General features: G+C 36.9%; 198 protein-coding genes, 12 long non-coding RNA genes and 1 other non-coding gene across 363 annotated transcripts; 120 read left to right on the top strand and 91 right to left on the bottom strand.

The window, feature by feature from the left end:
- Window positions 1-434: 434 nt before the first annotated feature.
- LOC6579874 (probable isocitrate dehydrogenase [NAD] subunit alpha, mitochondrial) lies at window positions 435-1,981 on the bottom strand. The gene has a single exon (XM_002005711.4). The coding sequence runs from the start codon at window positions 1,754-1,756 to the stop codon at window positions 557-559; it is 1,200 nt and encodes a 399-aa protein (XP_002005747.1). The 5' UTR covers window positions 1,757-1,981; the 3' UTR covers window positions 435-556.
- Window positions 1,982-15,599: 13,618 nt separating this feature from the next.
- Window positions 15,600-17,610, bottom strand: LOC6579875 (4-coumarate--CoA ligase 1). The gene is made up of 4 exons (XM_002005712.3): window positions 17,433-17,610; window positions 16,975-17,372; window positions 16,790-16,906; window positions 15,600-16,698 (listed from the first exon to the last, which is right to left on the bottom strand). The coding sequence occupies exons 1-4, from the start codon at window positions 17,580-17,582 to the stop codon at window positions 15,759-15,761; spliced, it is 1,605 nt and encodes a 534-aa protein (XP_002005748.1). The 5' UTR covers window positions 17,583-17,610; the 3' UTR covers window positions 15,600-15,758.
- A 3,984-nt stretch (window positions 17,611-21,594) lies between these two features.
- LOC6579882 (5-hydroxytryptamine receptor 1A) lies at window positions 21,595-102,107 on the top strand. Its single transcript, XM_032729842.2, has 10 exons — window positions 21,595-22,326; window positions 65,159-65,174; window positions 89,340-89,568; window positions 89,644-89,769; window positions 90,690-90,806; window positions 95,400-95,472; window positions 95,592-96,046; window positions 96,880-97,011; window positions 97,675-97,800; window positions 100,269-102,107. Exons 3-10 carry the CDS (start codon window positions 89,347-89,349, stop codon window positions 101,061-101,063), a joined length of 2,046 nt encoding a protein of 681 aa, XP_032585733.1. The 5' UTR covers window positions 21,595-22,326; window positions 65,159-65,174; window positions 89,340-89,346; the 3' UTR covers window positions 101,064-102,107.
- Window positions 47,917-50,409, top strand: LOC6579876 (trichohyalin). The gene is made up of 2 exons (XM_002005713.4): window positions 47,917-48,912; window positions 48,975-50,409. Exons 1-2 carry the CDS (start codon window positions 48,084-48,086, stop codon window positions 50,186-50,188), a joined length of 2,043 nt encoding a protein of 680 aa, XP_002005749.1. The 5' UTR covers window positions 47,917-48,083; the 3' UTR covers window positions 50,189-50,409.
- On the top strand, window positions 50,910-53,464 carry LOC6579877 (trichohyalin). Its single transcript, XM_002005714.4, has 2 exons — window positions 50,910-51,958; window positions 52,052-53,464. The coding sequence occupies exons 1-2, from the start codon at window positions 51,151-51,153 to the stop codon at window positions 53,224-53,226; spliced, it is 1,983 nt and encodes a 660-aa protein (XP_002005750.1). The 5' UTR covers window positions 50,910-51,150; the 3' UTR covers window positions 53,227-53,464.
- On the bottom strand, window positions 56,497-57,241 carry LOC6579878 (40S ribosomal protein S14a). Its single transcript, XM_002005715.4, has 2 exons — window positions 57,133-57,241; window positions 56,497-57,066 (listed from the first exon to the last, which is right to left on the bottom strand). Exon 2 carries the CDS (start codon window positions 57,046-57,048, stop codon window positions 56,593-56,595), a length of 456 nt encoding a protein of 151 aa, XP_002005751.1. The 5' UTR covers window positions 57,049-57,066; window positions 57,133-57,241; the 3' UTR covers window positions 56,497-56,592.
- Window positions 70,083-71,621, top strand: LOC6579879. The gene has a single exon (XM_002005716.4). It carries the CDS (start codon window positions 70,231-70,233, stop codon window positions 71,434-71,436), a length of 1,206 nt encoding a protein of 401 aa, XP_002005752.2. The 5' UTR covers window positions 70,083-70,230; the 3' UTR covers window positions 71,437-71,621.
- Window positions 72,112-73,011, top strand: LOC6579880 (leucine-rich repeat-containing protein 40). Its single transcript, XM_002005717.4, has one exon. The coding sequence runs from the start codon at window positions 72,230-72,232 to the stop codon at window positions 72,941-72,943; it is 714 nt and encodes a 237-aa protein (XP_002005753.1). The 5' UTR covers window positions 72,112-72,229; the 3' UTR covers window positions 72,944-73,011.
- Window positions 73,696-74,523, top strand: LOC6579881 (dynein light chain roadblock-type 2). The gene is made up of 2 exons (XM_002005718.4): window positions 73,696-73,851; window positions 73,922-74,523. Exons 1-2 carry the CDS (start codon window positions 73,805-73,807, stop codon window positions 74,223-74,225), a joined length of 351 nt encoding a protein of 116 aa, XP_002005754.1. The 5' UTR covers window positions 73,696-73,804; the 3' UTR covers window positions 74,226-74,523.
- Window positions 102,108-105,227: 3,120 nt separating the features above from the next.
- On the top strand, window positions 105,228-107,680 carry LOC6579883 (trichohyalin). Its single transcript, XM_002005720.4, has 2 exons — window positions 105,228-106,211; window positions 106,270-107,680. Exons 1-2 carry the CDS (start codon window positions 105,404-105,406, stop codon window positions 107,610-107,612), a joined length of 2,151 nt encoding a protein of 716 aa, XP_002005756.1. The 5' UTR covers window positions 105,228-105,403; the 3' UTR covers window positions 107,613-107,680.
- Window positions 107,681-113,201: 5,521 nt separating this feature from the next.
- Window positions 113,202-115,042, top strand: LOC6579884 (T-complex protein 1 subunit zeta). The gene has a single exon (XM_002005721.4). The coding sequence runs from the start codon at window positions 113,362-113,364 to the stop codon at window positions 114,958-114,960; it is 1,599 nt and encodes a 532-aa protein (XP_002005757.1). The 5' UTR covers window positions 113,202-113,361; the 3' UTR covers window positions 114,961-115,042.
- A 1,603-nt stretch (window positions 115,043-116,645) lies between these two features.
- LOC6579885 (proteasome subunit alpha type-7-1B) lies at window positions 116,646-117,874 on the bottom strand. Its single transcript, XM_002005722.4, has 3 exons — window positions 117,603-117,874; window positions 117,296-117,525; window positions 116,646-117,210 (listed from the first exon to the last, which is right to left on the bottom strand). Exons 1-3 carry the CDS (start codon window positions 117,699-117,701, stop codon window positions 116,778-116,780), a joined length of 762 nt encoding a protein of 253 aa, XP_002005758.1. The 5' UTR covers window positions 117,702-117,874; the 3' UTR covers window positions 116,646-116,777.
- Window positions 117,875-127,644: 9,770 nt separating this feature from the next.
- LOC6579886 (dihydropyrimidinase) lies at window positions 127,645-132,886 on the top strand. Of its 2 annotated transcripts, XM_032730205.2 has the most exons (11): window positions 127,646-127,743; window positions 129,588-129,729; window positions 129,792-129,932; window positions 129,993-130,042; window positions 130,105-130,379; window positions 130,456-130,602; window positions 131,099-131,337; window positions 131,639-131,874; window positions 132,112-132,212; window positions 132,273-132,642; window positions 132,709-132,886. In XM_032730205.2, exons 2-11 carry the CDS (start codon window positions 129,596-129,598, stop codon window positions 132,786-132,788), a joined length of 1,773 nt encoding a protein of 590 aa, XP_032586096.1. In that variant the 5' UTR covers window positions 127,646-127,743; window positions 129,588-129,595; the 3' UTR covers window positions 132,789-132,886. The 2 variants fall into 2 exon arrangements, with proteins under 2 accessions (XP_043866714.1, XP_032586096.1); XM_044010779.1 differs by lacking the exons at window positions 131,639-131,874; window positions 132,112-132,212; window positions 132,273-132,642; window positions 132,709-132,886 and adding an exon at window positions 131,452-131,470 and having other exon boundaries at window positions 127,645-127,743.
- Window positions 132,887-133,507: 621 nt separating this feature from the next.
- On the top strand, window positions 133,508-134,619 carry LOC6579887. The gene has a single exon (XM_002005724.4). It carries the CDS (start codon window positions 133,610-133,612, stop codon window positions 134,285-134,287), a length of 678 nt encoding a protein of 225 aa, XP_002005760.2. The 5' UTR covers window positions 133,508-133,609; the 3' UTR covers window positions 134,288-134,619.
- A 3,927-nt stretch (window positions 134,620-138,546) lies between these two features.
- LOC6579888 (mitochondrial proton/calcium exchanger protein) lies at window positions 138,547-144,835 on the bottom strand. Of its 2 annotated transcripts, XM_002005725.4 has the most exons (6): window positions 144,657-144,835; window positions 144,014-144,285; window positions 141,130-142,361; window positions 140,006-141,064; window positions 139,663-139,950; window positions 138,547-139,592 (listed from the first exon to the last, which is right to left on the bottom strand). In XM_002005725.4, the coding sequence occupies exons 2-6, from the start codon at window positions 144,087-144,089 to the stop codon at window positions 139,230-139,232; spliced, it is 3,018 nt and encodes a 1,005-aa protein (XP_002005761.2). In that variant the 5' UTR covers window positions 144,090-144,285; window positions 144,657-144,835; the 3' UTR covers window positions 138,547-139,229. The 2 variants fall into 2 exon arrangements, with proteins under 2 accessions (XP_002005761.2, XP_043867054.1); XM_044011119.1 differs by lacking the exon at window positions 144,657-144,835 and having other exon boundaries at window positions 144,014-144,367.
- Window positions 144,836-145,255: 420 nt separating this feature from the next.
- Window positions 145,256-147,254, top strand: LOC6579889. The gene has a single exon (XM_002005726.3). It carries the CDS (start codon window positions 145,343-145,345, stop codon window positions 147,101-147,103), a length of 1,761 nt encoding a protein of 586 aa, XP_002005762.2. The 5' UTR covers window positions 145,256-145,342; the 3' UTR covers window positions 147,104-147,254.
- Window positions 147,255-147,937: 683 nt separating this feature from the next.
- LOC6579890 (larval serum protein 2) lies at window positions 147,938-150,224 on the top strand. Its single transcript, XM_002005727.3, has one exon. It carries the CDS (start codon window positions 147,944-147,946, stop codon window positions 150,056-150,058), a length of 2,115 nt encoding a protein of 704 aa, XP_002005763.2. The 5' UTR covers window positions 147,938-147,943; the 3' UTR covers window positions 150,059-150,224.
- LOC6579892 lies at window positions 150,120-152,344 on the bottom strand. The gene has a single exon (XM_002005729.3). It carries the CDS (start codon window positions 152,075-152,077, stop codon window positions 150,236-150,238), a length of 1,842 nt encoding a protein of 613 aa, XP_002005765.2. The 5' UTR covers window positions 152,078-152,344; the 3' UTR covers window positions 150,120-150,235.
- Window positions 152,345-152,444: 100 nt separating this feature from the next.
- Window positions 152,445-156,652, bottom strand: LOC6579893 (syndetin). Its single transcript, XM_002005730.4, has 10 exons — window positions 156,507-156,652; window positions 156,226-156,453; window positions 155,852-156,169; window positions 154,927-155,793; window positions 154,528-154,865; window positions 154,299-154,464; window positions 154,133-154,243; window positions 153,750-154,073; window positions 153,574-153,686; window positions 152,445-153,516 (listed from the first exon to the last, which is right to left on the bottom strand). The coding sequence occupies exons 1-10, from the start codon at window positions 156,570-156,572 to the stop codon at window positions 153,144-153,146; spliced, it is 2,904 nt and encodes a 967-aa protein (XP_002005766.1). The 5' UTR covers window positions 156,573-156,652; the 3' UTR covers window positions 152,445-153,143.
- Window positions 156,653-156,777: 125 nt separating this feature from the next.
- Window positions 156,778-159,691, bottom strand: LOC6579894 (general transcription factor 3C polypeptide 3). Its single transcript, XM_002005731.4, has 2 exons — window positions 157,812-159,691; window positions 156,778-157,753 (listed from the first exon to the last, which is right to left on the bottom strand). Exons 1-2 carry the CDS (start codon window positions 159,648-159,650, stop codon window positions 156,875-156,877), a joined length of 2,718 nt encoding a protein of 905 aa, XP_002005767.2. The 5' UTR covers window positions 159,651-159,691; the 3' UTR covers window positions 156,778-156,874.
- Window positions 159,692-159,806: 115 nt separating this feature from the next.
- On the bottom strand, window positions 159,807-161,743 carry LOC6579895 (DET1 homolog). The gene is made up of 3 exons (XM_002005732.4): window positions 161,446-161,743; window positions 160,684-161,393; window positions 159,807-160,622 (listed from the first exon to the last, which is right to left on the bottom strand). The coding sequence occupies exons 1-3, from the start codon at window positions 161,699-161,701 to the stop codon at window positions 159,924-159,926; spliced, it is 1,665 nt and encodes a 554-aa protein (XP_002005768.2). The 5' UTR covers window positions 161,702-161,743; the 3' UTR covers window positions 159,807-159,923.
- A 315-nt stretch (window positions 161,744-162,058) lies between these two features.
- LOC6579896 (helicase MOV-10) lies at window positions 162,059-165,811 on the top strand. The gene is made up of 5 exons (XM_002005733.4): window positions 162,059-162,252; window positions 162,313-162,461; window positions 162,549-163,348; window positions 163,416-164,885; window positions 164,940-165,811. The coding sequence occupies exons 1-5, from the start codon at window positions 162,097-162,099 to the stop codon at window positions 165,191-165,193; spliced, it is 2,829 nt and encodes a 942-aa protein (XP_002005769.2). The 5' UTR covers window positions 162,059-162,096; the 3' UTR covers window positions 165,194-165,811.
- Window positions 165,812-166,269: 458 nt separating this feature from the next.
- LOC6579897 (putative uncharacterized protein DDB_G0277255) lies at window positions 166,270-195,945 on the bottom strand. Of its 5 annotated transcripts, XM_032730625.2 has the most exons (8): window positions 177,137-177,609; window positions 172,813-173,186; window positions 172,313-172,716; window positions 172,056-172,184; window positions 171,433-171,818; window positions 170,061-170,826; window positions 167,441-168,217; window positions 166,270-167,156 (listed from the first exon to the last, which is right to left on the bottom strand). In XM_032730625.2, the coding sequence occupies exons 1-8, from the start codon at window positions 177,600-177,602 to the stop codon at window positions 166,538-166,540; spliced, it is 3,921 nt and encodes a 1,306-aa protein (XP_032586516.1). In that variant the 5' UTR covers window positions 177,603-177,609; the 3' UTR covers window positions 166,270-166,537. The 5 variants fall into 5 exon arrangements, with proteins under 5 accessions (XP_032586516.1, XP_032586514.1, XP_032586515.1 ...); XM_032730623.2 differs by lacking the exons at window positions 170,061-170,826; window positions 171,433-171,818; window positions 177,137-177,609 and adding exons at window positions 185,351-186,131; window positions 195,406-195,945 and having other exon boundaries at window positions 167,441-169,924; XM_032730624.2 differs by lacking the exons at window positions 170,061-170,826; window positions 171,433-171,818; window positions 177,137-177,609 and adding exons at window positions 185,351-186,131; window positions 186,853-186,956 and having other exon boundaries at window positions 167,441-169,924.
- LOC122757741 lies at window positions 173,187-174,037 on the top strand. The gene is made up of 2 exons (XR_006357874.1): window positions 173,187-173,511; window positions 173,609-174,037. It is a non-coding gene; the product is annotated as an uncharacterized LOC122757741 (long non-coding RNA).
- Window positions 195,946-198,454: 2,509 nt separating the features above from the next.
- LOC6579900 (peroxisomal (S)-2-hydroxy-acid oxidase GLO5) lies at window positions 198,455-199,996 on the bottom strand. The gene is made up of 3 exons (XM_002005737.4): window positions 199,749-199,996; window positions 199,228-199,500; window positions 198,455-199,167 (listed from the first exon to the last, which is right to left on the bottom strand). Exons 1-3 carry the CDS (start codon window positions 199,877-199,879, stop codon window positions 198,474-198,476), a joined length of 1,098 nt encoding a protein of 365 aa, XP_002005773.1. The 5' UTR covers window positions 199,880-199,996; the 3' UTR covers window positions 198,455-198,473.
- A 1,005-nt stretch (window positions 199,997-201,001) lies between these two features.
- Window positions 201,002-207,514, bottom strand: LOC6579901. The gene is made up of 4 exons (XM_015163968.3): window positions 207,404-207,514; window positions 206,866-207,347; window positions 203,783-206,805; window positions 201,002-203,715 (listed from the first exon to the last, which is right to left on the bottom strand). The coding sequence occupies exons 2-4, from the start codon at window positions 207,332-207,334 to the stop codon at window positions 201,181-201,183; spliced, it is 6,027 nt and encodes a 2,008-aa protein (XP_015019454.1). The 5' UTR covers window positions 207,335-207,347; window positions 207,404-207,514; the 3' UTR covers window positions 201,002-201,180.
- A 385-nt stretch (window positions 207,515-207,899) lies between these two features.
- Window positions 207,900-212,403, bottom strand: LOC6579902 (acidic mammalian chitinase). Its single transcript, XM_002005739.4, has 9 exons — window positions 212,312-212,403; window positions 211,801-212,242; window positions 211,532-211,740; window positions 211,084-211,475; window positions 209,593-209,689; window positions 209,357-209,533; window positions 209,028-209,298; window positions 208,761-208,969; window positions 207,900-208,710 (listed from the first exon to the last, which is right to left on the bottom strand). Exons 1-9 carry the CDS (start codon window positions 212,370-212,372, stop codon window positions 207,944-207,946), a joined length of 2,625 nt encoding a protein of 874 aa, XP_002005775.3. The 5' UTR covers window positions 212,373-212,403; the 3' UTR covers window positions 207,900-207,943.
- Window positions 212,404-213,288: 885 nt separating this feature from the next.
- LOC6579904 (C3 and PZP-like alpha-2-macroglobulin domain-containing protein 8) lies at window positions 213,289-217,556 on the bottom strand. The gene is made up of 3 exons (XM_002005741.4): window positions 217,453-217,556; window positions 214,124-214,525; window positions 213,289-214,048 (listed from the first exon to the last, which is right to left on the bottom strand). The coding sequence occupies exons 1-3, from the start codon at window positions 217,460-217,462 to the stop codon at window positions 213,570-213,572; spliced, it is 891 nt and encodes a 296-aa protein (XP_002005777.1). The 5' UTR covers window positions 217,463-217,556; the 3' UTR covers window positions 213,289-213,569.
- LOC122757691 lies at window positions 214,819-216,104 on the top strand. Of its 3 annotated transcripts, XR_006357806.1 has the most exons (3): window positions 214,888-215,224; window positions 215,311-215,391; window positions 215,473-216,104. It is a non-coding gene; the product is annotated as an uncharacterized LOC122757691 (long non-coding RNA). The 3 variants fall into 3 exon arrangements; XR_006357804.1 differs by having other exon boundaries at window positions 214,819-215,224; window positions 215,311-216,104; XR_006357805.1 differs by lacking the exon at window positions 215,311-215,391 and having other exon boundaries at window positions 214,819-215,224.
- Window positions 217,557-223,710: 6,154 nt separating the features above from the next.
- Window positions 223,711-239,376, top strand: LOC6579905 (trehalase). 4 transcript variants are annotated; one of them, XM_044010742.1, is made up of 7 exons: window positions 223,711-224,035; window positions 235,157-235,340; window positions 235,409-236,287; window positions 236,357-236,755; window positions 236,817-236,958; window positions 237,837-237,920; window positions 238,011-239,376. In XM_044010742.1, exons 1-6 carry the CDS (start codon window positions 224,022-224,024, stop codon window positions 237,917-237,919), a joined length of 1,701 nt encoding a protein of 566 aa, XP_043866677.1. In that variant the 5' UTR covers window positions 223,711-224,021; the 3' UTR covers window position 237,920; window positions 238,011-239,376. The 4 variants fall into 4 exon arrangements, 2 of the variants coding, with proteins under 2 accessions (XP_043866677.1, XP_015019456.1); XR_001449263.3 differs by lacking the exon at window positions 223,711-224,035 and adding an exon at window positions 233,597-234,141 and having other exon boundaries at window positions 237,847-237,920; XM_015163970.3 differs by lacking the exon at window positions 223,711-224,035 and adding an exon at window positions 233,597-234,141.
- LOC6579906 (rab GTPase-binding effector protein 1) lies at window positions 238,625-241,498 on the bottom strand. The gene is made up of 6 exons (XM_002005743.4): window positions 241,246-241,498; window positions 240,657-241,186; window positions 239,767-240,596; window positions 239,566-239,701; window positions 239,393-239,509; window positions 238,625-239,299 (listed from the first exon to the last, which is right to left on the bottom strand). The coding sequence occupies exons 1-6, from the start codon at window positions 241,292-241,294 to the stop codon at window positions 239,024-239,026; spliced, it is 1,938 nt and encodes a 645-aa protein (XP_002005779.1). The 5' UTR covers window positions 241,295-241,498; the 3' UTR covers window positions 238,625-239,023.
- A 267-nt stretch (window positions 241,499-241,765) lies between these two features.
- Window positions 241,766-243,560, top strand: LOC6579907 (protein LTV1 homolog). The gene is made up of 2 exons (XM_002005744.4): window positions 241,766-241,877; window positions 241,934-243,560. Exons 1-2 carry the CDS (start codon window positions 241,875-241,877, stop codon window positions 243,398-243,400), a joined length of 1,470 nt encoding a protein of 489 aa, XP_002005780.1. The 5' UTR covers window positions 241,766-241,874; the 3' UTR covers window positions 243,401-243,560.
- Window positions 243,561-246,447: 2,887 nt separating this feature from the next.
- LOC6579908 (glycine receptor subunit alpha-2) lies at window positions 246,448-256,439 on the top strand. Of its 8 annotated transcripts, none has more exons than XM_015163977.3 (10): window positions 246,448-247,016; window positions 248,849-248,931; window positions 250,813-250,912; window positions 250,989-251,143; window positions 251,435-251,524; window positions 253,986-254,141; window positions 254,220-254,580; window positions 254,667-254,765; window positions 254,873-254,977; window positions 255,106-255,289. In XM_015163977.3, the coding sequence occupies exons 1-10, from the start codon at window positions 246,955-246,957 to the stop codon at window positions 255,203-255,205; spliced, it is 1,311 nt and encodes a 436-aa protein (XP_015019463.1). In that variant the 5' UTR covers window positions 246,448-246,954; the 3' UTR covers window positions 255,206-255,289. The 8 variants fall into 8 exon arrangements, with proteins under 8 accessions (XP_015019463.1, XP_015019465.1, XP_015019460.1 ...); XM_015163976.3 differs by having other exon boundaries at window positions 246,532-247,016; window positions 254,220-254,590; window positions 255,106-256,439; XM_015163971.3 differs by having other exon boundaries at window positions 246,534-247,016; window positions 254,220-254,590; window positions 254,667-254,783; window positions 255,106-256,439.
- LOC122757690 lies at window positions 246,788-247,314 on the bottom strand. Its single transcript, XR_006357803.1, has 2 exons — window positions 247,251-247,314; window positions 246,788-247,176 (listed from the first exon to the last, which is right to left on the bottom strand). It is a non-coding gene; the product is annotated as an uncharacterized LOC122757690 (long non-coding RNA).
- A 198-nt stretch (window positions 256,440-256,637) lies between the features above and the next one.
- Window positions 256,638-260,715, bottom strand: LOC6579909 (periodic tryptophan protein 2 homolog). The gene is made up of 10 exons (XM_002005746.4): window positions 260,593-260,715; window positions 260,426-260,538; window positions 259,071-260,357; window positions 258,664-259,003; window positions 258,455-258,600; window positions 258,250-258,397; window positions 257,954-258,188; window positions 257,728-257,889; window positions 256,972-257,188; window positions 256,638-256,913 (listed from the first exon to the last, which is right to left on the bottom strand). Exons 1-10 carry the CDS (start codon window positions 260,608-260,610, stop codon window positions 256,700-256,702), a joined length of 2,880 nt encoding a protein of 959 aa, XP_002005782.1. The 5' UTR covers window positions 260,611-260,715; the 3' UTR covers window positions 256,638-256,699.
- Window positions 260,716-260,796: 81 nt separating this feature from the next.
- On the top strand, window positions 260,797-261,680 carry LOC6579910 (pre-mRNA-splicing factor Syf2). Its single transcript, XM_002005747.4, has one exon. It carries the CDS (start codon window positions 260,893-260,895, stop codon window positions 261,571-261,573), a length of 681 nt encoding a protein of 226 aa, XP_002005783.1. The 5' UTR covers window positions 260,797-260,892; the 3' UTR covers window positions 261,574-261,680.
- A 105-nt stretch (window positions 261,681-261,785) lies between these two features.
- LOC6579911 lies at window positions 261,786-262,767 on the top strand. 2 transcript variants are annotated; one of them, XM_015163980.3, is made up of 2 exons: window positions 261,786-261,902; window positions 262,247-262,767. In XM_015163980.3, exon 2 carries the CDS (start codon window positions 262,281-262,283, stop codon window positions 262,701-262,703), a length of 423 nt encoding a protein of 140 aa, XP_015019466.1. In that variant the 5' UTR covers window positions 261,786-261,902; window positions 262,247-262,280; the 3' UTR covers window positions 262,704-262,767. The 2 variants fall into 2 exon arrangements, with proteins under 2 accessions (XP_015019466.1, XP_002005784.1); XM_002005748.4 differs by having other exon boundaries at window positions 261,896-261,910.
- A 13-nt stretch (window positions 262,768-262,780) lies between these two features.
- On the bottom strand, window positions 262,781-263,793 carry LOC6579912 (proteasome subunit beta type-5). The gene is made up of 2 exons (XM_002005749.4): window positions 263,565-263,793; window positions 262,781-263,510 (listed from the first exon to the last, which is right to left on the bottom strand). Exons 1-2 carry the CDS (start codon window positions 263,709-263,711, stop codon window positions 262,818-262,820), a joined length of 840 nt encoding a protein of 279 aa, XP_002005785.1. The 5' UTR covers window positions 263,712-263,793; the 3' UTR covers window positions 262,781-262,817.
- Window positions 263,794-264,120: 327 nt separating this feature from the next.
- Window positions 264,121-268,446, top strand: LOC6579913. Of its 3 annotated transcripts, none has more exons than XM_032729784.2 (4): window positions 264,121-264,504; window positions 264,733-264,790; window positions 264,861-265,247; window positions 265,313-268,446. In XM_032729784.2, exons 2-4 carry the CDS (start codon window positions 264,743-264,745, stop codon window positions 267,839-267,841), a joined length of 2,964 nt encoding a protein of 987 aa, XP_032585675.1. In that variant the 5' UTR covers window positions 264,121-264,504; window positions 264,733-264,742; the 3' UTR covers window positions 267,842-268,446. The 3 variants fall into 3 exon arrangements, with proteins under 3 accessions (XP_032585675.1, XP_015019467.1, XP_002005786.1); XM_015163981.3 differs by having other exon boundaries at window positions 264,121-264,331; XM_002005750.4 differs by having other exon boundaries at window positions 264,121-264,790.
- On the bottom strand, window positions 268,278-270,310 carry LOC6579914 (deubiquitinase DESI2). Of its 2 annotated transcripts, none has more exons than XM_002005751.4 (5): window positions 270,117-270,310; window positions 269,612-269,776; window positions 269,239-269,547; window positions 269,081-269,169; window positions 268,278-269,008 (listed from the first exon to the last, which is right to left on the bottom strand). In XM_002005751.4, the coding sequence occupies exons 2-5, from the start codon at window positions 269,741-269,743 to the stop codon at window positions 268,927-268,929; spliced, it is 612 nt and encodes a 203-aa protein (XP_002005787.1). In that variant the 5' UTR covers window positions 269,744-269,776; window positions 270,117-270,310; the 3' UTR covers window positions 268,278-268,926. The 2 variants fall into 2 exon arrangements, with proteins under 2 accessions (XP_002005787.1, XP_015019468.1); XM_015163982.3 differs by having other exon boundaries at window positions 269,612-269,797.
- Window positions 270,311-271,299: 989 nt separating this feature from the next.
- LOC6579915 (guanine nucleotide exchange factor DBS) lies at window positions 271,300-319,827 on the top strand. Of its 8 annotated transcripts, none has more exons than XR_006357858.1 (18): window positions 271,300-271,654; window positions 279,168-279,711; window positions 279,773-279,863; window positions 279,928-280,161; window positions 280,231-280,380; window positions 280,441-280,553; window positions 282,361-282,583; window positions 282,656-282,964; window positions 283,035-283,244; window positions 289,668-289,838; window positions 312,530-312,646; window positions 313,676-313,771; window positions 315,492-315,677; window positions 315,754-316,071; window positions 316,141-316,338; window positions 316,401-316,874; window positions 317,489-317,672; window positions 318,774-318,851. XR_006357858.1 is itself a non-coding variant. In XM_044010955.1 (18 exons), exons 1-18 carry the CDS (start codon window positions 271,435-271,437, stop codon window positions 319,126-319,128), a joined length of 3,885 nt encoding a protein of 1,294 aa, XP_043866890.1. In that variant the 5' UTR covers window positions 271,301-271,434; the 3' UTR covers window positions 319,129-319,827. The 8 variants fall into 8 exon arrangements, 7 of the variants coding, with proteins under 7 accessions (XP_043866890.1, XP_015019469.1, XP_043866891.1 ...); XM_044010955.1 differs by lacking the exon at window positions 317,489-317,672 and adding an exon at window positions 319,025-319,827 and having other exon boundaries at window positions 271,301-271,654; window positions 318,774-318,900; XM_015163983.3 differs by lacking the exon at window positions 317,489-317,672 and adding an exon at window positions 319,025-319,827 and having other exon boundaries at window positions 271,301-271,654; window positions 282,463-282,583; window positions 318,774-318,900.
- Window positions 295,274-295,971, bottom strand: LOC6579916 (kunitz-type serine protease inhibitor homolog delta-dendrotoxin). Its single transcript, XM_002005753.4, has 2 exons — window positions 295,833-295,971; window positions 295,274-295,763 (listed from the first exon to the last, which is right to left on the bottom strand). Exons 1-2 carry the CDS (start codon window positions 295,897-295,899, stop codon window positions 295,573-295,575), a joined length of 258 nt encoding a protein of 85 aa, XP_002005789.1. The 5' UTR covers window positions 295,900-295,971; the 3' UTR covers window positions 295,274-295,572.
- LOC6579917 lies at window positions 296,114-305,220 on the bottom strand. The gene is made up of 8 exons (XM_032730677.2): window positions 305,190-305,220; window positions 299,676-299,956; window positions 299,431-299,590; window positions 299,063-299,310; window positions 298,874-299,009; window positions 298,196-298,815; window positions 298,023-298,131; window positions 296,114-297,963 (listed from the first exon to the last, which is right to left on the bottom strand). The coding sequence occupies exons 1-8, from the start codon at window positions 305,218-305,220 to the stop codon at window positions 297,575-297,577; spliced, it is 1,974 nt and encodes a 657-aa protein (XP_032586568.1). The 3' UTR covers window positions 296,114-297,574.
- Window positions 319,828-320,284: 457 nt separating the features above from the next.
- Window positions 320,285-321,649, bottom strand: LOC6579919 (ribonuclease kappa). Its single transcript, XM_002005756.4, has 3 exons — window positions 321,444-321,649; window positions 321,224-321,343; window positions 320,285-320,976 (listed from the first exon to the last, which is right to left on the bottom strand). Exons 1-3 carry the CDS (start codon window positions 321,510-321,512, stop codon window positions 320,878-320,880), a joined length of 288 nt encoding a protein of 95 aa, XP_002005792.1. The 5' UTR covers window positions 321,513-321,649; the 3' UTR covers window positions 320,285-320,877.
- A 217-nt stretch (window positions 321,650-321,866) lies between these two features.
- Window positions 321,867-322,791, top strand: LOC6579920 (josephin-like protein). Of its 2 annotated transcripts, XM_015163988.3 has the most exons (3): window positions 321,867-321,947; window positions 322,002-322,258; window positions 322,325-322,791. In XM_015163988.3, exons 2-3 carry the CDS (start codon window positions 322,014-322,016, stop codon window positions 322,647-322,649), a joined length of 570 nt encoding a protein of 189 aa, XP_015019474.1. In that variant the 5' UTR covers window positions 321,867-321,947; window positions 322,002-322,013; the 3' UTR covers window positions 322,650-322,791. The 2 variants fall into 2 exon arrangements, with proteins under 2 accessions (XP_015019474.1, XP_002005793.1); XM_002005757.4 differs by having other exon boundaries at window positions 321,869-322,258.
- Window positions 322,792-323,173: 382 nt separating this feature from the next.
- Window positions 323,174-324,411, bottom strand: LOC6579921. The gene has a single exon (XM_002005758.4). It carries the CDS (start codon window positions 324,262-324,264, stop codon window positions 323,461-323,463), a length of 804 nt encoding a protein of 267 aa, XP_002005794.1. The 5' UTR covers window positions 324,265-324,411; the 3' UTR covers window positions 323,174-323,460.
- A 73-nt stretch (window positions 324,412-324,484) lies between these two features.
- On the top strand, window positions 324,485-327,498 carry LOC6579922 (zinc finger protein DPF3). The gene is made up of 3 exons (XM_002005759.4): window positions 324,485-325,129; window positions 325,946-326,212; window positions 326,277-327,498. The coding sequence occupies exons 1-3, from the start codon at window positions 324,709-324,711 to the stop codon at window positions 327,065-327,067; spliced, it is 1,479 nt and encodes a 492-aa protein (XP_002005795.1). The 5' UTR covers window positions 324,485-324,708; the 3' UTR covers window positions 327,068-327,498.
- Window positions 327,499-328,068: 570 nt separating this feature from the next.
- Window positions 328,069-329,257, top strand: LOC6579923. The gene is made up of 4 exons (XM_002005760.3): window positions 328,069-328,488; window positions 328,550-328,794; window positions 328,861-328,971; window positions 329,040-329,257. The coding sequence occupies exons 1-4, from the start codon at window positions 328,366-328,368 to the stop codon at window positions 329,185-329,187; spliced, it is 627 nt and encodes a 208-aa protein (XP_002005796.1). The 5' UTR covers window positions 328,069-328,365; the 3' UTR covers window positions 329,188-329,257.
- Window positions 329,243-329,657, bottom strand: LOC116804128. The gene is made up of 2 exons (XR_004364175.2): window positions 329,566-329,657; window positions 329,243-329,505 (listed from the first exon to the last, which is right to left on the bottom strand). It is a non-coding gene; the product is annotated as an uncharacterized LOC116804128 (long non-coding RNA).
- A 325-nt stretch (window positions 329,658-329,982) lies between these two features.
- Window positions 329,983-333,201, top strand: LOC6579924 (presequence protease, mitochondrial). Its single transcript, XM_002005761.4, has 2 exons — window positions 329,983-330,550; window positions 330,615-333,201. Exons 1-2 carry the CDS (start codon window positions 329,985-329,987, stop codon window positions 333,124-333,126), a joined length of 3,078 nt encoding a protein of 1,025 aa, XP_002005797.1. The 5' UTR covers window positions 329,983-329,984; the 3' UTR covers window positions 333,127-333,201.
- A 132-nt stretch (window positions 333,202-333,333) lies between these two features.
- Window positions 333,334-337,136, top strand: LOC6579925 (presequence protease, mitochondrial). Of its 2 annotated transcripts, XM_015163990.3 has the most exons (3): window positions 333,334-333,425; window positions 333,756-334,371; window positions 334,432-337,136. In XM_015163990.3, the coding sequence occupies exons 2-3, from the start codon at window positions 333,794-333,796 to the stop codon at window positions 336,956-336,958; spliced, it is 3,105 nt and encodes a 1,034-aa protein (XP_015019476.1). In that variant the 5' UTR covers window positions 333,334-333,425; window positions 333,756-333,793; the 3' UTR covers window positions 336,959-337,136. The 2 variants fall into 2 exon arrangements, with proteins under 2 accessions (XP_015019476.1, XP_002005798.1); XM_002005762.4 differs by lacking the exon at window positions 333,334-333,425 and having other exon boundaries at window positions 333,495-334,371.
- A 2,605-nt stretch (window positions 337,137-339,741) lies between these two features.
- On the bottom strand, window positions 339,742-351,642 carry LOC6579927. 2 transcript variants are annotated; one of them, XM_015163991.3, is made up of 4 exons: window positions 351,503-351,642; window positions 340,815-340,986; window positions 340,411-340,747; window positions 339,742-340,354 (listed from the first exon to the last, which is right to left on the bottom strand). In XM_015163991.3, exons 2-4 carry the CDS (start codon window positions 340,963-340,965, stop codon window positions 340,273-340,275), a joined length of 570 nt encoding a protein of 189 aa, XP_015019477.1. In that variant the 5' UTR covers window positions 340,966-340,986; window positions 351,503-351,642; the 3' UTR covers window positions 339,742-340,272. The 2 variants fall into 2 exon arrangements, with proteins under 2 accessions (XP_015019477.1, XP_002005800.1); XM_002005764.4 differs by having other exon boundaries at window positions 351,442-351,642.
- LOC122757660 lies at window positions 343,409-344,286 on the top strand. Its single transcript, XM_044010528.1, has one exon. It carries the CDS (start codon window positions 343,429-343,431, stop codon window positions 344,245-344,247), a length of 819 nt encoding a protein of 272 aa, XP_043866463.1. The 5' UTR covers window positions 343,409-343,428; the 3' UTR covers window positions 344,248-344,286.
- A 2,506-nt stretch (window positions 351,643-354,148) lies between the features above and the next one.
- Window positions 354,149-357,432, top strand: LOC6579929 (probable protein phosphatase CG10417). Its single transcript, XM_015163992.3, has 5 exons — window positions 354,149-354,255; window positions 354,509-354,822; window positions 354,888-356,024; window positions 356,119-356,649; window positions 356,738-357,432. Exons 2-5 carry the CDS (start codon window positions 354,712-354,714, stop codon window positions 357,200-357,202), a joined length of 2,244 nt encoding a protein of 747 aa, XP_015019478.1. The 5' UTR covers window positions 354,149-354,255; window positions 354,509-354,711; the 3' UTR covers window positions 357,203-357,432.
- Window positions 357,433-358,107: 675 nt separating this feature from the next.
- LOC6579930 (BTB/POZ domain-containing adapter for CUL3-mediated RhoA degradation protein 3) lies at window positions 358,108-359,839 on the top strand. The gene is made up of 2 exons (XM_002005767.4): window positions 358,108-358,679; window positions 358,741-359,839. Exons 1-2 carry the CDS (start codon window positions 358,511-358,513, stop codon window positions 359,463-359,465), a joined length of 894 nt encoding a protein of 297 aa, XP_002005803.1. The 5' UTR covers window positions 358,108-358,510; the 3' UTR covers window positions 359,466-359,839.
- Window positions 359,840-359,928: 89 nt separating this feature from the next.
- On the top strand, window positions 359,929-360,386 carry LOC6579931 (intraflagellar transport protein 20 homolog). Its single transcript, XM_002005768.4, has one exon. The coding sequence runs from the start codon at window positions 359,968-359,970 to the stop codon at window positions 360,358-360,360; it is 393 nt and encodes a 130-aa protein (XP_002005804.1). The 5' UTR covers window positions 359,929-359,967; the 3' UTR covers window positions 360,361-360,386.
- LOC6579932 (INO80 complex subunit B) lies at window positions 360,350-361,470 on the bottom strand. Its single transcript, XM_002005769.4, has 2 exons — window positions 361,344-361,470; window positions 360,350-361,288 (listed from the first exon to the last, which is right to left on the bottom strand). Exons 1-2 carry the CDS (start codon window positions 361,357-361,359, stop codon window positions 360,387-360,389), a joined length of 918 nt encoding a protein of 305 aa, XP_002005805.2. The 5' UTR covers window positions 361,360-361,470; the 3' UTR covers window positions 360,350-360,386.
- Window positions 361,471-364,365: 2,895 nt separating this feature from the next.
- LOC6579935 (laccase-2) lies at window positions 364,366-396,815 on the bottom strand. 2 transcript variants are annotated; one of them, XR_004364129.2, is made up of 9 exons: window positions 396,243-396,815; window positions 370,316-370,793; window positions 367,956-368,716; window positions 367,707-367,891; window positions 366,355-366,550; window positions 366,077-366,289; window positions 365,778-366,008; window positions 365,380-365,704; window positions 364,366-365,257 (listed from the first exon to the last, which is right to left on the bottom strand). XR_004364129.2 is itself a non-coding variant. In XM_002005772.4 (8 exons), exons 1-8 carry the CDS (start codon window positions 396,352-396,354, stop codon window positions 365,556-365,558), a joined length of 2,325 nt encoding a protein of 774 aa, XP_002005808.1. In that variant the 5' UTR covers window positions 396,355-396,815; the 3' UTR covers window positions 364,366-365,555. The 2 variants fall into 2 exon arrangements, 1 of the variants encoding a protein (XP_002005808.1); XM_002005772.4 differs by having other exon boundaries at window positions 364,366-365,704.
- A 1,163-nt stretch (window positions 396,816-397,978) lies between these two features.
- LOC26527237 (von Willebrand factor) lies at window positions 397,979-398,836 on the bottom strand. Its single transcript, XM_015163993.3, has 2 exons — window positions 398,649-398,836; window positions 397,979-398,578 (listed from the first exon to the last, which is right to left on the bottom strand). Exons 1-2 carry the CDS (start codon window positions 398,764-398,766, stop codon window positions 398,385-398,387), a joined length of 312 nt encoding a protein of 103 aa, XP_015019479.2. The 5' UTR covers window positions 398,767-398,836; the 3' UTR covers window positions 397,979-398,384.
- A 2,449-nt stretch (window positions 398,837-401,285) lies between these two features.
- On the bottom strand, window positions 401,286-404,394 carry LOC6579936 (troponin C). Its single transcript, XM_002005773.4, has 6 exons — window positions 404,272-404,394; window positions 404,168-404,208; window positions 403,761-403,794; window positions 403,279-403,677; window positions 403,182-403,202; window positions 401,286-401,462 (listed from the first exon to the last, which is right to left on the bottom strand). The coding sequence occupies exons 2-6, from the start codon at window positions 404,168-404,170 to the stop codon at window positions 401,458-401,460; spliced, it is 462 nt and encodes a 153-aa protein (XP_002005809.2). The 5' UTR covers window positions 404,171-404,208; window positions 404,272-404,394; the 3' UTR covers window positions 401,286-401,457.
- A 2,553-nt stretch (window positions 404,395-406,947) lies between these two features.
- LOC6579937 (troponin C) lies at window positions 406,948-410,967 on the bottom strand. 2 transcript variants are annotated; one of them, XM_015163995.3, is made up of 4 exons: window positions 410,829-410,967; window positions 407,671-407,698; window positions 407,203-407,598; window positions 406,948-407,138 (listed from the first exon to the last, which is right to left on the bottom strand). In XM_015163995.3, exons 1-4 carry the CDS (start codon window positions 410,844-410,846, stop codon window positions 407,104-407,106), a joined length of 477 nt encoding a protein of 158 aa, XP_015019481.1. In that variant the 5' UTR covers window positions 410,847-410,967; the 3' UTR covers window positions 406,948-407,103. The 2 variants fall into 2 exon arrangements, with proteins under 2 accessions (XP_015019481.1, XP_015019480.1); XM_015163994.3 differs by lacking the exon at window positions 410,829-410,967 and adding an exon at window positions 408,633-408,937.
- Window positions 410,968-413,833: 2,866 nt separating this feature from the next.
- LOC26527560 lies at window positions 413,834-415,362 on the bottom strand. Its single transcript, XM_015163996.3, has 2 exons — window positions 415,172-415,362; window positions 413,834-414,872 (listed from the first exon to the last, which is right to left on the bottom strand). The coding sequence occupies exon 2, from the start codon at window positions 414,863-414,865 to the stop codon at window positions 414,014-414,016; it is 852 nt and encodes a 283-aa protein (XP_015019482.1). The 5' UTR covers window positions 414,866-414,872; window positions 415,172-415,362; the 3' UTR covers window positions 413,834-414,013.
- Window positions 415,363-415,783: 421 nt separating this feature from the next.
- Window positions 415,784-418,249, top strand: LOC6579938. The gene is made up of 2 exons (XM_032729485.2): window positions 415,784-417,962; window positions 418,036-418,249. The coding sequence occupies exons 1-2, from the start codon at window positions 415,999-416,001 to the stop codon at window positions 418,247-418,249; spliced, it is 2,178 nt and encodes a 725-aa protein (XP_032585376.1). The 5' UTR covers window positions 415,784-415,998.
- A 433-nt stretch (window positions 418,250-418,682) lies between these two features.
- On the top strand, window positions 418,683-421,570 carry LOC116804163. Of its 2 annotated transcripts, none has more exons than XM_032730565.2 (4): window positions 418,683-418,912; window positions 419,150-419,377; window positions 419,437-421,170; window positions 421,234-421,570. In XM_032730565.2, exons 1-4 carry the CDS (start codon window positions 418,857-418,859, stop codon window positions 421,511-421,513), a joined length of 2,298 nt encoding a protein of 765 aa, XP_032586456.2. In that variant the 5' UTR covers window positions 418,683-418,856; the 3' UTR covers window positions 421,514-421,570. The 2 variants fall into 2 exon arrangements, with proteins under 2 accessions (XP_032586456.2, XP_032586457.2); XM_032730566.2 differs by having other exon boundaries at window positions 421,237-421,570.
- Window positions 421,571-422,183: 613 nt separating this feature from the next.
- LOC6579939 lies at window positions 422,184-426,702 on the top strand. The gene is made up of 6 exons (XM_032729877.2): window positions 422,184-422,673; window positions 423,450-423,588; window positions 423,648-424,182; window positions 424,380-425,272; window positions 425,524-425,741; window positions 425,853-426,702. The coding sequence occupies exons 1-6, from the start codon at window positions 422,492-422,494 to the stop codon at window positions 426,127-426,129; spliced, it is 2,244 nt and encodes a 747-aa protein (XP_032585768.1). The 5' UTR covers window positions 422,184-422,491; the 3' UTR covers window positions 426,130-426,702.
- Window positions 426,703-426,751: 49 nt separating this feature from the next.
- On the bottom strand, window positions 426,752-440,013 carry LOC6579940 (protein Wnt-5). 5 transcript variants are annotated; one of them, XM_015164002.3, is made up of 10 exons: window positions 439,899-440,013; window positions 436,666-437,102; window positions 429,374-430,955; window positions 429,227-429,311; window positions 428,981-429,161; window positions 428,189-428,654; window positions 427,942-428,121; window positions 427,551-427,653; window positions 427,164-427,331; window positions 426,752-427,082 (listed from the first exon to the last, which is right to left on the bottom strand). In XM_015164002.3, exons 2-10 carry the CDS (start codon window positions 436,779-436,781, stop codon window positions 426,895-426,897), a joined length of 3,069 nt encoding a protein of 1,022 aa, XP_015019488.1. In that variant the 5' UTR covers window positions 436,782-437,102; window positions 439,899-440,013; the 3' UTR covers window positions 426,752-426,894. The 5 variants fall into 5 exon arrangements, with proteins under 5 accessions (XP_015019488.1, XP_032585767.1, XP_032585766.1 ...); XM_032729876.2 differs by having other exon boundaries at window positions 439,890-440,013; XM_032729875.2 differs by having other exon boundaries at window positions 439,718-440,013.
- On the top strand, window positions 431,343-432,547 carry LOC6579941. The gene has a single exon (XM_002005778.4). It carries the CDS (start codon window positions 431,826-431,828, stop codon window positions 432,390-432,392), a length of 567 nt encoding a protein of 188 aa, XP_002005814.4. The 5' UTR covers window positions 431,343-431,825; the 3' UTR covers window positions 432,393-432,547.
- On the bottom strand, window positions 432,602-435,211 carry LOC6579942 (probable salivary secreted peptide). Its single transcript, XM_002005779.4, has 2 exons — window positions 434,739-435,211; window positions 432,602-432,811 (listed from the first exon to the last, which is right to left on the bottom strand). Exons 1-2 carry the CDS (start codon window positions 434,919-434,921, stop codon window positions 432,635-432,637), a joined length of 360 nt encoding a protein of 119 aa, XP_002005815.1. The 5' UTR covers window positions 434,922-435,211; the 3' UTR covers window positions 432,602-432,634.
- Window positions 440,014-441,168: 1,155 nt separating the features above from the next.
- LOC6579943 (rho GTPase-activating protein conundrum) lies at window positions 441,169-447,159 on the top strand. Of its 2 annotated transcripts, none has more exons than XM_002005780.4 (9): window positions 441,169-441,765; window positions 444,053-444,314; window positions 444,388-444,455; window positions 444,732-444,902; window positions 444,968-445,056; window positions 445,117-445,389; window positions 445,451-446,042; window positions 446,112-446,630; window positions 446,696-447,159. In XM_002005780.4, exons 2-9 carry the CDS (start codon window positions 444,182-444,184, stop codon window positions 446,849-446,851), a joined length of 2,001 nt encoding a protein of 666 aa, XP_002005816.2. In that variant the 5' UTR covers window positions 441,169-441,765; window positions 444,053-444,181; the 3' UTR covers window positions 446,852-447,159. The 2 variants fall into 2 exon arrangements, with proteins under 2 accessions (XP_002005816.2, XP_043866400.1); XM_044010465.1 differs by having other exon boundaries at window positions 441,169-441,356.
- A 47-nt stretch (window positions 447,160-447,206) lies between these two features.
- Window positions 447,207-447,646, bottom strand: LOC122757650. Its single transcript, XR_006357749.1, has 2 exons — window positions 447,448-447,646; window positions 447,207-447,357 (listed from the first exon to the last, which is right to left on the bottom strand). It is a non-coding gene; the product is annotated as an uncharacterized LOC122757650 (long non-coding RNA).
- Window positions 447,647-447,711: 65 nt separating this feature from the next.
- Window positions 447,712-451,510, top strand: LOC6579944. The gene is made up of 3 exons (XM_002005781.4): window positions 447,712-447,859; window positions 448,695-449,938; window positions 450,001-451,510. Exons 1-3 carry the CDS (start codon window positions 447,835-447,837, stop codon window positions 451,381-451,383), a joined length of 2,652 nt encoding a protein of 883 aa, XP_002005817.1. The 5' UTR covers window positions 447,712-447,834; the 3' UTR covers window positions 451,384-451,510.
- A 503-nt stretch (window positions 451,511-452,013) lies between these two features.
- LOC6579945 (E3 ubiquitin-protein ligase RBBP6) lies at window positions 452,014-461,712 on the top strand. The gene is made up of 11 exons (XM_002005782.4): window positions 452,014-452,157; window positions 452,979-453,154; window positions 453,212-453,446; window positions 453,622-453,798; window positions 453,945-454,090; window positions 454,222-454,374; window positions 454,482-454,759; window positions 454,894-455,249; window positions 456,240-456,386; window positions 456,568-456,858; window positions 459,705-461,712. Exons 2-11 carry the CDS (start codon window positions 452,989-452,991, stop codon window positions 461,629-461,631), a joined length of 3,876 nt encoding a protein of 1,291 aa, XP_002005818.1. The 5' UTR covers window positions 452,014-452,157; window positions 452,979-452,988; the 3' UTR covers window positions 461,632-461,712.
- A 2,174-nt stretch (window positions 461,713-463,886) lies between these two features.
- On the top strand, window positions 463,887-475,082 carry LOC6579946 (angiopoietin-related protein 3). The gene is made up of 8 exons (XM_002005783.4): window positions 463,887-464,040; window positions 464,683-465,023; window positions 470,376-471,386; window positions 471,444-471,774; window positions 473,868-473,999; window positions 474,065-474,252; window positions 474,315-474,501; window positions 474,568-475,082. The coding sequence occupies exons 2-8, from the start codon at window positions 464,740-464,742 to the stop codon at window positions 474,766-474,768; spliced, it is 2,334 nt and encodes a 777-aa protein (XP_002005819.3). The 5' UTR covers window positions 463,887-464,040; window positions 464,683-464,739; the 3' UTR covers window positions 474,769-475,082.
- On the bottom strand, window positions 471,895-473,690 carry LOC6579947 (protein O-glucosyltransferase 2). Its single transcript, XM_002005784.4, has 3 exons — window positions 473,469-473,690; window positions 472,474-473,389; window positions 471,895-472,408 (listed from the first exon to the last, which is right to left on the bottom strand). The coding sequence occupies exons 1-3, from the start codon at window positions 473,645-473,647 to the stop codon at window positions 471,998-472,000; spliced, it is 1,506 nt and encodes a 501-aa protein (XP_002005820.2). The 5' UTR covers window positions 473,648-473,690; the 3' UTR covers window positions 471,895-471,997.
- A 608-nt stretch (window positions 475,083-475,690) lies between the features above and the next one.
- On the top strand, window positions 475,691-479,436 carry LOC6579948 (MOXD1 homolog 1). 2 transcript variants are annotated; one of them, XM_002005785.4, is made up of 8 exons: window positions 475,691-476,238; window positions 477,201-477,356; window positions 477,418-477,707; window positions 477,767-478,062; window positions 478,118-478,281; window positions 478,338-478,857; window positions 478,919-479,085; window positions 479,143-479,436. In XM_002005785.4, exons 1-8 carry the CDS (start codon window positions 475,924-475,926, stop codon window positions 479,338-479,340), a joined length of 2,106 nt encoding a protein of 701 aa, XP_002005821.2. In that variant the 5' UTR covers window positions 475,691-475,923; the 3' UTR covers window positions 479,341-479,436. The 2 variants fall into 2 exon arrangements, with proteins under 2 accessions (XP_002005821.2, XP_043866942.1); XM_044011007.1 differs by lacking the exon at window positions 475,691-476,238 and adding an exon at window positions 477,089-477,133.
- A 102-nt stretch (window positions 479,437-479,538) lies between these two features.
- Window positions 479,539-486,582, bottom strand: LOC6579949 (serine/threonine-protein kinase Genghis Khan). Of its 2 annotated transcripts, none has more exons than XM_002005786.4 (11): window positions 486,461-486,582; window positions 485,078-485,302; window positions 484,642-484,913; window positions 481,678-484,578; window positions 481,340-481,616; window positions 480,847-481,275; window positions 480,573-480,779; window positions 480,324-480,509; window positions 480,133-480,226; window positions 479,824-480,020; window positions 479,539-479,694 (listed from the first exon to the last, which is right to left on the bottom strand). In XM_002005786.4, exons 1-11 carry the CDS (start codon window positions 486,492-486,494, stop codon window positions 479,594-479,596), a joined length of 4,923 nt encoding a protein of 1,640 aa, XP_002005822.1. In that variant the 5' UTR covers window positions 486,495-486,582; the 3' UTR covers window positions 479,539-479,593. The 2 variants fall into 2 exon arrangements, with proteins under 2 accessions (XP_002005822.1, XP_032586417.1); XM_032730526.2 differs by lacking the exon at window positions 486,461-486,582 and adding an exon at window positions 485,573-485,594.
- A 665-nt stretch (window positions 486,583-487,247) lies between these two features.
- Window positions 487,248-492,567, bottom strand: LOC6579950 (catenin delta-2). 3 transcript variants are annotated; one of them, XM_015164003.3, is made up of 4 exons: window positions 492,412-492,567; window positions 489,925-490,770; window positions 489,285-489,841; window positions 487,248-489,188 (listed from the first exon to the last, which is right to left on the bottom strand). In XM_015164003.3, the coding sequence occupies exons 2-4, from the start codon at window positions 490,749-490,751 to the stop codon at window positions 488,248-488,250; spliced, it is 2,325 nt and encodes a 774-aa protein (XP_015019489.1). In that variant the 5' UTR covers window positions 490,752-490,770; window positions 492,412-492,567; the 3' UTR covers window positions 487,248-488,247. The 3 variants fall into 3 exon arrangements, with proteins under 3 accessions (XP_015019489.1, XP_032586418.1, XP_002005823.1); XM_032730527.2 differs by lacking the exon at window positions 492,412-492,567 and adding an exon at window positions 491,862-492,077; XM_002005787.4 differs by lacking the exon at window positions 492,412-492,567 and adding an exon at window positions 491,828-492,076.
- An 858-nt stretch (window positions 492,568-493,425) lies between these two features.
- Window positions 493,426-496,570, top strand: LOC6579951 (cofilin/actin-depolymerizing factor homolog). The gene is made up of 4 exons (XM_002005788.4): window positions 493,426-493,579; window positions 495,542-495,732; window positions 496,100-496,205; window positions 496,263-496,570. The coding sequence occupies exons 1-4, from the start codon at window positions 493,577-493,579 to the stop codon at window positions 496,407-496,409; spliced, it is 447 nt and encodes a 148-aa protein (XP_002005824.2). The 5' UTR covers window positions 493,426-493,576; the 3' UTR covers window positions 496,410-496,570.
- Window positions 496,571-497,280: 710 nt separating this feature from the next.
- LOC6579952 (60S ribosomal protein L38) lies at window positions 497,281-497,772 on the top strand. The gene is made up of 2 exons (XM_002005789.4): window positions 497,281-497,388; window positions 497,449-497,772. The coding sequence occupies exon 2, from the start codon at window positions 497,449-497,451 to the stop codon at window positions 497,659-497,661; it is 213 nt and encodes a 70-aa protein (XP_002005825.1). The 5' UTR covers window positions 497,281-497,388; the 3' UTR covers window positions 497,662-497,772.
- A 969-nt stretch (window positions 497,773-498,741) lies between these two features.
- On the top strand, window positions 498,742-505,500 carry LOC6579954 (helicase ARIP4; the record flags this gene model as incomplete). The annotated part of the gene is made up of 8 exons (XM_032729488.2): window positions 498,742-499,310; window positions 500,489-503,094; window positions 503,155-503,753; window positions 503,820-504,018; window positions 504,082-504,640; window positions 504,725-504,845; window positions 504,913-505,149; window positions 505,208-505,500. Coding segments are annotated over exons 2-8 (4,593 nt in total), but the record flags the coding sequence as incomplete, so codon positions are not given.
- A 2,948-nt stretch (window positions 505,501-508,448) lies between these two features.
- Window positions 508,449-509,539, top strand: LOC6579955 (muscle LIM protein 1). 2 transcript variants are annotated; one of them, XM_015164004.2, is made up of 4 exons: window positions 508,450-508,558; window positions 508,680-508,807; window positions 508,873-509,032; window positions 509,324-509,539. In XM_015164004.2, exons 2-4 carry the CDS (start codon window positions 508,693-508,695, stop codon window positions 509,325-509,327), a joined length of 279 nt encoding a protein of 92 aa, XP_015019490.1. In that variant the 5' UTR covers window positions 508,450-508,558; window positions 508,680-508,692; the 3' UTR covers window positions 509,328-509,539. The 2 variants fall into 2 exon arrangements, with proteins under 2 accessions (XP_002005828.1, XP_015019490.1); XM_002005792.4 differs by lacking the exon at window positions 509,324-509,539 and having other exon boundaries at window positions 508,449-508,558; window positions 508,873-509,036.
- Window positions 509,540-510,081: 542 nt separating this feature from the next.
- Window positions 510,082-517,409, top strand: LOC26528347 (mucin-5AC). Of its 11 annotated transcripts, none has more exons than XM_044010473.1 (8): window positions 510,082-510,334; window positions 510,397-510,774; window positions 510,836-510,933; window positions 511,111-511,237; window positions 511,358-512,015; window positions 515,353-515,414; window positions 515,478-515,680; window positions 515,790-517,409. In XM_044010473.1, exons 7-8 carry the CDS (start codon window positions 515,487-515,489, stop codon window positions 517,369-517,371), a joined length of 1,776 nt encoding a protein of 591 aa, XP_043866408.1. In that variant the 5' UTR covers window positions 510,082-510,334; window positions 510,397-510,774; window positions 510,836-510,933; window positions 511,111-511,237; window positions 511,358-512,015; window positions 515,353-515,414; window positions 515,478-515,486; the 3' UTR covers window positions 517,372-517,409. The 11 variants fall into 11 exon arrangements, 10 of the variants coding, with proteins under 10 accessions (XP_043866408.1, XP_043866404.1, XP_043866403.1 ...); XM_044010469.1 differs by having other exon boundaries at window positions 510,083-510,334; window positions 511,011-511,237; XM_044010468.1 differs by having other exon boundaries at window positions 510,083-510,334; window positions 511,014-511,237.
- A 298-nt stretch (window positions 517,410-517,707) lies between these two features.
- Window positions 517,708-518,640, top strand: LOC6579956 (allergen Tha p 1). Its single transcript, XM_002005793.4, has 2 exons — window positions 517,708-517,980; window positions 518,413-518,640. The coding sequence occupies exons 1-2, from the start codon at window positions 517,788-517,790 to the stop codon at window positions 518,553-518,555; spliced, it is 336 nt and encodes a 111-aa protein (XP_002005829.1). The 5' UTR covers window positions 517,708-517,787; the 3' UTR covers window positions 518,556-518,640.
- Window positions 518,641-519,013: 373 nt separating this feature from the next.
- LOC6579957 (radial spoke head protein 4 homolog A) lies at window positions 519,014-522,274 on the bottom strand. The gene is made up of 4 exons (XM_002005794.4): window positions 521,874-522,274; window positions 521,612-521,804; window positions 520,638-521,556; window positions 519,014-519,820 (listed from the first exon to the last, which is right to left on the bottom strand). The coding sequence occupies exons 1-4, from the start codon at window positions 522,194-522,196 to the stop codon at window positions 519,111-519,113; spliced, it is 2,145 nt and encodes a 714-aa protein (XP_002005830.1). The 5' UTR covers window positions 522,197-522,274; the 3' UTR covers window positions 519,014-519,110.
- Window positions 522,275-522,552: 278 nt separating this feature from the next.
- Window positions 522,553-531,749, bottom strand: LOC6579958 (histone acetyltransferase KAT6A). 3 transcript variants are annotated; one of them, XM_002005795.4, is made up of 7 exons: window positions 531,649-531,749; window positions 529,595-530,475; window positions 529,435-529,518; window positions 528,341-529,329; window positions 527,683-527,902; window positions 523,927-527,488; window positions 522,553-523,864 (listed from the first exon to the last, which is right to left on the bottom strand). In XM_002005795.4, exons 2-7 carry the CDS (start codon window positions 530,452-530,454, stop codon window positions 522,653-522,655), a joined length of 6,927 nt encoding a protein of 2,308 aa, XP_002005831.2. In that variant the 5' UTR covers window positions 530,455-530,475; window positions 531,649-531,749; the 3' UTR covers window positions 522,553-522,652. The 3 variants fall into 3 exon arrangements, with proteins under 3 accessions (XP_002005831.2, XP_032585421.1, XP_032585420.1); XM_032729530.2 differs by lacking the exon at window positions 531,649-531,749 and adding an exon at window positions 531,411-531,431 and having other exon boundaries at window positions 522,553-523,861; XM_032729529.2 differs by lacking the exon at window positions 531,649-531,749 and adding an exon at window positions 531,411-531,431.
- Window positions 531,750-532,239: 490 nt separating this feature from the next.
- Window positions 532,240-545,277, top strand: LOC6579959 (transcription-associated protein 1). The gene is made up of 21 exons (XM_002005796.4): window positions 532,240-532,552; window positions 532,822-533,007; window positions 533,064-533,261; window positions 533,324-533,490; window positions 533,546-533,636; window positions 533,701-533,839; window positions 533,902-534,274; window positions 534,340-534,424; window positions 534,511-534,651; window positions 534,712-534,915; window positions 534,989-535,606; window positions 535,664-537,053; window positions 537,118-537,413; window positions 537,486-539,072; window positions 539,135-539,420; window positions 539,482-539,632; window positions 539,690-542,480; window positions 542,546-543,082; window positions 543,139-543,267; window positions 543,330-544,541; window positions 544,634-545,277. Exons 1-21 carry the CDS (start codon window positions 532,316-532,318, stop codon window positions 545,204-545,206), a joined length of 11,391 nt encoding a protein of 3,796 aa, XP_002005832.3. The 5' UTR covers window positions 532,240-532,315; the 3' UTR covers window positions 545,207-545,277.
- Window positions 545,278-545,282: 5 nt separating this feature from the next.
- LOC6579960 (carboxylesterase 5A) lies at window positions 545,283-548,067 on the top strand. Its single transcript, XM_032729814.2, has 2 exons — window positions 545,283-546,338; window positions 546,550-548,067. Exons 1-2 carry the CDS (start codon window positions 545,936-545,938, stop codon window positions 547,980-547,982), a joined length of 1,836 nt encoding a protein of 611 aa, XP_032585705.1. The 5' UTR covers window positions 545,283-545,935; the 3' UTR covers window positions 547,983-548,067.
- LOC6579961 (glycerol-3-phosphate acyltransferase 3-like) lies at window positions 548,063-555,205 on the bottom strand. 5 transcript variants are annotated; one of them, XM_032729815.2, is made up of 7 exons: window positions 554,968-555,205; window positions 552,884-553,093; window positions 552,487-552,729; window positions 551,457-551,693; window positions 549,835-550,071; window positions 548,637-548,893; window positions 548,063-548,574 (listed from the first exon to the last, which is right to left on the bottom strand). In XM_032729815.2, the coding sequence occupies exons 1-7, from the start codon at window positions 555,100-555,102 to the stop codon at window positions 548,277-548,279; spliced, it is 1,617 nt and encodes a 538-aa protein (XP_032585706.1). In that variant the 5' UTR covers window positions 555,103-555,205; the 3' UTR covers window positions 548,063-548,276. The 5 variants fall into 5 exon arrangements, with proteins under 5 accessions (XP_032585706.1, XP_015019495.1, XP_002005834.2 ...); XM_015164009.3 differs by lacking the exon at window positions 549,835-550,071; XM_002005798.4 differs by lacking the exon at window positions 551,457-551,693 and having other exon boundaries at window positions 554,968-555,203.
- A 370-nt stretch (window positions 555,206-555,575) lies between these two features.
- LOC6579962 (beta-1,4-glucuronyltransferase 1) lies at window positions 555,576-557,983 on the bottom strand. Its single transcript, XM_002005799.4, has 4 exons — window positions 557,876-557,983; window positions 556,148-557,157; window positions 555,901-556,054; window positions 555,576-555,794 (listed from the first exon to the last, which is right to left on the bottom strand). The coding sequence occupies exons 1-4, from the start codon at window positions 557,876-557,878 to the stop codon at window positions 555,597-555,599; spliced, it is 1,365 nt and encodes a 454-aa protein (XP_002005835.2). The 5' UTR covers window positions 557,879-557,983; the 3' UTR covers window positions 555,576-555,596.
- A 631-nt stretch (window positions 557,984-558,614) lies between these two features.
- On the top strand, window positions 558,615-560,435 carry LOC6579963 (probable protein BRICK1-B). The gene is made up of 2 exons (XM_002005800.4): window positions 558,615-558,805; window positions 560,253-560,435. The coding sequence occupies exons 1-2, from the start codon at window positions 558,685-558,687 to the stop codon at window positions 560,360-560,362; spliced, it is 231 nt and encodes a 76-aa protein (XP_002005836.1). The 5' UTR covers window positions 558,615-558,684; the 3' UTR covers window positions 560,363-560,435.
- A 590-nt stretch (window positions 560,436-561,025) lies between these two features.
- On the bottom strand, window positions 561,026-562,731 carry LOC6579964 (zinc finger protein 135). Its single transcript, XM_002005801.4, has 2 exons — window positions 562,487-562,731; window positions 561,026-562,406 (listed from the first exon to the last, which is right to left on the bottom strand). The coding sequence occupies exon 2, from the start codon at window positions 562,354-562,356 to the stop codon at window positions 561,181-561,183; it is 1,176 nt and encodes a 391-aa protein (XP_002005837.1). The 5' UTR covers window positions 562,357-562,406; window positions 562,487-562,731; the 3' UTR covers window positions 561,026-561,180.
- Window positions 562,732-563,178: 447 nt separating this feature from the next.
- LOC6579965 lies at window positions 563,179-564,382 on the top strand. The gene is made up of 2 exons (XM_002005802.4): window positions 563,179-563,704; window positions 563,767-564,382. The coding sequence occupies exons 1-2, from the start codon at window positions 563,306-563,308 to the stop codon at window positions 564,163-564,165; spliced, it is 798 nt and encodes a 265-aa protein (XP_002005838.1). The 5' UTR covers window positions 563,179-563,305; the 3' UTR covers window positions 564,166-564,382.
- Window positions 564,383-564,696: 314 nt separating this feature from the next.
- Window positions 564,697-565,514, bottom strand: LOC122757716. The gene is made up of 2 exons (XR_006357829.1): window positions 565,144-565,514; window positions 564,697-564,783 (listed from the first exon to the last, which is right to left on the bottom strand). It is a non-coding gene; the product is annotated as an uncharacterized LOC122757716 (long non-coding RNA).
- A 1,000-nt stretch (window positions 565,515-566,514) lies between these two features.
- On the top strand, window positions 566,515-572,703 carry LOC6579966 (putative transcription factor SOX-14). 2 transcript variants are annotated; one of them, XM_015164011.3, is made up of 3 exons: window positions 566,515-566,858; window positions 568,195-568,396; window positions 571,284-572,703. In XM_015164011.3, the coding sequence occupies exons 2-3, from the start codon at window positions 568,292-568,294 to the stop codon at window positions 572,610-572,612; spliced, it is 1,434 nt and encodes a 477-aa protein (XP_015019497.1). In that variant the 5' UTR covers window positions 566,515-566,858; window positions 568,195-568,291; the 3' UTR covers window positions 572,613-572,703. The 2 variants fall into 2 exon arrangements, with proteins under 2 accessions (XP_015019497.1, XP_032585760.1); XM_032729869.2 differs by having other exon boundaries at window positions 566,515-566,683.
- Window positions 572,704-573,776: 1,073 nt separating this feature from the next.
- On the top strand, window positions 573,777-576,434 carry LOC6579967. Its single transcript, XM_002005804.4, has 6 exons — window positions 573,777-574,072; window positions 574,219-574,384; window positions 574,592-574,908; window positions 574,969-575,157; window positions 575,218-575,349; window positions 575,435-576,434. Exons 1-6 carry the CDS (start codon window positions 573,890-573,892, stop codon window positions 575,465-575,467), a joined length of 1,020 nt encoding a protein of 339 aa, XP_002005840.1. The 5' UTR covers window positions 573,777-573,889; the 3' UTR covers window positions 575,468-576,434.
- A 531-nt stretch (window positions 576,435-576,965) lies between these two features.
- LOC6579968 (inner nuclear membrane protein Man1) lies at window positions 576,966-579,709 on the bottom strand. Of its 2 annotated transcripts, none has more exons than XM_015164013.3 (2): window positions 579,614-579,709; window positions 576,966-578,974 (listed from the first exon to the last, which is right to left on the bottom strand). In XM_015164013.3, the coding sequence occupies exon 2, from the start codon at window positions 578,966-578,968 to the stop codon at window positions 577,049-577,051; it is 1,920 nt and encodes a 639-aa protein (XP_015019499.1). In that variant the 5' UTR covers window positions 578,969-578,974; window positions 579,614-579,709; the 3' UTR covers window positions 576,966-577,048. The 2 variants fall into 2 exon arrangements, with proteins under 2 accessions (XP_015019499.1, XP_015019498.1); XM_015164012.3 differs by lacking the exon at window positions 579,614-579,709 and adding an exon at window positions 579,450-579,498.
- A 437-nt stretch (window positions 579,710-580,146) lies between these two features.
- On the top strand, window positions 580,147-583,097 carry LOC6579969 (peptidylglycine alpha-hydroxylating monooxygenase). Its single transcript, XM_002005806.4, has 8 exons — window positions 580,147-580,490; window positions 581,439-581,496; window positions 581,569-581,656; window positions 581,712-581,784; window positions 581,927-582,059; window positions 582,125-582,173; window positions 582,240-582,578; window positions 582,708-583,097. The coding sequence occupies exons 1-8, from the start codon at window positions 580,314-580,316 to the stop codon at window positions 582,874-582,876; spliced, it is 1,086 nt and encodes a 361-aa protein (XP_002005842.1). The 5' UTR covers window positions 580,147-580,313; the 3' UTR covers window positions 582,877-583,097.
- A 306-nt stretch (window positions 583,098-583,403) lies between these two features.
- On the top strand, window positions 583,404-587,494 carry LOC6579970 (oxysterol-binding protein-related protein 2). Of its 4 annotated transcripts, XM_015164014.3 has the most exons (10): window positions 583,408-583,576; window positions 584,350-584,502; window positions 584,576-584,656; window positions 584,729-584,949; window positions 585,079-585,337; window positions 586,039-586,236; window positions 586,314-586,521; window positions 586,586-586,711; window positions 587,021-587,238; window positions 587,309-587,494. In XM_015164014.3, the coding sequence occupies exons 3-10, from the start codon at window positions 584,622-584,624 to the stop codon at window positions 587,409-587,411; spliced, it is 1,368 nt and encodes a 455-aa protein (XP_015019500.1). In that variant the 5' UTR covers window positions 583,408-583,576; window positions 584,350-584,502; window positions 584,576-584,621; the 3' UTR covers window positions 587,412-587,494. The 4 variants fall into 4 exon arrangements, with proteins under 4 accessions (XP_043866686.1, XP_015019500.1, XP_002005843.1 ...); XM_002005807.4 differs by lacking the exon at window positions 584,350-584,502; XM_044010751.1 differs by lacking the exons at window positions 584,350-584,502; window positions 587,309-587,494 and having other exon boundaries at window positions 583,404-583,576; window positions 587,085-587,232.
- A 688-nt stretch (window positions 587,495-588,182) lies between these two features.
- On the top strand, window positions 588,183-614,220 carry LOC6579971 (obscurin). 5 transcript variants are annotated; one of them, XM_015164019.3, is made up of 38 exons: window positions 588,183-588,285; window positions 588,426-588,559; window positions 589,926-590,044; window positions 590,123-590,266; window positions 590,330-590,497; window positions 590,566-590,731; window positions 596,366-596,458; window positions 596,590-598,759; window positions 600,155-600,475; window positions 600,536-600,692; window positions 600,783-600,868; window positions 600,944-601,079; window positions 601,697-601,881; window positions 601,981-602,541; window positions 602,613-603,473; window positions 603,535-603,640; window positions 603,710-603,891; window positions 604,793-604,867; window positions 605,544-605,710; window positions 605,767-605,881; window positions 605,949-606,188; window positions 606,304-606,672; window positions 606,737-606,993; window positions 607,052-607,263; window positions 607,333-607,472; window positions 607,547-607,739; window positions 607,798-608,790; window positions 608,862-609,163; window positions 609,229-609,410; window positions 609,484-609,653; window positions 609,715-609,855; window positions 609,911-610,096; window positions 610,177-610,996; window positions 611,058-611,752; window positions 611,813-611,945; window positions 612,014-613,665; window positions 613,727-613,832; window positions 613,896-614,220. In XM_015164019.3, the coding sequence occupies exons 2-38, from the start codon at window positions 588,551-588,553 to the stop codon at window positions 614,034-614,036; spliced, it is 12,753 nt and encodes a 4,250-aa protein (XP_015019505.1). In that variant the 5' UTR covers window positions 588,183-588,285; window positions 588,426-588,550; the 3' UTR covers window positions 614,037-614,220. The 5 variants fall into 5 exon arrangements, with proteins under 5 accessions (XP_015019505.1, XP_015019502.1, XP_015019504.1 ...); XM_015164018.3 differs by having other exon boundaries at window positions 588,184-588,285; window positions 596,590-597,892; XM_015164016.3 differs by lacking the exon at window positions 604,793-604,867.
- A 148-nt stretch (window positions 614,221-614,368) lies between these two features.
- On the top strand, window positions 614,369-616,469 carry LOC6579972 (xyloside xylosyltransferase 1). The gene is made up of 2 exons (XM_002005809.4): window positions 614,369-614,695; window positions 614,775-616,469. The coding sequence occupies exon 2, from the start codon at window positions 614,795-614,797 to the stop codon at window positions 616,184-616,186; it is 1,392 nt and encodes a 463-aa protein (XP_002005845.1). The 5' UTR covers window positions 614,369-614,695; window positions 614,775-614,794; the 3' UTR covers window positions 616,187-616,469.
- An 885-nt stretch (window positions 616,470-617,354) lies between these two features.
- On the bottom strand, window positions 617,355-618,826 carry LOC6579973 (ejaculatory bulb-specific protein 3). The gene is made up of 2 exons (XM_002005810.3): window positions 618,720-618,826; window positions 617,355-617,942 (listed from the first exon to the last, which is right to left on the bottom strand). The coding sequence occupies exon 2, from the start codon at window positions 617,939-617,941 to the stop codon at window positions 617,561-617,563; it is 381 nt and encodes a 126-aa protein (XP_002005846.1). The 5' UTR covers window position 617,942; window positions 618,720-618,826; the 3' UTR covers window positions 617,355-617,560.
- Window positions 618,827-620,613: 1,787 nt separating this feature from the next.
- Window positions 620,614-622,551, top strand: LOC6579974 (CCR4-NOT transcription complex subunit 11). The gene is made up of 5 exons (XM_002005811.4): window positions 620,614-620,735; window positions 621,481-621,877; window positions 621,942-622,081; window positions 622,143-622,308; window positions 622,376-622,551. Exons 2-5 carry the CDS (start codon window positions 621,632-621,634, stop codon window positions 622,508-622,510), a joined length of 687 nt encoding a protein of 228 aa, XP_002005847.1. The 5' UTR covers window positions 620,614-620,735; window positions 621,481-621,631; the 3' UTR covers window positions 622,511-622,551.
- A 99-nt stretch (window positions 622,552-622,650) lies between these two features.
- On the bottom strand, window positions 622,651-630,138 carry LOC6579975 (UDP-N-acetylglucosamine--peptide N-acetylglucosaminyltransferase 110 kDa subunit). Of its 2 annotated transcripts, XM_002005812.4 has the most exons (10): window positions 630,008-630,138; window positions 629,690-629,933; window positions 628,401-628,611; window positions 628,148-628,331; window positions 628,021-628,089; window positions 627,760-627,956; window positions 625,326-625,521; window positions 623,535-625,266; window positions 623,284-623,464; window positions 622,651-623,159 (listed from the first exon to the last, which is right to left on the bottom strand). In XM_002005812.4, exons 2-10 carry the CDS (start codon window positions 629,817-629,819, stop codon window positions 622,901-622,903), a joined length of 3,159 nt encoding a protein of 1,052 aa, XP_002005848.1. In that variant the 5' UTR covers window positions 629,820-629,933; window positions 630,008-630,138; the 3' UTR covers window positions 622,651-622,900. The 2 variants fall into 2 exon arrangements, with proteins under 2 accessions (XP_002005848.1, XP_043866542.1); XM_044010607.1 differs by having other exon boundaries at window positions 629,690-630,138.
- Window positions 630,139-630,339: 201 nt separating this feature from the next.
- Window positions 630,340-631,146, top strand: LOC26528412. Its single transcript, XR_001449266.3, has 2 exons — window positions 630,340-630,697; window positions 630,761-631,146. It is a non-coding gene; the product is annotated as an uncharacterized LOC26528412 (long non-coding RNA).
- On the bottom strand, window positions 631,021-632,407 carry LOC6579976 (60S ribosomal protein L12). Its single transcript, XM_002005813.4, has 5 exons — window positions 632,316-632,407; window positions 632,193-632,251; window positions 632,041-632,114; window positions 631,810-631,990; window positions 631,021-631,311 (listed from the first exon to the last, which is right to left on the bottom strand). Exons 2-5 carry the CDS (start codon window positions 632,227-632,229, stop codon window positions 631,106-631,108), a joined length of 498 nt encoding a protein of 165 aa, XP_002005849.1. The 5' UTR covers window positions 632,230-632,251; window positions 632,316-632,407; the 3' UTR covers window positions 631,021-631,105.
- Window positions 632,408-632,803: 396 nt separating this feature from the next.
- Window positions 632,804-633,753, top strand: LOC116804098 (60S ribosomal protein L39). The gene is made up of 3 exons (XM_032730044.2): window positions 632,804-632,911; window positions 633,006-633,109; window positions 633,632-633,753. The coding sequence occupies exons 1-3, from the start codon at window positions 632,909-632,911 to the stop codon at window positions 633,678-633,680; spliced, it is 156 nt and encodes a 51-aa protein (XP_032585935.1). The 5' UTR covers window positions 632,804-632,908; the 3' UTR covers window positions 633,681-633,753.
- A 1,023-nt stretch (window positions 633,754-634,776) lies between these two features.
- Window positions 634,777-637,972, top strand: LOC6579978 (ras-related protein Rap-2c). The gene is made up of 4 exons (XM_002005815.4): window positions 634,777-635,194; window positions 637,107-637,244; window positions 637,352-637,469; window positions 637,651-637,972. The coding sequence occupies exons 1-4, from the start codon at window positions 635,060-635,062 to the stop codon at window positions 637,806-637,808; spliced, it is 549 nt and encodes a 182-aa protein (XP_002005851.1). The 5' UTR covers window positions 634,777-635,059; the 3' UTR covers window positions 637,809-637,972.
- A 726-nt stretch (window positions 637,973-638,698) lies between these two features.
- On the top strand, window positions 638,699-640,034 carry LOC6579979 (uncharacterized protein DDB_G0288739). The gene has a single exon (XM_002005816.4). The coding sequence runs from the start codon at window positions 638,837-638,839 to the stop codon at window positions 639,917-639,919; it is 1,083 nt and encodes a 360-aa protein (XP_002005852.1). The 5' UTR covers window positions 638,699-638,836; the 3' UTR covers window positions 639,920-640,034.
- Window positions 640,035-640,779: 745 nt separating this feature from the next.
- LOC6579980 (transcriptional coactivator yorkie) lies at window positions 640,780-644,014 on the bottom strand. 2 transcript variants are annotated; one of them, XM_015164021.3, is made up of 5 exons: window positions 643,033-644,013; window positions 642,154-642,245; window positions 641,379-641,534; window positions 640,965-641,017; window positions 640,780-640,905 (listed from the first exon to the last, which is right to left on the bottom strand). In XM_015164021.3, exons 1-5 carry the CDS (start codon window positions 643,752-643,754, stop codon window positions 640,801-640,803), a joined length of 1,128 nt encoding a protein of 375 aa, XP_015019507.1. In that variant the 5' UTR covers window positions 643,755-644,013; the 3' UTR covers window positions 640,780-640,800. The 2 variants fall into 2 exon arrangements, with proteins under 2 accessions (XP_015019507.1, XP_002005853.1); XM_002005817.4 differs by lacking the exon at window positions 641,379-641,534 and having other exon boundaries at window positions 643,033-644,014.
- Window positions 644,015-644,074: 60 nt separating this feature from the next.
- Window positions 644,075-644,783, top strand: LOC122757737. 2 transcript variants are annotated; one of them, XR_006357867.1, is made up of 3 exons: window positions 644,075-644,346; window positions 644,416-644,571; window positions 644,635-644,783. It is a non-coding gene; the product is annotated as an uncharacterized LOC122757737 (long non-coding RNA). The 2 variants fall into 2 exon arrangements; XR_006357866.1 differs by having other exon boundaries at window positions 644,075-644,571.
- An 861-nt stretch (window positions 644,784-645,644) lies between these two features.
- Window positions 645,645-647,897, bottom strand: LOC6579981 (LIM domain-binding protein 2). Its single transcript, XM_002005818.4, has 2 exons — window positions 647,790-647,897; window positions 645,645-647,543 (listed from the first exon to the last, which is right to left on the bottom strand). The coding sequence occupies exon 2, from the start codon at window positions 647,505-647,507 to the stop codon at window positions 645,768-645,770; it is 1,740 nt and encodes a 579-aa protein (XP_002005854.2). The 5' UTR covers window positions 647,508-647,543; window positions 647,790-647,897; the 3' UTR covers window positions 645,645-645,767.
- Window positions 647,898-648,518: 621 nt separating this feature from the next.
- LOC6579982 lies at window positions 648,519-650,083 on the top strand. Its single transcript, XM_002005819.4, has 2 exons — window positions 648,519-649,617; window positions 649,676-650,083. The coding sequence occupies exons 1-2, from the start codon at window positions 649,003-649,005 to the stop codon at window positions 649,883-649,885; spliced, it is 825 nt and encodes a 274-aa protein (XP_002005855.2). The 5' UTR covers window positions 648,519-649,002; the 3' UTR covers window positions 649,886-650,083.
- A 696-nt stretch (window positions 650,084-650,779) lies between these two features.
- On the top strand, window positions 650,780-653,004 carry LOC6579983 (adenylate kinase). The gene is made up of 4 exons (XM_002005820.4): window positions 650,780-651,038; window positions 652,182-652,418; window positions 652,481-652,648; window positions 652,719-653,004. The coding sequence occupies exons 1-4, from the start codon at window positions 650,937-650,939 to the stop codon at window positions 652,932-652,934; spliced, it is 723 nt and encodes a 240-aa protein (XP_002005856.1). The 5' UTR covers window positions 650,780-650,936; the 3' UTR covers window positions 652,935-653,004.
- A 649-nt stretch (window positions 653,005-653,653) lies between these two features.
- Window positions 653,654-656,567, top strand: LOC6579984 (anaphase-promoting complex subunit 2). Its single transcript, XM_002005821.4, has 8 exons — window positions 653,654-653,766; window positions 653,824-654,313; window positions 654,376-654,614; window positions 654,702-654,882; window positions 654,958-655,659; window positions 655,726-655,989; window positions 656,045-656,286; window positions 656,346-656,567. The coding sequence occupies exons 1-8, from the start codon at window positions 653,704-653,706 to the stop codon at window positions 656,544-656,546; spliced, it is 2,382 nt and encodes a 793-aa protein (XP_002005857.1). The 5' UTR covers window positions 653,654-653,703; the 3' UTR covers window positions 656,547-656,567.
- A 357-nt stretch (window positions 656,568-656,924) lies between these two features.
- On the bottom strand, window positions 656,925-663,838 carry LOC6579985 (G protein-coupled receptor kinase 1). 2 transcript variants are annotated; one of them, XM_002005822.4, is made up of 15 exons: window positions 663,470-663,838; window positions 660,394-660,470; window positions 660,250-660,323; window positions 660,084-660,185; window positions 659,951-660,025; window positions 659,629-659,690; window positions 659,216-659,267; window positions 658,958-659,149; window positions 658,725-658,880; window positions 658,340-658,666; window positions 658,184-658,284; window positions 657,901-658,119; window positions 657,607-657,813; window positions 657,374-657,536; window positions 656,925-657,307 (listed from the first exon to the last, which is right to left on the bottom strand). In XM_002005822.4, exons 1-15 carry the CDS (start codon window positions 663,580-663,582, stop codon window positions 657,125-657,127), a joined length of 2,103 nt encoding a protein of 700 aa, XP_002005858.2. In that variant the 5' UTR covers window positions 663,583-663,838; the 3' UTR covers window positions 656,925-657,124. The 2 variants fall into 2 exon arrangements, with proteins under 2 accessions (XP_002005858.2, XP_043866934.1); XM_044010999.1 differs by lacking the exon at window positions 663,470-663,838 and adding an exon at window positions 661,175-661,194.
- A 505-nt stretch (window positions 663,839-664,343) lies between these two features.
- On the top strand, window positions 664,344-671,046 carry LOC6579986 (integrator complex subunit 1). Its single transcript, XM_002005823.4, has 3 exons — window positions 664,344-665,765; window positions 665,944-666,923; window positions 666,987-671,046. Exons 1-3 carry the CDS (start codon window positions 664,424-664,426, stop codon window positions 670,869-670,871), a joined length of 6,207 nt encoding a protein of 2,068 aa, XP_002005859.1. The 5' UTR covers window positions 664,344-664,423; the 3' UTR covers window positions 670,872-671,046.
- Window positions 671,047-671,821: 775 nt separating this feature from the next.
- On the top strand, window positions 671,822-678,080 carry LOC6579987. Of its 4 annotated transcripts, none has more exons than XM_044011090.1 (6): window positions 671,822-671,951; window positions 674,186-674,275; window positions 674,342-674,455; window positions 674,595-675,225; window positions 675,342-675,828; window positions 676,024-678,080. In XM_044011090.1, the coding sequence occupies exons 2-6, from the start codon at window positions 674,236-674,238 to the stop codon at window positions 677,095-677,097; spliced, it is 2,346 nt and encodes a 781-aa protein (XP_043867025.1). In that variant the 5' UTR covers window positions 671,822-671,951; window positions 674,186-674,235; the 3' UTR covers window positions 677,098-678,080. The 4 variants fall into 4 exon arrangements, with proteins under 4 accessions (XP_043867025.1, XP_002005860.2, XP_015019509.1 ...); XM_002005824.4 differs by lacking the exon at window positions 671,822-671,951 and adding an exon at window positions 672,120-672,211; XM_015164023.3 differs by lacking the exon at window positions 671,822-671,951 and adding an exon at window positions 672,237-672,341.
- Window positions 678,081-678,479: 399 nt separating this feature from the next.
- Window positions 678,480-681,443, top strand: LOC6579988 (5-aminolevulinate synthase, erythroid-specific, mitochondrial). Its single transcript, XM_002005825.4, has 2 exons — window positions 678,480-679,824; window positions 680,902-681,443. The coding sequence occupies exons 1-2, from the start codon at window positions 678,585-678,587 to the stop codon at window positions 681,276-681,278; spliced, it is 1,617 nt and encodes a 538-aa protein (XP_002005861.1). The 5' UTR covers window positions 678,480-678,584; the 3' UTR covers window positions 681,279-681,443.
- Window positions 681,444-681,987: 544 nt separating this feature from the next.
- Window positions 681,988-683,598, top strand: LOC6579989 (AP-3 complex subunit sigma-2). The gene is made up of 4 exons (XM_002005826.4): window positions 681,988-682,144; window positions 682,374-682,465; window positions 683,007-683,427; window positions 683,490-683,598. The coding sequence occupies exons 1-3, from the start codon at window positions 682,076-682,078 to the stop codon at window positions 683,419-683,421; spliced, it is 576 nt and encodes a 191-aa protein (XP_002005862.1). The 5' UTR covers window positions 681,988-682,075; the 3' UTR covers window positions 683,422-683,427; window positions 683,490-683,598.
- Window positions 683,599-684,330: 732 nt separating this feature from the next.
- On the top strand, window positions 684,331-686,203 carry LOC6579990 (senecionine N-oxygenase). Its single transcript, XM_002005827.4, has 5 exons — window positions 684,331-684,788; window positions 684,869-685,055; window positions 685,143-685,314; window positions 685,379-685,914; window positions 685,978-686,203. The coding sequence occupies exons 1-5, from the start codon at window positions 684,604-684,606 to the stop codon at window positions 686,143-686,145; spliced, it is 1,248 nt and encodes a 415-aa protein (XP_002005863.1). The 5' UTR covers window positions 684,331-684,603; the 3' UTR covers window positions 686,146-686,203.
- Window positions 686,204-686,433: 230 nt separating this feature from the next.
- On the top strand, window positions 686,434-687,778 carry LOC6579991. The gene is made up of 4 exons (XM_002005828.4): window positions 686,434-686,568; window positions 686,905-687,098; window positions 687,154-687,233; window positions 687,295-687,778. Exons 1-4 carry the CDS (start codon window positions 686,527-686,529, stop codon window positions 687,594-687,596), a joined length of 618 nt encoding a protein of 205 aa, XP_002005864.2. The 5' UTR covers window positions 686,434-686,526; the 3' UTR covers window positions 687,597-687,778.
- Window positions 687,779-687,991: 213 nt separating this feature from the next.
- Window positions 687,992-689,705, bottom strand: LOC6579992 (stomatin-like protein 2, mitochondrial). Of its 2 annotated transcripts, none has more exons than XM_044010459.1 (7): window positions 689,572-689,705; window positions 689,418-689,516; window positions 689,144-689,341; window positions 688,876-689,075; window positions 688,672-688,816; window positions 688,479-688,594; window positions 687,992-688,284 (listed from the first exon to the last, which is right to left on the bottom strand). In XM_044010459.1, the coding sequence occupies exons 3-7, from the start codon at window positions 689,331-689,333 to the stop codon at window positions 688,012-688,014; spliced, it is 924 nt and encodes a 307-aa protein (XP_043866394.1). In that variant the 5' UTR covers window positions 689,334-689,341; window positions 689,418-689,516; window positions 689,572-689,705; the 3' UTR covers window positions 687,992-688,011. The 2 variants fall into 2 exon arrangements, with proteins under 2 accessions (XP_043866394.1, XP_002005865.2); XM_002005829.4 differs by having other exon boundaries at window positions 689,144-689,351; window positions 689,572-689,701.
- A 264-nt stretch (window positions 689,706-689,969) lies between these two features.
- On the top strand, window positions 689,970-691,333 carry LOC6579993 (uncharacterized protein C6orf136 homolog). The gene is made up of 2 exons (XM_002005830.4): window positions 689,970-690,249; window positions 690,330-691,333. Exon 2 carries the CDS (start codon window positions 690,435-690,437, stop codon window positions 691,257-691,259), a length of 825 nt encoding a protein of 274 aa, XP_002005866.2. The 5' UTR covers window positions 689,970-690,249; window positions 690,330-690,434; the 3' UTR covers window positions 691,260-691,333.
- A 6-nt stretch (window positions 691,334-691,339) lies between these two features.
- Window positions 691,340-693,725, bottom strand: LOC6579994 (THO complex subunit 5). Its single transcript, XM_002005831.4, has 6 exons — window positions 693,536-693,725; window positions 692,687-693,472; window positions 692,504-692,619; window positions 692,359-692,446; window positions 691,670-692,206; window positions 691,340-691,609 (listed from the first exon to the last, which is right to left on the bottom strand). The coding sequence occupies exons 1-6, from the start codon at window positions 693,614-693,616 to the stop codon at window positions 691,367-691,369; spliced, it is 1,851 nt and encodes a 616-aa protein (XP_002005867.2). The 5' UTR covers window positions 693,617-693,725; the 3' UTR covers window positions 691,340-691,366.
- A 265-nt stretch (window positions 693,726-693,990) lies between these two features.
- Window positions 693,991-695,947, top strand: LOC6579995 (cytochrome c oxidase assembly protein COX15 homolog). The gene is made up of 4 exons (XM_002005832.4): window positions 693,991-694,179; window positions 694,651-694,765; window positions 694,821-694,953; window positions 695,024-695,947. The coding sequence occupies exons 1-4, from the start codon at window positions 694,087-694,089 to the stop codon at window positions 695,874-695,876; spliced, it is 1,194 nt and encodes a 397-aa protein (XP_002005868.1). The 5' UTR covers window positions 693,991-694,086; the 3' UTR covers window positions 695,877-695,947.
- A 271-nt stretch (window positions 695,948-696,218) lies between these two features.
- LOC6579996 (alpha-catulin) lies at window positions 696,219-701,155 on the top strand. 2 transcript variants are annotated; one of them, XR_006357743.1, is made up of 7 exons: window positions 696,219-696,553; window positions 697,165-697,345; window positions 697,478-698,961; window positions 699,030-699,335; window positions 699,910-700,116; window positions 700,396-700,489; window positions 700,587-700,661. XR_006357743.1 is itself a non-coding variant. In XM_002005833.4 (6 exons), exons 1-6 carry the CDS (start codon window positions 696,518-696,520, stop codon window positions 700,710-700,712), a joined length of 2,340 nt encoding a protein of 779 aa, XP_002005869.3. In that variant the 5' UTR covers window positions 696,220-696,517; the 3' UTR covers window positions 700,713-701,155. The 2 variants fall into 2 exon arrangements, 1 of the variants encoding a protein (XP_002005869.3); XM_002005833.4 differs by lacking the exon at window positions 700,396-700,489 and having other exon boundaries at window positions 696,220-696,553; window positions 700,587-701,155.
- A 3,323-nt stretch (window positions 701,156-704,478) lies between these two features.
- LOC116804085 lies at window positions 704,479-705,245 on the top strand. Its single transcript, XR_004364107.2, has 2 exons — window positions 704,479-704,601; window positions 704,832-705,245. It is a non-coding gene; the product is annotated as an uncharacterized LOC116804085 (long non-coding RNA).
- A 181-nt stretch (window positions 705,246-705,426) lies between these two features.
- On the bottom strand, window positions 705,427-711,976 carry LOC6579998 (guanine nucleotide-binding protein G(s) subunit alpha). Of its 3 annotated transcripts, none has more exons than XM_015164025.2 (9): window positions 711,900-711,976; window positions 709,317-709,816; window positions 707,594-707,690; window positions 707,316-707,436; window positions 706,493-706,621; window positions 706,241-706,420; window positions 706,057-706,181; window positions 705,691-705,764; window positions 705,427-705,625 (listed from the first exon to the last, which is right to left on the bottom strand). In XM_015164025.2, the coding sequence occupies exons 2-9, from the start codon at window positions 709,590-709,592 to the stop codon at window positions 705,479-705,481; spliced, it is 1,149 nt and encodes a 382-aa protein (XP_015019511.1). In that variant the 5' UTR covers window positions 709,593-709,816; window positions 711,900-711,976; the 3' UTR covers window positions 705,427-705,478. The 3 variants fall into 3 exon arrangements, with proteins under 3 accessions (XP_015019511.1, XP_002005871.1, XP_043866614.1); XM_002005835.3 differs by having other exon boundaries at window positions 711,758-711,920; XM_044010679.1 differs by lacking the exons at window positions 709,317-709,816; window positions 711,900-711,976 and adding an exon at window positions 708,659-708,844.
- Window positions 711,977-714,287: 2,311 nt separating this feature from the next.
- On the top strand, window positions 714,288-726,262 carry LOC6579999 (calcium-transporting ATPase sarcoplasmic/endoplasmic reticulum type). Of its 4 annotated transcripts, none has more exons than XM_002005836.4 (10): window positions 714,288-714,404; window positions 719,955-720,102; window positions 720,183-720,200; window positions 720,293-720,375; window positions 720,837-723,008; window positions 723,076-723,191; window positions 723,340-723,576; window positions 723,640-723,757; window positions 723,837-723,954; window positions 726,068-726,262. In XM_002005836.4, the coding sequence occupies exons 2-10, from the start codon at window positions 719,985-719,987 to the stop codon at window positions 726,094-726,096; spliced, it is 3,009 nt and encodes a 1,002-aa protein (XP_002005872.1). In that variant the 5' UTR covers window positions 714,288-714,404; window positions 719,955-719,984; the 3' UTR covers window positions 726,097-726,262. The 4 variants fall into 4 exon arrangements, with proteins under 4 accessions (XP_002005872.1, XP_015019512.1, XP_015019513.1 ...); XM_015164026.3 differs by lacking the exon at window positions 726,068-726,262 and adding an exon at window positions 725,551-725,689; XM_015164027.3 differs by lacking the exon at window positions 726,068-726,262 and having other exon boundaries at window positions 723,837-724,145.
- Window positions 726,263-726,850: 588 nt separating this feature from the next.
- LOC6580000 (U3 small nucleolar RNA-associated protein 25 homolog) lies at window positions 726,851-729,428 on the bottom strand. Its single transcript, XM_002005837.4, has 3 exons — window positions 729,065-729,428; window positions 728,308-729,003; window positions 726,851-728,227 (listed from the first exon to the last, which is right to left on the bottom strand). Exons 1-3 carry the CDS (start codon window positions 729,318-729,320, stop codon window positions 727,092-727,094), a joined length of 2,088 nt encoding a protein of 695 aa, XP_002005873.2. The 5' UTR covers window positions 729,321-729,428; the 3' UTR covers window positions 726,851-727,091.
- Window positions 729,429-729,570: 142 nt separating this feature from the next.
- Window positions 729,571-731,641, bottom strand: LOC6580001 (probable transaldolase). Its single transcript, XM_002005838.4, has 3 exons — window positions 731,507-731,641; window positions 730,549-730,672; window positions 729,571-730,478 (listed from the first exon to the last, which is right to left on the bottom strand). The coding sequence occupies exons 1-3, from the start codon at window positions 731,601-731,603 to the stop codon at window positions 729,704-729,706; spliced, it is 996 nt and encodes a 331-aa protein (XP_002005874.2). The 5' UTR covers window positions 731,604-731,641; the 3' UTR covers window positions 729,571-729,703.
- Window positions 731,642-732,185: 544 nt separating this feature from the next.
- LOC6580002 (WD repeat-containing protein 47) lies at window positions 732,186-734,685 on the top strand. Its single transcript, XM_002005839.4, has 5 exons — window positions 732,186-732,384; window positions 733,137-733,294; window positions 733,357-733,753; window positions 733,823-734,046; window positions 734,182-734,685. Exons 1-5 carry the CDS (start codon window positions 732,349-732,351, stop codon window positions 734,405-734,407), a joined length of 1,041 nt encoding a protein of 346 aa, XP_002005875.2. The 5' UTR covers window positions 732,186-732,348; the 3' UTR covers window positions 734,408-734,685.
- Window positions 734,686-736,244: 1,559 nt separating this feature from the next.
- LOC6580003 (solute carrier family 12 member 6) lies at window positions 736,245-749,854 on the top strand. 9 transcript variants are annotated; one of them, XM_015164030.3, is made up of 22 exons: window positions 736,245-736,285; window positions 737,988-738,117; window positions 741,696-741,887; window positions 743,055-743,188; window positions 743,268-743,350; window positions 743,630-743,732; window positions 743,803-743,908; window positions 743,970-744,099; window positions 744,170-744,288; window positions 744,352-744,570; window positions 744,633-744,789; window positions 744,857-745,116; window positions 745,176-745,428; window positions 745,492-745,854; window positions 745,917-746,103; window positions 746,162-746,377; window positions 746,461-746,568; window positions 746,817-746,870; window positions 748,592-748,684; window positions 749,019-749,152; window positions 749,210-749,349; window positions 749,415-749,854. In XM_015164030.3, the coding sequence occupies exons 2-22, from the start codon at window positions 738,006-738,008 to the stop codon at window positions 749,504-749,506; spliced, it is 3,255 nt and encodes a 1,084-aa protein (XP_015019516.1). In that variant the 5' UTR covers window positions 736,245-736,285; window positions 737,988-738,005; the 3' UTR covers window positions 749,507-749,854. The 9 variants fall into 9 exon arrangements, with proteins under 9 accessions (XP_015019516.1, XP_043866376.1, XP_015019520.1 ...); XM_015164035.3 differs by lacking the exons at window positions 736,245-736,285; window positions 737,988-738,117 and adding exons at window positions 739,451-739,632; window positions 739,954-740,151; XM_015164032.3 differs by lacking the exons at window positions 736,245-736,285; window positions 737,988-738,117 and adding exons at window positions 739,451-739,619; window positions 739,954-740,151.
- Window positions 736,634-739,337, bottom strand: LOC116804068. Its single transcript, XR_004364090.2, has 2 exons — window positions 738,873-739,337; window positions 736,634-736,944 (listed from the first exon to the last, which is right to left on the bottom strand). It is a non-coding gene; the product is annotated as an uncharacterized LOC116804068 (long non-coding RNA).
- Window positions 749,418-751,610, bottom strand: LOC6580004. The gene is made up of 7 exons (XM_032729746.2): window positions 751,440-751,610; window positions 751,321-751,381; window positions 750,825-750,973; window positions 750,694-750,766; window positions 750,456-750,631; window positions 750,067-750,400; window positions 749,418-749,993 (listed from the first exon to the last, which is right to left on the bottom strand). The coding sequence occupies exons 1-7, from the start codon at window positions 751,570-751,572 to the stop codon at window positions 749,900-749,902; spliced, it is 1,020 nt and encodes a 339-aa protein (XP_032585637.1). The 5' UTR covers window positions 751,573-751,610; the 3' UTR covers window positions 749,418-749,899.
- A 688-nt stretch (window positions 751,611-752,298) lies between these two features.
- LOC6580005 (nucleosome assembly protein 1-like 1) lies at window positions 752,299-754,251 on the bottom strand. Its single transcript, XM_002005842.4, has 5 exons — window positions 754,144-754,251; window positions 753,621-753,725; window positions 753,078-753,546; window positions 752,661-752,990; window positions 752,299-752,594 (listed from the first exon to the last, which is right to left on the bottom strand). Exons 2-5 carry the CDS (start codon window positions 753,704-753,706, stop codon window positions 752,382-752,384), a joined length of 1,098 nt encoding a protein of 365 aa, XP_002005878.1. The 5' UTR covers window positions 753,707-753,725; window positions 754,144-754,251; the 3' UTR covers window positions 752,299-752,381.
- Window positions 754,252-755,014: 763 nt separating this feature from the next.
- On the bottom strand, window positions 755,015-760,340 carry LOC6580006 (histone-lysine N-methyltransferase 2C). 2 transcript variants are annotated; one of them, XM_032729913.2, is made up of 10 exons: window positions 759,665-760,340; window positions 759,480-759,602; window positions 759,214-759,383; window positions 758,895-759,085; window positions 756,906-758,824; window positions 756,777-756,844; window positions 756,640-756,725; window positions 756,325-756,578; window positions 755,999-756,265; window positions 755,015-755,819 (listed from the first exon to the last, which is right to left on the bottom strand). In XM_032729913.2, the coding sequence occupies exons 1-10, from the start codon at window positions 760,275-760,277 to the stop codon at window positions 755,161-755,163; spliced, it is 4,350 nt and encodes a 1,449-aa protein (XP_032585804.1). In that variant the 5' UTR covers window positions 760,278-760,340; the 3' UTR covers window positions 755,015-755,160. The 2 variants fall into 2 exon arrangements, with proteins under 2 accessions (XP_032585804.1, XP_002005879.2); XM_002005843.4 differs by having other exon boundaries at window positions 755,966-756,265; window positions 759,665-760,339.
- Window positions 760,341-760,637: 297 nt separating this feature from the next.
- Window positions 760,638-761,912, top strand: LOC6580007 (protein-L-histidine N-pros-methyltransferase). The gene is made up of 3 exons (XM_002005844.4): window positions 760,638-760,891; window positions 760,953-761,240; window positions 761,298-761,912. Exons 1-3 carry the CDS (start codon window positions 760,799-760,801, stop codon window positions 761,850-761,852), a joined length of 936 nt encoding a protein of 311 aa, XP_002005880.1. The 5' UTR covers window positions 760,638-760,798; the 3' UTR covers window positions 761,853-761,912.
- Window positions 761,913-762,104: 192 nt separating this feature from the next.
- On the bottom strand, window positions 762,105-763,358 carry LOC6580008 (mRNA-decapping enzyme 1A). The gene has a single exon (XM_002005845.4). It carries the CDS (start codon window positions 763,272-763,274, stop codon window positions 762,156-762,158), a length of 1,119 nt encoding a protein of 372 aa, XP_002005881.1. The 5' UTR covers window positions 763,275-763,358; the 3' UTR covers window positions 762,105-762,155.
- A 445-nt stretch (window positions 763,359-763,803) lies between these two features.
- Window positions 763,804-766,557, top strand: LOC6580009 (DNA ligase 1). Its single transcript, XM_002005846.4, has 6 exons — window positions 763,804-763,925; window positions 763,993-764,049; window positions 764,111-764,374; window positions 764,470-765,102; window positions 765,216-766,087; window positions 766,151-766,557. Exons 1-6 carry the CDS (start codon window positions 763,909-763,911, stop codon window positions 766,516-766,518), a joined length of 2,211 nt encoding a protein of 736 aa, XP_002005882.1. The 5' UTR covers window positions 763,804-763,908; the 3' UTR covers window positions 766,519-766,557.
- LOC6580010 (regulator of nonsense transcripts 3B) lies at window positions 766,493-768,176 on the bottom strand. Its single transcript, XM_002005847.4, has 3 exons — window positions 768,035-768,176; window positions 766,886-767,974; window positions 766,493-766,827 (listed from the first exon to the last, which is right to left on the bottom strand). The coding sequence occupies exons 1-3, from the start codon at window positions 768,095-768,097 to the stop codon at window positions 766,570-766,572; spliced, it is 1,410 nt and encodes a 469-aa protein (XP_002005883.1). The 5' UTR covers window positions 768,098-768,176; the 3' UTR covers window positions 766,493-766,569.
- A 167-nt stretch (window positions 768,177-768,343) lies between these two features.
- LOC6580011 (paired mesoderm homeobox protein 2B) lies at window positions 768,344-771,751 on the top strand. 2 transcript variants are annotated; one of them, XM_002005848.4, is made up of 4 exons: window positions 768,344-768,550; window positions 769,696-770,103; window positions 771,099-771,289; window positions 771,546-771,751. In XM_002005848.4, exons 2-4 carry the CDS (start codon window positions 769,830-769,832, stop codon window positions 771,729-771,731), a joined length of 651 nt encoding a protein of 216 aa, XP_002005884.1. In that variant the 5' UTR covers window positions 768,344-768,550; window positions 769,696-769,829; the 3' UTR covers window positions 771,732-771,751. The 2 variants fall into 2 exon arrangements, with proteins under 2 accessions (XP_002005884.1, XP_043867048.1); XM_044011113.1 differs by lacking the exon at window positions 768,344-768,550 and having other exon boundaries at window positions 769,622-770,103.
- Window positions 771,752-771,926: 175 nt separating this feature from the next.
- On the bottom strand, window positions 771,927-775,204 carry LOC6580012. Of its 2 annotated transcripts, none has more exons than XM_002005849.4 (4): window positions 775,013-775,204; window positions 772,646-772,836; window positions 772,294-772,571; window positions 771,927-772,226 (listed from the first exon to the last, which is right to left on the bottom strand). In XM_002005849.4, the coding sequence occupies exons 1-4, from the start codon at window positions 775,059-775,061 to the stop codon at window positions 771,959-771,961; spliced, it is 786 nt and encodes a 261-aa protein (XP_002005885.2). In that variant the 5' UTR covers window positions 775,062-775,204; the 3' UTR covers window positions 771,927-771,958. The 2 variants fall into 2 exon arrangements, with proteins under 2 accessions (XP_002005885.2, XP_043867047.1); XM_044011112.1 differs by lacking the exon at window positions 775,013-775,204 and adding an exon at window positions 773,151-773,220.
- A 1,441-nt stretch (window positions 775,205-776,645) lies between these two features.
- LOC6580013 lies at window positions 776,646-778,347 on the top strand. Its single transcript, XM_002005850.4, has 4 exons — window positions 776,646-776,754; window positions 776,873-777,114; window positions 777,181-777,511; window positions 777,573-778,347. Exons 1-4 carry the CDS (start codon window positions 776,719-776,721, stop codon window positions 778,245-778,247), a joined length of 1,284 nt encoding a protein of 427 aa, XP_002005886.2. The 5' UTR covers window positions 776,646-776,718; the 3' UTR covers window positions 778,248-778,347.
- Window positions 778,348-778,354: 7 nt separating this feature from the next.
- Window positions 778,355-781,638, bottom strand: LOC6580014 (leukocyte surface antigen CD53). Of its 5 annotated transcripts, none has more exons than XM_032729880.2 (6): window positions 781,552-781,638; window positions 780,936-781,135; window positions 779,443-779,631; window positions 779,168-779,353; window positions 778,818-779,018; window positions 778,355-778,757 (listed from the first exon to the last, which is right to left on the bottom strand). In XM_032729880.2, exons 2-6 carry the CDS (start codon window positions 780,999-781,001, stop codon window positions 778,539-778,541), a joined length of 861 nt encoding a protein of 286 aa, XP_032585771.1. In that variant the 5' UTR covers window positions 781,002-781,135; window positions 781,552-781,638; the 3' UTR covers window positions 778,355-778,538. The 5 variants fall into 5 exon arrangements, with proteins under 5 accessions (XP_032585771.1, XP_043866575.1, XP_032585770.1 ...); XM_044010640.1 differs by having other exon boundaries at window positions 781,615-781,633; XM_032729879.1 differs by having other exon boundaries at window positions 781,521-781,608.
- A 2,148-nt stretch (window positions 781,639-783,786) lies between these two features.
- LOC6580015 (transcription factor Ken) lies at window positions 783,787-790,336 on the bottom strand. The gene is made up of 3 exons (XM_002005852.4): window positions 790,190-790,336; window positions 785,973-786,142; window positions 783,787-785,913 (listed from the first exon to the last, which is right to left on the bottom strand). The coding sequence occupies exons 1-3, from the start codon at window positions 790,196-790,198 to the stop codon at window positions 784,284-784,286; spliced, it is 1,809 nt and encodes a 602-aa protein (XP_002005888.2). The 5' UTR covers window positions 790,199-790,336; the 3' UTR covers window positions 783,787-784,283.
- Window positions 790,337-793,221: 2,885 nt separating this feature from the next.
- On the top strand, window positions 793,222-795,448 carry LOC6580016 (trifunctional enzyme subunit beta, mitochondrial). Its single transcript, XM_002005853.4, has 7 exons — window positions 793,222-793,391; window positions 793,696-793,855; window positions 793,924-794,098; window positions 794,162-794,362; window positions 794,434-794,608; window positions 794,669-794,799; window positions 794,860-795,448. Exons 1-7 carry the CDS (start codon window positions 793,328-793,330, stop codon window positions 795,361-795,363), a joined length of 1,410 nt encoding a protein of 469 aa, XP_002005889.1. The 5' UTR covers window positions 793,222-793,327; the 3' UTR covers window positions 795,364-795,448.
- Window positions 795,449-796,346: 898 nt separating this feature from the next.
- LOC6580017 (NADH dehydrogenase [ubiquinone] 1 alpha subcomplex assembly factor 3) lies at window positions 796,347-797,176 on the bottom strand. Its single transcript, XM_002005854.4, has 3 exons — window positions 796,840-797,176; window positions 796,568-796,766; window positions 796,347-796,503 (listed from the first exon to the last, which is right to left on the bottom strand). The coding sequence occupies exons 1-3, from the start codon at window positions 797,094-797,096 to the stop codon at window positions 796,363-796,365; spliced, it is 597 nt and encodes a 198-aa protein (XP_002005890.1). The 5' UTR covers window positions 797,097-797,176; the 3' UTR covers window positions 796,347-796,362.
- Window positions 797,177-797,423: 247 nt separating this feature from the next.
- On the top strand, window positions 797,424-800,503 carry LOC6580018 (ceramide phosphoethanolamine synthase). Of its 3 annotated transcripts, none has more exons than XM_002005855.4 (2): window positions 797,424-797,670; window positions 799,106-800,503. In XM_002005855.4, exon 2 carries the CDS (start codon window positions 799,165-799,167, stop codon window positions 800,296-800,298), a length of 1,134 nt encoding a protein of 377 aa, XP_002005891.1. In that variant the 5' UTR covers window positions 797,424-797,670; window positions 799,106-799,164; the 3' UTR covers window positions 800,299-800,503. The 3 variants fall into 3 exon arrangements, with proteins under 3 accessions (XP_002005891.1, XP_032586472.1, XP_032586471.1); XM_032730581.2 differs by having other exon boundaries at window positions 797,433-797,536; XM_032730580.2 differs by lacking the exon at window positions 797,424-797,670 and adding an exon at window positions 797,693-797,786.
- Window positions 800,504-800,992: 489 nt separating this feature from the next.
- Window positions 800,993-805,492, top strand: LOC6580019 (TAR DNA-binding protein 43). Of its 8 annotated transcripts, none has more exons than XM_015164039.3 (7): window positions 800,994-801,262; window positions 803,464-803,724; window positions 803,794-804,104; window positions 804,171-804,375; window positions 804,436-805,067; window positions 805,127-805,279; window positions 805,344-805,492. In XM_015164039.3, the coding sequence occupies exons 2-7, from the start codon at window positions 803,484-803,486 to the stop codon at window positions 805,410-805,412; spliced, it is 1,611 nt and encodes a 536-aa protein (XP_015019525.1). In that variant the 5' UTR covers window positions 800,994-801,262; window positions 803,464-803,483; the 3' UTR covers window positions 805,413-805,492. The 8 variants fall into 8 exon arrangements, with proteins under 8 accessions (XP_015019529.1, XP_015019525.1, XP_015019523.1 ...); XM_002005856.4 differs by having other exon boundaries at window positions 800,997-801,346; XM_015164043.3 differs by having other exon boundaries at window positions 800,993-801,084; window positions 803,464-804,104.
- Window positions 805,493-806,036: 544 nt separating this feature from the next.
- On the top strand, window positions 806,037-811,888 carry LOC6580020 (benign gonial cell neoplasm protein). The gene is made up of 5 exons (XM_032729946.2): window positions 806,037-807,667; window positions 809,031-809,393; window positions 809,454-810,407; window positions 810,462-811,116; window positions 811,292-811,888. The coding sequence occupies exons 1-5, from the start codon at window positions 806,188-806,190 to the stop codon at window positions 811,431-811,433; spliced, it is 3,594 nt and encodes a 1,197-aa protein (XP_032585837.1). The 5' UTR covers window positions 806,037-806,187; the 3' UTR covers window positions 811,434-811,888.
- Window positions 808,067-808,973, top strand: LOC26527281 (partner of Y14 and mago). The gene has a single exon (XM_015164045.3). The coding sequence runs from the start codon at window positions 808,166-808,168 to the stop codon at window positions 808,766-808,768; it is 603 nt and encodes a 200-aa protein (XP_015019531.1). The 5' UTR covers window positions 808,067-808,165; the 3' UTR covers window positions 808,769-808,973.
- On the bottom strand, window positions 811,369-813,409 carry LOC6580021 (protein 60A). Its single transcript, XM_002005858.4, has 2 exons — window positions 813,306-813,409; window positions 811,369-813,249 (listed from the first exon to the last, which is right to left on the bottom strand). The coding sequence occupies exon 2, from the start codon at window positions 813,182-813,184 to the stop codon at window positions 811,871-811,873; it is 1,314 nt and encodes a 437-aa protein (XP_002005894.2). The 5' UTR covers window positions 813,185-813,249; window positions 813,306-813,409; the 3' UTR covers window positions 811,369-811,870.
- A 425-nt stretch (window positions 813,410-813,834) lies between these two features.
- Window positions 813,835-820,824, top strand: LOC6580022 (calpain-A). Its single transcript, XM_002005859.4, has 13 exons — window positions 813,835-813,936; window positions 815,719-815,906; window positions 816,825-817,001; window positions 817,064-817,265; window positions 817,380-817,500; window positions 817,554-817,794; window positions 817,864-818,493; window positions 818,550-818,668; window positions 819,516-819,558; window positions 819,621-819,762; window positions 819,825-820,028; window positions 820,162-820,491; window positions 820,556-820,824. The coding sequence occupies exons 2-13, from the start codon at window positions 815,733-815,735 to the stop codon at window positions 820,639-820,641; spliced, it is 2,469 nt and encodes an 822-aa protein (XP_002005895.1). The 5' UTR covers window positions 813,835-813,936; window positions 815,719-815,732; the 3' UTR covers window positions 820,642-820,824.
- Window positions 820,825-821,072: 248 nt separating this feature from the next.
- LOC6580023 (focal adhesion kinase 1) lies at window positions 821,073-827,777 on the bottom strand. 2 transcript variants are annotated; one of them, XM_002005860.4, is made up of 20 exons: window positions 827,692-827,777; window positions 827,094-827,196; window positions 826,838-827,025; window positions 826,521-826,775; window positions 826,177-826,451; window positions 825,999-826,108; window positions 825,715-825,932; window positions 825,418-825,652; window positions 825,115-825,354; window positions 824,884-825,016; window positions 824,693-824,825; window positions 824,569-824,632; window positions 824,425-824,505; window positions 824,159-824,363; window positions 823,959-824,098; window positions 823,748-823,896; window positions 822,577-822,666; window positions 822,080-822,522; window positions 821,906-822,016; window positions 821,073-821,843 (listed from the first exon to the last, which is right to left on the bottom strand). In XM_002005860.4, the coding sequence occupies exons 2-20, from the start codon at window positions 827,146-827,148 to the stop codon at window positions 821,393-821,395; spliced, it is 3,576 nt and encodes a 1,191-aa protein (XP_002005896.1). In that variant the 5' UTR covers window positions 827,149-827,196; window positions 827,692-827,777; the 3' UTR covers window positions 821,073-821,392. The 2 variants fall into 2 exon arrangements, with proteins under 2 accessions (XP_002005896.1, XP_015019532.1); XM_015164046.3 differs by having other exon boundaries at window positions 822,827-823,896.
- Window positions 827,739-828,056, top strand: LOC122757708. Its single transcript, XR_006357821.1, has 2 exons — window positions 827,739-827,800; window positions 827,932-828,056. It is a non-coding gene; the product is annotated as an uncharacterized LOC122757708 (long non-coding RNA).
- Window positions 828,057-828,193: 137 nt separating this feature from the next.
- On the top strand, window positions 828,194-832,441 carry LOC6580024 (transcription elongation factor SPT5). The gene is made up of 12 exons (XM_002005861.4): window positions 828,194-828,326; window positions 828,408-828,812; window positions 828,882-829,006; window positions 829,063-829,200; window positions 829,267-829,717; window positions 829,777-830,014; window positions 830,084-830,256; window positions 830,320-830,573; window positions 830,631-830,826; window positions 830,895-831,210; window positions 831,283-831,690; window positions 831,747-832,441. Exons 2-12 carry the CDS (start codon window positions 828,417-828,419, stop codon window positions 832,313-832,315), a joined length of 3,264 nt encoding a protein of 1,087 aa, XP_002005897.1. The 5' UTR covers window positions 828,194-828,326; window positions 828,408-828,416; the 3' UTR covers window positions 832,316-832,441.
- A 1,237-nt stretch (window positions 832,442-833,678) lies between these two features.
- On the top strand, window positions 833,679-837,597 carry LOC6580025 (tubulin beta-1 chain). The gene is made up of 2 exons (XM_002005862.4): window positions 833,679-833,846; window positions 836,193-837,597. Exons 1-2 carry the CDS (start codon window positions 833,790-833,792, stop codon window positions 837,477-837,479), a joined length of 1,344 nt encoding a protein of 447 aa, XP_002005898.1. The 5' UTR covers window positions 833,679-833,789; the 3' UTR covers window positions 837,480-837,597.
- Window positions 837,598-838,295: 698 nt separating this feature from the next.
- LOC6580026 (elongin-C) lies at window positions 838,296-839,923 on the top strand. Of its 2 annotated transcripts, none has more exons than XM_002005863.4 (3): window positions 838,296-838,403; window positions 838,470-838,681; window positions 839,704-839,923. In XM_002005863.4, the coding sequence occupies exons 2-3, from the start codon at window positions 838,470-838,472 to the stop codon at window positions 839,843-839,845; spliced, it is 354 nt and encodes a 117-aa protein (XP_002005899.1). In that variant the 5' UTR covers window positions 838,296-838,403; the 3' UTR covers window positions 839,846-839,923. The 2 variants fall into 2 exon arrangements, with proteins under 2 accessions (XP_002005899.1, XP_015019533.1); XM_015164047.3 differs by having other exon boundaries at window positions 838,304-838,403; window positions 838,454-838,681.
- Window positions 839,924-840,245: 322 nt separating this feature from the next.
- On the top strand, window positions 840,246-841,843 carry LOC6580027 (ADP-ribosylation factor-like protein 6). Its single transcript, XM_002005864.4, has 4 exons — window positions 840,246-841,012; window positions 841,065-841,193; window positions 841,253-841,381; window positions 841,449-841,843. The coding sequence occupies exons 1-4, from the start codon at window positions 840,835-840,837 to the stop codon at window positions 841,619-841,621; spliced, it is 609 nt and encodes a 202-aa protein (XP_002005900.1). The 5' UTR covers window positions 840,246-840,834; the 3' UTR covers window positions 841,622-841,843.
- Window positions 841,844-842,446: 603 nt separating this feature from the next.
- LOC6580028 (60S ribosomal protein L11) lies at window positions 842,447-843,642 on the bottom strand. Its single transcript, XM_002005865.4, has 4 exons — window positions 843,546-843,642; window positions 843,242-843,373; window positions 842,871-843,168; window positions 842,447-842,646 (listed from the first exon to the last, which is right to left on the bottom strand). The coding sequence occupies exons 1-4, from the start codon at window positions 843,549-843,551 to the stop codon at window positions 842,519-842,521; spliced, it is 564 nt and encodes a 187-aa protein (XP_002005901.1). The 5' UTR covers window positions 843,552-843,642; the 3' UTR covers window positions 842,447-842,518.
- A 594-nt stretch (window positions 843,643-844,236) lies between these two features.
- LOC6580033 (serine/threonine-protein kinase MARK2) lies at window positions 844,237-877,888 on the top strand. Of its 20 annotated transcripts, none has more exons than XM_032730234.2 (16): window positions 844,237-844,891; window positions 848,791-849,823; window positions 862,195-862,410; window positions 862,480-862,700; window positions 863,086-863,367; window positions 863,440-863,633; window positions 864,767-864,879; window positions 864,991-865,174; window positions 865,252-865,366; window positions 865,851-865,978; window positions 866,054-866,216; window positions 866,900-867,013; window positions 871,872-871,985; window positions 876,753-876,902; window positions 876,974-877,092; window positions 877,167-877,888. In XM_032730234.2, exons 2-16 carry the CDS (start codon window positions 849,038-849,040, stop codon window positions 877,223-877,225), a joined length of 2,958 nt encoding a protein of 985 aa, XP_032586125.1. In that variant the 5' UTR covers window positions 844,237-844,891; window positions 848,791-849,037; the 3' UTR covers window positions 877,226-877,888. The 20 variants fall into 20 exon arrangements, with proteins under 20 accessions (XP_032586125.1, XP_032586127.1, XP_032586126.1 ...); XM_032730236.2 differs by lacking the exon at window positions 866,900-867,013 and adding an exon at window positions 870,395-870,465 and having other exon boundaries at window positions 863,440-863,624; window positions 871,862-871,985; XM_032730235.2 differs by lacking the exon at window positions 866,900-867,013 and adding an exon at window positions 870,377-870,465 and having other exon boundaries at window positions 863,440-863,624; window positions 864,991-865,159; window positions 871,862-871,985.
- On the top strand, window positions 845,884-847,608 carry LOC6580030 (meiotic recombination protein W68). Its single transcript, XM_002005866.4, has 2 exons — window positions 845,884-846,655; window positions 846,740-847,608. Exons 1-2 carry the CDS (start codon window positions 846,253-846,255, stop codon window positions 847,366-847,368), a joined length of 1,032 nt encoding a protein of 343 aa, XP_002005902.2. The 5' UTR covers window positions 845,884-846,252; the 3' UTR covers window positions 847,369-847,608.
- Window positions 877,889-879,223: 1,335 nt separating the features above from the next.
- LOC6580035 (tubulin-folding cofactor B) lies at window positions 879,224-880,490 on the bottom strand. Its single transcript, XM_002005871.4, has 4 exons — window positions 880,186-880,490; window positions 879,751-880,122; window positions 879,555-879,676; window positions 879,224-879,498 (listed from the first exon to the last, which is right to left on the bottom strand). The coding sequence occupies exons 1-4, from the start codon at window positions 880,312-880,314 to the stop codon at window positions 879,381-879,383; spliced, it is 741 nt and encodes a 246-aa protein (XP_002005907.1). The 5' UTR covers window positions 880,315-880,490; the 3' UTR covers window positions 879,224-879,380.
- A 181-nt stretch (window positions 880,491-880,671) lies between these two features.
- LOC6580036 (exostosin-2) lies at window positions 880,672-883,510 on the top strand. Its single transcript, XM_002005872.4, has 3 exons — window positions 880,672-882,339; window positions 882,413-882,572; window positions 882,628-883,510. The coding sequence occupies exons 1-3, from the start codon at window positions 880,839-880,841 to the stop codon at window positions 883,127-883,129; spliced, it is 2,163 nt and encodes a 720-aa protein (XP_002005908.1). The 5' UTR covers window positions 880,672-880,838; the 3' UTR covers window positions 883,130-883,510.
- Window positions 883,511-883,605: 95 nt separating this feature from the next.
- Window positions 883,606-886,346, bottom strand: LOC6580037 (cysteine--tRNA ligase, cytoplasmic). The gene is made up of 6 exons (XM_002005873.4): window positions 886,102-886,346; window positions 885,544-886,033; window positions 884,799-885,485; window positions 884,598-884,742; window positions 883,946-884,541; window positions 883,606-883,876 (listed from the first exon to the last, which is right to left on the bottom strand). Exons 1-6 carry the CDS (start codon window positions 886,278-886,280, stop codon window positions 883,751-883,753), a joined length of 2,223 nt encoding a protein of 740 aa, XP_002005909.1. The 5' UTR covers window positions 886,281-886,346; the 3' UTR covers window positions 883,606-883,750.
- A 252-nt stretch (window positions 886,347-886,598) lies between these two features.
- Window positions 886,599-887,692, bottom strand: LOC6580038 (alpha N-terminal protein methyltransferase 1). Its single transcript, XM_002005874.4, has 2 exons — window positions 887,587-887,692; window positions 886,599-887,527 (listed from the first exon to the last, which is right to left on the bottom strand). The coding sequence occupies exon 2, from the start codon at window positions 887,507-887,509 to the stop codon at window positions 886,700-886,702; it is 810 nt and encodes a 269-aa protein (XP_002005910.1). The 5' UTR covers window positions 887,510-887,527; window positions 887,587-887,692; the 3' UTR covers window positions 886,599-886,699.
- Window positions 887,693-887,879: 187 nt separating this feature from the next.
- On the top strand, window positions 887,880-888,953 carry LOC6580039 (protein crossbronx). 2 transcript variants are annotated; one of them, XM_002005875.4, is made up of 4 exons: window positions 887,880-888,061; window positions 888,115-888,179; window positions 888,247-888,350; window positions 888,417-888,953. In XM_002005875.4, exons 1-4 carry the CDS (start codon window positions 887,976-887,978, stop codon window positions 888,897-888,899), a joined length of 738 nt encoding a protein of 245 aa, XP_002005911.1. In that variant the 5' UTR covers window positions 887,880-887,975; the 3' UTR covers window positions 888,900-888,953. The 2 variants fall into 2 exon arrangements, with proteins under 2 accessions (XP_002005911.1, XP_032585588.1); XM_032729697.2 differs by having other exon boundaries at window positions 887,979-888,061; window positions 888,103-888,179.
- LOC6580040 (UPF0598 protein CG30010) lies at window positions 888,876-890,515 on the bottom strand. Its single transcript, XM_002005876.4, has 3 exons — window positions 890,438-890,515; window positions 889,568-889,716; window positions 888,876-889,481 (listed from the first exon to the last, which is right to left on the bottom strand). Exons 1-3 carry the CDS (start codon window positions 890,442-890,444, stop codon window positions 888,975-888,977), a joined length of 663 nt encoding a protein of 220 aa, XP_002005912.2. The 5' UTR covers window positions 890,445-890,515; the 3' UTR covers window positions 888,876-888,974.
- Window positions 889,832-890,528, bottom strand: LOC6580041 (DNA-binding protein SMUBP-2). Its single transcript, XM_002005877.4, has 2 exons — window positions 890,438-890,528; window positions 889,832-890,381 (listed from the first exon to the last, which is right to left on the bottom strand). The coding sequence occupies exons 1-2, from the start codon at window positions 890,442-890,444 to the stop codon at window positions 889,888-889,890; spliced, it is 501 nt and encodes a 166-aa protein (XP_002005913.2). The 5' UTR covers window positions 890,445-890,528; the 3' UTR covers window positions 889,832-889,887.
- Window positions 890,529-890,863: 335 nt separating this feature from the next.
- Window positions 890,864-893,796, bottom strand: LOC6580042 (aspartate aminotransferase, cytoplasmic). Its single transcript, XM_002005878.4, has 4 exons — window positions 893,615-893,796; window positions 892,312-892,419; window positions 892,172-892,245; window positions 890,864-891,967 (listed from the first exon to the last, which is right to left on the bottom strand). Exons 1-4 carry the CDS (start codon window positions 893,727-893,729, stop codon window positions 891,032-891,034), a joined length of 1,233 nt encoding a protein of 410 aa, XP_002005914.1. The 5' UTR covers window positions 893,730-893,796; the 3' UTR covers window positions 890,864-891,031.
- Window positions 893,797-893,887: 91 nt separating this feature from the next.
- Window positions 893,888-896,737, top strand: LOC6580043 (dynein axonemal light chain 1). Its single transcript, XM_044010513.1, has 3 exons — window positions 893,888-896,141; window positions 896,198-896,309; window positions 896,388-896,737. The coding sequence occupies exons 1-3, from the start codon at window positions 895,990-895,992 to the stop codon at window positions 896,688-896,690; spliced, it is 567 nt and encodes a 188-aa protein (XP_043866448.1). The 5' UTR covers window positions 893,888-895,989; the 3' UTR covers window positions 896,691-896,737.
- Window positions 896,738-899,913: 3,176 nt separating this feature from the next.
- LOC6580044 (pyruvate carboxylase, mitochondrial) lies at window positions 899,914-909,965 on the top strand. Of its 3 annotated transcripts, XM_015164066.3 has the most exons (9): window positions 899,914-900,056; window positions 900,337-900,446; window positions 904,043-904,169; window positions 904,225-905,734; window positions 906,611-906,658; window positions 907,475-907,872; window positions 907,934-908,193; window positions 908,255-909,284; window positions 909,350-909,965. In XM_015164066.3, exons 3-9 carry the CDS (start codon window positions 904,071-904,073, stop codon window positions 909,596-909,598), a joined length of 3,594 nt encoding a protein of 1,197 aa, XP_015019552.1. In that variant the 5' UTR covers window positions 899,914-900,056; window positions 900,337-900,446; window positions 904,043-904,070; the 3' UTR covers window positions 909,599-909,965. The 3 variants fall into 3 exon arrangements, with proteins under 3 accessions (XP_015019552.1, XP_015019553.1, XP_002005916.1); XM_015164067.3 differs by lacking the exon at window positions 906,611-906,658; XM_002005880.4 differs by lacking the exon at window positions 900,337-900,446.
- Window positions 909,966-910,495: 530 nt separating this feature from the next.
- Window positions 910,496-914,606, top strand: LOC6580045 (pyruvate carboxylase, mitochondrial). The gene is made up of 6 exons (XM_002005881.4): window positions 910,496-910,698; window positions 910,755-912,267; window positions 912,337-912,734; window positions 912,796-913,055; window positions 913,117-914,146; window positions 914,211-914,606. Exons 1-6 carry the CDS (start codon window positions 910,597-910,599, stop codon window positions 914,457-914,459), a joined length of 3,552 nt encoding a protein of 1,183 aa, XP_002005917.2. The 5' UTR covers window positions 910,496-910,596; the 3' UTR covers window positions 914,460-914,606.
- On the bottom strand, window positions 914,536-917,153 carry LOC6580046 (transducin beta-like protein 3). Its single transcript, XM_002005882.4, has 2 exons — window positions 917,044-917,153; window positions 914,536-916,988 (listed from the first exon to the last, which is right to left on the bottom strand). Exons 1-2 carry the CDS (start codon window positions 917,067-917,069, stop codon window positions 914,621-914,623), a joined length of 2,394 nt encoding a protein of 797 aa, XP_002005918.3. The 5' UTR covers window positions 917,070-917,153; the 3' UTR covers window positions 914,536-914,620.
- Window positions 917,154-917,507: 354 nt separating this feature from the next.
- LOC6580047 (proteasome subunit alpha type-3) lies at window positions 917,508-918,685 on the top strand. The gene is made up of 3 exons (XM_002005883.4): window positions 917,508-917,669; window positions 917,729-918,297; window positions 918,358-918,685. Exons 1-3 carry the CDS (start codon window positions 917,649-917,651, stop codon window positions 918,527-918,529), a joined length of 762 nt encoding a protein of 253 aa, XP_002005919.1. The 5' UTR covers window positions 917,508-917,648; the 3' UTR covers window positions 918,530-918,685.
- Window positions 918,686-918,891: 206 nt separating this feature from the next.
- On the top strand, window positions 918,892-920,048 carry LOC6580048 (origin recognition complex subunit 6). Its single transcript, XM_002005884.4, has 2 exons — window positions 918,892-919,052; window positions 919,114-920,048. The coding sequence occupies exons 1-2, from the start codon at window positions 918,988-918,990 to the stop codon at window positions 919,778-919,780; spliced, it is 732 nt and encodes a 243-aa protein (XP_002005920.1). The 5' UTR covers window positions 918,892-918,987; the 3' UTR covers window positions 919,781-920,048.
- On the bottom strand, window positions 919,777-921,130 carry LOC6580049 (stimulator of interferon genes protein). Its single transcript, XM_002005885.4, has 4 exons — window positions 921,018-921,130; window positions 920,386-920,939; window positions 920,042-920,324; window positions 919,777-919,981 (listed from the first exon to the last, which is right to left on the bottom strand). The coding sequence occupies exons 1-4, from the start codon at window positions 921,088-921,090 to the stop codon at window positions 919,893-919,895; spliced, it is 999 nt and encodes a 332-aa protein (XP_002005921.2). The 5' UTR covers window positions 921,091-921,130; the 3' UTR covers window positions 919,777-919,892.
- A 292-nt stretch (window positions 921,131-921,422) lies between these two features.
- Window positions 921,423-922,884, top strand: LOC6580050 (vesicle-associated membrane protein 7). Its single transcript, XM_002005886.4, has 5 exons — window positions 921,423-921,682; window positions 921,779-922,126; window positions 922,186-922,414; window positions 922,473-922,540; window positions 922,605-922,884. The coding sequence occupies exons 2-5, from the start codon at window positions 921,923-921,925 to the stop codon at window positions 922,761-922,763; spliced, it is 660 nt and encodes a 219-aa protein (XP_002005922.1). The 5' UTR covers window positions 921,423-921,682; window positions 921,779-921,922; the 3' UTR covers window positions 922,764-922,884.
- LOC6580051 (mitochondrial amidoxime reducing component 2) lies at window positions 922,784-924,396 on the bottom strand. The gene is made up of 4 exons (XM_002005887.4): window positions 924,225-924,396; window positions 923,551-924,155; window positions 923,082-923,368; window positions 922,784-923,016 (listed from the first exon to the last, which is right to left on the bottom strand). Exons 1-4 carry the CDS (start codon window positions 924,241-924,243, stop codon window positions 922,911-922,913), a joined length of 1,017 nt encoding a protein of 338 aa, XP_002005923.2. The 5' UTR covers window positions 924,244-924,396; the 3' UTR covers window positions 922,784-922,910.
- Window positions 924,397-924,750: 354 nt separating this feature from the next.
- LOC6580052 (mitochondrial amidoxime-reducing component 1) lies at window positions 924,751-926,653 on the bottom strand. Its single transcript, XM_002005888.4, has 5 exons — window positions 926,421-926,653; window positions 926,251-926,362; window positions 925,576-926,180; window positions 925,015-925,301; window positions 924,751-924,940 (listed from the first exon to the last, which is right to left on the bottom strand). Exons 2-5 carry the CDS (start codon window positions 926,267-926,269, stop codon window positions 924,835-924,837), a joined length of 1,017 nt encoding a protein of 338 aa, XP_002005924.2. The 5' UTR covers window positions 926,270-926,362; window positions 926,421-926,653; the 3' UTR covers window positions 924,751-924,834.
- Window positions 926,654-927,260: 607 nt separating this feature from the next.
- On the top strand, window positions 927,261-928,256 carry LOC6580053. The gene has a single exon (XM_002005889.4). The coding sequence runs from the start codon at window positions 927,302-927,304 to the stop codon at window positions 928,064-928,066; it is 765 nt and encodes a 254-aa protein (XP_002005925.1). The 5' UTR covers window positions 927,261-927,301; the 3' UTR covers window positions 928,067-928,256.
- On the bottom strand, window positions 928,029-929,250 carry LOC6580054 (protein HEG). Its single transcript, XM_002005890.4, has 3 exons — window positions 928,900-929,250; window positions 928,267-928,838; window positions 928,029-928,209 (listed from the first exon to the last, which is right to left on the bottom strand). The coding sequence occupies exons 1-3, from the start codon at window positions 929,149-929,151 to the stop codon at window positions 928,116-928,118; spliced, it is 918 nt and encodes a 305-aa protein (XP_002005926.1). The 5' UTR covers window positions 929,152-929,250; the 3' UTR covers window positions 928,029-928,115.
- Window positions 929,251-929,342: 92 nt separating this feature from the next.
- On the top strand, window positions 929,343-947,314 carry LOC6580055 (tRNA pseudouridine(38/39) synthase). Of its 4 annotated transcripts, XR_006357887.1 has the most exons (7): window positions 929,343-929,695; window positions 929,749-929,840; window positions 929,898-930,392; window positions 930,450-930,971; window positions 931,034-931,188; window positions 940,258-940,577; window positions 946,208-947,314. XR_006357887.1 is itself a non-coding variant. In XM_002005891.4 (5 exons), the coding sequence occupies exons 1-5, from the start codon at window positions 929,406-929,408 to the stop codon at window positions 931,135-931,137; spliced, it is 1,503 nt and encodes a 500-aa protein (XP_002005927.1). In that variant the 5' UTR covers window positions 929,343-929,405; the 3' UTR covers window positions 931,138-931,243. The 4 variants fall into 4 exon arrangements, 1 of the variants encoding a protein (XP_002005927.1); XR_001449267.3 differs by lacking the exon at window positions 946,208-947,314 and having other exon boundaries at window positions 940,258-941,273; XR_001449268.3 differs by lacking the exon at window positions 946,208-947,314 and having other exon boundaries at window positions 929,586-929,676; window positions 940,258-941,273.
- On the bottom strand, window positions 931,224-987,961 carry LOC6580056. Of its 3 annotated transcripts, none has more exons than XM_032729531.2 (10): window positions 987,814-987,961; window positions 986,459-986,765; window positions 963,210-963,266; window positions 942,884-943,776; window positions 941,560-941,715; window positions 933,655-935,179; window positions 932,189-933,420; window positions 931,934-932,104; window positions 931,756-931,873; window positions 931,224-931,681 (listed from the first exon to the last, which is right to left on the bottom strand). In XM_032729531.2, the coding sequence occupies exons 4-10, from the start codon at window positions 943,689-943,691 to the stop codon at window positions 931,651-931,653; spliced, it is 4,041 nt and encodes a 1,346-aa protein (XP_032585422.1). In that variant the 5' UTR covers window positions 943,692-943,776; window positions 963,210-963,266; window positions 986,459-986,765; window positions 987,814-987,961; the 3' UTR covers window positions 931,224-931,650. The 3 variants fall into 3 exon arrangements, with proteins under 3 accessions (XP_032585422.1, XP_043867043.1, XP_043867042.1); XM_044011108.1 differs by having other exon boundaries at window positions 987,640-987,961; XM_044011107.1 differs by having other exon boundaries at window positions 987,388-987,961.
- On the top strand, window positions 935,816-936,986 carry LOC6580057 (gamma-soluble NSF attachment protein). The gene has a single exon (XM_002005893.4). It carries the CDS (start codon window positions 935,874-935,876, stop codon window positions 936,789-936,791), a length of 918 nt encoding a protein of 305 aa, XP_002005929.1. The 5' UTR covers window positions 935,816-935,873; the 3' UTR covers window positions 936,792-936,986.
- On the top strand, window positions 941,743-942,859 carry LOC6580058. The gene has a single exon (XM_002005894.4). It carries the CDS (start codon window positions 941,938-941,940, stop codon window positions 942,778-942,780), a length of 843 nt encoding a protein of 280 aa, XP_002005930.1. The 5' UTR covers window positions 941,743-941,937; the 3' UTR covers window positions 942,781-942,859.
- LOC6580059 (histone-lysine N-methyltransferase, H3 lysine-79 specific) lies at window positions 982,344-983,841 on the bottom strand. The gene is made up of 2 exons (XM_044011109.1): window positions 983,422-983,841; window positions 982,344-983,346 (listed from the first exon to the last, which is right to left on the bottom strand). The coding sequence occupies exons 1-2, from the start codon at window positions 983,465-983,467 to the stop codon at window positions 982,655-982,657; spliced, it is 738 nt and encodes a 245-aa protein (XP_043867044.1). The 5' UTR covers window positions 983,468-983,841; the 3' UTR covers window positions 982,344-982,654.
- LOC6580060 (ribonuclease kappa) lies at window positions 984,879-985,860 on the bottom strand. Its single transcript, XM_002005896.4, has one exon. It carries the CDS (start codon window positions 985,299-985,301, stop codon window positions 984,963-984,965), a length of 339 nt encoding a protein of 112 aa, XP_002005932.1. The 5' UTR covers window positions 985,302-985,860; the 3' UTR covers window positions 984,879-984,962.
- Window positions 987,962-995,471: 7,510 nt separating the features above from the next.
- Window positions 995,472-996,345, bottom strand: LOC26527964. Of its 2 annotated transcripts, none has more exons than XR_001449269.3 (3): window positions 996,177-996,341; window positions 995,948-996,107; window positions 995,472-995,886 (listed from the first exon to the last, which is right to left on the bottom strand). XR_001449269.3 is itself a non-coding variant. In XM_015164068.3 (3 exons), exons 1-3 carry the CDS (start codon window positions 996,238-996,240, stop codon window positions 995,660-995,662), a joined length of 474 nt encoding a protein of 157 aa, XP_015019554.1. In that variant the 5' UTR covers window positions 996,241-996,345; the 3' UTR covers window positions 995,472-995,659. The 2 variants fall into 2 exon arrangements, 1 of the variants encoding a protein (XP_015019554.1); XM_015164068.3 differs by having other exon boundaries at window positions 995,948-996,130; window positions 996,177-996,345.
- Window positions 996,346-997,125: 780 nt separating this feature from the next.
- On the top strand, window positions 997,126-998,761 carry LOC6580062 (cuticle protein 16.5). The gene is made up of 3 exons (XM_032730240.2): window positions 997,126-997,807; window positions 997,877-998,242; window positions 998,373-998,761. Exons 1-3 carry the CDS (start codon window positions 997,796-997,798, stop codon window positions 998,580-998,582), a joined length of 588 nt encoding a protein of 195 aa, XP_032586131.1. The 5' UTR covers window positions 997,126-997,795; the 3' UTR covers window positions 998,583-998,761.
- Window positions 998,762-998,797: 36 nt separating this feature from the next.
- LOC6580063 (neuronal acetylcholine receptor subunit alpha-2) lies at window positions 998,798-1,001,519 on the bottom strand. The gene is made up of 8 exons (XM_002005898.4): window positions 1,001,162-1,001,519; window positions 1,000,971-1,001,102; window positions 1,000,762-1,000,914; window positions 1,000,408-1,000,702; window positions 999,636-1,000,054; window positions 999,443-999,583; window positions 999,211-999,377; window positions 998,798-999,158 (listed from the first exon to the last, which is right to left on the bottom strand). The coding sequence occupies exons 1-8, from the start codon at window positions 1,001,466-1,001,468 to the stop codon at window positions 999,030-999,032; spliced, it is 1,743 nt and encodes a 580-aa protein (XP_002005934.2). The 5' UTR covers window positions 1,001,469-1,001,519; the 3' UTR covers window positions 998,798-999,029.
- A 366-nt stretch (window positions 1,001,520-1,001,885) lies between these two features.
- LOC6580064 (golgin subfamily A member 2) lies at window positions 1,001,886-1,004,967 on the top strand. The gene is made up of 4 exons (XM_002005899.4): window positions 1,001,886-1,002,074; window positions 1,002,150-1,003,166; window positions 1,003,227-1,003,739; window positions 1,003,799-1,004,967. Exons 1-4 carry the CDS (start codon window positions 1,002,018-1,002,020, stop codon window positions 1,004,588-1,004,590), a joined length of 2,379 nt encoding a protein of 792 aa, XP_002005935.1. The 5' UTR covers window positions 1,001,886-1,002,017; the 3' UTR covers window positions 1,004,591-1,004,967.
- A 61-nt stretch (window positions 1,004,968-1,005,028) lies between these two features.
- Window positions 1,005,029-1,006,775, bottom strand: LOC6580065 (shugoshin). The gene is made up of 2 exons (XM_002005900.4): window positions 1,006,255-1,006,775; window positions 1,005,029-1,006,199 (listed from the first exon to the last, which is right to left on the bottom strand). The coding sequence occupies exons 1-2, from the start codon at window positions 1,006,690-1,006,692 to the stop codon at window positions 1,005,345-1,005,347; spliced, it is 1,293 nt and encodes a 430-aa protein (XP_002005936.2). The 5' UTR covers window positions 1,006,693-1,006,775; the 3' UTR covers window positions 1,005,029-1,005,344.
- An 81-nt stretch (window positions 1,006,776-1,006,856) lies between these two features.
- On the top strand, window positions 1,006,857-1,008,461 carry LOC6580066 (shugoshin). The gene is made up of 2 exons (XM_015164069.3): window positions 1,006,857-1,007,381; window positions 1,007,435-1,008,461. Exons 1-2 carry the CDS (start codon window positions 1,006,944-1,006,946, stop codon window positions 1,008,170-1,008,172), a joined length of 1,176 nt encoding a protein of 391 aa, XP_015019555.1. The 5' UTR covers window positions 1,006,857-1,006,943; the 3' UTR covers window positions 1,008,173-1,008,461.
- Window positions 1,008,462-1,008,652: 191 nt separating this feature from the next.
- On the top strand, window positions 1,008,653-1,027,569 carry LOC6580069 (WAS/WASL-interacting protein family member 2). Of its 4 annotated transcripts, none has more exons than XM_015164072.3 (10): window positions 1,008,653-1,009,104; window positions 1,009,176-1,009,328; window positions 1,020,570-1,020,948; window positions 1,021,034-1,021,305; window positions 1,022,483-1,022,682; window positions 1,022,956-1,023,390; window positions 1,023,600-1,023,772; window positions 1,023,934-1,024,331; window positions 1,025,366-1,025,705; window positions 1,027,005-1,027,569. In XM_015164072.3, exons 3-10 carry the CDS (start codon window positions 1,020,570-1,020,572, stop codon window positions 1,027,328-1,027,330), a joined length of 2,523 nt encoding a protein of 840 aa, XP_015019558.2. In that variant the 5' UTR covers window positions 1,008,653-1,009,104; window positions 1,009,176-1,009,328; the 3' UTR covers window positions 1,027,331-1,027,569. The 4 variants fall into 4 exon arrangements, with proteins under 4 accessions (XP_015019558.2, XP_002005940.3, XP_032585404.2 ...); XM_002005904.4 differs by having other exon boundaries at window positions 1,008,653-1,008,809; XM_032729513.2 differs by lacking the exons at window positions 1,008,653-1,009,104; window positions 1,009,176-1,009,328 and adding an exon at window positions 1,015,839-1,015,853.
- LOC6580067 (microfibril-associated glycoprotein 4) lies at window positions 1,015,957-1,017,189 on the bottom strand. Its single transcript, XM_002005902.4, has 4 exons — window positions 1,017,024-1,017,189; window positions 1,016,898-1,016,959; window positions 1,016,331-1,016,835; window positions 1,015,957-1,016,226 (listed from the first exon to the last, which is right to left on the bottom strand). Exons 1-4 carry the CDS (start codon window positions 1,017,131-1,017,133, stop codon window positions 1,016,070-1,016,072), a joined length of 834 nt encoding a protein of 277 aa, XP_002005938.2. The 5' UTR covers window positions 1,017,134-1,017,189; the 3' UTR covers window positions 1,015,957-1,016,069.
- LOC6580068 (microfibril-associated glycoprotein 4) lies at window positions 1,017,782-1,019,128 on the bottom strand. Of its 2 annotated transcripts, none has more exons than XM_032729516.2 (5): window positions 1,019,019-1,019,128; window positions 1,018,910-1,018,959; window positions 1,018,787-1,018,854; window positions 1,018,195-1,018,621; window positions 1,017,782-1,018,139 (listed from the first exon to the last, which is right to left on the bottom strand). In XM_032729516.2, the coding sequence occupies exons 1-5, from the start codon at window positions 1,019,103-1,019,105 to the stop codon at window positions 1,017,941-1,017,943; spliced, it is 831 nt and encodes a 276-aa protein (XP_032585407.1). In that variant the 5' UTR covers window positions 1,019,106-1,019,128; the 3' UTR covers window positions 1,017,782-1,017,940. The 2 variants fall into 2 exon arrangements, with proteins under 2 accessions (XP_032585407.1, XP_032585406.1); XM_032729515.2 differs by having other exon boundaries at window positions 1,018,195-1,018,726; window positions 1,019,019-1,019,127.
- Window positions 1,027,570-1,028,700: 1,131 nt separating the features above from the next.
- On the bottom strand, window positions 1,028,701-1,031,578 carry LOC6580070 (pleckstrin homology domain-containing family M member 1). The gene is made up of 6 exons (XM_002005905.4): window positions 1,031,360-1,031,578; window positions 1,030,794-1,031,293; window positions 1,030,039-1,030,731; window positions 1,029,822-1,029,985; window positions 1,029,232-1,029,754; window positions 1,028,701-1,029,175 (listed from the first exon to the last, which is right to left on the bottom strand). The coding sequence occupies exons 1-6, from the start codon at window positions 1,031,487-1,031,489 to the stop codon at window positions 1,029,053-1,029,055; spliced, it is 2,133 nt and encodes a 710-aa protein (XP_002005941.1). The 5' UTR covers window positions 1,031,490-1,031,578; the 3' UTR covers window positions 1,028,701-1,029,052.
- Window positions 1,031,579-1,035,265: 3,687 nt separating this feature from the next.
- Window positions 1,035,266-1,047,802, top strand: LOC6580071 (integumentary mucin C.1). 5 transcript variants are annotated; one of them, XM_015164077.3, is made up of 4 exons: window positions 1,035,266-1,035,965; window positions 1,044,467-1,046,653; window positions 1,047,005-1,047,184; window positions 1,047,241-1,047,802. In XM_015164077.3, exons 1-4 carry the CDS (start codon window positions 1,035,851-1,035,853, stop codon window positions 1,047,663-1,047,665), a joined length of 2,907 nt encoding a protein of 968 aa, XP_015019563.1. In that variant the 5' UTR covers window positions 1,035,266-1,035,850; the 3' UTR covers window positions 1,047,666-1,047,802. The 5 variants fall into 5 exon arrangements, with proteins under 5 accessions (XP_015019563.1, XP_002005942.1, XP_015019560.1 ...); XM_002005906.4 differs by having other exon boundaries at window positions 1,044,467-1,044,721; window positions 1,045,250-1,047,184; XM_015164075.3 differs by having other exon boundaries at window positions 1,035,267-1,035,965; window positions 1,044,467-1,044,721; window positions 1,046,513-1,047,184.
- Window positions 1,047,803-1,049,176: 1,374 nt separating this feature from the next.
- On the top strand, window positions 1,049,177-1,050,707 carry LOC6580072 (glyceraldehyde-3-phosphate dehydrogenase 2). Its single transcript, XM_002005907.4, has 2 exons — window positions 1,049,177-1,049,368; window positions 1,049,449-1,050,707. Exons 1-2 carry the CDS (start codon window positions 1,049,282-1,049,284, stop codon window positions 1,050,358-1,050,360), a joined length of 999 nt encoding a protein of 332 aa, XP_002005943.1. The 5' UTR covers window positions 1,049,177-1,049,281; the 3' UTR covers window positions 1,050,361-1,050,707.
- Window positions 1,050,708-1,050,953: 246 nt separating this feature from the next.
- LOC116804158 lies at window positions 1,050,954-1,054,177 on the top strand. Its single transcript, XR_006357888.1, has 3 exons — window positions 1,050,954-1,051,660; window positions 1,052,067-1,052,579; window positions 1,052,718-1,054,177. It is a non-coding gene; the product is annotated as an uncharacterized LOC116804158 (long non-coding RNA).
- Window positions 1,054,178-1,054,429: 252 nt separating this feature from the next.
- On the top strand, window positions 1,054,430-1,057,423 carry LOC6580073 (outer dynein arm-docking complex subunit 4). 2 transcript variants are annotated; one of them, XM_015164078.3, is made up of 2 exons: window positions 1,054,430-1,054,604; window positions 1,056,366-1,057,423. In XM_015164078.3, exons 1-2 carry the CDS (start codon window positions 1,054,476-1,054,478, stop codon window positions 1,057,026-1,057,028), a joined length of 792 nt encoding a protein of 263 aa, XP_015019564.1. In that variant the 5' UTR covers window positions 1,054,430-1,054,475; the 3' UTR covers window positions 1,057,029-1,057,423. The 2 variants fall into 2 exon arrangements, with proteins under 2 accessions (XP_015019564.1, XP_002005944.1); XM_002005908.4 differs by lacking the exon at window positions 1,054,430-1,054,604 and adding an exon at window positions 1,055,498-1,056,269.
- A 922-nt stretch (window positions 1,057,424-1,058,345) lies between these two features.
- Window positions 1,058,346-1,064,391, bottom strand: LOC26528015 (synaptojanin-1). Of its 3 annotated transcripts, none has more exons than XM_015164079.3 (5): window positions 1,064,287-1,064,391; window positions 1,063,574-1,063,830; window positions 1,061,428-1,062,735; window positions 1,059,078-1,061,365; window positions 1,058,346-1,058,489 (listed from the first exon to the last, which is right to left on the bottom strand). In XM_015164079.3, the coding sequence occupies exons 2-4, from the start codon at window positions 1,063,736-1,063,738 to the stop codon at window positions 1,059,095-1,059,097; spliced, it is 3,744 nt and encodes a 1,247-aa protein (XP_015019565.1). In that variant the 5' UTR covers window positions 1,063,739-1,063,830; window positions 1,064,287-1,064,391; the 3' UTR covers window positions 1,058,346-1,058,489; window positions 1,059,078-1,059,094. The 3 variants fall into 3 exon arrangements, with proteins under 3 accessions (XP_015019565.1, XP_015019568.1, XP_015019567.1); XM_015164082.3 differs by lacking the exon at window positions 1,064,287-1,064,391 and adding an exon at window positions 1,064,106-1,064,122; XM_015164081.3 differs by lacking the exon at window positions 1,064,287-1,064,391 and having other exon boundaries at window positions 1,063,574-1,063,877.
- On the top strand, window positions 1,058,677-1,058,748 carry Trnae-uuc. The gene has a single exon. It is a non-coding gene; the product is annotated as a tRNA-Glu (tRNA).
- A 2,779-nt stretch (window positions 1,064,392-1,067,170) lies between the features above and the next one.
- Window positions 1,067,171-1,071,417, bottom strand: LOC6580075 (ceramide glucosyltransferase). Its single transcript, XM_002005909.4, has 2 exons — window positions 1,070,084-1,071,417; window positions 1,067,171-1,068,614 (listed from the first exon to the last, which is right to left on the bottom strand). Exons 1-2 carry the CDS (start codon window positions 1,070,894-1,070,896, stop codon window positions 1,067,994-1,067,996), a joined length of 1,434 nt encoding a protein of 477 aa, XP_002005945.1. The 5' UTR covers window positions 1,070,897-1,071,417; the 3' UTR covers window positions 1,067,171-1,067,993.
- Window positions 1,071,418-1,071,720: 303 nt separating this feature from the next.
- On the top strand, window positions 1,071,721-1,073,588 carry LOC6580076 (damage-control phosphatase ARMT1). 2 transcript variants are annotated; one of them, XM_032730544.2, is made up of 5 exons: window positions 1,071,721-1,071,817; window positions 1,071,893-1,072,175; window positions 1,072,226-1,072,342; window positions 1,072,424-1,073,150; window positions 1,073,207-1,073,588. In XM_032730544.2, the coding sequence occupies exons 2-5, from the start codon at window positions 1,071,908-1,071,910 to the stop codon at window positions 1,073,514-1,073,516; spliced, it is 1,422 nt and encodes a 473-aa protein (XP_032586435.1). In that variant the 5' UTR covers window positions 1,071,721-1,071,817; window positions 1,071,893-1,071,907; the 3' UTR covers window positions 1,073,517-1,073,588. The 2 variants fall into 2 exon arrangements, with proteins under 2 accessions (XP_032586435.1, XP_015019569.1); XM_015164083.3 differs by lacking the exon at window positions 1,071,721-1,071,817 and having other exon boundaries at window positions 1,071,824-1,072,180; window positions 1,072,246-1,072,342.
- A 102-nt stretch (window positions 1,073,589-1,073,690) lies between these two features.
- Window positions 1,073,691-1,076,453, top strand: LOC6580077 (damage-control phosphatase ARMT1). The gene is made up of 5 exons (XM_002005911.4): window positions 1,073,691-1,074,094; window positions 1,074,281-1,074,383; window positions 1,074,442-1,074,538; window positions 1,075,074-1,075,937; window positions 1,075,996-1,076,453. Exons 1-5 carry the CDS (start codon window positions 1,073,997-1,073,999, stop codon window positions 1,076,145-1,076,147), a joined length of 1,314 nt encoding a protein of 437 aa, XP_002005947.1. The 5' UTR covers window positions 1,073,691-1,073,996; the 3' UTR covers window positions 1,076,148-1,076,453.
- Window positions 1,076,454-1,076,976: 523 nt separating this feature from the next.
- On the top strand, window positions 1,076,977-1,078,383 carry LOC6580078 (damage-control phosphatase ARMT1). Its single transcript, XM_002005912.1, has one exon. It carries the CDS (start codon window positions 1,076,977-1,076,979, stop codon window positions 1,078,381-1,078,383), a length of 1,407 nt encoding a protein of 468 aa, XP_002005948.1.
- Window positions 1,078,384-1,078,669: 286 nt separating this feature from the next.
- LOC6580079 (ERI1 exoribonuclease 2) lies at window positions 1,078,670-1,091,675 on the bottom strand. Of its 3 annotated transcripts, none has more exons than XM_015164085.3 (3): window positions 1,091,135-1,091,675; window positions 1,079,874-1,080,160; window positions 1,078,670-1,079,810 (listed from the first exon to the last, which is right to left on the bottom strand). In XM_015164085.3, exons 1-3 carry the CDS (start codon window positions 1,091,155-1,091,157, stop codon window positions 1,079,233-1,079,235), a joined length of 888 nt encoding a protein of 295 aa, XP_015019571.1. In that variant the 5' UTR covers window positions 1,091,158-1,091,675; the 3' UTR covers window positions 1,078,670-1,079,232. The 3 variants fall into 3 exon arrangements, with proteins under 3 accessions (XP_015019571.1, XP_002005949.2, XP_043867023.1); XM_002005913.4 differs by lacking the exon at window positions 1,091,135-1,091,675 and adding an exon at window positions 1,081,737-1,082,137; XM_044011088.1 differs by lacking the exon at window positions 1,091,135-1,091,675 and adding an exon at window positions 1,081,737-1,082,150 and having other exon boundaries at window positions 1,079,770-1,079,821.
- A 2,892-nt stretch (window positions 1,091,676-1,094,567) lies between these two features.
- Window positions 1,094,568-1,096,410, top strand: LOC6580081. The gene is made up of 5 exons (XM_002005915.4): window positions 1,094,568-1,094,755; window positions 1,094,813-1,095,059; window positions 1,095,311-1,095,393; window positions 1,095,463-1,095,612; window positions 1,095,667-1,096,410. Exons 1-5 carry the CDS (start codon window positions 1,094,659-1,094,661, stop codon window positions 1,096,326-1,096,328), a joined length of 1,239 nt encoding a protein of 412 aa, XP_002005951.1. The 5' UTR covers window positions 1,094,568-1,094,658; the 3' UTR covers window positions 1,096,329-1,096,410.
- The last annotated feature ends 3,016 nt before the right edge of the window (window positions 1,096,411-1,099,426 follow it).

Consider the following 1,099,426-nt stretch of genomic DNA (forward strand, 5'->3'; position numbering starts at 1 on the left):
CCTTGAGACTCAGCTTCAGCCTCGACCCTCAGCTTCAGCCTCGACCCTCAGCTTTAGCCTCGAGCCTCAGCCTGAGTCCTAACCTCAGCCTCCCCATCAGACCCAGCCTCAGCCTCAGTCCCAGTCCCAGCTTCAGCTTCAGTCTCAGCCTCAACACTCATCTCAGCCTCAGTCTCAGCCTCGAGCCTCCGCTTCACCCTCGACCCTCAGCCTCAGTCCCAGCCTCAGCCTCGAGCCTCAACTTCAACCTCAGCCTCAGCCTCAGCCTCAGTTCCAGCTTCACTGGAGTCTCAGCCCTCAGCCTCAAACCCTTAGTATGATTCTCTCCACTTCAGTCATTCACTCTTTCTGTCCCTCTCTCTCTCTCTCGTTAATTACTTTTCACTCTAAAATATCAGCCAATCTATTAGAAAGCAGCTCATATTAAACAAAAATTTTGCTTTGCTATGAAATTTTGACTGTTGACCTTTAATTAATTTCAAAAATACACAACTTTCATCTAATGGCCTATTACCATTATGCGATATACAAGTTACCGAACAGTTAGAAAAGAACTCTACTTTTTCCCCTCCGAAATAAACTTGCAGACCGCATCAGTGACCTCCGAGCACTTGGAGCTGCCGCCCAGCTCCGTGGTGCGTATGTCTGTCTCCTTGTAGACTCGCTCGACCGCACAGCGAATGGTGTCCGCATATGAGTCCAGTTTGAGGTGCCTTAGCATCAGCGTGGCGGAGAGCAGCATGCCCGTGGGATTGATCAGATTCATGCCAGCGATGTCGCGGGTGGGCTTCAGCAGAGTGTCGTAGAGCAGGCCATTCTTGCTCACATAGAAGCTGGGGCAGAGCGCCTTGCCGCCCATAATGCTGGAGGCCATCACGACAAGGACATCGCCGTACATGCTGGACGAGACGAGCACATCGTTCTGGTCGGGCTGCATGACCAGGTTGAGGCAGGTGGTGTCCATATAGCGCTCCTCGAACTTTACCTTCTCCAGGTGCTTGTGGGCCTCGGTGCGCATCGAGCTGAGAAAGTTGCCATCCGTCAGCTTCATAATGTTCGCCTTGTGTGCCACCGTGATCTTCTTGCGTTTGTGCTTCAGAGCATACTGAAATACGTAACGGGCGATGCGATCGGAGCCGGCGGATGTGCTCACCTTGATGGACTGCAAGATTCCTGGAACAACGCTGTGCTCGATGCCCGAGTACTCTCCCTCCATCACATCGCGTATGACGACACAGTCCAGCGCACCGTAGCGCGACTTGTGGCCCTCCAGGTTCCGGCAGAGGGTCACATAGGCATACAGACCGAACGCCTTCCACAGATGCTTTAGGTCTCTGGTGTCGATGGGCCCCTTGATGCCCACCTTGTTGCGTCTCAGGGACTCCAACAGCTGCGGATTCAGTTTGGCATTCTCCATATAACAGTCAACGATATCCCAGTCCACTGGCACGTCCGTAACCTTGAAGACCTGCTTCAGAGCCGAGATCAGCTCACAGCCCACGCCGTCGCCTTCCAGCAGCGTCACCTTCTTTCGCTCCTTGCCGCCGCCCTTGCCATCGTCCTTGCATCCCTCCTTCTCCTTCTTTTCTAAGTCATCTTTTTTGCACTTCTCGTCTTTCTTGATGGAGTCCTTGCACGTCCCAGCTGCCTTCAGCTCAGCACACTTCTTGGACTCCTTGCAGCCCTTATTACTGCAGAACCGCAGCAATTGCTTAGAAGTTCGGCTAACCTGACGAAAGCATCGTATAGAACACATTTTAAAATTTTGTTTAATTTCTCAAATGACAGCCAATAAATATCTGAAAATCGTATTACAATGCTTTTCAGGGCTGTAACCTCACAACATTTTCATGATGATCATGATCTGTATCCAAAAGTGATGTGCATGACTCCTTCCATAAAAATATCAGCTGCATTATATGGATATGCATATATATTTATTTTTACACATATATCCTCATTTCAATTATTGTAAATATTTATCAAATAAATCATTTCGATTCTAGGTATTTTTGTAAGCAATATAGATGGCTGAAACTCTTGTCAAAAATATACAAATAAATGTATATAAAGTTTGCTTTAAAATATGAATAAAGCTTCTTCAACAGAAATAATAAATAAATATCAATAAGTATTTGTATATAAATATTATTTATTTATTAAATAATTAAAAAAAAAAAAAAAAAAGAAATAAATTGTATACTACCACTAATACGTCTTTTACTACTACTAAGTACTGTGACTACTACTAATACTGCTTTTACTACTACGAATATTACTTTTACTACTACTAATACTACTTTTACTACTACTTACTATTGTTACTACTACTAATACTGCTTTTACTACTACCAATTACTGTTACTACTACTAACTACTGTTACTACTACCAATAACTGTTACTACTACTAACTACTGTTACTACTACTAATACTACTTTTTCTACTACTAGCTACTGTTACTACAACTAACTACTGTTATTACTACTAATACTACTTTTACTACTACTAATACTACTTTTCCTACTACTAATACTACTTTTACTACTACTAATACTACTTTTACTACTACTAATACTACTTTTACTACTACTAATACTGCTTTTACTACTACTAAAACTACTTTGACTCCTACAACCACTGTTACTACTTCTAGCTCGTGTTACTACTACTACTACTACTATTATCTGCCTCTTATTGCTTTTCGATGTCTTTATGAGATTCGAAATGGTGTACTCATATTTAAGTTTATTAATATCAATTTTTTAAGAGTAATCAACATATTAATAACATTTCACACATAATTAACCAAAGCAGTATCACTCTTGCTTGGTCAAGCTGATCGTATAAGCACATTCTGATATAAGCTATGATTTATAAGCTTTGCCTACAATACCATGTGCTATATTATCTTAAATTTTTGCTTTAAATTCACTTCAATTACATATTAATTCCGAACATCTCTAATGTTGTCTTCTATTTTTCTTTTTAAGTGCAAATTCCGACAATTCAATATGTCATGGCTTGGCACAGCCCACGTAAAATGCAAATGAAGCCGGCGTCGAGTTGAGTCGCAAATGCTTCTGGCGAGGCGTGTGAATATGACAAATGACATGTCAACAGTTTTATGCCCTCGACTGTACAAGACAAATAGCTGTGGGCGTGGCCGGCATGCTTAACCTTCCAGTGATTTTTCAAACAACAGCACAAAGTAAGTGACCAAGTCATTAGCACTGATGACCATTATGAGCAGCCACAGGGCCCATAAATAAGTTAGTGGTCCTCGCTCGGTGCTCTATGGCACCTCAGTATTGGGCCAGTGTCATAAATACGTGTGCAGTACCTGGGCGCACAGGTGTAAACCAGCTGGGTGTGGCACTTAAGTTTATGTTTATTTGATGTGCTCTCATATTAAGTGCTCATAATCACGTGAATGGCGTGGCGAACAGTGTTATGAAACGCGTCATTATTTTAATATTTTACTTTAAATGAGATTGTATTTAATTTACAATCAGTTCAATATGCACTTCCAAACTTTTTGGAATAGGGCATGATTACTATTCAATTTAATGATAAAATAATATTGAGTATTTGCATAACTAAGAAGTTTTAATAAGTTTAATAGATAGTTTCCTTCCATCATATAACTCTTGCAGTATCATTCTCTAATTACAATTCTAGTGCATTTATTTTCCCAGCTGTTTCTCCTCTTCCAAGTATCCTTAACTATCCTTAAATTGCACTTAGCCCGCTGAGAGTCGCTTGTCAACAATTTGTGTCCAGCTCTCTCTACGCACACTTATCAATAGATGTCCCCCCGAAAAAACATTCAGATTGACTTGCTGCAAGTAGTTTTGTGAATGTCTCTGACCCTTCGCTTCATGGTTTACTGCCCGTATTCTTTTTTATGATCTGCTTCGCCTCTATCGCAGTAAGTTTTCAGCGTTGGCTGCTGCTGCACGGACTCGTTAACCTAACAAAGTACATTTAACCGACAAAGTCGCCAAGTAAAAGTGTGCCAAAATTTCAAAGAAAACGGGAGTTGAACTTTAGAACAAATGTCGCAAACAATGTTGACGATGCGTGGTTATGTAACGGTGTCGTACCATAAATCAATTTGTTTTCCCTTTTGTCCAGCAGAGATAAATAAATAGTTGTCTTCCTTGCTGTAATCAATAATAATAATAATACGTTTATCAGCAAGAGGAAGAGTGTTCGAAAAAAGCTGCTACGTAACGCGTATCTTAATTGCCCTGCTATGCGATTCTCATAATTTGATGTGAGCTGAATATATTACGTAAGCACTTATATAAAAGTGAAACTAGAGACAGTTGGGTGAATAAAGGAAATAGAAGACATGGGAATAGAAGAGATGGAGAGAACAAGGTAGATGAGTATATAATAATTGTCTCTATTCCACCTCTGGCTTTCTCTGCGCATTTTCCACCACTTTCAATCTCTGCGTGTCAAACTTCGTTTTGTTTCCTCATTCTCTTTTCCTAATTTTCTCTCGTTTCACTTTTAATTAGTCGCGTAGATATTCTAACCCTCTCCTAACTACTTTTATTATTTATTTAAATTTACGGGTAAAGGAAAAAAAACGGTCAAGCCAGGCAAAGGCTCGGATCCTCTCTTGGGCACAATTAGGTTTTTATATCTTTGTGTTTTTAATAGCATGAATTTTTAATTACATTCACGTAGTTGTGCAACTCACTACTGCTATTTACTACTATTTTTTACTACTACTATTTACAACTATTATTTAGTACTACTATTTACGTTTTTAAAGGAGTGCATTAAGTTTTTAAAGATGTCCTTAAACACGTTAATACTTGCCTATAGACCACATATCGTTCTACTTAGCAGCATGGAAAATAAGCTTAGGCTTTTCATAAATTGTGAACCCACGTGAAAACTGTTTCTACCATAGAGCGCTCAGAACATTTCCACATAGCAAGTGCATCGCTATGAGCCTGCTGAACTAAATGGCATTCATTAGGAGCAAGAGCAAGAGGAATAGCAGCATTCAAGCATAAATCTGAATATAGAAGACAATGAGTCTGCATTTGAAATTAGCTCAAGGTCTATGCATTAATTGCTAACAATTAACAACTTTATTCAGATTATTACAGCTTTTCTATGTGACTTCACAATAAGAAAGTATAAGAAAGTACTTTAAGGAGAATTTCATTAGGTCTGGAATACCCGGTTATTATATTATTGATATATTATTGACTAAATATATGATGCTATCAAAGTATGTAGATTCTATGTACGATAACTAATAATATATAGAAAAAAACAAAAACAAAAAAAAAAAAATAAAATAATAATAATATCAAAGTAGATTCTATATACAATAAACTAATATTATGTAGAAAAAAAAAAAACAAAAAACAAAAACGAAAAAAATAAAATAATAAAAAAATAAAAAAATATTTAGCTTAACTACAAATATAAAGCATTAACCAATATAATTTAATTTACATTTCTTCCCATTTGATGAAATTCATTAACTTTTCAAAGGGCATCGAAAAGTTTTCAAAGTAAACTTTAAGCAGCTGGCAGCTGATTTGTTGGTATAGAGTCGAGTCTGGGGAGTACAGCGAACCCTTTGTCAATCTCTGGGGCAGTAATATAATGTCGGAATATATATATATATATTCACATACATATATTTATATATAGCTGGCCTTCGTTGATGCTCTCCATCAGTTGATACAAAAAATTACTGTTGCATATTTGATTGTCTCGTTCAATATTTGCATATTTTTCCATTTCCTTTTCCTGTTATTCCAGTTTCTTCTTCTTTTTTATTTGACCCTCGTTGCTTTCTTTACCTTTTGCTGGTTTACGCTTGGCTGGCGCTGCTATGGCTGCTGGTGCAGGTCGAGAGACTTCGATTGGAGCCTGGCCTGTCGAGTTATCGACTTCACTAAGAAAGAAGAAGATCCGTTTGGCCCTCCACATAAATGCAAACAGGACGCGCCCCCTTCCGACAGCCCCTGAATTTGCATTTCTAAGGCAGCAGCTGCAGCTGCAGCTGATGGAATGTTGTTCGAGTTGTTGCCTTTGCCGTTTATTTTTCCCTTCCGCATTGAGCATTCACGTCATTTCCATGTCGGAGCGTGTGAAACGCTGCAGTTGGTCTGCCTAGGCGCAGCCGTGGCGAATACTTGTCTAAAAACCACGCTTCACCCTCAGCTAGCACTCAAATGGCGCTTGTGACATGAAAATAACAATCAGAAAGTGTGACAATCCCCGCTGCTCCATAGGTAAATACCCTGTAATTGTAATATAAATTAATATAAGTTTACACATTTATATAATACTTAAATTCTGTTTTTGTATTGAATTTTTATAGTATATTATATTATTTAAACTATAATATATATTTATTTACTATTTATTTTTCTATTATTCTTTATCAGTTTTTTTTTTTTTTTATATTTCTCGAAACTCTTTCTAATAACTTTCGGCTATGTATATTTGCTTTACATATTTTCTTTTTTATATTTACAAATCTTATTTATCCCGTACATATCTATACAGAAAAATCAGAAATATTTTAGATTTTAGATTTCTCCTCCACGCATTGATTTACAAACACTTTCCATTCGCTCTTTGTTTACAGAGTATAAAAGCAAAGTCCAACACGACTCTCTCTCTCTCTCTCTCTCTCTCGCACTCGTTCTCTCGCTCCCTGCTGACCAATATTTTGTTATTTATAGCAATTTGTACAGCCCTAAGCCGGGAACTAAAAATAAAAACAATAATAGACAACAAAGGATGCAAATGGTCGCACTCAGTTTGGTTTGTGATATCATTTTTATTTTCTGTTAAGGACCGCAACTGAATGATTAATTATATGCGATTTGCACTGAATGGCAAAATGTTTACCGATATTTGTTTACGTTTGCTTTCGTCTATTTATTTTTCATTCCGAAATATATAAGTTTACATATACATATATAAATTTGTATTGGATAGAAATGAAAGCACATCTACTATATACGGGCTAGGCGCACATAATAGCTGTATATATGTGGGTGTATACATTTATTTATATTTACATATTTATACACATTTGGGATTAATTGAGTCAGTGCATTATTTTTCATTTGAATTGATATTCAAGGTATAAAAGGCTTACATGAATATTTGTTTGCATAAGCCGCATTTCGTTATTCTTTTCTATTTACTTCCCAGTCAATGTAAACTTGTCTAATTCAAACAATACAAATATAATTTAATTTGATTTTGAGGCTTGCCGCAATCCACATATTCTTCTAATTCGATAGCTAATTGAATATTGCTTCCGTTGTAGTTTAGCTCAAGTTAAATATTTGAATATCTGGATATTTGCTTATATTGATTCCAGGAATTTCTGTGGATTTAGTTTCAATTCAATTTGCTAATTATTATTATTTAATTTTGTACAGTAATTATACTTACATTAGATTACAGTTAAGTATATATTTTAATTTTGTATATTTGTATTTTTTGATATATATTTATTGCCATTTATCAAACCCACATATTTTCAAAATTTAATTTATTTCCCATTTAACTGTGAATTACATTTCATTGAGGTCAAAGTAATTTTAATTTCATTTGATTCAACAAAGAACTGTTTTAGGTTTCATTCTAAATTTGGTATATATATTTAATTATATTACCAATATATATGGCCGAAATAGCTGTACGCAGCTGTGGAGAGAGCCAGAGTACTCGTTAAACAACAAAAAATATGACTCTAAATGGTTAATTTAAATGCTGTCGCGGTTGCCGGGCTCGACCTCACGATTCGCTCGCTCGCCCGGCGTTGTCCGCCCATACGGGCGAGGCATGACCGTAATTGTATTCCAGTCACAATATTGAGAGTATTTTGCAAAAGTCGGCATGCGGTTTGTTTATGTGTGTGTCGAAGCGCAAAAGGTCGACACAATGCGACAGTTAAATATGGTCGCATATTTTTTACGAGTCTGGCAACGTGCGCTCGTGGCCAACGCGTTGCATTGGACCAACGAGGAACAACAACAACAACAAATACAAAAAGTTAATTAAGTTCTTTAAGGACGTGTTGTGGGAATCGCAGCAAAATGCTGAGTGTTAAATGTCCTCTCTGTCGGCCCACAGCATGCATATTGGGGCATTACACACACACACACATACGAAATTGGGTTGAAGCCTCTACCTCTTTCACTCACACTCAAACAAATGAGTGTGCCTGGAGCCGTTGTGAGTGCCGTAGTTCACGCAAATTGATTTCGCACCAACTATATTTCATTTTCGTTTCGTTTGCATTTTTACTCCAATTGCACTGTCCTCCTCTCAAATGGACGAGTGACTTCACTCCACTTTGCCTTGCTCACTCTGTCTGTAAATAAAAAATATGCTATGAGAGCTTACAATTAGGGGATCCCTCTCATAATTTATAAAGATTATTTGTGCACTGAAAAAAAAAAACCCTTATAATTACATATATTTTATTTATTATTATGTGATACAGTCAAATGTCTGCTTTTAGAGTTAATCTGCTGTCATTGGTGCTTACATTTGGCAAATTCTAGTCATCTTTGTCCTGATTGGCTCCTCGTGTTGCATAAGTATTAGTGAGAAGCTGAGTGCCTATTGTGAGTTGTAAGCTGAGTGAGTTTGCGTTGTAGCTACACGCTTCACGCTGGCTTGGCTCCGCTTAAGCTCAGCTAGAAAGAGAGAGACAAAGATAGTTGTGGCTGAACTTAGTAGTGAGTGCTGCTGAGTAAGAGCGAGATCACTAGCTGGGCCATTCGCACAGTGGTATTATGATGTGGGTGATGGAGAAGAGCGGCATTAGAAATGAGCAGACTGAAAATGCAAAATGGCGAAAGAATTAACAAATTATTGAATCAGAAGGGCAGGCTATCAATGTGACTCAACCCGACTTATAATATATAAACAAAATTTTATAGGTAAGTTGTTTTCGACAGATAATATGAGATAGAGAAGAATGCGAAATCAAAGTCTGATAAGAGGATATTTATAAATAAACGCTGACGATTTGTCATATCTCCTATACCGAGGTTATATTTATATCATCCGATAAGAAAATATGTTTTGCGATGTATGCAGATAAGGAATTAGCGGAGCAAAGCTCTGATTAACGATTGGTCGATGAAAACAATAATAAATAAATTATATTAATAAATGTAGCATATTTAATGAATTGTTTCCATAGGCGTTGAAACGATTTGGTATTTGAATTTATGCCCAACGCTTATTGACTCATTTAGTAGTCAGGCCGTACAATTGACTTTAAACCGCTTTCATATTAATAAAACTGACAGCAGCATTCAGAGTGGATGCCTGGCGGCTGTCTGTAGCCAGAGAGCCACGGTGCTGTCCTTTGACTAAATCAAATGAATAATTCATTGCCCGTCACTCGTTGCCGCTGCCTACGCGCCAGTGATTAAATCAAATTACCTTCAACGCTCGACGACTCGTAGCATCAATTGCCGTTTTAATTTCCAGCGTCTAAGCGCCCGAGTCAAGGTCAAATCTGTTGCGATTCAACGACAGAGTAATGGGTTAATGAGCGTGAATGTAGCGTAAATTCATTACAGTAATACCGTTATTAAAGGTGTTCACGTTCAGCTTAAAGCGACGCCCCACGATGGCCATAAGAAACTCAATTTACGCTTCATATTCGCAGTTCGTTGCGTTTGCATTGACAGGAAACAAACAAACTTTCAGCTAACAGAGGTAAATGCTCATTTCAAACAGAAAAAAGTGAAGAACCAATAAAGGGTCAAAAGGTCGCCTGCCAAAACAAACAAAAAATACGGCACATCAAAAAGTGTATTCATTGAACTAAATGATGAAAAGGAAGCCTGGCCCTTATTACATGGGGCAACCCCCATCAATTGATACACTGCTACGTGCCGTTTGAATAAGACAATCGAAAGAAATCTATGTGAAAGGTTAGTGAGCATTGAAATGTTGAGGATATTTAAAACTGGAAAATTCTATACTTAAATTGATAAAACTGAAGATTTTTATAACGATGATAAATTAAAAATATATATATTTAAAAAAAAGAAAAATAGTTTTAATAATATATATATTATAAATAAAATTTTACTACTTATTAACATTTCAACACATTTTTATATTTAAAGATTTTTCCACACTTAATTTAGAAATATGTTTCAATAGAGAATCTGCTCGAAACATTTATTTATTAAGCCTAAACATTCAATAACTGTAATTTTTTGTATTGATCCCAGGCCAGACTAGTCCAGTGATTTCATAGTTCAATTAATGGTAAATAGCATCAAGAAATTTGCAGCTGAAGCCTTTGCGTAGGCGGACTTCGTTTCTAGCCAAATGTAATAAATTTCCAGTACACTCGACTGCTGTGTGCTATGGCTGGCAGCTCTAAGCAAATATTTCTCTTTTTTTCTATCGCTTGTTATGCTAGACTACGTTACATTCGTTGTGCTTGGACCAACGGAGCTTTGCTGTATCTGGCAATGGGGTTAACTAGTTTTTAATAAAAATCCATTACAAGTCAAAGGGCAAAATGTGAATCACGCAACAAAATTGAAGACACATGTGCGTCAGGGTAATAAAAAACTACAATCGAAAGGAAACAATGCGAGGCATGCAAGCGGAAGCGGAAGTAAGCGCCAACACACACACATACACATGCACAGATAGCAGCAATGCGAAAGGGTGCCAAAAGATGGAAAGAGTCGTAAATGGCAAGACAATGCCCAGCAGAAGCACAGCAGCAGTAGCAGCAACAGCAACAACAACAACAACTACAGCAAACAACAGTAGCAACAACAACAACAGCAAACAACTGTTGACCTGCTGTGCCTTGAAATTTCGTTGCTGTCATGAGTCAGGCTCTCATTTTCTGTGCAATTCTCTCTTTTACGATTTTTTAAATAAGCAAACACACTTTTATGACATTCCAATTTGGAGCTAACAAAAGAGCATCAACTGCTCGAGTCTCGAGGCAAGGACTAATAGGCACGCCCGCGCCAACAGCAGTAGCAGCAGCAGCAACAGCAGCAACAGGATGTGTTGACAGGAAGACAGCAGCGAAATGGCAAAGGCCATAAACGAAAATGTGCAAATGGCTTAAATGGCACTAAAAATTGGATGGGTAACAGCAACAGCCCCAGTCACGCCCCCTACCCTGCCCCGCACAATACTTGCAAATAGGTAACACTGTCCACACATGTGTTTTTATTGCTCCTGCCATTGCCATAGCCAAAGCCAGCCACGTGCAGCCCAAATGGAGCTCTTAATTAAGAGCCCCGCCCCCACATTCCGCCGTCCCTCCATCACAATGCCAAGTGCAACCAGAAGGAAACGGAAATGGCTGCACTTGCAGCTGCTGCTGCTGCTGCTGCTGCTGCCCCTGACGCTTAATGCCACTGCCATAAATCTGTCCGATTTCGCCAGCGCATGCGGCTATATAAATATACGACTGCGATGCGATAGTCGTGTGAATTGCAGCTTTTATGGCCAACTCAATTTAATGCCGGCTAATTACTAACGTATTAGAACGGCCTTTAGTTCTAGGCCAAGCACTTTAATGTCTGCTAAATTATGTAATTGTTGTTGCCAAATATTTGTTAATCTGCTTTGATGTTGGACTATATGGCCTATATATGTACAATATTTCCCATAAATAATATTTTTAAGTATCGAAAGAGTGTGAAGAGAGCGAGAAGAGGGAATACATTTCAGCTTAAATACTTTATTAGACAGGTTTATGAACTGAAATGATTTGTATAACTCTTTTGAATCCCAGCTCAATATTGAAACGGACTTTTGGTGTGAAATAAGAATACAGTAGAGCCCGGCTATAGCGACGCTGAAGGGACTGTCGTTAATACCATAAGACGCTATAAGTTTGTCTGGGGACCAGAATTTTCATCGCAATAACCGTACAGACGCTATAAGCGGAGTCGTTATAGCCGGATTCTACTGTAAACTTGATATGCCTAGGCACATATTGAATTAAAATCTATCAAACTTGCCTTGCCAGCATAGAACTTCCCGAAAATGTTCCCATAGCAAAGTATAACACATGAGACATATGCCATTAAGATATTTATAATTATTTGTAATTATTAAGAAAAAAATTTGACATAATTAACCCCACATATGTTGCAAATTGATATTTAATATTTTTTGAAATTTTCTTTTACCATTCGCAAGTTTTCATTAAATAATTTGCAGTTTTCTGCTCGTCCGACCTGGCAAACTTTTTAATTCGAATGGTCAGCTGGCTGTTTATGAAAATTGTAATTAGAGAATGTTTGCTGGCACACACGCACACACACATAGAAGTATTCAATTAGCAAGCACTTAGTAGTTGCTTTAGTGGCGTAGTTTCGTATCTGTAGTTCGCCTTAACTCATTCGGGTTCTGTTTAATGTCTGGCCCCGAGCACACGGCAGTCGCTGACTGTAAACACGTGGAGCATAAGCAGCCGGCAGCATTTTTAGCTCTCTAGCTTCCTGTGGAAATTGCTTGCCGATGATAAATTGCAGGCACTGTAATTAAGAATGCGACCGACAGACTCACTGCTCTCTCTCTCTCTCTGTCTGCCTCTGGTCTGCTCTGCTCTCTCTCTCTCTCAGCTTCTCTTCTTTGAGCCCTGGGCGAGTAATAAACAATTCCAAATGCTATTCGAGTTGACAGCGCGACACTAAAACGGTAATTGCATGTAAACATTTCTTTATGTGCGTCGCTAAATGGTTTTTTCTTCTTGTATTTCGGGAAGAGCCGCGGGGATAATTAGATATGTGGAAGATATGTGATGGAGGACCACGAAGCAAGTTGATGGATGATTAAATGTTGTCTGGCATAAGTGAAATGGCTTTGTTTTTGTATCTGCTGATTGCTTGTAATAGAAAAGTAGTTAACTAACTGTTGACGATTCACTCTTCAGTTATGAATCACAGCTAGAAGTTTCTTCTAGTGGATATTCGATATTGGCATATATAAAATATTAATATCAATTATTTATTAATCAATAGATGTTCAGTGAATGCCAACAGTCGTCATAAGCATTAACAATATCAATAGCAAAAGAGTTCAATTCAAATTCCGCATTCACTTCATTGAGTAACTGCGCTACCGATCAATAGATGGCGCTGTTTACGATTGAGTGTGAGGCGGCAGGCGTTGCAGCTGTTTTAATTGTAAACAACAACAATTGAGGACAACGTGGCACGGGGCGCAGCACTTTACAGTTATGAAAAGCGCTGCCAACACAATTGCAATAATTTAACTTCCGTTTCATGGCGGCATTTTGTGTTTCCGTTTATGTTTCGTTGCCATTTGCCATTTCCGCCGCTTGTTGTTGTTGTCCACAATCTGTTCGCAGCAGTTGTAACTCTCTGTCTCTGTCGTCGTCGTTGTTGTTGTTGTTGTTGTTGTAGCTGCTGCTTGTTGTTGTTGTTGTTGTTGTTTTTACGCTTCATTCAAGCGCGCGCGCGCCTTTCTCTGGCCATCGACCACACCCCCGCTCTAAGCCAGCCCTGCACGCCCACGCAACTACAATGGCCGGCACCAATTGCTGTGGCTTCGAAAAACAGATTCAATGTTCCATGTCCTGTGCCATGTTCTCATGGCTTCAGCTGCTGTAACTGTAGCTGTAGCTGTAGCTATACCAACGCAACGATGTCCCCTTCGCTGTTTTTCTTCTACACACACACACACACACACACACACATACACACTCTTATGCATTGTCTGCTGTGGACTGCATTTTTCGCAGCCAACGGCATCGTAAATTATTCAAATTTCAAGCCGTAAATAAACGCGCATAAACATAAGCACATCCCGGCTGGCTGGATGGCTGGCTGACTTTGCCACTTACCACGCCCACGCCCACACGCCGAACATCCTTCAGCCTTTCGCCTTCCGTTATCCTCCATTTTCCTCCCTCCCAGTTTGGAATTGTTGAAGTGCCTTGGGTTGGCGTTGCAATTTGCTGCATAGTTTTAGGCGCCTGCAATTGATGCTCCACACACACAAACACACACACACACGCAAATACACAGAGAGAGAGGGCACACGAATTATCAGCTTTAACAATGCTCCTGTCAAGCCATCAACTTCAAAGGTAACCAGGCCCTCTGACTTTGATTGGCATTTTGAATGTGCACGTGCCATTTGAGTCGCCTTTCGGCTTGTCTCCCCCACTACACACCCACCCTCGCCTAGCCCCTGCCACGATTTGACATTTTGCAATCAGCGCTCAGGTGACTTCCATTCAAGTATCTGGCCAGCGGCTGAGCCAGAGCTAGAACCAGATCTGAGCTGTCTGCTCAACGTGCTCAAGATTTTTGAATCGCTCCATTTGGCATTTGATTGATTGATGGCCGTCTTTCGCTTACTTTTCTCGTGTTTATTTTATTTATTTTCACACGCTTTTCGGCTATAAATTCTACTTCTTCGACAGATCGAATATGGGAAACGTCTTTCGATTAGGTTGCCACCCGATTGTCTTTTACTTAAGTAAGAAAGATTTTCTGGTTTATACTTGGATTAATTATAATTTTTATTCTATTGGAAAGTTTTGAAGTTGTTATTTAAATATAGAAAATATATTTAAGAAACCCTTTATTGCTCATATTAAAATTTATAATGTAATATTTCATTTTATAATATTTAAATTTCAAAATTGATTGTTTATATTTATATTTTATCTGCTTTAAAGTTCTCCTTATTAATTTATTTTGCACATATTTATAAATTTATTATTTTTAATTTAATTGATATAATTTCTGTGACAGCTTTTGATAATTTCTGTATTTTCTTTTAATATTTGTATCAGTTTTATCAAAGCTTCTGACTTTATTTAATTAAATTAAAATATATATTTTTCAATTTTTTCATTGCATATAAATAATTTCATTTAAATATACTCATCGCATTAATCAAGCAATAAATTTACACCTTTTTTTTTTTGCTATAGATTACAAATTACGAGTCATTATCATAATTCAGGAGCTAAAAAATTACAATCAATTATATAAAATTTTTGTTTATCTTATCATTTGATTTTAATTATTAAGAATTTTATTATAAATTCCGGCAAAGTGTGGGAACTCTTCAAGTTAACTAAGAATATATAATCTATAATTTTGATGGCCATAGGGCTAGTCGAACCGTTTATATTTTGTTTGTGTCCATGGCGTTCACGCGGATATATATATAATATGTATATATATTAAGTTTATCTTCAAGTTTATTTCAAGTTCTAAATATATAATATAATCATGGCAATATCAACGCGTGCGACCTTTGATCGCTGTTTCTTGATATCATTGTTATGAACCGAGTGGACAGGTGCATCCGCTCACCAGGTGAACGCGATATCATAATTGAATTATTATGTAAGCTGTCATTGATAATATAATAACATTTTATTACTAGGTCACAGCGTCTACCGTGAACTAGCAATATCGAACGCAACTAATGAAATCAGCTTAATTCAATTTGATTATTCGTTGAAGTTAACTATGATTGACTAAATACAGATTCTTATAATACTTATATGTGAATTCGTATTGAAAACATTAAGAATTAATTAGTTTATATTAAAAATATTTATTAATAAACTCTATTCATTTCTTTGTCAATTAACTATAAAAACATTTTGATTTTTGTTTAATAATACATATATAAACATATACGATTCTTATCTTATCTATTATTTTATATTAAGCGAATCCATAAAGTCCGTTACTTCATGAGCGCCTCGAACTGTTCCCGGGCCAGGCTGCGCAGCACCTTTCCATTGTTATTATTTGGTAAACTGTCCACGAACTGTACGCCGGAATTGAGCTGCTTGTAGTCAACGACAACGCGCTTCGCCACATGCTCAATGATCTGCTGCTGGGTGAGCGGAGAGCCGGGCTTTTTGATGACCAGTGCGCCGGCGGAGTCGCCGTTTTTGGGATCACGGACTCCGACCACGCACACATGCTGCACGTCGGGCAGCTCGGCGATGATCTGTTCCAGTTCTGTGGGCCAATAGTGCTTCGACTTGTACTTGAGCAGATCCTTCTTGCGATCGACAATGTAGAGATTGTTGTCATTGTCGAAGTAGCCCATGTCGCCGAGATGGAACCAGCCATCCCTCAGGGTGGTGGCCGTCTCCTCGGGATTGCACAGATAGCCGCCCCACTTGGAGCCAATGTCGATCAGTATTTCGCCGACCTGGTTGTGGCCCAGACTGTTGCCCTCCTCGTCGACAATCTTGATGCGCAGGCCCGGACAGACGCGACCCACTGAATTGTCGAGTGTGTGATCAATATTCACCGTTATGGCGCCTGTCTCCGTGGTGCCGTAGGAGAACATAACGCAGCCCCTTGTGAGCCTCTGCGCCCGCTGCAGCACGGGCAGCGCCACCCAGCCGCCAGTGATGAAGGACATCTTGATGGTGGCCAAGGACTCCTCTGTGGCCAGCGGGTGGGTGAATAGCTCATAGGCCTGCCAGGGCGCCATGGCCAGCGTGGTGACCTTATACTTCTGGATGAGCTGCACGAACCGCTCAGCATTGTAGGCCCCCTCGAATAGTACACGGGATGAGCCATAAAGCAGGCTAATGGCAATGGCAATGAAGCCCGTTGCCCAGTCGACAGTCGCGTGGGTCAATATGGTGTCTGAGCTATTGCAGAAGCTGTTGCGTGAGAGCGAGAAAGAGAGAGAGAGAGGGAAGATTCATATAATTAGAACTGATTGATAGAGCACTCGGGTCTGGTTTAGCTTACGGTGATATCTGGAGTATGTGATAATGGGAAATGGCCACAGCCTTGGGCAAGCCAGCGGTGCCCGACGAGCACAAAATGATGGCCGTCTGATTGCCATCCCTCTTCAAGGTAGCGGGTCTAGAGAATAGAGAATGGAGAATCCGATGAAGGATTACTTTAATGGGCAAGAGGATGGCCAGACTCACTGGTAGGTTGCCTCCCCGGGCACGGGCTGCAGCAGCAGATCCTCAATGTGGGGCACACCGGGCACTCGACCCGTAAGTGTGATAATTTTGGGCGCAAACGCCTTGGTGACTTGGTTGATGCGCTCGTAGTCGGCGGCATCGCAGAACATGATCTTTGGCTTGGTCACGGCAAAGAGATGGGTCACTGTCTCGGTATCGCGTGTCGCATTCACGGCGTGGAACGGTGTCGCTTGCAGTAAGCAGGCCAAGATAAGTGGATCGATGTATTTGCTGGAGTGGGCAATGATGCCGACGACATCCTCCTGCGTCAGCTGCTCTCGCTGCAGGTACAGCGCCAGCCGAATGCCCCATTGGCGTATTTGTCCACTGGTCACCGTGGAGCCGTCCACATCGTTGATCTATAAAGATCAGCGAGCTTCAGCTGAGCTCCTATCGAATAGACGAAGTCTGCCATTTACCTGAATCACTAGGTTAGGATAATTCCTGAGGGCACAGAAGAACACTTCACCCGCTGAGCAGTCGGGATCGTAGTGCGGACGCTTTTTGAGGCCACTCCAGATCTTGGTCTCCGCATCGTAGAACGTTGGGAATATTGCTTTGGTTGCCATCGCGTCTGCCTTAAAGCGAATTGGTTATTGGAATTCTCCTACGGCTACTGCCTTTATATATGCTCGATCCGCCTCATATCATATCAACGCATATTATATAACTCATTGTGACTTTTATTTTTTAGCTACCAAGCTGATCAGCTCAAGCATATTAAAGAGATTAGCCAATGCAATTTTTGTTTCCTTGGAATTTAAATATTTTGTTTTTGTTTTTAATATCAGCTGATTTTGTTTGTTTCCATTCGCTTTTTATCTATTTTTTTTTTTATTCTAATTTAGCTAATCTACTAGGCCGATATATAGTGCGTCCGCTAACGCTATTTGGGCTCACATTGATTAGCTAGGGACTGACTATCGTTTAACAATGAAATTCTAATTCTTAAAAAAAATAATAATAATAAAATAAATAATAAATAAATAAATAAAACCAGCTAGTTTATGTTGTTTTTATATTTTTTAATCTTAATTACATTATTAGTATTATTATAGTTGATATAAAAAAATGCATATATAGTGTATTTAATTTTTAATTAAATATGATTTTAAATTTATATTAAAATATTTTTTTTAAATATATTTCTTTTATATTTTTATACCCTGAACCCATTGAAAATGGGAAATCAGGGTATAATGGTTTTGTTGAAATGTATGTAACAGGCAGAAGGAGGCGTGGCAGACCCCACAAAGTATATATATTCTTGATCAGGGCGACGAGCTGAGTCGATTTGGCCCTGTCCGTCTGTCTGTCTGTCCGTCTGTCCGTCTGTCCGTCCGTCCGTCTGTCCGTCTGTCCGTCTGTCCGTATGTTTGAACGCGTCGATTTCCGAAGATATAAGAGCTAGAGACTTGATTTTTTTTTAAATGACCGTATATACAGCGCGGACGTCGAGTTTGCTTTTATAATTCGATAAATCATCCCGTTATGTTTTTATCGAGTAAAAACATTCAAGTTCAAATCAGGTGCCACTATAGTTGCATCGATCGGGATTCGAACCACGACTTCTCGATCGAGCGTCATGCAGCTAACACACTAGGCCACCTCACTCCTGCTAGTGGCGCTGGCAAAACTCAAATACATTCACTGCTGCTGCGCCATCTACCAAAACTAAACGAAACTAACAGCTGATGTGATTCAACGAATGTTTCTAGAAGAAGTTTGAATGTATGTGTGCACACTCATACGATGCTTTTTATTGGTTTAAAATATTTTTATAATTTATTAAATGAGTTTGGTATTTTATTTAGATTTTTAAATACATCGAAATTGAAATTTCAGCCATACTAAATGGGCATTTTTATTTGTTGGGTTCAGGGTAGTATCTAGTCGAGCACTCTCGACTAGAGTTTTCTTACTTGTTTCACATGGTTTTAAAAAATATTTAAAAAATTATGTAAAATGTTTTAGTTTCTCTGCCCAAGACTCTAAGCCAATATTATTTATCAGCATGATATTATTTGCTGACCTTGATAATTTTATTTACCTAATCATAACACTAACACTGCGAGAATTTATTGTCGAATTTTTGTTGGCCAGTGTACATTGTGTATGTTCATTTGAATCTAATATAATATATATTGATAATATTTAAATGACTCCATGAAACATTTATCTAATCAATAATTAAATATGTGAAGCCAAAACTCTGCTTAAATGCAAATTTCTATATACCAATTATAGAGTAAATATTAACTCTACTCCAAACAAATCCGTGTTCAGAGCTTAAAGTTATATTTTGGCAACAGCTTTTTAATGAACAGAGCTAAACAAAAGTAGCTCAGTTTGTTGGCAGCTTTGCGTTTTATTGTTATAACTGTACTGAGCTGTGTTCGCCCCACTAATTTATGCACGCCTCCCCACGAGCCAGACGCAATTGGAGGAGGGCAGCAGCACTGCATGCATACATTAACATCAAATTACGCCCAGCAACAACAAAGGCAATTTTAGCAACATAAAAAATAGACAAGAAGAAGCAGCAAAAAATGGAAAATACTTTTGCTGAAATGAAGCCACAGAGAGAGAGAAAGAGAGAGAGAGAGAGAGAGAGTATGACAAGGCGAATTCTGTAATTGGCCAAGAAATGGGAGAATGCAAATTAGGAGTAGATTTTAAAGGACACGACTTTAAGGACCCCATGCTATGCAGGCTGCAGTTGATTCTAATGGAATTAATGGACTCTCGGTGGTTTCTGGTATTGGTTTCGGTCTTGGTTTCAGTTTCGCTTGGCAGCTGCTGGCTATTCGATAATTTGCTTTGTCGTGCGCAGCAAAAGTCGTACCATATTGACAGTTGATAAAGCGCATTATAATTATAAACACCAACACGCAAACACACACACACACACACCCGCACACTTCACACAAGCCCCAACCAGAAATGTCTGCTCATGTCTCACGCAGCAAATTGATGCTGTGATGGGTTGGCAGTGCGTGATTTTGAGCTGTTTGCTTTTGCAATTTAACGCTGCTGCTGCTGCTGCTGCTGATGCCTCTGCTGCTGTTGTTGTTGTTGTTGTTGTTACTGTTGTCTCTAGAATACAACTGTTTTGTGGTCGAACTGATTAACCCTCATCAGCTCACAGTTGGCGTCGCTCTAATAACCACACATACATTTCGGAAGATTAATGAAATAATTAAAGCTCTATTTTAATTATTTATAACGTACTATCCCTCAATCTCATTGAGCAAACAAGCTGGCAAAATAATAGCTCTGACTGAGAATTATTGAGAAAGAAAAAAATTGGAAAAGTCCGAGGAGTGGGTAATGCATGGGTGACAAAATAAAACAATGGCAAGGGAAATTGAACTGAGACATTGATTGGTTTGAGATATGGTTTGGCCTTTGTGTTTAAATAGTAGCTGCAGCATTCACATTTTATTTATTAATTTAATTTAAAGTACATTTTGACTGCAACTTCTTAAATAAAAACTGTTTTGGAATAGCTTTTTTTTATATATATAAATATTATTTTTTTATATTTATAAATATTTTCATTTTCAGAGTTTCTGTGTGCGCTATTATATCGTATATCTAAATTATAGCACACACATTTGCTCATTTTAAAATAAATAAAATTTTTAAATAAATATATTTCCATTATTGAACTACTCTACCTGTTATAAGAATTATATAATTAAAAAAAAAAAAAAAAAAAATTAAATAATCATAGTTTATTAATTATTGGATTACTCTACATATTATAAGAATTATATATATTAAAAAAATAAAAAATAAAATAATCATAGTTTATTAATTACAATTAGTTTAACTATCAACGCCATTGAGCTGATTATAAACTATATACATATCACATTTATACTACAATAGATTAATAATCTACTAATCTATCTATAAACTATATACATGTCACATTTCTACAATAGATTAATAGATAATAAACTATATACATATCACATTTCTTCAAAAGATTACTAGAATTTAAACTATTTGCATATCACATTTTTACTACAATAGATTAATAGATTATAAACTATTTGCATATCACATTTCTACTACAATAGATTAATAGATTATAAACTATTTACATATCACATTTCTACTACAATATATTGAGCATCAGCATCAGCAGGAATACTCCGCCTTGGCTCACATCTACAGTGCCATTTAGCAAATATCGCACACCACAATGCGCACTGACTAAATGCTGGCGTCGGCGTCCCTGACCTTAGACAAGAAGCCAAATTTGCGTGCGGGCGTTATCAGCGCGTGTTTTCACGCTTATCACACTTGTTGGTGGCGCCACGTGCTCCGCTGCTCCGCTGCTCCGCTGCTCGCTGCTCGTTGCGCTTCGTGCGGCCTCCGGAACTGTCATAAATCTTGCATACGGCTACGGCGCATGCGTCAAACCTGTTCCGATTCCACTCTGTGCCCAGCGTTGGCAAGAAACATCGCGCCATTCATAAAGTCGTGCGATGTTTTTGCTTCTTTGGCGGCACGAGATGCGGCATCCGGGCAGAAGAACTGGTCCTGATCCCGGGACTTGGGCACGGCCAAACAGTTTGCGGTGATTCCTAAGACGGAGCGGTTGCAACAACGGCAGCAGATAAATTCCGGACCAGCGTAGCAGAGTCACTTTGAGACTTACAGCAGCCACGACGTGTCATAGCATTTGAATTATGCATTAGCCATCAGCTTTACTTTGGCATGCTGCAAAATACGAAAATACGAAATACGAAATACAAAATACGAAATACACAATAAGAAATACTATCGCCCTTTCAAGTTGTGACCTGCTGAGTAAATAATAAGAATTGCAGCGATCGAAAAGTTTGCACTCGCAGTGTTGTTTAAGTGTGCCATAAAGTTAGCCGTGAAAGTTAAGTGCGCTCGCAACTCGGCCGGAATCTGCGGCAGTTGCCGTAACACGTTGCCGCAACTGCAAACTCCAAACTTTTGGTTGTGGCACGGCAGCCAGCACGGCCCGGCCCGGCTCGGTCCGCACTCAGACAGCTAAGCAGTTGGACTCTTAGTTGCAACTGCTGTCAGAATATTCGCAACATTTTCCACATTTTGACAACAGAATTTAGTTAACGCAACGTAACGGTCTCGTGCGCGTCGCGGAAGCAGAAGTGAACTTGCCGCAACATAACTGAACTGCTGTGAATTGTTCTTTTTTTCCGCCTCTCCTTCTGCCTCTCTCTCTCTCACTCTCTGTCTCGAACGGATTGCAGTCGCGGACACACACACACGCGGACAGAGAGGACGGCTGAGTGTGTGATGTGAATGGTAAGTGCAAGTGCTTTATGCCATGGGTAACACAACAATTTTCCAAGCGATTCTCCGCATTTGTTTTACGCTCTTTATGAATTATATATTTGCTGCTCCTCCTCTTCTTTATGCTCCTGCTACTCCTGCTGCTACTGCTACTACTGTTGCTCCTACGCGCTGCAATTTCAACTTTGTTCATACTGCGGTTAACAACTTTTGTCAGCGTGTTTGTACAGGTTGCTATTACAATTACCCTTTCTATTTTATTTTATTTTATTTTATATTTTTTTTTTTATCATTTTGTCCGCTTTGTCTTTGTCTAAGCTTTGATTGCTGTTTTTGTGCGGTTCGTGCACACGGCTCAACCGCAAAATTCTGAGTTATTGCAGCAAACATAAATTGAAGAAATGCTGTGGTCATGTTTGGAATGCAGCTGGGTTTCTGTTTTCTGTTTTCTTTTGCCATTTTTCATAAAGTCCCAAATGGAGTACAATTAGCCTGAATTTCCATTTGTTTTTTTCCTTTGTTATTCGAAACTAAAATTTCGAATCATTTCACCCTGGGCCTAAACATGCCAATAGATTTTTGTGGCTGCTGTATAATAAAAACATTGGTTTTATTTTAGAATTTTGTTCGGTTCTAACTTCTTAAAAATGAAGTTTCCAATTAGTGTTTTAGTCAATGTTTTTATTTTATTTTATTTTTTAGTTTTCTATTGCATATATTGAAATTTAAGAATAAGTGTCAATGTATTTTTAAATAGATAAACTGCATTTACTCAAACAGTAATATGCAGCATAGAAATTAAACAGTAATAATAGGCCAATAAATATAATTTAAATGCAGAACAAAAACTATAATGAAAAAATTCAATTCCATTTAATTCAATATATAGTTGTATAATATAATATTTATAGTTAATATTTGTTTGATGGCCAATTTATCTACATACATATATGATATTTATATAATAATATATTTTCTTGCCAATATCTACCAATATAATATTCATAGTTAATTTAGCTATGCATATTTATTTACTTTACATTATTTAAAAATTTGATTAATTTATGTCTATTAAATAAGATTATTATTATATAATTTAATTGTTTTCAAGGTATTTTATATATATTTATTTTTTAAGTTTTATGTGTACATAAAAAACTATAAAATTTTTTTTTTTTAAATATATTTCTATTTCTCTTAACGAATATTGTGATTTGTTTTAATACTATATATTATATATAATTTATTTATTTTGTCAAGTCGTTTTACATATTATTGTTTATGTAAATAATATTATTTTCATTAGTATAGTTTTAAATTTTTTTAAATTTATATTATTTTAATATCATTATTATTTTTTTTTGAAGTGAAGTGAAGAAAATCCGCAAATATTTAAATAAATAAATCTATATAAAATATGAATATTTTATAAACTCTACCTAATGTCTGAAATGCCATCAACAAAGCCCGTTTTATTTTCTTCTCCAAAGGAAATTTTCTAAAATATTTTTACATTAAAAAACAAGTAAGAAGGCTCTAGTCGAGACTGCTCGACTAGGAGATACCCTGAACCCTCTAAGCTGATATTCTAATCATTTTGCATTTTTATGCACACATACATACACATGCATCCACACGCACGCATAAGCCTGCGCTCTGCTAACTGCGCAGTAAGCAGCGACTGCGCTTGGGCTGCGCTGCAGTGTGGGCAATATTATGAGAATTTATTTGTTGAATAATTTCTTTTGTAAACATAAGATTTTAATGAAACTTTCAGAGTGCAATCATATGATGAATATGTGTGTATATTCCAAAGCACAAGTCTCTAGTACTTGAAATGCGTTTTTTACAAATTGGGGGCGAAGGGGGCGTGGTATCCAAAATCTGTAAATTACAAAATCTTTGTATCAATTAACTTTATATACAACGCAAATTTGAAGACTCCAGGTCTAAAAATGTTCAAATTAGGCTGAAAAAACAATTCCGATTTTTCGATTGTTCTCGATAAAAAAGTTATCGGATGAATTATCGAAAAAATAAAGCAAACTCGTACTGCGTATGGTACACACGAGTATGCATGCCAAATTTCAGCTCTCTAGCTCTTAAAACTTCTGAGATCGACGCACTCATACGGACGGACGGACGGACGGACGGACGGACGGACGGACGGACGGACGGACGGACAGACGGACAGGGCTATATCAACTCAGCTCGTCGCGCTGATCAAGAATATATATACTTTATGGGGTCTGCCACGCCTCCTTCTGCCCGTTACATACTTTTTCACAAAACCATTATACCCTGATTTCCCATTTTCAATGGGTTCAGGGTATAAAAATATCAATTTCGTGTTTAATGCTCAACAAAAGAGCAAAATACGCATTTGTTAAATAATAATAAAAATAAACTAAGACAATTTATTGACATCAATCGTGTATTTTTAATACTGTTGAAAATGAAATACAAATAAAATGTTTGCTCCTAACAACATGAAAGGGATTCAAATTGCAGGAGCGAAACATGCGTTTAGCATATCAAAAGGTGAAAAAGGTGAACAAATTGTGAGCTCTTTGTACCGCATCAAATTAAAAAGTCTTTCACATGCGCTCAAACGCGCATGGAAGCACTTCAAGAGCATTGATTAATTAAAAATCATTTGAGTAAAAAGCTTGAGGCGAGCAATGCCTGAAATTTGCTGGAAAACTTAAAGATGTTTGGCAAGTTCTTAGACATTTGCATGTGCTCTGTGCCTCCTGTGCCTCGGGTGTCTCCTCTGCCTCCTGTCTGTGCTCTGTGCGTGTGTCGCGTGTTTTGCTTGTTATATTCGGTCTAATTGTTAGTTTATTGCTGCCTTGTGTGCAAAGTAATGGCCCCCAATGAACCTGGGCCCAGGCCTCCTTGTCCAGGCATCAGCTCCAGCTCCAGCTCTAGTTTCAGCTCCAGCTCCAACTGCAGATCTAGGGCCACGCATAAACATGCTGCCTGATGGGGCACCAGTGGGCGAATACTTGACGCACTCAGGCACGCCTTTTCAGCAATTGAAATGGTCCAGTGAATGGGGTGAATGGCTTGCGTGTCGCATCTATAATTAAGTGAATATACTGTGTGTGTGTGTGTGTGTGGGGCGCATGGACGGACATAAGCAGATATTTTATGCTGGCTGCCTGGCTGCCTGGCTGGCTGGCACTCGGCTGAAATATGCCGACAACAAATATTTTGGAAGCGCCAGCCTGCCCAGCCCTGCCCAAGCCTCCCCAGCCCTGGGTGTGGTCGCACTACCAAAGGACATTTTGCCATTGGAAATTTAATGTCCAGCACTGAAACTGATATGCACTACATCCGAAAGCCAACACGTACTATATATAGTATATAATTACTAAATGGGCCTTTAGCCGATAACTGTCAAGTGCTGAGGCTGAGGCAACTCAAGAGGCTTTTATAGTCTTATCTTGCTCATTATGAAGTCTTTAAGATGTGAGTGAGTAAAAGTTTATGCGTTTCAAAGAGTTGAAAGTGCGCCGCCATAAAACGTTTACGAACTACACCACAGAGGGAATGATAGTGAAACTTTAAGTCCGCTACATATGCATCGAGTCATTAAATATTTAAGTATGCGAAACAAAGGTAGTGCAATTACACAGCAACCGCAAAGCTCAGAGTACAGAGTTGTCGCCTGATGAGAGAGAGCGAGAGAGAGAGAGAGAAAGTTCTACTAGTACTACTACTGTGGTTAATTACACAGTCAAATACACGCTCAATGGCAGTGTTTATATGGGTTCGATTGCATTGACTAATTGGCATTTCTAATTCGGCACACAATTTCCGCCATGTGCGGCACTTCAAAGAACATAACAAATGCCTTTTGGAGCCGCCTTCACACATTCACACAATTCTATGGGTAGGTGTACAAGAAAAGGCCAATTAAATTAAATTGCCTGCCCTGCAGAGAGACAGAGAGAGAGAGAGAGAGAGAGAGAGAGAGAGAGAGACCTATATTATTGTCATAATTTATGGATTCATTTAATTACCAATGAAGCATCTAATTTATGTAGTCCATATGCACGAATCAATTCATTTCCAGTGTGAACTTGTTCGTTCATAAGCGTCTCTTGACTCTTGACTTCTTTCTATATGATATAACAAAAGCGCTCTGGGAGTGCACTTCCCGAAGTAAATTGCCTGGGGCATTCCTTTAGTGTTTCTGCTGACTTCCCGACTCATTAAGAGCTGAGTTTAAGCATGCTCTCTATGCTGCAGAAGGATCTATTAGTGCTCAACCGACTGACTAAAACAGCTGCATAAGCTCAAACATAAACACACACAACACACACACACCCACACCTACTGCTATGTTCATAAAGCTGTCTGCTATCTCTCTCTCTCCCTCTCACACACAACAACAATAAATTAGACTAAAACATCCGCAGTGTATGTTTTTAGCAGCGATTTGTTGTCGTGAGCAAAACTCAGACACTTGCCAGCTCACTCACTCCTATACGAGTATAGTCAGCTCCCTCTCGCTCACTCTCTCTCTCTCTCGTGCTGTATGAAGCTCGTATCCTGAGGCGAAACGAAATAATTAATAAACTTGCCGTTAACACAATTTCAACTTTAATACATTTTGCAGTTACTTGCGGGCCATAAGAATATAATTTATCAGCCCGCACTCCGCCCGGCTTAGCCCGGTCTCAGGTCTGTGCGATGGCAATTTATGGAACTGTTAAAGCAGCTGCATTGCTTCATAAATATGGCAAAAATCATGGCATCTTGGTGAGGTCAATGATACAATAATGTGTCGCCAGCCCGCCGACACTTGATAAATGCGGGCTTAAGTGATAATTATGAGCAGGGGACAGCTAAGGCCGAGCTCATGATTTAGCCATTAAAATGCTTAATAGCCATGTTCCTAAGTAGTGGACAGCTCAAGGGTATCTCTGGGGGAATATATAAATATAAATGTACATAATTTATAAATATATATTAATTGAATTTTTTGGAATTATTAATTGGAACAGAACAGAAGAGTATGTAACTTCAAGATCTTTTTTTTTTTTTTTCAAATAAATAAAAATAAATATAAAATATGTCATATATAAATAAATATATTTTAATGTAATTATTTTTTCTATGTTTATCTAGAGAGAGAGAATAAAAGCAATATTTCAATGTGAAATTAATATTAAATATACAGATATTTTTTTAGTTTTAATCTGAATTTATATACAAGTTTTTATATAAAAATACCCAATTTTGAAATATAATATAAAAAAAATATATAAAAAAAAATTAAAAAAAAAAAAATAACAAGAAATTGTTAAATATCTTGGATAAATTTACAGTTTAGAAAATACAACTAAATTAAATGATTCATTTACACAATTATTCCCATGTCACATGTGAAGAATAAATTCCATAATATGAATATTCAAGCAAAATTCATAATAATAATTGTAATGGAAAACATCATCATAAATCATTGTTATAATTTGGTATTTAGATTTTTATGAATTCGGCTGCTCAACGTATTTGTGGCAATTCACGTTCTCTAATGCCAGCGAGCTTAACATGGGCTGACTGTGCGTATGCGCAATACTAAATCTTAGTCAAGAGGCAGCAGCGGCGCTGTGATAAATACCTCAACTAAAAACCAAAACGAAAACGAAAACCAAAACGAAAACGAAAATGCAAACCAAAACGAAATGGTATAAAACGCTTACAGAGAGAAATAAAGCTGCGATAAATTCACAACAATAGCCGAGAGGCTTTTAGCGAGACAACATATAAAAAAAAAAAAAAAAAAAAAAAAAAAAAACAAAGAAAAATGACCAAAAAATCAAGAAGAAATACAAATGAAGGCATGAAAGTTATGGGTAGCAATAATTTTCTGGTCTGGTTAGCGGCGGGGATTGCTGCTGCTGCTGCCTAGACGATGACACCAGCACCACCACCCGCACCACCCGCACCACCAGCACCACCAACAGCAACCAGTCACCAGCTTAAATAAATAAAATAAATCAAAAATGTAAATCAACACTCGTCTCACACGCACACAGAGACGAGCATAACTCCATATGTGTGAGCCAGGACAATAATTTGCACACACACACGCACGCAACTCACATGCATACACATGATACGGCTATATATATATGTTTCGTTCTCACTCCTTCAGGGCCTCTCATTAAATTCGTCTGTGTTCGTTGACTTTGTTATTGCCAGTGGTTAGTTATTTGGTTTTGTGTGTAATATAAAATCACGACAAAGCATTCATTCAAGTGTTTTGGATTTCTGCCATCCATATTAAATTAAGCCCCGCCAGCACACAACACACACACACACACTACACACCCACAACACACAAAAGGTTCTAACGAAGCATTTATTTTATTTTGGTCATCCTCACATTCGATTCGATTCGCATCGCTTCTTTTGCTCTTTTTGCGCTCTGCGGCTCTACATATATCTCCAATGTGTTTTATTGGCCTCTCCCCAGGGACACTAAACAATAATTCATCAATATTAAATGCATGACTCTTGAAAAACCAAAATTAATTGTATCACACAATTTTGCTCAGGCGAAAGTTCGATGCGAGAAACAATAAAACAAATAATGACCACGAAAATTTGGCACGGAGGGAGGAGAAGCCCTGAAGTTGTATTTAAAACTAAAAAAAAAAAAAAAAAAAATTAAAAGATTTGTATTGTATGAGAATCAGATCATTCGTATTATGCGAGGTTTTTTATAAAATATCTTTTTTTTTTAACTATAACTATAAAGTACTATATAAAACTAAACTTTACAGTTTATTTTAATAATTATTATGTAACATAAGTCTAAAATATCACTATGAATAAATGGCAATTCTGTTTAAATATTTTATTCTCTATATTCTATTTATAGCTTGAGTACCTGCATAAATAGTTTAATTCAAAATAGTACTGCTCTTACTTGGCTAGCTTTTATTAAACATTGACTGAGCTGTTACGTACTTTATGAATTTATTTATAATTGCAATTTGATTTAATTTTCTGTATTATTGTTATATATTTTTTTCGTATTTATTTTAAGTTGAATTAAAGGCTTTATTAAATTTTTAATAACTTTATTTGATAGTTAAATAATTAAATTGGATAAAAAATAAAAATTCAATATCAAATTTCAACTTATTTTTATTTATTTAGGTTAGCTATTTAAATTTAGCTTCAAGTATTTTCTATATTCCTAAAATATGTAATAAGTCAATAAATACAATTTCAGAGAGGGAATATTAGTCCCATTGCCTTTTCACTCAGACCCAAAAACTCAAACGAAGCTGCATATAAAATAAGTAAACAAATTAAAACTCTAAGCTGAAGCAAATTGTAAGCAAAGCCCTTCCATATTCAGACTAGCAATTATATTTAATTGAAACTTAATTGGTATTTATATGTATATTTGGTTTTTCTAGTATCACCTCACACCTCTCGCCTCTTGTTCCCAGTTACCCCAGCTCCTTAGCTGCTGACTAGAAAAGGACAATATTTATTGGTTTTAAAGTGGTTCGTTTTGCTGTGATTTCCCATTTTTTTTTTTTGTGGTTAGCCTGAAGCATTATTTGTGGTTTTCATTTTGCTCTGCTGCATTCTAGAAGTTGACATTGCTTGTTCTCCCACGCTCTGCAATTAAAGCTGTATGCAGTAGGGCAAGCTCTATACATACATATATATACTCCATTATACATATATATGTATATATATTCATCAAAGAATGGTTTGCTTACAGGCGCCGCACACAGCGAAGGCCCTGCAGGCATTTTAATTAGGACGAGCAACTTCATTTCCTTTGGCTGCACGGCTTTGCGCTGTCTGGACGAGGACAACTCGAATCAGTAGGGCCTTTGACTGAATGGTTGAGGATGCTCTTGTTCTTTTTTTTTTCTTTTTTTTCGCAACTCCAACACTTGATGTAATTTTGTTCATTTGAATTTTCGGCCCCGGTTGTGTACGTCAGACACCTCTTCATTCATTTGGCCCAAAAACTGAGTGGGACGACAGCGCGCTGTTACCTTTGTCCAGGTACCGCCCCCACCTGTACGCTAGTCCACCTGTCCACCCTTGTTCCGGCAAGTGGACATTTGCCTGCGTTGGCATTTATATTCTTCTTCTTCTTCTACTTCGTCGTCGTTGTCGTCGTCTTTTTCTCATCTCATCTCCGTGATACCTTTTCTTACAGCTGTTTATAATTCCGGCTGAAATCTACTTCATTTCATCAGCGTCTTCACGGCATCTTGCATTTTTGAAATGAATTCAGCTTCAGCGAATTTTTTCTCTCATTTTTGCTCAGTTTCAGTTCGCTTTCTGTATTTTTTTTTTTTTTTTCATCTGTAATTTCATTTCGTATTCGTATTGCCCAAACTCTTTGCCCGCCTGCGACCTCTGTCAGCTGCTGGTCATTCAATTTGACGCCACATTTATTCACCTTTTCTCGTTTTTCACCGCTTGCTGCTGGGTTGATCTTTAATTTTATTTAATTTTATTTTTAAAAATATTTTTTTTTCCACATTTACTCGCATTTTAATTAGTTTGTACGCATACGCGCATACGCGCATACGCGCATACGCGTCGTATACGCTATGCGAATTGCGTATACGCAGCGTATTGCCGAACTTTTGGCAATGCTAATGTCGTCTCGTCTCTTGGGCGCTCGCATCAGCATTATATCCACCAATAAGTTAGGTCGCAAGCTCTCTGCAACTGGCCGTTTGATATCTCTGGGGCAATTAACGCTCGCACTTGGGCGGATGTGCTTTGCAGCCCATTGGACCAGAAAAACAGAAGAGCAGAAGAACAAGTGGAGCCACGCAAATCGCTGGCCATAGCCGAACAAAGTTCGACCCAATGCCAACTATTTGGCCGCACTTAAAATTTTTGCGTAACGCAAGCTCCCCCAGGGCTTCACACAATTATCCATCATTCAAAATAGCTCGACCCTCGTTTATTCCCTGAACGAAATGTCACGCTTTCCGCCTTTTGAATGCCGCTTTTCTCCTACCCCTCTCTCGCTCTCTCTCTTTCTACCCATCCCTGTCCCTGCTTGCCCAGTGTCTTTTGTCCCCTTTTGTGTGTAGCTTCCGCTGGGTGGCCATTCCATTGTTTTGACTTCCGCCCGGCGGTCGACTGCCTGATGATGCGCTGTTGATGATGCCCATCCGTGTTGCTCTCTGCCCCGCGCGATGGCTCCACGCCCAGCTACAAACAATAATAAACGCCTGGCTCGGTTGCATCTTGTTTGCTTGCCTGCCATTCATAGATCTCTCTCTCCCCCTCTCCCACTTCTCTCCCTCTCCCTCTCTCTATCACTATCACTATCTGGATCTGTGTCAGCATATAGATTTAGTGCTCCATTACAGTGGACATTTGGGAGACCGCTAGCCCAGCCGAGCGTCAAACTCTTCGGCTGACACTTTATTTGCTTAGCGCACTAGTTAAATTGGGCTGACAAATGTTTAAGTACTCCCTGGCCCCGCCCACTTAGCCAGAGCAAGCACAAGCACAAGCAGTTCCTGTGTTGACCAGAGTTAGTTCCACTTTTATGCATAGTTTATCCTCCTGTCGCTCCTCGTCCTGCTCTCTGCTCCCTCTCCCTCTCCCCACCCCTCCTTCTTTTCCTTTTTTTTTTTTAGTTTCTGTCGCTTTTGCGCTTCGGCTAACTTTCCGTCCATTGGCTGCAGTTAAAGTTGTAATTTTTTTCGGGTTTCCGGTCCGTTGGGGCTTTTCGGCTGACATGTGTTGATCCGGCCACCCCAAGGACTCTGCAAATGGAGGTCACCCACTGGCAGCGCTTGTTTGCTCAGTAAACATTTAGTTAAGTTGCAAAAAGTGTAGGGAAAAAATGCCTGGTCAAAGGCAAATGTTAAGTTTCGTTTCAATGAAATATTCATAGAAAATATAAGCTTTTGAAAATATATCATATAGTTGAGCTGCTTGAGGTAAAAACCTTATTAGGTTACATCAAATTATACATATTAAATATCTATATGTATATGGATTTTTGCAATTTTCAATATGGAAAATATTTTTATAATTAATATTAAAATTAATTTATTTTATAAATATATACATATATATTTTATTAATATTATTAAAATATAAAATATTACTTATTTTTTAAATTTGCTTACAGCCTTTAAAACATGCTGAAGACATACATTTAATATTTAATATATTTTTTCTCTATTAATAATTATAAAAAAAAAAAAAAAAAAAATTAAGTAATTGTTACTCCACTTTTTATAATACAAATAATTTCTGTAAGTTGCCATTTTTAATTTTTTCAATTTATTTGCAATTTTGTTTATTTAATTTTTAAATATTTATAAAAAGAAATTTATTAAAAACCTTACAGATTATTCAAAAAATATTTTTTAATATTAAACAGTTGTAGTATATAAGCCCTACAAGTTTTACTTTAACAGGGTATTTCATAGTCGTTGATACCCTACATATTTATTGCATTCGCAATAGAATTGTTTATTGCGTACATATTCAGGCAAATGTTAAATATTTAAGCACATGCATAAGAAAATATTTTGGCATTGCCTTTTCCTGTCCCTGTGTGTGTGTGTGCGTGTGTGTGGGCAGACAAAACTAATTTTTTGGAATCATAAGTCATGTTGGCAGGCGCTGAATGTGCCTCAGACACATTTCAAGGCGATTTTCCGGCTTGGCTGTTTGTTATTTGCAGTTTGCAAATCTTTTTGGCCTGCAGCAAATGCCGCCATTTGCATTTCTATCATTTGCACTCGACCATACAGAGCGAGAGGGACTGAGAGAGAGATAGCGAGAGAGGGTGAGAGGGAGAGAGGGAGAGTGTGTGTATAAGCTGTGATTTCCCCTACAACTATGAGCAACTATTTGGCACACTGCTTACATTATTTGCGCTGCTCTTTTATTTGTGCATTTTCCATTCGAATGCAACAAAAAATTGGCAAACGAAGTTGTCGACAGGCATCTAAGTGAATTTGTTGGTTGTCCGAGTTGGAAAGAAATGGCAATACTATATACTCAATATATGTATGTATGTAGAAAGGAGCAGACAGCCAGACACGCTGACCATGCACTTGGCACAGAACCAAGACCAGCAGGAGTAGCAGCAGCAGCAATAACAGGAGGAGCAGGAGCAGCAGCAGCAATAGCAGGAGTATCACCAGCAAAGGACCTTTCTATGGACTTTCATTTGCGCTCTTCCAGCTGGGATTTGGGACTCGCATTGATTGCTACATGGCCTATTATACTTAAGTGCTTATCATAATTTGTGTAGCGCTCTCCTTCCGGCTGCTTGGAGCACTGACGGGACCCTCGAATAATTTATTTCCTAGCGACTTGAACGCATAAGTCGCCTTAGCGACTATTCCCCAGAGCTGGACGGGCCAAATGGATTTTCTAGTGCCAGCATTGACGGAACAGCCGGAATGTTCAAGTCTCAATGGCAAGTAGTGCCAAGAAAAGCAAAGAAAAGAAATGAAAAGGAAAATGGGAAATATATTCCATATGCATGCCTGATGCTTGTTGCCATCATTATTTGTCTTAACTTTTGCTTACAAATACTTTAAGTTTTATTTGTTGACATGCGACAGGGAGTTTTCCCCTTGTCAAGGCGAAAGTCTTCCGTGCGATGCGCCAATTTGAGCCTTGTTGCCTTTAGCCTTTTGTCAATTCAGTGCTTTTCTCTTTGTACTTGTTATGATTACTCGACAAAAGTACGAGAGTTTTATGGCAAACTGAATAATAAAACTGATGAAAATTTTGAATTTTATATGAACGTTCATATATGAGAACTTTCGGAGTGAAGAGTTTTATGCTGTGAGTCCATGGATGGCAATGGCAGAGAATAAAACGCAGAGCGAGGGTGTGGTCTGGGCCCTTTAAAGTAGACTGGTATCAAGGTATCTACGTAGTCGAGCACTCCCGCTTTGAGCATTCGGATTGGCCTAATACTCTATGAAATTAAAGTGATTTCCAAATCAATATTTATTTCTAATACAGGGGTATTAGGCAGTCTTGCTTTTTTCGTAAATTTACTTTTTACTCATATTACACAGCTGTTGATTGGAAATGAAAGATTTAATTACCGCAAGAGGAAATGATTTATTGATTGAAGCTGTGCGTTCATACGAGAAAAAATGGGCAATAAAATGCACTGAAAAAAATGTATACAAATGTGTGTATTTAATATGCAACACTTTGATATATAATATATGAAAAAAAATATTTCTTTAATTAAAAAAAAAAAATAAAATAAAATAAATAATTATATACGAATAAGTTAACATTCTGGTAAAACCGATAAAATATTTAATGGAATGAAATGAAATATTACTTAAAGGAAAAGCTGAATTTAAAGCGAATAAAACCAATATTTATGGCTGTGTGCGTGTGTGTGATTTTTTTTTTTATATATATGAATATTTAAAATTTTCAATTTTCAATTCATAAAACGCGCATTGAACTCTCTGCTGCCTCTTCGGCTCTCTGTCAAACAGAATCAATTCGGACTTTTATTGCAGCACTCAAAAAATATGCAAAGGCAGCAAAAGGCACAGCAACAAACAACACAACATGAGGTTTGGGGTCAGAAGGTTGTCTTTCTTATATTTTGTTTACTGTTTTGTGCCATAAGTGCTTTTCAAGCTAACTAAATAATCGATGATACTTCGCCATCGTCTGACAGTGGTCCAAGTTTTTGGGACATTTTTGTTGATTGTGAATTTTTGGCGTTGCCAAGAAGCAAGGCACAAGTCACAAACATCTCTTGGAGATAACGGCGCCCAGAAAGCCAGCCGAAATTTCCATCGCCTTTTGATGGGGGCAGCAGGAGCACATTGGCAATGCATAGGGCAAGCAGCTAACAGCTGTATTGATACGATAAACAAAATTGATATTTCTTTTCAGTGGGGCAATAACACTGTAATTTACATTGATAAGGAATTGTATGTCAGATTTGTAAAGGTTGCCAAGAGCATAGGAGTTTTTTTTCTTTTATAATAAGAACATAAAGTTACGTAATTAATTTGGATTAAATATATTTAAAACAAAAATAGATAAAATAAGTAAATAAATAAAAAAATTGAATTTCAAGTAAATCACTTCAGTTTACATGAGAATTTTATATCAAATAACATATTTATAATAAATTAAAATGAAGTAAATATTTGACGTACATGTGTTTAAAGGCAATGCTTAAAATATGTGCATTATAGAGCTCAATTGTTGTGCTAATGTCAGATTTAATTAACCAGCTAATCGCTCCTTGCTCATATTGCCTGATTATGTTATTAACAGCATTATCCGCTGTTAATAGCATAACTTCTATTCCAAATGTGAGCAAGTTGCTACTTCTTTTCTACATTCTTGTTTCTTAGTCACACTAAGACAATGCACAGCCCATGCTTCCTTAATAAAGAAAATACTCTTGCTCTTAATAGAATTTGTAATCTACAGCAATTACAATACTGCTGCTGCTCTTAAGATGAAGCGTTGTTCACGGAACTGACTGCAGGGCCCAAGAATAAGCTTAATCTTCTAAATCTCTCCCTCCTCTCTCTCTCTCTCTCTCTCTCTCTCTTTCTCTCTCTCTCTCTCTCTCTCTCTCTCTCCCTCTCTCACTCTCTCACTCTCTCTCTCCCTCTCTCACTCTCTCACTCTATCACCTCTCTCTCTGACTCTCTCTCCCTCCCCATCTCTCTCTCTCTCTCTCCCTCTCTCTCTCTCCCTCTCCCTATCTCTCTCCCTCTCCCTCTCTCTCTCTCTCTCTAATAATCATTATTATAATATAATAATTAATGACCATAAACTATAAATAATGATCATAATCTTCAACAACAAAATTATTACTAAAGCATTTCCTTTAAATTAAGTACTATACTAATACTTGCTTAATATTATAAACAGAATTAACTTAATAATAATATAAATTGCTTAATTACTTACCACACACAAGACGAGGATCACCCCCACTACACGTCCATCCATCCAGAGCTCAGACAGCCGACTGAAGACATGTTGCATCAGGCTTGCCTTTATATAGCTCGTGTCACCCACTCTCAGTCGAACTCGAACTCATACCGAACTCTTGAGCTCTTGAGTGATGCTCATCGTTTACTTCTTGTGCTCGATCAGTGCGGGACAAGTCTGAACTGCTTCCTCTCTTAGAGCATTCGAGCTGATTTTATCACAGGCAGGTCATATAGAGATGCACTTTAGCTACTCTTCTCAGCTACTCTCTCAGCTCGGATTACTGCTTTAATTTAATTTAATTTAATTAATTTATTTGCTTATCTTCTGAGAATCTACGAACAATTTATGCTTCATATTTTTATCAATTGACTGAAATCTATATGTGTGTCAACATATATCTACATATATCAGAGTTTCTATAGGCTAATAATCTCTTTTTAATTTCCCAATATCGGATTCAGCCACTCACGAGGACTCCGCGACAAGCTCTCGTTGTGAACGGTTGTGTTGCGCATGAAATTTACCAAAATCTAAACCCTTTGTTTTGATTCTGCAATTTACCGTTGTTTTTCTGCTCTTCGAGCTGTGCTTATCAGCAGATATCTATATTTAGACATCGTCGCGCGCGGTGTCAGTGCAAACTGTGTAAAAAGAAACAATAACAGCTCCGAACTTCAAGAACAAATTCGTGCGCTTGCCCTGTGGGCAAGTGCCTTCTCTGTGAAACACAGATCATAGACATTCAGACAATTTGTGACATGGAGAAAATAAATGAAATTAAGAATCTGAGAGGTGCCACACCTGCTGAACTCAGATCACAAATCATGCACGAAATTGCAGCAATTGAAAACAATGCCGAGCAATCGAATGATTCTATTAGCATCAACACCAGCCACAGCTCTAGCGGCCAGGCGAGAAGCTCTGAAATTAAAACTTCCAGCTTTGCGGTGGGTAGTTTCTCACTTGTGAAATCTCAACGCAAGCCGCTTCCCTGCAAACGCAAAAGCATTGCGTCCTCTCCTCACGATAGCCCGACAAGCAGCAATCCCAAGAGAAGTTCCCAATCTACTTCTCAGAAGCCCACTTTGGACAATACGTACCGGAACAGATTCGAGGCGCTGACCAGCGATTCTGATGACGAAGAGGAAGAAGCAATGTCGACCGAGCATACCAACCCTCCAGTCTCATTGACAAAAGTTCTTGAGCAGTGTACTGCTAATCATCGTAAACAGCAGGACAAGCTCAAAAACACATCAGCACAGCCCCGAGTTAACAAACAGTCTCAACTGACTCCAAAGTCAAATATCCCTCCTATCACCATCCCAAGGCTGACAGATCTTCCGATGTTGCAGGAACTATTGAAGAACAACAAACTTTATGGCTCCAATAAGGTACAAATACGCACCTCTGCCGGGGGTCTCACGCGTCTTTACGCCCAAGACATAGAAACATTTAGAGCTATTCAAAACCTCTTTGAGACTGTCAATCTCGAGTTTTACACTTATCAACTAAAGCAGGATAGGCCATATAAGTTCGTCATCAAAGGTCTGCATCACTCCACCTTACATTCCGCCATTAAAAACGAACTTGGTAGCCTGGGATTCAACGTCACTAATATTCACTGTCCAGACAACACAAAGAGACCGGAAAATCCCATTGACATGTTTTTCATTAGTATTGCGCCAGGCTGCAACAAAGCAGACCTTAAGAATATCATTCACTTGGATGGACAACGGATTACGATTGAAGAAGCTCGCAAGAAGCAACAGTGGACACAATGCTCAAGATGCCAAAATTTCGGGCATACGGCAAGATACTGCAGGCAGACTTTTGTGTGCGTCAAGTGCGCAGAGCACCACAAAAGCTCTGAATGTCTACTCCCAGATTCTGCACCCGCCACTTGCGCTAACTGCGGACAGGGCCATACCGCAAATTACAGGGGATGCCAAGCGTACGTGTCGTATGCAGCCCGAAACCAGCGCAAGCCCCGCAGCCAGTACCCTCTCTCGGCTGCAACTCAGCCAGCTCTTAGCCAGGTCCCCTGGCCACCAATGACTTCCGCTAGCAGACCTCCACTTGCTTCTTACCACAACTCGCGACCCACCTATGCCCAGATGATCAGGAGTAACCCCCATGACGGAAGCAATTGGCCCCCAGTAGGACACTTCACTGATCCCGGTCATACCCCCAGACAACAAACCCGTTCCACCTACCAGCCCACACCACCCACTGTACAAACAAGCCCCGAGTTTCCGGCACTCATAGCCTCTCTTAATACCCTGAACGAGACAGTAGTCAGACTAGTCAAGATGCAGGAAGAAATGTTGAGCATGCAGTCCAAAATACTGGACCTTCTCGTCGCGCGTGCCAACAATGTCTAATGTAACAAACATTATGTGTTGGAACGCCAGAGGGGTTTCCAACAAAATGCGTGAACTGGAACTCTTTGTTCAACTTCACGATATTCACATTCTGCTAATCAGTGAAACGCAAATAGTGGACGGCTTCGTGCCCAAACTCTTCCGCTTTGCCTGTCACACAGCAAACTACCCATCAACCAGCAATAGGAGAGGTGGCTCCGCCATTTTCGTGAGAGAGGATATTGAACACTTTTTCACCATCCCAGTTCGGTCTGCTTCCATTCAACTGGCCAGGGCCAGAGTAGCTACGGGATTGGGACATGTAGAGTTTGGCGCAATCTACTGCCCACCAAACAATCAACTGTCCATGGCAGATATGCTTGATATATGGCAATCCTTGGACCGGAAATTCCTGATCTGTGGCGATTGGAACGCTCATCACCAATCTTGGGGATCAGCGAGAAGCACCGCTAGGGGTAGAGACCTCTTCAACCTCACGCTGGCTACATCCACACAGATCATAGCCACGGGCAGCCCCACTCGATTCCCAGACCATAATAGGCAACGGCCTTCCTGTCTGGACTTTGGTCTATATAAGGGCATACCTCAGTGGAAGCTGAAAATTGCCTCTTATAACGATCTCGGCTCAGATCATATGCCTCTGGTAATCTCGCTGGATGCCTCTATAAAATGCTACCCTCAGGCCGAAAGACTGATTAATAGAAATGTCGACGTAAACCTATTTAAGTTGATCCTCAACAATATGATGCATCCCGAATTGGAGATAAATTCGGAACAGGATGTTGATGACGCTCTGCACCTGTTCAATGCAAATATTCGCCGCGCTGCCAAGGATGCGCAAAAGACACAGCCTAGTCATACCCCCCGCCAAGCCGGTTCCTTGATACTCACTTCAGAGCTCCGTCATCTACTGCAGCAAAAGCGTCGCTTAAGGAAAATCTACCAGCGTACTCTACATCCGGTAGACAAGTCCAACTGGAACAGAGCAGCAAACTCACTAAGATCGGAGTTGGCCCGACAGCGCTCACAGATGTTTGACGACATGCTTGAAAATATGTCGACTGCAAAAGACGCTAAATTCAACCTGTGGAAAGCCACCAGAAGTAGCAGACGTCAAACCATACGGCAAGCCCCCATCAAAAATGGCCCGGATAGCTGGTGTCGATCAGATGAAGAGCAAGCGGAGGCTCTTGCCACCCACTTAGAGGCCCGCTTCCTGCCGTTTGCTATAGCTTCACAAGAAGATACGCAATCCACCGAGCAAGCCCTGTTGTCCCCACTACAGCTCGATCCACCGGAGGAGCCGTACAATTTTGATGAGGTGGCAACCGTAATCAAACACTTAAACCCAAATAAGGCCCCGGGACACGACAATATCTGTAACCGCACACTCAGAGCACTGCCGGAGAATGCTATCCTCGTTATGGTATTAATCTTTAATGCCATAACGAGGCTTCAGTATTTTCCAGCAGTGTGGAAGGTTGCGCTTGTCGTGATGATCCACAAGACTGGCAAGCCTGAGGAAGACCCTGCTTCATACCGACCTATCAGTCTCCTTCCTTCTTTATCGAAGGTTTGGGAAAGACTGGTCATCCGTCGGCTGGTAGCAGTAGCGGAGGCTAGAAAACTCATTCCGGCTCAGCAGTTTGGTTTCCGCGCTGGACACGGTACTACCGAGCAGCTGCACAGAGTGACGGATCACATCCTCAGGGCTTTCGACAACAAAAAGCACTGTAATGCCATTTTTCTGGACATCGAACAGGCCTTCGATAGGGTATGGCACCCAGGACTGCTGCAGAAGGTCAAGGAACAGCTGCCCTCGCACTACTTCGCTCTGATCCGATCCTACTTGGAGGGTCGTTCTTTCAGAGTGAAAGTTAAATCGAGTCAGTCCTCCACATACTCGATTGCCGCTGGCGTACCACAGGGCAGTATCCTCGCTCCTCTTCTTTTCTGCATCTTCATAGGTGATGCTCCTCTTCCTGATGCTTCAGGCTTTGGAGTCTCCCAAAGTTCAACTTTGGTGGCAACCTATGCGGACGATATCTGCGTAATGGTGTCAACAAAATCCAGCTCCGCAGCGGCGGAAATTCTCCAAGATTTTATTGATTCCTTTGTACAATGGGCGAACAGGTGGAATATTAAAATTAGCGCCACTAAAAGCAAGAGCTTATGCTTTTCTTTAAGAAAGGAGGCGCCCACCACCGTATTCATCAATGGTACCCCCTTGGAAAAAGCCCGGACGGTAAAATACTTGGGCATCCACTTGGACAGTCGGCTCACTTTCAAGCCCCACATTCTGGCGACTGTTGGCACCTGTCGCGCCCGCCTCAAGCAGATGTCCTGGCTGCTACACAACAAAAGCAAGCTGTCCCTTGCAAACAAGCGTATGTTAATAACGCACATAATCACGCCAATATGGAGGTACGGTGTACAAGTTTGGGGAGTCGCCGCAAAGAGTAACCGACAAAAGATCCAGATAATGCAGAACAAGGCCTTGCGCCAAATCACTGGATGCCCCTGGTTCGTAAGAAACTCCTCCTTGCATAGAGATCTCAAAATGGATTCAGTGGAAGAGCAGATCTCATTTCATTCAAGCCGGTATAATGATCGCCTCAAGTCCCACGCCAACCGGCTGGCAAGAAAGCTGCCAAATTCGAAACCCATTCGTCGATTAAAAAGACGACAGTTCGAAAACCTCATCGCTAATAGTAATTAATTTACTTAAATATATATGTTTAAATTTTAGAAGTAAATGTTAAACCTGTGATGTAAATTTTGTTTCAAGGAAGATTATAGGGCAAAATGATGCTCTGGCGCTTCCTACTAATAAAAAAAAAAAAAAAAAAAAAAAAAAAAAAGCCACTCACGAATATAATCAAGTTATACGTCTAAATATTCATTCATATTAAATTGCCTCAATTCCTAGACGAATTTAAGCCATTCATACATTGGCTTCTGTCTCTTGTTGTTGTTGTTGTTGTTTTTGTTGCTGTTGGGTGGCTTTGACGAAAGAAAAAAATCGCCTGTAATGCGGGCGGTCAGCCGATCGGGCACATAAAACGCATAAAATTAAATAAAAATCGTATAAAAAATCCTTTTAAGCACGCAACGTTTCTCGCCAACTTTCCCACCCTCGCACACACTGCCTGTGTTCCCTCTCACACTCTCTCACTCTCCCCCTCCCTCTCTGTCTATCTTTCTTGCTGTCGCCCGTAAAGGCTTTTGGGACTTTCGTCGATGCAGCAGCTCAATAAAAAGCAAAGAAAAAAGAGGAGAGAAGAAAAACCGCAAATTTGCTCAAGATTTTCCAGACCTCACGTTGTGGCCAATGCCTCAGTTTTCGCCCGTTGCCTTCTCCGTCTTGGCCAATGTCTTGGATTTTTGTTTGTTTCGGCTGTTGCTGTTGTTGTTGTTGTTGTTGTTTCTCTATGTTGTTTTCGAGCAATGTCTGCTTTAGTTTAACTTTGGAATATTATCGTTCGTAACCTTTTTCTGTGAGCTTGACAGACGTAAAGCGGATTATACTTAAGAGATTTCTCTTTACATTTTTGCCCTTATTTTCTTTATGCTTTCTTCATTCATTCGGGTTCGTTTTTTTCTCGCTTTGCAGCCACATCAATTTATGAAATTGCTTATAAACATACAGATAGCTATTAAACCTATTAAAATTAGAGCTATTTTTGTTAAATCTGCTCGCTGATCCGCTGAAATATTTTAAATAAAATTTAAACGAATATTAAAATTCATAAATAAATGAAATTTATATCGTTTTATCGCTGATTTGCTGCAATATTCAATGCAATTTACGCTGTCTCAACGGGTTCTATTGGATTTCTTTTCCTCCTCTTTCTATACGTAAATTCCATTAGTCTGAAAATTCTTGATAAACTCGATGGCAGTGCTGACGGCTTCCAGCGTGATGCAACTTTGCATCCGCTGCCTTTCTTCTCGCATCGGCAAAAAACGCGCCCAAGAATCGAAAGTTTGCTGCGTCAAGTCGGCTTCCGGCCTTGTTCGCCTGCCGTTGAAATTTGATTTATTTTCGCTCGAATTGTTTATTTTTGCCTTCAAGTTAGAGCCCAGCTCTTGACTCGATTGAGCTGTGAGCATTTGCATAGCGAGCGGCTTATGAAAATGTCCTTAAAGGACTCGCATTTGTCGATATGTGTGTTCAATAGCCGGCAGTGAACGCGCTTCTGCTTTTAACTACACTCGAGGCCTGCTGGCACCAAAGCAGTTGATTTCGGGCTAACGGGGCGGTTGCGCAATTTTTGCACATTTATCTTCATTTTTCGCATTGTTTTCTTTCGCATTTGTTCGTCGAGCTTTTACGCTGCCCTTTTTACGCGCTTTCCGTTAATGTGTCCTGCGGTTGTTTACGATTTCATGCCACCTTCTGCTAGCACCCGCCACCGCCCACCGCCACGCCCCTGCTGATGTCCCTGTCATCCACATGCTATACGGTCTCTGATCTGATTTCCGTTTCCGTTCACACACACACGCACACACACACAGTTTTGGCAAGTGCTTAATGCCTCCCGCTGTCTTTTGCCGAGTGTCGCTTGCCGAACACAGAATATTGTAGTTTTTGTTCCGGAGTGGAGAGGAGAGTGTAAACAAGACTGAGAAATACCCTAGAAAAATAAGAAATAATTTATAGAATTTTAATTATTTTATTAAATTTAATTTTTATTATTTTATTAAATGAATAGTATTTTTAAAATTATTTATATTCTATTGCAATATATTATCAATTATTTGACTCTGCTCCCGCTCTATTGACCTCATATACCCACTCTGATTTCAGTCACACTTGGCCTTATTTTTTTTAGGTTTTTAAGCTACACGTGTGTGGCCCCCATTTAAATATGAGCATAAAGCATGAAGCGTGCAGCAGGAGGCTTTGCGGCACTTATTTTCAATTTAAGAAATGCAAATATACCCATAAGCCGATTATGCTGATGAGCGCCAGCTTAGTTATGCCAAATTCATGCTCTTATGTGCGAGCGGTGTAAACAATTTAATTTCCTGTTCCCATTCAATTGCCATTTTTTTTCGCTCACATTGAAGATTGCTCGAGCCGAAATTACAAATAACTGCAGAATAACGATCAAACAGAAATTCTACATCAGTAATTTGGTAATATTTGAAATTGACTTTTACCTCTGGGGGCTTGCTTGGTAATCTACAATACAATCGCCTCTCTCGCTACGCTCCACTATGGGGAATTTTGCCGTTTTTCGGGTATTTAGTCATTTTTGCGAAGTATGAAAATTTATAATTTTTTTATGTTAACATCTTAATAAAACTCCAAACTTTAAGGTACTGTACCCAAAATGTTGAATAACAGTCCACTGTTAAGCCTAACAGCTGTTAAAGTCAGCTGTTATCTTCGAAAAGCATTTGCCTTCAGCTTACAATTTGTGTTAGCCGATTTTCAAATCATCGTTATTCAATGACCAGACATTATTTTTGAGAAATTTAAAAAGGATATGAATTTTTAGGGCTTCTACTATGCGTTGGCTTAAAAACCAATTGATGTTTGAACTTATTTTAATCATTTATTGTATAATTAGCAAATGTTGTCAAATTTCATTTCTTGTAAATAAAATTAAACTTTGCAAAGACATATAAAACAGCCACCAGGGCGCACCAGTGTAATTCCAATTGCATGTTATAGAGTAATCAATTGGGATCTTAGTGCCTTTGTCTCAATGTGCACTTTTGCGCACAACCGGCGCAAATCAATTTTTAGCAGGTGACTATGAGCTGACCTGTGTGATATTTGGCTCAATGAAAAAGGCAACTCTAACCAAGAAATAGTAATTGTGATTTTGAAACTAAATAAGACTAATATTGATTCAACTTATAAATGATATTAAAAAAGCAAAAGCCGCTTTTTTTGCCAAAATATAAATTACAAATGGAAGAAATGCAGCAGGAACAAAAACTAGCTGACAACTATGAATGACTGCCTATGACAGCAAATGTTTATAAAAATAATTGTTCATTTGAGGCAGATTATGGAAAGTACTGTTCATCCTGTAGGCTTTTTTGGTAAGGAAGCGTCTGATTTGCCCAACCAGGTCTATAAATCAGACTAATTTCATCATGCATGAGAGCATGAGAGCAGAATCCATAATTTCGCTGATGGTTTTTAACAATGGATACATCTGATCAGATTATTTCTTCGGCAAATCTTTAGAAAAGAGTTTGAAAGCATAAAGGTCGCTGTCTAATGAAGTTGTACGTATTGTATTATGTAAAGTTGAAGGCACAATTAAATCAGTTGAAGAACCCGAATTTTTTTAGCGGATCAATATTTCTGGCTGATTTGGAACTCGAAACTGAAGAAAACTAATTTCGATTTTATGAAAGTTCGATTGTTTTCAATTAAAATTATTATTTTAAAGTATGAACAAGCAAAATTCTTAAAAAAAAAAAAAAAAATTTTTAATACAAAATTTTAATAAATTTTTTTTGGGTGGGCGGTGACACGCCCATTTTTCTAAAATATATTTCTGATGGTATACATATTAATAATACAAAAACCGGATCAAAAAATCTGGCTTAGTTTTTAAGTTATTAATTAATACCCGATAATTTGGATTTTTCCCCATAGTGCGCTCCAAGCAAATTCCATTGCCTACTTATGTGGGCTCAGCAGAGGGCAAAAGTTTAAACAGCTGTCAAAGTCAATGGCAAACTTGGCCGTCTGCATTTGCTGTTTGTTATTGTCAACTTTTTTCAGCTGCTGTTTTTTTTGTTCATATTGATAAATAATTCATAAATTGGGCGTGTGAAGGAGACAGATAGAGAGAGGGAGCGAGAGTGGATGAGACAGCCTCAATGGCAGCACACATACAGTTACATGTGTTCGCAATGCTATGCCATATTGAACCAAATATAAACGCATTAAAATAAATCCGCAAAATTCTGCCACACACACGTACACACCCATACACACGCACAGCTTGTCAACGCCATACAAGCCACAGGAACAGAGAACCAGGCGACATGCGACCGCATTTCAAATTAGCACACACCAAAAGGATTTCTTTTTTTTATAGATATATGTATATATATATATATGTATTTTTTTTTTTTTTCTTGCCTCAAACACACATTATATATACATGTATTCCGTATTTAAAGCCCCAACGAATATATAAAAAAAAAGCCGCCACAAGGCGCATAAATACAAATATGTATAATGCAATATAATAAACGTCAGAAGCAGTCTACAAAAAAAAAAAAAAAAAAAAAAAAAAAAAAGAGGGAAAAGAGCAGAGAAGAAAACAAGAAAACACCCATCCAACTGTGCATTGAAGGGTGAAATCTTAACCAGGCCAACATGCACACACCCACACACACACAGACACACACATACACACACACACACACAGACACAGCTGATGGCTGGATGCTGCGTTATCGTGGTGATAACCCTTTTTAACTTTTTGGCTTACACTTCGTGGCGAGCGTTGCCAAAACTGAAGTGTGCATAAAGACACGCACACACACACAACCAGAAACACGCACACTCACACACGCCCACACACACATGTTTGTATACCAGCAGATTGTGTACTTGGTGCGAGTTGAAGAAGCTAAGCAACTTTAATCCCATTTTGCCAACAAAACACTGTCTGTCAAAGTGACAGACAGATATACACAGACACACACACATATGCATATTTACTATTATATTTAGCTAAACTGCCAAAAGAGCGCATCGAATTTTGCAAGTTTTAGATTCTTAGCACAATAAGAAAAAATCAGAAAATTTGCTCTAGATAAATGCGATAATCATAATTAATTTATACTATAATAAATATAAAAATTAAATATATGGATGCTTTTTCTGATTTTTTGAAGATTTTAATGTTCAAGGATGTCCTTGTTTTTTAAATATTTTTTATACAACCAATTAAATCTTACTTAATTAATATATTCATATTATTAAAATAATAATTAATAATAACGTGTAGACTTTATAATTTATTTTATTGCTATCATTCTGACACAATTAAAGCCAAATGCTCATAGTAAAATATATAATAAATATACCATATTTTTAATATCTATATATATTACAGACAATAAATAATTTTTTATAATAAAATATTTTAATAAACTATCGTACATTTTTGATAATCCCCATAAAAGAAAAAAAGAGAAAATTCTCAATAAATCGTATAAAAAAATCATTTCAAATTAAATTAATTTAATTTAATTAAATCAAATACTTCTCAATAAAAATGTTATATACAGTATTTTTTCGAAAAATAAATTTATGTACATTTATGAATTTAATATATTCAGCTTTCGCATATATTAACATCTATAATGATCCCTGTAATTAACCAACTACAGGGCATTGTTATGACAACCATTTTGGGGCTTAGCTATTATGTTTTGGGCTCACAAATGATAGCCTAATTAGAGTGGCACAAAACTTTCCAAACGTGCTAAGAGGATATTGCAAATTGTTAAAGCTTCAACTAATTTTCAGTTTTAGTGAAAAAGCAAGAATGGGTTGAAAAACATATTAAATAACAAAAGCAACCTGAAGCCCGAAACAGACAATTTAAGCTGTTGAACAGCAAAGCGATTTAGGGGTTGGTCTCACCCTCTGCGGGCAACGGCGCCATAAATGAACTCGAAAACAAAAGCCGATGTTCATTAGTTCGATGCTGAATGGAGCGGCAGTTGAGGCCATAAGGAATACGAGCGAATTTATGCATATAGATAGAATCCTAATGAAGCTAATCATAACTAATTTCCTTGAGAATGGCCTTTAACTACTCCTTTAGTTTCTCCTGGAGCAAGCAGAAACTCTTTCAAATGCTGCAGTTACCCACAAGAAAGAATATTTTAATTAACAGAATTTTAAGGTATTCTCAAATACCACAACAATCTGAACATAATTAAAAGTATATATACTGAAAAAGTTTTATTTTTTAATTAATAAACGATAACTCTCTTTTGTTATGATACCATATGTATTACAAATATTTAATAATTTATTTATAAAATATTTAATAATTTAATAATTTATACATATGTAACAATACTGTTGTTTATTCATTAATTTATTTACTAATTTTATTTAATTTTTTAAATTAATGAAAAATAAGTACATCAATATAGACTCCAGTTCCTTCTCATATATATATTTTTGTGTGATATGTAGTACCCTATAAACTGTCTTAGCAGGTAGGCTACTACTCCACTATCATTCTCTCAAAAAATGCTCCAGACAGCATCTCGATCGTGTCAGATACTCGATAAAAATACATACAATACACAATACTAATAATCCGAAGGAAATTCACACTCGCCACTTGCACGCTTGTTCGTGGTATTCAATCCAAAAAATAGTTCACAATGCCCATTCCCACGATGGACAAGGCCTGTTTGGCGCCGCCGGGCCATGTTAGGTTCTTAGACAATCGCCGGGCAGTGCCGGGGAAACGCAAGATATATCCCGTAGTGGTTACGGCGAAACGCTTTGAGGCCATTATGGGCAGGTCCCGCATGGATAAGAAGCATGCAGCCGCGGCACAGAAGGAGGAGGATGAGCGCTATATGAAGTACCTGCAGGAGGGCAGCGATTGGCTCTGTAAGCATTTTACAAACGTTGGGGCCCAGTCGCTGGATGAGGAAAAGCAAGCGAAACTGGACCAGGAGCTGAGGGAGGGCGAGATCAGGGCGAAGCAAGTGAAAATGGAGGACGATCTGAACCGCAAGAAGCGCATAATAAGAGCCAACCGGATTTTGGAAGACCTGAAGTCGGGCCAACGGGCATTGCACCACGCCGTGGTCGAGAGTCAGGTGGTCCATGAGCGACAGTACAATGAGGCGCTCAACCGGGAGATCGCCGAGGATGCCAGGCGAGAAATAGCCAGACAGGATGCGATCTGCCCGGAGACCTTAATTCCCTTCAGCACCATAACGGAGGAGGAGGTGAAAGCTGAGGAGGTCGCTCGGGCGACTCGAGTGCGGGAGGAATTCCTCAAGGATCTGGAGGAGAGACGTGAAAGGAAATTGGCGCAGGAGGAGCAGGAGCTATGCGACACGCTGATCGAGCGTGCGCAGTACCAATGCCTGCACGAGAAGGAGAAGAAGGAACAGGCTGAGCGGAAGGCGAAGAAGCGCGAGTTCTGCCGTCGTGCCTATCGAGAAGCGCTGAAAGAGAAAGCCAAGATTCGAGAATGTAAGCAAATAGCTCTCAGCTGGCTCCAGGTTAGCTTCTTTAATTACCGCCCTCTCCCCCAGACGAGCGTATTCGGGAACAGATCAACGATCGGGTCATTTGCGTTGATGTGACCAGGCGCCGCAATCTGGACAAGCGCTACAACGTGGAGTATAAGAAAGCGATAGCGGCGAAGATAAAGGAGCGGGCAAGAGTTGCCCAAGAGCTCGGCGAAATGATAAGGGAGAACGAGCGCAGGGAGGCGGAATACCAGACGGAATTGGAGGATCGCTACCAGGCCGAGGTCGAGATGGATGAGGGACGGCGCCAGTGCGAGAAAGACGAGCTCGCCCGGCAGCGTCGCGCCTACGAGCGGGACGAACGCCTACAGGCCGAGGCACGACGGCAGCGCGAGGCGCAGATCCATCGCTTCGAGGTGGCTGAGCGCTTCAAGAACATGGAGACGAACAGACGATTCTACGCCAGCGAGAAACGGAAGCGGGATCAGGCAACGGCCAACCTGCGGAAGGTGCTCTTTGGCCAGCGCGACGAGTTCCTGGCGCGTCGCTTGGCGGAGAGAATGCGTGTTTCGTCGTGCCAGGCGGACCCGTACATCAAGGACGACGTGATGTTCTTCGACGATGCGGCCAAGGCCGTTGTGGAGGCTTACGAGGAGGGAAAGATCATGTATCCGATGGCCAAGGTGGCTGAAACCTATCGCCGTCAAAACCAGATCGATCACGTGCCCGAGGGCCGCATGGTGGGCCGGAGCAAGTTACGTGACTACTGCTGGCCCGGATACTTCTCGAAGGCGGAACTCGCCTACAAAAACTACGAGGCACGCGAGCAATGTCGCCAGGAGCTGGACCAGGAGCGCCAAAAGATCCTCGACAATTGCATTACAATTACGAAGCTGGCGTCCAAGGAGCGTCCGTACCAGAAATGCGAAATGGAGTGCCCCCAGAAGTGCTTCCAGTATCGCGGAATGCCGGCAATCCAAAGTATGGACTCCTTCGACTCCCCCAGCAATTTCATGTGCGAGGAGGAGCCCGTGACCCAGGGTGGCCCCTGTCCACCCAATATTGAGGTAATGACGACGTGCGACGAGAAGGAGGCTCAAACCAGACCCAAAAACTTCAACAATCCTCCGCTCGTCTGTGTGCAGAGAGTGCCCTCAGTGCAATCGGCTGATCAAAAGACTTTATCGCGCCACGCCTCCGAGCATAAGCCACCGTCCGAGCCGGACTGCAAAGACGCCAAGCGGAAGGCTCCACTGCGCAAGAGAGTTTGGCGTTAACTCACGGACAATAATACGATTTCCACGATTGACACACATACGAGGTTTAACTGTAGTCAACCGATCATGATTATGATCATGATCATGATTATGCTTGTATAGCTTGACCTATACATACATATATATATATCACAATCCCCAATTGATAAACTCAATTCCCAATAGCTTTGTATATTTATATATTTATATGTATGTGTATGTATGTATATGTATATGTGTATATATATGTATATGGATACGTAGATATGTATGAGTATGTATATATATAAATGTATATATACATATGTGCATATGCATATCTATGTATATGTATGTATATGTATGCATCAATGCATTTAAGTGAATTAAATAAACGTAGATAGGAGATAAATTCAAGGAGCTTTTATTTAAGAGCAGCAAAATATGCGAGGTATTAAATGTGGGTTGATTGAACTTGGGCAAAAGGGAAGCAGTATGAATGACAGAAAATCTAATAAGCCATTTCTCATGCCTCAATTTCGATCATGGCTAGATTGAAAAAAAAATTGGATGCAGAAATGCAAAATTTTCTACTAAAAATAAAAGGGAAAAAATTAATTATAAAATTTTTATTTAAATTTAAAAAAATCAACAATTTACAGCTTTGTGGGTGGTCTAAAAATATTACTCATACTCAATATTCCTTAAATAAATATAATAAAAAAAATAAAACATTTTCCCTTTCATATTTAACCAAGTGTGCCTGGCTTCAAACATGAGCTACTACACTAGCCTACGGGGCTGTCTACACATTAAACACACACAATCTAACAAAAAACAGACACTAACAGACACACGCAACACAATACGAACACTCGTACACTCCGGGGCAACTACTTGGGCTACACAACAACGACAACACTTCGCGGTAGATTCGGCAGTTAAACTTGATAGGAATAGATTAGAAGAGATAGAGGTACGATAGATTAGGGCAGTCTGCAACGATGTCGAGAAGGAGGTTCAATAAGGCGTGCTTAGCGTCGCCCGGGCACACGAGGTACCTGGACAACCGGAAGGTGATACCAACTGTGCTGACGGCCAAGCGGCTGAGCGAGATCATTGCCAGGGCAACCATGGAGAAGAAGCGGGATTTTGTGGCGGCTGAAGAGGAGGAGCAGCGGTACATGAAATATCTCAAGGAAGGCAATGAAGCTCTATGCAGGCGATTCCAGAATATGGGTCACATGTCCTTGGACGAGGAGAAGCAGGCCAAGCTGGACCAGGAGGAAAAGGATGCCGCCATTCTCGATCAACAGGTGAAGCTGGAGGACGAACAGATGCGCAAGCAGCGTATCTATAGGGCCAATCGCATACTGGAGAACATGAAGCCGGGCCAAATGGCACTGAACAGTGCTCGCCTCCAGAGCGAAGTGATCTTTCAGCGTGACTTCAACGAGGCCCTCAATCGTCGAATTGCCGAAGAGGCGAAGCAGCAGCAGGAGCACGATAAGAAGCTGTGCCCGGAGATCTGCATTCCCTACAGCGTGCTCGGTGTAGAGGAGGAGAAGTTGAAGAGGAAGGCAAAGGCGCTCGAGTACGGCAAAGAGATAGCAAAGGAGGCTGAGGAGAGGCGACTGCGCAAGCTGGACGAGAAGGAGCAAGAGACCTTCGATGCCATTGTGGAGCGGGCGCAGTACCAGTGCCTGCACGAGCAGGAGAAGAAGGCGGCCAAGGAACGCGCCCAGAAAGCTCGCGAGTTCCGTGTGCGTGCCTATCGAGATGGCATAAAGGAAAAGGCGGAGGCTGAAAAATGTAAGTTGAGAGTGAGAGAGATAGAGAGAGAAAGAGATAGAGATAGCGATTAATATTACATCCAAATTAAATGTGAAACCTCATCAACCACAGACAGGAACATCAGCGAGGAAATCGACGATCGAACAGTTTGTGTGGACACCGTGAAGAAGCGTCATCTGAACACGGACTCAGCCAAGGGCATCAAGCAGCAGATGGCCGAGCGGATCCAGAGGAAGGAGCAGCTCGCGATTCAGCTGTGCCGCCAACAGCAGGCGCAGAGGCGCCAGGCCGAGGAGCTGGAGCAGCAGGTGGTGGAGCGCTTTGAGGAGGATATGCTGGTGGAGCAAGCACGTCGGGAGTGCAGACTGCAGGAGCTGGTCAAGGAGCGCCGCGCCTACGAGCTGGAGCAGCAGCAGCAGCAGGAGCTGCGCCGCAAGCAGGCGGCGGAGATTCGTCGCTTCCAGGTGGCCGAGCGACTCAAGAATAGCCAGGTAAATCAGCGCTTCCAGTGGTGCCAGAATGCCAAGAAACGCGAGGATAGCGTCAAGCTGCGACGCATGCTGTCCGGCCAGCAGGACGAGTTCCTGGCACGGCGTCAGCAGGAGCAAGTGCGTTTCTCCTCCTGCCAGGCCGATTCCTATCTGCCCGATGACGTGCAGTTCTTCAGCGATGCGCTCGACTCGATGAAGGCGGCAAAGAAGTCGGGTCGACCCCTGCTGCCCATAGCCCGGGCAGTGGAGACCTATCGACGCGAGAATCAAATCGAATTGCCCGATACCCGGATGATGGCCCGCAAGAAAATACGCGACTATTGCTGGCCCGGCTACTACTCAAAGGCCGAGCTGGCGTTCAAGAACTACGAGCACCGCAACAAGTGCCTCGACGAGCAGCAGCACGAGCGCCGAGAGATGCTCGAGAAGTCCGCCCAAATCATGAAGATGGCCGCTGAAGAGAAACCGTACAAGAAGTGCGACAAGGAAAGGCCCATGAAGCTGATCCAGCATCGCGGCCTGCCCGTCCTCGAGAGCGTTGACTCCTTCGATCATGGCAGTAATCTCTGCCTGGCTGATGATACTCTGCCAGCTCACCTCAATTCCGCACTCACTATAATGCAATTGGAGTCCAACAGCAACGCTCCGATCAATATGTCCAGATCGAAGGATCAGTTAGGAACTGTGAAATCGCCAAAGAAGGAGGACGAAACCATTTGCAGTCCAACGACTAGTTCATGCTCAAACTCTGTAGATACTAGGATAATCCACAAAACATTGTACTCTTGGCGCTAGGAAATCGATGTCGATTTACTTTCATGAAACTAACTTTTATGTTTCCACATAGAGCCAGGAACGAGCCCGTTCTCGTTCCGTCAACTGGGCTGACACCCTTAACCATGTCAGCAGCGGGAAAATTTCTGTCCATTCACAAGTTATGCACGAGCTTCGGGAGTGCGTGGCACTCTGAAGCACTTCGTGAAACATTCTCACATGAATAATATATTAATAAAGCTTCTACTCTGTTAGAATATTAAGAGTTTCTCAATAGTCATATAAGGGACAGATCTACTTAAGATCTAGATGTGGTTAAAACTGTGAAGACATAAATTTTTGATAATGGGCAATTGACGAAACTCTTAAGCAAAATACCTCTAAGACTTATATCTCTCTATATGTGACTTGCTTAGCCTTATCTCAAATTGAGCTTTGATCGCCTGGACTTTTAATTGATCAAGGCGATAGTCATATACAGGCAAGATCTACATGAATAGGTAGCTCAATATATAGTTCGAACTAGAAAACGACCCATTTTCCTATAATAGACAATTCATGAAACTCTTGAACTAAGTATCTCTAAGAACTTGAGCTAAGGAAGTCAAATTGGATTTATATACTTCCATAAAGTATCTCTAGGACTCTATGGAAGTATATAAATTCTATCTGTCTTGCTTAGCTCAAATTTAAATAGAGCTATGTTCTTCGGGACTTTTCACATGCTAAAGACAAGATTTATATACACGATCTCTAGATATATCTAAAATACCTATTATACAATCTTAGTCAAATCTGGAAACACTTTAACAAAGTATTTCCAAGACTATATCTCGCCTTAAGTTTATCTCAAATTCAGCTCTGTTCGCCTGCACTTTTATATGTATGTATTTTGTTTTATTTCATTTCACTTGGCAACGTTTCGTAATTTTGATGCAGGCCCCAGCTCATACAAATGTGCGCCTTCTGTGTCAACAGAGAGCTGGCTCCAATCGCGTGTACTCCAGCGACGTGAAAGAAACAAAGCCGTAAGTGAAATACGGCAGGAAGGAAAGATTCAAGTGTTTGCTGCCGTTTTGACTGCTGACGTTGACGGCAATTGCGATGGCGACTGGCCTGGCTGGATGTTCGTGTCATTTTGTGGGAATTGCAAATTAGCGTGGATTGCGCACTTTGCGGAGCCGACAAACGAGGGGGAGGCTGGAGCTGGGACTGGGGCATGTCAAGAAATCGGCCAGACAAATACAAACAGCAGCAGCAGATAGTGAGAGAGGGAGGGAGGGAGGTAGAGCACTTGGCTGACATCGTGCTATACAGGTGCACGAATGCGTCAGGTGTGGCATTAGCAGCTGTTGACACACATCTCATGGCGGCGTACAACATGTCGTATAAGTATTTTAATTAAGCATCAAGGGGACGCTCAAAAACATTGCCTCAAGTTGTTTTGCGTCGAGTCGCGTTTTAATTAAGATCCACTAAACTAAGACAGCCTCACAAGGGTGGGCGGGGCGTTGGTGCGAAGCAAAAGTCGACTAGCAGAGGGATGCTGGCACTGGGCGGGGCAGAGGGCAGACAGAACTTGAGATGCGCTGGCAGAACGGAAAGTTTTCATTTAAGCTAAACTCACAGCACCAAATTTAATTTACTTTGTGCAAAAACTTGCGGCAGCAGCTGCGCCAACACCAGCGCAAAAAAACAACCCATACAGCCAGACACTCTCTCTGTATGTGTGTGTGTGTGTGTGTGTGTTACACATACGCCCAGTGTGACGGCATGGCAATAACGCTGGCTGTCCTGAAATATCAGTTGCCACGCCCACGGCGACAGGTGGCGGCCGCGGCGAGAACAGCGCCAGCGACATGCAAAAAGTACAGGACCATCAGGTCCGACAGTTTCCGTTACTGAAAAACCCTCGCCGCGTCGAATGGCAAGCATTAAAATGCCTTACAAAAATATAAATACACACACACCCACACACACTTGCACACACACGCATATCGAGTGGATTGTTATATTTCACGACTGCCTTAGCCCGCAGTCGCTACACAATTTTATTTATCTGCAAGTACTAAAGAATATGCTCGGCCTGGGAGTGCGCAGGGAGCAGCCGCAGAGCGCTCCGAAAAAAATATGTGCGAATTTATTTTCGTACGCGTTTGCTGAAACAGGCCATAAAAAGTAATGCGAATGCTTTGTAAACTGCATGCAAGAGTTGAGCGCGCCCCGCAAATAAATTTTAAGGCATTTTTGCCGGACGAATGGGTGGATCTATGTGTAGAAATTATTACATTCCCTAATTCCTCATTAGTTATTTATGGCATTTCATAAATATTTAACTGCTGGAATGATCGCAGACTTGATTTTGTAAGCTAAAATCTATTTAGGTCATTTTATTTATAATAAATTTTAAATTTAAATTAAAAAAAAAAAAAATAGCTGAAGCATTAGTCATTAAGAGATTGTAAAGTTTCTTGTAGTTAAAGTTTTATAAAATAGAAGAAAAATATAAATGAATAGATGGTTAAATAAATAAATACATAAATAAATAAATAAATAAAAATAATATTAAAAAATTAAATAAATATATAAATAAATAAATATATATATAATAAATAAATAAAAAATAAAGAAATAAATAAATAAATGAATAAATAAATAAAAAGGAATAATAAAAAACTAAATAAATAAATATATAGGGAAATTAATAATAAAACAATCGTAACCATAAATAAATGATTGAATAAATAAATAAAAATAAAAAAATAATAAAAAACTAAATAAATATATATAAATAGGAAAATAAATAAAGAAATCAATAAATAAATGAATAAATAAAAAAAAAGAATAATAAAAAATTAAATAAATAAATAAATAAGGAAATAAATAAATGATTTAATAAATAAATAAAAAATAAATAATAATAAAAAAAGTAAATATATAAGAAAATAAATAAATAAATGAATAAATAAATAAAAAATTAAATAAATAAATAAGTTAGAAAATAATTAAAATTGATAGAAATTGTGTGAGATGACCAGTTGAAATGCTCTAATGTTGTCTTAATCAAGCATTCTAACTTCATTAAACAGCACCAACACAATAGAATAAATAATTTCCGATTAATTTCAAGTAGGCTTGCTCAATAATCTCGTGGTTAATTTTGAATTCCAATTAAACTCAAATAAAATTAAAGAATAAACCAGGCTCATCAGAACCACAAAGCCGCAAGGCAACCCACTCCATTCCCTGCCCCTTTCTCCATCCCTTGCATAACTCAACCACAGCAGGCCGTGGGATATTGAAAATGGCATTTAATATGCAGTCATTAATTCAGTTTTCAACAAAAAAGAGGCAAACGGAATGCACAGGCATTCATATGGAGACACATTAGAGACGGCGACCACGACGGCCGCCCTTGCGGCGAGTGGAGTCCGATGGAATGGGCGTCACATCCTCGATGCGGCCGATTTTCATTGACGAGCGGGCCAGGGCGCGCAGCGCAGACTGGGCGCCGGGTCCGGGTGTCTTGGTTTTGTTGCCGCCTGTGGCACGCAGCTTGATGTGCAGCGCCGTGATGCCCAAAGCCTTGCAGCGCTCGGCCACATCCTGGGCGGCCAGCATGGCCGCATATGGCGATGATTCGTCACGATCCGCCTTGACCTTCATGCCGCCGGTGACACGTGCGATAGTTTCGCGGCCGGACAGGTCCGTTACGTGCACGAAGGTGTCATTGAAGCTGGCATAGATGTGAGCAATGCCAAAAACATTCTCGCCATCGCGCACCTGCGGTCCGAGCGACACCTGCACCTCCTCCTTCGGTTGCTTAGCCTTGCGTGGCGCCATGCTGCAAGCGAGGTTAATCTAAGGGAAATTTAAACTTGATTTCAACTCAATTTACATTTATTGCAAATATAATTTGTGCCTCACTCAAATCAGCTCTTCACTTATCAATAGTCAAGCATCGACTGAGAAATCCGAAAGCGGACGGGGAAAATGAAATCTATGAGGCAAATATTGCAATGCCAACTACGATGGCTGCTTTACTCTTTAATAGCTCTATGCTGTAAGATGTCATATTAACAGTGTAGTTGTTGTTCGTATTTATCTGTAGATGCTTACGCTCCTTCCATTTGCCATTTGCCATTTGCCATTTGCCATTTGCCCTTTACCATTGCAAGTCAATCAAGGCACAAGGACGACGAATCGTTGACTCCAAGTAAGCTGAGCTGGCATTCAATTGAATTGTGGGCGTTGTTCGATTTCTCACAAAACTTTGCCGGCGCCTCGCAGATGCCACTGCTCCTACTTCTACTGCTCCACTCTCCTCCACTCTGCTCCACTCTTCTGTGCTGTGCTGTTATTACATTTGGCTGCCACACGGCAGACAATTTCATTTAATCGTCTTGCAGTTTGTGCGGCATTTATGGATCAATTGACAAGCCAACCCAACCAGAAACATTAGCAACTGCAATTTATTGTGCTGCTGCCTGCCTGACAAAATGTAAACAAGCGCATAAATTTGCATATGCAAGCAATGCGCACCAACTATAACAAGGGAAGCACATTAGCCGTGTGCTCTAATCGAAATTGATGCGTTTTGAGAGTAAAGAAGACGCTAGCTCAAAAGTCAACACTTGACTACAAAGTTTTGTTTTCGAAGAAGAGGTTGGCTAGCAAACATTCTTTTATAAAGGAAAATATTAGACTACGAGTTTTATATTCATAAAGAAATCCATAATCGTTATTTGCAGCTTTAAAAAATTCAAATTAATTAAGTTACATAAATTATGAGCAATATTTTTTATTTATTTATTTTTTTTATTATTATTATTATTTTTTTTTTTTAATAATATTTTATTTACTTAGTCTTTACTATCTATATATTATTATTATTTTTATTATTATTATATTCTAAATTAACAACAACATTCATTGAATTTAAACAAAAAATAAATAAGTAAATAAAAAAATAAATAAATATTAACGAAAATTGATAGTTGATCGAAATTAATAAAAATATTTTTTAAAAATTTTATCAACATATAAAAATATGCAAACTATTCTTTACGCAAAAAGTTTTTTTTTATTTAATACCATTTTTGCAACAAAAAATGTATATTTGCAATTTTAAATTTGTGAAATACCAAAATATTTCATGTATTCATTCAAAATATTTTTAATTTTTTTAAAATAATTTTTTATTTTAATAAATATGTTGCAATTGAGCATATAAAATCAAAAAGCAGATTTATTTCTGTTTGTTATTGCCGCTGACTTTACTACGTATACGTAATATTTTATTTAAATTGCTTTACTGCTCGATAAATATGAAAAGTTCTATTGAGAATTTATGCATATTCTTCAAAAAACTATTAAAATATTTTAAAAATGTGCGAAGTGAGCTTAACACATTTTCATTTATTTATTTCTTTGATTTTGAGTTATTTATAATGTTCAATTGAGGCAGTGAGAAAAGGAATTGTGGCTTTATAATTTATTTACAATATATCATTTATTTACAATACATTAATTGTGAGCTGTTCATAATTTCTGTTTAAAAAAATTTATTAAAATAAATATTTAATTCATTAAATTATATAAATAGTTCATTATATTTTGGTTATATAGACTGTGCAATCTAAATAAAATTCCTTCCGATTCCAATTCTATTTATATTTAGAGCCCTCCCTCATTAGGCCTTGGAAAATATATTACTATGATGCTCGAAAATAAATAAGCAAACATATTTTGAGCCCACACTCTCGTCATAGCGTCTTTCTCTCTCCCTGGCCAAGGTCAAGGTTGCGGGTGCGGGTGGTGGTACGCCCATCGATTGTTCAGGCATTTATTATTCAAAAGTCAACTGAAAGCGCACTTTATTATAAGCGTGAAAGTATTTCTACGTGCCCCATTTCGATGCAACGTGCTGCTCAAGGGGGCATAAAACCGCGCGTAGAATGGCATTAATGGGTTTGTTTATGCGCTGTTGGTGTTAGACGTGTATCCAGGGGCGCATACGTACTACATGCGAATTATAGCATAATAAGCAAACAAATTCAGCTGCAGTCGTGCCACATGCTGTGCTCAGCTCTCGCCCCTCCCCTAAGAACTTCATATTCATCGTGCCAGAAGCAGTGCGGCGCCCCCTCGCATCCACTTTACACGTACTCTTACGTATACTTTCCGGCTGCTGGCTAAAGCTATTCCGGGCCACACACGCAACTATCCAAGATTATGTGAAATGGCAGCACACAAAAACCCCTCAAATATGTTTGCTATGCATATGAGTATACAACAACAACAACAACAGCAGCAACAACAGCAGCAGCAACAGCAGAAGCTGCTGTTGTTGAAGCATTTAAATACAACAAAAATTGTTGCTCTTCCATGGCATGTCAGAGTCAGTTGGAAGTTTAGCTGAGTTGACATAGCAAGCAGCTTTTGAGTGCCAGCTCAAAGGGCAATCCGGTTCAAGTGAAGAGCAATCAAATGTGAACAGCACCAGCAGGAGGAGCAGGAGCTGGAGCAGGAATTGTTGTCCGCTGGTCAACTGAGAGCTTCGAGTCTTTGCCAGCTTAACCACCATCAAATCAAATATTTTTATACATTTTATTTAAGCATTCGCCCCGAAATCGTTACACAGTTTGCCACTTAGAGCGTGCAGTAAGCTGCCCAGCTTCGTGGCAATTTGTTTATGTAAAAATGGTTGCTCCTGTGGGGCAGGGATGCCAACATGCGGCAGCCAACATGCGGCACACATTCTGCAAGTTTGTCCAACTTGTTGCCATTGTAATCTGCATAAATCCCCGTTAAAGCTGTTGCAACACGCGACAAGCAGCTGCCAGCAGACATTGTCCCACTCCGGGCTGGTGTTACGCTGCCATCAAGCGGCTGTCTGTCACGGTAAATATATCAGCAAACTGACAAACCCACCAAAAGAAAAAAAAAACGAGAAGAAAAAGAAATAGCTGAAAATAGTAGAAGATATTGTTGCTTTTACAGCCAAACTATTGAGGAAAGACTCTGCCCCTCCTCCACCAGCCACCTTCGCTCACCTGAGCGTTGCCTCTCGACTCTCCACTCTCGACTCTCGTCTCCGACTGAGTGCTTGGCTGAGTGCATGTGAATTGACAGCTGTAAGTACTCGACTACTCGAGCGAGTTGTCGGCTTCACAATGAGAGTTTGTATTTATTTGTGCTAACATTGAATATTTGATCTTTGATGTGCACAGATTGAAAGCAAAATCGTCTATAAATATTTATGCACTGAATGTGTGCTTGGGCATCAAGTTTGAGCAAAGTACACGGAAAAGCCAGAAACTTAAAGGCCACAGCTTAAGCAGCGAGCGATGATTCGAGCTGGTTTAGTAAAGAAAATTATAGTAAATTTAGAATGCTATAGACAGATAAATAAATTGCAAATGTATTAAATATTTAAGAGAGACAGGAGTGAACTTTGCATAAAAAAAAATATCTTAATATTTATAGTATTACTATAACTGCTTATAGCTAAGCATAGACAGTTCTGCCTTCATGTGATGTAACAACAAAATGTTTGCAAATTAACTGTTATGCAAATACATAGTTAATCGCTGCCAACTTTGGGTAGAATATTATCTTTATCTTTATCAGTTATTCATTTTGTTTTTCCATTGGAATTTTAAACCTCTTACGCCAGTCAAACATTATTTATTTACTATTATTTATTAATATTTATATCAAGTGCTCAACTCAAACATTCGAATTGACACAGTTGAACAACCAAAGTCTATTTATCCAGTTTCAATGAGCTTAGGGCTTAAAAACATTTTCTGTTTCTATGAGAATTTTTGCATTGCTTTTGCTCTTTCGAAATTTGCCATTGATTTTAATTTTCTGCTTGGGCAATTGAAACGATTTGCTGGCCCTTGGTGAAATTTGCTTAAAATGCCTGATAAATTCGTTTTAAAATAAATATTTGGCTAAACTGCTAAATGGCTTTGGATTTAATAAACACCTGCAAATGCTGAATAGGCAACGCTCTTTATAACAATTTAATTAACTAGTTTCTAATTGTCTACGGAATGGAAATTGTCTGCAAATTGTGAAATTGTGCGTTCGCTACCTGGCGGAGTGAGCTCACAAGTGCAAAAGTTGAAGCAAGGCAATAGGAAGTATATAAACATGCAAATACACTCACACACAGACACACTCACACACACACGCGCACAGCGACTCTAAGGGCAGCTGCTTGGCCTCTGGAAAACGGCAACAAAATATTTACCATGACTTGCGAGTCTTTGCCCCGGGGCCGAAAAGCAGAGTGCAAAGTGTGTATAAATAAATCAAAGTTTATTTTGTGACAGATACTTTGTGAAGCCACTGTATACGTGTGCGTGTGTGTGTGTGTTGTCAATGGCATAGAGAGCGGCTTTGATTTGCACTATGCAGTGCAAATTTCCGCAAGCCAAATGAGAAAAATGAGCTTTGTATTCGAGCTGCATGCGCAAAGCAAAGAGAAGGAGGGGGGGAAGGGGGCTAGGAAATATTATGAATGCGCAATCATATGGCTGACAGAGCCACAGGATAACAGCCTGCCAGCAACAACAACAACAACAACAACGACAGTTCAGGTGACAAACATACACACACACACACACACACACATTGAACTACAGACAAGGCCGTCTCACAATGCAAGTTGCCAGCGGATATGAAAAACTATTTTACAGCTGCTTTTGTGGCCACCTCCATTTGTCTATGGCTGCGTGCGTGTGTGTGTATGTTTGACTTTTCACATGAGTACACGAGTACCTCGCATTCTCTCCCTCTCTCTCTCTCTCTCGCTCTGTGTGCATATTGTATATATGCCCAATGGAACCTTTTAATGCTCCCTGACTTTGCCTTTTAGAGGCGCCATTCAGCAAAAGTTTTCGCAGTTTTACTGCCCATCCCCATCGCCTTTTGATTTTAATTTATGATTCCAGCTGCCTTTGCCTTCGCTATATGAAATATTCTTTGCCACATGCTCCACAGCTCAACTGAAAATTCACTTCTGCATGCCGTGGGCCAATTAAAAAAAAACCCCAACTGGTCGAGACTTTAACTTTGTGCTGAACAAAGTTGTTGATAGTTGATAATCTATTTTAATTTATTTATTTATTTATTTGTTGTTTTTTTTTTAGTTTTCAAAATAATGTAAAGCTTTTCATTTTATGCAAACCAGAAATTGAAGGAATTAATTATAATTTGATGGAGAAAATCTTTTGAAAAGTTTGGTTATTAAACCTTTATTTTTATTTAATTAATAAATTGAAAATATCAAATTATATGAATAAAGCTGATAATTATTTTAAAAAATTTTCTTTAAGAAATTTAAATATAAAAAATAAAAATTGTATTCAATACTTTATTCATATATAATTTAAAGTGTTCTATTTACTATATTTTTTTAAATTAATATAAGAAATTAACGACTTAAGATTTAATATTAAATTTAATATATCAGTTGAAAAATTTTGTTTAGATATTTATTTGTATTTGTTAATTTAAAAAATTAAAATTTTGTTTTAATTATAAAATAATATTTTAAAAATCTAATATATTACAATGTTGTTTTTATTAGAAATTAATATAAAACTAGATTAATTAATTGAAGAATTGTATGTACTAATTCGGCGCTAATTTTAATTTCTTTTGATTAATGTTTTTTGTGATTTATAATGTATTTTAATAGCTTGAGAATTTCTTTAAATGAAATTTATCTATTCCAATCATTCTACGTCTAACAAGTGCTAAATTCAAATTGCTGCAATTGATGTTTCAATTTAGTTAGCAGTCTCAATGTCTTTCCGCTCTGTCTCTCTCTCTCTCTCTCTCTTCCTTCGACTCTCTCTCTCTCTCTGACTCCCTTTGTCTAAAAACAATGGTAATAAAATTATTGAATCAAATATATTTCAACAGCTGCAGCTGCAAGGGACAACCTCCTCCACTTACATATGCATATATGTATGTATATATATATATATTGTATATACGACTCCTAGTGAAAGCTTCTGCTATCCCCGGAACATGCCGAACACACGGTTCGTCCTTGTCGAACGGGGTCTGAGGCTTACTGCTATGCATTTATGTTGTTAACACGTGTTCAGATCGCAGGAGCATAAAGTTAGAGTAGTTTTGAATATTCTCTATGGCTTGGCATATTCCAGCTCTATTGTTATGCAATGTTTTGATAAATTGCTTCCAAACTCGGCACAGCGGGTGCTCCTCGCAAAACGCGAGTGCTTAGCCATATATATACATGTGTGTGTTTGTGTGTGTATGTATGTTTTTTAGGTGTATGCATCTGCACTGGCTTTTGCCTAGAATAACATGCCTGCACGTGCCGCTCTCCTGGCTTGAACCAGCAATTTAGCTCCTTCTTGTTTACATTTTGCGAGTTCTGCATTCTGGCTTAGGCTGTGCAGCCAAACTTTGTTTCACTCACTTTGCAAATTGTTTTTAGCTCAGCCTTGCTGCAGAGCAATTTTTGAAGAATTCGCTATATACAGCTTTATGAATGAAGATGTGTGTACATGGCTGAGATTTCTGATTAGGCAGATTTCAAATGAGTGGAAGTAAGTAAAGTAAAGTGAAGAAGATCTTCGGCAAACTGGATAAATTTTTAATCAAATGAATGTTTTCAAATGGGATCTCAGTTGCTGGTATGTAGTAGGATTTTGATCTGTTAAAAATATATTTTCTGTTAATATAATGTGATATGATATATGATATGATAAGAGAGCGTCTACGGACGTTTTACTCAAGTAAGCAGCGCACTTCGTAGTGCGCTCTACTTGACAATTCACGAGAGAGAGAGAGAGAGAGAGAGAGAGAGAGAGAGAGAGAGAGAGAGAGAGAGAGAAAGATAGAAAAATAGAGAGACAAATATAGTAGCTCTTGCTGAACGTGGTCTAGGCTGTTGCTGTTGAGGACTTTTCTTCAAAAATCAAAAATCAGTTAATCATATTAGAGAGAAAATAAAGTTGGTTGTCTAAAATTGTACAAATATGAACAGCAAAGATATATTTCATAATTGATTGTATATAAAAAAAATATAATTTTTTATATCTCACAAAATCTGCTCAGATATAAGATTAGTTGAGAACTCAGTTAATGTAAGCCTACCTTAAATGGCTCAAGAGTCCAGTCGATCTAGTTAACTCTCTCTCTCTCTCTGCCTCTGTCTGTCTGTATATCCGGCTGAGATGTCTGTTCATATGTAAACCAATCCCAGAACTTATAAGAGCATTGGACTTGCCACTCAATTCATATATATATATAAAGGAAAAGTGAACTGAGCGACATAAACTTATCCGTTAAGCCACTCCCATTTTAGCCCTTACAAGATTTTCGAACTTTAAGCTTTGCGCATTGATTATTATAAATAAAAAGACAAAGTAAGCCAAAGTGGTATCACCCAGTCTTAGCTATTCAACATTAACAAACAACTGGGAAAAAGTCTCTCGGATTCATTTCAATGTGACAAAAGCTGTCCGTTGTGCTGTGGCACGGGGACCGCAAAGCCAATGTCCTACGGCTGTGTTTTTCACTTTGCTGGAAAAGCGGGAGAGCATATTTATAAACGATTTTTGTTACGCCCAAATGTGTTTCTATTAAAATACAATCTGCTCGAAGGGCACGACAGACAGCTAACCAGACGAGCTGTGGAGCCTCTATGAGTAAACACTTGAAGCCGCCTTCGTCGTAGGCGGCGCGTTTTCGGCTCCGCTGTGCCGACAAGAGCATTAGCCTAATTGGCTTCCGTTTTGTCGTCTAAGCCATCTAAGGCGCGCTCGGCTAATAAAATTGTTTCGGGATTACATGCATACTTAAGATTTTATCTCTCTATCTCTCCCTCTGTCTCTCTCTCACTCATCTTTGGCCTGCTATATTTAACCTTTTGGTTTTTCTCTTTTTGTTCTCGTTTCAGTGCTCCGGCATAAAAGGTAAGCGGCCCACCTGCATTTCAAGCCTTTGAAATGGCGTTTAGTGTGCGTGTGCGTGTGTGTGTGTGTGTGTGTGGCAGTTAGTGAGTGCCACAGCTCTTCCGATTGTCCTTGCTGTGTGCCACCCTGCGAAATTGGATTAAATATATTTTTGGTGGGCTTAAAAGCCAAGCCAAGCCGTTAACACCTTGACTTGGCTGTTAATTAAGCAGGCCGTTAAATGATATTATGCGCCGAGGGCCAAGTCCTTTTTGGGAGCTTGATTTGTCAATTTGGTTAATTAGCAGCCGCTCGAGAGAGCCGCTGTCAGGACATTAACGCCATTAATTAACCGATCTCTTTATGGCCCAGCAATTCGTTCATCAATCGAGAGCAGAGCCCAAGCTCCAGCTCGTTAGTTGATTAACTAATTGATTAATCAGACACACTTGGAGTTGCTTTAAAGAACCAGCCGAGAGCCTTAGGGCAACTCTCAGTCGTCCTTAGTGCTAAATCCTCACCTGAAATACCAAATTATGCCATTTGCATGATGCTCTCAGCTCGAAATCCACGCATGAAATATGACCATAAAGAGCCCTTGCTGCAGTAATACATGGACATAAAAAGGCGCATTTATAGAAGTACACATACATACATACATATATATGTATTTGTGTATGAGCAGGTGGCGCGGGGGATGTGAGCGCGTCAAGGCGCACAGCATAAAATCACATTTATACAGTCAAAGCATTTATGCTCCATTATGCTCTTAACTTTCGCCTGTTGGCTTTTGTTTCCATTTTGGTAGTCGCCATAAAAAACACTCTCAAAAATATGAAAACATCATGAAACCATCAAACCGTCTGCCTCTGTGTGGCCTTTGGCCACATATACACATATACGAGTCAGCAGCAAGGTCAAACGCATTCGATTTGGCTCGCCCAGCAGCATATGGCTTTATGGCCACACATATATGTACATACATTCATGCCAAATACCAAATTATGCCAAATAAAACGAATGCTCAGACAGCAGAAGAAAAATTGAAGTCAGTGAAAGCTTTAAGTGCGATAAACCAAAAAAAAAAAAAAAAAAAAAAAGAAAAGAAAATGCAAAAACAAAATCAAACAAATAAAAATATTTGTGGCACATTGGAGTCATGCTTGTGGGAGTCTAACAGCAAAAATCGCTGAAATGTTTCTTATAATATGTCATAAAATATCGTAATGGCAGTGCAATAAACTTTTTAAAAGTGCTGCCAAATGTCATCAGGCGGCCATTTGGTAACTGCCAAACATAAAAATATCAAAATCAGCAGATATTTGCCAGTTCTGTAAATCAGAATGCGAAGTAAATGCTTATAATATGTTTATCAAATGTGAACTATTAATATATTAATTTGTATATTATATTTACACAATAATATATATTATTATATATTTTTAGCAAATATTAACTATAAAACATTTTTAAAAAAATAATTTTATTATTTTTGTCATATTTATGAATATTATTAATTTTTGATTATTTATTTTATTAGTTATATTATATTTTATTATTTTTTTTATTATTTTATTATTATTTTTAAATAAAATTTTAGTTCATTTGTATATTATAGAATATAGCACAGATTAGATTCCATTACATATTTATGATTATAAGAATAACAAATATTTTTAACATTTTCTACATGCACTCCATAAAAATGAATATATTTTTAATTTTTTAGAATTTATACCTGAGCAAAAATCTTTAACAGCTTATAAATAATATCTAAAAGCGCCTTTTAATAATAATATTAATATTATATTTTATTATTTAATTATTATTATTTATATTTATATATTTTTTATTTATTTTTATCATGTGATTTGCTTATTTTATACTATGAGAATCACATAGAGAGACATAAATGTGAGTTGAACTTAAAGAAAACACAAAATTGAGCTAAAGTCTCGTATGCATCACAGCAAAGCATCACACAATGAAAGTATGCAAAATATACCATCATTTAATGGTTAATGTGTCATTTTATACAATGAGAATCACATAGGGAGGCGCAAGTGCGAACTTGATTTTAAGAGAAGTCCAAGTCATGCATTGAACTCGTCTATATTACAACTTGTTAGATCTGTTTCAGCTAATGCAATTCACAATGAAGTTACGCCGAATATTTTGTAAGTCAAATTCGAACTCAGCAAATTTCACTTTGGAATTTGCGGATGAAATAAATGGAATTGTGCGAAAACTAGACAGGGCAGACATATACTCGTCTCGATGTCTATGTATATTTGATTAAATTGTCAACAGTTGAACTCGGGTCAGAGTCAGTCGCTCAACGGCTAGCATCTGGCTGCTGCTGCTTGACACATTTGCAACATGAGCTTGTGGCATGCAAATAGAGCGCACGAGGATGACAAGCATAAGAAAAAATACAATACTTAAGCAGTTCCACAAGCCATGCTCGACATGCAGGCGAAATCAAGTGAGTGCTGAGTGCTAAGTGCCGAGTGCCGAGTGCCGAGTGTTGTGGGTGTTGCAGCTAAGTGTATTTATGTGTGTGTGTGTGTGTGTGTGTGTCACTTGAGAACAATGGCACTTGAGTGGCTCGCTGTCTAGAGCCGCACATATTTGCGATAGCCGCGCTATTATTGACCTTGTCAGTGTCATCATTGATAGCGTGTGTGATTACTGTGCCCTAATATCACACTTCAGCCACTTCAATCGCTGTCCTTGATCTTATTCGTATTCGTAATGCTGCAGCATCGCCAATTTCTAGCCCATCCTTGTTACGATTGACCTCCAGCTCATTATTATTCAATTGCTGCCACAGACACACGCTCAGTCAATATGAAAATATAAGTAAAATACAAAATATGCAAATAAAAAATGAAACATCAGGCCATTAATCATTTGATTGTTACCGCAAAATCGTAACCGTATTAACATTCAATTAATGCAAATCGATTGAGATTTTATTGCTCTAGCGTACGCCAGATGCTTTTGATATCATTTAATGCTATTAATTATGCCAGAAATGGGCATTAATCAACAAGTACAAATAAAAAATTAAATAAATAAAAAATATTGAATAATACAAACACCTTCTGCTAAACTTTTTATGCAAGCAGACAGCTATTAAAAAGAAATTAAATAAATAATAAAATTGCTGCAATAATATTTGTATTTGCTCTTAAGTAATATGGTATTACAATTTGCATAGTTAGACTAATTAATACGGAGTAATATCATTAGAGTAATGGGATAAAATTTAAATGTTTACTTGAAATATTTATTGAAAAAAAAAAAAAAAAAAAACCAAATAAATAAATAAATAAATATAAAAAATATTGATAGATAATAGAACGTATTTATTAAAAAAAATAATAATAATAATAATAATAAATAAATAAATAAAAATAATATTGATAATATCTTACTCAATTTTAATTTTTTTTTTTTTTTTTTTTTTTTTAGTGTTTGCAACAAAATTAATATCCTTCAAGAAAAAATTGTTATCGAATTTATTATATAATATTGTTATGAAAAATCAAAGATTGCACCGTTCCTTTTCATTTTCCTTCAATACATATTACACATAAATTACAATTAAATTAATCAAATAATCAATACACCCTATTCGGCCATTCCCTATTTAGTCTAGGGTATGCAATAGAACATAAGCTTCAATTCAAAATTTGCATTCCAGCGCACACACACACACACACACTCGTGTTTAATGAAATGCAAATTTTAATTAAATCTGTAATTATGCGCAAACATTATTTGGTGAACCGCAAATGTTAATTTAGCAACATTTTCAAGTAATTAATTAAAGCGTCAACATATTTTTGGGCTTATTAATAAATGAACACAATTTATGTTATTTGAGTTAATTGGCAAATATGTATAGAGCTAAGCTAATCATTATTTTAAAGCCATTTGGGATGGAAATCAGATTCAAAGATATTCAATTATTACAGCATATTTGACAAATAATTAAATAGCATATCTTGTTAGGTATTCTAGCAGCTGAGTATTAGTACTAACTTGGCTAATTGCTAATATATAGTTATTGAAAATGGTATTACTCTTGTTTGGTCAGGCAACAAATTGATAGGATTTATTTGATTGCCTGGCTGCCTGGCTTTGCCCACAGGCAACAGCCAGTTCATATATTATTCCTTTGCGGTCATTGTTTTAAAGCTACATAAATGTATTCCCCTCAATTGATTCAACTTGATTTTCCAATCAAATATGCCACGCGTCCAACCGCATTGGCTATGATTAACCTACAGCTACGGATTCGCCTGGCAGCTATGCCAGATTACAGTTGCAGTTGTAGTTGTCCATTTGGGGGTGTGATTACATATTCTGCTTTGCATACCCTGTAAACAATGAGTTGGCGATGAGATGTAGATCATCTACTTATTGATTTCTTTATTTTTAATTAGCTAATGCAGATGTTAAGTTCTCAAAATAAAATAAATAAATAAATGTTTAATTTGTCTATAAATTTGCTCAACTTTCTAGCGCATCTCTTAGTCAATCATTTATTTATATTTCTTTCAACTTTGTTACTTTTTTGGTTTTGTTGGGTATTTACTGCTCTTTTATTATCAGCGCTGAATCAATTCATTGACATGGCAATGGGTTCATTTGTGCTCAGGTTGTGTCTGACACGCTTCATCGCTCCGCCGGGTTACAATGAAAAGGATTCTATATACATAAATACATACATATATGTATATATATTTTGTTTTTCTCTCTGTTTTGCTTCATTTTATCGGACAGCCAAGTTTAGCCGCATGATTGCGTTCAATTTGCAGTTTGGCAGCAGTCATTCATGTATCCGTTATTCGATTTAAAATATAGGTAATTGATTCGAGGTCCTGTCAAAGTTTGTATTGATCTCAGCAGTCCGGGAGATGTTTAGATATGTTTGGCATTTGCTCATTATTTTAGTCTTTTCCATAGTCTAGTCTATTCGAATTCCACATACGAGTTACCCGGAGAAAAATTTCAGTATATATATATATTTGCGTTTTGGATAGAGATACGTTAATACGTGCCAAATATGTTTATCAAAGATGTGACCAATGAACTGCGAACCAAGCAGCAGCCTTTGGCCCCCGCCCAGAAGGTGGCACCCTATGTGGCGGCAGTAAAACGCGGCCCATATACCCTCACGAACCCCGTCTACAGCAGCCCCCAGGTGGAGGACACTACCTCCAAGATGCACAGCCACACGTTTAATGTCAAAATCACACCGAAGCCGAACCACAAATACCATCAGCGTTTGCTACCATCGCCGATGCCCAAGTCCAAGGCGAATCGTATCAAGTCTCGCTCCCATCTGCTCATGAACGAGCAGCGGGAGATGTATCGACAGCATCGCGATCGCCTGGCGAACATCAAGGGCAAGGTGAACAGTTGTCTGCCGCCGCCAAAGATCAAGCTGAGGGAGGGCAACTGCATGGAGCTGTCCTACATGGAGATGCTCACCGCTCTCTATCGGAAGAGCAACAATACGCTGCGCACCTTTACCAAGTCACCGGATCGGCTGGCCACCGGCCGTTGGCGCAACACGAGCCTGGCCCGGGAGAAGGAGCGCAACCAGGTGGAGAAGAATCAGGTGCTACACCAAGGCGGCAAGCTCTTCGATCCGCACCTGGGCAAGTCGCGCCGCTCCAAGCCGAAGGTAGCGCAAGCGTTTAGCTACGAGGTGCCGATGCATGTGCTCCATCGGTACGAGGATCTGATGAACATCTGTGATGTGGGCGTGCTCTGCAAGCTGCTGCGTCCACAGATCTACATGGACTTGGAGGTGATTGGCACCCGGATCATGGGCCGCCTGGCCATACAGCTCTTCACGGAGGCCTGTCCCCAGGTCGTGCTCGAATTCATGCGTGTCTGCACGCATCAGAGCTCACGCAGCATCTGCTTCACACGCACCTTCGCGCCCATCTGGCTAGAGGGTCACATTGCTCTCGATCCCGAGCGCAGCATCGACATGAGCAACATCGAGCACGACTTCGAGGTGCTCAACCATGGCGTCGATGCGGGCATTCTCTCCTTTCCCAGCCGCTATGTGCGCGGCAATGCGCGCACCGAGCTCAACTTCACCATCAGCTTCAAGCCGCTCTCCATACTCAATGGCAAGCGGGTCGCCTTCGGCAAGGTTCGCAAGGGTTTGCAGCTGCTGGAACGTATTCACGATGCCACCGCGCATCTGGCCAAGAAGCATGAGCTGGTTGTCATCAAAGATTGCGGCGTTCTCTGAACTACGAATCGCCATGCACAGCAAACAAACAAACAAACAAACAAAAATATAATAGGAATAGTAGTAAATTCTATAATAGAGCTACGGCCTGGGCCTCAGATCCCAAACCCCGACTCTATTGTGTTATCTTATTAATATGACTTTATTTTTATGCCAAATATAAAATTATATGTATAGAGATTATATATAGATTTTTGTTGTCCTTATTTCTATTCAGTTTGAACTACTTTTTAGACTCCTTTACAGTGCAAACTTAAATATATTAATTATATATATTCGTTTTTAATTTCTTATTATTTTTTTTATTATTATTTTTATTAATGTTATTTTTATTATTTTACTATTAATTTTGTTGTATCATTAATATTGTATTATTAATATATTATTATTATTTTTTTTATTATATCTTCAACTTCAATCGCATCCATAAATTTGTTGTCTATTTGTTAAAAAATATATATATATATATATATATATATATATATATATATTTTTAGCCTTTAACCAACTAAATTCTAGTGTGTAACAATTATTAATATATAATGCCTATTAAAAACATATTGAATCCCATACAAAAATTAAAGGAACTCTTCATAGCTCTAGAATTTTTTTAATAATCACGTTAGCATCGACTAAATTTTCGCATTTCCAACATATCTCTCGCTAGAAATTGAAATTTGTTTAGTCTTTCATTTAAAGTCGTTTGCCTAGCTTCGATACATTTTAATTTTTGTAAAAATTGATTTTCTATTTTTTGTATTGTCTGCAATTGAACCTTAACTCTAATTAAAATATGGTGGGCGATGGCTTGAACAGTCCCCGACAGCAGGGCGGTAAAAAGCCGATTTCTGCTGAGGACAAACATCTTCCGGACAAGTACATGATGCGCAATACGCGTGTCCTCAACATGTGCAAGGCGCAGCTGAAGGAGCTGCCGGAGGAGATCGTGCAGACGGCCTGCGAGGAGCTGGTGAACGTGGTGAACCTGGAGGACAATCTGCTGAGCGATGTGCCAGCCGAGCTGAAGCAAATGAGCGATCTGCTCACCGATCTGGGCCTGGCCAAGAATCAGCTGTGCTACATACCCACATTCATATCGGAATTCTCGCGCCTGCTCGCCATAAATCTCTCGTGCAATATGCTGCGAGAGTTGCCCATGGAGTTCGCTGGGCTGCAGTCGCTGCGCGAGTTGAACATTTCGCACAATCGCCTGGATCACTTGCCGCCCTGCATTTACGAGCTGGACGCGCTCGAGACGCTCACCGCCAATGACAATCAGATCAAGGAGTTGGACGCCTCAGAGAATGGCCTGGGCGCTCTGCGCTATCTCAGCTCGTTGAATCTGAGCAATAATGATATACAGATGGTGCCGCCGGTGCTGGGCAATCTGACCAATATAACTGACCTCAAGCTCTCCGGCAATCCCTTCCGCCAGCCGCGCCATCAAATCCTAGCTCAGGGCACCGCTGCCGTCATGGATTATCTGCGTGGACGCATTCCACTCTAGAAATAGAAATGTTATTTAGTATCTAAGTGATTTTTCATGTATGCAAATAAATTCATATCGTAATTCTAGGTGTGGAAGGGATTCGCTTTAGGGCCGAAGCAATGTTCTGCTTAATTAAGAGGCTTGGGCTGTCTTCGTTTTTGCTTGCCCTGACTTGAGCTATTCGTGTGGCGCTCATTTCACGAACATCGTTCAATGAGCGACACGACTGACGTTCTCACATTGAAGCTCACTAAGTTGGCAAACAACTCAAAGAGGCACACATGCACACATTCAGTTCACGTACGTTGTTGACGAAGCCTGGTATATATATCAATACGTGCACAATAAGCTTTTTTCCACTCAATCGAACGTTCGGTCAACAAAGAGAGCGAAACAACAAAAACGATTGTGAGCCGATCGCTAAGGAGCTCGTTAAAGAAACGAAGCAATGACACGATTGAGTGAGCGTGTCTTTTAACAGTGCTGCAATCGGTTGCTCTCTGAGTTTTGTCTCAAAGTGTGAGTGAAAGACACTCTTTTACAGACATGCAGAAATGGTTAACAGTTTTTAGCTATGTTAAAGCACTTAAGGAGTTGAGTTTGTTTGGTTTACATTTTTATGATTTGGTTGAATATTTAATTATAACTTTATTAACATTTCCTAATTTATTATTAAAATTAAATAGTAAAAATAAATAAATTAAAAATAATAAATATATTTAACAAAAAAATTCAAGGAGGCTTTGCCAGTGATGAAAACCTTCTCCCACAATAATCAAAGTTCATACACAACAATTCTATTGAGAGTTTCGCTCAGTTCAAACTCAACAAAAGTTACGAAACGAAAATCTATTATAGGAAAACCAAAAAATACAAATAATGGCAGACAAGCGACGTCAGAGTGTAAAGCAACGTGGCTCAATATTGTAAGTTCTTATATCGCATCGCATTTGGCTTATCAATGTGCAATTTGCAATTTGTTGTGGGCATTTTCAGTACTGCGGTCTACGAGGGCGACTCATTTGTGCAGCATTTTGAGAAGCGGGGCGCACGTGAAATAATCATAATGGATGCAGCGGGCAAGCCGTTGCGGTCCACGGTCAGCCAGAGGCGCACCTTTGTCTATGCGGCCCAGCTGCATCCGTTGGCCAAAATGGCACGCAACGTGGTCAGAGATTTGGATCCGGCTAACGATGTTACCTTTTTGCGTATACGTTCCGAAACGCACGAGGTTCATATGTCGCTCAATCCCGAGTTCATGGTTGTGGTCATACAGAAACTGAAAGCACGTAAACGCTGAAACAAATTTAAAGAAGATGAACACTCTGAGTATATATGTATGTGTGTATATATATATGTGTGTGTGTGTGTGTGTGTTAACTTTAACAGAACAAAATTACACATTGCCATTGTCAAAAACAGATAAACGCTATACAGAGACATCCGCATTTTATTAAATCCAAATCAGCGCTGCAATAACAAAAATCTCATTTTAATAAAAGCTTATTACGTATATGTCGACTAAATACGTCTATCATGCATCATACGTCGATTGTAACATGATAAACGATTTACAAGACTTGCGATTACTCTCTGAACACTCTGTGTGTATATGTGTGTGTGTGTGTGTGAGTAAACTTTATCAGAAATTTGCTTTGCTTTCGTAACAGATTGTCATGAACACTATATAGAGACATCCGCATTTTATTAAATCCAAATCGGCCCAGTGTTAACAAAAATCTGTTCGCATCGATAGGCGCATATTACGTATACGTCGATCACGCATACGCCGATTGTAACATGATAAACGATTTACCAGCCCAATAGAACGTGCCTTGGCAATGCATCAAACCGTCAATTATGCACAGCCATAATGGTCACACCCACACACACACACACACACACACACACACACACACACACACACACACACATATGTCACCCACGCACTCGTGTGTGGTTGAGTTTGACTGAGCCACACGAATCACAACTCAATCAACAGATTCACGACAGATTCACGACAGATTCATTAATCGTTGCAGCTGGTTTAGTCAGTTGGTTTTGTATGGAGCGTGGGGCTTCATTAAAAACCAATCTGTAGTCTTTGCGCTTCGTAACACTTGCAACAGATAGAAGATATCGAAAGTTGAATCAGAGTATGGCATCTAAATTTCTTGATTTCGTTGTGGATTATTCGCAATTAAAGACACATGTTTATTGCTTGATTATTGTTCCACATTTTCCTGTTCTGCTGGTTATTCAAATACCTGTGAAATGTTTTCTAAGGGGGCATGTTGAGAGTTGTAAGTGATTATAGATCTCAGAGTCAACTGTTGATTTATGGATATATTGAAATTCTTTGTCTTTAGACTGCAAAAAAAAGGCGCTAAATGAATATTAATTGATTTAAATAACGAGCTTTATATATTTCGTTAAATATCAGAAAATATTATCAATTATATTATTAAATATTTATCAGACATGTTAATAGTAATTAAGTCAAATTGATTCACGAAATATTTATAAATCTCAAGTCATTAATAATCATTAGCTACACTTATCTTAACTAAATATTTGCCTCATTCACAGGGTATTCATTAGTCGCACAACCCTAATGAAAAACCCCTTTGTTTATTTGTTATTTTCTTTGTAGCTTTCAGTTTATGTTCCATTGGCATTATTCATTTATTGCAGGAAGCTGTTCATGCCACAAAATGGCGCGTGCCGCCTACGTCAAGTGGGCTAATTCACACATACGAACACTCACACACACTCACGCACACCCCGAGTGTTTGTGTAGCCATATTGGCTTTTGTTTTGCATTAATTTATGCATATTTATTTAACATGTTGCTTTTGTTTGCCGTCATTTATCTGCCGCCTTTCAAATTGCATTTGGCTGTTGTTTTTTTTATTATTATTATTGTTGTTGTTGTTGTTGCTGCTGCTGCTGCTGCTGCTGTTGTTTATCTGTATTGTTCACATATGTTTTGTAGCCTTGTTTGACCATTGCATTAGTGGACGGCAGGTAGCCAGAGCGAGCAAATAACATTTAAAATATTTTTATACCCAATTTAATCCCCTGACATTATGTGCCGCCACATAAACATATATATATATATATACATATTTGAATGTGAATAAATAAATGTAAGCCAAGAGTCAATATAATGATGGTCCATAGTCAAATTACCCAAAAATATTTGCACATACCCTGTACGAAAAATGAAACAGAGTTTATTGGCTGCTATAGCAAATCATTTTAGAGGTGATTTATCTAGAGCTATTATGAACTATCAAAATTGTATAAAATACACAGAAATTCTGCGTACATATATTCAAGTTGTGATTTTATAACTCATTTCTGATAAGGTTTCTTAATTGATAACAATCAATCCGAAAAAGTTATCGATTTTTTGAAACTAGCTCGATCTGCGCATGCTATACAAGGACCTACAACAAATATTTTGAGCCTATGGATCTTATAGTGTCTGAGATTGAACCCGTTCATTGACAGATGGACGGTCATAGCTACATCGAGTCAGCTTGTAGGAATATATATATATATATTAAGGGCTCTGCCACGCCTTAGTCTGCTTATCATATACATTTTAACAAAACTATTATAGATCTCCACCTTTCCCACATCTCTCCATATCAACGGGCTCAGGGCATATACAAAATGAATAGGTATTGCTCAGTCGATCACACCCAATGCAGGCGATTTGCATTATTTTTTTTTTTTTTCCTTTAAACAAAATTATTTTTGCTTTATTTTCACCGGGCACAAAACGACTGTGTAAAATGCTGTAATTAAAAAAAAAAAAAAACGTTGCCTGCATGCTTAATTAATATTGCGCATATGGATTAAAAGTCGGCAGGAATTCGGCAGCAAAGGGCGAGTGAGCTGCTGCTCTCTGAACTCTCATCCCCCCCACTGCAGAGAGCACTCATTTATCATTGGCCTGGCAGACGGATAAAAATAATGTTCGGCTACGACTGACTTTTGAAGCGGTAACAACGTGATTAAGTGCGCAAATGCACTGTCACATATGTTGACATTTAATTTATACGATTCCAATATAAAGGTATATATACATATATATTTATATATGTATGCATATACATATGTATATAAAAAACATTGCCTGATGTTGACTTTTCATGAATATTCAAGAGCCATCAATCATATTAAATCTGACGACTGCAATATGAAATGTGTCCTTAAAGCGCTCACTTTGCTCGCCTGCGAATAGCTTTTGCCCCACTGTGCCGACGACGCCTTGAATGACCACGACGGCGTCGATTGGAAATCATCAAACTTGACATCGGATTCCGACGTTGCTGACGTTCACCGTTGACTGTTGACTGTTGACTGCGGGCCACAGCAGCGCCTGCGGCTCAATTGGAATCCGTGAATTTGCCGTCTGACGTTGATGGAACGTGAAATTGTGTGAATGCCTCAATGGAGATTTACACGGTTTTCGGCTATTTTCGCAGACGTTGACAATTCAATTGAGCCGGGCAGCCTAAATGCTGCAGACATCAAGCATAATTCCATATGAATCAAACATATTTGCCTGCATAATTCACACAGTCTTTAGATTTTCAATATATTTTATTCATACTCATTCACGAAAATGAAATGAGTATATTGGTTTTGTGCAATGTCTGTCTTGCAGTCCGTCCGCCTATCCAAATGAAGCTAGAGACTTGAAATGAGAGTCATATGATAAGTTAAAGTGGATATTTGTAATTTTTCATTTTGATTCATGATTGAGTATTCTGCAGTTGCAACGTTCTTTGTTGCTTTAATATATTTTCTTTATTAAACATTGCAAGTAATTTATATAGTATAACTATATTACTATACCAAATTGTTTTCTCCTCTATTTAGACAACTCAAAAAAAAAAAAAAAGGAAAGAAAAAAAAATCGCTTGCCTTTTAATTATTTATCAAAGGATGCTCTCATGACTAATTGAATTTGTCATCCTGTTTATTTATACAACTGAAGTCAACTGCAAAATGGCAACACGATGGCCATCCAGCAGCATCCGCTGCCCACCAGCTGACCGCCTCCCATGTCCTGTGCCATTGTGCTGCCGAGTTGTCCCTTTCACCCATTCCCCCATTCACCCAGTCAGCTCACTCATGTGACTAATGGTCTTCCCTTTGCCACATTTGCGGGGCATTCATCATGCGAGCTGTGGGCCGTTCAGCATGTGTTGCCCTAATTAGTTGCTCCGACCAAAGTACGCGCTGATTAAGTTGACGTCGGGCATAACAAATGGCCAAGCATTTATGAAACATTTTTATTTGCAAATTGCGAAAAGTTCAATTTGCTATTGATTGCCACAAATTTGAGAAAAAACAAAAGAAAATGCCAAATAGATGAAGATCTTATTTTGATTAGTTTATGAAATATGAATGTGCTATGCATCTACTCTCAGATCTTAAGCTAGCTCCCATATACATAAAGGTAACTCTAGCTAAAATATAATATCAATATTAATCTACTCTCAGATCTTAAGCTAGCTCCCATATACATTTAAAAACCTCTGGCTAAAATATAATATCAAAAGAAACTTAGTATATATATTAACTTAATTTAAACTCAGCTCAATCTAAATCCATTTTTACAGATGCCACATAAATTCCTTTCTCAGAGTGCGTACTTCATTATTAATTATTACTGAATTTATTCGTATTGAACTTCTTTCATCGACAATATTCATGTGTAATGCACTGCCTGAAGGACTTTTCCATTTCGCTTTCGCATAAGCTTAATTCAACAAAAGAAAAAGCACGACATTAATTAAACGATTTAAACTCACATTCACACACACACACAAACGCACACTCTCTCACACACACATTGTTGTGCATTGCACAGCGAATGGCAGCGATCATTGTTTTAACTATTGACGTCAGGATTGCGGCATTGAGGAACAACAGCTGCAGCAATTTACACTTTATGTTAAGGCATTATTAATTTTAATTACATTCCAATTAAATCTCAATTACACTAGCCGCCTTCAGCATCGACGCCTTCGAGTGTTGCGGCACTCGTTTGATTTGACTTGAATGCAATTACCATTTAATAAACGACTTGATGCTCGATGCGACTAGAGTAGCTCACACACACACACACACACACACACACATACATAGCCACACATCATTAAGAGTGAGAGTCAACTGTGTCGAGTCAATATTGCCTGAGAATGCATTTTAATTGCATTTGATTAATTGAATTTCGCAAATCGCAAATAAAATTAATTCACTTCGTCGATTTTCTTGGCAGTTTGCTAAATTTCCATTCAATCTGAGTTATGCAAAGTTAATCAGTTAATTAATATTTCTCTTTGGGGCTAACATGTGTATTTTCTTCCCTGCCATAATCCGCACGGCAGTTGTTCTGCCTTGTCTGGCATTCGACAAAGACCGAAAAGAACAGTTCTTAATAATGCCAAAAGTGCCGAAGGCCCTGGCCATAATTACATGCAGTGGCTAAACGAAAACATCAACTACGCATGGTCCAAATGAGCTGTGCAGGCCACACACACACACACACAGAGACACGGAGGTACTACGGCAACTACCTGCCCGCAACTCAGTCTATCCCAGAAAGGTAAACACACACACAGACTCACACAGACACACACACACACATACACATGCATGCCTACCTCTGCTTGTTTTGTATCCCAAAACTAACAGAAGTTGGCCCCAAGCCAAAACGACAGACGAATTTTACAATGCGACGTCAATGTACTAGCGGTGGGCGGTGTCACGCCCTGTCGCACACACACAGTCACACTGACTGTGGAACTCATTCGTAAAGACATTGATATACTAAGACTGAAGAGTATCATACAAAATAATAAGCAACATATATTTAAAGTAATTGAAAAAAAAAATTATATATATATAAAACATAAAATTAATGCTATAAATTTTTAAATATTATTTATTATATATTGGTGTAAAATATTAATTCAATTTTTATTTTTATTTTTATTTTTATTTTTATTTTTTTTAATATTTAAATTAATATTTTATACTCTTTAGTTAGTATAGCTAACCACTCAAAATAAAGTTGGAATTGCTGAAGGTCTTGAAATCGTAAAATCAGAATCCGAGAACCTAACATGTTAGGCGCCTGAAAATAAAATCCTTCCAGCGACTTTTAAACAAGCTTTATGCAAAAAAAAATTTGAAAAAAAATTAAAATTTTGTGTATTTACGAATAATAAATTTGCATTCATAATAGAAAAATAAAAGAAAAAGCTAATTTTTTTATTATCAATTGTTTCTGAAACTTAATTTAAAAACAATAAATTTTTCTATAGAAATAATAATAATAAAATATTAATATATAAATTAAAAATATAATAATAAAAATATATAATCAATAAAAATAAATGGCTAACCTAAGAAATAATCTTTTGAGATTAAAATAGCTTAATTTAGTTATTATATAAATACACAATATTTAAGCCTATCCAAAGTTTTTTCAGTATTTATATATGTAAGTTTTAAATCAAGTTCTCAGCTAACATTTTGCATGCAAGCAGCATTTCATGCCATTGTCGATTTCCACGAGCACTCACACACACATAGACTCACACACACTGCCATACATATAGATTTAGTATATAACTAGGAGTTAAATTTAGCTTAAGCTCGAACATGTTGCAGCTAATTTCTTCAGACTTTCTGCAAACGCTGCAATTTATAAAATGACTTTCTGACTTTTTCCGCATGTATCTGTATGTGTGTGTGTGTGTGCGCGTATGTGTTGTGCTGGCTGCTTCTTTCTTCTTGTGGCTTCAGCAAATACTTCATAACAACTTTGATGCAACTTTTAAAACATTTACGCCCTTCATTCTCCATCTCTTTCGCTCTTTTGCGTGTACGTGACAACGCATGCCAAAAACAAAATACAACAAAATGGAGTCTCGACTCGGCCTCAAGCCTCTGGCTCAAATATGTGCGGCGCTTTTGCCTCTTTAATTGCCGGCGAGCGGGTGATTATTTTGTAGAAAGTTTGAACGTTTTCAGTTCTTTTTTTATCTTTTTTTTTTTTTTTACTTTATTTGCGGCATGCTAAAAGCATTGGCAGCACATCAGAATTAGGAATGCATTGCACGTATTTATTATATTCCGTTTGCGCCGTTTTTGTTTAAAACTTTATCCGGCTCTGCGGGCAATTCTGGTGGGTGATTCGGTTGCGCTTTTAAATGCCCTGTAAAAATGAGTGGGGTTTTCAAAAGGCGCATATGGGCTTAAGAGTCAACATTACATGCAGAGGATAAATAACGAGAATTAAATAGGCAAATTAAGTATACGCCATGGTGAGCAGAGAGAGAGAGAGAGAGAGAGAGAGAGAGAGAGGGAGAGAGACAGCAGCAATAAAAGTGAAATATTTTATATATAACACTAATTATAAGTAATAATGATAATAAAAATAATAATAATAATACCAATAAAAATAAAAAGAAAAACAAAGAGAAAACTAATATTAAAATTCAAATTAAATTTAAAATAAAATAAAATATAAAATTAAAATAATATTATAATATATTATAATATAATATAATAAAATAGAATAGAATATAAAATAATATAATTTAAAATAATATAATATATAATAATAATAAGAGTGAGCTATCCTGATAGAGCACAGTATATATTATACAATACAGGGTATTTCTTGGGCAAGTTCTCTTTGCTGCCAGCTTCGATTGTGAATTCGCTTTGCATAGCATACGAATTCGAGGCCGACAGAGCCATCATGAAGTCATCAACTGTGGCGGCGGCGTCGACGGATGCCAGTCCAAATAATGTTATGTGCTTTATTTGAATTCAATAATAATATAAAATCAATCATTTATATGAGAACTGATTTATGCACGCTTCCGCTTTGAATGACGCTGTTCGTGAATTGACGCACGTAATTCCCTTATTTCGACTTAATGGCGCATAATTTGATTTTATTCAATGCCCCGCGACCCAGAGCCAAATTGCTTATTAAAAAAGTTAAATGCGCTTGCTTGTCCCTCTCTCTCTCCCTCCCTGTCTCATTCCATCTATCTCACTCTGCCTGGGTGTGCACATGTGCATGCAAATCAGCGCAAAACTTTGGCCAACCCGTCGTATGCGTAATGTTTGTACAAATGCCTCATTAGATTGCATAACGGCTGCTGCACTCACTCACTCACTCACTCGCTCACTCACTCACCCACTCACTCACTCACTCACTCACTACGGCAACAGTTGGCCGAGCTGAAACTTTATATGCTGACTGAAATTTGCACTGCAAGCATCTTCGTTTGAATTAATTAGCGTTAATCACAAAACATTTTCATATTGCCTCGCATTGTGCGCAAACATTTGAGCTTAATAACTTTGCCCATTTTCACATTACACAAAATAATTTCAATTACTTTTCATGCAGCTGCAAGGCATTTCCATGGAAATGCTGTTGCTCTGTTGTCCTTAAAGCCCAATTTATTAGCTAAGCCAACTTTATTGCCCCAGAGCTGAAAAACTTGATAAATTGCAAGTCAAGTCTCAGATCTGAATAGGTTTAGCTTTGTGTTTGGATATAATATATATAATTAATGGTAAATTTGGAGCTGCTGACCAAGTGATGCTATTTGTATTAATTATAATTCGGCAGTTGCTTAAGATATGTCAAGCTGAGTTTTTTAAAATCTTAAACAAAACTTGTCATTTAAGAAGAAATTTAGCTAAAAATATTTACTACAAATTTGCGAATGTTTTTATAATCGGAATCAGTTTTTAATCAGAAAAAGCAAAGGAGTATATTGGTTTATGCAAGCTCTGTCTTGCTGTTTGTTTGGCGACTCGTATACATACTCGTATATATACTTGTTTTATAAAGTGTCAAGATTTACCGCAAATGCATTTCCATTTTCAGCTATTTTTTATATATCCTCAATCCATTCGTCAAGCCGCAAAAACTTCCACATTAATTCATACTACTCAAGCTCTTGTCAAAACCAATCAGCATATATAGCATGCCAAATATATACACCAAACAGACAACAGCTGTTGATACACTTAATGGCATTCAAAAGCAAATAAAGTTGAGCCAGCAGCAGCGGCAGCAGAGAAGGAAGTTGGCAGGAGTTGCGACTGTTTGCATGGCAGAAATATGATGTAATAATCAAATGTTGACACTCGAAAGACATCTGGAAGATGTTGCTAGAGATGTGTGTACGTGTATGTGTTTGCTCGACAAATTCATTTCATAATTTATTTCACAAATTAACACGTATACGCCACGTTGTAGCAAATGAACTTTAACTTTTCAGCTGAGTCGGCGAATGTACATAAATTAGCGCATCTGCAGCTGACAGAGACTGCTTGAGCCTTGACTCGCCCACCTCAGTGACTAATGAAATTCCAGCGAACAGGTGACTTGGCTCAGTTGGCCAACTGAAAAACCATTTGACAAGCCTTCAACTGATTAATGTGAGCGTCTGTCTCACTCTCTCTCTCTCTATCTCTCTCTCTCTCTCTCCCTCTATCTTTTTACTCGCCCAGCTGAATGGAAAACAAGTTGTAAGTCGATCAAACACGGCTCCATTGACATTGGCATACAGTGTCAACGCAACAAAAAAGACAGCCACAATGTGGCCTAAATCACTTGGCTCGCTCGAGCTGCAATGGGCTGGCAACGAACGTGCAATCAGTCAACGGTTGCAGCTGAGGTATTTTGTCAAGCGGAATAAGCTCTGACCCCTGTGGAAAGTGTGATGCTTCAAAGCAAATCTTATAAATAAGCCGGAGCTGGCAAATGCTGCCAAAATTGTGCACCAACACTAAAAGCAACAAACAGGGCTAACTGCTGGGCCTAGCTCTAGGGTATGATCGACTGAAAGATGTGCCGCTAAGCGATAAGAGAATATGTGAAAAGTGGAATATCCAATTGGAAGACTACTCATTTCTGTTGCCCGTCCAATTGGAGTATTCTGTCTGTTCTCTGCAGTCTGTTACAAGCAGTCCATTATACCCTCTTTCTGCATTCTCACAGGGTATCAAAACATAGCAGCTGAAATCCGTGCGCAGCAAATTTGCATTTGAAATGCGCACACACCATGCACACACACAAAGGCACGCACGCACACACACAAAGGCACGCACGCACACACACACACACACACACACATATTCACATGGACTGTCAACACAGGCTTAAGAACAAAGCCACAGAGCGCCACCAGTTTTAACTTTTCATGTATGTGTGAGTGTCAGTAAGTGAGTGCCTTTGTATGTATGTGTGTGTGTAAGTGCGCATGAAATGCATCGAGCAGCCTGTGCCCGAATATAGCTTGAATAAATGGTCGGACTTTACAGTTTCGTGCATTAACACGCACGCATAGAGCTACCCTACACACTCACACCCCCTCAGCTTCACCCTCTCACACACTCACACACACACACACATGCACGCACAGAGAGAAATATTCATAGAAGCGGATTCGCATTCGTTGCGTAGACAAAACGCACAGTGAATACGGAATTGATAACCCTTTGCCTTTCACTTCTCTCTAGTCTCGATTCCGAAATTCTCATCTTGTTCTATTCTATTGTATTAGGCAGCTTGACGCCCAAAGCTCACATGTATGTACATATATCCTCTACAATATCAAATCAACTTCTCTGCCTACGAATTATATACGGCCAGCATTTGCAATAGACTTAATGGGCTGTAAGCCTTTGTATGCATATAATACATTGGCCAACATATATTTTTGGGTCTCAGTTAGATTTATACACTGCTTTTTAGCTGGGCAGGAAATTTATAAGGAAATGAAATGTAATTTGCTTTTGTAGATGAAATTGTTAAAATTTGAATGATTAAGGGATTTACATTTAAAAATAAAATAAGTTTTTCAGATAATTCTGCTGAGTTTAAATAAATTTTTAATAATTATAATTAATGAACTAAGCAGATTGAGACGGATTTTATTTTATTTTTTTATTTAACATTTTATTAAATTTAAAATGTAGAATAATATAAACCCCTACTGCGCTCCGAAAAAATCACTCGTTCTCTGACTCTCGCTGTGAGCAAGAGACACTGATTCTTTTCGTTTCTTTTTGTTCTGTTGAGCGCCTTGAGTTGAACTATTCGTGTGAGCTCTTTTAAGGAACATTGTTTATTGAGCGACATGACTGACGTTCTCACATTGAGAGTCACTAAGTTGGCAAACAACTCAAACAGGCAATGCACATTACACATTACACACACATGGACACACTCGATTAACGTAAGCTATTGTACTAATACATGCACAAAGGCTTTTTGCTTCATTTCACTCAAGTAAACGTTCGGAATTAAAACAACAACAAAACCGATTGCGAGCCGATCGCGAAAGAGCTCGTTAAAGAAACGACTGAGCGAGAGAGTTGTTTAACATTGCTGCAATCGGCGTGCTCTCCACGATTGAGTGATAGTATGTGTCTTTTAACAGTGGCTGCTCTCTCAGTTTTTTTTCCACAAACGTGTGAGTGAGAGACACACATTTACAGACTGAAAACTTTGTTTGCTTCAACTCTGTTTATACTTAATTAGTTATTACTTTTCTATTTATTTACACTTTACATTTACATTGACATTTAAAGAGCATAATCATAGTCGCCTACACATTCAATTTTGGCAGTTTAATCAAGTTGCATGGCTTTTCTTCCTCCTCGCTGTTATTTTTTTTTTTGCCATTTTGTGGACACAATAACACAGACACGGACCGTGTCGTGGTCGTGGCCCGTTCCACATTCTGTTTCGTTTGTTTCACTGTCAGGCTGGGCCAAATCCTTTGCCAAGTTGGTGTTATAAGTTTGGGGCGTGGATTATGCAAGCGACGTGCGCTGCTTGACAACTGCAGGCAGCGACGCCAGCAGAGGCAGTGGCAAGGGCAGCGGCAGAGGCAGCGCCTAATGATATGCAATAGTTTTGTACGTTCACCAAATGCCACTAATGGAAGTAACTTGAGTGTAAATTCAAAAGCGGATTGTGGCTCTCTAAGCCGGCAACTAAATTATTTATTCGTCGCTTGTCTTTGGCAATGTTCGGGTATGTTCGGCTCGTTATTTTCTTGTCCCCGATATACTAGAATATTGATGATGACTGCACAGCCAGACTGTCAGACTGTCAGACGTGTCAGATTGTCAGACTGTATCAAGCTCGTATATTTCGTTTCGTTGTTCGTTCATTTAAATTGCAAAGTGCGCTTTGCGCTGCTTTTAGCCAAACGACTTTATTGCCATTTTCGCTTATTCGCATTTTAAAACAATTACGCGGTTTCGCATTTGACACTGGAATCTGTGGCACTTGCCATTGCTGCACTGACTCCATTTGCAGTTGCTGCTGCTGTTGTTGCTGCTGTTGTTGCTGCTGTTGTTGTTGTTGCTGCTGCTGGATCTGTAACGGGTTCTGTTTCGGTTACGCTTACACAGTGCCTGGTTGGCCGTTACTGCTCCGATTGCGACCAACTTAACAATACGTGGAATTAAGCGAATTTCCTTTTTTCATTACTTGGAAATTGAATTGGGTTTTTGGCAAGCACATTGTGTGGCCAATCCACCCATTGTCTCTATCTATCCATCTATCCCTTTTTCATTCGCATTTTCATTTTCATTCTCTCACTCTCTCTCTCTCTCTCTCTCTCTTTCACTCTCCTCCTTCTCGGTTTATTAGTGCTGCAGTCAATGGCTATCAGCTTCAATTGCTGCCAGCTACCAACTGCTATTACTCTGAATTGAATCATGCAAATGCATATTTGTGACCCACCGAAATGTCTTTGTAAAGGCAAAATATCACATTTTCGAAATTTAAAAAGACAAAGAATTTGATTAAAGTGAAATTGTTAATTATAATTTATGAGGAAATCTAATAAAAAAAAAAAAAAAACCTTGTTATTAAAATTATACATATATATTTTTAATAATCAATAAAATAAATATATATTTATTTATAAAATCATAAAGTTATATTAAAATTATAAATTAATATTCAGCTTAGAAATTAATGTCAAAACTCAAAAATAATTTTAAAAAATAAAAAAAAATAAAAAAAAAAATAAATAAATAATTACAAATAGTAAACTAAATTAAGAATAGATAAATTTTTTTTTTTAAATTAGACAATATTATTAATAATTTTATTTGAAAAAAAGAATATAAGAAAATATTAAAAAATTGGATAATAATATTAAAAAGCCGTAATTAAAATGAATATTATAGAATACAGGAGATAATATTCAAATAAACTAATAACATTGAAATTGGAAAAAGTATTAATATTAAAAAATATGATTACTGTCAACTAAAATCTACATATAATCTTTATTATATAGATATATGTATATGTATTTACACATCAATTTATTAGACATATTAATTTGGGTGGTATTCTACTCTACATTAAACAAAACTAAAATTAAGTATAGATTTCTTCTGGTTTACATATCATTTCTATAAGCTTAGCCTTCGTACTTAAGCCTGTCTCATTTGAATATCATTCAATCTGGCCGGAACGAACTAATAACGTGCCTAACGGCCACCATGCAAAATTGCTGTAGTAAATCTAATACACTAGAGACTATTGGACTTAATGCTTTTGCAGTTTTCGGTTATATTTCATGGGGTGATTTGTGGACTTAGCATAAATACAGTATCGCCGAGACGAGCACGATAAATCACGGAGCGCAGAGCTCGGGTATATGACATTGTAAGCATGGCCGAATCTAATAAAAGTCCGTGTGTACGTGTGAGACGTAGAGAATATCGTTATTCGCCTGCCGCTGGGAGAGAGAAAGTCTATAATGCAAATAAGTGTTCATGTTCGGTTATGCAGCTTCATTCTCAAGCATTTCTCAATGTCAGTCGCCGCGAGACGAGCGGAGCTGACAAAGGCATCAACGTGCTTTTGATTTATCACGAGCGAAGAGAACGCACTGAAAAACCAGACGAACCACACCGAGACTGATGAAAACTGAAAAACAAACGACAAAAAAAAGTCACGCGGAATCATCCAATTATCCTGTAAAGTTTCATTATGTCAGCGCGTTGTTTTTGGGCTGAGGCGAAAATGTCGCCATATTGGCAACTGCTCGTTCCCTCTCTCTTTCTCTCAGTTTCTCTCTCTCACTCTCTGTCTTTCTGTTTGCATTTCGTATCATTTTGATGCGAGTCGCTGTGGTCCAGCATCTCAGCTCAGCTGATAAATTGTCAGCGCGGCGTCGCTTTCGCATGTTTTGACTTGATTATGGCGTAACAAATTGTCGCCATTTTGCATATTTGCACATGGGGAAACGGAAGCACCGGAAACGACACAGCAGAGCGCAGCAACCGCAAATGCAGTGCTAACGACCAAAACGCCCAACGCCAACAAAAGCCAAATGGACAATCAGAGCTAGCTCAGCAAACTGAGCTCTCTCTATCTCTCTCTCTCTTGGTCAGCTAAAAAAAAAAAAATAATAAATAATATGGGAAAAAACCGTAAGGGATTACGTTTTGGTACTCTTAAAATATTTTTGAGAATTTTAAAGAATTTATTTTTGAAATGAATGTTGAACTTTTCCATTATTTATTTATTTATTTTTTTAATTTATTTATTTATTCATTTATTTAGTTTTATTTTATTTTTGAGTGAATATAATGATATTTGTTAATTTTAAGAATTTCTATTAGAAATTCATAAAATGTCTATAAAAATTATTTATATTCAGTTCTTGGCCTATTGATATATCAGAGTTTTTAGCTTAGCTCAAAAGGTTTTTATTATTCTCGCTGCCAATTTGAATCAATATGATCAAAGCAAATGCCTAAGGCTGATTCCCATGCTGAAAGTCAAATTTACATTTCCTTGATTTTGTTTCTTCTTGGCAATACTTCAGTATTGATTACTCATTAGATCATTCATTATATAAATTGTTATTTATGTTGAATAAAAAATTGTTGCTTATAAATCAATATGCAACAATCAGTAAATAAACAATAATAAAAATGGGTTCAAAAATAAAAATAAAAAATATGTAATAAATAAACAAATATGATTAAAACAATATTATAATACATTAAACAAATTATTAAAATAAAATAAAAAGTGAGTAAAATTGAAAAAAAAATAGTAAAATTTTTTATATTATTTATTTTTTGTTATTAGTATAATTAAAAATAAATTTATCAACATATTTATATATGTATATCATTTTAAAAATTTCATAATATATTTAATATATTTTATAAATAAATTTAATAATAAATTTAATGTGTATAACAGAAATATAAACATAAAATGCAAATTTTCCATTTCATAAATAAATTTAAGAATATAATTCATAAGTAAATTGGACAAAACAATTTTTTCTACCTTCAGCTTTGCAATGGACCTGAAGACTGGCTCATTGCTCGTGGCGCCGGCTGTGAAGAACTCGAGCTGCTCGCATCCGCGTTACTCCGGCCACAATTTCATCGTGCACATTGGCATCGCGGAGACGATTGAGGCTGTGCTGATACTGGTGCTGACTCTGGGCGTGATCGGGGCCAATTGCCTGGTCATCTTTGTCATTAACAATCGGCGCTATGCTGCCTACATACATCAACAGGTGAGTGGGTTGGCGTCTAAGCGAGCGTTGCGTTGCAATAGCGGTTAACGGTCTCTGTGTCTGTGTTGCTTTTAGCCACGTTATCTGCTCACATCGCTGGCCCTGAATGACCTGACAATTGGGCTGCTAATTACGCCGTTTGGTCTGATGCCCGCTTTGTTTCATTGTTGGCCCTATGGCGAGATCTTCTGCCAGATACAGGTGAGTTGAGGTGGAAGTGGCGGCAATTAACTTATGTTATCATGGCCCAATTATAAACATGTAATACGATTGGGTTCCATTGTTGTGGCCGGGGCAGCTGATGTGCAACTAATGCATTATTGTGTTTATAAGCCGGACAATGAGCCGGGCTTTGCATTTAAGCCACATACATTACCGTTTATTATTCGCCTGGCTTAATTGCCATGAGCAGCTAACGGTGTCAATGGTTTCGGGGGCTTATGTTTAAAAACAAATGAATTGCATGGCGACTAAGTACCTGGTTAACTTGGTTTAATTGATATTGATAAATTGGCAAATAATACAATTGGCCAATGCTTTATTATCTTATCGGAGTCAACGTGAAATCCTTAGCTAATACCTTAAGAATTAAATTAAATTTGATATTCCAATCAGAATAAGTCACATATTGATTCGAGCTGCCTCAAACTAGTTCCAGCTGAACTGAAGCAACTATTTGATATATTATAATATATTAAATGCGCTATAAAAATCAAATTGAAAATAATATCTTTAACCTATTTTGACTTAAATCAATTTATTTTTATATCGTTTTTTTTGGGTCGCAACATAATTTCCTTCATCTTGAATAGACTACAAGCTTTAAAGCTGAAGTTAACGGTTTATTACTCAAGCTATCAAAAGACAGTTGCCTAGAGTCTTACAGAATCTGCTTGTGAAATGCGTCAATCAAAATCCACTCTTAGCCAAACAAAAAATCAATATAAAATTTAAATATATTTCGTTTACTGAAAAGTCTTAAAACATATTGTTCGGCAAGCAAGACGAAATATTAATATTTCTTTAAAATAAAATATTAAATATGCATACCATATATGTATGTACCTCTCCCACTCTAACTCTCTCATTCTGTCTCTCTCGTTTCCTTTCACGCTCGCCAGGCACTGCTGCGTGGCGCCTTATCGCAGCAAAGCGCCGTTATACTCGTCTGCATGGCCGTGGACAGATACATGTGTGCGCTGCATCCGCGCCGTTATTATCAGCACTCCAGCAAGAAGGTAAGTGGAAGGGTGGGGCAGTGGGGCAGTGGGCGAGGAGGTGGTTGGGGGCAAATGGGGAGAACTGAACGATGGCAAAGCGATTCTGTTGCATAATTTCGACGCTGGGCGTAGAGGAAAGTGTAAGGCGCGCTAATGCGCGGCAAGGCAGATAAGGCACGTTGTCAGCTGCGATAAGCTGGGTGGCAAAAGTTAAGATAAGAATTTATCACAAAGGACAACGTCAATAAACAAAGCGTATGGGGAAGGACCGACAGCATCACGCACCAATAATGTGGACCAGGCAGACAACAACTACAACAACAGCAACAACAGCCACAGCAACAGCAGCAACAACAACAACAATAGCAGCACCAGCAATAACGACAGCAACAACAAATTCATCTATGAGCCAATTACGCAGAGATAAATAGGGATAATGAGCTTTAAGCTCTTTGGCAGTCATTAAAACAAAGCGCCAACAGATGAAGAATGAAAAAGCAAAGCAAGCAGAAATAAAACACAGCATAAACAGTCGAAAAGTGTATAAAATAAGCATAAAAAACGCCAGCTTTTTTTTCGTATTTTTGCCTCCTCTTTTCGGGTTGTCTTTTCTTTTTTTTCCTCTTTCTGTTTTTGTTTGACTTTGACTAAATACGCAGACCACAGCAGAGACCTGAGCCCTTGGGAGAGCGGGCGGGTGGCCAATGGCCAAGGCACGAGGGCAGGCAAATGAAGCGGTGCCAGCTAAGGCAACCGCAGGAGGAAGGGAGAAAGGGATAGCAAACGAGCAACGGCTGTCCGTTAGACTCGCGCTCGGCCTCTCACGCGCTCTCTCAGCCCAGGCCCAGTCCTCTCTCGTGCTGGCACACACACTCACACACACACACACATTCGCACATCATAATTTATGAGCCAACAGCAAACATTTACGCAAGAGCATAAGAAAAAGAGAAGAACAAAAAAATAAAATAAAAAGGGAGCGAAATGTATCTGCGGAAGCGAAAAGAAATAATTTTTGGGCTTGGACAGCGAAACGTCGCGTCGCGTATCATTTACAAAACGGACGAAAAGTCCGTCCGGTTGACCCGGGCAACGGTGCTTTTATGATTTGTGTTTAAGTATGCAAATGTGTATTAACATAACGACCATGAAGCGTTTGAAATTTAAGCTCTACAAATATTTAACAATCCCTAGATAAGCCTAAATGAGAGGCTAACAGGTGAAACAAGTGATTACGAGATGAGCTTCAAGATAAAAACCGTATTTAATTTATACATACATACATACCTACATATATAATAACAAATTACGTTGACCATCTTCTGCTACAGTTCTGTTGATAGACATTTTTATTAGGTTGAGCCACAGGCTCTTGGCAGCTTGGCAATAACTGTTCCACAAGTCCCTATTATATATTTCTGATACAGCTGACCATAACTCTGCCAAAAGTCTTGTACTTTTCTTATACAACTTATGTCCAACTGTCAATCGTAATCCGCTTTGCGCTTACGTGAGCTTTCGCTGCAGCAGCCGTTGCATTTTGCTGCAAGGTGGCAACGCTAGTCAAAAACTTTTTCTTATTCGATTTATCAAGTTGGGCTTCCTATTGGAAATGTGCGCTTTGACAGCAACAAGCGAAAACTTTGCCTTAAGTAAGGCTCTCTCTCTCTCTCTCTCTCCCTCCCACTTTGTTGATATTTATACAAAGTCTTTTTATTTAAAATTATTTTGAAAATATTAACTTAATTATTGAGCGGCCAAGTTATTATTTGTATTAAATTCAAGTTCCGCTTAAAGTGTGGAAATTCTTGTGGAAATGCCAGGAAAAGCGAGAGAACGCACACTGCCAAATTGTTATGCACATGCGAATTTTGAAATGTAAAAGTTAATGGTAAAAAACAAGGCAAAAACAAAAAAATATTAGTTGAAAATATTTGCATAAAATTGCGTTTCAGCCTTTCGCCTTCTGCCTTTTGCCTTTTGTATTTTGCCTTTGCTTTCCTTTATTTTAATTTTTTTTTTTTTGTACTTTCGAGGCTTCTGTGCTCGATGCAATACTTGGCTGCATGTTGGCTGAAATTGGCGCACAGCCACGCCCACTTTTTGTAATAAAGTGTGCAATGTCGAAAATTAATAAATGGAAGCTGACGCTGCCAGCCCAAGCCCAAGCTGAAGCCCAAGCTGAAGCCGAAGCGACTGACACTCCTGCTACGCAATTTGTTGGCTCCACAACTCACTCATGCTGCTTCTCATTCTATATATCTATCTGTCTCTCTCCCTCTCTCTCTCTCTCTCTCTGGTTAGCTGCAAGTTTTGGAGCTTTAGTCTCGGTTTTTATTGGCACTGCCCATAAATTGCAGCGCGAAATTTATGTTCCTTAATTTATGATAACTGAAAAGTTTTCTCTTCAACAAAATATTATTAAATCATTTTTTTCTGCTTCTTCAGATTCTCTTTTATTATTTTAAAAGCGACTGACCCAATTCATATTATATTGAAATAATTGACTGTGCATAGTTGAAAATGGAAGAATTAGGAATGGATATCTTTATATGTATAATTTATATTATAAATGTGCTATAAGCTGTTGATAGTTTTCCATAAACTGCCCAGATAAAATTTATTAGATTTATATGATACATATATACCATTGACATACCTTAACTTTCCCCTCTATACTTTACTTTGTATATTCTCCTATCTCTATTCACTTCATTTAAAATTATTTCATAATAAGTGCGCGGGTTATTAACCTTGAAAGTAGTGCCCAAAATGGATCTGCGTGAACTAAAACTATCTGCTATACAAACAGAGCCATGTTTGCTAATGACCTCAAAAAGTATTTTCGCCTTGAAACACTGCCTTTAGCAAACAACATCAAACGAACATAACTACAGAATAAGAGAGTGAGAGAGAGAGAGAGAGGGAGAGTGAGTGAGAAAAAGATGGGCATACTTACAACAAAAAATATATTTCTCGAAAATAAAATATGAAAGGGCAATTGCAAATGGAATTAAAAACTTTTGATTACGTTGAAAACATTGGGCAGAGCCCAACCACAAAACGAGAAACATTTGCCGACTCTATCATAACTGACTAACTGGCTGACAAACTGACAGACTGACAAACTGACAGCTGAACTGGCAACTGAAATGGGCACATTTCACAGCACTTGAAGTCACTTGCAACAATCAGACAGTCGGACGGACAGTCAAACAATTGTTCAACTTTGCCCTTGCTTTATTTGCAACTTCTTTTATTGTTTATTTAATTTACACTATTATTTTTACATGCAACTTTCAATTGTTAGCAATCGGCCAATGCAGCAACTGCAATCATTCGTTAAAAAAATATGCAAATTTATTCCAAAGAAAAATAAATAAATATGCAGCTCAGAGCGAAATTTATTATTTCCATATTAACCAAATGATGAATGCGAAACTAATTTGACGTATAAAATATATTGCAAAAAAAAATTAATACACCTTTAAATAATAAAATATATTTGCAGAAAATAAGTAAAGTATAAAAAACTATTGATAATAAAATATATTGAACAAAAAAATTGTATGTAATATACTGAAATTAAATAAATATATTTATAAATATTTAAATATTCTGACAATAAATCAATAAAATAAATAAGACTATTAATAATAAATAAAAAATATTGAGCAAACAATATAAAATAAAGGCATAAGTAATATACTGAAATTAAATAAATAAACATATAAATCTATTAATAATAAATGAAAAATATTGAGCAAATAATGTAAAATAAAATTATACGTAATATACTGAAATTAAATAAATAAACTTGTAAATAATGAAATATATTTACAGAAAATAAATAAAATATATAAAAATATTTATAATAAAATAAAATAAAATTATAAGTAATATACTGAAGTTAAATAAATAAACCTATAAATAAAAAAATATATTGACAATAAATCTATTAATAATAAATCAAAAATATTGAGCAAATAAATACAATAAAATTATAAATAATATACTGAAATAAAATGAAAATAATTTTAAAGAAAACTTATAGGTATATATACGATGTGCAAAGGAAAATTCAATTTCTTTAACTTAATACTACATATAATATCCAATAATAAAGAATTGCCTCTCACTAATGAGAGCCAAAAAAAAAACTAAAATTTTTCTATAAAGTTCACGTTTCACTCCATCAAATGCCCAAATGGATTTGAGCTGCCCGGCTTAGAGCATATAGAAGATTGACTTTTGATGGGTAATTAGGATTAGGGCAGAACGTGCAGCTGCAATGTAGCGCAGTGGGATGACTTCAAATCAGAGCACATAGTGCCACGCTAGCCATAAATCACACAAACAGCTGGAAGCAGAGAGCGAAGGAGACAGAGAGAGAGAGAAAGAGAGAGCGGGAGTGCGAGTGCGAGTGCGAGTGAGGGAGATAGTCGACTCTGAGTATGTGGCAAAGTCTAATGCCAACATAGTGGTTGGGTCACGGTGGGATGCCATTGTGAATAGCAAATTAAACCTAGCTCTAGCCACAACAACTAAACAACTGTTAAATATATATATATATATTAATATCTCATGCATGCGTGTGTGTGTATTTCGCAGGGCTGTGTGGCCATACTGAGCTTAACGTGGATTATCAGCCTGACGGTGTTTGGGTTTCTGGTGCTGCCCAAAGGTGAGTGCTCCATCCATTTCCAGCTGGCCATCGAATGCAGCTGCTCATTTGACGTTTCTCTCCCTCTCTCTCTCTCTCTCTCTCTCTCTTTATATATTTACATATATTTATGCATATAGGCTACTATTTCAACAACACGGGTCTGATGGCCTGCGAGCCGTTCTACAGCAAGCCCTCGTACCGCATTCTGTCCACATGCGCCCTGTACTTCCCCACCACGATGGTGTTGATGTACTGCTACGGCTCCAGCTTCCATATGAGTCGCTTTCGGCTAAACGACCCCACAATGCCGCTCACTGCAGCCGCACATCATCCGCATCCGCACCATCCGCCCCAGCAGCAACTGCATCAGCATCAGCACCAGCACCAGCACCAGCATCAGCATCAACATCAGCAACACCAACAGCATCAACAGCATCAGCATCAGCAGTCCGCCCACTTATTTGGGCATGGCAGCCATGGACACTCGCATCATCCACATCATCATCGAGCGCCGGTTATGAACCATTTAAGCATGGCCATGAGCATGGGCCTGGTCGGAATGCCAAGCATGACAAACAAGATTACCAAAAAGGTGAGTCCATTCCATTTGACCAGTTGACCTCCAGTTAAATACAATGGTATTTCAATTTACTCTTAGCCACACACACACACTTTATAAATATATACCTTTCAATCACATAATTATTCGAGTTATAAAAATTGACAATAAAAATTCTATTCCAAGCTTTTTATTTTATGGTTTGCTTTTCTGTTTTTTACAAATCTTTTATTTTGTATGTTACACTTAAATATTCGTAATTTTTTAATTTTTGGAATTTTTGGAAATATAAAAATTTTTAATTTATATTTTTATTTCGTACTTTAAATTACTCTTTATTTTTAATTTTTTAAATATTTAAAACCAATCAAAATTTTTTAATAAAATAATAGATAAGTATTTCATATTTTTATTTTTTATTTGTATTTTTTTTAATTATATTAAATTATTTTTTTAAATTTAAATATTTTACAAAAATAATTGTTAAGCAGAAAAAAAGCAAATAATAATTATTTGATTGAATATGTATAAACTAATGCAAAAAATATTATTTGCTTATTACATAAAAAACATAATATATATTTTTTAAATTTATTTTTATTTTTTCTTTTTTCACATAATATCTATAATTTGATCTGTTTGCATATTAAATTATGTTAATGATTAACACTTAAAACTCAACTAAATTGAATTATTTTATATAACTCACTTTCGACCAATTTAATAATTACACGAAATATAAATTTCCACCGGCTGCATATGCCACAAGCCCCCTAAAAACCCACAATGTGGTCTACCTCAGCGACTAGTTTACATGATGTGCAGCGCCTGTAATTAGATTGCTAAACGATGGCCATTTGTTGCAGATTGTGCCGATACAGGAGAAGAACTCGAGCGGCAACACGTCCCGTTCGATGGCAGCCATTTCGCTGGGCTTCATTGTTATGGTCACGCCGTGGACCATACAGGAGATTGTCACCGCCTGCACCGGCTCCAAGGCAAGTACATGCACACATGCATACCTACATGCGCATGCAAACGCAGCCCACGGGTCGCATACGTAATGTACTTAAGTGCTTACGCTACGACACAATCAGCCACACCGCCAACACAATACATATTAATATTGAAAATGGGAATTCAGGGCTTAAGGGTATTGTGAAAATATGTGTAAGAGACAGAGGGAGGCGTGGCAGCCTCATGATCAGGCCGAGAAGTTCAGTCGTTATAGCCATTTCAGTCTATTCGTCCGTATGAAGGCAGAGATCTCGTGAACTATAAATGGTAGAGACTTTAAAATTAACACATATGCTCCTGTATATCATACGTAATAAGAGTTTATAATAGTTTTTCGATAACTCATCCCATTTCTATTATATCGAAAATAATCGATAGTTTTACTTCGTTTTTAAGCGTAATTTAAATTTTGTTAGAGCTGAAGATTTCATATTTAATGTGAAGATTTATGTAATGATTAAAAACATTTTATAGCTTAGAGATTATCGATAACGTGCGTATGTATGCCAGGAGTTGCAGGTTCCAGGTCATCTCCCAATCGAGCAGTCTCGACTCGAGTACTCTTGCTTGTTATTATTTGCTCTGTATTTATCTTCTGGCCGTGCGACTCCTGCTGACTCCTTCCTCATTGTGCTTTCTTGCAGCTGCCACCGTTTCTGGACTTTGTCGTCACCTGGACATCGCTGAGCAACAGCCTGTGGAATCCCTTCATGTACTGGCTGCTGAATTCCGATTTTCGTCGCCTCAGCCGACAATTGATGCCAAACAAAGTAAGTTTTTTTTCCCATTCCCTTACGGACTATAGTATTACGTGCATTGTTAAGCTTCTCGGACTCACACACACACACACACACAGACACGGACAGAGTTCACGGTGCCTTTGCGAGGTTTCGACTTTTGAGCATTGTTTCCAGCTTTTTTTTTTTTTTTTTTTTTTGCCTTGGCTTGCAGCATAAAAAACAGAAAGAGGAAAAAATAAAAAATTTAATACCATTGATTAAACTTGAAGCAGCTTAGGGATTTGTATTTAAGTGAAGTCTTAAATTTTCAGCAATAAAAAAAATCTCTTTTAAAAACTAATAAATAATTATTACAGTTATGTGTATATGCTCATTAAAGGAAGTGAAATGAGTATATTAGTTATGGCAAGAAATTGTATATGTATAAATGCCGATTGGAGGCGTGGCAGCGTTTATGCCATGAATGAGCATTCTGCAGTCAGTAAAGCTCGACTGCATCTGACTTGCTTTATTTTACATTTTGCTAAAATCCTTGCTCTTACTTCTGATCTACTGCACTCAGCTTACTAATATTTAGTGCAGCTTTAGTTGCCCTGTTTAAGTGATTACTGACCCCCAGCATTAAGCAGAAGCTTCTGCCATAGGTTTTTCCACTACGAAGCAAAATATTAAATGCAGCTAGTTGAGCTGCTTTGAAGTTGTTAAGTCAAACACAAAAGCTGCGCATATATTGAGGGATTTGATGTAGCTGTGTTGTCAGCATGCCAAAACCAAAGCCGAATTACGCAAGGACCTAGGACCAAGGGTCATAAATCCAAAAGGTGCTAGCTAACATACAAACATGCATACATACATATATTCTCGCTCTGGCGTCCAAGTAAACAAACAAACAAGCAGACAAACATACAAACAAGCAGACAAGCAACAACTGTAATCGCAAACAGTGAAAAGTGATTTTGAATTATGAAAGAGCAAACCGTAAGCAGCGTTTACATGCCCCATGCCCCATGCCACGCCCTCTTCTACCTCACTCGCTTTTATTGATAGAATGCGAACGGCACAAAATAAGGGCAGGCAAATTCGTTTTTGGTAAAGCGCAGTCAAGTTGCATGATTTACTTCCGAAAAACTCAAACACTGACTGAGGTCACTCCCAACGCAATTTATGAGCACTATTTATGGCCAGAGATGGGTGCGTGCTGAATATATGTTTAATGTGAATCGCAGAGAATGGGAAATGTGAAGATAGTTAAACTTATGTGAGCAATTTTTGAGAGTTCTTATATAATGGTACTGTTAATTACTGCTCAAAAAAAACTTAGGAATATGCAAACGCTGTCAGTGCAGCACATTTCAGAGTGGCGTAACTATTTACCGGTTCAAGTCATGAAACTGTTCTAAATATCTTAAATGTATTTCTTGAGGTTATATTTTAATGCATACATATATTATCATATATTATTTTATATTATTATATATTATGTTTTCTTCGTTCTGCTTTGTATATGGAAGGTGAAGTTGAAATCTAGGAAACGAAGATTCTCTAGATTGTCCATTGGGGAATAATAAAGGGAATATAAATGAAGCTACTTATATATGATATAAAGAAGCACTAATTTATGCGGCCAATTAATACTTTCTATGTTCATTCGCAAACATCCTGACGTCCGTCTGTCCTTCTGTCCTTATTAAATGCTATTCATGCCAACCGGCAACGTTTGAGCTGTGAATGAGCATTCTACAGTCAGTAGCACCCGACTGCAACATTCTGACTTACTCATGAAATATTTTATATGCTCGTATATGACCAAAGTTATAGCCTTTGTAAGTTATGGCTCCCTTCAATTGGAAAAACTTTTAGGTACTTAAGTCAGGCAGCAGAGTAATAATACATATATATTTTTTTATATATGTCGTCCTAAGTAAGGACATCCACCTACCGTATCCGTAGAGCTATATACATACGTATATATACACTCTATAAAGAGTTCTCTGTATTGTTGCTATACTTTAACAAATCAATTGCTCTCTACGTCCATCGACTTGCAATGTTTAGCAGCTTCTTCTGTATCACTCTAAAGCATCATGCCATCTCATTCTCTCACTCTCTCCCTCTGCAACACCGGGTACCACATTCAACAGCAGCTATATTTGTCTCACACTAAGTAGTTTACTGCGAAATTAAGAAATACCTCCAACACTAATCCTGACAACAAGAAGCTCCTCTGTCCTGTCATATACTCGTGATTAGACAAAAAGGAAAACATAATATTTTGAAAAGCTTTTTTTACAAACAATACAAACTAAAAATAAATCATTTTCAATAAATCCATTAATAAATAAAATAATAGATTAACGGACATAGAAGACAAAGTGGCATGAGATACTAAACAACTCATGTTATTCGAAGCCTTGACATTTTAAAAATGAAATATTTATTATTTATGATGCTTTCACACACACACACTAACACATACTCTCTCTCTCTCACTCTTTCAGTGCTTCCCCAAAGAGGATACGCCCGAACACAAATCAGCCTGTTGTCACATCAATGCCAACGACTTTGAAATCACAACGCTGCCAATGCCGCCCGAGCCGCCCGCCTCACGGCCACCGGCCAACAATGGTGGTGCAGGTGGTGGTGGCAGTGGTGCGGGTGGTGGGGGCAGTGGTGGCGCGGCTGGCTCTGGCGCCGGCGGTGGCATTGGCAGCGCCATTGGCGGCTCTGTTCTGGGCATTTGCGCACGCTCCAGGGCCAACAGCTTGAGTCGCAGCGCCTCGCAGTACATTCGCGGCACTTTGGGCGGCGGCGGCCACGCCCATCAGCTGACCGGCGATGGCTATGCCACAGTGCGGCCGGACATTGAGGGTCTGTCGGAGAAGTACTGGGGCGAGATCCTGGAACGGACCGTCAGCTCGGGCAATTTGCATGCCATGCAGAAGAGTTTCCCGCACTTCCCCTACCATCAGCACGGCGGCGTGGGCGTGGGCGTGGGCGTGCACGGGCATGTGCATCAGGTGCATCAGCCGCAACAGCATCAGACCACCTCGTTCAGCAAGCACAGCGATCTGCATTTGAATATGTCCGGCAGCACGGCCGCCCAGGAAGCCACCGCCGCCGAGCTGAGCAAGTTCTCCACATCCGAGCCGAAGCTCTGCGAGCATCTATTCCACGATGCCAACTGCGCCAAGAGCAAACTGGCGCTCGGCACTGCCCCAGACGAGGCCGGCTCCGCATCCGTCTCCAGCGTGGCCGCCAAGCTGGCAGCAGGGCGCAGCATTCCGGACATTTAGTACGCAGAGGACGTCATCCTCGCCAACAGCCAGCTGGCGCGGCAGACCAAGTGCGCACACCATCCACTGCATCAGCAGGGGCAATCCCGAGCCCTGCTCCACACGCCGCACGGCGCCCATCACACGGGCAGCCTGCGTCTGAGTCGCGTCCGCGTCGCCTGTCACAGCCCACCGCCCTCGATGGCTCTGGGCGGCGAGTCAATGGCCGAGTTTCGCAAATAGAGCTCTAGGATTAGGATTATGATTCGTCTGCTGGGTCTAACCGTGAAGTAGTTATATATCTATATAAATGTCGGTGTGTATGTGTGTGTGCGTCTGTGTGTCTAAATATTGTGCATGTCTTCTAGCTTTAAGTCAAACTGGAAAAGTTGTAGCTCTCTCTCTCTATCTCTTTCTCTCCCTAGTATTTGTTGTATATTTTTGTATGTTTCTCTTATTTTCGGTAAGATTTATTTCTTGATTTGTGGTATATGTGGTATAATCTTCCATGTTTCTTGTATTATTGGTAAATTTTAATTTTTGGCATACTTCCGCATATTTTTGAAATTTTTTGGTATTTTTTAGTATTTTTAGTATTTTTGGTATATTCTTGAATGTTTCTCTTGTTTTCGGTAATTGATTTTTGTGACAGACTTCAATATATTTTTTGTATACATGTAGTATATTCTTGCATGTTTCTTGCATTATTGGTAAATTTTTATTTTTTGGCATATTTCCGCATATTTTTAGTATTTTTGGTATTTTTAGTATATTCTTGTATGTTTCTCTTGTTTTCGGTGGTTGATTTTTGTGACAAATTTCAATATATTTTTGGTATACATGTAGTATATTCTTGCATGTTTCTTGCATTATTGGTAAATTTTAATTTTTGGTATACTTCCGCATATTTTTAGTATTTTTGGTATTTTTAGTATTTTTTTTGGTATTTTTTATATATTCTTGTACGTTTCTCTTATTTTCGAATAGATTTTTTAAGACTTCAATATATTTTTGTTATATATGTAGTATATTCTTAAAATTTTCTCGAATTATAGGTAAATTTAGTTTTGGCATACTTCAGTAAATGTTTGGTATTTTTTGGTATTTTTGCTGTATTGTTGTATATTTTCTTCGTTTTTCGAATATTTGGTCAATTTTATTGGCATACTTTTTATTCATTATTATTTATTATGTTTTTCATGTTTTCTGATCATTTTGACATACTTCGCTTCTTATTTTCATATACCAAAATATAAATTCAAAAAATGTTCTTTGCAATTAGACTTGTTTCCAAAAAGTTTAGCTATAGTTAATTGCGAAAATATAGATAAAAAAATAAATTAAGCCAATCGGAAAATATATTACAAACTATTTAAGTTCTTTAAGATCCAACTCGATATATAAATAAAAAGCAAAAGCAATTAATGCGACAAGTTTCAGCATAATAAGTGTTCATTTGATGTATGTTTGTGATACATTTTGGCTAAGATAAAACGGAAAGTAAATTATATAAATGTGTCATATATATGTATATGTGTGCGTATTGTCTAAATAAAAAATTCAATAAAAAAGTAAGAAATATATATATATAAATATATATCTATAGCATTGGTAGATATATTTGCAATGCAAACCCACTTAACACCTCCAATTGGTTTGTTTGTCAACTCAAAATCTAGCTATGTAAGCAACTGTATTTAATACTGTCCAGATGAAGCGACTCTATTGTATAAATATGCAAGTAAGTTGTATAAAGAAATTTAAGAAAATAATTGTAAACTTTTCTTACTAGAGATGGTAGACTTTCCTTTAAAATAACACCAGTATAAACCTATTCCGATTCAAATTTCACCTCCTTCAAAATCATTTTCATTAAAGGACTCCAAAGTATAGATCTCTTCTTCTCTTCAGACAACAATCAATGAAAACCCAAATCAAATCCTAACTTTGTGATTGTCATGAATTTAAGTGAGTTGATGATGCCGTATGAACTCATCAGTTGTGTAGCTAAAAACAACAATAGTTAAATGCAAATCTAAGACAATTTTAGTTTAGCCAACAAAATATTTGAAAAATACATAAGCAAAATGCATGTAATAACGAGATAAATCTATTAACAAAAAAATAAAAATGAAAAACACAAAACAAAAACTATTTGCCATAATGTGAATTGTGAAATGGATTTAAATGGAATGCAATAAAGTTTAAATAAATAAAACTAAAAGAATCTATATTTATTATTGGGCAATCAAAATACAATTTCTTCGGTTACATATTTAAAACGAATTTACATTTTGCAAATATATATATATCAATTTTTTTTTCACTTTTTAAGGTTGTTGGCGGTCAAAATGTGCATGGATATTATCACATCAAAAATGCCAAAATAAAAAAGTTTTTCCCGCTGCCAAACATTCCGCGCTGCCCCAAATCATTTAAAAGCAATTACAACGAAATCGTTTAAGGGCCAACAGGCAAAATGAGCAAAAGAAAATCCCAATGGAAAACACAAACTCACACGCAAAAAAAAAAAAAAGTAAATGAAAAGAAAAACGTGCAAATCGGGTGTTATCGACTGCATAATAATCATTCAAGAACCCAACGCTGTATGCAGGGTATCGACGAGTCTATGCTCTCTAGCTTCAACAGCGTCGATATGCTTTGCATTCCTGCGGACAGCCAGACAGACGGACGGACAGCAAGATGGACATTGCATAAAACCAATATACTCATTTAACTTTCCTGAATGAGTGCAAAAGGAACCGAAAAAGTAAAGCTAAATAAATTAAAAATTATTTAAATTTGATTTTTATTGGCCCGACGCGACCGACAAATAAAAAAAAAATAAAAAAAAAACAAGAGGAAATAAAATGATAACGTTGACGCACGCCCAAATGCAAATTAATTTCGCATGCTGCGCTAAGATTTTCATTTTCCATACGGAAAAAATATAGAAGAAAAACCCCAACTCAAACCCAAACGCGAAAAGTTTCAAAACTAATTTTCACAAAACAATTTCCACAAGGCAACAGACGAGGACGACCGCCGCCTGCCACGCCTCTCCCGCCCCTTTCGCCATATAACTCCCCGTTGGCCATTGCAAAGTTCGCGGCTTCTTTTGGGCTATTTGAATCTCAATCCCAATCCAAATCTGAATCTGAATGCGAATGCGAATGCGAACGCGGATGCCAGAGCGAGTTTGAATTTCCATTTTTTAAGTCCCACTGCGTGCTCCGGCGTGCCCAAAAAAAATTACACGGCCCGCTGCATTTTGTAACAATAATCGCCGGTGTTTGGCATAGGATCACGCCCACAACTGAAACACCATGCCCTCCATGGCACGCCCCGGCAGCCACTCCCCCTCACGCGGAGCGCAGAAATTCACGCCCAGCGATTCTAACAAAAAACTTTTCGCATGAAAGTCAACTTTACTTTACTCTGGCCGTCTGTGTTTTTCTTTCGCATTCATTTGAATTTTCTTTTTTGTATAATTTTCCGCCAGCTGGGAATTGGATTTCACAGCATTTGGACTCGAACTGGACGCTCTGCGTCTCGGCATCGTTGCCAAGGCTTTGCCTAATTTGATTAAGCAGGCAAAAACACTAATTGAGGTTTATCCAATTCGAGAGGGGCCCGACCTAACCAGAGCAAAGATATCCCAAGCAAAAAACCAAACGTAAAACTTGATTTTCTTCCCCAATCCCAACTTTTTCAGTTGCAATTAAATAGATTTTCAAATTATCATTAACTTTATTCAGCTTCATTAACTTTATGATCATGATCTTTGTGTGATGTAGAAGGTTTACGATAGGTACTTTAGGGACGCGTAAACTTGGAACAGAATTCCTATCTGTAACCGTTTCAGAACTATAAATATTTAAGATCATTGTGACCTTTAAGATCTATAGAATCTATAAGTTCTTTAAGATCTGTAAGATCTGTAGGGTTTTTTTTAGATATCTGAGATCAATAAGGTCTTATATACATATCCATAGGATATATAAGATCTATAATATTTGATTTCCTTATGTAAGATCTAAAATATTTCTACAAGCAATAAGATCTCTAAGATCTACCAAATCTATATCTTTATGATCTAGACCTCTAGATTCATTGGATACTTAAGATAGTTTTCTTTTAGAGGAGCATAAAAGAATGATAATGAAAAATATATAACCCTATCCCAAGTTAACATTCATAAACATGACAAAAAAAACAAAAAAAAAGCAAAATAAGAAAAAACTAACAAAAAAACAAAAACATCTAACACATACACAGTTACACGATTACACAATTGTTTTAATTTGTTGTTTCGCAAAAATTGCAAATTAGTTGCGGTTCCAGAAGAGACGCGGACCACTATGAGACTGAATAGGGCTTGCGCGGCAGAGCCGGTGAGCAAGAAGCTCAAGAGGACTTACACCGGCTTTCGGCCCGTGGTTTTGTCGGCCGAGCGCTACGATGGCATCGTCGGCAGATCCGTTCAGAGGGACAACAAGGAGCAGCTGGAGGCCCTCGCGGAGGAGCAGCGGTACGCCCAGTACCTCCAGCAAGGCCACGCCGTGCTGCTGCGGCGTTTTAGTAACATGCCCGATTTAACCGGCAAGAACGACGAGGAGTTGCTGGCGGCCAGGGATAAGATCCTGGCCGAGGCGACGAAGAACAGACAGACGCAAGAGCTGCTGGAAAAGAGGCGCAAGCAGCGCATTATGCGAGCCAATGAGCTGCTGACCATGCTGAAGCCAGGTCCGCGTGGTCTGCAAACGGCTCTCATCGAATCCGAAACCATATATCAGCGCAAATACCACGACGAGCTGAATGCTGAGATCGCCGAGAAGGCGCGACGCCAGGAGCTGTTGGACGAGCAGCAATGCCCGCAGACCCTGATACCCTTTGGCTGCGCCAGCCAGGAGGAGGAGGACAAGGCACAGCAGCTGGCCAAGGCGAAGGAGGCGCGCTGCCGCTACCTGGAGGCCATAGAGGCGAAGCGCCAGCTCAAGGAGGCTGAAAGGGAGCAGAATATGTTCGATTCGATTGTGGAGCGCGAGCAATACAAGTGCATACAGGAGAAGGAGCGGCAGAGGCGGAAGGAGCTGGCCGAGAAGAAGCGCGAGTTCTGCCGCAATGCCTATCAGGAGTCGCTCCAGGAGAAAGCAGCGAAGGCCAGATGTAAGTAGAGATCAACACCAAAGTTTCCTTTAATTCCTTCGAGCGCTGCCCTCCACAGTTGAGGCCATGGCTGATTCTGTTGACGATCGAATCATTTGCGTGGACAAGACGGCTCATCGCTACCTGGACTCGCGCTACAACAATCAGATGCAGGAAAATCGAGAGCAGCGCATGCGCCACCTGGCGGCAGCCGCCCAGCAGCACTGCCTGGTGCAGCGGGCCAAGCAGCAGCAGCAGGAGCAGCAGCGCGAGGAGGCAGAGCAATCGCACAAGCAGGCAGAGGAGACGGACGAGCTGAAGCGCAAACTTCATATCGAAACTCTGGCCAAGGAGCGACGGCAATACGAGCAGGAATATCTCCTGCATCGTGGGGACAAGGCGCAGCGCCTGGCGGAGATTAGACGCTTTGAGCTGGCGTCACGGCTTAAGAACGAGAACGCCAATGCGAAGTTTGCGGCTTCCGTGAAGAGGAAGCAGGATGAGGAGGCGGCAGAGCTGCGCAAGATACTCCTTGGCCAGCGCGACGAGTTCCTGGCGCAGCGCGAGGAGGAGCTAATGCGCATCTCGGCTTGCGATGAGGATCCCCATTTGGAAGATGACTTCAACTACTTTGCGGCCGCTGCCAAAGCCATGGAGGAGTCGAAGGCACAGGGCCGACCCCTATACCCGATAGCCAAGGCAGCGGAGCGCTACAGACGCGACAACCAGCTGGACATGGTGCCCCAGGGTCAAGTGGTGCACCGTAAAAAGATTCGCGACTATTGTTGGCCGGGCTACGTGTCCAAGGCGCAGCTCGCCTACCGCAAGTACGAGCATCGCGAGAGGTGCAAGATCGAGCAGGAGAAGATGCGTCGCGACATGTTCGACAACTGCCTGAAGATCACCAAAATGGCTGCAGAGGAGCGACCCTTCGAGCAGTGCGTCCAGGAGTGTCCAATGAAGCTGATGCAGCACCGGGGCATGCCCGCCATCGCCAGCCAAGAGTCCATAGAGCTGCCCGCCTCCAGCTTCGAGGAGTCGCCTCTGCCAGCTGGCCGCTGCCCCAGCATCCAGAATCCTTCTCAGGATTTGAAGTGCGCTCCCTCAAGTGGCAAACCCGTGCCGCAGCCAGGCGAGGATCAGCAGTCGACCAGCTTCAAGACTGCATTATCTAAGTCCGATACAGCAATCCAGCCGGCATCCCAGCATTCCCAGAGGGCCGCGGCTGGCCGGGATCGCAGCCTCTTCACCATGAGACGTAGCAGCCCCAAGGGACCAGATCTAACGCGCTGCTGGACCTCGCCGCCTCAGACCAAAACCAAAGCGACAAATATTCCCGTCATCAGCTCAATTAACCAGAAAGACGCTGCTCAACAAAGCCTGAAACCGTTTTGGCCAGCGAAACTTGAGCAATTCGATTGAAGCGTCGCAGCTCTGTCGCGGCCATCTCAATGTGAGCGTAAAGTAAAGACGGAATCCACCTACCTAAAGGCTTCGGCACATCCTTTTTCTTGCAGTCAGTGAGCACCCAATAGAGAGGGGTATATGGGTTCTAGATTGCTAGAGCATTGAGAATAAGTTAGAGAGAAATTCAATAGAGGCAGCTATGGATGCTGGCTCTAGCAAAAGTCATGTGCCAGCTCATCCCAGTGTATCTGCCAGTCAGCCATGGCCGTTCAGGTCGCCGCAGCACAGACAGCACAGGAAATGACGTTAATGGTTTTTTAAAAGCACTTAAACTTGGCGCAAACTTTTCCTCTCTCTCTCTCTCTCTCTCAATTTATTCCTCCTCTGTTTTTTTGCTTTTCCAACACTTTACTTTGCCATTTGGTCGCCGGCTGGGTCGAAAGGGACTCGAGGTGGCTGGGTCCAGTGCCAGGCGATGACCATAACCCTTGTATTGGTGCTTTATGCCCTGTGCTTAACACGGGCCGGGCCGAGTGACTGAGTGAGTGATTTGCTGGGGCACGGGCCAATGGCCTCTTTGAAGCGCTGCTTGCTGCAAATGTCTCATAAATTCCAATTATTGTGCGGGTTAAAAGTTATTAGGTTACTTTGTCGTCAATTTGCGAGCGCCTTGACTTGACTCGGCGGCTGGCATTTTTGTTTTCATTTAGCTTATTAGGGGAGGACATGTCAAGTGCTTCGTTCCACTGCACGCATAACTTAATTTAACCCAGCGCAAGCGGTTGATGAACCCACCGCAGCAGCATCTCCACGGTCAGGGCGCGGGTCACCTTGCCACCTCCACTGGCCAAGCGAATCTCATCAAGATAATTACACAGCGCACTTCTTCTTCGGCCGGCTCTCCCGACGGTTTAATCAGCCGCCGTTCAACTTTGTATTCTGTGGCGCTGCGGCGCTTAGCAGATCCCGCAGCTCCAATTAACGCAACGGTCCGCATCGTCTTAGCGAAAAAGTTATGAAAAGTTTGCCAGCCGCCAAACTGAACTTAACTCATTTGCAGCGGTTGCCACCAATCGCTGATTGGTCAGCCCAGCTGTGTCTGTTTGACCGGTTCTATTCCAGGCACGGCACTTGCCAATAAATTGCCCAAAAGATGAGCCAACCGTCGTCGTCCGTCGTCCTGGCCAACGAAGCCCTCGGGCTGTCGCAGGAAGTGCGGGCTAATTATGCACCAAAAGTCGGGCATTCTCCTGTTGAGCTTTCTAATAAGTATTACTCAGTCTATTTCTATTTTATGTAAAGAGACAAAATTTATCAAGTGATAAGAGTGCGAAAAGGGTTTGTTGAGATAAGGCAAACTGATGCTGCTTAGCGGTACTTTGACCCGCAGAAAAGGGCCAGCTCAGACTTAGAATTAGTCTAGAAGTTTAATCGAATAAATGATCAAGTGTTAAAAATGGGTTTTATTATGTATACAGATGCCAAAAAAGGTTTGAGTTGAAATAATTTTACTGTTTGCGCATTTCATATCAACTGAGCCCGAATCTTGGGTCAAGATTTACTTTAAACACAAAGAACTTAGATAAATACAAAGCTTGCGGCAAGTTTATTTCGATTTTCCTACGTTACGTTACGCTATATTACTTAACGTCTCACTATATTATTTCACGTTACGTTATATTATTACGTAACATTTTATTATTACGTAATATTATATTATTACGTAACATTTTATTATTACGTAATATTATATTATTACGTTAATTTATATGATTTTGTAATATTATTAAATCACTCAACGTTATAATATTTCGTAATAGCATATTAATACGTAATAATATGATATTACCTAAAAATACAATGTTACGTAATACTACATTATTGACGTAATATTATTATGTTACGTCATATCAATACGTAACTCTATATTACGTAATAGTTTTACGTAACTCTATATTACGTAATAGTTTTACGTAACTTTATATTACGTAATAGTTTTACGTAACTTTATATTACGTAATAGTTTTACGTAACTTTATATTACGTAATAGTTTTACGTAACTTTATATTACGTAATAGTTTTACGTAACTTTATATTACGTAATAGTTTTACGTAACTTTATATTACGTAATAGTTTTACGTAACTTTATATTACGTAATAGTTTTACGTAACTTTATATTACGTAATAGTTTTACGTAACTTTATATTACGTAATAGTAATAGTAATAGTTACGAAACTCTTTATTACGTTATAGTTTTACGTAACTTTATATTACGTAATATTTTTACATTACGTTATATTGTTACATTACTGTTTGGGCGTTACGTTAAATTCCGATGCATTACATATTATATTAATACGTTACTTAATTTTAAGTATAAGTATTTATATACATTACGTTATATTGTGCTCTTTTATGTCAAGTCAAGATCGCGTTACATTGCTTTTCTTGTTACGTTACGATAATTTATATTACGTTATGTTATCTTACGTTTCATTGCGTTATATTTACTTTACGTTGCGTTAACACATTACGAATTAGCAATTGAACCGTAACTGATTTGGCATTCGTAGAACTATTGATCACGTGAGAATTTTAATGACAAATAATAATTTCACTTTCTGAATGATATCATCCCTATATTAATCAACATAGCTTGGCCTATGGCCATGTAATCTACTTCATACGAAACTTCTTTACTAACTCATAAGCCTGACAGCAGTAAGGCGTAGATAAAATAAAATATATTTGTATAGTAAATTGTTAAATAAATAATAAATAAAGTGTAAGCTTCTTAGCCATCTATAGATGGCCCATGGCCACAAATTCAATTAGTAATCTCAAATTTTGGAATGCCAACATCACGTCCAGATGCCGCCAGTTGTTCCATCACATTTTTTGTTTTTCTTCGTTTGTGCTCCCGTTCAAATTGCAGGAAACAATAGCCCCAAGCGCCGGCTGGCGTGCTGGATGCACGCAACGGATTGGCTCGTATTTGGCTCAAAATTCAATTCTAAAATACGTTCTTCTTCATAAACAACAAAACAACAAGAACAAAAGATCAAAATGGAACAGCAATGCAATGCGCAGAAAACATTTTCATTTTTTCCCGAACCTTTCGGATGCCATTTCAATTGGTAAATAACACATAATATTCGAGAATAGTCGACTAGCAGATGCCCTATAACTATACAATTCAATAAGTTTCAAGCGATAACTATATTTTGTTACCTGAAACAAATTATCGATAACAAACACATTTTTGTATATATATTATTATATTATTATATTATATACAAGTATAAATTAATATTTCATCATGATTATTTAAATTTATACATTAAAAATCACTTAGATTATCGAAATCTTTATAAATATAAAATAAAAATATAATAATTATATAATTTTAAAAAATTTCGTAGTAATCAACATATTTTTAAAATCATATGAGACATCAACTATGCCAATTCACAGCCAATCACAGGGTATGAAAATCACATTGAACCACGCTGTTTACGCAACAGGATTTGTTAAAAAAAAAAAAATAAACCTTTACGAAATTTTATCACAACACATCAATTTTTTTAGTGGAACACAAAACAAAAGAGCTGCGATCTAGAGTTTGGTGTTTCATGAACTATGTCAGCCATTGAATAGAATTCCAGCAAAAAGCCGAAGGGAAATAATTGCATAAATATTTCAAATTAAATGAAAATACAAACAGACCACAAAATGCATTAGCAAAAACCAAATAAATAAATGAATACCTAAAGCGATATATAATTAAGTTCTTTGTTCAATTTAATTCAATTCGAGTTAGCAGAAAAGTTGAAAAGGAAAGTGATTTAAAATTGAAAGCAAGCGAGCGCAATGACAACGAGACGGCAATTAAAAGAAAGAACAACAAGGCAAACAAACCAAAGACAATGGGGCGATGCAACAAGTGGCCGTAAACAAAAGGCGTAAAATGAGTAAATGCTAACGGAAGAGCTGCTGCAAGGACAAAAGCGAGCAGTCGAGTCGGAGGCAGAGGCAGAGGCAGAGGCAGAGTCAGAGGCAGGCAATGCCAAAGAAAGAACACATGGCGTATACGTCATAAAAGCCAAGCACAGCTCAATTGTAATATTCAACAAAATGCTTGCCTTCCTCCCTTCCTCGCCCACTCTCTCTCTCTCTCTCTCTTTTCTCCCTCTCTGTTATTTCTTCCTTTCCTCTTTTCGCTTCTCACTTGCCCAGCATTATGCGCTCTGCCAGTTTAAAAACTCAATAAAAGTTGCCCTATGAAAAATTACTTAATGAAATTAAGTGTGATAAGTGTGAGTGCTGGGCTGGGCACTGAGCACAGCGGGCAAAATCAAGAAAAGCTCCAGAAGAAGCATAAAAAGTAGCGGCACACACACACACACACAGCACTCGACACACACTCACTCGAGCCCGTTGAGTGCGAAGGAAGGCTGTAAATAATAATAAAGACATGACTTATTGGTTCGACTGGAGCAGCAGCACAGCACAGAGAACCACAGACAGAGCGAACAGCCGCAGCCGCAGTCGCTGTCGAAGCCGCAGTCGCAGCCACAGCGAAAAGTAATTCCTATTAACAGCTTAGCCGCTTTGCAGCAAGTGGATTTTGATTGGACAATCCGTCCTACACGACAGCTGAACACATACATACATTCACACACACACACACATACATACATTGAAACCCAAACGAAGAGAGAGAGAGTGGAAATAAATGGCAAATTTATAAAATGAGAATTTTTCTTATTGCCTTCACTAAGATTATATGTTGTATATTGTATGTATGTGTTTTCCTTTTAATTTTTATTTTAATTATAGTTTTATTGATTAAATTCTTTCAGAGTTACAGCATTGTCAGAGCAAAATATGAAATTGTTCTTGGTGCAATTGACAATTCGCCGCCTCAAGCAATGATTTATTTTATATATTTGTTAGACTATTAAATATTTTAGATTTTGAAAACCCATAAATACGATTGACGTTTGCAAATTGAGACTTAAAAGTAAGCAAAATAACTCAAACAGTCAATACAAGCGATATTCAGATTCACCTACACATGCACACACTCAATTCACCGACGCTTTTGATGTGTTTAGCGAACACCACTGTTAAAAATCACTCAATCGTCAGTGAACACATCTCTCGCATACATACCAACACATGCACAAAGACTTTTTACTTCGTTTCACTCAAACAAAGAATGGGAAGGAGAACAATCAGAGCGAGTCAAAGCAGTCGATCGCGAACGAGCTCATTAAAGAGACGAAGCAATCGTTTGCTCTTTGAGTCTTTTTATCAGAGTGTGAGTAAAAGAGACTCCTTTGCAGACATCGGGAAACGATAAAGAGTAACATATCTGCGAGCTTTTAGCATCGATTTATTAAACTGAAATTATTAACATTTTGCTAGCATTTGCTACATTAATATTTTAACAGAGTTTCAGTTGAAATATTTATCTTAACAATTTTGACTAGAGCTGACAAATAATATTTATTCATTTATTCAATCAAAGTTGCTAAATAATCAGTTTACAATAATCGATAAGCAAACATCGATAATAGTGAAAGCAAGGCATTCTTTGTAGTCCCTGCTCGGGGCTGCCTAGCCCCGTCAAACGGAATTTTCAACGTATTCTGACAGTTCGTTTGGACACACAAATTCAGTCTCATTTCTCATTGAGAAACTTAACGTACAAAATATTTTAACAATCAAATTTTGCTGAATAAATAATCTTTAACGATGGCGAGCATAACTCTATTGAATCCAAAGGCGCAATTCGCTCGCGCCGCCCAAGCTTTGGGCATTAACATCACGGCTGCCACGGGCCTGCAGCGGCTGATGGCCAGCAACCTGGGGCCGAAGGGCACCACCAAGATGCTCGTCTCGCCGGCTGGCGACATCAAGATCACCAAGGATGGCAATGTGCTGCTGCACGAGATGCACTTTTGCCATCCGACGGCATCGATGATAGCTCGTGCGAGCACCGCGCAGGATGCGGCCACTGGGGATGGCACCACGTCGACTGTGCTGCTGATTGGTGAGCTGCTGAAGCAGGCGGAGATGCTGATTGCGGACGGACTGCATCCGCGTCTGCTCACCGCTGGCATCATGCTGGCCAAGGAGCGGGCGCAACTCCTGCTGCAGTCCCTCTGCATACCCATCGAGGTCGAGCGCGACCCGCTGCTGGCCCTGGCCCAGACCAGCCTGAGGACCAAAGTGGACAGGAATCTGGCCGACCTGCTGGCCGACATCTGCGTGAAGGCCGTGCTAAGCATTCGCGGCGATGGCCAGACTCTGCTGGATCTCAATATGATCGAGCTAATGGACATCAAGCAGTACACGACGATGGACACCCAGCTGGTGGACGGCCTGGTGCTGGACCACGGCGGCCGTCACGTCAATATGCCCACTCGCCTGGAGCAGGCCTACATACTGACGTGCAACGTGTCGCTGGAGCTGGAGAAGACCTCAGTGGATTCGTCCTTCTGCTACAAGTCGGCCGAAGAGCGGGAGAAGTGCGTCAACGAGGAGCATCGCTTCATCGACCAGCGCGTGGCCAAGATTATCGCACTGAAGACGAAGCTCTGCAGCGACAATAAGAACGGCTTCGTGGTCATCAATCAGAAGGGCATCGACATACCCTCACTGGAGGCATTCGCCGAGGCCGGCATTCTGGCCCTGCGTCGCGCCAAGCGCCGCAACATGGAGCGCCTGATGCGTGCCTGTGGCGGCGAAGCTCTCCACTCCCTTGAAGAGCTCAGCGAGGAGCATCTCGGCTACGCGGGCCTCGTATACGAAAAGCAGCTGGGCGACACCAAATATACGTTTGTGAAGCAGTGCCGCAATCCCACTTCGGTCACCATACTGATACGAGCGCCGTCGCGCCACCAGAGCGAGACCATCAAGGATGCCATACGAGACGGCCTGCATGCCATACAGAATGCCATTGTGGACGCCTGTGTGCTGCCCGGCGGCGGCGCATTCGAGCTGCTCGCCTACAATGCGCTGACCAAATCGAAGGCCGAGGTCAAGGGCAAGGCTCAGCTGGGCGTCCGGCTGTTTGCCGACGCTCTGCTGGTCATACCCAAGACGCTGGCCATCAACAGCGGCTTCGATGTGCAGGACACCATTGTGAAGCTGACGACGGCGGCCAGGGACTCGGAGCAGCCGATCGGACTCGATCTGGAGACGGGCGAGCCCATGGTGCCGCAGGAGCGGCAGATCTACGACAACTACTGCGTGAAGAAGCAGATACTCAACTCCTGCTCCATTATCGCCTGCAACCTCCTGCTCACCGATGAGATCATGCAGGCGGGCATGACCAGCTTCAAGGGTTAGCGAGGGCTGCCACTACATTTTACATATATGTATATACATATGATGGGAGTAATAAAGGCTGAGAGGTGTTAATTGAAATTAATTTCTTGCTAGTATTTCATTTAATTATTTATTTTTTAAGAGCATTTTATTATTTAGGGCCATTAAGAACTGTGGCAAAAAAAAAAAACAAAAAAATAAAATAAAAAAAAATTGTGTATAATAAATATTGAGAAGCTTAAACCAGAAAGTTTTCTTATATTTTTTTACATAAATTTAAAATATATTTTTAGATTTTTTAATGTATGTTTTCAGGCAAAGTGAGCATATAAAAGTAGTGGGAAAAAATTTAAAATAAAATTAAAGCTGCTTAAGAAATGAGGTGAATCTGAATATTATTTTTAAGACGAATTTATGCCATTTATTTATTTATTCATTTTTTATTTATTTATTTCTTATTTTAATTTTTTTATGCTTTATTTCCGTTAATTTGAAGCGAATTTTAATATTATTTTAAGACAAATTTATGCCATTTATTTATTTATTCATTTTTTATTTATTTATTTTTTATTTTATTTTTTTTATGCTTTATTTCCGTTAATTTGAAGTAATTTATTCCTTTTAAGAATAATATAAAGTATTTGATATAAATTAAATTTTTGACAGAGTTTAGTCATAGCTGTTCAGCTGAGATAGTAAATTCTTAATACATTTATATTAAATTCTTGATTTGTATTGAAAGGTAAGAATGGGAAGAAAACCTTATTTTATTACGAATTTCTAAATATTTAACTAAATATTTTACTTTGCTACCAGTATTTTTTATTTAATTTTTTTTATTATTATATTTAGCGAAAGATTATATATAAATTTTAACTCCAAGAGTCACAACATTGGCCTATTTAATCAAACAAGAATCCATTTCATAAACATGCGCCATTGAATCCTAAAGCTCAAGTAAAAAGTGTGTGAAAATTTAAGATGAAGCTGCTTGGTCTAAAGACATATAGATAATATGCCGGACATAACTCAAGCTGTAAGACTTTCCTACAAACAATTTCAAAACAAAATCACAGTTCACAGATTCGCCTTTACTTCTTCTTTATTTTTTTTACAATTCCAGATTCCCACACGTCTCAATGTTTGTCTATGAGAGTATTTTATACGGCAGACTAGATGCTGGGAGCTGAGGTCGAGGCATTACCCAAGGCGCACATTTGATTGAAAACACTTGCCCCATAACTTGGAAAACACGCAAACACCTGCCAAATGGCAGCTGTATGAAATCTCTCTCTCTCTCTCTTTCTCTCTCTCTCTCTCTCTCTATTTACGAGCCGACTCACAAAAAATATCTCCAAAGGCAACAAAATCGATGTGTGTGTGTGTGTGTGTATGGGTGAGTTCTGTTGTGCAAGTATGCAATTTTTGGCGCAAATTCAATTTCCATTTTCACTTAAAAGTTCTTAACTCGCTTTTTTCTTTTTTTTTTTAGCACTTGCTGCTCGCACACACGCACACACACACACACACTCATACAGGCATCCTGTCCAGCCTTTGTGTGCGTAGTCCTGTGGACGCTGAAGTGCTTAAAGATGCCCTTGAGGCAAATTAAGTGATTTGCTCAGTTTACACATTTTTCGTGCTGATTACTTTTGCCCCACCCACAAATCAAAAATAAAAACAAAAAACAAAAAACAAAACAAAAATTAAATTTCAAAAAAAGGAAAAATTCATCAAGTTTTGATTGGGCCGAAAGGTTAACAAATGCCTGCAGCGGGCTAACGTGAATTTAACAAGATTCCAAAGAAATATATATGTATATCTAGTATATAGAAAGTTTACTTTTTGGTGTTCAAAGTCTTCTTCAGTCTGGCCTCCTCGTCGGCCGCCTCCTGCTTGATGACCTGCACCAAATGAGCCACCACTGTGGGGCTGACCATGTGCAGGGGCTGCTGATGCTTGAGCACCGCCACCTCATAGAAGCTGGCATTCAGCGCCGTGGCGGTGTGCAGGGCGCGCACCACATGCTTGATGGCGGCGGCATCGTCGGGCGAGCTGCTCATCGCCGGCGCATTCACCTCCAAATAGTCGCGCATCGTCTTGCCCAGCCGGCCGGTGGTATTGGCCGACCACTCGTAGTAGATGCCAGAGGGTTCGGTCTGGAACAAACGCGGCTTGCCGTCCGCATCAAAGCCGCCTATCAAACAGGAGACGCCAAACGGACGCCTGCCATTGCTTTGTGTATAGTTCTGCTTCAATTTGGCGATATATAAAAAAAAAAAAAAAAAAAACCAGACAGCCAGTCGAACTGTAACTAACTCTCTATCCATCTCTCTCCATCTCCCTCGTCACTCACCGTGTTATGTACTCCACCGTGGCGGGTCGCTCAAAGTTGAGGCGATGGCTCTGCGCCTCGCTCTGGGCGCGGTTCAGCAGGATGCGCGCATCGGCTGTCAGGCCGGCGAATGTCACTACCAGATGATCGTCCAGTTTGCGAATTTTACGCGCCGTTCGCTCCACTTGCAGCACATCCACCGCCTTCCTCTCCACGCCCAGCACAATCGAGTCCTTGGTGCGCAAGCCCACCTGCACAGTGGAGCCAAGGCACTCAAATGAGCTATGTCAAATATTTATAAATATATTTCAATTCATTTGCGACTTGCCACTGTGGAGCCCTTGCGCACCGCCTCTTGAGCGTACTCCACTTGCAGCAGATGCCCATCGGGCGAGTATATTGTCACAGCTCCATCATAGCCAGGCATAGTAGTAAGTATATGTGTATATCTGTGTATATGTATTTGTGTTGTTGCTAAAATTTCATTGGGAACTAATTGTATTATCTAATGTGTGAAGCGAAATGTTTTTCATTTTTATTTGTTGTGTAAATCAAATAAGTTCTGTTTACTCAGTTCTTTTTATTAATTTAATTTCGCTAAAGTAATGAAAACTAGGAATACGTGTCTGTTGAGGAATATACCACTACTAATACTACTACTGCTACTACTACTATTGATATTACTACTACTGCTACTACTATTATTGTTATTGCTGCTACTGCTACTACTACTATTATTGTTATTACTACTACTGATACTACTAGTAATACTACTATTATTGTTATTGCTGCTACTGCTACTACTATTACCACTAATGCTACTACTACTACTATTATTATTGTTATTACTACTACTGCTACTACTATTATTCTTATTACTGCTACTGCTTCTACTATTATTCTTATTACTGCTACTGCTACTACTACTATTATTGTTATTATTACTAATGCTACTACTACTACTAGTACTATTACTGTTATTACTGCTACTGCTACTACTGCTACTACTACAATTATTGTTATTACTACTACTACCACTACTATTACTACTACTACTATTATTACTACTACTACTACTATTGCTACTACTATTACTACTACTACTACTACTATTACTACTACTCTTATTATTACTACTACTAATATTATTACTACTATTTCCACTATTACTATTATTATTATTATTATTACTACTATTACTTTCATTATTACTACTACTACTATTATTACTACTACCTACTACAACTATTTTTACCTTTACCACTTCTACGACTACTACTCCTACTACTACTTTTATTAATACTATTTTAATAAGCCCATTTTTGCGAAAAAAAAAAAAAAAAAAAAAAAAACCAGCAAAGTTTCTAAACTTCAATTTGTGCATTCACAACAATTCAATTTAAAATTGGCTTGTTGAGCACCTGTGTGTGTGTGTGCAAAAATCTAGTTGGGTATAGTGCCATTAAAGCACCTGCAATGTAATCAGGTTAACAAGAATTATAAGCACCCATTTATAAGCCCCATTCGAATGGGGCCAAAAGCAGCTGCTGCCCGGATTTTGTCAGCTCAGCGCATGGCGAAACATTTGATGGCAGCAAATGTGGGACAGAAACAAAATAATAACAATGGAGCGAATCTCTAGCATTGTTGTAATGTCTATCGAAACAGCTTCATTTTGCTAATGCGTTTAGGTGCGGCTCTCCACCCCTCGCCTCACGCCTCCCGCCTCTCGCCCAGCTCTCTCCCGACTCCTGCCCGATGCGAACGCTTAGTATGCCAGAGGCGCATTGTCTGCCATAAATTTGTATTTAACATTTTATGACAACTGGCGGCGTCCGTCCTCTCTGACCTGGGCTGGCTACAGTGTGCACCATTTTTGACGGCATACTTAGTAGGATTAAACACGTGCCGATGCCACTCCACGCAGCCACAGCCAGAGAGAGCCACAGCCTGAGCCACAGACAATCCCCAAACACGTTGACAAATCCGAAATGCCATATAAATAAATTGCCAAATTAATAGAATTACAACAACATCGATATATCTGTATAGAATTATTTTAAACTATTTTCACGTAGTTTAAATACACCTGCGGGCGTGTCGATAGCGCACGTTTCGCTAAACGAATTATAATAAATGGCAAAAAAGAAGAGAGAAATTCAATTTAACAATAATTGTCAATGAATCGTTTTCGATGGCTCCTCTCGAATAATTGTCCTTTAATAAAATAATCAAATCATCATAAAATCAAATTTTTCAAATTTTAATTGAATTGCGATTATCGTTTTCATTAGCCAGCCGCAGGTGCTAAAAAAAAATATTTCAAAAAAGCCGAAGATATTGATACGATAAGCAGATGACAGTTATTATCAAATTCAGGTTTTATACGAGGTTCGCATTGACCTGAGCTCTACTACATTTATATAGAATTTAAATTTGAAGAATATATGTATATATTAGGCACATTTCAAAAGACTTGCTTGAAGGAGGAGCTTAACAAGGCAGATGGAGAGAGCAAAAGCGAAATATCTCATTGGATAGATGAGAGAAAACTCGGTAGGAAATCAAGATGTGGTGACATTTGAAGAGAAGTCTGAATAGTCTTTATTTCAAAGGGTTTTTCATACACTCAAATAACGAGCTTTGTCAGGCTGTTACTTTAAGTCAAATGAGCTCACACTCACTTCAGATTACTCACTTTTAATTACAAAATTGGACACAGCACGTTAGGAAATTAAAAAATTACAGTCTCTCTGTTGGGTTACAAAGCTCGGTCATTGTAATAAAAGTATGTATGAAACATAGTGTAAGCTTAACTAGCTTAATTTTTTAGCCAGCTTAGTCTTAGGCAAAAAAAAAGAGGTAGTGAGCTTGCTAATGGATCCTAAGTCCGACACAGGCTACAAATTTATATTCAATAAAAAAAAAATGTTGAAAAAAAAGACAAAAACATATACAGATTTTTTACATAAATATCAAACAATTTTTAAACATTTTTATGTTAAAATTAAACTCTTGAGAAGTTTTGCACTTCACGTTTAGATCTTATAAATCATTTATATTATATAATATTAAATATTTATATAAATAATATTAAATAATTTGTAGAGTTTCGTTATATTATATTATAGACCTAATGGCGAAAGTTTAGGTTTTTTAAAAAACAAAAGAATAAAAAAACTACGGAACGGTATATTATATAAACAGATGACAAAAGTTTATAACTTAATTTAAGGCAAAGCCGAATGATATTCTATTGCTCTCAGATGAAAAAAAGGCTTAAAAGTTTATATAAAAGTCAGAGTTTGTTTCGCCTGCTCAAGGCCAGTCGAAATTTGTCAAATCAGCAATTCAGATTTGAGTATTTCAGCAACTAATTTACATTGTAATTTTTACGACACTTGAGAACTCTCTCAGGAAATACTAAAGAAGCCAATCGACTCTATCATACACAATGATATTATTGCAAACTATTCAGTAAATTAATTCGCAATTTTTTCACTTCAAGCAGCACCCAGAAAAGTGCCATTAGAATTATATATATAATTTTTTTTTTATTACTATAGCCAATCAAAAAAAACATTAATAGCCCTTCACATGCTGGCCCGTTAGCCAATAATAAATTAAGCTAACTGCCGCACTCGAGCTCACACTTCCAATTCACTTAAATGAAATGTTAATCACTTAATGGAGCCCACACTAAACAATTTAAATAAACATTTTTCAGTCATTGCTTAATTAGCTGCAGCTCTCAGCTTCCAACGGGAATTCACGAATTCACGCTCTGGGCCAGTGAAACAAAACTGAAATTAAGTATACGCAGCGTATCCAAGCCAACGGCATTTGATTAAGCACCATGCGCTATAAATACACGTAGTACACATCGAATGCTGTCGAAAATATTTTCTTAGAAACACGAATTCGCCACAGGGCAAGCAAGCAGGCAGCCAAGCCAGCCACCCAACCACCGAATGGGTGGGGCAGCAGACAAGACACTCCCACATAAAGCAACACGAACGAACAGTACTAAAATGCGAAAGTCTTAGAGAGAATTCAGCGCGATTTGTTTGCTCGAAGCTTAATTTGTAGCGGCAAATGGTGTTGATTGTTGTTTTTCTTACATTTTACCACATCTCGCATCGCACATCTCACCCAACCACCCACCCACCCAACAGCCAGGAACAGCCCCTGGGTGGTGCTTGCGCTTGGCGCATCTAAAGGCCAATAAAAGTTAAAGGCGCTACAGTGGATAAACACGATTTGGAGTATTGTTTCGATGCTCTCGCTCTCGCTCTCGTCGTCTCCAAATTAATGATCAGCAATGGCAGAGCTGTAAATGGTAAGTGCTAGTTAAGCATTTGCCATTTGTTTTGCCACACAGTTACCCAGTTACCCAGTTGCCCGCTTTCCGATTCCTGCTTCCCTGCTCCCAGTTCCTGGTTCCCCCTGCAGGGCATGTCGCGTGTTTTATCACATCACATGTCGAACATTATTTGATTATTAATTAAGAGCCTTCACTAATTCCGAGCTTAACAATGCCAACTTTTTCGCAGCGGAAAACTAAGCAGCTGTTGCTATACTTGGAAATCTTCTTCAATTTTGACTTGGCTGCTAATGCATGTTGAGACTTAATTCATAGACAAGTTTTGAATGCGAGTCAAAGCAGGCTGCTTTCAGATTTATGTTTACTGTTAATTAATGTAAATCAATGTAGGCTTAAAGCATTAAACTATTTATTTAGAATTTTCTGCCCTGCCAATTAAACATTTATTAAAAATTGTATTTTGTAATTATTTTTAATTATTTTTTTTATTTATTTTATTTTATTTAATTTTTTTTTATTATTTATTACTAATCATTCTATTGAATTTTAATTTAATAAAATTGTTATTAACTGGTGTGCAGCTGGTCATAGCAGTAGAGCGCTTCATTCTTTACGCTCTGTTCGTGAAATCAAGTGAAGAAATCATGCTCACTCGCTCTCACCTTGAATAGAAGCCTTCGGTTTCTTTTCGTTTTTACTTTCTGTGGAAATATTCGTCGTGTGACGCTCATTTCACGAATATCGTTCGTTCGTCTGTATATCTCTCTCTGTCTCTCCCTCTCTATCTCTCAGCCTGCGCCACCAATCGTCTCTCTGTCTGTCTGCCTAACGACACCAAGGGACGATGAAGAACTACCGAAGATCACTCGAGCTGTCTATGTATGCAGCAGTCTTCACTTCGTATTTATATTTGAGTAAAACGAACTAGAATGCTTGCAGCAGCAGAGAGAGTTCCCATTGGTCATTTAACCTCGACTTCAACGACCTGACGTCACGCTCAACATTCGAGCGCGTCTTAGTGTGTGAGTGAAAGTTGATCTATATAAAGAGCAGCAGCTGCAGCATTTCTTCAGTCGCCCAGGCCTGGTGGGGTTCAGTTGGGCAGTGCTGTAAACTGGAGTGAAGTGTGTGATCGATCAGCTAGAAGAAATTCTTAATGGAGATAATTAGACGAAATTTTTAGAGGAAATACTTAAAAGAAATTCTTTGACGAAAACACATAGAAGAAATTCTAACAGGAAATACTTAGAAAAATTCTTAAAGGAAATACTCAGAGCAAAAACTTAGAGGAGCTTATAACTCTTAAGTAGGCCCAAATTAAACTTTTTTCGCCCATTATATAATCATTTAGGTGACTGCAAATACGTCAAATCCAAAGACAATCTTATCAACATTTGCACTAAAGCATAGACAACTATCAATATCTGGATTCATACTTCAAAGAGCACAGCTTTTCTGTGTGTGTGTGTGTGTGTGTGTGTGTGTGTGTTCTTTCTTCCTTCCACTCGTTTTCCACGCGTTGAAGTGAATGCTTAGCATTTCATGTTAATTAGGATGACTGACTGCAAACAATTCTTAACTGATGTTGCGAATGTCTCGCAAAGTAGCTGATGAGGTCAAAATGCAAACGACCTTTAAACGCCAAAACCTTAGCACATAGCCATAGGGAAGGAACCCGAACATGGACATGGACATGAACATGGACATGGACGTGGACATGGGCATGGATAGGAGCGAGGAGTGGGAAAGTGCTCAAGCAGCAGCAGCAGACACAAGCTTGGCAATCTTTAAATGCACATGTGTGTGTGTGTGTGTGTGTGTGTGTATGCAGCTGTGTGGATGCGTGTGCTTCGCTTAAGTAAACAGAGCCAGGTGGAAGGCGGTCACTGGTTGGCAGCGCGCACTGTGATTTCAGCCTCACCTGCCTGCCGTTGCAAATGGCGCTCAGACGTTCACCTGAGCCCTTTTAATAAACGTAGCAACGCGCAGCATTGTTGACTTTGGTCTGTATTCAGATGCTCGTATCCGTCCCGTCGGCCTGGCGTCCCTAAAGTGGCATTTAGTGTCAACGAACTGGCATCCACTGGCCACGCCTCCACGCCCCCAACTCCTACACTCCCATTCCCCTTCTTTTCAGTTATTAAGTCGTTTGTCTGTGTGTAAGTGTGTGTGTGTTTATAAAAGAGCCGACTTGACGACCGCGAACGTGAGTGGCCGGCCCACATCAACAGCAGTCGGAGCAGGAGCAGCAGGAGCAGATGTAGCAGCAGCTGTGCAGACACGCAGCTTATTACGTGCCCCAGGAACAGCAACAACTGTTCGGGGGTCAATCATGTTATCCATCTGCCCACCCGTTGACACAGCACCTTCAGCTATACGCCTCTGCGTGTGTGTGCGTGCGTGCGTGTGTGTGCGGCCAAGTTTGACAGAAACTATCAAAGTTAGCTGCAATGTGTCCGTTTCCTAATCAATACGTGTGCTCAAATTCGATTTAACTAATACTAATACTCAATCCAATTAGACCAACTATTGCGGGTTACTTCTGCTTGCCAAAGTCTTGGCCAGACACTAATTACATTTCGCTCCATATCTATCTATCTAGACGGAGTATCCGCTTGCTGCTGCCATAGCCATGAATTGAACGCGGCAGCTTTAGCGACTATTTACTGTACTTGAAAGTTATGAATGGGTAAATATTTTAAGGGGTTATTTGGGTGTTTGTGTATGGAATTGATAGAGTTTTTTTGAAGGAGTTAAGTGAATGTATGTTATGTTACGACAATGTTAAAGGTCTGTTAACATTTTCATAATATTTATATATATATAAATGTTAAGGTTTAAGGTTTTACATAAGCCAACTGTTAAATATTAAGTAATGTTATATAACTGCTAATTCGCTGTGTTAAGGACATGTTAACAGTTTCAAAACATTATATATACTTATAATGAAGTTCTCTATTAAAACAGAGTTAAGTAAATGTTAGCAGCTCTGTTGAAGGCATGTTAAGTAACTGCTCACTAAATTGTTTACTTAAAGACCTGATTATAAGGTACATTTAAACAGGAATCTTAGCTTAAATCTCACTTATTAGCCACCTTTTCGCAGTTGCACTTCGCAATTCAGATGCATTGTGGCGCCGGTCGGCACTTAATAGCAAGTTTTAGAATAAAACTCGCAGCTTTTCAACTTGGCTGGCGCAAAGTGCCACCAATTGCCGTAAAGTGCAGACTGCAATCAGTCAGGCAGTTGAGTTCAGTTGGAGTTGGAGTTGCAGTTGTCCTTAGCCCGGTTGAGATAGCAACTAAAAGCTAAAATGGCGAACAAATGTCGCACAAATTAATGGCAATAGCTGCGCGCCGCTTCAAAACTATTGATAGATAAAAATGTTACCAGATAATGGATAAAGGAAAGAAAATGAAAATGGAAATGGAATTGAAACAGAGAATCGAAGTGAAGCCAACTCAATCAAGAGCAAAGAAAGAAAAGAACTCTCGCACTAATGGTCAAGACACGTCAAGTAAATTGTGCGAGCAGCTGTCGCCCGAGTTGCTGCTGCTGTCAAATTGAATCTGGGCAGAAAACAAAGGGCAATAAACCGAGAAGATTTCGTTAGAAATATATACATATACATATATAGAGTATGAGTTAGTGAACTATTGTTAGAGATGCCGTAAGCATAGTAAATATTTCATTGAAATCAAAAATAATAATTAATATGGGAATGTGTGGCTTAACATTCATTTTATTATAATATATTTTTATCCATATAATTTATATAATATTTTTACTCTTGCACCAAGTGGGTTCATATAGAGCCTGTTGCGTCTCTTAAGAAATATTGAGAAATTTGTTAATATTTTCTTTGGCTATCAAACAATCTTTTTATATCGTTATATATCATATTATTATATATCATATTAACTGAAGAAAATATTTTAAAAATTTTATTATACATATCATTTGCTAATTGCATCTACTTATTTCATTGTAGTCATTATTTCATAAGTTTCAACTTATTCTCTTGTTTGTTTTGAGCAAATCAATTTCCAATATGTAATTCAATTTATTTTTAGTTGTTTGTGCTAAGGCATTCAGATATAATCTGTCAATACCAATTGCGCACAATCGACGATGAAATGATTGCGTTTGACAAGCAAGAATTATTGTATTTTAATTACTTCTGACCATATTTAATATTTAATGCAGCCTTGCTAATCGAACTCAGAAATTGTAATACAAAATTTATATATTTATATTTAATCGAGTATTCTTACACTCACCTGCAAGTTATTTGAACTCTAGACAGAAGTAACTTGGGCAAATCTCTGGGAGTTCAACTATTGTGCCTTCATTATGTATGCTCTTAAATCAGAATGAGAGAGAGGGTAAGAGATAGAGAGAGCGGTACAGAGCTAATATTTGCAGACAATCGTGAGAAGTGAACACTTTATCATGGCTGTCATTGGAATGCTTAACTAAAGTTCGATTCAAGCATAAATTCCGAACGAATACGCAAAAGCAATGAAAAAGAACAGAATCAACTTATCGTTTAATTTATGCAGCTAAACCCAAACGCCCCGTCCCGCTCCACTTACAGCAGGTGGTAGCAATGGCAACAAAAGCGTCCAAAAAGCAAAACGTCCAAATTGCGTTTAACTAAACGGCTAAATAAGCTAAAAGGATTTCTGGCCATGACGAGCACAGCATAGCAATAGGAAGCAGCCACTTGAGGAGTTGCCAGCAGAGATAGATAGATAGATAGAGAGAGAGAGAGAGAGAGATGTAGTATGAGAGAGTGAGAGAGCTTGTCTCAGGCATTAAGTGGTAGCACTCTTAAAGGTATTAGCCAACAAGTCAATGCCGCAATGCCACAAGAAAAGTGGCACAGATCGGCTTTTGGATTTCGCTAGCTGCCAATATCGAGCATTACATATATATGTATGTAGTCGCCGTTTTTTCATTCAGTTCGGTTCGATTGCAACTGTAGAAGGACACGCGACCCACATGCATATAAACATTTCACGGCTAGCGACATATCTCTGCACAATTTTTATGGCCAGCTGCGGTGCCTGGCTCGATGCTCTGCACTTCCTGCACCCAAACAGAGGAACACAAAAAAAAAACTGGAAAAAGGAAAAATACGAAAAAAGGAAGAATTTGTATGCAGTATGTACATGACTGTGGCCTGCCTGTTATCTCTGTATAATCCACTTTATATTTTCTCACCAGCCACCAAAAATTGAATAAAAACATAAATCCCCCTTTGGCTATAGGGCTTAATTTAGTGCACGAAATAACCAAGTTGACTGAAAGTGAAAGAGAGAGAGGGAAAGAGTTTATGCCAAAAACAATAAATTAACTGATGATACATACTTGTAACAGAACTTACAGCAGTAATCCTTGAGCCCCTGAGAAAGATTAAATAATAAATTTCTATTGACAAGACTTAAGACTAAACCATTTACATATCTCTAAAGACTTAGTCCTGATGATAGGGACTTAGAGCTGATATTTTCTAAAGAAATTTTCTTTTAGCTACAAACTGAGCTTTAACACGTAACTAGAGCTGCGGAAGACATACAAGTTGTAGAGAATTAAGGTCAGAGCTTATATGAAATGCATTCAATGGAAATGCTTACATAAATGTTTGCTTAGCGACAGGAATAATGAAAGCCGCCTTTAGACTGGCGCACAGCACTTCAGAAACTCGGATCGCTGCCAAGAAAATGTAACTAAACCCAAACTCTAAAGCTTAAATTTATAAAATGTTAATTGAATGAATTTATAAAAATTAAATGGAATAAAGTTATTTACTATATTACTTAAAATTTCTTTATTTTTGTTTTATTTCATACGATTAATTTTTATTTAGTTTTAAACAGTTACATAAACATTTTTTTTCGCTGACATAAATTTCAAATATTTGCGCCCATTCACACAGCAATTGATCTCGATAGGCTATCGATACTTTTGCCACTGTTAACATAACAGTTTGGTTAACAGTTCACTTGAGTTTAACAGCACCTGTTGCTAGCACCAATTTTCTTCAGTCTTATCAGAGTTTTTTGGCGAAAGCGGTTGCGTTGTGCGTTGACTGCCAGATTTGTCGGCAATTAAACTTCCAAAATTATTCAAAGCTTAACGGTAAATTATACGAACTTACTACTGGAACGTAACGAAAAACAAATAAGTATTTATTTGTTTTATATACGGGCGTGTCATATGGAGAAACAAATCTATATACTAAAATTATAATATATAGAAAAAGCCATTAAAAATTGCAATTTATTGCTGAGCTATAGCACAGGTTAATTTTTTTGAAAAATTCTGAAATAGTGTATGGTTTGAAGACAATTATAAATACAAATCAAGTGTGCTCGAAATAAACTAATCTCTGCTAATGCGATTACATCGCACATCAACTATTTGGTAGTAGGTCAGAGAATAATGTTTTTCGCACTTGCTTTTTTTTTTTTCGAAGCCAGAGGCGAATACATATTTGGATCTGTGAATATGTATTGAATATGTATTGTCGTTTATATGCGTGAGTGTGTCTGTGTTTGTGTTTAATATTATTCACATGTGGCCGCTACGTAGATAATTGCTGAATCGGCTATTTTGGTACCTATAAGAAAACTAGATTGTTGTTATTGCATGCCCATTGAAAACATATGAAACTGTTAGCATAACAAATATGCCATATATGAAAACATTTATGCATATACAGTTCCATATATAAGAACTATATATACATAAAGAAATTAGGCTTGAGTTAATTTTGTTTAAAATTCTCTTGTTTTTAATACATATTTATAATTTTTATAAATATACATATATATTTTTTTATTTATTATTATTATTTTTTTTTTTTTTTTTTTTTTTTTTTTTACGTATTTCCTAAAATATTTCGCCAAGTGTGTTCTATATTTAAAGCACAACATTTCCTTGCGTCACTTCACATCTGGGGCAGTGAGGCATAAAAAAAAAAAAACAAAAATGCATTGCATGTCGGCATTATGTCTGCTGTATCTCGGAAAAGGTCGCTCTTTAAATAGATACGACTATCTCAATTGATAAGACTTCAAATTGATGCATTTAAAGTATATATTTAACTAAACATGCTTACCATTGACAAGAGCAAACCTCTGCTATCAGCCATTTATCAAAGATGGTAAACCCTTGAATATACACATACATATACATATGCCGAGATATGTAGCTTATCAACAAACAAACAACAGTTCGATTTTGAAAAGTTAAATGAACGCATGTTAGCCAGTGCAATAAACAGAAACATAATATTATTTATACTTATCAATTTCGTAATCATTTGATAAGATTTTTCATTTCTTTTTTCTTGATGTCAAGGAAAAGCTTGATTAAGCAATAAGAAGAAAAACAAAAATAAATGAAATATATAGGGACTTGTTTACTTTATGTATTTGTTTCCTTTATTTACGGTTCTGTTTGATATTTATATGCATAAGTATTGACAGCAGAAGCTACTCTTAGGGCCAACTTCGTATAAATACATACATATATAGATTTACCCAAAGAGAGTGAGACTGTCTTGGTTAGTTTATGTTTATGTATTGTTTTAAGTAATTATTCATAAATAAATGTTGACATAGTCAAGATAGCCTGTCAATTGATTAGAAATTATCTGACAGTTGTTAGGTATATGTAAATAAATTTTATAGAGCTATCAAAAACTAAGGTATATAAATTCGAAAAAAAAGTAGTTTCAAAATAAAACTAAATAGAATATAATATCTTATGCAGTTCTTGCTAAAGTGAAATTTATTTTTCTATTGTTCTTATGTGGTCAAAGAGTTAAGAGAAAACTAACCTATTATCAATAATTTGCTCTGGAAATAAATTAGTCATAGACAAATACAATTTATCCATATTTAATATTCACTTAAAAATAAATAAAAAGATGCAAAAATATTTAATCTTATTAAAATAATTTTTATATATTTTTTCAAGTATTGACATGTCGACGCCAGTTAAAAAAGTGCCCATACACCTGCAAAGCGCACAGAATCGTGTCTATATCAAAAATGGCCAAATTGTGAATCACGACAAGACATTCAAAGCTGATGTTTATATAGAGGATGGCATTATCAAGTAAATATGCTAAGTACATATGATAACTCTATGTACACATGCTAACATTCAAATCTTGTCAGATTCGTAGGACCCGCTGCCGATATAACGGTGCCAGGTGGCGTGCGCACAATCGATGCCAGCGGCAAGCTAATTATACCAGGTGGCATAGATCCGCATACGCACATGCAGCTGCCTTTTGGCAATGCGGTGGCAGTGGATGAGTAAGTGATTGGAGTGCTATAAATAGTGATCAAACGATTTATCACGATTATTCATTTTAGCTTTTATCACGGAACCAAAGCAGCTGTGGCTGGTGGCACAACCATGATAAGTAGGTATTCATTATATACATCAATCTAAGTATTTGTGATTTTAACAAATCCCATTCCCTAGTTGATTTCGTGTTGCCAAACAAAAACGAGTCCATGATCGAGGCCTATGACAAATGGCGCAGCTGGGCAGATCCCAAGGTCTGCTGTGATTATGCACTCCATGTGGGCATTACTTGGTGGTCGAAATCGGTGTCTGATGAGATTGGCATACTCTGCAAGGAGCTGGGCATCAATTCATTCAAGACCTTTATGGCCTATAAGGGCCTCTATCAGCTGAATGACTCGGAACTATTGGATGTCTTTGAGCGCATACGAGGCTTGAATGCTGTAGCTATGGTGGGTTTACATTAAAGTCTTTATATTTGAGAGTGATTTTTTTTTTTTTCTAAATTTTATACGTTTGCTGTTCCAGGTTCATGCTGAGAATGGAGATATTATTGCCAAGAATGCCAAGCGACTGCTAGCCGAGGGCATTACTGGACCCGAGGGTCACGAGTTGTCGCGACAGGAGGAGGTGGAGGCTGAGGCCGTGCATCGTGCTTGCATTTTGGCTCATCAGGTGGGTTAAGCTTAAATATGCATGCATATATACTATATTCACAAATGTAACTAACATATATAATATATAAACTACAATTAGCTAACTGTCATTAATAACAGCTTAGGCTATAATTTATACTAGTTATTTATCTATCTTTCTGTCAGTTTTCTAACTCTCGTGAAAGCTTGGATTCTTATTGGAATCACCTTAAGCAAACAAGCAAAAACCATAAGCTTTAATAGTGTTAAATTAACATCGTGTTTTGTGATGAGTAATGTTAATTAACATACATTTCAGCATGCTGTTAGAAGTGAGTTATGTTATCCTTTCAAGATTAGCGTTAACTTATGTAAATATTTACATGACTTTTAAAATTTAATATCTGTATTTATTTTATTTATTTTTTAATAGCATTTCAAAATTATTCATAGGATATACTGTTTTGATTATTTTATATTTTCATCTATACTATTTGATATTTAATTCAATTTTATTTATAAAAATTCTTCTGCAGGTCGATTGTCCACTGTACGTGGTGCACGTCATGAGCAAATCGGCGGGCATTGAGGTAGCACGCGCTCGTCAGCGTTATCGTGGGAAGTACATCTACGGCGAGACCCTGGCGGCGGCTCTCGGCACAGATGGCACCCACTATCGCTGCCAGCACTTTGGTCATGCGGCTGCCCATGTGCTGAGTCCGCCCCTGCGACCCGACAAGACCACGCCCGAGTTTCTGATGAAGCTGCTAGCCAGGTGAGTTGTCAGAGCCAATACGTTTCTTAGCCAATAAATCATGCATTTAAAGTGACATTTAATCAAACATATTGACATATGTATATCACATCCACATATCATGCAACAACTCAGATGATGACGCCAACAGAGTCAGCAAATCCTTTGTCATTGTCAAAGATGATTTGCCGTAGTGAGTATATATTTTCATATTTTATTCATAATATTGATAATATATATCGCTGTCATTTCATTGCAAGTATAAAATTGATTTTAAAAAATAAATTAAAATGCATATGTATATTTGGGTTTCCTTTTCCAGCAATGATCTGCAGACGACGGGCAGCGACAATTGCACGTTTAACAAGAAGCAAAAGGAGCTGGGCCTGGGCGACTTTACCAAAATACCGAATGGCGTCAATGGCGTTGAGGATCGCATGTCTCTAGTCTGGGAGCGTGGCGTGCATTCCGGCCTAATGGATCCGTGCAAATTCGTTGCCATAACCAGCACAAATGCAGCCAAAATATTTAATATATATCCAAAAAAGGGACGAATCGGTGAGTATGTAGATTTAAATATTTAATATAATATAAAATAATAATGTAAAAAAAAAAATAATAATAATAATAATAATAATTAAAAAATTTTATTGTTTACTTAATATAATAAACATATTAATTTACCTAAGTTAAACGTTATAATTGTTTAACTATTACATATTAATATTAATTAAATGTAATATAATAATATTAAATATATATATTAATATTTATTACTATTCATTTGATTTCTAGCCAATGGCTCAGATGCTGATATTGTTATTTGGGATCCGCAAGCAACCCGCACCATCTCCAAGGATACTCATCATCATGCGTGCGATTTCAATATCTTTGAGGTAGTCATATATACATATATAGTCTATATATACTATATTAAAATTCTCCCTCTCCCATAGGGCATGACTGTGCATGGCGTGCCTGAGTATGTGTTGGTGCGCGGACGCATTTGCGCGGAGAATGGAGAGGTTCGGGTTGCTGAGGGCTTTGGACGTTTCATACCCACGCCGTTGCGACCGCCTTTTGTTTACGACAGTATTGAGGGCAAGCAGGAGCAGGAGGGGGAAGGGCAGGAGGTGGCAAGGGATGAGCAGGTGCCACTAAATGGCAGCGTAACTAAAAAGCTGGCCGAACTGGACGTTCACGTGGCTGAAATCGAACCTCCTTCGGCCATGTTCTCTGGCAATCCCACACCCAGCGTCGCTTCGAGTGGAGTTGGACGCGTGGATGGCAAGCGGGATATGCAGGAAACATCCTTTTCGCTAAGCGGTATATTCTAAATTAAATTTTAAGAATATTTCAAATTTATTCTCCCCCTTTTTTTATGCATTGCAGAGGAACTGGACAAATCCGGCGTGCGCTCGTCCATTAAAGTGCACAATCCACCCGGCGGAAAATCATCCGGCTTTTGGTAATTGTCATTGAAGCTGTTCAGTAAAATAGGTATAGATATAAAAAAAATTTAATACATGTTAAGTTTTTGTCTTTGAAATGTATTTAATATAAACAAAAAAACACTAAAAAAAATATTTACTGGTAAATGTTGTTCGAAAAAAAAAAAATAAATAAAAAAAAAATGCTGGTTTTTAAATTAACATAATTTATTTATAATATTCATGTGGAAACAATAAGCAATAATGTAAACATTTATTGAAATAAACATAATATAAATAATATATACATATATATTTTATAAATATATATGAACTTAAAGATGGCTTTTGATATTATGCAGCTGGACTGCAATTTTAATCAACTAGACTTTAATTGGATTGGCATTGGAATGCAGCAAAAATACTTTATTTTATATTGAAATGCATACATATATATTATTCATTACAGATATAATACTTTAATTTAGTCCAGTGATCAGAGGTTAGTTCTTCAAGCTACTCCAGTATTTTAATAGTATTTGAGTATTCTCTACTCTCTTACTCTTACTTTTATTCTAGTGCTAGTAGTAGCTGTAGTTGTTTTACTATATACCATATACATACATATACATATATCAGACAAGATATATATCTTTATTTTGAAAGATAATCCTACAGCCAATCAATTTATTTCGACCTATATTGAACTGTAATTCAAAGTAAAATTGTCCCATCAAATCATTTCCTATTCTAAATTGAATTCTCAAGCCTGCAACTAAGCAGCCCATGCCTCAGTAGAGATTATTATAGGGTGCTGCTATTAGCTGCTATTAGCATTCCACTTATAAATCCACGTAAATACAATGTTTCGCTGTCAAAATAAACAAGTTACCACAAAATTTCAAAGTGCAAAACAAAATGTTAGCAGCGGCGTAAATCAGTCCACGAACATGAAGCCAAGAACCACAACAACAAGAGCAACTGCAGCAAAAGTGGCCAATGGAGAGAAGAAGCTGGCAACAGCAACCACCAGAACAACAACAACCACAACAACAACAACGAACAGCGCACACAAGCTTAGCCCAGCCTCCGTGCAGACTGCTCCAAGAATTCAGGTTAAGCCTTGCCTGAACTCGACCAGCTCCAAGCTGGCAGGCAAATCGGATGGCAGCAATGCAACAGCCGTGGGCAGTCGCAAGGCGAAGATCTTCAGGCATCAGGATAACATATCGTCCAGAATGCGGATTATTGCTGGCGCATTGCCCCGAGCGGCGCAGTGGCACAATAATCGCATTTATCGGCCGTCGTCCTCGAAGATCTTCGACTATGATCTGTCCAAGCAGGAGGCGCGTTTCTTTGGCCAGTTCCGTACGCCCATGAAATCTGTGCCCGCTGACGAACTGCAGCTGCTCAGGTCTGGCAATCGCTCGTCCTACTTGGAGACGCGCTACGGCCATACGCCGGATGTCAAGTACAACTATCCGGAGGCAACCAGCTGGCGATATGGCTGGTTCCATCAAGTCAATGTCACAGCCAAATAGAAGAAGAGACTGATTCCGCCCACTCTTGCTAAGCAAAATAGAATAGGGACTAGCGATCACCCCCAGCTGGCATTTCGTTTCCATGGCACAGCCAGTCGAACTTAGATGTACTTTTGATTTTATTTCCTCTCTTTTTATTTTTTATTCTCTTTTCGTGCATTTTCTACTCTCCTTATACATACCATACATCATAACAGCCCAAATTGATGCAAGTGTAGCGAAATGATTTGCCTAGCTCTTCGCATGTGTTGGAATGAGATGAGATGAAATCTTTGGTAAATGTCAGTGCATCCCATTAAATTTACTAACACGAGTGTTTAACCTATTGAAAATATTGAGTTTGATTTTGGTAAAAGAATGTGAAATAGGGAAAATATCCATGCGTAACTCGCAGGCCTAGTAGATCGACACCTATTCATCTATGAGCCTGAGTTTTATGCCGATCCTATAGCATTAGGGGATTATCCTGATGAATTCACCTTCATTGACAAAAAATTATATTGATGAATATATAGATAAATATATATTGTATTACCAATCATATATGTTCTCAGAGTCTTATACGACCAAAAAGATAAATTAAATTGTAGCTTGGCTTGAATCTAGAAAATGAGCTTGAATAGAATAATAAGAAAATCTATATAAATATTTTTTTTTAATTTATTTAAAAACTATATATAAAAATATATATAATTATATATAAAACAAATTATAAATTATATATAAAAAAAAATAAATAAAAATTATCTATAAATTTGTTTCACAGCATATTCAACTTTCTAGAATAATAGGAGAATCTATATAAATATTTTAACAAAAATTAATATAAAAATTGTCTTCCATTACACAGTTTCTAGAAAACATTCAACGCTTTGGCTTAGCTTTAACAACTTTAGTTTTCGCTTTAGCTTCAATCACTTTGAATTTGCAATGACAATTTTTCTTGATTTGAGCGCCACTATAAAATGCATTACACTACTACCACTACCAGCACCGCTCTCGCACTGTCTGCGTGTTTCTTTATGTGCGTGCGGCGGCGGTGTCTCGTGGGGCATTTAAAGTGTTGCAAGTGCAAAGTTGTTCAACTTGAGCTACTTATTCTGTTGCACGCTGATTGACTCATGGAAGGGCACAAGTTTTTAATTGTTTCATGACATTTCCTACAGCGATTCGGTTTTATTTAATTGAGTAAGTAGCAGAGTGAGAAAGATAGAGAGAGAGAGAGAGAGAGTTAAAGTTAGAGTTGGAATGGCATATGGAGTGGCTTCAGTCAGTCCACTTTATTAACTTTATTTGATGAGGAACCACTTTGAATTCGCCTTGCCCGGATTCTCGCCAATTGAAGGCAGCTTTTCGAACGCCATTGTTGCATTTCAAGCACTTTTAGCTGGACAAACTTTGGCCCAACACCAGCACCAGCTCCGTTGCGCATTCCTCTGCTGCACAGACAGACACAGACAGTTGCTCGAACTACTGCTGAAGCGCCTCAACTCGCCTCAACTCGCCTCGTCCCGCCCCCTCCCGATGGCTGTTATTGTTGAGCACTGCTTGATTGCAAACAACAATTCTCACTTGGCCCGCCACAGCTCCCAATGGAGCTGAAGTTTATTATTATTTGGCTTGTTTCACATTTTTCAAGCTTCTATTTACCTTTAAACACATTTCGCTTTGGTCTTGTTTGTTGCATCGTTTGAGTTTTATTTGTATTCGATATCATCGACGACCAAACTTGGCCATCCAATGTTTACTCAGTTGGCAAAACTCTTCGCGCTGTCTGTCCACGGCGGCTCTCGGTCTGGGATTTGTAAATGATTGAAACTTTAGTGAAATGTCTTCACATCTCCGGGGACCATTCGGGCATACACATAAGCGGATAAGCTGACAGCAAAATAAATTATTGTATGGCAACTGAGTGTGAGGGTTGAGCAGTCAGTATAACAGTCAAATATGACAAGTAAATTGGAATTAATGAAAGAAATTATTAAATTGTGTATAACAGTCAATAAATAGTTAATGCGGCAACTGTTATAATGGGACAGTTTAAATAATGGTTAATGGGACAGCTATAATTGTCGAGTACAAAAAGGGTATATAACAGTAAGTATAATGGTTGACAGGACAGTTAGAACAGTCAAGTAAAAAATTGTATATAACAAGTAGAACAAGTAGAACATTTTATATAACAGGGAATATAATAGTTAATGCGGAACCTCTTAAAATAGTCAAGTAGAACATTTTATATAACAGTGAGTATAATGGTTGATAGGACAGTTATAACAATCAAGTAAAAAATTGTATATAACAAGTAGAACATTTTATATAACAGTGAATATTAATGAGACAGCTGCTAAAATAGTCAAGTAAAACATTTTATATAACAGTTAGTTTAATGGTTAATGGGACAGTCACTCTGATAGTCAAGCAGATCATTTTATATAACAGTGAGTATAATAGTTAATGTGGCACCTCTTCAAAAACTCAAGTAGAACATTTTATATGACAGTGAGTATAATGGTTGATAGAACAGTTACTAAAATAGCCAATTAATTAATGGGACAGTTACTCTGATAGCTAAATGGAACACTTTATATAACAGTGAGTATAATGGTTTACGGAACACAATGGTCACAACGATAGTCAAGTAGAGCAATCGCTATAACCTGTTATATATATGAATGCCAGGTATAACAACAGCTCTTACTTTATTATCCCAAACACACCTGAATCCAATTACTCCCTTTGTTCGATAATCAAACAGAAAAACGTTGCAAATCAACAAATATTGTGCAGTTCATTAAATATGGGTTCCCCTGGAAATTGCCAAAGGGTCAAAGTGTAATCGCAGTGAAATTGAAAGAGTAAATCATAATTTTTGCATTGATGCTGCCCCATTTCTAGCCCCAAGTATCCAACTAAATTCCATGCCAATGGCAGAGTGCATTTGCTCGAGTAAAATTATAAGAGAATTTATGGGTCAGTGGTTTAGCTGGAAAGTTATGGACTCCTTGCACATTTTGCGGCAATATTTATTAGTTTTATTGCCCAGCATATGGATGTTGTTATTGTTTTGTTTTCTTCATATTTTTCATTCTTTCTATTTGGATTTTTTCCCATTCTTATTTTTTTTTGGCAATTGCTCAAAACTTATTCGGTTGCATCGCCCCATCATCGCCCCCATCCATGGCGAAATTTGGTTTTGCGGTTGGCACTAGGGAATTATAGCCAGCTCGAGTGAAGCATTGAGATTGCTCAAATAAAGAGAACTTTGCGCACATACTGCAAATGTATTTAGAGCTAATAAAGAATTCGGATGTAGGAATTCGAAGCATTTACAATAGTTTGTAATTATGAGTTCAAGTCAGAAATAAAAGTGGCTCATAAAAGTATAACATTCCTCCTAATGCAGCTGAATAGCAAGTAAATTTGAAGAGCATTTTTTTACTAGCAGCTCAAGCGTTACTCATACGAATATATGTAAAAAAGCACATATACATACATATAAAACATGGTTGGCAGCTGTTCTTTTTTTTTTCAATAACAAATTCATTAAATTAAATTTATTTCTATTTATCTTTATAACTTCGTTGAATGTATGATTTATATATGAACTGTACACAAATAGACAGAGATATTAGACCTAGACATTAGCTCTTATTGTTTATGTGTTGAGGCGGTCTGAGGTATTCACTCAAATGCTCTAACCCCACAAACTACATACTCTGTCTATATACCTTATTAGCATCAATAGCAGAGCCTATATACTCACTCTTTTCATCACTTAAAAGAAACCTCTAATCAGATTATGTAGCATTATATATATTCTATATATTAATCGAAGTGAAATTCTGCCAAAGGAACATTTGATTAGATTGTACAAAGAATATTTCTGCTTACTTAACATTTAACAAATTTCTTATTAATATGTGTAAGCATATCTGCTGCATACAAAATTTGTTCGAAATCCATTCCATATAATTTTAATATAAATAATTTTAACAAATTTACCAGATATATTCAGCAAAAAACTTCTTCAAAAGCCTCATTGAGTCATTGTCTTATAAATAATCAAGCAAAAATAAACGAAAAGGCTTTAAAATACTCCTAGATCGGCTATCAGACTGTAAAATCATTCCTTTATTTTTATCATTATCAAATAAAGTAGTTTTACATAAACCTCATCTAGAGCCTTCGATTTTCCCATCATATTCTATAATTCACACACTTAAGAGAACTGTTTCCCTAAATTAAATCTCCATTACGTGTGTGTAACTTGTTTCTTTATTTCTTATTGCAAATTAACACTTTTACACATTGTTTATCTAATTCAGTTAAGCATATAGTATTTATTATTGTTACAGAAAAGTATCACGTGCTTTTCGCTTCGCTTTTGCATTTAATTGATTTTTGTGATAACACTTTATATTTGATGTTGAAATTCCACTGAATTCAAATCGTTTGACATTGTTGTTGTTGTTGCTACGTTAGGTTTTATATTAGAAATAATATGTAAATTAATATTTCACTTAATGATCACAATCGCTAACATTATTATAGAGTCAAGTATTTGATGGACCAGCACATGAAAGTAGTATATAACTAAGGCGGTAGAAAATGAAAGTAAATAGTTTTAAGGTAGTTCTGCCATTGTATTCGTTTAACATACCCAAATTCTGTATATATGTATATTTTAAGCAATAGTTTATAATTTGGGCAACTTTTACACATACTTAATACAGCCTTGCAAAGGAGCTCTTGCCTGGGATCTAACTAAATACAGATTTTCTATTGAATTACTATTCTATGCATTTCCTGTTTTAATATTATTAATATTGAATGCAACTCGAATCAATTTGGACAAAGGGTTGACTTTCTGATCTCATTTTGCCCTAGGTGAATGCTCTGGGTATTCTTCATGTATTGCTTTCGCCTTCGGCTCAGCCGGTCAGATCAATTTCTTGGGAGTGCCGGAAGTGCCATTCGCCGCCGCTTTCGGTGAGGTAGCCACCTTGGACTGGGTCGGTGTTTGTGTGGGTATCGTTGGTGGCAGATCGATATCCTTTTGGGGCAATAGCTTTTCGATTTGAATTTCGGCCGCCTCGCGCATCGCTATCTTGGGTATCGACATTTCGCTATCGGAGGCCATCTTGCAATTGTTTCTATTGCTGCCGGAGCTGTTGCCTTTGCTCGGTGTTGGTGGGGTGTCCTTTCCCCCTTTTTTGTTGTTGTTCTTTGGGGACTTGACTAGCAAATCACCCAGCTCCTTCGCATTATCTTTCAATACTTTAGCGGGGTCTTTCATGTCGGGCTGTGAATAAAAGAAACAACTCAAGCATTAGGACGATCTTCGCTTAAATTTTAAGCTACACCTCATTTACTTCTGGCTTTGGGGGAGTGGGCCTCTCCTGCTCCATTGCTCCCAGTTCGGTGGCTATGTCGCGTATCTCCTTCGCCGAATCGTGTATACCGTCGACCAGTTTGGCCATATCCTTGTCCGTCTTCTCCACCTCCAATTTAAGTTTTTCCGCTTCCTTCATGCTCTTCGCGATTGCCTTCTCGATCTTTTGCTCTGCCTCCAGTATCTGCTCCTTGTCCAGCAGAGCAATGAGCTCCTCAATAGCTTTATCGCTAAGTTTGATATTATCGCGACCAATGGACTCCAACACCTGCAAGTGCATTCAACGTTAATTTGGACTAACTGAACCAAGACACGTTACATACCTTTCGTATATCGTTGACAGTAACGACACCATCTTTGTCGGCGTCAAACTTATCTAGGACACTCTCGATGTGCTTGATGCGGGCCTCATCGCTGGTCTCCTTTAGCTTCTTGATATTCATCATGAGATCGTCAATGTGGACAATTTCCTCGTTGCGTCGCTTCTGTGCTTGCTTTGTGAGTAGCTCAGTGAATTCCTCCAGCTGTTGTTTGTCAATTTTGGTCGCTGCACTGTCGATGCTTTGCACCACCTTGGTGATCTCATTAACCGAGACAGCACCATCCTTGTCAGCATCCAGTTTGATTAGCAAATCCTCAACGACTTTGAATCGCTCCTCGTCAGAGGCCTCCTTCATGCGTCGGATTGTAGCCACCAGTTCGTCAATGTGCACCGATTGGCTGGGACTGGCACCAGATGTGGGCGCGCTGTCAGGGGTATCGACTTGCTTAATCTGTTGCTGGCGATGCTCCAAGTCTTGAAGCACAGTGTCCAGCTGCGAGATCATCTTGTTGACACGATTATAGAGTAGCTTGGCAGCTCGACTCTCGCGCACCGGTTCCTTAACCACCTGGCGCACCTCTCGCAATTCCTCCACATCCTCCTGATAGTCGCGCAACTCCTCCTTAAGCTCCTTGATCGTCTCCTTCTCCACAACAAGCTGTTTATCAGAGGAAAGCGTCTTCAGTGCATCTGATAGCAATTGCACATCCGTCGGCGAAATGGTCTTCTCATCTGATGCCTCGGATTTCTTATCCAAATGCAACTTCTGAGTAGTATCCTCAGTGAATATAAACGGCGCTGGAGTTTCATCCGTGCCGGCGGTGCGCAGCGTCTCTTCGTGCTCCTCCTCGCGCTCTTCACGAATCTTACGCTCCTCCTCCTTGATGATCTCAATCTTGGTCTTGTTATCGACCTTGCCCTCACGCTCGCCAATCGCATGGCGTGTGTGAGCGGCTACAGCATCCGGCAGTACACGCATTGTCTCCTTCAGCTTATCAGTCGTGATGCTGTCATCAGAGATGAGCATTGCACGTGACAATAGCAAAAGTATAGGTGGTACCTAGAAGCAACTCACGCATGGTTAATATAATAAGAAATACATGATGGCTATACTGATGCCCTTACCTGTTCATTTAGTGATAAGTCAATCCATTCCTTGAGTTGAAATCGCAGGCGCTCCGCTGTTAGGCCGTAGGCGCGCATGCCACGTGACTTGCACGCCTGCTGCAATTCGAAGAGATCGAGCGAGTCGACGCCTTCGCGCGCTATTACCCGATCATCGGTGGCCAGAGAGCGAAGCTTGAGACGCAGCTGAAAGCGCAGCAAGGTCGTTGTGCCAATCGTGTTCAGCTCCAGTACACGGCAGAGCGCTGATAGCTGCTCTCGACTGAGCGAATCCAATGTGATTTCGTCATCGAAACGCTTGGCAAACTTGATTATCTCATCGTTGCTCACTTGCTCTGTGGGATTCCGGATCTTTCGGAAGAATGTCTCGAACTGTTTGGCTTCCTCGCTGCTGTGCTCCTTGTGCTGGACAGGCATTTGACCGAGAGTTTTTTGCAAGAATTTAGCTACCTCCAGACGGACGGTCAGTGACTGCCTTAGTCGCTCCTGGCGATCCTTGGCCGTTTGAAATGTGGACGGCAGCATGCCCGGAAAGAATTTTATAAATACCGGCAAGAGCAGCTCCATAAACGGCACCACAATAAACACCGAGAATGGAATCAATCGGAACAGATCCGATGTTGTGCGCTGCAGCTGCTTGTTTTCGCGTCGCGTCAGCGTCTTGCCATTGAGTACCTTCCACACCAGCTTCGAGCTAATGGCGGTATCAATGAATAATAACCGAAAGCCATGATAATAGTGTACCAGTTCATCCCAAATACGCTGTGTGAGCGGCTTCTTTGGCTTGGCCACTGCCTTGGATGGGGCCTCTGTTAGTTCGCTAGCCGTCTTTGTGCCAGAGGCGCTAGCCTTAGCTGTTGCGCTCGGGTCTACAGCGGTGCCGTCGAGTATCGTGGAGGTCACCGGGGTAGCCGAACCAGTTCCCTTAATCGCCTGTCCATTGGCCACCTCCTTCATGATCTCCTCGACCTTCTCCTTCTGCTGATTCTTCAGCTTCTTCACAGTGGCATCGATCTTTGAACTCGACTCAAACAGCGGCCTACCGATATGAATATGCCGCAGGCCATAGCTACAGAACTGATCTGATTGGTAATAACGCGGGCCGGTTTTCAGTGAGTAGCCAGCAAACGTTCTCCTTTGCCGGACGTTCCATGACTGTGAAGAAACTGAGTCTTCCGCTTTGTGCTGGACTTTTCTCGTTGTACAATAGGCATTGTGGCTCGTTCTGAGATCTATAAGTATTGAGAGAAGTTGGCCAAGTTTTAGTACAGCAAATTCTTGCCTATAAATACATTATATAAATAAGAGAATTTTAGTAAAGCAACCGATAGTCGTATTTATACACACATCATTTGCTCAGTCAAGGTAATAGCGAGAGAAATAATTTCAAATAGATGCTCAATTGAATAGGCAACAAATAAAAACAGATTGGGTTAAACCTTTTTATGGCTTCGGCCATTAAAACTTGTCAAGCGTTAATCGAAAAGTTAGTTCCACTTGATTATAAGCCCAGATAAGCTCACAAGTCAAACAGAACAAAAGAGAGACACAGAGAGCAAGGGAGAGCGAAAATAAAATCAACTAAATTAACACCTGTTGCGGTCGAATATACGCAAAAAAAAAAAAAACAAAAACAAAAGACGACTTATATAAGGTGAAAACTAAACTTAACGAAAGTACCATAAGATTTCTTAGAAAAAAAACAATCTGATGCACTTTCAATTTTGTATTTCTGATTTTCCTTACAATTTATACTTTTGGCAAGTTCTCAGAACAATACATCAGATGCGAATTCAAGGAAAAATAAACATGCTGCGTGTGTGTAGAAGAAAGAGAAGAAAGACGATAGAGCACAAAAGCGAAATGCATTCAACCTTCGGCCAATGGCCGAGCAAATTGTGTGGGTGCATCTGACCCATGTACATGTGTATGTGTGTGTGTGTGAGTTAACTGTACTCTCTTTCAACTACATACAGGGTGTCGCATTTGTGCGTCAGCAGCAATCGCTGGCGTCATTTTGTCTGTCTGTACACCTGAGCGCTTGGCACTTGTCCCTTTTGCTTGTTAAACACACACACGCACACACACATACTTGTGTATATTGTGAATGTTGTGTATAAATTGAGAGATGAGCAAATAGCGTACGTGAAATTCTTTTGCAAACAATGAAAAATGATCGTTTATTTAGTATAGGTAAATCTTGCATAAATATTCCACTCACTAAAAACAAAAGTACTTTGCCTTAATTCTTCTTTAAACCTTATCTGCCTATACTTATATTAGCCAGCCGGTTTAGATGTTTACTTTTTTGGTCAATCTCGCTTTTTCAGCAGACGATAAGCGCGTCAAGTGACGCGTCTCAGTGGAAAAAGAATAATAATAAATGCTGAATTATATAAAACACGATAACGATACGTATAAAAAACAGCCGATGACCCATACACCGGCAACTATATCAAAATATATTATATATGCACTGCAGATACATACATATATATTGCACACCCTTGTCATTAACTAACTTGTTGACAAAGGCAATTAACTGCCTGTAAGTGCGAAAGTGTTTCAAATCTTACATATATAGGTTATCCAGAAAATTGCCCTACAGCTTGTATACAAAAATACCAAAACAAGCGCAACAGGGAAATTTTATTGTGCACGCAAACATGGAATCAGCTGTGCACGAATATGCAGTCATAACAAAAACAACGACAAAAGGCGAGCGCACAAAAAACACGCACACATACACAGGCTGCGATACCTAAACTCAAGCACACACACACACACATACAAGCTCACACTCGTACCGCAAATATATGGGGTAAAATCAATGGAAAGTTTTATACGATTTTCATTCCATCGCGTGGTTAGCAGACAAACTTACAGCGCTTATAGAAGTTATGCATCGCATAATGCGACTTTAGTTGCGTGGATCCTTTGGGCAGCAGTAGCACATTCATGTTGTTGGCCTAATGTTGTTATTGCTGGGTGGGGAGCGCTGTTTGGGGCTATCGGCTGCCAGTCCAATTCCAAAGTTTCTTCAATGTATGTATGTAATTTTGAATTTCCGAATCACTGTCTACTCTGTGTGTATCTTTGTATTTGTTAATGTTGTTTAGTTGCGCATGAGAAATACGTTGGTTTCTCACTTTACGCCTAAAAGTATAAGGAAAAGAGTACAATAAGATTTATAAATAATCATGCCGAAAATTAAATGCACGCTATATTAATGTCAAACATAAAATAAATAAATGTAACTGTCAACGCTCACTCGCTCTTTATTTTTTTATTCGAACAGCGCAATTCAAATTTCTCTCACACATACGCGATATACGCACACACACCCATTCTCACACATATTCACGCAGATTTGCGATATCAGGCGATGTTTCATAGTGTTTGTTGCTGTCTTCTGCCATTCGCACGATTCTAAATATTACACAACTACAGCAACAAAGTATAAGTTATTATTCTGTGCCAATTTCACATTGCCGACACCCTGTTTGATCACAATGTTCGGCAATTACCATTTAACTCCAATTCACGCTTTTTGTCGAGACTTTCCACTTGCCCTATATTTTAGTTTTTTTTTTTTTATATTTTGTTTTTGTAATGTCGTCGCTCGTATTCTTATGAATATGTTTATAATTCGCAGGCGGTTCGGTTAGTCTTACTTCCACGCTTTTTTATTTTACTTTGCTTTGGTTGCACAAGTGTGACCACATTTACGCAGTGCAGCAATACCAACGTTGCTGTATTTTTTTTATTGGTTGCGCAAATCTCATTCTTGCGATAGCATCATTGTTGATTTATCGAAAAGTAATCGTATGATAGGGCGGACTTTTTAAATAATGGAAACAGACAGTAGAAGAACAGGTGCTATTTACTAATTGTAAATAGATATCATATTCTTCTTCTTTTACTTCTGCATATTGACAATTTTTTTTTACTTTCTGTTACTGATTGATTCCTTACTTAAAATTTGAATGACTGTTATAGAAACATTCCCCGACCGTTAGGAGTGTTTGTTTACCTATTGCAAATTTGAAGTAAAAACTCACCGCATTCATTAATTGCTGTGATAAAAATCTGCAATTAGATTTAATTAGGCTGCCCGCTGTAGTAATTTCTGTACGGATTTCTAATAAAAGGACTGATTGGGGGCGATTTTAACCAGTTGAACTCTACGTTAACGTGCGCAAAGGTTATTAAAATGGGGAATAAAGTTTTAATTTATTTGGCTATTTTCGCCTGCTTAGCCAGGGCTCAAATGCAACTGCCCAGCAAAGTATTCGACCAATTAATAGCCGAGGTTGCCTTCGAGACTGTTCTTTTATTGAGTGAAAATTCCACGGATTGTTCGATTGACGTGAAATATAATGCTGTTACGCCGGTTATTTATCTTAATGCCAATCAAAAATATCAACTTCAAACTCATTTTAATAGACAATTTCTATCGTTGGTTTGCTTAAAAACTGAAAGCGATTTAATCTTGAATGCGCTCTATCAAAATCTGGAATCCATGCGATATACTCGGACCATATTTATGATTACAAATGAAGTGGATATGGAATCTTTGTTTAGGAAGTGCTTCGAGAACAAGATGCTTAATGTACTGGCGATAGGCAATTGGAGCCTGGAAGAAATATATAGTTACAGAGCATTTCCTGAATTTAAACTAGTTATGCGAAAGGTTGATCAGATCGAACGATACTTCGAGCCTCAACTGAAGGATATGGGTGGCTATCCCATTAGCACTGTATCGGACAACATATTCCCACGCAGCGTTATATACAAGGATGGAAATGGATCCTATCAACTAACCGGCTATCTGGCGCCGTTTGTTGAAAGCTTTGTCAAGACTTTGAATGCAACTCTTCATGTTTATTGGGATCATGCGCCTGAAGAGAATGAAATAGTAAACATAAATTTGCTGAACGACCTGATTCGCGCTGGAAAAGTGGACATACCGATGTTCATAACGAATCTTGGCTTTACGCCAAGCCATCGAAATCACTCCCATATAGTAGAACTGTCAAAGTGGCAGATAATGCTGCCCGTCGAGTCCCAGATAAGTCGCGCCCTGCTCGTCGTTGGCGGCGGGACAAAGCTCCTCAATTTGTGCATCTTCATTCTGATGTCCATTTACGCCCTGATCATTCACAATATTCGCCGTTTCGAGCTGGGCATGGCGCCCAGCCTTATGTGCTTGTGGGTCATCTTTGATCCCGTGCTGAGGGCCATGCTCTCCCAAACGTTTTCGATGCCGCGATCCTCCAGCCTGCGTCTCAGGTGGACACTGGCCGTGCTACTGCTGGGCAGCTTTGTATTCTACAACATTTACATAACAAATCTGGAGACGCTCCTGGTGCATCCACCCTTCGATCCGCCGATACTCAGCTATCAGGATATGCGTCGAGCGGGACTCAAGCTCATGATATCAGAGCCTGACAAGGGAGCACTTACCTTTGTTCTCGGCCAACGTGGATATAACGCCAACTCGGATCTATACGAGATGGTAAGCACATCGGTGTATCAGACGAGCCGCAGCCAGCCGAACACTTCCTATGCCTATCCCATTACCCAAACGCTCTGGCCCCACATCAAAATGAAGTTCATCCGGCAGGAGCAGGCCGCCTTTCGCCTCTCCAAGGAACTGGTTTTAATTCCGCTTGTGCACTTTGCTTTGCGCTTGCCCTCCAACTCCATCTATAAAGGGGCCATCAATCGATATATTCTAAACACCCAAAACAGCGGCCTGTACACCTACTGGCGCACCCAGTCCTTCTACGATCTGCTTGCGATTGGCAAGACCAAGCAACTGCCCTACAAGGATACCTCGAGCAGCATGCATTTGCGCTGGGAGGACCTCTACTATTATTGGCTGATCTATATTGTCAGTGTCAATATTTGTGTGCTGGCATTTGTGGGCGAGGTTCTAGTATACTCTATAGGACGTTGGAGAGCGGGTTGAGTTGGGATGGCCTAGAGGAAAAATTACCACAGAGAAGGCATAGTGAAGGAGTGAATAAAAATTATGAGAAACTAAGATCTTTGCTAGAAGAAAAGCTAATGTCAATGTATTTACTACAATTATATATCCAAACAATAAAGATGCAAGATGATTATCTAAGAGATTAACAAGTTCTGTAACTATAACACATGATTACTAGATTTGCATTCATATCACAATCAATTTCATATCTCGAATCTGCTCGACGCATAAACCATATTTCGGAGCTAGATTTAATGGGTGTATAGCCCCTAATGCTAAGACGCGCATCCGCTGCTCTTGCAGTTCCATAATTCTTTGTTGTCTACTGATATGATTATTGTTTTGCAGTTTCATCAATGTGCGCCGCGTAGGTGCATATTTTTAGACTTAGCTAGTCCCGATGGCAACGGCAACGGCAACGGCGCATTGATAAGCAACAAAGCATCAGCCTGGCCCGACCGCTGGCTGACCCTCAGGTGATGTCGTAAAAGAAAAGCAAATGAAAAGAAAAGCGAGTCAGCCCGGCGATGTAATCGGGCAGGTGGGTTACCAGGCGCTGTAATTAGCTGGCATTACTTACACAACTGATCAGTCGAGCCTCCCAGACTGAGCTCGCCCGAGATCGCTGTCGAGCAGTCAATCAGTGCAGTACCAGGTGCAATTGGGGCTTATCTCAATGCACGGTGCAGCATATAGCAATGAGGTTGAACGGATCTCTGATAATGTCAAGGCAATATCAGCACTCGGACGTTGGCCCCCCCATCCGACTGAGAGCCGCCGCTCAGGTATAAATGGAGGCTGCAGTGGCAGTGCATTGGTATGATTACGATGAAGTCGATCACGGCGGTTATTGTTTTGACGCTAACGCTCTTGGCTCTCGGCGGCCAGGGCAAGCATGTGGAGTCCAAGGTGGCCGACAAGGATTTCCTGATGAAGCAGAAGTTCGTCTTTGAGATGCTGGAGCATATCTATCAGGACGATGTCTTCGTCAGGCGGTACGATAGCAGCTTCTACGAATACAAGCCCTGGGAGCATGTCAGCGACTATCACCATCCCGAGAAGATGCAGCATTTCTTCGAGCTCTGGCAGCACCATCCGTTCGGCGACGACCAGATGTGGACCGTTATGTACGATCTGCATGAGGAGTATGCCGTTGGTCTGGTGCGTCTCTTCTACTACGCCAAGAACTGGGAGACCTTCCAGCACGTCGTCTTCTGGGCCCGCCAGCATGTGAACAAGCAGCTCTTCGTCTATGCCTTCACCATCGCCAGCCTGTTCCGCGACGATATGCAAGGCATTGTCTTCCCGGCCCATTACGAGATCCACCCCTGGAGCTTCTTTGACAGCGAGACCCTGGAAATGGCCGAGCACTACAAGATGCACGGCTTCCATCACGTCAAGCAGCTGAACAACGTCTACAACGTGGTGCTCAAGTCCAACTACACGAACGTCTATGGCAACATGAACGATGAGCACAGTCTGGCCTACTTCCTGGAGGACATTGGCTTCAACAGCTTCTACTACTACTTCAACTTGGACTACCCCTACTGGACGAAGGGCGACGATGTGCATGTCCTCAACAAGGACCGTCGGGGCGAACTCTACCTCTATGTGCACTGGCAGCTGTTGGCCCGCTACTACCTGGAGCGTCTGTCCAACGACATGGGCGAGGTGCCCACCTTCAACATGTACGAGCCCGTCCACTCCGGCTTCTACAGCGGCCTGCGTGACTATAACGGCGTTCCATATCCCAGCCGTCCCAACGACTACAACTTCTACACGCCCGACAATCTGGAGTATGTGAAGAATGTGGAGCTGTACACTCAGCGCATCATGGACTGGATTCACAAGAACGACAAATACGACGTCGAGATTGTCAACATGCTCGGCAACATTCTGCAGGGCAACGCTGACAGCATCGACAAGCAGTTCTACGGCAGCCTGGACAAGTGGTTCCGCTACATCGTGAACGAGGGACATCCGTACAACCAGTACCACGAGACCTACCCCGGCACCTTCATGCACTACGACACATCCATGCGCGACCCTCTCTTCTACGAGGTGTACAAGAACCTGCTCAGCCACTACTGGCATCTGATGGATACCTTCCCCGAGTACACCAAGGTCGACTATGGCTTCGAGGGTGTCAAGATCGATGATGTGCACATGCCCGAGAGCCTGACCACCTACTTCGAGTACTTCGATGCCGACATTAGCAATGCCGTGAACGTTGAGCACTCCGCCATACCCATGGGCGATGCCCACCACAACGTTTTCCGCAGCTCCTACTACAATGGCAGCAGCTTTGTGATCAAGGCCCGCCAGCACCGTCTCAACCACAAGCCCTTCGAGTTCACCCTGGATGTCAGCTCGGACAAGGCCCAGGCTGCCGTTGTCAAGGTATTTATTGGACCCAAGTACGACGAGTACGGCAATGTCATCCCATTGGAGCACAACTATCAGAACTTCTTCGAGCTGGAGCACTTCAAGGTGCAACTGGATGCGGGCGTCAACCACATCAAGCGTGCCAGCGGCGACTTCAGTTTCTGGGTGAACGATCGCACCACCTACTTCGAGCTCTACCAGAAGCTGATGGGTGCCACCAACAGTGACTACAAATTCAAGCTGGATCAAGCCGAGTCCCACTGCGGCGTACCCAATCGCATGATGTTGCCCAAGGGCAAGAAGGGCGGCCAGGTCTATCAGTTCTTCTACATGGTCTATCCCTACCATGAGCCCGCTGTGGCCCAATACACCGGCTACGACCCCATTGTCAGCTGCGGCATTGGCCATGGCTCTCGCTATGTGGACGCTCTGCCCTTCGGCTTCCCCTTCAACCGGCCCATCAAGCACGACTACTACTTCATGGTGGACAACTTCAAGTTCTTCGACGTGAAGATCTTCCATCGTGACGAGCACACCAATGTGGCCTAAGGCACAACGAACTCAGACTCTGATTTAACACTAAACTCCAATTGAAACTCCCAGCTCTTGCTTCACTCACACTAGCCACCATAGATCATGTTCAATCCGACTTAATAATTATCTTATCTTACTTACCGACAATCAATAAGCAATAAACGAACTTAAGCGAATACAACGTGATGGGTTTTAATGGGAATTAAAGGTTCCCCCATGGGAGCTACCAAACCACAGCATTTGCTGCACTTTCTTTACGAGAATCTCCAGAGCCAACACGACTGTCGCGAGCAGCAAGAGTGCTCCGTAGGCCACCCAAATCCATTGCAGATCCTCCAAGCGCAACGCCTCCTTGAGACGCGGCGGCTCCCGCTGAATGGGATCACTGAAGGAGAGCAAACCCGCGGCGGCCATATCATAGAAGTGCATATCGACCCAGTGCTGGAAGATGCCAAAGTCGCGCACATCCATAATCAGCCGGGTCAGCGGCTCCAGAAACCAGGTGTTTGGGGGCAACTGGAAGACCATGTAGGTGAGTGTCCTGACGCAGGCGTTCAGGGAGTAGAGGAAAACCTCGCGGGGAAAATACTTTTGCTGCTCGCTCAGCAGCGTCCACTTGAGCCGCGAGGCAAAGTAGACGTGGCTCATGTTCATCTTGTCCCTGTGGCTGTTGTAGTCGCTGCTATTCATGGCCAGCACACGCAGCTTCGTGGCGCCCAGGCCGTAGTCCCCCTCCGCGCTGCCCGCATCGATGACCAGCGGCAGCTGAGCGCGTTGGATATCAGCAAAGCTGCGGGGCTGAAAGTATTTGGGTGGATGAGTGAGCACCGTGCCGAGCGCTGCCTCGTGTATCGAGCTCAGGTTGAGTCCCAGCACAGCCAGCATCAGGTAGATCCAGCTGGCATAGGGACTGCTGCGCGGGGAACGGCCAAAGGACTGGCCGAGCAGGCCACGCAGCGCCACATCGTTCAGCAGGAAGTCGACCAAGCTGGCAGCTTGGCCAGTCAGCCACCAGTGCAGGCTGAGCAGAAGCCCAAAGCTGTAGACAATGGCCAGTCCGATGAGTAGGTGCTGGCCATTGGCCAGGATGAGGTAGATGTCCTTGATGGGCAGCTGCTGTGCCCGCGGAATCATCAAGCAGATGTGGCTCAGCTCGAAGGGGAAGCTGCTGAGGGGCAGCTGCTCGGGCCGTATGAGCTGCACCACCGTTGCCGCCACATCCACTTGGAACTGCTCGATCAGCGACTCCAGCTCATTGAAATGCATAACCACGCCCGGCTTGATCTCTATGGGGAACTGAATGGTGGCATTCAGCTTCCAGGCCAAGGTGCGCACAAAGCGACCCACTGACCCGGCCAGCACCTGCTGGCCCGTGCGCCAGTCCGTGTAGACGATGGTGCGCGGATGCTTCTGGTCGGGCACCACGATCAGCGGCTGGCCATGCATGTTCCTCAGGGGACTGGCAAAGAAGGGGCGCTGCTCCAGCGAGCGCTGCTCCAGCTCAAAGCGCGGATACGGACGATAGCGATAGTAGACTCGATCTGCACTCTCGGCCAGCAGGGCAACCACATTCAGTATTTTCTGCCTATAGCATTCCCTGAGCAGCGACTTGAGCACCCGCTTGGCAGAGCTGTTGCCTGTTGGAGCAGAGGCAGCTATATAAAAGATGCTCTTTGGTCCACGTAGATTTCCTAGTAATGCCGGCAGTGGCTCATAATCCTCGCTGGGCAAACAGATTAGCTGCATCGGCCTCGAGAATTCTTTGCTAGGAGGCGTGGCATCGTGCATCGATTGCAGCACGATAGGCACCTGAGGCGCCACAAGCAGCTCCTGCAGCCAGCTCTCTGGGCAGTAGTCGTAGCGTATGAGCAGCAATGAAGACCTCGACTCCAAGAGTAGCTGCCGGATGAGCTCTTCAGCTGCGCAGCCCGATGTTATGCATACGAGTAATGCTATATACGAGTGTATCCTGGACATGTCTGAGACTGATATGTTAGCTAGCCGATGACTTATTGGCATATTTATAGTCTCCATGAAGTCTCATTTGCTGAGTCATTGGCCAAGGCGAGTTACCTGCCGAAATAGTTACGCCTTCGGAATTCACGTAGAGCTAGACTGGAGGAGCATTCGTTGTTCATATTGTATCGGTCGTAAATGGTAGGCTTGCATTTTCTTATAAATAATGACTAGAGGAAATCTTATTGCTGATATAATAATTAAACCGAATAGGCCTAGACTTAATATAAATACTTAAATTTAATCATACTTTATATTAATCTAATCTACATTATTTGTATTCAATTTTCTGTAATATAAAAACCCAAAATATATTTTTATTTTAATATTCTTTCTTTCATTTTCTATGCCATTTAATTTTCTATGTTTATTCAAACTACATTCATTTAATATTCATATCTCAAAATATGTACTCTTTATTAGTTGTTTTTAGTTACAAATCCATTTGAATGTTTCGCTTTTGTGTTAGTAAACCACAAATCGGTCGAATTGTGATTGTTTCACTTATTTTTAATTTTTTTTTTTTTTAAGTATAGGTATAATCGCATTCAATTACAATTATTTGTCCGTTTCGCAAATAATTATTACTATTGGGTATTAAAATAAATATGTGTATAAATTGATTTTGCGTATGCCTTAATTCTAGTTCGCGATATCTGTGTATGAATGTGTATATGTATATACTTTCTCTAGGTACTTAAGTCATGTGAGAATGGTAAACCAAATTGCAAAATAATAGCATTCATAAATTTGTGCATTGCCTAAATATATAAAGAGAGAGCGTATTGCACTTGAATAGAGATTGAACAAGGAGATTTCAAGTTATGCACAGATTCGAAATACAAAACGAAGTACATCATGGAGATCGCTTAAGTGACTAAAATACAATCAGCTTACAGATAAGTGTTAATCAATTTGCACTAACGGAATGTAATATTTAAATATATATAAATATATAGAGTTCGTGAAAATTCAACTACTAACAAAGGTTCGACCACATAGTTAGCGACTGATTACAATTATAAATAACAGCAAATAAATACAATAAACAATATAAATGAAAGAGATATAAATAGATATTAGTTTAAATAACATTGCTCAGATTTGAGCCGGCATTATAGTTATTCTTGTGCGGCGTCGTGGTGGGCGTAACAGTAGTTGCCACGCCCTCCAGCAGCTGCAGCAGCCTCTGTCGTGTGCGCTTATCGCTGACACAAACGCATTGTATCAGATTTGTCAATTGCTTAGCTGAATACTCATCGCCCAGTCGCTGCTGTTCGATCCACTGCTCGAACTGCTCTGGCGAGAAATAATAAGACTTGATGAAGACATCCACATAAGCGCGATGCTCCGGATATTTCTGATTCGAGATTAGTTCAAGGAACGACATAAAATTGGCGAAATCCAATTGCATAAGTGCTCGGCCGCCAGCTGAGCATTTCTTAACATTTGAGAACCTACGAAGGACCTTGGATTAGTAGAATGAAAATGGGAAAATATTGTAGTCAACTTACCCCTCCACTAGCAAATGGGTGGCCACGTGGGCCATTGCATTCCAAACATGTTTGCTGGGTATGCTCACCTCCTTGGAGATCTCCTCCAGGCACATGGCAAAGCTCTGTATATTCTATGATAGAGAATGCAAGATTTACTTCCACTGAGATTGCTGTTGCTATGCCTTAGCACTTACGCGATTCAAGACGTCACTGTAGCTGCTGTGCTGATGCGTCACATGATTCACATCCCACTTGACCTTGGCCATTTGCGCGAGAATGGCCGACAGATCGATGACGCGCGATGCGACGCAAGTGTAAACTGGTTTGGCCAGATCAGCAATAAATTCCGAATATTCGAGATAGTTGATCAGTGCTGGTCGATCGCCGGCTGGCAATAAATGATTCAAGTAATGCTGCAGTACATGAAACTGTTGAAACATGCTGCGCCCAGCCTCGATAGCCACGATGCGCTGTGGCAGACCGTACAGCGTGTCCGGATTAGCCAGTTCGTTGTTGATCTGCAATTGAATTCAATTATTATTATAGTTAACTATTGTGAGTAGTATTCATTTCTCACCAGGGAGGAGAAATTCAGGGGCCAAACTTTAATCTGTGTAAGCACATTGGTTTCCACGGCACGCAGACGCTGCTCCAGACGCGGCGTATAGAGATTATCTGTGGCCACCAGCTGAGATTTTGAAATCGATTAAAAATGTGATCTATGCTGGCAAATCTCTACTTACAGCATCCTTGCCAAAGATCTCATGCACTGCATAGGCATAAAAGTCGAGCAGCTCCAGCATGCTCGCCACTATCTTGGGCGAGATGCAGTGCAGCAGCTTGCACATCTGCAAGTAGCGTCCAATGCAGCGCAGCACATTCAACGCGGTGTTATTCACAAGCAGCTGACTGGCAAGGGCAAAGAATTTAATTTAAATTACCCTAAATGGAAACCATTCTCTGGTTGCTTACTTGTTGGCATCCTCGGCAAACTCTTTGCTCTGCAGACTCTTTTGTTCGTCGTCACTTTCCTCGCTAAAGTAGCAAGACGCCTCGTCCACAATGCCTGACAGTATGTCCTCCTCCAGCATGGCAGCGTCCAGACCGCCATCGAAGGGCGAGCTCTTCTCCGAGAAGCGCAAAAAGTAGCCATAGGAACCATAGATTGAGCTGCCGCCACCGTCCTGAGAGTGCACAGAAACCAGCTCGTCACAGTTGTTGTTGCTTATGGGCGAGTTGTTGCTCGAGGCCAGCAGCGCAGTTGTTGGCGATTTATGACGACGCAGCGCATGCCGCACAGAGCGGAATTCCTGTACAATATAAAACAATATTAATAGTTGACCAATTTTAGCATTAAGATTTTTAAGTTACCGGCAGTTGCAGTATGTGCGAAAATGAATCCAAGGGCGTCCAGGACTCGTTGTCCAGAAACAAGCAGATCTCCTCAACGCAACAGATGTGATAGCGCCTGAAGAACTCCTCGCTCTGCTGCTGCATCGTTGCAATCAGCTTCTCGGACTGCTCGCTGCAAAATTCGACGCCCACCTTCTTCAGGCGCTGCACGATGGACAACACCTGTATGAATTGGTCATATTTGACCGTCGTCAGCTTAGCGCTCTGCAGGAACAGGCAAACTTTATTAAGTATATCGTTCCAGATACGCGACTGGCCCTTCTTCAATTTCTGTTGGATATAAAGATCAGGTGATTCGCCATCGCTCTCCTCCTGCTGTGTGTATAGCTTGTAGTTGTTGTGCCACATGACCACCTGGTAGTAGGAGGCCAGAATGGTCCAAAAGGTCTTGCACAAGCTAATCAAACAGGGTATAAGCTTGTCCGCACTAAGCTGTTCGCACAGCTGCTCATACAGCAACTTCGGCTGCTCTTCCGCATTCGGCTCGCTGTAGCCACGCACCACAGCGTTTACCGTGCTGTGCACCGCCGAGATGTAGTTGATGTGCAGCTGGTCCATGGCAATCAGCGACTTGTTGGCCAGCTTGTATGCCTCCTGCAACTTGGCATATTTGCGTATGTCGAAATTCAGCACCATTTCGTTGAGCACAGTGTCCAGCTGATACTCCATCAAGAGCATAGTCTCCTGCAGCTTCTTGTGCAGCGACTGCACGCAATTGTATTGCATGAAGCCAGCCGCAGAGCTTTGACACTGCAGCAACAGTTCAATGGCGGCGGAATAGTTGTGGTCTGCCAACAGCTTTTGAAGCTCCTCATCCGTCGTACGCTGCCAGGTTATATATTGTTAAATGAGTCAATCAAGCAACCGTTATAAATCCACTTACCAACTTCTTAATGGCCATCAGCGTGTCCAGCACTTCTTTGAGCACCTCGCGCTTACGATAGCTGGCCAAGATCTCCAAGCTGGTCGTTGTTAGATTTGTGCGTGCGTAGTTTAAGTAGGAGCGCGCCTTCTGGCATGTCCACAGCGACTCCTCCAGCTTCTTTTGCGTCTCGTTGATGGCCTGAAACTCGCTGCTGCACGCATTGCGCTGTTCCAATATGTTTTGCAACACCTGTTTGGTCAGCACCTTTTGCTGAGTGCGCAGCTGTGCAATGGTCGACTCAATAAGCTGGTTGTCAATGCCAGCGGCAAGCACTTTCTACAAAATGACTCACAATTAGAACTTAATGAATTCATAATTATGCTAATGCTTACCTTAAGTTCGTAAAGCTCTGGATTGCTGTCGGCGCTGTAGTAGCACTCTTCGATGCTTTCTAGAATTTCTTGATCCGATTTTTGTACTCCATCTGTAACTTCTTCTTCTGAGTTTTCTGATGCTGCTGCGCCTGTTGTTTTTGTTGTGGTGGACAAAGCATCCGTTGTGACAGTCTGTATGAAATAATCGGAAAAGCCCATAGCTGGAATTTTCATTTGTCGATTCGTCTGCGAATAAGAGGTTTGTTATGGCCGTTAGATGGACAGCTTGTTGCGCCTACCTGTTTGTGCAGCAGGTCCATGAACCTGGTCTTAAATTCGTCCATTTTGGCCTTGGAGTTCTGCATTTTGCAGCCATGAAAACTAGAAAAAATTACGCGAAACAAACTTCGCCTCTCTCCCACTCCCAAACAATGGATGCATCGATTGCTCCATTATCGATGACTCTAATATCGATACTTTCACGAATGATGTTGGCTGTAAGGCAAGTACGCTGTTAAACAGCAATATGTTAACATAGCTAATATTAACAGAATGACATATTTGAATATCTTAAGTTAGGGTATCATTTTTATTACGAAATTAAAAAAATTAAAAGTTATAACTAAAACTTAAAGAGTATCATTTTTATTAACTAAAACTTAATTAATTAAACAACACAATAACGCATTAGACACTGCCGCGCCTTCCACTTGTTGCCGCTGTTGCGATAGATGAGATGCAAATTGAACGCCGCCTCATGCTGCAGTCCCAACACCGACTCGTGCTGCTTTATCAGCGGATGCTGCGCGGCCAAGGCCCGCTCATAATAATCAATCGCCAAATGCAGAATGTTTGCCTGATGATAGATGCGTCCAATATTGTAGTAGATCTCCTGCTGGGCAGCACACGTATCTGGAACATCGCTGCCCTTGACACTGCAGCCCGCTCGCAATTCCGCATAGCGCAGGGCAAAGGCCACCGCCTGGGCGACAGCTGCCGACTTGCGCAGAACCTTCTTCTGTAGCGCTAGCTGATTGAAGACAGCAGCTATAGAGAGAGCGACCAGCGGATGAGGCTGCTCCCGTAATATGGGCACATAGGCATTCAGCGCATACTTGTACGAGCTGCAATTGAGATGATAGTGGCCCAGGAAGAGCCGCATGGGCTGGGTGACCTTGGGATGGCGCTCCAGCAGCCGTCGAGCGTACCGAAAGTAGCGCACCTCGTCGCCTTGCTGCACCATCAGCGACAGCATGTTCCACAAGTTGATCATTTCCGGGTGCTTGGCAATCAGCTCGCGCAGATAGGAGAAGGCAATGGCGCAATCATGATTGAAGTAACAGCCCAATATCATGATGCGCTCAATCTCATAGTGGTAGTAGGTGAAGCGTCTGGTCGTCACCATGGCGAAGCAGATGCGCTCCACGATGCTGTGCATGCCATGCGCATGCGCCGTGCGCACCAGCTCCAGGAACAACTCGTATTCGTTCTTGATAGTCAGATCGGAGCCCTCTGCATTGGCCGGTGCGGATTTCTTCTGTGATTCCTGAAGATCATTATATAGTCAAATAAGTTTCATAGATATATACTCAAAATATACATACATGCTGTTCGGAATCGGCACCTCCCGAGACATCAGCCAGGCTGCGCATTTGTAAGATGGCCTTGAGGCCCTCGGTGTTGTAGGCGCCGCCGCCATTCGAGGCGGCCATCATCTCCTCGCGGTTCTTGAGCTTTATCGAGTGCCGGCTGAGCAGCACATAGCCCACGTCGAGGAACTCATCGATGCGATTGATCTGCTGCAGCATGATGCAGCGCTCGTACAGTAGACGCGCATGCAGTGGCTGCCCCTCTTGCTCGCCTGACTGCTCCAGAGCCTTGACTGCCTCCTCGGGTCGGCCTTGCTGCTTGAGCAACGCCGACAGCGTAAATTTGGCCTCATAGCAGTATGGAGCCAGCTGGACAACCCGCTCGTAGCTCTGGATGGCCTCCTGGGTGCGATTCAGCTGACGCAAGCACTCGGCATGGCGCAGCCAAACAAAGGCGGGACAATCGAAGGAATCGGAGTCTGTGATGGGTCGCATCAGGGCGATGGCTTCCGCATACTTATGCTCCTGCATCAAAGCCTCGGTGATGTCCATGTACAACTCCACGCGATCCACCGTGGGCGTTATATACTCCTGTACATTCTGCACAATGTAGCCGAGCAGATGGTGCGCGTGCATGTGGATCAGGCTGACGCAGAGCTTGGCGCGCAGCTCGGGCACATAGTCGTCGGGTATTTGGCAAAAGTAGATAAGCTCCAGGCTCTCCTGTTCCGTCTCCAACTCCAGCTTGGTGCGTTCTCGCAGACAGCGCAACACCTTGATATACTGCTTATTGAGTATGAGCAGCTCGAGGTAGATGTTGAGATCCTCGTTTGTGAAGCGGTCGCCGCACACACCATACGTGCCCTCCATGGCCTCCAGAGCGAGGCTGTGTTTCTTTAGCTCGTGGAAATAGCGTGCCACATTCTTGCCGGTGGAGAGGCATAAGCTCCACTCGCTGGACGGCATCAGCGGCAGCATCTTCAGATACGTAAACATGGCTGCGTTTGTCTCCCCCATGCGCTCCAGCAGCTGCGCTTTGCGTTGTCGCAGCAGATACTCCTTGGGCAATACCCTGATGGCCTTCGTGTAGCAGATGCGGGCACGTGTCAAGTGGCCCTGTTGCACCAGCAAATCCGAGATACGTATCCACATATCGCGATCTTGCGGATTCAGATGCGCTGCTATTGTGGAGAAGTGCAAGAACTTGACCTCATCGCGATTCTCGTAAATCTCGGCTAGCGTGTAGAAGGGCTCGCTGGCCAGCGGATTCTGACGTATGATTTCCATACAAATTCGTTCGGCTACATCGAAACGACCGTATGCAAACGAGAGATTCGCCTCGCCCATTAGGCCCATCAAGGCGGCGCTCAATTGGCTGCGGCGTCCCAAGCTGCCACCAGCTGCGGCGCGACCAAACGAACCCTTGGACTGCGTCTTCGGCGGTGCTGATTGCTTGGAAGCGGTTGCCGCAGCGGCAGCACTTGTACTGGGCTCCTCTTGTACTTGCTCATAACTCTCATGCTTCTGTTTGGACGCCAAGTGTGCTGCCTCGCTGTCATCCTCTTCATCGCCAGGCTCAAGCTTGGTACAGAAGTCAGGAAATTCAAGGCACTGCACGCCCTGCACATAGCGTCTAATTAAGGCGCCTTCTTCATCAGCCGCTTTTAGGGCTTCATTGGACGGCGGCATAGAGTCCTCGTCATCCAAGTCAATTATTTCAACGACGCGCAATGGTTCCGTCACCTCAAACTGCGCCAGCTCGTTTTCTGGTACATCATTACTATCAATTTCCTCTATTAAGACCTCATTTGCATTAATTTTTCTCTCCTTATCGGCTTTCTGATTCTCGCTCATTTTTCTGCGTTTTGCTAGTAAACAGAAAACATATGTTCTTGCTAGAAATGCTTAAAGCATCGATAAATTTCAACGGAAAATCTATCGATATTGACAACTCCTCAGTTAAAATGTTATTAACAGCAGTAAAATTATTTCAAACAATTCAAAAATTCATGTTTTAAAAACAAATCTTTAATAGTACAAATTATTTAACGTTTATATACAAAACCGAGCATTAAACTATATAACATCACTTTATATGTTACCTTGAATTTTAGTTCAGTTTTACATTTAATTGTAAAATTGTTGAACAATTGTTTCGTGGTTGTAAATATGTAATTTATAGGAATAAACATGCATGCATTTCTGTATACTAATAACCAACGGCTCGAATGGATGACAGATGAAAGCGCATAGCTCGCGCGGAGTGAATTGACTGGGTGGCCTTTGCGCCTTCGTGTTGAAACGAAACTTGATCAAATTGGTAGCACGATCCCGGAACACGATTGGCTCTGTGGAACAGGCTTTGGGACGTTCAAGAGGAGAGATGAGTAGATTATCATAGTTAAACACATTGTGATTGAGATATGGAGACGTTGAGAAACTCTGTGTGCTGACGGGCACAGTCGGATTATAACGAAGCGCCGCCTGACGCATGAAAGACAGTGACTTGCTGTTATTTTTCCAATTCTGTTGCATGAAGAAGTGCGAGGATGGGGACGACGGTGCATCGCCCGTTTGTAGAGATCGCACATTACATAGCTTATCATGGAATTGCACAACTATTTGCAGCAAGTCTATAGAATCATCTTGGTATACTCCTAACACATCCTCGCTGGTCATGCTATAAAAGACATAGAGACGTCGCGGTGGCTGTGGCTCGCCCGTCAATAGCATAGAGACTTCGCTGTCTTTCGGCCGTTCCTCGTAGCGCAGCAACAGCAGATCGTTGTCCACCAGCTGCATTTTTTCAATAATCATATTTTCTATCTGAAATTATAAAAAAAGAGTTAAGAACAAATGTAGCTAAAAGTGTTTCTTTCTTTCTCACGAATTCAAAATTTTTGTAAAACTCCTGATACTCTTGATTCGCTTGAGGACTATTTGGCTCGATCTGACGGTAGAGAAAGCTCAGTACTCGCTGCTTAATGTGTGTAATTGGCAGCAAGGTGTTCACATCCAGCATCACCATGAACATCGACGACGCATCCTGAAAACAGCAGTGGAGCGGTCTTGGACCTATTTCGTGCTCTTGTTTAATCAGTCGACCGTTAACCAATTCATAAATATAAATACATTGTCGCAGACGCGATAAGATTGCTATAGTATGTCCATGCACCGAGATGCCGTGATTGTGGGATAAACAAATTGACTCTTGATGCAGAAGCACTTCGTCGGTAACAACGCCCTTCTGCAGGTCCACAACATAGAATATATAGGAGAAGGGATCGACCTTGTCAAAGACGTCCGGATAGCGCTCGTATTCAGAGACTGCCAAATTGTAGCCCTGGAGCACGTACATTCCGGCCAGCAGGACATAGCGACTGTCATCGAGGAAAACACTAAACTCTCGATGCAGATAGAAACGTGCCGATTCGCCTTGACAAAGGCGTAGTACGTATTTCGTTTTGAACAGCTTCTCAAATACTGTGTTTCTCAAATGCTGGCTGTGTGGTCCGGTAAACGTTTCGCTACTGCCCACGCCAGCTTCACTGAACAACTGATTTACGCCGGCCGCGCCGATGCCCTTGTATGCGTATACTGCAAAGAATATTCCTTGTAATTCGCAAATAATTAAATATCTTTAGCATACCAATAAATGAACGCTGATCATGGGAGAAACCCAGCAATTTGCTACCATCCGGAGTAAACTTGCGCAGGTAAACAGGAGGTATGACGATTCCAACTGTCAGGCAGGGCGTAATTGCTTTGTAAAACTGGCGCTCGTACGATAGCTGGGGCGCTTGACTTAATTTGTTGCGTGTGTAGCCCGATTCTCTATTTTGTAGCATATGTACAAGATTTTGCGTTTGCATACGCTGGTCAATAGCCAGTTTTTCCAAAATCATAATAATGTTGCAAACAAAAACGAAAATAATAATAATTTTATCGATATCGATATATTAACATGGTCGCATAGAAACACGATTGGTGGTGTTAGTTAACGTGCCAATAAATTTGCTGCCAACTTCACTCACATATATCGGAGCGCGCCCTCAACTTTGGTTCGCCTTTTCAAATGTAAGTCTATTAAGTGACAATAAACTTTTCTTTTGTTTTTTTTTTTTTTTTTTACTTTTATTATGAAAAGGCTTTTTTTATAAAGTGCGTCGAGGTTGAGTTGCTGTAACCGTTCATTAGTGCTGTAACTTTATTAGCTTTAAAGCACAGTGTTGCAAAGAAATTAAAATTTCTGCATTTCTATGCAATGATCGAAGCTGAGCAGTGTCAGATCTAGTTCCATATGGCGCCGGTAACGGTACTTGTGGCGTCTTCGGTTGAAATTGACTTTTTGTATATTTCGTGTGAAATTTGTTCTTTTTGTATTGTCTTTGTGTTTCTATATATAATATTCAGTTGCAAAATGAGCGTGAGCAACTTGAAAGAAGAATTGGACACGGTAATTAAAGTCTTTAACGAAGCCATCTACAATATTTTTTATTTCTGGATTATTTTGCAGATGAATTTCAAATTAACACAAATAGCCAACCTGGTAAAAAATTGGCAAATGGAGCAGATTCAGAGAAACGGACGCATGCGGAAGAAGTTTAGCGACGATGAGGACGACATTATGAGCTCAGACGATGAGGAACAAAAACAAGCCCAAAAGTGCGTTTCTATTTTCATATATAGTATATATATGTACATATGTATGTAGATGATTTCAAATTGAAAATATGCCCTTTTGATTTGTAGATTTATTGGCATAATGCGCAAGCTGCCATATTATGAACCTAGTCAGAACATGCTGAAGGCCATTAGCGCTGACTTCAACGACGAAAGCCTCGCAGTAGACAACAAAACTTTTAGCTCTTATTTGAAGACGCAGCAGCTAGACTCGGAGAATGTTTGCTCAGTGCTGAGCACACTGCTTAACATAGAGGATATCTCTAACATGCAGCTTTATGCTCAGCTCATGCAGCCCAAAGTCTACTTGAGAAAAATCAGTAAACTATGCTATAGCTTTGTGGTTTGTAGTAAAGCAGATATCAATATAGAGGACGTGGTTGTTCCAAATGTGGACGAGGCAGTGCTAATACCCAAGGCTAGCTTGGAGGAAGCTCCTCCGTCCAAAAATGCCATACTTTCACTGTTACCGCATAAGCACGAATCGTTGCCATCAAAGAATCCAAAGCGCCGTTTCGTGGCCAATGTTGAGCAAGTGACGCGCACTTCGATTCAACTGAAATTCAAAAGAGGCACTCTTAACGGGGACTTATCTCTCACGGAACCTTACTTTGTAATTCTGCGCTCTCGCCGCACAGCATTTCGTTTTATGTATCGTGCGATGCAGTTGTTGCAGGAGAGTCCTTGCCTACGTCGTTATTTATTTCCGACTAAGCCGTTGCCGATCGTGATGCCCCGAGTGAATCTATCATCTAATTTAATTCTCTTCAACGATACCATTGCCTCCAACATGGAGCAGCTGCAGGCAGTACATCAGATCGTTAATGGCCCCAGCAAAGAAGGGCCCTACATTGTATTTGGACCTCCAGGTATATGAGAGACAGCCTCTCCGTCTATCTCTGCCTCTATCTCAATCTCTGCATTTTGCTTTTACAGGCACCGGCAAAACAACAACCATTGTCGAGGCCATTCTACAGTTGCGACTTCGACAGCCGCGAAGCCGTATTCTTGTTACCGCTGGTTCGAACTCAGCCTGTGACACAATTGCCGTGAGAATATGCAAGTATTTCGCTAGCAATGAACGTTTGCAGGCGCACTTGATGAAGCGGGCTAAAGAGTCGCGTTTGGTCACCGAGGACGTCGAGCTGAAACATCAGCTAATACGTCTGTTCTCGCGCTCTGTCTACGCCAAGGGACTAAATTCGGTGGAGCCGCTGCTCCTAAGCCATTCCAATTGTGCCAAGCATGAGTACGAGCACTTGCGTGTGGACAAGCTGCGCAAATATGGCATAATTGTCGCCACATTGTGCACTGTGGGCCGTCTGGTAACAGATAATGTTGGTAAATTTAATTTCTTTACTCACGTGTTCATCGATGAGGCTGGCGCTTCAACGGAGCCCGAGGCTCTCGTTGGTATTGTGGGCATTAAGCAGCAGGAGGAATGCCATGTGATTCTTTCGGGCGATCACAAGCAGCTGGGCGCCGTTATTAAGAATAATCGTGCTGCAAATCTGGGCCTACGCCACTCGCTGATGGAGCGTCTGCTCCGTTGCGAAATGTACGCAGTGGACGCCAATGGGAATTACGATCACACATTGCAGACACGATTGCGTCAAAACTATAGATCCCATCCGGCCATTGTCGGATTGTTTAATAAGCTCTACTACAATAATGAGCTCATAGCACAGGCGCCGCCGTCACAGGTCAATTTAGCGGCCAATTGGCGAATGCTGTCCAATTCCAATTTCCCGATTTTATTCCAAGCTACACATGGTGTGACCAGACGCGAGGATCACTCCACTAGTTCGCTTAATATGCTGGAGGCACAGGTGGTCTGCTGGTATGTCAAGCGTTTGCTTAGCTTCGGCCTAGGCGGCGGTAATTGTATACAGCAGACGGATATTGGCATCGTGGCACCTTATGCGGCACAGTGTAAGCTCCTCAACGAGCTACTACGCGACCAGGGCTACTACGATGTGGAGGTGGGCAGCGTCGAGAACTATCAGGGACGCGAGAAGCCCATTATAATTGCCACGCTTGTGCGTTCGTTTGCCAACATCGGCTTCATGCGTAATCCACGTCGCGTGAATGTGCTCCTCTCGCGCGCCAAGTCCCTGATGATACTTATTGGCAATCCGGTGACGCTGCGCCATCATCGCGACATCAATTACGTCATCCACCAGTGCAAGTTGCATGGCAACTACATCTTCAAGAAGAGGAATGGAGAGCAGCGTCCACGGTTCCTCAAAGATCTAGTCGAAGACGACGATGTTGTTGATGATCAATGTGAATCGGATGAGGAAGATAATTTTTGGTATGCAAAAATGCCACAAGATATTCCCGTATCTTTTCCCAAGAGCCCGCATGGCGCAAAAGCAAATGAAAATGGAAATGGAAATGGAACGAGTAAGCTAATAAACTACAACGATTACAAATATATTAAAATTGACTCTTCCACAGATGACAGAAGCAAGAGCAAGAGCAGGAACAGGAGCGATTCGTTTGCCACTGAATCGCTTACTGAAAGCAGCAGCTCGAGTACATCGATTCAGTCAAGTAATAGTCCCAACTCAATATCTGTAGGAAATTTAAACAGCGCCATGGCTAATCTAACGCTACTTAGCCCCGAGAAGATTACGGTTCATTCCAACTTCTTAATAGCCTGCGCTGCAGCCTCAGAATTCACTAAACAAAAGCTGCTGCAGTTGCAGTAAGTTCAGAATGAGTTACTAATTTACAGCTCTCTTTGACTATTTTTCAAGTAGAGAATTCATTCGACGTCTCTTTAAGAAGTATTAATCCTAACGTGAATTTCCAACCCATTTTCTAAAATCAAATTGGCAAGCCTTCATTTTGTTGAACTGGAACAATTCAATATTTGTTGTTGTTGCGTTGCCATTTTATATTTGTATTTTTTTGTTCAGTATATATTTACTTATGTCAAGATTAAAGTTGCTGGATCAGCTCAACGTAGATTCTTAATTTTTTTTAATGCGTGCATAAATCATAGAAATTTAAGTGTTGATTAAGATAATCTACAATATAAATATATAAATGTGCTGTCATGTAAATGGATCCTTGGAGCACAATTTACAATTCGGACGCCTGTCGAGAGTTCTCTCACGTCTGTGAAGAAAGAAAATGTACTTATAAAAAACATGAATTTTATAACAACTTTAATAATCCCATTGGGATGACATCCATGAATTGAATATTTAGTTTTAGTGAATGCCAAGAATGAATTTTCTGTAATTTGAAAATACCTTTATAATTTTACCAAACATTCTCAAAAACAATTATAAACCAATTTGAAATACATGTGTGAAGCAAAATCATTTATTTTTCACTTTTCTTTTTTAAGTCGAGTTAAATAATATAGTGTTTATATAAGTATATACGATTATATTTAAGCAGTGACTATAAAATTAGTAAACTGTTTACAAAATACAAATACAATGTTGTGTGTTTGCGTTAGATTTCGAAGATGTTTATTTTTTTTGTTTTTAATAATATATATATATATTCTAGTAATTGATTTCGTTTCGCTTTCGACTTTTTATTTCGTGTGCTTTCGACGCTTTTACTTTTGTTTAAATTCGTTCAGTCTTTGTTAATCAACAACTTGGTTAAAAGTGTTTTTGTTATATTTCTTTAATAAATGACAAGAAAATAACATTTCCAATTATTATAAAATTAAGAAATATTGGAAAACAAATGCCATGTTGCCTGTTAATAATTTTATAATTAATATTGCATGTTTGATCGTTTTTTAAGTTTTGCTTTTTTTAAATTGTTTTTATTTTTATTATTATTAAAATATATATTTAAGTAAGCATATATATATGTATATCGATGATCTCTCAAAAATTTCTTTCATGTAATAACTACATTTGGTATAAGAACCTCCACTACGTTTCCCACTAACCGCTTCAACTTGACTAACCCAGGTTAGCCCTCCCACCTCAGCAGCGCTTTGTATAAATTTGTGTCTCTGTGTGTGTACATGTGTGTGTGTGTGTATTTGTTTGTCTGTATGTATAATTATTTTTTTGTTGAGCTTAGAGCACGACGCGTCGAACGCCGCAATCCATGCAGAACTTGGCGTGTTCTAGCACAAATTTGGCGCCACATTCGTGGCAGAACTTGGACATTTTCACAGAAACATTCGAATTGTTGCTTTGCAGCGAGTGCTGAGATGTTGTAGGTGTTAAACCAACACCTACACTATTACAATTGTTGTTCTTTAAGTTCAATGCGTTTAGCTCATAGTTACTGCTGTTATTGTTGGCTACCTGAGGCTGAGATTGCTGCTGCTGCTGCTGTGGCTGCTGTATGTAGTTGTAATTTGTGTTTTGCTTGTGATGCTGTTGGTGTTGCTCCTGTTGCTGTTGCATCAGCTGCTCTGAGCTGCTGCTGGAATATTCCATGTTGCCATTGCCAGAATCGTTACAAATGCCGAGACCATTCGGTGCAAACATGCGCTGGCGCGCCTTCAATGTGCCATAGTTGCTTTGTGCCTGTGTTGAGGCATCCATCATGTTGCTGGGCTGCTTGGTGGACATTGCGATGGCTCCACTGGCCGTGTGTGGACGCAATTGACTCGGTGTGCGCGGTGTGCTCATGTTCGACTGCAGCTCAGTGGAGCGTTGACGGGACAGACAGTATGGAGAATTGCTGCTGTAGGATTGCAAATAAAAAGTAATACAAAAATCGGTTAAGTAACGAGTTAAAGAAATATCGTTTATCAAAGTAACTTTAAATTTGCATGCGAGTCATTTATCGATATAAGTCGTTCCCATCGTAAGTAAACTATATTATCTGTACAGCACTGTTAACTTTACAAATTTGCTGTTAAAATTAACGTCCCCATATATAGTTAATCGGACGGACAAGGTTTAATAAAATTAAAAATGTTTAGCTTATATTAATGTGATAATCCCACTTAAAATATTTTAACTAACCTGCCATAAGCGGAGTCGGTGCTAAGCTTGGAGCTACCGCCACGACGTGACGATTGCGATGAGGACATTGGATATCCATCGAGGCTACTTAACTCATCTGAATCTCCTGATGGCGATGGCGTCATTCCCTTTACTTCCTGCTGTGTTGGCATCTGCTGCTTTTGCTGCGCTTGCTCCTGACGCTGCAAGATATCGCGGCGCACCGAGGCGCTTGCCTCCTCGCCGAGCTGCTTGAAATCGTTACGCATTTTCTCTATCACATTCTTGGCATTGTTTGCCTCGACATTGGGCAATGGCGAGGTCACAGCTGGGCTCAGCCGATTCGGATAATGAGCGCGACTAGTCTCATCATCGATCTGATCCTCGTTGTCGCTGATCTTACTGAACTTGGCATGCTCCGGCTCGTTGCCGTTCTCAATATGCAACACATCAATGGGCGTCTGTGCATTGCCAACCATGTGACGCAGAGAGTCCGGTGATATGGGCGAACGCCCCTGGGCATTGGCCTCTGTTTCAATGCTAATAAAGATTTCACGTTTCTTCGATTCGTCCACAGACTTCTGCGTCTTCTCCACGTAGCAGTTGCTGCTGCTACTGGTGGCGGAGACATTCGACAGCTGGCGGTCGAGCTTCTCATCGCTGCTGGACAACGGCGACTTGAAGGCGCTAGTCGGCGATGTCTTGTAGGAACCGCTGCCATTTGGTGTCTTGTAGGAGCCAGTGCTGGCCTGTGGAGACTTGAATGATTCGTTGCCAATTGATGTATTCGAATTGGACCTGTGGGCATGAGGCTCTTTAGTGCTGGAAGTATAGTAGTGGGTCTTAGGTGGCGTTATAAACTGAGACCCAATGCCAGAGGTCGTCGCTGGTCTTTGTGTGGCTGTCGGCGTCGGTGGTTGTGTCTGTGTACGGGATTGTGGCTGTGGTTGTGGTTGTGGCTGTGGCTGTGGCTGTGGTGTTGAAGTCGCTTTCTGGAACGAGCGGTGTCGGCTCGTCGTGCGATTCAGCAGGAATTCGCGACAGTCGCGGAACAGCGGAAATTGCTCGTCATCATTCTCGTTCTCGAATGATGACAGAAATTCCTCAAAGTCGAAGTCATCAAACGTGGGCAGCACAGGCATATTGGGCAGCGTCAGTGGCATTGCCTTGAGTGGATTGGAGAGCAGCTGCTTCTGCTGCTGCTGCCAGCATTGCTCGTCAAACTCCAGCGATGAGCGATTGGCCTCATCATCAGCGCAGCTGCCGGACGAGATGTACGCCTCCTCTGGCGAAGCATCGTACAAAAACTGATTGCGTCCGAGGCGCATCTTACGCTTTAGCAGATTACGCGCCTCGCCGGAATGACGGCGCTGCTCCTGTCCCATCGTTATGGTTGACTGCGAGCTGCTGCGACTCTGCGATAGCTGCTGTGGCGTGGAGCTGGCGTCGGAGGAGCCAGTGGATGACTGCTGCACCAAGAGATTATCGCAAGGATTGATCAGCTTGGGATCTATGTAATCGGCCATTCGATTGTTGCCAAAGATGCTCTCCAGCTTGATGGGCGACGGTGCCGCATTGCCACCACCATTGTTGTTATTGTTGTTGTTGTTGCTGTTGTTGATCAGATTCTGTGGCGGCTTGACGATGGGGTCCAGGCGCAGCGGCGTGGCAAAGTTATGCGCCACATTCTCGTTGTTCTCCTTGGCCACTGGCGGACAAATGGGCGTCGTTAGCGGCGGCAGCTGCCCGCTGCTTGAGTTGGCATTTAGACTCTTGGCCGAGTTCTGCTTGCTCAGATTGTTGCTCTTGTCTTTGAGCTCCTTGCTGCTCAGCTCTTTGCTATTGGCAGCCACCTCCGCAGCCTTCGCATTCAGCTGCTCCAGCTCGTGCTCGTACTTGAGGAACACGGCTAAGGAGTCCGTCTTGGCCACGTTACGTGCCGGCGTCGCTTGCTGCTGCTGCTGCTGCTTGGACGTGGAAGTGCTGTCCGGTTCAGTGTCGCCACCAAGAGGCAGTTTCATTTGCTGCTTGCGATTCGAGTTGCTCGTATCGCGGCGCACAACGCGCGGACTATGGAAATCATTGCCGCACGCAGCACGCACGGGCATCTCGTCGTACTCCTCCGGCTTGAGGAAGTTGCTCGAGATGGGACCCTCGTCGGAGAGGCCGCGCTGAATGGTGGGCCGATAGTTGGTGGCAAAGAGCGGACGACTGGGCAGCAATGGTGTGCGACGAGGTCCGCGCAGGGACGAAGTGCGTCGAAAGTTGGATGTGGGCGTGCCTTTTGGCGCCGTCGTGGATGTCGTCGTCGCTTTGCCCAGCGAGCTAGTCAGCGAGGTGGACATGATCGCTGTGGGTGTGGCTGTCGGTGTGGGTGCTGGTGTGGCTGTTGTGTGGACCAGTGGTTCGTTGTCGGGTGGTGTGCTGGGCGAGCAGAGCTCCTCCAGCTGGCGCTTGGCGGACAGAAACGGATCGTACTTGTCGCTAGTCGACGGATTGAGGCCGCTGTTTAGAAGAAAAAGAATTATAGAATAGAGCAATCGGAACAATTAAGCGGTTATGATCCTAGAGATCTGATTAACCCGCCCAGTCTGTGCGTCGCCTGGCTGTCGTCTGTGGGGAGGGGCATTAAGGAACAAACCTCTTGATGGGCGCTTTGGCCGATTTCTTGCTATTGGTTGGAGAGCGCGGTGCCTTGATGTACATGGTGCCTTCCTCGTCCTGCTCCAGCACTACCAGACGGCGGCTAACATTGCTTGGTGTCGCGCGCTTCTTGACGCTGGCTGGCGCCGCGGGCGGCTCCACCTCGCCGTAGACAGAGTCATCGATATCGTCATCGTATTGGCCTTCGAGTAGCTTGGCCTTGCTAAGCAGCTTGCCAACTTCTATGTCCTCCTCATCGTAATCCTGTTCAGCTTCCTCATCAGACTTCATCTCCGCCTGCACCTCGCCCTTCATATCGATCGCCGGCAGAAAATTGTCGGCCTTGGCCTCTAGCTTCTGCTTGGCCGGTGGCAGAGGCAGAGGCAGAGCGCGCATTGGCTCCGAGCTATTTATGATGACCGGCAGCTGAATGCGCTTCCGCGGTCGACTCAGGCTTTGGATGGTGCTCGTCTCCATCTTAATCTGTATTTCAGCATGCGGCAAAGCATCCTCGCTCTCGGACCCCGAGTAGCGATCATTGGAAATGCGACGGAACGAGGCTGGGGAGTGCGACGAGCGCTGACGTTGATGATGATGTTGATCCATGAATTCGGTCGGTGGCTCCAGCTGGCGCAGAGGAATATTGGGGTTCTCCTGGGTGCGTATGCGGCGACGCGCCTGACGCACCAGCGATGTGGATGTGCGCACCTTGGGCGCCACCTGCTCCTCAATATCCATTTGAATGTTGCAAATGTTTGTGGCACCTGCGTGTGGTGGTGGTGGTGCAGCGTGCGTATTAAAAGTTTGGGATTCATAAGACAGATATCTAAGTGAATGTATGTATCGGACTTTCTGGTAAATCTCCCTAAGTCTCCCAACCAAATGAATTTTCTCTTTTCCTATTCTTCAATACCTAAACTTAATTTGTTTTTACTTTGCAAAAGCCCAGTTAGATCTCTCCCACATCTGAGTATTATCCATTTCTGCTACAGTTATACTAATGCTAGTCATCAATTATATTCTAGCTATTCTCCACTCTGTGAACTATTTCCAACTCTCTGGGTTCCTATGGAGTGCAACTAATGCTGCTCTATGGTTGGCTGATCGTCTAAGTGCTTAAATACGCTGCGCATTAATTACGAACCATCAAATTGTTCCGCAGCTTAGGAAACTAATTATGAAATCATTTGAAGTTAATTAAGTTTAGGCACGCCATGGGGCCTGCAGAACCCTATGAACCTTATGGCTCTGGGACGGACGGAGTGGTAAGTGGAGCATTACACAAAAAAAAAAAAAAAAGAAAAATAGATAACTTGATGCCGATTCCACTGGCTCAGTTAGGCTGGGTCTGCAATTGTTACCGAGCCTACCTTTGCATTTGATCAACCCGTTGAGCTCCTCGAAAGTCATCGTGACTTGGGGTTGCCCGGCCATGCACTCGGTAGAGTCGAACTTCGAACGATGGGGCGAGGGTCGACGATGGGATCGGGCTGGCTGCAGGTGCGCCGCCTCTACGCAATCCAATTGGGCCAGATGCTCGTAGGATGGATGACGCAGGCGCTCCACGGCCTCATCGATCTCCTGGCAAGCATCGTACTGCAGTTTGCGTCTTCCATGCTCGTGGTAGACAACGCTCGACGATTCCTCGGTGAGCATGCGTGCTCCTGCTTTGCTCTGGCCCATCGATGCTTTCCCCTTGGGTGCATCGAATCCTTGTGGCGTTCCTGGACGTTGCTGCGGTGCATTTCTTTGTGAGCTAAGTTGATGTTGGGTGTGGAGTGGGGTCAATGGATGAATGGATGATATCGAAGAAGATCATGTCCTACGAATACTTTGTGAGCAAATACTACGCGACGGTGTCTACTGGGCACAACATTACTGCAGAATTAGTCAATCAATCAACGACAACCATAGCAACGCCAGATGGGCCAATCAGATTGGTTTAGCTAGTCTACGAATCAAATGATTTACACTAAGAATAAATAATACTCACTTATCACTTTGTACGGACGACGTCATCGTGGAGAGTGTCATTAAATTCTGCTTCGTGGCAACTGGCTCTGGCTCGAAGTGCTCCTCCTGGGCACCCGAGTACTTGTCCCGATTGATAGAGCGCTTGGTTCTGGGGAGAGCAAAGGGAAAAATTTGAAAGATTTGAAACAATACAATTGATAAATATGTAATAGGAATAACATGAAAGATAAAGCAAAGCCACTGAGTTGCAAAGGTGAGGTAGAAAAGTTCACTTACTTGAGATTGGGGGGACGATACTTCTTGCGTGCCTCCATGCGCTCCTTGGCCTTGTTTGTCTCCGCGGTATTGTTGGATTTGATGTTCGCCTGAATGGCCTTCTCCTTGCACCACTCCACATGACGATCGAAAGCCTTGATATTAAAGTTGCGCTCACAGTGCGGACAGTGCTCCGTGGCGGTGTCCTTGATGCGCCTGGTAATGGAACGGTCTGAGGCACGTGTACGATCACGGCTCAATGTTGGCGGAGCGGTTGCAGATGCCGCTGATGTTGCCTGAGGCTCGGCATTAGCAGGACCGGCAGCAGCAACACCAACGGTAGCTGCAGTGGCGCCGGCTCCTTTGCGCAGGGAAGCGCGCGTCATATCCGTCTTGCTCTTACGGCGTATCGATAGTGGCGAGGCCTGCAAATATAGAATATGGAATGTAGAATATAGAGTATAGAATAAATAGTGGAATATGGAATATGGAATATGGAGCACCGTCTTTCGGTTGCTTACCTCATTCGGCACTCCGCTGCTCGATACGGTGGACGCCTCGCGGCTGGCTGAGGGCGGTGTGTGTACGCCCGGCGCCTTCTCTGCATTGGGCAGCCCGAAATTCTTGGGCAGCACATAGGTGGACAGGGATGTGCCCTCACGGCGCTGACGCGACGAGTCGAAGACCTTGCGCTTCTTCAGCATCTTCTCGCAGACGACGACGTGTTTGCGCAGTGCATTCGTATTGAAGGTGCGACTGCAGTTGGGACAGGCTAGTAGCTGGCTGCTAGAGACTACCTCCTGCTCCTGTATGATCTCGGAGAAGCCTGTGGTGAGTGGACCCGGCTTGGGACCCACTGGCTCATCATCCAAATTGCCATCGGAATCCATTGTGGCTGTTGTTGTTGTTGTTCGTAGTTGATTACAATGGATTGGAAATTAAGAAATGGATTTGAATTATTATTGGATTGTGAGGCTTCGATTGATGTTGTTGTTGGGAAACTTTTGCAATGTCTGTAGAGACTGTAGTAGATTCTGTATGGCTTGAAACCTAAAAACTAAATTTTACAATTCTCGGCAAAAGTAACAAATCTAAAACTTAACTGAGCTCGCCTTCTTCGTTCAAAAGAGATTTCCACTCAAGTCAAATTGATTTTAAAGGCAATGCATGTTGTGTGGAGAGCTGAGTGGAATACATTTAACTCAAGAGTGTTTTTTTGGGTAAGTAGAACGATATTTATCAGAACTGTAGTAAGTTCTATTTATAGATAGGCATATATGTTAGATTAGATATAATACTCCTTATTCTAAATTCCAGCTCTAAATCATTGCCAATTTCATTGGGGAACTTGCAGCAAATGTTAAAGTCAACTTGAAGGCGCGAAAAGAAAGTGAAGTGAAAATCAAAAGGCAGAGCCAAGTAAAATGCCAAGTCCGTCTGCAGACTGTTGGCCTTTGGCCAAGTGGCACGGCTTAGACTTGGGCCAGAAACCCTAAAACTTTGCAGTTGCACTTTGCTGCATGGCAAATATTTTCATATCGCATGCCAGTCGCATTTCCATGGAATGGCGTTGCTTTGCTTTTCGTAAACAAATTGCTTTTCCGGCATCATTTGTCACAGTAGCAGCAGCAACAAAATTTAGTTAACTTGTGAATTCTCAGACTGGCAAGACAATAGACAAAAACTAAAAAGACCAAATAACTATATATAACAAAATAAAAAAAATAGATAAAAACATTTCAGTAATAATTTATTCTTATTATTTGGATTGTGACTACATTTGGCTGCCTCTGACTGTGCGATTGGCCCATAAATTCTTATTTATCTGCCGCATGAAATGTTGTAATGTCCAACTTTGGCAGCTCGTTTGAGCCAAACTGTTGAGTTCGTTGCGATTTTGGTGGGCGACATTATTATATCTGTATCTTGAAGATACAAACTGCGCTCACAGGTGCTCTGGCGAGCGTTTCAGCCCACGGCACGGCATAGCGATTCACTTGACTTCTTGATTTACTGAATTTGAACCCAAAATAACAATGAGAGAATCTCTGGTTTTGTTTGTTCATAGAGCTGAATTTTGGGGGATGCGCTTTAATTTGAATTATGTCTTTTTTAACAAAACTTTGTGGAAGCTTAATTATGTTTATATTCATATTGGGATATATAATATTGGGCTGCAAGCTAAGAAATAATATTAGTTTATATTAGGATGGAATACTTATACTAATAATAATCATACTCTTTTCCAATGAGGGCTACTAAAGCCTAGCACGAAACATCGAAGATTCTCCGGATGAATGGATATGATTATAAATACTCATATGAATACTTCTACCAATATTTCTATTCGGGAAACAAGAGCAATGAGGACAGTGCTCTATGGGAGCACATAAAAAGGACTCCAGTCCCAGAAGATGGACAGCCCAGAAAAGACATTGCTGCAGTTGGTAAGCAGCAAATGCAGTTCCAAGCATTCAGAGCTCAGATCTTGTGGATGCATATCATAGCTATCTGACCCATAAATACTAAGACTCAGTCCTATAAATACTAAATGAGTGGTAAAATAATACAAATAGGACTTAGGCTTAAACTCGTCTTTAATAGGTTATTTATAAAAAAAAAAACGAACATGTATTATTACTAGACTCCCATATAGACAATTATAAAGTCGTGGCACCTGTGCCAGTCGGCGCCAGGTAAACATTGCGTGAGCCGTTGAGAATTTCGATGTAATAGGAACTCGCTCTTTTGTCTTTCACTGGAAATAATGACATAGGAGCCACACTGGGTGCCAATATAACAATAATAATTCCGAGAGAATCCAATTATAATGCGCACAGGCCCAACGATAACATATATCAGCGACACGCATTAATTTCTGCAACATGTTCAGAGCTGAGGGAACTCGAAGCTCGACTCGTTCGCATTCATTCCAATTCAAATCAATGCGTAATCCGATGAGAAGTGGGTGAGTGACTGCCTCAATGGATGGACTGCTGCCGCTCCACACTGAGTGTGAGTGTGAGTGTGGATGTGGGTGTGGGCGTGGGGCATTCGTTGCACATGACAGCACCACTCGAGCAGCACCACAATACAAACATATGTTAATGATGCTTAGCAAACTCGCCTTTGCCAAATGCAGACAGCATGTACTGGCTGCAGGGCTACTCTGGCCATTATAAGATTATATACTCTATGCATATCTTTCAACTAGTTCCACTTGAGTTTTATAAATAAAATGCAACGCCAAAAAGAGGCACAACTGACTGAGCAGCAGCAGGGCGCCCAAGTCTCAAGTCTCTGGAGTCTAAGCAGATTTTTGATTCGTAAAGATAGCAAAAGCAAACGAAGAAGAAGAAACATCTGTAGAAATGCTCAAAGTTCAAGAGTTCGTAAGTTTAGTAGATCAAATCTAATTTAACAATAAAAGGTATGGATAATTGGAAATATATTGTGCGTGCCTTAGTAGAAGTTAAGAGGAAAAAAAGATATGGTAGAATACTGGGAAAGATCAGTAGCTCTGAGCAGTTCTAGTAGGTATGATTAAATAACAATAATTGATTATATATTAGCAGCTTATGATATAGACTACCATAATATAAGATTTTATATTTCCATTATATTTCCCAAGACCTAGTATTTCCCAACAATTATAATCTATGCCAGCTAAATCTGCCTGAGATCGGAGATCTGAGAGCTTGCAGCAATTGTTATTGCTTAGCATTGGGCAAGCTTATAAGACATTTAATTCGGACGCGCCTCCATTAATTTAGAGTGAGGCAACATTTTCATGCATAGCCCATGTTTATATAGCTGGGACCTTGGCCAACGAGTTGGTTCTGCGACACATATTCTTGGTGCTTATATGGGCTGAACTTTCAACTTGCGACAGTTTGAAAGTAGCATAAGAACTGGAAAGTACAGTTAGAAAGTAGATACATATGAGTATATATATTAGACATATGCGTATATTTACATTTATTTATGTATATGCATATATTTCTATATATATATTGCCTAGAAGCTTTACTGAAAGTATTCCTGCAAGTAAAGGCTCCCTCTTCAATTTGCTTGTCAATTTACGAAAAGTAAATATAGATGACATCATTTATTGTATTCTTGCTGATAAGACTGTTGGAAAAAGTCATCGAAAGGTCCACAACAAAATGTGACACAGAACCGTCAATGAGATTAAACCACAAATCTGAACAATTATGGTAAAATTGAAGCAATATTAAGAGTTACTTAAGATAAATGAAAAATGAATTGAAATATTGTTAGATATAAATGAGAGTTACTTAAGTTAAGTGCAAAGTAAACAGACAGATTGTTAACTAAGTTTGTTAGTTTATGTTAAGAGTTTAAGACTGAAAAATAATTGAAATTTTGATAACTGGTAATGCACATAGACTATTTATACTTCCTATATAATATGTCTCTTAAAAAATTTAGAATGGATGAAAGTATATATCACATAGGCTCGATGCAACATTCCTAGTTCCATCAGCCTTTCTCAACTTTGATGTCTCTACGATATTCTCCACTCTGTGCCACTTTCCCATTAACAAATTGACAATCGCTCAGTGAGTGAATCATTTATATCATTTAAACAATTAACAGCTACAAACAATAGTTGATCAATTGCTAGAAATTTACTTGATGTTGTTGTTGTTTGGTTGGCATGCAAATTAGTAGCGGTATTAGTTGTTGTTGTTGTAGTTGTTGGTGCTGTTGGGGCAACTGTTGCTGCTGCAGCGACATCGATCTGATTGACTATAATCAAAACATGCTGCAGCTGGCCAGCGCCCGCAGCTGTGGGCGTAAGCGTGGGCGTGGCCGACTCACTTGACTTGGCATTGGGCGTTTGCTTCTTGTTGCTGCTGCTGCTGTTGTTGTTGTTGCTGCTGTTGCGTCGCAGTGAGAAGGTGTTGCGTACGCGCGAAAATGTTGACAGCGGCTGCGACTGTTGTTGCTGTTGCTGCTGCTGCTGCGACTGTTGCTGCTGCTGTTGCGCCTCACTAAGCGCCAGCGAGTTGAAAGAACTTTGCAGCGGCTGCTGCTCAAATACATTGATGTTGCCGCTGCCGCTGCCGTTGCCGTTGGCTTTGCCATTTTCGTTATCGTTTTCATTTTCATTTTCACTGGAAAAGCGCCCGGCCTGCGATTTTTCACCATTGAGCAGCTCGTTTAATTGCTGATACTCCTCGTAGATGCCGCGACTGTGACGCTTATTGATTTTACTCAATTGCTGCTGTTGCTGCTGCTTCTGCGACTTTGATTTGAATATTTTGTGCCACATTTTCTTGCTCATTTTGTATTTTGGTTGTTGCTTCTTTCTATTTTATTTTCTCTTATTTTTATTTCGTTATATTTTTATTTTTAAATGCCACATCATGCAAGGGAATCGCGCGCGCGCCCTTCGCTCAACTTGACGCGCCGGCGTTTTGTGTCCAACTGAGCGCGGGCAACATTTGAGGCAATGCGTCGACATCGGCAACATTTAAGCTCGCAGCATGTTGCTAGCGAACAGCAGCAGCAGCAGCTTTGGCTGGCAACATGCTGCGGGCGCATATTTTGCATTTAATTAAAAATAGCTGCACTCCAGCTGCCAGCGTTTGCTCTTGCATGTGGGTGTTGCAGCAACAACAACAGCAACAACAACAACTCGACAGCCAACAAAGGCGGCTATTCTTTGTAAATCCCTAATCCCCACCTCAGCCAGTCTTTGCAACTGATTTATTTAAAGGCGCCGCACAAATGTTGCTGAACTTTGCCTGCTTGCGGATATCTTTCACTTAGCTCCATATATTTGTTAGTATTTGTTGTCTTTACGCTTGCCAATTGGCAAATTGATATCTCTGCACTCTGCAAACTTCCTTTTGTCATCAGTCACTCAGTCGCGCTTCCTGTCTTGGCGCTTTCCATTGATCAACAATCGCAACAGATTTCGGGCGTCGGCTCCACACATATGTATATTTATATATATGTATATATAATTATGCCCTATTATGGCCAATGTACAGTTGCATAAGTGCGCCCAAAAAGGTAGCCGCAGTAGTTGCAGTTGCAATTGTCGCATCGCACACAATTCACAGCATTTGCCGATCTCAGCAACATTTCGTGTTGCAGGCGACACACATAAATAAACAGCTGGCAATGGAGTTGGAGACACATTGAATTGCTCCTGGGTTTATTTTTAAAGTGGGGCATATCTGCACTCTGAAGAGCTTTCCTAGTTTTGTAATTCAATTTAATTTGTCATAAAATTTTTATATGAATTTGTAAATCATATACAAATTTTATGACAAATTAAATTGAATTACAAAACTAGAAAATCTCTTCAGATTTGATGTAAAATAACTTTAAAATATTTTTAAAATGTTTTCAGCTTTTATTTGTAGCTGGAAAATGTTCACAAAAAGTAAAAATTCTCTAAAAATTGTTGATTTAATTTTAGATTAAGACATGATTTATTTTATATAATTTGTATTATTTTCATTTATATTGTTTATATATTGACAATAAGAAAACATAACATGGGATTAAGATTGATTAAAGATGTAAAAGGGTTTTGTTTTATAATTTTTTTTAAGTACATAGCAATAAAATATTTTATTTTATTCGGCACATTTTTTGGTTGCTGCAGTCATTTGCTTTCGATTCGACTTTTATTTAAATAATAATAATTTATATAATAATAGATAGTTGATAAATCTTAAGCCAACATATATGTATCATGCAGAATCAACTCTGCTCATTTTAGCTCCCATGCCTAAGCACAATTGTTATATAGGGTATCTCGGCTTCGTTTAATTCCAAAGCTCAGCTATCATTCTTCTTTTATAGTTTCCTTTCGATTTTTCTTATTTCTTTTTTGGGTTGCTTCTGTTTTTAATTGAAATGCGAATGCACTTTTGAGTGCCTCAGCTCGGTTGCTGTGTGTCTGTATAGATATACATATATATATATGTATATATAGCTTGAACTGCGTATGTGTCTCTGTATCTCTGTAGTTGTATCTCTGTCTCTGTCTGAGTCTCTACTATATATCAGATGGCGCGATCCCATTTGCTCGACGCTGAAGTCAACTTGATGCTAACCGTAATAAATCACAATATGCCGCAGCATCCGCCGTAGCTTCCAGCTCCCGTTGACAGTTGACAGTTGGCCCGATGACGTCAGCGGAGGCAGCGACTGTTATGCAACATGTTATCTTCGATTATTGCACGTGCCAAAGGAAATGTAGCCGCCTAATGAACTTGAGGCACGCCATTGTTCCTTTCTATATATACTATACTATCTGGTATGTATGTATGTTTGTTTGTCGAGAACTATTGAACCAACAACGACATTTCTATCCTATGGCAGTTGTTGTCTGCGGGTCGTCGGCGCCATTTGCGGCCGCCCACGCGCCCTAGACTTGGCCATAAAACTCCATAATCTTTTCTAATTGTCACGCCTTGGGCATGACAAAAATAAATGCTAAATCTTCGTCTTCTACTCGGCGGCTCTCAGAGATGTTCAGGCAGGAAAGGGCGCATGCCTATAAATAGTGCACTTGGTTTGCTTGGCTGGCATTTTGGGGGCAGGCCGGACAGAATGAACTCAATTCGTATGGGCCAACAAACATTGGCATGTTTCATATGCACCAAATACACTTGCCTAAAATATAGAGTTTTCACAGAACAATAAAAGGGATTTCTTTGATAACAACTTTCAAAGCAGATCAAATTCGATTGACTAGCTAGGAATGCAATATGTAAGCATCAATCTTAATAATATTATTATTATTATTTATTATTATTATCTATTTTTCCCTTTCTATATGTCTGCCTCTTTTTCTCTCCCTTCGTTTCGATCTTTTCTCTGTCTCTCTCCCTCTCCAATACATATATCATAAATTTATCAACTTTTTCTTTTTCCATCTCTATTTGCCTTTGTCTGTTCCCATCGCTCTGACTCATTTCTATTCTTTTCATGTTCTCTCTTTCTGCTTCTATATAGTTTTTCCACTCTGGAGCTTCTTTTACATTTCTTTCAAAGTCTCTTTTGCATTTTGTAAAAGTCGGAGCTGTCTTTTTTCAACACTCTATTATAGCTGTCTCTCTCTCTTTCTTGATATCTAGCTCACTCACTTTCTTTTTCTGTCGTTCTTTCTCTCTCTCGCACTCTCTCTCTCTCTCTGTCTTTCTCTCTTTATACCCTTTATAATTTTTTTCTTGTATTCTTCCTCTCTCTTTCTATTAGTTTCCCTTTCAAGCACTCTCCATCCCTATTATTCTCTCTCTCTTTCCCACACCTATACTTGAACTTTTGGGCGCATTTTCTACTAATTAAGTTCTATTTCTTCCCGTCATCGAACGCAACTTTTCCATCTGCACTGCACCCACTCTGCACCGACCCCCGTCTCCAATGCCTCTACGCTCCGTGCTCCACGCTCTTCTCCCTCCTCTCACCTTCCCGCTGCATCGCTCCACATTTGTAATGAAATCATTTCAGTTCATTGGCGCTCCCCTTGTAACAAAGTTTTTTGTTGTTGTTGCTATTGCTTGTGCGTTGTTTTTTTTTTCTTGACTTTTGTTTTTTTCGCTTTTCTGAACGCATTTTTTTTTTTTTTTTTTGCAGATTGCACAATTTTCTGTTCTGTTTTCAGTTCAGTAATTTAGAGTTTGTTGTTGCCTCTTGCTGCTGTTGTTGTAGTTGTTATTGTTTGTTGTTAATACAAATTGATGTTGATCTATTTGTTGTTGTCTTTGTTGTTCCTATGTTTATCATTGTTGCCGACCGCTGATTGCTTTTTAGAAAGTGTGAAAGACTTTTGTATCATATGCACTCCTGAATATATATAGACATAGATATATATAGGTATCTATGTATATATGTATATATGGACAGCTCAGTTCAGTTTTGCATTGGAATTGTGTGCAGTCTGTGCGTAGCTTTAATTGAGGTAGGTAATTATTGATTGGTTTCGTTTTATTCTGGGAAAGGGCGAAAGCGATTAGCAACTGCTGTGTGAGGTGAATGTGAGTCAAGCCGAGCTTAAGAGCTAGGTAAAATCGAAAAAGAAACGGTCTCAGCTTAGTTACAGCTTTCAATAATATATACAAATAAAATATACATAATAGTTAAAATTATAATAATTGCATTTTTTTATAGTAAAGTAGTATTACAAGAATAGTAAAATAACATATTAGTCATTTTGTAGGCTCAGTTACAGAGATAAAGAAGGCAAGTAACAGTGAGTCTTTATTCCGTAATGATCGACCGCAAGGTATCCATAATCCACTAACACTAATAAGCAATGTACTTAATATTGCTTAAGAAAATAATACTATTAGCTATCCGTATATTTACTAGTGCTGCGCACTGCCCAAGTGACCAACAGGAGGTGAGGCTCCGAACTGAAGAGGCTCTGCAGAAGGCTTGCTTTTATATACGAGTGATCCCTCTCAAACAGAGCCATTAAACATTGAGTGATAAATCATTCAGGGTTACGTTATTGTAAATGTAGAGAATACTTCTTCTCACACACTTTAACAACGGCTCATTAGTTCTGCAGCCTCCTCTTTAATAGAACCTACTTTAGAGGCTCGCTCAATAAAACATATTCTTTCAATAAGAAATATTGAGGCAGACAGAGAGACAGACAGATGGAAGATTCTACATACTATTACGGCGTCAAATATAAAACGAACTGATCCTTTAAAAAATATATACATATGTATATGTCTTTTCGACTCAACACATGCTTACAGCAAATTTGGTTCACTAATCAAAGCCCAGTAAAGCCCAGATTTTTGTTGTCTAACAAATCAATTATTAATTTCCCAAATAAATTTTCTCCTATTCATTTCAAAGAAATTTTACATATTTTTTGTGTATTTTTAAGCTTAAGAAATAATAGAAAAGAATTCATTAAATTAAAATTTCAAAACTCTGTCTTTCATTTAACAGCTGCAATCTGTAGCAAAAAGTAGTAGCTGTATGCAGCACGGCAACACTGCGCAGCGCTTAACAGAAAGCTCTCGGCAAGCTTACAGCTCGCTAACTGTTAGAAATATCAAACTATGTTAAACATGCAACGAAGAAAACTTACATATTTAATTAAAAACTTTTAAATTTAATAAATTAAGTTAAAGCTTTGTTAATGTAGACAACTGTAGTATATCTACGGATTAAAGCCTAACGAGAAATGTTGTCAATAAACTGGTTTTTCGCAGAGGTGCAAAATAACAATTTGCCAATAACAAAATCGAATTTGATTGTTAGCTTTTTGTTTTCTTTTTGTTATTATGAAATGGCAATAAATGTTGTTGTTGTTGTTTGCATTGTGCTTGGCTGTCAAATAAATTACGTTGCAAAAAGAAACATATGGAAACTGGTTGTATTTGACTTTGGAATTCATTCTATATGTGCGAAATGAAACTGGAATTTGTCGTGTGGGCTCCGAATGCTGCTAAATGTAGTTCAATGTCAGGGAAATTGCCGCAGAGCGAGCTCGAGTGGGCCAAAGTGGGTTAAAGTGGGGCAAACTGGGCTGCTAAGTGGGTCACGCCCAGCGACTGTGACAAGTTAAGGGCTCCAAATGCAGCGCACATTTAAGCCAAATATGAAGAAAGGCCATTACAAGCCGCCTACAAATCAAATTTGTGACACTGAGCGAGCTCGCATTCGAGTCGAGCTCAGTTCAGTTCGATATTGACGCATTTGTCGAACATTAGTTAAAACGAGCACGAAATTCACAGACGTGACTCGACTTGAAAATCTAATCAACGCTCGAATTCTGTCAGGCGCTACCCGAGCACTAGATACATATAGACATACAAATTCAATATTTGAAGAGCTAGTTAAGTTATTGATACATATGTACTTATTTATTATATTTAGCTGTTTCAATTTGAAATAATATTTGCCATTTGATACAAATCGACTAAACATGTAAGACTAATTTTTACTGTCTTATCAAATTTCGCATCATCTGTGTCAAAGCAACTTGATTTTATATTTATTATATACATTTAAAATAAATCTCTTGTCTTAATAAATAGACTTTCAAGTTATAAATAGGTAAAACGTAATAAATCAAGAACTAATTAAAATAAATAATAAATATTTGTAATATTTATTATATATTCCTATACTATCTAATTGGATTAAAAATATTGCAGGAAAAAATATATTTTTATTTATAAATATAATTTATTTTGCATTTACTCCCTTTATCTACTCAGAGCTCTCTCGTCTCTCACTTTTCTTTCTTTCTTGATTAATTAATTTTTTCGTATTGTCTTAAATTAAAGCAATTTAAAACTCTTCAAGCACCTACGTAAAGAAGAGCTTAAATTCAGTAGATTCTCAAATGAAACTCTGTTAAATTGCCTTGGTATTTAGCTGCCTTTTTTTGGCAGACTTTTATATTTAATTTAATTAAAATGAATTTATGTCAATTTTGGCGGCTTTAAATGGAAATTGACATAGTTAGAAATGTCATCGTTCTTGTTCAATTGTTGTTGACGTTTGCTTGGCTTCTTCTTCTTATTTTTTTTTTCTGCGATTTTTTATTGCGCTTTGTTTTTTGTTTTTTTTTTAAATGCCTCCCACGTTTGGTGTTGCGTTTGCATTTCCATTTTTTCTTCTTCCTCTTCTTCTTCTTCGACTAAACAAACAAAATAATTCGCATTCGCCTCTGATGTCATGCGATGTGCAAAACTCATAGAAAGTTGAGCGGCGCAACAAATGTTATTAAGTTTGTTCAAAACTTTAACAATTGATTGTGCGCATTGGGCCAGGAATGCGTAAAACGTTGTAAAATGATTGTAAAGAGAAACGAGCTAAGTCTGGATTCACATATAGTAGGAGACTTAGCCACATGTCAGTCTAGTTGAAAGCGAAAGAAGAGAGGAGATATCTAAGGAGAGACTTGATTTAAATGCTTACAGTGCTGCTTGATTTAATCAAAAAGTGGTTGAGGTAATTTGTGAAACTATTTTCTGTTTTAATTGCTATCAGATATTTGTAAAATAAGTAAAAAATAAATAAGTCAATAGTTTTTAAACTAAAACATTAGACTAGCAACTGTCATTTAAATTTTGCTATTTTCATTGTTTAGATTTGATAGATTATTTAAAAACAACATTATACAAATATTAACTAATATATTTTATTAAAGTATTCATTATTTATGAAATTTTATTTTTTTTTTTATTTTATTTTATTTTTTTTTTTTTCAATTAAAACTGCTAAGATAAAATTCCTTAAATGAAAAAAAAAAGAAAAAAAAAACACACCTTTATAGTGTAGAAAATTATTTTTAAAAACTAACTAAATATTTTGTGAATATTCAATGCAAGAAATTCAGAAAAATTCCTTAAAAAGCTCTTCAAAATTAAAAGAATATATATTTCTTGAACTCAGAAAACGGTTTTCAACATTTTCATTATAATATAAATTTTCCGTTAGCTTCTATTCTCTGCACGTATATCATTTCATGTTTTGTCATTTAAATTGAGATATTGATTTTCATTTTCCATTTCCCATTTCCATTTCCTTTAGTGTTTAAGAATGTCGACTTTAATTGATTTTTAAGTGCCTCAGAATTCATTTGGAATTTTAAACAATTTTCTTTTTTATAGATTTTTGTCAGAGTTCGTGCGGCTTCCTTTGTTTGTCATTTTAATGAAGGCAAGGCAAAAAAATAATAATAAAAAAAAATGCCGAGCCCACTTAAAAACACACCAAATTATATATAATTTTTATATATTTTTTCAAGTAGTTATATAGTATATATTATTTATTTATACTTTTCTATATATTTATTTTTAATTTTTTTTCTAAGCACTTCCTTCTGCGCTGCATGCACGCGCCTGCGCGGAAGTTTTGTTAAAGCAATTTGTATTTTTAGTTATTTATGCATAAATTCATGAGTGGCAATGCACTTGAGTGGCCACTCAATAAGAGTAACAGCACTTCAGATACCCTCACTACCTATGGGCCTATGCTAACTGCTTGGATATGTCTCTTGAACAGTTCCCAGTTAATATTGACGGGTTTTCTTACCAAAATCAAAGTGATACATGCTGGGCAGCTCGCGCGGCGTTGTCGTGCGCGTCAGCGAGGAGGGCAGCGGTGTGCAGGGGGGCGTGGCAATAAATATTGCCTCCAGCGGGCGCGACGGCTCCGCTACTGCCATTTCCAATTCCATTTTGCCAAATTTTTGCTATTTTTCTTTTTTTTTTTTACAATGTGAATTTTTGGCCAAAACTTAATTTATGCACTGAACTTGCTGCTTAAAGGAAAATTTATGCAATTTTCGCAATTTTATCTGGTTTCTATAGCTCGGCAAGGCAAGGTAAGCTCACTTCCGCGAAAGTACAGATGGAAAACGCGCGCGTTTTGTGTCGCGTCGCGAGCGTTTAAAAACGCGCGGCGAATATCTTTCGCTCACATGCAACGGCTTTTGCAGCAATATTCATCAAGTGAATGATTTTTGCCTTATTTGCTAATTAATCATATTTCGTTTTCACTGCACTTTCAAAAACAAAAACAAAATAACTTTAGCAATAATTTTTGCCTAATGTTGAAAATAATTTTTGTTGTTTTTTCTTTGGTTTTCACAATTCTTTTTTTGTGGCACGCGAAACTTGTGAGCCGAAATAATTTGGAGTTTGGTTCACATTTGAAATTTGTGTTGTTATTGTTGTTGTTCACATTATAGCCAAATTCATATGGAAATTGTTAGCTGCAGCGTGGCATATAATTTGAGTCTGAGCTGCGATGGCTGTGGGTGTCGAGACGCGAGCGTCGGTGTCGCTCCTTCGCTTTATTCGTTGTCGTCTATCTGCAAAAGGTCAGAGCGTGAGATCTTTATTTATAAACACATTCCGTAGAGAAATTTTTGTATTTAGATTGCAATGTTCAAGTATTTAAGGTGTGTGCGAAAGAGAGAGCGAAAGGGAGAGAGAGTGAACTAAAGATACAATCTATTAACTAACAGATACTTTTGTATCTTCAAGTGTTAGTTAGTGTTACTTAGATATAAGGGTAGATTAAAAGTTTGTTTAACATAATGAAACTTGCAATTTGTGTATTTAAGATGGGTGTGAGAGAGAGAGATATATATATACTTTTGTTTTTACAAGCGAGTAACTAGCAGATACTTTTGTATCTTCAAGTATCACTTAGATATGGAGGTAGACTACGTCTCTTATAGACAGCAAACTAAATGCCGATGACGTAGATTCCAGTCACCAATGAGGCTAAGCGCATATTAGCTAATTTGCAAAAAAGTGTGTGTGAGAGAGAGAGAGAGAGAGAAAAATAGCAGCTAGCACAGCGCAGTAACAATAACTGAAACAACAACAACTACAACACCTATCTAATGAATACGCAAAACAAACATAAAAACAGCATATGATGAAATCGCCTAAAGTTAGATGGCGATTTGATGGAGGGGTTTCTGTTTGGTTTCGCTTGTTTTTGGGCTTGGCTCACGCAATGCTCGAGAGAAGTCAGAGAGAGAGAGAGAGAGAGAGCGCACTAGAGAATTACCAATTAATTACCGTTAATGTTCGCTTGATTTGCGTCGCAATATATTAATATATATGTACGTATATATATCTGTAACTAGATCAGTTGTATCTTATGGCCGACACGCTTGAAATTCGAACAGCGACTGAGCTCGAAGCTGAGAATTCGCATTCGCGCTCGCTCTTTAATTGCAAATGAAAGTGAACATTAAGTTCCATCAGTGAGCGCACTGTCTGGGCAATTGAAAATGTATCTGCCACACCATTATCATCATCATCAGCAGCATCATCATCAGTACTATTATGATTATTATTTTGCTTTTGTTGGCTCTTTGTTGATCTTAACGTTCGACAAGCTTTCAACATTGTCAGCGACTGTAAAATACAAAAATCATCTTTGGTTTGTTTGCCAATTTGTTGTTGTTGTTGCTGTTGTTGTTGTTGTTGTTGGTTATGGTCATCTTGCGTGCGCAAATATCAATTAACGCTTCTCTTCTAATTATGCCATATTTGTCCATTTTAATGATCGTGCTTTTTGGCCAATTTGCCTTAATGTTCATTCTTGACTCCAACATAATGGAGTTCAGGGCAAACAAGTTGCGTTAATCGCAGCGGGCTAATTATGCCGAGCTTATCTCCCAAGACACCTATTAACTGTGTGTGTGCAACCCACATTGTCAGATCCCATAATTATAAATATATCGAACAATATGCTTGTCAATATCTATGCGAAGCAACAACTGAATCTACAGCTTCGTATTGCTCTCCACTCGTATATTAGAAATTAAATGGATTGATGCATGGCAAACAGTGCAATTGTAGGCGTACACTTAGAGAAACGAAAGTATGTTTGTATATCACAGAAATATTTTATATATTTAAATAACTCAAATGCAATAGTTGTGTGTCAAATAGTTCATAAAAATGTTGTCTACCAATGCTAAAAATTAATTTTATTATTAATACTTAGTCAAATTAAAAATAAAATAGTCATAAATAAATATTAATTAAATAATAATCAAATTATTATTAATACTGTAACACTTTAATATAAATATACATATATTTTTAAGAATATGACAATTTAATTTATTTTATTTATTTAATTAATACTAAAAATTAAAATATTAATATTATTAAATAATATATTTCATATTGTTATATGTATATTAATTTTTATACCATTTTTTCCTCAACTCTCAAAATTGCCTTAAGCGCTTTCATTTCTAATCAATTTTGTTTTGAATTTATTAAAAATCTGTTTCAAGTTTATTGTTTCATTTTATTATCATGTTTATTTTATATATATTTCAATTTGCTGTCATGCCTTAAAGCATCTCTCAGCCTCGCTCAACTTAAACGTTTACTTCTATAATTCTATGATAATTTTCTGAGAATCTATATTCGATTTTGTTTGACTGTCATATTTTGTTGTCGAACTCGTTCAGCCGGGGAACAGCTGCTACATCTGTATCTTAATTTATGCCAATAACACTTGGCTAGGTAAAACCAAATATTTATATGCCTAATACCTAATACTCAATATGCATAATTTGAGTTGAAAGGTTTTTTCTTCTCTGTTAATTTTTTTTTTTTTTTTTGCGCCGCAATCATAAAAAAATATCTCGTTTCATTTAGCGGCAATATGCGCAAGTGTCTTGATTTTATTATGCATATGAATGGAGCACTCACTCATACGTATATGTATACCGTATTTGATATGCCATATCGGGCATAGGGGGCAGCTCTGTATGGGAGATGTACGTGCCTAGAATACCAATCGAATGCGCTAAATGACTAAGTGAGAGAGCTGAGCTGAGAGTCAAGACTGGCTTCGGCTCTGGGCATGTATAAGAGTTAGAAAACCACTTGAAAGGCGCAGAGTTCAAATGATATTACTATATAAATAAAAGTTCTATGCATATATGCATAGCTGAGTAGTTTGCTTAGATAATGTCGCTGAGCTGCTGGGAAATATTTGTAAAACATTTTAATGGCTGACTCAATGGAAGAATCAATATATACATTTAATAGAAGATTAGTAATAGAAAATAATAATTTATGTAGTTTTCTTGTTGTTCTTTTCTAATAAATTATGCTATTTTTTACTGCAGAGATTTATATATTAGAGCAGCTATTTACTGCTTGAAAAATTACTTTAAACAATTTTACAGAAATAATTTGATTCTTTCCAAAATTCTTATATAATATTCTGTTATAAAAAATAAAAAAAAATATTTTTGTCAAAACATAAAGATTTTTCAATATAAATTTGCATTGAGAAACTGGAAATAAAACCGAAATTTTAATTAAATATTTTTGAGTATTTCACTTAATAACAAATTCAATTTTTTGGCTCAAAATGTATACATAAAATAAAATTTACACACAAAGATGTCAGCCGTTGATTCATTGAGCACTTTCCATATTTAGCTAATGTCTTTAATGGCATTTTTAATGCCGCCCACTCAGCAAATGCCAAGACGTTGACGTGCATGAAATTTAATAGGAATCTGAGACTCTTTTCATATAATTCAGTATTAAATAATTGTTAATTTTTATTTTTTTAAAACATCAGGCTTAAAGCTGAGCTGCGACTCTTTGAGCACGCGCCTTGCTCGATATTTTTGAATGAACGCCGATAAGTCTGGCCAAGAAATGAGCCTTAGTTTGTGGCTTATAGCTCAATTCATGGCAAGCAATTAGTAGAGAGGCCTGCAAAGATCTTTCAATGTCACATGAAGTAACTGGAGCTCTGTGGAGAGATCATTGACCAAGCGCTGAGCCAAGCAAAAAGAAGTCAAGCTCTAAACATGGCAAACGTCTGTCTCAGCTCGGACGGCTCTCTGCTTGTCTCCAAAGTGCAGCAGGTGCGTTCCAACTGGCCAAGTTTCACCTTCGAGCGAACTTCGGGCATCACTTTCAGCTTGGCACAGTTAACCTAAAAGAGAGAACCAGAACCAGAACCAGAACGAGAACGAGAACGAGAACGAGAACCAGAACGAGCACGATAATGAGAACTGAAAAAAAAGAAACAACAACAACAACTCAACAAACATACATTGTGCTCACACTCGACATGGACACATGCTTGAAGGTCACGTGGGCTTGTCGTCTCTGGTGTCAGTTTACCAGTGACTGATGGTTGGAGTAGGGAGGGAGCACTCTGCTTATAAGGCTTGCCACATGTTGCACTCATATCATGTGTAGCTCAAGTCGGAATTGCGATAAGCAGCTATCTTCAAAGTGAGCTACGTTTTTAGTAGTTTTATCAGACTTTATGGAGTAGATAAGCAATTGCGTAACTTAATCGAATTGTTGACATCTTAGAGTGTTCACAAAAGAAAAGAAATCGAATTTTATTGAAACTTTACGAGGTAAACATTTGGCGTAGTCGCTCATAAAAAATGACTAAGAATATTAAAAATAGATTTAAATTACCAAAGATAAAAAATTAGTGTATATAAATTGACGAATAAAAAGAATACATATATTATATTTTTTGTAAAATTATATCTGTATATATGGTAGTCTCTGAAAATCATCAAAATCTAAACGAATGAAAAACACCGCGTGTATCTATAATTTTTTTTTACCGTTTAACGTTCAGTCGCACTATTATTTTTACACAAATAAATTTTTATTTATTTTTTTTATTTCAAAAGATTTTTTTTTTTAATTTCACATTTTAAAAAATATTAAAAATTCAATGAACTTTACAACACAAAAAACTGTGTATGGAATTAATCATTAAATCTCTAACCAGCTATAAATAAATACAAACGGTAAATTAATTGTTAGATTAAAATCTTAACGTAATTATAAAAATGTTAAATCATACAGCTAACTTCTCATAATAAAAAAAATGTAATCAAAACATAATTTAATTTTGTAAAAAGGAAATTAAGCTAAAAATAATGATAGTTCATATATTTATTTTTATTAAAAAAAAACCTTTTTATATATTATATACTGTTTGGTTATTATTCATTTGTTTGGTATTATTCATTTTATTATTTATTTCTTAATCATTAATGAATAATGCCAATATTTTGTGAGCAATAAATTTTTAAATTAAAAATAATTGAAATTTGTATTGTATATAGACTTATCTAAAACTAAGAAAAACAATTACTTAATCAGTTTTTTATCCTTCTCACATTGTACTCAAGTTGAGCGGGCTACTATCCAAATAAATAAATGTATTTATTTCTATATATATATTCATTCGAGTTTCATTGGGATCAGTTAAGGAGCAATTAAAATTGTTTTCTGGCCAATCAACGGGAACAACAATCAAACAATCTGTCATTTGTCAGCTGGGTTGAGGAAAAGCTTCGCTTAATTGCCCGCCTAATTGCAGGTATACTATAATCTAATACTAGATTATAGTATATTATCGGCTTTGGCAGGTAACTTGAGGCATTTCCACTCGGCCGCACGTTTAGTCACCGATCAATTAGCTGCACATGCGCCGACTCGCATTACGACTAACCGCAAAGCATCTGAGGCGAAGTCACAGCTGGCGATGTGGCTTTTGTTTATAAATTATAATTAATATAAATTATGAATGAACAGTAAGAAACAAAAAACAATAAGAAGAAGTGGAAGCAGATGATGAGGCCACCTTGAGCGATTTTTTGTTTTACTTTTTTTCTGTTTTGTTTTTTTGCGGCTTTCACTGACATAGAAATCTTGGGCACCTGTCGACTGTGCGATATGCAAACTATAAGATACTTTTTTTCTCTCTGTATTCTGTATTCCACAAGATATTGAAGCGTGCTTTTGTTCTCGCCACCAAACGCTGATGTCATTTAGCAGGCACTCGAGCTGGCTTCGGCTGTACAAACTGTGACTGAGAATGAGACTGAGTCGCTGAGTCTGAGTCTCTGCCTGAAAGTCGTCACGCTCGTGAAGGTTAAACACAAATTTAGCGGGAGTGAAAAAAATGAAAAGCATTTTCTGAGGCGTTTTCAGAGTCGCGTGTTATGAGTTGTTACACTAACCATTACATAGATATCGGAGTCTGACTCCGGCTACGACTACGACTACGACTACGACTACGACTACGACTACGACTACGACTACGACTACGACTACGACTACGACTACGACTACGACTACGACTACGACTACGACTACGACTACGACTACGACTACGACTACGACTACGACTACGACTACGACTACGACTACGACTACGACTACGACTACGACTACGACTACGACTACGACTACGACTACGACTACGACTACGACTACGACTACGACTACGACTACGACTACGACTACGACTACGACTACGACTACGACTACGACTACGACTACGACTACGACTACGACTACGACTACGACTACGACTACGACTACGACTACGACTACGACTACGACTACGACTACGACTACGACTACGACTACGACTACGACTACGACTACGACTACGACTACGACTACGACTACGACTACGACTACGACTACGACTACGACTACGACTACGACTACGACTACGACTACGACTACGACTACGACTACGACTACGACTACGACTACGACTACGACTACGACTACGACTACGACTACGACTACGACTACGACTACGACTACGACTACGACTACGACTACGACTACGACTACGACTACGACTACGACTACGACTACGACTACGACTACGACTACGACTACGACTACGACTACGACTACGACTACGACTACGACTACGACTACGACTACGACTACGACTACGACTACGACTACGACTACGACTACGACTACGACTACGACTACGACTACGACTACGACTACGACTACGACTACGACTACGACTACGACTACGACTACGACTACGACTACGACTACGACTACGACTACGACTACGACTACGACTACGACTACGACTACGACTACGACTACGACTACGACTACGACTACGACTACGACTACGACTACGACTACGACTACGACTACGACTACGACTACGACTACGACTACGACTACGACTACGACTACGACTACGATTTAAAGACTTTGAAGACTTTGAAGACTTGTCAATAGAGTAGACACAACAAAAAACTCAACTTTAGATGTTAAACAGCAAAGATGCTTGAGATTTGATGTTAATTGCACTTGAATGTGCCTAGCCCGTTTCGTACCTAGTTGTAAATGCTTCAAATATACTCAGCTATATACATATATACATGTGTACGTATGTGTGTATGCAAATATGCTGATGGCAACATATGTGCATGGTGTTGTGGGCATGCAAAGCATTTCGCTGCCTTCTGCTGTGATTGCCGTTTATTGGATTTTTTGGAGCGTTGCAAATATGCATGGAATACTACTACATCGGACTGACGGACTACAGCAATATTTGCGTTACCAAATGGAATATGATTTGGAATATTTTCTTGTTGTTGTGGCTCGTTTTTGAAAGGCACTTTCTGCAATCATCAAGCTTGAGAAATGTATTAAGACTCTTGTCTAACAACTAGAAATCAAAGATGAGGCAAAATTAATCTAGCTTTAAATAGATTAGTACGAGTAACAATGTATACCCTGTAATTTGAATAAGAATTAATGAAGTGTTGCGTAGCATTATAAATCTGTATGCATATTTAAATATGTTTATTTATTAAACAAAGCTTACACAAATTTTTCCCATGTCCATCTCGAACTGCACTTAAGCACACAATTCACGTAAACCTAAATACATGTGATTTATTATATATTGTATACATATATATTTAGTAATATACATATATACACGTTAGGCACTTTTACAAGACCTTGTTACATTTGTTTTCAATTGCGTCGCAGCTAGACGTCGAGCTAATTAACATAAACTCAAACACAGAGTCGAGCAAAAAGCAGCCACAAATCACAGGCCACCCGCATCTACTCAGCCTCTCTCTCTCTCTCATTCTCTCTCTCTCTCTCTCTGTCTCTCTCTCAGTCAAATAAGTTGCTTACTTATCCGTGATCTGCAATTAGCCAGCTGGAAAAGCCCAATGAAACAAGCAGAAAACACACATTTTCCAGGCTATCGATTAAACACGAAGGAGGCAGCGAAAGTTCTAGGAACAAGTCCCGAGCAGTTGGCTAAATTGGTAACATGACGCCAGGCATTGAGGGCCGCGCCCTGGCAACCGTCGCACACCACCCAGCTGGACGTCCTTTGGGGAGTTGCCCATCGCAGCCGGCTGTTGTTGTTGTAGCTGTTGTTGTTCATGTGTTGCCGTTGTTGTTGTCATTTGGCAAACAACATTTGGCTGGACTTGTTATGCCCGGCGAGGTTGTCATGGAAAGAAAATGAAAGACCAAGCCGTGGCAACATACATGTGCATGTGTGTAGCCTTATAGAGTACTCCATCTGACCAAACCACATGCATATAATATGGCTAGGAGCGAGCCGAGTCGAGCCAAGCCGAGAGCTATGTCCACATTGATTGCGCTTTTGCATGTGAATGAACAAATCAAACTAACTGGGAAACAACAATTTTATCGGCTCTACCAAAAGTGGAGCAACAAAGCAGATAGATATACATACATATATGTATATAAATATATATGCCTATGTATGTATTTATGTATGTATAGCCATATCTTATCTAATTTGCGCAGTTTGTGATAAAATGGGAAAATCAAAGTGCTGCAGATACTTTTTTTTCTGCATGCTTATCTATATGCTAGAGGCGAAACTCTGCGCTGTAAGCAGACGCGAGCTGAGACCTGAGTATTTTAAAAGTCTTGCACAGATATCTGCGGTATCGAATCTACGATAAACTGGCATATTTTGTAAATATTTGTATTGATAAATGTTATTATTATTTTTAATTTGCGCTTGAGCTAAAGAAGCTGCTCTTGCTTATATACATAAATAGATAGAGAAACCCAAAGATATGATATGCATAAAGAATGACATGTGTAAATGTTAATTTTAATATACAAATAATATATTATATAATATATTACATTTTAATATAATATATTATGTATAAATTAGAGAGTGATATGTGTAAATGTTGATTTTAATATACAAATAATATATTATATAATATATTACATTTTAATATAATATATATAATATAAATTAATTTAATATAATTTCGTATTAAATTTATACATATTTTATTATAATTTATCATGTATTTTTGCTCAGCTCCCATTCATTGTTTTCTCAAGCGCACCTTTAGTTCACATATTCTAGTATATATCTATATATATCTACACATTTATATATGTACACTATGACTAACTATGTTTGTCTAATAGTTAATATGGAACATATATACATATATATATCTATTTTGGCAGTTGAATTTGTTTGCTAATGAGCTCAAGTTTTAAGCCAGTTTGTCAATAGGTGCTTAGCACAATTTGAATTGTTTATTTATGTATTTTCAATGTATTCCTCCGCTTCTTCCTTATTTTTGGCTAATATTTACCTAAATTGTTGCCTTATCGGCGCTGCTATTGGCAATTTCTGCATAAAATTGAGATCGCTTTATAATTGCGCGCTTATCGCAGCAGTTTAAAATTTTATTGGGCTTTGATTAACTGATCAGGCTATAAATTACATTAGCGGCTTACCTTGAAGTCTAATGAAATATTCCTTTATCTGATGGATTCATATATACATATACATATATATATACATATGTTGTGTATATAGATTTGTAATTACTACTCAGGTGTTTGAGTGCATTACTTTAGCTATTCCCAAGCGTTGTAATCAGCTGAATTGATGGAGTAGCGCACTTAATAACACAACACTAAACACACACTTGTACGCACACGCACACGCACACACACGCACACCCGCACACACCTATGGCAACCACTTTCCTTGTTTTGCAGCAGAACGACACTGTAGATGAGCGCCACTTGGCGTTGACGTCTTGTAAAAATTGCTGCAGCAGCAAAAGTTAATGAATTTTTAATTTAATTTTTTCTTTAACATTTTTTTTAACTTTTTTTTTTGCTGATTCGAGCATTCAATATGCTGCCCTTAATTAATTTGCATTAAATTATATTTCATAAATTTGGTGTTTTCTTTGATTGTTTTGAAATCAGGTTTCCGTTTTGCTGGGCCGCTGCTCAACACTCGCGACGACTGCGACTGGCGCTCGCAACAGACGCGTATCGAATGGAGAGGCAGCCAGAGACGAAGCCCCGCAATGAGCGAGCGAGCGAACGAGCGCATGAGCCGCTCCAACCTGTGCGTCGGCGTTGACGTCGGCATCGGCGTCGGAGTCAATCTTGACGTTGACTGCGCGACGCGTTTGCGCTGCCGACGCAACCAGTTATGAAATTTAGACTGTGACCCTTAGTAACTGGGCAGCCATTAAACTGTTGTTGTTGTTTTTTGGTAATATATATAACTAAAAGATATAATATTAATATATGCATATAAATATGTACATATATACATATAGGGAAGATAACATAAGTGCGACTTACTGCATCTTGCCGAAGATTAAATGCCCTAGGAACTAAGGAGCTATCAGAGCGATGGATTGTTTCTAAGAAAGTTAATTTAGGCATTTGTATACAAATTCATATATTAAATGGGCGTATAGTAGGTATATAAATTCGTATATATGTATGTATGCATTTACTATCCCAAAACCTAGCTGCTTAAGTTTATTTCTTCAGTGTTTTGATTATATATAATTTATTATTTATAATTAAAATTATTATTAATTTATAATAATTTATTTTTATTTTCTTATAAGAAGAAATCGAAACTTAGGATTGGGACACGAGCCTAGTGTATAGCTCGTAGCAAGTAAGCAGCTGGATAGATCTAGAGTAATATTCAATTATATTTGTGTATGTATAAGATATATATTTATATACCTAAGACTTATTTCCATTTCTTGAGCTTACATATAAGTAATCATAAATCTATATTACTCTCAAGAAGAGTATATACAATATATGACCAGATCACATACGTTTCAGACCACTGTGCCATTGCTGGCGCTGCGCTTTTCGCGCGTTTTTTTCCAAAAAAAAAAAAAAAAGTTTATACAGAAACGTTTTTTATGGTTTTTGGCAACACCAGCTTTTATTATTATTATTTTTTCCCCATTTTAGCTGCTTGACTCAGTTAACTTTTTTTGCTTCTTCGCTTTAGTTCACAAAATTGGGAATCTCTAAAGATTTTGGAGAATCGCGGGCGTCTGTATATGTATGTGTGTGTGTGAGTGTGGGTGTAAATGATGTTGAGTGATGCATGTAAATGTTTGACAGGTTTCATTTGTTGCACAGCTGTGTGAAAACTTAACGCCATTCGCATGGCAGTTGTTCTTGTTGTTGTTGTTATTGCTTTGTTTCTTATTTTGACTTTGTTTGGGGGCCTTTGGCCACTTGTTGTTGCCACAATTAACGTCGCGTCGCTCTGACACCTGACGCGTGTGTCCAAATATCTGTGATGCTTCGCATTTGTCGCAGCCATCAAAAAGCAGAAATGTTTCCGTTACTGAAATTGATGTAGAACCACTAAGAAACTTACATAAATTACAATAGAACCGGAAATGGGCGTGGCTTAAGTGCAACAACAGCAGCAGCAGCAGCAGCAAGCTTAATTAAACGCCGACACGTGGCAAATATTGAAATAGAAAATCTAGACAAAGATCAGACTGAATCGGCACACCCACACGGCGAGCGGACATTAATTATAATTAATTGTTGCTGCAATGCAAACAAAACATTTGTTAAAAATTTAGAAAAATATAGCATGCAATTTGAATCCAATAAAAATTAGAGAACATATAAAATGCTGAATGTATTAATAATTCATTAATATTAATATAAAATATTAATAATATTAAATATTCATAATTCATTCAGACATAAAAAACATAAATGATACCTATAATGCCTTTCAGAGTGTAAAAGCGAATTTACTGTAAATACTCTATAGTAAATTATTATTCTTGTTTATAAAATTTTGATTTGTTCAGAATATATTATATAGAATTACATATTTATTTATTTATTTTTTTATAACTCAGCAACTCTGAAAAAAGAATGAACCCATGTGATGTATGGTAGACACTATAGAGTCATGCATGGACTTAAAGAGACTTATATCTGACATCTGTATAGGTGTATAGCTGATAATATATATCATATTATTCGATTGATGCTTAAGCAGCTCCAATTGGTCAACTGAAATGCCATAGAGGTCCAATTTACCTATGAGCGCCTCCTAGGCAGCTGTTCCTCTTCTAACACAGTCTGAAATGCCTTTGCTCAGGTTTGAGCGCTACGATTCAAAAACTTCTACAGAACATTTTGAGGTATGCCTACTTTTCTTGCCGCCACTGTTCAGTTCTCTGGGAGTAAAATGTTTGCATTTATTATTGATTATTAATAAAGCAATATTATATTTAATACACTTATTTTTGTGTTAACATTTTCAATTTGAATTAAATTATAATTAATAATATAATACAATATTTAAAAAATATAAATATATATTTTAAAAAAATTGTTTAATTTTTTACTTTCGTTTGCTTATATTAGAGTTTAATTAAATGATAATTAAAACTATAAAAATATAAGAAAAACAGTATAACTTGTATCAAATATACATATGCATATATATTATATATATTTTATGGACCACATATAAAGTGTTAATGGAATATTTATTTAATTGGACAGTAAGTAGACTCTGGCACCACCATTGAGGACTGTATATCGGCTAGAGTGGGGCAGCCTGTTAGGGCCATTGTGATGTCAAAGTCATTCCTGAGCAGAGTCAAGAGATGCTCCACGCCACGTTGGCCATCGCAGGCCAGGGCCCAGATGGCGGGGCGACCTATGAACACCATTTGGGCGCCCAGAGCCAGAGCCTTGAATATGTCGTTGCCCTCCCTAATGCCGCCATCCAACATGACGATTAGATTAGTGCCGACGGCTCGGACAACCTCGGGCAGTGCCTCGATTGTGGCTGGGGTCGAGTCCAGTTGGCGTCCGCCATGATTGGAGACAATGATGCCCGCACAGCCGAACTCACGCGCCAGCTCGGCATCCTCGGCAGTTAGGATGCCCTTGAGGACAATCGGCAGTTGCGTGAGCTGCTTCAGCCACTTGATGTCCTGCCAGGTCACCGTGGAGTCAAACTGACTGGCCACATACTCGCTCAGGCCCGAGTCGCCTGTGGATGAGGCCACATTGGACTGCGCTCCCTGAAAGTTGCCCAGACTCAGGTGGGCTGGCAGACAGAACTTGTTGCGCACATCTGCTCGACGCTGGGCAAAGATCGGAGCATCCACAGTCAGGACGAGAGCCTTGAAGTCAGCTCTCTCCGCACGACGCACCAGGCTCTCGGTGAGCGCCCTAAATATAGCCCAGAATATCCACATTTATCTCTTTTAGACAGTGTCCACCCTAACTCACCGATCTTTGTAGATGTAGAGCTGAAACCATTTGCAGGTCTCGGGCGCCGCGGCAGCCACCTCCTCCAACGGGGTGTTTGAGAGTGTGCTCAGAATGAACGGGCATCCAGCGCGGCCTGCAGCTCGCGCTGTGCCCTTCTCGCCGTCCGGATGCGCCATCCTTTGCATGGCAACGGGCGCAATGCCCAGTGGCCACTTGAAGTGCTCTCCCCAAATGGAGCAACTTGTCTCCAATTGTGCAACATTGCGTAGACAACGGGGACGCAGACGCAACCTATTTGTAGTATTGATTAAAGAGACAATATCAAGGAAGTCAAATATCTTAAAGAGTCTGAGTCTTTTTATTTGGAAATAAATAAAAAGAATTATGAGAGCTCTCAATTAGAATTTCTTCTTGGCAGCTGAGCAACAATTGCAGAATTTAATAACACAAATTTATAAAAATATATTCATTAATTTAATAAATTCAATAAATAATGATTTCATTCAAAAATTAAATTTAAAAGATAATTAAATACGAACCGTTTAAAGGCCTCGCGATTATAGCCAAGCGTTAACTCTTCCCATGCCCCACTTCTGTAATAGTCGAGAGCATTTTGTTCGAGCTCCACCATGGCCTGTTTCTCAAAGTCGGATACGGAAACAAATGACATTTGATTTTAGATGGGAGCTTCTTTTATTATGAACTGAACTTTTAGTATTATTATTATTATTTTTATTGTAAATTTATTAAGTCACATTCTATTAGAGCTTGAATTATGATGGCAGTATGTGCGCTACCCTTGCCTTTATATAGACGAGCTAGGAGCTGGGCACAGCTTGCAGTGGATATACTTGGAAATGCTCAGTAAACAAGCTGGCTGGGCTTAACTGGTAGACAACCAATACATCCATTTATATAGGTTTGCTATTACAAGCGATTCCATAAATTAAAATTATTATAGAGAACAATAGTTGAGGGTAGGGGCATATGTAAGTTAAAAAAGTATAAATATGTATGTTTGTCTGCATATTACTAAGTATACCAGATGGGACTCGATGTGACTCGTCATTAAACCGAATTCTCTCTCTATTTACTCTCTGCAGTTGCTCGGGATCAGATTCTAGTCGAGGGTATAAAAGCGATGGTCGCTTCCATATGCTCGTTCAGTAGGCGGAAGCAGCTCCTGCATACAACTTTTACGTATCCAGATTATCAATAAAAAGCGCCCAACTTTTGATTTAGATTAGATTTCCCTTGGGATGCTAGAAGAGGACCAGAAGAAGGATTTCGAGATAGGCCCAGTTCATCAGTCCGGATCATCAGCTGAGCTGTTTCTATTCTATCCTATGAGAAATATATGAAAATTGGATTTATGTGATTTTTCTTGTACAGTGAAATCCCAAATTGAAACTATTCAAAGAAAAGTTTTCATTCAACAAAGTTAAGTGTTTCTTTATTTGGAATGTAAATTTTAACGGCCTTTGCGAATATGTAACCAGTTGAACTTAGTCTACAAATTAAAGTTTTTTACCTACTAGATATTGACGCATTCAAATTCATTTAAAGACTTACTAATATCTAACACTAAACAAAAAATAAAAGAGCAAAACTCTTCGCCTGCATACAAATAATTAATGATTTATAAAAATAAGACATTAAACTGAAATAAACAAAAACAATAATAATAATGTATCAAAATAAATTTTATCATCACATAATTCATAGCAAATATATATAAAGAGTATATAACTAGATTAGTACTGTAACATATAGAAATTAGACTTTGCATTGGTTAGTATTGAACGAGTATTGTAATTCATATATTTATTTGCATATTCAGTTCGGTTGGCAATTAAGCAATAATATAAATGGAAATTGGTCAAGTGAAAGTTGAAAGTTGCTAAAAACTAAGTGCAAATTCATAACATGCAAATGCAAATGTTTGGTTTAAGTAGAGTTATGTTTGGTTAGTTATGCCTGCAGCGAATCAAAGAGCTTGCCCAGCAGATCCTTCAGTTCGACAGCGAAGGGCACCGCCTCGAATTGCTCCGGACGGTCCGCTTGGAGAGAGGCCAGATGATCCGAGAGTATGGTCAATTGCTTGAATAGTTTGGTGCCGCGCAGCATGGCGCGACACTTGGCGCTGAAGCCGAACAGCTTCCACAGGCAGAGGACCACCAGGTGGTGCTCCACGTAGGAGTTGATGCTGGTGTCGCCGCCACCGCCGCCGTCCTGCACCGGCTGCGAGACAATGTCGCGCAGAAAGTCCGTGAAGCCCGTCATGTTGACCAGCAGCATGCGATTGTGGTTGCTGAAGCACATGTTGCGCACGATGCGGAGGCAGCGCAGGCGCAGGATGCTCAGCGGGGGCGAGCGACGCACCAGATGGAGCAGGCCCTGGAGGTGGCAGACCTTGTAGCCGAGCTCGTACCGGGAGAACACCTCCCAAAACGCTATCCAGTTGACTAGGGCTTCCGGCTTGACCTTGATCGGATTGCTGCCAGTAGCCGGCATGATCGTATCGAACATGTCCAGCACACGCATCTTGCCCAGACTCAGACGCCCCTCGGCGCACGAGCAGCAGTTGATCATGACGCGCAGTGAGGCCTCGATGATTGAGTCTGAGCCGCATTTGGCCAACTCCGGCTTGGCACTGGCGCTGGGCCCCTCCTTCTTGGTCGACTCATGGTCCGCCACGCGCACCATCAGCTGGAGCAGCGAGTGCGATTGGCCCGACAGCACCTGCGACGTCTGTTTGCACATCTCGAACGAGTGCTCGGTGAGCAGCGTGGTCAGGCGCACTGTCATGTGCTTCAGCACGGCCGAATGCGACAGCCAGGGCCACAAGCGAACGATCATGCGGACGATGCGGGCGGCCGTCACGGGATCCGTAATGATGGTATGCGGCGAGTTTTGCCAGTGCATCAGCAGGTTGAGAAGCACCAGTAGATTGTTGATGATGTCGCGCGACTTGTGGGCACCGACGCGCCGCACATAGACGGTGGCATTGCCAATATTGCTGTCATCGAGGAACGCCTCCAGCAGATGCAGTACGCGCTCCAGCAGCTTGAACTGGCGCGCAGCGTCCACGGCCCAAACGGATTGCTTTAGCAAATTGCCAAGCACTTCGCACACCTGAACATGCAGCGGCTTGGGAGCTACCAGAAAGCTGTATGTCTTCGACGGAAAGAGGTGCTCGAACAGCTGGTCCAGGCCGTGATAGAGCAAAACGGCGGCATTTGTCGCCTCCTTCGCCTTGGCCGCCGATTTGCTACCTTTGCCTCCGAGGCTCTTCTTCTTGGACGTGTGCTTCAAGCTCATCGCCTTCAGTTGCTTGTTCAAATCATTTGTACTGTTCTCCTTGTCATCGCTGTCGTTGGGCTTCTCCTTCCTCTTGTCGTCGCCATCGGTGCGCGTGTCCTCCACATACGCCTCGAACACGAGCAGCAAGTTGAGCTCCTCGGGCGCGTCTTGTGCCTTTATCAGCAGCAGCGAGATCGCCGACAACGTGTACTTCTGGATATCGGTGTCCAGATAGATCGCATTCAGGCCATACAGCAGCAGGTCGAACAGCAGCTCGGGATGTTCCCTGAACTTTTCGCAGAGAAAGCCATAGGCATTCGCATCCTTGCAGAACACCATCAGGAGCTTCAGAATTTCTTCGATGTGCTTCTCATTCACCATCTGCGGATCGAGCACGGTGTTAATCAGCGAGATGAAGCTCTTCAGTAACACCGGATCGCGGCAGATGCCGCGCTGCAGACAATCAAAGTTCCGCTGGTAGCACATCGCGTACAGCTTGCAGATGTGGCCAGCGCACAGCTCCATGTAGGCGCTGAGCAGGGGCTGGGCGGGCGTGGGCATCTTCAGGACGTCGCTCAGTGCATTGAAGAAGGCATGGTTGCAGAGCACGGCAGACCAGCCGGGCTCCAGCTGGATCAATCTAGCACAGATGCTGACGTAGCAGCTAATCAGATCGAACGACGAGTTCAGTCCGGATTCTTGCTGCTTCTCTGGCGGCAGCTGCATCCACATAATCGCTGCGTGGGCGTGCTTCAGGTACGAGTGATAGTTGAACAGCTCGTTGCATGCTGCTGCTCCAATATTGCGTATCAGCATTTCGAACACGCGTCCCGCCAGCTCGCGCACCAGCAACGCCTCGTGATCATCGAGCATCGTGCTGAGGCAGCACGCAGCCATTCCACCTGGCAGAAAGTCATGGAAATCGAGCAAAACTTTGGTCATGTTGCTGCCGGCATTTTGGATCCAGTTGGCCATTGCCACCCAGGCGAGCGAGCGCACCTCCGTGTCCGAGTGGCCGCACAGGCCCAGCAGATAGCGCAGCACCTTGTTTTCGCCCTGCACCTTGGAGCACGGCGAGCCCAGTTGCTTGCCCATGACGTGCATCCGGCAGACGATGAACAGACAGTCGCGCTGCCACTGGGCGCCGGTTTGCGTGGAGGTGCGCAGGTTGCTCGACAGCTGCACATAGTGCTGATAGTAGGCCTGCAATGAGAGATGCATTTGGAATAGAATACATATATAGCCAACTCATGGGGAAATCTCTGCTCACCTCTATCTTGGAGCTGTCCAACTGCAGCGGCTGTTCGCTGAGCTCTCGCAGCACGGCCAACACGCAGCGCACATGCTGCAGCTTGCGCTGCTCGAAGAGGGAGCGCGCCCGAGTGCTCAGCTCATCGAAGAGTTGGCTGGGCCAGGTGACGGTGGGCTGGATGTGCTGGTACCTCAATAGCTGCACCAGGCACTCGGTGACCAGACTCAGCAGATTCAATGAGACATTGTCATCGCGCAGGATCTCCCGGAAACTATGATGCGGATCGGTTTCGAGGGCATTCTTGAGGCCGTTCACCACCTCGGGCAGTCGGTGACGCAAACAGTTCTGGCATAGCTCCAAGAGCGCAATGTACAGCAGCAGATCGGCATTGTTGCCGGGAGTGAGCCGCACATAACGGTGCATCAGCTTCCACAGGGCAGTGCACTGGGCCGGCTCCACCTCGTCGCGCAGCAGCACTAGAAACAGCTGCACGCTGGCAACCAGCTGCTGCAGAGTCTCGTGGCTGCTGCAGTTCTTGGCAGCGATCAGTTGCTTCTCCAGTTGGACGTGCACGAGCGTAGCTTGCACGAGAGCCACGTCGGCTGGCTTCAGCTTCAGCGCATCCCTGATGTCCATTGCACCGACGACAGACAGCGACAGGCTCTTCGGCGAGCCGCAGACCCTGTTCGCCACATAGAGGCGCCAGTGCTGAGACTCGATGGCCGCATTGCTCTCAAAGTGCTTCTCGTAGAGGGACTTCTGCAGCTCCAGTCCCTCGGTGGCGTCTGTCAGCGGTGCGATGTGGTCCACTTCGTAGGTAACCGGCACCACCATGGCCGAGAGATCCACGTCCAGCTTGAGGCAATTCTCTTTTGGCCTCACGTGCTCATGGAAGAGCAGCGTGAAGATGCATATGCTCACGTCGGCCCGAAGCTGCATCTCGTGCGGCATCAAAAAGAGGCAGCGCAGCAGACAGACGATCATCTCGGCGTTGTGCTTGAACTCCTGCCGGAATCGCTCGCTGCGAAATATCACTCGCAGTATGATGCTAACCGCCGGCAGCAGTGTCTCAACCTCGTCATTGCCCCCGGCGGCCTCGCGCACAAGCGGATCGTGGAGCGCCCTCAGGCAGAGCACAAAGGCGCTGTCGCAGGTGGTGAAATAGTGTACAGCCTCCCAGCTGTGCATCAGCACGTTCAACTGAATCAGTGTGGACTTGCGAATGCTCGGCTTCAGATCTTGTGTCTCCAGCAGACGCAACAATGTCCCCATGCTGCGCTGAAAGGGCAATTGCGAGCGTTCGCTGAAGATGTTGTAGTAGTTGACCGGCGGCTTAATGAGACAGATGTCGTGGCCAATCAGCTCGAGGCACAGCTTGTCCATGGCCGGGCGGTACTTGTGCTGATGATCCTGCCAGACCAGCACATAGCCAATCCGACCGATGGCGTCCTTGCGATACTTTGCATCCGGATGATACAGGTAACAGACATTGCCGCGCAATGACTGCGGCGGCTCCAAAAATTCGTTATCCGGATCGAATAGCTCCCAGAGCATGTGCTGCAGCTGCGGCTGGTCGATGGCGCGACACACGATAAGCGGAATGACGGGCATCACAATCTTAAATATTTTAATAAAGTCCTTGGAGGGCACCAGCTTGGCCAGCCCCACCATCATTATCATGTAGTCGACGACCCATTGCTGCACCTGGACCGACGGCTCGGGCCGCCAGCCCAGCACGAACAGCCTGCGCAACAGCTGCGAGCTCATGGGCAGGCCGAGAATGTGGTTTCGGGCCAGCTCAAGGTTGTTGCAGCCGGCCATGTAGTTGGTGCCGTTCATGAAGGCGTGAAAGTGATCGACAACGGGCTGCTTCAGCTGGCGCAAGGCCGAGTTGCGCAACTCTTCGTTGGGCAGATCGAACAGGGTATACAGCAGCGACTCTGCCTCCTTCCGCAGCTCGGGCTTGGCTATGTAGAAGCTGGTACATTTGACAATCGCCTTGATTAGTGCCGTCATCAGGGAGTCGCTGCCCAGAATCAGCAGCACCAGGCATATTTGGCTCTGATTCTGCAGCAACTCTATGGCCGTCAGTTTTTTCTCATCGACCAACTGGGCCAGGCCCATGCCGAGGGCCTGTTTGATGCGCACCATATTCTGCTCTTCGGCCGCCGTCTCGGGGGCAACTATGCCGCAGATGTCGCATAACGCCTTCATGCGCTCGGGCAGGCAGGACAGGTATGAAATGTCCAGAATTAGTGGCTGCAGCAACGACCGGGCGGTCGTCTTGGCAATGCCCTCACTGGTCTTCAAGCTCAATGCAAGAACATCCAAGAGCAGTCCATTGAAGATCACCGACTCCAGCCGGGGGATCATCAGCTTTTTCACCAAGCTCGGTATCTCGCTGGCGTGGCTCACATCGAAGCTGATGCAGTAGCGTATCAGCTTGGGCACAATCAGTCCCAGTCGTTGCACAATACTTTCCGGTATCGTTGCACCCAGCTGATCATAGGTTCTGATCGTCTCAAAACTCAGCTCGATCAGATGCCAATTGTGAGCGCAATGCTCCAGCAACGGTGGTCCAAGCAGTTCCAAGCAGCCATTCAGCAGCAAGCTCAATACGCTCGAAACGCGCAATTGCTGAGGCAACGTGGCGTGGGTCATGGCACTAAAGCCAGTGTCATTCGATTCCTTGCGCACGCGCAGACGATGCTGCAGCAGCTTGATGAAGGTCAACAGCGCCCGGTTGGCGTGCAACAGCGTTACGTCCGCCTGCAACTGCTGGACGTGCAGCAATTGAAGGAATATATACGGATCCTGAAATAGTTGTTCGGCTGGATAGTCGCATAATTTGATTTGAATGGTCGTCAAATTCTCCTGCAGCTGTACGTCGTTGCCAATTGTCAAAGTGTCATTAAGGGTCTTCATCGTGGCCACATCGTCTGGGCTAGCGCACGACCAGGCCGTTTCAAAGTCTTCTGGGCCAATATTAAAGTTGTCCAAGGCAAACAACTCCATGTCGCCGACGCTCTCACGGGATTCGCCTGTTGAAACGAACCGCATGTCATATACCTAACATCATTATCTATTAGAACACAACATACCGGAACTATTGTTGCTATTCCCATTAGGGTTACTGTTAATGGGAGAGATATTAAACTCCTTGTAGAGGTATGGCACCAGGCTCTGTATATTGTCCAGCAGTTCCATAACACGTTTTGACTCCACATTTTTGAGTATCTTTCGTATCTTATTCAGCTCGGCTTCCAGGCGCTGGCAAGGAATCTTGTTGACCACAGTCTCGCAGTAATCCGATCGCAACAACTCGAGCATTAGAGCTAGCACGCGATCCGGAGCAGCTAGCGGTGTGTGGCCAAACCAGCGTATTAGTTGCTTGAGCAGCAGCACGGGCTTAAAGTTAATTGCCTCGTCGTGCTGCAGACAACGTATGAAACGCGTTTCAATTTGCTCCAATGCACGCATTCGTATTTCTGCCGACTCATTAGTCAATTTAGCCAGCTGCTGCTCGCCCAGCGAGAGGGTCAATTTGGAGGATATCGATGATGTTGACATTCTGATGTTGCATCTGTAATTTGAGCAAATCTCGTTGTTCACATGCCTATAATTGCTGTCATCACTTACTTGTCCTTATGTCCTGGTATTTATTTTACAAAATTTGACAATAGTTCACTTTTACAAATAGATTTTCAAAAGAGACGTCAGCTTACGCGCGTTCAAAGAAGCCGACAATAATTTTTGACGCCGCTGCCTTTTTGAGTATAACAGTCATGTTACTTTACAGTGCTGTTAAAAATCCCAAATTAGTATTAATGTTAAGCTATTATTCTGTTGAGGACGTTACATTTTCAGTTAGTTCTCTGTTATGTTATTTAAATGTTGCCGCGTATTAAATTATAGACCACTGCTTCAAAATCATATAAATTTCGGATTAATGACTAATTCTAACAGTTTAGTAATTATTATATATATATATTATACGCATCTGTTGAAATTGCTGTTAGGCTTTGAATCAATTTTAAATTGTTAACATGTCCTGTAAATAACATTTCCTAAAGCAGTGTATAGTAGGATAATAGAATCAAATAAATCAATGGTGTGAGATTTACACACATGTAAACAAATTTTAAAATTTTTTATTTATATTTGTTTTTTCTTTTCCAATTAATATAGACATTTGACTAATGAAGGCCAATTACAGGTATTCGTCTTAATATCGAAGTATAAACCTGACGGGCAAGTAAAGTTATAGCGAACTCCATTCACACACCTGAAGAATCGATTGCAGTCACCTTCTTGCATAAAGAAACCATCTCTTGCACAGTTCTGAGTCGCTGTCGGAGGCGGAGTTGTAGTTGGACTCCAAGTCGGAGTTGTAGTTGGAGTTAGAATTGGTGTTGGAGTTGGAGGCGCAGTAGCGGTCGGGGTTGGAGTTCCAGTCGGAGCTAGAGTTGAAGTCGGAGTCGGAGTCGTAGTCGGCTTAGGTGTAGGTGCAGCAGTTACACCACCGCCACCACTACCTCCTCCATTGCCCACATCCACTCCCAGTCCCCTGTTCATTGCCTTCAACAGCGGATAAGTCTCCCCACATAGCCCACGGAAGTCGTCGGTCTCGATGGACCAGGTCATGGCGCCGCCCAAATTTCGTGACTGCACCAATTGCATCTTGAGTTCGATGCTCTGCACGTTGTCGTAGCCAATCCACTGATCCCCACTGAATGCATAAGGCGACTTTTTCTCTCCGTCAAACACGGTTTGCCAGTTCTTTTGGCATATTTCATGATAGCCCATGAAACCTCGTTCGCGAGTGTATGGTCCGGCTTCTCCGGGTCCCCTGCAAGGTGCTCCCGGTTGATTTTGCGAGCTGTCCGCCATCTGGTAGCTGTGGCCATAGAAACCAATTCCAAGGATTAACTTCTCGGCCGGCGCACCTAAACAGATCGGCATAAGTAAATGAGATTATTTGGACTGCATTACTGACCTTGGCTCAGCCAGTAATCGATGGACTTCTCCACCTCTGGATATGGAGCATTGAATCCCAAATAGCCATCCATTGCCATGTGGAAGTCGTAGGTCATAACATTAATGAATGTTAGATGCTCAGAAATTGCCGGAATATCGTAGGAAATGGCGGCAGACGCCTCAGAGGCTCCCACAGCGATGCCAAGCTCGAGGCCGTGAGGAGCGAATCTACACCGGGATATATAACATGTATGTATATGTATTGTTGATTCACATTTCCACTTACGCTTCTTTAATTTCCCGTAGAAGAGTTACGAAGTTCGCCCGATCTGCTGAACTTCCTCCGCGCTGTCCAGGATATTCCCAGTCCAAGTCGAGTCCATCAAAGCCATGTTGCCGGATGAATGCCAATGTGGAGGATATAAAGGTCGCTCGCTTGGCTGGATCAGCAGCCATGGCCGAGTACTTGGTGGATCCTTCGTTCCATCCACCCACAACTGCCAATACTTTGAGTTTGGGATTCCGTTGCTTCAGTGCGATTGTCTTGCTTATAAAGCCTGCAGATGATAATGTGGCTTGTGGATAAATTTATTATGATACCGGACAGGTACTTACCTAGGCCATCGTCCATATCGAGCCAAGTGTCCAGGGACTTGAATTCGCCGGAGTCGCTGATGCCAAAGAACGTGTAGCTAATGTGGGTGCACAGGAATGGATCGATATTCGAGGGCTCGAACTTGCCATCTCCAGGGCGATAGTTGGCCCAGGTGCCCCAGTAACAGTTGAGGATCTCTGCAACATACAGGCAGATGATATGTATAAACTGACAACGAAAAGGAATTCGCACTTACTGTCACTGGAGGCCATCCGGCCGAGGCAAAGAACAAATAATACTAAGCACGCAAGCGTATTCATGTTTTCTCTGTAAGTCGGCTTATTCCGTGGTATCTTTTATAGTCGTTTTACTTATCAGTTCCTTTATCAATTTTACTATGCATTGACTAATCACGCATGCCTTGCGTAGATAAAAGTTCTCTTCATGAAAAACAATGTCCTAATATATTGCATTAATTTTATAATCTCGATTACAAATGCGCATAAATTAAATTTTTACTCATGCCATGCATAGTACTACTTGAGATTAAGCAGAGAGTAAATCGGCTAAGTACTTCATTCGCTTTATTAAAACAAAAATATATTCGTGATGCAGCGATTTTTGGACCCCCTGGAAATTATTTATTGCCGGCAGAAATATTTAAAAACTCTGATTAAAACATCTAATAGCTTGTATGATTATTTATATACCCATGAATGAACGCTTTCTAGAGGGTATTTCAATGTTGTCATGAAATAGGTATTCGTCTTCGAAGAATGATATGATGTGGGTCAGTCTTATAACGATATCTTTCCTATGAAAGCTGAGACACAACACTACTCATCACTATATAAATAAAGAATTTATCACTCGATTGACAATAAGCCCATTCACAGATATAAAATATCACCAACTATGTATATCTACATTATCGTTCGGTTTAGTTTCAGTTAAGAGGAATATACCTTTGATACGTACTATTACTGCCTATATAAACTAAAGTTTATTAATAAGCAATAACGCCTGTCTCATATCTATTGATATTCTATCAAGTTAAAGTTTTATCAAGGAAAAAAAAGATATACGTTTACTATTCAAGTGCATCAAATGAAATGAAATTGCATTGGTTAAAAACAGAATCAAAATTTAGCAAATATGCACAGAAGGATTATAGAAAATATATTATAAATATTAGATGGAGATTTTAAGATAACTCATAAATCTTTTTCTTATTATACAGCAATTGAGTAAGAGAGAAAGGGAGAAACAGAAGAACTAAAGAGAAGTGGAGAGAGAAACAGAAATATAAAAAAGGGAGAGAGAGGGAAAGCTCAAAATATATTAGATTATAACAAAGTGAGAGAGACAACAATAGAGTGAGAAGTAGGGAGAATGTGATTGATTGAGTGAAAGAGAGAGAGGGAGAGTAAGAGAGAAAGAGATAGAGAGAGAGACAGAGGATGTGAGAGACGTAATCGACATCAACTTGCCAGAAAAATGAATTTATTCATATACAAAATGAAACTAAGCTTTATATTAAAATATGAATATATATTTTTTAAATATTTTAAATATATTTTAATATTTAATTATAGTATTTCCTGGTTTAAAATTGGATTCTCAATGCTCGAGCTTGTTTTAGTTATACTTTTAGTAAGATCATTAAATTGGTAAACAAAAAATTATGATTTTATTTTTCATCATTTATTTCATGCATATTTTACAATTTTCCATTCTTATTGCATTACCAACGCAACTTTCGGTTGATGGTCTTCAGCAGAGGGAATGACTCGCCGCAGAGGCCACGGAAGTCGTCGGTCTCCAGGGACCAGACCATGGCGCCGGCTAGATTCTTGGAGAGAGCAAAGTCCATCTTCCACTGAACACTGAGCACATTGTCGAAACTGACCCACTGATCGCCGGAGAAGGCATAGGGCGCTGCATTATTGTAGTCGAAGACCGTCTGCCAATTGTTCACGCAGATTTCGTTGTAGCCCAGGTAGCCGCCCTCGCCGGTAAAGGGGCCGGCACCGCCCACGCCCCGACATGGTGCTCCGGGCCAGTTCTGAGAGGCGTCAGTTAGCTGGAAGCTGCGTCCATATGTGCCAATGCCAAGCACGAGCTTATCAGCGGGCGCCCCTAAAATATATCCATTAAGTTAGACGGAAGAAATAATCGCTCAGTAAGTGCTTTACCGTTGTTGAGCCAATAGTTAATCGAGTTCTCGATGGCCCACTGGGGCGCATTGAAGCCAGTCTGGCCATCGGAAGCCATGGCAAAGTCGTACGTCATAACATTGATGAAGTTCACCTGCTGGGCGATATTGGCTATTTCATAGGAGCTGCTGGCTATCGACTCGCCGGCGCCTACGGCAATGCTCAGCTCATAGCCATAAGGTGCAAATCTGGGAGGGCACAATGGAAAGATCAGATCGGAGCTGAAGTATGAGCTTATGAATACCTACGCCTCCCTCAGCTCGCGCAGTAGAGTCACAAAATTGGCGCGATCCTCCCACTGGCCGCCACGCTGATTGGGGTACTCCCAGTCCAGATCCAAGCCATCGAAGCCGTTGTTGCGCAGTAAGTTCAGCGCCGAGTTGATGAAGTTTTGCCGTCTGTTCCAGTCGCCGGCCATGGCGGAGTACTTGACAGATCCCTCGTTCCAGCCACCCACCACGGCCAATACCTTGAGATTATGATTTTGGCTCTTCAGGCCAACGGCCTGGCTGATGAAGCCCAAGTCATAGTCCAGCCAGGTATCCAGCGACTGAATCTCGCCATTGTCATTGATGCCGAAGAACGAATAGCTCAGGTGGGTGCACAGGTTGGCATCGATGTTCGATACATCGAACTTGCCATTGCCACTCCGATAGTTCGCCCAGGTGCCCCAGTAGCAGTTGACAATGCCTTCAATAGAAACGGAGATGGGATCATGACAGATTAGCTCGGCCTACGCCACGCCCACTTTTCACTTACGTTCGCCCGAAACGAGAGCACTCAGGCCAAGAACGACCAGCAGAGCTATTAACTTGTTCATTTGGACTGCCTCAGACTTGGACTAACTTCTGATAGCTGCTGCGACTCTCACTTTTATACGCTCCCCTTATCACCAGCTCCGAGGCAAGGTGGCATATTTATGCGTCCACTTGAGCTCAAGTTGCCGCATTAAGTGCAATTTACTTGATATTCCTTAAGCTCTAGTCGATCGATCCACTTCAAACAAAACATTACATTAATCTTCGGTTGCCATGGCACTATATACGATTATTAGTTTTAATCTCAGAGATTTCATAAATTCATATTAAAAGTCATCTAAAAAAGGTTTTTAAAATCCTGCAGGGTATTTAGTGGTCAGTCATTTAAAAAATACATATGACACTTCACTTGGTTTATTAAGAATTCATTACTCTCCCACTTACATGAGTGTAGCTTATCTAACCTAGGATAATAAATAGGTAATTACCAAGAACTGGAGAGCGATATCAGTGCTTTAAGTACAAAACAAATTCCCCGATGGGGAGGAAGCGTAGCACACATATTGCTAGGCTTCTTCTAGTATTTATATTCTTGATCAAAGAGATGACCTTAGTCGTATTTCGGCCTGTTCGTCTGTCTGTATATATAAATGAACGCCCCAGTCTCAAGACCTATAGCAGCTAGAGCTATAATTTTTAGGGGCATATCGAATTGGTTTTAGCTGCTATGAATTTTATGAATTATGAATTTTTCTTCACTTCATTTAATTTTTCCGTTTTATAGTAAAGGCTATATATATATTATACAATATACAATAAAAAAAAATAAATAAATAAATAAAAAAATAAAATTATTTATATATTATCTTATATTGGTTCTGTAAAAGTTCAACCTCTGATTGGGTTGATTATGACCCAAAGTCCACTCTGACTATCTAAGGATTTGGCTAGACAGCTAAAAAATAAATCAAGTCTCACTTTCTCTTAAACTTAACGTTTATTAACAATTCAGGTTAATTTTGCAAAAGTTACAATAGAAAACAATAGATAAAAGCAACCGCTATTCGATTTTGAGATTCATTAACAATACAGAAATTCATTTGACAAGAAATAAATATAGAACCAAGTATATTCAGCTGCCAGGCGTTGGAATAGCGATTGTTGTTGTTGCATTAGCGGATTTCAGTGCGTGCGTCTCAAGGCATCTACCAGGATGTGCGACTATTCGAGATATGGTGGCCTTTGTGCCAAATGCCGATCTAGTTGGAGACGTAGATCTCGAACTCCTTGTAGGCCAGCTCCTCGCCGCCATAGGGTATGTAGCAGCAGCCGTGCGATGGCTGCACCTTGCCCACGGTGACGGTGCCGTCGTGGGTGGCGCGTCCGATGAAGAGGGGCTCGCCCTCGGCCGTCTCGCCGGCGGGGAAGGCATTGGGTGGAATGTTACCGGCCTCGACGGGCAGCCAATTGCCGCCGGCGGCGCAGAGCACCTCGTACTCGTTGTGGCCGTGCTCGCCGCCGCCCCAGGCGACGTAGGTGACGCCGTGGGATGGATGCAGCTTGCCGGGAATGAGATCGCCCTCGTGGCGGGCGCGTGCAATATACAGCTGCTCGTTGCTATCGAAGCCACCTTGCAGCGCATTCGGTGGCACCTCGCCATTGGCGGCGGCCACCCAGCAGCCAGGACCGCTACCAGTGGGTTCCGTGAAGCCCAGGACGGGTGCCGAGGGTGCGACCTCTGTGAAATTGCAAATGAATCGAAATTGAGTTGGATTCCACTAACTGCTGAGTGCTGAGTGCTGAGTGCACTTACCGTCTATCAGCCAGGTGCCGCTGGCACCCCAGCCGGTGCAAATGCCAACATAGTTGACGGGGAACAGGGAGCCGGCATCATAAGACAAGAATGCCGCCGCATCGCCCTCGTGTCCGACGGTGATCACGTTGTCATACCAACGCACCCAGAAGCCACGGAATTCGCCAGCATCCAGGATGCCGGGTGTGGGCACCTCGGCCACCTCGGGCTTTTGGCCATCTTTGCGTATAACGGACTTGCTGTTCTCCCAGCCGCCCAGGAAGATCTCGTAAATGGGCGGTGTAACCTGGGGACCAGAGGTGAGCGCCAGATGGGCATCCTTGGGCGAACGCACCTTGAACGTAAAGATGCCGCCGCTGGCCGGAAAGAATTGGTATTCCAATTTATCGGGTGTGTTCACTTCTGCAAAAGAAAACAAGAAATATATTTAGAAATCACTAAAAATAAATACAATCATATATGTATGCATATGTACAATATATTAAATGGAAAAATTCCAAAATCAGACATGATTTTTAATTGGGAACATAAAGAGGACAGCTGGTAAATGAAATAATTTTACAGGGTATGCGAAAAAATTGGGGGAAAATAAATATCAACAAAAAATGTAAACATTATTAGGGCCTTCTATTAATTAAAAAAAAAAGTAAAAATGTATTTGGTTATATTTATATATATTATATTATTCGCTAGGGTATTTGCAAATATCTATCTCATTTGTTTTTTTTTTTTTTTACGACAATAAATTTAAAAAAAAAAATAAATAAATAAAACATGCAAATTATTTTAGACTATTATTAAATTTATGCAATGCACTATGGGAAAAAAGTACGATATTTTGGCATTAATACAATTTTTTTGTTGTCTCAAACCGCTAAAGAAATATTTTTTTCCAATTCTAAATTCATTAGATAGAATCAAAATATTTTTGTTAAATTTTTGGGGACTACCCCTATTATTTGATAATTTTACAAAGTCAGCTGATTCAGCGCTGCATTGCAATGTGAAAAAGCGCGCCAAATAGATCGCAACTTTTTAGCTGTATAAAATTTATTTGTTAATCGCATAAATTAAAACTTAATATGCAAAAAGTTAATAAAGGTATATATAATAAGTGTCCGTAGTGATTTTGTATACTTCTGTGTTTTTGTGTAACTGTGCAATGTGTTGTTCATGTGTATTTTTAGCTTAATCCTAACAAATATGTTTGTGTTCTGTGGAGTATAACTTTAACAGTCCTCGCTAGGCCTCGGCAGTTTTAGCTGAGGGTAATTAACTAAACCATATAATAACCCATTAATAACTTTTGCCCGTTTTTGCCCCTTTTCCCGAAAATTGACATGTTGTAGTTGCGCTTGAGTTTAGACGCTCAGTGCTGCTGGAAATTTGGAGATGCAACAACCGCCAAAACGACGTTGTAATATCTTTTATTGCCAAATCTTTTAACAACAATGTGAACGAAGATCTTAAAAAAATTATCCAAAAAGAAGTCGAGGAATTTATTCACTATATAAAAAAATGTTTGTTGAAATGCAATAGAATGTTAGATCGATTTAAAGTTAAACATTCTACTTGGCTTGATGGCAATGTTGTGATTGCGTTTGGTGAGCACGAGACGTCTCCAAATAAAGCTGGACGTAAATATTTAAATTATGAAAATGCAGAATGTCGTTTAAAAAGAAAGTTATCATCAGAGCTTGCGTCAAAGGAAAATTACGAAACTCCACTCTTAATGAAGCCAGAAATAAAATATACAAGAATGACAGAAGATCTCATGCAAGAAAATGCAGCAGATTGAATAACATAACTGATGTTTTCAACAGAGCATTAGACTCGTCGGATCCTCTATTATCAAGCCTCTGCCTAAATGAACGCCAAAAATTAAATAAAAAAAGGAATATTCCGAATGAAGTCGTTGCACTATTTGAATCTCCCGATCATATTTTGAAAAATCATGAAGGTGATTCAAGTGACGAATGGACAGAAGACGAGGATATTGCATTTGATATTAAATTAGAAGAAGAATGTGACTAATTTTAGTTCAACAATATGAAAATATGAAAAGAACTGTCAAATTCATACTAACGGCAAAAAAATATCAAGGAAAAAAATTATAGGGGTCAAATCAGGGTCAAATTGAAAAAACCAAAAAAATCCGAAATTAAATTAAAGTCTGACGAGCATCCACAAAAAATTTCATATCTCTAGCTCATTATTTGGAATTAATGCCAAAAAAATGGGATTTTTTCCCATAGTGCAATGAAAAACTTTTAATCTTTTTTTTTTTGTTAGGGTATTTGCTAGTCGTCTACTCGCGCTGTCTTTTGATTCTGTTGTTATTTGGATGAGCAAGAAACAACGCATTTGATTCGCATGATGTCATTTTGAGTGTTGCCGGTTTCTCGCAGCATTCTCTAGACCTCAGCTATGAATCACTGAGAGAGCTCAGCTCTGCTACAGTGAAGCTCGCCCGCCCGCTCAGAGTGGTTCTGAGGCAGAGCTTACTGCTCGCAGACACCAATTAGATGATTGTTTGAGGAACGTTCTCTCCATCCAACTATTTAACTCCGGCTGTGTTTACATATATACAACGTTTAAAAAGCTATTGGCATTCAAAAATAACTATATGTAAAAATAAAAACATATGTATGTATTTATATATAATTGTGTTTGTGCATCTGATTTATATATGTTTGTGGCATGTAGAATGTTTGTTTGTGCGAAATTTCACATCACAGCGAATGACATCATTTGCCTGCACCGCGAGGTCAAGCTATAGACAATTTTTGTTGTTCAATATTGATTATTGCCAGGGTTCAAGGAGGCGATAAGAAGGTAATTTATTTAATTTGCCAACTCAGTCTAAATAATTTGCAAAGCTACTCAAATTCTGTTATCTCAACTGGAATTGGGCTACGAATTCACAAGTTCTTTAACCCCTTTCGAGAGTATATTATTATCTATTCTTCTTACAAATGATCCTGCAAATGCAGTCTTATCGAGCTTTTACCACTTTTCTTAACTTTGATTTAGGGCAATGCCCCTATAAAACAAAAAACAAAACTACAGAAAACGCTGATGAATATTAAGAATTTTGAACAGCACAACACTTTTCGACATTTCTCTTCTTGGTTTTATTGGACATAGGCCAAAATAGCAACAAATGCGGATGACACACAGAAAGAGAGAGCGAAGAAAGAGATAGAGCGAGAGCTGTCACAGCCGGCATAATAAACAGTAAATCCACTGTATTTATTTTGAGGTCAATATATTATGTTTATTCAATTATCCATTGACTTCAGTCCAATTAGAACTAACTCACGACTCACCAATTGGCATGGTTGCTTCTTATTTGATTCGACGTTGTGCGCTGGTTGAGATTCTAATTCAAACTGACTTGGCGAACGATTTCACATGCGAGGTAAACACCTGCTTAACAAGACGCACGAAGAGATAGGCAGAGAGAGTGAGAGCCAGAGAGGCATGGCAAAAAGCTCAGAGAGCTGTCACGTAAAGTTTTCTGTTTGGCAAAAGTACAGTAACAGTGCCAGTCAATGTGTTGTTGGATCGGGCTGCGCGAGGATGGGGGATCGTTGTCTATTGAATGCTGGTCAGACTGTACCCCGTTACATACATACATTTCAAACCTCTCCCAATTCGCATGCATAAGCTTGCGGTTCCGTTCGCTATGCCAAAGGCAGTAAATCAAATACTTTAACCATTTTCGGGGCAACGCACAAGAATAATCAATTTTGTCATAGGGTGACCAAATCAAGGGTCATTTGCTTGAAATACTTTTTCTAGTATTTAACTAGTATTTTTAAGAATACAGCCCAAGTTTCGTCTAAGATATGAACAGTTCTAAATAGCAGTTAATTTTAATATTTTTTGTTACTTTACTAGTATCTGAAAATCAGCAGAAATCGTAAATCACAAATACAATGTAGTTAGGCAATAATAGTTATTTCAAGAACATTTTATAGCTGTGCTAAAATAATTAGTAAATCACTTTCAGATTTTTACAAATTTATGCACATTAATATATTTATAGCTTGGTCAATTAGCAGCGCTTGAAACCCAAAATTGTGGCTTAGAAACAGATCTATAGACAAATGAGTATACCTTCAGCTAGAGTATTAACAATATTTTCAGTCACAAGGTGTAAATAATATAGGTATATTTGTAATGAAAATTCTAGATACTTCCATACGTTTTTTTTTTCACAATATTCAAATATTTATATTGAAGCAAACATGTTTATAAGTCAAAGTTCTTGAAAAGCTTCTGCTAATTCGAAGCTTTTGCTACTCAAGCTATGCAAATTAAATTAATATGTCGTCACATGTCGCTTTTATTGTATTTGTCATGACAAACACTGGGCTGAGGGAGATACGTCACCGATGTGGCACGCAATCGAGCTAAACATATAATATTTATGTGAAAAACTGTCTCAATAATTTATTCATTTTCAATTAAATATATATCATTAATTTATTAATATTGTTATTCATTGACAATATATATTTTTAGATCATGGGAAAAATATTCTGACAGAACTTCACATAAAATACATATTTAAAATATTTACAAAAATTAATATTAAAAAAAGTTAAAATTAAAATCATTATCTAATTTGCCAAAATCATGCATTTATTTATTTTATTTTATATATTTATTTATTTTTTTTTTTTTTTTTATTATTTTTTTTTTTTTTTTTTGCAGCCTTTTGGGTAAACATTTGAAAAGTATAATCTTTATCCAATTTTATTTATCAGTGTAGTAAACTCAAAATATTCTATACTCTAATTTCAAGCACGTAATATCTACAGGTTTTTTGGGTATGCTAACATTATGATGCCCAAATATCATCATGGAATACTACTGCTACGTGGCCCAGTCAAAGGCGGTTTATGTCTCGACTCAGCTGACTCACATATTCGCATAGTTCTGTTATGGTGATCTGTGTCTGGATATATGTATACATATGTATACATAGCGATGCAGACATATATGCATTCGTAATACTTGGGCAGTTAGTTTTTATATTTTTTGTATTGTGTCATAGCCCAAAGAGATTTCACCCACAAAATGAGCTCATACTATAGTGTTCAGTATCCAATTATACAGGGTGTGCCAGCTGAGATCGGTTGCCATTTGAAGAATTGGCTGAATATACATACTGCTATAGGAACTCACATCAGAACAGATGATATAAAGTTTCATCTCTTTAAACTAACTCTAAGTTTATTTGAGTTATTATAGCAGTTTTTCCACTTATACAAACAATATCAAGTGTATGCTAATCGGAAATATCTGACTAGAAAATGCCCTAACTTTATGTTATTCTGCTTTAAATTATCATTCGATTGGAGTAGATAATTGGGAAGCGATCTTCGAGGAAATTAACTATTAAGTCTGTAATTTTGAAATGGCTATACTGATCTCATATACTCTGTGGCATTTGAAATCTTTATATCATTTTCTATCGTCTTCACATAATCTCTCACAGACATATCATACCTCGCTTGCATTTTGTGTTGGGTATTCAGACTTATTTCACTCCCTTTGTTATATACTTACAAATAGAATGTATAAACAGTCGTAAGTAATATCGTCTCTCAAGTTTTATTTCTATATAATATAAAACAGTTAATCTACAGTGAACCCTAAATTCAAGAAACTTGAGCCAATTGCACTGAATTTGATATCGTTAAGGCTGGACTTTAAAACTGATTCTTTTTATAGGCCCGTCAGAGCATTAAACATATTTTTAGTTGTAATGGAATTAATACTTACAAAGTATCGTATAATTTATATGAAATTTGAACTTGATCTGGAATTGAGAAAAAACTTTGTATGTAATTCACTTTTTCATAGAATACTTTATTTGTTTACTTTTTTACTCTTCAACGTAAAGAACAAAGCATAATTTTAGGCCGAACTTGGTTCCTAAGAATAAGTTCATAATATTTCGAATGAAGTATAATTTTGTTTATCAAGTTGTATGGAAGAATGCAAGCGTGCATGTACGAGTATGTTTGTATGTACAATATATATTGCTTTGTTCTACAATTCTTGTGAATTAAATAGAAATATTATAAATAAACTCGCTATATTTATTTTATAAATCGCGACATTTCGCATTACTTGGTAATCAGTTGTTTTCCAAACATATTATTCGTTTTATCGAATACATACCGTATTTTCTAGCTTAGCATTCAAATGCACCGTTATAGCTAAAACATTATGCTTTATATTCTGTTTCTGTTGTTAGTTCTGATTCGTTTCGCTGACTATTGTGAAAAATTAAATGATCGAAATATTATAAAATTGGCCATATTAGTGAAATTAGTGAAAGTGAATGGATCATTTTGGTATCAGTGCTACGATATAATCAAATGTCTATTTTGAATAAGGTCTAGATTAAATAAATCATTAACTGAGTACACTGAAGTAAAGAAGCTTGATATTGGCCACTGAAGCACATGTATATGATATAATATAATATCATATACTTTAACAGAGCCTCTATATACGCTGCAATCATTCAAAAGTGGACTTTAATAGAAGGAAGATTGACTCGCAGTGTGTGTGTGTGTGTGTGTGTGTGTGTGTGTGTGTGTGTGTGTGTGTGTGTGTATGCCTGTGTTTATTGATATGTACATATGTACAAGGAAATAATTATAGAACTATTGGAATAATAAAGTGCATGGTATCTGCTAGTCGTGCACTTCCGTCTAGGGCATCCTCACTTCCTCTAGTATGGCTATATGAATGTAATATTAAATTGCTCGAATGCACTAGGAGACGCCTGATGAATGGCTCTATCTTAATAATGGCTATTAGGGAATGTACATAAGAGCCCCATATAGTATGCAAATATGCATATTTATGTGTGCTGCAATCAAGAGGCTCCTCTAATGTCAACTGCATTTATACGTATAAACTCGAGTAAACATACTTGTTTAGCCAATTAAATTGCTGACCCATTTGTAAACAAGTTTATTGCATTTTATTGCACTTTCCATTGTTTTTGTTTTCATGGTGTTTACTTTACTAAATAGTTAGCAACTTCTGTTCAATTTGTTGTTTACTTATGTCTTGATGAAATACAAAACTTTATGCGATCTCCTAGCATCTTACGTGGAATTCAGTTAAGTTTTGCAATGCCATAATTAGAAAACTAAATTTAAATTTCACTACGAATAATGCGAGGAAGATAAATATAAGTGAATAGCATAATTAAAAACTTTTGATACTTTTCTTTTGAATTTTACTACTTCATATTATTATTATTCTTATTTTAACTTCTTACATCGAGCACTACTATGTATTTCTATGATTGAATTATTATTAATTTTCTCACTTTTCCTCTTTAAAGCTGATTCTAAACAAAAAATTGTTATTTTTGCAATTTTTGTACTTTTTACTTGGTTTAAATTTTGTGTTGTGCTATATTATTATTTTCATGAACTCCGTCGTATATCGTGCTCACTTACTGACCAATTGAACTTAGTGCGAGCGTCTTTTGTTCTAACTAAATTAATTTAGACTACTCATTTCCGGCATGGATTCGCATAGTTCCCTTAATCTGAAATCTGAAATCCGAAATGAAATATGTGAAATATGAAATGAACCAGCGACAAGTGGATGACCGCATTCAATTTAAGTTAATTCAGTTCTTTGGACTGACGCAACAATAACCCCAATTCGAAACAACCCCAACTAATTTTAACTATACTCACTATATGCATATATGTATACTCTATCTGGGCTGAGAGAAAACTCACTGAACAATAAAGAGTTTGCAGTTCATTTGAGCAGATTTTCTCAACTTTCTGCACTTGTTGAGAATTACTCGATTAAAATTTATTACTTCTATATTGCCATCTCTATGAACTTATTAAAACTTCTTGGTAGGGGAAACACAACACGATGATTGAAAAATAATTTATGTACTCTGTTTGCTAAATATTTAAGAGCATATTGGCTGGAAGCTATATATACTATATGACAAATTTACTCGAGTATATATAAAATTATAGGTATTGGATATCAGCTATTATAATCGAATTAGAAAAATAATAATAATTATATAGACTATTCTTAGTACTAGCTGTCATATCATAGATAAACAACAATTTAATCATTGTAAAATATCGACATATTGCTCTGAATTTATTGAGTGTTAATGTCTAAAATTATTAGCATTTGGCAAGCATTAAAAATTTGTAATGAGATATTTATTATAATCTATTTTAATAATTCAAGTTTGAAGTAAACGTTTTAAAGTGATCAGGGGATCTCATAGTCGAGCAGTCTCGACTCGAGCTCTTTTACTTCTTTTAATTTGTTTATTTCTAGCCATATCATAATGATATACATATAAGCAGACCTTCACACATATACATTTACGTACATATATGTCTCTGAAAAGACGAGCCCCCACAAATAGCAATCTGATATACCTCGCATGATGTGAGTTGCCAAGAGCAGAAAAGTTTCAACTCAATAAGAATGTAGAGCTTTTTGCTTAACTTCTTAGCTACTAAACAGCCTGATTGATTAGCATTTATATTACGGTAATAACTATTCAAAGACTTGTTTCCAAAGGTCAAGTTCGAAGGTCAATATTTTCTTCACAAATCCAAACTGAATGGACTCAAAAACGTGCTTGTTTATTATACAGTTCGCAATTTCACTCATTGCTTCGGAACCGGTTCGCTATGGGGACCGTGTATACAGATCCAACCAAGGCAAGGGCACCTTGAAATTGAGCCAAACCGAATATCTACCAACAGTACACATATGTACATATATACACACGTGTGTGTATGTATATATACACATGTCTGTCATTGTGTAAACTACGCATTCTGTGAGAGGGTGTGAAAACAGAATTGTCATAAAGCTAAACATTCTGTTTGGATAAATAGGGTCCGCTTTTGTCGTCAACATACCAAATTTCAAATACTGCTGCGAATTGCATCAGCGTCAGCAGCGTCCTCTCTGTGGGGGAGGGATAGCTTGGGCAGAGGGCGTATCAAGAGTCGCCGCTACCGGCTGACTACGTGCAAAGCGACAGGCCAAGAGCTTCTCTGCTCTCAGTTTTGTTAACACATACAATGGACTGTGGACTTGTTTTTCGCACGGGGTATACTCGACTTGTATTATAGGTAACAGAAGTGATTTATTTTATGGGCATACGCAAATATCCCTTTCTTTTGCAGAATAGCTGAGCACAAATTAGAACGATTTAGATGCTCGCACTTTAATTCTAGCTTCACTTATGTATGCAAAAGCAAGTGTGGTACAAAAGTAACGGTATGGCCAAGTCGAGAGCAACGTTTATGGCTTTATCTGAGGCACTCATTTTATCATAGCAGCCATTGGCTCTCGTCGTTCTCAACTTCCTCTCTCTTGCTCTCGGGTCTCTTTCGGTAGCAGCTGGCTCTACCCCAAACGCGCTAAAACTTACATATGTATGTATTTTCTGGCGTGTATGTGGGTAAGTTTGTATGTATTTCCGTACATGTGTGCAGCTCTCGTGCAAAACTATTTATTTACATGGCGATCGGCAGTACACTCAGTTTTGCAGCCTTTCGAGAGCCGGTCGCACGCGCTCTGTTCGCAAAGCTAAAAATTGTGTGAAACAAAATTTGTTCAATGATAAAACAAACAACAAGTGTTGTGTGATAAAAAAATACGAAATATACAAACGAAAATCGCAGCATAGAAGCTTTGGCGACAGCTAGCGCGATAAACAAGAAGCAAAAAATCAATATTCATACAAAAGATTCTGGTCTAGAGTACGTCGCGTGGCACTACTCTCTCCACAAAGTGCCAACAAAATTTCAGAGTTTCATTTCACGAGGACCTCAGCCAGCTGGAGCGCAAAATGAATGCCAACGGGTAAGTTGCGAATTCGTGCGTATTTCCACTTCAATTTGCCTCTATGTGCATATATTTGCAAGTTGCATAATTAGTTGTTTCGAACGAATAGAAAACACTTGGCGCTTATTTGCAAACTATAGTTAGTTAGAATGTGCTCTCACTTTCCGCCATTGCCACTTAAACTATGCGCGGTATCACATTGGTAATATGTATAAGCATACGAAGATATGAATTTGCCAGTGTGTGTGCGTGTGCGTCTGTGTGTGTTAAGTGTGCTTGAGATATAAATACACCGTTTTTTTTTCTTTTGTGCTTGCCATTCTGTTTTGTTGCCAAATATACATCTGTCTCTGTCGCACTCTGTTCGCGCCAGAGCAAGCTATTCGTTTGTTTTTGTTGCTATCTCTGTTTAGCTCATTCCTTATTGTTGTTCCTAGTAGATCCACAAGCGTCACGCGATCGATGCAGTTAGCCAGACCCAGCGGAGTCTCATTTAGATCTATTTACTATTTCAAGAGTAACCAAAACGTGTTTCTTCTACGTGATTTTCCTTGTTATTATGAGAAAAAATTTGCTAACGGTTAAACAACTGCTTAATGTGAACTGCATGTGCGCAAAGCGAAAATTTGAATTGTGTTCGAAAACAAGTAAAAATGCATTTAAGAAACGTCGCGACGTTAATATTTGAAACGCATCAATTTCTCAGACGTGACCAAATTCAATTTTAATAGCAACCAAAAATTTAGTTGCAATGCAATCGTAACTTATTGAGAAGTTAAGCACGTGTTGCCGAGCCGAATGCATATGTGTATGTGTGCATAGGTATGTACATATGTATGTATGTATTAACGTAAGGTTCTTAATGGTGACCTTGTAATTGCTTTTTGCTTTGTCACCTTTGGAACAATAATTTACAATCGCCCCATATAATTGTAGAAAATGACAATTGATAACAAGAAACAAATTGTCGTTTTTATCTTTAACAGAGAAGGAAAGAGAGAGAAAGAGAGAGAGAGAGAGCGATGTTAAGATAGATACGGACTAAATGCATTGAACTGTGGATATTAAAAGTCAAGCAGATTAAACTCAGCAGAAATGAAACGAAAAAATAGTTCAAGTTGAAATAGAATGAAAACATGCCAATGAACCTTTTATTTAGCCAACTATGCGATGAGCCAATTCGTATCTTTTTTAAGCACTTCTATAATCAGTTCACTGTTTGGCAACGCACTTGCAGCGGAACCAGTTGGACAGGTGTGCTTTATAGCAAGGTTGGGCCACAGCTGGCCAGACTCTCGATTGGCTGTAATTAAGCTAATTATTTTGGTCGATGTGAATCTGAATCAATGAGAATTCGTTAAGCGCACAAGGTGGCATTTTCTCAGAATTCCTGCATGAAATAAGAATTTATCACATTTGATTTCGATGTTATTCAGACAGCGAGGATATTCATAATAGGCACATTATATTAAATTCAGTTAAGGGATTACTTGACTTGATCGCATATTCCTTTAACTTGCCATTTCAATTTTTCTACTACTACAACTACTATTATACTACCTCTGCACTATTCATATTACTATTATTACTAGTTCTACTACAATTTCTACTACCATTATTACTAGTCATACTACTATTTCTACTACCATTTGTACTAGTTCTACTACTATTGCTACTACCATTTTAACTAGTTATACTACTCTTTTACTACCATTTTTACTAGTTCTACTACTATTGCTACTATTTTTGTCAATATTAATACAACTACTTCTACTATTAGTACTAATCGATGCGTGCGGTACCCAATAAGAAAAGTCTAATGGCAGTGCTGTTGATAACGGCTATCGATAATGGCTATCGCTACTGTTAACATATATGCTTTTATCAATTTGATTAGTTTAAATTATGTACTCTATGAAATGGTGATCTCGCAACTCAAGAATAATGGAACTTTTTTTTAAGAATTATTAAGTTGATTTTCCATAGTTCTTTCGAGCTGTAGTCGCAGCTTTAAGCACGGCTCAGCAGATCAAAAGCTGTTGCATACACTCGGGCGGTGCATGCAATTCGACGTGTGATAAACAAGCAAAAGCCGGTTGCTATGAAACTTATCCGTGCTGTTTAATTCTTATATGACCGGCTAGTTGCTATGACGCGTGTCAGGTGCGTTTCGGTATGAAATTAACAGAGATGTTCTTTAACATATCCAGCGAATCGAAAACTACTGCATACTCTTGGGCTGGACGTTTAATCTGTTTAAAAACATGGAAGCGAACAATAGCTTGCTGCTATGCATGATGTAAACTTTAATCAAATTAATAACGTATTTAAATAATTGACTTCCCATATTTAAGTATATTGTAGATTTTTTGAAATATTACAAAATAGTATAGCAGTATTTGAAATATTTATGATTCCAGTCCGCAGCAAATTAACAAAATAATACTATAACAATTTCCGTATAAATAAATTCAATTTACGCTCATTTAAATATGAGTTCAATTGAATTTACATTTATGTTGATCGGCATGTAAGCCAACACTTAATTAAACACTTATGCAAATGTATGAATACGTGGAAATAGATAAATCTAAGTACACTCAAAAGACGATTAATGCGCCCAGCAGGTGTTCAATCAAACGGTAAACACGATTTGATCTAAAAAAAAAAAAAAAAAAAAAAAATAAGTAAAAGAAAAGAAACAATACCCAACAACTCCCAATGGGGACTCTGAGTCGCGCTGCGCAGCGATTGGCCGATGTTGAAGCGGAGCTGCCATGCGACGTGCGCACGAGTTGCTTGCGCAAATTCGACTGTTTGCGCAAATAATTTGTACAATATTTTGCAGCTTTGGGATCTTTTATATTTTAATTGCTGTAAACTGAATTTGTGCTAATTTGCTGGAATTGTAAATTGTGAGTAAATTGTGTGGAAAATATTAATCGCCAGCTAAATTTATTCTATAATATTAGTTAATACATATTGCGATTTTTTCAACAATAAATTAATGCAGAACAACAATAAATTTTATAATCATTGACAGACGCCTGATGACAGCCAAATAGAAATGTTTAATGCCGACAATGTATGCAAAGTATATTAGGTATCATTTATTTCCACTCGTAGCACTCGAACTGCGCCTTATCAGCCATCAGACAACGCTGAATGCTGTTATCAGGCGCAAACAGCTGAGATTGAATACAGATGCTCAGTCTCGGTCGCTCGGCACAAGCAAAAATGCTTTTGGCTAAGACATTGCGTCAATGGGCGCATTTGAGATACAATTTCTGCTTGGCGAGGGCAGCTCGAAGGCTTAGCAATAAATACAGGTTAGTGTTAGCTATAAAGAAATCATAATTATCTTATCAACTGATGTATCAGATACAAGCACTCGATTTCAAAGTGATAAAACTCGTGTACTGAGCATCCGGGGCGAAACTGCCTATGTAAATCACAAGACCTTGAAGTCAACTTTGTTATCAGCACAACTCTATATACATATGTGTCTCTATATGTATATTTATATTCGCACTTGATTCAGCTAACTAATCTTTATACCCAATCGCATTCTGCTACATACATTTTGGTCTAATTTATAATCAGCGATATTTTTGCCTATAAGCTAAGCCATAAATAATTGGCTATTGAAATATGTTATTATTTTGATTGTTGCCAATTGCCGCTAAAAATCAGTGAAAGGGCTATTAATATGTATATAAATATATTTAATATTTACATATAATATAATATAGGTAAAATGATAAGATCTGTGATCTAAATTTCAACTGAGCGAATCTTGGCAGCTCTCTAAACTCTTTGAAAGATCTCTGCCAATATCGCCTAATTTAACCTCTTCCCTCTCTCTCTATCTCTCTCTGTCTCTCTTATCAGCAACTAAAAAAATCTGAATATAATCTTTAAAAAAAAAATAGTTCTCTTCTAACGTCGAAACACATTTGTGCAAATTGTTTAAACAATAGCAATTGTGCAAACAAAAAAACGAAAATAAAACCTCACCAATCTATAATCGCGTTGAATTAATGGAAATATAAAAAATTTAATAACTGCAATTAATGTAAAGAACGAATAAACTCCACAGAAAATAATCAACACAATTAAATTCTAATTCTCCAAGCATTGTTTTTGATTATGTTTTTTTTTTTTTATTATACTGTTTACTGTTATTTGTGGCAACAACTATATGACTATATACAGGGTGTCAAAGTTTTACTTAAAGTATTTAATTCGATTTAAATTTAAGCACTTTACAAATATTTTTCTAATGGAATATTCATATGATATTCAAATTTAAATATTTGATATAATCTTTTTTCATATTGAAGCTTGGCTAATTAGTTCACAAATACATATATTTTATTCATATAATAATTTTTAATTTTTTCATACCCAAATTTAAGTATTTTATATAATTTTTATTTTCATATTTAAGCTTGGCTATTTAGTTCACACTTACATATATTTTATTCATATATAATGAATTTAATCTTTTTTATTTTTTCATATTTAATTAAGTATTTTTCTTTAGTAATTTTTTGTTTTATTTTTTTTTATTATTTTATTGGCTTTTAATTTATGTTAAGTATTATATTCGTCATTTAATTGTCTTGCTGAACAGTGTATTCAAGTCGATTGTGATTGACGTCGCTCTGCTTGCTCAACATCTTATCAGGGATGGACTGAGGTAAAAGGGATTAAGTCGAGTTGCTTCCAATGCCACAACCTCTTGAGATTCCACACTGCCTGTACTCCGATTGAATTCAGTGTCAAGTGCAGAATTTTGGATAAATGGGCATATCGCTCTTATCTCTTACGATTTAAGATTCTCGCCGATATGAGAAGAAGTAGTTTATATTTAATCTCAAGGCAATTAAGAAGATCGCTTGAAATTTGAATTTGACTTTATAAAAGACAAATTCAAAAACAAAACAAAAATACTTTTAGCCTTAACCCGAGTTCAGATCGCGATTCAAGTTTGAAAACCAGTTAATTCACCTACCCCAGGTTATACGGACCCATATAGGAAGAGAGCTGAATAATATTTTCGATGCAAACAGCTCAAGAAGAAATACTTGAAAGTGCAAGCAACATGTGTGGATAGTTTGCAATCACTATAAATACTCTATATACACTCTATATAGATACTCTATATAAGCCATATCTAATCTCACATTAGAATCTTGAGTGTTTCTTGTTTTGCTGGAATGTCCTTGGATTGGCAGCAAAAGGTGAATTGTTGCTTCTTAGCTTTTCACTTCACACATTCCGCAATTACCGAAATCTATTGCAGATCTTGTCTATCTCGTCTATATCTAATTTCAATTGGCTTCACTATTCAAATGTTGTCCTTGAACCGAAGACTTTTAAGCCACAAGCATTTCGCATGTCGCATGTTTCGCAATTAATTAAAACGTGCTGCTTGGACCATTTTTTTCAAACGGGTTTCTTACTGCTTCTTCTTTTTTTTTTAACTCGATCTTCTGTCAGATTTTTGTTTTTATTATTTTCGTTTTCAGTTTAAGCCAGTTGAACTATTGGTCAAGCGTATAAAGACGTCATAGCTGCTAAGCCATTCAGAAATTCATTTAGCACTGTCAATTGCTGGAACGAAATGCCAAGCAAAAAAGAAAATTAAAATCACAATAATAATAAATAAATAACAGATACTCTAATAATTATACAGCTCGCATTAACACAAAACATTTTTGTTAAGCATTTCGTTATTTTCTTTTTTTTTTTTTTTCATTTATTTATTTGAAATAGCTAATTAGTCTGTATCCGATTCAAATTGGAATGCATATTCTGTATACTCGTTCAAATGAGGAAAAGGGTATATTGGTTTTGTCTGTCCCTCCTTAGATAAGGATATCCAGTCTTATTAAGTTTTGTATACATATTTATATATACATATATATATATATATATATATATATATATATATATATATATAGACCTAAAAGATTTATGGGCTATATAAGCCTGACATGTCAAAAAGTATTTGATTGTGTAATAAATTTAGAGAGATATTAAAGTATTATGCAGTCTATAACAGCTGATTGAAATGTTTTAAGTGGGATTTCCATTATAATATATGGTTAATAAACAGTTTCTATAGAAACTTCAGTTCTAAACTCAAACATGTTTAGATCTCGATTGCTATGGGCAGATTGAGTGCTTTAACTATATTTTATTCAATGAGTGAATCAATAATCAATCTGAATTAACCAGAATTCGAACCGGAATAGCTAGATCGTGTATATATTGACTGATTTCAGCGGTATCGGAAGTATTATTCATGTATCTATCTGTATGATATTTATGATAACTATTTGGTAATGCCAAACACGTTCCAACTGGCGTCTATTTGTCATCCATGTTTATTGAAAAGTCCATTACACTCGTTTAAATATTTGTTCAGTCGAAACAATGGAACGACCTTAGTATTTTTTTTGTGTTTTTGGGTGTATTATATAGTAGTCATATATATAATATATAAATATTCTGTAAGTACTCTTCCTGTTGTCTGAACTCCATAGCATAATTGTGATATTTATAACTAGATATCTGAGTCATAATGAGGTATATATGCATATAGTAAAAGTCAAAGCGTGAACTAGATATCGAATCAGAGTTCACGATTTGTTCGATTGTGAATGCATTGAATGCATTAAACTTTAATTAAAACTATTGCTGCCATTTGTTACAGACAATGATATAGCAGTCTATCTCGCTCCCTCTCTGTATATTTGTCTCCCTTTCTGTATCTCTCCAATAGCTGCAAATAATTGCACAACTGTTTTGATATGCCAATTTGTAATGTGAAATAAAGTATCTTTTGTTTCCGAATGCCACAATAGATACACCGAGAGTGAGACAGAGATAGTGTGAGAGAGAAAGAGAGCAAGAGCGAGAGCTTACTTCTCATACAATAATTGCTTGAGACTGAAAGAAAAAAGTACGACGTACTTAGATTTAAGCGAATAATACATCATTTGCAAATTATATACACACAGCTCTAACCATATATACAATATACTATAAACTCTGGTCAAGTGAATATTAACTAAATGTGATAAATCACTGAAAGTGTGACATGCGACATGCGACATGCGACAATTCACAGAGAATTTCCCGGTCAATGATCAGATCCCGAAATTTGTACACATACAGCATGCAAATGTAGATTCTCTCTCGCTGTCGTTCTTTTTGTTATGATGTCGGACGGACAGGCAAATAGCCGGAGAGACAGGCAGACGTACAGACGGACAGACAGACAGATTAGTACGTGTGCAGCAAATCAGTTCAATTAAGACTTGTTATAGCCGTGCCCGTCTACTCAATGATATGTATGTACATCCGTAACTCTTTGCGGCGTAATTTTTGGATGTATTTTTCGTTTCATTTACTGGGCTATTTAATCTAAGGTTTATTTATAAACGAAATAGCTCTATACGTAATTCCCCCATTTAATAGTTTGAACTATAAATAAATAGACCTGATGTAAGCCACATTTTCACATTTCCAAATATACATATGTAAATAGTAATGGGAAAAACAGTAAGAGTGCTTGAGTCTATTAGTGCTCGACTAACAGATACCCGGAACATGATAATCTTGAATATCCAGTATTTGGTCAGTAAACTTTGAGATTATACCAATATATATATTTTTATATATACCGATTGATGAGCTCAATCTATACCAGAAAATTGATTTATCTCGTATGGTAGATCAACTTCTCTGTTGCCACTCATCAAATATATATATCTTAGGCTTTGAAAATGTCCAATATGCCCTGTATGTATATTGGGGATTTTCCAGCTGTCTTGAATCCGTCTATCAGTAAATGGAATAGGGTTAATTATTTGGATTTGTGCTCTACTGATTTGATTTTCATTTACATATTAAGTCTCGATCCCCAAATTGTTGTTCTCTTTTTGTAGTGCTTATCATGCATGTGCCCATATCGTAAAGCCCTGCATATGGATGTGTTGGCTTATATATACTGTGCGGTTTACAGTTACATTCAAAATAGATAATAAAAACCTCAACGTAGTTACAAAAATATGTAAATACATAAAAGTCAATTTCGTTTTAACTCAAATGTGGAATAGAAAAGCTCAGGGTTTTACATTTTTGAAATCTGAGTTTTATGGGGGTATTAGAATGCATGCGTCAAGAGGCATTATAAATTATTACATTTTACTTGGGATTATGAGCTGAAATACTTATCTCTAAATTGCTAAAATTCTATAACTAGAATTATTATATTTTTGCATTTTCATATTATAGGCACAAGCAGTTTATATAGCTTATTTTTATTTTTATAGATAATCGTTTTATCTAATATCATAATAGAGTTTTTGTAAGACTGAGTGCTCAGGCACTAAATATTTATTTTGATGGACAGTGCCTCATAAAGTATTTTCTTTCCATACTATATAGGAAAACAATAACATTACAGATAAACAAAAACAATAACATTAAAATTAATAAATTATGAGCATTTTTAAGCTTTAACTGGTTAGAACTAGATTATAACCTGGATATATATAAATAAAGTTTTTTAGGTTATTTCAAATTTGCTTTACAGAGCATACGAATTACTCAAGAATAATACTATATTTGACTTTTAATAGAGCCAAATTCCGGTTCTTCGTTTACTTTAAGCTGTTCATAATCTGAGCTTGTCTTCAATTGTCCAACCGGTTAACGGTTTTTCCAAGTCAAAACTGCAAAATAAAATGGCGTCCACTGATTAACTTGAATAGGGTTACAAATGGAAGCCACTGAGCTAGTTCAATGTGAGCTTTGCGTTCATTATTGTTTTGATGGGAAAATCGAAATAAACAAATATCGAACCATTTGTATTATTCCATTATAGAGTCATAACAATATCATAAATATGTATTGTTAATCGTTTTGAAGGGTGTGTAAATAGAGTAAGTACATATATGCATATGCGCATATACTAGATGCGTTTATCAATTGATAATACGCCCATATTTTGTGGAACGTTAATGGAAATGTGACAGCAGACAAGTTCATTGGCTTATTTTTCACAGCAGTTGAAGGCTGATCAACATTGTTTAGAATATATCATTATGCATCGTATAAGTCCCAATATGAAAATACTTACAATGCGGGTGCTCAATAATAAGGCACACACACATTCGCATACATACACGATTCGGTCTGTTTGGTTGTGTGAGTATCACGATTAAATGAACGAAATACAAAAGAAAGAAGTTAAATGCGCTAGCTACGACAGCAATGCGCTACAACAACGATGGCAGCTAACGGTTAAATTGAAATACCGTACAAAAGGCTGCTCAGCTTCGGCTGAGCTATAATCGCAACTCAGTTGATTTATAAATAGAACGGCCGCCCAACGCCCACCCTCATCGCATCGATATGCTCGTGCTCCAGCTCGTGCTCAAGCTCGTGTTGTTTGTCGTGTGCCCCGATCTCGCTGACGTTTCGACGTCGACAGCGACGCCGTCGTCATTCGGTAATTTATTTTATAAAACGAAAACGGCCCGAAACAGTTAGAAGTATTCTTGCACTGGCAGGGCGCAGGTTGTGTCTGGGTCGTTGAAAAGTGCGAAAAGTGCGAAAAGCTCAGCGGAGCGCGCGACTGTTCGATCGGGATATCGCGTTGAGTTGAGACTTACAACAATTGGATTAGGGAATTACGCTTCAAATAAATACAAAAATAATCTTAATTAGACTTATTACAATCCTACATTGTGGCCACGTACTAAAAGTAGTTTTTATAGCGCAGTCAATGTGATAAATTCAGTATATATATATTTATATAAGTATTTCTCAGAGTTGCGAATGTGTTAGTGAAACGCTTAATCAAAGACAAAGGGAAATTTATAATAAAAATATCAAAGTTCCTTAAAAGAATTCAAAATAATAAAAAATAATATAAATTATATTATAAATAAAATGATCAAAGTAAACCTGATCTATCCAATAATCCTTTGCTGTTGCCTGGCGGCTGTGCCGCAGGTGCGAGCAAAGCATCTGCTCGAATTTATCGCCGAAAGTGCGAATAATGAAATTGAAAAACAAGTCGAAACTTATGATTTTTCCTCCTGGTAAGTTACGAGAGTTCGTAAAACTTTCGCTCACTTTACATACTGTAAGATACGAAAACAAAAAACAACTTTCATTATCTAAATTATTAGTTTTATTATTCTTTTATGTGCATTTTTTTTTTATCTGTATAAGTGTGTCTATATATTTGCTTAGTATATGACCTGTTTCATACACCCATATCAACTGGATTATACTCTCTGTCACAACTAACCGGTCCACAATTATCAAACTGAAACCACTTAAAATCTCGCATTCGACTTTTATAATATACGTACATTTGAAAAAATAAAGAAAATGGAATATAATCGCGATCAATAAACGTGACGGACTATTTCAGAATCGTGCCAGCGTATTGAATTCCATATCAGATCCTATCGCACAGGTGTTGCACTGAACTTGTTCATGCTGAAAGTCTAATTGCCTCATTAAGAGGGCGAAAGAAAAAGTTATTTACACTAATTTATGACGCTAGGCCGTAGGTCTACTAAAGTCGTTAGCTTAATGTGTGTTTTTTTTCTCTTTCTTTAAGTTTTACGGTTTAGCTTTTGATCAATTTTGCTTAAATGGAAGTACAAGAGTACGAGAGCAGTTTATTCTAATTTAGTAAATATTTAGTTTTCTATTTTCACGAGGAATTTCTGAATTTGCATATAAAAATAATCTGGTTAGCTTTTTAAGGATTTTATTTGAATGTAAGTTTCTTCATTATATATGCAGATGTATAAATTAAATACGTGACCAGATAATTTTATATAAGATATACTTCCCTAAAAGATGTTAATCAGATTATTTCGATTTATGATTTCATACTTTTTTTTTTTAGTTGTAAATAAAAACAAAGAATTTATTTTCAATCAATCAACAACAAAAATTAAATTGAAAAAAATAAATCCCAAAATGAATGAATAATTAGTATTACTGAAGTCAAAGCATATTAGTAAAAAAAATTAATAAATTAATTAAAAGAATACAATAATACGACAGATATAAATTGTTCCCATATTTTGATTTCAGCCAAATATATTGCTATGGACCTCTGTTGCATACGGTACAGATGGCGAAACTGTTTCCCGACTCGAAGACCTTTGTAGACATGAAACTGAAGGCTTCGCCTGAGAAGACAATGGAGTTATTTGAGGCATTTATGGCTTCCACGAATAATACACCCACTAACGATCAGATACGGAAATTTGTTGATGTACGAAAGAGACGTCAATTCAATAGTAGCGTAAATTTTCATTGATCGAATCTTTTCGGAACTTGTAGGATAATTTTGGAGCAAAGGGCACCGAGCTGGAGGTGTGGACACCTACAGATTGGGTCGAACATCCAGCGTTTTTGGATCTTGTGAACGATCCGGATCTGAAGCAATGGGGCGTCGATCTAAACAACATCTGGAAGGAGCTCGGACGTAAGATGAAGGACGATGTGCACAAGAATCCGGAATATTACTCCATTATACCCGTGCCCAATCCGGTCATTATTCCCGGCGGCCGCTTTATCGAGTTCTACTACTGGGACTCTTACTGGATCATTCGAGGCCTGTTGTACAGCGAGATGAGGGATACGGCCCGTGGCATGATCGAGAACTTCATGTCGATTGTACAGCGCATTGGATTCATACCGAACGGTGGTCGCGTCTACTACTGGGGTCGCTCCCAGCCGCCGCTACTGGCGGGCATGGTCAAGTCCTATGTGGACTTCACCAAGGACGATCGCTTTGCCATCAATGCACTGGATGTGCTGGAGCATGAATTCGAATACTTCATCAACAATCACAGCGTACAGGCCAAAGGCTATAATCTAGCTGTGTACAGGGACTCGTCGAAGGGACCCCGTCCCGAATCCTACAGTGAGGACATAGAGACAGCTGCTACCTTCAACACCGACGAGGATAAGGAAAACCACTATAGTGAGTTGAAGTCGGCTGCTGAATCGGGCATGGACTTCAGCTCCCGCTGGTACATCAACGAGGAGGGCACAAATGTTGGAAATCTCTCAGTTACGAAGACCCGTTCCATTGTTCCAGTCGACCTGAATTCGATTCTCTACTGGAACGCCAAAATTATTGCAGAATTCCATGCCAAGGCGGGCAACGTGGACAAGATGACAGAGTATGAGACCAAGGCGCAGAAAATCAAGGAGGTAAGTAGATCAAAATCTATGCAAAATATAAATCTTTATCTATACCTTACTCTCTCATGTATTCGGCAGGCTATTCAGGCTGTCCTGTGGAACGAGGAGGCCGGCTGCTGGCTGGACTATGATTTGATCAACGAGAAGCCACGCGACTACTTCGTGACCTCCAATCTAGCCCCGTTGTGGGTCAAGGCTTACAATATTTCCGACACCGACAAGATATCCGCATCGGTGCTGAACTATATTGAAAAGAACAAACTGGACACATTCCCAGGCGGCATACCAAACACGCTCTATCAGACTGGAGAGCAGTGGGACTTCCCCAATGTGTGGGCGCCTCTGCAGTATATTATCATCGAGGGTCTGGACAATTTGGGCACTCCCGATGCCAAGCAGCTGTCGAAGAGGTGGGGTCATCGCTGGGTGAAATCCAATTTTGCAGCATATCGCGATTCGCGTGCCATGTTCGAAAAGGTAGCGTTCGAGTAGTCTATGTAATCTATAGTTCTCTGATAATACCGAAATACTTTTTCAGTACGATGCGGAAAAGTTTGGCGGACATGGCGGCGGTGGTGAATACGGCGTACAGAAGGGCTTTGGCTGGACCAATGGCGTCATCATCGAGTGGCTAGCGAAATACGGACACGAGATTTCGCTGAGCAACACGGGCGCTGCAGGTGAAAACGCGAACTAGAGCAACAACTCTGACCACGCCCCGAGCGATTGCTAAGGGCAATTGCTAAACGTTAAACATTATTTGAAACCATGAACCAAGCATCGACATTGTCCTCGTCTCAGTTGTTACAACTGTTGCAGGCATACTTTTAGTTTTAGATTGAAGCTCTCAGAGATGCTCAAATAGTTGATAATTCACATATATAATTAATATCTGTTATTCAGAGAGACTCGAGTATCATCGACCATTGTCCATCAATAGGCTAAGCTCTATTTCTCTCTCTCTCTCTCTCGCTCACTCACTGTCACTCTCTTTCTGTGTGTCTAAACCTAATGTCTGTATCGGAACAATCAACGTCTGCAACGAGCACAAAGCACAATCTCCACCCAGAGAGAATTAGGAATTGATGATCAGATCCAGCCAGAACAACATGAGAGATTACACACATCTGCTCCACACACACACACATACACACACACACTCTATCTCTATCTCTCTCCCACTATTTCTACCTAAATATATATTATATATCGCTTTTCATTTGTCTTCAACTTTGCCTTCGCCCTCGTCTCGTCTCGCCTCGACTCGCATCTATATATCTGTCGTTCTGTCGTTTAACGCCAAAACTTTTTACGTAAGTGTCTCAAAAATCATTTGTCTCTTATTCTTAACTATATATGTATGTTCTAATACCTGCACAATTTGCTTAAAGTAAGCGCACCACTAACATAGTTCCCATAAAAGATCTTCACATTTACGTAGCCATAGCACAGCATGATAAAAGTATATGGCTTTGCGATTTAGCTACCGTTAGATTTATTTGTTGTTATTATAATTTATTATTTATTAATTATACTATTCTCGTCACACTTTCCACAGGTCCCAGCAGTCGATTCCTCAGCTTATTAGGCGTAACAGCTGTGGCGTTAATAGGTGCCTTTGCCGGTCATCTCATCTGGTGAGGTGAGTCTTAATAACAGAGAGAGCTCTATTTAATATTGTAGAGTGAGAAGGCAATTGCTAATTACATTTACATTTTGCTTCTCATTGCAGATTCAGAGACAACTTTGTTTGCCCTATGAAAATGTGATTCCCTCCTTCCCAGCATTTTAGTGTGCATGTGTGTGAGTGTGTGTGTGTGTGAGCGTATGTATGTGTTTCCAATTAGACAAAAAGCGTTTTCAGCTTGTGTGCGCAGATTGCAGTATTAGATATAAACAATATACAATTGACATATTTGTTAGAGATGTGATGTGAGTTGTACATACAGAATTCTATAATAACGGGCATGCCCCACTTGTTGAGTTACCTTTAATATTAAACTTAAGCAACCAATTGAAGACAATAATGGACACAAATCAATGTTAATGCATGGCATTCGTTGACTACATATATATATATATATATATATATAGAAATATCCTCGCAACCCTCGTGAAGAAAAGACACAATTTGATATATTTTTGATGTTGTTAGTTGTTAACAAAAATTGCCAAATTGTTTCCTCTGATTTATAGTTACATAAAAAAAAAATAAAAAAATAATAATAATACAAATATTTGTTGCATGAACACAACTGTTTTTCTGTCCATAAACAAATGTTAATAATATTTTCCCACTTCTACAGGCGAACTTGGTTCAAGTAACTCAGAGCGTCAGCACAATTGTCAAGTGTACATAGGTTTTTTATTTTATTTTTATATTGTTGCTTTGCTTGCATTCAAAATTCAATAATTGGAAACTTATCTATAAAATAGCTAACACGACATAATAAGACGACATTAAACTAGAGGACTGAGTTACATGCACACGTATATATACATACATATATACATACATACATACATACATACATACATGTATATATATAGAGCATATGTAATTTGAAATCTTAGCGCACTTTTGCGTTTGGATATGACTCGGTTTGATTTGACAAGGACACAAACTATCCACAGATAACAGATACAGATATAACAAAAAAGAAAGAGTGGAATTATCGTACACAGTACATACATAGAGAAAATAACAATAAATATTTGCCAGCGCTTTAGAATAGTGTAAATTAACTAATTCGTCTGCTGCGGCTCGTGACTAAAGTAGGGAGCGGTGTTTGGCGTGAGCAAAGTGTGACAAATATCACAGACGCGGGCAATACGTTTCCGTGGTCCCGATGGCACCGTTTTCGTTAGACATTTATCGCAGTAGATGTGTCCACAGTGGCGGCAATGGATTTTGCGCACCATCACCGTGAAGCAGGCGTTGCATGTGGGACAATTGTTGACATCGTCGTCGTCCTGCCAGCGCACCTCGGTGTCAGCATGCCGCAGCTCCTCCAAGGTCATCTACAAAAAACAACAAATAGGTTTAAGTTTACAAGTATAATTGAAAATAAAAAATAAATATTTATATTTTTACTTAATTGGATTTCAACTTACCTGCAGTTTTTGTGACAGTTTGACAAAATCTTTTTGCACCGTTTCCATTGTGGACAACTCCTCCTGAAGCGTCTTTATCTTCGCCTTATAGTCTACATTAGTTTTTGCCAGTTTCTCCTGAAAATGAATCATACGTGAAATTGACTGATTGATTTAATGCATCAACTACTTACGTTTGCTTCCTGTAGTTCTATAATCTCAACGCGGCACTCGGACAGCTGCTTGTTCAGCTCAGCCTCTTTACGTTCCAAAAGTGCCTTTGATGACTCGTGCGACTGCTCCGCGATCAGCTTTTCCGTGATGCGATCTCTACGGATATAATAGTATATAAGTAATTAATAGATGATTGGCATAATTATATATCTTCGACTTACTGTAGTGTCTTAATGCTTGATTGCACTTTACGCTTATAGGCACGCATTTCATTGTTGCTCTCTTCGAGCTGGGCGCGCAATAAATGAATCTCATCCAACGAGCTGACGCACTTCTGTTTCTCATATTCGCTGCTAACTCGGGCCTGTATCAGTTCGTTCTGCTGTCGTAGAATTAACTCCTGTAGCTCGACCACAGTGTTTGGGAGATTAATGTATTGGTTCTCAATTTCCTCGGATGTCGCCAGAAATCGACCGGACAGGAAGTCATTGTCAGCCTGCAGTGTCTCTAGATGCTGGTTAACCCTTTCACGATCATCAGTCACTCGCTGCAGATTCCGCATCACCTCCTCCTTGGTCTCGAGAAACTTTTGTTGCATATCCAACAATTGTTGCTCGTTGTTCTTCACTTGCTCGCGAAGGTTTTGTACTTCGGTCTTGTGTGCCTCCCGCTTCGTCTGCCACTGATTCTCCAAGTCAGTGCGTAGCGCCGCTTCCTTGCTCAACTGTTCCCGCGCTTCAGTAATCTGCTTTTGTAGTATATCCATTTGCTTTTGCTGTTGCTTCACCTGCTCTGCCAAATCATTGGCACGCTGTTCTGTCGTATTACAGCTACTACAAACTGTACTGTCTTCTACCAAATCTGTTGATGTGGACTTGTGCATGGCAGCTGCTCCATCTAGAACGGATTCTGTTGTTTCCTCTGTCCGCTGTGAGGTGCTTGCTTTAGCCTGTAGCTTTTCGTCTGCTTCACGCAACTTTTCCTTTAGCGCTTTCATTTCTGCTTGCAGTTGCTCAATTATGGAGTGCATCATTTCGGCATCTTCGGGGGCCTGTTTAAACATACATATATAGATACTAGTGGAGCTACAAATAGGTCTAGAGGTACTCACATATTGGTTGGCATTTGACTTGCTTGTTCCACGCGCGTTGCTGTCAGCACTCTCCTGCTGAAAGCTGTTGTTCAAGGACTCGCTGCCTAGTTTTCGCACAGATCCGAGTGTTTTCTTCACCTGGTTAAGAACATGAGGTGCTAGTCCGCCGGATGGCTCAGCTGTAGCTATTTGCTGCATCTGCTGAAGTTGCTGTTGTTGTAGCCGCAGCTGTTCGACTTTGATGCGCTCCAATTCTGCTTTGTATATGGCCGATTCTTCGATGGTGTCCTGTACCAGCTGTTGCAGTGACGATATCTCCTCTTGCGCCTTTATATCCTTCAACTGCATTTCGTTCTCGCATTTTAAATCTGCTACCATGACGTGCGTCTTCAACTCATTCAATTCGTCTTGCAGCTGCTTCCGCTCGGCCTCCTTTTGCATGTACAACTCCTTCATTTTTGCACGCTGAGTATTAAACTCGTTTTGCATTTTACGCATCTCCGCCTGGAGCAGTTCCAACTTATGCTGGTATGTCGCGTCATCATCTCCTGAAATGACGAAGTTAACTTTAACTGAATTTAGCATTGATTATGGGTCATTCACTTACCGTTTGCAACGTTATTCTGGGCCTCCACCGTACTCTCATTCTCCTCCATTTTACAGAAAATGAGCTAAGACAATAATATCAACAATTATGTTTAGTTTACCACAGGGATGCAAGCCATCAGAATTAGAGATGCGCCGCACAAATAGAACTCGCCCATGAAACACTCGCGACTGCCGATTAGTGTACAAGACACGATGAGCTGCAGCAGAGGCTGGCAGTGATTATGCTGGCATATAATCTCCGATTATTTATACTTCATAATAAAAATACATCCTTATTAATAATATATGAAAAATATCATAATTAGGACCTACTTAACAATTCTAAGTGGCGGATTATGTCTTAACGATAGTTGATTATACATTTACCCATTTAAAGGTTATTTTGTAGATTTACTTAAAATTTATTAATAAGATTCAATAATAATATTTATTTTGCTTTAAATGTAACGACATAGCAAACTCTCAGCGCAAATACTCTATGGAAATATCGATGAGGATATCGATATGAGCTATTATCGATTGGCCCGTCGTACTGTCTCACCTCTAATGCACATGTGTTTTGGAACGCAGTAACTCCGAAAGTTCTCAATTTTATTTTGAAGAAACACCAACTCTTGCAGCCTAAAAATGGTAAGTTTTGAACTCTATAACCATATCAACATCCCTAAAGTCCATTTGATTTATAGGTGAAAGGGAAAAAGCCATATATTGACCGTAAAAAGGCTGTCACATTTCACTTGGTGCATCGCAGTCAGCACGATCCCTTGGTGACCGATGAAACTGCTCCACAGCGTGTGCTTTTGGAGGCGAGTGCAAGGCAGTCGCAATCAAAGCCACAGGATGAAGCAACCGTGGATCCAGAGAAACGGCGAGAGGAGCTGAAAAAGTTTGGTATTCACTTTGATGACGACTATGATTACCTGCAGCATCTGAAGAAGCGAGAAAATGATGTGGTTTGGGAGTATATGGAGAATCCCAATCAAGCAAAGAAGACGAACGCTGAGGATTCCAAAGCGCAGACCAAGCTTCTGCTGCCCAGTTCCGTATTTGCTAGTGAATTTGAGGAGTCTGAAGGCATGTTAAACAAAGCAGCTCCTCAGCCCGGTCCACGTCCAGACTGGGATCCAGATGTTGTTGCAGCACTCGACAGCGATTTCGAAGACACTGAAGAGTTGGAAGACGACTTCGTAATGAAAGCCATGGGCAGCGGTGATGAAGACGAAGAGGGAGACGACGAAGATTGGGAAGACGAGGACGAGGAGAATGATATGGACTTTGATTCAGATAATTTAAATGAAGATGAGAACGCAGACGAGATGATGGACCGCCTTGGTCCACTGATGCGCAAAAGTCGTTTTGACGATGAGGAAACCAAGTCGCGCTTCACAGAATACTCAATGTCGTCGAGTGTAATTCGTAGAAACGAACAACTCTCACTGCTCGACGATCGTTTCGAGCAGTTCTATGCAAGCTACGACGATCCTGAGCTCGGAGATCTCGCTTTAGAAGACATTGAGGGTCAATGGCATCAAAAGCATCCCGTTGTAATGCAATGTTTCCAGGAATTCAAGAAGAAAAACGAAGACTTGAAATATGACAAAGAATGGGATCGCGAGCGCATTAAAAAATACGAAAATGTTGTTGACGGCGAACACGATCCAACCGACGAACTGGTCGACTACGAAGTCGAAGACGGCAAAGAGAAGAAATGGGACTGTGAATCCATACTCTCCACATATTCTAATATTTATAACCATCCAAAACTAATCGATGAGCCTCGCGCCAATCGACGTGCGGCGCCCATTAAGATCGATCCCAAAACAGGCCTTCCAGCAAACGTGCTGCGTGGCGGCACCGATGCCCAGCTCACAGCTAAGGCGTTGGCCAACTTGGCCGATGATTCAGCAGATAATGCTGGTCCAAAATCTCTGTGTGCCAAATCGGTGCTATCCACACTCAGTGTCCTCTCCATACGCCCCAAGGACGAGACTCCCGAGGAGAAGCGCGAACGCAAGCGTTTGCTTAAGGATTACCGCAGCGAACGCCGCATCGAGAAGAAGGCCAACGCCGAGGCCTTCAAGGAGGAGAAGAAACGGCAGACACATGTGAAAATCAACCAGCGAACGAACCAGCAGGGCTCGACAATTGTTTAGGCTGCCTTCATTAAATAGTTTTTAGTAAGAATATTTGTTAATACTGGAAATGCTAGTTGTAATTTACATTCATGATTTAGAAATATCCCATTATGTATGAATGTACATAAAAATATTTAATACACATTTGGAAATCAAAAAAGACAAATTTGAATAACTGGCTAAGCATTATATCAAAACTAATATGCTCTATTATAAAATACCCTACATATATGTTCGTGTGGAAATACTAGCGTAGCCATAAAAAGACAACCACGAGCCACGCAACAATTACCTCAAACCCCAACAGTGACGCCTATGGGCTTATGTATTTATATATGTGCATGTGTATCTACATACATATACATGCATATGCAGGTTATAGGCCGATTTGCTCAATTTCCTATATATTAACTTATATATATTATATTGAAATTGACGTTTCATTGTTAATTCACACTTCTTCAGGTAGTGCAAACAAAAAGTCAGGACATACCAGGGGACACTTTCAATTGTATGTAATATATATAGAATATACATACGTCTACAGTAGTTCTGTACACTCATTACAACGCATTTAAGGTCTAAAAACACAGTTTAGAATTCCCCCTGAGATATGAGTGAAAGTAGGCGCGATTTCCAGCTAATAAAAGTTAGCCCTACTTTTCGAAGTGGGTGTTGCTGTTGGAAAGGCCCAACAATATCGGACTACATATGAATGGGTGTATGTATGTATGTCTATATATACATATGTTTGTCTAAATAGATACCCTATGCATGTGCACGTCTGTTTGTATTCCTTTTCCCCGTCCCACCTGTTTAGTGTTTGGTTATTTTGTGGAAATTTCAAGTCAAATTGCCTAGGTTTTATTGGAAAGCCCCGACGTCAGTTGTTTATTGCGATTATAGTTAGTTGCTTGATGGAAGGGTGTAGACATGTTTAGTTTAGGTAAATCATATTTATGCCTTCGTACATATGGCCTATAGTATGTGTGTTTTTCCAGCCGGAACTGAAATGTGAGACGCTTTCAGTTTCGACATAATAATGACCTTCAAATGGGGTGTCAAGTATACATTTATATCTTTTAGAAAAATATTAGCATACATTCATAATTCATTTAGAGTTTCGTATTAATACATCATCATTAGTATTTGCCAAAAGCACAATGTACATACAGACATACAAATATGGTTATGTTTGTATGTACTTATGCGCTGAGCCAAGCAAATCGTAGCCTAATTACCGACCCTGTGTTCTACTAAATACCAAAACAAACCACGTACTATTGCAAATGATTAAAAATCCACATGGCCACATTTCCATGGCGCCTAACGGAACCTAACACCAATTTGGAACCAAGCTCGAGCTCGCACGCTTACCCAGCACGATACTCACAGCTCCTTGTAAATGGAAACCGTCACAGTTGTCGTGCCGCTGCCGCTGCCGCAGCCGCAGCCGCAGCCCCTTCTCCTGCTTCAGCCACTACCAATGTCCCTAGCTGGCGGCTAGCGTCGGCGTCAGCGCCAGCGTTGGCGTCGCGTTTGCTGCCATTTTGTTGGGAGCGCGGTATATTAAAGTGGCAAGAAAGCAGCAAAGAAATTCGCGCATTTTTAGTTCCGTTCAGTTCCTGAGCGAAGCCGAAAGGATTCGAACGCGCGTCGGCCAGCAACGCGGTAATGCCCATATTATTTCATTCAATTGTCAAGCAGACAAAAAGTGTTCGTGTCATTGCCTCAAAATGGGCTAAGTGCATTTTCGATTCGGTTACTTTTCGAATCGCATAATGAATGTTCTAATGAGTCAAATCGATAACAACTTAAACTATCGGTGTTAGTTATGAAAGAAATATAAAGTTATTAATAATACATGCCTACAAATGCATACATATACAATCCAACACGAACCAGTTCCGCGCAAATTGTAAACATGTGAAAAACCGTTACAAATTAGCGATGAGAGTTTTAATTAGGCAAACATATGGCCAAAGCTTGTCTTTAGTGTGAGCAGCCGAAAGAACAATTAAATTTGTTAAAATCCCTTACAACTTGCATTCGTTTAAAATAAATTTATATTAATTTAAGAGAATAAACGTAGCCGCTTTTAACATGCATAATTAAAATAAATGGATTTTCAGACTCAATTAGTCGCCTACTAACGCACGTACATACGTAAATATTTTATGATATGCTTTTATAGCTTTGTGCGATAATGCAAAATATTCCATACTCAAATAATTAAAAACTGTAAAATACAAAAAGATATTGCAATATACATATATCATACATAACTATATACGAATAAATACATAAATATGTACATATGTGTTTGCTTCAGATCTAAATCTTTAAGTGTGTAACAAACGCCTGGCTCTGTGTGTATGTGGGGCTAGCCGGATATACTTCATCTTGCGGAATTTTTAATTTCAATGGCGAGAACTATCATTTCCATTGTCACTCGCAATGGCAATGTCAATGTCGCTACCGGTTCCTCTTGTATTATATATGTATGTATATAAATTGAAATTATCAGGAAAATCATAATCAGGCCAAAAAAAACAACTAGATATTCAATATGCATAGGGAACATGATTTAAGATTGGATGAGACATTGCAATATTTGCCCTTGCGCAATCACAGATAAAGTATGCCGATCGAGCTTTTTCTATCTTATATTGAATGATCTATGGCTCCATTATATAAGTCACAGATATGTGCATATACTTAAGTAGCTTACTTTGCGTATGCTGACCAAATTGTAACGATAATATTTAAAGCGCGCGCGCTTAAGTGGAATCGGCACGCGATTCAATTGTCTCACATGGACTTAAGGCGCGAAGCGTGCCGCACTTGTCGTTATATATAAGCATGTGTGTGTGTGTGTGTATGTACACATTTGTCTCTCTGTGTCTATGTGTGTGTGCTTGTGTGCATGTATTTCCCTTGACCGGCTGCCTGGCAAGCTTAGGCATCGCGCTCCGTGGCTATCATTTTACTAGAACCACATGCGCCTGCCTCCCACACAGATGGCCCGATAATCGCGCACAATCTATGAACATATGTGCATATCCGACAGCAGAAATCATGAGATAAGTGACACACACACACACACATGCACACTCGCATCTAGCCATAGATTTACATATGACATATGCCGTAGAGCACGCCACTATAGCGTCGGCCGAGTCGGACAACGGTTTATTTATTCGATATTTGAGCGCTAGTTGAGTTGGTATTGCAGTCGCTGTCGAAGTCGATCCATGAGTCCAACTGTGCGGCAACATAATTAGCCAATAACGCGATAAAATCGTGATAATATATATCCCAATTGTATATTTAGTACTCAATCAAGCTAGTGCTCGCTCGTATCCTTTGAAGTCAACTCGGAGTTTAACGACATATCATTTTTAGCTTTTAATTTGAATGCATTGAAAATTAAATTCGAATTCAACTTCAATTTCGATTTCGATTACGCTATCGTGTTGCAGATTTCATAAAGCGAATTATGAAATTCCCACGTCGATGTAAAGTGAGATGATTTGAGGTTTGGTTTAATTTTCTGTTTCGTCGTCAACATCATGCTGGGCAAATACAACACAAAGGCATTCATATCGCTTGGATTGACTTTCATACTGATGTGGTGAGTTCCAATTTCAATACAGGAATTTATTATATTATCCTGATTATTGTATATTGCATACGCATAGTAAACCGTTTTTTCTTAGACATAATTCATTGATTCATTCTTGAATTTTAAAATCAATGAAATTTGTAAAAGCTTCCATATGATAGAAATTTTCCTGTAGATTATAATATCAGCAATTTATTTAAAGGACTATCAGACTTGTAAATGAAAAACTAAGCTTTAACTTACTTATACTTATATGTTGATATATGTGTTATATGAGCCAGCATTTGGATTGAAGCATAACAAATATGTTCTACAATATTTGCATTGCTATACATTATTCAAGTAGGCTTTTAACGATTAGACAAAATATTTTAGTGGTATATCATATGTAAATATGTCTAATCTTAAATATATTTTATGGACTTAATTGAAAAATTGCACTCGGCAAACTTACCACATATATATATAGTAGAAGAAAGATAATTATAATAATTATATAGGTGTGCATTTCCACCATGCATATGATTCCGCCAAATTTGAAATGCAATTGTTGTCAATTTGTTATTATTTTTTACTTAAAACAGCTTGGGTAGACTGCTAAGCAAGCAAATTGCACAATAATAACTATTTAAAATATACACTATATAATATATATATGTTATTGATATAAATTAATCTTAAGTATAAGTAAGTATTCAATATATAATAAGCAGCATAAATAATAAGTAGTATAAATAAATAAAGCAAACTGTGCAGAAGTCCTAGTACATAAGATAAAATAAAAGAGACTATGCCATCTATAATTATAAATATTAATGTAAATAAGTTATTAAGCATATTGAGCAGCGTAATGAGGTAACCCGATTGAACAATTTGTGTTTGATTGCCTATATATCAGTTCGTATGCATTTCTGTATAGTTGTCTCTCTGTCTGATTCCCTGACTGTCTCTCTGGCTGCCTAACAAGAGCAAGGGACGAAGAAAAACTACCCAAGATCGTTCGAGTTGTCTATGTGTATGCAGCAGTCGTCACTTCGTATTTATATTTGAGTAAAACGAAGCTAGCTTAGAGAGAGTTCCCATTGGCTCGACTGCAACGATCTCTACCTGGCGTCGGGCTCTACCTTTGAGCGCGTCTGAGTGTGTGAGTGAAAGGTGCCCTATATAAAGGGCAGCAGCTGCAGCATTTCTTCAGTCGCCCAGGCCTAGTGGGGGTCAGTCGTGCAGAAATACTTAGCAGAAATTCGTAGAGGAACTACTTAGAAGAAATTCATTTGTTTTTTAATTGCAATCAAATGTTGATCATGCGCAAAGCATTGCAAAGCATTAACTGAAATATTTTAGGCATGTGTCAACTTTGAGGAGGAAATTGCATATAATATATGCTATTTTTTTATTGAATATAACCTTTGCACGGTATTTCCGAGTATTGGCAAGCCATTTGACAAAATGAAAAATAATGAAAAAGAAAGGGAAACACAACACACACTCACAGACACACACCAAGGTCAATTGAATCACTACAAATGGGGCTGCAGCACGAATAATAGTCAACTTAAAGTTTAGCTAGGGGTTGTCAGGTGAAATCGCAGTAAACTGAACAGCACCTGTATTTACAGCCAGACAGGCCCAGACACGAATGTATGCAAGTTAATTTCCAGTTTGGACTTAAATTGACAAAGTTTATAATAGTAGTACCCAATGCGCTCCATGAGGGCCAAAACCCTAGCATATGTGTATATATAGTTGTGTATATAGTTGCATATATTGTTGCATATGCATTTATATTCTTTGAGTTGTTGCCATTTCATATCCGATTTGTATTTTTGGCCACTTTTCAGGATTAGTGAGGCCACGGACGCCCACGTGAACTACAACTATACAACGAAGCCGCGAGTGGTTCTTCCGCCTAATTATGTCAAGGGTAAGTTGGCAATATATTTTTTATACCCTGTAAATTAAGTCATTTAAAGCCATTTTAAACGGTTTTGCATGGTTGTGTTATTTTATTGTTACCATTATTATTATTTTTTTTTTTTTTTTTTTTTTTTTTTTTTTTTTTTTTTTTTTTTGTGACTGCGGTTTATTCGGTTTATTTCAATTGCCAGATTTGTAAATGATCTATTTTCAAGTACTCTAATTGATTCACATACTTATAATAATACAAAGCTATATAAAATGTATTATTTTAAAAACAATAATAATGATTATAATATATTAAAATAAGTTTAAAAAAATATTAAATCTCATACATACATTAAATGCATAAATAAAAATATCGAAATGTAAAACATATTGCTCAAATAATATATTTATTTTATATCTTCACAAAATAAATATATAATTTATATAAAAATATAAATTTTATAGTAATTATATTTGTTAGCATATTAAATCTTCGGCTCGCAATGCTCGGTACAAATATTTTGTGATTCATTTCTCTTTCTCTTCGCCTTTTGCCAGTGCTAAAAGCGTTGCGTGTGGCATTTATCGTGACACAGCCAATTTCAGGGCCTTTTCGTATAGCCCGTATAGCCCCGTTTTTGTCTTCAGCCGGGTGCATATTCGCTTAACTTCTGTAATTACTACTTATGTACATATATGTAATGTATGTATGTATGTATGTATGTATGTATGTGTAGCAATGTATGTCGCGTCCTGACGTCAACAGTAAACAGAAAAAAAAACGGAAATTATAGCGATCGATTAAACGAGAGAGAAGCGAGGCAGAAAATGAAGAAAAGGAGATGAGTTTAAATTTTGCATGCCTTTATATATTTGTACCGGTATACAGTTAAATACTATATATATTTAAATATGCATATATTGTAGGAGTAAAAAATATAGGTATACAAAGCTTATATATCGAAAGATTAATTAATTAATAATTTATTTTAATGCCTTAATACCTTTTCGGCGGCATCTCAGACTCCTATTCGATAAACTCCTTCACTATTACCCCTACTTTGACATTTATGAGGTCGGTTCTTACTTTAATCTTTAATTTGAAAAGAGAAGTTGCTCTCTACAATGTAATTTCCGCAGGAAAAGCAGCTAGAGCAATGGGTCTATATTTTATATTTTGAAAGGTAACCATGACCAGAGAGAATTTGTACAAAAAGACGTCACACGGTGCTCTAGATCAAAGATAATTTTTGCAATTTTACCTTACTTTAACACTTTAAAAAAGTCTGATCTTGCATTAAAAATATTTGTTTTTAATAATCAAAATATTTTTATTTTTTTGCATAAATAAATTATAGCAATAAGTATAAAACTTAATAAAAATAATTTTAAAAAATTAAAAAATAAAGTATTTGTAATAGTGAATGTTCCATAATCTCGTTATACTTAACATAAAGAAAATATAAAATATTCTATAGTCTCACTAAACACCGTTATTTTATACTTAGCATGATATGTTACTCCCTTAAGTGAGATATTTAAATATATTCATATAAGATATCTAGCATGCATAAATTAAAACTTTACTGCGATTAAACTTAAAGCGTTCTAGCTCATTTGAAAGGACAAAATACCCATTAAATTAAGTTAAACCTTAACGTCTAGCGTCTAACTTCTCACGCCTGAGCCTCTATCGATTTTCACAGTTGTGTAATAAACCTTCAACCCACACGCTGTCCCTGAACTTGAAGTGGGGCCGATTGCCCGAAATTCTTACGTGTTCATATACGATAAATAACAGACTATATAAAGACTATGAGAGTGATGATTGGGCCAGGGCTGCATATGATTATATTGTGTTATTATTTTCTGATTAACTGCGTGATCTTTTTAATTGCAGAAATGCGTCCGCCCTCGAAGAAGGGTTCCCCAGTGATAGTAGACTTTAGCATATTTGTTGTAGATATTAACTCAATTAACGTAGAGGATATGGACTTTAGGTAAGTGATGTTCTCCATTGCCTCCATCGAAATGATGATCATGTAATGCAGCCAGACATTATATATCCATTTTCAGAGTTGACATGTTCATTCATCAGCGATGGATGGAATCGCGACTAGAAATCTCCGATGACATATTCGAGGAGGGCGACGATTATGTGACCTTGCTTCCAGAATTTTTCGACAACCTCTGGCAGCCAGATCCGTATTTTCTCAATTCAAAAATTGCCGGTAAGTCAAGATGATATATAAATGCATGTTCCTCCCTAAGTAAAGTGTTTTTGATGTGAGAATTGTTGACACCCGAATTCACAATTTACAATTCACAAAGTTCTCTAGCACTGATAAGTCTCTCTTGATCGCACTGAAGCCTAGAGTTAGTCTATATGTATTTACCCAATTTGTGTATAATAATATTGTGTTTTTTATACTTTTAATTTCTATTGTTTTTAACATTACCAAAAAAAAAAAAAAAAATAAAAAAAAAACTTTTCAACTAATAACAACAACGCATACGACTAGGATTTGGAAGTCCACATATTTCGTCGACTTCTCTACTACGCCATAAGGATGAAAAAGAATCTAAAAACTTTCATCTAGACAAAGCTTTAAGTATACTAACAATCAACTCTAGAATGTGTTTTCTGTTTTCGTGTTGGCCATTGTGATCAAGTCGTAGTCAAAAAACACAAAACCTTCATTCAATCAACTCATGCATAACTCGAAATTCAACGAGAAATCTAACGAATTTCGGCATGCCGAATATTTAAAACTCTTGCAGTTTTTAAGAGGTCCTAAATCTTGATTTCGCTTAGGTTTAACTAGTTAAGTTTTTAAATGCCTTTTTCCGATTGATGAGAGAAAATTATATGATATCATGACATAATTTTTTACTCATATCAACTGACTATATTTACTTTGGGACAGCCCTTTATAATAAATAACTTATTACCCCAAATGCCAAACCCAAAGTCAATTCATAATAATTAGTAACATCCCTCATTTGACTGTCTATAGTCTAATAATACTAAATCAATTTCAATTATATAAATATTTGTGGGCAAAACAGAGTCAGGGCTCAAGAAGATGAGTTAAAAATACATAAAAAAAATTAATTAGGCTATTTTCAATGTGAACAAATGACAATTTAACAGCTGCTTTGCAAACCAAGACAAATACTATTAAATATTAATATAATAATAATTTCTATGGGAGTAAATTTTAAAGTATTAGCTCTACTGCAAGTTTGTACTGACATTTTCATATCTCTTTAGTAAAAATAAATATAATATATATTTTATTATACACATATCAATATAACATTCATATTCATTCGTCTCATACTCACATCAAACTTATTTTACTTTAATTTGATTTTTCCCATAAAGATAAATGAAAATGAATTTATACAATCCAGTTTCTTTGCGGCAGGTCGATAAAATGATTTATTTCTTTAATTTAATGCAGCCAACTAAGAACTAACAACAAAATGCATGCTTAACAATAGAGAGTCAGCTTTTAGTCCACTTATCTGGCATTGCGTGCAACTGAAAAATCAAGCAGAAACCCCGTAAAAAAAAAGCATTTCGGAAATAGCTAACGGACTCACCAAAGCGTTCTCAATGCCATGGCCAATTAGTTGCTAGTGTTTGGTTCAAAAAAGAATGTAGACCCCCATATTAAAATACAGAAATTTTGCAGTTGTAGAAGAGTGTGATAAGATCTAAACAACGCTTCACGGCGAAATTGTAAACAGAAATCCTATTGACCTTCGATCACCTTAGCAAACTGGATATGTGGCTTAAAGGATAATGTTTTAGACTATATAACAGAGTCCATATAAGAGTTCTCGATAGGTAGCCCTTGCCTGAGCAGCCCTTCTCATTTAGAAGCCTTCGAATCCCAGTCTCTATGAACTCTGTGAACTTTGTCTAATTGCCTTATACAAATACCTTTATAGATATCGAATTTCGTCACAAAGTCTAAAAAATTGAAGTCGTCTAATTTTATTAGCTATAAAAGTCAAGCATTGTTAATGTCCCAATCTATTTTCATGAAAAGTAGAAATATCGATTTACAGCTTTGGTTTTGTTTAGCAAGGATGGGACACACTTTTGTTGTGTACACTGTACAGTAAACATGGAAAACTAAAAATAAGCCATGGCAAACATTATCAATAAAAGCAAAAAAGTGAATCGAAAAAGACTTTGACATGAACCTATTAGAATTATGGGAATATATTAGCGTATGTAAAATTAATGATACAATATAAAAATATATAAATATTAATAATATATATTATATGTATAAACAATAATAGTATATAATATATATTAATGGTAGTAATATATGTATTATATTTTGTCTAATTGGTGTATGACAAAGGCTTGAAATTTTATATATGTACTTTTTCCTATTGCTTTATACTTTTTAAAATATTTTATGTTATGTCGTATTAAACTCTTTATGAGGTTTATTGTGATTCAAGAAGCTCTATTGAATTTTCTTAGGTGAAAAAAAAAAAACAATTGAATAAAAGAGAATATCATTAATTGGGGATCTTCTCAAGTTCTATAAGTTCTTTGCAAGAATTTACGCTAGAAGTCGAGAGTATTGGGATTAACTAATTCTATCTAGAAAATTTACTTGGCATTTAATTTACTTTTCAGTTCATTCAATATGTTATAGTTGGCTGCACTTATTAAGCCTCATTGCAAGAACCGCCCCATATAAAACTAGCAGGAGTACCAGGACTCTCTCTCTCTCTCTCTCTCTCTCTCTCTCTCTCTCCTTCTGTACAACATATTTAATCGTGTTCACATGCAGCAGCGCCAATTCGAGCTATCGAAATACGCATTCGAGTCATTCGCTTACGTAGTTAACATAGATCCTACTTCAAGATGCACTCGCCCACCCAGCATATTGCGTGTAAACCCATCTCTGTAGCCACAATACTACATACATGTACATGTATATCAGCCAAACGAGTGCCTTTGCCAATTCTATCTAGTTCTAATCGAAACCACTTTGTTCCGCAACTCTGCAACGTCTTTTCGATGTCTTCTCATTGTAGAAATAGCTACCCTGACGCACAAGTTCACATCGGTGACGCTCTACAAGAACAAGACGGTGCGCTATGCGGCCCGGATGCACGCCATCATTGCCTGCCAGATGGAGTTCCAGCTGTATCCCATGGACATACAAGTGTGTCCCATTTACATTGAAAGTTGTAAGTGAACAGAGCAATGGAATCCATCAATCGGAGTGAATGATTCATCTCGTTCGTTTGCTATTCATTCATTTCAAGTTTCGTCCAATAACCAAAAGGTAAAGTTACGCTGGTCGGATTCGGGCGTAACGCTCAATCCGGAACTGAAGCTGCTGCAGTACAATCTGGGCCAGCCCCTGGAGCTGGAGGAGAGCGATGGCTACATGCCCGAGAAGGTGGGCAACTTCTCTCGGCTCACCGTCTACTTTCGCTTCGAGCGTCAGATTGGCCATCATCTGATCCAGACATTTGCACCCTCCTCGCTGGTCGTGATGTTGTCCTGGTTCAGCTTCTGGCTGGGTCTGGATGCCATTCCGGGTCGCGTCACACTGCTGGTCACCTGCATGCTGACGCTGGTGACAATGTTTACGGGGCTGCGAGCCGATATACCACCCGTTGCGTATGTAAAGGCAATTAACTAGCTCCTGCGTCCTCCAGCACAAGACGCCAACTAATATGGCTTCCACTTTCCTTTGCATGCGACAGGCGCTGGATCTGTGGATGGCCGGGTGCATGGTCTCTGTGTTCGCCGCCCTGGCTGAGTTCGTGGTCGTCAAAGTGCTGGATGTGCAGTATCAGTACCAGGTGAATCGCATACCAAAGGTATTGCCCATGGTAAGCGCCGCCCTGGGCTCTGCCTTAATAAGTACAAAACATTTCTTTTATCGTTCCATGTCTTTGTGTCGGCACAGCGCATTAGCAATATGGAAAAGGGTCAATGCGCAACGGTGGCGAGCTGGGAGGGTGGTGCCGTACGGTCACGAAAGGCCACACAAACGCCGACGACGCCGGGCCAGGTGAGTTGGGGCCTTGGCACACATGCCACGCTCCTTTGGCCACATTAATATCGATAATCAAATCGAAGTCCATTATATAATTATATGCGAATGTGAATTGTAGTAATCCGTAACAATTATCTATATAGACCTCACTGCAGGGCAATGGCGGTCCACCGAAGCCGGCGCGTCGCCAAAGCCTTTTGTCTGTCGCCTGGACGGACACGGATACGGGCGTCGAGAAGATAATGTGGCGCGAGATTGATAAGGTCTCGCGCGCCGTATTCCCCATACTGTTCTTCGTCTTTGTCCTGCTGTATTGGCCCATCTTACTGATGAAGTCCTCCTAGGATTTGGGGAGTTCCAGAATACACTTTTCTGGACTCCGTTAAAAAATCGAAACTCAACTCAACTAAACTGAAGCAGAACGCGGACATACACTACGATATCCATGTGCTAGTTAGATATTTATCTAGAGATAAACACACATGGCATATTTAACTATTGGAATATATCAATGACTTGAGCATATCACCTCAGACATGATATGGTATATACGAAGCTACCTTTCCATACTCGAATACTCGATTGACAGTTGCTCATCAGCATATACACTCTCTCTCTCTCTCTCTTTCTCTCTATCTATATATACATACATACATATGTATATATATATATTTTTTTTTTTATTTAAACTTCTGTTAGAATATTTAACCAATAACTACTTTGCTTTGTAGTTATATTGCGCTAGCTAACTGGCAAATCAACTTATCAAATATCCTATTGAGAACTATTTTGTAATTCTTAAAAAATAATAACAAACTAAGCAAGCAACAGTTGAAACAAATTATAATAACAAATCCGTATCGGCTTACATATAGCTCGCTTTATGCCTAGAACATAACTTTTTATAAACCGAAACTCTATATATACATATATATATTTTATTTGATTGATATTAATTAGCCTGGGATTGACTTTCGTTTACTAACTATAGATAATAATTAGAGATATATATTTTGTATGCTTAAGGAAATCAGCCAGAAAATTAATTGGTGCTTTGACGAGATAATAAAATTGATTGAGATAAACCTTTAAGGATCACGAAACATATATTTCATACACACACAACTCGTAATGTAAATAAAGTAGTAAAAATGCTATTTAGGAATTTTTACACACTTATAAGATGAGTAAATAATTTAGCGCAAACTTTTGAGCTGTGGCTTTATACAAATATATATATTCATTTAAATATATATATATATATATATCTAACTGTAGCTAAAATAGCGCACACTCAATAAAAGCTAGGAATACGTATATCTATGTTAAATATATTTCATAAGGTTAACGAATTAAAAGGAAATCATATATTTTGTATATCAAAAAATTGCTGTAAATATAAAAAATAATATTAATGATTCATCTTCACAGAGATACTTATTTATCGTAGATCCAAATATGATATTTGTGTACATAAATTTCCATTGGTTAAGTTTTTTTTTCGCAGAGGTTTGTTCTTTTTTATACATATATATACAGAGAATCGAAACTGTTTATTATGCTCTATTAAATCTAACCTCAATGCTTGAAACATATCTAAAATAAAGAGTATTCAAATATGCATGTAAAGCAAGTAAATAAATAAAGCCAATTTGAACACAAAATAAAGACAAGATTTCATTAAAATTACAATTTAATATGCGTATTCGTACGATCTATATAACAAGATTAACTATTCTACACTCCGTCAGACTCCTCACTGTCTTCCTCTGCTTCTTCTTCTTCTTCTTCATCGCTAAAGTCGCATTCCTCGGCTCTGTCCGCTTTACTCTTGATCAACATCAATTCATCATCACTATCCTCATCCATTGTCGCGTCTGCTCCTTTCTCTGCTTCCAATTGCTCCGCTCTGTCCAGGAGCACTCGTATCGTGTACTTGTTGTAGTCACATCTGCAATTGCATTCATAAGTTAGTCAACAAGCTAAAACCCCTTAGACTAACGACTTACATTTTGTTGAGCATTTCATATTTACGCGAAATGCTTTCGTGTAGGCCGAGCAGAGCCGTGTGCTGGAAGACGTCGTCACGATTGCCGTGGGTATTCAGCAGGCAACAGCTCCACTGTAAATAGAACTCGATGTGGGGCGAGGACTGCAGGAGGCGCGCCAGATGTTGCAGCAAACGTTGGGCGATGTCGGGCGATAGATCCGCGCAAAGTAGCTCAACTGTAAGGAATGAAGACATCGTTTCGTTTCAATATATGCAGCCACGTGCTGTAGGCCAATGGCAATCAATTTACATATTTCATTGTTGTTGGTTTTTCTTTTTCATTCTGTAAGCATGTTTCAATTTGTGGGACCTATGTCAGTGGCCGAGGGGTTTATTAACAATCTGGCTATACAAATAGTTCCGCCTGTCAAACGCTAACCGGTCATATTAAAGCAGAAAGAACCTTGAAACTGTTTATTAACAGCAAAAAAGAACAAGAAATTTGCACATTCGATCCGAATGGAGTTAGGTAAGCTCCTTGAATATAAGGGGTAAATCCAACTTGCATTTATTTTTAGACATGCGAAAAATGCTAAAATGGCTATCGATTATAGAAATTTAAAAAAGAAGAATAAAAGGTAAAAAAAAAAAAAAAAAAAAAACTAAAGAAACAACAAATGTTGCAGGGACTAACTCCCTTGGCAAGGCCGAACTATGTACAGGGGTAACTTTTGTGCATTTTTGCATAGTATTCAGGTAATTTACGAGCACTTACTATCCCTGTATGGCACGCGCTCCAGCACTAAGGTCACTAAATTGGGCTCGTTCAGTTTCAAGGACATGACGAGCGCCTTGGTGAACTCCTCGCTTTTAAGCGCCTCGTGTACTGCCTTTGGTGTCACTTCCAGCGTCAAATCAAACGGATCGAATACCACGCCTATGAAATAGAACAAATTATTTAAACAAATTACAATAATAACTATAGTTAGCCGTCTGCTCACCCTTGTCTAGGGCATATATGCAAAGTCCTTCGGTGCCTGCAGCGGCAAATGCTTGTCCCGTGGGTGAGAAGCGAACGCAGAAGACACGCACCTCAGGCATAAAACGCCTGGAGGACATGTCGCCCTTACGTACGCCCGGCAAACGAATCGCCACATTGCCGCCTTCGCCCTCCTCACGTTGCTCTACCAAAGCCATATTGCCAAACTCACTCAGATGCTTGCGGCTAATGAACTCCTGTGAAATTCAATATGGGAATTCATATGAAATTCTATTTATATGATTTATCCTTACTCACATTTAAGCCATCCAAACTGTGATTTTGTGTTATTTCAAATTTCTTCAGTAACATCGCCCCACGCACATGATATATGCAGATATTGGCGGATTTGCCAGCAGCCAGAATGCATTCTCCATCCGCTGAATACTCTATCGTTGAGAAATAGCTGGAAAAGAAAATTCGATAAAATCAATTGATATACCATCAAGATATCTTTACCCACTTCGACTTGGCATTTTTCTTAGCAGTTACTATATCCGTCTGCAATCGACCGCCACCCAAATCATTGCGTCCCTCAATTGTGTTCACTTGTGTCGCTGATTTCACGTCAAAGATTAGTATGTTGCCAACGAGCGTTGCGACGGCGATCTGGATAAGCACATAAAACATTAAAACTTTGACCGAAATAGATTTTATATCAAACCCATTCACCTCTTCTCCGCTGGGAGAGAATGCTACGCATGTGACATCAGAAATAGCATCAATTGTTTCGTGCTCGCTATTGCTCTCCAGGCAATTCCAAACCTTCACAGTTTTATCCCAAGATCCAGAGATGAGTGTCGAAGAAGTGGCCACAGGCGAGAAGGCCACAGATGTCACTGGGCCCTCGTGACCGCTAATGACTTCCAACAATTTGCCCGTTTTGATGGACCACAAGAATATCTCGAAGACATCCTGACCACCAGCAACAACCAACTCTCCCGAGAAGTCAATTGCAACGCAGGCGAACTGAGCAGGAGTTGGCGATGTGAATGTCCTGAAGTTACGGTATCTATATAAATGGGAAATAATATTACATTAGTTAAAGTTGATGAGAATTCCATAAAATCCGAGCAGACCTTATTATATCGAAAGCACGCACTGTGCCGTCCAGTGAGCTGCTAACCAGGAACTTCTTATTACGGCTAAACTGTACCCCGGTCACGCCACTCGTGTGCTCGCTGAAGGTCACGAAGCAGAAACTGCTTTGGGTGTTCCACAGCTTTACCTTGGAGTCCTCGCCGCCTGTAGCAATGTATTGGCCATCTGGCGAGTAGGCTATGCAGGTCATTTCACTGCTGTGGCCCTGCTGCTTCATGATGTACTGCTCACTCTGCCACTCCCACACCAGCAGTTGGCCGATTTCGCGTGAGGCCAGCGCAACCCAATCGCCAGTGTTATTGAAGAGGGCCGTCGATATGGGGTAGTCGGAGATGCTCAGCGAGTGAATCATATTGACGTCGGGTAGCTCGTACAAGTAGAAGGCGCCAGTGCTAAAGGCGACCACCAACACCTTTGTATGCCGATTGTAGTTGGCCGCCGTTAGCATCGCATCGCGTTTCTCCTTGCGCGGCTCGTTGGCTAAATAGTGCCGACCGAGCTTTTTATAATAGAACGGATGGGTCTTTTGCACGCCTTCGTCTTTCACTTCGTTCTGGTCCAGGTCATCGATTTCTTCATTCAATGCCTTCCTTGATACTTTCTTTTCCATATTGTCTTCAATATCATCTTCGGATTCACTGTCTGATCCCTTAAAAGCATTTGGAGTTTTTCGCTTTGCAGATGGCGGCGCAGGTTCCGCCTTAGCTTTATCGACTTCAGTTAAGTCCGATGGCTCCAGGCTACATTCCCACAGACAGAGTTGTCCATTCCGGCTGACAGTGTTCAAGTGCAGGCTGTTCAATTCGAAAAAGCACGATACAATGGCATCCGTATGTCCGCTTAGATTATACGTTCGAAAGTTAAGCATGTGATTTATGCCGCATATTTTAGTGGAGCTATCGCGACAGCCAATTGCCAGAAGCTTGGAGTCTGACGACCAATCTAGCCACGTGATATCGTCGTAGCCACCAATGAAACTACGCTTCAGTACAAACGGATTGTACTCGCCAGTTATTTCACCCGGAGAGCAAAAGATTAACACAAGATTCTCTCGTGCGACTGCGAAGTATTTGCCATCGGGACTGAAGTTGATGCACTGCACGCCCGTTTGGAATTTATGCCGATGTATGACCGTGCAGGAGAGCATGCTTATCAGCTGCGCATTGCCCTGCTCATTGACAGCGATCAACAGGCTGCCATCTGGAGATAGGGCAATGTTTGTGTAGTTGTAATAGGACTCCAAAGACAAAGTGCGCGACTTGTTGCTGAATTAATAATAAAGTAAGACATATATTATTGTGTACCTATAATACGCGTGCGTTAAGGAACATACTTCTTGAGATCGTATACCGTTATCCGGTTGCCCACAGGACTGATAACTGAATTGCCATCAGGCGTGAAGACCAAGTTTCCATTGCGATAAATTGTGCCCAACAAATTCGAGAACTGCAAATATATAAACCTGAGCAACATATATTTTTTAAATGGTGAATTACTCACTTTGTAAGAAAACTTCATATCGCACAGTTAATTTATAAATCAAAGAACTGAAATTATGCCTTTAAGCGGTAACTATAAACAAAACGCACTGCACGTGTTAAGCGGTGGACGCTAAAATACCAAAGAATCGATATACAAACACTATCGATATCTGTAGTATTTATTGGGTATTTGAGTATATCAGCTGATAAATACAGAGCTGCCATCCCTTGTCCGTTTATTCTGTGAATTTCATCCAAAACAAAGAAGATATAGTTGTGTGAATTTGGCAAATAAATATAAATTTGTTGTCAATAAACAATGGAAAAAATAAAAAGTGCGTCGGATAAGTTAGCCGAACGCAAGGCACGCTTACTCGAACTGCACAAACAGCGCCAAGAGGCGCGCACACAAAACCACCAAGAAGTCGTCGCAGAAGACGCACGCAAAAAACTGCCAAGCAACTGGGAAGCACGCAAACGACAAGCAGAATGGCTGCTCGCTGATGAGAAAGCACGCGCCGATGCAAAGGCTGCTGGCAAGGATTACGAGCGTCTGCAGCTGCTGCAAGTGTCCGCCATCGATGCGGAGCGCATAGAGAAAAAGAAGATACGTAAAGATAATCCCGACCTGGGTTTCTCCACATACGAGGCGCAAACTGCGCGGCAGTACAATCGTTTGGTCAAGAATATGCCACCTCGCGATATGGCCAAATATGAGAAACAGAAGGCTGAGCTGGGCGATGCATTTTATGGTGGCCCTCACACGACGATCCATTTGCAAACCAAGGACACTCCAAGTGCTATCAATAATATGGTTAAAGACCTGGAGCAACAGATCGATCGCAGAAAGAAATATTCCAGACGCCGCATTTATAACGATGACGCCGATGTGGACTTCATTAACGAACGCAATTCAAAATTCAACAAGAAGTTGGATCGCTTCTACGGCGAACATACGGCAGAAATCAAACAAAATCTGGAACGCGGCACGGCTATCTAAACCTCATTTTTCTATTGCAAATAAAACAATTTAAATGTAAAACATAGTCTCTAAGTTTGTTTGTACCTAATACAATATATGTAGATATGTACTTGTCTATGCAACAATCGTTGAACCTTATTAATGTTAGCTTTTTTGGAAACACTCTTTGTACTCTGAGAGAGAAAAGCTGTGAATGCTCAACGGTTGAGCTATTGTGCCCTATATAAAGGCGAGGTGCTGAAGCATTTCTTCAGTCGTTCCTGACCTACTCGTGGTTGACCGTGTGCTGCTGTGCTCCTCTTCTGTGTGTGTCCCTCTCACTGTGCTCGCTCTCCTTGGAGTTGCTTGTAATCTTGTAATTTATTTGGATTAGGAAGAGAATATTTCGTGGCATAAGTGTATTTTGTATTAATTAAACTTGATGCTCTATAGAATTCACATAACGTGATAATCTTAATCAGCGTCAGATGCAATTTATCAAATAATCTAAACAGATCACGATCCTTTTGTAATATAATGTCATGTTCAAAATAAATACTGCGGTACTGCCAACGAATACCAACAATTATACTTAAATACTAGATCCTCAGTATTTATTAATACCATTTCGCTTAAGCTTTGTTTACATTTTGTACTAGTCCCAATAGTCGTCATTATTGGTACATTAACATTTCTCTCCATTTTCTCACAGTGTAATATGGTGTTTTATCCAGGCTACAGACACCATGAACAATTTTAGCGGACGTGAAAAATATTTGATATCAAATACATTGAATTGCTTGCCTATAATACTGCAAGGACGTGCTGTACTTATAGATCTACGAAATGAGACATCCGTGGCGGGGATCATCAGCATTGCCGACGGCCACATGACATGCGAGTTAACCGATGCAGTTTTCATTGATCGCAATGGTAAATGCCATGCATTCGATAATTTTTTGATACGCAATCGAATGATTCGGCTGCTGCATGTGCCCGCGGATCTGGACATCAAGCATGAGCTCTCCCAGCTGCAGCGCAGGCCGGCTAACAGAAACAAAACGAAGACCAAGCGCACCTTCAAGCAGAAGCGAGCAGAGGAGCGACACAAGGAAACTCTACAGATTATTAAGACCCAAAAAGTTGCTGATAAGCCGCAAGAAACATAAAATTAATTTACATTGTAAATAAAATAGATTTAATAAATATTTTAGTTTATTATTTTTATTTTTATTCCCTTCTCACATTTATTTAATAGCTGTGCAAATAGTAGATATAAAATATTACTTGGACTCCTTCTCTTCCTTGTACTTGTAATGCAACTCCATGCAATCTGTTTCTGAAATTTTAATCCAGCCATTTTTGGTCATGTGGTATACACGGATGATACCGCCCGAATACGCATCACGGAACGTTGCATGGTAGATGGCACGGCGGCCCAGCTCCTGTGCGGCAGCATCTTCCAAATCCCAATGATAGCCAGAATCGAGAACACCAAATGCATAAATGGAGCCGCTGCCAACTGAAAAGACATTGCCGGGAGTGCGTGATCCTTCGGAGTCCACATAGTAGAGGCCAGGTCCGCGCTTATCATAGCCAGCCAACATCATGCCCATGCTGAGGCCCATGCCCTTGTACTCGTGAGCAATGTTGGCCATGATCTTACTGGCGGCAGCCACTGAAATGCGTTCCTTGTTGCGCAGCTCGTGCAGGCGGCATTCCTTGGATAGCACGCGGTCCCAGTACACGCAGTCGGCAGCACCGCCGGCCAATGTGCCGAGCAAAAATTGGTTTATTTCAACAATCTTTTTCATCGACTGTGATCCAATATATTGGCCACCAGTAGCACGGGAATCAACGGCCAAGATGACGCCGCCTTGGTACTTGAATCCCAGAGTTGTGGTGCCGTGATCAAAGTTGATCTTAATGCCGGTTTTATCACCATTTGCTTGGATTTTATTCAAATTCTCAAGGGGCTGAATGATGAATACTCGTTAATAACAATAGTTTACTATATTTTTTCGTCTTACATTCTCGAATGGAGGAGCCGCCAATGTGTATGGATTTGCAATGTTGCTGGTGTATGCATTCAGCTCGTCCTCCACTTCACTCGAAGACCAGGCAGTTGGCTTCATATATGAAGCATTCGAAATTTTGCAAATTTCTGCTAGTGCCATTTTATTTTTAACAATATCCTCGCTTTAGTTTGCCGACGCAGAAATTAAAACTTATTTTGTGATGAGATGACACAAAATTGACAAAAATTACCCAGCACTGGAACAAGCATGTTTATGGGCACCCTGAAACCTTTAACATTAGCCAAAATGTTATTAACAGCGCGCGCTCCAAAGTTCTTTATTAAAATTTGTCGTTACTTAATTTGTTTTCAAATATAAGTTTAGTGGCATAGTATTTTGTGAAACTCAACACACAGCCTTTAAACCCCACAATAGCTTGGGAATTAAGTAATAAAATAATGCTTACAAATATTTGTAATGTCTCATTATAACTGATTTCGATAACATAAAATACTGATGATCTCTCGATTATTTTAACTGGTAGGTGGCAACCATATACAAAACCTGTTGCCAATTTTGCAATTCGCCTCAATTTTCTCTTCTATTTTCCTTTAGGCCTGGCTTAAAGCCAAATTAACTCTGGGCGTGCACAAAATGTTTCATTTTGCCATTTGTTAATTAAAGTTTGTCATTTTCAATTAAATAAAAGAATATAAGCTCCGGAAGTAACGTGTAACTTTTAACGGATCAAAATCAAACATCGAATAAAGCTGTAAATTGTAAGAATGTGTGTTAATTCGCTCCAAAGCGGTCAATCTCAATTAGCAAAATATTGTTGTACGTTCATATGTGCATATGTGACAATAATTAAAAGGAAATGTAATTAAATCATATATACATACCAAATAAAAGTGATCTTATTAGAGAAATTGTTGAGAAAAGCTTAAAATATGTATGTAAATTTGTGCGTACGATGGCATGCTGTGTGTGTGTGTGAGTGGGTACGTGCGTGCATGAGCGTTTGTATGTAATTCAGTACACGGACAGCGTAATGAGTTTCTACTACGCACCACATACATACATATGTATGTATGTTCAGACATACGCGAACTTGTAATAAAACTTGGTTAATTGACTTTTGACAATTGAAACGTCTTTTTATATTTGGGTTTGTCTTCAGACAATGCAGCATGGATCACAATTTGAAGCAGGAAGCATTGCCGAATGCCATTTCCGGGGTAAGTTCGAAAAGAAATCGTATCGGTGCTTGATATAAATGTGTATTGTTGTGTAAATTACATATTTTAGCATGACTCCAGAAACTGGACGGCATTGCACGAAGCCGTTGCGGCGGGCGATGACAGACGAGTGCAAATCCTGCTGTCGAGCAATGCGGATCGCCTGGCCAGGGAATCGAGTCAGGGCAACACGCCATTGCACGAGGCGGCCAGTCGAGGACTCAGCCGTTGCGTTAAATTGCTCTGTGCCCCGCCAACCACCAAGACGCAGCACAAGGAGCAGAAGAGCCGACTGAAGACGCGGGTAGCAAACACGATCGAAGCTCTGCACAACAGCACGCTGAGCATGATTAACAATGAGGGCTTGACGGCGCTTCACTTGGCTGCTCAAAAGGGTCACAATCAGAGCTCTAGAGAACTGCTGATGGCTGGAGCAGATCCCGATGTGCAGAACAAGGTGCGTCCTATTATCCTTATTAAATTGATTATTATTCATTAAATGGCTTTCAACCTTTTCTATAGTACGGCGATACTGCTCTGCATACAGCCTGTCGCTATGGCCATGCAGGCGTCACTCGGATTCTCCTTTCGGCCTTGTGTGATCCCAATAAGACAAACCTGAACGGGGACACTGCACTGCACATCACCTGCGCCATGGGTCGGCGAAAGCTAACGCGGATTCTGCTGGAGGCAGACGCTCGTTTGAATGTGAAAAATGCTCAGGGCGATACGCCTCAAAGTATTGCGATCAGAAAGAATTATCGGGAAATCAATGAGATTCTAAGCACTCCAAAGCGTATACGTAATCGTCGAGAGAAGCCAAAAGATCATGACAAATCAGCGCCTGCTCAGGACAAGGACAAAGATAGTGTGGATAAGGCAATCAATTGGTCGCCCTATGGCTGTCACTATTTTCCTGATCCGCGCTCATTTCCATCGCCCAAACTGGAAACCTTACCCAAAGAGCCGCTGAAGCAAGGCGAACAGTATTTCCTTGACCTCGCCGGGAACATACACAAGGGTCCAGTCAGCGTGGGCAACACATGCTATTGTGGTCCCTTCTTCCGGCATATAGAGAATAAACTGAACTGTAATCGGAAGAGCCTGAAGAAGTATGTGCACAAAACAAAGGAGCGGCTGGGCCACAAGGTTCAAGCGTTGGCAATCAAGACGAACGATCAAATCGAGCAGCTGACTCGAACAATGATCGAGGATCGCATTCGCTGTGAGAGCAAACGACTTTATCTCAATGAATACCTGCGCCGCGGAGAGCCATTTCGCTCCACCTACGACAATCAAACCAAAACTCAAAGGGTCGAACGCACATTGTCTCGATGTCGCAGCTTGGACTTACTTGAGAGTAATTTCGAGAGCGGCAAAATGTCCAACTCGAAGAGCGTTGACATTCTGGAGAACGAAAATCAAACGGTTGTCGACATCGTATACCATTCGCAGTCGCAGGAGGCGCAGGCTGAGAGCGACTCAAATGAGGATACCCAATCGAATTCGAGTATGGGAGTAACAGAGAACCGAAATGATTTGATGAGTGCAGCTGCTCTATCGACAGCTGAGGAGGAGCTGAAGCAAACGAAATTGAATGAACTGAAGCAGGACTTTCTTAAGGTATCGGAGCGACTTGGAGATTTGCTAGAGAAGACCACTCTCATCATGGAGCGAGACAACGAGCAGGAGAATAAACGCCAGCTCTGCTCCCTGTCGCCAGAGCAAAGTAATCCATCCATGTACACTCCAGAGAATCCCTGCCACCTGCTGGACAATAAGGAGAACGCTAATAGTCCCAGCTACGATGAGTATACAAATGTACAAAGACGCTATCCCAACTCAAGCGAAACGTCAAACCCGTCTCAGAACTCAAACAGTTGGGAGTTCGAAACGACTCCGCCGGACGCCCAAAGGTATTACCATTGCATTGGTCGCGGTGAAAATATGCTGAACACGGTGATCAAAGCACTTCGGAAAGATGCCACCTTTGCGGATCACAACAAGGACGACGTAACCTTCAATCAGAATGATAGAGATAGAGTCTGCGGCGATAAGTTGTTGTACAAGGAGCAGGTTCAAAGCACACCATCTCCATCGCCATCGGCGTCGTGCAGCACAGATGCCGTGTTTCATGCGCAACCGTCCCACCCAAGATCCATGCAAAAATCCATATCGAATCTCATGAAGAGGCAACCGCTTTGCTTGGAGGACAACTACTCAGTCAATGCAAATCTCTATAACTCCAATGGCTTGAGTATTGCCCAAGCAAACATTCCCCATCACGTAGCTGGCGGCGTGCATATGAGGCAAAACTCCAATGAAGCTGCTGGGAAGGTTGAGATTAGAAACAGCGAAATAAAATACCTAAAGAAATCGAATACGGGCCAAGTGAAGGACATGGTGGCCCAGCTGCAGGGCAGGATTGATTCGAACATGCAGTACGACAATGATGTTGGCTTGAGCTACGACTTGCCGCACTCACAAATGGTGGCGCCTCAGTTGAGCAATAATCTCCATAGCATATCTAATCCTGAAAACGCTGGTCAACTGCCGTTGCCAAATGCTTCGTCTCTGTATGCGGTGCACGCGAGAACACCCCAATATGCGCCATACGGTGCAGCTGAGAGGCACATACCCAAAGATGCTTACTTTCATGATCTTCCCAATCGATCAAGAAATCTGCAAAGAGCACAAAACGTTTACTCTGGCGATTTGGGCAGCGTCAGGCTGTCAGTTGGCTATGCGGGACCGCAAGAGTTCCGCTCACCCAGTGCCCAATGCCAATCCCAGTCCCAATCCCTCCATCTGCAGCCACATGATCATGAACCCCTGCACGGGGATTACGTTAGCCGAGCACCCGCTCTGGCTGACACCAATCAGCTGCAATATCCCCACGGGAATCTGGCACAAGGCGTCAACTCAATACGATCCCCGGCTATGATCTTTCGAAGTCAACTCCCGCACAATGTCCTAAGCAGCGATGTCGATATCGATGTGGATGAAATCGCATCTGTGGGTTTATACAATAACGTTTCCAGCTTGGTTTGAAACACATGGAGCAAGTTAATAATTAATGTAAATAATATAATTGTGCAGATTTTGTAGCTACCATTTTGTAAATAGTTGTCACAATGTATTTATCATAATTATTATTTAGATGTATGTATTTATATATTTATGTTATCCTGTTAGTTTGTTGCACTCAGCCAGATGTTTGGCAGAGCAAATTCTGGACGCGGCAACGTTTAACAGTAATAATATTTTTGTTTAGAATTCGCAGCATTTGTTTTTGGCACTATTTGTTGTCTGAAAATATATGTGTATATGTGCATGTATGTGTGTATGCATGTACTTATTTCGTAGGTTTTCTTTTCGTATCTTCACTTAGGCGTAACAACTATGAATAACTACGTATTAGAGTTATTATTGAATTAAAATATATTTTCTTTAAAAAATTTTTAATATAATAGTATTAATGTATGTGTAAATATCAGAATGTCAAGTACATATTTATTGATAACAGATCGTTTTGGTGTTTTGATAGACATGCGGCTTTCGACATTGTAATCATTAAAATCAATTTTCAAATAATAAAATATGTATACAAATTAACTAATGATGACAACTTTGATATCATTTAACTACATATAATTTGCTGGCTTTGCTTGTTAATTATGTTTTTTTGTTTTGTTTGTTTAGCAATTTCTTAAAAATGGTTTCTCGATGTTTGATCATTAATTCAAAATTCTATAAATGATGTTGCAGCTGTGGGCTGTGTGTATGGGCACGGCTGCTGCTGTCTTCTGATGACGTACACTTATCGGCCACTTAATAATATCTTAATTCTGAATAGTCGAATTACATGTTACAAGTTAGCCAATAATTTATTCGCTTTCCATGTAGCCTAATATAAAACTATTAACATTATTTATGATTTTGCATTCTATTTGAAAATGTTTTTGCTTTCTTTCTTTCTTTCTTTCTTTGCTGGCTTTAATGAAATGAGTGTCGATAACCCGGCTCTTCTCAATTTAACTTAACAATATTGTTGGTCTTCCGACAGCAGGGATGAGTTGTTATGCTCGCTTGGGACTTTGCAAGTTTCATGAATATATTTTAGATCAGGTAATGTCTCAAAGGGGACTATTGTCCGAGTCTTCGCGCTCTTGGATTGTTGTTATGCTTTGCTGCAAGGCATTCGGCGTAAGCCACTCTCTGAAATAGACGAAAAGCCCAAATTACATTTATTTAAGTCTAATCTAATCGAATCTTAAGGCAGATACTCACTTTGGTAGGCATCTTTGTAAAAATGGCACACAGGAGCTGAAATGTGCTAGACGGTTCACCCAGCTGGGTATCTCTTGGCCGCAAAGTATCTGAGGAAAAAAGGGAGAATTATTACAATGGGTATTCGATTCGATTAAAGTCACGACTGTGTGCCAAACCTGAGTCAAGTTGCCCGAAAAGTGATTACAATTATTGTTCATAAGATGATAACGATCTCCGCGAAATTGATTGCCCAATTCCTCAACAAGTCGACGCACTTCCTCGTATGTAAAGTCGGTACAGCCAATTTGAATGCTCTGTCGGAACTGGAATTGTTCGCCCAGTTCGTCGTGGTCACGCGGAGTGATTTCGAAGACACCAGTAAAAGGAAACGGATGGCCTCCGTATGCAAACTCAGTGCCAAATGCTTCTACGCCGGAATGAAATACGCCAAGACCAATTGATGTGGTATATTCATTAATCCAGTACTGCGAACACAAACAAAATTAATCAAATTAATTAACCATATTTAGCAATCATAAATCCACTTACCATGTCATATACGTTAAGAATAACAGGTTCTCTTGTGCCCATATTGGATGGCAAGAGCTCCTCATTACCATCTTTTGGTACACTTAGGCAGCTCGGAAACGACAGGTTGCACGGCAGCCCGTTGGAGAACATTGATTAAATGCGTTGTTGGTTTTGCTTTCTACACTACAATCAAGAAATAAAGATCTACGAAATGAGTCAATAAATTGTGACAAAGTATCTGAGTGAATCAATTTGGCTTAGTATTGCAATTTCGACTGGAACTCAAATGCATTTGCACTGTTGTACGCATTTGTATTTAATTACGATTGTTTATATTTACATATATATGCACAAAAGTACACTTTTCTATGCACATATGTTCAATTGCATACATACATATGTATATATGATATATATACTGAATATATACTAGTTCCATTCTCATGCATACACATACTCACACCCACACACATACACACATTCATCTTTTTGTGTTACAAATGTGTCATACCAAACAACTTACACGAAGTACAGGACGCTAATATCCCATAATCCAGTGGAAGTTACAAATTTGTAATTGACCAATGTTAAGAACTTTGCATTTATTGTTTTTATTTACTTCTGTGCCTGGCTTAAGTTTATACACAAAATTTTTTGTTGTTTATGGATTGATTGTGTAGAGTTGTGTCGGCCCAGTTTAGTACCGTTCACTGAACTACTTTTATCGAACCACTGGACTCGGATAATCGATTGCACAATTTGAACAAATATCGAGCTTATTTTCATGCCAAAATCGGTTATTTTTAGCTTTTTCATAAATGTTAAAATTTATGATTTGATATGTTAAAGTTTAATTGTTAATTATTATTATAAAATGAGTTATAATATTAAAAATGTTCTATTTTGAATAAGTCATTGACATCGTTATTTTGTCAAACAGTATAAATTAGTCTTGAATATTAAGCATGTAAATTTTGTTTAATTTATTATTAATTTATTATGATAAAATTTACCAAGTAATCAAATACAATATAAATTTAATTCTTCATTTACAAATTAAAATCAAGTAGAATTTTGAATATTTGTATATATATATAATAAAATTAAAGTTCTGTTGGCTAAGGACGATCCTTCAGTGGATAAAAACCGAGGAACTACACTCCTTTGGAATCTAAAATAAACAAACATTATTATAAGGAAGACGAACAGCTGTTGTCAGTCAGGAGACATATAGACAACTATGTATGTATATATATTTAGATAGTGATACGCATTAACCTGTAAGTGTTTCGCATTTCTGCGCATGTCAAAGATTTGATTTGATTCAAACAAACAACACGTGCTTACTGCAGAAGCTTTTGGCGTCAATGAGAGGATAGAAAAAGTAACAAATATTGCCGGCTCTCCCAGTCGTCGTTGGGTCTCTCATTCACTATCTATGGACTGAGTGTTTGAGCACATACACACACACATCCTTGCTCAATATCTGGCGGTGGCCTATTCCGTGACTCTCAGTCTTGGTTGAGCGATGCGGAAGAACGGTTAAGGTTGAGTCATCCAAGAGGACCTTCAAAAAAAAAAAAAAGTGCAGCAAATATTAGTGTAGAGATAAAAAAAAAGAAAAGAAAAATAGAAAAAAATAGATAAAGGCGTGAAATAAAAAAACATAGTCAACAACATTAATGTATAAAATATAGTATATAAAAATTATAATTAATAAATTACTATAAATACATATATGTGTATAAAGATATTGAAATAATTTTTGTTAAAGTGCATCAATTAAGCACTTTAAAGATAAATTGTGAACCTTTCGTTCGGGCAACAATGTAAGAGTGAAAATGGAAAATTCGCCGTCCAGTTCCATAGAGAAGCAAATCGATCATTTTCTGGAGCATTTCAAACGCAGTGCATCCAAGGCCATCGACACGGAGTGGGGAAGCGGCTCGGATATCAACAATGGACCGTCTAGCAGCAGTCCGCAGAGACAGCCCCCACTGCAGCGCCTGCTGCAGCGCACCAAGAGTAGATCCAGCTGCCTAGACGTCTCAGAGCTGTCGGGTAGGTATTCCGAAAGGTTTTCCCTAGACTAAGCTGAGCGAAATTTAGTTCTAGTTCGAATCATTATTATTTATTCGTGCCAACTCAAGGCTGCGTCTACTGCCCTTACTCCGCCCATCGACCCCATACATATTTATTGATTTTCCGTATTAATCGCCGCAGTAGCATTTCGTGCGCCTTTAATGTCACGGCCCAAACAGCGATTCCGGATAAACTTGATTTGTTTGTGTGAATTCTTTGAGTTGAATTGATAACGACTTTTTATGACCAAGTACGAGATTTTCGTCACCTTGAAGGCGAAATTTTTAATATCAATTGGAGATATATTGTAAATTGAGAAGATGTTTGGAATGTATTTGTAAATATTTTGAATCTACTACTTCGCAATAGATAATGAAGGACATCACAACGTCTATCTGAAAACATAATTCTGGAGGATGTATTAAGAAAATATTACAGTTGTAAAAATATCTTGGGCACGCCCATACTCCACATACATGTATGTTCATTATATCTTAGCTGTGCCAAGAAATTGAATACCTTTTTGTGTGCATAGACTGATTGGTTCTACGTCGCGTCGTCGGCATATTGCATATTCTTCTCATTTAGCTGCACTTAAATGGCCGCTCTTATGAAATGCACACGTACATACCTACATACGTGTTAAGTGTTTGTATGTATGTACATTGTACAGCTACCTAACTATGTGCTTAAATGCTTCCAAGTGTTACCCTCGTTTGCATTTGGTGCACCCGTTGCAAGTGGGTTTCAATTTTAATTTAGGGTAGACGACGCTTATTGCTAATCTCTAGTTCTGACGATTCTCATTTGCTTTTCTTGTTCTTTTCTACTGTTTTTGCCTGTTGCTTTATTTAAAGCCCACGCATTAATGTGACCTTGATTCTTAGTTGTGTTTTGTAAGAAAAGACTTTTAAAAAATGAATAGGTTAATTACTTACAGAAATTACTTTGATTATATACACATTGATCTGGTGTACAATTTATAGTAAGTACTATATTAAATGTATTCTAAATGTTAGGTTTGTATTTACTTTTGTTTGCTAGTATTTTTCCTTTTTCGGATATATCAATACTGAAGAATGCTAAAAAATAAATGGTAATTTTTACCAAAAGGTATAATCGTCAAAGTAGGATTTCGTTGATTTATTTTAAATTATGAAATTTGTTTAGCATATACAAATTAATGTTATTTTGAATCGTTATTTTTGAATTATGAATTTTGAGCTCTGCATTCAACAGCTGTTTTCTGTTCTGCTACTGATCTTGTTATCGATAACAATGTACATATAAATTTACAGTGGAACTAGTTAATTGCTGTTAAAATTTGAACACAACTCGATGTTTTTACTAAAAACATCCTTTAAATGAAAGAGCTTTTTATATAAAAAGTAATGATTTCAAGTATTCGATTACATTAAAAAATAATAATGGTCTTTGATTTCTATTCCTTAAGTTAGCGGATCAAACATTTACTGCTCGCTGTTAAATAACAGCTCAGCTGATGTTAATGCAAATTTTTCTGTTATGTTATTTATATTAGTTCAGCTCTTCTTCTTTCGTGTAAAATATACCCGGTGCATAGTTGAAATATACAAATAATGTTTTTTATCTGCCGAGATACGTGTGTAAGCGTCAGTTTTCAGATGATTTGTGTTGCGCGTGTGTTACCTAATCTTGCAAATGCATAATATATAATTAGATATACATATCAGCATCATATGTGAATTTATGTATAAATATTTACGTACATACATACATACATACATTTATCTTATGTGTATATGTATCCAGCAGACAGTTTTGTGAATCGGTGATTGGTTCTGCGTACAATGGATATTATGCGTAAATATTCCACCAATTTAGTTTATAGCTATTCATGAGTTTATATAGACCACTTAAATTTGATCAAAGTGCACAAACGACCTTTCAATACAAATCATGCATAATATTATGTGCACATATGTAAGTACTCTTGCTATATAAAATACCAAGTATATAGGGGCATTGTAACTTCCTAACCGCCCCCATTGCCAAACAGATATGCTAATTATCAAGAGACAGACGAAAAGACAGATAACAAAAGTTGAATATTTGATAAGTTTACAGCAAAATGGTTTCTTTTCATTGTTATTTACATCGACCCCAAAAGGTTTACTCATCATTTATAATGGTTTTTGTCTTGAGCACGTAGTATTCGCTTTACCTATCACCTATTGGGGATCAATGCCCAATGCAGACACTGTCATAATGGATCGGGCAATTGCTAATTACTCATATATATAATTACTTATATATATGTATAGATATTGCAAAATATTTGATGACGTTTATACCCATATATTTGTCACGAATATTTTTATTGTCATTTGATCAATACTCAATGAACAATTTCTCAATATACAGCTTTATAATTAGCTTTTTGTATACATCATGTATATTATAGTATATAGTATATGGGTAGCGAGTGTTTTAAATCTGTATTTAAACTGTTATTATACAAGCACTAGTCATATAGTATTTTTTTAGATAGGTCAAGTCGCTGATCTTTAAATGTGAATGCCTATCAAAATACGTGTGTACATACTATATGATAGACAACATCAAGTCTAAAGATTAAGCTATAACTTATAGAGTTTAATGTAGTGAGGGTATACCCTAGTATTAAAACCCTTTACTTATAGATAATTTGTTCGACGAACTCTAGTAAACATCTATCGTATATATACATATTTATTACATACATATACATTTATGACTAAGATGTTCTATATTATTCATTTCAGTGAGTTCCTATATTATTTACTATCAAAGACTTCAGAATTCTTAGCCTTTTAGACTTTAGTAAATACATTTTGATTGATATTTATAGGTATTACGAGTAGTATTTGTGTAGTATAAAGAATTATATATACTAGAAGCAGGCTAAACATATTTTCCATTAAACCGTATGCTAATAGTTTGTTGTATGAAAGCTGATAGCTCTTAAAGTATTTTGGCATTCTTTTATAAAGAAAAAAAGTTATTGTTGCCAAAGCTGAATTTTTGTGTTTCATAATCTCAATATCATAATAATCATATTTTATCCAGCAGAATTGACCTAGTTAATCATGCCAAAAAAGCTTTCATACAAAGTATTTGATGCCTCAAAAATAAGTAAACCAAATGGGTAATACAATATCATGTTTGTCATCTAAATTTATTTTATTATTATAAATTCTAAATAATAATAGTAATACAAATTTCATAGAACAGTTTCTTCTCATATAGAATAATGTACAAGGCTCCTGCGTTTTCTTTTATTTTCGTTTATAAATAAATATATACAACTTTAAATCTAATTGCGTCTTCGTCTTCACGTAAACGTATATACATGCATAAATATATATGTATATAGCAATGTTTTTTTTTCTTCAAATGCCAAAAATAAAATCAGCGAAAATTGCACGGAAAAATCGTCAAAGACAAAAAGTTTTGCTAATTCGAGTTGAATATATTGATGAATCAAGTCGCGGTAAAAGTAAAAGTTCAGCTAAGTGAAACGACCCGAAAATATTAACTTGAAATCATTGCTTAAACATGCATGCGAAAGGTTTTCACCAAAGCATCTGCGGTATGTCTATGGGTGTTATAAGGAAAGAGTACTTTTATTAAAGAAAATAGAAGAGAAAATGGCAAGCAAATCTAAATGAAATTGATATAATAGTGTATACCCTATGTCTATAATAATATTATAATAAATTATCATTTTTATATATCATAATCGCGAAGTACACCCAGCACTCCAATATCGTTGTCGAACTTAGTACTTTGTGTTTTATCAGAAACTAGAAATGAATATGGCAAGCAGCTGCAGCTGAAACTCTTATGATGATATAATAGCTTCTACCAACTGTTTATAATAATATCAGAATATATTGTTATTATTATTATTATTATTGATATATATTATAATTGGGAAGTACACCCAGCATTTCAATAGCGCGGCGGAACTAAGTACTCTGTGTATTACATTACGGCCTTATCAGCTATGGCATTGAAGGCAGATGTTATACGCTTTAGAGACGAGCGAAACACGCATAGAACTTTTCATATAGCTTTATCTGTTTGCGCATGTGTGTGTGTATGTGTATGTGTGATGTTGCTGAGTGTTACAATGAACTGGCTCGTTTTCGCGCTGCTCCACTTAGATGTTTGACGATGCCAAACGATGTGTTGCAGCCAGCACTCGAAGTGCAGCTGAGTTCGGATCGGATGGAGTGCAAAAGAAAGCATATGAGAGAAAAGACCGGCAAGCAGCGCATCGATGCTCTTTAGAAATTTATAAATTCTGGCTATCGGAGCAATCACCTGCGGCTTTTCTCTGCACTCATCTTGCGTGAGTGTGTTTACATTTCTCTTACGCAAGCTCTCTCTCTCCTCTCCAGCTCTCGCTCTCTGTCGCTCCGCTTGGGCAGCAGCTGACGATGATGACGAGGCCAACAGAGTGTGGCTGCTTCCTCTACCACAGAGTCTCATTGAATAGCGCAGTGGCAATACCATATCATATAGCATACGCTACGTTTCAGTTACTATAATTCTATTTTCTTTTCATTGTGGAATCGCGATACGATTGTGTGAGTCTCGCAGTGCCCCTTGCCGTGCTAAACATACATACATATGTGCTTGGGGCTTAAAGCCGACATTTATTCGTCATTTCTATATACTCAGCTGTGTTGTGCAATTGCCAATTGGCAAAAAAATCAGAAAGAACATGTGGAGTGCCCCAATCAGTGTGCGCACGTATGCGTAATTATCTACGGTCCACAACTACCACTACTACCACAATGGGCAACCTGCAAACCTTAGCAGATTATGGTGTGTATATGAAGCGGATGCGTAACTATTGTGAATCACATCTCGGCTCGTTCTTTATTAGCTTAAATGGTTTTTAATTAAAGTAAAAATGAACTATCAAATTCGAGTGAGATTATAAACCAGACTTTATATGCTCCAACTCACATGCGTCTTTATACTCCTTCATGTGGTGGTGAAAGGAGTATATTGGTTGGACTGGGACTTGAACTTGAGCATACTAAAGAGACATGTGTGCATCTGCTGCAAACTGTGATATTCAAGCTTATGTTGCAACGCTCCAGAAGGCGCGCAAACATGCTGAAGTACTACGAGGGTAGTCAGAAAAGTTAACAAACTTAACGTAAAGGTTGAGAGAGATTGAAACTTGCAAGCAAAAGTGAATATTATCATTATAAAGTAAAATACTAATATTTACTTGAAATTTATTAATTATTAATTGGATAACAAAATAAAAACTTCAACTAAATGAAAAGAATTTGAGATGGCTAGTATTCTAATATCTAATCAAATTTAATATAAAAATTTTTTAGCACCTATTATAAAAATTATATTCATATTTTAATTAAAAGAAAATAATATATATATATTTTTTTAAATATAAAAATATAATTTTATAATATGTTTTAAGAACTTGTCAGGTCACTCTCGTATATCTTCCTTGTAAACAAACTGTAGCTCTCGTAGTTGAAACGGTAAAATCAGTAAATTCAACCAGGGCTTTGAACTTTCTTAAGGGCCAAACGTTGGGGGCGTAGATCAGGCACTACCGCATCAAAGTGAGCTTGAAGCTGGAATTACTTAATTGAGAGTCTAGGCCTGATCAAAACTGGAATTTGGCCAGACTTAAAATAATTTTATTGTCAAATAAACTTCTTTATTAACATTCACACATTTTAAGTAATCGAGCTTTGCTAAGTGCGCAATTTTTATTTTGCTCCCCCATTGATTAAAAGGTGTTATAAGAATACCTTAGTAGAGTAGGAGCTACTACACTGGGCCCAACTCTCCATATACATGTAATATGCATATGTATGTATATGTATGTACGTCATAATATATACACACACGCACAGTCAAGCTGCGATACGATGCATGTTCACATGCAAGGTCGTCGTAAAATGCATTCTTGAATAAATTATATGTTTTTTGTCCCATTGGTATACAGTTTTCATGGCATTTAATAGCGCTTTGTCCCAGAGCAGCAACGTTTTTACTGTAAAATGCATTTTTAATTGCGATTTAGTTGAAGTGCAGAAAAGTGAAATTTGCTCACTGAATAATATGAATTACTTAGGTCTAAATCGGTTGGCCTTCAACTATAAGAAATAATCCTAACATATGCTCTCTAGAATTTGCTGGAATAGATAGTAATACATGTCTAGCCACGCTACGCCTTCTAATTACTTTCGATAAAAACAAAATAGAATTTTAATAAAAATAAATAGAAATTTAATAATTAATTTTCACCTGGTTATAAGCTCATTATCAGGAATACCAAGCGATAAACGCACGATATTTATCAAAGCACGCGCTCAAAAAAACCAAAAATAATAATAATTATAAGTGAGGAAAAGCAAACATTAAAATATGCGGAAGAAAGAGCTAAAAATGTGAGATTCGAGCAGAGGCAAGTGTTTCGATCAGCTGAAAATGGGTCAAAACTAAAAAAGAAATGCTACATCCACAAACTCTCTCTCTATATATATAGACATACATATAGATATGATAAACACATACACATTCACACACACATATGCCAACACTTACTATTATAATATAGTATTGCATATGCAATGCACAATGTGTAAACAATTGTTGTTGTAATTTTGAATGAATGAATGAAAATTGTTGTTTGTTTAGAACTTATTGATTGGGAAAGATTACAGACAAGAGAATCTGCTTTGCGGCTAAGCAGGATTAGTTTATATACCTATTGAAAATTGGGATATAATCTTGTGGTTAATTTGTGTATAAAGGGCGAAAGAAGGCGTGGTTCTTACCATAAAATATATATGTATATTGCTGATCAACTGCAACAGCTGAGATGATAGCAAATCGTCTTCCCACTGCCCTAAATTCCAATAAAACTTATTTTCCGAGTTTCTTCTAGTTAGCGCCAATCTCTTGAAACTCTTGCCAGACTTATTTTAGGCTACCTCTACTTTGTTTTTAAATTAAAAAATATTCCAAAAAATATTTAAAATTCCTGTTGGAATATTCAGACTTATAAATTATAAATACAAATCTCGATTATTGAGCCAAATACCGAAAAATTTCTATTTGCGTAGCTCTTATAAAATATTTATTAATGCTGAGAATATATCGAAGAGTTTGATCGATATTGAGTGACCAAAAGGAAAACCTGGAGATGTTAATAAACTCTGCGAATCGTTCAGTCTTGCTTGTGCAGATTTTGTTGGCCAGTGTAATATTCGTTAGCATAGGAGAATGATGATCATTAATTTAGATGCTGTCAATCTGCCGAGTCAGTCTAACTGATGTCGATTTATCTCTGGTATCTGTCGCATTGAAAGCGATTTCATAATTTATAATGATATATAATAGAGCATATAATCATGCAATGTGATTCCTAATACATCCAATAATATAAATTCTTTGATATTCCTATACTTAATAGATAATGATGTGGAGAGTGCACTGGCCGAGTCCCAGGCAATTGTGATGAGCGCATCGCAAACGCAGCAGCGGCAACAGCAGCTGATCAGCCAGCACATGATCGAGTCCCAGATATCGGTGAGCAGTGGGGCATCCATACAGACGGCGATATTCCAGTCGCTCAGCAACTCGCCGGCGCACACGAATCGCAGCTCAGGACTGCTGCAGCACACCACGTCGACGATCAGCAGCAACTCGACGAGCTCGGTCAATTCGCAGGGCGTGGCCTATGCCGCTGAGGCGATCGGTGCGCATAAGCCCGCCGAGCAGATCAACTCGCTGCTGGAGCACATCAGTCCGGCCCAAGCGGCGGCGGCCATGAGTGGCGAGGGTGTGCTCAACATAGCCGATGTGGCGGATCTGCTGCATCCGCAGCACGCAGTGATCACTGGCGGTCGCTCCCAGGAGGGCTGTCCGCTGATCATCTTTCCGGACAACAACAATTTCAATTCGATCGAGGAAGCCGACTATCAGAAGCTCATTTTGTACCTCAGCTCAGTGCCATCGTAAGTAGATCAGAACTCTAAAAGAACTCAAGATATTTACGTTTTACTTTTACTTTTTCAGCCTGCAGGATGCTGATCTGGGCTTCCATTTGATTATCGATCGACGCAAGGATCGCTGGACCTCAGTCAAGACAGCCTTGCAGCGCATATCGGTAAGAGAACTATAGCTTTATTATATATTATAGCTTAATTATTAATAAATGCATAAATTTTCAGATCTATTTTCCCGGTATTATACATGTGGTCTATGTGCTGCGACCGTCGGGACTCTTTCAGAAGGCCATCTCGGAGGTGAGCTCCAAATTTTCATCCAAAGACGAATATCGCTTTCGGCTAATTGTGTGCTCGACCCTGAGCGATCTGCATGAATTTGTGGACCCAAGTCAATTGACACCCGATATGGGGGGCACTTTAATATATTCACATCACGAGTGGATACAGCAGAGGATTGTGAGTATTCAGGAAGTGAACGAAGCCTTATTATATGATTTATTAAACATTTTCTCTTTTGTATTCCAGTCACTGGAGAAGTTCTCAAGCCTGACGCATCAAGTCTCAGCCGAATTGGATGTCTTTATACAAGCCATACATGACACAGAGTTTCCCAACTCCGTGGAGGCAACCAAGAAGCTATTGGAGGATCAGGGCATCGACTATGCGCGTCTAAAGGTTGCCTTACCACCAATTTCCTTCAGTACTCAGCATAACTAATATGAAATTCTCTTTCAGGATGAAATCCTGGCTGCTGCCAAGCATGGCGAAACGCTACTAGATAAAATCAAATCGAACGAGGAGCTCAAGGAGTTCTCGGAGCGCACTGGCAATGTCAGCGCCATTGAGAGGTATTTATAGAGTTTGTAGAGTTGGTGTTCTTGAATTGCGCTGCTATATAGAGTAAACTCTGGAGTAATATTGCTCGAACTTCTTTTTTAACTCTGTCCCTAATTCTCAATTTCGCGTTTCTCTATATATTTAACTTTAACTTTGACTTAACTAAAGTTGTAACGCCTTCAAGTTTTTACTAACTTTGATATCTATTCTATTTGGTTTTTATAGCTCTGCACTGGTTTTTGTATTAACATTTATTTTAAGAACAATATTTTTGAAGACAGTTTATACATTGATTTCATTTCTCTCTTGTGGACATATATATAAATATGTATGTATATATATATATTAATATCTATATATATTTATATATTTATGTATCATATTCATTCTGTCATTCATAATACTCCACAAATGTTGCTTATCAGATCACATTTATTTAATGCCAAAATCAGTTTTTTATTTAAAAGGGTTGTAGTTTATTAATTAGTTAAAATATATTTAAAAATAATTAAATAAATTATTTAATATTTTTTAAATATTATAGAGATAGTTTTTTAGTTGGAACTCTTGTGCTTACAAGATATATAATAATAAAAATAATATATCCAGAGTATAGATTAGAACTTTTATTGATGGTATATATAGTAAACTTTCAGATCGTGATTATAACATTGAAATGCATGCATCTGCCATAGCACAAGTGTCTAGTATTTGAAATACACCTTTTACAAAATTACGAATGAGGGGGTGGATTTAGGCGTGGAGTTGAATTATAATAAAAAGGGTATAAAAAGGTTGTACTTCACTAAGTTTTAAGTCGGATTCTGTTGCGCCAAACACATTTTACCGAATTATCGGGAAAAATGGTTGGAATAGCCTAATCTCTACAACAATTTCGACATATCAGATCTCTTTTAAATCAAAGTTCTATTTGTTGTTGACTTTATCCCAAAAATAATAGTCATATATTTATATAAATATAGTACGGTAGTATAATTGTTATTATTACTTTAGAAGCTAGTCGATACTATTATTAAATAATATTAAAGTATTTATATAAATATTAAAATATTATTTATATTATTACTACATTTATAATTAAACAAATGAACCGTAGATAGTTCTCTTGATATATTTCTCTCCTTATCTTGCAATTCGAATAATTGATTTTGGTGTTAGAGCAGATATTTATTTAACCATAAGACACAATAATAGGGTATACTTGAAATTAAAACTGCTAAGAGCTGTTGTTATAAATTTCTCATTTCAAATATAGTTTTGCATGTAAAATAAAAATAAATGTCAGCCCAAAGTTTCGCTTAATGTTAGCAAGAATTTTGTGCCAAAAAATCAATATTTATGCATGTCTAAATGTTTCTCGTTTAAACGTCGATGTGCGTTTGTTTCATAAAGGGGAACCTTTGAGCCAACAATGTTAATGACTGTCACAGATAAGATAACACACACACACACACACATACACACACTTTTAAACGAATTCACTCAATTTGATCTCACATTGGTCCACTCGAACTTCACAATTCACAATTTCTTCACTATGCACACAAAAAAAAAAAAAAAAGATAAATTTAACAGAAAAAAAACTTTAATAATAAACATAAAACACGTTGCAATCTCTATCATTGGAATCTCGCTCATCACACTCATTAAGTTGTTGCCGTCTTTTGTCTTTTGTCTTCTCCCCTGTTGCGCGCTCAATTTTCCATTTCAAATACTTTTGACTCAAATGAAAATAAAAATGTGCATAAAAAAATGAATTAAAAAACAAAATCAAAAAACAAAAATATCGATGTGCAGATCCAGTGCAGGGCAGCCAATACATCGTCAGCAAATTATTTATCACCAACAATATAAGTTTAAACAACCCCAACATTATGATGATTGTCGCGATTATCGTAGACTGCTGATCCAACTGGAGGAAACTGAGCGTCGCTTCGACGAGTTCTGGCGCACCCATCGTAACCGGCTGGAGCAATGCCTGCTGCTGCGAATGTTCGAGCAGGACTTCCGAGAGCTGCAGGTGAGTTGGGCTAAGGGCAAAGAAAGCCTCTCTATTGAATTCTCTTAACTAATTCCCGATTCCCCATTGCAGAGCATCTTTGATGGCCACCTCAAGACTGTGGCGGACATGACGGAGATTGGCGAGAGCGTGGAGCGCGTTGCAACGCTCGTGCAGGAGACGGAAGACTTCTGCAAACTAATCAAGGCCGATGTCGAGCGGGCCGAGGAGGCGATTCAAGCGGGACAACAGCTGATTGGCTCACGCGGCGTCTACCCCTGGGAGATTGTCCAGCCCAAGTGCGATGAGCTGCAGCGCGTCTGCGACATCATCAACGTGCGGCTGACCAAACGGCTTGAGATTCTGGCCAAGAACAGCGAACTAATGGAGAGAGTTGAAAAGGTGAGCAGACTGAGTTTATTACACTATGTGCATATTTAATAATCTCTCTCTCTCTCGCTCTCTCTTACAGGCTAATCAATGGTGTGCCAATGGCGTGGAGCTCCTGGCCTCGCAGCGCATCGAGAAGTGCTCCGTGTCGGCCGATTTAGCCGAGCAGAGCCTGCACGAAATACAGGCCTTCATAGCATCCGCTTCAGATTTCAAATTATCTAGTCCAAGTGAATTCAAGAAAATCTTTCTGGATAGCACGACACCGGAGACCAAAGCACTCGTATCTCAGGTGAGAATTATAATTGCTTTTAAATTATGTGACAAAATATAGATAAAAAGAGGTATATTGAACATAAATATTAGTCTGATGAAATATTTAAAAGTGTACTATTATTTAATTTTTTTTTTTTTTTGTGAATTGTTTTACATAAATTATGTATTTTAAATAATAATATGTATATACTATTATTTATTTTAAAATTTTTTCGATATACAAGAAAACTATCAAATAGTTAAAATTGTTTTATAAATTTCCATAATTTTAATATTTTATTATTAATATATGTATACAAAATTATTGCCAAAAATCGTAAAAGGATTAAATTCACAATTTTAATATTTTATTAAAATAATTTATATTTAAATATTTTCTATTATTATATTTTTTTCTTACAATTGAATTGAACTTTTATATATTAAAAAAGCATTGAGATTAATTTACATTTTTTTTTTATCTAAATGGCTATAATCAAAATTGTTTAGCAAGTCTACTAAATCACTTAATAAACAAAAGCAAAATTCCCGCATTAACCAACTTTTATGTGTTTGCCTATACATTTATATATTTATATATTCATTAATACCTTGTTAACACCCATCAAATGTGTCACAATATTTAAAGTTTTTTTTTATATAAATTTGTTTTCTTTCTAATGTTAACCGATCATGCTGTAATAGATTTGCCATATAAATCACATCTCTTACGTTGACTTAATAATTTTATATATATTAGCAGAGCAACGTGTAACGCCCATATACAGCGCTCTCCCTCTCCCTCTTGCTGTCTCTCTCTATCTCTGTTCACATTTGTGATTGTGATTGTGATTTAATTCCAGAGACAGAGACTGGTTCTGCTATGTTCAGCTGTTAGCAGTTGCTTCTACAGTTGGTGTCTGTGTGAGCGAGTACAGTTAGATAACAGCGCTTGCAATTGGAATGGGGCATTCTTCGATGTTGCAACAAACATAATGTGCATTTAATGCCACAAATGGTATCAATCAACCGGTTTTCTGTCCCCAGCCAAGGCGAGTCGTAGCCGAGGGCAATTGTGGACGCAGACAAAGTAAAGCATAAACATTTTCCAAGTAGGCGTTGCGGCATCTCTAAGAGAACTTTGACTGATTTCATAAATTTAAAGTATTTCAGAACTTAAGACTTTGCAATCTGTTTCTTATGAAGGAAGTAGTTTAGTAATAAGAGCTTTAATTTACTTGATTTCAATTTTGCTTCAAGCAAAACATATATTTAATTTAATATTTGTTTTCCGGTTGCTCTATCTTGTAAAATAGTAGTAGTCGTAAGGTTGGACAAAAAAAAACATTAGTGATAAACTTAATGTCAATACTTTTTGGTACTACTTTTTACTACTACTTTTTGCTATGATACATAAATATATATAGTATGTTCTAAAAGGAAGATTTGAACTTAAACCTTATTAGTTAGGAGATTTATAACAGCTGGAAAGTTAACTCTTTCAGTTACTCTCAATTAGCCTCAAGATATATTAACTTTAATCATTTAATACATTTTGTGCTCTAACTTAATCTTTCAAACATGTTCCACCATACAAGCTTGCGATGCAACATAAACTTTAGCATCAAACATGTTCGATCGCCAGAATCATAACATAACAGAATATGTTAATCAAGTATACATGCATGAGTCCGAGTCTATTAACAGCAGTATGCATGCACATGCACATGTAAAGTCAATCTTATACTGTAACAGATTTGAGCTTATACACATCTTATACGCTAGCTGCGCCAACGAAATATCAAATCAGAATTATAATTGATGCCTTGGCATGCGCTCCGGAGTCCCGACCCACAGTGACCCATTTCGCTGGAGTCCAGTTTTTATTTTTGGTTAGGCATTTATTCATTTATAGCAATCTGCGAAAAGATGTCGCGGCACAAGCTCACGAAATGGGTCAAGCAAGACCCGTTTTGGCCAATGCTGCGGGAATATTCTTAAAGCATTTACGTTTTGCGCATTTGTGGCTGTGTCTGTGTTTAATGACTTTGGCACAGTTCAGAGTTCTGCGCTGGACCGCTTTCATTCCAGTCTCGCTGGAGTCACGTTTGACCAGTTGGCCAACTGGATATCCTTGTGGATTGCATGCTAGCTGGCCATCATACCGACAAAAAAGCTATCTTAACTATCCATAAACGTTAACTATTAAATCATGAGCGATGTGCTAACTGAAGAATTTCAGTTGCATCACAGCAATTGCGAATCTCTTTTATAGATTGATATGTCGAACGAGTAGCATTTCATGTTAGTATAAGTGTGGGCAAATTATCAGCATGATCTGTTGTTGGACAAACATCACTGCAGTGCACTGTTAAAAGACTCGAATTATCACTCCATCGTAAACAGACATTAATGGCCTCGGCTGCAAATTTAATTACATAATTTTACATTTACAGAGCACTGCTAAGTACTTCAATTGAAGGAAATGTTAAAGAATTTTAATACTTTGTTAACTCAGCCTCAAATCTTTTGAAGTCAACGGTAATTTAAGTTATATGCGATTTTTATTTTTTTTTATTTTTACATTTTTATTAAATACATTTAATTAAAATCTAAGCTTAAGAATTTAAAAGTTGTTTGCCCTGGCCAAAATAATTGTCAGTAAGTACTGGGTGGAGTTTATATATGTATGTATACACCTCCACAGTCAGTCGAATTCAAGATTTCAACTGTTTAATTCGCTTACAATCTTAGATTTTATATATGTATATGTATGTGTGCTTAATACAGCTGTTGAAACCATCACTGGGCATTAACATCGAGTGGGGTCACAATGTATGATTTCTAATGCTTACATACATACATACATATTGATGCTTAAATAGTGTTTTGAATTCTTTAACAGTGTAATGCCACTGCACGCATGTTAGCATATGCGCCCCTGTTTAACATTTTAAGCCGAACCCTAAACTCATTTAACATTATTATCAGCTGCAACCTTTTGCTCGCTGCAGCTTAGCTATAGATATGTTTAAGAGATAAGCACAGCTATTAGTTATAGTCATACTCATACTTGAGAATTTCCAATAAGAATGTTCTCGACTTTTCTGTTAATGTTGTCGTCTCTTACACTCTCCCTAACGGCAGCATTGATCAGATGTTCAGGCTTGAACTGGAAGTCATTTCCTAGCAATGGAAAGTTTTCGTTTTTAGTCAAACTTGAGTTATGCGAATTGTTCCGCCTCACGCATTACATTGTTCTATAGTATAAAAGATTTTTAACACAATAACTTTACTTCACTTTATATAAAATGTTTACCCTTATTGTTCTCTAACCTTTGGCTAAGACAATTCGATGGGCGGTGAGTCAAGTGCTTGAACTTGAGGCCTAAGGCACGTATAGAGCGTGAAGGCAGCTCAAAGAGTCAACTACCGCTTACTATGTCTCTCATATTATTCACTTAATATAGCTAATTGTATATTCGAATGTATATTTTGATTATGTGATGCGCTACGGCAATCAAGCGAGCCCATGCAGCTTCAAAAACTAATCGCAAATGCTTAATTAAGTTGACAGCGGCTGTGGGCTATCATTGAAATTTCAAATTTGACTTCGCCTCAGCTCACATATTCGTGCATCAAGGCGCTAATGGAGTTCGTTCACTGACGCCAAGAGCGTGGGCGCCGACTCCTGCAAAGGTCAATGGTAGCCAATGGAAGAACTGGTCGTATGAGCAGGCAACAAAAATAGAAAAGCATTTGAATTTTTATAGAGTTGCCAAAGAGCAATAAGTAGGACTAAATCAAAATATTACTAAAATTATTTTAAGCAAAAAAAAAAAAAATAAATAAAAAAAAAAACAAATATTAAATAAATATAAATATTTTATTTTTATTATTTTTATATATTAAATTTATATAAAATTTGAGTAATATGTTTAGCTAATATTTTTTTATTGTACTCAAATTTTTGCAAAATCTTTAAATTTAAATTCTTTTATTAGTAAGGTGATTTGAGTTATATACATTTTTAATATATTTACATTATAATATATTAGTATTTAATATTTTAATATTTTTAAATAAATTAACTATATTTTAAAAAAATTTATTTTTTGTTTAGACTTATATTTTTTTAAGATTTATCACATACATACGTAAATTTTAATATATATCTAATATTTTATATTATTTAAAAGCAAATGGCTTAATGAACAAAAGATTTTGACGCGACAACCCTGAAAATCTTCATGCCTGAAAATCTTCATGTCCAGCCACAATTTATGCAAGCACAGGCCACATAAATAACATTTTAGTACATTACAAAATATTTTTGGTGTTGTTAGCGCATAGACAGCAGCAGCAGCAGCATCAGCAATAGTTGCAGCAACAGTTGCCGCAGCATCTACAGCAGCAGCAGCTGCATTGTATCATTTGATCAAGTGTGCGGCTTGTATGGACTTTCGCAGAAGGCAACATAACTGGAAAAATGGAAACCCAAGCTGCATGTTGAAGATGCGCCAATGCAGTGGTTGACAATAACACCACAACAACTACAACAGCAGCTCCAACAACAACAACAATGTGGACTCCCAACTCCAGCTCCAACTGAGATGCGTCGGAAGCAAAAGTGAAAGCGGCAATTGAACCGTTGTCGTCGACCATTATGTAAAATGTCAAAAGGTCGTGACATCGCCAAATGCCCGTTGTCCTCCAGGTGCAATTCAATTATGCAACAGCCAATTGCCAATCGATTGATAAGCGTGTGCCTATGCATGTGCCTGTTGCAGTTATTCGCTTATATAAGCTGATGTCAGCTGATTCGCTTAACTTTAGACTTAATTATATGAAATTTCTATGCTGAACTCTGACTCTGACTTTGTTTATCTATAAATATTTTTAGACTTTTTCATGAAATCTAAGGATTTCAGTGATTCCCGATTTCTATTGTATAGCTGATCCTTAACAAATCTTTAAATTTTCTTTAAGAAATAGTGTTAATAGTTCCCATAATCTTTATCAGGCAACTCAGAAATTCAAGTCGTACTTCAATTTTTATTTCAATGAAATATTAACTGAATAAAGTTCTTCTACCTATTAGGAAACTTTATAAAAACAGAATTCAGTTTATGTATATTATATTATATATTATATTGTATTATATTATATTATATTTAATTTATGTTTATTTTTCGTACTTTATACAAAAATCAAAATGTACCCTATATACTCGCTTTCACTATGTGAGCGAGCATTAGACTTGAAGTGTGAGGAATTGTTGCACTTTTGGCGTGGCACAAATTCAATTGTTCGATGCCCGAGCCGAGCTGAAACACCTGTTGCAATGTCTCCCTCAGCTGAGCTGAGCGAACTTCGCTTTACTTTCGTGCTCTTTCATTTCATTTTGCCAGGGAGAAATCACGTGAGAATACCACTAAAAATTCTCCAACATTATAAAACACATTGTTGTTGGGCTATATTTATTATGCCATAAGCGTTGGGCAAATGCATTTTGTGGATGGAACAGAGAGCAAGAAGTGTGCGATAAGTGTGTGTGCTTAGATGATAATCAAATGAAATGTAAATGGAAATGGGAATATCTCTCTACCAAGTAGTGGGAGTATAAATTTATATATAAACTAACTATATAGCTATGTATATTACTGCTGTATTACTAGACTATGTATATAATTTACTTTAAGCTGTATAGATTATATTATAATGATGATGAGTAATACTCGATCCTTTAGAATACTTTGAAGATATTCAATTACCGGTTTTCTCTGCCCCTTTTAATGTTCCTTCTCATTCTATCCAAAACTGAGCCAATTCCGACAAGCATTTGATCTTCTCGTATCTTAAGTTAAATATGCAAATATGTATTTAAAACCAATATCATTTAACTGAAAAAAAGTAATTCGAAACTTATCTATAAACAACTGTAACTACTATAAATTTCCTGCACCATCTAGCTTGCTCTGCTTTTGCCTTTTCTATTATCTAACCGCCTTTTGAATTGAGATCGCACGCCCATTTTCTTGGCTACTTAACACTTTCTCTTTGCTGATGTCGTTCTAAGAACTAGACTCTTTATAATGCAGACGAACAATACCAAGACGATGTCAAAAATTGAGAGTAAAGTCTTTTTTCATTGCAAGAATAGCAGATGAAGAAGCCTAGAAAACTCTGCGGCTCGTTATGAATGGAACAGTTTGTGATTATGGTCAAGGAGTGAATGACAATAGTCGACTTAAAATTCCATATTTTAGTTCAGTTCAATACAATTGTCAGCGCTGACTTCGATTGGACTTCTATGTAGATCGCGCGACTTTCCAAATGGGACTACATTTTGTAAGAACTCGGAGAGAAATCTAGACTTTAGAATTCCGTTTAGTTTTAACAGTTTTGGAAATGAATCACGAGATTAATATTAATTCATTTGCACTCTATATATTTGCAGGTTCTGCAGCGCATCGATGACGTGTCCTTGATGTGCGACAAGCGCATTGCGAGCCTCAAGAAGCTGGCGCTGAAGCCGCCGCGTCCTGTGCAACAGGTGACGCCGGAGCCGGCCGTGCCGCTGCAGCCGCCAGGTGGCGCGCCTCACCTGTTGCGACGTAAACAAAATAAGGTAAGTTTGTATGAACAGCTATTGCTTAAGGTATTTTTAGTAATTTTTATTATTTGTGTATAAAACTGATAGAAATGGCAAAGTATAAAAATTTTCTATTCTATTTGATAGACCTCAAAATTGTGTTTAAAATTGATTATATTTTGAAGTGATATTTTGCAATAAAATTATTATTTGAAAGAAGTATTTTTTAAAGAATTAAATAGGCACATTTAGGAAAATTAAAGCATTCCATTCATCTTAGTAGTAAAAATTAGTAGAAAATAATATAAAGTAATATACATATATGAAATGAATAATATATAAAAATACCAATTAAAATTGAATACTACTTATTCATCTTTGTTTTTTTTTTTTTAATTCAAACTAAACTAAATAAATAAATATTCTAAAAATTTTTAAATTAAAGAAAAAAAAAACATAAGAATAATAAAATAAAAATACTTTCACAAATATTAATTTTTCCACTTCAAAAATGTCTTCTTTAAAAGGATCGCAAGACGATTTTCTTTTCTTTCCCATTTAAGCTATACATTAAAGCAGCTTTCTTCTCTAATAGTTTAAGTATCAATCAATGCGTCAGTCAATCAATCACGCACTGCATGACAAACAAAAACTGCACCTAGACTCGATTAATTGATTTCCATGAACAATGCCGAGAGTCAATGACTCAACTCGATTCCGAATGCATGCAGCCGACCTAATCCTAATCAGTTAAGATCTGGCAGTGGCAAATGAGAAATGTGAAAATAATTGAAAATGACGAGCCAAAGCAGCGGTTTATTAACCACTGAACCACTAAATATGCGTTGCGTATTTTTGTATTCTTAATTAAACAAAGGCGAGCGCATTTTCTTTGCTTGGGGAATACCTATTAAAAGATAAAAGTAAAGGGTATGCTGGAATGAAATAGAGATAAGTAAAGACATAGACTTGGACTTGAATTTGCATAGATCTAGTTGTAAAATTCTTATAAATTATATTCTATAAGCAAGTTCGACTCAATCTTAATCAAAGGGCATCCTCAAGTCTGGCATGCCCCACTTGCATACACTCTTACTTGCTGGCTTTAGATTTGTAGTACAAATTTCAAGTTCATTGTGCGAAATTCACACGATGCTCTTGTTTTTCATGATTATCTCTAGCTGTACAAAGAGATTCAGGCCCGCGACTCGGCTTCAATTGTTGCAGCGACCCAACAAAGGCCTCAGGCGAAACAAAGCCAGCGGCAGAGTCAGAGTGGTGGTGTCTGAGAGGGGGCACGGAGTTGGAGCTGGAGTTGGAGTCATAGACGCTTTGATAAGACAAATGCCAACCGCAAGTTTCACTTTTGCTGGCCGCGCAAATCGTAGATTACCACGCCGACCCACAGCTGGAGGCGAGCTAACTATATACTATATACATAGGTATATATGGCATGAATGGGCCATACGACTCGACGACTCTGGGCCAGCTGCGTATGAGCCACAAATTGTTGACCGTCGGCCTTCCGAAATTTCATAATTACCTTCCGAGACAAATTAGTGCAGTCGAGGCATAATTGAGTCGGGCGCTCAGTGTCGTTTACCATTTACTGTCTAACTGCCTTAACGACCTGTGGGGGTACCAGAAACATTTACATTAATCCATTAGCCGAGAGTTTCCCCTTTGAGTACGGGCCAAAGAGTGCGACAACAATGTTGGATGAAGTTTTCTTTCGAATAAGTAGTAGAATTAGCATATGAATAATGGGTCTTTCGTATAAATCTCTAATCATATAGTAGACCTAATATGAACAATTTGTAGCTTTTCCTGTGCCACATTGAAATTAGGGGCGTGCCATGGGGTCTTTATTGATAACAGCAAACTTTGGATATGTGTAATTTGCATATGTAGTAGATCATGTAAAGGAGGATCAATAGGAAGAGATCACAAACATTTGAATAAGTAGAATTAGTATATATCATATCGGCTTATAAATGAAATATTTTAGCCTATCAAAGCGTATATTTAATAATTATTTATTATAGTATAATCTGTAAAATAGTTCATTTACATATATCTGCCTATCATATTTAACTCGTTATATACTTCCAATATCAATACAGTTTCAATTTTGATCGATCTTCTAAGTGCTGCAATCCCATCTCAAATTGACTGCAACGATTGCATTCAATGTGGTCAGCCAGCGCTAACAAGCCAGGGCTCTAGAGCTATAGATAGATAATATCTTGAGCAAGTCAGAAGCTAAGAATTGCATATTAAACATTTCCGCTGGGCAGCAAAAAAAAAAATAGATAATAATAATGCAGAAAAGAAATTTGCAATTCCGCAATTGAATAAAAGCAAAGATAAAGCAATTTCCATAAGTGCAAAGCGCTTTTCTCGCTCAAATTACAGCTAACTGTGCAAATTCCCGTTGCATCTAATTTCCTCAGAGCACTTTTCACTTGGCATTCTGAAGAAGGCGAGCCAACGAGTGAATGGACATTGATTATGTTGCCCTGCAGTCTCTATGCGATCTTAGGCTTATAAAGAAATTAGAAGTAAAAAAATAAATAAAAATATAAGAATACATATAATCTATATAAAGACTAATAAACTACATATAAAACACTATACAGATAAAAGGAATGTAAATATACATAAATATGTTATGTACAACATGATGCATTCATTGCACAGACTGTTAAAACTAACACTGTTAAAGCTCAGACTGTTAATATGCATGTAGGCTTTTAGTGCTGTTATATACTGTTATATGCATATACATTTATACTGTTCCTAGCTTGTACTGCATCTCACGAATGCATTTTGAATAAACTCCAGTTTAAATTGTGAAAAATTAGAAAATTATTCAATATGCGAATAGTTTTCAAATAAATGTGAAATATATAATTCATAGAAATATTAAAACTATTATTGATTGCTAAAGAAACTGTTGAGTAGAATGCACTATTGCTAGCCAAAAAATACTTTTATTACATAAACATACATATATTATATTTATGACAATTTTTGCGCATAAATTATTTTTATTTTATAATTATTTTGACATTGTGGCAGCCCAGCCCAATTGTTGGCAACATATTTATTCATCTATTCAGCTTTGATCTACAATATAGCATCATGTGAACTTAGTTCATCTTTAAACAATTCTAAGTTAAATTTAAGTTGGTTCAAGTTTATTTATAGGTCAAGCGACCCGCCTTGCCTCGGCATTGACCAACTATCGCTTGTTGGTTAATTAAAAAATACGTGCGTACAATACGCACCTTTAAAAACAAAGTTGGGGTTTTCATTATGTAATTTATGAAAATTTCCATATGCGGGCGTCTAAAGAGAAGAAGAAGAAGCAGCAGCGTTTCTTAGGTGCGTGGCTCGAATTGGTGTCAATTTGAATGTGAAGCACTCAAAGTTTTTGCTGCCTGCAAAAATGCAATTTTATGTTTGTTTTGTTTTTTGCGTTTTTCGACAGCCGACAGTCGGACGGACAGACAGACAGACAGACAGCAGCCTGTGGCAACCGCGATCTTTACTCGCTGTCCACATGATTGATGTCCGTTGGCTGTCGCAGTGTTGTCTCTGGGTCTATTGTCTCTCGGTTTTTATTCATTTGAATTTCGTTTGATCTGCTGCAGGTTTTTTGCACAAATAGAAAATATGCATTGCCCCAGCGACCCGTTCTTATTGTACTATGAATGGGAGTGGAGAGGCAAGATCCAAATGCACTGCAACTAAACATGTGGGCTAAGCTAATGGGTATATATCAGACTGAGTAGTATATACATATATACTATGTGTTAGTTAGAGCTTGGCAAGTCTTTTAGTTTTTGCATCTTTGATTTAGCTGCTGCGATTTCTCCTGCACAGGTGTCCATTAAGCAACAACACAATCGAAAGTGTGCAGACAATTTCTAATTGTTTCTCTCTCTCTCTCTCTCTCACACACACACACATTTTTTGATCAGCTTAAATCGAATGCAATAATGCGTCATGTCGAACAATGACTGTCTGCCACTGCGCTGCCCAAAATGGGAGAATGATGGGGCCGAGCGGCTAGCTGAGCACTGTCTATGCCCCCTCTCTTTCGCTCCAACAGCTTTGTGTATGCCTTGTCCAGGTGCTGCGCTTGTTGCAATCGAAGCTTTTTCCATAATTAAATAATTAATCGTCATTTTATTAGGCCCGTGCATAAGCTATACGCTCTTTCACTTTCACATTTGTTTATGCGTCTAAACACAGACAGACATACATATAAATATGTATGTGTATGTACATATACACGTATTTATATCTTTATATTTCATGCAAGCATGTGAGATATTAAAAAATTATGAGACAACGCGCTGCCAATTGAATGTGTCGCCGCATCGTGTCGCGTCGCGTTGTGCAAAGTGAAATATATTTTCTGTTTTGTTTGTTGTTTTGCTGTTGTTTTCATTATGGCTGTGGCATTGTCAAAGCAACGCACGTAAGGTTAAGTAAGTGCCGCAAGCAGCCCGTGGCAGGCTGTTGGCAGGAGGCAGAGGGCACGAGGCAGGGGGCAGGAGGCAGCCAACGGCAAGCAGCTGCACTCTGTGGCACGCATCTGCGGGCTGCCAAATATGTTTGCAATCCGAGGGTCTTTTCACCAGCTGTCCCACACCATGGCTGTTGCACTTTTCGCCTGCCTATGGCCACAACTATGTTATAAACTAATTATTGTGGGAGACTAAGCAGCAGAAGAGGGAGAGAGACAGAGAGAGAGAGGGAGAGCGAAAGACATTTGCATACAGCGCACTGAACTTGTAACCAAGCCGCGGGCCCACAGTAGCCCAGTCAACGCGCTTGCCACATTTTCTCAGCATTTTATTTACTTTTGATACCCTGTACAAATAGTTAATGACTATAAAAGGAGTATGTTGCATTTGAGATTATATGTATATGGAAAAGGCAGGTGCATCATCTAATCAACTAATGTTTCAATCAAACTAAGAATTTTTCTTCAAAATTTACTTGTTATTTCATTTAACAAAAAAAAAAAAAAAAAATAATAATAATAAAAAACAAATAAAATAAAAAATTAATTATAAATGAGTAGTAAATATGAATTAAATATTTAAAAAAAAAATACAAAAAAATAATAACAACAAATATTAAATAATAAATAAAAAAATTTTAAAAATAAATAATTTATAGTAAATATAAAATAATAGTAAATAATTATTTTAAAAATATAAATATAAATATAAATATTAGTAAAAAAAATATAAATATAAATATATTAATACATAATAAAAATATAATTACATAATAAATATATAATTAAATTATCATAGAAAAAAAAAAGATATTTAAAATATTAAAAAAAAAATATACATATAAATAAAGAAATGCTATAAATAATTGAATACAGAATACAGAAAATGGTGAATAAAATAATAGTAGTAAAAATTCTTAATAAAGTCAAGCAAATAAATAGTTACTATAAATGTTCAATAATAGTGAAAAATAAACCAAAAAATCATTAATTAATTAATAATTGAGTAAATCTCTAGCTCAGTACAGAGTATGTTATAGTCGCGTAAGACAAACTTGAAGCTTAATGAACTCTGTCAATACGTGTAGATAAATACGTGTATACACATATTAATAATATGCATGTATATTTAATACACACATCTGAATATGCATTAACCCAAAAACTTAGTTTTAGTCGCCTGGAAATCGCTTGGGCCTCGGGCATTGGCTCTGCTTCGTCGTTTAAATTCGATCAGCTATTAAATTTAGGTGCGCGCTGCGGTGCACAGTGGTCGAAGCACTCGGTCTTGGTGAAGAAGCGATTCGAGTTGCCGCCGCAGGACGAATAGTCGAAGGGTTTGCAGCTCCTGGTCTTGGGATTGTAGTACCACATGCGGACGTGGGAGTGGCAGCTGCCGTACTCTGGCGGCTGTTTGCAGTCATCTGCAAGGGGAGCGAGTGTGGGGAATGTTCTAGGATCTTGGATCTTGGAGCAATCTTGGACTGACTCACCCCATCCACCGTCGGGCCAGTCGGCGGCAACAAGTGCAGTCAACAGCAGCAGCAAGAAATAGGACATTCCGCAAGTGTTTGAATTCGCTCTGCTCTTGGCCAAATAACCGAATTCGCTAGACTGATTGAAGTGGGCTAGAACCAAAGGCGTTTTATAGCCATGCGAACAGTCAGCGGCAATGCGTCATTTGGGAAAGTGCCTAATGGGTCCAAATCTAGTGCAATTCTCGTTCTATCAGTAATTGCTTAAAGATCTCTCAATTATGGCTGAGTCAAGATCAAATCTTGGGCAAAACAGATGTGTAGAGTGCTTTACTGCGGCCATTTGCTCAATTCACTTTCACTACGAGCCGAGTTCAGATACAAACGCAAATCCATATATTTTAACAAACATTTTCGATAGCAATTTCTAAAAGAAAACCCCAGAAACTAAAACGCATGCAACACGTTTTGCATGTCAATCAAAGATCACGTCAGCCCAGACTGCCGAAAGCCGAACGCGCAGTCAATTAACTTTTCGGCCTCGCCCCCTGGCGGCCGAGAATTCACATGAAATGTACTCACACTCATTGTGTTGATCATGTTTGACCATGTCCAAGGCCTCGGCCACAGGCACTCACAAAATTTCACACTCAAGGAGCGGCCAATCTAGCTCTGGATCTGTCTCTGTCTCTGGCTCTGGCTTTGGCTAACAGAGTAACAGTTCATTGCACTGGTGCGAAGTAACTATTCGTATCTGTGAGATACGCAGCTAATAATTTGTATCTAGTCTGTTTTTTTGTGGATACCCTATACTTGGGGTATAATGATATAGGTATGATATAGTTATATATATAGTAATATGTAATGCATCTAACTCTAAAAGGGTTTTTAATGTTCAACTCATTAGTTAGAGCTCATTATAATGAATATATCTCTAAACCATATCATGTTCATGTTTACCTGCTTTCCTGATGTTCCTTTGGCTGGAAGCCAGATTAAATATAAGACAACAGAACAATCTGACTCGATCTAACTATATCTTTATATCTGTCTGTCTATCCTTCCATTCGTATGAACAATGCGATTTTGTAATCTATGTAGAATGAGCCTTTATATTATTAATTGTATACCATAAATAATATATTTTTCCATAATTTTATTATCGATAAATAGATTGCTTTTTAAGACAGCTTGATAGATGTAGATTTATGTGTTATACAATTTTTCTCAATATATTTATACTGAGCTCTAGAACTGAAGTTACTTTATATTACATTTCTTATAAAGAGATAATCTACAAAGAGATTATCTACAATTTCTGTATACAGTGAGCCATTGTCCAGCTGTTTGAGTATTTCCCTAGTCACATACTCCCGACTAGAGCACTTTTATTAGTTTTTTATTTATTTGATATCACGTACATGGGCTATGCCATTAAATCTCGCTGAGGTAAAAAGGTAATATATATATTTGAGTTTTGTTTTTCCTAAGAGCATAATTCGCAGCGAGTCTGAGAACTTTCACGCCACTTCCGCCTGTCGTTTGCTCGGCGACATCTCGCCGGAGATCGTTGCGCGTTGGCCCTTGGCTCAGTGAAACTAAAGTGAAGAAAACATTAAAGAGATCAGCCCGATGATATATGATGTTAGTATCTTTCGCATCTGTGCTGCGCTACATAAAGTGAAATCTTTCGATTGCAAAATGTTGCGCAAACAGATTTGGCAATAGCTGACCACGCAATACCATTCTCTAGATCGGGTTTACGTCTTGTACTTGAGTGTGAGCATTTCGACGGAGAATGCCATCAAGGCCAGGCAGATGCCCAGTACCCAGACGAGCAAGATGCCCGCGAAATTGGACATGCCCAGCATGACGGGCTCAATGTCGATGTCGTCTTGGCCACTGGAGAGCACGGTGCTCTCGACCTGTTGCTGAATCTTCACATTTAGGTTATCGGCCACGACGCGATCCTCCCAGTACTTGTCGAAGCCGGACGAGTGCCAGCGATAGACCAGGGCATTGAAGCGCTCCAGCAGCGGCCAGAGCCGTGGCACAAAGGCCACCGTATACTGATAGTAGAGATCCTCCTGCATGATCACCATGTGCTCAATGGACTGCTCCGTCAGATAGTCGCCGATGGCAAAGTGGCCTAGGAATAGGGGAAAATACAGGAGAGGGGGCGTATGGCGGAAATTCTCGTTTAGCTACCAAAGGGCAAGCGCTCTAAGGTGAATCCCATGCGCTGGCTCTGTGCCAGCTCCATCAATTGATCATCGCTGTAGACGCGAAAGTTGCCCAGCAGTTCGTTGATCAGGGGCTAGAATTGGGTTTGTGAGGAAGAACAGCTGAGATCAGATAGGATTAGAAAGCCGTCTACTCACATCATCCGAGCCGCGAAGCGAGGAGACCCACGCCTCTGAGTTGCCCGCCCACTGCAGCCGCTGGGCGAGCATGCGCTGCATCGTGTCCGCCGCCTCGTCCAGACTGGGTATGGTCAGGATGCTGGCCAGGCCGCCGCCATAGATGCTCGTGATGATGATGTCGTTCAGGAAGCAGGCGAAGAGCAGCACTCGCACCGTTACGGAGCGGGCGTGGCTGTTGCCCGACTGCGAGAGAAACAGCTTGAAGGTCGTCACGAGGCCAAACTTCGTGCTCAGCCACCAGCCGTGACTGGGCGTGGCGCCAGCATACAGCTCCAGCTCACTTCTGTGGGCCAGCACCAGGCCGAACGTCTCGATGCTCAGGCAGAGCAGCACCGCCGCCCAGAGGGTGGCCTGGAACGGCTCCAGGGGCAGGTACCAGCTGGCCAGGCGCTTGGGCGCCGGCACCAGGCACGTAATGCCCGAACGCACCAGGTACATGGAGAGGTCCAGATAGGTGTAGTCATCGTACCACGTGTACATGGCGCTAATGCAAATGTCCGCCTTGTGCCCGAGAATCATGCCCAAGGCGCCGTCGCCCGACATGTTGGGATAGATGTTGCCCCAGTCGTTGGCATCGGCTATGCAAGGGGAGCATTATCCCCGATAGATCTATTTATAGATTCCCCATCTACTTACATGTATCAATCTGCACCGTACAATTGAATTGGGCACAAAAGCTGAGCACGACTTGGGTCTCAGTGCCATCGATGTAGACTTGGGATAAATTCGAGTTCATTGCCACGCCCACATCACGCGCATTGCTCGGACTGGTCTAAATAATACCCAATTCAGTTAGATTTACATTCTCCAAAATCGCCAACTCACATATTTGATGACTGTGTAGGGTCTGTAGTCAAAGCAGGCGATGATCACCTCACGGCCCTGCAAATCTCTGAGTTTATCCGGAAATAGAGGAACATTGTGCTGAAACAGCTGCAGTCGTGCATCATAGCGATCTATCAAGATGAGCTGCTGCGGCTGCTCTGCTCTGGGTCCCACATATTTATTCGTCTTCAGCTCAAAGTCTGTTGCATTCGCATAGCTGCGCAGTACGAAAAGTATGTTGGGCTGATCTGAAAAATATATAGGATATATATTATAGGCTGAGTTTTTGCAAATTTAATGTATTAAAGAAAATATATAATAATAATGATATATATTATAATTAGCAGAGTAGTAATTTAGTTAATTACCCTGAAAAAAGTAGCTGCTGCAGCAAGCCTCCTCATCCAACTCCTGTGCCACATGAGCAAATACGAATTTGTTGCGCATCGAGCGCCAAATGGAGTACATGGAGGCCTGTGCGAAGGCGGCCACAAAGCGGCTCATAAATTCGCCAAAGATCAGAAAAGTCTGTGAAATGTAGAAAAATAAAAAATACGTATAATATATATAAAAAAATATATCTATAATATGAAATGAATGGCTCAGCTCTCACCTCGCAGTGTGAGCTCTCTATGGACAACGTTAGCTTCAGCACTAGATCGTCGTAGTGCAGCCCGAGCTGCTTGAGCTGTTGTCTCCTCACCTCTGCATCGATCACATTCTGCTCAAAACTTTTCTCCAATGTATCAATATTAATGCCTATGATACTGGAGTAATCTCCAGCTAGTTGAAATTCGTAATTCTTATGCCAGAACACACAAATCGTGCTGTTCTGCAAATAATCCCTAACTAAATACAAATAATGGTTAATATGAGAACTATATACAGATTTATCTACATATATCAAGATTTTATTTATTATTTATATTTTAAATATTTTATGCATTTCAATATTATATATTTTTCTTTAAATATTCTATATATATTAACTAAATCGAAATAATTGTTAATATGAGAACTATATATATGTAGATACAACTGTAAAAAAATGGTATACATTAATTATATTTTAAATATTTTATATATTATTAATTTTATATATTTTCTTTAAATATTTTATATATACTATCTATATTAGATATATTTCATATGTATATATATTTACTGATAAGGTTTAAAATCAACGACCAGGCACTGTCCATGGCTCTGACTTAACTGGCTAGAATTGCATTGTTTTGGCCAACGAATTGCCAATTGTCAATTGGATAATTATTGACATACAAAATTTGTATTCAATTCTGTTTATTTTTCCTGCACAAATTAAGCAATTTGCCATTTGAACCCTAAACTGTTTACTAAGACAGGAAACAATTTTAGGATAATTTATAGGAAAAATATTGCAAAATAGCAAGAGTATTTCAGAATACCAGATAAAATATTAGAGTTTTAATATATATATATATATATATATATATATATATATATATTTTAAAAAAATTTTTTTCTTATTATTTATTTATTTATTTTTTATTTGTCACGCTCTTCTCGTGAACAAGTGAAAAACAATGCTTCTAACTGCATCAATTTAATTTTTAAATACCTAAGAAAAGCTTAGACAAAGAATTTATTCACAGCCTTTAAAACATGGAAACTTTGCTAAAAGTTACTATAAAAAAAAAAAAAAATTGTATTCGTAGCTCAAAGTCAAATAATTATATTTGCTGAGCTATTAAAGTGTATTTACAAAAATACTTAAAGCAATTACCCTTTAGAATCAATAAAAGTATTCCAACAATTTGTATTTTTTGTTTGGAACTCAAGATAAATACGAAATACGTACATAATTACAGACAGATCTTGATAATTTCGGAAGATTTCAGAGTTTTTGTTTGCAGCGAAATTGTAGCGTTTTGTGCAGACAATGCGGAAATTAATAAAAAATAAACAAAAACAAAAATACACAAAAACAAAATGCGTACAGTAAGAGCCACAGTCACAGTCCGAGTTACAGACACGAAGACAAAGAGTCGAAAGTTGTTGAAAAGAAAGAAATTTTAATTGATTTTAAACGAGAAATTAAATGCGGTAATACCGAGGTATAAATATATACGAACACGTCTAAACAGCCATGTCAGCCAGAAAGTGTCTATTATCGAAGGGAAAACACAGTGCACTGCCAGGGTCAATTCGTTCACTCTCTTCCACTTTCTAAGGCTAACTCCCCTACCAGCACCGGCCGCCCTACCGTGAATTCCCAACTCGTACTGGAGCGTCACGCATACAATCAAATGCGATTTCAATCTTGAATTGAATTCTTTGATATAATCAATTACATTAAGTAATTGAATAGAATCGAAGCTGATTCAGCTTCTTTATTCAGCTGTTATAGAGGTACTTGCAAGCATAACCTTGATAAGAGCCTCTTTATAAGGAACAAAAATTTAACTACGGATAATTTTCGGTGCCCATCTCCCGTAGCTCTCATTTGCCTATTTTGCTTTCTAGGAGGTCTGCTGTCATGGCCTTTAGTATTTCCCCTTTTATGATTTCCGTAAGAAAGGTCTCAAATGGGGTTTTCCGTATACCTCTTGCATTTGCCTGCTCTTTTTGTTGCATTGTGAAGCGTGTGTTTTCTTCTGAAAACCTTCTGGAGTAAGGGAATTTCCTGCCTCTTTGACTGAGTTTTCCTTAATTAGGAAAAAACTACATAGTGAGGCGTTCTGAAATATTTGGCAATCTATAAAGCTTTTGTTTTAGTGGTGTAAAATATATGATTACGATTTCAGCTGTGTTTTCCCTAACCTTTAAAACTTATACACAATCTCGGAAATGAGTTCACATTTCTGCAGTATTTTCCAGTCCATAAAACTTTTGTATCAGTAGAGTAAAATATGTGCCATCTTCTTTTTCGTTATCTTTAATTTGTAGCATTTGTCGAATTTTTTGATATCAATAAAAAATGAAGGAAAAAAAAAAGCAGAAAACAAAAGAGGCGTTCGCATAAAAAATACGTCAACTCATAAAAGTGTTTGTTGCTCTTGTTTGTGAGTTTCGCAAATGTCTATTGTGCGGGAATTGCTTTTCTATTGTCGCGCAGCAGGTTTGGGTTTGGGTTGGGGTTTGGCTGACGTATTTCGGGTTTCATTAGCTTTTGCCTAGTGACAACAATAAAGCGATTTTGGTCAAACAGAAGCTGACACAATTTTGGACACTCAGCCATCATAATGTAGGTTTAAGTTGATGTGGGCTCTTTCTCCATTCAAGTCTGCATTGAGGGCAATCAAGAGGCACAGCCAAGTTGAGCTGAAAATGTATAAATTAAACTCAGAACAGACACAAATACCTACATAGTTATGTGATGACTGACTAACTGGGAATGAAGTTATTCATATAGTAATCATAATATTTTATTCATATAGTAATCATAATATTTGACTACAGCTGCCTCGCTTTCCATATATGGCCAAGAGTGTTTTGCTCATTGAAGCAGCAGCAGATGCAGCCACAATTATCGTTATCGAAACAATCTTATTAACAATAATAAACAAAAGAACATTCGTCACCATGGCTCAGCGCCCAATTAGGTAATACCAATGTCAACTCCAGTAATCGAACGCAGCTCGTTTCGCTGGCCGATCAAGGCAGTAGTCGAGGCAAAGTGATTTTAGCCAACCTTGCGAAAGGTTTAATCAAGCCAACTATCAACAATAATAATAATAATATTTTAGTGAATTGTCAAGAATTTGTTAGGGTATTACTATATATTTTCTGACTATAAATAATTGCTAATTTGGGAATATTTATATACGGGCGAAATAATAGAAATGTAGTTGGTATTTATTTAAAATCTAGAGAAGAAATATTTTCCTCAGCTATTTAATCAAAAATAAAATATGTATTCTTATATAAATATACTTCTCTATATAATCGATTATGAACTTCCATTTCCAACGCATCCAGTCTGGCTTAATCATTGTGAAAAATGAAATTAATGAAAAAGTAAACATATATAATTTAAATTCATTAAATAGAAAATGAGTTTTTCCTTACTATCTAATTTCGAGTTTCTAAACTAATCTTGAGTTTATTATAAATTGGATAGCAAAGAAAAAGTCATTTATTGTAGCTTTTTAATTAAGATTTATTATTACATTGTGTTCTTCAATTCAATTAATCTAATTCAAGTTTTCCTTCGTGATACATATCAAATTATAAATTGTTTTAGGCCTACGTTTTCAAAGTAGATCTGTGAGCGTACTCTTAGCAGGCATAAATGCGATCGTCATGGCACATTTGTAGATTAAGTACCTGGTTAGAGCAGGGCACGGCGCATTAGGTTTTTCACTTTCGACCCGGCGTCGGTTTTCTTAGGCTTTCCTTTCGTTGGGCTTAAATGTCAACGGCACTGCGACGAGATGGCCGAAACGCGGCTGCTTTTGGGCCATGATTGCCCGCAGCGCCGGCGATGAAATCATAAATTAATCTTACGATGCGAGCTGTGAGCTGTGAGCTCTGAGCCAAGAGCCAAGAGCTGTGAGCCGAGAGCTGCACAGATTCAGTTTAATGGAATTACATTTGCTTCGTATACAATACTTATTTGTTATGAGATCATTTCGCTGACTGTTTTTCGGTTTTCTGCCTTTTCTCCGTTTTTCTTTTCTTTCCTTTTTCGTTTTGTTAAATTTAATGAATGAAAAGTCAAATGAAAGATTTCTTGCTGCACCGATTCCACCAGCCGCGTTTCACTTTTCATTGAACCCTCCGCCCAGTTTGGACATGGTTGACTGTTTGGGCCATAATAGTAGCTGTAATATTTTGGATCGCTCCGCTCCGACTCATGCGTAATCCTTTTGTGGGCGCTTGTCTTCCGTTTCACGTAATTGCACAAGCGGCGATCGCTGCCAATGCCGGTGACGCCCCAAAATAGCAAAAGCGACAACAACAACTCGAAGCCAAACCATTGCATGCTCTGGGCCATAAACGGATAAGCACGAACATACGAATTAAGCTGTTCATTGGTTGAGCCAGTTAGCCATCATATCACTAGCTATCGCTTAAAGCCATGTACTACAAATGTATGAATATATTGAAATGTTTATTCCGACAAAATACATTAGTAAGCGCCGTTATGCAATGCCAAATAATCAATCGGTTTATTAGATCCTTTCCTCAGTGCGCTTCGTTAGCAAATGGAAATACGCTGCTCACGCATGCACAAACAATAATACAGGCACACATACAGGCACACATACAGGCACACATACATGCATGCATACATCCATGCTCACATGCATAGAGCCAAATGCATGCAAGCCTGCTAGCAAAGGTCAATTTTTGTGTTTTTCTTTTCCTTTTTGTTGCCGTTATTCGAAGTCAGTTTGGCAATTCGCAATACATTCATACAAACATGCAGATGTACATAATTTTACAGCTACAAATGCGACAAGCATACGTAGGCTGCCGATACAAATGTATAAATAGATTTCTTGTTCTAACATCCAATTGTGGTCATTGCCCGAGTTGTGTGCGCGTGTGTTTGTGCGGCTGTGTGTGTTTGTAAATGCAACCAGATCATACAGTCTGTGGGAGATATTTCTTGTTGACAGAGGCTGAGCACATCAAGCCAATTGCATACGCAGCTGGAGGAACATTGCTTGCTTACAACTTCACGCAACATGCTGTATTCGAAGCAGAAACTTTTTTATTGCTAGTTTACAACTTCCCGCAACATGTTATATTCATAGCAGAAGCTTGCATACGCAGCGAAGCTTCAGCTTTTTGTTGCTAGCTTACAGCTTCATACAACATGTATACAAAGCTGAGCTTGCCCTTGGTCTCACTTCGTTTACAGTCGCACACAACATGTTGCATCGAGCCGAGCTGACGCCAAGCTGCCTTGCCCGACGCCGATCGAGCCGAGCACGCATCAGTTTGAGCCGATCTTTCGTGAGAGTAACAACGTCGCGCATCGCAGTCGAATCGAGTCGGGCTTTTGTTTTAGCAGCAAAGAGATTCAGTGAATTTGCATAACTATGAAGAGCTGCGTTGAGTGCCGAAAGGCAAGCGCCATATGATTGGCCGCGTTTCTTTATTGCCAATGATCAATAAAGCTGCAACAAAGACTGACCTGCGCAATTGGAGCCCATCAGCATTTGCATTGGAATAGCTCAAAAGCTGGGCGGCTCTGTGACTGTGACTGTGTTTGTGTTTGTGAAATGACTTGTGAAATGTGAATTATGAATCTGTTGCAATTCTGTTTATTTGTTTAAAAAGATACACGTGTTGCATCTTGACCAGATCGAGATAAACAAAAAAAAGTGAAACTTTTGTAAGCGTGCCTGGAAAATGCCCATTGGCAAAGTGCCGCAGGCTTCGCACCGCAAGCCGTCGAGCAGTGGTGAATCCACCTGCTTGGACAGCACCATCGACTCGCGGATGTCGAGCAGCGAACTGCTACCCATGGAGCTGCTCAAGGTGAACTATGTGCACCAGTGCAAGCAGGCCATGATGCACAAGTCGAATGAGCCGCCGCCCCCGCCCGCACACCTGAACAATCCGGCGCGCTTTGTCGGCTATCGTCGGCAGCCGCCGCAGATGCACAGCGTCTCGCAGGTGAACGCAGCAAGGAAATCCATGCCTGTGCAGGCACTGCCGCCGCCCACGGTCGAGTCCTGGCTGCTGCTGGCCAAGCAGCCCGAACAGCAGAGGCGCTCGGATGATCTGGATGACTGCTGCTGCTCCCGCTCCGGCTGCTCGTGCTCCGACTCCAGTTCGGACGTCACCGAGACCAGCACCGTGACGCCGGACTGCGAGAAGTCGCAGAGCTGGAATTATCGTGACATACGGCGGGACTTGGCACGTGCCGGCGCCGCTGCCGGCATCAGATCCCGGGCAGATCGCATAGCGCGCATCGAGCGCAGGGAGTGCCAGGATGAGGAAGCCGACTGCACAGCCTGCCTGCGCCAGCCGGAGCCCGTGCGCCGCCTGGCCCCATCAGCCATGCCCACAGCAGCCGGAAGCGGCAATCGTGGCCAATTGAGATCGCGCATTCCAAAGCCGCTGCTGCAGCGATCCGCAGAACCATCGCCCAACAGTGAGGCGAATGCGCAGCTGCAGCGTCGCGTGAAGCAGCTCTTCCAGCAGGATATGGCCTACAATCACAGCGCTGCACCCCGTTGGATGTTCCAGAAGGCCGGAGATAGCCGCAGTCCAGCAACGCCCACAGCCAGCACCTCCGCCCAGCAGCAGCCAAGAGTCAAGCTGGAGCGGGTGCACATACGCAAGAAACGCCAGCCGCTGCACATCGTCAATCAGCTGGCCAGCGATGGCACCAGAGGAGGAGGAGGAGGAGAAGCCGGTGCTGCTGCTGCCGAGTGCAGCACGAGCTACAAGCTGCAGCAGCAGAGTCCGAAGATGAAGCAGGTGGAGCGCGCTAAACGCTTCTCGCTGGAGAGCTGCTCGGACTCGGGCGTCTCCTCCTCCAACGACGCCAAGGAGCAGCACGCGAAGCAAACGAATCTGCAGCGCAGCGAGAAGTGCGTCAGCTGTGTCCAGGTGCCTGAGATGCAGCTGCCCGAGAAGCACAAGCAATACGAGCGCACCTCTGGCACGGCTCAGCCCAAAGCCCATGTGGATCCCAACGATGTGCAGAACTTTGCCAAGAAGAACCTGACCAAGGCGACCACGAATGAGCTGCTCACGGCGGCTGCGGTGCAGGTGAAGCAGTGCAACATCGAGAAGGAGCGCAAGCTGAACAGCCTGAAGCATCGGGAAGCCGAGCAGCCAAAGACTTCGACCACCACCATTAGCATCGATGACAGCTGGGTGCAGGAGTCCATCATAGATCCCTGCGACGACTACATGGAGACGGATTCGCTGATGCTGCCGCCTCCTGCTGCCGCTCGACCCATTTCCAAGCACAACAACAACAACAGCGTCAAGATCTTTGTGTGCAGCAACGGCAACGGGGAAGGCGATAGGGATGACCACCAGGTCGACAGAGTTCCACGGATGGGTTCTTCAGCAGCCTGTCTGGCTCTGCCCCCATCTTCGTGCGCCTCCACCTCATCCTCCGGCTGCGGCGGCTCCAGTCGCGACACCAGCTCCTTGTGTGAGTCCGAGCAGGATTGCTGCTCCTGCTCCGGCCAGCAGCCGAGCTGTTTGGCCAGCGACTGCTGCAATGCCATCGGCGGCGTCTTCTGGAACAATGCGTGCTACGATATTGAAGCCGAGGTCAGCGCCAACGCTGGCGCCGGCTGCTGCTGCAGCATATCCAGCTGCGACGACGACGATTGCTCCTATTACGCCGGCGACTTCAGCGCGTCCAAATTGGACCACATTCCGGGCCGACGCGGCGAGCTGCTGCCACGTAACAATAAGCTGCTGCGAAAGGTAGGAATTCCCGCGCCATTCCAGACCCAATAATTATACGCCTCTAATTAGCCGGAAGCCACGAAATACTTGTACCTCAACTCGCTGCTTCCGCTCCTCCGCCTCTGCATATCCACGGATTGCATTGACTACCATTTCCTAGGCTAAACATGCGAACATGTTTATTAGCTCACCTGCCGTGCGATTATCCATTGCACGACTTGACAGCTGCAGCTGCAGCTGCAGTCCGTCTATCTGTCCCCACAGTTGGGTCAACATTTGCCAACTCCCACTGGGCTGCTAACTGAGCGTTTAGCAGCTGCTTGCGAAATGCTCCCACTGGATGAGCTGACCCTTTGCACTATTGAGCCAAAGAGTTAGCATTTAATTAGGCAAATTAATCACAGGCATGTTGACCTATTTTCCAGTTTAAAATATAGTTAAAAAACTTATATATAAATAAATTAAAATAAAAGTTGAATCAGCATATAAAATAATAATAATAATATAAATCAAATAATAAGAATAATAATGAAAATGATAAGAAAAACAAGTAAACGAAAAAGAATAAGAGTAATAATTATTCTGAAGATATAAACATTATAATAAAATGAAATATATGAAAAAATAAATAGCATTAAAAAATAAAATATAATAGTATACAAAAATTAAAAAATAAAATAATTGTAAAATAATTTTTTAAAAATTAATAAATAAAATACATAAAAAAAATTAAAATCATTAAAAAATTAATAAATAAAATACATATAGAAAATTGTAATATATTTAAAAAATTAAATGAATAAATAAATAAATAAAATAAAATAAAATAAAAGAAGTAAAAAATAGAAAATATATAAAAATTTAATAAATAAATTGAATAAGTGAAAAATAGAAAATTATAGAAAAAATTAAATAAAAACTTAGAATCCTCTATAACCCATACATAAATAAAAAAACAAAAAAAACAAACAAAAAAAAACATTATTAGCGTTAACAAAATATTATATTGAATTTTATTAATTTGAGATTAACCATGTTTTCCCATTTGTCTGTATTAAACCTATTGAAATCGGATTGATCAGCCAAGAAATAGTAATTAGTTGCTGGCACGGCCATATTTAGGGTAACTCCTAGTCGATCAGTTCTGCTAGAGCAGCATCTCTTCCTTGGGTTATCAGCGGAAATGTCACAAAATTTGTATATCCGAATCCGAAATAAAAATAAATATAATCCTCATTAAAATGCGTAGTTAATACGATTTTAATGCAAACCTGATTTGTGGCTTTTCAAACTCGCCTAGCCGCAAAGCAGATAAAGTATTTAAAATCCCTCAAATCGATTCGCTACATGAAAAAGCTGATACAATTGGGGAAATGTTGTAATAATAAAATCAAATTTATTTGATTTACATGATATTAGTATTGATTGCTTTTGATATGATAAAAGAAAAATATAATATAAAATATAAGATATAGTTAAAGATTGACTACAGCTTTTACTTTACTACTACTATTTCTATAGTTTTATATTAATTTTTAAATATTCCATTTAACCACCGAGTCACAAATATTGTTTGAATTTTTGCTTAATTTTTTATTGCAATTTTTAATGGCTTTTTAGTCTGGGGATTTATTTATAGGTTTTCTTTTTTCCTATCTGCTGCCATTTGTTAACAGTTAAAAGTATTTTTATCTGATATCATATTCGCTTCGTTTTGCATTCAAAAAACTTGGCAATATTTAAATATCAAATATATGAAATGATATATTAAATTATGCCCCATTCAAGTTTTTATATCAAACTCATATATACATATATATTTTGTTATATAAAACAAAAGTCTGATTGAGAGGAGAAAGTATATCAATGGAGTTCGAATGAGCTGCTGCTTCAAATTGAAACTGTGAATAGCTCAAACTGTAGTAAATCTCTTGAGAATATATACATATTCTACGCTAGCTATACCGTAATACTTTTATATATGTTATAGAGAAACCCTCTATTAAAGATGCACATCCCATCAATGTGCCAGTCGTACCAAAGATGCGGAAATGGGGAACCATGGGAGACCCCCCTTGGCGTGGCATGCTCCAATGACACGAAACGACAAGAGCAAATAACTAGATATATGTGAATATATGGGTGTATATTTATATAGATGTATGGGCTACCTGCACAAGAATAGGTGTGAATATGTATGGTATGTGAATATTACCTAACTGAAAGTCTCATAAAGCGAGGGAGAGAGAGAGAGACAGAGAGACCCATCAAAGGTGAAGGTGGCGTGTAATATTTGTGGCGTGTGGCAGGAAGCAACGATTCATTAATAAACAAAAAAGCAAAAATAAAAAAAATATATTTAGCGAACAACAACAACTACAACAACATCAGCAAACACTTCAGCATTTGATTTGGTTCGTTGTGGTTTTCATTTCGCGGTTTCATAACAAATTACGAAGACACTAGACGTTTTTACATATATCTATAAGCATATCAACATATACATACATATATATACAAGTCAACTTGGGTCTTCATTAACATTAGTCTATTGGCATATTATATATATACATGTGTGTGTTTGTGTGTCAGTCGCATAACTGTTTAACTAGTTAAACTTAAATAATTGCCAAGCACTGTCTGTCCGTCTGTCCGTCTGCCCGTCCATTCGTCCATTCGTTCACTCCAACTTTAAGCGACAATTTGCGCCAGCTCTTAACCTCCCCTCCACCCCATGGAGCTTAGCTGCTCTTATGGCCAAATACGTAAGCCTTCTACCACATATCGCACTCTCTTATTGACTCTCACTCTCGCGTCAGTGCGTGCCCGCGTGCATTTACCGTTAATACCTTTCACTTTCCCTATTGTATCGAACCATCTTGGACACATAGAAACTTATATGGATTTGCTGTGCGTTTTGGCTAAGAGAATTCAAGAATCTTTAAATGGCTTTTACGGCGTGCTACTTAGCTATTAGCCATGGCTAAGTAGTCATCACAGCATTTGTTGTAAGAGAATATCAAATTTGACTTGTTCATCAATCCAACGAATTCCATTCCAATCTTTATGATCTAACGGTGCACGGTTTAAGCCCAAGCTGAAGCTGACGATGAATTTCTCTGCTTCTGCGCTTTTTGGCCTCGTTTTGGACCGCGCTCCAATTGGTGTCAGCTGGAACCGAGAGCTGAGCTGAACTAGTTGAACTCCCGGCTAAACTCAATGCCCCAACTTTTTGCGACCTTCACTTGTTTCCCAAAAAAAAGGTGATACATATGGAGTTTTGTCACTTCAGTTTTTGCATTGTCCATGGCTCGAACCCCACAGCGTCTCTCAAGTGGCTCGCCACGCGTCACGCATGCGCGTTGACTTGTCAAAGAGAGTCGCAATTTTCTCGCTTCTTCTTTTTCTTGTTTTGAATTTTCTATGAACACATCGTTAATTAATTATGCTTGCTCTCACTTTTTATGATCCTACGCACTATTTATTAGAGCTCATCATCATTATTGTCAAATTAACTTTGGCTTATATTGTATATTAGCTATGATTTTTATAGCCGTTGTAAATGGAAATGTTTCAATGAGAATTAGCTAGTTAGAAATATATAGATTCTTTGGAATATACAAGGTCTCTACTATTTACAGTTAGAAGAAGGCATGGCATTAGCCAGTATAAATGTTTCGGATCAGCATAAAAAGTTGGGTTGATCTGAAATTCTATGATTTTTTGAGTTCACAGATCTGGTAAACTATTTGGGTTACTGACTTGATATTTGAAATATATATATTCTTGCATACATTATGCAGTAGAAACATTTCAGTTTTCTCTCAAACTCTTCTGATATCTATTTTTATATTAAATATATCATTCTTCCCTTAAACTGATTTCCTATTTTTAAGCTATAGACATTATATTGAAAATGTATATTCTAAAATACGTTTAACTGTGAAAACATATCACTTTTCTCTCAAATTCACTTCATAACTTTATTAGCAATACAAATAGAGATTTAACCCTATTTTCACGCCTAACCTAAATTGAATACAAACAATTTCGTTCATTACTCACACACACTTCTCTGCTAATCTTTCAATTTTCCTGCAGTGCTTAGAAAGTAAATCAAATTGAAATGAAAATGAAAGAAAATAAATACAAGAAGAAGAAGAAGCAGAAGAAAATAGTTAGCCAACTGAAAAGTGAAGATCATTAGACCTTGTTATGAACAATGAAAGAACCGAGTTAATTCTGACAGTCGAGTCGAGCAGTTTGCGCACTCTGCAATTAAAAGCAGAAACAGACTGTGCGCCATGGCTAACTTGGCCAATTGGGCAAAGTTAGAAAGCGCCAAGGCTAGGCAAGGCAGCAATTATCTAATAGACGCCGGGTGAAGCGCTACTCTGGGGTTAAAGCAGCCAAAGTAATTAAAAACCTCCCACAGCTTAGAACCAGCCACGTCGTCCACCTTTAACTGGGTAATTAGACTAGAGTTGTGCACGTTAAGTTGGCTAAGTTGAGCTCTTGTTATTGTTTTTGTTTTTGCTTTTGTTTTCGGCATATGAAACCAAAAAAGCGTGCAGAGCGCCCATGGAAAGTCAAGCGAGTTGACCCAACGTCGAGTGGTCAGAGCCTGAGCCCAACGCAGCGCAGCGCAGCGAAAGTGGTAACAGAAAGCCAGCCAAGTTCGCCACAACAGAAACAGAAAAAGAACCGTTTTTCACATTTAAATAAACGTCGTCTAGTTAGAAAAGTCTCAGCTCTAGGCAACCTGTCGAAACCTGAAGAAGATTTGTCCAAATCGCTGCCGGCCAACAGATCTATGCCAACCGTTGTGTCTCCTATTAGCCGGTCTCTGTTTTAATTTTCGTGCTTTTGGTGTCTTATTTTATTTGTTTGTGTTGTTTGTTGTCTTCGCGCTTTGTTCCCTTTAGTAGCGTGTTGAGGGCTAAGTTCAGAAGCTGACCATAAATCGTGTCAGATTTGCGCATTCACCTCAATCAGCATTACCTGAACTGAACTGAACTGAACTTGAGCTCATAGATAAGATAGAGATTATTATAAATACTATTTAAATCCCTTATCTGCCTCTGTTTCTTGCAGACTGGTATACATGAGTTACGACCCAGATCCATGGACGGTGTCATTGACTCGGGCGTTTCGTTAAATGGCGACACCGGCTCGAGTCCCGACAATGGCGAACACCTGCAAAATCAACAGGTGAGTCAACTACTCAATTATATAAAATATATGAAATATAATTAATTTATTAAGTAATATGTTAATTATTACTGCAATTTCATTTATATAATATATATCATATATTATAGTTAATTAAATAATATATTATTAATTATTACTTTAATTTTATTATTTACATTAATTTATTTACGTACAATAAATAAGAAATAAAATAAAAAATACAATTTTATTATCTATTGATTGCTTTAATTTTTTTTTTTAATTACATAAAGAAATATATAAAGATAATTGAAATAATCTTTTTAATGTAATTATTTTAAATTAAAAAAAAATAGATATTAACTATTAAATTATTGCATCATTTAATAATAATATTTTTAATTGTTATAAATTATTTGCTATACATATATTTTACCGTCTTATTTCTCATGTTTACAAATTTTTAAATTGTTTATGTATTTTATTTACAATTTTATACATATTAACTTTTTATATGAGACAAAAAGAGAATAATAAAAATAAAAAATAAAAATTGTTCCATAAATTATTATAGATCAAACAGCCTTCGATAAAATATGTGTCAAAAATGTCATCCAAGTATGTTTATGTTCTTCAAGCAAAACACAAAATTTTAAACAGGATCACAAACTAAAACATTAAAATTAAAAACCAAAAAAAAAAAAATACTTAATATAATTACAGCCATTTTGAAACTCTTCAAAAACTTTAGATACTCATAGATAATTTGGCGAAAACAATTCAACTATTCGAAAGACTTCGTAACACACAAGTTTTTACCTCAAATTGAACGCTATAAGCGTCATAGTTGTTCAAAGTTTTATTTATAGTAATTTTAAATGGACTCAGAAACTAAACACTAAAATATTATACTATATTATATACTTTTTTAAATCAAATCACGATTCCAAAAGACAGTTTAATTATGTTGATTAATACTAATGATGAGGTAGAGAAACCATAGATTATAATTAAGGTAGAAATGCATTTAACTAAGATCTTGCATATTTCTCTCATCTCATTTTACAGGATGCTGAGGCGAGGAAACTGAAACGAGGTCACGTGCTCACTGAGCTGCTGGAGACGGAGCGCATCTATGTGAATGAAATGAGCTCGATTCTAAAGGTAAATATGAAATGCACTATATAGATATAAATATAGATATAGACATAGATCGAGATCGAGAGAGATTGGCCAACGGTATAGGCCTGCTCTAAACTCATGCAGCATGAAATCCGAGTCTTGGAAACTGCCCAGTGGTCAGCGAACTGAGACAAATTCGAGTATCTGCTGAGCTGAATTGGTTCTTGGCTTGGGTGCTCAGAGCTCAGAGCCGATGCGCCTGAATGCCCCTGCTTGTAATTAGTGCATTAAAACCATTAGGCTCTCTCTCTATGTGTGTGTGTGTGTGTGTGTGATGCCATCGAACTAAGAAGTTTCCATAAATAATTTGTTACCGATTCTCGGCCAGCCAAGCTACTAAAAATCATTTAGCGATTGACTCTTGTGCGCGACGGTACAGCAAACCAACGAGTCCACGGTATCCACGACATCCAGTCCGTAGAAACAGCCAGAGATATGCGCTACGGGGGCTACGATCTGAGAAAAGCCTCAAAACCAAAGACGCCGGCCGGCCAGAGCTCATTCCGGCTGCGACGGGTGCAGAATACGGCATGCAATATAGTCGGACGCTTCAATCTGAAGTTTGGCGATTCTCTGATCAAGCGCTTCCACTTGCCCTTGGCTGGGTCCGATGAGCCACGCGAGTCGCCGCTGTCGTTTCAAGGCTCGCTCTTCGACTCGCAGGCGTCCTGCGGCGGACTGAGCTATCGTCCTGCCGACTTTCGGCCACGTTTCGAGTCCTTCAGCCCGGATCTAGGCGGCAATTACATATTCGGCACGAATCTCTGCAACTTTGCCACGCACAATATACTGAATGGCAAGTCAACGATCAAGATCATCAACACGCTGAAGGAGTGCGAGGAGCGCGAATGCTGCGTGAGTGAGCGAGAGCTGGAGCTTGGCGACAGATACCTGCAGGAGTCGGCGACCTGCCCGATCACCGCCTATAATAGTCTGCAGCGCCTGAAGGATCAGCGTCGCACCATATTCAAGGAGCTGATCGAGCTGTCCAGCTGTGACGAGTCGCTGGAGTATCGACTGGTCAAGGACTATCTGGAGTCGAACAGCTACTCGGAAATAGAGAACGACACCGAGTTCAAGGACTACTTGCAGCGCAAGAACTACATGGATATACTGGCCTATCTTGAGGACAGCGAGCCCAAGAGCCTAATGTCCGTCTCGTCCTCGCTGGCGCGGGCTCAGAGCTCCCTCGGCTCGCTGAACAACACCAAGGTGCTCTCCACGCCCAAGTCCCTGAAGGGTCCCAAGCAGGTGCCCGCCGTGGATGTCCAATTGTGCAGCTCTTGCCGTTCCAGCTGGCAGAGTAAATTCAAATCCAATGATGATGGGCCAAGCTCCAGTCCAAGACGCACAGAAACCGCATTGACCAAGTCAACGACTGATTGGAACAGTTCATACCATGAAATACTCAACTTTTGTCGGCAGTTCTTCGAGGAAAGCGTCAGCGATGCCAAGGAGCTGCCCGAGCTGCGGAGCACCAAGTTCAAGGCGTCCAAGTATAAGCAGCTCCTGAAGGATTTCGTTGTGGCACAGGGCTACGCCAGTGTGGAGCAATATGTGGAGCAGAAATTTGGCCAATTCATAAGCAGCAAAATTAATGCATTTTGTGATAATGTAAAGCCAAGTTGAGATAACAATTGCTATAATCCATTTATAATGCCATATCTAACTCAATTTGTTGTTGTTGTTGTTCTCCTTGCAGGGCTACTTTGACCAAATGCAATCGGACGAGCTAATGCATCTGGTTCCGGCCAGTCTGCAGGGCAAAGAGGAAATACTTTTTGGCAATCTGCATGAGCTCTACACATTTCACAACGAGATCTTTCTGAAGGACCTGGAGAACTGCATTTCGACCACAGAGCTAGTGGCGCTATGTTTTGTGCAAAGGGTAAGGGATTAAAGAGATTATAGCTATGATTCCCTGACTCATATGTATGTCTATCTATATCTTACTGTCCTTCCAGCGTGACACCTTCTATCGGCTGTACTCGTTCTATTGCCAGAACATTCCGCGCTCGGACCGTCTGCGTGAGACGCTCGTTGATACCCACCTATTCCTGCAGGAGTGCCAGAAGAGATTGGGCCACAAGCTGCCGTTGGCCGCGTACCTGCTGAAGCCCGTGCAGCGCATCACCAAGTACCAGCTGCTGCTGAAGGATCTGCTGCGCTTCAGCGACAGCGGCAGCTGCACCAAGGAGCTGCAGAAGGCGCTCGACTGCATGCTGATTGTGCTGAAGTGCGTCAACGATTCCATGCACCAAGTGGCTATCACTGGATTCCCAGTAAGCAAATCCTGCCCCATTCAATATCATTGACAATCCAAGCTAATCTCCATATATTCCGATCCGCAGACCGATCTGGCGCAGCAGGGCGAGCTGCTGCTGCAGGACTCGTTTCAGGTGTGGACCGAGTCGAAGAAGGACATCCGGCTGCGCATCAAGCCACAGCAGCGGCACATCTTTCTGTACCAGAAGTCGCTGCTCTTCTGCAAACAAACCTCCAAAGCGGGTCACAACAAGAGTACCTACCAGTTCAAGCATCACGTCAAGGTGGGTGCAATCAATACCCTGTATGTGTATATATACCCATTCACTAATCATCTCTGCTGCAGATGTCACAAATTGGTCTGACGGAGTCCGTGCGGGGCGATGCGAAGCGCTTCGAGGTCTGGCTGCAGGGTCGTCAGGAGGTGCACACGCTGCAGGCGCCTTCGCTGGAGGTCAAGAACAAGTGGGTGGCGGAGATTAAGCGGGTGCTGCTCAACCAGCTCGAGGAACTGAAGGGGGAGAAGATCAAACAGTATGGCCTAAATCATCGCGGACTCAAGCAAACCACGTCGTGGGACACGCCCAATATTATACTGGGCACACCGGGTCGAACGATCAGCTGCGATGCATCCTCCGAGTCCTCCAATCGCAACTCCAACTGCAGCAGCGAGGAGAACGGCCCGGCGGCCGCTGCCTGCGGCAACTCGAGCGGCGGCGGCGGCATGGCCGACAGGGATCATCCCGAGGGCTGTGGCTGGAGCTCGGACTATTCGAACAGCGAGGACGAGATCTCGGTGAACGAGGACAACAGCACACCGGTAATTAGAACTTTAGCGCTATAGAAATCAGGTGTCCAGCCGACTCTTCCTATCGGTTAATAAGTTCAAGAATTACAAATCCCAAAAGTTTCAAGCTAATAGGACTTCAATGCAGTATCCTTCTTTCCTTTGCTGTACTTTCAAATCTGTTTCGAATTCAACTCTGTCTGTCTGTACTTTTGACATGTATTAACTAACCAAAACTATTCATTAAAACTCGACAAATATAACAAATAACAAATTGATTAATTAATAGTAAATAAATTTTAGAAAATATGCAAAGATTAAAGAGAAATCTCTCAAAGGCATTTAAATATTATTATAAATTCTACTATTATTCGGTTGAAATATTTATAATTATAAGCTGTAAATTTCGGTGCACCGATTAAAATTCTTATAAATTATCTTATTAATTTTATAATTTTAATTTAATTTTGCATATTCATGATATGTCTAATAATAATTTTATAGTCTTATTGGATAATTTTGGGTTTATCTTTTTACTTACATGACAAACACAAAAAAAAAAAAAAATGTAAATTTACCAAAATATAAAATATGTTTCATGTACATATATACATTCATATATAAATCAATCGGCCAACATACGACAGGGCTTTCTGGATCTGCTGACGCATTGGGCGTCCTATAATACCGATGGAGCTGCGTCCTCCACGTCCTTTGCGCGGAACACCAAATCCAACTCCAAATTTTATGTTTCCGTTGACCACTGAGGTGTGCTCCATGGTCCATCCGCAACCGCCCACCAAGTATACGTATTGTAGCCGTAGCTGCTAGGTATGCGCCGTTCCCCCCCTTAAGTAGTATGATGCACGCCCCTGCCTAATGCTCGAATGATGCTTGTAATCGTCAGTTATCTATAAGAGCAGCTGTGTTCCGTGACTAATTCATTATCCACATGCTGTAACAGTATCAGGTCGATTTATTGTTGCCCATCATAAAAGTCATAATCGCATGCCAAGCTCTCATTTCTTCCAAAGATTTTGTTGACTGCTGCAAATGAAATCATTAAATGTGTAGGCTTAGTCGTTGATTCTAGATGGTTACATAAGTTCAGTGTATTTAGTTTCATTATTATATTCGTATATATTGTATACTGGGTAGTAAAATGTAGTTCACAGCAGGACTCCCAAGCAATTGCAGAGCTGAAAGTCTGTAGTTAATATTTTCAACAATAATCAACAAATATATAGAGATAAGAAAACTCTTTTGAATATATGAAAATATTGGTATATCCTGAGGAAAATGTGGATATGAAAACTCTTTTGAATATATGGAAATATTGATTGAAGTTCAGAGGTTTTGTTAATTCAGACTGACTTGCCTCATTCATTAAATTTATATGAATAGGAGCTGTACCGCTAAGAGACTCACCTGCCCATAAGACTCACCTTTACATTTCATAGACCACGCTCGTTGGAGTAGGCTTTATAGAGATTAGCTGTGTTTTGTTGTACAATTATTATTTAAAATACAAAATATATACATACATGTATATGTATATATTTTTTATATATTTTTAAAAATATTTATTTTTATTAATTAAACTATATATTTTTTTATTAATTATATTAATTAATTATATAAATATATATAAAAATTTAAAAAAAGAAAATTAATTTAATTTAAATATATACATTTATTTAACAATTAAAAAAATTAAATTCGTTCTTTGAAGGTTAATTGCAAATAGTTAAATAATAAATTAACAAACGCTTAAAGCTTAAGTACTATATTAACACACACAGCTATAAGATTCACTCCAAATGCCTGCCTTAACTGTTTACATACTGTTTCTATACTATACTGAATGCAATTGCTAACCGGACAACAACACACAACAAATAATATATGTATATTGTATCAATTTCGATACAGGGCAGTAAATTCATTGCCCTGGCTGACTATACGGCTATGGGTCACTCGGAAGTTTCGATGCGAGAAGGCGAAGCTATCGAGCTATTAAAAGTGGGCTGTGCCGGCTGGTGGTACGTGCGCGTCTTAGGTAATTGATCCTTAAATGGCGCATGTTTTACAAACTGCATGTTTTCACTAAACATACACATATACATAGCTATATATGTCGATATTGATATTTTATTGATAATTAAAATTTAATTTCTAAACAGATACCAATGCAGAAGGCTGGACCCCGGGCGCATATCTGGAATCGATCAATCGAAAATCGTCAAGATCATCGAGCTGTAATCAGGAGCGAATAATTCAAAAATAAATTACTCAACACTGGAACTTACTTATCTCCATCTGAAAATCAAATGAAGTCGAGCTGCTTGACGTCGAGTTTTCAAAACTAAATCTATCGCCTTTTAAAATAGATATCAGTATTTGAGCTTCTTCTTCTCAAAGTCACACTTTATACACTCTTTTGATATGCTTACACTCTCGGAATCTAATCGAAAAATCCAAAGGGAAAACCTCCAAAAATCTCCATTCTGAATCTAAATAACCTTCCATTTCGTATCTAAATACCCTCGCTTTGGCAAAAGTGTAAATTGTGGATAAACAACAAAATAAATTAAATATATTAAATATATATTAGTTTATAGGATATTTCTTGTTGTTAATTTAAATTTAAATGGAAAAAAACATGCAAATATTTATATATATAGTTATATTAAGACTCTATGGCTTATGTATGTATGTAACTAGCTAGTTTCTAGTCCATTTTCGTCGCTTTGATGTATCGATGTACGTGCGTGCGCTCTATAGTATTTTGAGGACTGTTACAATGATTGTTAAGGACAACTTGTCGAATATTTCTTGAAACTTTATCAATATTTTAAAATATGGCATTCAAATAAAAAATAATATATTTATATAAATATACGTTTATGAAAATACGCCTAAGTATGTTTAATACATATACATAAATAAATATTATTAAATAACCGAAAAACGGCAAAAACATCTATATCTTGTTCCTTTTGTTATTGATATGATCAAATCTTACCTCTTCAAAATGGGAATGTCGAAAATTTAAATGTTATAAACCGTCGAGAAGCCTACATTCTAAAGAATAATCTAACCAGAGTTCTTTTGGACCAAGTTGATTGGTAAAGGGAAGAAGATTGAGAAGACAAGCAAACAATAATAATAAAAGATATAATTTATGTAAAAGAAAGTTTTAAAAGGAAATTTGGCCTACATTTTCTAGCTTTAGTCGTATGAATACATTGTATTTGTATTGTATTTATTTATTTATTTTTTTTTTTTTATATCTAATTTTTTTAACTATTCTGGTAAACTCTCAAAATTTAAATTTAAAATAATATTAAAAGAAAAAAAAAGTAGTTAAATTCAATCCAATTTTTTTTTCCGGTTTTTGTTTAAAATTTAGCCACACTCATAAAACACAAATACGCAATATATTAAATTTGTTCAATATATATATTTATTTCGTAGATATTAAACAATTTGAACGAATATAGTGGATGATACCTCAATAATACCACAAAGCTACCGATGATAACTTTGTTTAATACAGGCATCAGGTTGGGAATACATTTTTTTACAATTGATTTAGCTGAAGTACAGTATGGATACAGATTGACTCTGAGATTGTTTTAACTAACGGCGGAGCTAGATGATACAAAATTGTTGCACTTGCTTTACACGTTTGGACCGATACAGAGAGAGTAGAACTAAGAAAGGAATGTGTGATTATTATGAACAAAACAATTGTATTACGTACATATTTATACATACATTTTACTTAAATATTATCATATTCAATTCAATTTAAACTTTAGCAACAAAAACTTTGGGGATATTATACAGTAAATAAACAAATTTCTTCAACATGAAAACATTTCAATACTAATTGTGATTAGATGCGATCAGCAGCGACGCCGATTGCACACAAGTTACATTTTGTTGTTGTTCTTGATGTTTCTTTTCTTTAATGGATTGTTGCATCGCACTCAAGCCAAGCAACATTGATTTTGAAGTTGAAGCACAGATTTTAGTTGGCAGTTACTCTGCTGTTCATGTAAAATTGTTGCGCAGAGAGCAGCAGAGTCAAGACGTAAATGCACGCCGCAATCCAGCAGTTGTAGGCATTCTATAAAAAAGAGAAAATTTATTTAGTCACAATACCATAGAGTACGTACATATGTATGTACGTATATATTTGCAGGTCTATACACAAAGCGCATATACGCATATCGTGCATGATAAAAGGAGCAATAGTTTTTTCTTGTCCGCATTCTGAAGTCCTCACAACTCTCAAGGGGTTGTAAGAACATGTATGTACCTAATATTTACACACAAACATACATACATGTATGACTCGACATTGAAACACCAACCTGATTGTATGCAGCATTCGCTGCCGTATAGAATTCATCTAAAGTTTTGTACTCCTCAGCTAGTGGCAAATCCTCAATTAGTGCCACACTGTGTATGTAGAAGAACAGACCCATGAGCACCTAAAAAAATAAAACCGATTATTATGTGAATATTTTGGTCTTGTGACTCTTCCGTATGACCCCCACAAAACAAACCAAATTCACCAGCACACCCACTTACCAACTGCACAATGCCCCAAACGGAGATAATCAATCCGCATAGGGAGCATTTCGGACCACAAATTTTCATTTTGCTAGCTTCGTTAAACGCTGCTCGACGGGGTGATGTAAATAAGTTCCTTTTAAATTGGAATTCGCGTCGATAGACTTTTTTCGCAGAAGCTAGCAAATGTCAGGTGAAAATCATGTGACAGTTTGTGGTGAGTTTAGTGTGACCAACTGGAAACGTTTGTAATACATTTTACGGCATTTTGATATACTAAAAATACTGTATGTAAACTAAATAAATACTGGTATGCACCTATTATTATAAATTTATAAATAATGTTGAATATATAACTAATTGACAGATATCTATTTAGTAAAACGGAGTTTATCCAAGTTAAGCATTTCTCGATTTTTTTCTATTATTATAATTTGTTTCTTAGGTCGTAACGTGTACAACATACAAAACAATACACACACACACACTCACACATAAACAAGTAAACAGATTGTCAACAAAGTAAAATATTGTCCAGAAACATAAACTGTAAATAATTAAAACTCAAAATTACAGTAAAAATTACCTATGCCATCAGTTTATCACGAAAAGCAAATGAGGCAGTTATGTGCCTTACATGCACTAAACAATCTCTTTCAAGGCGATCAATCCTATACTAAAGGGGAACTGGATGATATCTGCAATAATTTGAGTCCAAACGTATGGATTAATCCACATCGCTCTGTGCTTGGCCTTGGAAACTATGATATTAATGTTATCATGACTGCGTTGCAAAAACGGAACTGTGAAGCCATTTGGTTTGATAAACGAAAGTAAATATTAATGTCTAGTGAAGCTGCGTTAACTCTAGTAACTACTATATTTGTAATTCCACTTAGGGACCCTTCCATTATAGACCTTGATTCAATTATTGGCTTTATCTTGAACATTCCATCTGATTATAAGTTCGGAGTAATTACTTTGCCATTGCGTAGACGACATTGGATAGCTGTACGTCGCATCGGGGATTCCTACTACAATTTGGACTCGAAACTCCGACAGCCGGAACTGCTGGGTAATGAGGCGGATATGTTACAGTTCTTGAGGGAACAGCTTTCCGACGAACTACATCAGCGGGAACTGTTTCTGGTACTCGAACAGCAAAGTGGCGAGAATACCGATCAGCGTTGGATCAAACCGTCCTATAGAAAGGCCGTTGTTTGACCAGAACAACGATCTGTGTCCTCTAGTCAATATATGGCCTATGCTGAAGGGATTATCAAAGCTCAATCAAAAATTTACAGTGTTAAAAGTAAAGGTATGAATAAGTTCTTTCACAATTTAATTATAAATAATGAGAAAGGTACAACTTGCATTTGATAAATATTGATTTATCAGAGGAATGAATATACTTTAAAGTGATCCACTTCTTTTTTATCAAATGGAAGATAAATCATTGAAGTTGGAATATTGTTGATTAAGATAGAGTTTTCGAGGAATATAATTAGAATGGTTTGATTGATCTTAGCTTAAGCTCAATGATTTTATATACAAATACATTTATATTAGTTATTGATTACTATTAATATTTGTATATATTCAATTGATAAACAATGTAAACTATTAAGGGGTTCGTTGAGTTACTTCTTGACTAGGGCACAGTTAAACGAATAATATTCAATATGCACAAAATGAATGCATGAATAATTTATTTAACAATGAATTTTCTTTTGTTTTTGAGTGTAAAAGCATTTTATTATTAAAATATATAAATACAATCGCTGCATTATAGGAAAATAATAATAAACATTTATAAAAAGTTTTGTGTAAACTATGGAATGATTCAAAATTTTATATATATATAGATTATACTATATATTCGAGGCAAATTAGACTTAGACTAAAGACAATGAAGGCGCAAATGGTGCTTAGAGATTTGCTTTTACGATTGGACGGATATGTTATATACTATTCGTTCGGAGATTCGAAGTAGACCTCATTTATGGACGTATTTGTGGTTACAATTCTTGTGCACTTAGATGTCCGTTTGGATGCTGCCTTGGGCTGGTGCTGTGGGCAGACGTGCTCCTGGCTGTGGGCGACGCGGACGGCTGGGCTCTGGAGCAAAATATGAAGGCTGCGCGGGCGCCGAAGGTGGGGCGGCCGAGATTGCTGCTGCTGCCTGACTCTGATAGTAGTCATCGCCGTATTCGCTTATTTCCCGGTTGCTGATCTCGTTGAGGCGCTTGTAGCGCTCGCGGCGTGCTTCCACTAGATAGAGTATGCCTGCGGGCAACAGCATGACGCCTCCAACTACGGCCAGGGCAAAGGACCAGCCCATATCGTTGTGTTGCCAGCCAGGCATCCAATCACGCGAATCGCCCTTGGCTCCAAATATGACCACAGCAATGAAACCGAATATGGATGCCAATACCTGGCAGGTGCCGATCGTCAGCAGCAACACCACGTAGCGATCGTCGTCGCGAGATGTGCGTAGGAACGACAACGTCAAGGGCAGGGCCAGCAGGCACATCACAAAGCAGAGCGTGGCGAAGAGCTGAACAGCGATATAGAATCCAGGCAGTAGGAAATCGTGTATTATGTAGTATTCCTCCTCGAAGACCCACATGCAGCCAGTAAAGTCGGTGTCGTAGAATCGATGTATGTCCTGGAAGTGGTTGAAGCACACCTCCCACAGGCCCAGGTTCGTGAAGCGTGGATTCTCCAGACGGCCATCGGTCACCAGCCAATAGGGCGTAGCAAAGGCAATTACAAAAAGTAGAAACGAGACTGTGGATATGCCTAGGGCGACTCGAGTGCTGCGGTTGGAGGCACCCATTGCCTGGCTATTGTTTGATTTACTTTAATGTAAAATTGCAGCAAACAAAAACAAACAAACGCAACTAGGCAATAAATAACAGAGAGCAAACTAATACAAAAAAATTATTGAGTCAGTAACACACAAAACACGCCCCGACCAGTGTGACCAGGTTTTCCGTTCAAATTTACTCAATTGGCAGCGTTGCCACATCGCTGGCACAGACTGCATACGTACGCGGCAACCCTGCAGAGTCTCTTGTTTTGTGGCATAAAAACTTGTTTGCGAAAGCAAACGAGGAAAAAATGTGTCTTTCTGGTGTTTAAATCAGCGTGGATTGCCGAAAATCATAACCCCTCACTGTTTGAGCGCGCTCTTCGCTTGTTTAATCCGCCGTAACTAAATACAATATTGTTTATAACGGGTGCGTCGCGTTGCATTTACACGAACGCCGACGGTAACAATATGGCTTCCGAAATCGCGGTAGTAAACATTGGAAACTTTGAAAAGATTCAAAACTTTTTAAATGATACCGCATACAAGGAGATACTCGAGAACAGCGAGAACTTCAACACGCGGCTGTGCATCGAGCGGCGGCTGCGAATGCCGTTCCTCGATCCCCAGACTGGCGTCGCACAGACGCATTGCGCTCTTTTTATGAAGCGAAAGCAGCGGATGCCCGGCTTTCGACATGGCCAAATCTACACGTATCCCTCGGCACGATGGCGCAAACCTAAGCGCCAATATTTACTTAATCCACACCATAGCTACCGCGCCTACCAGTACCGCGAGCACCATCTGACCCACCAGCATCAGCACCATCACGTGCCGCCGTCTGGTCCTGGAACGGTCAATGCACGTGATCATCATCAGACGGAGAGTGCAGGTAGGATATGCAAGAGATACACTTAAAGATATCATACACACCCATGCTTGCACACACACTCACGCACATGCACCCAACAAAACTCGTAGTAAAATCAATAAATCTCTTACAATTGTTTTTGCCTTTGTGTTCAGTCACATCCTTACCCACCACCCGCACTACCACCTCTGCATGGTGGTGTTATAGTCCTAAAACTGCCAAATAATAACAAATTTAAGAAATGCATAAAAAGTGATGTTTCGATTATTTGCTATATAATTAAGAATTAAAATGAATTGGCAATTAAATAAATATTTTTAAAATTTTCGAAAAAATATAAATTGATTATTTTTGATTATTATAATATTGATAAATATTATTGTAGTATGGTTTTACACTTATTTATTAACTACATCAATTAATTTATTAAAATTGATAACCACGACATACCAATTATTTCAATGTCAATTAATATTTTTCAACTGCATTTCATTCAAATTGGCCCACGGTTCAATTAGAACTGCTAAACATGTGTGAGACTTTATGAAGCTGCACATTCTATACATGCATACACACATACATATATACATATAAATGTATTCATGTCAGTGTGTGTGTGTATTGTTGTATGTGTGTACACAGCGCGTAGCCACCCCATAAGAAAAAGTTGCAAGCATATTTACAATGCGTATTGGGGGCTGATTTATATATGTTGCCATTGTATATATGTATGTATGTATGATTAGCAAACACAAACATACATACATACATACATACATAGAACATGCATGCATATATATGTCTACACATATTTATTTGTATTCTACTTTGTTGCAGCTATTGCGGCCACAGATGGCAATTCTATGGGCGCTTCAGGGGACAATGATAGCAAGGACTCTCATGCAAATGCGGAGAAAGATTGGTTCCATGAGGACATGGACTCATCGCATTACCATCACGCCGATGACTATGAAGACGACTTTGACTCTGACAATGACTTTGATGAGTCGTACAGCAGTAGAGGAAAGCGCAAGCGTGGCTCACGACCCCGCCGTACGAATGCAAATGTGGATGGCACACCGAAGCGGGGACGCAAAGGTGGCGGTAAGACACACTTGTGGCCCAATTGTGTTGCCAAGTGCTAATTAAAGCCTTCGCTCTCTTGCAGGTAATCGTCGTCGGAATGCAGCTGAAGGCGATACACCGGATCGAAGGAGGCGCGGCGGTGCTGGCAATAATGCAAATACTTCGGCTGCAGCTGCAGCGGCTGCCGCGGCCGTGGCACACGCAGCCAGCACAGCGGCTGCAGCAGCTGCCACTGGACTATACACAAACCACTCTAACTCAGCATCACCAATTCCCATTATCGATGAGACCTCACAGTCGGCTCTGGTGATGACGCCCACGCTACCCACATCGTACGAAAAGTCTTCTCTCAATGATGGTGGCGCCTCAAACGACTCAATCCCTTTGGCCACCATGGCTAGTATGGCTAGCATGTCGACAACGACTACTGCTACTCCAGCTATATACGCAACGGTAAACGCGCCACCAGCTAATCCATTGGCTAGTCCCAAAAAGCCCAAGCTACGAACGGAGCGTGAGGTGGCACAGCCTTCGCCCTACTGTGACTTCTGTTTGGGCGATCAGCGAGAAAACAAGAAAACCAATATGCCCGAAGAGCTAGTGTCTTGCTCCGACTGCGGTCGTTCTGGTCATCCATCGTGTCTGCAGTTCACGCCCAACATGATAATATCGGTGAAGCGTTACCGCTGGCAGTGCATTGAATGTAAATATTGCTCGATCTGTGGCACCTCCGACAATGATGATCAGCTGCTTTTCTGCGACGACTGTGATCGCGGCTACCATATGTATTGTCTGTCGCCGCCTTTGGTAACTCCACCCGAGGGCTCTTGGAGCTGCAAGCTCTGTATGGAGGAGTTCCACAAGCACAAGTAAAATACAATAAACAATTGAAGAGAGAACAAAGGCGTCGGCCGGTCGCTCGTTCAGTGGATTTGTGTGTCGATCGGTATCATTGTAAATGTATTTTTTATATTTTCACTTACATGCAGCTTTCGAAATTACGTATGCCTAATTTAAATTGTCATTTAAGTATTCCTTAGTAAGTCTCTAATCTTATGTACCTATATAATTTAATGATTTTGTATTCGTAACTACGCTTAAACGGAACGCCCCAAGTATTCTAAGTATTCCCAGACTTCCGCGCTAAATGAATTTACAATGTTCATTATATAAGGTCATTATTAAGCGAATCCAATCCTTGTCGTATCATTTATTTACAAAGTTTTTATGTAAATCTTATGAGAGTAATCTATGAAATTATAATTAACATAATACCAATAAATACTGCATGCCTTTTTGCATAATTCACTGGGTCTCGTTTCTCAATGCCGATAATATGATAAACAGACTATTGATACCCTGTATAATCTTGATTGCATATATATGTTATTGTATAATATAATATGATTTGTTAATAGGACTTTTGTCTATGGTCAAAAGTTAAAATAATCGCGAGATTTTTTCGAAATTATTATAGCCTTTATTTTAAAGCTTAGCATTTGATTTGATAATTCCAAAAAAAAAAATTTGTTTATCGGTTAAGATACAAATTCTTATTTTGATATTATTACTATTTAAAATTAAATCACACCATGCTCGGTTTAGTTATTATCAAATTGTTTTAAGATTCTCATAGTATTTTTATTTTATTATTGACAAAAGGTATTTGAATAGGTTTGCTTTTATTTAAGTTTACAGAATTATATCTCATCAACAAACACTCCAATTCGAACGAAATTAATTTTGTTTTATAAAAAATTTGTAAAATGTAATTAAATATAATTTGTAATTAATTTTAATAAATAGTTTTTTAGTTTTTATACAAGATAAATAGAGCTAACAAATTTTAATTAAATTTTGTATTTATTGTTTTCTTTCTGTTCTATATTTATTTAACTTCAAATCAAATTTCTGTTAGCCTTAAATTATTTTGCCCAAAGAAAACAACTGAAATATCGCACAATGGCCGATGCCTCGGGTTTGTTGATGTGAAAGCCTTTCACAACACCCAAGTGTCAATTAAAGACTAATTTCAATGTAGCTCAACAATTTGGTGAATGCTCTAACTAATAGTTCTAATTAGAGTTCTAGCAGAGGACTACTAATTGCCAAGGTGCAACTCAGGTGGTTGCAGTTGCCAAATTGCCGCTAGGTGCACTTAGTCCGTCGCAATGCGTTGCATCGTGTGGTACATCTCGCTGCTGGCTCTGCCAAGCTTGGTATTAGCTGCTCGGTTGGGTGGGCGCACCAAACGGTTTCTCATCTTTCCACGTCAATCGCCCACAAGACATCTGGTAGAATTCAAATTATAGTTTAGTTAAACCAAATTTGATTGAGCTTCTTCGTGTTTTTTAGTTTATTGCGGGCATAGGCATTCCCGCAGATTTGTCCTATGAATCCTTGGTCATTGGTCATGTACTTAAAACCGAGTTTTTTCTGCCCTACAATGCCACCGTATACAGGCAAAATCCCTATTTGCCGGAATACAAACACCAGAGTGTTCCCATAAATAGTAATTTGAATCAATTGCGACTGCTGCAAAAGCAGCCAAGCCAATTGCGTTGGCAGATTTATGCATACATTGAGCACATGTTGGATAAGTGAGTAATTTATAAGTATACATGTATATGTATATATGTATGTGTATATTTTCATATCAATTCCAGTTATGGCTATAATGGCCACGAGTGTATGCTGCAAGCTATTTGTGAGGCGAACACAATTCAGTTCTCAAAGGACTTTAGCGTGGTGCAGGAGCTGTTGCACGTGCTCTTCGCGTAAGTTTTAATAAATGAATGCCTTATAAATATTTTATAAAATAACTATAATTTATATATAACAACAGGCCCTCCACATCCCTGAATGCAGCTGCTCCCGAGGCATATGACTTCACTTTGGCCGAGAAGGCAAGCACAAAGTCGAACAGTTGTGAGATCTATGATTGTAATCTGAAGCTACTTGATTGGTTTTCTCAAGTAATGCACATAATTTGAAACACTTTAAATCTTGAATAAATTAAATATGTATTTTTATAAAGAAATTAAAAAATTATTATAAATAAATATATCTTTTATTCATAAATATGACAGCGAAAATTCTTATATTATTACATTACAATATTGGAAATATTGTGGAGCTTTCAATGAGAAGAGATTTTTTGGTGTAAAATTCAAATCTTCCTACCCAAAGTCTGTAACAAAATTATTTGTTTATTACATCTTCTGAGTGCGCCTAATATCTGTGCCATCAGTGTAATCAAACTCTTTTCACTATCAAACACACAATTATAGCTAAGCAAAGCCCAACCAAAACTGAAAATAAAAAAAAAAATAAATAAAAACAAAGGAAGCATGAAAACTCAAAGAACTTACTTGGTCTTTTCAGATTATCATAGATGCAATCGCCGCATTTCTTGAACTTTCTGACAATGCACTCGGCCATCACTGCATATTCCTCAATTGCAATACGAAATTACGTTTTAAGATCGGAGAAAACGATCCAATTTTAGAATTTTTATTCCGATTTCTGACATATATTTATCAGAGCTGGTGAGAACTAAGAGACTAGAAAATCAAATAAAAAGAAACTACAGTTTCTAGAGTTATAGATTTAGAAATTCATTTTGTTCTCAGCTTGTAGCCTATAAAATTTTGGAATCAGAATTTATAGAACCCTTTCGAACAGATTAGTACAAATTTCCCATTAATTGTTAATTTCCGGTTAAAGTAAATATATAAATATATACATATAGTGTATAAGAATTCAGTAAGTAGATATTTTCTTGAGAGCAATGCGTAGATCAGTTAAATACTTGAATGGAGTACCCCGATCACTGCGTCGAGCTCTGCATGAGACGGCTGTGGCCAGAAATTTGTCCTTTCTAGTTGAGGATGTTGTGCGGGGATACTGTGCCGAGGCTGCATCCCATAGAGAAAGTCCCCAAGTTGTCGCTGAGCGTGACTATAAGTACAAGGAGGGCCAGTTCTATCATGGATTCCAGTGTGAGCGAGTCGAGTATATCCCAGACTTCGAGCTGACGTCCTACACGCTGCGGCACAAGGAGTCGGGCCTGGAGCTGTGGTACATCGATCGCAACGATACAAATAATGTATTCTCGATCAATTTTCGGACTCCACCCGAGGACTCGACGGGCGCAGCGCATGTCCTGGAGCACCTGGCCTTGAATGGCTCCGCAAAGTATTCAGTTCGCGATCCATTCTTCAAAATGCTGAATCGATCTGTCGCCACCAATATGAATGCGCTGACTGCGCCAGACCAAACCGTGTACATCTTCTCCTCCAGAAATGAGACGGACTTCAGAAACATTCAGCGTATTTATTTGGACTCTGTGTTCAGGTGAGTCCTATGCAACTTTGTTGATATAACGAGTCCATTAAGCTTCTCTCTCCTCTCCCTCCAGGCCAAATCTGCTTTACTTGGACTTCCTCCAGGAGGGCTGGCGACTCGAGCACAGTCATGTGCATGATCGACAATCGGAGATTATTATCAAAGGCATCGTCTACAATGAAATGATTGGCATATTTTCAGAGAATAGCCGATTGTTCAGAAAAGGTCTCATGAGCAACTTGTTGCCAGAGCTCGCCTACAAGTACACGGCCGGCGGAGATCCACTGGAAATACCCAATTTAACGCACTCCAAATTGGTTCAATACCATCAGAAATATTATCATCCGAGCAATGGGCGTATTTTTTGTTACGGCTCCTTCGACCTATTGGAAACTCTGGAGGTTCTCAATGAGGAATATCTATGCGACTATGATCCCATCGACACGTCCTATAGTTATATACCGCTCCATCCGCGTTGGTCCTTCCCCCGTAACGTCCACTTGCCATGTCGTCTGGTTAACATGGGCGTTTCCAGGGAGAAGCAAAATCAAATAGGCTGCGCGCTGTTGATGTGCGATAGAACCGCCGTGCAGGAGGTCTTCGAGCTGAATGTGCTGACGGAGCTACTGATTCGTGGCCCAAACTCAGCCTTCTACAAGGGCCTGGTTGATCCGAACTTCTCTAGTGGCTTCAATAGGCATACGGGCTACTACTTCACCAGCCGAGATACGTACTTTGCTGTGGGCCTGCAGGATATACGCATTGCAGACTTTGACAGATTCCACGAGCTGTTCCAGCAGACCATCCATAAAACAATTATCGAAGGATTCGATTCCAAGCATGTGGAGAGTGTTCTGCATAATTTAGAATTAAATGTCAGGCATCGGAGGGCAGACGACGGTAATAATATCCTATTCAACTCGATGGCATTGTGGAATCATGGCGGTGATGTGTTTGCCAATCTGAGAATATCGGAAATGATGGGCCGACTGCGTGCCAGACTAAGGGATAACAAAAACTATTTACAGCAAAAAGTTGAACAATATTTCCTCGCCAATTCGCACAAGCTCACGTTGACCATGTCGCCGGATGAATCATATAGTGAGAACTTCCGGAAAGCCGAAAAGAAGTTGATACAACAAAAAATCAATGAACTCAGCCCAGAGAAATTGAGCAAAATATATCAGAATGGCCTTGAATTGGAAGCGGCTCAAAAGGCTAAGGAAAATACGAACGTATTGCCCTGCCTTTCGCTGGACGACGTTGAGGAACCAATGGGACATCCCCAGCTGACGGAGCAACTCATTGAGAGCGTGCCCACCCAATTGTGCAAGGTGCCCACCAATGATATCACCTACCTGAACTGCCTTTTCAATATTACGGCCCTGAGTCACGACGATGCCATGCTCGTGCCGCTCTTCTGCAGTGTGTTCAAGAATATGGGCACCAGGAAGCACGACTTTCGGGAATTCGACAAAATGATTCTATCGAAAACGGCTAACTTTGACTTCAAGCTGAAAGTTGTGGAAGATGTTAAGGATGGCAAGTCCTATAAAATTGGTTTGCTGATGACGACCTACGCCCTGGACAAGAATGTGAAGGACATGTTTGCTCTATGCGAGGAGCTGCTTCTTGACTTTGAGCTAGACGATACGGATCGCCTGAAGATGCTCATTGAAAACTACATATCCAAGCTATCCATAGGCATTGCAGTTTCTGGGCACACATATGCCATGCTGTGCTCCGCTGCACTGGTCAGTGATGCGGGCAAGCTGAAGTCCCATTTACTGGGCATTGATCACATCGACTTTATGAAGAGGTATACTCAACAGAATAGTACGGAGGAGATCTGTGAGAGATTAAAGGCCATTGGAGCAAAAGTGTTCAGCAAGAGCAATATGCGTGTGGCCCTCAATACCTCGGAGGCTTTTCAACCAACCGCTCTGGAGCATTATCGAACTTTTCTGAAAAAACTGCCAAAGCTCAAGAATATGAATAAGAGGAGTCAACTGAAATTGTTCAAGCCGAGCTTTCACCATTATGCTATGAATTTTCCTGTTAACTATTGCGCCAAATCATTCTTCGCAGTGCCATACTTGCATGAAGATCATCCGGTGCTGCGTGTGCTGGCCAAACTCATCTCGGCAAAGTATCTGCTGCCTGTGGTGCGGGAGCAGAATGGAGCTTATGGTACGGGCGCGAGAATTGGCTATGATGGACTCTTCCACTTCTACAGCTATCGTGATCCGCACTCTACGAGGACTTTGGATGTATTTGACAAAACGTATGAGTGGCTGGCAGCCATGAGCGATAAGCTGGATCACCAGATGTTATTCGAGGCCAAGCTGGGAGTGCTGCAGTTGCTCGATTGGTCAACAGCGCCTGGTGAAGTTGGTATGGATTACTTTATTTTAAGAGTCTCGCATGAGGAGTATTGCAAGTATCGTTCTCGCGTTCTAAGTGTAACTGCAGATGAGGTGCGCTCGGTAGTTGATAAGTACTTTAAAAAAGAGCCGCGTCATGTTGGTAAATGTATTTTAGGCCCAAAAAGCGAAAGATTAGCTTTGAAATTGCAGAACGCATGAAGTAAGCATTGTGTAATCCTGAACATGTGTATTTAATGTAGATGTAAATAAAGTATTCTTTGGTTAACCGTTAAATGCAATTTACCCTAAATTTAAATAGTTCAAAATTCGATAGTTTACTCTAATAATCGTTTAAATGAACTTTTTTAGTATTTTAGTCTCAATTAAAATACCTGAAAATACTAAGATCAATTTGCCTTTTGCAAATATATCGATAGACCTCAAGAATATTGACTGCTGAAATCTCATATGTAGTGTGCAGATGACTGAAGTTTAAAAGATTGTATTTCCTAAAATTGGTAAGTTGCATTATCTTTCTGAGTGCAAGCTGAAAGTATAAAATATAAAATAGAATTAGTGTTTGGAATTTTAATCAGATTGTAAGTCAAAATAAGTAAATTTATCGTATGCAGAAAGGCACACAATATAAATTAAGCGAATACAGCCACACACATACATATATACAGGCACACATATTTATATGCATACACGCAAAACGCAATGAATGCCGGCTGATGTAACTGAAACTCGTGTCGTGTTTTATGTTGGTTTTTATTTAACTAATGTCGCTTGTGTTGTGTTGATCTGGATAACATCTGCAACTTGTATTGTGTACTTATCATTTATAGACTCGCACAAACGAACGAACAAACAAACGAAATAAAATATGCTCACACGTCTGCAATGGTTGAAGGCGTTGCCGCGCCCACTCCGAGTGCTGCCTGGGCAAACGGTTCGACGATGCTTCAAGTCAACTCAAGTCACACTCAACGAGGGCAAGAGAGGCCCCAGTGCGGAATCAAAACTGGCGCTTGACGGCGATCTGCCCCATATTATGGGGGATCGCAAATACAAATATAGCGAAGGCCAGGTGTACCATGGCTTCCAGTGCGAACGCATCGAATATATACCCGACTTTGAGCTGGTATCGTGTACGCTGCGGCATTTGGGCACGGGGACGGAGCTTTGGTATATCGATCGGAATGATACGAATAACGTATTTTCCATTAATTTCCGTACCACTCCATTCGATTCGACGGGGCTGCCGCATATATTGGAGCATCTCGCGCTATGTGGATCCAAGAATTTTCCAGTTCGTGATCCATTCTTCAAAATGTTAAATCGTTCGGTTGCCACGTTCATGAATGCCATGACTGGACCGGACTATACGTTATATCCATTCTCAACCATGAACGAGGTGGACTTTAGGAATCTACAAAAGATTTACTTGGATGCGGTATTTAGGTGAGTTGTACCTAAAATAAATTTGCTAATTTTAATTAACCATTTTTTACGATATTATAGGCCAAATTTAGCTTACTTGGACTTTTTGCAAGAAGGCTGGCGTCTGGAGCACAAGGAATTGAACAATCGCGACTCTGAACTGGTTATCAAAGGCGTTGTCTATAATGAAATGAAGGGAGCCTTTTCGGAGAATTCGCAGGTGTTCATACAAAATCTGCTTAACAATATGCTGCCAGATCACACGTATGGCTATGTGTCTGGCGGCAATCCACTGGAGATTCCCAAATTGACGCACACGGATTTGGTTAAATTCCATCAGAAATACTATCATCCAAGCAATGCGCGCATGTTCTGCTATGGATCATTTGACTTGTTGAAAACGCTGGCATTTGTCGATAGTGAATATCTGTCCGAGCATTCGCGCATAGATAATTCCTATAGCCGAATACCAAATCAAAGGCCGTGGTCACAGCCACGCAACGTACACATTCCCAGTCGACTGGACAGCTTGGGCGCCACCTTCGATAGGCAGAACCAGATAGCTATTGCGCTGCTGATGTGCGATTCGACTGATATACAGGAGAGCTTTGAATTGAATGTCTTATCCGACTTATTGATTCGTGGCCCCAACTCGGCTTTCTATAAGAGCTTAATAGAGCCAAATTTCTCCGGAGGCTACAATCAGAGTACCGGCTTTTCCTCGGATTGTAGGGATACATACTTCGTTGTGGGTCTGCAAGACCTAAGGGTCGAAGACTTTAAACGATTCAACGAACTTTTTGATCAAACTGTGCACAAAACCATCGAAGAAGGCTTTGAAGCTCAGCACATTGAGAGCATTCTGCACAACTTGGAATTGTCCCTGAAGCATCAGAGCCCCCATTTTGGAAATGCCCTGTTGTTTAACTCGACATCTCTGTGGAATCATGATGGTGATATTGTGAGCAGCCTACGGGTGTCGGAGATGATAGCCCAGTTACGCTGCTGCCTTAAAGAGAATAAAAAGTATCTCCAGCAGAAAATGGAGAAGTACTTCGCAAATAATACTCATAAGCTTACGCTAACAATGTCACCGGACGAAATGTATGAGGAGAACTTCAAGCAGGCTGAGGCCGAGATGCTGAAACAGAAAGTGAGTGCACTCGACTCCAAAAAGCGCAAAGAAATATATACGAATGGCCTCAAACTGGAGGCCTCTCAAAAGGCCAAGGAGTGCACCGATGTCTTGCCGTGCCTAACTCTGAACGATGTTAAGGAACCGCCCAAGTTACCAACGATAGAGACGAAAACAATTGTCGACGTTCCCACGCAACTGTGCAAAGTGCCCACCAACGAGATTTCCTATCTTAAGTGCCTGTTCAATATCACGGGCCTGAGTCGAGATGAACTTGTGCTTATCCCACTATTCAGTAACGTCATTGATGATATGGGCACCAGCAGCCACAATTTCCGTGACTTCGACAAGCTCGTTCTTTCGAAAACCGCTGGCTTTGACTTTAAGCTGAACTTCGTTGAGAATGTAAAGGATGCCAAGTCGTATCAGATGGGCCTGATGATGACGACGCATGCGCTGGATAAGAATGTGAAGGATATGTTTGCGCTGTGCGAAGAGCTGCTCCTCAACTACAAGCTAGACGACACGGAGCGCCTGAAGATGCTGATTGAAAACTACATTTCTAATATATCAGTTGGAATCGCCAGCTCCGGTCACCTGTATGCCATGTTAAGTGCCGCTGCGCTGGTCAGCGATGCTGCCAAACTGAAATCCCTGTTGTCCGGCGTTGATCACATCGACTTCATGAAGAAGTATGTGGAGCAACACAGCACAGAGGAGATCCGTGACAGATTAAAGGCTATTGGAGCGAAGGTGTTCAGCAAGAGCAACATGCGAGTGGCCATCAATACCTCGGAGGCCTTTCAAGCAACCGCCCTGGAACACTACCAGAACTTCCTGCAGAAGCTGCCCACGCTCAAGGATATGAATAAGAACAATGAACTGAAACTGTTGGATCCGAGTTTTCAGCACTATGTCATGAATATTCCTGTCAACTACTGCGCCAAGTCATTCTTCGCAGTGCCATACTTGCATGAAGATCATCCGGTGCTGCGCGTCCTGGCCAAGCTCGTTTCGGCCAAGTATCTGCTGCCCGTGGTGCGGGAGCAGAATGGAGCTTACGGCGCTGGTGCGAAAATAGGCTCAGATGGCATATTTGCATTCTTCAGTTATCGGGATCCGCACTCCACGAAGACACTGGACGCCTTCGATAAGACCTACGATTGGCTGCTGGCGGAGAGCAATAAGCTCGATCAGCAAACGCTTTTCGAGGCAAAGCTGGGTGTACTGCAGCAGTTGGACTCACCCACAGCGCCTGGAAACATCGGCATCGACTTCTTCCTCTACGGAGTGTCGCAGGAGATGTTTGTGAAGTATCGATCCCGCGTGCTGTCCGTAACACTTGACGAACTCCGAGCCGTTATCGACAAGTACTTCAAGGAGGAGCCCAAACACGTTGGCAAATGTATTTTAGGACCAGCAAACGAAAACTTAGAAGAGGAAACTAAACTGAAATGGAAGATCATATCCTAAATGAGACGCATTGCAAATCCAAAAATCTGACTGTATATACATATAGATAACCATAAGCTACAGTTGTTCTATTTCTATTTTATATACTTTGTTTATCTTGTGTAAGTTTTTGTTTTCGCCAGCGAAAGCAGTTGATTCTGTATGTTAACGATAATTAAAGCAAGTTGTCTTTGTTAAATGGCTTTCTGTTTATTGAGACCTGATTTATAAATATATAAATTGTTAATAAATAATACGGTTTAGCATTTAATAAGGTTGAGGAATTTTAAGATTTAGAATTCAATAGAATCAGCAGGCATTTAAATTCAAGTCGAAGTCCTATCCAATTAGAATCTAAGGCAACTGATTCTGATTCACTACCCATTACAATCCAATTGGATTTGCTTCTCTTCCTCAGCCATGTCTTTGCCGAGGGGGTTTGCCACTGATGCCGCATATTTTGGAGCTGCTGTGGACTTTTTGCATCGTTATGCGTGGATATATCGCGAGGCGAATACATCCTGCCTCAAGTCACTCGATGAGATGCCTGGCTATATGAAGGACTATTTCCTGGAATTATCAAATGAGCAGCTAAACAGATTTCCATTTGTGCATGAGGCGTTGGAGGACTGCCCCGAGGAGGTGCTACGCTTTCGCCAAGAGATTGCAAATTTGACGCCCACTCAAGCAGCTGCCTCAGCTGCAGGCGAATCGCCCAGAAAGTCCAAGAGAAATAATTGCAAAATGTCAATCAAGAAATTGCATGAAATTGATAAGTTGGCCTCACACATACATGGGCATTGTCCAGACACAAGGGGCATCATCGACCTGGGGTCTGGGCTGGGCTACCTGAGCGAGGCGCTGCTCCAGTTGAGTGACAATTATCTGATACTCGGCCTGGAAGCCGAGGAGCAAAGAGTACAAACAGCGCGAGAGAGAACTACGAATTCCAATTCGATTAGCTACGAGCAGCTCCTCATCACAGCCGACGCCAGCTGCCGTGCTCGCATTCAGGAGCATGCAGCTGCGCTGGGGCTGGAGCGGGCGCCCACTGCAATCGTTGGCCTCCATGCCTGCGCCGACTTGAGCATCAGTGCAATGCTCCTGTTCCTGCGAATGCCTCAGGTGCGCTGCCTTCACATTATGCCCTGCTGCTACCACAAGCTCGCGCTGACTGAAGATGGCGACTCCTTCGTCAACTTTCCGCTGAGCAGAGCTCTGAGGGAAGCCATGTCAGCTGTCGCCGCTCCAGCTCGCTGCTTCCATCGACCCTTCCTGCGCTTGGCCTGCCAGCAGACCAAGTCCCGCTGGCAAAGTGACGCCCGGACTCATATGGCGCATGGGAGTCAAATGTTTCAGCGCTCTGTCGCTGCAGCGCTGTGCGATGAGGACGAATCGACCAGAGTCAGGAGGCAAGAGAGGCCACAGACTGACTACCAAGATCTGCAGACATTCGCCAGCATTCAGCAGAAATATCAGCTGCACTCATGCCAAACGGGGCTGGGCCTGGACTGGCGACCTGAGCACGAGCGCCGCTTTGAGGCAATTAGCCAGGTCTATGGCAATGGGCGTGGCGCCCGTCTGGCGGAGGCTTTGACCTGCTTGCAGGCCAGCATCCAGGTACTTTGCTCATTACTTGTCTACCCATCAACCAGGCCATCAATTGACTCAATGTATCTCTCTTTCTCTCTTTCACTCAGCTGCTCTGCGAGAATGTCCTACTGTACGACCGTCTGTGCTACCTGCAGGAGCTGGCTGCAGTGCAGCAATTGGGGCTGACGGTGCGCTATGAGAAGTTGTTTGATGAGAAGCTATCGCCACGCTGTCACGTTCTGATTGCCCAAAAGTTGTGATGCGGGCGGCAGACAGAGAGGGAGATAGAGGCGGATAGCTAAGGAAGCTACCAGATGGCAGTGTTGCCAATGCCACTTAATACAATTAGCAAGCACTTTGCCGCTAGCTTAAAATATATATCTCCATCTCTCTCCCACTCTGCCGCTCTGTCGCTCATGTGGAGATGGAGTACTCCGGCGTTTACCGCTATCCGTTGCCAACAATTAAAATCAATGCCAGCTAAGACAAACTTTTGCTTAATTTCTAGCATTTCTGCATTCGTCGCTCGCCCAAGAAGGCATTTCAGGTGTAAGTGCTCCGCCTTTTCGCGCTCATTACTTGTATCGGTGCGGGCCTGGCTATGATAATTAAATTTCTTGTACTACTTACGCCGACAAACGTGCCGCATACAAACATATACATCACCTGTGCCTGTGCCCCTGTGCCCCTGCCAGGTGTATATATGTATGTAAGACAAATATGTCAGCCCGCAGAAATGCATTAGCAGCTATGGAAATTGCTTTGCTATGGCCGAGATTTTTCTGATGAAACAAAAACATTTAAGAATTTAAATGAATTGAGAACCTTGAATGGCCCAAGCAAAGAATGTGTAAGAATTAATAAAGTTACTGTTTATATTGACCTACATCTATATGGCGTTTAAAGCGTTAAGGTTTTTGGATGAAATATAATCAAATAATTGAAACTTAGATGCAGCAACTTTTTTGAAATATTATAAAAAATATTTATCAAAATAAAAATAAATAGATATAGAACAGATTCTAACAAACATAATCTCTAATAATTGTAAGACTCCAGCTAATATAGTCTGATATATACATATAGAAATGACTTCAGCTTATAGAGTATCTAAAAGCTGAGCAGAGTCAAGCTGATTATATTTAACGACGAGTTCCAAAGATATTGCGCTGATAAATTGCAAATGAACTTAAAATAGAGTTAAACATCTATTTATGTATATATCTGTTTGCCTTTATTGAACGTTTACATTATTAGTTAGGAGCGAAAGAGAGTAATACATGCATAATGGAAGTTGTTCATATGCATCACATCATCACATCATATGTAAGTATGTATAGGTTATTCATATGCGAAGCTAAAGGATCCTTTATACCCAATGAATGGAACTGTATTAAGCATTAAAGTACAATTTGTTAATATATATAATTATGTATACATATATAGATATATGTATATATGTATATATTCAGTAAACCTATTATGTTATTTGATACAGATGTATTTATGCATTTTCATATTTTATTGTATGCTTACTTATTTACACAGTTATTGTTGGGTATTAAAACTTTTCCAGCCCCGTTAAAAATTTTAATACCATTTAACAAGATACAAGAATGTGTTTGTGTGTGTGTGTATGGGTGTATGGGTGTGTGGGTGTAGCTAAGAAGCTAATGGATAACAAGGATATTTAACTAGCCAGAGAATCGTCTGCCAATGAATGCGTCATGCCATGCCATGTCTTACTTCACATTGTTGCTGGCATCCTCCGAGCCTACACTATTGTTGTCCAGTCCCATATTCAGTCCCAGGTTGAGCTCCTCACTGCCAAGGATAAGCCATATGTAGCAAATGCAGATATTCGATTCTTGAGAACTTACGAATTGGCATTGCTGCAGCGATAGAAGTTGCTGATGCCCGTGTAGACGCAGGACATGGTTCGAGCTCTGCTGCTGGGCTTCTCATTGCTGGCTTCGTTGGGCTCCCGCTCGGCCTTGGCCAGGCCCAGACCCAGGCTGTTCTGTTCGTAGGGCGAGAGGTATTCATCGCTGCGTTTGCCATAGCGCGAGCCCAGAAAGAATCGATCGTTGCGCGGCACGATGATTAGGCGTCGCGTCTTCGAGGTGCCCATGCCATTGCTGACGGCTCCATTACCACTAGAGCGGCCATAGCGACTGCCCACAAAGAACGACGGACGTTTGGCCAGACTGGGGAACTCTGCGAAAAAATGCGAAAGACAAATTGCAACTCCGATTTGACAAAGCCAATCCGGCTGATTGCTAACCGTTGTCCTTGTGCAGCTCATTGTCCACATACGCCGCATCCGGGTCGGCTGCCCAAACACCTTGCGCCAGGAAGGCCACAAAGGTGAGCAATAAAATGCCTATAAAAGATTTTCGTGACTTGCTCTGGAATGCCATCGACGGGGAGGACATGCTGGCCAGCAGATTTGCGCTCTGAAATAAAATAAATTCAAATCAGCGTCTTGGGGGCGAATGATTGGGCGTGTGTGTGTGGGTGTGGCCATTAAATGCATAATAACCAAGGTGATATGTTTCTTCGGGTTATCCCAACAATATATCGGAGTAACAAAAACCATATTTATTGAGGATGAGATGAGCTGAGCGGAGCTATGGACACAGTATATGAATAATTGGTGTGAGAAAGATTTTTCTATGTTGATCTTTTATTAGCTAAAAATCTTAGTGAAGGTGTCTACTTTTTTTTTAAATTAAAATATATTTTTTTAAACTTAATTATTATATTAATAATTTAATCATATTTCAATCATAATTGAGTTCTTTTCATTTATATATTTTAAATAAATTTAGAAAGAAAAGTTTGGTGAAAGTTATGTAAATAATATTGTTTTAATATGAATATATTTTATATATTATAAAATATTTTCTATGAATTTTATTATTTTGATATTTACATTAATATTATCTTATGTATATAGTTTGCTCAATTTTAAGTGAGCTTTAATTTTATATTAAGCCCAATAAATTAATAAATAATTAAATATACGTATATCAATTACATTAAACTATATATATTGCCTTTTACCCCTCAGTCTACCCTACTGCCCTTCCTCCAATAGTCCATCCATTGCTTTTGCACTTAAAATTAGTTAACATAAAGCAACTTAATATAGTTATATGCCCCGTCTCTGTCGCACCACTGCAACACCTGTAAGCCGGCATCTGCGGCATCAGCTTGTCTTATTCAATTTGTATTCATTAATACGAGTAAAAGTAAAATTCGAGTTTGTCCAGGAGAGAGCCTGACGACGTGCATTAATGGTAATTACAATCGCTGCCGTTGGCCAGTGAGAAATGTTTGGCAGCTGAGCTGAGGGCTGAGGGCTGAGAGCTGAGAGCTGAGAGCTGAACTGAGCTGAGCTGAGATGAGCTGCATCATTTGTATCGAGTGACGCCTCTGTCTGCTCTGTGTTTTTCAGGTGTAATACCTTTGGACACGTATATTGTGCTGCGTGGCTCTTGCGTTATAATTAAATTTTATTTTTTCATAACATTAATAAAGGCCCAAAAGACTGCGGCATCCACGAATCTACTTATATAGATTTATGCCTGTCCATGTGAACACAGCGAAGAGCACTGGACATATATAATGCCTTCAGTCAAGTGCAATAATTGAAAGTGAATGAGAATGCAGTGGGCGAGTAGTGCAGACTACAAAATACCCTGTAGTTGAATTAGAGCTGCTGTTGAATTCACTCTGCGAGTAAAATCAGATGCTGAAGATGGAGCTGAATTAATGCTGTTTTTATCCATTCTGCGAGTGCAACAATTGAGATTAATATGAAAGAGTGAAGAGAGATAAATTAGGGAAATACTCTGAAGTATGTATGAGCAGAGATGCTATTTTACAAATTCTGCAAACACGATAAATAAAAATAAAATTGGATAAGATTGTTTGAGTACTGAAATATAGCTGCTTTTTCGTTCATTCTGCAAATGTAGTTAATAAAAAAATATATATATAATAAAATAAATAAATATAGACCTAAATAAATAAATATCATATATATATAAGTTGAGAATGAGAGGAAGGCTTTTAGAAGAGCTCCTGTCTCACTCATTCTGCAAAGGCAATAATTGAAAATAGAGTAAGACTATATTAGTTGAGAATGAACTACTGGCAATACACATAAGCTGGAGTAGAGCTGATTTCATTCATTCGTTTCACTTAATCTGAGTTTCCTATTGAAGATGACGTAAGAGTAGAGAATGCCCAGAAGAGCTGCAGTAAAACTCAATTCTAAGCGGACTCTTAATCTACATACGCCTTTACAGAATAAACTTCAGTTCTAACTTTAAATGCCTTTTAATGAAATTATATAAATGTTTATGTATGCTAAAGCCCAAGTATTTTCTATTTGTCATATGAGTAAAGGGAGATATTCAATATAGATAAGTAATAATAATGTATTAAATATATATATTTCCGATATGCAGTTGAGTCTGATTCAGTTTGTCTAGAGACCTGTACTTATATCTGCTTCTTATATAGGCACAACAACAATATCAGCCCCAAATCCCGTTTAAATAATACAGAAATTGGGTTACGATAGCCAATGAAGTCGATGATGAAAGGCGCAATGATCCATCGCGTTAGCTAAGCTTTTGATAATTGAGAGCAGCCTTTCATTTCCTTCTGGTCTTCATGAAATTGAGGCAGTTATAAAATCAGTTACCACAGCGATAGAGCCCAAATTGGCGATGCCAACGCCTACGTGAGTGATTAGCCCAGCAGCAGCAACGGCAGAAGCAGCAGCAACAATAGCAACAGCAGCAACTGTTGCTGCTATAAATAGTAAACCCCTCAGCAGAGGAATTCAGTAGGCGACAGGGAGCAGCATTCGAATCTATAGCAAAATGCAATTCACAATCAATCAAAACTCACAAGGAGCAAGAATGTTGCCTCTTCTCCTGCTGGCTCTGGTAGTTGCAGTCGGATGCAGTGCGTCCGAGGAGAAGACGCTGCCGAAGCGTAGCATTGGCGATGTATCCATTCCCTGGGCAGCGACGAGTGGCGGACAGTTCGGCAGCGCCTGGAACACTGGCGGCTGGGCTGGCCATCTGGCGGGCAGCAGTGCCGCCTGGAGTGCTGGCCATGCTCCGCTGAAGACTGCCCCATCGCCCAGTGAAGTGGCCAATGCCATTGCGGCTGCCAAGCAGGCGTCGGCCAATGTGCTGATTGCCCAGCAGCAGATGCAGGCGGCCAAGGAGAACGTGCTGAACCAGCAGCGCATTGCCATGGAGAAGGAGACCCATGCCGCACTCCTGACCCAGAAGTCGGAGGCAGCTGCGGCCATTCAGCGCTCGGAGGCGGCCTCTGCTGCCTCGGCTGTGGTGCTGGCCCAGCAGCGTCTGGCCGCCTCCAAGGCAGCCGTTGCCTATCAGCAGCGCATCGCCGCCGCTCGCGAGGCTGAGGCTGCTTCGGCGCTGCAGCGCTCCGCTCATGCTGCCGCCGCCGAGATCCAGAAGACCGAATACGAAGCAGCCAAGTTCGGACAGTTCACACGTAACGGCAATGCCGGCGCAGCCCATCACCTGACGATCATCAAGGATGCCGCACTCTCGCCCATCACTGCCGGCACGAATCATGTGCCCAATCTGGAGACCATTGGCCTGACACCCTGGCTGCATGGCAATGCCCACCACAAGCCAACTCCCGGCTCTGCCTGGTTGTAATACGAACAGACCTGATTATCTAAAAGACCTGATTATCTAAATATATTGTAAGCGCATTGAAAACTGTTGTTGTTTTACTTAATTCTTGAAAGGATTTGTGAGGCAGAGTAGTCGTTGCTCTTCCACATACAAAAGCTGGAAAGCCGCAACACATATGATTTATTATTATATTATAGCATATCATATCATAAAGTTGTTTATTCTTTCAAGGCAGAAAATGTGGCCAATTTGACGTCATATTCCGCAATGGATTTTATTTGGGTCATGTGAGCTTAGGCTTAGTTTTTGGCTTAACAAATTTACAGTTGTCCGCTTAGAGCTTGGCCTATTGCACGTGTACTTATCATTTTTCTTCCTGTGGGTTGGCTCAAACAAACAAATTAATTACAGGCAATTGCGAGTGTCCAGTTTAGATCAAAATGCCAACCCGTTCTCCCTCCCCCTCTCTCTCTCTCTCTCTCTCTCTCTCTCTCTCTCTGTCTGTCTCTCTCACTATCTGTCTCTCCTTTTAGTCTGGCACGCTTTGGGGGAATATATATACTATATCGCTTCACGCCAACATGTTTTGCGAGTTGGTCTCGTCGGGGCGTGCCCTGACCTCAGCCAAAAGCTTTGGTGACAAAGGAGTAGCCGCTGCGTCCTCTGCTTCCCTGAAATTTGCGCACTTTTGGGACAAGTTTCTAGGGCCCCACCCTAGCTGCTTGACGTCCCATTTTTAGTATGTTACTAGTCTCGCTGCTCGCCCTCTAATTTGCAGCCAGTCCAAACCAAAGTTCAGTGTATGCGGTTACAAAGGCAGCGCAAAGTCGGAGCTGAAGCTGAAGTTGAAGCTCAACAGTTGTTCACAGTCTTTTCTCAATTATATATACGGTATATCTATATCTACATATGCATTAAATGGAGAACTGCATTGCCACCGCTAATGAGCCATAATTACGCTCATATCCTTGGGTATCTTGGGGAATTCCTTTCAAAGTAGATTTTAACGTCAGTTTTCGCTGTTTGTCAGCAAATTCTGGTTCAGTGCTTTGTCCTGGGAGTTCATAATTACAGATACTATCAGTTGACCCATATTTAGAAAATTTTATATTAAATTAAAAACTAAAAATTAATATTTATTTTTATTCTTATTTTAGAAAAGGATACTTATTAAAATTCTAAATATTTGCTATTTATATATACCAACAGATATATATTATTATATATACATTCTATATCGTCTGCCCTTTGCCATTTATAAGTGGCAGGCAGTAGCTAAGTGTAGCTCGCCTTTTAGAAAAAAATATTAAAGGTTAACTCTTTACGTAAATTTAGTTAATGATTGCTAGATAATAATAATTGTGTCCTAAATAGAGTTATAAAGCTTATAGCAAATGCCTATATAACAATCTCATAATTATCTTCCATGTCTAGGGACTTTTCAATAGCAAATAAAGTTCATTATTATTATTATTATTTTGGGAGCGATTAAATCACAATAAAATCAGCTGAGTGTTAACTATGAATATGGGCTATATGAAACAGGCAGCAGGAGACGTGGCAGTCGCTTTTCTCTTCTACAGAAACAATAGCTGAGGCAATTAGACTCATTGATAATTATTAGTAATTATGGGTTTGTCTCTTCTGAAAGTCAAAAACCTACACAACTCAAGTGGTCAATATCTCCACTAATCAATCCCTTCTCTTCTCTCATTTTAATATATATGCATATATTCTTGAGCATTAACAGAAGGCGAGTCGATTGAAGTCAAGAGACCTAAAAAATTAGATAACTCCAGATTGGCCAAGGCCTGGTTTAACTCCTCAAGTTTTGTCAAAGTTATAAGTATATATATATATATATAACAGCAGTTCAATGACCATTACTCCAATCCATAATCATTAAATAAAACTCCCACTCGCTAGCCATACGAAATTTCAATTGACGAAATAAATTTCAACATTCTCTGAAACAATGTCTCCAAAATGAAACGAAGAGGCGAATGAGAAGGAAATGGAGGGGAAGGGAGGGCGTAGCGCGCCAAATTGTGTGGATTGGGATACCGTTAAACAATGGCGACATAGACAATGAAGCAGTGACACTGCGTGTGTGTGTGTGTGTGTGTGTGTATGTGCGTGTGAGTGACTGTGCGTGTGTGTGTGCGTGTGCACGCATACATGTGCTTCATTGAGTTTGAAGCAAGACAAACAAATAAATTTTAATAGACGTCGCCAGGTGACAAACACCGTATTAACTCGCCCTAAATTGCAATTAGTGAAAATTTGGTAATATCGTAATTTTGGTAATTGAAGCTGAGGTGAACAGAGAACATAGCCGACAAATCTCTCCGACTCGGACTGGACGTCACAGCCTCGAGCTGTCCGCGATTCCCAAGCCCAAAATGACAATTGGAGGCGTGTTAACTGGTTGCCCCACTTAGCTGTAAATGCGTAAATGCCGCTATCGTTACGCAGCTGCCGATAAGAGGTACCTGCCATTGATAACGCCACAGAGGCGAGGCAGACAGAATAGTCTGTGAATTTCCCAATTCCATAAATGCTACGCACATAGTAATTGAGTGAGATCTGTTTGTGGCTTCCTGATTTTCATAAATTAATGTAAATGTATATCTCTTTCTTTATCAATTTTCTAGGGTGCCTCGCGTCGGTCATTAGTCACGTCAGGATAGTTTGACGCGTTTGTCTGGCACGGCTACGGTATGGCCAACACGTACAGGTGCGATGGCATTTAATTGCCCACAATCAAACATATACATATATATCTCTATATATATCTGATCAGGCTATTGCGAATGTTTTTTAAATCAGCATTTATGGTTTCGTGTATCGTAAATACTGTTATTACAGACACGCCCATGCATCGTCGGGGGCGTCATGTGGCGAAAGGTAGCCAAAGGTAAACAGCATTTGATTTGATAGCCTGGCCAATCGTTTAACAACGAAAAATCAAGGCAAAAACGAAGCAACCCCAAAAAACGGACACGTACGAAATTTGATTTGAATTTTTTATTTTTCTTTTTGGCTTTTTTGTGCTTTTTTCTGCCTGATTTGTGCGTCAGCAAGAAAGCAGATGGCCAAGCGGCCCCTGCAGGAGCCAAGCAGTCCTTGGCTGACTGAAAATTGGTTGCTCTTTTGGCAGCAATTGTGGCATTAAGTTAATTAACCATCGCTGACTGAACTTGGCGGGTTTTTCTTTAAAAGACTTAGACAAAAGATGAACAATATTTTGATAGAATTTTAAAATAACCACCGCCAGCTAGTCGAGTGGCTGATTCAGCGAGCCACCCACACGAAATGAAGCTCGATTACAGATAATGATGGAGAGTGCTACAACTTTCAGAGAGGGGGAAGTCCCCTTCCACTCAATTAGCTTCTCTTACTTTTTGGTGTTTTAGCAGAGGGCATGATACTTGTTTCATAATTATTGTATGTTATCTTTGATAGCATGAAATATATTTTAAAGCTATGCTTGTGGTATTTGTATATAAAGTATTTAGATAGCTATAACTTTGCTCAAGACTTTCATAAAAAATATCAAGTTTTTAGCTTGTATAAGTGAGCTATGATATTATTGTATGTGTAATCTTTGAGAATGTTTTAAAATATCAAATGCATTTACAATGTATTAAAATATCAAGTTTTTATTTCAGTGCAGCCAAATATTTAAATCTTGTACACTTCTAGAACTAGACGTATACTTGATATTATTGGGGATTAGGAAAAACATACTGAATACTGCATATTTTCTCAGACTAATAGCACCATGAAGATATATAATTGAGGCGTTGCTGAATTTTTATTTCTAATCTTTATTCTTCATTAATCTTATATTTTTATAGATTAAATACTTAGAAGTATAGAAGAGTGAAGCTATATTTTCAGAGAATATCTGTTGCGAGTATTTAAACTATTCTTTTAGAGTTTCTTCTTATAAATACTCCTAAGATGTATTATTTTTGTTGTCCATTAACATACAATATATGTATGTATATGAAACCAAAATTACTATATTTATATAGTTAAAACGTTCTCTAAAGCAGCCATATTATATATAAGTCTTAGTACATGCTCTAATCTAGTTTCAAATATACATTTGAGCGTAAGAGCATTTAATCTTTGGCACTTCTTTCACATTCGTAATTCATAACTGAGAGTTCAATTAAGATTTGAAGCACACAGCCTCAGCGCTGGTCGCTGACGTTGACGTGCCACACATTTAACATTTAAGTTAACAACATTTTTTGACAGCTGCTTTCAGCCAGGCTAAAATGTGGGCGGCCACACGGCAGCTAGATTTAGGGCGCGGCATCATTAAATGTATTTAACCAGGCATGTTTGTGGACAGCAGACAGATAGCTGATGCAATTTCTAATGTGAATATGTAAACAGATATGTGAACAGGCAGAGGTACAGCTAGAGATGGTGGTAGAGACAAAGGAGGAGGAGAGAGAGGTGAGAGGCCTTAGGTAAGCAGAGCCAAGTAGATAGCGATTGGAAATTCTAGTAAAACAAATATCAAACCCTTTCCCCAGTTATTTTTTGTATAAAAATAAATATGTCCTTAAGTAAATAGAAGAGGCAGTAGCTACCCCCACCCCCTCTCTCTCTCACTCCCTCTTGCTTTACCTCTGTGTGTTTAGCTTGATGGGATTTTGGGCTTGCCGCGACATTTTTTAAATGGATTTGCCTTTGGCAATGGATGTGCTACGCACTATCATAATGCCAGTCAGTCACTATTATTATTTCATTGTTAAATGCAAAATAGCAAACAATTTGCATTTGCGTAGGTGTGTGTGTGTGCGTGTGTGTGTGCGTGTGTGTGTTCGAGCTGGATTTATCCGATAAGCAATTGCATTTCAATTCAATTCAATTTCGAGTAAATGGAACTAACGAATTTTCATTGTGCGCCTATCTCTCACAATTTATGCACAAATATGAAACCATAAATAATAAATATGCACAGGATATCGTAACACAGGATTTAATCAAACGGTGATTTAGTTGCGCGTGGGCAACAATTTAATACCCTGTTTAGATTTACACAGACTGAGCATTGTCATAGGTGATAATATATATAAAACATATATAATATTAAGCGAGAGTTTCTTCGATTTCTTCTAAATTATTCATAGAAGTGATTTATAATTTATATTCAATTAGTAATTTCTAATTAAATGACAACTGAAATCAAACACAAAGCAATTTAAATTACACAATGATAATATATATTGGAATAGATATGCTCTCAATGGCAAGTGCAGCAAAAAGGTCGATTGTCATTCGACTCTAGGCCGCAGGGTATAGAAAGTGTTATGCAGAAAATTTGCATTTGGTAAGCTAACACCTCGAGATGGTCCTCGGCTGTAGCCCTTGCTTACTTCATTTCAGTTCAGGAAAATTGCAAGAAAAGAGACCATTATCGGCAGGAGCTGTCGCGTGCTGCCTGCAGCTGGGCGATGGGCGAGATGGTGGGCGGGGCACGAGTTGTGCAAAAGTTGGCACTGTGCACTGTGAAAACTAGCTCTATAAACAACCTGCCCGCAGCTACTGGCTAACAATTTATGAATATTGATTGACAGATTGTTGGATTGTTAGATTGAAAGATGCTGCGACCTCAGGCTACGTCCGGGGCAACGGTAAACTTTTCTGCTTAGCCTCACTGAAAGGCAAATAAAATGCAGCCAAAAACATTTGTGCATATTTAATATTTATTATGTATGAAGCTGACTCATTGACTCTTTGACTCTTCTTCGACTCATCCCCGACTCATTTAGGCAACAGGCATTTGAGCCACTTTTTGTTGTGCTTAATATATATTCATTAGGCCTTCGGGGCAGAACTCATTGTTACCTGGGTCTCAAGGAAAACTTTTCTGAAGAGCCCAGCTAGAATATTCAATACAATAAGTAATTTCATTACTTCAACTAAATTTCTGTGTGTTTGTATGTACGCCTTTCTCTTCTCACGAAACGGACAAAAAAATGCATATTTAGCAGTTTATTAATAATACAATTTGGTAATTTGCATTGAATAATATTTGTCTGTTCATTAAGCGAGAATTAGAAAATTTGCGTCTTGCTCATTTCAGTAAATTTTCAATTGTAAATATATATAAATACATATTTATCAAGGAGTGCACAGGGTATAAAAGGAACAAAAATGCAAATTTTAATTGAAATTGTATGCTTAACAATTAAGGATATATTACAAAATGAATAATATGACAGAAATTGCCAATTTCATATGTTTGCGATCTGTAATTATAATTTATAAATTAAATATTAAAATTATAGCAAATCAGAAGCTAAGTAAATATGACAAAACTTTGATCGCAAGTTTATATTATTACTAAATTTTTGTTTCACTCTTAATCAAATTAATTATTTATTTTTAAATATTAATAAGAAAAGATAAAACTGGTTAACTTTTTAACTGTCCGCGTAACAATTCTATCAATTTCTTAAAATATGCAGAGCTCTCATCTGAAGCAATAAATTGGTGAAGAATTATTAAAATTCCTGTATCCGGTAAGTCTATAATATAAATGAATAATAAATATAAGGCACCTAAAAGTATCAAGAGTATGCATCTATAGAGAATTTCATTTATAGACGTTTTGTTCGGATGGCACTAGAAAAGCTGAATTTAGCTTCAATTTCCTCGCAAGTAAGTTATATATTTATTGTGCTTACACATCTCGCGGATTTTTAGAAAAATCTATATTCTATTTAACTGAATATGCGAAATGTGGTAAAATAGTGGTATAGCAAATGGTTACGATGATCATAAAATAGTATTATAAATACTATGTCTTAATCAAAATTCATTTGAAGTAAATCCGCTTGATATCACTTTTCAGATATTGGATGTGCACTTTTCCTTTTAAAGTCTATAAGGATTACATCTACAGTTTGCCAACTGACTCTAGAACTAAGTGATTTTTAGTTCGACATTAACCAAGTTTTTAATACGATAAAAATTTATAAGTATATGTATAATTTGGCTAATACACAAGCTCACATTCTTTCATTTAAAAGGCTTATATATATATATGTTTAAATATGTGTATAATATGTTCACGCAAGATTTTTTTGTAAATGAAATTCTGTATATTTCTTCTATAATTTAGCGATCTAACCACACAGTACAAATAAAGTCATTGTTAAGAATTTAAAATGGATCACGATTGCTTACATGAACTGACGAGCGATAAGGCTTAGCGAAGAACCGAGATTGAATTCGAAATGAAACTCACTTTTGCTAAAAATTGTAAATTCAAACTGCACCGCACTGCGCTTACGCTTCCTGCTGCCGCTGCCACAGGTAGCTCTGAATCGCCGAGCTTTGCTTGGCAAGTGATACGAACGTTTCAACACAACTCAACCGATGTGAATGAGCGCAGGTCCTTTGGTCGCCTTGGCTTTTATACCTAACGGAATGGGTGACGCGTCGCAGCGAAGCGTGCCAACAATACAGTGGGTAGTGCTCGCTGTTGGTATTGGTATGCAGATAACGGTAAACATAAAAGTGTCTTCCTGCGTGCATGAGTGTGTGTGTGTGCGTGTGTGTGTGCATGTGTAAATGAACTGCGCAACACCCTCGCTTGCCGATAGTGCTCGACGAGCAAGTGACTTTTGCTGTGTTTTTGTTGCGTTCGCAAATTCTGCCTTGGGCCTTGGGTCTTGGGCCAGTGGCTTATATAATACACACAGCAACATGTTGCTCGCTCGTCGACTTAGCCGAAAGCCGCTCATGTTTAATGCACTGCTCCGAAGTGTCGTTAAGCTGCAGATCGCCAGAGTTGCCAGCTGAGTGGAATAAAGTCCGTTTTTGTTGTTTTCAATGGAATTACGAAATGATTACTGACATTTGCTAAACCATTAACTGTAGCAATTATCTAATCAACTATTAAATCTGTTTACTCTCTAAAAGTTCCGAAAAATTGGGTAACAATGTCACATTCATAGTTTGCAGCTGACACTATCAAGTGCCAATTAGATAAAAACAACAAAAATCCATTGTCGACTCGTTAATGTATATTCCATATACATACATATCGAAATCGTTTGCTGTGACTAATCGCATCACATATGGAGAATTAATTTAGCGTAAAGCAAACATTTCTTTCTCAAACATCAACGTGGGGTCACTTGAGAGATTTCCTGCGGACAGACAATGCCAATTCATTGGCAAACAAAATTATCGAAACAATTAAAAAGTTATAAAAAGCGAGCGTTTCTCGGCTATTCATATTTCCAGCATCCGGCAAAGGAGAACCTTTTAAAACTTGACGTCGAACTTGCACACATGTGCGCGTGTATGCCTGTGTGTATGTGTGTGTGCTTGTATGAGTGCATATTTACAGCGAGTTTTCATTAGCTCATTTTGTGGCATTTTCAATTAGTCGAGTTATTTATATCAGTGCATAATTTTTTTAATCTATCCTGATTGAAATTTCATTATAAATTCATGTTAAATAATTTGAATTTTAAATTATTAAAGGGTATAGATGCCAAAGTAAATTTTACACACATTTCAGTTCAATATTAAACACTTTATTATTATAGATATTATTATTATGATTGTTTTTATATAAAATATAATTCACATATTTTACTATAAATTAATAACAACTCTCTTGAAATTCAATAAAATAATTACTATTTATACCTGTCCAAAACTAACTTGAGATATATGATATATGTATTAATTACAAATAACATGCAGCTAAAATGTGATTTGGCCTCTGCTTCACCCAGGCCACCCTATAGTTGACTTAATAATGTGACTTAATAGCTTATATATCAAGGCTGTATAATAGCAAACATTATTAATTATTACCAGCGCTGACTCAACAATTTAAACCGAGAATATAACATACTTTACGGGGCTCCCAAGAGATGAGGAACAGGTAAAGGTAAAATATTAAATAACAGATAATAAGCTTAATCAATTCAACAATGTAACCTGTATATGGGACATAAAATATAGGTTAAACTTTTAGTATCATAAACGTTTACTATTATAAATAATTAATGTAAATTCGAAACATATCCAAAAGAGAGAGAGAGAGAGAGAGAGAGCGAGCATTGAACTAATAATATTTGTAATAATCACTAAAATATTCGGAGCTCATACAATAATATTAATTCCTGCCCTTCAGATTTTCAGATTGATTACCCCATTAGATTCCAATTCACTCCCACTCGGTGGTACTTATCTAATTTTCTGGGAGCGAAGGTATAGATAAGTAGATTAGATCCAATGATTTGGCATAATATTTACAATAATATTTAATTACTAACTAAGTTTGCCATAACTGAATTTCCAATTTATATATAATTAAATTATTATATTGTATGTTTATTATTATTATTATTATTATTTTTTATTTTTATTTTTTATTTATTTTTTTTTTTTTTTTTTGTTTGTTTTCCAATAGATTTCCTATTTTATTTTTTTTTTTTTTTACAATCGGATTAAATATTTTATTTATTTGAATTTTCAGTCAAATATATTCTTGTCAACTCAAAAATACCACATATTCTACACATCTTTTGATAATAATTTTTCATATTTTTTTAAATATATATTTCTTAAATATAATAAAATAAAGAAAAATAAAGTATTAATTTATTACAATATACAGTTCAATATCGCCACCTTGGAATAAAGTGGTGGTAATTTCTTTTTTTAAGTCTAAAATTTTGAAGCTGTTTAAAATTTATGTGGAAATTGTACATATTTTTAACAATATCAGTAAGTATTGGGCTGTGGCAAATGGAGAATCAAATTAAACGATGGAAACACTGCAGTTTGAGTTTTTAGCGTTGCCAGATTCACAAAATGCTTGACAACGATGTAGGCCGATAGTAAATAAATATCCCATCTTTAACTTGATGGCATCTTTTCATCACACGGTGGACTGTGTAGATTTTTTTTTTTTTGCGGATAGACGAAAATATTGCGAAAAGAATAATTTTTGTAAACTACTAATAGCAAATAATAGTAAGTTGGTAAATCACGCCATTTTCTAACTATTCTTGAGCATAACAAATGAGTTTCTTTGATATTTTGGCAAATTATTAAACGAACAATGCGGCATTGGATACACACGATAAAATTTGCAGAGACGCCAAAGAGAACGTGTAGAACTTAAAATTTCATGAAACATTCGCGGACAACTCGATTGTGCGAGCAGAAAAAATAAACAATAACGACAATATCTAACTATCTTTTAAACAATTTGTTATTCTCACAGAATAAACAATTTCAAGCAACCTTTGACTCCGGCTTTATTTTTGCCGGTGGCGCGAAAAAAAGTACACACTGCGCGCGTGCGTTGGCCAAGCATCGATTTTTCCGCAACTCGTCAACGGAAACTGTAGGCAGGCACTCGGCTGGCGCTACGTGCAGCTCCATTGGATATTCTTTAAGCACTGGACTTATTGTGTGAAGTGAAAAATGGGTGCTTACCTATCGCATCCAAAGACGGATAAGGCGTCCACAGACGAATTCAATGAGATGCTCGTCGTGGGTGCCAGCTCGATGCAAGGCTGGCGCAACAGCCAAGAGGTGAGTGAATGAACCGTCTCTGCCTTGTGTGCTATCCACACTCCAATTTATATTTCCAATCCTAGGATGCACATAACTCAATATTGAATTTTGATACGGACACATCGTTCTTTGCCGTCTACGATGGTCATGGCGGTGCCGAGGTGGCCCAATATTGTGCCGATCAACTTCCAAAGTTCCTTCAGAGCCTAGCCAGCTATAAGAGCGGCCAGTTGGAACAAGCGCTAAAGGATGCATTTCTGGGCTTTGATAAGACATTGCTTGAACCAACAGTGGTAAATACATTGAAAATCTTAGCTGGCGAGCACAATGTTGTGGATGAGGACGGTGAGGGTTTTGATGAGGAGGACGACGTTGAAGACTTGGCTGAGCTGCATGAGGAGAGCAATTTGCCATTAACTGAGGTTCTTGGAAAATACAAGGGCCTACCGCAAACACATGACCTTTCGTTGCTGAAGGAGGAGAATGCAACCGTCACATTGTCATCGAGCCTGCGTGGCCGTCGTGCTGCAGCTGTTGCCGCCGAAGCGGTTAATAAGGCTGTTATGGATCCTACAGCAAAGCCCCCAGGTTCCTCAACTTCAGCAGCAGCTGTAGCTGCATTCAACGAAGTCGACGGAGCTGGTCCAAGTAGCTCAAGAGTGGGCAAAATTGACCCGGAAGATGAGTCGACAGTGAGCAGCAGCAGTTCAAGTGCTAGCAAAACCACCAATTCCTCGAGCACAACTATTACTCCCAAGGACGAAGCCGTTGCTAGCAAAATTCCGCCGACCAGCAGCCCGGTCGTTGCACCTATCGAGCAAAATGGCAGTGTCACATCTTCAGAGGCCAAAGCTGCGGTTGTAGATGACAATAAAGAAGCAGGAGCATCGGAGGATGCTATTGTGTCCGCTTCCAGTGACATCGCAGAGGCAAAGTCTAACGGCAGCGTAGAGAAACCAGCAGTAGATGCCAAGCCAGAGCGCGCTGACATCTCGTCTACCAGCAAGGAATCGGAGAAAGTGCTGAAGAAAGCCAATGCTTCTCAAGAAGAAGAGTCCACCGATGATGATGCCGACTATGACGAGAATGCTGTGACTAAGGCTCAAGAAGTTGCTGCTGCGGCCGAAAGTTCATCGGATGACGATATGGAGGATGATAACGACGTCAACGATGATGATGATGATGATGATGACGACGAAGACGACGACGACGATGACGAGGTAAAATGTGAAGCCAACTATTTACCTTTAATGATAATATTTAAAGAGGTTATCAAAGTTTTTATTTACTAAACATTTCCTTTTGCATTTACAGGATGAAAACGTAAGCGATGATGAGGAAGATGAAGATCAAATGGCGAACAATGATTTCTGTGCCAACATGATTGAGGAACCAGGTAAAGATAGCGGTTGCACTGCTGTTGTTGGCTTGTTGCATGGTCGCGATCTGTATGTGGCCAATGCTGGCGATTCGCGTTGTGTTATCTGTCGCAATGGCAAGGCCATTGATATGAGTCTGGATCATAAGCCCGAGGATGACGAGGAGTCTGCTCGTATTATCAAGGCCGGCGGTCGTGTTACTCTCGATGGCCGCGTCAATGGGGGGCTAAATCTATCCCGAGCTCTGGGTGATCATGCTTACAAGACGAACCTGGAACTGCCTGCTGAAGCACAGATGATATCCGCATTGCCGGATGTGAAGAAACTAATCATTACTCCAGAAGATGAATTCATGGTTCTGGCCTGCGATGGCATCTGGAATTATATGTCCAGCGAGGAAGTGGTTGATTTTGTGCGTATGCGTCTGAAAGACAGCTCCAAGAAATTATCGCAAATTTGTGAAGAGGTGAGCATCAAATTGATGAAGCTTCTCTAAGCCATATAATAATAATAATAATAATAATAAAACTATTTACTTTTAATCTTTCGATTAGCTTTTTGACAACTGCTTGGCACCAAACACGATGGGCGATGGCACTGGCTGCGACAATATGACCGCTGTCATTGTAAAATTCAAGCAGAAGCTACAAGAACTGAAGACCTCACTCAATCCAGCTGAAACAGAAAGCGCCATCCTTGAGGCAGCTCAGCTAAAAAAGCAGGACGTCGATGGCGCTGCGGAACAGAGTGCCCTAAAGCGCAGCGCTTCGCCAGATGCCAGCGTCGATGATGACGCTAATGAGTGTGAGAACAGCAGCAAATCGAAACGCTTGAAGATTGAGGATGACCTAAAGTCAACGGATGAGACTGCAAAGATTTCCACCGATGCCATTAGCAGCTGCCCAGAGCCATCCGCATCCGCTAAAGAACAGAAGGAGGCAGCCGAACTGAACTCGAACACAAACGTAAACATAAACTCAGACACAGAGACTGCTGCTGTTGTCGTATCATCCACATAAATTTTATAATTGAGGCCACAATAGAGGTGGCTGCTGGTGCATCTGCGTTTTGGTCATTATTTCAAAGAGAGCTCTTAGAGCTGAGTAAAAATTTCCAAATTATTTACTGCAAGTGTATACACAATATTAATTTGTACACATAATTTTAACTATTCCTATATATATTCTTTTTATTTTGTTCTTTTCTAATATTGTCAGTAATTTACCATAAACTTTCAACCACAACTGAATCATCAAGCTCACTCTCATTATATATTCATATGCATACATACGTACGTACAAATACAAAACTTTTAATTATTATTTTTCGATGCACGCAACCAAAAAAAAGAAAAATATAATAATAATGTATAATGTGACGAGTTAATAAAAAAAATAAAAGCCAGTAAGAATGATAACTCCTGCCTATAAACGTAAACAGTCCTTACAAATGAAGCATTAAGAATATTTCTATTAGTGTATCTTGGCTCTAGAAATTTGAGGGGTGTATCTGATCTCTTATTACAGTAAACTAATCAAGTATTTAAGAAATTAATCACAAGAACCTAAATCAATTTAGCCTTTAGTATTTTAAGCGTGGATAACAGCTGCTGATTGTTAATTTAGTGCCAAATAAAATACCGCATTCAACCAACAGTCCACAGCTTCATGTACTGCGTGTTGTAAGTTTTATACCCGAAAACGACTGTTAAAACTAGAATTGAAGTACTCTCATAAGAGTAGTGGTTAATATATTATATATTAAATATAATCAACCAAACTGTATACTTTTCTAGCCGTGAAGAAGTTTAATAAACAGGTAAGACACTATAATTTTAGTATTTTTACAAGTAAACGCGCTATGTTCTAAATTAGTACATTTTTGTATATTTACATCAGTTCATTCAGATTTGGTATATACATATGTATATATTCATATGTATATGTGTATTGAGTGTGTCAAGAGTTCTGTTAGTAATCATTTAATATTCCCATTAAGAGAGTGAAATATTCGCCAAAATTGATCCATTGGCGCTCACGGCGAGCGTAAGCAACGCAAAAGAAAGCGTTTGCAGAGGCTCCAAACAAAAGGGCGTGGACGCAGTAAACGGAAGCATCGGGGCAGTGACTGGGGCTGCTGCAACAAACACCAACAGCAGCAACAACAACAGCAGCAGCAACAACAGTGGCAGTGGCAGCGGCAGCACAAGCACCAGCGGGAACAGCAGCATTGAAATTGATGATCTGGGCCGTGCATTTAATGACAAAGTGCACTTGAATCAGGCAGCCAGCAACCAGCTTGTACTTCATGCCAAGGAGCCCGAAGCCATGTCCGGTGATCAGAAAGTCTTGCTAAAGGGACACGCATCTCAATACGTTAAGCTCAATGTGGGTGGACGTTTGTACTATACGACAATTGGTACGCTAACAAAACACAATGATACCATGCTAAGCGCCATGTTTAGTGGGCGCATGGAGGTGCTAACAGATTCGGAAGGTTTGTCCATATGGTGACTCCCTAGCAGTGAATTTTCCTAAATCCTCAAATACAATTTCAGGTTGGATTCTAATTGATCGGTGTGGCAATCATTTTGGTATAATATTAAACTTTTTGCGAGATGGCAGTGTACCGCTGCCAGAGACGAACAAAGAGATTGCCGAGCTGCTCGCCGAAGCAAAATACTACTGCATCACAGAGCTGGCGATGTCATGCGAGCGTGCACTGTATACGCACCAGGAGCCGAAGCCCATCTGTCGCATACCCCTGATAACGTCGCAAAAGGAGGAACAGCTATTGATCAGTTCGTCGTCGAAGCCGGCGGTCATTCTAGTGGTGCAGCGGCAGAACAACAAATACTCGTACACAAGCACATCGGATGATAATTTGCTCAAGAATATTGAACTGTTCGACAAGCTATCGTTGCGCTTCAACGAACGAATACTTTTTATTAAGGACGTCATCGGTCCAAGTGAGATCTGTTGCTGGTCCTTCTATGGTCATGGCAAGAAAGTAGCGGAGGTCTGCTGTACCTCCATAGTCTATACAACAGATCGAAAGCATACGAAAGTCGAGTTTCCGGAGGCGCGCATCTACGAGGAGACACTGCAGGTGCTGCTCTATGAGAATCGCAATGCGCCGGATCAGGAATTGCTGCAGGCGACATCTTCGGTGCGTGCGGGAGGCGTCAGTGGCACCAGCATGCATCAGTATACTAGCGACGAGGAGGAGGAGCGTACAGGCTTGGCCCGCTTGCGCTCCAACAAGCGCAACAATCCCACTTGACTTAGGTATAAGTTGGAGTTCCCACAGATTTGATGGCAAAATTGCGGTGCTTGCAGCCATTGTTGGTTCGCCTCTTCCTGACCTCTCAGCGCAGGCATCGCTGCTGCGATATATAAACTTACCGAACGAAACAACTGCAACCAATGTAATTCATAATTTCTTATATATACTAAACAAAACAAACACTGTGAACATCGTGAGATTAATCGCAATTATATTCTACATATTTCCCATCCGCTCATCTCTCTCTCGCCGATAACTGTTTAATCCAAACCCGAACCCAAGCCAAGAGCGCAAAGTATTAGCTCCTATAGTTGATGTTTGTAATCGTAGAATCAAATATATATACAAATATATTTAATCCGTACTGAAAACTAGTTTGCTTCTGCTTATGCCATGAACTATGAATGAACCTTTGGCTTCTCTCGAAGAGGGTTGCAGTCGTAGCCATGGCAACCTCGTTTTGAATAGCAAAACACAGTAAGGTAGTTGAATTGTCAATATGGAGGAACTGAACAAGGCTGGACTTTATATAGACGAAATCTATAGACTGCGAGTGCAAGATCCGGCAATTGCCAATGAGACGATCGAGCTGCGGCAGGAGTGCTTGGAGTACTCAAAAAACTTACAGGATTTCAAAAAACTCTGCGAGGAATTCTATAAAATTGCGTACAACTTCTCAAAAGTTGTGGAGAGCGAGAAACTGCGCGCCATTGGCACACAAAATCAATTGAAGACAATGGCCAAGCAGCGGCAGACCGAGCAGCAGGTGTACCAAAGCCAGATCCTGGAGCAAACTGTCGAGCTGGAGCGTCTGAAGAGCGAGTATCAGTACTTGCAGCGCATAGAGTCGGAGCAGCAGGAAATTATAAACAACTTCTTGATGAATCAATAAAATATACCTTCTTAATAATACTATAATTAGACAACAGCTAAATTCTTCTTATAACAGGCTAAACTACACAGCGGAGTATTCGTCTTGGAGCAATTGTAGACTTTGCGTTTGCCACAGCCTGAGACGCCGCAGAGTTTAGCTGGCGGTGGCTTAATTGCGGTCTGGGCTTGAATTGGAAACTCCTGGCCTGGTGGCACTATGATGTAGGCTCCATCTAGGGTATTCATGTAGGTAAGCAATGGCGTTGTCTGCTTTTGGTTTTGCAGTTTGCGTGCTGCTGAGCGCTGTTTGCCATTTTCCTGTTTCTTCAGCAGACGCTCCATCGTCTTCTGCTTGTCCTTCTCACGACGCTCGTCAGCCTGTTGCTTGCGTTTCTGTGACTTCAGCGCTGCCTTTTGTATCTCTTCGGCCGTCTGTGGCTTCTCCTTCTCCCTATATCCACTTGGCAAGGCAATGAGCTCTTCAACAAAGCCCGCTAGTGCCGGCTCGGTGTCCTGCGTCCGTTCATACATGGCACGCTGACGCGCTGTCATCAGCTTGGGATCCTTTATCTTTTTCAACTCGTCATCGACGTCTTCCAGTTTGCCAGTTTCGATGGCATTCAGCCAACGTTCTTCATCACTAGACGTATCACTGTTGCGACGTTTCCTCGGCTTCTTTGTGGAACTGGTTGGAGGCGTAGCGTTGCCGGGCAAGGATTTCGTGCTGGTAGCAGGTCGCGAACGTTGGCTGCCCACTTCATTAGTCTTGCTATTGTTTGCCGATGCAGTTGACACTGTAGGCTTGGCAGTTGTTGGTGCGACTGTCTGAGGTGTTACCGCCTCAGCTGGCTCGGAAACGGAGTTAGCCGGAGTCGGCGATGATGGGGACTCGGAAGGCGACGCAAACCTAGCTGGTTTTTGTCGTTTGCTACGCTTCGAGCGACGATCTTAAATAATGAAAATTGTTAATATATTTAGTAGTTTTATACTTGAATTACACACCTTCTAATTTTCCCATAGTTACACTTTTTATTTATTATAAAACGATTTTATTTACAAGCTAATTTTATATTGCGTATTTTTGTTTATAGTGACAACGCGGTCACACTTTGATAGTGCTGCCACCCTGTTAATATAAATTGCTGCTTTTCTATCTTAAAAAAAATTTTTAATATCTTTTCTTTTTCAGTTTATTTAGTATTTTAAAATTTATTTAATATAATTATAATAATAAGAAGATAAAATACAAATATTTTGCATGTTGAACAGTCTCTCATTTTACTAAATTTCTGAAGCGTATCGATGAATACTGCTTTCGATAGTACTTCGGGATATCGATATTGCAAATACCGCGTCGTTCAAATGCATATAACAGTTACAAGCTTTTCTGGTTTATATCTGTGCCATCCTCCCAGTAATTCTTTCGCATAAATCATTCTTATGTTGCCATATTATTTGTAAATAAATTTAAATTTAAATTTAATTACAATTTTATTATTTAATGTTAACGGATTGAAGCGCATTTAAGCACAAAGGTAGAATTTTGTTAATATCTATAATGATAAATAACAATACTTAAAGGTCTAATGCACTTAGTTGCTACTTATGAGAGTATATAAAGTCTGGCTACCATGAAGTGCTGGGAGTTATGGGTGGTATATGGTTACCGCAACGAGGAAAGTTCGGAGGCACTGGCGGTAAGTCCTTTGGAGTCCCAATTTGAAAGACCAAATTCATGCCAATTACGATGTGATATTGAAAGTGACAGTGGAACAGCCAGAACCCGGGATTGTCAGCTCGAAATCGCAGAACCGTATAACCGTTATTGGGAACAGCCACTGTATCCTTGAGAGCCGGCTTTATGTACTGTCGCTCCAGCATGCCGCGCTGATCCAGATCTAGGGCGTGCTTCAGATTCATTCGTTTGATTTGCGAATCCGGCGATCGGCCCATGCCAAGTACGTAAAACGAAGTGCCATGCAAATGGAACGGATGACTGATGTTGATCTGTTGCACCTCATCCACCAGCACCACCTCGACAATCGCATTCAGTGGTATATCAATCTTATGAGTGCACTGACAATTCTCCCCACAATTGGCGGGTCTATTGTCTCCATTGCAGTAGTAGTCCTCGGGAATGTCCTGGTACTGCGACAGCATGGGCGAAGGTGGCGATACGTACGACACCTCGTCGATCAGCGATATCAAATGATCCGCATCCGATGCGACTATATTGTAGAACGAGAAGGGTTAGTGCATTTGACTATGAGGCTCAGCTGCTAGCTAGCTAAACGATGCGAGCTGTGGTCTACAAACAGTTTGTCACATCGAGCATTACACAACATTTACTCTCTTAGGCTATAACATATAGATATAAACATATAATAAACTCAAACATAGATCTAGTATGGTTATCACCCCACATTAATAATCGTTTTATAACGTATTTAGTCTACAAGTTAAGTTAAAGCGAGTGGTTAATAAATAAATTCAAAAGTATCCGCTGTGGTTGCAGTTGGCGAACCACTAACTGTTGGCTGTCGGCTGGGTTAGCTAGTACCAGGTAACGGGTGGTACGTGATCACCGCAACGGGGAAATCGCGGCGGCACTGGCGGCAGGTCTGCTTGTGTGCCGATGTGAAAGACCAAATTCATGCCGATGACGATGTGGAATAGGAAGTGACAATGGAATAGCCAATAGCCAGGATTGTCGGCCCGAAATCGCATCACCACGTAGCCGTTGTTGGGCACAGCGATGGTGTCCTTGAGCGGCGGCTTGGAGAAGTCGCGCTCCAGCATGCCCATGCGATCCAGCTCCAGGGCATGCTTCAAGTTGATCTTCTTGATCGACTTATCCGGCGAGCGACCCAGGCCAACCACATAGAATGCCGTGCCATGCAAATGGAATGGATGACTTATGTTCGCTTGCTGCACCTCATCCACCAGGACGACCTCCACAATGGCGCCCAGCGGTATGTCCACCATGTGCGTGCACTCGCAGTTGGGTCCACAGTTGGGCGGCCGATTGTCGCCGTTGCAGAAGTACTCGGGCGGTATATCTTCGATTTGGGACAGAGGCGGCGACGGTGGTGATATGTAGGAGATTTCGTCGACCAGAGAGGTTAGATGGTCACCGCTAGGCACAACTGTGTGTGTGTTGATAGCGATCAGGTTGTTCGACCCATTTGGAAGCATTTGTTAAGGTTTAAGTACACGAGCGTAAACAGATATGAGAAGGTAGTATATGTAAGTCAATGTTAGGCGAAAAGCAAAGCTGTGTGGGTTCAGGTTAATGGAGACACGCTGAGGAGCCCATCGGGCCAGTGAGTACGTACCCAGAAATCGATTGTACGTATTTGGTATGAATAACGTTTTCGGATCGTACACATAAAATCTGAAAGGTAAAAAGATTTTCACATCGGGTCGCTCAACCAAAACGCTCTTATCGACTTTTTTCGCATTCTTCAAGTTCGAAACGCAAATCGCATCGACGCGCTTACGATCACAGATCGCATCCAGCGGGTTTAAGATCTGGGAATAAATTCAATTTATAGAAGAAGTCGGATTAGATCAACGTTTTTCTAATAATTTCCTCATGCTGTGCATATTGCAGTAGCTGTGCTTCGTTGTAGCTGAAAGAAATTTCAATATGAATGATATAATATAAATATAAATTGATCATTTTTATATATTATACAATTCAAAATTTTATATGTATATATTAAAAGTGCTCTAGTCGCAACGCAACGACTAGCAAATACCCTGTACCCAGTTGGAAACGTTACAAATTTTGTGTATATACAATAAAATTGGTTATATATCAAGTGTTATGGTATATATATATATATGGTAGACAGTTATACAGTAACATACAGATATTTCAGTGGACAGACAAGTGGAACCACACTTTCAATTGTTCCTAACTATATATTTCATTTATCAATTTCAACTGGGTACAAGATCTCTATTTATATATATAGAGTACAAGATTATAATACTTGTATTGTCAAATGAAATTGTGTAATTATTTAAAATTTTTCATATTTTATTAAAATTGATTTAAACAATAAATATAAATTTAACGGCAGTTAATTGGGCGTTTTGTTCCCCGTGTATCGTACAAAAATTAAAAAAAAACATCTCTCTAGATTTGCCAGTTTATACAAATACATAAAATGGGGAAATTTACAAGATTTACTTTAACAGTTATCAATTACAAATGCAGATTGATTGAACAGAATTTGCAGCTATTAAATATGACTGTGACAAGCCAATCAGAGTATATTTTCATTAAATAGACCCTAGGCATTACATAAGTAGATAGTTTAAGCATAATATATATATATATAGATTCGATTTTTTTTTTCGTTTTCTTCTTTACAAACATTTTATGTACATTAAAAGTTATTATTTATAGTTGTTTTTGTTGTTGTCGTTTTTACATGTATTTTGCAATTTACACAAAGTCAAAATTCAACTGAAATCGTAGTTCAAATTTTGGAGCTTTGCGCAAAATGCTTTGTAGGCACCAGCGTGTGATTTATTGGTCCTATATACATAAGTTTAAATATACATACATGAATTGAGTACATACATACATACGCATATATATAAAGAGCACATACATATACATACACACACTACAGTTGCGGATCTAATCCGGAATTAGGCTTAAAATTTTGCTGAAATTGCTTTGCTGTGAATATTTTTATGGCTGCTCCAAACTTCAATTGATTTTTTACATTCAATCTCAGTGCACCGTCTTGCTGCAGTACATCTGTGTGTACTACATAAGTGTGTGTGTGTGTGTGCGTGTGTGTGTGATTTGGGCATGGGGCAAGGTCAGGGGGCAATCTGTTGCTTGATGCAATTTTTCTCGTTGGTTCTTTTAGGGGCTGGGTGCACCCGGCGGCAAGCTGTTGCGGAAGTCAGGTAATATCATACAGGTGGTACAGGTGATACATTGTATATGTACATACATAACATATATCATTGTTATCCAGGTGTCGGGGCTATATATATTACAACAAATACATACATACATAATCGTTGTGCTGTCTCTTTTCAAAAAAGAAAGAACTTTGTACAAACTGTTTCGTTCAGTGTAGTTGGGTCTTCTTCGCTTTCAGTTTCTTGTTGTTTTAGTTTTTTGTTTGTTTGTTTGTTTTTTGTGCGGATTTCTCTAGTTAGCGCCAACAGAACTAAGGCCTAGGCTTAATTAATGGGTATGGGTGGAGTGTGGTCGCCACACGTGGGGAAGCCAGGTGGCACAGGTGGCAGATCGGCATTGGTGCCAACCTGCAGTATCAGATTCATGCCGATAACAATATGGAACAGGAAGTGACAATGGAAGAGCCAGAAACCTAAACGGAAACCAAATTAAAGATCAAAGTTAATCTCTGTTATAGACATATAGGAATTATATGCTGGTAATACCAGGATTATCGGCTCTGAAACGCAGCACTACGTAGCCATTGTTGGGCACTGCAATGGTATCCTTGGTGGGTGGCAAATTGTACTGCCTGTGCAGCAGTCCACGTCTGTCCAGATCCAGTGCGTGCTTTAAGTTGATCTTCTTGACCGTGGAGTCGGGCGAACGGCCAATGCCAATGACACTGAAGCCATAACCATGCAAATGGAATGGATGGGACAGATTGGGTTGTTGTACTGCAATTGGATAAGAATAATGAACAACAATTTATATATTGATTCTCTGGGTAATCCCAAAAGCTAACCCTCATCCACAAGCACCACCTCGACAATGGCATTCAGTGGTATATCGATCTTGTGGGTGCACATGCAGTTGGGTCCGCAGTCGGCGGGACGGTTGTCGCCATTGCAGAACTGTTCCGGATTAATTTCATCATACTGCGAGGTCAGTGGAGCGGGCGCTGAGAGATAGGAGATCTCGTCGATCAGCGAAATAACATGATCACCCGTGGGAGCCACTGAAAAGAGAGAGGGAGACAGCGTTAGTAAAAGATATAAAAGATGAAATTATTCCTTGACTCACCCAAGAATCTGTTGTAGGTGTTCGGCTGGAAGAGATCTTCGGCGCGATAGACAAAGAAACGGAATGGCAGGAAAATCTTCACGTCCGGTTTCTCAGCCAAGATTCCGCGGTCGATTTCGAGTGCGTTTTTCAATTGACTCACGCAGATGGCGTCGTTGCGTTGACGATTACATTGCGCGTCCAGGGGGTTCATGACCTTTTGTTTTGATTGTCATTGTTTTTGTTTTTGTTTTTTTTTTATAGTTAAATGTCAGTCGTCGGATTTGCAAAGGGTTTATTGATTGGTGTTCAGTTTAATAAATATATATATACAGGTGCAGGAGAACCACATTCGAGTTTGCATGAGTGGTGGTATTTTACATAGTGTGGGGGAGTTGTTGCACAAAGGATTTTGAAAGAGATATAGAGAAATTGATTAAACTATGCAAATCATGTGTCTCAGCTGCATTTTGGGCACATTTCAGATATTTACAATTATTTACTGTTTACTATTTACAATTGGTATAAAATTGTTAGCATTATAGTTCATATAATACAATGTACTTACATTGATAGATCGTATGCTATATATATGTGATTTAGCTCAGACAAGTGGGCTCTACTCACATTTACGATTTATGGCACATTCAGAAGAAGAAAAACTCTATTTGTATTTTGTAATGTTTAAACTGCTCTATAATACTACTAATTTTAATGGCTAATTTAAAAGTTAAGCAAATTCATTTCTAATTAAGATATTTAGGATTATTTCATATAAAAAGAATGCAAATGAGACTCCTGTCATATTTTTATAGAAATTCTTAAGAAACACAACTAATTTCTTCTTCTATTTAGTTTCAATGAAACAAAAAATTAGAGCTATCATAATTTGTTCCTATATAAATGAAATCTTTATATTGAATAGTAACTAGCTTTTAGGATTTCATATCTATGCTAAAATACCTAGGTAAAATATTGTATAATAATATATTGATAATTTTTTTATGATATAATATGAGGTTTATAGAAGAAAATTTTAAGGTTATGCTTTATATAGTAGACAATGTATTATTTGAAGATTTTCCATCTCTTTGTTCTGTAGTTGATGAGATCAATTTGAAATGGCATATGAACTAACGGAACTTGACTAGATGGACTAAAGTTTTTATTGATTCCTAACCAGTCTGCTACACTTCCTTATGTCTACATTTAAATATACTCATTTTAAACTTCCATTTTAACAACTAAAACCCTAAAACTCAAACTCAAGGCATGAAACCTGCAAAGACGTTGCGAGTTACGTAGCTCTGCTCTTTTGTTGTTTCTGTGCAAAATCGAAAAATGCATTGACTTGGGAGGCTTTTGGAACTTACCACACCCTGTGGAATGCCCACATCGTAGGTGGGTGGCGGCGAGGCAGGCTGGTAGGGGCCTCGGGCATAGCGCAGGATGCCCAATTGCTGGGCTCGTCGTATGCCACACTCACCAAGACCGCGCAGCTGTATCCAATAGGCGCCCACAGGCTGATCGGCAGTGATGATGAAATCATAACGTTCGCCTATATGGAATGATATACATGTATGTAGTTCATCAAAGTAAACACCCGCTTGAGCAGAACTCACCTGAGAAGGAGATGATCGTGTTGACATTGACCGGATGCACTGGCTCGCCGTCTGTGGCAATCACCTGCATATTGTGGCCCTCGATGGTCACCTGGGCCGGGCACACCGAGGCGAAGGCGTTGATCATGCGGAACCGATAGCGGCGACCGGGCGTAATCGTGAATATCTCAAGAGGCGTATTAGTCATGAAGCCCGTATTCGGATCACGGAACTGTCCCTTGCCGTTGATCAACATGGACTCGGGATCCTGGCCGGTGTTGACAGCCAGACGTCCCGGATAACGCTCAGCGGCATCTTCGTGCAGCCAATCGCTGATGAGCATGATGTGTGTGGTCAAGTCGAAGTCGTACAGATGCGAGTTGGGATCACGCGACGGCGGCTGTCGCACTATGACGCTGCCGTAGAGGCCATCCAGTTTCTGCAGGCCGGTGTGGGCGTGCCAGAAGTGGGTGCCCGCATTACCTGTCCACTGATAGCGGAACGTGTTGCCCTGCTGAATGGGGCACTGGGTGACGAAGGGCACGCCGTCGTAGTACTGCGAGCCACGCTGCCAGATTCCATGCCAGTGAATGGTCACCTCCATGCCCTCCATGTGGTTCTCCACGTCGATGACGACCTTATCGTTCTCACACACCTGTATACTGGGACCGGGTATCATTCGATTCGCCGTCAAGATGCCGCGCTCAACGCCATCGGCCAAAACGCACTGACAGTGACTCCAAACGGTATTCGTTGCATTCGGCGTGCACACCTGGCAGGCACTGTAAGTAATACATGATTAGCGTTTATATAATATTTATAAATTCATATGTATTTAATTGAAAATTTCTTTTAAGTCTTTCCTCTAAGTATTTCTTCTAAGTATTTCTTCGAAGTATTTCCTGAAACTATTTCTTCTAAGTATTTCCTCTATGAATTTCTTCTAAGTATTTCCTCTGAGTATTTCTTCTAAGTATTTCCTCCAAGTATTTCCTCCAAGTCTTTAATACTTAGCTGTATGATCACACACTTCACTTTTCTGTACTGTACAATTGACCCCCACCAGGCCTGGGCGACTAAAGAAATGCTGCAGCTGCTGCCCTTTATATAGGACTGTTTTCACCCACACACTAAGACGCCCTCAAATGTAGAGCCCGACGTCAGCTTTAACTGACCAATGGGCTATAAGCATTCTAACTTCGTTTTACTCTAATATAAATACGACAACTCGAATGATCTTCGGTAGTTTTTGTTCGTCCCTTGCTCTTGTTAGGTAGACAGAGAGACAGACAGAGACAGGCAGAAAGGGGGGGAGAGAGAGAGAGAGAGAGTGAGTGAGAGAGAGAGTGAGAAAGAGAGCGTGAGAGAGAGTGAGAGGGGGAGAGATATGCAGACAGCCATATGAACAGATATATAAGTATAGACAACAGTTTCTTATGTTCTATAACTCTCTTAAGGACTTGGACCTTCTCGTAGTCATGCATATCATACTCCAGCTATACATATATATTTTCTTCATGTATACCTATGCCAAAAATGAAAATTAACTCCGTTTCAGGGCATTTTCTAGTCATGCATATCCTACTCAGCTCTTGCTTAGTTTTTGCGAAATGCAAAGAGAGGCTGGCGGGGTTGTCGAACTGCTGACAACTGTGTTTGCTCTAGGCTGGCACTACGGCTTGTGGTTTTCAAGCCGAGGCACTAGGGCAACTGTCTGAGATCCGTAACCGGAGCTACTGCCGCAGTTGTCTCTGCTGCTGCTGCTGCTGCTGTTTGTTTACACTTTGCACTCCCTGCATATCGTTCAGCGTGTCAGCGCCGCTGTGTTCGGCTCTTTGTCTACAATATTATGGCAATGCAGCCAACAGCTTATGGCGTGGGAATTAAGTATTATGTATGTCTATTTCTATGTCTATGTCTATGCACCTATCACGCGCTCCGATGCTGTGACAGCTTAGAGGTTTTTTTCCTCAGATTTGTTTGCCTTATATTATGAAGTCGCTTTTTCCTGGTGCTTTAATTCAAGCTGAATTTGTATAGAAATATGCATTTTAATTGTGTGTTGTGTGTGAGTGTGTGTGTGTTGCCTTAACCTGAACTTCCATGAATTGTTATTCGCTGGCTTTGCAGAGGTCTAACTTAATTTTTTATTGGGATCGCATATATGTATAGGTAGAGAGACACCTACTCCTACGGACATTGGCTGTTATGGCTTTTCTCTCTCTTTTTTTTTTTTTTTTTGTGTGAAGCCTTGATTGGATTTCTGGTTTATGGTCCGTCAGGTGATCGTCAGACTTTCAAATTTAGTTATATGTATGTATCTCAGACAGATCTCACATTACGGGTTTAGCGTTCAATACTTTGCTTATGTAAGGACTTACGCTCCCAGCACCGTGTAGTACTCCAGCGTAAAGTGGTAGTAGCAAATCCTTGGTGGTTCGCCTTCGCGACACGCACGCGCACACTCATCGGGCGCGGACAGGGCGGGATTGCGACGCAGCTCGGCTGTGGCGCTGGTAGAGAAATCCAGATGACGGAATGGCGACTTGGGATTGGGCTCAACGACAGTGCCCGAAATCTTGGGCGGATAACGCGCCGAGGTGGGCAAACTGCCGCGCGAGTTGAGATAACCGCTGCCAGCCGTCAGAGCCGGATTGCTGGCGGGTACGCCGCTGCCCAACGTATTGCTGCTGAGGGGCACCGGACGGGAGGCGGGTATGCCGCCGGCCAGCGAGGGGTGCGTCTGCACAAGGCCATGCGTTGCCGAGAAGAAGGGCGAGTCGAAGGGCGTCGAGCTGCTGGGCGTGACCACGTGCTGTTGCCAGTAGGAGCCCGCCGATGTTTGATCCGGTTGTTTGTCTGCAAACAAAGAAACGAAATAAATGAAGTGAAAACCAGCTAACAATAACAACAATAGCAGCAAGTAAATTTGTTAATAAATATTTTTTTGTTCAATTGTGAACTTGGAGTTTTTCAATTAATTAAAACAAAAACAACAAAACCAACAAAAAACAACAAAAAATTGACGTGGCCGCTGTACTTCATAAAAAATCGTGCCCAGCTAAGTTTTAAATTAAGTGCAAATTGGCTACAGTTGCTGTATCTCTAACTGTATCTGTATCAGCTATATGTATGTATGTATGTATCTGTGTATGTTTGTGTGTGTGTCTGTCGGTTTATGCAATCGCCAGAGTTCAATCAGCTCCAACGATGACGCAATGCGCCGTTTGCAGTAACTAATTAAGTGCAAAACTCTAGTATTTGCTTTTTGGCTAGAAACAAAAAAAAAAAAAAAGCTAAAGCTAAAATCGCTTAAGATATTAATTTTTATTGGCATTTGCTTTACGACTAATATATCATATCGCATAGCTACGATATACGATCTTACGCATGCGCAACTTCAAACGCAACCAATCTATATATATGAACCGCTAATTTGTGAAGATATATATATATATATATAAGTATGGTATATCTATGTCTATATCAACGTATTTCACACACGTTTGCCATTGCGTGTGCAATTAGCCAAGTTTATTGCTAAGTTTCTTGCCAAAGAGGAGAAATTCGTATGCAACTTTACTTTGTATGCCTGAAAACTTCCAATTCCATAGGCTTTTGTTGCAGTTCTCAAAAACAAAATAGAGCTGCACACACCCATAAATATCAACACTCTCGTAGAGACACATTCAATATCGTATAAATGCAATTTACACTTCAAGTGAAACAAATGATTGAGGTCACGAACTTTATTCAGAATGCAAATACGAATGCGAATGCGAATAACTTTGTACGTGAACTGCATTTTCAGTCGTAAATCAATTGCTTGAGAGTAATTACTCAGAGAATTCCCATATGCTTCCCAGACAATTTCATACTTTCCCAAGAAATCAATAGGAAGTTCAATGCAGTGGGGTGCAACTGACTGCGCGATGCTCGTTGATGGCTGAAGAACAGCTAAATTTATTGAAAATAACTGTCTAGAAATTCTATAAAAGCCAATATACTCTTTTCACATCACGAACGAACATGGAAACGAACTATGAGCACAGTCTGTATACATAATCATAACGATTGATAGCAATAATATGGTATACAAGGTCAATAAGCATTATAATATCCTAAGTTAGGATCTGAAATCTCAGCATGTGCCTTACTCACTCACAGCGAGCATTAGAAATAAATGTATTATAAGCATGTGTGTGTGTGTATGTATTTAGTCATTTAGTTAAACAAAAGCTACAATTTAGAGGCATTGATCCATTTAAAGAGATAAATTGCTTTCAATTTGTCCCACGATTTTTGTTGAAGTTGACCATTTGCTGGCCATTTGCAGTTGTCAACTCGCTGATTTCTGATTGTCTCTGGCCATTTGGAGACATGAGTTTATTGTTCTTTTCGTGATTGTATAAATAGACTCTACGTATAATATTTATGAAGTCATATGCAGTTAGAAGTGTGCTTGGCTAGAAATGGTCTTTCTGCATTATGGAATTTTCAATCTACATTCAATTTTCTCATACAAAATATCTTCGACTTTTATGGCCAGGCGACATTTGTTTCGGTCTTATAAAAGAAACCGCAATAATTGGACTGAGATTTTTAAATTCCCAATTGGATATCTACAGAGAATGGAAGCAAAATTATTGCTAAATTTGTATTGAAAAAAAAAGAAAAACAATAACAAAATTCGCCAGAGCTGTGAATTAGCATTAGCATAGAACTTTGGTGCCGAAATGGTGTGAAATTTTTATAAATGCAAGGTCACCTCGCCTTCCAAACTTTATGCTCTTAATGACTTTTCCGGCCCCGAAAACCACTTGTGGCAAGAACTCGAAGCCCCAGTCGCTTGGCATTGGCCAAATGTAGCAAAATGTCTATATGTAACCAGCCAACGTGGGTGTGTGTAAACAATTATTGTATGGCCTACATAAAGTCGGCAAATATATACGATATATACACACATCTAAAAACTGTGCAGCTATACTTTTTTTTTTGCATCTATTAATAGTAGTTATTTTTATTGCTATTATTAAAACTATTTTTAACTATTGTTGATCTTTTTTGTTAACAATATTATTAATGGAAATTATTACTAACAACCTATTGTTATTTATTATTATAAATTTTTATTCATTGGGTTACTATTATTATTATCAATAATAATGATCATGATTAAAATGAAAATAATACCAATATAAATAAATCCTCTTTGAAATAATACAATATATTAAAAATAAAAATATTATTAATATAAGATATATACATAAATATTTGTAAAAAAAAATATTATTATTTATCTTAATTTTTATTAATTTTTTTTCATGATCATTGTCATTGTCATTATCATTGCAATCTATTATTAATTTTATATACTGAGCAATCAACCTTTTATATTGGATACCTCTTAAAGCCCTCGGCTAAACTCTATAGTATACAACATTCATTCATACTTTGCCCCGTAACGCGAACCCGGATTATGATTATTCATTAGCCTTTACACACATATGTACATATATACAGCTATTGCTCGAATAATTAATTCATGTCGAGTTGCTGATCTCTTATTTGTAATTTACTTTTAACTGAACTGAGCAAAAAACTTTACCTTATGCTGCTACTCGATTATATGTGGCTAAATTGGCTGCAGGTGTAAGTATTACAGTTTTTCTTTGATATACCGAAGGCTGTGTGGTTTTTTTCCTGTTATGGGTCAATCGAATTGAATTCTTTTGTATTGTGTGGAATTCGGATTTGGTTTTGAATCTGTTGCAGCGTCGCTAGGCAACCTTGAATAGAGCTACGATTGTTGTTGGCAACACCCAGGTAATCGTTCATTTTATGATTATGTAAATTACCACCATGAAAATTACCTTTAACAGCTGCTCTATCACGCTAGTTAAAGACACACAGATATACCGATATATATGTATACGTATAGAACGGTTATAAGTTCATATTACAGTAGCTTTGGTTCTTGTATATTTCTTAATCTCAGCTGGGCATAAAAAAAGGGAAAGCAATCTGAACGTGGGCGATTGGTAAGGTGATACCTTGTAGGTAGCATTGTAGGTTTTATAGACTACAGTTAAATCTTCTAGTTATACCAACATAATCATCATCTCAAAATTAGACTACATAAATACATACAAATTGCATCAATGGGGCTGCTTGAAAATCGAACTGTTATACAAGAGTTCACAGCTCTATGGTTAAATGTAATTAATAAGTAAAACGTTTCACACTTTGCTGATAACTTTTCCTTTTCTTTTTTTTTTTAAGTATTTAATTACACGTCATTAATACACTTCACCTGTCTTCTCGTAGGCTCTGGCCCGTGGCAAAAACACTGAGCTGTATAACAGTTATATGCATTTTCCAGCCAGCTAACTGTATTTCATTTTTCGACTAGCTCTCCACGAGACCACAACTTGAAATTTACGAGTATTTGCTGAGGTTAGTAAGTCCATAAATATGTTAATATGTTTGCTTCTGTAACATTTCACTTTGCAGCTGGGAGAGTGGTGCAAAAGCATTTGCAAAAAAGCGAAATGAAAAACAAACAAAAAATCAACTACAAACAAACATGCAAGCATATGTTTATAAGCATACATGTATGTATGCATGTGTGGGTATGTGTGTAAGGGCATAATGATCAAAAGCACAGCCAAGTGACCGCTCGTCGCCATATTGTTGTTGGTGGCATTAACAAACTCTATTTATGCATTTGTATTATACTGGCAAACTGCCTGAAATTGATTAACGTTTTGCTGTTGCAGCTGGCTGCTTTAGAGCTGCTAGTTGTCATCAGGTGGGCAACAAAATAGCGCAGCGCCGTGCAGAAACGGCTATAGAAACAAGCTGACAGCATTTGCACATACATACATAAATATGTTTTTGCATGGGCCTGTGTGTGTGTGTGTGTGTCTGTTTACACATGTATGCATACATACATACATACATACATGAGTATGCTTGCGCGAGTGCACGCGTTGGCAATCAGATTTAGTCACTCGCGCCATTGCGGCTGGAACTGATTTTGCTTCACTTTCACAATGAGACCGAAAACTCAACTGTTGGATAATTAGCGACACTAAAACAGCGTGTGCGCTCAGGCAATGGAGCAATAAATTAATTAGCTCAACACCGGCTTCGCGCAATTACACAAAATGACAGCAAAATCTATGCTAGGCAACAACTATGGAAGTGCTTTGAAACTGGAAGGCAACTTATGGGAAATCGCAAGAGAGTAGCCAGATTCCAGATTGACTCTTTTTCTTAGACTCAAAATTAGCCTTAGAATATACATACATACTTATACGAATGTATTAGTGCGTGTATGCACAAGACTGCTTAACCATGTGTGTGTGTAAATTTGTATATGCAAGAGAAACTTGCAATTTCGTTGACAGAGACAGAGACAAAGAGAGAGCGTGTACGAATCTAACGGGATCTGCTTAAAAGAGACATGCAAGCAAATTGACTGTAGTTGTGAGTGACACAAAAATTGCATTTAGTGTGTCAAGTGTGGACAGAGCAATTATAAAAAAATAAACAAAAATACGAATTAAAATAATTGAAGATTTAAAGCAAATATAGACGTTTTAAAATATAAATACTGCAATTTTTAATAAGCTTTTTGAGCTCTAATGTGATTAGATAAAAACAATAATTTATTTTGTTAAGCGTTGTCTCATTGCCATTTGACTTTTAAATTGAGTTAAAACTCACTCATACTCATTTCATTTTCATTTTCATATGCAGCAATGGAGAATGTTGGCAGAGCATATCTCAACGCGCTGGCCCGCCCCTGGCTGAGCTGCTCCAATGGCTCAGTGCCTTACTTTTAAATACTTTTCATTTTTGTGATTTTTTGTGAACGGAACTGCGGCAGGCAGGCGTACAATACAAAAGGCGTTATTCGAGCCGGACCTCAATATACCTACATACATACATATACACACACATACAAGCTTTTGGTACGCCCATAAATCTTAATAGATTTGTAAACTGCCAAAGTGAAAGTTAATCTGATAGTCAATCCCACTTTGTTTCTGTTTTGTTACTCTTGTTTTCTTCACTATTTGAAATTATCTCGTCCAGGGGTTAAGTATTCATTAGGCTTAGTTTGTTTGATAGATCAGGAGCGCGCAGATGGCAAATCTCGTTATTAAAATGTAATGCGAATCGGATTTGACTTTCGCAAATTGCGCCAAAAATATGCTCCAAGTTGTTGAGGTTATGGTCACTTGGCGCGACTTGACTTGGTTGCCATGTGAAATGCGCTCGCGTTCCAGCCAATTGGCGGCTGGGCAGGCTGCGGTTGTAATTTAATTGTGTGTGCTCGTAATGCTAGGGTATTGCGCAATGGCCCCTAGTCGATGTTGCTGCTTATTAACTGGTTTTTCGCTTCGTTTTGTTGTTGTTGTTTCAACTGGAGCTATTACAATTACTATTATTATTATTATTATCATTACTTTTACTGTTAGTATTATTGTCTCTTTGACAGCAAGGTCACGCGATGTTTTGGCGCCCTGTCGCCCCTTTTTTTACAGCCTAGGCGAACTTTCACTTCGCCTCCGTCGACAAACCTTGTAGCAGTCCAAAATTGTATGGCTGCATGATTCATTTGTAACGCCCTTAAAAACCAAACACGCCCACCTCATACCATTTGCCAAATGCTCGAGTTTCTACAAATGTTGTTCGGTCACGTTGCCAATAAGCGTGCGCCAAGGCTTACGATAAAGCCCGACTAAATGTTCCTTAATTCTATTGCAAATTCCAATTGGACCCATTCACTTTTACTGGCCGCCTAATTCTAATGTGCATTTGGCTGCACGCCAGCCAGTCTGTGGGGGTCTAGTGGGCCCAGATAATGTCAATTTAATGTAGTCCAAAAAATGTTTGTAGAATTTCGCGGCTTGACCATTGTTAGGCCTGAACAACGCTCGTGATCGTGGGAGAGAGAGAGAGAGAGAGACTCTGGCTGTACTTGAAGTCGATCGTCGGTTCAGGTTGGTGGACTGAACTTACAAAACCTTTACGACTCTCCAGCTACTACTAGTCGGGGTTATGAAACATGTGCGATTTTATTTCTTTATACATTTCTTTGATGTGGTTTGACTATGTCGCCGTTGTCGCTGATGTTGCTGATGTTGCTGATGTTGCTGATGTTGCCTTTGTTATGGTAAGTGTTGTGTCATTGTTCAATTTGGAATTACGGCTACTTAACTTTCCACTGTTGTCAGAGACCAATTATGAAATTTTGTTACAATTTTTACTTTTGTTTTATTTTTGACTTTATTATAATTATAATAATTATCATAGTTACTTTAACTATAAACCTACATTTTTGACATAGCTGTGGTATTGCGCCTACTCCTATGTAGGCTGAGATCTGCTAATTCTATTTGTGTCATAAATTGTTCTATATATATTTGAGGAATGTATTTGTGTCATATTTAGGCAGTATCAAATTGAAGTATGTGCTGGAACAGACCCTATATCCCTATATCCTATATAGATTAACCAAACTATATTAGCTCTAATCTATATAAAGAGAGAGAGAGAGAGAGAGAGAGAGAGAGAGAGAGAGAGAGAGAGAGATAGAGAGAAGAGAAATAGAGATAGATTGACTAATGAAGCTAGATCAACTCCAATTTAGTCAGAGCAGAACAGGCAAAACTAGATCAACTCCAATCTCTATAGATATACTACATTATGGACTCCCCGCAAGCGCCATTTCCTCTGCTAGTTACATTTCCACAAAACCCATAGATCCAGCTAACCCACCATAATTTGAATGGATTCGGGCGCTTTAACCAGTTTGTGGAACAGTTATTACAAAATAGAGTCGTAATCAGGAAACTGCCTCTCATTCGGCTCCAACTCATGCAAATAAACTGAATTGAAAACTGCGCGCTTGCCATTGCGATTAGAAGGGCAGGCAACGCCGCATTGCGTCGCCTCTCATTGTGGCTGATGTCTGATGTCTGATTTGTGCGCTTTTTGCTTTTATAAATGAATAAGTAGGGTAATTGAAAGCCACGACCTTCCGTCCGTTTCGTTTGACAGACAAGCAAGCAGAGCAGATTTTTGTGCTTTTCATCATAAACTGGAGGATTTTGTTTGCCCAAAATATTTGAAGTAGATTCGAAATGAATTGACCTCGTTGCCACGCACACTCACTCACATGGCTCAAGTCAAAGTCAAATCAAAATGGGTGTGGTTAGACAAAGTTTTTTTTTTAGGAATGTGTAGGTTTATGACACTGAATGCCTGAATGTAGATTCAAACATCGCCAGGGTGACATGCAGAGCGAGGAAAAATGTGCATTTCAAGCTGCAATTCTTTCATTTCATTCAAACACACTCACACAGGTGAGCTGTATAAATGATATTATGCAATTAAAAATCGTGATATTTCAATAGGTAAAGTCATTTTCTTTCTTTGTTGTCATTGAACCGATTGAATGAACAAAAAATAAGCTCGAGCTGCCATTCAGAACTTTAAGTGACTTGAAAAGCATTTTTTATTACATTATCTTGATGTAGATTATCTAGAGGCTTTTAGCATTGGCTATAAAGGAAATCCTATGCAGCCAAAGGTCTACTAGCTATATATTTATATCTAATATTTTAGTAAGCTTAACATAAAACTGGTTTTCCGCCAGGGACCATAAATTTTATAATTTAAGTAGACAAACTTGCCTTCAATATTCTATTACTATTTAAACTGCCATTAAATCAAAATATACATATATATGACTATAACATTTTTTAATCATTTAAGAAAAATATTGAATGTTATGTTTTTAAACTTATTTGTTTTCCACTTTCTCATTTTCCGCCTTATTCCAATTCAATAATCAGATTCTCAAAACAAACAGTTTAATTTAAATATTCGAATTCCGATTGCAAGATTACCTTAATATTTTGTCATCTATTACAAATACTTTAAATTTACTAAAAATTCACAAATGCCTTTTATAGCTGAGTTTACGAAACGATTTTACAACAATCAATGTTAAATTTCGACAGGTGAAACACTTTGTTAAAGGAAAAGGTTGAGCAAATAAATGTAAAAGTCTCGACATGAGAATAATAGACTTACAGACGTAACTGTTCGAAATAGACTTTCGTATGGACATAGAAATGAAAGACTTAAGCAACAAACTTTTTGTATAAACCTGCAGCATTTAGCTTTAACATAAGCTTACGAATCATAATGTAAATGCGGATGAGTAATATAGTGTTAAATATGTATATATGTATATGTATGTCTGTGAATGTGTATATGGGACACAGTGTGTGCTCTGTTAGAAGCGGCGGGCCCCATAAATTAGTTGCTTATTAACTATGATGACGTACGATCAATTTGAATACATATATACATACATACACACATATGCACATACATACAAACATATGTAAATATGCCTACGTCGACGAGACACAGATTTCATTCATTGATTCATTTGCTTGTTTCGCTATGAATGGGATTTTCTCGCAACCAGATTACAGTTATGCGTCTAACAGTGTTTCGAGTGGTCACGGCTGTCGCTTGACTTAACGATGAGCGGGAATTACTTCGGCCCATTAATTGGCGCGAATTGTTGAGCTCAGCTTACCAGCTCTCTCTCTCTCTCTCTCTCCCCCTCACTCTCATTCGCTCTCGCTCTGTCCCTCTAGCACTCTGTTGCTAGCGCGTCGCGTGCATCGAACTTGTCAAATCATATACGAGTGTATAATGAATGCTGTGTATGTAAATATCTTGGCTTTGTTGATGGCCGCGTAGGCCTGTTTAGTTTGTTAATCATCTGCGCGCTGCCGTTCGTTAACAATGTGTTGATGCGTTCAAGTTCAGGGCCGTAACCACATATCATTAATGAAGATGTCTTTTGGCGTTAACCACCAGGTAGACAATCAATTTGCCACAGTTTGCCAAAACTAACAAGCTGTAAGTTTGTGTGAGTATAGGTGTTTATATAAATACATATATACCTTTCACTTGGTGACCAAATACCTTCTGGAATATGGCCATTTGTCTTCCGCATAGTGAAGGCACACATAAACACACACACGCACACACATGCATGCACACAAATTGCAACTCATTGTTTTAAGTTACTGTTGTGGCTGTTGCCTTGCTGTATCATATGGGATTGGCAATTGCAGTGTACCGTGCCGGTGGCCGGTGTTCCATTCACGTGCACAAAATTGCGCCAAAAAAATATTAAAAAGAAAAATACTAAAAAAGAAAATGTAATAAATTAAACACAATGGCGATACCAACGCATGGCAATTAGTCCCGAAGAGAGCGAATGAGAAAGAGAGATAGAGTGAGAGCGGGATGCGGGGTAAACTGAAAATGCTGCCATACAACATTCAACGGCCATGCAACAGTCAATGTTCGTAGCATGCAACAAGCTAGCAAACTAGATGTTGCAGTTAATTACAGCTACGTGAAAATGTCAAAAACAACAAAAAACCACACTTTAATCATCCATAGCCAAAATAGCTTGCATTGACATTACAAGTAAACGTGTTTGAATTTACGACATTCACGGTTCTTCCACTTGCATCTTTCTCTTTAATTTGTTAACTTTTTTTATTGGGGTTGGGGTTAAATTCAAATTAAACGCTTCAATTGAATAGTTACACTTTGCTTAGTGTATTTTGTGCCGCACGAGCGCACACAGCTCTGGTCACACTCAACTTCTCAAGCTTACATTCTCGTCTTCTGTTTGACTTCCTGTGCTCGCCACTCAGAATCGAAGGCGCGAAGACAGCGAAGAAGACAGAGATAGAAGCAGAAGAGCGGCAACAGCAGCCGCAGCCGCAGCCGCAGCAGCAACAACAACAGCCATATCAGCAGCACAGCAACAGCTTGCGGTGGCGGCAACGGCGGCAGCGACTGAAGCAACGGTAGGTTGGATGAAGGGGAAAATTGTTACGGTCTCATTGCGTTTGGCTTTTTTTATGAGCATTTAATTTCATTTTCATGTTGATTTTGTTGCTTGGATTGTTTGCTGTGGCCGCTGCTGTTACAGTTGCTACTCTTGCCTTGCCATCGCATCGCATCGCATCGCGCTGAGCCTGCCAAACAGATTTCACAATTCTTCGATGCTTTTTCCACTCTTGGCCGAATTAGGCTTTTATTTCTGCATTTAATTGGCCTGGCGTGTGTTAACTGCCTGTACATGTTCCTATTTATATGACTGTGCTGCGTACACAGAAACATCAAACATCAACCTTACCAGACTCCATATGCCGACTTCAAATTCAAATTGTAGGGTACAAACACTTACCAACGTAAAAAAAATAATAATAATAAATATGAATGTATAACATGAAAGGGAACATGAAGTGAAAGGGAAATGAACGATCTTTTGTGTCTTTTGGTCTTCAAAATTATAAGATTTGGTCAAGAAAGTGTGTGATTTCTTTTTACATTTTTGCTAAATGATCCCCCAGCTCCTCAAAAACACAATCCTAAACTCGACTTAGATGTAGGTACATTTACCTTTCACTCCACTCTGTCGCTCTCTTACTCTATCTCTATCTCACTCACACTCTATCTGGTTGATTTTTCTAGTCACATTAACCTGGCATTTATGGCACTTTATTGTTTTTATTACAAATCACAGAAATACCAAAAAACTAATGTAAATACTACACGTAGTTACATTAACCTAGCTTTTATGTTATTTTTTAATTACAAATCGAAAATACCTCAAAATTTAAATTTAAATAATAATGTAAATATTGCGCTTTTATTATTAACATTTTAATTATAGCTCATTTCTGAATAAATTAATACAATTAAATTTTGATTTAAGCCTCAAATTATCTTGGCCCTGGAAAACTCTACAAAATTTCCATGAATTGCAACGAGCGTGATGTTTCCCAATTTACAAAGTCTTACGGAAACTATTGAACTTTGTTTTGTTATTTTTTTTTTTTTTTTTTCTTTTTCTATTGTATAATTATTTTCTTCGTTTTTTTTTTATTTATTTATTTTTTTTGCCCACAGCACAGATGAAAAGCCAGACAATTTTTTGTTATTTTTAATTTTGCTTCGCCTGCTTTGCTGTAATTATTTGATGGGAAAATTGCATACACAAGCGCCGAATGCGTGGAAACTCTTGTAATTTGCAGTAATTTAAAAATATATATTATTAGTGCAGCATTGCAAGTAGTTTTACCGAAAGTGAAATTTCGCTAAAGGATAAAGGGGGGTCGTCAAAAGCAATTCAATTCACTACAAATCCAATTCCAAACCCAATCAGAGCCGCATATTTGGCAAGTGTTTTCGTCATTTGCATTACGTGTCGCCAATCAATGAAAATGCTTAGCCATATTGGTTGATTTGGATCGTTTATTGCACCCCGAAAGCCGTTACAATTAAAAGTCGTCCAACAACTGGCCTCGCTGCCTGCCTGCCTGCCTGCCTGCCTGCCTGCCTGCCTGCCTGCCTGCCTGCCTGCCTGCCTGCCTGCCTGCCTGGCTAATAACTATCTTAGTGCCATGTTCAATTAAGGGGTACTCAATTTATGTTCAGGTTTGTAGGAATGCAATCTCTCAGAATGATATGGCATTGAGCTGCTAACGATTGACGGTTTATTCTAAACCAGAATCAAAACAAATCTAATTTTCATACTTATTACATTGTTAATTATGAGTACGACTAATTAATACCTTAGAATTCATATACTTATCTGACAAGTCATTTAATGAGCAATCATTGAAATGCTATAAGAAAATGTAAGTGGTTCTATTTTATACTTTAATTTTTAGCTAAAGTAAAAAAAATATATACATATATTTCTATCAAAGCTAAGATCTGTATTACTCTTTTTGTATAGGAACCATATTTATATATAAAGAAGAAACTTCGTAAATTTCGCAAATTTTGTTATCTATGTGAAACTATCTTAATGGTGCTATTATATTTTTCTGTTTTCTGACGAAATGAAATATTTATTTGTACATCGGTGCGTATACTTGATATTATAATTTATAGCATGAAACTTGAGTTCAAGCAATGCTAATCATAATTCATAATTCATATTGCCGACATAATGAATGGATGCATTGTGCGCCTTGGCCCCGTCGCTGCGGAAAATGGCAAATTTGTCGCGATTTAACACACGGCAATCGTCGTTAAGCGCGCTTGCGAAATCCATTGAAATAGTTTTGCGCAAACGAGTTGAAAACCAAGACCAATATTTTGACCCAAATGCCATGGCGTACTCGCACGTACTTACCGTTCTGACCACAAGCTCAGAGGAAAACGGCTCAAATGTGTGGACGTGCGGCTCTACGATCGTCTACTAGATATATCTTTTAATTGACACTTGATTTGCGAGAGAAAAACTTAAAACACAAAGCTCATACTTGTCGGAGCTGATGTTTTGCAATGGGAAAAAAAAAATAAAATAAAAATAAATATACATGAATACATCAAAAGCTAATTCGGCGATCGAGAGCGCCAACAGGAAGTACCTGTATTTATTGCGGCTCGCGAATTGGTGAATTGATCCAGTTTAGTGAATGCTCCAATTGGCCTGGTTATAAGTGTGTCTGGCTGCCTTACCTAGTAGTTCCAGCATTCACACACAAATCAATTTAGGTTAACACACATGTGGGGTTGTGTGTGTGTGTGTGTGTGTGTGTGAGTCTCGCTAATAACGGCAATAGCAATAGCATCGCTAACTGGCTGGCAACCTCTAGTCTAGCTGACAAACTGACGATCTGGCAACGCGACTTATTGGCTAGCTGGTAACTTGGTAACTTGGCTAGCTAGCTGGCAGCTGCTACTGGCCCAGTTGCCACCAGCAGCGCCAGAAGCACTTTCGTTCGCTGCGGTTTCTGTTGCCATTTTAATTGCAGCCTGCGATTCGCAACAGGTTCGCACGCGCAGCCTGATTGCCCAAGCTCGAATCTTTCTTAAACACAAACAAACCCACACACACACACACACATTGTATGTGTGGTGAGTGTGAACTCGTTGCATTTAGCTGAAGCTAGTAGATGTCTAGACGCATTATTTCCCATTCACTAGGCCTATAGAGCGCGCTCTTGGACCGGTTTCAGAGAAATGTCTATGATGCCTTACAATGGAAGTGTATCTTTCGAGATTCTGGAATTCAGTTGCGCTTGACAGAAATTAATTAGAAGTAAATACCAATTTAGATTAATTAACTGTGTCGTTTAATAGCCTCGTTCAAGGCAACAAAATCCGATGCCATTAAAGTATAATATATGGATCTGTCGATTATTGATCAGGAGTAAAAGAGATGTTGATTTTATCGTGTTTGACAATATAATTATTTAGAGGAAACCTGAGAGGGGTTGAGATTATATCTTGCAAGCAATTATCTCTCTCCCTCCATCTCTCTCTCACCCTCCCTCTCTGTGCTTCCCTCTTTATCCCTCTCTGTATCCATCTTTACTCTCGCTTTCTCTCATTCTTTTTTCCCCTCTCTTACTCTTTCTCTCCCTCATTCACAAAGTTTTATTAAATCTGTTGTGAAATGTCGACATTGCTTGATTCATGCTCTAAAAAAAAAAATAAATAAATAAAAAAGAATACAACGTAATAAAAAATAAAGAACTCGACTTGCAACGACAATATCATTTGCTCCAGATCTTCAAGCGGCCTGACAATCTCAATCAAATTCAGATCAGACCCTGAGAGCATATTCCACACAATCCAGCAGTTGAACAACAGAAGATTTAGATCTTTTGTTTTGAATTTGTTGCTAAGCGCTTCAAGAAGAAGAAAAATGTCATTATGGCTGCATTTTTTTTTTTAACTCTCAACAAGTGAAGAAATATTACGAAAAAGTATTCGAAAAACCCACAAACAAGACCTGAGATGCGTGCCCACCTGTCTCAATATGTACAAAATCTCGATATCTCTATACATGCATGTGCGTGAATGCAAACGAATTAAAAATAAGTAGTCGAAAACCCGATCGGTGACCAAATTTGCATTTAACAGTTACTTAGTAAAATAATTCACTGCAAATATCCTGTAAACAAAAGCTGATAAACAAGGGGGATATGCTATAGTGAACAGAGAGACAGTTTAAGAAAGAGAATATAGCATGTGTACGATATAAGAAATTCAATATACGAAATATGATAATATATACGATATACGACACATAATATCCGATATTTGATATACAAATTCTACTAATTACTGATACTAGATTAATGCTATCACTTATATGCTATATAAAATTGGATCATGATATACGATAGGTGTTTAACGATGTTTGCCATTCCATATTCTTCACACTAAACTAATACACAAATATCGCCAACTAATAGAGGAGTTAAATAAGTAAAGAATCGATCCATCGCTACAGGGTATTATATGATCGATCCCTCTTGCCAGCATTGGATGTCCGATTTGCATTCCAATGGAATGTTGATCAGCTCGATCGTTACACTTATTAGAGACCAATTTTTGACAGTAAATAACAAGACTGTGTGCGTGTGTGTGTGAGTGTGTTTATGCAGACTGTAAATCAAGTATGTATTTAAGATCTTGCAAATATTTCAAATTAATTATTGCATGTTATGCTTGATTATACATATGTGTGCGTGTGTGTGTGTGTGTGCATGTGTGGGCATGTGAGCCAACATATGTGCAATATTAATATTAATATCTAAATTAGATTGCTTTTCAAGGTTATCGCTGTGGATATTTCTCTTGTCTTCTTGTCTCTTTTCAATATTTTCAATGCGCTTTCGCGTTACTTGATTATGCACGCTGCTTTAATTATAAATTCATAAATATATATATACAAACATCTACATCAATATGTGTGTGTGTGTGCACATGATGTATGAAATGTCGGGCACTCCCGTAAATTTTATGTTCAGCAATTTGCCGAAATAAAAAAAAAAAAAAAAAATAAACAACAAAAAATTATGCATAAGCTGACCTTTCAAAATTTGTTGAGTTTTCGCAAGAGGAAGAGAAGAAAAAAATAAAAGTTAGCGATCTTAGAACAGCGCATAAATTAGCTTCAACAATTAGCAATATAATAAATAAATTTTAAATTAAATCTTATACGTAGCACCTTCATTAGGAACTCTGTTTCAGCTTTCGGCTTAGCCTTTTTTTTTTAGCCATTGTGAATCACAAAAATCTGGTTAGACCACAGGCAAGATTTAAAGCTAATTTCAACAAATTTTAATACAATTTCTAATAGACAATCTAAAAATTCTAAAAATTATTTATATTATATATAAGTGTATTGAATCAACAAAATAAATAATAAATTACAAATTGGAATATTTGTTAAAATTTAACTAGATTAAATACTACTGTTTGAAATATATAATAATGATATATTTGTATAATTGATAAATTATACTCCAATAATATGACTATTTCTAATCTGAACATCAGCTACACCCATAATTGAACTCATATAGACAAGTTTTTAAGCAATCTTAACTTAGGACAATTTCTGTATTTATCATCCAATAAAAACTTGCAGCCAAATTTATTTTAATTCTTTATTCATTCATAATTTAGACTTCCCCTTTTTGACTGCATAATAAGTGTCAATCGGAGAGCGGAAATACATAGTCTCTGCTTCTTTTTTGTTTTGTCTCCCACAATTTGCCGTTGATGTGTTAACATTCTTTTTTTTTTTTTTTTAATTGGTTGAACTGCGCAATTGTCACAGACCCAGACATGAATTCATTTTCAAATTTGAATTTTTCGTGACCCTGTTTTTATTTGTTGTAAGTCATGTGACTTTATAAAGAAAAATGTATATATATGTATGTTTATATATAAATTGTGAGAAACATTTGTAATGCCATTGTCTGTAATGTGAATGCAGCTAAGTGCTGTGTGTATATACATACATATATATATATATATATATATGCAAATACTCTAAAGAACTTCTTGAAAGGTAAACAAATTGAGTTTAGCTCAGGGAATGAACAATATTAATAATAAAGAATATTAAGTAATTTCTTATAAAGATGATATAATTAATTTTCCATGTTTTCTATGCATAATGCTGTAGGATGTAAATTCGTATCTATTACATAGATGATATCTAGATGATAACTGATTTAACAGGAAACTCTTGCTTAATTACCTGCCCTTTGACCAAAGACAATATCCTTTTATATCTCAGTAAACTATTCAGCGCAGAAAAGAAACCAAAGTATTATACCGAATGTTCATGTTCATGTTGAACAGGCCGACAGAGTTAACGTGGCCAAGAGTTTGCTTTCAAAATCGACAACCCGACGATCAACTATCTCTTGGTCTTATTGTAAGTTAGCCATTGTAAGGGTATTTTTGGCTGTCATAGGTTTTTATTTGTATCTACTCAGCACAATAGCCAAATTCCACATTCGCCAACTGGCAGCAACTTCCTGGTCACGCTGTTGTTGTTGTTGTTGCTTTCGTTGTTGTTGTTGTCGCTATGCAGTGGGTCGTAGGCGTCAACCTCGACTAGCTATTGTGGGCCATACATTAGTGCTGCAGAAAACTGATAATCTTTTTAAATATTTGCTTTTAAATGAATTTATTGAAGACTAATCGAAGAAAAATCAACAGCTAAGTAAATGAAATACGTAAATTCTTTATTCATTCAAGTTTTTTGCTTAAACAAGTCTTTTGTTTATTTGCATTAAAATAGTATCTGGATATTTATTTATTTATTATTTATGCTAAATATGCCATTGAAAGAATTTTTAATTAAAATTATACCACAATTTGGGTTATATAATTTAGTTTGTGATAAATCAAACAAAATAACTCTTAAAACTTTCCATATAAAATAGTATATATACACTTTTATATTTATTAATATATATATATTTTTTTAAGCTGAGCTTAATTTTTGTAATCCTTTTTGTTTATTTTTTCACAACATCTTCATACAATACCCCTTTTGGTTTCCCTTATTTTGCCTAATCCAACAATGTCTCTTGTTCATCATAAAATTGAATTTTGTTTAAGTGAAAGTCTTTTAGCTGAATGAGCCGATTTGATTGCAAAAGTCTTAGTCTGATAGAAGAGACTTTTTATTCAGCATTCAGGCCAGACTAACAAGGGAATTTCCAACACATACTATCTACACACGTTTGAAGTAACGTAATGTGAGCTCATTTAACTTGCAGCGATTGTGAAAAAGTAAAACCAAAAAGAAAATCAAATCAAATGCGTGTTGTGGTTCTTTTGTGTGGCCTCCTTAAGTGCTTAGATAATGGAGCTGCTTTAAGCCACGCTCAAAGCGAGTTGCATTGTTCCAAGAGAGACAGATAGAGGACAGAGAGCTAGAGAGAGAGAGAGAGAGAGCGAGAGAAGGAGAGAGGGAAAAAGCAAGCAAAGGCACTGGGAAAGTTTCCTATGTATAATATATATACATATTTAGATTTTTGTTTCTATACACATTAATAATATACATATATACCCGATATATTTAATTAACTAACATATTATAATTAAATTAAATATTTGCACTTTATTCTTATTATAATTATTATTATTATTATTTTTTTTTTTTTTTTTTGCAATATCCAAATGTATATTTATTACTATACATTACTATAGTATACAAAACTCAAAGCTTGATAAAATGAATGAATGGGTGCATATCTGACAATATTTTTCAATGTTTCATGTTCAATAAATTTAGGTTTTATTTTACATTTTTATTTTATTTATTTATTTTTTTTTTATTTTTATATTTATAAATTCCTAATAATATTTTTAATAAATATTACAATATATTAATATATTTTAAATTCTAATTTTTATCATTTTTCAATTAAAATACATATACTTTCGCTACTTGGTTTAGCATATTTATATGTTTTGCAAATTCTAACAAATGAAATTTCATTATTATTCGCTGGCTGATTTAATTTGTTTATATTTTTATGAATTTTAACAAATGTAATTTATTTATTAGAAACGGGTTTTTTATAATTTCTGTGCCAGATAATCATGAGTTTTTGAACCACTAAATGTTGACATATATATTTTTCATATAATTATTTTGTTTTTATAATAAATATTTAAAAATTATGCAGAGCATAGCCATACAAATTTATTTTTCGTGTTTTTTTGTTTTTTTATTTCAATTATTAATTTGCATAAATTATATATATTTCAGCTTGGCTAACGAGAATTTGCCACACTGTAGCCGCAATTGTTGAATTTGCTCAAATCTGAATCGAAAACTTCAAACTAAAGCTGAAGCTGAAGTTGAAGCTGTTGCTGTTGCTGTTGCTCTAGCTGTTGCTCTAGCTGTGGCTTAGCGGCTTGCGGTTGACTTTATTTGCAACAAAGTTTTGGTTAACACAAACATTATTTGGTTGTTGTTGTTGCTGCTGTTGTTGTTGCAGCTCTTTGCTCCAACAAGTTTACTGTTCCATTTTGCTTACATACTTACGAGACTAGTGTCTAGGTGTGTGTGTGTGTGTGTGAGTTGGAGTGTGGACAACTCTACTCGCAACAACAACAACAACAATCAGCAACATTTATGTACAGGTTTATATACATATAGACAACTTTGGCTACACGTTAACTAGTTTCGTGTCGTGTTTTGCGGGCTATTTTGATTTGCTCGCTGCCCGCTGCTGCATTATATTTGACCCAAATTATTTATGTAGTCAAGAATTAAGTGCAGCTTGACACATGCAGCTGTCACTTAAATGAACATATACTTTTTATGCCCACTTAGGTACAGGTACAGGGTATAGGCACAGGTACAGATTATATTGGCCAAATTTGGTCTGAGGCATCGCGCTGTTTTGTACACACAAGGTGCACAAGGCTGCATGTACGAAAATTAAGCAAGGTAAATCAACACGCTGACACGGTACATGTTATAACTAATTTGAATTTAAACTCATTTCTGCAAATATTTCTTTACAAATATTTGCACGAATGTTGAATATTGTCTGTGGCATAGAATTGGAAAAACTTTACAATTCAAGTTAATATTTAGGTTAACATTTACATAAATTGGCTGATTTAGCCCTAGCCTCAAACAATTAGTTGAAAAGGACTAAATCTCTAAATGGTATTTAAATCAATTTGAAATAAATTTAGTAAGTTACTGATAAACGAACTAAAATACTATTTGTTAGCTTACCAATACTAATAAATACTAAAGTAAAAAAATACTGTTGAAAAAGAACAGATTGCTGCATTGGAAATTACTGATCAATTTCCTTTCGACTCATTTATGCATGCAACTTGTTGCAATGGAAAGTGGTTATTGATAGCCAAATTTCCTTTTCAGCAGCAATTTCAACAGCACGAGATGCTAGGGACATTTGTCTCACACGGCAACCCGCTAATATAAAATGTCCCTATAAAGTACTAAAGTACCGATCATTTCCTGCAGGCTCTGCTAGGGAAATGTTGTAAAGGAGACAGCATACAGAAAACATGTTCACTGCAACATGTTGCTAAGGAAAGTACCAATTAGATCAATAAGAAGTAAACTCAATACCAAACAAGGTAAATTGTTGAGAGCACAGTGCAGTGAGCACACGCTCGCTGCAACTTGTTGCAACTGGAGCAAATGGCTGGCGCCCTTCCAGTGTCGCGCTGCTGGCGTCATCAAATAGCCCAAATGAATAAATGTAATGAATTGTCATAAACGGTGGCAGTTTATCATTGCTTGGACAGCTCTCAAGGTTGTTGCGGTTTTTTCTGCTGCTGCTGCTGCTGCTGCTGCTGTTGCTGTTTGGCGCTTTTATGGGCAGCTGTTTCGCAACGAGCGCTGGGTTAGCTCAACGCAATTTATTAGCCAGACTTGAGGCACAAGGGTATTGCTCCATGGCAGGGGAGCGCGCGCAGAGATTGCGATTGATTTTTGTGAAAAAGCGCAAAATTCGCAAATGGTTAGCAATGCTAATTAAATTGCCATACAAAACTTCAAATATACGGTACTCCACATAGATAGATATGTATATATGTAGATCAGATGACCATATGTATGCGTGGAGACATTTCGCATTATAATTGTTGATAGGCGTGCAGCAAAGGAGTTGGCAAATTCGCGTGTTTTTGACCCAGTTATGTCAACGCGGCCAAAAACGTTTGCAGATTTTGTTAATTTAATTTCGTGTTTGCTGTTTACTTAGTATATGCATATCATATAATATTTATATATTCTGCATGTGTGTACAAAATCTGAGTTAAGGAATTTTGTCAGCTGGATTATCAAGTGAAACCCGTTTGCCATCATCCTGCGCCTTCAGTGTGACACCTGCTTTAATTTCAAATAAAATGAAATCAAAGAGTTTTTAATCAATTATTCTTGGCAATGACAGCATCCAGTCAACAGAGTTATTTAAGTATGGATGTACTCACATATACAAATACATAAACACTCACACACTCTCACATACGTATAGAGATATGCATTGTGTCGCAATCGCTGCCAAAAACCCAACAATAACAACAACAACAACAGCAACAAAATCCGAACGTGACATTTGCTAGCTAGCTCCGCGCTTAAAGTAAATACAACAACAGCAACAACAACAACAAATGTATCTCAGTCTCAGCGCCCAGATACAGATTCAGTTTGCAACGGGTTCAACGGGTTTGCTATTGGAATTTGAATTTGTTTTTACTTTTTTTCGCCCCTCTCTGTTGTTTTTCGGCATGTGTACCTACGTATGTGCATATCATATGTTGGTACTATATGCGCATAAGCAAATGAGCATAACAATGGCGCAAAATCCATTGCGCTAAACTGAAGCTAATCTGTATTGGCCAAGCAGCAGCAGCAGCAGCGAAAGGCTTAAAGGGCTCTCCCACATATTGCGCATACGCAGCGTGGCACCAAGCGCACTGAGAGGGGAGATTTGTCTGTAGATATGGGAATATTTCCGTTATGAATATTATTTTCTTTATTTATTACTTTTTTTTCCCTTTTCCAATTTGCCTCAAGTGTCGAGTGCTAAACACGTCTGAAGCCTTTTAACAATTCGCTGCAATTTGAGTTTGAGCCTTTCAGTCAAATTCGTTTCCTTTGACTTATTTTGATAGGTGAAAAGCCTTTCAAAGGAAAATTTTGTGCAGTCATGTTAAAAATTTTCTTTTTCGACACCATTTTGCACAGAAGCAGGAGAAATTTTCTCGATTGCCTCTTTATAATGTTGCTTCAGACAAATTGCTAAGTACAGTCGTCAATCAATCAATCAATCATTCACTTAGTCACTTAGCAGCTCTCTGAATTTATGAATTATTTATATATTTGATATATTTATATATGTTATGTATAGTATGAAACTAATACACTATAGTAACTCCATATCAACATCTAAACTAATAAGAATATATGTTAATCTTAATATTGTTATATTATATTCGTTTGTTCATGCCTCAAGCGTCAACTGAATAAATCATATTGAGTTTTTTTTATACATAGTACAATGCATTTAGCCTTTCTCACATACAAGTACGCCTTTTGTGTTTTTCAAAGAGGAAAATATCTTTTGAAGTAATTTTCCCACATTTTTCAATTTCTCGAAAAAGTGAAATGATTTTTTAACTAATTTTCCCACATTTTTTAATTTTAACAATTTAATTAAAATTTACTTTTTCCAGGAGACAATTTACAGATAGGATAAATTGCAAAAAGAAAATATATAATAATAATATTATATTATTCTACAATAATACTAATAAGAGACATCATTTTTAAATTTTTATAAAATACATTTGCTAATTATTTTTTCAAAAATGACTCTTTGTAACAATGTGAGCTGGAATTTTATCTGCTGCCCTTTTTGGTATGCACTTAAATTGTGAAAGGAATTTTTCAATCACTCAGTCTTGCACTTTCAAAAATATAATCTCTATATCTTTTCTTCCTCTCTCTCTCTTTCTCTGCCATTACATATCTTTACGTTCCCAAGTAATTACAAAATATTTGTGTCACACGGACTTTTTTCTACTCATATTTTTTTTTTTTTTTGTGGGCCTTCTTTAGCTCTCACACTCACACACTTCCTACTTTGCATTGTTGTCCCAAAGACATTAGCGGATGCATAACTCTAAAACTATATATGTGTGTCTGTGTGTGTTTATCTAGCTATAAAATATTTTGTACATATATGTGCCCCTGTGTTTATGTGTGTGTGTGTGTGTGTGTGTATTGCCATACAGGAAATTAGAGTAAATTGCCGGAGCGGCGAGATTTTAGTTACATTTTGATTTTACAATAATTACACCCATATTGCGCGTTCGATATCTAGTTGGGTTTTTGCTTGGGTTTATGTTTTTCGTTGTGTTTGTGTTTGTATTTGTGCTCGCGCGGGCATCAAAGCCAATTTTGACAAACGTGCTCCACTGAGTTGTCGGCTTTCGACTTGAGTTGGATATTTGAGGGGTGTGGCAGGCAACTGAATGCAGGCAACTGCAGCCATGGCTGTAGTCCCAGCCACAGTTACCTACAGCACCGTTATGCCTGCATACACATACTACATAATCGATGTAAGAGATGTACACACACACACACACACACACACACACACAAGCATGTCTACCTACACTTTTTATGCATGAATTCCATTCGAATTTGTCAATTTTTGATTTTCGATTATATTCCAATCAGCAAATTCCTCTCAATACAGATATATCAGAGATACACATATACATATACCAATATCTGGCTTATTTGTATGCTACGTGCCCCATCTGACATCTCTCTATAGTTATTGAAATTTATGTGAAAGTAATCCGCTCATAACTATTTGAAGTACATTTGCCAATCTTGCTTGGCTTTTACACATTTATGTAATTTCAAATTTCAAATTTTTCAAACCAAAATGCAAAAACAATGTTATGAAAACTCATAATACACCTGATCCGTGAATGGTAATTTATTTGCATACCACTCAGCGGATGTGGAATTGCCTCATAACTGGGTCCATTCAGAATTGACTGTACTCCGATATATATGGGCATATAAAATGTGTGTATGTGTGTGTGTGCGTGTGTGTGATCGACATAGCTGTACTTGGATAACCAAATTGAAGTCTGCTAATTGCAGCTATTAAAATATGAGTAGTTGTGGTATTATTTTGATCTAAAAAGTATGTTTGAAGAAATATGAATATTAGTATTGGATACATGCTATAAGAGAATATCAGATATATAGGATTACAGGTTAATACTGATATATATATGTATAAATGTATATAATGCATATTATTAATGTTTATTAAAGATCCATACAAATGTTTTAAAGGTAATTTTTGCAGAATTATGTATAATAAATATATTATATTAATGAAATGAATATAAAAATGTTATTTTGGCATACTTTATATATTTTTGAAATATACAAGCCGCATAATTCAAACTAAATCTCTTATTTTCGTATATAATTAAAAACTTATATAATACTTACATATTTTTTTTTTAAATATTGTATAATTCGCACAAGGCGGAACTAATTGGTTAGTCAATAACTACGAAAATGTCGCTGTCTTGACGAGATTTTCATTTTCAGAGGATTCGTGTCACTTACAATTATGCATTTGTGCAGAGATTTGTTTACTTTAAAACACACACACACACACTAATATCACTACCAGCATGACAATCACATATATTTATATATTATATACAAGGTATGTGTGTATATATGTGTAAATTTATAAGTAGTTTGAACCCACAGTTGACTTGCAAGCGTACGGACACTGACAGTTGCATTTATCTGCTGGCACAATGCAGCCAGTTCACTCTCTCTCTCTCTCTCTCACACTCACTCACTCTCTCTCTCTATCTCTCTATCTCTCTATCTCAGCCTCTTTCCTCCTCTCCCTCTTGGCGACACACGAATGTCAAGTTTAAATATCGAGAGATACAAATCCATAGTACATATAAACCGTTTAAAATGAAATGAATACGGATGTGCATTGCATTAATAGAGTAGTTCGATACTCTGAAGCTGTGAGACAACTTAATTTTAGATTAAGCTGAGATCAGACTGCCTTGATTTAAGTTGTATTAGTTTATTAAAAGTATTAAGATCTGCTTAAAAAATTAAATTCAAGCTTAGATATTGAAGAAGAAACTTATTAACATTAATATACATATTTAATTGATATAGGAAGTTAATACAAATTAAACAAAATACATATAAATACTTTCGTAGATAACAAATATTAATTTTAAACAATTAGCTTCTAAAATTATAAAAAATATTAAAATTAAAAAAAAAAAATACACGTAAATTTTCATTGTTAACTATATTTAGATATTTCATTGAATTAAATAATTTCAATAGAATTATAAGTCACACACACACAGATAAATAGTATTTAGTGTAAAACAAATTTAATCATTGAGACTTTCTTTTAACTATATTTTTTTACTTTTCGCTTTGTAATTAATGTTTTTCCCACTTCTTTGCAGGCATCTCTTTCTTGTTGCTACGTTTTGATTTCGCTCACTTTTCTTTCATGTTTCCCCCGTTTTCTGAACTGAACTTTGCCATTGGAAAGATATTTGAATTTCGAGCGATTTCGATGCCATTCAAATGATAAATGGAAAGTGACGGCTTAATATAACAATACGTGCAATACTATATAAATCGTGTTATTGACACTTTGAGTGCTCAAGAGATGTTTTCAGAGAGTTTCGGTGACTTCGAGAGACTCTGAGAGACTTGAAGAGACTTTGAGAGTTTCACAGAGTGCGTGTATTAGTTTTAATAACTTGTTATGCTCGTTGGATAAGTGCATATGCATACATGTTGTATATAGATGGTAGATAAGTACATAACCATGCTGTACATACAGCTGTGGTCAAAAAAGTAGTGCGACTCTGCATTAAGTGTTAGACAATGATAATAACTGCATAAATCTAAGATATATTTCAAATAATATTAATATTTTTTTATTTAAGATATTGATATTCAGTTTGTCAACAAGTTTTATTCGCACTACTATTTTTATGACCGCAGCTGTAGGTGCATGCTATGCACACATCCGTTTGCATATTAAGTATACGCCACGTTTGTTTTCCTTAAAGAAAAAAAATGAAAGTGCTCCTCACATCATGCACAAGGCCATGTTTATTAATGTTAATTAAAAATCAGTCTATCTTTCTCACTCACACCTTGCTTTGCACACAGCATAATTAGATAAATTTATAGAAATTTCAAGAAAATATTGAGTATACAAGAGTCATTAATATAGCTTTTTATTATTTTAATCTAGTTGAATTCCTCAAGTTTATTAATTGAGTTTCATATTTTTTTGATTAGGGACTTACCCTTAATGCGTTGCTTGGGCTGTGGAGCGCCGATGCGCACAGCTCGAGACACTGGTAAATCCGAAATAATTGCTATAACAGCTACAAGTCCAAGCAAGTGTTTTAATCCCATTTTGCAACTTTTTTTTTTCAATATATCAATTAATTACTTTTCTTTTCTTTTCTTTTACTTTTTACTTTTTACTTTTTTTTTTTCTTTTTCAATATTTCACAGTGCACTGGGGAAACATCAAAGTCGCCTTTTGCATAAAATTTCGACTAGTTTTCTGTTGTTGTTGTTGTTGTTAGCCAAAAATAACAACAGGATATTGCCACAAAGGGCTCGACGAATTTTCTTTTGGTTTGGCAAGCGGTCTAGATCTAGCTCTAGCTGTGGCCACTTAACGCAATTTCACAAATCGAGACGAAATTCCAATTGCTGTACAGCGTTTCGAGGCACGCGCACCGCGTCTAAGCACCAAACTGAAGCACTAGGCGGACCCGTGTGACTATATAAAATCTTTCGAGCGCAGAGACAAGCCGCTGCAAGCTGCTGTTGCGGTCGAGCTTGCGAACAGTCGGAGAATGGCTAAAAGTGAATCACGCGATGGCTTCAAGAGCGCAAGAAGTCGCTGCAGCTACAGTTACTCGACAACAACAACAACAACAACAATAGCCAAAGCCCCCGGGCGGGCAGCTTAAGCTCAACTTGAAGCTCACGAAGCTCGAAAAGCTCTCGAAGCTCTTTTCCTCAGCCAAGAGAGCTGAGAGCTAAGAGAAATGCAAAGCATAAACAATACGTACTACTTATATGTACATATTTTAACAGGAATATGTTAAGTCGCGTTAAATATTCATCGCTCCATGGGATTATTTTATTGCATTCAATCAATTTTTAATTGTTGCTACTTTTTTTTCTTTCTAATTTTCGATTCGGAACTCGTGAACTTTTGTTTGTTGCTGAATGTGATGCGTGCGAAAAAAATGAAATAAATAAATGCAACGCACGTAAGATTTTCAAATGGATTAGCTGCTCGAATATCGTAAACGATATGCGCAGAGATTAGCTGTGACAATGATCGTAAAAGTAAGTTTCCGTTTCCGTTTGTTTTCCAATATTTACATGAAAAATATATGTATGCATGTATGGGTAGGTATTTATGTATGCATGTATATGTATGTATGTAAATGTAAATGTATGTATATATGTATGATATTATTTAATACCTTGCATGTGTTTAATTGAAAGTTATAATTTTTACATATTCTATTTACACATATACCGCTGCATATGTATATATGCACTTATATTTGTATGTATGTAAATATGTAATGATTTATGTCTAGTCTGTTGCACTTATGTATGTATGTGTGTGAGTAGGAACGTATGTATGCTCCTTTGTACACAAGGATTTGATTGTTGGACGACAAAGTTAAATGACAATGACTTTTTGGTGATGCCCTCCTCCTCGATTCTCAAAAATTCAAGTAACCCTTCGAGGCTGTCGTGCCTTTTGGCAAGTTTGTGGGTATTTTTTCAAGTGCTTCACGTGTTGGTGAGTTTCCTCTGTATACGTGTGTGTGTGTGTGTGCGTGTGTGTGCTGATGTAAGTATGTACGTAGAAATGTATTTATATGTTATATATTTATATATTTTTATGTAATTATATTTATTTTATATAGAAAAAAATACATACATACATGTATAATAAAATATATATATGATATATAATTGTTTAAAAATTCAACTGAATATGTAATACATATTAGTTTTCCGACAAATTGGTAAAGATAATAATCAAATAACGATATTTGATGAAGGCCTTACATAATAATATATGTACGTACATACATAGAGCTAGACAGAGAGTATATATTGTCTGTTCACACTTGAAGATTTGCAGCTTCATCCCAGCCACTTAATCGGTAGTTCACCCCAGCCAATCTGTTGTCAGTCAAATGTGAAATGTGGTCTTTGCAGTGCATTCGGCCGGGGGAACAGGTAACGTCTAGGTGTTGTTTGCGATGCTCGCTTGAAACGGTAGAGTGGCCAGGGTTGGACAAGGTCAATGCCGGAACGACTTAAGGCTGCCTGGTGAAACTTATTCAGCTCATTTTCAGTTACTACAATATATTGTTTAGCTGCTAGATGGCAGGGCTTCTTCATAAGACCCAGCGCCTGCAGGCACTGCGCTTAATGCAGACGCCCTCAATTGAGCCCTTGCGCACCGAGCCCGGCGGACACACACAGCCACGCCTACATTCTAATGCGATGCACCTTCGTATAATGAGAATACTTGTACATATCAACTGGCAGCCCGGCACACAGTCCACCGGCACAGTGGTGCTTGAGCAAACTGCTCAAGACACAAAAAGAAAAAGAAAAATATTAGCTTAGCTCGGATTAGTCTTTATCAATTGACTTACCGCCCAGAAGACCCTCCATATGAGCTGCTGCAACTCCACAGAGCGTCAACAGCAAAGCCACTTTCCAGAGCACGCAGCTGTTCCCTGCTGCGAGTCTCATTCTCGAATAATGCTGCATTTGCCAGAAGCGTTCTCTATTTATCTGGACTCTGGCTATATGCACCTACTCACAGCTGGCTTAAATATAAACAAATATACAAAGGGGTTCATTCATAGGCATGCAATAGCTAGCATAAATATATACAATAATAAGTATATATTATTTTAAAAGTCATATAAAATAAATAAACATTTTTCTATTATATCAACTGTAAATTATATTTTTTTTTAATTTAGAATAGAAAAAAATATGAAATGAAATTTTCATAGTTTTAGTTTTTCCATTCATAATAAAATTGCATGCCAATCAATAATATAAAAGCAAAACCACCTTAGATAAGTATCTACATGGCAACAGCAGAAAAACCTTTACACAGTCAGACAGTAAAAGGGACAAAGCCAAACCCATTTGTATTGTTGATAGACAAAGTTGTATTAATTAAGAATGTATAATATAAGGCATTCATATTGAATTTTTTGGCTTCGTTTATTTTGCATACCTTCACTTGGCTGTTAAATGTGTTTTATTGCTTCCCTCATAAATAATTATAAAAACCTTTTGCATTTCATTCAATATGCGTTAGGTACTAATAGGAGTGTTATATAGTCTCTCTATCTCTCCTTATATATGTATATGCACAGAGCTACGAACATAGTGAAAAACCTGCCCACAATTAAAATACCTTCACTTTCGGTTTCATTATGCTTGCCAAATACAAGATTTGTATCTGCGTAAAGTAGAAACTGGAATAAATAAGAGAATTTGTTGCTGTTTTGTTTCTTTTTTGTTTATGCGGCCAAACACCTCCGCCCAAATGTGGCCTGAGAAAAACAAAAGACTTTTGGGGCTTTATTGGCTTTGTTCATTTCATAGGTTGCGAAAAAGTAAAAAAAAAAACTAAAATAAAAATCGAACTAAAACTGTGAATCACGATTTTGGTGCAGAGCTCAATGCTATTTAAATTTGCTTTACTGCAGGCACAATTGCTTAAACCACAAAAAAACAGCATTGACTAAATTAGCAACATTAACGAAGTCTTCTAAGTCTGATTCGCATGCAAATTATGAATTTGTGCTCTTAACCTAATATCGAAGTAGCTATAAGAATAGGCTAACGGGAATTACTTTCAGCTAGAATTTAGTTGAAAATTACTTAATATAACTTGAATTTGATTGCAGATAGTGAATAATGTAGCAAAACAGATCAATTAACTCCGCTGAAGAGTATATATTTACATTTCTTTAACTAAGCTGTTGACTGCGTAAATTGTTCATTCATTCAATTCATTGGATAAGCATGCGTAACACTAGCTCATTGTCTATTAGCGCTATAATTAACTAGTTAAGCTCAGCTAGTCAAGGACGCCAAAAGAGAAAAACAACTTAATAACTAAAGCCAGAGTTGGCAACCTAAACGAACAACAGATCTCGCCAAATCGACCAAACCCCAATACAAAACAGATCTAAATCGATTTTAAATTGCTTTGCCTTTGCTTGGCTTGATTTGGATTGTTGTCAATTGGAATTGGAATTGGAATTGCAAAATGTGGAAGTGCTTTTTGTTGTCGCGAGAGTCGCGTTAATTGTCGCCAGAAAAGAACTGCTACCTTCCGGTTAATCCGGATATACATATAATACATATATATATGAGTAAATACTTTTGATTTCTTCATCAGAAATCAACAGTAGCCAGCAAAGATCAAATGGAGACTGAGAGGGATCGAAGAAAAAAGAGAGACAGAACTATACACATTAGAAATAGAAATAGAGGTAGATAAATCAAAACTCTTAATGGTAAGGTTTTTTGATATAACTTATCAATTTCTGTGATTCATACTAAGTTATTTAAGGCAGGCCATAGGCGACTGCTTAATACTCAGTCACTCGACACTAACAAATGCCACGCCTCCAGTAACTGTACAAAAAAATATGTTCGCGCAATTATCAAATTTCATGGCTTGCAGTTATGTCTAATTAAACAAAAGGTTAATGATTCAAGCAATCAGCTTTAACTTTAACTTCATTTGTAATTTCAATAATTAATAAATTTTCATTTACTGTGGAAAATCCAAGCAAAATCTTTAAGCATGCGGGAAATCTTTCCATAATTATTTTGTTTATCAATCAAGAGACTTTACACTTAATTTCGCAGCATATAATTTTAAATTATTTAATAGCTTTTTTTTAGTAATTTGAGAAAGTCCTCTTAACGCTTCACTATTTCATTATCAGCTCAATTATAAAAACTTGTTTTATTTGGTGTTCAGGGTAAACACAGGGAAGTCATATTAGATAGTAGAACCAGAAAATTTTAATGGGAATGACAAGTAATATTTACAAAATAAAAAAAAATCATTGAAATAAAAGTAAAACTATAAAATCAAAATTGTTGTGTAGATAATGCCAAGAAATTATGGAAACCCATTAAGATGTCTTCAATGTGGGCTCAATTATATACCAACTTCGATTAACTCCCAGCCAGACATGCTGGAATGTTTATACATAATATATTTTAGCCATATCAATAATACACATATATCTTTTTTCATTTATATTTCTTTTTGTTAAACAAAGCATTAATTTTTTTATATTGAACTCTGGATCAAAAGATTCAATTAGAAATTACATTGTCAGGCAAAGTCCAATTCATCCGTTTCATGTTGTAAGCCAAGGATTAAAGTTAGTCTTAAGTTTTTGATAATCCAACATTTTAACCTAAAAATAAAGAAAGTAATTTATTAATGGAAGGAAGCTGTTTATAAGCTGTATGTTAGTTATTTTGATGGAGATACATTTGTGAGAAACATCTAAGACACTACTTTAAGATATATTTCTGAGATATATCTTTAAGATACATATATGAGATACATCCTTGAGATACATTTCTGAGATACATTTTTGAGATACATCTTAAAGATGCATCTATGAGATACATCTTTGAGATCATTTCTGAGATACATTTTTGAGATACATCTGTGAGATACATCTTTGAGATACATCTTTGAGATACATTTCTAAGATACATCTCTAAAATACATCTATGAGATACATTTCTGAGATACATATTTGAGATACATCTGTGAGATATATCTCTGAGATTTCTGAGTTACATTTCTGAGATATATTATTGAGATACATCTGTGAGATACATTATTGAGATACATCTGTGAGATACATCTCTAAAATACATCTGAAATACAACATCTATGGGATACATTTCTGAGATACATTTTTGAGATACGTCTGTGAGATATATCTTTGAGATACATTTCTGAGATACATCTTAAAGATGCATCTATGAGATACATTTGTGACATATATCTTTGAGATACATCTTTGAGATACATTTCTAAGATACATGTTTGAGATACATCTTTGAGATACATTTCTGAGATACATCTCTAAAATACATCTATGAGATACATTTTTGAGATACATCTGTGAAATATATCTTTGAGATATATCTTTGAGATACATCTTAAAGATGCATCTATGAGATACATCTGTGAGATATATCTTTGAGATACATTTCTGAGATACATCTTAAAGATGCATCTATGAGATACATTTGTGACATATATCTTTGAGATACATCTTTGAGATACATTTCTAAGATACATGTTTGAGATACATCTTTGACATACATTTCTGAGATACATCTCTAAAATACATCTATGAGATACATTTCTGAGATACATTTTTGAGATACATTTCTGAGAGATATCTTTTAGATACATCTGTGAGATACATTTCTGAGATACATCTTTGAGATACATCTGTGAGATATATTTCTGAGATACATCTATGACATACATCTTTAAGATACATTTCTGAGATACATCTTTAAGATACATCTGTGAGATACATCTCTGAGATACATCCTTAAGATACATTTCTGAGATACTTGTTTAAGATACATGTCTGAGATATGTACATCTTTGAGATACGTTTTTCTGAATTTTAAGATACTTATTGATTAAATTCGAGATATTGATTGATGCTCATAAATTTCCTTTTAGAATTTTCTGTCTGTATGAAAATACATTTTTATTTTTCCCTGAAACTAAACCTTTAATGCCTCTCATTTTCGTATTCATCGATTGATTCTTTCAATACATACATACATGTTGAGATTAATATCGTATATCTAGTTTAATGTATTGTTATGAATGCTTCACAAAATTAAAAATTAGAAATTTGATTATTCAAAACTAGCCCCAAACACATATTCACATGCAGATGGACTCTGTCTAATGCCCTAAATATGTGCAGGTCTACACATACATATATATCTCAAATTTATAGCCACAAATACGCTTAAACATAAATTATTCGCTACCTTAGGTAAGCGTATCAAATAAAAAGGTATTTTCATTAGTTCAGGTAAACAACATGCAAAAACACTTTAAATTAATAAATATAATATTAATTTACCTGTCATCACCTGCATGAACTCTGTATTGAGTAATTAAATAAAATGGATTTAAAAGTTTTAATTGTATTTAATTTCATGTCATTCCAGTTTGCTCACCATCAAAATCAACAGTTCCCGATCCATCAGCGTCAATCTCCTCGATGATCGAGTCCAAGTCCTGGCTGGAGATTTTGTCGTCGAGCTCGTGGAGAATGCCACGCAAGGTGGCGACCGTCAGATAGCCTTTGCCCTCTTTGTCGTAAACACGGAATGCCTCTTTCAACTCGGCTTGCAGGGCGCCGACGTCCTCCTCGACCTCGATGAAGCGAGCCGCTAGCTTGCAAAACTGGCTGAAATTCAGTTTGCCTGTGGTGCCCTTGTCCACCTCCTTGATCAGAGCTTTCACAGCTGGTGGTTCGAGTTTTTGGCCGAGAATTTCAAGAATAGCTGAGACATCGCTATGATCGATAAATCCGGTGCCTTCGAGATCGAAAGCTTTGAAGGCATTACGCAGAACTACCAAGAGAGATACCAAAAAAATATTATAGAATTTCCATTCTCTGTCCTCTCTGTCTCACTCTTTCCGTCTTTCTACCTACTTCTCAATTGATCTTTGTCGTACTCCCCCTCGGCCTGTGAATGCAAATTAATTAGAAGATAAATCTAAATGCTCACATGCTTAATTAGGCACACAAATGTCAATTCGCATGTTCTTTAAATAGGATTTGCTGTAGCTCTAATTAATGTTAATAAATCGTAAAATGCAATCGCACTTTAGTTAGGTAGGAATGTCTCTGGCTAGTACTGCATGCAGAAATGAAAGTGCAAAAAGGTGTGGACAGAAATCGACACAGGTGCAGGCACACGGGTGCCCTACAAATGTCCTCTGCCTGTGCTCAACAATTTTCAATCACAATCAAGGCCAAACACTTCATTTAATTGATTTATTTGCGGAACACTTGATGCGCCTTCATTTCTCGATTCGTATTTCAATTGCATAACTCACCATTATTTATTGATTTTTTATAACAAAAAAAATATATAAATCTATAAGATAAAAATTGTTTAAATTCGAAATATTCACGACTGAAATTGAGTTTGTAAGTTTACCAATTTACTCTCGATCGGATCGAGTTAGCGCCAGCGTCTAAACAGATCTATGTCTGTGCGCCGTATATAAACGGGCAACGACAAATGTCAACACGGGGCGGGATATCAGCGACGAATCGTGCTGCAACTTGTGAAACAAATGCCAAATTGTCGTCGTCAGCACCAATCGATGCCGAGCAGAGGTATTGCATGCGACCCACAGAATACGACATGCAGAACCTGCAGCACGCATGCCTCACGCACACAATGCACCTGCAGCCGTGTGACGGACCCGACGGATCGACGCTCGGCGGCGCTCAGCGATTGCCATAGTTATCAATATGAGATATTCTATTGAGAGCGAGATTTAGAGAGCTTACGAATACATTGGAAAAGGATTTCTTGAACTGTGAGTGAAATTTTTCTAAAGAGAAGCATAAGGAACAAGAGCATGCAGAGAGATAAAAAGAGCTGGAAAAAAAAGAGAGAAAGGATATGAGAGAGAAGCCGAAATAGAAGGATATTGATGGAAACAGACAGGGAAAAGAAGGCATTCAGGACCAGAAGGAAACAACTAGAGTGAGAACGAGACACACAGCCAGAGTAGAAGATAGAACAGAAAGAGAGACAGTCAATTAGACAGAGAAAGCGAAAGAGAGACAGGGAGAAGCAAATAAAAAGACTGAATGAGTGCAAAAAATATTGAGTGAGATTGAGCGCAGAAAAAGAGAGAACAAACAGAGGATCCTTTTGGATTCAGAAAAATCAAGCTCTCAATAGCAAGCGCCTGGCGTGATATCGTAGTTCTGCTTGCAGATTTGTATTCAGTAGATTACAAATATTCTGATAAACTAAACTCTGATTTTATGTATTTAATAAAAGTGGCCTCAGTTATTCTTGATTGGGATCTTTTCAATTAGCGAAATTTTTCTCCATTTATTAGAAGTATATTTTACAGCTTAAGAGTTGACACCTTACCATAATCACTTGTCACAATAATTGCTGAAAATCATTTTTATTGTTACCTTTATCTTTCTCTTTCCTTTTCTTTATATTATGCAAAATCTAAATTGGTTGTTTGAATTATGTGTTTGATTTAAATAATAATAAATGATACTTTCATTGCTTACCCGGCATCTACTGGGCGCGAGATGCACATGAATATAAGATAAATTTAAGATTTATACCGTGCCCTATACCTGATCATCCTTAATAAACTCTTCAGTAACATATCGATTTTTTCTATCAAATACTGATTTTTTTTCTTATTTTGTTGATTATGTCCTATGATATATTTAATTTAATTCAACTCAAATTGGCTTTCCTTAACTAAATGCTTTCTACATACTAAATGCTTTCTAATATTTTCTGAAAGAAAAAAATTTAATCCTTGCATGGCAATTATAATTTAGCTACAAAAAAATTTATTTATACTTACAGGATACTGCTTCATAAGTCTAAGACTACAATTAATATTATTTTAGCACATTCTTCGTCATTTTATTCTTACCCATATATACTTACCCATAAAGATCCATTCACATATAAATATGTACCAATATACACATATACATACACATGCAAACACTCATACTTTTTCTAAGGTATAATTAATTGTAAGAGTGTAACACATAATTATTCCTGACATGTAGGAAATCCGCCTAGAGTGGTGTCATCATAAGAAATATATTCTATATGGATTATTCTTATCACATTTTGATTCAGAGCTTAATCAATATATGCCATTGAACTATCTGTTGTATTCACATGATTGACAGCCATTGATATTGCCATCAAATTATTTCTTTATAATCAAAGTTGATCACGCAGTCACATGTGATGGATCGTTTTTTCTTTCACTTGGGCATATAAATACACTTCCTATAAATAGATACATATTGAAATAAACTACAAGGTAGACAATACGATTTAGAAGGCAAACGTTCTATATACCCTGTACCAAATATAATATGAAGCTGTGGCAATGCCCATGATATGGCCAATTAATATTAGTTGAAGACATATTTGAGAAATTGATAATGAGTTTAAAATAATTATTAGGTAAAAATGCTAGCTAACCAACGTAACTAAAAAATATCTAATATTATATTCAACAACTCGATCATTCCTGCTGCTTTTTCACTTTATAGGGTATGCTGATATCCAATTCCTCTCTGCTCAATTTTACATTTACACAAACTCAGATTGAGTTCTTTGCTGTAATTAGCAACTTTAGATGTGAATAGATATCTATCTGTGGAAATAGATAAACAATAGATTACAGCTTTAATGGTGAAGAGATCAAGACTTGGCCAATGAACGGCATGAGATAACAAGATTGAATTGACTCGACTGATTTTGAATGTCGAACTTTTAATTAGTTTTCTGATGATTTGAGTGTTTTTATCTATCAGCTATTGTTGGCTTGACTGAAACGCATATTATGTTATATAGAGTATTACAAATTTACATTTTTATTGCTAAGAGTATAAAATGAGACGAAGAATGAAATTTGACCAAAAGTGAAACTAATTCGACGTTGTTATACAAATAATACTAAATTGTGTAGGCCTATGTTGACTTAGACTATAATATTTCTAGGTTTTTAATTCCGCTTTTTTCACTACTATTTCTTTTTTCTTTTTTATTATTATAATTATTTTTTATTTTACTTTTTTTTATTTATTAAATATTAAATATGTTGCAACTTGATTTAATTTTTATTTTTTACATGAATTTTAAATATCAATTTATATTTTATTAGAATTTTGACGGATTTCAAATTATAGCCGATACAACTAATTGTAAATATATAAAATTATTTAATTCCGTGAGCAGTTCATCATCTTCACCCTAATCATCGCCGCCTGTCATAACTTCCATGAATTCTACAAAGACAAAATGCAATATTAATATACATATAATTTCAAGTTCTAACCCTCAGTCGCTCACCATCGAAGTCAACAGTGCCGGAGCCATCAGAATCAATTTCCTCAATCATCATGTCCAAATCATCGTTTGTCAGTTTGTCATCCAATTCGCGCAGAATTTCACGCAGAACTCCGGTGGTGATGTAGCCGTTGCCCTCCTTGTCGTACAACCGGAAGGCCTCCTTCAGCTCGGCCATCATTGCCTCGGCATCTTCCTCAACGAGGAAACGGGCTGCCAAGGTCGTGAATTCCTCGAACTCAATCTGACCCGAGCCATCCTCGTCCACCTCGGCAATGATCTCGGCTAACGTGGCATCGTCCAGCTGGTGGCCCAACATGCTCAGGATGGTGCCCACCATCGCCGTGTTGATGTATCCATTCTTCTCGGGATCAAATGCATTGAAGGCATTGCGCAGCACTGAAAAGTGAAAGGCAAATAAGAAAATTGTATTAATTCATTCACAATGAGATTCACAATGAATCGACTTACGTGCAATTTGCTCCTTTGTTAGTTCGTCCTGCAATGAAATATAAGAAAAATACAGTCAAGACAATTTGATCATATTTTCTTATTCTAATTTTGTTTAATCGGATTTGCTCTTGTTTTATGCATAAATCTAATTATAGATCAATTGAATACAATCTGGCGTTTCATTTATCACAACTGTTATATAATTAGTTTATTGTATAAAGAGCAGATTGCAAATCAAGTAAATAAATATGCAATTTAGCTGTAGCCAAGATGTAAGTGTCCGACTAGGAGATACCTTACAAATGGCTTGAACATTTTTAAAAGATCTTAACTTTTAAGTTTTATTTTTTTACAAAGTTTTTATCTCTAGCAAAATGATTAATCAAATTAATTTTTTCACTCTAGGAGTGCAGCTTAATAATTTAGTATCTTTAAGTCAAAAAATTTAAGAGAATTAACCATTTTTAAGGATGTGATCAAATTTTTTTGTTTTTTTCCATTCCTATTTAGGTAGCCCATTTTATATTATATGATACATTTCGTTTTATATCTTTAAAACAAAAATTGCACCAACAAAAAATATTAGAAAACATCGCAGCTAAGCTATAAAAATGTAAAATTCTTATGAGGATCAAATTAATAGAACAACCAATATTTACTCGATATGATATTTGATTTGGTTTTTAAAGACTTTTTCCGTCTATAGCACTTTTTAATTAGGTATGACTGAAGACATAAAAAGATTGCATATCAAAATTGTTTTGGAAACACTTCTGACGTCTTGAAATTTTTTGGTGAATGTCTATATATTGAATTTGGTAATAGTTATACCAACATTGTTGCGACTGGAACTTTGTATATTCGTAAATCAATCAGAAACGAATTTATAAACAGCCTCAGTCTTTTTTCCTCATCTTCATTTTAAGGGACTCCAGTTTTTATATTCGAAGACACACACGATTATTAATTTATCAACTTACACACATGATGTCTGATTTATAGTTATTCGATGTAAGCGATCTCCAGTGATAATAGCTTTTCTGGTCAAATTAAATTACAGACGCGCGCACACACACACACAGAGAGAAGACCAACTGAAGGATCAACAATGTAAGAATAATTAGAGAAGGCTCTGCTAGATGCTCCTGTATCACAGCCACTGCCAGCGAGACAAGAGACAATCAAAATGTAGATTGAGGAAAGCCAACACGTGCCTTGAAGTCGCTGCAGCTAAACTGTCACTGCCTCAGACAACAAAACCTCCTGCTGTTTCTGCTTGGATGTAAGTGAAGGAATAATTTTGGCCAAAGCGCAAACGCGAAAAGTCATTCTCGCAAAGGTGGCAGCAGATCAAGAGATGGGCAGGTGAGAGGATGGAGCGGCTGAGGGGGCAACAGGCACAAGTTCTAGTCGATTTACCTGAATGAATAGAAACACGAACACAACAACATGCTATATGAGTTGAATCAAAAACTTTGCATATTTGTCTGTCGGGCTGTTCTGCTGCTGCTGCTGCTTGTCGCATTTCAGGAATTTCGCATTGAAGGTGCTTGTCTCGATGCCCTCTCTCTCCCTCAGTCTCTACCCATCTCTCTTGCTCTGTCGCTGGCTCTGTCTCTGTCCTACCATTTATTTATAACTAAAAGAAAAATGTATTTTGATGCATTTTGTGGCTGCATATGTGTAGGTTTATCATAAATAAGTACTTAATATGCTGACGGGTATGCCCAGGCGCCACAGCTCGAGGAAAGACAAAATGCGATTCATTCAATTGCAGTGTAAATCAGAGTAAATCTATATATTTTATTGTTATGGCTATCGTCTTTACATTTGTTTACATTATTTCTGCCTTGACAAAGAAAAGGCTTAAATAATTGAAAACTAATATGCTCGTTTTCATTATGTGATTTAGTATAAATATCATTTTATTGTTAGTTGCGCCGCTTACAAAAAAAATATATATAAATATCATATAAAAGAAACTACAATACTATTAGGCCATAAATAATAAAAAAAAAAAGAGTACTGTACTCAACTGTGCTTAACTTGCACATACCCTGTATATATACAAGTGATAAGTGCTGAAGGAAATGCATGAATTTAGGTCAAAATGCAGAAATTGCATAAACTCAGCAACTGAGCATACATATATGATCACATACTTATCATATAACTGCCTAATGTCAGTATCAGTATCACTAAATATCGAAGTGAGGTCAAAGCTGTTGGGTTGTTGCAATTTCCGCATTTTAATATTGAGATAGATTCATGCATTCCTTTCGAAATATATCTTATATCTATATTTCTTTTAATGTATAGATAAAGCTATATATATATAGAGATATCTATAATGTATAATGTATATATTGTATATCTGTTATAATCATTTTTTATTCGTTTATTATTATGATTAATATGTACGATAACGATTTTGTATTGTTTTCTGTTGATCTCTTAAGGGATATGAATTCCTTTTTAGTATCATTCGTCAATTAGACATGACCTTAATCAGCTCGTCACAGCGAATGCTTCACTTCCAATTCATTTTTCATCAAATTCATTCCACCATTTGATCAATTGTTACCATTAATCCGTTGATATTAACTATGACCTAATGACCCTAAAGTCCCAGACTTATTTATACAACAGACTCCACATTCGGTACACCTTTTCCATGAAGTTGATTGAGTTTACGATATACGATACGCCATGTTTGATTACTATTTTTATAAGTTAAAAAAAAAGAAACTAAATCTTCGACTTGAACTTGAAAAATACTAAACTAAATATACTGCACGTATATTCCACGAAAACATTCTATTATGAAACAATTATTTATTAGAAATACTTTAATAAACTATTATAGAACTGATCCATTACTAATAGAAACTGCATTATATGCGAACTCAGAAAACCATGAGACCTTCATGAGATGCATTTTTTTATTACCGATTACAATACGAGAACTGAAACATCTTTGGAGAGAACTAAACCGGTATATATTGATTTATTTCAGTGTAATGAATAAAGTATGGACAACTTGAATATATTTGTGGAGTAATATACTTTATTAATATGTAGTTTTTGTCCATTCAAGAACCAATACTTTTTTTCAAAAATCACATTTAATTTGTATTATATTCTCATTAGAAAAAATTGCTTTAATATTTACTAACCATCGTTGTGTTACCCATTTTTAAGTGGATTTATTTTTATGCTCGGTCCGAAAATGGTAGAATTGATGTTATCTTGGCGAAAAATATTAATTCGGAACGCGGAAACTTTTGGTGTTTGATCTAAATGACAGAACTGAACTAACTGGACCAAGTCAAACCGATGATGGAGGCACACGAACGGAAACATTCATAAATCGGACTCACACGTAGCGACACATGCACGTCAACATTCACATTCGCGTATCTCTGACATCTGTATATGTGTATGGATATTTATGGATATGTACATGTGTACATGCACACACACACACACACGCACACTCCCACATACGTATGCACACGTATTCATAAGTAAGTAGAACCGAATTGATTTCGCTGCGCGCAAAATGGCGTGAAAGCGTTTTTCTGTGACGTCGACGATGAAAAACCACTATAAATCGTCACGGCAAAGAAATGATCGTAAGCGACTGCAACGCAAAGCAAGTAAGTGCGAGGTATAGTCGAGTGTCTCTGACGAACAGATACCCTGCATAGGCTGAAAGCGGTTAAAAGTCCTTGAGATTTATATAAACTGTATGAGGAGTTTGAAAGCTGTGAAAATCCAAAGTAAGATTGCTTGAATTACAAGTTCCTAAACTTCAAATACCACATTTTAGGGCTGACAAAACTAATTTTTTTGTAAATATAAATATATATATATATATATATTATTTTAATTTAAAGTAAACTTTAGAATATATTTGAGCTTGAGTACCATTAAATGTTTCAAGTCAATAATTCATAATGCCAGCACCTCAATAAATATATAAAAAAATATTTAAGCAGGTAGATACGTTAGGCTATTATAATATCCAGTGATCCAGTTATCCAGTCATTTTTGCATAAGACAGATTTTCATTTACAGGAAATACAAATTTTTACTTTCATCTGATCCCAAAGTTGACGGCATCCCTTTAGCATCATTTAGTTTGTTCTTCCCTCCCTCCACTGAAGTATTTACATATTTACATAAATATTATTGCATTATTATCTATTTGACTAAGTTAATCACAGACTGATCCTCTACGTAGTGTACAAACTTCAACGTGTAAACCTAAAATAATTCGAAATCAATTGATCAATGGGCAACAAGAATCAGCCCGTTCATTCTTTTATTTTCATTAGATATATACATACATACTTAAGATGCACATATACATACATACATCAATACAAAAAGTTACAAATCTCAACCATTTGTCAACAGACAGCCTATGCTGTACAACATAAAACTAATCTACCCACATAAATCAGCCTGTTAAAAGGGCGCGAAAATGTTCTACAATTTATTTAAAAAAAGAAAAAAAAATAACAGCAAAAAAACTAAAATTAACAAATGCGTAAATGTGTGAAAATATAAATTAAAAATTAAATGCTCTTTAAATATGCTAAATGCTTGGGGAATGATTGATCTGAGTAAAGCTGATGCTACACTTGCTGTCATACATACTATATATACAAATGTAGATATATGTATGTATATGAATATATATATATGAACTCATTGAAGATAAACAACTATAAATCCATTTAATTAGTGGATGTACACACAGATACACCTCTCAGTACTTTGTGGTCAAGAGCAAGCCACTAGACTAATTCTATTTAAATTGTAGTTTTTCTCTCTGGCAAAAGTGACCCAGCTCTGTCCATTTTATGAATATGCGAATCGTTTGGATTTCAGCCACAAGCGACTATAAGGCAACAATTCGAATCTGGTAGTACCGCTATTGTACTAGAACTAAATAGACCTATAGCTATATAAAAATATAAAAATTTTATATTTTTAATATATTAATAATATGAAATAATTGATAAATTAAAAGTAAATATTTTCATAAATTTAGTCTTTTAATTTTAATTAGTATATTAATTATATATTAATAGGATAAAGTAAAATAATATATAAATATAAATATTTAAAAACAAAAAACAAAATAGAAAATAGAAAAAAATCTTATGAATAATAATAAAAAAAATATTATAAATTTCTATTATAAAATAGCACAAAAATAAATAAAAGTATAGTTTTATTAATATGTTATAATAGCCTATTACATATGTGTGTACATTCGCTTTGACAAACATCATAAAACAATTATAATCTCGCATATAAGGGGTTGGAATAGTTCGGCGCTATAGCATTTGGCGGCGTTTGCTATGTATTTTTAGTTGTAGTTTAAAAATAAATACAATTGCAATCATTCTGTTTCGGTAGAACACGTTTCCACTCACGTGCTGTGGGGCAATAATCTAGCGGTTTTCGTAGCAATGTGGGCCTCATAGCGAAACATTGCCAAATTCTATAATTGTACGCTCTCATCTAGCTAATTCAATTAGCAATGAATATTTTGTCTATTTGTCTATTTATTCAATGATCTGAAACAGACGGCAACAAAAACTAATTAGATTTTGTATTCAATAATAAAAACATTGTCAAGCACAGATGGACATTTTCATCTTAAATTTTGAATATATTTTTCATTGATGTGGGTTCAAAAGCTATAATTTGATTTTAAATTTCGCGGGCAACAAACAAAATTTATAGCATCCTTTATTATTTAAATGATTTAATTAAAAACTTTATTTAGCATGATGGCATCGTATAATATATTTAGGGTAATTTACTTGGTCTAGTGTCTTTATGTTAACGCTTCCTGTAAAATTTATTTCTTAATATTTAGTTAAATCAAATTAAAACGATTTTTTGGTTTTGATTGTCAGTGTGGCTGTATTGTTTTAAACTCAAAATATTGTGTGAGCTTATTGAAGTTACAAAGCTTTCAGCTTTACAGCGGGAGCGAAATACAATACTTTAAACAAAAAATACTGTACATCATGCATATATTTAATATATTAAACTGCTTTCATTTAGGTACAAAATTCGTATTTAAAGATCTGCTAGAAGAGTTTATGAAAAAATGTGTATTCTTAAGTTGATGTTATATATTTATTATATATAAATATATTTTTATAAAGCAGTGTGTGTTTATTTATTAATAAGATTATGCCAAACATGGCTTCTTTTATAAAAACGGTGTGTGATAATATCTAATGATAAATTCAGACTGAATTGTTTTTTTTTTTTTTGTAAAGGTAAGGATATATGTATAGTTACGGTTAATGCATACAAAAATTCGATTAGGCTACCAGTTACTTAGGAAATCAAATCCTTTAGGCATTTGCACTTTTTCTGGCAATAGTTTACTGTTTTCGGAGTGCTGATCTTTGGTGTCATTTTCGGAATCGTTTGAATCAGTTGACACGCTTAACAAAGTGTTCTTAGATCCGAAATTCGATAGTAGATTTAACTTCTCAACGGCAATCAAATTGATCGGCTCCGTACACTTATTTATATTACTATTCCTAGACTCCTCCTCCTCCCTCCCTGATGGCGATTTTATTTGGTTCTGATAAACGCTTTCTCGTTCTGCTTCTGGTTCTGGTTCCGGCTCTGTTTTAAGCTCTGGCTGAGCTTTAGGTTCTTGAATAGGTTTTACTTGAAGCGGTGGGATCCTTTTCGGTGTACTTGCTATTGAAACAATTTTGCATATTCCAAGTTCGTTTAGATTCATTTGGGATTTGGTTTTGTAACTAAATGGAAATGAATGCTCATCCCGATAGTCGCCAATGTTTTCGTCATGGAGAATCTTTAGGCCGACGTTTTGTTGAATAAATGTACATAGATTCAATCTATCGAATCCATATATTAAATTCTTCTGGCCTTTTGTCGCCTTTTTCTTGTTTGATCGAGGATCCGAGTCTTTGCGAGATTGGGTACTCGATTGTGTACTCGAGCTTAACGAGTTGTTATAATATCTTATAGTTATTTCCGGTTTTATAATGGTATCATTCAAGATATTTTCTTGCTCAGCTGGAGTTAGGGTTAGCCAAACGTGATCATAGGCAGAAATCACTTCGCTCATATCAAACGCTATCTTCTCGGCCAGCGGATTTAGTTTTGAGAAATAGCCGTGTAGCCATTGATTTGTAGGCATTTTTACTCTGAAATATATGGATAAGAAAAATTGATAGATAATTTAATTTTATCTTAGAAATGTAAGGTTTCAATAATTGATAATTGGTGCTGTGAGGAGCCGGCTCAGTCGTCCGCCTTTATAGACATATAGTTCATAGGAAAATGTAATTTACTTTAAATGACAACATTTTTTGAACTTTGAAATTAATGATATCTTTTTTAAGCTCACCCCCTATTTGTATATTTTATTGTGTATCTTAAATAGTCTGCAATTTCGACATATGTATACATATGAACATATATACAATTGCAATTAAATACATACCTTCGAGTCTATGTGTGTTAGCCGAACATATGACGGTTGGGCCTAGATTCTTCAGAACGTAGTTTTCAGCGTACTTTCAATTAAAATAAATTGCTTTGTTATTCGATATGTTCGGCTTCTCAAATTGTTTGTTTTTATGACTATTTCTAGCAATAATGTAGACGAAAGTAGAGATGAGAGAACAAAGAAAACAATGGAGATGGTTTCTTGTTGCAAATACCAATGCTTTGTAATCGATATATACTAAATAATCGCCATAGAAAAATGAAATGTTACAGTTTTGCAAGCTCTGCCTTTAAAAAAAAACAATAGAATTATATGAACTAGCGCTTCTCACTGGGCATAAAATTATCGTAAAAATGTGGAATCACTTAAATGTTAGTATTAAACTATCGATTATTCTTTGTACAATATTATATTGAATTATCGAATAAGTCTACGATCGACTTCAATGTCCGTTTGTTTAAATTTGACTACTTATTCAAATCTAAAATTTTCATATGAATATATATAATGCGATTATTATGTATTGAATTAATAAGGACTAATTAAAGCTAATTGTATTGATTACCATTAATTATGCTGTGCTTGACTTCATATCAATATACTGTATTACAATACATATCTATACAAATGCTCTCCGGCAATTCTGTTATCTAATCAATCTGATTTGAATAATAATAATTATAATGCGTAATAAGCCTCATCACTGATAATAGGCTTGACTAATTTGATAAATTAACCATTCAATTGGGAATCTTGTTTAGTGTCATGTGGACAAGTTGAAAGGTTGACGGCAATCGGCATCGCATTTAATATTCAGTACAATGTTTAAGTCCAAATCATTTGATTTGAAAAACGATGAAGCTGGAAAGCAACGCGAACATCTCTATCAACCACGGAAAGCCCAGTGGCTGAAGTACATAATGCAGCCAGCTGCAATTGCCTTTGTTATTCTTTTAATAATCTGCAATATAGATTTCTCATATGATCCTGATGAGGACAGTGCAAGGACCTTGTCAAGGGCAACGTCTCATGGAAACTTTGTGCCAATCTACAATCAAAATTTAGTTCAACTAATTTTCAGCCATGCCATGAATAAAACAGATTGCCGGGATCATATAACTTTACGCCTTGAGAACTTTAATTTCCCAAATGGCGTTATCACGAGAAATAGAGTTCACGGCGAATATACATTGCAGAGCCTAATCTTAAACAATTGTCGACTGAGGCACATAGTTGACGGCGCCTTTGATCAAAAAAGTTTGCACAAGCTACAAAATCTGGAATTAATTAATACCAAACTGAAGAAACTCACGAATGAAACACTTCGAGGCCTCTTACATCTCTCCAACTTTACACTGATCAATAAGAGAAAATCTTTGAGATGTAAAGGACTTTTGTTGCCCGTGGCGCACAGTCTACGATCCGTAAAGATAAATCTGCCCTATACGAGAAAAATCTATGAGCCTACATATTTCTTTGGCCAAGTAGTTTATAAACATTTAAAGGTCTTAGATCTTAGCGGAAATAATATCGGAGAAATCGTGGAAAACCAGGCTTTTGAGCATATGCCAGCTCTAGAGCATCTTAACTTGGCGAATTGTCGATTGAGAAGTATTCACTTTGATCTGAGTAACGAACTTCGATATCTGGACTTGAGTGGCAACAAACTAACAGAGTTGAGTGTTCAGTTTATATTAGCTGCAAGAGATGGTAGTATAAAGCTTAATCTTGCGGCTAATAATTGGGATTGTAGCTATGCCAATGTGGATCTGTTTGAGCTCTTAAACATAAAGCCTTGCGTCGAGTCTGTAAGAAAAACACGGGAATTGATTAGTGATGCTAATACTCTAGGTGATTCATATGACACCACTGAAGATATACAATCGACATACGAAACTATAATAGTATCAACAACAACGTCAAGAACCACACAATCTTCAACTAACCAACAAGCTCCGGCCAGGACAACAACGCCAACAACTACGCAATCTCCAGCTAAGCAGCAAGTTCCGGTCAGAACAACTAGTTCAACAACTGAAGCAACCACAACTACAACCGAAGCAACCACAATAGCACCAACCACAATAGCACCAACCACAATAGAACCACCGACAACTGAACCAAGCACATGGATCACTGAGACGACTCAGAACACAGCATCTGACTCGAACACTCCATGGGATATACCAGTGACAACTGAATCAGAGAACGATGAAAATTCTCTGCTCTATGACGATATCGTTTGTGTGAATGCCCAGAAGGAGAGTCTCGGCAGCCATGCCATTGCCTACAATGCAAAGATGACAATTGTGGATGATTCCGAGAGTACGGTCAATGTGATTTTGTCTCAATTTAAGGCGCATGTCTGGAGCATCGTATACTTTTCTAATACCATGGATAAACGTCAGATTGATAATGGCAATTCAGTTGATGAATTGAATAGGAAAATGCTACAGATTAATGACTTAAATTGCGGAACTTCATACGTATTTTGTCTGATTATAGACATAAATACGACTTCTCCATTTAATTGCCGTTCGCATCGCACAAGGCCTTGTCTCTGGCAGCGATTGTGGTTCGAGAGAAACAGTGTTTCGATAATAATTTCAGCAATCTTTGGAATACTACTGAGTGTAGCTCTCGGTGTACTCGCTGTGTACGCCATTCTCAGGATGCGCCCGAGCTGGCTTTGGGGCAGCAAACGGCTGCTGCGCCCGACATCACAGTCAAATACAATGCTTCTGCTGCCAAGAGAATACGAAAAGGAGGCTTACGATGCCATACGGTAAGTTGGGCTAAATATGCCCCACAAAGTATGCTACAATATTTAATATATCATTTCTCTTTAATTTGAATAGCTATGCCAATCCGAATGGCAGCATCCACGAATATGCATCTTACTACCGACACTTAGAAGAAGCCCAACTCTATCGAGGAGGATCGAATAAGTACAATGTACCACCCATAGAACGTGCACCATCCATACCTCCATCCGTGCATAAAAACAAAATATCCACAGTTCCTAATACATATACCTATGAATCCTTTGAGGTGTATGAAGAACTTTACTAAGATCTAATCGTATTTCTATAATTTTAATTTATTATTATTATTATTATTATTATTAAATGAAATGTATTTATTTATTTGTAATTTGTAATGTTATGAATAAAATAAAATAAAAAGTACTTTCGAGATGTATTCATATATTTTTCTACTAAACTGCCAAGTACTAGCTGCGCATATTCGTGTAATCTTTAGTATTATTATATTAAAAGTCCACTTGAACTCTGACTTTTCAAGTTTCCAGAACTAATCGCTGTGCTAAAAAAACCCACATTAAAATCATCTTTACACCTACTATATATAGAATAATTAGTTAATCAGTCACAAATTATTTATGCTGATATAGAATAGACATACTTATATATAATATTTGTTGTTATCAAAACAATAATATTATTGATTGGTCATATGAATAAGTATTTTCATTATCAACCCATACATATGCATATATACTAATATATCTAGTTTATGTGAACGATAAGCCGAAAGGCAAATGCAAATGCTGTGTTGTCAATATTGTATTAATCAGTTTGGGTTTGGCTTGACAGCCGCGTTAAAGTTCTTTAGCTGCTTTGCCAAAAAAAAAAAATAAATTAAATTAAATAAAACGCAGATGGAACCAAATTCTATGGAGAATAAAAATAGCATCACAGATTGCGATGCATTGCGGTAAATCTTTAACAATTAGTTATAAATATATCTTGATCTACCTAATTTAATTTTGAAGAATGTAATTAATTCTTGTAAATTAATATGTATAGGAGTTGAATGAATAAAACTTACTTATGACAGTTAATAGAATTAATTACAGATTTAGTAAGAACCCATATATTATAAATCATCCAGATATACAGTTGTATACATTCTCATTTTCATGATTTCCTCAAATTACAATTTTACTTTCAGCTCCAAAAAATCAAAACGCAAAAATGTGGAACATCTAAGCACGAAAATATTATCGCGACTTTTATTGACTCTATGCATGGGGCTATTAATAATAGCGTTAATTATATATATTGTATTTCGGCTAAAAAGCGAGTGTAGTCCGGCTGAAGATGTCCACAACATGGAAGCTGCCTTGGGTCGTTTTATAGAAGAGAGCAATGAGCTAGATTCATCAGCTGAACTCCTTGGGTGAAATGATATATTAATTATATAAATTAAAAATAGTATTAAACAATTACTACTTACAGACTCATTACAGGTGGGCCAGAAGGCGGAGGCTGCTATGAGGACACCTGTCGCATCGAGTGCTCGCAAAATGTAGATCTTTATGCCGATGCAGCTGCCGTCATGAGTGGAAGCGAATGTGAAGTGATTACCTCGCTGATCGTAACGAATCAAAGTCAGAACTATATAGCCGACAATTGGATTGATTCGAATGCGACAGTGCTGCGTATAGCGCTGATCAAAAGTGAATTGACAAAGATCAAGAGCGGAGCATTCGATGCGCCAATGTTTTCGAAGGTGCTGCACATGATTTGGCTGGACCTGAAGCTGAATGAAGTGAGCAATGGAGCCCTGTTGGGCCTCTACTCGTTGAAGAAGTTTGAGATCGACTTCAAAGTGCCCAACATTCAGTTGGCTCTGCTGCAGCCCGTTCAGCTGACGTTGACCCACTTGAGAATGAATTGCGGCATCAATTTCAAGAGTGGCTCGAATATTTTCGAGAATATCTATTTGGGCAAATTGCTGCACCTGGACTTGAGCTACAACAACTTTAGTGGCCCACTGACCAAGAACATCTTCATCGCCACTCCGAATGTTACCTATCTATATCTGAAATACTGTCAGATAACGGCAATCGAAGATTCGGCCTTTGAGCACATTGCACAAAAGCTGATTTTAGTCGACCTGAAGCATAATTTGTTGACGCATTTCAATGCGGATTCGCTGGGTCTGGGTAAAAATCTACGACTATTCGATGTCGAGCCGAATAACTGGAACTGCACTTGTCAGCTACGGTCTATGATCGAGTTCTATAACAAAAGGAAAAGTTATTTTATAAGTGCTCCCTACTGTCGCATGCCATTGAAACTGTATGGCAAAAACTTTGATGAGCTCACTACCAAAGAACTGGGCTGTGATACATCAGACGATGACACTGACAAGGTTACCGACCCAATAGATCAGACCCCAACAGATTATGATGGCAAAGCATCAAACGATAATAATAATAATAATGAGGCAAAACCAACAATTCCTTATGGTGCGATACTTCAGTTCAGCTGCTCGAAGCCTATCGCTATAACAGAGAGCGAGGATTCGATTGAAGATCGCCAGAAGCGATATGTAACTAATGATAGTCCAAAAAACTCCGAATTTTCGGCATTTGAACACTTTGTTTTTGAACCACCCACCTATGATCTAGATTTGGAAATATTGGAAAATTACACTGTGCGCGCCTCGATAGATGGATATGATGTATCCTCTAGACTTAACATTATCTGGTTTACCGAACACGAAAATACCGAAACATATTTCGATCCCACACCATCGTCAAGGGACTATAATTGTATGCTCTACGAAGATCCCTATTTGGTTACCGATCCGCTGAGGCAGAATCACACCTACACCTTTTGCATGATGGCGGAGAACCAGGTGGTTGTATCTCCGCTCTTCTGCCAGCCCCTGCATATCCCGCTGCCCCTTGTTCACAATGAAATGGATGACGTCATTGAGGTTGAGACCGATAAACAGTTTACGATTGGAATGCTTTGCCTAATATTTTTCATGTCGATTGTATTCGGAGCTGTATTTGCTTATCTGGGCATCAAGTCCTTTCCCAATCTACTAGAGGGCTCCAAGAATGTTGTCGTCATCAAGGAATCGGATAAAACTTGTTTCGTCTCAACTATAACCGAATCGAAATATATGAAAACCTCGTTCAAAAAGGACAAGTGCTCATTTCGAACTGGCGCTGAAAAGTAAGTTTGCTACATTCATGCCTAAGAAATATGTTGATAATATTATATATTACTTCACTCAAGCAGGACATCTGATGTATTCACCGAGCCAAGTGACATTAAGGTACCCAACTCGGCCAGCGTGAGTTCGTCCTCCACATGTTTTGATGAATGCTTCACTAGCATTAGTAATGCACAGGCCATGGAATATGAGATGCCGATGAAATTCAATGAAAGCCGTAAACTTAGTGAGGGTGTCGACAGACCCAACACGCCACCACCATTGCCCAAGCGCAATTCCAAAAATTCCCTAACCATGGATCTGCAACCCTTATCGTGTGAAAAGTTTGCAAAACAAATTTGAATGCGGTACAGTTAGCAGGGATTTCAAAAATATATATATGCATATACATACCTATTATGAAAGTATGTTTATATATACAGAAAATATACATATTTAAATATATATAAATGAATATATCAAAATAAATGTATAAATAATATTTAAAAATCAAAATATTTTTTAAATATAAATAAAAATAAATTTCAAATATGAAAATATACATATGTATAACATATATATTTTATATTCTATATAGCTATCTATATATTTTTTGAGCCAAGAACTATCTGGAATTTTGTCAACTTTTTGTTAACTAGGTTTCTAGGCTTGACGCCTTCAAATGTATTTGCTGTGCCAACGTTTTCCAATCCTCGAAGTTATTGAAACTGTTTTCTTAAAGATTTAAATCGAAATTATGTAAATTAAATATGATTTTGTTATATTTATATAAAATGTATATAATAATAATTAATTCTATATTAATTATAATATTAATTTTATATATGTATCAACAACTTCAGTTAGTTAATAAAAAATGAAACAGCTCTCACTATGCCTATGTATTGAATCACCCAAACACCTGAACAATACCTACAACAAATTCGGTAGCTTCGTGGAGTACATTATGTATCTATGTTAGTTTAGATTTTTCTGTTTTGTTTTCTCAGTAAAACCCAGACGGGTGATTTTGCTATCAATTCGGCTGTCATATTAATGGATCAGAAAATCAATACACCTGTAGCTGATATCGCCTCGTGGAGTACACGAACTACTTAAATATGTGATAGGAATATTGTTATGGCATTAGCGCTGGCATTATCGAGTATTTAGTATTCAGTTAACCATTGGCGCTCGCGACTAAAACTAGTTCGAATAGCTTGCTCATGAAACACTATACAAATAAAACGTATACCTTTCTATTCGAGTCGCCATATAGCCCCAATATTTGGCTAAATACTACAGGAAACAATCTCAGCTCGATCCATCAAGTTCTCTGTTATGCTTATGCTGGGGCTCTGTCAATCGAAAACCTTGATCATATTCTACCTATTCCATGTCTGGGCTAACTTCTCGACACTTGCCCAGGAAATTCACTATATTCAGCAGCCGCAATCGAAAAATGGTAATTTATATATACATCACACAATCAACAAGTACAAGGAAGTTTTACAAAATATCAGGTACCGTATAAAAATATAATAATAATCTATATAACCAGAATTATTGATTGATTTTATGCACTGCAGCAATTGGATAGGGTATATAGCGGATATAATTGGTTCAATTGGCCTATGTAATGCTAATATGTGAGCATTAATCATAAATAACATTTGATTGAAAACTTTCTATTTATTTAGTTGTGTCTTAATCCGATTCCTCAGCATTGCAGAAATTACCATAGATAGATCTATTTGAATGAGAATTATAAATACGTATATATATGAATACTTTTCGGATTTGCATGAATAGAGCAGCATTACACTTTAGAAGAGCAAAAAAGATATAATCAAAGTCTAAAACGGAAATCTAGAAACGATTTACAATATTGTTTTATAATAATGTATTCCTATAACAGGGTATTTGTTAGTCTAGGACTCTCTTATGTGCCCTAATCTTCAAATGTGATAAAATGATAAATGATTTTATGATGTGGCACGCATCGTGCACATATAACTAGATTTATTTTGATAACATTTTATTGTATTTTGTTTATGCTGTTCGAAAAATGCGCAAAATTGGAAGCACTTTTTATATGGATTTTTGCAACGTTTATCATGAGAAGTGAAACCCGTTGAAACGGCGTAATTAACTATTGATGGATTTGTTATAGAGCAAGGCATAATCGGAATACAATATGATAACTGTATTTTTTTTTAAATATATTTTTTGATACTTTTATTATGTGTATTATAATCCGTTCAATATAACATCTAATATATCTATATATTTCTTTCAGTTTTTTTCTGGATCATTCGGAGATCATAGATTATTTGCCGCCAAGATGCATCCAAGTTCAGTGCAGACTTATTTGCTCCAGCGGGCGGCAGGAAGATATTGCGGATGATATATCGGAAGCTTTATCGAATTCAAATAATGTAAGTGGAGCTCATTAATCACCTTTCCATAATATCAGCCGAATCAAATTGTTTTCTAGAACCTTTCGTGTGATATCATTGACGAGTTGTATCTGTACAACTATGAATTTGTTAATGATTTATTGCCAGTCGGATTCTTGTCCACATACACTAACAAGATCAAAATGATATATTTGGGCATCTCAAATATAAAATACATTCAGAGCGGAGCCTTCGGTGGTGGCATATTCTATCATATCATGCTCGAGGAACTTCAACTGGAGCAATTAAATAAGGAAGTTTTGACCAACATCTCATCAGATCTGAAGGAAATTACAATCATTCAACATAATGGGAATTTGGATAGTATATATCCCGATTTCTTGGACAATGTGGTATTCCAAATTGAGTACCTTACGCTGGAGGTTGGCATCGATTGTATACACAATGTAACAGGCATTGGACACAATCTAGGTGCCCTCGTCCATGCAGACTTCAGCCACAACAACTTTGCCGATAAACTACTTGAAGACACGTTCAAGAAACTAACCATGGTCGAGCGACTCATTCTGTCCCACTCGAATATCCTGTATTTGCCCAGCTATATATTTCAAGGTAAAAACCAAACTTTGTTTTCTATATGCCTTGAGATATTTTTAATGGTATTACGAATTTTCTATTCGAGGATTAATAAAATACGTTTTTAACTGATTCATAACTGATTCCTTTTGCATCAACCAAAAAAAAAAATTCGCAATACCTTTTTAACAAACCTTTATTCCATTAATAAACTCATTTTCTTCCCTATGCAGGCATGAAATACTTGCAATTATTGGACATATCACACAATAAACTTATTACAATATCAAAAACAATATTCGGTATACAAAAGATTTCGACTAATTTAAAAATTTACGCTAACAACAATAACTGGCACTGCGATTGCCAACTGAAGCAGGAAATGGACGAGATCTTTGTTCATCAAAACTACAAATATGATATAATTTGTGCCTCGCCAGATAAGTTTGTAAACTATACGGTATTCGATGAACGTATATGTGAAGATGATTCTGGTAATACCGCACCTCCGCCAATGATTACAACAACGACGACCACGAGACCAACAACAACAACAACTTTATTGTGGACAACTACTTCTACTAAAACTACCAGGACGACGACTACGACAAGTACTAAGACAATGACAGAGGCGAATTCCAAGTCGACAACTTTGAGGACTACTCCTACTCCAACCACAACAACCGAGTACAACTTCCTGCCATCAATCTCAACAGCCTCAACTATTAATCCCAGCGAGCTCGTGCCCATGAAGTGTTCGGCTAGCACGAATAATGTCAAATGGCCGCAAATAGACTTCATTCCCACATACTTTGGCGGAGTCACTGTGAAAATTACCGTGGAGCAGAGCGACAGTCAGAGCTCTGTTGGTGCCTTTTGGTTCTCGAAGACAACGAAGGAATACTACATGATGGAGATGCTGCCAGATGAGTTCGGTCTGGGCTGCTATTTCACCATTCCTATGCAAACGATTGTCACAAACCTCGCACCAAATGCAGCGTACACCTTCTGCCTGGTCGTGGATGGCCACAACACCGTCTCGCCTTTCAGCTGCAAGTCCGTGAAGGTTGGAAGCAATCTGAATACATACTATAATTCCTGGTCGCCAAAAAGGATGCTGGCCAAGGTGAGTGAATCAGAAATGATATTTTATATTTACCTATATCCCTTATTAATATTTTTAAATACCAGGATGATTAAAAAATGGAGGAAAATATTCAGTATAGTATTATCTTTGGCTTTTTAATGAATTAAGCAAAACTTAAATATTTATATATATTATTGATCGATCGATTGATTTTATATATCATATATCTGCTAGAGCTTAAATCTCTACTACTTTTTCATTTACCTAATAATATTTTCCATTTATTACAGGGTATTTCTTTAATGGTGCTCGGCGTCGTTGTTTTCATGTTAATTGGCATTATGTCCATGTATTTGGTGTTGAAGAAGAAACCAGGTTGGCTAAAGGGCAGCAAACGCATCGTCAAGCCCAAACATAACTCGGACGAAATAATCGTCTTACCCCGCTCAAAAGCAGCTCAGAAATTCCATTATAAGGAAAAGTCTATGACACAATGCAGCCAACATAGGTAAGAAATGTGTTACTCTTTCAGTACAGGGTATCCTAAAGTCGTTGCTTGCTTGCCAATTATTTCATGACAATTCCTTTGCTTCCATATCTATTATATCTACTTACACAGGCTCTGCTCATTTTTACCGCGGCGCAACTCAATGGAGAGCGTGGCCAGCAGCGACAGCTATATAAATCAAAATGTTTACGAAGTTATTCCGACATATATAACATTTGATAAAATACCGCAAGTCGATGCACCCGCCCAGCCCTCACCACAAGTATTCAACAATTACGAGAGTTGCTCAGCCCTGCCTCATAGAGAGAGTGTGAGATATGCGCAGATTTCGCCGCGAACAAAGCGCATTTCCAGTGATCCATTGCCCTCGCTTCCCATTGAATTATGATGGGCCCGAAAGCTCTTGTGACAATATCTATATGCTAGACAAGTATACCTTGCAAATAATAAAATCTACCTTACCGGGATATACATATAATATATGAAAACAATTTGTCTTTGTCTACAAATTATCTAAAAGACGCTCTGCTTGACATTTGCCTGATCTAAAGGAGATGTTATCTAGTTAATACGAAAGATTCTAGCCTTTCACATGCTCAACTCCGCTCGCTCAGCACAGTTCTATATACATACCATTGCGACAATTCTATATTGATAGAAATACACTGGCTAAAAATGCTTCGAAATTATATGTATGTATATAATAAAAATATAATCTCAAATGTTAAGCTACATACATATGTACATATACAGAGATCCAAAAATAAGCCACAAATAAGGATACAGCATCATTTCAAAATAAAATCAGTTCCTGAAATTTTTCCAATTTAATGTTTTTTTTTTTTTTTTTTTTTTTTTTTTTTTTTTCATAATCATAAAAATTTCGAATTGTTTACCTTGCTAATTTGTTTAATCTATAGTTTTTTCGTGTATACAGTACAACATATATACGCTAATCGAACCTTATGGTATAACCTTCTTGATTATAAATTGAGTGGCTAAGAAAAAAATCCATTAGGCAACAGACATGTTACTTATATAATTTAATAAATAATATTCTAAATCGATATATATATATATATAAATATGTTTAAATTTATGTTTATGTGAATCGTGATCATATGGACATTTTCTGTGCTGCCTATAGTAAAACCTATTTACAAGTGTGCTCCTCGAGTACTTTTGTACATACATCGCATTTAACCTGGCAGCACCAGTGGAATTTGCAGTTGCAGCGCTCACGAACAATAATATTTTTGGTGTTGTACCCTCGGCCACAGCAGAGTATACCGCAACCATCCAGACCCGATGACGACTTATTGCAGACGCGACCGTGCGTGCCTAAACAAAAAGGGAAAATAAAATAATCCATTAGATTTGAATATACTATAATATAATTGTAAATGATAATCGATTGCTTACCTGACCATTGCAAGAGACGATTTGTTCGGCACCAGTCGGGGCTCTCATCTAAATAAATTAAATCATGTGCAGTGGGAACCTTAAATTCGCTGTTTTTAACCTGAAGACGTCCGCGTTTATTCAGCTTCACTTCTGTAGCCTCTTCATATTTCTCACGCAAATAATCACCTAAAATAAGTTTGTAAAATAAAATAAATTAGTAAAAGTATTTAACCAAACTTAGTAAAATAACTAAAGCGAGGCCAAATACTGGCATTGCTGAATGGATTCAACTCTTGGTTTTTAATAAATAAGTAGGGCTGAATATATTTTTTGCCTTCGCCTTCCCTTACTCATTTTTAATCATAAAAACCCTTTATTATATTATTACGTTTATATTGAACTTACCAATTTCTCTTATGGAAGATAACTGCTGCCAACACGTAATCAAACTGCAAGACCCGGAGACTCCGTGGCATTTGCAAGTAATGCGTGTTTTTTTAATCACCGCCTAATTCAATGAAAGAGAGAAGAAAATATATATTAGTATTGTATAATATTAAGCACGATTTATAAATGGGAAACGTATTATATACTCAAATAAATTCTTTATTGACCAATCTCGATTGCTTGATGCCCACATCTGATCTCATCTGATCTGATCTGCATTCAAATACAGAACAGTAACTATATAACTTTTTCCAAACCCGTTTCATGACTTTTCAAGACATTCTACTCTAACCCTGAGGCCAGACCCATTCATAGTAAAATATTCCCCCTAACTACATGCTACACTTACCCTGCGGCCAGCTTCATTATTATGTAAATTCATTAGACTTCGAGCCTTATTGTTAATGTTGGGCAGCATGGGCGCATCTGCACTAACAGCACGCTGGTTTTTGCGCTTGCGTTTACGCCTCTTGCTGTTCGCCTCTCCGAGGAAAAGTTTCGAGTTTAGAATTTCCCGATTAATTTTTTCCTGTTTTAAATTAAGTATATTCATTATTAATAGCAATAATAATTTGTGTAGCAAGCCCATTTCTTACCTGTAATTCAAGCATTTCTGTTTCCTTTAATTTGGAATTCAGAATTTCTTTTGTAATTCGTTCCTGAAGCTCCAATAAATCATCAGGGTTAATGCGCGACTCTGCCCCACCTCCCTCAGCGTCTGCGGCTTCGTATTCTTGTTTGGGCGGTGCAAGCGATGACGACGACAAAGGTGGACGTGTTGTTGGTGTTTTATCCACCGGCTGATCTTTCATTTTGTTGTTGGCTTTGGGCTGCACCTCATATAGAACGGATGTCGTTGAGTTACTCTCTGCCGCAGTTTTGTTGGTCGTCTTTGGATCTGTCACATTAAAATCGGACTTTCCAGCATCCTTTGTACCATTCGTTTCAATTTGCTTGCGCTTTTGTTGCGACTGGTGCGTGCCACGACGCTCGGGGTTGCCAGCACCGCGAGTGCCGCGACGCGTTTCCTTCTCACGTACATCAATAAAATCTGTTGCAAATCTAACGATATAAGAAGAGGAAATATTTCATGATTACTTTATGTTTTCTGTATTTATTCTTATCGATTTTTATGCATATTATAGTTTTTGAGACTGCCTTAAGAACAGACGGACATGGCTAGCTTGACTCTGATAACTATCCAAATCAGGAATATATACATATATATCTCATGATGTCCGAATATCTACTTCTGCCTCTTGCGTACATTGGCACAAAAACTAACTAGGTTATAATAGCCATTCACATTAACCATACTAACTTTTATGCCTATAATCCTATCGACATGATTATAATCATATAGGCTATGCAATGAAATTCATACTCACTTGTATGCATACTCGAGATTGTCGCCGCAGCCACCCCAGGTCCAGTCGTCGTGCAGCTGTTTGGGCCGCGAGCCCCGCGAACAACCGCACGAAGTCAACTGGCCATCGCGACAGGCGCGAGCTATAAAACTGGTCACAGTCGCTGCAGCCAGCGCATGGATGAAGGCCATTTCTGGTGATCCTGAAATGCAAATATAATATTCTATTTATATATCTATATACCTATTTATATACACTGTATTTTACCTAAGCCAGTCATGGGTCCAAACACAGAAACATCTTCTGTGGTGCTGCAATTCCAACGTCGATTTTTAAATTGAAATTGGCATTCCTGGGAATATGAAGAAATATTTAAATATTGTATTTCGAAACGTAGCTCTCTAATTGACTTACCTGTATAGCTGCACGCGCTCCCCGACTGATCGCCGGCATAACGCTCGTGTGCAAGGCGCAGAGCTTCTTCTGGCCATATGTAAGGCCTTCAACTGTGTAACAGTTGTCAGGATTTAAGTCTATAGTTTCTGAATAAGCCGGGGGGGCTGGTGTGGTATCATTGTCTTGCTCCTTCGGCACCATCATGCCGAACTGATGCATATTGGCGAGCATAAACTCGCGATCGTTGGTGACTCCCGCAGAAGTCATTATGATGTCATGGGCAAAGAAATTGCCAGCCGGTGAGGGCTTCTCAATTGAGATTGGAGCCTGATCTGCTTGAGTGCCACTGGCGTAGCGCCGTTTGTGCTGTGAGCGTGCGACACGCGACAGAATCTGCAGCTCCGACGCATCGTCTGTTTGAGGCGAGCCGGGATGGATTTTAAATGAATCGGGTATTTCAATGGACACAGCGAAGCGCTTGGTATTATTTAACGTTTGTACGACCGGCTCATAGTGGGGCCGCATAAATTCGGCTTGGCCGCGAAACCATTCGTCGCGCTCACGCTGTCGCTGCTGCTCCTCGCGCTGGCGCTGACGCACACACTTGGGAGAGTCGGGATTACGCAAGCACACGGGACGCTTGGTAGTTCGCTTCGATGTTGTATCCACCGGAGAGGGCGTGGTTGTTATGGGTATGCTTTTCGCTGTAGTCGTCTGCTCCTCACTGAGCAGATGCACCTGGGGCACAGTATCGAAACTGCCACGCTCCTTGCTGCGATCCATGGTGCCACCATCACCGCCAATCGTATGGAAGAAACTGTTTGCCTCATCCTCGTTGTGATAGTAGCCACCGAACGGCTTCTGCCCCGGTGTGTGTGCTCCCTGAGGTACTTTGCGTGTGGGCGGAGCTATGGGAGCGGCATACTGGAGTATCGGTCGCTGGGGCCGCTTGGCACTCGCGGACGATCCCGTTGACTGCTTTGCCTTCTCCTTCTGTAGGCTTGGGAACTTCACAAACTTGGACTCAAAGTTGGTGTCACTCTTCGTCATGTTGTGCAGGAAGAGTATGTGTTTCTTCAGATCATCAATATTTGATGTCGGATCGGGTGTCGTTGTTGTGCTCGTTTGAGCTGTCGTGCTGCGACGTCGCGTGGCCATAGCCAAAGCAGAACGCGTCGGCATTGTGCTGGCAGCCACGGACGCTCGGTTCGGGGCAGTCCAACGCTCTGGCGAGCCATTTTTCAGTGCCATGGGCACAATGAACTTGCGGTCCTCGTCCGTTAGACTGGCCGGTAGACCGTTCTCATCGGTATCCTCGTCGAGCAGAATGATCTGCTTTTGGTCCATCTCCTCCTGAATCGGATGCACGCGCCGAGCCTGAGCGCTGGGCGTGTCCAGTCTTTTGGTCAGATCGGCCTTCACATAGCCAGTCACCGAATCGCGCAGATCCACCGGCTTTATGAACGTACCCAGCTTGCGCAAGCCCTCCTGGTGCATGTAGGCCTGTTCATCTTTGGTGATATTTAGTGGGATGCTCGTATTTGCCAGCACCTCTTCATGCGGGCCGAATTCAATGAATGGCGACCGTAATCCCAGACAGCTGCAACGTGGAAAAAGAAGTTCTTAAATGTTGCTGTTTATAATTGATGAGAAACTACTAATACGATATCATACCTCCTGTACCGCATTTTAGGATATTTCTCTTGATAAAAGGATTCTATTGTATATTTAGACTATGAAGACTTAACAGGCTTAAATTAGAAGTTTGTTCTTCAAGAGGTAGAGGTCCTTTGCAGCTAATATTTCACTTATCACACTCTTTGCAAAGAGGTTAAACCAAAGGATATAAGAGTTCCTTAGGTTTCATTACCAATTCATGTTATATAGTATATTTACAACTGATTCTCTTCATATTTTCTATTCATATTTTATTTAAATCAAAAATGTGCATAAGAATTAAATTTTGTATTCAAAAGTAGACTTGTTGAAATTCTTGTAGACTTTTATACAGGCATTTTACAAATTTCTAATAAGTCTTAAATATTTTGATAATCATAATCACAAGACATTCATATATATTGTATAATAGCATCGACATTGATTATCTAATTTTTATTGAGAAAAACTCTTTTGTTTTCGGAAACTATTTTCAGTTAACGGTTTATCAAACTCACTAATTTTAAAAGTCAAATTTGGACAAGGCAAATTCGTACATTCAAAGAGATATCTATAGATCAATATCAATGAATATCATATATGTATGATTTTGTTTTTTTGACTTTGTAATCTAGCATTGCTGGTGTTTGCTTAATATGGAACGAAAACAAATTAATTTTCCCTTCAGAAACATAGTTTTCGTTTTTAATAAACGGGTTTTTCAAGTTATTTTATGTATGGTTGAGACATCAGGCCGAAGAACAGTTACAGCTGTTTCAACATCTTGGGGAATCATGTAATCTATGCGGTCTGTATGTCTGTCTGTTATCTATGGATAGGCATGCCAATGCAGCCGATGATGCCATTACCTTCGAAGGTGCTGTCAAAGTTTAATTATCAAACTAGGCCACGTGTTTGCAGCGATTTCTCGTTCGAAAGTCGTTGTATAAAAGTGAGGGAAAACACCAGACGGAGCATCAGTTCAATTCGTACTTTAAAGCCAAATACAATGAAGATCAGTCTTGCATTCATACTTGTCGCAGCCGCCTGCGTCTGCACGACCCATGCACTGGGCGGCACCAGCAGCGAAGGATTCGACTATGTCTGGGGTGCTAAGGTAGCAGCCAGCCAGCTGATCGCCCGCGAGGTCGTCTACAGAAGCAAGACTCTGCTCGGGACCACAACAAAGACATACACGCTCACACAGGACCCGACTGCGCCAAAAACCATCCAGTACATAGCCATTACAAATCTGAAACGGATGCGAGGCGCCACAGCTGAAATCACGTCCGGCGGTGTGGGCTCCCAATCAGTCACAATCAAATTCACTTCGGCCCGTGGCGGCGCCATCAAGTCTCAGGTGGAAATTTGGGGTGCATAAGAATCGCTTAAAATAATGTCACCTAATGTATCTAGTATTTATTTGTGTCAATTAATCAATCAATTCAATGTATAACTTGTCAATGCATTGCGCTCGATTAGTGAATTTATATGAAATATATCAAGTTTTTTAACACCTATTGAAAACTATGTGAGTATTACTATAAAATCCAATAATATTTTTACAAATAATTCTTAATACACTTCATATATTTTATTATAAAAATGTTGTTGATTTGTTATTTATTTGCCATAAATTTCAACACGAAATATTAAGCCATAATTATACTGCGATTGTAGTTTGATGTTCACAAAGTTAAAACCAGGGCCTCCAGAATAAATCGTAGCATGGCCTCCCGTGTTGTTTGTCACCTGGTCGAACGCTCGTATTCCCGTTATGATGCGCCCATTACCAATTCCCTAAATTGTGTGGGAAACCGAAATATTTATTGTTTTCCTTTTTGATTTGTCATTCATTTCATTTAAGCGTACTTTCTTTTTACAAGCGATTTATTTACAGGATTTACGTGCGTGCATACGATTAGTTTCTGAATATGTACAAAGGATGGATGTATAGCCATTTGAAATGTAAGGATATTGCAAATAGTTAGCTTGTGGCTTATTTTTTGTTGTACATTAATTTGTACATTTTATATTTACAGTAAAAAGTTTTTAATTTCTTTTACAATGAAATTGAATATTAAAGAATATTTTTTCATGTATTATATACATTTTAAATTTCTCATTTATTTTCTATTTATTAGATATTTATTTGCCATTTAACTTCTCACATTTTCATGGCTTTGAACTATTTCCTTGAATAGTTTGCGATTTTTTTTTTTTTTTTGGCAATGATTTCATATTTTATTAATTTTTTTTTTTTTACGATTCATAAATTTTATGAATATTTGTTTATGTTAAATACAATTAGATTGATATAAGCTGAATGAATAAATGATTTGAGTTAGATGTATGAATGGTAGGAATTAATCAAATAGATAACTTTACAGTTCCATTAACACTCTCGATATATGTAATAACAACGGCAAATTGAAGTGCGTGGGCGAGATTTGAAGAAATTTCCCTTGATTTTGTGTCATCATTAATGCAATTAACACATTTAATTGGCAGCTTCAGATTTATTGCTTATATGTGGGACGCAAGCTAATGAATACCTATTCGATTATCCAACTGTGGAGGATAGCGTTTTAAAGTGTCACGAAACAAACCCATTGGGGACACACCTTTTAGAAAATGCTGAGCATGTTATCTCTTGCAACATTTGCATATTTAAGATTTTAGTTTCAAGTGAATATAAAACGCACTTTTTTAAGTTTTGTACTTAGAGAAGATACCTATATATATTAATTATAACTATTATATATGAATCCGCATACAAAATCTATATCCAATTTAAACTTTGAAGTATATACATGCATATATCCCTATCACTATAGTACTCTGCTCTGATAGTCCACCCATTCGATGCTTCTTCGCACACATACTTGCACACTCACACGCACACATAAGCACGTGCTTCGTTTACTGCGCACTTTACAAGCGCAGCCGCTGCGTAAAAACTGCGTTTATAAGATTTACTATGGCAGATTTCTTTATTAACGACTTTTATGATGCACGCTCTTCAATATTTTAAATAAGAGAAGTTTCCAAAATCCAAAGTCTTTGAAAAATCATCAGGAAATTTTAGGAATTTTATATTATATATACAAGACTTTGTATACGCATAGATAATTTTGGTTTAATCTATTCTATCTATTCATGGTAGGATATATCCGTTAGGCCCGCAGTAGACCTAGCTATTTACTTTTATCAATTTATTAACTTTTATCATATATTTTTAAATATTTTAGATTTTACATCAATCGCATTAAAATATAAGTTTATTTATTTACAAGAACTTTCGGACTAAACTCAAGCACTATTGAAATTTAATTATTGTACGCAGCTCTCTCCGATTTACAGTTCTCTTTCTATATATAAAAAACTAAACTAAACAGGAAATGCGAATATATATAAATTGCTATATACAGTTAGTCTATACATTTTCACATTTATTTCAAACTTATTTCCAATTAAATGGTTCAATTTGCCAGAACACATAGCAAACTTGTCAAACTGTTGGCCGAATTGCAAATTGAAATCGGGGTTATCAACATATGTTCGAATTCACAAAAAGAATATAGCAAACAGAGACAAGTGGCATGTGTTTATACACTGAGAGAAATCCATGTCTGATTGGGCGGGAAAATGAATGAATGAGTGAACGGCATGCGACTCGAGTTTAATTAACACTAGTGAATTCTTGAGATAATTTATCACTGCTCACATTTGTCGGATATTTGATTTCGTGCTCGACATATTTTTCTGGCGACGAGGTGTAGACGACGTTTTCGGCATGCAACAATTGCGCCGAATTGGAAATATTGCCCCATGTGCTGGATACGGAGAGCACAGGTGCCACGCAATATAACACCAAGAGGAAACACGGAACAACAACACTGACAAACATTTCCAGTTCAAGGTTCTCTAGGTTCTATATATATATATATATAATTTGATAAGTGATCTCTGGGATCGAATTGAAAGTGATGCTCGTTGCTCGCTGTTAACTAAATTTAATTAGTTAAGCTTCCAGTTGATTCGAATGTTATCAGCTTTACTAGTTGTTGTTGTTGTAGTAGGTGCATATATATTATAGAAATAGAGCTTTCGATTTTTGTTATATGCTCAGTCAGTTGGTACAACCGCTCTCGATAAGTATATATTCTCAACTAATTCATGGCTCTGAAACGAGAGTTTTTTTCCCCAAATGATGGCACTCGAAAATAGCTACAGCCTCATAGATTATATACATATATATGTATATATTAAATATACTCAACATGGTGAGTCAAAGATTGAGGCAGTTATACTTAAAATGCTTATCAATACGACGAGTGCGTCAGCGATCCGGAATATAATAGAAAAAAAAAAAATACAATAAAATATGCTAGTAAATCGGTCTATGGCATGCCGGAAGTGGAGTGCCCTTGAGAGCTCAGAAAGTCCATTGCAATTTCTATGCTTGAATGGAATGCTTAACTATCCTCAAAGTACACTTGAAGAAAGTGCGTATTTAATCTACAGATTACTGACCCTCTATAATGTATATAGATTGGTAGCATATGTAGCTACAGCCAAAACAATATAGACATGCCTCCCATCCTCCCTCCCTCCCTCTCTCTCACCCTCTCTCTGTATCTCTCTCCCTTTTGTAGGCTCTCAATTCATACAGCTCTGGTTTAATCTAAATCGAAATTTGTCGTTGCAAACAGCGAACAACTCGAATATGGGGGATTTTTTTAGTCTGTGACCAATTTTAAAAATATTACAAAAATATATTGAATTTATGAAAGAATTAAACAAATGATATCAGGTAAAGAGTTTGGAATTCCAGTTAAATATTAATATATAGTTATATTTATTTTGAGCACACCTCGTATAAATAAATCATCTACATACATGTATGTAAATATTTCTAAGATTCCACAACATTTGAATAGGAATTCCTATAAATTGCGTTGCCGTCTCAAGGGAAGAGCTAATTCATTTTTTAAGTCAAGTGCTAGACTTAGAGATAATAAAATGCGAATTCGCACAACAAACTTTGGTCAGACTTTGCACAAAAAAATACTACGAAAGCCACTATTCATTATTTGGTTAATAAACAGCAAATTGTGCGAATTTATAGAACAACAAATCGTCAGAGAGATAACGCGACACTATAAAATATAAATATAAACATCTCTTGAATAAAATATTCAAACTATTTTTAACGAGAATTATTTGCTCGATGTACGATGCCAATAGGATTACGAGAATAGTGTGCAGTCTAATTTGATATGGCTTGTGACATACGGAAATTATATTAGTAAATTCTTATTAGAATTACATAGAAGAATGCGTGTTTAAGCAAAGGTGCTCTACGATATGGATATTGGATATTGGAATATGCTTGTTATATATGATATAATATTTAATTTGATCGTATAAATATTTATAGTTAAGTACTATAAGACACAACACACAACATTCTATTCGCTGCAGCCTTATTAATTAATTATCCTAACTCCTAATGAAAATTTGAATAGACAATACACCGTTTGATGACTGCAATATTCAGCTGCATATACACATATGTATGTATGTATGTATGTGTGATGTATGTACATATTTTATATATTTCCTATACAGATATATTGTTGAATACTTACATCCATGTTGGAGCGCCTTGCAAGCCAGAGACGGCATCCAGACCTGTCACAGACAGCAGCACAAAAGTCATGATAATTGCCCACAGAAGAAACTGTTTCCTCTCTATGACTGACATCTTTTTGTGTTGCAATCAAATTTACTGATAATTGAATTACAACAAATATTGACAGTTCTTCTTCTTCTTCTTCTTCTTGGTTGTCCACTGATCCCGTTATTCAATGTTATTGAAATTATATGGCGAATTCTTGTATTATAGATGTCAGTAATGGATCATTAATTTGATTGGTTTTAAACATTTTCAGATTTCTTTTATTATTGCTTTAAAACGTTTAGATTTAGCATTGCTTCGTTCCTAATGATTGGACAATAATCGCATCTCTCCTTTTCCATTAATGCTTGCTCTCTTTCAGTTCGCGCCACTTACAATCGAAGGCATCTGAAAAGAGAAAAACATTATTAGTTTTTAGCTTTTAATTTCTTTTTTTTTATATATATTATATTATATTAATTTTAGTTTTTTTTTTTTATATATTAATATTAAATGAATATCATTTGTAATATTGTTTTTATTTGATTTTCAAAAAAGATATATTATTAAATTAAAACTTTCGTTCTAGTCCTCTCTAGTTCTTTCTACTGCGCAAGCTTTTGTCGCCATTCGCCTTCCTCACTGCATCCTTATTGGAGAAAGAGTTGAATCTCGATTGCGCAACAAGCTGAGCTCACTGTAGCAATAGTTATTCATTTCCATCGATTAATTTTCCGCAGCAATATCGATAAGCAACAAGAGGAAAATCATATCTATCGCTTTCCTTATTTATGCATCGTATTACTAAATAGCCGTGAACCTCAATGGCTAATGCAGGTTAAGAGAAAGCGACGGCTACAAATCTCTGTTATCAGACCAACTTAATGTATAGTAAGAATGTGCTTTCTAATCTATTCTGTCTGCTCCCAGATTCTCTGAGTAAAAACTAAATGTATATGAAATGTACAAGTCTTAGTCTGTCTATTTACATGAATTAGTCTGTCTATTTACATGAATTGTAGGTCAGATATGAATTAGTCTCGTCACATTGTCGTTTAGGTATGCAAAGATATAAACTGATGTATTTAACTCCGATTCTACGTTTAAAATTGCAGCTATCTTAGAGTTGAACGACTTAACTTATGTCGTAGGCTTTGTTGATTGAAAACTCTAAATATACTGTTACTGACTGTCGAGCGTTTAAATTGGTAGTGGGCTTAAATTGTAGAGCGCATTTTATAAGAAAGAATGTGGATTGACTGAGGCAGATGTAATTCAATTTCATTTTAATTTAGACAAATCAGAAGTTTAACATTAAAAATGTAATAGAAAATTCAAATATTTATAAAAAGTATTTAGACTAATATATTAACAATAAAAAAAAAATTCAAATTTATTATTGAAATTAATATTATTATTAAATGAAATTAATATTAAAAAATTAAAATTAAAATAATAATATAAAAAAATGATAAATTATAAATATTACATGTATATTTAAAAAAATAATTGCCAAATAAAATAAACCGAATTTTAATTTAAAAACAAATCGATTATTATTTCGAAAGGAAATCGACTAGCGATAAATTCAAATAAGCTAATGCATGGCGCAGCAATGACTTAAATGCTATAATTCTTTCAGCTTCATTGTGGCTTAGATTAATGTATATTGGCATATGTATAGGTACACACAGACAGGTAGAAAGATACTATATGCCCAAAGACCGCACAGATGCTTCCGTCTACCTGTGACGCACATTCGCACAAAATCAAAAAGATTCCTTTTGTAACACTAATTTTCAATTAGTACCGGTAAATACATACATACATAGAGTAAATTGCCTGCTCCTTTCTACTTTTGCCGCCACAGAGGTGGATAGGAGCCCAATTATATATTATATATGTATGTACAGTATACGTATATATGCATGTATTACATCCCGGTGGCTATTACACACAGACACACACACACAAAGAGACTTTAACAATACAGAGACATGCGTATATGTGCATGCATCTAATCAATTTTCCACAAATACATATGTATAAATTTTTTTGGTATATATTACCATAAATCTGGTCAAACTGCCCTGAATGTATGTAGGTATGAACTTAGCTATTTGTATGTAAATTTTTACGATAAAATCCTTTCATTTTCAGATCGATGTGGTCACGGTTATTTTCATAATTAAATGCAATGGAAACACACACCCTTCTTTAAAAAACAGACGAACACACACACACACATACATACATACATACACATACACACATGCATATAAACACGCATGCATACATTCATTGTGGTAACAAATTGTACGCATGTACATATATCTAGCTGTATGTCTGCCCGTCTGTCTGTCTGTATGTATACGTTTTGTTACCATAATTTGTAATTGGTCGCTGCAAGCATCAACTGCTGCTGCTGCTACTTTTGCTGCTGCTGCTGTATGATTTGCTTGACACACATGCCTGACATACAACTGTATATACTACTCTTATATTTTAAGTATGTTTGAGTGCTAAACACTCTCCGATGGCGCTGCTCCAGATATCTGAAGAAATTACACACACTCAAATACACTTGTGTACGTGCCTGTATCTGTGTGTGTGTGTATATTAACTAACAGTGCGACTTGTTTACGGTAGGAAAAGATGCGTGCTTGCTCATGTATACACGCATACGCATGAGTAAATGTAAATGTATATGTGTGTATGCATTCATGTATATAAAACCGTTCTTGAGCTGTCTGAGAAAGTGGTAAACATACAAATGTATGTTTCAGTATACATATACATACATACATACCACACATACGCATGTACCTTTCGTAGCATAAAATTGGCTTTGTTTATACATGCATATGTATGTATGCATGTGTGTATCCGAATACTCAAAAAAATTGAGCTCACTTAGCATTTTACACTCATTCAATTTGTTTGTATGCCCACTTTGTTTATATGTACCAACATACATATATTTTGTTTATGTGACATCTCTATGTATGCATGTATTTATGTACCTTACGATTTGTTTATATGTATAGTTGCATACGACACTGGTGGCACAATAGTATCAATTAATTACGCACAAACTTATATGTATGCACACGCATCTATAAATGCATGAATGTATTTAATTTAAGTGACACAAATTCATCATTTATGTTGCGCTAATATGTATGTAAAACTCACGAAACGTACAGAAACGCGTCCAAAAGAAATAAAGAAGCGCGCTGAGTTTTACTATGAACGGAAAATTGTAAATAACTGCAGAACTTGTTTGCCATTGAAGTCTTTCGTGGTGAGTTGTAAATAACTGAATAATAACATGCGTATCGATTGCCCGATATGTTTGAGCGATAACTATAGTATGCGACTAAGTGGCAGCACCAAATGTTGCCCTGGTTAAAAGTTGAGATACATTTTGTATACGATACTTTTACTTATATATGAGTTGCGCATCATGTTGCTATGGTGCAAATAATTATAAGTCTAAATACATCCTCATAATACCCTAGTCGAATTAATATTGAGATATTTTTAATATTTAGTTACATTTAAATTAGTGGTTATAAGTATTCCAACATCGGTCAGCATAACAGATCTAAAATTGAATATTTTTCATATTTTCGCTGATCGCATAATCATCAACATTCGATTCTTCATTCCATTCTCCTAGTTCGATAACAAAATGTAAGAAACAGACTTTTTACGCATAACTCGAAAAATTTAAGACGATAGTTTGTCGTGCGATAAATCGTAATAAGGACTTTGAGAATATACATACACAAAAATTGCATTCTTGTCCCTCATATAACTGTAATTTTAATTACCAATTTTTAATCGGCTTATGTCTCACTGATTACGACTTGTTTATTATTTTTATTTTTTATTTTACTCTTAAGGACACGCATTCAAGGAGTAAATTATTCTTTCAGAGCCTTTCTTTATAAATAAAAGTATTAATAATATATATAAAATATTTTATTTTCATATAAAAGATAAATAATATAATACGGTGTATATAGTACGTTGTACATAGCTATAAACATATAAATATTATATATAAATAATAAAGAGGTTTTTTTTTTTAAATATATATACACTTGCATCACTCAGGTAACCATATAATACATGTGTTAGACTTCCGATAACTTCTCAGTGAAGTCATAAAAAATTAATTTATATATTAAAAACAAATTGAAATGAACTTATTTATTTTTGCTATTGAATAACAAAATTAATTTGATAAGATATATATTTAACTTAATAAATGTAAATGTTTATTTTATTAAAGATTTCTATTGACAAAAACCGATAACTCGATGCGCCATCGCAACTTCGTGTACTAAAGTGATTTGGACAATTTTGTCGGTATCAAATCGTGCTTACATGCATGCAAGCCTGTTGCTCACGCTTCAACTCAAACCTGATCTTGTCAACACAAATACACATGCACATATACACTTGCATACGTTCGTATGCATACACTCACTTACTATTCATATACAATCATTAATTTTTATATATAGAGAGCAAGAGACGTGTATGTGTGAAGTTGAAGTTGTTCGTTCTTAAGTATATCAGTTCATTTTCAATTTTCGGTTTGATATGTTGTATGAATACGGATTCTAATAACATACTTGTTTACATTCATATGTACGTAACAATTATAATATTCATTACACACATACAGCTATTTACAGTGCATGTACACACACCCATACACATATATATGCTCAAACACAAAAATATTTACCTACCTAAAAATTACTTCAATTTGTACACTCAAAATATCTAATTAAAAATACATTTGAATTTGTGCATATGAAATTGTTATTGCTAGAAGAGAAAAAAAAAACAAGTGCAACAAGTTACGTACATAGGAAGTGAAAGAAAACTAATACATATAATTAAACGAATGTGATGATTTCCCTTTTTTGCATAAACATACATATATAAATGTATGTATGTATGTAAATGTGTACATGTATGCAACTCCATAGCTGAACCTGCTATTTTTAAAATTTGTTCAGTGCTGTTTTATAAACATTTGGGCGTTTTGTCTGTAAGTATATAGATACATATATATTTAAAGTTATGCATTTAATTACTCATACTTAAATATGTAGGTAAATATATACAAACATTTCACTCTCTCCACTGCGTAAATATGTATATGTGTGTGCAGTGTATGTGAATAGACATACACATACACATGCACTATGTGAATATGGCCGTTTTTATGTATGTATATACATATATAAATAAATAAAACATTACATACGTTTGTATCTTTATACCTATGTCCGCATTTCAATACCTGTATGTATATATATTAATAATACATAATACCAAGCTTAAAAAAACATGAATATGTATGTATGTATCTATATATACATATATATACATTTTTTAACCCATTGAGCAAACAAATTTATCGCTTAACACACTTAAATGAATGCGTATTGTTATGCATATATACATACGTATGTGTGCTAATACATGTAGAGATAACTTTTTAAAGCAACTCCTTAGTCGTACGTATGTATATATGTATGTATGGGTGCCTAAGTACATGAACATAATTTATGGTACATTTGTTGCTATGTATGTCTAGATAAATATGTTAAAAGTCAAATCGAACAAATATGAACACGATAAAATTGGTTATGCATATGTACATATGTATTTGTGTACATGTGTACGTATGCTTGCATGAATGTGTGTCACTCTTTGTTAAATCTTTTTAGCTTTCAGGTCTTCCGTAATCTTTGTTTTTCGGTGACATCAGGATAAATTTGATTTGCAACAAAGATCAAGATGTTCGGTGACTCTTATATTTTCCGCTGAACTCTGCGTGAATTTCTTAATAAGAAAAGAAGCCAATAAGAAATGCATGTTCCAGTAAGATGTTTCCAAATAAACTCATTCAAATGCCAATTGAATAAATCGCCGATTTGACAAAGAACGTCAATCAAAAAAGCTTTCCGTCATCAAGAAATGCGTCTTAGCCAGCTTAGAATGGATGAAGCTTATTTATGCCTCGCTGTATTCTAGTGGTGCCAACAACAATTGCTTCCCACATATAGACTTTGGTATTTGCATAAATGATCGAAAACCAAATCCGCACTATAAATGCGTAGCACATACCCTACCTACCTACGACTTAACAATTACACTCGATAATTGTCTCGATCAGCTACAAGTTGGCGGAGAATTATAAATTCGATTAGTCTTGCTTTGGAATAAGCCACGGTTATTATAACGTCTGACTGTGTTTGGAAAATAACTTGCGCTACATTACTAGATATCTCAATAAGAATTTTTTCGTTTAAAATCGGAGACATATTCGCAGTTCTCTTGGTAGCATTCTTTCACCTGCACTGCCAAGCATACAATATACTGCCACAGGTAAGACTGCTCACAGTCGGGAGTGTCTGCAAGGTAGGGTACCCTACCCAGTGTTTATAGCATTCTCGTAGTTCTCTTCAATGCATTCTACTGCGCACTTTATACAGCTGCTGTGCTTGTGTTTTCTATAGACGCCATATATTCACATTTATTGAGTTACTACGATTCTGAGTGTACGACTTTTTAAACATACATATATACATGTATAGTGTCTATTTGCTTAGTTGAATATGGTCCCTCATATCGATCACCATATCATATGGTCGCTAGCTAGATGGTCCTTACAAAATACATAAACAAATCTAAATGGCAACGCCTCGAGAGCAAAATAAACAGTTCTACAAGTTACACTTCAAAAGATATAGTTTAAAACCAACTTATATACATACATATATATGTACATATAATAAGAATAAGATAAGAGAGTAAAGCAGACCTCAACAACATTGTAAAATGTGTATTACGCAGTTAAGGCTGTTCTTCTCAATGTTTATCTAGAAAGTATCTATATAGGCAAAATCCTATCCGGTTCAGTAATAAAAAATAAAATAAAAACATTATTATTATCTCCTTAAGAGCAATAAATTATACATTTTATGACTCTCTGAACTAATACTCCACATATTTATCTTAAGACATGCTTTCAAACTAAATATTATAAATTTTATATAGGAATATATAGTTAAGTATAATTTGTAAATTTGTATGTGCTCATTTTCAAAATGATTAATTTATTTCTTATAAGAGATGATGAATCATGAATTAAGAATAAGATTTCTTGATTTATTAACAAACAAGCAAATATATTTTACTCTTCAGATATACAAAAAACATTTATCAATAACGGATATATATAATGTAAACGCAAGAAAGGGAATTCTTTTACTCTTTTCTTATCTGACTGGTTTTATATATCTCATATATTTTCTATATATTTGCAGTGATATAGCAAGCTAAATTATATATATATTTATGTATATATATAGTTTGTAATGCGGAGATCCGTCCTTTCCTTGCTTTGTGATTAATTAAACAGTATGCCATATTTTCAAAATATATAAACCATCAAGATGAACAACAATCATAACAATCATAACAATAACTCTATGGACAACACATGCGATCAAGATTATACGGAATTTCTCAATGAATATCTGTTGCACACAAATTTAGCATGCAACGAACCGGAAATACATTACGAAGGTAAGCAAACATCCAATTTTGTAATTCTACCTATATTAATATAAATATTACCGATATACTATATCTTATTTAGATGGAGAAATGGAAGCAGAGTGGTTAATTTCAGCTGGATATCCAGAATTGACACGACCCTTTGAACAGGTAAGCAAAATTACTAAACAAAAATTAAAAATAAAACAAACACAGCCTTGTTTAATGTAGATATTAGAGAATAAAGTCAGGTATATATACATATTTGCTCGACAATTTGTATATTTATAAAATTATTATTGTTAGCGAAAAGCCAAGAGTAGTTTATTTGTAAATATATTATTACAAGAGTATCTTCTTTTGTTTTAAATGCAAAAGTTTATTTTAAATTTTTTTTACTGCCAGCAATCGTATTATGTTACTTATAAAATTCCTATTTATTCCCAGGGCATTGAGCTGCGTTCCACAGATCTTGAGCCCGTGTTAGCCACACTATCAAGACCTCATGCCGAGGCGATCAAGCAGCGCGTGCGAGCGCTCAATCATACTGTCAGAGGACGTAGTAAAAACCGATCAAAACGTAAACCTGACATACGTGACGTCTTTCGCGATTTTGACGTAAATATTGAACTAATTAATTAAACAAAAATGGAGTTAATTATAAATATCGATTGTCTTCACAGGAGTCCAGTACGGGAACTAGATCCCGAAGTGCCACACCAGATTCATTAGATTCCGTACACGGTGACGAAGTTTGGGGCAATGCCTCAATGTAAGTTCTGATACCACTTCAAGTGAATTTCAGTTTATTTCATTGTCTCACATTTTGTAGTCCAAGTTTTGTAAGCATTTCGGACCACAGTACAGCAAATTATAATGCCAACGCATTTCCTTCGGTCAACAAGCATTTAAAGCAGAAAATACGCCGAACTCCAAGTGCTCCGCTAAAAAGTGCCACGTCCACGGATTTGTTTCGCGGCTCGCAAGTGCGCTGCGATATACCCATGTATACATCAGAAGGTATAGAGTTGCTTGGATTTTCGCGTATTGGCACGCTGCACATACCACGTAATCGTTCTGGTTCTGATCCATCTTGTTCTATTGGGTATGTATTAATTGAGTTGCCGAAGCTCTTATATATAATTGAATTATTTTACACAATTTAGACGAGTTTGTGGACAAAATATACCGGATTCGCAGAGTGAAAACAATACTTCATCTGGTGATTCCAGCGACGAGTTTCTTCCAAGCACAGCGCCAATGTCATCGGCATTGTCCTCACCTGAGAAGATACTAAACAAAATAAACCTGGATTCTACTCAGCAAAAGTTACACAGCAGCTCTCCGTCAGCAAGAGAGGGCATCAGCTTTGAAAATATGTGCCGAGAAAATTCTAGTCAGGATGGCATTGACACCGTAGACAGCAATAATGTCAGCTTACAAGAATACACCTCCGACATCAGTACAATAAGTGAAACGGAGCTGAAACGTTTACAGCCAATATTTTGGCTAGAGCTAGCCACAGTCTTTGATCGCAATCAGGTTTCGCTAGACAAGCGAAAACCATTCAAAAGACGTCGCAAGGAGGAGGGCAGCCTGTTTGGAGTTTCATTAAATGCACTTATACGGCGTGACCAGCAAATATCTGGCATGGACTCAACATTAGTACCTCGATTTCTCGAGGGTCTACTGGAAGAGCTAATTAAACGAGGGGCACGAGAGGAGGGCATTTTGCGTGTGGCTGGACAAAAACATAAGGTGATTGACAAAAAGTAATTCTAATATCGGTTTTATTTAATACTAATTAATGTTTTTGTATATTTGCAGACTGAATTAATTTACAACGAATTAGAATCAAGTTTTTATCAAAAGCCAGAAAAATTCGCACAGTTGCTTAGCAATGCAAGCGTACATGAACTAAGTGCATTGCTTAAGCGTTGGTTACGCGAACTGCCCCAGCCATTGCTGACAAGCGAACTTATACAACTTTTCTATCAATGTCACACATTACCCCCAGCGGACCAAATACGTGCATTATCTATTTTATGCCAGATGCTTCCACACGAAAACCGCAACACTCTGCGTTCCATTTTACGCTTTCTCAACATAATTATCGATTTGAAAGATTTCAATAAGATGAATTTACATAATGTATCCACGATAATTGCTCCATCATTTTTTCCGCCACGCTATATACATCCGATCGATAAGAATTGCATTGCAGAACAAGTGAAAATGGCTGCATTGTGCTGTCGCTTAACGAACGTTCTGATTACACGGGGCGAGAGCTTGTTTCAGGTTTCTGATAATCTCATTGCGGAGTCACGTAACCAAAAAGTTCGTCAGGTAAGCGAGTTATATAAGCTACAATTTTCGGCTATCATTTAATAATCAAAATTCTTTTATCGTAGGGTAAACGTGGTCATCGACGGGCAATTAAAACTCCTTTAGTCCATGCGAGAGCGACGCCTGGTCCTACCACTGAAATTGATATTTCTAGGAATAGTAATAGCGAGGGTCACCGTCCATCCTTTAATCCAAGTCATGTGCATCGTTTCGTGGTCTAAGCTGAAGCGGAAAGGTCAACGCGTGCTACGTCTATTTCAAGTTTCTTTTTTTTTATAATTAATATTGAATATACTACTGTAAGTCCGTATTGCATTGCTTACATTAGTTCTTTTACACAAATTTCTTCAGAAAGGTCAAGTTTATTTTGAATACCATGCAAATGTTCAGTATCTATGAATTGAATACTAAAATTATTATTTTTTTAAGTTTGACTCAGAATTAATTAATCTTCTATCCTTAATATAACGTGTCACGAAAATAATTCATTAATTATGTTCAAATAATTATGGTTATGTTGTTATGAGAATTGTATTATTTTTTCTAAAACTGTTAAAAGGGTTGGGAAGCAATAAAAAACATTTAATTTGATTTTATTAAAATCAATAAAAAATATGTATATATTTGACAAATATTGTGTTGAATTATGTACGTATCCATCATTTTCTGAGGAAGGGGAACTCCGAATCCTTTTTTTCTGCGCCTGGCATCCTTTTTATTGAATCATCTGAAAATAATAATAGATTAGAATTTTGAAAGCCAAGTGAGTAGAATTTTTTAGTGATATATCAAAGAAAATTAATAAAGTCAGTGCTACCAGAATTGGACTTTTATTAGCTGTCCATGAAATAAATAAATAATAGCGCATTTCATAATAAATAGGCTTATTTTCATATGTTTTAGCCATCTGAAATCGATTAATATATGAAAATGTCTGAATATCGTTAAAAAGAACTCATAAAACGACGCATCAAATGGAAATGAACGCAACTCCTGATGAATTGGTATCGGTAAACGCAGCCATCGATAGCATCGATTATTTCTATATGATATTTTTACAGCTATAGTGTCATCAACAATCCCATTTTGCTTTCGTCAACAAATTGCTTGAATATTCCATAAGGAATACGGTTTTCGGTTTAATATGAGAATGTATAAAAACAAAAAGTTTTATTAATAACAATTCTAAACAATTGTAAATGAAATGGACGTGGACGACAGTTTTTATGGTAAGTTTTCGTCAGTGTTTGATAAAACTGCGTTCAATGAAATGCTACACACTGACACCATTCACCTGTAATAAATACAAAATCGTATTTAATCAGGTTAGCGTGGGACAGTGAATCAATGCATTTAATATATGAACCTAATGTGCATTCAATAATGGTGTTGTTTTACATTAATGTGTCGCTTGCATTAAAAGTTGTGTTTTTTTTTTTTTTTTGTGAGTTCATTGAGTTTACTTTTATTGATAACTTAGAATTAAAGATAACATTAAAATGTGATAACATTCTAAAACCTTGGTCAAATCCGATCGCAACGTGTGTGAACGTGATGACAAATACTACTACGTATCATGAAAAACACGCCTACAAATGCACATGCATGCATATACATGAATATACATTAATTACAGTTACCTACATATTTATACACATGTATATGTGCATGAACATGCATTTTGATTGATAAACAAAAATATCGGCATACATCTAATTTGCGTTCTGTGGCAAACTGAATAGCAATTTTAAATATTTTTATAAATCCAATTAGAGCATGAAATGAACCGGCAAAATTATTGGTGCAAAAATATCGATTTTCTTAATTTGCCATGAGCCAGTGGGCGTAGTTAAATAAGACTTCATTACTGTTTTGTGGGCATACATATGTAAGAATGTGAAACCTAAGTAGACATTAGGTTCACGTAGAAATGCATACATATAAGTATGTGTTAAGACTTGGCTCTATATAATTTTCATTAAAAATTAAAAATAAAACATTTATAAAATTGTTATGTATTTATGGATTTTTTTTAATTCATTTAATATAATTATTTTATTTTAGACGAACTGTCGTCCTTTATGTCATCTCCAAGTGACTATGACATAAATCATGATTTTGACGAGATAATAAGCTCAACTGTCTCGCACCTGGATTCTTCTTTGGACCTTAATACCTTCCTGCCGCAAGATCGTGGTACTTCAATGAACAACGATAATCTGTTCTCCGATTTGTTTCAGTCGACAACAGATAGCCATAATGATTTGGAGCTTAACTTCGACAACCTATCGACGACAACAACACAGAGTTGGAATGTCGACCGAACATCGTTGGCATCCTCAATGGATGCTTCCAGCAATTTGATCAATATCTGTGAAGATAATGCAGAAATTGAGAAATTAACGAGCGGTAATCTGTTGGAGCACATTCAAGATCGCGATACTCCTTCGCCAACGGACAGCTGTGGCAGCTTTAGTGGCAGTTCAACAAGTGGCGTCCACAGCGACACCTCCGATGCGTGGCAGAACAGGCAACAAGAACAAAGTCATATGGCGCCTGCCTCATTTAATGTGACGCAGTTTCCAGTACCATTTGCGCAAAGCTTTACCAATCGAAATGAAGACAGTATTCAAAAGAGTTTGCAAAAGCCACAATTTGCCGCATCAGTTCTCAATAATCAGGAGATTATTGGCAAGTCCGTCAACAACTCGGCTGTGGTTTTGCAAACCACTTTGGAGGTGAAAAGTGCACCAATCGTCACAGGGCTCATTCCTGTCAATGTGAATGCGAGCCTCCCTGCCAAGGCCCAGAAGCCGACTCGAGAAAGGATTATAGCTGAGGCAGCAACGGAGAACGTCGGCAAAACCAAAACCATATTCCTCTCCACAAATGACTACAAGGCGCTCATGGATAAGATTAACTTGAATGGCTCTAAGGGCGCAAAGATCAATGGCAGTGTCAAAACACATATTCCAAAGATCGTAATGAAGACAGGGAATCCTAAAATAAAAGGCCATCAAAATGTTGACGCCTCCACATGTCCAACTCTCACACAAAGCCCGTCCAACATTGTCAAGAATCAGAGTCAACTTCCACACTCCAATTTAAAGCGGGAAACCTCCATGGAGTCGGAATCATCGAATTTCCATTTCAGAAACACAATAGACGAGAAGATGTTCAAGAAACAGCAGCGAATGATTAAAAATCGGCAATCGGCGTCAATGTCGCGCAAGAAGAAGAAGGAGTATGTCGTCTCATTGGAAACGCGTTTGCATAATCTGGAGAAGGAAAATCATACACTTAAGGGGGTAAGCTATTCCTCTCTCTCTGTATATTTCATTCAGAACTTAACCAATATCTTTTCTTACAGGAAAACTTGTCGTTACGCAACCAGCTTGTTGCTTTAGCCAAAACATGCAAGTGCCGCAAGGGTAGTGTATGTGAGTTTGTTTTGCATTCGTTGAACTCCAATGCGCGAACTGATCAACACGTTAAGATCGCTCCGAGGCCATCTACCAAAAGCTTTAAACAGCATATGAATGCTGCGACGGTTAAGAAAAATATCGCCGTGCTGTTTGCGATGGCTTTCATGGTCACATTGAATGCCGGAAACTTTCAATCATACCTAAGCAAACAGAATCTGGAGGCAGAAAATACAGCCGCCGTCACGAGCGACTCGAATGTGAACGAACCCGTTCCGATAGGCCGTCGTCTGCTTTGGGTCGATACGGAAGAGGAGTACAACGAAAAGCTGAACCAAAGCAATCGTCCAGCTGAGGCAATAGCTCCTCCACCATTACACTTTCTACGGCCGATTAGTCGTGGCCCCAATGTTACGAAAAACGACCATTGGAATGCCACACAGCCGTCTCGGTTTAATAGAGCAAATGATCCGCCACCCTTGACCTACCCTTCCTCAGCTAAATGTAATGGTTCTTGTGCTAACTCTAGTGTCAACCAGTCGGAGTACTCGCGGTTGGCATTAAATTTGGAAAAACTGATTAATACGAGTGGATATCACAAATTGGGCATGAATTCAAAATATAACATTGACCGGGATAACGCACATGGCTTTAAGTTTTCGACAGACTATTTGGAATTACCCGATATGGCAAGAGAAACTGCGACACTTGGCAAACGTAAAAGCTTTTTGGGCTTTAAGGAAACGATACCGGATATTGAACAGAAGCAACGGAAAATTGATTTAAATAGCAAAAACACTCTTAACACAAGCGAACCGATTCATCTATTCAAGGGAATCAAACGACAAGAGGATACATTTTATGTTCTCTCATTGAATACAGATCACATACTTCTATCGCCCTCCACATACAACAAGAGTTCTCGCCCCAAAATGTCGTTGTTGTTACCAACTGGTGAACCGTCGCCGAATGGCGACATTATGATGATGCAAGTCGACTGTGAGATATTTAATACAAAGGAGGTGGAGCTTAAGTCTCACATGATACCGGCCAGTCTTCGGCCGAATATAACGAAGTGGCAGATTAAAGCAAAGCCCACCTCCATGAATGCCAACAGCAACAACAGGACGCTGGGCAGCAGCAAGTTTCTCGACAGGTCGATAAAACACGAGAAGCCGCGGGTTCGAACATACTTCATGGTTGGACCCAAAAACCAAGCAGCTGCAGCTGCCTCACAGGAAAAGCCACGATTAGTGGAGCTCAACAAAAGCATGGTTAATAATAATAGTAAGGTACTCACAGTTGACTTTGACTCACGTTTGAATGACTAATTCATTTAAATACATATATCCGGGATTGAGTCTTGGTTTATATTTCATATTTCAAATGTTTAATGTAATTTTATATGTGTGCAAGTTAAATAAATATATCTGAAAAAGTCTAGCGACTACTAGTAAATCATTTTACTTACTTAAATAAGGCGGTCGGATATCTAATGAAATTTTTTTAAACATGTAAGTATAAATATATCGTTTTTCCATAGCCAACGTTTTTCCATGTCAAATTTATCGATAAATTGTATGTAGATCATTTTAATTTTCGCAAGTATTCTCTTCGCACGAATAGAAATACAAAGAAAGTTATCGATATCCGAAAATATGTCCCCAACATATGCAATAATTTTTTGTCAATTTACAATTAGTTTTTTATTCTTCATTGCTAAGGATTTTTTTCAATTAAAACAATAATCGAATACTTAAGAAATAGTCACAATGGTCAACAAAATTATATGATAAACTAGAAAAATTATTTCAAAAAAATATATAATATATAAATATACATAAATATATATAGATTTCCATTTTGATAAGCAATTTATATATGTCAAATAAATTTTGTTGCCTATCGATAAGTCAAACACTAAACGCAGTTAGTGGAAACATAAGACGAATCAACACTGTGAAAACAAACTCGTTCCATTTCAACTAACTAGTTCGGTTTGTTGTGACAAAATCAAAATGATAATTTAATTTTATCTTATCACTTAATTTAAAAGAAACTAAAAAGCTTATTGTTGCATGCTATTGACTTGTGAGTGAATAAATGTAAGTGTGAAAATAATTTAATAATACCGCATGTGTGCAATTTCTGCACACCTAACATCCATGCTGGGACATATACACACATGTACTTACGTACATATGAATGTGTTTGTGTGTGCGTGTATTACTTAAAAGTGTACCAAAATAATTATTGAATGCACGCCGCCGTCAATACGTCTGTTTTTTGGCGGATTTCATTATTGCAAACATATAAATAAATGCTAAGCTGTGCTCATAAAATATTTAATGTGCGATTTACGTAGAAGTTGGCATTTCTATATATTGTTATTTCAACATCAATTATATCGAATCTAAATTGCTCACGGCATAGGTAAGATTATGGAGGATATTTCTTCAAAGGATACTCAATGCCGTGTTTATATGGTTTGCATAACTGTGTCATTTTGTTTTACCATTCGGCGCGCACATCGGTACAATGATAGAGTATAGATTTCTTGTGTATGTCTATGGATCCAATATTTTAGTGGTCATAATTGTGTACTAGTCATCAGTATATTTGCCTGTTCTTATAAATATGACACGATCCAAAGATATGTTTTTTATTTATGGTAATACGCCACCTGAAGTTGAAGTTTATTAAAGAAAATATGATAATACTGCTCCCAAAGTAAATGATTATTAGATTATAGAATACATATTTAAAATTTTCATAGGGATTGGATAGATAGATAGAGACATATAGGTAAATCGATTCGATTGAAATAAGAACCGGCAGTAATGACTTGTAATATATCAATTTTGGGAAACTTTTAGTTGAAATGCTTAAACAATATCATAAAATTTTCATATATATTTTCTTTTAGAATTAAAAAAATGTCGGTACATTATAAATTTAAAAGTACTCTTAACTTTGATACAATAACATTTGATGGACTTCACATTTCGGTTGCTGATTTGAAACGGGAAATTATACTGCAGAAACGACTTGGTAAAATCATAGATTTTGATTTGCAAATTACCAATGCCCAAACTAAAGAAGGTAAATCTAAATTTACACTGGATTGTATATTCGGATATTAATATTTTGTTTTTATAGAATATAAGGATGACAATTTTTTAATACCAAAAAATACTACGCTAATTGTTGCGCGAATACCGATAGCGCATCCCGTTAAAAAAGGCTGGGATCCACCACCTGACAATGCTGTCCCCAATGTGTCCTCAAGCAAGCCAGAAAGCCTTAACATGGATCTATTTAAAATGCAAGGAAGTGAAGAAGAGAAAATACAAGCTATGATGATGCAGAGCACAGCAGATTATGATCCGAAAACGTAAGTATTTTAGGGAAAGAATAAATATCAAAGTATTATTTTATTAATTATTACTTTAGCAATTAAGCATTGAGTGTAGTGCTCTCCTTTTCGAAATTTCATTTCGGCTCAGCATTTAAAGTCTATGTGAGACACTGTATATTAATTCCATTTTTATTTTTATTTATTTATATAGGTATCACAGGATTAAGGGACAGTCTCAAATTGGCGAAGTTCCTGCCTCCTATAGATGCAATAAATGTAAAAGGGGTGGACACTGGATTAAAAACTGTTCCTTTGCATCTGGAAAAGAGCAATTTGAAGTCAAGAGAAATACAGGAATTCCCCGATCATTTAGAGGCAAGCCAGAGATGTAAGTAATATTCAAAGTTAATATTCAAAGTTATTCATTTTAAATTATAAAATGATACTGTTTACATCATCCATTAGCAAACTCGATTTTATATTTATTTTTTAATTAAACGTCTATTAAAACTTTGTTCTTCTTTTTATTTACAGCACAACAGAACCAGAAACATCTAATTTTGTAGCATCTAATGAAAAAGAACAAGAGATTCCAGAAGATTTAATTTGTGGCATTTGCCGGAATATTTTTGTTGATGCCGTAATGATACCATGTTGTGGCAGTTCCTTTTGCGATGATTGTAAGTATAAAATAATGATAATAGCCTAAGACATTATATTGTTTATAAATTACATTTTGAAATTCTATATATCCTTTTAGTTAGAAAACAAACCTAAATAAATATTCTTTTAATTTGTTGTATAATTTCAGGCGTTCGAAACTCACTGCTAGAATCGGAGGATAGTGAATGCCCAGACTGTAAGGAAAAGAACTGTTCTCCAGGATCATTGATTCCAAACCGTTTCTTGAGGAATTCTGTCAATGTTTATAAAAACGAAACTGGAAACAAAGCATTTAAACCTGGTAAGATATGGAATGATTATAAAATATATTAAATTTTAAATTTCTTAAATCATTAATGTATACTTACTATATCATTAATACTAATAATAAACCCTTTTCATTTTCAGTTACTAAACCGAGTAGTACGACTACTGAGAAAAAAGAAAGTGTTACTCGGGAACCAGAGGACTCGAATAATCACGCGGAGCAAGTGGAACAAAGCAATGTGCCTCCAGCTAATAATACAGAAGAAGCCAGTGCTGACACAACTGCTGTCTCAAATACGGAAGCAACTAAGAAAGAGAAAGATAAATCAGACTCGGACTATGAGGATAATATAACAATAAAAATGCCACACAAGGAAATTGATACTAATTTCGTCAGTGCTGATAACAATAAAGAGCAGGTGAGCAAATTATATCTATATGGTCTTATAGACAGTCAATTAGAAATCTAACTATGTTTAATACCATATGTAAACCTTGTATATATAAAGTGTTAAAAATGTTTACTTACTTCTTATGTTCTTTATCTCTTTAGGTGCAACCTTCGTACCAGCAAATACCAGCTAGCAACAATGCAATTCAGCGGAGGGACGGCAACTATGAATATAAATCGGATATTGAAATGAAACAAGTTCAATATGCTAAAAATGATAACATCAAGCCTCAAAATGAACGAAGTCTGTTGCCAACTCCGATTGGGACTCATCATAAATATGCGAACATGAACATCAATGATCAAAGGGATAAGCCTGTAGTCAATGCCGATCAAGGTCATCGCATGGGCCATTATAAGCCACCGTACATTCAACAAATGCCCCGATGCCCCACAATCATACACATGCCTCCATACAACAATGGCTATAATAATATGCAACATAGGCCACCAATGAGGTAAGTTAACTAATCATTTCTTGCCTTTCACTATAATACTAAAGATTTAGCTGTATGATGGATGGCATTAACTATCATATATATGCCACTATTCATATATCATAGAGGCTGACCTCAAAAATTATCTATAAATTATAAATTACATTAAGGGTCGACCGTCCAACTGTCTGTCTGCTTCTGTATTAACTCTTTAAAGATTTACTTTTTCCTTCAGGTGATTAATATCGCAAAGCTGTTGTAAGCATTATCGATATAACTTCATAACTTGTTTGATTCATAGCGAGCTCTAGTATCCACGACATGCAATTTGCAACATGCAAACTGCAGTTGTTAAGGTGACAATGACGAATGATTCTCATATTAAAGGGAAGACTTGCAAGCAGCAAGCGCATTTCATTGTGTATCTTTTTTATATTTAACAAAGTGAAAAAATATGTCTATAATAAAAATAACTAAATAAGCTAAGCTAAGCTATAACTAAAATAAGCAGAAAACTTAACAACAAACATTAAATCATAGAGAAGATTTTATAAAAATGCTGTCTTATTGCATTAGATTCTGGATATACGTTTAAGATAATTGATGAATTATGTAAATATCGGATAATTCAAAACTTAAATAGTACAAATTAATTAATAGTATAGTTTCATATGAGTCGTTTAGTTTAATTAATAAACCATGTGTCATTAAGATTTGTCCTTAACCTAAAATCTAAAACATTCATAAACCTTTCATATCATAACATTTAAAGGCGATTAGAATGATCATTTATCATAATTTTTAAACTATAAACTCATTAAATATGATAAAAATACAACATTGTGATGTATATTATTAAATTGAATTATAAATATTATTAATTTATTAATATATAATAGAAAAAAAAACTTTGTACAATATTCATAATTTATGAAAATTTATTTTTAAAAGTTTCTTTTAATAAGGAAAAAAATATTTTTAAATAATATTACGAATTCCTTTTTTTTACAGCTTTCCACATTATCAAAGCCAGCCTGTGCATCCTATGAATCCATCATATATTCCACCTGGCAACATCAATATCAATCCGTCGCAAACATTTCAATCATCTAATTTGGCCTCAATTTATCAAGGAGTCGCGGCTAAAGTTGGCACTGGGTAAGTTAAATGTTTCCTAACATTTTAAATTATCATAAGCTATTCACTTTCCTGTAATGGGAGACTTGCACCCATATTTCCTCCTCTCCTCATATATCATTCTTTCATATTCCATATAGTGATAAAGTATAATTTACCCACCAATTGTCTTATAAATAATATGTACATATATATTTTGCAGACTTATTGATGATCCACTGGAAGCTTTTAACCGAATAATGAAGGAAAAAGAAAAGCTGAAAGTAGATCGTCGCCGCAGTCCAGGCCATCACCGATCTCGATCGCCAGGCAGACTGCGACATCGCTTCAAATCACCGGTGTATGATCGAGGCTCGTCGCGGGAGATGATCAGCAATGAGAAGCGAGCACGTTCGCGGGAGAGAAAGCGCGAATACAGCTATGAGAGACGACAGAGTCGTGTGGGACGTCATTCGAGCAACGGATCGAATTCGCCAAGCGACAAGAAGAAGAGGTTATTTATTAAATTAAGGGTTCTTCTATAATTTATACATATTTAAATTATTTATAAAATACTGATACTGCCATTTCGAAATGAGAATATGGTTTTAAAAATCATATTAACTGATTGATATTAGCCAATTAGCGGATTCGATTCGTGCTCATCTTAAGCCAGATGAAAAATACGCTTATTAATATACGGTTCGTTATTTTCTAAAATAAAACAATAACTGTTACTTAACTACTTCGTAATCTAATTACTGATATGTTGACAACGACCTTTTTTATCTGTTAAATGGTAAAATTTGTATAATGTTTATTATTCAATTGAATTTAACTTGGTTGATTTTTCAATTCGAGTTTATCCAGTAATATAGACAAATTTATTAACAAATAAAATAGTTATTTTTAACTCGTTTAAATAAGAACTGTCCGACTGTCTGAATGTCTGTCTGTTTACTTATATTAACTGAACTGAAACGAATGAAATCTAAAAGCATTTCAAGGCCACAAAAATCTCTAATCAATACGCTGTTGCTGTAGCTTCTTTTTTTTTTTCTTTCTTTTCTTTTTTAGAAATAATTTTGCGTCATTTATTGCGCAAGAAATTTTTAATGTTTGCTTGTGCAGAGTATTTGTTTCATTATTATTTATTAAGGTTGCATAATGCGCTGTTGCTGTAGCTTCTTTTTTTTCTTTTCTTTTTTAGAAATAATTTTGCGTCATTTATTGCGCAAGAAATTTTTAATGTATGCTTGTGCAAACTCTTTGTTTCATTATTTATTCAGGTTGCATAATACGCTGTTGCTGTAGCTTCTTTTTTTTCTGTTCTTTTCTTTTTAGAAATAATTTTGCGTCATTTATTGCGCAAGAAATTTTTAATGTTTGCTTGTGCAGAGTATTTGTTTCATTATTATTTATTCAGCTTCCACAATGCGCTGTTGCTGTAGCTTCTTTTTTTTTCTTTTCTTTTTAGAAATAATTTCATTGTTATTTCAATTTGTGTTAGCGATGCCCAGGACAAGAACACATATACTTTTCTTAAATATAGCGACATTATTAATGATCTTGATGATGATGAATACTAAACTATACCACCAATTATGCCTGATCGTTTTCAAGCAGGCAGTGGCTCGATATAATAGCTTTTAGCTCATGTAGCTGGGATTATTATTGGGGATTGCCAGAAAGACGCTCTCTATACTTGATCCAGCTCCTGCATATGTTTTGTCCCTAATTGTGTCGATCGGAGCATTTGCTAGAGCTAAACATGCAGCACTAATAAATTCTGAGATTGACATGAAGTATCTTTATTATAAATAATATAATATCTAATTAATTAATTGGCAATTCTTCATTTCAATTTCAATTATTATTCTTATTATTATTATTTATTTTATTTTATTTAAAGACAAAACTAATTTTTTTTAATTGTTTTATATTCTAAATTTTTATTTTGCAAAAATTTTTTTATTTCATATTTTAATAGAGTCAAATAGTTCTTTTACTGTACAAATGTGGAACAGCCAGCAAACCCTACGGTTATAATAATATATGGTATTATTATTCACAATATATGTCATTATTAAATTGATTATGATTTCGATATTATTAGCCTGTCTGCCCCAGTGTGAATCAGACTTTATTGCTGAATTCAATAGCCACTTAGAACTTGTTTGACTAAATACTCTACTGAATTCTGGTTCCACATTTAATTTAATTACTTATTTTTGCTGGTATATTCCAAAGCTCATAATATGAATTTTTATAAGTTTGTTGATCTTGACATTTTTTTTTTTTATTATTTTTGAAGTAAGTACTGACGATTTCCTTTATCTGCTCCAGCTGTTTAGACACCTATTATATTAACATTGAATATAACCCTCTTATTTCGTTACTTTACAAGTATACTCTCTTAAATTATTAAAATTGAGTTGAGAAACAGTATATATATCACAGAAGATATTAAATAATTAAATTTTATACAAATACAAAAATCGAATATACATACAGGTATTAGTGGATACTACACGTTTCTCTTGAATAAGACATTCCATTTTAATAATATAAAAAGCTTCAAACTATCGTCAAGTATTGATGATATCTGTAGAACGTTTTCAACGGTCGAATTCAACTTCTACTTATGTTTATTGGGTCTCGTATGTACCTTTTTATTTGTTTCCAATTGATTAGCATATTAATTATGATTATTTGTGTAAACACATAATTTTTATTTGTATATAAAAATGTTATTTTTTCTCCATTTCTGCTATACTAACAAAATTTTTCGCTTTTATGTTAAAAATTCAAGTCATTCAGATTTAAATACTTATACTCTTTTAGTAAATTTGTAATATTGCATATGATTATGGTGTTACCAAAAATCTCTCCTACCCTTCTCCATCTGTGTTTAGTTTTTATATCATAACTTTATAAAAATCTTTATAAATTAAAGCGACACCAGCCAGATGTTCTAATTAATTAAACTCTTATATTATTATCAGCATATGCTAGGAACTAACAGACCAATCCAACTACTCCGTAAACTGCATAATGGTTTGTAATTTTCAGGTTCAGTTTATCTACTTGTTGATTTTCCATACCTTAATTAATAGTTGCCTATTATGGTTAAAAACACTCTAAGTTTTATTTTTACAGCATTTTCGTATTAAAAATTAACGGCATACAAGGTAAACCTAGTATTTCTTATAGCAAAGGAGGCAAATTTATTCAATTTTCCATTTTTCTCAGTATTTGTATAAAAAAAACAAATAAAATGGAATACTCTAAATATATTTGTAATTATATTTTGTTAATTATTTTAAAATTTTATTTAAATTGATTTTATTTATTTTTTAGGTATGTGCATCGACGTTCGCCTTCGCCCAAGTCCAGTTATAGGCCCCGGACCCGGGAAAAGTCATTGCCTAAGCAGTATCCAATAAAACCGGATACAGTTGAGCCGCCGCCTCCTGGTTTTGAATCCTTACAAATAGAGAGTTTAAATGATAATGAAATAAACATTAATAATAAGAAAGAAGAACAAGATGTCGATAGAAATCTTAATGAGCATAATACTTCCTTGAAGAGGCAGAGGCAGAGGCATTATAGTAGGAGTGTAGATATTAAAGCAGTTGAGAACTGTTCCAGAAGTCTAACGCCACCGACCAAGTCAAAGGCTCCGAAGATAGCTAGAACTGAGGGTGCCGAGACGTACGAAGGGTCGCCGAAAACTCCCGATCGCAGAGAGCAAAGCATAAAGAGATCTGAGAAACGCTCAAGTAGCCGAATGCTGAGTCCAGAGAACGGTAAGGATACTGTCAAGTTGCTGGAGCATTTGGAGTCGAAGAGCGATATGGGAAAAGAGAACAGTCTTAAACTTAATCTTCAGCTGAAAGATCGAAAAAAGAAGAAGAAAGATAAGTCAGAGCGGAAGAAAAACAAGAAGGAGAAGCGCGACAAGAAGGATAAGAGCAAGAAGAGTCGCTCAGGGAGCATAGAACCGATACCAGAGAAAGCCTCTGAGATAAATCCAAGCGCAATGGATGTGTGCGACGAGAGCATTGAAAACTATTCAAATAATCATACTCAAAAGCTATCCGATTGTAATGATCCGCATGAGATAAATAAAAAGGAAACTGATTTGAGCATGGAGGTTACGGATCCTGATTTAAATAGAGAAAGTTTATCGAATAAAGTGAGTGAACCGAATGATATCCAAATATCAAAATGGGAAATGGACGATAATAATTTGGGCAGCAACCCAGTAGATTCCTCTAAAAAGAATGGCTCCAGCAAGATGCAAGAACATTCAGAAATAACATCCGATGTCATTCGCAAGGCAGAGAATGCAATTTTCGCCAAGGCTATTAACGCTATTAGGCCAGTCGAGTTTAAAGTTCTTATAGACTCTAAGCATAGCAGTAAGGAACCCTCGGTATCCGTTAAAAGTAATCAGAGAGATCGCTCGCATTCCCCCAAGTCGGCTAATAAATCAGTTAAGGAACGTTTAGGAAACAAAGTTGTCAGTGAACGACATTATTCGTCGGAACGATCGAGAACCAGTCGACGAGAGAGTCCGGTGAAGAATTCGAATGATGATCGACATAAATATAGTTCGTCAAGCTATAGCTCTAGGAAAAGAGAAAAGGATTCCAGAGAGCGAACTACATCAGAGCGAAGATTTGAGGAGCATAGAAATCGGGATCGGTCGAATGATCGTGAATCACATGTAAATACTACACACAAGGATTCCCATTACAAGGACTCTCACAAGCATAGATCCCAATTGAAGGACAAGCCGTCGGAAAAAGATAATCGAAGTGATCGAAATGATCGAAGTGATCGAAATGATCGAAGTGATCGCAGTGAACGAAATGATCGAAGTGAACGAAATGATCGAAGTGAGCGGAATGATCGGCAAAGGAAATACGATTCGGATCGCAGCTCTCGTAAAAGTCCTAAATTGGGAGAAACACGATTAGTTTCCGCAGTTACGACCCTGATTTCTAGACCCTGTAGACCGGACAACCCCTTTCGAAAATTCGATGAAAACATTTCGAGTAGTAATAAGGCTCCTAAATACGAAAGCCTAATCAAAGGAGATGTTACTCCACCCAAAGCGGATCATGCTGAATACAAGAAGAGAAAGGATAAGAAAGTCAAGAAACTGAAAAGCCTAAAGAAATGCTCATCATCCGAATCGGTAAGAAGTGAAAAACAGAAAGATGTAAAAAGCAAAAAAAAGAGTAAAATCTTAAAGAAGAAGAAAAAATCCAGAAAGTAAGTTTTTGAAGATGGAACCCCCAATAAGTCAAAGCAAACAAAATACGAGGGAAAAAATTATATATAATATATATATTTAAAATTATACAATATTTTATAATAAAATAAAAATAAAAACTATCTTATGTACATAAATATTATTGCAATGGAATTATGATTTTTTTTTTTTGGGATTCAGGTTTCTTTTAGTTGTATTTCAGAAATAATCCTGAGGCATTATCGATTTTGGAAATTTAAAGATCAAATCCAGATGTGAATCGTGGAAATTAAGGGAAGAAATAAAATAACAACTCTCAAGTGATAAATATTCTCCAAATTAAATAACTGTTATTTGGAGTTCTTCGTTGCTATGAAGCTTATTAAATAGATGAAACACCTTAATCTCTACGAAATGGAATTATTTACTAATAACAATATTAATCTGTTTAATTTAAGCAAAGCAGTTATTGAATGCAGCAAAAAAAAAAAAAAAAAAAAAAGGTGGCCGTCAGTTAAGTTGTTTCACGCGAGCATAAAAACCCAAGAAGTTGTTAGATAAACTGTATGAATAATAAACCAGTAAGAGCGCTCTAGTATTAAGTGTGCGACTTGGAGACACCCTGAACTTTACGCACAGCTTCTAGTCTAACCTTTGGACGACAGACAGATGACTTATTGGACACCTTATGTCTGCTCCCATCTATTAGTAATGAAAAATTTTAGAACTACCAAATGAACGTGAGACAATTAATCCTACGATCAATTGGCTGTTATAACTTCTTCTTTCTTAAACCCATATACCCTATTCCAATGAGTCCAGAGTCCTATTCCAGTCCAATCATATTAGCTTAAAATTCCATGTCATTTTTATAATGTTAATCAATGCTTATTGTCTTCTTCAAACATGTTTAGCTAATTTTAATTTAAGTAATTAATTAGTTAATATAAATTGTAGTTTTGCGCTGACTTTATGACTATTATCAGTTAATTAAATTTTTGTTTACTTATTATTTCAAAAGTTCTTTGATCTATAAGTTCGCTAAATTTTTGTTGTTTTTGCTTATAATTAAAATAAAAACTTTTGTTTTTGCGATTTCACTTTTGGTATAATAAAAAAAAAGTATTGATTATTAACTAATAATGTGTAATATTGCCAATATGGAATTTGACAAATTAGAGCGTTGTTAATTGTTTTTGTGCTCCATATTAATAAATGAACGTCACTGCTTGGGCCAGACATTTGCCAAATTTTTAGATCATGCCTTACAAAAGTGCTTTTCTTTGTCAACAAATTAATGATTAATTAAGTTGAAATTTAAAATTTTTATAAAAATCTCTCTAGGTATATATTTTGTATATAAGCTTTTTTTTTATTGCAAGCAATGTACATAATCTCTATGTTATGTAAACGCTTAGTTGTTTGTGGATTATGAGCTGAAAATTCAGCCCCATTGCATACTTTACGGATTGCAGTCAGAGTAGATTAGTGGGAGCTGCATATTGAAGATTTCAAAAATAAGTATGCAGCGAAACAGAAATGTGCAAAATAGCTAATGCGACTTGTGTACTATATATGTAAATAAATATTTCAAATTATTATAAGCCCGAAAATTTGAAAAGTACCTAATGTAAAATTACAAAATATGCATTCATAATACATTTATATGCATTCAAAAGCCAGAGTCTGAGTCTGAGAGAGAGAAAGAGAGAGAAACGTTTTATTTTGTAGCTTTAAGCCGTAAGCAAGATTCGTAAACAAATTGCAAAACTAGTTTTGCCTGAATTAAAAATAATACAATTGAAATCAAAACAGAGACAACACCGACACACACACACAAGCAAACATACATGAGTGTGTGTGTGCGAGTGTGATTAGCCTTACAAATGCGAAAACCAACTTGAATAAGCAAATGCAGAAGCGGCTATAAGTATATATATATTTGATCATAATTAATAGTTGATATATTTATAGCCTAGGATGGGCATTTAAAATAAGCATATATAAAATGCATAAGACATACATATATAGCATATACTGAATATGTACGTATGTAAAAACCACTCTCACTTTCGTTGGGGCACAGTAAACGAGTTCCACTTTTGCTCTCTGTGCCGTGGTGAGTTACACATTAGCGCTCTGTGTTGTGTGTGGTGTGGTGTATGCTGCATGGTGAGTTAGCCGTTGTGTTGTAAAGCTGCCCGCTGCTTCTGCTGCTGCTGCTGCGGCTGCGTATTGCTGTTCCGTTAATTAGGGCCGAACTTTCGGTGAGCTGCATTTCAGCTCAGACAAATCGAGATCTAAGCACGTCTCGGCGGGTACAGAAAAGTTTCACCTACGGATATGTGCGGTTGTGAAATATTAAATACCAGAGTTATACCATTCACAATTTTGCTACTCAACAATTACTGTTGACCGTCATTTGAATACTATGTATATCAAGATCAAATCTCGCAGCTCGCTGCAAAAATTATAATAATAAAAAATAAAAAAATACGCAACAGAAACAAGATTTGTAATAACAAGCGTGAGAAGGAGAAGGAGACAGAGAGAGAGACGGAGTTAGAGGGAGAATGTGCATGTGAAGTCATATGTACATCCATGGTACAATCAAATATATTGTTTTGTGTGTCTATTGAATATCATAGATAAAGGCAATAAATAACAGTTATTCAAATATCTATATAGCTATATGTGTTTGCGTGCGTGAGTGTTAATACAAGTAAACCTATATGTCTTACATAGCAACTGGTGCAGATCAAATTTTATGAAAGTAAATTGTTTTAATTTTTTTCCCCCCCTTTGATTAATAATCAAAATCCCAAGTTGTTCGTGCTGTATTTGCGAAAAGCTCGCTTTTTGTCTACACCAAAAAACAAAAATTTGCAGAGAAAAAAATAAAACATAATATTTATTGGCAAAGGTCTACTTGTACAAGCAGTTTGCTTTGAACCAAATATCCGTAACTTTTGCTTCGCTTATTCTCATAGTTGAGTTATTAAATAAACAAAACAAAAACAAAAAAACCAACAAAAAATAATACATATATATTATATATTTATATTGAAATTTAAGCCCATTGCAAGTAATATAAAAGTGGTTTGAGTGGTTCGTGGTTCGTGGTTCGCCGTAATGTTACCCTTGCATAGACAATTCAGGGGCGGGCTGTCTTTTACTGTTATTCTGCTGATCGCGAATATCGTATTGACCAGCCAGAGGCTCCCATGGGGCGCATTGGCAGCGAGCAACATCGCCAGCGGGACGACGCGCACTGCTCCGGGCAATGGGAATCTGAATTTGCGTCTGGCGCTGCCCCGCACCAGCGCCAGCCAAATAAACAGCGCGTCTAACGCTGCAAGCTTTAAGCTTGCTGCAAAAACATTAAACTCAACGCGTAATGGAAACTTGCGAACGAGGTAAGGTATCTTTTTTCTTATATTATTTTTTATAATTTTGTATAATATATATTATACTCAGTCTCACACACAAACACCCAGACGTTGATGTAAATGTATTTATTGTAAATATTTTTTTACAAAACTTGAAAGCATTTGATGTGAGTGTGAATAAACTTATGTACTTATGTATCGCGCGCTTTAGTGTGTGAAATCAAATGGTCAAAACAAAAGATTGCAGCAACAAACTGGTTTTTTGCACACACAGCCATAGACACGGGCACGAGCACGAGCGGACTGTAGCCATCATAGACACACACCACTGTACTATGAATGGAAAAAGAAAATAAAATACAATGATATGCTGAATACATGTGATACACAGACATATACTTACATATAGCTCGCATAGACTTATGTATATATGGGTATTACATGGCAACCAAAAGAAATATATCGAACCAAATATTCAATAAAAAGAAAAAACTGAAAAACTGAAAGCAATTGTAGCTAGGAGAGTTAACAATTATTTGTTTAAATCAAATTCAGTTGAGCTACTAAACAACTTATTCAATAGACACAATAATGGGTCGACTTAATTGTCGATTGTGTAATTGTCTTATGTTAGACCGAAACTCCGACCACTTCAAGTAGAGCTGCGCTCCGCCGTGGGCTAAAAGCTAAAACAAAGGTCAAAATGTTTATGTGAAAAAAAAAAACAAAAACAAAAAAATGATATGATGCTGGTCATTCAATTAGCCAATATCAATTTTGACTTTGGATTGAAATATTTGAATTTTTTAATAATTTATACATATGTATATTTAAAAAAAAAAAAAACAAATAATGAAAATTTATGTTTTATTTGATTTATATATTATTAAAATATTTGTAATATAATATACGCAATTACAGTAAATTTTAAATGTATACATATTATTATAATTAATTGTCAAAATAATAACTCAATTTTTTTAATGTCATTTAAAAAAATTATAATTAAAAGTTAACTGAAAAGTTATTAAAGTTTTTGAACTTTTTATTTAATTGCCATTTAAAAAAGTATAATTTAGAAATAACTAAAAATAATTTTATTTTCATTTTAATCCCAATTATAAAAAAAATTATGATTCAGTTTATTTACATATTTAATGATTTTGAAATAGTTGATATATCTATAGTTTCATATTTTTTATAATTGTATTTTAAATTTAAATTGAAGTTGATTTTATTTAGTTTATGCCCTTTTTAACATATTTATGATTAAGCAAAAAATATTTATAAACAAATGATATATAAACTTAAGTGTTTAAAACTACTGTTGACTATTTAAATATTTTCCAAGTTATTTATTTGTCATTCGCATAATTAAATCTAAGTTAACTGCGGGTAGGTCAATAAAGCGACTTAGATAGACAAATTGATGATAAATTCGGATGCTAATTCGATTTGATTATATAAAACAATATGTTAATTAAATCTATTATTTTCAACTATATGTAAAATATATATTTATATACAAGTTTTATTTTATGGTTGAGAAACAGAATTCATCATGCAAGTCAACTCTTAACTACATTTACATATACATATAGGCAACTATATGGTATAAACAAGTAAGAACGTTGCAGTCGGGCGTTACCAACTGAAGCATACTCATTCACGGACCAAAAATTGCCAGATACATTTTCAGAACTACTTTAGTTGTTAAATTTTAAGTTTCTAGCTCTAAGATTGTAAAAGATACGCCCCAATGGGCGCGCATATATACGTCATATCCTGTTGGCTGGTTTTATATGGGTAGACAAACGGACATTGCAGAAAACCCAATATACTCACTTCCCATTCTTGAACGAGTATAAAAACCAAATGTAGAGCTGCTGCTGCTGCTGGTGCTGGTAGTGCTGTCACATGCGTTTAACGCTCATTCCTTCAATTCATGTGTCCACAAAAGCATTTAGGCCATTTAGCCATTTAGCCATTTAGCCAATTGCGAATTGTGTGTAGAGCAGCTGTGAGAGCAGCTTTTTCTTCTCGCATTTTCTTAGTATAGAAAAAAATGCGTTGCTGTTCAATCTCTTTCGAAATAACTTTGTGATCTTTATGGAATTTGCAATTAAGTTTTGGCAAAAACAAGGGTGTGTACTGAACGAAAAGAAAAAAAAAACAACAACTATTAACTAATGTAGGATAGAAAAAAAAAATAGCCACGTATCTATCTATGTTAACTAAACCATATAAAAGAGATTGCATAATGGAAATTTCTAGATATGCTTGAACAAAAATTGGTTTGTAATTGCGAGAGAGCGATTACATGTTATAGACTTAATTTATAGTCGAAAATATGTTCATTTCTGCTTTAATTAATAATTTTTAGATGTTACAATAATGTTGTTGAGAAAATGACGAAATGAAATAGAAATATTTCAGAAATGTGATCCTTTCTTATGAAATGTGAGCCTTTCTTAAGAAATGTCAGCCTCTCTTAAATACCTGTATTTAGATCGTATCAATTTTGATGTATGCTTACGTCAATCCCTTCTAAATATAGAAATTCTTTTGAATACATTTTATTTATACGAGCAATGCGAGAATTCGCCTCACAATAACCGTAATTGTATGGAATTTATTCTTATTATTTGAAAAACCAGAAACTTCTAGATATAATTACAAATGAAGAAAAGAACCCGGCTTACAGATATATAATAATGTAATTACATGAAATTAGTTTTGTATATAAAATGGGTCAAATTACTAGACTATTTTTGCATTTCCTTTACGTATTTCTTTCGCAAAGCTCAAAGCGTTTGCCCAAGTCTTTTGTTTAGCTCGTACAATGGTGTTTAGTATCCCTTAATTGGGTACAGGGTATAAAATGATTTGTGCATGAACTGCTCTATAAGTGCGGCTGTTGATTGGATTGCGTACAGACTGCAGACTGCTGGAAAACCGGTCTCGGCTATGCGCGAGAGTGTGGGAAATGGGCAAATAAAGCCAAACTGCGCTGTTTATGACTGTTTGCTGGCCAAAGTGAATGTGATGCAAATTATTAAATTTTTCTGTTCATGGCACAGCAGCAGCCGTAGTAGCAGCCGCAGCCGCCGCCAGAGCTATTGCTATTGACATTATTAGTGCTTTGTTAACAACATAAATCTAGTTTTTCTTTTATTATACTTTGATCTATTCTTATGCAAAATTGGGATTGAAGAACAAGAGTAAATTGCTCCTTTTAGTAGTCTTAAATCATATTACAAATTATTATACTCATTCACGAAAGGGGAATGAGCATATTGGGTTATAGCAATGTCAGTCCGCATTATGGGTTTTGTAGAATGTCTGAATGCAAACCATTTCACCGCTCTTGAAGCTAAAGACTAAATTACTGTTAACATCCTCGATTGATTTGCATAATACATATTGTATATATTAAATCGGTCTGGCATCGTTTGGGGCGGTGAATGAGTATGCTGCAGTTGCTTAGTATTGCCATTAACAATATGGAATAAAAATATTTTCCCATTATCTGAGGCGGATACAAATAAATATATATATGTTTAATGATTATGCAAAGAAAATGGTGAGCTGCATTAAGCTCATTTAAAATTTGATTTATTATTGGCTTCATCAATGAGATAATCATTTTTTATGGTTTTCATTTCATCTATTTCCCCCTTAAGGTCAAGCAGTCAATGTTAATAACATTTATAAAAATATATATTTTGTATAATTAGATTAATAAAATTTGTATCTTGTTCGGATGCCAAAAAGAAAGGTATTTATTTTGGTAACAAGCCAAATGCCGGTTGTAGCCGCATGACCAAAATTTAATTTAGACAATGAAAAAGGAAATTAATATATGCGAGGTCTGCTCAAAAATTACTGCAACTTTGTGTTGCTTCAAAAAATTTTTAATTAATAATAAATCGTAAATCCAACTTGGTTTATTGACCAAAAATAATCGAGTTAAAGGTTTTTGTTTGGCAATTTGTAGCTATATGCGGGAAATCCGCTATTTCCTAGGTCATATATTCCCTCTAGACTAGACTTACCCTTACCCGATTTGATTTATGTACCCACGAAACTATTTCTCACAGTTCAAGGGCAAAGGCTGTCAAGCGAAACGGCATCAAAGAGTGTGACTGTAGTATACAAAAGGTTTATATAGAGCTCTATGTGCTGAAAGAGCTTTCTTGTATATGCTATAAAAGAAGCAGAAGAAATAGATGAAGAAGCTGACAAAGTATAATGAAATATTTTATTATGCTTAATGACCCAACTGTCTAGGTTTTGATGTGAAGTCATTCGAGTCGCTCGCTTCTATAGCAAATAATAAAATATATATATATATATATATATATATATATAGATATTTCGATCTATTTCGAGTCACAACCTTGCTCTCACTTACAACATTACAATGTATTGCAATGTATTGCAATGCACTTACTTTCTTCTCTATTGTTGAGCTATAAGTTAATTAGATGCGGAGATAAGGCTTGTTAATCTTAGATGTTACCGCTGATCAATTAACTTATTCATTTCTCATAGAAAGCGTAAAACCAAATGCTTTTGACAACAAATATGTTGAATTGAATGGGGGAAACCATAATCAAAGATGGTTTCAGGCCTCAACTTGATGCAAGATGCAAGACGTCGAAGAAGATAATATTTATTAAATTATCGATTAGCAAGTGAGTTTGAAATATGTCAATCATTCAACGTTAGAGACAGATAGACAAAGAGAGAGACAGAGAGAGAGAGCGGCTGTGAGATACCCTGTATAAAGTAATTGAATGCTTATGGAAACTTTGAACTAAACTTTGAACTACATCGAGCCACCTTTCTTTTTGTTTTACTTGGCATAATTTATCTTCTCTCAATCTTTTTTCTTCCCTTTCCTTATATCGGATTATACATTTTTCTGCTGTTTCCATGTATTTGTGCTTATTATTTATGGGCATATATAAATAGAGAAACATATATATAAATTTTTACCTTTTCATTTCCTCTTTTAGTTATCTCTTCCTATTAAATATGATATATGATATGGTGTGACATGATTATGTACGACAGATGTGTTTACATATAAAATTATGTTAATTATATACGCGATTTGATTGTGTGTATATAAAAGACAATAAAGTCCGAAATTTAAGTGTTAAAATTATTAGGATACGCGAAAATTATGTAAATAAATATATAAAAAGTGTGTATATAAAATAATAAGGGAAACAATGCACATAAATATAGACATATATACGTTTATTTAAATCATATTAGAGTAATATAAGAGTGAAAAGTAGTAATTAAGAGCATAATTTCCACTACTTCATTCCACTCATATAAGAAACATATATTTTCGTTCCTTTGCAGAGAACAACAATTGTTGAGTATATTTGAAATAATTATAACAACGCTCGAAGGAAAATTGAAGCGCATCGATAATCTGGGCAGATCCGTTGAGGATTTAATGGGGCACATAGAACTACTGGAAAATCGTGTCACAAATAATGTGGAAAAGACAGAAGAGGCGCTGTCGAAATTACGTAGCCTGGATTCCAAGCTGTCAAATGTCGTTTACATTATGCCCGAGATGACTGCAGAGAGTGAATTGAATAAGCCGAATCCGAAAATTTCAGCCACCTATCAAATCGATAGTAGGCTGGTCAAATTGGATCAGAAAGTCAGCGATATTGATCTGAAACTGGAGGTCTTGAAGACGCAAATCGATAATAACTTCCTGCAAGTGGACGAATTCAATGCGGAGGCAAGCGAGAAGAAACCAATTACCATGAATATCGTTGAGATCACAAAAGCAATGACGGCCGAGGTAATGACGCATGTCTCAAGCGAAGTCAACCAGCTGCGCGACTCCACGGATAACATTGACAAGAAGCTGCAATTTCACATCAACATCGAGTCGGAGAATATAGGTCGAATGCTGCGCATGATGAACGACATTCATGATGCTGTCGTGGATCATCATGAACAGCTGAATGGATTCAATGTCACCACAACTGCTTTTCCAGCCATCAAATCCAGTAAGATCGATGCTCTAGTTAAACAGATGCGGCCCATGGTATCGGTATCTGAGAAAATGGACGAAGTCTGGGACGTTGTGGTGGGTACAAAGTCTTCGGTGGATCATCTGCTGCCCAAGTCGGATGCGCTGCTAACGCAGACGCAGCGGCAGGAACGTGCAATTGGCGAAATCCATCAGGATCTGAAAACCAAAACGAATTTAATAATTAATAACTTGGACATGGTTGAGAAGCGACTGAAGAAGCAAGAGGATGATGTACAAATACTAGCACAGCGGCCAGTTCCAACGGAGCTACTAGTTGATCCAACCATTGATCGATTGGTCGAGTACGATCCGAACAGGTAGGAACATTTTTATTATATCAAAGAATTTCTTTTCAACTTATCTTTTCCGTGTAGGTTTTCTGTGATTGATGAAAGCTTGACTGACTTGAATGAGCCAGCCACAACGCCCACGCCCACAGCCCAGTCCACGGCATATAACAGCAGTACAACAGCTCCATATTCCACTGTGAGCACGTCAACGGGTCATTCGACCTCGTCGAGCAACAATATTAATAGCACTTCTAATGGAACTTCAACCACATCGGCCACAACTACTGCATGGAGCTCGACACCTACGAAATCGGTATTTCGTAAAGGCGGCATTATCTTTCCCAGTGTAAAGAACAAACCTGCTGTCGTCAACAATACCCTGGCCAGTGATATCTATACTCTAAAGGATGTCAAGGTAAGGAATATAACTTTTGATATATAGTAGAAGAAACCAAATTAAAAACAGATAGTCCCTATCAATAGAAAGGAATCAGTAAGGAATAAGTAAGTAGAAGGAGCACAAGACGTATTCAAATGTGTTAAAATTTGTTTAATATTTATGCTATGATTAGGTTAAGTTAAATACAATTTGAGATATGATTGATGTAAGTAAAAATATCGGAATGATTTCACACTGTCTAAAGCTCGTCCCTGGGCATCTTCTCTTTGCACGAGCAAGTGTAGGTGGAGTTGACTTTTTCCATGCCCTGCAGCACCTCGATAGGTGACACCAGGCGACTGCTCCACTCCTTAAATAATACTATGTGATAGCAGTAAATATGTTGCGGCAAGAGATTCTCTTCGACAAATGCGCGTGCATTTGCTACGATTTCCTTAACACGTAAATCATTTGCCCGGGCCCATTCGATCTTCTCAATTACGTCGCTCAGATCACGCTTGATGGGCACGAAATGCTTATATGGCACCAGCTTGCTATAAAAATGCTCGTAGTAATGTGAGTCCTGTTTGAAGACCAAAGAGCCGCCTGCTAACAAATAAGGCAGACGATAGGCCGCAACAGCGCCGTCAATGTTTAACTGATATTTATACTGGAAAGAAAATTAGAGATAAAGATATTAGCATAGAAGATTATAAAAAGGTAATAATATGTTACCTTAAAGAAGTCCATAAATGATATGTGCGGTACTTTGGGACCGTATTTATGTTCCTCATTACGGAAAAAGAAGAAATTTGTTATGGAGGCATTGATTGCATCCGGATACTTTCTAGCCAAGTCAATCAAATCCAATCGCTCTCGTCGCGAATCTCTGCCACGAAAGAAGGCCTTTTCCTCTTTGTCTTCCCACGAATATTCATCTTTCTGTACAGAGAGCATATCCAACATAACTCGACCCATATTCTCAATAGTCGATTCCGTAATATCATATGTTGGCAATGTTATGTCGTATGTGTCGTCACTGCCGCACCATGAAAAAATTGGATACGGCCCTGAAGTTCGCTGTTGACCTCCCTTCTTAGATAGCGGCCAATCGCCAAGATTTAGATAAAACTCCATATCGGGCAGAAGAACAACTCGGGCTAAAGCAGATAACGTAGCATCCATAAACATCTTGAAGCCCGTGTATTTGCCATAGCAAGTTCGCCAAATTTGCTGATTCTTCACCACATAATGGCACAGAGATATACTCTCGGGTGCATTATATCGTTTCAATAAATTAGCTCGAATGGCGCTAAAATTCACGCGCTTAAACGAATGCAAATCCCAGGAGATTTGTTTGTCCTCTGTGAAAGCGGCACAATCGTTATTTAGCAGCCAAAGATTCAGTTCCTGCGGACAATAGCAGCGCTCCGAATAGACTTTGTTCCGCATCAAATAGGGCGACTGTGCCACATGGGAATTATTATATAGCACATTAATCTCGAGATTGTCGCACCAATCGGCAATCGTGTAGCGCACGATTGTCGATCCATCTGCGCGATCAATCTGATTCAAATTGTATCGGCATTTGCCGTGCGGTGAGTTTCCATTGATATGAACTTGGAATTTCAGATATGTACGTGATTCGAATCTACAATACAGAAGAGAAACAGTTTAATATGTTAAGGGCTTTGACTTCTTTTTTTTTTTCTTCTTCTTTTGTTATTTACTTTTTCCCGTTTGTATCGACGGCGTGAATGAAAAAATATCTGGCCGGCAACACGATATCGTCCGGCTTAAGACCCGGGCCCCACACAAGTGTTTTTCTGACATCCACAATTTGTTCTTCGCATGCGGAGAATCTCAAAATAAATATTACTGAGCATATTATTGCGGTTAATATAAACATTTGCACTTTTCTACCCAAACAAATCGTTTAAGTGTGACCGAACTTTTTAATGCTATAAATATCGATCGTGAAAAAATACTGCAAAGCTGATGGGAATTATGTACATTAGAAACTTTGGCCATGCGCGCCAAAGACAAATTTGAAAAAATTCACTATTAAAACGTACGTTTGAAACGTAACTTTAACTAATTATATTGTTTATATAATTGCATATTTCCAGGGATTCTCTTGTGTAGATATCTTAAATGCTGGCATGAAACAATCTGGAGTATTTTATCTGCAAATTCGTGGCACAACATATTGGTTCTTAAAGGTGTACTGTGAACAGGGAATTGCAGATGGTGGATGGACGGTAAATCATTCTTGTTATTGATTTTTCTAATAATGGAATAATTAATTAAATTTCTCGAATCATAGGTTATTCAGCGTCGCGATGATTTCGGAGAACCACGGGAAAACTTCAATCGTGATTGGGCGGATTACAAAAATGGATTTGGCGAACCTAATAAGGAATTTTGGCTAGGCAACGAAAATATTTATATGCTAACGAATAATGAAGACTACGCACTGCGGGTAGAACTGGAAGATTTTGAAGGTAACAAGAGGTAAGTTGATTTATTTACTTAATTTTAAATTTAAATTACTTAAAGACTGCAATTATTTTTAGATATGCTCAGTATTCACACTTTAAAATACACTCTGAAGCGGACTATTACAAGCTAGAAATTGATGGATACGAAGGAAATGCTGGCGATTCATTAAATGATCCATGGTATGGATCGAACAATAGCCCGTTTTCAACGTACAATAAAGACAATGATAGAAGCTCGCTCAACTGTGCAAGCATGCTGAAGGTAAAAACAAATGAGAACTCAAAAATTTACAAAAGCTTATTCACTATCATTACTTTGGTTTTTCAGGGCGGTTGGTGGTGGAAGTCTTGCGGACGCGGCTTGAATGGACTCTATCTGCATGATCCACAAGATTTAACCGCTCGACAGGGTATTGTATGGTTCCGCTGGCGGGGCTGGGATTATACTTTAAAGAAGGCCACTATGATGATACGTCCGAGGATGCCCCAGCCACAGACTATTACCCTAGGCCCAGTGACTGCGTCTTAGAGTTTCTTTAATTATTCTAAATGTAACGTGAAACGTTTTCTACTGAGAGACAAGAATTTCTGTTAGGTTATGATTGTTCGTCCATATAATAGCAAATCATGCGTTATAGCCAATTTTAAATGAAAGAATTCTCTAATTTTAACTTGTTACCCTTAAAAATAATAACTTATTTTTATTAATTTCATATTGTAGCGACATAAAACTAGATAATTATTTTAAAATTGTTCAGTGACGTTATAAGTATTATTCTTAAAACGCTGCAATCATCCCATACAAATTGTAAATATAATCACTGTTAATCTGTTTGTATCTTATTTATATAAATGAAGCGATTTGTTTAGAAAGTGGGGAAACTGTCCAGCAGCAGGCTAAAAATATTAATGCTTGATATTGGTAACGATCTTATGGTTGCTTAAGAAATAAGATAAAGGTAAGTTTAGTTAAATGAAGTTGTAATTAATTTAACGCCGTTACAGATAATCGATATTTTAATGGAAATGACGTAATGGAAAGAACATTTTAAATTACTTACGTTGCCCGCGAAATTTGAAGCTTTCTTATGATAACTAAGCTTATGCATACCAAAAAATATGTTTGTAGACAAATTATTCATGTTAAATGAATTGAACTGCAAATAATTCTATGCTAATGACAAATACAATATCAAATGTATTGTATATCTTAAGATAATACGTGAATTATCCAATGCCTCTAATATATAGAATAAATTGAATGCATCGACAATGATCATTTACTTGCAACTTATCGATATTAACAATCCTTTGTATATCGTTTAAATGTTTTGTAATTAATAAAATATCGATATTTTTGCTTTGATCATGAGGACGACGCATACGTAAATATGTATGCGTATGTATCTATGCATGTGTGCATTCTTGTATGTATTTTTGAGCGCTTGTGTATACCTGTGTGTGCGCAAAAGGTGGTGTGTTTAGCTCCTTCAGAACATCTGCCGGCTTGTGAAATGATCTTTCCCCTGAAGCGTGTGCATAAACGTAGTATTGAAGCCAAATTAAAACGGAAAAGGCGTGCAACCGAGCAGAACAAAAGGCGCGTACTTTTTAAGTGTCGTTGATTTAAAAATAATATATTTTAAATATATAAAAAAAAAAGGAAAACAAAGAGAAGTTCCAAATGTTGCTACAAATATTCACAAAACTGTGTATATTTGTCGTTTATATATGGCAAAATGTAAACTGTGCGCATCATAGCGATGCAATTGCACATAAATCGGTGCGGCATCAGAACTGGCAAAGGCTAGAGATGATGGACAACAATGGATTATATTGGCTGGAGTGGCAAGTAAAAGAGAAGGATATTTACTTCAAAGTCACGGTCAATACTCGCGGCTTCATTGGCCTTGGCTTTTCCAAAAAAGACGCTCGCATGTCCAGTGCTGATATGGTTTTGTTATGGGTAGACGATCATACAGGAAAAGCAAATGCATTGGTGAGTATTGAGAGTGCATTCGAGTTGAGAGTTGTATCGAGTATACAAACAATTAAAATATTTACAAGAGAATCATAGTTAATATGGAAGAGTGTGTGACTAATTTGTGATTCATTAAAGTGTATATGTATGTACAATATATAAATGTTATTTAAGGGCAGAAGCAGCAAAAGAACAGCCCTCGAGTGTAGGTACATATGTATGCATGTATGCATGTGACGCTGCATGTGCTGGTGTGCGTGAGGGAATGTATGTAACAAAACATCGGAAATAAATTATATACAGGGTGTCTAATTTAGTGGCCCTTAGCTAAGAAATGTCGCAAATGACACCTTATGTTATTTCAATAAGTGATCAATAATTAGTTATTATATCATTCAAGTACTATGTATATAAAATTATAAAAATAATACATACATCTAAATTGCAATTAAAATAGCCAACAATACATTTTATGGCCTCAGATAAAGCACAAAAACACATTTTTTGAAGCTGCATTAAGTAAAAAGAAATAATCAAATAAGCATTAAAATTCCATTGTTAAAGCGCACATTAATATTCAAATATAAATAAACAGACTGCAAATCAAAAGAAGACTTACGCAAAAATATACCAAGGTCAAGGTCGTGCAAATCAACTCTTACAGCTCTTGATGACGTCGTGTTTACAATGAAATGTGTAAATATGTATATTTCTATTTACGTATATCCTGCGCTGCCTAGACAGCTGGCCTTTATCAACATCTGCCATTCACATTAGCCATTTGCTGCAGCAATTATCTGAAAGGTCTTCAAATGGACAAACAGCTGACGCGGATAACATAAACAATAAACGATCCCAAACACTTTTAAAAATTTTTCTGCCTATGCCTAGCTATAATTTTTCAAACAAAGAAGTATTTGTAGCTGCTCTATATCTTAGCATATTAACATATATTAACGCACGGTTCTTTGTTTTAATAGGATTGTCATGGTTCCCTCGAACATCCGCACGGAGCACCCATACAAGATGATACTCAAAACTATCACGTTATTGATGGCAGTCAAAATGAGACCCACACCATTGTTGAATTCAAGCGTTTGGTTGAAACGTGTGATCCATACGATATTCCATTAAGCGTAAGTAAATGAACTCATTTAGATCTTCAAAGAAATAAACTAATAAAACTCTTCTTTATAGCACGACACGGTAAAAGTTTTGTGGTCGTTTGGCAATGAGGATCCGATACACGGAAATCTAGATGGGCATGGTAAGAATCGTGGTGCGAAGCCTATGCATTTACTGAATCCCGTCTTCAGGAAGCAAAGTATGACAGCCAAGCAGGTCACTCATCAATGGGATATTGTTGTAAATAATGTTACATTGGAGCCATCGATGGATACTTTGTATTGGTGTAAAATTGTCAGCGCTCCAATGCTGAAACAAAAGCATCATATTATTGGCTATGAACCGCTATTAACACATATTTCGTAAGTAACTAATTCGCATATTAAATCAAATCTCTTAATTACCAATTGTAAAAATATAGGAAAAGCGACGAAACAATTGTGCATCACATGACTCTGTTCGAATGCTCAACAAAATCTTATCCCGGCTCAAATGCCGCCTCGTGGGATGTTTGGGTCAGAAGTACGGGAACCGTATGCAACAGCAACTCATTGACGCCACGCGACTGGGATTCATGTTCGACACCAGTTGCGGTTTGGTCCATTGGCTCGTCAGGGCAATTTTTACCAGAACATGTTGGTATACCCATTGGCGGCTCATCGGGCGTCAAGTATTATATGCTAGAAATTCATTATGATAACCAAAAAGCTTTGCGCGGTAAGTAGAGCTTCAGCTAAATTAAGAATTTAAATTATATCATGAATACTTACAGCCATTGATCATTCTGGATTTCGTATTCATTATACGCCCGAGATACGCCCTAACGATGGGGGCATTATTATTAGTGGAGTTTCTATTTCCGATACCCAAATTATTCCGCCTGGTCAAAAGTTGTACCGCAATGTTGGCATCTGCGGACCTTCGTGCTCCAATGTTGTAAGTAAAAAGCTACTTAAAATGTTTTCTGTTTATTTTAATTTCAATTATTACAGTTGTTTCCCGAAGATGGCATTAAAATCATTTCTGGCACTCTACACACGCATCGCGCTGGTCGCAAAATGAGCCTGCGCCATATTCGAGGCGGCAAGGAATTGCCACGCATCATTGAGGATGATAACTATGATTATAAGTATCAGCAATTTCATCAGTTGGCCAACGAGACAGTCGTTTTGCCTGGAGATTATATTATTACAGACTGTGCCTATGACACTCTGCATCGCAAACGAACCACATTCGGTGGCTATTCAACCAAACAGGAAATGTGTTTATCCTTCATCACGTATTACCCGAAAATCGAGCTAGCCGGCTGTTATAGCATGACGCCGGTGCGTGAATTCTTTGAGATGTTTGGTGTCAATCAGTTCTATTCATTGAATATGACAGATGTTGAAAACCTCTTTCTGTACAACGGAAATTTACTAGATTACATGCCCAACACGGTATACAGCAAATCGAAGACAAACCACACCGATATGACCGCTGAAGACATGGTCGTGGAAGGATCCCTACTAAGTATGAATATTTATAGAGATATTGATATGAATATGCCTAACTTTACTGCTGACTTTTTTAGATAAACTGCTCATATCGGATCCTGTGGAGTTTCATGATCGCACATTCCTTTCACATTTAAATCAATTGCCTTGGTCGGAACCGTTATTTACCAAACGCGTGGAACATGCCATGATAACCGGCAAACATATGACTTTTTGTCGTGTTTCCAATGAGTCCATGTCAATTGTAAGTTAATTTTTATTTTACCAAAAACAAAATATACAAATTATTTATCCTTTGCAGCCCTCCGAGATCATACGCTACCCCAACTTTACCACATTTGTAAAGCCACCCAGTAGCTGCACCTACAACCTATTTATTGATAGCATTCAAATCAGTTCAAGTGGCTCGAGATCACTTGCAAATTTTTTCCTGAGTTTGTTGCTCGTCAGGATTTGTCTAAGGCAGCCATACGAAATGCCGATCAGATCAGGACATTAGATTGCTATCCGGGGATACAAAAGAACGGACTGATGGAATGACCCATCATTAATTTTAGTTTTTAACCCAAAGACATAGTTGCTTATAAACATATTTGTATAAATATTTATATTTAAATAAAGTTGATGTAAGAAAACGTGTTGTTTTGCTAGATTTTTTCATGCAGTTTTATAAAATAATATGCATTAGCAATACAAATTTGATTTGTTCGAGTTTATTCGGCATTAGGTTAAATTAATATGGAGATTACAATTTAATCGATATTATTTAGGTCATCAAAAATTAACGTTCCTAATGGGCTGGGAGTTCTAGATGGCAAATTGTCATTACCAAAATCCTCTGAGTTACCATCAGCTAAAACGATCAAAAAGATTTTGATTAGTGGGTATAAAATAGAATATAATATAAATACAAACAACACTTTTTTAAGATAAAAAAATATATATCACATTAAATATAGTACAATTTTTTGTTAGCACTTACCTTGATCCAGATAGTTACATTTCCTTATTTGGTTCACGGAATTTAACGAACTTATGATTTGTTTACTTGCGTGCTCAGCTGTCTCTAGAGTTGTTGGCAAGTCCAATAATCGCTGATTTTGAATACCATCACCAGGCCCCATATGGGAAATATGGTTGAAATTCGTTGGCCCAGATATCATCTTTGATCTTCGATCACTGAAATTGAAATATAATAAAATTTACAATTTTAATAAATATATAATACGCAAAACAATTTGAGTACTTTACAATTTTACATTGCAAAAGTTGTGTAAATTCTTGGAATTACCTTTTAACGGTTTTATTTATTTCTCTTATAGAAAATCTACGTTTAATATTGCTGACTCCCTTCTGGTCACCATCATGATACTGCAAAAGACCCTCTGTAAAGAAAAAATATTTATATTAATTTAAAAATTAAATCCTTTATCATTAAAGAGTCATCTTTTTATTATGTGATTTATTATTTATAACACTTACTTGTATGAATATTAGCTAAGTACACAATCAGAGGTGTATCATTTATTGATGTTAAAACAACGTTTCCTATATTGTTTAGAGGAAGCGATTGTTTTATACCAATGGATTGAACCCACTCAGATGTTTGTGTATTGAATATATCCAAATGAGTTTCTGAAAATACTAACAGATGACCATCGGAATATGCTGAAAATAAGAAGTAAAGAATTTAGTTATATAGTTCCATAATATTGTACTGAAAATACTTACTTATATAAGTGGGAAAAGCTGGATACATTATTTCCCTATCGCGTGATTTGCGTCCTTGCAAGTCCACATAGATTGCAAGAGTCTGAAATACTAATAGATATTCCCCAAAGGTTCCACCGGTTGGAGACAATATTTCAATTACTCTAACTGCATCAACGCCAGAATAATTCAAGAATGCGCAGAGTTGATTTTCTGGATGAACAAGGGCTAATAAAGAAATTCAAAATATTACCAACAAATAAAAAATATATTAGTAAATAAAGAATGTACTTACACATTGCTGTTGCCTCGCCTCTCAGGAAATACGCTGTAAATCCACTTTGATGTGCGACAACTAGACGCATGTCTGACAATATTTGTAGATGTTGAGCTAGATATCCGATCGTGAACTCGCAAGTCTTTTGGTGTCTTGTACGCGTGCGATTGATTTCATATACAATGATTTGGGTGTGGTTATTGGGTCGCTTTAACGCAATGATAAACGAGTACACAATACTTGGATAGCGTCGTATAATTCCGGTGCAAGCAGAAATACAGTTCTTAGACTCCACGACCTTTATCCATTCGACGTCGCTTGCCTCCAAAGCCCTTATAGGTAAAAGCCTCAAATGTCGCTGCTTTCCGCAAAGAATAACAATTATCTGCTCTTCCTCAATATACCACAACTGCAAAATTTTCTTTGTTTCGCCAATTCGTGCAATTTCTGAAGGAATAAATTGTTTTTATAATTCACATAATATATAGTTTAATATTTACTCAATCGTTACCATATTGATCCAAGTTGATGTAGAACAATCCATCTTCAGTTCCTAGTAAAATTTGATTCGCATAAGTTATAACAGAACACAGAGCGTTTCGTATAATCGACAGGGTATTATCCAATATTTCGTTAACTTTATAAATGGCCGTATTTGGTAAATTATTTCGTTTTAAAATTCGATGAAGTTCGCCCAATGCAATTACCCATTTGGACTTTTCAGATTCATTATCAGCCAGCATCAAAGTGCTTAATGAGATTCCTCCTTCAATGAGAGAAGTTTTTATCTAAAAGTGAAGATAATAATTCATTGTAATTGAAGGTTAACAAAATTGTATACAAAATTACCTTAAAAATACATGGAACATCTTTTTTAGCAGCATGAATGACATCACTCTCTCGTACGCTGCCAACAGAGAATTCGGGATCCCGCATATCCAACACTTGGGACACACTTACACTAGGTAATGCACATCGATCGGTAGATATATCATACAGAAACAATTTGAAGTCACAGACAACCACAAATTGACGAATCCAGCCCCGTTTTATGACTCCCGATTTGGGCACCTTCACATAGCCTTCATAAGCTGTTCCAATTCCTCTAGTTGGATCTATGCCCAATGGTCTCTTGGTTTGATCCATGGGCACGGGACACATGGTCGGCACTCTTTGACAGCAGACAGTGTGGCATGCAAATCCGCAAATTTCACAAACAACACCTTGCCGTGTCAAGCCGACCATTAAAGAAGTACAGTGATTACATTTGGTAGGACTGCTAAAGGTTCGCACGAGAAACTGATGAATTGACGTATTGCTCATCTTCTTCTTTGATTCCTCATAGTTAAGGCTGTGCTCTGATCGAATGTCATCATTCATAGCAGCATTTTTCACACTTAAGTTGTCCTTCCCTGGCTTGAGTGAATACTTCGACTCATAGTTGAAAAGCATGCCCGGATTCGCAGCCTGAAACAAATTAGAGGCCGATGAAATACTGTCCCTTGCATCGTTAGCATAGGATTCCTCAGACTCCGCAACTTCAGTGTTCATAGACATATCCTTGAAGAAGGCATTATTATGATGGGATGCCTTATTCAAAAAGGATTCCGAATAGCCAAGTTCCATTTTCTGCAAGTCTCTCAGTTCGACCTCTTTCTTCTTCAGGTCATATAAGATAGACTCACATCGCTTCTTATAATCGACAGCTTCTTTTTGGGTAGAAATGAGTTCGGCTCTAGTTTGACTAAGCTCTTCGGCGATGGATGCCTTCGCCTGAATTTCGCGTTGCAGAGCACTTTGCAAATTTAGCAATTCCATTTTATCTAGCTTTTGGGAACGTCTGTTTCGCCAATTCTTATGATCAACGGCATTATTGTTCAAGGTTCCCACATGCTTGAGATATTCGATTTCTTCAGTCATCTTTGTTGCCAGCGCCTGCAAATAGCTTCGAGCATCCCTCTCATCTGACACCCATTGTATTATTTCGGCCATTTGCAGTTCCCAATGATTTATTGCTTCGCGCTTAACCTGGAGTTCCTTCAATATTTGAATTTCATCGGCCTGCAAGTCTCGTAGATTTTTGCATTTCGTACTGACTTCTGTGTTCAAACGTTGCTTCTCCTCGTACCATGTGGATTTCTCTAAATCGAATCGCTTCTGCAACTCCAATATCGCTTCTGCTGAGTCGGCTATATAATCGGGAGTAGATTTGATCTTTTCATGCGCCTGCTGCAGTTCTTTAGAGAGCATTGCGTTGGCCGCTTCCAATTCGCTTATTTGTTCCTTTAGGGCATCCAATTCAAAGTTATTCCGTGCCTGTTGATGATTTAGCTTTTCCGCATATTGAAGTTCGACGCGTTCCAATTCGTATGCCGCCATTCCCGAGGGCGAAGTAGAGTCGACATTCGGTACCGATTTGCGGTAATCATTTTGTAGCTTTCGACAGCATTCTTCGGCATGTTCTCTTATTTTTTTCTCCTTGGACGCCTCGTTTACAGCATCTTCAATATGCAGTTCCAATTCTCTACGAGTTTTATCCGATTTACGCAGCTCGTTTCTCAGGCTATCGTTCTTTTGGATTGCCGCATCGAGCTCTTCTTCCTTATCTCTAACCTGTCTTGAGAGTTTTTGTTTTTGGTTTCGAAGTTCTGTGAGTTTTTCGGTTACTTCTGAGTATTCCATCATTGCGACATTACGCTGAGCTATTGTTTCCTTTAGTTCAGCTTCTTGAACTTGTAGTCTTTCAAGTATTTCGTTATATTTTGCGGACAGTTCGTTTTTCTCGTGCTTACACGTGACTAATTGTTCGGTTAATGTTTTAATTTGTTTATTGAGTGATTCGTTTGATTTTTCTGCATCTTTTGATTGCTTATTGCTCGAAACAGAGTTTCCAAGACTCTCGTCGAAAACAGATGTTTGCGTTTTGCTATCAGGAAATAAGTCGTCTGTTTTCAGGTCCGTTCTACAATTATTTTGAGAAAATGTAAATCCAATAAATGGCAAATGAAATCCAGAAAAGGCCGGGTTAGACGATGGCGGAATAGAATCAATTAATCTCACATCATTGTCGTCAACGTCAAAATTCGATGTATCTGTTGGACTCGACACTTCTGGTATATAAGGCGCTTGACCATTTCTTATATTCTCCCAATCGATCCCCTCGAACCATGCATGTTCCATAAAATCACGTAGCCCCTTCTGGCCCAGCCGCGTTTCAGGAATACAAATTAGTCTGCGTAGTAGGTCCTTAGATGCTTCAGATAACTTACTGTGTGAAGTATCTTGAGCGGGTAAATTAAAGCAATTCTGATGGTTCATAATCTTTCCATAGGTTTCCACCAAACTCTCTGCATAAAATGGTGTTTCTCCATATAACATTTCGTACATGCATACACCAAGTGACCACCAATCACATTCGGTTCCATAACGACCCTTTCCATCCTCCATAGCCCTCAAGATCTCGGGCGATATATAGTCGGGTGTTCCAACAGCAACATTTGATTGCACTGTGCCATCCTTATCCAAACGTAAGCAGGAACCAAAATCAGCCAGACGCACATGCCCACGTTTGTCCAACAAAACATTGTCCGGTTTTATATCTCTGTGAACATACTTCAGTTGATGAATGCTATTTATTGCCAAAATCATTTCTGTAATATAAAATTTTGCCATATCCTCTGGAAGTTTATCCTCGAACTTGCTCAGCAGCGTTAATAAATCGCCACCGCAGTAATAGTCCATGACCAGGTACTAAAATAAGAAATCAATATGTAAATAAATTAACTCAATCAATACTTTAAATAAATGGCATACCAAATTTATATTATCCTGAAACGCATAATGCAAATTTGTTATCCATTGACGATCTCCGAGGACTAGCACATCTCTCTCTTCGCGAAAACATGCAGTCTCCGCACGCTTCAGCATTTCCCATTTATTTAATATTTTCATGGCAAATATATTTTCTGATGATAGCATGCGAACAACACACACTTCACCAAATGCGCCACGGCCAATTATTTTTAAAATTTCAAAATCATCACGCGTCAGCCGTAGCTTCCTGACAATATGAACAAAAGGCTTAGCTGAAATTGTAAAGAAAATAAAAATATAGTATAGTAATCAAAGAAATAATAATTACTGATTATACAAATCACGAATTCCCCGAACTAAGTCACATATAAATGGGTGCTTTTAGTTATTTATACCTACATAGATCATATAGACTTTACTTTACTTGCTTGCTTACCAAGTTTAAGAAAATCCGATACACTTTTTTCTCTCCGCAGAGATGAATTACTGCATTCATCATAGAGTAATATGAATGTGTCCAATAAAGCATCCAGAGAAAATTGGTGGCTCTTAAAATTATCTTCTAAATTAAGGCTATGGTTTAATTTCTTGTCACCATCGGGTTGACTTAAAAATGACTCCAAAAGTTCGAGCCTCTTATTGCAGCTTAAGGTGAGAAGATCTGAAAAAATTCAATTTAAAACGTATTAGAATGGTTTAAATATTTTAATATTTTAATATATTATAAAATTTTGTTTATCACTGAATCTGAGGTATCTTTCGTAAATTATTATTTATGTATTATATATATTTTTATATATCTAACGTAAATTTGGTACTCAATTGATCAACGATGACCAAACGATTAATGGGGATCAACATCCCCAAACGAGAAGACATATTCACAATGGAATCTATATATACTATGTATGTATGAACTGAACTGATATACCCAACATTTCTGGCCGATCCGCCACGCCCAAGCGGGCGTCTTCCACACAATCTTAACACATTATCAAACGGGGACACACACAGGAATATATAATATTATCTCTAGCTCAGGTAAACAGGCGCAGGCACGGCAACACATTCCACAGCCGCTATATACTTAATTCACTTCGGCAACGGCTATAAAAAGTTTCATCTGATCGAATTCGCAACACGTCCCGTATGATAATTGAGGGAAACACACAGCGGGAGGGTAGCTGATAAGGTAAAAGAAAGGTTTTAATATTGCGATGTCAATGACGGGGGTCTCTCTGAATATTACATCTGCGGTGGGGACCTCATCGAATATTTGTAGTACTTCCATTTTTAAATCTTGCATGAATCACAAACTACTACACAGTATGATGGAATTTTACAAACTTATTTATAAATTATCACAAATATTTTATACAAGGATTGAGATCTAGGAAATACTCATAGTTTTCATTGTATAAATGTATACATGTGTGTATGTGCGTATTTATGTCATCACGAACAGTCTAATAAGCATATATTTATGTATGCATGTTCACTGGGTATGATTTTTTGTAAATACATATATACATACACAAGTATGTGACGTAGAATTTGCACACATTTGTATTTGTTTATTTATACACATATGTACATATTTATATGCATATATGTATATTTTTCTTCATCTTACTCAATATATACAAATGCATAAATATGTAAGCACACACACACAGAGGCACACACGCATAGGTATATGCATATATAAATGTCTGCAAGTACACTGGATATAAATTTACGTTCACGTAGATATACATATGGTTTTATTGCAGCACATATAGATGAGATTCAACTACTAATTAACTTTAAATTAATTTACCACCAAGCTCAGGTAAGGAGGATTCATATTCCATTTTATAAATGTTTATTTGGAGAATTCATATCCACAAGGCAGTTGAAAAACAATGTAAAAGCCGACTTATACAGCCAGGGATGGAGTTCACTATTATTATATATTCGATTTCAGTACTGTTGGAAAAGTATTTTCGATAACAAATATATATTCGATATTTTTAATTAGGACAACAAAAATGTCATATATAAACATGTTTCTACTTTCTGCATTTCCCACTGTTACTATCGATTTGATATCTATCGATAATAATTTGTATTCATAGGCGGAATTGTTAATATTGAAAGCATAGAAATTTATAACCAGCAAAGTTCAGTATTAAAACATCGTATCATTATTCGTAATTGATTTACCACTCAGCCTTGCTTTGATATCTCTCATTGAAATATGTTTTCCACATTAAGCTAGATCAACAAAATATAATAATCTACAATATTTACCCAAAAATATTAGCTAGTCTTCAGAAAGAAGCCGTTTTCATTAATTATTATTGATATAAAATTGTTTTTAATAATTCGTTTTTGGAAATGTTTATAATGGAAATCAGAAATTGAATATAAATCATTTTTACAACAAAAGTCCAAATTAATTATTGCTGTTTAGTATATATATGTATAGAGTAAAAATCAATAAATAATTGTTTAAGTTAATATTTGTATGCAATACTCACGGACCGTTACGGCCTCTGATTATAAGCCCTACCCAATGTAATTTGTTGCTTTTAATTGTGTAACAATATATACATACATAAATCTACACGAATAATCTAATTCTTTTATTATGTAGTCAAATGCATACAGTCGGTGTGAAATGAATTACACCCCTTATAATTATTTTATTCAATACTAATCTTAGTAAGTATAAGTAATAAAAGAAACAATGCAATTTAAATACAATAACTTAGGAAACATAAAATTTGCTCTTTGGGGTCTTATATTTAATCTAAGGGCGTCCAGAAAGTTTTCCATCGATATATTCGAAAAGTTATTATTAAAATTAATTAAAATTATAATATATATGTATTTCTATATATATAATCGTTAAACTTAAAAAATAATATAGACACACTTTAAAGCAACCCATTTATGTTTCAGATATAATATAAGGCCTTAGAATCAATGGTGATCAAATCAAAAGTGGAATAGCTTCATTGCCGTTATCTTATTATAAGCAAACAATCTCGAACAATCCAATCGTTATGAGATTTGAGGAATTTACATATGTGGGCTATAACAATTCTTACATTTCATTAAAGGAATCGGGAGAAATTTAATTATGAAAGTTATGGAAATCTACATTTATTTGGTTGCCGACTATTTAAAAAGAATATCTGGAAACCCCAATATACTTAAGAATTTGTCTCTCTTTCGTAGTGTAACCCTAGGCACCCATTGCAAAAACTCCCTTTATATATAAAATTTGTAAACCCATTTCATTGAAGAAAATGATTGGATCTTTAATCCTAAAATTTCATTAAATTCTTTTCCCACATATTTTAGTTCTTTTACTTTGCATTGATATGTATATTAATTTTAGATTTACCAAACAAAAAAAAAAGAAAAATAAGAAATTTAAAAAAAGACAAATTTTAACAAATCAGATTTTGCTTTCGTTCTCACTTTACCACCTTAGAGAAAAGTATAAAGCCCCAGTAAAACAATTCATTTTTCACCTCTTAGTTATTTTAAGAGTTATATAGTGTGTATATATAACTAGTAAAATAAACAAAAAAAAAATTCAAACAAATATACACTTTATAATTGTTTTCGAACCATTTCGGACAACAATGCGGAATCGTTGTTGGACATGACAGCTCCAGGTGGTGCATCTTTATTTCGATAAGATGAGTTCGGGGCACGTTGGATTGTTCGATCCTCGTAACGCGTTCTTCCCTGAGATGCCATTGGTCTATTTAGAGTATTGTTAGCATTATTTGGTGAGCTTGGCGGGGTGCTATGTGCTGCAAAGTGTTTATTAACGAAATCCTGTTCCTTCCATCCGTTCTTTTTATATACTTCGCGCAGCTCATGGTGCTGCCACATGGTGTACAAAACCTGACTGGCAAACTTGATGACGCACGTAGTATATTGTTCCTTGCGTCTTGTTATATTCATTAGCCTATCTACACCACCGGCGTCCAGGAGCGAACGCGCAAACTCTGGATTCTTCTTGATGACTTCATTGATGGTGGCCAATACTGCTGTGATGGTGTCGTCTGACGTATTTTGGTCATGTTGAGCGTTCCCAGATGGTAGTTTTTGGACTAAATCGCGCATGGCGTACTTTCCAATCAATTCTTTGTTTCGTTGGTCAATAGCAAGATTGCGCAGTGCTGTGGCAACGGCACAAACGACACGATCGACCTCCATTCGCAACAGTTCGACCAGTATCGGAAGGCCTTTCTCTTTGCGCACCGTTGCGCGAATATCAATGCTCGGCTGCCAGTAACAAGCTGACAAATTTTGAATTGCACCGGCAGCGGCTTCAAGCGTTTCGGGATTAGAGCAGCTTTGCAGCAATGAGAGATAGTATTGCACCACTTCCGGTTGCCAGAGCTGTTCATATCCCTTGTTGGTTTTATTGTTTGTTCGGGTATTCTTTGCATATTCCGTTGAAAATATATAGTCTTGCTGCGACTCATTCAGTGCCAAATCCTTCTTCTTTTTACTTGTGCCAAAGCAGCCCAAATTCTCACCTAAAAATAATATATAACAATGCAACAATACAATTATACATATTTATAAATAAAAAATATGGTGTTTATATATCAACTAAATATTACATTGCTTACCTTTCGATGAGGATGGAACAGTCCTTTCCTGTATAATAAATGGATGCTTATCATAGTTGGGATCCTCAACTTCTTGGCATCGATACGATAGATTGCGCAGAATGCAAACGCAATTCTCAACTGTTTTATTTCCAATATTATTCTTTTCAATGGATGATCGAACGACGTAAAGTAGAGACTCGACCAAGTTTTCGCAGTTACGAAGGCATTCTCGCGCATGTTCGCCAGCTGAGCTGACATTTCTCAAAACTCCCGAAGCATTGCGAAATACCGTGGAAAAGCATGTCTCCCCGCAACAGATAGGATCCCATCCCGAATGGGGTTTTATTACATTACATACTATAGCAGCCAGCGCCTCATCAATAATTGACCGTTTAATGTCTTCGCACGAGGACATATTCCATAAGACTCCAGTTACCAATTCTTTGACCTCAGTTTCTTGAGACCGGCAAAGCAGATGCACCAAAGCTTCGATTCCGCCTGCATTCTTAATTGCCCGTTTATTCTCATCGTTTTGCCTGCCATAAGACAGATTTCGCAATGCACCACAAGCATTTCTATGAAAAAACAAAGAAAAAAGACAAAAATAGAGAATTTTATTAGTTTTATAATCATTAACGGTATGATTTTAAGCACTCACTTATGAATTTCCGGAGCATCATAAGATAATAATCGGATGAGCGGCGGTATTCCCCCCAATGTTCTTGTCCGCTGCTTGTTCGGATCATCCATGTAGCATAAATGCTGCAGATATGCGGCAGCATTTGCTTTTATAGCATTATTAGGATTACTGAGAAAGCTTATAACTTCAGAGAGGTTTGGGTCACGCCACCTCATTGTGGAACATAGATCACTGTCCGAACCGCCAATGAAGTCCTCCTTGTCCCCGACTCTGGGCGGCACAGTGTTTAGGGAGCTCGTGGCAAATGGTACTAATTTGAAATCTCCTTGACCTTCAAAAGATCTGCATTGGGAATCAATAGCTGATTCAGATCCATTTAGGTTATTGTCGAAGGGACGTGAGGCGAATTGCTTCATATTTGCACTCACGCCCGGCAATCCATAATTGGAATCTGCAGTATAACCGTATGGTATAGCTGGTTCGTCTGTATAATGCGGCTCTAGCCCACATGGCGGTAGGCCAGGTAAGCCGAAATCAGCTCCTTCATCAAACTGTGGTGCTTGTATATACCTAACCGTCGGTACTAAGGTATGGGGTTCCATACCGGGAATGGTCACTTCTTGCGAAGCTGTTTCTATTTTACTTTGAGATCCAATTGTAGAGCAATGGGGATTAATACGCGTCAAAGTCCCCATGCCAGTTGGCTTTGAAATATATAACGGTGCATTTGTATATCCGGCAGCGGTGTATTGCTCAAAGTTTTGAAAAGCTGAATATTGGGCTTGTATGTGGCCCGCCTCCGTCACCAAGGACTGCTCCAAATTTGAATTCGGCTGGGGATTCATTTTGAAGCTTGTATAAAATCTGAAAAACAAAGAAAAAAGAAGAAAATCAGAAAATACGAAATTTTATAAACAGGATGTTTAACTTAAATAATGTTATAATTTGATCAATACGTAATTATGTAAACTGAAATATAATTTAAAGAATATAATCGAATATTTGATTTTTTTTTCAGTAAAATAAGAAGACTACAAAATATTTTATAAAAAAACAAACATCGGTTAATTGAGTCTAAATTTATACAAGAAATTATTCTGATCAGATTCCATTTTCATTCACATATCCAATAACACAGAACGAACAAAGCTTCCTCAGCTACTCACACATACATATATATACGTATATTTAAATCTACTTTGAATCTAATAAGAAATAATTAACTTATATATACTGTTTATTAAATATAATATAAATTTTACATTACAGGCTATAATAATTATTTAGTAGTTTTCTATTAACTTTGTGTGCTAATAATACATACAATTAGTTAAATCAGATAAAAGTGCTTTTAACGCAAATGTTCAACTTTCCTCCTATTATTTGTAACACACACGCATTTATGTATATATAAGAGTAACTTAGTAGCCGCCTCTACTTAAGGTGCGCAGATTGAAAGCATTATTGCCAGTTATACATACTACGTCCTCATACTGAGCTCAAAGATAAGCCTTTAAACTTATCTGTTGTTGCAAGCAGATAATGTCTGACTCAGGCGAAGTCGTATAATACTGTGAATTTTATATGGAAGTATGTGTATATGTATGTGTACATAAGTATGTGTAAATACATATACAGTAGGTTAGTCAGTATGTATGTATGTATATATTTACATACATGGTATTTTAGTAGAAACATACATAAATACATTATTAAACATCTACATATTTAAGCGAACATTCAATGCATTCAAGTCGTTTTGTTTTGTATTAACAATAACATTTAAAAAAAAAGCAATGATTTAGATGTAAGCATATACATATCTATGTACGTATGTATGTATTTAATAGGGTAAACTTTTTTTCTCCAAAGACAGTTCGGCTTGTACATTTTTTTTTTTTTTTAATTAACCTTAACTTACCGTTAAGTATGAATTTATATTTAGTTTTACGAACAGTTTGAGGCACACATAATTCAAGAAAGCCACGCCCATTTAAGATAAGATTGTGTGTAAATATGTACTACATTGTATATACATATACATTTTCTGAAGTTAATGCACACATTAAACAATCGAAGGTTCGTTAACAGTAATAATTTTATATAATATTTGTCACGAATGTATTAATTTCGAGTCACTAATACCGACTTTAACAAAGCGGTTTTTGTAGCTGCATATGAACAAATATTTATATGTACATACTAAAAATATCGATTTTTCGCAGATTCACTTCCACTTTGACACTAATGCACATATATCTATACTTATATGTATAATGAATTTAATTCAATACAATTTCTATTGCAAACTTTGGAGCTTTAATCCATTAACAACAATTTTTCATGACAACATTGTAAATTGTTTCTAAACATTGATTGAATACGTGTGTATGTGACCATTCACACACACACACACACACAAATATATGTGTGTGTATCATCCCGTTGATATATGAGGTAAACATTCTTATAATTTAAGCTTGAAATTTAGTATTTTTTACTCACCTTAGAAATACAAGAAAGATATGATAATATTCATATTAATTGGAAAGTATGCGAGGCTTTTTCCGACTTTAATACAACTTGAACAGTACTTTACCAATATTATTCTTTTGTCTGCTTTCTTATTCAAATTGAAGTTGTTCGCGTATTTTCATAGTACGCGATTTTACCAGTTCTTTTGGAATAAAATGGAACGCCGCTTTGGGACTACTTGGACTTGGAACATGTTAACTAGTTGATGCGAACTGAACTCGTGTCATAATATAGTTCGAGTAATGCAAAAATTATTTCTATTATTAAAATTTTAAATCAATTAAATCTCATAGCACAAAATAAAAAATATTTGCTCCGCGAAAACAGGGACCTTTAGATGTAGTATATTCGGGAATATTGAGGAAACACGAAATCAATTATAATTCAAGTGTTTCCAAAGCGCAAAAAGTTTTCTACTTTGTCGATGCTTCAGTCAGCTCAAATTTATAAGCAATAATAATTCTATGCTTCAGCAATTAGTGCTGATTCACATTTTTAGTGTAGTTATTTGCTTAATAAAATATTGTAAATAATGCTTAATTATCCTGTTGTGCGATACAGTCAAAAAAAATCAGAATATAATATTATAGGAACATATATATTTTAATAATTGGATACTTTTTAATAATTGGATCTTCCGAACGCATCCGATAGGAAAGGCGTGCAAAAACATCTATGAATCTTTTTTTCTGGTATTGGTCATGAAGTGCCCACGTCAGTTACGCAAATTCTTACGCTCAAGAGCTATTTTTCAAAGTCAAATAATAATCGTAATTTAAAACAATAATGGTTTCTTTAAATTTGGACTCTAAAATAGTAAATGTTATTTTTGAATATTACAATTAACAATAGTTGAAATAATCTCTCTTTACGATAGTTTTAATGCCGGCAACATTTCGATAGTTTATTTTATTGTTCCATTTCCATCATTTCAACTAGCGGCACAAGTCCCACCCAACTTTTGTTTGACTCGCAACTCATGCGTAAATCGATGCATTGGAACCACCACCCAAATTGATTAGTCCGGTTTTTCTTTGCGGTCGGAAGGCTAAAAAGCATTTCTGTTTAAACTGAAACATATACAAATTGCAATTGGTTTATAAATTCGGTAAAGCAACTCGTATATAGCAGAAAAATGGTAAGGGAATTTTACAGTTAATAAGTATATTTAATTTTGAATTTAATATAACTTTAAAAGTGTGTATGTACGTTGATCTACACATGTGCATATCTTTCTGAAAGTACGATGATTCATATGTGTGTGATTGTGTGTATTCGCAATTTCGGTATACACTAAAAATATTTTCTTTTTTTTGAGATGACGTAGAAATTTTTATAATTCAGAAAAAGTTTGCATTATTAGGCATAAGCACACAATAATCATTTAAAAATATACATACTGAAATCCATTCATATGTATCGATATACATATGTATATATTCATACCAAATATGTATACTTGCAAAAGACTGTATGTATGTACATATGCATATGTATATTAATGGATACATTGATATACATACACACATATATATACATGTATATACGTAGGTAGACATTAGTCAGAATAGGCTGAGTAATATATGGAATATTAATTCGAAACTTCACAATTTGCGATTATATACGTATGTATGTGAAAATTTTTGTATATATAGATATTGAAAAATATATATAGATATATGTATAAAAAAATATATATATATATATATATATATATTTGACAACTTTGTATGTGAATATATATTTGTCTACCAATACATATATTTTCATATTTATAACAGAAATGAACGTATACATATACAAATTATTTTCGGTATTTTTATACATGTGTGTATGTATGGTTTTTTTTTATGATTATGCCGGCTTGGAATAAAATTTTTGAACAGCTACTGCATGTGCTTACAGAAATTTTTTTCCTTTATTTGTTAGTGTAACTTATTAATGTACCCGAAAATTTTAAAATCAATTTAATTTAGTCATTTCCTGTTTAATTACCGGCAAATTAGCCAACGTAAAGCATACATGAAATTTTTCTCAATACATGTGCATTATACCCTGTAGCAGACAGAAGAAAGCTCTTTCGACCCCATATAAAGTATTTAAAATTGTTGGTGTGCGTTGACTATTGTCTCCATTTAGACCTGTCTGTATGTACAACTACATATCATATATATGTATATACAAGCTCCACGTTGATCGCTTTTATCATAGCATGGACAGAACTAATTTGTAATCAATGTAAAAATTCGAAAAATCATAAAAGAATATATTTCGTCTGCCACATATGTTGGTGTTATATATATACACACATACATGTGTCAAAATATATACACATGAATACAGTCACATAAAATAGTTCATAGTGTGGGGCTAATAATGGATAAAGCACAACAGCTGCGTACAGTGGGAAGCAAGCGGATTATATATGTATAGCTGCTGTATGTGTCTTCGAATTTTTTTATTTTTTTTTCAAATTATTTTTGTTGAATATATGTATGTATGTATAGATGTTTGTATAGAGGAAACACAAATATACAACTGGAATCTGTGTTAAGGGTATCGTCTAGTCTGCCACTCTTAGAACTAGAACACTTTTGTTTGTATGCAAGTATGTGTGACCATATGCATACATACATATATATATATATATATATATAAATCTTATCAAAAGTGGTAATAAGTTATCATTTGTGATTAATTTCATCTATTTATGTTTGCTTGTTTGTTTTTATTGCGAATGAATCGGTGTAATGGACGTATAAAAAGCTTTCTATGCCCATACAAGGTCAAGAAAAATTGTAAAGCAAGGTCGATAACATCTTCATTTTATGAGCCATATAATAATTTCCGTGAATTGTTGTCATTGGGCATTTATGATCAGACTGCAATTGCACAATTTCCGGAAGTTCATAAAATTTTTGTTATTTTATTAATATTATATGGGAATATAGGATATGTGAATATAATATTTTTATGTAGTTCTACAAAGGAAAAGAATATAGTTCAATAAAATGATTGCTTCTAATGCAATTTCTCAAGTGTACGAACTTCTCTTTAGCACGCTCTCATTGTAGACTTCTGAAATTCTTATTATTGACAGGCTTCTGGAGTAACTGTATCGGATGTATGCAAAACAACATACGAGGAAATAAAGAAGGATAAAAAACATCGCTATGTAATTTTCTATATTCGTGATGAAAAACAAATTGATGTGGAAACTGTTGGTGATCGGAATAGCGAATACGATCAGTTTCTAGAAGATATCCAGAAATGCGGTCCTGGAGAATGCCGGTAAGTTCTGTGCAAAATGACTCATTCTTGACCCCGAATACTTCAACGCTTTGAAATGCCTTAATAAAACTTTATCTTTGAGATAAAGGTATAAAAATAGCAGTTAATCTAGTTAATACAACAGCATTTAGTTTGTTATTTAACTTAAAAAGTATTTATTTTCTGTTTTATTTGTATGCATGCTATACTACTTTTATACTTAAAGAAATTAAAAAAAAAAAGTTTACTTTTTAGAAATTAATGTTTAATAGGAATTTAATAGTCTATAAAACTTATCTAGCAAGGTTTGTGCTATACGTTAGAATAAACGAATCCAACGCATTATGGCGCTTATAATAAATTCTCTGAAATTGGTTGTTTATTGCAGATATGGCCTCTTTGATTTTGAATACATGCACCAATGCCAAGGCACGTCCGAGAGCTCAAAGAAACAAAAATTGTTCCTTATGTCATGGTGTCCCGATACTGCTAAGGTATTTTTTTCTTGCTTGACTATAAGAACTGGCTACTAAATCATTTTTATACTTCAGGTTAAGAAGAAGATGTTGTACTCTAGCTCCTTTGATGCATTAAAGAAGTCTTTGGTGGGAGTCCAGAAGTATATACAAGCTACTGATTTGTCAGAAGCATCTCGTGAAGCTGTTGAGGAGAAGCTTCGTGCTACTGATCGCCAATAGACTGCAAGGATAAATAGCTCTGTGCAATGCATTTGAATTGAAATACGTGCATGAATCAGTGATTATATTGTATCCGGTCAAGATCGCCAATTTGTATGAGAATTTTCTACATAATTTGTATTTTCAGTATAAATAAAGAAAATGAAAATGATAATTTAAAATGTCTGTATTCTTTAATAAAAAACTAAATAAAAAAAAAATATTTAATTGGATTTATTGAAGACAAAATATAATTTCCACTTTATTCAATTGACTATAAACAATCAGCTACGATCACCAAGATTTTCAGTTGGATCATTTTGGGCTGTCTTAAATAGTTATAGTTAATATAATATATATATAGTTAATATAACTATATTAACTATAACTATTTAAGAAAGCCCAAATTGATCCAACTGAAAATCTTGGTGATCGTAGCTGATTGTTTATCGTTGATATGCTCATGAAAAAACGGAGTAATAGTTCCTCGTATAAAAATATGTGAATTTTCGATGTATCATGGTCAAGCTTTAGATCGGGTTTTGGATTACTTTAGAATTATATTATAGCCAAATAAACCTGAAATCAAAGTTATTTTGTTTATTTCAGTTGCTCTTTTCAAATACAAAAGCAGCTTCATATTAATTCCTATTGCTCGATAAAAATGAACGATAGTTAGCATCCTGCACTTATTCGCAAATAATAATATCTAATCAATTTATTAATGTATTTTTAATATGAAAAACTACAAAAATATTTAATACAAAATGAAATAAATGGTTTTTCTATGATCTACGATATGTATAAGAATTACTAATTTTAATAAATAAAATTGCAAATATTGACGATATCTTGACTTATAAATGTTTTGTAGTTCAATGCAACTCTGGGTGCTTCTAAGTTTGACAACCGGAAGTGACAAGAGAATATCCCTTTCCTTTTTACTACTGGCTTGTTAAATACATGTTAAAATTTTGAATTTTTTAATAAAAAGTTCAATGTAAGTAAAAGTAAGCATAAATTGTGATAATATAAATAACAGCGACTCCGTTTCTTCTAGATGCCGCGCGAAATCAAGGAGGTTAAAGATTTTTTGAACAAAGCACGCCGCACTGATGCCCGTGCCGTCAAAATAAAGAAGAACCCCACGAATACCAAATTCAAGATTCGCTGCTCCCGTTTCCTCTACACACTTGTGGTGCAAGACAAAGAGAAGGCAGACAAAATCAAGCAATCCCTGCCACCAGGCTTGCAAGTCAAGGAAGTCAAGTAGACCATCTCAATCTGAAAAGTTGTATTGGTGTACATGATTGCATTGGCCCCCTACCTTTAAACATGTTCTTTATGGAATAAAACACATGGATACAATTGTGGTGTAAAAGAAGAGTTTTTGTTATCAATTGGAGTGTTAGTGTGTGGTGTGCAAATTATGTGTTATTTGATTATAAGATAAGGAATTAGTTGATTTAAATTTTGATTCCGTCTTGCCAAAGGCGAGCCCTTTAATGTTTTGATTAGTTTCAATAGAGAAGCTAAAACGAGTGGAAACAGAACATATTAATTGTGTAGCTGTCATTAATACTGAATTTTTACTAGTAAAGGAAGTCAGCATCTGTTTTTATTAAGATTTCTGACTTAACGGTAGCTGCTAAGTGCTGAATCACAATAGGCGGTTTATTGCCGGTTAGTTTCAATGTCGGCGTTCCGATAGATCAAGAGGCCTGAATCGGCAACATGAATCAATGTGCAGGCGTAAAATATGAAAAGTTGACTGATCATTCCATCGCCCGAGTTTAAATTATGCTACCATTTTGTGCTGCTTCAATATATTGCAACATAATAGTTATTCTTGAATTTATGCCCAATAATGAAATCTCTGGACTCAACAATTAGCTTGCACAGCTTACAATATGACAATAATAGGAACCATCTCTTTGCGTATCTCAATCGAGTGGTTTTAATAACATTCTAATAGAACAGAGCCTCCTGGCTCTGCCTTGATCTGGCAAATAATAGATAGCTTTTTAGTTATATTATAAGCATTCTGCATTACTTTCGTTTCATTCATTTCATAACGAATTTCGAAATTTGTATTATATTTTTTGTTGAAGACATTGCATATTACGTATATTTTTAAAAAATCGATCGTTAGCCAAATAAGTTTTAGCTCGCTGGTAAGGCAAAGAATGATTTGAAATAATAATTATATGGTATATGTTAAATCGCAATATGAATCATTTGTAATATAATAATCGACTTCGATTTATTTGCGAGGCAATAGATTTTTTTGCAGTTGCGTTAAAGGAGTAAGAATATATCGATAGTTTCGCTGTTTTTTTCCAACACGCTAACGAATTGAAGCACAGAAGGAAATCCTATCGAACTTAACCAAAATTAACACACATAGTGAGAATGGAAAATCTCTTCTCTAGTAAAATACTGATAGGCGATAACTCGATATTTTTCAACTCATTGTTTGTATGTACATATGTATATGTAATTATTAAAATACTGTGGATATACATATTTCTAAAGTGAAAAAACAGAATTACTTAAAGAATAACAAATAGTAATCAGATAATTGTAATTTAACAGTGATTCATCGCAGACATTTTTCACTATATGTGCATAGCAACAATACAACGAAAGAGGAAATCGTATCAAAAATTATGTGGATTATTTCTACACACTATGCAGGTGTAGACTGAAAGTTGAATTTTAATTTGTATTGCCGGCTATAAATATATTTTGTATATATATAGATATTAAAAGGAAATATATACGTGTATATTAAATATAAATATGAATGAAAATAATTAATCAATTATTTTGAGCATATATATGTGTGAAAAATGCCAGAAACATGTTGATGTATATCTAAAAGTAACCTACGGGACTATTCTATAAATAAACGGAATAAGTGTAAGTAATCACATACATACATATTTACATACACATGCATCCTTTGCAGGCAAAACAAAAAAATAATACGTCTTCAAAATGCAACAAAAGTCGCTATAAATAATGACCAAATTAATGAAGTAAATTCCCAACAGACCCAATATACAATATATCTTTTGTGTATCCGCGATAGATTGTGGTCAAATTTTAACCACGCCCACTGCTGCCCACTCAAATTCGAAAAACTTATCAAATACCATTGCTGCCCATTGCCCATTGAAATCCAATGTTTTTATATAGTACAAGGGAAAGTACTTTTAATTAACAATGGCAATTAAATTGTATGTGACAAGACAGAAAATGCAGTAAAAATTTTTATTTAATTATTATTCACTTGATTGTTTTTTTATTATTTTCAAATCATAATAGACTTACATATCTTCTAATGGCTTTTCTGGGAGCTTGAATTTTCGAGAAGTAGAAAGTTTGAGAAGTAATCTGCAGCTATAACTGATAAGCCTTAATAACTAAGAATTGCAAATCAAATATTTGATTAACATTGAATATGATTATTTTATTGAACACATTTTACGTATTTAAGCTGCGGTTTTATATGAAATATCCCAATTCAGATCATATTAGAGATAAATGAGTGCACTGGGCCGGTTAGTCATCAGTTAGTCAGGACAATTTTTTTTATTTTATTTTTTTTTTTATTTGGAAACAATTCCTGAAATGATAAGATAATACTCATTTAAGTAAGATAAGAATTCGAGTATCTGATCAACGCAATAATATTACTAATGGAAGATTCTAATCCTAATCCGTTTTATAAATATATTTATTAGTTATCACGTAGATTGGAAATCTTCATCTTAACTTTAGTTTTAGGCATTAACAAACAACAGAGCGCAGAGGGCAATAAAGGCAAACGTTAAAACACGTGAAATTCTTATCGCTTTATAGATAATAATTTCAGTTCAAACACGATAATAGCTCGATGACAAATTAACATTTTTGCAATATTTATAAATAGAGTTTGGAGGGCTGGATCAGTAGTTTCAGTAACTGAAGCTGTTCTCAGAATAATGTAAGAGATCAACCGATTACTTATTAATTATAATATAATTTAATATTATTTAAGACGGAGCTCAACATATTTTACAATGAAACTGATTTAATTTATTTTCTTTATCTAGATCAAAGAAATCAGAATAAATATGGAGGAAGATAATCACCAGTCACTGGTTCCGAATCCAGCTTATTTAGCACATGAAAGATTAATGAAATCGTCGGAACTGAGTTCAAATGTTATGAATTATGAATTACCAATGATGTTAGGGAATAATTCAGATGTAACCCAAAACCAAGCTCCTAATGCATCTATAGATGCAAACGATAGAATTAGTGAATGTAAGATAATGCAAACAGTATTCAATACTAACATTAACACCGATTGTATGGCTGGATCAACAACAAAAGCTTTGCCAGAAAATTCAGTTGCCTCGCCACCCCACGCACACGCCCAAGCACATGCTCAGGCCCAGGAACAGGCTCAGGCTCAAGCTCATGCGCAACTTCAGGCCCACGCCCAGCTCCAAGCTCACGCCCACCTCCAGGCCCAAGCTCAAGCTCAGGCTCAGGCTCAGGCCCAGGCCCAAGCCCAGCTCCAGGCACAGGTTCAGGCCCATGCCCAGCTCCAGGCACACGCCCATGCACAGGTTCAGGCCCAGGCCCAGCTCCAGGCGCAAGTCCAGGCCCATGCTCATGCCCAGCTCCAGGCGCATGTCCAGGCCCAGGCACACGCACAGGCACAGGCACATGCTCATGCACAGGCTCAGGCTCAGGCTCAAGCACAGGCACAGGCACAAGCGCAGACTCCTGTCGAGGGTCATGTCCAGCCCCAAGCCCAGGTCCAACCTCATGCCCATGGACAGAAACGAAAGAATTCGGTAACAAAAGATGACAGCACAGCGAATAAAAAGGGCATGCTGACGGCTGCCGAAGAGAAGAAGAATAATCTCAGAAGAAATATCAGAGATGTGATGAATGAAAACAATTTGGACACAACAACACTGGCGGCACAGAGGGAGGAGTCAGAGCGTCTGGCTCGAGTTGCCGATCAGCAGAAATCGATGCGTGAGATAAGGAAACAAGTCGTACACAAAAACTTCTTTCGCATTCTGAATTTGGAAGAATCGAATGAAGTGAAATGCGAGAGCTCCGAACCAAACTTTTTTGTTAATAATGATAGTATTCTACCCGAAGATGAGTTGGCATCAGTCACATGTGATGATACAAATAGTAGTTTAAGTTGCAGTATTGAGGATGTCTTAGACAAGGACACCAGCACCGAGCCCGAACCCTCGAATGAGGTCGTTACCATTGACGATAGTTCAGATGATGATTGTATATTACTGTCGGAGGACGAGGAAGATTATAATGAAAGTGACGATGCCACAAATAGTGGGATGCACGTCAAAGATCTGTATAATATTCCGGACGAATACGGCCGTGTTGTTGTAAATATTGCACATCCTGAAGGAGAGGAGACACTGTACTTGGCTCCTCAGATAGCGAAAGTAATCAAACCTCATCAGATTGGCGGCGTACGATTTTTATATGACAATATAATTGAGTCTATACGTAGATTCAAAAAGTCAAGCGGATTTGGATGTATACTGGCGCATTCCATGGGACTTGGTAAAACTCTACAAGTAGTTTCCTTCTGTGATATATTCTTAAGGCACACGTCCGCCAAGACGGTTTTATGCGTTATGCCAATTAATACACTACAAAACTGGTTAAGTGAGTTCAATATGTGGATTCCTCGTCAGTCTAACGATTTGAATGTTCGTCCCCGAAACTTTGATATCTTCGTTTTGAACGACCAACAGAAGAATCTGACGGCTCGAGCCAAGGTCATCTTGAATTGGGTGCACAGGGGTGGCGTGCTCTTGATTGGATATGAACTATTCCGATTGCTGGCACTTAAACTAGTTAGTACACGTAAGAAAAAAGGCAAAAACTCGCAGATGAATGATATTCATGATTCAAGTAAAGATCTTATGAATATGGCATTTGAAGCACTGGTAAAACCGGGACCAGATCTGGTCATCTGTGACGAAGGGCATCGAATTAAGAACTCTCATGCCGGTATCTCACTTGCCTTAAAGCAAATACGAACGCGTCGACGCATCGTCCTCACCGGTTATCCCTTGCAGAACAATTTATTGGAATATTGGTGCATGGTGGACTTTGTTCGGCCGAACTATTTGGGCACCCGAACCGAGTTCTGCAACATGTTCGAGAGACCTATACAAAATGGTCAGTGTGTGGACTCAACACCGGATGATATCAAGCTAATGCGATACAGAGCTCACGTTCTGCACTCTCTGCTACTGGGATTTGTTCAGCGACGTTCACACACTGTGCTGCAATGCACTCTGCCACAAAAACTGGAATATGTTATTCTCGTGCGAATGACACCGTTTCAACGGAAGCTTTATGATACCTTCATGACCGATGTGGTTCGAAAAAAGGCATTTCCAAATCCATTAAAAGCATTTGCAGTCTGTTGCAAGATCTGGAACCATCCCGATGTTTTATATAACTATCTAAAGAAATGTGAGACTGATTTAGACTTAGAAATCGATGAAGAATCTTCTAAAAGCACCACGAGTACAGTCATTGATGCAAACGTTTGTGTCCCCGAAAAAACTGAACCAATTTTAACTCCACAACCTAAAAATGGAACCTATGTGCCTCCAAGCACGGAAATCAATAAGAACTATGCTAATAAAAGGTAAATTATATACAAACAATTTTTAAATTTATAATTTATAATTGTTAGTTTTACTTTTAGTTGTGGGCAGTATTGCGCGGATAAAGAGGATCAACTTAACTATGGTACTTATAGCGCCGAAGCGAAAGGCAATTATTGGCTGGATGCTACAATACCTTCGAAGCCGAGCTATGTGGAAGTTATAAAACAAACGGATTCGAGCATGGCTAAAGAATATGAAACTATAACTGGCTCCTCCGAAATTGTAGATCTTGATACGAATGAAATCAAAACAGTCGAGCGAAATATACCCACAGCTGCAATTAATCAACAGCAAAGTGCTGAGGATTCGAAATCTAATGAATTGAATAATTCAGGTAAACCGATCTATGGCAACGTTGTAAACGATGCTGCTAAAAAGACGCTGAAGACTAAAAGAAATGATGAATTTTCATGTTCTTGGGCTGTGGACATCATGAAAAACTACATATCTGGCCAAATATCGAGTTCACCCAAAATGGAAATATTTTTTTGCATTATGAAAGAAAGCATATATAAGGGCGATCGCATATTGTTGTTCAGTCAAAGTCTGTTGACATTGAATCTAATTGAAGGGTTCCTAAAATCCAGTTACGTACCAGGCACTAACAGCTTTTGGATGAGAAACAGTTCATATTTTCGTAAGTATTATATTGTAACTTTTTCAATGAAATATAATTAAATTGTTATTATTTTGTTATTAATAGGTTTGGATGGTTCGACTTCATCACAAGAAAGAGAAAGACTCGTTAATGAATTTAATGCGAATTGTAATATAAAACTTTTCCTAATATCTACAAGAGCGGGTTCCTTGGGCATCAATTTAACTGGAGCTAATAGAGTTATAATATTTGATGCCAGTTGGAACCCTTGCCATGATACTCAAGCAGTATATAGAATTTATAGGTAAGTTCAAGTACGATCCCGAATTGTCTATTTTATATTAATTGTTTATTTATTTAAATATAGGTACGGTCAGACTAAGCCATGCTATGTGTACAGAATCGTAATGGATAAATGTCTAGAAAAGAAAATATATGATAGACAGATTAAGAAACAAGGAATGTCAGACAGAATAGTTGATGAATGCAATCCAGAGGCGCACTTGTCTATGAAAGATATAACTAATTTATGTCACGATGACGATGATGACAGCGATCCCGTCGAAAGTGATGCTCAGAAGGCTACAGAATCTACACAAGATAATGGAATCGATAAGGTCGATATGCCAGAGAAAACAAAAGAGGAACCATCTATTCCAAAAACAACCCACATGGATCCAATCATCAATAAAATTGTTGAGCTACATTCAAACTATATAACAAAAGATCCTTTCCTGCACGAAAGTTTACTAGTTGATCAAAAGGATAGAAAGCTGTCGCAAGCCGAGAAGCGACAGGCACACCGAAGTTATGAACTAGAAAAGAAAGCCTCTGTAAATAATCAGAAATTTACTTATTCAACTGGGAAAATGCAATATAAAGTTATTAATTCTGATGGCACGGTTGTAACGCGACCAGTGGCTTCGGTAAGAATATTAACTGATAAACAGGCATTACTCAATAACTAAATTAATTCTGGTTTTATTTATTTTTATAATTTTTTATTGTAGATTAAGCCTCTGCAGACCAAAAAAACTACTACTACAACTGGTGGACGGTCAACGCGTTGGATTCCTGCTGAGGTTTGGCAAAGACAGGGAATGACAGCTCAAGAAATGACATTACCACTTGGTACGCAATTCAGATATTCAATTATACATAGACATAATTTATAATAATATAATATATTTCTTTTCAGATGTTGTCATACCTACGAATTCATCAGAAAAATCGAATATAATACTCAAAGCCGGTCAAAGAGTTATGGTATTAAAATCGGCGAAAGGAATATATATGCAATTAGATAGCGGTAAAATAATAGCAATTAGAACAACAGCCAAGAAACCAGATGATGAGAAAAATAGCAAAGAAGACGTAATTGATATTACATCGGACTGCGATACGGATAATCCGAAACCTAAATCCCCAGAACAGGGTAAGATACTTCAGTAGTATATTTAAATTAAACAATTGAGAAATATTATATATTTCAGATAAATCGACGGATAAATCAGCTGTGCCTAAGACAAATGAAACCAGTACTAAGGAAGGTTTACCAACTCAACCGCCGCCTGATCCAGCATTTGCAAGAACTGGCATTCTTGAGGATCTACAGCAAACTAAAACTCACGCATTGCAAAATAATAGTCAAGTTGAAAGTTTAAGTAGCATCCCGTCGAGTCTGCATCAAATGCCTGAAGATTTGAACTATCAAAAGCAACAACAGCAGCAACAACAGCAGCAACAACAACAACAACAGCAACAACAACAGCAGCAACAGCAGCAGCAACAACAACAACAACAACAACAACAACAACAACAGCAGCAGCAGCAGCAGCAGCATCAACAACATCAGCAACAGCAACAGGTGCAGCAACAACAGCAGCCGCAGCAACCGTACAAGCATGAAGGACAGTTACCGATTGTAGACACATATAACAGTTCACTAAATATTCCATCGAATGCATCACAACCACAAACAATGACTTCCAACACTAATTTGCCAGAAAACTCATATTTCTCAAGTAAAAACGTTCAGCATTCGTTCCCTCCCCAATATTATAATTACTATGACAATAAGAGCACACCAACAGCAGCCAACTATCATATAAACAATTATGCACCCTATGGCCATTTTAATTTTTCTCCCTATCATTCCAATTTCCATGCAACGCCTGGTTATAGTTCCGGTAGTTCCGGATCATACATTAACTCAAATGCCTTTCCCAGACAACCCTGGAACTCAGTTGCAAATCATCAATCAAACAATGAATCAATTCGTCAACAACAATATATGGGAAGCACGTATTCAATCAATGAATGGACTTCGCAATAAACAAAATAATTTAGTTATACTGATGATGATTTCACTAAATAACTTTTGACTTATTTATTTATTAGGTTAGAAAAATCTCTTAAAATGTAGCAGTAAATACCAAATAAGATTGTCATTCCACACAGATAAAATGTATACCCACAATATAAACTTAGTAAATATATGATATGTAAATAAAGTCTATTACTTAACTGCTGAAAGTGTATTAATGTCCTAATCTTCCGTATTATTGTGGAGGGTGTGTCAGATATGTGGAATTTTCCTATGGGTATTAAGATATACTTTATTAAATTAAAATTATTTCTAATAATTTGTTGACACAATTTCATATACGATTCAGATTATCTTCAGGGAATACGAGTCTACTGCAAATTAGCGCTAAACAAATTTTATGTAACATTTAATGGAATTTCTGAATTATTGCGCTCACATTAATTACTACAAAATGTGTTTCTGTGTGTAAAGCTATTCTGCTAAAAATTTACATTGACGCGAGGTCATGTCTCTCATCCATTCCACAGAAAATTGAGAAAAGACTAATTTATGTAGTTCTGGAAACATACAGCCATTAAATGACAACGGTACTCGCGGTATTTTCTAGTCGTGCAGCCTCTAACTAAACTACACTCTAACTTGTGCTATTTTAAGAAATTGTGGGATGGGGTTTTGGCAAATTTATCTTTTATACTCATCAAATTATTTTTAACATGGTACGTTTTAATAGCATACAAGTAATTTTACAGAAGAACAGGTAGAATGGACTTAAAAGAAATTATTTATAAAACATATATATCCCTGTACAATATAAATATTATATATATGAATAAACAGGAAACAACTTGGGATACATCAGAAATTCCTTTAAATTATGAAAACCTTTGTTTGTTTTATGACATCTGTAAAATTTTGCTGTTTAATGTTTTGATGCTAATTCTTAAAAAGTATGTTCCTAATCATAAATATTTTAGTTTACGGATTACCCTATTTAGATATAAATTGCTAATCAATATTTCTCATATTTGGATTACATTTAGCCTTGCCGACAACATGGATCAAACTTTATATATCTCTTTATATATCTGGCGTGGCTAAAGATCAAACATCCTAAGCAAGATAAACATACATAATAATTATATACATGCATATTTAAACAACTTTTGTAATTTGCCAATTTGCAAAGCAAAAAAACAGAAATGGCTTGAATTATCTGACTTGGCGTCCTGTTTATAAGCCAAATTACTTGTCCATAATTTTATAGGCTAGCAGATGCTACTTTCTGATAGTAACAGAGAATGCATACAAATTTGTTTTATTGTAAATATTGCAGATTTCTAAGGTATACTTTAGTTGGCCTAATCGACGCTTCGCGTGCTGCCTGAAACCCAAAAATATATTTTTGGGCTTCTATTTCATTGCATTACAAAATTGATTTAAAAAAATATATATATTTCTTATACCCTTGGGAAGTGGGAAGGAAAAATGAAAAAATAAATAAAAAATTGAATTTCAATTCAATTCTATGGATACATGTACACCCGAGCAATACATATGTATGTACATACCCTCTATACACTGATACAATTTGGTGAATTTACGAATGTTTGTATGCAAGATTTATTTATATTTATAAAGCATACACTTTTCCATACACAAACATATTCTTTCTGCTTCTACATACATATATACAGACAGACATATGTACTTATGATTGAATATGTGGTATATTTTTATACGCGCCTCTCATAGCTACACGATATATATATACACATATATGTATGTATGTATGTATGTATGTATATGCATATATAGTTATATTGGTTTTGTGCAATGCGCCCTCCGCTTGCAGCACGCGTCTGCGTCTCGTCTGTTTGTTTATGGCCCACGCACTTAAAGTTAAAAACTTGAAACATAAAGTATACACACACAAGGACGCACACATACAAAGCTCGAATCTATTTTTATAATATTGCAGGGAGTCCTCTAATGACTGAAGTCTTACCTTACTCTACCCTAATACTAGTCTTAGTCATCCACACGAAAATGGAACTCAGATTTCAAATGGAATGACTTCAAGCAGAGTATGCGATAGTCGGACATTTGTTGTCAACTGCAACGTCTACTTCTTATATATGCAGTTGCATAGCTTGTAAATATACTAAAGAAATGTAATTAAAAAACCCTATTCGAATTAGATATATAATTAGTAATAGTTAATTAATTATAAATGAAATACCATTTAATAATTTCTTTTTGTTGTTGTTGTAAAGCAGGTATATTTGTAATAGATTTATTTTCATACTGGTTACGTACCCGACGTAACCCCGGGAGGGGTGCAAAAACAAAAAAAATTATATATTTATCGCTTTATTGCCGTATGTCTAACGCAAAATGTATTTTTTGTTGTGCCGTGTGCATCCACAAATATAGACTACCAGACTACAGAATCTTTCCAGTTTAGTCGGCAGCGTCTTTGACATACAGGAACTTCTTTACAAGTCTACCATAGTCGGTATGTTAAAGCTGTTGAAAACGAGAAAAAAAAATCTTAGATATATGTAGTAGAATATTTAAGTTTAGTACTGAAATTGTTCAGAATCTCTTATAATATTGAATTTCATAATCTTTTGTAGCTAGTATAACACAATGCCATTCGTTCCGGTAGAGACACCCAAATGCCCAGCCTGTGGCAAATCGGTTTACGCCGCTGAAGAGCGCGTTGCTGGTGGCTACAAATTCCATAAGACATGCTTCAAGTGCAGTAAGTAGAGCCGTAAACGAATTTCTTCCTGAGCAATATACCAAAATGTGATGTTCCTCGAATAGGTATGTGCAATAAGGCCTTGGACTCGACAAACTGCACCGAGCACGAAAAGACACTGTTCTGCAAAAATTGCCATGGACGCAAGTATGGTCCCAAGGGCTATGGATTCGGCGGTGGTGCTGGCTGCTTGTCCACGGATACGGGTGCTCATTTAAATAGAGAGTGAGTATCTGGAAAAGTTAGAAAGGATTAATCTTGAGCCCACTAAGAATGGGATTATAATATGAGCATATACATATATGGTATACATATATATCTGTATATATAGATGTATGTATAGATCTATATATGGTATGTTTAAAATATAATATTCATATATTTATATATATTATATATATAGATATATATATGATATATCTAATATATATTTTTAGAAATGCTTGTATATATATAGTATTTTTATTTTTATACCTTCTCTATCTAACCAACAATTTGATTTTCTTTTTTTTCCAGTTAAGTTAATGGTTCCTGCTAACTATGATTTGATTAACTCAATTGTTTCGACGAGAGTCGTGCAATTATAGTTCATATCTTGGACCCTATGTGTTATAATTATCCTGATATATGTGAATCTTATGAAAATCAAATATTTTTGTATTCATTTTCATTACTGACTGTAAATTAAATAAATCAAATAAAAAAGAAAAAACTATTTTAGAATAATATGTATAATATTGATTGTATTTAATTTTGTTGAAAAATTTCCAAGAATTTTCAATCCACTACTGTGTTCAGGTGTGATCTATTTAAAAAAAGAAAAATGAAAGAGTTCACTGAACTAAACTAGATTATTTGATAGCCCATAATTCAGTTATTTAATGACAGTTAAGCAGATCTTTAAATTATATAGACTTGATATAGATTTCAATGGAATTTTTTGAGATGATGTAAAACAAACTCGGTTGCCAGACGAGTAGACACGCACATGGCGAATATCGACTCAGCTGTTGGCTGTTTATGTTGGACGAGAATAGGTATACATAGGAAATACCACTTATAAACATTGACTGATTGAATATAGCAATTGGTCATGAGTCATGCGTTTCGAAAATAAGATTTGAAATGGATTTTCTGAGTTTGATTAGATTAAGCACACAGTTTTTTTAATTTAATTCTAAATTTATTTAACATTAATTTTAATCAGTTTTAATCAGAAGCCGCCATTAGGCTTCAATCTTCAAGCTGACAGCTTAAGCAAGTTAAGTTGTTTTTCTGCTTCAATACATATATAGAATGCCATGAAATATATACAAACTAGTTATTTAATATAAAAACACAAAAAATACATACTTAAACATTTTTGATCGTTGCCCAATTAAAATAATTCATACATCCATACATATAACAATTATACATCTGACACGAAACATTTGATGAGTTCTAAGAATGGGGATTATCAGCCAAAAAGAATTAATATCTAAGGATTCACGCACTCAATTTTAAGAGTTTTTAACACTAAAACAGGTAATTATATAATTAATTTATATATAATATTTTTAATATATCATTACTACATTATTAATTAGTCTAATTACAGTTTGGATTAAAGCTTATTACATTTCAACTCGCCAGTTATTAAATAATCTAAATGCCTTTAAATACACAATTAATTTAAGATTCTCTGAACATATCTCTCTGATCTATAATTATGCCATCTGAAAAGACCTACAACGGCAGAGCGGGTACTACATGGCTTGGTTTTCAACGCCGACAAACAGTCTCAACGTATCCCTATAACTTTATAACGGCTATACATAATAAAATCAAAGTAGCGGTTATGAATTCAAAGGCTTTCGATGGTCAAAGAACAAGAGTTAATAAGGAATGTGAATGCATAAATCTATTTAAAGGATATTCTAATAAATCTATACAGACAGATAATTATAGTAAGAAGAATTTTAAATGTGAGTAGACTAGAGATATAAGCTCAAGATTAAATGTTAAACAAAAAAAACCTTTATATAGGCAATGATCAAGTTGGTACTGCGAGTTCGGAGGAAAAGACTCTTAAGCAAAACATTTTGAATAATAAATTAGTAAGGCATACGAAAACAAAGAGAAGGGTAAGTCTTTTAATGGTTAATTTAATGTATTTTAATCATATATATTGGCTTTTATTTAATTTCCTATATATAATAAGAAGAAGATATTTAACAATTTTATAAAATCGCATATCGAAAATCTACTCAAACTTTTGAAAGTGCGGGAGAAATTACTTATAGATCGTACAACATATTTAGTTTCATTGTTTGAGCTGCAAAAGGAGCGGCTGAAGGCGAAAGGATATCTCAAGCAATATTCGAAAGTGAACAAAATGCAGGAAAGACTTCTGAATCAAATGAGGGAAGAACGACTATATCTAAAAAGGTTAGTGTTTAATAATATAATAAAATGCTGCTGGCAAAAACCCTGGCCTAGTATATATACTGAATTTCTCTTTATTAGTCGTATAGAAAAAGTGTACAAGAGTTTTTAATTCTATTTTAGATTACTAAATTTCACTGGACATAAGGAACTTTTACTCCCTACAAAAACATTAGGAAAACTGACGAGTCAGTCAACTCTAAGAAGTTCGACGACAAAGCAGGAACTTTGCCGTACACAAAATAGACCTATGTTGAGAGCCTTCTACTATAGTAAAGCTTTGCCCAATTTTCAGACTGGATCAAATCTTTGTTATTTTGATTCAAAAGGTAACTTATTTATCTTATCCAAAGGCAGGAAATCATTAGGTTTTCCAGTCAATGATGTTCGACGCGCTGGAGCACAGCTAATTGAGCTCTGTAGCCCATATATAAAGCAGAATTTATTTGATCAGCTCAAGAGATGTGAAACAAAAACTAATTTGCCTATGCTTCAAGCTGATTTACAAGTAAAAGATGAAAACTTCGGTGCTAAACATAATGAAGATCTGGAGTTACCTCCTAAAAAGTCCTTTTTGAAGGAATTTAATGCAATTTGGAATGCCATTTGTGACAAACAGGAACCTGCGTTAGTGGACTTTACATATTATACGACATTTTTGAATGAATTATTTAATGAAGACTTTGTAGAGAGAAACCAATCAAATATGCTGAAAATGAAGGGCGAGGATTGGCCGTTGAAAAGTGTATTTGCAGCAAGAATTATGACAATTCTTATAGATGTAAGTAGGTTTGCAGCCCTTTACTATGAAATGCATAGCAATTTTAAAGGATCTATCAAACAACTGAAAACTATCATACGCCTAATCAAAATTGCATTTCATAAACTAAAAAAAAAATACTTAACGTATTCTTGGTAGATGCAGGATGAACACTTCATTTTATTTATAGACATCACCTAGATAAGTTAAAAAAGAGGAATAAAAAGTATTTAGTTGGTATACTCATTGTGTGATATGATGTATTAAAAGTAAAGAAAACAACTTCTCAACTTTTTCTTCTTCAGAAAATAATCTTGAAGACCAAAAACTTAGACCAGGTATGCGTTTGTGAAATTCTGAAGTTACATCTGAGCTGCATTTTAGGTGCAATCAAAATGTTGAGCAATGATCTATTTGAGTTTATTTTATCCACGGGTGAGTACAAGTTACCACTCAATGTATTTTAAATATTATTTTATTTATTTTTAAAAACAGATTATTTAAATTTTTACACGCGTCTAATCATGGATTTGACCGTTGACATAATACGAGAATATTGTGAATTTGCCCAGGAAGATATTACGCAAATGGGCTGCTCGTTGAAATTATCAAAAACTCTGGCGGCTTTACTCGGCCGACATTCAAGTCAGCCCAGAACACAAAATACTCAGTTTTATACAATTGATAAATTTAAAATGGAAAATTCTTGTGACAATCTCGACAAAATTGTAATTAACGATATGTATAAATCCGACGTCAACTGGCCAAGCTATCAATGCAAAGAGCCCGAGCTACTTAAGCTATTGATTAGCGAATTAGTAATTTTGCATCTAAATGAAATTATTCAATGTGTCTTCAGTGAATGAATGACAATATAAATAATTAATTTTCGTTTTGTAATCGGACTATTATCACTCGATATTTCTTTTTTTTTTTTTCAGTGGAAATTTAATTTTGTGTTTCTAATGGAGAAAGTAATTTTAATACCAGCAGAAAGTTCCATAAATCCTAGTTCTTCTTTGGTATAGCGTTGTATACTCTGAACCTACTGGTGGTATATATGGTTTTATTAAATGAATGTAACAGGCAGAAGGAGTATATTCCTCTAAGTATTTGCCCTGAGAGTTTGTTCCAAGTATTTTCTCTCAGAATTTCAGTTTTTTCTCTAAGTATTTCCTCTTAGTATTTCCTCCAAGAATTTCTTCTAATAATTTCTCCAAGTCTTTAATACTTAGCTGAATGATCACACACTTCACTTTAATTCAGTTTACTTCACTTTACTGCACTGTACAATTGACCCCCACCAGGCCTGGGCGACTGAAGAGATGCTGCAGCTGCTGCCCTTTATATAGGGCACCTTTCACTCACACACTAACACGCGCTCAAATGTAAAGCCCGACGTCAGGTAGGGATCGTTGCAGTCGAGCTTTAATTGACCAATGGGAGCACCCTCTGCAGCTGCAAGCATTCTCTTTTTCGATTTACTCATAAATACGAAGTGAAGAATGCTGCATACACATAGACAACTCGAATGCTCTTCGGTAATTGTTCTTCGTCCCTTGCTGGCAGACAGAGAGACAGACTGAGTGACAGCACTGACCAAAGTCAATGGTGACCGGCAGACTGAGAGAGAGACAGACACACAGACAGACATACGAACAGACATATAGGCAAACATATACGCATAGTCAAATCGTATTACCTCATCTCTCTGCTCAAGAAAATATGCTTGATAAGGCTATATGTTGATATGCTAAATGCATTATGTACATTAATATTTATAATTATTAATTAATTATTACTATTAATTATAACAACAATATTCAAATTAAATGAAATTAAATTAAGTTTTTGTATTAAATACCTTTTTTATACATTACTTCTCAAATGTTTTTGTATTGCATGCTTCAAAATGAAAATTGTAAACCGCGCAAAGCCGGGCAATTTCTGCCAACTTGCGTTATTTGCACAAAGAAAAGGAGAAGTTTGTGGTATTAGGTGAGATAGAAAATATCTATTGGAAATTTAACCATGCATGTAATGCTATGCTTCAAGGCGTTTACAACATATGATCTCGTAGCAACGAACAGTAACCCATTCTGTTTGAGAGTGATAAAGGCATAGATACCCTCTATTGCCTAAAAACTCTTTAGAGTGTGTATGAACGCATACTAATACAAAATTATGATTCAAAATCAAATCATCACTGAAGAAATTTATGATATTTAAAAAATATATATTAAAAAAAAATATCAATAATAATAATGATAATAATAAAATAAGTAGAGGGCACCCAAATGGTATGTTATAAAATTATAAATATAAAAAAGTTTAAATATAATATAAAATATATAAAATAATATAAACAAAATTAACATTTTATGTCGTGTATTCCGAAACAGGTAGACAACTTAACTGTTATATACCATCTACCCTTGAATATGAAACTGAAACTATATAGGGTATTCACGTTAGCTACAAATGCCTCAAGTCAGTCGTCCGTTAGTCTTTAATCTTTAACAGTGAGTAGCTGTAGCTGCAGCTGAATCTGTTCAACATGTTTTCCAAGCATCTTCAGATATTCAACTTTGTTCAGATTTTTATTGGTAAATTTGATATATCATTATTAAATATGGTTCTAAAATATCAAATTTGTATATGTGCATTTGTGTGTTTAAAATATGTGTATTGAAAGAAACTTATTGAGATTTATGTGTCATTACACCCTGACATCCAATTTCGCTATTTCTATATGTATGATCATATATGAACCTGTATGGAAAATTTATTCATAACAATTTTTTTATAGAAGCAAAAAAAATATTACTTACTAGATTGGCCAGAAACTATATATAAAATAAAATTACTTATAATTACTTATAAACGAAATAAAATTAATTGGAATGAATAAATTGTATATTTAATATACAAATTATTATAAATCGGTTGATTTAAAAAGTAAGAAAAAAAGTGTATATGTATATATATTTTTTATTTATTTATATATAGTTTAATAATTTCATGAGAAAGTGATTGAAGAAAGCAAAACGTTTCATGGCTAGCTGTACTTGTACATCTGTGTGTGTGGGAGTTTGGTAATATTTATATGTATGCGTAAATGTGAAAGTGAAGCAATGTGTATGTGCATGCTAATATGTATGCGTGAGTGAATATGTCTGTGAATAATTATTGAATGTTGAATATTTTAATGTTGAATATTTTCTATTTTATTAGGGTTCAATCCTAAACTTTTTAATAATGAAATAAAACAATAAGACAAAAACAATAAAAATATATGTGAATTTTCATGTTTATATTTTAGTATATATATTTTAATTTTTTATAATTTTCATTCCAGGAACAATAAGTATATTTCTGATTACAAAGGCTTACAGCGACAATATTCGACATAGTCCAGGAGTACGTATAATTATTATAAATAATGATTAAGTGTATGGAATTGTTTTAACAAATTTCTTACAGCTATGGGCCATGGATGGGCAGCCTTATTTTCTTTACAGTCAATTGGGAAAAAACTATTTAAATGCATATAGAAAACTGTATTGGTATGCGAACAGAAATCCAACACTAACACCAAGAAAACCACGTATGGGAAATATATTTTATGCGCATGGATATAGAAATACCCCACGGGAAATTGTTCCGACTCATGGAAGTCACTTGAGGTATTTGTTTAAAATAATCAATTCATTTTAAAGTAAATGACAATGGATGAAATGTAAAGCTTTTTCTTTTTAATTATTTACAAAATTTTCTATTGGACTTCTCTTTTAGAAATACATATAAAAATACTTATGATGGTCCATTGTCACCGCAATTTCTGCGCTCATATTTGACTGCCGCGAAGATTTCTTCAACAGCTATGACAATGACAACGGTTAGCAGCGATCAGAACTATCATCCATCTATCCACTATCCTGAGTTTAAAAAACAACCGGAATACAATTTGAACTCGGACTATAAAATTCAACCTGAATACAAAATTCAACCTGAATACAATATTCAGCCCGCATACAATATACAGCCCAACTACCAAACTCCACCTGATTATAAATTGGGCCCCGACTATAATAATCTAACAATTTGCAAGAAAAATAAAAAATCTATTGTTGCTGCTGCCGACGAGAGCCAGATCATAAATGTTGCACAGCCTTCGCAGGCTGTTGAGGATACGCTCGCCAACAGCATGTCGAAAATAGATCAGCCCTATCAACCGTATGTGACCCATACCTATTTTACACTCGACGATGTCATACTTCCATATGTCCCGGAACATAATTCGACAGCTAAAACCAAAAAGGAAAACCTGAGTCAATTTGAGTCCCAGAAAGAAGGAGAAGAAGAAGAAGAAGACAAAACGACCTCAAATAACGAAACTCTGAATACTCTCTTTGATTTGGATCTTTTCAATATCGAACCCATTACATCCACAAAAGCTCTGATTACAACAACAGCATCAACAACAACAACAGCCAAGGCGACAACAACAACAACAACTGAAGAACCACAATCAACTTTTGCGACAAGAAATAAACTTGATTTCTACACAGAATCCACTCAATTGGCGACATTAAGTCCAACTGAACCTTTAACTTTATCCAATACAACATCAAATTTTAAGAACTGGAATTCGACACTACCCAACTTATCGCCAAGAAAAATCTTGAAGTTAACCAAAAACTATACTAGCTCCTGCGATAATTGCCGCAAAGTTCAGTCAACTGCCAAAACTCTGTCAAATCTCGATGAAGCGAAATTGAAAAGATCTTCGAGTTTGTTCAAGAAAAATGAAGGCAACGAGAGTAAATATGGCAAAAAATTAGCAGCGGCAAAATTAAATTTAACACAAATTCATAAGAACAAAACTTTGCCAACTTTTATAAAGAACTACTCAGTCGCTAATTTGACTACCACGACAGAGGCGACACAGCTCAAAAGTAGGCGGGGAAAAACTAATTTCGTTAACCTAAGGCGTCGCAAATTTCATGGTAATTCATATAATACCACGCCCACAAGCAGCATACCTGATAAAGTGGTAAAGCCTGAACTGGAAGTAAAACCCCAAAATGTTACCAGCGATGTGGGCAAATCTCGCAAAGCGAAGCCGACCTCCACAACTGCCAGCAGCGTTATTTTGAGCACCTCCCCAGCTTCAAGCAAAGCTACGACTGTTGCCTCAGAATCAGCTATTATGACTATATCTAATACGAATGTAAGAAAAGTGAAAAGGATTGTTCCCAGATTCAAGAAGATATCGCCCCTCGATGCCAACGCTACCAAAACGGATTTCGCGCACACAACTGACTTGCCGCAACTGCCGATTGAGGTTTATTTCACAAAGTTGAATCAAAAATAATTTTTATATGTAAATCTCTAAAAATCAAAATTGTATTTATACCAATATTTATTTATTATTTATTATATATTCAATAAAAATGTTTTGCTTCTTTTTTTGAGTTGGAGACTCTTAGGCGAAAATGAAAACTTAAAGCTAATTTCTTATGCAGCAATACTTCTGCGGCGTAGCTTAGGCATGAATGATAATCTTAATTGATATTTAGTCAATCGCGGAAATTAAAAAAAATGGTATAGTTTTCTATCAAGCTTATCCAGTTTGATACATCCACTTAATTTAGTCGTTTTTACTACAACCCTGCAATGAACTTTGAAACGCATGCGCTAAATTATATCAAATACACAAAATAGAACGCACAAAACATCAGCATCCAATACACTAGCACTAGCACTATCATATTAATAACAAAAGAAGTTATGTTCTTTAGAAAAATATCAGAGAAATCTATTTTAGTTTTAATCTTCTTATTTATGATGCTGATTCCCGCTCAAGTCGATGCTGACGAGAAGAACATCAATAGACTCTTAAACAATCAAGCTGTGGTCAGTCGTCAAATCATGTGTATTCTTGAGAAAAGCCCGTGCGACCAGTTAGGAAAACAACTTAAAGGTATATTGTAATTACAATTGGTATATGTGTGTATTTTTTACAGGCAGTTAGCAAGAAGACAAAGCAAGACAGCGAGCTGACTCAATTTGGCTATGTCCGTTTGTCCGTTCTTTTATAACTCATCATCCTCACTTATCATTTTTCGAGTATTTCATGCAAGACATTAAGATTTTTAAAGCTTTAATAGAGCGAAAATATATTTCCAATATTTTCCACTGTCTCCCCTATGTACCTATTCAAACATTGAAAAAAGAAAGCAACCTCTCACCTTGACCCTTCGTACATATACATATAGATATCAAAAGTCCTAATCGGAAATCCACAACAACTCTCCTAATTGAATATTTCTTTTACATTTTACTACTCTTTATATTACTTTACTATAACTATAATTTAATTTATATTTATTGCATATCAAAAACTCTTTTCTAGCTGCTCTACCAGAAGTCATAACAAGAAAATGCCGCAATTGCTCGCCCCAGCAGGCACAGAGCGCACAAAAGTTGACATCATTTCTGCAAGCTCGCTACCCGGACGTCTGGGCCATGCTAATCAAGAAATACCAGACAGCTTAAGCTTAATGCGTGAATTTAATTGTTAATCAAACAAAAAGCTCAATATACACAAAACTCGAATAAAATTGCAAGTTTGGTTTAAGTAGCTATTTATGTATATGCAATTTATACGCTGTATAACTAAAAAATAAAATGCCAACTACTTCTAAAGTCCAAGGGCTTTAGGCAACTCTATCGTACGTGGACAGCAATATAGTTCCAGTTATATGAAGTACGGCACAGTAGGTCTCTTTCGACTTCTGCATACAGTAGAGGGAAGGGAAAGAGCAAAAGACGGTAGCAATACAGAACTCAAGCAGCAGGAACAGAACCTTACATCAGTTGGTAAAGCCATGGGAAGACGGAAAACCACATACAAGTGGGACTGAAGCCGGTAGATCCATCATAGCTAGTTTTCTGGGAGCCATTTTGCCTTCATGTGTCTGTGTCTGAGTGTGTATTTTAAGTCGAGCTCCCCATTAAGTCGATAACTCTTTATTTACGACCCATTTGCATTAATTTCTGTGAACATTGGAAGACTAAGTGCTACAAGTAACCCAGGTTATTTCAAGTGTCTTAAGCATCATTGTCATCGTTGTCGTAGTCGTCGATATCCTCGCCATCGTACTCATGCAGGCTTTCTCCGATATCGACTTGTCTCTTCTGCTTACTCAACAGCCATTCGTTGTAGGCAATTTCGTCCTCAACTGAGGGATCAGTAGTCTCAATGAAATCTTCAACTGAATGCGGAAATTCTTCTTGAACAATGGGCAAGTGCTTAAATGGTATGTTGCGTCTGCAAAACTTATGTCCCCATCCCAAGTAAATGGATTCGCATGTCTTTTCGAAAATAAAAGTGAATGCGCCAGGCCATATATTCGATTGCATAACCAAAACGCGCTCCTTTTGATTAGTATATCGGCTCGTGAAACGCACCAGCCATGGGACAACACAGTCCGGACTCATATCGCTGGCACATGATGTCAAAATGTCTGGGCCAGTCTCTGGTTGATTAAAGCCCTCTATCATTTCCTCTTCTTCGCCCTCCTCTTCACCATCAGCCTCCTCTTCTTCAACCTCTTCATCCATTTCCTCCATAAGCCGCATCTTCAAATACATCGCCAGAGCTTTCTCTCGCTCCTTGCGGGCTTTCTCCTCGTCGTACCAAACAATACGACCTTGATTTAAAATATTTGGTCTACAATGAACCCAGGCAACAGGAGTTGCTAGAGTTGCCAGGGGCTCTATTTCAAATCGTTCATTTTTCAAGAGCATTACGTCGTTATCTGAAAAGAGAGAGAGAGTGTTAATTGTGAAATGAGATAAACAGTATAAATGGACGACTTGCTGTCTATGCCATTTAATAATTATAAATATTAATGTACATAATGCATTTAGCATATCAACATATAGCCTTATCAAGAATATATTCTTGAGCAGAGAGATGAGGTAATACGATTTGACTATGCGTATATGTTTGCCTATATGTCTGTTCGTATGTCTGTCTGTGTGTCTGTCTCTCTCTCAGTCTGCATGTCACTCAGTCTGTCACTCTGTCTGCCAGCAAGGGACGAAGAACAATAACCGAAGAGCATTCGAGTTGTCTATGTGTATGCAGCCGTCTTCACTTCGTATTTATGAGTAAATCGAAAAAGAGAATGCTTGCAGCTGCAGAGGGTGCTCCCATTGGTCAATTAAAGCTCGACTGCAACGATCCCTACCTGACGTCGGGCTCTACATTTGAGCGCGTGTTAGTGTGTGAGAGAAAGGTGCCCTATATAAAGGGCAGCAGCTGCAGCATCTCTTCAGTCGCCCAGGCCAGTTGTGTAGTGTGGGGTCGGTTGTGTAGTGCAGTAAAGTGAACTGTGTGATCGTTCAGCTAAATATTAATGACTTGGAGGAAATATTTGGCAGAAATTTTTAAACGAAGCACAGAAGAAATTCTTTGAGAAAATACTGAAAAGAAAACAGAGGAAATACTTAAAAGAAATATTAGTTTACATGTTATTGTTGTCTGTTGTATTAGTCTGGCAGTTACGTTATCCAATAGAATTGGCTACATTTATATGAAAACAAGTGCCTTGTAGTAGGAGAATGGGTTACCTTGAATTGTATCCTCTTCGCCTTCATTGTAATTGTCTTCCTCTTCTTGCTCCTCCTCCTCGTCGTCAAAGTTGACGCCATCAAATAGATCTTTTTCCTTCTTAGTCATACGCCTATAATAACCTTGCGGTGCGATATGAGTGCTAGCCGTAATACGAGCAATTATGGCACGTAAATAATGCTTTTCCTTGCCGGGAAAGCATGGATACGATACAATATCAGACTCCAAGTCACCAGTGAAGAACTTCTTGATTTGGCGAGAAACAACAATTTGCCTAGGCGTCACTATGGGTAATTCAATCCAATCATCATAGAGGTTGTTGACGACAAAGTATGAGTATCGATTGCAGCCCAGCCCCACTAATTCCGGTGGTATATCGTAGAACTCAATTTCCTCTGCCAAGGGCACTGGCGGAGCCTTTGGTGTCATCTTTTCCAAATCCTCGGGCGAAAAATTCTCCCATCCATAAACTCCTGGAGTTAGCTCTGGACCTATGTGTGAGGGCAAAGGATTCGGCTCTTGATTCTTTCTCATCTTGAAAGGCAATTGCTTTTCGCGCATTTCTTCCTCCATCATTGTCAGGCGTGAGCTGATCTCCTCTCGAGTAAGAGAAGCTTCCACAATGTAGTAAGACGCCTTCAAGCCATTAATACAGCCCCAAAATCGACATTGCATTATGGACGGATGGGTCTGCAGTCGGTTAATAGAGCCTGCCAATTGGAAAATATCATCTTTGCTGATTGTAAAGCCGCACTGGTTCCAAAAGAACTGCAGCTGCTCGACACGTTCATTGAAGGACACGAATAAACGCATACTATCATCAAGGTCTATTTGAAGCTCCCCATCGGCGTATGTGTATGCCTCTTCGCCAAAGTCCTCATCTCCGCCGAGGTCAGAGCCTTCGGCATTATGTGGTAGCTAAATGACTAAATTGGGTAATTTCTTGATATAGACCTATTTGAAGCAAACTTGCCTTTATCGAGTGCAATATGCGCTTTGCGGGACGGAACATGCGACAGTCGGCAAAGACGGCGTTGGGGGGAAAGCGTTCCGGCACATGGAATTTCTGCTCGCGTACATTTCGACTAAACTCTTCAAAGAAATCAATAACATTCGGAGGTCGTTCGTCAACGACGCGCTTAACTATGTCACTTAAATGATCGAATCTAACAAATTTACAGATGATCTTAGCTTTATTGTTTATCCAAAAAGAGTTAATAACTTTTCTCACTTACAGGTTATCTCCGCTCAATGTGCTGTATTGCTGTAAGATCGACTTGGCCACGCTCAGCTCGTAACCAATGTGTGGCGGCTCATGGCCAGATGCTCTTTGAAATTGGGTGTCTGAGTTGAAGGCGCCAATTGAAATTGTAGTAGAGGAAGAAGTGCTGGTAGATGTGATTATATTCGAGCATTTCGGCGATTCATCGTGATCTACAACGTCTTTATTGGCTATAAGTTCCTTTTCCTTCTTCGATATTGTCTTCGGCGGTGCATCTGATTGCACCGATGAAGTCGAGTCGGTTGTAAAATTTTGTAGAGATGCTAAGTCATCCATTATAATATAAACTTATTTTACAGGTCGTTATGGGTTTATTATATTGTATATCTAAGTGACTTTCAATAGAAAGCCCACTATGTAGTTAATTCTTAAAAAAAACACTATAAAGAAAAAAATATACTCTTATTTAACAACTCATAGATTGCAAATTTTATTTGATCCTGCTATGCTTACATAGGGCTTATTTTTTGGGACTACTCTCAGCAGCATTGGCAATGCAAACTTACTTCATTTCACTCCCAAATATCTTACACTCAGATTAGATATCTCTGAAGTCTCAAATTATAAAAGAAAAACAACACACAACAGTTTATGATGAGTTACAAAGTCATAAATAAATAGATATTTATTAGTTTTATATTTGAATTCGCAGAAATTATATTTATTCACAACACAAGTAATACAGGAAAATATTATATTTGTATAATACTTTGTGTAAGATGACGATTTCTTTTATCTGCGTATTGAGCTGTTCAACCCCAAGTATGGCGAGTACGTTGGATACATCGGATTGGGCTGCGTAGCTCGCTGTAACACGCACGCGTCCTGGTACTGAGATTGCATGTTCATTACGCCCATTTGCATTGGAATCTGAGAATTGGGATATTCGCCGCCCGAACTGTACGCCGTGGCAGGAGGACTCTGCTGCGGCGACATTCGATAGCTATTGATGGCGCCATAGTGTGACATCAGATTGGGACTGATGTGGACATTCGCCGTGCGGTTGTTCGAACTACCGCTAATTGCCGCCGAGGTATGCTGAATGGGGGCAGATGGTGTGTTTCGAGTGTTTCTGTTAGTGTTCTGCGTTGATGTGCTCGGCGTGATGTTCATGTTGCTTGCATAATATTTATGATATTGGAGGGGAGTTACTTGTGTCTGTAGCATATTTGGAGGCGTCGAAACGTTCCTGTTTTGCATTATCAAATGCGGAGGTGGTGTCATAGAATTGGGTGGAATTGGATGGTGCGGCGATGGTGCTAAATTCGATTGTGCTCCCGGGGACGTATTACATGGCTGAGATTCAAGGCAATTAGTAAGCTGTTGGAGTTTCGAAAGACTACATAAATGACCGACTACAGCTGGCGTCGTTCCCCCACTGTTCGATGATATGGACTGATCATTATTAGCTATGGAAGATGGGGGCCCTAAGGTAGTTGACACTGGTATACGAGATGCGTTCGATACGATTTCATTGGATGGCATATTATTTTGTAAATAAAAATTATTTACAGCACAAGCTGACGAAGGTTGCTCAATGCGTTGATGAGAGTTCGATAGAGAATGCACTGAGCTATTCAGAGACATCCGTTGTTGAATGACAGCCGGCATACCGACTATGTCATAGTTTGATGGATTCGTTGAAAAGTTTTGACTAATCTGCGGAATAGGTATGTAGTCCAAGGGCTGCATATTCTGCTGATGTCCGTGCTGTCCTCCCGATTGCGCAAACTGCAGGCTGCCTATGCCATCTTGTTGCTGTGCCTTCGATATATTTGAAACAGTACTCTGAGAGTGTTGATGGTGAGTATTTTGCGTAGTTCCTGCGGTCGGAACCTTAGAGTCGCGTTGCTGAGAATTATTTGATGAATTACTATTCCGAATTTGCTTGGGTGTCGGCTCTCGGTGTGATGCACTCGGGGAACTCGCAACAATATCCGTCTGCTAAAGGAGGCAAGATTTGTTATTAGTTCGTAATTTAAAAATTCATAATTAATTAATGTTACCTGTTGTACTGCTAGTTTTCTATTTTGGTGCTGGTGCTGTGCATTGCCGATGATGTTTAAATTGGGCGAGCCTTCTGGTGTTAAATTCATATTGATGTTGTTCTGCTGCTGGATATGTGAGTTCTGGATGGACATGTGCATGGGCGTCGTGGCCGACTGATTTTGCATGGAACAGTCGGAGAACTGTCTGTGCATGAGTCCATTGGTGTTTTCCGATCCATGATTGACGGCACTGCCAATACTTGCTGGCGAATCCATATTTATTTGCACATTAATACCACAATCATAGTGCTGCTGTATGGGTGCATTGTTCGAGGCCGACTCTGAGTTGTACGGCATATTGGTATTAACATCAGATTGACCGCTAACTTGCAAATTTGAATGGTTATTGACCGATTGCAGAATCGGTTGAGTTACTTTAATTTTATCGTCTCGTGTAGCGCCTAGAGCTATGTTGCTACTGTGCTCCGATTTCTGCTTTGTGGGCGCGGCAGAAGGCTCGCGGCTCAAAGAACTTGACAGCAGAATTCCCGACTCCGTTTGGTTGGCATTCGCGTGTCTGGCTATAGGGTTTTGAGCATTATCTATGGCCTTGATTTGCTGGTTATGATCCGTTGCTTTAAATTGTTTTTGTTGGTTGGAGCACTTCTGGTCATAAATGTTGGCCTGGTTGACATTGTAATCATTGCAGTTGAGTGCATGGCCGTCGTCTCTTGCCGTGTTGCCAGTGCTAATGTTGGCTGCTGCTTTCGCCAACTCCTCCTTTTTGCCGCTTATTTTTCGATCAACCTTCTGCTTATCCTTTGGGTGGTGCATCTGGTGATGGGCTTGCATTGCCAAGTTCGCCGACTGGTACAAGTTCTGTGTGAAGTTGTGCGTGTAGGCCATTGTTGTAGCCAGGTCTTTGTGGAATTGTTTTTGACCTTTCTGGGTGGCTGAATTACACAGATTATAGCTGTAATAGTCCCATTGCCAGTACTGCGAAGTGTGATGGTAGTTGGGCATTTGATTGATTGGGAACTGAGAAGTTAAAGAGTTTTGCAGCTGGGGATGTTCGTTGTTTTTCAGTTGATGTTTGTCCCGTATTGGCAATGAGGACGACGGGACGCGCACATTGGGCTTTTCCTCTTCTTTGACTTGCAGTAATTGGGTCGGTTTATTTGTGTCCTTATCTGGAACATTCATTTTACCGGTATTTGGAGCATCTGGTTTTTTACACAATGCATTGGTATTGGTATTCTCGGTCCTCGCTACTGAGGTTTCCAAAGCCGCCTTTTTATTATTTATTTTCTGCTTTGTATCAACCTCTTGCACTAGCGGCACTTCTGTCTTCAATGGGATCAGCTTTTCGTTTGTTGTATTTACCTTGTCAGCTTCAGTATTTAATTGCCGAGTGCATTTAACAGCAATAGGAGGAGCTTCGGGAATCTTCGTTTCCACTTGCTCAAGAATAACACAGGGCTTACTCTCCACTTTAGTCTCTTTAGTATCCGAGTTTTTTGTGGCCACTATTTCCAAGGGCTTTGGGGTAGTAGAAACTGGAGCGGCTACTGGAGTGGGCGCTGCGGTAGCCACTTTTTCTGTAGGAATAGGAGCCTCATCAGGTTTTATGGGTTTTTCCTCTGAGCTCTTAACTATTGGATCTTTGATTGGCTCCAACTTTTCTAATTTTTCCAATTTTTCTTCATTCACAATAGGTGCCGTTTCAGTACACTCCACTACTGGTGCAACTTTAGCGTTTTCAGGAGCAGCCTTGGGAATAGTGGGAACTTTTTCTTCAATTTCCATTTCCACAGGAGTCACTAAGCTGGACTCTTTTTGAGGCTCGATGTTTTCCTTAACTGGGATTTGGATTTTCGACTCGCTGTTTGATACGCTTTCAATTACCATTTCAGTTTCAGTTGGCTTTGGCTCAACTTTGCATTCGGGAGGTGTATTCTCAGTAGGCTTTATTTCAAACGGAGTGGTTTCGGAAAATAATGCCTTCTTAGTTTTCTTTGCGACGGCATCGTAGACCTGTTCCGCGCAGTAATCATTTGGGGTCTTTTCTTTTTCAACTGTTTGGGGCTCTGGCTCGGTTTCCTGCTTATCCTGAATGATTTTCTTCACCTCGGCGTTTTCGTTCTCATTCAATGGAATTTTATTACAGTTTTGACTCCCAGCTTTACTTTCTTCATCGCGTTTTCCATTTGATTTTTTACCTCGCAGCTTAGGCACAATATTAACAGGCTTCGTAACATTAACATCCTGGACAGTAGCTCGTTGTAAGACGGAACTTTTATCTAAAGTTTCCTTAGTATTCTGTTGATCGCTTTGACTTGGAACATTATGTTCCACATGATCAACATTATTATCTCTCTCAAAATGTTTCCTTTTGTTGGTATGAGGAATACTGTCCTTTCGCTTAGCAAGACGCAGCGCTCGCTTAGTCAACATATTGAATTCAGACGACTCTGATGACTTCTTAGAATACTTGCTGTCAGAAGAATCGGAGTTTTCTGTTATATCTTCGAAGGCACGTTTACATCTTTTTGCTTCAGTTTGTGGTAATTGTGTAGACTCCGAGTGTGAGTCCTTTTTAATGTGACTTATCTTATCTGTACTTTCACTGGTCGGCTTAAATGTTTTGTTTAAATCTTTTTCCTTATACGATTCAGTCGTTGAATTTGCTGGAGGCTTTGTAGTTTCCTCTGGTTTGCTTTTACAAAAATCATCATCTGAAGTTTCCATATATTGATGGCTCAAATATTCACGGTTAGATATTGGTTTTATATTAAAATTTGGTGATTTTGAAATCGACATTAACGGACTCCATCTGAGACAATCGGGGTCAATAAATATTCGTGTTTTGCTCTGAGCTCTCTTTTTATGATGTAGTAAGACCTTTTTCCAATCTATTTTCACATTGATTTGGTATCTTATGTCGCCGTCATTTTTTCTTAGTTTAATGAAGTTTAGCAACTCAAATGCCAAAGCAATATCAGAAATAGCTAAGCCCGTTTTTATGGCTATATCTTTAAATGTTATTGTCCGATTATTTCGGTACTTATACAAGTACTCTAGTACAACCGATTTCCAGTATGAAAAGTACGACAGACGTCCAAGATCAGAGAGTGGTTTCTCTGGAGTGCCCAGCTGTCCTTCCTCCCGGCTAAGCAAATAGCTAAAGTCAATCAAAAATCGCCCATATCCTTGCCTTTGATATTGAGGCAATGTCAGAATACATGATACATTGTACTTTTGCGAACAGTGTTTCTCCTTTGAAAAATATCCAACCAAATGGCAGCCAACCTGATCATTTTTAGTCAAGATGTAAAATAGAAAGGGCTCCACATCATAGTAAAGGGTTTTGTGATCCAAAAAGAACTTTGCTAGCAGGCATAAATTTTGACAGTAAATTTTGTTAACATTCCCATCCACTTCAAAAACAGATATATCGCCTTGACGGAAGATTTCAGTTCCAGGCGGTTGCTTCCAAATACATTTATTTTGATGTCTATCCAATACTGATCGACTCTTTGTATACTTTAGGCAGAATTCGCACAGGTAGAGTTTTGCCAGCCTAAAATGAAAGAAGGCATAATTATCAATATATTGCTATAATATATTTCAGAAAAATGTGTCTTAGTTAATCTTTTAACTATTCCTCAAAATTATTGCACATAAAGATTTGCCAACTGGATATTTTAAATTTGTTTTTCGATTTGTTCAGTTAGTTTGGAATAAATGCAAAATAATACTAATTTAGGAATTTACCTAGCGTACTCCTGTGGAAATGGACTTGAGTACCATGTTTCAATATTCCATTTTCCAATTTCAATTGATTTGGGACTTTGTCCACAGTGAATCAAAGAATTACTTTTCTCAAGAGGCATTTCGGAATGGTTTGCAGAAACTTTAAGAACAGCTTTTTGCAACACTTCTTGATATATGTTAACATCAAATTGATTCACGCCAGGTGGTAGATGTTGATTTTCTATAAGTAAAAAATTTATTATTTAATTGAGTACATATTTTCTTTTTGTTCAGCTATTTAAATAGGTACTGTTTATGTCTGGCATTTAGCCAAACTTAATTAATATAAATAGAAGCTGTATAGTTGAGAAGATCTAATTACTTTGCTTTGCTTGTAAAAGGTATTTTTATGGAACAAAATTGTAGTCTGAGGCATTGGCAAACCCTTAATTAAAATTTTTTTTAGGTACGTAAACGTAATTTCATTTCTTTGTTAAATTATAAAATTTTAGTTAGCTTTTTGAAAATTAAGTTTGTAAATAACTAATAGACTAATAGAAGTTGTCTATAGAATTCAGTAAAGCAAACTATTGTGATTATTGGCACTATCTTAACGCTCAAATGAAGCATTCATATAATTATAATTACATATACGATAGTATATTAATTTTCAACATACCAAACAATTTAGTAGGGCCAACTGTCTCCACATTTTCATCCGCAGGGTTTCCTATACAAGTGAAATCCGTATTATTGCTTATACTTGATTCGACTGGCTTCTTCCTCGATTCTGGAAATTGTTGGTCCTCAATCATGCGACATTTTAATACAGTTTCTTTGGTAAGATAAGGAATATCATCATCATTTTTCATGTATAACTTTGTGGATTCCAGTGGCATAGATTTTAAGATAACTGTTCTCTTTTTTTCCACATTTCCATTGCTTCGCTTGATTGGTAAAGTACCGTTCACAACATTATCAGACTTATCCGATACGTATTTGTTAGGTTTATTTGCATCGATTGCTTGATTCGCAACAGACTGGTTTGAATAGCTCATGGTTTTAAAATTCTTGATATATTTGTCATCGACTGGATTCTTAGCAACGGCAGCAAATCCCCAATTTTCCGAAGATGCGTCAACTAAACTATTTGCGTCATTGGACGATGATCGGAAATCAATGTTCTTCTCGTTTTCAAATATATTCTCTTTGAATGTACTCTTGTCCGTGTCATAGTCCTCCTCATCGTTGTCATCATCACACTCAGAGCTATCACTCGAGCTATCGCTTGAGTCTGATTCAGAGCTGGAGGAAGTGCATGAATCGGACGACGTGCTCTCATCTTGGTCATCGCACGCAGCATTCTTGTCATCGTCATCATCCTCATCATCGTCGCTTTCGCTTGAAGTAGTCGTAGATGATAAGTCCGAGTATGTACGCTTTCGACTGATTTGATTAATGATCGTATCTCGATATATCTTTTTCTGTTTCATCTGAGCCTCATAATTATTAACCACAATGCTATTTTTTTTTCTCTGTTTGTGGCCGGCAACATTGTTTACACATTCTTGGGACGTTGATGGATTTTCTAGTCGCTCTTCTCTCTTAATCATCTGCCTTTTGCAATTGGAATGTGGTTTTTGAGAGACATTCGAATACGAGACATTTCTGCAAAAGAAAAACATAATATAGTATTATGTTATAGATATAGTTTAGGGTAGGCAGCCATAGCTCTTGGGAAATATTAATAAACATAATTATAATTGAACTTGCCTCTCATTATCATGCTCCAGTTTTATGTTTGTTGCTTCCCTTTTCAACGATTTTGGGTGATCAACGTTTAGGCACGATTTGCATCTGAAATGATAATAGTCCAATTATTTAAATTATATACTATATTAATATATATAATATTTGTTATCTGTTAACTTACCGATATGGATGCTTGGGTTTTTTGTCTGGTATCGTATCGAGGCATGTTAGATGGAAATGGTTTTTACACGCAAAACACTGCAAAAGACACGGGCCGCGATTGCGCATTTTACAGACAACGCAATCAGCACATTTCTGACAGTTCCATAAAGATCCTTTAGTCACAAGCATATAGAGCAGCACATATGATTGTGATTTGCATTTGCCGGCAATGTTTGCACATGTCGTGTGCAATGATATTCCACATTGTTTGCAGGAACTTAGTGGTTCTGGAATGCCATTAAGATTTTTCTGTGAATTTCCGGAGCAATGTGTACAGGTTTCTTCGCCTTTGATAAGTATTTCAGTTTCTGGTGCAGATTTGCGGGGCGTTGTTAGCGATTTACCCTTCTTATATAACTTTCCCTCCTGTATTAGGAAGCCAGTGTCGACGGCTTTCTTTATGGACGCTTTAATTACAGCTTTGAAATCAACATTGGGCGAAAGATCAATGCAATTAAATTTTTGAATATAGTTTTCTATATTTTTGATTGTCGATCCTTCGCATTCTCCCAAATCATTTACAGCTTTCGCTACCACTTTGTAAAGATTTGTTGTCTTATCGACTTTTATTCGCCTTTTCGCCATCGGCGCTTTATATGAATGTAATCCTTTATTGTATACTTTAATAACGGAGCCAGATTCAACGGCTTTCTCCAACTTTTCAGCCACAATATCTTCATGGAACTTGTGATGTGTACCAATAGCCTGACATATTCTCTGAACGCTCGGCCTTTGCTTTTGAGACCGAATTTTGGATATTGCGTCAAGTATCCACTGCTTCCAGGTATCCATACTGATCTCATGGGCGGATTCCCTCATTTTGCTTACGTTTTTCTTTACCTGAGAATATAAATAATTGTAAGATAACATTTCTGAGAGTGTAAATAGATCATAGATGCATAGATGTACATAGGTCATTAAGGTATAAGTGAAATATTTAAAGCTCATTTATTACAGATTATATATATATTAAAATAGATCAGAGGGATCATACCTATGGACTGGCCTAGATCGAATCAGCTCATTAGAATTACATTTATATATAGCCTTGTAGTTTACAGTACAACTAAGTCATTCATGTCACCCAACGATATCCAATGACGAATTTATTGTATATACATATAAACATTTTTTTTTGTTTTTTGCAAAATGAGAAACATTGCCCGGCTTCATTTCTTACTTATTGGTTAATAATCTCTGAATAATTCGTATTAGGTTATTATTATTGTCGATTTTAATTTAACCTAATTCATTGTTCTCAATAATATAATAATATAGATACAACTTTTCATTTTGCCGGTAATTGACGTGTTTGAATAGGCTCATATATCAACACAGGTGGCTCTGTATAAACAAAGTACAATCTCAACAATAACAGATACATAAACCTAAAGCCGAGCATAAATTGTGAGGCACCAAAGACTTATTGAGTGCGAAAACAGGCTATAATTATTTATATGTGAAGGTAAAAGCAGCATATGCCTTATATCGAATACAATATTATACTAAAGTATATTTGTTAGACAAAAACAAGCGTTTTTTCTCAAATTTTATAATTTTTTTGTCCATACTGACACTGCAGAATGTTAGAATTTAGCTTCACACTTATTGTATGTAGTTTGTTTCGTGGTTATTTCATGTATTAAACAACTACACTACGGCATTTTCTTGCTTAATAATATTTACACCGCGCTTATGTCAATGACACATGCAATAAAATTCCAAACTGTTTTTCACTTATTTATTTTCTTTAACTAAAATGAATCATTCATTACATTCATGTTTGTTGTATTTCTTTAAACAGTTTCAACGATCTGTATGTGTTTGTATGTATATACTCAAAGATATATATATGTATGTAAATACATAAGTATGTGAGTTCCAATAGGTCTCAATTTTTAATTAAAAATACTGAAACACATGCGATTATCATGTATTAACAATGTTTATAGACACCACAGATTTTCAAATACACTAGAGGCATTATTTTACTTGCATTGCCATGCCACTTACAAGTTATTTATTCTCGATGTATAATTTATTAGTTCACAAAAGAATTTTATTTGCTACTAATTATCGGTTTTGCAAGAGTGCACTATTAATTCGACGAAAATTATGTCAAAACTACAAACAAGCAACATACGTGATTGAAACAGCCGAATGGAACACTTAACATTTATTAACCTTGATAGGCATAATTAACATTGAATTCATATCATTTAATTAGTTACTATACTATCAAATACTATCAAATTACTATCAAATTAAATAAAAACCTAATTAATATTAATTATTTTCTAAATTTATTTATGTCTCTGAGAAGAGAAATCAACAATCTCAGCATTTTCGATAATATTATGCGGTATTTTATTACTTTTAGAGCGGATTTCACTTTTATAAAAAAATGCAAATTGTTCTGCTGTTAATGAATAAACTGAGTTAGTTTAAATAAATTACATTTTCTTTTATTTAATTCCAATTAAATGCTTCAGAGCGATATATCAGCTGTAAGAAAATTATCGTAATCGAAACATTCTGCAGCTCTGTATCTAGGCGTTTCTTTGTGACGCTATCTTGTGCTTGACTCGAGTCGCCCTGTGCATAAAATTCACACATTTCGCTTGTTTACACCGGTAAAGTCACTTCGTTTGTTGCAAAATAATATTAATGGTCACTTAAAATGGCACACGGGGAAAATAATCCGGTTAACAATTTCCGGAATTACCTAAGCATATTAAATGATCCGTCGGCAAGCGAGGACATCAAGCTGAAAGCCACTCAGGAGTTGAGCGAGCATTTCGAAATGATAATGCAATCTCCGAGCTATCCCTCATTTTTGGAAAATGCACTTAAGATATTTATGCGTATATTACAAGAGGGGGAGCCTCAATTTATTCAAGAAAACACTATTCAGCACGTAAGTATTTCCTCGCTTTGGAATACAGCACATTTTCATAAGTATGCATGTATGCATGTGTGTGTGTATGGGTGTATACATATTTGTGTACAAACATTTGTATTGTGTTGTAATTTGCTGTAATGGCAGGATTCTTTAACCCGAAAAAACTAGAGGGAAAATGAGTGTCGTCCCCTTAAACCTGTTGCGAAAAGGAAGAAGATATTTCATCATAACATTCAATATCTATTAACTACTTTTATTAATACAATATTTTCTATACTTTGCAGATTCGTAAACTTATACTTGAGATGATACATCGACTGCCCATAACAGAGAATCTGAGGCAGCATGTTAAGTCAATTATAACAATGATGCTGAAATTATTAAAAACTGACAATGAAGAGAATGTGTTAATCAGTCTTCGTATAATAATTGAGCTGCACAAACATTTCCGTCCATCTTTCAATCCTGAGGTATGAGCTTTTACTTAAACTGAATACTTCCTTACTTAATTATTTTTTCTTTATAGATTCAACTCTTTTTAGGATTTGTTAAAGAAATTTATACAAATCTTCCAAATAATCTAACAGCAATATTTGAAACATCAAATGACATTTGGATAAGCGACTTAAAAGACCTGGACTTGGAAATGCTTTTGCCAGAGACATATTCAGTTAAAACGATACATGTAGAGAAGTCCATGGAGCACAATTCACAACAAATGATTGTATATACTGCTTTTATATAATCAATCAAAGAATTTGCTTTATTAATTTGTTTATCTTTCAGTATAATCTTCTACCTCGCGGTATATTATCCTTAAAAGTTCTGCAAGAGCTGCCAATTATCGTAGTATTGATGTATCAAATATATAAAAATGCGGTCCATCAGGAGGTCGCTGAATTCATTCCTTTAATACTTACAACTATAAATTTGCAGCCAACTGCACTTCAAAGGTAAGTTTTAATAAAATACAAATTATGCAAATTAATAATACTTATATTTCTCTAGAAATTCAACACAGAAAGAAGTTTTCGTTGACTTCATGGGAGCTCAAGTAAAAACACTTTCATTTTTGGCATATATTGTGCGAATATATCAAGTGAGTTTATCTTATTAATGGTGCTGTTACATTTATTTTCATATAAACTTTATATATTTTTCAGGATATTGTCGTTGCAAACTCATTGTCTGTTTCAAATGGTATGTTGAATTTGATGGAAAATTGTCCCAAGGAAGCAGCTCATTTACGCAAAGAACTATTAATTGCTGCGCGTCATATATTTGCAACAGATTTAAGACAAAGTAAGTCTGTTTTGCTTCTTCCTCAACACAGACCTCATTTTGACAGCTGTTTTTTCTTTTAGAATTTATACCATCAATTGAAAAGCTGTTTGATGAAGATTTACTAATCGGCAAAGGCGTCACATTGGATTCCATTCGCCCATTAGCGTATTCTACATTGGCTGATCTGGCACATCATGTCCGTCAAAGCTTAAGCTTAGATGTCCTAATCAAGGCAGTAAATTTGTTTGCTCGAAATATACACGATGAGACACTTGCTATTGGCATACAGACTATGTCATGTAAGCTTCTGTTGAATCTAGTCGATTGCTTGCGGCACCACAGTGAAGTGGAACCAGTGCGTTCCAGAAATGTTCTAGGGACGCTGTTGAAAGTATTCGTGAAGAAGTTTGAAACTATCGCTCAAATTCAGCTACCTCTAATAATTCAAAAGTGGTATGTCTTTATATTTATTTTGTATTTGCTTGTGATATTCATGCAAATTCTTTTTGTATAATCAGTAAGGGCCAACCTCCAGCAGGTGGAGCTGCGAACCCTATTGGTTCATTTAACTTACCCGTTCTTCCTTTAGCAGAGATTAAAGACGTAAGTGACTCTCGATGAGTATATTTGTATTATATTTTGATTTTATATTATCATTCATATTCCTTTCCCTATTTACCACATTTAAGGATCAGTTAGTCAGCGATCAGTCGAAAACAACGACTGGCTCACAATTGATTTGCTCTGTGAATGTAGCTGAATTTCGAAGTTTGGTGAAAACACTCGTTGGTGGCGTTAAAACAATTACTTGGGGATTTTTCAATTCAAAGGTATGATTATTTAACTAGATTTTTATTAAATTCAACTAATACTCTTCTTTCTTATAATAGACTCATGTCTCCGAATCCAACATGCAAGTGCAGGAGAAGCTGTTCAGTCCTGAGATATTGTGTACCTACATTGACTTGGTGCATTTTGCAATGGAAGCTTTAGATATATATACCATTAATGTAAATCCTAATCAACAACGAGCATCTGGGCTGATTTCACGGAGCAAAGAGGAAAAGGAAGTTCTAGAGCATTTCAGTGGCATTGTAAATATTTTATAGAAATCCATGGATATTTTTATTTTCTTATTATGCATTTTTCAATTGAAATTCCTTTCAGTTTCTCATGATGCACTCGCAGAACTTCCAAGAAATATTTGCAACCACAATTGATTTTTTGGTGGAGCGTATCTATAAAAATCAAGCTCTACAGGTTATAGCGAACTCATTTTTAGCGAATCCAACCACTTCGCCACTCTTTGCTACAGTGTTGGTTGAGTACCTTCTGGATAAAATGGAGGAAATGGGCTCAAATGTCGAACGATCAAACTTATATCTCCGCTTGTTTAAGCTCGTCTTTGGCAGCGTTAGCCTGTTTCCTGTGGAAAATGAACAAATGCTGCGGCCACATCTGCACAAAATTGTTATACGTTCAATGGAGTTGGCGTTAATTTCAGATGAGCCCTACAACTATTTCCTACTGCTACGGGCTTTGTTCAGATCAATTGGTGGTGGCAGTCATGATCTGCTCTATCAAGAATTCCTGCCGCTATTACCCAATTTACTAGAAGGCTTAAATCGCTTACAAAGCGGATTCCACAAACAACACATGCGGGATCTTTTCGTTGAACTCTGTTTGACTGTACCTGTGCGACTCTCATCATTGCTGCCATATCTCCCCATGCTCATGGATCCATTGGTTTCAGCCTTGAACGGTTCACCTACTCTCATAAATCAGGTAAAGCAAAATAATTAAATTATATATAGCTATTAGTGAAATCAAATTTATTTCCAGGGGTTAAGGACTTTGGAGCTGTGCGTCGACAATTTGCAACCAGACTTTTTGTATGACCATATACAACCAGTAAGGGCAGCTTTGATGCAAGCCCTATGGAAAACGCTAAGAAATCAAGACAATGCTGCGCTTGTTGCTTTTCGTGTGCTTGGTAAATTTGGTGGAGGCAACCGTAAAATGATGGTAGAGCCACAAACATTGCATTACGATCATGGCCAGAAGCCGAAGATCTCAATAATTACATACTTCCAAGAATATGAGAAACCAATTGAGTTTCCCGTTGAGCATGCCATTGAGTCGGCCTTCAAAGCATTGAGCTCAAATACCACCGATCAATTTTATAGACGTCAAAGTTGGGAAGTAATTCGATGTTTTCTAGCTGCCTTTATTAGTCTAGACGATGAAAAACATACACTGCTAAAGTTATTCACACACAATGACTTTGTGGAAAGCAACATTATGAATTGGCCAATATTCCACAACAAAATAGAAACGTCGAGCGTGCGTGGAACTCATCTAACAGCTCTTATTGGCATGTTGGTTGCCTCAGCCACGAAAGACTTGCGGGACTCAGTGTGTCCTGTTATGGCAGCCGTTGTTAGGCACTATACCATGGTGGCGATTGCTCAACAAGCAGGACCATTCCCACAAAAGAATTTCATGTCGAACGGCATAGATCCCATGGTGTTAATCGATGCGCTGGCCGCTTGCATGGGACATGAAGAAAAGGAATTGTGCAAGCCCGGCATAGCTTGCATGGGAATAATACTGGACACTGCTGCAAATATAATGGGAAATAAAGACAGAGCTTGCAAGCTGCCCCTAATGCAATATTTGGCAGAGAGAATGACCGCCTTGTGCTACGATCGCCCCTGGTATGCCAAGGTTGGCGGCTGCCAGGCTATTCAATTCCTCTGCAAGCATATGTCTCTACGCGCTCTGTACCAGCATTTGTTCAATTTCCTAAAAGCGTTTATGTTTGTACTGATGGATCTGGAGGGAGATGTGTCAAATGGCGCCCTTGACATAACTAAAAACTATATGAAAACAATGTTGGAGATATGCTTGTCACCCATAAGTATAAATTCACGAAATGACGAACTGGAGGATTTGCAAGCGAAAGCCACATACGACGTGATCCATGAGCTTGTGCGTCACATAACAAGCCCCAACTCCATTGTTAGAGAGGAATCCATGCTGCTATTAAAGCACATCGGTGCAATACAGAAAAAGACTGTCTCCGAGGTCATGGACCCGCACAAGGAAGTCCTAGCTGATATAATACCACCAAAAAAACACTTCTTGAGGCATCAACCTGCCAATGCACAAATCGGATTGATGGATGGTAACACGTTCTGTACCACTTTGGAGCCACGCCTCTTCACCATCGGTAGGTGGCATCTTATATAAAAGCATTTTCGTATTACTAAGTATATGCATCTCTTTTTTTTTAGATTTGACAAACACTTACCATAAACTATTCTTCCACGAATTACTCACACTAAGTGAAGCGGAGGATGCGACTTTAGCGAAATTGGATTGCTATAAAAATGTCACAAACCTCATACCATTACGAATAAGCGCGTTGCGAGCTTTAGCAGCTTGTCATTATATTAATGATATTGGCTGTAAGGAAAAAATAATAAACATCATATTTAAAGTAATGGAAAATGATAAGCCCGAGCTGCAAGAAACCGCCTATAATTGCATGAAAACATTTATATCTGGTACTACACTCGACAGAGAGAAAGTAAGTAATGTAATATAATGTAAAGTAGGAAAATACTAATATGTTTGTATATATTTTTGTTTCAATTTATAGGTACAAGCTGCAATGCGACCTCTGCTATTAAAACTTGGCGACCACAGGAACTTGTCTATTCCAGCCATAAAACGATTATCATATTTTACCCAACTCTTTCCGCAAATGTTTAATGAGAAACTTAGTGAGCAAATATTGCAGCATTGTGCAAAGATTATTGAAATATTTGTGGGCCAATATAAGTGCACAAACGAATCAGTGAACTTCTTTGCAACATCGAAAGGCGGAGAATACGAACAGAAAATTGTGACACTCATTGAAATGTTTTACCACATTACTGCATCATCGAAGTATATCGAAAAGTTATGCCAATTGGTTTTACAAACTGAAAAGAATCTGATGATCGAGGCATCAAGTCCATATCGCGAAGCTCTGATCATGTTTTTACAACGTTTTCCATCTGAAACTGTTGATCTTTTCATGATGGATTCGATTATGAAAGACCCGCAGTGGAATCGGTTCTTTATATTCTTATTAAAACATAAAAATGGCCAAGCATTTCGAACAATCATTAAGAACTCGAAATATGTTGTCCTTTTGGATTATTTAAGTTGGAATACGGCTATGAATAATACCCAGAAATATAATGTGCAACATCAGGCTGTGCTTATCATATTTACTCTAATGGAACAGGATGATCAATGGATTCCAACAAGACCCGATATTGTTGACGCTCTGAAGAACATGTGGCGAAATCATTTGTACTCGACATGTTTGGAAAATGTCGCTTGCGATTTGTGGCATTTGGTTGGAAAAATACTCTTGCTATATTTCTCGAATAACACAAATGATATCGATTTGCTGTTTCAACTTTTGCGTGCTTTATGCTTACACTTCATACCGGATGTCTATTTTCTGCGAGACTTTTTGCAAAACACAGTCGCACAAAGCTTTACTGTCAACTGGAAAAGAAATGCATTCTTTCATTTCGTTGAAAACTTCAATAACAATACCTTCACAGAAGTTCTAAAAGCAAAAATAATTACAGCAATTTTAATACCTTGCTTCACCGTGAGTTTTGACAAAGGTGAAGGAAATAAGTTAATTGGAGCTCCGCCCACGCCGTATCAAGAGGATGAGAAAAATATTGTTTCAGTGTTTATCAATAAAGTATTTGACCCCGACAAGCAGTATGACGATGCAGTAAGAATTGCCCTATTGCAACTCGCGTGCCTGCTCGTCGAACGCGCCTCGCAGCACATACACGACGGCGATGCTAACAATAAGAGACAAGGCAATAAGCTTAGACGCCTAATGACCTTTGCCTGGCCGTGCCTACTCAGCAAGAATTGTGTGGATCCTACGGCACGTTATCATGGTCACTTGCTGCTTGCCCATATTATTGCAAGACTTGCCATTCATAAGAAAATCGTACTGCAAGTTTTCCACTCGTTGCTAAAGGGACACGCGCTAGAAGCCAGACCCATTGTGAAGCAGGCTCTGGACGTGCTAACTCCAGCAATGCCGCTGCGCATGGAAGACGGAAACACGATGTTGACTCACTGGACTAAAAAGATTATTGTCGAGGAAGGCCACGCAATACAACAGCTCTTCCACATCCTGCAGCTAATTATTCGTCACTACAAAGTATTCACTCACAGAGTTTAATATAATTGCGTAAATTGATTAAATATTAACTTTAATTCTAGGTTTACTTCCCCGTAAGACATCAATTGGTGCAGCATCTCATAAATTATATGCAGCGCTTAGGATTTCCGCCAAACGCTTCTATTGAGCATAAGAAATTGGCTGTGGACTTGGCAGAAGTTATCATAAAATGGGAGCTGCATCGCATCAAACAAGATGAAAGAGATGTAAAAGCTGAAGAATCTGAAGAGGATTTAAGAGACAGCCACCACAGCAAGCGAGTGGGAAGTGAACCAACTGAAAATAGGAAAAAAATCACTGAGTCTTCGGGACAGGCTGTGCAACAAGGAAAGTATTTTGACGGCAACTGACCATTGAATGTTTAATTAACATAATTAATTTATTATAGGCGTGGGCACTCATACAAAGTCTGAAGACGTTCTTCGATCGATTGATAAATCGTTCTGCGATACAGTTCTTAATTTCCTTATTCGTTTAGCATGTCAAGTCAATGATGTACAGCCCGGAATTATTTCCTCGGGGGATAACTTGTCAAGAAGGTAAGTTAGATTAATAACATTTTATAGCTTGATAATAAAAACGTATTTCCTTTACAGGTGCATCATGCTTTTAAAATTGGCCATGCGTCCCGAAATCTGGCCTCAGCCATTCGACATTAAAATCAATTGGCTAGATAAAGTTCTGGCCACAATTGAGACGCCTCATCACAACTTGAATAATATATGCACTGCAATTGACTTCCTAACGTTCCTAACTACAATATTAAGCTCGGACCAATTGGTGACAATAATACGACCGGTTCAACGTGGTCTTTCATTGTGTATTATACACCAGAATACAAGAATTGTGCGCTTAATGCACATATTTTTAACACGACTGATGGCAACATTTCCGCCGGATGCACAGCACAAGCATAACGATTTTGATGTATTGTACAGTGCCATTAGCAAAATGATAACAGACAACCTAACGTTCTATGAGAAGACTCCTCAGCCGAATGCCTCATCTTTATTCGGAACCCTGATGATTTTAAAGGCTTGCACCACCAACAATCCAAGTTATATTGACCGGATATTAGTTCAGTTCATTCGAGTTTTAAATCGTCTTACAAAGGATCACATTAATATTAATACAACGAATACGACCAGCACCCAACCGACTGATTCCAATTCGCTGGCTCTCGAGCTGTTGGTCTTATCTTTGGAATTGATTAAGAACAGAGTTGTTATAATGAGCGTGGAAATACGAAAACTATTTATAGGCACTATTTTAGTGAGTCTAATCGAAAAAAGCTCGGAAGTTAAGATTGTAAAATGCATCATCAAAATGCTCGACGATTGGGTGAAGTGTAAAGAAACAAATATCTCAGCTCACGTTCCATCCATACGAGAGAAGTCGGCACTGCTAGTAAAACTAATGCAATACGTCGAAAAGAAATTTGCCGATGAGGTTGAGCTGAATGTTCAGTTTTTGGAAATCATCAATTACATATACCGTGACGAAGTACTGAAACAAACGGAACTAACAAGCAAATTGGAGGGCGCCTTTCTGAATGGTCTACGGTTTCAGAATCCTCATGTGCGGGCGAAGTTTTTCGAAATTCTTGATTCGTCAATGCGCCGCAGACTTCACGACAGGCTCTTGTATATAATCTGCTCACAGGCATGGGACACTATCGGATCACATTATTGGATAAAGCAATGCATCGAACTGCTTATTTTGACAGCTAATACCATGACACAGATCCAGTGCTCGAATGAGGCCTTTAAAATCCCATGTATATCTTCTGTGATTCCAACAAACTCTAACGATTCTCAAGAGCATACATTTGTTTCGTTTCTGTCCTCACAACCAGAATCATTTGAGAATGTTCAAAGTGTTAATGACAAAGACGACGTTTTCGATATTGATCTAAAACTTGAATTCACGTCAGTTCGCAAAGAAGACTGTCAGCAAATACTTTCCACGCGCAGAGACACGTTGGTTGAGTTGATCTACAAGCAAGCGGAGTTCCTAGAGGCGAATCGAAATATACGCACAGAGCAAATGCTTGTAGCAACATCACAATTGTGTCACATGGACACACAGCTAGCCGAGAGCGTGTGGCTCTCAATTTTCCCTAGCATTTGGGGTATATTCACTGATGACCAGAGAATTAATATATCGAAGGAATTAATACCGTTCCTGTCATCTGGCACGAATGTAAATCAGAAGGATTGCAGTCCCAGCACGCTGAATACGTTTGTGGAGAGCCTCACTCATTGCACACCCTCGATTTATATTCCTCCAAATCTCTTAACATATTTGGGTAAATCGCATAATCTATGGCACAGAGCCATCTTAGTGCTAGAAGATTTGGCCATGGAATACTCCACGCGCAATGATTTGAGCAATCCGGACGTAACTCAGCCAGAATCGGATATACAAAATTTGAATAACATCTACGATTCTCTTTCCAAAATGTACTCCGCGATGCACGAGGAAGATCTTTGGGCTGGCCTTTGGCTGAAGTACGGGCATTATCCCGAAACAAATATTGCCATATCATATGAGCAAATGGGCTTCTTTGAAGAAGCCCAGGGTGCCTACGACCTAGCCATGACAAAGTTTAAACAGGACTTGAACAGTGGCCAGATAAACATTGATGTTAACAGCGAATTATTGCTATGGGAGGAACATTGGATGCGCTGTGCGAAGGAACTAAATCAGTGGGACATTTTATTGGACTATGCTCAGACGAATAGAGAGAAGAATATGTTCCTGATTCTGGAAAGCTCCTGGCGCGTACCCGACTGGAATCTAATGAAGAATGCACTGTCCAAAACGGAGCAGTGTTATTCCAAGCAATATGGATTTAAATTGAACTTGTACAAAGGATATTTGTCAATCCTGTATCAAGAGGATAGGCAGGCGGCTAGTGTTGAGCGCTATGTAGAGATTGCCTCGAGCTTGTGTATCAGAGAATGGCGGCGCTTGCCGAAAATCGTATCTCACATTCATCTGCCATATCTGCAGGCCTCACAGCAAATTATGGAATTGCACGAAGCAAGTCAAATCCATCAGGGCTTAACGCAGTCCAGAAATTCCTCGCTGCACGATATGAAAGCCATTGTGAAAACATGGCGCAATAGGTTACCCATTATATCGGATGATCTATCACATTGGAGCGACATTTTCACGTGGAGACAACATCACTATCAAATAATAACGCAGCACCTGGAGCAACAGTCGGATCAAGGCAGCACAATGCTGGGAGTGCATGCCTCAGCACAAGCTATTATTTCCTTCGGCAAAATAGCGAGGAAACATAATCTGACTGGAGTGTGCCAGGAGACATTATCTAGAATATACACTATACCCGCCGTGCCAATAGTGGATTGCTTCCAGGTAATAGAATACAATTTAAACGAATACAAAAGCAATTAATATAATATTTTCATATATTCTTGCAGAAAATACGCCAGCAAGTAAAATGTTATTTGCAAATGCCCTCAACATCAGGACGCAATGAAATAAATGAAGCGCTTGAAGTGATTGAATTAACAAATCTAAAGTATTTCACGGGCGAGATGAATGCAGAATTCTATGCACTGAAAGGCTTGCTCTTAACGCAAATTGGACGCACTGAGGAAGCTGGCAAAGCGTTTAGTGCAGCAGTTCAGCTTCACGATGGTCTAACTAAGGCGTGGGCTATGTGGGGCGACTATATGGAGCAGATTTACCTGAAGGATAAACAAATCTCCCATGGTGTTAACGCGTTAATCTGTTTTCTGCACGCTTGTCGCAATCAGAATGAAAGCAAAACCAGAAAGTATATTGCAAAGGTCTTATGGTTCTTGTCATACGATAGCTCGAGCGACACTCTAATAAGCACCTTTGAGAAATACGTGTCTGGAATTCCGCCATCGTATTGGCTACCGTGGATACCTCAACTGCTATGCTGTTTGGAGCAATTCGAGGGCGATGTAATATTGAATCTTTTAAGCCAGGTAAGTTAAGCTACAATATAATGAAAAGGATTGTGTTTAACAGACTTTGTTTATAGATTGGAAGACTATATCCTCAGGCAGTCTATTTTCCGATTCGAACACTGTACCTTACCCTAAAGATTGAGCAGAGGGAAAAGCATAAATCAGCTGAACAGGCGGTGTTCGCCGGCAAATTAACATCTTCAGTAAGTACTCGAGTTTGGGTTTATCAAATGGACTATAAACATATTTAAATTAATTTCCATAGACTATGGAGAATATGGGATCAGTTGGCGGAAGAAATCAAACGGGAGTTCCATCAGTTAATCCTATCAAGGCTACACCACCTATGTGGAGATGTTCAAAAGTAATGCAACTGCAGCGGGAAGTTCATCCCACAATTTTGAGTTCACTGGAAGGAATTGTCGATCAAATGGTTTGGTTTAGAGAGAGCTGGACAGAGGAAGTTTTGCGTCAGTTGCGGCAGGGCTTAATTAAATGTTATGCCATAGCATTTGAGAATCGCAGCACAGTGGTGAATGCTACCATAACCCCGCACACGCTACACTTTGTCAAAAAGCTTGGATCAACGTTCGGTATTGGAATAGAAAATGTTCCAGGATCTGTCGCCTCCTCCATATCGCACTCGGCTGCATCGGAGTCGTTGGCACGACGGGCACAAGTAACGTTTCAAGATCCTGTCTTCCAAAAAATGAAAGAACAATTTACAAACGATTTCGACTTTTCGAAGCCCGGAGCAATGAAGTTACATAATTTGATATCCAAACTGAAAACATGGATAAAAGTATTAGAAACAAAAGTGAAAAAGCTACCGACATCCTTTTTAATAGAGGACAAATGCCGATTCTTATCGAACTTCAGTCAGAAAACGGCCGAAGTAGAGCTGCCCGGAGAGCTGTTAATTCCGTCATCGTCACATTATTACGTGCGCATTGCTCGGTTCATGCCACGCGTGGAAATAGTGCAGAAAAATAACACTGCAGCTCGCAGGTTATATATAAGAGGTACGAATGGTAAAATATATCCGTACCTCGTAGTACTCGACTCTGGACTAGGCGATGCTCGCCGTGAGGAACGCGTATTGCAGCTGAAGCGAATGCTAAATTATTATTTGGAAAAGCAAAAGGAGACCAGTCGACGATTCTTAAATATAACTGTGCCGCGAGTTGTGCCAATTTCACCACAAATGCGACTTGCTGAAGATAATCCAAATAGTGTCTCACTGCTCAAGATATTTAAGAAGTGTTGTAATAACGCAAAAATTGACTACGACATGCCAATAGTTAGGTATTACGAGCGCCTCTCTGAAGTGCAAGCCCAAGGAACACCCATTTCGCATACAATTTTAAGAGAAATTTTCACCGAAGTTCAGTGCACCATGGTACCAAAGACTCTGCTAAGGCAATGGGCATTAAATACCTTTGCTGCAGCCACGGATTATTGGCAGTTTAGAAAAATGGTAAGTTGCTTCGTCGTAGAATTAAGACCCAAATATGTAATAAGGAAAATCGTAAAAAACTTGATTAATTTAAATTATTAATGTATTTTCAGTTAACACTTCAGTTGGCGCTATCATATCTGTGTGAGCACGCTCTAAACTTGACACGTCTCAATCCAGATATGATGTACCTTCATCAGGACTCTGGACTTATGAATATATCATACTTTAAGTTCGATATCAATGATGATAAGGAGCAGTTTAATCAGCATCGACCAGTGCCATTCAGACTGACACCAAACATTGGCGAGTTCATAACAAGTATTGGCATTTCTGGACTATTGTCCGCGGCAATTGTAGCCACAGCTCGTTGCTTTATTCAGCCGAACTACAAACTGAGTTCCATTCTACAAACTATACTCAGAGATGAGATAATCACTTTGCAGAAGAAAGGATTTAGGCAGAGTAAATTATTAGATGCATCGCAGGAGCCTTCGGTTGATAATAATACAATGGAGCACACTATTCGGGTTGTTAATTCAGCTGTGGATGTTATTTTATTGCGATTGAATAAGATATCCTATTTCGACAATATTGAAAAGAAGAAAATTTCGGCACTCATACAATCCGCCACGAATACGGACAACTTATGTCGCATGGATCCTGCTTGGCATCCTTGGCTGTAAATGAAATATTCACATATTAAATATATAACTATTATTATTATTAATATTTTAATATATAGATATCCACTTCTAACGTAAAATATATATAATTTAAATTTTTAATCAATTTTATTAGGATTTTAAATTTAAAATATAAAAATTGTTGGAATTTATATACGAACCTAAAAAGCGTCAAATCTGCAACTTTAACTAACTGTAAAATAATAATTGTAAATAAAATATTATACAAAAAAAATATTAAAATGTATAAAAAAGGAGAGATATATTACTAATAATTATATCATTTTATTTATAGCAATGATTAACCCATTCATTTAAAAATGTAGCAATTTGCATTGTAAACAAACTGTTGAATAACTAAAATATCCATTAGTATGTAAGCGAATGCTCTAATAACCTACTAGAAGAGTCAAGCTATTCAGAACTTTCACTTTACGATAGGGTATAGAATTAGCTCAATTTATGACCTAGCAACGAAAGCGTTGTAATTTGGGATATTAAAGCCCTGATTGCTGCCATGGCAACGAAGGCTTAGCAATGATTTTATTCATCCATAAGAATTAAAAAAAAAAACTGATTGTTGTCATGGATACGAAGGCTTAGCAACAGGGTTTATTAGCTTGTTTTTCGTTCCTTGACAATTTTATTGACCAAAAAAAAGAATCTTAGAAACTCCTGAGTATTGTACCTTAAACCCTCTAAGCATGTGCAAAAATACTACAAGTCACGATGTGGTCGAAGAATTTGTTAATTTGTGTTTATTTCTACGTCACATATAATTTGTTCTACACGTGTGTAAATAGCATCGATGCACCCTATATACATATACCCGGAAATGGTATTATATCTGGGACATATCTGAAAATGTATCGAACTCAAAATATTAAAGCATACTTGGGCATTCGGTATGCACATGCTGCAAGATTCTCTCCGCCCGACATTGAATTGCCGCCATGGAAAGGCGTTTTCAATGCAACCTCCTTCGCGCCCAGCTGTTGGCAAAAAGCGCGCGTCCCAACAAATGCCCAGCTCGATAAAGTATTGGATGTTCTTTCGGGAGATATGCCTAATGAGAATGGTGCAAAAAAATACGATGAGAACTGTTTGCATTTGAATGTTTATGTACCTGACGGTGAGTCTTTGAACTATTTAAAATAAAATATTGAATATTTTATGATATTTTGATAAATATATTTACCGATGGTAGAGATCTTTAAACATTCATTGACCAATTTTTTAATTTTTTTAAATTGTAACTGAGTTGATATCGGTATGCAATAACAGATCTTCTATATCACTCTTTCACTTAATGTATTTATAATGTTTTCGCATTTATTTTTTAGGACTACCTGAAGTCGATGGATATGCTGTAATTGTTTGGATTCATTCCGGGAACTTTACAACGGGCAGCCCAATTGACATTGAACCATTTCAATTGGTTTTTAAGCAGAAAGTTATTGTTGTAACATTTTCGTATCGATTAAATATATTTGGCTTCTTTTCGACGGATGACGGCGAAGCTCAAGGAAATTTTGGATTGATGGACCAGTCGGCTGCACTATATTGGGTTAAGAAAAATATCAATTATTTCGGTGGTGACGAGAATCGGATCACATTAATGGGCCACGATGCTGGTGCAATTAGTGCGGCTTTGCATATGACGTCGGGGGAGTGGTCGAAGGGCGCTTTTCATAAAGCAATTATAATGTCTGGAAATCCCCTCGTCCCTGTTCGATTTCCACATGAATTCAACAATGATTTGGATAGGATATCAAATATTTTCGGATGTGCTCGAAGACCAACGTCGCTATTAATTCAATGTTTAAAGAGAATCGATGCAAAAATAATAACCGAGAATCTGCCGTCTATTCAGTGGGGTCCCATTGTCGATTATGGACTAAGTAATACGTCATATCCATTTATCGAAAACCAGCCGGAAAATCTATTCAAGAGTGGAACTTATCACAAAGTGCCACTGATTGTTGGCATTACGGATATGGAGGAAGTTCTTACACTTTTAGATGAGTATATTTCTACTGAGCTAACTACGGAGGATATCAAAAGCTTCTTTTCCGACATTGCAGTAAATGATATCTATAAAGTAACCGGAAATAACGAATGGTGTACAAACTTCCCCATCGTTTCTGATGCTATTAATTTTATGTATTCCGATGAAAACAGCGAGGAAGAAATGAAAATTAATACAAATATAATCAATTCTCATACGGAAAAAGCATATTTAACTCCATTGGAAACGTTTATAGACATCGTCAGTAAGCATCAGACTGTTTATAGCTATATATTTAAGTTTCGATCCAAAACTCTAAGCTCTGATCTACCGAATTGGATTGGAGTGCCGAAGTATTTCGACCAGATATTCGTTTGGGGTATTCCCTATGTGGGCAATGTTGTGGAGTGGAAGCCCACTGATAAGAAAATGGCAGACATTGTTATGACACTGTGGGCGAATTTTGCGAAAGCATCGAATCCTACAAAGGCCAATGTATATGTGAAATGGAGCGCTATGGAGCCGCCCAGATATTCATACTTGATAGTTGATGAAAGTTTCAATACTGGTTATCTCTCGGACAATCGTCGCGTACAGTTTTGGAAAAATTTGTATCCGAAAATTGTCAATTTTGCAACAGAATGCTGTAATTCTACAAACGGAGGAACAACTAACTTAATCCCTTATATAAATCACTTAGCTATATGTCTATCATGCCTTATATGCCTTGATATATATGTACAAATACCTATATTAACATATTTTTAATAATATTTACAAGGATTATAAATAGATCTACACCATTGACAGACCATGAGATAAATTAATAAAACCATTATTACGAATAATTGAGTTTTCTGTTCACAATTTACAGGCATATTTAATTGATATTTTCTTTTGAAATATATTATTCTTATTACTCTAGTCTTTGATATTGGGGAAGTATTCTGTTCTGTTGCTTTTCATTTTCTTCTTACTTTTGTTTTGGTAAAAGTCATTTATTTTTACATTTTCTCCATTGTAAATTACAAATAATAACATAATAAGTGTTTAACTGAAACGTCAATCCGATTTTAATCGATTTGCAAATTCAATTTGTTGTATTTCTCTCCATTCCTTCTTCGGTTTCATCCGTTTCAGCTGGCCATCCCATACCAAATCAACCAAACCGCCTTGTTTGGCTATAACACCTTTGACACGATTGGCAAAATCTATCGCCGACTCGCCTTCCTGCCTATACATGGGCGGCAAGTACCAAACGTCGCACACGATTGCCCAAGACGTCATCATCATGTAAAGATATTGCATCATTGAGTATTTGGAGCTGTTCCAAAATGCATCGCCAAATCTGGGATCGTATCTGAAGTAAAGGCGAATTTGTTAATATTATTTTGACTGATAGAATGTGTAAACAATGCTTACTTTATGGCAACGGGATATATAACGCCGCCCACTTCGAAACTACCCTTCTTAAACTGCATAACGGACGTATTGTTGATGCAAGTACCTTCCGGGAATATCAGAATTGGCGGATTGCTAGGATCTGACACATGCTGTTTTAGTCTTTCAGCAACCAAGTGACGATCCTTAGCTTCGCCTCTTTCAAACCAAATGTGAGGAGATGCTCTTGCCAGCGCTCTTTGCAAGACGCCAAGGAATCCACCATGTCGTTGGCCAATCTATAAATGAGAATTATTCACAATATTCTTTTCTCTTTTGTTTTTTGTTGTCTTCATATAAAACATTTAAGTAATTTAATGTATGCGTATGTATTAACTGTATGACTATCCAATTCCGTCTAGGGGTTGGATTTCAATGATGATTCATATAAACGATGATTGATTGAAATGAATTACAAATGCATTTTTTACATAACAAGAAGGCGTGATATAACATAGTATTCCGATAAAACTTGAATTGGTATTACCTGAATTTTGGGTCAAGGTATCTGGAAAAATGGAATTACTTTCCGTAAAACAATAATAATAATATAATAATAGCAACAAGAACTGATGCTTCTACTGTATATTGATTTTTCTGCTAGACTATGAAACTATGCGAAAATCTTGGTAAATAATTTGTAACTGTAGAATATTTACTCCAAGTAAACGAGTGAGAATCCCAAGCAATCACATTCTTAACGCATAGATCACAAGAAAACCATGTAAACAAGCTAGATTGCATTAGTCGGCACGGTCCGACTAAGAGATACCTCTACATGTGCCATTTTTGTTGTATCTTGTGTATATAAAAGCTCAAAACAAATAATTCGCATGCTTATTATAAAACCTGAATTCATCTAGCATCATCGCGAATCTAAATGCCTTCTCTCGCACTGTTCAATAATTTATGCAAAATTGAATGTATTTACATTTTCAATCAACGCATGGAAAATTAAAAAATGGAAACTAAAAATAAAATGTTGAATATTTGTCAAATTAATGTTGTAATATATACAATACAATAGACTATGAATCATTTTGTACAACTTTTTGCCAAGTGCTAAATGAATCGTAGTGTCCTAACCAAATAATACATACAAATACTGTCAAGTTTCAAATATTATTTGGTCAAATATTATTTGGGGTGCAAATTCCTCGAATTTCGTTTGATTTCTTACCAGAGAATAGGTTGTGTCACACATCAGTACGAGTACGTCTATGGGGCTTGTATGATTTGCCACACAAATACCTGTCGATGACGGTCGATTATCCTCATTATGATAAGTTATAACTGCTGAAATGGCGCTGGACAGGAGGCCAAAGCACTGCCCCAGCACCTTATTCACAATAGCGCGTTTTCTTTCGCCATCCTTAAGATTTCCCACAGCTGCTGTGCATGCTGTTAACCACACTACCTGAGATTGCATAGAACAAAAGGCGTGTGTAATTTAGATCTTATATTAAATTGTTCTTATTATTTTAAGTTTAATTTAAATGGTTTGTCAATTAAAATAATGCAAATCGCATCACTTTAATATATGCCTACGAAATATTTTACATTATACAACATACTTTCTTTGTAATTAATCACCAAAGTATGTATGCATGTATAACATACTTCAAATAGCGAGAGTATCGGTTTGTAAACGATATTATATTACAATAGTTAGCTTTACTATCCAACGAAATCAGTTCAGTATTGAAAAAATCTCACTAGATTCAACCTAAGCAACAATATAAATCTAACTTCCATATCAAATAGACGCATAGAAATGTATCGAACGTCTCACTAGATCAACAAATTATACTCGGGCAGATTCGACGTAACGACAGATGGTCATAATTATGCTTTATTAGTAAGATTAATTCTGGAAACGGTCGTTAGTATCGGCATTATGCAAAACAATACATATTTAGTTATCTTTTTTAGTAATCATTGCACAAATCACAAATGCACACTACACAAAAATTTTATTTGATGAAATATTATATTAGAGCGTTAGGAATAGGTTATTAAGTAAAGCTCAGACAACTACTACACTTGATTGTCTAATTGTTTAAGCAGATATATTTACATCGCCGTTCAAGGCCTGGGCATTCGCTGTTCAATTTTAGTAATAGCTAAAATATTTCTTAGAAAATAATATTCCTTGTTATATTAATATATTTTTTAGAAACTCCATTTTTTATTTTCCAAACATAAGTGGATAGGCCCTGTATCATATCATTTCTGTTTATGATTGATTTTGAACTTAAGGAACTGCAAAGCCAAATAGAAGATAAATAGCAAAGAATCCCCTAAACAAATTAAGTTCTAACTTTAGTAACTTCTGCAAAAGTATATGACATTAACTCGGATCCAATTGTCAACCGTGTACTTTACCTTTTCATCTGTGCTCACTTACCCAATTGCAATTTATTTGCAATTAAACTAAGCCCATTTTATATTTGAACTTAACTGAACAATGCAAGGACAATAACAAAAAGCAGAAACATATAAATAGATAAAAACGGAAAACGAAACATAAAACATATTACAAGCCATATATGGATCTCATTAACATAGGCAAAAGCTATTTCCAATCATGAAATCATGAAAATATAAATGAGGTGCTATTTTCAATAACAAAAATCATTACATTATAAATGTGGTGTACGAAGTTTTTAACCTCAGGATGATTTTTATATATAATGGAGCCCGAGTATGAAAGCAAATCATAACCATGAGGAACGAAATAAACAAAAGTGCATTGAAATAAAACTGAAATGCAGTTGAAAGGTAAAAAATCTTCTATCTCACCAAGGAAAATGTACAATCTGTAGAGAGCATTGCGACGTCAAAGGGCGTGGTATGATTGGCTACGCAAAACCCACAAGATTTGGGCTTATATTGCTTATTGTGAAATGTTATAACTGCTGACAGAGAGCTTGATATGAGACGGAAGGTTATTTTAAAACATAAATCCGCTAAGGGGCGCCGCAAAAATCGATAGGGTACTAGGGCCACAAATGCATTTGAAACAACTGCAAATACAACCTGTTGAACCAAAGTTAAATATTAATAATAAAAGAAATAAATATAAACATGACAACCAGGGCGAGAGCTCTCCTAAATTCGCTACAGTGCTTGACATGCCCGTTCCTTAGCTTTCTCTCATTTATTGATAATAATTTTTACAGGTTTTATTCAATTTCTGATTAAAACGTTAGATGAAAAAATGTAAAAACTCTAATATAAATAAAAATGTGCTATTTTTAAATTAAAATATTTAATAAAAAAAAATAAATAAAAAAGATAAAATATTTCACAAATTAAATGCGAAAAATAATATAATACAGATCAAACAACAAACAGCTTAGTCTAACCAATATATGTATAACTGTTAAATTAATATAAACAGCTAAAACTACCTTAGGAGGCCGTGTGCTTGAGCGACATTCCAAGGGAAATCTCAACTCGAGCCTATATGCTTCAGTTCATATTCGGACAAGAATAGTTCGGCCTAATTTTTTCTATGTATTTCAGCTGTAATAATCTATAATATTGGCTCCGGCTGTAAGGCTATAGAAAATATAATATCATTTGATACGCGCCCACTTTAGATAATTACAATTACAGATAATATACAGACTTTATTATCATTAAGAGCGTGGGAATCAATTTATTATTTTTAGCCCCTAAAATATCAAATCCGAGTGCTCGAACAAATTCAGAGAGTGTCATATGTATAAATGACAATATCTTTTTATAATATGGACAACAGATAAGGTATTAGCTGAATTAATTCTATCTATGTTATTAAGAATGTTATCATCGAATGAATACTTACTCCGACAAAGCAAACGAATACGCGCAGTGGCATCAATATACTATATCGCACTGCAAATCCAACCACCCATATCAATGTTATTTTCCATGATATAAATTCATAGTGTCGATTTGTTCGCGTCAGCATATTCCAGTTCTTAAGCTCTTCAGCCTGAAACCTTGAGGTAACATCATCTTCGATAATCGCTTCGACGCCAGCTTTCACGTAATCTAAGCAATTTTCAAAATCGAAGTTTATTTCCTCCTAAAAATAAAATGTAAATATTTGTTATAAGTTTGAAGTCATTCTATCTATTTTTAAAGCAATCTTATCTGAAAAAAAAACAGCATTCTCTACTCGAAAAGCCATTATCTTGAATGAATGTGTACGATTATAGAAAAGCATTGTATATATTTACCTTTTTTATTGAATTGGGCTTATCATGATTTAGCTCTTGAGGCTGGGGTAGCAAAACAGCATCCCGGTTTATAAGCACTGCTCCAGTTGTTGATTCTTTTGCGTCTAATCCATTCACTAGTTCCACCTGTGAATTCTGATCTTCAGCCGTCTTTTCATTCGGGTTCTTCAGATTTTCATTTGACGCTGATTCTATGCTGTTACGGCCGTACTATAATCGAAAGAATTTGAAAATTGTTAACAAACGAAATAGAATACGTCTTCTAAGTCTTTTAAACATATCGGTGTCTGTCAGTTAGAAATAGTTTATACAAAATTGATTAAAGAGATGGGGATATCCTTGACTAGGAAGTAGCCCAGTACAGCTAAAGTTATGTGAGAAGCATGCAGCTCTGATCTCATGCATTTTTGACCTACTCCCCAATCTCATGCATGCCAAAAACTACCAGAGGAAAATATTGGAAAATCAAAGTACATTGAACCATCTGATTCTGAAACTTCTAGAGGCGATGATTTGTGATCTCAATTTTGTGAATAGTTCTAAAACCTTGAAAGAGTTTTTGATTTGAGCACCCCCAAAGAGATCTCTATATATTCATTCATCATTAACATAATCAAGCCGGTATACTTACCGGATTTTGATGGTCTACCCGTCTGAATGATTATATTATTCTTTTCTGCTGATACTTCAGATATTCAGATTTTCATGTCATCTGGAAGGAAGCGTTTATCATTTCTTTCCATTAAAAGACAGTAAATCTCAAGTTTAAAGCTACATAAATATACTTGCATCTTGCCTGTCATTCAAAAAGCGTTAAAGCCTTAGAGGAAATCTATATTAGAACATTTCTGAGCCTCTATTATTATTATTAAGGAAATTGAAATTGAATTGAATCTATACCTGCTATAGCCTCGCATTTTTATGCCTTAGTATTGTCTCACTTTAATCTTGCATTTGCATATCGGCAAACCGATATTAAAGCCTATTAGAACTGAAGCCCGATAAATGTGCTACTGACTTGACACAGCATTTCTTATGTTTTATTTTTTAATATAGAAATAAAATCAATTTGTTTTTATTTAAGTACTCTATGAAAAACCCAGCATAGTTGTTTTATTCACAATTGTTGACTCTTATAGACATAGTAGCACCTAAAAAATATATATTTCAAGATAATATTTTTCCAATAGAAAGTGGCTTATACTTATCGACTGGGAGTAAATATATAATTATACTATCTTAGTAATAAAAAATGGTAAGAGCCATAAAAGTAACGTAACCGTTTTGCACTAGCAAATTGCGTAATATTCGATTGCGGTTCAAAAACAGCTGCGATGATCACATTGGTCTGTTTTAAAATTACTTAACAAGTCTATGGAGGATATTGAAACTTTGACCCCAAAGAGAAAATTATATAATTTGTTGATGGATTTGTAGAATTTGTTTATAATCTCATATATTATACAATATATCCCGATTTGCCCACCTTTCGTGGGCGTATAAAAATGTTAACACTATCAGACAGCAGTCCGCACGAATATATATTGATAGTGAAATTTCATGTTTGCTATAAATTTAATAATTGCCTAGACAAAGTAAAAAGCAGTAATATAATGTAATTTCATACAAAAATTATATTTATTTATTTCAGATTTATGCTTCTTTCATTCTCATTTATCGATCGTCCTGAAGGGACCAAATTTACTGGTGCACCAAAACTTTTTTGAATCACTGTTTGTATTTTGACGAAATCAATTACAATCTCATAGAAAGTTGATTGCTAAACGTTCCGTTATTAGCGTGATACTGTGTATATATTTACTTATAGAGGCTAACTGAGCTTTAAGTCAATCAAATGTACATTCAAATGCTTCTAATACTGTTATTATTCAAACACATCAGTACTATTATTGAAGCAAGCTATATTTATGAACTTATTTATAATCCACTATGATTTAATAAATTGCGTTTTTGAGCAACAAACTAGTTTTATATTCTATTTATACATAACACTTTATTTATAAATACATATAAATGTACACATATTATTATATTTACACATAATTCTTAAGTAAAATAATTACCTCAAATATCCTTAGAAGGAGTTTCACGTATGCCCTTCGCACTCCAATAGATTTGTTGATAGCAGATAAAATGATCAAGAATGAAACAAATCCCGCTAACGGAATCCAGCACAGACTTAATATTCCGTATAACATTCTACTTCGATTTCAGTTCCTTATTTATTTATATCAACTAAGTCATGAATAGTCGGCAAAATAAATTAAACTGTCTAACCAAAGCGAACATTAGTGATGAGCGATATTTGTATATTCGTTACTTTTCACAAGTACTGAATATCGAAAAATCGCAGTGACAAGTCAACAAGCTGCTTGAAAAGCCTGCATTTTTAAACAAAATAAACAATAAAATCTCACCAAAAAAACATAAAACATTTATGTTCAATTTGCAAGTTTTTTTTTATTTACCCACTAAAAGTGAATTCATCAATTAACTTCAGTAGCAAACGTTGAAATTCCAAGCAAAATTATCGATAGGTAAATGCAGATAGCAAGCAAGACTTTTTAACCACTTGGTTAAATCTTTGTAGAGAAACCCGAATACAGTCAGACAAACTATGAGCCGATGACTTCTTTGCGAAAATAGTTAATAGATGTAAATTATCTTACGATTAGGTTAAAATTGAACACTTTTATTTTACTTTAATATGTGGATCGTTTTTATATCGTGCAAATATTTCACTTTTAAAGCTGTCAAACTTTTTTCGATTGGCGTTATTCTGTTGCTCTCTCCATGCAGGCCTCGCTTGTTTTCTTTGCAAGCCCCAATGGCAGGTAAAAACGGGCGATAGAACATAGAATTTGTATCCAGCCACATACATTTCATAGACCTAAAAATAATATATTAATACACATATATAATAATATCTAAAGGGAAGGCGGAAATTGGCAAAGATGGTATCTTTTTTATCTTTTTTTTTCAAAACGTATACTTACTTGAGAATTCCTAGTAAATCCATAACCAGTAAATCTTTCATCATGGATGGGAACAGTATCTAATGCTATATAAAACGGTTCATATAAGAACTCAAAGTTTGTTACTATGTGGCTTATGCTAACTGAAGTCTCATTTCCCTTTAATGTTAACCATCTGAAAAGAGGATGAGAAATCGATAAAAATCGATAGGCACGACTAACACAATGCAATTTAATTCATTTAATTTCATTGAAAAAATATACGTACTTTGAAAAATTGGTTGCGTATTGATTGTAGATAAACACTTTTTCGTGGAAAGGTCTGGCTAATCCCTTTTTCGTTAGAGCTAACAGGCTTTCCTTTGATTGTGGAAACGATGCTCGAACATCAATTTCAAAAGTGGGAATAACATAGGCGCAATTCTTCTCGCAATCGACAGTTTTAAAAAAATTGTTAAGCTGCACAACACTATTAACACTAGGTATTATATCAATGTCGGTCAAAAACACATATTTCGATTGGCATCCCTTGCGGGCTAAATTTCTCATGTGGTTCTGAGGATATACATTTCTTTTTCTCCATTCTAAGGTTTTCGCAGTTCTTAATTTTAATAAGAATTTTAGCGTCTTCTCAGGGTTTCGACAGTTGAATTTTTTTTGGATGTTCAATGGTTCTGTTAAATGTCCCGGAAGGCTTTCATATTCCTGAGGAAACAAAATATGAAATGTCGCATTTGCTTTAACATTAGGAAAGCAAAGCCGCATATACGTGACAAAGTATTTTAATACTATATATTCCTCATTTCCGGCAGAGAATAATGCCACAGACATGGGACCGATCCAATTCGCGGCAACTTGTGGCAAAGAGTATAGCCGTTCTACCGAACTTTGCGTAGCTAGGCATATTAAGCTAATTTTTGAAGATTCTGTATACTGTTCGCCTACAACGGCAAAATCCTTGATCTTGTACTTGTGTTGGTTATCCCAGCGTCCGTAGCTGATATCAATATTTGCGAAAGTTAACTTAGTTTTATTACTTTCAGATATGAAATGTTCCAAATTCGTAGTGGACATTGTCATTTGTGGTCCAACGTCGGAATGATATGGGCAGTTCAAAGGAACAGTAGCTTTAGTCTTTTCTCCATCAGTATTTGTTGGGTGTCTGCTACTCCCATTAGTGACAGATTTGTAGGGTGGATACACTTTTACTAACAATAGTATGTTTACGAACAGCAGGACAATTACAATCTTTATTAAGCTTCCATGAGGTAGACGAAACTGAAATTAGAAAGTTAAAGTTTATTAGAAATCACTTTATAACTTTGATATTAATTTGGGGGTACCCCATTTAATTAAACTTTCATAACTACGTCAAAATATCAACAACTTAATATAGCCGACAATAGCAAATTGAATTTCTTCTTGGAGCATTAAATAATGTCTACAAATTATTTCAGGATTCTCAAGGAACTGTAGTTTAATTTCAATTTCAATCAGTCAAGAATCAAAAGTTTTATCGATGACCTATCGAATTTATCGGCTTGTAGAATAAAAAGATCTAAAAGTCTCTAGCACTTTCAGGTGGATAAATGAATTAGAGGGAAGTATTGTTTCTAGTTTAGAATTTTATTATAATATTCCCAGTTTAAGCATTTTATAAAATTGCATTGATTTTTATTAATATAGCCTACAATTGCATTTACCCATTCAGAAATTGTGCATGGAGGCCTAAAGATATACATATGTATGTACATATGTATGACTGTCCGTCTTAACTGAGAAATGTTGAAATGATTACAGCATTGCATTGCTCCATCAGTTCCATAATAAACACTTTGTTTGTAAATACATATGTATATATGTATGTATAAAAGGAGTAATGTATACAAACAATTTTGATTTATCCTTAACGGAAATACGTTAGACCAGAAGCACATTCACTCTTTTTATTTTAGCAGTGGCTTAAATATTGTAACTATATACTCTATTATATTACCATTATTCTGCACTTTTCTATAAGTGGGGCCAATTAAATGTGCAAACATTTACATACATATTTCACTTTGTTTGAGTACACAACTGTTCAAAGGACCAAATTAAGTGTGACCAAACCATATTCACGAACAAATACCAGAAAAGTAGCTACACATACATACATTTGGGTAACTGCGTATACATTTACATAGATATACAATTTTATTCAGGAGTAATATATCTATTTATCAATATGTTGTTGTTAGGTTATGTATTTTAATATATTGCAATATATTTTAGCGCCATGCATATTTTTAACGATACATATAAGAAGACCGATAGCCGATAAAAGGCGCAGCAATTGAATACATTTAGAAGGAATGATCGGAATATATTGAGCAAATGAAAATGTTCTTCAAGCTGACAGCTTCGCAATATATTACATATTATAATAACGTGATAGATCTATACTTATTTAATTTATTTTTTATGAACTCCTAAAAATAATTGAATTAAATACATTTGAAATGCTTGATATTTTTTTTTTTTATTGACGAAATATCAAACAATTTACTGATTTCCGTCGGCTACATTATGAGTTGAACAAAACTCTTACATAATTTAAAAATGAAAGATGAAGGATAGAATTTGCTCTTCTGTTTGCGAAAAAAATTTGTGTGTTCCACATAATGAATACAGTGCTTTCCGGTAGTGTAATTTGACATTTATCGAATCAGAACGATATATAATAACATCGATAACTAATTGAAATCGAGCATCCCCAATTAAGGTGTAAACAAAACACATACGATTTTAAGATAAAACCTTAAAATGAGCGGTGCTCATAGAGAAACTGTTCAAAAGCAAATTCATCAAGATTGGGCAAACCGAGAATACATTGAAGTTATAACAGCCAGCATAAAACGCATCACAGATTTTCTAAATTCATTTGGTAAGATGTTACATGCCATCATCAATTTAATAATGACCAATGGTTTTTATATGATTAGTACATTTACGAATACAATTTGTTAAATAAATATTATGATGCCTTGAGTTTTTATATTCATTTGATTTGGAAAGTATACTTTTATACAAAATCCTTAACATACATTCAGTAATTATTTAGTTTTGTATTGTGTATGTATTTTTAAATCTGAAAGCGGACGGATTTTTATAATGAAATAAATGAATTAACCAAGTAAACGATAGCTTTCGCTAGGTCAAATACTAAAAGTCTAAAATCCTTCTTATTCCTACTTCGTTTTGCTGTACTTTAGTCGGTGAAATTCATGTTTTTGGGATTTCGGGCAGAATTTCTCTCTTAAATTTGCGTTTTAATACTCCATTCAGGAAGTGAAGTGATCATATTGGTTTGTAATACCCGTCTTGCTGTCCGCAAGGGGAGAGAGAGTTGAGCTTTGGAATATATACTCGTATGTACCCTCGTCTGATAGCTTTAAAATTTTACTGATACGCCCACGAGGGGTGCGGCAAATCGTTAAGAAGTATTTTCCGATGTTTTTTGAAGTGCTAGAAAATTGAGCTATGGAATGTATACTTGCGTCGATAGTCAAAATTAATAGAATAAAGTACCTCTAATGATTTGCCATAGACTATATATTTTTATCCCATTTCACTATGGCTGCAAACGAAGAAAATTTACAAAAAATAAAAAGGTTCAACCGTATCCAATGTTTCCTAAGAAGGTTTTGTCGCTCTTTCACGCTCGTTAAAAATCTCTAGTAGTCTAGTGCAATATGTGTTCGTCCGCACGCGAACTGTACCCTCACCTGATTATTTGTTTACGCCCACATTGGGGCATGACAATTTCACCCTAGTGAAGCTATTAACTTAATGTTTGCAGTAAATAAAAATGTCAACATATTTTTAGTAGGTGTGGCAAGACGAAAAACACAATACTTAAAGAAGTTGTTAAGTTACAGACCTATTATAAAGATGTCGCCAACTTTCCATCCACTGTGGGCATAGCAAATCTGAAATAAATGCAAATATAGTATGGGAAGCTAGGAACTTGAAATGTAATACGTAGATACTTAAGGTTAGTTAGCTCCGACAAATAGGGGCGTATCGAATTTCGATGAAAAAAAAAAAAACTAAAAACTTGTTTTGGAGTGCTAAAGAAGAAGTGCTATACTTGAATATATAATATGCCATACTCGTATGGCGTTGGGATCTTTGGCAAGGTGGCAAATTGAAAAAAAAAAAAATGTATTTGTTACAGTTCTAAAGGTCTAAATGGCTTTCATATGATTGATTTTTCTGAATTGGAAAAATCAATGACTTTCAGAATATTTTTAAGCAATTAATAAATATATTTCTATATTATATTTGCTTGATATATATTAAACATATTACTCTTTCTTTTTTATTTTCAGATATGTCCTGTCGATCGCGTCTTGCTGTGCTCAATGAAAAACTGACAGTTCTGGAACGCCGCATCGACTATTTGGAGGCTTGTGTAACCCAAGGCGAAACATTAACGTAATAGTTTTAATAAATAAAATACGTTGTGATTTTCAATATATATAAAATGTATTAAAATATGGCGTTTCAAATAATATTCCTGCACTTCATTTGGTATATGTTGTTTTGGCGGAATGATTTAAGCTCGTTAAAGTATAGTTGTTGAGTTTGGACGAGTAAAATCCTTAAAGCGATAGCTTTAATGGGATTTTTTAAAAGCATTAGAGTCAAGTGCTGAAGTATGTCACATATCTGCTAAAAAAAAAAAGTCGGCTAAAACATTCGACTCAACCGAGAAATATCGTTACAGTATCTCCTAGTTGGGCGTTACCTACTGAAATACTCTTTTTTGATGTTTTTCCATATGCTACTGTTGTAGTTGTATTTTCTTTCTACGTGCTGCTGCGATGTGGACGAAAATAATAAATTAATGCAAAGAGAGTGGCTTCTAATAAACATTTAACAATCTGAGGCATCTTATTGGGTAAGCAGTAGACTGAATGCCCCGAGAATGCCCTTTCCAACCTTCAAGAACTTCCTTATAAGCTGAGATCATATTAAGAATCCAACTGGACAAAATATTTTAGGATATATTGCCAAAAAATGGGTATTGTAATATACAATCATTTCTTCTGATAATATAATAAATCTCAGCTCTGAAACAGGTAATATAATAAAATCAATATTATTTTTTGCAAATTTTTATTGTATTGTGTTTTGTTGTTGTTGTTGCTGTTTTTACCCCCAAACATGTGCCTGATTCAACTAACAGTTATTCGGATGATGCCACTGGCTCTTAAAACATATATATATGTATATATATAATTATTATCTAAGAAGCTATCGCGATTTTAAATGGGTCTGTTGATGTTTTTTCAGGTGATCGCTGCGTACAAATCGTCGACAACATTGAGTGCATGCATAGGGCTTCTCGCCCGTATGCGTGCGATTGTGACGATTCAAGTCGTCTTGGCGCTTGAAGCGCTTCTCACATTGCCGGCAGCGAAATGGTCGATCCTGCACAAAATGAGGCATCCCATAGGTACTGGCACCGTCCTGTGGCGGCAATTGCGATAGTGTGCGTGCAATATCCTCGGCAGGCTCATACTTGACATCCGGCTTGTCACTGAGGCCAGCCGTCAATTGGTTATCAGGTAATGGGGCTATGATTTGATATTTGTCACTATGCTCGGGTCGTTCCAATTTAATTCTGAATGGCGCATGGTCATAGCCAGCTGCTGGCGCTGGCTGCGGCTGATGGTTTTGATTTTGATTTTGATTTGGGTTCGACTCGCCCCCTCCATTGATTACTGCCATAAAATGATAGCCCGAATCGGCATCAGAGGTATTCTTTTTCGCACCCTTAACCTTGGTTGTATTAGGCAATGAACGTTTCGGATTGTTACTTTTCAGCTGTCTGTCGTGGGTGGCCAAGTGTTTGGTCAGATGATCGCTGCGTGAAAACTTTTTACTACAATGTATGCATTTGAACGGCTTTTCACCCGTATGGGTGCGCAAATGGCGATTCAGCTCGTCTGAGCGTGTGAATCCCTTCCCGCACTTGGGCTCGGTGCAGACGAATGGTTTGATGCCTGTGTGCCATGTCAGATGGGAGCGAAGGTGGGAGCTTTTTCCATAACTTTTCGTACAATTATCATAGGGGCATACGAATTTTCGTTTGGGATCCGCTGCATGGGGAGTAGCGAGCAGCTTTACTGTTGGCATTATTCGAATTTTAGAATCGCTACCATATTCTAGGCCGTCCGAAAGCATATTGTGCTCAGTCTCCACCGATTTATGTACATTATCGAGATCCAGTGGAGAGTCATGTTTGAACTCTCCAAATATGGTTGAGGCTCTAAGTATTACATCTGGGGCCGGGGCCAGAAGATTATTTCCGTGAGCGCCATCAACTAGAGATGGAAAAGTGAGTTGAGGTTTTGCTGATTCGACTGGGGCTATTGTTGATGTCGTCAGCATTTGAGGCGTGGGTGTGTTTGGAATTATTTGTGACATTACGCTTTCGTTATTTTTTTTTTTAGTCAAAACTGGATTTATTTTTATATCTGCAAGTAAATTTTTTACAAATATATATTTGCTTTTAGTTTTTATACGCAGTGTTGCAATTAAAGGCACTTAAATTTACCAGAGGTACAATTTTTTGAACATTAAAATATTCGATGGGCGTGGGCGTGGGCGTCGGCCATTCTGATTATAAACAAATCTCCATTGTTTTAGAACGGAAAATGCATTATCGTACTATTTTGATTTTAGATTTACACATGTACTAGACGATACGTACACATTAATAGTAAATAATATAAAAACTTCTTTCATATATTTTAATTATATCCTGTCGACAATAAACGGAGTGCGATAAAAATATATCGATTACTCGTTACAGTATGAAAGATTTTAGTTTATGGAGTATCTACACTAGCTATGTATATCTTCACTAGCCGTTTACACTATCTACATTTTCGAGGAACGACATAATTTGTTCGCTAACGGAAAACTAAAATCTGACGTCTTCATTTTTCGGTTTATTTACATTTAAATACATTTTAATTTGACAATATTATTTGTTATTGATATATGAAGCAAAATTAATAAATTTCACTTCGATACGCATTTCAAGTATGGTATCGATTATTTCTTATTCATATAAATAAATGCAAATAATGTTAATGCAAATATCTAAATGTGACTTTCAAATTTAATTGCTATTAACAAATAACATTATGTATCAAATATCAGAATATTAATATGTAAAATACATTCGCCCTTAAAAACACTTATCGATATATAGGCATACTAGATTCAGATATGGATGTGCCTAGTGGAAACAACTAATGAAATGTGTGCCTCCAATAACAAATATGTTACTGTAACAATAAACAAAAGTTTACTTAGATTAATTTTATCCAATTCTTAGCTAGAGGAATGTCTGTAATACAGAAATGACATGGCACTCAGCTCTACAACTGTGAAACAGAAAGGACGTCAGCGTCGCAAGCCAACAATATGGACAAGAGAAAAGATTTATAAACTAATTGAGCTGTATCGTGCATCAGATTGTTTATGGAACCATTATTCGGAATTGTACAAAAACAAGGATTGTCGAAATAAGGCAATAGATCGGATATGTAAAACGCTGGAAATTTCCAAAATTGATTATGGTAAAAAAGTGCATAATCTGCGAAATCAATTCAATTCAGAATTAAAGAAATATGAAAGACGTTTGGAAAAAATGGGTGGTGCGAAAAATGCATCAACAAAAACATGTCGTTGGGAGCATTTTGAAACCTTAATGTTTCTGCGACCTATCATTGAGCCCCGACCGGGCTATCAACCACAAAGCAAGGTATTTCTTATTGATTTTAATAATCAAATAAATAATAGTTGTTTAATCTTTTCATTTTCCAGAAATCTGTAAATAGCATTAAGTTATCCTATAATGAAAATACCGAACAGGAACCTGCGGAAAGCCCGATAGAGGAAAATAAAGAATTACCAAATTTAAGTGTCGGGCAGCCAAATAATCGAGTTGTAAAAGAACTTGAACCGTGCGAAGTACAACAAAATTCTACATCAAAAAATTGCAAAAACTTTTCATCAATTTCCACGCATGTGGAAAAGCAAAATTGCATGGAAGTTCCGAGGCCAGGTGTTCGTGATCAGTGGGATGCATTTGGCGAATTGATAGCCAATGAATTTCGTAATCTAAACTCAATGATTTCACGGAAAAAGCTTAAACGTAAAATCATGCAAATTATGCTAGAAGTTGGCGAAGAAGATGATAAAAAATATTCAAATATGAATTGAATTCGTCTCCTGTTATTATTGCTTTCGTTAAGATGTATGATTTTTTTTTTTATAACAGCAAATTTATTTTTCCAATATATTGTATTTAGTTTTAAATTTCTGTTTGCCAATATTTTGTATTGAGTATTAGAATTAATAAAAATATCTGTAAATTTTGTGAGTTAAATCGGTTTAATAATGTATATAAATAATATGTCTCCTATTGTTTTACAGTCTACATTGGTATACATTTATTTTTGTGCTAGAGAAATCTTAAATTATAATTTTTCAAATTATGATCTATAAAAACAAACGTACTTTTCACATAAATTCTAATTGGAACTATGTATAAGCTAAGGAAGGACTGGCTTGTGAGAGATTGTAATAGGATAGTAAAGGATCAACTAGTTATCCGGAATGTAAAAGGTAGTTCTGATGGTACTGCTAAGCAATTTAAATGAGTAAGCGTCAGCATTTTATCTGTACTCGTATTAAAAACTCTATTCCGTACACGCTGGAGACGCTTCCGCAAAGTTGACCGTGTTTCTTTTGCGGAAGAGCATTGAATGCCGTCATGCTGGTAGCAGAGTCCCGCTTTAATGATCGTTAAGCTCCGCTTCAGGTCGAAAAAATCGATTCCTTTCGATGTTACGGAAATTATATGAAATATGCAAATGAAAAAAAAAATAAATAAATAAATAAAATGTATTGGTACTTAGTTCGGTTCATTTTTCCTAATTGCCTACGGATTATGCACTCACTCATGTATTTTGACTTAAATATTGTTATATACCTATATACCGACATACTTTGTATAAATTAAAATTTGTATATGCAGACATATTTATAAATGTATACAAAAAGTATTCAAGTTGACGGGAATTTATTGTTTACATCCAACTTATTTATTATTTTCTCAACATTTTAACATAAGTTATTGATAAACAAAAATGATCAAGGAACATTCACATACATATGTACATTAATATATAAACTTACGAAAATTTATTGTGCGCAATATCCTCATTATAGATTTATGTTTCTAAAAGTCTTTAATTTTATAACATAAGATGTTTTGAGTCGAAGACATTCAAATGCATTTACAATTTTATCATATTGGATGTATTTATATACATATATTTCCCCATTACTGCCTTCATGATTGAATACATGCATACGTCCATACACAGCCATGTAGATACACACACACTGTCGAGGGCATGTCATATAACCATATGATTAATACGCATTGAACAGCTGATTCATTCGAACCTAATGTTTGTATATAAGCACACATTGATGTACATATGTGCATATGTATTTATAAAGACTCACACCATATGGGCATTCTGAGCTCTGGTGCTCACGCACACATTGGCAAAGCCAGCTGCAACAATTACTAAAACTGTTGATATCATAAAGTACCAGGGCCGCATTTTGATTGTCACTGAGATTTTAGATGATATATGTCAGTATAATTGTAATTAAATACGCGCATATACATTTAATTATAAATAAATAAACATATATTGTAAGGTAAACATGTTAAATGTGAAATTTTATATATCTATCAAAGAAATAAAATTGTCGTTTATGGGCCAATAATTAACCGCACTGCGCTACTGTTCACTTTAGTTGAGCAGCACAATCCTCTCAGTTGTGGTCTCTCGCCTCTCCGTCACGAATATGCAAGCGAACGAATGCACAATACGAGTGTATTGCTTATATGTGTGCGTGATTTTATTTATATATGTATACAAACAGATATATGTATGCATGAATATAAGTTTGCAAAGCAGTATAACTGATGGATGTGTGTATGTATATATTTTTACATATATAAATAATTATAAGTATAAACATAATATATAAATATAAATGTATGTACATATACATGCATGTATTTATATATGGGAAATACTGCACTGCAGGAACTCAAGACATCAACTTTGCAAAGCAGTTCATTTGAACAGCTGTAAGCGATCGACGACGACCTCAGCGGTTAATACAAAACATAAACGAAAAAGCTTAGGGACTATACAATAATACATGTATATTTGAGTATACACATGTGTATGTGTATTTTTATACGAAAAACATAAAGATATGTATGAGCTTACATATAAAAAGGCAGAGACAAAAAAAAAACAATTCTGACGAATCAAATATAAATAAATAAACGTGTGTACATATGTATGTGAATACAGCGTCGTGTGTGTATATATAAAGAGCGATAAAAAAACAACAACCTAAAGTAATTTGCGTAGTGTATTTGTGTGTATGTATGCATATATGTATTTATTTACGTGCTTATGTATAACAGACGTTTGTATGAATGTATGAACGTACGTATGAATGTAGTTTCTCGTCACATTCAACTCGTATCTCAATCGGTTCGTGTTCGTCGAGTTCGCTGCTTTGTGATTGTGCTTCTTGCACTGGCACTTGGCGCTAAGATTCAATTGAGCCAGAATGCTCCGACTTTGCCGCGGAGCAGTCGGTCGCAATATGTGTTCTGCTCCGTCGTAGCCTCAATAACGTTAATACGCAGATGATATACAAATCCAAACTAAAACCAAATATAAAATCAAAACAAAACAAAACAAATTAAAAGCCACAACATTTTAATGTCACTAATTTAGCAACAAGTGTTAATCTTAATGCAGATATATGCACGTATATACTTTTGCGTATAAATAATACATTCATTGGCTGTATGTAAAGTATAAAGTGATTAAATCTCAACATTCACAAATTATAATTTACCTGCATGTTCATTGTGATTTGTCTGTGTTTAATCTACACACTGTTTTATATGCCAATGTACATGGATTAAAAGAAAAGCGTAGTTATCATGCGTTTGTATTTGTATATTTTCTTGATGCTTGATACGCGATTCGAAAACGTCATTGCTTATAAACATATGCAACAACAAATGTATATGCATACATACATACATATAATATTATTATAATAAAATATAACAGATTTGAGCAAGTAAATCCACAAATTATAAGTCTATGTGTGTACATAAATATAAATACATACATACATACACACGCATAAACATATATGTATGCGTATGTTCGTGCATCTGTGATTTTTAAATATGTTTCCATAAGAGTATACAAATTTTTAAACATGTATTAACGCACATACATGCATATACACATGTGTGCATGCCTGCATGTGTGTGCCTCAGTGAGTGAGTGTGTGTATGTGTGTGTGAGTGTACATGTAAATAAAATAAACTCATTGCCACAGACAAAACTCGAACGTGAGTCTTTGAACATTGCGAACAGAAAATAAGGAACCAGTTTCACCTTGAGTCAAAATGCATACATGCATACGCAGTATGTACAAGTGGCAACTGCATACATATACAATATGAACATATACAAGTGTACATAAGGACGATCAAAAATATATCCGCAACTTGCATTTGAGCGATCAAGAGAAAAAATGAATAAACTTGTGCATACATATATCCGAACATAAGTGTATGTACATATGTATATGTATATGTAAAATGTAAATATATATACATATATATGTATATATATTATATATATATATTTTTTTACATATGTATGCACATATGTATCTACATATATGCAAGTGCATAAAAACGGAATTAAATTAATATATGTATGTATGTGGGTATATACAAAGTATGTACATATGTATGTATGTGCGCATTTATATATAAGTATAAACAAATCGTTCCATACTTGTTCTTCTACTTGCATTCTCATATATGTGCATTTATATACATATATATATTTACATTTGTATATACATATATGAATGCATGCAGTAATATTGAAAAGGAAATGAATGTTCTTATATACACCTATGTATACTCAAACATACATATACATTCATGCAAATATAAATACGTAGATATTTCATTATTTGTATGTAATGAAATGCAAATAATTGTCTAGTCCAGATCCCAGATCCAGACATCTATTAATAATATAACTGATCTAGATCCGCACAGTCACAAATACTAACTCCAATTAATTTTTTTATTTATCGCTTCAACAGTGCCACAAACAATTCATAGACTAACGACGATATATAAGTTATTTAAAAAATTAAAAATAAAGGCGTGCCAGCCTCTGGCCACACATAAACAACTAAAATGGAAAACTATGAAAATCATATTAAAACTAAAAGATCTCCAACGGTTTTTGGATCTGCACTTGTTCCAGCTAACTCAAGTACTCCGTATTCAGATGCAACTCAAGTAAGTAAAATCACAATAGGAATACATACGTATATACTTACATACTTATGTATGTATGTATGCATGTTCAATCAGAATAAGCAATTTAAAATTAGACAAAAATTGCATTTTAATACCTTGCATGAAAAGCATTTTTATTGAGATAGCATTTAGTCTAGCGTTTCTGCCAAAGATGGCGTTCTTCTACTTATATTTAATCATATACAGTCAACATTTCAACAAAATGTCAATGCCAGCTTAGAAATTGGCTTCCTTCACTTATGTATATGCATACATACATATACAATGTACATATAAGCATTCAACAGTTTAAATGGCATTTTTAGTGTATTTATACCCAATAATAGTTTCTTCTTCATATGAAATTCTTCATATACTTTTAATCGTTTATCTGAAATGGCAATTTTAGTGCATTTCTATCTGACAAAATAGCTTTAAAATACACGCATACATACATACATACATTCCCGCTAACTACGTATTTATGAATGCGTCATGCACTATGTGTACATTAAGCGCATTTAGAATGTCTGATTGGTTCTTATGAACCGAATTTTTTGTCTAGCTTTAAGAGTGTCTGAACTTTATTTCTATTTACATATACATGCATATATGTATGTGTAAGAAACTTTGTTAATTTCGTAGGTGCAGAACGGATGCCATTCCGATAGAAGAGGTCAATGAAACGTTTAACTGATAAGAGTGTATGTATGTGCGAAAAATAGGTGTTTATATGTACATATTTATATAAATATTTTATATATAGATTTGTTTACATATATTTTTCGTTCAATTTTTAGATAGTAATTTCGTTATATTATTTAAAAAGAAAACAAATTATAAAATGCGCAGCATGTGCTTTGCGAGCAAAGGTGTTAATATTTAAATTAAAGATATGTATGTATTTTTATGTAAACACAAGTCATGCACTCCCATTAAGCGTATAAGAGTAGTTTTATATATTTGTATAGGTTTGAGTGTATGTACGTGCATACAGACATGTGTATCTGTGTGCGTGCATCCATTAAATTATAGTATATCAACTGTCTGGCTTCTGGCGTCCATGTTTGTGTTTTGGTTAGATTCATATAAGACATCAAGAATGTAAATCAATAATTTAGAGTCACATTTTAGCAAGTGCAAAAGTAATGTCAATGGCCGCTGTAGCAAAGCGTCTGCGTCCACCTAACCATTTGCTTCATATCCCATTCGTTTGAGCTAAAACAACAATGCTGTGGCTGCTTCTCCTGCCGCTCTTGTTGCTGATGTTGTTGTTGTTGCGTCGGCGTCGGCGTCGGCGTCGGCGTCATTGCCGCTGGCTATATTGGTTGGTTGAACTTGGGGTTCACGAACTGCTTCAAGGTCGTAGTTAACGCTATTACTAGTGTGTTTTTTTCGACTCTAATAAAAAGGTTGTTCACTCGAGCAGTGCGACATTGCGCTTAGTGGACTAGAATATATACAGATATACACAATCTATACATAATATATGTACATATGTAGTCTGTGCATTTTTTATATAGTCATACACATTATGCTTAAATGACGTCTGTTCCGTTTTTAATTTTCTTAAAGTGGTTTTCGTTTTTCCAATTTAGCAATTTTGCGATTTTGGCTTCAACTTTGATTTCAATAGGAAATAATTTTAGATTGGAAGATTTTGAAAAGTTTTTATGGTATTACCAATTATAAATTTGCTATTTTTCAATTTCATTAAGGCAAACATTAATAAATATAATTAATTGTAATTATTAAAAGAATTTTGTTTTAATATTTGCTTCATAATCTAGTTTATTATTATTATTTTAATGTGCTCATTTATAAAACATTAAATATACATTCTACACATGTATCATATATAAAAAAATCGTAGTTTCAACTTAATTAATACATTTTTATTCTTGTAGATTCTAATTAAAGATGTTTTTTTTTTAATAATTAATTATTTTTATAGATGTTAAATATAATCATTATTAAAGTAAATAATAAATATTTCAAAATTTGTCGTTAAATGCTTTGCTTAGATCACCACTATATATATATTTTGAAGATTCGTATATATATATAATATATGAAAGATGCATTCATACACATTTTCTTTGCAAACGTCGTGAGAAGTGAATTATCAAGAATTCGAAAATTATTGTTTCATAAATGTGGTATTCAAGAATATTTTTTAAATTAAACCAGAACTAAAATGCGAATTTTATGTGAATAATAATGCATTCTTCCAAAACAAAAGTCGGGATATTGCGTACTGCCAATATGTCTGGTGAAATATCGGCAATAGATTACATTATCGGACAATGACGGTCTTATCTATAGATTTGTATATAAGCATTGGGTACAGGGTATCAATATGTCGTAAGCTTCTAATAATAATAGCAATAAACTCTCTTTAGTTGATTCAATAAAAAACAGCAGCGGCAATTGCTGCGGATTTATTTCGCCGAAAAGCCATGTTTCACACTTAACAATTGTCACATGGCGACAAATCAATTTACAATTTACAAAATTGATTAAAAAGCACGAATTATATTTATTTATTTACTTTTTTGTTTATTGTGGGAAAGGGAAACTTCTTTGATAAACACGTTTGTGCTTTTTTCTGTTTTAATCTTAGTTAAGTTTTTTTTTATGAATATAAATTGTGGGGTATATATTATGTATATATATATATATATATATATATATATTTGTTTTTATTAAAATAATTTGACTTCAACTGAAAATAGTAGTTATAACATCTAATTAATCTAAAATAGAAAAAAATTCATTGAATCTAAGTTATTTTGAAATCATTATCTATAATAAATATACATTTATATTAAATAATAAATTAATTTCTTTACTAATTGAAATTAAAAATATAATTCTTATCTTTTAGACAAAAAAACATTCTCCTGGCCATATAAAAAGGCCAATGAATGCATTCATGGTCTGGAGTCAAATGGAACGACGGAAAATATGCGAAAAAACGCCAGACTTGCATAATGCTGAAATTTCCAAGGAACTAGGCAGACGATGGCAGCTTTTATCTAAGGACGATAAACAGCCATATATTATCGAAGCAGAAAAGCTGCGAAAACTTCATATGATAGAATATCCAAATTATAAATATAGGCCACAAAAAAAACAATCAAGATCGTCAGTCGTTTTAAAGCAAAATCAGGATATAGATATCGATGTTAAGCAGGATTCACAGAATCTGACGACACCTGTTGCAATAAATGGAACATGTACTGCCGGTCGGAAAAACAAAAGATCTACCTCTTCTTGTCAATCTAGTGCGTTGTCAAAACGTCTAAAAAATGATTCAGGTGATAATGTAAAATGTAATAATGACATAAAGACCCCCTCCAGTACTTTTGAAGTTGTACTCCCACCGGAAAAGGATTATGTAAATCTCCAGTCAGCCGAATTTGTACAAACAAATAATCGAATCGATTGCGGTATACATTCGGGCGATAGTATTGTTAAACTGGAAAATGTATCGGATAACAATAATGCCCTTATCACACAAGAGAATTTGTCATTTCTTCAATTCTTTGATAATCCGCAAAAAACTGAAGACGCAACTCTAGAAACGAACTTATCGTGTATTAGTCAGGGCGTTAGCCAACACGTCCAGCCAAATTTTGGTGATTGTCAGAATATTGGAGAGCCCGTATTTGATTCTGAAGAAAATATTGTGAACGATGCAAATTTGCATTCGGCTAGCCATCACATATCCCCCTATGTGCCAGATACGCAGGAGTGTTTTACAGAAGACTGTGGATCCGAAAGTATACCCCATCAGCCATTCTACGCATTGCGGCCACAAACAGTTACAATGAACATTGAAATTCATAATAGTCCAGTTACCTATGGAGCGAATACATTCCAAAATGAAGAATTCAACCCAATTCCATCGACGACCGAAGACAGCGACTGTAGCATCCTAACATCTACACATTCGCCACACATTGGCTTTTGTAGTAGCAGTATAGACAACAGTCTGGTGGAATCTGAAGGTATTACAAATCCATGTACATATTCTAACCAGGACTACAGCGGTAATTTGATTGGAGCAAATAATGATCTCAACTACTCAGTACATGATAACGATGGAGCTCTACTGGCTTATACTTTTGAGGATCTACCACCTCAACCAACTGGTAGTCATCTAGAATTTAATACTAACAGATATGAGTTTTCAAGCGTATACAAAATGTGAGCTATAGAATGTGAGAAATATTTAAGCTTTGTGTAATTTTTAATAATATGTTTTTACGTTTATAATTATACACCAAAATATATACACATATAAATAGATATTATATACACAATTATATATAAATATATATATATATATATATATATATATTATATATAAGAATATGAACGTACATTTAAACGAACAATAAAATGCATTGCATTAAACGATACATCTTTTGATTGTCCAATATTATTATTTTTCATTATGTACACGCTTTCAGAGTTCAATCAACCGCCCATCGTCTGTCAAGGGGTTTTTATACACTCGTAGCGGATATTCAATTGTGTCATTAAATGTGTAGCATATAGATCGGGTGAGTTACTGTCTGCCGTTTCTAGTGGACTTCCATAAGCAGTGAACGTTGACGCCTCAACTCGTGATTTGAGGTGGTTAGCAACACGACGTGAGGTGTTCGGTAGATCAACAATTATGAGTCAGCAAATATTGAGTTAGGTCATCTCTGAGAATATCATCGCCAGGAGCTTTTCGACGATGGAGTCAGGAATCTTAGAAAGTAAGGTAGTAACTTCAACCTTTATGAACCGCCAAGACTGTTGGGCCTAAATTAAGCCTGTATGTTAGAGAGGTCACTCAGGCGTCCTTCCTTCCAGCCTGCCTTTTTATCCCTTTACATACGATTTATCCTTACCATACGAGTTTGTGGGCTGACCCCGAATCTCTAAGGATTGTGTACCCTGCGTAATCTGAGATGTCCATATATCTGGAGTATTTACTGATTTGGAAACGGCAAAATATTTTCTTTGGGAGTGTGTGGTGCATGCCATTTTCTTTTTTTTAGGCTTTAAAAAGGATCGTAAGGAAAAGCATTTAATAATCTATTGAAATACATAGAAAATATGGTTAAAACAATTTGTGCATAAAATGATATATATTGTATTATAAATAGAATTTGTAAATAAATATAGTTTCATAATCAGTATATAAACGTATTAATTTACATATATTCAGTAGCACAGGAAAAATCACATCAGAGAACAAAAGCCGCGTTAACGGCAATTTATTATAAATCATCGCATATTTAGCACCTATTGTGCTAGCACGAGAACTACTACAACAGTGTCCGATGTATCGTGTTCTCAAAATATCGATTAATCCAAACATTGAACATGCTTAGCAGAAAATCGATTGTTCTTACAAATAGAACTAGTAAACAGAATTATTAAAATTAATTTAAGCAATTACACCATACAGTAATTGCACATAAATATTTTAGTATGGACTGCAATCATTTTATTGAAGTTCCTCTACGTTCCGGTGGAGGAAAGAAAATGAAGAAAAGGAAAGAACTCGATGCTCTGGTTGCGCACTCCTTGACAAAAAGAGGCTCCCACCGTACTATAAATTCACAGGATAAATTGCTTTCAGTCTCAACCGATGACCTTGATGATTTCGCATGGGTAAATATACTTAAATATATTGCTGATTATCTTAGTTATTAAACCTTATCTAACTGTGTTTTTATGGCTAACTATTTGAATGTAAATTCACATGTATGTATGCATGTGTGTATGCTCATATGTCATGCGCCTTTGTTTTGATTTAGATGAGTGTTGCGAGCATTCGACGAAATAACAAGAAGCAAATTTATATCCGCAAGTGTGGTCCCGCGCTTTTCTGCATTGCAACAGTCTTTTTTGTGTCCATATTATATTGGGTATACTTCGATTTGCGTCAGCAAATCTCCGATTATCAACAAAAATTTGAAGAAGGTAAGAAACACTGCAAGTTTTTATTTCTATTTCATGTTTTTACAGTTGATTAAAAAATTATACGCACATATGGACTTGGAACTCAATGAATTTAAAATTTGGCAAAGAGGGATATTTCAGTCCTTGTACTATAATTTTTTGATCAACTGTATTTACATATTCTTATAATTATATTATTAAATTTATTTTATGTTTAATTTCAAATAGTTTCGGCCGTAAGCAAAGTATTTCCGGATACACTTCAGCAGTGGCATGAGACGACGTCGTTTCTTATAAAAAATCAGTCTTTAATTATATATCAATTGAATGATTTGACTCAAAGCGTGGAATTACTGGGAGCCAATTTAAGCAGCCTCCAAGCAACCGTAAACGCACAACGGAACTATGGCCAGGATCAAAAGATTGTTGCTGACTTTGGAGCCAAATTGGAGGCCGTTGTTACCGATATGGAAGTGGTAAAGAAACATCTCAATAATTACGTCGATGATCAGAAAAGCCTTAAACTCGAAACGGATATTTTGAAGGTAGCTTAAAGTGTTTATTTTCAATCATTTTCTTTTATCATACATTATTCTTATTTTTAGGGCAATATAAGTCAATTATCCACTGTTCAAGCGAATTCTTCTTCATCGGCAAATTATACAAAGGATATTAGCCAATTCAAAGAAACTATGGAAAATACATTGAACAATGTGAATAACCAAATTGTTTCTGTTAATAACACGTTAAGCCAAACAATTAACATACTGCATGGCGAGATAATGGAATATAAAGTAAGTATATTTTGCTTATAATGTTCTTCAATACAATTATTGTTTACTTATTTATTTTAGACAAAGTTGGAAGACCTTTTGGATCGTTTTCAAAATATAACTTCTCATGTCGCCACATTGAGCAACAATTGGTTGCAATTCAAGCAAAAAATGATAGTTGTCGACGAGCAATTGAGCAAATTCAATGAAAAGGTAAGTTCAAAATCATTCTAGTCAATTTGTATAGTACATACAATTATTACATATATTTTTATATATGGTATTTTCATACAAACAGAACAAACAAAATGATTTAATAGATCAAGTGTAACATCAGCCAACGAGTCAATAAACGCAACCACTTCAGCAGCAGCAGCATGAGCAGCAACAGCAGCAGCAGGAGCAGCATTATCAGCAACTAGGACAACAGCAACAAAAGCAACAGTTGGAACAGCTTTAGCTAACTGCAGCAACATGTGTAGTTGGCGCTACAGTTCCAGATATGACCAAGTTAACAGCAGCAGAGGATTCAAACAGCATTTAACATAAAACAGTTCATTTAAAGTCAAATGAACTATAAGAACGATAAGCAATGGATGCGATGAAGAAACATCTGTAACAGCAACTTCTCATGACTTCTTGCCAGATGAAGAGAATTTCAAATAATATACCAAATTGTCAATTTAAGTTCTTAGCTTGCCGCTACAAAATTAACTTTGTATTGGCGCTAGTCAACATTAAATTTATGATTCAAGATCAGCTGTAGTTGACTGTGCGTTCTTCGGTCACCGTCTGCACAAAGGATATTTTGAATAACTGAAAATGAGCAGAGCCCTGCGAGATTGTTAAAGGCAAACAGTTGGCTGAAGATGAAGTGTTAGCATTTTAATAAGTGGTGTAGGAACAGGAGGAACAGAGGATAAACGAATTATGTATTTATCAGTTCCAGGAGACTTGCTACGTACCATCTATAATAAGTTAGTTATAATGCAGGACACCAAAAAGAAAAAAAATACTTGAAATACAAATTGTATAAAACATTTAGTGTATGCACACGAGCAGCGCCGAGCTGTTTTGTTTATTGTAAATTTTGTAAATATGTTAAAAATCGTTAGTCAACGATCAATCTGAATGCTTTAAGTTCAACTCTGACAGCCATTTAGTTTTATGAATGCCCATCTTAGTACTTAATGTTTGTGTAACCAAATGTCATTGACGTAATAATAATAAATATTAAATGTATAAGGTTTAAACTTCTTAGGTTACGTATAAATTTGTTATTGAATTCTGTCATGCAATTGTTTTTTTTTGTTTATATTTATTTAAAATAAAAATCTTTTCAAATTACATTCAAAATTGTTAAAAATCTGTTTATTCAAGTGCTTTATAAAGCGAGTGTTTAACAGAAATCACATTATCTAAAGTAAATAGATAATATTTCAAATTAGATATCAACTTTATCCAGACATGTGTATAATTCCTGTAAATGTAAGTTAAGTTAAAAAAAAAAATCAGATTTCCTTCTGGAAAGCAGTCGATTCACATCTCATGACATTTTCCATGGAGCTAAATGGAGTGTTGGAGTAACTATAGCGTTCTCCATAGTTCTCAACATTTCTTCAAGTATTGGTGCCTTTGAGCTAGGGAAATTCTGCTTTTGAGCTCAGCAGCAGACGAAATCACAGCGCTCATTTGTGAAAGAGTAAGTGTGCATCTGCAGGTACAATAATCCTTTGCTTGAGCTTAGTTTTTCTCGGATCTATCCGCGAGCGTAACCTTTAATCAAATTTAAAATTGATTTAATCCAATCCAAAGAAAAACCTTGTTAGTTATTTTGGTAAATCAAAAATTAATATGTATATATTTTTTGTTTGAATATCCTAAATTTCTAGTGAATTTATACAATACGACGTTAGTTAACATTAGAAGATTTTAAATATAAAGAGTTGGACAGAGATTTTGGAAAGCGACTCAGATAGCGCTCAAGTCGTAGAAACTTAATAGATATCAGACGCTTATCAAACCACCATCCATTGATTTCATTGTGCACAATGCCAGCGTCAGCCTCGCTAGCGCAACGAATGTACACGCAGCAGGACTGAGTGTCCAGCTGGATATCGCATATGTTGCAATTGGGTCCGACTTTTTCAAATATGGATTCGACTATCAATTGCTTCAAGTTTGGTTCCTTTATTTCGGACGCGTCGAACATGTGGCGAATTTTCAGGCAAGATGTGGGCGGGTTGACGATTTTATTCGAGTTATCAAATGCGGAACTTTGCCATTTCTTTGATGTGCTGAAGTCCTTGTTGCCAATGTTTTTATTCAATGTAATTGTGCGTAGTTGTTCTCCATTTCGTACTATCATCCCAAAGAGAACACGGGTATCGTTTGCCTCCAACTGCTGCAGGGCCTTGTTCCAAGCACTCATCACTTTTGATCGATTGTGAGGTGGCAGCAATTTGTCCTGCAATTGATTGATTATGATCTCCGAATTTTCCGAATGTGTACTATGATACATCAGCTCATTGATGATATCCTTCTTAAACTGTTCCGTTAATTGTAGACTTTCTTTTTGTTTCATGCGATAAAGGGAGGACAGGAAATAAATCAGGAAAAATCCAGCAATTGTGAGAATTACCAATCCAATAACTGTGAAAAATCGTGTCATTTTCTTTAAGATAAGGCACTTGAGTGGTAAATTTGGTTCGATAAGCTCAAACGATATTGTTGGTTCTGTTGAGTTATAGGTGGATACAATCGTCTTTATCATCCACTGCGGATTCTGCGCAATTAGGTACTGCGTAGCTAAGAGTTTATTGTGTAGATTACCATTTTGTATCTCAGTGTTCCGGCTCAATGCCTTCTTGAAGTCATTCATTTCAAGCGTCGCAGAGTGATCCTCGCTTATGCAATGGTGAAGTCGTGCTCTTTCATTCAGATACCCAAAGAGTTCTTTACATATATACAATGCCTTGTTGAACTGATCTTCGCTAATGCATTTCACTTTTTGAGCTGATCCACGGAGATCTATGTCGTTCATATTACATATGGTATATTTGATATCCGTTTGTGTGATGGGACTAAGGTCGAATTTCTTTGCCGTATATAGAACAGAAATCAATGCCAAGAATATGAATAGCGACCCAATAAGTACAGGCGGTATTATATATTGGCTAGCATCTGGTTTTTTAAGAAACGATCGCAGATCAAATGACAGCAGTTTCTGTATAATCCCATTTCGCATCAATGTCTTCGATGAATGCGCCGAGTATCCATCCTTAAACATGATCTTCTTCTTAATCGAGGCATCGCGAAAGCTAAGGAGTCTGTTAACAACACCTCCATCGCAATTATTTGATTTATCATATATTTTATAATATGGGGCTGGCTTCTCGGCTGGATATATGGGTTTTCGGCTATGAATGCTCAAGGAATGCGGCTCATTTTCATTTTCATAATGAGACGTTAAGAGCGGCGGTGGCGCATACATAGATAGTCTCGAACTTTTTCCCATGCTCTCACTCGCATCATTTCGGTGCGTTAGCGAAGAGCTCAGACGTGTATTAATCTTATTGTTCTCATGCTCCTTGTCAATTATGTTTGGATTTTCCTGTATTGGAATTGCTGGATGTGTATTTTGCTTATCATTGTAGTAGAGTACATAATTATTGACTTTAACTCTTTGGAGTTTCTCCTTTTTAATGTGTTTCATTAGTTTTTTGATAAGTATGGGCCTTGTTGTTTCAGTCACTGGAGTATTCGCATATCCAAATTGTTGTAATTTCCTTTGTATTTCAATGTCGGTCAGGGAATTCAAGTTTTCGTCCATTTTGTGCTGAAAAAATAAATAAATATTGTTTATTTTTGTTCTAACGTTAAGATTAAATTACAAATACATGGAAAATACCAGTTGGAATTCTGAATTTCATAACTCCCAGGGTATTTGTTAGTCTTGAAGCATTAAGAAATTCTATTCCATCTATAAATTCTAATTATAGCTCTCTGCACTAAAATAAACAAACATTTCCAGACCTCATAATCATATTTATGTAAATTGGAGAATTTCGTTTTGTATTATAATGAGTTGATATTTCACATTAAATGTTTAGGGAAACATCTTTCTAAATTTTATGCCATATTACAAAATATCAAATTTTGTTCTGTGTGGAGATCCTTCTGATCTCATAAAATGTGTTAAGCATTTCGATTTTGTGTATTTCCAAAAGCAAAGACAATGCTTACCTCTGCTGTGCTTGTTTACTAATGTTTAGATTGCGGCTAATGAATGAATATCGCGCATTTTAACTTACCAAACGCCATCAAATTCTTATTGACTATATTTTCAATCAAGTGTTAATTGACTAATCAACAATTAATGCGCACGTTCATGTTTATTAGGAGTTTCGTGTTAATCATTAGAATGACTTGTTTTAAAATTACAATACTTTAATATTTAATAATCTGTAAAACTTACTCAATGATCGGCAAAGTTGAGATATTAACTATTAAAACAATACAATAAATTCCGAAACTATGTTAGGGATGCTCAATATGCATCGATTTTTAATAAAATATCGATGTATATCTTTATATGTATAAACACATTGGTATATCGGTATATCGCATCATAACAATTTAATTCAAAACATCGTGAATTTACGAAATGCCAGCATTAAAGCAAATTAATATAAAAGACACCAATAATTTTATTACCTAAAAATTCTGTAATCTGGCTGTTTTAATATTATTGTGTTATTTAATGATATCCATGTATGGTGAAATATGCAATTAGGGCACTAGCTTTCGCTTCTAGTTGTAATAAGTATGAGCAGCAAATTATATCAGTAATTTTTCGAATTAAAAGTAAAACTATTTTACCGCAATTCTTTTAATAATATGTATTATATTTTGTAATCTTCTTAGTGCATATGCCTAGGAAAACATAATTATTGGATATCGATAGCTTTTATTGAGCAGCATCCTAATCGAAAGCGGATCATCGCTATAAGAATGCGCAAACAGTGCGTGGCATCTCATCTCTAGTGGAGAACATTGTATACTGCGAAAAACGACCAAATAATTTTAAAAAACATATGTCTCAGTAAATGAGAGCAAGCAGTCATTTGCTCAAGAACTTGAATCTCTCCGCAACGTAAATAAATATTCATGTTGAAATGACACAATACAAATGTGTTTCCTACATACTTCTGTGGAATATCATAACAGCCGTTGCGCTGGTGGATCGTCAATTGCACACGTATTCAGAAGATGCAAGGAATTATGGCCAAGATAAAACCGAGAGCCTCACTGGCTCATTTCCATTCCTTATGCCATCGGTTTCTCCAAAAACTGTAAGCAGCAAAACATTTCATGTTGTAAATATGTTCATGTAGTTGCATTCAAAACAATTATTATCAATGCTGCGCGCGTATATTTTGTGTATGTATGTATGTGTATAGATAAGGCTTTTGTCTGTCCGAGCATAAAAGAAAATCGATTTTTGAAAATAAATTTAAAATGCAATTTGTTTGGTTTGAATTGACGCAAAACGTTACCATATGGATGGAAATCCCCTAGCTTGTTTGTTGGCATATTCCCTTATCACTGCAGATAACATATTGACACTGTTGAAATGGCATTCAACAGTTTATTACGACTTCAATATGGGAAAAATCATTTTATATTAAAACAGGTTTCAATTTGGAGACATTTTAGATATATTAAAACCCTTAATTTCATTGATAAAATTAAAAAAAAAAAAACAATTTAATCATATATGTATGTATGTATTTTGTAGTCGTCCGTTTCCTTGCACAATATATTTCATATTATCCAAGGCCTACATCATCAGGTGTCTGTAGTACACAAAACTGCCTGCGTTCCAACAAGTCTCCAATTTTGATAAAAATTGATTTATTTTATGCTCCAGGTTCCAGATTCTTTAAATTTTAAATACACTCTTTCTATAATCTACTTAATCATCAAGAGCAATACCAGGAAATATATTTTTGCGAATTACAGATGTTTTTACCTGTATTAACAGGTTGCAATCAATTTTATTGTACTTATTTACGTATGTATTAGTATGAATTCAATTTTGATTCATTGTATAAATGTATAAGTAGAACCAAGAAGATTTGAATGACGAGAAACTTTATTAAAAGTTAATATAAGAAAAAAGACAATTGACCTTATAGAACAAGTTTGTTACTCATAAGCGCTAACAACTTATACAAATAAATAAATATGCATCACATATATAATTATTTAACAATTATAATGAAATCTTTATTATATAGCCGGATCTGTATTTATGCACCCCTATCAAAGTCGACCCAACAACGTCATACTATATTGGTATGTTAAAATGATAAATGTTATGCAGTTCCACGGGGTTTTTATTAAAAATCATTTGTATTTTTATTAAAGTTGGTTACAAGCCAAACGCAACTATGAACACGGCACATCATATGCTGCTTTATGGATGCGGTGAACCGGGAAGCACAAGACTTACTTGGTAAGTTTTGTTGATCAATAAAAGTCAACAAAATCTCTAAACTGCATTATTTCAGGAACTGTGGAGAAATGTCAAAGTCAACTGAGGAAGAAACTGGAAGTCCTTGTGGACCTCAGTCACACTCGCAAGTACGACAATTGCTCACAAAAGAAATTACATCAATTTATTAAACATCTTTATTGAACTTTTTAGATTAGATTGAGATTTTTTTCCAATCCATCAATATCACATTTATTATTAGTAATTATTATATTATTATTCTTTTATTAGATCTTATATGCCTGGGCAAGAGATGCGCCTAGACTGGATCTACCGCCCGGTGTCGGATTTAAAGTGGGAAAGAATTCGCAAACTAAATATTTGGTCCTGCAGGTGCATTACGCTCACGTTGATCAATTCAAAGGTAAGATTAGAAAATAAATATGTACATTAAATTGGTTTATATTAAATGTTTAATATTTCATTTAGATGGTTCCACTGATGATTCGGGCATCTTTCTACAGTATACGGAAAAACCGTAAGTGTATTGTGTTCTTATCAAATGAGCTGAGATTTATTTTATTTGAATTCATTTCATTTACAGTCTCACAAAATTGGCTGGTACCTTGCTGTTAGGTACCGACGGCGTTATTCCTCCCATGAAGACGGAGCACATGGAGGCCGCCTGTGAGATAACTGAGAATAAAACAATTCATCCCTTCGCATATCGCACGCATACCCATGGTTTGGGTAAGGTTGTTGCTGGATATAGGGTTCGGTCAAATGCACGGGGCGTTCAGGAGTGGACGCTGCTTGGAAAGAGGGATCCGTTGACACCGCAAATGTTTTATAATGTCGAGGACAGTTCGCCAATCGTAACGGGTGACTTTGTCGCCGCCCGATGTACTATGAAAAGCACACGGCACCGTAATACAGAAATTGGGTAAGATTACTCATATAGACTATATATCATATATTTTATGTAGTGCCGTTGCAGCCTAAAATAGAATTAATTAAAATACTTGCTTATGCCTAATTAATGTGTATATTCTCTGTTCTGTTTTATTTACAGCCCGACAAATGAAGACGAAATGTGCAATTTTTACCTTATGTACTACGTTGACCATGGCGAACCTCTCGATATGAAATATTGCTTTAGCCAAGGTCCCCCTTATTACTACTGGGCCAATCCAGATACCGGACTACATAACATTCCTGATAAAGATGCCAGCATCTTGTAAATTGATAGCACTCGCTCTCTATCTCTATCCAGTATATCATAAACTACAAAGTGTACATTTAATTTTCTGGATTAGTTTTAATGTTATCTGTCGATTTATGTTTTGTACATTTAGATGTTGAACGTCATATTGTTAAACACTAAATCAACTTATATTTAATTTAAGCATTATAACAATATTGAATGTACGACATAAAATATACACGTGTACCTATATGATGATTCATGATTTTTAATGGGTGTGAGGAAGGTAGGTAATGCCATTTCTGAATGAATGAAATACGACTATATTTATTTTATTTTGTTTTTATTATTATTTTCAAAATATGCATTGGACATATTCTTTTTTCTTAAATTAATTTATATATTAATTTTTCTTTTGTTTTTTAATATTATTTTATAAACTTATTTATATATTATTTTTAACCACTGTGCTCCCCCAATATTTACTGGAAATCAAACTGGTAAAAATTTGTATTGTTCGATAAATTTGAAGCATCTCTAAGCTACTTCAATTTATCGCCTAGAACTGCGCAAAGTCAGCTTTTGCACCGCGAGTCGATTTAATTAAGTGGCTCCCATAAAAAAAAAAATCATAACAGCTACCTTTGCAGTAGCGAAAATGTTTACAAAGTTTTAAATTTTCGTTTAATCTAATCAGACAAGAAACATAAAAGTGAAAATTGTTTTTTAATATTTATGTATGTATTTTTCGAATTTAAATATTGGATTTACGTTTTACCAATAAAAAAAGTTTATAAAGTTTTCTGTACAACATATAATTTATATAGTGTAACGAAATTAAAATAATTTTGTTTAATAAAACAATAAAAACAGCTTCATGCACATTTACATAAAGCTTTTGTTTATTATTCCATATTTTTATTATATTTTTCATGCTGTGCCTAGCATTCAACAACAAAGAGACGAAATATTGATTTGTCGAGTAAACGAACTCATACTGACGTCCTTTTTATTTTTGTTTGTCGTTTTATATATTTCTGTGCTTTCTGTATATGTATATTTGTTTTGGCTAAAAAATATTTATTATAAATTAAAATTGGCTCAATATATTCTTGTTAGATTATGGCCTTTAAGTGTCCTTTCAGTGGTTAAGGGTTCTCTATATTAATATGTTATCTAAAAACAGGCTTTAAATGTATTAAAGATTATAATATTATATTTATTGTATCGCTTCTATTTTACCGAAAATTTGCTTAAAACTTTAACAACTGCTTAGATTTTATAGCGGGTTTTCTGTTCTGTAAACATCGCCGTTTAAAATGGCTGGATATATGTTTCATCTATCTATCTATCTGCACTTTAAAGTGATGTCCTCACTATATTCCATGAAAGTTAAAGCCAGTACGATTATTTCCTGATTTTTCTTATATATATAATTTAAGTGAGATCGAATATTAGTGGAAAGCAACAGCTAAAAATTTGCTGCATTTATATTTTTGTTTTTATAAAGCTATAAAACACATAAGCATTGTTATAAGCATTCTTCCTGCCTTTTTAACTCGGATAATCTCAAAGGAAGAACAACTTGAGATCACAGAAACACTCTACAGATTTAGCTGCGTGTTTTTATTGCATGCGTTTTCCCACCTATATATAATCGATGGTTAGTGATTAGCATTTGATTAACTTATACAGTTAATAATGGTAATCAGATCTTTTTCTATATATCTTCTCAGCTGCCTTATTTTTGAGACCCTACAACAATTGTCTATATTAAGCAAGATGGCAGAAAGTGCGGATAATGAATATATTGCCCGGTAAGTAAATAGATAAAACTAAGTATGTGAACGATTCAATAATACAAGCCTAATTTATTCTTTTTTTATAAGTCGCGAACTTCCAGCACCAATGTTATCCAGAAAAAAGATAAGTGTTTGGTCGGTCCTCAAAAATTGTATTGGAAAGGACTTAAGCAAGATTACCATGCCAGTTGAGTTGAATGAACCGTTAAGCTTCCTACAACGAATCTGTGAATATATGGAATATGCCAATGTCTTGACCTATGCTGCCCACCAAGATAATCCAGTGGATCGCATGAAATATGTGGCAGGTGAGTAAAAATCAGAAATAAAATCAATTGTATTAGAATTATGAATCCCAAATAGTACGCAAATCTTTATTATTTTAATTACTTAAAAAATATATTTAAATAATAAAAAACTTCTTCTTCAATCATCAGCATTTGCCGTATCGGCCTTGGCTTCCAACTTGGATCGACTGGGCAAGCCGTTCAATCCGATCCTTGGCGAAACCTATGAGCTCCAACGAGAGAATTATCGTATTGTCTGCGAGCAGGTCTCGCACCATCCACCGATATCTGCATTTCATGCAGAATCCAACGATTTTAATTTTTACGGTTCGATAAATCCGAAAATTAAATTTAGTGGAAAAAACGTTGAGATACGTCCAACTGGAGTTGTTACTGTCGAGTTTCCTAAGTGAGTATTCAGAGTTTTCTATTAAACTTTAAATGTAAATCTGCTAAAAAGTTAGAATAATACAGATAGATGTGTAAGACTTGCCCTAAGTTGAATAATATCTACGTCAGAGTCAAAATCAATATAAAAAGAAAGAAATGCTTCAAGTTACCCGTGGGATAACGCTGTCAAATGATCTATGAACAAAAGTGATTTAGATGTTCCATTGGGAGTGTCTCAACTGAACGGGACCAAAGAACAAGAAGCAATGAACTATTTAAAGCTAAGTGGCAAATCACTTTGGCATCTCTGCATGGTTTATTTCTTTTATTGAAATTCATGATAAATTGGAAATCGTCTGCACCGCTGGAAATCAACAAACATCGCACAGCTCTCGGGGATATACCATTATCGATCTAGACAAACCTTAAAAGTTTTAAGCCTGCTTTAAATATATATAAAATAGTTTTGCTATTTCTTTTTGTAACCATGAATTCATATAATTTACTATAAAACTAATTTAGACAGAAACAATTTTGTATTCAAGCCAATTTGTAAAAATTCAATAATTCTTTAGGAAATTCAAAATGTTTGTAGTAATCAATAATCATCAATCAAACCGTTTAAACATTTTTTCCGAATTTCTTAACAAGTTAAATACTTTCGATTTTTCATTTTAAAACTGTATATATTTATAATATTTGCATAAACATTTTTCACAGATGGAACGAAACCTATACATGGAGTAATGTCAATTGTTGTGTGCACAATATTATTGTCGGAAAACTTTGGATTGAGCAATATGGCACCATAGAAATCACAAACCATGCCACTGGACATGTGGCAACATTAACCTTCAAATCATCAGGTCTCTCAGACAAAGATCTTTACAGGGTAGAAGGCTTTGTCAAGGATGAAAAGTAAATAAATAAATATTGAATTATTATTATTTCAAAGAAAATACGTTTATAATTCTATTCAAATATTTTCATTACAGTCAGCAAAAACTTCTATTCCTTTATGGCAAGTGGACAAAGTTCTTGAAGTGCTGCTCGATGGAAGACTATGAGGAGCACCTGCAGCAGGAGAAGAAAATTGAGGAAGAGAAACATTGTAATTCCACGCATAATGCTGCTCAAGGCAAAATGTTTTCCAAATTAAATAGTTTTAAATTGGATTCCTTTCGCAGTTTATCTCTACAGGAGGTAAGGACCAATTGGTAAAGTGAGAAATTGGAAGAAATTTATTGAAATTTATACTCGTGTTTAGGACAAGGAGTTCACACCTAATGAAACCAACGATGGGCTGCCCAGAAGTGATTCGGATATTAGTCTGAATTTGCCCAATTCTATACTACTATGGAGGTGTAAGCCAAGACCTGCTAATAGCAGCGAGGTAACCAGACTTTTTTTTAGCCTATTTGATTCTAATTCTAATGCTTGCTGTAATTATAAAATTTTTTATATTTTACTAAATATTTGAAGAAATTTTATGTATGATATGTAAGGATAAGAGAAAATTCAAATTATGTACTGTAATTTTATGTAAAGTTTCCTCTAAATTTCAGTTTCTCGAAAATCTAATTCTATATATTTACCTCATAATTAATATTCCAATCATTTTGTAAAGCAGCACCTGAGCCTCAGCAATTGTAATATACTAATCCTCGTTAAAAACTACTTCATATTCCATGCATTTTTTTAGTATTATCATTTCACTAACTTCGCTCTGCAATTGAATGTAATGGAGTCTAATATGAAACCACCAGATACCCTTTGCCCCACCGACGCACGACTACGGCCGGATATATTATGTTTGGAGCAGGGCGATTTAGATGGAGCCTCAAGGGAGAAAGCACGTTTGGAAAAACAGCAGAGGGACTATAGAAAACAAGAAAAAAACTCGGATGAGCTTGGGCCAAGGTAAACTATTTTGTATATTTGTGATATACAAGTTTAATTTTATTTTAATGGGCATACATACATTTCTCAGATGGTTCAAAAAGGCTTACAACCCGTACACAAAGAGTGAAGCTTGGATTTATAATGGCAACTATTGGGATCGCAACTACAAGAATGTTAATGCAATTTTTTAAAGGCAAATGTATATAGTACCTATAGTAGCCGTTATTATGTATCGTACAAAATAAAGTTAATGTGAGTTATTTAGTAGAATCAATGCTATACGGAGTGCATTTATTATGCTACAAATTCGTTGAATTTGTTTACTAAATACATATCTATGTATAAAAACGGAAAATGAAAAATAAAATTGTCAGAATTATAGTACTCAGGATATACAGCTGCTAATTCACGATACACACCTGGCAGGTGCCGAGGCAGCTTTATGCAATTTCATAGCTTATTTTATTAAACAGATCGTTGATTTCCTCCTACTTAGCAAACTGTCAGTCGGCGATAAATGCATAATGCAAAACTACACATACATACATATGCACGTGTGTATGTGCACGTCTATTTAGGCATATCTGTATGAGTTTATACGTATGCATACAGTGTTCGTAAAAGTGTATGTATGTATATGCTTATGTGTTGGTGTAGGTACATGTTCAGGCATACATGCATGTATGCAGAGATGTCAATATTCACACATATGCACATACATACATTCACGCCTATACAGTTCAGTAGTTAGCTGTCTAAATGGGTGCTCAGTATATGTGTGTACATTTGTATGCATGCTTTAGCATACGAACATACATGTGAAAGCGTATGTATGTATGAAGTAATTGAATGAAAATGTATGCAATACCTACATATATATAAATAAATGCATAGTGCATGTGCATTATTTATAACTTGAGATTCGTCTTTAGCAAAGACAAAATAAAAGAAAAGAAAAAACCATTTGTTTGATCGGCTAATATCGATCAGCATTAGTTGTTCAGTCGCTTAGAAGTCGTTGACGATTGATGGCACTTAATAAGATCGTTAAAGCGTTGGGCGACGGTAAAAATAAATTTATATTAAAATCTTGTGACCCGGATATTTAAATGCTTTAATGCATTCAAATAATTTGTATTATTATGTGTATTAAGTGTTAGTGTAAGTGTAACGAAAACGCAATGTTGCGCAATATTTATTTTCAGAACCTTAAAGGAATACGTGAAAGTACGAAAGTTCTATGTGCACTGAAAAAGCTAATATGTGCCTGATTAATTAGCATAGAAATAATATTAAACATCAACCCGTTTCTTCTTTTTATGCAGCGATTATGAATGAAGTAAGTATTGACATATGCCATTTATATACATATGTATGTATATACATGTATATGTATATACATACATACATACATACATACATACATACATACGTGTTTATGTATGTGTATTTTACATGCATGTGTATGTATGTCAATAAATTCACATGTTCACAGACATAGCGTATACACGTCTGTCATTGCCAGAAGATTGCGACATACATATGCATGTACGCAAATACTTTTGTATTTATTTATATATATAGTACACACATACATACATATGTACAAATGGCAAACACTTATTCGTCATCCCTTTTGTGCCTTAACTAGTAAAGCTAATTTTATGACAGGAAGACGAACTTTACAGCTAGTATACTCTACAAGCGGACAATTTTCTAAAAGTCCATTAGTTCAGTTATAACAGCTGCTGAGGATAACTATGTTCCCACAGCAGTGGCAAAGCCAAAGAGTTTGCAATTGCATGCTGCTTTGTGTGCGCTCTCCTTTGCTCTCTCTTCTTTTGTGGGCAGCTCAACGGTCGGCTGAAGCCGTTGTATTGTTATTCTATTTTCGTTTACATTTCGGTTTAAGAGCGCTCATGTCTGTGTGGCTCTCTATTAAATTCGTTGCAGCTGTAATATTATGTTCTTCTTTTAGCTTCGCTTCCTTCATAATAATTAGTTAATCATGTGTAAACTTATTTACGCTCTCAACGTCATTATGAAGAGTTCCGCTCTCTGCGTGTGCCGCTCTCTTCTAAACAGATCAACATTTGCGTTTCTGTCCTTCTTTCTCTTTATGAAAAGAGAGCTATTGCATTTGAGTTAAGCATACAAAATGAAGGCGCCTGCCTTCAGTCGCCATTCTTTATAAAATGTTTTTTAGAATGCGGTCGATTAAGTCGTTCGCCAGATCTTTTAGCAAATATATAAATATATAGAAGACAATGAAAGAAACAAATTAACAAATAGAAAAAGTGGTATAATATTAATAAGTGAAATAAAGTCATTAAGTGCATTCAGACAAATCCAACTATGAATTTGAAATCGAGCAGAGAGCGGTTAACGGTAAATTTATGAGAAAATGAAAAAAGGAAACGTAAAATGTAAATCGTTGCTCAGGCAAATAAAAAAACACAAAATGTCTGCGACTGGAACATATTGATTTAAAGTTTTGTTAGTATTAATTACCATAATTTCAAGAAAAGTTTAAAACTGATTGGCAGAAGAACAAGTTGCATTTACGCCTTTAATTTTTTATGAACTAAGAAATGTTGTTTACCGTAACTTATTAATAAGATAAAATCAAATATAAAAGAGAAAGGACCGTTATTGAATGAAAACAGCTTCAATTATATTAATAATCACATATTCTACTTCTCTAGACCTTTGATTTAGTTTTTGTAAATCAAAGTTATCAGGCTCAAACACCGGATGCCGTAAGCGTTTCGCAAGGAGATTTGGTTGAACTCGTAAATACGATAAAAAGCCTCAACGAAACAAAGTATGTATGAAGCTATTAAAATAATTTATATTAGGCAAAAAATAAGTCTAATTTATTATTTTATCTCATATATATTAGATGCTTCATAAGAGTCACTGATGGATTAAATGCGCGTGAAGGCTTGGTTCCGATGGAAATATTAGAAGTTAATTCATCGTCGTTTAGTTCAAGTAAAAACGAAAATGGCAAAACCACGGAAGCAGACATTGATTTCAAGAAGAGGTAAACATATTACAATTACAATGATAAAGTTGTTTAAAGTATAATAAATATTAAATGTTCCAGGACCATTATTGGGGAACTCTTGGAAACGGAGGAGGAGTTTTCAAGAGACTTACAATATGTAATTGATAAGTATATAAAGGCTATTGATAAGCCGACTACGCCACGATCGATTCGCGACAACAAAGACATTATCTTCTCTAATGTTATACAAATTGCCGAATTTCACATGTAAGTGTCAAGAGTCTATATCTGTATATTATAAAATTTGTATTACTTCAAATTAACATTCATTTCAGGGTTTTAAAGGAGGGCCTTGAATGCTATAGAAATCAGCCCAATATGATAGCCAAAACATTCTTAAGACTGGAAAGAGATTTTGACAAACATGTGAAATATTGCCGTAACGAGTTACTCGCACAAGAGTTCCTAGCGACCAATGTAGAAAGCAAAAATTTTTTCCGGGTAAGATAAAAAACAAAATACTTACGTGTTATTTAACATTAATATCTTACAATATTACATTAAGAGTACGTACATTAAATAAATATATTTATATTGTGGTTAAATTATTTTAAATTGCCATATTTTACATTTTTATATGAATATGATCAAAAATTGTTAAAGACTTGTGTGGCAGCCCTCGTTCACAACTTGTCTCTGCGATCGGTACGAACATTTTCGCACAAGTGTTTTCTATTTTAAAGAATGTTTTCCAACCATGATGCAACCTCTTGCAACTTGTTTGTTTTTCCCCAAGTTTGATGTAAGTTGCGTTGATTAATGTTCGATCGGAAGGTCAAACTTGCTGCTCTTGTTGTTTTCGTCTAATTGGTAAAACATATGTTCGCACCGCGAATCGAGTGGGATGTGCGCACTACATACAACATTGAGAAAGCTCAAGCTTTTATCAGTTGCACCTGTTTTTATACATATACATATAAACAATACATTGCTCAGATTTGTTTGATTGTGAACTTATGTTGCTCTGGCAGTTTATGAATGAATATTAGGTTGCAATTTATTGACTATGTTCAGTATGGCCTTTTGGCTTTTTCGTTATGCTCAGAGGGCGAAGGAAGAAGAGTATATACCCGATGATACGCAGTTGAGTGATAAATGTTTTTATTAGCTTATTTATGAATTGAAAATGAAAGTGAGTATATATTCATGTGAGGTAATAAGAAGTGTGGAATATATTAGAATATATTAAATCGAACTGAATACATTAGTATATATTATATTATTGTCTTGAAATTAGCTAGCTAACTTATTAGTCAAAGCAATAAGATTATTATAAAACTACGCCTACTGTTGTCAAGTCAAGTTGAACAATAATTCATTTTTAATATATTGAATGAGAATTAATATACTTGAGTTATCAATTAAAATTTGTTAAAAAAAAAACAAATTTGTTCTGTTGAATAAACTTTAAATGAGTATATTGATTTTGTGTAAAATTATGTTACATATATATTGTATATTTAACATAATTAATATATATATATATTCCGATATAACTATATCTATTTGTCTGACTCTCTAACATCAGAGCGGATATCGAACATTTAAGTTTATCAATAAAATATGACTACATTAAGGAAAGAATAAAAGCAAGAAGCAGAGCAGTTAAGCACATTAACTATGTATGTGCAACAATATTTTTTTGGTATATAAATTACCATAAAAACTTGAGCAAAAACTACACAATATTGCTGCCCAATGATCGTGTATGAGCCGAAGTCAGACAAAGGCTCGACTGTTGGGCTCGATGTTGTGTGGGTGTATCGTTGCCCTATATAAGGGCAAGCCTTTTGAAGGCAGGTTCAGTTGGTTTTTTGACCCCCACCTGGTCAGTCGTGCAGTGCAGTGCTCCTCCTCTTCTTCTTCTGGCTGTGTGGAAAATATTTTAAGTAGTTAAGAACAATAATAAGCATATGTATTAAGCAAACTTGTAATTGTTGTATTATATAAGGAATTGATTAATAAATTTACTGAATAATGATATTATAAGTGAATAATAGTAGTTAATAATCGTATTACGTATATTTTAGGCAGGATTGTAATAGTTGTGTTAAATAACTTTATTATTAATATTTATTATGATTATTCGTTTTAAAGAGAAATAATTGCTGCTCTCTCAGCCCTCAGCCTGTTCTTGCTCTCGCTAACTGTTCTCCTACAGCTTGTTCCTTCTCTGCCTTTTTCATCTCTGATTGTTCTATGGCTGTCTGTTCTCTGGCTGCTTATTCTCTGGCTGCTTATTCTCTGGCTGCTTATTCTCTGGCTGCTTATTCTCTAGCTGCTTATTCTCTAGCTGCTTATTCTCTAGCTGCTTATTCTCTAGCTGCTTATTCTCTAGCTGCTTATTCTCTGGCTGCTTATTCTCTGGCTGCTTATTCTCTGGCTGCTTATTCTCTGGCTGCTTATTCTCTGGCTGCTTATTCTCTGGCTGCTTATTCTCTGGCTGCTTATTCTCTGGCTGCTTATTCTCTGGCTGCTTATTCTCTGGCTGCTTATTCTCTGGCTGCTTATTCTCTGGCTGCTTATTCTCTGGCTGCTTATTCTCTGGCTGCTTATTCTCTGGCTGCTTATTCTCTTGCTGCTTATTCTCTGGCTGCTTATTCTCTGGCTGCTTATTCTCTGGCTGCTTATTCTCTGGCTGCTTATTCTCTGGCTGCTTATTCTCTGGCTGCTTATTCTCTGGCTGCTTATTCTCTGGCTGCTTATTCTCTGGCTGCTTATTCTCTGGCTGCTTATTCTCTGGCTGCTTATTCTCTGGCTGCTTATTCTCTGGCTGCTTATTCTCTGGCTGCTTATTCTCTGGCTGCTTATTCTCTGGCTGCTTATTCTCTGGCTGCTTATTCTCTGGCTGCTTATTCTCTGGCTGCTTATTCTCTGGCTGCTTATTCTCTGGCTGCTTATTCTCTGGCTGCTTATTCTCTGGCTGCTTATTCTCTGGCTGCTTATTCTCTGGCTGCTTATTTTATTCTCTGGCTGCTTATTCTCTGGCTGCTTATTCTCTGGCTGCTTATTCTCTGGCTGCTTATTCTCTGGCTGCTTATTCTCTGGCTGCTTATTCTCTGGCTGCTTATTCTCTGGCTGCTTATTCTCTGGCTGCTTATTCTCTGGCTGCTTATTCTCTGGCTGCTTATTCTCTGGCTGCTTATTCTCTGGCTGCTTATTCTCTGGCTGCTTATTCTCTGGCTGCTTATTCTCTGGCTGCTTATTCTCTGGCTGCTTATTCTCTGGCTGCTTATTCTCTGGCTGCTTATTCTCTAGCTGCTTATTCTCTGGCTGCTTATTCTCTAGCTGCTTATTCTCTGGCTGCTTATTCTCTCGCTTTGTCTTTCATCTCTTTGGTTGAGCGCTCTCTGACTTGCTATATTTCGCTCGGTCTCCTCTAATCAGAATTGCTTTCTGCCTGTAAAAGGAGTTTCAAGCTATATACATGTATGTATGTATGTATGTATGTATGTGTGTATGTATGTGTGTGTGTGTGTGTGTGTGTGTGTGTGTGTGTGTGTGTGTGTGTGTGTGTGTGTGTGTGTGTGTGTGTGTGTGTGTGTGTGTGTGTGTGTAATCTTTGCAACAAACCTATTTTTTATTTATTTATTTTTTTTTTATAAAATTATATGTCATATATTTTCAATAACTTTTAATCAAACCAAATTTTTGTACAAACACATTTGTTCATAAATGCATTTCAAATGTCGAAGAATTTAAAACAGAGTATAGAATAGACTTTATTGCGTTCACTGGGAGCTTTTTTTTTTCGTTGAAAATTTAATAAACAAAAATGTCTAAAAAGTTAGCAGAAAATTGTATAAATAGTAATTAGAAAACATTTTGCTCACGTCCGTTTGACGGAGTGTGTGGGTTTCTCAAAAGTTTCTCAAATAATTGATATACATATGTATAATTTGTCTATATGTTTATATAGATTTATATTTTTCCTATGCTTACATTTATAAACTACATAGGTTGCAGTATTTGCAATATGTATGTATGTAAGTCACAGATATCTATATATACATTTGATTTTTATTTGGTCAAATAGACAGACACACACAATGTTCAATGCTTTTCAGAATATTATGTATACATACATACATACATACATACATAAAGTCAGTCACATACACTATGTATATACATGTGTGCGTGCATATATGTATGTAGATCTATTAGTTTATTTTTAAATCCAGACGTTTCTCTTTATTAAAGCTTTTGCACACTTCAGTGTATTTTGAGTTGTGTTTGCCATCGTTTCGTGATCTTTACACGTGGATATTACTTTCCTTGGTACCTAAAAATTATTTGCTCAAAAAGTTCCCACAAAAAAAAAAATAAATATATTTGTAAAATAAAAATTATAAATATTACAACGTAATCGATGTGTTTTTTCTATAAGTTAATACTGTTATGCAAGATTCATTAAAATTAATATAGATATATATGCATATGTGTATACATATATAAACTTGCAGATATCTATATAGATCTGCCTGTGCGTGTGTGTGTGTGTGCGAATGTGTGAGAATAGATGCGTAGTGCTAAATTTATATTGATGAACGAATTTAGCTTTCAAAGTTAGGAATTGTACTTGTGGAGGAATAATCAAAGATGGATATACATACATCTATGTACCTATGAATGTATGTATGTCTGTGTGCATATTCATAAGCAATTACATACATGACCTAGTTACATACATCTGCTATGTGTGTATGTCGAATTTGCAACAAGTGACTTTTATTTAGAGATATTCATCATCTCGTCTACCCAGATCAATCTGAACTATTTTACACAAGGACATTCGTAAATAAATACTGGATACTATACAAATATACCATATTGCAATTGAATCGAGGATAAAAAGTAAGTCATTGCCCGTTATATCGGCCAACACACACAACTACAACTTGGCGTGTCTCAGCCAACAACAAGTGGCAGCTACGGTTATATTCAAGAGCAAAGCGTATTCCCAGCGTGTCGTCTGTGCGACCATGAAAACACCACACGAAATGAGTGAAATTCTTTCAAAGTATTTTAATGAAATTATGTAACATGGAATTATTATAAATATTAGGAAATTATTCATATTTTATACACATTTTTACTGTCTAATTAATTTGCAAATTTTAAGCAATTGGAAAAAAAGATAATTGCTCTAGTCGGTGCAGGCTGCTTAGCAGGGTATTTACTGTGCATATAGCGCAGCTGTTGGAAACCATCAAGCTTACCAATACACACACACACATATATATATATACACATGCACAGGCACACACACACGCACAAGCAAAGCACATACAGTTGCACGCACGCCGCTTGCTTTGCATTTGATGTCATTGCTGGGCTTTTTTCTGCTTCTTCTTTGCCATCAAATCTAAAAGTTTAAATTCGATATTTTTAATGGGTTTTTATTGACAATTTTAGTTAATATATATATTTTATTTATATTTTTATACATATATTAAACTGTGCTGTTTTATGTTTAAATTTTTTGATTTTGCTTGAGAAATATATTAAATGTCTTCCTAGCTTTTTAATGTAATTTTGCAGGAAAAAAGCAGAATATATAAAAATATCGAATGCTCAATATTTGAAAATGCTTTAGGAAATATACAATATATATATATACAATATATATTTGTTATTTATTTGTTGACATTGGCTAGAGATAAATTTCCAAATGTCAAAGAGTATTTGTGAGGGGAAACAGTTGAAAATATATCAGAAATATAAAGTATGGATGTTAGATATTACTTATGAATAATAATAATTAATTTAATATAATATAAATATAATTCATTATTTGCAGATTCGATTTATATTTATCATTAAAGTATTAATTATTTGTATAAGTATAAGTTTGTTAAAAAACTTATTGTTTAGGAAAGAAACACTTTCTTTTTAACTTTTCTTAAATTGCGGCTTTGTAATATTTTAAAAGTTATATTTATTGGATTTTATTGTTCATGTTATTTATTTATTGCATTTAATACAAGAATAGGGCAATATTTTTAATTTTTTATAAAACTTCTATAAAAGAAAAAAATTGAAATTTCACAATTTTGTGCATATCTATTTCAGGAACTTTCGGCAAAGCTGGGCGACGACAAATCGCTATCCGAGCACTTGAAGCTTCCACTTCAGAGAATCAACGACTATAAGCTTCTGTTTAAGGTTTGGCATGTATATTAATTGTTTGTGTTTGTTTTACTAAAATTAATATGGATGCACGCCTAATTTGTAACAGAGAAATTAATATAATTTGTATTTGAAACTAATTAACTGGTTTAATGTTTAATCCACAGGACCTAATTAAACTATCTCAATGCTTCAAAGATAATGTTAGGGACTTGGAGAGAGCTTTAGAACTAATGCTTAGCGTGCCAAGTAGAGCCTATGATAATATATATATATCGAGTATTGAGGGCTATAGAGGTAACATACAGAAGTTGGGCAGGTTGTTGCTGCATGAGCCTTGCTTGGTTACAGAGAAGGATGGTAAAACCCATGAACGATATTGCTTCCTGTTCAAGTCTAGAATCTTAATAACAAAAGTTCGCAAAATCTCTGATAAGAAATCGATATTTATTTTGCAAAATATCATCAAGCTTCCGCTGTGCAATATTGAGGATCAAATTGAAGAGAAGCGCTTATTTCTCTCAAGCAAATCTCCAGACGAATCGAACAATTTGCATCTGTTCATTAAGCCCCACAACGAGGAGGGTCATCGGGTTTGGTATAATGAAATTCAGTCCTATATTAATCACGTCGTGACTCTGCAAGAGCACGCTGCAGACGATCTGAAAGTAGATTCGGCAAATATTGCCAGCGAGAATGAACTAATACTTCGTCTGCCCCACAAGGTCGAGGCATATCAGCCCAATTTAGATATACGTCCCTCTGACGTGGCCGAAAACTACTTTTTGAGCAAGGAAACCAAGGAACGCCTGCTCTTCGAGGAGCAGCAGCTGAAGAAGATCGAACAGGAAGCTTACGAGCTATTCAAGGCCCAGCAGAATATACAAAATAGTGCACAGCAAAATATCGTACAGCAAAATATCGAAATAAATACCACAAAAGAGATTCGAACTGAGCAAAAGGTGGCCAGCCAAAGTTATTCGAAAACCGAATCCAATAAGAGCGAAGTTAAACTAACAACATCCACTCTAGATAAACAAGAGTCTGTGGCGCCTGCAGTGCTGCTTGAGTCTAGCGCATTTAAAAGATCGGCGATTGAGTCCAAAGAACTTCCTGAGAATAGAAAAGAAGAAAAAGAAAAGTCTAAAGTAGAAGTTCAGGAGAATGTTGCCCAGACATTAGTAGAGAAAAAGCTTGACTCTAGCATAGAATCAAAGAAATCTGATAAAGTTGTAGAACAACATCCAATTAAACTTAAAGAAACTAGTGAAATAGAAACTAGAGACGATATCAGAGAGATAGAGAAATCTGAAAAGCTTGAAACTAGAGAAGAGATTAGAGAGATAGAGAGATCTCAAAAGCTTGAAACTAGAGAAGAGATAGAGAAATCTCAAAAGATTGAAAAGATTGAAACTAGAGATGTTATTAGTGAGATAGAGAAATCTCATCAACAAGAAACTCTAACCGAGGGTAAGAACACAGAAGATATCAACTCCTCTTATACAGAAATAACTGTACAAATTCCAATAAGCAATCCAATAGAAACTTTAAGCCATTCACATGATACCCATAACAAGAACAAAATCGAGTTGGCAAACATACCCGGCTACAATGAATCGATGTACGATAGCGATAGCGTTCAGCAAACCTCTAAACAACGAGACGAACATCAGAGCATTACTAATATAACCGATTCAGCTTCATTAACGCAATGGAATAATCGACTTGCCGATATTGCTTTCAGGAATGGGGGCGAACGTTCTGCACAAGGTCCACCCCCACCACCCTTACCACCTCATTTTGTTCGAATGCCTGGCTTCTTTCAACCGCTTCCGCTTATATCGTATGAAACCACCGTAGAAATACTAATTATTAAAGCTCGCCCACCATCACCGCCACCGCGACCTCCGCCGCCCATTAAACGCGTGCTCGTGCACAACGAGAGTTTAGAACAGAAATCACAGAATTTTCTGGAGGGTATCTATGACGTATCAACCTCAGACACATCGCTGCGCAATGCTAAGCAAAAGATACGAAATATTAAGACAGCGGTCTTAAAATCAGCCGATTCAACCAATTACGCCCAAGATACGGTTAAAAAGGCAAAAGCTCGCGACTTTGTACATATTTTTAATCCGCCCATTCGAAAGAAACGACCCATTTTTGAAATTGTTGAAGAGCCTGTAAATATTTGCGAAATTGAAGGGGACTATACTGAATCTATTGCTGACGATTTCAGAGACTCAAGTGTTGACCTCGAGGCACGCGGCAGAAGTGTTTGCAGTATGGATGATAACTATTCCAGTTACTCACTGGCAACCAAACGGCGCATCGAGAGTAAGTTTCAATTGACCAATAACGGGAAAAAGTAAACGATAAATGTGTGTGATACGATATTGAAGGCTCTAGAAAACGAATTGATGTAAGCCAAAGTCTAGATTTTGACGAGTCCAGTCTATGATTGATTCAAATACGAAATATGTGTTGATATGTAATAGATGCCTTGTGTTCTAAACATCCGAAAAAGTATTATAATATTTTGTTTACGTTTTAGCAAACATACATATATACGAACATTAACCAAGTTTGTGTTGAATGTTTGGTACCTCCTGGCATAAAAAATATATACATGTATATCATTAAATATTTATTTTATATTGAATTTAAGCACGACATAGTAGATAATCTGCTACCAAATATTCCTTATCCAGCCTTTGATGATGCTTTTGATGCTGTTTTTTTTTTTTTTTCCCTTTTAATATGGTATAGATCAATTTGTAATATTGAATTATCTATTTTTCATGGATTATTTAGGTGGAATAGCAATATTTTAAAATATATAAACAGGGTTTCCTTGAGAAACCAATTAACCTGAGCTGTTTCGTACACCCAATTTTCATAAATAGTGCAAAACCGGAATGAAACACATATTATGCTCATTAACTTTAGGATGTATGATGTGACCTTTAAAGTTTCATTCGGAAAAGTATAGAGTTTCCCATTACCATTCTTTATTCTATATAATTTGCTTTATTCCAAACGGACTTAACCAACATATTTAGAAATGATGCTTCATCTATCGTTAAAATATTATGATATTAGACAAAAATCTGAAAAGAACTGTAAGTCAATCGAGTAGATCTATAATCAATCTATAAAACCAGATCAACTGATTGAAGGGAAGGTGAACAGCTATCCACCCGCACATTGTTTTTCCTAGTTTCCATGCCTCTTTTAACATCCACATAAATTGTTTTGTTTTTTATAGCCCGAAGTTAATTAAAGTATTATGAGAGGGCTGCCAATTTTAATTATATTATTCAAAATTTATTCAAAATTTCAATTAAAAACATGAATTCTTGAAATAATAATTTTATCTGAAATTTATGTAGCTGATTCCCTGAAGCTCAAAGCGTTTTAGCAATTCCTTTAAGTAAAGAAAAACTTTAGATATATGGAAATAAATACAAATTGTTTTTATATATCTTTACTTTGTGTATATCAGCGATCTATATTTGATTAGCAAATGATGCAGAGAAATATATAAGATATTGACAACTGGCAGCCCTCTGTAGTAGTCGTTATAATATCCATATATATCCTTGCTTATCCAGTTTCCTGAATATCATATATCTATATCTGTTTTCTCCGAACTAAATTGTCGCATTCTATAGTTTGTATTACATGCATATTTTTATTATTTTACATTCAATTAACCTCTGGCACATAAAGAAACGAGTAGGTACAAGGACTATGATAGGGGCACCTCCTACGATAGTACTGTAGAGAACAAGCACTATGGCATTAGCTCTAGACGTGAGCGAACAACTTTAGATAGAACTGAAGGACACTCACACCTATTGTCAGCTAGTCGTGCCGAGAGTCGTGCGGAGAGCCGTGCCGAAAGCCGCGCCGAGAGTCGTGCGGAGAGTCGAGCCGAGAGCCGTGCGTCCTACTTGCAAAGTTCAACGTATAAACGTTCGGACGATTTGCCACCGCGCTCGATTGAAAAGCCCGTCGTAAACAAAATGCTGAAGAGCGTCCACGTCGAGAGTAAGTTAACTAAATTTCCATTTTATAAAATTGTTTAGAAAATCTTCACTCTTATTTCAGGCGGTGAGACTGCGCATTTTGAGATCCAGTTCAACGAGCAGCCAGGTTCTGTTACATGGCTCAAGGATAACAAGGCCTTGGATGATCGTCTAGCGGATCGCATTGTACAAACAAGCGCTCCAATGAATTCATATCGTTTGGATATTAAAAATTGCAGGTGATTTATCGTTGATCTTTGGCCTTGACCTACTACGTATCATGAATGTGTTACTTCTTTAGATAATAAAATTAAATCTTAAATTTTTAGTGAGAATGACGCTGGAACATATACTGTTCGCGCGCAGACTGCAGCCGAAACAACAACTGTTACCGCTCAGCTGGCTGTGGGTCAAGGTAAGTTTTATAAACTATTTTATTTTTATTCATTTTAATTTTAATTGAGCACATATTTTTCAATAATTGCTACAGTTGGTGGTCATGACGAAACGAAGACCAATGTTGCGCCCGCATTCTTAGTTAGTTTGAAGGATACTGAAATGATTGAGAATACTCTGTTTCGGTTTATGGTCAAAATCTTGGGCGATCCAAAGCCCAGAGTTAAGTTGTAAGTACAACTATATAGTTTTTAAATCTGTATAACCTATTGTGTTCTGGTTACTTATATGATGTTAATAATTTTCGCTGTTTTCCCTTATAAAATAGGGTCTTAACATTTTCTTATAAAAATATGATCTTATGTCGAATCACTGTAATGTAGAATCAAAAGTGAGCGACTTTCTAAAATAATCCAGTATAATTTTGAATTTTGAGCAAATAAATTTAATGTTTAGTTGAGTTTGAGCCATAGTTCCTTTGTATAATTAACCATATTTGATTGAGATCTATTAAGATCAACCTTGGTCTTCTTTATGCAAAACTAGGTGAGTATAAGAGAAAGCTGCCAAATTTTGTATGTAGATTCTGCACAGAATTGGAATGTGGCAATTTTAAGATAAGTTTCCTTAAGCTATAAAAACAATGCATTTTTAAAAAACGTAGAAAAGTAGAAGACAATGAGAGTCCTGGCACTTGCATTAGATATATGCCCTGCATATTTCTTTATTAAAGATGTTTAATCAAAGTTTTGCAAACATATTTGAACTTTTTTTTTTTATTCTTTTGTATATCTTATATATTTTATTTTTTATTTATATTTTATAAATTTTATTTTCAATTTTTTAGCTACAAGAACGATAAGGAAATTCTTGAAACGGATGACAGAATTCAAATCATACGTGAAAAGGATTACCTGGGCTTCTATGAGCTAGTCATTGCCGAAGTGCAGCCGGAAGATGCTGGAGTCTATAGCTGCAAAGCAGTTAACAAGTTTGGCGAAGCCAGTTGCGAGGCAAAAGCAACTACTGTGGGTACGTAAAGAACACTCCGCTATAACTAGATAAATCAATTTACTATTCGATTTAATTTTAATAACATTTCATACATCATTATTTCCGTTTCTTTTTCAGACTTTAAGAATCCCTTTGGTGCTCTGAGTGGTCAGATTTTGCAGAGTGGAGAAAAGTCGATATTTTCCTGGAAGCGCAATGGAGAACCTTTCGATCCCGAAGAACGCTTCAAAGTGCTTTTTGGCGAGGATGAGGATTCGCTAGCTTTGGTATTCCAGCACGTGAAGCCCGAAGATGCCGGCTTATACACGTGTGTGGCCCAGACATCAACGGGAAATATCTCGTGCAGCGCCGAGCTGTCCGTTCAGGGCGCTATTCAGACCCTGAACAGGGAACCGGAGAAACCAACCTTGGTTATTGAGCATCGCGAGGCGAACACCAGCATTGGCGCCACGGCCATACTGGAGCTGCAGTGCAAGGGCTTCCCCAAGCCAGCTGTACTCTGGAAGCATGAAGGTGAAGTCGTCCAAGTCGACGACAGACACAAGTTCATGTTTGAAGACGAGGAGAGTATGTCTCTGGTTATAAAGAGCATAAACACTGAAGATGCTGGCGAATATACCATCGAAGCGGTGAATGAGCTTGGACAGGATACAAGCTCCATTAATTTGACTGTTAAGGGTGAGAGATTTCATATGAATATAATAATTTAACTTTTTTATAAATGTTATACGTATATTTTCTTCCTTCAGCTCCACCGAAAGTAAAGAAAATCGAGAATATTGTTTGTACAGCTGGCGAAACAGTGCGCATGGAGATCGAAGTTGAGGGATTCCCGCAGCCGGATATAAATGTCACCAACAATGGCAAGGATATATCGGGTGAAAGTAATGTGAAGATTACAACAAAGTCCGTTGGCAAAGGCTCCATCAAGGTTACTGTGGAGATTTCGGATATTAAGCTGTCGCAGGCTGGCAACTATTCGATCAGAGCCACAAACGATCTGAGCCAGACGTCCGAGTATTGGAATTGTACGGTGAAGTCGAAGCCAATTATTGTGAAACACTTTGAGGAGGAATATATTCACGGCGAAAAGGAAACCGTACAGATGTCCGTGCGCGTCGATGCATTCCCGGAGCCAAAGCTGATTTGGTATCACGATCAAACTGAGATCAAGACCAGCGAGAAAAAATACAAGGTCGAGTCGGACGGCAATACGTATACCCTGAAAATCACTGGCGCCACTCGCGTGGATGCTGGCAAATATACGGCCAAGGCGGTCAATGAGCACGGATCGGCCACGAGCGAAACTCAGCTGCTGATGAAGTGCACCCCAGAGCTGACCAAGAAATTGCAGAACATCACCGTCAAGGAGGGTGAAACGAATGTCGAGCTAGCCGTGGGCATCGATGCCTATCCAGTGCCCAGCATCAAGTGGTTCATTGACGGCATCGAAATCGATGAGAAGCGAAATGAATTCCTTAAGACAACGGAAGGAAATGTTCATAAGCTGGTCATGAAGGAGGTCGCTGTCAGCATGCAGGGAAATTACTGCTGCAAGATCATGAACGACTACGGCCAGATCGAGGACAACTGCTCGGTGACTGTCAACTGTGAGTATATATGGGATATATAGGAATATCAAAATAGATATAATTTCCTATTGAATTTCAGGCAAACCCAAAATAAGAAGAGCTCTCAAGGATGTTGAGGTCAAGGAAGGCAACTCGTTAACTCTAGAGGTTGAGATCTATAGCAATCCGGATGCCACTATCAAATGGTAGTTATTTTATTTTTTGATCTTTATTAATAGAATGTTTACTTTAATTTCATATTTGACTAATTTCAGGTTCAAGAATGGACACGAAATTCATGAAGATGCAAGAATTAAGATCACCAGAGATACGCAACGCATCGAAAATTACTATTTAACCTTGAATCTTGCCAAAGTTGAAGATGCTGGCACCTATGAGGTGAAGGCAGCCAATTTCATCGGCGAAACAACCTCAAGTTGCAAAGTTCAAGTTTTAAGTAAGTATATTTTTGCTAAGAATGTTAACTTGGTATTTAAAAGTGTAAGCAGAGTACTGAGCAATTTTTCACATATTCGATATGATTTATTTTAATTTCAATTAATTCTTAAGAGATTTGTGAATGGTTTTTAGCGGATGGCAATCGAGTTTACGTGGCAGGATGTTAATTGAACTTCGAATTTAAATTTCAACTGGTTTTTATAATATTAAATTTCAGTTTAAATTTGAATTACAAATTTGAAAAATTTCTGTTTTCAAATTATACTTTTAATAATCTAGAAATTACAGACTTAAATCGCTTATAAAACGTAGATATTTTTCTAGAACCTTTTAGCTAAATTCCAAATATCCTTTAAATAGTTTCTCATGTGCACATCGCATTTTCATTATTTTCAATCTTGTAGTGTTTAGTGATACATAAATTGGATTCCATTACCCATATTCCATAACTTATTCTGTATCAAAATGAGCCTAGGTTGTATAAGAAGACTCATATACATAATGATCTCGTACACAATTTGCTTCGCTTCAAACTCGAGGCTTTTGTTATTCTACTTTCCTTAGAGCAAGTTTACTTTCCTCTTAGAGCCAGTCTACTTTCCCCTTAGAGCCAGTCTTAGAATAATATATATCCCTTAAAATATACGTGTGTTACATTATTTTTCGATCTTTATAATACAATTTTTTTTATGTTATCTGTTATGAAATTGTCTACAGATTAATTGTTGTCTACAGATCAATTGTTGAGATTTTGAGGATAAGATATCGAGAATTTTATTTTTTATTTGACAGATTAATTCATTATCGGGTAAAGTTTTTTTTTTACATTCTGCAAAACCTTAAATTATCAGTTATATTTAAGAAATTATATTAAATTTAAACATTTTTAATAAATTTAGCCAAAGACTGTTTATCCGTGGAAGAAACCGTGACAAAAACAATGCTCGCAACAACAGAGCAAGCTGAGGAAGGGGGTAAAACAAACAACATTTCTAAATTCTTTACTAACTAATATACATAAAATGAATGCTCTACATAAATGCTTCTCTTTAATAATGCTGTAAAATTTTAGCTAGTTGTTAAGCAAAGTGATTGATATTGTCATAATTTAAAAAAATTTAAACATGTATATAGAATCTGTATAGAAATGAAGGATCCAAGACTGAGATGGTATGAACTTGACCGAAAATTGATAATGTATAGTTTTGTATATATATATAAATAATCATATATATATTTAGAGGATATGTGCTTCCTAAATCCGAAGGTGAAGCCCATTGCAAAACGCATGAATCAAAAACATTGGGTATTGATAGAGTCTTAAGTGAATGTCTATGTGTATGTGTATGAAGACTTTCTTGCAAGATATTTTAACCAAAATTGCATCTCACATAATATGTAATACATAGATATAAAAGTGATCTGATCTACTTTGAGAAGAACGATATCTTAACCAACGGCGGCACGACTTAGCTCCTAACACATTTGATGTATGTGAAATGAAAATCGACTTTGAAATCGATCGATTATAAATTCTTTTGTATATATAAATTCTTTACAGCAATTAACACGTAAGAGTATTAACTCGCCGGTGTATGCACTATGAATATAAAATACGATATATTAATTAGTTGAATTTCAATTTTCTAGCTGTGCCTGAGATCGTACACATCGATGTCTTCCAAATTCATAGCTTTGAAAGTGTTCCCCTCAAATATGAAGTTATTGCTAAGGGCATACCGAAGCCTGAGGCGATTTGGTATCACGATGACAAACCCATCGCAGCTGACAAACATTTTGCTATATCAAATGATGGGGTTGGTTTAAGGAAACGTTTATATTTCTCAAATACTAATAATATTATATACTTTAGGAACATTATAAGCTAGAAGTTAAGTCCCTGGAGCTAGCGGATGCCGGCGAATACAAGGTTGTTATAAAGAATAAAGTCGGTGAGAAGAGCCATAAGGGAGTACTCTCGCTCTCAGGTAAGACTCTGATTTTAAATAGACAAATTTGTTTCTAATATAATTTGTTAATTGTCTATATCCCTAGGTGTTGCTGAGTATAGAAAACCTATATTGATCGCAGCCAGCGGCTTGCGCGATATCAAATTGAAGAAGGGAGAAACCGTTAATGAGGCTGTCGTATTCACGGCCGACCCATTGCCGGAGATCATTTTGCTGAAGGATGGCGTGCCACTTAGTGGAGACAAGAAGAATATATTGAAGACTGAAACAAAAGAATTGGAGAACGGCTTGATACAATATACGTGCACCCTAAACATCAAGGATGGTAAGAATTAATATAAGCTCATTGAAAGAAATTATCTAAATATTGATAATAGAATATTTAGTCGTTATAAGCCTTCATCTCCTATTCGAGCTCAACTATCTCTTTATTTCCCCAGCCGACATCAAAGACTCTGGTCGCTATGAGCTCAAGGCAAAGAACAAGTATGGCGAGATGGCCACAAGCGGCTATATCGATGTGCTATCCAAGCCTGAAATTACCGGTTTGGTGAATCACAAATGCCTGCCCGGACAGTCGGTGTGCTTTGAGGCAATCGTGCTCGCCAATCCAAAGCCAAAGGTGTCCTGGACCCGGGGCAATGAGAATCTGTGCAACAATGACAGCTGCGAGGTTATCGCCGATGTTGATGCCGATAAGTACAGAATCGTGTTCCAATCGGTGACGCCAAAAGATGATGGCAAATACGCCATAGCTGCTATCAATTCAGAGGGCAGAGCTGATGCAGAGTTCAATTTGAATGTGCTAGGTAAAGCTATATTTTCTTAAACTATTTAAAAACAAAATTATCACTAATTATAAACCCATTGCAGTTGAAAAGCCCGCCTTTATAGTGCCACCTGAGGCCCAGGCCATTCACGACTTCCACCCAGTCACCACAAAGGTTGTCGTACACGGCGTACCAGCACCGGCTCTACAATGGCTCAAGGATGGCAAGCCAATTGATCTTGAAGCTGTCGATAAGCAAACACAGCAGAAGGTTTATCTGGTCAAATCCTCAAACCCTACAACAGATCAGGTCGAGGGCATACTCGAAATACCCAAATTCAAGGAAAATGTCGCTGGAACGGTATGATTAACTTCCTTACAAAAAGAATCCCTTTGAAACGAAATCAATGTCTTTATAGTACACCTGCGTGGCCAAAAATGAAATTGGTGAGACTAAAGTTCCATTTGAATTGACTATGCAAGCGCTGGCTCCGAGCTTTACTAAAAAACTGAACAGTGCGTTGGATGCGCAACAGGGTGAGCCTCTCGTCCTGGAATGTGCTGTGGATGGCAGTCCTTTGCCCACAATCCAATGGCTCAAGGATAGCGACGAAATCACACCAAATCCAAGGTACTTGGTGCATTTGAAAGCTTTTAAACTTAATATATCATCAACGAATACTCCGACCTTGCTTTATAGAGTTAAAATGACGACCACGCCCGAGGGCTTAGTCAAATTGGAAATCAACAACTGTGAGCCGAATGACTCTGGTGCCTACAAATTGGTTATTTCCAATCCGCATGGACAGAAGGTAGCCTTATGTGCTGTCGCAGTAAAGCGTAAGTATTACCCTATACTATGCTAGTTATTGAATATTTTTAAATTAAACAAATTCAATATTTAAATCTTACAGCCAAAGAAATGCAGCCCAAGTTCCTGAAGCCATTCGAGAATCAATCAGTCACTGTTGGACAACCCCTGAAATTGAGCGCTGAAGTCACAGGTTTTCCTGCACCCGAAATCAAGTGGTACAAGGATGGTCTACTCCTGCGGCCTAGCTCTAATATTGATTTCATCAACAATCCCAACGGTCAAATTGGCTTGATGTAAGCTAAGATAATTTATCAATTCAAAAAATCTTATTATTTATATTTCCAAATGCAGTGTTGATACAGTGGAGCCTGAAGATGCTGGTATTTACAAGTGTGTTATTGTCAACAAGGAGGGCGAGGCAGAAAATGCCGTGAAAGTTGAAGTGATTCCTAGGGAAGCGAAGCCCACATTTGTTGCCGAGCTGCAAGATGCCTCGAGTGTTGAAGGATTCCCAGTGAAGATGGACATTAAGGTTCTAGGTTTTCCAAAGCCGAAACTCCAGTGGTTCCATAATGGTCATGAGATCTTGCCCGATAATAAGCATGTTGCCATTCTGGAAAATCCGGACAACACTTTCAGCCTTATTATAGACAAGACTCTGCCAACGGACTCGGGATTGTACGAAATTGTCGCACAAAATTCGGAGGGCTCAACTGCCTCGAAGGCTAAGCTCTATGTAGCACCGAAAATTGATGAAACTGTTGCAGAGGAAGCGCCCCAATTCGTCTCTGGACTACGCGATGTCAATGCAGATGAAGGCAAAGAACTGGTGCTATCTGCGCCATTCATTGCCAACCCGATGCCTGAGATCATGTGGTCCAAGGATGGCGTTCCACTGGCACCCAGCGAACGTTTGCTGATGACTTGCGATGGCAAGCACGCGGGTCTAACCATAAGCCCCGTGGAAACCTCCGACTCCGGCACCTACAGCTGCCTGCTGGCCAATCCCTTGGGCGAGGACTCGTCTCAGTGCAATGCGAACGTCAGGAAAGTCTACAAGGCGCCAATATTCACGCAAAAGATATCAGATCAGCAGCAAGCTTTTGGAAACAATGCCAAGATTCCAGTTACAGTCTCTGGCGTTCCATATCCAGAGCTCACGTGGTTCTTCGATAATAAGCCCATAGAGGAGTCAAGCAAATACTCGATCAAAAATGATGGCGATCATCATATGCTGATTGTGAATGATTGTCAAGCCTCTGATAAGGGCGAATACAAGTGTATTGCCTCGAATAGGGAGGGCAAAGACATTACACAGGGTCGTCTGGAAGTCGTTAATGAAGTGTAAGTATATTCGTTATACATATATCAAATCTCCAATCAATTTCAATTATTATAAAATGTTTTTCTTTTAGCAAAAAGCATATGCGTTCCGAGCCCCCAGTATTTCTCAAGAAAATTGGCGACTGCGATGTCTACGATGGCATGTCGGCGAAGTTTACGGCTTGTGCAACAGGCTATCCAGAGCCGGAGGTGGAATGGTTCAAGAACGATCAGAGACTATTCCCATCTGATAGAATTGATATTGAAAAGGAATCGAATGGTCTTCTGCGCTTATCCATCAAAAATGTCAACGAATTTGATGTGGGACGCTATTCCTGTCGCATCTACAATCCCTATGGAGATGATATCTGTCATGCCGACTTATTTTACGATGGTAAGTCTAACTGTAGTTATTTTGGTGCTTTCCCCTTTTCAAATTCCTGTTTCTTCTTCAAACAGTTATTGACTCTCATCAACGTCCATTGGGCGAGCAGTATAGCGACTTCAAGCAATACAAGAAAACCGGTGCTCCACCACCATTGCCCGAAGGTCCTATTATATCCCGTATGACCGATAGACGTCTGCTTTTGTCCTGGAAGCCGTCGGTGCCATTGACACCCAGATATCCAGTTACATATCAGGTATGCTATAATAAAATTATAATTATTTACTTAGAAACCAAATTCTAATTATCAATTTGTTCTATATTTTTAGGTGGAAAGACTAGACTTACCAGATGGCGACTGGCATACCTTGAGAACTGGTATTCGAGGCTGCAGCTATGATATTAGAAACTTGGACCCACTTAGAGATTACAAGTTCAGAATTCGCGTAGAGAACAAATTTGGCGTCAGCGATCCCAGTCCATACACTCAGACATTTAGGTAACCATAGAAATTTTTACTAGTCTCGATTATTTAATACAATTTGATTTATTTCTTTTAGACAAAATCTTATACCGGAGCCTAAGAAGACTTACACATATCTGCCACCTGGCACTGACTTTAGACCGGATACTTCACCCTATTTTCCAAAGGACTTTGATATTGAACGTCCACCTCACGATGGTTTGGCTCAGGCTCCTCAGTAAGTGACTTTAGAGCAAACTTATGAATATACTAAAATTTATTGAGATATCTAGATTTTTACTGCGTGAGAACGAAGTCTCGTATGGCGTCAAGGGACATAACACAGAGCTTATGTGGTTCGTTTATGGTTATCCGAAACCAAAGATGACCTACTACTTTAACGATAGTCTAATTGAACCCGGCGGAAGATTCGATTACAGCTACACACGTAATGGACAGGCTACGCTATTTATTAATAAGTAAGTTGCTTAGATATGACCGATGGTACATAAATAAGTAAGCACACCTCTAACCTATCCGTAATCCCTTTTCCCCACAGCATGCTAGATCGTGATGTGGGATGGTATGAAGCAGTGGCGACTAATGAGCATGGCGAGGCTAGGCAACGAGTTCGTCTGGAAATCGCCGAATATCCACGATTCACGAAGCGTCCCAATGAAACGTTCATCATGTCGCGCAAGAATGGACGCATTGAGGCCAGGATAACTGGAATTCCGCTACCGGAAGTACATTGGTATAAGGATTGGAAGCTTATAACTGAAACATCACGCATTAAGATTCACTCATATGATCCCGATGTCTACATTCTTGCCATACACGACTCCATAATAAAGGATGGAGGTCTCTACTCGGTGAGCGCACGAAATATTGCCGGATCCATTAGCACCTCAGTCACTGTGCATATTGAGGAAAATGAGGATCAATATATCTACAAGACCTATGGCAGGCATCCATATGTGCGCTCGAAGCAATTGCGATATGAGGACAAATACGATATTGGCGATGAGCTAGGTCGTGGCACTCAGGGCATCACATATCACGCGGTGGAGCGCGCCACTGGCGACAATTATGCGGCAAAGATCATGCACGGACGACCAGAGCTGCGGCCCTTCATGTTGAATGAACTGGATATGATGAACATGTTCAATCACAGGAACCTGATACGCCCCTACGATGCGTATGAGAATGATCGCGGCGTAACGCTCATACTCGAGCTGGCAGCCGGAGGCGAACTTGTCAGGGACAATTTGCTTACGAGGAACTACTACACCGAGCGTGACATTGCCAATTATATACGCCAGACTTTGTATGGCTTGGAGCATATGCACGATTTGGGCGTGGGCCATATGGGCTTAACGGTAAATATCATTTAACTTATTCATATAGGGATTTATATTACATATCTATCTTTCTTTTCAGATCAAAGACCTGCTGATTTCTGTCGTAGGCAGCGATTTCATCAAGGTATCTGACTTTGGTCTTTCGCGCAAAATAAATAAGCACAACTTATCCACACTGGACTATGGAATGCCAGAGTTTGTCTCTCCGGAAGTCGTTAACAAGGAAGGCGTCAGCTTCTCCCACGACATGTGGACAGTTGGCTTGATCACATATATTCTGCTCGGTGGCCGAAATCCCTTCATGGGCGCCGACGATAGAGAAACCTTGACCAAAATTCGCGAGGGTCGCTGGGACTTCTCTGATTCCATTTGGACCCATATCTCTGAGGATGGTCGCGACTTTATAAGCCGACTGCTGCTGTACAGCCCCGAAGAGCGTATGGATATTAAGACCGCATTGAAGCATCCTTGGTTCTTTATGCTCGATAGAAAAGCATCCGATGAAGATTATCAAATTGGTACGGATCGCTTGAGGCACTATTATGATCACTTCAGGGATTGGTATGCAAATGCCTCCTGCAAGAACTACTTCCGTCGTCGTCGCCTCAGTGGCTGCTTCCAGCATCCCTCGAAAATGGTGTATCCTCCTGGACACTCGTACACACCTGAAAATACGCCCGAGCCCTTCATCGAACCAAGAACCAGAACTAAGGAGGTTGTCTCCAAATTCTTGCATCCCGACTATGAGCTGGGTCTCATCTCATCTGAGAGCCAGTAAGTAGAGTTACAAGTAAAGTCAATAATTATATTAATAATTTATGGTCTTTCTTACAGCTATCAATATGGACCCGATACCTATTTACTGCAGCTAAGAGATGTCAGCTTCCCAGTGAGGCTACGCGAGTACATGAAGGTCGCCCACAGGCGTTCTCCATCATTTGCTATTAACGATTCAGTTGATTGGTCGGTAAGTATTAGTAGTAAGTATTAGCAAAGTAAAGAAATCACGAATAACCTATTCAATATTACTTTCAGCTGCCCGTGATCCGCGAAAGACGTCGCTTCACTGATATAATGGATGAGGAAATCGATGATGAGCGCACCAGGAGCCGTATTAGCATGTATTCCGCTAATGATTCGTACTCCATTCGACGCCTGCGAACTGAGCTAGGACCTCGTCTGAATGAGTATACCGAGGCAGATGCGATGATCGAGACTCAGCGCGAGGGCTATCCACCCTTCTTCCGAGAGAAGCCACAAACTATTGCGATTACAGAGAACCGGCCAGCGCATATTCACTGCTTTGCAGTGGGCGATCCTAAGCCGTGCGTGCAATGGTTCAAGAACGATATGGTCATCACTGAGAGCAAACGTATCAAGATCACTTTCGATGAGGATGGTCGTTCGATACTGCGCTTCGAGCCAGCCAGTCACTTCGATGTTGGCATCTATAAGGCTGTCGCCAGGAATAAGGTTGGCCAGACTGTGGCCAGATGTCGCATAGTAATTGCAACGCTGCCCGATGCACCCGACTCGCCTGAGGTTTCGGCAACGAGTGCCACAGAAATACTGCTGAGATGGAAGCAACCGCGCGACGATGGACACTCGCCCGTCATGTGCTATAGTCTGCAATACAAAACGCAAAACTCTGATGCCTGGACCACTGTGGCCGATAACATTGATCACGAATTTTATCTGTTGCACGAACTGCAGCCCAACACGAATTATCAAATTCGACTTGCGTCGAAGAATCGCATCGGCTGGAGTGACATGGGAATTCCCGTGAATGCAACAACTGCTGGCACGGATGCACCCAAAGTTCACATTACGAAGGCCATGAAGCACTTGCAAATGCTGACGGAGAAGGGTCAAGAGGTGGTGCTCGAGGAGGAGCGCGTGCACATGGACTACCATTGCGAGCGCGAGCCACCCAACTGGGTGACCGATGCGTCCGTCAGTGATAAGTACAGCTTCATTTCGGAGATTGCACGCGGAGAGTTCAGCACAATTGTGAAGGGAATCCAGAAATCCACAGATACAGTTATTGTGGCAAAGATCTTTGAAGTCACCGACGAGAATGAGGAGGCAGTGGTCGCTGAATTTGATAACTTCAAGACCCTAAGGCACGAGCGTATACCCGCCCTGTTTGGCGCCTACAAGCCAATGAATGTCCCGATCGCAATATTTGTGATGGAAAAACTTCAGGGCGCCGACGTGTTGACCTATTTCTCGAGCCGCCATGAATACTCCGAGCAAATGGTGGCATGTGTTATCACACAGCTCCTGGATGCCCTGCAATACTTACACTGGCGCGGATATTGCCATCTAAACATACAGCCCGACAATGTTGTCATGGCCTCAGTTAGATCGATTCAAGTGAAGCTCGTGGACTTTGGCTCAGCAAAGAAGGTGAACAAGTTGGGCATGAAGATAGCGCCGACTGGCATGCTGGACTTCCAGCCACCAGAAATGATCAACGACGAACCAGTCTTCCCCCAGAGCGATATTTGGTCGATGGGCGTACTAGTCTACATGCTTCTGTCCGGCACTAGTCCATTCCGTGGCGCCGACGACTACGAGACTCAACAAAACATTTCCTTCGTACGCTATCGTTTTGAGAATCTCTTCAAGGAAGTTACTCCGGAAGCAACTAGATTCATTATGCAACTGTTTAAGCGACATCCCACGTAAGAGAATATCTTTCTAGAATTCGCAATTCAATTAATACATTACCTATTTTAATTACAGGAAACGACCATACACAGATGACTGTCTGGAGCACAGATGGCTGATGTCTTCCGATTATATGGTTAGAAAGCGTGAGCGCGCCGTATTCTTAGGCTGTCGACTGAAGGTAAGTTTTGAATATTACCGATATGGGTTTCTATTGATTGTTTTTAAATATTACTTTTCACAGACCATTTCCGATGAATATCATGAATATAAGAACAAAGCTGCATCAACCTCCAAAGCCTTCTATGCGGTTGAAGGCGCACCCACACCATCTCAACTACTTCGATCGAACAGCATTCAAGAGGAATTGCTCACAACGTTTTAGATAAACTGAAGAAAATAACACAAAAACAAAAATTAACTACGAATATTTCTATATTTCAGCACATAAATAAAAAAAAAAAAAAAAAAAGAAAAGAAAACGAATTTAAAATGAGATTATAATCATAAATGTTGTTGTCAATAAATTAAAGCTTTTCGCAAAATCATATACTTTAATGAAAGAAATATGTAAAAGTTTGGTTTATTTTTTATTTCTTGTTAATTTGACTGTTAACAACCTCACAATACAGCTCTCTCACTCTAATATGTGGTTTTTCTTCATAAAGTTTCTCTGATTGGAATTTTATTGTGGTAATACTTTATTCCAATTGCAGAAGCTTTCTTAAGCTGTTTATATTTTCTATTTTCGCGGCAAGCCGGCAATAATCGCAGCGAAAATATCGATTTATCATTCAGTTGAAGCTTTCTTGACATCTCTAGCCGTTTTGTCCTAATTGTTATTGATTTTTAGCAAAATACAACTTATTCATTTATAAAATTAAATTATAATAAAAATACTTTTGTATAAATATGTGCTGTGTATTATTTTTAAGGTTTCCATTCAGTGTTTTTTAGCATATGTTTAATATATGTACATACAAATAGAATATAACTACATAAATATATCATCTACATATATACAAATGACAATATCTTGAAAAGGTGAACTAAATTATGCATAGATATTGCATGATATAGATATTAGATGAACTGCTTCAACTAAAACTAATTCTTCAATCAGGTACAACACAGCTGCTTGAAATGGCAAAGTTCCCGTTATTCAACATCAGCCGAAAAAACGAAACATATCCAGCGAACTTCAATATCAAATGCAAATCTCAATTGCTGGAGGAGCATGAGAGCGTTAAATTAATTATAAATCGTCGCGTCGCAGTCCATCCAATGAAGTGGCCTTTGCTGCGCTGTAAATGGCATAAAAAGCTGACGCTGTCTTTGACGCTTTTTCTTATTTGCCTGCTAATCATTTTCGCCTACTCGGACGAGTTTCGGAATAAGGTCTTCTCCGTATTTCTGTCGAATCGATTTGGCCAAGTGACAAACATTAACAAACTGCAGACAGCCTTTGCGAATAGTAATCAAGAACCAAATACATCGAATCAGCAGCACTTGAAGCCAATGCAATATATATTGAACTATTCGGCAGCACAACTGAACCACAGTTCGATTCTGAAGCCCATCACATCGAACTACAACATATTCGTCATCTATACCAGAGAGAACTATAGATTGCATATGAAATTCGATCTATTCATACATAGTCTGTTCAAGCATACCAATGCTCAGCTGCATTTACATGTGATCACGGATAAGGAGAGCGAGGTGGCGGTGCTGGAGATACTGCAGCGCAAGGTGCGACGCTTCAAGCGAGTTTTGATCTACTCCATGTATAATATACAAATCTGTTCGAATATAATTCAAGATATAACTGACAAATTGTCGCCATACTTTAGCTCAGCGCCCAATTCGTATTATAGTGATTCGCTTTTTTTTATGTCGCTCGGCCTGCATCGCATCGCCGACGCGAGCCTCAGTCGTGCTATTCTCTTCGATTGTGATATTGTCTTTCGGTCAGATATTCGTTTGCTTTTCGCAGAATTTGATCGGTTTTTGCCGAATCAGCTTTTTGGTCTGGCGCCCGAACTAACGCCAGTTTATAGACATATACTGTACCGGTATCGTACGCAGTTTCCCGAATCGAATTTCGGAAATCCATATCAACCGATACAAATAGGCAAAAATAAAAATAATAATAATAAGAATAAGAATAATAAATTGTTAACTAGTCGTAGCCAGGAACGTCATGGTTACCCGGGCCTTAATTCCGGCGTAGTGCTTATACTCTTAAACCGAATCCGAGATTCCAGTACGTACATCGAGATACTCACGCAGTATGAAATCAATCGTCTAGTGACAAAGTATTCCTTCAAGGGTCACCTCGGGGACCAAGACTTTTTTACACTCCTAGGCTATGAGTACCCAACTTTAATCTATCGGCTGGACTGTGTCTGGAACCGACAGCTCTGCACCTGGTGGAAGGATCACGGCTACAGTAACATATTCGACGCGTATTTCCGCTGTGATGGCAACATCAAAATGTACCACGGCAATTGCAATACGCGAATTCCAGAGTAATGCGAACGTGTACAATAACGTATTTAGGAACTGAGAGAGAGAGCCATGCGAAATCGCGTTTTAATGTATTTTGGGTGATATATTTGGAGATAGCTGGGAAAAGCCTCTCTCTCTCTCTGTCTCTCTCTTCTGAGCTACTCTCTTATACCCACTCTCCACTGATCCCTGCGATCGTCTTATTAACATTTAGACTTAAACATAAAACAATATAAATTGTAGATATAGCATAAATACAAATCTTATGAATAAAGTTAAATTGTTTACTACAATCTTCAAATCTAAATGATGTTTCTTTTGATGCTATAAAGCGAACGAGTGAGTGAGTGATAAGCAAATCTTAATAGCTGTGCTGTCAAAATGGGGACTTACTTTGTAAGCTGCAATATATCTAAACTTTGTTTCATTATAATATCTATGATGCATTATCTATTTTAATCTATTTCAAAAAGTGACATTTTAAGCTCGACTCTAGTACTTTCGACAAAACTGCAAAAGTTTTGATTTATTTTATGACGTATAATTATTTTATGATTGTGCTTGAAGCATATGCGAGGGTGGTTTGAAAACTTACAGAGCTTCGCTGCTGAAGATTTGCAAATAAAATATTTAATTTAAAAATATTTTTATTGACTCCATATTTAGTTTCTTTATTTAACAAAACCTTCTCACCAAAATCTAAAAACCAGGAATTCAGGTATAGATTTTGTATATTTATATTGTATATAAGAGGAATGCTCTATTATTATATCAATCACGTCTATACATTTGTAGTTTCCGTGTTCGTGGACTTTATATAAAAATAAAAAACGTGTTGACAGACAGGCAACGCGAATCACGTCAACTTGACTCATTCATTAGATCTGGAATATGTTAGCTCCATAGCATATATAATTGTAATATATATACATTACCAATTGCCAATAATCATTTTAAATGAGTTTTCTGTGTAATAAAACGGTTGCGTAAATGGCTTCGCCTTTTAGGAAGCTAAGCAATGATTCATTGATTACCGTTGGAAAATTGAGTTATGTTAGCTTTAAGTGTTCTGTATTGAATGTTAAGATCATATTTTTCAATGTTTGCCAAAGGAATAAAATCAAGAACAGAATAGTACATATACACATATTGTACATATCCATTTTCCGAATGGAATAAAAAAAACAAAATATTCATGAGCAATATACTTTTAATGCATACTTGACGCACTTACATATATCATACCATTTATCCTATAATTTGTAACAGAATGGACTAAGCTTAACGTTTTGTTTTTAACAAATGAAAATATCCAGACTCCCAATCGATAGCTTTTTACAAAAATAAACATTTATTTTGTGTATAGATCATTCTTAAAAGCCCAAATATAACTAGAATTTAGAGAGGGATGCCAGCCTTTTGTGCCTGTGCCCTATAACGCTTGATGTAGACCTCATCTGGATCATATTTAGCCTGCAGCACCTTCCATTCCTCTGGCTTATTATCGATCACGTAGCGTATGACCTTGTCGGTGTTCTGCTTTTGCTTCTCACTGCATTTGCTGCACTCGGTGAGCAACGCGTCAGGCAGGGATTTCTTCAGCTCGCGGGCGTCGGGCGTGCACTTGCCCGTATCAACCAGGCACTTGAAGTAGTTGGTGAACAAACGATCCGATCTCAAAATTTCATCCACATCGATGTTATCGTATTTTGTCGTGTATTTCTCGTCAGCTGCAACGCAGGCGATCGCCAGAGCAAAGAACAAAATGAACGACTTCATGCTGTAATTAAAGTAAGGAAAACTTAATTAAAATCGAATCTTAAAAGTAAAATTGAAATGAAATGTTAATAATAAATATGTATATTATTTTATTTTATTTCAATTTTTTTTATAGTCATTTATATATTATTAGTTTTTTTCTTCCTTTAAATCTTTTCTATAATTTACAAAAACTATTTTTTATTCATTTTAACGATTTATAAATAAATTATGAAAAAAGTAAAAATTAATATAAAATGTCAAATGTTTAAAGTTTTTCTTAATTTCTTTCTATCTTGAAACACGTTATTTAAGAATAATGAGCTCTTTCATTTAACACGAGTGACTAGCTCAAAGTTTAATGAGTGTCTATAAGTGCTCTGTTGACTTCTTTTTATGTTAGTTACTAACAAGGCTAAGCCTCATTAACGGCTTACTTAATTACTTTAACTTGCCGAGTAGACATACTTATAAAGAAATATGTATACATATATAGATATATGGATAGCATATATTTATATACATATGTATATTAATACATTTACTCAAGTAGTTAACGCATACAAGTTATGGATATATATCTACACACATATATATGCATATATGCATAATTTGTATACTAAGTAAAGTTGATATTGAAACTAAGTCAAGCATTGCACAACGAAAATTCGAATAACAACAATAAAAACAACACAATCGAAAAACGATCTAATTGAAATTCAAATATAGCCTTTTGTTTGGCCGGTTTACTTTTTTTTTTTTTTTTTTTTTTTTTTCTTTTTTGGGTAGTAATATTAACCTTAAGTAACAACAATAACAACAGCGACAAACAAATTGAACAGACTCGAGAGCAACTAGTTGTGAAGTAGCGAAATATCTTTAACAAACTGACGACGATTCCAACGAAGTTAGCTTTTATACTTGAGCAATGGCTGAGACAGTCAGATACGTCTGTCGATATTAACAAATATTTATAGTATATATAGCTATGAATATATATCTATAGATACATACATATATACATATACTTATATATCTTTGTAAGCATTTTGTATGAACTTTGATGTTTTAGACTTTAAAGCGTAAGGCCGTCTCGCTTGAATGTCAAATTGTGATTAGTGGAAATGCATTATTATCTTTGTATTTGTAATCTATCACATTTATTTAAATTACAAATTTACAAATTCACAAATTAAGATGCATCGGTATCATTACATGGCGATATGACTCATTTGATTTGTGCATATATACATACATTTTAAAACAATAAAACAATAAAGCTACTAAAAAAATTATAATAATACAACAATTAGGCCAAACCTATTCATTATATTTTCTGAACCTACTACAATTGTTTACAAGGGGCATCATTAATATGTGCCTAAGTATGTAACAGATGGTAACGAACATCTTATAAGGTATATTCATACGTTCTTAGATCCAGCTAGCTCTCTCTAGTTTGTGTGTGTCAGGAAGAATGCCTTAGCTTACTTTTCAATATATTAAATCCTTTCTTTAAAATTATACCAAAATAAAAAAGAAATACATTGTTGCACATAATATATGTCAATATCTTATAAACTATTTAATTAAAGGAATAAAATTGTCCGCCTAACTTAAGCTAAAATAACTAGAAATCAATATGAAATGACGTGGGTAATTCATGTTTATAGCCTTCACTTCAAGGTATTTCTTAGTCAAGCATGCCCGACTACATTGATCTTACGTGATATGTTCGGCAATGTAAACACACTATTCATTATGGCGTATGCATTTCAGAGAATTGCAAAGTTGTGTTAGGAAACTTGATAATTATTTCTTCAAATATTTTTTTCCACGGTAAATAAATTACAAATCGAATTACTTATCGTACAAATAACAATACAAATTATTACTTATTTATGCACTTTAATTTGTAAAATCCCCAGCGCTTGAAAATATGTTGATTTAATATCAATTTATGCAAGTAATCTCCTCTAGACGGCAGTGCCCTACTAGATACACACCCTACAATAGTGAAAATACAAATGAGAGACCTATTTGTCTCATTTTTCTTTTAGAATTATCAAACTTTTTCATGTTAATAACGCCACAATGCTATCGGAATAATATTTGTATAACCTATCAGAGCAATAATAATAGGACTTTTACCGCAAAATTTTTTCTTTCAATTTGCCAAACTGCAGCTTTAAAACAATATATTATCTAATTGATGATATTCGTTGAAATTCAATTATCCAGTTTGCGAACCTATAAAAAGAGGTTTAAAAATTCATTTTTCACTTTTAAATTCTAATTACTAAATTTTTATTAATCATTTATGAATATTCGTTTAAATCTTACATTAATAAATCATAACAATTAAATAATGTCCGAAACGATATATATTATATATAAATGTATAATATCAAATGAAACTAAGAGGAGACCGGACTTAGCAATTTGAGATTTGAAATATAAAGGAAGTGTAAATCAGTTACACAACCTATTAGAGCTAATTTTAATAATAGATCATTACTTACTCTGAGAACCAGCTCGCGAACGCTGACGCAAAGCGCTATAATACGCATTTCTTAACTTATCGAGAACAATTTAAAAAAATTATATTTTCCACATTTATGCTTCTTCGTTCACATCGACTTTTACAAGTGGAAACAGCATGAGCTACACACGAGTACTCGTTACTTCTATCGCATACAGAAATATATCGTAAATACTCAAATGAAATATATTCTCACAAAAATAAATCACAACAGCTTTTAATGTACACATAATATTCAAATTCACACATCTGAACAATTAATCATCAATTATGGTAACTATTTACTTTGGATAAGATATATAATATTTATTTGGCTTTTAGTGATTGCTGGCGGACGAAGTCATTTCTATTTTGTTTTGTAAACATTAAACATTAATAGACATGCATTATGTCTGTAATTATGTATATAATATGCATGTATCAGAACAAGATATATACGTATGTAAATGCTGGGGTAACTGCAATCAAATCACTGGAAACCCGCGTTCGGTAAACCTTTTTTGTCTAGGAATCAATTCCATGATGCGGATGAGCTGTGCGTTCGCCCTGTCTGCAGCAGTTTTTGGGTTTCAGACTCGTAGATTTATGCTAAACGCGAATAACACCAAATAGCTACAACCTATGGATTTTGTACCTGCCACAAAAATGTAGTGTCCTCATTTTAATTTGATTTTTTATATCACATGTGTGAACCGATTGCAGATTGCACTTGTTCCTCATACCTGTACACTTTGCTTGTAATATAATTATTGTTATAATAGCTGAAAATGCTCCAAGTTATTGGTATGCTGCGAAATTTAACACACTTATGTTAAGAGTTGGGTTGAGCATTTCATTCAACTGTAATGCTGCACCTAACACAGCTGCTGCAGAGGCCAAGTGAAGGGCAATGCATTTTATGCAGGTAACGCTTGTTACACCTGTTGCTTACGACTTGGGGAAATTCTTGCTTCTTTTATTTTTATTTTTTTTTTAATTGAATATTCTAAAAATGTTCGGTTTTGCTCTATATTTTCAGAACGACATTGGCAATTGAAACTTCTGCCCTGTGTAAACTGTCGATGATCTTGTGATCATCTAAAGCTTAATTGTGATTAGCAAACTAGAAATTATTTATATGTATGATAATATTACTTTGTTGGTTATAAGTAGAACTTCTCAATGCAAACATGTTCTTATCGATTGCCCCGCCATTGATGGACTTTGAAGACGAATTGATATGGATTAACCAACTAAGCAATCAAAATCTGACTGTGTTATATGATAAATCAAATTATGTTACGCCCAACACGAAACTCCTTATAGAGCAAGCATTCATCCAGCCTCTCAGTTTGCAAGATCAGCAAATTCTATTTGATGATCTGCAAAAGCAAAACAGAAATATTGCACATCAATATGGACTGACACCGGCTAAAGTTCGTATATTTGATGTTCCTTGAAATATTGTTTATTAAATTGTAATTTTCTATATTAATATAGCTACCTCAGCTTGTTGAAAACAATCCACTCATTTCAATTGAAATTCTACTGAAACTTATGTTAACTACCGACATAACAGAATATTTCAATATTTTGGTCAATATGGACATAACTCTGCATTCAATGGAGGTGGTAAACAGGTATATAAATTGAATATATTTTATTTTGAATATTGTAATTAAAGTCATCTTTTTTTTATAGATTAACAACTTCTTGTCCGCTGCCGACTGAATTCATTCACTTATACATTAGCAATTGTATTTCTGCTTGTGAGACCGTTAAGGACAAGTACATGCAGTCGCGCTTGGTTCGATTAGTTTGTGTCTTTCTACAATCCCTGATTAGAAACAAGATTATAAATGTTAAGGTGAATAAAACTAAAAAAGAACTGAACAAAAACTAATTACATTATAATAATATATTATATTTTTCAGGTGCTGTTTATAGAAATTGAAGCGTTTTGCGTTGGGTTTAGTAAAATTAAAGAAGCTGCAGCTTTGTATCGCCTAATAAAACATTTGGAAACAGGAGATACTATTCAAACCGCAAATTCCTTAGCGAAACAATGATTTTAAAGCTGTAAATAATAAAACAAACTTTTAAAAATGAATATCTTTGTTCATATCCATATTCAAAGGGTGAATACGGAATACACGGTTGGTTATAAATCGATGGCGTCTTTGTTTCAATTCATTAATAAATTTCGGAGTTCAATGTCAAGCGACTTTATTTTCATTACTTAAACAAGGTAACGTCTTAATATAATAGGTCAAAGCATGTTCAATCCAATCAAAAATAAGTAAATTTACAAGTAGGTATATTCTACTGTCTTCTTATACAGAAATATTATAATGTAAATTGAAAACATGCATAAATATGTCAAAGAAAATCAAACTAAATAGCACACAATATCGCTTCACTAGTCCGGTCACGGCAAAACTTTCTAAACCTTAAAAACTTTATTCTAAGGAAATGTGATCAGGTTCCTCATTTCGATGAAATCTTTCCCACATTCGTAAAAACAGATTTTCTAAGCCTTTGGCGTATTGTGAACAATCAAACAGTGGACTATCGACGCGTGCCTTCCATACTTTAGCTCTTAAAGCCTTCAAGTATTCTCGCTCTGTGCCCAACCGAATGGCGATGTCCTGGTATTCCTCTCTGCTCTGTGCTATTAGCTCGGGACATCCAAGTGTCGCCAATTGTGATGCTGCAACCCTGTAATTTAAGAAATATAGAGTTTAGTTAATGCTTTGTCTTTAATAAAGTCTTATTGTTAAAACGTGATTGAGTTGATATTAAAGGTGAATTAAGACAGATGACATTTAAGCTAACTATTTACCTGGAAGCTAACGTTTCTCCGGGCAATGTGACGACTGGAGTTCCTGTCCATAAGACATCCATGGATGTTGTGTGACCATTGCATAGTGGGGTATCTAGGCATATATCAGCCAATTGACCACGACGTACGTGCTCTTCCTTGGCAGCTACGTTTGAGAAAATTACTCTATCAGACGAAATACCTAGAAGTCAAAGAAGAAAATTCGTTACAATCCAATCCTCTATATATTGTTTTACAATTTATTTATTTACCCAAGTCGCTGACGGACTTTTTGATATTTTGCTCGCCAACTGCCGGAAAGCGCAGCAGCCACAAAACAGATTTAGGCACATTTTTCAGAATGATTACCCAAGACTGTAGAGTTTGTGGATCGATCTTGTAGAGTTGGTTAAAGTTGCAGTAGACTATAGCGTCATCGGGCAGCATATATTGACGACGAGTGGTAATAACAATATTTTGGGGCACCTCCTCTCCAGTCGCTGCCTTATTATTTGTCTGTGTGGTTGCCAGTCCGTTCTGCACAACAACTCCATTGAGAGACGTTTGCACCTGGCCAGTGGCAATCATGGAAACCAACTGTGTGGTGCTTGGCAACTCGGCGACTTTCAACGTGATTTCTACCGGCTTATGTGCATTGACCACTTCCTTAATCTCTTTCACAGCTGTATTCTCAACTAGCGGCGATAAGTCTGTCGCATTTATGACGGCAACGTTGTCCATCACGCTATTTGATTGCTGCTTGTCGCAGACAATGAGGCGCTCCTTTAAATGCGGAAACATTTGTTTATGATCGCCAATGAAATATGTGTAAGGCATGTAGGACAGCTTTTCGCTGTACTGATGAGCCAATTCCATGGGACTAGTAACTGCATCAGTTATAATATAATCCATGAAGCTTGCTCCGCTCGTGCCTGGATAGCCCAACCACATCACTTGAATCGGTGCAGGTCGAAGGGCAAATATCTCGTTTCTTGCTCCCTTTGTGTAGCCATTCATATTGACCAAAATGTGAATGCCATCATTGTAAATCTGATCAGCTGCTTTACCATTGCATGGAATGAGAGAAAGATCCACAAAGTGTTCAGATTCGCGTCCGATCTTATTACGAAATGTTGTGCCGTCATCCGGACTGAGAGCATAGCAGAAGATCTCCACTTTGGAACGGTCGTGCAAGCCGGGTATAGACTGCATTAAATGTGAGGTAGGATGATTTCCGAAATCAGAGCTCAGATAGCCAATGCGTAACCTGCCGTCTTTTGGCAGCTCCCTTGAAAAGTTATATGGCTGCTTGTGCAATACATGGACTTTTTCCAAACATAAATTGGCATGCCGCGCCGCAATGGCCTTGCGAAACTCGTGTGTTAACGGATACAGCATCGAGTGATGCGGGTGCACAGACGGCAAACGATTCTTCTCGAGCTGCTCGGCCACGATGCTGACCAATTTCTTCATTCGCACATCGTAGTCCGTCCAATCGCACACGATCTGCAAGCAGTGAGCCAGGTTGCAATAGGCATCGGGAAAATCCGGTTTTAGCTTCAGAGCTGTGCGGTAAGATTGAATTGCTTCGGGAATATTGCCCGAGTCTTTATGGATGCTTGCCAAATTGCTGTGAGCATCGGCAAATGCTGGATTAATCTGTATAGCACGTGTATAGCATTGCAGTGCTCCGCTAACGTCCTGCAGCTCCTTTAACGTATTTCCCATATTGGAATAAGCATCAGCGAATGTCGGCTGAATTCTTATTGCTTCCTTATAATGCATTAGAGCTTCTTTCAGTTTGCCCTGCTGCTGCAAGACAGAAGCCAGATTCGAGTGCGCAGCGGCAAAGTCCGGGAAAACTTCGAGGGCCTTTAAGTAAAGCCGTGTCGCTTCCTCTATAAATCCTTGTTCTCGCTTGATGTTTGCCAAATTGTTCAACGAATCTGCATGATTTGAGCATAGTCTGAGAGCAGTATTATAACATTCTTCGGCATCTTTGACCTACAAATAATAATTGATTATTTAACTGTATATTTAAATTGTAAAATATAAATATTCACCTGTCCTTTCTCCTTAAGTGCATTTGCCAGATTACAGTATGCATCGGGGAAGTTCGGCTGTAGCTCAATAGCTCGCCTATATGTGTCAATCGCCAGATCAATGAGGCCTTGTTCATAGTAAACACACGCCAGATTTCCATGTACGACTGCATTGTTGGGCGATAGATTCAGCGCACGCAAATATGCTGCCACAGCCCTGAAGTAAGATCAAAAGCAAATAAATGTATTGAAATATTGAAATGCAAATATATTGGTTTATAAAATTGCCTAGGGATGTCAATAAATAACCCAAGGTCCTGATTATTCCAATTTCAAATGATCTTAGCTAACAATTAGTGAAGTTAAGATAATTGGATATTCGGAAATGAATTAATTAATATTAATTGTATAGACAATAGGCAATCTTATCACAATACAACGTAGATAATCCAAGAGTAAACCGTCAATCCGTTTTATATTCTGCCAAGTCCGTCTAATCTTCCAAAGTATATATATATATATTATAAATATAAATATATTTACCGTTTCCAACAGAGTCGCACAATATTTATGTAACGTTTCAAATAGTTTTTATTACTTATGGGCGTGATATACTCCCTTGAATCGTATTGATTATCTACTCTAATGCGAACAATTGTATAAATAATTATGCATTGGCAGTCCATGTTTATACCAGCAGCAGCAGCAATATTTTTGCATTTGCATTTATATTCATTTTCAAATTTATATATGAACTTGACAATGAATTACTAATTGAAAGGTCTTATTTAGTATATTAAATACAAACACATTTCATAAAAACTTAATCGCCTCGCAATGCAAAACTTTATGTATATAAATTTTAAAAAGCATATGACATGCGAAACAACCGCAGAGAACGTTTGATAATGAAATTTGTATATGCGAGAAATGTTCTTGAATCTATTTTTTATACCCTGCATGGAAAGACACGCGTGGGCACGATCAAGTAGTCGCGACTTCATGGCCAAATGACATTTTATTTATAAAAAACAGATTGTGCGTGACATAAACTGATTTTAGGTCATGTCAAGAAGAAATTAAATATTTTTTTATTATTTAAACTATTTAATTTGCATTAAACAATTGCAGTTTAGTTTAAAAATTATTTTTGCCAAGAGCTAACACTTACATAACTATATAGATCTATTTCTATTTTAAGCTATATAGATTTATTGATCTGTTTCTATTTTAAACTATATAGATTGAAATGCCTAAGCATCCTTAGTTTTTCATATAAAATACGAAAACCTGACTACAGGGCATCTTCGTGTCTAAATGCATACCCTTTATTTTTGAATATATAGGAAAAGTTTCGAAAATTTTGCTGGCCGACAGGAACTTATTAGACATATTTATACTCTTAAGTAATGCAGATATATTTTCCAAGTCCAAATATTCAAATAATTGATGTAAGCATGAAAAGTTTTCTGCTCAAGTACAGAATGAATCAGAATTCTATAAACAAAACAAAAAAACTCCATATTTGTTTTAAGTATGTATATAGTTATTTTTAGAATGCCAACAAAATATACGAGGGCTGCCCCATCAATACATTATTATAGCGTAGGCAAAATCAAATGTGCTTTAGTTGATTGAAATTTATTTCATTTTTCTTGCATTTTGGCACACGCCCAATAGGCGTGAAGTCAATCATTAATGTAGGTCACAATGTGACTTTTTCTTTTGACTATATGAAAGATTTAGTATGCTCGATTTGGCAGTAAAGATCTAGGCTACGCTAGGCTATGCAACCTGGACAATTCTCAATGTTAAATCCCTAGCCATAAAATGTTATGCACTTACCACAAGGTTGTCCCTGTACCTCAGTAATATATTAAACATTGTAATATTTTGTTAACTAATCTATAACTTAAGCATTACTGATAAAGACATTACATATATTATATTCACTTGCTTCATTGAGTAATTTTCTGTATCTATCATAGCACCCTATTGCATATTGACGTCATAGTTGGAAATAGTTCGTACTGCCCTCGTACATAGCTCTCAACAGCCACACACACACATAGGCAATAAGGGAATAATATTTTGCACAGCACGCATAAAATATATCGCTCGAACAATATTTATCGATCTATTTAGCCTACATTTTGAACATTCGAATTCCTCTTTCTAGTACTGCATAAAACGATCAAGGAAAAATCAATATAGGAAAAGATTAATATTATTCCCTTGTAATTAAACCAGATTATCTTCAAAAATTAGAAAAATGAAACATATGTAATAAAACATTTGCAATCGAACCATTGGTAATCCTTATTAGAAAGATTAGAAAACATTGATTAATGTATAGATATTCACAACGACAACATGTTAGTTAATAACTTCAGAGCGAATTTCTTACTTATCAGAAAATATTATCAGAAAGTAAATTAATAACCAATTTACTAACCTGTCAAATATTCTGGCCTCTTTTAGTACATTTCCTAAATTAATATACGCGTCTAAGAAGTTTGGATCAAGGGTGACAGCTTTCTCGAAATGGTGAATGGCCAGCCAAATCTCGCCTTGGGCATTGAAAACGCAGCCCAAGTTGCTCCATGCCACAGCGAAACCTGGACATGTTTCAATCGCTTTCAAATAACAGGCCTGTGATGATGTCAAACAAATAATTAAGATTTGTATATTTGGCTAAATATAAAGCTAATATTACCTTAGCTTCCTCCAATCGACCAAGAGCTTTCAATAGATTTCCCAAGTCGCTGCGCACGCAGTATAAATCCTACATGAATATTGTTTATAATTATTTATAGTTGTGAATAAATGGCAAATGAAATTACGGGATTGTATTGCAAGGCTGTTATATAGGCCTGAACGGCTGACTCCATATCCCGCGCAGCCACCAACGCAGCAGCCAAGTTTATATATCCATCTATAAAGTCGGGCTTTAAGCGTACAGCTCGGCGATAATTGTCTAATGCTTCTTGCAGCTGTCCTCGTTCTTTGTAAACATTTCCCAAATTACTGCAAGTATAATTGGAATTTAAGTAACAAAATAATACAAAACAATTGTATTATCGAATTGTGGCTCACCTGTACGCCTCGGCCAGCACTGGATTTTGCTTTATAGCCAATGTGGAGAACTGCGCGGATTTATCAAGCCTTCGGCACTGGAAATGAATTGAAGACAGCAACAACAAGACGCCAGTGTTAGTGCTATCTTGTCGCCATAGCTGCATGCAATGCCTTTCTGCGTTTTCATAATCGACAGCTTGGTACTCCCGATGCGCCAACTCCAATAAACCTTAAATAAAAATCATTATAATCAGTATTAGAAGTATTGCAATGGATTAGAATGCATATATTGATTAAATGCCCACTTGTACAAGTTGACTAATGACTAATTAATAAAACTATTTTATCAGACTAAGTGCACCTTTAAACCATTCTGCAAAAGCTTCTGCTTCAAGCTTTCTGAGTTTATACAAAAACAGATATAGATATCAACACACTTGAAGTTTATTCTACATTTTATGCTTCAAGTGCGTTACTGTTGTTTATCCAGTTGCTAACAGGTTATATAAAATTCGATTACACTTAAAATTGTTAATAATTTCAATAATTTTGTATACAGTTTTTCACTTAGATTTCACAATGGTTTTATTAGTTTCTGTGTGGATGCATAAGCTTCTTCTCTTATTTTCATATATGCCTTCATAAAATAGATAATATGAGCTTACTGTGCTGCATTACTTCTTCAACGTCTGTAAGTTATAATATCCTGTTTAATAAAATTTCCTATATACGCACGCTCATACATTCAGCGTTTGTAGCATTTACTGTTAGACTTCTCCGTTAGTTATGCATTCTAATGGACGTTTTCACAGTTGAGAAGTTTTTGATGATTTGCCAAAAATTATGTTTGCATAAATCTGTTAAAGGCAATTTATCAAATGTAAAGCTTATATAAAAATCAATAGATATAATTTCTCTAAAGTTATTGTAAAAACAAAAGCATTAATATCATGATAGCTTTTTGATACATAAAATGTGTATATATGAATCAAAATTTAATGATTATATAGATATATGTATATATTATAAAACGATTGCTTTCTATACAAAAGCCGACATGCCCTATATCAATTTGACAGTTAAAGACTTATACAAAGTTTATCACGTTTACAAAGCATACCTATTTCACACACTAATACACCTACACATCGCACACATTCTGTGTACATACATATACACATCTCTAAAATTTTCCATTACATATTTAACTGTCTGCTTAAAATACGTATAAGATGGGTGCATGCAGGTACATAAAAGTTACCTGACATGTTTTTTGGTAAAATTAAAACATTTGTAATTATTCTTACCGACAGTAGATAGAGATTGGTGTTCAATAGATTTTCCAACTACATTGTTGTTAGGTAAATGATTTTGCTGCTGCAGTAGGGAATGTGTTGAAGTATGCTGCTGCGTTTGTCCCTGTCCTTGAGAGTTCATTATTTACGGATGGTTCCTCATATATGTGAGTATATATGTATTTTAGTTTTCAATTATGTTTAAAATCAATAGTAAAACCACAGTAAATATCAAATGTCACTGCAAATACTCGATCTAAAGAAACATCAAAAAATCACTGTGAGTACTGGGTAATAATTTATACACATCTATTTTATATCAATAAACACCTCTCAATTGGCTATAAATCTGTAACACAACAAATTTTCGAGCCACCAGCTGCTACAAAAGTCAACCATACATTTGTTAAGTATGGGTTATTTAATAGAGATGATCGATATTTGCACAAATTTTTTTTTTCCCCTATTTATAATTTCAAGAGCCAAGTACTAATCGTGACTACAACAAATTTTTAAAGTCACGAGTCTTTGTAACGAGTGGTTTCCACTTTGGTTTGATTCAATAATTAGTGAGTATTTTTCAAATTGATGCAGCTAATATTTGTAAAAACAAATATTAAAGAGGAAAATCGCAACAACAAAAAAAAATAATAATAATTCTAATGTAAGCAATATAAATATATAAATAATTATATAACAAATATTACTTGTGTTATAAATTACTTTTTATGATGTAGCTTTACATCTGCATCCACTTTTGCATTCACATCCGCATTCACATTCGATACATGAATTTTATATTTTATTGAATGAATTTATCAGTTTCTAAACGAATGCGGTTTACTAAAATATTATTGTGTACTACATTTAAAACTACTTAATTTAATTATTAAATTGTACTAGCTATTATTATTATTTTTTGTACTTAAACTTTGGTTCCTTAGCAATATTATTTTCTGCTGTAGCAATATCTCCTGATTGTGTATGCCAGCTGTGTTCCATACGATTGTATCCCAAAAGGTACTGCTATCAATGTTAATTGAAAACCTAACCCTTTCCTATTTACAATGAATATTTTTACAGCATAGGCTCATTATTCAGAAAATTATGCTCCGTTGTCCCATATGCCATTGCCCTTAAGCAGAGTATTTGTGGTTTGGCATATCCATCCACGCTCACATTCGAATGCCAGCAAACCCCGATGTAATGTAAGACTCGACCGGCTCATACTCAGAATTGATCTCTATATGCAAATAATCAATATATTTATAAATATAAATTATTGTATAATCTCAGAAATGTGATAGCCACGAAATTTATCTACATATCCAAGTAAAACTAAATATTTTGTAAAAATTTATTTTTAACGTTTTATCTTGCTGATGGTAAAACATTAGTTTTATTTATTATTTTCAATGGAATACATATTTATTCCGCTGGGACTTCCATGGTACCATTGTTAATTTCGTCAATAACATCATGGGGATGTTTTCCATCAACAGTGCATCCAACACTTTGGGCTGTGCCAAGAACTTCCTTGCAGGTGCCTTTCAGTTCACGAGCCATTGACCTTGGTCGCATAGTGCGTGCGATCGCCAAAATGTCATCGAAGGAAATGTTTCCACTGTGCTTAACTGCAAGAGAAAATCAAATTATTAGTATCTGGTGAGCATTTTCACAAGACTCAAAATAGCGATTATAATTTACAATCTCTATAAAATTTTTTTTAATATCTACGTCTATTCTTTAATCATCTACACTTTGTTCACATTGGTTTATTCGATGATACTCTTTTCATATCAGGCGTAACTGACCGGCATTTTTAGCTCGGCTATTCAATATTTAGCTTTTTATTAAAACAGTACTTTGCTTTACGAAATCGTTGATTAATCATTTGTTTCACCTTTTTTCACTAAAGTTACAATTACAATTGTTACTCCACTCGAATCACATACATTATTTAACCGGTCTGATAAGACTAACATGTTGAATGTTCTAATCAGAATTGTTTCTCATTAAACATACCTATGTAATTGGTATATTTCTCTGCACTTTATGTTCCTTTATTTGTTACACAATAAAAAATTAATAAAAAAAATGCCTACTTCAAAACAAAAACATTAAAAACTTACTGTTCTTCTGCTTCTTTCTGTCACGTGGAGGTTCCTTCAATGCCTTGATGATCAATGAGGCTGCGGATGGAACCACTGATATCGTAGCCTGCCTATTTTGAATGGTAAGGCATACCGTGATCTTGAGTCCCTTCCAGTCAGAAGTGGCCTTTGCAATATCGTCACCTACTTTTTTAGGAGACTATAACAAGCATTAGCTTAGAAAACATACTAAGTATATTGTCTACTCACCAATCCCAGAGGACCGATTTTAGGAGCCAACGATGAGGTAGCACCAACTTCGCCACCAACACAACGAAGGTACACTAGAACAATACAAATTATCATATAAACATATACTCGGATGAATGATTTAATTTATATTTATATGGAGCATAACGTACCCAACTTGACTTCCGTGGGATCAAACTTAGGAGGCATCTTTATGTATGAATGGTTTCAGCTGTTAAGAGTAGAGGATTATCAAAATATTACCCGATTTTTATTCATGATAATTTTTAACGTACCGTCACCAAAAGCGCCGTAAAGGGAAAGAGTCCGATAGTGCCATAGAGATGGGATACTTAGTTTCCGGTTATATCAACTATCGAATGAGTAATTTGGTAACAAAGGAATAGAACACAAAATTGTACGTTGGGTTATCATGATAATAATAATAATTTTATAACCAACTTTTATATAAACTCATGTTTTATATCCTTTAAGAGAGCAATTTCCATCATATCAACTAACAACTGATCATAAGTCAGTAAAGCATATAATATGATACTAGGTGTCTGGAAATAATATATTAAATAATAATCAATAAAATTATTTTAAACGTGATGTAATATTTAATGCTTCTTTACAACGCACTGAAGTAATGATTCATTTATTGTTGTAAAGCCTGAAAATAAATCTTCAACTACATTATTATGGATTAATGTATATTTCTCTTATTGTTCCGTTCTCCTAAAGATGGTACTGTGAAATGAAAACAAGCCTAATCGATATACATCGGGTTTCTCTATTTTGCCAATCGATATATATTGCTTTGAATTGTCTTACATCCCTAATCTAAACCTTCTTTCCGGTGTAGCCGTCGTCGACGGAGGTTAAAATGGTACGTAAATAAAATCTTCAACAATAAGTGCAATCATATAATAACTTATCAAATTTAAATATTGCTTACTAAATGAAAACAATTTCTTTAATAGGCCGCACATAAATCGTTCCGCATCAAGCAGAAGCTTGCTAAAAAACTGAAGCAGAACCGCTCTGTACCACAATGGGTTCGCTTGCGTACTGGAAATACAATTCGGTAAGTCTTGGGCGTCTGTCTATAAGTTCAAATCGGTGTAGTTTTCTAATAGGTTAAACACTATAGACATATTAAAATAATAAACTTGAAATTATGTAAAAACAAGATTATTGTCGCTGTGATAATCAGAGTAAATTGTAAATCAGCTGTGTGCAAACCTTCGTATTAGAATTCTAATTCTGCCAAACAAACATACTTGTGAGTGCCCTTTCTGTGGATACATTCAGGCCTTTCAGAATGTATCCACAGAAACTCTCCCACCCTATGAAAAGAGATTGATACCGGCATACAAATATATATGTATATATTATTTCGACAAAACAAACCTTAGTGAAACAAAAAACAAAAACAATTAAACCGAAGACGTTTGGTTCTTTAAATCAAGTGTGATTAAATATCTAGAATACTTCTAGTTTTAGTTGCTTGAGCAGCGACAACTTATTTATTATTCAGTTCTCGTTTATGTATACAAATATCTAATTTGGTTATCAATATTAACGAAACTTTTCTCTTTATTTTCAGGTACAATGCCAAGCGTCGTCACTGGAGGCGTACTAAGTTGAAGCTGTAAACTTTTGCAAATACCGTATTTTGCAGTTTTGTAGTTTGTATCAAATAAATTAATTTTTGAAATACAAACTAAATTTAAGATATATTTATTTCGGGATATGGATTTCAAAATGGTCTTTTAAAAAGATTTTTTCTAAAGTGCTGAATATAAATAAATGTATTTAAAGTATGCTAAAATCGCACGATATTAATTATCGGGGAGTATTGTCGAAAGCTTGTCACAGGTAATGCTCCGTGACTGCGGGTGCTTAATCTGAAGATGCGGGGAATGCGTGTATTGGATACAGCAACAGCAATTATTGGGGCTTAGTTTTATAAATACTATGGAAAGCATCAATACTGGGTGCAGAAACTATGAAATATTTGCATGGAAATAAACGATTTAAAATAAATGTCTAATTGACATTAAACAGTATTTAATTTATGTATGTAATCCTCACTTTAGTTCTGTGTACCAACATCCGTGCTGTGGAACATTGGAATATTTCTCATACAGCTTATTTTGTACTTGGGAACTGCAGAAGCTACAAAGATTTGTGAAGTTTAAAGGAAAATTTGGTCGTAAATCTAGATTAACAAGATAACATTTTGTTAAAAGGAAAAAGTAAAATATTTAGAAAAAATTGCATTCATAATAAAATCAAAAATTTACAAATATAATTATGCTTAATACCTTTATAATAAATTTTGTTTAAATCTGGATGAGATAAAAAAAATAACACATTAACTTGTTTCATCGTTCCGATGCATAAATGCATCAATTTTCTTAATGCTGTCTCTGCATCATATTGCAACTCAGAAAGTGGAAAACAATGTTATCGAACTTTGACGTCCCATAGTTCGATATTTACGATAGATAATAATGCATCCAGCTTTACTATTAACGGCTAAATCACAGTCATAGAGTAGATATTTTGCTAGTATAGCTTTAATAGTTTGCCATTAATTCCATTCATATTCATTCATTATATATAAAGGCAATATATAATAATGAGTAAAGTCAAATGTGTATCTTACAAAAAAGTATCTTTGGTAACTGAGTAACTGGTTAAATATTTTAAAAAGTACTAAAAAGTGACACGTCTCAGATTCATCAAATATTGCACATCTCTAGTCTGAGTATTGTTCGTTTTCTCCGAATGCCAATGGCCGAAGTTAATAATATTCACGAAAACTATGCTTTTCAGTCAAGAATATAATAAATGATAAAAAAAGATTGTTAATGCATGTAAAATTAAAACGTTTAGTGTATGTTTGATCAACGCATTACATTTCGCACAATGTCGAACCACATGAATCATACATCTTTGTGAACGTTTTATAATATAATTTTAATTTTGGAACATAAATCGGTGTATATCATAAACAAGTGCATTAAACATGCGGGAATTTAAAGTGGTTGTGCTTGGTTCCGGGGGCGTTGGTAAATCGGCCCTAACTGTTCAATTTGTCTCGGGGTGTTTTATTGAAAAGTATGATCCCACCATCGAGGACTTTTATCGAAAGGAAATAGAGGTTTGTCATACATATGTATTTTCTGTCAGCACAATTTATATGCTTTTGTATGTATAAATGTCTATATAGGTACTTGTGCATGTAAAAATACACATCTATGCTATATGCATATGTATATATTGATATATATATATATACATATATGTACATATCAATATATATATGTACACACAGACGTATGTATGTATGTGCATGCATGCGTATGTGTGTATAAATATATACATGAGCAAATAAAAATACTTATAAATCGAATTAGTATGAACTGTTCTATGCATTATTGTTAAATTATTGGTCTTTACCATTAATGATAGTTTAATTTAGTATTCCGCTAAGTAAATTATGTATTTACCGTTTGTCTGTAGCTTCCATGTTTTATGACTCATTAATAGTAAAGACATGAACGATACAAAATTTTTTTCTAAGTGCAACTGTATATAAACAGTCTGTAAAGTAAACGAGTTCAGTAATTTAAAAAGCCGTTTACATAAACAATATAGTAGTTTTATTGTTTAAACGGATGTGTTCAATAATTTGACATTGACTGTAACAGGAAAAAGGAAGCTATTGAACTTGTAGAGTAAATGCTTATAGATCTAATTCAATTATTATATTAAAATGTAAAATAAAAATGAAATCATATTTGTGTATAAATTCAGCGTTGATTGTGGATTATTTTCCAAGAATTACTTAGCCAAATACACAATATATTTTTGTATACCCAGTACTACTTAAAAAGGGAATAAAAAGGTACAATAGTTTATAAAAATTTATGAAACAGGCAGAATGAGGATTGGTAGAGAATATTAAATATTGAATATATATATTTCACATAAAATAATATTTGTGTGCTCTGCGCAGGGTATCTCCTAGTCAAACACTTTCGAGTGGTGATTTTTTGTTGGGTTTAGTGAATTACATTTTATGCATGTGATATCAACATATGTGTTTATTTATGTATATAACTAACCATTAGTTTGTCTTGACTCACTGATTACTTAAGCACACTTAAGAATTTTTTTCTATTAAACAAACTTAAAATTGATAGAAAATGTTGATATGAAAGTCATTTAACTGAATCTGTCTGATATAATGCTGTTTTGCCTGCGAACACAGTTGTCTAGAAAGCTCAATGGACTTTGGCTTTGTTCAGAGTTTATTAACCCTGAATCACCGAAGTTTAGAAGGACACGTTGTTATATATATATTTATATGTATGTAGCATTACTTTAAAGGGTTTTAAACTGTGCTGAGCCATGCTCATCTGTGTGGAAGCAAAATCTCAACAAATAGACTTAAAATTTATTTTTATGCCAGCTTATCAAATTTTGTTTATCTTATCCCACTATCTTAACATATTGAAAAGTATTATGGCTAAAGGCACACAATCTGCAATGTATGCAGAGATTATGAATATTTGTTTTGTTGGATAACGTCTCAAATTGAGATGAAATTTAATGAGGAATTTTGCATAATGAGGTGGAAGCGAAAGCAAACGCGGGATTAAGGATTTACGTTCTTTCGAGTGTGCGGGGGTTTTTATTTGTGTCAAGTAGTCTGGGACGCAGAGTTTAGAGTATCAGTTAGTCGGATGAGAGAAATTATATAATAATATTTCTGGATATATGTATTTTTGTTCAGTTAGTTCGAGGTCATCTATTAGTTGATTATTTCTAATCAGCAATGACAAGGTTTGAACACACATAAAATAAGCAGCATATCTGAAGTTATTGAAAACACTCTTGGCTCTATTATCTGCAGACTGTCGATTCGTCATCTTGCCTTGAGACTCATCCTATCAGTTGTGATAGACCGCTGAGTCTATAAACAAATATTTAAGTTTATCAATCAGAATTCATTAGATGACATAAAATAATTGGAAAGACCAACACTAATTTTATATTCTTATTTACAGGTTGACAGTTCTCCTTGTGTTTTGGAAATATTGGATACAGCCGGAACTGAACAATTTGCTTCTATGAGAGATCTCTACATAAAAAACGGGCATGGCTTTATTGTGATGTATTCGCTGACAAACCATCAAACATTTCAGGTAAGTGAAAATACGCAAATTAATTTTAATTTGACATTTTCTTAAACATCGTAAATATAATGCTGCCAACGTCAAAAGCAACTAAAACTTTTTCTTTTCTTTAACAGGATATTTCAAGTATGAAAAATGTGATTACTCGAGTTAAAGGAAGCCAACCAGCACCGATATTACTTGTAGCCAATAAATTTGATTTGGATTGTCAAAGAGAAGTATCAACCGCTGAAGGTAAATATCATTTTAATATAAACTGGGAAAAATGAGTTTTAGTATAAATTCGTATATTTGATAAGTCGGTTGAATAAGAAGACGTAGAACGAGGTTTTTAGAAATGTAAAATACAACTCGCCTTTAAGATGATCTATTATAAATCTGTATATTACTTGAACTAATAACGAATATTTTTCAGGTAATGCCCTGGCACATCTCTGGGAATGTCCTTTTATCGAAGCATCAGCAAAGGATCGAATAAATGTCAATGAAGTGTTCGCAACTATTGTTCGAGAGATGAATTTAACACAAGAGAAACGACAAAAAAAGAAATACTGTTGTTGTACGCTTTTATAGAAATTTGTAAATATGTAAGATTAATATAGTTAAAAATAAAATCACAAATATGTATGTAAAAAATATACTGACCAAGTAATAAGTTTAATGTCCGAGATATTTAAAAGGAACAACACCATGAAAAAATAAATAATAAAAACTGAGACAACGACGGTTGCCTTTAATTTGTGCATTGTTTTTGTATTGGGATGTGATTCTTTTGTATTAATACAATTAATTATGCTTACGACATAATTAGCGATGGATGTGTAATATCTATAGCATATTAAATAACGCGTATTCTAACATATCTCAGAGTTTAATAGAATCGTGGGAATCATTAAGAGTTAAGGCTAATTTTTCATGTTATATACCAATCTGACAGAGCACTGCAATTGTTAGTAACACATGTGCTTTTTTTGACCCAGTAATATTAAACAGACTTCAATTTAATATTGGGTTTATAATTAATAGTCACATCTCACAATAGTAAACCACAGCCTTAACAGTAGAAAAATTAATAAATTAATTCATTTTAAACCAATAATAAATACTACCAGCTAATTTGTTATTTTACATATATTTTGAATATGACATAGATTAACGTTAATAAATTTCTCAAATGATTTAAATTTCTTTCTTTAACTTTGTTTATTAAAACAAATTTTCTCAAATATTCTTCGCCTACTATAAAATTCCTATCGATGCTATTGCTTAACAAAAAACAAGCATTAAAATAGTTTTTTTTTTATATACTCAAAGTTAATTGAAAAAAATTATATTCCTGTTTAATATATTTTGAATATCGATTAAAATGAGTCCACATAATTTTACTTCTTTGTAAATCTGTTCCATTCCCACGTCCCACAATCGACGATATTCTATTCGATATTTTATTCTGCGCAATGCAATACTTATTTTTTTTTACATAGTGACTCCAATTATAAGATATTTTGCTGTTTACATTTATATATATATTCAGTTCTTTATTTATGTCATACGTGAAGTTTTTTGTCAATTAATAATCGTTGTCCGCTTGATAAACAAAAATGGATTTTATTGACGATTTCATAGAAGAGTACAAGAGCAATCCGTGCTTGTGGAAAGCCGATTCAGTTGATTTTAGAAACCGAAACAAACGACAAGAAGCATATTTAAGATTAATTGCTGTAGCTACTAAACATGGAGAGCTATACAACGTAGAAAGAACTAAACAGAAAATAAACAATCTTCGATGTGCATTTCGTCACCAGCTGCGAAAGTACAATGAAGTTAAGAAGAAAGGTGAAAAGTATGAGCCGTATTGCCCCAAGCGGAGATACTTTGAATCTCTCATGTTTCTGAAGGACGAGGAGATTCCCGAGAAAAAAATCAAGCGTGAAGACAACCTACCCTTACAGCAGCAAAATACAGATATAACTGTAGCACAGCCGGAACCTCTCGAAGAATATTCGGATGCTGAGAGCTTGCCCAAACAAATGAAAAGCGATAATAAATTATCACCGAGCAACAGCAATAGCGCCAACGATTTCTGTGCCAATTTATTCGAGGAAACAGAAGTTGATCCAAATTTTAGCATCCAACCCGTAAACTCTTCCAACAATCAGACAACAATCAAGGAAGTGGAGACTATATTGCCGACGGACAATAGCAATATATCCGAAAGCAGAAAATCATTTAATAATTCCATCAACACCAACAACAATAGCTCGCTGAACGATAAGATTAACTCCACAGTCCACATTATCGAATCCAATCGCGATAAACGCGCGCGATTCATCAAGAATAGTCGGAAACGCACCTCGTCCGCATCCTCACAGGTCTCAAATGATAATGCGGAGACAACGCCACCTGGGAAATGCAGGGCCGACATTTCCAACATCGATTTCGATCGCCTCTTTTCGTTAGCTCTTAAGAATGCCGATAATCAATTGGATGATTATTTTACGAATTTTGGCAAAGTAGTAGCCCACAAGCTGCGCTCCATGGATCACACACAAGCGATCTACGCTGAGAAAATAATCGCCGATGTTCTCTATCAGGGACAGATGAAAATGCTATCCGCAATAAGTATAACCCAATTTCTAGGTGTAGATAATGCAACTGTTTATGTTGAAAGTCCTCCAAAATAATTGTTCTCAAAATAAATAATAAAAAAAAACTAATGTTATACACAAAATAAAATAATACACTGAAATTATAAATGTCTTACATTTGGCTTACAAAATATATAATTTTGATCTTTCATATTTTCATGTTTTAGAGTCTATAGTTTATCAAATAAACTTGTTTTCTCTGGCCTTAAATATCTTCATAAGGTATATATATAATTTGTATGACAACAATAGATTAGGGGAATCTTGGAATAACTCTTTACTCCCTTCGACATTAGGGGAATTACGACATGGATGAGTATGGAAGAGCTTTTAGCTGCGCTGTCTTCTAAGCAATGAACTTCTTTATCATTAAATGGAAATTTCTCTTTCACCCAATGGAAATGCTTCTTGGATCAAAATGTGAACCTCGTTTGTTTTTTCTGATGGCTTCACTATCTTGACTGTTTTCAAGGATGTCAGCAATGCATGTGTGAATGCAGCTTGTTTTGCTCATTTAATATGCAGATGTCAAGTCCAGCTCTGAAACAAAGCAGGCAGCAAAATAAACAAGCCTGACTGAGTAGCGGAGGTACATATAAATAATCTTGGGAGAAGAAACAAAGCACATTTTGACCAACTTTTAGCAATTGTGTTTCCCATTAACGAACTGAGGTTGTATGTGGCTGGACTTGGGATAGCTGTAAAGTCTCCATCACGAAAGGAATGAACAGTAGACGCAACGCCTCATCGTACATTAAGCAACATTCAATTCTGATTCAATTTTCAGCCCAACAAAATCCATTGTATTAAAATAATGAACACAATTAATTTTAATATATGCAAAAATATTTATTTTATATTAATACAAAATATAAAACTTTTAAAATCTAATAAAATTATTTGCACAAAAACTTTTATTAATTTATTTTATACCATTCCAAATCATCTGGTTTATGGGAAGACGGTGTATTAATGATAGCTTGGGTATCATTGAAAATATTGCTGCAAATATTATCGCCGATCTGAAATGCAAATTTTGTAATTATTATTATTGAATTGAGATGTGATATTATGATATTACCTGAAGAGACGATACTAAATTATCGGGACAGTCTAGCACGTTAAGTCCAGATTCTAGAAAGAGATTAGAGATAAGCAAAGTATGTTATTAAATTAAATAATTAATAGTTTTTTTTTTTTGATGAATATTTAATAGGGAAATTTAGATTTAGTTTAACTATTCACTGAGCGAATCACTCAAAGGGTTTTATAGGTCGGCTTAAAACAAATTTATTCAAAATGTTTTTTGAAGTAGTAGTCAATAAATTATTAATCTTAGCCCACTTTAATTAAATCTACTTTGATTTCGATTCATTTATCTGTTTGAATCACACAGATTTGTCTGTCGCTTGTAAAAAATGCTCGAATATGTTAAATTCCAAATCGGGTTTCTTCTTGGATTCTTTGTCTTTCTTTCAAAGCATTTGATACTTACGTATTCTAGGATCATTCCATGAAGTCGTTCGATCAATATGGTTTATAAAATAAATATCTCCAGACTCGGTAACAGCTTGTTCCCAACCATCGGGTAATGGACCAAGATGAGTAGCTATAGTCGATGAGCTAGTTGGCTTTGTCGTTTGTATAACATCTGCATTGAAAGGCATCAAGTTGGAGATATTTAATATAGGATTGGTACGTTATTATGCATATATAAACATCTATATATAATAACATGTTCAACGAAACCAGTAATTTATTAATATTTTTTTCAAATTTTATATGCTGTCGGAGGAACTGCTGAATGTAAGTGGAGAAGACTTTATTATTCATGGTCTCTTTTAATGTAATAATGCAAGAGTTATCAAACATCATTGGCATTCCGGGAGCGAAACAATTTATTCGTTTGCAGCTAGGCAAAAACATTCATATTCATTTCATTATCATAATTGGCCTTTCTTCAGCCCATTTGAAACCAAGTTCCAATAGAAACTATCAGTTATCCAACTTCAGAATTTCTTATTTCAGAATGTGAACAAATTCGGCAGTATCTCTCATATCTAATATAGAACATGTAAAACAATACAAACCGATTTTGAATGGCTGTTAACAAAGGCTTCAAATTGATAATTGATAACTTTATAATTGTTATTCTTTGACTTCGATTTATGCGTGTACTTAAAATAACTGTGTAATTTTTAGTTTAAAATATATATTTTATAATATTCAAATGTATAGATATTTCAATAGATATATATTTATGAACATACCATTTGGCTTTATCCGTTCAGCTAAAGCTCGTTGCTGCTGTTGGCGAAACTGAATTCGTGGATCCTCCCATTGCGTTGTTTTTGAGGTGTGGCTGCAAATCGAAAATAAAAACAAGGTTAGTAAAACTCGGGCTTTGTTCAAGCCAAATTAAATGCTCAATATATGTCAGTTTAGACACGTACTACTCGCCAGTCTAAATTTTGTTGAGTTGCAAAAGCTAATCTTTTGTACTAGTTTATTGATCTTATAATTTATACATTAAATATGCCATAAGGAATTATTCCATTTTATATATCATATATAAAATATGAAAAAAGAAATTTTAATAAATATTTCTGAAAAATTTTCTTTAGGGACATATTTAAATAATTTCCTTCTATAAATTATTTTAATTTATGTTAATGTTGATTTTTCCTCTGAATTAAAGAATTTTTAAATTAAAAATTAGTTTAAAAAATAAATGTTCATTAATTACTGCAGATTCCTTCACTTATATGTATATATTATAAATATATGATAAATTGAAAAATTTTTCTGTATTGCGACGCGAGTTTGCTTGCTTTTACCTGTTGCATGCATTGGCCTGAAGCCATTCAAACAAGGGATAGATGAAATAATATATATATATATATATACATGTATACATATAAATAACTATGTATATATAAGAAAATAAAAATATATAATATGTGAATCCTATCCACTAATCTGTTTAAAGCCAATGATATTTTACTAACCAAATATTATGTTTTTTTTTTATTATTACTTTTTTTTTGTTGATTTGGCACAATAATTATTGATGTTATGAGTCAGTTAAATACTTTAAGAATTAAGCAATATAGTTATTTTTAACTAATTATTCAATTCAAAATACTTACTTTAAATAGTAAATTTGTCCATCGTTAGTTTTGGCCTGCTCCCAGCCAGGCGGTAAGGCACCTAATTGACTTTGTAATTGAATTGGGCTGACGACATCGTATGATCTTTGCTTTTTATGAATTGTTGTCTGTGTGGCAGCTAAGGCAGCAGCGTCCGGTCCTGGTACTGGTCCCATGCACGTATTGATGACATCTAAATCGATATTGTTGGCCGTACTAGCGCTGACGAAGTCGACGCTAGTTTCGGGATATGCTGGCCCTTGGTTAGTGTTGGTGTTGTTAGCGCTCGGCTCGTTGCGGGTGCGCACATTGTAGTTCTGCTGCAGGGACGCCGGACTGCTGCGAGCACGAATATGATGTATTGCCAGACGGCTGTGTGATGGCTGGTTCTGCTGTGTGAGAGATGGCTGCATTTCTGGCTGGGCAGTCTTGTTGATATTGGTTTGGGAGCCATCGTATGTGGAATCGGCACTGTTGGCACGCGAGTGGAGCGGTGCCGGAGGATTGAAAAATGAATTGGGTAGCTTGCGCATACGAAATGGTAATTGCAATGGAAGCTTCGCATCTCCTGGATTCAATACACTATCGAATAATGCTTGCAAATTATCATCAGAATCTTGATTTACTCGTACAACAAGATTCGTTGATATTTTCGTCGGTGATAGCATATCCTCATCGTCGATTTCCTTTTCGCTAATATTGCTTTTATTACTTAAAGACATTGTTCCGAAATATTTGTTTATGTACACAATACAGTTATAAAAAAAAACCCCAGCCACACAATGTCATCAATTTCATTTGTAAATTAGTTTCCAAACAAACACTTAGATCACTTCATCATATTTTTGTACACAAACAATTTTTTTTTTTTTGTATATGCAAACTTATGTCTATTAAATAGTGAAATTCCGTGTTACTATAAGACTTAAACAATATTTATATACACATATACTTGTATATTATACCATACACGACAGAACTGCCAACATAACACAGCAAATTATATAAAGGGTATCATTCAACAGTTTGTCTTTAGAGAAATATCGATATTTTTAGCCGATATTTGTGGCATCCTAATTAAATAAAATTTCTCAGTATTTAAAGTAAAGTTAGTTTCTTATATGTTAGAATAATAATATAATATAAATAGAAGAAATAACTAGTTGTTCAATAATTGTCCCAGCTATTTATTTTTATTCTCATCTTCTCATATTTGTGTAATCGTCTATGAGAAGCAACTGGTGGCATCTACAAGTATTTGATTGCCGGTGGTGGAAACAGATTGTTATTTATGATTTATAATTTTGCTTATATGTAATAATATTTTGTATTATTTTTTAAAATCTCTAAAAGGTAATTGAAATATATATTTATCAATTATAGTAATGCAAATACACAATTTTGACGGACTGATAAGAATGGAATAAAAATGCTCTTAATTGGGCTGATTCAAAACATTTCTAATAAGACAAGCACACAGTCTATACTGTTTGACTAGGCAATAATTTCAATGATTTTATTACGAACATACTGCAAGTGGTAAGATAAATAATTTGGATTTTATATTTTATACCATTCTCTTACTGCAACTAATATTTTCAGATCATCTCGAAGGCTTGGTACCTCTCATATGGTAATAAATTTGGGTGCTTTTATTAAATATTTAAAAAAGTATTCTTATAAATTTAAATATTTAACATGTGTCAATGCTAGAAATACAGATTTCCAATTAGGATTTACCTTGCACTGCGCTAGGCTTTCTATTATTCTAACTTACTCATATCGATATCTTTCATGCTCTCCAATATACACACGCTTTAAATTTCTCTGGTTAGATACTAAGTGGAAATATCGACACTTATCGATGTTAAGGAAATAGAATGAGACATCGTCATATAATTGAAAAGCTGCATACGATATCAAGAATGAATACATACAGACACGTACATACGTATAAGCCTATGTATGTATTTATATGCTTCCTCTATATGTAGTAGTTTTTGAGCTATGGGAAATTCAGCTCGTACTGAAACCTTTACCCTCTGACCCCTCCTTAAAAGAAACGAAATGATATTTAAATTGATTAATTAATTCTTTTTAGCTTAGTTTTACTTGAATATTCTACTAGCTTCAGCTTTAGTATTTCGCATGCAAGTACTATACACACACATACACGCACATGCGCATACAATTATAAGATAAATATGCATTAAAGATCTTAAAAAATTCCCTATATGGTCATTCCCGACTTGAAAGATTTATGATAATTAATTCTTTAAGATATTAGCTATTAATTGCTGAAATTCTATTAGTCTTTCTGATTTGTCTTGTGTTATCCCAACTTCTAATTTATTGATTTTAGATCTAGATCTGGTTTAGCTTCAATATTCTTATTATTTTCATATGATAGTCACAATTTTTATAATTTAATGAATAAATAAGATATTTACTATACTATTCGAGGGATGGAATGTTGAATTCGTGACTCGCTTTGAAAGTATTTTCAATTGATCTAAAAGATTATCCAGATAATTAAGCCTTTGATCTGTCTTGTTTGAAGAGTTTTACAAAAATTATAAGCAAATATGAATTAAACTTATGAAACGAATAACTCTATCAGAAATTTCCTAAAAGCTAGAAACTTTATTAAAAAGTATATTTTACATGCAAGTATGAAAATACATTTCACCACATATCATAAAATTAAATTATAATTTCGGACTATTCATTTTATTCTATTGCGATACAATGGGGCTCTTTTTATCTATATCCGCTATATTTGCATTGTTTTGAGGTCCAGAAGGGTTGCCAGGACTAGCTGGAATATTGCCTCCCCGCTCCATACTCCATGGATTTGAGCCAGATATTGGCGAATCGGCATGGCCAAAGCCAGTATGATTATCGTGCTCGACGGCATTTGTGCCATCGTATTGGGTATTTTCCAAACGTGTAATGAGCCTTTCGTCCTCCTCTCCGAATTCGCCACCCATTAATGTTGGCTCGCCAACAACCATCACATCTTGCGAGGACAGGGAAAAGCTGGGTCCCGATGGCGATCTCTTTTGATTCGCTACGGGCGGTGTGCTCGTGTTGTTGGCACCTCCCGAATTGGATCCTTTTCTTTTGCGACGCTTATTCGGCGGTCTTTGGGGGTCCTTTTTGCCGGGCGGCGCGACCATGCGCTGCCATTTTTGAAATAAAGTCGTCTTTAAGCAATCGCGCGGACTCAGAGCATACGCCTTGTGGCGTGACATTAGCTCCTGCATTGGCTCCAGTATAACACACAAGCGAAGGTAGTTCAAGGTTGAGTTTGTTATGCCAGCCCGAGTGATATTCTTGGTTATTTGATCCAACAGCATCGGATCTGGCGGAAGCGAAGTGCCAATTACGGATCGTGGAATGAGTTCTCGATGCCCTTTGATGGTCATGTGCCATGATTTGATTCTCATGTAGTCATCGTACATAAATTCTAGTATAAGTCTTGCATCCGCACACACTTTTGTAAAAAATGGCTTGCCATGCTGTGTTATTATGGTGCACTGATCGCAATCCAATGTTATGGATGTGTTGTGAAAAGATTCCTTAGCATGCTTCAGCTGGAAATACAGGTCAGAAACGCCGCCCTCAAAGATGCTTCGAAAAAAGCGTGGCACCAGTGTCCGGCCAATTGTATATCTTTTTGGTCCATCCTCCAAACAGAATAATATTGTTAATCTGGCGTCATCCTCGAAGAATTCGGTTGTGAACGAATCCCACCAGCAGTTGTCGCTGTCTTCATTGCGCTGTTGCAGGCGTTTGTTCAGCTCAAACACTCGATGCTCTGTGTGACTGAAGTATGAGTTGTGTCTCCTAAAGCCTTGATCGATTCTATCCATTTGCTGAGGTCCACCCATCATTGGATGGTTTCCACCATGGCCAAATGGTGATGCTGGTGGCATGGGATTGAATTGGCTTCCGACGCCAAAAACTGTCGGCGAGGAGAAATGACCAGCCTGCCCGCTGTTAAATGGTGTGCCTGAGCTTGCTGGTCGACTAAATTGACCCAAGCCGGAAGACGGCGACCCAAATGGTCCGCCAACTGGTCCGTTGAAGTTGCCAGCAGTTGAGGATTGTGAATAATTTCCCTGTATATTTTGCGATGCAACACCCACAGGTCCTGGAGTCGATGAGCCTGACGGAGCTGGCGATGAAGTATATTGAGGAGTATTCGATCCGGGTTGATTAGTATTTTGAAATACTAAAGACTGATTGCCAGCAGGTGAGGATTGTCCAGCTTGTGGGTATGGATTGCCACTAGCCGAATATGGTAGCCCGCCTTGTGGAAATCCACTCTGATTGCTGGCGTCCGGATTTATAGATGAAGAATTCGATGAAGGCAACATTGCTGAGCCTTCTGTTACCCCTTTCCAGCTTCCTTCGTCAATATTTGATTGAGAAGTCATCGTATTTCCAGTATTTAAACCTCTACGATTCATTCCTACTTCAGTAGTTTTAATAACATTCGCTTAGGTCTGAAAACAATTAATTTTCGTTCACATTAATCACAATCATGTCACTTAATAACAAAAGTTTACTTTTCAATAGCATTTTGTAAGTAGTAAAAACAACTTTTTTATTTGGAAACAATAAACTGTATTGAAAAGATATTTCTTAATATTGTGTTCGACAAACATTGTATTGAATAGAAAAATAACTTTCAAGTTAAGAATCAATAACAACATTAAATGAACACTTTCAAATAAACACTTGTGACTTACCTAAATAAAAAGAAATATATATTAAACTTTCAATTATGTATCTACTTTCCAAAGGGAATAATCGTTCAATTAGATAGAAATGTTATCGAGTTGATAAGCATATATCGAAATAAAATGCGTATGTAAATTACGTCAGAGTAACGTCACATTTTCAATCAAAGAACACACAACCATTCTAGCATATGCAATTTTTTCTCACTATAAATATATATATTTATAATATATCATAACATTTTATGGAAGTGTTGTAAGTTTATAATTATTGAGCTTATCAAATATTGAATGTTAATTATCCATGCACTCAAAAATGTATATTTCCGTATTCCGCCGAAACAGTTAATTTGGTTCGATAAAAAAATAAATAAAACAAACAAACAAATAAATAAATTTAAATATTCAGAATAATGATAAAAATATAATTCATCAGTTCAGTGCAGTATTTTTTTATCTTTGAAATATAAATATGTATTGTGCGTAATGTACTTTCACATATATAAATCAATGATAGTAAATATTTTTATTCCATTTAATGCAAATTATTTATGTATATATGTAAGACTTTATTTACATAAGATTTGCGATATAAAATATATGTATATAGACTTTTAACACACAAAACAATAATGTGCCCTGATAGCTAGCATATGTCTCAAGTAAATAACACGGCCAGTGGAAAATAGTCAAATGTTATCGATATTTTTGAAATTAACTCTGAATTCTACAATCATAGAGACAATCAATCATATTCATTTTTACAAGTTGAATAGTATGGAACATATTTTATTAAAAACGTGTGATTTACATTCTCGTCATAAATTTTGGAGTTTATTGCCAATACTACAAAATATTACTACAAATTCTACGAAAAGGACATATACCCAATCTGATAGTCTAAATATGAACGTATAAATTCAGCATTCAATATTTCGCAATCGTTCCGAGCAATTTCATGGTTCTTATATACATACATATGTACATACGTACATACCTTCAATAGGACAAACACAAAATGTGTTGAAAATCAACTGCTGGACATATTCAAGCTCTAAATAAATAACTATTTACATGGATAATATAATATTGAGATTGTGCTCAAAATTTCAAACTGAAATAATGAAGATGGATTTTTGTAAACAAATACGCTTGGATGTTGATGAATCAGAATCTGTGAATTTGAGATCAATAATCAAACATATAAATTGCAATTGATTTTATGCTGCATATATTGCAAATGATTGTAGCCATGAGCTCCCCAATTCATAAACAATATTGCTTCGCATCGCCGCGACGTACGAAAACTACTTCAGAATCTGATAAGGGATTACTCAACAATTCTGAAGAAAGGAATGCGAATATATTGTTAGATGACTTACCGCCACAGCCACTCGCCGCAGCAATGTTTTCTTTCCAGTTGATGGCAGATGCTGTTAACAGAGCGCTGCAGCACTGCACAACATCACCACCCAAAAACTCTACTATGACGCAGATTGAATTTAATTCTAGTAGTGCCCCGTCATTTTGTTACTTTTTTATTGATATGCAACCGCAATCTGAGAATGATTATAATTTTTCGGACTACAATATGAATTCTTATCAAAACTACACAAATCCCTCGGATAAACAACAACCAAGTAGCTGTCACCAAACATCAGAGGCGAATGATTCGAAGTTTCAACGACAAAGAAGTCTGTCCGAATGTAGTGATGACAGTTTTATATGCTTCGAGGATGATAACAAAAGTATTGATTCGATTGCATTTGGTTGCACAGATTGTAATGGAACGGATAAAATGTCTGAAATCGATAATAGTCAAGAACATCGGAAGCGGGTATGTTTGAAATAATTAAACTAACTTGGAGATACAACTAAAATTTTTATAATTTCAGGTACGCTTTGATTTAAAACCAAAGGTTCATGTTATGCACACTTGGGATTACGCTTATCGGGCGGCTCGGAAAGGTGGTTGGCAACAGATCGCTCTCGATCGTGAAAGATTTCAGCAGAGAATAAATCGCATCGCCCCAACTCTAAATATTATTCTAACCTCAAACCATCGGGATAAAATTTATAAAGATCGGTTTTTAGTTATAAAATAGTGATTAGTTATAATAATAAATTCTTAATTCCTGTATATAATCTTCTGTTCATTAAAGAAATCTATGTAGATAAGTCAAAATGACCCTGCATGAATTTTAAAAATTGTAAATTACCTTTGTTGTTGCAATTGTTAAAAAGAAAATATTTTGTTTTTATATTAAACTTGTGAAGATTAACTGGAAATGTTTCTGCCTTAAGAGATTTTTGTTGTACTTTTACATAAATAGAATGTTAAAGTATTATTTTTGTACACACTCCAAAGTCGTAGACTAATATTTGAAAATAGAATGTAGAGGGGGTGGTGTTTCAAGAATCTATAATTTTTAAATAAAACCATATATAAAAGGAATTTTGCTTTGTATAGCTTTTATTGCCACCACTTGTACTTCAAATCGTTATCATATAATTAAATGCAATAGCAATAATCATATGACAATCTGTGTTCAGTGTAGACTACAGATGTACATATATGATTGCTCTATAGAACGAGAAGACAGATGACTCATTGCAAAGTTCTCTAGATTAAACAGTGTATAAGAGCAAAGTATTGTCTAATGTTGTCTTACTATTTTATTGTCTGCCTGTTTGAGCAGTCTTGAGCAGATATTTATCATTTACCGATAAGCTTACTGGTTACATGGCAAAAAACAAAATATAAAAATAAATAATTTGCTGTTTTGCAGCTAAAGTCCGAAGATTATATTAGAGATAAATTAAAATTAAAATTTTATAAATTATTTTCAAGATAACAATAGTTTATTTAATCATAGTAAAAAAAGACATCGCGTGAGAAATAAAATGTGAACAATTAAATGCATGTGGAAACACAATATCAATGAAATTTATTATTTGTGCCTATCGAAAATCGATTCAACAAAACGTGCTTAGTTCAGTCTTGTTCCATCCGTGGATTGGTTCAGTTCTCAGTTCATTATCTGGTTCATTCTGGTCCTTACTTTTACCCTTGAACTTTGCCGCGGTTGTTATTAAGAAATAAAATCTTAATGAAAGAAGGTTGATTCGAAAAAATAAAAGTCTAATAATAACACAATGGCACCCAACGTATCGATACCTGTGGAGCGCTACGAGCCCAGTACTGCTGGTGTGAATGCTATTCTCTTGGGCCCCCCAGGCTCTGGAAAAGGGACACAGGTGGGTTGTCGACACATATACATATGTATATTGTTATGTAATTTATGTACCCAGACATTAGCGCTCGAATACCAACTGTGCACACCTTGTATGTGTTCACTAAATTAAATATATTTAACATGTGCGTGTGTGTGTGTGTGTGTATGCAACAGGTTGTATAGAAGAAAGCAGCTTCGACCTTATTAAGTTTATATACACATATTAATTTAGTGCAAGTATGTATGTGTAGTTGGCCGGCAAGTCTCTACGTTTGTCAGGGAATGCTTTGCAAAAAATACAGATGCGTGTGTGTATGTGTATGTGTATGTCTTTATGTAGGTTTCTGTGATAAGGCTGCAAGCTTATTTCTTTTTTGGGTCTATAGAGGGCACCTAATCACTAGAATAGTTTTTTATGTTCAACTTTCTATTTCATTAAATTATATTAAAATTGAATTTTTAATTAATTAATTTATGCTTATTTGCTTTACTTTTCATTCAATATATCTAATCTGAATATCTCAATTTATAAAGATATAAATAATTTCATAGACGGCCTTACGAATTAATAATATAACGGTCTTATCGCATTTCAACTGTTGCGACATCAAATTTATTATGTCGCAAATTATGTCCTATGAAAATATTTTCCATTAGGCAATTTAAAATATTTAGCTTCTGATATATAACAGATTATGTTAGCGGATGTAGAAGGTAACATTTATTTATTTGATGTGTTCGTTATTGTATTTCTATAACCAAATCCTTTTAATATAAAGAAAAGCATAAACATAACATCTATAGTATGGTCTCATTTAGATATATGATAGAACATTTATGGGTTTTATTGGCTTTTCTATATTCCTCAGAATTCATGATAGTTTGCCTTTTTAATGCTTGCAATTATAAATAATTATTTTATTTGTAAGCTGTTTGCTTAGACAGAAAGTAATAGTTTATCTGTTTTGCATTCCGAAAATTTTGATAACAAATTTATAAAGATTACTTTTAAAGTCTTATAATGCTAACTGACGTGGCTCAAAGAATCTTTGGCAGTTTGAGTCATATAAAGCATATGCTTAACTTTTTATAAAATGCATAATTTGTAAATTGGAATTGTTTTATTGGTATACAAAATATAATATACTTAATTTTCTTTTTTTAGGCACCTTTGTTAAAAGAGAAGTTTTGTGTCTGCCATCTATCAACTGGCGACATGCTGCGCGCAGAGATCGCATCAGGTTCGAAACTTGGCGCCGAGCTGAAAAAAGTTATGGATGAGGGAAAACTGGTATCAGATGATCTGGTAGTGGATATGATAGACTCCAACTTGGATAAGCCAGAATGTAAGAATGGCTTTCTTCTGGACGGATTCCCAAGGACTGTCGTTCAAGCTCAAAAGGTAAGATTCTTATACTATTACATATTGACATATTATTAAAATGTAACCTATATTTTTCCTAGCTTGATTCGTTGCTGGACAAAAGAAAGACAAGCCTGGATGCCGTAATTGAGTTTGCTATAGATGACAATCTATTGGTAAGAAGAATAACTGGACGATTGATTCATCAAGCAAGTGGAAGATCATATCACGAAGAATTTGCTCCTCCTAAAGTTCCGATGAAGGATGATGTAAGTTAATCTGAATTTCAATATTCGGCTAGTTAAATATAATTATGTTTTCTTTAATACTTCACAATAGATTACTGGAGAGCCGCTAATGAAGCGCAGCGACGATAATGCCGAAGCACTGAAAAAGCGATTGGAAGCGTATCATAAACAAACCAAGCCATTGGTTGACTACTATGGATTGAGAGGATTGCATTTCAAGGTTGATGCTGCCAAAAAAGCCAGTGATGTCTTTTCGACAATTGACTCGATATTCCAACGAAATATTTCCAAAAAAGTTCAATTATAACGGCTTTATATGACGAGATTAACCACTGTTTGTTGCTTCATTCTGAAAATAAAACAATAGTTAAATTCAATAGTCCTTTGTTAAGAAAGTATATTATATTATTTGTGGCACTGTACAGTTCTTTGTATACTTTTTACAAAAATAAATACAGGTAAAAAACATAACAGTATGGTTATATCAGTTTCATAGCTGATAACATGAATGTGACGAAAGTTCATTTTTAGATAAATGAATTGGTCTTTGGACTTTGACCTTCAATAAACTTTTGACACATACGTATATATAAAATATATAAATCAATATATACATATGTATGCTTCCTGTACCGTAGCACTAAAAATTCGCGTATCATCTGATATCTCTTAGCGCAATAATTCAATAGATCGATATAAAAGTAATGGAAGGTAATATTAATCAGAAATTTATATACGTATTTCGAATACGAATACGGCCTATCAAAGAAGGATCCGATGGCTTCCTTAAACGCATAAAGGTTTTGCTATTCTGCTATCTTCAGGAGGGAAATTGGATTTTGCGCTTTACATAAAAATCTCACTGAACTCGTTGTTAGTTTCTTCTCTTTTTTTTTTTGTTATCGATATATTAGGGCCTTCCCAGTCATATAATTAATTTGTATTATAAGTTGAAGTAAATGCATATTAGTGGAAACTAGCTCATTGTACATACAAATATCGATATCGGATGATTCGATTAATAAATTGACAACAATCATATCTATTTTAAACCGATTTGTTTAAGCCAAACAAAAATGTGTGATTTAAATGCTTTGTGGTTGGATGTATTAAAAATATTCCCAATTTTGAGTGGAGAGGTAAGCGATATTGTTTATTTACATTGTTCATTGTTTAAATCATGTTTAAATTTGCAGATTACTTCTCCTTTAGAGACAGTAGAAGATGAAGTTTTTGAGAATGTTTACCGGCATCTCGAGAGCTTGGGAACTATTACAACATTAACATCTATTTTAAGTTTGGAAATTGAATCTACCATTCGGAATATACTTGTCCCCAAATTTTGGAAACACTTTGCGCCTACCGAAAACGAAACACCCAAAGTCAAATTGGATATACCTGTGAATACAGCAGCGTTCTCGGATCCAAATGCTTTATTCTTCACATTTATTTATGCGATTGATGAGCTATATAATAGCTATGAATGCCTTGAGCTAATAAAACCTCGGCTGCTCTATCTGAATAAGAAGCCCCTGTCTGCGTCAAGTTTGGAAAACACCCAAAAGACACTGCATAATGCATTGTTGGCGCAGCTGCCGCCATCGTTTAATAATTTTGTGGGCGATTTTTACAGCGTTCATTTTCGTCTATTTACGAAGGATTTAACTTTATCGGTGAATGCACTTGGTATGTTATTTGTTATATGTAGGATATGTATATTATATATAGTCCTGTTGTATCTCTTTCAGATTCGGAGGTATTTACTGATTTACCGTGTGCTGGCTGCAATTTCGATCTTGATCAATGCTGCTGCCAGAAGCTAACTGAAATGGTGACTGCGACAAATGTGAAGCTGTTGAAGATGGGCTTGATTGATCGATTGGCTGGCAGCGCTTTGACAGCGTTGATCAAGTTGAAGATCAAGGAACATATCAACGACACCTGCGTTGGAATATTTGATAGAAGTCATCTTAAGCAACTTGAAACGGTAAACAGAAAATCATAATCATCAAATATGTACTACACTGACCTCTAGTTCTGTTAATTTATATAAAAGCCTTATATTTTCTTTTAGTGGATCAACGACGTTGTTATGACATGGTTAACTAGCATATTCACTGAATGGAAGTCGAAAGATGATATATCTCAAGAGAATATTCCCCAATCGGTTCAATCGTTTAAAGTAAAACTCACATATTTTATGTATGAAACATTTGCACAAAATGTGATCAGTCAGTTCTTTAGTATAATTATAGGTAATTTATTTAATAATAATATTGTCTCTTTTCTTGGATATAAATATTTAACTAATTAATTTCAATAACTCTCAGATTATCCGGATTCTTCGCCGGCTATAGATGATTTAAAGATTTGTATGGAGAAAATTGATATGCGAGTCTATCTAACTGAATCGTTGAGAAGTTCTTTAGAGGCTAGAATTTTGCATCCTGGTGTCAATACTATGGATATATTGACTGGCTACGTTGCAGCAATAAAAGCCATACGCCATCTAGATAACACTGGAGTGATATTAGAAATAGTCACAGCTCCCATAAAAGATTATTTACGAAAACGCAACGATACGGTTAGACGAGTTGTCACTGGCTTAACTGAAGAAGGGCCAACGGATCTCTCTGAAGAATTAGCTAAAGGGGAATTCATAAAATATGGCAAAGATGCTGGAAATAATGAATATAGCAATTGGGAGAATTGGGAGCCGGATCCATTTGGAATCGATCCCAATGTCTTAGAGTTAAACAACTCGAAAGTGATTCGCTCTGCAGATATTATATCCATGGTAGTCGATATTTATGGAAGTAAAGAACTATTTATGGTTGAATATCGCAATTTGATGGCGGATCGTTTACTATCACAGCTTGATTTTAATTCTGAAAAGGAAATTCGAAATCTAGAATTGCTTAAAATCAGATTTGGCGAGTCACTTCTACATAGTTGTGAAGTAATGCTGAAAGATGTGACTGATTCAAAGCGCATCAATGCGCATATTCATGGCGATGAGAATTCTGATGAGAGTAAGTAACTAAATTTATTAAATTTAATGATAATTAAATACAATTTTTTTTATACTGATTATCTAGGTCCATTGTTTGATATATCGTCGCTTATTATATCGGCTCAGTTTTGGCCGTCATTCAATAAGGAGAGCTTGCAGTTGCCGGTCGAACTTGAGAATGAATTTAAGAAGTTCACAAAAGCATATGAGTCTTATAAGGGAAATCGCACGCTCAATTGGCGCACGGTGACTGGAAGAGTCAATATTGTGATCGAAATCGGTGATAGAGTGTTGGAGATGACTGTGCCACCAACACAGGCTGTTATTATTTACCATTTTCAGCATAAAAGTAAGAGTTTTCCCATACCACTTAGAAGTCTTACTAGTAACTTATTTATTTATAGATGAGTGGAGTTTGGAAGAACTAAGCAGCCTTATCAAGGTGCCCCCATCAGCGCTTAGACGACGCATTAGTTTTTGGCAAAATCATGGCCTGATCGCTGAAATAGAACCGGGAGTTTTTGGCCTTTTGGAGAAAGAAACTGAAAAAACACAATTCGATGATGTCAACATTACAGATGCGGACGAGGAAGACTTGGAATCAGCCATGGCTTCGGCCAGTGATCAAAGGGAAGAGGAACTTCAAGTAAGCGAAATTTGACTGAAGTAAAGAAAATTCATTGAGTTAATAAAATGTTCTTCTAGGTTTTCTGGTCTTATATTGTTGGCATGCTTACAAATTTAGATTGTATGCCAATCGATCGTATTCATCAAATGCTGAAACTGTTTGCTTCGCACAGCGGAGGAGTTGAATTCACTCAAGATGAGCTGAAACACTTTCTGCAAAGGAAAGTGCGCGAACACAAACTTTTGTTTTCTGGTGGAGTTTATCAGTTGGCTAAATAAACGATATTTATTTACGGTTTATATTATGCATAAACTTTATTTATGTTAGCGTATCTGTTTCTAGTTTGAAAGAGTAGAAGAAAGTGGGGATAAATAATAGACTAATCACAGAGAACAGACATTGAAAGTTAAAAAAAGATATTTTATAATCAAGAACTGAGATTTTATAAGGCTATACGGGATTGTCAATAAAATTCCAAATACAATCGGCTTGTATGCTGCTAAGTAGTTAAATATAAATTGGGGACTTTTAAATAAAAAATAATTATAGATTGTGTGCATTTAAAACATCCAGGGTTTTAATAAAAACAATATTACTACAATTTACATATAGGTCATTACAGTTAAGAGACTTAAGAACAAATAAGACAACAGAAATGAAGTATTTCTATGCATTTATTACACAGTTTCTACAAATTCATCAGTACGCATAATATTATAATGTGATTTTACAAGATGTGTTTTATTAGGATTTCTGTTAGCATTTGTTTTATGAGTTTCAAAGCTGGAAACCTATTATATGTTTTTGTTTTATATTATTTTCTTTCTTTTTAAATAATTTTCATTAGAACTAGTATTTAATTAGATCCATTTGACGATTTTGTAGAACAGTTCCCGCCCAAAATGTACATTGATTTGTTTGCGTCCCGTTCACTACCATAGATTTTTCCAGCTTTTTTAGCCATCGATCCTAAAAGATCTTGCGACATTTTGTGGGCAGATCTTAATGACAACGCCCATTCCTTCAATCCAATTTCATCCTATAGAAAAGATGTTTTTATTAAATAGATATTCGTTAGCATTTCTTAAGCTAAATATATAATTACCGAATTTGTCAAAATAATTCTGCCATCTCGGCTGCCGTCATTGACACGAATTTGAATACATTGTTCATTTTTATAGTGAACAAAGTCAGATGAAACATCTTCCACTTGGTCCAAGAAAATAAGTTCTGGCTTGTTATTACCACTCTCGGAATACAATTCCAAGCTGAATTAAATAAGAAGTAAATATATTTACATTCGATTAACTGAAATAAAATATAATTATTGTACCATACCGATTTGGATATAGCTTGGCATATTTAGTTTGCCATAATGATGCAAATGATCCGCCTAATTTTTTAATGTAGCCATGCAATATGCAATCTGATTCTTTTTCATCTGCATCGAAATGTTGTTTTTGTTTAGATTTCTTCTTCTGCTCAATTTTGTCAGTTTCCGTATTTATTGTTTCGAATACAGTCTCAGCTACCTCCTGTTGCCACCTAATAAAACAAAGTTTATGAATGCAAAGAATATGTATTAAATTGGAATGCTTTTGTATAGTAGACTTTCTATTGACAATTGCTCACCTCTCGGATATAGTTAATGAGAAATGCTTATAGAGATCCTGATCATTGTCATTTAACTTAATACCTTTCGTATCTTCTTCGTCAAAAGAGCCAATATCAAAGGCGTCCGCCGCATTCACCTCACCTCGAGGCGGTACCAATGGTGGAGTGTATTTTTGGATATAAACCTGATGCCAGTCAATGCCAGAAAAGAAACTATGCATTTTTACTTCATCAGCGCTGAAAAGGAAAAGGGAAAGAGCATTAATATATTAAAACATTTTGGTTGACCTTTCAATTTTACCCATTCCCCATGCAGCCGAGACGCTTTGGCACTTCTCTCTGAAGAAGCAAATCCAACAAATTCCTTAATTCTGCTGAAAATGAGTCCGGAAGCTCAACATTCTGTGGAATGAAAACAATTTAGTAATTGGAAATTGTATTAATGAACATTTCTTACCATGGTTAATGTCATTCTATCGATCTCATGCTTATCTTTTGTTTTATGTTGCCGAAATGGCGAATGTCCCTTTAGCAGCTTGTATAGCATGCAACCAAAGCTAAACCAGTCTGCGCATGAGTCGTAGGATGTTCCTTTCGATAATACTTCTGGTGACATATATCCGTGGGTGCCCACCGAAGCGTGGGGCTTCTTTTTGGAATAATCGCATGCTAAACCTAAATCCGATATTCGAATGTGACCATTTTCGTCCAGCAAAATATTAGCAGGCTTCAAATCGCGGTACACAATGCAGCGCTTATGCATATGCTCCAAGCCCAAAATAACCTAATGAAAGGAATATAATTAGCAATGCATATATTTGTCATATTGATTTTGCAATTACCTCGGCTGCATAGAATTTCATTTCATCTTCGCTGAATACTCCATGCTGTGATAGGTGGTAATGCAAGTCGCCGCCATTCATTAAATCTAATATAAAACATAATTTATCCGGGGTGTGAAATGCATATGTCATGCACACAATGAAAGGGCAATCAATCTATATTAAGCAAAAATGGATATTAGTGCAACAGCAATTATATATATATATATATATATTATATTATTGTAACTTACTCCTGTACTAACTGCTTGTAGCATATTGCGCTCGTTCAATGCCAACATTTCGCCTTGTTTCATCTTAATACGCTTCTTGTCTAAGCATTTCATTGCGTACATTTTGCCAGTATCGGCTTTTCGACAGCCATAGACCTCGCCAAAGCCACCACGACCAATTATTCTATGTACGCTAAAGTCATTCATTGACAACTGAAAATAATTATGCATTTGATTTTATTATGCTTCCAATTTATGTTAAATAGTTTGTTTACATACTTGTATATTTAGCTCCAGGTTCTTCCATTGGCAAAACCTTGTAAATTTGTCACTGTACAAATATCAAAATGGTATTAAGTAACGCAAACTTGGTATATTATAAACATTAATATAAGGAGTGAAGTAAATCCACGTACATCCATAGTTGGGAGTTTCTCTTCTAATAATGATCTTCTTTTAATTTACAAAAGTATTAAATTGATGTAATTTGGACTACACGATTATACAAATTGTGTTTTCTATTTTAAATTTGGGCTTTCATATTATATTAAGTAATAATAAATAAAAAAGTTGCGATGTTCTGTGTGTGGAATGAACTTGCTTAACTTGAGTGTTTTTCTTGCTATGAAGTTAATGAATAATAGTCATACAATTGTTTTAATATTTTTTAATTAATTTATAACAAGGCATACCTTTCCAGAAATTTTTTGAATGGTTTGCCTTTAAGCTGACCAAAGATTTCTTCCATGTAAGGCTGCAATGAATATTAATTACGGATTATTTAAAATTGGAAAATTTTATGTTTTTTTTATGTTTAATTTCTAGGAATAAGAATAAATCAACCAGAAAAAAAAAAAATCATACATTCGTTAAATTTAATTCAAAGAAATTCTGAACAGCATACATAATAGCAACCAAAATAAGTTGAAGTGAATTGTAAATAGTTTTTATTATGTTTTCTATGGAATGATCAAAATGATTATAATATACCCCGAACGCTAAGCGAATACTTACTTCAAATAAATTCACAGGAACTTCATTTTTTAATATATACTTTTGGACATTTGCAACGGCATCTTTGGAGTATTCCTATTCAAAATATAAGAGAACATATAACTTCAGATTTCATCATGCCTGGAATACTTACATAAGTATGCGCCAGCATTTCTTCCATTATAAAATTATCATAAATTTCTCTGGCCAGCTTTTTTCGCTCGTCGAAACATTCTGTTTTCTCAAAATTTTTAATCTTTAAAGAAAAGTATATCAATAAATAAATATTGCATATATTTGCAGTTTTTTAATAGTAATACCTGCTCATAGAACTTCAACTGTTGAATTGGTTCTTCAGAATCATTCTCACAGAAATCTTTAAACAACAAGTATCCTAGGATAAATTACAATAATAATTGATTATTACCGGCCAGATTGTGATCTCTTAAGATTATTATAAGTACCTATAATCTGATTAAAAATGCTGTGAAAGTTGAGTTGATTTTCCTTTTCAAGGTATTTGTACATAACGCTTCTAACGCTGTAAAGAAGATTTATACAGTTTAAATACAGCGCTATGTAGAAATATAGAAATTATAGGGGATATGTTTGATATTCGAAGGATACACTCCAATATATATATTTATCATTTAATGAAGTAATAGTGGGTATATAATATATAGTTTATGTACAATCTCTGTGTATTTTAATTTAGATCTTCAGTTTGGTCTGTACAAAGGAAGGAATTCTTCCATTTCCCTACAACATTTATAATAAATTTATTGAATTTTTATATTTTCACAAACTAATTTGCCAACATCCTCAATCAACGCTTCACTACCACATTGTGTTTGAAATAATAAATGCTTTTTAAAGATAACTTTTATATGTTCCATTTGGTTTGATCTAATTCACTGTAGCGATATAAAATGTTTATAAATGTATTTTGTTTACAGAATTCAAATCGGTTGTTTTATTCCCAATAATATCATTTTCTTAACTGTATTGTTATAGTGCATAGGCAAAAAAATGTTGCTGACGCTATTGCTATTTCTAGTTAACCCGCATACTGGACTAATACTTGACTTTCAAACGGAATGCAAATCTCAACAAATACCATTAACGAAGGCCTTGTGTTGCCAGCAGCTTATAATTTATACTTAACTTAAATTATCATAGTTTATATAAATAATACTAAAATACAGAAAAGTGTATGGATATGAAATGAAAAAACCAATTAATTACATCTACATCTGTTCATATAGATCAGTTTGATAACAGATCCGCATCCCAGCTTCCAGCCGTCGAGCCGTCATTTAGGAATAATTGTAGACTTTTTGGGAAAGTAAATGAAAGCGTTTATCGATACAAAATGCAGTGATTTTTGCATGCACTCGTGTAATAATATCCTGTCTGTATAACTTTGCGAAAACTAAAAAAAATATCAAAAAGTGGGGAAAAATCATATTTAAATATAGAAACAAAAAGGAAACATGATAGATTAACTACAAATCAACTACTTTTATAATCTATTCAAGGGAATGTTTCTATTTACTTATTATTAGCGGGAAAACTGACATTTGCTAAAGGCATAACATTCAAACAAGCATCAACAGTTAACATAAATAAATAATGCCATGCGACTGTTAACTTCTTCTTCGTAGTTCAAGCGCTTCTAGCTTGACTTCAAATTTGATTGATATTCACTCTAGCTCTACTTATAGACTCACTTCTCATTTCTAAACTTGTATAGCTTGTGGTTTTGGTATTGCTTATATTTGTACTAATATTGATTAGCTTAAGCTAGTCATCGGATAATTCATATAATTCATTTATTTTATTCCCATTTTATTCACTGGGTTTTTGCATAATACTTATATAGTTCTCTGAATCCCAATTTTATTAATAAGCACACATTCAATCAAATGTGAGTGTGAGTGACCTATTAAACGCATTCAAGACTTCCACATTGGGTTGACATTCCAAATTGGTTGTAAAAAAGTCTATTTTTAAATTGAATGGCTTTGCTTCTGCATTCACTTATTGTAGAAGCTTTCGTAATTACTGGCTTAATCAAGCGCTTTGTGTTATATCCCAACTTTCTGCCGTTATCATTCAACTGTTTATTTATCTAAATTTATACATTCATATGTTTCGCAGTCCGGACTTTAATCATTTGCTGTTAAATTATTTATAATAGTCGCTCAGTAGATTACACTTAATGCATATAGGTATTACTGAATAGATAAGCTGACCATTCTGAACATGAATCATTGGCAAAAGTTTCCAGTAAAATAGTTCACTTCATAAAGGGAAAACCAAATAAAAGGGGTGCCAACCGAAGGGTTTATAGACATTATAAGATGATTATCAATATCGTAAGTAAAACATTTGCCTTTAATTAGCATTAGAAGATGATTATCAATTATCATTAGTAAATGATTTCCTTTTAATTGTTAGGGCAATTAAATGAGTTTTGTGTTTATCATTGAGCGTGTTAATAAGATCCCCATGGAGCTTCAATCGAACCTATAAAATCTATATACAATATAACATCGGCGTAAGCAGTAAAAATCGCAAATTAAAGTAGTCTGTAATAAAAAGTTGTTTTTTTTTCATATGATATATATGTAGATATACACAAAAGTTCAGTAAACTCATTATGAATGGAATTAAAAGAAGCCGGAAGTTAATAAAATTGAGAATAGTAAATTATATTTATCAAAGCAAAATATCAGATCAGACGATTGACAGTGGGCTGTATTCCCATTTGACTAAATGGTCAGGACACCTGCCAGGACATCAGAGTTTCTATAGGATTTGTTGTTGTTGTTGATTTCTGATAAAAAACAAACCATTTTGTTGCTATTTCCAATTGTGCATTTGCATATCTAACTGACTTTATGGCTACAGTGTTTAATTAAATTAATTAAAATAAAAATTCCAGTACATGTCTGTATATAAGTTGAATAATATCTATATATAGAATGTTTTTTCTTTTCTTTCTTATATGTATTCACATTTGTTTTGTTTTGTGTTTTTTCTACTGCTATATATGTCTACTTATACAATTATATTTCGTGGCCAGACTATTGATTGAATTCTTTTCAAAAAATCAAATCATTTCAAATGTGTATATACAATTTGAAAACATACAAATGTACACATTTACACATAAACATATGTAAACAAAATAGCCCTTTTATGTATACTCATGTGTGTATACCTACATACATATATAAATATATATATATATATTTATATACATGGACATATACATATTTATATATGTATGTATATATATTTATATGTATATGTGTGTACTTCTTTTTGAAGGTGTATATGCTGATTGATTTAGTATTAATTTTAATTTTCTAACCATCTAGTAGTACAATAATATTTCTAATTATGTTTACCCTAATGGGTATGTATATATTTACACACATTAACACATTTTATCACACACACGCATACACACACTTCTACACTTATTGACATATATATGTATCCCTATTTGAATAAATACATTTAAGTGAATACCTGGGATCTGGTAGAATCAACTTTTTACTGGCTCTTGCTGCTGGCGTGCATTTTGATTTTTCCATTGCCATTAAATAGCTGACATCAGCTAAAACAGCCTCTAAATCTGCCATTTCGGTAGTTTTGTACAATATGTGTTGTGTTTACGTTTTTAACACGTTTGGTTTAGTGAATTGATGAACTTTATGGCACAAATATGAGTTTTTCAATCGTGTAAGCACCAAGGATATATATATATATCACTTAATATTTTATTGTTATTTCGCAAATGATTGTTAGCAAATTAAATTAAATTTAGCTGCCCGAGCTTAATAATATATATCTTGTTTTGAACACGACTTTGCAAATGCCGTTTACTCATGCGTATACTGTAAAGGTATTTTAGCATATTCGTTACTTTCTGCGAATACTTTGTAAAAATAATTGTATCGTTACAATCATGCAATAAATGAAATTCAACAGCATTATTATCACATCATACTCAACTTCAAGTTAAATGTATATTTTATTGAAAATGTTTTAAATTTAATTGTTAAATATCGTATCCAGCTTGGAATAAAAATCATAATTTGGGTAAACTAATTTTATTCGATTGTTAACTCTATACATGACCTTTCTTGATTGTATTAGAATAATACAACTTTTGCTTTTTTCTTTTAAAATGATATAGTTATAAAAAATATGTAAAGTACAAATGAAAACTTTGTAGAGTTTTTAATATGCTCTAATATTAGTAACTAATATTCTTACTAATATGCCAATTTTTTATTTATGTGGGAATTATTTATATTTTATTGTTAATGTAACTAATAAATACTTAGACAAACAAAGTTGAGAATTCAACCAGACGTTCAAGAACTAGTTCATGTTCTCAAAAGAGTTAGTCGAGCAATGTTTTCATTCTCGCAAAGAGTGAATTTCGTTGCGGCACAAGTATAAATAGGAGGATTAATTATGGATCGAAATAAAACAAATGCCCCGAATAGGGGCCAAAAGAAAGTATTGCTGGGTGCCGAACTCTTTGCTCTCGGTACCAAAAGTGGCCGCGATGATTCTAAAGGAAAAATATTACCAATAAAAGGAATGCCGGGCTCCAGCGGCAGCTCGACGGATAGAAAGAGAGAAGCTTCAACGAGTCTCGGAAGTCATCCTAGTAAGAGATTTCGAGTTAGCCTTAAAGACGGATGCCCCGACCTGGCCACCACAACAGGAATTCCACACTACGAAATATGGGAACAAATCGCCGAGGACTGTGATTTGTCTAATGTCATAGAAACCATATATGCAGCAATTGAGCAAAATGACAATGAGCTCGTGGTACGCCTTATTTGTGGAATCATCAGGCACGCGACATCGAGAGATGCATCCAGATCCAAAGTGGACAACGTAGCGTACTTAACCTTGTTCTACCTGGCCAAAGTGCATCCTCAGTTCTTCAATAACGATGTCATTGCCTATGCACTTCTGTCCTTTCTGCGTCGTGAGACTAATGTTAAAATGCGCTATAATATTAACCTTCACGTCCTCTTTACAAACCTACTTACAAGAGGATTTTCGGATATATCCCAGTGGCCAGAAGTATTGCTGCGTACGTACGTGGATGATGCTGTCAATGAGCGATTTTGGGCAGACAACGATTACTGCGCGCCGCTGGTTAAAAATATTTGTGCCGCTTTCAAAACGCGAACTCCTCACTTGAGTCTGCTGCGCTGGGACGTGAACACGACTGTAGCAAGTGGGCAATCGCATCGAGATAACTTCACTGTAGACGATGATTCGGGTGACAACTCAACTCAGAGTCTGGACGCTAGTCCATATTTGGAGGCAGATCAAGCAGCCGATGCCATTTGCTCCGTTAAGTCCAGATTTGCAGACAGTCTTGTGCAAAAATTAGTGAGCGATGCGATTCGAGATCAGCTAAATAAGCGCCAGCAACAGGATAATTATACAAGGAACTTTCTGAAATTTCTTTGCACCACTTCGGGCATTGGAGAAGTGCGCTGCCTCAGCATCTCTCGTCTGGAATTGTGGATACATAATGGAAAGCTTGTCAAATTCGCTCAGCAACTATTATCATATATATGTTTCAATATCAAAGGCAAAAATACCCAGGACAACGAAGTGCTACAAGTGTTGGTCAAAATGCGACTAAAAACCAAACCACTTATCAATCATTATATGTCATGTCTCAAGGAAATGATACACCTGCAGCCAGATATCTTGAGCACAATCATGAAGCTTGTCGTGCAGAATGAACTCTCAAATACAAGAAATCCAAATAACATGGGAATGCTTGGTAAGTAAATGTTGAAATAATGTTAAAAATCTGCTTAAATTATATATTTAATTAAATGATTTTAATTAAATATTTATTTATTTAATTTAACTATTAAACCAATTTTTAAGCATTTTTTTTTTTTTTAATTTTGTTTCTACCTTAATAAATTAATTATAAACTTAAAATCCCTTTACAGCGACGATGTTTCAGACATCACCAGATCAGTCGGCAGTTACCCTAGCTGAAATATATCAGGAATTTCTACTGCAACGCGATGATTGTTTGAGGACTCTGCGCGTTTTTCTACGGGAACTTGTGCGAATGCTACGCTTCGATGTGAACCTTGTGAAGTTTTGTAAAACCTTTTTAAGTGAACGAGAGGAGTTGACTCAACAAATTGAGCAATTTGATTTCAAGGAGAGGATATTTCATTCTGTGGTCGACATTGTTTGCCTTTGCATGTTTCTGTCGGCCACGCCACAGGCGCGCGAAGGAAGCTTATCGCTGAAAACGAATCGTGATGTGAAAAATAATCAAGCGCTAATTCGACTCTACAATCAGATGTCACAAATACAATTGGATTCAGTTTCCTGGATGTACGAGACCGTGCCAAATCTTTATAAAATCCAGGCTGCAGAATATCACCAGGCTTTGCATAAGTTGCTCTTGCTTGACAATCCGGAGCAGTATTCGCGCTGTGACCAGTGGCCATCGGAGCCGGAGCGGGGAGCCATATTGAGAATAATATCGGAAACTCCCATTCATGAAGAGACTTTGCTAAGAATTATATTGATAGGCATAACAAAGGATATTCCATTCTCCATTGCAAACACATTTGACATTTTACTGCTGGTGATAAAGCGGGTCTCCGGAATGAAAGCCACCGATTTCCCAGCAGTTCAAGCGAATAAATTCGACATCATTGACTTCCTGTTTAGCATGTCGGAATATCATCACCCGGAAAATATTCAGTTGCCGGAGGACTACGAGCCCCCAAAGCTGGCGATCATTGCGTTTTATTGGAAAGCCTGGCTAATATTATTAATGATTTCTGCCCACAATCCGTCAACATTTGGAGCATTTTGCTGGGATCACTACCCCACGATGAAACTCCTAATAGAAATATGTATAACCAATCAATTTAACAGTTTTGTTTCGAACAAGGATGAATTGCAGGTAAGCAATGTGAAATTATTAATGAATTCAAATTTTCTACAAGTTTTCGTCATTTGCTTTCAGATAATTACTGTTGAAAGGGATCATATTCTTCAATTCGAAACGTATTTGGCGGCGCAAACATCTCCACATGCTGTAATCACTGAGGAAAATGCAATTTTGATTACCCAGCTAATGCTAATGGATCCAATGGGAACGCCAAGAAAAGTACCAAATTTAGTTTTAGAGCAACTTAAGTTTCTTAACCAAACGTACAAATTAGGGCATTTGTTTTGTCGTTGTCGAAAGCCCGACTTGCTTCTAGATATCATACAAAGGCAAGGCACAACTCAATCAATGCCTTGGCTATCGGACTTGGTTCAGAACAGCGAAGGCGACTTTAGCCATCTGCCTGTTCAGTGTCTTTGTGAGTTTTTGCTATTCAATGCGCACAGCATTAACGAAGAGAACAGCCGCGATAAGGAGCTGGTTGACTTTATTAGAAATCTAATAATGGACTCCACCTACGACAATCACGTTGTTTGTGAAGTGTTAGATTATATATTTAGGCGCCTGTCCTCAACAGTAAAACAGTCTAGAGTTGCGGCTTTATCTGGCTTGAAAATCATATTCAAAAACTCTGGCAAATATGAAAACGAATGGCTATTGAAATCAATTCAACAAATTCCACATTTCTTGGAGGCCAAAATGTACATTATTCCCCAACTGCGAGCAGCATGTCAAGTCGAAAATTGCCCAGAGCTTATTATGGCGTATATTCAATTTATAACGAAGCATACACTTAATGATCCTGTTAATGAAATGCTGGATCATGTTATAGATATGGCACAATTAATTGTGGAACGTAATACGATGTTTCAACATATTATAATTTCGCAAGAGGACTACAATCTTAACCCGGATGAGAACCGAATTCAGACATTGAAGTGCTTGTTCGTAATGTTCAACAATTACATTATCAAATTGAGAGAGTTCCATGAGCCCTATGAATGGACAGAATATCCAGATTTATTGATGGTTCAGTTTGAAGACGGTGTGCAACTGCCGCTCCATATAAACATAATTCATGCATTCATTATTCTCCTAACATATTCGAGCAGCAATATGCCCGAGTCCATACCAATTCTCGATTATTGGTTTCCTCCGGGTCGACCAGCGCCGGTAGCTTTCCTGCCAACAATGCCCCAAGAACAAATTCAGCTGTTACCGGATTGGCTGAAACTCAAGATGATTCGATCATCAGTCGATCGTCTGATTGAAGCAGCTTTGAATGATCTGACACCGGATCAAATAGTGTTGTTCGTTCAAAATTTCGGCACGCCTGTAAACTCAATGTCCAAGCTATTGGCAATGCTCGACACTGCGGTATTAGAACAGTTTGATTTGGTTAAAAACGCTATACTTAACAAAGCCTATTTGGCGCAGCTGATTGAAATCCAACAAGCCCGAGGAGCTAAAAATGGGCATTATACTGTACAGGCACTGGATTTGCATTCCCATTCTCAAACAGTTCCCGATTTACCAAAAATTAATGCGTACACTCAGGAAGTCTTTCATCTAACCAAATTCGATCCAGACTCTGTTCAAAACGTCAGTAACAGGGATTCCGAAAAGGAAACCGTACAAATTCTACTTAAGAGTCCGAATCAGAATATGATTACGACAAACAACTATCGCAATTTAATTCATAATTTATTGGATCTTGTAGTTTCTCCAATGTCAAATAATGCAGAATTCTTAACCTCAATATGCGAGGTTGTCAATGCGTCATTGTTGGACTATACACGTGCCGACACAATCAATATTAACACAAGCCGTGGTGCCTCGACTTTGCTAAGAGCATATTTCAGCTGTAAGTTGCCCAATGATAATTATCTCGTTATTGAAAAGAAACTAAAACAAACCATTCGAATGTCAAGTCAGATAGGCTCAGCTTCGAAACAGGTTTTCAAAACAGAACTATTCTTAGAAAGCCTATTATTTATGCTGAAGAGTTCGTATCAATTATACTTTATAAAACGTAAATCGCAAAGTTCTCTCCAAGCGACAAAGAAAATAGTCCGAGAAATGATTGAAGACTTTGAAAATCTTAGCAATGATAAAACTATTAGCGACAAAGTCAATTATAATATTTTCAACAATGGATTATTCATAGATTGGCTTGCCGAGGCAGATCCTGAAATAGTATGCACAAAACTGTTGAAGGAAAGTTTTCTATTTTCCAATTCCTGTAGGGAGTTTAGATTTTTCCTTTTATCGCTTATCAATCATCAAACCAATTGGAGTACCATCGAAAGAATTGCGAAGTGTCTATTTAAGGATTATAAACTTGACTACGATTTCAGTACCGTGCTAAACTATTTTGAAGCTCTGACTACAAATCCGAATCTGTGGAAAGGCAGAGATAAGTATATGTCGAAAAATGTGCTACCAAATTCATTCTTTAAGTTAGAGCCTTCCGAGCTAGAGGCCTTCGTACACTTTATTTTATACGAAGGCATCTCAGAGGTTAAGAATGACACAAATGGAAACTATGACTTTAAATTGTGCTCGCGAATGAATCTTTTATTCAAGCTGACGGAAAAAAACAAAAATCTAATGGTGAAAGTAATAGAGTACGTGGAGAAGAGTCAAATTACGGATCTATTGAAAAACAAAATCTTGCAACAGCTTTACATTATGTATCCACGTATCAAGTTTATTAAGAACTGCAGCGCAGATGTGCAAAACAATAAACTGCAGAGCTTAAAGGGCTGTCAAGCTGACAAAATAGCAAATAATTTGATAACGTGCTTGGGAAGTTTGGTAGCCAAGAAGGACTTTGAAACATTATCAGCTGATACCGAATTGCTGCTGCGAAAGTTGGCTGCGTCGCATCCTCTTCTGTTCCTTCGCCATTTGGGCGTATTATCTTCCGTTATGCAAGGCAGGGGACAGAATAGCATGAAAGCATTGCGTGAAGAATATCATTTCCATCGTTTCGTGCAGATATTACGAACTCTGGAACTGCTGCAGCCAATGATTTTCGAAGATGCCTATAAAAATGAGATTCAAAGAACCCTCTCGTGCTATTTCATATTCTTTAAGCATCACAGCTCAGTAAAGGAGGCATGCCAAATGCTTGTGAAATTTGTGCAAATATTACAATCATATATCAATGTTAATCCTTCAACTGCATTGCAATTTATTGAGCAATATGTCGGAATTTTGACAGAATTGGCAGCCAGATACACGTCTATCGGAAAGCTGCAAGCTCTTGTGCAAGCTGTTGCTCTACTTCAGCACAAAACGAATACATGCATAGAATTGGATGACGAGGAAGTGAAGGTGGAATATGAACTAGATGGACATTCTGAAACAAAACCAACTACAAATAAAAATTTTGCCAATGAAATTGATTCCTTTGAGGGCACCAGTAACGCCCAGGATGTCTGCAGAAGCTCATTTTCAGCCATGACTCTTGGGTCCTACAGCAAGACGAATTTCACTGATGTTTCTCCACATATTTTGGACCTAATCAAAATCATTAAGCAATCTAATATTGAAGAAGTGATACTAGGTCCTCTGCAGGAAATGGAATGTCTGACTTCGAAGCGATTTGTGTTTATCAATGAGTTGTTTGAGCGTCTCTTGGAGCTAATATTTTCGCCCAGCGCTCAGATACGATCCATTGCCTTTATTATATTGATAAGACATTTGAAGCACAACCCAGGAAACTCCGATATCAATCAGTGTACTTTGAACGCCTATATTCAATGTTTAAGAGATGAGAATTCGTCCGTAACAGCCACCGCGATTGACAACCTGCTTGAAATATGCATATTGTTGCAAGAACACGCGGTTGAAATCTTATGTGTGGCATTTTCGCTTGGCATCAAATCTTGCCTTAATACAAACAATCAAATACGTAAAGTTATGCAAACATTAGTAATTCAGCTTGGATATTAATTTTTTTAATTTCTTTAAAATATTACTTATGTGGAAATATGTTAATAGATCCTTATATAATTCATTTATATGGAAATTATCATACTGAGTACGGAAATGTAATAAAAATAATGTTTAGACTTTAAGTATTAGAGTTTACGCTTTAAAATATATGTAAATTGTTTAAGACAAGCAACATGAATGCGTGATTTTTTTTCTGATCATTTAAAAATGGATACGGGGGTGGACAAAACTGCAAAATAGAGCAATTTAATCTAACTTACCGTATTAAAGACTGTTTCAGAGTAATGTACGTCAGTAGAGAAAGTCGGAAAAGTCCTCATTTTTAATTTCCACAGGTGAGTCAAGCAATATAAACTAGGGTTGACTCTCAAGACTTCAATCCATATTCTTGTTTTGCAATTCGTATTAGTATATATCGATTCATACGCAAAAGAGTATAGCGTTATTTTGGGACGCAACAAGCTAATCGGATCGCAAAACGCATGCAAATGCTATCGAAAATATCGGCGCACGACGATATCGTTAGTTCGTGATGCAACAAGCGAATCGGATTGCAAACGCATGCAAATGTTATCGAAAATATCGGCGTGCCACGATATCTCGATAGCAAAATTAATATTTTCTCTAATTTGAATAAGGGATTAATGGAGGGAAAATTTCTTCTTTAATTTACTGTTATACGATTATATCTTATTTTAGTTAAGTTATCTCTCTCTATGTACGATGATCATATGCAAAATTTGCACATCTCAAACCTTGGGAATAATATTGATTTATCTTCGTTCAGTAAATTTCATCAAGTTTTATTGACCTGCGTTTTGCGTAGGTTGATTCGAAGTCAAGGTTATTGACCAAATGCAAAATACAAAATAAAAAATAAAAAAAATAAACAATTCTTAAAAATATTCATAAAGATATGCATACAAATTTGGGGCAGAAACATTTTTACATTTCAGTGTTTGTTTGCCAGTCTCGCTGTCTCTTTGTCCGTCTGTTATACAAAACTTATATAAAACACATTATTATCAAACCAAAACAAACGATTTGATTTGTTTGCTAAAAACTAACAAAATACGGGTACTCATGCATTCATTTTTTAACAAGTAAAATATTTATTTTAACATATAAATATATATAATTATAAAACAAAATAAATATTTAAATAAAAATAAAATAATTTGTTTAAGCTAACCAATTCTGAATTGTAATATATAATTTATTATATAAATAATTTTAGTTCAAATCTTGAGTCACCCTAATGTCCAAACATTCATATGTAACTCGATCATTGCATTCTTCTGTGTCTTAGGAGCTGCCACCTGTGTACATTACCTTTAGTAAGCAAATATTCAGTTTTTATTGGTCTCTTCTAAATTTTATTGGTGTTTTCAGTGTAATATTATTTAAATACATATTATAAATTTAGAAAAGAAAAGAAATCTAATTGAGTTGAAAGTAAAAAGAGAGGTAACTTTCATTCATGGTCATTTACAAAGTGTGAATTACTTTTACTCAATTATCAACTCTAAACCCGATTTATTCGTTTATAATCTAACTATTCAATGAAAACAAGTGTTTTATGTGCAAATTTTAATTCATTTTGGTTTATTTACCTGCATTCACACATATGTAGATACATAAATACATACGTTGCTTACCACCAATTGAACCATGCACACACACACACATCGATCCACCCATGTACACACACGCATACACACGTACGTTTGTTATTCTCTGTAATGTGTGCGCACATATATAGTATATATACATTCACTTATGTATTTTGCCACTTAGGTAATATTATGTTGCAAACGATTTTGCTTTCTAGCTTAGAGCAAGTGTAAATTAATTTATAATATTAATTATAATTAAATATATGAAATATGAAAGTGAAGTTGACGTCTTCCATAATTGTTTCCGTGTTAATTAAAAAATAAAATAAAATGCCCGCAAAATTAAATTTTGTGTGTTTTGAAAATGTGATAAACTGTGTCTGATAAATAGATACCCTGTACTAAAAATTGTTTCATTCGGTATTTTGTTTATTTCAAAGCAATTAATACGATAATGTAACGTCCAAATCTGTGCTTGCACCAAAACCGAAGAGTTTATTGTGTATGTTATATTATTGTCAATTAAATGTTACAACATTTTTGTGGGAAATATAAAAAGCTACAAAAATTCGGAAGCTTCAAGGAATTTCTGGAATTTGCATATAAAATTTTATGTGTTTAGCTTTTGTGTATTCGAAGCTATGTCTAAAAAACATGACAAATGATCGATTTTTATCGATAATAAGATATCGGTAGCAAATAATGGTAATCTGTGCGTGTGAGGTCTCTGTTAATTTCGAATTTCAAGTTTTTGTTACTCGTTTGGCCGAACAGTCTTAAAGTGAGTTATAATGAGGCGTGCCAGAGGTTTGCCTCAACAATTATATGACGCCAGCTTTACAATTGTGGAATACGGTTTGCAACTAGCCATGCCTTAAGTACCACCCGCATTGTTTGGCTTAAAATCAGGTTTTGTGAAGGTTGTCTATTATTTCTAGCCTTAGGAAAAACGTATATTTCTTTGTTATTAAAAATAACAGCTACTTAAAAGATTATAAAAAGTGGACTAAGAACGTGTGCATGGATTTACGCTTGGCTTTCAAATACAAAATAAATAACTTTGTTAGTTTTCTACTTCCAAACTCCAAATTCTATTCGATCTTCTACCATCATCTTATCATCAAAAATATGCTGTAGGGAAATATCTTTTGGAGATCCACATAATAGAATGTAGTATCATTAATGTCATCGTAAATAATAACAGGAAAAAACTATATTATCAAATTGCAGTGGACCGAAAAGGCCCTAGGCAAGAGAAAATCAGGAAATAAACTTTTTCTGATCAGGATTTTCGGTCTTCTTAATGGAAATGTTGGTGCATGGATGCAGTAATAGATCCTTTCACCCGTATGTAATAGAATGTACAATCGATTATAAAGGCAAAGTTTGCGGATCACTGATAACAAGAGATTTCGTTAGGTCTTTTCATCTTCCTCTGAGGCCTTACAGAATAAAGAAATTTCTGTTTTAAATTAAGTTGATATAATTTATTATATATTCACCACACATAGTATATATATTTAAGGCATTCTTAAACAATTGGCATATGGTTTCTTAAAAAGGATATACAGGTTTTTGGCAAATTCTAAAATATTTATATATTTAATAGATATATTTAAAAGTAATAAATTCAAAGTAATAAGTTTAGAAGTTTATAGTACAGATTTTAGTTGACGTCTTATGAAACTTTTTCAGATACGACCATTAACCAATGAGCCGCGTCCTAGCGGAGTAAATGCATCAAAATGACGTATCTTTTATTTCTTATTTTGCTTGCGAACTATGGTAAGTAATTTGTTTCATATTTGTGGGCAGAATTAATATTTATAATGAAATTAATTTCTGTTACAGCTGCCTGTTCTGATGTTCCAAAATTAACACAAACTGTTTATGGCTTCTTGGATTTTACAACAACTATTGGCAATACTGTTATGGTCTTCTCGCCGCAAAGCTCTCCTGTACTCGGTAAGTTTGTCAGGAATCTAAGTTCCTAAAAAAGAACTGAAAGTTGAATAGGAAATGGCTCTAAATACCAATCCATAAATACAAATAGATCAGAAGAAGCAAGAAGATTTCATATATTTCCCATGCAATTCCATTTCAGATTTGACACCTCAGAAACCTGCGAAGCCTGTGGATATTATTGACACCAAGCCACATGTGCCGGAAACTAAAGACAGTAAAAATGGCATAAGTCCAACTCCGCTATTGAGCTCAAGTCTAAATGAACAACCGACAGCGAATTCTACGATTGCTATAAGCAGTCACATAAGTTTGCTGAATACGCCAATCAAGTCAGTTGATTTCTCAGAGTATGCTTTGCTTTCGCGGCAGCCAGAGGAGTTCGCCGAAGAAACATTTCGCCTGGTTAATTTGAATACACGTGCCGATCATTCCAAGCGCAACAACAATTATGGCAGCTCAACGGGCTTGCTGCAAAGGAAAAAGGATAGCCTAAGTCGAAACTCAAATACCCCATCAAAGGAAACGGCAATCATAACTGCCAAAACTTTGGGCAAAACTTCACAAATTTATCAGCCAATTTCGAGCACTGAGCGAAGAAGCAAACCTCGCCACACTTCGACAACTTCAGCTCGAGTACTGAAGACTGTGACGCCATCTCTGCCAAATTACAAGACGCCCGTCGAATCTAACCACGTGCCGACGAAGAGTACTCGTAAAAATAGTCGGGTTTCAGGAGAAAAAAGAAAATTATCAAGAAACAAGGGCAAGAGGTAAAATTATATATATATTATATGAAAATATCATATATTGTATATAATTATATTATCATAGGATCTTCGTTACATTTTATATTTTTACTAACAGCAGTTTCTTGTATTCTTTTCAGGCGGAATAAATCGACGCAGTCGTCTGTAATTCAGGTCACACCGTCCCAGGTGGAGACAAGTTCTCGTCGCTCATATAGAACCAAAACGAATCTGATTTCTGAAGATAATAACGTAACAAATTTCAGTCCGAGTACATTGAAGCTGAATCGTCGTCCAGGCCGATGGCAATATAAAACATCTCCAAAGCCAAAAGTGAATATCAGAAAAAGCTCTCCGAATATGGCCAGAAGTGAACTACAAACAGAGGCTCTCAAAGAAATTGATCCGCTCGTGGAACCAGTTGAGAACAACCCGCAAATTCAAAAGACCATTGACCTCAACAGAGATTTGGATGCTGTTGGCTCACAAAACACAATTGTGCCCGACAACGATGTGATAAAGCCCAATAATTTCGTGCAAACTTTAAATGTCGAAATCTCAACTCCGAGCAACTTTGAAGATACCTACTATGAAATTGCCACCATCAAAAGTCCATACGTTTTTCAGGAAAGTATACGCTTTCTATTAATATATAATTAGATATAAATATATGTCAGTAAGGCGAATGAAAATATTCTCTAGTATTTTAAATAGTTTTTCTATAAACCTTATAAAAACATATAAATTTATTTATCTTTATATCTTTTGTTATATTTGTATACCCAATTAATTAAGAATTTTGTTTACCTTTTTTTTCTACAGGCTGGGCTTGTGAAAAAAACACGATTCGTCACTGTAACCTCGACTTTTGAGAAAACACTTAAAACTGATCATATTGAGGAGTATTCGGAACACGATGGACCTTTAACTGAAAACATTTTGGAGTCTACAACTCAGACGGTTAAGCCATCAATGGATGGAATTGTTACCACCTTGAAGCCTATTCATTATACAGATAGCCTTGAAACACCGGAACTTGAGACAATAACGGAATCGTTTTCATTCACCCAAACCAAACTGAAGACTCAAATTTTGCCAATCATTAATGATAAGCTGAACGAGACTTCGCATATAACTTTAGTGCAAACTTACGATTATACAAGCTTTGTAACTGTAACTCAGACGATTTCGCCGTTCCGCGATAATTTTGTTCCTGCCAAGAACTTTAAAGACTTCGAGGGCATTTTGGATGAGGCAGGCTCCGAAATTAACTTGGATCTTGAATTCGGCGATGAGAGCAACTCTGGCCAGTTTGAGGCTAAGCCGAATGCGAATGGTATCTCAAATGTTACAAATGCGATAAATCCTGTTGACTCCGAATTGCTAAGTAAATCAGACATCAAACCAGAAATATTAGGCCAACCTAATAGTGTTATAACTACCACACGTCCAATCATTAAGGTTGATACAGTTTGGGAATCATACGTTATACCTCTCGTAAGGGGTACTGAAAGTATTCTAAGAACGTTGTCGAAGTCTGTTGGGGAGGTGAAGAAAACTGAATTTGTCACTGAAGTCTCTACAATTTCCTTGCCAGTACCACCTATGTCACAATTTCCATATTCCATAAATCCATTCTATAATCCTCTGTTGGGAATTCCACAGCCTCAATTAATCACGTCTACTTCTATTTATGAAACGCTCATCACAGCCACGAGTAGCAAAGTCCTTAAGCTAACATTTGGTGCAAGAACTGCCTACACTACCTTATTTTCCACCTCTGTTGTTCCCACAGCAGTCTCGAAACTGGTAACAGCTACGATTCCCATTCAAAACTCTGGATCATTCCAAAACTTCTATCCTCCCCCATATCCCCCATTCGCCTATGTTGGTTAAAATACTCGAATTTATTGTTTGTCCAAAATACAACAAAAATTGAATAATACTCTTAAAAGTTAAGTACTTACAAGGTTTGGTTTCTCATTATTAGGGCACTCAGACTAAGTGAAGTTAGACGAATTTCATTAACACAATGTACAGGAATCGGATTACCGAGCTATCAACCTAAAATACTGTAAAGCGTGTAACGCAAAAGTTGTTTTTTTTTTCTCACGGAAATTTTTTTTATATATTTTTCTACATTGAAACACATTTTCCAAACACAGGAATATAAGAAATATATAGATTAATATAGAATTCACGCATATATGTATATGAGGCTTAGCCATACAAGTTGTTGACTATTTCGCAAAATTCGGAAACATACGCCTCCGAAAACCTAAACAAAAATCCATGTGAAACATTTACTTCATTTAATGTCTTTTATTTTTCATCAGTAAAAGATCTATATGATATATTACATATCATCATCAAATCTAATTGATATAGTACATATCATATAATTGAAAATCAATATTATTTTTCATAGAAAACATACTCAACACATCAAAATTAAAATAATATTTCATCGCAACAAAAAAAAGATATATGTATAATAAAATAAATCGGTACTTTCGTCAAGCTTCGGAAAAGCTTAAGCTCTTCACTACTCCAAAAGTAAATTGAAGTACACCTTATTAAATATTTAATTTCACAAAAAATGAGAAATTAGGCACAAAAAAATTGATTATATTGTTAAAAACAAAAATAAAAACAACTTTCAATGTAATAATATTGAATCAAAATCCTTAATGCAAGTGCAATCATTATAATACAGAAATTTTTGTTTAAGGATAAAAGTTGCTCATTTTGATTAATATTTAAAAAATACAAATCTAAAAAATTGTAAATTGAATATTGTTTATTTTTAGAATTTGCATTTCTTGTATTGTAAAGAAGTTATTTTTTATCCAAAAAATAAAACTGGTTTTGAAAACTTATTGAGGCAGAACAATTTATTTATTTTATAATGAAAGGTATTTTATACAAAGTCTCCAGGACTAAAATTAAAAATGCCACAGTAAGTAAGTTGTTTTTAAAGTAAAATTAAAGAGCCGTTAAAGCCTAAAGTATCTCAGCTACTGCTCGGTTGACAATATGAATCCATTTCCTCAATGATTAAACAATATTGCTTAAGGCACCAATTGAATAAGTAAGTTATGAATATGATGTGATATATAATAAAATACAAAATCGAAAACAAAATAATATAGTATTTTAAGTAGCAAAGCTAAGAGGAGTCCAATTCAGAAAAATTCATATTACGAATAATTGTGGGAGCAATCGATACATCTGAACACATATGGTAAGATGCAATCGATATATCGCCTGATTTGATCATCGCTAGTTTTCTCATTTATATTTTGCAACTTTCGGTTTTCTTGCATAATTTGAACTTGCGCCGAAGTCCAATAACGTTCATTTAATAAAACGCTCGCTCAACTATGCAGTGCCCGTTCCTGAACCGTTTCAGTGCAAATTATCTACGCAATTATGCCGAGATATTGTACCAATCGTATGGAGTGTTCTGTCCAGTTATCAGCAAATCCAATAAGACAACCCAAAAACAACTTTCTCTTTTAACACCAATTCCAAATTCTGTGAAGTCCGCAAGGTCATACTCTTCGAAAAGCTATTCGGTTGGTGCTAGCTCGGCACTAAATGATGTAAGACGTGGCCGTGGAAACGAAATTGGCACAGCTGCAGAAAATTCAACTTTCCAATACGAAAAATTTTTCAACGAGCAAATATTAAAAAAGAAAAGAGATCATTCATATCGTGTTTTTAAACGCGTGAATCGCTTAGCTGGTGATGGGCTCTTTCCCCATGCTCTCGATTACTCCTCGCAGTCTGAGAAACCCATTACGGTTTGGTGCTCCAATGACTACCTGGGTATGTCGGCGCATCCCCAGGTGAAACATGCTGTCAAGGAGGCATTGGAAAGACACGGATCTGGTGCTGGAGGAACACGTAACATATCAGGAAACTCATTGCATCACGAGCGACTTGAAAGGAAGCTTGCTGATCTTCATCAAAAGGAGGCGGCGCTGCTCTTTACCTCTTGCTTTGTCGCCAACGACTCAACCTTATTTACGCTTGCGAAATTACTGCCGAATTGCCACATATTCTCTGACTCTGGTAATCATGCTTCTATGATTATGGGCATACGAAATAGTGGCGTACCCAAGCACATCTTTCGTCATAACGACGTCAATCACTTACGCCAACTGCTGCAACAAGTGGACAAGGCGACACCGAAAATCGTTGCATTCGAGACTGTGCATTCCATGACCGGTGCAATATGCCCATTAGAAGAACTGCTCGATGTTGCGCATGAATACGGAGCCATTACCTTCATTGACGAAGTCCATGCGGTTGGCCTATACGGCGACCATGGCGCTGGCGTTGGGGAACGTGACGGTGTGCTCTCTAAAATGGACATTACATCGGGTACCCTAGGCAAGGCATATGGCAACATTGGTGGCTACATAGCCAGCACTGGTGCACTGGTGGACATGGTGCGATCTTATGCTGCTGGCTTCATATTCACTACGTCATTGCCGCCAACTGTTCTCTGTGGTGCACTTGAAGCTGTGACCATACTGGCCTCGGAGGAAGGTCGACAACTGCGAAGTATCCATCAACGAAATGTTTCGTACTTGAAGAATCTGCTCAAACGAGAAGGTAAATTTGCACTTTGAAAATTGTATATTCTATCAGCATTCATTTGCATTTGCATTAGCATACGACTTAAGTAAATAAATTCGGCTCAACGAGCTGAGTCATGTTAGCTGTCTGTTTTTGAAAATATTAGTTCGAAATGGCATTTTAAAATGATTTTAATTAAAGCAGTTTAGTTGTTGAGAGACTAAAATATGACACATAACTAATAACATATATTGTTTTATAATCTGCTCAATATATGAAAATATTGAACATGTAGCATGACTTGAGTAAATTTAGCCATGTGCGTTTTTACTGTTAATACTCAATATTAGTATTACAACAGGCAGATAATGCTTACACGACAAGAATGTTGCTTGATAAGAAAAATGTTTACAGCGATGACCACGCAAATATATATCAATATTTTTAGTAAAATTATCTGTTATTTACATAAACAAAATTTTAATAGATAATATTACAAAAAGAGTCATGTAACTTAAAATAAATACTCGTATATATTCATGTCATGCATATGGCAATGAATTGAAATTCGCAACACGAACATTTTTAGAAATTTATTGCTCATTTCCTTTCCTATGTGAGCATTCCGAAACTTAAATATCTTTCATAATTTTAAATATGTATATACATATTTTTTTTCTTTTCCAATCTGACCAAAAACATACGCAAATTAACGAGTAATAACTGCACATATAATGAATATTATTGATGAGCATTGCTGACATTTGATATAAGTACTTTTCCTTTGCCAACTAAGATCGTGGCAAATCACATAGACTATATTTACTAATTTGGCTAGTGGCCTGTAAAATAGTATTATGTAATCAATTACAGCACCTGATCGTAGAATTTAAATTTCTTTAAATATATTTATAGTTTCAGCGACTAGAATGTTCTTATCTATGTAACAGGCAAAGAACAGACTAATTAACTGCAGTTATATGCAACTGTTACGTTAGCTTTTAAAATGTTAAGTGCTAATGAATTTCAAAAGTATATTATAAATATTCTGCTATTAATTTTTTTGAATAACTCCAATAACTTTATTTTAATATATATTTTATTTTATTTCAGGTTTTCCTGTTGAAGATACGCCAAGCCACATTATTCCAATAAAAATTGGGGATCCCCTTATATGCAGTCAAATCTCAAATATGCTTATGGACCAGTACGGACACTATATGCAATCAATAAATTATCCAACAGTTGCTCGCGGTGAGGAAAAACTTCGTTTGGCTCCAACACCCTTCCATACTTTCGAAATGATGAACGCTCTAGTTTTGGACTTGAAGAAGGTGTGGGATACGCTCAAGCTCTCTACAAATGTGCCGCTAACGCCCAACGGATGCATGTTTTGCAGCAGCGACAGCTGCTTCCATCACGAAAACTGTCCAGATCTTGAGTGCGGCATTCCCAACTGCCCGCGCTTAGAATTATCGGTCGCAGGTTAAAATCATTTTAATCTGTTTTACCCTTTTGCTGGCTTTTTGTGCATTATTAACAATAAATAATGGTTACGGTATTATATTTCATGTTGCTTTTAAATGTTAACAAAACTATAATTGGTGTTTTAAAGTGAAATACAAGAGTAAAAATATTGCTTGATTAAAAAAACATACAAATTATTTTATTGGATTAAACAATGGAGTTCTCGAGTTTGTCTTAACAAACAAAATTTTAAATTAATTTGTTTATGACATTAGATTGGTCATCCTCGCCTGATATTTGGCAATTAGGCAATTGACAAAATTTTGTTATCCCTTTATTGCTTTAAGAGCCAAGACGTCGTAATGACACTTGCGTGTCTCACGGATATTGGAGTAGGGCGGCGTTTAATTATTATTTTGCGTTTAGTTTCCAATATTGGGTTTAGCTATGCAAATAAATACTGGCGTGAGTCAAACTCAAACGATGTTATAAAACTTAGTTATGAATAGCAATGATGGAAATGAATGCCAGCCTTAAGTTATTAAATTTTTAGCCTAAATGTAATAACTCATGTGACTTCTTCTTTTACTATAAACTTGCCATACGACAGCAGTTACTAACTACAGAGATATCTGTAGTTGGCCTTGATAGCAAATGCGAAATGCAGCACAGTGGAAATGACTTGTTAAAATCTCTCAGCTTATCGATACTTTACCGGTTCGATAGTTTTAGTGTCATCGCTAATAATAAACATCAATACTAACATATGTTAACATAAGATTTTGCGAATCTCTAATTTGTGATTTTTACACAATTAAAAATGATAAAAGCTATACTTGTATTTAACAATCATGGGAAACCTCGTCTTTCAAAGTTCTATCAATATTTTGTAAGTATTAAGCGTTTCGAGTAAATGTACATTACTTTCGTATGTTAACAAAAAGTGAAAACAATACGTAGCAAAAACAAGAGTGGGTGAAGTACACACAAGTTTGTTTTGAATTTGTTTAAACAATGTAAATATATATATTTTTTTTAAATATTTATCTGTGCTAAAACATATGAATATATACTATGAGATGAAGTATACAAATGAACTGATTTTATATTTTAAATAGGATGAAAATCTGCAACAACAAATCATTAAAGAGACGTTTCAGCTAGTCTCAAAGCGCGATGATAACGTTTGCAATTTTCTGGAAGGCGGCAGGTAAATCTACATTATAATATAGAACATAAGTAAAACTTCTGAATATATGTGTTGAACATACAGCTAGTCATTACAGCAATCACAGAAAGTTAAACTAACCCAAACAAGTGTGATCAATGCATTTGATTAATAAATTAGCAACAAAGGTATTCACTGTAAAATTACAAATTGAACTAAAATTGTAGGAAATTCCAACCTCTTTCAAATGGCAAAACAGCATTAATAGTATTTAATGTTTAAATCCTCATATTGTTATCATATGAAAATATAATCAATAACATCAATTTTGTTTGATAATATAAATATAACACAAGAAGTTATCAAAAAAAGCCTTATCTACAGCGACGAAACCTTTTAATAGTTTTGACCTCCAAATAATATCCCCAGCGAATTAGATTGTTTATTTGACTTAGATGCTTTCAAAAGCTTTGTGTTTTGATATTTAAAGCAGAAAGGCTTAAAGCAAAACTATTGCGGCAGATGTATAAATCTAATTAATTCAATAATTCTTATATATTAATTAAAAATTTTAATCCCTTAGCTTAATTGGCGGCTCCGATTACAAGCTGATATACCGACACTATGCCACACTCTACTTTGTCTTCTGTGTTGATTCCTCAGAGAGTGAGCTGGGTATATTGGATCTGATACAGGTGTTTGTCGAAACTCTGGATAAGTGTTTTGAAAATGTGTGCGAATTGGATTTGATATTTCACGCTGATGCCGTTCATCATATTCTGTCGGAGCTTGTTATGGGCGGAATGGTGCTGCAAACAAATATGAATGACATAATCACGAGGATTGAAGATCAAAATAAGTTGATCAAACAGGAATCAGGAATCTCAGCGGCGCCAGCGCGTGCGGTTAGTGTTGTTAAAAGCATGAACATTCCACAGCAAATCAAGGACATAAAACTGCCAGACCTTCCACAAGCCATAAAGGACTTGAAATTTTGATTCGAGGTAAGTTTATGGACTTGACTTTTTTATTTGATATATTTAATTAAATTCTGCTCTTCTTACAGGTGTGCCGCTACAAATGTTATTATTAAATTAGTGATTTAAGTACTAATAGATGAAATCTGAATTTAATATGTATTGTCCATATAATAAAGAAAGAAATGACTACTATTATACAAGTTTAGCAATTATTATGATAGTTGAACAAATGTTTATGAAATATTGTATGTAAGCTCTACTTCCCACTAATGTCTAGACATTCCCTTATTTCCTTTGACAATTTGAGAAAATTGAAAAAAAAATAAAAGATTATTTTCAGAATTGTTATTAAAACATGATGTTATTGTACCATTGTTTAAATATCATTTGTTCGCTATAAGGAAGTAAGTATAATAATTTATATTAATTTCCATATAACTTGTTATGCAATTATGAGTCTATTTTTAAACTCTTCGGCTTTCTGGCATTTGCGAATATAGGGAATATTCGACTTAGTTAGACATTCACATAAATTAAAAAATGTTAGACATTTTGGACATTTATAATAAAAATGCAATTTACTTACATATATAATATATATAAACTCTTAAGAGCAGAGTATCTGTTAGTTGCATTTAAAGGAAAATATTTAGCTGATAAATATACCATTGAAAAAAAAAAAAAAAATAAGCCAAATAAGTGCCGTTCCGGTATTTCTGTCTTGGAGATATTTATAATTTCTGATTATTACATATCGCTGCTATATATGCACGCACAATGGCGATTTATTATTGATATTGAAAACGAGAACATTTTCAATACAGACAAAGAAAAGCAGTCGAAACAGGCGTCGCCGACTGCTTAATACCCGAGCTACACAATAATACTATTCAGTTTATTTTTAGTATGTGCAGAATATTATAGAGAATATATTGAAGATTAAATAGATGCCACGCCTTCAATGGGCGTATACACTCGAGCTGCCATCCCGAATTTCAGCTATCTACCCTGATGAACGTTGCACAAAACTAATATACTCACTCTAGCAAGCCTAAACGGGTATAATCAAGCTTTAGATAGTGGTGTAGATTACTTGCTCATCTGCTCGCATGCATACATAAATTAATAGGGCAACGGAAATAATCGTAATATTCAATTAAATCGCTTGCATTGAGCAACATCGATCCGAAGTCTGGAATAATGAGTTTGTGCATAATTGGGGCTGGCACCGCTGGACTTTGCTGTGCTCGGCGTGCACTTGAGAATAATCAAATTCCGACAATTTTTGAACTTTCAAATCAAATCGGTGGCACATGGATTTATAACGAGAATACTGGCACAATCAATGGCATCGATGTGCACAGCAGTATGTATGAGAATTTGCGGTATGTAAACAACTATATATTAATATTGGTATATATCTATATAGTATAACTATATCCTTACTATATTTGCATATATTTAGCACTAATTTACCCAAGGAGGTGATGGGATTTCCGGATTTTGAGATCGGCGCGAACAAAGATTCCTATATATCATCTCAAGACATTTGCTTGTTCTTGAATAGTTATGCTGATCATTTCGAGTTGAGAAAATATATAATATTCCAATCCTATGTATTGCGGGTCTTGAAGAAGAAGGATAAATGGCAAGTAAGTAGTATATAGAATATAAATCACTAGACAGAAAAATACTATAAAAGAATACAATCTAATCTGTTTTAATTTACCTTTTTATAGGTCCTTGTCAAGAATCTCTTGACAAATGCTATGAAATATTATTATTTTGATAAAATAATCATAGCAAATGGGCATTATCATACTCCAAATTATATACAAATCCCGAATGCGAATCTGTTTAAAGGCGAATACATGCACAGCCATGATTATCGAAAAAGCGACGTTTTCCAAGGTACTTTTAAGATTGAAGATATTATATTATGAAATTTACTTTTATTTTCTAACGATTCCTACAGGCAAGCGCGTTTTGGTGATTGGCGGCGGACCAAGTGCATTGGACTTGTCGAATATCATATCGAAGGCGGCAAAGGAAGTTACTCTTAGCCACCATTTGGAGGGTATTTCGAATTCGATATTCCTTGAAAATGTCACGACTAAGCCGGATGTCAGGGAGTTGAACGAAAATGGCGCATATTTTGTGGATGGATCCTATAAGGAATTCGATACGATTTTCTACTGCACCGGCTATAAGTATTCCTTTCCGTTTCTCAGCATTAATGCAGGCATCTATGTCGAGGACAATTGGGTGCAAATGCTCTATAAGCAGTGCATCAATATACGAAATCCCTCAATGGCGCTGATTGGTTTGCCATTCTATGTGTGCGCCGCGCAGATGATGGATCTGCAGGCACGATTTGTCTACAGCTACTTCTATGGCAAAAATCAATTGCCGTCAGCGAAGGAAATGACCGAGGAAACAGTGAATAAGGTGAAAAGTCTATTGGCCCAGGGCTATAAAAAGCGACAGGCACATATGCTTGGCAATAATCAGGTGAGTCTTGAGATTAACTAATCTAATCCCCACAGTAATACAAATTTCTTTATTTCATTTCAGATGCAATATTTTACAGAATTGGCGAATGCCGCGCAGATTGAGAACATTAAACCAGTTATGGCAAAATTACATTGTGAGAGCAGCAATTTATTCAATGAGAACTTGCTTCACTTTCGAGAGGACATTTTCAAGATAATTGACTCTGAAACGTTCGTTAAAGTTAACTGATAAGAAATCATATATTTTGTTCAATAAAAATATATATAAATATAACAATAAAATAATTATAATTATACAAAATAAATGAATAAAAATTGTGTCAAAGAAACATAAATAAATAAAATAAAACATGTATAACTTCCCCTCTTATACTAAATCAAACTAAAATATTATACATTTTTTTCTTTATATAGGGATTATAATTTTTGTATAGAATAAATACAAATTTAGCAAATTCTAATTCTTTTTAGCGGAACTCTCACAAAAATTCATATTATTTTTCTACTCATGCAAATTCTTAATTAGCGATCAGTCAAGAACAATGTAATTCCCATTGTTTAGCTGAAAAGAGAATCTTAAGCAGTGTTTTTCTGTCTGTGTTAAATCAAAATGAAGTTTGCTGCTTGCATATTTCTTAAAGTTCTTCAAATTGTGAGTATATATAACTAAAACTTATATTAAATTATATAGAATTATATAGATTCTATATATATATAGATTATACATAGTAATTATAAATTTTAATAATGCGCTCTGTAACCTTGAAAAATACTTGCAAAATACTGTGCTGTTACCACACCCATGTACGCAATTGAGATTTGTCACAGCTGTCTATTTTACTTTGAAATACTGTTGATAATATATTATCTTATTATGCTAAAATATATTTTATTTATTTATTTTTTATAAAATATTTTAATTAATATTTCTCAAATATGTTTCTTAATATTAAAAATTAAACTTCTTTTTTAAATACCTTACCTTTAGGTTTTCACTGTGTCCGCAACAATTCTTAAAAAGTTATCCGACCGCTATTCGGAGCGTTTGGTAACGAGCAATAAGAAGAACTTAAGGGAATGGATGCTTTTGAATACGATTTCTTTGACAAAAGAAGCCGACGATTTTGGTGATCTCGCTTATATAGGCTATATATTTATATCGTCGATCTTATTGCTATCGAGGTAAGAATGAAAATACCTAAATATATAAAATTCATATTGTACACTTCTCATACAGATTCAAAGAGCAAACTAGGAATTACCACATTACTGAGATCATTTTACTAAGTTTTGGAGTATTGTTTTTTATCATACAAGGTATATATTAATATTTGTTTAGCTTTCGAATTGCATGTGTCTAAATATGATATTTATTTAGGGCTACTAATATTTGGTATTATTGAGGAGTTACAAGATAATATTTTAGACTATGGCTACTCCCTGGGAGCTGTAACGTTTCTCTGCGCAATTCTCTTTGCCATTGATCTATTCTTTTTCAAGCAAATGGCCGATCCGAAGAATGCAATATCCCAAACAGATTTGGAAAATGCTATTGAAGCACCCATCAAAGAGGTCTATCAAGTAACAAATATTCCCAAGGTGAATTCACTCGAGCAATGCTGTCATCCATCGGCTGCTAAAAATGTCAGAAAACTTAAATATCTACGAACAGATTTATAATTGTAGTTGTTCAAACTTTTCTTAATATTCAAATTTAAAAAATACATCAAAATAAGTGTAACAAAATTTATTTTAATTGGAAGTACTTGTTTATAGATTCCATATGTGCTTTTTAATTAATTACTAAAAAAGCTTTTCGAACAAATTAATTTAAATTATACATACAATTTAAAATTATATTCGTTTTTTTTTTTTGAAGCTACAGGTTTCTCATAATTTTTGTAAACTTCAGAAATTTTATTAGAATGAAATTCAGAAAAAAAAAAAACAAATTTATAACTTTATAAAAACAAAATATTCTGAAGCTGCTAGCTCATATTGGAAATTGATTCTAAATATATGTATATTTTATTATAATAAACAAGTGTAACCAAATAATCACAAACGATTTGTGATTTGTTACTAAAATTTGATTTTATTCAATATTAATTTTTACAGCATTCTTTTCTTCACTCAGTTGATTGTATTCTACATTTTTCTTAAGGTGTTGTTGTTGTTCATTGCTTTGTGGAGGCAAAGCAAAGCCCTGTTTAGAGACAGCATTGTACACAGCCAGAGCTTGCGCAACAAGTCCAGTTACATCTCCTGGATTTGATGGCAATATCATCGTATTGTTCGACTTTGCTAACTTCTCAAATGCGACAATGTATTGTTCGGCCAATGTTAAAGATGCTGCATTTCTACCGTCCTATAATACAAGATAAGAGTATATGAAAGATATTGAATTAACCTACATAAATCATCTAACCAAGTATTTGTTTTTGTCTAGGCATATTTTTGTACTTTCTTTTTGGATTTATGCACCGAACCGGAATTGAATTGGGTAATAGGCACATATTTTCTTTCTTAAATAGGTCTCATCTTGTTGAATTTTGCTCTTACCGTATGTGCTAAAGATTTTGATATAGCTTGTAGACTACGAGCTCGTGCATCAGCGACTGCAATGATGGCAGCAGCTTCTCCGCTGGCCTTGTTAATGTGCTCTTGCCTTTCAGCCTCTGAAATTATAATTTAATTATATATATGCATAAATTAAGCTTAAGCAGTGCCTGAATAGATATACTGTTGTACATACCTGACGCTAATATTCTTGATTTTCGTTTGCCTTCAGCAATATTGATTTCGGCTTCTCGAACACCCTCCGACTCCAGAATAGCAGCTCTTTTTCTTCTTTCAGCTTCGACTTGCATTTGCATCGCTTCATGGACTCTAGTCGGTAACTAATCGATTTCAAAAATATCAGATGTGTTTGACCTTAATTTAAATACTAAATAGTTACCCTAATATCTCGGATTTCGTAACGTAAACAGGCAATGCCCCAAGCTTCGCTGGCTTTATTTATGGAATCGACAATGCTAACATTCAGGGATTCTCTCTCGCGGAACACTTTATCCAATGACATTTTACCAAGCTCAGATCTCATTGTCGTCTGTGCTAATTGAGTTATAGCGAATTCGGGATCCTCTACACCATAGGAAGCTAGAAAAAGAACAAACTTGATGTGCTTAACTTTTCTAATGAATTGTGTAATAGTTAGTAAGGCATACCTCTATACGGATCAATAATGCGTAAGTAAAGCACGCCATCAATGCTGAGTGTGACATTGTCGGATGTAATGGCGCTTTGTTTGGGTACATCTATCGCGATTTCCTTTAAGCTTTGCACATATTTGATTTTATCGGCGACGGGTACAAGTATATTGAGACCGGGATCTAAAATTCTATGAAACCTTCCCATACGTTCCACTACCCAAGCCTTTATTAAATATTGTCATAGTAAAAGTTTCGATTGTTTAATATAACAAATTAATATTTCGCTTACCTCTTGCTGTGGGACAAACATCACAATTGTGTTCATTGGCGTGGAGGCTTTTCCTCTCAATTGCTTAACAATGCTCGTGCCGGCAATTAAAAGTTCTTTCTAAAATACCATTATATCATTACTTACATAATCTTTGTATTGTTATTATACTTACTTGCGGCATTAATCTACGCGCTGAAAATAGTAACCTAGACATTTTCAAATATCCAGACCTTGGTACTAGACAAATAATATAATTTACTTAACATCATGTTCCTAAGCACAGGGTGATTCAATAAGAACACTGGCCGGCTTTTCAATTCATAATGCCTCGTTTTCACTGTCACAATCGAATCGGTATTGATGCTATTCATAATGTATGATATGATTATGGTAATATTTATATGTACTTAAATATTTACTTAGTTTTAATTGTCCACAATTTTAAGGATCTGCAGAAAACTTATTGCATTATTTGAGATAATACACAAATAATGATCAGCCTCAAGAATACTATATTGAAAAAAAAAAGGAGATCAGTGTATAATTGAGTAATAAGTAACTTTTTCAAAATTCAATGCAAATCTCAAGTTACAAATTACTTAAATTTTCATTTTCTCTATCGCTTTAAAACCCTACACCGTCCATTCTGTTTATAGCAGTTACATGTTCTACAAATTCCATATATTGTCAACACATTGATTGTTGATAATTTGTTGAGCTTTTATTATCGGAATTTCTCGTGACCGATGCTGTTCAACTTATATTCCATCACAGGGCTATCGATATTCCTCAACAATATCATGTGTGCTACCTATCGATAGATTATAGATATTCCAGTTCTATCATTATGGTACTTATCATAAGCAATTTCGTTTTCTAACCTTAGCTAATATTTAATATTGATTATATTATATAAATTGTCATTTATAGAAAATACGCGGAATTGTTGAGAACTGATCTATTCGACCTGTCATTAAAATAAGAACGTAGTTTTTAAGAAGGTTCTATTCTAAATTGTATCCTGAAACATATGTAATGCAATCACTACGGTCGCTGTTTGTGCAGAACTCAATCATAATGATGCGTGGAGCCCGGATTATTAGTCTAAACGGATGGTGTCACAGGCAGCGGTCATGGACGTCCATTCTGCGGCGACTATACGTAACACAAGTGAAATGCACAAACCCTTTAATTCAAAAATGCAATATTACACAAACGGCTTCTGATGGAAATCGTGAGACCAAACCAAAGAACAACCCGGCTTTGGATAACAAGTCCAATAAAAGCGCTGAGGACTTAGATCGCGCCTACAACGTGCTGAAGAGTACGTTGCCAAAGCTGTTCGTCGAACCCCTGGATTACTCCATTTATAGTCCAAATCTAATATTTCAAAATAACATAACTGGCAAATATACGGTAGGTCTGTACCACTATGTTAAGCAAATAGCTATTCTACGAACCGTTGGTCATCTGAAGTATGCGTATGTTAAATTTGAGATCCTTAAAATAACGAAACACCCGGACGATTGTACGGTTCGGATCAGATGGCGAGTGAGAGGCATATCGGGCTTAAAAGTAATGTTTCAATTTTGGAAGTACAAAGTGTGGCAGCTGCAAGAGATCCTTAAAGATCAGGAGGCGTGGTACGATGGATATTCAGTATGCTTTCTAGGCGAAGATGGCTTAATTGGCAAGCATATCGTTGACAAAATAATGCCAGATGAGAGTCGCGAAATCGTTGACAACAGTTCCGGCTCAGCGTTGCCAACTGGGTCCGTAGCGGCTACGGCGACGGCGACAGTATCACAAAAGATCAACTTTCATCCTCATGAATATTTATTGTATCCATTACGAAATTAAACTAAAATAGTTGGGGCCACATCAAATGTGGGTCAGCAATTACTTAAACAAATAAATTTTTTTTGGTTTAAATATTCATATTGGCGTTGTTAAAAACTTATATTTATTTATTGCTTAAATGTAAATGTAGAGCCCTTCATTATGTACTTATATGGACGCAAACGAATACGTTTCGTAAATGTACTAATATATGGTTTTTCTTTGTTGTATTCCCGAACTGTCTGCATGGCACCTTCCGTTTCAAGGAATATATCGAAACTATATATGGTACGAAACAGTTGGGAGTATAGCAGTCGATTGCCCTTCTTCAGTTGTGACGGCTGCAAGGAGTTCGTCCAAAATTCCATCATCTGTGAAACGAGTTGAAATATTTCAGCATCAGTCAACAACATATATAATTTGCAACTCACTTTTATAGCCGCATTGTTCATTGAGGTGTGTCGTCCATTCCAGTGTACACTTAGGATCCAAAGTGGAATATCTAGGGGATAATTGCTGGGTATTCGAATGAAGCACTCCATTTTGGCAGATCCTCGTACAATTACAGCCCTATAGGAAGTGTACGTAATTCCATTGGATGGCGTCAAATTATAAATTAATCCAGCGTTTTGGATGTTAAACTCCTCACTGGAGATTGCAGTCCACTGCACTAGGCTGCACGATAAGCCATCTGGATAAATATTCTCCTTTGAGGCAGACAGATCGACATCTTTATAGGTCAAACCACGAATTTGCTGAGTTAGTCTTAGCCACGATCGCCAACGTTTCAAGATTCGCGTAAAAACTTTGCGAATCCACTTATGCAAATTGAATTCATGCTTGAAATGTTGCTTCTTGTTGACTGTTGCTATCGAGCACATGCTTTGCAGCCAACAATATGGCTTTCCGAATCCATTTTCAACCAAATATTCCAGGCACTGCTCCGCGGTTAAATTTAAGTTTTGCAACTGTAAATATAAATTAGAGCAAGTTAATGGATGTTAAATAATACAATAGATTATTTTTTAAAAACTGGTAAGTCATTTTGCTGCTGTATTTCGAAGATTCAGATGCCATGCAAAAGCGAAATTGCCAATTAGTTTCTCATTTTTTGTCTCACCTCATATTCTATGCCTGGAATAGGAATATGATCTCCTGTATCATCCGGATATAAATGACCGAGCAGGTCCTCAACCAAATTGGCATCTCTGAGGAAAATTAAACGTAAATTACATTGAATAAAGTACTACAAGATTATTACGAACCCTTGAAAATTGGAGTTGTTTGTGCTGTTTAGTTGTGCCCGCACGGTTACACATTTAAGCAATTCCCAATATCTCACTATTAATACCAACTCAGAAGACTTATCAGGACTGTCAATCTGAAATAAAAATAAGTTAAGATGGTTCAGCAATGAATATACTTATAGACGGTTTAGTTCAACTTACAACTAGATGTATATGAAGTGGATGACATTTCAAGACACGATCCAAGGTATTATCAGGCACAGCTTCACATGAATTACTTTTTTCGGTGAAATGCCGACGTTCCTTCAATGTATTTTCTGTTTCTAAAAGCAACTCCTGCATTTGCTGATCACTCTCGAAACCAACCACTTTTGATGCGAACTCTTTTCTGGTACGCTGGAGGGCTTGTAAATTGATAAACAATATGTACAGAGCACGTGGCAAATACTTGAATATTGAGCTTAATTTCCATTCGACGTCGAGGGACAGCTGCAGTGCATCGTGCAAGGGCTTGGTTGATTCCAGGAGCGTGCGTAGAGCTGGAGCAAAAGACAGATATTTTTGTGTCTGCTTCAAATTATCCTGCAATAGCTCCTGTTTTGAGGTAAGTAAGGCGCTATACTGATTATCCAATTCTTTACGCAATCGCAGTTCGCATTCCAAACGATACAAATGAGTTTGGTGATCGGACATATTTGTCTTATCACTGCCCTCATCGGCAAACTTTGAGGCATATTCTTTATCTGACAACAATTCCAAGTAGGTATCGCGACTCTTGAATTTCTGACACCGCACGATTTCCTTCTTTAAATGGCTAACTTCATACAGCAGATTTTGCAACTGCAATCTGCTCAGATCCACTTTTGATTTTTGTAAATGCAATTCATCTCGTCCAGATTTAATATTCCGCTTGACTTTCCGGTTTGCGTGCTTCAGTGCTACAAACATTAGTACACCTGATGATTGCTTCAATTCCAAAACATGTCCCTATAAAAAATCAAATATTTTTTTAGATATTCAGTTGATCTTAATTTCATTTTGGGTACCCACAGCGCTTTTCAATTCAAAAAGATCGTCCATAGCTTGTTTTAACTTCACAAATTGTGTGCTTAATAAATCCTCCATGTTCATATTGCCGGCAAACGATTTATTTTAGTAAATTAATGCCGCTTTAAATACTTTTACAAGTACGGATGTGGATATTAGAGGCAGCGTCTAGCCGACTATAGAGATGTAAGATTCCCTTTTCGATATATAGTCACACGTGAGGTAGTTCTAATATCGATATAAAACGATGAATTTGAACAGTCGCCATTCTAGGTGTCGTGTTTTGTAATTGAAATGTGATTTTGTTTTTCTTTATATTTGAATAAGGTCTAAGAGCTAACATACCTAACTACTATTAAAATATTTATTTTGTTTTATCATATCGTTAATACATCCGCAGTGGAAACAGCCCACATAAGTTATCAAAATGATTATTTTGTTTAATCGATACATTAGTTGCTGTTATTATGCACATCTCTACCTATTATATGAAAGGACTTTAACATAAATATATAAGCCTCCTTCTTTGAAATATAGAATTATTCCTTTCAATAATGCTTCGGTCGATGTATCAAAGGGCTAATGCCTTTAGGCTTAGGCTTCCATCTCGCCGATTGCAGCAGACAGTCGCGGAAACCCAGATCAAAGTAAGTAGCAAGTCAAGCCAACGTAAGTCGTATTGAGTTTTTTAATTCCCTCATAATTTTATTTATTGACTAAAGAAAAAACAATACTATTAAGAAACATCAGAATATCTTCTGCACATATAGATCCCAAAATATTCATTACCTCAAAAGAAGTAAGTTGTTGAACAACTTGCTAATACGAAAGAAATCTATATTTTTCTTGCTATCTACCCGGCTTTTTACTAAAGTAAATAATAATAAACAGAAAGGCATATTCAAAATGTCAAAACTCTAAATTAAAGCGGTTCCGCCAAATATAGAGCAATTCTTGTATATCTACTAATTCTATTTTATATTAAATAATTGCAGCTAATGCTGTTTGTTGTTTAGATTTCCTATTTACTTATTCAATTATTTTGGACTTTATTATGTAATCTTAATATTATTTTTACGATCATCAGCTTACTAATTCAGCTTTCTCATTTATTTTAGCATATACCGACGCCAGCTCCGCCAGTGAACCCAATAGTTAAGTCAAGTCCAAATAAAACAGTCGGCAAATGGTTTCTAGGATGCAGCGGCATGGTCTTCGTTGCTGTTGGACTGGGTAAGTGGAAAGTATTATAATAAACTTAAAATATAATTAACATTTTTTTATAAAGGTGGCGTGACGAGGCTGACCGAATCTGGCCTTTCAATGGTATCTTGGAACTTGATTGGCGAGCATATGCCACGAAATCGAGATGAATGGATTAAAGAGTTTGAGAAATATCAACAGTATCCAGAATTTAAGCTGTGAGTAAACATAATAAATTGCAAAGTTAACTTTTTATTAAATACTTATAATTGTTAATTTTTTTTTCAGAAAGAATGCCAAAATGACTGTGGACGAGTTTAAATTTATTTATATGATGGAATATATACACAGAATGTGGGGTCGCGCAATCGGAGCATTTTTCATACTGCCTGCCGCATACTTCTGGAAGAAGGGCTACTTTTGTGCAAAAACAAAGAAAATGGTTCTGGTATTGGGAACATTAATTGGCCTGCAAGGATTGATGGGATGGTATATGGTTAAGTCCGGATTGGAGAACAGATTTGATAATCCAAATGATGTGCCTCGCGTTTCTCAATATCGACTAGCCTCCCATTTAGCTGCAGCATTTGTGCTATATTCCTTATTCTTATCGAACGCGATGTCCAAATTGATACCAGCGGAATCATTAACGTCGGCAGCAAAGCGTATACCTAAAATAAAAATGCTGTCGCACTTAACGAAAGGCATGGTGTTCCTGACGGCAATCTCTGGTGCATTTGTGGCTGGACTGGATGCTGGATTGGTTTACAACTCATTTCCGAAAATGGGCGATGACTGGATACCCGATGACATTCTGCAATTTAAGCCAATGCTAAGAAATGTTACAGAAAACCCAACGACGGTTCAATTTAACCATCGTATCTTAGGCATCACAACAGTATCATTGATCACAGCCTTATGGCTGGCAATGAGAGGACAGAAATTGCCCAAGCGAGCAAAGTGGGCTATCAATGCGGTCGCTGTTATGGCCTGGACACAGGCTACCTTAGGTGTAACTACCTTGTTAAATTATGTACCTGTGCCTTTGGCAACAGCTCATCAGTCTGGATCATTGATACTACTAAGCACTGCCGTGTGGCTTTCACATGAACTTCGGCTTTTGAAGTACATACCCAAGTAAATAAAAGTATTTGTTTGATATTGATGCTTATATTGTAACCTGTAAATAAATATATGTATTTTATAAAGAAATGTAAAAAATGATTTATTTTTAATGCAGGAGCTATTATACAAATACCCTGCGTAATTAGTTTTTCATAATATCTTACCGACTTATTTATTTAAAACAACCAATTTAAAAACTTAACCTAAAATTAAAGTATTTAAATTAAGCAGTTATTTTGTAATGTTACCTGTGAAAGTAACTGTTCTTTGCTGTTAACACTTTTGTTAACTGCGCAGAGGAAATTCGTGCGCAAATCCCAATACGAAATTGATATATATGTGTATTTATATACCTATATGTATGTAAAGAGGTGCGCAAGTGTTTTGTGACCATCAGAGTTAGTAATTGAAGTTGACTGTTGTTTTTTTTTTTTCGTTATTTAAAACATAAATACAAAATGTACATAGATAATTAAAGAAAACTTGACGCTTAATAATAATAGATAAACTATTTTAAAGAGACAACACTCAAAAATATATTGTCTAGGCAAAGAGGCTGTTTACGAAAAATCAATAATTTTATACACATTAAATATAAATGTGCGAAGCCCAAAACACAAATACGAAGCAGCTTATACGGAATTTAGCACTATAAAAATGTATGGCCTACCTCCAGCTGCGCTTGATGTGAACGTAAGTTGGTATAAGTGATATTAGATAAAAATTGCATGTGATGGAATAGCTATATGATTAGTCTATAATCTATATACCTCTCTCTACATAGACGTAGTTAATTGAATATCAATAAGCATACAGACGCAATTTAGATTGTACTCGAATGGTATACATTTATACTCTAGTATATATCAAGTAGACAATCGAAGACTTTTGCAATTTAAACTAAGTTCTTTACCAGACATAGGCTACTTCATATATAATCGTTTTTATGGGTAAGGCTCGATGATTGATTGATTGACAATGGGTAAAGTAAATGTGTAATAGATTCTAGCAAGACTGTACATTTTTCGCCAATATTTGAGGTATATTTATTTATTGCTTATTTGACTTTGAGGCACATAGAAAAAGCTACAGGTCCTACCACAACTTAATATTGTGTTACTCCCTCTCCCACTCTCAATGAGCAACGGTAAATGTAGTGAGTAAAGCAGTTTAAGCTCTTATATAGTTGTAGATACGTTAGGTCTTTCTCCTTATGCCACTGCCTCTGTCTGGCTTTATCTCTAGCATAGTAATATCTATTCTCTCTTACATCTAATATTATTTTATTTGTTTATTACTTACAGAATCAGCGCTTTCGACTACGTGATATTGACAACGAGCACATCATGTCAACTTTTGGAAATATTGGACACTCCTTGAGTATATCTGTGGAGAGATTTATAACGATTGGTGAAATAATTGCAGAGGAAAATACGGATATCAAAGTGGATATGTATGAGGCGGCCAGAGAGGCAAGAGATGCAGGTAAGGATTTCTATAAAACTATTACAATTATAAATATTGTAATTATATTACTTTAAGATGTTCAACTTTAATATACTCTATACGTAATATATACTCGTATATGACTCACATAAATTGTATTCTTCTTTTTAGGAAAATCGATTGAACAGCTTTGTGAGCTTTCGCCTTTGAGTGGCATGGAGGTTCGTCATCATATCGAACCTTTGAAGGATTATGGTGCCATTATATTGGCAGCCAGATCTCTACTATCGTCTATAACGCGAATTTTACTGCTCGTCGATATTGTTGTGGTCAAGAAGTTGCTCACAGCAAAGAAGCGAGCATCGGAGAGCTTAGAAAAGTTAGAGTCTGTTATGAACTTTACGGAATTCGTGCGTGCATTTTCTATTTTTGGTACCGAGATGATCGAACTGGCTTACCTGACGGGACATCATCGTAACTCTTTTAAGGAGGAGCGCAGACGTGCTCAGATGTTCTCTGCACGTCAAATTCTTGAGAAGTCTATATCAATTCTACTGACATCGTCAAAGAATAGTTTGATACACAGTGATTGCGTGATAGTTAAAGAGAATCGTGACACCGTCTTTTGTCAAATTCGACGGGCCATGGACTTGATACATTTCGTCATAAAGGATAGTATTTTCGACTCGGCAAAGCACATGGCCTTTCGCAATGCGCGCTGCAATTCGAATTATGAGAACGAGAGCATCTATACGACAATTAAGCGCATTATAAACCTCATCAAGAAGTTCAAGCTGCAGTCGATTCAGTACGACTGCAACAGCAACAAGGAGGGCAACAACAATCCTGATGCGTTGTATTCTCTGTTTGATGATGAGGACTGGAAGAGCGAAAAGAACTTAGCCCCGGCTGTGGGCAGTCATATGATAAAGAATACAAATTTTAAGAAACACCTAACCTACGAGAGTCTGGACCTGCGGGATGAGCTGTCGGTGGCGTTTGATAAGCTGTTCGAGAAGGCGCATGACTTTACCGACTCGCCTTATATAAGTCATGAGCATCGGAAGAACATACTTATCTACTGTGAGAACTGCAAGGTCGAGTTTGAAATGTATTTGAATCTATTGATAAAGGATCAGCACGATAATCGAGGGGTGGGCGCACCGATCCAGAGCAGGGATCCGGAGCTGGGCATGCTCGGCAGTCTGCAGGAGTTGTGCAAGCAGCTTGTTATATCTGTGTCCAGTCAGATCGCCGACTTCAACGAGTCGCTGAACGTTTGCAAGAAGATTGTGAAATCGTTTTATGCCTTGGCCATGGCACACGATCTGGAGAACCTGAATCAATGCTCGGCGAAGTTTCACGACTGCTGCGATCACATTTTCGACATTTGCAAATTGTTGCAGCACATCGCACCGACGGAAGGGCTGCAGGTCCATGCCAAGTGCTTGGCAATCAACCTGAGGATCTACGGGCCACAGGTATTTATTGCCGCCAAGATTCTGTGGAAGTACGCGAACAGCAGCGCAGCGAATGAAAATTTCGAATCGTTTTTGGAAATGTGGAAATGGCTAATCAACGAGATCTCACTGATTGCCAAGAAGATTCTCGCATCGGTGGACACAACCAAGGCGGACATAGATACCCAAATGGAGGTGAGCATAAATTAAACCAATTTAGAAATGTTCACGATTTTTAAATTGATTTGTTATTGCTCTATCAGAAATGTGAGACAACAATGAAATCATCGAAGCCCTATGCCGCGCCCACGGATGAGAGAGAAATGGTCGAGTACGCCGGGCTGGAGGGTAAAAACAATGGCGATGCAACGAAGTGGACGGACGATCTATCGGATGATAATGATATTTTGAAACGAGCTAAAAATATGTCAGCTATGGCTTTTCTGATGTATCAATTTACCAAGGGCAGCGGTTCTCTAAGAACGACACAGGATTTATTTACACAAGCTGAATACTTTGCTGAAGAAGCCAATCGACTTTATAAAGTTTTACGTCATTTTTCATATCAGGTGTGTGAGCTTGGAATGACAGAAATTGTTGAAATCATCGGCATGCCGAACATTTATTGTTATTCTTATAGAGTTCCTTTGTAATCTATAGCTGCATAGGCAGGATGTTAGAAAGAGTAGGGAATAAAATGTAGCAGCAGAGAGGAAGACGTAGAGTACGTTAAGTGGAAATGAAGTAGCTGGGAACAGAAAGCAGAGAGAATGGGATCTGCAGGGGGAACGAGTAACAAAGAGGAGCAGACAACGTGAAGCACAAAATGGGACGTAGAACAAGAGAGTACGACAGGGAGCAGGAAACAACGGGAAGCGGGCAACTTAAAACAGAACAGGGAACACAGAACTGAGAACAGGATCTATAAGTAGATATAACATGACCTATAATATGACCTTCTACAAGTTAAAGGCTGTTAATAGTCTGTTGATTCAAAATAAGACTGAAACGCTACTAAGCACCGAAACTAGCCGATTTCATAAGAAATTAGAAGAAAATTAATTAAAGAAATATTTAATCTAATGACATTTTGAATACATCAAACACATGTATAAATAAAAAATTACATGTATATATTTTCAGGTACCTGCAAGTGATAACAAGAAGGATCTTCTAAGTATTTTAGATAGAGTGCCGACTTGTGTGCAAGCTCTGCAATTTACTGTGAAAGACCACACAGTCGGCAAGGCTGCAACATTTGTGAAAGTTGATCACGTCATAAGGGAAACCAAAAATCTTATGAATGTGATAAACAAAGTTGTCTCGAAATGTTTTGAGTGCGCAAATAAGGTAAGTACGATTCGATTAGCAAATCACCATATATAGAGTCGGTTCACAAAGCAAAAGATAGTTTTGTCTTGTGCAAAATACGCTAGTTTGTCCGTCCGTATGATCACAATTGTACACTTCACTTAGTTCACTTGCCCGAGAGGCAAACCAAATTTCACTTGTTCCACACAAACTAACTAGAGAATAGTATGACTAGTAGAGTATGACTAGAGTAGTAGCATCGCAAATTCGTAGGCTAGATTGGTTTAGTGCACTACTAAACGAACAGATATATTTTAGGCTACAGGTCTCAAAGGACAGCTGGACATGTCTTTGGCTTAGTTCAACTAATTTAGATCCTAGAACCAACCTGATGGTTCCAATATTTAACTGGGTAAATGGTGTTGGTTTTCTACTGAGATATTGCTAAATTTATATTTCTTCAAACTTATAGAAATGAACTCACTCATTAATAATATTTCCATTTCCAGTACAAATTAAATTTAACTGGTATTACGGGAGGACTCACGTCGGGCTCGGTGCGCGGCGATGACAACGTCTCGGGCGGAATGTGCGACTCGAAAGGAACAACCAGCAGCAGCGAGGGGAGCATGTGACATTATGGAATGGCTCGAAGAGCCAAGGGGGACGCCAGGCGGACGCGAGTATCATTCTTATTGTTTTGATCATGGCTAATAGCGAAAAGAATTTATCACTCTCATTATTACTTAGGTCTATACATTTGTTAACTAATTCAAACTCTGTATTTCGGCAGGCGACTGTCAAAGTGTATGTTGTAACATATTTGTACTCTGTAAGATACATATTTATATATTTTACTAATGCGAGAAACTAACTAACTAACACACACACAGACATACACACAATCAACCATCAATTATATATTCACAATTAATGTACGTGCTTTTAAGTGATCGAATAAAGATAAGTTGATGTGCTTTTTTGAAATTTCAAATTTGAAATCGATTTGGTATTTGTATGCCAGCTATTAGAAATGTATTAAAAAAAAAAACGTGAAATAAAAACAAATTGTACTGCATATTGGCTATTGGCGTGTTTTTTTTTTCATAAAGCTCATCATCTCCATCTCAGGTGATAAACGACTGCAAATGCTGCTCTCAAATGAGATTTTGAAATGTAACTGGAAAGGCTTACAAAGTCGATGGAAAGCCAGCAGACTTCGTCCATGACTTTAAGGCTTTGCTACCTTCTGTCAACCCCATCTGTGGTATAAGAGCTCCCTTTTAATATGATATTTAAAATCGCTTGTATTTCGGATGCTTAATTGCTTGGGTTCATTTATAGTAGTTTTATATATAGTAGTAAGTAGTAGATAGTAATATATAGTATTAAACAGTAGAAAAAGGTAGTAGACATTGCAGTTATAGTACTAAATAATAATAAAAAGGAGTATGTAGTAGCAATAAATATCGTAGTAAATGTAAATTACAGTTGTGTATAATAATATATAGTTAATGATAATACATGTCTATAATAAATAAAAAGTAGTATCGCCTCGGCTTATGCTATAGCTTAGTCTGGAAGAGAATATGTGACAAACTCCTAGATTGATGTATTACTCATATTTTATATATTTTATGCGATATTTATATATCTACATATATACCATATAATTTCATTTAATAATATTTAATAACAAAGCCTATATTACATATGTATGTGAGAGTTACATGTTTTTTTAGCCCATTTTGTCAATTTTCCTTAGCTACCTTGTTTGATAATATATAAAAAGCAAAAAGATAAGCGAACATATGTTTCAAATGTCTGCACAAGATTATTTTCAACCAAATGCACATAGAAATGAATGTTTGCCAACTTCTTACTTAAGCTCTGTTTGTTGAAGTGTTTACCACAAATTATGGGAAATATGGTGGAAATGACGCAGAAAGGCCACAGAATAGTTTTCAGCACCACTGAAGTTGAAACAGGAAATACCCTAAGTTCCCTACCCTAATTTCTAGAATCATTACTCACTAATGTAGTATATATACAAACGTATATGTAAATGATGTATAAATTTGATAAAACATATATATAAAGTAAATATAAAATTCTATCAACATTTATTTTAGTACTTATAGCACAGGTACATCTTATACATATCTAATATATTAATAATATAAATATAAAATATATGTATATAAGATATAATATATTCTACATATGTATATAATATGATAAATATAAAATATTTACGATGCATTTAAGCATTCTTTTATTTATAAATATTTCTATTAATTTTGCCATATTCTTAATAGGTTTCATATGACCTTTTCAAGACAAAGTTTGCAGGGTATCTAAATACAACTAACTTAATTATAAAGGGCATGCTTTTCAGTTGTATGTTCCCACTTTGTTATCAACACCCTGTTTTTCCATCCTTCCGGAATTTGGTATAAAATGAGCTGATGTCGCTGTGAAGAGAACAGTCTTTCCTTAGATTTCATTATGCGTTGGTCAAGCTTCCAAGTTGAATAAGTTGAATTAAAGTATTTTTAAAAATATATATAATAATAAAAATAACATAAGTATTAAAAAATATAAAACTTATATTCGAAATTCAAAGTTATTCAATACAGTAAAGTATTTATGCTAATAATATAAGCAAAGTTTATATTATTGGCTACTAAGTCTTGCTGTCAGTGATTTTTATTCCCTATTGTTAAACTTACATACTCATAATTCTATATACATAGATAATTAAATATAAATAAATATTTGATTATTTTCTAGCTTTGGCGCTTGTTTAGATACTGGACTTACTGGAAATGATGTTGTGTACCATGTTGTCAACAGGATTACTAACTCCATTTCTCAGCTCTCTCGCCATTTTAACAAGATTTCCTTTCACTATTATTATTTTCAGCTTCCACCGATTGTGTTAGAGCCCTGCGATAATACCAACAGACAATACGAGAAGTTATTGTGATTATTTTCTCCAATTACGTTGCTTTTTTATTATCTTATATTGATATTTTCTTCTTTAAGAAGATGACATTATATGGGGTCTATTTTTTTTTTTTTTCATATGCGAAAAGCGTTAAGTGAAAAGCAAAGGAGTTACAATAATATATAATATAATTCAACCCTTTCCCAACTTTGATATTGATTTTCTCTCAGAAGTGGATGACATTAGTTATGCTAACTTATTTAGTTCGTAATACCAAATTAAGTATATCAAACATTGTTAGAATATTTTTGTTCTTCAATTCTCCCCTTTTTGTTTAACGCATTTTTTCCTTCCCAAATATAAAAGAAAACTTTAAAATATAAATGTGTATATATTCTCAAAACATCTGTACATGTTCATAAAGTCCATTTAAGCAATCATTCGATTCTCTCCCATTTAAGTTCAATTACAAGTAATAACTACTTTTATAAATATTCATCTTTAGTTAGCATAAATAAACATAAGTTATATAAGTCTAATGTATATACCTTATTTATAATTATATATGATATTAATTTTATTTTATTATGAAAATTAACTTTCATATTTGTTTTTTATTGTAAAATAATTGCTAAATATCATGCATGTTTTCTTTCGTTTATTGTTCATTTTATTCAGATGCTTCAACTGTACAGTTAAATTATGGCAGCTACTACATTCTTCAATCCAGCAGAGATATCATACCTGATAATATATTTAACCTGTTTCCGAAATTAACTGTCCTGCCACTGGGTCAAAAGAAAGCTTATTCCGAAAAGAATCCATCGAATCGTCAGGCGAAGCGCGATCTAGACAGTATTGGTGGGGGACATTTGATCAAGAAATCCCTATATTATTAACCATTATTATTAACCAGAATATCATGACCTAATATCACTTTTCAAAATGTAAAGTCAATTAACAACTCTCTCCCAATGCACTATCAATGTATAAATTATCTAAGGTAATAAAGCATTTTATGTGAAATACATATGTACATATAATTGTTTATACTGATTGTTATTAGGGACTACTTTTGACACATCCCTATACTATTAGGGAATACGAAATATGAAACCGGAATGAAAATATGTCAGGAAACACAAATGTTCATTATCATCATTATCATTATCATTCTCAGTCTTATTCTCTCTCTTACCTTCACGATCTCTTGTATCTTCAATCGTTCATTTTCTGTATTCTGCCTTTCATTGTAATTCCAAATTTTATTCCAATATTTTATTATTATTCCTTATTTATTTAAATGTTAACTCTCATGTTCCCTCGCTCATTTCCTGATTTGTTTATATATTTAAATATATCTTTTATTTTATCTTTTGTTTATCTAATAAACGTTTTATAAAACAAATTTTTGGCAAGAAGTGTAAGGTGCAGAGAATATAAAAATAAATATTCATTTATTAAAATATATTTATAACAAACAAAATATATGAACGGATCATAATATATTTTCAACAATTTCCTTTGGTTTCAAAAGCTTTCTTGGAAAACGTTGACGGAAAACTAGTGCTAAGGTAAGTAATATTTAATTACCAAATTAAAATAATATTGACATTTTTAACAATCAAATCAAAATGGAATAAGAATTAAAATTAGTATTAAGCCAATCTAGCTAAAAAAATTGGAACTATCCAATACTCCTTAATCACCTTTGTTGACAATAATAACTTTAATAATAAATAATATATTCCTCATTCTTGAACCCATCTGATTTTAATTTAATCGTTCTGCTTGCTTTTCTCAGAGTGCTTTTCGTCTTTAAGGATCTTGCTCAGCAGGCATTGAAGTATCAGCGCGACATCAATACACAGAGCGATCTATGGGAATTGGCAGCCAACAACAACAACGATCATCGAGCAAATCGGCCAGCTTTAGCTAGAAAGGATTTGGCTTACAACAAGAATGCCTGGAAGAGTAAAACCAAAAGAAACTTTGATGAGATCGATAAGGCCTCCGTCAGCTTCGGCATACTCAATCCACTTGTATAGTTGACTTTTGACTAGACTTGTATACTCATTTATAATTAACGCAAATGCGCTTTGTGTCAGGGGAAAAAAGATACGAAATATATATACTCAACAGCAACTGGGAAATCGAAAGTATTTGTAAATACTATATACAGCAATATCAATAAAAACAATTCTAATTGTTAATAACATGTTTATTTATTCTTCTTTAATGTTGAGTTTTGTGAAAGGTCATACCAGATCTAAATGCAGCGCTTTTATTTTTGTTTTTTTTTTTTTTTTTTTTTTTAGTTTTTTTGTTGTTTGTTTTTTTTTGTTTCAAGGGACTATTTAAATACAAATTACATTTGATAATTATATTTAAAACAGTAATTCAATAATATATTCTTCACTTTATTTGTTGAATTACGGCGATAGGGATAACCTATAACAATTCATATTGACGAAGGTGCATCCTTTGAATTATGTCCCTACAATCATTAAAAACTCGCTTTATGTTTTCTGTGTCAACGGCGCATGTAAAATGTGGGTAACAATAGTGTTTACCGTCTCCACTTGCTGTCGATATACGCTGCAAAATTATTTGAAAATAATTAATCATTTATCATTATTTTTAGTCAATTTTGGGTTACTTACCAGAAACTCGTCACGTATAAAATATTTTGCTCTTATTACTTCTGGGTCATCGTTAGATTCCATTATTGCGTCACCTAGTTTATAGAAATTTCGATATAGTTAGCTTCAATGGCAAAACAAATACAAATTCAATTTTAATTGATTGACTTTGATTGACAGATATTTGCCTATATAGGGGGTAACATGGGGGGATAGATCAAAGCGTTTCCAATTTGATTTCTGTTCATTATGATATTTAAAAAAAAAAAGTAAATAAAATTATGAAATTCATTTTTCAGTTATTTATTACGACATGGTCTTTAGTTTTTATTTTTATTCCTTTATTTTGCCTTTTATTATGCTAATTAAATTTATTAATCTACTTACTTGGCGTTTGATATTTGTTAAACTCGGAAAAATATTCCGACAATTTACTTTTTCCAGCCTTAATTTTCTCTGCTAACAAATCTTGCTTATTTAGAAAAAGTATAATAGAAATTGTGCGTAGCCATCTATGAAAAAGGAACTTTGATTAAAGCAATGCAATTTATCTAGAAATTCCATTTAATACCTGTTATTCCAAATACTCTTAAATAAGTCTAAGGATTCACGAAGCCGATTTTGAGTGGGATCCTCACGCAAAACCATGTTATAACTTGAGCATGCCGTTACAAAGATTATAGCAGTTACATCATTGAAACATTGAATCCACTTCCGACGCTCGTCGCGCTGTCCTCCCACATCGAACATACTATTTGAAGGCAGGGAATTTGCAAAGTTATAGTAATTAATAAATTAAAGCGCTTATTCAATTGCAACTCACTGAAAATTAACTTTGTCCACCTGAAATCTTGTTTCAAATATTCCAGAAGTCAAAACACGGCACCGAAGAATATCCTGCTCATTGGGGGTATAATTTGGATTCTTAATTGTGCTAACTCGGTCCAAAAAGCTAAATAGCAATAAAGAAATGAGAGAAAACCAAATGAATACATATTGTAATTGCAACAATTATTATTAATTATTCATTATAATAAAATATATATTACAGTTGGCATTTCTTCATGGTTAAATCTAATCTTACAGATATCTCATTTAAAAATACGAATACAAATATAATAGCCAGTGTAAGGGACATGCTTATACCATGATCTAGTGTAGACCAGTCAAGAAATGGAGGATTCAGTGAATTCCCTTAAGATATTTTTCGATTTACAAGAAACTATTCTCACAGCTCTGATTGCTCTTTTTTTAATTCAACTCATTTTTAGACTCGCTTAAAAACTAAAAGCATTATGCATTGTTTATCTTCAAGACGAAATTATTTCAGCGGATTTGCGTTTCAAATAATTAGCGTGTATTGCACAAGCGGTTATACCCAATTACAGCAGAGTTATTTCTAGCTCACTCATTGCAAAAAGGCGTTCACAAAAAAACTAAATATTGTCTACGATCCATTTACCGCATAATCCACATTAATTTGGCATTAACTTATTGTGCTAAATAAAAGAGTAATATATTTAAGTTAAAGTTATTCAAAAAACAGTTTCGGTGCACATCACATCAATTAAAACAGAAATAGTAATAATTACACAGTTAAACAATATCTCTTAAGCTGTTCACCACCAGATCGAATTTTTACTTACTATTTTGCGCAGTCAATTAATTGATATTCATTTGACCTCTCATAGGTTTGAAGGACCCCTTTGTCTTTCCATAGTTCTTCTGTGTGTTCATAAAATTCTGGAGGATAGTTGAAGTCAGGACCTGGAATAGAAATTATTATTGTAATAAACTAAAGTACATATATATATTTTATTGATCCTGAGTAAAATCAAACCGAAATTATTGAACAGTACTTTAGGGCTATAGTCTCAAATTATTATCAAAATTTATGTTTATTTTGTGGTATTTGTTAACTTACTAGAGGCATAATCCTGAATATATTCCACCCTGGGTTCATTTTCTTTCTTTTCTAAAGCTACAGGTGGATTTAGTGTGCTCATGGCTCCAGTAATAGTCTGTAAGTAATAGATTGTTCATTATTAGCCATTACATATAATAAAGGTATTTCAAAGTTTTTATTTCGATCTGGTAATTTTACACTTAAAATATATTAATTTTTAGATTTCGGAATTATAAGAAAAGTAAGTGTTAATTGAAACATATTTTCCCTGCAACAAAAAGAAACTATAAACAAGTTAAAGAGCTCTACTCAAGAAAATACCAACTTTAGATAGAAGAAGAAAATTCCTTGTACCTGATACATTAAACATTAGCAAAAGTTCAATTTAGATTATATATATATAGAAAACGATTGGGTGGCCAATGTATTGTTTATCAAACACATCAATTAGTTAACAGCAATATCCGCATACAACATTCGATAATTCAATCAACAACATATAACTCCGACACCATCACCAGAAGGAGGCATACTAAATACGTTAGACAGTATGATCCTCCATATAACCCCTTTTCAAAAATATTTAACATCCAAGATCTAATTAGAAAAGCTACGATATTGAGAGAAACGATATTGATAAAAAATTATTATTTGCTGAGTTTCACAGCCAATCGCAGGATCAGCGAGGTCAAACATTCAGGCAGACGGACAGGATTATATATATTTGACTGGTCAAAATATTTAAGAGCTTCACAGAAAAATAGATCAATAGCACAATTAGATATTTCTTAGTTAAACTGAGAAAATATTAGAGCTTCTCGAACAGCTTACTACTAAATTTTCAATTTCTACACAGATAATACGGATACGGATAATATAGAATTAAGTTGCATTTGAATGCTTTCAATAGGTACCTTAATTTCTTACCCTTATTTTATATTTGCTGCTTTACATATATATTATATATTACAAATTTTGATAGATATTCATAAGTATAGTCCCCTTTAAATGGATAGAACAAAAACTAAACAATAATAATTCTCTCACAGCTACTTTAAAGATAAATCATAAAAAAATACTTACATATTATATAAAAATTTCTTTCATTAGAAAATTGTAAAAAATTATTAGTTATAAACATTCTTATCAGGATAACACGCTCCTATGCACACTTGCAGTTTAATATTTTTAGATTTGTCTGCTCAGCAACTCGATTTATGTATGTATATAGTAATCCATTGAAAGCCTCTGGTTAGGAGTTAAGTGGGGCTTCAAAAGACAAAATAAAAAAATTCGAATGAAATATTTCAAAACATAAAACAAATAAGGCATTCATTTATACCCAAAACCTAAGTTTTGATAGCTTATTGGTTTGCATATTGATTACCCAAATACCAAAAGATAATTTCCTGTTATTAAGAGAAAGTCAAGCGCCCAACTTTAGATATTGATTTTTTTTTTAGAAATACGAGGCAGAAATATATGTATAAAAAAAAATAATTTGAAGCTTCTTCTATATAAATATATTCCAAATCTTCAGTTTTTTTTTCTTTATAATGAATCGTTCCTTGCCCATTGTTAAATCATTCATTATTTACTTTTTCTTTTTATCGCATCTCATCCAATCTCATCAACTTACAACTAACCAGATCGAATAAAAGCTTTTTTTAATAAATCCAGTTATAAGAACTTAAAGAAATAAAAAAGGGAAAATTTGTTAAAAATCAAAAAATAGACTTACCAATATAGCATCACGAATATTTTTTTTAATATCATCAATTTTCTGTTTTTTCTCTTGTTCAGAAAATCCATCGACGTGCAATATCCGCATTTGTTTGACTATAGTTGATTTACCGGACTCACCCGCTCCCAGCAAGAGCAACCTGTGCGTTGCCCTATAAAGCTGTTTATCTTTTTGCAATTGCCTGGATATGGCATCGCTTCTTCGCTTTTGACTTTTCGAATCCTCCGAGTTGACATCAGACTGTTTTGAAGTTGGAGAGCCAAAGCAACCCATAGCAGTCCACGGAGTCCACCAACACGTCGCTCGATTTTCTTGGTTGGCGTCGGGGGACTCTGCACCCCTAGTACTTTCTCCGTTTTGCTCCAGTATAACAGAGTCTTCGTATTATTTACGTAATTTATTTTCTCGCTCTCTCTCTCTCTGTTTATGCTATTCAAATGTGCGGCTCCGACGACTTGCGTTCAGATGTCCTCACTTTGCGATTGCTTATGATTAATCTATATATATAAATAAAAAAATCAAAAATTAAAGATGTTACTTATTCCTATTTTAAGCAAATTTTTAGTAATAGTACTATTATATTATCATCAGTCTTAAAATATAAATTTATTTTTTATGATATATCCAATAATAATCTACTTAAACTTGACATTGACAACTGCAAATTTTTCAATGTATTTTTTTTTTTTTTTAATAAATTCGTTCATTAAGAAATTATAAAATATTGTAAAATATAACTTAATGCGATAAATGTGTTAATGAGAAGCAAACAATTAAAATTTTTAATTTTAGATCAACCTAAAAGATAAATGGACCTTTTTTATGTACTTGAATATAAAATCAAGTGATTAATTCTAACACTATCTGATATTTGTTTAATTGTATCAAAGTGAAAAGTTATTAGTCTTTTTTTTTTTATTGCCTCAACAACATCTTTACTATTAGTTATTATTCATAACTCTTTTCATTATTTGTTTTTACGTGCAGAACCAATCAAATTAGTGCACTTAAATACTTGTCTCAGGTATCTAAAATATAAAAAATTTGAGCGTAGAGAAAAAACCAACAATCCTTTCGTCTTCTCTCATTTCTTTGCTATTTATTAAGATAAATTCAAAAAGTATATATGTATATCATAGTAGCGAGTGACCGACTAGCAGATACCCTCCGCCAACCACCTGTGTACTTGTGTGTAACCCCAAGAATACCTCTCAATGGCCTATGGAATTCATTTATAATCTGCAATTCTACATTCCGATATTTACTCAACTCACATTCAAACCAGAGTTTTATGGGAGTTACCTAAACAAAGTGTTTAACATAATTCATTTGAAGTCTGTTAGTAAATTGACAAATATTTAAAGTATTTATTTGTTAGCTGTTTGCATTTAAATATAAGCTAACAATTAATTTGGCAAATAACTCATTTTTGTAGGGACTAAAGATATTCATATAGAAATAAAAATTTGATTGGTTTTTCGCATGGGTAACGCTCATGACATTTTATATTATAATACTTTATTTTTTTTAGACATATTTACATATGCACGTAGATACAAATGTATCTGTATCTATATAAATGTTAAGTTATCTAAACGATGCTAAAGCACAAGTTATTCCAGTGCCGTGTAACAGGTGAAGAGTGGGTTTGTTTTGCGCATTCACAACATATATGTATATACATATTTGCATACATATATTTATTATATACATACACTTCATATATATGAAATAATTTGATATATATACACATTTGTATACGTATATGTATCTTAAAAGGAGTTATGTAGTTTTCACATATACAAATATATGTGTATGAAATTTATATTCTTATATATTAGGTAAAATAATGAAAATGTTAACAGAATATTAAACTGATATGTATATAGATATTCGCACATATATCTATTAAAATTATAGATATGCGTGCATGAATACATAAATAAATTTCATAAATATGTATTCGCATATGTATACTCATCTTTACATATGTGTCGCGCATATATATGTATATAAATATATATATAATATATATATCTACATATATACATATTTGTACGAATGTATTTGTATGTATATATATTGGTGTGTTGTAGAAATGTCTACATTGAAGTCAATCATGCAACGTTTTATTCAAATTTATTTAATCTGTTAAGGTTTTCTTTTCTTTTTTGTTTTATTTTATTTTTTTCTTTTCTTTTTGGTGGTTTTAACTTTTTAAGGATTGAAAGGTCAGACGTGTTATACGTATTTTTCAGCACAAGGAACTATATATAATTATGTATCTATGAATACACAAGATTTTCAATATTCGATTAAGCAAAAAATTGCATTTATTTGTTTATTGTATATTTTTTGATATCATAAAAATAAAAAATTTTCATTTGGTATATGAACTTCATCAATTTTTAGAGGCAATGTCAAGTATATAAATCTACCTTGATTACACATATGTGTAAAATTCCACTAGTTATTAATCATATACATTAAGTGGACAGCTGATCTCAATAATTGCCTTGACTTGCCACATTATTGAACTAATCAGATTTTTAACTTTTCTTCAATAACTAAAAAACTCACTTTTATGTATTTTTATTTTATGTATCAACCTAGAGATGTACTACAATCGATAGTTTTTACACTACGAACTTATCGTTTTCTAGAGATGCCAAGAATACACAAAAAAAAAAACGTGCTTCACAGGTGAACAAAATATATAATATTTATTTATTATATAGGGTGTAAATAGAATAGCTAATTAAATTAATTGTTCATAATTTGGTATTAGTAAATAAAAAAAGTTATTTTAACTGGTAAAATAGGTATGTTAAAATTGCAATGTTTTAGCCCATGTAGAAAATATAAAAAATTAAAAAGAAAGATACCCTGGAAATCATAGTACAACAAAATTCAAAATCGAAACGTTATTGCCCAAATTACTTTACTGATACCTGCGCTTTTGAAAATGCATTTGCTTTATTTTTGGTTAACGCCATAACGTGTTTTCGATATGCCTATCACATTTTTATCGATTATACGCCTCCCTCTCCCACATTGCTTAATAATAAATTTACCTGCTTCTTATGTAAAAATGGAAAAAATTAAATTAAATGAACAAAAGTATAGCGAATTCTACGAAAAATATTTTATTTTATTAAATTTCTTATTTATCAATAATATTTACATCTTAAGTATCAACATGGCGCGTTTACTGCACTGAAATTTAATTTTTTAACCGTTCTCAGATTATTAATCCGCTAGGTGCTTTCCACAAGTTGTTGTCTATATCTTGCAAAACTTAGGCAAAATCGGAGTCACTTTTAATGTCTACTTCTTTATTATATTATAAATATTGGTTAATGATCATCCATTTAATATAATTAAAGTACATTAACAATTATGGTTTATTGTCAAAAGGAGAATATGAAAGAATATGAAAGCTTAATATCGAATATTCTAACCGTTATATTCTGTTTCAAAACTCTATATGCTTTCAGATATTACAAGTAAAACTTATTTATATGGAATATAATTTTTCTATAATCTCTCAATAATTGTAATAAATAAAACAAAATTCACTTTTCGAAATAATTTCAAAAATAAAAAATAAAATAAATAAATATTATAATTCGATTTCATAAAATAGCAGAAAATTGAAATTTGTTTCAAATTGAATTGTTTCAAATTAAATTTACTTTTCTATGAACAGTGCAAATTCTATTTCTACATTTTTGGCGAATCTCAATATTTATGATTATACAATATACAATATATGTGTATAAATATTTATATATGATATACCTATACATATATTTATGTGTGTAAATATTCCTGTTTATTATTGTTGTTATTATATACTTATATGCATATATATATATATATACACATTTTGTTTTATATATGTATATAGGTATTATATATGTATATAAGATGAACTGTTTTTAAGTAGCACAGACACTGACCTTTTAGCTAAAAACAACAAAAATATGAATACACTAGCCCAGATTGCGACCCGGATACTTTTTATACAGTTATCTAAAATATGTTAGCTACAAAACTTTGCGCACAGTTGTATGTATCTATCTATGTAAATATACCATATGTACTTAACTTTGTGTGATATGCCTTTGTCATTAAGCTAACTTGTCAATATTTTAGATTTAATATAGTATTTTTAATATGTATGCTTAGACCTTTTCCTCATTTATATTTCATACAATCTTTAACTGGTTTATAAAACTAAATGAAGATTTAATCACAGCTTGGGAACACGAGTGTATCTTCAAATATAAATTTAGAATTGTTCACTAAAAAAATTAATTAGATATTTTTTAAGCCTATGTATATATAAACATTTGTATATATTTATATAATATATAGACAGGTAGGTAGGTGAGTTGTCTAAGTGAACCAATAGTGGAACAAGCAGGCTCAAATCCCAGATGTGGTGTATAGTCGTGGCGTCGATCCACAGCTTTGATAGTCTAACAACTATGGACAATAACAACAATAACAATAATAAATTAGTTTTGGTGTGCTTATTTTTCCTTTTTTAGCATAATTCATTTTCTATATATATATACATAACATATATAGCAAATAAATATATATATATATATATATATATATATAGATACACCTTTCTTGTCAATTATAATTTTTTGTATGCACAAGCCGCCCCCCAATACAAAGCTACTTAAATTCATTCATTTTATCAATGTATACACGCGCGCACGCTCACAACTAAACGCACACTTTTATATATACATATATACAGACACACACACAAACACTCTCATGCAGAGACGAAAAAAAGAAGAATCCGTATGGTTATTGCTTAAAAGTTGATGCGTGCTAAAAGTATTTTCCCAGGCCAAAATAGAGAGTGTATCTAGTTTTGGGAATTTTGCCAAAATATATGAATTTTGTAATTCAAATAGACACTCTCATCAGGCAGCGTTCTCCTTGCGTTCAGTTGCCGTTGATCGTTATAATAGCGCGATCTTTGTGTTAGCTCTTGGTCTTTTGACTAAAAAATTCAATTATTATTATATAATACGACGATTTTTGTTTTAGAATAAAATTGTAAGTTTTGTTCTTCAAACAAATTGCAATAAGTCAAATTTTAATTAGTGTTAACAAAAGAAAATAAAAAGAAAAAACCAAAATCCAAATGTATATAAAACAGTTTGAAAAGTTACCTACATACATATTGTATATTTGTTAATAACAGTATTGAAAAATGAAGAAAATACACATTTTTGAAATTGGAAAAGACCCGCGCACATATAATTGTGCACATAAGCATATATACCCATATACATATTTATATGTATGTTTTATATATACTTATCCCTTCAATTTCTATGTATGCATATACATACATATGTATTTGAAGTTGGTGTTTTTAAAGTGTTATTGTGTTTTAATTTATATAATGAACCAAAATGTAATACAAAAATTACATTTCAAGTATTCCTACTCTCATAATACAAGTGCACACACACTCATACGCATCTTATTCATATGTACATACACACATAAGGACATACATTATATTTAAATATATATATTTGTTCATATATACATGCATATGAAAATAGTTTTACGTTTTATATAAAAAGCAAAAATATCTAAATATATTATAGATAGCTATGTACGTAAAGGAAGTTACCTGTTACATATGTATATATGAGGAGGTATTTGCAAATAGACAAACATACACATACGTAGCCTTATGCACCTGTTACTTTGACCACGGTCAAAATTTTGATATTAAAATGAAGACCAAAATAAATATAAATATATATATGCATATATGTACATACAACCACACAGGCTTACATACACACGCACACAGCCACTCGGCGTGCCAAAAAAAATAAAATTGTTAGCAAAATTTTTATATGTAGTTGATGCTGGCGCATAAATAAATTTTTGAATTTATAAATGTAAAAAAATTAACGTATAGATGTATGACTGTATTTGTGTGTGTGTGTGTGGTGAGAGTGTGTGTTGCGGCGGCTGTGTGCTTGTGTCTGATTGGAGCAGTTGATTATGCAACACTTTTCTTGTTATCTAAATGAGAAAAACAGAAAGACAAAAAAATCCCATTTTACAAAAATTATAAATAAAACATTTTTAAAGCTGCCGTAAGTACGTTTGTACATACATACATACATGTACCTATATAGCAAACTGTATATATACAAATGTATGTAGTGTTATCGTGTGCACAATATTACAAACACACATGTACATATGTATGTAAACGTGCAGAAATTTACATTTCTCTCCGTGTTTAAGTGTATGTGTGTGTTTATATACTTATATGTACACTTAACACACATACGTGTATATGAATATATGCATATATACATATTTATATATCTATGTATGTATATATGTAGGTGTATTAGAACATCGGTAGCTAAGTGTCTATTTTTAGGTAACATCTTGTATAGCCCGAAATAAGTATATGTATTGTATATGTCTATATATTTCGGAATGTACAGCTATACGTTATTCAGGGAAATATGTTAGAAATATTTGTCGCATATTATACATATAAAAATATGTATATCTACATACTGTTTAAACACTACAAATAATACATATAGACACGTGCAAAAGTAATCACATATATATATGTATATGTATAAAAATAAAGATATATGTCTGAATATATATGCACGTGTACAATACATACAGACATGCACACATACATACATACATATCTCCACATGAGTATTAAATAAATACAGTGAATGTTTATACCAAGGACTGCCTGTTTACATCTTTTTGCACATATTTACATATATACATATACTTTGAATATAATTACATATATAAACATGATGTATTTATATATGCATATTCTTGCTAATTTCTGGACTCACAAGGATATAAACTTTGTGTAAATATTTCAACTACAACTCGAAAATACCATATATAAAAACTTAAATGATTTCATTATCGCTAGTGCACATAGCCGATATATACTGTACTTGGCATCAATACAGCTCTTTGAAAAATATCCAATTAAACGGATCGACTCAAAGATACCCACTAGAAAGCGTAGAGAATTCGTCATAAAATTGAGAATTTATATTTAATTTTAGCAATATACATATACTTGAATAACTTTTGCGCCTATTATGCGATATTTATGATATTTTGGCTGCTTATATGCCACACGTATTACCTCACATAATATGGGCTCAAAGCGGAATCTGAAAGTGATTTCAAAAGTCCAATAGCAACAATCAATTTTGTCATATATAAATGTCAGTATCTCATTAACTTATCATAATAATTAAATAACTCATTGTTGGAACAAATAGATGTTCTAAATATAAAAGTTCTAGGTCGCTAGTCTCAAGTCCCTAGTTCAACGGAAATTTGCTAAAAATCCACTTTTTCAAAAAGCTCTTAGCCAATAAACTGTGGAAGGTGCGGGCATGACCAAATTGAAAAATCTTGATGTGACATGAATATAAACGAATATATGTATATATACGAAATCTGGGATTTTTAGCTTAAGCAATAAAAATAAGTTTCGTTCATGCAAACACACACAAGCACATACTCGCACACAAATCTATATACGACAAAATAATAATAATTGGATGACCATACTTGAATTGCATATTCAATATTTAAATGTAAACATTAACCATTAATAACTATCGATCATATATAGTAGAATTGCTAAATTGTGAGTGCTAAATTTTAGAGAGAGAAATAGAATTTTCAGTGAGTAAATAGCTCTTATTTTTAATAGCTCGCAATTTATATTGTCGAGAGTGCCAAAGCCAAAGAAAGAGACAAAGTGATGCTGTCCGATTATTGACTGACACTGTATTGCATAACTCATAGCAAGCAACGGGGGCTTTTGTGTGCCGACAGGTGAAGCAGAGACAAATATTATTTAAAGAAGGCCATACATATACAAATATAATAAATAAAATACAAATGTTCATTTATTTAAATTCTAGTCTACTGAAAATTAACTACCTTCTTTAATGAGTTTACAAATAAACAGCTAATAAATGAAATTTGGCTGATTTTGTCTTTTGTAAATCGAACCGCCAAATAAATTGAAAAATAGTGATGACAGGCTTGGGTTAATTTTATATGCTAGGGATGGCACGCTCAGTAAGCTACGATATCATATAATATCGACATTATTAATATCGGTAGGGAACTAAAAAGTTTATATCGATCAACACGTAAACTATCCCATTTACAAAGTTTTGCCTATGAAATTTTCCGGAGCAGCTATTTATTATTAAAAATTGTGTGTTTCTTTTATAAATAAGAGGCATTTTTTTTAAACAATGAATATGCGATCGCCTTATAGATGTTTGTCTCGTTTTGGAGTTTGCAAGATTATTTTAATTAAATTATTTTACATATAGGTAAAAAGATATATATGTTTTGTATTGTATGGTGCAGTTTATAGCTTCTGTTTTCATTTTTTTAATTAATTCTAAAAAAAAAAAAAAGAATCAAAGTTAGCAACTCTGATCAGTTGTTTGTGTGTGATTACAATCTCTACACATTTCTTATCGATATATCTATGAACATTATAATCACCCCTGTATTCGAAATTGTCATGTCATAGTTGCCAATACGCCGGAAAATGTATTAAAACACGGCCTAAAACTGCAATCTTGTAATAGCACACATATATAATTAGAACAAGGAATGCGCAATGGCCACCTAATATATACACATTAATATTGGCGATAGAAAAAAATAAAGTACTTAAATCGTGCACTTGAATAATTGTAAATAAATGTATATATGTATGCCGATTGCAAATACTGTATTAGTTGGGTAAAAGTGACACGTGTGTGAATCTCATAAGTCGACGCCACAAAATATTATTTAAACTCATTGGTATTGAAAGAAATAAGTATAACTTATAATTTACATTTTTACGTATAGTTTGTATAAATGTGTGTGATTTTATTTGAGTACATTTGAGTGTGTATGTGAAGCTATACCTACGAATAAACACACGTGTCTCTAACATACATATGTATATAAATGTATGTCTGTATGGAGATATGTGACTGAACAAATTAGAATATACAAACATGCAAAAGTGTGTGTGTGTGTGCTAGATACTGTTTTAGTTTCTTATCTGGATTCTCCTTGATAATATCTCTATTACCTGAATGCTGTAATGTAGTTAGTCTCATTTATCTAGTTTGTATATTTATATTTCATAATAGTAATTTTATCTTTAATCCCCAATGAAGTTCTTGATCTTTCTTGATATATTCTTATCACATAGATATACACATACAGATGCACTCATGTGCTTAGTGCTCATTGTGGAGAGAAATAATTATCTATATGTAATTGGCTAGTCAGGTAGAATTTGTATACGCATTTACATCCACACATACGAGAATAAATATATTATATGTGTGCATAGATATGGTTGAATATTATCGCCAATTTCGATCTCGCCATGTGTGGGTGCATATTCATAAGTATATAGAAAACCTGGAAAATTATCTATCTTCAACACGTCGTCGATTAAATTAATGTGTTAACAAATGTTTTTGCCGAGTATTTAAACAAACGGTTCATATTTGACCGTTTGATCGAAAGAATATATTGAATTGGTTCAATATAGTCTGGAAGTAATGTACACTTTATATTCAAAGATTTGTATATTATAAGACTATATACATAAATCTTATGAGCTGCTTAAAAATTCTACAAAAACCTTTTCACAACTCAGATTTAAAGTCGTAATTCGTCTGATCTTCAAACCGATATCAACACTGATTGAAATAGACCCAAATACATTTCAGTTTCGCCTACTTTTTCAGGCACAGTTGAATGGCCCGTTTAAGAGTCATTAACCTCATAATCAGATTGCACAAGTCGTCCGATTAGTAGATACCTCCATAAAAACGTGAAAAAGAGTAAAACAATTAAAACGTATTTCCTCATTGTTAAAAAGTTGAGTCGCGAAGTCAACGAGAAAAGTTTATATAACAACGCAAGAGTTCATAAACTAAATTTATTCTAGATCATGGTCAGACGATCTCTATAAACTGTAAAAACTATAAGAAGGAAAGAGAGAGAAAGAGTGGGAGAAAGTGGCGAAAACTGAAACATATCTCTCAGATTTGACTAACAAAGGTAGAGAAAGATCACATTTGGTATTTAGATACACATGTACGAAATACTCTTTGTAAACCTCTGCTGAGTGCATGTTCATAATTTAATGGTATAATTGTGTGCTTTAGTATATATTTACAAACATTTGGTTGGCATTGCCATGAATTTTTTCTAATGATTGGACTATAAACAACGCAGTTATTCATTTTGCACAATACCTGCATAAAGTGCGCAGTTAGCAGCCTGTGTGCGTGCTGTTCTGCAGCTGTTTGTAGATTATAAATATATGTATATATTTATATATTTGTTTTTATATATTAAATAGAGATGAAAGTTTGAAATATATGTAATGGCAGCAAGCTACTGATTTGGAGTTCTGCTAGTGCCTAACTGAGCTGACTTACTATTCTAGTTTTAGTTTTATAGAATTACTTTTTTTATATTGTCATAACATGTCTAATAATACAAATAACACATTTTTCTTTTAAGATTGTTGTACGCAAAGGATAACAATTCAAAATGGAAGACGGTCACTCGAAAACCGTCGAACAAACCTTGAATTTCTTTGGTACAGACGCTGAACGCGGCTTAACCCTTGAACAGGTCAAGAGCAACCAGAAAAAATATGGACCCAATGGTAAGCATATATATACTTTATATAATCCAGATAGGTTGGTTATTTCTAATGAACGAATTTCCTTCTTTCTTTCATTTCAGAATTGCCGACAGAGGAAGGTACGTGGGAAGATTAGGTTTACACGCTCGTAAAATGCTTTATTTGAAGTCTTTCATAATATTTAATATATTAATCATTTGTATTTTTCCAGGAAAGAGTATTTGGCAATTAGTTTTAGAGCAGTTTGACGATCTTCTGGTGAAGATTTTGCTTTTGGCAGCCATTATATCATTTGTAAGTTTTATTATTAACTTATCTGGTTAAATTGGCGATATATATTTATATATATATATTATTTATTAATTAAGTTCTAACCACAAACTTGTTTTTTGCAATCCTTGAGGCTTAATATCTTTCTATTATATGAGAAAATTTATTCTTAACTTTTTTATACCCTGTATCATTATGACTAAAAATAAAGTTAAATGTGGTTTCCGTTAATGCTCAGAACCCAAAAGTAATACACTTCTGTATCTACAGCCTCTGCGCCTATTCTTGTATAATTACTCAAAGATATAGTCTTGAATTTGATAAAACATTAATATAAATTTTTATAGTATCACATTCAAAATAGTGAGTTCTAAGAACCCTTTACACCAAATGTTTACTGGGGTATCAAATTGTCGGCGATTTGAAGATAGTTATCCATTATTTAATTTGTATTACAATAATATTATTTCAATTTTTCATTCTAGGTATTAGCGCTGTTTGAAGAACACGAAGACACGTTCACTGCATTTGTAGAACCTTTAGTAATTTTACTTATTCTCATAGCAAATGCTGTCGTTGGTGTATGGCAAGAGAGAAATGCCGAATCAGCAATTGAAGCACTGAAAGAATACGAACCCGAGATGGGTAAAGTAGTTCGCCAAGATAAGGCTGGTATCCAAAAAGTGAGGGCGAAAGAAATTGTTCCTGGAGACCTGGTTGAGGTGTCTGTTGGTGACAAGATTCCCGCTGACATTCGTATTACTCACATTTATTCGACAACACTCAGAATTGATCAGTCCATCCTTACCGGCGAGTCGGTCTCCGTCATTAAGCACACCGATCCTATCCCAGATCCCCGCGCTGTCAACCAGGACAAGAAGAACATCTTGTTCTCCGGCACAAACGTTGCTGCTGGCAAAGCTCGCGGTGTCGTCATTGGTACTGGTCTCAGCACTGCTATTGGTAAAATCCGTACTGAAATGTCTGAAACTGAAGAAATCAAAACCCCACTGCAACAGAAGCTGGATGAGTTCGGCGAGCAACTGTCAAAGGTCATCTCCATCATTTGCGTCGCTGTGTGGGCCATCAACATTGGTCACTTCAACGACCCCGCCCATGGTGGATCCTGGATTAAGGGTGCTATCTACTACTTCAAAATCGCTGTGGCACTGGCTGTCGCTGCTATTCCCGAGGGTCTTCCCGCTGTCATCACAACTTGCTTGGCTTTGGGCACACGCCGTATGGCCAAGAAGAACGCTATTGTCCGATCCCTTCCATCTGTCGAGACCTTAGGCTGCACATCCGTCATTTGCTCAGATAAAACCGGCACACTCACTACAAATCAAATGTCCGTTTCCCGCATGTTCATCTTTGAGAAGGTCGAAGGTAACGATAGCAACTTCCTGGAGTTTGAGCTGACTGGCTCCACCTACGAACCTATTGGCGAGCTGTTCCTTAACGGCCAGAGAGTGAAGGCCAGCGACTACGAGGCCTTGCAGGAACTGTCCACCATTTGCATTATGTGCAATGACTCTGCCATTGATTACAATGAATTCAAGCAGGCATTCGAGAAGGTCGGCGAGGCCACTGAGACCGCCTTGATTGTGTTGGCTGAGAAACTGAACGCCTTCAATGTTAACAAAGCTGGATTGGACCGGCGTTCGGCTGCTATTGCTTGCCGTGGCGAAATCGAAACGAAATGGAAGAAGGAATTCACCCTGGAGTTCTCACGTGATCGTAAATCTATGTCTTCATACTGTACACCACTGAAGGCTTCTCGCCTTGGTACTGGTCCAAAACTGTTCGTCAAGGGTGCCCCAGAAGGTGTGTTGGAACGTTGCACACATGCTCGCGTAGGCACCAGCAAGGTACCACTGACGTCTGCTCTGAAGGCTAAGATCTTGAATCTGACTGGACAGTACGGTACTGGACGCGATACCCTGCGTTGCTTGGCCCTTGCCGTTGCGGACAGCCCAATGCGTCCTGATGAGATGGATTTGGGTGATTCGACTAAATTCTATCAGTATGAAGTTAACCTGACCTTTGTTGGCGTCGTTGGCATGTTGGATCCTCCACGTAAGGAAGTCACGGATGCCATTGTTCGTTGCCGTGCTGCCGGTATTCGTGTTATTGTTATCACTGGTGATAACAAGGCTACTGCCGAAGCTATCTGCCGTCGTATTGGTGTATTCACTGAGGATGAGGACACCACTGGAAAGTCGTACTCTGGACGTGAATTTGATGATCTGTCACCTGCTGAGCAAAAGGCCGCCGTTGCTCGGTCCCGTCTGTTCTCGCGCGTGGAACCGCAGCACAAATCCAAGATTGTTGAATTCTTGCAAGGCATGAATGAAATCTCCGCCATGACAGGTGATGGTGTCAATGACGCCCCAGCTCTGAAGAAGGCTGAAATTGGTATTGCCATGGGCTCTGGTACTGCAGTAGCCAAATCTGCCGCCGAAATGGTGTTGGCAGATGACAACTTCTCTTCCATTGTGTCCGCTGTTGAAGAAGGTCGCGCTATTTATAACAACATGAAACAGTTCATCCGTTATCTGATTTCGTCCAACATCGGTGAAGTTGTTTCCATTTTCTTGACGGCTGCTCTTGGTTTGCCCGAAGCTTTGATTCCAGTTCAGCTCTTGTGGGTTAACTTGGTAAGTTTTATACCATATCAACACCGTTCGGTTTTATTAAGAAGTGTTGTTGGCACTTTTGAATTAGGTCACTGATGGTCTGCCAGCTACAGCTCTTGGCTTCAACCCACCTGATTTGGATATCATGGAGAAACCACCAAGGAAAGCCGATGAAGGTTTAATCTCAGGATGGCTGTTCTTCCGGTATGACATCTATTTAGTAGTCAGATTACACTGGCATTTAAATTTATTCTCGTAAAATCCAGTGTACATTCTTCTCAGCTGCTGCCTCATTCAATTGGCTGCAACATGTTCTAGTGAATTTTTTAATAACTTGTATTTTTACATTTAGTTACATGGCTATTGGTTTCTACGTCGGCGCAGCTACTGTTGGTGCTGCTGCCTGGTGGTTCATCTTCTCTGCTGAAGGCCCCAATCTAACATACTGGCAACTGACCCATCATCTTTCCTGCTTGGGAGGTGGAGACGAATTCAAGGGTGTCGATTGCAAGATTTTCAGCGATCCACATGCCATGACCATGGCCTTATCCGTGCTTGTTACCATTGAAATGTTGAACGCCATGAACAGGTTTGTGTCCCCATAACTAAATCACTTGCGAAAACTTAAATATTAATTTTGATTCGCATTCAGCTTATCCGAGAACCAGTCCCTCATCACAATGCCTCCATGGTGCAATCTGTGGTTGATTGGTTCAATGGCACTTTCTTTCACTCTTCACTTTGTCATTCTATACGTTGAAGTCCTCTCTGTAAGTAGATCTAAAAATTAGCAAAAAGCAATCATGATATAATTCTATGTGAAATTGTTTTCTAATCTATTTTATTTAGACCGTTTTCCAAGTAACACCGTTGTCTGCGGAGGAATGGATAACTGTGATGAAATTCTCAATTCCTGTAGTTTTATTAGATGAAACATTGAAGTTTGTTGCTAGAAAAATTGCAGATGGTGAGAGTCCTATATATAAGATGCATGGGATTGTGTTAATGTGGGCTGTCTTCTTTGGCCTGCTGTACGCTATGATGCTTTAAGAATATAATTATAATCATTAAGCCCAACATCATTATTCTAATTACTAGCATAAAGTGTTACTAAATATAAATAGAGAGAAACACCTAAAGTAACGACTTTAACCAAAACACCACATAGACTTATTTCCGAATACTAAACAAATTCACGCGTGATATTTTGATAAGAGAAATTTACTCGTTAATGTACACAACAACAACACCGTGAAATGGTCAATAGATTAATTTATAACGATTATTTGAAACGTAAACATTTACATTTTGTTTCAATACGTTTTATCTACGGCATTGCTGATTTTGTACATACAATACTACGCGGATTGCAGAATGTGTGAAACATAAAAATATAACAAATATATATGTAGGTTTCAGAAGAATTCTTTTTCATACATTTTTCGAGAACATTCAAGTCAAAATTGATTTTTACTATAATTATTATTTGATTATTCAAAGATTATATTCAATTATTAAATTTCTCTTGTGGATGATGTGCAAAACAAATTGGATTAAATATTTCAAATACTTAATATTTTCTATGAGCGTTGAATACGTAAATTTTTGTAAATATTTCATGAATGAGCAGACATTAAAACTAAATAAAACCAAGAAAAAAATCACAATTTGAATAGATAAATCCCATATACACATATTTATATTATCCATACTTAATTTTTTTCATCAACAATTTAGTGGATGAAATTGAGGATATATATATATATTTTGTATTGAATTTATTTATGTATTAAGTAGACTTAATTCAGTCAGACTTCGGTTTAAAAGATAAAATTAAAATTGGTTCATGCATTCCATAGAATAACAAAAGAAAAAAAAACAAAACGTAGTCTTCGAAAAGCATGAAATAAATCATTTGACTTATATAGATAACATTTAACAAAACAAAAGAACAATTATTGAGTGTGTTTAATATATTGGAATGTTAGCTCTTTATATATTATTTTGAGTACAACAGGCATTGGTTCCAATCAGCTTCAGTTATATTTTCCTGATTGTTTATTTGTTGAGGGTAATTGGGATCCTTGAGCCGTGCCGAGCGCCCATGGTATTCATTTTTACAGCGAACATAATAGAGTTTTAAAAATTGTGTTGAGCTTAGGTTAATCAAAAACAAGCAACAAATTATTTTCTAGATTGTGTTTAAAACAGCAACAAAAAATATTTAAGCATCTAACAAATTTGTGTTTACAAAGTTCACTTTAAAATTTGTATTATGTACATCGTTATAAATTAAAGACGCTGTGAAATAAACATAAAACAACAAACCCCCATCAGCATTACTATAAGCGAAACTAAAAACGCGCCTGAAAACCCATTGAATACATACAATGGTGGCGTGAAGCTCATCCCAGTTTTGCTTTTGAATGCTCGCGCCCGCACTTGCATTTGCTGCTGTTTGATGATCAAAAATAAAAAACCCGAGACGCATTGATTGCAAATTATTCAATATTCCAATGGAAAAACACTTTTATATAAATAATTTATTTTATTTTTTATACAGTAAATCCCCGATTTCATTAATTGGATGACCACCCCCTATTAATTTTACATAAATTAAGTCCATCCCTGCTATAGAAAGTATGTGAAGTTGTTAAATGTTGATATACTAGTGTGCCAAAATAATAAGTGAATTCGAGAAAGATCAATTGCTGTACATTATGGTCGACTTCATATAGAAACCTTAAACAACAACAACAACAAAAAACAAAACGTATAAACAAAATGAATTCATATTTAAAATTCAGCATGTAAGATATCCATAAATACGAAATATAAACACTGAAATCCGAAATGGTCTACTTATTAAACGATAATCCAACCCACCGAACGAAGCCGCCGAGTATTCGGCTTCGCCAAACCGTAGCTGCCGCTGATGATGTCCACCTGCCCCTCCTCCTCTGCATTCCAAGCTCCAAGATTTGCCAATTGCTGCATTGGTTTGCTGCTTTTTTTTCAATTTTTATTTGGCTTGATCATTTTTCGGTAACTATATTTCGCCCATTATTATTATTATTTAGTTCCTGATGTCGTCGTTGATAAATGGTAAAGGTCAGCGTATCGCACGCACACACACGCAAGAAGATGATCCTCAAGGATGTCGAATTTGTATACCTTTATCAATCTTGTATTTTTTGCTCAGACAGCCCTCTGTTAACTGATATTGCAAATTGTATCCAAAATGAATAAAATTATTTATTTGATTTAGAAAGTAATTCAACAACAAATGTTTTCTTCATTTATGAGTAATTAGGAGGAATAGCTGTTATACTTATATTAGATAAATATCATCAGAGTTTTATAAGTTATCAAAATGTTACACATCCAGCTCCACAGGTAAGGTAAATAAATTAAAAAGTAATCAAGGTTTAATTTAGTATTTTTTTAAATATATAACTAACAAAATGTCGTTTATTTTTATACACTGAATCCATTTCAAATGGGAAATCACAGTGTATTTGCGAAAATCTATTTTTTCCCAATTCTAGTCGGGCTAATATATATTTTATACAAATATAAATGTCAACGAAAATAAATTTAGCAGTTTTCTATATACATTTTTATATTTCTTATATATCAAACATTATTTTATGACCAAAGTTTCTAATTAAAAAAATATATTGTGACTCATTTAGAATGCTTTTAGTATTGGTCATTGATTTGGTTACAAGTTATCAAGTAGAATCACAGATCGGTACGTGCTTTATTTACTTTTACTATAAATTAAGGAAAAACCCATTTTAACCCGTTTTAATGACTGATCCCAACTGACAACTATTTATTGATTGATACGACCTTGGAAATAAAGTTATCAAACATGGATATATTGATAGCATATATTGATATGGAATATTGACGGCTCTTGGTCTTATTGAGTCAAGGGTTTCCTGTCACGTTCACTTTATACGTGCTGTTGCTGTCGTTTACGTGTAGAGCATATGAGAACAGAATACTTAATATTTAATCTTAGGATTACATATGAAAAAACGATACAATTTGTTATAACAATTATATGTATATTACTTTTATTACTTTACAACTTGTTTATTCCTTATTCGAGAAGAGGTATGAATCGCTAGCTCCTGTTGTCAGATTCCAGGCATTCTCATTGCCAATTATATTACTTAGGCTAAGTAAATCAAATTTGGTATATAAGACTTTTACACTCATAACATCCTGTAAGCCATCTCTGCGATTTTGGTTAATATCAAGCATTAAGTTAATCAACTCCGGGTAAAAGTTGGGAAAATTTGGTGGCTGATAGAATATTAAGTGTCGGATTCCTTTGATGCGAGTCCGCCGGAAGAAATGACCTCTCTCTGAGTAGAGCATAAATGGAGCACCACTATGGAAGAATATATCTCTCGCTCGGGAGATTTTCTCCTTCTTTGAATATTCGCTTATTTGGACGAAGCTAATCATTTCTTTCTTAAAGTGATTTCTTAGGCGCACATAATCGAAATAGCTGGGCACATAGATCAGACAATGCGAGTGCCCAGACTTTGTGAATTGTGGCAAAATGTGACGCACGAAATGCTGAAAGCGATCATCCAGAGCCGACTCAACACTTGAGCTTTCAATGCGCTGGAAAACTTGTTTGATTGGCGTCAGGACATTGCTTATGGATCCACTTTCGATCTGATTGATAATGCGCACTTTTCCTTGGTAATTATGGCATTTATTATTTATGACTCCGCGAAACTCAGGCAGGTCGTGCGAGCAAAACAGTAAGGTTTGCCTATAAAAGCGGGACGTAGCATTGAGGCAATATGAACGCAGTCGTTGGCAATTAGTTTCGGGCAATTTTTGTGGCTGCAGATGTAAATGGTCCAGCACTTGCAGCAGATTCTCCCAATTCTGGGCTAGGAGAAGCTCCGATTGGTCTATAATTAGCAACTCCACCGAATTCAGAAAGTCAAAGTCTTGATCCTTGTCATTAATAACCATACGCAGTGCCAATGGAGAGGCAATTAAAATATCCGATCCACTAAACTCAGTGTACAAAGACATCGACTTTTTAGTCAGACGAATTCCGATTTTGAAATTGTCATCCGTATTGCCGTTAAATGTTTGCTCATAATCAGCTGGTTTAGGATTGGTTTTTGGGAAATAAACCGTATTTCCAGAATATTCTTGAAGAAAACGTTCGTATTTTGTAACCGGATAGCCAGTTTTTGGATCTAGAAATAATATATATATTTAAGAGATTTTCAATTTAAGATTAAATTTAATATATTTGTAACCGAGATTCATTACATACCCCTGCGATTTTCGAACAGCAGCTTTGCTATTATTTGCACAGTTTTCAAAGCAGAATCACGAAATGGCAATATAATCAGCGCTTTCAGTCGCGTTAGACCCTGATCCCTGACACTATCTGGCAAGGACATTTCGCTCGTCGGTTGCGTGGGATCTTTAAGAAGTTCATTGATTTTCTCATTGTTACGCAAGATTAATGCCCTACTCTTTAATATATGATTTATTGCATGCAGGCAATAGACATAACGAATTTCCTCCGCGTTATCAAGAGTTCGCTGAGGATAGTAGAGATCCAAGTATCTGTTGGCCATATGAAAGAGCTCCGTTTGTACAGTGGATAAGGGATAGGAAACATTCAATGCTAGTGACGGTTGTACTCTCAATAACTGAAGATCTGCTGCTTTTAAAATATCTGCAGGCTGTTTGTAATTGTCATCCGGGTCAACAGTAGATTTTAAGTTGGGTTTCTCAATTTTGAAATTTCCAATTGCAGACCATTTGCCTTTCACCTCGTTTGTGTCTTTTGCAATTATTGCAGAAATATCATCTGACTCCAGCTCAAAATCAAATCGATTCTTAAAGACATTAATTTTCTTTATATCAGCAATATCTTGAGGGTTTTGATCCATTTCTACGTCATCTTCCTGAACTTTTCTTTCTTGTATAATACATTTCTCTTCACTTTTTAGTGTGGGAACTGAACATAATGTGTTAGTTAGGTATGTGCTGTGCTAAATCTAAATAAAACTCTTCCATACCTGCTATTGTCGAGCTATATCCGCTTACAAGCTGCTCATAAAATTGCGCTTCATCTTGCAATTCTGGTAAAAGATCGGCAGTCAATTTAGATCCATCATCAATTGTGCTCTGATATTGACACTCAGTTCTATGCATTTGCTCCATTTGTCTGCTTCTTTGTATGAATTTGTGTTTATTCGGCGACTTTTTGTCCTTTCGTAAGTCATTTCGTTTAGGCCTTGAGCCAAAATGTTTACGTTTCTCCTTCATTTTCATTTAACCTTAAGTTTCAAATTCAACTCGTAAACAACGTGGAGCACAACTTGTTGTTGGGTCGACTAATAGCGATGACAGTAAACACCCAACGATAGATAAGTATTTGACATATTGAAATCGATTATTCCCGACATGCTACAAAAACTATCGATAGAACTGGGCAGATGCTTCTATAACTACTAATATAAATTTATTTTAAAATTATTTATTTTGTCTTCAGGCTCTTTTGTAATTGAACAAAATACGGATATATTTTTTAAAGTTTATTTATAAAACCGATTAAAAAAGATTTACAAACATTTGTATATGTGGAAGGGTGTGGTAAAAATATCAGTTAATAAATGGAATTTTTTTTTTTACAAATTCATTTTGTACACTTAAATTTAGGCAAACAATTTTTTGATGACATTTTCCAGTTTCACTGTATCTACAGCGAATTTGCGTATGCCCTCAGACAGTTTGTCAGTTGCCATGGCATCTTCATTGAGCAACCACCTGAATCGGCTCTCGTCAATGGTAATCTTCTGAATATCCTGTAGCTTCGCATTGGACACAGATAAAGCGGTCTCCAGTACGACATCATCATTCTCCAGTTCCTTTAGTAAGCTTGGGCTGATCGTAAGCAAATCACAACCAGCTAATGCCTTAATTTCGCCAATATTTCTGAAGGATGCGCCCATTACCAATGTCTTATAGTCATATTTCTTGTAGTAGTTGTAGATATTCGTCACTGAGATAACGCCAGGATCAGCTTTCGGCTCGAATTTCTTGGTCTCTGTGTTTGCCACATACCAATCCAAGATGCGGCCAACAAAGGGAGAGATTAGTGTCACACCAGCTTCGGCACAAGCCACAGCTTGGGCAAATGAGAATAACAGAGTGAGATTGCAATGCACTCCATGCTGTTTTTCCAGAATTTCTGCCGCTTTGATACCCTCCCACGTTGAGGCGAGTTTTATTAAAATACGGTCCTTTTTAATTCCGAAGCTCGCATATAAATCAATCAATTTCAATGCCTTCTCCACGCTCTTCTTTGTATCAAACGAAAGACGTGCATCTATTTCGGTGGAAACTCTGCCCGGAACAACTTTTAGAATTTCGCAGCCGAACAATACGCACAAATAATCCATAGCCTCCGACACCTTGTTCTCCAGCGATCTGAAATGAAGTTAAATATATTATAAGTAATATAACTGTATCTATTTGTAATTATTTATATGTGACTAACCCTTCTTTCTTCTTTCCATATTCGACAGCATTTTTAACTATGTATTGGTAGCGCTCCATAGTCGAGGCCGACAAAATAAGCGATGGATTAGTCGTGGCATCAGTAGGCTTGTATATGTTTATGGCTAAAATAAAGAAATGCATTTTTAAAGCAAGTTGCAAGACATATTTACAAACAATTTTATAAATAACAAATATTAAACACAATTTTCTACTTAAATAATTTTCAAATTAGAATGAGGTCAAACAGTTAATTCGAATTTGTTTTACAGCTTATAAAGACCTTCAAAAAGTGAATGCAACTTTTAACTTTCAAATAAGCACATTAATTAAACAAATTAATAATTTATTAACCTACACACATTCATTGAACACTTTTCCTTTTTATTTTGTTTTTTGTTTATGGGTATAGTTATTTACAATTTTATTTGTTTGTAAACTATTTAAGAGGTAATAAGCTTTATAAAAAATATTATTATTATTATTAAAAATATTATTATTATTATTAAAAATATATATATAAACAAATCTTTTAAAAATGTATTCCATTTCAAGGTTATATTTTTTATCACATTTAAAATATATTATTCAAAGTTCATTATGAAGTGTAAATATTTGAATATGAATAATAATTAAGGTAAATACAAAAATGAAAAAAGAGGGTCAAACTAAAGTCAGACTCACCTTCGTCTAACTTTTATTTGAACTTCAGGATCTTTGCACGTTTCTAAGCTACAATCGTGTATTCACATGCATACATACATATATTTACATGTATGTATGTATACACGTGTAATACCATAGGATTGAATGAACGTGCAGAATGCGTGAAGTTCAAATAAAAGTTAAACTCGAGGTGAATGAGTTCGACTTTTGTTTGTTTTACTTTATATATGTACATAAATGCTTGTACTAAAAACTAGGATAATTTTCCAATTTAATAACTTCCTTCTATTTACCATCAAAATCGCCGGTATCCGCTACAATTGTAGTTATTTTCTTAAGCTGTTCCAAAGCCGACATCTTTATCTTTTTTATAACGCGATCGTTTCCCATTACCCGGTGCAACTAAATCTTTAGTCTGGACTATAAGCATCGATAGCTAAGGTCAAAGTATCGATATGACTTTTACAAATATGGCAGTCTAATCGATATTCGGGTCTTTCGATATGAGATCGATACATTAAATAAATGCAATGGCATAAATTTTTGTTTCCATGCTACATTTCTTATTGGAGTTCATGAGAAGAAGAAAAAGTATATTAACATAAGTATATAAATTTCAACAATGCTAATATATATATATTTTTTAATAAAATTTTGTTTTATGAAATAAACTTATATAAAATATGCATTTAATACATATTTCTTAAATTGAGAGCATTGAAACTGGTTCAGTGAACTAGCATTTCGATAACTAGCATTTGGTTTGCATGTTCTTTGCTAACAATTTGTATATATTTTCTTATTAGACTAAATAAAATTTCTTAGTTTGTTAGTTATGAAGGCTTCCATAAATTATATATCCTTTTAAATTATGGTTTCAGCATATTCGAAATGCGATTATTATTTTTTACATTCAAAAAGTATTAGTGATGCACCAAGAAGATTAAAACTAATCTCCCATTTTCTCTAATTCCCTGAATGCATTTAAGAACGAAATGTAATCCGTATTGGATATTACCATCTCTTGCAAAGTTCACATTTATATAGTATATACATATACCAGTTGATCATATTTGTAAACAGTTTTTATAATAAATAAATAATTTTGGTTTTTATATTTTAGTTCCTAAAATTAATGCATTCTAACAGAAGCGATACAAATATGAGAGAGGTAAATAAATTGATTGATTCGTTTTCCAGTTTGAGCTAGAAAATGTGAATGCAGGAATGTAAATTTTAAGATAGCGGTACTTTTTAATGTATACAATAAATTAGATACTTGTATATTTAATTTTATTTAAATTTTCGAAAACAGACGTCATCGAATACTTTCCTATGAACGCTTAAGGCAGATCTTTAAATTATATTTATGTAATGTCTACATATAAATATTTTCTTTACAATTTTAATCATTCTATACTATACATACATGTTTTTATCCATGGAAGAATGGTATGAACGAAGTATAAAAACTAGTAATTTTATAGCTTTTATATATTACTTAATGAGTTTTCTAATGTTTTGCAAAAGAAAACGATATTTCTCTGAGCAGCACGAAAGAATGTGTGCGTTGGCATGTCTCGTCTCCGCCGAGCTGTCTAAATGCCTTAAACTCAAATGCAATAGGAGTTAGAAAGTACAAATTTTCGTGTAGATTTCATTTCTAGCGAAAAGTGGAAACCAGAAAAGCGCAATACCGTACTCCAACCTAGATTTGATATAAAAAGGCGTCTTAAAGAAATTTTAACTTTATTTATTCAATAATACCGTTGCGGCTTAAATATGTAATAAATACTTTTCTCTTCTTAATTATATTCGCTTGCATAAAGATCTGCAAAAGATCCTATAACCTCAGATTAGTTAATGTGCTATAGACTTATTACATTTTACTTAAAGTTTAAAGCAATACCATTTTGCTTTCAGAGAGATGAAGAACGCTCACAGTTTGTTGCTGTTACAACCATAACGGATTCTCAGGCTATACGCAGCGTGGACTTTCATCCAGATGGAAATCTTTTTGCCGTTGGATCAAATTCAAAAACCTTTCGAATATGTCAATATCCGCAAATTTCTAAACTGAGGTAAGATTAACAAATTAAGTCAATTTCCAGATATAATTTAATAATGATTTTTCGACCAGTAGACACGATCAACACTTTTATCCTCCATCTGTTTTATGCAAACGCACTAAGCATCATCGAGGATCGATATATTGTACGAGCTGGTCAGCAGATGGCGAGCTGGTTGCGACTGGGTCAAATGACAAGACCATCAAGTATATGCGATTTAACAAGGATACAAACCAGCTGGTGGGCCAAGAGATCGAACTGAATATGCACGATGGCACTGTCCGAGATATGTGCTTCCTCGACAACTCATCAACCAAATCCCGATTACTCGCGAGCGGCGGCGCCGGCGATTGCAAGATTTACGTAACAGACTGTGTGACAAGCATGCCCATGCATGCTTTCGGAGGACATACTGGACACATCTCATCGCTGTACAGCTGGAATAATACGATGTTCGTATCGGGATCGCAGGTAATTAATCGATTTCGCCGTAGCTATGCAAGATGGACCAGCCAGAGATATTTATCGTAACATTTACAGGATCAAACGATACGTTTTTGGGACATACGAGTTAACGAAGCTGTCAGCTCCTTTGATCAGGAATATAAGCCTGGAGCGCTGCAGAAATCGCCAGTGACTGCAGTTTGCGTCGATCCGACTGGGCGACTGCTGGTGTCGGGACACGCGGATAGCGCATGCGTGCTATACGATATACGCGGAAATAGGCTAATACAACGATTTTATCCACATAGCGCGGAAATTAGGTAAAGTATATAGGAATGCTAAGATATATAGACTCCTGCACTCCTCAGATATATTTCAATATTTAATTTGTTTATGTAATTATAATTTTTTTTAAGGTAATCTATTGTGATTTGTATATATCTTTTTATTTCCAGATGCATCCGCTTTTCACCAGAGGCTTATTATATGCTCACCTGTAGCTATGATAGTACGATTAAACTAACAGATTTACAGGGTGATCTAGCTAACGATCTTGCCTCAGTGGTTGTGGCCAAGCACAAAGACAAGGCGATTACAATTCGATGGCATCCAACTGAGTTTTCGTTTATTTCAACATCTGCGGATAAGACTGCAACCTTATGGGCTTTACCTCAATCCTAAATTATTTTATTTAAACATAAATATATAAATTATTTAATAAATATACCAATAATATTTAAGGTCTAGTGAAAATTTATTAATTACATGTTGGGATTAATATTTACGTTTTAAAACAAACATATTGATTTATACATAAATATATACATATATATATATATATATATATATATATATATATATGTATTTAATATCGTATTGATTTGAAATGGCTTGTGCGTATAATTTATTTTCTATATTTATGTATTAAAAAATATATATATAATAATAAAAGTCCAAAAGTGGTTTGCATTAATTATTTATTATATATTATAAACTTCTTATAATAATCTTGCTAAAATATTTCATACTTACATTATCCAAAGCTAAGAAGAGTAAAACACAAAATATATAAAAATAAACTTAGGATTCATTCATCTATTTATAACAAACGAAAATCTATCTTTGTGCTCTGCACGTTTCTCAATTGTTTTTGTTTTTAGTTCGATTTTCTCTTATCGATATTACGCAATGAAAAAATATCGAAAATAAAGAACATGATAAGAATTTTTGTTTTCGCAAACAGTAAACGAATATACATATATAAGACTAAACTTTCTATCAAATATATATAATTGAGTTTTAGTCTTACGTTCATACACCATTAAATATATCAGATTAGGAATTATTTCCAGTTTCAAGCGGTTATTTAACTTGACAAAACTTGAGATAACATCAAGAGACCTGTTTCGATATGCACATATTAACCATATTTAGTATGTCAAGATTTTTTAAGATACACTTGACCCTTGAGCCTTAGATCATTTAATCACACATACACTCTCTCACGTACGAGCTATGATTAAATATATATACAAACATATGTATCTATGTATGATTTTCAGACTAAAAGTTTCCAATTTGCTCGAATTCCATTCATTCTAGAATATAATGCTGATCAAACAAATATTTAAGCTTTATGGTGAGGTGGATTTATATTAGACCTCGTTAAAGCATTCTCAGGCCTTATCTTTAAGACCTATGACAATGATTAATACTTGATCAGATAACAATCAATAAATTTTCAAAAATTTAATTGTATGTTGGAAAAATTTAATGAACAGTTATTTGTAAAATATATAATGAAAGCCAGAAAACATGATATATTTTAGAAAAATTTAATGAAAACTAATCTATTAAATTTATGCTTTATAGATAAGCTCAAAATATATATACATACATATGCATATTATGTAGATGTACATACACAGGTGTGTATGGTATAAATATACATACATACATATATGTTTTATGTTTTTGTATGTATATGTATATGTATACATACAAACACATGCGCTTAAATAACATGCAATTGGACAGACGTTCATATGTTAACATAAATACATACAGATGTACATACATATATACAGACACACATATACAAATACAAAAATATGTGTTTTTGTTGTTGTTATATTTGTCTAAAATACAATCGGTATCCATTCTTAATACGCTAAATAGGTTTTCAGTTACTTTTTCATTAATACAACAGTATTTCCCCCAACTCGCAGCTCCAAATTATATACAGTAGAAAAATTGGTTTCTGTTACTCATGCGCCTTCAATATGATAGTTTAATTTTATTCGTACAATTGAAAAGTTCACAAAATATTAGGGAAAAGAAAATCAACGCTGCTAATAGTTTAACAATAATTTAAATAATTAATAATTAATAACAGACAATAATTTGTCCATCAGAGCAACCAAACAAAGCTACTTTTTGTATGGACCACAAATATTCGTATTCAACCTAATATATACATACATATATATATCAATATATATGTGTGTATATGTATATGTGCATGTGTGCGTGTGAGTGAGTGAATGTTGATAAGTGTGTGTAAGTACAATTTGATTTTATTCCGCTTACAATTATGCTTTGCATATTGTCTGTATGTATGTATGTATGCATGCGTCTGTGCACATTTGTTTCAATTTTTACTCACTGAACTGAACTGAACTGCTGCTGCTTCAGGAATCTTATGATTTAAAGTTCAAGCTATGCTAGCTACTAAATACATACATACATACATATAGGCGTGCATTCATTTGTCTGTATGTTTTTACATTTATATACCGCTACAACTGCGTGAGTATATGTGTATGCATATACAAAAAGAGGGATAAACAACGAAAGAACGTTTCGCTACATATGTCACGACGAAGTCTAAATACCCTTTCTTTTTGGTTTTTTTGCACATGATATAGAAATGTTTTAATCCCTAGCCAAAAGTTGTGATATAAGATATTATAGATTAGGTAAATTGTGAAATTTATAATTAATGAGTTGTGTCACAAAATTTTGAATAATAGAATATTATGCAATAAATTATGTCATACATTTGATTTGTGAATGAGCTATATTTGTTATCATAAATGAATGAAGACTTTAAGTCTGGGTACTAATATCTATAATTGAAAATATTTAGTGTCTGACTAAACGATTCCAAAAAATCCATATGCTTATTCAGTTATGTGCGTAACATCAGGGTAGAGAAACTGAAAGTGGATATTGAATTTACTCGTTTAGTTGGCGCTGGCTTGCTTCGCAATAGCTGTAAACAGGAGTCGATAACAAAATCAGCTGATGTACTATAGGGGCTTCGAAAGAGCTTGACAACGTGATATCTTCAAGAGATTTTACAAGCTAATTTTATTGATGATTTGTAAAATGAATGAATGCAACTTGTATATGAATTGATATAAGGATGTGGCTAAAAGGGAAAAGAAGGAGCTTCGCTAAAATGAACAATGCATTGCAATGCTGATTGCAGCAATGAAAATCTGTTAAAGCTATTTTGTCTTACTTGGCCATCATGGTGTGGCTGAAAATCCTACTTTTCTTTCACAAACGTAACTCTATTATATCATACATATATTCATTAATATTGTATTAAATCAAATGCTAAATAATTCAGCATGCTAAAAAATTGTTCAGTTATTGTGGAAAGTTTCTTACGTTTATGCAGTCCCCTAGGATTTCACGTCTTTTGTCAGTTTCGGAAAGGTGTGCTTCCTTATTACCTTAACAAATTTGTTAACAAATTTTATTGGCATTATGCAGAAGTGTTAATTGCAATATGTCTGTTAATACGTGGACTTCACTAACTTCTCTGTATGGCTTATCTGTTTCAAATCATGTGCGTTGGGTGTGTCGTAGTATTCCATTAGCGCCGAACCTGAAACTCTATTCGACTTATCGCCACGCTCAAGGTGATTTTTCGATACAAGCGTCATTCGTGTGTGAGTGCGGAAACAGATCCGTTGTGGAAATAATTTCGGTAGCTAGGTGTCAATAAAGTTTCTATGGAACTATCTTGGTATATTATCCTTATCTTGATTCTACTTAAATTTATTGAATTTTTATTGAAATTTTAAAAGATTTTTTCGATCCTGACAAACTCTTGCGAGCTCAATCTCGGAAATTATACAAAAGGCATCTGAAGTAATCAGATACTACTCATATAATCCCGATTTAGAAAGCATTTAACTAAAATTATAAAAACAGACAAATAATTAAAATGTTTCTTTTATGTTTTCAGATTATCAAAGCCACAAACATGCCAGACAGATTTCAGGTCACAAAAACAGATGAAGACACCGTCTTGGACTATCTTCAAGATGAATCCGCAAGTGGCAAGCTTTTAGGAGATAATTTGGAAGATTTACAAGGTAATTATATGCATATAATGAATATTTTTAAATCTGGGTATATAAAGTATAGAATAATATATGATATTGTTATAAAAAGAAACTAAAAACTTATATGTACAAAAAATTTTGACCTGAAATACACAATTGTTTTCAAAAATATAAATATGAACTGTACGTTTCACAATTTTGATTTATGCTTTAAATTGGAGTTAAATAGGGTTAACTATTATATATAATACTATACTATATAATATAATGTCAGGTATATGAAAATCGTCAGGCAATTAATGTATTAATCTTGCCTATAAAAAGACTATAAAATAAATTTATATCAATTTTAATTTATTTTTCAATAGTTCAAAATAGCTTAAGAAAGATAAGAATTTCGATTAGTTCAATATGTTTTTCATATGGCTCCAAATAAAATTTGATTTTTCCATACATATAGAAATCAGATAAAATTTTTTCTGAATGTACTTAAAGAAAAGCTTAGTTAAACATATTTTCATGATACAACATTAAATTCTTATAACGAGTAACTACATAATTATAGAATTTTATAAATACCACCAAGTGGGATGCAATCTTATGGACATGACTATACCAATAAAGTCATTCCAATCCAATTCAAAGTGGATAGAGAGTATACTTTTCTGAGGACATCATATGTTAGCAATAACTTTCACTGGGAACAATCAAGCGAACGAACGAACGAAGGAAGGCAGCAACTGGGGAAGGGGTCTGTTTTCCACATAAAAACCATATGTACTTACATATACAGTTGCATATCTATTTGTCCAGTCTAGTAATTGTATATAATATTCAATTTATCCACTGTAATTGAAAAGTTTTCAGTTGACAATTGTTAAATGGGAATCCTCGGGCGAATAACAATAATAAGAACTAACATCTGTGTATGTGTAACGGAATGCAGTGGAGAGGAGATACCCAGATGTCCCGGTGACATACTTTAGCATCATCACCTGCGCAATAAAGCTCGCCTTGTGTCAAAGCTTACCGAGAGAAGCAAAGCTTTTTTGCTGGCCGATGCTTATGCGGATGCTGTGCGTTTGGGAGAGAGAGAACTTTCTCTTTATCTGTATAATGGAATGTGTGGGGCTGAGGCTGGGGCCGAGACAGGCTAAGGCTGTGGCTGTGGCTGCAGCTGGGGCTTTGCCTAGGACAAACAAATAAATACAGACCCGCACGCGTGAGTATCTGGAAGTGGACCTCTCACTCTCGCTCTCCCAGGGCTGTCCTCGGAATTCTGGGGTGAAATTCTTGTGCAGATAAAAGCTTTCGTTTTCATCTCAATTTTATTGCTCAGAGTCCTGGGCAACATAATTTTTATTCGGTCGCATACAAACCGTTTTCTTAATTTTTTCTATAAACCCATTTAACAACTAGTACAATTTTAAGCAATTTTCAATTTATAAAAAATCTAAAACAAACCACAAATTTATGCAAAGCTTCAATTAAACGAGATTGCAACGTGTAAAGTTATATAAAAAGAATCTCAGGTTCATTCTCAGAGTAAATTTGCTTTAATTGAGTTGGAATTTTTGTTTGTTCATTACCAATTGAAAAGTGCAAAATTCTGACCAAGTTTTCAACAAATGACTAACTCAAGTATTTTAAAAAATTAGTTTTACATTGATTATTGGCTCAGATGCTGATATGTATATGCCAATGTGTGCGTGTGCGTGCGTGTGTGTGGTTGCGGCCCTGATAGGCCCATTATTATTGACCTAATTTTTACTTTCTTATTATTTTTTTTTTATTTTTTTGCAAAAATGAAAAGTTAGTTTAAAGCCAGAGTTTTGCGCCTCAATTTCTCATTTTTCATATGTTTAGCTATTTAAATGTTGTATGAACTATGACCTAGAAAAACCAAAGTGTTAGCTAATTTTAAGTGACAATCGTGATCTGGGAGTGGTACTTGACTTACATTAAGCGATAACATGCAATGTAATAGTGAAAAAGAAGATGCCGACGAAATGAATATTACGCCATCGGAGCACAATGGAACTAAGCTCGAAAGTAAACAATCAGGTATGAATACATCAAGTGAAGAGAAAAGTATATTCAGCGAATATCTGGGATGAGTTTTCGAAAATGTGTATCAAGCAAATATCAAATATCTTTCGGGTATATTAAAACTTATGAATGCATATCAGAATGAATGAATGAATAAGCAAGAGATGAGTATACTCAAATGATGGGGTTTCAAATATATACCTATTTAAGCAAATATCTTTCTGGTATATGGCTGAATATCTGAAATGAATTTGGAATCTATATTTGGAGCAATCAGTTCAAGAGCTGAGTTTTTGACCTACATAACTTTAACAGTGATTGAGACTATGCAAAAATGGTCTAAATTGAATTATAAATATATTTAATTATTATCTAAACTTTTATTCCAAAAAATACCTTTTTACAAAGCTCTGCTATGGGGCAGAGAAAAAGTAGCCAGGCCGATTCCAATTTGTGTGATTGTGCGCATATGTTTGAGTGCCTTGTGTAAAGGTATTTTCAAGGTATGTACAACTCGTGGGTGGTTTGCCTACCTCTAAAAATGGGGCACTTCATGCCATTCAAATTCTTTTAGCAGGCTTGCTACAATGCCTATAAAGCTAGTTTCGTTAGAATTCTAACGAAATTGCTTTTGAGTACAAAGAATATTTACGTAAATTAAATTATTTGAAACAATAATTCGAATGAGAATGTACAGTACAATACTATTTTTAAGAACTTGAAATAAAATATATCTGAAGTATTCCAGCGAAAGGTCTTTTAGCCCCAACAGCCCCTAGCTATACCAAATGTGTGTCTAAAAAGCCTGCTATGATTTAATCAAATCCTCCATCAAGGTTTAACTCTTTGCTATTTGAAATGAATTTTTTATTTAATTTTGTGGAGTCTGGAAAAGGTATAACAATGTTAAATATTCATAATCTGTGCAAACTTTATGAGCGCCTACATATCAAATGTGATAGGGGGTTTCGCTCGTTTTGTGTTGAAGTTTTTATATTGGCTCAGGCTGGAAAAACTTTTGAAAGGGTGTGCTAAGCATACAGTAATCTACATTTTAAGTATGTTAAAAAGTGATCAAAAATATAAATTAATTAGAGAAAAATATTTTGAGTTTTTAAAAAGAAATTTTTAATTCATAATTGATAGTCCATACTCAATTTTTAAATTCAAATTAAAAGTGTGGCTAAAACAGGCCAAACTGGGCGTGGTTAATGTCGAGTAAAGCGAAGTACTCAGGCAATCCAATCTTATCTAATCTGACAATAGTCTGTTTAACAGTATGAATGGATTGATATACAAAGCAAATGTTAATGGCTTACATTATAAATATATAACCTCTATTATACTATATAATAGCTTTATTTATTTTTACAAAAATACTAAAACCACGTCCTGGCCCTTGATAATGTCAGCAATCAGCATAGAGGTTCTCTAAGTCAATCAGCTCTGACTAAAGAACTCTGAATTGCTTTAAAAGTTGACTCATATAACATGTCCCCAATTCAACAGATTTTGCATCTAAGATATAGCTAAATATCTAAAAATTGTCTACCTTTCAGATACTCGAGATGTACACAATGTCGAAGAAAATCAGAAATCTACTATCGATCCCAATTTGTACCTCTATGACGATGATTTGGAGACGAGGCCGCATATTTCAACATTCATTTCATCAATTGCCAATTATGAAAACACGATACCAGCGGCAACCGACCCAGATGCAAAGCCACCACCGCCATCAGCACGCATGGGTATGTTTAATCGAAACTTCCAATTCCATTTATTATTCTGCATGCAAATAGCTTGAAATCTGGTGAAGTGCGGTTATATCTCCTCGATTTGTTTATTGATTCCACACCGAGAAGAAGTATCTCTTGATAGCTGACAATAGGACATTTTACGCTGCGTAGGCTTAAATCAATGCATGAAGTGTTTTGTTTTGAATGCTCATGTATATATAAGTAAAGAAATAAATCAAAAAGAATTTTCACCAAGACTCTGAAGCACTTCCACTTATTACATACTCGAAAGAGCAGAGAAATTTATTGAAAAATATATATATATCCAAAAGGAAATTAACTATATTTAATATAACATACAAAAATAATTTTAGTACTATTTTCAATTAAACTATACCAACGTTTTCTTATTGGATTTTGTTTATAGAATCTATAGCTTTTTTTAAATTAAAAAAATTGGTATTCAACCAGCAAACAACTCCTCATCGGCCATTAAACTTCATTAAACATTAATGAAAACAGTTCATCAATTGAAATTAAGCTTTAATGAAATTTCGAGCCTTGCTGTGGATGCACACTCGATAAGGTCAATTGGCATCAGATAAAAGTCAACAAAATTGCGATTTTCTGGCAACGAACAAAAGAAACTGCCCAGCTGCAGATACGAAATGAATAAAGAAAGTTGTTTTATAAACTAATTCATCACTTAACTACTTTGCATTAGCATTTCCAATGGGCCTAAAACTTTAGAAAATTTGCAACTGATTCTTTCATGCTTGATTACCGATCCCATTCATAAATTTCTATAAGAAACCAAGTTTTCGGCATCTAAGAATAGACCTCGTCCAAACGGAGTCGAAAGAAAACAATAAAATATTTCACATTGTTTATCTTGATTAATTAATTAGTTTCTCCAAAAAAAATCTATATATATTGAGCTGCGCCAAAAATATTTAGTAATGCTGTAAGCAATTGCGAGGGTAGTTTGAAGAGTTGAATAAATTAAAGATAGAAAATTAAATATGTATTTGTATATAAAATATACATTTTGTTTTGATAGGGCTTTCTAAAAAATCTAACAAAGTGAAAAATTGATATAAAATATTTAATGTTCTATAACTTAATATACATAATTTTGCGTTTACTACAATTTTTTTAAATTTTATTCTCGTTCTTTAGGAACCCTTATTGGAGTCTTCTTGCCGTGTATTCAAAATATCTTTGGTGTAATATTATTTATTCGATTAACATGGGTTGTTGGTACGGCTGGCGCTGTTTGTGGATTCTTAATTGTGCTCACCTGCTGTTGTGTGGTAATTTCTACAATTCTATACTATCTAACACATTTCTTATATCAAATATGTACTAATGAGAATTATTTCACTATTTCAGACAATGCTAACTGCGATATCTATGTCCGCCATTGCAACGAATGGAGTTGTGCCGGCAGGAGGGAGCTACTTTATGATATCACGGTAAAGATTTATAGATATGATAATAAAATGATAAAAACCAAATAAAATACATGTATAATTAATATGTGACATCATCAGCTTGTCGTTTATATGATTGAGAGTTTAAAGCTGATTACATAACTTTGATTGAACCCAGAAGAAAATTGATCTATACTATGCAAATATGATCTATGATCTATTCATATGTGACTGATGTAAAGTTAAAGTCTATTCCTTTATGATTTAATTCCATTTATAACTTGTATGATTTGCATTCTTGTAATATTCATATGTATTTAGGTCACTTGGTCCTGAATTTGGCGGTGCTGTCGGAATGCTATTTTATACGGGGACAACGTTGGCGGCTGCAATGTACATTGTGGGCGCTGTAGAAATTGTCCTGGTAAGAAATTATTTAAAATACAAAAATATACAATTAGTAATTACTTATATTTATATATGTCAAATAATAGACATATATGGCACCGTGGGCATCCATATTTGGAGATTTCACAAAGGACGCCGAAGCCATGTACAATAACTTTAGAGTATATGGCACAATGCTCCTTCTATTCATGGGTAAGTTCGGCAAATCTCTGAGTATCAGTCAGAAATTATTTAAAATTCTCTTTTGCCTTAGGTTTAATCGTTTTCCTGGGTGTTAAATTTGTCAACAAATTCGCAACCGTTGCCCTGGCCTGTGTCATATTCTCCATAATAGCTGTCTATATTGGAATCTTCGATAATATTCATGGCAATGAAAAGTTATAGTAAGTTTTGTTGAGATGAAAAAAGTAAATTGATAACTTTTTATTTATATTAAATTTTGTTATTTAACAGTCTTTGTGTGCTTGGCAAACGTCTGCTGAAGGATATACCCATTGAGAACTGCACAAAGGAGGATCCGTTGCTATACGATCTATATTGCCCAGATCGCAAATGCGACGAATACTACCAAAGTAATTTCACGGATATTTCTGTTCGATTTTGAGCTCTCTTAATAGAATATTCTGATTATGTAGATAACAATGTGACTAGAGTCAAGGGTATCAAGGGTCTGGCCAGCGGCGTATTCTATGACAATATAATGCCTTCGTTCTTGGAAACTGGTCAATTTATATCGTACGGTCGCAACTCGGTGGATGTGGAAAATATTGGCAGTCAGTCGTACAATCAGATTATGGCAGACATAACAACGTCCTTTACGCTGCTCATCGGCATCTTTTTCCCATCGGTGACAGGTGAAATAGGGAATCGAAGAATCCAAGATATAGATAATATTAATATACGAAATTTGCAATAGGCATTATGGCTGGCTCGAATCGATCTGGAGATCTGGCTGACGCCCAGAAGAGCATACCCATTGGCACAATTTGCGCTATCTTAACTACCAGCACCGTTTACTTGTCCAGCGTTTTGCTCTTTGCTGGCACCGTGGACAATTTGCTGCTGCGCGATAAGTGAGATCTACAATAATTGAAATTTGTATAATAATACATAATATATATAAATGAAATTTAATTTCAGATTTGGTCAGTCAATTGGTGGAAAATTAGTTGTGGCCAACATTGCGTGGCCCAATCAATGGGTTATCCTAATCGGTTCGTTCTTATCGACACTTGGCGCCGGCCTGCAGAGCTTGACGGGCGCTCCACGTTTGCTGCAGGCAATCGCCAAAGATGAGATTATACCCTTCCTGGCGCCGTTCGCTAAGTCATCCAAGAGAGGCGAGCCAGTGAGAGCTCTGCTGCTAACGCTTGTCATTTGTCAATGTGGAATTTTGCTAGGTATACGATTCAGGAAGAACCTTACCAGGCCCTATATATATTCTATATACTATTCGTAGGAAATGTCGATCTGCTTGCCCCACTTCTGTCCATGTTTTTCCTCATGTGCTATGGCTTCGTTAACTTGGCCTGTGCCGTGCAGACTTTGCTGCGTACGCCGAACTGGAGACCTCGCTTTAAGTTCTATCATTGGAGCTTGTCCTTGATAGGTCTTACCCTGTGCATATCAGTTATGATAATGACTTCGTGGTACTTCGCACTGATTGCCCTTAGCATGGCAATCATCATATACAAATACATCGAATATCGAGGGTAAGCCCGCGATAAATATGGACATTGAATCATCATTATTTATCATTTAACATTTGCTCACAGTGCCGAGAAGGAATGGGGCGATGGTATTCGAGGCATGGCACTGACAGCGGCCAGATACTCACTGCAGCGCTTGGAGGAGGGTCCGCCGCATACGAAAAATTGGCGGCCACAGATTCTGGTTCTAGCCAAGCTGAACGATAACCTCATACCAAAGTATAGGAAAATATTCTCCTTTGCCACGCAGCTGAAGGCTGGCAAGGGCCTAACAATTTGTGTATCTGTGATAAAAGGTGATCACACAAAAATTTCGAACAAAGCAGTCGATGCGAAGAATACGCTGCGCAAGTACATGACAGATGAGAAGGTTAAAGGATTTTGCGATGTTCTAGTGGCTCAGGAAATTAGCGAAGGTCTCAGTTCAGTGTAAGTACAAAATGTTTAATTAATGTTTAAAATAATTAATTGAAATTCCCGTTTTTTTTTAGCATACAAACGATTGGATTGGGTGGCATGAAGCCGAATACCGTTATCATTGGTTGGCCTTATAGCTGGAGGCAAGAGGGCCGATATAGCTGGAAGACGTTCATTCAAACGGTGCGAACTGTCGCCGCTTGCCACATGGCGCTGATTGTCCCCAAGGGAATTAACTTTTACCCAGAATCCAATCACAAAGTAACTGTCTAAAGAGATATATTGTGGATAGTTCATTGACTGTTATATGTTTTTGTAGATTGGTGGTAATATTGATATTTGGTGGATCGTCCACGATGGTGGCCTACTCATGCTACTGCCATTCCTGCTTAAGCAGCACCGCACTTGGCGCAATTGCAAGCTACGCATTTTCACTGTTGCTCAAATCGAAGACAATTCGATCCAAATGAAGAAAGATTTGAAGACATTCTTGTATCACTTACGAATCGAAGCAGACGTTGAAGTCGTTGAAATGGTAAACAGCCGAAAGCGACTTGGCCTTCCTCTCTCTCTCTCTCTCTTTATCTTTATTTCTATTGCATTGCTCTTTGATTTCAGAATAATAGCGACATTTCAGCCTATACCTATGAGAGAACTCTCATGATGGAACAGCGCAATCAAATGCTTAAGCAATTAGGCTTAAACAAAAAAGAAAATTCCAAAGTGGTAAGTGGAACATTAAGGGTATTTCGAGCTACTTCCCAAGCAATGCAAATATTATGTACGATCCTGAAAATAGTTTTGGTTTTCCTTGTTTTTGTTTATTTTTCTTTATTTTTTTATTAATTTATATATAAATATTTTTCCCTGATTTATTACAAGATTTCAGTTATTAGTCGTTTTTCAGTTTGTGAAAAACCTTTGACAGCTATTAAGATAAATAAAAATTTCAAACTTTGTATATTTGATCAAAGGCTCAAACTATAATGGAATTTAAGGAAACACCCAGTGATAATAAGTTATCTTTGGTAAAGCCTCCAAACAGAATTAAGAGTTGTATCAAGATCAAAATTATTCTCATATACAGTTATATAAAAAAACAAAAATAGCTATTATAGTTATATCCAATATTAATGTATATCATTAGCTCGTTTCATAAACTTCACTTTTACAAAGTCCATAATTCATCACATTACATATCTCATCTATGTATTAATGTATGTAGTATGCTTACATACATTCCAACATAGGTCTACTTACATAATTCATTATCCTATAGATGTAAGTTGATGTTTTTCATCCATCTCATTTTTCCATTTTCCATTTACATATGTATGTGAATGTATGTATTCTGTATATGTTCTAGATGTGCGTTTGCCTATGCTTAGACTAAGGATATTCTTATAATTTTCGTTAAGAAATGTGTTGAATTGCTTAGAGCTGAAACAGTCTTTGGTATATCCTCAACTTCTATGTATGTCGATGTCAAGCTCAAGCTCCTTCTCCTCTTTCAACACGGATGTATACTCCGACGCCTCTATAAAATTTAACTCCCTTCCCCATACTTCGACTTCTCCTCCTACTAGTCTTTTACCTCTTCTGCTTCTATTTTTATTGCTACTCCTATTTCTCATCTACCGCCTGCCGCTACTCCAATAAACTCATACTTCTACACCTACTTCACCTACTCCTACTCCTCATATTTCTACTCTTCTGCTCCACCTCCTATTTTTCCTCCTCTTACCATATGTCTACGTTTCCTCCATCCACTGCTTTTCCTCCGCCTCCTCTTGCTCTTTTTTCCCTCCTACCCTATTCCATTAAGTATTTTGAAAAAAAAAAGTGAGCTTCATTATTTAGCCTTGTTAAAGATGAAAAGATATATAAATAGATTTAATAGGAAACACGTTTTATATGCATTGTTTCCTTTTACTTCAGTTAACTTTCGCACAGCTTTCTAAATTTAAGGTTTATCAATTGCAAGGCAGAAAAATCCTTCAGCCCAATTGCATATAATTATATCATTAAGCTTGGCAGGTTATTCACATCCACATTAATTGGGAATTGAAGTTATTTTCAATAAAATAAGAAAGGCGTCTAACGATATTATTAACCTACATATATATATTTGCTTAAAAATATCCTTTCTAAATGTCAAGAATATACAAATATTTCAATATATTGCATGCTTTGTACTTCCTGATACTATACATATCATATATAAAATGTCGGCTATAACCGACTGCATAATGCTCTTCTTATGTCACAATCTTTCGCCTTTAAGACAGGCCTTCTAAAGTGGGACCAGATGCTGAGCGGAGCTAGCGAATGTGTTCTGCACGATCTACATATGGGTTGGGGAATAGGTTTATCATGTAACCTTATTTATGAACCAATGTAAATGCTGAGAATTTGAGATATAAACCTACAAACAAATACTTAACATCAAGTCCGATTCAAGATTAACATTATAAACACAAGCAAGCCGTTTTCTTGGACCACTTTACTCAAGACAAACTCTACTTGAAGTTGAAATATTATTATATTTCGAATTTTTATTCGAAAAAAAGTGAAATTTCGTATTCATAAGAATTGATACAAAAATCCATATATATACTATCCAAAATATGTAAAATTAACATTTAAGGACCATGGATTTGCTGTTGGTAGACAAATTAGACATTTGCCAATATAAGAGCTAAGAATCATATGAATTAGATAAGTATGTAAAAACCTTATGCATTTCCAGGTACAAACAATTGTAGACCACCATTATGACGCCATAAAAACAGCGTCGCGGGTTCGGTTTGCCGAACCTACCAGTGGAGAAACACAAAATCACGTATGTATGCTTTCGAATATGAAATATTAGACTAGAGCTAAAATAAATTAGTTTTAAAAAAAAGTTTAAGCTTAAAAATGGTCGAATGGTAAACAGAAACAATTATGTATATAAAAAAAATATATAAATATATACTTAAATATTTAAAACATTTTTATATATATTTTTTTTTAATTTTCTTTAATTATGTATACCCTATTATTGAATTTTTATTTTAATTTTTTACATATACATATATTTTGTATTTTCTTTTAATTGTTATTCAAATCGATTTATCGAATTTTGAGCTAATTCACAATAATTTAATATTTATATTTTACATACTCCTCTATAGGATACTTTAAGCGAAGAGAAACGCAATTCTATAGACTCAGATGGTCCAGGGAGCACGGAGGCGCTTGATGTCACATCCAACAAAGATGAGTCAACAGAAAAAGCTGGTGATAACGCCAAATCCAGCATTAAGCCGTAAGATCTGTGGTTTATCGAAATTTTCTTCGATTTACTAAACTTGTTCTCTTACAGAGACGAATTCAATGTTCGTCGCATGCACACGGCAATAAAACTAAATGAGGTTATATTAGAAAAGTCTCAAGATGCCCAATTGGTCATCATGAATTTACCGGGTCCTCCGAGGGAAGTCAGAGCGGAACGTGAAAGCAATTGTAAGTAACAGATCTTAACCTATCTATAAGTATTTATTGATTTTGTGTGATCAATTTCATTTTAGATATGGAATTCCTGGAAGTTTTAACAGAAGGACTTGAAAAAGTATTAATGGTTCGTGGAGGAGGTCGTGAGGTTATAACAATTTACTCTTAAAGGGCATTAATCGCCCGACGTTTAAGAGTTCGCAACATTAGACAAGTTTAAGAATCAATCAAATTTTTAAATGAAGGTTATTATTAATTTGTTATATTAAATCATATGTCCAAATATTTTATTTTTACGTAAATAAAATATCAAAAATTGTAACAATAAATAAAAAAAAAATGATTTTTTTATTAAATGGATTATGGAGATATACTATCTATGAATTCATTAAATGGAAAATAGCTATATAAATATAAAAAAGCTGTAGAAAATAACATTTACATCATTTTGATTTTAGTGTTGATCATCTGTATATTATGACTTAGATCCAATATAAATAAATAAATATATAACATATATGTATTATATATAATTCATATAATCTACGTTGTCTTTCCATCATTAATTCTTGCCAAAAAGAAATCGAAGTTCTCTTTTGGATAAGTTGTAGGGATAATGTAGGCTTGTGGGAACATAAACCTTTCCAGTTATTTGCCTGCAAGGAAATGAAGCTATTATTATGCATACGTACTATATATGATATGCCCTTTAAAGGGAATACTCCTTACTTATTGAAATCCTCCTCAAAACCCACTGTATAGTGATTCGGTATCTTGGCCACCTTGGAGAATGTTAAGCACTCACTGGGTGGCGTGCTCAATGCATAGAATGGATAATCGAACGTATTTATATAGATATCAACGCACAGTCCATGGCTACCCAGATGAGATTGACTTGCGATCGATGGCTGACTAAGTCCACAGCTGCCTAGCATGATATTCCGATGGCAGGAATAGATGAAAGTTCCCTTATCGCGGCTTGAGTGAAAGCATTGCACATGCCGTGCGGCCTTCGAGTGATCGACGTCAATGGGATCGAAGCCGGGACCAGCCATGTCACAAGCTGAAAAATTAACAGTATTACTAGAGGTATATAACTTTATATCGAATCTAATTACTATCTATATTTTGCAGCGTAAAATGGGGCTGCAGTGCGCGACCCACAGCTGATGCCAACTGTCCGCCAAAGCTGAAGCCAAACATGAATCCACGACTCGGATCGAAGCCATATCGAAAGAGAGATACTAGTACGGAGACAATCACCTCGGTTATGTGATCGAAATTGGAATATAATCTAAAAAGGTATACAAATATTTAGTATCTGATTTATTTTAAATTAGTTAATTAAATACATACCTCATATAGGATGAGCTGGCGGCCGTACTATAATCGATGCATATGACGCAGCCTCTGCGGTAGAAACTTAATCCTGCAAATGGGAAACATCATTAAAAAGAGACAAAAATGTATTAAAAGTAAAAACTTACTTTCGATCAGCTCAATTGCCCACTCATCGGAGCAACTTTGAATCCAGCCATGGAGCACAATAGAGAATTTCTCTGCAGGCAAACATCCAGAATTGGCCAGATTGAATTCATTCAATGGCACCGGAGTCTCCAACGTTTTTGTATTGTTTCTAAAAGCAAATTGAAAATATTTTATATTGCTTATAAATAATAATTTTTTTCTCTATATAGTGTATTAAAATACATTTAGAAATGTCTATTATTCGCTTCGGTACAAGTTCCAATATCTATCCTTGCAGCTGGCTTAGTGTTGACCTATATTATGTATAGGGTGTTCCATAATAGCATGCCACGCCCCTTCAGCTAGTGCTATATTAAGAAAATTATTTATTCTAAATGGAATTTGCTTGCAACAATTACAATTAGTGTTAAACAAATGTCCAAATTTGATAACAAACTTTCTCATACTTAAACAATTCGTATTTTCAATTAAATATCTAGAGCAATTTTTACTTACTTATAAAACTGTACTGTCAAAGTGCTGCGGACATCAAGTCGTAAAGATCTTTCTTGATAAACTTAAGAATTTATAGCTTATTTAATAGCATGCTATACGAAATATCAAATTATACATACATGTTGTTTCGTTATTTATACCGAAAGCATTAATAAGATCAATAAATCTCGTTGAATGAACTTTTGAAGTAAAACCACAACAAGTTATTATAATAAACAAGTATAAATTTGAATATCCACAAGAATATTTCATTATAAATATTCTTTATATTCAACTAAGTAAATAACAAAAAAAAAAATAAAAACAAATAATGTACAATACAAATAAGAGAAATCTTTCTCTGGGACTTTTTACCTTTTTAGGGGAACTAGTATCAGTGAAGAGTCGTTAAAATAATCGAGTCTCACGGGAGTTACTCAATATCCAGCCAACTTTGTGGTTCAAACTGTCATTTTTCTGCTTAACTTTTCGGAATTTTCATTATATAGATACAGAAGAATATAAATATTTAGTAGAGGCATCATAATGTACTGTGCACATAGGCTTTTCATATAAAAAAAAAAAAAAAAAAACAAAACAAAATACATATATTATGTAAATTCAATTATTCAATTTGTATTCAGTGTCTGCAACATTTTGCTGACGTAAAATTATGGGCGAAGCGTCAGCACGAAACTCATAATTAAGCTCACCGAAATAATTGATTTTAATTAGTTATGTGAATTCGTATTGAATTTTTAAATACACACACATAAAACTGGTATTTACGCAAAGTAAGGAATTGATGATCTAACCATAGTTCGTACTGAACCTACAGTTCCTCATTTGCATTTCCTTTCTGCCTTTCTTTCAACTGGTGTTTCCTCCCTGTCCAACTTTGAGAATTTTAGCGCATCATAAAGCAATAAGACTACGCCCATTCGTAATTTTCACTATGTAACTAAAAAATGAATTCAAAGATAAACACATTTCTCGAAGTTTGAATTCACCAAAAATATATTTTAATGTATACTTATTATACACAACTCTTACAGTTGAATATTCATTATTTTCGTTATGTTCTACTGATTGGGACAATCGTTTGGAGACTGTTTTTTGCTGGACTTGGTTTGACCCTCGTTCTCATCGTCGTCATACTCGTCGTCTTCGTTTTCGAACTCCTCTTCATCTTCATCATCCTCATCATCAACAATGTCACCCGTGAAATAAAGCACAGCTTTTGGAATAATTCTAGCACGTAAAAAGTGACCGATTTCGAAATCAGTGGCCAAAATCTGCAGATGAATGAAAAGTTAAAAACTATTCATAAAAAATAAGTTAAAGAAAAATCCAAAACTTACTTGCTGTGACTCATCATCGATGTCTTCCTTGTCTTCCGAAACTTCTGGTGGATTAAAGAAATTGAAAAACGAGTCTGTGGGAACTTGTTTAACAATGGTGCGCACAGCACCGCGCTCCTTGTGCTTCTGTTTCTTGCGAATAGTCTTAACAGTCAAGTTCATTTTCTTCTCCCAATTAATAACGCAACCTTTGCATTTATAAATTTCCGGACCCTCGAAGGCAAATGGATCTTCAAGATCGACCGTCGACTTAAGGAAGTATTGCTTCGTTAGTACAGTGTTCGAAAAGAATTCATTTTTATCGAAATGAAAAGCTAAAGTATAAGAATGCTGGAAGTATAAAAACAAAATCAGTTAACAAATAGTATACCACACCTTACTTAAGATGCTCAAGTTAATATTAAGTGATCTACGTACTTCATCATCATATTTAATTGTAATGTCGGTAAGATGGCGAATAGCCGGCTCATCGTGAGTCTGCACCATTTCAGACAACATTCCTGTGTTTCTGAACACTGTAAGCCAGAAATCTGGGATTCCAGCTACATCCTGGGGCATTGCTTTTATACTCTTAAGAGATTCACGGAATGCATCGCTGGCATCCCCTTCGATGGGTAAAGCTTCTGGTTCCTTCCACTTTGGTTTCTCTTCCGCAGGGTCTAGTTTGCCGGTAATGATCTCCCTGCGTTTGTCCAAAAGGGGTTGATAGCTCAACTGATACTTTTTCTCCAAATTGTAAACTTCCTCAAAAAATTTTGCTTCAATTTGCAACTGATCCAACTGCATATTCTTCAGAACAATGATCCGTTTCTGAACACTCTCGGGCAACGATTTCACCATTTCTTGCAAAAACTGTCGCCGTAACACTGAATTCATATATGCTGGCCTGTCGTAGAGCACAATTCAAAATGTAAATATTCAGAAAAGTGGGCAAAAGCAACAAAAAATATTTTTAATTACATGGATTGACAGTCGGAATTTGACTTATCATCGTCGACTTCATTGCACGACTCGGCGTCTACATGTCCTTCCTGTGGCGCATCCATTCTGAATAAAAATGAGGTTCTGAAACGCGTATACACATGTTTGTTAATATAAATTGCGTTTTTAGCTTTCAAATCGCTTATATTCATAAATCAACATTCACATATTACAAGATAAACAACATAAAACTATATGAAGCTTAAAAAATCATCAAAAGAATTCAGCAACATAATAAAACATGAATTTACGACTTGCGTTTACTGAGAAAAAAAAAAAGCCTAATGCATATACAACATACATACATACATATACACAACGCACATTCCTAAGCACTAAAGCACGTGTGCTTTGTACTGAGAATTTATACTGCATTTTTTCGTCTACCGGTCAGCTTAACAGCCATTTATATTGTTTCAACATAAAATAGAACTTTTTTTTTTTAATAGACACGCAAAACCATTCTTATTTTAAAAATAATGTAATTATAAAGCAGACATACCTCTAGACAAAAGTTAGAACGAAGAGCACGCCGCAACGATGTCGATCCAAAAGAATTAACTGCACACCAGAGATGAGCAAACTGAAACCATTCCAGTAGCAAGTACTCAAAGTGTAACTAGTACTTTTAAAAGCATACAATAGTAACTGCGCCAAAATTCAGAGCTTGCTATTTATACCAATAACATTTCTATGGTCAGTGATTTAAGTTTATTCTCTTGTTGGCTATTTTTGGCACTTTAAGAAAATTTGTTATTAATTTTCCCATTATATTTTACAATAATTCATGTCTGCCCATCTCTCCAATTTTAATTTTTAGACGAGCGTCAAGCTTTAAGTTTGCACTAGTAAAATTTATTTTAGATTCTCAATAAATTTGGTATTGAGTCAAATCGCAAAAATATTATAATATATAAATATAAATAAGCAAGCAGAAATTCTGTAAGCCATATACATATATATAATTTTCTTTCGTGATAGGATTATGATATATGAGAAAGCTAAATTTAGCTTTTTTAATCATGAAACCGATAATTAGTAATCGATATATGTATTTTTGTTGGAAAGCTAAAATGTATGTTTTCACTATTGAATCGCGGTTGATGCGATTTTATAATGCTGATGATATTAGCTATGATGCTATTTCTGAATTGAAGAGGTCATTCTAATTTCTCATACTGAATATACGTTGCCAATTATAGCTAATAAGTCTATATAGTTAGGGGTGCTTTTCTTTAATAACGCCAAATAAATATAAAGTATAAATATAAATATAAATTTATTTTTAAGGTACAAATTGTAAAGATTGAATATACATATGTACCTTTTAATTAATTGTTACATTTGCTTACTACAACAACAACACACATATATCAGCAACCTTACAAAAAAAAGGAAGTCTTAAAATTATTATATTCTTAAAGGGCTAAAAAATGCTGTCTGCATTAATTTTTACAATCGTTAATAAAATAAGTTGATAGAGTAGTTATTGTCTAAGAACAACTAGATGTATTCATGTTCACGTAGAGTTTTTCTCTGTATCGTCGAAGTCCAAAGTATTAAGAACATTAACATCGAGTTCTGGATCCGCATATTCCAATATATTAAAATCATCACCAATTTCTGAAGTTAGGGATTTAAGCAAGTCATCATCATCGCCCTCACCGAATCCGCCTAAAATATCTCCAAATCCAACATTTTCTAATTCTACTGCCGAGGACGAAATGCCTTCCTGTGATTCCGTTATTTTCATATCAAGCTGAGCTTTTCCATCGTGCTCTAATCCTCTAATGTCAGTATGTTGAGGATTTCCACTCATGCTTAACATTGGATTATTCTGTGTTAAAGCGGCATTTTGCATCAGGCCAAGTCTCAAGACATCATTTTGCATAAAGTATTCAGAGTTGGAATTCATTAGGACCGCATCGGAACTATTTTTTTGTAATAAATTTCTCAGCTTTTTGTCTCCAACTGGTTCAGACTCAAATGTTGTCGTATGCTCCATTCGATTGTCAACAGAAGACATTTTTGATATGGATGGTGAGCCTGCATGCATAGTTGTCCTTTGGATTGTAGATTTAACTACCAGATTCTCATTAGAGATTACCATTTGTTGATGGGAATTGGTGGCTTGCATAGAAGATCCAATATAGCATGGTGCTTCGTAGGAAACTCCACCTATAAACAAAAAAAAATTGTTTATATATTAAATATATTTTGAGCTCCTGTGATTGGAAATGGAAATATTAAGATTTCTAATTTTTTGAAAAACTTACTTATAAAAATTAATAATATGAATATATATTTACAATAATTGCTATTACCAAACATGTTTGATTGATCTTCCTTTGGCTTACAGGGCTGATTTTTCCAAGCGCGTCCATCATCCTGCTTTTCCAGCTTAGGAGGCTGGGTAACTTTGCATTGCTCGCGCCTCTGTCGCAATGCAGACCGATTGTCTTTTGCTTTTTGTAAGAACGGCGCTTTTTTCTCATTACATAGGGATCGCCACCTCTTTAAAATCTGCTTGCAGCGATCAGTCCAATTAGGATAAGACTCTTTCAAATTTGCATGCTCTGTATTAGCGTACAACACTGCCGAAATCGTTGCCATAAGTCCAAGATCTATAAAAAGTATTGTTGTTTTATTTGTATTAAATTTTATAAGCTCCTTTTATATTTACCTTCATCTTTTCGCATTTTTTCAGCCGTCTTCTGTGTTCCAACATTTATGCACTCAGTGGGCTCGCTAGGTTTAACTTCTTCAACCCTTTTCTCAGTTTGTAGAGGAAGTTGCGTTGTGATAGTTTGCGTTTTCGCCTGATATTGAAGCTGTGGCGGCTTATTAGTTATATTTTGTGGCATTTTGTTTTGGAACTTTTGGTCGTGTCCCAATTGTGGGGACACCGCGTAATTCTCCACTAGAAGTGGTGGCTCACTAAAAGTCAATTATAAAATTATAATTTTGTAATTAAGAATAAGACATTATTATAGTTTACCTCATTGTTGACTTTGTATTATCATTTGATGCTATATAATTGATTGAAGCATTAATTTCATCTAACTCCGGTATGCCCTGTGTTGTCTGAGAAGGGTAATTAGAAACAATGAAATTTAATATTTTAAATATACTTACCAAAGTATCCATAGAATGCACCATGTTGGGCGCCGCAGCATTCCTTGATATATCTGACATATTAGAATCTGAATAAAAAATAAAGAGTTTATTGTATTAAGAAGTACTTCTGCGCTTTCAAAAACCTACCAATCATCGCTCCACTAGTTACTAGCTTTTTATTTTGTTGCGTCGCTGTTGGGAATTGATTGGCGAATACGTTTTTGTTTTCGTTGAAAGTTTTCTCAACTTTCACGCTCTTAACTGACTTCGCTGGGCTCTTATTAGCAACATCATTGTCAGGGACTTTTTCGCTTGTGGGAGTAAAGTACATTTTCACTGCGGATCCGATTTCATCGGAAGATTCAGAATCGTATTGCACGGCTTCGTTAGATTCTAAAAGAGGTTTCCCGAAGAAAGCTTCTTGTAAATATTGCGGATACGCCTCGATGATTTTGTTCTTTTGTTTTTTGCGTATTATTTTCTTCTTCTTGTCAGCGACTAACATGGCATTCAGTTGATCCATCGTATCGTCATTATCTTTCTTGAGTGCCCGATTTCGAACAGAAAATCCACCAATGCCCAGCTTCTGCAGATTACGCTGTCGTTTTTTGCGTAGAACATGGACACCATCATCGTTGGTGGAAATGGAAAAGCCTTCCGGTATTGCAGTTTCTGTTCTGTCCCAAATCATACCGTCCTTATATTTATCACCTTGCACATCATCAGAGATTGCACTTTCGTTTTGCGGATCTTTCGAATTACCCATAGGTTGACGCATTTTTCTTTTCCGCTTAATTTCGGTGGACAGTGATTTGATCATATTCAATCCATTTTCACTCAGGCACACTCCATCTATCCAATGAATAGCTTCTGTGCTCTCCAACAGTTCGTTTGGCAAACGAATATTCCGATCCGCGACGCCCATCGCCTTTCCTTCTTGAGGCACGTCCGGTAAAAGCTTCGCAGCCGCCGTAGACTCCTCATTTAAATTTGTATTTGCATTGGCAGGCAAAATCGCTTTCGAGCTGGCGCGACATTTCATGCACTTGTACACATTATTATCATAGTATTCCATTGTGAGCTGCGTGTTTACGGAGTCGCACAAGAAATGTGACCATTGCTCGCATTGCTCACATTGAATAATCATATCGCCTTCGGTGTAGCTCTTCTTGCACACAAAGCAGTTATTTTGGCTGGCGCACGGCAAGCATTCAGGCGCACTTGGTTCATTGAAGTTGACTTTCTCAGTCGGATTCCGGCCACACTTCTGACAGATAGTGCAAAAAGAACATTTCCAATTGCCATGGGGCACCGTCTCCAAGGGCGGATTCACACAGTATATATGATACGAGATATCACATTCATCGCAAAGAAGCAGACGTGCCTCGTCATTCTTTTTGCCACAGCCTTCGCAGACTGTGCAATCCAGGCAACGCCAACCCTTCTGCAACATGCCTCTCGAGTGCTTGACACTGGCGCAGTAAGGATGATAGCATTGGCCACATTGTGCACAAGTGATCAAAACGGCGTCGCTTTCAATGCCCAAAGTGCCGCACATGACGCAAATGTCCTGCGAGAGCACAAACTTATCTCGTGCCGAACACAATAACAACTTTTTGTCACTCGAAAGGTCTGTATCCATGGTACGGCCAATGAAGCGATCGCTGGAACCGCTTTGAAGAACAAGTTGACGTCCTTTTCCCCTATTGCTGCGCTTCTTCCCTAGCTGCGATATAGCTCCCATGCGGTGCAAAACAAATTTACCGCCTTTGCCACGAATATTTGTGAGGCAAACTTTTTTCTTCGTATTCGGCAATTTGAGAGGATCTTCACTGTTGACATCCATGCACGGTTTTCCATTTAATGGTTCGATTTCCACATGTTTGATATTAAACTGCTCTGAAGACTGCATATCAGCTAGGGACCGTTCGAGCGGATCAACAATCTTGGCCCCAGCTGAATTACTTTTACAAATGGGACAAACATAATCATAGTCCGGATTATATTCCTTTGTTTTGTGATATGCAGTCAAGTCAGCCTCCTCATCACATGTGCTATGAACAAACCTGAAAAGAAGAAGGTTGTTTAAAGAATGACGTGCTAGAGTGCTAGTGCTATATTATTTTCATCACTTACTTGTGACAGCAACTGCATTTAACCATTTCCTTGTAGGCTGCAGCTCTATAAGCCTTTTGGCAAATTGGGCAGGAAAATCCTTTGTTTCTTTGCTGATAGCACGAATCGCAAATTGTATAGTGACTGTGCCAGCGAGATGAGCTACCTCCACCGGGCGTTCGAGATCCACAGTCCGTGCAAACACGACATCGCTGCAATTAAATGCAAAGAAAGAAAAATTTAAAGTGCTCTAATAATAGCTATGATACACACATTGCCATGGCTTAAGCTAGAACTTCATTATATAAATATATAGATCAATATCGGATGTTTTACTTACATTACATTTCCAGCCATATTTGGGGATCGAAGATATTACAGGCCGTAAGCAAGTGGCATGGTAGATCTTTTGGCATTGCTCACACTTGATGAATTTAATGTCATTTGCCTCCTGTTGTCTACAAATCTGACATTTTGTACAGCGTGCACAGCTCCAACCAGATCTCGTATCTAACAAATTTTTAAATAAATTAATTTAATCTCTTTCTAAACTTATTCTGGTAATATATTATGCAAACAAAATTTATATAACATCAATTGAATTACCAGGTAAATTAGCTAGTCCAATGCAAGTGGAATGAAAATGATCTCCACACGAGCAACACATTATTAGCTTGGACAGATCACCCAATGATGAGCACGTCAAACATCCAACATTGTTATCAGTGCCTAAAATTACACAAAAATTAATATAAATATTTGTAATTCTTATATGCATTTGCCTAACTTACAGATTAATGGCACCTGACTCAAATGCTCCGTGCAGAATACAGTGAAACTTTCCAAGATGAGAAAACAACCGGCTGCAGCGGCACACGGCCAATGATGGACTTGTCGGCAATTCATTTTGCAAGTAATGGACGCTCCGTATTGGCCACAGAAGCTGCATTTCTGCTCCAAATACTCGTTTAAATTGCTTAAGAATTGCAATATATCTGGATCCTTGATCTGAACTTTTTTACGCAGAGTCCACATTATGCACATGCGATGTACGTAAACAAACTCGTCATCAAAGAACACCACAGCATTTACCAAGTCTGTGTAGCCGATTTTATCCAGCTCATAGGTGTTCTCACCATTGCCGCCTACATTTTTACTTTTCAGCGAAGAATTCATTATGCGAATAATACTCTGATCCTTTTCAGTTTCATTGGGTTTTCTTTCCTTGAGATCCGCAGGAACTTTTAGTTGAAGCATGGTCCCTTGACCAAGACCGCTTCGCTCCCCAAGGTTACATAGACAACAAACTTTCCCGGGAAACTTCTCGGGAAAGTATGGCAGTTCATCTACGTTCGGAACCACAACATTTTTTTCATCTATGTTTCCTAACATGTTTACGCTCATTTTATATTGATTAACATAAGTTTAAATTCTACATATACAAACTAGAGATGAGCAACATAAACTCAAACTATCGATATTTGTAATATGTTATTATCTCAAAGTAACTAATTGAGTACTTAGAGTCGATAGCATTAATACAAAATTTTGTATAGATGTGCGTTTACTCAAAACAAAAAATACTTTGAAAATATTCTTTCATATTTTAAAAGTAAAAATTTTAAATATATTTGTTTGGTTTATGCATATTTTAATATATCTATTACTAATTAAATAAAACCTCTTCACTGAAAACTGCGACTTTTAGTAACAGAATATTATTATCATTTATTTTTAAAATGTATAAATAGCGTCGTCATTGAGTGTGTGTATGTTTGTATGTACACATATGTTCTAGATAACAGTTATATTAAAAATTGGTTTCTCAGTTAAACATGTCGTGTTCCTAAGAGAGCATGTAATAAATAATATAATCTTTCCGCATAAAGTAAGATGTATGTATGCCAAAGTTTAAATAGTTTACGATGGCCCTTTATCGACCCAGAGGCACTTTGGCACGCGTTATTTACGCCAAATTTCATAATGACAATTTTTTAGAGAACATAGACACACAACAGGTAAGTTCATGTTTAGCCAGTTTCATTAAATACACGCTAAAAATAATATATATATTTCCAGTGGTATTCATTGAACTGTGAATTACCTCAAAGATTCCAGTCGAAATTTGTGGATCTTAAACAGCCTGACCCGACAACAGTACGATGGCTGGAACGCACAAAGATGTTGTCCTCAAATATTTGGTTGCATTTATGGCATGCATTGGCCAGGTCCGTTCTGCAGTTTTTTATGACACAGACCGATATCAATGGACTTTTAAAACGTGGCTCCATGTTCATTTTGTCAGAGGAGCAATTCTGTAGACTACTGGAAGCAGGTGGATTTCAAACAAGAACTCTAGCCGAACCGGTAAATTCTACTTTTATCTCGTATAGACCGAAATGACATCCGCTATGTTTATTCTAGATAACTCTCTTAGATATTGGTGCCGGTGACGGGGAAGTCTCGTTGCGTGTGGCAAATAGTGTTAATGAACTTAGCGGCAATGCTGTTTTACAAGTATTTGCCACTGAAGCCAGTTGGACAATGCGAGAGAGGCTAAAGAAGCTGAATTTTAATGTAGTTACTGAAATACGTGAGCTACAGAATGTAAATTTAATTTCATGTCTTAATGTACTAGACCGCTGCTTCGATTCCTTTAAGCTACTCGAAGATATACATACTGCATTAGCTCCGACAGGACGCGCTGTAATTGCATTAGTTCTTCCATATATGCATTATGTTGAAACGAATACATCGCATTTACCATTAAGGCCACTTCTGGATAATTCCAATAAGCGAAATGGTCGTGAAGCATCGTTTGAGGAAGAAGCAACAATGTTTTTGGAACTATTAGAGAATTGCGGCTTTCGCGTTGAGTCTTGGACGAAAGCTCCATATTTATGTGAGGGTGATCTTCGACAATCATTTTATTGGTTGATTGATCTTATTGTTGTACTTTCCAAAAAGCCTACAAATTGAAGTATTTTATTTTTATACTATATAATAAACTTTCCAAAATATTTCCAATTACTATAATAATTCCAATAGGACTGTTAAATTCAACCAAATCTTTTAAGTTCCAATGTAAGCTCTTTCCCCCGCTTTACAACACAATATTCGATTACTGTTAATATGACAAATGCTATTTTTATAAGAATCGATTTATGATTTCGATACTTCAATTTACTATTTCTATTTCTCTGGTGTCCTTAAGATATATAAAATTAAAAGTCACTTCTTTTCTTTTTACTTTTGAACTTTATCGACAAAATATTACAATTTTTATTGATATGTTGTATTAGAATCAATCAATGAATTCGAACAGCCATTGATGTAGGCTTTATGCAACTTATTAACAAATTCCTTGTCGTTTTGAATAAGGTAAGTAAAGGCCTGCACGAACTGCGCAGAGTTAAGTGGAAAATATGGTTGCTCTGGCTCCGATTTGACACTGGGCACATCAAACATTGTCGGCGGCATCAGCGCCGGCTTGGCTTCCGGCTTATCACCGACGAGTAGCCTTCGGAGGCACTGTTCAGCTTCATCAGTTGAAATCAATGCCGATCCCGATGGTGATTCATCTATACTTTTATCAAACTTAAGCTCACTTAAGAAGGAGTTCGGTTTGCCCACTGTATTCCGAGCGGCAGACGATGTGGTTGCCGTTAAAAATGGCGATAATGGACATTGCGAAGAGCCAACAAATTCGTTTTCTCTTGTGGAGGCCTCGATGGGCGTCACAGATCGCTGTTGCTTTTCCAGCTGATCTACCGAAAGAGGCTGCGGTCGATTCAACTGCAAGTCCACTGTTGCTTGCTTCGCAGACTCGAAGAACTTCATAACATTACGTGAAGTCACGTTTTCGGGCTGATTAACTGTGGGTCCAGGCTGCGTCTGGTTGTTTAACTGGGCATTATATTCCTTTTGCGCCTGGCTGAGCATGTTAAATATACTCGAGCTGCCAGCTGGTTTAGAACCTGACGCTATTGATGCCGTTTGCTGCTGCTGCCCGTTACTTGCTTTGTTTAGCAGCAAACTATTTACAAGGCTGCTGATGCGATCGCACTCGTCGCTATTGTAGAACCAGAAGCCACGGATGCGCGACCGTTCGTTGCGGTATAGCAGAAATGGTGGCTGCGATTGCAACTCCAAGCTGCCAGTTATTGGCTCCACGAATGACGTTGTGTTTAGTCGATTGTTAATGAATATGCTGTGAAATGGCTCCGCATTGCGGTGGTAAATAAAAAAAGCGCCTTCAACATCCGTTTTCTCCCACTCATTTTGCTCCGAATTGAAGGTATAAAAAGCAACATGTGACGACGAATCGACGATTTCTTTTGCGTATGGATCAATTTTCTTGATAGCTGACAAATTCATGCGAGTAATGCTTTCGTCCGCCATTGTATATAATTTAAAACTATTATTGTATTCAAAGATTCAACTAGCCTCTTTTAAACCTTAGAGATGGACAATGCGCGATTACCTTTAATTAATCATCAAGTACAGTGGGCCTCTACAAATTTTCTCTAAAGACAAATTTTGATACTTAAGATAATTAACTTTGAAAAATATATATTTCAAATTTTTTAAAATATAAAGCTGTGAATTTTATTGTTTTTATTTTGTTAAACAAGGAGTAAAATAATCTACGAATATATCTGAAACAAACAAAATTAATAAATAATTGTTAATGAAAGCAATCTATCTCCTTGTATCAACAATTTGTCAATTAGCTAATGTTTTCCAAACACATAATATTAATTTATATCGCTAACCATAGTGTTTATATCTAGATCAAAAATAAATGAAACAAATTACAAAACCTTTGAAAAAAAAAAAAGAAAATCTGCCGATACTTAGATATTGCATTCAATAGTATCGCTCCGGCCATCGATAGTACAAGTCTCATATTTAGGGAATAGCCATACAAGGTATACGATATAATCGATATGCTGACAGAAAAAGGCGCGAATGTACATACATATTGTAGATATTTACACAAATATATAGATTATAATAATACATTGTTGATAAAATGCAGAAGTCGATAACGTAAATATAAACAAACCAATTATACATTGCAGTGTTTAAAAATTTTCCGTCTTCTTGGTTAATCTAGCTCATTTTTTAAACCAAAGGATGAAAGTCAAAACTCAAAATACGCGGAGGATGCACGGTAAGTACGCAATTTAATAACAAAACTAAAGGTAAACCAAATGGATTGAACAATAATACAGTAAGAAGGAAACTAAAAGTGCAAGCATTGAGGAAAAGCCTAAAGTACCAACTCCTGTGAAAACCATAAAGGAGGAAGGAGATGAAAATGCGCTGCCGACGGTTGATTCTGAGGAAAAGATGGAGCTTGAGGCGCCGTCGCCTGTTAAGGTAAGGAAAATGGAATTGAACTCTGGGTTGCCTGAAAACGAAGCAAGTGAAGCCTACGATCCGTCGGTGGAAACCTATCATCCCATTAATGATGCCTATTGGAAAGCGCAGCGCACGTAAGTTGAGATTGAGTTTTATAGATGAGAGTGTGGAAATCAAATATAAATACAAAGCGCATTCAATTAGATTTATATTATATTTATTTGTCTAGCACGCCCTACTTGGCCTTGGCCCGTACGTTTCAAGTTATTGAGGAGACAAAAGGCCGACTGAAAATGATTGATACATTGAGTAATTTCTTTTGCTCCGTAATGCTGGTTAGTCCGGAGGACTTACTGCCGTGCGTTTACCTGAGTATCAACCAGCTAGCGCCCGCGTACGAGGGACTCGAACTAGGCGTCGCCGAAACGACGCTTATGAAAGCAATCTGCAAGGCAACCGGACGCAATTTGGCGCACATCAAATCGCAAACTCAATTAACTGGTGATCTGGGCATTGTCGCTGAGCAGTCCCGCGTATCGCAGCGCATGATGTTTCGTCCGAAGCCATTAAATGTGCGCGGCGTGTTCGCCAAACTAAAGGAGATTGCCAACATTTCGGGACAGGCGAAAATAACCCTCGTCTACGATGTGTTCGTGGCTTGCCGACATGCCGAAGCGCGCTTCTTTATACGTTCCCTAATTGGCAAATTACGCATTGGCATTGCCGAACAGAGCCTGCTCACGGCTCTAGCAATAGCTCTCGTCAAACGGAACCACATCAACGATTGCAAGGCCCATAAAGTTTGTGATATTTACAAAGATGAAATAGCGGATACAACATTGATACTTAAAACCACATATAGGTAAGACATAACATAAATCACCTCTGTAGATCTAATAGATGCTTATAGATTATTTAAGTTGTTTTACTTTTTACTTAATAATATTTTAATATTTACAATTTTTATTTTACCAGCCAATGCCCGAACTACGATATCGTCATACCAGCATTATTGAAATATGATATTAAGGAACTGCAAGATCGTTGCCCTATGCATCCCGGTATGCCGCTTAGGCCTATGCTCGCCCAGCCAACGAAAGGTGTTTCGGAAGTGCTGGAACGCTTCAGTGGCATGCAAATAACTTGTGAATGGAAATACGACGGTGAACGAGCCCAAATCCATTTGAATAAAGATGGCGAAATTAGTATTTTCTCACGAAATTCGGAGAACAACACGCCAAAGTATCCAGATCTGATTGCTAGAAGCAAATCATTAGTGAAAGGCAACGTTGAGACATATATACTTGATAGCGAGATTGTCGCCTGGGATATCGAACGCAAGCAAATTCTTCCATTTCAAATTCTAACAACGCGCAAGCGCAAAAATGTCGATATCGCTGACATTAAAGTGCAAGTGTGCGTATACATTTTCGATCTACTGTACTTTAATGGAGTTTCGCTTGTGACAAAGCCGCTGTCTGAGCGTCGCAAGATTCTGATGGAACACTTTCAAGAGGTGGAAGGCGAGTGGCAATTTGCCACAGCCCTCGACACGACCGACATGGATGAAGTGCAGCAATTCCTAGAGGAATCCATTAAAGGCAACTGCGAGGGTCTCATGGTCAAAACATTGGACGAAGAGGCAACCTATGAAATAGCGAAACGATCAAGAAATTGGCTCAAATTGAAGAAGGACTATTTGTCAAATGTTGGCGACTCACTGGACCTGGTTGTGATCGGTGGTTATAAGGGCAAAGGCCGACGCACGGGCATCTACGGTGGCTTTCTGCTCGCTTGCTATGATACAGAGAATGAAGAATATCAAAGCATTTGCAAGATCGGAACAGGTACTTGAAAATCTGCACTTATTTACTGCCTTCATTTATGCTAAATTACTTAATATTTCGCAGGCTTCACAGATGAAGATTTGCGACAACATTCGGAGTTCCTTAGTGCGCATGTGATTAGCAGTGCCAAATCATACTTTAGATATGATCCAAGCTTGGAGCCGGATGCTTGGTTTGAGCCCGTTCAAGTTTGGGAAGTTAAGTGTGCTGATCTGTCCCTAAGTCCGATCCATAGAGCCGCCATAGGAGCTGTTGATCCTGAACGCGGCATTTCCTTGCGTTTTCCGCGATTCATTCGCATTCGGGACGATAAGAGCCCGGAAAATGCCACCGATGCGAATCAAGTATCTCTCATGTACAACTCACAGGATCAGGTTAAAAACAATCAAAAGTCCAGCGATCAAATGGACATGGAGAGTGATTTTTATTAATAAATGCGTAAAAGTATTTGCATAACTAAAAATAACAAATTTCATTTGTTATCATTTTACTATCGAATGGGCACTTGTGCTACTTTCAGAGGATTTCGACTCACGCCGCGTTGCCTCAAAGTTGTCTTTGTTGTCCTGTGGCTTTTGCCTGTTGCGTCTGCCAAACCTCTTATTCCTGAGCGTTTCCTCGGACATCGCAACATCGCCGTCACTTGGAAATGCGGGCACATCTTTACAGCTGGGCGAATTATCTTCAGAGCTCACACCGACTCGCACCTTCGGTTGATATATGGCAATGGAGGGACGATCCTGTAGAAGACATTAGTTAATTTATTTGATTGAATTTATTATTTATGGAAAGCCAAACCTTATTCCTTATGCGACGTTCATCCGCACGGGCATTCTGTCGTTCCTTATATGTTTCCGCTGGCTTAGTACTTTTTTGATTAGTTGACGCGCTGACGCTTTGGGCTTTGTCAACTTCTTTTGTACCCGTACTGCTCCCAGCAGGCTCACTGCTGACTTCAGCTTTCGCTGCTGTTTCGCTGGGCGCTTCGGCAGCTGTGTCCGCTTCATTTGGCTTTTTCTTTAATATGACAATTTCTTTGTTTCCCTTCTGATTGTCTTTGGGAGTATTGGAGTTCCTGTTTGTTTGCTTCTGATTCGTGTCCTTATCATTCTTCTTCTTATCGCGATTTTCACGATCTCGCACCAATTTGCGTTGTTCGTGTTCATCGCGCCGACGTTGATCGCGTTCGGTGCGCCGCTTGGAGCGAGCATTTTTCACAGTTTCCTCTGAACCTTGACCTTCCTTGTTGAACCCCTTTTTCTGATTATTATTATTACCAGGTTTCTTGGGATTTTCAGGTGCAGACTCTTTTGTTTTTGCATTTTCTGGCTGCTCTGCGGCTTTGAGAAGCTTCTGCTCTTCACGATGTTTGCGTTTCTCCTCGTTTCGCTTTCGGAGTTCCTCGCGACGCTTCTCTTTTTTATTCGCCAAGTATTGAAGCAAAGGCGTTGATTTCACCTTCTCTTCGTTTCTGCTTTCAAAATTGAAATCAATTTTCACATCACCCAAACGATTAGCCTCCTCGCGTTCCTCGGCGAGCTTCTGCAGGAATTCTTGAAAGTGCGGTTCCTTCTCAATCGTATTCACCTTATTGTCATGACTTCGCGCTTTGTTTTTTAGAAACCACTGGAACGGCGCATATTCGACAATGGCAACATATTCGGCGCCCTTTGAATCGACAAAAACATATCCATCGAACCGATCACGAAACTGTATAATTTCGTCAATATCTTTGGGCGACATATCAATGTAGGCGCGACATGTTGCTTCCTGTCCGAGCGACCAGTCGGCAGGGCAATAATAATAAGATTCGTTCTTCGGCAACGGATCCACTTGTTCAAGAAATTCCTTCTCGGTCATTGTCGGTGGCAAATGCCGCACCACAATCTAGGTTCGTATTAATGAAACATTTAAAAATTTTCATATAAATTTATTATGAGTATTTACCTTGATTGAGTGAGTCGACTTATCCTTTTTATCCCGCCGTTTATTAACTCGTGGTTTTTCCATTTTATAAATAGTTTATTGTTTGTTATTATTTTATTCCGACAATCATACGCATTAGAGAATGAAATAAAAACACTACATATTCGATTACACTCGATTTTGCAGGGGAAAGTATCAAGGTAGCGTTGAGCATTTGGAATGAAACAATGAAATATGGCACATGAGCCAATTGTTATAGGGAAGTATGATATGAATAAATAAAAAATATTTATATTTAATTAATAATAGGTTGCAAAAACTACTACATACACATATATAGTAATTGTACATTTAAAAAATGGAAACCGGCTCCAAATAGAATCAAAGCAGCGGCAAAAGCAAAGCAAAGGAAAAGGGGAACTTGAGCAGAGAACAATCGAGTTGACTATCGTCTCATTAATCGGAACAATCGAATCGTCTACACTTGTGAAACGTTATGTTTTTGTTAATGTGCTTAACAGACGAAAACGTATATAGGTATGTACATATATAATTTTTCTTGTAACTCAGCTCTAAGTTCTAGTAAAATTCATAATGATTCAGAATTTACCAGCATTTGTATTAATTTTTTTCTATTACTTTTTTTTTAATGCTTTTTATGGAAAGTTGCACCACAGAAAGCGCTTTGCCTCGTCTTCGAAATGAATTCTGTTATCGTTTCTTCTATGGCAAGGTTCCCCTCTCAGTCTTTGCTAAGAATTTTTACAAATTATCTTTTAGATATTACTATGAAGGAGGTGAGAGGACCACATAGAGGCAGGGAATGCTGGAAATATCATGTAGGGGCAAAATTTCGATAACTAAGATGCTCACACTTTCGAGAAAATAGCTCCCAAAATTTACTTCACAACAAAAGCCATTTATGTATATTTATATGTATGTAGTTGGTAACTAGAGTAATATTAATTTTTGAAATTTGAAGTTGCTGAGACCTATGTATATAGCTAATAGCATTTATATCTCTATCAAATCTTCTCTATATAAAGTAAATTACAAGCTAGCAAGTATATATATAAATTTACTAAAAGAAGGTTACTATGGTATTATATAGATTTTTTATTAATAAATTTACATATATATGAATTACTGTAATTCAATTATACATATAAACAAAACAATTAAATTTAAACTCTTTAGTTGTGGTAAATAGTAAATTGGACTTGGATAGATCAAACAGTTCATCATCGAGATGAGGATCCGACAAATCTACGTTAGGTTTTCTTATTAACTGCATTCGCATAAAGGCATTTATCTCTTTTCAAATTTTTATTTTATTTAGACGGGGAAAATTGACAGAGAGCCAAAGTATTTTGAGGAGAATAGAATTTCTTTCAATTTTTACATTAACTTAAGCAATATTGAAAAACCCTCATGAAATATTATCCAAATTCGAGAAAGAAAGGTAAGCTTAGTAAGCCTGTTAATATACTCATGTTTTTCGTGCAGTGCATGGTGTAAATATTCCCACCCCCAAAAAAGCATTAAGAGATTTTAAGCGCCGCCCCCAAAGGCGGTGGATGACATCTTCTCTCTCTTTCGTTTTATGAATCGACTGCATCCTTTTTCGTCCAAAGGATGGATGGATAAGACAATCGTAACAGTAATTTTTTATTTAAGCACAGTTAAAATTTTGTAGTTCCTGTGCGGTTTCGAAATGATTTATTTTAGAAAAATATGTGATGGCTGGCAAGAAATTTAATCTACAATATAATTAGTGTCGCGTTTTCTGACTTGTGAAAACCACCGATTCAATGCAATGGAATTTTCATTTTTGAACAAAACAAGCTATGATAAAGATTGTATATATAATTCGAATGCCCAATTGCACAACTCGAATACAAGTGCCGGAATTTCGGTGGCTAACCATATGAGTCATTATAATCTGATAATCGACTCCAGCTATAAGTTAAGGGCCAACGAGAATGCCATTAGAAACTCTTTGAATCAAGATACGAATATATTTTTTTCGAAAATAACGAATGTGGCTGAGTTTTATCCCGGAACACATAATATTACGTCCTATAATTCCGGTAAGTAACGAGAATTTGAAGTTGAACTTAATTAAATCTGAGCAAATATGAACATATTGGGCTAAGAATTTTGATCCTCAGGAAGTAGCGTATATACCCTGCTCAAGAAACCCTTTATTTGAATGCTAAGCCCTATTTATAGCTAAATTTACATAGGGAAATAAATAAATAAACAATCAATTGGTTGTTTCCGCTCCTTATACCTTATACCTCTTCCATAAAAGTTTAATTTTAGATGAAAATATGATGCCTTTGTCGTCAATGCCTGACTACTAAATACCCTTCATCATGCGCAAAATTTACTTTCTAGAAAAATGTAGCTGATTTCTTTCAATATTCCCATACTAAAGTAGTTAATATATGTATTGATAGAATTTATGTGATGTATATAGATATCTAAGAAATAATCGTAAGAGTCTATATAAATGTTAAAATTTCCAAATCCGACATACTCTATCAGACACATATATTTATCTATTGATGCTCTTTTTGCTAACTTTACAACTTTTGAGTAGGCTTTTCTAATCATATCTCTCGAGCATTTGGTGGTTGTTATAGAGAGCCAGTACTTCAGAGACTTACTTGGTTTCGGTGGTACGAAAGACTGTTGTATGCTAGATTAATGATATAATATCGTGTCAAAAAGGACTTGACTTTATTGTCTACAGCAAATTAACTATTTATCCACCCTGCTGTAATACAAACGAATAAAATTTTGCACGCCTTTTAACAATATGTTTACTAGACGATTCTATTTAAGGCGCAATGCCATGAGGGATGATCCTGAAACAGCCTCCGAGCTGGTACACGTGTCATAAGTCCCATTGTAAAAGCAATTAGGCTAATTGAATATACGTTGTAAAAGAAATAAACAAACCTATCCATAATTTATATATAAAGCTTTAGGGTGGGGAAACTAATTTTATTTAGAGATATGGTACCTTCAGACATCAATTTAAAAGTAAACCACATAACATTTAATCCATTTCTTTTAGGCTATCAACTCAAATATACAGATGAATGTTCAAGTTTAAATGACAAATCGAAGCAGAGACGAATACGCACAACCTTTACATCAAATCAGCTTAATGAACTTGAAAAGATATTTTTGGAGACCCACTACCCAGATATATACACAAGAGAGGAAATTGCATCAAAACTACATTTAACAGAGGCACGCGTACAGGTAAATTCTAAATAAACTTTCAATATATATACAAAAATATAAATACAAATAAATGAAAATAAAACATAATATAAACATAAAAATGTATAAATAATATACCACAAAGGGCAAAGAAAAGAAATACGACTTTGAGAGTGGAGTCTAATAGAAAGAAATTTGTAGAATTAATTTATAATCATTTTATGTAATTCACAGAAGTTCTTACCTCTTTGGTAATTTAAAATTAATTTGAATTTATCTGCAATTCCTTTTATAGGTTTGGTTCCAGAATCGTAGAGCCAAGTTTCGAAAGCAGGAAAGACACGCTGTTTATGTAATGAAAGATAAATGCAGCAAGATAGAAGGACGACACGATACGGTATCTGGGACCCAATGTTATGATCTATCTATTCCCGAAACGCAAAATTTATGCCAAAAAAAATATTTTTATGATCAAATATAGAACATAAAGTTTATACAAAATATAACAAAAACTTGTATGAATTTATATCTAGAGGGATAAAAAGCAAATACAACATTATAATATGCACCACATCTCTAGAGGTAGAATTATCACAACATTTCAGACAGTTAGAGCTATACCTTGGCAATAGAGATAAAATATCACGCTTAGTTCCGAGCTCTTAGAAACAATAGCTTTTGCAACAGTAAAAACAACAAACTTTTATTTTAAACTAAAATTTTCAGGTAATCTATTAGGAAATACACCAGAAAACTTAGTGTTAATATCCGAAAGTCTGTGCCGGCTATACACGATCCCGATGTTATGATGGTAGTCAAATTCTGGGAATAACCCTCGAAAGTAACCACACACTTATGCGAGTCCAGATCGTCGTCATCGTCATAGATGGCCGCAAAAGTCGTTGCATTGTAATATCCATCCTCATTCTGCTGAGGATCATTGGCCACCACCTTGACAATATCATCGTCTTCCGAGCTAAGAGAGTTTTATATACGATCAGAATTCATTTAAGAGTTATAATCTCTATTGCTCTGTTACTTACGTAATAGTTATTGTGGGTCTCGGGAAGACATTGGTCACCGTGCACTCCAATTGAGTTTCATTCTGGATCTTGTAGCGATACATGTTGAGGGTATAGTTTCGCACGTCTATCACCTGAACGCTCTTGTGGTTGGTAATCGTCTCCGATCGCGTTTGGACCACACACTTGTAGTCTCCGGTGGAGCTGATAGAGGGATTTATTAGAGCCAGTGCACTATATTGCTTATTGGGATCAGTTGAGCTCTCATATGAGCTATCCACATCATTTTTAAATTCAGGCTAAAGTCGAATATATAGAATATATATAAATATATTATAATTAATAATGAGTTTTGGATAATTTGAGTACTTACAATGGGTGCTGGGTGAGATCCGCGTATCCATTGGTAAATGGTTTTGTCATTCCTGAACCACTTTACAGTCAGAAACGATGCTGTATCATTCACATTATAATCACATTCCAATATAGTTGGCTCCATATCATCGTTCTCCAGAACCAGAAACTTTGTTTCTGAATCGATTTTGACAGGCAGACATAGTATACCTGGAATGAGAAAGAGAGAGTAGGAGAGAGAGGTTAGATCGTGAGGGAAAACTTTGAGGAGATTTCGGATGAGTTTAGTGCGGGTCTTCCGAGAGAGATGGCGATATAGACAGCGAATTTATTTTAAAATTCCATCATTTCAAGAATTATTCCCTTTTTTCTTTGATTTATTTGTTGTTGCCCATAAATCACCTTAACTTTTGTTAAATTACCATCATCTGTGACATTTAAAAATCTTTAAATATATATAAACATTTATTATTTTTGACAAATATTTAATTGAACTTGTCGAAATTTATGCACGTTTGTCTTACGTAAAATTCCAAAAATAATACACGTTGATAGATTTAATATATAGATTCCAAACATTTGACCATGATTTTTGTAGAAACTTTTATATTTGCCAATTACACAGGCCAAAAGAATTCAGTTAATAAGAATGTGTTATTATTTTAGGAAAGAGCCTTTGAAAATTATTTTGTTGGCCGGTGTTATTGACAACATTTGCCTATAATATATAACATAATCTATATACATTTGTTTATTTTCACGTCAAAATGCTAAAAAGCCATTTTAAGGTCACGCCTTGTTCTTACTACAAACAAAAAGTATTCAAAAACATTTTCATATGAATATTTATGAGCAACATTTTGCCCATGTGGACTATGACAAGTCATAAAAATCTTTAGACAAACGAATTGTATATTTAATAAATAATTCCTTATTTAATTTTTATATAATTTTATGTTTCAATATAATCCTCCTCTTTTCAAGGGTGAAGTCTTTCTCAGCATTCGAAGGCATTTTTCTCATATAACAACATTTTTTAGAATAAGGGAAAATTACTTATCCTAGAAAAAAAGTATACAAAAGCTTTTACCCAACTTCTATGAGTTTTCATTCTTCCAATTTATTTTTTCTCTAATTCTGTTTTGCCATTTTCTATACCCAAACATACCTTATTTCTTCTTTAGTTTCTTTATATGTGAGTTTTACCAGTGAATTGCTTTACAACCACTTTCCAAATCACTTTTATTTCCATAGTCAAGCATCTAGCTCTATGTATATATCTAAGTCTAAAAGTCGCTCGAGCGCACCAAAAGTGTTTAAATTAGCAACTTTCGCCCAAGGTTTCCGCCTGACCTATTCATAATTAAATCAACATCTTTGAAACATGTGTTTTTATTCAGTCGAAAAATGTAAGCAAATGTACATAGAAAATTAATCCATGGGTGGTAAACAGTCTATATACTATACGCCGTACTGATGTATTCCAAATTAAGTTTGCAATTTGAAAAGAAATCTTTAAACAAATTTGATTTGCAGCTGCGTTAGAAGTTTTTTCGTATTATTATACTTTTGTTATAATATTATTATTATAGTTTTATATATTTTTATTTTATTTTTTATCATTATTTATAAATTTATCAACGCATTTTATATTGAATTTTAGGGTAGGATGATTATATTTAATTTATATGTAACAGAAGAAGGCATAGAGCTCATAATTCGAGAGACGAGGGGAATCGATATAGCCATGTCAGTCTGATCGTCCGATCTCGTAAGATATAAAAGTGAGAGGGCTCACAGTGTACAGGGTATTTTCTAGTCGAGTAGATCCGACTAGAATAAAATCTGTGATTTTTACTTTAAATATACTCATATGATTTTTACTATGATTATTGTTTATTTTTGGCTATTATTGCTTATTTTTAGTTTAATATTCAATAATTTTTATTATTTAGAATTTGTAATAATTATATTTTTGAACTTTTTCGTCTATTCTTTCATTACTTTCGAATGTAGATCACAGCACAAAAAAAGCGGTTACAAATTCTCCAAGAGTATTTCTCGTAATTTTCATGTTTTGTTTGCAAAGCTGCGCGGCTCGGTGCACTCACGTCATAAAGCAACAATAAAACTGCTCCAAGATCCTGTTACTATAGCGATCTTCTATATATTTTTGTGTATACGTGCATACACACATATACATTAGCGCGTATTAAAGATATATATGCGAATTATATAGGCAAATATATATGCAATAATATTTTGTTGTATACGAAGAGATGATTTCATTTCTTAATTTATAAATAGTTTCAAGTGCTTCACGTTGAGGCGAAACGAACAGCGAACGGCGAACAGAGCGAGGAGCACACCTGACATGAACCGTTACCTTTCAAAATCGTCGACGTAACAATAACAAAAGCTAGCAAAAATTGCATTTTCCTAAGGTTGTAACACAGCAGCTAGAGTATTGTATATATTTTATATTTATTTATATATATATCGTATATATATATATTTATTTATTTATTTCACTATTTTAAATACTGCAGCTGAACCGTACGCTGGGCATGGTCAAATACAATTGTCTGATATATCACAACTGAACGCTCCTCGAGCGTGGCATACGCATAGGCAACATACAAATACAAACACACATATGTATATACATATACGTCTGTGTTTGGCTGTGTGTGGCGCAAAACCGTCAACAGCTCGCAGCGGAGAGTCAAAAAGAAAAACAACCCACCTAACGAACCAACAACGAATGGTTTCTATCTGTTCCGGCTTTTGCCTCTTTTTGATCGTGTGTTATATTATAGCACACTTGTGCATTTGTCCACGTGTGTGTATGCGCGCGCGAGCATGTGTATGTGGGAGAACGTCTGCTCATTATAAGCATGTGTGTGTATCCAAATGTGCTGCAGCCCGTGCCACTTGTATGCTTGCTGCTAGCTCTGTATGTAAGTATGTGTATGTGTTTGTATGAGTTTCTGCAGCTGCCATATGTGTGAGCGAGTGAGTTAGTGAGTGAGGGGTGGAAAGCCTTTCTGCTCCGTTGCTTTTTGGCCTACGTTAACTACTGTTTAACAGTCGGTTTTGCTGTTTGGTATCTCCTTTGTATTAACATGCAACTAGAACTATGTAGGTATGTATACCAGCTTGTACAAACAAAATACAATCTAAATTGCATTCAAACATATACTTATATTAGATTATATACAAACATATATAAATGCAGACATACATACATACACATATGAAAGTAAGAGAATGCAAAAAGCGTCTGCCAAAACTGAATCTCTGAATCTCTGAATCTCTGAATCTGCCTTTGACATACATTTTCTTTGATGTGTTTTAGTGTATTGTTTACAAATATTCATTTACTGTATGCCTATATATTCCTATAAAAAGTGAATGTGTAGGGTATATATTATTAACTAAATTTTATATTGACTTTAATGCGCCAAAACAGGACGTGGATATGTATCAAGACATTAAAGCTAGAAGGCTTTTATTTAACTCCTGACTAAATCTTGCTCAAGTAGAAATATCAATTATTTGAATACTAACAAGTTTAACTTCACCTTATCGGGTATAGCTATTTATAATAATTTGGGTACAGACTGCATCAAGCTGTTTCTATAGTAAACATACAGTTCGATCCTGTTGGAGAACAGAAGGCAGCACGATCAACTAACCACCGGAAGGTCAAAATTTGTTCATTTAAAATATTCAAATATTTACCCTTTTTCAAGACCTTATCAACAGCAACTAAATCTACCAAGGCATTATAAGCAACGCACCCCCAAAATGACTTAGTCATTTACTGACACGTTCTTTCAAATAGTTGTTAAGTTTAATTTATCAATCCAACCCTTACTATGTAGTATGCAGTGCTTTCAGTCGTAAGTATGAATTAGTCAAAATCACAAAACACTACAGAAACTGAAATTTAAATTGGCGCCAATTGAAATATGCGATAAAGGCTATGGCATCATCGATTTATTAATGGGCAGCACCGATAACAATCATCGACACACAACACTGCGGAGGTGTTCGAATATTGTTACATCTCTAATTGAATCTACTATTATGTATCAAGTGAAGAGCCCGGTTCGACTATTGGAGGTGATTCGCCAATAAAAAAATTAGTTTTTACTAGTTCTCATTTATGAAATACAATTAACAGTGTTTGCTATATTAAACTAAGTTCAATGCTAATATTTGTATCTAACTTCGACCATAGATCTGGCCTCAGCGGTGCTCTCACGTGTTTCGGAATTTGGTATCTAATAAAACAACAATGCTTAAATCAACTATAAATTGCGTTAATGCGCACAGAAGATGTTTATCATACTTCTCAAATGCATTTAACAACTTGGCCAACCAAAGTGCCTCAAGCCAAAGCGTCAAATATTTGGATTTGGATGTTTTTGTTAACCAAGATCACAAACAAATGGATTTAGTGGATAAACTTGTAAAGCTGAGGTATTTTCATTGATGAACATAAAGAAGAAGAAAGAAATGAGCTATAAATATTGTGTTCTTTTTTAGAAAGCAAAAGCATTCTACATCTGTGCCGCTTCTGCCAAACATATTGGTGAAGCAACTACTGGACTTGTCCGGCCCCCAGGATGCAGTTACTGTTCTGCGAAATCCTCTACAATATGGCATATTCATTGATCAGTTTACGGGATGCCATTTAATGGATCTGCTGCTCCACAATGGCAGCATTAAGGAAGCTGCTCAAGTCTCAACTCTACTTGTGGAACGCGACTTATGCAATAATGAATTGATTTCTGCCCTCGCACTTAAATCATTTTACGCTTATCTAAAAATTTATAAACCAAGCCCACCACCTGAAAAGCCTGAGAAGCCAGAAGTGGTATGACCTCAACATGTATTACATCCAACTAAATAACTAACCAATTTTCTGGTGCTTCTAGCAAAAAGTTCGTGTTAAATTTCTGCGCAACATCCCTGAGACGATTGAGAAATCAGAGGAGAAACTTCTCGGTGAATCGCTAATCAAATTAGGCTTGAGTCCCAGCCTGGATCAGGAATTGGCCAAAAATATAACTCTGCTTGGTCTCATAATGTCTGATAGCTATGCTGAGGCTGAGCAGTTTATATCACAAAATGAACAAAGTCTGTACAAAGATGTTGTGCAGCTGGGGCAGAAACTAATTGAGAGCTTAGAGGGAAGAAGCAATCCGGAATTTAAAACTCTCCTAGATGCGGCGCTAGCGAAGTGTGCGAAGGCGGATTCATTTGATGAGATTTTGGATAAACGAGTTAAGCTAAGCGCCAGCAGCTTTGAGCCACAATTGATATCGGAATACGACAAAAGCTTTAAGTCGTGGCAAGCGAACTTTCAGCGCGCCGTTGAGGAACAAATGAAAGTCCTTGAGACCAACCAACGCATTGAAAACATTGAGAGTACACTGAGTGCCATGGAAGCGAGGCGACAAAATCTGTGGTTCTTCGAGAACAAGGAAGATATCGACATACAGATATTCAAAAAGAAAGTATTCTATCCCAAGCGCTGGTTCGGCAAGAAGAAGAAGCCCAAGGCAGTCGATGCATTCTATGTGCCTCCAACTATAACTCGAGGACATTGATTGGATTTGAGTCAATTCGATCTGATTGATTTGTTAAAAAACAAAAAAGAGGATGTCCAGTTTTTTCGATTTAATTAAAGTACTGGAAAAAATAAACAAATTTTAAATGTTGTTTCTTTTTGGTTTTTTGTTTTAGTTTTTGGTTTTTTGTCGAACGGTAAAATTTTTAAAATTACCATAACGTAACATTGAGGGTCACAGTTATATTCATTCCATCTCAGGTTACAACATTTTTATAACTTTTTGAGTTTTCATAAATTTTGTTTGTAGTCATTAAAAGCTAATCGTCTGTCATTTGTGCATGGCCGGAGGCAGAGCTGTTTTTAAAACCCGCTGCCCGGGAGCCGAGGGCGACAAGTTGATCGGGGATGGTAGATCGTGCCGCTTGTCCTGTATGGTCAATGGTAAGAACTGTTGTTGCTTCTTTTTTCGATTCATATTCATGGGATGGGTGTTGTCGTTCTTGCCAAACAATATAGTCAGATGCACGGCGCAAAAGATGCCCAAGCTCTGTGGATGTCATACAAAACTCTTTAATATTTAATCTGAATTAGCAGATCCAGTTCTTACCTGAAGTATGGCTATAATTGCAGCGCCAAATGCGGTTATCAGCAGACGACTCTTGATTTGCTCCGAGACAACGGCCAGGCAGCCGCGCTTGTAGTGGGTATCACATGCCGATTCGTAAGCGTGTTCAGGACGGGAGCAGCAGGACCATGGGAGGGACAGACGTCGATAGTCGAGCGGGCCATCGACACCGCAGCATTGCAGCTGAAAGAGAGTGAGGCAAAAGGAAACTTTTCTATTGAAACTATATATAGAGAGAGAAATAATCTAAGACTCTTTCCAGGTACTATAATTTATATACATTATTTTATTATTTTTAAAATTTAAAAATATAGATTTAACTCTAAGCTCACCTGAGATTGCATGCGATTCCACAAGTGTAGGTTGTCAACTTTAGTCCGTGAAAACTTGTCTAAAAACTCTACAAACGAATCATCTATGAATATCTCTACAGAAGTCGGAAGATTCTCACGCATTGCCAAGGACCAACCGCAGATTATGAATTGAACACATATACAAGCCACTAAAAGAGCTGCAAACTACAAGAATCCATTAGCAACACATTTACATATATACATCAGATATTTATGCATATAGTTAGATAGATAGAGAGATCAGTTCGACTTACCATGCCTAGCAGACAACGCTTCCTCTGATTGGTTGCCTGGCAGCCCATCCAGCAGAGGATGAATGTAACTGGTCCGAGGCATAGAAGGATTGCGGCTGGTGCCCACAATTTGTTCTGTACAATGCCGTAGTAGACCGAGTGTCCCCATAATAGAGATGTTCCCAAAAATATTTGAGCTGCTCCGGTTAGCTGCATATGAAAAGAAAAAAAAAAAACAAGAGAGTTATTATATGGAATTAAGTTTATAATTATTTTTAATATTGCAACACTAATACATATATCTAAAAATTTCAATATATAATACAAGCCACGCCTTCGTTTGTCTGTTACATAAATTTTCCGAAAATATTTTTATGAACATATTTTTAATGTCTGATATTTATATTAGTGTTTTATTATAATAAATTATTATTATTATTTTACATATTTTAATCTTTATATTATATTATACTTATTTATTGCTAGTCTAAAAATAAAAGCTGCTAATCTTTTCTAAAAATTTCAAGGACTCCCATGACAGTCATTAAGCGCGAGCATCCTTTATAAATTCCATTTCGCATTTGCATTTCAAATTATCGAGAAAATGTCAAAAGGGGATTACTGCAATGACCTCGTCAACAAAAAGCCCAATTTTAATAATAAATGTGTCAAAAATTCAATACATACACATAATTTTAACAAAATTTATACATATAAAGTTCTACTGTTATTTCTTATATGAAACTTTCATATCATTTACTTTGACAGCTTTTATACATATGTAAGCCCAAAAGGTAGATACATACAGAGGCATATTGTATATATACATATGTATGTATATATACTACATACATATATATATGTTGCAGCAAATGTAAATTAGCTCAAGGTCATCTGCAATTGCACAGAATTGTTGCTAGTAAATAGAAACGCACGCACGCATGCACATACACACATACATACACATTTGCGTATGTACACGAGCATTGCTGCTGGTAAATAGAAGCCAACTCCTACACAACAACTACAATGTACATACATACATATGAACAGATTCGAGTATGCATGTATATGTATGAGAATATAGAGAAATGCGTCAAAGAAACATTTGAATTCAATGTATGTACATACATATGCAAATAAAATATATATGCATATATATTATGTATATACATAATAATATACATATACTGCTAAAATGAAGTACATGTTTATTTATCAAATTGCAATACATTAATTTTAAATATAAACTGCATACAAAATATGCTCACAGTGAATGTTTACAAGTGTGGAGCAAAAAACTCATTGCATCACAAATGTATACAGGCATACACACACATACATATGTATGCATACATGCTGGAGCTGTAACTGGAGCCGATGTAACAAATGTTGCTTATGCATATGCATGTATGTGTGTGTGTGGCCTAAATGTATATTTGCATATATGTATGTATGTGTATCAATAATTCTATACATTACAAAAAAAAAAAAGCTTTTCTTTGCGTACTTACCGCCAAGAGGAACACATAACTGTAAACTAAATACTTAAAACATTTGATCTTTTTTGGCAGTGCCATATTCCTCCCTCTTGCTGCTCTGCTCTGCTCTACTCGTTTACTCTGCTACTTCTTCTTCTTCTGTTTTTCGGATACGTTTTAATAGTCTTTCCCTTTGATCCTTTCGCTTAAGCAATCACAAGTCGCAGAGACATCTATATACATGTATATAAAGCGAAATTTATGTCAATCATATGCATACATATACATATGTATATATACATGTGCGTAGCAACTCCATGTATATATACATGGAATTTGTTGCTAATGCAGCAGCCTTTGCCTATTGCATATGAATTCACATAGATTTATGTATGTATATATACATATATATTTCAATGGGAAATGTATGTTTTAATGCAAAAGTTAATTTGATTGAATAATTGTTTTTCATTTTTTTTTTCTCTCTTTTTTATTGCGTTTTGTTGCTTCACTCAAGTCTTGCAATTTTCAACGCTTTTATTTTGTTTTCATAGTTAACTCAATGCAATTCACATGGCACATCAGCATTTTAGCTTAGCTATTTTTTCTTAGCCGAACTTCACGGTTGTAAATTTTAACTAAATATAACTGTTTAAGTTGACTGGGAGCAAGCGAATTCCGTCCACAGCTAACAAAAAACCACGCAGTTTACCGTCTGACGCTTTGTTCCTTGTTTTGTTATACTTTTCCAGTTTAACAGTCAAAACATTATCTATAACCTTTTGCGCCTCTGTCGCTGGCAATCGACTCGATGACAGGCGCGGTGCAGCGCAGCTCTGATTGGCGCGCCAATCACCGCTCTTTGAAAATCCAATTGGACTCATATCTAACATGATGTCTCTTTGATTATAAATGAAGAAAATTTAGAGTAATTGTATTGAATTGTTACTAATAAATGTTTTTACTCAGAGAATCGCTAGAAATTTCATTATAATTCAAGCTAATTTTTATTAATATATAATTTATATTCAATTTATTTTAATTATATTTTACAATTTAAAGAATATTTTATATTTCTATCAACTTTTTATTCTTCAAAGCAATAATAAAATTCAATTTCTGATACGAACTATTAAAATGTTTTTACTTTCGATTTTATACATATAAGAATAATGTTAATACCATAAAAATGTTTATGTTTATGTTTATGTTTATGTTTATGTTTATGTTAATGTTAATTAACATAACCTTATTTCACATTCTAACTTTTTTATATAAAACAAATCAAGATGCAACCATGTTAACTAGCCACATGAATTGAATATATTTTACTAAATTTTAATTTATTTAAAAAAAACAATGCCATTACATTATATTTAAATAAAAAGGTAAGAGTCGAATTAAGATTAGAACTAAGAGTAGAAATGTGAGTGTGAATAAAAATTGATTGCCTGACTAAAATATGCTCTTAATCTTTTGAAAAGCTTCGATAGTCTATATAAATACATACATTATTAGAGAAATTTAACTAGATTTACTCCCAATGAGAGTTACATATATCAATGAATTATTATTATAAATTTTCTTAAAGCAATTCCATAAAATTTACTCCCAATGAGAGTTATCTTATTTATTTAGTTAATGATCTCAAACATTTAATTATAATCACAACTATTGTTATAAATTTTCTTAACACAACTAACTAAATTTATAAATACAACATTTACATTTTTACTTAATATACTTAACATTATTTTATACTAATTAAATACTTACCAAAAAGCAGAAGAAGAAGAGGAAGAAGCACTGCACGTAACGACCGACCACCACAACGTCAGAAATGCGACTGAAGAATTGATGCAGCAGGCTTCTCTTTATATAGGGCAGCGACCGATCGGTCCCTCCCGAGCAGAGTCGAATTCAGCTCGTGAGCTGAGCAGGTGAGAGATGCTAAGTTGCTCATGTGTGTATGCAATTCTTATATGACTAACAGACTCCAATGACACTAATAAGAAATGAAGTGCCAATATGCTGTCATAACACATACACACATACATACTTACGTCCAATTAATATATATTCTAATAAGCAATGACATGATTAGCTAATTATTATCCATTTTAATCATTTCATTAGACTTATAAAAGTGATCTAATGGCCTATTAGACATCAGACGGAATAATTCTTATTGGATTATGTGATTTGCATTTAGTCAAATCAGCTTATGTTCCAATTGGTATTTTCCATAAATAATCTAGTCAACTCAACAATTCTAATTGGGATATACTTACGCATGTAATTAAACTGACAATCGTTTAAGCTCATTTCAATTGGATTATGCATTTCGACTAATATTCCAAGTCAAGTCATCCCAGTCATAGCATCACTTGAAATATAACATTTCATTTTTATGTTTATTCCAAATGAAGTTATAATTGCCATTCCCATTAACAACTCCACTTAGCATTCAGTTTGAAAGCTCATTTAGTTATATTCTAATTAGCAATAACCAAACCAACATCCAATCAGAATACACAAATGTGATTTCAATTATTTTTAGCTGTTAACATTTTGCAGTTATATTAAAAATTCTAAAACAAAATATTACACATTGTACAAAGAAAGTGAAAGAGAAGTTAAAAAAGAAATGCTTTTGTTTTTTTATTACAATCTTGTAAATTTGTTCTGTACAACTTACACATGCTTATTAACGAATTCCAAAAAGTTTCAAAACTACATATGTAATGTATGCAGAAGAGAGTGTATAAAAATATGATGTAGTTGTTTTTTTGTTTGCTTTTTTTTTTTTTTTGCTGTTTTTTTTTTTTTTTTTTTGTTTATCAAAGGTAAAAGGTAAAATTTAAAAGTGTAAAATTGTAAAATGTGAATCAAGTAGAAAATACAATACAAATTACAATACCTTTTGAATATATATATATAGTGTATATAAAAAATATGCTTAAAACCTACGAATGTTCCACTTAAATGGACCAGCCGGCTTAAAGAGGGACCCCGCTTAGATACCAGATACAAAACTCATTACATATCATATCTGATCAGATCTATACAATAGTAGGCCAATATATGGGTGGCTGCTCGCACCGCTCGTCTAGACGTGGGTCGTGCCGTGGATTGCCGCAATGAAATGATTGAGTAGAGTGTAAATTGAATGTGTAAATAATAAAATTATGCTTTAAATGTACATTTAACATATTATTTTATACAATAGCAATGCAATGCAATGCAATGCGATTGCTCTGCTTTGCTCTTGTTGTACTGTTTACCGTAAGTTTCTATATATATATAAAAATTCAGGTCTCTTTGCAATTACGTGCTCGATGGGTCGATGGGCTCATCATCGAACAGATCTTTCCTACAGATTTATTCCCGAAGATTCTTGGTGAGCAGAAGGTTGTTGTGATGCCCCGACAGATGGCGCACCAGCTCCTGCACCGACTCGAAGCACATCGAGCAGAAACAGCAGCTATATCGATTCTCCGTATCCGTTCCGTTGGTCGTGGTGATGACGTTTCGATGCACGGAGCACAGGTGCTTCAGCAGGTGGGCCTTCTGCTTGAACATGGCCACACAGAGGCGGCAGGCGAACGGCTTCTCGCCGGTGTGGACGCGGAGATGTGTCTTCAGGTTCCAGGACATGCCGAACTGCTTGCCACAGTATTCGCAGCGATATTCGCGTACCGACGACGTCGTGTGCGTGTTGTTGGCGGCGATGCTCGACACGGACGCGCTGCTGTTGCGACTCTCCGGATCCAGGCTTAAGTTGATGTGCGATAAGCTGGACAATCGCGACTGCAGATTGGGCATTGCGGAGAGCGCTGCATTCTGATTGGACTGCCATTGGTAGACGAACTGCTGACCCAGATGCATCTGCAGCTCGGGACTTTGAACTCGATTTCGTTGGGATTCGAACAGTTTCCGTTCGGGCGTCATTGCGTCTGGATTAAGTGTGCCATCCTCAAGTTGCGACAATATATTCTTCTCGGATGCCGCCAGACCCGCTATCGGCGATGTTGTTGACTTAACCAGACGCAGTTCCTCCAATAGATTGTGCTGATACGTGGTGAAAGGCTGATTGTCGCTCTGCGTATTATGGAAGCCCGGCCGACGCTTCCGATGCGGCGTCACCACATAATTCTCGGGCGAACTATTGATGTCGGCGCCATCGGACAGCGGCTTCATCACATCCTTGTGAGTGTCGAAGAATAGTCCTTTTCGCTTCGTGCTCTCGTGTGCGCTGATCGAATCAATGTTGCTTTGCTTTAGCAGATAATTCTTGGTATCAATGCGTGGCGAGTTGTTGTCCCCTTTCGTCCGCAGATCGAGCGACAAGTTGACAGGAGTTATCGATGAGTTACTAATATTGTTATTGTTGTTGTTATGAGTGGTGGCGGTGGTGGTGTTGGAAGCGTTATTGTTGGTGCTGCTGCTGCTGCTACTATTGTTGGCAAGTCCGCCCGCTGGAATGTCGGAAAGGTTTACAATTTCATCAGTGTCTTTATCGCTCTTATTGTCCTTGTTGGTGCACTCATCGTCCTCATCCTCCTCCTTGCTATGCGAACACTCATTGCCGGCCTCACAGTTCTCGGGTGGGAATGCGTTAAAATCGCCGGTATTTCTAGTCTCGTCCACGCTCTCAACTTCATATTTAAACGATTGATCTGTGTGCGGGGACGGATACTGCTGTGGGTGCGGCTGCTGCTGCTGTTGTTGTTGTTGCTGCTGTTGCTGCTGCGGCTGCTGTTTCCGTGGCCTCTCTCGTATGCTTCCGGCGCACTTATTGCTAAGATAGGCAGAGTCTGTTGTCTTCCAGCTGTCCGACTTGATTTGCAGCAGCAGCAGCAAGTCGTGCAGATAGTTCACATCTCGCGACGTTATGCACGTCTGTCCCGAGTACAGAAAGTCCAACAGAAACTTGAAATATGTCGCGTTGACATCAGGAAAATAAACTGTTGTTGTGCAATCGCTCAGGTGAGTATCCTCCAGTAAATTTCTGCAAATTGAAATTAAAATTGAAATGTAGGCGCTCTTCGATTATCTAACGATACTCACCTTATGAGCGGACTGGCAGCAGCTAACACTAATTTGTGTGCGTGTAACTTCACCTTGTTCTCGCAGACGATCGTCAGGTCGGCTGGATGCTCCCCCCTAAAAGCCGCGCCAATTTCTTTGAGGATGCACTCACCATGCTTGCTGTATTGCAACATCAACATTCTTTGAAACTGTAAAAGTGAGAAGAAAACAAAATTGTTTATTTGAATATACATATAAATATTCGTATTAAATAATATTTGTACTATATATTGCCTTTGTAAGAATATAAGAAATAGTGTTATCACTAACATAGCCCATATCCCTTAACAGTCCACAGATTTCCACATATTCATAATAATAAACTTTAGATTATATATATTAACTTAGTCTTATTATAGCTTTTGAAAATCCCTATTCTTGCTTACTAATAAATAAAAAATAAAAATTATTTATGCCTAATCTGTATGTAGCTAACGAGAATTTCAAATTTCATGTTTTTAGCTCTCATAGTCTACGAGTAAAGCTGAAGATCCAATAAAACTTCGAAAAGACACCTACATACATATATACATATCGTTGCTCGTTAGCCTAGTCAAAAGCATACATAAATAAGTATATATACTAAATATTTAACCTAAATTTATAATATACCAAACTTTCAAGCGATCTTCCATGCATACACAAAAACCCACTCACACCCACACACAAATACTCAGCAAAAAGAAAGCATTTTTTAAGCCACGACTAAAATACATACTACACATATATATTATATAATAATTAATATGAAATAAATACTTTCATCCATTTATAAAATATCAAATGTCTGCATATACATATAATGAATATTGTATTTTCTTGGCTATGATTCATACCCGGATCCTAGTTACTTTTACTAAAGACTTTTCTACTAAAGGAATACAAAGGCCAAGCTTTTCATATACAGATGCATAAAAAGCTTTCGAAAGCTTAACAATTAAGATTGGAAATTGTTTCGCTGTAAAGCGTTTTTTTTTTTCTTCTCCTTTTCTTTTTTCGTAGAAGGGCATCGAATTTTTTTAAAACAAACTAAATTGTTAAAACCAAATGAGCAAACTCACTTTGTCATCTATACCAAGTGTATGTGTGTGAGTGTGTCTGCGTGTGTCTGTATGTATATTTAAATGTACAAATAAAAGGCCATGTGTCATTGTTGTATTGTGCAAGAGCACGGCTTGTCTTGTCTGTCTCTGTCTCTGCATTTTAGAGCTTACATACATACGTATGTAGGCGCACACACACATGGCTGTTAAACTGTGCGTATATGTGTCTGAGCGTACAGGGCCACACATTGAAGCTAAAGTTCACAGATCTCTGAAAACTTTAGAAAGAGATAGTCTTGCTTTTGCCGCGAATGGAGAAGAAACGTTCACTTTCAATAAAACTTGACTGACTGGCTTTGCCCAAGCAGCAAGAGAATGGTGCGCTTTGCCGTATTATGTATTTTTTTATTTTTATTTTTTTTCCTCTTTTTATTTCTTGGAGCTGTGCCTGTGCTGGCATAGTAAGCTGTCTAATTTTTTATTTAATTATTGGCTTTAGAAAATGAGTTAAAAATAACTTCTAACCTTTTCAAATTCTATAGTTTTTTCTAAAAAAAAAATACGAATGTATACATTATATAGATATATAAGTACATATACTATATTAAGTTAACATAAAACTTGGTAAAAGGTAGCCAGTCGCAGTTACTATAAAATGAAAGTTCAAAATGCCTTTCTTTCTTTTTAACCACAAACTGTAAAAATAAAACTAAATGGAATGCGGAAAACAACTTGAAACTGCTCAGCATTTACTATTTATAACTATGTATTTAATATTTTAATTTAACAAAACTCTATTGTTAATTCTTCGTTTCCAAAAACATAAATTCAAGGATAATTCTATTATAAATAAAAACTAAAGGTTAAAAAAAAAAATTAAAATAATTATTAGAGAAAAAATACATATATTAAATTATTACCAAATTTTTATTTCACATACTAATTCTTTTTGATTTGTGTTTATTTAATTTCCATTCCTTTATTTATTATTTTCATTTATTTTGAATATATAAAGTTTATTAAATTGCTCTGCTTTAATTATTTCCATTTTTTAATTGGTATTAAATCTTTTGATTTGACTTTTTACTATTATTTTTATGTGATGTTCATACCAAATAAAAACATAGTTTTACCATACTTGTTTTCCTGTTGATATTTTTACTTAAGTATCAACATTAAAATTTTCATATATACATACATACATACATATGTATATGTACGTACGTACATTCAATGTACACTCTACTTTAATAAAGAAAAAATAAAGCTAAAGGCGAAAACTGAACACAACAAAAACAACTACAATAACAGCAGCAAAAACGCGCTTACAATCGACCAACAACAACAAAAATCACCTTTCACAAAAAGCTTTTCTCTCGATGGTTCAGTTCTCTCTATGCATGTATGTGTGCATGTGAATGTATGCATAAATGAGAGTATGACTGACTGTGTATATTCACTCATGTCTATTTGTGTTTGTGTTAGATAAAGGCATGTAAAAAGCTTTCGAATTACTCTAAATGAGTCTGAATAGATACATGTGTTGTGTATGTGTCTCTCTATGTGGCTGTGAGTATACGAAAGCTAAACAAATACTTATGAAAATATGCAGGCCTGTGTGTACAAAACACGATCACTCAGTTACGCTTGGCTTTTCGAATTTGTCGTCGTAGTTTCAATATTATAGAGTTTTGCAATCCGCTGTTCCTATTTACATACATACATACATAAAAATATAGGGATAAATGAAAGTACATAGTCTGTTAATATATGTATATACATTTATAAATATGAGAAGAAAGGGTTTTTATTAAATTCGACATTTATATACATACATATGTATGTACATAAAATAATCTATGTAGCAATATGCATGCAAGTACATCATATTTATGAAGTGAGCGGATTTAACACGATCAAACTTGTTTTTTGCTGAAGTTTGTCACGGGCGAACCAATACTAACGTAATGCAAAGTTTCTGCTCATTTTCCCCTTTCACGAAAGCTCTTTTTGGTAAACCAGCCGAAATATCCGACTCGCGCACAAACACACACACACTAGCGCTCGTCGCGTCGTCGTCGTCGTTGAGCATGTTGTAAATGCCACATTCGTAAAAATGACCCAAATTTGAATTACATAATTATAGCAATGAACAAACTCTTCTTTCCTCATCAATCTCAGTAGAAAATATTTAATTGCTTCTACATAACTTTCTATATTATTACATACTATTTATGTATAAAATTAGTATTAATGTAATAAACTATTTATGTATTTATTTGTTTGTATGTATTATACTCTTACATACATTCATACATATATGTATACTTATTTGTACATACAAACGATGTTGACGAAGTTTATTAACATTTCTGCGCAACAATAAATGAAAGAGAAAGAGCGACGAGCGTAAGCGACGTGCACACAACAACACAACACAGAAGTTGCTTACTCGAACACACATACTAATGAAACTATGCTTATATATAAATGCATGTATATATAGCTACACGTACACATACATACTTGTGCCAGTATGAAGACATTTATATGTATGTATGTCTGTCTATCTGTATATATGTGTATATTCATATAAGCACGCTATGAAGGTCACTAAGCCTTTCTTGTCTCTTTTGCTTGGGTGCGCGTTGCGTTGCGATCTTTTATTGCTGTATTTGTTTGTGCTGTCGCTGTTAATCGTGACGATCGGACGGTATACAGAAAACTGGGCTCTGCTGCACATTTACATACAAACATACATACATGCATAAATATATATGTATATAAATATGTTGAGTATGCATATGTATTTATGTATATACAAGTGTATGTGTGCGCCGTTTTGTATTGAAACTTTGTCTGCTTTTCTTTATAACAGTTTTGAATTTTGGCCTTGTAAGTGTTTTTATGTATTCACACATACAGACATAAATAGATACGTGTGAATTCATATACTACCATTTATATTTTAATTAATTTAAGTCATACTCTATTGCTCAATATCATGAATGTGAATGAATGTATGTAGATCATAAACAAATACACATATGTTTTCACTTGCAGCTTTCAAAATTTTGTACTTTTTGTTATAAATAAATGATTTATATGTATATGTATGTATATCCGTATATGGGCACTCTTTATTTAACTCACCTCTTTCATTAAGTCTGTAGCAATTACTCCCTTTCACAAATAGCTGGAAAATCTTCTGTAGACTTTCTGAATATGCACATATACACTGGCATACATATGTAAATACAGTAGTATTTCTGCATGTACGTATGTATGTATATTTATGTATTCATACACACTATTGCACATACATACATACAAGTGCGCCACTGAGCAGAGCTTTCCACTTTCACAATCTAGTTAAAGATTGTGTATGCACATACATACGCACATATATATATGTATATGTATATTCCTGAATGTGGAAGTGTTGATGTGAATAACGCGTTCTATTCCTTTTGCATCGAAAGACAGAGTACACTCACGCACACGCACACAAATACAATATTGTGTATTTATTAATTATATATATATATATGTATATTTAATTATTACTTTCAGTTTCAGCATCTGCACACGTTCATATACATAGGGCAACTGTTTCTGTTGTTGTTTATCATATTTGTACGAGATTTTCAAACTCAATATTATAGTAGTTGTAGTTGTAGATTTAATTTCTCTTTTCAGTGTTGGATCTTGTTTTTAAGCAACGCACGTACAGTTCACAGTTTCATTAGCTTTTGCTAATGCCACAAACAACAACACATGCACATACCGATGCCAGTCCACATGCATGTATGTTCCGCACACATACAAAAAGTCCACAACAACAATAAAAATAACAGCAACAACAACAGTAACTTTTAACTAGGTTGAAGTTTTGTTATATGTAATACATTATTGCGAAATAAAAAACTTGATTGGTAAAACTTTTTTCCGACTTTGCGAGCGGAGAGATCGGGCTTTTGCCTCTCTTAATCTCTCTCGTACTCTCTCTCACGCTCTCTCGTATAAAAGAAACAATGCTTTTCTCTTACAGCACGCGCGCAAACGACAACACGTCCGACCTACCAAAGCACTATTTGTGCACTAAAACTACAACCAGCGGCAGCCAACGACAATCGACAGCAGCGTAGCGCAGCGCAGCGCAGCTAGCGAGATCACACAGACTTCGTGTGGAAATGGCTTGGTCTTCGTCTTGTTCGGACTTGTTCTCGCAGCACTTCGCTTTATAATGTGTGTTATGCCTTTTGCCAAGTAGTAGTTGGATTATTATAACACTGTAACAATTTACATACATATGTATGTATGTAAGCATATACATATTGATGTTTGAATGACTTACATATACATACATGTGTAACATTTACACACATATTTATGATGTGTACCTTAAAGTATACTCTTATTTCAAGGAAATTTTTAGAAAGTTTACTCAGGTAAATAATTCATAACATTTGATTCGTGTGTATGTATGTACGTATCTATAAGCTCAGATTTGCATATACTACATACATACATACATATGTATGCATCCATGTAAGTATTTGAATCAGCATTAGCTTTCAATTTAGCATTTCTAACTGTAGAACTGTCCAGCTGTCTTTTAAGATGAATAAACTAGATAATGGCATTACTAACATTTTTATATTCATATGTACATAATACAAACGTTTGTGCATGTATGTACATATGTAGATGTATATTTTTAAATTGTACTTTATACCTTTTTATAGAATATGTAACAGCTTTGAAATATAATTTATTATTAATATGCATACATATACATACATATATAACTTTGAGGTATTTACATACCATTCTGAAGCAGAGTCAGGCATGGAAAGCATTTCTATTTACAATTTTGTATTTTTCTTGTTTTGTTTCTTAGTGCTCAACGATTGTCATGTTTGTCAGTATATATACATATGTACATATATATGTATATTGGATGTCTATGATAGATGTTTGTATACTTCCTTAATGGTTTACTATTCGACAATGGGATGCGATCGTCGTTCATGCTCAATTTGCCATTTGCATACGCTGCGTGGTTCAAGGACACGTTTTTATTGCTTCGCCTCTTTTTGAAAGAAAAGGGTGCAAAGGCTGCCACACACAAAAGAAAGTATTCAACATTTAGCCAGGAAATAAGTATGTACTTATCTATTTATAAATAACTTAAACAAAAATGGCATAAATACATTTTAATTTTAACTTGAATAGCAACATTCATTTAATTTGTTATAATTAGCTGACAATTTAATTCATGTCTCATTAAAATACTGAAGACTATACATATTGATGTCTGAATGACTTACATATACATATGTACAACTATATACATACATACATATGTATGTATTTGTTCTTCAATTCATTTTTTGTAGCATTTTAGAGCAGTTTCTTATATGTATGTATGTATAGACATTAACATATTGCCTAATACATAAAAGACCGATGCCTCGTTAGCTGTCATTTGCATGACCTTGATCCTTAAATCCTTTACGCCTACGCATACATAGGCATCCCCTACACAATATACCCTTTCTTTCAAAATAGCACAATTAAATTTAACCTTGAACTGGACACACGGCACCATTAATTGCACCCGCTTTCTATTTGTAATTTATTACTTAGGCTAATTTGAATAAGCCGAAGAAGCAGATAGAATACAAAAAGAACTGTGAGAATAATAAGGATGCTGAACCTATACATGTAAACCAAGTAGTAGAAAGTTTACACTGGAAATTCCTTATATGTATGTATGTATTTACATACATAAATATGTATGTACATATATAATACCCCTATCATGTTGCCTTTTAAAATAGATAGCGAAAATAGGCTGCATTTTATAATATTTAATTTTTAAATTATAATCTATTCTCATTTTCTTACTCTTGTTTATACTGTTTTCTGTTACATAAATAACAATTATAGTCGCTAACTCTTATTAAAGAGATAGTGGAAATGTATATAAATATTCAATCTTCATTAGAGAACTTTGCATAAATATCAAATAAGTATATTCATATTTTGAAAAAATAATTCATTCATTCATTCACTCATTATTCATGATTTAGCTTTTAAATAGCTAAGTCCACCAGCACTTTTCTACGTTACTGCAATATCGATATACTCTAATCGATAGTTGAAATAAACATACATTAATCGTTTGGTCAGCCTGTTGCCATCTTTGAGCACCAATGCACTTCAGCTAAAACATCGATCATAATTTGTTAAAGAGTTGTTAAGCGAAAAGAAATAAGAATAAAAATGAATGTGCGAATTATTCAAAACCGAAAAAACTTTATAACTTTAACAAACTTTCTGCGATCACGTAAGTTCCTCTGTTTCAAGCATATAGGCTTACAGGCTTCGCAGACGAAGCAATTGATGACAGTGAATCTGAGTGATCAAAGTCCAAAAATATTTTTTATTTAAATACAGATGTTCATATGTATATCAATATGACGATGTATTTGCCAATTAGATAAGAAGCTGCAATCATGTTGAGTTGAAATAATTTGTGCATATTATTTATTGTGAATTTGTGTAATCTAATTTGTGGTGATTAGATTTAGATCGATTTACAAATACATATACATATATATTTCATACATGATATCTCTTTATATGCGTAGATGGATGCCGGCACTTGTCCGTCCAGGCTGCGGCTCAGCCTAAACGAAATGCTAACACTCAAAATATAGTGCTTGTCGATGGCGTACGTACGCCTTTTCTGACTTCTGGTACATCATACTCGAATTTAATGCCACATGAACTGGCCAGGCATTCCTTGCTGTAAGTTGATGATATTATAGAAAATAGTAAATATATATATGTATTCATGAATATATTCCTTCACCCAGCTCACTGTTGCAAAAGACTCGACTGGACAAGGAACTTGTTGATTATATTGTCTATGGCACCGTTATACAGGAGGTGAAAACTTCCAATATTGGCCGCGAGGCGGCGCTTTCAGCTGGCTTCAGCGATAAGACACCTGCGCATACAGTTACAATGGCTTGCATAAGCTCAAATGCGGTATGCACTTGTAATAGTCAACTAACCGAATATACTTTTTATTAAATACAAGTTTCATTTCAGGCAATTACAACTGGCATGGGTCTTATTGCTACGAATACATATGACGTGATCGTTGCTGGCGGCGTTGAGTTTATGTCTGATGTACCAATTCGTCATTCGCGTAAAATGCGTTCATTGATGCTGAAAGCGAACAAGGCTAAGACGCTAGGACAGCGCCTGGCTTTGCTGTCGACATTCAGACCAGGTTTCTTGGCGCCTGAAGTATGAAAAAATCAAATGAAATACTTTTTTTTTTTTAATCTTAAATCGGTTCTTTCTTAAATGCATCACAGTTGCCAGCTGTTGCCGAATTTTCGTCTGGCGAGACTATGGGACACTCCGCTGATCGTCTGGCCTCCGCATTTAATGTCACTCGTAAAGAGCAGGATGACTACGCTTTGAGGTCCCATGTTATGGCTAAGAAGGCTCAGGAAAGTGGATACTTTACGGATTTGGTGCCCTTCAAGGGTAAGTATATGTGCTATAAAATGTTAGTCAATCTAGCTAATCAGTTATTTACGATTTTAGTGCGAGGCGTTGATCAAGTCGTCGACAAGGACAACGGCATTCGTGTGTCAACACCTGAAAGTTTGGCCAAACTTAAGCCAGCTTTTGTGAAACCCTATGGCACAATTACTGCGGCCAACGCTTCCTTTTTGGCAAGTTTTCTTTTTTTTGTCTGGCTTTAAATTTCCAAAGTTAATTTTGTTCATTTTCAGTCCGATGGCGCTTCAGCTTGTCTCATAATGACAGAGGAGAAGGCAAAGCAATTGGGCTTAAAGCCAAAGGCATATCTACGTGATTTCCTCTATGTCTCTCAAGATCCTGTTAATCAACTCTTATTGGGTCCTGCCTATGGCATACCAAAACTTCTCAAGAAAGCTGGACTCACACTTAAAGATATTGATAGTTGGGAAATTCATGAAGCTTTTGCTGGTCAGATTGTTGCCAATTTGAAAGCTTTGGATTCTGATTGGTTCTGTAAAACATATCTGGGTCTCAGCGAAAAGGTCGGAACTCCCGATTTGTCCAAGTGGAACAACTGGGGTGGATCCCTGTCGATCGGTCATCCATTTGCTGCCACAGGCGTTCGTCTATGCATGCACACGGCCAATCGCCTGGTCCGTGAGGATGGCAAGCTGGGTGTGGTTGCCGCGTGTGCCGCCGGTGGGCAAGGCGTGGCCATGCTTCTCGAGCGTTATCCTGGAGCAACGGCTGACTGAAAATATCAAATAGCTAGGTTTCTTTTCTCAAACACCTAAATAAATAACTTTTAATAAACACACTTATTGGCTGTAAAAAATTGAATATTTTGAATTTTCTATTTAAATCAAATTAGAATTTTTATAAATTGTAAATATAACTAATTGGATTTGTCGATACACCCTGTAAAATTACGAATAAGCATTATTTTCCTTAGTGTGGATGTCTATGCATACGAGTATATGTATGTATATCACCTATACATTTGTTCGTGTATTTATCTGTAAATCTTTCTCTCTGTCTAACTCCTTGTCTATCTCGCAGTCTGTCTCTCCGTCCGTCTCTCTTTCTGTCTGCCTACTAAAACAAGGCACGAAGAAGAACTACAGAAGATCTTTCAAGTTGTCTACATATATGCGGCAGGCTTCATTTGGTATTTATATTTGAGTAAAACGATGCTGGAATACTCACAGTAGCAGAGAGAGTGTTCTCATTGGTCATTTTAAGCTCAACTGAGACGACCCCTACCTGGCGTCGGGCTCAACATTTGAGCGTGTCGTAGTAGTTGTGTGAAAGTCGACCTATATAAAGGGCAGCAGCTGCAGCATTTCTTCAGTCGCCCAGGCCTGGTGGGGGTCAATCGTGTAGTGCAGTGAAGTGAAGTGAAGTGAAGTGAAGTGAAGTGAAGTGTGATTGTTTAACTAAGCTAAAGACATAGAAAAAAATTTTTAAAGGAAATACTTAGAGAAAAAACTTAGAAGAGTTTCTTAGAGGAAATACTCTCTTCACGATTCGCGATGTTCATGTGTGTGTGTGCTGCAGTTTGTGAGAGAGTATGCATAATCTATAACCAATATACATATTATGTATGAAACATGTACATATACATATACATTATAATTCTACTTGGCTCTCATACGCCTGCCCTACATTCCCTCTCTGACGATCTCATAGACTCTGATTGGATTCTAACTATACAAAGAGTAATCAAGTTATAGAGTAATTACGATTATAGCTCTTTATTCTGTCTCATAAAGCTGTTGTTGCTTTAGTTTACTTTGGAGAACGTCGTTTTCATTGTAAGTGATGTGTAGCGGAGGTATAAGAGCACACGCTGCCATTCTGCCTTCAGCATTCAGAAAATTAAACGTAGCACACGCCTATAAAAAACGAGAAGAACGATTTTAGCAATCAGACATACTTAAAGAAGTGCAGCAGTCATACCTGTTCTGTGCGAAGAATTTCTACATTTATATTGTACTTTTTCATAAATTTAATTATTCGCTTTGTCAGACTGGCTGTTGGACTCTGGTCGCCGATGCCTATTATAAGTACATCGATTTTCGGTTCCAATGTGGGAAAAAGTGAAAGACTTTCTTCAGTTATATCTTCAAATGAGTTCACGTTCCACGACAGTACGGATCTAAAATGTTAAACATGCTTAAATGGATATTTCAGTTACATAACGACTGAATAAATCTCTTCATTGAACACACCTAGGAAATACAGTAATAGGGCCTATTAGTACCATATTGTTGTTGAGCCGGAATCCATATTGGCTATATCCTGTAATCATAAGCCCCATGTCCGTTTCGGTGTTGAAAATGGAAACTTTTGTTTTGCCATCATAATCATATGCTTTGCTAAATCGTGTTCCTATTGTTGATATCCCACGCTGATTTAACGATGGCTTAAATAAACTTCTCACAGCAGCAGCTTTTAATGCCACACTACCCAATGCTCGGAAATTCATTTGAAATTATTGGTTGCCTAAATCACTTGCGAAATATTGATACGAATCTTTATTTGTAAACACGAAGTTTGTTTTATCGATAGACAGTTCGATAAATATCACATGTGAATATAGTGCTTTCGATAGTTCGAAATAGAAAAGAAAATTAGGTCCACAATTAACTTTTCATATTTTAGTTTTTATAATTAATAAAACTGCATATCCAAATTAGTCCCTATATTTTAAACTTTCCCTATGTTAATAATGGAAATGTATATATTTATCGTTTTTGCGATAGTTGTTTAAATTAATTTGATACACTGACAACAAATATACTCATAAAATACTCGTCATATATGTATCGATGTAGAACTTCGTCACAACACTCGATTAAATCATAGTATAATTAAAAAATTAAGACTTTTTGCATACCAATCCATGTGAAATATAGAGAAAATTAAGTTGGTAACAGTTAATATAAAAGTTGCTAACCGATTTACAATTGAGCAAGTATCGCTGTTTTGCTGCTGATAAAAAGAACAGAAAGAAAAAATGACAGCATGAGCTCTCTCTAACCAGTTGCACACAATAATATGTATGATCTGTTTGTATATACAAATGTTTGATTAAGTGTCATATAAACGAAAATAGTTCAATGAATCGCTAAGAAAGGTGTATATGTAAATAATATAGAAATGCGCCACTTCGGTAGTAAGTAGTTTTAAGTTATTGTTTTTTTTTTTTTATATGTACATACATATGTATGTTTGATAATTGAGTTACTCGTTGATATTATATGTACATACATATGTATGTAGTTGGAGCATGTGTATATGTGTTTGTAAATACATGCAAACATTGTATATGTATTGGTTAGCCAATAAATATACATCTACGTATCTGCTTATGTGTGTATATATGATTGTGGCTATCATCACAACAATCATTGATAAGAAACGTCCAGAGTTTGTGGTTGGAATTAGTTACTACATATAAAACTATACATATGTATATGTATGTGTACATTCTATATCTATAGAATATATATTCATGACTAATTGGCTTAAATTGGGAGCAAACCCGTAGCTAAATCGCATCACTAACCAATAGGAGCAAAAGGTCAAATAATAGAGGAAAACACGAAAGAAATCAGTTCATACTGGGCTTTACGTTTTCGCGTGTAATTTTGTGATTTGAATTGTGTCTCAGAGTATCAATGTATGCAGCTTTTTGTGTTATTATAAACAAAGTGTAAATATATAGATGCCTAGTAATATTTCCAGTAAAATATTTATATTAAACTGCTGTTTGTTTTCTAATATTTCAATTTGCAAAACAAATACAATTTAAAGAGTTGTCAAAATGTAGACCAAAACCATGTAGATCTCAATTTTTGGTCTTTCTATTAATGCCAAGTTGATAAGTCTAAACTATATTTGATAAACAGTTTGTCTGACTTACTGGGAATTTTTATATGTACATACATATGTACAAAAACACTTCAAATACCAAATAAAATACTAAATTTCTTATTCCGCAAGCTCATGCTGACGACAGCTCTGGCCTAAACCGCAATTACAATATACATATGTATGTATGTGTATGATATGAGTAGACCGCCAAAAAGTTCATAGCTTAAGAGGAAATCGATACATCAATTCATAACTGCAATCAGTAAATCTTTTCAAATATTTATGAAAAACTTCTGGCATGGTAAAGGAAGGTCATTGTTTGAAACATAATAAATTCTTTATAAGTATCAATCTTTTTACTAAAATTCGCTTATAGTGAAATATAGGTTGCAATACTGTCAGTAGGCGTCGCTTATCACCGCAAGATAGTGGTTGAACTTTTTGAAATATTGTTGATTACTGAATTTTGGTATAAAACTAAAGATGAGTAACATTTAAAATATGTAACTAAAACTCATTAAATATATATATATATTATATTATAAATGGTATATCGTTATTTATTTTTTTTTAATACCAATGATTCATAAAAGTATTTTACTTGCTTTCTCATTTTAGCTATTCACTAAAGATTCCAAGAATTTATAGATGATATCTACCTCACAACAGAGAGAAAAATGATCGGTCCCAGTTCACAAATAAGCAAGATATTATTAACACTATTGTTTTTGTTAATAATATTCTATGTTTTTATGGACATTGAGCTATATCTGCGAATACATAACTATGCAATCGATCGGAATTATCACGTCAATGACACATCGACGCCATTATCGTCGCTGGAACCATCCAATTTGGCATCGGATTCAAGCAGTGCCCTAAAAATACCCACCGTTGTTGAGAAGGAACCGTCCTATGATCACAATACCTGGATATCATGCAATTTAAATCCACTGTGTCATGTAACAGTAAAAGCGATACTGTTAGATCACACCAATCATTATCTTTTCGCACCGCTGGCGACAATCTTCGACAATGTGGTCGGAATCTCGCAATCGACGTTCATCACACCAAATATGATATCATTCTTTCATGTAATCGTTGCATGCGTGTCAGGAAAACTGGTGGCATCTGATAGCCTGGGATATAGACGGCTAGGTGTACTACTCTTTCAAATTCGGACGTTTTTGGATGATTTGGATGGCCATGTGGCGCGTGTTAAGAAACACATACGCGGTGAACGCTCTGAGATCGGTACATCGGGCTATTATGTGGACGGACTTTGTGATGGTCTCGGATGCATTGCGCTGCTCTTAGGTATATTCTTTTTCCTGAAGAATAACCCACCTCGGCGAGGCTACTCCATAATTCCAATGAGCGATTCCAAAAATCCAGAACCAACGATTATTCCTAAGATGAAGGCAACGACTCGCAAAGTTGCGAAAAATGTTATTAGCTTTACTGGTCAACTCTTGTTAAGTTCCACGGCCTGGAATCGTTATATAGCTGTCTATCAAAATATGTTGGAGCGCGAGGATGTGAACAGCAGTCAGTACCAATGCCAGAACTATATATTTAAGTCGACATTATTCTTTTGCGTTGCTTGGATGTGGCGCATCGTCAACGTGCACGCCCTGCTTCACTGTGTTTTGCTTAGTATATTTTGTGACAAACTATGGGATTTTCTAAGAGCGATACGTTACAGTGGATATATAATATTACTAGTTGCCATTTGCTTAACTGAAATGCACATTTTGGAGGCCCAGAACTATATATTTAATTCGTCAGCGTGCAGTAACATCTCACTGTGATTTTACACCTATAATATATATATATACATATATTACTGAAATACAATAATATTTTTGTAGTGGAGATCAAAAATGCCTTTTTATACCCTGTAACCATAATTTTAAATTGTGTTTGTTTGCGAAATGCGAAATACATTGTGATTGTGCGACTTAGGGTAATTATTTTAGTACGTATCTGTCAAATATATATATTAATATACAATTAGTTAACGGACTTACAAACTTATTCTGGGTAAAATATCTGTATGTTACTAAAACATTTCATTTGGTTATACTCAAATACTTTGTGTTAAAACGGAGTCGAACTAATAAACCTGTGGGACACGTACAAATGCAGTTGCCTACATCCTAAATCCTCTAACGCATATAGCGCGATATAGATAGCTTTCAATTCACGTCTGATTTATACTCTACTTGTATGCCCTATATCTACAAATTTGTTGGCGCCTAAACGGAAATCCAACTCGATTTTAAACCTTTCGCTTATCTTACAAAATATCACCAATACAATTATAGACAAAGGGTTTTTATATGACCATAGCCAAATGTTGGTCATTGTAAATATTTTGTTTACTTCACATAACAGTAAGCAAGTAAATCATTAATCGATTCTCATTTAGAATCATCGATTGAATACCGGCAGGCGTCACTGGGACGTTCATCGATATATCGAAGCGTCGATGTTTTATTGTGCATCACTAGTATACATACACAAAATTTTATCTTGAATTTTTTGCAAGGAGAAATGGTGTACTTTACGAAATCAAATTTATTAAAAACAAAATTGTAAATATTCTTTATATTTATTACGCACTTATTAAAAAGTGGATGTGCATATTGACCTAGCGTGTGTTGTGTCGAGATTCGAGCGTGAAAAGAAAAGTGACTTCGATCTGGTTCTGACTGTGTGTGAATCTTGTGAGAGAGCGAGCGTTAAAAGGAAATATACAACATAAAATATTACGTGTGTGAGCTGTACTGAAAACATACATACATATATTGAAGGCATTACATCCTGTAGTGTTACTACTAACCCCTTATTAATAGTGTAAGAATTGTTGTATAACCCCATTTAGGAGGGCCTTATCGCAAACCAACATTTGTGACTACACGCATACATACATACATGTGTATGTGTAAGCAGAAATTGTACATGTGGTTGTAACATGTACTCATTCGTTAGCATTAACTGTGCGCATATGTATGTAGATATGAAAAAACGTGTAAAGTCGATATCATATATCTTTACACATTCGTAAATACATATGTATGCAAAAAAAAAAAAAAATTGCTTTTAAATATTGATTATGAAAATATATAAAACTTTTAGTTTCAAATTAAATCAAGGCTACAGAAAAAAATGCATCGGCAAGCCGATTATTAAATATCCTTGCAATCATATAGCAGATGTACATTTTAATTGACACAATTTGATGGAAGCTAAATAAATATATTCCGCAGTGGGTGAAAAGATGCAGCCATTTATGGCAAGTGCTTAAAATCCCCGTCTAGCGACTTGCCTTATGATTGATCACACTCGCATACATACATACATAAGTACATGTGTATATAAATACATACATACATACATGTGGTGTCCTCATTTACATGACATACTGCAAGGGTATTAAAAGTAATATACATATATAAGTTAGTACAGAAATCGTAGAAAGGTTTCTTTTTATTACCTGGAATGTTTTTTTCTTATTATTTTTAGGTTATGATACTTAATATAATAATATTATCAACATAAATGCTTTTAAATATTAAATATATTTCATATATCCTGAAAATCTTCGAAAATGTGATCTAATAACTTAGATCAGTTTAGAACATATTCTTAGTGCAGTTTGGGGCTAAGCCTTGAATAGGGAAAATATATTGAACATAACTTGTAATAATTTTGTAAAATTGTGAATATTATAATTTTATAAAATCAGATTTTGTATTTTAAATTGCTGCAATTTTATGTCCACTATTAATAATAATTTACAATAGGACTTAAAATTTTCATATTAATTTTATTTAAAAAAATAAAAAAAAAGAGCCTTTTATTACTTGTCTAAAAGAGAGTCAATATAATTTATTGCATACTTTTTCTAATAATATACAAATGAACATAGTTTAAATGTATTAAAAGTCAATTTTTTATGATCTCGTGATACCAGACTTAATTTATGAAATTTATCCAGTTTAGTTAAAAACTTGTCCAGATGTGAACTAATGGGATTTTGAATGTTTTTGATCAGTGTGCGTAAAGGAAAGGTCTGTGAGCTGTTTGTTTGGAAGATATGAAATACGAGTATGTGTTTATGAATGTGCATTTGTATATTTATATGTATTTGTGGATACGTGTGTCTGTACGAGTATGTGTATAAATATTAGTGTATGTACGTGAGTAAATATGTATTTTGCTTTTTATTGAATGTTGAGATTGAGATTTTATATTAAATCGAAATGTCCACACAATTTCCAAGACAAGTTACAGAAGAAACTTTTTAAACCGTAAACAAATATATTTTCCAAAGTAATATTTTTTGTATATAAAAGGACACATTTTTCGAAATTCCCAATCGTTCATTTGAATACATTTTTCCTATTTTTTTTTAAGAGATGGGAAAACAGTTTTGTCATTTTTACGAAATTAAAAACTAATGCGATAATCAATTTTGACACATAGAATAACAGAGAAACTTGGGAAATAAATGGAGTAGAATAGAATTTAAAGAAAATATCACAATTTTTCTTTTCATACATATAAATTTCTTTTTTTATGCAAAAAATGATATATTTAGGCACACAAATAGAAAGTTTTACATATATGAGTTTAGAAGATATGAAAATTATTTAAATCCAAAAAAAAATTTAATAACATTTTAAAGAAGTCAAGAAAATTGAGTTCACTATTTTTATAGTACATTTAACTTTTTATATATATATAATAGACACACTGAATAGGCAAATGCAAGAACAATGTGTGAACAATATATTTGTCTGAGTGAGTGAATTTATTATTTTGTTCAAGGAAAGTTTGTTAAGAATGGGATTACATGTATATGAAGTATATATCAGAGTTGATTGAATGATGCCGTAGATAACAATTAAATAATATATATATATGAAAGAATCATATAAATTATATGCAAAATCTTGTCAACCTTTTAGACTTTTGAGAAAAACGCAAAATGGATTTCGTACAAGTATGCGAGGAGGAGGGTGATGAACCTATCGAACTGCCTGCTGAAGAGGATGGAACATTGTTAATATCCACGCTACAGGCGCAATTTCCTGGTTCGTGCGGCCTCAAATACAGGAATATGGACTCGAAGGCTGTGCGCGGCGTTCGTTCAAATGAGGGCAGACTTTTTCCACCAAATGTTGACTCGGGTTGGGGGGAATACGTCTACTTTTGTGTGTTTCCAAAAGGTATTGAAATTAACAGAAGCTCTGCCGAACAGCTCGACAGTCCTTATCGCCCCATATTGCCTCCCATAGAGAACAAACGTAAGAGCGATGATAACTTGGAAAATTCAACGGCAAAAACAAAACGAATTGAAACCCGTTTGCGGTGCACTGATTTGATTGTTTTGGGACTGGCTTGGAAAACTACCGAAGACAGCTTACGGGAGTACTTTGAGAGCTATGGCGAAGTGCTGATGGCGCAAATAAAAAAAGATGTCAAGTCGGGACAGTCAAAGGGATTCGGATTTGTACGTTTCGGTTCATATGAAGCACAAATGCGGGTTCTAGCAAATAGGCATCTGATCGATGGACGATGGTGTGAAGTCAAAGTTCCAAATTCCAAGGTAATGCCAACTCATTTCAATTTAAACAGAAAACCTTATTGATATATCATCTTATTTAATTTCCAGGGCATGGGTCATCAAGTGCCGTGTAAAGTATTTGTTGGTCGTTGCACAGAGGATATCAACTCAGATGATCTCCGCGAATACTTTTCAAAGTTTGGCGAAGTCACCGACGTTTTCATTCCCCGACCATTTCGGGCGTTTAGTTTTGTCACGTTTCTTGATCCCGATGTAGCACAATCTCTCTGTGGTGAAGATCATATAATTAAAGGTAATCAATACTTTATTCATATGTTAAGCTTTGTGTAATAATCGTTTAATTATCTTTTAGGGGTATCGGTTCACGTTTCCAATGCTGCCCCCAAGGCCGAGCAAAACCGGACCCATCAAGGCCAAAATTACAACTATAACTCTGGAAATAACTTTGGGATGCATTCGTACCATCCACAAGGGAATCACATGAACTCTGGCCGTAGCGGACATCATAGAGGTAATAATCAACACAATCTACACGGAGGTGATAACACTGCAATCGGCAATAGTCACAGCAACATGGGCAGTGGTGGCTACGGAATGGGTAGCAATAATAATTATGGTGGAAATTTGGGCGGGGGTTACACGAATAGTAGTAATCATAATAGTGGTGGCAATATGAACCGCCAAGATGCAGGTATTCCCTATAATAGGCAGAATAATTTTCATGGCATGAACCAGCCACACAATGGCAACGTAGGCAATAGCGGTTGGATGAACAGGGGACATTTGGACATGCCTAACCTACAAGCGTTAGGCATAAATTCGCAAGGATCCAGCTCTTCAAATCAAGGGCAAAACATGAACAACCCTTTAGGCGTCGGACTTAATTTAAACTCATTGCCGATGAACCCTGCTTTGGTTGCTGCTGCGTTGAATCAGTGGAGCCTTCTTGGCAATCAGCTGCAAAATCAAAACCAGGATCAGCAGGCAAGCCTTCTATACAATATGATTGTTTCAAACAAAAAACTCTTTCAGTTACTTCTCAGGGAGGCAACTTTTTATCGTGGATGGCTCAAAACAACGGAGGGCATTCTAACTCTAACATGAACTCTGGAAGCCGCAAAGGACCAAATAATCCAAACAATTCCGGCTCTGGCAGTATGATCAAAGGTGATAATTCAGCTTCTAATGATCAGCAGGTAAGCGCATACCTGGTGGATCAATGTCAAGCAATACTTAATCAACAAAATATTTATTTTTCAGAATGGTAACTCCTGGTCAAATCAAAGCAGTGGCTCTCAAAACTCTGTGGACAAATCAAATTTTCTCTAAATAAATAACTAACTGTAAAGCTCTTTACCAATATGGTACGATTAATATCGAATTAAATCAGTTTTAATTCAACAATTAAATTTTAATATTTGTGTTAATGTTTATATCTTTATCGGGGGTATGGAAAACTCGTTATCTACGGGGAAATGTGATATTTTCACGATAACATATTTTAATGTTTAAGCATGGAGAAATGGAATACAAAGTAAACAAAAAGCTACGCACAAAAATCTTGATCGTATACCGATAAATTGTCGAGTTTCATTGGCAGGTGATAATTTGTCTTAGGGGTCAGAAAAGTGAACTAAAGCTGATGCGGTTTGCTGGTCATTCCTCCTCACTTCAGTGGAGGTGCAGACCTTGCTTTAAAAGGCTTAAAATTATTACTTAGTTTCACATGCATAAACTTGCTAACTATAAAATGATGCACGTATGTTTATGCGAAAATTTTATTTAAATTCTAAACGCATATACAAATATTATTTAAACAAATTATTTGTTTGAGAATAATTAGTTCTGTCATCCAATAAAAATAATTGAAAATATCCATTATAGCCGGCTAAAAGTTATCGAAAAAGTTGTGCTTATACTTTTCTGTTTCATTCCGTTGTTCCGAATAGAATACAGAGATTTAACTATAACGGACATGCAAGTGATTTTCAGTGTGCTGTGAAAATTCCGAAGAAACGGTTCGGTGTCAGTGGACATGTAGAAGCAAATTACTTATTTGCGGCGTGCAGTGAACTTTCGAACAAACAGTCGAATATAAGCAGGAATGGATCAAACGATACAAAGCAAATATATTCCACAGCAATTATTATATTTTATTGCTGGTCGTCGGTGCTGTCAACAATTTTCTTGCACGTTCCGAACGTCTGAGCACTCTGTACTTATAAATGCAGCGCGTGCGCTGGGTCTGCGATCACAGTTGGTTCTAAGTCATGGACAGGAATGTGTGAAGGTTTATAGGCAAACATGCAATCATTATTTGGAAGAGCCAAAATCGTTGACTTTGGCGCCATCCAGTGTAATGAGTATGTTTACATTATTTGCACGCCTAAGCGTCGGGGGAAAGGATGATGATTGTGTGGCCAATCGCTGGACTATTCAAGCACCATCGCATTATATGTCGCTTCCAGGTCTGATTCAATTAGATGCAAAGATCAGATCCAGCAAGCGCTTTACAAATGCTTTAAATAACTCGCGCGCCAACGAAATCCTCGATTCAATTAATGCTCATCGCGTGACCGTGTTCGATGGCAATCTTTCTTTGGATAAATCCACATTATTTCCGCTAATCATTTTAAAGGATTTCAACTCGCAGAATAAAAATGCTCGTATAATTTGTATTGAAGAAGAGGAAATTGTAGCGATATATAATTGTGAGCGTTTCGCCGAATGCTTGGGCGAAAATATTGGAGAAACTGTGGGAATCCAGCTTCCACTGAACAATAATATTAGCTCTGGAACGCAAGTTGTCTACACGACTGCCCAATACTATCTACGAACTTTGTTTAACAAGAACTCCAACAATAAACTCAATAAAATTTCACATTTTGTTGTAAACGATGTACATCTGCACGCTCCATATACTGACATTTTGCTATATGAACTAAAGCAAGCATTATCTATGGAACAGAATCTGAGAATCATATTGCTATCGCAGGCAGGCGACTCAAAGCAATTTGTGAATTATTTTGGTGAAGGCTCAAATTTTCTTATAAAGACCTCAAATATGTTTAAGCTCAACATTTCATATTTGGAAGACATCCAGCAGAGCATTGCCACGGAAACTATTGAAAAAGGTCCGGAGGTTTACAAAAATCAACGACAAATGTTTAGAAATAAAAATCAGAGGAATATTCAGTTGGATAAATGTCTGCAGGCATACGAGGAAATTGGCACGGATGTGGCCATCCGTCCATTGCTCTACGCAATCAACTATGAACTGGTGCCAGTGGACTATCAGCATTCAGTTACTGGGAAGACAGCTCTCTATATATCTGCCCAACTGGGAAAGGTGCATCATCTGCGATTGCTGCTGTTCATGGGTGCCAATCCAAATATCGTGAACGAATGTCATGAAAACGCTATAACTATTGCTGCTGCTAATGGACATAACGAGTGCCTTGATATTCTTAACAATTTCTGTCTCCATGGATACGTTGCGAAGAACGCAAAGCCGCAATTTGTAGATTTCGATATAATAGTGGACTTAATATATCTCATATATGCTAAACGCCGCTTTTCACCTGGTAAGATTTATTTTAAAATATTTTATTTATTAAGGTAGAAAGTTATACAAAATATATTGACATTGAAATTATGTTGATTGTTTTTCATACTCTTCCGGATGCAATCTCACCAAGATTAATCCAATTCTTAAACTATCGATAGGCTTTATTCCAATTAGAGTTTAAATAACTCCATGCAATTTTTTATTAAATTTAATCAGCTTTTATTGAGGAATTATTAGTCATTAATTAATTAAATATTAGTCATGTTTCTATCCTATTGGCAATAGTGGAAAAGATATAAGACCTCTGGCAACCAACTAAATGGCACCATGACTTAAAAAATCAACTCAATTCTTTTAAAGCTCCACCAATAAGATTTGTTAAAAGCACGAGTGGTTCACTTTGAGAACATGTACTATTGGTCCATCTCTATGTGCGTATCGATATTTTCGGCATTGCTATTAGGATATTGTTTTTAACCAAAACGACATTTAAGAGCTGTATTGTTTAATAAAAATGAATACCAATTTGGAAAGCAATAAAGGGAAAGTGATTCCCGCAACCAAGCGGCCAGATGGCACTTGGCGCAAGGCACGACGAGTAAAAGACGGATACGTACCACAGGAAGAAGTGCCGCTGTACGAAAGCAAGGGCAAACAATTTATTGCCCAAAGGCAAACGGGCGTCCCGCCAGGCATGTGCCCAATTTTGGCCGCGGAGATGAAAAAGGTGCGCGAGAAGAAGGAGAAGGCTAATGAGAAAAAAGTGGAGAAGCAACAAATAACTAAAGTTGCTGCCAAACAAACAACAAATGCAAAAACGCCCAACGCTACGAATAATATTAATAATGAATCTCCCAAGGATTCGGAATTATCTAAATTAACGAAAACTTTGGATAAGAACCTTACAATTGCCGAAGACCCTGAGGTGGATTTAGCGAAACAAATAAAAAAATTGAAAAAGAAAATCAGAGAAATTGAGCAAATAGAGAGTAAAATTCAATCAGGCGATTCCAGCAAACTAGACAAAGATCAACGGGAAAAGGTTAAAAAGAAGCCGCAAATTTTAAATCAACTAAAAGCCCTTGAGGAGAATTCCATTGCCATACAACATACATAGTTCGCATTGTCTGTCTCGTGTCTGTTAAATAGTTTTAATGATTGTAATTTAACAGTAATCTACTATATGCAGCATACATCTGTTTTAAAAATGTGTGTGTTTCCGTTTGAACTGTTCAATTTTTTGATACGATTAGCGACAAGAAGAAAAGTGTTTTATTATTTTAAATTATTTTATAAATAAAAGTGAAACGATGCAGTTGAAATTTCTTTGTGTATTACTTATTTTCATCAATATTATTATTTATATTTTATTTTTACAGGAAACATATTGATCATATTGCCGACTTATTATCATTTAGTTAAACTCAACTATATGCTGTTGAGTAATTTTTTAACAGGAAATTTGCAAGAGTTTTCCATTCTCTTGCTGCACAAGGACATGGACAAAGAGTATTTGCACTCTCTGACAAAATCTCAAACAAAGACATGCAAAATTGTCTTGGCTACAGATATAGTCGAATCACTGCCGATTCCAATAACATTTCAATATCTAATAGATACAGCATGCCAGATGAAGCCAATATATGATGGGATCAGCAATAGCACTGGGGAGCGTTATGAATGGGCAGCAAAAGATAGTCTTTTGAGAAGACAATTGTTACTTGATAACGGCATCGATAAAGGTTGGTTACACAACCAGATTACCAAGATTCCGTTATTTCATAATTATTATATAATTGCAGCTTTTAGTGAAAAATATTGTTTTCGTCTAATGTCAAGAGAAATCTTCGAAACGCTGAACGAGTTTAGCCAACCGCCGATGCAGACAATGCAATTGGACAAAATCTGCTTGACTGTCAAGTTATTGTGTCCCACTGTATGTATTAGTGAATATTTGGCATATACTATTGCGCCGCCTCCCCCCTTAAGTATCCACCAAACTGTGGCGTTCCTGAAGAAGATTGAAGTATTGGAAGAATCGGAGGCTGCGACGCTGCTTGGCTGTCGTTTGATAGATTTACCCGTCTCTTGTCAACTGGGCAGAACTTTAGTCTTTGGCATTTTACTGCAATGTTTGGATCCTATATTGACCATTGTCAGCTCGCTGTGCACAGCAGATCCATTGAGTCTGCCCTTCAGCGAAGATATTGACTCCAAGTGGAATAAATTTACAATTTATATACAGAATTGTATCAAAGAAGAACGTGCTCGTTTGGCAGAGGGTCATTTATCAGATCACATAATCTTTGTACATATTTTCCAAGAATGGCAAGCAAACTTCCAAAATGAAAATTTGTCCCTGTGCCTAACCGACGAATATGATTTCGTGCGCAATGGCCTTATGGAGCAGGTGAACCTGAAGCGCATCAAAATTATTAACTCCTTGCGAGCTTCCCATTTGATACACAGCAATGGCCAACTCTGTTTTCAAAGCATTAACATGCAATCGAAGAATTGGCCTATGGTTAAAGCTGCTCTGACCGCCGGCATGTATCCCGATATTTGTGCTGTGGATCAGAAGCGTAATACTCTGCATTCTTGTCAATCAGCAAATGTTTATTTGCATTCGAATTCAATTTTTCGCAAGTTTTTAGAACCATTCCAAACAACTGCCCATTGGCTCGTCTGCACGAAGCAAAAAAATATTATCAGATATGCAACTGCTGTGAGTCCATTGGCTGTGGCTATTTTTTCGGGTAGGTATATCAAATGATCTATATCTTTTATTTAATATTGTTCGATCTTTTCAGGCTCCGAAAACTTGAGCTATAGCCATAGTGCAGAGGTATTATCGCCAGCTAAAACGGACGTTAACTTTTTTATAGACGAATGGATCTGGTTGATCGTATCGAAATTTGATTTTGATCTTGTAATGAAAATACGTCAAGAGTTCTTCAAAGCCTATCAATATTTTCTAAGATATTGCTGCGCATTGGACAAATGGCGAAATGACGCTAGAGATCCGTTGAAGGTTTTATTCTTCGAAACGTTAACTAAAATATTGGAGATTGAAGACGATGCTGCCGGATTTCTGCACTGTTCCAGCTTTGGGCTTCGACCGACTTTCAAATTACCCTATCACTATTTGCAGCGGATCAATTCACACTTCACCTGGCAGCAAACAACATGTGATTCCAATAATATGCATCGTATGGAGAAGCATTACTTTTTGTTCTATACAAATGACACGCCAGGAAGTTTTTATAGGGAAAGCAATGCATCCTATATTGAAAGTGTCCTTGGCAAGTTTGTAAGGCCAATTGAAACATCTACTAGATACATTTTTGTTGTTTTGTATTCGAAAAACCCGGATGTTGTATTAAGCATTTGTCGAGTTCAGATACAAAATGATATATTTGTTTTAAAGGAATATTTCCGAAATAAAATTGCATCAAGAGAAATTCTGTAAGTATAAGAAAATTTAAATCACATTTGCATAACCCTGAAACCCATATGTTGTTGTACATTGTAACCCTGCGCAGTGGTTACAGGGTAGTTTAGTCAGGCTCTGCCGACTAGAGAATTTTACGGTACCCATTCAAACTGAGTTTGCATTTAATCGTATTTATCTCCTTTATAGGCAAGCCTGCGCATCCTTAAATTTAGCCGCTCCCACTTTTGGTGGCTTCCATGCATTGACTATTTTAGAAAAGAGAGTTGGAAATTTAATTATGGATTTATTTGCATTTCGACACCATTGGATACACACACATAACAATTAACATTAATTATACAATCAGTTAGTACTATTGGCGTTCAGCTAGTTGAAAGCGTTTTAAGTATTGATTCAAGACAAGAATCAAACAGAAAATCACTTTGGATAAATTATGTTACTTAAGCATAGTTACGGATAGTACAACTACAATAACTATGTATTACTATTATTATTATAAAATTGAAATTGAAATTATTACATATGTAATCTCATTTAGAAACTTAATTGTGTATAACTTGCAGACATGAATGTATAGGAAAATGCATTATCATTTCATTTGTAATCAGTTGGATTTTTTTTTGTTTTTCAATACAATACAAAATCATATTCTTTTTATAATACATTTGGTTTATATATATATGTGTATATATATATATATATATTCGAGATTGGAAGTACATGTAAATGGTAATGTAGATTTACAAACTATATAAATTGATATATTTAATGGCACCCACAGGACTTAACGATCATGTTTCTATATTTTTTCAAATTCACATTCTCATCATTCAGGTGATAGAGTACAGGTAATGCGCCCAATCGTGTCGGTGCACAGCAGGGCTTCGGTACTCGCTTCGGCTCGATCAGATGGACCAGAGTTTGAACGATCGCATGATTCGTGGCGTTCATATGCGCATTAAGTGGAAAATTGCATTCGCCGCTGCAGTAAAAGGCACCGTAGCCATCTGGCGCAATGATCCAATCGTGCCAGCCCAGATCCTTGAAGTCAATATAAAGTGTTTGCATCTGACAGCTGCGTGTATTCTCAACGATATTTTCCGCAAATGGATTCACCGGCTCCGATTTGCTCTTCTTGCGCTGATGCAATGTGCTGCGTTTGGTACGCCTTTGTGCATTGTGCGAGGCTGTGGCCTTGATCAGTTCGGGGCCTCGGAAAAATCCAATCATAAACGGTTGATTCTCATCGTCCACCTTGATCTTGCGATGAATCAAGCCAATGTCATCCAATTTAATTTCACGATCTGGCTTATTCAGAGCATGTGCTCCGATATAGATGCCATGATTCTCATTCGCATTGGTGCGCCAATCATGCAGCGCTTCTGTGACATTCAGCTCCAGCCAGCCAACATAATCGCCCGTTGTGTTCACCGAGGAAAGCGGCTCTAATGTATTCTGTGACGATCCGCTGGATCGGATCATGTAGACGGTAACTGTAAATTGTTTATTAGTCGTCATCCATTTGCCTTCGTTTGAATTCTGATAAATGCGCAGTTCGGACATCATTAGGTAATTATCATTGGGTATATTGCTGACATCGAACCAGAGACGACGTCCATGCTCGTGCCGCATCTCTTCCACATTGTGATTACGTTTGTTTAAGAATGTCATTATAATATCACTTTCATCAATTGCACGTTTATCGAGATCAGTTATAAAATTCTGCTCATTTTCATTTAGATCTCGCTTGGAGCGACTGTGTTCGTTGCTACTTTGAATTGTGAGTCCTTCTTCAGCGGTAATGCGATTATAAACATCAAGTAAAAACTTTGGAGCTGATTTTCTTAGGGATAGCCCATGGTTGCGATGATGCATGGGACGATCGGCTATTCCCAGGAACTCCAATATTTCATAGGATACATCCAGCTTGTCTTCGTCGGTTAGCACACGTTGCATTACCGTCTGATCTTTACCATTATCGACATATATTCCAGATTGTGTCGATTCGGCTTGAGGCGCAATAAAAATAATGAATATTACTGCGAAAAGCGTTGGTAAAACGCCAATTGATGGTGTCATCGTGTTTTGCACAGTAAGTCTTTTGTTTTAAGCTGCCAGCAATGTAGACTGTTTCTTCGATTATTCTATAGTGATCTTTTCTATTAGTATACTTTTAAATGTGTACATTAAAAATACATACACACTAGTATTAGATTCGTTGTATGTATCTTAATCCCATGGATGCATTTTTTTAGTTAGCTATTTGCAAACAAGTTGGCAGGACTGCCACTACGATCGCCAGTGTGTTGCAATTGCGGAACTTGTTAACCAGCTCGTTTTATCTAAAGGTTCGTAAGCCGTGACTTTGTTTTACAAGTTTCACATTCTCAAATGAAATAAAATATGAACATATTCTATTTGCTTAGCAAAACAACTGTCAAATTTATAATTTATATTAATAATAATAAAAAATAAACTAGTTAAATCGGCTGTAAAAAATCAGCAAAATTAAGAGTTAACATGGTATTAATTTCATATGGTAATATTATTTATTTTTCATATATTGTTTATTAAATTAAAAATACCTGTGTTCATACAAATTTTTTAATTAATAAAAAACGTGGCTTATTAAGAATTTTCTATTTTAATTTATTCAAATGAAATTGTTATCGTGTAAAACTTTTGTATTATCGATAATTTTTTAGTATTTTCGGCATCAGCTGATTGCTCATCAGCAAAGTACTCAAATAGTTGGCTGCTCATTCTGGAAGAGAAAGAGTCAGTAACAGTTCGTTGAGTGCAAGCGTAATATACGAACGAGTCTTATTTAAGTGAGTAGTTACATAGTGTTTTCTTTTTTGTTAAATATATATATTGGCATATTTACGCACTTTGTTGTTGAAAAGATTCCACAAGTGTCAAACAGAAATGATTTATTTAATCTCAAATACTGTGTTGTATCAAATACATATTTATTATAAATAGATGTTTCGATGATTACTAATATAATTATTGACTAGATACTATGTATAAAAATAATTTATATATGTGTATGTAGTTCATATATATATACAACGTATTTCCGTAGTTTGTTATTAAACCAGTTTTGCGGCATTGCATAGAAATGTGAATTGTGGTATCAGAGATACTTTCGTTTTAGAAAAAATGTTGACAAAATTCCCACACATACATACATATGTATGTTTGTACAAACATGCAAACTTATACATATATAGTTGAATAGACCAATAAAAGCGAATTAAATATATCTATTTATTTGTTTGTATGTCGATCAAGAAACGTTCAAGCTCATCTGTTCTAAAATGAACAAAAATTGTTACACACGTGCAAACATATGTATGTATGTGGCTAGATGTATTTGGATATGTATATGATGTCACCATTAAATTGTATATGTATGTATTTGGATATGAGTGTTTTTTATATGAATGAAGAATTAGAAAATAAATATGTTTACGTGTGGTTTAGCAAGGCATCAAAAGGGGTATGTCAATGGTATGCGATTGTATAGTATTCATATTTGAAGAATAACGGGTATTTGTCTCTCTGAAATTTAAATTCAGTTGGATTTTAAAACAAGGCCTGAAATAAAAAAAAAAAAAAGGTATAAAATGATTTCAATTCATTGATTTTTTTTTTTTAATTTGATTGAAATAATAACAAATAAAAAATAAAAAATTATTCAAAAGTTTTAATGAATTCAAAATAATTATTGCATTAAATATTTTTTATTATATATTATTAAAAATAACTAAAAATTTGTAGAATATTTCAGTAGGTAATATCCATATATCGAATTCCTTCACATATTCCATAAATAATTAATTCTATCAATAATAAAAAATACATAAACAAGAAATACCAGTTATCTTTCGATTTCGCCAAGTTTTATAAACAATTGCAAAGATAACAAATGAATGCTAGATTTCAGTAAGCCCAAAATAAATATTTATATTTGTATTTAAAAAATAAAAAACATGTCATGGGAACTTAATTTGCTCTATAATTTGACTAGTCTAACATTCTGGTCCAAGCCCTTTTATATTCATTATTAAAGATTATTTTCATAGTGTTTCTGTTGCGAATGCTTTGAGAATGACTCTGACTATTAAGTAAGTCTCATTGCGTGACTTCATAGAATAATAATATGTATATATGTATAATTCCTGAGTTAATACTGACAAATAATTACCACTGGGATAATTTAAAATTTGTCCCAAGCTGTTCATTTGCAAAACAAAATTAAGTAAATATCTAAGAGCAGTAAGAAATGTAACTATAAAAATATATAATAAAACAAATTTTATTCAGAATAGTATTGAGAGTGCTATAGTTAAGAACGGTCAGATATAGCAATATATAACATAGTCAGAACTATATAGTATATTTATAATATATAGCTGCTGCTTAAGCAATTTCCTGTATATCACATAGTGATTTTAATTGACGTCAATTATCAATTATAAATACAAATAATTAAAGAAAAATGGTCATACCCATAGGTATTACATCAAACTTACAATTATTTTCATTTATTTGATATACATTCATTCAAAATTCCTTTAAAATAAACTTGTACTTTTAATTTTCAGGTTCTCATTCCAAGATGGATGAACTCAAAGGATTTTTTAAACAGGCCGGGCAGGAGTTTCTCAATGCCGCTGGCCAAGCAGCAATGGGCGCGGCCAAGGAAGTCGTTGGCTCCGTCATAAACGAAATCTTTGTCAAAAAGGAAGCGGAGACAAAGCGAATCCTGCCAAGCATTAAGAACATGCGTGTGGTAAGTGATAAATTAAATGCAATGCATGATCGACTACAACTATATCTACATACATATTTTGTGCTCTATATACATATATACTCTTAGACATTCATATCATTTATACACTTCTAACATTTCTGTCAATTAACCATAAAAAAATCAATAAAATTTAAAATATAGCGTCCATTGAATAGTGCACCCATACCTATATTTTATGGTAATGTAAGTAAGGCTGATAAATTGTCTAAAATACTATTTGTGTATTTGTTCGTGATTTTTTAATTGCAATTGTGTCTAGCTCTAAGTTGTCTAAACACACATGTCTATTAATTATTAGTAAAGTTCATTAACATTTTTATTAGCTAAGCTTCAATTTTACACAATTTTTCATTTATATATACAAAAGTACTTATATTGATATTAAGACTGTCAAATAAAATATTTATAGATTTCCTAATTTTTAAATCACTTTTAACTCGATTAGGCGATTAGCTTACTTTGTGTGTGTACTATATAATAATAAGATATGAATAACCTATTTATGGAAATTAACAAAGTTTTAAAAGAGCCCGTACAGGAACCTGTAACAGAACTGTATAAACAATTAAGAAATTGGCAGGTTTATTTTTTAACAAGTTTGGATGTTACGGATGTTGATAAATCTCAGGAGCGTGTCTTCAGTAATTTTAATATGGGATCTCTCTTTAAAAATATGTTGTTGATGTATTGTTAAAATTTTGTATATTGTAAAAATATGTAAAATATAAAACAATATATATGTACCTCTAAATGTAATATTCTCTATATATATTTTATATATAAAAAAAAAATGTTTAAAAAATAATTTCATTCAATTATCCTCAGACAAAAATTCACCAGAGTCCACTAAAAAAATCCTCCAAAATCAATTATATTAACAATCACATAATTTTCTAGCTGGGAGAAACACAATCGAATCTCGGTCCCTATTCGGAGGTGCAGGATTATGAAACTATATTGAATAGCTGCTTGACGAGCGGATCGCTGTTTGAGGATCCACTGTTTCCGGCTAGCAATGAGTCGCTTATGTTCTCACGTCGTCCCGATCGCTATATAGAATGGTTGCGTCCTCATGTAAGTTCTAACTGTTAAACAATCAAAGAGAACAAATATTAATAATTAATTTACAAATCCAGGAAATCGTTGAAAATCCGCAATTCTTTGTAGAAGGCTATTCTCGATTTGATGTGCAACAGGGCGAACTTGGCGATTGCTGGCTACTGGCTGCCACTGCCAATTTGACATCTGAATCATCCTTGTTCTTCCGTGTAATACCCCCAGAACAGAGTTTTCAAGAAAATTACGCTGGAATATTTCATTTTCGCTTCTGGCAATACGGTAATAAATATTTTTAGCTAGAACAGATAGTTATTATTATTTTTATTAGACCTGATTTTTGGCTTAAGTATATGAAATTCTAAAAATAATAAATTTTTATGTACATATAATCAGGTAAATGGGTTGATGTAATTATTGATGATCGTTTGCCAACGTATCGAGGAGAGTTACTCTATATGCATTCGGCTGAGAAAAATGAATTCTGGAGTGCACTTTTGGAGAAGGCATATGCCAAGTATGTAAATGAATCGAAAAAGCATTATATACTACTAACTTGTGTAAACTTAGACTGCATGGATCGTATGAAGCGCTTAAGGGTGGCACCACATGCGAGGCAATGGAAGATTTCACAGGAGGCGTCAGTGAATGGTTTGACCTCAAAGAGGCACCACCAAATTTGTTTACTATACTCCAAAAAGCAGCTGAACGTAACTCCATGATGGGTTGTTCAATTGAAGCAGATCCCAATGTGCTGGAAGCTGAAACGCCCCAAGGATTGATTAGAGGACATGCTTACTCTATTACTAAGGTGCTGTACTTATTATTTATTTTTAGCATACATATTTACTTATTGGTGTGCATATATAAATGTCTGCAGGTTTGCCTCATTGATATTGTGACACCGAATCGACAAGGAAAGATTCCAATGATTCGCATGCGGAATCCTTGGGGAAATGAAGCAGAGTGGAACGGTCCATGGAGCGATAGCTCGCCTGAATGGCGTTATATACCCGAGGAACAGAAGCAGGAAATCGGCCTCAACTTCGATAGAGATGGAGAATTTTGGATGACATTCCAAGATTTCTTAACTCATTTTGATCGTGTTGAGCTTTGCAATTTATCGCCAGAGTCTTTCTCAAAGACATCTGACGATCAGCACAGCGGTAAACGCAAATGGGAGATGTCAATGTACGAGGGTGAATGGACACCTGGCGTTACAGCAGGTGGCTGCAGAAATTTCTTAGATACATTTTGGCATAATCCTCAATACATCATTACCCTGGTGGATCCCGATGAGCAGGACGAGGACGGCAACTGCACAGTTATTGTTGCGCTAATGCAAAAGAATCGTAGATCCAAACGCAATATGGGAATGGAGTGCCTTACAATTGGTTTTGCTATTTACAGCCTAACCGAACGTGATTTGGAAAACCGTCCACAGGGAATTAACTTCTTCAAGTATAAGTCCTCCGTGGGACGATCGCCTCACTTTATTAACACTCGAGAGGTATGTTGAAGGTAAATAGAGAATATCTAAACGCATTAACTTACTTCTCCTAATAGGTATGCGCTCGATTTAATCTACCTCCGGGTCACTATCTCATTGTGCCCTCAACTTTTGATCCGAACGAGGAAGGAGAGTTCATCATTCGCGTCTTCTCCGAAACTAAAAATAATATGGAGTGCGTATATAATGCAAATGAAGAAGAGTTTGTATATTAGATGTAATTCGGCAGCAGATTTATTTTTCCAATCAGTCTAATTAATGCGAAATGCAATTTTCAAGGGGTATGCGGGGTATGTGATTGATTATGTATTTAATTAATAATCTGTATGCATGTGTATTGTTCGATCGTAAATTTGTATAGTTGTCGGAGAAAATAATTGCGGGAGGTCTAATGCCAGTTGGAATGAGCTCGAAATATGTAGTAAAACGCCTTTCTTAACAATGTCTAAAGCAAATTTAAAGTATTAAATTCCTAGAATCCGAAATTCCTTCCTTGGAGTATTATTTTAGTGCATTTTGCTATATCTCTATCTTAACCGTCTAGAAATATTATTTATTTATTAAGCTCTAACAATTTATTTTTAATTTAAAATATTTAGTATTTTATTGCAAAGACTTTCAAGAAATACAATTTTCTATGATCCAAGAAATCTCTAGTTGTTGAAAAGACATTGAGAAGTTACAATTGTTGCTTGTATTTTATCTATAGCTATTCTTTGATTACAAATGTAAATAACCTTCGAATAAATCAATTGTGCAATACAAGTCTATCTTTATTGTTTTAATTAAAATAAAACATTTTCATTTGCATCAATCAAATTAGATTTATATTTGTAGAGTATATCGATAAATTTAGTTAATATTTTCAATCAACAATGAATTTTTTTTTTTGTGTCTTTCATTTACATTGATTTATCTATACCTTCAAGATGTAAAGTACCTTTGTAAAATTATTATAATAATTTCGAAAATCATTCTACTTCAATTCTCATCAATCATGTCAATTTTTCACTTCTGTATAGAGAAAATGATGATCACGTTGGTTACGGCGACGATTCGAATAAGGTAAGTCAATATAATTATATATAATAAATTAGTAAACTAATGAATATAATCTTCAATAAAAGGTTGTACCAGGTTTTCCAACACCAAAGCCCGTCGATCCCCAAAAAGAAGGCTTGCGCAGATTATTTGACAGCATTGCTGGTAAGGATATGGAAGTGGATTGGATGGAGCTAAAACGAATATTAGATCATTCGATGCGCGATGGTAAGTTGATGCAGCAATACAAGTTATATTGTGAATTTAATTTTAATACTTTTGTATTGTAGATTTACCAAAGGCTGTTGTCTATAACCGGCAAACAACTTTTAATGCATTTGAAACGCAGGCAGGCACTCAGGACGAAATGCCTGGCGATGCCTGTGGCCTACTATCCTTAATATGTGGACCATTCCTTAAAGGTACTCCGTTTGAGGAACAGCTGGGCGGAAATGATCAGTCTAACAAAAGACTGATCGAAGAGAGCCCAACAGGTAATATATATATATACTACTATGTTATGAATTATATATATTACAAAATACTCATATTTATGATATGATATATATAAAGAATAACTGAATAACACAATTTTAACATTTTTACATTTCCTATTCCAATTTACAGCCATTGTCGATGAGACACATGGCTTTTCCAAAGATGTTTGCCGCTCGATGGTGGCGATGTTGGATGCAGATAAGTCTGGTAAACTGGGCTTTGAGGAGTTTGAGGCTTTGCTTTCGGATATTGCCAAATGGAAGGCTATATTCAAAACATACGACACTGAGAATTCGGGCAGAATTTCAGGCTTTCAGCTACGCGAAGCGCTTAACTCAGCGGGCTACCATTTGAACAATCGTGTTCTAAATGCCTTGGGTCATCGATATGGATCGAGAGATGGCAAGATCGCATTTGATGATTTCCTCATGTGTGCAGTGAAAATAAAAACTTATATTGGTAATTCAAAATTTATTATATATATAAATAACTTTCTAATATATTTCATATTTTTTCATTTCAGAAATATTCAAAGAAAGAGATACGGAAAAGAACGAAACTGCAACGTTTACGTTGGAAGAATGGATTGAACAGACAATTTACTCATAGAAAATCTATCAGCAGCTCTATTTAAATATACCTTTTAATACAAGTCTCCTCAATATTATATATTTCAAATCAGTGGAAAAAGTTTTCAAATGTCTTTTACTCTGTTTAGTTTAAAGCGTAAATTGTAAACCTCTATGTCTAATCTCAAATTGCCTTCATTGAATTAAAAGCGTTAAATTAAAATTTGATCAAACTTGTAATTTGGGTCGTAAGCATTTTATTCTTGTAATTTCTCTATCGAATTATTGTGCTTACTCTCTAACTAACTTTGTTAAAACTTCTAATACTCTTAAATTGGACGGCTTAATATATTCTAAAATAATCGATTGATACTAATATACTAAGTACCTTGACTTTTTAGTTAAATTTTTACCCGGTTAATTATACAACATATATTAATATGAAATTAAACATCGGCGCGAGGCAGGATATCGTTTAGTCGAATGTTTTTCGTATTTATTTATTAATATTTTTTGAGTTATATAAACATATTTAGTACCTTAATGTATTTTTGACTACTTGACGGCCGGCCGACGTTGAGTGTTCGTCATATTTTTATGAACATGCGATATTTATGTTATTAATGTTATGTGTGTTATGAGTTCTTGAGATGAATTCCGCTTTTGTGAAAAAAACATATGTACATACGTATTTTGGTTTCCTATATACACAGAATGTTAGCATATACTATCTGTAGACTTAAGATTCAAGATATATTAATATGAAGTAATAGGATTAGCAATCTAATTATTTATGCGTGGCCATGTACGGTGGATGTGTTGCAATACATATGCTCGGCTGGATTATTTAATGTGTCTTCTATGATTTTCAAGGGCTCATTGGAGCGCCCATCATGATTAAGTTCATGTTCAATGTGTAAGCTGCCCTGACTGTTGCCATCAATAATGCTGCCACTGCAGCTAGATGTTTGTAAATGTTGTGCGTTGTAGCTTTGGTGTAAGTTTTCATTGTCGTACAGACTTATGTCAGCCATGGACTTTAACGGTTCGACACCAATAGAAAGAGATGATGAGGCAGAACCGTTGTCGCCAGGCGATTGACTGGTTTCACAACTCAATGATCCACTTGATGCTTTTCTGTTGGGAATTGCAAAAGTTTGATATCGATTCCTTATTGAATCGACAACATCAAAAAGATTCTTCGCATCCATGGCCAAGATATGTGCTGCAGATAACATACTCCTATAAAAGAGAAAATAAAATATTAATAAAAGACTTTCTCTTTATTCGATTGACATAATTACTTTCGATATTCACTGTCCAAAGTAGTATCATTGTATTGAAGCGCTAATCGCATTGCAGAAACCAACTCCTGCATGTCTTTTGAGAGAACTTTGTGCGCCATCTCGACTTCTCTGCAAATCAAAAACAATGACTTTAAATAATACATTCATATTAGTGTGAATATGCGAAATTACTTTTGGGCTTGAGCCGGAAAGAATATAGAAATATTATCCACCGATTTCAATAGGTTTCGAAGCTCCACACCCACATTTTTAACCAAATTTAAGTAACCATCGACATGCGCTTTTTCTACACCTTGTGAAAGTACCATAATTGATTTGACAACTGCTGTTGTAGCACAGTAAATCTCATCATTTGCTCTATTTATTGGCCGTAACGATTCACGATGCTCGTTGTTTCTTAACTTTGTGCTGTCTTCTGCTGCCTGAGATACCATGTGATCAGATGGCGAGTTATTTAACTTGAGAGAAACGGTATTTGGTAATTTTGGCCTTGTCTTGGAGTTTGCAGAATCTAAAGATCCCGTTGTGCTCTCAAATATCATGTCAGGCTGGTAAGATCGATGTTTTCCAATATCTGTATCAACTCCGGATGTTATTGGACTAGATCGCTTTCTCTGTAAAGTAATAATTTAGTGAACAGCTTGATTGTTGTTTAACTCTCAACTTACCACCATTTCCTCCTGATACAGCCATTCACCATCGCTGTTACTGTCTTTTCGCTGTTGCCATAGCTTATCCACAATTGGATTAGGAATTGTCTGAAAATTAAAATTATACATTATTGTCTGTCATCCGCATAAATTATTTCTGTTAAACATAACTTAAAATAAACCAATTAAATAATATAACTAAAAACGGAAATCAAAAAAGATAAAGACGTCTTGTCATGTGTCAGGATAATACTTCGTCCAGCCAAACCTGATTTCCCACTTCAGAATTCATTTGAATACAAGCTGCTCCTTCCAAATTATCGTTATTGAGTTCAACCTGAAGTGGATAAGAATGCGTCGTCCATTGTGGCTCTCCAGGATTTTCATGTGCATCGCTTGTTAAATTTTCGCTGCATAAAATATTTTGATTTCCAGCGAAGCACTGCCCTGGACTTTTGTAATCTTGTCCTATTTGGGTAGAATGGTTTGGCGGTGCATGTGTTAAGGATGTTGAATCGTTCTTTTGTTTAACAGATACACAAGTCTTGAGGCCAACACCGCCAAAGTCATAGATTTCCTCTGGCAGAGCGTCGCATTCAATTGACGTTTTCATTTGTTGGCGATAGGCATTGAAATGACTCTTGCGTTCAATGCTTCTGGAACGGTCAGAGTAACTCGTGCCTGGTTTATGAAAGACTAAGTTCTGTGCCGTCATTAATGATTGATGGCGCTCCAGGCTGCCGCCCTTTGAATGCATAGGCTTATCCATTTGTGGCTGATGCCTTTCAAGACTTCCATAAAGACTATAACCTGAGACTCTAGCCGCTGGGTTACCACATTTGCTGTCCGTCTGCGTCTGATTCGCGTGAAAGTCATTATCCGTGTGCGGTGCACTTATTATAAAATTATTTTTAAGTGGCAAATTCTCTGACATAAATCCTGATACCTGCTGAGGCCTAATGTTCGTAGGGGGTAAATATGACGGCATGTGGGTGGAGTCAAGTGAACTTATGACAGATGGAGATGGATAAAGGTTTTGGGAAGAGTTGCTGTTAGTTGGAAATTTGTTTTGAACTTTTGGATCAACGACAGGATCGAGTTTGAAGAGCTCCGCTGCGGGGAGTTTAGTAGTTTTAAGCGAATGATTCGATGTACTGGAATCTATGCCTACGGCTAAAGTATTAAATACCGAAGCGGGTGTAGTGTATGCTGCAGGATTAATGCCGCGCTTTTGATTTTCCATCATTAATCTGGCAAGAACTGCTGGATTTTGGGCAATGATATAGGTCTGCGCCACACTTTTGTTCTCATCCGACGTATTTAACATGCTAGGAAGATCTGAAGGCAAAAACAATTAATAAATTATCAATCAAATTGTTCAATTCACTATGTAAGCTTACCAGTATCATTTACTGTTCGAGATGGTTTCAATGGTGGAATATCGCTGTCTTCGTTGCCAATCCAAGAAACTCCTGCAAGACGACGATTCTCACGCCTCAGCGTCTCCGTTGAGTTCATATCGTCTTCTGATAATATTTCTCTAAAATATGAATTATATTAAAAAAATATCTACCAAGCAAAAGCTTCTTTCAAAACGTACTCAAGAGTTTCTTTTATCCGTTTGAAATTTGGTCTTTTTAGCGGTTCATATGCCCAACATTGAGACATAAGTGAGTATAATCTGGGTGGACAGTTGGGTGGCAATGGTAGCCTCTCTCCATTTTCGAGCTTCGTGATTACATCACTGTTCTTAACGCCTTGAAACGGTTTAACGCCCAGCATAAGAATTTCCCAAATGCAAACACCTATACAGAAATTTAATTAATGTTAAATAAGTTATATTGTGATATTATACCATTTACTAACCAAACATCCAAACGTCACTAGCTGTTGTGAATCTTCGAAAGTTGATCGACTCGGGCGACATCCATTTAATAGGCAGTGCAACTAAAATATAAATTTTATTTAATTTTTTCCCGATGTAAATTTCATAATAATTTAATTCCAAACCTGTGGGTGTTGAGTGATAATAGGACTGATCCGAAACCCATCGAGATAAACCAAAATCAGCCAGCTAAAAGATTTTAAGTTTAATGAATGAATACATTTTAGGATTTTTATATACTTTGCCCACCTTAACACAAGTAGGACTGCTCACAAGCACATTCCTAGCTGCAATATCTCGATGAACAAATTTCTTTGATTCCAAATAGCTAAGCGCCGTTGACAACTGATAACAGTATTGAAGCAAAGTTCCATGAGTTAACCTGGAGGCGAAATATTATGTATAATTGTTATAATTCTTTAGAAATGTGCTTTGCTTACCTCTCGCTGTTCGCTTTTAAGTACGCACGCAGCTCACCAAGCTGAGCCAATTCCATTACAATCCAAATGGGCATTACACTGCAAATACCAATCAATCGAATAATGTGTGGATGATGGAACTTTTGCATTATATCTGAAATGAAGATTTAGAGAAGCATATTCAATATTTGATCATACAACTTGGAGTCTACAAAATTTAAGCAAGGTTCTTCTACAGATCATTTAACTTACATGCTTCGGCAAGGAAATTCTCTGTCTTTTCTGGATCCTCGTTTGCTTTACATGTCTTTACAGCAACTTGCATTACAGTATATTTGGCATCGCTACTATTCTGAGCACGTTCGGATCTTTTATTTTTAGCTTTAGCTGATATTGGAACTGTATATGTGCCAACGTAGACGTCTCCAAACTGTCCCACGCCAATTTTAGCGCTTAGAACTATTTGAGATCGATCCAATTCATAATTGCGCACTAATAAGAGAGAAACCAATATTAATATGACTTAAATGATATTTAGAAGCAGCTATAACATACCAGTGGGAGTGGAGTAATCTCCTTCGCCTTCCAATAAACCAATTTCAGCATAATCATCTGTAAGCATGGGTTTAGTTTTAGCAGGGGATGACGAATCAAGATCATCTTGTGCAGGATTTGGTGACTTCGTTGCACTTTTCACAATGTTCGTTTCGCGTTCCCAAACTGTAAATCCTAGATCTTTCGATAATAGCCTGCAATATCCATCAATAAGATCGGCAATACTTTCAGCGGTCTAAAAATGGATACATAATTATAACTATAAGAATGATAAAAAGTATTAATTGTTAACTTTACATTAACTCCATTGCATGTTATGATCAAATCTTCCGTAATATTTGATGCAGATATTTTGATTTGAGTCTTGATCTTTTGACAATTGCATTTCAAATTTTGTAACTCGAGTTCGTTAGATGATTTTTCCTTTGGAAGAGCGCAGGTTTTAATAGCTACCACATCTTTGAATTGTGCAACATTCCTTAAGCTGGCTTGTGGATGTGTCTGGTAAGAGATTCCTGAAAAGTATATGCGATTTAATAATTACTAAACTAATAAAGCTATTAAACTTATAAAGCTCTTACCAATATGCGGACCAACATGCAGAATTCCAGATATATTCCAGGCGGAGCTCAAGGTGACAGAAAATTGTTCGAAATCGGTTATGAAAAAGTTTTTAAGAAGATCGAAGAACCTTTTAAGAAAAATGTAGTTGATTAGAACAATTAATCTTATATTAATGGGGCTCACACGAATACATACTTTGTCAAATATTCAATGTCATTATAGTTGTAGACCTTTTTGTATCCGACCTGTATCATCTTCTTCAGATTCTTTGGCTTTGTTGTGCTTATCACAGATTGCGGAATAAAACATTTGAATCCAATTTCCTTCTCAATGTAATCAATATGCTGTTTTTTATCTGGCGCTTTTAACGTTATGTTCTTGAAGTAATGCCGTATACCCAAACAGCATAGTTGAACTGCTACATCGGCATCGATACCAGATATATTCGATTGAATATAATCGTCTTTTACCTGAAATATCAACCACACATTCTCAATTACATTTGATTGACGTATATATTTATTTTGCAATTATCTTACCTGATCAAAGAAATAGAAGCAAGTCGTTTTATCTTCGTCGAATAATTCTTGAATTTTATGGGGCACATATCGCACGCGTAACTCGACACGCCACACTCCTGTGGTAACAGCTCTTCGACCTTGATGAGTATCTTTGTGTTCAGCAAGCTCAGCTTTTATGGGATCGTTGTTTGGACAATCGACATTCGAGCAGCCAGGTGACAGAATGTGAGACAAAACCTTGTCCATCGACGTTGTTCTTGCTAACCATAGTACCTGATAATTGTTTATTTATAGATTTAGTAAACAGATTCCAATACCATATTCGTTAGACATACTTCTTTCGTTATTACGTTCAACATTCGACACGCATATCTCTGAATGCTGGGAGGTGGTTGTCCATCTTTCCCAAACTCTTCGACAGTTTTTCGTATAATGTGGAAAACTGTTTCATCTCTATTGAAGACTATTGATTTAAAACTCTTGTTTGGCATATGTACCTGAAGAACATAATCTTCAGAGTGGGCTAATAAACAAATAAAATTATATTATGTTATATTTTATGTTTACATTCATTATTCAATATTTACTTACATTCATTGTTCTTATGCGGCTGACTGCTTTGGTTCTTGCGCTCTGCGGTGTTCATGTTCCAAATATATCGCACAGTAGGCGATTTTATTCAAAAATTCACCACCTATATATAATGTATGCAATCCAGACTTAAATTATTTATGTACATACACATATATTCAATGCAGACATCGTCTGAAATCAACGCGTTGCATCTTCTAAAACGTAATTTTCTTTTATTAGAATAAGGTGCACGCAATTTTTTGATTTTGTTCTATTGCAAATTAACACACAAACCTAGAATAACAATTTGACATTCAATAATCTCTCTATCATACTGCGGTTGATTGATCCGAAAGTCGAATCTCTCGAAAATAATATATGCGTATGCCTTGTATTAATTTCTATATACACACATACAAACATACATACATGCACATACATATATAAAACTCTAATATGCTATATATACTCGCTCATTCAGTTTGTGCATTATTTGTTTATGAAATCATCTATGTATATAATCGATTTGCAAACATAGTGAACCGATTTATCATTTGACAAATTGCCTGAACTATTTAGTTATTTAATATTTGTGAAATATAAAAACAGGTATTACTTCCCCACACACGTTCTTCTTCTTGTCTTTTTAATATTTCTATTCATAGGAGTGTCATCTGCTGTATTTGGTCTGGACTGCCATTCGCACAAAGCCAGAGATGATAAAGGTGACGTCACAAATTGTAGTGAAACTACGTTTCATATTTAACGCAAACTTTCAATTATGTTTCTATTATCCAACATGTAATTTAATATTTTGTAGCATTGTTTACTATATTATTAATTATTTTTACAGCAGCACTCTACTTCTATTAATATCAATGAAGGGACTGAAGTACAGGACGGTCATTTCGAAAAAACATGACACATAGTATCTTAAGGTTACACAACAAATAAATTGAATTACTTTACTGAAAAACTAAATAATATATGACCATTTTTATTATTATGATGTGAGCACTTATTTTAAAATAAAAAACATCGATAAGCTAAAAACGTCGAAGCTCGATATCATATTTGAACAATCGATAGCTTCATTTCATGGCAACCTTTCTATTTTCAATGTATATTTTCCATCGTCCATAACTAAGCGTCAATTTAATAGCAACCCCATTGCATTCTCTGTAAGAATTATAATTAATAATATATTGTGCAAATGTATGGCTAATATATAGATTGAATATTAAGATATCAGTAAGTATAACTATTAGCAGACTTTTGAATATGTTCATTTTATTGTATTAACATAACGCGTGGTTTTGTACACGTTTACAGAGTGAAAAAATGTCGGACTCCGAAGTCAGCAATATGTCGGATAGTGGATCGGACGATGGATCCATATCTAACAAGTCGCAACAAAGTGTTAGATCCAAATCTGGCCCACGCTCAAGGTCAAGATCGATTTCCAGATCTAGATCCAGATCCCGATCCCGATCCCGATCCTCTCGCTCGCGTTCTCATTCAGCCCATTCGGGCTCCGGATCCGATTCTCCACAGCCCCAAGGAGGACGTGGACATCGCCGCAAAACCGATGATTCCGAAGATGAAGATCAACAAGGAGAAGAGATCGATTCTGAGGAATACGAAGAGGAAGAAAACGAAGATGATCATCCACGAAAGAAAAAGAAAAAGGAGCGCTTTGGTGGCTTTATTATTGACGAAGCTGAAGTAGATGACGAGGTGAAGTATTAATAATAAAACACTGACTGAATTCGTTGATAATTATTAATATCAATTTATAATACTTAGGTTGACGAAGACGATGAATGGGAGGAAGGTGCCAATGAAATTGGCATTGTTGGCAATGAAATTGATGAATTGGGTCCCACGGCCAGAGATATTGAAATCAGGCGGAGAGGCACCAATTTGTGGGAGTAAGTTTCTCTTAGACAACTCAATTATGCACATATTTTAATGCAAATTTCAATAGTACACAAAAAGAGGATGAAATTGAGGAATATCTAAGAAAGAAATATGCCGATGAATCAATGGTTAAACGACATTTTGGCGATGGAGGCGAGGAAATGTCTGATGAGATCACTCAACAAACTCTTTTGCCCGGTATCAAGTAAGTTAATAATTTATAATTATATCTTATTTATGTTGTTTGATACTAAAATCAATTTTTCTCCAGAGATCCTAATTTGTGGATGGTAAAATGTCGCATTGGAGAAGAAAAAGCGACGGCATTGCTCTTAATGAGAAAGTTCTTAACTTATTTGAATACGGATGATCCATTGCAAATCAAATCGATTATAGCACCGGAGGGTGTTAAGGGATATATTTATTTGGAAGCCTATAAGCAAACTCATGTGAAAACAGCCATCGACAATGTGGGCAATCTTCGCATGGGCAAATGGAAACAGGAAATGGTGCCAATTAAGGAGATGACAGATGTCCTTAAAGTAGTTAAAGAGCAAGTGGGACTTAAAGTGAAGCAGTGGGTGCGCTTGAAGCGTGGCTTATACAAGGATGACATTGCCCAAGTGGATTATGTTGATCTGGCTCAAAATCAAGTGCATCTAAAGCTTCTCCCTCGTATCGACTATACCAGATTGCGCGGTGCATTAAGAACGACAGCAACGGTAAATTTTTTAATTGAATTTATATTGTTGTTTATTATTTAATTATTTATTTTCTACAGGAAAGTGACGATGGCAAGCGCAAGAAAAAACGTAGACCACCAGCAAAACCCTTTGATCCGGAGGCTGTCAGGGCTATTGGCGGCGAAGTTCATTCGGATGGTGATTTTCTGCTTTTTGAAGGCAATCGTTATTCGCGCAAGGGTTTTCTTTATAAAAACTTTACTATGTCGGCAATTCTGTCTGAGGGCGTAAAGCCCACACTGGCCGAACTGGAGCGGTTTGAAGAAGCGCCAGAGGGTAAGTGAATATCAAACTATTACATATAAACAATTACATATATAAACTTGTATAATTTACACTTTATAGAAGTTAACTTGGAAATTATGGCAAGCGTTAAAGATGATCCAACTGCTGCTCATTCCTTCTCAATGGGTGATAATGTTGAGGTTTGCGTTGGTGATTTGGAAAACTTGCAGGCAAAGATTGTTGCTATTGATGGCACAATGATTACGGTGATGCCGAAACATCAAGATTTAAAGGTAGTGTATATGGCTAATTAACTTTAGTTTTCTTTCAACTTCAATAAATATTTTTTTCTGTAGGATCCACTTATTTTTAAAGCAAGCGAGTTACGCAAATACTTCAAAACGGGTGATCATGCGAGGGTGTTGGCTGGCCGCTATGAAGGCGAAACTGGTCTCATTATACGCGTTGAGCCTTCGCGAGTTGTGCTTGTCTCGGATTTAACAAACCATGAACTTGAGGTTCTGCCACGTGACTTGCAGCTCTGCTCAGATGTAGCAACCGGAGTTGATTGTCTTGGCCAGTTTCAATGGGGCGATCTAGTGCAGCTTGAGTGAGTTGGTTTTGTTTAATAAGTTTTTTATTTAACCAAGTATAATTAATTCCTCAGCTCACAAAATGTTGGTGTTATAGTGCGCCTAGAGCGAGAGAATTTCCATGTCTTGGGCATGAATGGAAAGTGCATTGAATGCAAGCCAACGGCTTTGCACAAACGCCGTGAAAATCAGAATACTGTCGCCCTGGATGCTGATCAAAATCAGATACGCCGTCGCGATATTGTCAAGGTTATGGAGGGCCCTCATGCCGTAAGCAAATATAAGCCATCTTTTTATCAATTTGACTTATTGATTAATTGACATTTATATTTAAATAGGGTCGCTCCGGAGAAATAAAGCATTTATATCGTAGTTTGGCTTTTCTCCATTGTCGCATGTACACCGAAAACGGAGGTATTTTTGTTTGTAAGACGCGTCACCTGCAACTCGCTGGTGGGAGCAAGTCTAATGTCAGCAATCCTAATACGCTTGGAGGATTGGGATTCATGTCGCCACGAATCCAATCTCCAATGCATCCGTCTGGTGGCCGTGGTGCGCGTGGTGGTTCACGCGGTGGACGAGGCGGATTCCGAGTGACGCGCGATCGAGAGCTTCTGGGAAAAACTATCAAAATTTGTGGTGGACCCTACAAAGGTATGCTTATCGATGGTTACGTAAAATGATGTTATTCGTATAATATATATTTTATATTGTTTGTTAATTCAGGTGCGGTTGGCATTGTTAAAGATGCAACTGAAAGCACAGCTCGTGTCGAGTTGCACACGTCATGCCAGACAATTTCAGTGGATCGCAATCACATTGTTATTGTTGGAGAGCCTGGCAAAGAAGGCAGCGTATCCACCTATGGTCGCACACCGGCCCGTACACCCGGCTACGGAGCACAAACGCCCAGCTACACTGCTGCTGGCTCTAAGACTCCCTTGGTTGGCAGTCAGACACCCAATTGGGATACAGATACTCGTACACCTTACGGTACGATGACGCCGTCTCATGATGGCAGCATGACACCACGTCATGGCGCATGGGATCCTACAGCAAATACGACACCAGCTCGTAACACAGACTTTGATTATTCGTTGGAGGAGCCAAGTCCAAGCCCAGGCTATAATCCAAGTACTATACTAAGAATATATTTGTGTACTATAAATACTAATCACTTATACTCTTAGGCACTCCGGGATATCAAATGTCCTCACAATTCGCTCCACAAACGCCTGGAACTCTTTATGGCTCGGATAGAAGTTATAGTCCGTTTAATCCGAGTCCCAGTCCAGCACCGTCGCCATATCCAGTTGGTTATATGAATACGCCATCGCCATCGACATATTCACCGAACACTCCCGGTGGTGTGCCACAATCTCCTTACAATCCACAAACGCCTGGAGCTAGCCTTGACTCGACGATGGGCGACTGGTGCACAACTGATATTGAGGTACGGATTCATACGCACGATGACACCGATCTCGTTGGCCAAACTGGAATTATTCGCACAGTATCGAATGGAGTCTGCTCTGTATTTCTTCGTCAAGAAGATCGTAGCGTGTCCATTGTTAGCGAGCACTTGGCACCTGTACCGCCCAATAGCGGCGATGAATTCAAGGTCATTTACGGAGAAGAAAGAGAATCTGTTGGCAAAGTATTGTCCAAACAGGAGGGTGATGTGCTCGTCTGTAAGATAAACGACGAAGTGAAAATGTTACCTGTTAATCATTTATGCAAGATGAAGTCCATTGATTAGATAACGAAATATTAACATGATTTGACGTGACAAAAGATAATCCCGTTCTTTTGTATAATAATTGACATATATATGTATATGTAATAAAATTAGTTTGCTGTCAACCGTTCTGAATATACCTACAAATGAACAAAAAAAAAAAAACACTAATTTTTTATATTCTATATAATTGATTTCATAAACTTATCTACAGATCTAGCTAAGACCCTGGTTATACGCCTACTGTTAGTCAAGCAAAGTCAAAAGTGATATCATCCACATTCATTCAGCTAGATTCATGAAGTATTGTCATAATACTGTTGATCTCTTTGACAAGTGACTCTTTTTCGAGGTCAAAGAAAATCTGAGTGTATACTGTATAATTCAGAAGGGGAAAATATCCTCCTCCATATCAAAATCAATTTATCTATTTTATAGCCGTAAAAAATATTTCGTTTATATATTTATATATATAATGAATTTTTGGTAGCCTACATATGTAGTAGAATGGTAAATCTTTTTTATACCCAAAAGAGGAAAATTGAGGTCAAAATTGGTATGAAACGCTCTTATAAAGGTGTGTAATAGGGCGTTGCCTGTAATTTATAAAAGCTTGGTTGGTAAAGGGGGCCAGTTTTTTTACACTTTTTTTTTATTACTAAGCTATAACCAGGTGGTTCGTTTAAGTCACATTAAATGCTGCTTAGCTATATATACCGATCTACGTCTCCCATTTCTCTCTCTGTTGCTCTCCTTGGCAAATACCGCTCCGAACATCTGGTGAAATATTTAAATAAAGTCCCAAAAAAGTACCGAATAAAAAATTCATAATTTATCGATTTTCCAACCACACATAATAAAATCATTCTAATAATAAGAAACTCAGCAAGAATTTATTTGGGGTCCTACAGGGGTTATTCTAGTCAAAATAGAAAAGTAAATACATATGTATATACATACATTTGTTTCCTTCGTGACTTCGCGTTATTTCTAGAAGCTGAGGAACATTGGTTTTATTTTTACCTCTCAAAGAAGAGAATATGAGAGAGTAATCAAGAGGAAATGCGAAAGAGCGCAGGAGAGAAAAGACAGAGTTATAGAATTTTAGTTTGAGAACAGTTTTAAATTTGATTCATGCTCTTTTTTAATATTTCAGAGTATATTCATAGATTTTAATAAATAAGATCGATGTGCAGGATTTAATATACACTTATTATTAATGTACAAATATATATACATATTGTTCGCTATGTCCATTTATGACGTATTTGTGTGCGCAAAGTGTAACCTTTAATCTCTTATATTCAAAAGCGGTGGTATTATTTGTTTGCATAGTCTGGTCACACTTGCCATCAACGTTATATTATACCGGCGATTTCGCCGAAGAACTCAGACAGTATTCGTCAAGTGAAGCGGGCAGAAGTGTGTTTGTGAATACAAAGCAGGAAATATTTTTTAAGTTAAAAGTCTACAATTTTATATACACAAAAAGAAAATGAGGGAAATTGTACACATCCAAGCTGGTCAGTGCGGTAACCAAATCGGTGCCAAGGTATGTACTAAACACTTAAGAAGAATTTCCTTAATTGAGTTTAAAATAAGAATGAAGTACAGTTACCAGTAAACATGGCGTCATTTTTGCGCTGCCATGTGGCAAAAATTATTGAGGCCACCGGCATCGGCGCATAAGTTTGTATAGCATATAATTATTTATGCATGTATATACGAAAAAATAATTTCATTCATATGAATACCTAGCATATAACGATAATAAACAGGCTCATGCAGTTTTTTCTTTATTCATGTGTATGTACACAGTTGTACATATAGAATTTAGGTTTAGATCTATTAATTTTAGGGCGTGTCTTCATGTTATTAACTTTTATCGATTAAACTGATATTTTTACATTTAGTACACATATTTATATATAGACATGTACATATTTTCATGTACACATATTTATATATGAGTAAATGACTCATTTTCTTCATAGCTCTAGTTTTTTTTTCTTTCAATGAGAAAGTCGCTTTAGATGGTATGGCACCATACATACATACAAACATATGCAACTAAGAAAAAGTATATGCTTGTATAAGTATGTATGTTTGTAATTGGTGAAAGGTATGTTTTTTAGCCGATCAATCAAAATGTTTCTTGACTGGGCTAGTTTAACATATAATATTCATGTTGTTCGAGTCTTTTCTGCTCATATGGCTTTGCCTTCTGGAGTTTGGTGAAGAGAAAATATGACGTCATTTTACCTAAAATGGCTGAACCGGTTGCCGACCGGTTCGCAATGACACAAAGTAAATACATACACGTATACATGATTGTATATCCACATACGTTCACATCTGTGTAGCGGCATGTACATACAATATATCCATATGTATGCATTGAATGTATATATACATACATATATAAAAGAAGTTTTAGTTATTTCATGCGGTCATTCGATAAAAAAAAAATTGTACTTTATCAAAGTTATTTCATTGCAAATATTATTATACAAACAGATAAGTAAATAATAATTGTATACACAAATAATTATTTGCATTGCTTGTTTGTTTGCTTTTTAAGAACAAGTAGCATTCCTCAATCCCGTAATCGTACAGTAATTATTATTATTACACACATACCATAAAGCGTCGATGTGCTCTAATACATGTATATATATGCATTCATATGCATTTACATATTTGTATATATATATATATATATCTACTTACATATGACACACCCAAAGGCAGTGTTGCCAGTTTTCATGCACATGCGTATAAGCTCTTTTGCCGGCAAACCCATTGCGAGCTGGCTTCGTCATCGACGTCCTTTCGGAGAATCAATACAGCCATTGTTGTCCTCGTAATACATAGAAAACTACCCCCTTTTTGCAGCAGCTGCAACAATTTTATATTTTCCTACGATATTTACCTTCGATATGCATGAGAAGTAGTTATATTTGTTTTTGTTGTAGGCGCAGACACAATTAAGATACAGTTGTTTGTTTGAGGGTAATTTTGGTCATCATAGCAACTGTATTTATTTATTCCCTTAATTTTACTTCCTTTTTTTTGAGGTGAGGTATTTTTTATTGTTTACGACAAATAAACAAGCAAAAAGTTTGGCTTGGAAATGACGTAATATGATGAAAAAGTACATTTCTAACGCCATATGGCGTTCCAGACGAACTAAATTGATGCACTATACGGAGCTTGGCCTCGGCTTACGCCAGTCAACCGACTTTTCTGCTCTCTTGTGTGGGCTGGGTTGGTGTTGTTGCCGGCGATGATGTAAGCTTGCGCGCATACACGTACTTATGTATGTATGTAAATGTATATGATTAAGCGAGAGATTGTCGCTTAAATTTGAGGTAGGCGCATGTCTGCTGACTGCGACTGCGACTCTGACTATTGCTCGCTTGTGCGTGGGGACGGCGAAGCACAGCCCACATACATATACGGGAAAAGCCAAAGCCAAAGACTGTTAAGGTGGACAGCTGGTGTTATGATCAACCCACACACACAAGCAGCGACAATGACGATGACGATGTTTCCGTTGTTGTCGGTTTAAGCCCACCATAAGTCTGATAAAATATTTATTTATTGACTTTGTGTCTAAATACAGCTTTCTATTATTAGTGCCCCTTTAATGGATACAAAGTTCAACGAACATCTGTTCGGAAAGAATGAAATAGCAAAGAGTTTGAGAACAATTATTTGAAATTGATTTAGTTATTTTAAAAGGGCTGGTACTAATTGAAATAAATCATATTAATTAAACAATTATTTGAAATAGATTTATTTTCTATAAAAGAAGGCTTAGTAGATATAAAATAAAAAAGTGAATTAATTTTTTGAAATTTTAAAATTAAATGAACGTCTTTTACTTTCATTTTAGTTCTGGGAAATCATTTCCGATGAGCACGGCATTGATGCTACCGGCGCTTACCATGGCGACAGCGACCTACAATTAGAACGTATCAATGTATACTACAATGAGGCGTCCGGAGGCAAATATGTGCCTCGCGCTGTGCTCGTCGATTTGGAGCCTGGCACCATGGACTCCGTGCGATCGGGTCCCTTCGGCCAGATCTTCAGACCCGACAACTTTGTGTTCGGTCAATCTGGTGCCGGCAACAACTGGGCCAAGGGTCATTACACAGAAGGCGCTGAGCTCGTCGATTCAGTGCTCGATGTTGTGCGTAAAGAGGCTGAATCGTGCGATTGCCTGCAAGGCTTCCAACTTACACACTCGCTTGGAGGCGGCACCGGTTCCGGCATGGGTACCCTGCTGATCTCCAAGATCCGTGAGGAATATCCCGATAGAATCATGAACACATACTCAGTGGTGCCCTCGCCAAAGGTATCGGACACCGTTGTTGAGCCCTACAATGCTACCCTGTCGGTGCACCAGTTGGTCGAGAACACAGATGAGACCTACTGCATCGATAACGAGGCGCTCTATGACATCTGCTTCCGTACCCTCAAGCTGACAACCCCAACTTATGGTGACTTGAACCATCTCGTCTCGTTGACAATGTCTGGCGTAACAACTTGCCTCCGCTTCCCTGGCCAACTGAATGCTGATCTCCGCAAACTGGCAGTTAATATGGTTCCATTCCCACGTCTGCATTTCTTCATGCCTGGCTTTGCACCCCTGACATCTCGAGGCTCCCAGCAATACAGGGCGCTGACAGTGCCTGAGCTGACGCAACAGATGTTCGATGCTAAGAACATGATGGCTGCCTGCGATCCTCGTCATGGCCGCTATCTGACCGTCGCTGCCATCTTCCGTGGACGCATGTCCATGAAGGAGGTTGACGAGCAGATGCTGAACATCCAGAACAAGAACAGCTCATACTTTGTTGAATGGATCCCCAACAATGTGAAGACCGCTGTTTGTGACATCCCGCCCCGTGGTCTGAAAATGTCTGCTACTTTCATTGGAAACTCGACTGCCATCCAGGAGCTGTTCAAGCGTATCTCTGAGCAATTCACCGCTATGTTCCGTCGCAAGGCTTTCTTGCATTGGTACACTGGCGAGGGTATGGATGAGATGGAGTTCACCGAGGCTGAGAGCAACATGAACGACTTGGTCTCTGAATATCAGCAATACCAGGAGGCTACCGCCGATGAGGATGCTGAATTCGAAGAAGAACAAGAGGCTGAGGTGGATGAGAACTAAATTCTCGAAAGTTGCGTCAAGTAAAATGAGAACAAAAATTAAGTTTGCAGTGATTGTTCTTTTAACGTAACCAATAAAGTCGAAACGATTTCTTCTTACAAAAAAATATAAAAGAAAATCTTGTTTAATTTTTTAAAATAATTCGCATTTATTTTTGTTTGCTACATTTGATTATACAGCGTGAAAACTTATCGGCAACACGTTTATCTATTTAGTCAGCTGCACTCACAGCCATCAAGAAGTTTATTAAATGCTCTGTAGCTCGAACTATATTTTATAATAGAAGGAAACAGATTAACTATTTGTGGGCTTATCTAATATACTAACATTACAGAAAGTAGGAGCAATGAGAAGAAACATCGATAATTTGAAATTAGCATTGGTTTGCGCATGACAGAGGGCATTTAAAAGGTAAAATCCATTGTGCAGTATATTATGCTGTGATACGTAGAATAGCTACTATTTCAACTACTATACTATTTAGTTAAAGATGTTTCTTTAGAAAATAATTATAATTCATCATGTAGAAAAAATTGTTTAAGACGGCATGATGTTACTATTAGCGGCATTTTCCCCACCCAAACAGCTGCTTGTCGGTATTTTATAGGGATGGGCCACACATAAACGATTGCTAAATAAAAATGTATCGAATAAAACTATCGAAAATACATTCAATTCCGTAATTGATACAAACATTCATGCTTTTTATACTTCTGACTGAAGTAAATAATTAATTTACACAAAAAAATAAATAAATAAATAACATTCATATAAAGAAGTAAAATCAATATACATTACTAACCTTAGTACTTCCAGTTTTGCATGATGGTATGAAGAAATTTGAAATTAAGTATTTTAGCCATTATACAGCACTGAATTGTATATGTACGATTTTGAGTGTTGTCAGAGACTGAGTTTTGGCAAGTAAGACAGAAAATAAATAAAATAGTTTATATTGCGAAAAAAAAGTATAGTAAGTAAATTTTTTAGATGATAGCAATGGACGAGCAGCGCGGCGATAAAGTCTATGGCGGTTGCGAGGGGCCAGACGCCATGTACGTCAAACTGATTTCGTCAGATGGACACGAATTTATTGTAAAACGGGAACATGCTCTCACCTCTGGCACAATTAAGGCAATGTTATCTGGCCCAGGACAATTCGCGGAAAACGAGGCTAACGAAGTGCACTTTCGGGAGATTCCGTAAGTCCCATTTTGCGATGCCAACGAAGTGCGCTTAGTACTTTCCTTTAAATCAAATGTGTGCTAATGACCGGTCAAGGGAGTGCCAATATTTTTCCATGTACATACATACATGCACACACCAACGAGCATACATATATTTGACCCATGAACACATACGTACGTACGGGTTAAATTGCATACAAATAAACATATGTATGTATGTGTGTAATACATGTGTGTGTGTGTATTTAGCTCATTGAAGGGTTAAATTTTTGTAATATTCGTGCGGCTAGAAAAATAATGCTTCTTTAGTAATACAATTAGTAGTATTATCACTTTATATATAGAATTAGTATATGTATATATACCAGACATAAATAGAATTAATATACATCACATGCACATTAGAAATTGACAAATACAATGATTTAGAAAAGTGTTTATTAAATATAATATATGAAGCTAAGTTAATTTTTTTCAATTAAGAGCTACAAATAGAACTTTTTATTTAATATTCTAAGAATTTTTAATTGCTCGATATTTTCCCTATATTATATTATTGTTGATCGTCATAAATATTTATTTATTTTTTTAAGTTTATGTCAACTATTATTTTATATGATTTCCGTTCCACAGAGAGAGAAGAGAGTGTAGAAGCTTATGATATTTTTAGCATCTTTATACTCTTCCCTGTCTATGGAACTGAAAGAGAGAATCATAGATAATAGCTTGAAAAATTCAGAGAATTTGCTAGATTAGTCTTATTAGTTCATTGTTAAGTCAGATTGATATTCGCGGTATTTATAAAGAATATATCAGCTTTGCAGATCTAACATAGTCGATTAACTGCTCTTTGCTAATAAGAATAATTTAAATAAATATTAAGAACGTTAATACTCGGTTAGTTATATTTTCAACATTAATATTGCAAGGAAGGCTTATTGCTTGCATATAATTTGATTTCTAGCTTGTGCTAGTCTTTAATAAAATATTACAAAATTGATTGATATTTAATAAATACCTTTTCATTTCTTTTGCAGATCGCATGTCTTACAGAAGGTGTGCATGTACTTCACATATAAAGTTCGATACACCAATAGTTCAACCGAAATACCAGAATTTCCGATTGCACCAGAAATTGCCTTAGAACTTTTAATGGCAGCTAATTTTCTAGATTGCTAAGTTATTGGTTAACTTAATAATGTTAAATAACAAATTTTCAAAATGAATAAAAATGTAATATGGTTTGCTGTAATTGTATATACAAATGTAGTTTTATTTATGTTACTGTTAATTCTTAAATAGATGCAATTGATACCGAGGCGAATGTAAGTAAGGTTGCATCTGGTAGAAATACTGGAAACCAATTCATCCCAAAAGCATTAAAGTTACAAATGTTTACGAGTATCTAAACGACATTTTACAACCTGTTGTGTAAATGAGCTAATGAAACGCTACTATTAACCTTGATTGAAGGCGCTATCAATACGAAAGGCAAATACAAGGTCATGCACGTTGCTTTTACAGCGGGACGTCACCTTATCGAAAATAAAAGGACACGCGCGCATTAATCTTTATTGCAGCCATAATATTTAAACATATATAGATAAATATACCCATAGTGAAAAGAAAATGTGTATAAAATATAGACGAATTTAGCCTTAACAATAGATTCAATTAAACAGCATGTTTTTAATTTTTGTTATTCTTATAAGAATTCTAACCAAACCAGCGTATTTCTAAGTTGCTAACGTAGTGAACACCGGCTTTATGACGCTACAAGTTCGTTTTTTCGTAGACAGTCAAAGTAACGGCACTGTTATTGAGCAGTGCTGTGAAATATCTTTCACACCTTAGTGCTTGAACTTAAATTTGACGGAGTTGCTGAGGGCGGAAAGTGTAGCAAAGCTATGACGTCACACGCACATCTATTTATAAATACTCTATACGACGGAGCTGCTCTTGGAACGACTGACAGTGATTTAACAGTGAACTTACAGTTACTTTTAACAGCGGCCTTCATCACTTTTGAAGGACAAAGCGCGCCACAATAAATCGATGTCTAGCGAACGTTTCCATAGTTACCAACTGACACATCGACAGGGCCAAACATAGTAAAACTATTTTTTATTTTCATTTTTGAGTTCTTTAAGTTTACATAGAGTCGCAATATGGGCATGCTGCACAATTTGACGGGCTTGATCAAAGTCAAAAAGGACAAAATGACGATCCTTGTCCTGGGCCTAAATAACAGTGGCAAATCGACGATAATTAACCATTTCAAGAAGTCAAACGAACAGTCTGCTATCATGGTGCCAACAGTGGGGTTTCTCATTGAGCAATTTTACAGTAAGTTTCGTTATACAAAATATATCATCATTTAATAATTCTCATTTTGCAGACATGGGCGTTTGCATAAAGGCTATTGATATGTCTGGAGCTACACGTTATAGAAATTTATGGGAGCACCAGTTTAAAAATTGTCAGGGAATTATCTACGTAATCGATTCAAGCGATAGAATGAGATTCGGTATGTCTTCAACAATAAAAATATATAGATATATAATTTTAAATTATATTCCTTTTTAGTGGTTGTCAAAGATGAATTGGATCTGGTACTGCAGCATCCCGATCTGCGTAATCGAATATTACCCATACTATTCTATGGAAACAAATCGGATCTAGAGGATTCACTATCTAATGTAAAAATTGCAGCAGGTAACTAAAGTTATATAAATATAAATTAATAATGATTTATATACTCCTGGATTGTAATCTCTATAAGCTTTGGGTTTGGAAAACATCAAGGACAAACCTTGGCACATCTGCTCCAGCAACGCCATTTCCGGGGAAGGTCTAGACGAGGGCATACAATGGCTGGTTCAACAAATCCGTTTCGCATTATTAAGCAACAGAAAGGGTAGTAAAATGAAGATGGTCTCCAAAGACATTAAGTAATCTCGTATTGCTTCATTTCGAATTTCTTTTTTTTTTTTCTGCCTAATAATGTAGTTGTACTTTAGGACTCTAGTTAATAAGTAGTGTAGTATATGAATGAACGTTTATATGTGTATATAAATAATAACTATCAGAAATTTTGTGTCATTAACTTTGAAATCTGATGAAATGCAATAAAAATAACTTCGTTTGGTAAGCCAAAGAGATATGGACGTTATGTAACTGAAAATATCTTTAAATACTGAATACTAATGTCTAATAGAGATAACATTAACCCAGTTCTAAATATTATTGAAATTAGTAGACATTTTTGAACAGCTTTAGATATTAGAGTCCGTTAATGATAAGATTTTGTTTATGCATTCAAAGATATAGTAAACTTTTAATACGATAAGAATCTGTTCTGCCAATATATTGAAAGTCGAAGAAAAAGGTTAATTTTGGATAAATTCTATACCAGCTTTATAATGTAGTAATCCAATAGCATAAAATAGTAAAACTTACCAGCCAACCTACCTCAACTTTGAGCCACGTTTCAGTTAAAAGATTTCTGAATCCGATTAAAACCATAAGAATTTTTATACTAAACGTTTTCTATATCCGATATATCCATAGAAACTAAAAAATGTTATTGGAGTACCAAGAGATTTACGAAAAGCAAGGATATTTAGAAATACTCAATATACTGGTTCCTCATAATAGACATAAGTCTACCTTTCACATGTCTAATCCAACTTGTCCAATTGCCTCCTCTTACATCTATCATAACCAAGTTCAAACCAATTAGAAATAAAATATTGTCTCGCGCAGGCAAAGACTTTAAAGTTAAGAAATTTCTCCGATGACGGGTTTATTACAGAATTCATCTTCATCTTAAAACATAGTCGCGAAATGTGTTTATTTCTTGCTATTCAGGATGATACCATCATACTTCTGTTGGAACCACTTCATGGCATCCTCTTTTGTCAGACGATGTTGGAAACCGACGGTGCCAGCTTTGCGCTTTCTGTGAGCCACGTTGTAACCTAAAAAATATAAAAATAAAATAATTAACAAGACCATTCACAATAGTTGCGCGGAGTAATTATTTTTGTTGCAATTGTACCGTTTGAGTTTGTATTAAAACAAATCCATTTAAGCACACTTTCATTAATATGCGCACAGTTACTGAGCATCAATTTCGTATTGGAAATGGACACCTAATTATGTGCAGCATCCACTTGGATTCTGATTGGCATGTAATTCTTACCTGGACGTCCCAACACAACGTAGAAGTCCAAGCCATAGATACCGATTGAGGGATCGTACTTGATGCCCAAATCAATATGTTCTTGAATACCAAAGCCAAAGTTGCCAGTGGCCGAGAAGTTATCGCGTCTCAACTCGTACTCGCGCACTTTCAGGCCACGCTCCAAGATTTCCTCGGCCTTAGCGCCGCGCACTGTGCAATGCACTGCGATCTTTTCATTACGACGAATACCGAAAGAGCGCACTGTGTAGCGGGCCTTCGAGAACACTGGCTGTTGTCCCGTCAGCTGCTCCAAAACCTAACAATGAAATTTTGAGACATTTAGGTTTGTTTGTTCGGCATATTTACTGTTGTATTTTTAGGATTCTTACCTTGGCGGCACGGGTAAGCCTATCACCGGATTCACCTACGCAGATGTTGAGGCACAGCTTCCTGATGTGCAGATCGCGCATAGGATTTTTCGCGGGATCGCGCTTGATTTTAGGTTCCTTCTTAGCAACAGCCTGAAAGAGGTTTATTTTGATTTATCAATATATGGTTTAAACGCAAAATAATATTGCAATCAACACATCGAATCGAATAACTTCAAGTCTACATTCATAGTTTACAATAATATTGCACGATTAATGTAGATGTTTAATAATTTACACTTGACAAGAATTTCAGAATACCTACCGCCATTATGGTATGTAGGAAAGAAAGGAAAAAGGCGTGTTACAGTTCAGTGTCAGCCTACGCCAGCGATACGTGCTATCGATTTGTAGTCGATAGTCGCGGAAACATTAATAGAGGTATTCCCCAAATAAATGATGTATTATAAATATATAATGTTAACATGTCTTAAATTGAATATGGAAAAGAACTAGAGTCATAGTCATTTGTACATATGGAAAATTTGTTCGAGAATCGGCACTATTTGATAGCAAAAAATATCAGTGCTATTCGCATTATATTAATTCGATATTAACATTTAGCTATGTGAGTAAAGATGATTTTTTTTTTTTTTTGGTTAAGTTTAATTAATATTTTAACTATTTGCTTTATAATAACAAATATTTAATCTGAGCAATTCATTTATTGAATATAAATTTCTAACGAGTGCGGACACTGGCTGTTAATCGTTTAAATAATTGTTATACGACAGCGATAATACATTGGTAGTTAAGAAATGATAACGATATAGCAACACCAATAACAATTTGTACCGACTAAAAAGGTTGTATCGATAATTGCCTGTAGCTTTGTTGTTGTTTATTGGTATAATTATTTTAATTGTAGTTAATCGATTAAGTTTGTTATTAAAATACCGATGTATCGATCGACTATTAGCAACTCTACAATATGGCTGCCTGATTTTAATGTGATTTTTTTGGACGACGTATGCTGCTGCTTTGCCATAGTGTATGTGGTTGAAAAGATTATAACTGTAATCTGCTAAGTGCAACAAATATATAACTTATTCAATTGTTGCAACGTTCGATAATAAAACTATAACTGACTTAACTCATATAGCGCTATATCAAGTTACTTAGATTGTCTTCTATCGCTGAATTGATTTTACGACAATGTAGCTTTTTAAATACAAACAGTATATTTAGACGAAAAAGTCATTGTGAGCCAAATTAGATTGTAAAAAACGCGATAATTTAGTTCCATAACTTGAAAAACGGTTTTTATCAAAAAAAGAAACGAAAAGAAAAAATCTTATTGAGAAATACATATATTGCTGCTGTGAGAGTGAGCGAGTGAGAAAGATACATACATATGTATGTATGTATGCATTTGCATTTCGTTGTGTAGTGTCGTCGACTGGCTGCTCGGTAAAAGTCGGTCTTTCTTTTCCACTACCACTTTGCGTTTGAAAATTCGAAAGAAAAAGAAAAAAAAATTAAGTAATAATGTGTGTTATATGAATGAAATAAGGCATATGGCAATGGAACGCGTCTAACTTTCAAAACTCTCATGCCAATATATTGCAAATCTATGACCTAATATTGTTTATTCAGGAATTATTTTTATTGGTAAGTAACATGGTGAATTCTCTCGTATATTGGGCTAAGCGCTATGGGCGAACCACAGAGCAAGAGCAAGAAGAAGAGCAGCAAATCAATATTTTAGGGGGCTGCCATTTCGTTGTTTGCGCTGTGTTTCGCTAGTTTTTCTCTTCCATTCGCTGCCGCTGCGCCGCTGTCGCTGTCGTCTACCTTCGCTTTAGCCCCACGCCCTGTCAGCCCCCGTGGCACAAGAAAATAAACTCTGCGTGCTTTGTAATAACGAGTACAATTTTCTGGGCATATAAAGAAAAAAAAAATGATGAAAAAGCCTGAATAAAGAAATTGACAAAAGTAATGTGTGTACATCGGTTTTAATGTAACTGTGTGCGTGTGCGAATGTGTGTGTCTGTGTTAACTGAAATGTACATAAATTATTCCCTTTTCGGAAGTATTTGTATTAAAATTTAATAGTTTTCATATACGGAAAAAATAGGCGAAAGAATTGCCCAGACCTAAGTCAATTTCAATACAAAATACTATACATGTTTATATATATACATTGCCTATATATATTTATATAAGTATATATATAACATTCTTATTCCGTATGTATATATAATATGATATATATATTTAGTTTAGTTGCAGGAAAAATAGCCAAATAATAAAAGGGTGTGTGACGCAAATATATTTTGTATATATCTTTATATGTACATACATATTTGTATGTATGTGTGTGAATTTATCTACTGCTTCAACTAATTTTCAGACTCTTTGTTTGAGTTATGTTTATTTTGAATAAAAAAGAAACACATTTTAAATATTATAGCACGCACTTAGGTGCTAAACGAAACAGTTTCATACAATGATTGATAATTAACAACATACGAAATATAGCAAATGAAAAACTCGTATCAACAGATATATAGTAATACACTAATAATTATAACAAACAAATGTATAATAATTATATAAAAAAAAAACTCAGAGATAAAAGAAAATTATAATGATAAATTACGAAATATAACAAATACAAATTATTGTATCAACAGATATATAATATATATAAATTAATAAACATAACAGATGAAATACTCGTGTCAACAATTTTATACAAATTAAAATCACTAAATTGAATTGCTTATAAGTTTTTCAAAGTTTGTCAACAAAGTCTTCAGCTGTTGCTGCTGTAAATTGTTTAATGAGATAAAAGTACTCACATTGATGACTGTTGTTGATTGCTCATTTAATTGTTAATTAAACAAAAACTCATTTAACCGTTAGTCGTCAAAGATCCATTTAAATTGTCATTGAATTTTTCGCCCCCAATCTTGGTCCATTAATATTTTCATTATCCTCTTCCTATGCTATAACTTCTATACCAGAAGATGTCTTCAGATAATAGTGATATATTGCTTACTGTAGAGCAGATTGTATTGGATTTGATAACGAGCTTGATGTCCTGTAAGAAAGTAACGTTAGAAATACCAAATAACTGTCGTGATTGGTATACGACAGACAATTACGATATAGTTGGCAAATGTCGTAAGGTCGTATACAGTGTCAAACGTAGTCGTCATCGCTTTTGCCTGATTGTCTATCTCCTTGCGGAGATTCATCAATTGCATTTGACCGGAGGTAGTTGCACGATACGGGGTCTGTATTATCGGAACACTCAGGTGGTTCGGTCCCAGTCCTACATTGATGCCGCTAAAATGGATGTTTGCCGTATGCTAAACACGGCACCTGTTAATCTGGGCATTTTGTCAGCGTCGAAGGGACTAATTACAGGTGTGAAGTATTGTAAAATATTGATATCTTCTATTTTGTATTTTGTCGAAAAATGTAACTAATAGGCATTTCTCTTAATTGTAGGAGACATAAAGCTGCTCATGAACAACGGCGATGTATTGGATTGCAATGTATATTGCGGAGCTATAACATTGCCAACGGATTTCGAAAATGTGGAACGAATCGTGACAAATGCCGAAATGGTTTTGATCGTTGAAAAAGAGTCAGTTTTTGAGAGCTTGCTGGCTTGTAATGCCTTGAGCACGTTTGGCTTACGTTTCATATTGTTAACGGGCAAGGGGTATCCGGATTGCACTACACGCCGTATTGTATACCGACTGACCGTCGAATGCAATTTACCGGCATATATTCTAGTGGATGCTGATCCGTTTGGCATTGAAATAATGCTCGTTTACCAGCTCGGCTCGCAGGCCATGAATTTCTCGGCCAAGAGTTTGGCCACACCAACGCTCCGTTGGATTGGCCTGCATCCATCCGAAATCGATAGCATTTCCAATCGCTCGGTTCCTCTCACTCAGCACGACAATAAGAAGATTGTTGATATTCTGTCGCGCAGTAATCTTAGTTTAGGTGTCAGGCAGGAGCTGTGCAGGTTGCAGCAAGTCCAGCTGAAAGCTGAAATCGAGAGTGTTATTGATTTTCTAAGTCCCTACTATATACCCACTAAAATCAATAGAAATTTGTTTATATGATATTGATACGAATACATTAACAACTATTAATGTATAATGTAAATAACCTATAGATAGGTCTTGACATACGTCAAACAGTGATTTTTTGAACTATCACATAAAATTGCTTTGTTTGCATACAGAATTATAATAGATATTTTTTAGTCAAATTTTGTTAATACTATCTTGTACAATTTTGAGCCTTGTTATATCCATATTGTTTTTTACTTAAGCAAGTTCCATAAACCCAAAACTATATATTTTTATGTTTATTAAAATAATACGAATTTACATAGTTAAAGCAAATAATTTGTTTATGTTTTGGAACATATTTATGTTAATATTTTGTATTATTTTGATTTTCATTTTTGTAAAGAATTGATTTTACAATTCCTCATAGTTTGCCAGAATGTTTTGAATACTTATAAATAAATATTATATATATCTATAATTAACCTTATAAACCTTCATGATTTATTCAACTAAGATGTGCGTTAAGCGTACAAAAATCAATATGTCTAACAGTTTTATAGCTTCCAATGTATTTTTAGCTTAATTTGTTAAATTTCTGTTTTCGGACATGTGCACCTGCGCCGCTCCTTACTAAATAACCTAATACCACGACATTTGATTTCCGTCTCTTGTTGATTGAACATAAATTGTCATCTGTCAGGACAAAATTCGGCGTGACCTAGTAGACCGTAGGGTTAAAAGGCCGCTGAGCGTTAATATTGTATCCCATGAACTTGATGGAAACTTTGCTATAAAAATATTAAAAGATTTATTATTTTTTTTAAATATTTTGTACCTTGTATTCACGCCCTCTGATTTTTGGGAAAACACAAAGCTTGACCTAATTTGAATTTGTTTTTGTATTGATAAGAACATTTTGATTATAAATATTTTTATTTTTCATAAAGCAAACGAAAATATTTGTATTTTCCATATATTGCAAAGATAAGCCAAGCATGTCTGGGATATAATGAATTCTCTGGTTGCCCTGTGGCATTCTATTGGAAGAAATATATAAAACTTTTATATTTCGAATAAAATAAATTAAGGTTTTGTATAAGAGAAAAGACAGAAAAGGAATATAGTTTTTTTTATCTTTTGTTTTTGTTAATAATGGGAAGCTTTTCGATAACTTTTCTACTATTTATTTTTGAATTTCTGCTATAAATTAATGAACACATAGTTGTTTTATAGCAAGCAAACTTTGGCTTACATTTCGAAGAACAAAATTCTTTCGCCTTTTCTACGGATTGTTGAGAATGTCCTTAAATATATAAAATTTATAAAATTTCTTAACTATTAAAATTTTGTAAAGGTGTTGTATTGTTTGTGCTTAAATATTAGCATATTATATAATAATAATATTATTTTTAAATTAATTTAATAACTGAATAAAAAAATAAAACTAATTTCCTTTCTTGTCCATTTCAGATGAAAAGCGGCTGCGGAGTTATTAGGAAGTAAATTAAAATTTAATATATTAAGGAAACAAGAACGGCAAGTACTTTGACAGGAGGCGCAGGAGTTGGAAGCGATCCACTGGAGGAATAGAGATTAGTTGGCCTCTGTTCTATTGCAGAATATTGCGTCAAATAGTAATAGAGAGAAATAGAGAGAGGGACCGAGAGAGAGAGAGAGAGAGAGAGATAAATATAGAGAAGAGATTTGGCTAGAAAATATGTCTACAGCAATGCGAACAACTTTGCAACCAGTTCCTGAAGCCCTGCCCGCAGAGAATGTCTCAAATGGGACGGCGACTGCGACGGCTGCAACGCCAACGTCGACGTCGACGGCATCAAATGCCACAACGACAGCCGCTGCTAGCACAACAACGTATACAACAAACACAATCAGTAGCTCGGCGCATTCTGTAAAGGATCAGCAGCAGCAGCAGCAGCATGACTCAGCCAATGCCAACATTGTCTCACTGCCACAACCACCAACACCAGCAACACCAGCCGCAACAGCAACATCAACAACAACAACAACAGCAGCAGCAACCACAGCGGCGGCGGCGGCGGCGGCGTCAGCAACAACAGCTGGAAATACGACAATGTTGCCAATCTCGTCCTCGAATTCAGCCAGCAGTAGCAATAATACAACCACAAGCACACCTGTGGCAGCAGCAGCAGCAACAGTAACAAATGCCGCACCACCAACGACAGCAAACACAAACCACGCGTCGCACCACCAGCACAGCCATCAGCATCATCATCATGTCGCCAACAATATGGCCACAGACGGTGGACGACTATCGAGCAATAATGCCAGCACAGTCAACAGTGGTCCACCACCACCATCATCATCAGCGATCAATCACCATCATCATCATCCACCGGGCGGTGGTGTCGGCGGCGTTGGGGGCGGTGTGGGTGGTGTCGGCGCCAGTTCCGTCAACAAGAACGTTCTCAGCACACACTCGGCCCATGCATCTGCCATCAAACAGCGAACATCATCAGCTAAGGTGAGTCGCAAATCTAATCAAACTTCAATCAATGTATATCTCCATGTCTCAATGCTGGCACTGTAACTACGTCCCCCGGTTAAGTTAAGATCATACCTCAAACATACATATACATATATATATACTATATAGATTATAGAATCGCTTATTGTCCCATGTCCTTTATTACTGATTGTCCAAATATATCCATATATCTATATAAATATATTCATAATCTGTATTCTTTCTATTGTAACTATTGTATAAACATGATCATTGTGTTGCCATTACTGAAAACTTGTTTCACATCAAAATGTTCCAAATTAATTGCAATAATTAAAAAAAAAAACAACTTTTTAATCGGTGGCTGAGGGATTTTTTTTTCTATATATGTATGTTGATCGAATCTGAAGAGAATGAAGATTTACTTATAAATATACAATTTATAATATTAGATATTTATATAGAAGTCAACATGACTTAAAGTGGGTGAAATGATGTTTTGGAGCCCTGCTAACGGCATTTAAATAGTCTGAAACTCTCGGCGAATTTCTCGTGCACTTAAGATTAGATTAATGAGATACAGTTTGCGAATGAATATAAATAAATCAATATGCGAATATATGAGAAAGCTTCAATGCTTTTTGTACGTCAATCTGACACTAGTTATAAAGTTTGATTGGAAAGACCCAATCGGACACCCACTTCAAATTTCAGTGATTTGTTTTAATATGAGAGTAGCATTTTAAAACAATTTCCAACAACACGCCTGCTATAGACGTGGCTATTTACAGATAATATATGTATATATGTACATGATGTGTAATCTGACAAAGTTATATAAGAACATATAATATTTATCTTAAGTATCTCCCAGTGACATATCCATATAATCAGAGCTGTAGGAATGGGAAATGCATTGGATATAAGACAGATTGACTTTGATATGAAATATGAAATGGAATATTCAGAAAAATAAAAATGATGTACGTATGTTTGTACATATGTATATTTTCATCATAGGTTTTCTTGAAAACATTTTAGATCAATTCGCACAATTAGCATTTAGTAGTTGTTATGAATGAAACTTGCATAAGATAATATTTTTGTATATATTAATAGCTACTATTTGCCTTCTTTTTAATGGGCATCAACCAGTCGTATATTATAGTGCCACAATGTTTATATACTTGTAATTTCTCAAATAGTCTCTTGATGTGTGTGGGCGGGCGCGAGTAACTATCATATAAAAATACAAGTGCAAGTGTAATCGGCTGAAAATGAGTGTGAATGGCAGAATCAAAAAGAACACCAATTTAAAATTATCGTTACTTTTCTCCATTCTCACTCGTTTCTTGCTGATTGATGGATCATAAAAGCCTTCAGCTCGGATCTTTTGCTACATACTTAGTTGAAAACTGCTTTGCCTCTGCACGTCAGTTAATTTTGCTTTTGATAGTCAAAGCTCTCTCGCTCTCTTTCTCACGCCGACTCTCTCTCGCCGAAAAAGCTTTACGTATTTCTTGAGCGTGAATGTGTCTGTATATCTTCGATTGTTTGCGTGAGGTACGTCACATGAATAACCACATACATACATAAATGCGTATATGCAGTGTCTGCATACATCCGTATGCATGTGTATGTGCGTATATATACGCACATATGAATGTATATGTTAGTATTTTTGTTTTTGTTTTGAATCATACTCAGTTTTGAGTGACGCCAAAGATCATGTATGTAAATACATACATGCATAAATGTATATTCATATACATATGTACATCACACTTTATGTACGAATCAAACTATATTATTGGGTGTGTCATTCTTAGCTCTGTTGCTTTCAAGATTAAACTATGCCCGTTCCACAGTGTTCAGTACGAGCTGAAAAATTAAACAAGAAAAAAAAAATTGCCTGAGCGAAGCGCGCGCTAGAACTTATCCAATATACAATGCCGCTCGACCCAGCCAATGGTCGAAAGCTTGTTTTAGTATTAAGTTCCACTTCATTCGTGTGGTCACCGTCGCGTTCGCCGTTGTCGCCGTTGTCGCTGTTATTGTTCATTGCTCGCCAACGGTACTGTTGTTATCGACAAACAATAGTTGTTAGCAATGCACATTTATTCGATTATTTTTACTTCAGTGTCATTGCTGCTTTCACTAAGCGCTGCTTAAATTCTAATAAGAAAAACAAAAAGTAAAAAGTGTGAATTCTTCAACAATTAGATTTGGATTAATTCAAGTGCAAGAACGTGCTGATAAGAGTCATATATTTATTAGGCTCACAATTTATAATTGCCGAATGAAAATTTTAAATAATTAATTACATACATATGTATGTAGAAATGTATGCCTCTACATGTGTATGTGTTTTACTCATCTATATGCATATACATACATATATAAATATGTACATTGTTGAGTAATTTGTGTTAAATACGTATTTGTTTTGGCTTGATTGTCATTGTACTCTAGTCTCAGCAGCTGAATCAGAAGCAGAAGCTCTCAGCTCGCATCCGACTAAGCCAAATCAATTGCGAATGATAAGTTAATTTAATTATACGCTGCTTACATATGCACATGAGTATATACACGCATATAAATATATATATATATATATATATATACAAACAAAAAGAAATATAGTGTGCTGCAATACAAACAGTAAAACAAAAAAAAAAGAAAAGAACCGATAAAAATAAAGAAAATCATCACAAATTCCTACACACACAGTACACAGACAATGTATATGTGTGTGCGTAACTTTGACTTTGCATGTGTGTGAATGAGACGCAAGCAGCAAGTGAAGCTTTAATACAATACAAACGAGCTAACCAGAAGAATAGCAACAGCAGCAACAATATCAGAGTGATTAAGTAAATGAGCGAAATAAGAGTGAAAAGGCAAAGTAGAATACTAAGAGAAGAGAAGAAAAAAAAAAACAAAAACGTGCCGAGCTTTTTAAAACTTGTGTTGTCACAAATGTGGGGCTTCATCGTCTCTGCTTCTATTTCGGTTTTCGTTGTCGTTGTCTCATTTTATCTCTGTATTTCGGGCGTGCGCGAGCGCGACTAACGCGTTCCACCTTCATAAGTGTGTGGAATGCATTTATGAGTGTGTGCGTGAGTGTGTGGACCTTACATTCGTTCTTTAAGCTTAAAAGCTTTTTTACCATACGTACATTCATAAATTATAATGTATAAAAGGTTTAAAATAAAATGCATGCGTATGTGTGACTGAGTGCGTGTGTGTGCTAGAAATGCGATACTCGGCAAAAGATAAGACAACGCTGTGTAATTTTTGATAGAGCTCATCCTCATGTGAGAGACCCCTAACAGAAATTGCAAACAAAATTAAGTAAATAGCCTGCATAGGAAATACATGTAATGTGACGACGCAAATTAAAATCTGCTTAAAATCGTGTATGCAAATTAAGGTTAGACCTTCAGATTAGCTGACGACTGAAACTGTCTTTAGTATTCATTGGACCTAAAAATAAAATAATTTAAAAAAGCTGCTCTGCAAGATGGATAACAAAGCATCAGCTGGATTGTGAATTTGTTACCGACTTTTGGCACACATACAAATACAAATATACATGTATTGCAGCATACACACATACATACATATGTAGGAGAGAATTAAATGATTGTTCAAATTAAATTTATTCAATTCGTTGTGATGTGCCCGGAGAGTTCGCGACGCGTTTGAATGTCTAAAATAAATAACAAAAAAATCCGACTAAAATTTTGGCAATTGCAAAAAAGTCAGGCAGCAACATGGGTCAGACATCGAGTCATAGGCAAAGCCTGACGTGCAGCCACAATCACAATAACAACAACAACAAGGACGACTCGAGTGCGAACGCCATTGCCTCAGCTCAGTTTGCCAGCAGACGGACATCGGCACGCAAGTCGAAATCATCATCGAAACACTATTCACCGTTACAAAAAGATGAGCTTTCAATATTACGCGATTCTTTGCTACGCAACGGCAGTATTATGCGCAAGAGCATGACCGATCCACAACGTCGGCCGGTCACCATAAGCGAGCTAACAACGAGCCAAGCTCAAGCTCAAGCACAAGCACAAGCATCGAACGCCGGCTCCGAGGATTTGCTTGTGAGAGAGCGCAGAGAGAGCTTTCAGTTACCCATTGAGTGCAGTGCCAAAGTGGAGGATGTCGCAACGGCATCCGCACCGCGCACTGAGAATCGCAATGAATTTTACATTGTTGGAGATGGGTATCATAAGACGGACTATTGCCATTATCGTACGCCCAATGGTAATTTTCACAAGCTACCCTCAGATTCGTTTCACAAAATGTCCGAGGGCTGCTTTGTGCGCATGCCCGATGGCGTATTCCGTCGCCTAGAAGTACCAAAAGCTCAACAGATATCACGTCGTGCCTCCAAGCTGGACGATATCACAGGCACTGAGAGCAATGATAATGGCTTGGGCGGTGCTACCAGTGTCAAAAAACAGCTATTAAACTTTCTGAAGAGATCGAAGAGTCATACACCTGCTACAATAGCCAAGCTACAGAAGGACAAGGACGATGCTCGACTTGAGCGCAAGCAACGTCTGTCGAATGCTATGCGACAGAGGGCGCTAGAATTGAAAACATCGTCTTCAGCGACAGCTGCCAGACTCAACAATCCGAACAATAAAATCGTAGTTACTATGATTGAGAACGGAGGTCTACCGATCGTGGCCACTAGCAAACCCGATCGACCCAAAAACAAGGATACCGCATCAATAGTTGCTGATAAGGCGCGTACCTCAAGGGTATGTACTGAACAACGTGTAGCGGGGGCTTTAGAAAGTATTTGAAAATAGATTAATTATATTTGCATACATATTTGTATACCCTGCGCCCGTGCAAATATGTTTGAAAATCCCTTTTTATATTGCCCAATAACAAATTTATAATCTTCTATAACAACTATGGAGAATGTTTTTTTTTAATTTACCAAAAATTGAGCTTCTCTTTGATCATTTGATTATTGAAATCTTTGACAATTGATTATTGTCAGTGCAATTAAATGTATGGATTTTGTTCAAATGTTTGCAACAGGCAAAAAGTTGGTATGGAATGGATATATATATATATCACGTATGAATGAATGAGTTGAGAGAGAATCGAAAATGTTATGCTGTGCTCTTTATATATTACAAGCAATTCATGTGGGGCGGTAAAATGCTCTAACAAAGAATTAACTTTCCATTGAGAATATCTCAAAATTTATAAGATCGTCGTGCTTACAAACCTTATTTAAATTATATTCTGTTTATTTTTATTCTTAATGAAGATAGTTGGATGTGTTTTTATATTACCTCTAAACTAGGGTAGAGTAAATAACAGTGCACGTGGATCTGAACTAAAATAGTTTTATCTGTTAATTATTGTTGTAAAAGTTTTTCATGGCATGTCTAATCGCTTGTAATTTATTTTATATGAGATATTGAAGCGGACAGACAAACTGGCAACATTAAGAGACGCCGATTTGGTATATCTCTAACCAGTTATAAGTTTCTAGTCTGAACTTATTTCGAATTGAAAACGGTTCTTGCTGTAGACTAGGCAAATGTACTGCGGTAGATAGCTCTCACAGTTATTATTGGCTTTAATGAATTCTGCAGAAGAAAAAAGATCTAATGTGTACTATAAAACTAAAAATATAGCAATGATCCAAGCTTAGTGCTTCTTTGTATTGATCCTAGATCACAGATCATTGATCTTATATATCATCGATCATAGATCATAGATCATAGATTTTAGATAGTGTATTCTAAATTATAGAATATAGATAATTAGAATATGAATCATAAATCGTAGATAAATGATAATAGATGCATAGATTAGTGATCAAAAGATCTTTGATCATCATCGTAGATCATGGATAGTAAATATGAGATCATAGATCATAGAACATAGTTGATAGATTATATAAATAAAAGGTCATCTATTACAAATATTACTTGTGGTCTATTTTTCGCATATTATTTTATTTGTGCGTTGTAAATATATTATTTGTGTTTTCTTTTTTCTTTTTATATATAGACTACAAATTTAGAAGCTTTGTTTACTATTACTTTGCTTGTTACATTTAAATAACAAATTTATTTATAGAATTGAAATTATTTGCCCAGTCGTAATAAAAATAGAGAGAATTATTTGTTTTAATAAATAAAAATGTTCAAACTGACCCATTTTTAGTGAAAGGTGTTTAACACTGTAATAGAGATAAGCGTTAATTTGTTGTTTCAAAGTGAGGATTGATTTTTGTTTGATTCAGATTTGACGTAGGGTTAACTAAATAAAAAAAACATCATATATATTTAAAAAATAGGAAATTTATAGTAAAAACAAAACAATTTGTTACTAAAATAGGTTTTCTCAGATCTGCTTTCAAATGTTTCACCGTTTTGAGTTATATCTTCTTATTTTATATGCTTATTTTGTTTGTGAATTATCATTTGTCTCCTGTGAAAGTCTGGAAGGGTATTCAATACTCTACTTAAAGAGTATTTATTTGTTTTTATGTTTCATTACTTATTTCGATAAAAAAAGACTTATCATTTTGTGTTGTGCTGCCCGCGTATCTGTTTTTGTTTTGTTGTTTTTTTATATTTATTTTTTAAGTCTTGTATTTGTCTTTAGCAGTGGAAATATATGCCTCATCAGCCCCTCGCATACCCTATTCCAAACTATTTTTGGATATTGTCATCGGTTATGGGCATTATATAAAAAGTTAAATTTTTAACCCTAAATTAACCGTGTTTATACTCATTTTCTTTTGATTATTGTTTCTATTTTATTTCAGATAATCCCATTAAAAAGAAAAAAATATGAAAAACTCGATTGCTCTCCATATCCAGCAATATATAACCAAATTTATATAAATATTTTTTTTTTATTCATTAGGAATACGTTAATACGGATCATTCGCAATAAAAATAGGGCTCACTTGAAAATTTAGTACATATATACATATATGAGCGATAAGATTTGAAAAGATAATCAGCAATGTATCTAGAGATGATATTGTTGACAATCTGTTTTATAATAATAACCTCTATTTGACAGTCAACTCTTATCGGAATACACACGCTACGGAAAGACTTATTTCTATACGTTTTAAGTTGAGAACAGTTTATACAATATTTTCTTGTTATATGTTCTGATATATCCTGTTAATCCTGCTAAGTAAGCAGGAAATTGTTTATCTTAACTACATAAGAATATATATTCTATATATTTATATTAGGTTAGAGGACTCGTACATTGCACATTCTATGAAAGGCGAATGTACTATATGCATCTTTACTTGACTAGTCAACCTTAGCCTTCCCATTTTTCCCAAGTCAAGCATTTTAAATCTACTGGGAAACAATGATTCTCTAGAGGTATATCAGTTCTACATTCTATTTGTCAAACAAAAAGATTTATATATTGTATCGAAATATAGAAAGTGCCCTATTTTGCGTTTACTATTTTAATTATCAAGAATATTATATATATATTATAATTATATATATTTTTCCTTCATTGTCTGTATTTTTCTCTTTCGTCCTCTCTCTCCCTCTGTCTTTTTCTTTCATTTTCTCTCTAGCACTATTTTTCTCTCTCACTCTAGCTGTCTTCTCTCTAGCACTTTTTCTATAATTCTATCTATCTCTTTATCACCGTCTGCCTCTAAAAGTTTATCAAGAGTTATCAAATTAGAAAATCTATATAGATAAATAATTACAACGATTTGTACTTTTCAAGCTATTTATAAATATTTTCGAATTAATTCCTTTATTTAGAGTGTAGAGTATTCTGCCAAAGTACCAACATTTCGCACAAAGACTTCTCTGACACTGTTTCTGTGTCAGGTAAGCTAACATTTTTTCTCAGCGTTACGCTCAGGTGATATCAGTTTGTTCATACACGCACACATGTTTACATGCATCTACACCAGCCTCACACTTACATAAGTATATAACCATGCATATACCAGAGTTCTTATCTAAAGTAACGACTATAAGATACCCCGGGCACAGCTCGCCAAATGCATAACCGTCTGCACCCTGCATATTATAATATTAAATTCAGTAAATGTTTATTACTTTTCTGGTTGCTAACCAATTACTTTGATGTTTATCTTTCGTGGGTACGGGAAAACAGTCTCTATATTGACTTAAACTCTTTATTATATGCTTAAAAGTCAGGCTGCTAATCAATAATTATCGATTTGTGTCAATTCTAATTTTAAATGTCTGTAGCTATTAAAGTGTCCGAAATTGGGTCGGAGATGGAGATGACACTCCGTTTACCGCTTGCACCAATTTCCTATACATAACTTCGAATGGTACAGGGTATAAAAATCAGCGCACCAAACGAGCTCTTTGTCAAGAATAGACAGATATGGTGGAATTGAAAACTGGTGTGTGAGTTTGTGGGTGTGTTTGTAACTGTGCATGTGTGTGTGTGCATTTTGAGTATTTCTTTTATTAGTGTTTGCGTGAGTGCTCGCGGAATACACTAATACCAGTGAGAGAACCCCACTAATAAGCAATACTTGTATGTGTGTGCGTGAGCGTGAGTGTATATACATGTATGAGTATTGAGGCCGACTTTTCTGTCTCTGACTCTGCTGTTGCTTGGCGTGTGTTGTTGCTGGTATTGATACTGGAAGTACTCGTACTCCAGTTGCTGCTGTTACTGTGGCTAAAGTGGCTGTTGGCTGTGTTAGCTGCTGAGCTGTCGCTGTAGCTGTCACTGCCTGTTGACTGTAGTTGACTGTTGGCTGACGGCGTTTACGTCAGAGTTACAAACTGTGCTTATTTAAGAAATCTAAAGCTAAAGCAAAGCAGAGTATATATTATACGCATACTTATCTACTTGTAATATAAATGCAGACAACTAACTGTGTTTCTCTACAATTGCACACCGTGTACGATTGATAAGATCGCCGATAAAAATGAAAAACGAGCATTACAAACTGAAATATCTTCGAATTTCTAATAAAACAGCCAACGAAATGTTTGCTTTTCCATAAGTGAAAATTTTTTTTTTTATTGTCTGAGAGTGGCTTATTTACTATGTTCTTGTGCTCCAGTGTCAGTGTATGTGGATGGAGAGATGTGTCTGTGTGTGTCTGTGGATGCTTTTATGTGTTTGCGTTAAAGCTTTTTGCTCTCCGAGCAAGAATTGAACGAAAAAGTGCGCTCGCAACAGTAACTATTAAATTTAAACAGATTTAACTACTGTGATTAAACTATTTACATACATATGTGTGTATGAAATAAAACGAAAATTTCTAATGAATCATAAATAAAGAGAGCAAGACGAGAGCGCAGCCAAACGTGACGCGGTCACAGAACGCAGAGTGTGTGTTAAACAGAGAGAGGGAGAGACAGGGAGAGAGCGAGAGAGTTCCTCGTTACTGAACTTGTGCAACAATCATCTTGCTGAGCGCGAACGTGAGCGTAAACCGACGTAGACGTAGTCTTTAGCAAATACCAAATACACATGCATATGTGCATGCATACATAGTACAAATGAACTTATATGCATTGGTTGCGATAGCAGTTACTTTTGCACAGGTGTATGTGAGCATTAGTGTGTGTGTGTGCGTGTGTCTGTATTAATGTGTACGCTCTCACTCTCCATCTTTTACGCTCTCAAAATTCATTGCTCTTTCTCGCACTCTGCTGCGTAGAAGTGAGTTTCTTTCAGTGTCACCAAACTCAGATTAGCTCTTGTCTATGAGTTGGCTTTTGTCGTAAATATTACGTTCGCTTTCGCACTCGCCATATGTGTACATACGTACATATATATTTGTAATTATATATACATATACAAATACATATATAAACAATCTTTCATGAGTTAGTGTAAGTCTCTGAGTGTGTGTCTTTTCGAGGTTTTAATGCGCAGCAACAGCGACTTGTTGAATTAAATATAAGTATGCTCAATGGCAAAGAGACAACGCCAACAAACAAAGTGCCGTTCATTCAATCTTTCGCGGCGAAAGCAAGAGCTTGCAAGACCAAAAAATATTAAAACACATACACATGAACATTAGACAGCTTACACATACACTGCTTATGTGTCATGTGCAGAATGCAAGTGTATTGTTTTTAGATCGACTCTAAAAAAAAGCGTTTAACTAGGCATTAAGTGAAAAACAAAAAATACTATTTTTGTTTTTAAGTACTCAATTATATAACTATAAACAAAAAATATGATAATTTAATAAATGCTGATAAATCAGAATATAATATCTATATTTAGATTAATATATTACAAATGTGTAATCGTGTCTGGCTCTAATGGAAATCGGTTAACTGATTGCGCATTGATTAGATGTAGCTCGAGTTGTTTTAAAGGTGTTTAATCGACATTCACTGTTCGAAAAGTTTCGCCGCACTGAAAGTGCTTTCTCTTTGGCATTGTTAATAATAAAAGAATACAATTTGATAAAATGAACTCGATTTTTGATCAAAATAAAAACGTTTAAGTGAATTTGCAAAAAAAAAAAAAAAAAAAAAAATATCTATATAAATATAATGAATGTTGACATAGATATATATTGTATATATAGAATATATATAATAAATATCATTAAATAATTTTCTCGATGAATGCAGAAAGTCTGACTAAACTTCTATGATAAAAAAGAAAAAGCTAACTGAAAGCAGTGCAAAGTGCAAAGCAAAAAAAGTGCGAAAATTAGTGATATTCTAAAGGAAAAAGAATAATATACAAATGGATCGTGCTTTACAACCGGAAGCAGCGCCATCCAAAATGGAGACAACGGCACCGGACCTAAATCGCGGCGATGTGTCCCGCAAGAGCGTTCGCGTCTATTCAGCACGCAAAGGTTTGGCACCAGCGCCCCCCAATCTAGGGCTGGCTACAAGCAGCACCACCACCAGTAGCAGCAGCAGCACCACCAGCAACAATACCAACAACACCAGCAATAATAGTGAAAATAAGAACAACAACAACAACAACAATAGCAGTGATAGCGATAACTTGCCCCAGCAGCAGCCTCACAGAAGGCAAGAGTTTGCCAACAGTGCAACAATGACTGCTAAGGAAATCGATCTCAGCGATGCACAGCATGTGGACTATGATGCAGTCGTCGAATTGCGTCGGCCAGGTGATATAGCAGTGCCGCCGCCACGCGTTGCCGTTTCAGCAATACCAGCGCTACACCTGCAGAGCCAGAGCCGGCCAAAGGTGGCGCCACGTGTTCAAATGACCGCCGAAGATGATGTGGGCGTTGCTTTCGCCTTGGGCTCCATTGAGAAGCATATACTCAATGTGGAGGAGAGTTTCAAGCAGCAGCAGCTCAGTGAGCAGCAGCAGGAGCAGCAGGACCAGTCTCAATCCTCCATGGACGTGGTCATACGCAAGCAGAGCAAGCGCTACGGCGAGACAGAGAACTTGTTGCGGCCCGGCATCAGCGATATGTCGTCCGAGAATGACTTTCAGTATCTGGGCGGTCGTCGAAACAATCTGGACGATAGCAATGAGCAGATGATGACAGAGTTTCAGCGCGGCAGCGATGGACGCAATTCAATTGGTGCCTATTCCAAGAACTCCTCGGGTACGGTTAGTGGACGATCAGGTGGGCTGAAGGCCAAGCTCGCGCGCACTGCCTCGGATACGAAGAACACGGATACGGTGCTGGCTATGCGTGCTAATCTGAAACAGAAGGAGCATCAGCATCACGATGCCAACAAGCAGCAGCAGCAGCTGCAGCAGCCGCCTTGGCGACCGGCCAACAGTCAAGATCGTCCGGCTCCGACGCCAGCTGTTAGAACATCGGCAAGCAGAGGCAACAGCAGCTCGAGCGTTGTGGACGGAGGCTCTTCCTCCAAGCTGACAGCGACCACGATTTCGGCCAGCAAGCGACGCGAAGAGAATTTGCGCCAATTTGAGGCGCTGCTGGCACAGAAATCATCGCATCGTCATGGAGCAAGTGCAGCGGCATCGGGCAGTCATGCGACAACAGCTGCATCTTCAGTCCATGCAGCGGCATCGAAACGTCGCTCGGAACGTCCCGTTGTGACACCCATACCGCCTTTCAACTCTGGCCGCGCCGATGCTGGACCGCCGCCCGTCGAGCCGCGAGCCCCCAGCTCCGGGGCGGGACATCATCGAACGTCAGCTACCAATGCAGCTGTCACACGTACCAATGTATACGGCAACAGTGTTGCTCAGGTAAACCAATCTAAAGTGCAGCTCAAATACATTTACGAATTTTTTACAACTACCTTTAAATACCTCAGGGGCGGGGCGACTATAGCTCATAACATTCTATTGAAAGATCCACACAAATTGAAAATTACATATGAAACTAATTTGTGTTTTTGATCTGGCTCTTTTTGCAGGGATCCCCGAATCTGCAGATGCGAAGCAGTGCTCCGATGCGATGGCGTGCCACTGAGGAGCATATCGGAAAATATAAGCTCATCAAGACGATCGGAAAGGGAAACTTTGCCAAAGTGAAACTAGCAAAGCATCTGCCCACTGGCAAGGAAGTAGCAATAAAAATAATTGACAAAACCCAATTAAATCCTGGGTCACTTCAGAAACTCTTTAGAGAGGTAATCAATACATCCATAAATATATAGATGATCATTTTACTAAAAGAATCCATAATATTTAATACACAGGTTAGGATAATGAAAATGCTTGATCACCCCAACATAGTGAAACTTTTTCAAGTTATCGAAACGGAAAAGACGTTGTATCTCATCATGGAGTACGCATCAGGTGGTGAGGTCTTTGACTATTTGGTACTACATGGGCGTATGAAAGAGAAGGAGGCGCGTGTTAAGTTTCGTCAAATTGTATCGGCTGTGCAATACTGTCATCAGAAGAGAATAATACACAGGTGTGTAATCGATAATTAAGTTTCTATAGTATTTCTATAACCTGAATCAGTACGAGTCGGAAGTTTTATAGAAAATTAATGCAATATTTCATTTGTAAATTAAACTTGTCATATAAGTGCTATAAAATAAGTGATGATATCATCGAATTTGCATTCATTTCTCATAGACCTTATCAGACTTTAGGAACTCTTTTTTTCCGATAACTTAACGTGAAATTCCCGATTCGGAACCTAGGAAATGAACTGTTTTAAACTTTTATGATTCACACTCTGCATGCAACAAACATTGAGAATAGTTCAATTGTGTCAAACATATCTATTTATATCTTATCTACAAACTTTATCGACTATTATATGTGTGTGAATTGTTTACTTTTCTTAACAGGGACTTAAAAGCTGAGAACTTATTATTAGACAGCGAGTTGAATATAAAAATAGCAGATTTTGGATTTTCGAACGAGTTCACGCCCGGCTCAAAGTTGGATACATTTTGCGGCAGCCCACCCTATGCAGCGCCCGAGCTCTTCCAGGGTAAAAAATATGATGGACCTGAGGTGGATGTTTGGTCGTTGGGCGTTATATTGTATACGTTAGTGAGCGGATCCCTGCCTTTCGACGGTTCCACTTTGAGGGAGCTACGCGAACGTGTACTCAGAGGCAAATATAGGTAATGTACCGAGAAACCTAAAGTTATATATGTATGCATAGATATATATTAATATATTTTGTTGTTTATTAGAATTCCATTCTATATGTCAACTGATTGCGAAAATTTGCTGCGCAAGTTTCTAGTACTAAATCCTGCTAAACGTGCTAGTCTTGAAACAATCATGGGCGACAAGTGGATGAATATGGGGTTTGAAGACGATGAGCTCAAGCCATACATAGAGCCAAAACAAGATTTAGCCGATCCCAAGCGGATAGGTAAGACGGGTACTGTATACGAAATTCATTACTAATACTATTAACGAATTGTGTGTTAAAAGTTTTGCCTGTTGATTATTTTTGTATTTTATTACAATTGATGTACTTCGATATATCTACAAATATAGATATATCGTACTGTCGTGATGTGAAATAGTATTTCAATTTGAATATTTTGAATTTTTTGTTGTTGTATTCATATCTACATATATATACAGAATATTTCCCGTTTGTATACTTTATAATTTGAATTATTCTTATTTTGTATTTCTTGGCTGTTGTTAGTTGTTTGCTATATACATAAATACGTACATATTTGCTTAAAAATTCTCGATACAGCTGCGGGGGTACAAACCGGAGTTAAACACTCAGCATCGGCATCAGCATCAGCATCGATCCGACGCAGTGCATTTGACTTGATGTTAATGATGATCTTTTTAATCGGCGAATGGAAAGTGCCACACCAAAATGTATGCAATCCCTTTGTGGGAGAAACGTTATTTTGGAATGGCAATCATCATTAAATAAATAAATACTCTTTGTTTCTCTATCTCTTACAATTTCTTTATTTTTTTGTTTGCTTCAAATTATCAAGATCTGCCGGGAGAAAAAATGAATCATATCTCTTTATGAAAAAAAAAAAAAAAAAAAAATTATTTAATATTTTTCTATAAATATATTATATATTTTTTTTTATCTATCATCATTTATTCGAATTATCTATCTCCGGTTTGCGTCCTTAAATTCGATACAATAATGATAATTAATATGTACCTATGTATGATCATCAAGTTAAAGATCTCTATAAATATTTTGTTGTTATTTCGAAAAAATGCATGGCAATGTTGTAAACTTTTGTTATACTGTGATTAAACATACTAAACGAAAAACGAAAATTAATATGTAACTCTGCGAAACCTAAAGGCTTCTATAGAGCACACAATTCTGGCTGTACTCGAACAGTTCGCGAGAACTGTTCAAGCTAAAATGTTATGTAATTGTAATGAATTTGCATGTAATGTATACCTATCGACAATTTTTTGTATGTATCAAGCTAAATCGCATTTGCCTATATGTATAATTGAAGAATATAATTATTATTAAATACCTTGCCCAACATTTTCTTTTGATAAATTGTATAGAAGCTCTAGTCGCAATGGGCTACAATCGACAAGAAATCGAAGCGTCACTGGCTCAGGTGCGTTATGATGACGTATTCGCCACGTATTTGCTGCTGGGTCGCAAGAGCACCGATGTAAGTGTGAGGCGTGTTGTCTGTTTGATTTGTGAAATACCCTGGAATGATATATATTTCGCTTTCTTTATGCCTGCCTTCCTACCTGCCTGCCTGCTGTTGTACGTTTAGCCTGAAAGTGACGGGTCACGATCCGGATCATCGCTCTCGCTGCGCAACATCTCTGGCACCGAGGCTGGGGCCAATGCGGGCAATGCGGTCGTCCAAAGTCCCACACATCGTGGCGTACACAGAAGTATATCGGCGTCGAGTACCAAGCCAAGTCGTCGAGCTTCGTCCGGTGCGGAAACGTTACGTAAGTCCCATAATGGGGCTGCAATTTACTGAATGAATAATGAATAACATTTTTGTTCAAAATTCCCACAAATTCAGGTGTTGGACCCGCAAATGCCACAACAACCGTTACGGCTGCTGCAATAGGCGTGGCGCCTGTCAACCCAAGCAATAACTATAATGCTGTTGGATCAGTCGCCGATCGTGCATCAGTGTAAGTATTTACAATATCTATAGAGATCTAAAGACATTTGTACACGTAGGTCTTTCTTTCTATAAGTATGGGTATACTGAATCAAAAGTTTTCTCTATGGAAATCAATATGAAACTTAAATTTTTTATTTTATTTTGTTAATTAGATGAATGCCCTATTCAGGGTATTTTCTAGTTAGGCATTGCCGATCACAATAATATATTATATGTTAATACTTATATAGCTTTGTATATACGTATATAAATTTCTCTAGCCATATTATCGTCTGTCTGACGAAGTGTTAAGTCTTTTTCCAGACAAGTCTAAATCTGCTAAGATATATATTGATACAAATTTTTAGCATATTCATGTATTGATTCATGTGCTAAATTGTTAAACCACAGACTATCTAAGTACACATTAATAAAGTTAAAGTGTGAATGTAATTATCGTTTTATGTAAAACATTTCATATTTACTTAATAATTTATCATCTCTATTTACAGTGGTAGCAATTTTAAGCGTCAAAATACTATAGACTCAGCAACAATTAAGGAGAATACGGCACGGCTGGCCGCACAGAATCAGAGGCCAGCGTCTGCCACACAGAAGATGCTAACCACAACAGATACATGTAACTGGCTGTTTGCTTATCTCTATCTCTCGTGAATGACAATCGTTTAATCTATTTAATCTCTGTTTATTACAGCGCTGAATAGTCCAGCTAAGCCGCGTACAGCTGCGAAATACGATCCCACTAATGGCAATCGCACAGTTAGCGGTACGAGTGGCATTATACCACGACGTTCGACCACACTCTATGAAAAGACTTCATCGACGGAGAAAACCAATGTTATTCCTGCAGAGACAAAGTACGTGAATGTGGTAACACTTCTATCCATTGTTGGCACACCAATGATTATTTTCGATTATCATTTGCCTAATTTTCCAATTATGCATTAGTTCTTTGGTATTGTTATTGTTATTGTCGTTATTTCAAACTGTTATTCGTTGGTCGATTCGCAGTTTTTTTTTAGTTGGACAACCAGACAGACAGTTAGTGCCTCTCGCTCGCTAGTTTTATATATTATCATCAGTATATCTATATATATATCTATCTATATTTCTTCTCAGTTTGCACATATTTATGGTTAGTTTATCAAGTATATAAACAGATAATGTTATGTTGTGTATAGAGCATATGTACATATCTAGATTATCAGTATATATATTACTATATACATCTCTCTATATATATATTGCTGCGCACAAATTCAGTTTTTCCTATTTATTTCTAAGTTGCAAAACCGAAAATCAATTATCAAATATCTCTTTTGTTCACATATATCTAACTATATATTTTCGTAAATTGAGGTGTGTGGGTTATGTTTTTCAAAATGTATATGTTTAGTTTTAAAATCAACAAAAAAAAAAAAAACACAAACGATCAAAAATACTCAGCTCAATCCATTGCAACTCGAATGACAATGACTACAACATATTTACAACTTTTTGCCAATCTTTCGACTAAACATATATGTATAAACGTAACCAGTAGTGGATCTGCAGCTACCGCTGGAAAGGGTCACACAAAAAGCGCCTCTATTTCAAGCCCTAGGCCATCCACTGATGGATGCATATCAGTATCAATTGACCCACTTGGATCGAGGTATACACTTGCATCATACATTAGCAAAAAAAAAAAAAAACATTTAAAACTAATTTTTATCGAATTGTATACAAACAATTTATAATTGTTGTTAATTTTACAAAGACATTTTTTTATGCTCTTATCTAAAAACCAAATTGGCTGCTTAATTTTGATTAACTCTTTTATGATTTGAGTCAAAGGTTTTACATTTTGTTATGTAGAGCAGAATTAATTTGATTCATTTTTCAAATCTCTTAACACACTTGATATTGATATATAAATTGACGCAGGTATTAGTAGGGCATTTAGTAAATTCGAAAAGGGCGACGACGTGTTTGACCGTAGCTCTGTCCGACAGTCGAAATTTTTTTATTTGTATTTTTTTTTTTCTGTGCTCGTCCCAAATTCAAAAACTCACAATGTTGATTAATTAGTTTTTGACATTTGTCCTGCAGCTGAATTGTTGCATGTTTGCCTGCATCTGAATTCATTTAAGTGTGTGTAGTCTTTGACCTAATTATAATTATACATTTGAATAGAGTATGAATTTTGAAGAAACTGTTGAAAGTGCGATATTAAGGAACTTTGGAGATCGAACAGTCATAGAGTCAACACATATTTGAATAATAAAAATATTTTAGTATGTACTAAAGTGATGAGATAAAATTTTTAGCTAACCCAAAATTTTTTCATTCTGAGAATCATTATCTTTAATTAATTAAAAATTAAGTCAGCTTCCATACAAATGTTTGTAATGGAAATTTAGGTCTACATACATATCAAGTAGGTGTACTAAAATTCCCATAATTCACATAAATTAGTTTAAAGGCGAGGCCTTTCAAATTATGCTCTCAACTCAGTCCAGCTCTCCAAATCGAACAGGTGTACTTGCCGAACTATTTCATTATTTTAAGAACAGAGCAATTTTCTTATACAACAGATATGTGATTTTTATAGTAATTGGTTCACTTTCGTTTATGTGTAGAATTGCTTTACCTATTCAGTAATCAATAGAAATTTCTGTTATTCGTTTATCTCAAATGTGAATATAATAATATTCATGTGGTCTTCTCGTATAGTCTGCTTTTGTTTGTTTACGATTTGTTATGATATATACGTTCAGTTACAGATTTGTTGCGCTCTTTACTAATCCCCATTGAATTTCGAAAAAAAGAAAATGTAGAAATGTGTTTGGTTTAATTTGTTTATCTCTTTTTATTATAACACTCTAACAAATTTGATCCATTAAATAATGTAAATTTCTTATCTTTTCATGTTTTATACAATATTGAACAATAACTGTTTATAAACCAATTGTCTAATTTTGATAACTACCACACTACTACTACTACATACATCCAATCTTTGTGGCGATCAATCGAACAAAAAACTCTACAACAATCTTCTTCGTATTATCGGTGTTCGTAAAATCTTTTATCTTTCACATTTTGTTTACAAACAACAACAACAAATCAAATGCAAATCAAATCAAAATCTTGTTAAATATGTGATTTTTAATTCGAATTGTCGATTCGAATAAAACAATTAATTTTGGATTCGTAAACCCCGAACCGATCCGATCCGATCTGAACCGAACAAACTTTGGTGAGTGAAATTGCAAAAACAAAAATATATTTTAAGCGAGACAAATCTATAAGTATACTAAATAATTTAGCGTAATTCCATTTTAAATTGCTTTACACATATTGTGGCATGCGCGGTATTAAGTCCAAATAATATATATATTCTTCTTCTATTTGTTATTTTTGTTATACTTAAACCTAAACGAGATATTGTCTGTTAATGCGCTGAAACCAAACTTTATATGAATGTATTTATGTGTCTGCTTAACATTTGATGATGACAATGATGTAGGTAGTTCCTAACGAGATTTGCTACTCACATAGATCGACAACATAGATCACGTAAATTCTTCATTCTGCATGACTGAGGCTCCAGTTCCCGAGTAACTTCACTTCCGACAATTTGTACTCATTGGTAGATCGAAAAATACTCTCTCTATTATATATACATATATACCCATAAGTTGATGTTGTAAATTCTTTGTGCAAGAATCATCGATTGTGTCTATTTCTCTTTCCACATCTCTGTGTACCTATCTATCTAACTACCTATATAATATATTTTTTTTATATTTTTACTACCTCTTTTACTGGATCTCTTGAACACATACTTAAATACTAAGTAATACAGAAGACAAACTAATATAAATTAATATGTTTACTAGGCCCAGCTCTACTATAGCTGCTATGTATGAATGTTAAACAAAGTTAGGATTACTTAATTATAATAAAAATAAATATAATGGTATATGGTTTTCAACTAGTCTTGTCCATATATATACTTTGCTTATTGCTTAACGCCTAGTTCCTCCATCCATTATGTCAATTTTCAAAGCTTGAACGTTTTATTATCGAGTACATTTCATATATATCATCCATTTAAGGACTGTTTCAGACTTTACCGGATATATCCACTCAAAAAAAAAAAAAATTACTTTCGTCTGAACTCTTTTTGCTATTAGTTTCCATCATTAATTCAAATCTTTGCTTTAACCAACTTTATTATATAGCAAACTTCTAATTTTTAATTTAATTTCTATAATATAAGAATGTAATTTTAAGAGCTCGTTTTTTCTTTTGAACAAAATTTACATGATTGATTTTTTTAAAATTTTTTCTTTTCATTATATTTGTGTGTCTACCAACATGATTACAAAAATAAACCTAAAATATAAACAATCATAAACCGTTACCGAAAACCGTTGCCAAACCATCACATTAATCAAAATATATATAATCTGCTTGATTCGCGCTTGATTCTCGTCTGTATACATATTTTGTCATGGCGTCAAATTGAAAATACAAATTAATTAATTACGATCGATAACAACAATAACAAAACCAACCAAACAATGATACGATGAAACACTATTGAATACTTGCCCATCACTACGGATTGGAAAATAATCGAAATCGAAATTATAATCGAATTCATACGCTGATGATGACAAACATACATACACACATGATCGGTCTCCCACTTCACTCACACAAACACACACACACACACACATTAAAACGAATTTGAATTTGCCTGTCTATATTAACGGTCAAAACACACACATTGCACAATATATCAAATGATAAAACTATAAACTGTTATATATATATATATATAATATATATAAAAAATACATTCGTTTTCTGATATATGCAATTCATTGGACTATATATAACTACGAACTGACTGAATGATTCGATCGATATCCATTCATACGTATGTGTGTGCATACATGTATTGTACTTGTACATATATATATATATATGCGATATATACACAATATATATATATATATAGTCTGTTCGATCGACTTAGAATGGCATCGGCTGTTAAATCAAGCAGACACTTTCCAAGGAATGTTCCATCACGTTCAACCTTTCACTCTGGTGAGTTTTTCTGTTTTAATTATTTTTATTAGTTTTAGTAAAACTTAACTTAATTTTACTCACAACTTTACTAAAAAAAACAAACATTTTATATAGACTAAATTAAATAATAATATCGAATTACCAAACTATCGAATTTCGTTAAGTTTCCTTATTCCATATTTATTTTTTACTCTTTTTCATTAAATCATAAAAAGAAAAAAATATGTAAATTTTATTAGCACGTAAAATGAATAAAAAATAATTTTAAGTCTAAATTATATGAATGCTCCATTATTATTATTACTATCAATATAAATATTTATATTATTCTTATAATCATTCTTATTATTATTATTATTATTGTATGCTAATTTGTGCTTTGTTGTTGTCTTATGCATCCGCCCAACATCGCTTCTCATCTTTTAGTGGATTGCTTTTCCTTAATTTAATGTTCGTTTTGATCATGCACGATTGTCCAAATCGAAGAAGATGCATTGTTATTATACTATATCAATCATAAACATTATGATAATTGCACGTAGGTGCTTCAAGCCAACAACTATTTATAGTTTAATTCTAATGTACAATACTAGAAATTATCGATAAATATATCGTTTTCAATAAATCCTACGATAAATATTATGATGTAAGACGAAAGGAGAGAAGGAGTTATTTTCCAGTAGGTGAAATAAAGAGTAACTTAATCTGCCAAATTTTAAGATATATGATTGTACATATATTTAAGTTGAGCTGTAGAGTAGGTCAATTATAATCAAATTGCAGAACTCGTTAAAAGAAAGAATTTGGAAAACTAATTTAATGTTAGAGAATATCTGTTGCAGCGTTAATACGCAAATATATCATTTTTTCTTTCATTTGAGATTAGAGTTGAGTTAAGCTCACAAATAACTTTTATAGCTAATCAAGTTTAGTTTGTATTCTGGATTAAAAATAGATTTTCTTTGGCATTATATATTTATATAAAAATATATACATGTATTTATGTATCCAGTATATCTTTTTTATGTTTTCTATTTTATAGATTAAAGATATATTGTCTTATATGAATAATGAGTATAACAGGATATCAAGACCAATTACTCAATTTCACATGAACAGTTAAAAAGCTCTCATGATTTATATAATTTAAGTATATATAAATAACACACATAGTTATGATATTTCTACTAAAATAAAACTATTATTTAAATACATATATATACATTTATAAATAATTCTAATTGTATTAAATAGTTGCCTAAATATATTTATACATATATATTCTTTTCAATCTAGACTTAACTATCTGAAATTTATTGTAGTTCTGTGTGTGTTTCTAGTAAGCTTAGCCAGTGTTTATTTATATTATTTTAGCTATGCTTTATAACTAATAGAATTTTGTTTATTTTTGTAGGTCAAACCAGGGCAAGAAACAACACGGCGCTGGAATATTCCGGTACAAGTGGAGCCTCCGGTGATTCGCCTCATCCGGGCCGCATGAGCTTCTTTTCGAAACTTTCCTCCCGTTTTAGCAAACGGTAAGTGTGCCCACAGCATTTCATATCAATTTTATTTGATCTTATGTTTTTATTATTTTTTGTTTTTGTTTTTTATTTGTCGTTATTTCTTCTCTAAATATTACAAGAAAAGCAAATGCAGTTTACAAAAATATTAAATTCCAAAATTTTTTATTTGTTCATATTTCTTTTTATTTGAAATTTCTTTTTGGATACAATTATTTTGTTTCATATTTCATTCTTGCATATTTGCACATACACATATATGTACATATGTATGTGTTTATGTTTTGTACCATATCCGTTCTAATTTTTTTTTATATATTTTGTTTTCAATAATAATTCAAAATTTTAGGACAGACCCTAGAAGTTAAGTTAATTGAAATGTAAAACGAAAACTCGCTAAAGGCTTTCCATTTAATTAGTTACAAAATTAAAAAAAAAAAAGTTTAAAAATATAATATTAAAATCATTTTATTCTATTAACAACACAACAATAATAATATTACAATTATTTTATTAATTAAAAAAAAAAACAACTATTGAAAAAAAAATTAAAATTTTATCAAATATTGTAAAGTTTTTTATAAAAAATATTAAACGAAATTAAAGTTTATATAAATTGTGAATAAATTAAAATACTTTTACATTTTGTGACTAATTAAATAAATTTTAAAAGTAGTCAAAATGATTTCTTAAACGCCAATTCATGTAGAACAATTTAAGATATTTCCCGTTTAGGGAAGCTGAGCTGAAATCTGTTGTCATTTAGTAAACAAGAAAACAGAACTGGTCCAAAAAAGTTTATTTGCGATGTGCTGAAACGGAAATTAAAACTGGAAAGTTAAAATTGCAGAACTATATATATTTATCGAGAAAAATAAGTAAGAATATGCTAATGTGGAGGGAGGAGGAATTCTGACATTAACAATAATATTGTTTTTCTACAAATTTCAACGAATTATATTTTTCAATTTTATTGATAATATATATATATATATATTTTTTTTTTGATTAAAGATTTTAAAATATAGAATGAAAATTAATTTCGCTTTTCAGTCGGTTATTTTACATTATATTTCATGATGTTATTGTATATATTCTTAAATTATAACTTGATAAAACCATTTGTTGAATTGTTACATCAGATCTAAATTCCAATTCAGTACATCAAAAAACGGTTTTGGATTATTGTTTACAATTTTTGTAGTAGTTGTTTTTATTTAATTATACGACATAATGAATAAATATTTAAGCAGACATTCGAGGTGAAACTGAAATCCAAATTAGAATTTAAAACGAAATTTAAATTGAACTAAAAAGTATTTATTAGCTCTCGTTCCATATGGCTTACATTTGATATTGAGGGCAAATGCTTCGCATTTTTATACATTTTTTATTTTTCAGTTTTGCATGTTTATTATTTTAAATTGGTTTTCAAAATTCGTAATGCATTTTAAAGTTTTATTTTCGCATATAAAGAACAGAAAAAATATTTTTGGTTGCATGCAGTGTTTTTATTTTCTAAATAAAATGAAATTTTGAATTTTTAATTTTATTGTAATTATTATTATTTTTTAAAATTGTTTCTTATTTATTCTAATTCATTAAAACTAACAAAATGTTTAAAAATAAAAATATGAGCAAGTATATGTTAATATCATGAAAACAAAATACATATGGAATTATGTACACTCACACACATCCACAGGGGTAATTGGTTAAGAATAAATTCGAATATCTAAAATAAATAAAAAACTATATAAATACAAAATATAAATAAAAATAAAAACTTCGGTTCATTTGAGATTCTTTTAGACTTTGATCAAACTCAATTCGCGGATACAAAACAAATACAAAACTTCGCATACATACATACATATATCTATATAGATATATAACCCAAAATATAGTAATATATATATATATATATATACAGATCGGAATGAACAGCATCCAATTGGAGATCTGTTATCGTTCGATTTGAGATATATTCAATCGCTCTGTCGCGCGCTCTCCGTCACTCTTTTACTTTCTATTTATTGTTATGTGCATAAGTAGGGTATTAAGTCCTTTATATGTCCTTCACATTTACTTCTTCTTCTCCTTCTTCTTTATTTATCTACCCATGTTTGTGTATATACATTATCATGCCACTAATTAGGAGCCTTGCATATTGTTTACTGTCTGTGATTTCTTAATTTTCAAATCAAAATTAAAAGAGTATTTTTTTTTTTTTTTTTTTATGCAAAATATTGAGTATTTAAATTAAAAAATTGCGTTTACTTTTCTTTTTCCAAATATGTCAATGAAGAGAAAAGAACAAAAACAAAAGAAAACAAATGAATAAACAAATAAAAAAAAATGTTTTAAGTTCTATACATAAATTTTTGTTGGTTTTTAACATTTTTTTCCGTAAAATCAGTTTTGATTTCATTTCTCGTATTTGTTTTCTTCTTCTTCTTCTTTTTCTTCTGTTTCCTTTTTTTTCACCCATTATTAATATTTTTTCCAGCCGTGAATAATTTGTTTAAAATTTTTTCTTTAATTTTAGGCCAAACCAGTAATTAACAAACAAACAAAAACAAGCATTAACTACTTCTTGTTAATAGTTCTAAACAAACTGAAAACAGAAACAAACGATTCCCCCTAAAGTAAACGCTCGTGACGGAGAGATAACAGAGAGAGAGAGAGAGAGATACAGATAACAAAGAGAGAGAGAGACAGAGAGAAAGTTACAGTTATGATACAAATCGCGAAACAGATAAGATCAGAGATCAGAGCGGTTTTGATTCCTTCCGATTCGATTCGATAAGCCCCTCCTCCAAAAGAACGTCGACAACGTTGAGTTCCGTTACTGTTACCGTTACCGTTTACCGTTAATAGAAATTCACAAACAAAAAAAATAAATAAATCAAACAAAGCGTCTATGTTTTAATACAACATTATTAACTAATTATACTTACACATTTATATTAATTAAAAATACATCTATATATATAATTAAAGTAAACAAAAAGAAACCAAGCAGAAAACTTTTTTTCTTTGTTTGTAAATTAAATTAAATTTTAATTTCCATTTGATTTGCAATAAAAATAAAAAATTAAAATTTCAAATCATTTATGAAATTATACAACAACAAAATAGAACTGCTGCTGCGTCTTCTTTTTCTTGTTTTCTTTTGCTAAATGAAAAAAAAAGAAAAGAAAAAAATATTATTAATATTAAATGCGAAACGCAATATTTTAATTATATATACTATATATATAATATATATTTATATATACACACCAAAAGCAGCTGCGAGTTATATAAGAAAAAAAAAAAAAAAGAAATACAAATTGAAATTGATTGAAACATTTTTTTGTATATGTAGTCTATTCATGTATGTATGTATGTACGAAGGTATATGTATTTATAAACTGTTTCCGAGTATATCATACACAATCACAATCGATAAAAGTAAATAAAGAGTTTGATACAAAAAAGAAAAAATTAATTAATTAATTAACAAAAACTGATTATTATGAAATTGATGTTGGAAGTCTAAGCGCATCAAAGCAAGCGTCTTTTAGTCATTTAAGAGCAATGATTAAATTAGTTAAAGTATCTATATATATATATATATAAATATAAATAAATTGAAAATGAAAATGTATTAAAATAATGTGCATGTGTGAACATTTTATTTGTACAGCTGATTATTAACTGTAAATCGTGTGTTATCTTTAAGGGCACCTTCAGTGCTCTGACTTAGTTAATATATCTATTAAGCTTCAATGATGAAAAGAAAATCAACAACAAGAGTAACATAATATATATAATTAAATAAATAAATACATTTAATTAATTAGCAATAAATTATGTGGATTAAAATTTGTTAAAGAAAGCAAAAAGTATTTAAACTTCAAATCAATTTGACATTTTTATTTCTCCATTCCCCAATCCAACATCCATCATCTTAATATCATCCCGAGAATATTTAACAAAACTGGAATATATTCATATTGGTTTTTGTTTTGTGTTTAATAATAAGAAACGATAATAATTCTGAATTGAGGCAAATTTGAAGAAGTTCTATCTATATATATTGTTTCAATTAGGTTTTAATTTTAGAAATTTTCAGTTGATTTTTAATATTTGACAGTCTATAGAAGTTATGAACTCTTAGGAGTCTATAGAGTTCAGAGAGTCTACAGAGCGTGTAGAGTCGAGAGTCTATCTAAATTATAGAATAAAGTCTACTCTATACGGATTAGATAAGATTATATGAGGAGTATTTCCTTTTTCCGCTAAGTTATTAAATAGATTCAACTATTTAATTTAATATTTAGATTAGATATTATATATATGATTTTGCATTAATATAGGTAAAGTAAGGTGGTCTGGGTAGACTGAAGAGTAATGTTGATTCAGTTCATCTGGTTGTATATAAGAAAAATTTATTTAAAATTGTGCAGTTAGCTAATCCCATAACAAATTCAGCTCAGTTAAATTACAAGTAATTTGTTTTTCGCTTTCTATGAAATTAATTAGAATTAAGTTTTAAGAATGTATAAATCAAACATGTAAATTCCATTTTAAATTTTCTTGTCATATATCATTGGTATATTTTGTTGAAATTGTTTAGAATTAGAAATGTTAGCAAAATAATAAATAGTATAGAAAAATATAGTTAAGTACTATTAGATCAAAATAAGTTTAGCTCTGGGGTTCGCCGTTTAAGCTACAATTTAAATGCAATTTTAGTCATTATATAATTTATTGACTTAATCAATTAACTTTTAGTACATCTACAACGGAAGAGGCAGCCAAGCCAAGAGTTTTGCGTTTCACATGGTCTATGAAGACGACATCGCCACTGATGCCCGATCAGATTATGCAGAAGATAAGAGAAGTTCTTGATCAAAACAACTGCGACTATGAGCAGCGCGAAAGGTAAGACAGGCTCGATTTAAATGTGTATATTTAATATATATAATTACATATATATTTCTATTCTCCAACAGATTTGTACTCTGGTGTGTGCATGGCGATCCCAATACGGATTCTCTGGTTCAGTGGGAAATCGAAGTTTGCAAATTGCCGCGACTCTCGCTGAATGGCGTTCGCTTCAAGCGTATTTCTGGTCAGCGAACAACTTTGAATAGCTTATCAAAATTGTTGATTTATTAATTGTTTTTTATTACACCATCTGCGCAGGTACTAGCATTGGCTTCAAAAACATTGCGTCTCGCATTGCTTTTGATCTCCGTCTGTGACTTGACAAAACGACTAATGATAGCTGCACGGCCACCACCAGCAACACCACCACCACCACCACCGATGGCAGCGATTTCGTATCGACCACCTCCACTGCCAACTATCAAATGGCTGACAAATCGTTGCTGCGTCGATCATTTAGTCAACAGCAGAGATCAAACCGATTCAAGATTCGGAATCGACCGAAAAAGAAAAGCTCAGGCGGAGTCGGCGGCGGCGGCGGATTGCTGTTGTCGGCTTTTCAAGTATACTTGCCCTTTCGATCAAAGGAGGAGGAGCACACGAAATCACAAATCAAATTTGATGCGTTTCGCTCAGCCGATAACGAAGACGAGAGTGAGGGCCAACGGCTAGAGTCAATGCCCAGTAACAGCAGTAATATGGAATCTCAATGTAAAGACAACCAAGTGGCCAATGAAGAGGGGGGTGAGTGTGGCGTGGTGGCAATGGCTGGTGGCAGCAGCAGCAACGGCAGCGGTAGCGGTAAAGTCAGCAAAGGAAATCGATTTAAGAGAAACATCAAGAATACTAGAAGTTTAATTGTGCGCAAATTCACATCAAACAACTCCAGCTCGAACTCGAACTCCAACTCCAACTCAGTAGAGAAAAAACCAAGCGAGACTAACAACAAAACCAGCACATCAAAGCACTCAAATGAGATGGCAGAGCAGCATGCAAATGCAAATGTTATGGATAACGATAAGCCAAACACCAAACAGAAAAAAGTAGCTATGTTACGCACCACAACTCTCTAAATAATAATAATTATCATAAAACAAAAAACATGCATAAAAACACACGTAAAAATTGGAGAGATCTGGGCGCTGCCCATCTCTCTCTCTCTATTTCTAAATATATATATATATATTCATTTATATATATATATACATATGATATATGTATTTGGCTCCAATCATAGTATGAACACGTTTAGCATAGAATCTCAAAGTAAAATTAAATGTTTCATTGAACTATCGCATATTTGAATATCTTATAACAAAACGCAGACAAAATTGTAACCACAACTTAGGTAAGCACCAACAACAACAACAACAAAAACAGAAACAACAACAGCAGCAGCAACAGCAACAAACCAGAAGCATAAACGCATCCCATATATGAAGCTAATGTCTCATATGTAAACACACTTATTATATATTGATATTGATATCGTTAATTGCTAGAAAGCGTAGGTGAGAGCCACACCGTTTTAATTCAATAAAAGGTATATATATAAATATATATATATAAAAGTATATGAAATGAAACAAGCATTTTCTTACGTCAAAGAGGCAAACACACACAATTTTGTTAATATATACATATATAAATTTAAGATATTCTTTCTGTTTGTCAAAATTTACTGATTTGATCCAAAAATTAATTAATTATATAATAATTTTGTTGGTTTTTGCATGAGCGTCGTCTACTATACTATAAAATCTATAAAATTTCCTAAATTATTATTTTTTGATTGTTTATTTAATTCTTTCTCCACACGAGCTACAAGCGATATAAAAAAAATGTAAATTGTATTTATCTAATTATAATTATTTAACCACTTTGAAAATTTACTGTTTTGCATTCAAATTTATTTTGCGTATTTACATTTAAATTGTCTATTTAGAGCTGGGATCCTCTTATTTTTTTTAATTTATAACTCTTTGGCATAGGTGGAATTTACTTGATTTTAGGTTTAAATAGAGAAACCAGGTTACCTTGTTTTCTTTTAACCTGATTCAATTATTTTATTAAGCGGTTGCTAAGGTAAGTATATACATAAATGACTAGTGTAAGGTTTTATTTGATCTAATTCAAAGTAGAAAGTGAAAGAATATTATTGAAAAACAAAAAAAAAACAAATTATATATTCTTTAAATTTAGCAAGCCTTTAGGTGATATGACTAATAGGTTGAGGTCAAGCTAAATAAAGCCACACAGAATTAAGGCTCTCTTCCTTGCATCATTAAATACAGCATATAAAAGAAAATACGTAATTCATTATAATTCCATCAGCTGGACTTTTATATTTTTCAAGTTAATAAAAATACCAATATCTCGACTGTAAATTATCACAATAAATATTATGAGTAAATTAAAGATTTTAATTATGCATAAATTAAATGGAATCTCTTCAAGAAAATCTGTTTTCAATTAGAGCTCATCGTCAAGATCAAAGGTTTCAGCTGGAAAATCACCCACTTCCACGGAGAGAGGTGAGACAAAGCCACCATAATTTGGTTGACAGATGAAATAGGATTTGCCGTCAACACTGTAATGTATAAGTATATTTAAAAATTTTGTAAACATTTATCCCAACGCATTTACCTTCCGTTATTCTTGCCCAATGGCTCATCATATTGGACACCAATATATATGCCATTTTTACCCTCAAGTTGCCCATTGTACATAACAGTACCACGACGTGTAGGATTTCCTGACACACTCACCTAGAGAGAGAGAGAGAGAGAGAGAGGTAGATAGAGTGAGTTCTGATGAGTAACAACAGCAGCAGGCAAATTACCTGGCAACGACTGCCTACAACACAAAGATCTGCACGTCTTTGTATTTCTGCAGCCTGCTCACGCCGTTTGATTTCCATTTGCTGCCTTTCCTCCTCGTTGTATTTGCCCAGTCGATTTTGCTTCAAGAAACTCCGCACAGAATCCGATCGCTGCTCGTATTGATCATTTGAAAGCTCAAATTTTTCAACCGTCTCTGTATCAAATGTGAAGTTTGCAAAATTGTCAACAACATGCAGTCGCATGCCATCGCAATTGATATAGAAACCCAGCTTGGCATCGTTGTCGCTTAGCGTTGTCACCAAATTATCACCCTTATACAACTCTACTTTCATGGTACCAGCATTTCCGCCGGTTAAGATTTCCAATTTACTCTGCGAAAGCACAATTCGCACATCTGTTAATGTAATTTACGAAAAAAGTGCTTAAATGCTTACCTTTAGCTGAGAGATGGTTAAGTCCTTGGCAAACTTGATCTCAAAGGCCACGGTATCATTATGAGAATTCGAGACATTAGCTGTAATAAAGCCTGAATCCGAATTATTAATTTGCAGTATTTCCGACATGTTTAGCTTCAGCGTTTGTCGTCACTTTAAGGCTTAGCCGATAAGTCTTCACGATGGCCGATAATTTCCAATAAGGAATATCGAACGAATTTTACGATTTGTTCGTTTAAGCTTTGATAGACTTTAGTGGAAATTGTTGCTACGAATTTAAAAGTTTGAAGATATAAAATAAAAATTGAGTTTGAGCCAGTCTGATTTCTGGTCAAAAAATCACTTGTACAAATATATATACTTTTTCATAGTAAGAAAATATTATTGAAATGACTTTTCCAATTAGAAAAAAACCAACCAGTAAAAATCGATTCTAATATGGAACAGACCACTGGTCCATACACATAAGTATATCGATGGTTTTGTACATCACTAATTAATACACAAATCAGCTGCTTAATATCCTTAAGACCGTGTTTAAGTTATGTGAATTGATGGCTATGCAAAATAAATGGCATTTGTTTATAAATATGCCAGTATATATAGATAATAAGATACATGATAAAATGTAAAGTGGTGAAAACAGCGATAAAATGAATAAGTACACAAGTTTATTAGGCATTGAACAGCGAAGCAAAACTATGTATCATCCAAAGGAACAAATTTTAAATATCTTGACATACATACTTTTGCTCGTAGTTGCCGTGTGTGCAATTGTTCTGCTATGTGACTTATCTAGTCAGCGTGATGGATTCTTCTACTCCAAAAAAGATGGAGCCGTACTCGATCTATCCATATCCCATACTCGGGAAGTGCTTCTGCGCCCGGACACGGAATATCGTGGACGAAATGTGAATTGCACTTTTTGGGATTGCTTAAACATTTACAAATGCGAGCATGACACACTCAAGGTATACATTTACCCGCTGCAAGAGTTTTTGGACGAGAAAACCGACAAGGTTGCCAGCACGCTGTCAAGCGAATACTTTCAAATCTTGGAAGCCGTGCATAAGAGTCGCTACTACACATCGAATCCCAATGAAGCATGCCTCTTCCTGCCAAGCTTGGACTTGCTGAATCAGGATGTGTTCGACAAGCATTTGGCTGGTCCAGCGCTGGCTTCGCTCAACTTCTGGGATCGTGGAGAAAATCATTTAATCTTTAACATGCTGCCGGGCAGCGCACCCAACTATAACACCATCTTAGACGTGAACATCGACAATGCCATTGTTTTGGGTGGCGGCTTTGATAGCTGGACATATCGGCCCGGATTCGATGTCTCGATACCCGTTTGGAGTCCGTTGGTGCATCAAACCAACTTGTTGCCTGCTCACGCCGCAGCTCATCGCAAATATTTATTAGTTTCTGCTCAGCTGAATCTTTTTCCGCAGAATCTGCGAACTCTTACGGATCTAACGTTGACAGCTAAAAGCGCCGACCAAATTCTAATGCTTGGACTCTGTGATAACAAAGATTTGAAATCTCGCTGCACTCTGACAAAGGCAAATCCGAAGCGATGGGAATACCCACGCGTGCTGGGACGAGGCAAGTTCTGCTTCCTCGGGCGCAGTCTGCGCATTGGCCAGCCCGACTTGATCGAGATAATGTCTCAGGGATGTATTCCTGTGATAGCCATTGACAACTATGTGCTACCCTTTGAGGACGTCATCGACTGGTCTCTGACGTCTGTTCGAGTGCGAGAGTCGGAGCTGCATTCAGTGATGCGCAAATTGGAAGCGATTTCCAATGTCAAAGTTGTTGAAATGCAGAAGCAGGTGCAATGGCTCTACAGCAACTACTTTAAGGATTTGAAGACAATTACAATTACTGCTCTGGAGATACTTGAGAGTCGCATATTTCCCCTGCTGGCCCGCAGCAGCCGGCAATGGAATGTGGTTAAGAGAAATAGTCGTTCAACCTTTAATCCTCTATTTCTTACGACTCTCGCTCCAAAGTCTCAAGGCTTTACAGCTGTTATTCTGACCTATGATCGCGTAGAGAGTCTATTCCTTTTGATACAGAAGCTGGCAGTTGTGCCATCGCTGCAAAGTATTCTGGTTATTTGGAACAATCAGAAAAAGATGCCACCACATTGTAAGTTTATTATATTATAAATCTGTATTCAATATCAATTAATATGATTTCCTCTTCTTATATTTTGTACTAGTATCAACTTTCCCAACAATATCCAAACCACTGAAGATCATACAGACTCGTGAGAATAAACTCTCAAATAGATTTTATCCCTATCCTGAAATTGAAACTGAAGCAATACTAACAATAGACGACGATATCATTATGTTAACCAGCGATGAACTTGATTTTGGGTACGTTAGTCATATGATTTTCAACTATCCCATTCTATATAATCGTTTCCTTTAGCTATGAAGTGTGGCGCGAGTTTCCGGATCACATTGTCGGCTTCCCCAGTCGCATTCATGTCTGGGACAATGAAACGATGCGTTGGCACTACGAATCTGAATGGACCAATCAAATATCGATGGTGCTTACTGGCGCAGCATTTCATCATAAATACTGGAGTCATATGTATACGTATGCCATGCCAGGCGACATTAAACATTGGGTCGATGACCACATGAACTGTGAGGATATCGCTATGAACTTCCTTGTAGCGAATATCACAAACAATCCGCCAATTAAAGTAACGCCGCGAAAAAAGTTCAAGTGCCCCGAGTGTACAAATACGGAAATGCTGTCAGCCGACTTGAATCATATGCGGGAACGTTCAGCTTGCATTGATCGATTCGCCAAGATCTATGGACGAATGCCTCTACGCACAGTTGAGTTCAGGGCAGATCCTGTGTTGTTTAGAGACAATTTCCCAGATAAATTGAAACGTTACAATGATATTGGAAGCTTGTAAACCATTAATAATTATATAAATATCATATATATTACAACTAGTAGACGAAATTACTCAAGACTTAACCAAATATGATATATAAATCAATGTTATCTGGTATTGTAGTAATGATGAGACGTTTAAAATTTACATTCATAATCAGTTTTTAAGTTGTAATCAAATAATAAGAATAGAGAATATGTTGATGCCATTTAAGAGAGTATTTGCTAATATATGTATGTAATTCAGAAATAGATCATGTTATGATTTTCTTATATTATAGACTTATATGGATGTAGGCAAGAGTTTACTGAAAATATGTATATCATATTCGTATCAACTGACATTAAATAATGGATCATTTTCATTGGACAGCGAAAATAAACACTTTTTAAAACAAAACTTTAAGTCAATTCTCATAAACTTACCTTTTAATTTATATAAGAAAGTAAATTTCTCAAATCCCATTTGGTAAAATTATGCAACGGATTTTCTCGTGCTGAGCAGAATTTAAAATTTATTAAATATGTATATAAATGTTTTAGGGCCATATATTGAAAATGCAAAATTCTAAGGCTGGATTTCACTGTTTAGTTGAGAAATTAGAATAGTTTTTATAATATCAATTAGGGGCAGTCAATTCTACGCTCCATTAACAGAAGCCAGATATTCTTTATAGCGTTGCTCCTGCTGTTGCTGGAGCTTTTGAAGTTTCTTGAGTTGTCCTTTGCTAATCTCTTTTCCATCTTTGTCGTGTGTGGGAAGGCCCTAAAATGCATTTTTTATGAAATATGTATATGCTTTTGCAAATTAGATATGTATATGTGTTTAACTTACATCTTCGCCAAATGCCGAGTACTTTTCGGTTTCATTGAGAAACATTTCTTTTGGATTAACGCGACGTTGAGCTTCCTTGGCTGCAGCCGCCTCTGCCAAGGCTTGTTTCTTGCGCTCTTTTTCCAAAGCCTTTTCCGCTTCAGCTGCCTGTTTGGCCTCGCGTTCCCGCAGCAGCATGTCCCGGTCAACCAATTTGACGGCATACTTGCCATTATCTTTATCTTCCAAGCGAACACCCAAATTGGGTAAGACATCATCACGGAGATCATCACATAGCTTCAGTATGTCAAACGCTTTTAATGCCTTCGCTTGCTCACGCACTAAATTACGGAACTCGGCCACTGATTGGACGTATGGCATTACTACGGCCTCGTGATCATTGGTGGCTGAATCGGAATCAGCTCCTTTCAGCGGGAATCCTATGCCACCGCGCGGACCGGCAATTGCTCCAAATATGTGTAACAGGTCCGTCACATAGATGGCTATCTTTCGCAGTAACAGGCTGTTGAGTCTGGATTTATTGTCTCGTATGTAGACATTCGTCGTTGACACCAGCTCCCGAACACAATCTAAAGCGCTGCGCGTATCAATGTTATCTGAAATAGGCAAATATATTTATAAACATATACATAATTCAAATATAAAATCTTACCACAAAGAGCTGCATGAACTTGTGCCTGGGCTTCGTTAAATTTGGCTTGTAGGGCCGCCTCCACAGCCGTCCACTCACTAAACTGCTGCATGGGCTCTCCGGATAAGACTTGCCGTGTTAGGTCTTTCACATTCAAAAAGAATTCCTAAAATCAAATGTGAATTTTACCTTGTGTATAATATTTGGTTATTTTAAGCTTACATTGAGGAATTTCTCATACTGAGTTGCCATTTCCATGGTGTTTTCGGAGTAGTCGAGCGTGTCCTTCCAAGAGTGCAACAGGAATGCCAGACGCAGCTGCGTTGCTGAGTGCTTTTTCAATGCCTCTTGAATTGTGACAAAATTTTTAAGAGACTTGGACATCTTGCAGCCGGCAATTGTCAGGTGACCGGTGTGCAAGAAATACTTAACCCATTCTGATTCACCAAACGCCGCCTCGGACTGAGCCAGCTCATTGTCATGATGGGGAAACTTTAAATCGACTCCGCCAGTGTGTATATCAAATATGGATCCAAAGATATCTGAAGCCATGGCAGAGCACTCGATATGCCAGCCAGGACGACCACGACCCCAAGGACTATCCCACCAAGGTTCACCAGCCTTGCTCGCCTTCCACAGAGCAAAGTCGTTGGCCGATCGCTTCTCTGAGAGTCGATCTTCAGTGACGGACAAGTCACCCTCGCCTTCCTGCAATGATGCTGTGTCTCCGTAGGCCTCGGGCACCAGCTTGGCGTAGTGATGCTTATCGCGTTTGTCAAAGCCATTGACATCAAAGTAGACGGAACCGTTTGCCTCGTAGGCAAGGCCATTGTCAATAATACGCTGTATAAATGCTACAATCTGAGGCACGTACTCCGAAACTCGGGTTAATACATCAGGTGGTAGAATCTGAAATTATTCATCAATATATTACGAATGTTTCAATAAAGCTAGTTAGTTGGCTTACATTGAGTGATTTCATATCATTATGAAATTTATCTTCCCAAAATCTGGGTAGAGCTTCGAAGACGGAATTATCATTAACATGAGCACCTTGCTTTCCATCTAGCCACTCAGCAATGGGATCCTTTGCTTCAGCCAAATAATGGCATCTCATTTTAGTGATTTCTGCTTCGTTGCCAGTGCTGACAGCTTTGGTTAGACCTTCGACTGCGTCGTTCATACGTTGCAACATCTTTTCAAGCATTACTTTCTTATCAGCATCTGTATTTATATCACACTTGACTTGTAATAAACTGAGTACTTCTTTTTGCTCGTTAAGCAATTGCTCGAGTGGCAGCTGAGCAGCTGCAGTTGCATACTGCTCAAATAGATGATATTGACGGGCTCGCTTTATAATTTTGTCGTCGATATCCGTAATGTTCATGACATAGTGGATATTGTAGCCAAAGTAGTCGGCCAATATACGTCGCAAAATATCAAATGAAATGTAAGATCTGTGAATCATACAAGCATAACAAGATTAGATAGGGAAGACGACGAGCATGCTGATGTGGCTCCTCACCTAGCATGTCCCATGTGCGAGGCATCGTACACAGTCGGGCCGCAGCTATACCATTTAACATTGTTTCCGTCCAATGGTACGAATTCCTCTTTTTGTCTGGTTAGACTATTGTACAATTTCAATTGAGGCCTTGTTGAGGCTTTTGGTGCTTGCCACACCGGTTGCACACGTTTAGACATTTTGGGAATTCCTTTAATAGCGTTCTTAAATTCCAGCACGATTACTAATCGATGATTAATACTGAATGAAGTATTTTTAAAGTCAGCTGTTTAACTCGTTTACTGAGTCAGAGTTGCTAACAAAATATCGATATGCCTGTCCGGCAAATTCTTATGGGACAACATATTTTTCAAATTCGCTTTAAATATTCACTGTGATTCTTAAAAAACGTTTCCTTATTTATCTTTTTGTATTTATTGATATATGGCCCCCAATATTATTAAATACCAATTCAAAACATAAAATTATTAATATAGTTAATAAAATTAGTGTCTAAACTAGTTGCAGAAAAATATATATTTTTAGCTTAGGAAGCAATTAAATATCAGATTTTATATTATTTGTCATAAATACGTCGTTAATGCTAGCATTTATATGTCTAATTGCCGCCATTCAGCTGTGATTTACAGGCAATCATATACACTGGAAAAAGTCCTTTCGGGAAATTTTGTTGACGCACTTTCCTTACAATTCGAAAGCCAGCTTCTTTTAAATAGCGCTCATATGATTCAAGTGGACGAGTAATTGACGAATCCTCGTCATCCTTTATCACATTTTTAGATGTACTGACGTTTTCCTTAATGCAAAAGTAAGCACCAGGCTGCAAACTAAGCCGCATGCGACGAAAGAATGCCACAAGATCCGGATCCGTCAGATGTCCTAAAACCCATTGACTCCAGATTAGATCATATTTATGAATGGGTGAGAATTCCTGAAGTCCCATATTGTATATTTCGCCCAGGCTATTACGACATACGGACTCTGATGTGCATATCTCTCGGGCCTTCTCAGCAAACGCGGCATCTTGTTCAACCAGATCAACCGTGTTGAACATTGGTATTAAAAGATTTCGTGACACTCGTCCAATTCCAGCACCGCAGTCTAGAGCTAATTTCTTGCCAGGCACTTTAAGTTCACGTAGAAATATCCTTGACCCTTGTATATCGATTGCGCTGATGTAGCCAAGACCACCGAGCATCCCGTTTACGGTTGCTGGCACTTCCGACCAATACTTTTGCGCCTTGTTGTAAAATTCAGGCACAACCTTTTCATTTTTCAAGTTGTTGGGGCTTTCAGCTTCGTGTTTCTCTTCCAGCACTACATCTTTATAATTGTTTACCTTTGGCAAATTTTGTGAGTCCTCCTTGTCACAGGCAGTCACAGGATTTGTATCTAACTTAGAATACATTTTCGTTGTTGTATAATTCTAGTCATGAAATTTGTAGTTAAATTCTAAGTAGTTAAATTATCGACAATGCCACTTACCGCATACTTAGATTAATTTATAACAAATAAATGTGCGCAGGGCTGCATCATAATTATTTTTTAAAACTAGTTCTTAGGAGAACCAAACAAAGCTCGTTAAAGCAAATACTTCGATTCAAATATTTAACTGAATTTAATAACTAATCGAATAGTTTAATTTCCATTATATTTGCTTCAACAGTTTATTCAGTTTCCATATATTGTCGAACCTATAAACATTGCACTTTTTTTTATTTCCATAGGAACTATTCAAATGCGCACAGAAATTAAAAGATAATTAATATCGATATCCAATGTATTCGATACATTAGAGAAAGAAAAATAATATCAACAGGCGTATATTTTTGTTAAGCTGCATAAACTACAAATTTATTTAACTATAAATAAATATGACTCTCGATGTCGATGCTCAAAAGAAAGATGAAAAACTACTACTTGCAACAATACACCAGGAATATAAAATTCTCGCGGAATAGTAAGAAAGTACAAATTTTCATTTCCAAAACAATAACAAAGACTTTTTTATAGCAAAATGATTGAGTCAGAAAAGGTCTCAGGCATCTATGTAATTCCGAGCTATGCTAATTCGTTGCGTGAGTATATTTATATTGAAGAGCATCAACATCGAAGTATAATACTTATTTAACTTAATTTTCGTAGAATGGTTTGGTGTGTTCTTTGGTCGACAAGGTTTCTATGAAAATAGCGTATTTCGATTTTCAATACTCTTGCCGGATGGTTTTCCGCAGGATAAAACCACTCCAGTAAGTACCTAATTATGCATATTTTATACTTTTTATAACGATATGTATGTAATTTACTCATTGAAGGCCATTGTTTTCCAACAAAACGTTGTGCATCCACTTGTGTGTCCTTTCACAAACAGCTTAGACATCAGTCACGCATTCCCGGAGTGGAGATGCGGAGAAGATCACCTTTGGCAAGTGCTGAAGTACATGCAAGTGATATTTGCCGATCCCTTGGAATGCATACGTAGTGTGGGCAGTACCCAGGAGCTGAGCAACGTGGAAGCAAGCAAGCTACTGACCACTAACCGAGACGCATTTGCTGCACTTGTTCAAGAAAGTATTGCAGAGAGCAAAGCTCACATCTATGATACGCCACCCACAGAGGATCCGCATTATATAGTATTTGAAAAATTCCAAGAGGACATACATGGACCAGTCTTAGAACAAATACGAAACGGAAGGACCACAAATTCGCCTGCAGAAAGTGGAGGCGGAGGCGCAGCCACTGGTCTATCATGGGTTAAAGTTAAAGAAGGCGAATTTAAACCGTTAAGCATTGAATAGTCATAACAATCGATGTATGTGCGTAAATTATATAACATTCTATTAGTTAATTAATATCCTGCAGTCTCCTGAGATCTATGATTCAGACTTCTTTATGAACTTTTCACAGTTTTTTATCCACTCATGCTCCAGCTCTAGTTCAGTGTCATCCCAATGAAAATGTGTGGGCGGTTTGTCATCACTAGAAAACACGAATCTCTGGCTGAGCTCGATGGCCAATTTAGAGCGCACGAGTCCAATGCCACCAACTTGGGGCCACGCTGGATGATACACTCGTCCGGTTTGCGGGTGCATATAGAGCTTATGTGGTTGAAAGGGAATCGATAGATCTGGACCACCATGTGCATATGTTAATATATGATCAGTTCGCCCATCTGCATCCTTTTTTAGGTGCTCAGTAAAAACAATTGGCGTATCATCACAGCGAATATAATTCCGTTCACGACCGCAAGGCGACAAATAGGGAAACATTTCATAACGCTGTGTTTCATTGAAGCGCAGGCGGCTGAAGAAGAATTTTAGGAATTTCTTCTCTTTAAAACAAGATGTGAAGTTTTTCATTTTGGCATCGTCTAAAAAGAGCTGCAAGTGAAAAGCAACAAGAATAAAGGCACATATGCATGCATACACCTACACCCATGCATATATACATGTGTGTACATACACACCATGCCTTCGTGATCGATGTAATAAAAGTACTCGCGTATCCTTGGCTCAGGCGACTGTCCCTGGGTATAGAGCGCGACAGTGCGCCGTGGCATCCAATTGAATTTCCAATTTTTAGACACTAAGTTCTTCGTGTGGATTACAGCAATACCTTGATCGAGGAAAAAAGTGGATCAGCGGATTGTTTACAATATTAATATAGTAAATTCATATATGCATGATCCATTTCTAATGTATGCGTGTATATTCAGAATATTTAACTGGAATTTTTTAAAATTACATCATGTTTATTTATATGAATCCTAAGGATAGAGGTGCAAGTCTATTTTTTCTTTTTATCATTAGTACTGCCGGTCTTTTGCATGCGCGCCACTTGCATGTTCTTTAGCTTTTCATTTAGCTTCTTTTTGGCATTTTTGTGCTCCTCTTCTTGGCGTATGGTCTTCAATGGCTTGGGATGCAGAAATTCTTTTCGGGCTTCTCGCTTTTTTATCTCGCCACAGCCGTGAACCTCGGGGAGACCGTGCTTGAAACAGAAACGTTTGCTGCAGTGTTCGCAGTCCTGGCCCATTAGGCTGGTTCTGGTCTTGCAGCGTGGATAATCGCACAAATTATCTACTGTTTTAACGGCAGTGAGTACTTCGTCCAGCTTGAGATCGACCACTTGGCTGGGTATGCGCTCCAAGAGCTCCAGTGTGTTGTTCGTGCCATAATTGACTGGTTTACCAGGCTTAGTTGGTGGAAAAAGTGGCGCACTGTCTTCATTGGCTGAAGGCGATGCATTGCTACTGGTGGCTTTTTGTTGTTTCGCCTTGTCTACATATGCTGCACTTAGTGAAATGTTTTTTCAACGATTCGAATATAATTATTACCTGCCATTGTAAATTGATAAGCTAAACAAGACTTTCGTCAATTTTAGACTCACGTTATACAGCACTGTATAGAATATTTACGAGAACAAATTCGGCTTTTTTTAGTATATTTTGTTAAATCAAAAGAGAAATATACAGGGTGCTCTATTGTTGAACTTTTCAGCTATAAACCCTTAAACAAATTTGTATAATTAAAATGGTTGAATATACATATGTTGAGCTTGAATTTTAGTTAAATAATGAAATCTTATTTGTTGCTCTTTTAACTATTTTTTTTTAATATACATACATAGATGTGTCATATTAATCGCTACACAAAAACTGATACTAAATTCTTATTAAAATATATATGTTTGTCTATATTTCGAATCAAATAGGCAATACAGATAAAGCCTAGAATGAAGGTGAAAATAACAAACACAAAAATTCGATTACATATTTATTTTATTAATGCATTTCAGTTGACATTGATTACAAATTTACTATAAAATGCTAAGCAGAGCTATTAATACACTTGTATAATTCTATAAAATGCAATCTCCTAATGCATGCGGAAGTGAAGGACACTATTCTTTAACAATTGATTCTCGTTTCTTATAAGTTAGCTGGAGTTAAGGTCACAGCTGCATGAATAGCCTTTGCCACATATTCAAAATTTCCAGTATTCAGGCCGCACATATTTATTCTGCCAGTTTTCAGCAAATAAATGTGATACTCCTTGATCAGCACGGCCACTTGCTTCTCATTGAGGCCCGTGTAAGAGAACATGCCAATCTGGTTGACAATGTGGTCCCAATTACCGGGTGTTCCCAATTCCACGAGCTTGTCTCGCAGAAGTTTACGCATTTCCCGAATGCGACTCGACATGGCCTTGATGCAGTCCATCCACTCTTGACGCAGTGCAGGTGTATTCAATACCTTGGACACAATGCGAGCTCCATACGCTGGTGGATTTGAGTACAAGCCACGAATGAGAAGAGTTATTTGAGAATGGATCTGGTCACGGGTGGCACCGCTTTGCTGTACTATCGTTAAGTTTCCAACTCTCTCGCAGTACAAGCCGAAATTCTTTGCAAACGATTGGCAAACGAATAGCTCGAATCCACGATCCACAAAGTAACGTATCGCCCAGGCATCCAGATCGGGATCGCCGCTGGCGAAGCCCTGGTATGCCGAATCAAAAAGTGGGAATAGTTTCTTCCGCTCAATAAGATCGGCAATTTTCTTCCATTGGTCCTGAGTGGGATCCATGCCCGTAGGATTGTGTGCACACGCATGTAGAATGATGACGGCGCCAGCCGGCGCCTTATCTAAATCAGCGAGCATGCCCTCCAAATCCAGCTGACGTTTGTTTTGGTCCCAATAGCGATACGAGTTCAGACTGGTAAATCCGGTATCGGCAAAAATCTTGTGATGATTCTCCCATGTCGGATTCGAGTAGTATACAGTGTTACGCTTTAATTGACGAAGCAGAAATTCAGCAGCTACGCGCAGAGCTCCTGTTCCAGAAATCGTTTGCACACCAAAGGCCTGCAATATAAAAAATTGGGAATATATATAATATAAAAAATATAAAGTATACGACTAGATACTCGTTGCTATTGCTCTTCTCCCTATCATTCATTTTATATTTTGTACTCAAAGCCTTTTATTCTTTTTCTACTCATCTCTATTATATATTTAAAAATATATCTCTGTTCCATTGTAAGAGTACAGTTCATATGGAAAACTTACACGTTTCTCTTTTAATGCTATTGAGTCCGCACCTAATACCAATTCAGTTGCTGCTCGCGTGAACGTATCCAATCCTAAAATATATACGTACATACATATGTTATTAGTCAAGAGCGTGTTGGTCTTATCTAAAAACTCACCCGTTACTGGCAAATACTCATGATTAATTGTCTCATCGGTCGCGATGGACACTTCTGTTTTTCTCACCACAGGCAGGACCCATGGTTGACCATCATTAGTTCGGTAAGCTGTTAATTAGATAAGCCATGGATTATATATGATTAAAGAGAAATTGAGAAGTTCTTAATATTAAAGTGACAATCATGTTCCATTCCTTAAAAATTAAGGAACCAAACACAAATATTAAGAGATATTCATTATTTAAAGGCATCTTAAGAAAGATTTCTTATTTCATATTCCGTTAAGATGTTTAAATAAAACAAATCTACTACAAATTCAAGAAAAAAGAATCATAAAAATGCCAATCAATATCAATTTGTTTCCATTATGGGGAGCCGGAAAAATATGTACATACAAATATATATGTACATACATATATCTCGGTGCGTTTATTAAAGACAAATCAGCTGATATTTGATAAGATACGAGCCAGTGATTAGGGATTAAAGGTCACTTCATACAAATTCACTGCAAATGATTATTGAATATTATTATTTGGATCAGAGTTCATAATCTGTTACACAGAACTAAAAACAATTTGCTATTTTGACTAAACAATTGACGTAGTTTAGCTTATAATATATGCATAGAAGATTAAATATGTATATAAGTATGTATGCATACGTGCACACATAAACTAATTTAGTTGAATTTGTTTGTAGGTATGAAAACATAAATAGAAATTTGGGTTCATAAATACATTTATTGTCTATGCTATAACCATAAATCTTGTATTATATGTATGTATAGACATTTGTAAAGATATATGTTTGTATGTATGGTCATTTTTAACCGGCTGTTGAAAGGAATAGCAGTTCATTGACTGAAAGATTTGACATCCAAATGCCCTCTATACGAAGCTTACTTGCTATCTAAGCTCTATATACATACAAACATATAAATACAATATTACAAGCACCCAGCCTTACATACCTACACGTAAGCACATATTACATACATACATATCTATTTAGCGGAACGCGAACTAGAGATGCGCCGCCAATTAGAACAGCATTCAAAACGAATGGAATACTTTAATAAGCATTTATATGCACATACATACATATATTTATCTATATTTATAGTGCATTCCATTTATATTTAATGTTTAGCATCCAAACATGTACATATGTATATATGTATTTATAAATAAAGGGATGTAAAGCAAGGTCAAATTACCGGAATTATATAAATATGAATATATGTATATATATATTAATATTTATATTTATAACTATGTTTGTTTAGTGTCACAATACTTACCGCCTACGGACAAATTGACTTTCGGTGTATTAACATCATCCCTAAATGCTTGCGTTAAGGCAAACACTTCAATTGCCGGTCCTTGTTGCACATCGGCATAAATTGATGAAGCCATTGTACGTTGCAGATCCACGCGAAACGTTTGTAATAAATAAACCTTTCACGTCGGCGAAATTTGATTGCGAATCAGCTAATTATCGATATACTCGATAAAACATATATCGATATAATAGTGAGGCCAATAGCTTAAAACTATATTTATTCTCTCGATGGGTTTAATATTTCATTTATTTAATGTTTGAAGGATTAATATTAATATTCAGATACTTAATATTGTAAGTTAAATAACTAATAATATTTTTAATGAGCAACAAGTGTTTAGTGTTTTAATTAGGAATTCTGATTTAATCTCGCACTGGCCACACCGAACTTAAAGTGGCGCCAAAAATTAAATAAAAGCGTTAATATAGATAAAAATTTAAAAATTACATGTAATCAGAAAAAATTGTCCTATATAACTGTGGAAATAATTACAGAATAACTTTTTTTCTTCAATATATTTAGCGATTATAAAAACTTAATTTATACATATTTATAAATGTTCATAGCAGGCAGCAACTGTCAGTCACTTCTGTAAAAAAAAACATCTATCAATAGCTAAGTTAACAGCTTTTTAATTCTCTTAGGTCTCGTGACTGAATACCATCTGAAGTTTACACTAATTAAAAATTTCAAAGACCGTAATTTATCTATTTCGCAGAATCAAATTTAATTATTTTTGCGGTATTTGATATATTCTCTTTGTGTATGTGCTATCTGTGCTATTTAAATAAAAATAAAGTGGTCCTTTCTATTATAACTACAGTTTAATGAGTGCATACATGCAATACCCTACAAATATTTTCAACGAACGAAGGTCACGAATTAAGCCTCTATTGGATTTTATTTATTAGAGGCTCAAAGATGCCGATTTTTTATAACAATTGAGTAACTCTGCAAATGTATGTAACCAGTACACGGATAATAATTACATTTGTAATTGTAATAATAATAATTGTGAATATTTTTATTTGTTGTAAACTTCGATAAAGTAATATACATTGCCTGATTTACTTATTCACGCTAACCAGTTCCAGGTCAGCTCATTGGCCTCACAGCCTTGTAGAGTTCTTTAACCCACTAACTGATCATCAGTTTTGGCCCAGTATGTGACGATCTGCCCCTTTTCTGACTTTCACACGTTGTGAACTGCGCATTTTTGGAACAAAATGTGATCGGTCATCCCTGTTTTTCACAAGTTAAATGAAACAATTAAATAAAAAAAATAAAAATAAAAAAACAGGTATGCGCAGTGAGAAATTCTTTGCTAACAATAAAATTATTCACAATTTTACTCAAAATAAAAGTACTTTAATTGAGAGTGACCCGAAGCTAAGTTACAAAATACCTAGGCGCTTCGGTAGGCATCGCGCCAAATATTTGAAATTTTTTCTCTCATCCTTCACTCATTAACAAGCTTTAGCGCTCAAATGGGTGGGTGTTATTGTGCGTATATACTGGTTATTTACACAAAAAACATATTCTTTCTCAACAACGTTTTGTTACTCTTTCCTAAAATACTTATACAAAAACGAAAACTTTGAAATGAGTATGACGAGCCCTTTAACAATGTAGCAAAACTTCTCTCTTAGAATAAAAGTGTCAACTTTTGTGCAATGCTGCGTAAATGCATGCACATACACATATGCAACTATGAGAGAGCGGCGGAGAGTCAACAGAAACAGATGAAGCGAAACTGGTAAAGAGATAGTGGCGATCTCACTCGATCGCACTATGCCAGATTACATTGCTTGTTGAGAGTATAAGACTATTCGAGTATAAGAGTGTATGTAATGAGTAGAAAGCGGTAGAAGTGGTTGGCGGAATCTACTCTACACATTTTTTGCGGGTTGTAACTGATTATTCTAGACTACACATCTATGTATGTGTTGTTTGTTTAGTGATTCTATGCACACACATATATAAATATATGCATACATTCGAGTCAAAGCCTACACACATACATAAGTACGGCTGAAAGCTTTTCCCTGCTTTTGCTACTAGCACCTTGAGACCTGGAATATTTGTTCACGTAAAATGAAGTCGAACAAAAATGTAAAAATTATAAAATTTTATATGCATATCGAATATGTGACAATATCTATATCTTCCACAGCTGTCGTGCAAGAACATTGAACCATCAAAACTGCTTAGTTTAATTTCTAATAAACTTAAATGTTTGTTGGTTGCTAATAGCAACAGAAAATTGTTTATGACGAAGGCTTGGGCGTATGGACTATATATAAGATAGTCGAGAATTCCAGTTCGATTGCAAAATGTCGAAGGCAACAACAATTAAGGAAGCGCTGAAACGTTGGGAAGATCGAGAGCAACAAAATTCGCTGACTGCCAAACAAATAGATTTGCAATTTCAATGGCCACCAATTGAGAAAATGGATAACACATTAGGAACGCTAGTGTGCTGCGAGTAATATCCCAATCCAAAATTATTGAAATTCAATAATGAAATTCCATATATTGCAGAAGAATCAGCTTGTCAACAAATATGATTGAGAAAATTTTTGGTCTGTCAGGCATGAAATGTTTGAAGGTTTTATCCTTATCGCGGAATTATATCAAGCAAATATCAGGATTGGTACGTTACTAAAGATAGTTATTAAATACATTACATATTAGTTATCTACTTATATATACTTACAAATCTAATCTCTAGGAAGCTGTTGCGGAAACATTGGAAGAACTCTGGCTTAGCTACAATCTTATTGAAAAACTGAAAGGTTTGAGTGCTCTGAAGTGTCTGAAGGTGCTTTACATAAGTAATAACTTAATCAAGGATTGGTCGGAGTTTAATCGCTTAGCCGAAATAGAAACTCTTGAGGATTTAGTGGTTGTGGGTAATCCCTTGTCGGAGGGCCTAGATGAACCCACTTGGAGAGCTGAGTGTATCAAGCGCCTGCCAACTATACGAAAACTAGATGGCGAACCAGTTGTTCTTAAGGAAGAACCAATACTTTAAAAAGGCTAAACTATGAATGAATAAATGCGAATAAATGTGTATGCATACTCAAAGGTCTTTTTCAACAAATTAAATAAAAATACTCAAGGCATCAGCTCAACACAGAAGTCAAGGTATCTTCCAGTCAATCATACCCGGCCACGCGCTGTTCAAAGATCTATTCAACAAGGTTGCGAACTTCTAAGCTTCACCATATTAACGCCATGCATTAGCAAAATCTTATCAACATCGGATGACTATATTATATAGCTCATATAGAAACAGTCGCCCAGAAATCAAATGATTCTACAAAAAGGAAAAAAATGAATGCTCATTTTTTTATGTTCACATAGGTACATATTTAATCTCTTGAATACCTTTCATTTCGAATATAACCTAATTCCGCTAATAAACCAAGTTCCAAATATAAACATTAATCACTTGGGGACAATTTCACATTGGCATTTCCAAGAAATAAATATAATATTATATAGAGCTCTACGTGGCCTTCAGACCGTACTAGATAAAATTTGACCCAAGAACTGTTTCCCCGTGCCACGCCTTGCCTTTAATGAATTATTTCGTTATCTTGTAAAGATTGAGGTAGGAATATTTCTGTTAATCACACACACTTTGGTAGATAACAGGTAGAGTAAGCTATAAGCGAGACAAGTTATAGGAAAGCAAGTCATAGCCAAATACTATATATATGTATATGGGTATATAGATAAGTTAAGGTTATTTGAGATAAGATTATTTATATAAGCAAATACGCCCAGGCGCCGTTTTATTTAAAATAAAACATTATCTTATTATTATAAATGGAAGACTATGTGGAATCTACCGCCTTGATTAACGGCACGTGCTATGCGAATATAGCAGACAGACGGCGACCGAAATATATTTATAAAGAAAAAGTCATACTGTACAGCGAGTGGACACTTCAAATACCCTACAGCTGAGTATATAATTAGTTGTATATTATTATAATAATTATAATATTAATAAGTAAAAAGTAAGCTACTAGTTTAAGTTCCTGGCGTATAAAGTTCATTCATTTGTTCAACTGCATGTTTGCTAATCAAATTGTATAAAATATAATATATAAATATAAATATTTTGAGATAGACTGGTAATTAAAATACCCTACAGTGCTGTGTACAAAGATTATTATAAGAATTTAATTTGATAATAGAAATTATTATATAAAATGAATAATATGTCATTCATGTAAAAATATACCATCACCATTACTCACATTTAATTTTATAGCAATATCATCTTTAGTATTTGATTCTATGTACTTAAGACTAACAGCAAGCGCATTAAATATATTGAAACGCTTTGATTGTGCGCGTGCGTTGTAGACGTTCAAATTTGTTGTTTAACAACCTGTCTGGATGCCGTATATACATATGTATGTATGTACAATAATCGTACGACATGTTTGGTCATTTGGACGATTTGATACTGAACTTGATTCGCACTTTCGCTGACCTTCGCCGGAGTCGACAATGACAGCTGCGGCTGCAGCTGCGGCTATCGGCCCAGTTATCAGGGCCTTGGCAAATATCTATCAGCTCTATCTATAAGCTCTCACAGTGTGGCATCTAAGTTTTGTATTTAGTTTTTGTTTTTAATTAATTAATTATGCCAAAATGACGGCACACCTGAACTAAAGTTTTTAATACGACATTTTTCTTATCACAAACTATAAATATTTTATATATATGTTTTAAGATTGTATAATTATAAGAGTGTGAAGGAGAGAGAGGACAAGTTAGAGAGTGAAAGAGAGAGAGCGAATGAGATTAGATGCTATGCAAAAAGAGTCTATTGATAAACTATTGATACAAACTTTGAGGTAGAGCTGGAATAAGCTGGGTGTGACTCGAGGTGCATTATGAGATTGTTGTAGATCAATTAATTTTTAAATGAATATTTCTTTCTGTCTATATTATTATCTATGTCTCTATAAGTCTATATCTATATACCTCCATTCAAATGCATCTATAATACAATGAATATTTATAATTTTAACTATATCTATATTTTTATCTATCTAATATATATTGTTATAATTATGTCACATATTTAATAATATATAATTTAAATATAATTTAAATAACTAACTATTATTAGTAAGGAATGTGTGTCGATTGATGTATTTGCATATACCTGTAATTAATTCAATTTTCACCTAGTAATATGCATTTATAATACAAAATGAGAAGCTGCGACGCCTATTTGCATAATTAAATATATTGCAACTAAATTGTTCACCTCTATTTAAATAGAGAACAAAACTAAATCTGTGTTTCTCTCTATATATAATATATATATATATATATAATAAAATTACATATTTTTCGATCGTAATAAACAGGCAACTACTGATTTCTATCTATCAGTTCATCTAATAGTCAATCTGTCTATACATGTACGTATGTATGTACATATGTATGTATATATACATATGTATACATATAAACATGTCTACTTCTCGCTCTTATCTATAAGAGCTGTAGACACCAAAATAAAAATTGACATAAGTTTCTAATACTAGCAAGAACTATTAAACTTTTATACTTCTAGTCTTAGACTTATGTAACATATAGACACATAATATGTATACATGTGTATGTAGAGGAAAATATACAAACTTCCATATTTTTTTTAAAGTTAATAATCCTATATACTATTGCTACGTTTGATCACCAGAGAAACGAATATTATTTTAGTTTAGTTTCATTCCATGCACATGTTTATTTATATATGTATACTTAGTTAATATTTATATGTGTACATATGTATATTTACATTTACCTATATGTATGTATGTATGCAACAATGTCAAAAATGCAAATCTATAAAAGGTACATATACTTTAGGTACCAGCAAAACAGCTGTTTCTCTCCTTGGAGCTTAACTAGTTTACTCTTAGCCGGCCTCTGACTCTCACACACATAACACAATTCTGCGATTGTTGTTGTTTTTGGGCCAAAGTACACAACTTAGTTGTTATTGCTGCCTCTGACGGCTGTTAGGCGCACGCATACACTATTCGAATGTGCGAGAGCCATCCACGAAAAATCGAAGCGAAAGAGCGAAATGCAGCCACAGATTGAGGGAGAGAGAGCCAGTAAAAAGAGAGAGAGAGAGAGAGAGCGCGCACACGGGAGCAACTGTGGGCAGCCGCCACCGGCAATACAGTGTAAACTTTCAAGTTTTTTCGACAGCGTCCGTCAGTTGAATATTAAGCTTTGGTGCCAGCCGTACGCAGTGCTCGAGCTCCCGGGCAGAAACAGTTGTGAAATATTCAACGTAAATTGTACCGAGGTGGTCTACCTTCCCAAACAGAAATTCAACGCACATACAAATACATATGTATGTATTACAAGCACAAACATACATAGTATGTATGTAAAGAGATAGACACACACACACACACACACGCATGTACATTTTTGTGTTAGCTAGTTGCTAATTCTAAAGAGTAATTTGTTAATTCCTTGTGTTTTTTTATCTGCGCTGAAGTTAATTTTGTCGATTTCGATTTCAAAACCACGCTAGTTTATATAACAGTTATGTGATTTATACATTTGCTAAATTGTTTTACATACACTATAACTGTAAAATCGTCTTGTATTATTTCAACTGTTTTTAGTTATCACAGCGAGTGCTAACTGTGCGGTAAAGTTGAATTGAAAGTGTGCTCGAAAGATTCTATACAGGGATAACAACAGGGAGCAGCTGGACATATTGTGATTCCAAAGGGTATGTTCAAAAATATATATGTACATACGTACATATATATTATACATGTACATATGTATATTTAGTTGCGTGCATACTAAATTGCTAATTGATACGTAACAAGCGCTTATGTATGAATGTAACTGCACTTTTACAAGCATACATTCATTACATAGACACACAGACAGACACACACACATGCATATGTAGAAGTGTTCCCCCATACTCCCTTCATTATCTATGCCTGCTGTTCGGGTCCATTTTATTATGCCCCATATATCTAGCCTTCTTATGGTTTCGCTGCCAGCCAAAACGTGCTTGACAAAATGAAGGCATGTGCCATCACTTACGTTAATAAAATACATACATACACACATATGTATATATAGATAGTGACGTATGTATAAAAACAACGAATCCAAAGCAAACAGCATTGTGGATAAAATACAAAATATTTGTATTATGAATTTCATAGCCTAAAAGTCAAGCAGCGTACAGCAAATCAAAGTTTAGCTATTTAATTTAATTGCTTTCACTTTGCGTGACAATCAATCAAAATTGACGAACATTGAACAAATGTTGATTTATTTGCATGTGCGAATACTTATTCTACTCACTGTGCTGTCTGCGAACTAGTCCTAGTTCCTTTTTGCGACGCAGACGAACAAATAAATGTGTGTGTGTGTGTGTGTGTGTGCATCTATGGCATAAGAAATACATACATACATACGTATACATAATGTGCAAGTGTATATATGTATGTATGTATTTATATATAGGCTTTTTTCTGCGTTTGTCACTTTATCATTTTAACGGATAATCAATGTGTCCAGAGCAGGCGCGGCCTATGCCGCAGTGGAAACGTCTTTGACCTTAGCAACGTGTGCTCAAGATCGTGCATAAGTGTGCGCACATACATACATACGCGCAATTCTATATATATGTACATACATACGTACGTACGTAGGTATGTTCGTATGAGCGAATATAGAGTAAAAGTGAGCGGCAATCAACAAGCAAGCAGCAGCAGCGTAATCACCAAATCATTCGACCAAACCGAACGACCGACTGCCCGTCTGACCGTCTGACTGCTGTGCACATTCTAAGGCGGCTCGTCTGTCTGTCTTATTATTGCAATAATCATTACATAATCGGTCATTGCGGCAAGCAAGCATACATATGTATGTACATACGCATATAATAAGGTGGACACACATACACACATACAAGGATAAATCATTGTATTGACATGGGTGTGCGACCCGCAACTCTTACACGTGTAAACAAAGCGAAAAGTCTCCATCAAATTGGGTGCTCCCTGACTTCCAGTCCCCAAATAGTGGCCCTATGAACGGGGTGTGTTAATTTGTTGCTTTGGGGTTGGCAATACGGAATATTGGGGCGTTAATTGACAAGTTTCTAATTGCAATTGTTGGGTTTTACGGTTTTAGCGTGTTTTGATCTTAACTCGAATGATGCATAACAACTTAGAATGACGGTATCAGACTAGCAGATACTCTTTTCGCCACAAACTGTGTGAAATGTAAATATATCTATATATGTGTGGATGTATGTGTGCATAAATATGTTTATACGTATATCTACATGTTTATATATGCGTGCAGACGGGTTTTCTACATTTATGAATTGCCTTTTATATTGTGAGCGTAAAAATAAACAACAACAAAATAGTATTATCAATGAATTCGATTGCTTCTATCGGCAGCCATATATTTTATATGGATTACAGGTTTTTTTTTTTAAGTGTATTATCTGTCCTCAACAAATTTCACGACTGCCTCTTAAAGATTTTATGACGAAATTTCGGTAAGACTTTTTACTGCACAGATTAGACGGCTGTTAATAGTATTTTTGTTTATATTCTGTACGTACAATAATGACTTGTTTAAATATAATGTAATATAAGAATTTCCTTTTTTGCGTCGATCGTTATCAAAATTAGATATGATCTTAGCATTTTAGAAAACATGTTTAGTGAAAGTATTTATAGCTTGTTGACCCAAAAACCTATTTTGGAATAGTTTCTTTAATTCGTTCCGCAAGAAAATTAGTTAATCTTTTTCCTGTTTTTTTTTTTTTTTTTTTTTTTTTTTTTTAAACATTATGTATGGAAAATTTGAATATGTTGAATAACAGAAACGTCATTCGTTCTGAGTATGTTTACGCCAGAAAAGTGTCACTTATTAATAGAACTGTTTAGAATAATAATACTGACCTTAAAAAAAAAAAATAAATAAATAAAAACAAAAACTTTCCATTATCAATCCATTAGAAAATAATAAAAAATTATTTTTATAACTAGTAGTTTAGTAAATAAAATAATTTTTATTCTTACATAAATAATTTAATAAATGATTCAACTTTTTGTCATAGAAATTTGTTATTTATTAATCTGTTAGTATTTTAAAAATACAAAAATTCTTTTACTTATATAATAAACTCAAAGAGACAGAAATTACTTAGGCAAATTTGCAGCTGTCTGTATAATCGCAATGAAAGTAAAGAATAAATGAGCTAAAGACAAACTGAAACTAGATATGAAGGTGTTAAAAGGTAAACACAGATTTAAATATTTTTAATAAAAAGGATAAATATTTCTTTGACTTAAATATCTTGAATATACAAGATAAACAAACATTTTAGATGAAGTAAAATAAATATAAGATAAAGATGACTAACTTTTTTTATTTTTAACTTTTTTTTTTTTTATTATATTGTATAGTCAAACCATAATGGCAAATTTAAAGACCTTACCAATAAAAATGTATTATTTTTAATAGCTCTTTCACACTTACTTAAATAGAATTGTAAATTCTTAAGAACTTTAATTTGTGGTTTCTTCATCTACTTTTATAACAGAATTATGATTTAATTTGTGGTTTTATCATCTGCTTTTATAGCATCAAAACATGATATATGTAAATTACTCTGGCCTTAACCAAAATAAAATTTGTTAAACAATATAAAACGATTTTGTAGAATTAACAGAAACTAAACCAAACGTGAATCTAAAGTTAGAAATGTTATCTAGGGACGGTCTATATTTGTTTACATACTATAAATGCGTCTATATCATAATTAATAAAAGTCTTCTCATAAACCTTGTCAAGAAATAATGTGTACTAATTTGAATGTGATACACTTTTATTAACTGAAATAAACCGAAATAATCGTAGCTGTTCGAATCCAAAGAAAATCACAATGGAAACCAAATAAACAGTCAATATTATATAATATATGTACGCATACATATCTGAAGGTAGAACTATTAGTACATGTGTCCAATGTTAATAAATACCTGAATATACATAGGCATGCACATGTTAACTGTAGTTAACTATATAGATAGGAGTATAAAGATAATGGGAAAGATAAGCAACTTTATTAACACCATCATCAGGCTCATTCAAATAATAAAATTGACAATAATGACAATGTTGAGCTTTGATAAATCATATATTTCGCATGAATGGAACCAATTATTGAGTTGGTCAACTGCATATGGGCGGAGTTTAGATGAGAGTTAAGTTCATTGGGGTAGAGAAATAGAGATATCCTAGCACTAAATTTTAATATGAATCCATTGTCTCTTCCAGTTGTCTTTCGATTGACTAAAGCCTAACAATGTTTCTGCCGGAATCTCAAGCCGCATTTAGGACGCTGCGCAAAGCGATTCCTCGTGTGAGACTTTACTTCATCAACAAAAATGCCTATTCCACTCAGGTAAATCCTCCCACTCCCTCTTCAATTCAGCTCACTCTAACATCTCGTTTTACAGGTCGAATACAAACCCATCCGATCGGTGCTGGTGGCCAACCGTGGTGAGATTGCGATTCGCGTATTTCGCGCCTGCACTGAGTTAGGCATCAAGTCGGTTGCCATCTACTCGGAGCAGGACAAAATGCACATGCATCGCCAAAAGGCCGATGAGTCATATATGGTCGGCAAGGGTCTGGCACCGGTGGAAGCCTACCTCAACATTCCAGAGATCATTCGCGTTTGCAAGGAGAACGACATTGATGCAGTGCATCCCGGTTATGGTTTCCTCTCCGAGCGCAGCGATTTTGCCCAGGCCGTTATCGATGCTGGACTTCGCTTTATCGGCCCCTCGCCCAAGGTGGTGCAGAACATGGGTGACAAGGTGGCTGCGCGTATTGCGGCTATAGAAGCGGGTGTTCCCATTGTTCCAGGCACAGATGGCCCAGTTACCTCTAAGGAGGAGGCATTGGCATTCTGCCAAAAGCACGGTCTTCCTGTCATCTTCAAGGCAGCGTACGGCGGTGGCGGCCGAGGCATGCGTGTGGTTCGCAAAATGGAAGAAGTCGAGGAGAACTTCGAGCGGGCCAGCTCCGAGGCTAAGGCGGCCTTTGGCAATGGCGCAATGTTCATTGAGAAGTTTATTGAGCGACCCCGCCACATTGAAGTCCAACTGCTGGGCGATAAGGCAGGAAATGTTGTACATTTATATGAGCGTGACTGCTCTGTGCAGCGTCGCCACCAGAAAGTGGTTGAGATCGCGCCTGCTCCACGTCTGCCTGTTGAAACTCGCGACAAGATGACCGAGGCAGCAGTCCGGCTGGCCAAGCATGTGGGATACGAGAATGCTGGCACTGTGGAGTTCCTGTGCGATGAATCCGGAAACTTCTACTTCATCGAAGTGAACGCCAGATTGCAGGTGGAGCACACAGTGACTGAGGAGATTACCGGCATCGATTTGGTGCAGTCGCAGATTCGCATTGCCGAGGGTATGACCCTCAAGGAGCTGGGACTCACCCAGGAGAATGTTGTGCCACGCGGCTTTGCTATTCAGTGCCGTGTCACCACCGAGGATCCCGCCAACGACTTCCAGCCCAACACCGGCCGCCTCGAGGTCTTCCGTTCCGGCGAGGGCATGGGCATTCGTCTAGACAGTGCCTCGACCTATGCTGGAGCTATCATCTCGCCCTACTACGACTCGCTGCTGGTCAAAGTGATATCTCATGCCAGTGATCTGCAGAGCTCAGCGTCCAAGATGAATCGCGCACTGCGTGAGTTCCGTATTCGTGGCGTCAAGACGAATATTCCCTTCCTGCTGAACGTGCTCGAGAACCAAAAGTTCCTGCACGGCGTACTGGACACCTACTTTATAGACGAGCATCCACAGCTGTTCAAGTTCTCTACCACCCAGAATCGTGCTCAAAAGCTGCTCAACTATTTGGGCGAAGTGCTGGTCAATGGGCCACAGACGCCATTGGCGACATCCCTGAAGCCCGCCGAGGTGAATCCTCATGTGCCGCAGGTGCCGCTGGGTAAGTGCAATTGTTTAGATGGTTCAAGGCATGCGCTTTTCGGATTTGTGGCTATCAAATGGCTGTCGCTTTAATTATTGTTTCAGCTTTTAGTCTTGATAACTTTTGCCTTTCAGATTTTGTTGTCTATCAAATTGGTTCATTAAATTGGAAAACCTTCTATGTTCTTTTCATTTCTCTTTCAATGCAAAGCTTGTTTGAGAAATCACTAGAAAATTTCAAAATTCTTACGTAATTAAAATTTTTATTGATTAGAAAATATTACTCTTTGGACTTTAGTCCAGTTTTTGATTATTTAAATTGGCATGAAATTTAAAATTATATAATAATAGAAATAATTGAAAATATATAAAAATAGAAGTTTGCAAAATAGATATAAACTCAGAGATATTAATTTTTTGTTAAATTTGTTAATAGAAATTTTTTATAGTAATTTGGTTAGCTTTGATTTTATTTAAATATTTAAACTTCTGACTAAAAGTTAAAGTAAAATTCATCAAAGTTCAATCTGATAAAACTATATTGATGCCAATTTATATAATTTAAATTTCCTTTGACATTTATTAAAAATTCTTTACAATTCAAGTTAAAAACTTTAACTTTTACTAGAAGTCATTTTCCTTTTCTTAACAGCACCTGTCTCGTTTAATATATATGCGTTCATTAATATGTTTAATTTATGTTTTGCATTTCTTTTTACTTTATTCTTTCTAAAAAAAAACACACAATCAAACTTTTGCTTTTGCAACAATTACCATATGCAAAAACAATCGTCCTACACACACAAACACACACCTACACACCTTTACACACACTTTGCTCCCAACACCTTGTTCATAAACGAAATGTTGTCATGATCTAATCATTCCACTGAAGATCTGTCCCCGGAAGCCTTAGAACGTGAAAAGAGAGGCGGGGCAAAAGGTACGTTTAACGCTGCACTTCTTACTATATCATCAGCCCCGATCGAATCTGATCAAACTCATATGTAAATACAAAATCCTTGCTAAATTCTTATGAATATATAGTATACTTTACTCACTCAATTCAGGAGAATGTTGAGAGCTTCGGCCTTAGCTTGCATTAACATAACAAAAAGCCAATTAGGTAGTATTATATTAGTATATACAATAATTTAGAGTCAAGCAATCTAATATACATAAAGCTTAAGCTCAACTTAGAATTTCTAACATCTTAACTTTGTTGGGGAGAATATTTTAGAATAAAAGTATTTCAGATATGCTTAAAGGAAAATATGGTATACAAACTTATCAAGTTAAATATTTATTATTTAAGAAATGGGTTCGATTTTAAATCAATATATCGTTTTGAGTATAAACACAAAAAATTGCAGAAAATTTAATCGCTTGCTCATATTAATTATATAGTTCACAAAATTGGTTGTAAGTATTGGATAAAATTTCAAAATTATTATTAATCTTAGACAATAATCAGTAATAATTGATATCATCAATCTTCCATTTCCACACAAAAGTTTCCAACCTTTTTAGTACCTTGTAGGTACACTTAGGCACATTTAGGTACATACAGTACGTACATTATTTAAACGGGTTTTTATTGGTTTTTGCATACCTACACACATATACACATAGTTATTTTTGGTGGCTTGAATTAAAATTTGTCTGTTCGTATTTTTGGACTGCTTTATATTTAGCTTTCTAAGTGCATGTGTCTATTATATATAACGAAATTCTAATTTTGTAAAATTCTGTGCCGCAGTCACGGAGCCACCACAGGGTCTGCGTGACATCATTGTGCGTGAAGGTCCCGCAGCATTTGCCAAGGAGGTGCGTTCTCGAAAGAACCTACTCCTCATGGACACCACGTTCCGTGATGCCCATCAATCTCTGATGGCCACGCGTGTGCGCACCCACGACCTGCTCAAAATATCGCCATACGTGGCGCACAAGTTTAACAATCTGTACTCGCTCGAAAACTGGGGTGGAGCCACTTTCGATGTAGCTCTACGGTTTCTGCACGAGTGCCCATGGGAGCGCCTGGAGGAGATGCGCAAGCGCATTCCGAACATTCCATTCCAAATGCTGTTGCGCGGCGCCAATGCCGTTGGATACACCAGTTACCCAGACAATGTAGTCTACAAGTTCTGCGAGCTAGCGGTAAGATGCTGTAGCACTCTTACAGAGGCAACAATGAGTGACACCTATGCTTCTCTTTCAGGTGCAAACTGGCATGGACATTTTCCGAGTGTTCGACTCTCTTAACTACTTGCCGAACTTGATCCTCGGCATGGAGGCGGCAGGCAAGGCAGGCGGTGTTGTAGAGGCGGCCATCTCCTACACCGGAGATGTGGGAGATCCCAAGAGAACCAAATACGATCTCAAGTACTACACAAACTTGGCTGACGAGCTCGTCAAGGCGGGCACTCACGTCCTCTGCATCAAGGACATGGCGGGTCTGTTGAAGCCAGAGTCGGCTAAGTACGTGTGAACCATTCCTTGATTTGTCAGCATATATTTCATTGATCTGCTCGAATTATAGGCTGCTGATCACTGCCATCCGCGACAAGCATCCCGACGTTCCAATCCATGTGCACACTCATGACACCTCTGGAGCCGGTGTTGCATCTATGCTTTCCTGTGCTCAGGCTGGAGCTGATGTTGTAGATGTGGCCGTCGACTCGATGTCTGGAATGACCTCACAGCCAAGTATGGGAGCGGTAGTCGCCTCTCTGCAGGGCACTCCCTTGGACACACAGCTGGATTTGGCCGATATTTCCGAGTATTCGGCGTACTGGGAGCAAACCCGTACTCTCTACGGACCATTTGAATGCACCACAACAATGAGATCAGGAAATGCCGACGTCTACCTGAACGAAATCCCCGGTGGTCAATATACCAATCTGCAGTTCCAGGCGTTCTCCCTAGGTCTGGGCGATATGTTTGAGGATGTCAAGAAAGCTTACCGTGAGGCCAATTTCGTGTTGGGTGACATCATTAAGGTCACTCCGTCATCCAAGGTTGTGGGTGACTTGGCTCAGTTTATGGTGCAGAACAATCTGAATGGTGCTCAAGTGGTTGAGAAAGCCGAAGAGCTCTCCTTCCCCAAATCGGTGATCGAGTACCTGCAGGGCTACATCGGTATTCCATATGGCGGCTTCCCAGAACCATTCCGTTCACGTGTTCTGAAGGACATGCCACGCATCGAAGGCCGACCTGGTGCTGAGATGGCGCCACTGGACTTTGACAAGCTGAAGGCCGAGCTGAGCGAATCTCATGTTAATGTTACCGAGCGTGATGTTGTTTCGGCAGCGCTCTATCCACAAGTGACCAATGAGTTCTTACACTACCGCGAGCAATTCGGTCCCGTCGACAAGCTGGATACTCGCATATTCCTGTCAGGCCCCAAAGTGGGTGAAGAGTTCGAGGTTACCTTGGAGCGCGGCAAGACGCTGAGCATGAAGGCCTTGGCCATGGCTGCCGATCTCAAACCGAACGGAAAGCGCGAGGTGTTCTTCGAATTGAACGGCCAGCTGCGCTCTGTCCACATTCCCGACAAGGAGGCTATGAAGGTACCTTAATTGTTGACCTTATCTCTCTGTGAGCTATATTTAATGTGATTCGATTTACTTTTTAGGAAATCCGTATTCATCCCAAGGCTGACAAGACGGTGAAGGGACAAGTGGGCGCCCCTATGCCCGGCGATGTCATTGACGTGCGCGTGACCATTGGCGACAAGGTGGAGAAGGGTCAGCCCCTGGTTGTCCTCTCGGCAATGAAAATGGAAATGGTTGTCCAGGCGCCACAGAACGGCGTTGTCAAGAAGGTGGAGGTCAAGAAGGGCATGAAATTAGACGGCGATGACTTAATTTTGATCATCGAATAAGCGCAACCCCATCCAATTGAGACAAACAAACAATACCAACATTTCTATATATGTGAGGATCGTGTGCTGCCAGCAAGCTTCGATTATTATATTAGGCTTAAGTCTTTTTTATGTGTATGTATGTATTTATGTTAGCATGAGTACATCTGTATATACGTATGTATGTATTGGCATTACTTTTTGAAAAAGTTTACAATCTTGTGAGAGTTACAAAATCACGCACAAATCACAAATGTTGTTATAAACCCCTCAATCCTTGCTGTTATATCTGTAAAGCTTTTGCCAAATTTTGTATCAATGTTCGAAAATATTTTATACCATGTAAAAGTGTGAATAAACCAAGGAACTTCCTATAAAAATATTGAAATTTATACGAATCATTTAATAGATTTTATGATATATTATAGCAATCTACAATAAGCTTGAACTAACTATATATCTTTATTTATAAATTAAAGCAATCTTTGGTTTTTTAGTCAGAAAACTCTGCCGCCTTTTCAAATATGAGGTAATTTAAATTATTTTGATAGCATTATCTATATTAAATTTTTTTAACCGCACTAAATTTTATAGTATTTTATATTCGATGTCAAAATTGGTACGTAATAACACTGGTCATATAGTTGAGCGTTTCGTATTGAATTGTAGATGAAGGTGAAAACCGGGAATTCATTTAGTAATTGAAAGTGGATCTACTGTCTTTTCTTTTCTTGTATTTTAAGTAAATTTGTTTTAAAAAAATTATACTCTTCGAATTAAACCTATTGTGTAGGATATATTATTTTATTATTATTTTTTTTATGAATATGAATATGATATATATACAATTTAAAACTAATAATTATTATTATAACGATAATAATAAACATAAAATCCCTCATTTGAATGGTATTTCAGAAAGACAAGTTGAAGAATATAATTTAATATTAGTATAAGCTTTAAATTAACTTACTAATGATGTTAGAACTTGAAGAAAAGACCAGATTTCGCAATTAGCAATGACAAACTTAAAAAACTCTCCGCCTGCAATTCGATCGCTGCGCAAAGCGCTTCCCCAACTGAACTATTGCTTGGTCAGTAAGAGATGGTGTTCTTCCAAGGTGAGTATAGAAAGTGAAGCCAAGCGAACTCGAGATTCAGTACCCAGTTTACACAGGGGAAAAACAAAGCGATACGATCGATTCTGGTAGCCAATAGAGGGGAAATCGCGATACGCGTATTTCGCGCCTGCAATGAGCTGGGCATCAAGTCGGTGGCCATCTACTCGGAGCAGGACAAAATGCAAATGCATCGCCAGAAGGCCGATGAGTCATATATGGTTGGCAAAGGTCTGGCACCGGTGGAGGCCTACCTCAGCATTCCAGAGATCATTCGCATTTGCAAGGAGAACGACATTGATGCAGTGCATCCCGGTTATGGTTTCCTCTCCGAGCGCAGTGACTTCGTCCAGGCCGTCACCGATGCCGGAGTTCGATTTATCGGCCCCTCGCCCAAGGTGGTGCAGAACATGGGGGACAAGGTTGCTGCACGTACTGCAGCTATAGCTGCGAAAGTACCCATTGTCCCTGGTACAGATGGCCCAGTCAATACCAAGGAGGAAGCCTCGGCGTTTTGCGAAAAGAACGGTCTCCCCGTCATTTTAAAGGCCGCCCATGGCGGTGGCGGCCGAGGCATGCGTGTGGTTCGCAAAATGGAGGAAGTTGCAGAGAACTTCGAGCGTGCCAGCTCCGAGGCAAAGGCAGCATTCGGCAACGGGGCAATGTTCATTGAGAAGTATATTGAACGTCCACGTCATATTGAAGTCCAGATATTGGGGGACAAAACTGGCGACGTAGTGCATCTGTATGAACGCGACTGCTCTATTCAGCGTCGCCATCAGAAAGTCATTGAAATCGCACCTGCTCCACGCCTGCCTGCTGAAACTCGCGACAAGATGGCCGAGGCAGCAGTCCGGCTGGCCAAGCATGTGGGATACGAGAATGCTGGCACTGTGGAGTTCCTGTGCGATGAGTCCGGAAACTTCTACTTCATTGAAGTGAACGCCAGATTGCAGGTGGAGCACACAGTGACTGAGGAGATTACCGGCATCGATTTGGTTCGGTCTCAGATACGCATTGCCGAGGGTAAAACCCTCAAGGAGCTGGGTCTTACTCAAGAGAAGATTGTGCCACGTGGCTTTGCTATTCAGTGCCGCATAACCAGTGAGAATCCGGAACAGGGTTTCCAACCTGACATGGGACGCATCGAAGTATTCCGTTCTGGCGAGGGTATGGGCATACGAATAGACGGCGCCTCGACCTATCCTGGAGCTATCATCTCGCCTTACTACGACTCGCTGCTGGTCAAAGTGATAGCCCATGCCAGTGATCTGGAAATCGCAGCATCTAAAATGAGCCGAGCACTGCGTGAATTCCGTATTCGGGGTATTAAGACGAATATTCCATTTCTCCTAAATGTGTTCAACGACGAGAAGTTCTTGCTCTGCGCATTGGATACTCACTTCATAGATGAGAATCCAGATCTAACTAAATCGACAGTCTTTATTCACAATCGCGCGCAAAAGCTTTTAATGTATTTGGGTGAAGTTTTGGTCAACGGACCCATTACGCCAATAGGTACATCTCTAATGCCATTAAAAGTCAAGGTACAGGCGCCCGAAATTGCCAAAGGTACGTGAACTGCAGATGCTGAAAAGTCAACAACAAAAGTGATTTACCAATCGCATCTATCTCCCACAGAGACGGAGCCACCACCGGGTCTACGCGAGATCTTTAAGTGTGAAGGTCCCGAAGCGTTTGCCAAGGAGGTGCGTTCCCGAAAGAATTTACTTTTAATGGATACAACTTTCCGGGACGCACACCAATCTCTGTTGGCCACGCGTGTGCGCACCCACGACCTTCTCAAAATATCACCCTTTGTGGCGCATAAGTTTAGCAATCTGTATTCACTGGAGAACTGGGGTGGAGCCACGTTTGACGTAGCTCTACGGTTTCTATATGAATGCCCATGGGAGCGCCTGGAGGAGATGCGCAAGCTCATTCCGAACATTCCATTCCAAATGCTGTTGCGCGGCGCCAATGCCGTTGGATACACCAGTTACCCAGACAATGTGGTCTACAAGTTCTGCGAGCTAGCGGTAAGATGCTGCAGCACTCTTATAGAGACAACAATGAATGACACCTATGCTTCTCTTTCAGGTGCAAACTGGCATGGACATTTTCCGAGTGTTCGACTCCCTTAACTACTTGCCGAACTTGATCCTCGGCATGGAGGCGGCAGGCAAGGCAGGCGGTGTTGTAGAGGCGGCCATCTCCTACACCGGAGATGTGGGAGATCCCAAGAGAACCAAATACGATCTCAAGTACTACACAAACTTGGCTGACGAGCTCGTCAAGGCGGGCACTCACGTCCTCTGCATCAAGGACATGGCGGGTCTTTTAAAGCCAGAGTCGGCAAAGTATGTGTGAACCATTCGTTGAGTTGCCAGCATATATTTCATTGATCTGCTCGAATTATAGGCTGCTGATCACTGCCATCCGCGACAAGCATCCCGACGTTCCAATCCATGTGCACACTCATGACACCTCTGGAGCCGGTGTTGCGTGTATGATCGCCTGCGCTCAGGTCGGAGCTGATGTTGTAGATGTGGCCGTCGACTCGATGTCTGGAATGACCTCGCAGCCAAGTATGGGAGCGGTAGTCGCCTCTCTGCAGGGCACTCCCTTGGACACACAGCTGGATTTGGCCGATATTTCCGAGTATTCGGCGTACTGGGAGCAAACCCGTGCTCTCTACGGACCATTTGAATGCACCACAACAATGAGATCAGGAAATGCCGACGTCTACCTGCACGAAATCCCCGGTGGTCAATATACCAATCTGCAGTTCCAGGCGTTCTCCCTAGGTCTGGGTGATTTGTTTGAGGAAGTGAAGAAAGCGTACAGAGAAGCCAATATTATTTTGGGAGACATAATTAAGGTCACTCCATCGTCAAAGGTTGTAGGTGACTTGGCTCAGTTCATGGTACAGAATAAGCTTAGTCGTGCTCAAGTTTTGGAGAAGGCCAAGGAGTTGTCGTTTCCCAAATCGGTGACTGAGTACCTACAGGGATATATGGGTATTCCGCATGGCGGGTTTCCAGAGCCATTTCGATCAGATGTACTTAAGGATATGCCTCGAATTGATGAGAGACCTGGTAGTAAGCTTGATCCATTCGATTTCGACAAGTTAAAAGCGGAACTACTTAAAAGTTATGCAAGAATTTCTGACAGAGATCTCATGTCAGCGGCGCTTTATCCGCAAGTGACCAATGAATTCCTGCAAGGCCGCCAAAAATTTGGCTGTATCGATAAGCTTGACACGCGAATCTTCATCGTGGGCCCCGAAATGGGTGAAGAGATCGAAGTTAGCCTAGAGCGTGGCAAGGTATTGTTTATAAAGCCATTGGCCATAGCAAACGATCTCAGACCGAATGGCACACGCGAGGTCTTCTTTGAAATGAACGGTGAAATGCGTTCAGTCCACATTCCCGACAAGGAGGCTCTAAAGGTAAGGGCAGATGGATATCTCTTTAAATATCGATTCAATTAATATGAATTTATCGTATTTTAAGGTTATCCGAGTGCATCCGAAGGCTAGATCAGATGTAAAAGGTGAAGTGGGCGCCCCAATGCCAGGTGATGTTATTGATATACGTGTCAAAGAAGGCGACAAGGTCGAGAAGGGTCAGCCACTCGTCGTGCTATCAGCTATGAAAATGGAAATGATCGTTCGATCTCCAGATTCAGGTACTGTTAAGAAAATCGAAGTGCAGAAAGGAATGAAATTGGCAGGCGACGATCTACTCCTGGTCCTTGAATGATTAAATCAGAATGAGAATGCTCTAAATCTAAGCTGCCTAAGTTTTCCAAGAATTCTACACCAGTTCAAACACTTCCTTACAGATATACAAACTTAGTTTTCATTATTTAATGAAATGAATTACAACTGAAAGTGAAGTTCAACAGCATTTCATAAACATTTCTACATGCACTTAACGATGAATTCCATAAAAGCCAAATCCTTGTTCAGTTCGGAAACTCGCTTGAAATGCCGTTGCACATAAGGGGTCAGCACTTCGACCAGATTTCCTTTGTTGTAGAACTTTTGTGTGGAGTGCACCAGAGCGTCGCCCAGCAAATGTTGCAGAATCAAGTTGGCTATGTAGGAGTGGCGTGAGTTGGTGCTCCATGCCTTCACGTGCTGCAGCAAGACCAGTCGCTGGTCCAAATTGAGTTGATCCACCAGTTGACGCACTGCGACTCCGTCACGTTTGCGCACAAAGCTGCCGATGATGTCGTAGGTGGCTTTTGGCTTGTCCAACACCAGGGCCAGCTTGAATGCCTTTTCAAGCTGCTCTTGAGCGTGCAGCAGGCACTGGAGTGTTTGCTCTTGCTCCAGCATGGCTTGTCGTTGATCCAGGGCTTCGCTGCGCACTGTTTCCGTAACGTCAGTAAAGCGAATCAGCTTGGAGTCCGCACCGCCTGTATAGAAGTAGCGATTGCTGCAGTTGGACACCGCCACGGACCAAACACGATCGCTGTGCTCGTCGATGGACTGGACACAGATGTTGGTCTTGATGTTCCACAGCTTGAGCAGGCCGTCCGAGGCGGCAGAGAGTATAAATTTGCCATGATCTAGAAACTCTACACGCAATATCGTGCACTCTTGCTCCAGGCGCTTGAGGCAACTGAAATTGGCAATAGACCAAAGACGCAGGCTGCAGTCCGACGATGAGGTGAGCACAACTTGGTCCACAGGCGAGAAGCGCACGCACCACACACCACGAGTGTGACCACGCAGCACGCCAAGCAGTGTATTTGAGTCCGCCGACCAAAGCTTTGCCGTCTTGTCCTGTGATGCGGTCGCCAGGATTTTGTTGTTGACCGCATATGTAACGCAGTTGACTTCCTTGTCGTGGGCCAGCGCTGCATAGAGCAGCGAGAAGGCATACTTGTTACGATCTTGTTTGTCGCGCGACAATTGCCACACCTTCATGCTGCCATCCTGGCAGGCAGAGGCGAAGCCCTTGGCTCCATTATGTGTGATGGCCACGGAACCAATGGTCGCCGTATGGCAATTGGTTTGCTGTGTCAACGGCTGCAAGAAGCAATCAATCTCGTGCGACAGCTTCCACAGATGTATGCTGCAGTCCTTGCCCACCGAGATCAGCAGTTTATGGGATGCAGCCAGCGACATGACCGTATCCGAGTGTCCACAAATCAAACGACAATTCATATTCTGCTCGGTGTCATAGAGCTTAAAGTGCTTGCTGTTGGTTGCCACGGCCAGGTACCGATCATTGTCACCCAGAAAACACATGTCCAAAATCTCATCATTGTAGCCGATCAGTTGCTTTACCAGTTTCAGCTCAGCTCTCCCGCTCTCGGTGCTCACATTGTATACAATGATATTTTGCTCTGTTGTAATCAGCGTCACTTGCTGCCTGGTGCTGCAGTAGAGCAGGCGACTTATTTCGAAATCCGTATCCACTAACAGATCACGTATTTTCCATGATTTCGTGTCGATTTGCTGAAGCTTGCCCGAGCGGCAGGCGACCACCACTTGTGCGCCGTCCGCAATGTGCGCGACACCCTCAAGCTCAACGTATAGGGGAATAACCTTTGACTGCCTCCAGGTGCTGTTCGAGTCTGCATTCAATTGCCAAGCAATCAGCACCTTGTCGCGACTCACAGTGACCAATTGATCGCATTCAGCAGCCGTGCTCTTGAAGCTAATGCCCGTCACCTGAGAGATGTGTCCGCGCAGTTTGTGCAGCAGTGTCTTAGTGGCGTAATCCCAACAATATATCGTATTGTCAGCGCCAGCAGCATAAATTTCACTCTTCAGTGGACTCGGATGGAAGCGCAACAGCAGCGCCGGACCGGGATAATCTTTTAAGGCGCACAGACAGCTGTTGTTGGTGAAATCCCATACGCGTATCGTGGCATCTGCTCCACCACTGGTACAGATAAAATTGCCACACGTGCTAAACTCGATGCGCACAACGGGTCCCTTGTGCTGGCTCTTCCAAAGTTTTACCAACTTCTTCGTGCTCAGCTCCCAGAGACGTAACAAGCCGCTGCCATGAGCAACCGCCAAATGTTCACGTGACATTGCAAAGCAATAGATGTTGTCCTCGTCCATCTTAGCATCGTCGAGTCCATCAGAGGTTTTTGATTTCTCGCTACCGTCGGAAACATTTACTCCAAAGCTGCACACAATTTGCGATGTTTCCACATTCACTTGATTTACAACATCGCCATTCAAACAATAAATATGCTCTCCATTTTCAGCCCAGGCAATATCGTGCCCGGCATAAAAGTTTGTGTAGCGAGCATCTGCTGCATATCTACAAATAATATTTTCAATACGAATTATCCATATAATTGCTAATCTTTACTTACTGTTTATCACTCACGGTTGCCAGCATGCTTTTATTTTTGTTTACAAAATTGAAATTACTACCGCGTGCACATTGGAACTGGTACGAATATTCCAAACGAACTGGTTCGTGTAAACCGTTATCAGAGTGTGCAAACATATATCATAAATAGTAACCATTTAACTAAATATAAAATTATCAAAAAAATAACAGTCAAATTAACTTTGTATATGTATTCTAAATCGTATCGAAATTTTGAATTAAAACAAAGTCGATAAGGGACTTAAAGCTACAATTGTTTTTCGTGCATATTTTGGTGAATCTTAAGTATGTGATTTAATAAGTTATAATTTAAAGACAATCACAAGCATATTAAAGATTTTCCAACGTGTTTATTGCATTATATTTTGGAAGTTTTGATCTATAAATAATAATTTAGTTGCTGGTTCATCTTTAGAAATTAGGTATTAATCAACACTTTTGCAAAAATAGCAAAGGCTGGTCACATCGAACATGAGTTGCAGCTGTCAAATGAAAAGCCGTCAAATCATCGTCTTCTGTTTGCGAGTTTAATTCACGTAGATTCGGTTTCGCTAATACCAATACTATTTCATATTCACAACAAAAATGAGTACAATTGGCACCGGTGTAAGTATATTAATATTAATTTTACAGCAGATGTATAAATATATCATTTTGGTTTGCAGTATGATCTGTCGGCTTCGCAGTTCTCTCCTGATGGCCGCGTCTTTCAGATTGACTACGCCTCCAAAGCAGTTGAGAGGAGCGGAACCGTTATTGGCATTAGAGGAAAGGATTGTGTTGTGCTTGCAGTCGAAAAAATTGTTGCAGATCAGCTCTATGAACCTGATGCAGCCAGTCGCATTTTTACTATTGAAAAGAACATCGGCATGGCCATTGCTGGACTGATGGCTGATGGAAATTTTGTGGCCGACATTGCCCGACAAGAAGCAGCGAATTTCCGTCAACAATTTGAGCGCACCATTCCCCTGAAACATTTATGCGATCGCGTATCCGGCTACCTGCACGCCTACACTCTGTACAGCGCTGTGCGTCCGTTTGGATTATCTGTAATACTCGCATCGTGGGATGAGGTTGATGGACCTCAATTGTACAAAATTGAGCCGTCTGGTAATTCGTTTGGCTATTATGCCTGCGCCAGTGGCAAGGCCAAGCAACAGGCCAAAACAGAAATGGAAAAGTTTAAGTTCTCCGACATGACAACCGAGGAATTGGTCAAAAGTGGTGGCAAAATGTATGTTGATTCGATCAACGCTTTGCGCTTCAGTTTACTTATTTATGTATTTACTTGCAGCATCTATCAAGTGCACGACGAACTGAAGGACAAAGATTTCCGCTTTGAAATGGGCATCGTTGGTAAGGAAACGAAGGGTGTACATCTCATAAATAGCTCTGAGTGGATCCAAAAGGCTATTGAAGCTGGGGAAGCAGCCAAAAACGCAGATGATAGTGAAAATGAGATATAATTTAAATTCGAAATATGTTCAACTGATTATAAATCGGATAGACATTATTTTTTAAATGTTTTCTATATCAGAAAATACACAAAAATGCACAGTTCGTGGCTAATTTGCAGCCTGTGGACTCTTCAAATTCAACAACAAAATAAATATAATACAAAAGGGAATACACACGCTTATCTGTGGAAAAGTAGTAAATCTTAGGGGACATTTAGGAGGACTAAAAAAAATCAAATTTCAATAAACATATTTGCTGCAATGGCAAATTTAACTCGGCGCCAGGGTAAGGGTTAAATTTAACTTTTACCGGCGATAGCAATCTCTGGCCCTCTAGCGATAGTTTTTGCTTTCGAATTAATATTATAAATAGAAAGTCTGGCAACTCTAGGGCCGCGCACGTCTGACATATTCGCGCCAAAAACGGAAAACAATTGAGCAAAAGTAAACAATTTGGTTTTGCTAAAATGACGACATTGGTTGAACAGCTAATTTCGAAAATGGGTCTTGGCGAAGAGCCCAATGTATTAGAGTGAGTTCTAGCAATAATAAAGTTCCTGAATATATATTTAATGAATTTAAACCATCACTAGGAAAACAACGGAGCTACTCAGATTGCTAGAGCTTCGATCGACAAATGTTCCTCTGCAAATAAATGAATATGGAAAAATAGTATTGTGCGCGGATATTGCTTGCAGTGTGTTAGATATTGGCTTTGACAAAGAGCAGGCGCTTAAACTCTCCGCATTGCGTAAAACTCACTATGCCAATAACAAGCGAATGTTTGAGAAATTGCTTGAACTGAATAAATTGGCTAGCATCAAAGATATTTGTGTGCAGCTCAGCTTGAACGAGGTCGCACATAAGGCGGAAGATATCCTAGCTATGTTCAAAAAATTCGCACGTGACGATGCTGATCCAGATCATCCACAATATGCCGCAATGGCCGTATTCCACGCCTGTCGCCTGCTTAAGAAGAAAGTATCCAAGCCCAAATTAATGCCATTTAGTAACTTGCGACCCACACAATGGCAGCAACTTGAGCAACAATTTGAGCGCCTGATCGCAAAACATTTAAAGGATTTAAATGTGACGACGGCGGGCGTAAAAAACAAATTCACACAGCAGGAGGAGCAAAATGGTCTGAGCAAGAAGCAGAAGAGTAGCGAAAAGACTGAAATCGAAGAATATGAAAAATGGAAGAGTCGAATGCTAGCAACAGCTGAGGCTAAACTCAAAGAACTGGAAAACATCGCTTAGCAATAATAAGAGAGAATCAATTTTATTTATTAAAAAAGTATGTTAAGTTTTGCTTACTTTAAACCTATGTATTCTAGTTTCATGCTGTCCTAGCTAAGCTAAGTTATTCAAGTCAATGTTTTTTCTCCTTCTCAATGTGAGTCAGAACGTGAGAGATTAGCACATCGCCTACATCTTGTAGTTCTCCGTTTTGTTTGTGAGCTGAAAGTAATTATTGTGTATTAATTGCATTATATATTTATAAAACATGCATTCGCATACAATTATATATAATAAGTTGTACTTCGCGCCGTGTTTCCGGCCAGTTGTTAAGGAGCTCTTGCAGATGTTTACAAAACTTCAGCCAGATCTCACGTTTCATTTCCTGCATTTGCCAAGTGGCCGACAATTGGAAATGCATTGATTCGAAAAATGTTAGCATTGGCGTGGCACCCTCCATCGCAAAGTAATATGTGGTTCCATTTATTTGTTTATTGAGCCTATAGACCGCATGCTTGAAGGGGCGATTTACACCGGCCCTATTTATAAATTGTGTCTCCAGTGGCTGAGAGCGAGAATCTTTGAATTAAACAGGCATCTAAACTTGAAATTTATATTATACTTACCTCAGCCTTATCGAGCCATTCACTTTGTATAACGCGATTTACAAACATCTCATCTGGAATTAGTATAATTAGGCGCTTTATCCCGAATTTTACATTCTGCATATCCTCATATTTTTCCATTCGTTTCTGCAGGCCGTCATTCTCTCGTTCCGGTAGCGAGAGTTTCAGATAGCCATGAAAATAGCTCGAGGCCATGCCGGCTGCATAGTCCAGGCCATGCGAATCGCGTATCCAGTGAGCGTAGCTCAATGAACTATGGCTCAGTTGTACATAGGTGAAAATCCAATAAAGAGGAATAAGAAGAAGCGGTTCGCCTCTGGGCAGCAAAAGAGCTAAGTTATTAGTTCTTCCAAAGCGGGTCAATCCCGTGAATATCACAAGTAATGCTAGATATACGGTTTTGATATTGTACGTGTACGCCCGCTTTATAATTGTTGTTAGACGATCCTCAGGTAAATAATAAATACGGTGGCACAGGTATTCCTTAAATACGAAGAACAACCTCTGTAGGAGGTCAGCAACGAATATCACAATACATATTCTAACGGCGTAGTCTAAATATATATCCATGCAAGGTTGAATAAAATATGATAATATATGTATGAGGGTCGGTTATTTTGACATATTCTCACCAATATGTGACCACACCATCTTTAGCCACGCAATCTCCTTATCACTACTTTGATCCTCAGATGGAACTGCCATAACCGTGATTCAGTATCAGGGTATCAGCGATGCGAGACACTTGATACTTATGTTGCAGGTATTCCCTTAAAGATACTGATCTTTTATTTTTTATGTATATAAAAAATAATATAAAATAAATTTACTGATCTTTTATTTTTTATGTATATAAAAAATAATATAAAATAAATTTAAGTCTAAAACCACGAATATAAAGTTTGTATATTAAAATTTATTGTGTATTATCACTAACCAGAGAACTTTGGTTAGTGGTATTATTAAATTAGCAATATTATCGACTATCATATGCAGACGGATATAATCGATAGTTTCAAACTAACCAGCCATCGATATAATTTGACCAAACTCACATCCATAAATTAAGTGCAAGTGCATTTATAAAAATACAAAGACCGTTTTTGTCTAGAAGTTATTCGACTAAACCAATTAAAATTGGTATAAATTTCATTCGGTATTCTTCAAATAATTCGGCTAAATATGATTTAACTATTTTGTTTGCTGCTTTACGCGCTCACAAATGACGCATATTACCATTTAGATATTGCAGCAACAATACACTCTAATCTACATTACATGTTTACGTTGGCTCTGTGTAAGTTACCAGCAAAAAAAGAAAAAAAGATTGAAAGATTTAAGGAATGGAGAAAACTATTTACCATTAACTATTATCAATTCTTTGCTTTAACAGGAAAACATCAGAACGACAGCGAGCACAATTGTTTGTTGTTGTGCTGATAAAATTCAGTAAGCGAGAAGAATAAAGACGCGTTAGTCACCACGCCTTTTGCGGTCGCGTAAATATCTAGGGCTTGAGTGCAGCAATACTCACATAATGCCGATATTATATAGTGTTATAGCTCGCGGCACTACGGTGCTGGCAAAGTTCGCCGAATGTGTGGGAAATTTTGCAGAAGTAACTGAACAAATTATGGGTAGAATAGGTGTGCATAATCATAAAATGACCTATACACACGGCGATTATTTGATACATTATACTTGCGAAAATAAGATAATTTATATGTGCATAACTGATAATGTAAGTTGAATATTAATTAGGTGGATTGTATAGAATTATAAACTTTAATTTTTATACAGGAATTTGAACGCTCGCGCGCTTTCCTCTTCTTGGCGGACATCAAGCAGAAATTTATTCATACATATGGCCTACAGGTTGCCACTGCAATTGCCTATGCCATGAATACGGAATTCTCGAAAGTTTTATCACAGCAAATGGTCTACTTTAGTCAATCGCGAGAAGTAGATACCATATCGCGAGTTCATGGCCAAATTGATGAACTTAAAGATATTATGATTAAGAATATAGGTAATCAATTAAGAATTTTTAAACTTCTCAGTTATTTTAACAAAACTCCTATTTCCAGATAGTCTGCGCGATCGCGGTGAGAAACTGGAGCTGTTGGTCAATAAAACAGAGAACTTAAGTAATAACGTAAGTGAAGCTTTAAGTTAAATTTATAACAAAAATTAATTTCAATTATAATTTAATTCCATAGTCAGTTGCATTCCGTAAGGCTTCGCGTAACTTGGCGCGTCAAATGTTTTGGAAGAACATTCGGATCTATGTTGTCGTCGGCCTAGTAATCATATTTGTTATCTACGTAATTGTAAGCATGGCATGCGGCGGCCTCGCTTGGCAGTCGTGCATTCAATAATAATTTGGCAATGCATAAGGTAGTTGTTGCAGCAATGTTTATTATTATTACTATCATATACAAAGTTTCGTACTATCAATAATCTCTGTTATATGGAATAAAGATGTATGTATATAAAGTATATATCCTCAGTTACCAGGTCCAGTTTCACTTGTCTTCTACGTAAATAGCATCATTAACCTTAACGTTTCCTGCTTGCCGTAGACCCAAATGTATACCCAGCGCTGGAGAGGCATAGTTAAACAGTCGATAGCTGTGAATAATTAGTAAATGAATATATATACCATATATAATCATCTCTGTGTGACCTCCACCTACCTGCGCAGTGTTTTTAGCGGCTCACCATCGGCATTCCGCTCAGCCGTTTGAACATTAATATTTGGAAAGATGCACCTGGTGCAAGGTGCAACTATACGAAAAACGGCATCGTTGCCAATGCGAATCCACTGCCAGTGGTCTTCACTGTACGGCTCATCAACATCCATTTTCAGTTCAAAGTTTCCACGGAATTGCAATGGATCCACCGGAGTTTTCAATCGAGTATTTAAATCATCTATTGACGCTAAATTCATGAGCATATAGCTAGTTGCATCATTGAGTGTGCCCTAAAATGTATTTATAATTGGTAACTTTTAGGGTTTTGAACGATCTGTGGAGAGTCAATAATTATATATTCCGTAGATATCCCAGATAAAGTTTATCAATTGAAAAAAAAGCTGGAAAACTGTTCTACTATAAAGTTTGTTCCAGTCTACTTACTTACTTGGGGCGAAAATGCTGTACTTACCGAATCGGCTTGTTTTATATAAGGCATATGCCTAAGTCGTGGATTAGTGGCACGCACTGGTCCTGGATATGGATAGTATACAAGCTTTAGGCCCGAGTCCTCCTTAAGTATGAACTGTGAGAACCATTTGTCAAAACGGCTGCCGCACAGCATCACGTCTATTGCCACGCCCCAAACGGAAGTGCGTACGTCCTTAGAGGGCGACTCCAAGTGACGGAAATCCAGTTCTAAGTCGGGCATTCCAGGTGCACTGAACACCAACCCATTAGGCAGCGCCTTTGGCTGAATTTTTACCATGTGCGGATAACCTCTGGCGGTTATCATTTCATTATTATCATTGACTAACATGAATTTGCGATCCCGCACATTTCCAATGCCAACGCCAAGCACGTCACAATCGTATTCCTGTTGGGAGTCAACCTCCAATGGAGCACACGACTTGACTGGGAACACGTTCACCCGTTGCAATTTCCCGACTCGTCTCCATTTCGATGGCATCACATCGCGATGCAAGTGTCGATAAACCAGGTAGCCGGCGCCTCCTACAGCAATCAGGCTGACGCCCATACCGATCAACATTTTATTCGAAAGCCCATAGCCGTTCACTGTAGATACATATATTTACATATATTTTCTTTTGAGCAATACATATATTGTTAAACAGCTAAACTTGCATGAAAGATTTGCACTCATCTTGTCCGTCCACTTATCAACTGAAACACGCACTGTCACACTTGTTGCTTAGGTCAATAAAAAGTTCCAAAAAGCTCTGTGAAGAGCTATAGTAAATAAAAGAAACGCAATGATAATGGAGCTTTGTAGATTTCTGTGTGTGGCTCACACATACATACATATGCATGCATACACATACAAATAGAGGCCTAGTAAGAAAAGTAAACTATTTCAATTCAGGCTTTGCAATGCAACAGGTATAACAAGTTAAGTAAAGTGGAGAGCTCGACTAGAATATACCCTGGATCCATATTGCATGATCGCTTGAAATTGTTCTCCATTATTAAATACTCAACGATTTTCTGTACTTCTAAAAATATATTCTAAACTAATGTTATATTATCTACAGAAATCAAAATCGAATAGTTATATTCAAATTTATATTATAGTATAAGAGATGGAATAGGACTACAATTGCTTAGATAAAGTAGCGGATGAATGAATAGAATAAATAATATTCTTCGAAAATAAACGAATTATTTACTTTTATTATATGTATATGATTTAAATGAATTTATGCAGAATGTTTATAAAAGTAAAAGAGCTTCAATATCACTTGTCTTCTACGTAAATAACATCATTAACCTTGACGTTTCCTGGATGCCGTAGACCCATGTGCACACCCAACGCTGGAGACGAGTAGTTGAACAGTCGATAGCTGTGAATAACAAATGTTAGGTATAAAATGAATATAGTATCATATACAATCTTCTCTGTGTGATCTCCACCTACCTGCGCAGTGTTTTTAGCGGCTCACAATCGGCATTCCGCTCAGCCGTTTGAACATTAATATTTGGAAAGATGCACCTGGTGCAAGGTGCAACTATACGAAAAACGGCATCGTTGCCAATGCGAATCCACTGCCAGTGATCCTCACTGTACGGCTCATCGACATCCATTTTCAGTTCAAAGTTTCCACGGAATTGCAACGGATCCACCGGAGTCTTCAATCGAGTATTTAAATCATCTACTGAAGCTAAATTCATGAGCATATAGCTGGTTGCATCATTGAGTGTGCCCTGAAATGGATTAGTAATTTATATTGTCTATATTTACATGTATTGGCTTTATGAAATAAACATAGGTGCTAGTCCTTTATAATAGCTCCTATTATGGAGAGTGGTAAACCATTTTGGATTCCAACTTTCCAACATTGTTTAAATAGGTTGACTTGATTAGCAGAGACTCAATAATTAATAGATCACATATCTTCCATAGATAGTTCCTATGACCTAAGCTCAAATCATACTACAAGTTAAGGAATACTACTCGATCAGAAAATAATTTACTTACAGAATCTTCCTGTGTTATATAAGGCATATGTTTCAGATCTGGACAAGTCTTGCGAACTGGTCCTGCATATGGATAGTAAACTAGCTTTACGCCGAAATCCTTTTTAAGGATAAACTGTGAAAACCATTTGTCAAAGCGGCTGCCGCACAGCATCACATCTATTGCCACGCCAAAAACGGAGGTGTGTACATCTTCAGAAAGTGTTTTCAGTTGCTTGAAATCCAGTTCCAAGTCGGGCATTCCAGGTGCACTGAACACCAACCCATTAGGCAGCGCCTTTGGCTGAATTTTTACCATGTGCGAATAACCTCTGGCGGTTATCATTTCATTATTATCATTGACTAACATGAATTTGCGATCCCGCACATTTCCAATGCCAACGCCAAGCACGTCACAATCGTATTCCTGCTGGGGGTCAACCTCCAATGGAGCACACGACTTGACTGGGAACACGTTCACCCGTTGCAATTTCCCGACTCGTCTCCATTTCGATGGCATCACATCGCGATGCAAGTGTCGATAAACCAGGTAGCCGGCGCCTCCTACAGCAATCAGGCTGACGCCCATACCGATCAACAGTTTATTGGAAAGCCCATAGCCGTTCACTGTCGATTTATTATATACAAATATAAATGCATATACATACATATGTATATTTTTAATATTCTAACTTACATGATATATTTTGATTCATTTTATGTCCGTATAGTTATTAGTTGAAAGAGGCATTTGCTAAACATTTGGCTTCTCGCTAGATTGAGAAAGTTTCCAAAAGCTCTAAGAAGAGCTGGAACAACAAAAGCCAAAGATAATAGAGCTTTCTAAGTTTGTATGTTTGTACGTACATATGGTATTGTTATCATGCATATGCATGATTGAAAGTAAGAGGTGAGAGTGCCCGATAAGGAGATACCCTGATCTCAATGCAGAGCAGCTATTCTAATATACAATTTGGATTTGCTGTTGTTGTCTGTATAGTCATAAGTATTTCCTCTAAGTATTTCTTTTAAGTCTTTAGCTTAGCTTAAGGATCACACTTCACTTCGCTGCACTGCACGACTGACCACCACCAGACCTGGGTGACTGAAGAAATACTGCAGCTGCAGCCCTTTATATAGGTCGACTTTCACTCAACCACTACGACACACTCAAATGTTGAGCCCGACTCCAGGTAGGGGTCGTTGAAACTGAGCTTAAAGTGACCAATTGGAACGTTCTCTGTTAATATACAGTTTCTCTAAATATAAATAAAATACATGAATCCTGCTGCATACATATGGAGAACTTAAATGATCTTCTGCGCCCCTCGCTCTTCTTATGCAGCGCTCTTCTGTGAACAGCGAACATACGAACAATATAGACAAACAGGCACGCATAGTAAAATCGGATTACATCATTACGGTTCTTAAGAATATATATGTTTGATATGGCTAAAAGTTAATGTGATAAATAATTTATATACATATTAATATTTATAATTATCATATGGCCTATTGTATCGCATACTCGCATACTCAATGAATCTAGCCTGAAATAGGCTAAGCTGTCAACACTGGTTTGTATACAAGCCAATATGTTTATATATGTACATACATACAAACGATTATAATACTTTTTTCGTGATGGTCATTCAAATCATAATCGAATAATTGCATTCAAATTTCTATAGGAGTATAAGAGAGGGAATATCACTCTTATTTTTGTTGTTTACAGTAAGATAGTAAACATGTCCGATACAAAAACTGAAGTGGATGGTAACAATGCAGAGGAGCTGGATGTGGGCAGTGAGCGATTCAATTCCCTGCGTGCGCTATATACAGCCGACTTCAAGGTTACAGATAGGGCGCCAAAAGTCCTATATCAAAATCTTGCCGCATTTGAAAGTGCACTTGTAAAGGTTGGCGTCTGGCAGTTGAACAAACGACCCAAAAACAATGAGCAACCGAAGGCAACAAACAACAAAAATCCCTTTAACTCAACCTCGAATGTGGATGCGTTGAGTGAACGACGTTTCCAACCGCATCAAATGCCCGTGGAAGGAGTGGTGAAAGTAAAATATCACCGGAATCTGTTCACGCACATGGCCAGTGCGGAAGGCCCTTTGGCATGTCTGCAAAAGTATTTGCCCGGCGAGGAGAAGCAGGATACAACGCGTCTGCGGGTTTACCTACGAAAGGAGCACGCCATTGGTGGCCGTATCGAGGGTGACCTTGTCGCCTTCGACAAGCAGTGGAACATATTGCTAAAGAATGCTGTTGAGGTCTGGCAGCGTCGCAAATATAAATTTGGCAAGCAAGACATTTGTGGCACAGCAGCAGATGCAACAGAGGAATGCGTCGATCGACTTCGACGATTGGGAATCACATTGCCTGAAGTTCACGTGAAAAGCTTAAATCGTAAGAACGTACAGCTGCGGCGTGAACTACCCCAAGTGATGATTCGCGGAGAAAACATAGCTTTAATTACATTTATTAGCAAGTCAAAGGAGTAAAATTTCAAATCATTCATTTGCAATTTGTGTGTTGTTTAACAATAATACATTAGTTTGTGTATACCATGGGCACACATTCCTCGGCAGCGACGTGAGACGGCGAGTCGTCCTCCATGAGATGCTGCAAGCTTTCGTTGGGATAGCTGCAAGTAAAACAAGAACAATTTAATAGAGCTCATTTCATAAATAATTTTCCGTACATTTTTGATGGGCTTTCATCGCTGAGCATCGTAACCGGCACAGTGGCGGAGGCGCATTCGGGACTCATAAATTCAATGGGAGTTGGTCGACGTTCTTGCAGCTGTCGCGCTATTTCTGCTGTACTCAGATTGCCAGAGCCGTCTTTTGTGGCTATATGCTGATGCTGTTGCACAGACGGCGAGACAGTTGCCGTGGCCGTCAGCAGTTTCTTTGCTGGTGGTTGTTGAGCGTGACCGCCGGTCAGAATTTTACGTCTACGTCCTCGAGTTGCCCCGCCAACGGCAGGTGGCTGACCTGTGGGAGCAAGCACATTAACAGCAGGCTTTTCCTTGTGCTTGCGTCGCATAGCTGCAGTCTCCTTCGATTGGTCAAAGTTCGGTTGCGTCTGGGCAACCGTTGAAGTTGTTTGCTCCGTATCTGAATTGGAGCTATCAGTGACATCACTGTCACTAGAATCTTTGGCAGGCTTCTCATATATCAAGAGGCGATCGATCAAGAACGATCGGTCACGCGACACTTTTAATAAACGTCTTTGATTTGTGTGTAGCAAGTCTTGAAAATATTCGTTTTCCTGCCAATACACAAATGCGAAAATTAACTGAATATGTCTACAAACACCTATTACTACTTACATAGATGAGAAACTTTAGTTTTCGCTTTAAGTTTCTATAGCGCTCTTTATAATCTATATTTTCATTTGCTGTGCCAGTCGACGTCGAACTAGATGCTGCAGTTGCTGCTCCTGCGGCTGCTGAGGCAGCTGTCCCACGCATTGTTGATTCTTTTGTATGTGCTTCTTCATCACTTTCAAGATGCTCCTTTTCTGTCTTAGTAGATGTGGTCTTTTGATTTGCCAAAGACCGACAGTACCATCCGTCGAGCATATTAATAGTGGTTATTTTAGATTTCTTGTAAAAATCATAAAAATAATTGCAATTGCTGTAGTGAGGCTAAACGCATTCGATATTGTATTACCACAAAACATCGGAACATATCGATAGATATCTCTAAAAAGTGTTTAATTGAAAAATACAATTCTTTTTCCCGATGTATCGAGTATTTTCGATATAAATTCCGATACTCACTATCTTAAAAAGCTAGTGAGCAGCGGCACGTGTTGCATTTGTTTATATGCGAAATGAACAAGAAAATAGTTATAAATAAACGTGTGAAGGGCCAATCTCGCGAAGAGTTGGCCCAGTTAAGCAAAACAGAATTGATTGACAAAATTGTGCAGCTGGAGGCGTACAATTTTCAGCTGAAAAATCTTTTACAAAAGAAACTGTCCGAGGCGGACAAAAACAATTCTGAATATGCTGCAGTATTGCGCGGGGCTGACGGGGATGAGTTACCAAATAAAGTTGTTTCAGAAACCGTCAAAGATGTACCTAAAAACAAAGATAAACAACGTAAGTTTAACTGGGCCAGGTTAGTAAGCTCTCTATATTTAATTGTTCTTATTTATATCGATTTGATTTCAGTGCGCACCAGAGGCATGTTTTGATGAAAATAACGTATTTTGGCTGGGATTATCAAGGGTTTGCTTGTCAGGAGGACTCCGCTGATACGATTGGTAAGTTTGTTTGATTTCTATAAAAGCAACGACTAATAGGTTAAGTATTTCTTGCAGAAGGATATTTGTTTCGTGCCTTGGAACGCACCTGCCTCATCGAATCCCGTGCTACTTCCAACTACCATCGATGCGGTCGCACCGACAAGGAAGTGAGCGCCTTCTGCCAAGTGATATCAATTAATTTGCGTAGCAAGCACTCACCCGATACTCAAATGAAGCCAGAGTCGCTAAACACTGAAATAGATTATTGCAGTCTGCTAAATCGGGTGCTGCCCAAAAATATTCAATGCGTATCCTGGATGCCGTTGCGAAATCCCGACTACAGCGCTCGATTTGATTGTATTTCACGCACCTATCGCTACTATTTTCCCAAGGGCGATCTGGACATTGACTCAATGCAACAGGCCTGTCAGTTACTCGTCTGCCATGGAGACTTTAGGAATTTTTGTAAAATGGATGTGCATAATGGCGTAACGAATTACATGCGTAATTTGCAGCACGCAGAGATAAGGCCATGTGACAATACAGAACGCCAGTTAGAGCAAAACTCAGGTAAGAATATATATAATTTATATTTTACAGTTTAGTTAACTTGAACTTCTTCAACAGGCTATATTATGTATTATCTGGAGATAAAAGCAAATGCTTTCCTATGGCATCAAATACGATGCATCATGGCTGTGCTGCTGCTAGTTGGACAAAAGAACGAGCAGCCATCCATAATCACTAAATTACTCGATGTGGGTAGCAATCCTTGTAAGCCCCAGTATACGCCTGCTATTGGGCTACCACTGAATCTGTTCCATTGTGAATTTCGATCGCACAGCACGCGTCAATCGAATCTTCCAAATTTATCACAGATTGCGATTGTGGAAAGCGAAAGCGAAAGCCAAAGTGATCTAACCAATTGGGTTTACAGTGAGGAGAATCTACAGAAGCTGATCGAGAACGTGCAGAGTGAGTGGACGCAGTTCAGTGTCAAGTGCACCATGATACGCAATGTCTTAGTGCAACTGGAGGCACTCCTTGAGCAGAACTTCAAAACACCGCAGATTCAAGCACAGGCCATGCTGCTGCAGGATGCGGCCAAGCCGCGCCAGTATCAACCATTGCTGCAGCGCAAACGATGTGGTTAGTATTTGTTTGTTTAATAATATATCTGATGATCTACATTTACCCAATCTGTTTTTTAGAGAGCTTGGAAAATCGCATTGACCATTTTGTGAAAAAGCAACGACTGCTTGTAAAAAGCGACACAACGACGGAGACGAGTAAAAGTGAAACTGCTGAATATTAATGAATTTACTACAGCTTGATGTGATTTCGTTGTGGTGCTCAGATTTGCTGGGTAAGCAAATAATTTAAATAAAAATATCACAAATGTACAATAGGTACGCATTTTATTGTAGGCATTTTTATTTTCGAAAAATTGTACAACATTTTGGATGCTTAGCTTAGATTATGTATATAATTTAAAATGATTAATTCCATTAAATTACTTCAAGTATAGCTTGCAATTAAATTAGGTTTGAATGTGTGTTGTTTCATACAAATCGCTTTGTATAGGTATTTGTATATAAATCTAGTGACATACATATATTATCTATGTATGTAGGTAAAGGTACATATATGAAGGCAGGGTAACTAATATTACATTTAATTGGTCTATATACATTCATGGATGGGTTAAACAAATGATGTCCAGCTGCTCAGGTATTAACAAATGATAACACATACAGTCGATATGAAGATTGGATTTATGAATGTATAAGTATATATACTCGTATATATATATATTTATATTCTTCTTTTATGTGCCCATGGACTTTGCTTTTTGTAGTCTGCAATGAAAGAGATGTTAATATGTGTATTCAATTTCTCTTTTCTCTCATTCTCTGCCCCCGCTCGCACTTACTTTCTTCTCAAGATCTTGAGCACAATTGTGCCCTCACGCACATTTTTGAATAGTCCAATTGTCTCAGCATGACTCATGCCCTGCACAGAGAGTCCATTGATTTCCACAATCTCATCGCCTGTAATGGAAACTGTTTGAGCATCGGAGAACAAATTGAAATACTTCTTCCGCCACTCACCCGCTTGCAGAGTGCCATCATCGGCAGCTTGGCCGGAGGGAAAGACAGTTTTGACGAATATTCCCATATTGCCTTTGGGTGAGTCTCGTCCGCCCACAATGCTGAAGCCCAAAGATTTTAGGCCAGGTCCTTTGAAGAACGTAATTGTCTTTTGGGTGCAGCGTCCGTTGCCTGAACAACAAATAAATTAGAACAATTGCTTAGTAAGTCGAATGCTTCGATAATTGTTTATTGTGTTATTCGTGTTAAGCTCACCCTCACACATTGAGGCGCGAATGACTTCTGCCATTTCCTCATCGCGTATCGTTAGCTTCGCCACTGGCAGCGATGGACGATGATGCATTAGCGAAGCAGCTGGTGGAGCCAAGGTGCTGTTTACAGCTGCTGTTGCTGCTGCTGTTGATGATGATGAGGATGAGGGTGGTATAAATGGATTAGGCGCAAACAGTGAAACGTTTTTTGGCGAGTGCTTGATATATAATGAATGGTGTTGTTGCTGTTGTTGTTGGGGTTGTTGTGGTTGTTGTGGTTGTTGTGGCTGTTGTTGCGTATTATTAGTGAGATCAGTTGTTGTTGTAGTTGTTGGACTGTCAGTGGTTGTAGCTCCTGCTGCTGTTGATGGCGTCTGCATGAATAAGCTGAGACGCGATGAGCTGAGACGCGAATGCGCAAATCTCAGCGAGCGATAATGTGAATTGGTTAAATTAATGGAATTGCGAGCATAGTGCGTACGCTGACCAAACTGCTGGCTGGAGCCTGAGCCTGAGCCCACGCCGGCGCCTGGGTCGGTGGACAGTGCAGCACCTTCGGAGCAGCGCTTGCGTGCCAGCAGCCGCCATTTCTCATCATCCGCCAGCGAGGAAGCCACACAGACGCTGGCTGCGCGATTCGTATACACTGGTGTGTACGAGTCGTTGTTATTGGTGTTAAGATTGGTTGTTGATATGGAGGAGGTGTCATTGGTTGGTTGTTGGTTAAATAGCGGTGTTGGTGTTAGAGCCAAGCTACGCTGACCTGAGGAGCTGCGCGCTCTACGTCGCAACAGCTCGTACTCCGACGCACTCACATCCAGCGAGTGTCGGGGCGTTGAGCTGCGTCGATGCTGCATCAATGGCATGGGCGTGGGTAGCGTACTGACGCTGGCTAGCGAACGTGCATCGCACTGATCTTCATCGAGTTCGGTTTCCTCCTGTGACCGCACCCGCTCCTGCTCCTGATCCACATTCAGCTGCAGGCTCTGCAGGCTGCTCAGGCTGTCTGTCCGCTGGGCATAGCTGAGCCGCTGACGCTGCGCACTCATGCCATCAATGCGTATTTTGGTATAGAAATCAGTTACAGTGGCTATCTCATCGTGTGCTATGACCAGATCAATGCAATTCTCCACAAAGCAGCTGAGCAGGCGCTGCACCTCGCCAAACGATTGGATTCCACGCAAATGCTTGCCATTCACATTGACAATCTCGTCGCCAAGGCGCAGGCGTCCGTCCCTATGGGAGGAAAGAGATGGGCACGTTAAACTCTTGATTCTTTTTTGGGATTAATTAGTTTGTTTTCAAATACGTTGCGTAGCACACAAATCTAGTATATATGTACGTATATTTGAATTTAAATTAGTATTAATGGGGCGTATGGATAATATTTTAGCCCGCTTAATAGACAGCACTGGCTCTGCTTCATTTTTGATTTCCTCATATTTTATCGGCTATTTAATCGATACTTACTTTTGCGCCATGCCGTATGGTTCCAGCTCAACAATCAAATATCGATATTGCTGTTCATTGTTGTTGGTGACAACCATTTTTGGCGACAGGACAAGCCCAATGTAATCCTCTTGGCATTTTCGCTCCAACTTCAGTTGTCGGAAACGGCGTCGGATTGTCTCCGTTTCATAGTCGTAGTTATAGCCGCCCAAGGAGACGGGTGCACTACAAATGCTGTTGCGCACAGAGGAGCCTGAGCCCAGGCCCATGCCCATGCCGACGCCCTCCGAGGAGCTGAGCGAGATAAGCGAATTGCGCTTAAGTGTACCCGAGGCAATAGATTCTGTATCTCCGGCCGAGATGCTAAGATTATTGCACAGACGAGCACCAGCGAGGCCGCCGCCACCATCGCTATCATAGCCCGACTCATTTGAACTTAGACAACTACTTAATCTTTGGTAAAGTGGTTCCCAGTCCTTGGACGTGATGCTGTCATTGCGCGACACGTTCGCCATCTGCTGGTCCGGCGAGTGACGCTGCGGCAACGGCGATCCACCATGAGCCGCAACTGCATCCCGTTGATATTGTTGATGTTGTTGTTGCTGCTGTTGCTGTTGCTGCTGTTGTTGCTGCTGCTGCTGCTGTTGTTGTTGCTGATGCTTCAACAGCACAGAGCCACCATTCTCCTCGGGCAGCACCGAAAGTCGTGAGCGCAAAAATGCATAGGGAAAGGCATTCCGACGGCTGGCATCCTGCTGACTGCTGCTGTTGCTGCCGTTGTTGCTGCTGTTAGCTCCATTGCTTGCCAGCCCACCTCCGCCTACGCCCACAATGTCGCTGCCATTGCTACTGCTGCTATTGCTGGTGATAAGGCAGCTGCTCACCTTGGCAATATCGTCGCAACTGCTCGACTTGAGATTGGAAATGCGTGGCGCGCGCTGTTGCTGCTGCTGCAGTAAGTGTTGTCGCTGCTGCTGTTGGCTTTGCAGATTTAAGCCTTCGGTGGGATCATCGCATTTGATGTAGGAGCAGCTGGACAATTGGCTGGTGGAGCTGCTGCGATAGAGCGTTTGGCTAGTTGGTGTTGATTGCTGCGATGCTTCGGAAGCTTTCAGCAGATTGTGCGAACGATGATTCAGCATGCCTGTGGATCCAATGCGATGAAAGAAATTCTTCAATGCCTTCTGTGGGCGTGTCACTGGTCCATGTTGATACTGATGCATCGGCGTTGATTGTGCGCTCTGGCTCTGGCCCTTGTTGCTCGAGTCCTGGAAATGTTGCTGCTGTTGCTGCTGATGTTGCTGTTGTTGCTGTTGATGCTGATGACGCTGCTTGATCGTTTCAATTGGTCCCGACTTGCACTTTTTAAGCGTACTGCTTTGATAAGCTCCAGTAGGCGTTGCTGATGTCTTCGCATTGCTAGACTTGTGCGTTGGCGAGTGAAACAAGCTGCGCAGATCTGTGTGCGATTTGTGGGCGGCGGCGGGGGATTCACTGCGCTTCAGCAAATCCAGTTTGCGGCTCATGCGCTTGCCCCAGGTGAACACTGTAAAGGGAAAAGGCATAGGAGAAGAACTCAATCAGAAAGTGATTTCTAAATTAATTACAATGCTTCAATAAATCTTAACACCTCTGGGGCATTTGCCGCCGCTGACAGCCGCCAGAGTCACACAAATCACAAATCTGCATACATCTTAAGAAAGAGGGAGAGATAGAGTAAGAGAGAGAGAGAGGGGGAGAGAGAGAAACAAGCGTGGACCTTGTCTGTTCCTTAAGCCTGCTTTTCCTTTGTGGTTGATAGCCTGTCACGTGCTTGTGAAAGGCATCAGCTTACACACACACATGTGTGCGCAGCCGAGCAAACCACAACAAAGGTCGGCTTGGGGAACGTGTTGATTGTGGCAGCTTGCAGTAACCGCAATTTCAATGATAGACTGCACATGCAAATTGTAGCGGTAACCATAAAGCTTTCTCCTTTTGCTGCATTTTCTGTGCTATTTATTTAAAATAAAAATGAAAATATTCAAGTAGAAATGAAAGCATTTAAGTTACTCGTTTCACGTTTAAATGTGTCACATGCGCGCGATTCAAAAGCTCAACTATCGCTAAAATATATCGATATATTGTATGGGCAATATGTTATGTTTTAGTATTTTTTATCTATTGCCTTTTTTTCGGATACTACGCCTACAGTCACACTGCATACGTAAACAACAATTGATTTTTCGCAAGCTAAAAACATGTCTGTGGCTGCGAAAAAAATTGCCGAGGCTGAGCAATTAGTGCAAGCAGCTGAAAAAAGTTTAAAAACATCGCTACTAAAATGGGTACCTGACTATGACAGCGCTGCCGATGAGTACGCAAAAGCGGCAACTGCGTATCGCATTGCGAAATCGTTCGACAAAAGCAAGGAGTGTTTGTTGAAGGCTATTGAGTGCTACAAAAATAACAAATCCTGGTTCCACGCTGCAAAATCATACGAGCAGATAATATTGATTTGCAAAGATCTGGACAAACTGACAGATGTTGAGGAATATGCCAACAAGGCGTGTAGCTTGTATCAACAACATGGTTCACCAGAAGCTGCCGCCTCCGCCTTGGACAAAGCGGCCAAGTTGACAGAGCAAAAGTATCCAGAGATGGCTTTGCGTTTCTATCAGCATGCAGTGGAGGTCATTATGATTGAGGACTCAACACGGCAGGCATCCGAATACTCTTCGAAAGTGTCAAGAATCTTGGTGAAGCTGCAGCGATACGAAGAGGCGACAAAGGCGCTTAAGAAAGAAATCGGATTCTATCAGCAAACTGAATCATATGGGCAGATTGGCCGTTTGGTTGTGGCACTTGTCTTAGTGCAATTGGCATTGGGAGACTCCGTGGAGGCCGAAAAATCCTTCAAGGAATGGGGCACTTGCTGTGAGGCTGAAGAAGTCTCCACGCTGCAGACTCTGCTGCAAGCCTTCGACGAGGAGGACGGCGAGCTGGCAGCTAAAATGTTGGCATCGCCATTCATCCGACACATGGACGTGGAATATGCCATTCTAGCCAAGAACATTCCATTGCCCAAGGGTCTCGAAGTGGAGAAGAAATCTGGTGGCGATAATGAAGCGAACAGTACCAGAGAGCTTGAAGAGGAGGATGGCGATGGGTTGTGTTGAACGCTCGTCCATAATTGTTATTTAACTGCTAACCAACAAATTATTCAATTAATGCAATTTACAAATTAATCGTTATCATAATATATTGCCTAATAAAATAATATTTAAAGTTTTCTTGCTCATATTCAATGGATACTATTTATATTGATTCTATATTCTTTTGCAATTATACAATATAAAGCTACTCAAACTGCTTGTGGACTCTTATATTTGTATAAGACGATAAGTCATGCTTGTCATTAGGGTTTGTGTCTTCGATGAATAGGCAATTAATTGGTATAAGAGTTCAGGTTGTATATACAAAGCATATATAATTGTGTATAAGACATTGTGCTTACTTATACATTCAGAAGTTTTTTTATTCGCAGGAGCAAGCGTGACATAAGAGTTTATATATAGATAAAGTATAAGACATCGAATGCATAAGATATCGATGGCCTATCTTGGTATAAATGCTTGTACATAAAGGAAGAGGCCAGAGCGAATTTAGTTGTTTTTGTTTATTTATGCATACATATATATATAGAATATATTATGGTCATATAGTATTATAAAATCATTTTTGGTAACATCAACTGATAATTAAGCTGAGTTTCTTTTTTGGCAATCAACATACATAGCTTGATCAAATTTGGAATTTAGCAGCTTGTGTAAAAGTTGTATATAAAATATGTTTTTAAAGCTTTGCAGAAAGCTTGTTTGCGTATATAGGAGAGGAATATATTAAACTAAGAGTTTATTAAATTTATAATATTTTGTCTTTTATCTGGAGCTTTAATAAAGCTAATAAATGTCATTTTCTACTGTTTATCTATGACAGTTCTCAATCATTCGATTTTTCGTGCTTTACATGCAACTCAATCAAAATCCTTTAGGATATGTAAAATGGTCGTAACTTTTAACGATCTGGCTTAAAAACGATAGCCAAACACTTAAAAAACCATTAATGGGTGGAGTTTCTAGTTGTATTGCAAGATTCGTTTATAAGCAAATTTATGCATTTGTCCCATATTTCTATAACAAATGCAGTGAAAAAGAGAGCTGGAGAGAGTGAGAGAGAAAGAAAGAATGAGAGACAGATAGGTATATGAAGTTACGCCAACAATTAGTATAAAAGTTGATCATGAGAAACAGCTGAAGCAAATCTCTTGTTCCGCGTCGAGCATCGCTAACATCTTATGGACTCAATAAAATTTTGAAAACTATTTTCATCTATGACATTAAGTGCGCTTTGTGCCCATCGAAGGAGCGTTCATGGCTCGGACTCTGCATCGGCATCGGCATCGGCATCGACATTGGCATTGGCATCGGCAATGGCATCTGCATCAGCCTCTTCCTCTTCCTCCGACTCTGACTCGTGCCAAAGATGTTTAATAGCCTCAGCCCAGCTGCGGGCCAAATGTGTGGGCGCGCACAGCCTCGATTCGGGTTGACAGTTGAAACAACTGCAGCCTATCTGTGTATAGTCAGTAACAGCTCCACCCAGGCCTGACCGACTTTGTTCCGCAATTCTGTTCTCTTCTGTCGGCCGACGCTCGACGCTCGACGCTCGACGGCCGACGGCCGACGGCTCTGTCCATTTGCATTTGATTAAAATTTCAACACGCGAAGCCGTTTGCCAATCAGAGTTGCTGGCGAATCGAGGAGGATGGGTGTTAAACAATAATAGCAAATGGTCCGGGCATCAATTATATGACAGCCTCTGCCACGCGGCACACACTCAGCTCAACTCATCGCTGTATCAAAAACGACCGCCGGCCACATGCCACAAATTCTACACCCACTTATCTTTTAAGACGGTGTCAAGTGCCCGCCAGCTCTAAGCCGGCTTTGTTGCAACTCTCTGTAGCCTAGCATCAAGAGTTGGGGAAATGGGGAATGGGAATGAGGAAAGAGACAAGTTGGAGTGCATTCGTCTGTGGTGCACGACTAGTAGATACCCTGAGATACTCCGCTAACTGACGGATGGGCGGAGAGGTTCTGGATGGAGTGGAATATATATACTATTACAATATTATAGATATGCACACAAAAATTATGCCATTTTTATATATTTTAAATGGCTGTAAAATATAAAAGAATGGGTAAATAGAGAGCATGAGCCAATGGCAGCTTCTTCAATTGTGAATGCCAATTCTCTCTAAGACTTATACGTATCATGAATTTTTACTTTTTCTTATTTACCAGCATTTTTTATACCTGCTCACCTCAACAATTGTAAGGATGCGACCGGAACGATAGCAAAAATAACAATGGCTCGATAGACAAACGAAGAGTTCGATAACTCCTATCGCTTAGTGCTGGCATACACTTAATTACGAACAAAGCTCAGCTCTAGCTGCCGTTGTCACAATGCATTCATGTTGTTGGCCATTTGCCATGCCACTTGCCATTGGATTGCGTGTCAGAGGCAATTTAGCTGTAAGTTCATTATGCCGCAGCCTCCGCTTTGCCAGCTGCTGTGCGTCATTCTAATGCCAATCTTAATTGATTCTAATTAGTGGCGCCCCAAGGTCAGAGACGCCACATCAATAGCTGTAAATGGCTTTCTGTAGGGCTTAAATTGTGGCCATAATTGGCCCGATCTCAGATTTCCAAAGCAACCACAGCAACGGCAGCATGAGAAATCAATAAGCGCCATAGCTCAAGATCGCTTCTCGCCCAGCTGTCGACAACAATCGGCAAAAAAAAACCAAGAAGAAAAAAAAAACACCTAAATGCTATAATTTCGAATCCGCGCTGAATTCCATCTTCATCTTCATCTTCATCTCCAACGAAACTATTCCATCTGAATTGCACGCATGCGCATTTATACTGGATTATCGCTTATTACATGTTTCTACCTCGACTTGATTTATTTCGCTGCCCGATTATCGATCTCTCAGCTCCAGTCGAAGGCATTCGTTTCGCATTCCCCTCTCTACTTGCCCCCTTCTCCTTCTCCATCTCCTTGCCCCTTCCACCTTTCAAATTCAGCGCCTTCTCCGTTATGCGACGATCTAGATCGAAGAATTGAAGCGCGTACGTGAGATATTATTGTATGCCGCGTGCATTTTGGTTGCCGTTTTTGCCTCATTTTGAATATTTGTTATTGCCTCGCTTCACTCTTGCTCTTGTCTTCATCCCAAGCCCGGCTCGTTCTGGCTCTGAGTCGGCTTTCGATTCGGCCCGACGACTCAACCACATTATGCAAATGCTTCTGATCGTATATTTCCCATGACATGGTTATTAAACTTGTTGGCCAGTGTAATTTTGTTCAGTAGCCTGAATCTAACAGCTGCACTTTTCACGAAGCGCATTTGTTTTACTCACAGTTAATGGGAAGAGAAGCCTAACTGAAGTCCATATCTATATCTGTTCTAGTATTTACTGAATTTAAAGAACTCTATATTGCGTATTTCTCCTTTATACTAGTGCCTTACAATCTCTAACATAAATGTCTCTTATTTCTCTAATTCTTTCGCAGCTTGTTCCCGTATGGCTGCAAATCCAATCAGTTATATCATCCACTCTTCATGGCAAACAAACCGCAACGTTTCAGTGCATGTCACATACGGAGTCTTGCATTGCGAATCATCAGTCAAATGGATCACATAATGCCACGCTTTGTCACACTTGGTCGCTTATGGGATTTAGGGCCCCTAACCGAAACCACAGTCCAGACCATAAAAGTACCAACCCAGACCTACCCAGAGGCAGCCCCCGTGCGCTTTGGATCGCATTACGTACAGTGGAGCCTGGGCCTGGCTACAGAGTGTAAAAAGTATACGAAAGACTGGGTTCGAAGTGAGTGCTTAAAGTTTGCTGTCTGAGTTATGTTTGTGCCACGCTTTTTGGACGAATTGTCCACTGTGCGGACCGAAAACGGGTCAATACGGTATTTCAGGGCGTGCTTTATTTCTTTATACATAAACACACACCATGCCCACTTTCGAGTATCGATGACAATCGCGAGTGCTTGATGATGCGTTGACACATGCGGAAATCTTTTCATTCAGCGAACCAAATAACTCGAACTGAATCGAATTGATTTTATATATTGTATGTTGAATGCCCATTGAACTGGCTGCAAATAACTGAACTAGTTCCGCGAAGTCTTTGTTATTTTTAAAGGAATTGTCTGATTGGCTGCAATCTGCTCTTATACTTACGCATACATGTACATCTGCATGCTAATAATTACGTAAGTTAGAGCGAGATGACCTAATTAGCATACGTGAATGTGGGGTGGGTTTTGTAAGCTGTAAAGAGTTGCTGTATTGTCTACGTAGATATGTGTGCGTATTTATATGTGTATGTGCGCGTGTGTGCTTCTATTTTGCCTTGCTTTCTTTTTTTTTTGCTATCTTTAGTTGACAATTTCCGTATAATTCAAATATAATTGATTTATATTGATATACGACTGTTAAGATATCAGCTGTTTTCACACGCTTTTTTGTTGGAGCACCAATTAAATAGCAATAAAAAGTTAGCCACTTACTATCGCAATCTAATTTATACACATAAGTCTCTAATAGAGTGTGAAAGAGAGCGAGCGGGAAGGGGAAGAGACTCTGTTATTTATTAGAGATGGGACACGGTAAGCTGTCGACATGCGTCCATATAAAAGGCATCATAAATATAGATAAAGATGCCATTCCACTAGGGTGGCAGCATTTAAAAATCAATTTCAGCGCATTTAAGGCTTTGGGGCTTGTCGTCTATTTCGGTCGCTTGTTTGCTTTTAGTCTTGGGTTCGGGTAGGGGTCGAGTGGGGGGAGTTACTCACCATTTCGCGTGGTGCTGGCCAAGGAGGTGGCGCTGCCTGTGCTTATGCTGCTGCCAGCGTCGCTATTTGTGTCCGCAGCTGTCGCTACCAATTTCTGCTCATCATCCAGGACAACGACTGGCACGGCCGTCACCAGCTTGTAGTCGGGCATATGTCCTTGAAAAATAAAAAGTAAAAACATTATTAAGCATTCAAACATATACACATACATATCTGTTGGTTTTTAAGAAAAGTGCATTCCCCCGTTAATCGAATAAGGAAGTTAATCATATACTGATATCAGCGGAAAGTATGAATAAAAAATAAAAAGATAAGCAATATTACCGAAGTAATATATAAATTTAAAGCAAAACGAGAGTGTCTAACAGTTTGCCGGAGATGGCTGGGCGATCCGGTCTGAAAATCTGGCTGCTCTACTGGTCCATATTCTGGACACAAAGGCAGCACAGTTTGGGCTATAATTTGCCCGAAATGCTGAAGCAGCCGCTAAAAGTTTTGAATGACCAATTCGATGACAGATGTCGGCACCTCAGCGAGGAGGAGCAGCAACGTTTTGCCGGGAATTTCAACTTCTTGGAGAAATCGCAACTGGAGCTGGAGGAACTGCAGCAGCTGCTGAGCAACAATAGCGGCATTCATAGCCCATTGAAGCGTCGCCTATGGCTCAGTCTCTATTGGCAGCTGCGACGCAGCCATCGCTTGGACAACGACAACATGTTGCTGCTGGATTTCGCGTTGAACTTGCGTCGACTGCAAACGGACCCGGAGTGGAATAGCAGCCAATTGCAGAATATGTTGCAGAGCTTGCCAAAAGCGTTGCAGATCCTGGTGCGTAGTCGTTGGCTCTGCTTGGAGCACGACAGGGATCTGATGTATTTAATGACAGCTGGGGCACTGCAGCTGGGCGCCAATAGCCGTTGCTGCATGTGGCAGCTGGCGTTGGGGACGGAGCCATCGTCACATGGATGGCTGCGCCTGGAGAATCTATGCGACGCCCAAGACGTTTGGTACTTCAATATGTTGCAGCAGTTGGAGTCCGGAGTCTACCTAATGCAGCGTGAGCCCAACAGCAATTCCAGCAACTATTGCAGTCGCCTGGGATCGGGCTATTATAAAGAAGTTGCTGGGGCTGAAGCAAAGGATGTGGAAAAGGATTGCCATTGGCAGCTCAACGATTGCAGCGGACTGCCAAGCCTTCTGCAGAGGTTTTATGGGGTGTAGCTAGGATTGTGTCAACTCTTAGTCAGATATCATCTGTGAAATGACACTTCTAATATAGCATGGCATATATAAAAATGTAGGTCTTCGTTTCTGTTTCACTTACCATTGGCGGTCAGAGAGATGTTGATGCTGTTGCTATTCGAATTGCAGCCAGATGAACCATTTAGGTTCGACTTGTCATATAGGCAGCCGTTGGAGGCTGCAGGATGCAGACGCTGTGCCACATATTGCTGATAGTGTTGCTGCTGTTGTTGGTGCTGCTGCTGCTGCTGCTGTTGCTGTTGTTGCTGCTGTTGCTGGATGCTGTTAATGTTGCTGTTGCTTGAGTAGCTGAGCAGAAAGTTAGCAGCGCTGGCATTGTTGCTCAATTTATTGGGCACAAAAATTGTTGGTTGCTGGTGTTGCTGGTGTTGCTGTTGCTGCTGTTGCTGTTGCTGTTGCTGCTGCTGCTGTCTGTGCAGTGTATTCGACTCCTGCAAGGAGAGCATTGATAGTCCGGATGGCGTCTGGCGTCCACTTAACAAACATGTGGGCGTGGCCGTGCGTAGAGGCTGCACATTATTGCTGCCATTTGTAGTTGCTGTTGCTGTTGCGGCAGCAACTGTTGTTGCCGCTGCTGCTGTCACTGTCGCCGTGGCAGCAGCGCCATTGCTTGTTAGCGTTGTGCAACTGAGTATCATGACGGGCGACTTATCGTGCAGATCAGGCAACGATGAGGATATCGCTGTGCTGCTGGCAATGCTCTTGCTGAATCTGTTGCTGCATATTGTTGCCCGATTGCTGTTGCTGTTGCTGCTGTTATATTGCTTGCTGCTGCTGGTGTTGCTCGTCTGCTGTTGCTGTTGGTGTTGTTGAGCGGCGCTTAAAGTGCTGTAAGTGTCCGTTGATTTGCGCGCTTTAAAGAGCCGCATACTACGAATTGTTGCTCTCTGCTGATGTTGTTGTTGCTGTTGCTGCTGCTGCTGCTGCTGTCGATGTTGCTGGTGTCACAGTTTGCTGTAATTATAGGAGTGCCGCATTAGTTAGTTGGCAATCGAGTCCAGATAAATTAGTTAAGGCCTAAAAACCCAATTTCGAATATTTCCATTTCCATTTTACACTTCAGTTTTTCACTTTTCGCCCAGCGGAGCGTATAATTAACATAATTTACAAATCTGCGAGCCGTCGAAATTTTCTGCGCTGAATTTTGTAGGTTGTTGAAGCTTGCATTCAAAATATTTTAGCTGCTCTTTAGCTTTGTTAACTATTTTCCATTTGGGTTAAAGTATTTAATGGGCCAGTTTTAATGAAATACAGCTAATGCAAGATTATCAATGTCAGTCGATTGCACTCCATTGAGTAATTGATAACTCGGCATGATTAATTGGGAAATTACAAACAAACTAAACAAAAGCTAAATTTAACAAGTTATATATTTATTGAATTGTGCTTTGAGCCCATGACAAATTGAAGTTCAGAGTAATTAAGGGGCAGAAAGAGGCGTGATCGATGTCATATTGTCGATGCGGCTCTGTCTGTCTGCCGGTTTGTCAGTTTCTTCGTCTTTCTGCATAAGTATAAGTACAAGTATAAGAGTTTTACAGCTTATGCACGTTACTGTATTGCACTTGCAGCTCTGGTTTAATATGCAAAATAATCGATAGTTGTTTCAAGTTCTATGAAGGCGTTTAATATCGATAGGAAACTTTAAATATTTAAAACCAGAGTGAACTATTGGTATATAGATATTTCATAATTTTATCTTCCATAAATCAAAGCATAAACAGCTGATCACTTGAAATGAATACGTTATATACACTTGACACTAGAGCACACACACCCACACACTAGAGCAAATGTGAATTACAATTTATCTTCGAGCTCTAATATACCTGTTCCATGTGATTTTTCAAGTTGTACTAACCAAAAATTGCCGCTGTCAGAGTTTAATATACCCAAAGACTCGGATACTATACATATGTACATTATGTCAGCCGTCAAAAATCTATTAAAAGAAAAACCAATAAAAACCCTACAAAAATAACATTCAAGCAAACTGTTTGCTATATTTACATATGTAAATATGTATATACATATATTACTGATTGCAGCTGTGCTGCAGATTGCACGAGACGCTCTTATCACTTATTGTGAGTAATCCAGGAACAGTGAAAAATGATAAAAGGTGAATTCAACAGTTCAATTGTCGGCGGTTATCAGACCATATTATTAATAAACACATGTCAGCACACATTATTTTCATTTGTTGATATGTTTCGTATTTCAAACGCTTTCATAACATTTATGTTTTTGTTGGCGTGCAGCAAATATTTGCACTTCACTTCAGCTGCTCGGCACTCGCGGGCCAAGGAAAGGCGTTTGAATGAAGGTCGTCTAACGGCTGCCATTGCGACATGTGGGTGGACGGGCAATGAACCAGGCATATGCGAGTTAACTGGAGTTAACAGTAGTGGGTAATATGAGCATTAACAGATGTCAACACGCACACTTAACATTGTATGTTATGTGGGGCTATTGTTTATTTATCGATAATTTACACAACTGCCTTTTACTTTTGAATGTGGGCAAACGTACTTGAAAGTAGTGAATGCTAATTTGAGACTTAATGCTAACCAAACGACCAATCAAGCGAGCCACTCGCTTGCAAGTCGAGTCAGCCTAGGCAGATGGTCAAGTCAAAGTGGGCGAGGCGCGTTTGCTGCGCACCTAATTGATGTGGCAGTTGCGTGTGCATCTATGAATGCATTTACTTAGATACGATTATGTTGCACTCTGGACGTTATCTTACTTTTGGCGCGCAAAAATGCAATGAACTAAGAACATTAATATTAAGAACATTATTTAACACAATCATTTTTCGCAAAACAACATCAACTCTTATCTTAAAAAACATGCCTTTTTTGCACAGTGGCAAAATGAGTAAGGCATTGATAAGATTGGCGATAGGCATTAACAGTCGCTGGTTATCGATGTCTAATTCGTAATCGTGATTCTTTTTTGACAGTTGCACTCGTTGCTTGTCAGTTAAATATTCAATTGTGGCTAAAAAAGAAAAAAATAAAATTTCACTGTGGTTATTATATCGCTTAGCCCACTGTGCAAAACCACTTAGTCAAATCGAATGACGTCCCATGGCGCTTTGACCCGCCTACCGTCTGCCGTCTGCCTTGGCCTGAGCCTGGGTCCGAGCTACTGTGTGGCAATAATTTTGCTAATTTTATCAGAGGCTCTGTGCCTGGCCGAGCCTGCTTGATTTTTATGGAAGCTTTTAAGCGTTGTCCAGGCAGACCTGGGTCTATCTCATTGCAGAGTCCAGACAATATGTGCAGCTAATGTGAATTTAAATTGCCTCTGAGAATCAGTGCCATATATTTTCGCCAACTTTTAATTAATAGAGTAATAGTATAAAGTTTTATATTATTTTCAGATGCGACCTGCTTAGAACCACTTTCGAAGACACCGTCACAGTCACAGTCACAGTCATAGCCTCCGTCCGTTGCCCGCTGCCCGTCTTGTTTATGGGCGAAACCTGTTTCAAGGACGCGGCGTTGGCGCAGTTCCAAGAACTCGCGGCTCATTACCGTACCGCACGACGGGCGGGGCAAGTGACTGGAGCAACAACAACAACAAAAACGTGACTCTGATTCTGCGACTGCTAAACTATTTCTTTAAGCTGCATCTGAGTCGCATAGGACTTATAATGATGCCCGTGACTCTATCTCGCTCTGGTTTTTATGCTGCGACTTTTCATCTGTTACACTTATATATACATATATATATATTTTTTTAATTTGTCTGCTCGAAAATACAATGAAAAGAGCGCATTTCCTAATACCCTATGCTCCACTAAAAATGGGTAATTAGGGAATAAAGCTTAAGTCTGTCCGTTTGCTCGATATTTTGGTAGCAGCTAGTCGAACATTCCAGACCAAGGAACTCTTACTTTCCAGAGACAAATAGTTTTGCATGCGGACTTCGATTATTTCCCCAACTAGGGTATTTGTTAGTCTGGCCACTTTTATTTATTTATATATATATTTATATATATAGTTTTACGTTTATTAAATTTACTAACTGCTTCTTTCTGTACATATCTCTCTCAAATCGCGTCTCGTGGCTTTTGCTCCTGGCAACAAATCAGAGCCGGCTGCATAGTTGTAAAATTCCTGTAAACAAGCCGTGGCTGCCGCTGCAGCTGTGGCATGTAGTATAAGTTGTGCCCCGATACCCATGCCACTAAGCACTCTGCTCCACACTCACACACACGCACACGCACACACATACACTCAAATATCAGACAGACAACAATTGCTGCATTGGATTTGTTCCATGGGTAGTCATTAAAGTTAACGACTGGAAAGTCCACAAATAACAGTAGAGACTGAGACAGATAGAGAAAGAGAGAGATAGAGAGAGAGAGAGAGATAGAGAGAGAGAGAGAGAGAGAGAGACTGAAAGAATTATTTATCTAAGGCATTGTAAAATTCTTTAAAGAGATTCTACGAGAATTGAATACAAAAAAGAAAAACAAAAATATCATAAACGAAAAATAGATTTAATAAATTGTCTAAAATGTTCTATACTCTAAAATTTATTTCACTTTATATGAATTTCTTGCAGGCGGATATTTCCAACGATTAGATTAGCTAGTCTCTAATCTATATAACACCCTATATCATACAATTGTACTCTATTTGATTCTTGTATTATTTTCAAGGCAAGTTCAGATCTATTAAAGAGATTTATGATTTCAAAAAGTAAATGCATTTCGAGTTAAAGCCCAGTTTCACAGTTCATAATATTCTTAGATTTTATGACCGTGCTCCATAACGGTTTATGAACTATTTCCCTTTTTATTTTGTAATCCATATAAGCCATAAACTTTTCGTTCCACCAACGAGACTACCATGCAACACAGCAACAACAGCAACAACAACAACAGCCACATTAAAAGGCATCCAGCCGAGTTTGCCTTTTGTTGCCACAAACTTTTTGAGTTATTTTTTTTCTGCCTCCTTTTCTCTTCTTTAGGTATGCGCCTATGCGCCTACATCTACCTAAGAGTATGTGTGTGTGTGTGTGTGTGTGTATGTGTGTACTTCTGGCAAGTCCGCATTCTTTTAAAGGTTGCCAAGTTGGCCATAAGCATGCGCCGCCTAAGTAGCCGCAGTCGCAGTCTCAGCCGCAGTCGCAGCCGCAGCCTTGCAGACCAGTTCGAATATGAAGCGAAACATAAACCAAATAAACCAAATTGAAAACCAAAGAAAACAAAAACAAAACATTTGCCCAGCAATTTCAGTTCAGTTTTCATTTTCGTTGAGCGCCCACAACGACAACTGTTGCTGCAGCAGCAAAATGTTGCTGTTGTTGTTGTTGTCGGCGAATGCTGTGTACAAACAAAAATAGCTTTTTTTGGCTTCTTTTTTGCTTTGCTGTTTTCGGCTACCAAAATGAGTTCTAATTGCAGCAGCAGCCACAGCAGACACATAAAGAAATCGCTGCTGCTGCTGCTGCTGCTGTTGCTGCCGGCAGTTGGAACTAGATATTGGCGTTGCATTTGTTGTTGCCGCCGTCGCAGCCGCTTGAAAAGCTGCTGACCTTCAGCGGCACAGTGCGAAATGCTGCCACCTGTTTGCCCAGTCCACATATGAGAGAGCTGGCGATATTTAGGCATTCCTTTCGCAGTCGCTAATTAGGCATATCAATATAATTATGTTGCTATACGACGCATGAGTCATTGAGCAGGTTGCTGTTGCTGTAGTTGCTGTTGTTGTTGCTGATTGCTGTTGTGTTGTGCATATGTTGCTGACAGGAATGCCAGGCAACGCGCATCGTAGCGCGTTCTATAAATAGTTAACCTAATCAAAATGCAGGCGTGTAAGCAAAAGCATTTGCATAGTTGTTGCTGTTGTTGTTAGTTGTTGCTGTTGCTGCTGCAGCTGGCAATTAACTTTGGCATGCGCAGACATTGGTCTAAATGTCAAGGTAAATTATGATGCATTCAGCTATTACGTCTAATAGTCAAAAATGCACACGTGCAACTATTTTTAGTTGTTGCTGCTGTTGCTGCTGCTGTTGCTGCTGTTGCTGTTGCTGCTGCCAATGACAGTTTGTTAAACCTGCTCGAGCATATGTTGTTGATGCATCTCTTTGGCTGCGCCCTTTTCTACGCTAATTAACCAGATGCGCTGCCCGGCAATCGGCACAAAAGCAAAGCGAGTCCAGCCTGCAGCGTTTTTGCAACATTTAATCATTGCATTGCGGCAAAAATCGTATCATTAGCGTTTTAACGATTACGCGCTTTATCAAAATAGCAACGACAACAACAGCAGCAGCAGCAGCAGCAGCAGCAACAGTAGAAGCAACAGCAATTGCTGCGGCAGCAACAGTTGCCAGCTAGTTTCCAGTTGCCTGCTGGGACTATCGAGCGACGACTGCCTTGGCCAAAGCTATATGTAATATCTACAGTGGGCTTAAAATTAGGCATAAAAGCAAATATTTTTTAAAAAGATCAATTTTATTAAGATAATTTTGGTTTACTCTTAAAAAATATAAATATTAATAATAATAATATATTAAACAAAGAAAAGCAAGTGCTTTAATTATTTTATTTATTTTTAATTCTGTCTGCAATTCTTTGATTTTTAGCCACTGTGCAGCAACTGATCAAAAATATTTTGAGACATTTCTATAGGTAGAACAGCCGACACTAAGCTGAACACACACACACACACACATACTCTCCTATGAGGAGGCTGAATAAAAATGAAAATCAATGCTATCATTGAGCAAGTGCAGTTTGCTGCTGCTGTTGCTGCTGCTGTTGCTGTTGCTGCTACTGTGGCTGCTGCTGTTGCTGCTACTGTTGCTGATGTTGCCGCTGCGGCAGCACGTACATGTAATTTTTTTAATTGCATACAACAATTTAGAAATTGGTGTGTAGCAGCAGCTGCCGGCAGCAGCGATTTGATTCTCGACATAAAAAACCAGATCAAGTCGAGCAACTGTCTCGATTCGCATTGACAATTATAAATTTAATGGCTGCTCGAATAACACCTACAACACGTTGCATGAATGTTGCATAAAGTGAGCAACAACAACAGTTGTTGCCGGTAAGTTTATACTTTCACTGCTGTTGCTGTTGCTGCTGTTGCTGCTGTTGCTGCTGTTGTTGCTGCTATGCCAAACACATGTTGTTTGCTTCAAGGATGGCATATCCTCAGCAGGCGTAACTTGATACCAAACAACAGATGAGGCAGGAGACAATGCTGTTGATACTGTTGTTGTTGCTGTTGCTGCTTCACTCTTAATCAGGTGTAGCGCCTGATCCGCAACGACAATTACACACAAGCTGTTGCTGTTGCTGTTGCTGTTGCTGTTGCCGCTTGTGGCAATTATGCCATGAACTTGTTCTGACTGCGCAACTGCAACACGCTCTGAAATGACAGTTTCATTTCAAGTTAGTGCTGCTTCACAGTCTTGGGGTTGTTCACCTCCAACACCAACACCAACACCAACAGCAACAGCAACACCAACAACAACTCCAACTGTAGCTAACGCTCAACAGCAACAGCAACAGCAGCCAGCCTAGCTCCATTCCTACTTCAGCTTCTAAATGTAACTGCCATAGTTTCATGACTTGTCATTAGCTAATGTTAAGGCATCTTCCACTCTTCCACCCTCCCTCCCCACATGCCTCTGCCTCTGCCTCTGCCTCTGGTAATCACTAACCTCTGGAGCCACAATTACATGCACATCAGTTAAGTTTCGGCCTGAGTAATCACTGATCTTTGATACCAGCTGACAATGCGGCTCTGTCCATATTTATGGCCAAGTCAACATAGGTGGACGAAAGATGGGCAAGAGCTGCGCATAAATCAATTTTGCTAGCAATCAGGTGTTAAATGTCTATTTCAATTTGCTCTCAACTGTTTTGTGGAATGAAAAAAATAAATAAATAAATAAAATAAAATAAAAAAAATTAAAAAGTATAAATAAATTGATTTCTATATTATTTTATATAGAAATAAAGTCCAATTTATAATAATAATAGGCATTTAAAAGAATAAATAAATAAATAAATAAATAAAATTAAATTAAAAAAATTAAAAAGTATAAATAAATTGATTTATAAATAAATAAAATAAAATAAAAAAAATTAAAAAGTATAAATAAATTGATTTATTTATACTTTTTAATTTTTTTATTTTATTTTATTTATTTATTTATTTATTCTTTTAAATGCCTATTATTATTATAAATTGGACTTTATTTCTATATAAAATAATATAAAAATCTATATATATCTATTTTTTTTTTTACTTATTACATATTTAATTATTGAAAAATTATATTAACTAATTTAATAATTAAATACTTATAATATTTATATTGTGGCTCATGGAACATGCATTTAATAATGTGGAAAATTAGTTTTACGAATCTAAGCCTAAGCCCAAACAAAGAATATTATTGAATGTTGTTGCTGTTGGTGTTGTTGCTGCGCTCACTGTGACTGCTCAATGGTTTTGTGTGTCAGACCACAATTGAAGAACAGTTGCAATGAAATATAATCAACAATAACAGCGTTCTGCAATACTGCAATCATAAATACGAACAATTAAAGACTCGATGCTGATTTCAACACAGTTTTATGGAGGGGCTTAGGGGGCGCGACGTCTCTCAGGCCATTTCGAAAGATGGCACTTTTCACTTTTTGCCAGTGCCTGCTGCTGCTGCTGCTGCTGTCAGCTATTTGAAATGTTCACATGAGCCAACTGGAACTGAAGAACGAACAACTTAGAAGCTTGTCAGTCTGCTGTCAATGCTGGTGTTGTTTACTAATTGGTGCCACTGGGCGATGCCTTGCAGTATAAGAAGTAGCACGAAAAGTATATCTGAGTGAGTGTCATTTGGATGAAGATGTGATATATAATATATATATATAATTTAAAAATAATAATAATAATAAAAAAAAAAATAAACAGTTATCGACATCAACAGAGTAACTACGCCAATTACAGTTGAACTCATTCCGATTATTTATTTGCTTGATTTCCTTATTGGCATTTCGCATATTAGATGCGTCTTATCGATTAATACTGTTATCGATGTCGTTTTATTTGCCAACATTTGTCCATCACAAGCACAAATCAAGCTAACAAGCAAAATAAGTCAACATAGTCAAAGTCAAGAAAGACGACGCACTCAGCCATAACAACAACAACAACAACAACAACAATAACAGTAACAACAACATCAACAACAACAACATACACACGTGCGTCATTCTGCGTTCATTGCTCGTTTGTTTGGCACTCGAGGCGAAAGCAATTTCCTTGGAAAATTGCTGGCCCAGGCCAACGCCATCGTCGCCATGGCCATTGCCATCGTCATCCCAAAGTTGCCTCGAGTTCTACGCAGCTGAAGAAGCGCTTCATCAATTTTTATCGATGAAGACCCATTTGGTTGATAACTCCATTTGTGGCAAATGTTGAGCACGCGCGTTTTGTAGTTGCTGTTGTTATTGTTGCTGCTGTTGTTGTTGGTGATTCTATTACTGCAGTTATTGCTGTTGTGCAGTTGTTGTTGCCGTTAGTAAATTTCGCGCGAAAAACGCCAAAGTTGTTTGGCCTTTTACTGTTGTTGTTGTTGTTGTATATTGTAAAAGGCAAACGCACGTGTTGCTATGCACGCTATGAGGATGTTGCTGCCGTAACAGTTGCTGTTGCTGTTCGCTGCTGCTGCTCGCTGCTTGCTGCCGTTGGCACTGTCACCGACAAGTTGGCTGGCCGGGGCTGCTTTGACCGTTTAGGCCAAACTTGGTAAATTGTTTTGTTGAGCGCTGAACGTTTTTGCCCGCTGAGGCCTTTCTTTTCTTGCTGCTGCTGTTGCTGCTGCTGCTGCTGTTGTTGCTGCTGCTGCTGCTAGTGCTGATTATGGGCCGGCGAGTAAGAGTTGCATACTAATGTGTGTGGCATTGTTTATTTATTTATTTTCATTATATTTATGCATGTATATAATTTCTTTCAGCAATTTTAATTACTACATGCCTGGACGTCAAGAAATTAGCATTGATTTGGAACAATTTACATATCAAAGTCGGCAACAACGGGCGATACAAACTTCCTGTCATATCAATGCAACAGCAACATCAACAGCAACAGCAACATCAACAGCCACAGCAGCAGCAGCAGCAGCCGTTGCTTTATCTTTTGCCGGTTTGCAGCAGATGTTTTTCATGGGTCAAGCATTGGTCCAAGTCTCTGCTCTAACCAACAAGCTGCCATTTACAGAGCGTTGCGCCCACCGGGCCGCAGTTGCCGTTGCCGTTGCCGTTGCTGTTGCTGATGCAGTTGAGGCAGTTGAGTCCATTGGCCTCATGCTGTTTACTTGCACCACTTTTTGCTCTTACTGTGCTGCATTACGTGTTGCTGTCGTGCTGCTGCCGCTGCTGCTGCTGCTGCTGCTCCTCCTGCTGTTGGTGTTGTTGATGTTGCGCTGCATCTGCTGTGCGAGTGCTCATTGCACTGCCACTTTTTTCTCCACTGAGTATTCAAATTACTTGGCATGTAATTAGTTTGCTTTTTGTACCCTTTGCCAAGATCACTCGCTGCGTGTGTGGCCCCAAAACGTTTGAGGGCTTGTATAATGTGTGGATGCGACATATTGCCGTGGCTCTTGGCTTGCTCTGGCTCTTGTTGTTGCTCCTTTCTGTTCCTGTTGCTGTTGCTGTTGTCTGCACGCTAGAGGTGTTATTTTTATGGCTTTATAATGTGACTCCGTTTTCTCTCCCTCTCTCTCTCTCTCTCTCTCTTTGTTGCTGCTCTGTTCTCTTCCTCACATGGCATGTCAATCACTTGACCCGCTGGGCAGCTGGTGCACACGAAATGAAACGACGCCAATGCCAATTCTGATTAATTCAGAGCCAACAAAAAAGAAAGGCATATGCATATAATGGCAGTGAGAGTGGAAAGTCTGTCAGAATATGTGAGGAATACTAAGCAGGATGCGAGGATATCTTCAGGAAAGTTGTGTATAAACTGATTTACATATTTATGAGAGCAAGTTATTGATTCTAATGTCTACTAATATAAGGTATATAAATAGAAGCATAGTCTAAGAGAAGATTTTGATATACAATTATATATACAATATAATATAATAAAATATAATATAATAAGCGAACCACTCTTCACATCAGTCTGTTCTATGTAATACCATTTCTAGAGTATCTAAAGTTTCTTCTTTATTATAGATACATAAATACATACATAAATATTTATATATCTACGAATCTTTATATCTGTGGATCAACTTCCGTTTGTCTTAGCACACTTTTTCCATCTCTCAGAAATTGCAATGTCAGTTGAGTTTGTTTCTTCTTTCCATTTGTGCCACATTTTCTTTTTTATTTTTTTCAGCTTGCAACACAATTCGTTGCTTCATTTGAGTTGAAAATTATTGTGATTATTTGCAAGCGCTGTTGCCGTAGATTGTTTCTTCTAAGCAGCTATTGCACCTGCTGCTCCCCATGCAGAATCTATTTATAACGCTCTCTTTTTTAATAAATTATATATCTCAGTAAACAAGTCTGTTAGCTGCAACTCTCACACTAAGACAACTCTAATTTATTTTATTTAATAATATACTATGTGTTACTTGTTTAGTAGAAAGCACTGAATATGTGAGTGAGTTTAAGAAACGGGTTTCAAAAGTTTTTACCTACTATATACTCGTATTATTTTACGTCTGAAATTATTCTTTATTTGTATTTTAATTGTGATTAGGTCCATTTCTCATATCGATGCTAATGAACAAATGCAGCTGCATTATTGTGTTTAAACAGTCGGATGCGTGACTAAATGATTTTCTCAAGTCAAACATGTAACGAATTTTTATGACCAAGTTCGTTGCCTAAGTCTTTCGATTTTTTTTTTTTCAACATTTGATTATTTTATTTTGAAAAGTGTGCCACCATTTGAGGCACTGCCCAATGTCAACAGCACGCATCGCAGCTTTATTATCAGCTCGCTCGTCTGGCGCGCCCAAACAGTTTCAGATTTTCCACATTTATTACCAGATTCGGCCGCAGCAACGTAAACAAAACTCTGGCACTGTGTCCGCTTCAACAATTTCGGATTATGATTTTTCTTGGCAGTCTTACATAAAGTGCGCGCACTCAAATGAGTGTGGGGGTCTATAAAAAAAACTGAAAAACAGCCTACAGACGTTAATGAGCGAGTTTCAGCTGAGGCGCTGTCTACCTGTCTGGTGTTCAGTTTCCTAACTTTTCGACTGACCTTCAAAACGTGCAAAGAGATCAAATTTTTGTGTCTTGTTGCCACATGAAACACGCCCCAAAAGGTGCCCCCCTCCTCCAAAAAAAAAGTATAACAAAAAAGTAGCTGCCATTTCACAGTCGTTGCAGACGTTTGAGTTGCTCACGACAGACCTGCAATCCATCAAAAATGTTGTCGTTGTTTTTGTTGTTGCTGCTGCTGCCCAAAGGCAACATCAGCCACAGCAGCAGCAGCAATAATATTTGTGCAAAGTGTTAAGGCAACAAAACAGCATACAGTAGCCGACACAGCCAGCAACACAGTAGCACCAGCAGCAGCAGCAGCAACATAAAAAAAGCACAGCAGCAACATCTACTTAAGCAGTGGACAGGATCAGGCAGGCGGAGGTAGCTTAGAGCATAGCCATAGACGACAACGTTTTGTTTTAATTTTCTCAATGTTGCTGCCGTCGCCGCTGTTGCCGCCTCCTCCACTAGCATATGTTGCTGTTGCTGTTGTTGTTGCAGGGTTTCCTGTTTAGATAGTTTTTGCGATTTTGTATGATACACCTTCATGTTCAGGCAGCGCTTGATGTTGGCTCTCTGGCATCCACTTTGATGTACGTTCACTTTGAAATGTTGTTGATGAGTACGCGAGATTTTTAAAGATTGCAGCAACAAACGCTGCGACAGCGTCGGTGGCGTTGGATGAGAGGCGAGCCAGGCGAGCTGGGCGACTAGCCAACTAGCCAACTGGGGGACTGGCCAACTGGCCAACTGGGCGACTGGGAGGCTGTGACTCGGCTGGTTGGGGCTGTGGCTGTGCTTTTGCTTTGCTCTTGCTTGTGGCATAGACTCTGTGGCTTACATAATAAATTTAAATGCACGCCTGCCCGGACACCTGAATGGACGCTTGGACATGCTAACAGAGCAACACTACACTAGTCGAGCCCAGCCTAGCTTTGAGCCGACTAAAAAACCAACAGACCGACTGACTGTCTGTCTGCCTGACTGGCCTGCATTGCGATGCGTCTGCCAGTTGAATGCGGCAGTGCGCACAGTGGTTACAAATTGAAAATAAATATGCCAAGAATGTGAAGGTAAACATAGACAGTTGCGGTATTATTATGATTATTATTATTATTATTATCATCATCAGATAATATTACAAAATTATTATGGTTTATCTTTGGATTTTGGTTTAAATTTTAGTTGAACGTCAAATATTATACAAAATTTATTTTTTAATATTTAAAAATTTTTAAAAATTTATTTATAATTCTGAACTCATTTGGCGACAATTGCCTATTTTTATATATTAAAAGTATTTTTTTTAATTAATACATAATTTTTTAGCCCATTTCAAGGTATTTTTGTTTATAAAAAATCTTGGCTTGCCTTCATCAAAATATTTTTAAGCATATATCTACACATATATATGTAATTAAAATTCAATGCAATTATTATTTTCAACTAGTTTTTTTTTTAATTTTTTTTTTTTAGGCTAACAAAGTTTGTTGTTAATAAAGATTTTTTTTTAATAAATGCGCAGCTGAGCCTCCTTTGTCTGCGATTTTGTGTTTTGGAAAACAAGTTTTTTGATACAAAAACCTTTTCTGATTTGTAGTTTTGAGAATAATCTAATGAAGATTAGCTTCAAAAATCAATATTTGTATAGAAACCCAGCGCAGGTCTGAGGGTCAAAGTAATTTATGTTATCTATATATAATGATATTCAATCAGAAATGTGGCATAATCAGAAGGGCAGATCGACTGTGTAGCTAATACTATTTTACGACTCTTTAGCTGTGAGCAAACATTAAACATTGCTTATAGGTCTTATATCATTTCTGTTTGTTTATGCCGTTGATGGCTGAAAACATTCAATTAGTTTTTTTTTTTTTTTTTTTTTTTTATATATTGGTTAATCATATAAATATATAAATCATAAAACAACACTCTTAACAGTGTTTAAAGTTAAGGAATGACTAAAAATTATAGCGTTCGTTGTGTCGAAATTGTCGAACAAATTGCGCACTTAGTTTAAGCTTTGAGGCTTTTAAAATTATTCTAGGCAGAAAGCAGTAGAGTACAAAAATAAATTAAATATTATTTATGAGCTATGAAAATACACAAAAACTGTTTTAATGTTCTTTATAAGTTCTTTTTTAAATTTAATAAATATAATTTATATAAGAGACTAAAAAGACTGGGAATGTTATTTATGAGTTTATTTTTTTTAAATATTTTAATTTATCATATCATTTTGAGCTTCTTTTATGGGTATATTTCAAACTGTAAAATATATAACATATTTAGACTCATTCACGAAAGTGAAATGAGTATATTGGTTTTGTGCAATGTCCGTCTTGCTGTCCGTCCGTCTGTCCGTCTGTCCGTATGAACGCAATCTATTTCGGCGCTATTGAAGCTAGAGACTTGAAATTTGGAACACATACTCGTGTATATCTCCGATTTATAAAGTGTTAAAATTTTCCCGATCCGCCTACTAGGGGCGTGGCAAATCGGAAAATGCATTTTCCGATATACCAGAAATCATGTTTGTTGAAGAGCTAGAAAGCTGAAATTTGGTATGTAGGTCCGCGCCGACCACCCAAGATCACAAGCTATGGCGGATATATCTCCGCCCATTAGGGGCGTGGCAAATCGGACAAAACTGTATCTCCCTAAAGTTATAAACTTAGAATGCTGAAATTTTGCACGTAAGCTAATGTTTTAATTCTATGAAGATGGGTGAAAAAATTATATATCTACGCCCACTAGGGGCGTGGCAAATCGGACCTGAAGATATAGTGATTTTTCGAATTCTGCTATATTTTAGGCACTATTGATGCTAGAGATCTGAAATTTGGTATATATACGCGGGTTGATCACCCAAGTCCAACGAGCTATGGTAGATATATGTCCGCCTATAGGGGGCGTGGCAAACCGCAAAAGTTTATATCTCCTACAGTTTAAGAGCTAGAAGCTTCAAATTTGGATAGTTAAGTTACTGGTGGCCTCCTCTATCGATGCCCCAAAAATAATTTTTAAGCCTCTTTAGGGGCGTGGCATATCGAAAAATACCCTGTAATTTTCACATTTTTTGAGCGTAAGAATTCAAATTTTGCATTTAGGTAACCGGTTGCTCGTTCTAAGAACTGGCTAAAATTGAGGAGCCGACGGCCACTAGGGGCGTGGCAATCGGCATTTACAGTGCCCGAATTGCGACATTTATATGCGTCAGTCATCTATTTATGTATATGTACACATAAGTAGGCTTATAGGCATTGATAGCACGGAAGGAAACATTTTTATAAAATTAATAAAATATAAAAAAGCTAAAATAACAAAAATTTGCAATTTACAAAAAAATGTTTTCAGCGGGATTTGAACTCGCACCCAACCCAAACAGCATGTTTGTCAAAATAGCTAAAATAAAGATCGCCGGCGCTTCAGCCTACAGCACCACCGCGTCGTTTCGATCAATAGTAGTTAAAACGAAATCACATTATTGTTATGACGCCACATAGCAAAGAAAATCCAGTGTAGCGGCTGGAAATTCAAAAACAATGCAAAGACAAATCAATCGCAACGGGATTCTTAGAATATACTAGAGTACGTATTTATGTGTACATACATGCACACATACAAATGAGCGCGTGTATAAGGCTGGAATGCTTGATGCTATGCGCGCAGGCAAACATATATAATTATATATACATATGTATGTATTTGCGTATATGTATTTGAGGGCTATTTAAGAAGAACAAATTTAAACTTATAAAATTATTCGACTAAGAAAATGAAAAGTATTAAGTGCCATTCAGTCAAGCTCGCACCTTCCCAATAAAATATCTATTTTATAAAAAACGAAATATGTATGAAAAAAAAAATAATAATAACATAGTAGAGGTTCGAACCTCCCCTACTCTAACATTACTTGCGTCGCCCTTAGCACCCGCGCCACTGCTTTGATCGAGGAATCAGTTGCTAAAATAGAATAGCTTAATAAGAGAGCGTCATCAGACAAAACTACAGTAACGGCTAGAAAGTCCAGAAATCAATCGAAATTCTAAGAATGTGAGAAAAGGCGCGCTTCTGTCTGTACGCATAGAATAGACGATGAGTGTGTGCACAAGCATAGGAAAATCACGCTGATCTGCTGTTAGCTTGAAGCCGGTATCCATGTATGGATATAAATACATATATAATAAAAATCAAAATTGTATAAATTATATATGTATGTAATTTGAATGCAATAGCTATCGATGATTTTCCAATTTTAATGGCAAAATGCCGTGTTTTTTGCTGCGCACTAGACTTGAAAATTGCACTATATACTCTGGTTGACAGCGTTTGGGCTGTGAATGAGTCTTCTGCAATCGGTATCGCCCGACTGCAACGTTCTTACTTGTTTTATTATATATAATATAATACATTTTTATTTTTATTTTCATTTTAGAAAAATATATTTCATTGCATAAATAAATTAAGAAAAGAAAAAAAAAATGATAAAAATTTGTTATAAAAATTACTTTTCGAAATAAAAGTGTATATATATATATATATATATATTTTTTTTTTTAATTTTTTTTTTTTTAATCAACTTGATATATATCTATTTCTGTATTTATTTTGTAAAAAAAAATGGAAGTATTAAAAAAACTTTTTTTGTATTTCTTATATATACGCATATTTTATTATATATATAATTTTATTAATTAAACAAAATTCCTAAGTTTGCAAATAAACGGATTTGGTTCAAGGCGTAAAAAAAATATTTTGTCTGCTTATTTTTTATACGATTTTTAACGCTTTGTCTGTCAGTTGAGGCTATGCTTAAATGTCAACATAACTTCCGACTTTGACGATTTTTGATGATGCAAAAAGTGTGTCTAGAACAGCCTTGAGAGTAGCTGCAAAAGTCTGTGTTAAATTTGTTGCACAGTGTTATTTTAGCAACGGCTGAAGCTGTTGCTGAGTGTATTCAGTTCGACCTGGCTCTGCCACTGTGCTCGGCTTGGCTGCAGCTTGGCTGGTGGCTGCTGGCTGGTAGCTGGCGTTAGGCTGACTTTTAGCCAGGCCACTAAGCTGTATAATTGCCAAAAGCGATTGCATAAGCATATTCGCAGCATACGTAACTAAAAGCAAATGCAGTGTAATATATATGAAATGTTCGAATTTAGTCTCAAGTTGACAACCTAAACACTTTGGCCCCGCCAGACGGCCTAGTTTTTGGGGCTGGACGCGGCCGACAGCGCTCCTAGAAGACCCGAGTCACGGCAGCCAACGGCAATTATAGAGCATAAAACATTGATAATCATAATAATTAAGCATGACTGGACAGAATGTTCAGAGGCGGCAAGGTTGACAACGGCACCGACCAGGGGCGTGACCAGAGGCGGAGGGAACTGAGCAGGGAACAGGCAACAGTAGCCGGCGATTATAGAGCTAAGAATCGATGTGAAGACTGAGCGGATGATGATGCTGATGCTGATAATGATGATGGGGCATCAAATTGAGGGCTTGACGTTGCTAGCGTAGATACCATATGCACACACATATATGTATATATATCTATGTATATAATAACTAAATACCGGGATGCGCATAAATTGTTAATTAAAGCCATTTTGATTTGGTAAATGCGAACGTGATTCACTACAAAGCGTAGAATACCTGCGTCAAGCGCAATGATTTTCTATATTTAAAAGATGCCTAGAAAGTGCTGTGAATTCAATAGAATCAGTCAATTTATATGTATGTGTGAGTGTGTGTGAAAGTCGTTTAGAAGATTTTCCTAGAGGAACAGACATTGAGTGCTGTGCGACGCCTACTAAAAGCTTTGTTCACTGATCTATAAATTCCCATTTAGACCCTTTCGAATAGCTGCCGGATTTGCATTTTTTCAATAAAGCTGCGGGCCACGCACTAAAATTAATCATAAAAACACTAAAAAAATAAAAACTGTAACAAATTTATTTATGTTTCCTATTTATGAGTTGACCAAATTTGTTTGTTGTTTGTTTTGGCTTCGTTTGTTGTTTGAGCCACAGCAAAGGTGTTGGACAACAATTGGCAATTTGCTTTAATTGTGTTGACAACATAAAGCGAAAAATGAATGCGAAAAAGATGAAAAAAAAAAAAAAAAAATCAAACAAAAACTGAATTCGAATCGAACAAAGCCTGTGGCAAACAATGAAAATTCAGAGACTTCAATAGAGCTGGCCAAAATAATGATTGAGAATGGGAACTGAGGTCGCCCGGGGCACAGCCAAGATAAATAGCAACAAGAATAATGATTATGATAGTGCCACAAAGAGCTGGCCAGGCAAAGGGGAACACTAAAGAGCTATTTAAGTCCACGAAAATCGAAAGAGGAAAAAACAAAAATCATTTTAGAATTAATTTCCTTCGACATTTGTTTTGCTTGTTGAAAGTCTGCGCACGACTCGATTCGACGCGACTCAACTCGACTTGACTTGACTTGACTCATGGGACGGTAGGAATACTGAATGAAAACTGTTGACTCATCCCAGTTAAATGTCCCTTCTTCATGAAGTCGGTTCTTTCTTTTCTTAAGTCAGTTCCGAATGAAAGTCAATGAAATAAGGCTGAAAACTGTGGACAGTAGTTAATCAGAGCATATTCCCCAAATAAATGCTGAGTGTGCTGAGCTAGAATGAATGTTTGGATATTTATATAACACTTTCTGTCTCTTATATAAATCTCCAAATATTCTCATACATATATGTGCATTCGAGTCTCGATAATTTGTATATCGAAAATCGAAAATCGAAAAAGCGATTAGTCGAAAAAAATTCTATTCCCTTGAACGAAAAATGTTCTTAATAATTCTCCATAATTTGAACCGAGAATAGCTGATCCCCTTACCATTTTGAATTATCGAGATTCTACTGTATATACATACATATATACTGTATTAGTCAGTTGGTACGCTTTAAGAAACCAACAATTAAATATTAATTTCTTTCTCATGGCCAACAGAATTTAATGAAATTAATTTAACACAGAAACAAGAATGTACTTTTTTTTGCGGTTTTATTTATGTCGTACCAAATCTGAATCTAAAACTGGAATAAAATAGCAGCAAAGCAACCTCCCTTCAGGTTATTAAGTGCGGAAAATTAACGTGTTTTTCGAGTACCTTTTGGGTGCCAAAAAGCTCAGCTAGAGTCAAGCTCTATATTTTCTAACTCTGTCTCAATTCTGTTTTATTTCAAATTTCAGAAACAATCATCGATTTCACTTGACGCCTATTTCAAGCTTGATTTAATAATAATAATAATAATTATTATTATTTTTTTTTTTTTATTAAATTTTCTCAACACTTTTCGCAACGATTTAATTTTCGTAGATTTTCACTTTTCTTTTGTAGCAATTTTCCACACGCTTAAAACGTTCACAGTTGCTTCTCGCTTTTACATTTTCTTTGCTTTTCCTTTTCTGAGTTTCTGTTTTTTTTTTGTTTTTTTTTTTATTGTGTTGCTAAATTTGTCATTTGTCAAGTTTTCTCAAGTTTTAATAACCAACACGTTCGACTGGCCCCAAGTTGTTTATGTGCATTTGAGCAGAACCACAAATAGTGGAGTGGATGAAGATAGAGGCAAGGGGAAGGGGAGTGAGGAGAGGCAGTGTCAGCAATAGAATAACTAAGGGAAGAGCGAAGTAATGCGGCGTAAAGAGACTTTGGAAAGTCATTTCAGCAGTCCCTAACCATTCAAGCTTTGATAATTCGATTTTAGCTACAACTAGAGCATGACAATCAACTAAAACTAAAACTAAAACCCAAAAAAAAAAAAGAAAAAAACAAACTGAGCTCCCATAAGAGGCTTAAGCTAACAGTCAAATACTTCAGCTAATTCAAATATTTCCGCCAATCATTAAATAACCAAGTTTATCGAACATATTCGAAGACTTCCCCCAATGAAACTTGTCCCACATGCGGAAGGCGCAAAATTATTATTAAACATTTTTGTTGTTTATTGGCTGTCTAATGGCTGCTCGCTGAGTGAAATCAAATATTAACATTGGCAATTGCCATTAAATGTTATTTTAATTGCTGCATAAACAAAAACAAAAAAAAACTAAACTAAATCAACTTTTTTGCAAATATTTTGCTTACCTCTTAGCTGATTATGTTGATGATTATGATGTTCCGCGTCCAAGAGCATAGCACAAGCTGAAACAGAAAAAGTAAATAAAGTAAATAAAAGATTATAAAATATTTGCAGAATTTGCATAGCCAAAGCTCTCTACGTGTTCTAAAATGTATTTTTAGCTCTTTAACTAGGTATACGAGAGATTCTCTTACATAGTATTAGGCAAGTCTGAAATCGATTTGCATTATGCTAATGACTGCGGCACCTGTTCAATAAGCCAACTAGACAATAGACAAGTTTACACAATTTATCGAGAGCGTGAAGTATTTGTTGTGTGCTGTAATCAAACAAAAGACCGAACTGACTGAATCGCCATTCCGTTATGCTGAATTTGCCATACGAAATGAGCGCAAGAGCTTAACAGCTCCGGAGAAAGAAAAAACAGAAACTGTTTTTACAGTTAACGAATCTCTGCAGATGAACTGGAGAGCGGAACTTTGAACCAAACTCGGCGTCTGTGTGTCAAATGCGCTTGAAATGCAAACAAAATATTTCACAAAAAAAAAAAAAATAAAAAAAAAACAAATACAAAATATTTTAAACGCAGAGAATAAAATTAAAAAAAAAAAGGAATAAATATAAGCGGCACGTAAACCGGTTACAGCATAATAATATCGGCTCGAGAAGCCAAGAACCGGTTGGATTTAAGCAATATATATGTATATATACAAAATATTTATATATATACTACATATACTTATTTCATATTGGCACACTCGCTGGTAACGAACCTGAGCTAACAGAACCTGCATCCAAAACGGAATCAATTCAGATATACTCGGAAATATAGCACGTTTGCATCGGAACTAATTTAAGAACTGCCTGGGAATATATCCAAATTGAACTAGTATTTCAAGAGATTTGGCAACAAAATCAGAAATAGAATAGGGTTCGTATTTAGCACAGAAATACGATAAACTAGAGATAGATAAGGCAGCAGAACCAGTAGAAAATCCTGCTTAAGTAAAATATCAAAATAGAACTAGCATTTCAAAAAGATTTGCAATAAGGGATCATAAAGAGAACTAGAATAATATGTATATTAAAAATAGAAATATGAAATATAACAGAAGTATGAGAGATCAAAAAAGAGAAAAAAAATAATTTAAATTAAATTCAAAATCAGGTTATAATCAGCAACACATTAACCGGAATGGGAATCACTTATGACGTTCATGAGTATAACAGTTCTGAATTATTGGTTCAGATTTGTCGACAGATTTGTCTAAGTGAATTCAATCTAGCATTAGCTTGGAGATACACGAGTATAAGCAAATGTAATTATAAAAAAGATCCCTTTAAACATACCCAAGTATAACAGTTGGGAATCAAAAGAGCTGTGCCCAAAGAGCCAGATGTGGAATCGCCCTTCAAAATCGTTCTAGACTTACATGAGTTTAAGACTTATTCACTATCAGTCGAGAATTACCTTAGGCATATATTTACGAGTATAACAGTTCTAGGCTAGCATATCCAGAGAACAACAAGACGCACAAACACACACAAGTATAACAGAAAAAAAGGCAGAATATCAAGGGCGATTTGCATAACCAGAAACCGAATCGGCTTTAGGCTACGCATATAAACGAGGCACCAGTGCGAGTGCGAGTATAACAGTTTTGAGCAAGGGCTAAACAGTTATTTAAATTAAGGCTGGCGGCCTCCGCATCTACTATTTAAATGTTGACATCTCTGACAACTCGGACAATTGCATTCATTTCAATCAAAATTTTAATTGAGCTTTATTTGTAAATTCATGAAGCGGGCGTCGTGTGATGCGCGATAAAGATCTGAGTTTCGCGTCTGTGACAGGCGTGAAGTGAGCCAAATTATTTGGACAGCACTGAGAAACATAAACAAAAACAAGAAAAAAAAATTAAAAATACAAATAAAAAAACAGCAAATTAAAATAAACAGCAACAACAACAACAAGAGCAGGGAGAGAGGAGCTGGAGGAGGAAATAAAAAGTCAGGCAGAAAAGAAATAAAATAAAAATCACAGAGTTTATTGTCTGTCTGTCAGCCCCAAGTGACGGCTGCCCAATCTTGGAGCTTGCTCTTGGCCAAGCTTATTGAAAAGTCTTCCGCTTTTCAAAAATCAGCGTTTAAGGAGTTGGCTGGAGATTAGCAATCGCCAGGTTTCGGGTTCGGCTGCTAATCACAAGGTGCCAGGTGCCAGTTGCCAGTTGCCAGTTGCCAGTTGCCTTCCCAGTTGGCCCGCCCCGCCCCAGTCCGGAACGGCCCGTCCCAGCCTCTCCATTGATTTATTGGCAAATTTCAAGTTAACACTTTTTCCTAAATTGAGTTATTTATTTCGCTGGCTGCCAACTGCCAGTTGCCCAGTTGGCTCAGTTGGCTCAGTTGGCTCTGTTGGCCAGTTTAGCTGCTGCTGCCAGTTGCCGTTGTTTTTAGCCATTTTGCTATAATTTCAGCGCATGGAGTCGTCACGTAGTTGGCATTGGCTTTAACAAGGAGGCGCATGAGCCGGCGATTGGACATTGCATTTAGATTTATATTCATAGATTTTGGCAGTTGTCTTAATGAACTTTTCTGATTTATGTGTGCTCCTGGCCAATGTGGCCAATAGCAATTGCAAACAAAGTAACAAAAAAAAAAAAAAAAAGACCCCAAGTAAAAGAAAATTCTTTTCCAACTTCTGATGAAAACTTTAATTTGCAACTGTTGCTTGAATATTTTTTGCAGACATTAAAAAAAAAACAAGACTTGGAAAACGGCGATAAAAAAAATTAGCTCAAAAAAATGTGATTTAAATAAAAAAAAAAAAAATCTTGGAAAAATGTAATACTAAATAAAAAAAAAAACAAATTAACTTGGAAAAATGTGATTAAAAAGAAAAAAAAAAGAAGAATAGTTTACATTTAATTTCTGTTATATAAAAAATTGATCAAATTGATGCTCAAATAATTTAAACAGTTTTCAGTGCTCTGAAATTATTTATGTTTTAAATATCTGTTAAAAATATTAAATATGTATATAATATTTTTATATAAATTACTTTAAAAAATAATAATTCATTTTATATAAATTTATTAAAATAACTTTCAGCTCAAATAAAAATGTTATGTTATTATAAAAGAAATTTGGTATCGTTAGATAGAGGAAATGCTCTATTTTATGTCAGTTCAATTTATTTTTTTATACTCATAAATATTTCACTTCATTACGATTTTTTTTTTAATATTTTAAAATAAATATATCTCATATTTATAGACTTGAAAATAGCTGTTGTTCATTTATGCATCATTTCCTAATGCCATTAATCAAGTGCAATCCGAATTATATAATTTAACAGTTCGTAAAACGGAAAACTTTGATACGGAAACTGAAGGTTAAGCTTTATATGTGGGTAACTGTAGTTCATGTTATGTATGCTCATTTGTTTGTTCGTGTGTTCGCTTGGCTATTGTCTGCGTTTGTCGCTTTTCCTTAACGCTTTTCACCATTTCCCATACCAACAGAAAACCGTTAGGCGTAAACCCAGCAAACGGCGTCATTGCCAAGTGCGAAAATTAACGCAACAAAAAAGAAGAAGCAGAAGAAGAAAAACAACGAAACATTCATAGAAATGCAGCTGTAAAGTAAATGTTCACACCATGAATTGCGTGGAAAAGTGTAGAAGAAGAAGAAGAAGAAGCAGCAGCAGCAGTTGCCGCCACATCAAATAGCAAAAATCGACTGAATTAATAATGGGAATATAATGTTTTAATTAATGTTGTCTATCGATAAACAGGTAGACGGACAGGTAGTGAGACGTCTTTCCATCTTGCGAGTGAAAGTTAAAAAAAAAAAAAATAAAATAAATACATTTAACAGCAAAATCGTCATGATTGAGAGAAATACGCGTAATACTCATGAATTGAATTGAATGGAATGCTTAAGTGAATAAGCCGCCTAAACTCTTAAGAAATCATAAATCTGCATGTGTGTGTGTGCAACTGTTTATACACATATCCAAGTGGGCGTTTACTTTTATTGACAAGTGTTTTGCGAAGATGCGCAAGTGAAAATGCTTAGGCAACAGTGGCAAATGAAAGTGCGTAGATGAGCTGAGGTGTTTCTTCACCTGTGGGTGGATTAAGCAGTTGTTGTTGCCTTTTTTGGATAGATTATCTTGAGAGTATATAGATTTGGATGTATGTATGTAGTTGTACAAGAACTAGATATAGAACAAATATTTTCTAGGCTAACATGTGTTACATTTCAGAAAGCCTGGGCTGAGTGATCTAAAATAATTGTATATAAAAAAAAAAAAATAATAATAATAATAATTGAATTACATTTTGTAATAAATATATTATACATTTAATAAAAAAATAATAATAAAAAAATAAGAATTATTTTAAATTTTGTAATAAATATATTATACATTTAAAGTTAAATGGCGCTAAAATAATATTGAATGCTAGTTTATAGAGCACTTCATAACTAATTAATTTTTTTTTTTTTTTTTAAATAAAAACATTTATCGACTGTTTGTCGGCGAGCTACAAAGTTTTAAACTTAAAAAAACAAAAATGCACTTTGCCTGTCATTAATCCCTGTACACTTATATCCGGCATGATCAGAAATTATTAAGCTAAATCAATTTTAGTTTTAGTGCTTATTTTTATTAATTTTTTGCATACAATATTTTATTTATTTTTTTATTTTTATAATTGCTTAATTGGCTTCTTCTATTATTCATATTCAATATAAGCCCACTCTTCAACATAAATTTCAAATTTCCTATATGCCAACACAAATTTGATTTAATAAATAACAAACAAAATTTTTCACGGTCAACAGCTTAAGACCTAAATTATTATTTTATTAATCAAAAATAAACAATCATAAACCTATGCCATATTTGCAGTTTTTTGCGCATAAATTAAACAAAAATTATTTGAAGAAGAATATTAGGAAATAATTATGGGAAAACAATGTTAAATATAGCTATTAAAAATTTTAAAGATTTTATATACTCTTTTGTGAGTGTATTTAAATATTCTTTAAGATTTTGATTGAAACTAAAAAATTATTCCCAACATTAATTATGAAATCGAGCTATTCAAAGTCTTAATTAAGCCCGCCCATTGTTTGCCATAAAAGTATCGCCACATACATATAGGAACCATATATGGATACTATATCTGTGCACGGTGCATAAATCAGTTGGTCAGTTGATCAGTTTCTCAAATTATGAATTAGCCATTTGAATAGCGCTATAAGTCAAAGTTGGTTTACGGCGTTTCGCTTATATAACTTTAGCCGAGAGTTGCGAATTTCTATTTATGGGTCTCCCTCCACAGCTCTTAATGACAGCTCTTTATGGACCACTTGCCAGGCAGTTGCTTGCTTGCTTGATTTTTTTTTTTTTGCTCTCTCAGTTTATTTTTTTTATAGTTGAGGGGGTTTCGCTTTTTTCCGAAGTACAAATTTCATACTTTCGCTTTCATAAGAGCTGTCAAGCACACACACAGACACACACACACACACCGGCAGAGAGATAGCCTACAGGTTTTCCTTGGTATCTCAAAGATTTGCAATAAAAATTTTCTAACGGCCATTTACAACATTTTTCATATGCTCTTTGCAGTATTGGGCGAAACGGGTATATTGGTTGTTGAGTTTAATAAATATGTAGAAAGAGAGACAGAGATAGAGAAATAAAACCAATGCATAAGAGATAAAGCAAAATTATTTTAATAAATAGACGGAGAGAGAGAGAGGAAAAGAGATTGAGTAAGCAAGAACATGGGACTAAGAAACAAATGTAGAAAGAGAGTAAAGTAGAAGAGAAAAATAAATGGAGAGAGATATAGTAGAGACATATAGATAGATATATGGATATATATATAGAGAGAGAGATGGAGATGCAGAAATAAAACGAATGCATTAGAAATCAACATAAAATATTTCAATAAATATAATGAGAGAGAGAAAAAGAGTGAGGGAGACAGAGAGAGAGAGAGAGAGAGAGAGAGAGAGAGAGAGAGAAATGAACTACATTAAAGATCAAATTAAAATATTTCAAGCATCAATTTAGCCTCTCACCTCCAGCTTGATCACCTTTACACACCTGTCTTTAGCTGCATTCCGAACAGAGTATTGCCAAGCTGGCAATTGCAGCGTTCTTATTTTTGATAATTCCCATTTTGTAGTGCACTTTGGCAGCCAATTAGCAGCGAAACCGCCAAAGATACACAAATAATAAATCTAAGACTAATAAAAATAATACAAATATGCAATGGCAGCAATAGCAACAACAACAGCAACAACAGCAACAACAACAACAACGGCAACGGCAACTGCAACAAGCAACGGCAATAGCTTATTGCATTTGCTCCAATGTTGGTAAATGCAACCGGTTGCTGCCCAGCCGAAAAATCAACGAAATCAACAACAACAACAACAACGGCAGCAGCAACAGCGGCAACAACAACAACTGCTGCAAAGACGGCAAAACAGCAGCAACAACGACTTTCCATTTTCAAATGCTTTTTGCTGGCATTGCAGCCTTCAGTGCTAGCCGGCAAGCTGGCCACGGCTGCAACACCGACAACAACAACAACAGCAGCAACAACTGCTGCAGCAACAGCAAACGGCAGCATCGACAACGCCAGCAACAACCAGCGACAACTTTTCATTTCGTTTTTCACGCGGCGCATGCCAAAAACAAAAAAAAAAAAAAAAAAAAAAAAAAAAAAAAAAAAAAAATAAAAAATAATAAAAAGACGCGACCAAAAAACTGCAATGATTTTTATGATAGCCATTGGCTGGGTATATGGACTATGTCATTTAGTTTGTATTGCTCTTATGGCATATTTCCTTTATGAGATATATAAATACATATTTATATTATATTTATATTTATATATTTCTCTAGTAAAGTGTTTGATTCTCATATTCTTCATATTTCTAGTTGGTACAGAAATTAAATTTATTTTTTATTATATTATGTATTATTTTTATATATATTGTCTTATTAAGTCGCTCAGCTAGCAGCGCATGCGTCTGATGACTTGAACTAAAATCAACTTTTCGCTTGGTTGTTTTTTTTTTCTTCTTCTTATTTTTTTCTTCATTTTGGAGAACTGCAAACAGAAATTGCTGGCGTTGTCTGCGCGCTGTCTACGCAGCTGGAAGTCCCCGCTGCAGCGCCCAATCGAAACCCCAATTCGAGTCACAAGACTCATAGACGCATTCGCAGGCCGTAGACCTCGTCGAGGAAGGCATTGGATTTGATGTTCAAGTCGTGGCTGTGCGGCAAGTGCTGCAGTGTTGACAATTTGAAGTTGCATGTTGTTGTTGTTGTTGCTGTTGTTGTTGTTGCTGTTGTTGTTGTTGTTGTTGTTGTCTGCTTTAAGTTGTATGTTGTATTTGTTATTGCTGCTATTGACCGGTCTTTGCCTTTCACAAGAGACCGGCCCATGGATATTAGTGGGCGCAATATAAGCACAATGTTGTTGTCGTTATTGCTGTTGTTGTTGTTGTTGTTGTTGTTATTGCTGCCTCTACTAATGCTGCTATTGCCTTTTGCTTCTTGCCTTTTGCTTCTTGCTTTTGCTTTTCATAGCCACAGCAATAATTGCTCAATGCCTTTTTTGGGCTCTGCCAGCGGAAATGCGCGGCTTGATTGCGACTTGCACTTGGCTTCGAAAGGCTTACGATGTGCTCGATGTGCCACTAGTTGGTCTTTTTGTGTAAAGATTTGACTATTTGACTATTTGTCCATTTGACTTGGCTGTGCATCTGCCCCAATCGAACACCGGCAAACGGAAGCGCGTCGCACAAGCCAAACATTGAGGAAAGCCAAGCAAACCCCAGCCCAACCCACAATTCTAACTCCAACCCCAACACCAGCGCCAACTCCAACTCCAATCCAATGAGTCAAACATGTAAATTCTATAGACGCGCACAACTTGATTGATGTCTCGAGGAAAGACTTGTTAATAGTCTGAAGCGAATCTATAGTACGTACTTCCGTTCAATTAAGAATGATTGCAGAGGGCAGGCCAAGAGTTTGTTTGCTTTTCAATTTCATAGATATACAATTATAACTATGCTGTATGTATGTATGTTAAGGAAGTATATGCAAAATATGTTCATGTGAGATGAGGTGTAATAATCTACTTTATACATATACTATATATACAGATTTGTATAGCTAGAAGAAGTATTTGATATATGTATGTATATAGAGTTCATAGTAAGCTTGATAAGTTCCTTCAGCAGTTCCATCTCAGTATATCCAAAATCAAATTGTTGAAACACAACCCCTTTGCTATACAAACTCCCATTGATGACTCGCATAATTAATCTTAAGTAAATTCTAAAAGTCAATTAGACAACCTTTAACAATAGCCCCAACATTTATTTCATTTATCACATCAGCTTGACACGCGCTGTAAACAATTAGAGCTCCAGTTTCAGTTCCAGTTCCAGTTCCAGTTCCAGTTCTCACTCTTAGTACCTGGGGCTAAAACATATTGACTTGGCAGCTCCCTTTTTGACCTGAACTGAGTTTTCTTGGAAAACCATTAACATTAACAATAACATTAGCATTAACATTCATCAATTAACCGTTAACATTAATAGCAACAACAACAACAACAACAACAAACACATTTACAAAGCGCTGCCTGAAAAGTTGACGCCTTTCAAAGTTGTCAACGTCATAAAGTCAAGCTAAGCTGAGGCTAATGTTGTTTGTAGTTTGTTATTATTGTTGTTAGAGCTGTTGTTGTTGTTGTTGCTGCTGCTGCTGCTGTTGGCCACATTTTTACCGTTTGTCAACTGTCATATTTCTGTTTCGTGTGTATAACAAATACATACATATACATATAGATATATATTTCCATATAGTTATCTTTACTTCTCTCTCGTTCTCTCCCTCTCTCTCCCTCTCTCTCCCTCTCTCTGTTGCAGTTAATTTGTTATTATTTTGACATTAATTTGTTGATGATTTTCGAATGGGTTTCTCGCTAGGGGCTCTGAATAATTTGTAACTGTTGTTATTAAATTTATACACCAAACACAGAAAAAAAGAAGAAACCCCAGTGTGAAGCCTCAAGGTAAATAATATGAATAAGTCTGTGTCTGGAGCCTAACATAAAAAACAAAAAAATGTTTACTAAACTTTTAAAATATGAGTGGAAAATAAAAAGAAATTTCAACGATTCTAGAGAATTTTCTAGACAATAAATTGATTGAACCTGAAATTTTTGATTTAAAATGTGCTTAAATATATATTAAATGTAATTTTTTTAAAATAATATTTTATTTTTATGTTTATTATTTATATAAGTAAATTATTATTTATTTATATACTAGTATTATTTATTCATTTATTATATTATATATAAATATTTATTATATATGAAATATTATTAACAAAATTGTTTCGTTTATTTATATTTATATTTATATTTAATTGTATATTTATTTTTATACATAAAATATTATTGATTTAATTATAGTTACATTTTGCTTCTTATTAATATTTATTCATTTATTATAAATGATTAAAATTATTAAAGAAATATTAATTTTTTTTACTTATTTATATTTAATTGGCTATTTATTTTTATATATAAATCATTATTTTATTAATTATAATTAAATTTTACCTATTTTTATTTATTCATTTTTTATATATAAATAATTCAATATATTAACAATATATTTTATTTATTTATTTATATTTCATTGCATATATATTTTCCCCCATATCATTTATTCCATTTACAATAAAAATCCCTCTCTCATTCATAATTAAATAGCATTTAACTTGCGGCACTTTTCCGATCTCCTTGAGTGCGGCTACTATGTCACGTATTCCTGCAATTTCCTCGAGTTGCTCTCGCATTGCTCAAGAAAGTAAAGAGATACCGTCATATAAATACGTTTTCGGGCATGCGATTCGCATTTAAAACGTAAAGAGAAACATTTCTGGTTAATTACGCCATTCACTATCATTAACACATTTCCTTGTCATCATTCTGCTGACCCAATTGCTGGTGGCCAGAGTCAGAGTCACTAACTCAACTGGCCAAAGAAATTAAACAATTTTGTTGTTGTTATTGCTGTTCATACGGCGATTGCTGAAAATGTTTTGGACTTACGCGTTACGTTTGCCTGCAAACGCTGACAGCTGCAATTAAGCCGCGGGGGAAACAAAGCCAACGGACTAGCATTGCAATTAAATGGAATCATTTTCTGGAGCATCGAGCAGCAACTTGTAGCAGCAGCACATTTTTGGAAATGAGCAGGAGTGATCGACTAGCAGATACCTTGGAAGAGCGCAGTGGGCCCTTAAGGGAGCCAGAGTGATCGACTAGAAGAGTGTATTTGGAAGAGCTACATATAAGTCTGTAGATTGTAGAACTACATATAAATTTGTAGAACTCATTCTTTCGAGAGCTAATTGGGTAGACGAGTAGGACCTGAGTTTTTGGGTTATAGATTCTTATCAAGAATATACGTATATACTTAAGAAGTTCAATCCGACGTCTTTTTTATATTTTCATTAAATCAATATACCCAACTCACTCGTTTTGACAAGGTATTCAAAATATTATTTAAAAGCTAAGCGTCTCAAAGCAAAAACTGCAGGTGAGACGAATAATCACAATTATTGGTTAATACCAAACTATAAACTCTGAGCTTTGAGAACAAACTTCAATTTATAATATAACTTCTTTATAGTTTCTAATAATAATAAATAATATTGAACGTTCAAACTTATATACAGATTTATAAAATCGTATAATATATTATGCATTAATTCATTTACTCATGCTGCTTGGATGGAAAGTAGGACAATTTGCAATTTGTTGTAGTCTAGCAAAGGATTTTTAGCTTAGTGTTGTATAATTTATATATTTATATTCAATTTATGTATTAAATTAATATTCAATCATACTTTCAAATAATAATTTATAAAAAATTAATGTATTATTGAAATATTTAATTTATATATTTATATATTATATAAAGTATTATTTAAAAAATAATTAAATTTATATTTTAACTATATTTATTAAATTATTTATTTATTTAATTATATTTATATATTTTCTAATAACTGAATTAATAATAATTAATTTTTAATTTATATTTTATATATATTATAAATTCAATATGCAAATTATTTCTAAAATTTAATTTAATATATTTATGTAATATAGTATAATTTAATTCGTAATATAATAAACTTACATGTTTCTACAATTTTTGCATTTCTTGAAACTCAATGCTTCATCGCCGTTTTAATCTCTTGCTCTTCCTATCAGTTAGTCCATCAATCAGTCAAGACTGCTGAAGAAACTCTTTGATAACATCTAAGCTAATCTGACCTTATGTATAAATCTAGATTTAGTTTACATAATAATTAGCTTCAGCTACAACTGTTATTAGTATTCATCCAGCAATGGATTCTTTGCCGGGAAAGAAGTTTCTCTAGCATGAACTTGACCTCGCCCAGCAAGCTGTTCCAGCTATTTCACCTGGCCAACTCTAACGCAGGTAAAACGTTATAACGTTAGCAACTATTCAACACGTGAGTTTTTTCCGTTTCTCTCTCCCTCTCCCTCTCTCTCTCTCCCTGTCTCTATCGTGTTTCTTTGTTGTTTTGTAATGAAGTTCACACGCTCGTTGTCCGTCACATTAACGTGACCATTGGCCACAGAAGACGAAGCTGAAGAAGAGGCAGCAGACGAAGCCAAAGCTGAGAGAATTTGATGTGATGTGACTGCGCATCATAAATAACAAACATCATTATCATATGCTCTCATCATGATTATCTCGAGCAGGCGGCAATTAAAACAAGAGCGAAAGTAAAACATTTAACAAAATATAAGCAGAAGCCGCAGACTGTAAAAACAACAACACAAAAACAATAACAAATGCATATTTAAAAGCCATTTAAAAGCCACAAAACAATAAAAATAAAGCCAAGACCAAGACATGATTATATTTTGCGCGTTTTTTCCTTGAGCTTTCGCTGAATTTAATAAATTAATAAGTGTTGCAATTGCAGTTAGCGAAAATGAAGTGAAAATTACTCGTATTATTGCTCGCACTTGGCGAGTGCGAGCGAAACAAGCCTGAATTAGCTTGGAAAGCAGCGAATAAGAACTTTGCAGTCGGGCGTAAGCGACTGAGTGATACTCGCTCGAGGAAGAATGATGAAATTTAGTTAAATATATAAATGAAAGACTAGAATATGGAATAAGGATATTTTTATCAAAGTTCAATCCATTGAATTCAGATTCCAGTTGCAATGGAGCTTGATTGACAACTAATATTATTTTTTTTTATTTTTTATTTTTTATGATAATATTTTATCCTTGCAGTGCCTATAGTTTCTATCTCCAATTAACTTTGCTCAAAAAATAATCTACTCTTCTTCCAGTGCCTCCGTCTCCTCTATCTCCAAAACTAATATACTCTTATTCACATCATGAATATAGAGTGCCCTATATAAAATTCAATTCAAATGCAATTATGTGACTTATGCAGTGACTCCCTTCACTCTCCACTCACAGTCCGAAAAAAAAAAAACAAATCTCTGTCAGACCCAAAAAGCGAACTGATTCTTAGCCATAAAAAATCATGCGGTGTCATGACTTTAATTACTTTATTAGCCCCAACTGAAGAGGTCTGCATTTATTATTATTCTTCTGCGTTCTTTTACCCATTTCTTTTTTGGCCCACACACACACACGCACACACACTGTGAGCCGTCTGATATATGGAGGCCAGGACCTGGTGGGCCGCTATCTGAGTCGGCGGCCTTCTTAGCGGTACTTCGAGGCTTAAGAAGCAGCGCAACAGAAATTAACCAAAGACAAATCGCTTACGCCCCCAGGGCGGCCGCCGGACCAACATAACAATTTAATGTTACAATTTATTAATTCTTTTATGTATATTTGACATACATACCACGAGAGCATACATACATATACTTATATATGTATGTACACTGATATCGGCTAACTGGCAGCGCATAAAAAAATAATGCATTTATCACAAAGTTGCACAGTGGAACGAAAGCAGTTTGAAGTCGCAAATATATCGAAGAAAATTAATGAATTAAAATATAAAAAAAAAAAAAAAATAAATTGTTGATACCTGTTCAGAATGAATGAATGGAGCATATTAGTTTCAGCGTGGTTTGGTAAATCAGAAAATATTTATATTTGATTTAATTTAACTCAATTTTGGGTCCATTGATCTTATGTTTTTCTTTTTTTTACGTTTACAAAACTTAACTATAAATTTAATATAAGATTTTTTTTTTTTAATATTTCAATTTTTTCTTAGCCAGTAATTTTTATGATTTTAATTTATTTCTTATTTATTATTTATTTTGTTGTTTTTAAATTTTTATTTGTTCGTATATTTGTTTTCTTGGTTTTAATGAGTTCTTAAATCAATAATAACTAATGGAATTTTTATTGAAGAATATTTTGGTAATCTAAAATTTCGTTTAAGCAGTCATAGATATTTGAAGCTGTTAAAGTCGAGCTCCGTCATAATATTCTGAATTTATAAATTTAATTCTCTTTTAAATACATTATAATATTTATATATAATTTAATATTTTTTTTTTTTAGCTTTACAACCACTGTATACGACCGTATACATATATAAAGAAAATAAAAAATTTGATGATGGCCAGCCAACAAATTGAACAAAAGGCAACTCCAGCCAGAGGCCCTTTGGACGTTGTGGTCACACATTCCAGCTAAAGGCGTGCAAGGCCCGTGTACGTTGCCCAAAACAAAACGACAACAAAACAAGCAAAGAAACCAAAATGATGACGGAAAATTAATAATGAATGCGCCGAGGTAGCTGAGGCACCTCCTCGGTAGCTCAGACCCAGCTGAGAGAGTCAATGAAATATGTGCGTGTGTGTGTGGGCAGAGTGTATTAAAAATTAATTAAAAACTCACAAAGTCAACTCGAGTCGAGTACATAGAAAGCAACAAAAGTAACTAGAGAAATGCTCATTATCATGGCAACAACTTGAGTCAGAGCTCTATAGCGGGACGTGCTACGTGTTGGGCATACCCAAGTCCAAGTCCAAGTCCAAGTCCAAGAACAGAACACACAAAGTCTGTTGGCAAAATTGATTTCGAGAGTGGAGCATAGCGAATTGACCCACTGCTGCGAGTCTACTTATCAGATACAAAACAAGAAGAAGATGGAAAACGTTAGAACAGAACTGCTCTAACTGCGCTCTCTTTACCTCGATATCAATAGAGCCCAGTTCTTTGGCACGCTTCTGCTTCAGGCTCAGTCTCAGCTTGAGCTTCAGCTTCAGCTTTTGCTTTGGCTACTTCGACAAGCAAATCATTTGCTGCGCCTTGAGGCAAACACTTGTTGTTGTTGTTGCTGCTGATCAATTTGCATAATTAGCGCACCTTTTTCGACCATTAAACATATTTTTAACAACGCTTCTTTAATCACCTTTAAGTGAGAGTTAAAAAAAAAAATATATATATGTATATATATGAATAAAAGCGGGTTAAAATATTTTCTGGGCTTCCTGGCGAAAGTCTGAAACTGTTTTACAACTCTACCTAGGGTAGGGCAGTAATTATGAAATGAGAACGAAAATCTTCGGTTGTACAAAATTTGAATTCTCTTAACATAAATGAAATATATGTAGCACATATATTCTAGAATTACTAGCAGAACACTTCTTTCCGAGTAAGTAATCTCATATTTCCTCAGATTGCATTTAAATATCCATTTTCTTTACTATCTATTTTCTAAATTTATTTTATAAAATTATATCACATTAATTACCCCCGTTTGTAGCTCTGTTCAAAGTCCATAGAATTCCCAATTGATTTTAGCTAAGAGCGAGTTGATTAAAACTGAATGAATATTTTATAGCAAATTATTTTGAAAATAGAACCAGGAAATGCCACATAACGAAACCGAAAAACCTATCCACTTTCTACGTCTTCAATTTGCTGTTGTTTAGTAACTAATAATTAACAAATAAATGACCTCGAGCCTGCAGCTTAATGAAAGTTGGATATTACAGTAATTTTACGTATGCAAAGCTTTCGAATACAAAATCGATCTATCTATTAACCTTTCTAGTGATAATTTTTTGCCTAGTTATCTTTCTAGCTATTTTTGGCTATTTTATAGCTAAATTTATAGTGAACTTTACAGCAATCTTTACAACTGTCTTTCTAGGGGTATTTAGCATTCCAGCATCTTTCTAACCATCTTCTTAGTTCGCCTAATCGATCTCTCTATTTATCTGTCGAGCAATCAATTTATCTCAAGTTGTCTTTTTAGCTATTTTTCTAGCTATATTTTTAGCTATTTTATAGCTAAATAAAAAAAAACGATTCTATCTATCTTTCTAGTTGTGTTTCTATTTATATATCAATCTACTATATAAATATCTATCAACCAATCTCTATATTGATTTCCTCCTATCTATTTATCTAAATATCTATATATACAAAAACATATGCATGAGCAAATATGACAGTCACTGGGACAGCAATCAGTGGTTCGCTGCAGCTGCAGCTGATAAAGACTTCGATTGCGATACTATACTTAGAGATACTTGAATAGAGCGAAAGATAGTTAGGAAAGATAATATTTGCTAGCCCGATTGACACAGTGCCATAGTATTAAAACGTTGCCTCTGAGAATAGAAGGAAGCGGAACTGCTACTAAAAGTAGATCTAAAGTGAACATACAAAGTCTTTAGTCCATTGACAATCAGATGACCCAGATTTCTGCTTTTGTTAGTAAATCAACTAAGAGTAAATAATAAGTATGATAAATCCGCTTGGTAAACCCAAGCAAATCCAATCCAGATTCTCCTTTTTCATAGGAATCAAATCATTTTGCAAACAAACCTAGAGTAAAAACAACTTCCAGAGTAGAATATCCACACTTGTTGCTGCTACTTGGTTTCAGCTGCTGTCTGGGCCTCTGTGGAATGTGAGAGAAATGGCTGAATGCAAACAAGCAATAACAATAAACAAAGGCGATTCATTGAATAATAAATGCAGTCCAGATGCAATTATCAAAGCAAAACATTTCTTTGTCAGATGAGTGAGCTGTCCGTTCGCTGTTGGCAGACTGAAAGGCATCGGTGAGCATCTCACCTTTGGGAGAAGAAGGTGTGCTGCAGTCATGCTTATCAGTTAGTAACAACGACAACATAATAAACACCCATAACAGCCACCGATGCAAATATTAACATGTAGCTCGTGAGATAAGAGAAAGATAAGAGCTGCACTGCTGTAAGTCAGTCACATTCACTGCGAGCCGAAAAAGAGTGAGAAAACTTTTGGGCAAGACAACGAGACAAAGCGATCGTCTTACCCGGAAGTTTTCTGTTGGCTGCTGCAACGGGCTGGGCTGGCCTGGGCTGGGTAGCTACTTTTACTTTAAACTGACTGTTTACTGGCTTGCATAATAGTTTTAATAGATGCAGTTCAAGTCAAGATGTGTGAGATATGCTTTAATAAGCATATAGATTGATACAAAAAAAGATACCGGTAGGCAAACATATGCAGATGCGGTTAGAAAGATAGATACAGATACATATGTGGATGTAGATAAAAATGTAGTAACAGATGCAAATTAGGTATACGGATACTGGGATACAGATAGATCAAAGACTCAGTCAGAAACAGATACAAATAGATCTAAAGATACAATTAAATATATAGATAGAGATACATCCACATATCCAATTCGAGAAACAGATATAGATATATAAATAATACTCATGCATATATACTCAGAGATTCAGATATACCAATACAAATAGATATACACATACAGAATCAGATATATAAAGACAGATACAAATGGAGATACAGCTACAGCTACAGCTACACATACAGATACAATGACACAGAGATACAGATACAGATACAGATACTGATACGTCGCACACGCCCCAAATAAAGCGACAAGAGTCGCGCTAACCGCTCACGATCCGAGCGCTAATTCAAACAAATTGCAGCATAAATGCATTATAAAAGGCAGAGGAGCAAACACGACCGACATCCAATGTGTGTGACTGTGTGTGTGTGTGTGTGTGTGTGTGTGTGTGTGTGTGTGTGTGTGTGTGTGTGTGTCTGTGTTTGTGTGTGACAGTATTAAAAGGCAACGGATTCTGGATTCTGGATACTCGAATACTCCGCATAGAAAACGCATATGATAAATTACACAAAAAGCTAGTTTCAAGCACACGGCTGCTGTAAATGTGGGCTGAGTGCACAGTGGTTGAAAAACAATTAAAAGTGATAAATAAATTCATTTAAATGAATGCAAATTTGAGACAATAGATCAAAAGATTTCAGTCAAAGACGATTTTTGAATGAAAGCTGAGATATCGTAATCTGCTGAAGTCGAATAGTCGAAAGATTATTAGGGAGCTCTCTTAACATTTATACAAATCAAATATCAGATATCACTAATCAGTTGCTGAAAACTCTTTTATAACGACAGACTACGAACTTATCTTAAGTAACTTTAATTCATGATATATTTACTGCTTCAAGAAATACTCAAGTTCTGGAGGTATTCTCAAATTCTTTTGGGCTCAACCAAGAGAAAACCCCTTTAATAAACAAACGAATATTTGAAACTTGAAACGAATTCAAAACCAGTTTCAGGCAATTCGCTTACATCAGTTTCAAATCATTTAATGTTACGCTTTAATTCACATTCCGAGTACATTTGCCGCTCCATTTGGTGCAAGCCCAAATATAATCGCTTTTTATTTCCCATTAATGATGATGAGCACCCACTGTGCAGCGTGCATCGGGCAGCAGCTAGAGTAAGCAGCAAGTGCTTTGTTGTTGTTGTTGTTGTTGGTGCAGCTAATTTGATTAATGATAAGCCGAGCTTAACTGACGACGATTGTGATTCATTATGTGCGCACATCCAGCACACTTAGCGCAAAAGATATAGATTCAGCTATAGCTCCAGTAACCAAGGCAGATGCAGATGCAGTTGACGTTGCAGTTGCAGAAGCAGATGCAGTAGCTGCTGCGAATTGCATTTAATAGATTGTTGGCATAGAATGAGGAGAGACAGAGCATTATTTTATTAGCTTGACAACATGTGTCCGTTGTTAGGCAATTGCCATATAGACTAGATCTCTCCTTTATCCCCCTCTCTACCCCTCTCACTCCATCGCTTACACTTGCCAATTGAATTGAATCACCATCAAATGCGAAATATGCTTTCGCTATCTATGAAATACAATTTAGTTGGCTGATTACATGCAATGAGCCATTTCCTTTGTTGTGTCGACTCGCACGCTAATGCCATAGTAGAGTCCGTTGTTGCCACTATCTATACATCTGTCTAGCTATGTGTGTATATCCATGTATATCTATGCTTCGTCACAGCTGCTGGCCACTTGCATCGCCCCATTTGGGTCAGAACAGAGCGGGCTATTCAACACAGTAAAAGAAAGGCGGTCAGAGCGCATTTCAATTTGATTTGCCTGAAGTCATCGACTCAAAAAAGAGGAATTCGTATAAGTATGAGCATACAGTGTACAGAATAAGTATAAGTATCTTTAGAGTTAAACATAGATACATTGATAGTTACATAGATACAGATACAGACAAAAATACAGATACAGATACAGATACAGATACAGATACAGATACAGATACAGATACAGATACAGATACAGATACAGATACAGATACAGATACAGATACAGATACAGATACAGATACAGATACAGATACAGATACAGATACAGATACAGATACAGATACAGATACAGATACAGATACAGATACAGATACAGATACAGATACAGATACAGATACAGATACAGATACAGATACAGATACAGATACAGATACAGATACAGATACAGATACAGATACAGATACAGATACAGATACAGATACAGATACAGATACAGATACAGATACAGATACAGATACAGATACAGATACAGATACAGATACAAATACAGATACAGATACAGATACAGATACAGATACAGATACAGACACAGATACAGATACAGATACAGAACAGATACAGATATCATCTGTATTGAGAAGAAATTTTAGAGGACAAAATCCGATTATATTTTTTTTTTGTCAACAATAATGATTACAATATTTATTTTTGACCATTTCCCGATGCTCGTAAAACTGTCGAATCAATCTAAATAATATTCTTAATTTTGCTTTCTACGTTGCTGTCATAGGATTTCTTTGTTCTGTTCTCTGTGTTCTTAGTGATCTTAGCTGCTGTTGTTGGTGATCATGCTGGAAGCAAGTGGACATTAATAATACATAATGTGTTAACATATAATGGGTAACATTGTTGTTGGTGTTGTTTGATGATGTTCTCGTTGTTCTTGTTGTTTCGTCTATCCACTGGCTTTCTCGCGCTCCTTGCGTTCCTTTTCGCGTTGCTTTTGTTGCTCCTGCCTGGCCTTCTCCTTTTCCTTTTTGATTTTTTCGCGCTCCTTCTCCTGCTCGGCGAGCCGTTTCATTTCCTCCCTTTCGAAGGCTTCGAACTCCTCGCGATCCTGCGTCAGCTGAATGAGCTCGGCCATCTCACTTTCATCCAAATCGCCCTCATCGAGATCTTTCTGCATCAGCTCCACCTCACGGCTCATGGCCTCCTTGGCCTTGCGGCGTCGCACTTTAAGCTCCTTGGCATCCAGTCGATCTTGACGGCGCTGTTCGCGCTCCTCCTTCTCCTCCTCTCGGCGCTCCTCCTCCCTGGCGAACTCCTCCATCTCGTCCTCAGTATACGGATAGTCCGGAATATCGTAATATAACCGAAAATCCTCCGATGTGATGCATAGGAAAAGGGTGCCAACGAACGCTGCAATGCCGCTCAATAATGCCATATTGTGTCTAGAGTTCTTGGCCTTCCATTCCTTCATGAAATCGCCCTGCGGCTTGGGCAAATCATCGAAGATGGCATGAGTGCCGCCGCTCGGAAAGTAGCCCGGCTTCGGTGGAGGCTTCTTCTCCTGTGCACCTTTGCAAGTCGATTTGGCAGCGAATTGCCGGTTAAAGATCACAAATTTGTTGAATCGAGTATAGCGCACTGAATGTTCAGTTCCAATTAATATATATATATATAACCAAAGCACTTTCCGAATTATATCTGAGATCTACTTACACTCACGCGACAGCCGCGATGGAGCGGCCATCAGAAGTCTGGACATATTTACCGTTCGTCCCTTCGTCGTACTCTGATAGCAAATGCGGATTTGTTTATTTGATGTGTGACTGGAAAAAGTATAATTGTCCACACTGACAATAGCTTTCTCAAAAGCTGCTTCGTTTACGTTTTATTATTTTGTTTTGCCTTATTTTGCCTTTCTGTTCTTTGAAAGCTAAAGCTATAGCAAAAATGTCAACGGCAGCAGCATAAAGTGCAATTGATATGAATTCTTTGAATTCCGTCAAACTGTTATGAATGCTACGGCAATTTGCTTTCTTTTATTGAAATTTCGCTTAATGCTATGATTTTTATATTACTACACGATATGGATTTTTGTGAATTTAATTTGTTTCCTTACTCGATAAGCATTTGAATTAAAACGAAAAGACGAATTAGCTTTGATTCAATATATATATATATATATTTTTATTTATTTTTTTCAATTCCAGAAGGACTACTATTTTTATATATTTTACTTTAAAAAAAAATAAAATAAAAATTGAATAAAATAAATTTTTAATGTTATAAGTGCGTCTTAAAAGCTCTTGTGTAATTTTCTTTTCGGAGTCCAAATCCCATAAATCTTACTGCAAACAAAGCAAATTAGTGGTAAACTCTGTATGTTTTTGTGGAGCAGCACATTTGGTTAGCAAGTCAGAGTGGGGCAGCGTCCATTTGCTGCGATAACAAAGAAACATAACTGCTCGACAAAATGGGTAGTGAGAACGGTCGCGAGATACAGAGACAAAGCTTATCTGTTGCAGAGATACCTGAAGTGCTGAAGAGCTGAAGAGAGACGATGGAACCAGACAGCCAGAGGAGGCCCAAAGCTCGACCAGCAGCGCATTAGCATGTTAGAGAGCATCAGAAAAAGATTTCATGGAAATTTATGATGCCCCAAAAGAACAGAATCTACAGAGGTGTCACGTGCGTGCGCTGTCAGCCCCCACAGCACTAGAGCACTACCACTAGAAAAGTTGTCAAAAATTTTGTATAGTTGACGATGTGGAAAGATGGGACAAAAGTAGTTCGTCGTTCGCTGGTAGTTTAAACAGATAAAGAAGCTAAAGAGAAGCTAATCACGTCAGTTGCACGCCCCAAACGAGACTGCGAGAATGCGGTCAACAAACTTGTTTCCCGTTGCACTCTGAGCGGAGGGTGTGGGCGTGGGTGTTCACTATTTATACTCATTCACGAAAGTGAGCCATGTATATTGGTTTTGTGCACTGTTCGAACGTCTTGCTATAAGCACTGCTATATATACCCAATAATAATAATATGTCAAGATTTTCCCGATCGGAATCAGACAGCGTTTAAGACGTGAATGAGTATACTGCAGTCGGTGACGCTCGACTGCAACGTTTTTACTTGTTTTGACTGTGAGTAGGTAGGAAAAGAACTTGATCGCAATATGCAATGCTGAATTATGTCGCTTTATAATGTCAAGATCTACAAAATATATACAAATACACATACATATACATAAGTATCTAGTGCTATGTGAAACGGTTTTTCTGCAACAGTGCTTTCTCTGATTTCGGTTGGATTTTCTGCATGTTCGCTTGTCTCTTTCGGGTGCAGAAACAGATGTAGGAGCAGAGTGCAAATAAGGCATAGATTATGGCAGCTACATAGCAACGTAACGCCAGAGTCCTATTTAGGTGATCGCACTCGGTGCGAAATTGCTGCAGACTCTTATAGGTCTCCTTCAGCGGCAGTGTTTCAATCATAGACACGGAGTTGAGCGAATAGGACATGCCCATCAGCAGCAACTGAATTGTGCCCCAGATGCTCATGAAGAGGCAGAAGAGGGAGCACTTCTTACCGCAAAACATTCCAAGTGTTTTCCAATCCTCAAAATCCACAAAATCTGTATAATTTTGTATATGTATAATTGATAGATCGTGTGACGGCTAAAGCAAAACCACATCATCGCCCTCTCTCTCTCCCTCTCAGTCTCTTTCTGTTTGGCTCCGACAGGTGCAAAGCCCACATGAAATAAAAAGTTTCCGCCACATGAACCAATTCAGCTCCAGCACTTGCTCTTACCTGTTGCCTCTAACCTTGTGCGATTTTAATGACATTAGATCTTGCCGGCCAGATTGTGAAGGTTAGACCCAGCCCCAACAGTACATACACATATATGCATATACATATATATATAGCATATATAGCTTTGACTCTTTGCATCGACTCTAGCTAACACTCGCTTTCAGTTGCTTTTGCGGTTGCCTTTGCCTTTGCTTTTGCCGTTGCGGTTGCTGTTGCGTTTTCTGTCGGGTTGTTCAACTCGTGCACACATTTTGCATAAATTTTGTTTCGGTTTCGGATTCTGTGAGCCGTTCAGCAGTTGTTTGACAGCTGCTATTAGTGACAGTTCAGCTAGTTCAAAGAGTTCACAAATTGCAAAAAAAGAGAGAAATAAATTCTCACCTGTCTTAACATGTTTTGTTTTTAAAACTTTTAAAAGCCCTATATATGGTCAAATTAAATTTAATAATGTTAAGGATTTGATATAGATATCAAATAATATAAATAGATATATAATTTATGATATCTTCAATATATTTATATAATATTATCAAAATTGGTATATCAAGTTTCCTATTCAGAGTCCCTAGTTATTCTAAGCAGCAAAAGCTTTGGTGATATATCTGATCTTATCATATATGTAAATATTTTTTTCAAAGAATTTTTATGGTCTTCAATTTTTAAGGAGCTTCTTCATTGGCTCATAAAATTTACTTAGGCATTCTCCTTCTGCGTATAGAGTAGGCGTAGATTACCCTATGTTAAAAATATGCCCATAGTTAAAAATATACATAAACATAAGTTGAACTATTTTTAGTTTCGATGTAATCTGCTTATGGTTTTTTATAGCACATCTTTCCAAAGCACTTTACCCTGAGAGCTCAGCATATTTATGCTTATTTTTGCCTTTATGCACTATACAGTAATAATAAAAGTAGGGAAAATAGTAACAACTACTCACCGATTTTCCAAATAACGCATAAAATGGTATTTCGTTTCAAGCAAAAAATCTGCTAAAACGAGTAGCAAATGCGAAAAAATCGCTGTAAAAATGTTTGCCAAGTGCCTTAAAAATCCGTTAGACGAGTTCAACTTGCGAAAATTCGTAAGACGGTTTAATGTTTTATTTCTTTATTTTTATTTTTGTTTTTGTTTTCTTCGTTTTTGTTGTTGTTGTTTTGTTGCTTGTTTACACAAGTTTTTATGCAGTCGTTAGTTTTATGGTTTGCACAAAGCCTTAAGCTGTTTTTCTTCTCTTTTCTTTTTTGCTGAAATGTGCAAAAGGCCTTCAATTAGAAATAGCCATTAATCGTTTATATTGAATGCTCTTAGGTTTTAGGATCCGCGCTCTTAAACTTAACAACTATACAAAGCTACAGAGACATGAAAATGCTTTTATGCTTAGATTTTTTTCATAGACAAGCAATGATTTTTACAACATTTATAGAGCTAACTATTGAGGAATTAAAATATAAAATTTTTTACAACATTTCAAACATGATCGTAATTGGAAATTTTTGAAACAAACTTGATATCCTCGTGCTATACAGAGCCCTACACATTTTTAAAAAAAAAAAAAATAAATAAATGAATAACATTGTATCGCAGACATCAAAAATGAATTCAAAGAAAACCTTGACATTAGCTTGTTTATCTTCGAGCAGCTCAGTTTACATGTCTCGTAATCACCAATCAATCAAGCTACAGTAGCCACTCTAATGAAGGACAGCCACATTAATGTATTTAATTGCATAAGCTGGAATGGCTTTAATTATATATCACAAGAGTCCAACATTATCAGAATCACTGCACATTTTTTTTTTTTTTAATTCATAATAGATTTACATATATAATATATACAAATATATTAATATATGCAAATACTCTTACATAGATATAACTGCATAAGTTTATATTTGTATTATATGCCATTCAGTTTCTCCTTAGTTCTATCTGCTTTGAAATTCCTTCAACTATCGAAAGAAATTCCACCAGAGTCAACAAATTATCAAAACAAATAATTCTTAGCGGAACGCCAAGCGCAGCATTTTCTTTTCCTTTTCAACTGAATTTGTGCATACACAGTTATTTATATTTATTATTATTATTATATTTTGTGATAAGATGGCATAGCGAAAATACATTTGATTTGCTTTTAGTTGTTGCTGTTGTTGTCAATTGCTTTCTTTTATTTGTTTTGCATTCTTTAAGTAAAACACTTGTTGAAACGCGAACACACACGCACACATAGATACCGACACCGACACACACACACGCACGCAAATGCCGCTTTGAATCAGAGCTTGGCGTATATACCGTATAAAGCAGGCTGGGCTGCACAAGAGCCAAAACAAACACGAAAATGAACCAGTAGCGGCGCAAAAGAGACAGCGAGAGTGAGAAAGACCGAAGCGCGACACGACCAACTTGCTCCACGTTCGCTGCTGGAATGAAACTAGTGAGCGTAGCCGCCAAGCCACTGGAGAGACGTCGCGTCGCGTCGATTGTGTGTTTGTTTAGCTGTTGGAGCTCTTGGCGCTTGCTTGCATGCTAGCGAGGCATTTGGAGTTCTGGACTACAGCATTAACGATTTGCAAGACATTATAGATGTAATAATAAAAAAAAATTAGTAACAATTTTATTTCAAATACAATTAGTTGTTTAGTATATAAGCGCCTCACATTTGAAATTTATGCAAATCATACACGTAAATATTCTTCTTAATTGTGAATTCTATTTTTAAATTGGGTTAATTTTTACTTAAATAAGAAACAGTCATTTTTGTTATAAATAAAACATATAAATCAAATAGTTTCATTTAACCAACTGTTGATTGAAATGATTGTTTGATAAACGAACAGTCCGCTGTTAACTTAACATCATGCTCTCAGAGAGAGTAACAGACCTCTGTTGCAGAAGCGAGCGCTGCCAGACACAAAGCTGACTGCTATGGCGAAGCTAGGCAAAGCTATTAAAATACGCGACATAAAGCAGTGAATGCAAAGTTAAATAAGTTTATTATTTATTTTTAAATTAACTATTCTGATTAAAAGTTTAATTTTTGATAAAGAGTTAAAAAAGTTGTAACATAATTATTATTTCTTATTACCTTTTTTGTTTTTTTTTTTAATGCAATAATTAAGTTACCAAGAAATTATTTTTAAGAGTCATATATATATATTGGTTTACAAAGGAAAGCAATAATAAAAAAACACTATTTTCATTTACATAAATTAAAAAAAAAAAACCTTTACTGGTTTATTTTTTCCTTTAATCAAGTTTAAATGCTTATTTGCAATGCCCTATATAGACTCAAAAGCTTTTGGCCTAAAAAAATTACGAATAAATAAAAATTCTTTAAGTTTTAAATATTCAAAATATTTTTGTTAAATTTACCAGCTTGTCCATATAATATTTGTGTATGGCAAAGATTTCCTGTTTGGCGCAATTAAAGCTCAACTTTTATGGCAATTTAATCGGTAGCGCTTAGAAGTATTTTGCGATCATTAAAAGCAGATCTCTGTCTGCTAATTTTGGCCGATAGCCAACCAACAATAACTGAGACAAGCTAATGCCATAAAAATCCAAGTGTGATGGAAGTTACGCCCATGCCCAGTTAGCATGAATTACTTTTTGATTACTGGCCATATATACATATGGCTACATGGAACGATCGCTAGATCGATATGAAGCTAACTGTGATCGCCTTAAAAGGCCACAGTCGGATACTTTCGCAGCTGTTGGCGGATTTCCGCTCCCAAGCTACTAGAGTTTCCAGCCACCCAAATGACAAAAATGTGCCCATGATTAGAGAGCCTCGCAGTGGTCTTAAAGCCAAAGTTTGTCATTTGATACGGCACCGCAGGAGGAGTGAGTAGCAGCAGCAGCAGGAGAAGGAGGAGGAGGCTGTGGAAGGAGGCCTAAGCACTCGAGCGATTAGCATGTTAAACAGCGGCTGCTTAAAGACTATAATTAAGCGACATAAACTTGGGTATTAGGCGCTAAATACACACACACACACACACGCACACAGTCAAAAAAGCACACACATGGACACAGCTGAGGGGAAATTGAGTAAAACGGGGGCCCTCTCATGATTTGCATAACTGTTTGGCTGGGGCACGCACTCGACGTCTCGATCATCTTCTGGGAGTGAGTCTGGCCCATGCGCCCATGGGCCTGGCTTGCATTCGAAACAGACGGCAGACGGCAGACGGCATGGCAAACAAAAAACGGAGGCAAACAGACACAAGCACACACACACACGCACACGCACACACACACTAACACATTAATATGCACCTGTCCACATATGCGACACGTTGGGCTTTCATTTGCTGCCTAAGAAAGAGTAAACAGTCCCCAGTCGCATATTCTATGAATACACTCAACTCAGTCGGGGTATTCTCAATATGATGATGCAGGTGTGAGCAGGTGAATAACTATGCTTAATTTTAATACTGATAGTACATACAAAAATATCTAAAAATATATAAAGACAAATCAAGAAAATGTTAAATTTAATTTATGTATTTTTTTAAATTTTATTTTATATGTTCTATTTATTTTTTTTTTTTTTTTTTTAGGTATTTGATTTAAAAATTTTTCAATTATTAAACCATTTTTTTTTTTTGTAAATATTTTATTTAAAAAATTAAAAAATAAGTAATAATTAATAAAAACAAAGAAATTAGTTGATTTATATTTAAAAATAATTAAATAAATAAAAATAGAACAACTAGTTTGTTTACACAAAATAATATATATATACATATGTATATATTATATACTATTAATACTTTATTAGTAATTCAATTAAAATTTATATTCTGTCAATATTTTTATTTATTTTATTTTTTTTTTCAATTGATTTTTTTTAGGGTATTTGTGTAGCCAATGTTCAGAACATAATTTGCTTTTCCTTTCTTTTTGTTGTTTTTTATTTATATTATTATTTTTTTTCTTTTCGTAACACAAAAGAATTTCCATCAATAATGTCAATAGTACTGCAGCAACAACAACATTAAGTACTTACAACAACAACAGCGACAATAACAGCAACAAGTCGACGACACTCCTTAGCAGCTGAGGCGTTTGGCTGAAGGCGGTTTGCATACGGCTCTACTAAGGGAAAGCGGGCATATAGGTTTTGTGACAAGGCAAAGTTATTGAAGAGAGAGGATAAAATATTAAAAATTTTGTATAGTAATATATAAAGATTTATAAAGAAGATATAGATGAAGATGAAGTTTCTATAGTTGATAATAAATAATTATTTCAATAATAATGTGCATATTTTCATAAACAGCATAAATCCAAAAGTTTACAAGCGATCTGCTCTTCAGCTTCTCTAGAGGTTGAGCAAAAACTCCAGATGTACACTCCTCTTAATTATGGGGCGACACATAAGAAAATACTCAAACTTTGAGCTGTCTCTCCAACCATTTAGCCTTATTTTGATATTCCAATTTAGAACGCCATGAGCGAGTATTGCGCAGTCGTCTACCCCAACGACTGCAACGTTCTTAGCTGTTGTTGTTGTTGCTGTTGCTGTTTGGGCTGACAGCGACGCGTCGATGATGGGGCCAACGTCACGACGAATTATGACCACAAAAGCTGCTTGGGGTTTTAAGTTATTAGGTAACCTAACACAAGCACATACATACATTACTATAACAGCCCGCACAAATATACAAGTGCACATACACATATGTATATACATATATAATATTTCTCCTCTTTTACATCTTGCAATTCAATCGGATTTTAAGCTATATACAAAAATCAATAGTCCGAGCAATCGAGCAGCTCAACAGCCTCCCTCGCATCTGTTGAGCTCAGCTAAAAATGTATTTTAAGGTCAGTGCACACTCACCTGGGCGAATCTCGCTCAGGTGGGCCCCCCAACTGGAACTTGACTGCGCCGCGATGCCGTTGGGTGGTTGGTTGGGCTAAACGCTTTGATCTAAATTTACATTCCGCTCTGCAAATGCAAACAAATTCAAGTTAAGCGGACTGAATGGACAAGTTCAAATTCCATATTAATGCAATTATAGAAAGGTAATTTTGATAGAACACATATACATATTATGTATGTATATATTTTTGACTATTTTAGTCTGAATTAATAATAACAACAAATATTTTTCAAAATATATGGTAAAAAAATATTGATTTAATTAAAATAAAATATATTGTATATTAAAATAAAATATATTCTAGTAAGCCAATAATAATATTAAATATTATTATTTATTTTTATTTTTATTATTTAATATTATTATTGGCTTACTAGAATATACTTTATTTTATATACAATATCTTTTATTTTAATTAAATATAAAAATAAATACAACGTAAAATAAATTTAGTAATAATAGTTTTATATTTAATAATAATAGTTTATAATTTATAATTTATTTTCATTTTATTTTTTAATTTTAATATTATAAATGTAGATTATAAAATGTAGAACCTATACATTTACACCACATTTAGTTTAATTATACATAATAAAATATACTATAAATAGCATTTATCATCAAGTCTAAAAATATCCATCTTAACAGTAGCGTCTAAAAGTATGCACACATCTGACTTTAATGCTTACGAAGCTTGCATACTTCTAAGCTTTCTTTATTATCTCTTTAGCTCAGCACATTTTTATATAATTAAAAAAAATCTTACGTCTTTGTCAGCATAAAGAGATGAGTTAAGCATGTATTGAAATATATAAATATATTGAAAATAAAAAAAAAATATATAGATATATTTAAAATACAAAATTTATATTTTACAAAATGTTTACATTATTTTTAAGCATTAAATTAATTAAATGGTGCTTATAAAAAATAAAATAGTTAATAAAAAGCTGATACAAAAAAATAATAATAATAATATATAAACAATAAAAATTAAGAATTGTACAAAAATATATATAAACAAAGAATATTTATTTGTATAATATAAAAATTCCTATATACATATATATATTTCAATAAAAAAAATTCATTTATTATATAAATTTTAAATTTATTCATATAAATTTCAATAAATGAAAACATTAATTTTTCACAGTATATTATTTGCAATAAATTAAATTATGATCTTATTTAATTTATCCCAGCAGCCAAGTGATACATAAAACTTAAAGTTAAAGTTTGCCTCGCGGTTTCCACGCCCATTCAAAGGATGACAGCCTCCCCACAAACGCACACACTCGTATAATGTATGAGTTTACAATATGCAGCATTTGGTGACAAGTCGCGGTGATAACCATAAACTGATTCTTGAAATGGCCAGCTGGCAGTTGGCAGTTGGCAGTTGGCAGTTGGCAGTATTGGCCCACTTGTGCCGGGTAAAGTGCGACGCATAAAGTGTGGAACAGGTAGACTGGACCATCAGCTCGTGATGGAAACTATCACTGGGACCAGTCACGGATTGCCAAATGCCAAATTGTCGTTGTCTTTGGCAACACTTTTGACTTTGTCTTGGCCAGCTGCAGCTAACCAATTAACAGCTTGGCCGTAACAGCAGCAGCAGCAACAGCAGCAGCAGCAGCAGCCTCAGCTCCATTTCATTGATTCATTCATTAATTCCTGCCTCATAAAAGCTACACGAGTCTCGCTTTATTTTTCATTTACTCTTGCATCCATAATTGTGGATAACTTTTAATATATGACATGGCTGTTATACCCTGTAGAGCTGGAATGTGCATGAGATGGATATGATGCGATTTGACTGAGATATGCAACAGGTGGAAGAGTGTGAAATTTTATTAGTTTAATCAACATGTCGTGGGACTAATTAATAGAAATATAATATTGTTTTTGTTGATATAGTTTCCATAAAGAAATTTACATTTATCGTGATATTTCTTTAACAATTTAAAATGCTTTACTTTTTTTTATTCATGATCTCTTTTAATCAATGAGATCTATATATTTCTAAATTAAATTCTAAATCTAGTTTGGCATACATAGCCTAAGAATCTATTCAATATACATAAATACTCTAGCTTGTGAGGCACGACTAGCTGATACTCATTAAACAGCTCCAAGTTGTCTCATCAAGCATGCATTCAATATGTGCCTAAAAAAAAGTATGGTTGTATATAAAGGTTGACTAGTTTTTGATTTTCATTTTTAGATATTATTAAATTTAAACTTAATTTATATTTATTTTATTTATTTAAAATTAAAAGAACCATAAAGTAATTTTCCTATGCTCTACAGTTCACAATTTAAATATTTTATCATATTTAATTATACTAGAAAGCCAACTCAAAAATTAATTACTTTATCATATTTTACTATAGCACTATTATTTTTAATTTTTTAATATAATTTGAAAAATTTGTTTGATTGAATATACCATTTAATATAAAATAAAAAATTAAATGAATACTTCATAAAAGTATAAAGTGCTTTCCAGGTGTACTATAATTCCATAAACAAGTTTTTTCTTAAAATATATTTAATTAAATATAATTATTGATTAATAATTTACTTAAAAATGTATAAAAACACACTTCATATACTACTTATTATTTACAATTTCTCGCCCACTAATTAGACCCATCAAGTCAAATACTCCCCTTTAACATACTTTTCAGAGTATTTACCCCGCTTAGCATCTGCTACTGTGAATGCCTATATGCAATTCACAATGACTGTTTGCATTCAATCAACTAGACGCAATTTTGTTTTTGGTCATCGTCGTCGCTTCATTTTGCAGCTTTTCCGATTGAAATTCAAATTCGGCGCTGCGTTAATTAATTGAAAATCAACACAGTCCAAGAAAAATACGCATACGCAGCGTGAGACATGCGCATGCGCATGCGATGGCCCGTCACAGATGCATGCATGGCATTCACCGCAAAGCCAAAAAGGGGGAGAAAAAAAAAGAAGAAAAAAAAGAGAATTCTTCGCATTGAGCAATGGCCAACTAGCTGCACCTTTTATTTGCTATTAACTGTTTGCTGTTAGCTGTTAGTTCGTATTGCGTTGGTTAATTAGGCATTCGTCTGTGGCTCGGCCTAAAGCATTTTGCACTAATTTGGAGCTCGCTGGCGTGCGCTCGCTCGATCGCTCGCCTGCCCCAGCTACCCGCCCCGCCACTCCCCGATTGCCAAATGCGTCGCATTTTGCTGTCGACTAAATAAAGCCAGGCTGGGAGGCGACCGATGCCGATTTGGCATCTGATTTTATAACCCTTCTCCAGTTGATCAAATGATCATTGGATCAATTGATCAATTGATCAATTGAGCGATTGAGCATAAATTGAAATTGATAATTTTATGCTGCCGGAAAATGAGCGCAACGCGATTTTCGCGCGGCTATTGAAAGCAATTTTCACGCTGTCTAAAAACAAAACTGGAGCAGGCATCAAATCTTTTATTTATAAACTCAGCTCACACACACCGACACACACACGCACACACTCACAATTGTTATATTGACTTTAATATTTGCTAATAGATTTCACATAAATCACATTCTTGTGGCATGATTTATGCACAGGCAGCAAAGCACAGGTGTCTCAGGTGTCTCAGCTGTCTTATGGCCATAATGTTGAGTGCCAAGAGGAGGCTTTGCTCAGACACCGACTCTCAACTGCAGAGACTTTAAAATGCTGCGTCATTGGCGCCGCTCGACCCTTAACACCTTAGCTAGTGGGTTCGATTTGGCCAAAAGTCACACGGGCTACAATGGAGATTGTAGATTATAGATTAAATAGATATTTAGATACTTAAAAATATAGATTTAATTTGGCTTGGCTCTTTTATTAACACCTTATGTACGGAGTCCTCATATAGATAGGTAGAACAGGTTTTTATCAGAGTCCGGAGAGAGAGAGAGAGAGAGAGAGAGAGAGAGATCGTCTAGAGCAGCTGAAGCAGAATAAATTTTTGAAAATTCCAATAGAGAAAAATATATCTAAATACAGATAGTCAGAAAACTTAAGATCCTAGATGAAGGTTATATAAATCAATTATTATTTTACCGTTATACAACACACATGATGTGACAATATTTTAAATGTATTATGTTCTCCATTATACATATTTGTTAATTTGTAACTCTTATACAAAATTACTTAAAATTAGAATCTTACAAATATAATATATCAAAATAACATTGTCTCTAAGTCTAATCCGTAACTACGCCAGTAAATTATAGTTTCTCAAAAAGTAATACGCTGCCAGGCATAGTGTTACAATTATAGCCTCTTCTCTGAGAGCATTTCCCTTGTTTAGTTCTGGACAATCGCAGTGCCTGAAGCACCTTTTGCAATAAAGTGATATAACATATTCGTCACTAGTTTTTGGAGCAATTGTGTGACACATGCCATCTGAGCTACCAGAGCATATGGTAAAATTTAGAGTATCTAAAAAACAGTTATTATGGATTATATATATAGAATGTGAATGAGATAGATGCACAGTTACCAGTTAGTTTGTAGCCAGGATGAAGGCATTTATCCAAATGTTGGTTGGCTGTATCATTGGCTGTTTTCGGTACTAATTTGCCCTGATCCGCTTTACTTAGGATCTTTAGAAATTTGTGGGTAACTTTGCAAGGTTTATATTTTTTTTTGCATTCCATACACTGATTGCCATTGGCATTAACATCTATAAGATTTAGTTTTTAGTAATATGATAATATATCGATGCTTACTTGGACATAAATTTAGAAATGCACAGGTCCAGTATATACAAAACACCATTCTCAAGACATCCATATTGGAATTTAGCTTATTCAAATAATAAAATAATTTAGAATGTCATCATTCAGAAAACTCACGAATTCTATGCCTATTCTATAGATTTGAAAATAGCCTACTTTGATTTGTAAATATTTGAAACGGTATAATGTCTGACAGAAGGGCGGTTGAAGGGGTGGAAAGAATAAACGGATTGAGCTAAATCGACTTGACTGATCAAGAATTCAGCAAGAGCTTGAATAGATAAAAGGGTTAGATAACTGGAAAACTTAAATTCTCTGAGTCTTATAAAGATGGTATACATTTGTTGAACTTTAACTGTTATACTGGTATACTGTTATACTACTGTTACGGTATAACAAATTTAAAATTAAATTACATTTGCTATGTATGAGATAATAAACATCGATAGCTAGAAAACTTTAGTTCTGTGTCTTATAAAAATAATTATAAATTTCACTTAATATTATATTGCTATAAATTTAATAATAATAAAATAATTCTCACATTTGTCATAGATTCAGCTTGAAAAAAGTCCAAAGCTCCCACAAAGGTTAAATGCCTTAGACCAAAAAAGTCCCACGAGCTGCTTCTGGCCTGCTCTGTTGGCCAAAAGCATACGTGGCGTGGCTGGACACTACTTTGTAAAATGCAATAATAATAACAACAATTACAACAACAACAACAACAGCAACAGCAAATCACAATTTTTAGCATTTTTAGCAAACAGACAACACACAAATATGGTCAAATGTGGCACGCAGCAGTATTTTGGCCCGACAGCAGCCGCAGCCGCAGCAGCAAAAGTGAAGCTGAAATCTAAAAAAGATTTTTTTTAGAAATTTGTTGTGATTTTTTTTTCTTTTAGCAATGATAATTATGCAATTGTTGGCCGTGTCAAATAGTTGAGCAGCTGCGAATAATTAGACAACATTCTCGCCTGGATTCCTCAAACACACCCAAACGGACCAAATATGTTAGTATGTGTGCCAAACACTTTATGTTCTAAGCTAATTAAGTGGTTAGGCGCAAGGTTAAAAAGGCAACCAATTTGGTTACAAACGACACGCAAAAACAAATCAAAAACATGTAGAATTCTCCAATGAATGCTGCTTTCTAATTAGAAATCCCGAGCGAGCGCGCGACTGCCAAAAAAAAAAAAAAAAAAAAAAATCCCAGCCTGCCCGTCTGACGACAAGTGGTCTGCCTTGCCAGCCAATCCAAAGCTGTTGCGTCATCCGCAATGGCAGCAACAACAATAACAACAACAACAAGAATCGCATTCGGACGTTGTCGCTGTCGTTGTCCACTTCAAAGATACTTCACAAATTGGTGCTGCTCTGGCCCGCTTTGTTGACGCTGAACGACGAGATCGAAATCGAAATACAAATCGAAGTCGAATTCGCCAGGCCTAGGCATAGACTGGGTATCTAGCTAGTCATCTGTCCACCGTCCAACGTCCGCTGTCCGCTGTCCGCTGTCCGTGTTGACTGCGTGCGTCGCGTTGCAGTATAAAAGTAACTGAGTGCACGCATTGAATTTACAGTTGCAGTTCTCAGTTAAAAGCCTAAACATGAAACTATTGGTAAGCCAAAGATATATGTATGTGTACATATACGATATATCCTTACTAATCATGTTGTGCCTCTGACAGATTCTATCCACTTTGTTGGCCGTCGCAAGCGCTGCACCCGGCTTGCTGGATCTTGGATTGGGACACACCGCACCCGCCATTAGCTATGGACATGCTGAGCCTGCGATTACTTATGCCCATGCACCTGCCGTCACCTATGCAGCAGCTGCTCCAGTCATCAAGTCGTATGCGCCAGCTATTAGCTACGCAGCGCCAACTGTTGTGAAGTCATATGCGCCCGCTATCAGTTATGCTGCGCCTGCTCCGGTCATCAAGTCGTATGCACCAGCCATTAGCTATGCTGCTCCTACGTTGGTCAAGTCCTACGCTGCACCAGTCGTCAAAGCCGTTGCTGCTCCAGCCACAAGTTACTCTCATTTCAGTTCGGTAAGATTATTTAAACAGTGAACCAGTTCATTTAGAACAATTGTATCAGATTATCGATATTTATCTGTATATATATTGGCCGATATCTCACCCATTTTGAATCCCATCAAACCGTTATTCTCATCGACAGGTTGTTTCCCACGCCACGCCCATCATCAAGTCATATGCAGCCGCACCCATTGTTAAGTCATATGCCGCACCGGCTATTAGCTACGCTGCCCCAACCGTAGTCAAGTCCTATGCTGCTCCAGCGATCAGCTATCAGCCAACATTGCTAAAATCATATGCTGCACCAGCTCTGACACTGGGTGGATACGATGATCACTATGGCTATCACTAAGAAGCCACTGTCATCTCCAGTGCGTGTTTTGGGTAGAGATGGCCACAATGAGGCGTACAAAGCAAGAGGGAGGAAGTAACGAGAGATTGACAGAGAGAGAATGAGAAAGGAGTTGACAGTCGCACGTTTTCCAAAACTTATATTTTTCAACAAATTCCCATATTTCGTATATTCTGTATTTATTTAAGGCCCCAATCATTGCAAATAAAGAAAAATTACATTTTTCAAATGCGGCTATTGTTGCTTTAGTTTTTGTAAGCTGCAGATATGATTTACTGTTCAAGCATCTGCAAGCCTGGAGTCACTTGCAGAACCGATTATTTTATTTATGAGTATCGATAGTTTTAAAAGCTATGCGGCGAAGAGAGAGCAAGATACATGGAGGATTGGCAATGAAGAAATATTTTCTAATGCCATTCGGATTTAATTAAAAGTAAATTATTTACTTTAATGTGCGGATATATCGGTCGTATTTAGTATAATGAAGCAAATATTGACTCCAATAAAACTGCCATTGTTTAGAATTTTAGCAAGTTGACGCCAAGGTCGAGCTTGAGAATCGCAGAATTCCGTTGACTATGGAAAAGAGATATTGTAAAATTATTAAACACAAAATTGCTCAACTTACATCTGAAATACGAAGTCCCAGAAATAAACGCAACGGGCTCCAATTCATCAGGGACAAAAGCCAGGCTGGCGCCTTGGCGCGAGGTGGATAACGTTCCAGCCACATGATGGCGATATGCAGTAAATAACAATAAACGGAAGCGCGCATAATGTGCTGATAGGCTGACACTGAAAAGAATTAAGATTTAATATATATACATATAAATTCTGAATAAAATCTATTATACACTTACTGAGAGGCGGCACATAGTGCGGCGAGGCATGGCGCGTCAAATACATGAGACCCCACGCCGTTAGCATGACAACAATAAGAATGAGAGCGCCGCGTCGATATCCACGTAAGAGGAATGAGAGTCCCAAGAAGATTTCACATGCTGCCAAAAGAAAATGAGTTAAATTTCTACATAGATGTGATTAAGAACTCACCATACAATGGCATGGCAAAGACCAGTCTGTAGAAGTTGCCATTCCGATGCAATGTGAATCCTATGGCCACATCGCCAGACATTGTCTGCAGTATACCCTTGGGCGTATAGCGCAGGGTAGTTGCATTCTCTACATGCACCACGGCTATTTTTACAAAAGTCCATCCAGAGGGAGTGTTTACATGTTCATTGGGCGCCAGCGGCTTTCGTTCATTATCGTGGGTTAAAGCAATCTTTACCTGGTTCTGATCGATGCCCAGTTGAATGTCGCAATTGATACGCTCATCGGGCCAATTACGCTCTGTGTCCACGCACCATGTCGTCGCTTCCCAATTATTGGCCATCAGGCTGACGTTGCCATTGCTATAAACTCGCAATTCAAAGTCTTTCAATGCGGTACCCAACGACTCCAATGCGCCACTAAAAGAAAGGGGAAATAGTTGTATATTTGTGTTCTACACACATTAAATAGAATAACTACAGATCGAGCAATTGGCAATCCGACAAAAATTGATCAAATCCAAGGCTATCGGCGCAATTAAATTTAGTTTATCGATTACCCGATAGCTTGTCAAATACTTGCTTATCGCTTCTGCACGTATCGGTCATCCGATAGTAGTTTGTGAAATCTTGGTTTAACAGCTTATCAACCGATAGAAAATATAATCCCTTTTAAGCGGATGAATATCAAGAGTTGGATATATGTATGTATGCTATCACGACACCCCAATCTTCAACAATATTTAACAATTGAAAAATATATATATACATACTTTAGTATCACCAAATGAGGTGTCCATATTTGTAATAGCGGATGCTCAAACGATACCAGTCGCCCATAGCTCTCCGGTTGCCAGCGTAGTCGATCATCATGCCAGTGCATCATCAGTTGCATACGCGCATGCAAATGGGCGCTAGATGGATCGTAAGCTAGCGATTGCATTTGAAAATTAAACTGAACCTCAGTCAGATTACTGGGCAAGCTGCTGTTCGAAGCCCGATATATTAAAGCGTCCAGCAAACGATCTTCAACGGATTGCTCATGCTGTTCCCGCTCCATTTCATTCGCTACAGACACATTTGAGATAAGAAAATTAAATATTTAAGCTCAAGCTAAATTCACTTACTAAATCCATCAAAGGCGCAATCATAGAACCAGCGCGCGGAGTTCATTCCAAATGTGCTGAAGCTGATGTAGTTGATATTCAGCGGGGAGGGATCCATATAATGAAGCAGTGGCTCCTTCTTAAAGCCAGGAATGTAGACATACAAGTCACCATCTAGAAATAAAAATATATATTATTTATAGGCTTCAATTCTTTGAACTATACCTTACCTTTAGTTTGAACGATTTCGATTGGCGTTGGTTCATAAACCGAAAGTAATTCAATATCTTGATTTGTTGAGACTCGCTTCATTCCCATGTTTGTGCGAATGGTGGAAAATGTATCTCCGCCAGCTCCAATTACTGCGATTATATAAATACTAGATATATTCTAGAATTTTATGCAAATTTTCTTGACTTGCCAATTTCGTATACCCGATCCTCGGGGCGCGGGTGATTTGTTACAGAAAGTAATATATGTGCATCCATGCTCGTCAACACATAAAATTTTAAATGTAGACGCTCATTGGGCAGGATATTGTTATTATCCAAAGTGTGTATCATAAAAAAATCTTTGTATGCATATCCAGCAAATTTATCAATTTCAATGCTGTCGCATGTGTCCAACTGTGCAAAGCTGATATTATAACGGCCCTTCGCGTTGGCCGGATGCAGCGCTAGTGCCAGATATAAGAAAACACTGATAAGCCATTTTTCGTATAACATCATTTTTATCCGAAGCGCATAGCATTCGTTGTGGGCTCAAAAAACAACTGAAACTTGCGCGCCCCAATCAGCACATCTAAGTAAATTATCGAATCTGGGCAACTTTGCATTTTTTCATCGGGTTCGCTGTTTTATAGCAGTTAGCTATTGACAGTAAGTAACAAAGTATATCTTTTTCCAGAGAACTATGAATGTTTATTGTCTGGCGCCAATAAATATTTGAATATACATAATTTATTTTAACCTACTACTAATTATTATTGCCATTATTTCATTATGCACCATATCAATTTTTCCTGTTGTGATTGTAGGATACCCCCAATTTATTTGGAGAAATATTAGTTATGTGAACGGAGCTTAATGAACTAGTTTCACGTATCTGAACATAATCAAAATATTCACTTCGATTTATCGATATTGATTGGCCATTCCTAACATATCGATACGATAGACTGTCTGTCGCATTGAGTTAAATTTTCATTTAAATTTGATTTGCATTAAATCCGCACGTAGGCGTTACAAAGGTGAGCTGCTAGAGTTGCCCCATTGGCCATGCCGGACGACACACAAGATGTCAAAGCCCAGAAACTGGCGGCGGCTCGCAAAAAGGTAAAATGAAAAAAACATCATGACGTGGACACCAACACACACTGCCTTGTATTGATTTTGGTGATTGTTTTCTAGCTGAAAGAGTACCAGCAACGCAACAACAACAACATTGAGGAGAACATTGGCACTAACACCAATTCGTCAACAGTAAGCATTGCCAGCAATTTATCCGAACGCTCCGATTGCGAATTAAGCTCGAGCAATGGCGTCGGCAGCGGCAGCGGAGCGGCGCAGTCGCAGCAAACAGTGGAGCAGACAATGCCAGCAATGCCCTCGGCAGCTGCGTATTTTTCCGAGAAGCCGATGCCGACAATACAGCCAGAAACAGAAGTGCAATCCATTTGGCCGCTGAACGGACAGCAAAGCGATACAAATTTGCAAACAATTCAAGTATTAATTGCAGAAAAGGCTCAATTGAATACGGAGCTAACGAAGAGTCGGCATCTGTGCCGTGAGCGGGAACTGGAGCTGGAGGAGCTACGCACAGAGCATGGCCAGACCATGGAACGACTGGACCAAATGCAGCAGCATTGCCAGGAGCTGCAACGTAACGCTGGACAGCAGCGCAATCAAAACGCTGAACTGCAACACAAACTGGCGGTGGCAAGTGCTCAAATCGAGGACCAGAAGGCACATCTCAGTGAGCTCGAGGCACAGGTGCAGCAGCTCAAAACGAAGCAGGACGAGCTGCAACAGCAGCACACCGAGAAATGCAATGAACTCGAAATGGCACAATTGCGCATTCGTCAGCTCTCGGACGAGTCGAATGTGAATGCAGACAACCGCGTCGAGACCCTAACCCAAACACAGTATATGTATGAGCAACAAATACGCGATCTGCAGCAAATGGTGTCACAGCTAACACAGGACAAGGAGCAGGCGGCAATTCAGTATCAAAACTATGTGGCCAGCCTAAAGGAACGCAACGCCGAACTTACCGAGGAGGCAGCCGAGCTCAAGGAGCGCGAGCGCCAGCTGGTCGAACATGTGAGCGGACTCGAACGTGATATACAAAAAAATTTAGCTCTGCAAGCACAATACAAGGAAGCAGCCAAGAATGAAGCCGAACCAGTCCAGCCAGTACAGACCGAGGTGAGTGATTCTCTAGAAAGCTGCTTCCAGTTGCCTTTAACTGAGATCAACTTCTTTTAGACGGCGTCGAGTACGGAGTTAGCTGCGTTGAAAGAGAAAATTGAAGATTTGGAGTTTGAGCGGCACGAGTTCCTGTTGAAAATTAAATCACAGGATAATCAATTGGAATTGAAGGAGCTCAGACTTGCTGAGTTGGAGCAGGAGTTGGCACGACTGCAGACAGAACAGCCGAATCAGCTGAAGCTATTGGCCACGATGGAGTCCGATAAAGTGGCCGCCTCGCGTGCGCTCAGCCAGAACATGGATATGAAGCAGCAGTTGGATGAGCTGCAGCAACGTTTTGTCCAGCTGACCAATGATAAACTGGAGCTGGTCAATAAACTGGATGCCGAGGAGTTTGCCAATCGTGAGATGCGCCAGAACTATGCCAGCATGGAGCAGAAGCTGAAAGCGAATGAAGAGCGCTTCAAGTTCAAGGACGAGGAAATGATACGACTCTCGCACGAGAACGTCGAGCTGCAGCGCACGCAGCTAATACTGCAACAGCAGGTGGACCGATTGAGGCATTATGAAGTGAGTAGAGACCGACCAATTGGAGCCAGATGAATAAACATTTCTGCTCTTAATTACAGGCCAAGGTATATCATAGCAACGATCTAAGCGAAACGGATACAGCCGAGGGCGCTGCGGAGCATGTGAATGAGCAGGATCATCATGAGCATGAACACCATCATGACGATCATCAGCATCATGATGAGCATGAGCACAAGCACGGTGACGATCATCATCATAATCATGAGCATAAGCATGGTGACGATCATCATCATCATCATGATGATCATCACGAGCATCAGGAGCATTCCCACGGCGATCAAGTGTCCACTTGCAAGACCCCCTTGTTGCCTACAGCCGATGCTGTGGAAAAGCTGCAATCCCGTTTCACCACACTCATCAGCAAAGTTGCAGATCTGACCGAGGAGAAGCAGAGCCTGGAGCATCTGGTGCTGCAGCTGCAAAGCGAAACCGAAACCATTGGCGAATACATCGCTCTCTATCAGACCCAGCGGCGCATGCTGAAGCAGCGCGAGTACGAGAAGGCCGCGCAGATGCGTCTGCTCAAGGCGGAACGTGAGCAGCTGCGCGAAAAGATCGATGCCCTCAACAAACTGGTGGGTAGCCTAGGTCTAGCCGTCGATCTTCCAGGCGTAACAGCTGTCGTCAATAACCAGCCGGAGCAGCAGCAGCAATCGCCAGCCGGCGACAACGCAGCAGAGAATGAAAACTCTCAGCAGATTATACACAAAATACAGGATATTATAACGGAAATCAAAGTTAATACCGAACAGGCGCCCAGCACTGGACTGGCCGGTGGCCAAGCCGTGGACCATCTCAACTGCTGCCTGGGCAAGTTTGAGGTTGTCTGAACGCGGCCAAATGAGAAACTGCAAATGTTAACATATTGTATTCAAAGTGCAATTATTTGTTAAGCGTAATCGCGTTTTCGCTTCGACCAGCCTCTGTATAGGCTATACACTCTTTTTTGTATATGTTTCAAGAATAACGTTTAATCAAAGCAAAAAACTTTGGCTATAGCTCTAAAAAAAAAAAAATAATAAAATATATTTAAAATTTATGTGTATGTTATACAAATGTTTAATATGGTGTCTAATTGTGAATTGATTTATATATACTATAACTTTGTATTTATTATTTTCGCTGTATAAGATAAAGATGAAAATAATGGGATAAAAAGCGATTTGTTGAATTATATAGTATAAATATAGAATTTGTACATATATAATTCCAAACTTCTTTGATTCAACAATTATAGCCTGGGCATATTTGAAATGGATTCTAGAAAGTTGATGATGGTTTTTATATTTCTTAGTTAGCTCAATTTTACATTTGCTAATGCGTTTCAAATTTAAATCTATATATGAATCCACTTTTTTAATGGACAGTCCGAAATTTGTAAATTGATAGAAACTTGACTTGATATTATACGTAAGTAAAAGTGAACTTAAATATAAAGTAAATTAGTATAGTAATCAATCAATAGCAATCAATTTCCGATATAAGTGATTCAAGAACAGATTTAAATAGGAAATATAACTACACATTAAAGGATTAGTTGATGCATAAATGATCCACCGCAATTTGCAAGAGTAAAACAAACTTTTATTTAGTTTGCGTTTCGTTGCGCAGTTTGGTCCGTAGGCTGGCTTCCTTCAGCGAGCTGGGCCGACAATTGCGCCTAGCACGACTGGCTATGGAGCCCTCGATGCTGGTGTTATCCGCTCGGTTCAGACTAATGCCAGAGGCTGTGCTCCTCGTACGTTTTCCCTTTGTCTTTGTAGAGGCGAGTGGCCAATTTGAAATCAAAGTAGTTTCGTCTTGGCGCGGCGTGCTGCAATCCTCTGGTCGATTAGCGATGCCATTAAAACTGCTAAAATTCAATTGACTGCGGCGCGGCGTCAGCGTAGGTTCCGCTTTTAACGACGAGCACGGCAACGTCACTTGCATCGGTGAACTGCTTCGAGCAGCAGCTCTTACACGCTCTATGCTTGGCTCCTGTTTGCCGACGATACTCTCATGCTTTCCTATCATTGTCTTTGATATATTTTGGTCGCTGTGATCGAGTGAAGTTTGGGTCTCAGTCTTGAGAGAAATTTCTTTCGATGGGCTCAGCTCTTTGGCGCTCTTTACGCTCGGAACAAACCTGGGTCGTCTTTTTTGGACATTTGTCATATCACGTAGGGGCGATGGCGAAGCCTCCATACTAGAGATGGTTTCAGATGGTTTTATAGATGATTTCTGCAGTGTATCACTCGAATCAACGGACGAAGATGAGGTGTTCTCTTCATTATCGCTCTCTTCAATAATGGAATACATATAGCCAACTACAGTTGTCGGAGTCGGAGTTGGATGCGCTGGCTCGGGTGACTCTTGGACCTGTGGAGAGCTCGTGTTTGCCTCCAGCTCTGCCAAATGTCGTGGCTCTGGTGTTTTCCTCACGATTGTTACTTTTTCATTCTAAAACACAGAACCTATGTATTCATTTCTCAAATATATATAGATATCTACTTACGCAAGGACTTATTGGAGTGGTGCTCCTTTCGCTTGCCTCATGCTGCGAATTGTTGCAGCTTGAGACGCTACTCCGACTCCTTCTAATGGGCGATACTGGCAGAGCTCTTTGAAGTCTTTCACTCGAACGACGCAGCTCCGAGCAAGCTTGTCCATTGTGGTATGAGCTGGGCTTGACATTTTCTGATGCCTTTGATGTTTGAGATGTGTCTTCGTAGTCTTCACGGCTATCTAAATTTAGGTCTAGGGAATGCAGCATTGTCCTAATAGCGCATTTCAGTTTCTGTTCATTGTATTGAGCGTCAGCTAAACGTATTTCTCGTTCCTCCAGCAACTGCCTTTTGAGTAAAACTTCTGTTTTCAGCATTTCGGCAATAGTTATACGCTGCCTCTGGACTTGATCCATCAATTCAGCATTTATTATTTTGTACTGCTCCATTTTATACACATTTGTTTTTATATATCACAACACAACGAAGCTAGTTTTGAGTTTGGCGTCGATGCTTGAAATAATATCGATTACAGAAAATAAAATGCTGTATCGATAATTTATCTAAAAGTCCGAAAAGCAAACAACGATACTTTAGTTACATTTTTGGTATTTAGTTATCAAAATTGCTATTGCCATTCTCTATAGCACTTTTTTTTTTAAGTTTTTCTGTAGTCATCGAAACATTTAAAGTTGCTGAAATGGAACAACAATATAAATTGATAAACGCTGAATTAATGGATCAGGTGCAACTTCTGCGAATAACTAATGCTGAAATGTTAAAAACAGAAATTGTACTTAAAAGGCAACTTATGGAAGAACGTGAATTACGCTTAGCTGACGCTCAATACCATGAACAGAAGCTGAAATGCGCTATCAGAACTCTGCTTCATACCTTAGACATCAATTTATGTAGTCACGAAAGCTCCCTTACATCGCAATCATCAAATGCATCAGAAAATGTCAGGTCCAGCTCATACAACAATGGACAAGTTTGCTCGGAGCTTCGTCGTTCAAGTGGAATACTTCAAAGAGCTCTGCCTGTATCTCCCACCAGACGGAGTCGGAGTAGCGCCTCAAGCTGCAAGACTTCGCAGGATGAGGCAAGCGAATCGAGCACGACTACAATGAGCCCAGGCGTAAGTAGATATCTCTGTGTATTTGAGAAATTAATACATATTTTTTGCCTTAGAATTATGGTATACCAATCGCAAGGAAAACACCGGAACCACGACATTTGATGGAGCTGAACGTAAATATGAGCTCTCCAGAGGTTGAAGGACAAGAATCATCTGAGCAGTTGTCACCATCTGTTACTCATATATACTCTATTAGCGAAGAAAGCGATAGTGATACTTTGGCTTCCTCCATGGAATTGAATGAGACACTGCAGAGATCGTCAGCTTATGGCAGTACCATAGACATATCTCCATTGCCCCCGATCAATGTGACCAATAACCATAAAAGAGCTTTGCTCGTTCCGAGGGTAGAAATCTCAGAAGAGCGCAGCCCATCGGAAAACACTCAAAATGAGACTGAAAAATGTAATTTGAGACAAAAAAGGATTACAAAACTGATTCTAGATCTTGAGCCAGATGTTGGCAATCAAGAGCCACGGATAGAGAATATTAGATATGCCGTTCAAGCAAGGTCACCGTTACAGATGACATTGCCGCGCACGTCTACAAATACGGATGCACTTACGCCGCGACGTGCCCTGACTGATATGACTAATCGACCCGTAGGCCACAGCACTCCTCATAAGCAGAAGCAACTTTCCAATACAAACTGTAGCCCTGTGCCTAGTCAGACAGGCGAATCTAGTATGGAAGACTCCAGGTTTGGTCGTCCTAGGCGTAGTTGTCGGCCAAGCTCACTCAAGGAACCTGACTGTCGCTCCAAACTTCGAAACAAAAACAAAACCAAATGAAAATATTTTGCTTAATGCTAACTTATTTACTTAAAAACTATATGTTCCTGTTATGATTTAAATTGAGCCTTTACACTCAAAACTATATATGTTAAACTAGTTAATATCCATTTATATAATATTTATTTGAAAGTTTGTACTTCAAGAGAATTGATTAAGTTCAAGAAACCAATTTAATTGTCTAGCTGAAAGTTTGCGTTGTACGTTAAAACTCTATTAAGCAAAAATGATTTGTGATTCAATGTGTTCAAAAAAATAAATAAATAAATATATAAAGTTATAAATTAAATATATTTTATTTATTCTTATATATTATTTATTTTTTTAAGATAATACATTTGTGTTAACATGGATCCATTCTGTTAGTTTGAATATACAGTTAAGCAACACTTATTTAAAATTTCTGTTAAGGTTAAAAATCGTCCGCAGCCTATCGACCTGTATCGTGCAACCGCCACAGTCAGAAGTGGTACATGGTTGTATTTATTTAACTATCAATCTTAACATTCGCCTGCAAAAACAAATGCAAAGCAACAACACGACTACGGGATAGAAGTGCGATATGAAGCAATTAGCCAAAGATGGAAAATGCATAAAAAGCGTAAAATGCAGTCAACCTAATGTCGTCTAATGCAATGTGCGCATAAGTATAAACGCAGCGGGCGGAGAAAGCAGAAATATCGCAGTCCCAAATTTGCTCGTGTGTGTATGCGCGTGTGTGTGTATGTGGTTACGTGCGTGTGTGTATGTGCCTATTAGTCAAACTTAGTTTCATCCGTTTTGGCACGTTTGGCTGAAAAATTTTAATTCTGCTGTTTTATATTTTGATTCAAATCGGGCATATTTTAAATTAATGTAGTACATTTCGGACACATCGCAAAATTAGCAAAATTTGCTGACCACGCACACCTGCGACAAAAACGTTGGGCAATGTATGCGTTAGCAGAATTTTATCACTGCGCCGCATTTGTTTCATTTATAGCTTCTTTGTTTGCATTAATAGAAATTTAGGACCGAAAGTGACGCAAAATCCAAACGCCAAGTGTAAGTGGAAGGCTTTCGCCTCGCGCTAAAAGCAACAACAACACCAACAGCCACAAGATCGAGAATAATCATTGCAATAACAACAACGAATCAGCTGTCAAACCGCTTCAAGGTGAGTTTGTTTGTAAATTAACCTGTTTTTAGATTGTTTATATGTATAAATATACATACACATAGATATAGGCTCAGATTTAAGGCAAATGGATGAAGAAAAAATATAAAAATTTATTTTGACAATTAACATCGATAAAGTGTTGCCTGATCTCTGCTCCTGTATGAAATATCGATATATATTTGCTTACGTTTTCGTATAATTTCTTAAGGAGAGTGTACATGAAATAAGAATAAATCATATTATGTAAACCCTTTTATATTCGTGGGGAATTTATTATGTACACATGTCTATTGGGACACTAAAAATTGATCGTTTTTGTTTCTGGGCAGTCTACGCCTATGATATCTTATCTCCAAGTGGACGGCAATGTGTGTGCCTAATATTTTACATTCACATGCAAACAATTTAGTTAGGCATATCAGTTTGAGAGTTTATTGTTTATTTATGTATGTTTGCCCAATTGCAAGTAAATAAATTTGTATTCATTGTTTCCATTGTAACAATCCTATTGATCCATTGCGATCAGCCGGCAACTGCTAGCAGTGCAATAAACTTTGGTTGTGCTTTGATTTTTATCACTTTGCCATTTATCGTTTTGTTTTAATCACATTAGAGCAAAACGGTGCACGCGTCGCATGACGAAAGCAACCCGACAACAACAACAAATACTTAAAACAAAAACAAATACGGCCCAGCACTGACCTACAAAAAGTGCAATGCGCCCCATCACTAGCAAATGTGCCGTTGCGCAGGGGTGGGTTTTAAGTTGTGTTAGGCGCGAAAAAACTTGCACAAAAGTAAATACGCTCACACATAGACGCGCATGTAACATGTATGTGTGTAAGTATGTATGAAAGTACGTTAAGTATTATGGCAGAGAGCGTTGAACCGAAAAAACAGCACGAAACAACAATGAATACAACTCACAAATCAAATGAATCCCTCTAACAACAATAACAATTAACAGGTTAACTATAATATGCAAGGGAATATATACATGCATACATATGTATGTATGTATGCAGGTGTAAGAATACTTCTCTTGAGTAAAATTTTTGAATTGGCTATGAGTTATTTTTTCCTCTTCCATGGAGTTTTATATAGATATTTACATATATGTATGTACATATATAAAAAAAAAAACTGTAGTCATAGACGAGATCAATGTCATTTAGTAGAGCAACTCATGGTGGGAGGTCTATTGCGGCACACGCAACACTTGATGCAAGGACCGTAAACGTTTTCTATTGTTAGTCCATCAACACACACACACACACACGCAAGCATACAAAAGCACTCACAGGCGCACCCACACAGACTCACGCTCGCAATAAGCATGTTGTGTGTGCGAGTGAGACAGCATGCTTGCAGTTATAAAAATTGATTGTCCTGTCTTATTTGCATGGCAACCTTGCCGGCGGCCATTCGCCAAGTGTTGTAAAAGACGAAAAAAAAAAAAAAAAAAAAAATACGTTAAGTTTCATTGGCACGTCCGTTCACATCGTCTAGGTTAGTTATAAACACGGTAAATAATGCACTTCCTTATGCGATCTGCTCTGAATCATAGTTAAGTAAAATGCCTTATGCACCTTAGGTTCATAAATTAACTGCTAAAGTGATGTATATAGAAGTGGACATACCCTAGAATGATGCTGATAAAATGTAGATTTTCTATAGAAGATTTCTATTGTATTTTATATGTGAAACATGATTTTGATTATCAAAATGCTTAGCCTCTCACATATTATGGAGGGTATAATATAAAAAATAAAATAAAATAAGTAAACAAACAGTTTGGTGCCTTTCGCTTCCTACATGCGAGTGGAGGTTGTATTATGACTCATTGCATCAATGATTGTTTACATCATGGATGTTGTTGTCATTGTCATTGTTGTTGTTGTTGTGATACTCGCTAAACCCAACCCCAGCCAGAGTTAACTCAACACCGTTGTTGTCATTGGGCTCATGTCAACGCTGCAGTTTTTATTTTTTATTTTATTTTGCATTAGTTATTTAAGTAGTATTATTGTGCGACGGTGTTGGAAACCGCACATTAATAAAACCAACAATGAGCCCCATTTATCGCCATTGTTGTTGTTCTTGTTGTAACTGAATAGAGTAGAGCATAATGTATTCTGATATGTGATATGATAGCTTACAATTACTTAATGAGTAGAAATGAAAATGAGAGCAGATGAACATTAAATACCCTAAAATTGCAAAGAAAGGGAATTGGTATATAAGATAAAATAAAAATTAACGTATGATTCCACAGACATTTTATATCTCTCTTTGAAATTGAATTGATAGAAGATCTATATTTATCTTAAATATTATCAAAATTTTGATAGAATTATATATATTATATTGTATAGGCGATGTAGATGTTATTGGAGCATTAAAAGATAAAAGATAAAGATGAAGCAGAAAATTTGATTTTTATTTAAATTAATTATATTCTAATAAAGTTGGAACTTGATTGGCTTCAATTTGATATAAAACTTCTGTCCAGTTTATCATTCTCATTCCTTCTGTGAGTCAGGCAGCTCGAATCTGCGATTGCTCATCAAGATTTCAATTTTCATTTATTTTATTATGATATTCCGCTCTCTTGAGACTGTTTGTTAAATGATCTCAGATATATTGTAAACAAATTTCTGTTGCTTTTGCCTACGTGCTTAGCATTTAAACATCTCGATCTCTAGGTACATTGGGCATAAAAGTTCACATATATAGATATATATGTATGTATACATTCCTCTGATGTCATAACAGTTTCATCTGTGTAAAATGTTTTGCACTGCAGTCACATATTATTATTATCATTCGCATAGCATTTGGAATTTCAATTAAAAGCGAACGACGTTCAGTTCAGTTTTATTTTTTTACAGACATTGAAATGCTAATTTACTCCGAGCAACGGTCGCTCGACAGTTCATTCGGCTGCTCTTTGCGAGTGGAGCAGCCAATGCCAATGGGCAATGAATGATGGCTGATAGCTGATGGCTGATGGCCAAGTCTGTTAAACAAGAGCAAGTGAAGCACGAAATGAAAAAGAAATTGAAAGCGAAAGTTTATTGTTGCGATTTTATGATTTTATTATTTAATCCACATTAAAATAAGTAAGAGTGCTCTAAATGGGTGTGGTCGACTATGAAATGCCCTGACCTACAGTGACGTGTCCCAAAAGTGAGGAGGAGGAGCATATTATGTATATATATAATATATTCCTCCTATGAAAATTAGAATTTAAGAGCCAGAGAGCCATTTCAGATAACTAGTTCAATATCGATTTAAGGAAATTTCATATAGTTATCGATAACTTGAAATTAATTGAGAGAACTATGAATGAATTTGTCCACACTTTAACCCAAAATAAGTTTCGAAAACATAAAGAGCTGAATACATTCGTCTTTTCAATCTGACTGAAAATTCATATACTTTATAAAGATTTTGCTTTCAGTTATCAGCATATACATATAATCTTAAACCATATGCGTTTCTGAGTATAGAAACAATCAATTGCGAGTACTTAATTAATAAGTATTTGTATGAATAATACAATCATTTAAATTATTATATACTGCATAGGAGATCCGCAGCAAGAACAAAGCAGATCTAGCTATATATGTAAATTAACGTCAAGTCTTACCACATTATGTTTTAAATATATCGAATTGCACATTTGTAGAACATGCAAACCAGGTTATGTCTTATCTGTCATCTAAGTGCTGTGACTTGCTTGATCTGGATTACTAGATTGCGAAAATCGGCCTATTTTTAGAAGAACATTCAGATTCGAGGAATTCCTCTAATGGAATGTTTAATAGACTTTCTATAATTACACCGTTTTATTTGAAAAATCACCCGATGAGGTTTCTGGTTAGGATATTGATTTGTATAAACTGTTAATCATCATTATTCATCTAGTTTGTCATGTAAGTGTTGAAAATGCCTGTAAAACTTGTTTTAGGTTTTCGGTTTTTCGTGTGAGCGCATGAATCACGTTGAATAATTTGCTGAAAATTTTAAGGCATTAAGCTTCAGGCATTTGTATAGTCAGTATATCTTATCTAGAACTCGGCAAACTTATCGTAAACTTTCACGGTAATGAAGTACCACGGGTAATATACAAAATGTGAATATATATTTTTTTGTATATATAAATTTATACAACGAAATTTTGCATACAAATTGTTAGGGTTCGCCCATATCAGATTAAATATTGGATTAAATCAGTCAGATAAGGCCTTAAAATGAAGTTCATTGACTGCATTCTAAACTGCCGATTGATATTTGACAGTTTATGTTTTTATATTCTTGGCTCAATAAATATGTAGGTTTGGGCAGTGACTCATGCTGTAAGGCAAGGGAGGTGGTTTGTTGCCGTGTGGCATAACTGACTGACTGCCTAATACTCTGTCGCTGCAAAAAAAAATAACAAAAATTGATATTTGTGATGAACTAATGATGATCAAGCAGGTATTCCGCCTAAAGATTAAAGTTTTTTGTTATTTCATTGAAATACTTATATTTTATTGAAAATATTATCCATTACCTATACTACACAGAGAGAGTTATGAAGTATTCGGATTTATAACAGACAATTATAGACTTCTATATTCATACTTTCGAGTACATTCCAATATACCAAATCCTAAACCACTCCAAAAAGTAGGTCAGTCTCTAACTTTAGTTTAAGTTTATTGCTGTGTTATCCTGGCTTTCAATTCCTTGCCATTCGCCTAATTCAAGGTGTGTTTTCAGTGTGTGATAAAAAAAGAAGAAGAAGAAACAAACTGTTAACTTCGCCCTTCCCCATTTTGAACTTCTCGATTGCCCTAAACTGTCATCAGCTTAATTGCCCCAAATTTGTGGCTGGTTTGTTTTTTCGTTAAATTTTTTTTTTTTTTTTTTTTTTGCTGGGCGTGTATATAGTTTGGACATAAAATCAAATTCAATTTCGACAAATCATTAGATCACGCATTCGTTTGTTTTGGCCACATTTAATGGATTCTCCACCACTCCGGCGGAAACATTTCCCGAAACGTGTGTACAAATTGATTTGCCCTGTCAAAAACTAATATCCATTGTCCGTTATGCAAGTCAAATGGTATGATGTGTGTTGGTTGTATTATGTTAACACGCCTATTTGAAATGCACGCCCAGTCCCAAGCCCTGGGCCCCAGAGCTGAGACCCCGGCCCCCAGGTCTTGTGGTTCGTCTGTAAGACAATACAAAGCAAACATTGCGTAAGTTGTCAGGCCGCAAAACACCCGCCCACAACATCAAAAATTAACAGTGTGGCAACGCCTTGATCGGCTCTTTTTAATTGATGTAACTAACTAGGGTACAGGTAAAGCTTACTCAACTAGGAAAAACGGACAAATGTCTTTCCTAGAACATTAGAGTTCTTATCTACATACTATATACATACATATGTACATATAGAGGTGATATGGAATAACGTAAATATGTACACAGATATGAATATTTTTTACCATTTATTCTGTATGTAAATACATTGCATGACTAAAGACGTTCAATTTTCAATGAGTTGTGTTGTCAGTGCATTCATGGCAGCTGTTCAATTAAACGACATCCCGTCTGCCACTTATAGACAGAATTAAGCTGAAGCATGAATCATGCCTGATCGTGTCTCAATGTTAAGAAGTTTTGTACCACTGTGCTCAGGCTTAATGACTCAAGCTAAAGTCTGAGACAAGATTGCAAATATTTCGCACGTTTCACACACACACACACATAGATTGGCACACAAACACAGACACACACATATGTATGTACGCACAGCCCAGAGTTACAGTTAAGTTGTTTTTGCTTTGACCGATCAACATCGTTTTGTCAACAGAGCCGAGAGACAGGTGCTGAAATGCGGTTGCTGTTGCGCCTCCATTGCTGTGCGGCTACTCTTTGCAATTTTGTTTTAACTTCATCTTTGTCTTTATCTATGTATGTATGGACGTCTGTGTGTTTGTCCATTCATGTGGCGTGCGCTCGCTCACTGCAATATTCGATGCCTGACGTCACAGCGATGTTCAGTTGACGCTGATTTTGTCATTTGCCGTTTGCCGTTTTCAGCTGCGTCCGCGTCGACCTTAACAGCTAATTTTATGAATTGCTTTGGCTCTCTTCTCCGCTCTTCACTTTGCTCTGTTGTTGTTGCTACTGCTCCCCCTCAAAGCTTGCTTGCGCTCTGCCTTTACGTAGACCTGCTGACGCTCTCCCACTTTGCTCTCCTGCTGTGTGACTTGCTCATGCTGCCTCTCCCTCTCCCTCACTCACTCGCTCTGTTTGCTTTGGCGTCGCATGCGCGACCGTTTACGTTCTTCAGTTGATTTTCGACTCGCGAACGGAGCGCAACGCACGCTTTACGAGTGCGTTTTCATTTTTGTTATTGTTGTAAAAAATTAAAAACATAAAACAAAAGCAAACGTCGAGCCAACAACAATAGCAATAACAACAGTAACAACAACAATCAACAGCGCAAAATATAATCAAAACGTAAATAAAAAGTTTATATTTGTTGATAACAAACCTCCAAAAAAAAAAAAAAAAAAAAAAAAAGAATACAAAAATTAAAAACAAAAACAAAAAAGTGCTGAAAGAGCTTTAAAACTGATCAAGATTTCCGACGCGATGATTCAGCGGCGAATCGATCGCTTATTTTGTTGTTATTTTGCATATTGAATGTGTTTAATGAAATTGAATAAATAATAATTAGCTCTGGCTGAAGCTGCTCCTACACCTTGGCCTTATCATCATTTGTGTGCGCTTATAGCCGTAATCGTAGCCCCGCCAGGTCTTCCAGCAAATACCGCGACCCGTTAGCTTCTTCTCATAGCTACCGCCGGCCATATACTGTCCATTCAAATTGCTGTAATCGAGCGAGAGAGAGAGAGAGAGAGAGAGATATTATTCGTTATAAGTGAAAGGTGAAAAAATAAAATAATAAATAAAATAAAGGGAGTATTAACTAACCTATGTTGACATTGATTATACCACCAGGCACCGACATTAGTCAGGGCACAGTTCTTGCCGGTCTTATCGTTATCAAATGTCGAGAACGCTTTGCCCACATGATAGCTCAGCGAATCTCCAGCATCTCCAGTAAATTTGCCCAATTGACTCAGCGCATATGATTCAGACTCATTTGCCACCACGAATCTATCGTATTTCGCATAATGCGTCTCGCCGTCAAAGTCCTCCAGATGTATGTATAGTTCGTAGGGTTCGGCATTCGTTATGTGATGCAGCTTCTCGAGACCAATAAAGAATTCGGCATTTAGTTGCCCAAAACCCGCCTGGTACTCAGACCAGCTGCGATAAAAGTTCTCGCTGCCATCCTGACGTCTCTGGATCACTGTCCAGCCAGCGCCCGCCGTCCTCGTGTCACAGGCCACAGGAAAAGGCTTCAGGCCCGGCACCCAGATAGTGTATATACCATCTGTATTGATCATAGCCGCCAGGCATGATGGGGGATGAGCTAAACGAGCAGATAAACGAGTTATATATACTCTATAAGACTTTATAATAGTCGCACTTTACCTGTTTCTTCAGTTTTTTGTGCTGTTAAATCTGCTCTCAGCCTAGACAATTCTTTCTTTAAACTTCATATATATAGAAAGCTATTTATTTATTTATTTTTGCAAAATGTCGAATTAAGTAAAATACCTTGAAATTAGTTGTTCAGCATTTTCGTATATATTTGTTGAACTTGAACTTTTGGCATAAAATGTAAGATTTCCGAAAAGGAAGAATACTACATAGTATATATTATTCATATTTACAACTGATCTTTAATATGATCTTCTCCCAGCATCTCATAATCAAGACTAAATTATAATAGGTTGCATTTACATTTGAATTAAAAGTGAGATTTGATTAGAATTATACCCTGTAAATGAAGTGGGTAAGAGGTATAATGAGTTCTGGTCAGTTAAAAAAAAAAATAAGAAATGTTTTTATATGGATTGTTTGGGTATAAATTCATATGATTATGACCTCTGACTAGCCTTATGATGTTACCCTTGTCGAGCTTAATTTGGATTGCCTAAAAATCGTTTAACCTGTGATTCACATTTAATTATTATGCATAATGTTTATAAGCCAATAAAAACATTTAATTATGTATAAAAATATGTATATAATTAATTTAATAGGTGCATACTAAATTTTTTAATATAAAAAATATATCAAACAATTTTTATATTAAATTAAATTCAATAGAAAAGAACTAGGGAAAATAAATAATGAAATACTTACCAAATTTAGTATATGAGTCAAAATTTAATCGAGTACAGCATGATTGAGTATTACTAAATAGAATATATACTTTAGACCTCGTTACAGCGAATCACCTTGCGCATTCCGATTTGCTAATGTCTAGAATTTCTTATCAGCAACGAACAGAATACAAAACATAGGTCAAATTATGCACATAGATATGGAGCTGTGTATTTATGCAATGCAGGAAATAGTATACTAGGTATAAATTTGTGGAAAAAAACATACTTAAATATATATGAATATATGCCTAAAGAAACCAGGAAATAACATGATTGGAATATATTTAAATCCTATCCAAATGGCTAAGATAATGCTTCGCAGTGTTGTCTCGTGTTGTTGTTGCTCCTGAAGGTAGCTGGAAAGTGTCGGCATTTGGGTCTGATCATCATTTGGGTGAACTTGTAGCCATAGTTGTGGCCACGCCAGGCTCTCCAGCACATGCCGCGCGCGAAGAGATTCTCTTCATATTTACCGCCCTCAATATATTGCCCATTGAGATTACTAAATCGAAGAGTAGAAATATGTATATCATATATCGATAGATAGATATATTCACCTGTCCACACAACTATTGTACCACCAGGCACCCACGTGGAGAAAGGCACAATTCCTGTGGAACTCTCGATCGTTGTCCCGATCGTAGGTCGAGAATTTCATTTTCTGATGACTTCTCAACGAGTCTCCGGCATTTCCCGAATAGGCGCCCAACACATAGAGCGCATAGTCATCCTCCTCGCTACCAATGGCAAATTCATCAAATCTCGCTGATCGCGTGGTTTGATTAAAGTCCTCCAGGACGATATACAACTCGAAGGGCTCCAAGGCAGTTATGGCACGCAGTTTCTCCAGTCCAATGAAAAACTCGCCATCGAGACTACCGAAGCCTTGCTTGTACTCCTCCCAGTTGCGATAGAAGTTCAAGCTGCCATTGATGCGCCTCTGTATCACCAGCCATCCGTATCCAGCCAAACAGTTATCACAGGCTACGGAAAAGGGAGCCATACCTGGTATTTTAATCGTACGAATTCCATTTGCAATTTTACTTTCATTGAACGAAGACGTCAAGCAGGATGTGGGATAGCTTTTCTCTATAAATGATCTTTATAGAAAGATCATTATATATGTGTGAATTTTAGATTTGTTCTTACCATCTTTGGATGAAGTGGAACTATTTGGGTTTACATATGCCTTCAGTGCTCCCAGCTGTTCCTGTAGACTTTAAAAAGATTTCGTTCTGTATTAGATTGTAATTTTCTTCTCCTTTGACATACTTAAGAACCAGCTCGTGCATCGTTTCTATGGGATGTGCCAGATCTTGACACTAATGAAGATAGTTGATAGTTAATTTTGATAGTTTATATTAGTTGTACATATTTTTACCTGCGCATTGTTTACGAGATAGAAATATGTAAAATATATGCATAATGAATAGAGCAACTTTACTACGTTCGTTCTATTGAGCTTCATCTTTGCAACTATTCAGGGAGTAAATTGCACTGAGACAGCTATATTATATGTATTATTATCAGAAACGATTATCAGCTAGCTAATAAATCATAGATCAGGGATCAAGATCTAACATAATGTCGATTGCAATCATCAGATTAATTTAATATTTTTATAAATAAGATAATAAAAATATATCATTTTAAATATATTAAAAAAAAAGAGTATATACTTTTTAATATATTCAAAAAATGTATAGAAAATATAATATATATTTTTATATAAAGAAAGAGTTCTGTAATATTTCTGCTTCGTTTTTACATAGACAGATATATATTATATTTTTTATGCAAATCTTTAGATGACTAACGTTAATTCATTTTGTTAAATGCCTAGATCTTAAACTATAGATAATATAGACTTTTCCGCTGGGTTCGCCCATTTAGCCTTGACATTTTTATACGCGTTAGATATAGAAGAAGACTTTGATATTGTAGAAGTCTTTATATGCATACTAAAACTAACAAGTCTATAGCTATATTTGCGCCATAAATATTAACGTATGTGTGGTAAAATACAATATATAGATCCCAGAGTGTGGCAATTTATGGGACGAGGTTGCACGACTGTAAAAAAATGAATAAATTTATGAATATTTGAATAAATATAAAATCTCCATTTACAATAGAAATACTTGGAATTCATGGGAAATACCTCTCTAGAGTCAGTTGAAATTGACAGAAATCTAGTCAGAAAGATTTTATAGAAAGCCAATATACTCGCTTCAACATTGTGTAGGAGCATATCAAGCGTATTTGCAGTTATTTATATAATAAACAAACGTCTATTTGTCGTTAAAGTAAAACGAGAAATGAACCTATATAAACGTAAGGAATTATACATAAATCTCAATTGCTTATATATGCGTATATCAATCTGAATACACTCACATGAGACTTATGTATGCTTGTGTGTGTGTATCTGCTCATATATGCTTAGGCACGTGGGCTTTATTTTGTAGATTCTGTGGGAGCTATGCGCCCAATGCCTGTCAAACTGTGCAGCGTCTGGCATTCATTTTACGGACTGTTTGCGCTTGGTTGATTGTTTTTGTTTTTGTTTTTGTTTTTTATCGAGGCGTCAATCTAAAGAAAAAATAAGCAACGAAACAAGACAAGACATAAATATATTTCTATATGTGCATACATATATAATAACATATATATATATCCACATATAATAGTTATAGAAACTGAGTTATTAAGGCGTGTGGGTGGCGACAGTTGCTGCTGGCTTGAGCGCGTCTTGAGTCTGTGGCCTCCGCCTCAGCCTCAGCTTCAGCTTCAGTCTTGGTCTAGAGTCTGTGCCGCAAAGTAAAGCGTAAAATGCGTCTAATGCGACGCGCTCCGAGCCACAAAGTAAACTTGGCTTTCAGATAATTTAGCCTGCCTAATAACTCTATGTGTATTGTCTCTTGTCTTTTAGATGGCCATACCGCCACCACCGGGTCCTCCGCCACCGCCAGGACCGCCACCGCCACCGGGCTTGAGCGGCCTCAAGCTAGGTGGTGGAGGAGGAGGAGGAGGAGGAGCGGATCCACGGTCAGCTCTACTCAACTCCATACAGAAGGGCACCAAGCTGCGCAAGACGACAACTGTGGACAAGAGTGGGCCAGCTCTGTCGGGGCGTGTCTGTGATGGCGATGCTGGAGCTGCACCGAAACGCAGCCTCAACAACAACAACAACAACAACAACAGCATGAGCAGCAACAACAACAACATGGGCAATGGAGCACCCAAATTGGGTGGCCTCTTCGAAGGCCTCTCACAGATGCCAAAGCTGAAGCCAGTGAATGGTGTCCGTGGTAAGTTTTGAATAAAATAGTTATAGTTCATGCAAATGTCTGCTGTTGCTCAATTGATTTCCGTTTTGCACCCACACCAAAACAGCGGCACCAGCTCCAGCGCCAGCGCCAGCAGCGGCAGCGGCAGCGGCGTCACCAGCAACACGCAGCAATAGCCCCCCCACAGCCGCAGCAGCCAACAATGGACCCATGGACTTTAATACGGAGCTCACCAAGCATTTAACATTGAAGCGTCAAAAGCAACAACAACAGCAACAACCACAGTCGAGCAACAGCAACAGCAACAACAGCACACATATCAATGCAACCGAAGCAAATCTGAGAACAAATCGCGGACCACCACCGCAGCCGCCAAAGGTGAGTGAATCAGGCACAGAGGAAGGGAGTGAGAGACAGAGAGAGAGAGAGAGAGAGAGACCCACACAAAGGCAGAACTATTTTCATTTGTATATATGTATAAATATAAATAGGCAAGCGAGCATTACTAATAGAGCAATTAGCCAAAGTAGAGCTCTTAGAGTGAATTAAAGAATTAGTAAAGTAAGAAAAGGCAGAGAATTGGAGATTAGAGATGTTAGATGTAGAGCAATTAGAATTGCTGATGGAAGAGTATAGAGTATAAGAGTATAAAAAGATTTTATTTAATGTGTATATGTATATAGCTGTAAGCGTATAGAGAAGTGTATGTAACTTAGTTGAAACTAGAAGTGTATTCATATCAATGAATGTATTCATATCTTTGTAGTTTAGATTAGGAAACACCTCATTTGCAGAGTATTTAATAAGGAATCATTGCTGATTCAAGAAACCTATTAAATGACTACATATTGAGTCAAGTCTAGTTGTTTAGTTTAGTATATAGTTAAGAGCATTAGTAAAGCACAGACCCATCTAATTTCGAATTTAATTTGTAACTGGAATATACGATATTGTGATCTAATTCGAAATCGAGCTAAAGCCAGCTTGTAATTTTCGAATTATCTAATTACACTAGAATCCGATTATAGCAACTTCCCGACCATAGCGTCCGTACAGTTATTGCGATAAAAATTCTGGTCACCAGAGAAACTTATATGAGCAAACCTATACGGTTATAGCGTTATATAGGTATAACTACGGTCCCTTGAGCGTCGTTAGAACTGGATTCTACAATATTTATATAAATTATCATAGAACAGAAAAACAAATATGGAATTGATATAATGCTAAGACCTAAGAATTAAGTAAAATGAAGTATATATACAATACATTTCTAGAATTAATAATAGTTGCTTAAGCAAAGTTCTGAAAGACTTGTAAGAGATTCACTTACATCATCATCATCATCATCATCATTATCATAATTTACAGAAGCTAAACTATTAGCCAGATATTAATGCAGTCTAATGTTAAAATTCCAAGTTGAGCATAGCCTTGATCAATAAATTGAAAGATTTAGCTGGCTATAGATTGCTGCCTCTATTAGTTGTATAACCCGTTCGCTATTCCTGTTCTTCCGACATTAAACAAATGTTGCTTTGATCTGTTCCATTAGAACTCCAGCGAATCCATATTGGAACGCATGAACATACCTCGCACAGCAGCTGCAACGCCCACAGCGACATCATCATCGACGTCGGCGTCGCCGTCGTCGTCAGCGAGTGCCAATGGCAAGGTAAAAGCCGCATCGCCCACGCTCTCGGAGAGCGGCAGCAACAGCAGCGGCAGCGTGAAGAGCAAAGCGGCTAATCTTAGGTGAGTCCCATCTCAATCTGGCCAACTGGCGGAATGCCTGCTTGGGTGCGGGCTGAAACGGAATGTTTGTAATTATGTTTGATATATTTCAATTTTTGAATTTTGCATTTTTTGTATTTCTCTAATTTTATTCCTTTTTTATGAATTTTTTTGAAAATTTAAAATTTTTTGTTTTTTGGTTTCTTTGCCGGGACTTTAATTGGTTAACAACTCCTGGTCCAAATACACCACACACACACACACACACACACACGCATACACACCTGTACACAGTATCTCGTTAGGCAATAGTTTTGTAAATAGTTCAATTACAAAAACAACAACAACAAGCGCAACAACAACCGCCGCAACAGCAACAAACTCAAATCGAACAACGTCGTCAACAACAACGGGATCGGGAACGGGAACGGGAACGGGAGCGGGAGCAGGAGGCGGTCTGCGCAATTTGGCGCCAAATAAGTCAACGCTGTTCGGTGGTGCTTGTGGCACTGGTAGTTTTGTTAGCAGTGGTAGTGGTGGTGGTGGTGTTAGTAATAATTCGCCAGCGTCCACGCGCACACCACCCATAGCGCAACAGCAACAGAAGCCAGCAATTGGCTTTGGCAAGCCAAATTTTGCGCCAAAGCCGCCGGGGCTGCAGCAGCTGGCGTTAGCCAATGGGCATCAGCGTCCAGCGGTGGCACGACATCACAGCATGAAGTCACCCAGGTATAGCATTCATCCACTCTCTCTCACTGTCTATATAAACATCATATTGGCCTCTGGGCCACGCACCATGCTTAGTGCTGCGCGCTCATCTTTGCCTTTGGTTTGGAGTTTGGCTACTGCTTGAATCCTGCACAGCTTGTATACCGCAATACTTGCATAATTTCTCACACACCATATTCTCTCTTATTTATCTCTCTACTATCGCTCAGATCCCCACCGGCTGCTGGAGGCATTAATGGACCCGTTTTCTCAACGCAACAGCATTTTGGCACAATGCGCGCTCCGCTTCAGCAGACGCTGCTGCTGCAGTCCAGCGAAGGCATCAGTGGCAGCACCAATAGTATCACGGGCAGCATTCGCACTGCGCCCAATCCGCCAAAGAGTAAGTGCTCCGTCTTTTTGCACCAATATATATGCTTGGAATACATTATCTGTGGATAATTTCTGATAAAATGGAAATAATACAGTCAGTGTATTATGAGTATATCTCTGTTTTATACGGAATACTTTATCTCTAATCTCTAATCGGCTCTCCATTCGCAGCACGTCCCTCGGTGAAGCCACCGCCGCCGCCGACTCCATCGCGCAGCATTTCGAACAGCAACCTGAGCAGCATTGCGGCGCCGTTCAGTGCTGTGAATACGGCGCTGGTGCAGAGTGCGACTATTACGACGCCGGCGCCATCACCGCCACCGTTGCAGCAGCCGCCCTCCAGTTCGAGCAGCTGCAGCAGCGTAGCCGCTCTGCGCGACCAATTTCGCATCAATGGCAGCGGAACGCCGCCAACTCCGCCCAGCGGCATCACAGCCAGTCCAAAGTCGTCGACAATGCGTGAGAAGGTCAATCCCATTATACTCAATGGTGGCCCCATCAATCCGCCAGCACTGCCACCCCATCGCAGCTGCCCGCCGCCCCCGCCACCGATGCGACAGTCGAGCAACGTAAGTAGAGTAGAGTTGAGTCAACAACAAGTTGGCGCATATGCCAAAGGTAACAGCAGCATTCAGCTGAGAGCAAATGTTGTACTAGGTTAAGCTAATATACACTGTAAAAACAATTATTAGAGTTTGTGGCATAGCAAACAACTGAAGCGGAAAATCTAGTCAGTGCAATTTATATCGATATTTTTATTCAGTACATGAACCATAAAATTTATTAAAAATTCTTATTGGTCAGTTATTCGCTCACGAGTGCCAGATGAATAGGTTATCGAACAATTGAGCAAATCGATTGGTTCTTGACTAATTCCATAACTGAACAAAGAACAAAGTTCACATGCAACTGAACTGCATCGTTTACTGATCACTAATCAAGTTCAGCAATGCAACTTAATGAACCGTTCAATTGAACTTAATGTAAACAAAAAATGTAGTCTGCTCAAAAGTAAAATTGCTTTGGACCTTTTAGACAAATTAAAAAAACAAAGTTGTTATCATTGACTAAAGTTAATTCAAGTATAAGTTTCGCCATTCATTAATAATTTCTTACAGTGCACAAAAGTAACATTAGGGCTTTCTCTCTCTCTCACTATCTCTGTCCGACTCTCGCCCACTGTAATATTTTTCTCTCATATTGCGTTCCTTGCGTTGCGCTCTGCGCGTTCGCTCTTTGCTCTCCGCTGCGCACAAACCGTTAGCTTTTTACAACCTTTATGGATTTTCCAACAATACGTGACCCAAACAGCTTCGATACGGATTGTCGCTCATCGCACGCTTGTTTTGTTTTGCTGTTTGTGTGGGCTTAAAGTGCAATTTAGTTTCTTGGTCCTTCACGCAACTCAGTGGTGACTTCACGTATTATGTGAAGCTGTGCAGGATTAGGCAACTGTCCGAACTCAAAGCAAAAGTATAGCAAAAGAATCTCAAGGCTATTCACAACAATGCTGATGCTCAATCAAAAGCGCAGTGTAACGGAATTTCAGCTTATCTAATAGGAATTTGGCAGGCAATTTAATGCAGCTCGTTTTCGATTGCAGGGTGGAGCACAGCAACAGCAACAGCAGCAGGCACCAGTGCCGCCCCAACGCCATTCATCTATACGGGCCAATGCCCCGCTAACGCCGCCCACGCACATGGCCAATGCGACGCACAATTTTGGCAGCAACGGTGGTCTGGCAACCGGAGCAGCAGCTGGAGCTGGAGCTGGAACTGGAACTGGAGCTGGAGTGGGAGGGAGTGCATCAGTTGGTCGACTTGTCATCGATTTGGAGGCAAAGTTTGGCAAGAGATTTCATAATGTTACCGAGTTCCCGAAACCGCCTCCGTTTCTAAATATACAAAAAGTCTATCCTAGTCGCTCGCTTAAGGCAACCAATGGTATGTAAAGGATATATATATATATATGTATATGTGTACATGAGTGTATGTATGTGTGTGTGTGTGCTTCGGTGTATGCGTGTTTATTTTTGGGTGTGTGGGTCGGTTCTACTGTCAAAGCAAACTCACTCCACGCGCCGTGTTAATAATTATGTTTCTGATTATTATTATTATTATTATTATTATTATAATTATTGTTATATGCACACATGAAACGCTGTTACATAATGAATACATATATGTATATATATACATTATTATATTGCAAAAGTTGCATAATATTATTATTTTTATTATTTATAAGTGAAAAACACATATTAATGTAGCATTTTAGTTCGATGTGAAATATTGAAACGAAATACAACGATGCAATTTTAAATTGTCTTTTATACACACTCACACACACACACACCACATACACATGCAAACACACATCAAGAGATGAAACATATGCTATCAAATGTAACGTTACAATTTATGATTGTTTAAAAATGTTAAAATATATATTTATAATTATGAAAAGTTGATAGCTTTATTCCACATAATTTTGTTAATATGCATATAAATATTATTATATATACTATCTATATATACTTTTAACTATATATTTTTATGCATACAAATATCTATTTTATTTAACAAAGAAAACAGCGATATTATTACTAAGCACACGGATATTATGTATTATTTTTAGTAAAGCATATTTAAATATTAAAACGCCTCTTATCTATGTTCATGCCTCGATTCGCATTATGTTCAAGTCCTACAGCATTATTTCTATACACTTTTGTAGCGCATGGTTTTACTTTTATGTATTTGTCTAAGATCGGCTTTGCATATATATTAAAACTTATATATACACAGATATTTTTTGTACTTGTACTTTTATATCTTATCTACAACGCAAAATGTATGGTTTTTTATATATTGATGAATATTTAATTTTAGCACATTATTGTTTTATTTGAAGTTATGAACAATAAACAAAGCAAAGATGAAATTGAAATTTTGATATGCATTAAACATTTGTACATTTTTTTACATTTTTACACGCGTCGTATTTGTCCTCCATATTCTGCTGTTACTCTATTCTCCTTCCTGATCCTTAAACATTTGTGTTTGTTGCTTGCTTGTAAAAATTTCCATTGCCTAAGTGACGGGCGCAGCTTTAAATACAAAAACAAAACACAACAACAAACTGTCTTTGTATGTATATATAAATATATCATTCCCTCTCTCTCTCTCTCTTTCTCTCTCTCTCCCTACGTAAATGCATTCTCTGTCACGCTTGAAATGCAGAAGCCGCTTTGGCGCCCAACAGCAATAACAACAATAATAATAACAACAACAACAACAGTACCGCTGCATGCAACAACAATGCAAAACCCACAACGGGACTGAAGCCCGCCTATGCGCCTCTCAAAAAACATCGCGCTCCCGCACCACCTCCACAGGCAGGCGTGGCCGCCGCTACAGTGTCTGTGATAAGACAATCCAGTTTTCTATATGGCGGCAATGGCGCAGCAGGCGGCGGCGTCGGCGTCAGCAGCGCTACAAGTACTGTCAATGTGCGGCCAAAATCACAGCCGGCGTCCAGTGTGCCGCGCAATTCAACGGTTTATTAATTGTAAACATAACTGTAAATTTCTATCCCTGTTTAAGCTTTGTATATATGTATACGTATTTATGTGCGTGTGTAAGTGTAAGCGTGCAAGTCCTTACTGTTGTTATTGTATCGAGATTGTATATGCGTGAGTGCGATTCGGTGTGCGTGTGTGTGTATGTGTGCAAATGCAAATGTGACAAGTGTCCCTGTAAAGTGTATAAAATAGAAACAGAACAATAATGACATAAAACAAATGCAGATGCACAAATTTGGTTTTTGTATGTATGTAATAGACACCTGCATGTGTATGTACACATTGTAAAAGTGGTGGAAAGAGTAGATATGCAATGAATTCGTTTTAGATGGCAATGGCTGATTTAAGAAATGTACTAAAAAATGTCATACGTGAAAATGTTCAATTGAATCATTTAGCAGCCAACTTATTGAGCTTAATGGCTGGCTTAAAAATGTACTAAAAAAAGTAAGGATTGAAAATGTTCAATTGAATCGCGCTTCAAATTGTAACGGCCTCACTCAGCTGTCTTGCTGTTTAAGTTTAGTGTCTTCCCAGGCTTAACACACAAATATACTTACGTACATGCATACATTTATATACATATATACACATATTAACTATATTTAATCTGTATATAAAACTTAGTGGCATTTGAATCTAGACCAAAGATAGTCAAATTATTCAAAAGGCAACACCAGCAGAGAAAACCCTTTAATATATATATATATAAATCTATATGTAAGTACTATTCGCATATTTACGAGCGTTTTTGTCGCTCTCCCTATCTAAACTAGACTGAACAAATTGTTGAACCGAAATTAAAATTTTATTATTAAATCACAAAGAAAACACACAAATGTTAATGCAAATGAAAACTGTAGCACAAACCAAAGGTTTTTCCAACGAAAAATAAAAGGAAAATTAAAATGAAAAAAAAAGCAACATTTACATGTAGTTGGAATACATCATATTACATCAATACCCCGATCAGTTAATTAAATATATTATTTTCCATTTGTGATACAATTCGAACAACTTCTGTATCCATTCTTCAATAACTATTCTAAATTAATATATAAATTTGTTAAATCCCCTAGGGCAATATTATTCACTTACATCAAATTAATTACTTATGATTATTATTATGAAATTCATTGTTGTTGGACCCTTGCCGTCATTAGAAATAATTCAAAACATTCAATATTATATTTCAATATCATTCCATTCGAAGTTCTCATATAAATAAACTGAAAAAAGCATTGGAAATACCGAATTCAAATGACTTTTTAATGGTGGGTTGGACTGATATTTAAAAAAAATATATGATTTATTGGGGCAGTTTTTCTATATGAAAATCTCTCATAAAAGACTCGTTACCATAAGCAATATTTTTATTCAATTATCATAGCATATATATAACGTATATATTCTTAGCACAGATCCATTTCACTAAAATTATCCAAAGATGAACTTTGTATATGTTAATTTCAACATGAATTTCATTTTTAAATGCAGTTTGTTTTCTGGAGTATATATTAGCTGCAAGCGGTTATTTACAAAATAGTGAGAATAACATGAATTGGCTAAAAGCATCTGCTGATTAGCCAACCGAACTATAACAAGCTTAGACATAGTGTAAATACAAAATAGAATTAAATTCCGTAGACAATAAACAATCGCACTTTGTTGGCTATAAACTAAATGACAATCTAAGCTGCGCCTGAGCTATGCTTGAGCTTTAGCCTCCTGCAGCGGCTGATCCTCGCGTAGACGTCGACGTTCGCATTTGGGGCACGGCTGATGCTCGTTCAGGCATTCGGCATGGAATACAGCACCACATGTGACGCACTGTAAATGGAAATACAGATTACAATTACAATCGAAATGAGGATCAATAGACTTACCCGAAATGTGGTGGCAATGTGAAAGGGATAGAGAACACGCGGGCTCTGGCAGATTTCGCAGATGAAGCCCTTCAGCTGGCAGAGCCGGCATTTGAGGACGTGCGCCTCGCCCATCTTAAAGGCCTTCTGCAGCTGCTGGCAAAGCGCGCCACGCTGTATCAATGCCAGATCTGCTATGGAGTACTGATGTATGTGCTCGTAGAGATACTCCCGGCCAGCAAAATGGTTTTGCAGCAGCTTCAGGCTGTTCGGCGCACAGGTATAGAGATAGGCACGTATAAAGTTCAAGCGAATGCGCAGAGACTGCAGCTCGGCCATGGCATCGGAGGCATAGTAAATGCTCGGATTGAGTAGCTGCATGTCGAGGAAGGGCTGTGCCCGAAACTCGGCCAGAAAGAGTGCTGCCCGCTTGCTGACGGCATACTTGCGAAAGTCCCAGTTGTAGACGATGCGTGCCGGAATGAGTTGAGGCTCCGGCTCCATGCAAATGTTGCAATAGTAATTGCCACTAAAGGCACACACTCTACAGGAATATAAAGAAGGGATTGTGTGAAAGGTAAAACCTTAATTTATAGTTTGCTTCTACGTACTGGAAATTGTTGTCGCCAATGCCCAGCGGGTGCTGGCAGCCCTTGCACAGAAAGCCCTGTGCATTCAGTCCGGGCTCGCGTGGCAGTTGACAGAGCTGAGCAACCATTTGCTGCAGCTCGCCCATTTCGAAATTCGAGCTCAGCAGCTCAAATTCCGAGTTGGTCTTTGAGTAGAGAATATTAATATTAAGCACTCCAATAAATGGCAATAACTTACATCGATTGATTGCAGTTCACTCATATCATCTGTTGCATTCGAATCAAGCTCTCGTTGCGACGTCTGCTGCTGCGCCAAGTTCAGGGTGGAGGGATTAGCGCGAAACTTCTCCCAGATCTGCGACCAGCCGGAGCCATCCTCACGATTGCTCTCGTGCTTGCGTAGCAGCGCATTGTAGCTGCAGCGATCTGCTGTGGGTGTGCGCAGACTGGTCGTGCTGGTCATGCTAACCGAGCGCTGAAAGAAGCGCGCTCCGGTCTCTTCTGTGGGCGAATGGGCATCCAGATCGGCGGACCACGAGGTTTGCATGAGATTTGTCAGCGAATTGCTGCCCTGCGGCAGCTCAGAGAAGGGTTCTTCAATGAGACGCATGGAACGCTTTCGAATCCGCGGAACACTTCCACCACTTGACTCGGCTTGCTCGGCCTCAGTGGACTCTTCATGATCTTTCTTTGTCTCTCCAGAACTGTTTGTCTGCTCTTCGTTTATAATATCCAGTTCGTCAACCTTTTGCATAAATAGATCCAGCATCTCGTGTTGGTTGAGATCCGCATTCCCAAACTGACCTCCGCGACTGAATGGACTGTTCGAAATGGACTCCGAGAAGAGCTCGTTTGTGTGCAGCGGCTGTGGCGTGGGAATGGCCACGATTTCAGTAGCCAAGGAGCTGGCCACATCAACGCCGCTGCTTATCTGAAAAAGAAAAATCCGTTAAATATGAACTTTCATTAAATACTTTTCCCTGTTCTACTTACTGGACAGGATTTGAGTGCCGGTGTCCATAGATCGGATAGCTGTAGCGCATAGTCGGGCCATTGATTGAGCAGGCTGGAGTTCACAGGCAAATCGAACGTCACATATGCCTCCAGACTCTCCATAATCTTGGCTGCCGTCTCCAGGCCCTCGCTGTCCTTGAGCAGCGCATCTTTCTTGTAGTACGGACGCAGGGCTGAGCCATTCTTTCGCATGTTATTTAAATACGACGAGAATACGGAATCGTTGAGAGACTGTCGCACCCACGCCCGACACTGGCCCGTCTCGGAGGTTATTTGGCTCAGCCGCTGGATTTGTTCGATCACCTGCTTGTGCATGAACACCATGGCCGGTGACCAGAAGCTTGGCTCCGGTCGTCGCTCCACATCTCCAGCTATCACATTGATGGTGGCCCACAGGAACGAGTCTTTCAAGCCGTGCAGGAACAAAGCCTCTAAAGTGGTGCACAAAGCACTTGTCTGTTCGCACAGTCCAATGACTTCTGTGGGAATTTTATTGGATGAGTCATGGCAATTGGGTTAATTAAATTTGAATTGAGGCGAATTACCAAGTCCTTTTTGCTTAACTTCAAACTCAATTTCTCTCGCATTCTCGTTCAGTGTATTTATCAGCGCCTCCTTAATGACATTTTCACGTTTTGTGGAAAAATGGTTGAGGCTGCGAAAGAGGGAGCTCATTTGTTTGTCTTTAAGCTTTTTATTTATATTCCTATTTCGACTTATTTATTGTTATCTCTTGCCTAGACACCATCAGCTGTTTGCCAGGGCTGCAAGAAATAACTTTTTTTCTTAGATTTACTATGCCAAGAATATTCAAATCAGATTTTTTGGCTTATTTAAAGATTTTAATAACATTTGAAAAATAACAATAATAATGACCATTAAACTTAACTTAAATCCTCAACATTCAATGGGCTACTGAATATATTTAATTTATATTGAAACACTTGTTTGGTCAGTGATTGAAATCAACTGGAGCTCGCGGAACTTATGAACCAGCTAATGCAATCGATGTAAGAGTGAACCGATAGTAAACGATATTGAATTTCATCGACTGCTTGTCTTCAATGACGTCACAAGAGCTCTCCTCTTTTTAACGGCTTTTTATATATTTTTTTTCAGCTTTCATAAGCTGATGAATCTTAAAGTCGACAATTTATATATGTCCGCGAAATGAGTAAAGTAAGCAGTATTGAATTTCCGTTTAGAATTCTGAGCTTTAAGACCAGTTCATATTATTGCTTACTTGCTTTCTTTCTATGTGGGAACGCTCGATTATAAGAATGAAAAAAAAAAAAAAACCCACGCAAATAAATAACACCAAATTCAGCGTATTCGTTAACAAGACAAAGCTTTAATGACTTCTGATGCCTTGGGGTTTTATTTCAACGAACCAAACAACATTTATGACTCAACTCGACAAGGAATAGAAATTAAGTACTGATAATAAATATTGTTAACCAAACAGTTCCCATTTCTGCAGTTAATGGAAAATTATGCATACATATATATACATATATATTTATTTATTTTTGTTTATTTACATATGAATGAAGTTGACTTGAGTGTCAGCCTCAATCCCGGCTTGTCCATAGGCTGTGCACGTATCCATTCAGTAAGTCGCCACTTGATATTAAGACGAAATTTGTGTTAAGGTCAGGGTGACCAACAAAGTTTATGCTGTCATTGTTCAACTTGTTGTTGCTGTTAATTTGGTTGTTGTTGTTGTTGTCTTAACGCATTTTTCAATATTTTTGCAATAAAATTGTATAGCCTCTGATATATCGTACAGAAGATGCGCTCCAACTGGTTCAAAAACTGGTCGAGAGAAAAAAAACAAATTTAAGATGTTTTTTTCTTTTCAGATTTGTTGTTGATTTTTTACGAAACAATTTTGGTGTGGGCTGACAACACTTGCATTCAACAACTGCACTGAAATTGGTCGCTAATTTATTATATATATTTTTGTTTATATTTATATACAAGCATTTATAAATTTTTTTTTTTTTTATCATTTTGCAAACATCATGTAGTCATGTTTTTTTTAACGGAAATGTTAAAGCTTGATGAAGCTGCGAATTTAATTAATGAATTTTACTTTTTTTTATGAAGATGAGTTCAAAAGGTAAGACAAATGTTTATGGAATTAAAAAAAATAAAATTCAATAAAATGATAACAATTAATAACAGAAAAAAACGTAAATATTAAGCTGAAGGTGAAGGGTCACTCAAAAATTTTTACGCATGCGCAGCGCCGCGTCATTTTCATTTTCAATTCCATTTCCATTATCATTTCCCAACTGCAAGAGACTTTGACTAAGCGGCATAGACTCTATTAAAGTAAATAATATACAGCGTGAATGCTGTCACTGCATGCCTACCGCTGCTGCTGTTGTTATTGTTGTTGTTGCTGCTGCTGCTGCTGCTGTGATGCTGACTTGACTTTTTTCTTAGCTCCACTCAAAAAGTTTGACTTGAACGTCGACTTTACGCTGCTAGCGGCAACTGTTTGGGCCATTGTTATAAGTAGCAGAAGAAGAAGAAGAAGAAGAAGTAGAGGCAAAGCAACAGCATTTTTATAAAAACGTTTGTTTTCGTAATACAATTTTGATTACTTCTTCGACGTCGACTGAGCCACAGCGTCGCGACGTCCCATTGAAGGCTTTGTCTGTTGTTTGCCTTATGCAGCGACGCGACGCGTCGGCCGAGGCTTAGCTTTGATTTATTAACACTGGGCGCCCTACAGCTGCAACAACAACAATAACAACAAAAGCAGCAACACGGGCCAAATGCGCGCCTTTTTAGAGTTAAGTCCATTTGGTAATATCTGCGCTGTTAATTGTAACAATAATTTTAACGCCCAAAGATTTCATTGGCAGCGTTTGCTTCAATCGTTACGCTGCGCATAGGAAGCGCAGGCAAAGGTGAATACAAAGCCAAAGATTCGAAGTCGAATTCGAGCTCGAAGACGAGGCACACATACCAAAATACCAAAAAGTAAAAAAGTCCCAATGCGGAACAAACGCGCAAATGGCTGACATAATTAGTAAGATAAAAGCCGCCTGGACCTTGCCTGACAGTTATGAACTGAACTAAAAGATGATATACTCGTATATACATATATGTACCTAAATAAAGCGCAATCGCAAAGCCTTCAAATTTAAGCATATTCACAAACAAAATTGTGCAATCAAATTGCGAAAGGGATCAATGTACGCAAATGTTAATATAACATCAAAGAAGGCTTTGCACAATGCTCCCCCACAATGTGATCTAATATGAGCTGACTAAGCATCGTAAATCTCGAATTAATTCACTTTGATGAGTACAAAATTTAATTTGCTTCACAAAAGAATTTGCCGCTCAATTTAATGAATTCAAGTATCGAAAGCCAGTCAGAAATCAGTGTTCTGTCAGAGAACAGGATTTTGTTCTGTGAACAAATTCCCCATGCATGAATTTGTTTGAAATATATATATATATGTGTGTGTATGTATGTATTTTATTGACATATTTGCATTATGCATTGTTAGCAACTAGACTGATGACTATGACGTTCCCTGATAGATCGACAAACAATCTATTAAGTTTAGTCTCCAAAATCCAAACCTGTCTGTCTAAATTTACAAATAATATAGTAGAAACAAATGCTGCTCACACTTTAACACATTCATTTTCATTATGAATTTGCATACCATTTATAAATACATGCATTTATAAAAGCATATGCAAAACCGTTGAAACGTGTGGGTAATAACAGAATGTTAAGCATATGTTAGACGAATGTTAAGCCTGACCTTGAGCGACATTGGCAATGCAACGCCTGCACCAAGTATGGGAAAATACACGATATTCATATATTCATATGCGGATATACATATATACGATATATGTAAGGTCATTAAATGTACAGTTTCTCGGTTTCAAAAGCAATACACTATAAGTTAACAATCAAATCGGGCTTTGGCTTATATACATATGCATTTACACCCACACATACGTGTATATGCAAATACATATGAACTGTGCTGAGAGGCTTAGAGTTGAAAATGTCCTAAATAAGAACGAAAGCGATAGTTGCAGCACTGTAAATACTTTTTTTTTTTTTGCTGAATAATTTCCTTTACTTAGGGAAATTTGTACAATATGTAAATAAATGCAGTGACGCCGCTGCAGCTGGGAATTAGATGTACATTGGCTCAAAAACTAATTGTATCAGTCAAAATAATACACTTATGAAATTGTTATCTAGCCAACATTATATTTAAAACAGTCATTTTTATATACATACATGCATGTAGATTATGTAATGCCCAAATTGTAAATTGCTATTAATATTAATGCTACCGTAACATGTGGACATACCCAAACAACATATGGACCACTGTGCGCCGTCAGCGTCAACTTGATGCCAATGCGAAAGCCAAGCTTCATTCGTTGTCGCTGATGGCAGCGTTGTTTATTAAAAGCGCAGAACTCGTGAGCTACGGACGTGTCTCTGCTACGCTCGAGCGCCTCGCTCATCTAATCTTCAGTTAACTTCGTTTACATCTCCGTCACCGTCTCCGGTACTGTCTCCGATACGGCGCATCTCTCTCCCACAGTGACTGCGAGTCGTGAAATCGTGTCACAATTGATTGAATATTGTGTGCAAGCGCTACAAGCTAAAATAAATACGAGAAAAAATTAATATTACATATTATTTGTATTTGGCAATAAGGTTTTTTTCTGTGTGCACGCCGGTGCAGATTTCGTCGCTCGCGTCGTCGTCGTCGTTGTCGTCGCCGTTGCGGATTTTGTCATCCCTGACAGCATCAATTCGACCTGGTGGCTGTAATTGTTGTTGTTGTCAGCATTGTTATTCTGCCTACGCGCTAATTATTCCTCGCGGTTTTCAACTCGAATGCGGATTTTGGGCAATGCCCAATTCTAAATCGACGGTTGCGTGACAAATTCGAAAAAAGAAACACAAGTCACACAAGGCAAGAACAACAACAACCACGAGAAATATAACGTTATTCCGAATTGCCAAAATCGAAATGCAAACGCGCAGTTTGAAATACGGGCTACGCAGTCGCCGAGCTGCCGGCGTTACCGTTACGCTGCTGCTAGCTCTGGCGCTACTGAGGATCGACGCAGCTACTGGAAGGCCTGGTATACATGCACCACATACATACGCACACACATATAATTCATTTCGGATTCCAATTGGAAGCCGATTGGATTTACGATTTTGATACCATTTCGAATTCGTAACCAATTCGCATAGACATACGATATTTAATTAGTGTTTGCTTTTTAATTTCCTTTTCGCCTTTCGTCTATTTGCGTTTCTGTGTTTCGTGTTGCTTACTTCAATTACGTCTTTATACGCATGTTATTTCAAACTAAAGATTTATTTATCTAGCTCAGTTTGAAATCTATGCTAATTCGTGTTTAATCAAATATGTGCAACCAAAATTGATTGAGTTTACATCATTAAACAAACAAGTTAATCAATCAATATTTGTGTATATCAATTTGGGCTAAAAAAAAAAAAAACAATTAAGTTGATAATCAAACAAATTAATTCATTATGAAAATTAATTACAAAATTTACAATGTTTGTATTATTAAACTATTAAATTTTTGAAAGAAAAAGATATTACATACGCATATATACAAATTTGTAAAATAATTTATTTAACCAAAGTTAAATACGAAAATTGTAAATTTAGTAATTTGTTGCTTTAATTTAGTATTAAACTAATATTTTCTTATATACATTTAAAATTTGACCAATAATTTGTTTAATGATGAAAATTCAATAAATTATTTTTTTATAATTAATTTTTTTTTTTATTTATTTATAAAATATAATAAAAAATCTTTTAATAATAAAAATCCTTTTTAATGCACATATTTCATAAAAGTTTATAGTTTTGAATACTTTTAATGTGATAACCAAGTGTCTGTGTTTTTTTCTTCATCCGTAACTAAGTTTATTTCTTAAGCCTTAACAAACTTTTATTTTATTTGATCTATTAAGTCTACAAATCTGTTTATCTTTGTCCTTTGAGCCTCTGTTTGAACTGTCCCTTAACTTATCAACCAATTGTTACTAATTCCCAGCACATGCACCAACTCATCTAACTGAATGAAATCATTCGATCGTCATCTGTTCTTTAATCAGCCTAAATACTTTGGGTATTAGTCATTTCGACATTGAATAGGAGCTTCAGTGATGATTCAAGATAAAGTAAACAAGTATAAGACTATTTTTTTATTTATTTATTTTTTATTTTTTGAAAGAAAGTAAATCTTTTTCACAAAGATATTCCTTACTCTTTTTCCTTGCCTCCACTGTTACTTTTTTTGTATTTTACTACTTTTATATCTACTTCCGCTTTTCTCTTCTATTTTCCCGATATTACTTTCTTCCCAGATTTTATACATTTCTATCTCTGCATATCTTCTGTATATTTGCCCTGGCTCTATTCCTGTCTCTCTCTATTTCTATAACACTCCAACATTTTCTTTCTTTTTCTTTTTTCGATATCTCGATTTTTCTCTGTGTCTTTCTATCTCCGTCTCTCTCTCTCTCTCCCTTTCTTAACACCTTAAGATCTGATTCAGTTCTCCGACTCACATACAGGAAGTCTCAAATACCTTTCGACTATAGTCCAATACTTGATTACTAAATTTCCTCAAAATGCTGTCCGCCATGGGTTTCCATGCATCATGCAGTGAATCGGGGGAACTTGCCAGACACTCATCTACGCCGATCATCAAATTAGAGTTAATAAATAACAGCGATTCATGACATTTAAGATGTTTTTGGTCTTTCGATATATCAAATGAGTAAATGTGTTAGTCACAAACTGGACAAATCTCATCGAACTGGGCAAAATAAGGCGTCAGCTTTATACAGCAAAAACAAAAAATATATAAAATAAACAGATTTGGCCGATGGCGACAAAAACGTCCAATTCCCAAAGGCAACAAAGGGTAAATGAAACTCGAGAAGCCGCCGGCTCAAAGCAAACAACAACAATAACAAAAGTTATGTAAGAGCCAGATGACATGACTGGCAAGGCTTCATCAGCCTCAGCTTCAGCTTCAGTTGCAGTTTCATCTTGGGGGTTTTTGATTTCCACTTTTTCTTCATCTTCTTCTTCTTCTTATTTTTCGGCTTCACTTTGAGCTGCTGCTGCTGTTGCTGCTGGAAGGGACGACCTCTGGGATGCGTCTATCATTATCTCAGCTGCTACTTTAAAAGGCTGTTCATCTTCAGCCTCTGGCCTCTGGGAGGGGGCAGCTCGACAAGTTCATAAATTGTTATGACAATTTGTTAAGCTTGTTTGCAACTGTTCAAACGTTTTTTCTTCAATTCTTCTTCTTTTTTTTTCCTTTTTCCTGTTTTGTGGGTCATGGAGCGCCCCCAAAAAAGAGGTTAATTGCATTTAAGACACGCCGCACGTTATGGGACTTATAGATAAATAAGTTTAAGCTGATTATTTAAAAGCTGCACCATGTTGAGTCAATAAAAAATAACATATTTATATATTCTATGGCTCAAGTGTCTGGTTTAGCTATACTGACAAGTATTTGAAACCCGCTTTGAGCCAAGATTTATGTAGATTTTCTGAGGTGTTTATAAGCTGGGCTGTATTATAGATCATAGTTAGATAAGACTAGATTAGACTAAATTATAGATATAGCGAAGCTATTGAAAATGAGTATTTACTTTGCTTTTGCTGGAAAGATATGTAGTAGGTAAATAGAAGAAGGCATATTAGTTCAATATCTAAATACTCAATCTGTTTCTACTTTTATTCCAATGTAATATCGTTAGTTATTTGAGCATATCTCGTATGCTTTAAGCGCAAAAGTTACCACATTTCTTATATAGACTCTACCAATGTAAACTCATATAATGGACATTTCCTTTTTTTGAATTGCCAAAATAATTCTTTTTAAATAGCTCATAACAAGGTGTACTAAGTTCTATTACTCTATTACTCGAGATATCAACTCGAATATTTGCCAGATTTGTTGAGCCCTGGTTACCATCCAGCTCAAATAGCCTTATAAACTCTATAGGAAACGCAGAGATTCGTCCATTGTCTAACAATATCTCAAAGACAATACATCAGTGTCCAATTGTGTTGCCGTCTTTTCTTCTGGTTTTATGGCCATAATCAATTAATGTTTAACGATTTTCTTTAGCCGCTATTCACACGATCTGCTCGAATGAATATATATCGTTAAAGTCTCTTGACTGTACGTGATAATTAACAAATTCGCACAGATTTTATAGGCAGCTGTTGTTGTTGTTGTTGTGCACAATTAGTTAGCCTCATAATGAAAACTTTGCCTTAGCTGTTTTGTTTTTTCCATAAGTTTTCGTGATTTATGTTGGCTATTGTATTTTTGTATTTTTTTTTATTTTTTACTACAATTTTTTCTATGTATATACCCAAAGTGTAGCCTGAAATGTTTCATAATGTCTTAATAGACCAGCACAATAAGCCCTGATATAGATTTTAACCGTTTATTATAATTGATAATCTGCGACGTATTTCATGAGACGTTTCTTACGTCACTAATGGGTTTTTCGATATCATGGGATTAATAAGTGCAAATTACCACACATTAATGGGAAAAAAACCGAAATTAAAGGCAAAATCGAAATCACAATGAAATTTTTATTGAAAATCTGTGTGAGTCGTGAAAACAGTTGCCTAAGCATTTGAAATCTAAGTAATTATGATATATTGATCAATTGATTGAAGCTGATGAGAGATTTATGTGAAATGTTTGTTTAATTTGAATATTTCAGTTTGATTTACACAATTTTCATAATCTAATGTGAACTTTGGCATATTCAGAAGTAGGCGTGGCAAGCCTGTAAGGTCCATATATTCTTGAGCAGAATGATTAGCTGAGTTTTAAATGCTTTTTATTATTTTTATCAGTTTAAGAGAAATTGTTTACAAATTTTATATTATATTTTATTTGCTTGACCATAAAACAAAGGAATTTAAAGAAAAAAATTTAAGGGACAAAAAAATTATAGATTCCCTCAAAGTATACGCAGCTGAAAAATAATACATTTTTACTGTCCAAAACAGAAAAATTCTCTTCTAACAATCTATACAAATTTGTTTTAGATATAAACTATAAGAATTCGACCTAATATCTTTAGAAACGACCTACTTTCTATATATCTATAATCATTTATAATAATTCTTATAGAATATGAGCTTGCATATAGAATTATATTATTCTAGATCTTTAGAAAAGACTTCATTCGAGTTCGCTCATTATTTGACTTGGTTCGTCTCGGCTTACTGGGCATCCCCTGGTCAGCCACACCCAACTATGCCGCAGTCTCATTTGGTCATGTTGCCATTTCTTCAATTTCTGCAGCGAGACACCTCGATTAAGGCAATTAATTATTGAATCACATATAGAATCACAGCAACAAATTTCAAAGCTGGCAATAAAATATTATTTACGAGCGCGAATTGTTTAGCTCTTCAGTCTTTGCTCAGCTGGAGCTGTACGTGGGCAGTGTGATTTTTAACAGCTAAATAAGTCGATAATTCAAGGCCCAAGATAATATGATGATCGCGGGATGAGCATAATGAAATTTGATTTTTATCAACCCAAACATGAAGGTTGCAAAAACAAAAAGCTTGTCAAAGCAACTGTAAAACATAAAAGAGCAAAAACAAAAACTAACGAAAAACCGAAATAAAAAACAGTTGGAATTATGACATTGTCTGTGCTTATATAGTGGGTGCAGATGTCGTGAAGTCGCCAATCAATTAAAACTTCAATTCAATATGATGTTCACAATAGACAAAAAAAAAAAAATAAATAAATAAATAAAAAAAATAAAAATAAAAAATAAAAGATCAAAACAAAACAAAAATAAAACAAACAAAAAATAACAATAAAAATTTAATTGGCAGTGAACTTGATGGGCAAAAGCTGAATTTAACTAGTTTTACGAATATTTTGATTGACAATAAAACAAAAGGTTTCGCCCAATACTCGGAACTAGTTAGGATCGCAGTATTGTAAATTTTCTATATCTAGTATTATCTGCACAATTTTTCATTAGAATTTTGTATATGTTTTTTGTTGTTGTTTTCATTGCTAATTACAACAGATGAAATCTGAGAATAAATTAAACAACGCGCTGGCAACACTTTCCCAGCTGCTGCTGTATGTTAGAGGAACAATAAAACTCAAGTCTCTAGATATTGCCAAGATAAATATATATATATATATACATAGCTATATTGTAAATATCCCACATTTGTATATCTTTAGTGAATTCATATTTATGCCTTGCCAAAGTTCAGGGCTTAAGACTTCTGATTAAACTTGGGCAGCATCATTTGTCAGCTGCGATTGATAAGCCTAGCTGGAAGATATGTTAAGTATGCCCCATTGTTTACCTACAAACATGGCGAATATGAATGCAAAATAGACAATACAAATCTACAGCAAATCATTTATACATTATATTTAGTTATATTGATATGCACATATGTTTAGCAGCCGGAACTTGGCTAGAATTCCAGAGAGCGCCTATTAAAATCTATCAGCTTGAGCTCTGTATCTGTTTGTACCCAGGAATTTATTGCTAAAATAGCACAATAACTAATTTATTCGTTTATTATTTGTCTAAGCTCGAATAAAGTTTTTTGTTTAGCATTTCGCCTGGTTCTAATTATATTAAAAATTATTCACAGTTTTATTTGTTTTCATAATCTGCCATCAGAAATGGGTGACCAAAAAGTGGTTGGGTTGGTTCGGGTTTGCTGAAGATATTTAATATAAATAAATAAAACTGAGTGAATAAATAAAAAAAAAAAAAAAAAAAAAAAAAAAAAAATAGATGTAGATTATTATGAGCCCTTCAGAGAGTAAGAACTGTATTTCCATAAATTATAGATGAATTCAAATATATATGATCTCTTTAATATATAACTATAATAATATAACTATTTATCACTTTATAACAAGTTAAAAATATTTAAATAAGAATATAAGGAAAAACTACTTTGTTACCCTCGTGGCATGACGAATGAATAAGCGGACATGCTAGATTGCATCTAGACCTCGTGCTGTTGATTTGAAGATATTTAATAACGTCAGTTAGTTGTCTATGAATCTATTGGAGAATGTTAATAAGTTAGTTAGTTAGTCAGCCAGTCAGCTGAGGCTAGTTCTAGGCGGGCGTGGCTTTTGATGGATAAGGTTAGACTGATCAAGTTTTACTGGTTTACTTCGTGAGTTCAAGCGAGAAAAAACATCCCCAGGTTAAATGAAATGTGAACCAGCTATATGTCAGATGAGCGTTTGCAACAAGTTCTCTATGGAATCTAGTTCTGAAAATGTTTTATCTATTTTAATGAGTACAATTATCTTATATATTATGCTCTAAATGACGGAAATAAAAAAGCTAGTATTTATGGGCTATGGCAGGGATATTATAGGCGAGATTTGAAGATGTGAAAAGATAAAATGGAAAAATTTTATGCAGATGCAATTAGTTGTATATTCATGGTACATAAACTAAACAATAAAAAAATTAAATTGTTTTTCCATTTAAAGCAGCAGCAACTCATTATAGATAGATAGATAGGTACATTAAAATATCTTAACTTATCTCTTTATCTCTGTTTGCTCCACTGTAATGCTCTTACCTCAAATAAATCTATATCAAATGCAAAATCTCCATTTCAACATTTCTTTTGCAAAACTTTTTATCAATTCGCCAAAGCTTGTTAACATTATAATAGCTTAAATCTCTGTTTCAAGCTACAAATTTCTCTAGTTACAATTGAGTAAAGACAGATATCGGAATGAACATGACCCAAGTCGAAAATACTTTCCTTTTTGACTTTGTAAACGCGCTCAAAGCGAATTAATTGATAAAGCAGACAAATTACAAGCACTTTGAGATACATGATTGAGACACATTTGTGTTTGGGGCCAGCGGTGAGCAAACATCGCAGCTCAAACTCAACCAAAACAAAAGACTCAGGCAACAAACTTGATTGACTGCCAATCACACTGGGAGGGGGAGGGAGAGGGAGAGACTGCGAAACGAAATAGTAAAAATCTTAATTTACTTATTGACCTACCTGGCCAAACTAACGCCACAGAGTGAGTGAGTGTGTGTGTGTGTGTTTGTGTGTGTGTGTGTGTAAGTGTGTTATGTGTCAACCAAAAAGCTGCATTGAAATAGCAACAGCAACAGCAGCTGGAAGACACAACAAATAAGAGTACTTTACTTGGAAATACATGACTGATAGATACCCTGCAATAATGTTAAGTTAGGATGACAAATAACACACACACACGCATGCCAAAATATATGCTATTTCAATAGAAATACTTGTTTACTTTTCTATACTTTGAGAGGGAGAGAACTTCAGCTAGAGCTGTGCTATCAGAATACAAATTTCAGAGCATGGACAACCAAAGCTAAAGCAAATATAATTCCATTAAATTTTTGGTGAGGAATACTGTAAAATATTTAAAGACTTCAAAAAAAACTGTGTAATAGTGAGAGAAAATCGCATAGAAATTTTTTGTTATATCCCAGTAGAGATTGTGAGCGATATGATCAATGTGATCAAATTTCTGCTTCACTATGACTTTTTGAGATGTTAAAATATCGAATTGAAAGCTCTCTGAAGCTGACTGAATGAGGGGATTATATTAAAGATATCATATTTCATATGCCTAAGCAAGGCAGGCGCTTGATCCCTCTGGTGTGGACTTCTCATGAATTATTTTCTTTAACTTTATAGATGTATAAACAATTGAAATGTTGCTAACGTAGAGTGATTGGAATAAGAGTGAAGGGTTCAGGGTATTTAATAGTCGGGCAGCTAGAGTAGAGAATATTGTAGTAGTGATAAATTTCCACTCTTTATATCTATATAAATACATATATAAGTGTATACATATATACATCAATAGCTATATATTCTATATCGATATATATTTATTTGCTATTAAATCTATATAAATATACGAAATGAGGGAAACCCTAGAGAGGCATATATACGAACGTAACTGCATAGACTCAACTGCTCAGACTGTTCAAGAATATATGAACTTTATGGTTTGTACAGCCCCATACTCCGCCTGTTGCATTAGCTAGCAAACCAACAATATGCCCTGCCTTTTCACTAAGTCGAGGGTATGCACAAAATGCAACCGCAGCTTCAAAGCAAAGGAGACAAAGACTCAACACACATACACACATACATATATATTTATAGAGCATTTAAGCCAATGTCAATCAATCAGCGACAGCCAGCGATGGCAGCCAAATTGCCACACAGAGCCACCCAAGGGGCTGCCACATCAGTTTCATCTTCGCTTCCACTGTTTCTAACATTCTTTTAGCTTCTTCTTTTTTTGTTTTTTTTGTTTTTGTTTTTGGTGGATTGCCAGCAAATTGCAGCGCTCTTGTAGCATTTGCCACTCACCTAAACCAGCTCATGCACACACCCACACCCACTCACACACACACACACACACACACACTCATCTGTATATACATGCATACATACCTGTGCAACCACAAGAAACAACAACAACAACAACAACCACAACCAAATTTCCCCCCTTCTCTGCAGATGTGCGGCAATCGCCGTTTTCATTAGAATTGCAGCCGCCATTGGCTGAGGCCGCTGCGGGCGATGCCTTCAATGCGGGCAGCGAGCGGGCCACCGATAGCTATGGCAATCCGATCGATGCACTGCGTCCGATCGATACGCCCGATGGGCGCAAGGTGGTCAGCGCGCAGGGCCTGCAATTCGAGATACCCAATTATGCGTCGGGCATCACTGAAATACGAAAGCCGGCCGATGATCTGCTGCCACCGCATATTGGTGAGTTCACAACAACAGCTGGAGCAACCAAAGCGACAACAGCAACAGCAACAACAACAACAACATCAAAAGCAGCAGCTACCACAACAACAACAGCAGCAACCACAATCGCATCCACATTACGCAATAGAATTAATCAAAAGCGAAATACTCAAGCAGCTTTAGTAAATTCCACAAATAGCCTAAGTATCACAGCCACGCCCTCATCCACAACCACAGCCACACTCCCACCCAGTCGCACGCCCACATATGTAGCACCACTAACAAAATCTGAATCCCAATTGGATTCAGCACATGGCAAGCGCGAATCATCTGGTCAGCAATATAAGATTACAGCAGCCAGTGCCCAGCACGCCCCGCCCACATTCACCCTGCTCACCCTCAATCCAGAATTTAGGCCTCTAGAGAGCCCCAGACCCCAACCCCGACCCCAACCCCGACCCCGACCCAGACCCAGACCCAAAGCAAACAATGATAGCCTTGCCTTGATCGCATACTCAACTCCAACTCCGACTCCTTCCCAACTAGATGCCATAGCCGTGGCGGTGCCCAGTACGGACATCGATAGCACCGACAGCACCTCATTCGCACCAGCACCAGATACATCACTAACACCACCCAAGCATGAATCATCAACAACCACCACAACCGCCGAGGATATCGCTGTGGAGGTGGAGCAGGCGCAGCTGGTGCCCTTGAACCAGCAGCAGCCGGAGGAGAGTGCTCAGACGCCACAGCAGACGGACGGCACGCTGCCCGACTATCTGCTGGAGCTGCAGCAGCAGGACAAGGACATCGCTGGACCTGTGCCCTGGACACCGGCACCGAATGCTGCACCACTCAGTGTGATTGCCTGGGATCTGTTGCCACCGGTGGAGGCGCAGCGCGAGTCGGAGCCACACATCATCACCGAGCAGCAGCCCACCAAGTATGTGGTTGGCGTGGAGCAGCCCGGCAGCCACAATATACGCGTGAGCCTGAGCAGCGGCCAGGGCCTGTCGCCCGTGGCGCCGGCACCGCTCAAGCCCGGCCAAGTGGCTGTGGTGCCCGTACCAGTGCGCGACGGACCCGAGGGACATGGCACCAATGCACATGTTGGCACCACCACACCACGCAACGGCGCCAGGTTTCCCAATCGTCATCGCGGCACAGTTCATTACAGCACCGCATCGGCTACACAGCGGCCACGCAGCACCACCACCACCACCACAACCACTAGCACTACTACTACTACCACTACACCTCGACCAACAACAACAACAACAACAACTAGAAGAGCGACCACAACCACCACGCCAGCTACAACCACCACACGCAGCCCTCCACGCTCCACAACGCCCCTGGATCCGTCCACCTTCTATAAGCTGGACAACGAGGAGGCCTACGCCTACACCCTGCCGCCCTGGCTGCAGGAGGTGACCGACCCGGATCTGGATGTCGCTGTCACCTTCATAGTGCCCACCGACAACGATCAGTACAACCACACGGTGCCCGAGGATCTGGAGCCGCCGTTTGAGCCGTTCGTGGACCTGAGCAATATTCAGCTGACACCGCCTCCTGAGAGCAAAAGCACTACCAGCACCACCACCACCACCAGCAGACCCACCACAACAACGAGAACGACACCGACTACGACTACGACGACGACAAGACGTCCGTCGACCACAACAACACAAGCACCCGCACCAATAGCAGCGCGCACCACTCAAGCACCCATTTTCAGAGCACAAACCACCCAATGGTCGCATGCCAAGAACCAATTGATAACAACAACCACAACAACATCCACAGCTCCGCCCTCCGTTGAGCCGAATCCGTTTGACTCGTCCACGTTGCCGCCCTGGCTGCAGGACTTTGACTATCCCGATGTGGGTCCCGGCGTGCCCTATGACCCGGAGAACTTTAAGGATGTGCCGGAAACAAAGCCGGGAGGTATTAAACCTAATGACTTTCAGCCTCATGGTTTTGCCAGTAGATCTCAGTCAAGCGATGCAGCAACCACAACAACAACCACCTCAGTGCCAACAGCATCAACAACAACAACAGCAACAACAACTACTACAACAGTAGCAAACACTGCTAACACTGCTTTCCCATCAAAAGTCACGCTTACGCTTCCAGCCAGCAGCAGCAGCGATGGCCATGGGTTGAACACTGTGGAGCCGCCGCTGGTGCTGATGCCGCCCGTTGCTAGCAGCGACGACTCATCATCAACATTAAGCAGTCCTGCGGCGACTGGCCTCACACAAGATCCTACTACAAACTCCTTAACGCATTTTGCAGAACGCTTCGCTGCGCCACCTGTTGGCCAGATAACGGAAACGAAAAGCGCCGCCGCTGCAGCCGCCGAGCAGCAGTTCCCACCGTTCAGTGCGGCCAGTGCGGGCGACATCCCGAAGGTGGAGTACACCAAGAGCGACGGAGGCAAGGTCATAAGCACGCCCATCAACGTACAGCGTCCGGGTGAGTCTTTGCCTGGAATTGTCTGGCAGATCAAACTAATCCCAATTCTTTTACAGAGCCAGCAGTGGTTAGCACCACATCGGCGTCAGCTACCAATACGGGCAAGTATACGGGCGGATTTGGTGCTCCGGCGGGTCTGCTGCGTCCACTGACCGGCACAAAGCCCGACATCTATGTGGCCGGCAACAACCACGAGTACAGCACCCGCGTCAAGGCCAACAGAGTGCGTCCAGGCGCTGCCACGGAAACAGCCACAGCCGGCAATGGGGGCCGCTACACCGGCGGCTTTGGTGCACCCAGCGGCGTGCTCAGTCCTCAGAATGTGCCCAGACCCTTCCAGCAGTCGCAGCAGTCGCAGCAGTCCAGCTCACAGCCATCCCACTTGGCTGGCGCCGCTTCGAGCCATCATCAGAGCCGCTTCGGCGGTCCGCCTGGCATCCTGGTGCCGTTCGACAATGTGCCGCGCACCGGTGCCAAGTAGGCGGCCAGGGGGCGTGGCGCACATTGTATTGCAACTGCTGCAAGTACTTTAAATTATTTATAAAGCATGTATCTATGTTGAAGATCTTGAATTGAGAGCTCGATCTATACGTAATTAAAGAAAACAACAAATCTGTACGAATTTTGTGTCGCAACAAAAATTGAGATATATATATTGATATATATATATGTATGTATGTGTATATATGCATATACATATATGCGCATACCATGTTAAATGTTATTTACGTAATAAATAAATATTTAGAAAGATAATAAAAGGCATTTTCTATATTTATTTGGGGTTCATTATATCTTTCCTTTTGGGCTTGTAGAAAATAATGTTGAAGATGATAAATGGGCATGTGAGGATATATAATATCAATCATACAATGAGAGAGAATACATTCCACAGTCTTGAATCCTTGCCGAAATTCTCCTCTGGCGCTTACAGCATTATTTGTAGAAGCTTTATATATCGTCTCGATGTTGAAAAGAGAAAAGGAATAAAGAGAGAGATAAAAGAGAGTTATGTCAACCTTAAAATATACTATTTTATAGCCTATGGTAATTTATGTAAGCCTTGGATTTTACAAATGGATTACATGAGTAATAAAATTAAAATGTATTTAATTAATCATTAACGCCTTGCACAAAATATAAAATTTTATTACTATGCCATTTCATAAACTGTAGGCTTATTTTTAGAGTTTATTATTTCGATATTAGTTTTGTAATACATTTACACATTTGATCATCAAAAATACATTAGGCCTATTAGCCAAAATAGGCGTAAAGTTACATTTATTGAATTTTCTACGCAACGAATTACAGAAAAAATAATCGAAAGTAATGGAATCAGATTTAGTCACATGTGCGTGACTTTAATTGTGTAATATTTTGTAAGCCGTATAGTAACATTTTCTTCGAATGATAAATGAAATGAAGCAAATTGTTAATGGCCTTTTGTCAAAGTTTTTTTTTTCGATACCAGTATTTAAATTTATAACAGCTACAGATCTTAATTAAAATAGAACGCTAGATGGCTCTAAATCGCTTTCTGAACTACTGCACCCAACGAAAATTTATTGTAGGTTTAAAATAAATGCATATCTCAATGCTAAATTCACTGTTTAAGATTTGTATACAAAACTAAGTTTATACAATTCAAAGCATAACATAAAAACATAATGTTTATGATATTGCAATGTTTAACCATGTATTTATGTCAATACCGTAAAGTTTCTCAATTAGGAAGCTCAAATATTTTAAAAATAAATATCAGTTAATTGCGCGCTCTTAGTTTCTATGTGTGTGTGCGCTTAAGCTTGAAGAGTTGCTATTCTAATATTTTACAGTCACGTGAAGTTGGTGGCATACAAATGCGCGTGCGTCGCATAGCATTCAGCTTTCTAATGCACTCGTTTTGCTCAAACTTGCGTTGTGGGGTGGGCGTGACGTAAACGTCCTTCATTTGACTTTGAACTCGCCAAACGCGAACGCTCTATCTGAAGACTATTTAGCCAGAGCAGTTGCAGTTGATTCCTGACGGGTGAACTGAGCGAAAGTAAAAGTGTGATCCAGGCAAAGTAAAAAAAAAAAAAAGAAAATTTAATCATGTCGAAGATTGGTATTAATGGATTTGGCCGCATTGGTCGTCTGGTGCTGCGTGCCGCCATCGACAAAGGCGCCAGCGTCGTTGCTGTAAGTAAAGAAAAAGCCGCTAAAATGTAATTGCGAAAAGAAAAATGTGTGAAATTTTCTTGGATTTGTGTAATTTGCAGGTTAACGATCCCTTCATCGATGTGAACTACATGGTCTACTTGTTCAAGTTCGATTCCACTCACGGCCGTTTCAAGGGCACCGTCTCCGCCGAGGGCGGCTTCCTGGTCGTCAATGGCCAGAAGATCACCGTGTTCAGTGAACGCGACCCCGCTAACATCAACTGGGCCAGCGCTGGCGCTGAGTATGTGGTTGAGTCCACTGGTGTCTTCACCACCACCGAGAAGGCCTCCACTCACTTGAAGGGCGGTGCCAAGAAGGTTGTCATCTCGGCTCCATCTGCCGATGCGCCCATGTTCGTGTGCGGCGTGAACTTGGATGCTTACAGCCCCGACATGAAGGTCGTGTCGAACGCCTCTTGCACCACCAACTGCTTGGCCCCATTGGCTAAGGTTATCAACGATAACTTCGAGATTGTGGAGGGTCTGATGACCACGGTGCATGCCACCACAGCCACCCAGAAGACCGTCGATGGCCCCTCCGGCAAGTTGTGGCGCGATGGCCGTGGTGCTGCCCAAAACATCATTCCAGCATCCACTGGCGCCGCCAAGGCCGTCGGCAAAGTCATTCCAGCTCTGAATGGCAAACTGACTGGCATGGCTTTCCGTGTGCCCACACCAAATGTGTCCGTTGTCGATTTGACTGTCCGCCTGGGCAAGGGCGCCACCTACGATGAAATCAAGGCTAAGGTACAGGAGGCCGCCAACGGTCCATTGAAGGGCATTCTGGGCTACACCGATGAGGAGGTCGTCTCCACTGACTTCCTCAGCGACACTCACTCGTCTGTGTTCGACGCCAAGGCTGGCATCTCTCTCAACGATAAGTTCGTCAAGCTGATTTCCTGGTACGACAACGAGTTCGGTTACTCCAACCGTGTCATTGACTTGATCAAGTACATGCAGAGCAAGGATTAAATCAATAAATAGCAGATCCAGCTAATACAATGTTAACTTCTCAATACGCACAAACAGGAGGTGTAGCATTTACATAACTATATAGATGAGAAGGCTCCGATATTCGCCCACATGAACACTCAGCCACCCAATAAATACATATACATACACAAACACACTTACACACGCTTATAAGTTTATTGTGACATATGTGAATATGTATGTGCATACATATGTATTAGCATATGTTTTGTATTGTATTTCCAACAGCTCTTCTCTCTCCTGTTTGATGAACCGCGCAAATACAGTTACATCAGTTATATAACCTAATCTCGTTACAAATAAATAAAAATAAAAACAAAAACCTAGAATTTCAGCCTTTTCATTCAATTTATGAAATTGAGTGGGTTCAAAAGGTCTATTGATTTTTCAGCCAGCTGAGAATGAAGGAAGTAAAGATCTCTCTAGTCGCTGAGCTGACTTGGCAACTATCAAACACACAAATGAAATAAATGCATAATAGTGCGTACGTACATACACATATACATATAAAAAGAACATAGGAGACAACTAGAAAATATAAAAATACACATATGTATGTACATATATATTTGTATATATTGAGATTCATAGGTAGATATGTTTGTAAGATTGTCAATGCACCTATATGTATGTAAATAAAATTTTATATATGGACACTCAGGCAAAAGCTGGTTGCTTTGAAACTGCCGGCCAACCAGCATAAATGCCCTTGACATTGAACTTCTCAAAGTGACTCCGTAGGTATGATAAGAATATAGGTAAATATTTTTGTAAGCTTACAGTTATTCTCAATCCATGTATATAACATTTGACATTATTATTAAAGGAGATTTGGGCAGAGGTATCTTATACATTTGGTTGTACGTGTGAAAATTCATGTAGCCTAACAGTGCCATTTTGAGTATAATGTTATTATAAAAGCTTACGTGCAATAGTTACCAGTAAAATGAAATAGAAATGATTAATGAAACGGTCTACACGGTTCGGCTGGATATTAAACGAATGAAGCATATTCCGAGAAAAAATAAAACTATACAATTTCATCATTATTATTATTTGTTACAAATGTCTTAAGCATACTTTCTAACTCGAATTGGGACAACATCGCCCATATTTATTACCAAGTCGTTATTATTATAGTATTTCGAAGTGCACCTATCATTATAAAATTATAATAATCATGATCTTTAATAATATTATTGAGTATAAATGTTTTGAAAATATAAGCTTTATAAATGTTGTGAAAATATAAGCATTACTTAAAAATCAATAATTAATGGTAATTATCCTTATTATTATTATTATTTTATATTATTATTATTATTATGTTACTAATGATTATTTAGCTCAGAATTATAACTTAGAAGTCACAAGATGACAACGATAATAATTATTTAAACAAATTTATTTTGGAATAGTTTTCAATTTTAATATCTTTATTTCAATTCACATAATATAATTATTATTGTATTGTATGTATTGTTAATTATTCGCTTTTTATTATTATAAAATTTCTTTAACAATAAATAAAATTACTATTTAGTTGTAAAACAATTTTTACAAATATATAAATATAATTACAATAATATATTAAAAATATTTACTATTATTAACAATTTAAAAAAAATTAAATTATTATAAATTATAATACATTATTAAAATTCACTTAATATATTTAATATTAGTAACTAAATTTTGGTACATACCACACAAGCTCGCAGGAGAAGAAGAAGAGGAGCTCTTATCACTAGGTGTCCCAGAATGCAACTGAAACGATCTGCAGTGGGCTTCCCTTTATATGGGACAAGCATCACTGATGGTACGATGGAATTGGACTGACCATACAAAATACACATAAAGAGAACTAAGAACTGAGAACTGAGTTGGGCTGCAGAGCTCAAGGCTAAGTTTGATGCTCAATGTGCGATCTAACAGACAGAGAGGCGGTCATATAGAGTATGCTTGAGCTCATTCGTATAGTCTAAGCACTCAGAGCACATAAATGGAATAAAGTGAACTAGCTCTACGCTCTTGTTTGACACTATAGAATATGATTAATTCAATTAAAATGATATATGAAAACAGCAAAGAAAATTATGGTTGTCAAATTATACTAACAAATTAAATAGTAACAGACTAAGGCATAGAGAATTGGAGAGGTTTTCAATTGGCACATACAGTGCCGGAAAACTGAATAGGTTAGACATTTTTCAAGCTTAAAATGTTATATATGTTATATATGTTATTTATATAGAATATACATATATATAACGCATATACATTCTTATATGCAAATACATAAATATATTTATACATATATAAGTCATATTCAACAGGTACCCCCAATATTTTTTAAGGACAATCTGATTGCATGCCGAGCGGATTGCGAGTTGCACCCACAACAATGAAACAATTGAAACGATTAGAAGGCTGCTCCCTTTAGAGACGCCTCAATTTGTCAACAGAATTGGAAATGTCGTAAATCCAAATAAACATGCATTAAACTCTAACCCACATACAATATTTTCGATTATGGCCAACAAGAAGAGGAGCAGACATCGAGTGGATGTGGCGGGCAGACAGACGATTCGGTGCTCTCTTAACTTGAACGTATGCAAATATCATAATTCTTCCATCATGTCTGCAACATCATAAAGCAGCATGGCGAAGGCAGAAGGCAGATGTCAGGTCGACCCAAGACACAACGTTTCAATAGGCCGCAAATATGACTTGGCCTGGCTTGGTCTGGGCTGTCCTAGCCTGTCCTGGTCTGATGGCGCATGTAAGGCAACACTGCAGCCGATTGCTTATGAGGGCAACCGAAACAAAAATTGTTTCGGCATGCCGCGAAGGTTGCTGCCACAAGCAAATGAGTGGGGAACACGCAACGTTTTGCATTTAGTTTTTGGGTGGCGGGGGGAGCATGGAGTGGCGGGGAAGACTGGTGGGAGGGCGGTAGGGCGGTGTCTCAGACATCAAACTTATTTATTTACTCTAAAAACAATACAAGAAAATTAATAGCAATTTGCATAGTTTCATAAATATGTTGCAATAAATGTTCTTAACAAGTGAACACTATTCGGGTTACCATAAATGGGAAAGCCTTTTGGCATTAATAAGGCCTCACCTTTGCCATCTCGTATTGATTGGCCTAAACGTGTTGTCTGTGTGTCTGTCTGTCTGGGTTGCCCTATCAGCCGTCATTTAATTGACTTTGTTTGTGGCTTCATCAGAAAGCCATTTGAGCCAATGTGCGTGCCGTCAATTAAAGTTTGTTAGCGAAACATTCAGTGTCTTTAATTAAGTATTGCTGGGGGCAGGTGTATGCACACACATACATACGTAGGCCGGCAGAAGTTGCATAAAAATTAGCTGCAGTTATTAATTTTTTAGAAAGAGGAGAATAAAGTTGTAGTTTTTTTTGGGGGGAGGTCTGCAAACATGAAAGTAAATTGTTGAGATATTAAAACGAGTTTATTGAAGTTTATTGGGACTTGTCAGCGCATGCAAACCAAGTCACAAAAGCCACAACAACCGACAGCAACAACAACAAAGAAACAACACAACAGAAAGTCAAGAGAAGGCAGCCTACAAAATTATGAAAGAGTAAACGGTTTAGTTTGAAATTGACTACTGAGGCGAGCAGACCGGCGAAGAATTATTATTTAACTATTTTTTTTTTTGTAGATATATATATTCCTTACATATGTAATAGTAAATATGCAGTTAGGCAACAGTGTTTTATAGCAATAAATAATTTTAAAATATAAAAAGTCTAAAGATGATTTAATATATAAATAAAATACAAATTAAAAAAAAAAAAAAAATAAATATTACAAACATGTAATAAAAAAAAATTAAAAATAAACCAAATTAAATGTATGTAAATTACAGAAATAGAATTAAAATATAAATAGTACTACAAAAATATTTGTTTAAAGTATAAAATAATATTATTCAAAAGAAAAATAAAATATAAAAATAAAAGTACTAAATTATTTAATTCAATAAAAATATTTCAAGTGCATTGAAAACTTTAAAAATCCATAACAATTTAGTCTTTTTAAATACTTTAATTTCAAGACGTTTTAAAAATGCCTCGAAAAAAGCAAAAAGTGGATACACTTGAGGAAATTGAAACCACAATTAAATTACTCTGCGATCAGTCCAATAATCATATGAAAGTGCGTGAATATTATAAAGCACTAAAAGGCTACAATAAGGTAAGTGAACAGCAATCGCTTTTGATTTGCTCAATATTTCAAATGCAACGTCTGAAAATTGAAACGAACTGTAGATGGCGCTAGTAAATGTTGGCAAAGCTCATTTGCGAGCGCTGCAATGTTTTGGTATGTTTGCGAGCTTTACTTTAACTGCCAATTGGGAAATTCCTTTAACGGTGGGGCATGAAGAGGATGTGCCGACAAAGTAATACTCTATAAATTAAGTGTGAAAATTCACAAGGATTTCATGAGTTATAGCTAAAATAAGCAAAATTGATTTGGCTTGCATATATATAGCAATTTGAATTGATGGGCAACATATCAATTGTAGTGCATTTATTTATATAGATCTTATTTTCAGCGCGATGTGTTTGGGATTTATTTATAAATTGAGTATATATGTTGATCAGTATCACTAAGAAAATAATAAGCTCATTCATCTTATTCAATATATAATCAAATTTGATAAAATAATCGGTTTGTTGTTAATAATATATAAAATGCAAAATTAAGTTTTTGCACTTAGAACAAACAATGACTAAAACTGAATATCGGATAAGGCTGATAAGGCAAAAACCAACTGCTTTTACTCTTGATTGGAAGAGCCTCGCATACAAAAGTTAGCTGGATGCTGTTATTTCAACGGTATTTCTATGCTCACATGTTCCAATGACTTGAGAGATAATGATAAATATTCAGATTTAATTTGTTATCACTTCAGTAATTCAGCCTTGCACATATCCCAACTTTATGTGGATTAAATTATGGGAATAAGAATAATAGCGAAGCTGTCCTGAAAAATAGATATACCACCTATCATATATATGTATGCATATACGTTGATAATCAAAATCATTTCAATGTCATCAATTTTGGCTCCGCTCCCACGCCACGTGCTACTTCTGGTATTTGTTTTGCTATCGATTGTTAGCCCATATTTAGGGCTGGCCTTAGTTTCCTGGCAACTGGGCAAATGGCAAATCAATTACCGTTTGTTTGGAACTGTCAGGAAAGGTGTGAATTTTTCACACTTGCACTGCGCTTCGAGCTGTTCAATTGGTTGGCTAAGGATTCATTTCTGTGACCATGTCCACGAGTGTGTTGAACACGATTTTGGCTGTGGACAAGGAGCAGGAGCTGCTGCAGAGCTTCATACGCACTGGCGCCGCTGCGGAGGAGGAGTCATTGGATGAGTCGAACAAAAGGTCAAAGGGTCGCAGTCGTGCCTCCCACAAGCCGCCCATCTGGGAGAGACGCGACTCGTATGGCGGCGGCGGCGGTGCCGGCGGTGCTGGCAAATCCTCCTCAGATCGTGCCGCTCGGCGAACCAGCAAGCATCCGGATGATTTGGATGCTGGCGGCTCCAAGCGGGGCAATCGCATCGAGGCCGAACTGCGCGCCGCACGCAAACGCATCGAGGAGCAAATGCTGAAGAAAAAGAAGCCCAAGGAGAACTTCGTGGACTTCTACACGGACAAGGATCGGGCGGCGGCAGTCAGTGCGGGCGCCTTCGACATCAAGCAGAGTCTGCAGATCAAACAGAAACAGGATCGCAACGAGGCGCTGCTCATACCCGACGAGGCCGACATCAGCTCGATCATTGCGCTCGGCTTGAAGGAGATCAAAAATGCAAATCCCGAGAATGCAATACATTTCTTTTGCAAGGTTACAAGACTAAAGAGATGATATATATATATCCATATAGTGAAAGAGATTAAATATATATATTTTGAATTAATTTCAATTTCTCTTCATTCACAGGCATTGGAGCTGAATAACACGGACATCAATGCCCTAATCTCGCGCAGCAAATGCTATTTGCTGCTGGGCGAGGCATCCAAGGCGCTGCAGGATGCGGAGACGGCGCTCGCTGAGGACAAGAACAACATACGCGCCATCTACCAAAAGGCCGAGTCGCTCTACTACCTCGGCCAGTTCGAGCAGAGTCTGATGTTCTTCCATCGCGGCCTGCGCGCACGGCCGGAGCTCGCGCTGTTCCGCCTGGGCGTGCAGAAGACCCAGGAGGCCATTGAGAATACCATTGGCACCAAGACGCGCGCCAATCAGCCGTCGGCCACGGCCAAGAGCGGCGTCTCACGCAAATCGGGCGACAACACGCCCAAGTCACAGGCCCAGTCGCAGTCGCAGCCCGGACGCCAGAGGGCCACCAAGGCGGATCTGGAACGGCGCAATGCACGCAAGCTGCTGGGCGAGCTGTGCGTGGACAAGGAGTACCTGGAGAAGCTGCTGCTGCATCCGGATCTGATACGCGCCGACACCAACACTGAGAATATATCTGCCCTGGCCAAAGAGGCGGTTTGCTTCCTCAACAAGCGCCAGGAGTTCTGGCGCCAGCAGAGACCCTGCACAGCGCTGCCCAATCATAAGAATCTGCCCAATGATGCAATTCCCAAGTGGTTCTAGATGGCCTAACAGTTTAATAATATCAAGTAGACAAAGATCTCTGCTAGACTTCATCATATCACAAGCCTTTATCAAATGCTTCCCTTAGCTAAATAGTTGTAGATTAAAAACTAGATGTGATTAAGTGTTACGTTTTCCGTTTTGATTTCAAGTTAGAAACTAAAAAATAGATAAATAGTGATAATGATGATGATGATAATGATAAAAAAAGATAAATAAAAATAGATAAATAATAAGATCTGATAAATTATTAATATTTATGTTAACTTGATTGGTATTCCATACCAAAGATCTCTCCTAGACTCTTTCAAATCAGAAATGCTTAATAATATTGCTAATAGTTTTCATAAAAAATATAATTGATTAAGTGTTAAGTTTTTTTTTTTTTTTTTTAATAATAAATCAAATAAAGTTGTACTTGAGTCTTTTAAAAATCTTGTGAACAACTGAATATTTTTTTTTATATATATTATATTTATTGATTTGCTTTTCGTTTGGATGATTAAACATTTATACAATTTGCACATTTTGTGTAACATTAACATTTAAATATAGCATTTGCATTTGCATTTTCTTTGATATTCTTTTCGTATATGTATGCATTTGTGTGTGTGTGTGTTGTGTGTGTTTGAGTGCTTTTTGCCTTTAACCAAGTAAAGTCTAATGCAATAAATATGTTTTAGTTGTACAATTCAACTCATTGTAGATATCAACATATGTATAAGGTAAGTTTCTTCACATGATAGAGTTTAGTTTCATTTAATATTTGTTTTATTATACTTATAATTGTTTAGTTTGCTCTTCTTGGGGCAAAGTTTGATAACAGAATTTAGGTTTTTAGTTAGAGCATTGCGTGGCTAAAGCTTTAACTGCAACTAACAAAAGTATTATTTAGCTGTTCATTTTAGTTGTTTTATGTTCATTGTTAATACTTTTGGCTACTATATTTTGTTTATTTCATAATTTGACTAGTACCGGCTACATACATTAAACATAGTTTAAATTTAATTCAATACTTTATTATATTTATATGTTTTTTTTGTTCATTTCGCGCAACATAAATACGTATATAATTATTATTAGTTATTTGGTGCTTTTGTGAGTACGTTCGGCAGGTGTTGGTTAAATAATCAAGCCCTTATTCAACAAAAAAAAAGGGTAAACATTTAACATTTTCAATTTAAATGCAACAAACGAAACAAATTTTGATTTATAATCTTCTCTGTATGCCTTATGTATGCATATAACACCAATTTCGATTTAGTTTTCATTTCAATTTCAATTCAATTCATGCCTCATGACTGACAACTCATGATATCTACAATACAGTTGGCAAAAATATATATATTTATAACATATCTCTTTATAGTTAGTTATGCGACTTCCAACGATAAATACAACAACTCGGAATGTAATATAGTAGACTGCCAGTATATTAAGTATTAAGTGCTCCACAAAGATCTGCAAGTAAAATAATAATAAGAATAGGTTAATATAATTAATTTAAATATAAATATATTACATTGTTTATCTTAAATATCTATTTTATAAAACATTTCTTAAATGCCTTGCTTAACAAAAAATATGTTTGCCAGCTTCTAATGTGCAGCCAGTTTGAAACAAGCATTTAGCTGCCAAGTACCCAGCCTCCCATATGGTCTAGTGGCTAGGATATCTGGCTTTCACCCAGAAGGCCCGGGTTCGATTCCCGGTATGGGAAGGAATTTTTTTTTTTTTTAATTTTTATATTTTTAATTTTTATGTTATCTTTTTAAAATGTATATAATCATATACAGTATATTTATATACTTATAAGCATATACATACTTTTCATAATAAATATATATTGCTACCATAAGCATATTTAGTACACATATGTAAAAATGAATTTAGTACACATGCTAGCAAATTTAGTACACACACGATAGATAATACTCATTTAAAAAGATAGACATTATTAATTCTGTTTATTTTTGGATACACAGATACCTAATATTTTCAATTGAAGCCAATCTAGTCCCAATCCCATTCCCTTCCCAGTTTACTCACCCTGTGGCATCCTGTTTTTAGTTGTTTGTGGGGCGTGTGGGAAGCGGGGGCGCGTTTCCACTACGATTTGGTATTGGCGGTGGTCCACGGCCACGATTGGGCAACGGTGGCGGCGGACCCAGTGGTGCAGCGCCTGCGGGCAAGGGCGGCTGCCGCCGTGGACTATCAACGGCACACATAACTGGCGGCGGTGCCGAGGGTGGCGGATGACGTGGTGCTGGCACATCATCCTGAATCTCCTCGTAGATATTGCTAGTTGTTTCGTAAGCGGTATCTGGCGGCAAGGCTTGCTCCAGCGATGCCTGTTTCGACTGCCGTGTGGGTGTGGAGACGGGCGTCGACTGCTTGCTCTGCATTTGGCGAGGTGGCGTGGGTGGTCCAGAGGGCAGAGGCACCGTAGGCGATGCCTTGCCAGACGAGGAGCCTGACGAGCTCACGGACGTGGCATGCAACGGAGAGCCCGGCTCCGTGGGCGACTGAGATTTCGATGAGGGCGTGGTATCGCCCACCATATTGGGTGGCCGCGGTGGCGCCACCTGCACAGGCTGCAGCGGCACCTGCATCGGCTGTGGCGGCATCGGCGGCTTGTTCGGCTTGGGCACAATGCTGATGACTCCCGCGTGCGGCAAGTGGCGAGGCGAATTCTTTGGTGACATTGGCATGGGCGGACGCGCTGGTGCTGGACGCGTTGGAGGCTGCTTGGGCCGCTGTGGCACCTCTGGCGTCAGCTGCAGCAGCTGCGCCTGCTCCGTCGGATTCGAGCACAACGGTATGGTATTGGAGGTGCACAGCTCGATCTCCCTGTCCACCTGCGCTGGCCAGTCGGGCGTCTTCAGCTCGAAGACCAGCTCCAAGCCACAGACCTGTGAGCTACGCTTGGCAGCTGCGCTGAGCGCCGATTCACCATTGCGGAACGTCACCCACATGGTGTCCTCCACATAGCGCACCAACGTCACTTCACCCATTTTAGAGAGCTCGGCTATGAGAGCTGCCATCACATGTTCGTCATAGATAGTGGGTCCATCCTCATCAGCATCCGCCGACTGCTCGTGCACATGCACCACAATGGTTGAGTCGGGCGGTCCCAGATCACGAATGACCTGGTCGAAGACAGCTCGCCGGCGCTGCTGATCGATTTCCATGATCTCAGCATCGATGATGGCGATGACAGGCCGATGATCGCTTTGCTTCAGCTCGGAGCGTCCGTAGTGGATGAGCTTGCCTGGATTCCAGGCAGCCGTACCGACGCCACCAAAGTCGCTCTCGGCCAATGCTTTGCGGCGACGCCAGAGCACACGATCTGTCCAGGCTGGCGCACGCTGCTTCTCGGACGTGTCATAGTCATCGCTGAACACGTCGTATTTATAGGTCGGATCGAAGGTGATCTCGCCCTCCAGAAACTCGGAGAATACATTGCCGGCCTCCTGTTCCTTGCGCAGCTGATCGAACTCCAACACAGTGCTAAGGTCTCCATTTCGGATGCACTCCTTCAGCTCATCCTTGTCCATGTCGATGCGATAATTGAAATCACCGCACCAGAATACCCAATCATGGGATTTGAGTGTGCGGCCCATGGGAAAAGCCAGTTTGCGCGTGATTTCCGAATAGTCAGCGTTACGTTCGGCCACCTGCGATTGGCCGGCTGCAAAATGGGCGCACACAAAGCACATGGAGCTGCCGTGCAGCACAAAGCGAATTGCGCAGGCGCCCTTATTGCCCGTGGCACCGCCCAGGCCCGTCTTCACGCAGTCAATGGCCACGTCACGTATGTGCGGAGCGTGCTCCGGCCGTATATAGATGTACAGGCAGACGCCCACCAGCTGCTGATAGGTGAGCAGCACGTAGTCATTGTCCCGTGAAATGGTCTTCTGCAGCTCCTCGGCCCACAGCTTGGCATTGTCTGTGCTGGCGGCCATTATATTCGATGCATTCAAATCCACAATTTCCTCAAAGCCAATGGCATAAATATCCACCGGATGATCAGCATGCTCCGATGGATTATTGACATCCACCAGCGCCTTAGAGCGCGCCAGAGCGTGACAGTCGAGCAGCCAGTCGGCCAGCGAATCCTTGAACACAATGCTCTTGAAGTGCTTGCCGCCATTCACATTGTAGGTGCCCACAGCGACGCGTGCCAAGCGTGGACGCACATACTCCGTGTAGCGCTTGCAGAGCTCTCGCAGCGTTGTGGTCGGCGCATGCAGCATGTTCGAAGGCAACAGAATACGCGCTCGATCTGCCAGCTCGGAGCTGAGTGTGGAGCCCACGAGCAGAATATCAATTGCTTCCTGTGGAGTGCATAGATTGAGATAAATGGAGGTCATACCATTTATATTATTTGTCTACTCACCTGCTTGGAATTGTCCAATAGATTGTTCTGTATGGTGCGCGCTGCAGATCGAGCGCCGTCCATGAGCTTGGAGCCGCCTTGGATGGCGCCAGTGCCGGCATAGATCTTGCTCACCTCGTTGCCATTGTTGATCCACATTTGGCGAAAGATCTCCTCGAAGCGCGAGATGTTCTGCTGCTTGCCGCCCATCTTGAGCGCCTCCAGCTGCAAGTTGAGTATGTCCAGACCCAAATATGTCTGCACACAGTTGGTGCGATCCAAGCAGTCCAGGCAATTGGTGCGCACGACGCCGAATTGTTCGCTTATGATCTGCCCATTGGAGGCATGGAAGATGCCATAGTTGGCACCACAGGCCACCATGCGCTCCTTGAGCTTGGCCAGCGCCGAGAAGTTGCCGCCGCGGCACTCCTGGTGATAGTCGAAGACCACATGCGGCACATCCTTGTGCGCGGACATGCCATGGTGTCGCTGGAACTCGTTGCTGAGCATGGCCTCGCCCTCTTTGCTGCCGATGAGGGAGCTGCCCAGCAGATTGACTATCGTCTGGTAGCCGTAGCGCTGTCGCATCATGGTCATGTGACGATCAAAGGCTGCGGCCGAGGTCTCGAATCCGCGCGAGAGCTTCACCTTATGTGAGCCCACCTGTACGCCGGGCTGCTCCCAGAAGAGCGGCACAGAGCCACGCGTCTGCACATGGCTGGTGATCTCCCCATCCACATAGATCACCTGCTCCGTCTCCACAAAGTTGGCCACATAGCCCTCGTCGTTGGTGCCTCGGACATTGAAACGCGTTCCAGCGCGCTCACAGCTCAGCCGCGAAATGATGGCCGCTCGTGCCTGCTTGGCGCCTATGTACACGGTGCGCACCTCCACGGAGCCGCACATGGTCTGCAGCAGCCACGACTGGCAGTCAATGCCGAAGCGCATCAGGTGAATGTGCATCATGCGGTTCCAGAAGAAACGATTGTCCGTCTCCGACGTCTGGTGGCGCCGCTGCGCACACAGCGTAATGTCAAACTTGCTGTTGGACGAGTTGGAGCCGCTGGCCGCGCCCGACCCAGACGCCGACGGATTTGAGTGCGCGAAATAGAAAGTGCCCGAATTGAGCAGCTTGCGCACTTCGCTAATCTTATCCTCGTTCAGCACCGCATTCTGCAGCGAAACGAATGTGGTTTGCGTTATTCGAAATATTTCCACATCGCCAATTTTGCCCATCGATACGCAGCCCGTGACGAGCACCAGAAAGAGCACAGTGCTCTCGCCGGCATTCAGCTGCAGTACGCCCAAACAGCCATAGGCATCGCACACCTGTTGGCGAGTGTAAATATAGATTCGAGTGTTATTATTATAATTATGGCAAATGTGCATATATATAAATAATTGTTATGATAGAATCGCACCAAAAGGAACTAGATATATATGTATGTAAATAATAAATAATCTATTTTTATATACACTATAAATAATAGTAAACTTATGAAATATTTAAAAATTAAAAAAGATAGAAATGGGCAAAAATTCATATTTCGTATTATTGTCTTTTTAATTTAAATTTATTTATTTTTTAAATTTATATTTTTTTAAATTTAAAATTTTGTTGAAACTACAAATATTATTAATAAATTTATAAATTTAATGTTAGAAAATAATAGAAAATCCAAAACATATTTTAATTTAATTATTAAATATTCATTCAATTTTCAGCTATAATTATTGCTAAAATTAAAAATAACTAAAGTAAGCAATTTATATAATAATTGCATTACGTATATTTTTTATTAAGCATATACATACGTAATGCAATCAATATATAAAATGTCTATTGGTATATGAATAGATATGTGGGATAGCGAAGACAAAACTGTTTCTTATTTTCCCCTTTAACATAAATTAATAATTGAGGGCAATTAAAAACTAATTGAGTTACAACGGCTCTTGCTTGTGTATATAATATATAATTATATACAAAAATAAATATATGTATATATGTATAGTTTTAGTTTGTCACAAAATGTGCATTCACATGAATAGAGTGTCTTTGTTATTAAAGCTTATCAAAATGTGCATTTGGAATATATGTATATATATATATATATGTACATACATATATGAATGTATGGAGTATTCCGTCATTTGATACACCTACCTTTGTATACTGCTTGCGTATGACATTTTCCTGCTGCGTCAGTAGCGCACAGACATGGGATTCGAAGAGGATGCAGTCGGTCTTGTTGCGATGCTCCAGCAGAACGCTATGGGGCGAGGGCGGTATTGACTTTTCCAGCACGCGTATCACCTTGGACATCGCCATCGTGTTGTTCCAGTGCCAATCAGCGTTGGGGATAAACTAAAATTTCACTGGTTTGTGCCACTTCAACGCTGCTCAAACAGCGGCCAAAGCATCTGCAAGTAAACATGCACACACACACACATAAATACACACGCAGCGGAAGCACAAAATTTGTATCGTAAGATTTCTTGTGTACATTAATAAAGACAAATATGCATAAAATAATTATCCAAAACTGATGAGCCGTGTTAACAGCCAATTGGCAAACATTAAATGTACGATAAACAAATGCAAACACCGATTGGCAAAGAATTTTCTCCAATACGCCCCCGTTACAATAGCCGCCAGCTGGTGCACACACACACACATCATCACATCCACTATTTACATGTATCTGCCGTTGGCTGATAAAATTGTATAGATTTTTCACATTCCAATACAGTGCAAGAGCTTTTGGCATTTGTTAATTCAAATATGCTTCACAGCAATAAACTGCTACGAAATGCTACTTTGTAGAGTAGCCAACACTTGTTAATAACTGTTAATGGAGCTTTGCGGACAAGTAATACCTTTTTTTTGCGACAATTTAATTGCAATTTTAGTACTTGTATTCAATCGTTCGGAACCAAGACAAATAACTCCATGAGCTGGAGAGCTGAATAAATGAACGTATCCCTGGATTGCGCTCAACTAGTTCAGGTTCGCAAAATCGAACCTCTGTAACTGTTACTGTTAACATTCAAATACTACGGCCACAGACTGTTAAGCTTTTAAACAAAATGACGAATGGTAAACAGCTGAGAGCAATGTAAACAAGAAATTAAACGAAAGTAGGAAGTATTCAAATATTTTACGTTTGAGTGTACCTAAAATTTAATAGAGGCTCCAAAATTAACAGGTTTTAAGCTCTTCAGTAACCAAATCGATATTGCAGTATAATTGTATGTTAAAAGCTAGCCGAAAGTAATCGATTGATTTATTTTATTCTTGGCGTTCGCAAAAAACGTCTTATTTGAATGCGATTAATTTATTGTTATTATTATTTTAGATTAGAATAAGTACTTGAGATAGGAATTCTATTTATAAAGCATATGAATCTGTAAGGCATTGTTTGTAGCACGAGCAAAACGGACTTGAACTTTGCACAAGTTGTAATCGTCATGCCAACATATGTATAGTTTGATAAAATATTTAGTAATTTGTAGTTGTATTTCTAGCTTAGACTGTTATCTAAGTCCCAACGATTTTGTTTGATCATAGCATAAAGCCCATTTACTTTTTGTTTTATTGATAAGAAACAGTGCACGCAATTTTCAGTACATGATGAGTTCGTTAAGGGCGGAAGCCTTTTTTATGTATTGTATATTCATTATTTTTCATTATTATATACTTTTGTTTCTATCTAATGAGGGGAATTTTGAGGGCTTCTTTCAGACATGCCGTTGCCCATTGAATCCCTCAGATATTACCTCGATCATTTCAATACACTTGATAGATGTTAATTGAGGAGCCCCCGAAAAGCTCAATCAAAATATCTTATGTCCAGCCAGAAGTCACATCGAACGATCCACTCAACAACACATATGACTCACGATAATAATGAGTGCGTCTTATCATACAAAAAATAAAAATATATATGCATATATATATGTATGTATATGTAAGCAAACAATTGCTACATACGCACAGTCTTGAATGAAAATAAAAGCTACTATAGCACTACGTAATGCATGAGTATATATACATATACATATATGTATATGTATATATATATATATATAGATATATTTACTTTTGGTATATTGTTGAATTCTCATTGTTTGTTTATTTGATTCACTAATGTTAAGTCTAGATTACAAATATTTTTAGAAAATACTTATTTTGTATGCTTTTGTTAACGTTTGCTTAGTTTTATTTTTTAAGCAAATCAAAGCAAGTCAAAAAAAAATAATAATAATAATAATAAAAAAATTTGAATTCTTTGAACACACGGCAAAAACGCATTTTTTATTTTTTATTTAAAAACTACAAAAATTAAATAAAAATATTTAAAGCATATATATATAGTTATATATGTATGTATATCTATTGCATAATTTCTTAATTAACTTTATTTTAAACTAAATTGTTTGTATTAGTATTTGGTTTTACAAAAACCTTCAGTTTATCATTGATCTTATTTGGTAAGTAATTGCGCTTGATTATTGATACATCATATATATTATATATATTTATGTGTGTGTATGTATGTAAGTATATGCTAGCACTTAATTATGTGTGCTTACTTTGCTTTGGAGTTCTTCCCAACCTGCTCTCATATCAGACCAATTTAATTTCAACGTTTCTATTGATAAGAAATCAAAGCAAAGATATCAATAAATTAATTTATATACATACATATTTATATATACATATACATATATGTATAGTATATTTATGTATGATCACAAACTGTAGAAATCTAACTGTCCCAGGTTCATGAAATACAGTAGCCCAAGGTAGAGCTAACAAATTTTTATGTGGCGCCTCGTGACCATTGATAAAAAAAAAGCAAAGAGTAATAAAAATAATACAAAGACCCATCCAATGCCGCAGAGACTCACCTCCTATAAGCATGTAATCTATGTGCATTTGCACACATACTAAAATAGTTTCAGCTATTAATCTCTTGTTTCAATAGCTCGCCTTTATCTCTCATTCTCACTGCCCTTCCCATTTCCATTTCCATTCCCATACCCAAACCCCGTCTCAGTCCCATTCCGTGTGCTTTGCAACTGATATGGCTCTCTAATCTGCTCATTCGTTCAATTTATAAATATGTTCTCGAATCGCTTTAGCTGTAGCTGTTGCTGTTGCTGTTGCCGAGCTTGTGTCTGCTCGCTTGTTATTTGATTTTATTGGATGCATGCTCTCATATAGGCAATACTTGTTTATGTGGTACATTCAATACTGAGGATCGAGATAAGCAATACGCCTATCAGCTGCAATGACAGCAAAATACTCTCGCTCTGCCAAGAATATACAAATGTAGAATATATGTATATTGTATATATGCGATATTACATGTTGACTATGGCAAGATCTAGATCTTCTAGATCTTACCTATGCAAACTATATGAAATAAAAGAAAACTTGGTGTAGGTGTACGTACTTCCCGATCGATTTTTAAGCCTATGTCAATTGATTTGGACAGCGTAGCCCCGCCCACTTTCAGTTCGCAATTGTCTAATGTGCGATAAGAAATACGCATTATGATGAGTCAGCTGAGAGTTATTTCCCAGAGCTGTCAGAGCTTGTGCAACCTGACACAATCGTAATACACTATAGACTGAATCCAGTTGTCTGACTCATCGGAATCAGAATCCCTTTATCATCTAACAAAAGAAATGCGGGCTCTAAATCAAATGACAAACGATTGACAATCAAATCAAAAAACGAAAGTAAATAAACTCATTTCTAATGTAAATTACATTTATTCGATGGCGTTTTTAGCGAAGCATATTTACAGAGCGTGAAGCGGGTAGAAATTAATAGAATAGGGACAGATCGTTAAGAGTTAAAGTAAAGTAAATCGAACAAAAAAATATATGTGTGTGTATATCGTTTTGCTAGGCAAATCATAATAATAAATAGCTAATTAGATAATTACAAATATCGAATTACAAAATAGCAATAACAAAATCTAATCTAAAGAGCTCCCTCTTTCTCTCTGTTGCTCTCCCTCTCTCTCTCTCTCTCTCTCTCTCTTTCAATCTTCGATCAACTACAAAAATGTACAAACCGGCGCAACTTAGTATAATTATATCTTATAGATCTCTACAGCATAGATGCCTAAAGATAAATGGTCAACTTATTATTAAGTTTGGTTCTAGAAATCAACAAAATGTTTGCACATTGCTACCGTTAAAGCTTCTTCTTGTTGTTGTTGTTTTTGCTGTTGTCAGTTTAAGAGTGAGCGTGTGTGCGAGTGTGTGTGTGTGGGTGTGGGTCTGAGAGCAAATCTCGTTCTGAACCTCGTATGCCTGCCTCTCGCCTCATTGTGGATGCTGCGTATTATTAGCCTAGGGCGCACAGCAGCAGAGAGCTAGCAGCTCATTGGACTCACTTAACTTAAAGACTTACTTAAAATTAAAGTTTATGTAGTGACTAAGGGGTTTTTGTTTAGGCTAGTAATAATACTACTAACATTGACTGTAGCTCCACAGTGTCGCAGTCCGCTGAGTCCCTAACGAAAGTACAATTACGCATATAACAAACAAATTTGAACTAGCTGCTGCTACGAGATCAGCAATCGCTGTTTGGCTGCCGCGCTCAGCGTGCCCAGTCCCGCGCCCTTTGTCGTGTTTGTTGTTGTTGTTGTTGCTGAACTTGATGCGGATGCCGACGCCGACGCCGCCGCCGCTGCTGCTGCAGCGGATGATGATGATGACGACGACGATAATGATGATGCTGATGATGTTTTTGATGCCGCCAATAACGTGGGCGCCGGCTGCAGTGGCGCTGTTAGCGAATCCGTTGCAGGTGAATTAAGCGGCAATTCGTAGGCAATGCCACCCCAGTGCAGCTTAAAGGTGCGCGTCCGCCAACGTATGGCCGGATTCCACAGGGCGTGCAGAAAGAGATACGGCCCGGTCAGCTCCCGGAACAGCCAGCCGATGACAAACTCGAACTTGCCGAACGGCATCGAGCCGTGCTGCACAATCGACAACAGCAGCCAGTCGGACAGAAGCCAGCACAGAATGTGCACCAAGTAAAACCCCAGCGGATCCCACTTGAAGAGCAGCGACGCCGACCACGCGGCCAATGCACCCAGGATCATGCACTCGGACAGCGGCTCCAGCAGAATTGTCGTTGGCACCATGGCAACGCGCAGCTTCGCCCAGCGTATGAGTCGTGCCTAGAAAAGGAAAAATTACAAAATATTTATTATACACAAATATTCAAGTTAAGCAATTAATGGTATTGTAGAACGCGAAAATCATTAATAAATACATGCTAAATAAATAATACGTGATTAAATGGCCATGATTGCACTTGTCGCACCAGACCTAATCAGCTGAATTATAGTTAACCAGAATCGAGCGATAAAGGTCTAAGAGTGAGCACAGTAAAATGAAATACTTATAGATAAGCTGAAAACTAAAGAGATGGAAAACTTATTAATTTCTAGACCAAAACTTTCATTTCAATGGATTGCTTATAAGGAAGCTAAATTGTAGTTATTCAGAATAGAGATATAAGGGTAGACGATTAGATATAATCAGACATTTACGATATTCGTAGTGCCTAATAACATTTATTAAATAACTGTAGCATGAACAATCCATGCAAATTCTATTTTTAATGGAAAGCTCAAATTTACCGTCTAATAAGAAAATACAAAAGTTATTTCAACAGTCGACCTTTCGAGTATACTTCAAACTGAATAGACTTTTGATATACTCTTGTGATATTTGATACATTAGAGGTTCGTCGGCCTTACGGTTGATATATGATATATGAGACTTTTATGGATTCCACTTTGTTCAGTTATGTATGACGTGCAATTAAGGTCTGTACAATTAATCAAAGGAATAAGTAATATAAATTGACATATTAAGAGTATGCAAATATCGTATATATGTATATGTGCATATCTATATCTAATCTCGCATTAGAAACTATATAGTCTTAGACTCCGAACTCTGAAGGTCAACTACCTTTTAGTTCAAATTCTATTGCCTCAAAAGAAGAAAAGAGTAAAGTAGTAAATATTTAAGAGTTCTATATGGTATATTAGCGTAAACTTTAAATACAATTAGTTAGGTATAAAACCGTAAACTGTAAACCAAATTAGTCAAAGTCTATACAAATAACTTAAGAAAACAATATATTATTTAAAAGTAGCCATAGCCAAGAAAAATAGAACGAATTAGAGATAATATATATATATATATATATATATATATATATATATGAATGTAAATTTTATATACATCAAATATAGCATGAGTCAACAACAGATCAGGGATTTGTTAGGGTTTATAAGACCTTATCTTTAATATGCAAAGCAAATATATGTCGAATCTGAAGTTTTTATGGGTAACTAAGGTGTTTTTCTTTATAGAGTATTTTTGCCTGGGTAGAAGTTCAGCTATGCTGAAACTGAACTGGAATGGGATTTACCTTAGCGCAAGTGTTTTTTGTATATTATAAATTAAAATAGCAATGCGAAAATGTTTAGCTAATTTATGGTGAGTAATAATTGGCAAAGTTAGCAATAAACGAACTCTTCGCGTGTTTCTAGAGAATTTTAAGAAGCTATATAATATATAATATATATAGTATATATGTATTTGTGTGATGATAAGCATCGGAATAACTTACCTGAAAGCTGGCTATGTCGCAGAGGCCGCTGTTTTGGAGCGCGGGCTGATTCGAGATGCGCATCTTCCAGCCGAGCTCCATGACCCGTTTGGCAATGAAGAAATCCTCGGCCAGGTAACAGCCGAAGGTGCGCAGTCCGCCCAGCTGATCGATGACCGCCTTGCGCAGCAGACAAGACATGCCCGTGTGGCAATTGATGCCCAGCACATCGGCTGACAGGTAAATCCTGGACTGCACCGTGCCAAAGAACACTTTTTCGAAGGTGGCCGCAAATCCTTCCCGGTCGCTGGTGAAGGGCATTTGATGGACGAGCGCATGTCGCTCGGACATGTTCTGCACCATGTCCAGCAGCGTGTCGTTCTTCATTTTGATGCCGCTGTCTGAGATCATGACAAAGTCATATTTGGCTGCCATGTAGCCAGGATGGATATTGTTAATTTTGGGATTGACACCCACATTGGAGCCACCCACGAAGAGCTGGGCATCAATCTGGGGATACTTTTCGATCAGTTGCTCCACCAGCTTGATAGCCGGATCGTGTTTGTCCTCCACACAAAACAATAGCTCGTACAGCGGATAGTCCATGGTGAAGAATGTTTCCAGATTATGTTGCAAATTCGGATCCACGCCCATCAATGGCTTCAGTATGGAAACACCCGGCAGCGGGGAGGACTCTGTGGGCAGCTTGCACAACTTCTTGTGCAATTTGTATTTGCCATAGCAGATCGCGATTAAATGTACGCACCATGTACCGAACCAAAAAATCATAAAACATGCTGCGAAGCCATACACTGCCAGTGGCGAATGTGACATTGTGTGTGTCTCTGTGTGTGTACGCGCGTGTGGCTTTGTCTGTGTGTTTGTGTTTGTGGTGTTGGGTGTTGTAGGAGGCGCTGTCTGGCCCGTGTGTGCGTAAACTAATCTGCGTGCGAGTATGTGTCTGTGTCTATGTATGTGTGTGCGTGTAGTGGATGGATGTCACTGCGGTTTAATTGGTATACATCTGTACGTGCCGCTGCTCTTGTTAACGCCTTTCGCCTTTGTGGGGGGAGGCAGAGTAGCAGCAAATGCTAAAATGAGTCCCGCTGCCGGACTTTATCTCGTTCCCGTATATCTGCCTTTGTCGTTCGCCGTGGCTGAGTCAGCATGCCCCGCACACACAGTCAACAATTGGTTGCGTTGTTGACTATTTAACTTTAACACTATGTCGTCATAGGCGTTTCATGGATTATTTTTCTTTTTTCGCTAATTGATCACTAATTTGCGCGTGATAAACATCTCGAAGTCTTCGCGTCGCGTTCCATGTCCAAATAAAAACTGCAGTGAAGAATAGGGAACGCGGAAGTGAAAATATGCCAAAAATGCACCAAGTTACTGTATGTAAAAAAATACCGAATAAATTCGACTTTGCACTAAATAATACCATTATTAATTGAAGTCTTTTATAGAATTATTTACTATAAGCGTAAAATAATTAAATTTAAATTTAAAACGAATAAAGAAATATAATAATAATAACAGCAATAAATAAATATAGTCTTAAATGTTATGAAATCATATTTTTATATCTTGTTTTTTATTTTTATTTTTCAAATCAGCAGTGTTTTGCTTGAGCAGCATATTTTCCTCACCTTGTTTGATAGTTTGGTCACACTGCATAGCGCAAAGAGACATGCATATAAATAAAACAATATATATAATGTTCAATAATCATCTCAATTTAATTTAAAATATGTAAGTAGGCTTTCAATATCTTAAAGACAAATTTGGAAATTAAAAATGAAAGCCTAAAAACACAAAAATTTTAAGTTAAATTAGACGAAGATGGAGCCCGCGGGGGAGGAGTGCATCCTGAAAGATAGAGCGGTAGATCAAAAAACTGATGGCCAACAAAATATTACCAAAGTGCTGAAGTCGGATTTTGATGCCAAATACAATATTCTCGATATCTCTACTCCGCTAAATAATTTCTTGTCCGCCCACTATAAGCGCAGCTACGCTTATTATTCTCTACTCAATATCCTTCCCGTTGTGCTGACGAAAGTGATTGACTCAATTACAAAGGACAAGAACGAAATAGTCACACAATTTGGTGAGGTGTGTATTAAGTTAAAGCTGTTGTTCCCTAATCATAATATACAGCGCCCACAACATTTGTGCAGAATGCGCGTGAGGAGCTGAAGATCATCATTGGACTTATTTCGCGGCTCAAGTATGAGCTACAAACGGACAAACCCTTCCAAAACTTTACTGGCGATGGCAAGTATTGGTTTTTCTCAAATGCCAGTTATCGACTGCTATATCGAATCGCCTAGCTCATTTTTTTATCCCCGCTCGCAGAGCCAGATCGTGAATCATGGAATACCTTTATGGCAGATCTTCCAGCCAAAGCAAATTCGTTCTATCAGGCATGCATGATGCATACGGAGTGCTATATGTATCGCAAGCTCTACTCCTTCGTGGAAAACAGCATATTTCTGAAACAGTTCGATTACTTTGCCAAGATCAAGCAGGACACACTGAATAGCTGCCAGGCTGATATAGTTACATTGGCCAAATACACAAGGCGCACAGAGAATACATTTGACGTATTTAATGAACTTTTAAAAATTAACCTGTGGAGCACCCGCAATGATCTCTCCAAAAACGAAAATGGACTCTCGTTCAACATGAATGTGTTGGAGGATGTGACGGCAACCGATAGCCATATTCTCATCAACGAAGCCTTCGAAATCTGGCAGTGTTTGAATATCCGTAGATCGAAAAAACAATGTGTCGACTTTGTATTGGCCGATGTTGGTTACGAGCTCTTCGCCGACTTTATTTTAGCCGAATATATCATCGAAAAGGGATTCGCGGCGAAGGTACGATTCCATGCTAAGGCTTGCCCTTGGTTTGTTACCAATACAACCCGACGGGATTTTGAAATGACGCTACAATATCTGAGCAAACACTCCGACTATAACCTCAGTCTGGTGGGCAATAAGTTTTTGCAATTTATGGATGAGGGTAAATTTGAACTGGCACCCGTTTCAACTTTTTGGACCGGCCCGCATCCCTTTCATTGGTGAGCTCATAGTCACATTATTTGGTTTCATAACTTAATGCGATTTATATGTTTAGCATGAAAACCGTGGACCCAAAGCTATATAAATTAGTGCAACACTCAAAGCTAATCATCTTTAAAGGTGATGTGAACTATCGCAAGCTCTTGAGCGATGTTAGCTGGCAGTCGACACAGGATATGAAAACCTGCTCTGGCGCAGTTGTACCCAATAGTTTTTGCACAATACGCACAGCCAAGTCGGAAATAATATGCGGTCTACCGGAGGGCACATATGAAAGACTTCAATCGATTGACTCCGATTGGATGGTTTCTGGAAGTTATGGAACCATACAATTTGTGCTTGGCACTGGAGAATATGGCTACTAATCTCTGTATTAAAACCTGTATATCAAACTGTTTTTAATTTATGTTACATCAATAATTACATCTAAAAAGTCACACATTTCTTTTAATACAGGGATTTGGTAGCATACACTAATTTTAAGAAATCAGTCTTAAGCTTAGCAGAGCGGCAAATATGCAAATGTTGTTAAGTTGGCCATAATTTTTTTAAGTGCATGATCAGCTGTTTATCAGCTGCTTCGAAACATTGTAGACATAAAGGAGACACATTTCCGATATTTTATTCCATGAACTGAATCATCCATCTTTAATAAATTTGACTGTTAATGCTATCGATAAAAACTATCGAGTCTAAACCATCTCTGGCGATTGACTTCCAAAGTAACTTGCATTCATGTTGTCTACATTCAAGGCGCCAACACAAATAAATACGTTGTACTTTGTAGCAGTTACATTATTGTTGATCCCAATCAAGTCCCAACTTGCACACAGCAAACAATAAATATGGCCTTAGTGGAAGACAATGCTGACTTCGATGCTGCAAATGGAATTATTGATAGTGAAACACCTCCACACACAGATCTAGCCGCCCAATACAAGCGGTAAGTTAACGCTATATATAGCATATCGAAATTTCCCATACGCATGTGATTATATGCATATATATGTATGTAGAATGCATACCTATATGTATATACATATGTATGCATGCATATATGATAAGCATGTATGGAGGAGCACTGATGTAATTTGATTTGCTGACCTCTAAATGCGACCCTCTCTTGTAGGAGCTTCGCCTATTACACGTTTCGCGTGCGTCTTCCATCAACGCTGGCTACGATTGCCAATTCCCTGGCAAATAAGGATGAGCTGCTGCCCACATATGGAGCCGTGAGTTAGCATTAGATTACGTAATTCCCAAATAAACAACTATGATTTGTTTTTATAGGATGCAGTTTCAGATATTGATCAAACAGCTGCAGCTGTGCTCGAGCTACGTTCGAATATTCTGAAAAATGGGCCGTTGGAGCCATTTAAGGATACAGGTATGGAAGAGCAGACCATGAGCTTAAGAATTAATTGAGAATAATTGAGAAAAATGTATATACACATATACCCATTTCTTTTCTTATGATAATGTAATGAGCACAAGGCTTGTAAGTCTAGCGATATCATTTAATTGATAAATAGGTGTAATATATAGAGATTTAAGTCTATAAGATGTAAGTCTGTATAAATACTTATTAACGAATCATCAAGAGGCCATGCTTTCTGAAGAGCTATTTCTAGAACATGCTCCATTTCTTCATCACAATCTATAATTATATTTATAGACATATACATATATTGATCTCCCACATCAGTTCTTAAATAGTTTCATTTATATTTAACTTCATCTCTAGATAGCGCTTTCTGGAACATGCTCCATTTCATCAACAGCTATAATTAAAGTTTTATGAATACATTTATATATATATATATATCTGTTCTTTGTGAAGAGTGCATATAATTTCATTAATAATCAAGTTAATCTATAAAATAGAAATATTATATACTCATAAAAACTCTCTTCCCTTTCAGAGGCCGATGTTGCCACATGGAATGCATTTCTGGAGAAGTTGGACAAGGATAAGCGCACTTACTTCAGCGCCTGTTGGCTCTATGCAGAGTGCTATATGTATCGCAAATTGTGGTCTATATTCAGCTTATCGCGCCTCGCCGGCTTCGATTACTTTCGCAAACAGAAGCAAACGGCGGCACAGCTCAGCCTGGATGCGATGGTGGCCGTTGCGAATGCCACGCGACGCAGTGAACGCAATTTGAGCACATTTCAGCAGTTGGTGAAGCTGAACCTGTGGGGCAATCGCTGTGATCTGTCGATTACGTCTGGCAAACAGGTGAAGCCAACGGGAGATGCTTTCGATCAAGTTGCCGAGCTGGATAGCAATTTACTGGTGGATGGCACCCAGGCCATTTGGCAATCTCTGGACAGCGCCGACGGCAATGGCACTGTGGAGATTGTCTTCGATAATGCCGGCTATGAACTCTACACAGATCTCATACTGGCCGAGTATATCATCGACAAGGGATTGGCGCAAAAGGTGCGCTTCAATGCCAAGGCCATTCCCTGGTTCATATCGGATGTGCGGGCCGAAGACTTACACTGGATTCTGGAGTTCCTCAGCGGCCAGGCGTCGCCTGTGCTCAGCGAACTGGGCAAGAAGCTGAAACGTTTCGTCGACGAGGGCAAATTCGAGCTGGCACCACTGGAGCACTTTTGGACCAGTCCCTATGAGTTCTATCGCATGGCCGAAGTGCAGCCGGCGCTGCACGAACGACTCTCACAGGCGCAGCTGATCATATTCAAGGGCGATCTCAACTATCGCAAGCTGCTGGGCGACTACAGCTGGCACGACACCGAATCCTTCGTAACCTGTTTGCGCGGTAAGTGAACTTTGAATGGAATAAAATATGAATTTCAAATTGATCTTCGCTTCTGCAGGCTTCAAACCCTCAAACCTTTGCACACTGCGCACCATCAAAGCGGACTTGGTTTGTGGACTACCCGCTGGCATATCCGAGCAATTGTTTGCCAAGAACAAGGAATGGATGCTCACGGGCGAATATGGACTCATTCAATTTGCCAGCAAGTGAACAGGATTCAGTTATCCATGGCAATAGCTCAAATGTTGCGTAGGCGTAGCTAAATTATTCAATTCGTGTTGTTAATGTTTATCAAATGCTAAATTATTTTAATCAAATTAGTAAAACTGTTTAAATTTTTGTACTCGCGTAACTTTTGCAGCATGCTGAACAATCAATTCCTTTATGTTAATTATTTTTGTTCAACTCAATTCTTGGCTTGTAAGCAATGTGTAAACTTTAATGTATGTAATTTTAAGTACAATAATGCTCCAATATATCTGCATGCATGTGTTTCCTCCAATAGTACAATATAAATACTCATTTTCTCTTCAATTAAAACAAAAACATTTACATTAATTATTGTGACAATAGCTTAAAAATAGTCAAGTGCTAATTGATAAACAAGTTTCTTATAATTTGATGAAGATATATATGAAAATATATGTATGTATATATTTATATATAATATATCATATATGACTGAGCACTAAATGTTGGACGAAATGAACTTTAGTTTTTTGTCTGACTAAAAATAGCAAAGGCAAAAAAAAAAAAAAATCTATAAATTATTTAAAATTGTTAAATAGTTACATTACAAGAAATTAAAATTAAGATGAATATTCTCTAGTTCTGAGGCAAATGGAAATGAATGAAAAAGAAGAGCTTAATGGGGCTTTAAGCCCACTTTTAGAAACATTAATAATATATTTATACAGTTATAGTTAAATATATTTCTAAATTCGAAATTCATTTTGGAAAACTTTGTCAAAATTGTGTTAGGCTAAAAAAAAAAAAGAATACAAAAAGAAAGACCCATGTCTAAAGCTGAACTGAGATCATGCTGGACGATGTGTCGATTACAATTGCCGATTCCCTTTCGGGCGAGTCCTTCTCCACGGCCCACAGCAAGGGAACAATATCGAGCTACGCCAGCAGCTTTGACGAAGCGAACAATATATCGGAGCTGCCGGCGCCGCTGCGTGAGCCGCTGTCGGCGAAATATAAGCACAGCTTCGCCTATGCCACATTCAAGGAACGCGTGCCCAAAATCCTGTTGGATCTGATCGACTCGCTGCAAAAGCAGGAGGATCGGATTATCGAGAAGTATGGCTCGTATGCGCACTTCGAGCTGCGTCGCATCATCTGGAGCCTGAATATCTTGCGCACCGAGGTGCTGGAGAACAAGCCGTTCAAGTACTTCTATGACAAAACGCCCGACTCCTTGGAGTGGAACAGCTTCATCAAGCACCTGACGAATCGCGAGAGGAATCAGTGGTTTTCGGCCCAATGGCTGCACGCCGAGTGCTACCTGTACCGTCGCATCTGGAGGGCCTTCCAGCGCTCCGAGCTACTCAAGGACTTTGACTACTTTGGCCAGAAGAAGATTTGCTCCGCCCGCAACCTTGTCTATCTGTTTCGCGCCGTCCTGAAGGGCGTGAGTAAGCTGAAGCGCAGCCGCAAGGATTTTGTGACGATGCTGAAGCTGTCGCTGTGGGCCAATCGCTGTGACCTCTCCATCACCAGCGACAGTCCCTCGGACCAAATTATGCAGACCCTCAAGCAGTACAACAGGCACTTGCTGGTGGATCAGTCGATTGAGGTTTATCGCTTGCTAACCCGCGACCTCCACTCCTCCGTCACGCCTGCCATGGTCGACATCATCCTGGACAATGCTGGCTTCGAGCTCTTCGCCGATCTCCTGCTGGGCGTCTACCTGATCGATACGAGACTGGCGGTCAGGGTGCGCTACCATGTGAAGGCCATTCCGTATTATGTATCGGACGTGACGGCCAACGATTTCAACTGGATGCTAAATTTCTTGCTGAACAGCGAGATCCCCGAGTTTGCCCACCTGGGCCGCAAGCTGCGCTATTTCATGAAACACGACATCTTCGCGCTCTACGAGACCTGCAAGTTCTGGACACGCCCGGAGGGCTTTCGTTGCATGCGCCAATTGGCGCCCTGCCTGTACGTCCAGCTCAGCTTCAGTGCTCTGGCCATCTTCAAGGGGGATCTCAACTATCGCAAGCTGCTGGACGACATCAACTGGAACTCCACGACTCCATTCCCCGACTGCCTTGGCGGCTTCCTGCCCACCAGCCTCTGTGCGCTGCGCTGCATTAAATCGGATCTCTACTGCGGCATGCCCAACTGCCTGGTTGACTTGCTCATGCTGGACAATCCCAAATGGATGTGCACGGGCGAAAAGGCAGTCATTCAGCTGGCTTTCAAGAAGCGACCCTAGCGCCTGGGGTCTCCAAGTTCAGTTCCTAAATATATAGACTTCGTCTTTTACATATATATCTTTATCATCAGTTCATTTCATCTCCGAGTTGGATGTACGGCAGTTCAATAAATTGTGTTTAATATTAAACATTTAACATTTGAATATTAGGATAGGAAAAGTCCCCTCTTCGACTCTCCATCCTTGAAAGCTCATCCCACTAAGTTCTGTTCCATTTCAGAGCGTTCCCTACGTATCCCAATTTATACCCATCACACTCAAAGGTAAATCAAATAAACAGTTACAGTTTCTAGTTGATCTTTTCTGAATATATCTATTGTCGTTTTATTAGTAATGCTGCTTAAAGCTAAATGTTGTAGGCCGTGTTTGGGCGATGAACATAAGTATGATATTCCATATACGCAGTATAGACACTATTATTAACTATGCATTATTAAATATGAATAGTAGAAAAATACGCTCTATGGCCATATGTATGTGTATATATATAAATATATTAAATGCTGCATTACCCCCACACCTCATACACACACGAATGGAGAGAGAGAGAGAGTGAAGGAGAGGGAGGGCATGGGGCGTGGGGCCATGCAGCATCATTTGAAACAATTCGTCGAATTTTCAAGTCTTATCAATTGCCTCTGCAGAACTCATCTCGGAATTTGCCACACGCACGCGAATATTTTGCAGGCTATTCTCACATTATGAACTGTCGATCTATCATCGCCAGCTACGTAATATTAATTGTTTATTAAAAGTCGGTAACTAAGTGCAATTTGTTTTTGTATGTTTTCTTTCTGTTTTTGTTTTCATTGGATATCGCTTGGAGGGAGTTCTCGCTCGATCGCTGGCTCACAATATACAATTGGGATTCAGCGTCTGATATGGCGTCAGATCCTTGGTGATGGAGAAGAGTGCACCATCTCTGACCATTTTGTACATGAGTGCGCCCAGATTCTTGGCATCATCGATGCCAGAATGCGCACGTCCCTCGAACGCCAAGCCCACGTGCGAGAGGGCATCACTGAAGTTGCACGGCCGGTACTTGTACCACTCCCGGTAAATGGCGCGCACATCGACCCACTGATTGAAATAGGGCGCCTTGCGCATGCGCTTGCGCGTGCACTCCTTGTGCAGGCAGATGCCAAAGTCCCAGTCCGTCCAGGTGACAAAGGCGCAGTTGCCCAGCAGATTTGATTTGCTCGTCTTGGGCAGTATCAGATTCCGGGAGCGCAGCTCCTTGCGCAGCCACTCGTGGAACATCATCAGCGCCGTCTGCAGCGGCACGCCCGTGTCCACAGTCTTCTGCTCGATGCCCGTCAGCTCCGTGCAGTAGGTGCTCAGACGTGGCGACTCAATTGGCATGACATACTTGTGGAACTCCGACTCAATCTTGCCCGTCTTCAAATTGACGAGCACCGCTGGAAACTCTGCGAGACAACTAACAATTAGCATGGGATCGATTTTTAGATAGATCAGCTGCCACCACTCACCTATAATCTCGGCTTCGCGCCACTGTGGCGGCGCCTGTTTCTCCCAACACGTGGCCTCAAAATCAACGGCAATCACATGGCTGAATGGCTGCATCGCAAACTGTTTCGATTTGCGTGATTTTTTTGTCTTGACTCCGGCCGAGGCTGTGGCTGTTGTGGCTGCCGATCCAGTGTCTCCGGCGATTCCGTTGATGCTGATATCGGCTTCGTTCTGCAGTTCATCCAAGGCGTTGGCTGGATCTGGTCGTCCGCCCTCCACATACAACGTGTCGATCAGGCCCAGTTGTCTGCCGTAGCCAAACCAAAGTGGATAGAAGAAGGGGATGAGGGAGAGATAAACGTTAGCTTAATATATCTGTAAATGTTTACTGATTTCTGTCTTTTTTTTTTTTTTTTTTTTTTTTTTTTTTTGCAATTTTTTATTATGTATTTTTTTTAGAAAAATATATAGGAAATATTATGTGGAATCTTGGCAACTTGTAGTTACAGTCTAGTACTGACATTCCACAAACAAATCCTGCTCGACTCTCGTACAAAGCCAATGAAGCTGCTACTGCGATTACAAATTAGAAATCAACAAATTACGCTCGACATTGAGAACTTTTGGAACGCACCTCGCTTTGCGCTCTACTTCATTAGATATTGAATTAAATTAATAGTAAATATGCTAAGTACATTTAGGACTCTATATATTTCTTTTAGATTACTTTGACTTTACTTTGATCTACATTGAGAAATTTGAGAGTATTTTTAACAAACATTTCATTTCATTAATATTTACATTTCATTTTAATATGCAAATATTTATAAATATATTTAAACAAAAATATTTCATCAGTCTTTCACAGCTTTATATGATTTACGAATATTTAATATGTAAACTAACTAAATATAACAACCAATTTAAATTCCTAATCACTCTTTGGAATGCAATTCAATCAAGTTTGTTGCTTTTTCTACAGCTGTTGCTGCTGCTGCTGCTGCGCCTGCTGCTTTCCATAGCACACGATCATGGGCTTCTGCTGCCAGAGCAGACCATTCGTTTCACTCAATGCCTTGGCCACCACCGCCGCCAGTGCCTCTGCCGACGCCCCATCCGAATCCAGCTGCTTAAATGTGACGAATGCTTGTCCCTTCATGCGACCCTGTTGCATGACCTTGATATCCAGACTCTCGGCCGGCGCATAGCGTGCATAGAGAGCGCTCAGCTGCGACTCTGTGATGCTCTTGTCGAGGTTCTTGATGTACAGCTTATTGCTCGGCTCGCCCACTTTGTAGTTCTTGTAGACGGGTAGCTCTTGCAGCTGCTCAGCAGACAAACGCTCCTCGGGCAGCTGAGCGGCAACGGGCAGCACTGTCGGCAGTTTCAACTCTATTTTACGTAGGAGTGGAGCGATGGGCACATTAGCATTCTCTTCTTCTCTCTTCGTTTTGACTGCCGCCGACTTCTCCAATTGCAGCGCTTGCCGTGCACGCTTACGATATTGCTCCAATACTGAACTATCGGCAGGTCTCTTTCCTCTTAGCTTCGGCTGCTGATTAGCTTGATTGTGCTCCTGTTCCTTGTCACTCTCCAGCTCGCTCTCCGTTTCACTCTCAATCGTTTCGGTTTGAGTGGCGACGTCTTCTGACTGCTTGGGCGGCAATATAATGCCCTTGGGTCGCTCTCCAAATGGCGGCGGTAAATTCATGCGATTCATTAGGTGCAGCACTTGCACATAGAAGCGCTTATCGCTCTTCAGTGTCTCACCGATGGCACTAAGAATTTCGGCATTGATGGGCGGATAGGCGTAGCGTAGATATGGCGGTGGCGGCTGCATAAAGTCAAATTGATTATTGCAGGCATACAACTTTTGCACATACTTGTTGATTTCGGCATTCGAAGTGGAGTCCTGCTTCAGTTGGGCCGGCGTTGTCGCCTGCGTTGATTTGCTGGTGGTTTTCGGCTTGGTGCCGTCGGCGGCATTGGCACGCGGTCCAAAGTTGCTGACGCGAAGCGGCTTGTCCAGTATTTCGCTGAGCCCCAACAGCTGTTTCAGGGCGTTCTGCGCCTCCTCGACATCAGCATATTCAATAAGCGCACGCTTGCGACCAAAAGCGTTGAGTGACCGCGGTATAATCAGTTTTAGTTCCTGTATTAGTTGCGAAAATTCGCTCATGCTACAGGGCATGTTTTTTAGCAACAATTTGCTCGTCTCTGTGCACATTTTTCTTATAAACTTCAATTACAACTAAAATGTGCTACAAAAGCCTTTGAGTTATCGATTCAAAGGCGATAACTTTTACTCAAATGAAAATGTTATTCAGAGTATGACCATTTTGTGTGGAGAGCTTTATTTTTTAACAGAGGAGCACACATGTTATGTATTTATGCTGTTTGGTGTGACCAATCGCAATTTTTACGCCTTAGCGCATTTTTTAAATTTATACATATATAAAATTTTAGTGCAATTAGTTTGGTCGATATGCTTGCAATGCACTCGCATTACTGCTCAAAGAGATAAGCTGTAGTTACGTTTAAGCATTTAACTTTCACTATTAGTAATCAATGGCTTTTGACAACATTAACTCGTTTGACAGCTTTTGACCGGCTAACTAGCCCTGACCGGTTTTGTTTACCAGCGTAAATGCAACAAAGTCAAAACAAAAACATATTATACAACAAATATATTTATATATGTATGACCCATGCACATGTTAGTAAATCTTGATTACGTGCATTCAAATGTGTAAATCGCGTGCAATCACAATTCTGGGTGTGTACACTGTAATCGCAAATGCAAGGTCAACAAACAATTAATAAAGATAAATAAAGGGAATCTTAAAGAAAAAAAAAATAAATAAAGACAAAAACAAAGATTAAGCTTGTCAGTTTGCGTCTTTTGCAAGAGTCATTGCACTTTCATTATGTAAATTGAAAGAATTTATGAATATAACAAATGCCTGACACAAACCGTTATGTTTTTGATATACGGAACACACACACATATAGCCTAACACAATGGCTTTGTGAAAAGAGATCAACACACACGCACGCACACAGCCTGCAAAAACACTCAAAAGTCAGATTGCATAAAACTTGCAATGATTGAGCGGACAACAGAAACAACAACAACAACAACAACAACAATGACAAAGTCGACGACACACTCTCACTTTCGTTCGGCCAGGCAGCTGCTGGCTGGTCGTGGGAGGAGTGGAAGCGCACACTAACGATGTCCACTGCAAATGCGGAAGCAGAGATATACTTAGTCCGGCAAACATGCAAAAATTGGATTAATGAACTCACTCACTCAGTCACTCTCACTCTCTTTTTATCTGTCTCTCTATTCACAACAATGCAGTGAGTGGAATTGATCGTTGCCATTCCAAGCAGCTGGAAGGGGTAATGCAGCTATATTTAGATAATGGAACGGCTGGAAAGAGCATTGTCCTAATGGAGAGTTAATTGTAAATAAAATTATAGCACTTACCAGCGCTCTAGCTCTGTCTCTCTCTCTCTCTCTCTTTAGCTCAGCACAGGCATAAGTTAGAACGGCAATGCAATGAGTGGAATTGTTTTTCTAGCATTTGAGTTATTGCAACTATTTTTAGAATATGTAGGGCTGGAGTAGTAGTAAACTGCATTGGTTAAATGGAATGTGAATGGTTAGACAAATTGCTCTCGCGCTCTCTTTGTCTCTCTAATTTTAAAAGAGGAGTGCTATGCCAGCAGTGAAATTGCGCCTTGGCATGTCAAGCGGCGCTTAAGGATTAAAGCACAGTAACTTTAGAAAATGTTACTTACACAAAGTAAGAGCAAATTGCAAATCTGTTTAACTAAATTTCAATATGTGAACAATTGAATTCAAGCTACAATAATTTGCTGTAGAAGTGAAGGTCTTGTTATATGCATTTTAAATTTAATTAATGACTAATGGTCATCTGAAAATTCCCAAAAAAAAAGAGAACTAGCAAATTGAGTAATCCAGGGAAACCCCTATGACTATAATTTTTTCTTACTTTCAAATCTCGAGTCTCCAACGAGCATTGCTTAGTGCTAATATACTCTTTTCACTTCATTCAAAGCGAGCAACTAAATTGGTTTTCTATGATTCATTGGACATTAAAGATAATCGACTATCCATATAGACTTTAAGCCACTTTGTGAATGGCCAAAGTGCAACAGGTTGAGCTTAGACGTGTTCTGAAAAGTATTTTTATTGTTTACGGTTATATTACGTGATGTCGACAAGCCCCCTAAAAAAAGTGAATATTATTTCTGTTTTTGTTATTTATGTCAATCAAATGGGCGGCTCGTGCCGCTAACAATGCGTGCCTCAGGTACTCAGCATGTGCGACTCTCCACTAATTATCTGGCAAACACAATGTCAATGGGCCTCAACTCGATAGCCGAGCACACGGTAGTTGACATTTCGTTGACGGCGGCTCACATGCACTAAATATATAATAACTGTATTTAAATAGAGCTTTTCTATATTATTAGTTAGGGAAGGTAGTTATTAGGCTTTTGAAACTGGAGGCTGTTCACGATTTATTATAATTGTCAATGTTATACGAAAATGTTGAAAACTTTTTGGGGTGGGTCTTAAAATTCTTAATAGTATTTGCAGTGCCATCTAAATCTTAGCTATTTCTAAGAATGTATGGGTAATGGAAGTTTAGTGTAATATATTTTTGTTAGAATATATTGATCCTAAACATAATGTTCTGCATCTGAATCATCTGAGTTAAACATAAAGGGATCAAAGCATCTATAGTAAATTCAATATAACTTTTCCGTTATTTATCTAAGCTTTTCTCTTTTGAAGCTAGAACTCTCAATGTAGTACCCGAAACTTTTCTACCCTTTAAAGTTGAGCTTTATCAACGAGAATTAAACATTAGTAAACCATTTAATGCAAGGATCTAAGCATTATATGATTGTATATATCTCTTAATTAGGCATACCTAGATGCACTTGGCTTCTCTACTTATTCCAACTCATGCCATTTACATGCTCGAAATATCGTTCAGTTTGCAATATATTAAGTTAGCCGTTCGACTTGAAATAAACAAACAAACATAAATAGAGAACAACAATCACTTGATTGCACTGTATATATATGCATGGGCATGCCTGTGAACAGCATGTGCAAGTCGATAAAAGTGCACAAACAAATTGTATAAGCGGTGTAGGCTGCCAAAAATAGCGAAATTGACTGAATCAATCAATGAACTTCAAGTCTGAAGAGTGGGAGACAAGAGGCTATCAATAAGCTTTATATAGTATATATGTATGTATATGCAGGTGGAATGACATATTCCAGCTTAATTGATATCAGTTATAATAGGCCCATTTGGCCATAGTAATTGCCACTGTGGCAAATTGATAATTATATTCAAGGTCCTTGGGCAGTGCACCTGATGTATGTCCATACATATACATATGCATGTCTATATCTATGTGTGTCATATATATTATGTAATTGATATTGAAATTAGCAATTACCAGCTTAAGCTATGAACAGGTCGCACTGCATCGTATCGCATGTATACATACATACATATCTACATACATATATGGGAATGTACTTTGCATATATTGCGCATACGCCGCGTGCAACGTTTGAATTGGAGGCGCGTGCATGAAATTTACTGGGCCAAATGTGCACTCACTGGCTCTCTCTCTCTCCCTATCCTCTCTCTCTCTCTCTCTCTCTGTCTCGCCCTCTCACTCGCACTTTAATCTAAATTCGATTGCATTTGTTTTCCTACGGCTGCTGCTTTCTGCTCTTCATTTTCAATTATTTTGCTCAGTCATAAATATATTTACTTTGCATATGGCTATCCCTGTGCTGCATATATATTTATGGCCTGGCCTGTGCGCGTATTTGCTCTTGACTTTGGATAAGTTTGGTAAAAACTGCTTTCAGCCGGATTTCCCTCTGAATTCACACAAGCCCAATAACTGCTAGCAGTATGATGGCGTACAGTGGGATAATTTCATTATTTTCATTGCAATTTTATTATATGTAATAAAGTAATTGATGTAACTGTAGAAAAGCGATTTCAATGAAATTATAAATTGTCTTCAAGTAAAACCCATTTTTTTAAGGCACTTATTTTAAGTATTTTTAAATAGGCCAACTAATTTCTCAATAATATTAAATATTAAAAACGATCTAGTTCAAAGGCGAATTTCTCTTCTTAAATATTTTTTTGTTTTTTATTATATTCCCTATTTTTATTCTAATTAAGTTTTTACAGAAACTCTTTCATACATTTTCAGCTGTTTTATAAGACATTTGGGGTTTGTCACATTTTTTGCTTAACTGTCCCACTGTGCTGTGATTCGTTGGATGCGCAAGATCGATTCCAACATGTTTTGGTTTCTTCAATCACGATTTATATTATAGAATCCCATTGTCGTAGGTTAAAATTGGATATATACAAGGGGTACACTAATACTGCTTCACATTCTGAAAAATTATTAGCTTACATTTTTGTGTTAAGTAAATATTTATATCGGAAAAAGTTTATATTTCTCCAATAGATTTAAATATTATTATTACAGATTTACACTACTATTTATTTATTTATTTTTTTAATTTTTATTTATTATTCTATATCTTTAGTATATAAAATTCACATTATTCGGCTGAAGGCGTATCTTACTTAATAGTCTATTACAGTTATTAATGATCTGTGAACGAGCATTGCGCAGTCGATAGAAGCCGACCGAAAATCCCATATTTGTTTACCTATTTTACTTGAAAATGCGTCTTAAAATCATTTTTTTCCACTGATAATTTTAATAGTTAATTATCGAGCAATTCGACAAAAACATTTTTACGAAATTCTTTAGATTCTACAATTTTAATTTTATTTATTTAAAATTTAAATCTCACACCTTTTTCAACAAAGGAAAATGAAATATTTGAAAAGGTTCTGATAAGAAATTTAAGAAAAATAAAATATAATAAAATATTTCCAATGATTTGACTAATTTTATTAATTTTAATGGACCTAATATGCTTAGAGTTTATTCCCATTATATTATTTTAAATTTAATTATAATTTACTAATTTTTTAAACTTACAAATGCGTTGCCAAAGTTTCCCATTGATCAATTAAATGCAACATTTTTTGTTTATTGCTTTCAAATTACTTCACTGATTTGTTAACTTAAAAAAAAAAAGTATTTTTTTTTTCGTCAATGAAACATAAATTAATATGAATTTTCAATTGAAACTATTTTCGATTCAATTCGACACGCTGACAAATCTCGACTGAATAAAACAATTTAAAACGTGGCCATTTGTCAAGAGAGAATTATTAGTTGATCAAAAGCTTTGTTTCAAATGACAAAGCGAGCAACAACAACAACAACAACAACAACAGCAACAGTTAAGTGAAGATGAGAATATAGAAAAATTCATTTATAGAATATACAACAATGTCAATTAATAAAATATTCATAATTAAATTAAGAGGGAACAAAACATTTGCACAGTCTTAACATGCTTATATATGGGGACATATGTGTATATACATATGTACATATGTATATTAATTATGTATATGTATAGAGTTTCGTATGACGCTTAGATTACAGTAGATTTGTAATAATTTTATAAATGATATTTGCATTGTTTATAAAACTGATTGCCAGACAGATGATTGACTAATAGATGGAACTGAACTGAGCTGCGTGGTTGATTGAGCGATTGAGCACTGGCTGACTTTATTGAATGCTAGATTGGTTGATTGACTGATTATGATTATGATTGATGGGCTGAATGGTTTTACGACTGCTTGATTGATTAAATACTTAACTGACTGAATAAGCAAAGGGCAGGTTGATTGGTTATTTGACAAACTGATAGCTTGATAGACTGCCTAATTGATGAACTGAAAGCTGGGTGAGTGACTGCTTGACTGTGACAGATATAAATGTGGTATAAAAAAGGTCGGGTATTCTATGATGTAATATGAAATAAATATACAAAGTATGAATGGGCATATATATGTATATGCATATGTGCATATGTGCATATACAGAGTGCAGATTAAGTGGCTATTTAGATTATTATAATTATCAGCATGCACTTGTATTTGCTTTTGCTGTTGCTTTTGCAATTTCAATTGTTGTGCAAAAACTCTAAAACTTTTCCATGTGCTCTATAAATATCAACATCAAAGGCCACAACAGGCCATCGGACGTATTGGGGCCACACAAACAAACAAACAAACAAACAAACAAAACGGCAACAAAAACAACAACAACAATGCTAGATGCAGCCTCATCTATATGATATATGGACACAGATAAAGATACAGATATAGATACAAATAAAGATACAGATACAAATACGAATAAAAGTACAGATATGTACAACTGCATATATACACACACACACAGATATAGATACGTCTACAGATCCAGATACATTCAGAGATATGTGAACTGCACTTTTGCAGCTTCGTTTTCAATTGCTTTGGCAAATGCACTTGAGAGTTGGCCCCAGAGCTGCGCAGATTGTCGGCGTTCGGCTCCAATTACATTCAATTACAATTACAATTACAATTTCAATTACAACCCGGAGATGTACAAAATGGCACGCCGATGCTATTTTTGGAGTGACAAACTCCAAAGTGGACCTAATTGAACTGTCGCCATTTATTTATGGGTTCAAATTGTGCAATGTGCAGAGAGAGAGAGAGAGAGAGAGAGAGAGAGACAGACACGCACACTGTCAGCCAATGTCCGCGGCATTAAGCCTGAGCTGCACTGCAAAAAATTAAGTGCTCTATGCTCGTTCTGAGAAAGTTATGAAGCTGAAGCTAGAGTTTCTAAATTTGAAAGACATGCACTTACTTGATAGGCTATTAAGATTTAGCACACCAGAGGCGTGGCAAATCGGCAATTACTATATACCTTAGCACAAAGGTGTTATTAGTTAAATCTATTGACAAATTGAAGCTGTATATATCGTGAATGGAGAGTAGAGAGAGAGGGTAGAAAAAGAAACGAACAGAAACAATAAAATTTGACAACTGTTTTACTGCTGACTCAATCAAAATGCTGCCAGAATTAATTAAAATGTTAACTTTTAGTATTTAAGAGCGGGTTTTTAGGTGGTAGCTGTTTTTTAGTAGTACTACCCAGTCGCATGACTCTTAGTTATAAAGCTTTTAGTACCAGGCAATGCTTAGCATGGTAATTTTGAAAAGTTTTTTTTTTTAATGAATGAAACAATGAATGATTCAACAATGGTATGTTATTTAAAAAAAAAAAAAAAAAACAGTGAATAATCCAACAATAGTATGTCATTATAATTATACTATTGTTAGATTATTCCAGGTTTATATTATATTATTCGATATTTATAGAACAGCAATTGTGTATCATTATATATCTATAAAACTAAAAACCACAAGCTTGATAGATTGATAATTAATTAAGCAATGCAACTTAAGCTTGCCGGATATTATATATAGCAAAGGCAATTGATATCTATTGACAAGCAGAAATGGAATTAAAAGTGAAAATGATATGACGAAGTGGCAATACTCTAGGGAAATATTTAACCATGTATTATATAAATAATAAAGTAGATTAATTGCAATAAAATCTTGTAAATAAGGAAGATAAATTTAACTTTTATGCACATATATACAATTACATTAAATATTAACTTAACAAAATATTCAACTGTTTAAGCACCTGAGATAAAATGTCAATGAAATGAAATTAAGCTCTAAACATAAATATTTACTATGCCAACAACAAGGTTGTAGCACTTCGATAATGTTAACGCACGTGTAGGGTGTTTGCCAATGAAGGGACAGTTGACGCTCAGGGCCAGGCTGCAGTAAAGTGCAATGACCAATAAAGCAATTGTAAACAGTCGCAGCAGCAGCAGCAGCAGCAACAGTAACAGTAACATTAATAACAGTAACAGAAATTAAATAAAAACAAGAACAATGTTGCGAATATTTCTATAAAACTTACACAAATCTCGCTTAAAGCTTAAAGCTCCCTCTACAGTTCCATTCAGTTGAGTGGAGGAAGCGGGGCTCCAGCCCAATCGCCAATTGCGCCTCACCAAAAGAAACAATAACAACAACAATAGGAGCAATAACACACTCAGCGCACACCAACAACAGGCTACAACTACAACAAAAACAATTACCGCAATCTGCATGCTAAATGTTAAGGTAAACAATGGACGGGAGGCGCAGAAGAAAAGAACAGAGCAAAACGAAATAAAAAGCAGCGAGAGTAACGGCGAAGTCAACGTCGCGACGTCGACGCAGGTTTTTATAAACAAAAATTATTCACGAATTTGAATTCAAGATATGTAATTTATGATCAAAATCTTGTGCATAAATAATTTAATACAAAATAATTAAAGACATATTGCTAGCTGAACAAAATGTTTAAGCCACATAGTTTATGAGTCATTGAAAAATACTTCAGACACAAAACCCTTATACAAACTTCTTTTCAATAGTTCTACATCCACTATTTGCACTTACAGTTTTACATGCATAAAAATTGGATGGAGTTGCAAATATTGCTTTGCCAAAACTTTTCAGACACAAAAGCCGGAGGACAACAACAGTTTGACATTCATTAGTGTTTCATTACAGTTTTACAAGCACAAATGCAGCCAAGATCCGCCTTTCCAATATTCCAAGTCCCATACAAACTTCACTTTCTTTCTCCCTACAGTTTTACATTCATGGCAGGCAATTTACAGTTTGACAGTCAGCAAAGTTAAGTAGTCTCCATAAAGTAATTTAAATACATACATACATATACATAAGTAGAGTATTTCATATTCGCTTGAATGCCATGAATGAATTTGTTTTACTTCTTTCAGTTTATTGCACAGACTTGTCATTTGCAATGCACATAAATGTGTGTGTGTGTGTGTAGGTAAAGGTATGTGTGTATGTGGATAGAGTATGTTTCATTTCTTGGACTTTCCTCTCGCAGCACTTGCAAATCGATAAAAACAATTTTCAACCTACAATAGTCATAGCACGTGCCCGTTGTATACTACGTACATACCTATACAAACATACATACATATATGCAGATATATTATAATATACCCACAGTCATATTGATATATCAATTGGTGAAAGAAGAATAGTTTTGGGAATTGCAGACATGACAAAGGGACTTTCCTATAAGAGTTTTCAGCATTTCTTATTGGATTCTCGTTGTATGCCGTTTGGAGTTATTCAGAATGCATTTTGGCACTCACCTTGCCAGTCTCATCAACGCCATTATTGTGCGAAATATTTCTTGTTGGTCCAATTTATAATGTAGAAGCGCTTAGCGAGTTGAGTTGTAAAATATTCAACTTGTATGCGAAAAAAAAATTCGATTGGTTATTTTGGCAGTGCGAATAACGGCATTGGGCAAGGGCAAGGAAGCGCTGAAGGTGGACCGGTAAATTTTCTTTTGTTGTCTGCGCGCTTCCACAGACACAGATGCACATATGCACTCAACACGCACACACAAGTAAGCGCGCACACACACGCATATGCAGGCGGCGCACTGCCGGCACGTAACAAAAGGAGACAAATATCGAAAGCGACGAAAACTGAAAAACAATTGCGCGCGCACACAAAACTTCACTCAATTCTCAAGCGTCCGTCTACAGCGAAGATCTGAGTCTGCCGACCGGCACAGTTGGATAAAAACAAACTAGCGACAATGGCAGCGACGACGACGACGACGACGACGGCGACAGCGACAGCATTAGCAGCAGCGGCAGCAGAAACATATGACCGAGCGTCTAGATGTGACCAGTTGCAGAGACATTTAATAAGTGGCACTAACCAGAGAACACATAGACTAGACATCTAGAACAAATTTTTTCACCGGCGAAAAAATGCGCTGAGGAGACTACACAACTTCGTATTTGCTCGGCTCAGTCTCTTGAGGCTCAAGCATTGAAAATAAGGCAAGACAAAATCAGTGTGCTGCGAGCGCTGCCACGAAATGCACGCATTACCAAATGAAGCACGGCTATGCGCTCTTTTTCCCTTGCTCACTCTCTCCCTCTCTTTATGCTCTCTCTCTATGGTCTCTCGAATGGCAGCAGCGCACAAAAATTGAAAATTGTTCGCGACGATCTGAGCTCGTTCCTTTTGAGTGAAGGGTATACCGAAATTTGTAAAGCGTTCGCCACGTTCATGCAAACAAAATGTAAGCGTTTCGATGGTTATTCGTGGGAAGGGTATGAAAGCGTTGATACGCATAAACAATATGATTTCGCGACGGGCAAGTACACACACACTTGTAGTCCCTTGCTTCATGTATGAGCATTTGTGACCTGCGTGCGTTACTCTTGCTGCTTGTAGCAATTTTAAAGCCAGCATTTGCATTTGGTCGGTCTTATGGACTGTCATAACCACTTTACACAGATGTACTATGTATGAACATACATACATACATACATATGTACATAAGTACATTTATATATTATTATTGCTAATCATGTTTATAAATGTGTCTATATATAATTAAAATTATTTTATACACATTTTTAACCGAAAAAATTATCGTAAAACACTACTAACTTTATTAAATGCTTTGCAATATATGAAATACACATGTCATATTATACTCAAGCTTTACTCATTATGCATTATCATTGCATTAAGTCATAATGGCCCATTTGATAGTCACCCTACGATTCAAATCATACAAAATTTACAAAATAATAATTCCAGAGACAATTAGCTTGCCATCCCATACAAGCATACACATACACAAATGTATGTATGCATGTGCTCACTTCACAAGGCAGACCAACGGCAAATTTTGGGCTTTACAATTTGCACAGCCTGTTCTGCACAGAAAGAATACATTTTCGCGACGAGCATGCACACACACATTTACATGGGCATCAATACTTTCAAACCCTGCCGCAGGTAGCAAGAATAGAGTTGCTTACACAAGCACACAAATGATAGCGAGGGACTGACAATGTGTGTGTGCATGGTCGTCGCCTAAGCATTTTTTATGTGTGCAACTTTTGGGCTGATAATAGACGAAAATACTGAGAAAGAATTGAGTTTCGCGACGCACGCACAGAAAAGCACATACACGTAGCAAGGATGTAAATGTGTGTGTGCATGCTCGTCGCGAAAATGTATTCTTTCTGTGCAGAACAGGCTGTGCAAATTGTAAAGCCCAAAATTTGCCGTTGGTCTGCCTTGTGAAGTGAGCACATGCATACATACATTTGTGTATGTGTATGCTTGTATGGGATGGCAAGCTAATTGTCTCTGGAATTATTATTTTGTAAATTTTGTATGATTTGAATCGTAGGGTGACTATCAAATGGGCCATTATGACTTAATGCAATGATAATGCATAATGAGTAAAGCTTGAGTATAATATGACATGTGTATTTCATATATTGCAAAGCATTTAATAAAGTTAGTAGTGTTTTACGATAATTTTTCGGTTAAAAATGTGTATAAAATAATTTTAATTATATATAGACACATTTATAAACATGATTAGCAATAATAATATATAAATGTACTTATGTACATATGTATGTATGTATGTATGTTCATACATAGTACATCTGTGTAAAGTGGTTATGACAGTCCATAAGACCGACCAAATGCAAATGCTGGGCTTTAAAATTGCTACAAGCAGCAAGAGTAACGCACGCAGGTCACAAATGCTCATACATGAAGCAAGGGACTACAAGTGTGTGTGTACTTGCCCGTCGCGAAATCATATTGTTTATGCGTATCAACGCTTTCATACCCTTCCCACGAATAACCATCGAAACGCTTACATTTTGTTTGCATGAACGTGGCGAACGCTTTACAAATTTCGGTATACCCTTCACTCAAAAGGAACGAGCTCAGATCGTCGCGAACAATTTTCAATTTTTGTGCGCTGCTGCCATTCGAGAGACCATAGAGAGAGAGCATAAAGAGAGGGAGAGAGTGAGCAAGGGAAAAAGAGCGCATAGCCGTGCTTCATTTGGTAATGCGTGCATTTCGTGGCAGCGCTCGCAGCACACTGATTTTGTCTTGCCTTATTTTCAATGCTTGAGCCTCAAGAGACTGAGCCGAGCAAATACGAAGTTGTGTAGTCTCCTCAGCGCATTTTTTCGCCGGTGAAAAAATTTGTTCTAGATGTCTAGTCTATGTGTTCTCTGGTTAGTGTAAGTGGCAAGGGAATATATATTCTTTGTAAATGGTGGGTATATGAACATATTTAACTCTATATAGTTTCTATTAATATTTAAATATTATGATTGTGCTGCGATGTAATATTTCTATTAATATTTAAATATTATTATTGTGATAAAAAGTAAACTCCACTGTTAATGGATAAATTTAGTATTTTTATGAAATGTTAACTTACAGTTGCCAAAATCTGGCAGCACTAGAAACATTGGCGCTAACGTAAAAGCCGTTGGTATTTGAAAATATATTTAAAGCATATTAATTGTACAGTGTAATAATATATAAAAGTTTTTTTTAATTATTTCATAATAATGTCGTTATAAGCCAAGCGGAATTAACTTCTTTTAATTCAATATGAATGATGAACTCTTCATCTTCGTCTCGCTCTTCACATTCATATTTTCGTTTTTATTTTAGTATTTTTATTTAAAGTGAATAGCGCCATCTAGAGAGCCGTTGGCATTTGAAAATAATTCAAATATTTCCCTTTACATCATTACAATCTGAACAACTTATTTTTTATATTCGATACTTATTTTTCTTAATTTGACTGACAATCAAAATGTGGGAACAGCTGGAGAGATATCGCAATCATTTTCTGCAACGTGAAATGAAAGGTGTGATGAAGTCCAGCACCGTCAACTGTTTGCAGAGCACAGGTAGAGTCCAGCAGCTGCAGCATTTCAGCAATTTTAGTAATAATATTCCTCATGCAGAATGGGATAAATTCAGAAAGAAGCGCGATTGCTGTTTCCGATTCCCACAGCAATGCGCCAAGAGCTCCACCTATTTCTTTGATCGCGCTCAGCTGGCCTATGGCTACTTTGCATTGCCCAAACTGATGAAGGAGATCGACAGCGATGTCAATCTAACCCATTGGCGTGCCATTGTTTCCCTGACCGAATTTCTGCTCAATCCACAGAATGTGCAACGTGCTGTACTCGAGATGGATATTGTTAGAAAGTGAGTGGGGAACGGGGAACGGGGAACGGGCAGAAGGGAAGTTTCTATCTATCTTCTTATCTTATCTTGAAAGTGGAATACAGAAGCGGAAAGCGAGAATCCAGAATTTGTGTTCTCTTCCCATTTCCCCATCAGCCAGAGGATGGTATTCCTGATTCCACTCTATCCATCCATTTTCTCTTCTTCCCGTCTTCCCATCCTCCCAGCTTACCCTCCTTCTATCCATCATCAGTCTCTTCTCTCTTTTGCAGACTTAAGAACGCATTTATGCGGAAACGTTTGAAGCATCACGCGGAGAACTTTGAGGAGATTGAGACATATTTGAAGATCTTTAGTAGGTGTTCCATTCTTCTCTCTTTTTCTCTACTCTATGCTCTCTCTCTCTTCGTCTTTCTCTTCTCAGACATAATTTCTCGCAATTTGAACGGCGCCGAGCAAATCGCGAATCGCAAATGTTTAATGATTGAGTTCTATAAAATTCTGAAGGACATGGAACCGCGCAAGGAAGATCTCGCCGCCGAGATACTGCGCAATCTAACGGGCAAGCCAAAGGGTAAATGCATCCAATTGGATTTCCAGGCCATTCCCTAATATATTCCCCTTCCAGTGCTGGGCATCGTTCTGTCGGATGCCGAGAACTTGACCTCTATTGCCAATTACTTGAAGCAGGATCCCTGCAAGCCGCTGTATCCGCCCGACATGTGGCACCATCTCTGCCACATGCTGGAGGTGGCACCGGAGCAGGGCATCCAGCTGGGTCTGTTCCAGCTGCTGCACTCGCGCATCGTCAATCGGCTGGCCAAGTTCTGGGAGATGAACTGCAAGGCGTTCGCTCTGCTGCTGCGCTGCTCGGAGGGGCAGCGCCTGTTCGACGAGGTCGACGGCATCAAGATGATCTTCGACATATTCGAGGACAAGTGCATTCCCGCTGAGCAGCAGCTGCACGATCAGCCGGTGCTCAGCTACGAGTACATTGTGCTCGCCCTGCTCAACGGCCTCCATAGCAAGCGGGCCCTGTGGCGCATGCGCGAATTCACGCTGCTCATCTGCCACGTGGGACGCGCCATGCACACCCGGACGAACGCCCGGCTGCAGCTCTACTGCCTGAAGGCGCTCCGCGCGATGGGCGTGATGCCGTGCAACAAGCGCTACATCATCGGCAACTGGCTGGACGAGATCAGCGCCCTGGAATGCTACAGCGCCGATGCGGAATGCGCCCGAGATGCTCTGCTCGATTGGCTGCGCCGCGACATCGCCGACAACAGCTGAAGATTCGTTTATCTATATGTTTTGTCTATTTTGGATTGTTGCTTAGACTAATTACAGTTGATTAAATTGCTTTGTGCGCGCACTTGACTCTTTTCTGATTGGAGTAAACACTGTAAAGCCTTTCTGATTTGAGGAAACAAGAAAGTATTTGAGTATGTCCAATTGGAGAGTTGGTATTTTTGATATACAATCTACACATTGTCGATTCTAGTTGGAAACGTTAGTGACAGTTTTCCGCAATCATTTAACATATTTCTGATTGGAAATAGTAAGGCTGGACATTTCTACAACTTCATAAGCTATTTAGTATTTTCTATAATTTCTTTTCAACTTTTTATTATTTCAATATCAGCCATGTCATAATAAAACCCAAAATTATACAGTAATATATAATAAAAGTGCATTGTTGCATTCTAATTAGAGTCTCTTAAAATAAAAAAAGCTCATTGCTGCACTCTAATTATAGTTGCTTGAATTGTTCTATGCGCGTCATTTACGCATTTCTGATTGGAGTAAAAATAACATCGCCAGCGTCTGCTCCTCATTGTTGCCTGCCCCTTAGTTGAACGGTTAACCGTTTCGCATTTCCCCTGTGTGTATTGTCCCAAGAGCAGTGCCAAAGCTTTTTGGAATAAGAGCAAAACGGTTATGCGGCTCTCTCCTCTCCTTCTAACAGCTGTTTTCTTAAGCTAGCAAAAATCACTGCTATTTTTTTTAGTAGTAATGAAATGAAGAATGTAAATTATTGCATATATACATGTTAATAAGTATAGGTAAACAACTGAGTATAATTTTAAGGTATTTTTTCATAGTTTAATTATGACTTCCAGTCTAATTACTAAGTTCACTTTACATACATACATATGTACATATGTGCCATATTGTCTTTAACTATATTTAGATAAACACATATATAATACATAAATAATATAGACACACATACATATGTAGTCGTATGTTTTGGTATGATTATAAATGTACGATTTTTAGTAGTATTGAATTAAACTCGATTTTTTTTTTAAAGAAAAAACTAACTGTCTTTCCTTTTCTCCCCTCCCTCTCATTTAAATCTTGGCTACTATGAAAAAGAAATTCCACATGGAATTCTTATATAAAGCTAAATGCAATCAGACAAGGATGAAGTCAGAAGTGTGAATTATACACTGTAAGAAAAGTGTACACTCTAAGAAAATAATAATTAATAAGAGAACCAACTTTTATAAATAACTGAATTAATTTAAACTAGATTAAAGAAACATGAAGTTTTAGGGATTATCGAAATGTTAAAAAAAAAACTAAATTAAATTACTAAAACAATTTAAATGCTTGCTAAGCAAAGCTTTTATAATAATGGAAATATATGTGATATGTAATATTTTAAGCAAGTAAAAAAAATTTATATTAATATGCAATATGATTTTTTTTTTTTAATACAATATAATATAAAATAGTTCTTTAAGTTAATTTTTTTTTTTTAAATATTTAGTTAGCTCAACTTCTTGCTTTAAATTGAACTGTAAGATGCCTTCGAGAACTTTTCCAATTTCCGCTGCTGGCGCGTTTGTCGCCAATGGCATCAATAATGACCAGGAGCTGCAGCAGCAGCAGCAGCAGCAACACTAACACTAACAACAACAACAACAACAAGAGCAACAACATTAGTGGCAACGCTGACCAACCGAAGCCCAACCGCAGCTCGTTGGTGTCTGCGGTTAGCCAAGGCCTTCGCAATGTTTTATGCATCAGTATTTTTTTCTGGAGTATTTTTAAAGTATTTTTTACATTTATTTTTCTATATATATTTTTGTTGTTGTTGTTGTTATATTTGTTATGTGGTGACAAACTTGGCAACGAGTTGCAAATTTTTTCAACTTATTTTGCAGCGCGAACTCGTAAACATTTTGTGCCTTTGCTTGACTTTGCCTGAATTCGTCGAGCCAGAGTCGAAGTAAGAACCGGAGACAGAGCCGGAGCCAGAACCAATTCCCGACCCAATCGCAAAGTTTTGCTTGCTGTCATCGCTCGGCGGTCGGTCGGTCCTTTGAGCTGTCAACGATCCCTGGTTTCAGACTACGGATTCCTTTTTGGCCAACTTTTTAATTACCACAACGCACTGCTCCACTTTGCCTGCCGCCTCCAGCCGCCTCCTGCCCACCTCAACTCGACTTTCTTATGAAATATTTTATGGAAATTTTTGCATAATTTCCTTGCACAACCAAAATCATATTTTTTCTTCTTTCGTCACAAAAAACTTGTCACTTGTTGCCAATTAAATTAATTATTTAACAAGTTATGATCTAACAGAACTTTCTACTCAAGGTTGCCTTTGACAAAACTTGCCACATTACAGCACGAATTTTTTTTAAAGAAAAAAAGCAAAAATACAAAAAGAAATAAAAAAAAAAAAATAAAATAAAATAAAAATTTATTACACATATTTTTTCTTAAGGAATATCCGTTTAGTGGAAAATGATGAAAAATATTGCAAGATATTGTTTAAGAATCATAAAACTACAAATAAACGCTGAGGATAATAAGTAGTAAATAAATTAAGTATTAAATAAGTTAATTTTACAGGGTATTAATGTAATCGTAATTAGTATTTTCTACTCAGTTATTTTCAAAATATTAAAAGATTATTTATTGTTGTATTATATTTAAATATTTGATTATTGTCCCATATTAAATTATAATATATATATATTTAATTTTTAGAAGGTATAAAAATAAACAAAATGTTTTTTTTTTTAATTTTCCTGGACTTTGTTAACGAAAAATGATTTAAGCTTTTTTATTTGCAAGCCTCTAATTTGGTATTATAATTATAACTATAAATTATATAAAATAACGAAAATATATTTTTTTTAAATAATATAAAATATATATATGTATATCATAAATAATGTTTTAAGCTTTTTATTATATAAAATAACGAAAATATATATTTTTAATTTTTGTTTTAAATATTATAAAATATTGTTATTAATACTAAAAAGTATTATATTAATAATACTAATATTATATTTATATATATATATATATATATATAAAATAAATAAAATAATTAAAGATAACATATATAAAATATTTCTTTCTAC

Source organism: Drosophila mojavensis, unplaced genomic scaffold (genome assembly GCF_018153725.1).
Source record: "Drosophila mojavensis isolate 15081-1352.22 unplaced genomic scaffold, ASM1815372v1 contig_80, whole genome shotgun sequence".
Lineage (NCBI taxonomy): Eukaryota > Metazoa > Arthropoda > Insecta > Diptera > Drosophilidae > Drosophila > Drosophila mojavensis.

Coding starts and splice junctions, on each gene's coding strand:
- LOC6579874 (XM_002005711.4), bottom strand. CDS start 1,756: ATGTGTTCTATACGATGCTTTCGTCAGGTTAGCCGAACTTCTAAGCAA.
- LOC6579875 (XM_002005712.3), bottom strand. CDS start 17,582: ATGGCAACCAAAGCAATATTCCCAACGTTCTACGATGCGGAGACCAAG. Junction 17,373..17,432: donor ATCCTAACCTAGTGATTCAG/GTAAATGGCAGA, acceptor TGATCTTTATAG/ATCAACGATGTGGACGGCTC. Junction 16,699..16,789: donor CACATACTCCAGATATCACC/GTAAGCTAAACC, acceptor CTCACGCAACAG/CTTCTGCAATAGCTCAGACA.
- LOC6579876 (XM_002005713.4), top strand. CDS start 48,084: ATGCCCATTCCCACGATGGACAAGGCCTGTTTGGCGCCGCCGGGCCAT. Junction 48,913..48,974: donor GAAAGCCAAGATTCGAGAAT/GTAAGCAAATAG, acceptor CCTCTCCCCCAG/ACGAGCGTATTCGGGAACAG.
- LOC6579877 (XM_002005714.4), top strand. CDS start 51,151: ATGTCGAGAAGGAGGTTCAATAAGGCGTGCTTAGCGTCGCCCGGGCAC. Junction 51,959..52,051: donor AAAGGCGGAGGCTGAAAAAT/GTAAGTTGAGAG, acceptor CATCAACCACAG/ACAGGAACATCAGCGAGGAA.
- LOC6579878 (XM_002005715.4), bottom strand. CDS start 57,048: ATGGCGCCACGCAAGGCTAAGCAACCGAAGGAGGAGGTGCAGGTGTCG.
- LOC6579879 (XM_002005716.4), top strand. CDS start 70,231: ATGTTTATCAAAGATGTGACCAATGAACTGCGAACCAAGCAGCAGCCT.
- LOC6579880 (XM_002005717.4), top strand. CDS start 72,230: ATGGTGGGCGATGGCTTGAACAGTCCCCGACAGCAGGGCGGTAAAAAG.
- LOC6579881 (XM_002005718.4), top strand. CDS start 73,805: ATGGCAGACAAGCGACGTCAGAGTGTAAAGCAACGTGGCTCAATATT. Junction 73,852..73,921: donor AAGCAACGTGGCTCAATATT/GTAAGTTCTTAT, acceptor GGGCATTTTCAG/TACTGCGGTCTACGAGGGCG.
- LOC6579882 (XM_032729842.2), top strand. CDS start 89,347: ATGGACCTGAAGACTGGCTCATTGCTCGTGGCGCCGGCTGTGAAGAAC. Junction 95,473..95,591: donor GTTTCTGGTGCTGCCCAAAG/GTGAGTGCTCCA, acceptor TTATGCATATAG/GCTACTATTTCAACAACACG. Junction 97,012..97,674: donor CCGCCTGCACCGGCTCCAAG/GCAAGTACATGC, acceptor GCTTTCTTGCAG/CTGCCACCGTTTCTGGACTT.
- LOC6579883 (XM_002005720.4), top strand. CDS start 105,404: ATGAGACTGAATAGGGCTTGCGCGGCAGAGCCGGTGAGCAAGAAGCTC. Junction 106,212..106,269: donor GAAAGCAGCGAAGGCCAGAT/GTAAGTAGAGAT, acceptor TGCCCTCCACAG/TTGAGGCCATGGCTGATTCT.
- LOC6579884 (XM_002005721.4), top strand. CDS start 113,362: ATGGCGAGCATAACTCTATTGAATCCAAAGGCGCAATTCGCTCGCGCC.
- LOC6579885 (XM_002005722.4), bottom strand. CDS start 117,701: ATGCCTGGCTATGATGGAGCTGTGACAATATACTCGCCCGATGGGCAT. Junction 117,526..117,602: donor TGCGCAAGGGCTCCACAGTG/GCAAGTCGCAAA, acceptor TCCACTGTGCAG/GTGGGCTTGCGCACCAAGGA. Junction 117,211..117,295: donor ACGGTGGAGTACATAACACG/GTGAGTGACGAG, acceptor TTTTTTTTTTTT/ATATATCGCCAAATTGAAGC.
- LOC6579886 (XM_032730205.2), top strand. CDS start 129,596: ATGTCGACGCCAGTTAAAAAAGTGCCCATACACCTGCAAAGCGCACAG. Junction 129,933..129,992: donor AATGCGGTGGCAGTGGATGA/GTAAGTGATTGG, acceptor TATTCATTTTAG/CTTTTATCACGGAACCAAAG. Junction 131,338..131,638: donor CTGATGAAGCTGCTAGCCAG/GTGAGTTGTCAG, acceptor TTCCTTTTCCAG/CAATGATCTGCAGACGACGG.
- LOC6579887 (XM_002005724.4), top strand. CDS start 133,610: ATGTTTCGCTGTCAAAATAAACAAGTTACCACAAAATTTCAAAGTGCA.
- LOC6579888 (XM_002005725.4), bottom strand. CDS start 144,089: ATGAATGTGCTACTGCTGCCCAAAGGATCCACGCAACTAAAGTCGCAT. Junction 141,065..141,129: donor ACTTATCACTAAATGAACAG/GTAAGGGCATCA, acceptor AGTTGCTTCTAG/GTACCACCTATACTTTTGCT. Junction 139,951..140,005: donor CTGTCAACGATATACGAAAG/GTATGTAACGTG, acceptor ATGCACTTGCAG/GTGTTGGAGTCCATTGGTCG.
- LOC6579889 (XM_002005726.3), top strand. CDS start 145,343: ATGGGGAATAAAGTTTTAATTTATTTGGCTATTTTCGCCTGCTTAGCC.
- LOC6579890 (XM_002005727.3), top strand. CDS start 147,944: ATGATTACGATGAAGTCGATCACGGCGGTTATTGTTTTGACGCTAACG.
- LOC6579892 (XM_002005729.3), bottom strand. CDS start 152,077: ATGGAGACTATAAATATGCCAATAAGTCATCGGCTAGCTAACATATCA.
- LOC6579893 (XM_002005730.4), bottom strand. CDS start 156,572: ATGCAGAACTCCAAGGCCAAAATGGACGAATTTAAGACCAGGTTCATG. Junction 154,465..154,527: donor TTTGCCGAGGATGCCAACAA/GTAAGCAACCAG, acceptor TGCCCTTGCCAG/TCAGCTGCTTGTGAATAACA. Junction 154,074..154,132: donor CCCTGAATTTCTCCTCCCTG/GTGAGAAATGAA, acceptor ATTCAATTGCAG/ATCAACAACGAACTGGCTAA.
- LOC6579894 (XM_002005731.4), bottom strand. CDS start 159,650: ATGAGCGAGAATCAGAAAGCCGATAAGGAGAGAAAAATTAATGCAAAT. Junction 157,754..157,811: donor GTGCCGATTCCGAACAGCAT/GTATGTATATTT, acceptor AATGATCTTCAG/GAATCACAGAAGAAATCCGC.
- LOC6579895 (XM_002005732.4), bottom strand. CDS start 161,701: ATGATTTTGGAAAAACTGGCTATTGACCAGCGTATGCAAACGCAAAAT. Junction 161,394..161,445: donor TGATCAGCGTTCATTTATTG/GTATGCTAAAGA, acceptor TATTCTTTGCAG/TATACGCATACAAGGGCATC. Junction 160,623..160,683: donor TTTACAAAAATTTTGAATTC/GTGAGAAAGAAA, acceptor TTATAATTTCAG/ATAGAAAATATGATTATTGA.
- LOC6579896 (XM_002005733.4), top strand. CDS start 162,097: ATGGCGCCGGTAACGGTACTTGTGGCGTCTTCGGTTGAAATTGACTTT. Junction 162,253..162,312: donor TGAAAGAAGAATTGGACACG/GTAATTAAAGTC, acceptor ATTATTTTGCAG/ATGAATTTCAAATTAACACA. Junction 163,349..163,415: donor CATTGTATTTGGACCTCCAG/GTATATGAGAGA, acceptor TTGCTTTTACAG/GCACCGGCAAAACAACAACC.
- LOC6579897 (XM_032730621.2), bottom strand. CDS start 177,602: ATGAGCAAGAAAATGTGGCACAAAATATTCAAATCAAAGTCGCAGAAG. Junction 173,187..177,136: donor AACGCCCAATGCCAAGTCAA/GTGAGTCGGCCA, acceptor CAACAACAACAG/CCACAATGGATTCCGATGGC. Junction 169,925..172,055: donor TCGTCCGTACAAAGTGATAA/GTGAGTATTATT, acceptor TCTTCTAAACAG/CGGCCTCAATCCGTCGACTA.
- LOC6579900 (XM_002005737.4), bottom strand. CDS start 199,879: ATGTCATTTGTTTCCGTATCCGACTTTGAGAAACAGGCCATGGTGGAG. Junction 199,501..199,748: donor AATCGCGAGGCCTTTAAACG/GTTCGTATTTAA, acceptor TACTACAAATAG/GTTGCGTCTGCGTCCCCGTT. Junction 199,168..199,227: donor CTCTACATCTACAAAGATCG/GTGAGTTAGGGT, acceptor GGCTATATTTAG/GGCGCTCACCGAGAGCCTGG.
- LOC6579901 (XM_015163968.3), bottom strand. CDS start 207,334: ATGTCAACATCATCGATATCCTCCAAATTGACCCTCTCGCTGGGCGAG. Junction 206,806..206,865: donor GAATAGCAACAATAGTTCCG/GTATGTTGTGTT, acceptor TCGTTTCAACAG/GCGAATCCCGTGAGAGCGTC. Junction 203,716..203,782: donor TGGACAGCTCCAAGATAGAG/GTGAGCAGAGAT, acceptor CTCTCATTGCAG/GCCTACTATCAGCACTATGT.
- LOC6579902 (XM_002005739.4), bottom strand. CDS start 212,372: ATGAACAAGTTAATAGCTCTGCTGGTCGTTCTTGGCCTGAGTGCTCTC. Junction 211,741..211,800: donor CTGCGCGAGCTGAGGGAGGC/GTAGGTATTCAT, acceptor GTGCCCTCCCAG/ATTTGCACCTTATGGCTATG. Junction 208,970..209,027: donor CTACGGGAAATTAAAGAAGC/GTAAGTGGAAAT, acceptor ATCCCGGTGTAG/ATTCGCTCCTCACGGCCTCG.
- LOC6579904 (XM_002005741.4), bottom strand. Junction 214,049..214,123: donor CGGCACCTGGCTGATAGACG/GTAAGTGCACTC, acceptor GCAATTTCACAG/AGGTCGCACCCTCGGCACCC.
- LOC6579905 (XM_015163970.3), top strand. CDS start 233,990: ATGATCAAAGTAAACCTGATCTATCCAATAATCCTTTGCTGTTGCCTG. Junction 235,341..235,408: donor AGATACGGAAATTTGTTGAT/GTACGAAAGAGA, acceptor CGGAACTTGTAG/GATAATTTTGGAGCAAAGGG. Junction 236,288..236,356: donor AGGCGCAGAAAATCAAGGAG/GTAAGTAGATCA, acceptor TGTATTCGGCAG/GCTATTCAGGCTGTCCTGTG.
- LOC6579906 (XM_002005743.4), bottom strand. CDS start 241,294: ATGGAGGAGAATGAGAGTACGGTGGAGGCCCAGAATAACGTTGCAAAC. Junction 241,187..241,245: donor CCAGAATAACGTTGCAAACG/GTAAGTGAATGA, acceptor TCGTCATTTCAG/GAGATGATGACGCGACATAC. Junction 240,597..240,656: donor AGTCAAATGCCAACCAATAT/GTGAGTACCTCT, acceptor ATGTTTAAACAG/GCCCCCGAAGATGCCGAAAT.
- LOC6579908 (XM_015163972.3), top strand. CDS start 246,955: ATGCTGGGCAAATACAACACAAAGGCATTCATATCGCTTGGATTGACT. Junction 254,142..254,219: donor TCCCATTTACATTGAAAGTT/GTAAGTGAACAG, acceptor ATTCATTTCAAG/TTTCGTCCAATAACCAAAAG. Junction 254,978..255,105: donor CGCCGACGACGCCGGGCCAG/GTGAGTTGGGGC, acceptor TTATCTATATAG/ACCTCACTGCAGGGCAATGG.
- LOC6579909 (XM_002005746.4), bottom strand. Junction 258,601..258,663: donor TCTCTCCCAGCGGAGAAGAG/GTGAATGGGTTT, acceptor GTGCTTATCCAG/ATCGCCGTCGCAACGCTCGT. Junction 257,890..257,953: donor CATATATGCCCTAGACAAGG/GTGAGCAGACGG, acceptor TCTATTTCATAG/GCGTGGTATTCGATCCGTTT.
- LOC6579910 (XM_002005747.4), top strand. CDS start 260,893: ATGGAAAAAATAAAAAGTGCGTCGGATAAGTTAGCCGAACGCAAGGCA.
- LOC6579911 (XM_015163980.3), top strand. CDS start 262,281: ATGAACAATTTTAGCGGACGTGAAAAATATTTGATATCAAATACATTG.
- LOC6579912 (XM_002005749.4), bottom strand. CDS start 263,711: ATGGCACTAGCAGAAATTTGCAAAATTTCGAATGCTTCATATATGAAG. Junction 263,511..263,564: donor CGGCTCCTCCATTCGAGAAT/GTAAGACGAAAA, acceptor TTCATCATTCAG/CCCCTTGAGAATTTGAATAA.
- LOC6579913 (XM_002005750.4), top strand. CDS start 264,743: ATGGATCACAATTTGAAGCAGGAAGCATTGCCGAATGCCATTTCCGGG. Junction 264,791..264,860: donor TGCCGAATGCCATTTCCGGG/GTAAGTTCGAAA, acceptor TACATATTTTAG/CATGACTCCAGAAACTGGAC. Junction 265,248..265,312: donor ATCCCGATGTGCAGAACAAG/GTGCGTCCTATT, acceptor CCTTTTCTATAG/TACGGCGATACTGCTCTGCA.
- LOC6579914 (XM_002005751.4), bottom strand. CDS start 269,743: ATGTTCTCCAACGGGCTGCCGTGCAACCTGTCGTTTCCGAGCTGCCTA. Junction 269,548..269,611: donor TTCTTAACGTATATGACATG/GTAAGTGGATTT, acceptor TTGTGTTCGCAG/TACTGGATTAATGAATATAC. Junction 269,009..269,080: donor TTACAAAGATGCCTACCAAA/GTGAGTATCTGC, acceptor CGTCTATTTCAG/AGAGTGGCTTACGCCGAATG.
- LOC6579915 (XM_044010955.1), top strand. CDS start 271,435: ATGGAAAATTCGCCGTCCAGTTCCATAGAGAAGCAAATCGATCATTTT. Junction 279,712..279,772: donor TACCTCAGCTCAGTGCCATC/GTAAGTAGATCA, acceptor TTACTTTTTCAG/CCTGCAGGATGCTGATCTGG. Junction 280,381..280,440: donor TCGACTATGCGCGTCTAAAG/GTTGCCTTACCA, acceptor ATTCTCTTTCAG/GATGAAATCCTGGCTGCTGC.
- LOC6579916 (XM_002005753.4), bottom strand. CDS start 295,899: ATGTCCTATTTCTTGCTGCTGCTGTTGACTGCACTTGTTGCCGCCGAC. Junction 295,764..295,832: donor CTGGCCCGACGGTGGATGGG/GTGAGTCAGTCC, acceptor CTCCCCTTGCAG/ATGACTGCAAACAGCCGCCA.
- LOC6579917 (XM_032730677.2), bottom strand. CDS start 305,220: ATGCAAATGCTGATGGGCTCCAATTGCGCAG. Junction 298,816..298,873: donor TACGGTGCAGATTGATACAT/GTAAGTAGATGG, acceptor CCCCTTGCATAG/CCGATGCCAACGACTGGGGC. Junction 298,132..298,195: donor CGCTTCGCGGCTCGGATGAT/GTGAGTAGACGG, acceptor ACCCAATTCTAG/CCCCTGATCAACGAACTGCT.
- LOC6579919 (XM_002005756.4), bottom strand. CDS start 321,512: ATGAAAATTTGTGGTCCGAAATGCTCCCTATGCGGATTGATTATCTCC. Junction 321,344..321,443: donor TTTGGGGCATTGTGCAGTTG/GTAAGTGGGTGT, acceptor TTATTTTTTTAG/GTGCTCATGGGTCTGTTCTT. Junction 320,977..321,223: donor CGAATGCTGCATACAATCAG/GTTGGTGTTTCA, acceptor TCTTTTTTATAG/AATGCCTACAACTGCTGGAT.
- LOC6579920 (XM_015163988.3), top strand. CDS start 322,014: ATGCCATCAGTTTATCACGAAAAGCAAATGAGGCAGTTATGTGCCTTA. Junction 322,259..322,324: donor ATTTGGTTTGATAAACGAAA/GTAAATATTAAT, acceptor AATTCCACTTAG/GGACCCTTCCATTATAGACC.
- LOC6579921 (XM_002005758.4), bottom strand. CDS start 324,264: ATGGGTGCCTCCAACCGCAGCACTCGAGTCGCCCTAGGCATATCCACA.
- LOC6579922 (XM_002005759.4), top strand. CDS start 324,709: ATGGCTTCCGAAATCGCGGTAGTAAACATTGGAAACTTTGAAAAGATT. Junction 325,130..325,945: donor TCATCAGACGGAGAGTGCAG/GTAGGATATGCA, acceptor ACTTTGTTGCAG/CTATTGCGGCCACAGATGGC. Junction 326,213..326,276: donor GCGGGGACGCAAAGGTGGCG/GTAAGACACACT, acceptor GCTCTCTTGCAG/GTAATCGTCGTCGGAATGCA.
- LOC6579923 (XM_002005760.3), top strand. CDS start 328,366: ATGCGTTGCATCGTGTGGTACATCTCGCTGCTGGCTCTGCCAAGCTTG. Junction 328,489..328,549: donor AATCGCCCACAAGACATCTG/GTAGAATTCAAA, acceptor CGTGTTTTTTAG/TTTATTGCGGGCATAGGCAT. Junction 328,972..329,039: donor CTGTTGCACGTGCTCTTCGC/GTAAGTTTTAAT, acceptor ATATAACAACAG/GCCCTCCACATCCCTGAATG.
- LOC6579924 (XM_002005761.4), top strand. CDS start 329,985: ATGCGTAGATCAGTTAAATACTTGAATGGAGTACCCCGATCACTGCGT. Junction 330,551..330,614: donor TATTTGGACTCTGTGTTCAG/GTGAGTCCTATG, acceptor CTCTCCCTCCAG/GCCAAATCTGCTTTACTTGG.
- LOC6579925 (XM_015163990.3), top strand. CDS start 333,794: ATGCTCACACGTCTGCAATGGTTGAAGGCGTTGCCGCGCCCACTCCGA. Junction 334,372..334,431: donor TACTTGGATGCGGTATTTAG/GTGAGTTGTACC, acceptor ACGATATTATAG/GCCAAATTTAGCTTACTTGG.
- LOC6579927 (XM_015163991.3), bottom strand. CDS start 340,965: ATGTCCTCCCCGTCGATGGCATTCCAGAGCAAGTCACGAAAATCTTTT. Junction 340,748..340,814: donor TGAGCTGCACAAGGACAACG/GTTAGCAATCAG, acceptor ATTTTTTCGCAG/AGTTCCCCAGTCTGGCCAAA. Junction 340,355..340,410: donor CGCTGCAGCAATGCCAATTC/GTAAGTTCTCAA, acceptor TATCCTTGGCAG/TGAGGAGCTCAACCTGGGAC.
- LOC122757660 (XM_044010528.1), top strand. CDS start 343,429: ATGCAATTCACAATCAATCAAAACTCACAAGGAGCAAGAATGTTGCCT.
- LOC6579929 (XM_015163992.3), top strand. CDS start 354,712: ATGGGTGCTTACCTATCGCATCCAAAGACGGATAAGGCGTCCACAGAC. Junction 354,823..354,887: donor GCTGGCGCAACAGCCAAGAG/GTGAGTGAATGA, acceptor TTCCAATCCTAG/GATGCACATAACTCAATATT. Junction 356,650..356,737: donor TATCGCAAATTTGTGAAGAG/GTGAGCATCAAA, acceptor TCTTTCGATTAG/CTTTTTGACAACTGCTTGGC.
- LOC6579930 (XM_002005767.4), top strand. CDS start 358,511: ATGTCCGGTGATCAGAAAGTCTTGCTAAAGGGACACGCATCTCAATAC. Junction 358,680..358,740: donor GGTGCTAACAGATTCGGAAG/GTTTGTCCATAT, acceptor ATACAATTTCAG/GTTGGATTCTAATTGATCGG.
- LOC6579931 (XM_002005768.4), top strand. CDS start 359,968: ATGGAGGAACTGAACAAGGCTGGACTTTATATAGACGAAATCTATAGA.
- LOC6579935 (XM_002005772.4), bottom strand. CDS start 396,354: ATGGGATTAAAACACTTGCTTGGACTTGTAGCTGTTATAGCAATTATT. Junction 366,551..367,706: donor TGGGCATTCCACAGGGTGTG/GTAAGTTCCAAA, acceptor TCAAAACAAAAG/GTCATGAACCCCCTGGACGC. Junction 365,705..365,777: donor TTTCAGAGCCGATAATCCTG/GTATTACCAGCA, acceptor GTTTCCGTTTAG/GTTTCTGGCTCTTCCATTGT.
- LOC26527237 (XM_015163993.3), bottom strand. CDS start 398,766: ATGCAGCATTATTCGAGAATGAGACTCGCAGCAGGGAACAGCTGCGTG. Junction 398,579..398,648: donor TATGGAGGGTCTTCTGGGCG/GTAAGTCAATTG, acceptor TGTCTTGAGCAG/TTTGCTCAAGCACCACTGTG.
- LOC6579936 (XM_002005773.4), bottom strand. Junction 403,678..403,760: donor CGACAAAGATCAATTGAGAA/GTAGGTAGAAAG, acceptor CTCTCTTGGTAG/TTCTGCGTAATGCCTTCAAA. Junction 403,203..403,278: donor GGGAACTGTTGATTTTGATG/GTGAGCAAACTG, acceptor TACTCAATACAG/AGTTCATGCAGGTGATGACA.
- LOC6579937 (XM_015163995.3), bottom strand. Junction 407,599..407,670: donor AACAAAGGAGCAAATTGCAC/GTAAGTCGATTC, acceptor TTCACTTTTCAG/TGCTGCGCAATGCCTTCAAT. Junction 407,139..407,202: donor CGGCACTGTTGACTTCGATG/GTGAGCGACTGA, acceptor TTGTCTTTGTAG/AATTCATGGAAGTTATGACA.
- LOC26527560 (XM_015163996.3), bottom strand. CDS start 414,865: ATGCCTACAAATCAATGGCTACACGGCTATTTCTCAAAACTAAATCCG.
- LOC6579938 (XM_032729485.2), top strand. CDS start 415,999: ATGTTTAAGTCCAAATCATTTGATTTGAAAAACGATGAAGCTGGAAAG. Junction 417,963..418,035: donor GAGGCTTACGATGCCATACG/GTAAGTTGGGCT, acceptor TAATTTGAATAG/CTATGCCAATCCGAATGGCA.
- LOC116804163 (XM_032730565.2), top strand. CDS start 418,857: ATGGAACCAAATTCTATGGAGAATAAAAATAGCATCACAGATTGCGAT. Junction 418,913..419,149: donor ACAGATTGCGATGCATTGCG/GTAAATCTTTAA, acceptor TTTTACTTTCAG/CTCCAAAAAATCAAAACGCA. Junction 421,171..421,233: donor TTTCGAACTGGCGCTGAAAA/GTAAGTTTGCTA, acceptor ACTTCACTCAAG/CAGGACATCTGATGTATTCA.
- LOC6579939 (XM_032729877.2), top strand. CDS start 422,492: ATGCTTATGCTGGGGCTCTGTCAATCGAAAACCTTGATCATATTCTAC. Junction 423,589..423,647: donor CTTTATCGAATTCAAATAAT/GTAAGTGGAGCT, acceptor ATTGTTTTCTAG/AACCTTTCGTGTGATATCAT. Junction 425,742..425,852: donor ACACAATGCAGCCAACATAG/GTAAGAAATGTG, acceptor CTACTTACACAG/GCTCTGCTCATTTTTACCGC.
- LOC6579941 (XM_002005778.4), top strand. CDS start 431,826: ATGTCTGTCTGTTATCTATGGATAGGCATGCCAATGCAGCCGATGATG.
- LOC6579942 (XM_002005779.4), bottom strand. CDS start 434,921: ATGTTTGTCAGTGTTGTTGTTCCGTGTTTCCTCTTGGTGTTATATTGC. Junction 432,812..434,738: donor AAATCAAATATCCGACAAAT/GTGAGCAGTGAT, acceptor CACACAATTTAG/GGAATTGGTAATGGGCGCAT.
- LOC6579940 (XM_015164002.3), bottom strand. CDS start 436,781: ATGTCAGTCATAGAGAGGAAACAGTTTCTTCTGTGGGCAATTATCATG. Junction 430,956..436,665: donor CAAGGCGCTCCAACATGGAT/GTAAGTATTCAA, acceptor TCCACGTTGCAG/CTGTCTGGGATTACGGTCGC. Junction 428,122..428,188: donor CAGAAATGCTTGAATTACAG/GTAAGAAATGGG, acceptor AATTTAAAACAG/GAAAAAATTAATCGGGAAAT.
- LOC6579943 (XM_002005780.4), top strand. CDS start 444,182: ATGAACAACAATCATAACAATCATAACAATAACTCTATGGACAACACA. Junction 444,315..444,387: donor ACCGGAAATACATTACGAAG/GTAAGCAAACAT, acceptor TATCTTATTTAG/ATGGAGAAATGGAAGCAGAG. Junction 446,043..446,111: donor TGGCTGGACAAAAACATAAG/GTGATTGACAAA, acceptor GTATATTTGCAG/ACTGAATTAATTTACAACGA.
- LOC6579944 (XM_002005781.4), top strand. CDS start 447,835: ATGGACGTGGACGACAGTTTTTATG. Junction 447,860..448,694: donor CGTGGACGACAGTTTTTATG/GTAAGTTTTCGT, acceptor ATTTTATTTTAG/ACGAACTGTCGTCCTTTATG. Junction 449,939..450,000: donor AAAATCATACACTTAAGGGG/GTAAGCTATTCC, acceptor CTTTTCTTACAG/GAAAACTTGTCGTTACGCAA.
- LOC6579945 (XM_002005782.4), top strand. CDS start 452,989: ATGTCGGTACATTATAAATTTAAAAGTACTCTTAACTTTGATACAATA. Junction 455,250..456,239: donor CAACATAGGCCACCAATGAG/GTAAGTTAACTA, acceptor TTTTTTTTACAG/CTTTCCACATTATCAAAGCC. Junction 456,387..456,567: donor GCGGCTAAAGTTGGCACTGG/GTAAGTTAAATG, acceptor TATATTTTGCAG/ACTTATTGATGATCCACTGG.
- LOC6579946 (XM_002005783.4), top strand. CDS start 464,740: ATGTTACCCTTGCATAGACAATTCAGGGGCGGGCTGTCTTTTACTGTT. Junction 471,387..471,443: donor GTCGAGTACGATCCGAACAG/GTAGGAACATTT, acceptor TTTTCCGTGTAG/GTTTTCTGTGATTGATGAAA. Junction 474,000..474,064: donor TTGCAGATGGTGGATGGACG/GTAAATCATTCT, acceptor CTCGAATCATAG/GTTATTCAGCGTCGCGATGA.
- LOC6579947 (XM_002005784.4), bottom strand. CDS start 473,647: ATGTTTATATTAACCGCAATAATATGCTCAGTAATATTTATTTTGAGA. Junction 473,390..473,468: donor GTCGATACAAACGGGAAAAA/GTAAATAACAAA, acceptor TCTGTATTGTAG/ATTCGAATCACGTACATATC. Junction 472,409..472,473: donor CATTTATGGACTTCTTTAAG/GTAACATATTAT, acceptor TTTTCTTTCCAG/TATAAATATCAGTTAAACAT.
- LOC6579948 (XM_002005785.4), top strand. CDS start 475,924: ATGTTGCTACAAATATTCACAAAACTGTGTATATTTGTCGTTTATATA. Junction 477,708..477,766: donor CCGCTATTAACACATATTTC/GTAAGTAACTAA, acceptor GTAAAAATATAG/GAAAAGCGACGAAACAATTG. Junction 478,282..478,337: donor GACCTTCGTGCTCCAATGTT/GTAAGTAAAAAG, acceptor CAATTATTACAG/TTGTTTCCCGAAGATGGCAT.
- LOC6579949 (XM_002005786.4), bottom strand. CDS start 486,494: ATGGAATATGAATCCTCCTTACCTGAGCTTGGTG. Junction 480,780..480,846: donor AGGCGAGGCAACAGCAATGT/GTAAGTACATTC, acceptor TTTCTTTATTAG/CCCTTGTTCATCCAGAAAAT. Junction 480,021..480,132: donor ATAAATAAAACCGTTAAAAG/GTAATTCCAAGA, acceptor TTTCAATTTCAG/TGATCGAAGATCAAAGATGA.
- LOC6579950 (XM_032730527.2), bottom strand. CDS start 491,899: ATGGGCGTGGCTTTCTTGAATTATGTGTGCCTCAAACT. Junction 489,842..489,924: donor GATGCTCCGGAAATTCATAA/GTGAGTGCTTAA, acceptor GTTTTTTCATAG/AAATGCTTGTGGTGCATTGC. Junction 489,189..489,284: donor TGTTCCATCCTCATCGAAAG/GTAAGCAATGTA, acceptor TATTATTTTTAG/GTGAGAATTTGGGCTGCTTT.
- LOC6579951 (XM_002005788.4), top strand. Junction 495,733..496,099: donor TGCGGTCCTGGAGAATGCCG/GTAAGTTCTGTG, acceptor TGTTTATTGCAG/ATATGGCCTCTTTGATTTTG. Junction 496,206..496,262: donor GGTGTCCCGATACTGCTAAG/GTATTTTTTTCT, acceptor TTTATACTTCAG/GTTAAGAAGAAGATGTTGTA.
- LOC6579952 (XM_002005789.4), top strand. CDS start 497,449: ATGCCGCGCGAAATCAAGGAGGTTAAAGATTTTTTGAACAAAGCACGC.
- LOC6579955 (XM_002005792.4), top strand. CDS start 508,693: ATGCCATTCGTTCCGGTAGAGACACCCAAATGCCCAGCCTGTGGCAAA. Junction 508,808..508,872: donor TAAGACATGCTTCAAGTGCA/GTAAGTAGAGCC, acceptor TTCCTCGAATAG/GTATGTGCAATAAGGCCTTG.
- LOC26528347 (XM_044010473.1), top strand. CDS start 515,487: ATGGATGGGCAGCCTTATTTTCTTTACAGTCAATTGGGAAAAAACTAT. Junction 515,681..515,789: donor ACTCATGGAAGTCACTTGAG/GTATTTGTTTAA, acceptor CTTCTCTTTTAG/AAATACATATAAAAATACTT.
- LOC6579956 (XM_002005793.4), top strand. CDS start 517,788: ATGTTCTTTAGAAAAATATCAGAGAAATCTATTTTAGTTTTAATCTTC. Junction 517,981..518,412: donor GTTAGGAAAACAACTTAAAG/GTATATTGTAAT, acceptor ACTCTTTTCTAG/CTGCTCTACCAGAAGTCATA.
- LOC6579957 (XM_002005794.4), bottom strand. CDS start 522,196: ATGGATGACTTAGCATCTCTACAAAATTTTACAACCGACTCGACTTCA. Junction 521,805..521,873: donor ACATTGAGCGGAGATAACCT/GTAAGTGAGAAA, acceptor TAAATTTGTTAG/ATTCGATCATTTAAGTGACA. Junction 521,557..521,611: donor GCATATTGCACTCGATAAAG/GCAAGTTTGCTT, acceptor TTAGTCATTTAG/CTACCACATAATGCCGAAGG.
- LOC6579958 (XM_032729529.2), bottom strand. Junction 529,330..529,434: donor CTGGAGCATGATAATGAGAG/GCAAGTTCAATT, acceptor TTTCTTTTGCAG/AAATGTCTCGTATTCGAATG. Junction 527,903..528,340: donor TGGCCCTACTAAATTGTTTG/GTATGTTGAAAA, acceptor TTTTACTTATAG/AAAATCAACATCTACCACCT.
- LOC6579959 (XM_002005796.4), top strand. CDS start 532,316: ATGGCACACGGGGAAAATAATCCGGTTAACAATTTCCGGAATTACCTA. Junction 539,073..539,134: donor TAATTATTCGTCACTACAAA/GTATTCACTCAC, acceptor CTTTAATTCTAG/GTTTACTTCCCCGTAAGACA. Junction 543,268..543,329: donor CCGGCAAATTAACATCTTCA/GTAAGTACTCGA, acceptor TAATTTCCATAG/ACTATGGAGAATATGGGATC.
- LOC6579960 (XM_032729814.2), top strand. CDS start 545,936: ATGTGGTCGAAGAATTTGTTAATTTGTGTTTATTTCTACGTCACATAT. Junction 546,339..546,549: donor GAATGTTTATGTACCTGACG/GTGAGTCTTTGA, acceptor TTTATTTTTTAG/GACTACCTGAAGTCGATGGA.
- LOC6579961 (XM_032729815.2), bottom strand. CDS start 555,102: ATGTTATACGGAATATTAAGTCTGTGCTGGATTCCGTTAGCGGGATTT. Junction 550,072..551,456: donor CAGATTGTACATTTTCCTTG/GTGAGATAGAAG, acceptor ATGCAATCTCAG/GTAGTGTGGTTAACAGCATG. Junction 548,575..548,636: donor ATATATCCCGTTGCCATAAA/GTAAGCATTGTT, acceptor CCTTTACTTCAG/ATACGATCCCAGATTTGGCG.
- LOC6579962 (XM_002005799.4), bottom strand. Junction 556,055..556,147: donor TACGCAACCAATTTTTCAAA/GTACGTATATTT, acceptor TCCTCTTTTCAG/ATGGTTAACATTAAAGGGAA. Junction 555,795..555,900: donor GATTTACTAGGAATTCTCAA/GTAAGTATACGT, acceptor TATTATTTTTAG/GTCTATGAAATGTATGTGGC.
- LOC6579963 (XM_002005800.4), top strand. CDS start 558,685: ATGAGCGGTGCTCATAGAGAAACTGTTCAAAAGCAAATTCATCAAGAT. Junction 558,806..560,252: donor AGATTTTCTAAATTCATTTG/GTAAGATGTTAC, acceptor TTTTATTTTCAG/ATATGTCCTGTCGATCGCGT.
- LOC6579964 (XM_002005801.4), bottom strand. CDS start 562,356: ATGTCACAAATAATTCCAAACACACCCACGCCTCAAATGCTGACGACA.
- LOC6579965 (XM_002005802.4), top strand. CDS start 563,306: ATGGCACTCAGCTCTACAACTGTGAAACAGAAAGGACGTCAGCGTCGC. Junction 563,705..563,766: donor GCTATCAACCACAAAGCAAG/GTATTTCTTATT, acceptor TTCATTTTCCAG/AAATCTGTAAATAGCATTAA.
- LOC6579966 (XM_015164011.3), top strand. CDS start 568,292: ATGGAAAACTATGAAAATCATATTAAAACTAAAAGATCTCCAACGGTT. Junction 568,397..571,283: donor CGTATTCAGATGCAACTCAA/GTAAGTAAAATC, acceptor CTTATCTTTTAG/ACAAAAAAACATTCTCCTGG.
- LOC6579967 (XM_002005804.4), top strand. CDS start 573,890: ATGGACTGCAATCATTTTATTGAAGTTCCTCTACGTTCCGGTGGAGGA. Junction 574,073..574,218: donor ACCTTGATGATTTCGCATGG/GTAAATATACTT, acceptor GTTTTGATTTAG/ATGAGTGTTGCGAGCATTCG. Junction 575,158..575,217: donor GCGAGATAATGGAATATAAA/GTAAGTATATTT, acceptor TATTTATTTTAG/ACAAAGTTGGAAGACCTTTT.
- LOC6579968 (XM_015164013.3), bottom strand. CDS start 578,968: ATGGACGAAAACTTGAATTCCCTGACCGACATTGAAATACAAAGGAAA.
- LOC6579969 (XM_002005806.4), top strand. CDS start 580,314: ATGACACAATACAAATGTGTTTCCTACATACTTCTGTGGAATATCATA. Junction 581,497..581,568: donor AACAACGTCATACTATATTG/GTATGTTAAAAT, acceptor TTTTTATTAAAG/TTGGTTACAAGCCAAACGCA. Junction 582,174..582,239: donor CTACAGTATACGGAAAAACC/GTAAGTGTATTG, acceptor TTTCATTTACAG/TCTCACAAAATTGGCTGGTA.
- LOC6579970 (XM_015164014.3), top strand. CDS start 584,622: ATGGCAGAAAGTGCGGATAATGAATATATTGCCCG. Junction 586,237..586,313: donor GGCTTTGTCAAGGATGAAAA/GTAAATAAATAA, acceptor TTTTCATTACAG/TCAGCAAAAACTTCTATTCC. Junction 587,239..587,308: donor TCGGATGAGCTTGGGCCAAG/GTAAACTATTTT, acceptor TACATTTCTCAG/ATGGTTCAAAAAGGCTTACA.
- LOC6579971 (XM_015164019.3), top strand. Junction 607,740..607,797: donor AACGGTCAAATTGGCTTGAT/GTAAGCTAAGAT, acceptor TTCCAAATGCAG/TGTTGATACAGTGGAGCCTG. Junction 609,654..609,714: donor CCATACACTCAGACATTTAG/GTAACCATAGAA, acceptor TATTTCTTTTAG/ACAAAATCTTATACCGGAGC.
- LOC6579972 (XM_002005809.4), top strand. CDS start 614,795: ATGGCAAAGTTCCCGTTATTCAACATCAGCCGAAAAAACGAAACATAT.
- LOC6579973 (XM_002005810.3), bottom strand. CDS start 617,941: ATGAAGTCGTTCATTTTGTTCTTTGCTCTGGCGATCGCCTGCGTTGCA.
- LOC6579974 (XM_002005811.4), top strand. CDS start 621,632: ATGTTCTTATCGATTGCCCCGCCATTGATGGACTTTGAAGACGAATTG. Junction 621,878..621,941: donor ATGGACTGACACCGGCTAAA/GTTCGTATATTT, acceptor ATATTAATATAG/CTACCTCAGCTTGTTGAAAA. Junction 622,309..622,375: donor ACAAGATTATAAATGTTAAG/GTGAATAAAACT, acceptor TATATTTTTCAG/GTGCTGTTTATAGAAATTGA.
- LOC6579975 (XM_002005812.4), bottom strand. CDS start 629,819: ATGAACTCTCAAGGACAGGGACAAACGCAGCAGCATACTTCAACACAT. Junction 628,332..628,400: donor GTGCTGGCCGAGGCGTACAG/GTGAGCCACAAT, acceptor TTATACTTGCAG/TAATTTGGGAAATGTTTACA. Junction 623,160..623,283: donor GGAGAAACGTTAGCTTCCAG/GTAAATAGTTAG, acceptor CTTAAATTACAG/GGTTGCAGCATCACAATTGG.
- LOC6579976 (XM_002005813.4), bottom strand. CDS start 632,229: ATGCCTCCTAAGTTTGATCCCACGGAAGTCAAGTTGG. Junction 632,115..632,192: donor TCCCACGGAAGTCAAGTTGG/GTACGTTATGCT, acceptor GTATTGTTCTAG/TGTACCTTCGTTGTGTTGGT. Junction 631,312..631,809: donor CAGAAAGAAGCAGAAGAACA/GTAAGTTTTTAA, acceptor TTTCTCTTGCAG/TTAAGCACAGTGGAAACATT.
- LOC116804098 (XM_032730044.2), top strand. Junction 633,110..633,631: donor CGTACTGGAAATACAATTCG/GTAAGTCTTGGG, acceptor CTTTATTTTCAG/GTACAATGCCAAGCGTCGTC.
- LOC6579978 (XM_002005815.4), top strand. CDS start 635,060: ATGCGGGAATTTAAAGTGGTTGTGCTTGGTTCCGGGGGCGTTGGTAAA. Junction 635,195..637,106: donor TTTATCGAAAGGAAATAGAG/GTTTGTCATACA, acceptor TCTTATTTACAG/GTTGACAGTTCTCCTTGTGT. Junction 637,470..637,650: donor AGAAGTATCAACCGCTGAAG/GTAAATATCATT, acceptor AATATTTTTCAG/GTAATGCCCTGGCACATCTC.
- LOC6579979 (XM_002005816.4), top strand. CDS start 638,837: ATGGATTTTATTGACGATTTCATAGAAGAGTACAAGAGCAATCCGTGC.
- LOC6579980 (XM_015164021.3), bottom strand. CDS start 643,754: ATGTCTTTAAGTAATAAAAGCAATATTAGCGAAAAGGAAATCGACGAT. Junction 642,246..643,032: donor GGACAAATTTACTATTTAAA/GTAAGTATTTTG, acceptor TTCGATTTGCAG/CCACACCTCAAAAACAACGC. Junction 641,018..641,378: donor ATGGAATGATCCTAGAATAC/GTAAGTATCAAA, acceptor ATCTCTTTCTAG/AATCTGGACTTAACGTGCTA.
- LOC6579981 (XM_002005818.4), bottom strand. CDS start 647,507: ATGAATCGTAGAGGTTTAAATACTGGAAATACGATGACTTCTCAATCA.
- LOC6579982 (XM_002005819.4), top strand. CDS start 649,003: ATGCTGCATATATTGCAAATGATTGTAGCCATGAGCTCCCCAATTCAT. Junction 649,618..649,675: donor GTCAAGAACATCGGAAGCGG/GTATGTTTGAAA, acceptor TTATAATTTCAG/GTACGCTTTGATTTAAAACC.
- LOC6579983 (XM_002005820.4), top strand. CDS start 650,937: ATGGCACCCAACGTATCGATACCTGTGGAGCGCTACGAGCCCAGTACT. Junction 652,419..652,480: donor CTGTCGTTCAAGCTCAAAAG/GTAAGATTCTTA, acceptor TATTTTTCCTAG/CTTGATTCGTTGCTGGACAA. Junction 652,649..652,718: donor AAGTTCCGATGAAGGATGAT/GTAAGTTAATCT, acceptor ACTTCACAATAG/ATTACTGGAGAGCCGCTAAT.
- LOC6579984 (XM_002005821.4), top strand. CDS start 653,704: ATGTGTGATTTAAATGCTTTGTGGTTGGATGTATTAAAAATATTCCCA. Junction 653,767..653,823: donor TCCCAATTTTGAGTGGAGAG/GTAAGCGATATT, acceptor TTAAATTTGCAG/ATTACTTCTCCTTTAGAGAC. Junction 654,615..654,701: donor ATCTTAAGCAACTTGAAACG/GTAAACAGAAAA, acceptor ATTTTCTTTTAG/TGGATCAACGACGTTGTTAT.
- LOC6579985 (XM_002005822.4), bottom strand. CDS start 663,582: ATGGCAGATTTAGAGGCTGTTTTAGCTGATGTCAGCTATTTAATGGCA. Junction 660,324..660,393: donor CATTTTTAATCAGATTATAG/GTACTTATAATA, acceptor AATTTATCCTAG/GATACTTGTTGTTTAAAGAT. Junction 658,285..658,339: donor ATAGAATGACATTAACCATG/GTAAGAAATGTT, acceptor TTCATTCCACAG/AATGTTGAGCTTCCGGACTC.
- LOC6579986 (XM_002005823.4), top strand. CDS start 664,424: ATGGATCGAAATAAAACAAATGCCCCGAATAGGGGCCAAAAGAAAGTA. Junction 665,766..665,943: donor AAATAACATGGGAATGCTTG/GTAAGTAAATGT, acceptor ATCCCTTTACAG/CGACGATGTTTCAGACATCA. Junction 666,924..666,986: donor CGAACAAGGATGAATTGCAG/GTAAGCAATGTG, acceptor ATTTGCTTTCAG/ATAATTACTGTTGAAAGGGA.
- LOC6579987 (XM_044011090.1), top strand. CDS start 674,236: ATGACGTATCTTTTATTTCTTATTTTGCTTGCGAACTATG. Junction 674,276..674,341: donor TATTTTGCTTGCGAACTATG/GTAAGTAATTTG, acceptor TTTCTGTTACAG/CTGCCTGTTCTGATGTTCCA. Junction 675,226..675,341: donor TCAAGAAACAAGGGCAAGAG/GTAAAATTATAT, acceptor TATTCTTTTCAG/GCGGAATAAATCGACGCAGT.
- LOC6579988 (XM_002005825.4), top strand. CDS start 678,585: ATGCAGTGCCCGTTCCTGAACCGTTTCAGTGCAAATTATCTACGCAAT. Junction 679,825..680,901: donor GAATCTGCTCAAACGAGAAG/GTAAATTTGCAC, acceptor ATTTTATTTCAG/GTTTTCCTGTTGAAGATACG.
- LOC6579989 (XM_002005826.4), top strand. CDS start 682,076: ATGATAAAAGCTATACTTGTATTTAACAATCATGGGAAACCTCGTCTT. Junction 682,145..682,373: donor CAAAGTTCTATCAATATTTT/GTAAGTATTAAG, acceptor TATTTTAAATAG/GATGAAAATCTGCAACAACA. Junction 682,466..683,006: donor AATTTTCTGGAAGGCGGCAG/GTAAATCTACAT, acceptor TTAATCCCTTAG/CTTAATTGGCGGCTCCGATT.
- LOC6579990 (XM_002005827.4), top strand. CDS start 684,604: ATGAGTTTGTGCATAATTGGGGCTGGCACCGCTGGACTTTGCTGTGCT. Junction 685,056..685,142: donor AGAAGAAGGATAAATGGCAA/GTAAGTAGTATA, acceptor ACCTTTTTATAG/GTCCTTGTCAAGAATCTCTT. Junction 685,315..685,378: donor AAAAAGCGACGTTTTCCAAG/GTACTTTTAAGA, acceptor CGATTCCTACAG/GCAAGCGCGTTTTGGTGATT.
- LOC6579991 (XM_002005828.4), top strand. CDS start 686,527: ATGAAGTTTGCTGCTTGCATATTTCTTAAAGTTCTTCAAATT. Junction 686,569..686,904: donor TTCTTAAAGTTCTTCAAATT/GTGAGTATATAT, acceptor CCTTACCTTTAG/GTTTTCACTGTGTCCGCAAC. Junction 687,234..687,294: donor ATTGTTTTTTATCATACAAG/GTATATATTAAT, acceptor ATATTTATTTAG/GGCTACTAATATTTGGTATT.
- LOC6579992 (XM_002005829.4), bottom strand. CDS start 689,613: ATGTCTAGGTTACTATTTTCAGCGCGTAGATTAATGCCGCAA. Junction 689,517..689,571: donor CGCGTAGATTAATGCCGCAA/GTAAGTATAATA, acceptor ATGGTATTTTAG/AAAGAACTTTTAATTGCCGG. Junction 688,595..688,671: donor ATCAAGAATATTAGCGTCAG/GTATGTACAACA, acceptor TTATAATTTCAG/AGGCTGAAAGGCAAGAGCAC.
- LOC6579993 (XM_002005830.4), top strand. CDS start 690,435: ATGCAATCACTACGGTCGCTGTTTGTGCAGAACTCAATCATAATGATG.
- LOC6579994 (XM_002005831.4), bottom strand. CDS start 693,616: ATGAACATGGAGGATTTATTAAGCACACAATTTGTGAAGTTAAAACAA. Junction 692,620..692,686: donor CACTTCATATACATCTAGTT/GTAAGTTGAACT, acceptor TTTTTATTTCAG/ATTGACAGTCCTGATAAGTC. Junction 692,207..692,358: donor TTCCAGGCATAGAATATGAG/GTGAGACAAAAA, acceptor TTATATTTACAG/TTGCAAAACTTAAATTTAAC.
- LOC6579995 (XM_002005832.4), top strand. CDS start 694,087: ATGCTTCGGTCGATGTATCAAAGGGCTAATGCCTTTAGGCTTAGGCTT. Junction 694,766..694,820: donor CTTCGTTGCTGTTGGACTGG/GTAAGTGGAAAG, acceptor TTTTTTATAAAG/GTGGCGTGACGAGGCTGACC. Junction 694,954..695,023: donor CAGTATCCAGAATTTAAGCT/GTGAGTAAACAT, acceptor TTTTTTTTTCAG/AAAGAATGCCAAAATGACTG.
- LOC6579996 (XM_002005833.4), top strand. CDS start 696,518: ATGTATGGCCTACCTCCAGCTGCGCTTGATGTGAAC. Junction 698,962..699,029: donor ACATAGATACCCAAATGGAG/GTGAGCATAAAT, acceptor TTGCTCTATCAG/AAATGTGAGACAACAATGAA. Junction 700,117..700,586: donor GTTTTGAGTGCGCAAATAAG/GTAAGTACGATT, acceptor TTCCATTTCCAG/TACAAATTAAATTTAACTGG.
- LOC6579998 (XM_015164025.2), bottom strand. CDS start 709,592: ATGGGTTGCTTTGGCTCTCCAACTTCAAAACAGTCTGATGTCAACTCG. Junction 707,437..707,593: donor TATTCAGGATTATGCCTCTA/GTAAGTTAACAA, acceptor TTTCTATTCCAG/GTCCTGACTTCAACTATCCT. Junction 705,626..705,690: donor TTATACGTGACGAGTTTCTG/GTAAGTAACCCA, acceptor ATAATTTTGCAG/CGTATATCGACAGCAAGTGG.
- LOC6579999 (XM_015164027.3), top strand. CDS start 719,985: ATGGAAGACGGTCACTCGAAAACCGTCGAACAAACCTTGAATTTCTTT. Junction 723,192..723,339: donor TCAGGATGGCTGTTCTTCCG/GTATGACATCTA, acceptor TTTTACATTTAG/TTACATGGCTATTGGTTTCT. Junction 723,577..723,639: donor ATGTTGAACGCCATGAACAG/GTTTGTGTCCCC, acceptor ATTCGCATTCAG/CTTATCCGAGAACCAGTCCC.
- LOC6580000 (XM_002005837.4), bottom strand. CDS start 729,320: ATGAAAATGAAGGAGAAACGTAAACATTTTGGCTCAAGGCCTAAACGA. Junction 729,004..729,064: donor ATATAGCTCGACAATAGCAG/GTATGGAAGAGT, acceptor CATTATGTTCAG/TTCCCACACTAAAAAGTGAA. Junction 728,228..728,307: donor GCTGTTCGAAAATCGCAGGG/GTATGTAATGAA, acceptor TATTATTTCTAG/ATCCAAAAACTGGCTATCCG.
- LOC6580001 (XM_002005838.4), bottom strand. CDS start 731,603: ATGGGAAACGATCGCGTTATAAAAAAGATAAAGATGTCGGCTTTGGAA. Junction 730,673..731,506: donor GGATACCGGCGATTTTGATG/GTAAATAGAAGG, acceptor TCTTTATTTTAG/CCATAAACATATACAAGCCT. Junction 730,479..730,548: donor TATGGAAAGAAGAAAGAAGG/GTTAGTCACATA, acceptor ACTTCATTTCAG/ATCGCTGGAGAACAAGGTGT.
- LOC6580002 (XM_002005839.4), top strand. CDS start 732,349: ATGCATTCTAACAGAAGCGATACAAATATGAGAGAG. Junction 733,754..733,822: donor TGTTCGTATCGGGATCGCAG/GTAATTAATCGA, acceptor TAACATTTACAG/GATCAAACGATACGTTTTTG. Junction 734,047..734,181: donor CCACATAGCGCGGAAATTAG/GTAAAGTATATA, acceptor TTTTATTTCCAG/ATGCATCCGCTTTTCACCAG.
- LOC6580003 (XM_015164030.3), top strand. CDS start 738,006: ATGCCAGACAGATTTCAGGTCACAAAAACAGATGAAGACACCGTCTTG. Junction 745,117..745,175: donor TCAATGTGGAATTTTGCTAG/GTATACGATTCA, acceptor TACTATTCGTAG/GAAATGTCGATCTGCTTGCC. Junction 746,378..746,460: donor ACGTTGAAGTCGTTGAAATG/GTAAACAGCCGA, acceptor CTTTGATTTCAG/AATAATAGCGACATTTCAGC.
- LOC6580004 (XM_032729746.2), bottom strand. CDS start 751,572: ATGAAATATTCTTGTGGATATTCAAATTTATACTTGTTTATTATAATA. Junction 750,401..750,455: donor TACGCTGCAAAATATAGATA/GTAATTAGATTC, acceptor TTAATTTTTCAG/CTTGTGACATGGCTGGTCCC. Junction 749,994..750,066: donor TTTGAGGAGGATTTCAATAA/GTAAGGAGTATT, acceptor ATTTCCTTGCAG/GCAAATAACTGGAAAGGTTT.
- LOC6580005 (XM_002005842.4), bottom strand. CDS start 753,706: ATGGATGCGCCACAGGAAGGACATGTAGACGCCGAGTCGTGCAATGAA. Junction 752,991..753,077: donor CAATTAAATATGATGATGAA/GTACGTAGATCA, acceptor TTATACTTCCAG/CATTCTTATACTTTAGCTTT. Junction 752,595..752,660: donor TCGATGATGAGTCACAGCAA/GTAAGTTTTGGA, acceptor ATTCATCTGCAG/ATTTTGGCCACTGATTTCGA.
- LOC6580006 (XM_002005843.4), bottom strand. CDS start 760,277: ATGAGCGTAAACATGTTAGGAAACATAGATGAAAAAAATGTTGTGGTT. Junction 756,579..756,639: donor AATACAAAGTCAACAATGAG/GTAAACTATAAT, acceptor ATTGACTTTTAG/TGAGCCACCACTTCTAGTGG. Junction 756,266..756,324: donor AAAAATGCGAAAAGATGAAG/GTAAATATAAAA, acceptor TACTTTTTATAG/ATCTTGGACTTATGGCAACG.
- LOC6580007 (XM_002005844.4), top strand. CDS start 760,799: ATGGCCCTTTATCGACCCAGAGGCACTTTGGCACGCGTTATTTACGCC. Junction 760,892..760,952: donor AGAACATAGACACACAACAG/GTAAGTTCATGT, acceptor ATATATTTCCAG/TGGTATTCATTGAACTGTGA. Junction 761,241..761,297: donor CAAGAACTCTAGCCGAACCG/GTAAATTCTACT, acceptor TGTTTATTCTAG/ATAACTCTCTTAGATATTGG.
- LOC6580008 (XM_002005845.4), bottom strand. CDS start 763,274: ATGGCGGACGAAAGCATTACTCGCATGAATTTGTCAGCTATCAAGAAA.
- LOC6580009 (XM_002005846.4), top strand. Junction 764,375..764,469: donor TATTGGAAAGCGCAGCGCAC/GTAAGTTGAGAT, acceptor TTATTTGTCTAG/CACGCCCTACTTGGCCTTGG. Junction 765,103..765,215: donor ATACTTAAAACCACATATAG/GTAAGACATAAC, acceptor TTATTTTACCAG/CCAATGCCCGAACTACGATA.
- LOC6580010 (XM_002005847.4), bottom strand. CDS start 768,097: ATGGAAAAACCACGAGTTAATAAACGGCGGGATAAAAAGGATAAGTCG. Junction 767,975..768,034: donor AGTCGACTCACTCAATCAAG/GTAAATACTCAT, acceptor ATACGAACCTAG/ATTGTGGTGCGGCATTTGCC. Junction 766,828..766,885: donor AACGTCGCATAAGGAATAAG/GTTTGGCTTTCC, acceptor TGTCTTCTACAG/GATCGTCCCTCCATTGCCAT.
- LOC6580011 (XM_002005848.4), top strand. CDS start 769,830: ATGGAATTTTCATTTTTGAACAAAACAAGCTATGATAAAGATTGTATA. Junction 770,104..771,098: donor TATTACGTCCTATAATTCCG/GTAAGTAACGAG, acceptor CATTTCTTTTAG/GCTATCAACTCAAATATACA. Junction 771,290..771,545: donor TAACAGAGGCACGCGTACAG/GTAAATTCTAAA, acceptor TTCCTTTTATAG/GTTTGGTTCCAGAATCGTAG.
- LOC6580012 (XM_044011112.1), bottom strand. CDS start 773,205: ATGTTTGGAATCTATATATTAAATCTATCAACGTGTATTATTTTTGGA. Junction 772,837..773,150: donor TATTATTTTTGGAATTTTAC/GTAAGACAAACG, acceptor TTCTCATTCCAG/GTATACTATGTCTGCCTGTC. Junction 772,227..772,293: donor AGACCCACAATAACTATTAC/GTAAGTAACAGA, acceptor AAACTCTCTTAG/CTCGGAAGACGATGATATTG.
- LOC6580013 (XM_002005850.4), top strand. CDS start 776,719: ATGTATCAAGTGAAGAGCCCGGTTCGACTATTGGAG. Junction 777,115..777,180: donor GATAAACTTGTAAAGCTGAG/GTATTTTCATTG, acceptor GTTCTTTTTTAG/AAAGCAAAAGCATTCTACAT. Junction 777,512..777,572: donor AGCCTGAGAAGCCAGAAGTG/GTATGACCTCAA, acceptor TGGTGCTTCTAG/CAAAAAGTTCGTGTTAAATT.
- LOC6580014 (XM_032729880.2), bottom strand. CDS start 781,001: ATGGCACTGCCAAAAAAGATCAAATGTTTTAAGTATTTAGTTTACAGT. Junction 779,632..780,935: donor GTTATGTGTTCCTCTTGGCG/GTAAGTACGCAA, acceptor TTTCATATGCAG/CTAACCGGAGCAGCTCAAAT. Junction 779,354..779,442: donor AGCGTTGTCTGCTAGGCATG/GTAAGTCGAACT, acceptor GGATTCTTGTAG/TTTGCAGCTCTTTTAGTGGC.
- LOC6580015 (XM_002005852.4), bottom strand. Junction 785,914..785,972: donor GCTGCCAGTCCGCTCATAAG/GTGAGTATCGTT, acceptor TTCAATTTGCAG/AAATTTACTGGAGGATACTC.
- LOC6580016 (XM_002005853.4), top strand. CDS start 793,328: ATGAATGTGCGAATTATTCAAAACCGAAAAAACTTTATAACTTTAACA. Junction 794,363..794,433: donor CAGGTTTCTTGGCGCCTGAA/GTATGAAAAAAT, acceptor AATGCATCACAG/TTGCCAGCTGTTGCCGAATT. Junction 794,609..794,668: donor GGATTTGGTGCCCTTCAAGG/GTAAGTATATGT, acceptor TTACGATTTTAG/TGCGAGGCGTTGATCAAGTC.
- LOC6580017 (XM_002005854.4), bottom strand. CDS start 797,096: ATGAATTTCCGAGCATTGGGTAGTGTGGCATTAAAAGCTGCTGCTGTG. Junction 796,767..796,839: donor CCTATTACTGTATTTCCTAG/GTGTGTTCAATG, acceptor TTAACATTTTAG/ATCCGTACTGTCGTGGAACG. Junction 796,504..796,567: donor AAATTCTTCGCACAGAACAG/GTATGACTGCTG, acceptor CGTTTTTTATAG/GCGTGTGCTACGTTTAATTT.
- LOC6580018 (XM_002005855.4), top strand. CDS start 799,165: ATGATCGGTCCCAGTTCACAAATAAGCAAGATATTATTAACACTATTG.
- LOC6580019 (XM_015164043.3), top strand. CDS start 803,484: ATGGATTTCGTACAAGTATGCGAGGAGGAGGGTGATGAACCTATCGAA. Junction 804,105..804,170: donor TCAAAGTTCCAAATTCCAAG/GTAATGCCAACT, acceptor TTTAATTTCCAG/GGCATGGGTCATCAAGTGCC. Junction 804,376..804,435: donor TGAAGATCATATAATTAAAG/GTAATCAATACT, acceptor ATTATCTTTTAG/GGGTATCGGTTCACGTTTCC.
- LOC6580020 (XM_032729946.2), top strand. CDS start 806,188: ATGGATCAAACGATACAAAGCAAATATATTCCACAGCAATTATTATAT. Junction 809,394..809,453: donor TGATAACGGCATCGATAAAG/GTTGGTTACACA, acceptor ATATAATTGCAG/CTTTTAGTGAAAAATATTGT. Junction 811,117..811,291: donor ATTGCATCAAGAGAAATTCT/GTAAGTATAAGA, acceptor TCTCCTTTATAG/GCAAGCCTGCGCATCCTTAA.
- LOC26527281 (XM_015164045.3), top strand. CDS start 808,166: ATGAATACCAATTTGGAAAGCAATAAAGGGAAAGTGATTCCCGCAACC.
- LOC6580021 (XM_002005858.4), bottom strand. CDS start 813,184: ATGACACCATCAATTGGCGTTTTACCAACGCTTTTCGCAGTAATATTC.
- LOC6580022 (XM_002005859.4), top strand. CDS start 815,733: ATGGATGAACTCAAAGGATTTTTTAAACAGGCCGGGCAGGAGTTTCTC. Junction 815,907..816,824: donor GCATTAAGAACATGCGTGTG/GTAAGTGATAAA, acceptor ATAATTTTCTAG/CTGGGAGAAACACAATCGAA. Junction 817,795..817,863: donor ATGCTTACTCTATTACTAAG/GTGCTGTACTTA, acceptor AAATGTCTGCAG/GTTTGCCTCATTGATATTGT.
- LOC6580023 (XM_015164046.3), bottom strand. CDS start 827,148: ATGAACACCGCAGAGCGCAAGAACCAAAGCAGTCAGCCGCATAAGAAC. Junction 826,109..826,176: donor GACATTGAATATTTGACAAA/GTATGTATTCGT, acceptor TTTTCTTAAAAG/GTTCTTCGATCTTCTTAAAA. Junction 825,933..825,998: donor GCATGTTGGTCCGCATATTG/GTAAGAGCTTTA, acceptor TATACTTTTCAG/GAATCTCTTACCAGACACAT.
- LOC6580024 (XM_002005861.4), top strand. CDS start 828,417: ATGTCGGACTCCGAAGTCAGCAATATGTCGGATAGTGGATCGGACGAT. Junction 829,201..829,266: donor ACTCTTTTGCCCGGTATCAA/GTAAGTTAATAA, acceptor ATTTTTCTCCAG/AGATCCTAATTTGTGGATGG. Junction 831,691..831,746: donor AAGCCCAGGCTATAATCCAA/GTACTATACTAA, acceptor TTATACTCTTAG/GCACTCCGGGATATCAAATG.
- LOC6580025 (XM_002005862.4), top strand. CDS start 833,790: ATGAGGGAAATTGTACACATCCAAGCTGGTCAGTGCGGTAACCAAATC. Junction 833,847..836,192: donor GTAACCAAATCGGTGCCAAG/GTATGTACTAAA, acceptor CTTTCATTTTAG/TTCTGGGAAATCATTTCCGA.
- LOC6580026 (XM_002005863.4), top strand. CDS start 838,470: ATGATAGCAATGGACGAGCAGCGCGGCGATAAAGTCTATGGCGGTTGC. Junction 838,682..839,703: donor GTGCACTTTCGGGAGATTCC/GTAAGTCCCATT, acceptor TTTCTTTTGCAG/ATCGCATGTCTTACAGAAGG.
- LOC6580027 (XM_002005864.4), top strand. CDS start 840,835: ATGGGCATGCTGCACAATTTGACGGGCTTGATCAAAGTCAAAAAGGAC. Junction 841,194..841,252: donor AAGCGATAGAATGAGATTCG/GTATGTCTTCAA, acceptor ATTCCTTTTTAG/TGGTTGTCAAAGATGAATTG. Junction 841,382..841,448: donor TAATGTAAAAATTGCAGCAG/GTAACTAAAGTT, acceptor AATCTCTATAAG/CTTTGGGTTTGGAAAACATC.
- LOC6580028 (XM_002005865.4), bottom strand. Junction 843,169..843,241: donor GGCTTACCCGTGCCGCCAAG/GTAAGAATCCTA, acceptor TTTCATTGTTAG/GTTTTGGAGCAGCTGACGGG. Junction 842,647..842,870: donor CGTTGTGTTGGGACGTCCAG/GTAAGAATTACA, acceptor TATATTTTTTAG/GTTACAACGTGGCTCACAGA.
- LOC6580030 (XM_002005866.4), top strand. CDS start 846,253: ATGTCTTCAGATAATAGTGATATATTGCTTACTGTAGAGCAGATTGTA. Junction 846,656..846,739: donor GTCGAAGGGACTAATTACAG/GTGTGAAGTATT, acceptor TCTTAATTGTAG/GAGACATAAAGCTGCTCATG.
- LOC6580033 (XM_015164058.3), top strand. CDS start 860,561: ATGGATCGTGCTTTACAACCGGAAGCAGCGCCATCCAAAATGGAGACA. Junction 862,701..863,085: donor CAGAAGAGAATAATACACAG/GTGTGTAATCGA, acceptor TTTTCTTAACAG/GGACTTAAAAGCTGAGAACT. Junction 876,903..876,973: donor GACTATGAGCAGCGCGAAAG/GTAAGACAGGCT, acceptor ATTCTCCAACAG/ATTTGTACTCTGGTGTGTGC.
- LOC6580035 (XM_002005871.4), bottom strand. CDS start 880,314: ATGTCGGAAATACTGCAAATTAATAATTCGGATTCAGGCTTTATTACA. Junction 880,123..880,185: donor TAACCATCTCTCAGCTAAAG/GTAAGCATTTAA, acceptor GTGCTTTCGCAG/AGTAAATTGGAAATCTTAAC. Junction 879,677..879,750: donor TTGTAGGCAGTCGTTGCCAG/GTAATTTGCCTG, acceptor CTCTCTCTCTAG/GTGAGTGTGTCAGGAAATCC.
- LOC6580036 (XM_002005872.4), top strand. CDS start 880,839: ATGAATAAGTACACAAGTTTATTAGGCATTGAACAGCGAAGCAAAACT. Junction 882,340..882,412: donor GAAAAAGATGCCACCACATT/GTAAGTTTATTA, acceptor ATTTTGTACTAG/TATCAACTTTCCCAACAATA. Junction 882,573..882,627: donor AGCGATGAACTTGATTTTGG/GTACGTTAGTCA, acceptor CGTTTCCTTTAG/CTATGAAGTGTGGCGCGAGT.
- LOC6580037 (XM_002005873.4), bottom strand. CDS start 886,280: ATGTCTAAACGTGTGCAACCGGTGTGGCAAGCACCAAAAGCCTCAACA. Junction 886,034..886,101: donor TCGCACATGGGACATGCTAG/GTGAGGAGCCAC, acceptor TATGATTCACAG/ATCTTACATTTCATTTGATA. Junction 884,542..884,597: donor AGTTCATGCAGCTCTTTGTG/GTAAGATTTTAT, acceptor TGCCTATTTCAG/ATAACATTGATACGCGCAGC.
- LOC6580038 (XM_002005874.4), bottom strand. CDS start 887,509: ATGTATTCTAAGTTAGATACAAATCCTGTGACTGCCTGTGACAAGGAG.
- LOC6580039 (XM_002005875.4), top strand. CDS start 887,976: ATGACTCTCGATGTCGATGCTCAAAAGAAAGATGAAAAACTACTACTT. Junction 888,062..888,114: donor TATAAAATTCTCGCGGAATA/GTAAGAAAGTAC, acceptor ACTTTTTTATAG/CAAAATGATTGAGTCAGAAA. Junction 888,351..888,416: donor CGCAGGATAAAACCACTCCA/GTAAGTACCTAA, acceptor TACTCATTGAAG/GCCATTGTTTTCCAACAAAA.
- LOC6580040 (XM_002005876.4), bottom strand. Junction 889,482..889,567: donor ACATCGATCACGAAGGCATG/GTGTGTATGTAC, acceptor TTTCACTTGCAG/CTCTTTTTAGACGATGCCAA.
- LOC6580042 (XM_002005878.4), bottom strand. CDS start 893,729: ATGGCTTCATCAATTTATGCCGATGTGCAACAAGGACCGGCAATTGAA. Junction 892,246..892,311: donor TGAGTATTTGCCAGTAACGG/GTGAGTTTTTAG, acceptor TATATATTTTAG/GATTGGATACGTTCACGCGA. Junction 891,968..892,171: donor TAGCATTAAAAGAGAAACGT/GTAAGTTTTCCA, acceptor TTTATATTGCAG/GCCTTTGGTGTGCAAACGAT.
- LOC6580043 (XM_044010513.1), top strand. CDS start 895,990: ATGTCGAAGGCAACAACAATTAAGGAAGCGCTGAAACGTTGGGAAGAT. Junction 896,142..896,197: donor GGAACGCTAGTGTGCTGCGA/GTAATATCCCAA, acceptor CATATATTGCAG/AAGAATCAGCTTGTCAACAA. Junction 896,310..896,387: donor TCAAGCAAATATCAGGATTG/GTACGTTACTAA, acceptor TCTAATCTCTAG/GAAGCTGTTGCGGAAACATT.
- LOC6580044 (XM_015164066.3), top strand. CDS start 904,071: ATGTTTCTGCCGGAATCTCAAGCCGCATTTAGGACGCTGCGCAAAGCG. Junction 904,170..904,224: donor AAAATGCCTATTCCACTCAG/GTAAATCCTCCC, acceptor CTCGTTTTACAG/GTCGAATACAAACCCATCCG. Junction 907,873..907,933: donor ACAAGTTCTGCGAGCTAGCG/GTAAGATGCTGT, acceptor CTTCTCTTTCAG/GTGCAAACTGGCATGGACAT.
- LOC6580045 (XM_002005881.4), top strand. CDS start 910,597: ATGACAAACTTAAAAAACTCTCCGCCTGCAATTCGATCGCTGCGCAAA. Junction 913,056..913,116: donor TTAAAGCCAGAGTCGGCAAA/GTATGTGTGAAC, acceptor CTCGAATTATAG/GCTGCTGATCACTGCCATCC. Junction 914,147..914,210: donor CCGACAAGGAGGCTCTAAAG/GTAAGGGCAGAT, acceptor TCGTATTTTAAG/GTTATCCGAGTGCATCCGAA.
- LOC6580046 (XM_002005882.4), bottom strand. CDS start 917,069: ATGCTGGCAACCGTGAGTGATAAACA. Junction 916,989..917,043: donor GCAACCGTGAGTGATAAACA/GTAAGTAAAGAT, acceptor TATTATTTGTAG/ATATGCAGCAGATGCTCGCT.
- LOC6580047 (XM_002005883.4), top strand. CDS start 917,649: ATGAGTACAATTGGCACCGGT. Junction 917,670..917,728: donor TGAGTACAATTGGCACCGGT/GTAAGTATATTA, acceptor TTTGGTTTGCAG/TATGATCTGTCGGCTTCGCA. Junction 918,298..918,357: donor GTCAAAAGTGGTGGCAAAAT/GTATGTTGATTC, acceptor ATTTACTTGCAG/CATCTATCAAGTGCACGACG.
- LOC6580048 (XM_002005884.4), top strand. CDS start 918,988: ATGACGACATTGGTTGAACAGCTAATTTCGAAAATGGGTCTTGGCGAA. Junction 919,053..919,113: donor GAAGAGCCCAATGTATTAGA/GTGAGTTCTAGC, acceptor AACCATCACTAG/GAAAACAACGGAGCTACTCA.
- LOC6580049 (XM_002005885.4), bottom strand. CDS start 921,090: ATGGCAGTTCCATCTGAGGATCAAAGTAGTGATAAGGAGATTGCGTGG. Junction 920,325..920,385: donor AATGGCTCGATAAGGCTGAG/GTAAGTATAATA, acceptor TCTCGCTCTCAG/CCACTGGAGACACAATTTAT. Junction 919,982..920,041: donor ACAACTTATTATATATAATT/GTATGCGAATGC, acceptor AATTACTTTCAG/CTCACAAACAAAACGGAGAA.
- LOC6580050 (XM_002005886.4), top strand. CDS start 921,923: ATGCCGATATTATATAGTGTTATAGCTCGCGGCACTACGGTGCTGGCA. Junction 922,415..922,472: donor TATTATGATTAAGAATATAG/GTAATCAATTAA, acceptor TCCTATTTCCAG/ATAGTCTGCGCGATCGCGGT. Junction 922,541..922,604: donor CAGAGAACTTAAGTAATAAC/GTAAGTGAAGCT, acceptor TTAATTCCATAG/TCAGTTGCATTCCGTAAGGC.
- LOC6580051 (XM_002005887.4), bottom strand. Junction 923,369..923,550: donor ATATAAAACAAGCCGATTCG/GTAAGTACAGCA, acceptor AATACATTTTAG/GGCACACTCAATGATGCAAC. Junction 923,017..923,081: donor CCGCTAAAAACACTGCGCAG/GTAGGTGGAGGT, acceptor AATTATTCACAG/CTATCGACTGTTTAACTATG.
- LOC6580052 (XM_002005888.4), bottom strand. Junction 925,302..925,575: donor ATATAACACAGGAAGATTCT/GTAAGTAAATTA, acceptor AATCCATTTCAG/GGCACACTCAATGATGCAAC. Junction 924,941..925,014: donor CCGCTAAAAACACTGCGCAG/GTAGGTGGAGAT, acceptor TGTTATTCACAG/CTATCGACTGTTCAACTACT.
- LOC6580053 (XM_002005889.4), top strand. CDS start 927,302: ATGTCCGATACAAAAACTGAAGTGGATGGTAACAATGCAGAGGAGCTG.
- LOC6580054 (XM_002005890.4), bottom strand. CDS start 929,151: ATGCTCGACGGATGGTACTGTCGGTCTTTGGCAAATCAAAAGACCACA. Junction 928,839..928,899: donor AACTAAAGTTTCTCATCTAT/GTAAGTAGTAAT, acceptor GTGTATTGGCAG/GAAAACGAATATTTTCAAGA. Junction 928,210..928,266: donor GATGAAAGCCCATCAAAAAT/GTACGGAAAATT, acceptor TTTTACTTGCAG/CTATCCCAACGAAAGCTTGC.
- LOC6580055 (XM_002005891.4), top strand. CDS start 929,406: ATGAACAAGAAAATAGTTATAAATAAACGTGTGAAGGGCCAATCTCGC. Junction 929,696..929,748: donor CGTAAGTTTAACTGGGCCAG/GTTAGTAAGCTC, acceptor ATTTGATTTCAG/TGCGCACCAGAGGCATGTTT. Junction 930,972..931,033: donor GCTGCAGCGCAAACGATGTG/GTTAGTATTTGT, acceptor TCTGTTTTTTAG/AGAGCTTGGAAAATCGCATT.
- LOC6580057 (XM_002005893.4), top strand. CDS start 935,874: ATGTCTGTGGCTGCGAAAAAAATTGCCGAGGCTGAGCAATTAGTGCAA.
- LOC6580058 (XM_002005894.4), top strand. CDS start 941,938: ATGGCTGGGCGATCCGGTCTGAAAATCTGGCTGCTCTACTGGTCCATA.
- LOC6580056 (XM_032729531.2), bottom strand. CDS start 943,691: ATGCGGCTCTTTAAAGCGCGCAAATCAACGGACACTTACAGCACTTTA. Junction 932,105..932,188: donor TCGCGCCTCAATGTGTGAGG/GTGAGCTTAACA, acceptor TTTGTTGTTCAG/GCAACGGACGCTGCACCCAA. Junction 931,682..931,755: donor CTCAAGATCTTGAGAAGAAA/GTAAGTGCGAGC, acceptor CTTTCATTGCAG/ACTACAAAAAGCAAAGTCCA.
- LOC6580059 (XM_044011109.1), bottom strand. CDS start 983,467: ATGTCCAGACTTCTGATGGCCGCTCCATCGCGGCTGTCGCGTGAGT. Junction 983,347..983,421: donor ATCGCGGCTGTCGCGTGAGT/GTAAGTAGATCT, acceptor CTGAACATTCAG/TGCGCTATACTCGATTCAAC.
- LOC6580060 (XM_002005896.4), bottom strand. CDS start 985,301: ATGTTTTGCGGTAAGAAGTGCTCCCTCTTCTGCCTCTTCATGAGCATC.
- LOC26527964 (XM_015164068.3), bottom strand. CDS start 996,240: ATGGATGTCTTGAGAATGGTGTTTTGTATATACTGGACCTGTGCATTT. Junction 996,131..996,176: donor ATTTCTAAATTTATGTCCAA/GTAAGCATCGAT, acceptor TAAATCTTATAG/ATGTTAATGCCAATGGCAAT. Junction 995,887..995,947: donor TCCTGGCTACAAACTAACTG/GTAACTGTGCAT, acceptor ACTGTTTTTTAG/ATACTCTAAATTTTACCATA.
- LOC6580062 (XM_032730240.2), top strand. Junction 998,243..998,372: donor GTTACTCTCATTTCAGTTCG/GTAAGATTATTT, acceptor TCTCATCGACAG/GTTGTTTCCCACGCCACGCC.
- LOC6580063 (XM_002005898.4), bottom strand. CDS start 1,001,468: ATGATGTTATACGAAAAATGGCTTATCAGTGTTTTCTTATATCTGGCA. Junction 1,000,055..1,000,407: donor CCTCATTTGGTGATACTAAA/GTATGTATATAT, acceptor CCTTTCTTTTAG/TGGCGCATTGGAGTCGTTGG. Junction 999,378..999,442: donor GCACTATGTGCCGCCTCTCA/GTAAGTGTATAA, acceptor AATTCTTTTCAG/TGTCAGCCTATCAGCACATT.
- LOC6580064 (XM_002005899.4), top strand. CDS start 1,002,018: ATGCCGGACGACACACAAGATGTCAAAGCCCAGAAACTGGCGGCGGCT. Junction 1,003,167..1,003,226: donor TCCAGCCAGTACAGACCGAG/GTGAGTGATTCT, acceptor AACTTCTTTTAG/ACGGCGTCGAGTACGGAGTT. Junction 1,003,740..1,003,798: donor ACCGATTGAGGCATTATGAA/GTGAGTAGAGAC, acceptor TCTTAATTACAG/GCCAAGGTATATCATAGCAA.
- LOC6580065 (XM_002005900.4), bottom strand. CDS start 1,006,692: ATGGAGCAGTACAAAATAATAAATGCTGAATTGATGGATCAAGTCCAG. Junction 1,006,200..1,006,254: donor CCACTCCAATAAGTCCTTGC/GTAAGTAGATAT, acceptor TCTGTGTTTTAG/AATGAAAAAGTAACAATCGT.
- LOC6580066 (XM_015164069.3), top strand. CDS start 1,006,944: ATGGAACAACAATATAAATTGATAAACGCTGAATTAATGGATCAGGTG. Junction 1,007,382..1,007,434: donor CGACTACAATGAGCCCAGGC/GTAAGTAGATAT, acceptor TTTTTGCCTTAG/AATTATGGTATACCAATCGC.
- LOC6580067 (XM_002005902.4), bottom strand. CDS start 1,017,133: ATGAATAATATATACTATGTAGTATTCTTCCTTTTCGGAAATCTTACA. Junction 1,016,836..1,016,897: donor ACAAAAAACTGAAGAAACAG/GTAAAGTGCGAC, acceptor CTGCTCGTTTAG/CTCATCCCCCATCATGCCTG. Junction 1,016,227..1,016,330: donor TATAATCAATGTCAACATAG/GTTAGTTAATAC, acceptor GCTCGATTACAG/CAATTTGAATGGACAGTATA.
- LOC6580068 (XM_032729515.2), bottom strand. CDS start 1,019,105: ATGAAGCTCAATAGAACGAACGTAGTAAAGTTGCTCTATTCATTATGC. Junction 1,018,855..1,018,909: donor ATGCACGAGCTGGTTCTTAA/GTATGTCAAAGG, acceptor ATCTTTTTAAAG/TCTACAGGAACAGCTGGGAG. Junction 1,018,140..1,018,194: donor TACAATAGTTGTGTGGACAG/GTGAATATATCT, acceptor TCTTCGATTTAG/TAATCTCAATGGGCAATATA.
- LOC6580069 (XM_015164072.3), top strand. CDS start 1,020,570: ATGGCCATACCGCCACCACCGGGTCCTCCGCCACCGCCAGGACCGCCA. Junction 1,021,306..1,022,482: donor CACCACCGCAGCCGCCAAAG/GTGAGTGAATCA, acceptor CTGTTCCATTAG/AACTCCAGCGAATCCATATT. Junction 1,023,391..1,023,599: donor CACAGCATGAAGTCACCCAG/GTATAGCATTCA, acceptor ACTATCGCTCAG/ATCCCCACCGGCTGCTGGAG.
- LOC6580070 (XM_002005905.4), bottom strand. CDS start 1,031,489: ATGAGCTCCCTCTTTCGCAGCCTCAACCATTTTTCCACAAAACGTGAA. Junction 1,030,732..1,030,793: donor CGGCACTCAAATCCTGTCCA/GTAAGTAGAACA, acceptor TTTCTTTTTCAG/ATAAGCAGCGGCGTTGATGT. Junction 1,029,176..1,029,231: donor ACATTGCCACCACATTTCGG/GTAAGTCTATTG, acceptor TTCCATTTACAG/TGCGTCACATGTGGTGCTGT.
- LOC6580071 (XM_015164074.3), top strand. CDS start 1,035,851: ATGCAAACGCGCAGTTTGAAATACGGGCTACGCAGTCGCCGAGCTGCC. Junction 1,035,966..1,044,466: donor CGCAGCTACTGGAAGGCCTG/GTATACATGCAC, acceptor CCTTCTCTGCAG/ATGTGCGGCAATCGCCGTTT. Junction 1,047,185..1,047,240: donor CATCAACGTACAGCGTCCGG/GTGAGTCTTTGC, acceptor ATTCTTTTACAG/AGCCAGCAGTGGTTAGCACC.
- LOC6580072 (XM_002005907.4), top strand. CDS start 1,049,282: ATGTCGAAGATTGGTATTAATGGATTTGGCCGCATTGGTCGTCTGGTG. Junction 1,049,369..1,049,448: donor AAGGCGCCAGCGTCGTTGCT/GTAAGTAAAGAA, acceptor TGTAATTTGCAG/GTTAACGATCCCTTCATCGA.
- LOC6580073 (XM_002005908.4), top strand. CDS start 1,055,691: ATGTCCACGAGTGTGTTGAACACGATTTTGGCTGTGGACAAGGAGCAG. Junction 1,056,270..1,056,365: donor CAATACATTTCTTTTGCAAG/GTTACAAGACTA, acceptor CTTCATTCACAG/GCATTGGAGCTGAATAACAC.
- LOC26528015 (XM_015164079.3), bottom strand. CDS start 1,063,738: ATGGCGATGTCCAAGGTGATACGCGTGCTGGAAAAGTCAATACCGCCC. Junction 1,062,736..1,063,573: donor TACGCAAGCAGTATACAAAG/GTAGGTGTATCA, acceptor ACTCGCCAACAG/GTGTGCGATGCCTATGGCTG. Junction 1,061,366..1,061,427: donor TATTGGACAATTCCAAGCAG/GTGAGTAGACAA, acceptor TGCACTCCACAG/GAAGCAATTGATATTCTGCT.
- LOC6580075 (XM_002005909.4), bottom strand. CDS start 1,070,896: ATGTCACATTCGCCACTGGCAGTGTATGGCTTCGCAGCATGTTTTATG. Junction 1,068,615..1,070,083: donor GCGACATAGCCAGCTTTCAG/GTAAGTTATTCC, acceptor TTCCTTTTCTAG/GCACGACTCATACGCTGGGC.
- LOC6580076 (XM_032730544.2), top strand. CDS start 1,071,908: ATGGAGCCCGCGGGGGAGGAGTGCATCCTGAAAGATAGAGCGGTAGAT. Junction 1,072,343..1,072,423: donor CCAAAACTTTACTGGCGATG/GCAAGTATTGGT, acceptor CCCCGCTCGCAG/AGCCAGATCGTGAATCATGG. Junction 1,073,151..1,073,206: donor GGCCCGCATCCCTTTCATTG/GTGAGCTCATAG, acceptor TTATATGTTTAG/CATGAAAACCGTGGACCCAA.
- LOC6580077 (XM_002005911.4), top strand. CDS start 1,073,997: ATGGCCTTAGTGGAAGACAATGCTGACTTCGATGCTGCAAATGGAATT. Junction 1,074,539..1,075,073: donor GGAGCCATTTAAGGATACAG/GTATGGAAGAGC, acceptor CTTCCCTTTCAG/AGGCCGATGTTGCCACATGG. Junction 1,075,938..1,075,995: donor CTTCGTAACCTGTTTGCGCG/GTAAGTGAACTT, acceptor TCGCTTCTGCAG/GCTTCAAACCCTCAAACCTT.
- LOC6580078 (XM_002005912.1), top strand. CDS start 1,076,977: ATGCTGGACGATGTGTCGATTACAATTGCCGATTCCCTTTCGGGCGAG.
- LOC6580079 (XM_002005913.4), bottom strand. CDS start 1,082,080: ATGTGCACAGAGACGAGCAAATTGTTGCTAAAAAACATGCCCTGTAGC. Junction 1,080,161..1,081,736: donor TCGAATGCCGAAATCAACAA/GTATGTGCAAAA, acceptor TGGCTACGGCAG/ACAACTGGGCCTGATCGACA. Junction 1,079,811..1,079,873: donor GCGCGAAGCCGAGATTATAG/GTGAGTGGTGGC, acceptor GTTGTCTCGCAG/AGTTTCCAGCGGTGCTCGTC.
- LOC6580081 (XM_002005915.4), top strand. CDS start 1,094,659: ATGTGGGAACAGCTGGAGAGATATCGCAATCATTTTCTGCAACGTGAA. Junction 1,095,060..1,095,310: donor GAGATGGATATTGTTAGAAA/GTGAGTGGGGAA, acceptor TCTCTTTTGCAG/ACTTAAGAACGCATTTATGC. Junction 1,095,613..1,095,666: donor TCTAACGGGCAAGCCAAAGG/GTAAATGCATCC, acceptor TTCCCCTTCCAG/TGCTGGGCATCGTTCTGTCG.